This window comes from Rhinolophus sinicus, chromosome 1 (assembly GCF_057876585.1).
Source record: "Rhinolophus sinicus isolate RSI-liver-muscle chromosome 1, RSI-T2T, whole genome shotgun sequence".
NCBI classification, from domain to species: domain Eukaryota; kingdom Metazoa; phylum Chordata; class Mammalia; order Chiroptera; family Rhinolophidae; genus Rhinolophus; species Rhinolophus sinicus.
The window spans coordinates 162,778,435-163,931,867 of record NC_142501.1 but is presented as its reverse complement, the minus strand read 5'-3'; the positions used below and the strand labels follow the sequence as shown (position 1 = coordinate 163,931,867).

At 36.5% G+C, this 1,153,433-nt stretch overlaps 6 protein-coding genes, 1 long non-coding RNA gene, 2 other non-coding genes and 2 pseudogenes across 13 annotated transcripts; 7 read left to right on the top strand and 4 right to left on the bottom strand.

Moving 5' to 3' along the window:
- The first annotated feature begins 45,846 nt into the window (after positions 1-45,846).
- Positions 45,847-151,695, top strand: PRKG2 (protein kinase cGMP-dependent 2). Of its 3 annotated transcripts, none has more exons than XM_074324382.2 (19): positions 45,847-46,078; positions 59,347-59,820; positions 75,146-75,312; positions 81,188-81,301; positions 82,489-82,594; positions 85,507-85,570; positions 92,745-92,822; positions 94,317-94,411; positions 97,456-97,524; positions 102,197-102,295; positions 103,691-103,844; positions 105,681-105,817; positions 108,283-108,372; positions 110,439-110,580; positions 125,461-125,624; positions 129,063-129,185; positions 140,601-140,663; positions 146,654-146,720; positions 148,839-151,695. In XM_074324382.2, the coding sequence occupies exons 2-19, from the start codon at positions 59,360-59,362 to the stop codon at positions 148,932-148,934; spliced, it is 2,289 nt and encodes a 762-aa protein (XP_074180483.1). In that variant the 5' UTR covers positions 45,847-46,078; positions 59,347-59,359; the 3' UTR covers positions 148,935-151,695. The 3 variants fall into 3 exon arrangements, with proteins under 3 accessions (XP_074180483.1, XP_019575670.1, XP_074180486.1); XM_019720111.3 differs by lacking the exon at positions 45,847-46,078 and adding an exon at positions 46,124-46,500; XM_074324385.2 differs by lacking the exons at positions 45,847-46,078; positions 59,347-59,820; positions 75,146-75,312; ... (5 more) ...; positions 97,456-97,524; positions 102,197-102,295 and having other exon boundaries at positions 103,691-103,821.
- A 35,426-nt stretch (positions 151,696-187,121) lies between these two features.
- BMP3 (bone morphogenetic protein 3) lies at positions 187,122-213,386 on the bottom strand. The gene is made up of 3 exons (XM_019720129.3): positions 212,499-213,386; positions 197,033-197,943; positions 187,122-190,174 (listed from the first exon to the last, which is right to left on the bottom strand). The coding sequence occupies exons 1-3, from the start codon at positions 212,821-212,823 to the stop codon at positions 189,983-189,985; spliced, it is 1,428 nt and encodes a 475-aa protein (XP_019575688.2). The 5' UTR covers positions 212,824-213,386; the 3' UTR covers positions 187,122-189,982.
- A 49,150-nt stretch (positions 213,387-262,536) lies between these two features.
- Positions 262,537-787,837, bottom strand: CFAP299 (cilia and flagella associated protein 299). Its single transcript, XM_019719919.3, has 6 exons — positions 787,688-787,837; positions 772,257-772,387; positions 568,920-569,010; positions 332,199-332,341; positions 275,903-276,032; positions 262,537-262,777 (listed from the first exon to the last, which is right to left on the bottom strand). Exons 1-6 carry the CDS (start codon positions 787,796-787,798, stop codon positions 262,682-262,684), a joined length of 702 nt encoding a protein of 233 aa, XP_019575478.2. The 5' UTR covers positions 787,799-787,837; the 3' UTR covers positions 262,537-262,681.
- LOC141570341 (U6 spliceosomal RNA) lies at positions 646,080-646,186 on the top strand. The gene has a single exon (XR_012494335.2). It is a non-coding gene; the product is annotated as a U6 spliceosomal RNA (small nuclear RNA).
- Positions 702,972-703,078, top strand: LOC141570336 (U6 spliceosomal RNA). The gene has a single exon (XR_012494329.1). It is a non-coding gene; the product is annotated as a U6 spliceosomal RNA (small nuclear RNA).
- LOC109439634 (BET1 homolog pseudogene) lies at positions 736,812-737,167 on the top strand (annotated as a pseudogene).
- Positions 787,838-824,685: 36,848 nt separating the features above from the next.
- On the bottom strand, positions 824,686-849,318 carry FGF5 (fibroblast growth factor 5). The gene is made up of 3 exons (XM_019719937.3): positions 848,450-849,318; positions 840,219-840,322; positions 824,686-827,608 (listed from the first exon to the last, which is right to left on the bottom strand). Exons 1-3 carry the CDS (start codon positions 848,802-848,804, stop codon positions 827,261-827,263), a joined length of 807 nt encoding a protein of 268 aa, XP_019575496.3. The 5' UTR covers positions 848,805-849,318; the 3' UTR covers positions 824,686-827,260.
- Positions 849,319-907,848: 58,530 nt separating this feature from the next.
- PRDM8 (PR/SET domain 8) lies at positions 907,849-927,751 on the bottom strand. Of its 3 annotated transcripts, XM_019720138.3 has the most exons (8): positions 927,448-927,751; positions 923,772-923,939; positions 916,019-916,135; positions 915,515-915,771; positions 914,346-914,482; positions 911,857-912,077; positions 910,625-910,856; positions 907,849-910,227 (listed from the first exon to the last, which is right to left on the bottom strand). In XM_019720138.3, exons 6-8 carry the CDS (start codon positions 912,073-912,075, stop codon positions 908,627-908,629), a joined length of 2,052 nt encoding a protein of 683 aa, XP_019575697.3. In that variant the 5' UTR covers positions 912,076-912,077; positions 914,346-914,482; positions 915,515-915,771; positions 916,019-916,135; positions 923,772-923,939; positions 927,448-927,751; the 3' UTR covers positions 907,849-908,626. The 3 variants fall into 3 exon arrangements, with proteins under 3 accessions (XP_019575697.3, XP_074180500.2, XP_074180505.2); XM_074324399.2 differs by lacking the exon at positions 923,772-923,939; XM_074324404.2 differs by lacking the exons at positions 915,515-915,771; positions 916,019-916,135; positions 923,772-923,939; positions 927,448-927,751 and adding an exon at positions 914,649-914,752.
- Positions 914,906-919,062, top strand: LOC109439959 (uncharacterized). The gene is made up of 3 exons (XR_002136582.3): positions 914,906-915,240; positions 915,709-915,966; positions 918,254-919,062. It is a non-coding gene; the product is annotated as an uncharacterized LOC109439959 (long non-coding RNA).
- An 82,940-nt stretch (positions 927,752-1,010,691) lies between the features above and the next one.
- Positions 1,010,692-1,151,965, top strand: ANTXR2 (ANTXR cell adhesion molecule 2). Its single transcript, XM_019720146.3, has 17 exons — positions 1,010,692-1,011,518; positions 1,012,126-1,012,197; positions 1,014,271-1,014,342; positions 1,030,429-1,030,510; positions 1,030,976-1,031,083; positions 1,031,236-1,031,304; positions 1,032,115-1,032,195; positions 1,048,234-1,048,294; positions 1,050,630-1,050,728; positions 1,052,623-1,052,692; positions 1,067,153-1,067,231; positions 1,076,824-1,076,919; positions 1,090,561-1,090,605; positions 1,092,088-1,092,180; positions 1,097,194-1,097,361; positions 1,097,665-1,097,745; positions 1,151,208-1,151,965. The coding sequence occupies exons 1-17, from the start codon at positions 1,011,367-1,011,369 to the stop codon at positions 1,151,244-1,151,246; spliced, it is 1,467 nt and encodes a 488-aa protein (XP_019575705.1). The 5' UTR covers positions 1,010,692-1,011,366; the 3' UTR covers positions 1,151,247-1,151,965.
- On the top strand, positions 1,073,935-1,074,466 carry LOC109439975 (large ribosomal subunit protein uL24 pseudogene; annotated as a pseudogene).
- Positions 1,151,966-1,153,433: the final 1,468 nt, after the last annotated feature.

Here is a 1,153,433-nt window from a genome sequence, read left to right as displayed (position 1 = left end):
ATTTTTCAGCTTCAATTTTGTTTATTTCTACTTTGATTCTTATTATTTTCCTCCTTCTACTCACTTTATTATTTTCCTCCTTCTACTCACTTTGGGCTTTGTTTTTTTTGTTTTGTTTTGTTTTGTTTTTTCAGTTCCCTTTGGTGTTAAGTTAGATTGTTTATTTGAGATTTTTCTTGTTTCTTGAAGTAGGGCAGCATTGCAATGAATTTCCCTCTTAGTACTGCTTTCACTGTGTCCCATAGATTTGGGGTCACTGTGTTTTCATTTTTGTTTTCTCAAGGTATCTTTTGATTTGTTTCTTGATCTCATTGTTAACCCATTCATTGTTTAATAGCATGTTATTTAGCCTTCATATGTTTATGTGCGTGTTTTGTGTGTGTGTAACTGATTTCAAGTTTTATACTATTGTGATTGGAGAAGACACTTGGTATAATTTCAACCTTCTTACATTTACAGAGACTTGTTTTGTGACCTAACATGTGGTCTATCTTGGAAATTGTTCCATGTGCCCTTGAAGAGAATGTATATCTGCTGCTTTGGGGTGACATACTCTATAAATACCAATTAAATCCATCTAGTTTAGTGTATCGTTTAAGGTCATTGTTTCCTCGTTGATTTTGTCTCTGGAATATCTGTCCATTGGTGTCAATGGAGTGTTAAAGTCCCCTACTATGATTGTGTTACTGTAAATCTCTCCCTTTATGTCAGTCAATATTTGTTTTATGTATTTAGGTGCTCCTACGTTGGGTGCATAGATGTTTACTAGTGTTATGTCCTCTTGTTGGATTGATCCTTTTATCATTATGTAATGTCCCTCTTTGTCTCTTATAATAGTCTTTGTTTTAAAGTCTAGTTTGTCTGACATAAGTATTGCTAACCCAGGTTTTTTTCATTTCCATTTATGTGAAATATCTTTTTCCATCTCTTAACTTTCAGTCTATGTGTCTTTTGATGTGAGGTGTTTCTCTTGTAGACAGCATATATGTGGGTCTTAATTTCTTACCCTGTGGCGAGCCAGCCGCCACGAGTCGAACAGTTCCTGACAAGGGGAGTGGGAATGAAAAAAGGCACTCACACATATGCTAATGCGGCCGGTCTTCAGTGGTCCTGAAGCACCAGGTTTATTTTCTCTGCTGAATTTATACCTTTTGAGTACATGCAAGCTCACAATCACAAAAATGCATTACATCATTAACAGTTGATTTTTTAACTTTTTCACAGAAACTTACTTAATCACTGAAACTCCCCAAAACGATTGTCCCATGACAGAATCCATCAATTACCCTGATTAGCATCACTATGTCTTGAAACTGGTTGTTCCCACTTCATACCTTAGCAGTTCGTAAGCACCCTCCAGGTGCAGGCAAAGACAATGCCTCAGGAGCACAAACCGGTTATGCATTAGCAGAGCCATTAAGGCTTGCAATTAGCTTTAACCATGGCTCCCCACATCTCCCCCTTTTTTATTTTATATTTTTGAGATCGTGTCTGGCTTAGGTGGTCAGTACAGACATTTTGACTTACCCGTCATTGGATATCAATCATCAAAGCGATCGACTCCTGTCTTAGGTTGTAAAAACGCTTACTGATCATTACCCGTCATTGGCTACCGATCTCCTTTGAGGAAAGCCAGAGACAGCAGAGGCTTTTCCCAGGCAGGGGGAAGGGGAGGCAAGGCCTCTTCCCATATTTTTCTAAGGCAGCTCATTGGGGGTCCCCACTCGGTTTTGCCTGGCTTAGGTTGTATCTCCTTTGAGATATCTTACCCGTCTTTGGCTGCAAACCATCTTTTGGGGACCAGACAGAGAGACATAAGGTGTAAAACATAAAGATAAGCAAAGTTCTAAAAAGCCACAGTCTCACTGACTTTTCTTTCCTTAAGGAAAGACATGGGGGGGACAGTCGGCTAGGCTGTTGTGTGACTACATCTCCCCCTTTTTTGTTTTTGAAGCATGAGAAACACAGAACATGTAGTTATTTCATTTACAGCCTGTCGGAGGGCTATTTGTCCACATCTGAGGACTATGTAAAACAAACAGAACAATAAACAGAATAGCAATATCCCCAGCAAACCCTCTACCCAAAGTCTTTATCCATTTAACAGGGTCTGAAGTGGAAAGTCCTTCTGCAGCTGTGGAATGTGAGAGCTTTTTCACACCCTAGGGGCGTGGATGGGTATCTATAGATGTCTTTTCTTCTGTGGGCTGTCGCTCATGGTATGGTTTAACACCGACCAGGAATTTACAAAGGTTTTTCTTCAGGACCTGGAGAAATACAAGCAAAGCCTCTTTCCCATGTTATCTCGCGGGGAGAAGCAGGATCAGCTTCTTCACGTAATATTTTAAACAAAGGTTGTAATTTACCGGTTGTCAACCGCAACTGAGGTCTAATCCAGTTAATGTCTCCCAGTAGCTTTTGGAAATTATTTAATGTTTTTAAACAATCTCTCCGGATTTGTATTTTTTGAGGCACAATGGCCTGAGGCATTAAACAATATCCCAGATAAGAGTAAGGAGGCACTTGTTGAATTTTTTCTGGGGCTAGAACTAGCCCATAATTGTGGAGCTTTTTTTGTAAATGAGCAAAAGCAGCAAGCAACTTTGGTTCACAAGAGTGGGCAAGAAGTATGTCATCCATGTAGTGGATGATGTGAATATCTGAAAATGCCCTTTGGGTAGGTTTTATTGCAGCTGATACAAATTTTTGACATCATGTAGGGCTACTAGCCATTCTCTGAGGTAGCACTAGCCAATGATATCTCTTAAAAGGTTTTTGTAAATTAACAGAAGGAACACTGAAAGCAAATCTAGGGCAGTCATCAGGATTTAAAGGTATAGTATAAAAACAATCTTTCAAGTCCAAAACAATTTTATATGTGTTTTTTGGTATGGCTGTAGGACAGGGCAAGCCTGGCTGTAAGGCTCCCATTAATTTTATGGTTTTATTAACTTTTTGTAAATCTTATAATAATCTCCACTGACCAGATTTTTTTTTAATAACAAAAATGGGAGAATTCCAGGGAGAATTAGAGGAAGCAATGTGTCCCTTTTAAAGTTGCTCCTGTACTAGCAGTTTGTAAAATCTTTTGTAAGGGGGACCTTTGATCTTTTACGCCTGATAATTGTCTGATTGTCACAGGTGCTAAAACAGGGGCCTCAGGCTGTGGATCCAGCCCTGCAACTACACTTGGAGGAGAATTTAGTTGTAATCTAGGCTTTTATTTTTATTGAGATTTTAATAAAGGCCCAGTCTGCCGAGCCTTTCAAAGATAGGGTATATTTTAAAATGCTCTGTGGACTCCCCTTGCTTGTGAGCTTCTTCACAAGCCATTTGGAGCGGCGATTTTACATCAAAGGAATCAGATCCCGGTTTAACATAACCCGGTGGAGGCTGTGTGGGCATATCCCAGACAGGAGGCTGTAATGGAGGGTCCCTCATTCCAGTCTCATCGGGGGGCGGTGCTGAAGGATCAAATGGAGGATCCCTTCCCCCCGGATTCCAGGGATCTCTACAAGAGACTTGTGAGCCTCGAGGACCGTTTCCCTCATTTTTTGAAACCTTTAGTTCTATTAATTGTCCCTGAATCTTTTTAATCTGTTCTGACAGTGTAAGAAGAGCATCAGATGTCGGTCCCTCTTCTTGGGCCATAGCCACAACAGGGGGATATTTCTCCCTATCATACTTGGCAGCCTCATCCTCTAATTCTTCCTGATCTTTAGGGCTCAAATCTTCCCATATGTCGTCTGGAAACTCTTGAGCAACCGGCTCTTTGTTAACCTTAAGAACTCCTTCTAAAAACTTTGCGCCTCCTCCCTCCTCATCGCCGGCTTGTTTCACTTTCTCTAATTTACATTCCTCATTTTTAAGGTTCATACAGTCCCGGATCAAAGTCCACAGTCCAAATGTTTCAATCGGAACCTGCTGAGGCCCGTGGACAGTGTAAAAATCCTTTAATTGTTCTCCCACTTTCTGCCAGATTTCCAAGCTGACTGTTCCTTCCTCAGGAAACCACGGACAGACTTCTTTTATAAAGTCTATGAATTTATCTAACTGCTCTCGGCTTACACGACTACCGCGAGCGGCAAGCAACTTCCTAAGTCCTCTAACATACAGGTCCTTGCTGGTTGCGAGACCCATCCCTTTTCCCTGACTCGGTCCTTCTTTCACACAGAAATCACCCAGGTGCCCGTCTGGCCGTGTCCCTTGCGGGGCTAAATCTGTCTTAGCTAGAGGCGCTCCGGTATAATTCCCCGGACAGGTAGGTTGTAAAGCCCAGTCGCCGTTATGCCGTATGACAGAACCGGAACCGCAGATTGGGGCCCAATCAAGCTCCGTAACACAAAGTCGTGGAGCTATCACTCACTCACACACTCATTCGACCGAGGGGACAGTGCCGTACTCACCACGCATCTACTGATAAGCTCCAATGAGCCGGGCCCTTCCCACGCGGTGTTCCTCACTATTACCCCTATATTCAGGTCCCTGTTCGGGCGCCACTTGTGGCGAGCCAGCCGCCACGAGTCGAACAGTTCCTGACAAGGGGAGTGGGAATGAAAAAAGGCACTCACACATATGCTAATGCGGCCGGTCTTCAGTGGTCCTGAAGCACCAGGTTTATTTTCTCTGCTGAATTTATACCTTTTGAGTACATGCAAGCTCACAATCACAAAAATGCATTACATCATTAACAGTTGATTTTTTAACTTTTTCACAGAAACTTACTTAATCACTGAAACTCCCCAAAACGATTGTCCCATGACAGAATCCATCAATTACCCTGATTAGCATCACTATGTCTTGAAACTGGTTGTTCCCACTTCATACCTTAGCAGTTCGTAAGCACCCTCCAGGTGCAGGCAAAGACAATGCCTCAGGAGCACAAACCGGTTATGCATTAGCAGAGCCATTAAGGCTTGCAATTAGCTTTAACCATGGCTCCCCACATTACCCATTCTGCTATCCTATATCTTTTGATTGGAGTGTTTAATCCCTGTACATTTAAACTGATTATTGATAGGACCCTAGTTATTGCCATTTTATTATTTATATTGTTGATCTTCTTTTGTTCATTTGTTTGTTTTCCTCCTTCTTCTTCTTAAAGTAGTCCCTTTAACATTTCTTGTAATACTGGATTGGTGGTAATGTATTCCTTTAGCTTTTTCTTGTCTGGGAAGCTCTTTATCTCTCCTTCAATTTTAAATGATAGCTTTACTGTGTAGAGTAGTCTTGGCAGTAGGCCCTTTCTTTTCATCATGTTAAATATTTCCTGCCACTCCCTTCTGGCCTGTAAAGTTTCTGTTGAGAAATCAGCTGACAATCTTATAGGAGCTCACTTGTAAATAACTAGTTGTCTTGCTGCTTTTAGGATTCTCTCTTTGTTTTTAACCTTTGCCATTTTAATTATAATGTGTCTTGGTATAGGCCCGTTTGGGTTTATCTTGTTTGGGACTCTCTGTGCTTCCTGGGCTTGTATGTCTATTTCCTTTGTCAGGTTAGGGAAGTTTTCTGTCATTATTTTTTCAAATAGATTCTTGATCCCTTCCTCCCTCTCTTCTCCTTCTGGTACTCCTATGATGTGAATGTTATTACACTTGACGCTGTCCCAAAGGTCTCTTAAGCTATCTTTGTTTTTTTAATTCTTTTTTTTTTTTTTATTAGGTGTTTTCTTCTACCTTCTCTTCTAAATTGCTGATTCGATCCTCTGCTTCATCTAATCTACTGTTGCATCCTTCTAGGGTATTCTTCTTTTCAGTTATTGTATTCTTTATTTCTGACTGGTTCCTTTTTATTGTTTCTATGTCCTTCTTTATGCTTCCTATCTCTTTGTTGAAGTTCTCACTAAGTTCCTTAAGCATTCTTATAACCAGTGTTTTAAACTCTGTCTCTGGTATGTTAGTTGCCTCCATTTCAGTTAGTTCTTTTTCTGGAGTTGTCTCTTATTCTTTTGTTTGGGACATGTTTCTTTGTTCCCTCATTCTGGCTGCCTCTCTGTTTGTTTCTATGTACTAGGTAGATCTACTATATCTCTCAGTCTTTCTTGGGAGGCCTTATGTAGTAGGTGTCCTGTGTGGTCCAGTGGCACAGTCTCTCTGATAACCTGTGTGTGTTTGTTCCAGGAGTGTGTTGTGTGTGTTCTCTTATTGTAGTTGAGCCTTAATTACTTTTCGAGCTTTAGTTGGTAGGATTGTCTCATACTGACTGGCTGTGAGGATTGGCTATGCCCACAGCATATAAGCTGCTATGTGGGGGCTGACGCCTCAGATGGGGATTCGCTCAAGTGGGCTCTTGTATCTATTGATACCATCCTGTGGGTGTGTCACTTATGGTGCTAATTGGGTAGTGCTCTGTTGTGGTCTGAGGCCGACCGCTGGGTATGTTGCTTCTTGTACCTTTTGGGAGGGGCTCCTGTGTCAGCCAATTTCAGACTTGCCTGTGACTGGCCCAGAGTGACCTGTTAGGAGCTACAAAGCTATACACTATTGGTTGCTGCCTGTGTTTGACCTGGAGACATGTGGGGGTGGCCTTGCTGTGAACGAGGTTGGTTGCCACTAATATCAGGCTTGGGGCAGCTTAGCAAAAGGCCCATGGACCCCTTAGGCCTGTTTCACCTGCCAGCTGCCCATAAGGCTCAGTGGCTGAAAGAGCCTTCTTAGATGTACTGGCTGGGCTCGTTAACCTGGTGTTGACAGTATCTCCAGTGATGCCACCTGAGTTGGGTGGGGTGGGGTTCCAGAGATTCATGGGGTGTGGCTGGTGGTTTTCAAGAAGTTAATGCAGATTCAGTTCTTACACTAGTACTGAACCTGAGGCCACTATGCAAAACTCGAGAACACTGTGGCCAGCTGTTTTTCACCTTGGGCCCACAGAACCTTGGGAGCCACCCTAGAAAGGATGCAGAGCAAGCTGAGGCTGACCAGTTGCCACTGAAAGCTTCCCTGACAGCCACGATTTGCCCACTGCTGTACAAGCTTCTAGCAGTTTGTGGGGTGGTGCTAGATGCCCAGGAGCTGAGAGTGCCCCCATCAATGTAGTGATAGCTGGGAGGAGTGGGGTCTCATGGAGTCACAGGGGTAGCCAGTGGTTTTTACAGAATTAATGCAGATTCAGCTCTTGCACCAGTGCAGAGCCTGTGGCCACTCTACAAAATGTCCAGAGAACACTGGTCACCCACCACTTGCCTCAAGCCCACAGATCCCTGAGATTTGCCCAAGAAGGACTGCAGCACAAGCTAGGGCTGACCACCTGACACCGAAAGTTTCCCAGGCCTCTATGGGCCAACTCCTGCTGTATAAGCTTCCTACAGATTCCACGGTGGGGCTGGCCACACAGGAGCTGAGGGTGCCCCTGGTGATGCTGCAATAACTGGGTGGGGTAATTCCAAAGGTGGTTCCACACTCATGGATTTTGCCAGACCAATGCAATCTCAGATTTGGCCCTGTGAGAATAGGCTCAGCACAGGAAAGATGGCACCTTCCTGTAAGTTACACATGAGGCATGCTGCACACAGGAATAATAATTGCTGTGCCTCTCGTCCTCGCCCTGAAACCCCATAACTCAGTCTCCCCCTGTATGTCTCTGGCACCTCTCAAATCACTGTCCTTCCACCAGAGCCCAGGTTGAGTGCCTGCTAGTAAATGAGTCTAAGTGGGCTCTTTAAGAGGAAGTCTGGGTTTCCAGCTGCCTTCAGTCTCAGTGGGAAGGATGGACTGAATCCTCACTGATTTCCACTGCCAAATATTGTGGGAACTCCTCTTCCTGGCACAAGACCTTTTAACCGGGGATCCTGTATGAGGCTGGGACCCCTCATTCTTCAGGGGGAACCTCTGCCACTGAGGTGTCCCTCCTGGTGCTCAATCACTACCTGTGGGTTTGGGCTCAGCCCATTTCATGTCCCTGCCCCTTGTACCAGTCTCAATGTAGCCTCTTCTTTAGATCCATACTTATAGGGGTTCTGTTCACCTAGTCTTCAGATGATTCTTGAGGTTGATTGTTCTATAATTCAGTTGTAATTTTAATGTGATCCTGGGAGGTGGCAGGCATAGTATTTAGCTGTTCTGCCATCTTGGACCTTCCTCCAGGGCTTTAAGCTTTGAAGTCACATTCTGCCTGCTGACATCTCAAAGGGGTTAGCCTTCTTGGTTCAGGTTTGTTTATTGTGAATCAGTGAGTATTGAATTGACAATTTGCTGACACGTTCTGGGGATTGCTTATACCTCTGCATTACTGAAGAAATTCTTTAAGTAGTTTCCCCTGAGTCAATTTATCATATATTAACACACTCTCTCTCTCTCTCTCCCTCTCTGTCTCTCTCTCTCTCTCTTTCCTATCTTTCTCCCTTACTCTTTCTCTCTCTATATTTCTAGGGAGAATGGATTATGACAAATGATAAAATAGGAATAAATATGGTACTGTAACTCTGACCTATCCCTTTGGTGATGAGGGACAATATTATATTATCTATGCTTAGAATGGGTTTTAAATGAAGTCATTATAACAGCTTCTTGTAAAACCTCTAAGCTTTAGCTCCATACTAACCTTCTAGTTATTACAGAATGAGATGATTGGAGTTGAGCAAGGACAGAGTGGGGGTGAAAAAAGGTCTTCAAGCTGCCATTTAATTGGGTTGAAACCATGCTGCTCACTGAACTTTGCAAGGGTATAATTGGAATGTGTAAATGTAACATATCAAAATCAAAGTGAGTCTTCTATAAAAGTTCTGTGTGAAAATTCAGAAACTCCTTGCTATGCTTTAAAAAAAAAAAAAAAAAAATAGCCTCAATTCAACATGTAATTGAATCGGGCCAGTAATAGACTTTTCTACTCATAGAGGATTGCAAAATTGTTCTTCTTGAATTGTTAATGCAGATATGATATTGAGGTCATGCTTTTAAAGCTTTTTTTGTTTTTGTTTTTGATTGAAAATGGTATGACTTTTTAGTGTTTTCCTCTAAGAAAGAGCAGTGCAAGTCATAATATTTTTATTTTATTCTCTGAGAGAGTACTTTAAATGGGCTGTGGTCATTTTCATCTCCACTTGGGCTACAGCTGAGAACCTGAATGTGCACAGAGTATAACTCCAGAGGCCCTGGTATAAATCTTGTTTTGGAAACTACTAGCTGTAAAGGATCCCTGGGCTTCCTTGGCTGGTTGTGCGTATACCCTTCCATAAGCTTGGGGGACACAACCCCTTCTTTAGTAAATGAACTCTACTACCTTTATGACACAGGCCTTTTCTCCTTTGCAGAGAATAAAGAACTGTGCCTCTGCGTGTGGCTGATGAGCTAACTTTTAGTACAAAGGAAAAGCATGTTATGCAGGTACCCCAGTGCCAACGTACTTCATAAGCCACATTATTGAATCAACCGAAAAGGCCTATGCTTTAAGATATGCTACCAATGGTTGGTGCCATTATGGCAAGAATCTCAAACCCAGTGGGACTATCATCTTGTCTTCTTTTTTTTTTTTTTTTAATTTATTGGGGTGACAATTGTTAGTAAAATTACATAGATTTCAGGTGTACAATTCTGTATTACATCATCTATAAATCCCATAGTGTGTTCAGCACCCAGAGTCAGTTCTCCTTCCATCACCATATATTTGATCCCCCCATCTTGTCTTCTTAAAAATGAGATTGGTATCTACAATGCTGTGCACAATTAGCTCCTTTACCTACCAAGGCTTTTCTGAAAGAAGCTGATATCTTTCATGTTCTATACATATGGTCCCCAACTTATACTTTTTTGACTTTATGGTGGTATGAAAGTGACACATGTTCAGTAGAACTGTACTTTGAATTTTGATCCTTCCTGGGCTAGTGATATGCAGTACGATTGTCCCTTATGATGTCAGACAGTGGCAGTGAGCTCCCAGTCACCACGCAATCACAGGGGGAAACAGCTGACACTCTACAGTGTACTGTGTTGTCAGTGGTTTTTGGATATTGTGGTCTGAGCACATTTAAGGTAGGCTAGGCTAAGCTGTGACATTCAGTAGTTTAGGTATATTAAATGCATTTTCGGCTGACAGTATTTTCAATTTACAATGGGTTTGTTGGGATGTAACCCCATTGTCAATCAAGGTGCATCTGTGTTTTCTTTTCATTCTCATTCTTGCTTGTACTTGAACACTATATTTGGAATTGTTTGAGGAAGGACATTTAACATAAAATAAACAGTAACAGTACAACAACATTTTAAGTGAACCAGTGGTACAGGTTGAGTGGACATTACTGTCACATTGACTAGTTCAGTGACATGCTTCAGACAGCTCCACTGGCTCCTGAGAGCGGACCCTGCTCCTCTCTGCCTCAAGTCCACATTTAATGGTGTCACTTTGGTAGCTTGAAATTTACCATGGTGGCTAATCATGTGTGATTACACCTGCACAAATCAGATGTGTCCCCCACCCTTCCCCCACCCCACCCACCACTGCCCCACCCAGGATACTCAGGTGTTAAACATTTCTCAACACCTCACTGCCTATGGTCAACAAATTAAAACAGGAGGACAACCGTGAATCATAAAAACCCACCCTTGGATGATTCGTGGGAATGTTACAGCTGCTTCAGTTACATAACAATCCATGTCACTGAGACTATAAATGAGAGAGAACAATTCTTTGGAGTGACTGTAACAAAGTATGTGTACATAAATGTGTGTTCTTTCAAAATTTCCACAATGAAAATTGACCTATTTGTTCCACTTAGTCGTCATTACTCGAATCAGTTTTGAGGCCTCTTCTTGAAACCAGTTTCAGAGAAATGTTTGTGAAGCATGTACGTGTTTTATTACTCCATAGTCTAATATGTAAGACACAGAAAAGCTAATCCAGTCTTAATCCTTACCACATTCTGACATATAGGATTCTTGGAATTCCTGTCAGGCTGCCCTCGTTTGGATTCAGGGAGGAAAAGTCCTCTCTTCCCAGTAGGGGGAGCTGAAGGGAGGAAATGCTTTCTTTTCATAACATACTGTATTTCTTTAAATGATAAAGTCTTTCTGGCTCCCCTTTCTCCTCTTCTGTTGTTGAGGGGTGAGAGGAGGGGAAGTAGAAATGCCTTGTCCTGACACTGCAAGCCTTGGAGAGGTGTTTGGACCCAGCTTCTCACAGTTCTCTTTGGAACTTAGCACCTTTTTTTTCTCAGCCAGAGCCATAATTGCTTTGAAAGGCAGAGTCTCATCCAACACCGAATACCAGGAACCTGTGGCAAAAGTAGATTAAGTTTTACAACTTGTATGCTTGGGAATTCAGTGTGTGAAAAAAAAAATGGAGGCAATGCAACACATTAGATTTTTAAATGCTGTGACAGAAGAGTAATGGTGAGTTGTGTGTTTATGTGCATGTACACGCTTAGGATCAGGACTTTGCTCTTTTTTCGCAGCTCAGAAAAGTCTCCTCCGGGCTGTTTATATTACTGTTCATTCATTTTTAGATCTATGACTTTATCTGTATTCCCTAGTCTTTTGAGGAAAACTCTATCATATTTTAAAACCATATCTCTTAGTAGTCCTCTTGACACTTGGAAAGAAAAATGTGGAAGGTCAGGAAGAGAAGAAAAGCTTTGAGAAATTGTGTGATAAGTAATATCTACTTATTTTTAGTCTGTTGGGAGAATCACATTCACTTAACATAAGCCACTAAGTCAAAATAGGTGGACGCACTGTTAGAAAAATGGTAGGAACACTAGAAATGTGATTCTTATCACAGTTTCACTCTCTCTGTGAAGTCAGTATCAGCGTCTGAGGGCATAGATAGTTGCACTTCATATAGAACTGGCTTAAATTTGAAGGTGGGGTGAGAGCTTCACTGTAGAAAGATTGGAGTCAGGAGAGGGTAGGAAAACAGATACAAGACTGGAGTAGATTCTGAGGATGGCAATGATGAAAGCAAGAGCCAGTAAGATGGACTTGAGGGTCTCCTGGACTACAGGTCAGTATGAGAGGGAGAAAGGGCACTGCTGAGAGGAAGGTATTTAATTAAACTGAATTCTACTGTAGTTATCCCTGGGAAGTGCTGACACAGACCAAAGGATGATTGGCTCGGGGATGCAAACCACTGTATAAATTATATTAAATGAATAGCACATGGGAAAGGTCTTAGAAGTATCCCTGACACATAATGAAAATTCACTTAATATTAGTTTTCCTTCCGTTCCTACTATTGATGCTACCAGGTAGCACATAAAACACACTGGGTGAGTTTGGGCCAAAGCATCATTGTGACAATATTGTCTCAGCAGCATTTCCAGTACAGGTAACAGTTGAACTCAATGTGTGAAATGGCTGAGTGAGAAAAATAGCAATCACAGATCAGGAGAGAAATAAAACTACAGCCTTAGCTGGAGTTGAGAAAGAAGTAATAGGGGTCTAGTTTCCCTTGGGGAAAGCAGGAGTATCCGGAGACCCAAATCTAATATTCCTAGAGGTCAGTCCCTGAGCTACTAACCAAGACCATGAGGGGGAGGCTTACTCATCCTAGGGAAGAATGTTGGGAAGCTATTAAAAAAAAAATAAAAAAAAATCAGGTTGTGTGGGAGTCCAGGGATAATGAAGCTTAGCACTTGGTATGTGTTCAGGAATTAAATTCAGTTTCTAGCTAAGGAGGTCAGGAGGTATAGGGCAATTATATGGGCAGAGACAGGAAGATGCCTACTTATGTGTCCTCTGGGTAGGGCCTAGAGGTATAGAGGCTGGGCTCTTGGAATCTTCTGCTAGCTAACCGGGGTCTATAGTGTCTCAATTGTTTGTATTGCCTTTTTGTGGTTTCCTTCTAATTATGAAATTTACACCTATTTGAGAAAAGCTCAAAATGAAAATTTCCCCTTTACTAATTAATTGAACCCTCATCTTTAGATAACACACACACACACACACACACACACACACACACACACACACACCAAATTAAGTTATTAATTTCCTACTACCTAGAAAGCCTTCACATCTACTTGAGCCTTAAGACCTTGATCAGATGTCACTTTATGTAAGGTCCTCTGACTTCTTCCCTTGGGATAGCTAAGCTTTTGTAACGTGTTGTAACATTTCAGGACTTCAGACAACTTTGCTTTGGGCCTGCAATACACTCTTGAAACAATGTTGACTTAAGAACTTTGTATCCATTTGCAGAATGGTTGTTTGTTATTCTCTGCTACCCACAATCCATCACCCCCTCCCCACATTTTTTGGTTTTTTTTGACAGGCAACTTACTTTCTTTTGGGAGAATTATCCCTTTTGCATTGCGTGTGGGTGTGCCAATCATTATGTCCTACCTTCTACTAGTTGTAAGATGGGTGTATGAACCACGATGACCAATTGGACTCTAATGGAGCTCTCTCTGGATATTTAAGCAGAAAGGGATTTATTATAGAGAACAAGGCCTCCAAGAATTACTGGCAGTACAAGACTGGCATGCAAAGAGAATGACGACTGTGAGGAAGCTGAGGAATTGGGAAGCCATAGTACCAACTTCTAGTGACCACTGCAACCATTGGCACCAGGAATATGCCACCTTAGCTGTGACCTGGAAATTAGAAACCACTGTCAGAATTGTTAGCTCCAGAGTTGTGACATGTCTTTCGGGATTGCACCAACAAAATGGATGATCCATGCCATGCCTTTCGACACCTATTAAGCTAGTGGCCAGATATTGAGACCTCAGCTAGAGCTCTTGCAGGAAAATCAAACACATTGACATCCATGCTCTGGAGCAGAAATTGCAGAAACAGCACAAGTGTAGTATTCACCTCACTCCTGCCTGTCCAGTCTCACACAAGCACATGTGACTAGCTGAGGAGTAAATATCTTTTGGAACACTGGCTGCAAGGAAGACTGGGGAATATTGTTTTTGTTTTAGCTTTCTAGCCTTTACAATGAGTGAAGAGACCCTGGAATAGGTCAGAATGAATACTGAACATCAATCCCTCACATGAGCAATGGACTCTCTTCCCCATGATTTGACTCTTGAACATAGTGGCTGGAGAGCAGAAGAAAAATGGTTGGAGCCAATCGGTCCTGTGCAGTGTCCTGAAGATCTGCTACTTAGATTCCCAAATGGCCTTGGTTCTTGTCCTTTCAGGCATCTGCAGGTTTCCCCTTGGGTCCGTGAGCTCACCTTGGCCACGGAATGATTTCCCTTTTCCCTGTAGTTAGACAGAGTTGAGTTCTCTCATTTATAACCAAACACCCTAACTGATACATTTATGAACACAGGTTTTGCAATGTCGACAATCCTCAGATTCTTGCTGAATGACTGATGAATGCATTAGCTCTGTGTTTATTGCTAGCTGCTCCTCACTGGTGTGAGTAGAACTCTTGGAATTCTAGTTTCCTTGAACTCAAAAGCGGAAGTTTTCAGAGATCAGCTAATTCAATCTCCTCCTCCTCCTCCTCCTCCTCCTCCTCCTCCTCTTCCTCCTCCTCCTCCTCCTCCTCCTCTTCCTCCTCCTCCTCCTCCTCCTCTTCCTCCTCCTCCTCCTCCTCCTCCTCCTCCTCCTCCTCCTCTTCCTCCTCCTCCTCCTCCTCCTCCTCTTCCTCCTCCTCCTCCTCCTCCTCTTCCTCCTCCTCCTCCTCCTCCTCTTCCTCCTCCTCCTCCTCCTCCTCCTCCTCTTCCTCCTCCTCCTCCTCCTCCTCCTCCTCCTCCTCCTCTTCCTTCTCCTCCTCCTCCTCCTCCTCTTCCTCCTCCTCCTCCTCCTCCTCCTCCTCTTCCTCCTCCTCCTCCTCCTCCTCCTCTTCCTCCTCCTCCTCCTCCTCCTCTTCCTCCTCCTCCTCCTCCTCTTCCTCCTCCCCCTCCTCCCCCTCCTCCTCCTCCTCCTCCTCCTCCTCCTCTTCTTTTCCGCCTTTTTCTCCCTCTTCTTCTTAGATGCAGAATTTGAAGCACAGAGAACATCTAAACTCATTTATTTTCTTACCAGATACATTATTATTAACATGATAAGTATTCTTCTTGAAATATTTCATCTATATAACAACCAAAGTCCTTTTAATGGGTGGAAATATCCTTGGAAGAAAAAAGGTAGACAAACGATTCTTTTTTGAAAAAGAAAGTTTTAAACAACATGGGTTTTGGGTTGCTCTTGTCGTTAGCTAAGAATTTTACTACAGAATTTGTAGCCAGACTTGTGAAAATCTATACACATCTTAAAGGAGGGGTTTTTTGTGATAAGGCAAATCATGCACAGGGGAAACCTTTTGGGGTTTTTAATGAAGCCATTGATCTCCCCTTCTTAAATTTTAAAACTACAAGGAGCCTGTCTGTCAAAGCCTCCTGAAATATAAACTTTGCAAACAGTCCAGCCACAATCTTACATCCTGTGAAGATTTCAAAATTCACTCCATGTCCTCCCTGCAAAAATACTTTCTGATGAATAATGTTTAACTAGCTTTTTTTTTTTTTTTTTTAATATAGCTGTGGCCCAAAGACTTTGAAAAACATCCTCAAGAAGCTACTAGAGGAACTTCCAATTTAATAAATTTTAACAGCTGTTTCTGCTACTAGGCCTATAAGTGGAATTTGATTTCCCTTGAGTCAATTCCATTAATTTGTTATTATTATTTTAGGATAGCTAATACGCTGTAGCTGGCTGGATTCTGACCCTAGGAGTGGTGTGGGTGGCATGCAGTTCTGGTCCTCAGTACTCGCTGAGGGCTTCCTCTAAAGACCACCCAGGTGGGTGGCTGGTGCAGGAACAAGCACGGCCGAGGTGTGAGTAGTGCCACGCGTTGCCCCCACTCTGCACTCAGGGGAGGAGCACTCCTGCCAAGCACTCTGGAGAAGTTCTCAAGAGAGCAGGATACTCAGCAATTTCCGGAGGTGGTAGAGGAATATTATTCCTGCTCAGCTTTTAAAGTGCAGACCATCCCTCAGATGTTTAAGCCCTTACCTGTTGGAATGCACTTGCAACAGGAGGTCAAGAGAGCTGTGCTTGAAATGCAGCGTGGCTTCAAGAGGACTCAGTTGTGCTTTCAGATTCTAGATCAGAAAATTAAGGCTAATAGTATCTGTCCTTCCGATTTCTCAGGGTTTATATGCATAAGATGTAGAAATAAAGGTAAACACATTTTTAAAAAAAATACTGGTATGTACTTATCAAACTTTTTCTTTTAGATTTTGAATCTAATATTAAGCTCACCTAGAAACTTAGTGCTTCGTAGATGCTTTTCCTTTTCCGTACAGTGAGGAGATTGAGGTCAATTTTTTCCCCCATAATTTTATTGTCAAAGGTGAATTTCAAAGTGAAAGAAGTTAGGATATTTCCTTGAAGAATCTAAACAATTTGGTCAATAGGAATTCTCTGAATGATTTATCTCTGGTTTAATAATTTTAGTCCATTGAAAAAATATTTACATGATCGAATAATAATAATGCACGGGTATAGTATGCACTGGTATAGTATGACCAGTGCAGTTCTTTTAGCCAAATTAATTTGTTAGCATCTAATATAATTAATTAAACCAACAATGATGCATTTGAATTGCTAACTAAATTTCAAATGGTTGAATGAGTGGATTTTGTCATAAGCCCATGGGCTTTGTATGTAAAATGCATACATACATGAGAGTATGTAAGGAAAGAATCAAATTGTGCCGTTGAACCGGCAACCTGTGGTTTATGTTGAGTTATCCCTGTATTATAATAAGTCATTGCTTGGGTTTGCCCGATTCATAACATAAAGCTTTAGAAGCTGTTACTCTGCAAGTTATTGAATTATAAATAATTTCTCAAAGAGCAAAATAACTCTTTTATTTTCATTTTTATTTCCCTGTGTACAAACCTAAGTTTTTGATTATTGTTGTTGATTTCTAGAATATACAGGTCAGGAAAGATATGGATATATGGCTAGAGACTTCTAAAAATATATTTGTTTTCTAAGTTCAAAAGTTGTGCATATTCATTGTAGAAAATGTGAAAAATCCAGCAAAGCAAGAGATGGAAAATAAAAACCATGACAAATGGCACTATTCAGAGTCAGCCATTTCTAACATTCTGGTATAATTGTTTTCTTTTTTAAAATTTCCTATTTACATACATATTTTACTATTTAAAATGTGTACTACTCTGTGACCTGTTTTTTTCTTGACATGAAACATTATTTATTTGTTCACCTGATAAATATTTATTGTCTTCAATCATATGTTTTTAAAAACAAGGTATTCAACATGGTCCATGCTATATGTGTTACAAAGAAGGATGGAAAATGTGTGGCTTTTTTCTTTCTATTGTGTGTGCCACCCTGATTCAACTCAGTGATATATCTGAATCATCCCAGTTGAATTTCTAAAGACTCTAAAGTTTGAAGAAGTCATAAAAATAAGGAAGTATTGCCATTGCCATTGTCAATGAGTATATGAGCCATTTTTTAATGTTAATTCTCTTTCAATTTAAAGAACTGCTATCCATCATCACTGAATACGGAAAGAACCTATAGTACAGTAAATACATACCTTAGGACAACAAATTCTCTTTTCTATAATTTTAATAACCTTAAATCATTGAATATTTTATTAAAAATGAAAAAGTCATTATTATGTCCATGCTTTCCTTTATATTCAAGTATATTCAACAAACATTTTAGAGAACATGTAACACACCAGACATTGAGCAGGAAGATACCAAGGTGAGTATGACATGATCCCTACTCGCAAATAACTCACATGCTAGTTGGGGACCTAGTCATGAATATAATTGTCTAACATTTACTTGGTGCTATACTAGACATAGTAATGAAGTGTCATGGCAGTTTAGCGGGATTAGAGATTCATTCTGATTGGGAACTTGAAAAGCTTCACAGAGAAATCAGCATTTTACTTTGTCTTAAAATTCCCCAGACACTGACCCTGAAGCCTTGATATGAGGATTTATGTGCAAGTGATTTATTAGGGAAGTGTTCTGAGGAGAAACTAGTAAGGTCGTGGGGAAAGGAGGACAAGGAAGGAAAAGAAGCCAAGCACAAGAGTGAGATTTCTGGCAAAGTCCAGCCAAAGGGAGCATCAGCCTGATGCTGTGGGGAACTCAGGAGTGTGAGTTCCACCACAGAGTTGGCCTGAATTGAAGAGCGCCGGCTTTTCATTCTCCTGCACCTGTCAGTCCGTGGCTGGGGGATGCCCTGGAGACATAGGTGGGAAGGTGGGACAGGACATAAACCCCCAGGTTCCCTGACTTCTATCCCTGCATGCACAACGGCTGCAGTAGATTCAGGACAATTCTCTGAAGAGAGACATATGTACAGGGTACTAGAAGCAAAAGCTGAGAGGTCAGGGGGAGGCACCAGATACGGTAAAAAAGAGCTGAGATGGTCTGGGTGGAACACTGTTAATATTTACTACAGTGTTGGACATCAAAAGGAAAGGAGTAACATTTCAACAGATTTAGAAATAGAGAAAAACATACTAGACCTGTGTTGTCCAATATATTAGCCTGTAGTCACATATGGCTAGTGGCTACAGTAGTGGACCATGCAAATATAGAACATTTCCATCAACAGAGAAAGTTGTATCGGACAGTGCTGAGAACAGTGTTAATAAAATCATGAAAATGTGAGGGAGCAAATACTTGAATGGGGCTATAATGGAGGTAGATGGCTAGAATACAGGCTGTGACCAAATTGTAGAAAGCTTTGGAAGCACTGATCCATTGATTGTAGCATTTAAAACATAGCTATTGTTCAATGGAAGTTTACTATTTTAAGGACCCACCTTGAAAACATGTAAAAATTTGGCAGGGCCCATGTTTATATCCTATATCGCCTCCATATCTTACATCCATATTGCCCTTTGCTAGGTCTCTTTGCCCCTTTATCTGAAGACCTTGTCTCTAACTTGGTTTCTGGCCTCTCTTTTCCTTTGGCCCTCTCCAGCCATGTCTCCAACAATAGTTCCACTGCCTCCCCTCTCATCTCCAGGCTTGAATCTTTAATCCTGACTCAACAGAGTTTAAACTGAGCATTTTGAATTTCTGACCTCTCTCATCAACTGCTTTCCAGTAGTCCCAATTAGTACATAAAGCCCCATTTGGATATACCAGGGGTGCCAAAAAAATGTACACAAGTGGACACTTTGGTCGGCGTTGCTAAGCAGTAGTTTGCCATAATCAGAAGTGTCTGGATGCTGATGGTAACCACTTTGAGCACCTCCTGTAATTGCAGAAGTCAAACGTGACTTGAATTCATCTTTTGTTATCAGTAAATATTGAGCATTACAATTTTAATACAGTTTTCCTTTCTTAACATGTGTATGCATTTTTTTGGCACCCTCTATATACAGAATTGGGAAAGCTGGGAGGTAGTAGACTAAAGCAAATCAGGTTAATGGATTCAGGAGTCCTCAGCATGGGGGATAGACTGTGGAAAAAGAGTCAGTGGAGATGGAAAAACGAAAGAAACAAAACAGAGGGGAGATCATTAATGGAATAAGAAAATTTAAGGGAACAAGAAAGTTTTAAGAAGAATAATCTCCTCCTTGATTTCTGGTAGAAAGAATGTATTCCCCATCAATACCATCTGCTATAACAGAGAAACCAAGGCTACTGTATTATTAAGTCCTTATGCCACGTGTTTCTTGTAGAGTAAAATCTTAGCTCTATCTTTTTATCAACCTACATTTTTTTCTACGTATGAATTTATAAAAGAAGAAAATGACAAAACTACAAGCTCAAATCATAGAATATTTTTAAATTATTTTTTAATTGTAAAATACTCATAACAGAATTGACCACCTTGACCATTTTTAAGTGTACATACATTTCAGTAGTGTTAAGTACATTCACATTGTTGTGCAACTAATCTCTGTAATTTTTTCATCTTGCAAAACTGAAACTCTGTACCCATTAAACAGTCATTTCCCATCAACCCCCACCCCCACTCTTGGCAATCCTCATTCGATTTTCCCTTTCTGTGAATTTGACTACTCCAGATATCTTATATAAGTAGAATCATACAATATTTGTCTTTTTGTGACTGGGGCTTATTTCATTTAGCTTAATGTCCTCATGGTTCATCCACGTTGTAGCATGTGAAGGGATTTCCTTTTTTTTAAAGCTGGATACATTCCATTGTATGAATAAGCTGAGTAATATACCATTCTATGGATATATCACATTTTGTTTATTTACTCATTGGTCAATAGATATTTGGCTTTCTTCCCACTTTCCAGCTATTATGAATAATGTGACTATGTACATAAATCATGAGTTTTTATAAATAGATCTTTTAGAATATAGCCTTTGCTTGGTACAAGTCATCATCTTCTTCAGCATCACTTAGGATATATATTTAATAACCATAATGGCAACCAGAAAGCATACTTAATCATTACAAGCATCTTTTTTTTTTTTTGAGGCAGGATTCCTATACTGAAATTTCCTTATTTATATTAGATATCCGGGGCCTACAGTCACAGATTCAGAAAGCTAGTTTTTAAAGACATTTACTATCTTACTCTACTTCCAGGTTATTGTTATTTAAGAAATAATTAAATTATATTCAGTATGCTATGATTTCTATAGCACAGTAAACTCTTCTAACCCATATAAGCATGATTCTCAAGAAATAAACATTGAAATAAAAATTGATCGTGAGTAACATTTTATCTATCCAGAATATTCACTTAATCAGAACACAATAAGTATTCCAATGTTTATTGACTATATTGCAGCTATGAAGATTTGTGCTTCAAAGGATGTGAACCGTTGTCTTGGTCAAATGTTGAAAGGCTGAAAATGGCATTTGTGTGTGGTAATTTGGGGTAGTATGTCCTCAGTCAGATGCAAGAACAACATGATTTCAAATAGGTTCTTTCAGGGCTGATCTTAACCCCAAGCCATGAGGCAAATCTTTTTAGAAAGATGAAGAATTCCTCAGCCAATTCAGCCAAGTTTCACCGACCGTAATTTTCACTGTTATGAATGCCTTCTCTCAGGATTTTTGTTCCTTTTTTTGGAATCTGCTAAATTGCATGGTGAGGTCTTTTTTGCACCACACACTCAGTCCCAAACCAAGTAAAGGCCTCACAGTGCATCTGTGTGGCTGATAAACAAGCTCACAAAAAAGCACAGTGAACAACAGACAGTTTTGATTTTTCTGAGTTACAGTGGTTTCTTCAGTGGGTGGGGAGAAGGAATGTGTGATATTGGATGAAAGAGCAAATATCCAGGCATTTAAAAGCATCATGGTTTGGAGGAAAAAAACTAGTTAATCCTGTTGACTTCATTAACCCAAAGTGATTCCAGTATAGCTTGATTCACAGTGTTATTTCTTCAGTCCTTTGTAGATTGTCAAGGTATTTGTATCCGACCTGTAACTCACACATTGTTTTTCTCCGTCAAGGAGTAAGTGGTTATTATAGTAGCCTAATCTTCTACCTCTCTGTTTAAACTTCACAATGTGAAAAGCAGCAAGGCTGCCTTCCTGGATAAAAAGACTTGGTTTTATATTTTCTATATCTCAGTAGTCTTTAAAAGGTGCATGACAGACATGAGAGACCAAAATCCAAAATTCACAGCCTGTTGGCAAAGCTTGTGATCATGGCCAGCTAGTGTGCATGGCTTCCTACCCTAAACCCCATCCCTGAGTGGGTAATATCTGTTCGCTTTCATTCCAGCTCCTTCCAGAGGGATATAATTTTGTCACATGGGCAGCGTCCACTAAACCAGCCTGAACAGACGATGAGTTGTATGACTGTGTACATGGGCAAAGGCCTCGGGAGGAATTTGAGGCTGTGGTACACAGTGACCCCAAATGGGGAGAGATTTCCTGGAAACTGAACTTCAGCTGAAACCCAGGAGTTTAAAAAAGGTAAGAAAGTAAATGTCAGCTTGTACCACTGGAATAAGTTATTGACAGTGGATTAGGGCACACACACACACAAAATCATAGTAATTATCTACATGTCCCTATCAACTATGTCTTTTTTGTAACTTCATAATATTTCTACTGGGTTTTTAAATGGTTTCTCAATGTTCATGTTTCTGTGTGTATGAAAACAGAATATGTTTTTAAAATCAGTGAAAACATTAAATACAAACAGTTTGGTTGTCAGCCCAGTTTATTTTCTTGCCTACTCTTTTTTTGGGTTCACAAATCTCAGTGGGGATTCTGTGAACTAATTTGTCACATGATTCTTACTGACTTGAGGCCTGCAAAGGAAAGATGAATCATATCTTTGAATTTCTTTCTCCTTTTCTCTGTTCTGAAAACTATTGATTTGCTTTTAGTAAAGGCTTTCTTTGTTTCACTTTGGCCAATGTAAATTACATGGTGGAGGCATGTATGCTGGCCTATATAGCTTCAAAAAATTCTCCTGAGAACATTCAGGAGAAAGTAGGGGGACATGAAAATCTGTTATAGAAGGCTTTACTCAGAAGATTTGGATTCAAGTTCTGTCTCAATTACTTACCAACTTTGTGATCTGGGGTAAATCTCTGCTTTTCTCTGTAATCTAAGGGTAGAGATACCTGTCTCATAAGGTTATTTTATGTATTAAATGAGATGATGAATGTGAAGCAGTGAGTAAACTGTAACACACTACACAAATCCAGGACATACTCAGTATGAGATCTCGGTAGGTTTTGCTCAAAAGACACCAAGCAAGGGAATTCCTATTCTGGGCTTAAAAGTATTGAACTGATATGATGAATACATATATGAGTAAATTCTTGAGAGCCTTTAGATATTGTTTCTAGCATGATTTTATTAATCTGTTCTATAGCCCTGTGAGGTAGTTACTATTCTCCTACAGTGTTTCCCCGAAAATAAGACCTAGCTGGACCATCAGCTCTAAGGAGTCTTTTGGAGGAAAAATTAATATAAGACCTGGTATTATGTTATATTATATTATATTATATTATATTATATTATATTATATTATATTATATTATATTATATTATATTATAAGACCTGGTCTTATAGTAAAAATATTTCCATTAATATAAGACCCAGTCTTATTTTATCATAGTGTGAGACCAGGTCTTATATTAAAACTTGCTTCAAAAGACACTTTAGAGCTGATGGTCCGGCTAGGTCTTATTTTTTGGGGAAACATAGTATTAAAAAGATGTGGAAAAATGCTCAGTGGGTTACTCTGGTTACATTTCTACCAGGTAGGAGAATCAGGATTCACATGTTGGTCTGTCGGGACAAGTGACTTGATGGCCTGCCATCTTAACTACTGTTCTATACTGGTGCCCTTCCAGTTGCTTATGATCTAGGTTGTGTTTGCAAGAACTCCACGAGATATCTTGGGAACTTGTGAGGCAATCTAATGATACCACCGTGAGTTCTGATGACCAAAGTTGTGACAGAGATTTACAGAATTTTTGAGATTCAGAGCATAAGACAATAAGAGGCAGCATGCTTTAAGTGCTACTGTAAGCCAGACACAGCTCTAAGTAATGTGCATGAATTGCTCATTTAGTCCTTTTAACCCAACAAGGTAAGCTGTTCTTTAAAACCATTCTCATGTTACAAATGAGGAAACTACAGCACAAAGGGGCTAAGTAACTTGCCCAGAGCTCTCAGTTGGTGAGAGGAAGAGGGAAGAGTTGAACATGGGCAGCCCGGCTCCAGACGCCCATGCTCTTAACCACTACACAGTGTCTCTGATGGCCTGTGAGCTGAAAGCAAATCCACAATAGTACTCGGTTCACATTACTTGATCCTAAGAAGTATACTTCAATTTTAATGACAGTGTTTTCAGTCACCATTCACCTGTGCAGAAAACATATACATTCAGTGTTTCCATGTTCACGAGATGCTGTCTTTCATAATATATGCACCATTTCCCCAAGGTCCTAGTATATGTGAAAAATAAATCGTGTAGAAAATATGACTAAAATATATTCATCCTATTTCCTTGTCTTTTCGGCTTCTTAGGAAGCCATCTGAATAGAGTGAAATAAGCATGGCCTTTGGTGGGAGACCTGCTTATAATTCTGGTCCCAGCAGATAAGCTTGCTAGTCAGGGCAGAGTGTAACCTTAGTTAGGTAGCTTAACATCTCTAAGTCTTAGTTTTCTTATTTATAAAATAAAGGATTATTATGAGCGATAAAGAGACCGTTTTGTAGAATGTCTCCCCTAGACTAAATGCTTAATAAATATTGATTCTTTCCATTTTTTACTTCTATTGGAATGCATTTTAGTTATCTAAGCACTTTTACCTTCTGCTTTTTAAAAACCCTAAAACCACTAATTTATCTGAGTTTCTCAGAATATCTGATGCCTAAAGAGGGTTTTAGGACATTCAACTATTTAGCAATCTTCATATATCTAGTGATATAGGCAGTCACAGTTGGTATCTGATGCCCCAGAGGGTGGCCCCATGACAACAGCTGCCTTAAGATTGTTCTGACCATCTCAGTGACTGATTAGTTTATCTGACATGAGTTATTCATCATTAAAACTGTCAAAATCATTTGTTTAGATTAAGAGTATAAGTCCTGGCCACTACAGTCATAGTGATCACAGATTCAGAAGGCTATTTTTTTCAAATAGCAAATCAAGGGATTGGAAAGGAACAATTCTGGCTGCTCTTACTAGATGCACCTTTTATTTTTTTGCCTGTTTTTAGACAAACTGATATTCCTGGACAGAGAGACATTTATCTCCAGTTCTCTGGAAAATTTTCTGAGTGGGGAAGTATTTTCTGAATAGGGGAGGCTGCCGGAAGTCTTGAAAAGGGGGATTCCAATGGCATTTTTTGCAAGAATGTAGATATCACTATCTCTTCAACTTAGAAAATTCTGGAAAAAAATTGTCTAATATGGTCTGGCACACAGACTTTCTGCTTAGGAGGGACTACAACAAGAAACACTTCCTTGTTGGTTCTGGCAAAGTCAAGGAAATTAGATTATGAAAGAGACCCCTAAGAGAGCTAGTAGATCATTTCCAGGTTGAGGAGAAAAGCAAAGCAAAATTGGAGAACTCTCATGACCTCTAACATGCAAAGATAAAAAGAAAATTTTTTAAAAAAAGAAATAAAACTGTCGAGAGGTTATTACATTACCAGAGATGAAAGACAGAAAGAGGCCTCAAGCCAAAGAAGAGATGCTTATATGCCAACCCAATTTTCCACAGATACAGACTATTAAAATGAAAGGTCAAAGCAGAAAAGAATTTCTGGGCAGCCTAATGTTGATATTAAGGATCTTATCTGGTAAAGTCATTTGCAAACATAGATGAAATTATCTAGGACTTAATCTACATCCATAAACCAGATAAACTTTGAGTACTAATGAACTGAATTAGAGTCAAATAGAAAGAGCAGGCTTCCTGGAACATAGGAAATGGCAGACACCCAGCTAAAGCCAATGCACAAATGAAAGCAGTGTGAAGATCAAGGAGTGGTAAAACCTCGCCATCTCCCCACACAACCACAGGGGAAAATGTTGACACTTCGAAGCAAAACACTAACTAGACCTCAATATAGTGAGAAATTGTGGCAGTGGGAGCACACTGGTACTTTTGAGAGTGGGATTGTCCATGATTTTTGGTGGAGAATCTCAAAGAAGGTAGGTTTGTGAAAAAAAATATTTTTAAAGGGAAAATTAAATTGCATATAACATTGACTTAGGTTTAAATTACATTTTAGAGTATGAGCAATGCTCCTTTAAAGGCAAAAATATCTCAATTCTCAGCATTTTTTACATAAGATTCTTAAGTTGGGCAGCGAGAGGTGTAATATGCATGGCAGGATTTTGAATGAGATATTCCAGTAAAAATTAAAACCATAAACTATCAGTTTCCCCACATGAGTGTAATAAGGCTTCTCAACCAAGTAGGACTTTTAAAACATTTCTTGGTCACAATTTTAGTTATGCTTAAATACGTAGGAAAAATTGAAAGAGGAAGATATAGAACTCTAAGTAAAGGTGAATTAATTAGAAAAACTTCCTGCTAGGTGAAGAAGCTGCCCTTCAAAGCGAAAGTTTACTGGAAGATTTACAAGAGTTTCTAGATATTGCCCAAAACATTAGGATACCCTTTGGAATACTAAGTCATATTTGATGACCAAACACATTTAACACTCTCTGTCAAGAAATAGAATTGCTCATTTCAATATTTACTCAGTTGGGGAAACATTTCTGACATGCATGAAATTTAACTTCCCACCACTCAGCTTATTCTGGGGAAAATACTAGTATTTAGTGATGCAATATTACACATAAAAAACAAACCATGGTTTCTACCTATGTGAGGGTGTTATGAGGTGTGCTTGATTTGACTTTTTAGAAAATAGGTCATGTTAAACTTGGACAAGAACATACTTTGAAGACCATACTTTCAGCAGAGATATTAATGGGAAAGTACTAAATCTGAGTTTGAGGTGATAGTGTGATCATTGCTATTGGACTTCCCAAAGGACAATCTGAAAGAAACAAATTAAATAGTTGTGGCAAATTACATGTGGCTCATCCTTGGAATGCTAGAGACGAAGTATGTTTCCAGTGAATGTTTATCTCAGCAAGTTTTCCAAGTAACCACATAGCTCCTGTAACTCACTTAGTAATATTTGGAAAGTCTGCTGCTATGGACAGAATCTTTGTATCTCCCTAAAATTCCCTTGTTGAAACCTAATCCCCAAATGATGGTATTAGGAAGCGGGACCTTTGGGAGGCTATTCGGACAGAGAGTGGAGCCCTCATGATTAGGATTAGTTCCCTTATACAAGAGAGGCTAGAGAGCTCCCTCATCCTTTTGCCATGTGAGGACACAGGGAGAAGACAGTCATCTTATGAACCAGGAAGTGGGCTCTCATTAAACACCGAAACTGCCAGTGCCTTGATGTTGGACTTCCCAGCCTCCAGAAATTTGAGAACTACATGTTTGTTGTTTAAGCCACCTATCTCTGGTATTCTGTTATAGCAGCTCAAATGGACTATGATAGTTTACAGTCTTAAAACCATGTACTAAACACACTGAAATTCAATTAAAGATGGCTGTATCAGTTACTTAGTAACTTAGAACAACAGCTATTTATTTAGCTTTCTGTTTGATAAGTCAGCAATTTGGGCTAGACTGAGCTGGGCAGTCTTGTCTTGGCTGACCTTGGCTGGTGTTATGAGCAGAATTATGTCCCCCCCTTTTCTCCCTCCACCCACATCCTGTCCTTTAAAATTCATATGTTGAAGTCCTAACCCCCAGTACCTCAGAATGTGGCCATATTTGGAGACAGGGTCTTTACTGAAGTATTTAAGGTAAAATGAGGTTATTAATCCAACACAATTGGTGTTCTTATAAGAAGAGGAAATTTGAACACAGACACAGAAGGAGGAAAATGTGAAGCTATAGGGAGGACACCAAGTGAATATGAAGACAGCTGTCTATAAACCAAGGACAGATGCCTGGGACACAGGTTTTCCTCAGAGACCTCAAAAGAAACCAACCCTGCCAACACTTTGATCTCAGATTTCTAGCCTCCACAACTTCAAGAAAATACATTTCTGTTGTTTAAGCCACCCAGTCTGGTACTTTGTTACAGCAGCCCTAGCAAATGAACATAGCTGGGCTCTCTTGTGCCTCTGCAGGTAGCTGGTGGGTTGGCCATGCTGGCTGATTATAGTGGCTTCAGCTTGGATATTTGAAAGAACTGGGATCTCTCTCCCTGCATTCTCTCATCCTCCAGCAGACTAGCCAACTTTGTTCATATGGCATTTGCAGATTTCTAAGAAAGCAAGAGGAGGAGCTATAAGGCCTTTCAGGCTGAGACTTACAGCTGGCACAATATCACTCTTGCCATATTCTATTGATCAAAATGTGTCCTAGAGCCGGCACAGATTCAGTCTCTTTGTGGGAGGAGATACAGGGTATTGTGGTCATTTTGCCATTGACTACAATAGCCTTTTGACACTATGGCACTAAAACTTTTCTACAAATCAGAAGGGTGGGTCAAGATTATGCTCCAGCATCAATTCTGGAAACTTCTTAAATGGAACTTTCTATCAAAATTATACTGAGGCCAATATCCAAATAATAAGGACTGAGTTGTGAAACATTGATACTTTAAGTGCATTCTGTCCCCATAAGCAAATAGTCTGTTTTAAGCAGATGCTAACGTACAAGACTGGATCATTGATTTATAAAAAGAAAGTGAAATCTCTATCCAACAGTCTGGTTATTAGATCTTAATTTTTAATGGGTAGAATTAAGCAATAAAATAGTAAGTTATTACTTATTGAAACCTGTCTTTCCCAAGTTCAGGTTATTAAAAGCAGAGTTCATTGGCTTTGTTTTAACACAGTAGATTGTCTGGTCCCTTTAATACTGCCTTTTTAAGTGTCATCCATTGATTGATAATTATTTAATGCATCCTGTTATGAATAAATGTGTGTTCAGGGCTTTATTACTTATAACATCCCAGTAATATATCAATAAACAAAACATACTTGATCTTTGCTCTCACAGAACTTTGGTAAAGAAGAAGATATTAAATCAATAAAAGCACACAAAACTCTAATTAAAATTGTACAAATTTTCTATGAATATAACATAAAGTGAGCAATAAAGGACCACTCATTCAATAAAGATATATTGAGTGGCTTATTATGAGCCAGTTACTGTGCTAGGTACTGGGAATACCAACGTCAATGAGTCAGAGATATGGCTTTCATTATGGAACTCACTCTAGGATGAGAGACAGACCAAAAGACCAGTTAGTTAGTTAATTAAAAATAAACAGAGACTTATGAATAACTTGTGACAAATGCTATGAGAATACATATAAACAAAGGAAAGGACAAAAGTGGTGTTATCTTTAGGAGCTGTGATCTGATAAAGCCTTTAAGAGAAGGTGATATTTAAGCTGAGACCTAAACATGCTGTGGTTTTTTAAGAAGTAGAAAATTTGCAGGCCGAGGAAACGGAAAGTGCAAAGCCCTGAGGGGTGAAAGATGGTGACATGATGAAACTGGAATCTTCCTGAGTCCAGTGGGCAGTGATTTTGGAGGGTAGTGAGCCCAGGGGGGCAGAAGCCAGGGCATGCAGGACCTCGTAGGACAGGAAAAGAAGTTTGGATTTTACTCTAATGAAGTAGGAAGCCACTGAGGGATTTTAAGCAGAGTGACATGACTTATTCTAAGAACAGTCCGCTGCCGCGTGGAGAATGGTTTGAGAGGATTAGAAGTAGTAGTGACAGCACTTATAAAGTTGCTGCAGTCGTCCAGGTAAAGGCTGATGGTAGCCCGACCAGGGCCATGGAATGGAGAAAGAGGAACAATGTGGGATTTTCACAAGATGGTGTGGTGTAGAGTAGGAAGGTCAGGGAAACTTTTCTTAGCAAGGTTAAAGGTTCATTCACATTGTGAAGGCAGGACTGAATTAAAACCTAAAAAGCACTTAAATTCTGAAAAGGTTGTTGCTCTCCAGCTTCTCCAAGATACATGTAATACCTATGTAACTCAAAATCAGAACAGGACTAAACCACAAAATAGGTGTAAGCAAGTTCCACCAGATTAAAGCTTTTCCTACCATGCCTATGTTCATGTTTTTACTTTCGAAATTTCAAATAATTTCAAGATAATTTTGCTGCTGTAGATATGCTGATCCTGCTTGTTTAACCTCTCCTTTAAAAGAGGCCCTTAGAAGGGAAAGTGTTCGGCCTGTTTTAGACCGAGAGCAGGCTTCATCCTGTAGGTCGGGGGGCAATAACCTGGGCAGATCATGAAATAGTCTGCAAGCTAAACTGAGGCCCGGATCTTCTTCTCTCTTTTATTTTTTTAATTAAAGTTTATTGGGGTGACAATGTTTCTTAAGAACAAAGAAGGAGCATGTGAGAGAGTGAGAGGGGTAGGGAGCTCAGTTAGGACATGATGACATTAACCCCTGTGAGAAATGAGTGCGGTGGGATTACAGGTATTGGTGGCCGTGGAGTAAATATTTCCATCAGTCAGAGGCCAGGTCAGAGGTTTGTGGAGGTCAATTCTGATCAGAAAATGAATAGATTAACTACCTACTATGTTTTAAAACATTTATTTTATACCATTTTTCTATTTTGACCAGAGAAAAGCAGAGCCAAGAGTTGCTTTAGTTGGTGCAAATGAAGTGTCAAAGGCAGTGTATCGGTCCACTGACTTCTTCAAAAGAACTGAAAAATGTCATCATTTTTCATATTTGGAAATTCACTTTTACTTTGTTCTTTTTTGATCTGTATGGTTTACTTTTAAGATAATATTGTAGCTACTCTGGCCTGTATGTCTTGGTTAATGTGTTTTAACCAAACACATTAAAATTCTGATCTGTAATAATTCATTTCTGACTGTACCAACTTATTTTACCCATCTTTTTTACATTTTCATTTTCCTTGACTCTCCTATTACGCTATAAGCTTCTTTTTAATATTTGAATTATCCAATTCATTAGTCCAGAAGTTTCATATACTTGAGAAGAGTAACCCATTTATTTTTGTATCTTAAGCAAAAACATGAATCAAAATAGATACTCAATCTGCTTGTGGAATGGAATTTGGACCGTTCTGCCCTCAGAGAGGCTGCAGGTTACTTGGAGTTCAGCTGCATCCAACATGACGCATAGTGTTGTAAATGTGTCAGGGGAATTACATCTTGAGACAAAAGTAGGAGAGAAAAAGAGAGGAGGGTTATTTGTGTACTGACGTGTCAGGGAGAGCAGGAAAGGGGAGGTGATTGTAGGGGAGCAGGTGGGGAAGGATACCCAGGAGGAGAAACCACCATGCAAAGAAGAAGCAAGGGGTATTCAGAGATAAAGTTCCCCAAATCCTTAAATGTGCTAAATGTGCTAAATGTGCTGAGAAGGTAGCAATATAGAAAGAGACAAAGTCAACAGACAAGCAGGAGCAGAAACATACAAGTCTTTGTAGGTTATGGAGTTTGGACTTTACTTGGCAGGCAGTGAGTCAGGGGGCAGGGAAAGGTCTTAGCATGGATAAGCTAAGTCTCACAGTAATATGGTCATTCTGCAAAGAGCACTTTGGCTGTATAGTTGGAGAGAGTTCAAGTGCACTGCTGGAGTGCCCTGGGGATTTCCTATGGCAATGGAGTAAATGAGAGAAGACTAGGCCCTTCAATAAAGCATAGGTCATGGAAATGGAAAGGCAGGGTAGATTCAAGAGAGTTACAAGATGGAATGAGCAAGACTGATGACTAAATATGAAGGTTTGGGGAGAAGCAGTCATTGGGAAGATTCCAGATTTGTGGCGTAAATAATGGTCCTACCCATCAAGGTACAGAATACAGAACTAGTTGCAGTGGAGCAGGCAAGTTGACAGTAAAGGGGGAAAATCAATCCTTTGGGACATTTTGAGTGTCAGGTAACTGCAGGCATTTAAAGGAGAGGACGCCGCACCTTAGTGCCCTTATAACTCCCCAAAGGCGGTTTTTCATAAATGTTTCTAATAGTACTCATGCCTTTGTTATCTCTGCATAGCATTTTCTGTATTGTATTATTATTCTCTTCACCCCTTAGAAAATCTGCATTTTTTCCTCTGCTTTCAGTCCTAATTAATGGTGACACATCCTGCACTCTTAGCCAAGTTCATCACAGTCTATATCAATTCCTCGGTCTTTCTTACTAGTCACATCCAATAAGTAACTCAGAATGTCCCTAATCACTCCCATCCTTCCCTCTTTATGGTCATTATTTGGCCCAGTGTCTTTGTCCACTCTCTTATACACACATATCCCCAGGTCTCCGCAGCCAATTTCTTTCTCCAGACTCTTGCAACTGTTTCCTAATTGCTATTTCTCCTTTAAATTTCCCTGGACCACTTGTTACTCACACTATTGCTAGAGCAATCTTTCTACAACACAAGTTGAATCACATCACTTTGTCACTTAGAAACATTAATAGCTCCTAAGTGCCTAAATGGCCATGTACAAATACCTTGATGTTTCATAATATGGCCCAAACTTACTTTCTAGACATAGCAAATTACTCTTCACTTCACAAATGATATGTAACTTGACTTTAAACATTGTGATTCAAAGACATTTTGATATATTGGTTTTATGACTGCAATATTTCAGGTAGGTTTTAGACAGGTGGAAAGAGGGACTCTGTCTTACTCCCATCACCAGCAGTACACACACACTGTTAGATTCAGTTCCAGAATTACCTAGCCAAGGATACTGTTATGGGCTGAATTGTGTTCCACCAAAGAAATATGCTGAAGTTATAACCTCTGATACCTGAGAATATGACGTTCTTTGGAAATCGGACATCGGTCTTTGCAGATGGGACCAAGTTAAGATAATGTCATTAGGGTGGGCTCTAATCAGATACGAGTGACATCTTATAAAAAGGGGAAATTTGGACAACAGTCATATAGGGAATATACTATGTGATGATGGAGGCAGAGACTGAAGTGCTGTAGATGGAAGATAGGGAATGCCAAGGATTGATGGCCATCAGCAGAAACTAGGAAGACACAAGGAAGGATTCTTCCTTTTAGATTTCAGAGGGAGTTTGAAACTGCTGACATCTTGGTTTCAAACTCCTAATCTCCAGAACTGTGAAACAATATAAGCACTCAGTTTGTAGTAGCTTGTTACAACAGCCCTGGGAAACTAATGCAGAAACCATGTTTCAATGGGATGCAAAGTGGCCACACAGCCTAGCTTCTGGTGGGGACGGCAGCTCTGGTAGCATTGTCTCTGCACAGCAGAAGTGCTGAAGATCTGGAAAAAATGCCAGTCCCACTACATTTTTATGTGTAAATTTATAGCATAATCCCTGAAGAATTTATAATCTATGGCCTTCTGTTCAGGAAAATGTTTACAAATGTAGCATTCTTTTGGTACTTGATCCAAATTCAATGTTGACAAAGCCACAACTTCTAAGAGGAGAAATGACAGTGAGTGTCAGGCATCTCTTAATCATATCTCTGTCCTCAGCTCCCTGGAAAGCCTGTTTCCATGCAGACTCACCTTTTGATTAAAAACTGTAAAATGTTACCTAAGCTTACTCTCAGAAAATTACTCCTCTATCTTTTGTTATCATTGTGATTTACTTTATCAAAGGCTTTCTATCTTATTTTTTTCTCTATAGATGTTACAGCCAGTGCTGTTGGAACAAAAGCAATGAAATTCTAATCTTATCTCAATAAGGACCTTGTGGTATTGTACTCTACCGACTTGATCAATTTTGTTTTATGTCATTTTTTCCCCCCAGGATACGCTATGCTCTTTATGTCTCCTTGCTTTTGCATGTGTGGATTTCCTCACCTAGAATGTATGGCTGAAGAATTTCTCCCAAAAGAACACAATCACTTCTGTAATTCTGATAGTCAACGATGTTGTAGGTACTACACATGCATGATAATCACAGGTTTGTGCTCACAAAGGTGTGATTTAGGCTTCCACAGATTAGGAAGGGGTGGAGGTGGCATTAGAACCTGGTTCTTTCAGTTCACAGAAACAATCCTCCTGTTTCTTGGCCTCTTGCGGAACCAGAAATCTTCCTTAGCTTCCCTAGCCAAATTTGCACTTTCTCCTTCAAGTTGCTATAGAGTTTGGCACTTACTTAAATTTACGGAGACTTAGTATATTTCAATTACTTATTTAGATCTGTAGCCTCAATTGGTTGAATTCTACAAGTCAAGCAATGGTTCTTCTTTCCACCTGCTCCCATAATGGCACATAATAATAATAGGTGCTCAATAAGTATTTGTTGAATGGATTAATGCATGCTGAGTAAATGTGTGTATGGATTATAGAATTACAGCATTCTCTATTTGACTGTGAACTTCTAGAAGACAGAGGCTTTGTCTTCTTAAATTTTGAATCCCGAGGTGAATAAGAGTGTGTTGGTTGAATGGATAATTTGGTCAATGAATTAGTACTTGAATGATTGATTATAGCTGATTAGAAGCCCAACATGTGGCAGATTTCCTTCCGTATTATACAAGGTTTAGGAGCAAGTGACAAAATATCATAACCTCAGATTGAATGCAGCTAATCTGTCTTCATGATGGGGACTACAACCTAACTTCTAGGTCAAGAAAATGAAAATATTAAAACTGAGGAATAGTTTTATTCTTTCATTCATTTAATCCTTCATTTACTTACTTACATTTGGGAATTGAGAAAGCACCCTAGAGCTGAGTAATTCACAGACATCATTTTTTTTCCCCATTGTTGGAAGTGTGAGTTTGGGGGAGCCAGTTGGGCCATTGGGCTGAATCCCAAAGACAGCCGTTGTGGTAGATGCATTTGGGACCATCTATGACTTATGAAGTACTATGAGGCTTATGAATTAGAGCAGTGGTTCTCAAAGCATCATTTGGGGACCCACGGGAGTCCCCAAGATCTTTTCAGGGAGTGACAGATCAAAACAATTATAACAATATTGAGATCTTATTTGCCTTTTTAACTGTCATTTCAGTAGAGTCTCCCAGGTACTACATGATATGTGACATCATACTAGACTGAATGCAGAGTCATGCAAATCTAGGTAAAATATTAAGGTAAACATAAAAAAAAAATTTGCAAAAACATATAATATTTCTCTTCACTATTTTTTTGGAAATAGTTATTTTTAATAAAATGATATGTAGTTAATATGTAATGGTTTTAAAGTAGTTATTTTAAAATACTTACAAAAATTTTCAGTTTTAATTTTAAATATGATAAATATGGATAGATATAACCCACATAAACAATAGTATTACTATATTGGGGTCTTTGTTAATTTTAAGGCTGTAAAAGTCTTCTGAGACCAAAAATGTGAGAACCACTGAATCAGACAAATATGAACTCATAATAAGTTCCAAAACCCACTGCCCCTCAGGAAGTATTTATTGCCTAAAGAGTGTTTCCTTCTAGCCTGTGTGTAGGTTGGGCATAGAGGCAGAAGGTGAATCACTACATAGTTTAGGACATCCACCCCCTTTCCTACTTTATTCCTCTGAACCAACTCCCTCCCCAAGGGTGACACCACTTCTATTTTCCCAGGAATCTGCAACTGAAACTGGATATTTAATCTCTGGCCTGAGGCCAAACTCTGGCCTCCATTCTCCCTAGTGTCAATCGTCACAGCCTTCTTCTAGCACCTGGAAGCCTCAACTCCTACATGAAATCTGTCCAAGGCGAGTCATTACAATCAGCTACTGGAGAGCACGCTCATTATGTAGTTTCTGAAATGTTCTCTCAATAAAGGAGTCATGCAGTAACAGGGAAACATAAAATAACTCTTAATTATAGTTGCAGAATTTCTAATAAAATGCTATAATTAAAAATATTGATCCTCAAACATTTTCACTTTTATTAAATTGCCAAAAAACAAGTGGTGTTCACCTCTGGTCTTATGGCTAAGTAGCCTAGCAACATTTATACTCAAGAAATATTTATTGACTACCCACTCTGGGTTAGGTACACTCTGTGAATGTTTGTAAATACAAGTTGTTGTGTATCCTGTGACTAGCCCCTGATAAATAGTCACTGAACCTTGGCCTTTATAAAAGGAAATTACTAATGACCAGAACAAACTATGCATAACATTTTTATTGTGCACCATTAACATAGGAGTCTGTTTTAAATGGACCACACTGACAATTAAATTGGTAGTTTATTCTAAATTAGGGTCTCCAAAGAGAAGTTAGACGTGTACATTGCAAAGTCAGTAACAAACAAAGTGGTCAGAGAAAAAGAGTAGGTCCAGTAGTTTAGGTTAATTGGTGGTTATCACCACTGGCAAGATCATAAAATAGAAATAAGCAGTGACATGTGACAATGTGCTAAGATGGAAAACTATGTAGTTGTGTTTACTGGCTTCTTCATGCAGCATGCTGGCTAGATACGAACTGGAGATGATTTATTATTTGCTGTCTTTGAGCAGATGGCTCTGTCTGGTATTATGGCGTCAAATAAGCTCACTTAGTGGTACACTGTTTACATAGTCCAAGCAAACTCTGAAAAACAGTTTGACCCATTAAATTGCTGAAACAAAACTAGATTCTCAATTACCCTTATTTTAGGAAAATATTACTGCTGATGGATTAAATGAAATCTTTGGTGTCTGAAGAACTTTCTGGTAAGAAGAATCAGTTACACACAGTTCAGGTTTGGGAAATAAGACAACTTTGCATCTCTAGTGAGGTCCTAATGGATTTAGATCCTGTTGAATGATTACATGAAAAGATAAATGTAACATAGTTCAAGCCATGTTTCTGCTGATCAAATGACAAGAGGGGCACGTAATAGCCCATATGTACATGGCATAATACTCTAAAAGAAGTGGAAAAACAAATAACATTCACGTTGTTTTCTTTATCTTTCATTACTTGGAGGCAAAGTTATCACTACTTCAAATACAAATTAGTATATAACAATCACATAAGCAACAAATAAAACAAACCAACAAGCAAAAAATGGCCACGATAGACAAACAGCCTATGTCACCCTAGCTATGGCTAGGTAGGCATGGGTGTTCTTTTTAAATTTATAGCTAGGGCTGCCATTTATAGAGCTGTCTCTACGTGCTATTTCCATTAGTTGGTTACATAGCATCTGAGCGCCAAAACAACGAGCCCATCTCCAGTTATTTTACAGAAGCTTGTCCTGTAGGGTGAAATTATTTCCTGGCATTCCAGAACAATGTTGCCTTCTGGCTGGAAGTTATATGTGAGTAGGTATTTAATGTCCTTCTTCTATTGATATCCACTGAATGATTGGCATGAAGAAGAGCTCATCCTGGCTCCACAGGTGTTTAGAGAATAATCCTGAAACAGGCACATGAACATACGATTATAAAACTGCTTGATTAAAGGTGTGACACAGGCAAAGCCTCCCCTTGATTCTAACGCTAGGGAAACAGGCTTGGGAGCAGCCTAATGCCTTGTGAGTGGATGTCCAGGACGCAAGCACATATAAAGGAAAGTGTGCTTGTTTGCTCTTCCTGCTATCCCACTCCTTACACTCAGCTCCAACACTGCATAGAGGAGAGCATCGTGGTCTCTAGTATTCTAATCCTCAAATTCATATTCTTCTCCCATCAAGATTTTCCATCAGGCTATAAGCACCACCTAACCCTTGAACCTCCAAGCCAATTTAGACCCTGTGGAGCTCTTAGCATTATTGGAGTGACCAGCAGAAAGAGGCAGGATTGCCCTGTGGGGCCTTGCCAGTCTAAGTGTGATTCATGGACCAGCAGCAGTGGTATCAACTGGGAGCTTGTGACAAATGCAATGTAGCATTTCAGCCACCTTCCAGACCTATTGAATCAGAACCTACGTCACATTCTTTCATGTTCAGGTGTTCCAGCCATAATGGTCTGTTTTTCTGCCCTTAAAGCTGATCAAACACCTTCCAATCTCCAGGACATTTGCAGTTCTCTCTGCCCAGCATGTTCCTCCACTTGGTCACCCTATGGCAGATTTGCTTTATCATTTAGGATTCAATCAAATGCTCCCTCTTCACAGAGGTCTTTTCTGACCACTTCTTAGAATCAGTTCATACACAACCTACCACATTCTGTTTTATAGTCTCTAAAACGCTTGTCAATATTGGAAAATGTTTCTTAATTATTAATTTTCTATCTCGACTTCCCCAGAGTTTTTCCTTTTTTGCTTGCTATTTCCTTTACTCAAAAACTCCACTTCCATTTCCCCTTCTCCCACAATGTACTAATTTTGTATCTTTTGATTTGTATGTGTTTTTATAAAATGTGTATTGTATTTTATACATATTTTTAACTTATGCAAAAGGTATTTATTGTGAGATATATATATATATATATATATATATATATATATATATATATATATATATATAAAATTATATTTCTTCCATTTTCTACAAGATACTACATTTTTAAGGTACAAGATTTTGCTTCATGAATATCAAATCTGTTGTATAATATTCTGTGGATATATCCACCAGTAATATTTACATCCGTCCGCACAAAGATGGACACTCAAGTACTCTCTAGCCCTTAACCATAACAACATAAAAGAAGCTTCAGTAAATATCCTTGAACATATATCTGTAAGGACCTGTGTGAGAATTTCTTTGGGATACACATGTGGTATTCCCTCAGAAGTGAAATTGCCATTGAGCTGTATGTATTCTTAATTAGATTAAATTGTACAAGATGGCTCTCTACAATGGTTTTACCAGTCTAATCTCCTACCATTGGCCCAGAATTTAAGTTCCATGAGAACAGCCTGTATTTGCTTTTGCTCCATCAGCACTCACTGTCCAAGTATAAGAAAGAGAAGGGTTTTCTTATATGAAAAGTGGGCTTCCTTTGTCTGGCCATTGCAGGATACAATGTTGGGGTAAGTTAACAAGAGTACAAAATAATGCACTGCATACTTTATTTTTTAAATATAGATATAGATGCAGATACAGACAGAAATAGAGAGATAGACACACACACACACACACACACACACACACACACACACACTGGATCAAAAAATATAGAGTGAATTTTTAGACAAATTTTGTTTCTCCCACCTCTCTGCCTCTGGCAACCATCAATCATCTGTTCGTTGTATCTATGAGTTTTTGTTTTGTTTTGTTTTGTTTTTGTCCAGATTCCACACATAAGAGATATCATATGGTATTATTTGTCTTTCTCTGTCTGACTTATTTCATTTAGCATAATGCCCTTGAGGTCCATCCATGTTGTTGCAAGTGGCAAGATTTCATTCTTTTTTACAGCTGAGTAACATTCCGTTAGAGATATATATAGAGGGTGCTGAAAAATGTATACACATTTAAGAAAGGAAAAAACTATTGAAATTGTAATACTCAATATATACTGATAACAAAAGATGAGTACAAGTCACGTTTGACTTCTACATATACAAGAGGTGCTCAAAGTGGTTACCATCAATGTCCAGTCACTTCTGATTATGGCGAACTGCTGCTTGAGCAACATTGACCAAAGTGTCCACTTGTATTCATTTTTTTTTTTTTTTGGCACCATTGAGATACACACACACACATACATGTATCTCAGGGGTCCCAAAAAGAAAAAAAAAAAGCATATATACATTTATATAGAGAGATACAGATATAGATATATAGATATATCACATTTCTTTATCCATCAATGGACAATTAGGTCCTTTCCTCATTTTAGCTATTGTAAATAATGCTGCAATGAACATTGGGGTGCATATATCATTTCGAGTTAGTATTTTCGGTTTCTTTGGATAAATACCTAGAAGTGGAACTACTGGATTATATGGTAATTCTTTTTAATTTTTTGAAGAACCTCCATACTGTTTTCCATAGTGGCTACATCAATTTACATTCCTACCTATAGTGCACAAAGGTTCCCTTTCCTCCACATCCTCACCTTGTTATTTCTTGTCTTTTTGATCACAGCCATTCTAATAGGTGTGAGGTGAAATCACATTGTGGTTTTTATTTGCATTTCCCTGATGATTAGTGATGTTGAGCATCTTTCATGTACCTGTTGGATACCTGTATGTCTTCTTTTAAAAAATGTCTATTCATATTTTCTGTCCATTGTTAAAGTAGATAGTTTGGTTTTTCTGCTGTTGAGTTGTGTGAGTTCTTCATGTATTTCAATATGAACTCCTTATCAGCTATATTATTTACACGTTTTCTCCCCTTAGTAGGCTGACTTTTCATTTTGTTGATGGTTTCTTTGGCCCTGCAGATGCTTTTTAGTATGCTGTGGTTCCACTTATTTATTTTCTTTTCAGTTTCTTTGGTTTTGGTATCAGATTTAAAAAATCCTCACCAAGCCATATGTTAAGGAGCTTAATGCCTACGTATTCTCCTAAGAGTTTCATGGTTTAAGTCTTTTTTTTTTTTTTTTAATTTTTATTGGGGAATATTTGGGAACAGTATGTTTTTCCAGGACCCATCAGCTCCAAGTCAAGTCATCATTTTTTCACTCTAGTTGCGGAGGGCACAGCTCACTGGCCCATGTTTGAATTGAACCGGTGACGTTGGTGTTATGAGCACTGCGCTCTAACCAAATGAGCCAACCGGATGCTCATGTTTAAGTCTTTAAACCATTTTGAGTTAATATTTGTGTATGTTGTAAGATAGTGGTTGAGTTTCATTTTTTTCACATGTAGATGTTCAGTTTTCCCAACACCAGTTATGAAGAGACTGTTCTTCCCCATTACATATTCTCGGCTCCTTTGTCATAAATTAATTGACCATATTTTTATGGGTTTATTTCTGGACTCTCCATGCTATTCCATTAATTTATGTGTCTGTTTTTAATGCTAATACCATACTGTTCTAATTACTATCACTTTGTAATACAGTTTGAAATATAGTAATATTTAGTATATTATTATATTCAGTATACTAGCATATTTAGTACATATTCAATATAGTACATATTGAATATTTAGTACATATTCAATATATACTCAGTATAGCACTGCATACTAAACTGCGTAGAAGCAGAGTAAAGGCAGAGAGGAAGGAAATAGAGGGTCAAAGAACTAGAGGTTGCTTTAAAGTTAAAAAAAAAACATGAAGAGAAAGTAATTGAGCAAATAAGCTTGAGGGGTGGAAGGTGGTGGTCATAGAATGTGCAGTCTTATCTTTGCCTAGGTTCTCTAGAAAACAGAGCCTGAGGTGACTCTCCTATGCTGAATCTTAATTAGGGGACATTATCCTCAGGAAACAGGAGTGAGGGGGAAAAGGGAAATGAGGGAGAGAAAGAGAAAAAGCAGATTCGAGGTGCTTTACCAATCTGTCCATAGCTTTTCTAGAAAATAAAGTCATGCTAGAGCTGCAGATGTACAGAAGCACTGCATCTTTGAATAGCTCTGGGGTGGGCAGGAAAGCTGAGCAAATATCTGCTGACTTCTTCCCGGCTCCCGTTTCTCAATGGTCCAAGTTGGCTCCACAGAGCACTAATCCCACTCTATTTCTGGGGTATGGTGTGGGCCCCTCCAAGCAGTCACTAGGGAAGCCAGAGCTTCTGTGGGTCCGGTCGAGTCAGACCTGGGAACTGGAGCTACTGAGGCTTCCTCTGTTATGGAGGCCATGCTGCTTTAGTTCTCACTCTAGTGGAGGCTGAGGTTGGTGACAGCATTACCCTGGGCTTTACAACCATAAGGCTCTGCTGTGACCATTGCAGGTGAGACGCAGGTGGGGCCGAACTGATCTAGGGTGTACATACATTATCTGAATTAGTGATTTTAGGGGCGATTCCAGGTGTAGCTGTGGGAGTTGATGGCTGAAGCTGAGTGGAAATGAAGGATATTGGATATGAGGTCTAAGGCGTTGAGAGGTCAAAGTACTGGATTAAACAGTCCACAACGTTGAAATGTCAGAGGATGCCAAATGAGTCTAGTGCATAGTGAGTGTACACTGGCTACATTATTTAATAAGCACCCATAATTAGGGGAAAAATCACCATTTAGGAAAGTCAGTGCACTATGGACTGAAACTCAGTACATGAAGACCGAAATAGAAAATGAAATATATTTGTATATTGTCTTTATAGAGCAATTTACTATTACCTAATTAATTAGGCAGATTATTAATTTCTGAATTATGTCATTATTCCAAACAATTATCTATATTCCAGAAGGAAAATCAAGAACATACTTCAAATTCTTTCTATCGAATTTCAGAAACATATGTACGATTCTTCTGGGTAATGAGTCATGGCTGTCTTTATCCCTTGCATCTGGACCTGTAGTAGGTGCTGTGAGAGATAACAGCAAAGATAAATCAGTGAACCATGTCCTCTAGGTATTTACAGTCAAGCAGGAATGATAAGAAATGTACATAGATAACAATAATACAAATAGAAAGTGATAAATACGGTCAGAAGGGCTGAGATAAAATGCAGTTTTATGGGAATTCTGAAGAAAAGGTACCTAGAAGTAGTGAGTGAAGCTGAAAAGAGAGAAGGAGTGAGAGAGGCAGAAGGAAGGGAGTAGAGGAGGGAGGACATTCAAGGAAAGCATGGACAAGAGACCAGTCAATTAAAAATGGGGGACACTTGTAGGTTCTGGCTACTACCTGGCAGGGCTGTGAAAACCTCCCAGATGTGCTGTGAATCAGTGCCCATGGGGCTCATCCTCCTCTCCCCAGGGATCAGCAGGGAGTGATTTGCAAATGAGAAGCCATTGTCTTCTCAGAGAGACAGGGGTAGGATGGAGAATGTGCTCCCAGAGGTAAGCCTAGTGTGATGTTAGTAATGAGCTCCCACAGAGGAAGTAGAGACACTGAGCTAGGGTCCTCTCTCAAGTCTCTAGTATCTTGATAAACAGGTTTTGTTTTATATTTTAAAGAAAATAGAGAGAGTAGATTGAAGAGTGAAAATATTTTTTTGATTTTTTTTTTAAAGACTTGAGCTATAAATGTTCTGAAGATATGAGTCAATACAACAAAGTCCCTGCTCTGAAGTCCAATGAGGGAGATAGACAAGTTAACAAGTATTTGTGACTTGGAATCACAGCAGAGAACCACTATCCTGCAGAATCAGTGAGACTTCATGAAAGAAATACATAAATGGCTTTGATATGAATAAAGGGATTGTTGGCTGCCGGGAGGTTAGCTAACAGAAGAACTGCGGTAGAATCAATTGGCCCAGTTTCATAACCATAGAGAGGAATGCTGGCACTGGAAGCAGGAACACCAAAGGCAAATGGTGGTATTTATCCTGGGTTAGGGTTACAGCAAAACTAATGTATATGAAAGAAGGGCACAGTAACCTATGGTTCTAGCCTTAGCAATTGAAATGGCTGCCCATGGGGTCTATGTGGTAAGACAAGCAAGTCAGAAGACAAATGAAAGAAGAAAGCAGGGAAGGGAGCAAAACCAGAGAGATGGTGAGAAAGTGGAGTGGAGTGGAACCCACCAGGAGAGTGTTTTTTTCTGTCTCGTGTCCTCAGGGAATCTTCTGATGACACATGGAAAAGAGTTTGGCTTGTGCCTTGGGGTGCTCTGAGCTGAGGTTCAAACATGAGCACAAAGGCTAATCTGATGAGGTGGACTGACAGAAGTCTATGTCAGGGCAACTGTAGAGCCTTCTGTGAAAGAATTTATCTCAAGAAAACAGAGTTCAGGCTGGAGGGCTTGAACCAGAACTTAGTGATCCAGAAGCTTGGGAGTCTGAGTTCAACACGGAGGTACTGTTCCCAGCTCAGTTCCTTAGATGCAGGTTCATGTAAGAAAGAGAAAGTAGAAAAAACTGTGTGGTATCTATCAAACAGGCTCTTTGGGGACTTCTCTGTGTGTAGCATGAAGGTGGGCATTTTACTTGCCACTTTTTAAAGGCCCTCTCTGAGCTTGGACATCCTGAGAGCCCGCGTGCTCTGGCCACAGTCCTTGGGGGAGACCATGGTGCCTAGTGGACCAGAGGCACACCCTGTGGGGATTTGTTCATGAACATATGTCCTGCATGACCAGTGGACCCAGAGAAACCTTGCAGAGGAGATCTGGAGGGGGGCTGTGTTCCTCAGGCAATGGCCAGGAAAGGCCAGTGGATTTCGGCTTCCCACTGTCTCCATACAGGCAGAAGAGGTCAAGATTATAGGTTCTGGAGTTAGATGGGCTCCACAATTTATTAGCTCTGTGAACTTGATCAAGTTGTTTAACTCATTGAGCTTGTTTCCTGAGGTGCCATTTAACAACTCAGGTTGACAGAATAGATAAGAAATTGCACATATGCCTTTAACACATGGCACAGACCACATACACATAATGCCTTCTGCCAGAAGGTGCTTACTCCTCACTCCTTGCTCTTACTCATTTTGAATTTAAATGCCATTTTTTTCAGAGGAGTCATCCCTGGGCCTCCACGGCAGACTTTGGATTGCCTACCCAGCATCGATTGCTATCTTCCCTTTCTGTTCCGTGTCAGCTCCTCAATCCTGAAGAGTTCAGGAGCAAATACTGAAGTATTTAAGCCAGTTGCAATAATCCCTGCTTCATTCTGAGTCTTTAGGTGTGGGCATGTGATTCAGTTTGGACTAATGACAGGTAAGAAGACAGCTACTGGAAACTTCTGAGAAAGATTTCCTCACTCTTGAGAAGGGACACAATCTGCTACCATGAGGTATTGTCAGGATTGTCTGTGCCAACAGGGACTGCTGCTGGGAGCCATCCTGGGACCACAGGTGGCGTAGTCCCAGGTACAAAGCTGGTGGGCAGGAGACGGCAGGGGGAATAACGGGGAACAGCCCGGGTGGGGCCTTCCCTGACATCGCTGAGTTTCTGAATTCACCTGCTACAGCCTTTCGACCTTGGAACTTCTAGCCATATGAAACAATAAATTTCCTTATCATTTAAGACATTTTAAATTGAGTTAATTATTAATGTCAGCCTCCTACATCTAAGTGATAACCCCATAGTTTTTGCTTTCATATTTTTCTTTATAGCATTTACCATGTATACACTAGTTACTTTTGTGTTTGTTTGTTTAATATCTATTTACCCCCACTGAATTGTAGATTTTAGATTGCTAAGATCACATGTTAATTTTGTTCACCATTGAATTTGCAGATTTTAGCACCAGGCCTGAGGCGTAGGATCTGTTCAAGCATATTTGATGAAAGAATGAATAAAGGGCTCAAAAATGGTCACTTTTCTCCTCCTCCTTCTCCTCAACCTCCTCCCTGATCTCTACAATTCAGCATAGTATTACTGACAGAGCACATATCACTGGGAAGGAACTGTGTTCTCCCCTCAAACTCTGACTAGTTGGGTGGCCCCGGGCAGCAGCCTTCACCACACCAATGGCTTCCAAGTTCTTACCTTGAGGAACAATAAGAAAATACAATTACGTGGTTGACCCAGGACACACATATTTAACTGAAATGAGAGATTTATAGAGCATACTTTTACCATGTGTGATGTACTCTGATATTTTTATTCTATTTCATTCAAAACATGCAAGCTTTGACCCAATACATCAATTTTTGGACCCATTACTTAGCAACCCACAGTTTAAAAAACAAAAAGAACTGGACTAAATGAAATGTATGGACTTTGAAACTCTTTGTTTTTCTTTTCTTTGCTGTTAAACTCTCTATATAAATAGCCAGTCCATTGACTTAAAAGGCCATTATTACAGTGACTTAACAATGACTTCTTTATTTTCCCTTTTCCAGTGGAATTCTTCCCTATCACCATCTCCTCTAGTCGTTCTGTTCTGAAGGCCTGCACAAAATGGCATATGTTCATGAAAAAGTACTTTGTATTTTTTCTTATTTTTCCCCCTAATTACCACGACAACAAACAGGACTGCATTCTTCCTCCTCTGAAATGTAATGGCCCCATTGGACATAGTATTTACATGGGCCTCGTTTCTATACGTTTATGTATGTACTAGTGCAGACCAGTGTTACATGAGCTGCCACCACGTGGCTTAAAACCCAAGAGAGCTGGGTTCTAACATTCTCTAGAAGCACAGTGAAGAATAGACCTTCACTGTACTTGCCATTCCTCAACACTAAACTGCCCTTGTCCTCGCGGATTTGCCAGTGAAATTCCTCTGGGGGCAGGAGGGAAGGGGGAAAGCCACACGAAGATCTTACAACTCCGGAGCACAGCAAATAATGTGGTGGGGTATACATATATTTAGAAAACCATAGTGCAAACCTCAGGGGAAAAAACATGTAATCAAAAGGCGACGGGGAGAGCTTGGGTGATCAAGAAAGTTCCCTGCCAAAAGACTTTCAGATTCCGAAGGAAGGTATAATCTCTGTACCTTGAAACTCAGTTCAAACCACTGCCCCCAGCATCACGTGAATTGGCGGCAAACTGGATGCAAGTTACAGCTTCGGAGTCTAGGAAGAGGGCATCGCCAAGCTGCCCTGGGGTCACGTGTCTTCCAGAAGGGCACTGGTGTGACAGAAGACAGCACGTCCAGGATACGTGCTCTAGTTTGCGCTCTGGGAAGGAAAGCGAGGTGGGAGAGAGCCTGCCGCGAAAACAGACTGGAGGGGTGGGGGAAAGGGAGGGGACGGAAGAGAGGAACACCTCCCTGAACTTTCCTCTCCGCTCGTCTCACACACTTGAAATAGAAATAATAACAACATGGGAAAAAAATGCTTACAACCACGATGTTATCTCCCTACTTAAGTTGCCTCACTCTGGACGGTGTACGGTGTAAAGTGCAGACTGCGGTTGTTGCCGCAGGCTGGTCTCGGAAGTGAAGGTGCGCGCGCCGGTGACCCCACTTTTAGGGAGGACGGCTCCCTGCGCTTCCACACCATTGCCCCGGCTGACCTCTGCCCCCCTCCTTCTCCTCCTCTCCTCCCTTCTTCCCTCCCTCCCTCCTTGCGTGTCTCCTCTGCACCGGCCCCCGCGGTGGAGCTGGGCGGCAGCACCGAAGCCGCAGCTTCTGCCCGCAGCGCGCTCGCCTGCACCCCCAGCTTCTACAGAGCCCGAGCCGCGGCGCCCGCAGCCCCGGGTCGGCGCGGCGCGTCCTGCTCACCGCCCAGGAAGGCTGAGCTGACCTGAGCTCGGCTCCAGCGCCGCAGGCGGCTGGGGAGGGCGGCGTGGGAGAGTACGCGGAGACGCAGGGGCGGCTGCGCGGGGGTGACAAGCTGCGCACCTGGAAAGTTACCCGGCTGTCTGGTGAGGTTCGAGGGTTGGGGGCTTGGGCGTAGGGGGTGCGCTGGGAGGATGAGGTCGGGGTGCGCGCGCGTGCCTGCTGTGCGCCTCTGTTCCACACCCAGCTGGTCTTGTGCGTGTGCTGTTTGCTGTGGACTTGTGCACACATTGCGTTCGCTTGGTGTGACAGCGTTTCGCGAGCTCCGGGAGCCAGAGGAAAGCTGCTTGATTTTAAACAGCTCGGCTAGTGGTGGGAGTGGGGGAGAGTAGGGAGTGCGGGGGAGCTGGGGGTGGGGAGCTCATCTCCAGTGGGGATTCCTCAGGGTTCTCACGCCTTTAGCCTGGAGCAGCCCTGGCTGGGGGCTTGGCGCGGCTGTCAGGGCGTGCGCTCCGGCTCCGCTTCGCCAGGCTTCGGGTAGCTGCTAGGAGACGAATACGCTGGCAAGGACTTTAGGAGTCCTTGTAAAGTTGTGTGGGTGTACTGAGGCACTCTCTGCACCGTAAGGCGCCGTCACGTCTTGTGCTCTGTATTTCCTGGTGATGAAGAAACAAGAGCAAACAAAAACAATACATCAGCCACTTCGGGGATGAGAGAAAAATCAATGGGTTCCAGTTTGGGAAGAACTCGAGTGCAAATCCAAAGCAGTTGAGGCCAGGGTTTAGAATAGAAAGAAACAACGCGGGCAGCATTAACGGGTAGAAAGGTCTGACAAACTCCTTGGTTTCCTTACCTTCATTTTGTTCCCGAAGTTCCCAGGGATTTTTTTTTTTTTCTCATAAAGGAAGAGAGCAACCACACACCTGCCCCGCCCCAGTTCATTAGAAATTACTGTCTCTTTTCTTTGCAAGCGTCTATTTAATGCCTACCTAAGGTTATCATCCCACTTACATACAGTATCTGTTGCCAGTACTCCTGTTTACTTTTGCACAGGAGGAGCTGCTATGGTGGAGAATTCTCTTTGGAGAATTGAAGGCTATTCTCCTCATTGGAACATTGTGCACCTAAGAATAAAGGACGTAAAAAGATTATGCACAGAGATTTTTCTCTTTTATGTGAAATACTTCACTCCTCTGCAATTCTTACACGTGAGGCTAATTCGTCTCACAATGAAGGCATCTATTGCCTGGATATTACCCAAGTCTGTTGATCCCATATTGTCTTGCGTCCTCTAGACGATTCTCCTATCAAGTATCCCCTCTTTTCCCATGTTTTTATTTTCTCTGTCTTCACTGTTTCATTATTCTGAGTTTACTAATAACCGTCAGGTTCCCACTATTCTAAAAACCCATTTCATGAACCATGATACCATCCTGAGCTCCCTACTCCCAGCATCTGCTCTTTCCATGGTCCTTTGTAATCAAATTTCTATCCTAACTGTTACATGAAAGGCAAAAGTCAGTGCTTTCCCCTCTGATCTCGTTGGCTTTCATATGTCTGTGGAATGTGAACTGCAACCCGCTTCGTTCTGGAAAAGCTTACCTTCATGGCCTCTGTGGTACTTCTCCTACATCTCTCATTTGTACACTTCTTTCACCATATTTGTTATTTGCTTCTCCTCATATTCACCTATAAATGATATCCACAGGTATTTATTATCTAAATGTCCATACATGGTGATGGAGGCATTCCTTTCTTTTGTCTCGTAGTGATCTCATCTCATAATGGGACTTCAATTCTTACCTCGGTGAAGAGGTCTCTTGCCTTGACCTTTCTTCTTTGCTACTGTCTGCTAGACATTTCCAGCTTGACGACCCACAGGCACCTCAAACTACTCAACACGCCAACTCCTGATCATCTCCAGAAAGTGTGCCCATCCCCCCGACTTTGGTCAGCGTCACAGTCACTATGAGCTCATAGTACTATCTTCTTCCAAGCCTTCCTAGATCAAAACATTGGAACCACTTTTGACTCTCCTCTTGGTTACACCCATGTAATTACCACATTTAGAGATTGTGCCCCTGCAGTACTCCTCCCGCCATGCTTGTCTTTTACTATGAATCCCTCCACATCCTGTCTTACTTTTACCAAAGCAATAGCTTCTTCTTACCCTACCTCTAGTTTTTCTTTCAGACTTCATATAGGCCTAGATACTGTTCCTCTCCTAATTGCCAATCTCCTGGCACTTTCATCCCCTTCTTCAGCTTCTATTTCCATATCAGTGATCACTAAATATTTTCAGTTCCCCTCTTCTGATTTTCTGATCCCTCATTTCTTACTGCCTACTGAACACCTCTACTCTGAAGTTTCCCTGGGTCCCTCAAACTGAGCGTGTTCAAAATTAAACTCACTGTCTTATCCCTCAAATCTGCTCCTCAGTTTGGTTAATGACATCACTTCTTACCCAGGGGCCACAATGGAAACTTCTAAATCTTTATTTCTCCTTATCACCACTCAAGTTCTATAAGCTGCAATCTCCTGACCTACATCTATAAAATCACATTTCTGGGTTTTTAACTGTTTATCTGATATGGTATTAACCAAAAATAGTTGGATGGAATGCCACCAAATCTGGCAGTGAAAATATAAGTTATATGGCATTTATAAAATTTGCTGTGAACATTCTGCTGTGGGGAGGGGCACTTCAAAGAGATAGTCAACCTCTGGAATAACTGAAACTGGTACAATAAGTAGCTTGTATGACTGTCTAACAAGAGAAGATTACTCTCTAAATTAAGATGACGTGGACTGAGAAAACAAGCAGTAGATTCAAAACTGAGCCTCCGGTCAACAGTCACAAGAGCAGATGGACAGATGCTTTCAATTGTGGCATTCATATGGAATGGCGCTGTTTCTCACATGGACTTCTCTGTGGTTTACCTCTGGGAGGAGAAGCAGTGATTTATATATTCACTGATGGTTAATTGTTTTCTAAAATGACTTGGGTGAAACAAAGTTAAGGTTAACGCCAAATGCATCAGTTTCATGTATACCTAGAAGACTATAAAAGCCTATATAATTCCCTCCTCTAGTTTTAGGCTAAACTGCCCCATATCATGAAAAAGAATCTATTCTACTTTTCACGATTTGTTGAAGGGAAAGAAATTGCAGTTACCTGTAGCCATAACTTTTACCTAATCCCCTATGATAATGTTTTTCTCTTCTGGCTACTGGAGATGATATATTTTTTCTTGAGTTCGAGAAGTTCAAGACATTAGACTAGGGTTGGGACTCTGGTATTCATCCTGTTCTCATTACCTCTTAGTTGGCTTGGTGCAACAGCCTTTTACTTAGTTTTTCTTCCTCTAAACTCTTTTCACTCCATTCCATATTTATTGCCAAGAAAATTATTTTTCTAGAGGACAAATATGCCCATACAACTTGAAAGAAACTTCACCTACACTAAAATGCAGATACCATAACATAGCATATGAAGTTTTTCAGTATCTTACTCCAGTATCTTACTTTTTCAGGCTCGTTTCTCATCACTCTCCTTTACCCATCATGCATTTCAGCCTGTTCCCTGGATGTGCTATCAGCTTTCTTGCATTCATTCCTTAGTATATCTCTTTAATTAATAGGCTTTATTTTTTAGAGCAGTTTTAGGCTTACAGAAAAATTAGGTAAAAAGTACAGCGTTTCCGTATACTCCCCTTACCTCAGCCCTTTCCATATTCTTAACATCCTGCATCAGTGTGGTCCATTTGTTACAATTGAACCAAGACTGATACATTATTATTAACTAAAGTACATAGTTTACAATAGGGTTCATTCTTTGTGTTGCACATTCTATGGGTTTAGACAAATATATAATGACATGTATCCATCATTATAGTGTCACACAGAATAGTTTCACTGCCCTAAAATTGCCATGCTCCACCTATTCGTTCTTTACTCCCTCTCTGCAAGTCCCTCACAACCACTGACTTTTTTTTACTGTCCCCAAGTTTTGGTATCTCCAGAATGTTATATAGATGGAATCATACAGAATGTAGATTTTTCAGATTGGCTTCTTTCGCTTAGTAATATGCATTTAAAGTTCTTCCATGTCTTTTCATGGTTTTATAATTATTAGTTTTCATCACAGAATAATATTTCATTGTCTGGGTATACCACAGTTTGTTCATCCATCCATCCATTTGAAGGACATCTTCATTGCTTCTAAGGTTTGGCACTTATGAATAAAGCTGCTATAAACATCCATGTGCAGGTTTTGGTGTGGACATGTGGTTTCATAGCAGTTGGATAAATTGCAAGGAGCATAATTGCTGGATCATATGATTATTTAGCTTTGTAAGAAACTGCCAAATTATCTTCCAAAGTGGTTGTATCATTTCACATTTCCACTAACAATGAATGAAACTGCCTGCTGTTTATTATCTCCTCCAGCATTTAGTGGTGTCAGTGTTTTGGATTTTGGCCATTCTAGTAAGTATGTAATTGTATCTTGTTGTCTTAATTTGAGATTACCTAATGACATATGATGTTGGCCATCTTTTCATATCTTTATTTACATGTGTGTTTCTTCTGTAGTAGGTGTCTGTTTATAGTTTTGCCCAGTTTTCAGCTTGGTTATTTGTTTTCTTATTGTTGAGTTATTTGTATATTTTTGGATACTAGTCCTTTATTAGATATGTATTTTATAAATACATTCACCTAGCTTGTGGCTGTTGTTTCATTCTGTATGTAGAGTAGACATTTTCAATTTTAATGAAGTCCAACCCATCAATTTTTCATGGATTATGCTTTTGATATTTTATCTAAAAATATCACCAAATCCAAGATCACTTAGATTTCCCCCTATATTGTCTACTAGCAGTTTTATAGTTTTGTTTTACAGTTAGGTCTTTGATCCATTTTGAGCTAAGGTTTATGAAAGATATAAAGTCTGTGTCTAGATTCATTTTATTTTCTTTACATATGGGATGTCCAGTTGTTCCAATACAGTTTGCTAAAGGGACTATACTTTCTTCATTGAATTTCCTTTACTCCTTTTTCAAAGGTCAGTTGACTGTATTTGTGTGAGTCTATTCAAAACCGTTGATCCATTTGTCTGTTCTTTTACCAATACCACACTGTCTTGATTATTGTAGCTTTATAGTAAGTCTTGAAGTCTGGTTGTATCAGCATTCTGACTTTGTTTTCCTATAATATTGTGTTGGTCTAGTACATATTTTTTGATCAATATGTTTTTCTACTAAGACGAGTTATTTTATTGGGTAATGTTACAGTAATAATAATAATTATATTTAATATTTATTATACATATACTATTTGTCAAGCACTGTGCTAAATGATTATTATGGTTTATCTTATTTAACCCTCTAACAGGTCTACATGACATGCAAGAATATTTTATCTGTTTGTTGATCTATCTATGTGTCTATCTCCCTCTTCTATTATTGATACTCAACCCCAACGTCATGCCCAAGGACAAATAAGTATTAAGTGAAAATGCTTGATAGGGACTCTTAGTCATCACTATTCCATCTCCCATATTTACAGATATATATGTATATATTTTTATATTTATATATTTATATATCAGACTCCAGATGGGTAGAGAAATAGATATTTTCTAGATCAGAGCCAAGATTTTGGTTTCCAATTACTTAAGGGCTGGAGGAAAAATAGACAATAAAAGCCTAATTCCTCCCACAGTGGTTGCCAGGTGTTAATCTACCTGCAAAAGCCTGCAAAAGTAAATTTTGCTTGTGCTTAGTCTTTTCTACTTACCTCTTGTAGGTGACATTTCCTAAATAGTGATTAAATTTTAATGTAATAATAATTGATAATTTTATATAAGTTTCCTCTCTTCTGGCTAAATGCCACCTCTTGTTCTATTCCTCTCTCCAGTTCTAGGCCGTAGAATACTGCTTTCACAGTGAACCGTGTTTTTGTTGCCTTCAAAGATAATTAGGTGGGTCATTTTGGATTAAGGAGCTCATTGTAATGCATGTAAATTGATAGAGGCTCCATGAGGGAATTACAAAGGAAGAGTCCTTGTAGCCCTGGAACGTGGGCTGAGTGATTCATGATTTCTCATCTCCATCTTTTGGTGGGCTTCCCTTAATAGGGAAGGTTTCCCAGTCTCTTTGTTTCAGAATGACCTCTTTTCTTACTCAAAGATATAATTCAGACACATAAAAGCCTTCTCTTCCAGGGGAATAATTTGCATCTTTAAAGACCTCCCATCTGGAAGACTTCCAGTTTATTAGACTTCTATCCTACCCAGCAATGATCCGCCCCAGGCATATCCTCACATCAGGACACTAAGTGCCTTGTCTAGTCACATAGTGTAAGAGCTACTTGGTACTTACTACATGCCAGCCATTGCTCAGGATGCCTTTCTAACAAAATCTTCATAATAACCCTATTAGATGGATATAATTATATCCATTATCTGGATTAGAAAACCAAGGATTCTAAGTAATTCATAGCTAGGAGAGGGCACATTATTTTCCTACCCTGGATAGCTACCCTCCATTGTTCATGTGAAATTCTGATCTTTGTCTCCAAGCTGATTTCTTAGTGCTTTAGTTGCTGCCTTCTGATTTTAAGAATGATTCTAATAACCTATAGTTGCTAGATTGATGGAGCAATGTCCTGTGGTTCAGTTCTCCTTGTGGCTAGCAATACATATTTGAGAAATAGTTTATCTGTCTTAGGGACTATTACAGGAAACAGAGTGAATCCAATTGGGTTTTATGAAGCCAGTAACTTGAAGCTTTGGCTTGAGGGGCAACAAAATTTAAATGGGTGAACTCACTAAGAAATCAGACTTAGTATTGAGCCATTCAGTAACTTACTTCCATATCTTAAATTAGTGACTTGAATGATGAGATAGTTATTCTTGTTTCACCCCTTTTTGGAATTTTAAGTACCTTGAAAGATTTATACAGCTTCCAAACTGACTTCATAAAACCAGAGAACAGTTGGTGTTTTGGGAGAGGTTAACATCTACTTAATTGTGCTTCAGGTTGGTAAAATTATTGGATTGGTACAGAATGTTTTAAATACCAAACATAGAACAAAAATGATTCTAAGCCTTTTCATATTTAGTGTGTTAGAACTGTTTTCTGTGTCAAATTTGACTGCAAATTTGGAGCTATGCCCCTGATACAGGACGTGACAGGTGCTATAACAATTAATAGTACCTGTTAGTAAACAATTGTTCGATGAATAAAGAATGACTTGTTAGCTTAATATTAGATTCTAAAGTTTTGTCCTCACTTTTGTTCTTTATAAGGCAATTTATTTCCTCTGACCACTCCGCTCCTTTCCATCCTGGCTTGGTTTAAGAATGCTTGTCCGTAACCCAAAAATGTGCGTCTAGAAGATGGCTCACAGCTGCATGTTAAAAGCTTGTGCACACATTAATTTTAGATACCTTTGGGGGCACCCTTCTCATGCTTGTCATTCAGAATCTCATTCAAGTTTATTCTTAGGTCCCAATCTAACATCTTCTGAATTGTTTATTTGGGATACAAGGGTGACCAGGGCTGCTTCTTTGAATTCTAATCTCCTTTTTCTTAAATAGTTTTATTAAAAATATAGCTAACATACACATTACATTAGTTTCAGGTGTATACCATAATTATTCAACATTTATATACCTAAAGAAGTGATCACCATGATAAGTCCCGCAACCATCTGACACCATGTCATGCTATAATAATATTACTGACTATATTTACTATGCTGTACATTACATCCCCAAGACTTATTTGTTTTATACCTGGGAATTTGAACCTCTTATTCCTCTTCACCTTTTTTTGCCTTTTAATATTGTTTAGTTACAGTTGACATTCTTTATTATTTTATATTAATTTCAGGTGTACAGCATAGTGGTTAAACATTTATGTAATTTAAAAAGTGATCTGTCGGACTAGTCTAGTGTCCACCTAGCACAGTACATAGTTATTACCATATTATTGACTGTATTCCCTGTGCTTTACTCTACATCCCCATGATTATCTTGTAAGTACCAATTTGTACTTCTTAATCCCTTCACCTTTCTCACCCTGTCCCTCAATCACCTTCCCATCTATCACCCCAATAAATCTACTACACATCCGACACCATATTGCAATATTGACTATATTCCTTATGCTATACCCTACATCCCCATGACTACTGTGTAACAACCAATTTGTACTTCTTAATCCTTTCCCCTTTTTCACCCACCCTCAAACTCCCTCCCATCTGGCAATCATCAAAATGTTCTCTGTATTTATGAGTTTCTTTGTGTTTTGCTTGTTTGTTTACTTTGTTCTTTAGATTCCACTTATAAGTGAAATCACGTTGCATCTGCCTTTCACTGTCTGACATACTCCACTCAGCACAATACCCTCCAGGTCCATTCATACCACCACAGATGGTGAGAACCCATTCCCACCCATGGCCGAGTAATAGTCCATTGTATATATGTACCACCTCCTCTTTATCCATTCACTATTGACAGACATCCAGGCTGCCTTCACATCTTGGCCATTGTCAACAATGCTGCAGTGAATATACTGATGCCCAGATCCTCTCAAAGTAGTCATTTGGGTTTCTCTGGATAAATACCCAGAAGTGGGATTACTGGGTCCTTTTTTATCACGTGTTTTAAAGTCTAATTTTATAAGGTCTAAGTATTGCTACCCCAGATTTTTTGTTTGTTTGTTTCCATTTTAATGAAATGTCTTGTACAGGAAGCAGAGTGAATCCAATTAGGTTTTGGATTCCAATTAGGTGAATCCGTTTACTTTCAGTCTGTGTGTATCTTTTGATCTGAAGTCAGTCTCTTATAGGCAGCATATGTAAGGGTCTTGTTTTCTTATCCATTCAGCTATTCAACCAACCTGTGTTTTGATTGGAGAGTTTAACACATTTACATTGAAAGTAATTGTTGATATTTATGTAGTTATTGCCATTTTATTATTTATTTATTTATTTATTTATTTATTTATTTATTTATTTATTTATTGGTCTTAAAGAAGTCCCTCTAACATTCCTTGTAATACTGGTTTGGTGGTGATGAACTCCTTTAGATTTTTCTTGTCTGGGAAGCTCTTTATCTATTCTTTGATTCTAAATGATAGCTTTGCTAAGTAGAGTGATCTTGGTTGTAGGTCCTTACTTTTCATCACTTTGAATGTTTCCTGCCAATCCCTTCTGGCCTGCAAAATTTCTGTTGAGAAATCAGCTGATTGTCTTATGGGAGCTCCCTTGTAGGTAACTAACTGGTTTTATCTTGCTGCTTTTGAGATTCTCTTTTTGCCTTTAACCTTTGGCATTTTTATTATGATGTGTCTTGGTGTGGGCCTCTTTGGGTTCATCTTGTTTGAGACTCTCTGTGTTTCCTGGGCTTGTATGTCTATTTCCTTCACTATGTTAGGGAAGTTTTGCATCATTATTTCTTCAAATAGGTTTTCAATTCCTTGCTCGTTCTCGCCTCCTTCTAGTGCCCCTATGGTGCGAATGTTAGTATTCTTGATGTTGTCTCAGAGGCCCCTTAAACTCTCCTCATTTTTTTTTTTTTTTGCTGTTCTGATTGGGTGTTTTCTGCTACTTTATCTTCTGAATCACTGGTTCCATCCTCTGCTTCACCTAATATGCTGTTGTTTCCCTCTAATGTATTCTTCATTTCAGTTATTGTATTCTTTATTTCTGAGTGGTTCTTATGTTTTCTATCCCTATTTTTATGTTTCCTATCTCTTTGTTGAAGTTTTCCCTGAGATCATTGAACATCCTTATACCAGTGTTTGGAATTCTGTGTGTGATAGATTGCTTGTCTCCATTTTGTTTAGTTCTTTTTCTGGAGTTTGTTCTGTTCTTTTATTTGGGAACTGTTTCTTTGTCTCCCCATTTTGGCTGCCTCCCTCTGTTTGTTTCTGTGTAGAACTGCTATGCCTCCTGGTCTTAGTAAAGTGGCCTTATGTAGTAGGTGTCTTGTGGGACCCAGTGGTGCAGTCTCCCTGGTTACCAGAGCTGGGTACTCCAGATGTGTCCCTTATGTGGGTTGTGTGTGTCCTACTATTGTAGCTGAGACTTGATTGCTGTTTGCATGTCAATAGGAGGGATTGCCCCTCAGGCTGATTGGTTGTGAGGACTGGCTGTGACTACAGTGGATGAGCAGTTGTGCAGTGGCTGACCCTACAGAGCAGGGGTCTGGTGCCTGAGCAGTCTGCCCTTTGGGTGTGTCATCCTTGGCGGTGGATGGTTGAGTCTCCAGCCCAGTCTGAAGTTGGCCACTGTGGCTGCCAGCCCCAGAGCCTCCTGGGAGAGAACTTGCTGTAGGCCAAGTTCAGCTGCAGTCTGTGCCCCGCTCTGGGTCAACTGGCATGAGCCACAAAGCAATCCAGAGATGGCCACCACCTACACTATGCTTGGAGGTGCCTTAAGAGGCCAAGGTGCACTAGTGGTGGGCTTAGGACTGCTCAGCCAAAGGTATGGGACATGCCAAAGCCAGATGCTGCTTGGTAGATTTTGTGAACCTTTGACAGATTTTTAGGAATGTCTGCAACATGAGCCAAGGCAGGCCATTTATATGGAAAAGCCACTGGAAGAGGCTTAGGTGTACCCCCAAAATGGGTGGGGGCATGGTCTCAGGGAATCATTAGGATAGGGAAGACAAAAGGTGATATCCAGTTTGATGGAGACTCAGATATGGCATCTGCCTCTGTCTACATGAAGAGAGTGGGGCGGGCTCAACAAAGAAACAATGGTTTCTGCCAGCTCCTCCATCCGGGACAACACTGCTCCTACAGCTCTCAAACTGCAGCCAAACAACTCAGTTCCTCCCCATATGTCCTTGGAACCTTTTGAACTGATGCCCTATGGCTGGAACTCAGAGCAAGTGAGTTCCTCAGTGAGAAAATCCCTTTAAGAGGATGGCCTGGGAGTCCAGCAATTCTTTGTCTCACTCTGCTGGTTTTCATAGCCATAAGTTATGGGAACTTCTCTCCCTAGCACTGAAACCCTGGGCTGGGGAGGGTCTGGGATCCTTTGTCCTCAGAGAGGCTACCTTCACAGCCAAGATATCCCTCCCTATTTTTAATGGTCATACATGGGTGTGAGACCAGCCTGTTTTGCATCTCTGCCCCTCCTTGCCATCTCCAAGTAGCTTCTTCTGTATGTCCGTAGTTGTAGGGCTTCATTTCAGCTAGACTTCAGGCAATTCTCAGTAATGATTGTTCTGTGGTTTAGTTGTAATTGATGTAGTCCTGAGAGGAGGTGAGCACAGCATTTACCTACTCTGCCATCTTGACCAGAAATCCCTCACCTCTCTAGTCTCTTTTTTGAATTCTAGTCTCCTCAACCTTTGTAAATATTCTTAGTATCTTAGAAGAGTAAATGCTGCCTAGTCAACAGATACTTAGAGGTTAAACCTGCCACATCTTTTAATATATTAAGGCAATTATCTGGAGGCTCATATTTATTAACGACTATTTTGAACCTGATTTCTCTGAAGAATATCTGAGTTGAGTATTGCAAGATTACTTTTATAAGTACATTTGTTTTCTGTTTGTACCATCCATCTTAGGCAACCTGCCTTGGCTATTTGGTTGCATTTATTTGGAACTTAGAAGCTATTTTACATTTATACCTTTGTTGTAGGGGTCACAATTATTCCAGTGGACCTAGTAAAATCAGTCTGAACATCTCATTTCTCTCTGCATTTGAAATTTGGAGGGAGAGAGGGGCGAGAATGTGTGGCTTAATATAACTTCAAAATTTCATTTATCTCTTCTGGTATTAGATAATGAGAGGTAATTGAAACTTCATTTATAAGTGTTATATGCTTCTTGGGTTATAGCTGTCAAAAACTGCACATGCAAAAGTATAGTTTTAATAGGCAGCCTAAAAAGACTTCAACTGATCATAATTAATCAAAGCGACACTTCCCAACTTCACCCTTTCGAGTTTTTTTATTTTGCTCATATGTGCTTATTATCTACATGTGATTTATTTTCCAACAAATAAATTGAATTGATTCAGTAAACCTAAATACCAAATTCAACCTCCATTTAAGCAGTAATATCAATGAAATCACAATTTTGTGGTGCCCATAATTTATATTTCTAATGAATACTAAAACAAATACATAGCTCTTGAACTAAAAAATATTTCTAAATCAACTAAAACCATTCCTAATAATCCTGATTTGCGTGTCATTTCTTGAGAATGACTGGATTAGTGACCACTTTGGGGCTTACACTGCAGATATTCTTAACAGGAAAAGAATGGAGCTTTGGGCCATCAGTCATCCTTGTTCGGACAACCTTGGCTTTAGGATGTATAAAGTAAAGGATGGGGAAGAATCCCTGTACCTCTATCCTACCTTCTAGTAGCCACATATCCAGAAGTTTTAAACAGGCAGCATTATCAGAAAGGCAAAACATAACAAGTACATATGGCAGGAGAAAGTGCTAATAAAGCAACACCAACTCTGCCTCCTCCTCCCGAGGAATGCAGATGTGTTATTTTCCAAATGTGGGGAAAGTTTCCTATTGTCACTGCACAGGGAGCTGTGAGAGTTATGACATTTCCAAGCCTCTGCTGCTGTAGCTGCTCATTTGCATTTTATCTTTGCCATGCTGACATCCAAATTGTAGCTCTGTTGTGGTGCTTTTGATAGCTGTCTGGAGAGAATGACCACAGACAGCAGCAGGTAACACAGGACGTTTGTGCAAAAAGCTCAGGTGTGATACTTGTGCCAAGAAAGGGGTAGGGAACAATGAAACCAAACACTGACCCTCCTCATGGTGGGATAAAAGAAATGGATCAATAGTTTTCCTTTTGGAAGTGTGGGGAAAATAGTGCTTATGAAGCAATGATATCTGCTATGCTTTTATTTATGAAACAGATCAGAATGAGAGGAGTGGCGGGGGCTGTTGGGACATGAAACTCCACTGGGTAATTCCCAATTCTGTGCTCTTTCTCAGGTCCTTGAGCAAAATGGGAAATGGTTCTGTGAAACCCAAACATTCCAAGCACCCAGATGGCCACTCTGGGAACCTCACCATTGATGCCCTGCGGAGCAAGGTGATAGAGCTAGAGAGAGAGCTGAGAAGGAAGGAAGCTGAGAACCAGGAGCATGAGTACCATTTGAAGGAGCTGCGGGAACAGATATCGAAGCAGACTGTGGCCATCGCAGAGCTCACGGAGGAGCTCCAGAACAAGTGCATCCAGCTGAACAAGCTTCAGGATGTGGTGCACATCCAGGGAGGAAGCCTGCTTCCGGCCTCTCCAGACAAAGTGCCTCTTGAGGTCCACCGGAAGACTTCAGGATTGGTCTCTCTCCATAGCAGAAGGGGAGCAAAGGCTGGGGTGTCTGCTGAGCCAACAACCCGAACCTATGACCTCAACAAACCCCCTGAATTTTCATTTGAGAAAGCAAGAATTCGAAAGGACTCCAGGTAAGAAGTTCCCATCATTAAAGCCAACCCCTTCCACTCAGATGGCTTTACTATTGTGAAACACTTGGAGTGATATTAGTTAAACCTGCTCAATGGTGAATAGCATCTTAACCCTTTCAGATTTTGGGATAGAGGAGCTTCTGAAATGTTGTGTTTTGCAAAAGGGTCTCCTGCTAAGGAGAACTTTTCTTTATAGCAGGAATTACACTTTACCTGGACTTTGATTTGTGTTGTGTACAACTGAAGATCTGAGGTTATGAAAGCCATTTCCAGTATTTCGAAAACCCTAGGGAATAAAGAGGTAGCTTTCTTAGGAAGTCCATCCTTTTCTCTTTCCATAGGAATGGATTTAAAAGTGTACAGAAATCACAATGAATTATGAAGACCACTTCCTAGCACTTAGTCTGTAGGTGTCACGAAAGAGGAATAAGCTAGAGCCTCCAACCGGGGTGAATTCATTCATTTACCCCACAGTTTAAATTGAGCACTACCTTCTTCCAACCAATGTTAAATGCTAAGTATGTGTCAGTGAAGATATAGACACAGAACCTTTGTCAGGGAATGGAAACAAGTAAGCATTGTATAATTATTAATTGGGATAAATGATATAAAGGAAATCAACAGTATAGTGGGTGGCGTCTGGGATTAGAGGGAGAGAAGGGCAAAGAGGCAACAGAATTGTATTATTGTGGAGGCCTGGCTGAGGAGGTGACCTTTAACTGAGACCCAAAGAAGGGAAAAGAGCATAGACTAGGTAGAAAGGGTGTTTCAGGCAGAGGTGACAATTAAAAGCTAGAATTAATTTTAAAAATAAGGATTTTTAAAAGAACATGTAAATATTTACCACAGAAAGGTGTGTGTGTGTGTGTGTGTGTGTGTGTGTATACATTTCCTTTCTGGCTAAAGTTTGAATTTCTTAACCAGGAAAGATTGACTAGAAACATCATGAGTTAGGGTCTCCTTTCTGCATTTACTTTTAAATGAGTAAATATTTATTTATTGAAATTAAATCTTTTGCCTTGATAATGTTCTGGCTGAGCCTGGATCTCTCTTGCAAAATGCAAGTTTTGTGAAATTTTTAAAAAAAATTTAATTTATTTACCAACACAAGTATTATCAATCAAGATAAAATATCTGACATAAGTGATTAATTTTGACAACAGATATAAAGGGAGGTTTAATTCATTAATTTGTTGACGGTACTTGACACTTAGTGAATGATCAATAAATATTTGTTAAGGAAACAAGTCATGCTGGATTATTAATGATAATACTCTGTGGTTGAAACACATGTGATTAATATTAGAATTCAGAAGAGAGTTTTTAAGCCAAGAGTTTTATTATTATTTATTCCCTTTGCAAAAGTAATAGTTATTTATTTTTAATGGTGCAAATTCAGAAATTATAAATGTTATAAACTTATGCTTGTTTTTCAAAAATTGCACATCATCCAGTATTCTCTGTTGATATAGCAGAGATATATGCATACATAGCAATATTACATATTATGCATTATATTATCATATACCTATAATAAGCAAAATATCTTATTTACCCACAAAATATCTTTCAAATAGCAATGAGCTTGTATATCTAGGAAGAATGTGAGATAATTTAATAGCAATTCATCTTCTTTGACCCTCTGCCTACATATTTCACCAGATTTCTCCTCTTGAGTGAGGATTATGCTCAATTATTTTGTTCCAAATCTTAAGTCCATCTTGCAGCAAAACACTATTCTCCTGGTGTTAGGTAACTGAACAATCCAAGAAAAGCATATTCCTTTGTATTTCTTTACTAACTCTATTATAATCAGGCCAAGAAAATCAGTAGTTATGCACAATTTCTGGGCCAGACCACTTCTCTGTAGTCAATGGGACACAGGAGAGGAAAGACATGGTAGCTGTTGAAGCCACATGGGTATAAGTCAGTGTTGCTGTCATATCTCTCCTTACCACTAGAATAACTGATTAAGCACAGATACTTGACATCATCAATTCAGAGATTTTAATTTTCCAGTTTTTATAAAGTGCTCAATATCACAATTAATTTTCCATTTTCAAATAGTTTCAGTTTTAGAGAAAAGCCATAAGTAAATGTGGGTTGTTTTCATATATCTTTCATACATTCTGTCAAAAAATTTATAAGAAACAATTTTCTAGAAGTTAAAACATTAAAAAAGATGAGACCATCATTCACTGATAAAAGGATGATGTCAGTATCCATTGGTTTGGCTACTTTTCCAAGCAGTTCCTGCTAGAGATTAGAGTATGTAGGATACCAGTCAAAATGGTTGCTTCGGTTATCTTTACGTTCTCATGCTTTATTTATAAACTTTTATAACATTTCCTGGTTAAATTTATGACTGAATTTTTTCCTACTACTCTATGTCAACTGTGTTTTGGACAAAGTCCTCCTCTACACTGGATCAGGAAGCCAGAAGGCTTTTCAGGCTTGTGTGTGTGTGTGTGTGTGTGTGTGTGTGTGTGTGTGTGTGTGAAAAAGCTGTTTCTGATGACTATTTCACTGCAAGCATGAAAATGAGGGGATCCTTTCCACCCTCCTGCAATCAACAACATTAGGAAGACATGAAGTACTGACAGAAACCAGAGAATAACTCTTGGGGCAATGATAGATTCGAAATTTGAGGGTTCAGACTCAGTAATGCACCAGAAACTCTACCACCCATGCCACAGCAGTCTGTGAGTTTGGGGAGACCCCCATGCTCAAACGTACTGTAGATGGCAGGTGAACCTCAACTGCCAGGCAGCCTGCTCATGCCCGCTTTGCTGTCCTGCACCTACCAAGTATACTTGTAGGGCCTGAAGGAAAAGCTCAAACTATACACATATTTAGACCTCCCTGCTTTATAGGGAGGAATTTGTATGCTCTACTGGCACTGGGGAACTCTTGAAATTTGTCTCTTGCAAGATTCAATGGTTGACTTTCTAAGATCAGGTTCTGTAGTAACTCAGTGCTGCCCAGCAGAACTTTCTGCAAGGATGGAAATGTTTTGTAATCTGTGTTGTCCAATGTGGAAGCCAATAGTAAAATGTGGCTGTTGAGCACTGAAAATGGGACTACGGCCCCTGAGGAATTGACTTTTTCATTTTAATTAATTTTGAAATTAAATAACCTCCTGTGTCTAATGGCTACTGTAGTGGATATTGCAGTTCTACGTCATGTGTTTTTGACTGTAACCGCTAACCACTGAGATAGGAATTATGACCTAGTGAAGTTTGGGACAACTTTATAGACAAAATAAGACCTGTGTTTGGTTTTAGGAAAAAGCCTTTGAAAATGAGACTGTGCCTGTCAGATTGAGGTGGGCACAAAGTGGAATAATTCCAGGGTGCTTTAAACCTGCAGCATATGATAGCATTCTGTAGTGACTTGGCTTTGTGCCCACTGACCATGTTAGATGCTCAGAAGCATACAACTCTGCGGGCACGTGGCCCGTTTCTATTATAGGTACTCAGCCTCACTGAAGTATCATAAATCATGATGAATCAGAGCACAGCACTATATCAAATACTCAGATTTGCATTTATCATGGTGAACACCAGAAGACTTTAGGACTAGGAGAAACTTAGAGATTGTTTCATGCTACCCTACTTACTGGAGAAGTGAAGAAACAGGTGCAGGGGAGTTGCAGAACATGCCACGGTAAATGGCAGACCTAAGATTAGAAACTAAGATTCTTGACTTTGAAACCAGTGCTTCCCCTCTACAATCCTAGTGTTCCTACAACTTGCCACAATGATCAAAGGCCTCGAGTCAGGCCAGTGTGGGCACCAGTCAGCTTTATTTTGACGTGCCTATTGATTGGTAGAAAGAACAGTGGGGCTTCCTGGCTTCTCCAAAGCAGAGCTGAGTAGAGCTTACCCATTGCATCAATGTTTACCAAATGCTGGGTCCCCAAAGCTCAGGCCTATGTGAAAAGGACACAGAGGACGGGTTTGATCCATCTGATGGCACAGACTGTGATATAAGTGGAGGGCCACAAATGGGTTCCCAAAAGAGCACAGTGCTTCTCAAGGCTGAGAACTGATTGCCAGTTCAAAGGATTGTGGCAAAGGAGGGAGAGAAAGAGCTCAGATAGCATTTCTGTTCATGTCTGACTCTGCCTTGAGCTCCAAGACAACCATGCATCCAGAAGTCAGACCTTTTACTGAAATTAAATTTTCTCTTTATGTAGACATGGTTTAGCAAACTTCAGCACCGGCAGAGCAAAATTACAAGCTTATGTTTAATGTCTGGTGGAACACAGGCAAATTAATCAGAGACATCTGGCAAGTCCCTGGTCTGCTTTCACTAAGAATGCTTGAACTATCATTTGAAACTATTGTTCTTCTGTGAGAAGGAAAGATAAAACAAAGACTTGCCATCTGACTTCAGAGGTTGACTTAGTTTTCAGAAGGGCCATTAGTTTCATCTGTCATTTCCACCCCAGGAGCAGAATAGGTAAAAGTGGAAAACGCTAGTGAGTCATCTATTTAAATAAGACCTGGAAGAGGAGAGAGGAAGAGTATGTTGTTATTTTTTGTGCTTCCTTTCTAAAGCAATGCTGAGCATTTGAATATACATTGTGGAAATGTGTCTCCTTTATTGAATAGGAGGGTTTCTATAGAATAATAATAGTAATAATAACAATAACATTTATATATCACTGATTCTGTGCCAGGCATCACTCTGAATGCTTCACAAATATTGGATCATTTCATCCTCACAACTAATCTGTAAAATAGATATTATCCCTTCCATTTTATACATGAGAAACTGAAGCATGCAGAATTAAATAACTTGACTAAGTTATACTTTTATATTTTGATAGTTTTAATATTAGAATCGGGATCGAAAGCCATAAAATTTGCTGTCTAAAGTCTATTCTAACAACTCCTACTTTTCCACTTTTCCAAGATGAAAATTAGAGGACTCTTCACATTTTAGCTGGGGAGCCTTGTAAAAAATTAAATATATAATTAGAAATAGATACTTTTCTAATAATTTCTTTGTATGATCACACACAACTCCCTTCTGTTGTTATTTCTTCCTGAAAATTATGCTTCCAGAAAATGCTGCCCTGGTATCAGTTTGCAGTAGAGGAAAATTTTGCTGGGGATGGGAGGGAAATAAATCTTGCCCCCCACCATGAAATACTGACTTAGATGTGACTCTGAGAGGTTCTAGATCTAGATTTTACTACAGATAATTAAAGATTTTTAAGAGTGTATGTATGAGTATGTACTCTAAATTATCAGTTGCATAGTTTAAAAAATTCATACATATGCTTATACATACTATTGCTTTAACCTGGGTCTTCAGAAAAGCGAACAATAAGATACATAAGGGAAGGAAGAAAAATTCAATTGTGTGGTGACCTGATAGCCAGAAACTGTGGGTGAACGCAACTGGGAGATGTGTCTGGTGAAAGTTGTCAGAGTGTTTGAAAACACAAGGTTATGTTTTATAGCAATAATGTGCATGTAGACATCCAGACCAGAACTAGTCACTCAAGGCTGGGGAAGAAAACCAAGTTATCAGTTACCTGCTGCATGTTTGTTCTTTTCCGTACATTATCTCATGGAGGCTGGAGACTTGTGTAATAAGAAGGGTGTTGCTGTTCCAATGTGCTAAAGGTGAAATGAAAGCTGTTAGTCAACAACTTGCTCGAGGGCATGCTGTTGGTAGTAGTTTCTCGAACCAGGTTTCCAGTCTGAGTGGGCCTGATATCAAAAGTGTGTTCTCCATCAGGGCATACGCAACTCTTACAGGCGGTGCAGCCTGCAATGTGGATGGCTCCCCGTGGAGTGGGAGGTGGGAGGGAAATGGGGTGGGCAGTGCCTTTCAACTTCAGAAAAAGGAAGCGGGAAGGAGCACAGAGCAGTCGAAGAACCTGCCTGGAATTAAGTGGCAGCTGTCTTGCCATCTTGGTGGACTTAAATAGGTTTCTACAGACATTCTGAGTCCTAGCCTCCCCTCCCCTCTCATTCCTGTCCCTGCTTTTTCTTCTTTCTTTCTGGGGAGCCCAAAACTCCTGGGCTCCCCTCACTCTGTGCCCCTACCCGGGCCCTCTCTCAACCTCTCAAATTATCTTCCGCTTGGTTTTTAGCTGCCCTTTGCTCCTTCTCACTTTGGCCTCAAATCTTCCAGTCTGTCAGTTGCTAGGTGTTAGGAAAAGTGTTTAATTAAGCTTCGGAGAACACTCAGGACTCAAGGACCTATTGTTTTGAATAGTCAACAGCCTTAGTGCTCACAAACATTTCATATCATTCAGGACACTGCCCATTATTTATTTTGCTAGATTCCCAGGAAAGAGTACAGTGAAATAGCATAGTTGAGAAGACAGTGGCCTTTTCCTCCTTGCTTGTCCAATCAGAGGGAAGCTTTGTCACTGACCTTTGCCTCCTAATAAGAGGTGCAGTTTCCAGGGGAGCCTCCCTTTTCTTTCTGGAAATCTGAGCAGCTCAGCTCCTGTCACCTGACATTTTCTAGGGTTCAACCTGCAGTAAAATTTTCATGAAGGGGAAAAGATCTGAAGCCAGGAATAAAACTTTTCAGTTTTTAGACTTTGAAATTACCGTGTTTCCCTGAAAATAAGACCTAGCCGGACAATCAGCTCTAATGCGTCTTTTGGAGCAAAAATTAATATAAGACCCAGTCTTATTTTAATATAATGTAATACCCAGTATAATATAATGTCATATCATATCATGTCATGTCATGTCATGTCATATCATATCATATCATATCATATCATATCATATCATATCATATCATATCATACCATACAATAATACCGGGTCTTATATTAATTTTTGCTCCAAAAGACGCATCAGAGCTGATTGTCTGGCTATGTCTTATTTTCAGGGAAACACGGTACCTCTTATGTGAAAGATACGTTACTTGTATTTATCCTTTGACTAAAACTGTTTCCTTTCTTTAAAGTTCTCATTTTAAAATAATTTGTCTCCTCCTCTTCATGATGACTCCCCTTAGAATATTTGTTAGTTGTAGATTTTTCAAAAATTGTTTGACAATTTTTTGGAGATATACAGAGCCAGGAATGACCAGAGGGTATCTTATATATAATTCATATTAAAGTGTGAGTGATCAGGAACTCCCAGTTTCCTTTTAATCCTAGCAGTAGTATTTTTTTTGTCATGCTGAATTAATTTTAATTGGTAAATTAATTGATCATTAATTTTAATTTCAAGCATCAGTTTTGATCGTCTTTTGAGGGTTTATAGATCAAGCTCTGGGAAATAGGAAGGAAAGAAAGATCTGTAGCTTCTAGTTCCTTCTCTGCAGGTGAGATGAGAAAAAGCGAGGTAAAAAATGATCAGAATAAGATACTACTTGAAAGTCCTAGGAAATAGAAACTCAGAGAAACCCACGTGTATTATTTTTCTATTGCTGTGTAACAAGTAACCAGAAACTTAACATCTTAAAACAATACATATTTGTTATCTCAGCATTTCTGTGGGTTTAGAGTCTAGGCATGGCCATGTAGGTCGTTTGCTTAGGGTTTCACAAGGCTGCAGTCACGGTGTCAACTGGCTATGTTCCTCTTTAGGGCTTTCTAGCAGGTCCTTCTCGAAACTCCTGTGATTGCTGGCAGTATTCAGTTCCTTGTGGTTGTAGGACTAAGGTACTCAGTTTCTTGCTGATTGTCAGCTGGGGGCTCCGAGAGGCTGCTCAGAGTTCCTTACTCTACGTTCCTCTCGCACACCCTCTCACAATATGGTAGATTACTTCTTTAAGGCCAACTGGAGAATCTCTTTACAGTTGGCTAAGATGAAGCCATAAAGAACATAGGAGGTTTGCTCATAAAGAACTTCCTCTTTTCTGTATTTATTAGTTATCTTGCAAAGCGTTGTGACAAACAAATATTAAGTTCGCAAACTCATCCTAGAAAAAGTGCTGCATACCTCATTGCTGAATATCACTATGGTCGCCTTCGAAATACTCCCCTTGGGAAGCTATGTGCCAACGCCAGCTCCTAACCCACCTTTCAAAGCAATTTTGGAACTCTTTCTGGAATGTCCATCAGAGCTGTCATCATATTAATCTTGATGTCCTGAATATCATCCAAATGTCTTCCTTTCAATAGTTCCTGTATCTTTGGGTAAAGAAAGAAGTCAGTGGGGGCCAGATCAGGTGAAGAGGGAGGGTGATCCAATACAGTTATTTGTTTACTGGCTAAAAACTCCCTCGCAGACAGTGCCCCATGAGCTGGTGCATTGTCATGATGCAAGAGCTCCTTTGGGACCATTTTTGCACACACCTTTCTCATGAAGAGATTTTCAGTTAAGATTTTCCTAGCTGTTTCTCTATTGATGTTTACGTGGTCTGCTATGCTTCTCGAAGTCAGCCAAAGATTTTGATGCATAATTCCAAGAATTTTTGCAGTGTTTTTTGTCAGTTCTGCTTGTTACAGGCTGCCTTGACGTCTCTTCTTCAGTGATGCATTCTCTCCCCTCAGAAAACATTTTATCCATTTGTACACTGCTATTTTCTTCATTGCATTATCCCCATAAACTTGGACTAACATGTCCCTGATTTCACGTCCACTCTTGCCAAATTTAACAAGAAATTTAATGTTTGTTCGTTGCTCTAATTCAAGCTCAGACATTCTTGCAATGACACACAAAAATACACAACAACAATAATAAACGCCACTCAGCAAGACACTGCCACATGTAGACACAAACAGAGCTATAAGACACTGATATACGGAGATTATAAAACCTTACCAAGCTGTTTGTACAGTGCTGCCAATGTAAGCATATGGTGGCAAGTTTGCGAACTTAATTGTTAGGCCTCATACAGTGGGTGACTTTCCCATCACCATTGCCATATTCTGTTGGTGAGGAGTAAGTCACAGGTTCATCTACACTCCAGGGTGATACAAGGGCATGACACCAGAGGGATACAGATCATGGGGCCATCTTTAAATTCTGTACACTATGCCCTTTCACTTCTCTGGTGTGAGATTCCTGGCTAAGAATCTTGGCTGTGCTGGATATGTAAAGCCATATATAAAAAGTCCAGAATCTTAAACACACATGTCCATAGAAGCATTATTCACCATAGCCAAAGGTGGAAACAACTCAAATGTCCATCGATGGGTGAATGGATGAACAAAATTCAGTACAATACATACAATTACTTAGCCTTAAAAAGGAAGGAAATTCCTCCCTTTTGGATACTACAACATGATTGAACCTTGAAGACGTGATAAGTGAAATAAGACTCAGAAAGACAAATTGTATTTTTCCACTTATATGGGGTACTTAGAACAGTCAAATTTGTAGGGATATAAAGCAGAATGGAGGTTGCCAGGAGCTGGAAAGAGAAGGGGACAGGGACTTAGCATTTAATGGGTACAGAGTTTTAGTTTGGGAAGATGAAAAAAATTCTGGTGATGGATGGTAGCAATAATTGCAAAATAATGGGAATATTTTTAATGCCACTGAACTGTGTACTTAAGTGACTAAAATGGTACAGTTTATGTTATATATTTTACCACAATTAAAATAAAAATCCAGAGTCCTGGGGCTGATTGGACAGCATGCTCGTAAGTCCCAGGCATGCTTTAGGTTCTACACAGGATGTTGGGAAAAGGGAGACTAATAACTTCCTCTTTTCTGTATTTATTAGTTAGCTTGCAAAGCGTTGTGACAAACAAATATTAATTGATTATTGCTAATTAACCAATTATTGTTAATTACATAATAGTGATTGATTGTTTGATGAACCTTCCATAGAGGCATATTCCCAGTGCTGTGGGAATACAGAGGGACAGGACAGCTTCAGAGGACCTTGCATTTTTTTGTTTACAGCTGTAATTCTTAACCTTAAGTACACACTGTAGTCACTTGACATGCATTAAAAATATACTGATGTTTCAGTCCAACCCCCAGGGAGTCTGATTACATTGGTTTGAGGTGAGGGTGATGGGCATCAGGATTTATAAACACTCCCTTCACATTCTAATGTGCAACAATAATTGAGATCCATTTTCTTTTTTCTTTAATAATTTTTTAAATTTATTGGGGTGACAATTGTTAGTAAAATTACATAGATTTCAGGTGTACAATTCTGCATTACATCATCTATAAATCCCATTGTGTGTTCACCACCCAGAGATCCATTTTCTTATAGGAACAGGCTTCCCTGCAGCTGAATCCACAAATACTCCGTTTGACAATCTAAGAGCAATACTCCACACAGACATTTAAGGGAATTACTTACTATTTCTATCTAATTGCCATGCAGCCGAATGGTGATTATGCACATCACTGAGTGTGTCAGATTAACTTCCTTGTAAGTTTTGGTTGTTTTCAACATTTCATTGTTAAACTCTTTTCTTTGGTGCTCATGGGAATAGGATCATCTGCACACATTTAAGAAAGGGAGAGAGAAATGTTGGTTGAAGCATGAAGTAGCAGTAAACGTGATTAAATTACAACTGTGTTTAATTACATGGGCAATAGGGCAAGAGAGTTGACAAGAGGATGTCATGCTTAGTTTGTTTACCCAGGGAATGACCTCATCTTTTTCATGTTAGTTTCTCAAATTATAAACTTGTGCATTTATTAGTTTCTTTTTTTTTCTTTCTGGTTTATCACTCAAAATGTTTTTAGGAGGAGGAAATAGATGTGTATCCTGCTTATTATCTGTGCCTTGTTTCCTAGGTGACTGACATTTCCACCTCTACTCTTGTCTCTGTGTCCATGGTTTTTAAACTAGGAGAAAGAGTTTGCATGTCTTTTAGCGTTAATTTTGTTGAGTTCCTACTATGTGCCACGTACAAGTCTAGATTTTAGGTAACAGGATGAAAAAAGCATAGTTACACCCTTGAAGATCATAGTCTCTTTAAGGAAATTAAAATTCATTGCAGTCTTGTGTAATTAATATTCTCAGTAGTAGGTGTACAAAGGAAGGACAGAGCATACCTTGTTTAGTGGGATCACGGAAACCTCCATAGACGAGACGACCTTGAACTGGGTTTTGAATGGATAGCAGGGAAACAAAATGTTCTGGCACATTTGGGGACCTGTAAGTAGTTCAGTGGGCCTGGGTGGGTGTGGTGGATTGTCAGGAGTTTTAACAACACTGTGAAGGAATCTCCCTAAGTAAAGGCAGGTGTGAAGTATGGAATTTTTAAAGCTGTTCTAACTTGAAGGTTTTTAAGTTGCTGGTAACTTGCTGACCGATAACAGGAAGAGCTGTCCCTTACGTAACATATTTTATGTGCCAGGAGCTGTTCTTAGTGCTTTATATTGTTAACTAATCTAATTCTCATAGAAATCCTATGACCCATGGACTGTGTTTATTGTCATTTTATAGCCGAGAAAACTCAAGATTAAGTGACTTGCCCAGGGTTCCACAGTTCCTAAGTGGCAGAATTCAGAATCAACCCTGGTATGACAGCTCCAGATCTTGTACCCTTGACAAACATGCTTTACAGTATGATTTCTAATGGTATATGTAATTAGACTGTGAAATGCCATGCACGTAAAGTTGCCTTGGCCTCTGTGCTCACAAGAAATCCCTGCTGGATAAGACGTGCTGGCTCCTGCTTTGCACTAAGCCTTATGCAAAGAAGATGGCAAGACACATGCTATGACCCAACCAAAGCAAATAGTGAGAGCACAGGCCTTTAGTACACAGGACCAGAGAAAGAAGACTGAAGGCCCAGCATAACAAGAACTGTCAATGGACTTTGACAAATTAAACTTCCTGAAGTAATTTAGAGGACAAGAATTTATTGCTTCAAAGAATGTTGATTATGTAAATCGGGGATATAAAAGGATTCCAAAAGGATTAGTGATGCTGCCAATAATGGTCATAAATCTGAGATCCAGCCCGAGTGGAGGAACTTTGAACTGAGCAGAGGGGCTTGGCAGTGCCTCTTTGTTTCTCCATGGTCTCCAGAACTTTTCCCATCTCACTGTTCTCCACAAAAAGTATTACTACTACAATTGTCAACTGCGATTACTGCCATTTATTAAGTATTTCCTGGCACCTTATCTTAGTTAATGGACATTATCCTCCTATGAAGTAGGTATGATTACCATGTTCTATTCACATAGAAGAATCTGAGATTCAGAAAGGTTAAGTGATTTGACCAAGGTCATACAGCTAGAAGTGTGGCAGACCTGGGATTTTAACTTAGGATTTTCTGACTCCAAAACCACACACATCTTTTATTTTTTTTAATTAATTTTTTATGGAAGTACACAAATCATAGAGTGAACACACCCATGTAACCACCAAACAGATCAGGAAATGGAACATAACCAGCACCTCAGAAGCCCCTGCTCTCTTCCTACCAATCCCTACCCATTATCTACCTCAAAGATAGCCACTATCTGCACTATTATTATCATGGATTACTTTTTCCTATTTTTGAACTTTATTTTAATGGAATTAGAGAATCTGCGGAGTGGAGTCTGGCTTCCTTTGTTTAGAAGTGAGATTCATTTATGGTATTGTACATAGCCATGGTTCAGTAATTATCGTTGCTATATAGTGTTTGCTGTATGACTATACCACAATTTATCAATTTACCATTGATGGGCATTTTGTTGATTTTGGTGTTTAGCAGTTTTGAATAAAGCTGCAATGAACATTTTGCACATTTTTTGGTATATTAATATGATTTATGATGAATATATACCTAGGAGTGGAATGGATGGATAGTACATTTTATCTAAGTTAGTTAATTTTTATGTCCAAAGTAAATTCTTGGTAAGTTTGTTGAATTGAATGGACGTGAATACAAGTACTCTAGGAGTTTACAGTAAAATAAAAAAATTTGTATGAGCTACGGTACCCAGGCAGGATGAACTAGAGGCTTCTTGGTAGATGTGTAAGGCTTGGGTAGGTTGAAAGGAAAAGAAACTAAGTTAAGTTAGAGGAGAATGTGCGTACCAAACCAGAAGGTAAAGCCACCAAGCATAGGCGACAATGAGAATACCAGTCTACCTGTAACAAAGGATTTGTTTTAAGCAGTAAGTACTAGATGGATAGAGTGGAGCCATGTGGCAGGAAATGGGGAATGTCAGATTGTGGGATGTTCATATTCTTCTAAGGGTAAAAGGGTTTTCACAGTACAGTTGCCCCTTGAACTACACCGGAGTTAGGGGTGCCGACCCCCTGCACAGTAAAAAATTAGTATATAATCTTTGGCTCCCCCAAAACTTAACTACTAATAATATACTGTTAACTGGAAGCCTTACCGATAACATAGTCAATACACGTATTTTGTATATGTATTACATACTGTATCCTTACTGTAAAGCAAGCTAGAGAAAATGTTAGTAAGAAAATCATGAGGAAGAGAAAATACATTTACAGTATTTATTTTAAAAAATCTGCATGTTAAGTGGACCTGTAAGGTTCCAACCCATGTTGTTCAAGGGTCAACTATATTTCCATGGAACGTTAATAGAAGTTAAGCCAAAATAAATAAATAATTAAGACACTGAGGTTGGGAAACATTGATTTAAACAGATTTGTTTACTGCAAGATTTCTTTGAACCTTTAAAGTATGCATTGCAAATTCCCAAAACTGTTTAAACTCAGCACACTTGTGCTTATAAAGGAACAGTGCTTCTTGGAACATATTTTGAGAAATTTGGATATGTGGGCTTTGAGGAAACACTTGTTGGAATGGTACACTGGCATGAAAGGCCCTTGAAGGCTGGAGCTTTTTCGGTAACCACAGTTCTACTACTTGCACTGAGAACGTCCAGCAAGAGTATTTTCTCAGCATCTATTAATTAAACGAATTGTTTGTTTTAGTGGATGAAGGCAGAATTAGATCAGAGTGAAGTCAGTTTTTTAGCAATATTAATCTGATAATATGGTATAGGATGGACTGTACAGGAATGAAGCTAGAAGCTGAAACACCAAAAAAAGAAAGAAGCTGTTAAGGTTGCCCAGGCCTAAGATTTTTTTTCTTGGATGGTGGTGACATCCTTGAATATGGAAACTAAAATGGATAACGGTGATATTTTGTAAAGAGACTTGACAAGATTTGGTGATAGATTAGACGAAGGAGGAAGGAAGTTCTCAAGTAACTCAAAGAGTTTGGATGGCTCTGAGGATGTTGGAGGTACTGTAGGCAGGAAGGGATTTCTCTACAAGACTTAATTCTCTTCCCTTCATGTAGTCAAATGATCTGATGGATGTGGTCATGAAGGAGGTATCCAATTCCATGAATTTTTACCTTGTGTTTGAGAACTTTCTGTGTAGAAAAGATCACAAGTTTTCAAACAGGAAAGCTAGTGATGGGAGAGAGTTTGAATGACAACTACAGGAAAAAACAAAGAAACAAATCCTATTTAAAAAACATCGCACTGAGTTTGAGTGGGAGCAAATATATTGTGCAAAGATTCTGACTTAGCCCAAAGGCAACATTTTTCCAGTTTATTAAGTCTATGATATCTACATATAAAGTATGTTAATTAAAACATTTGAAATTTGTGGCAATGAAGGTTGGATAATTATTTAGAGCTTCTTCTTTTCCAAAAGAAAGTAGAGTGTTCTAGGATTATGACAAGTGGGTCTTAGATTCATTTGGGGAATGAATAAGCTGTGAGATTTAAAATGTAAGTGGTCTAGTCTACTAAGAGTCAAAACCTAGACAAACACCGGCTACCACCTTTATGTCTGATCAAATCTAACAAGGCCCAAAGAAGTTGACTTCTCCAGCTCAATGGAAGAGGCAATGGATGGAATGGAAGCAGCACAGACTTCAGATTCACAGACTTAGATTTAAATCCTAGGGGGGAATAAGTTGTTTCTTACCTTTTAGTTTACTTATCCATAAACTAGGAATAGTAATTATCTCACAGGATAGTGGTGAGGATTAAATAAGATACGAAATAACTAGTACCATAGGCACTATGCATACCTGCATACATCAATGAACGAACTGTGCTGTAGTCCCTTAAACTCACCTCTGCATTCCAACCAGATTAGCTTTCCATCTAAAAGTCATGTGTCCATTAATAGTGCATCTAGGGAACTTCAGAGATGCTACATTTGTGACGAGGATAATTAGGAGTAATAATAAACTTGGTATAATCATGATTATCAGAAAAATGTTCCAAGATGTTTTGAAAGATTTTAGGTGTAACACATGGTAGTTATAAGGGTCAAGTGTTGGTGGGGCTCGAAAAAAAAATTGTCCTGCTGGAAAAATTGTAGGTATGTAGACAGTTATATCAAGATTCAAAATGAAGTGACTCTAAATAGCAAAACATGGTTTTCATTCATTGTAACTAATATCTCTTTTCTATTACACAAGTGAGAAGAAGCTCATTACAGATGCTCTCAATAAAAATCAGTTTTTGAAGAGATTGGATCCTCAGCAGATCAAAGACATGGTAGAATGCATGTATGGAAGGAGCTACCAACAAGGGAGTTACATTATTAAGCAAGGAGAACCAGGAAACCACATCTTTGTGCTGGCAGGTGGGTTTCACAGATTTTTCCAGTTATCGCATAACAAATATTTTGCCTGTTGTCTTGACAATTTTTGCAAAATTTATGAAAATGCAAAACAGTTTGCTCTGTTTATAGAAAATGTAACAGATTGAGCTCATGAAATAGTAACATTGTTGATCTAATCATGATGATAATACTTCATATGTACTGAATGCTTTCTATATGTGCCAAGCATCCTATTGAGAACTTAATAGATCTCATTTCAGCTTCTCATCAACTCTATTAGGCAATGCTGTTATCTTCATGTTATTAATGTGGACAGAGAGGTTAAATAACTAAGCCAAGGCCACACAGCCTGTAAGCCCCTTAGGAGATCTTACTTAAGAGTTCATACTTTTAATCACAGTGCCACTCACTCAACGACTACAAAAAGATATTTCCATTAAAATACTGCTGCTTATGTTGATATTTTGAGGTGGTTGTACTAGAAAAAGAAAACAGTTCTTTTTTTGGTTTTGTAAAATATTTTGGTTATATACCAATGATTTAAAAAGATAATTTAGGTACACTTAGTCAACAGACAAATCAAATGGAATATCTGAAAACTAAAACTGCTGTTTTTAGAACCATTTAAATGGTTTCCTTCATATATGATCACTTGAACAAGCTTACATGCTGGGAAGATTATAATAGATAGGCAAAGTATTTATTTCTCAAATGCATGTCCAATACATAAGTCTTACAGTGGTACATAAAAAAAAAATTTTGGATATAGAAGCAAGCATTTATCTGAATAGGGCTTATGGTTATTGAATACTCTGTGAAATTTTGAATTGCCCCTACTTTTTGCGTTTTAAGGAAAAAGTTAAACTGGTTTACCCAGATGGAGTGGTAACCTGAGATGTGCGTGGCCTTCTGTTTTGCATTACAGTTCCTGGCAATCTAAGCAATGCTTTTTTTTTTTTTTTTTAATTCATTTAAAAATTACTTTTATTATAGCCTTGCAATAAACTTATACAAACATAATACAAGCTCGTTTACACATATCTCTTAAACAACATGAACACCAGAATAAATGTACAAGCTGCATATTAACTAAAATTACAGACTAATAAAATTTAAGTTAACATTAATGTGATGGGTGATGTTTAGTTTACAGAAAGTCACTTTTTACAGTTAGGCTCTGAGTTTGGCATGTTCCAGTGAACAAGTGTTAATTCAAAGATCTTGCCACTTCTTAAGCAATGCTTTTATGATTCTTGTTTACTTGGGGTCTTAAGTGTGGGGCAGAAGTTGTCTATCCAAAAAAAAATTAATAAACATGTATTATTCTATTCATAGTATATAAAAGATTGTTTTTATTTATTTTTAAAAAGATTTTAATTAAAATATAGCTAACATAAAACATTATATTAGTTTCAAGTGTACACCGTAGTTGTTTAGCATTTATATACTTAAAGAAGTAATCACCATGGTAAGTCCAGCAACCATCTGACACCGTACTACGTTATCACAATATTATTGACTATATTTCCTACGCTGTACATTACATCCCCATGACATTTGTTCCATACCTGGAAATTTGAACCTCTTGTTTCTCCTTTTCCTTCCCCTCCCTTTTAATTTTTCAATTTCAGTTGACATTCAATATTATTTTATATTAATTTCAGGTATACAGTATAGTCGTTAGATATTTATATAATTTAAAAGTGATCCCCCTGACTAGTCTAGTACCCATCTGGCACTATACATTACATATTATTGACTATATTTCTTATGCTTTACTTTACATCTTCGTGACTATCTTGTAACTACCAATTTCTACTTCTTAATACCTTCATGTTTCTCACTGTGTTCCCGAAATCCCGTTTCATCTATCACCCCAATAAATCTAGTACCCATCTGACACCATACATAGTTGTTATTACAATATTATTGACTCTATTCCTTATGCTGTACCCTACATTCCCATGACTACTTTGTAACTACCAATTTATATTTCTTAATTCCTTCCCATTTTTCACCCCGCTCCCGTCCCTCTCCCATCTGGCAATCAATAAAATGTTCTCTGTATCTATGAGTTTGTCTCTGTTTTGTTTGTTTGTTTTGTTTTGTTCTTTAGAGTCCACGTATAAGTGAAATCACATTGCATCTGTCTTTCTCTGTCTTACACTCCACTCAGCCCAATACCCTCCAGGTCCATTCATACCCCCACAGATGGTGAGAACTCATCCCCTTCCATGGCCGAGCAATATCTCATTGTATATGTGTACCACCTGTCTTTCTCCATACATCCATCGACAGACACCCAGGCTGCCTCCACATCTTGGCTGTTGTAAACAGTGCTGTAATGAATATATGGATGCACATGTCCCCTCAAAATAGCATTGTGGGTTTCTCAGATAAGTATCCAGAAGTGGGATTACTGGGTCCTTCTTTGTCTCTTGTTATAGTCTTTGTTTTAAAGTCTATTTTGTCTGATATAAGCATTGCTACCCTAGCTTTTATTTCTCTCCATTTCCATTTTCATGAAATATCTTTTTCCTATCCCTTTACTTTCAGTCCGTGTGTGTCTTTTGATCTGAAGAGAGTCTCTCGTAGGCAGCACATGTAAGGGTTTTATTTTCTTATCCATTCAGCCACCCTATCTTTTGATTGGAGCATTTAACCCATTTCCATTTAAAGTAATTATTGATAAATATATAGTTATTGCCATTTTGTTATTCATATTTTTGGGGGGATCTTAAAGAAGTCCCTCTAAGATTCCTTGTAATACCAGTTAGGTTGTGATGAACTCCTTTAGCTTTTTCTTGTCTGGGAAGCTCTTTATCTGTCCTTCAATTCTAAATGATAGCTTTTCTGGGTAGAGTAATCTTGGTTATAGAAGATTGTTTTTATATACTTTGGTTTTTTTTATATACTTTTGGTTTTTTAAACAACCCAGTTTCATAATTATTGGTTTATTGTTTTCCATCTACATCTGTGTAGGCACTCTTAAAATTATAGTCATTCCCAAGTAGTTGTTTTACCCAAGAAGTGGATTATAGTCTTAATTTAGCCAGCCTTCCATTTTCTACGGCAGGTGATCCAGAACAATTTGTCCCTCTTTTATTTTTTTTCTTGGCCATTTCACTCTTACTTTAGCAACATTAGAACATTCTGGCAAGAGAAGATAGATCATTAAGTCAAGAAATATGTATGGAACCTGCTAAGAAAGGGTGAGAAACTCACGTCAGCCCATCTTGTTCCTTGCCAGTCAGTAATTCCAATGAAAGACTTGATCAGAAGTGAGCGTTAATACGGTCATTCAAATCAAGGCTATGGCACACATGAAAATGAAAATGGATAGTTTTTTATTTGAATTAATTATGGTGTTATCTAAGGAGTGAATTGCCTGATTTAATTGATTGAGCAAATTGATTTGTTAATTAAAAATATTCCCTTTATAAAATATCGAATGAATAGCAAATAGTCAATTATATTTAGCTTAAATGTTTGATATTGCATATATTTTTTCAGTCCGATCAGCCAAGACCTATCAGCCATAACCAATTAGGAAAAAAAAAATTGGAATGCATTAAGATCCATGACACCAACTTGACAGTCCCATTAAGTGATTTCAATTGAATTTAATTTAGTTGTAATGAGAAACTATTAAATTTTTCATATCTAATTTGTAGGATTTGGAACCAAAACAGACTTTGTTTATTATTAGAATATTAAGTTCCACCAGAACCAGGATCTTTTCTGTTTTGTCCACCCTGTCTCTTCGGCACCTGGACCAGTTCCTGGTAGAACACAGGTGCTCACATCAGATTTGTTGAATGAATAGATAGATGGACAGAGGCCATCCAGAGCCACTTCATGGTGAATTAGGAGGAAATTTTTCAAGGCAAAGAGAATAACTCCACCATTTGTTTTCCTTTAAGAATACATCTTTTTTGCGTATGATTTTGATTAGGTAAGGTTTTATTTGCCTTTGTTCAATGGGAAAGGAGAATAGAATTTCCAGGGTAAAAAGAATTGTGAGGTTGCCTGAAGTACTGCATCTCCTTCCCCCAACCTTTGCCTAAATAAAGATTAGTGTTAAACAGTCTTCTTTTTATTTTTTATAAAATTTTAATTTTTTAAGAGTAGTTTTAGTGTTACAACAAAATTGAGAGGGAGATATAGAGATTTCTCATATATCCCCTGCTCCCACACATTCATAGCTTCTCCTATTATCAACATAACTCACCAGAGTGGTACATTTAAAAAAAAAAGTTATTTATTTACTTATTATTTATTTTTTTTAATCTATTTATACCAAGGATGGTACTATATTGACACATTATAATCTCCCAAAGTTCATAGTTCATCTTAGGGTTCATTCTATAGGTTTAAACAAACATATAATGATATATATTGTTCATTATAATATCATACAGAGCATTTTCATTGTCCTAAAAATCCTCTGTACTCTGCTTATTCATCTTCTCTCACCTCACCTCTGACAACCACTGATTTTTTTATTTTCTCCATCGTTTTTCATTTTCTAAAGTGTCATATACAGTTGGAATTAAACAGTATGTAGCCTTTTCAGATTGGCTTCTTTCACTTAGTAATATGCATTTAAGATTCCTCAATGTCTTTTCATGATTTGATAGCTCATTTCTTTTTAGCGCTGAATAATGTTCCATTGTCTGGATGTATTACAGTTTATTTATCCATTCACCCACTGGAGAACATTTTGGTTGCTTTCAAGTTTTGACAATTATGGTTGAGCTGCCATAAAAATCCATGTGCAGGTTTCTGTGTGGACATAAGTTTTCAGTTCTTTTGGGTCAATACCAAGGAGTATGGTAAGAATATGTTTCGTTTTTGTAAGAAACTGCCAAACTCTCTTCCAAAAGGGCTGTACCACTTTGCGTTTCCACCAACAATGTATGAGTGTTCCTGTTGCTCCACATCCTTGCTAGCATTTGGTGTTGTCCATTTTCTGGATTTTAGCCATTCTAATTAGTGTGGTTATCTCATTATTTTAATCGGCGTTTCCCTGATAACATATGCCGTGGAACATCTTTTCATAGGCTTATTTGACATCTGTATATCTTCTTTGGTGAGTGTCTGTTAAAGGCCTTTGGCCCATTTTTCAGCTGGGTTGTTTGTTTTCTTGTTGTTGAATTTTAGGAGTTCTTTGTATATTTTGTACAACAGTCCTTTATCAGATGTGTCTTTTGTAAACATATTTCGCCCAGTCTGTGGTTTGTCTTCTCCTTTACTTGATATTGTCTTCCTCAAGCACTCTTTTTAGTGACTTCCACTTATTAGTTCATTTCACTGAATGAGGGGTTAGACAACCACTGGGGCATAGGAAACTAACTTGCCCAAAGCACACAGCCAATGACTAGTCCGGGTCAGGCAGCCTGACTGCAGGGCCAGTGCACTTCGCAGTCATGACGATTCATCCCTCTGTCAGTGTGAACAGCTGTGCTATGTTTTCAAGACATACGTTAATTGTGTTTCTTATACAAGAGAAGTCATTTCATGTGCTACATTTTTCATGGGACTGAGTGAATTTTAAGTAAGACACTTGGCATCCACTGCTCCAGAGAAAGAATTTTGTAACAATGATAATGTTAACAATAGCTAACACGTACATGGCATTTACTCTGCTAGCCATCGCTCTACGTTCCTATAGTAACTTATTCATATCTGACAACAAGTGCATAAAGTAAATATTAGTATTATCCCCATTATCGACAAGGAACCTCAGGCAGAGAGGGTAACTCTCTCAAGGAGAACCAGCTAATAGTGTGGCAGAGCTGGTTTCAGTCTGCACTCTTACCCACTTTATTATCATGAGAATCATAAGATAACTGTATTCTTTGTTTCTTTTTCTTTTTTAAATTCTACTTGATAGAGGGCCGATTAGAGGTGTTCCAAGGTGAGAAATTGCTATCAGCCATCCCTATGTGGACCACATTTGGGGAACTAGCCATTTTATACAACTGTACAAGGACCGCTTCTGTGAAAGGTAACAGGAGATGAAATGCTATATTTTGGAATTGTTACACAATGTTAAGGATAGCCTAATTCAGTTACTCTTGCACCCTGATTTAATCTTTTTGTCTCCCATTGTGTCCCATATGCTCTTGTTAACAGTTGCAATACTATGCTTATAAAAGGATTTTCATTAAAGAACTTGTCTAAATAATTCAAGTTTAAAAGAACTTTTCCATCAGATACCTGTATATAAAATATGAAACATGTCTTTAAACCGAATAATTCCAGTATTTGTCTTAATTGCCATTTCACTTGTTACTGTATAGACATCTGCCTTAGGCTCATCCAGAATGTTTGCTTTCCATTCTCTATGAGGTTCTGACCATATTATAAATGAAAAAAATTAATTAAACCAGTGAAAATGTATAAATGTCAAAAGAGATGTGAATTAGTTAATGAGAATTTTCATGAATAATTGTTGAGATTAGTTTAATTGTTTCTCCTTAAAGTTCCTGTTTTGACTTTATTTAATCTTAGGTTTTCTTCTGAATTACTTAGATGTGGTGTTTCTCAGTGTTTGGGACTGGGTTATGTGTCTCAGCTTTGCTGCAGTGTTTGATAAAAATTTAGATTCAGGGCTTCACTTCAAACCTGAATCAGGTCTCTGGCAATGGGGCTTAAGGATCTGCATTTTTAACAAGAATGTTAAGATAATTCTAATTCACTCAGAGATCCTTAAAATATATTGGCTTTCTTTAGCTACCATGCCTAAATGACACAAAAAGACACTCATACACGCAGTGAACTTTAACTTTCAATTATTTGCTTGTGAATTCTTCACTGTCTGGATTAGCTCCAGGCTGGCTGGCTTTCTCTTGTATCACAGCACAAATCTGAAATACATCCTGATGATGTCGTGCATAATTGGGAATTGCAAAGTAATTTTAATATCATCCTAAGTAAAACATAATTAGAAAGGAAATCTTTTGCTACTCACTTCCAAACCATGGTTCATATGAAAGCCAAAAATGATTGTATAAAATTACCCACTATTTACATCACTACTTCCTTTCATTTGCATGTTTAAATAATGCATTTTTCCCAAGAAATTTTATTTTATGAGAACATAAAAAAATTATTAACATTTTTCGATGTTTTCTTAATGGGAGGAAACATGGTATTTTATTATTTTCTTGATTTTTTTTTTCTCTCCTAAAGCTATCACCAATGTTAAAACTTGGGCACTAGATCGAGAGGTATTCCAGAACATAATGAGAAGGACAGCTCAAGCTAGAGATGAACAATACAGAAACTTCCTCAGAAGGTAAGGCTAACACATTGGTAGAAAGAGAAGAGATGGTATAGCCTATTGTGGATATGTTGGTTTTATTAGAATAATTTCTTCACTATAGCTTCTCTTACTTAAGCATTTTCCACATGATTAAACCAGAAGTATTCCCTTACAGTAAATGCCACTATATGTAAAATTTTATATTTAATTCCCATTAGCCTTGTGCCATGATTTATTTATCCTGCTAATTTTGCCCTTGTATTGATGGAGTCATTGCATATAGTGTAGAAAAGTGCGCCAAAAATCCAAAAATATTCTCCTGGGGTTGCCCAGTTGACTTTGAAAGGTACTCTATATTTTGGGAGAAGATAACAAAAGATAATCTTTCTAATAATGCTTTGCTTAGAATAATATTAACATTAATTTATTTTGCTATCCTTACTTGCTTTACCTGAGACATTTTATTTCTCATTTGCATAGATACACCATCTTCCAGATTACTATATTTGTGGCAGATTAACATGCCACAATGGTACTGTGCTTGCCCTGATGGCACGGATCCTTGGAACATGCTCATTTTGTGAACTGTTCTATACCCCCAACTATTTGGAAGCATCATATTATAGAGCATCAAATACCTATGTAACTGAAAAGTTAGTCCCACATTAAAAATGTTTTTAGAAAGTATAAGTTCCCTATTTCAACTATTTCTGTCTCTTTTGTGGGAGTTTTGACAGTCTCCGAAGTTGTAATACATACTGTAATGAACTGTTATCTATGATAAGTGGTAACAATAAGAAAATACCTCACAGTTTCCAAAAATAAATTCTAAGTTCTTTATAAGCATAACGATTTTCTCTTGCACGCAGAGCTAGCCTGCAGAGCCAATGATTTTAGGGCTGTACAGTGCTTTGCATAGAGGGAAGACTCAGTACCTATTGAATGAACACATGTTAATCAGTGGAACATTGTAGATGTTAAGGTTTCTCACATAGAATCTTGCTGATTTACTCCCCCAAAGTCAATAATAGCTCCTGGCAGAGAGCTGCAGTTTTGACAAGCTGGTGCCTTACCTTTATGCCAACCAATGCCTTAGCAATTTGAGGTCTACCTGAGTATAGGTTATGTCAAAATCCAACAACTGAGCAATGCAGGTCAGCATTTAAAGCTAATGAACCACACTTACGCAAGGGCAAAAAGGGATAAATAAATAAACTAGTGCTGGGGGTTGCATTTTAATGTGTAAAGTCAAAACCTGAACCTCTAGGTATAGCTGTTCCTTCCCTTGGAGTCTAGTATGTTCTGTCTTACTGGAAGGAGCTGAGAGAATTTACTAGTACGTCTTCCTTCCTTTCTTTTTTCTTTCCTTCCTTCCTTTTGTTATCTCATTCCTGCATTCATTCGACAAACACTGCCAAGTCCTAACATTGCGGGTTCCATGGTGAACAAGACAAACCTGCTGTCTGCTTTCATAGAGGGGAAATAGACAAAAGAGTTTTCCTCCCATCAATTTCCTCACCAGTCTCCAAAGGTATTCATTTCCAGGGGAGAATTTTCACTAGCGTTGTAGATTCCAGTGTGAACTAGAAGTAGATCTTTCAGAAAGGTCATGTTAACCAGTGACAAAATCTGGTTACCCTTTTACCTTTTTATAGATAGGGAGACTTATTAGAGAAAGACATTCTCTTTGTTTCATAATACACCGTAAGCTCTTTCTTTTTCCCATTTATATCTTCTTATTATGAAGTATGTGATGTATATAGAAGATACATAGTACAGGAGTACACCAAGAAGACTCTCCTTGGGGTAGTCTATATTCTACTAAGTTTCGTACTAATCATTCCCTTGGTATTCTTTATTATTTTGCCTATAGCTTGAGTTAGCCTATTTTTCAACTTTATAAAAATGGTGTTATTCTTGCAACTTCATTTTTTTTTTTTTTTTAAGATTCATCAGTTTGGTTAGTTCAGTCATTTTTCTCTTGTAGAGTTCTGTTATCTGATTCTACCACAGTGCGTTTATCTGCCCTCCCACTGATGGGCGGGAAGGGGGAGGGTTCCAGTTTTTGGCAATTACAGACATTCTTATACACGTCTGCTGGCGCACATGTGCAAGGGTCAGTCTGGAGCTCTCTTTTCAAAAATCAGATTCAATCATGTATATTTGGAGTAGCATCATTTTTTCCTTAGGCATGCCAAATTTTAGATGGTAAGAAAGATGTATTTGTCTTATAGAAATTCTATGAACAGTCCTGAGTAAAAATGGGGAAAGTGGAGAAGAAATTTCTCTAATAGAATAATTTATATCACATTGATTGGTTAATCATACTGAGTGGAATTTCTGGTTTTTTTCCAAATAGTTTCAATATTCTATTTCATTCTATTTATATTATTATTATTATTTGTAAAAGTGTTTCTATTACATACCTCTGGATATCATTAATTTTAAAAGAGAGGATAGTATGACTAATAATCAAAGATCATTTCCATGCTGATTCCTGCATTTCCCCCTGGATTCAGTCTTCACTTAATTATAAAGATTTAGATGAAAATCTGATCCTCTTCTGGAAGCAGAGCTCTTCACCCAAGCTAATAAAAGAGGTATTGAGATGTTGAGAGAAACATGTATCCGGAAGTGATTCACTTTGAAAACCATCAATAAATGTAAAATGTTTTTTCCCTGAACAGACAAAATTTTATTTTTTCCCTTTACAGTATCTTACTATTTTTATTTGCCTATGATAAATATCTGTGATTATATGTGTTTATATAATTTCAATGCATTTGAAATTCAGTTATTTATGTGTGATAAATTTGGAGGTTTACTTTGGAAAAATTAAAGTGCCTTTTTAAATGCATGTAAGGATTTTTGAATTACATATACATTTGTATTTAGAATTTAATTCAGGAAGATAATGAAATAAATGTTTCTTTTTCATTTTGAAGTGTATCCTTGCTGAAGAATTTACCTGAAGACAAGTTAACCAAGATCATTGACTGTTTAGAAGTGGTAAGAAATTTAAAAGCAAAAAATACATTTTGTTAAGAGCCACCATTAGCATTGTAGATAAATAAAAAGGAAAAGATGGTACATTGCCAGTCTACAGAGACCAGGAGACTTTTTCTACTGTAAAAAACGTTAGGCCAATTCATACTAAATTAAGGGATTGGGATGGCTTTAGGCGACTCTTCTGAAATGTATAAAAGGAAGTTGGATTTGCATGTGCAAAATGGCATTTGATTTACATATTTTAATCTTTTTAGTATATTTTATAAAACTAATCTGCCTTAAGAAGCATTTGATTTTCTGTGATTAACTTCACAATCTCTTACAGTGTTCTCATAATATAAAGGAGTCAGTGGTGCATAATTAGGAAATGGAGTAGAGAAAGGGATATTGGGGCTTTTGGTGACAGACTTTTGAATCATACTTGAAAACTCTAGTCCATGAAACAACATTAGGAAAACAAAAACAAAAACAAAGAAACACTGCATTTAAGAAGCACTTTACCTATTTTAAATCTAAGGGAAAATGGCATGTTGGAATGTGTTCAAAAACTTCTATTATATTAGGCATCACCCAGATGGTTGGTTCTAGTCCAAGACTGGTCAAGTCTTTTTGTGAATAATGCTTTTATGACATGTACCTTGGATTCTAATGATATGCATTATATGAAAACCTCTTCAGATGTCAGAGGTTAAAATTCAAAGCGAATAACCTCTCCCTAACTTTGTTGGAGGTCAATTTCATTGAAACCAAAATGGCTTTTCCGGAATTTAAAGGCGGTAAGGCATTGTAAAGGAGTCACATATAGACTCTAAGCTTTTATAAAGCTGTTCTCAGCGGGAGAAAAAACAAAAAAACAACAAAAAAAACCGGCGAGACTGATTGTTGACAGATTTATGCCTCTGTCAATCACAATATGCAATGTAAACTAATATGTGTTGAGAAGGGAGCACTGACCATTTTATCCGCAAGTGTAAGTGACACCAGTAATGTTTCCACTTACAATTCATGGACCCCATCCAGCAGCTTATCAAGGACAGGCCATGATGACACAGTGCCTGGCCTTGTGTCCCAAGAGCGTTCATATATGAAGTCATTTTCAAGAGGACTGCTTGCCCTGCATCTCTTGGGATTTTCCCAATGTAACCTAACCCAATCACAGATGTTACAAATTAATAATTCATCCTAATTTCTGAGAGTGTCGTTCTTCTTTTTAAAGCTGGAGAGGCTCTCTATTTTTTTTTGTTAACTGAGGAAATCTGTTTTTAATATAATACTAATAGAGTAGATTCACCAGAGGGGAATTCCATGCTGACAGCAAATATTAAAATGTAGTATCATTAAAAATAAATGGTAAATTAAACATATTTATAGCAGCCACAGGCAACAGCTACAGAATATATAGATGGGGGCCCTGCTCCAGTATTAATTAACACACAATTTGAGTTTGAAAGTCTCATCTTTTAAAAACCCTAGAAAGGCTTTACTATATTTCAGCATTTGCAGACAGCAGCACAGTTTATAAAGGACTCTTTATTCATACCTGGCAAACAAATGCGACTCTGTAACGTGTGAAAATTCCCAAATGTGAGAAAGTGATTAACAAGGGAGTGATGGGGTCTACTTAGAGCTAAGAAAAGCACAGTATTTACCAGCATAGCTTGTATTAATGACCCATCAACAGGGTCCTGACAACAGCCAATCACTAATGCATCCGAGCTGTGACAGAATGCCACCCCAGTGAGTTACAGGACCAGCTGTGCCACAAACTGCACTGGCTCCATAATTTTTGAGAAAAACAGGCTGAATCTGCCATGCTGTTTGGAGTTGATCTGGGAGTTTTTAAAATGTTTGTGTGGGGCGGGGTAAGAGGATCTGTGTGTTTGTTAAGACTTTGACTGTTGAACTCCTAGACCAAATGGCCCCAATTGTGTAGTGGTCCAGTAGCATTTCTTGCTTTAGCTTAAGTAACCCAGAACATTCAGTCCTAGAAGCAGACGTGGTCACCTTTAAGCTTCTTCTCGTGTTCTGATGGAAGAAGGAGAGTGCAAACACTACCAACACATTCATTGGTGTGCTCTAGAGTTATTAGCGAACATCAGAAAGCATGATATAGATTTTGAATGCACTGCAACTATTAATGATAATGTGACGTCTGAACCTGACAGTTGTGAAGTACAAAAGACAAGAGTGAAAAGTGTTTCTGCTTCCATTCGTGGTGATCATCCCAGGAAGCATGGGATTTGACTGTGTGGTTGATGGAAAAGTCACCTAACTCTTTGTTACAGAGCTTTGCTATTTGACTCAGTGACCCTCTGTGCTGTGACTCTGACACTGGCATGTCATCTTTCACAAAACTGGCGGTGTGGTGGAGTGGGGTGGGGGTGGGGTAGTGTGGAAGGTCCTTGCCCTTGCTCAGATTACCTTTGGTGCTGCTTGTAAGGCGGATGCCCAGGTACCACCTCACACTTACTGAATCAGAAAGCTCTGGTGGAGAAGGGGCCCAGAAATCCACATCTAAAAATTTTAACTATGCAATCCTTATGTTTATTGAAGTTTGAGAAGCACTAGTTCAAAGTGATGAATAGAATACACATCTATATGTAGAGTTTGCTGCAGTCTCTCTCTTTCTTCGGGAATTTTCCTTTTTTCTTTTTAAATCATTTTTTAAAAGTGTAGCTTTTCTTACAGTTCCTGCTAACTGTGGGCTAAGCCAGAGGATCTTTCTTATTTTAATGATTAAATACAGAGCCATACGAAAGTTGAGATAATTGTGGCTTTTGCCACAGTTTATGGTCCTCTTGGTTAAAGGTGGGGCAGCTGGGGGTTGTAGAAAGTCCACTTGTCCAAAGTCCAGTGATTGGGGTTTGTGATCAAGCCTCTGTCACTAGCAGCTGTCAGTTAATTGTGGTGGGCATTTGTGTCTTCTCGTCTGCAAAATAAGGGGGTGGTGGGCCTCATCTCCAGGGATTATTTCAATGCTTTAAGTTCAGAATTCTATTCCTTTGGCCCACCCAAATCAGAGGAATTTCTGTTGGTTTTCATTTTGTACGTTCTGGTTCCTTGGAATTTGACAATCAGGTACTAAATTATGGCTCATAGGGTCCTCTGGTCCAGGTGTGTTTGCTTTAAAATTCCTAAGTTATTTTAAGTATTGTACTTGGGCAAACAAAACATCTCTGGTAACAACCCAAATAAGTGTATACAGTTTTTTAAGCAACCAACTTGAGTACAAAGTCACATGGTGCACAGTGTGTGTGTGTGTGTGTGTGTGTGTGTGTGTGTCCATGTTTTACATCTGATTGTATATCATCAATACTTCTTTGTAATGAAGATTTCTAGCCATACCCTAAAGGCTCTAAGGAATTCACAGGCTTGCTTCTTTGTCTTTGTCCTCCATCACCTTGGGTTTTTCTTCTGGTTTTATGTTTTCTATTTAAAGGCACTCAGCCTCTAGCATTTTGTTAGACTGTCATAGAATGAGCATTTTCTTTACAGGGAAAAAAAAAAAATCTTTCCATCTTTAGCTGTCACTGTTTGTATAGTTGTTTTCTGATCTCTACCTCTCAGTCTGTCCTGGAATTAGTTCCTTACTTTCTTTCTTTTGCCATACACTCAGCAGCTACTCTTCAGATTTCTAGACATCTTCTTTTAAAATATCTTTTTCAGAATGTGGGTCACAACTCATGAGTAGGTCATGAAACCAAATTAGAGGAACTTTTTTTTTATATCAGAGTAGTAAGTATAAATATTGTTTTGAAATATGTTTCCATTTTATACAAATGTCTGTATGTGTGCATAACAGACGTGTGTATTTGGGCGTACATGTAAAATGTATTTCTCACTGTAGTAGGTCAGAGTGAAAAATGCTTGAAAACCATTGCTCCACAGGATAAGGCCTATGGCTTCTTGGTCCGCTAAGGGACCCCTTTGCAACGTAACCACAGGACAATAACCACACTGTTTGCATTTCTCTTTTTGGTCTTGGTGACTACCCTGGCTAGACTGGCTGCACTCCCCACTTGACAAACACTGGCCAGTCTAGCATCATAGCCAGTACTTACCACTATATATTTTTGGTCTGACCTACATCCACAACCTTTTCTGATCTATGAAGTTACTGTCAACACACTGGGAGGTATTATTTATCTTCCTTCCATGGTTTTGGGTGACAAAGAATCACTCCTGGAAAAAATACCACTAGGAAGGTTGCTCCTTAGGAAACAACAAAGCTGTTTCTCACTGTTCCCTTTCAAGCTTCTCCCTTTTAACTAGTGTGACAGGAATTAAAGTCGCATATCTACACACACCAAAGAAGTCTTTACAATAACTGAAGAACAACCTAACAGCACTTGAGTAATTCTCCACATTCCTCTGCTCTGTGTAGTAACGGGGACACAGATTGAGATAGGAACAGGAGAGACTTGAAGAGCAGCCTGAAACAGGAACATCTCATGTGACACCAGCAGTTTTAGTGAAGAGAATTGAACATTAGCTACGTAATGAAGATGCCTGGACTGTGGTGGCTTAGTCATTCACTTCACCTCCAAGGGTCATAGTCATCTCAACTGTGAAATGGAGTTTGTTTGTTGTGATAAAGAAACAAGTCAGAAAGAATAAAGAGTTGGAGTAAGCAAACTGTGATGCAAAGGACACAAAATATTATTTGCCAACTAAAATAAAAGATTGTCCCTTGCTTAAGTAGTATAGTCCAAGGAGGATGGTCCCCGTTGGTTCCAAAGAGTCATTCAGGAACCCAAGCTGATGGCTCCTCTGCCATTTTCAACATGGCCCCTCTTCCAGGATCTCTTTGGGCCATGCCATTATGAGTGGGGGGGAAAGTATGGAGACGCATGCCTGAAACGGTTCATGGGCCTGGCATGGGGATAGCACATCACTGCTGCTCAGATTCTTTTAACTAGAAGTTAATCATGTGGCCACAGCAGGGAGGCTGGGGAGTATGATTTCCTGTGGGAGATTTTGGTGACCAGCTCACAGCCTCTTTCATGGGAATTCACAGTCATTAGGTGCCTTGTATGTACCAAATGTGCCCTCAGGTACTTCAGATACAGTATCTCACCTAGCCTTTAAATAGTATTACTGTATACTGTACAAATAGTATACTGTAAATAATACAGTATTAATTTTACAGAAAAGGAGACTGAGATCCAGAAGATTTAAGGAACAGCTAAGCAAACCATTATCATCCTCCTTAATAAGGCAAACATTGAATATTTACTGTTTCAGATGCTTTTAATGCTTCAAAAACATTGTCTTTAATTGTCTTATTGTGGTGGACAGAATGGATCCCCCCAAAATGTCCAGGCCTTGATCCCTGGAATGTGTGAATATGTTATGTTACATGGCAAAAGGGACTTTTCAGATGTAGTTAAGGTTTTGGACCTTGAAATAGGAAGATTATCCTGAATTATTTCAGCGGGCCAAATACAATTCCATGAGCCCTCAAGTGCCAGGAATTTTTTCTGACTCGTGTCAGAGAGATGCAGCAGAAGTGAAAGTCAGAGAGATTCTAAGTAGAAGGAGAATTCCCCGCGCCATTGCTAGTTCTGAAATTTAGGGTGCTCTGTGCAAGGATTATGTGCACAGAGGCCTCTAGGAACTAAGGGGCAGTCAGCATGGAAATGGTACCCCCCAGCTGACAGCATGGAAATGGGACCTTATCCTAAAACCACAGGGAACTGAATTCTGCCAGCAACCTGATAAAGCTTGAAAGTGGATTTCCTCCCAGATTTTCCAGAAAGGAGCACAGCCCTGCTAACACTCTGAATTCAGTCCTGAGTGACCCAACACGGAGAAGTCCAGTTGAGCCACACTGTGTCTGGACACTGTGACCCACAGACGCAATAAATGGGTGTTGTTTTAAGCCACTAAGTGTGGTTATTTGTTTCACCAGCAACAGAAAGCTAGTGTGCTTCTGTTCTCTAAATCTTTACGTAAATGTTCTTATTTGAACTTCATGGATTGATGGAAGTGAAATTCAAAGCAGAACTGGGATTTGAATCTAGAACTGTTTGGCTTCAAAGTAATTTGTCCCCTAAGATATTATGCTTCCTTCCATAAGAGGTTTAAATGTATCATAAAGTGTACATAGTGCTATGTAAATAAAAGGTATGTTTAATAGTATTAGGAATAATATTGATTCCATAAATGGAAAAAGGATTTGAGAATTAATGACCAAAAATATATTGAAATATAGTAGACACAAAAGTAGTTTTGTTTGAATTTTACTTTCAAGTCTAAAAGAAAAAGAAGAGACAGTTCTTAACTATAGTTGTTAACTCTACCTATTAAAAAAATTAAGCCCATTATTGCTTGTATAAATGATGAAGAGATAGATCTTTTTTAGTTCTGTGACTTTGAGACAGAATCACATTAAAGTAAAGTAGGGGTGGACAATTTAATCCATCTTTTGTTCTCTAAGAGACTGAATTGCTCTTTTGGTCTGGCAGGTGGATGAATTTTTCTTACCCAAGAATTCTTTCGTTATACACACATATAGGAGGGAAACAAAGAAAAAAGTAACAGTTTGAGATTTCATTTGGCTAAACCTACACGGAAGAACACAATTTACATGTAAAAAAATCTATTGTCAATCTTTTATAATGATAAATCTTTGTGAAAAATCCATATGAAAGAGCTACTTACTGTGTGTGTAGAATTTTCCCAACCTTTGCTCATCAAGGAATTAGAAATGGAGGCTGATACTCCTAATAGCCATTGGGGATAATATTTTCAGTTTATTAGATGATCATTTGTTCTTGTTTTGAACTCTTTGTTCTTCTTTTAAACTTTAGACCTAGTATCAGACTGTTGGAGATCACTAGGCAGTTTATATTTAGATTATTTAGGTGAAAGCCACCTGTATATCAGTGATTATTGCTCTGCTGTCATTTCTCTTCATGTTTTCAGTCTCCATGCCTGAAATTCAGCATTCCAGGTGATTTTTTTTTCTGTGAAACATAAACATAAACACAGATAATAAAACAAAAATCCACAGCTTATGACTGCAGTGTTCAAGGTTGCAGATACAATCCCAAAAAGTAAAAGAGACAGATGTGAATGATCATTTTAAAGACACGATAAGTTCTCTTTCATGTAGGTCTTCTTCGGTGCGTCTCCACTGGATCTAACCTTTTTTTCCCTCTCATCCCAATAGGAATACTATGACAAAGGAGATTATATTATACGAGAGGGCGAGGAAGGAAGTACCTTTTTCATTTTAGCCAAAGGAAAGGTAAATATTATTTACTTACTTCAAAAAGTCTTTCCAAATCAGCTTTCCATAAATGCAGCAGTGCTCTGCATTGTGGTATGAGAAGTCTGCACTGAACAGGTAACGGTGCTTCTGTTCAGAAGAATCTGGTGGGGTTTGGTCTGAGCGCTGGGTTTGGGGACATAGGAGACTTGTGATGGGTTCCAGCTGAGACAGTAACTTCCTAGTGACCTTGGGAGGTCACTTTGATTTTTTGGGACCTCATTTCATTGTGTATAAAATGACTGGATTATTTCTAAGGCCCCTTCTAGCTGTGAGTGTGTGATTTTCTACTAGCCCCAGGGTCCAAGATCAGGGCTGGAATATTTTCCCATCCATCAGCTACAACAAGCAGCTGGTAGAAGAGAAAGGACTCGGCAATTGCAGACAGCAATGGGCAGGCATCGAGCTATAGGACAGTTTGGCTCAGGACTTTAATTCATATACGATAGCTCAAGTTGATTTAGCTGCTGATGAAAATTTTATACTAATATATGCAGTAGATCTTTGTCTTTACCTAGGTATTGAGTGGATCGCATGTTGACTCTTTACAATGGTCCTTGGAGATAAAAAAGCATTTGTCAAATACTGAAAGACAGTAAAATCTTGAGCACCTGTGTCTATAAACTGTCAGACTTTTACAAATGTTCTTTCTTTCACGGAAAATTTTATCATCAAAGAGTCAGGCACTGCCCTTTGTAAAGCGGTTTGTGGTTGAACTTTGAACTGGGCCCCCAGTGAAGGAAAAAAAATTAACAAAATAGTTTCAAATTTCAGAAACTCTTTAACACTGAGAAACACTTTTATCATTTCTCCCCAACCTGGACCCCATGCTTTGAAAGAATTCTGGCTAATAAACAAATTGCATTAAATTTTTTTTTAATTCATTGTGACTTTGATAAATGCTAATCAGAATTTCTAATCAGCATAAAGCAACCCTTGTTACCACGTTGAACTGGAATAATTCTAGCCACAAACAAGGAATATTGAAGTTTTTGTTTGGCTTTAACATGGGGGTTCTTAAACCTTTCTGGACTGTGGACTACAATGACCCATGAAAGTGTATGGACCCTTCTCCACATCCACATTTTTCATTCAGCGAGTCAATTGTAAATAACAAAGTCAGAATTCCTGATACACAGCCTTGTTCTTGATTAATTTGTCAACTCTGTTTGGCGTTTTGAAACAATCAAAGTTCCTACAGGACAGTTATTTGCTTTGAGGATCCTTAGGAAGGATTAACTGGATTCACATAAATATTTTTAACATTGGAAGGTGGGGTTTGAAAGGAGCATCTTCCTCTTACAGAAGAAGTCATTTGATCGTGTTAAATCACAGAATTTCTCAGCCCATCCATATTGTCCTAACTACTGCAAAATTAAACAAGGGCTGTCTTTTTCCTTGTTTAGTCAATTTTGTATAGAGCTGATTCTTTCTTTTTCTTCTTTCTCTTTTTAATTGTTTGACATCATATAGGTAAAAGTCACCCAGAGTACAGAGGGCCATGATCAACCACAACTGATAAAAACACTGGAGAAAGGAGAATATTTTGGAGAAAAAGCTCTTATCAGGTGAATCCATGACTTTATATACCATACTAAAATAATTCTTGGATTGTTTTGTATGTGCAACCACTCATGTAGAGTTTGACAACTGAGCTACCAAATTAATGGTAGCCAAAGTCCAGGAATTAAACAAAAATTATAAACTGAGGTCTAAAATAATTCATTGCTATGCAGGAAATAAGTGTACTATTTTTGCACAGGAAATAAATTGGAAAGTCTTAAGTTTGTTAGTGAAAATAAGATGCTCTCTTAGAACTTTTAGTTTAAAAAAGAGAGAAAAAGATTAAAGAAGTGAAAATTATATTTTCCCCTTACGAATGAGTTTTCCTATTTCCAGGATTTGAAATATTGTTATTTTCTCCCTTTAAAAAAATATCAAATAATGACTTTACATATTTTGTGTGCTTTTTAATCATCATAACAAAAGTTATATTTTCTTAAGAGTTTTTATCAACTCATTTTGCAAGTTTTAGCAACAACTTAAAAGAATGTATTATATTTGAAATTTCTACCTAAACCTTAGGTCTTTGGAGGTATGAGTTTTTTTATTGTTGATCTGCCTTATGGAAGAAATGTTTGTAAAGGTTAATCAAGTGGCTCAGGAGACATTTTTGTACTTCCTGGAACTCAGAAAACAAACTCAAGTCTGAAGAAATACATTTTTGTAAATGTAAATAACTTATTAAAAGATCAAGTTAAAGTTTTGAGCAATACCTTCTTTTGGAGTCAGATGTTTTTAAATAATACTTGAAATTAGTTACGAAATCCCTTAATATTTATATTATTACTAAATGCTTTCATTTCATAAGTAAAATAAAAGCATATGCTCGTAAAAAGGAGAAGTATTTCTCTTCATTTTCTCTTATCTTCCTCTTAACTCTTATCTTCCTCTTAACTCTTGTCTAGAAAGCCTCAGTTCCACTGATTTGTATGTCAGGATTACATAAGGACAGAACAAACAAAAAGTATTCATAATTAATATACGCAGACAAATTTTATTATTTAGAAATGATATCTTATTTTAAAAATAAAATCCACTATTTAAATTTAATAAGTTATGGTTCTTATGTAAACCATGTAAACCATTTAAATTTAAAAAATGAAATTTAAAGACAAGTTTAATTTTTCTTTCCCATTTTCTAGCTGGTAGTGAACATATTTCAATAATAGATAAATTGTTTCTTTGTTTAGAATAAAATACATTTATGGAATAGAATCATGTAATGTCATTATTCAAGACATCAATGTATTTGTTCTTAAGATTTATTGGTTATTCTTTTCATACCTCCAAGCAAAACAACTCAAAATTGAAAGTGCAGAGAACTTCATAAATGTACTATAGAGTCAAAGTAGCTTGTGAAAGGAAATAGGCTGTCTAGTTTTGCTGGATCTGAAATAATTTATGGTGTATGTTGCAGCTAGCCAATCACAGTGTTTTCCCATGAGAAACATGGGAATTTGTATTTAATTTAAAGACCCAACTCCCCAAAGCATTTAAAAGCATAAAGCAGAAATCAATGAGAAGGAGAGTTAGATACAAATATTTTTTACATTTTGGTGCATTTTTATGCTATCACTTATTACGGCCACTGACTGTGACTCAATACTTCTTATATTGTGTATATTTCCATCATTCGACACTAAATAGTCCCAAGAGTTATTTCAGAATTCTATGTGCAAAAATAAATCTTTGGCACTTACACAGTTATTATGAAAGAACATGTATGTATTTACAAACTTCTAATACTTACAAAGTGTTTGCAGAGAATATTCTAGTCAAAATGATGACACTGAGAGGTGAAAAGGATGCCATACCTCTCTCTTCTTTTTGAATTCACAAATCAAATAGTCGGCCCATATCCACGGTCATATCTATCTCTGTATCTTTCTCTATACCTATAGATATGTACACACATACAAGTTGAGTACAAACTAACCAGCTCCCAAGTTAAGAGCTCATCAAGCTGAAATATTGTCACTGATGTCTTCCAGCAAGGACCCTGTAAAGTTGGTAGGGACTGTGGGTCATGTCAGAAGGTCCCTGGATGCCAGTTATGTGGATAGGGGACTTCTTTGGAATGGAGTGGTGGGCTGTCAAGGTTTCTTCTGCCCCATCATTAAGGGAAGATGAAAGGACTATACTTTGGGTGATGCCACTTTTGATGAAGTTGCTTGGTGCATTATCAATATGCTTTCTATTCCATGTTACCTTAAATAAATTTCAGAGCAGTGGGTACTATAAGGATGTACCTTTTTTCAGTGTCTTTAGTTATAACTAATAGAGGAAAGAAACTAGTATAAATCAAGGTCTCTATAGAAATAGTTTAGCCAATGCTTACAAGATTGGTATTCAGTAGGCTTTAAATTTATCATCATTAGATCATATGCCATAATTCATTGTATTTAAGGTATCAGTTATAAGATGCACTGTTATATTATGAACCCCTGAAAAAGAAAGACAAGGTTGTTAATTACACAATGACTCAACATCAGTTGTAAGACATACTCTGATTTCAGAGATTTTACTGGAAAATGTACATAGTAGATTCTATGAAATGAAAATATTTTAGTGTTATTTAATTGATTGGGTGTTAGGGCACTAAAAACAATTCTTTAGGTTTTATTCTTGATTGGTTTATTATATGTTAATTACTTAAATGTTTTCCCAAGTTAATTTCCCAGTGAATTTCAGTTTTGCCTGCCAATTAATTAGCAATTCCCCTTTGATCAGAAGAGTGCTATTTTATTTTGGCAGACACAAGCACTGAATGAGATTCCGTACACAGTTGCTGTCACTGATTCTTCTCTGTTCCCAGTGCAGTTAGATATCTTCTTTCCCTCTGAATTCCTTATATATATAACCTTTATTGGAACACATTTCAAATCCCTTTCTTGAAAAGGAGTTGGAGTATAAATAATGATGTTAAAAAAACGCATAGTGTTTGAAAGGTTTAAGTGATAGTGTTTCACACCAAGTAGCAGATTCCCTAATAAAAATAGATGTTGAATTTCTAACTGTAGAAAATTGACTTTCCTGTTTTTGTCTGCAGTGAAGATGTCAGATCAGCTAACATTATTGCTGAAGAAAATGATGTCGCCTGCCTGGTTATAGATCGAGAGTGAGTATACTGACATTGTTGGAGAAGGCAGGCTACTGTCACCTTTGAAGACGTGGCCTTCTGTTGCTCCAAGGGCCCATCTGTCTTCTCATTCATTTCCACTTGGAAATGCAGCCAATCCTCAGCTGCAAGTACATTCTGTTAAAATTCACGGGGGAAAAACGGGGCCTTCTGATCTGTCTGTGGCAGTGGCAGATGCTGGCCGACTAAATATTTTGTGTGCAACGTTCGTACATAAATATCAGTAATAGATTTAAATTTTGCATCTTCCAGAGAAATAAGCTTGTTAGTGCTCATGGATTCTTTTTCCCACACAAGATAGTAAGCAATTTCATAATTTATTTCTAAAATGCTCTACGCAGTCATAAACTTTTTTGAACAAAACCAGTCTCTCTCAGACAAAATATAAAATACTCATTAGCTATATATATTCCCAGAGCTGTTTTAATTTAACATTTCTAGTAATTTGCAAATGATGTGTATCAATATTCATCTCTGGATGTCTTAGGTTATTTTTCCGAATAAGTCTCATTTTGTGTTCTTAACTCCCTTCAAATCATGTTTCAATCTGGCCCTTGGATCTCATTAATTAATTGAATATTTATTGATTATCTAGTTATAATAAAGAAAATTCAAATATACCAAAGCTAGGCCATTGTTTAAGAAAAGTCATAGTGTAGTCAAAGAAATAGGGCATACTTATATGAAATATTAACAAAGAATAGTAAAATGACAAAAGTATCACAAGGGAATGTATAGTTGATCGGTAATTCAGTACAACATTTATTGAACATAGAATCATAGAGATTTAGAGCTGGAAAGAACTTTAGAACATTTAAAAAAATCTTTTCTTTATGGAAAATTTCAAATATATTAAAAAATAGGCAGGATGGTATTCTGAACCTCATAATGCAAATTCAACAATGTTCACTTAATGCTTTATCTGTATCACTTCGTCATCCCCTCCCTACCTTCTCCACACTACTTTCAAGCAAATTACAACCATATAGTTATTTCATCTGTAAATTTTAGTCACGTCTCTAAAGGCTTTGTATTACTTATAATGCATGACCGCAATAACATTAACATGACTGGAAAGTTAACAATACTTCTTTTCTTATTTGTTATTTTTTATGGAGATATAATCGACATATAACATTATATTAGTGTCAGGTGTACAACACAATGATTCAATATATGTCTGTATTGTGAAATGATCACCACAATAAGTCTTGTTAACATTCATCACCACACAGAATAATAATTCTTAATATCACTTCCAGTTATTTTAATTTTTCCATTACAGATAAAAAAAATGAGTCCCAGCTCCGTTAAAGAACTGCCCCAATAGTGCCATCTGTGATGGAGCAGGGACTCCTGCCTAGTCCTCCCCATTCCTCAGCATCCTTTCCACCATGCTGTTTGGCTCCCATAGTATGTGTTCTGAAAGAGAAGCAATCACAATGCAGTAAGCGGGCAAGGTTTTATTTTATTTTTTTAAGTGTGAAAATGGGCTTAAAAATTAATAGGGATTTTTTAGGCAAAGAGGAGATGTGGAAATCACTCCAGGTGAAGTAAAATTTAAAAGCAAAAGCATGGAGCTAGGAAAGTGCAAAGTATGTTAAGATAAAGGTAATCTTTGGATGCCAGCTCTCAAATGGAATATGTATTGATACAGTGTTGTCCCGATAATGCATTGTTTTGTGTATGAGTTCCTTAAAAATATATGTATGCACTAATGTGTATGAGTTCCTTAAAAATATATGTATGCAATAATAGCATTAGCTGTGTGGTAAACTCTTATAAATTGCTCCAAAATGCTAGGACTAAAAATATGATAGAAAGGAAAAACTCCTTTCCTTTTCTTTCATTGTAATTGCATAATCAAATATTTATACAATATCCATGAAAAGGATGCAATGGTTTTATAGAGTTTATAAATTATTTGAAAGTTTATGATTTTAAAATATTTAATTTCCATGTGAATAGTTGAGATTCTATAATATGCAAAATATTGTATCAGGCACGATAAAACGTAACAATTTATTTAATAAATTCTGTGGGTTGGGGAAGTTGAATATCAGGTATGACTAGGTTGGCCTACATCCTGGATTTTCTGAGACAGTCCTAACTATATTTATTATTGGTACCCCTTTTCATTCTGAAAAGTATTCAGTTTGGATAATAAATTATATGTCACCCTAGCTATGACTTATAGACTAGATTAATATCCCATGATAATTCTCCAATAGCATCCTATCTACCTTCATCATATCTACACTTTATTCAATTGCTTTATTTAACATCTGTCTTACCATTTTTCTGTAAGCTCCAAGCATTTATTTGTTCACTGCTGTTGCAGTGTCAGCATTGGACAGTCTTTGGCATACCGGAAGTGCTCACCAGGTATTGGCTGAATCAGGTGCACTATCCTTGCGATGAAATATAGTGACCTAAAGCCTATGGCTTTTTGTTTCTTCTTTCCTAATTTATTATTTTTAAAAATGCACAGAATGAATACATTGCAAAGAGGACTGTTAAAGTTTGAGCTGTATTTCCTATTTTTAAAACATAATAAAATGTATGAAATAATTGTAGGAAATAACATTAGCTTTACATGAATGGGAAGTGTCACTTGTAATATTACCATTACTGTTTGGTTGTTGGGACAAAGCTCAAGGGAGTTGATGAATTACCTCTCAGGCGGTAACATCAGTATGCATACAGGCTGTTTGTTTTTTATTTTGTTTTGTTTCGTGTTTATTTATTTATTTTTTTAAACATTTTTTATTAGTTTCAGGTGCACAAAACAATGTAATAGTTAGACATTTATCATTTATATCCCTCACACAGTGACAACCCCCCTCCCCCCATCCACTACCCCTCTGACATCGCACACAGCCATTACATTTCCATTGTCTCTATTCCTAAAGCTGTACTCCGCTTCTTGTAACTATATATATATATAGTTTTACATATATATTTATATATTATAAATATATATATTATATATATAACTATTATATATAGTTTTATATATATACATATATATGTACATATATATAAAATTGTAGTTGACATTCATTATTGTTCAGCTTCAGCTTCAGGTGTACAGTGCAGTGATCAGGCATCTACATCATCCTTGAGGTTGTCTCCCTAATGAGACAATGCAGGCTGTTTGAATGTTACAGGGAGAATGTTGTAGCTGCTTAAACTTGACTTTAAGTTTAGTTTTCAGAGAATTTTTAAGGGACCTGTGACACCAGTGTCACCTACATTTAAAAATTAAGATTTGTTTAAAACAACACTTCAATTAATTTAATAGGAAACAAAATAATGGTGATGTATAGCATAAATAAAAACAAGAAGCATAAATAAAAGTACAGGAAGTATTTCCTTTTTACTTGAAAATTTAGCCATTGGAAATTAGAAATTTCATGGCAATACTGTTTTATTTCTCACCACTCTACACTCAACAAAGGACAGTCCACAGAAAAGGGTAGAAAAGAGTGGAGAGTAGATCTGGAAGGGAAAATGGAAAACACCCAGCACAGTATATGGGATACGCTTAATAATGTAAATATAGGTTGGTTGTCAAATAATTGTGGGTAGAGGTGTTCAGGGCTAGACAGGCAGTAAGTTTTGACAGTTTACTAATGAGGTGGCTCTGGTTCATTCGTTTTAGGTATTTTGTGGTAAATTTTCATTCCTTTCATTTTTCTACATTCAGTTGCTTAAGATGTTACCAAGATGATTGGAACAAAGTTTTGAAAAGGATACTATTTTGACATAGGGAAACATAGAGATACTGTTTTGTATTAGTCCTCTAATAATCACAAATCAAGGTAGTTGTCAAGTGTGGGGGCAGGGAAGCATTGGAATAATCAATAAGGATAATCAAGAACACATATTTCACTGATGAGGAAGATTATTTTTTGTCATAGGCAGTGCTATATGTAAGAATTCCTGGAGACAACGGACTGGGGACAGGGAGATTAGATGGGGTACACAACAAACCTGTGATTATTGATGGGTGAGGGAGGTCAGGGGAGGATATTGGCTGAAACTCAGAGAATTACTAAGTTAAGGTTAAAAAAAATTGGATTCATTTATGAAGGAATGTGGAATGAGGAGTAGTATCTAAGGATAAAGAAATTAATCTTTGATTTTTTAAATAAATTATTTGATTGAGCAAACTTAGAAAATCTGTTACCCATGTAATCTATTGATTCCGTGAACAGATGATGTAGATTATTTCCTTTCCACTTAAAAGAAAGAGAGAGAGAGAGAGGGAGAGAGGGAGAAGAGGAAGGAAGGGAGGGAGGGAGGGAGGGAGGGAGGGAGGGAGGGAGGAAAAAGAAAGAAAGAAAGAAAAAAAGAAAGAAAGAAAAGAAATGGTGTTGGTAAACCTGAACTGCAAGGCAGAAAACTACAAAAATGTTTTCTTACTGGTAGCCTCTTTGCTTTCATAAACTCAAAGGATCAACTGTATAACTTCTAATAACTGTTCTACATATTATGGAAACACTAGTATACATAAATTACTGAAAAACAATTTACAAAGCCTTTAATAACGATACAATTAGTCTTGTATGAGCTTAAGAAAAATGTCAAGTTGCAATGGCAACTATTAGCACAGAGCTTTTGATTTAATTTAATTTTATTCATTTAGAACGTTCAACCAAACAGTCGGCACTTTTGAAGAACTCCAAAAATACCTTGAAGGGTATGTGGCAAACCTGACCCGTGATGATGAAAAAAGACATGCAAAGTAAGTGGAGGAATATTTTCCTAAGCTGGATATGACTTCAGCAGTTGATGAAGAAGGGGACAAATTGGTGTGATTCATTCTGTTGTCATGTTTAGTGTGCTTTCACTAGAAAATTTGGGGCAGGTCTTTTAAGTTGTCTTCCACAAAGAGGATACCACTTCCCACTAGTATGGATATTATTTTAGTTTATAAGTAGTCAGCTCCTTATTTTGGGTGATGAGTAGTAATGGTAGGGAGAAATTTCCTGATAGGGGGTCTTGGAAAAGGGATTCTTTATATTGTCTGTTGACTTAGCTCAAAAGGACATTAATTCAGAAATGATGCCGCTCTTGCCCATGGAAATCAAATAGGAATGCCAAGGTACTAGAGTAGCTCATTCACTCTGATTTCAGGTTAAGAACTAGCAGTATATTCAAAATTATTTAAGATACAAGGGAACTATTGTCCAGGTGTGTGTGTGTGTGTGTGTGTGTGTGTGTGTGTGTGTGTGTAGAGAGGAGTTGGGTAAGGCTCTAAATGTAGTAATACTGAAGAGACATTTTTTGTTTAATAGAAAAATCTACTTTGTAAAATTAAAATTATTTGCCAGTCCTTTGTTAAAACATTTTGTAGAGTAAGTACTTAAGCATATGTTCATCAGACAATACAATCACAGCTGAAGACTCAAAGGTCTAGAAAACTGACATTTGAGTTAAATCAGAGGATTCAATCAGGACCTCATAAGGTTTTTTGTTTGTTTGTTGGTTGGTTGGTTGATTTTTTTTTGGCAAGAAATGTATTTATAATTTTTATGCCAAAGGCCTTTTTGTGGTAACAACAATTTATGAATAGCTAATCCAGAGCAGCAAACCTTAAATAAAAGAGAAAAATGAGTATTTCCAAATAACAGTACTTAGACATAAAGTAAGAAATGTATTTTTTTATGTTTCAAAAAATAGTTATTCTGGTTTAATCATAGAAGGCTTCAAGATCTGACAAAAAGCAAAACACAGGAAAGTTTCTCAGTGTAGCATTCTCCTGTAGGTGCCGCAAAGAAAATGGCTCTCAGGTTCTAGTTCCTCTCATTGACTCTTTATTTAACAGCTTTATTGAGATATAATTTAAATACCACACAATTCACCAGTTTTTACCTCTCATTGATTCAGTTTGACATTCGTCTATTTCTTGTGTGTGTGTGTGTGTGTGTGTGTGTGTGAGTTTTTTTTGTTTGTATATTCTATTGCTTTTCTCCCCAGACCTGACTGAGTCTGATCCTATAAAAGTTGAAATAGTCTTTGTGACAACTGTGGCCAGTAATTACTCAGAAATGAGACTGTTGTAAGAGTGGAATGTATGTGTGGCATGACCCCCGGTTGACTAAGGGAGTGTATGTAAAGTGTCACTTCTCTTGTGCAGGAGGTCCATGTCTACCCGGAAGTTGTCCAAAGCTCTCTCTCTGGAGATGATTCAACTGAAGGAGAAGGTGGCCAGATTCTCCTCATCATCCCCATTCCAGAACCTTGAGATTATTGCAACACTGGGCGTTGGTGGGTTCGGAAGAGTTGAGCTTGTAAGGGGTTTACGTTTCAAGCATCTGAGAGAAGCCTTTTGACTTTTTTTTTGTTTGTTTTATATTCCAGCATATCTTGGAGGAATGTATGAATTTTTATTGCTCACTTAAATGTTGCTTTGACCTGAAATTAAGAAAGTACACTTTCAGTCTGTATTTTGTATAGTAGCAGGTCTGTGCTAGTAAGTAACTTATAGCTATTTCAAGCTTCTTGCATCACATCCTTTGGTGAATTCTTTTCTTGATGGTAGTTATTGGAGAATGTGCCAAATAGCATTGCCAAACACTATAAAACATTAAAAATACATTTCCTAACAGCAAAATATGTGTATACATACACTCATGACACATGAACTGTCTGTACAGTAAAGAAAAGAAGAATGTGTCCAATGGAAGTGCTGTAGAAACAAAATCTTCAATATTATGGGTCCATCTCTTAAACAACTTCACTACCAAGACTGTCTTTGGCTTTCATTACTCTATTTTTGGTTGCTCAAAGTTTTCTATCAGAGAAAAAAGAAACAAAATATGAATGCAAGGGAATGTTCGAAGCCGTTTGTAGCGTTGATCAGGACAGCTGGGAGCGTATGGCCTGATTTCGGCTGGATCTTCCTCAGAGTGCTACCGTCAGATCAAGTGCTCTGAGGAAACTGTAGAATGGAAATCTGTGACCTTATTAGATACAGATGGTTCTGAACTCTTGGCAATTACCAAGTCCTTCTTTGCCCAGCAGATTTTTAATGATTCTCTGTACATTAACCTCCGGGAACTATGCTGACACTTCTGTTTGCTGGATAGCTCTGGGCATGAGCAGATCTGAAGTGCAGCCAGGAGACTATGGATAGTACACTTCACACCCAGTCAATACTTCATGTCTGATGGGTGAGGGGAAGAAACAATTTCTTAATGGGCCGAAGAATATTTACAATGTTTCTTACTCCATATGGAGAGATGAGAGCAATATCCATCTGCAGCGATATTCATCAAAGATCTTGGCAAAAGGATTGAATGAACAGTACCGAGATCTGTTTTTTTCTATAGTTAGATAATAATAATTGAAACAATAATTCCACCAGTAATTTAAAAGTCATAGGCAGCACTAATGGCGAATGTGAGAAAAATATGAAGTGCAACCATTTCTGCACAATTTAATTACATGTCAACTGTAATCTGCTTATGTAGTTTTAAGCCTATCTGAATAAATACCTATTAAAATATTTTAATTTCCTTTTAAGGGAAAATTCTGTGTGCCCATCTAGAGCAGTGCTCTCTAATAGAACTTTCTGTGCTGAGGAAAATGTCCTGTATCTCCATTGCCTCATCAGGTCTCCAGTAGCTAGATGTGGCTAGTGCCACTGAGGAACTGAATGTTATTTTTAATTAATTTAGAATTAAATAACTTATTGTGACTAGGGGCTATCACATTGGATAGTGCAGATATAGATCTTGATTTAATATGTTTTGTTTTGAAAATCAAAGAAGTGAATGTTAAGAAAGAACAATTTGGGACAATTCAGGTTGAAGTTTTTCATGTCACATTCAAAACAATAGATTTTTAAACCGTAAATCTTCTAACTAGAGTTGTTTTTCTTTTTTCCTTGTTTCCCTACAAACGTTTTAGAACCATGTTTGTTATGTGAACTTTTTTGGAAATTACAATGAAGGGGAAGTGTGTACACCTCAATACACTCAGTTCTCAGAGGGAGAAGTGGTTAAAGCTTACATGCTATTCCAATGTGCAAGAATTTTTTCTCTCCTTAGTTAGCAGGCTTTCTATAGATGTTGTAAATCTTTCCTCGTAAGATCATTTTGAGGGATCTTTCTCTTCTTACATAGGTTAAAGTAAAAAATGAGAACGTTGCTTTTGCTATGAAGTGTATAAAGAAGAAGCACATAGTTGACACTAAGCAACAAGAGCATGTCTACTCCGAGAAGCGGATCCTGGAGGAGCTGTGCTCCCCCTTCATTGTAAAGTAAGTGAGCGTTTGGCTTCCAGAACATAGGACTTTAGGCCCTTCCCCGACGTGTTTCCATGCAAGAGGATGCACAGAGGCATAAGAGCAGACCCCACTCTGAATTTCCCATGCTAGTCACAGCAGCAATACATAAAATGTTACGAGTTTGAGATCTGGAGTCAAGCACCTAGATTTTTTTTTATTCTTGAGTAAATGTCAAGAAAATGTGTGTATGTGAGTGTGTGTGTGTGTGTGTGTGTGTGTGTGAGAGAGAGAGAGAGAGAGAGAGAGAGAGAGAAAGAGAGAGAGAGAGAGAGAGAATATAAAATTATTGCAAAATGTTTGAATTGATTATTTAATCCAGACCTAATGCAGAATTTGGGAAGTGAGAATCCATTTGAAACCCCTCAGGGACTATGTTGCTGTTGAATTGCTGGAGTAAGTAGCATGTGGGAGCACATGAGCTGCCAAGGAGCAACAAGCTGTGGTCCTGGCAGTACCTAGATGCTGACAGGTCCACCTCCTAACAGTTACTGTCTATGTGTAGCTATCACCAGAGTTTTAAAAAGAAATGATACTCTAGGTCACAGCTGTCTTTACTTGTGAATTCATGGGTTAGTGGTGTAAGCCAGTTTATATTTTCGGATATGTCTTAGTGCCCCAGAGTGTAGCTTCAGTGATTTCTGGGTGATATAAAGTGCCCTTTCAATGAATAGAATTTATACTGTGTGATCAAATGCCTTGAGAGAATCTTCTTGCCAATCCATATTCCTGATACAGTTTTTCAAAATTGAAAAAGAAGGCTGAAGCCAGGCAATGCTGGCAATAAAGCCATCCGATTATCTTTATATTAACTATGTCCCAAAATACATCTCCCTCTTTTTTTTTTTTTTTTATCAACAATTCATTAACAAACTATGACAAGTGGCTGCAGGGCATGGGTTAGGTTTTATTCATTTCTCATATCCAGCTCTTTACAAGGTTCGTTGCATATAGTAAGGTAGTAATGATACTAAGACTAAATATTAACGACAGCATTTATTGAGAAATCAACATGTGTCAGGCAGTCTTCTAAGCAATATATTAATATGTAACATACATATAAAATACAAATACAGAGGGTGCCCCCAAAAATGTATACACATTTTAAGAAAGGAAAACTGTATTAAAATTGTAACACTCAATATATACTGATAACAAAGATGAATACAAGTCACTGCAACTACAAGAAGTGCTCAAAGTGGTTACCATCAGCGACCAGACACTTCTGATTACGGCGAACTACTGCTTGAGCAACATTGAACAAAGTGTCCACTTGAATACATTTTTATGTCACCCCTGGTGTATTATTTATTTTATAAATTTATATTTATTTTATATATAATAGATATATCTAAAATATATATTAATTTAATATATAATCAATAATATATAATTAATGCATAGTCAAATGACTATATGTATTCATTTGATCTTCATAATAGAACAATGAGGTAAATGTTATGATTGTCCTCATCGAAGAACAATAAGAAAAGTGAGGTTGCATAGCTAATAAGTAGCCAATCAGGGAGTCAAGCCTAGGGAACTGATTCCAGGGCCCACACAGAACCCCTGTACTAGACCGCTTCTGCTGTCTGTATATGATGTAACCTGGGCATGGTGCTAGGGAGAAAAGGGTTTCTTTTGATTAAGACCCAGAAGCTGCTTTCACCTAATGTGGAAACATAGTACCCTGTCCAGGTCTCGCATCAGGATTGAGGTTGTCATTTCCTGAGATTCTGGGAGTGCTGCCATCTGAGTCATTTGGCTCAGTCTCTCTCTTGCCATTGCTCTTAGATAAGAGAAACTCCTTGCCCAAGATCATACTCTCTCTCCAGGTACATCCTGGCATCCAGTCACAGCAGAGCTCCTTGAAGCTGAGCCTTTCATTGAAACTAGATTATAATCCAACTCTCTCTCTGTTCAAATCTACATCCTTCCTCCTCCATGGGTGTCGTTCTCAAGTGCACTTTCCACTAATCTTATGGCTTACAACCCTCTGTCTCAGAGTCTACTTCCTGAGACCAGCTAGAGGATATAAGACGTGGGTATGAATAACTGTTATGCGAGGCAGATCTTGAGGGAGATATACGCAGAGTTCTCTGGGTTTTTGGAGGAAGAAGGGGCCATGTTTAGCGGGTGGGATAATGAGCTGCTTTATCAGGAAGGTGACCTCTGAGGTTGGCCTTGAGGAATGGATAACACTTTTACAGTGAAATAGATGAGGAAGTCGTCTGTGAGTAGAGGGAGGGCAATCTAAGTAATGCGGTTAAATGTGAGCAAAAGCAAGGCAGTAGGAAAGATCAGAGTACTCAGCAAGAAGCCCAGCATAGCTGTACGATGTTTGGATGTTCAAAACGTTATTGATGATGCTCTTAAGCAACTTTAAAGAGATTTTAAAACTAGATTTCTAATAATAACCATGTTTTTATCTGTCTCCACAGATTATATCGTACTTTCAAGGACAATAAATACGTATACATGCTTCTGGAAGCCTGCTTAGGTGGGGAGCTATGGAGTATATTAAGGGACAGGTAATGAAAGAAGATTACAAACAATAACTTTAGTCTACTCATAATTGGTCTAAATGATCATATATTCATGATCATTTAAAGAAACATGAAGGAAGTAGTTAAGTTATGATTCTAAGAAAATATTATCACTTAATAAAATATTAATAAAATAGTAGTAATAGTGATATTTTCTTAGCCAACATTATAATTGTGTCATAGGCACACTTTGGCAGTCATTGTCATTCTCATATTACAAATTAAAGAATCCCAGGCTTAGAGAGATTGTGAACTATCCGTGGTCACATAGTATGAAACAGAGTAGGTATAAACCCGAATGTTTCTGATTTTGAATCTCTAAGAAGGGAGTTGAAGAAAAGGGTGGGGAATGGTGAAGCCCTTCTGAAAAGCAGAGTAAGATGTGTGCAAAGATTCAATTTTACAAAAGGGGTAGTTTCTGAACAATCAAAACCATGTATGCATAGGGCTCCAGAGTAGACAATTCGGGGTTTTCTAGACAATGCAGATTTTTCTCACCAAAGAGTAAAAAGTATAAACTTTTCCTCCAGTGAGTTTTGAGTTTATTCAGGGATACAATGTATGCACTTTAAAAACATTTCTTTATTTAATGTGAAAACTAAATAGGACAAAGAATTTGCAATTTGTAATTATTAATAAATGCCAAATGAGTGTGGTAGATAGTAAGCTCGGAGGCGAGGAGAGATAGAAAAATGTGATGGTATATGGAAGGACTTGAACTAAACTCTAAAGATGACCAAACTGTGGAAAGACAGAGAGGAAGGGAAAATAATGTAAGATACAGCAGAAATGTTGGGATGAGATTAGGTCTGTTTGTGGATGATCAACAGTAGAATTTAAATAGAAGACAAGGGAGCAGAAAAGGAGATGGGAAGGTAGGTTTGCACTAGGTTGTGTGCCTTAATGCCAGGCATTTAGAAAGTGTTACCTGGGCCAGTTGTTCTCAGCCCAGACTACACATTACAGTCACCTGGGGGTTTTACAAAGTAAAAATGCTGAACTTGACGCCAGAGATTATGGTTCAGTTCATCTGGGATGGGGTCCAGTGAATGATTTTTTAAATGCTTCTCAGGCAATTCTAAGACATTCATGGCTGATAATCACACACGAAGGCAATAAGAGACCACCGAGCATCTGAGTAGAAGATGAATGTGTTGTATTAGAGCATATCATTGGATAGAACATATCATTGAATACAGAGAGCCTGGAAGGATGAGGAGACTTGCATGATCCCTGCAAAAGCATTTGCATCTGCCATCTTTGTTTCAACAGGCTAATCTATTGAAAAATCTAAATCTATTTAGAAAAGGGAGTTCCCACTTCCTGTTAAGCACTGTGTCTAATCCTCTCAACAACACTGTGAAGTGAGTAGTAAACCCGTTTTATAGATAGGAAACTGAGGGTCAGAACAGCTAAACAACTTGCCCAAGGACACAGTGAGTGGAAAAAGCAAGAGTCAAAGCCAGCCTTTCACCCCAAATCCACATTTCTGTTATACCATGCAGCAAATCGCTGCCGCATTGCAATCATTCAGTGTGTAAGCCTACACACAATGCTGACACAGTGCAACTCCAATATCATGAAGGTACACCAAATAAGAAAGAGTTATGACCTCATTTTTACGGCTATTGTTACATGCTTTACAAACAGGAAATGCAAATGATCACTTGAGTCATTTTTTCGTCAAGCAATCAATTACACACATCTGGTTCAGGCTTGCCATTGAAATAGTTGCATTTTCTCCAGTGTTGCATTTCTCCATAAATATCTACAAAAAATTACCTTTCTATGTTCCTGTGTAATTACCAGAAACAATTGTTTGAATGTGGACATTTTAATTTTAGTGAAGTAGTTATCGTTTGCATCGAGTATCCTGCTAAATTTCTTTATGATCAGCAGTCTAATTCATTGGCAGTATAAAGTACTTTTTAGTATTGATGTCCTAGAAAACATTTATATTGCATAAATCTACCAGTATAATAATTGGCACCTAGAACAGACAACAAAGATATACATCTACAGTATTAAAAGGGAAAATGATTTTTTTGCAGAGGCAGCTTTGATGAATCCACCTCCAAGTTCTGTGTTGCTTGTGTGACAGAAGCATTTGATTACCTGCATCGACTAGGTATTATGTACAGAGACCTGAAGCCAGAAAACTTAATACTAGATGCTGAAGGTTACCTGAAATTGGTAAGACAAATTCTCTTACTTACAGTATCATATGAGATATTTCCAAACACAAAGTTGTGGTATAGTTGCAATTTCTTTTAATTTTGGTACACCTGTTATTTTCACTTTGGGGGGTAGGGCCTTTGAAATTGACACACACAACACAGGGAGCCGTGTTACAAGCACACTCTTTTTGGCCTAGGAATTTAATGTTTCATCCATATTTATGACCCCTATTAGGGATTCACATAACAGAATGCCTTTAAATTTGGATTTTATTAGTATTTTTTGACTAATAGTCTTAACTAGGTTTTAATAGATTCCTGCTACATATAGGGACTGGCTATAAGGGATAAGGAAAGAAGATAGCATGGCTCCTGCCCTGAGATACCCACGGTCTGTACAGAGAGAAAAGATACACATATGAATGTTGGTAGTTTTTTTTGGAAATCTTTCTAGGTGATCCTGAAAGTACAACCAGGCTTGAGAATCACAACACTAGTGTACAGGCTCCTTGGCGACAGAGTCTTTCCTTGCTGTCATCTTTGTATCCCCTCATGCCCAACATGAATCCCCTTGTATGTCACACTAAAGAAAAAAGTGCTACCAGTCACATAAACTGCTTTCCGTGAGAAACTATATTAGAACTGGGCAGTCATATTTAGGAGAAGTCAAGACACTTTAGTCCTTAGGAGGGGACCCCATCAGGATGGGGTGCCAAACTGAGTTTTCCTGAGTCCATTTTGTAAGTACCTCAAGGACATTAAAGTGTCTCTGAACTTAACATTTGCAAACATATTAAAAGTTTTTCACATCAAAACTTTTATATATGGGAATAATAATACCTACCATTTCATGATAGCTATGTGTAAAGCTACTGTGCTAAACATTTTGCAATTGAAATATTTAACAATTGATGAGATAGTTTTTGTCATCCACATGTTACCATGTATAATTTAGTCTTAGGAATTAAATTATGTGTAATTGCTAAGGGATTGCTCTCCATAGTAAAGGAGTAAAGTCCTCTCATGTGAAATATGGCTGACTTCCAGGAAACATTTTGATCCATTCAAGCCTTATCTTATCCATGAAAGACAGTTTTGAGATTGATGAGGTACTAACACAAGCCCTCAATCACTCCTCTTCTTCACAATTCCTTCATTGGCTCTGCCTCTCACAGCTCTTTAGGGAAATCCTTTGGAATATTCTAGAAGTAAAAAAAATATCATGAGGGGTCCAGATATCCATTAGGTTCATTTCTTTTTTTATAGCTGTTTGTTTTTAAAATATTAGATAGCATATTCAATATTTATAGTCATGGAGATCAGTAAATATCTCTCCTGTTAGTCATGGTTATAGTCATAGTCACCCTGCTAACTCATTTGCCAACCAGCTAAATGAAGGTTATTAAAATTAAAGAGTAAATGTTGGCTATTTGCATTTCTAGCTGTATATCAAATTAGATGTCCTGATCCTCTCACTATAAAATGTCTAAAAATACTGGATGAAACATGAAAAACAGTATTACATGCAGGGCTGAATTTCTAAGACAGCATTGGGATTCTCCTGAGGCTGGGAACCAAGCTTGAGCAGTAGCGTAGGATGGAACTCAAACATTGGAGCTGCTGTCTTGTGGGCACCCAGCAATTCTAGGTGGCCTAGAGGTTTGATTTTATTAGCTGCACCCTCTGGAAACAGGAGACCAAGGTTTGGACCTGGGCAGTGTGGGCAGTTCAAACAGAGAACATTGTACAGAGCCAGGAAACACACAGATCACACTCTCAGAGAAATAGAAAACAAGAAAAAATATTTACAAACACAGAGTAAATGCAAGAAAACATGCTTTTCTCATTATTGGGCTCTTGGTAGAGAAACAGAGGTCACCTCTAAGAGTTCTTGGCCACAAGCTGGTCTTTGTGAAGATTGGGTGCCCAGTCTTCAAGGATGGAAAAACCCAAGCAAGAATTTGAATGGAAATGGAGCCATGTTGGTAGTATATTCAAGTTTCCAAGAATAAATGTATATTCTCTCTGGAAGAATGTACTCTCAACTTAGGACTCTCAGAGATAAAGTTCCAGGGAACATGAGCTCATGTTTAAAAAATAAAATTTAAAAATATATAAGATAAAAAGGTGCCATGAATATTATATGGCAGACACATAAGTGTTTCATATATTGGAGTAATCAGATAAAAACTGTAAAATAAATGCATCTAACGCACCTTATAAAAATAAGAGAGGAAATAACAAATGAGTAAGGAACAGAGTCTCTCGAAAACGATCTAACAGATTTAGAAAAAACTAACAAATAAAACTTCTATTAAGAAATTAAGAACATAATTGAAATGTAATATTCAATAGAAATTTTCATGAATGGTGGAGTAGCTTGCAGTGGAATGATCTTATTGACATTAATTATAATATATGTATAAAATGTGTGAAGACATTGGAGAACAATAAAAAATAGACTTTGAAACTTTGAAAAAAGGGAAGGAACCCAATGTGGGTCAAATCCACATTGATACAGCTGTTTGCAGCTGTTCATTTCAGGACACTCCTTATTGTATAAGGCACAGGGGATAAACCTTTAGTTAACATCATATTTAACAGTGAAATATTGAACATTTTCCATTAATTGTGGACAAGGCAAGAATATTTTCTGTCACCACTATTATCAACATTGTAGCAGAGATCTTAGCAAATGAGATAAACCAAGAAAAAGAAATGAAAAGCCAAAGATTAACAAGAAAGAAGTTACTTATCTTTATTTGTCGATGACATGATTGTTTATGTAGAAAAGCCTAAAGAATCTATCAAAAAAGTACTAGAAAGAATAAGTTAAACATGATTACAGCTACAAAGTCAATATATAAATAAAAATTCTATTTCTATATACTAGCAATAAATTTTTATAAAGTAAATAAAAATACCATTTATAATATCAAAAATCAGAAAATAATTTTGAACAAAATTAATGTGTAAAAATGTGGAAGACTTCTACATTGAAAACCAAAAAAATATTGCTGAGAAAAAAAATAACTATATGGTAAGATACCCTATGTTCATAGATTGGATAACTCAATATTTGATAAGATGTCCATTGTCCCCAAATCTAAAGATTGAAGGCCATTGCCATAAAAATTGGAGCAACCATTTTTTAGAAACTGAGATGTTTATTCTAAAATTTACACTTACATGCAGTGTTCAAAAGAGTTAATAACCACTTTGAAAAACGAAGTTGATAAATTTATAATATCTTACATCAGATTTATTATAAAGTTATACTAATCAAGGCAGTGTGATAATAGTGTAAGGACAGAAAAGTAGCTTAATATAACAGAATAAAGTCCAGAAATAGATATATGTAGTCAACTGATTTCTAGCAAAAGAGGAAAGACTAGTAGTCTTCCCAATAGGTGTTGATGAAACAACTGGATATGGATATGTGGGGGAAAAAAATGAACCTGACTCACCTCCCAGTATATACAAAAATTAATTCCAGATGAATCCTAAACCTATAAAGCATCCAGAAGTAAACGTAGGGTAATATCGTCACAACATGGGGTAAGCAGAGATTTCTTAGGACACAAATAGTAGCAATCTTAAAAAGTTTGGGCTGCTATAACAACAATACCATAGGCTGGGTGGCTTAAACGACAAACATTTATTTCTCATAGTTTTGGAGGCTGGAAAGTCTAAGATCAAGGCTCTGATAGAAGTGGTGTATGGTTAGGGCCAGCTTCCTAGCCCATAGACAGCTGCCTTCTCACTTCTACATACAGGGAAAGATGGAGAGAGAGAGGGAGGGAAGAAGATAGAGAGATAGAGATAGAGAGCTCTCTCCAGTCTCTTCTGCAAAGGGCACTAATCCCATCATGAGGGCTTTACCCTCATGACCTAATTACCTTCTAAAGGCTGAACCTCCAAATACCATCACACTGGGCATTAGGGTTTTAATATAAGAATTTGGGTGGGGGACACAAACATGCAGTTCATAAAACAAAAAATTTCTGATAATCAAAATATTGTATTGTTCAGAAAATGAATAGTTATGCCATAGACTGGGAGAAAATATTTGCAATATCTATTTATGACAAAGGACTTGATTGTATCCAGAAATGTATAAAGAACTCCTACAGCTCAATAATAAAAGGACAACCCAAGTGGAAAAAAATGGTCAAAGGTCTCGAAAAATCAATTCACCAGAGAAGACAGGAATGATCAATAAGCCATATCAGTAGTCATCAAGAAAATGCAAGTTAAAACCACAAAGAGTTATCATTTCATACCCACTAGAATGATCAGAGTTTAAAATATTGACAGTACTTTCTAGTGGGAAAAGAAAATTGTAAACTGTTGGAAGAATAGTTTTGTCATTTTCTCGGATTCAAACCTATGCCTGCTCTATGACAAGAAACTCCGCTTCCTGGTAGAAATTCCATTCCTTGTATTTATCCAGGAAAATTGAACTTATGTTTTAAAAAATCTTGGGCAAGAATGTTCATAACAGCTTTATTCCTAAAAGCCTCCAAATCAGAAACAGCAAGTACCCATCACCAATTGAATATATAAACTTATAGTAGTACATTCAGCAATGGAATGCTGCTCAACAGTGTAAAGGAATGCATTACAGCAAACAACAGCATGAATGAATTTTAAAAAACTATGTTGAGCAAAAGATGCCAGACACAAAAGAGTGTCTTCTGTATGATAATATCTATTGACATTCTAGAATAGATGGTAGAAAGAAACACAATGGTTGCCTCTGGGAGGGGCATTTGACTGAAAAGGGGCATGAGGGAACTTTCCGAGATAATAGGAGTGTCTGTATCTTGACCGTCAGGTGGTTGTAGTTACATGAGTATAATCTTCATTAAAATTCAATGAACTGTACACCAAAAATATGTGCACATTTTACTGCTTATATATTATATACATCAATTTGAGAAATGTAATAGGTTAAATAGCAGATGATTCACAAATAAAGAGAAAAATCAGTGAACTTAAAGATAAATTTCAAGACACAAAAAGGTGTAAAATAAGAGTAATAAGGAGACTTGAAGAACAGAGTGAGAAGTTTTTAAAATGTTTAATTGGAGTCCAAGCTAAAAATAATATAGAAAATGAGGGAAAGCAGTGTTTAAAGATATAATGGCTGAGAATTAAAAAAAAACACCAATCATCCGGTAAAAGAACCCCAACAAATCCCAATTGGGACAAATTGTATTTATTATAGCTCCTCTCTTTGCATAGCAAATCTCTCCAAAGCTCAACGGCTTAAAACAACAATCATTTACAATCTCACAGTTTCTGTGGGCCAGGAATTCGGAGAGTGGTTCAGCTGAGTGATTCTGACTCGAGGTCTCTCGTGAATTTTCAGTCAGATGTTGGCTGGCGCTGCAGTCACCTGGTGGCTTAACTAGGGCATCCAAATCCAAGGTGACTTGCTCATATGGCTGGCAAGTTGATGCTGCCTGTTAATTGGGGGCCTTAATTCTTTTCCACATGTGCTTCTTTATGGGTTAAATGTCCTCATGGCATGGAGGCTGGCTTCCCTCAGCATGAGTCATCTAAGAGGCTGAGTAAAAGTTACAATGCCTTTTAAGACCTATTCTCAGTCACAAACGAAGACTTCTACTGTATTCTGTTGGTCACACAGAGTCAGCCCTGATTTTTCTTGGGAATTATTGTGAGAGGGACACCTGTGCCTACCAGGAGAAGTGGATCATGGGGCTAACTTGGATGTTGGCCATTGTGATAGCAAAAGTACAGAACAAAAACAAAGGGAAAGTCTTAAAAGCTATTAAAGACAAGGCAGTTTACATAAGCAGGAGTAAAAATTAGTCTCTCAGTTGATGTCTCAACAATAAAAGCCAGAACACAATGGAATAATATGTTCAAAGTTCTGAGAAAAAAATAACTGACAAACTTTAATGATAAATTCAGGGAAACTCTTTTAGGAGGGTGAAATAAAGGCATTTTCAAACAAAGATAAAGGGCAGACAAAGGATGTGGTTAAGGGAGAGATAAAATGATCGCTGAGGAAGGATCTGAGATACTACTGGGAGAAGTGACTGTAGAAAAATGGTAAACATGTTATTAATCTATTAAAATTATGGTATAGCATAATAATTATTCTATTATGTACTACTGAAAATGATACAATGCTAAATACCTGAACAACTGCAGCATGTAAACTGAGAGTAGGTTTAATTGAAATTAAAGTGGGAGAACACGTCATTCATTTTAAAAGAAGATGAAACAGGAAACCTAGAAAACAAAGAGAAAGCACAAATTGGGAGTAGAGAGACATGCAAACAGACTTAACACTTCAGATAAAAACCAAAGATTGTCAAATAAACTTAAACCATAAAAATCAGTTATATGTTTACAAGAGACAGACCTAAAAACATGAGGATGCAGAAGGGTTAAAATTAAAAGGATGGAAAAAGATATGCCTGGGAAATATTCAACAAATTTAAATGCAGGTGTTAATGTTGGTATCAGGGAAGAAGTATTACTAGAGATAACGAGGGTTACCATATAATGATGAAAGTTTCGTTTCACCAAGATGATACACAAATCTTGATTTTTTATTTACCAACAAATGCTTCAAAAATAAGAAGCAGAATTTGACAGAATAGGGAGAAATGAACAACTGTAAGAAAATTTAATACACCTCTCTCAGAAATTGATATAACACCTAGACCAAAATCACTAAAGCTTTAGAAGATGTGTACAACACAATTAATTAACTTGATCTAATGACTTACAGAATATGGTTCCCAGTAATTAGAAAATACACAATAACAAAATTTGATAATATATTGAGCCATTAAGCAAGTTTTAGCAAAAATCATAAATAGGAATTGAGCTATTGGTGGGCAGCCCAGCAAAACTGCTTTCACGGAGGGTTTCTGAGGGGATTGCAATAGAGGTGGCGGTGGTGCGGGTACCTGGTGACAGCACAGCAGGAATGCACATCTGGGTGATGGACGCTCGGCAGTGTAGCCTTGGACACCAATGTCTTTGAGGATGACAGACTCCTTGTTAGAGTGACCTTGACCTCATTCTACAAATTTCATTAAGTGATATTTTTATCTTCCTGCATTTTTTTTTTTTGGCACTATCGGTGAGGGGCCAGATATCTAAGGATGGCAGGAAAGTAAAGGTGGTTTTTCTGAGCAAAGCATAACCAGTCCTGGAATAAAGCTGTAAGAGAAAGGTGTGGATTTTGAATGTGTCTCTCTAGAGGCTATAGAAGTGTGCCCTTCTCTTATAATTACAGAAAATGAATTTGTGGTAAGGAATGAAGACATCATTCCACTTTTCTTCCCCAATTCATCATTGATATTGCCACCCCGATTAGTTCCTAAATGAATCCCAACTGGTCCAAGCGGTCTGCATCAGGAAACACACTGAGTAGTAATTAAGGGTTAGGCAGGTATTACTACTAATGGACCATGAAGATTCACATCATTTTCTCTCAATTGCCCATCCAATAATTTCCTAAATCTCCACTTTCAAGGCCAAGGACGGCTGATGAACACAATAATCATTAAAAGCCCTTCTTCTGGTTATCATGAATGAATCCAGGACAATATTAAGATGTAGGACAGTACTTGAAGAGTTTAAAGAAAAACCCACCTTGTTCTCAACCCAAGCAGAATTTATATACTAGCTAGCCTTCTTGTGGTTGCTCAGCAGAAAACTTGGTTGTAATCCAATAAATCTCAGCTGTCCCTCATCAATAAGCATTCCATATGATTGTGGTATTACTCCTGTGAGTAATATACTCCATGTAGTAGCAGAACAACATCGTTATACTGAGTATTATATAAGAAAATACAGTGTAAAACATATTAAATGTTGACATTGTTGAGTGCTTCTTTAGATATATCTGCCCCTCTATGCTGATAGCATCATGATGGCAGAAACTGCTAAGCTGTTTTCTGCTTCACTTAGCACATGGCTTAGTATATAAGAATGAATAAAACATCAATGAGGCAGCTTCTTCCTCACTCCCAAAATAGGGACATTAACTTTTTGGACTCTGATATCGATGTATTTAAAGTAGAAGTCAATAACAAAAATTTAAAAACAGGAAGCAACCACTAATAAAAATTGTAACTCATCATTGAAATTTTAAGAATATTTCAAAGGAATTCAAGGATCAGTGAAGAAGAAACTTTAATGAATTTTAAAAAACAGCATTATACAATAAATAATATACTGCATCCTCATATATGTCACCACAAGTGGGTTGCAGCTAAAGTAATAGCTAGAGTAGTGGTTATAGCCTTAAATGTTTCAACTAGGCAATAAGAAAAGATAAGTATTAATGAGCTAAGCATCCAATTTAAGAAGTTGGAAAATGGAGAAATAAAATAAAACCAAAGAAAAAATAATAACATTAAGAACATTAATTAATGAAATCTAAAATAAAAAGAATATAGAACGAAGGTGGATATTTTGAAAAGATTAATAAAATTAACAAATCTGTGGAAATACTTATAAAAGTAAAAGAGAATAGGTACAGATATATACTATCATAAGTGAACATAATTACAGTTAAAACAGAGATTTACGTGGTGTGAAAAGTATTTGGGCAACTCAACTCTATACTATCTTATTCTATGAGGCTAGTGTAAACTTGATTCTCCAAAGAAAACTCCTAAGAAAGGCAAATTAATGTCCAGTCTCATTCATGAATTTAATCCAAACAACCATAAGCAAAATATTAGGAAATGGAACACTACAAGGAATACAAATTATGACAATAAATCATAACAAGGTTGGCTATATCTCAGGAATGCAAGCATCATTTAACATTTAAAATTTTATTAAAACAAGTCACAGCATTAATAGATTAAAAAAAAAAACAATTATATAATCACCTCAGTAAATGCAGGGGAATTTTTCATACATTTCTACATTCAATTATGATAAAATCTCTTAGTAGTCTAGGAATATAAATACATTTTATTAACCCAGTGAAGGATACCTGACAAAAATTTAGAGCAAACATTGTACATAATGATGAAACATTAGAAGTATGCTCTTAAAAGTTAGTGGGGTAGGTGCTTCTATTCAGTATTTTACTGGAGGTCCTACCCAATGCAGTAAGAAAGATTAGAAAGTAAATAACAAAGCCTATTTCCCCATGTGATATAATTAACTCTATAGAAATCCAGAATGCAACAACAAATTACTAAAATGACGTAGAGAGTCTAGTGTGGTTGCTGAATGTAATATTAATAATACAAGACCTCAGTGTATTTTTAAATACCAGAAACATAGTTGATAAATAGTACTATACATGCCATTTACAAAAAGCATAAAAATATTATATATGTTTGTGTAATAAAGTAAGTATATAATGAATCTAGAAATACATCTAACAAAAATATGTAAGAGCTTTGAGGAACTTACACAAATGTATAGCAAAACATGAGGACACCTAAATTAATAGGCTCATTTCTCTTCTTCCGGGCACAGAGCTAGACAGCATACCCCAGGCTTTTTTGTGCTATGATCGTGTGTGGCTCAGTTCTAGCCAGTGAAATGTGAGCCCACTGTCTGTGCACCACCGTCAGACCTGGGCTGAGAGTGAACTAAGCAGCTGATCTCTATGCAGGCTTTCCAGCTTGTGGCCAAGAAACAGCGGATTTGAAGTTGGCAGGGCCATAAGATGGAAGGGGACTACATGTTTGGAGGAGAGTTCCCCGCTGCTCAGTCAAGCCCACTATGTGAGGAAGAAGAAAATTCATGTAGAGTTTAAGCTTTTATATTTTCATGGATATGTTTGTGGCAGTAGCTAGCATTACCCTAACTAACTCAGAAGGATGTATCGCCTAGGTTTAAAAATGGGAAGACTCAACATCCCAAAGGTATCAGTCATCTCCAAATTGATCTACAGGGTTGATACATTTCAGGTGGAATTCCAGCAGAGCTTTTTATGAAGCTTCACAAGCTGAATCTCAAGTTTATGTAGATTCATAACCAAGGGCCTAGAATAACCAAGACATTTCTGAATACAAACCAGAAGGGTAGGATGGGAGGGCACTCTCTCAGATATCAGAACTAATTGTAATGCCATAGCTCAACCTAATTACTAATGAGGGGGGATGTAGATTAAAACCACAGTGATTTAATAATTACAGATGGCAAAAAATAAAGGTTAATACCACTAAGTGATGGTGAGGATGTAGAGCAACGGGAACTCTTATACACTGTTGCTGGTGAAGGGGTGGTAATATAGCACAGTCCCTAAGGAAAATAATTTCACAATATTTAGTAAAGTCGAAGGTACCACATCTTTGACTCGGCAATTCTACCCTCTTACATGTATCTACTAGGCTACATGGAAAATAGTATCAATAGAAGCATTTTTATAATAACACACAATTAGATATTAGCTTGGTGCAAAAGTAATTGCAGTTTTTGCAATTATTAACATTTTAAACTGCAATTAATTTTGCACCAACCTAATATAATACAAATGTCCATCAACACCATAGTGGACAAAAACGATCATGGTGTGTCAATTCACTAGTATATGATACAGAGTTAAAATAAATGTACTACAATATGGATTAAATTCACAGATATGATTTTAAGGGAAAAGAGGCAATTTGCCCAGGAATAGATATATGATTTGTCTAAACATTTTACAACTGTGAACTATGCATTACTTAAGGATATCAGATACGTGGGGAATCAGAAATGAATGCAAGCCAATGATAAACACCAAACTGCAGGTGGTGGTGACTTCTTGGCAATGGGCAGGAGGATACCACGGGAGGAACACATGGATTTCTGCGTCGGTTCTGTTCTAAATATTAAGCTGGCAGAGGCTAGTGGAGTATTTTTATTCTCATGCTTTATAACTTGCGTGTATGTCACAATATTTTATATAGATCAAGGATTTCTTAACTTGAAAATAAAAGTAATCATTGGCTCCATCTATATTCTTTTTGCCAGACCATTATTAGCTGTTCTTATTAAGTGACAATTAAGTTTTTCCCACCAATGTGTTAACACAGGCTGCTTCTTTTCCCTTAAATATCTTCTACTTCTTCATCAACTTATTTATAACGGGAATATTCCCTTTGAAACTGGTTCAGCCTCACCTCAAATATTCGTGACCTTCCTAGATTTAATTTTTTTCATCTTTGACATTAGGAAAATAGTCCCTAGCTCACAAGTTGCATTCAGGTTTGTTTTTTTTCACCAAATGTGCTGAACATTTGCTGTGTTATGAATGTTGTAGGGGGTGCAAAATGAATAAGATATAATGCCTCTTCTCAAGGAGCTAGACACACAGCTAGACAATACTGCCACAAGGGATGTAATTGTGGAATATAAACAGTGTTAAAGAACCTCATAGGAGAAGGGAATTTGTTCTGTAAATTTTGCTTAAAGAGGCGGTGGTATGTAAGATGAGCCTTCAGTGAGTTTTTTTCAGTTTGTTCTTGTGTATGCAGAGTTCCTCTTTGTCTTGCCCACTTCCTACTAAATCCTCCAAGTATTTCAAAGGAGTCATCATGTCCCCATAAAGAATGGGTTGTTGCTGTAAAAGATTCACCCATCCCATACCTTAGTGTCTCTCATTCTCGCTTCCATCCAGAGGGGAGCCATCCACTGTTGCCTATTGGCGGACCAGACCAACAGATTCCATTTTACCCTTGTCTAGACTTGGGCTAAGTAAGTGCCCTAAAAATGCCACATAAATATTTTTTTGGAATGTTATGTCTCCATGAACCATCTGGCTTAATTAGACTGGTCATTTTGATTCCATTTTTTTATGTGACCAAGAGAACCAATATCTGACAAATTTACTGACCCAGAGAGAAACTTCTGGGAAAAAGCTAATACTTACTGGACACCAGATCCAGTAAACCACAATGCTAATTTTTCTATTTCTGCATGATGTAATCATCACTGCAGATTTAGAAGCATCTTAAAACCTTCTAGTTTGTTAAAATCTTTGGAGACAATGTTTTAAAGCTTCCAACATAATATCAGCTATCCTTAATAATGGGGATTTAAGAGAGACGAGAAAAAAACCTGTGTGTAGCTGCTCCAGAATCTTCTTAAAAGCTCAGTTTTGCTAGTAGAATTTTTAAAAGGGTTGTGTCTATTTTTTTGTCTTATAGAATGATCCCTTTAAACCATTAGGCCATTCATACCCCTTCTCTTAATCCTCCAATGGCCTCTTAGAAAAATAAAAATCTAAAGTCCTTTCTGTGGCTTACCAGACCACTATGTATGGCCCAGCCACACTTGGCTTCCTGTCTGTCCTTGAACTTACTATGCATGTGCCCAAAGTCTAGGGACCGTGCAATAGCTCTTCCTCTGGCAGAATCACTCTTGCTCAGATTTTTACTGAGCTCTCTTTCTTAGTCTACTCAGACTTCTGCTTAAATCTGTTCAAATGCTACATCCTCAGAGAGATTTTTCTTGATCACCCAGTTTAAAGTATAATTCAGATATGTTTCTTTGTAGCATATGTCACTATCTGACATTATTATGTATATTATATTTTTATGCTTGTTCTAGTTCTCTTGAATATAAGTTCTAAGAGGACTGGGGCTTTCTCTGTATCCTGGTACTTGGTATATAGTGGTTTTTAATAAATATTCATTAAATGAGGAAAGAAAGGAGCTTCCATTTCTGTTGCCTAGAAGGAATTGGGTTAAACAAAAAGATTGAGGATTTCTGGTGGTAGCCATAGTGGTACAAGACAAAGAGTGTGAATTTTTACAGAAAATGCACAGAACTTCATACCAGATGATCTGAGACCTCCTATATTTAAGGCTCATGACTGGGTAGGTCCGAGTGTCAATTTCCTCTGACTAAATAGGTTAGATAAGTTGACTCTAAGATCGAAGGAGATAGAAAACGTGGTAACTTTTCATAAATCTTAATATCTTAATGTAATTATTGCAATGTCTTTAGGCCAACATACAAATATTACAAAAGCAAAACCAGCTATTCAAATTAAAATTGATCACTTCAGCACTAGAAAAACTCTCCTAAACATCTAATGAACTTCCAGTCAACCTAAAAAGAAAAAAATACGTGCAATAAAAATGAGTTGAAAAGCTGTTATAAAACAAAAAAATTATATTTCCATATATGCATGCATTAAAAATGCAATTATAAGCATTGCTTTCTTGTCTCTTAAATTTTAGTCTTTATAAAATTAGATTTTCATATTGGTTCTTTCTCTGAGGAATAAGTAGATAGGCTACTCTCAGCTGGTTACAAATTTTAATTTCATAATATCCCCAGCCATCTCTTAGATATAATCTTTGTGAGTCATTCTGTGTAGATAAAAGAAAATAGTTCAAATTAGGTTGTTTAAATTCCCTTTTTCTAATAAGGAAATTTTTGCTGTTGATACTAATACTAAAGAGCATTAGCAAAATGGTAAATTTCTAAGAGATTTATTTACGGTAAAGCAAAGATTTTTATATGTCAATATTTGAATAAATAAATGAGGGCTGGATTTTATAGTTCACTGATTCATACTTTTTTTAGGTGAGGACCTATTTTGATACGTTAACCTTATTTATTCAGGTTTTTAGCCAAGATTATTGCTATACTATTGAGATAGTGTGTGTAATGAAGCTGTTAAAATGAGCATGTTGGAGCCCAGGTATAATTTGTGTGTCTGTTTACTTGAGGGAGGTGGGGGCAGTTTTATTAAAATAGTATCTGTATGTATTGGAGATGAAAGTATGTGCTAAATAACCACTGTGGAAGGAAACCAACTGTTTGTTTTGCAGGGCAGGGTGTCATTCCTATACACTGCCTTCATTCAATGAGCGGGTCTTCTGTTGCTCCTGACTTTTTTCCTGTCTCTATTCTGTGCACAGAGTTCACTGAATAGAGTCTCAGAGAGTGGAGGGGCCTGTGCTGAAAAGCCAGAGGAGGGTAACAAGGTCATTACCCGGGGAGACTTCCTAATCGTCAGTCAGGGCCAAGCTCAAATGTCTCCTCCTAATGACGTGTTCCCCAACCATCTTCCTCCTCATGTTCCAGAAGTATCTGTTTTTTGGCCCTCTGAGTTTATACTTTCCATAATCTTCCATTATATCACATGATATAATATTAATCACGTAAGGGGAAGTATTCCCAACACTGTGAGCTTCTCTCCTAGTCAGCGCTGTATTTATAAGGCTAGCGCAGAGCCTGGCCTATAGTGGGTGCTGAGTGAATAAATATTATTATACAGAAGTTACTGCAGGTGCTATCCACCACCCACCTCCCTGAGAGGGACCGAAAGTGTACAGAGTCCAGCCAAGGTTGAGATGGAATGATCCTGGTTTTTTCTTTGGACTGCCAGAATTCAGAGGGTGCAGACATTGTGCGTAACGGTGTTTAAAGATTGTCCAGTATTTTAACTCCCCTTCTTCTCAACAATGGTCCCTTGACCAAGGGAAAATGGTCCCTTGTCCAAACTTTCAATTCTGCTATTATTTGTTTCTTTTGTGATGGAGCTTTAAGTCCATCGCTTCCCGCTTCTCTCCTCTTCCCAATGAATACCACCATTGATTTGAAAATTATTTTAGTCTTGCTTGTTCCGAGCTTCACATGTGTTGTAATGGCCTCCCCTTGCTAAACCATTCTTCTTGTCCTCTAGGGGTCGTGGGTGTAGAGGTGTGTGCATGGAACTTTCCCCAATGTAATTGGATTTATACCTGACCCTACAAAAGAATAAACAAGAGGGTCAGTGTGTGCATGTGTGTGCATGCGTGTGTGTGTGTGTGTGTGTGTGTGTGTGTGTGTGAAGGAAAGGGTGGAGGTGTGGAAAAAAGATTGGGGAAGTTAGTGGGAAACTTAAAGAGTAACATGAAAATTTGTCTCTGAAAAATTTTTTGACATTCTTTTCCAGGTTGACTTTGGATTTGCTAAGAAAATAGGATCTGGACAGAAAACATGGACATTCTGTGGAACTCCAGAGTATGTAGCACCTGAAGTCATTCTCAACAAAGGGCATGACTTCAGTGTGGATTTTTGGTCCCTGGGAATTCTAGTGTATGAGCTCCTAACGGGCAAGTAAGTACCTCCAGGTTGTGTTCAGACTCTTCTTCAGAGAAGTGCAAAAATAACTTACTAAGGATAAAAAATATGTGATTTAAGAGTTTCACATTTGCAAATGTTTCTGATAAAGTATGATGCCTTTTCCTCTTTAGGTTATTGCACATATACTATGCTTACTAGTTTATAATGTAAAGAAAAGATTCAGGAAGGTGAAGGAAAGAAGTACAGAATGCTACGGTTCATCTAAAATGGCAAGCCCTGTTACTATAGGTAACATATTAAGTGTGTGAAGGTTTTGATAATCCAGCATAAGAATAAGAGACGGAACTGAAGTTGCAGGCTATGTTATTATTTCCTTTTACATATGGTTTGTAATTGAAAAAATAGCAATCATAGTTCAATTAAATTCATTAATCAATTAAACTAAATTTAGCCATCTTCCAAATAAATCATTAACCAGGAATGCTAAGAGAAAGCAACATTGCTGGATTTAAATTTTATTCCCCTTCTCAGCGGCTTTCTGGAGGTGCTAATGAACAGCGACAAGACACAGCAGGGGTTTTATCAGTTAAAATTGAATTGTCACTCCCAAAGAAATTAAAGAGCCATATTAATGAACCCAAGGTCCAAAATGTTCAGCATGCATGCGCGCGCATGCACACACATACATTTATATGCACACATGAGCACACACATATATATATAGGCTATATGTAATATTAACTCACATTTGTAAAGCATTTTGCAGTTTACAGAGCACTTACATGTATATTATCTAGTTTTGTTTTCACAAACTTGTGTGGAAATTAAAGCAGGAACTTTTATTATTTCTTTATAATTTAAATTTTGTTATGATTACTTTCTGATTTAACTTTTATAGGTTAGAAAACCAGGGCAGTGAGCTACCTGCCAGAGTTCAGTGATTTGATCCCAGATCTTCTGACTCTAAATGACAAATATGACAAGACATATTTTCCATTACACACATATGCCATGTAGTATAATGCATGGACACACACGCACACTACACACACAAGATTCACATCAGTTTCCTTTTCAGTTTTGTACCTCCATCCCTCATGAACTGATTTATCTTTATAAACCTTTAAAACCAGATATTTTCAGGGAAGATTTGCATTTGGAATGGCATAAGAAATTCTAGAATGAGACCATTGATGGAGATTCAAGTCTCAACACATATTTTACATAAAAAGAGTTTCATAGAATCTTCTTGAACTTTTAACACTTATAAATTTAAATGTTAGATTATCTGTGACGACATTCTACTTCCTATTTACTTCGTTGAGCAAACAGATATGAAAGATTATAGTATCTGTAATCAATTTCAAATATTAATTGCTTAAGAGTTTGAAGGAAAGAAGAGAAAAGTTTCCAGTCATTTAGACGGAAAGTTGCTTAAGGCCTTGAACACATGGAATTCTATTTCATGAATTTGTTCCTTATTCCTGGGAAATTTGTTAACTGCATTTCTAAGAGACACCTGAAGTTTCCCGTAGGTAACTGGAGAATATACATTTCGGTCTTCACCAGCTGGGATAAATTGTTACAAGGAGTAAAGAAATAAAATGAGGGAATAAAGAAGGGGGGAAAAACACAATAACTTGGAGTTGCTAAGGTGACTTGAGAGCTGTCATAAAAAAGTTGGAAAATTGTTTGTAAAGGTTTTCAGGGTAGGGCACAAGAAAAGTTAATTTTAAATGCCCTGAACTTTATAGAGTCAGGCGGTAAATGAAAATGAGAAAAGAACTCAAAACAAAAACAATATAGTTGTAAATATAAAAATCAGTTGGAAATATTATAGCAATGTCTTTGTTTCCTACCTCATTTTCTTTACAAGTGAAACATAGATTATTGAATAGTTAGTTCACTGACCTTATTTCAAGTTTATTACCAAGAGTGGGAATTCACTGTATCAAAAGGTCTCAAGCATGACCAAGAAATAGTGAGTAGTTCATGAATTTTCAAAAATTAAATGACACAAGAGCGTAGATATTGAAGTATTTTTAAAAGCAAAGCATATGCATTAAAATGTTATCTGATCCAAGTGGCCAATTCCCAGTGCTTTCTTACTCATCTTAGCAACACTTTCCTTGAAATACTGTCTTCACAGTATTTCTCTCATTTCTTTTCCCACACTCGTGGCTCCATCTCACTATCCATTGCTGGGTCCTTCTCATCATTCTGACCTCTCAATATTGGGCCACTTCACTCTTTGATCTCTTTTCCTTCTACTCACTCCCTGGGTGATATCATCAAGTTCCATGGTCATAAATACTGTCTGCTCCGAATCGTATCTTCAGCTCTAACCTCTTCCCTGAACGTCAGACTCATAAATTCAACTGCCTTCTTTGCATCTCTGTTTCATGCTCAAAACATAACTCTTGATTCTCTTTCCCATAACCTGCTCTGTACTCCTACACTGCTCTAGTCTTTTATCCCTTCATAAAGGTTGACTCCATTCTATAGGTCAAAACACTTGATCACCATTCTTGAATCTTTTCTTTATACCGTACACCACATTCACCTCATCAGCAAATCCTGTTGACTTTTCCATCTAAACAGATCAGAATCCAGCCACATCTCACCACGTTCACCACTACTGTCCTAGTCCGGGCTACCAGGCCTTCTTTCCCCCACCACTTTCACCATCACCGTTTATGCTCCACACATTAAAACAAGCTTCCTCTGGCTGCTGTAAATTAGATCATTTGACTCACAACATATTCCTAGGTCCTCATCGTGGCCCACTAGATCTATTTGATGTTTCCTCCTCTCTTACATCCCTCTTTCTTGCTTACTTTCTCCACCAGCAACACTGCCCTCCTCATGGCTCCCAGAACAGCCCATGCCCATTCTTGACTCATGGCCTTCGTACTTGCTCTCTCGAAAACCTCTGCGTTTTGTTTTGTTTGCTCATTTGTTTTCTTTTTAGAATCCACATATAAGTGACATCCTACAGTGTTTGTGTTTCTCTGTCAGACTTATTTCACTTGACATCATACTCTCAAGGTCTCTCCATGTGTGACTAATTTACTCTTGCTCTTCATTCATACCACTGCTTCATCTCATCATCTTGTGAGAGATTATTTTCATATCCACTCTGTCTAAAAGAAGTCACACCTGTCTGTCAATTTCCACCCCTCTCCTTCATTTTTCATGTTAGTGATGATCTAAAATTACTTGTGTGTGTGTGTAATTAGTTGTGATGTGATATTAATGGAATGATTTTCTACTGTGTATCCAGATTTATCATAAAACAAATAATGAAACAGAGGGAGGGAAGGAGGGAAGAAGAAAGGAAAGAAGGAAGGAAGGAAGGAAGGAAGGAAGGAAGGAAGGAAGGAAGGAAGGAAGGAAGGAAAGAAGGAAGGAACTTAGTTGTAAATGTGTCTCAGATGCTGGTCCTAGTGTCCTATTTTGTGTTTTCTCTAGCCCACCCTTTTCTGGGATTGACCAAATGATGACCTACAATTTGATTCTCAAAGGAATTGAAAAAATGGATTTTCCCAAGAAAATTACAAGACGACCTGAGGATTTGATTCGGAGGCTTTGCAGGTGAGAATGACAATTAGAAACCCCTTGTTCTTGGAGAAAGTGTGAAGGCTTCTTATTTCTGTTTCCACACATTTTAAATTAGGTATATGTTTACTTTTTGAACTTTTTTATGTACCATGTTTCCCCGAAAGTCAGACCAACCCTGCAAATAAGCCCCAGTTAAGATCGTCAGCCAGACGGATGCATTTAGTACGTTATGATGATGTTCCAGAAGAAGATGACATGACTGTATTTGAATAAATGTCGATTGTTGTACATGAAAAAATAAGACATCCCCTGAAAATACACCCTAATGCATCTTTTGGAGCAAAAATTAATATAAGACTCGGTCTTATTTTTGGGGAAACACAGTAAATTATATTTACAAAAAATCATTTTCTGTATTGCAGTCTATGTTGGGAGTTTGAGTTTATCTTATGTTATAGAACCACAGTACTTAATGATAGTATAAAAGAGATGTAATTTTCAGATTATCTTTAGGAATTATCTGTTATAGAGCAAAATGGAACCACAAACCCTAATTTGATAAAGGAGTAATCAATTTACAACCTTGTTATTTTGAGAGAAAATCAGTGGTGATGATAAAATGTTACTATATGCCCACTTTAAATCTTCATTTTTAAAAAAAGTACTCCTCTGACCTTATTTTATTTCATTATTATTTTTAGAGGTATAATTGTCATATAACATTACATTGGTTTGACATATGCAATGATTCAATATTTGTATACACTACGAAATAATTACCACAATAAGTTTTGTTACCATCCAATACCATGCAAAATTATAAAAAAATGGTTTTCTTGTGATGACAACTTTTAAGATTTACTCTCTTGGCAACTTTCAGATATGCACTACAATATTGTTTACTATAATCGACATGCTGTACATTACATCACCACAACTTATTTATTTTCTAACTGGAAATTTGGACCTCTTGACCCTCTTTACCCATTTTGTCCATCCCCTACTCCCCCTCCACCCTGGCAACCACTATTTTGTTATCTGAATCTGTAAGTTTTGTTTTGTTTGTTCATTTGTTTTCTTCTTAGATTCCACATATAAATGATATCCTATGGTATTTGTGTTTCTCTGTCAGACTTATTTCACTTAACATAATACCCTCAAGGTCTCTCCATATTGTCATAAATGGCAAGATTTCATTCTTTTTTATGGATGAGTAGTATTCCATTATCTATATCTATATCTATATCATCTATATCTGCATCTACATCTACGTCTATATCTACATCTACATCTATATCTATATCTATATCTATATCTATATCGATATCGTATTTCCCCAAAAATAAGACCTAGCCGGACCATCAGTTCTAATGCATCTTTTGGAGCAAAAATTAATGTAAGACCCAGTCTTATTTTACTGTAATATCAGACCAGGTATTATATAATATAATATAATATAATATAATATAATATAATATAATATAATATAATATAATACTGAGTCTTATATAATATAATATAGTATAATATAATACCCAGTATAATATAATTATTATATTAACATTAATATAATAATTAATTATATTATATTAATTTTTGCTCCAAAAGATGCATTAGAGCTGATGTTCTGGCTAGGTCTTATTTTCAGGGACACATGGTATATCTCACATCTTCTTTATCCACTCATCCATTGATGGACATTTAGATTGTTTCTATAGCTTGACTATTATATAGTGCTGCAATGAACATAGGGTTACATATATCTTTTCAAATTAGTGTTTTCATTTTCTTTTGACCAATACCCACAAGTGGAATTACTAGATCACATGGTAGTTCATTTTAATTTTTTGAGGAAATTCCCTACTGTTCTCCATAGTTATTGCACCAATTTACATTCCCACCAACAGTGCACAAGGGTTCCTTTTTCTCCACATCCTTGCCAATACTTGCTTGTAGACTTTTTGATATTAGCCATTCTAACAGGTGTGAGGTGAAATCACATTGTGATTTTGATTTGTATTTCCCTGGTGATTAATTATGTGGAGTATCTTTTCATGTACATGTTGGTCATCTGTATATTTTCTTTGGGAAAATGTGTACTTAGATCTTCTGCCCATAATTAATTGGATTGTTTCTTTATTTGGCTATTGAGTTGTATGAGTTTTTCTTATATATTTTGGATACTAAACCCTTATTAGATATATGGTTTGCAAATGTTTTTCTTATTCAGTAGCTTTCCTTTTCATTTTGTTGATGGTTTCCTTTGCTGTGCAGAGCTTTTTTGTTTGATATAATCTCCTTTATTTTATTTTTTTCCTTTTGCTGCCTTTGCTTTTGGCATCAGATCCAAAAAAATCATCTGCAAGACTAATGTCAAGGAAATTACTGCCTATGTTTTCTTTTAGAAGTTTTATGATTTCATGTCTAACTTTGAAGTCTTTAATCCATTTTAAGTTACTTTTTGTGTATGATGAGAGATAGTAGTCTAGTTTCAGTCGCTTGCAGGTGGTTGTCCAGTTTTTCCAGCACCATTTATTAAAGAGACTATCCTCTCCCCATTGTATATTCATACCTTCTTTGTCATAAATAAATTGTCCATATATGCATGGGTTTATTTCTGGGCTCTCCATTCTGTTCCATTGATCTATGTGTCTGTTTTTATGCCAATGTCATACTATTTTGATTGCTATAGCTTTGTAATATATTTTGAAATCAGGGAATGTGATGCCTCCAGCTTTGTCCTTCTTTCTCAAGATTGCTTTGGCTATTTGGAATGTTTTGTGTTTCCATGCAAATTTTAGGATTATATGTTCTCTTTCTATAAAAAAAAAAGTCACTGGGATTTTGATGGGGATACCATTGAGTCTATAGATTGCTTTGAATAATATGGACATTTTAACACTATTTTTCCAATTCATGGGCACAGAACATCTTTCCATTTATTTGTCTCTTCTTTAATTTCTTTCATCAATGTCTTACAGTTTTCAGTGTACAGGTCTTTTACCACCTTGGTTAAATTTACTCCAAAGTTATTTTATTTTATTTTTTTGATGCAACTGTAGATGGTAATTGATGGTAGATGTTGGGAAGTTTTTGATTACTGCTTCAATCTTTTTACTAATAATTATTCAGATTTTCTATTTTTTCACTGTTCAGTCTTGGAAGATTATATATTTCTAGGAATTTACCTATTTTTTCTAGGTTATCCAATTTGCTGGCATATACTTATTCACAGTAGTCTCTTAAGATCCTTTGCATTTTGTGGTATCAGTTATAATGTATCCTCTTTCACTTCTGATTTTATTTGTTTGATCCCTCTCTTTTTTCTTGGTGAGTCTAGCTAAAGATTTGTCAATTTTTTAATCTTTTCATAGAACCAGTGCTTAGCTTCATTGGTCTTTTCTGTTTTCTTTTTAGTCTCTACTTCATTTATTTTTGCTCTGACCTGTATTGTTTCCTTCCTTCTATTAACTTTGGGCTTTGTTCTTTAGTAAAGTTAGATTGTTCATTTGGGTATTTTCTTGATGTAGACCTGTATAACTATGAACTTCCCTCTTAGAACTGCTTTTCCTGCACCCTGTAGTTTTTGAGAAGTCGTATTTCCATTTTCATTTGTCTTAAGGTATTTCTGATGTATGCTTTAATTTCTTCATTGACCCATTGGTTGTTCAATAGTGTGCTGTTTATCTCCACATATTTGTGATTTTTCCAGTTTTCTTCTTGTACTTGATTTCTAGTGTCACATACTATTGTGGTTGGTAAAGACACTTTATATGATTTCAGTCTTCTCTAAATTTGTTGAAAGTCGTTTTTGTGGCCTAACATTTAATCTGCCCTGGATAATGTGTATTCTGCTGCTTTTGGATGGATTTTCTGCATATATCTGTTAAGTCTACCTGGTCTAATGTGTCTCCTACGTGGACTGCATGTGTCCTCTGGCATTAACAAGGCAGTGGGAGAATGCAAGACTGTGGTGCACCCATTGGCTTTTGTGGGGCCACAGGGCAGCACTGGGTTAGGACATGCTCACTGGCACTGTTGAGGTAGAGGGAGAGTACAAAAATGGCAACTGCTGGCACCTCCTTTCCCAGAGAGAGCCTCAACAGGCCCCTGCTTCTCTGGCAGACACTTTAAGATTAGTAAATGAATCTCCTTTACATGTAGTCTAGGTACCTTTCAAACTGCTGCTTTGGCACTGGGGTAAGTGAGTCTGTGAGCCAACTCTTAAAAAAAGTATCTCAGTTCCCTACAGCCCTCTGGTTCTCCTGAACATGAGCCTTGTTGTTTTTCTTTTTTTTTTTTTTTTTTTTTTTTTTTTTTTTTTTTTTTATTAAATTTATTGAGGTGACAGTTGTTAGTAAAATTACATAGATTTCAGGTGTACAATTCTGTATTACATCATCTATAAATCCCGTTGTGTGTTCATCACCCAGAGTCAGTTCTCCTTCCATCACCATATATTCGATCCCCCTTACCCACATCTCCCACCCCCACCCCCCACCCCCCACCCCCCTTACCCTCTGGCAACCACCAAACCATTGTCTGTGTCTATGAGTTTCTGTTTCTCATTTGTTTGTCTTGTTCTTTTGTTGTTTTGGTTTATATACCACATATCAGTGAAATCACATGGTTCTCTGCTTTTTCTGTCTGACTTATTTCGCTCAGCATTACACTCTCAAGATCCATCCATGTTGTCACAAATGTTCCTATATCATCTTTTCTTACTGCCGAATAGTATTCCATTGTGTATATATACCACAACTTCTTCATCCATTCATCTATCGAAGGACATTTTGGTTGTTTCCATGTCTTGGCCACTGTAAACAAAGCTGCAATGAACATTGGAGCACACGTGTCTTTATCTCTAAATGTTTTCAGATTTTTTGGGTAGATACCCAGGAGAGGGATTGCTGGGTCATATGGCAATTCTATTCGTAATTTTTTGAGGAACCTCCACACGGCCTTCCATAACGGCTGCACCAGTCTGCATTCCCACCAACAGTGTATGAGGGTTCCTTTTTCTCCACAGCCTCTCCAACATTTGTTACTATTTGTCTTGTTGATGATGGCCATTCTGACCGGGGTGAGGTGATATCTCATTGTGGTTTTGATTTGCATTTCTCTGATGATTAGTGATGTTGAGCATTTTTTCATATGTCTATTTGCCATTTGTATGTCCTCTTTGGAGAAATGTCTCTTCAAGTCCTCTGCCCATTTTTCAATTGGGTTGTTTGTTTTTTTGTTGTTCAGTTGCATGAGTTCCTTGTATATTCTGGATACTAGCCCCTTATCAGAGGCACTGTTTGCAAAAATCTTCTCCCATTCAGTTGGTGGCCTCTTTATTTTGTCAATGGTTTCTTTTGCTGTGCAGAAGCTTTTAAGTTTCATATAGTCCCATTTGTTTATTTTAGCTTTTACTTCCATTGCCTTTGGAGTCAAATTCATAAAATGCTCTTTGAACCCAAGGTCCATAAGTTTAGTACCTATGTTTTCTTCTATGCAGTTTATTGTGTCAGGTCTTATGCTTAAGTCTTTGATCCATTTTGAATTAATTTTGGTACATGGTGACAAATAGCAGTCCAGTTTCATTCTTTTGCACGTGGCTATCCAATTCTCCCAGCTCCATTTATTGAAGAGGCTGTCTTTGCTCCATTGTATGTTTTTAGCTTCTTTGTCAAAAATTATCTGTCCATATTTATGTGGTTTTATTTCTGGGTTCTCAATTCTATTCCATTGGTCTATATGTCTGTTTTTCTGCCAATACCATGCTGTTTTGATTATTGTGGCCCTGTAGTACAGGCCAAAGTCAGGAAGTGTGATACCTCCATTATAGTTCTTTTTTCTTAAGATTGCTTTGGCTATTCGGGGTCTTTTGTGGTTCCAAACAAATCTGATGATTTTTTGTTCTATTTCTTTAAAATATGCCATTGGGATTTTGATGGGGATTGCATTGAATCTGTATATTGCTTTGGGTAATATGGCCATTTTAACTATGTTGATTCTTCCAATCCATGAGCACGGAATGTCTTTCCATTTCTTTGTGTCTTCTTCAATTTCTTTCAGAAAAGTCTTATAGTTTTCAGCATATAGGTCTTTCACATCCTTGGTTAAGTTTATTCCTAGGTATTTTATTCTTTTTGATGCAATTGTAAAAGGAATTGTTTTTTGTATTTCTTTTTCTGAGATTTCATTGTTGGTATATAGGAAGGCAATGGACTTTTGTGCGTTGATTTTGTAGCCAGCAACTTTACTGTATTCGTTGATTGTTTCTAATAGCTTTTTGGTGGAGTCTTTAGGGTTTTCTATATATAGCATCATGTCATCTGCAAAGAGTGATAATTTAACTTCTTCATTCCCAATTTGGATGCCTTTGATTTCTTTCTCTTGCCTGATTGCTCTGGCAAGGACTTCCAACACGATGTTGAAAAGCAGAGGTGATAGGGGACATCCCTGTCGTGTTCCTGAACGTAGAGCAAAGGGCTTCAGTCTTTCTCCATTAATTATGAGATTAGCAGAGGGCTTGTCATATATGGCTTTTATTATGTTAAGGTATTTTCCTTCTATACCTATTTTATTAAGTGTTTTAATCATAAATGGATGTTGTATCTTGTCAAATGCTTTTTCTGCATCAATTGATATAATCATATGATTTTTGTCCTTTATTTTGTTTATATGATGTATCACATTGATGGATTTGCGTATGTTGAACCATCCTTGTGCCCCGGGGATGAACCCCACTTGGTCGTGATGAATAATCTTTTTAATGCATTGTTGTATTCGATTTGCTAGAATTTTATTTAGGATTTTTGCATCGGTATTCATCAGAGATATTGGTCTGTAGTTTTCTTTTTTTGTGCTGTCTTTACCAGGTTTTGGTATCAGGGTAATGTTGGCCTCATAAAATGTGTTGGGGAGTACTGTTTCTTCTTCAATTTTTTGGAAGAGTTTGTGCAGAATTGGTATTAGATCCTCTTTGAAGGTTTGGTAGAATTCACTAGTGAAGCCATCTGGTCCCGGACTTTTGCTTTTGGGAAGGTTTTGGATGACTGATTCAATTTCGTTACTGGTGATCGGTCTGTTTAGATTTTCCAGTTCTTCATGGTTCAGCCTTGGAAGGCTATATGTTTCTAAGAACTTATCCATTTCTTCTAGGTTGTTGAATTTGGTGGCATATAGTCCTTCATAGTATTCTTGGATGATCCTTTGTATTTCTGTGGTGTCCGTGATAACTTCCCCTTTTACGTTTCTGATTTTGTTAATCAGTGTCTTCTCTCTTTTTATCTTAGTAAGTCTAGCCAAGGGTTTGTCAATTTTGTTAATCTTCTCAAAGAACCAGCTCTTTGTCACATTAATTTTTTCTATTGTCTTTCTGTTCTCTATTTCATTTATTTCTGCTCTAATTTTTGTTATTTCCTTTCTTCTGCTGACCTTGGGTTTTACCTGTTCTTCTTTTTCTAGTTCTTTAAGGTGTAACATGAGGTTATTTATTTGGGAATTTTCCTGTTTCTTGAGATAGGCCTGTAATGAGATAAATTTCCCCCTTAAAACTGCTTTCGCTGCATCCCAAAAATTTTGGTAGGATGTATTTTCATTGTCATTTGTTTCTATGTATCTTTTGATCTCTCCTCTAATTTCTTCTTTGACCCAGTCCTTCTTTAAAAGTATGTTGTTTAGTCTCCATGTATTTGTGTTTTTTCCCGCTTTCTTTTTACAGTTGATATCCAATTTCAAAGCCTTGTGATCAGAGAATATGCATGGTATGATTTCAATCTTTTTAAATTTGTTGAGACTGATTTTATGTCCCAATATATGGTCTATCCTTGAGAATGTTCCATGTACACTAGAAAAGAATGTGTAGTCTGATGTTTTAGGATGAAGTGCTCTATAAATGTCAATTATGTCCATTTCATCTAATGTGTCATTTAGGGCTACTATGTCGTTATTTATTTTCTGTTTGGATGATCTATCCATAGCTGTCAATGATGTATTTAAGTCCCCTAGTATAATTGTGTTTTGGTCAATTTCTCCCTTTAGTTCTGTTAGTAGTTGCTTGGTGTATTTCGGTGCTCCCTGACTGGGGGCATAAATATTGATGACTGTTATGTCTTCTTGTTTTACAGTCCCCTTCACCATTATGAAATGTCCATCTTTGTCTCTTGTTATCTTTTTCACCTTGAAGTCTGTTTCATCTGATATCATTATGGCTACACCTGATTTTCTCTGGGCACCATTTGCTTGGAGTGTCAATTTCCACCCTTTCACTTTGAGTCTATGCTTGTCCTTGTAGCTGAGATGTGTCTCTTGGAGACAGCATATGGTTGGGTTTAGTTTTTTGATCCAATCTGCTACTCTGTGCCTTTTTATTGGTGAGTTCAGTCCATTTACATTTAGGGTGATTATTGATATGTGAGAATTTCCTGTCATTCTATCTTTAGTTTTCTGGTAAGGCTGTGTCTCCATTGTTTCTTTGCCTTTTTGTTGTTGTCTATTATTTCTGTGTGGTGGTATTCTATGATGTTTCCCTCTGTTTCTTCTTTTATTTCAGTATATATTTCAGTTCTGGATTTTTTTTGAGTGGTTACCCTTAAGTTTATGTAAAAGTAAGTTTGATATTTAGAGTATTCCATTTTCTTCAGCACGCTTACTTTCTCCATTCCCATATTCCGGTTCAGGCCTTTATTCTCCCCCTTTTTGAGTTTTGGTTGCCACAAATTGTCCCTGTTGATGGTGGTCGAATAGCCTCCTTTAGTATTTCTTGTAGTGCAGGTCGTGTATTAGAAAATTCCCTCAGCTTCTGTATGTCTGGAAAGGTCTTTATTCCTCCTTCATATCTAAAGGATATCTTTGCTGGATATATTATTCTTGGCTCATGATTTCTCTCTTTCAATAGTTTGAATATTTGGTTCCACTCCCTCCTGGCTTGTAGAGTTTCTGCTGAAAAATCTGATGATAATCTAATGGGCTTTCCTTTGTAAGTTACCGTCTTCTTTTCCCTGGCTGCCTTGAGGATTCTTTCTTTGTCGTTGATTTTAGACAGCTTCAGTACAATGTGCCTTGGAGAAGGCCTGTTGGGATTGAGGTAACTAGGTGTTCTATTTGCTTCTTGGATTCGAGGGTCCAGTTCTGTCCACAAATTTGGGAAGTTCTCATCGACGATTTGTTTGAATATATTCTCTGTTCCCTTCTCTCTTTCTTCTCCTTCTGGTATGCCCATTATTCTTATATTGCTCTTTCTGATGGAGTCAGAAAGTTCTTGTAGAGTTCTTTCATTTCTTTTAAGTCTCAAGTCTCTTTCTTCTTCTATCTGTGTCATTTCCAGGTTTCTATCTTCGATGTCACTGATTCTTTCCTCCATCTGGTCAACTCTACTACCTAAGCTGGTTATTTCATTCTTAATTTCTTCTATTGAGTTCTTAATCTCCAGAAATTCTATTTGGTTCTTTTTTAAAATTTCAATCTCTTTCGTAAAATGCTCATACTGTTCTTTAATTGAGTTTCTGAGTTCATTTAACTGCCTATCTGTGTTTTCTTGTATCTCGTTGAGTTTTTTCAGAACTGCAGCCTTGAATTCTCTGTCATTTAAGTCACATATTTCTGTATATTTAAGTGCCTTTTCTGGAGATTTTTCACTTTCTTTCTGAGCTATCTTGTTGCCTTGGTTACTCATGGCGATTACTGGTTTACTATTTCTCTTCCTAGACATCTACAGGAGTGACTTCTGCAACAAGTTGATAGGAAGAGGTCTTTCTTTTGTTCAGCAGTTCTGTTTACTCCTGCAGGGAACCGCCCAGATAGGTGGGGCCAGGGGCGGGGTGAGCTGTGAGAGGTGGCCCAGAGCAATGGCAGCGACCACCACCACAGCCTGTCCTGCTTCCACAGCTCTCTTCCCTTTGCCAGAACTAGTTGGGCTGTGGATTTGTGTTTGTGGGCCACAGTTCTCAAATATAGCAAATTTTCTGTTGTTTTGATCTGACACTGCTACTGTTTCGCTTCTAGCACCGGGCAGGTGGGGGCGGGGCGAGCTCTGAGAGGGGAGGGAGGGGGCGGCTAGTCTCAGTGCCTAAGGCTCCGTTCTCTGCTCGGCAGTGCGGGCTTAAACCACCGTTTTCAGCCTTTTTCCCTCAGTCTTTTCTCCGAGGTCTCTGCCGTGAGCGTTGGGTTCAGCCGTGTTATATGCTGTCCCCTCAGCCCTGTGGAGCCCTGGCGGAGCCCTAGCAGTCCGATCTCCCGCAGCTGCGGTAGTTCCGGGAAGCAGCGAGCCCGGCGCACTGAGCTGGGTCTGAGTCCTGCGCCCGCGGAGCTGCGTCTCCGCCCGCTTCTCACTTTCCTCCTCCCCCCGCTCGCGCGCGCGAATCTCCCACCTGTAGGTGATTTCAGTCGGTAGTGGGCCTCTTCGTCTTGCCTGTCTGCTGTGCAGGGAGTCCTTTGTGGAGTTTTTGTTGTTCGATTCTTTGTAAATTCCAGGGGAGCTTTACAGAGGCTCACCTCACTCCGCCATTTTTCCGGAACTCCATCGAGCCTTGTTGTTTTTCAAAGCCAGACATTTTGGAGGCTATCTCTTCATTCAGATCCCAAGGTTTGGCACTCTGATGTGAGGCATGAACCACTTGGTACTCAGGGAGAAGATTTGGATTTGTGAGATCCCTCCCGGTTGTGGGTTGCCACACAGGGGTGGGAATGAATGGTGATATTTGGAGAGACTGTGTCCCTGCCTCTCCTACCCACCTTGATGTGACCCTTTTATTATTTGTTGTGAAGGAGCTGTTCAGCTAGTTTTCAGGTCTTTTTTCCGAGGGAATTGTTCCATATGTAGTTGTATATTTGGTGTGTTCATGGGAAGAGGTGAGTTCAGGTGCTTCATGTACCATCTTGGACCATGCTCCTGGCTTTATTTTAAATTACTCCAAATTTCTATTTACCAATAAAACTAATTTATTGGAGAAGAGAAGAGTTATAGAATTTTGTTTGAACTTCATTTTGCCACTGTTTGTTTTGCACATTTGAACTTTTTTTTTAAAAAAAACATTAAAATTTAATAAATTTAGAACATGAAACTTAGCTGTGGGTTGTCAACAGAAATTTCTGCATGCTTCTATGATTCTAGCTGAAGTGTAAATAATTCTCTAAAGCTTTCCCTGGTTTTCTCAGCAGAGTTTGTAAGATAGCACCCTCCTGTTCTTTTAAGCATTTGCTTCTAGCGCATTTAAAGCACTAAGAGATATATAGATATAAATATAGATATAATATAAATATATTCCTAACTCTAATTTGACTGTGGCTTTCCTAGAGGGGGGCATGTGTTTTTCATCTCCCTCTACTCAGATGCCTAATCTACGAATATTGTTGAATGAATGAATGAATGAATGAATGAAGAAATGTTAAATTTTAATTTAAAATTCATTCAAGCATAATTATTATAAACTTTCTTTTAAAAAATTATTATTTTAGGCAAAATCCAACAGAAAGACTGGGAAATCTGAAGAATGGGATCAATGACATTAAAAAACACAGGTACCTAGTTACTTCTTTGCTCAGAAAAAATATAGAAATTTATAGAAATTGTGGTGATCTTGAAGCTTCTCTCAGTAGGCCACAGAGTTCTTTTACAGATTCTCAGTTTTTCCTCTTTGGTGCTTTATATTTAATTTGTGTTTTACTAGATGAGTTACAATAATCAATCTCAAAATGATTTCTCTAACGCTGGAAATTCATATCAAGAATGGATGAAATTTAAAAGAAGTTATAAAATCGCATCTTCAAGTTATAGCAACTTAGTTTTTTGTTCACTACTATCTATATTATTATTTTTAAATATCAACTTGGAATCTATAGGTGAATTAAATTCTGATTCTGACATTTTATTTGTACTTAAAGTAGAATATAGTTATTATTGTCAATAGTCAAGAGAAGTGTTCAGCTAAATCAACTATTAAATGGTATTTTATTTCAATTTTAATTAACATTTATTTAAAATATAATTTTCCTTTGACTAGCTCCCCAAATTCTGAAGCCACATGTTGTATTTCACTTTTGGGGTAAAGTACATTGATTTCTACAAAACCTCAATGTTTTATCCTTATGCAGTAATCTAAAATGAACCTTTTCAGTTCTGTGAATTTCTAAATCTGTCCTTCAGAACCATGAATAACTTCCATAAGATACCCTCTCTGAATTGGTTACATATGAGAAAGTTCAAGTCTTCGAGATATTTTTTTTTTAAATTAATGCCTGACTAAATCCTGTAATCCTCAAGATGTTTTAATTTTGCTTATGATTTACAGATATAAAATATCACCTCTTGATAGCACAAAAAAATAAATTTGAGAATTTCATTATTAAAAACCTTGGAGCACACTGATATCACTTTTAGAAATCAAAAAACCTCAATATTGCATTCCTTTCCGGATGTTTTTACTGAAGAATTAAGGGCACATCAAGTGAGTTTAAAAAGAAAGGGAGAGATGCTGCTGAAAAGAAACACTATTCATTTTTCTTAACAGTAGTTGTGCAGCTGCCAACCCTGCTCTATCTATTCACGAACTTTCTTGAAATAAAGCCATGTATTCAACATTGTAAATTCATAGAGGGCTCTGCCTTGAGGGTATACTAGGGAAAGAGAGGAAGGGAGGGGGACAGGAGGGGGACACATCTGTGGATTTTATAGACATTAAAATGTTTAGAGTATTTTATTGTTCTTTGTCATCCTTTGAGTTGCCGTCAATGTAAAGTTTGTTATTTGTCTTAGATTCCAATTTATCTTTCTTTCTACAAGCTATTATCACAATTTCTTATCTCATTATAACATGACATAAAAACACACCATTCATATTGAACAAGCAAGAGTCCTGTCAATTAAAGTCATTCTTTCAATATATTTTCCTCCTTTCTCTCATTACAGAGGCATCTTCATGTTTTGCTTTGAGATAGTTGGTAAATAGAGTGATACAATTGTTAACAACCTCCAATTTTGTCTTTTACTTCTTAAATACCTGAGACTCATTTAAATATAGCTGTCAAATTGGGATTGAATACACATGCAAATTGATGCCACTGAATTCTCTCACCTCAGCATGGTAATAAAGAATTTTGAATTTTCTTCCCTGTAGGAATTCATTTGCCTACTCTTCTTAACAGGTGGGATGTTCTTTGCCACATAATTATACAGTCAGTGTACAGTGTGTAGGGTAGAGTTCGCTAGTAACATGTGCCACACTTACACAATGCCTTCCGGTGAGCCCAGAGGACTCAAAACATTATTTTGTCCTATGTTCACAATGTTTTTTAACATATGAAGCTGGGGTGGGCCCGGCCTGAAAAATAGATCTCTTTTTGCCTTCAAATAGGAGTATTCTAAAACCTTTCACAAGTCCCTAAAATATATAGCTTCTCTACTCAGTACAGTCTTGGAATTAAAAAAAAAAAAAATTCTCTCTAAAATTTGCCATCAGATTTTCTCACTCTTCTCTAAAGTAAAACTTGTTTTCCCTTAGAGAACTATTCACTGTAACTTTGTATTTAAAAACAATACAGTTACACATGGCCTACTGTTTTATGTTTGCCCATTCTGTGTTAAATTATCTTTCCTAATAATAGAGTTCCTCCCTCCCCTATTTTTGAGCTAACTTATAAACTAGGCACCAATCATGTCTCCCAACACGCCTCTGAAAAGAGAGATAATATACTCGTAGGGGACAATTAAATCTTTCCTGCTAGGTAGAGGAATAATATGTTTTGAGTGTCTTCACTTTACCCTGAATATTTCTAGTCTCTAAAATTACTTTTAAGAATAGCTTCTACAAGTCTTCCAAAAATGAAGAAGCAATTTATGTGCCATTGCTGCTAATATTTCTTTGGTGAATATTTTTCACATGTGAGTGCATGCTGCCAATTGCATTACTTAAACTGTGGTTAGTGTCAAAAGGCCAAGTATTAAGTGAAGAGCCACTCATGTTAAGTAAATATTGCCATAAGTCAAATTGTAACAAGTACTCAGCAAGAAATGCATAGGCTCTTTGATTAAGTAGAGTAACAGCAGTGATTTTTATTAATATTTATGGAGTAGCTTCTGGGTAGAGAGCATTGTAAAATATGTTTAAAGGAATTGTGGCAGTGTTTAGTGTTAAAGGAAAAGAATCCAGAACTGTGTGCCTAGAAATCCAAAAGTGGAGCATCAGCCTGTGCAGAGAAGCTGGTGGGTAGATCAAGGAGAGGACTTCTGTGGTTTCATAGCAAGGACAGGGGAAACCGTGCAGCTGGGGTTGCTGTCTGACTCCCACTCTTTGACTAGAGTCTCAGCAGCTTATATCAAAAAGGTACTTTGGGTTAAGAATGGCGCCTGAAATGGATTGTACTAGAACCTGCACTCTGTTTTTTGTACTCTTTGGGAAATCCAGTCACGGACTGAACCCAAACCAACCCCAGGGATGAGAGAGATTGAGAAGGGTGGAAGAGCATAACTTCTGGCGTGGCCAACGGACAGCCTCCTACAGTCTTCCTGTCTCAGTCACGTACACACTGCCCCACCTCCTGTCCCATCCTGGCCTCCATTGTCCACAGAACTTTTTCATGGCTTCCCGTTATGCATAAAGTTCCGATCCTTACTGTGTCCTACAGAGCCCTACATGATCTGGCCTCTGGCCATTTCTCAGACATCTGTGTTTTTTTTTCCAGTTTCCCCAGCACTCACCACACTGCAGCTTATTCCTTTCACTTCCATCCACTGGGAAGGCTCTTTCCGTGGCTTCCCCCTTCTTTTCATTCTGGCCTTAATTCAAATATCACTTCTTCAAATACCAGCCTATCTAAAAGCAGCCTCTTGAACCCATCTCCAGCCCAGTGATCATCTGTGACTTTATTCTCTTTAATCTTCCTTGTACTTATTAGTGTCTGAAATTAATTTAAGTATTTGTATCGTTTACTTGTTTTTCTGTCAGTCACGTTCCACCAAAATAAAACATTAAAGGCAGGGTCTTTGGATTGTTTTTTTTTGTTGTTGTTGTTTTGCTTTGTTTTTTGTTTATTTATTTGTTTTATGCCTGGGACCCATTTGACTTTCTATAAATGTTGGTTGGCTGGCTGACCTGACCTTAATGTCCCAGTAGAAAAGGTCAGTGGATATAGAACAGTAGTATTCCATGGTCCTTATAAGACACTGAGAGACCAAGCACATTGTTTGTGTCTGAGACAAGCAAGGCATCCTCACTTCTGGTGGTATGTTTCTAGCCACCAAGCTTGATATGTATTCTGAAGACCCGATCAGCCCTTTTAGATTAATGACGCAATAAATGAAAGAATTGTATGTGGCCATCAGCTTAATCCCATTGCAGATTAATATAAAATCCTTTTTTTTTATCTTGGAGCCTTTGAGATTCATATCACCGGGAGTAGCACCACCATGGTGTGATATGACAAGACACTATAATGAGAGGTTCTATGTAAGTTTGGTCTCTTGCAGAGTCATTCAGTTATTGAAAAGACAAGTACTGAGCCCCCGTTCAGTGTCAAGTGTTAGGGACACAGAGGAAAGGAAACTGACAAAAACAAAAAGTCTTACCCTCAAGGAGCTTACGTTCTAGTGGGGAAGACAGAAAATAAACAAGATAATTAAGTAAAGTGCTTAATAGATATGTTAGATAGCAGTAAGCAGTAGGGAGAAAGAATAAAGCAGGGAGAAGGATAGAATGCATGTGGGGATGGGGGTGGGGAAGGGCTTGCAATGTTAGATTGGACACCCAAAGAAGGCCTCACTAAGAAGATGACCTGTGAGAAAAGACCTGAAGGTGTTGAGGGAACAAACCATGTAGAAATCTGAGGAAAGAACACTCCAGCGAGAGGGCCTAGAGTGCAAGGTCTTGAAATGGGAGCACCCCTAGCTTGTTGGAACAGGATGAGGAGATAAACGGGCAAAGGAAGGAGAAGAGAAGTGGGGGACAGGGGTGAGTGGGGAAGGGCGGTGGTGGAAAGGCTGTTTTATAAGCCTGGTGGCTTATGGTAAAGAGTGAAATGGGAAGCACTGGAGAGTTTTGAACCAAAAATCGTGGTGAGAACTTACTTAGTTTTAAATGATCACTCTTGCTGCTGGGTTGTTTGCCAGGGACAAAAGCAGGAGGACACATTAGGAGGTTGTTGTAGTAATACTGGCAAGGACTACTAGTGCTTGGCCTGTACAGGTAGAGTGAAGGTGTTGAGAATTTGTCATATTCTGAATGTAAGCATATTTTGAAAGTAACACTGACAAGATTTGCATATGGACTGAGGCAGGGTGTGAGAGAAAAGATAACTCCAAGGTCTTTGCTTTGAGCAACTGCAAGAGGTGAGACAAGTTTGTTGGAGGAAATTTGGAGCTCCAGTGTGACCTGATACATGCTAGATGCCTGGTAGACTGGATGTCTAACTGGATAAATAACAGTTGTACATGTTAGCCCATAAAGCAATGTGGAAATCTTGGTTGGAAATAGAAATCTGGGAGTAATCAGAATGTAAATGCTATTAAAAGCCACAAGACTGAATGAGATTATCTAGGAAATGAGAGTGTTGAAAAAAGAAGTGGTCTAAAAACTGAGCCCTGGAACACACCAACTTCCTATGGAAATAGCAGTGGAAAATGAGGGAAAGCACCCAAGAAGGTAGGAAGAAAGCCAAGTGAAGAAGGGTTTCAGGAAGTATGAGTGATGAACTGTATAGCACATGCTACTACTAGTTTAAATAAGATGGAAACTGAGAACTGATGTGATTCAGTGAATGGACAGGGTGAAATCTGATTGTAGTGTGGTCAGGAGAAAATGGATAAATAGAGTGATTAAATAACTTTTTCAAGGGGTTTTTCTCCCATGGGAGGAGAGACGTGGAATGAGAGCTGGAAAGGAGCTCAAGTCAAAGGAGAGTGTTTTGTGGTTGGAAGAGATACAATGTTTCCATACCGATGAGAATAATCCAGCAGAGAATATGTTGAAGATTCAGGAGAGAGAACTGCGGGAGCATGACTTTGAATAGATCAGAGTCTATGGGGTCAAGTACACAGTACAAGAGTTGACCTTAGCGAGAAGCAAAGGCAGTTCATTCAGGGCCTAAACAAGGGAATACACAGTTGCAGGTAAGTAGGCAGGCACGCTGGTGGAAGACTGTGGAAGTTCTCTTTTTTGTTTTAGTTTTCTCAGTGAAAAAGAAAGCCAGGTCATCATTGAAGACTGAGAATGGGGAAAAGGTTCTGGAAGTTTGAAGAGAGAAGACAAAATATGAATTATGACTCTAAGACAGTGTGATGATGAGTGGGATAGCAGGGAAGTCTAAACTGATTACTGGGCAGCAATAAGTGCCCCTCGTGAGGGGGTATGGGTTCAAGGTGAGACCAGACAACAAGCATGGTCGAGTATTTTCCTCCAACCACTGGCAGCTGCATAGTTGCATACAGGGAGCAGGCAACCAAATGGATGGGCAGATAACTTGACAGGCTAATCGTTTTCAGGCAAGTGACATTTCTCTGTACTTTGCTCATTTCTCAGGTGGTTAAATGGTTTTAATTGGGAGGGATTGAAAGAACGGACCCTTCCATCACCTTTACAAAGAGAGGTATGGTTTCTACTATATTGCTACTATAATTTTTTGTGTGTATTTGTTTTTGTAAACAGAATTTAGGGGTGTGTGTGTGTGTGTGTGTGTGTGTGTGTGTGTGTGTGTGTGACAGATTTTAGATTTTTAAAATACTGGGGGTGCCAAAAAAATGTATACACATGACTTGTATTCATCTTTTGTTAGCAGTATGTATTGAGTATTACAATTTTAATACAGTTTTTTCCTTTCTTAAAGTGTGTATACATTTTTTTGGCACCCTCTGTGGTTTTTCAAAATTAAGTTAAAATGTCGTAAGTTGTGATTATAGGGACTACATGTTGTTATCTATTTGATGGGCATTAGTTCAGCTCTCAGGAATCAATCACATGTAAATCTACGTCCCCAAGGAGTCAGTGTTAGTTAGGCTGACAGTTGACTCTAGAAACATAATATGAACCATATAGGTAATTTGAAAATTTCTGGTAGCCACATTAAAAATGGTAAAAAGAAATAGGTTAAATTAATTTAATTAATATCCAAGTATTATCACTTCAATATGTAATCAATATAAAATATTAATGAGATGTTACAGTTATTTTTTTTCATCCTGTTTTCACAAGTCCAAGTGGATTTTACACTTTCAGCACATGTCAGTTTGGACCAGCTGCATTCCAAGTGCTCAGTCACCACATGTAGCTGATTGGACAGGCAGCTCTAAAGAAAGCAGAATATCTGCTAGCATTGGGGGAAAATGACTCAGGAATGATGTAGGTCAACACCCTTTATACTGTGTTCTCTCTAGAGGAGTTTTGAAGATCTGTGTCTCCTCTTGTAGATTTTTTAGATTGATTTCTGAATTTTTCATCGTACATTTAAGTCATTGTGGAGAATATAATTTCTAATATGTTGTAAATTTTGACTTTTTAAAGTTAAACACTACAGTTACTTTACTCCTTTAAATATTTCCAATATAATCTAAATACCACTGAGATTTGATACCAATCAACCATTTAGCAATACAGACAAAAATATTACATGACTCCTTTTTCTCTCTGAATTCATATTTCCATTCTATTTTCCCTACAAAATTTCATCCTAATGTAAAATATTTTTTATGCTTGGCAAACTTGAATTGATCATTCTTTAAATACCTTTCAATTATAGTTTTATAAATTTTAAAATCCCTGTGACAACAGAAATTTCTGTGACAACATAAATGTTTCTTCTGGATTCAGTTATAATTATATTTTTATCATATGCAATATCAAACAACATAAATAAATTACAAAATTTTGAAGTAATTATTAAACATCTTTTGAAAAGCAATTATTTAATTTACCCGTGGATGAATGTTATTTATTTTAAAAATAGGATCAGACTCCACATCAATTCTATTCCTTTTTAAAATTATGTTGATGCACGTGCTAAGAGCTGTGTTCACAAAAATAAGCACATGGGAGTGGATGGTTTCGTAATAGCAAAATGTCATTTTAAATGCCTTCTGAGTGATCTCCCCACCCTCCTAAAAAAAAAGCACATTATGATCTATCATAAATAATATTTTTAATGATCTATCAGCTGATAATTCAATTAGGTACTTCTTAAATTTGTTGGAAAGCAAAGAATTCGAAACCACCTTATCTGCAAAATAGTTTTAATTCCAGAGTCATTTCACTCTTTCAACAGTCAATAATATTTTGAGTTGTCTCTTTGGCATTCTGGAAACTTTATATAGGTCAATTAACCATATAAAACGTCAAGATTGGTGAGAATCTTTTGTAAAATGGAAGAAGAATTTTAGAAATTTTGTATTTTTTTGAAGTATTTGCTTTTAAGATTTTTTTACTTGAAAAATATGGACATAATTTCTGTCACTTTTTCTTTTAATAATAACTCCCAAACCAGGTAGCTTTTATTGAATGTAATCCAGTGACCGAATTCATTTGATCTAAAGGGGAGATCTCATGAGGCTGATAGTCTGACTCAGAAATGATAATTAGCCATCTTTTCCTTATATGTAACTGACCAGTGTTTGTAGTATAAAACCCGTGTTCAGATATAGAAAGTATTAACCATATGTAATAGCATGCTTAGTCAACCTCATCCTTACCTTTGCTTTAATCCTTTCTCTATTAGCTCAATGGACCCACAGATCACAGCTACTTTGACAAGTATCCTCCTGAAAAGGGAGTGCCTCCAGATGAGCTGTCAGGCTGGGATAAAGACTTCTGATAGAAAAAAACAAAAACAAAACAAAACAATGATTACTGCGTATCTACTACAAAAGAGGACTATGCGAACCAATAATCTAGCATTGATTATTTCTCTCTCTGGAATATTGTGATATCTTTTGGAAGACCATTAGGGAAACGAAAGCCCTGCCCATGAGCTGGGGTGGGTGATAGTGGGTATGAAGGTGGTTCTGAATTATAATGTCTTATTTAGACGCTGTGAATTGTTCATGTATTCTATTCTTTGCTTTTCTCAAATGTTGAAGGTTATTCTATTCTCCTTTCCACAGTCAGAACCGGTTTTTTTTTTTGTTTTTTTTGTTGTTGTTGTTGTTGTTGTTGTTGTTGAAGGGGGCATAGTTTTCTCTGCAATCTATTGCTCCATTCTAATCATGCTCATGTCCTTTGAGTCCTAATGAGGTTTAAGAAGCATTGCCCTTGAGCAACTAAGTCATGCAAATAGTATCAAGACCAAGGGTGAATTTTGGAAGATTTCCCCTGCTCTTAACAACTCTGTATAAACATTATGGCATCTTCAAGTGGTGATTTGCAGAAATCTTGGTAGTCAGTAGAGGCCCTTGACTTTTACCTGCATTTAACCTAGAAATGTATTAATGCGCTTCTGGTATTCATCTTGGAAAAGGCAAGTTTGAGTCATTAGTCAGTGGTACCGCTCCCTAAAATAAGGGACTTAGTTAATCCAACCAGGTAATTATATTCTATTGGGGAACTTAGAGAAAATAAAGCAAAAAATATTTTTCATTCTCCTGCCACCAGTTGCGATACCTTCGAGACTTTCCAAAGCCTTGTTGAAGGTGGTTATAGTGTGTGGTTACATAACGGGCTTTTTGAAAGGTTTTATCTTATATACTAAATGTTTTCACAATCTAAATAGAAAACATGCAGAAACAAAATTGTGAAGGCGTTTCCCTCCCTTTAAATGTGAAGGAGAATAAAATCTGATAGGTAAGGTTGCTGACTCTTTGAAACCCTGGAGGTATTTTGGCCGGTGTTGTGATTGTTGCTATTAGTAAACCCAGAGTATAGAATAACCACAGTTAATTTTTAATGAAGATCCCATTGGTAAATGTTCATGCACTGTAATCACCGCTATGTTAATAACTTTTTAAAAAGACATCTGAGTCATGGCTGTGTTTATAATTTTAGATTATTAAGGCAGGCACGCTGCTGCAGAAGTGATGGGACTTCAGAAGTAAAAGCATCATCTAGCACCTGTCCTCTGGCCTCCTTGCTGTTTTCCAAATAATGAAGAGAGCAGTTTCAATAGCTTTGGAGGCCAGTACCTAAGAACTTTACTAGTAAATGTTTTTATGTATTAACCATGATCCTTCCCTTACCCTCCTTCCACAATGGATGAGAAGCAGACTTTCTCTGTATCTTTTTGATCTAGCAGAGTGAAAATACCATCTAAGTTACTGCATTATTCAAGCTTCTGGTTATATTTTCATATGCTAACGTTCTATGGGACTAGGAACCTCTACCCACCCCTTGCCCACATTTTTTGCCTTCAAAGAAAGTCAGCGCCATGCTTCCGGAAGAGTTAAACCAGATAAGAGAGGCCCAACTCAAGAGGTGCCTCCTTAACAAACTGAATTTCCACATTTAGAATCCTTTTGCTGAACCAAAGATTTTTTTTTGTTTCCTGGAGTAGTATTTTTAAAGATTGTGTATTGTACATAGAAGAACCATTTTTAATAGGATCAACATAACCTGCTTAATGAATTTCTAAGATTTTTAAAAGATTTTTATTTGCATTTGATTTGTAAGCACTGTATGTTTTTCATGTATATATTTTTAAATTACCCACCTAAATGTAGGAAATTTATGTACTGGGTAGATATTAGAACTGTACAGTATAATCACAATAATATTCTCAAAGGAGATCAAGAGTTGTAATTCAAGAAAAACCTACATATATACAAATAAAAACTGACTTAGACTACTACAGGTATTTTGCCTGTGACTGGGCATATCAATATGTAATATACACATCTGATTTTTACTGTGTTTCTTTGCAATAGAAAGATGAAGAAATGAGCCATTGAACCATTGTATAATCTCAATTTCACTGTTTCCCAGCTGGGTGACTTTGGGAAGATGACTTCACCTTTTAGTGTAGTAGTTTTCTCACCTATAGAAAAAGGCACAGTAAAGTAATACCTGCTTTAGAAGCCTGTTTCGGGGATTAAATAAGATATCTATAAAGTCCTTTGCTGAAATAATCAATGCTACATAGGTGGGAGCTACTGTTACTTATCTCTATTAAAACTAAAGGAGCCTTAATAGCCATTTAGTCGTCCACTTTATCTACCATTGGTATCTATATGTACAATTGTACCACAAAAAATTCAGTATCTATCTTTTTCTTTTAAATCATGAAGATGGTTGATCAAGCTCTATTACATAAATGAAGATTAACCCTTACCAAAATTAAGTGCTCTATTAAGAGCTCACCTAAATTTCTAAATTTTAACTTTTTTATGAATTAAAGGCATACGTTTCTTTTTTTTCCCTCTTAGGACATACTGAAAATTATTCCTCTACATACAAACCCATCATATTTGTAATCATTAAATCATTCTTAATCTCTTTTCTAGGTGCAAAGTTAAGTTTTCATTCTTGAGCCTCTTCCAACTTTTCATAGTTGTATTTTCTTAATATTTATATTTAAAATGTCTGAAGGGAGCAGAATATAGTGGTGAAAAGTAAGATATTTGGAATAAAAAAGATCTGGGTTTGAATTCTAGATTTGTTCAGATTTGTGTCACCTTGAACAACAAACCACATCTTTTTTTCATCTGTGATTTGGAGATATACATGGAAAGCTTTGAAACATTGGCCAGTATATTACTCATAGATCATTGAAAATAACCATTTGGAAAGTGATATACACATATTAATATATTTCTTTTGGCATAATAATGAATTCTTGTTCTTTATTGCTAGGCATTGCAATAGGAGTATTTACACATCCATTATCTAATTTGTGTAAGGTTCTAAAATAATTATAAACACACTGATGGTTTACTGCCCTCAAAGCTAAATATTGACCTCAAATATGTATATCATTCACAATTTAGCTGTGATGTATTTACATGGCTCAGTCCCCATTATTATGACTATGTAATAAATTACCCCACAACTTAGTCACTTAGAACAATTGTTTTAATATTATTAGATTTTGTGGGTCAGGAATTAGGACAACATATGCCACAGTGTCTGGGGTATCAGGTGGAAAGACTAAAAGATTGGGTGACTCAATGGCTGGGTGCTAGAATCACCTGAAGCCTTATTTACCTACACGTATCTGGAGCGCGGGATGGGACTACTCAAAGATTAGAATGGCCGACCATGTTGCTTACACGTGTCCTCTCTATTGATTGGATTCCTTACATCTTGGTGTGCTTAAACTAGTCAGACTTCTTTTATGGTAGCAGAGGGCTCCAAGAGCAAGTATTCCAACCAACAAGGAAAAGTTGTACTATCCTTTATGAACCAATCTTGAAGTTCCAGCATCACTTCTGTCACACTCTATTGGTAGAAATACAAGCCCACCCAGATTTGAGGGAAGGGACATAGATTCAATTTCTTAATGAAGAACATTTCAAAGAATTTGTAAGCAAGATTTAAAATTGCCACAACCCACTTTCTGTCCACAGATTACTTATGTTACAGCCATATGCAAAATAAATTCACTCCTTCCCAAGAACCCCCCTAAAAATATCATCTCATTATAGCATCAAGCTCAGGCTCAAGGTCCAAGAACTTGTCATCTAAATCTATTCAGGCATGTGGAGGCTCCTCAGGTATAATTCCTTGGATACTTTCTTGTAGGTCTGAAAGCCTGTGAACTAAGTAAATAAGTCATCTGTCCACACACAACATTGAATGAGGAGCAGATCAAAGGATAAACAAATTCTTGCGTTCAGTAACGGGGAATGTGAGAGGCACAAAGCAGTCACTAGTCTGCTGAAATTTGGTCTGATGTATGTTGCCATGTTTTTGCTTATGGCTCAATCCTAGTCCCTGTGAGTTATTCTCCATAACTCTTGACTCCACCTTTTAGAACCTTGGTTCTGCTTTCTGAGTCATCATTCCTTTTTTGTTATACAGGATATGGCTAGTATTTGCAACTAAGTAGACATCGTATCCCGTTTCCTGCCTGTAAAGGTTTGGTGGTAGAGATGCCTCTTTTCAACTTATCTATCTATGTCTGTATACCAAGCTGATACATTTTCTTTAAACATTTCCTGACTTCCCCTGTATGGATTCATGATCTACTCTATCAGACAAAAGTTACACTCACAAATCTTCTCTGTGAAGATTTTGTGGGAAAAATGATTCCTACAAGTTCTATTTTTAAAATATTTTTATTAAAATATAGCTAACATACAATATTATATTAGTTTCAGGTGTATACCATAATTATTCAATGGTACTCAGCTGGTACCATACATAGTTATTACCATATTATTGATTATATTCTCTATGCTAAAGAAGTGATCACCAAGGTAAGTCCAGCAACCATCTGACACCGTACCGTGCTACCACATTATTATTGACTATATTCCCTATGATGTAATATTACCTCCCCAGGTTTTACTTGTTTTATACCTGGAACTTTGAACCTCTTATTATCCTTTATCTTACCCTTCCACCTTTTAATTTTTCAATTATAGTTGACATTCAATATTATTTTATATTAATTTCAGGTATACAGCGTAGTGGTTAGCCATTTATATAATTTAGGAAGAGATCCCCTGAATAGTACCCACTTGGCACTATGCATAGTTAGTATCATATTATTGATTATATCCCCTATGCTTTACATACTCATGACTAATTTATAACTGCCATCTTGTATTTCTTAATCCTTCATCTTTTTCACCCTGTCCCCAACTCCCTTCCCATCTATCACCCCCATAGTTCTAGTACCCATCTGACACCATATGTAGTTATTACAATATTATTGACTATATTCCTTATGCTATACCCTACATCCTCATGACTACTTTGTAATGAGTAGTTTGTACTTCTTAATCCCTTCCCCTTTTTCACCCACTCCCAATGCCCCTCCCATTTGGCAATCATCAAAATGTTCTCTATATCTATGAGTTTGTTTCTGTTTAATTTGTTTGTTTGTTTTGTTCCTTAAATTACACTTACAAATGAAATCATATAACATTTGTCTTTTGCTGCCTGGCTTACTCCACTTAGCACAATACCCTCTAGGTCCATCGGTGTTGTTACAGTTGGCAAGATTCATTCTTTTTTATGGCCAAGCAATATTTCATTATATATATGTATCGCCTCTTCTTTATCCATTCATCCATTCAGGGACACCCAGGTTGCCTCATATCTTGGCTATTGTAAGTAATGCTGCAATGAACATATGGATAAGCACTTTTCCTCAAAGTAGTATTTTGGATTTCTTTGGATAATTACCCAGAAGTGGAATTACTATGTCCTTCTTTGTGTCTTGTTATAGTTTTTTATTTAAAGTCTATCTTTTCTGGTATAAGTATTGATACTTCAGCTTTTTTGTTTGTTTCCATTTTCATAAAATATCTTTTTCCTATCCCTTTCCGTTCAGTATGTGTGTGTCTTTCGATCTGAAGGAAGTCTCTGCTGGGCAGCTCATGTAAGGATCTTGTTTTCTTATCCATTCAGCCACCCTATCTTTTGATTGGAGCATTTAATCCATTTACATTTAAAGTAATTGTTGATAGGTATGTAGTTATTGCCATTTTATTACTCATATTATTTTTCATTTATTTATTTATTTTTTCATCTGAGATACATCCCTCTAAGATTCCTTGTAATACTGGTTTGGTGCTGATGACCTTCTTTAGCTTTTTCTTGTTTAGGAAGCTTTTTATCTGTCCTTTGATTCTGAATAATAGTTTGCTGGGTAGAATAATATTGGTTGTAGGTCCTTGGTTTTCATCATTTTGAATATTTCCTGCCAATCTCTTCTTGCCTGCAAAGTTTCTGTTGAAAAATCAGCTGACAATCTTATGGGTAACTAGCTAGTTTTCTCTTGCTGCTTCTAAGATTCTCTCTTTGTATTTCACCTTTGGCATTTTAATTATGATGTGTCTTGGTTTGGGTCTTTGGGTTCTACTTGTTTGCAGCTCTCTGTTCACCAGGTTAGGGAAGTTTTTCGCCATTATTCCTTCAAATAGGTTTTCAATTCCCTGTTCTCTCTCTTCTCTTTCTGGTGCCCCTATGATGCGAATATTGGTGTGCTTGATATTGTCCCAAAGGCCCCTTACACTCTCCTCATTTTTTGGATTCTTTTTTCTTTTTGCTGTTCTGATTGGGTGTTTTCTGCTACCTTATCTTCTAAATCGCTGATTAGAGCCTCTGCTTCATCTAATCTACTGTTGATTCCCTCTAATGTATTCTTCATTTCTGTTATTGTATTTTTCATTTCTGACTGGTTCTTTTTTATTTTTCAGATCTCCATTTTTATGTTTCCTGTCCCTTTGTTAAATTTCTCTCTGACATCATTGAGCATCCTTATAATCAATGTTTGGAACTCTGCATCTGATAGATTGTTTGTCTCCATTTTGTTTAGCTCTTTTCTAGAGCTTTGTTCTGTTCTTTTTGGGACACGTTTCTTTGTCTCCCTTTTTAGCTGCATCCCTGTGTTTGTTTCTGTGTATTAGGTAGAGCTGCTATGTCTCCTGGTCTTAGTACAGAGGCATTATGTAGAAGGTGTGTTGTGGGTCTCAGTCTTCCTGGTCACCTTCCTGCCGTGCACTCCAGTGTCTATTGTATGGGTTGTCTGTGCCCTCCTCTTACAAATGAACCTTCATTGCTATTTGTACATCAGTGGGAGGGGTTCACCCTCGAGATCATTGGTTGTGAGGACTGGCCATGATTACCGTGGAGGAGTTATGGTGGAAGGGCTGACCTTACAGAGCAGGATCTGCCTCAGCAGGGCTCTGGTGCCTGCCCAATCTTCCCCTTGAGTGTGTCGTCCTTGGAAGTGGCCGAGTGATGTTCTAGCTCATTTCAAAGCTGGCCACTGGGCATGCTAGTCCCAGGACCACCTGGGAAAGGACCCACTGCTGGTCAAGTTTAGCTGCAGCTTGTGCCCCACCTGGGACCACCCAGCAGGAGCCACAAAGCAATCTGGAGATGTCTGCTACCCATGCTGTGCTTGGAAGTGCCTGGAGAGGCCAAATCAAGAACCAAGTTCAGCTGCCTCTAGTGTTCAGCCAAAGGTATGGTACATGCTTAGGCCAAATATTACTTCTCTGGGTTCCACGGACCTTTGAGAGACCCTAGGACAGTAAGCAACATGAGCCAAGGCAGGCAGCTTGTAGGAAAAAGCCACTGGAAGTGGCTTGGATGTGCCCAAAAGTTGGGCAGGATGGGGTCACCAGGGCATAATGAACAAAGAGTGTTAACCAGCTTGATGGAGACTCAGATATGGCCTATGGCTGCATGCTGGGAGGGAGGAGGGCTCAACAAAGAAACAATGGCTTCCACCAGCTTTTCTGCCCTAGAGAAAGCTGCCGCTCCAGCTCTTATCCTGAAGCCAGACAACTCAGTTCCCCTCTATATATCTCTGTTGCCTCTCCATCTGTTGCCCCAGTGCTGAAGCTCAGAGCCACTGATTGCATTTGGAGTACATCCAGTGTGGTCCCTTTAAGAGGAACGCCTGAGACTCCAGCCACCCTCCGTCTCACTCAGCCACAATCTCCACTGGTTTTCACAGCCAAAAGTTATGGGAACTTCTCTCCCTGGCACTGGAACCCTGGGCTATGAAGGGGCTGGGACTCTTACTCCTCTGGGGGTAACTTCTGGGAGGGAGATATCCCTCCCAGTTTTTAGTGGTCACTGGTCACATGCAGGTGTGGAACCAGCCTGTTCCCATTTCTGTCCCTCCTACCAGTTTTGAGGTGGCTTTTATAAATTTTTTTTAAAATTATTATTGGGGAACAGTAGGTTTTTCCAGGGCCCATCAGCTCCAAGTCATTGCCCTTCAATCTAGTTGTGGAGGGCGCAGCTCAGCTCCAAGTCCAGTTGCTGTTTTCAATCTTTAGTTGAAGGGGCTGCAGCCCACCATCCCCTGTGGGAATTGAACCAGCAACCTTCTTGTTAAGAGTTTGCGCTCTAACCAACTGAGCCATTTGGCTGCCCCTTGAGGTGGCTTTTTTTGTATGTCCTTAGTTGTAGGTCTTTGGTTCAGTAAGATTTCAGGCAATTCTCAATGATGATTTTTTTAATAGTTTAGTTGTAATTTTGATGTGGCCATGAGAAAAGGCATGCACAGCCTTTACCTACTCCACCATCTTGACCAGAACTCAGAAGTTCTATTTTTTTTTAAGAGAGGGTGTGCATAGCACAGTGTCTAAGATGGTCAGAAGACCTTTTGTCTCTTTAAACCGTGTGGTAGGCAGCTTCAAAGATGGCTTCTAGTGATCCCTGCTTCCGGTATTTATGCCCTTTTATAATCCCCTCCCCTTGAGTGTTGACTGAGCCTCATGACTTCCTTCTAACCAATAGAATATAATAAAAGTGATGGGACATCACTTTTGAGATTAGGTTACAAAGTGACTCTGCTGTCTGTCCTGCTCACCCTCTCTTGCTCTCTCATTTGCTTGCTCTGATGGAAGCCAGCTGCCATGATGTGACTCTTCTGTGGAGAGGCCTATATTGCAAATAATTGAGGGAGCTTCTGGCCAACAGCCAGTGAGGAAATGAGGCCCTCAGTCCCACAACCTGTGATGAGCTGAATCCTGCGAACACCCACAGGAAGAAGCTTGGAAGCAAATCCTCCAATGGTTGGGCCTCCAGATGAGACTGGAGTCATGGCCAATACCTTGACTGCAGCCTAGTGAGAGTCCATGAGCCCAAGGAGCCAGACAAACAACTTCCAAGTTCTTGACTCTCAGAAACTGTAAGGTAAGAAATGTTTGTTGTTTTAAACTACTAAGTTGGGGAGAAAAGATGGGCATGCAGTAGGGGAAGCAAGAGCAAACAAACTGGAATTCTTGAGGAAAACAGGAATTTGTGATGACAAATCAGAACCCATGAGGGCAACCTGGAACATGGATTTGCTTTTCTTGGTTGCTAACCTGGGTCAGATGAGTGGCTTGCAGAATAAGCTGGCACCTTTACATATTCCTAGCTTGGGATTTGCAGATGCCTGAGGAACAATCTGGCTAGAGCCAGAGGAACTATAGACCTGGCTGCTGCCCTTCACCAATAAGGTGAGCCAGTAGATCAGCAACAATGTGTATCAGTGCAACAGTGCTTGGTCTTGCACTGACTTCCAGAGTATAAATATGGCTGCTTCTCACTTCTGCACTTCAGAACTTATGCAAATTTCTCCTGTGGCAAAGCCAAACTCAGAACCATACAGAGAGAGAATTCTGGGAGACTTATTTCTGGCTTAGCTAAATTGACACAGTACAAAGTCACTCAATTTAAAATCTAGTAAAATATATCATATATATTTATTCTTATGTGATTTATTTAGCTTTAATTTTTAAGTAATGAGATGCACTTCCTCTCTTTCTACCCAATATTTATCAAAGTGTACATAGAACACAGGCTGTATGACTCAGTTGACTCAGCATAATCATTTGTCTCAGGTGACTTACAGACGAGCTCTAAATTGAATTAGAACTGGAACATTTTCAATTTTGGAAGTTACAAAATCAAGATATTTTTGTTTAAGTTTTGGTTACTAAATTAGAAATGGTATAATGAAAAGTAACATGCAATTTGTTTTGATAAGTATAAATTTCCTCAGTGAGGAAAACAACAAATAGACATGCGCCGAGAAATAAAATAAGGCAGAAGAAAATATGATGTCATAAAAGAGGAACACAAGCAATGCATCAGTCTTAGAAACCAAGTAGAGCAATGGGGCTCACTCTCAAGGGAGAGGGGAGCAAGCCAGGTGTCGGACTAAAACACAAGCCAACTATAAGTTAACTACCCTGTGCCTGCTATTTAAAATTCTGGAAGAAGCTCTGATTGCTAAATGGATTATAAAATGTAAGATCTGGAAAGTTGCCCTTTTCTATATTCTGCTTGGTCAGCCCCTTTTAAAGTCTGTGTTCAGTTTTGCATTTAGGAAGGATAGTCAAAACATTTAAAGTATGCCTAGAAATACTTAAAATTCAAACCACGAGTCAAGGCCAAAGAAAGTAAAGAAAGTCTAATAAAAAAGTTTTTTAAATATATTTTTCTTTTTGAGGGCCCATAAGGGTCAAAGGGAGTAAGGAGAACCCTCTTATTCTGAAGGATAGTGAATGTGAAGGAAAATATTTAAGACATGTCTTAATTGATTCCTTCAACAATCTTTATTGAGCACTATTCCTGACACTATTCTAGGTGCCGAGGATCCAACAAAGTGACAGAGATCACAGTCCCAAAAATACCCATATTTATTAGACAACTAAGTTAACAGTGACAACTGCCAGGTGGTGCGATCATGGATTCTTTTCCTTTATCTCTATTTTCTAAGTTTTATACATTGAACTTATATTTTACAATAAAGAACAAAATTTACTTTAAGAAATAAATCTGAATCAGAGAGATAAGCTAGACACCAGAAAGATCATCGAAAAAAGGTCTGTTGAACATCAACTACAAATTTCACTCTATTAAATTTATTTATAGGCAGCAGGCGGACAAACCCTCTCAGGCCTCTCCAGCAGTAAGTGCCAATGTACTTAAATCTTGGAGTCCAACTTTGAGAGACTCTCTTTGTTCCTTACGCCTTGATTCTGTTATATTTTCACATGACCAAATGAAGCCTTGCGCTTGATAGCTTCAGGTAATTTACTTCTTTAGGTGTTTTTAGGTGTTTTTGAAAAATGTTTAGTTTTGCTTCTGCCAGACATTCTCCACCTTCTCCCTTGTCCCCCTATCTTCTCCCTCACCCCCAGGCAGAGCACCTCCTGACACCAAATTCTCTCTGCTAAATGCATACACATTTATTAATCAGTTAACTGTTATAATTAACTGTTTGATTGATTCTATGAAAAAAATATCTATCTGCCTGCTTGTGCCACTCACAGGTATACAGCAAACAACCTGCACAACCAGTCACGGAGCATACAGCCTGCACTGACCCTGGAATAACATGGGTTTGAACTGTGTAGGTCCACTTGTACCTGGATTTTTGTCACTAAATAACTGTACTGTTTTGATCTGCAGTGGGGAACCTGAGGATGTGGAGGTCCAATTGTGTGCATCCATCTAGGCCGTTTTATACAGGGGACTTAAGCATCCTTGGATTTTGGTGTCCGTGGGAGACCTGAAACCAAGCCCCTGCTAACACTAAAGCTAGTTAAGTTTTGGAGAATTAAAAGTTGTTTGGGGATTTTTGACCACACAGGGATTGGTGCCCCTAAACCTGATGGTGTTCAATAATCAACTACAAGTGCAAGATGATGACAGTAACTAGTTAAATAAATGGACAGCATTAAAAAACTTAACCCAACATAAAAATTGGATGTGCATTGAAAAAATATAAATTAAAAAGAAGTATCTGTAGCTTATCTTGTCTCTTTTGAGTTTCCACCTACTGGATAATGGGGGGTGGGGAATTAAAAATCTCATCCAGTTCGAAGTTAATCCAATCAAATAATTTACCCTGTCCCATTAAGGCGTTGGTTTTCAAGTTTTGGTGGGTATCAAATTTTGATACGCATTCCCCCATTCCACTTCGAGGAGCTGAGGCCTCTGTGGGCTTTATTAGCTCCCCCCGATGGTTCTGCTAAAGCACACATATGCGAACTATTGCTCTATATAATGTTCAGTCTCTCTTAGACAAAAATGCTGATTCTCTTTTAGCCTCTCTTCTAATTACGTTCCTGAGCAAGATGGAGGGTTAGTCAAGGCTCTAAAGCCAGATACCTACTTGGTTGCTGTTTGTTTGACTGATGTCCATGACAGAAGTTTATGGCTGGAGAAGCTCATCATCTATCCTCTGTGGGCTGAGACTGGGCCCAAGGCCTCCCTCAGTGACTCAGGTTCCCCTTGGTTACTGCTGGCATTACACACTTTGGGGTTTGCCTGTGGCCCCTTCCAGCTCTAGCTGAGACTTGCTTTGCAGAACTCACTATAAAGCCACCTGCTCCCTACTAAGGGAATCCTACCCAGGCCTTCAGAGAATTATAGGGCCTGTGTTTATAATGAAGAAGCAAGGGGACTCAGGATAACTATAGCTCAGGGCCTCAAACTAGGGGCTGTGCTGTACCCCCAAAGTTACTAGGCTGCCTTTGCTCTAGTGCAGCCTATGATGAATCCCCAATGTGGGGAGCAGGGGCTCCTTCACCTCCCGCTTCCCTTCCACACTTTCTTGAGGGTAGAGAAGATCAGGCTTTCTCCTCTTTCTCTTCGGTCTGGACTTCTCTTATACACAAAAAATTCTCTGGTCTCTTCTAGAAAGCCTGATCCTTTATAAGCTAAAGGAGATAGAGGAATTTAGATAATACTTTCTCAGGACCAAAGCTTGGTTTTGAATTTCAAAAATGTACTTTCTTCATGTACTTTCTCAGTACAACCCCACTGGAACTAATCCTACCCGGCAGGTAAATGATTCTAGAAAAGAACCAAGATTTATTCTTAGGAAGACAAAAATAATATCACATTAAGAATGTAAAAGAGAATTATTTTCCCTTTGCAAAAATAGATAAACGAGAAACTTTCATCGCAGTGGTAAACTCTATTCATACAATTAAAGAGGATAATGTAATAGAGTAGGGCTGAGGAGAAGTGAGAATGGCTTTGAATAAGTGGTAAGGAAATGCTTTCCTGAGTAGGTGACATTTGAGCTGAGACCTGAATGGTGAAAAGGAAACAGCCTTGAGACAGCCTATGAAAAAGTGTTCCAGCCAGCAAGATCAAATGCAAAAGCTGTGGGGTAGTAATGAATTTGGCATGTTTGAGAAACAGAAAGAAGTTGTGTAAGTTTGCAGAATATTGAGAGCTCAGAGAGGTAGGCAGAGCCAGACAAGGAGAACCTCATAGGCCACAGTAAAGAGTTTAGTTTTTATCCCAGATGGAATATGAAGCCATTTGATTCTTTTTTTTCTTTCTTTTGGAGCAGGAGAATAACTTGATCTGATTTATGTTTTCAAAATATCACTCTGGTGGCTGTGCTCTGATGGAGCATAGATCTCAGAATAAAGAAAGCAGGTAGACCATTCAGCAGGCAGTTGAATGAATTAATTCAGGAGAAAACTAATGGGAGCTGACTCAGATTAGCATGTCAAATGGGTCAAGGCATGATTGGAGCTGTGTTGTGGAGAGAAGTGACAGGAGTGGATGTGAGGAATGAGAGACAGAGAGGAAGCAAGCAAGGATGATTCTTGGGGTTTTCAAGGTTCTAAGTGAGTAAATATATGTAAGTGCGTGTGTGTGTGTGTGTGTGTGTGTGTGTGTGTGTGTGTGTGTGTTTAATATAAAAAGTACCCTTTCTTCTTTTAAGAACAGTTTGCAGACTGTGGTCTGAATGATTTTTCAAGTAGGGTTGCCAGATATTGGTAATTACCACTGCACAAGATAAACAAAAGAAGGAAAGGGATTAACATTTTAAACATTTATGTGACAAGCAACATGCTAAGTACTTTAGAAATATTATGTCGCTTGAAATTTATGCCTTAGCTTTTTGAAGTTATCATATCTAATATTTAATTCATAAGGAAACTTGACGCTGGAGGGAAAAGAAACTAACATATTTCAAAAATTTATTCAACCAACATTTTTAAAGGACCTACTGAGTGCATTAGAGTCACAGTTGATGGTCCAAATGGGTAACATCATTACCATTACTATGGCCATTTACTAAAAAAAGAAAGAATTTTAAGTCTTCCTTGTTGTGTGGTATATTTTCTAGGTGTGAATCTACTTAAAATGAAAGATCTTGCTTTCATGCACCAATTTACACCAGACATCGCAGCTGTGATAAAAAATAGTCTCAAGCATACGCTGTACCAGAGTATCAGTCAAAATTCGTATATTATGTACAAATAATGGTTTTAGACAGTGGAGTGTGACTAGGGTGGGAGTGTTTTAAATTTAACTTTTTATCTCTCTTCATGTTAAGTTCAACTTCTGCTATGTTTTTAGTTTTCATTGGAACAAAGCAGAATTGGGGTTACCAGCTCTTTTATGCATCTGCTCTAACAATTGAGTTGCTAGTTATAGCATGTCTTTCTTTTGTAGAAGTCTAATATACTTACCCTTCTATGGAATAGACCCAATCCACAGAGTCCAGGGAACTTTTTGTAATCTTCCTTGGTTAGCTTTTCTGCATTTCTTTTTCAAACTCAAGTTCAATTCTTATTATCCCCAGCAGGTTTAGGCCATCAAATTTATCTTCCATTTTTCACTTAGGACTCACTGATTTTATTGCTTCTATGGCTTGCATTCATGGTGTGCAAGTATGAAAATAAATGAACAAGATTATGTTTAATGGTAGTAAGTCTATATTCAAAAGATTGTTGGCTACACAGGGAAGTCACCTACTCAGGGAAATCATGTAATGAAACAATGTATCCTTTACTCCAACTTCTCTCTAGATGGAAAGGGCAACCTAAGGTTATATGGAAACAAATCAGAAATCCATACAAGCCAAGTCAGAAAACATAGAGTAGTAGGAATAATAAGCTATACAATTTTGGTTCAAAATAATGTGCTGCTATCAAGAGAAGAAATATACTTTCTTATAAACGGAGGATGTAAAAATTTTTCAAGTAAGTACGTAGCCTCCCAAGGAAATTACTGTAAGCATGCGGACAGACTCAGAAGAGTAAGTTCTAATATGCTTGCTAAACATTGGGTCATATAACCCTACTCACACCTCTTCTTCCACTTGCCAGATTTTATTCATCTCTTAATTTTTCACTACATGAATTTAAAGCTCACCGCTACTACTACTACTATTCTTTAATCAAACTCTGGGCATTCATAGTTTCAACTTTTACTAGTTTTTGTACTTGTTGCTAAACAGGTCTAAAACACAATTCCTCATTTTACATTCCCCAAATCCTGCTCCTCTTTTTACTTTTCTATGGAGGAGGCCAAAGAGCTGTCAAGCTCAGCTCCCATGGCCTAGACAGGCCAACCAGCCTGTAGAAAGGTACAACTAGAAATTCAACACTTTCAACTTAATATTCTATTCAGGACTCTGGTGTTCTCTCTCCTCATTCTTTACGAACTCCTCTATATCAAATCAACCTTCACCACTTTTGTGAATGCCTTTGGTCCATCAATCCTGACAAATGACTCCACTATATACTTTGTTTTAATATCATCTATGTAACTGTAATTCCAAATCCCTACTTACAAACCTGAACTCGCTGCTGGGCAATAAGCCTCTCTGCAAGTATCCACCTAAATTTTCTAGTTACCACAAACACAGTTCAAAACTTAACTCTTCCTTCTGCATCTCCCATCTCTGTTCAGGCTAATGCCCTCTCTTGCTTGGATAATCTGAACTCTTTAGGATTGTTCTTTGCCTCCAGCCTAAATTTTTGTCAGTTACCATTTGTATTTCTGTTAGAGTGTTATTGTTGTTTTCCCCCAAAAAACACTCATTTAATGACAGGAAACCAGTTTGTCTAAATTTATTTTGCTTAAAAGCACTTCATCCAAATTAAAATTAAGTTTTATGTTAAATTAAATTTTGGATAAAGGGTCTTTAGATTCATCAAAGAGGCACTTATTGTGTTCAAAAGTAGATTGGAAAAAACTACTAAGCACACAATGCAGTAAAACTAGAACCAATAGAAGGATAGTCCTCAAACAACTATTCAGTAGGAAATTAGATAATGTTTTTCAAAGTGACTCTGAGTTTTAAAGATGACTTTAAAATGAAAAAAGTCATGCTAGAAATGAATAAGAACATAAGCAATACATTTCACAAACTTATGGGATATAATTAAATAGTATTCAGAGAAAAACAGTTATTCTTATATGAACTTATTAAAACACTAAAAATTGAAAATAAATGAACTTCATATTTACATCAAGAGGTTAGAAAAAGAAAAAATAAATCCAAAGAAATTAAAAGAAACTATTTTAGCATTACTTGATGAAAGATAAAAATACCTTAGATCCTTACTACAGACAAAAGCTGATTGTCTACCCCCACAAGGCAATCAGCCTAAGTAATATAACAGGATTCAGATAATTCCTATAATATTTAAACTCTTTCTGTACAAAGAAAGAAAAGTACTTCCCAATTTATTCTCTTAGCTAATATAAACATGATATCCAACCATAGTATACGCTGTTTCCCCAAAAATAATACCTAGCCGGACCATCAGCTCTAACACATCTTTTGGAGCAAAAATTAATAGAAGACTTGGTCTTATTTTACTATAAGACTGGGTCATGTATAATATAATATAATATAATATAATATAATATAATATAATATAATATAATATAATAATAATATAATACTGGATCTTGTATAGTATAAGACCCAGTCTTATGTAATATAAGACCAGGTATAATATAATATAATACCAGATCTTATGTTAATTTTTGCTCCAAAAGACACATTAGAACTGATTGTCCAGCTAGGTTTTATTCTCAGGGAAAATGTGCACTGATGTTACTTATAAAAATAAATGCAAAGTACTAAATAAGATATCAGCAAATCAATCCCAAAACTATTATAAGATTCATTCATTGTCACCAGGTAAAGTTTAACTCTTAGCGATTTTCAAATGTTTAATGTAATTTATAAGATGAATGGATTAATGGAAATATATATAATCATATGGATAGATCATTTAAAAAGATAAAATTTAAGCTTCAATTTGGAAAAATATCTTTGTAAAACAAGCTAGGTATTTTTCAAATGAATTTGACAAATTGTTTCTAAAGTTGATCTGGAATAGTATTTGCAAAAGGATAGTCAAAATCTTTAAAAGTAAGAAAATTATTACTAACTTATATTTGTGAACAAATTTACAGCTTCCAAATCATTCTTATCTGAATTATTAAATTTGATTTGAGATGTAGAGAGCACCTGAAACTGCTACCCCCTAGTTCAAGTCACCATTATCATTTATCTAGATTATTGAAATAGTCACCTTGCTGGTCTCACAGCTTCTACTTCTGTCCCCATTTCATCTGTTCCCAATACTGCAGCCCAAGCAATGTGGTTAACTATAAGCCAAACAGTACCACTTCTCTCTACAAAACCTCATGATGACTTCTCATCTTATTTAGAGGAAAAGTCAAAATCATTCATTCCCAGTAGTGTAACCCACTCCACCTCTATCAGTTACCTCCCTGACTTCCTCTTCCACTTCTTCACTCACTCCATTCCAACCACAACAGCCACTTTCTTCTTCCTCACACATGGTGGTTACACTGCCACCTTTGCACAGGTCTTTGCAGGAATGTCTTCCCCCTGCCAAATTTACCTTCTTCCTTAGATTTTGATTTAAACCTTACCTTCTCAGTGTCATTTTTCTTGATGACCTTACTTAGAATTGCAAGTGCCTGGTACTCTTTATCCTTCCTCCCCTCATTACTTTATTCCATAGCATTTGCCACCCTCTAATATAATATACATTTTATATATTTTATATATTTACCTACGTATTTTTTTCTTACGTTCTGTCTCCCTCCAGTAGAATGTAACCTTGATGAAGACAGATGCTCTACTTCTAGTATCTAGAACAGTGCTTGTCATCGGTAGGCATTCAACAAAAATTTTTAGGATGAATTAATGAATGAATGCATGAATTACAGATGAGGTAACTGAACCCAGAAGAGTTAAGTAACTTCACCCATATTACAAAACTTCACTAAAGCCTCCATCTTCTGACTCCCTAATCCATATATTTTTCCAATATATTCTTTTATCACTATGATATTCATATACTGAGTTAAATATAAATTTGTTTTAATTTTCTGTTACTTTTAATATTTCCAAATGAATAGATTTTGTTTTCTTATTCAAGAACCACAGAATTTAGAGTATGGCTGGAATCTGTTGATTTTTCAATGTGAGGCTCTGTCAGAAAGTAGTTTACAGGCTCTCGGCCTCACGTGGAAGGGTGCTGGCTCGGGTGGTGGATGGCCGTCAGCTGTGGCTGATTGGCCGTGGGCTGTGGCCGGTTAGCCGATTGGCCGCTGGTATAACTGCTGAGGCTACGGAGGAGAGCCGAGGAGATGAGAGGAACAGAGTGGAGGAGAGTCGTCAGTTGGTCGGTTGGCGGAAAGGCGGACGGCAGGTCGCGTGTCCGGTGGGCCCAGCCTCCAGTGAGAACATAGAGGTATGACTCCCCTACCTATGGCTCTGTGGGTGTTCCTTTTTGGCCTCACCATATCCTGCGTTCTTGTGTGGGGAGCGGGAGCAGAGACCCCGCAGGCCACCCCGCCTGAAAAATGGCGCAGCGAGCAGGGTCTCCCGCACGACACTCAAATATTTCCTTCTTTAGAATTTGACTTTTTAAAAAAAATCAGAGACGTCATCAAAATGACGGCGTGAGGTGAGCCTCTGTAAATCTCCCCTGGAATTTACAACGATTCGAACAACTATAACTCCACAAAGGACTACCTGCACAGCAGACAGACAAGACGAAGAGGCCCACTATTGAATTCACCTAAAGGTGGGCAAATTGTGCGAGCTGGGGAGGAGGGAAGGGAGAAGTGCGGAGACGGGGACGTGGGGGTGCAGGACACAGACCTAGCTCGGTGCTGTGAGCTCATTGCATTTCGGAACTACAGCAGCTGCGGGAGAGGGAAGAACTCAGACTGCTAGGGCTCCATTTATGGCCCACAGGGCTGAGGGGGCAGCATATAACATGGCTGAACCCAACGCTCACGGCAGAGACCTCGGAGAAAAGACTGAGGGAAGAAGGCTGAAAATGGTGGTTTACGCCCTCACTGCTGAGCAAAGAACGGAAGCCTTAGGCACTGAGACTAGCCGCCCCCTCCCTACCTTCCCAGAATTCGCCCCGCCCCCACCTGCCCGGTGCGAGAAGCGGAACAGTAGCAGTGTCAGATCAAAAGAACAGAATATTTGGTGTTCTGAGAACTGTGGACCACAGACACAAATTCGCAGCCCAACTAGTTCCAGCAAAGGGGAGAGAGAGCTGTGGAAGCAGGACCGGCTATGGTGGTGGTCGCTGCCATTGCTCTGGGCCACCTCTCACAACTCACCCCGCCCCTGACTCCACCTATCTGGACGGATCCCTGCAGGAGTAAACAGAACTGCTGAAACATACGGGCTCTGAATCTGGTGCAGGAAGAGCTTTGGAACTTCAAAAGTTCTCCACATACCCACACAGGACACTGCGCCCTGTGACCTAGATGAACTATTAACAGAGGAGAAGCCTGTCTCCCAGGGAATCCCCCACATTGTGTGAGAAGCTGGAATAGTGCAGAGAAAACATGGCAGTACCATGTGAGAGAGAAAAAAAGGCTGCAGTAGGAGACAAAATAAAACATTCTACCAACAAGTACTGGAAAACAAAAGAAAGACTTTTTTCCTATCAACCTGTTGCAGAACACACTCCTATAGATGTCTAGGAAGAGAAATAATAAATCAGTAATTGCCATGAATAACCAAGGCAACAAGACAGCTCAGAAAGAAGTGAAAAGTCTCCAGAAAAGAAATTTAAAGATATGGAAATATGTGACTTAAATGACAGAGAATTCAAGATTGCAGTTCTGAAAAAAACAAGATTCAAGAAAACACAGAAAGGCAGTTTAATGAAGTCAAAAACACAATCAAAGAACAACATGAGCATTTTACGAAAGAGATTGAAATGTTTAAAAAGAACCAAATAGAATTTCTGGAGATTCAGAACTCAACAGAAGAAATTAAGAATGAAACAGCCAGCTTAGGTAGTAGAGTTGACCAGATGGAGGAAAGAATCAGTGACATCAAAGATAGAAACCTGGAAATTAAACAGATGGAAGAAGAAAGAGACTTGAGACTTAAAAGAAATGAAAGAACTCTACAAGAACTTTCTACTCCATCAGAAAGAGCAATATAAGAATAATGGGCATACCAGAAGGAGAAGAAAGAGAGAAGGGAACAGAAAATATTTTTAAACAAATTGTTGATGAGAACTTCTCAAACTTAGGGACAGAACTGGATCCTCGAATCCAAAAAGGAAATAGAACACCTGATTACCTCAGTCCCAACAGGCCTTCTCCAAGGCACATTGAAACTGTCTAAAATCAATGACAAAGAAAGAATCCTCAAGGCAGCCAGGGAAAAGAAGACGGTAACCTACAAAGGAAAGCCCATTAGATTATCATCAGATTTTTCAGCAGAAACTCTACAAGCCAGGAAAGAGTGGAACCAAATATTCAAATTATTGAAAGAGAGAAATTATGAGCCAAAAATAATATCTCCAGCAAAGATATCCTTTAGATATGGGGAGGAATAAAGACTTTTCCAGACATACAGAAGCTGAGGGAATTTTCTAATACACGACATGCACTACAAGAAATACTAAAGGAGGCTATCTGACCACCATCAAGAGGGACAATTTGTGGCAACCAAAACATAAAAAAGGGGGAGAGTAAGGCCTGAACTGGAATATGGGAATGGAGAAAGTAAGCATGCTGAAGAAAATGGAATACTCTAAATATCAAACTTTCTTTTACATAAGCTTAAGGGTAACCACTCAAAAAAAAAAAAAAAAAAGAAAGAAAAAAATCCAGAACTGAAATATATACTGTAATAAAAGAAGAAGCAGAGGGAAACATCATAGAATACCACCACACAGAAATAATAGACAACAACAAAAGGCAAAGATACAATGGAGACACAGCCTTACCAGAAAACTAAAGATAGAATGACAGGAAATCCTCACATATCAATAATCACGCTAAATGTAAATGGACTGAACTCACCAATGAAAAAGTACAGAGTAGCAGATTGGATCAAAAAACTAAACCCAACCATATGCTGTCTCCAAGAGACACATCTCAGCTACAAGGACAAGCATAGACTCAAAGTGAAAGGGTGGAAATTGACACTCCAAGCAAATGGTATCCAGAAAAAATCAGGTGTGACCATACTGATATCAGATGAAACAGATTTCAGGGTGAAAAAGGTAACAAGTGACAAAGATGGACATTTCATAATGGTAAAGGGGACTATACAACAAGAAGACATAACAGTCATCAATATTTATGCCCCCAATCAGGGAGCACCGAAATATACCAAGCAACTACTAACAGAACTAAAGGGAGAAATTGACCAAAACACAATTATACTAGAGGACTTAAATACATCATTGACAGCTATCGATAGATCATCCAAACAGAAAATAAAGAATGAAATAGCAGCCCTAAATGACACATTAGATGAAATGGACATAACTGACATATACAGAGCACTTTATCCTAAAATATCAGACTATGCATTTTTTTCTAGTGTACATGGAACATTCTCAAGGATAGACCATATATTGGGACATAAAATCAGCAAATTTAAGAAGATTGAAATCATACCGAGCATATTCTCTGATCACAAGGCTTTGAAATTGGATAACAACTGCAAAAAGAAAGCAGGAAAAAACACAAATACATGGAGATTAAACAACATACTTTTAAAGAATGACCAGGTCAAAGAAGAAATTAGAGAAGAGATCAAAAGATACGTAGAAACAAATGGCAATGAAAATACATCCTACCAAAATTTTGGGGTAGCGAAAGCAGTTTTAAGAGGGAAATTTATATCATTACAGGCCTATCTCAATAAACGAGAAAAATCCCAAATAAATAACCTCATGTTACACCTTAAAGAACTAGAAAAAGAAGAACAAATGAAAACCAAGGTCAGCAGAAGAAAGGAAATAACGAAAATCAGAGCAGAACTAAATGAAGTAGAGGACAAAAAGGCATAGAAAACATTAATGTGACAAAGAGCTGATTCTTGGAAAAGATTAACAAAATTGACAAACCCTTGGCTAGACTCACTAAGATAAAAAGAGAGAAGACACTAATTAACAAAATCAGAAATGAAAAAGGGGAAGTTATCATGGATACCACAGAAATACAAAGGATCATCCAAGAATACTGTGAAGGACTATATGCCACCAAATTCAATAACCTAGAAGAAATGGACAAGTTCTTAGAAACATACAGCCTTCCTAGGCTGAATCATGAAGAACTGGAAAATCTAAACAGACCGATCACCAGTAATGAAATTGAATCAGTCATCCAAAACCTTCCCAAAAGCAAAAGTCCTGGACCAGATAGCTTCACTAGTGAATTCTACCAAACCTTCAAAGAGGATCTAATACCAATCCTACTCAAACTCTTCCAAAAAATTGAAGAAGAGACAGTACTCCCTAATTCATTTTATGAGGCCAACATTACCCTGATACCAAAACCTGGTAAGGACAACACAAAAAAAGAAAACTACAGACCAATAAATCTGATGAATACAGATGCAAAAATCCTAAACAAAATTCTAGCAAATCGAATACAACAATGCATTAAAAAGATTATTCATCATGACCAAGTGGGATTCATCCCCACGGCACAAGGATAGTTCAACATCCGCAAATCCATCAATGTGATACATCACATAAACAAAATAAAGGACAAAAATAATATGATTATATCAATTGATGCAGAAAAAGCATTTGACAAGATACGACATCCATTTATGATTAAAACACTTAATAAAATAGGTATAGAAGGAAAATACCTTAACATAATAAAGGCCATATATGACAAACCGTCAGCTAATCTCATAATTAATGGTGAAAAACTTAAGCCCTTTGCTCTACGTTCAGGGACTCAACACGGCTGTCCCCTATCACCTCTGCTTTTCAACAAAGTGTTGGAAGTCCTTGCCAGAGCAGTCAGGCAAGAGAAAGAAATAAAAAGCATCCAAATTGGGAATGAAGAAGTTAAATTGTCACTCTTTGCAGATGACATGATACTATTTATAGAAAACCCTAAAGACTCCACCAAAAAGCTATTAGAAATAATCAACGAATACAGTAAAGTTGCCGGCTACAAAAATCAACATACAAAAGTCCACTGCATTCCTATATACTAACAATGAAATCTCAGAAAAAGAAATACAAAAAACAATTCCTTTTGCAATTGCAGCAAAAAGAATAAAATACCTAGGAATAAACTTAACCAAGGATGTGAAAAACCTATATGCTGAAAACTATAAAACATTTTTAAAAGAAATTGAAGAAGACACAAAGAAATGGAAAGACATTCCGTGCTCATGGATTGGAAGAATCAACATAGTTAAAATGGCCATATTACCCAAAGCAATATACAGATTTAATGCAATCCCCATCAAAATCCCAATGGCATTTTTTAAAGAAATAGAACAAAAAATCATCAGATTTGTATGGAACCACAAAAGACCCTGAATAGCCAAAGCAATCTTAAGAAAAAAGAACAACACTGGAGGTATCACACTCCCTGACTTTAGCTTGTACTACAGGGCTACAATAATCAAAACAGCATGGTATTGGCAGAAAAACAGACACATAGACCAATGGAATAGAATTGAGAACCCAGAAATAAAACCACATAAATATGGACAGATAATTTTTGACGAAGAAGCAAAAAATATACAATGGAAAAAAGACAGTCTCTTCAATAAATGGTGCTGAGAGAATTAGATAGCCACGTGCAAAAGAATGAAACTGGACTGCTATTTGTCACCATGTACCAAAGTTAATTCAAAATGGATCAAAGACGTAAGCATAAGACCTGACACAATAAACTGCATAGAAGAAAACATAGGTACTAAACTTATGGACCTTGTGTTCAAAGAGCATTTTATGAATTTGAGTCTAAAGGCAATGGAAGTAAAAGCTAAAATAAACGAATGGGACTATATGAAACTTAAAATCTTCTGCACAGCAAAAGAAACCATCGACAAAATAAAGAGGCAACCAACTGAATGGGAGAAGATTTTTGCAAACAGTGCCTCTGATAAGGGGCTAATATCCAAAATATACAAGGAACTCATGCAACTTAACAACAAAAAAACAAACAACCGAATTGAAAAATGGGCAGACGACCTGAAGAGACATTTCTCCAAAGAGGACATACAAATGGCAAATAGACATATAAAAAAATGCTCAACATCACTAATCATCAGAGAAATCCAAATAAAAACCACAATGAGATATCACCTCACCCCAGTCAGAATGGCTACCATCAACGAGACAAATAGTAACAAGTGTTGGAGAGGCTGTGGAGAAAAAGGAACCCTCATACACTGTTGGTGGGAATGCAGACTGGTGCAGCCGTTATGGAAGGCAGTGTGGAGGTTCCTCAAAAAATTACGAATAGATTTACCATATGACCCAGCAATCCCTCTCCTGGGTATCTACCCAAAAAATCTGAAAACATTTATACATAAAGACACGTGTGCTCCAATGTTCATTGCAGCTTTGTTTACAGTGGCCAAGACATGGAAACAACCAAAATGTCCTTCGATAGATGAATGGATAAAGAAGTTGTGGTATAGATACACAATGGAATACTATTTGGCGGTAAGAAAAGATGATATAGGAACATTTGTGACAACATGGATGGATCTTGAGAGTATAATGCTAAGTGAAATAAGTCAGACAGAAAAAGCAGAGAACCATGTGATTTCACTGATATGTGGAAAGAAACCAAAAACAACAAAAGAACAAGACAAACAAATGAGAAACAAAAATTCATAGACACAGACAATAGTTTAGTGGTTACCAGAGGGTAAAGGGGGAGGGAGGGTGGGAGGTGAGGGTAGGGGTATCATATATATGGTGATGGAAGGAGAACTGACTCTGGGTGGTGAACACACAATGGGATTTATAGATGATGTAATACAGAATTGTACACCTGAAATCTATGTAATTTTACTAACAATTGTTACCCCAATAAATAAAAACAACAACAAAAAACCCCCCAAAAATCAGAGCTGTAACCTAACACAGATCCTAATATGTTCAAGTTAGTAATTTAAATAGAAGGGCACATCAGATCAAGTTGTGCAGAACTACATAAATTCTACTTTTATACATATGATGAGATGTAGATAAATTATCTAGAAATGCCAATTTTTACAACAAATTTAGGGGATTTTAATTTTTATATGAAGCAATCAATATTATCCACAATTCTGACCTTTATATAAACTGTAAGACACAATCTATCCTCATACATTTTTGTCTGAGAATTTTAGTGTTTATCGGGGAATTAGGGAGGGAGAAAATAAAGGTGGTAGGTTATTTTTCTGCCTGAACCGCATATACTAAAAGAAAACCTATAAGGGTAGGTAATATTATGTTTCTTAAAGTATCAGAAATATACCAGGAGACTTGTGCTTTAACCTGAAAGCTTCCTCTTTTTTGCAAGTCCCACTTAATGGTACTCTATTACTGTCTGGTTAAATGATTGGTTATTTCCCATGCCTGTCTTTTAAATATGTCAATCATTCTCAAGGTAAGTTTTGTGAAGGTTGATGCTGGGTTGCTCTGTCACATTTGTCATGGACTTGAACTGTTTAGAGGGTGACAATATTAGATATATTAGTATAAGTCTATAAGCTAATATTTTCTCTGTTTCTAAATGAGGATTAAGTTAAATTAGCTGATAGTGAGCCTCCTGGAGAAGCTGGGGAGATTAATTTTTGTACAAATGAAGTGAATGATCTTCAATTTTTAAAAGTGGGATTGCTCATGGTTATAATTGCCATTCTTTTTTCTATTTGTCTTCCTCACTTGTGTTTTATATTTGATGGGTCAGGGATGTGTCAGTGACTAAAAACAACTGCAAATTTAAGAAGTATTCAAAGCATAGGAAAAGATGGCAGTTGCAAAGTTTGCCATGTCCTCTTTGAAACTGACTGAACCATAAATAATGGGACAAAAAGCACTCCTGAATAGTATTTCCTAAAAACGTTGTAAGTGAACATGGGATCAAGATGAATTCCATTCTAGAGCCATTTGTCATTTAATACTTTAGATTAAATTAAGAGGTGAAACTATTTCTTGATTTTTTTTTTTTTTTTTCTATTTCAGTGCAGCAATATTCCCTCACCAGAAACTAATAGCTCAGCATGCTTTTGGGGGCAGAAATATCTGACTAAGAAAAAGGATGAACTGAATACTCTTCCCCTTTACAAACAGTGAAGATAAAGGAGAGAGAGGAATCGAGAGGGGAAGAGGGGAGGATGAACACATAGATGCAACATAAAATTCCACCTGAAGAGCCTCATGATAGATAATCCATTCACTTCAGAAAGATAGAACAATTCTAGCTTTATCTAGAATCGTTTCTGTTGGAAGCAAGGGCCGCCTATGAACCGTTGTTGCACAGTGGCCTGTCCCAGTCTGGTTAACCCGAGGGTCACTTGGTTATACAGGAAAGCTAGGCGGCACCTAAGCGTGCAATCTTCTCCCTTCAAGCTAATAACTGGACTCCATCTAGTGGTCAGAATGCTGAACTGGGATCTGGCCGCCTACACAAAGAGACTTGAAAGGAACGCAAATAGATGGGTACTACTAGTCTTGAGACTGCTCCTGTTGTCAGAGTCTGAAGGTGACTAATACAACAACAATAGCAAAACACAGATCCTCTAGGCCCTCTGCATCAGGTGCTCTGAAACCTCCCTTTGCAGGTAGGTTCCTGATTTGGCTGAGGCCCTGCAGGCAGTGCAAGGCGTTTACTCCCTCTGATGGTTTTGTGTGATGCATTTTATTCTTCTGTAAAACAAGGAAGGATGGTGGAAAGAGTAGTCGGTGGAGTGGAGTGTCAAGAGATTGTGTCTGCTATGTGACTTTGGGCAGGTCCATGGGGCTAGACCTTAGACGCAAGGAAACTTGTGTCTAAGATGACAGGGTGAGACACAAAGCTTCACTCATCTGTTTAATAGCTGCCAGGTTCTTTGCTGGGTGCTTTGTGGGGCCAAAGGAGTTTAAAGTTCAAGAGGAGAGGGAAACATTTAATGTAAATATCAAAAATACATGATAGGAGGTACCAGGTTCCATACCAGAAAGCTACAAGAGAGTTCCACGTAGAAGTCTGAGGGTTAGATAGTTACTCATAGGTGGTAAGAATGAGGAGATGACATAGCGTATTAATCTGTATCTGTGTCTGTGTCTGTGACTAACCATAGCTGTATGTTCATATCTACTCTCTGTGTGTATACATATATAAATATATACTGGGGGTGCCAAAAAAATGGATACAAGTGGACACTTTGGTCAACGTTGCTCAAGCAATAGTTCGCCGTAATCAGAAGTGTCTGGATGCTAATGGGAACCACTTTGAGCACCTCTTGTAATTACAGAAGTCAAATGTGACTTGTATTCATCTTTTGCTATCAGTATATATTAAGTATTATGATATTAATACAGTTTTCCTTTCTCAAAATGTGTATACATTTTTGGTACTCTGTGTGTGTGTGTGTGTGTGTGTGTGTGTGTGTGTGTGTGTGTGTGTATGTGTGTGTATATATATATATATATATATATATATATACACACACACATACATACAAACATATGAATACATACTTGAATAGTCAATTTAAAAACTTAATACTCAGTGAAAGACAGATGACCACCTGGGGAAAATATTTGGAACATGAGCAACAGATAAAAATTTCATATCGTTAATGTGTAAAGAATTTTTACAAATAAATACATTTTTTAAAACTTCCTAAGTGACAAAATGAGCAAAGGATATGAACAAGTTACTAAAAAATTAACCACAGACATTCAAGAATTTGGTAAAAATATATTTAAACTACCAACAATTAGATAAATTGTCAACTTTTAAATAATTAAGTTAGCTTTAATTACTATTTAATTATTCAGTTAACTAAAGTTAATTGTTAATAATAATACATTAAAAATTTAATGTTAGACCAGCAAAGTTTAAAAGGGTTAATAATCACTAGTATTCATGAGCCATGGAGAAAATGGACTTTTATACACTGATGATGAGAGTGTATATGGCTAATCTATCTTGGTAACATGAATCAGAATGGAAAAGATTCAGTTTTTAGGAGTATATCTAAAAGGAACAGCTGGACAACTACAAAGCAATCTATTTGTAATAATCTTCACTGCAGCATTTTATATAATAGCAAAAGAAATAGCAAAAGGCAAACAACAAACCACCAAGCCTAAATGTTTTGCTCTTTGGGAGTGATGAAATAATTGGAGTATAGCCACATAATAGACTATTATACTCTAATGAAAATTTATATGAATCCACATTTATACCATAAAAATATTTATGTTAAGGAGAAAATAGCTTACAAAAGAATATATATAATATGTCACAATTTTATCAAAATGGTAAATTGTGTGTATACACGAATTAGCATGAAAAAATATACAGAAAGATATAAATTGCAACATTAGTAATAGTTGTCTCTTGGTGGCAAAATTACAGACAATTTTCACATTCTTAATATACCTTTCTCTTTCTCTGTATTTCCTACAATTATAAATTACTTTTATTATAGGATAAACCAATTGAGCAATTTTTAGTGAAGATGGGAATAAAGCCTGAGCAACTGCAGTAAATTTCCATGTAAATCTCAAACTACCCCTTCCACTATGTTTCCTAATCTGAAAGTATAATTTCCTGCTTCAGTTTATAGTACTGTGGAGGTAAATAAAGGGACTAACAAAAGCGATGTATCTTTTTATAGACCATAAAAGTTCCATTTCACTGGTGAAAAATTCTCTCTTCTCATATCCCTTAGGCACTATATTAAGGCTCCATATGGAAGCAGGTAAAAAGGAACCTTGCAAAGATGCAAAGTCTCTGAAGGAGACAGGCAGACAAAGAGAGCTTGAGTGGTCAGGACACATCTGTCTGCCTGCAATCCTCCCTCCGTGTGCTGATGCGTGTGCTGTGGTCAGAATCAAGGTGTCAGGGCTGAGGACATGGTCAAGGAGAGCTGAGTCTGGACCAGGGGGAGGGTGAGAAGGCCTTTCATGGGCTCAGTCTCTAGATAGAGATCTGCTGTCTCTATACTGATGGATGGTCCAGGTCCTGATTGTCTCCTATCAAGCAAGTAGCATGTTGTCCTAAGCTTTCTATGAGGATAGTCTGCTCTAGTCCTTAATACTGTTGTCAGACTTAGTCCATCTGCTGCTACCAGGAGCTAGACACCCATTTTTGAATCCTAGTGTTACCATTTAATATCCATGGGCAAGTTACTGAATTGTCTAAATTTTCAATTTCCTCATCCATACAGCAGGGATGGTACCTTTCTTGTGAAGGGTGAGGTGGCATAAGTGGAGCACCTGGTACTATGCTTGGCACCTAGTCAGTGTTCCAGAAATGAAAATGAAGCCATTCCTTGTATATTAAAGCAAAGCAAGTATTAATCTCCACTGGACATAAGTGGGGTGATCATATAACTTATCAAACAAATGAGATTGTTTTTGAGAGTGAAAGGTAGGGTGGGGGGTGTCCTTTAGTTATGCAGTTGCAAGATGTAATCTGGGAACTGACCTGGGCAAATTGAGATGGATAATCATCCCGGTTTTCAGGTTCTTAATTAAATTCTCTTGAACCGTACAATATTCACAATCGTTGGTGCTTTATTATCAGCACTGCATCTGATGGTTTCCTAATGGGACGTGAGTTGGGAGAATCTGATGATGCCTGGAGCACATATCTATGATGCGCTGATATTGCATCACTATTATTTTCTTATACATTAGTGCCCCCATGGTGTGTTATGTGACTTTACATCTCTGGTGCCTAACATATTGTACATGCTCAATAAATGTTTATTGAATTTATAACCAGATGCCCTGGAGCTAGTAGTCTCAGATGCCAGGAAATGGCTCCTGCACTTTCCGGGTGGTTCCTGGCAGTAAGCCCAGCTTTCTAGTGGTTGGAAAATTGTTCTCTGATGGTCAGCCCAAGGCAGCAACAATCTTTTCTACTGCCTGTTGGGTCAAGAGTGGAAGTTGCTGACTGGGAATTTCTGAGGTGGACAGGACACTAGCTACCCTTCTTGGCATCCTGTTGTGTCACTCTACTTTGCCTGCCAAGTCACCCGTTGAGTCCATTTGACTGAGCATTTTGATGGCAAGCACCAGCATCATCTTGTTTGTTTGTATGCCCAGATCTTACGGTGTGCCCAGCACAGAGCTCCATAGACATTTGTGGAATGAATAAATTGAAATGATAATGATGAAAAATTATTTTCAAAGAATCCAAAAATAAAAATTGGGAAGAGTATTTTAATTTGTCATGTGAATTTAGAAAATTCACTTACCATCTTTGAGCCTCATTTACACCGTCTATAGAATGGGAATAATAATATCCCAAAGTGTGGCATCATGTATGCCAGTCATCATAGTAAGTTGTGAGCGCTACTAATAGAGTAAGTCTGTCAATTATAGTGGCTACATGTATGCTATTAGCTTTGGATTCAGATGAATCAGAGCTAAAATGTAGTCAGCCTACCTTTTATGAACTGTTAGATCTTGAACATCTGCTGAGTTTCTCCAAGTCTCCGGCTCTGCTGCTATAAAGATTAAGCTAGATTTTTGTGAAAAAAAAATTAGTATTGTTTATTGTTTAATAAATGAAAGATATTGTCAATATTATTATTCATATTTAAGGTTACTTTGAGGTTTTAGAATTTTATGATTTTTGTTTCTATGATCTACAAAACACCTATAAAATGAAATAATACTATGAACATTCTTATTCACAATTAGAAAACCAGGAAGATTTATTAGGTTTTAATTATTAGGAATTGCAAATGAATTGATAGATGCAATGCATAGAAACCAATAATATCTAAAGGTTTTATAAGACTTTATGGTGCACAAGGTACGTATTTCCGCAACTACAAGATTCACAGTGGTAGAGTAAACTATGGGTGTTGGTAGGTTTCCATGCATTGCTGTGGATTGCATTTATTCCTCACTATATTATTTGGGAGTTCCCATGGACATTAAAAGCCATATGTAACTCATTTACCTGGCTGATTTAAGAGAAGTTTGATAGCTTCCAAAAGTTTCCACTCTCTCTTTCCTAGCCAGAAAATCAGAATGCAGGTGCATCAGAGAGACTGGAGGGAATTTAATGTAGATTTGTTGGGTGGGGAGAGTATTTGGAGAAACACTTTCTGTAAGTGTGTGTGTGCAGGCACCTCTGTCTACATTGCACACATGAGAAAGAGAATGGAATGGGGAGAGCTATTCCTGCATTCAATGAGCGAGAGACTGTGACAGAGAATCATAACAACTTATTCGGAGCCATGGAAGAATTCCAAAGCAAGTGCTTAGAACTCTTTACTCTCCACCCTTTAGAAGTCTCTCATTTACTAAGTCTATTTAGTTTGCTAAATAGATAAGTCCACTTATTTACTGGTTTCCAAATAGAATTTATGAACACTTCTCAACCTTAATACTTTATTATCCACGTGTTATTATATCATCATCTTGATGACATAATTGCTCACACTTTGCAGTCTAAAAATCTTACTTCAGTTTTTAAATTTTTACTCAGAAGTGGCTTGTAAGCACAAATAAATAATTCAGTACTCATTTTCATTTATCCATTCATCTCTGTAGATGGAATGCTGAGAAAAAAATCCTAGAGCTGCATACACATTTTGAAAACATAAGATATATTTCACACACATGACCCCATTTTTAGTCCAGAAACATTAATACTTCCAGTCAGTTGACACAGACTTGTGTATCCTGGAAATTTTTTTTTAAAATTTGAAGGTTTTAGAGAGACGTAAGTCCTTCAGAAAACAGAAAGCAACTACATTTTCTGGGTTACAGAGACTGAAGATTTCCCCTCTGAAACTGCAGCTTCTCTGGGCAAACATCCAACATCACACAGAGAAGCGATTGGAGAGTCTGAAACTGCTTTTGTCTAGTTTATACCCACAACTTTCTATTTTAGCCTTGAAAATAGCTACTTTTCTGACAGAATTATTTTAAGTATTTATTACTTATTTTGACAGCAATCTGTCTATCTCAAAGGAAAGAGTACTGATGAGAAATTTGGAGAAACATTTTACCCTTTTGTAAGATATAAATGTATAATGTAATCTCAATAATACTATAATTTTTATACATTTTACATGGCTGTGACTAACTCATTTGTCAAATCATTCACTTGTAGAAAAATTAATGAACAGAGTTATTATCAAACAGGAATTGAAATCACTGTTGATGAAAAACAGGGTAAAATGGTTTATCAATATTTACATTTATCTCCCTATCATCTACCCATCCACTTATCTATTTGTCATCTACACATATTCCAAATGTTCAGATAGGGCAAAACACTAGTTTCTTGCAAAAGTGGTCTGAATCAATTAGGAATAACTGTGGACAATTTAATGTTATCACGAGAAAATGTTTCGAGTCAAAGAAAAGGTGTTGGGAGCTTTCTGTGGCGTATGATATAACTCTGGAAAGAGTAACACAGCTGTGTTTGGTAATTAACATCTGCATTATAAATAGCAAGTGAGTAAAGACTGGACTGAGTGCCAGGAGAAATGACCTGAGGCAGCATTTAGGTTAGAGAGTGATTAACATATAATCTTAAATAAGTGTGGGTTATAAATTGCATCTGTAATAGTTTTTCAATTTTAATCAGCCATGAGGGTGCTGCATCTTTTATTGCTTCCAGAGCCTCCATATTGGCCAAAGATCTCCCTCTTTGATAGTACACCTTGTTTAGCTGAGGGACATAAAACAGACATTTTTCTATAGAGTCAAAGTGAACTGACTTCTTGTTTACCCCTTAGACCCCTCTGTCCAAGAGAAATTTCTGTGATGATAGAAATGTTGTATATCTGTGTTGTTCAACAAGCTAGTCACTAGCCACGTGTGGCTACTGAGCTCTTGAAGTGTGGTTTCTTGGACTGAGGAACTGAATTTTTCATTTTATTCCATTTTAACTAATTTGAAGTTAAATAGCCCAGATGGATAGTGGCTACGGTAGTTGTGCAGCCTTAGATTTAAGTTTTCCTAATTCTTTTGTTTGCTAAGGACATTTTTCTGAATGTTTTAGTGTTATGAGATGCTGCACCTTTACACCCTAAGCCAAAACTCAAACTCAAGCTGCCTGTCATTCAAACTACTGAAGAACCTCTTATCTGGGGTCCCTCCCCTTCCAGCCACTATTTATGTTGATGAAAGAATAAATTACTAAAGGGCCTCTTGTCTCTAGCAGTGGTCACAGTGACATTCTTCAAAGTCCCAGTGGTTCAACACTGATATTTTTCTTGTCTTTTCTTTTTTTAAGTAAGAGTCTATGTAATCACGCTAATTAGTTTTCATCAGTTATGAGTGTCTAGGACTTGGCTTTGTCATTTTCCCATAAATTCAGTAAACTTGAAAAAAAATCCTTTCAATAAGTAAGTGTTCTCTGCGTAGATTCAATCATTCCATTTTCCACTTGCTTTATTTTTTCTTTGCATCCTAAGTTAGATTTGTAGACCATCATCTATATTTGCCATCTATATTGAGCCTTCTCACAGATTCAGATTTTATTCCAGAAAGCTGCAAGAGACCTGCGAAAGAATAATGATGAAGTCCAAGATTTAAGATTCTTAACTTAAATAAAATATGACATTTTAATTTAAATCAATATAGTCATGTTCAGGTGATTTCTCCCTTGTTCTCAGAGCACAGGGTCATTTCCTTGTGTCGAGTAGGTAGTTCAAAGCAGAATGCAGCAGAAAAGTCAGCCTGCCACAAGATGGAAATGTCTCATTTTGATGGTGAATTCTGGACCTCAAATCTGTAACTAGTTGGACTGAGATGGAATTTAAAAACAACTCCTATAACACTCTGTTAGAGGAAATGGGACTATTGATGACAGCAGAGGCAACTGTAACTTGAAAATGCTCTCAACCCAATCCATCAAACCTGAAACTTCTCTTTGTAATATGTTGTCATCCCTTGGAAGTGTTACAAAGTGAGCTCCAGATCAAAGGAAGTAGAAAGCATAGCTCCAAAGTGTTCAGTTGTCTCTCAATGCACACACCCTAGCCAGGCACGCCATCTACCTCTGCGCTATAAAATCACACAAACATGACAAACAGCTCTGAGTTTCCCGATTCAAGCTATTGACACCAGAGTGTGGGCTCCAACTTCCATATAGCATTTGTCCATGTAACGGCTTCAACTGCCAATATTTTGATACTGTGTCATTAATTTCCCCCATTTCTAACAAATAAGATGACTTACTGAAATTACATATTCTGGACCCAATTTTAAAAGTCCATGTATGTTCGTATGTATATAAATGTTTAGAGTGATGGAAAATCTCCAGAAAGCAGGGCTGCAGTCCTATAAACACCAAAATATTTCTCTTAAATAAGTCCATTTTTGGAAAAGCTCTGTCACATGGTTCTTGCACATATTTGGCTCACCTCTGGACGGCTGCATTCACATCTGGCCTGAGCCCCCATGAGGTGGGGGTGGTTTTGATTGTAACCTAATGGCAGTTTGCCTGTGTTTCCAGTCTGAAAATTCAGTTGGCTAATATTTTGAGTCAGGGGTTGGAATATAATTGTACCTCCCTCCCTGTGACACTGCATTGGAGCCAGCATCTGTGTGTGTGTGTGTGTGTGTGTGTGTGTGTGTGAGAGAGAGAGAGAGAGAGAGAGAGAGAGAGAGAGAGAGATGGATTGGATGTGGGGGCTGGGATGAAGGGAATGTAGGGGAGGAAAACACCTGCTACTCTCTGATTTAACTTTTTCTAGAACTGGATTTCTTATTGCCCTTGGAGCAGTGTTTCAGTGCTCCAGAAGGAAATGAGGACAAAATGAAAACCACTTTGTCGCAAAGTAAAATTGGTCAAATTAAGGGTGGGAGGAAGGAGTATGTTTCATGTTCTAACCTTAGAACATGGTTAGAACATTGCTGTTAATCAGTAGCCTCCACTGTCTCACAATAAACTTTTCTCTCCCTGTAGGCTGCAGCTCAAATACCCAGATAACTATGGCCTTGGACTTGAGGTAAACCAAAGGTGGATTTTCTTTCCACACCCTCTAATGGGCCTGGAGAAAATAGGCCTAGTAAATAGGGCAGGGGAATTCTTACAAAAACAAATCCCAACAGCTACCCTGAAATGATTACTATATATCGTGCTTGCCGTTTTAGATTCATAATAAGTGTTCATTATAATTTAAAAAGGGAAAGGAGACAGTTCCTATCACAATTTATGTTGGGGGGTCATTTTTACCCTATTGCTCACCTTGCCATAAATGGGGCTCAACTTCTACCCCACTTGCTAGGAGGGAAGAGGAATGGAAGACATATTATCCTGTTTCCCCCTGTGTTCATGGCTCTTCATTCTGTCACATCATCAAGCACATCTCCACCAACTAAGATAGGGTCTTGTACAATGTGAATAACCTTTAGTAATACTAAATAACGTATAGGATGATGTGGAGTTGTACTCAAAGTTCTTAGTCTCAATGCTAACCTCCCCATATCTTCTAATAGATACAAAGTCCAACCCTATGAGCTATTTCAAGGCAACCTTCTGGCATGAGTACTGAGTCATCTATTAAAACAGTGACTTTTCTGGAAGTCTGCATTAGTTACAGAACTGACCACCCTGATGGTATGATGGCCTGGTCAATATTCCTCAAAGGCACATATCACCTGGTACATGTCACCCGGGTAGTAAATGGCAACATCAGGATTCACATGCAAGACTCTTTGACTTTGAAGACAGGCCATCCTCTCTCTGTTAGGTTACAAAAGCTTCAAATATCAGTTTTTCCAGAAGTTCATCGTATGGCCTTGGGCATGCTCAACAGTTTAGTATATCATAGTCAAGATTCTTTTGCTTGCAATTTACAGACATCAGCTCAAATCCACTTAAGTAAAAGTGAGCACTTCACTGGGGTAACAGGAATATCTCATGTAATCCAAGGCCAGGAAGCGTGGTTACAAAAGATGGAAACAGAAAGTGGAATATCATCAGGAAACAAGGCAGCTACTCTCTTTACTCTGCAAGGCTCAATGCTCTGTTGGTGTCCGATTCAGTCTTCTCTCTCTGAACATTGGGTTTTCAAATTTTTTCACATGCTTGGTGGAAAATAGTTACAGCCCTCCTCGGCAGCTCTGCTGCTATATAACCTCCCAGCTTTACCAGCATTGTCCAGCTTCTCTCAGGTGCCCATATTTGTTATGTGTGAAGGACCCATCTCTGCTGGAGCCAGTTTTTAGAGTAGGGCATGATGAGATCCAAATAGCAGTAAACCACAACATGTCTACATTTCCTCATTTGGAAAACAGGAAGACTGGATTAGATAATAATAATAATTGATAGTCATGAAGTAGTTATCCTGTTTCAGGCACTTGGCAAAGTAATTTACATGTATTATCTCATTAAACCTTGTAACAAACCTATGAGGCAGGAAGTTTATTGCCCCACTTTACAGGTGAGATAAATGGGGCATGGAGAGTTTAAGGAACATGCTCAAAATGACCTCTACAGTGTCCTGCAGTTCCAAAATGCTATGGTTTTTAATTAAACATCAAGTCTGCATAAATCTAACAGAGATAGATTAAACAAGTGAAAATATACGAAATCATATTTTATTTCATAACCTCAGGTCACTTTTTTAAATAGAAAGCTACAGGCTAAAACAAAGCCAAATACATCTCAATGATCAGATTAATTAAAATTAGATGTTTATTATTCTAAAATGGTAACCATGAGTGATGAGATAAAGTTATATTCAAAATAGTGAGTCAGGCATCCAGAAAAAAAAATCTCCAGGTAGGAAATGTGGAGTTTGTGATTAAAGAAGAAATCAAAAAAAAAAAAAAAAAAAAAAAAAAAAAATAGATAAGAAGAAGAAAAAGAAAGAAAGAAAGAAAGAAAGAGAGAGAGAGAGAAAGAAAGAAAGAGAAATGAGTCAAATTGAATTTTTCAAGTTTAGAAGACATGAGAATTTTCCCCTTATGGGTGTGTTTCAGTATTATTGTAGTGTTAGTCATGTTGTGTTGACAGTATATCATGATGCTCCATTCATGGTGCCATTTGAACTTGAAAATGTCCAGCTCTGTGCTCAAACTTTATTAGCTCTTTACAAGTGCAGCCATTGAAAAGTTTTGAAAACGTAGTCTTTCCCGATGATAAATAGAAAAGAATGGGGAAATGTTTAATGAAGCAATTTTTTATTTTCGTACTGTATAATGGAAAGCTCTCCATTACTGGAGGAAAAGGATACAAATTCAGCAAAGCTTATACGTCAGTAGTGAAGCGTCCTTCACAGTTTCACTGCAACGCGCCCCTTTAGTGGATTTGAGTAAAGAACCAAATTTCATTTTGCATGTAATAACTAAAGTAAAAAGAATTTTTTTCTCACCATCTAAGGATGAAAATTATTACCATTATAGAAAAGCAACAGTCATTAAATAAATTAAAAGCATCTTTAAAGTTTTTCCATATACATATATAATATATATATTTTAAATTGCCATTGACTGTACAAAGCATTGAATTCTCAACTAAAACATTTACAGAAACTAGGTGGAAAGCTGAGGAAAGGCTTGGTTTTTAGAAAAGGGGGATCATTTAATCACCTATAAACTACATTAAAATACAGTTCGTAAGGGGAAAAGAGCTACACTGAGATGTCAGACTTACCCAAGATTTCTTATTTAATCTCCTATTTACTCTTACACATCAGGTGTGGTTATTATAGCTATTCTTTAACCCAACTTTGATTCAACAGGAAGTCAACATTCAGACATTAGTTACTTATTAGCACAGAGAAAAGTGAAAACAGAAAGACTAAACTGGATAATGTAATTATGCAAATTTTTTATGTCAGACTGATAATAGCATTATATACACATGACTGTCTATAAAAATATTAAATGGGCAACGAGATTTTTTGCAGAAATATTAAGGTAAAAATCTTACCTTAATGATCATCAGTTAATATATACCTAGGTGAATTTAAAAATGTATCTGGAATATTGTAGTCCTGAGCTCTGGGGAATCCAATCTTCCAGTTTCAATTCTATAACCCCAAATTCTGTAAATTGTATATTATTTACACAGGTTACAAGAAAGTACTTTGAAAATACTATATTGACATTGGCAGGTCCTTAATTTGAATTAAGTGAATAGTTATTGAAAAAAGAATTCCTTTTTAAGTGACTGTGCTTGTGCATGTGTGTCTCACATCTAGGAGTGGGGGTGGGGGTGGGCATTGGGAGAGACAGAGACCAGACAGAGACAGACAGAGAGGGAGAGTAAGGGGAGTGGGGCGAGAGACAGAGAGACAGATGGAGATGCATGACTTAGGAAACGGCATTATAAATGTAATTTCTCCTTTCACCACTGCCACTTTTATATCAGGAGATTTATAAAAAGTCTATGTAGTAAATATACAAACACTAGTACCTAACAAATTGTACTAGTAATTTGTTATTACTAGTAAAATTGTAAAACAGTCACTTAATTTTCCAACTATTTCACGTAAATTTTTATTAATTAAAATATTAACTCATTTACTTCAATCCCCACTACTGAAAAGTAATCTTCCTTTATTCTTTGGGAATAAAACTTTTCCTGTTTATACCATAATATGTCTTCAATGCAGGAGTGAAATGATGATTACAAAGCCACCCAAAAATAACTACTGGTCAGAAAGTATTTTGATTGCCAAGGGACGACCCAAGCTCTTTCATAGTGCTTCCATTTTGTCATATAAATTGCTACTTAAAATAAAATCTTAATTAGTTTGTACTTGGAAATTTTTATTATTTAGAGAACTTTTGGGGCCATTTTAGGATGTAATTTGTAATATGTAATCAAGTCCAATTAAAAAAGGTAACAAACAGACATCTGGATAAAAGAAGGCTGAGAAACAATACTGAGAATTATTAGAAGTTTGGTTGATATAGCTCTAGAAAAAAAACTAAATTAAGATTTGATTTAACCAAATCTACCAATGAAAAAGAAGTTTTATTGATTGAAAAACATAGGCTCTGGTGGCCATATGCTGGCTTGCTCCTATTATGTAATTTTGCTTTCAAATTTTGATAAAATGTGTCAAACAGTAATTTCATCACCTATGTCATTGTGAATCTTGACCCTTATGCTATCAGAACAAATAGTAATGAACATAAGAAACCTAGTAACTCAAGCACCAGAACATAATTCATTATTTAGAACTGGAGTGTCTCATTCAGAGTTACCACACAAGCACACCAGCCTTTGTGTAACTCCAAAAGTGTCAAGAGCTTCTTTTCATTGTGATTTTTTTTTTTTCAGTGGGTTTCCAATAAGATAAAAGTACCACTTAGAGAAGTCCACACTCACAAGCACTGAAGAATGGAATGTTTTTGCCTTTGGTTTCTGAACAGAAGTACTTACAGTGTTTTTAGATCTCACTATCACCCATTCAAGGAAGATGTGTGTGAAACAGCCAGTATAATAAACCCACACTTTCAGTGCCAGAAGAGAGTTCCAGTTCAGCTACACAGCCTCTTCATTTTACCAGCGAGGACACTAAAGACACATGGTTAACAAAGTGTCTTTTACAAAATAGATTCTCAGTAAATATTTATGAAATGATGAACCACGATAGATAGCTATAGACAGAGACTGAAAAACAAAACAAAATAAAACAAAACAACAAAGCAAAAAACTCATTCCTTCTGATATGTCACAGCCTCTGAAATGGCTTAGTTGCCTCTAATGAGGTGAGACTGAACTAAGGTGAGGAAAAACCATAGATACATCAACAACAATCCATGGTCTGAAAACATTTCTGTCACACATGTCAATATAGTGAGTGACAGGTTTTCGAGACAATATTCAAGGGCAAAAGTATAAGAGTAGGTATTTATAACAAATAAAATGGGAAAAAAACAAAGTGTCTATATTTGACTCCCTTTCTTGGTGGATAATTTTTAGTGAATTTTGCTAAAGAACAGCTTCCATCGCTGAGTCAAAAGCCTTGATCCACGAGAAAAAGTGCCTGGAAATAGATGTGGCTGATTGTGATTAAATTGGTCATTTAAAGACATCTCTAATGTTGCATCAATTTTTGAGCCTCAGTATCTATTGATTACTTCACAGAAAGTAAAGGCATAGCAAGAGAACTAAAAATTTAATGGCTTCAGGAAGGATTTTTGAACTCAATTTAAAAGAACAAATGAAAGTACTTGTGAAAAAGAGGTATAGAAGTGGAATTACATCTGGGTTTTGGAAAATTGGGTTGCTGGTTTCCTTTTCTGGGAGGCAATGAAATGAAAACAACTGTATTTCCAATTAAATGGCTGGGCCAAGTGGTAACTCTCTGCATATGCTCTTGGATCACTCTATCCTTTTTGGTAAAGTTCTCATAATTGAATGGTGCTTGCCAGAACATGAAATTCAAAAAACAAAGAATCCTATGTAGACTGAATTATAAAACCATGTTAAGCAAACCTTCCTACAGAGGCACAGGCACCTGGCAGTATGTACACTGGTACATAGATATATACGCACTAACACTCAGCACATACTGTCTCCACTCAGCTACTCACACACTGCCGTGTGGAGAAAAACACAGGTAAACAAGAGTCTCAAACAGTTTTAAGATAAACATCAGAGTCGATCGGATTATTTAGCACTTGCTGAATTGCTCAGGAATCTAAGGCAATAAGCCTACTTCGAAATATGAAATTATTCTATTCTTAATGAGTAGAGATAAATGATAAGCTATTATTGTTTTTCCAACCTCTTTTCCAAGCCCATTACAAAAATAAATCACTGTGTTCTCTAACAGTTCTAAAAACAGTTTGTTACCATGTTTCTTGTATGATTAAAAGAAGTAGTAGATGTCCATATTTACTAAAATCTTGTTTTTAGTTACATTCAGAAACAAATACATCCCAGTTCTCCATGGTGGAAATTGTCTGTTTGCTCATTCTCTTTCGACTATTAAAAAATCTTTTGGAATGAAATGCATTGGCAGTGCAAAAGAAAAAAAACAGTCCATAAAAATAAACTGATTGAATTAAGCATTCAAATGAGTTCTTTGCCAGGTTATCTGCAAGCACAAGACTCTACTGTCATGTTAGGATATACTTTAAGTACCACATTCTTATTTTCATCAAAGAATAAGATGCTGAGCGAGGACATCTTTTCTGGCACACAGCAAGGCTCAGGGATTCCAGGGACGACCCCCACAGCTCTCACTATACTCTGGATGGTGGCATGGTTTGATGGCTTCAAAGACTAGAAAAGAAATGGGAGAAGAACACATACATTAAGTGGAACTGCTTTTCCATTCTTCATCCCTCATCCTGAAATACATACATAATAAATTCCTTTCAGCAATTTAATAAAGCCCTGGCATCATTACACATTTAGCCCAATCTCCTACACCACCATCACCAGAATGGTTATCATTTATTAATGTGCCAGGCATTTTATATTATATGTAGTATCTCTATTCTTACAACAAGACTACCTTTTCTTACATTTTACAGGTAATGAAATAGACTGAAAAAGTTAAAAACATGTCTAAAATCAAACAGCTGGTAAGAGTGAGGCTTTGAATCCAGTTACCTAAATAAAAATCATTTAATTAAAAAACAACTGAGTTCTCAAACAGCTTTAATACATCCTAGGATGTTTTCAATAATAGGACTGCAACACAAATGACTTCCTAGGGTTCCATAAAGAGCCCTAACAAGCACCCTACTTAACGCTGACACATTATTGCCACGATTGTAGTGATATTTACACTATTTTGTAAAACTAAAACCAAGCACGTCAAAGGGCATTGATTTATTTCATAGTGGCCACGAGGATAGATTGGATGATTACTCCAGTATATATTCACCTGTCCTTAGAAACAACAACGGGGGTTAAGAAAACCGCACCATTGGCCACTGGGGGTCACTGTTGCTCCATGGGTTCAGACTTCAATGCAGTAGAGTTAAAAGTGTTCTAAGAGTGGGCCATGTCCTCTGGGAATAACGTAGGGGGCCTAAGGTTATCCCATGGATGTCAGAAGTTTGACCAAAGAAGCCTGGGTAAAATCTGTTCCTGAGAGAATGCCAAATGGGAACATTAACATCCATGTGAAACATGTGGTTTCATTTAGTAAGCGCCTTACAGCCCTGCTGGGCACTGAGAACAGTCACTGTTCCAAGCCCAGAACGCTAGGTATTGCCAGAGTGGTCAGAACGTCTTCAAGAAGTGCCACACTTTGCAACAGGATTTTTCCCAGTGTCTCTTTTAGGCAGGTGAAAACATTTTTGTTTTAAGCATATTTTGAAACAGAAATGTGGTAACTTGCCAGAGATCACATGTGAATTCAGGAGTAGGATTTAGGCCAAAACTCTGGCTTTTAAATTTCAGGATTTTGAGCCATGTTTCTCATAGCTCAAGAGGCACCTCTGCCCCAATGAATTGGTATTTTAATTTCATACTCCTAAAACTCCCACTATGGGAAACTGGAAAAAGTTAAAAGGTTAAGGGCACATACAAGCCAAGGGAGAAGCAAATAATATAGAAATCTGGCATACTATAAAAAAAAAAAATATGTAGAATTCTTTTTGGCAGAGAAAGGGCAAATCTGATTTGTCTCATCCCATCTTTTAATTTTAACGAAAACAATTATCCATATGTTAGCCTTCAACTTTTTTGTGAATAGGCATAAATTATTTAAAAACTTTTAATGATGGACAACTGTTTTTTACCCTTTCTTCCTAGAGACTTTAAGTATGTGTTAAAAAGAATGCTAACTTTAAATTAATTAGCTTTGCAAAGGAAGGTATTCTCCCTTTAAAGAAAGGAAGTCTAGTTGTTTTATTTTGTACATCATGTGCTCTGCAGCTCCAATAAAATATGTGTAACTGACACAAACTGCAGTCGGTATTATATAGTTTATGTCAATAACCATTGTTTGTTATTTCATCTGTATTGTTAATATCCAAAGAAAACTTTTGCAGCCATCTACTTTTCTCTATTGATTTATTCTTGACTCAATCATCCAAATAGCTTACGATAATGTCCCAAAGAGTTTTTTTAAACAATACATTTCCCCGACATTATTCTGTTATTGTTAATGTTTTAATGACTCCTATAATATTTAAATTTCATATGACTAGGATCATATGATGAGGTCTCGATCGATAAACACTGCGATGCACCAATATTCCTCAGTGCCTAGAACAGTGCGTGCTTTATGCACTGAATAAGTACTTGCTAAGTGGATGAAATACTTATAAAAAATAGCATACCCTCCATTTTACCTATTTCTATGGAAATAATTCCCAACAACAAAAATAAAAGTTTCTGTGCAAATGACCTGGAGTAGATATGGAAAATATTCTTGGGTGTTTCCCAGGAAAATTCCAGCCCTTTTTTTTAAGCTCTAACTCACAAATGATAGATTCAGAAACTATGAGCTGTCTCTGGTGGGCTCCTGGAATTAAATGCAAACCCGTGATTCTGGGTTGGTATGTCTTATCAGGAACCTCTCAGTTTTCCAGGGAGTTTCCCACTTTTTTTTCTCATTATAGAATCCTCTGAACAAGCTGCCACTACCAAGAATAATTATGTCATGCACAAAAGATTCATGTACTAATTTGCTTATTTAAAGCATATTGCCAGTCTTTAATTTTTGTTTGTTTTTGAGTTCTGGTCATATTTCTCATGATTTTCTTTACATAACTTGGGAAATCATTCAATCTGTGTTATTTCCCTCCCCAGTCTCCTTTTTTAATGAGTGTGAAACATGACTTCATCATCAGTTCAGGCGGTTTTTTGCTTAGGTAACTCAGCACATCAAGAGTTAGGGTTTTTAGAGTTCATAATTGTGAGCAAAATATGGAATTGGAAAACCCAGGAAATTAATCCAGGGGTATCATTTTGAACTCATTAAATGCAAATTTCTTCTTTATATTGGATGCTTGGTTCAAAGGGTTTAGATTCTGTGCTGCCTAAGTCTGTGTCATTGCTGTTTCTAGCGTTTGCATCATTCCATGCAAAATAACTTCATTCCTCTAATCCTTGTTGGTTTTCTTGGAGCTCTGTCAGTGACAATGGCTCTATCATTTTCATTGGAAATCTCTGTTTTCCATCTTTGCTAAAGAGATAAGAGAGAGAGGCAAAGGCATACGACTTGGCTTTAGCTATATGGGTAGTTTTCATCTCATGGCAGAATTCCAGGGATCTCTCCCTAGGAGAACAGATTGGCTGTAGGGGGCTAGAAATCAGAAAAATCCAAACTGCAGCGTCTGTGAATGAAATCTGCAGTGGTCAGGCCCGCATCTGCCAAGCTATGTATGATGTCCTTGAGATGAATTTGATTACAAATGCATTAGCAGGGAAGAGTATGTCATCAGCTAAGAGCCCTCATTCCTGACCAGGGCCGTGGGGTTTTGCTCCACACTCTTCTAGTCCAGCCCACATGGGTGTGATAGCCCAGAAACTATCTAATTGGAATCAGTGAAAGGGCAAAGCCTGGAATTTGGGAAAGGCAGAACACAGCTGTTCTGAATTACAGAACAGGTTGTCGACTTTTGCAGACGCAGAGCCCCACCATACAGAGCAGGCTTTTTCGCTCAGGAGGCCAAAAAGCAGGAGGGCCAGCAGAGGAGTCTGGCCTGGGAGAACTTTCCTCTGGGGCAAAATGTATATCTAAAGTCTGAAAGTTCTTTGGCGCCTCAGTTATTCCACATGTGTTTGTACTGATCTGGTCAGAGACTTTATTTTCCTCCATTGCTCGGACTGTATTTCCATTTAAACAGCTTGCTCTGGTTACCGCGTCGGACACCGTGCTGATAACGGCGATGCTGATTAATTACATAGCAGCTTCCTATCGCTTCACGTTTCCCATCGTTTTGGTGACTGTACCACTTGAAAGCCACAAAGCCTGGAAGGCTTAACGGGAACCACTAGAATCCTTAAAAAGTTAAGCGGATCTACACTAGGTGATGAGAGACTGAGAACTCCATGTAACAGCCAAACTTCCACTCTCAATTTGGCAAAAGGAAATCTCAAGCTCAGAGAGAAACTCCACACTTATCCCTGTTATGTCTCCGTGGAGTTCTGATGCCATTCCAAGTTTTGACAAATATTATTATGAGTTCAGTTGCTGCAACCGATGCTCTCCTGATTCTATTATTCTCCAAAGAAACATTACTGGAAGAGCTTACGGGCTGTTGTACCCATAGGGAGAATCCTATTTTAGGCTTTGTGATGTTCAAAAAGAGACTAGAAACATTTACAGAACTTCTTCTTGTCTTACATCTTTTATTCTCTTGATCCCTTTCCCTGTGTGATCTTTCTTCAGCCCCCTGCATTTAATTCTCTGTTCTCCTCAGTCTCGACAATGGTCATTAATAATACTGTCACCAGCAAATATTCATGGAGTGCCTACTATGTGTAAGGTGCTCTAGTACCTCACTCTCCCATTGTTTTTATTATGTAGATACTATTATTTTTATTATTTACTGTTGTACCCCTTTCAAAGCTGAGAAAATGAACACACAGAAAGTTTGAGTAACTTCCCCAAAAAACCATAGATGGTAAGAGGTGGAACCATGATTCAAGCCCAAAGGACTGGACTCTCAAATTTGCTACTAATAGTGTGATTTTTGGACCGTCGTCATCAGCAACATCTAGGAGCTTGTGAGATCTTCAGAATCGTAGGCTCTACCCCCAGAGCCACTGGATCAGAACCTACATAGTAACATGATCCTTGGGCAATTTTCAGGCACGTTATGGTTAAGCAGCCCAGCTATGACCAAGCATGTACATTTAATCATTCTGTTGCACTAACATACTTCTCTCCTTACACTTGTCTCTGCTGTTCTTTACTTATCCCTCATAAGTTTTAAAACTATTATTCTTTAGGTCACTGAGAACCATGGTAAACTTGTACTGAAGCAACAGCAAAGTTTTTGAACTGAAAAAGCAGGCTGAGCCAACAGGAGATGGGTTAATTTTTGGGGAGTGGAGACGAGGCCATGTCTCCAAAGTTAGAAGTTGAAAAGCTAACCGACTGAGTATCGCTGCATTTTCATGGCTCCCTAGGCCCTGAAATCGGGAGTCAGGAGGGAAGAGAAAAACTCCTCCCCCAGGCTACCCAGAGAAATTACAGTTTATGAGAGTGAGAACAGTTATTTGGAAGACACAGAGAGGCCCACTTAAAAATCAGTCATCCTGGGTTTAGAGAGAGATTTTGAATCCATTTCTGTCTCTCAACGCTACAAAGCAAGCCACTCTTTAAACTAAAGATTCATCACTGCCTGTTATACTTGCATCTTTGCTGTGTGTTCTTAAATGCTATCCCACTTTGAAAAACTTTGTTTGATCACTGAAATGTCCTTTATGAATATTAGGCAAGATAAGGCTTTTACATAATTGTAAATGTATATAATCTTTACTTTGTATTTCAGTTTACAAAACATGGAATCAGCAAAAATTTTGGGGAATCAGCAAAAATGTTAGAACATGTAGAAAGCTCATGCTTCTGAGACATTCTAACAAGAAAATGGAATTTCAGTCAAATTCCTGGCCCTGAGGCTGCCACGGCTTTGTTCAGTCGGTCCTTTGCTTTGTGCGTGTGTTATATTTAGCATCCCAATAATCACAGGACTGGAATATGAACATGCTACTTTAAAAATTTATAAGCAGAAGTTGCTTACTCTTTGAAGCAATTTTTTTTTTATCATAGAGCAGCAAAAGTTGATTCACTTCAAGTTTTGCAAAAAACCAGAAAACCAAAAACCCCTCTATTCTTCCTCTGAATTCTATTTCTAGAACCACTTTTCATTGTATAACAGAAATTCAACCTGTTACAAGCTAACAATGCACGTGCAGCAATAAGCTTAACTGAAGGCCAGAGGGCACCGGTATGTTTCACTAACTCTAAATTAGAAGAGAACAATCACTTGGACTTGCTGGGCAAGGTGGGGGGAGGGGCGGGGGGGGGCTTTTGAAAATATATTTGTCAGGATACTGAGTACTGATACGATAAAGTACACTCCCCATTGATTTTTAAATAGACACAGTATGGGGACAGAGTCCCAGAGAGCAGTTTCCAGGCTCTCGTCCTCACGTGGAAAGGTGCTGGTTCAGGTAGTAGATGGCCATCAACTGTGACTGGTTGGCCATCACCTGTCACCAGCTAGCCATTTGCCACTGATATAACTGCCATGGCTGCGCTGGTTGGTTGGTTGGTTGGTTGGCAGGCAGACATCCAGACGGCGGATTGGGGATCGTGGGGATCCTACTTAGTGTGTCTTGCCCGGCCTCCAGCGAGATGGGGGTGCAGGAAGACCCCTTGTTGGGGCACTGGTGTATGTTTGCTTTTGTATCTCCAACCCAGCCACCAGCAAGAATATAGTGGTATGACTCCCCTATCTATGGCTCCGTGGGTGTTCCTTTTTGGCCTCACCATGTCCTGAGTTCTTATGCGGGGAGCGGGACTAGAGTCCCTGCATGACACATGGGTAAGCACTGACCAGTTGAAATGAGTCTTGGAAGAAGTTTACAGAGTCATTGCATACTATTCTGCCTTCCATTTTGATGTTTATCAGGAAAGCAAATGAAATAAACATCTGGTGAATTTCATGAGGTGAGTTTACCTGGCTCATCCCTTATCTTGACCCCCTAGGGGACAATTCATCTCACAAAAGACTATCGAAAAATATTCTTCATTAGGACATCAATCCAATTAATCCTTTCCTTTGCTCCCATCACGTCCACTCATTATCTGAATACCCCTCCAAGAGCAGCCTTCCTTTATTTGGGGCTTGCTTATCGTGAACAGGTGTAGCTTCATCCACAGCTAAATTAAGACCACGTAGCTAAATATGCACCTTGTTTGGAAGCAACACAAAAAGCATATTTTACACATACATTTTTTCTCATATCTTTCTTCACACTAATACTGACTTCATATTAGTTTAACAACTATTAAAGAAAAACCAAGCATAACCATATTACCTATTACACTTTAGAATGTAATAAAGAAGCGTCCAGGTGGATTTTGTAAATGAAATCACACACTCAACTTAGTGTGTCTTTCTATTCTATGGAAACAGGAAGTACAGGACAAAGAACCATGGCTACCTTTGGCATGGGGAACTGGCATGCTCCAGAGCAATAGTAGGCATCAAAGGACTTGGGGGAGATAATCCATTCACTCCAGCCAATATCTGCAAAGTCCACTTTAAGGTATCGCCTGGCACAATTCCGAGGTTCAATCCATTGCTTTCTTCTTGCCTTCTTCAGGGTCTGTTCATCAAACTGGAGTGTCTGGCTATTCTGGTGAGGTCCCTTTCTCTGTTTCTTCTTGTTCTTACTCTTCTCAGGGGGCTGAGTCTGAAGGGTCTTATACGGCTTTCTCTCCTCCCATACCCCATCCTCCTTATACTGATATTCTGCCCCAGGAAGCTCATTGTTCTGCAGAGGCAGCAGGACCCCAGCAGAACGCTTCTTCCTCCGTTCAACAGAAAGGGCAGCCCTAATATGGCTATCCAGTTTGGGCACAGCTCCCGTGGGAAAATGCCGGTGACCTTGGAAGCTCGATACCACACTCTCTGGCTCAGAAATGGCAGCATCATTGGCATATACCAAGATATAAGGTTCAGGAAAGGCTAACATCTTCTTTGGCAGCTGGTGTCCTTTGGAGGTAATGTTAACTCCTATGAGGAACTCCTCATTTTCCTTGGCCTTCCTCAAGAGTTGAGTGATGTCTTTAGACAGCCAGGGTACAAAGTCTCGATGAGGTTTGGTTACATCTCCTGAAAGATGACCCAGGAGTTGGCTTTGGTTTCTGTTGGAGCTGAGGATCCAGGCAGACAGGTCAATCTGAATATGTTTTCTCTGAGCATGGTGTGAACATCCTCTTGACACTGGACAGCTCAGGCTGATGTTTATTAGCTCTCCAACATAGAAATACAGTGTGGCAGATAAAATGTTTTCAGACTTGGTTAGAGAAGTCAGGTTAAAAATATGCAGTCCCTTGTTTTCAAGGGTTCCTAGGAAGGAAAAAAAAAAGGAGTAAATAGGACTTCTACCTCACACCATATACAAAAATTAACTCAAAATGAATGAACTAAATATAAGAGCTAAAACCATGAAATTTTTAGAAGACATGGGGTAAAATCTTCATGGCCTTGGATTTAGCAATGGATTTATCTAAATTGATACACTAGATAAACTGGACTTTATCAAAATTAAAAACTTTTATGCACCAAAGGACATTATCAAGAAAGTCTGTACAACCTACAAAATAGAGAAGATATTTTCAAATCATGTATCTGATAAAATCTAGTATCCAGAATATATAAAATACAAGTCAACAACAAAAAGTCAAACAAACCAATGAAAAAAAAATGGGCAAAGGAATCAAATAGCCATTTCTCTAAAGAAGATATACAAGGGCCGACAAGCACATGAAACAATGCTCAACATCAGTAGTAGTTATTAGCAAAATATAAATCAAAACCACAATGTGGTACCATTTGACACATACTAACTAGGCTGACAATAATAATAAAAAAACAAAATAACAAGTGTTAGTGAGGATGTGGAGAAATTGGAACCCATTTACATTGCTGGTTAGAATGTAAAATGCTTCAGCTGCTATGAAAAATAGTTCGGCAGTGCCTCAAAAAGTTAAACATAGAAATATCATGTGACCCCACAATTCCACTCCTAGGTATACAGCCAAAAGAACTGAAAACAGGTACTCAAACAAGTACATGTGCATGCATGTTTATAGTAACACTATTCATAATGGCCAAGGGAAGAAACAGCTCAAATATCCATCAGCTGATGAATAGATAAACAAATTGTGGTCTATCCATACAATAGAATATTATCCAGCCATAAAAAGGAATGAAGGACTGATACGTGTTACAGTGTGGATGAACCTTTAAGACATTATGCTAAAAAAAAGAAGCCAGGAACAAAGGTCACATATTGTGTGATTCTATTTACATGAAATATCCAGAATGGGTAAATGCATACAGACAGAATGCAGATTAGTGTTTGCCAGGGGCTGGAGGTGAGGAAGAATGGGGGGAAACTGCTTAATGCTACACGGTTTTATTCTGGAATGATAAAAATAATTTGGAACTAGGTAGAGTTGGTGGTTGCACAACACTGTGAAGGTACCCAATGCCACCAAATTGTTCATTTAAAAATAGTTTTATGTCATGTGAATTTCACCTCAAACAAAATACAGTAGGAATTTTATTTATTAGAAAATTTTTTTTTCTGGATTGTGTTTTATAAGCTTTGTCTTGTTTTATACTTAAACAACTTGATTTGTTTGGTATTATTAGTATTATCATTATTAGGTTGGCCCTGCCCTCCCTCAGTGGGCCATTTGCCATGAACATTTTTCCATTAAAAAAAATAAAATAAAATAAAAAAATAAATAAATAAATAAATAAATAAATAAATGAATATATATATATATATATATATATTCATTTACTTATTTAATCCACCACCCCCCACCCTTCTCCCCTTTGGCAACTATCAGCTTGTTCTCTATATCTACAGGTCTGTTTCTGTTTTGATTTATTTATTCATTTGTTTTGTGTTTTAGATTCCACATATAAGTGAAATCATATGGTGTTTGTCTTTCTCTGTCTGACTTATTTCACTTAGCATAATACCCTCTAGGTCCATTCATGTTGTTGCAAATGGTAAGATTTCATTCTTTATTATTGCTGAGTAATATTCCATTGTGTGTGTGCATGTGTTTGTGTGTATATCACCATTATTTATGAGACTACCAAGAACTATTACTATAAATTTGGCAAGTATTGTAATAGTTTGTTATCTGAGGCAATGTATATAGTCTATTGGTGACAAGCACTGATGCAATTAGACTCACCTGATTCAAGTCCTGGCTTAGCCACTTTGGACAAGTTGGTATTGTCATTTATAAAATGGAGATAATACCTACCACTCTTGTCATCAGAATTAAATGAGATGTGTGTAAAGCAGTTTATAAAGGGTCCAATAAGTGTTTGCTAATATAAATTATTATTGTGATTAGTGCTGGTTTAACCATGTAACAGGGATTACATCTTCTTCTACCTGACTCACAAAATTTACAGTGCAAGATGAGGATGGGTAAGCAAGACCCTGTATCTCACTATTCAGATAATATATCTGAAAAAATGAGCTGAATATTTAAAAGTGTCATAAAGAATTAATGTTGTTTGGAGCTTGTCTGAAGTTTATGACATTCCATGAATTTAAGAGTTGAATTTCATCTATATAATTGAAACTGGTCAATTGTATTTCCAATTCTTCAAATCCAGAAATGAGAGAGTGTGACAGAATGGGAGATTGATTAGTGAGGACAGAAGTTGATTCCTTCCCTTCAGATCATCTAATGCGTTAGCAATAAGGCTGAGGTTAGACTTGAGTCCCCAGGCCTGGGATGGGCCAGAGCTGGGGCCCTCCTCTGTGCACTTGCTCCATATACATGTTTGTTTCAGAAACACCCACGCAACCGTGAAATTATGCTCTTGATCAAAAACATATTTCAATAAAAACAAAATATTTTTATAAAGACGCAGAAACTTAAAATGAGTTCATTGAGTCCCCAAGCACAAGGGAAGTGCAATGAGAAATATATTTTACTCATTTTTCACATTGTGTGAAGGAAAAAGGAGGAAACTGCCATTTGTGTACATCTGTATAATCCATGACACCAGCGTAATATTTTACAGAGCTTTATGCCATCAGGATTATTCAGACTCTAGTCTTAATTCATACCAGCCACCAAAGCATATATAGCCAAACTTTGTAGCAGATGGAAGTTTAAAATGGAAGGAAGAGCAGTCACTCTGTTCTGAGTATGTGGCAATCGAACAGTTGCCAAAGGAACATCCTGGCAGGGAAGAAATGAACTCTGAGGAATATGGGTGGTGTGTCTTAATGGGTAAACAATCACGCTCCCTTCCCCCACATTTTGCTTCAAAATGTTTCTTTCTTTCAAACATATTTCCAGACACCTTGTGACCTGCTGTTAAATGGCCTTCACCCGAGTCTAATCTTCAATATCTTCCCATAAATGTCTCAGAAATCTGCCATATGGCCTCTTCTGATGACTTTCATTTTAATTCAGAGCATTATTTTGAAGTTAAAGCCCTATGGCCCAGTCCCAACTCCACCATGCTCCACAGCTGTCCTCAAGTAAATAACTTAAGCACCGTAAGCCTCAGTTTGCTCACCTGTAAAACGAGCCTGATAGTATCAACTGCAGAATTGTGAGAAGTAATTGAAGGGATGCAGGTAAAGCACATAGTGAATGTTAGCTAACTAGATTTGCACTGTCCACTGTGATAGTGATTAGACACTGAATTTCTAATTGCAATGTTCTGTAGGTGCAAAATACACACTGGATTTCAAAGACTTAGTACAAAAACAAATGTAAAATATCACAGTAATATATTTTATATTGATTACATGTTGAAATGGTAATATATGGATATATTAGGTTAAATATTGTAATATTGTGATTTATAATAATAAATGTATATTTGGTCTTCCTCTTTTTCTGGCAGAATTCCTAAAACCCTTGGAATTTCCTAAGTATTAGAGCTACAAAGGTGTCTTTTGTTATGTTAATTAGGTGACTTTTGGAGGTCAGGTAGTGATGGTGGCTGGTTGCCAGGGGAACAAACCCAGAGATTAGAGTGTTGGAAACTTTCAGTCCAAGCCTCCTGACTTCTCTGGGGAGGGGAAAAGGGCTGAAGGTTGAAGCTAACACTAATGCTTGATGATTTAATCAATCATGCCTATATAATGAAGCCTCCATAACAACCCAAAAGAAGGGGGTTTGGAAGGGCTTTCAGGTTGGTGAACATGTGAATATTTCAGGAAAGTGGAGCACCTGGAAAGGGCATGGAAGCTCCACACCCTTCCCATGTACTTTGCCCTATGCGTTTCTTCTATTTGGCTGTTTATCAGCTATATCCTTTTATGATAAACTGGTAATTTTGTGAGTAAATGGGTTTTCTGAGTTTTGTGAGCCTCTCTACCAAATTAATCAAACCCAAGGAGGGGTCACAGGGGCCTCCAATCTGAAGCCAGTTGGTCAGAAGCATAGGTAATAACCTGGGCTTGTGATGAATGTCTGAAGTGGAGGGAGGTCTGAGCCCTTAACCTGTGAAATCTGATGCTACCTCCAGGTACATACCGTATTTCCCCAAAAATAAGACCCAGCAGGACAATCAGCTCTAATGCGTCTTTTGGAGCAAAAATTAATATAAGACCCGGTCTTATCTTATATAAGACTGGGTATATAATATAATATAATATAATATAATATAATATAATATAATATAATAAACACAGTACCTGGTCTTATTTTACTATAAGACCAGATCTTATATAATGTAATGTAATGTAATATAATACTGGTCTTATGTTAATTTTTGCTCCAAAAGACGCATTAGAGTTGATTGTCTAGGTCTTATTTTCGGGGAAACACGGTAGTATCAGAATGGAGTTGAATTCCTGGATACCCTGCTGGTGTCTAAGAATTGCTTCTTGGAGTGGGGAACCCTTCCCCTTTCAGAATCAGGTGCAGACCATTTAAAATATAATATATTATTAAAAGTAACTTGATGCCGTTTGCTCTTGTACCATTTCTACCCAGGAATGCAGGATCCCTGCCTGTTCTAGATTCCCTCCTCCCCCAGTTTTTCAAACAATAAGCTCAAAATCTTAACCATTCCACAAAACATTCCTTGATTTCTCTAACACACACACATTATTTTTGCCTTCTCTGAACTTAAAGCACAGAATTTCTGGGTAAGTCAATGTTCTTTCCCACCAAACAACCCAACAAATAGTTTTTACAATGGACAAAAACAGTAATTAGAGGACTGCATGGAATTGAGCAAATGAGTATGGGGAAATAAATAAAAAGGAGATAGCACCTCCCTGCAAGTAGAAATATGTAATGATAATATCTATTCAATTATTCTCATGATTATTTTTCAGATTTTATATTAATATAACTTTTCAAATGAGTCCCTTCCTATGCTTAATAACAGTTTTTCAGTAGGATCCTCTCTTCCCCATGAATTGTAGCAGAGATTTATCCATGGACATAGATATCCATGTTCAAATAGTAAATAAAAAGTACTTTAGTGTTCACTTGCCCTATTCTTCTGAAATATTGTGATATATATATATATATATATATATATATATATATATGGAATTATTGACTCAGAAACCCAAGTTGTACTTTCTGATTAATAAGAACTGATACAATAATAATATAAATAAATGATGAGTTTTTCAGGTTACAAAACAACAGCTTATGCAGTTTTAGGCTGTTTATAGTCTTTGGGTACCAGAAAATAACACTAATTGTACACCACACCAATCCAATTATATCTAGAGTTACATGCTTAATTCCAGGTGCTCTCATTTTGTTAATATAGAAGAGAGCAACTAGGAAAGTAATCAAGATGTTGGAGAATCTAGAAATTTTCAACGAAGTCTGAGTTGAATAAATAGAAAATACACGGCCTGGAGGGATTAAAAACAGTTTAGTAATGACATGTGAATGGTTTGCTAATACCTGAGGGGTTTCAGAAAGGTCAGTGTCTCCCTTTCCAGTGTCAAAGATGAGACTGGGTTATAAAGGTGATAGCTGAACGGAGGCAGAATCCAGGCCAGTGTAAGTCATGACCTCTTAAGCATCTAGCCTGACATTGAGACCCGTCTGTGGGACTAGGCCAACAGAAGATAGATTTTCATAATTCAAGACTATTACAGAAGGATGTCTTTATGGTAGGACGGGTGTGAAAGGTGACTAGATAACCTCACAGATCCCTTGCAAGGAACTTCAACAGGCTTTATTTCCAGCTCTTACCACGGAAATGTTTTCAATGCCAGAACGTTAACTACCAATAGGTGGTGCTGTTTTCTCACGGTTGCTGGCACTGGCACAAACTTGGATTTTCCTTGTTGGGGATACACCTACCGCAGTCTAGTTAGGGTTTGCCATTGGCGTTACAATCTTATTTTGAATTTTCCAGAGTCATAATATCTGTGAATTGAAAAGGGGTTTAGAAGTGAGGTGAGTTTCTGAACAAGCCGTACTCCCCTTTGCACACCTGTTAGGACTTTTGCACCTGCTACTGCTTCTCCCTGAAAGGCTTTCATCCAACCCTGTTCTCTTTAAATTCCAGATTTGGTTTTTAAGGCAAAAGACAGGCACCACCTCTTAAAACAAGCTTGTCATGACAACCCACTCCTTTGGTTTGGATCCTGCCTCTATTACCATTTTCATCACACTGTTGCGCCTTCCTAGGACCATAAACTCCTTAAAGACAAGGCCCTGTGGTAATTAACACCAGGCTCTTCAGCCCCTAGCATAGGGCTTAATGCTTCAGCTATGCTCAGTAAATGCTTCTTTTATGAATACACAGATTTAGTCTGGCCCACACATTAATAGAAAAGCAAAAATGAAGGACCACAGCAGTTACCCAGTTAGTTAGCAATCAATTTTGGAGAGGAACCCAGGTCTTCAACTAGCTAGCTGGAACGTTTTAGGAGTTCAATGACTAAATAAAGACAGAAGCCTTATTTCCGGTTTTATCTGAAAACAAAGGCACCTGAACCTAAGGGCACCAAGGACTCAGGGAGGAAACTGCGACTGAGGACCAGCTGTACTCTTGCAACAGTTCAGCTCCTCTCGAGGAGTAGATGGTAAGTGGAAGTTCACCTTCGCGCTAGCCCACACACAACATTTTCAAAGGGAATTAGAACATACAATGGGAAGCTTTCTATGTAAAGTCTGATTTTAAAAGAAATAGGCTAAATGAAATCCTGATGATTACTTAAATCCCCAGGAAGCAGGGAAAACATTTTAGTCACACAGAAAATATGTAACTAAGAACAATGTTTTTCCCACTTCTTTCTCCAAACAAAGTACAGCTGCTAGAAATGCCAGGGGTGCCTAGGATGGGGCCATATGCACTCGAGGTCACCTGCAAAATACTTGCTGCAGATACTGAGTCACGACTGCAGTTTCTCTGTCCCACCCCCAGCTTTCAGGCAAAGGCAAAATGGAGTGTTTCTACAAAGTACACCGAGTCATAGAATTTTGCTGTTCTTGCAGAGTCCCAGTCAAATGACTGAGTTTTATGGGATCTCAAAACAACCATTCTCTACGTCCAAAGTAAAACATGGCCAAAGATGATATAATGTATGTTTTTCTAGAAGAGAGCAAAATGTTCATTAATCAGTTTATCTACTCAGCCTCCACCCAAGGGCATTCCAAGACTGTGAGCTTGTGGAGGGCAGACCCACGTCCTATAAATCTTTGAACTCCTAGTATTTCGCACAGAATGGAGCATTTATATCCTGAAAAATATTTGTTAAACTTGTTGAATGAACAAATGTGTAAATTTACCAGATTCAAAAGTGTTTCCTACTTCACACCGAAGTGAAAAAACTTTCAAGTAGTTTCAAGTTCCCAAAGTCAGCAAAAGCCCTTCTTGGGTTTAAGTGCTGTGTGGAGTTTCCTTCCAGTTCAACAGAAAAGAAGCATTATTAGAACAGTGTATATAAAGTAGAATAGTATTTCCATTCAACATATACATAGTAAAATGCCTCGTGAGAAATTCTTTCATGGTAAATTAAATTTTAAAGGATCCTGTGCCTGGCTGATAGCTTTTTCTACTTATCTTTTCTTATCTAGCCCCTTCAACATCTAATTCAGCTCAGCTGAAATATTTACTGAGTACCTGCCATGTGGCAAACTATGCCAGGTCCTCAGAACGCAAGAAGGAAATGAGATATACTCTTTGCCCTCCAGAAACTAGCTTTACAGGCCCCGGCTCCCATCCTCCTCCTTCTAGCAAGTCAATTAGGCCTCACACTTTCTGCAGCTGTGAAAGAAAGGTAAGAAGTCTTGATTAACTTACTTTGAAGCCCTCTCCAGGGCAAAAACTGTCATAAGGATAGTAATATACCTTCCAAAGTGAAAGAAGCTGACCATTCTATAAATTCATAAACCATTTGTTCATGGACAGGCCCACTAAAAAGGCCAGGACTTGCATGTTAATCAATCTTAGATTTTAGACGCTGGTTGTGATATGATACTCAAAACTCTAATGACATGAGCATAGAGCAAACTCTCAGACACGCATCAGAATCACCTTGATTGTCACAACAGAGATTTCTGTACTCTACCCTTAGAGTTTCATCAGGTGGTCTTGCGTGGGCTGGAGAATTTCTACCAAGTTCCCAGGCAATGTCAAGGCTACTAATCCAGAGGCCATACTTTGAGAACAATGAACTTCAAGAGCTCACTGTAAAAAGGTGCAACTCTGCAACTCACCAAGGTCAGGACAGAAAGAGTAACTTCTTGAATGTAGTTTTGGGATGTCATAGATTGTGTTACAAGAGGACTGCCATCTCTTTCTATTTACATTGCCACCCAGATGTGTCCTTTGTGCTCTAAACAACTGCACATGATTAACATGTTATTCATGTTTAAGGTGTTGTGGGAAGCTAGAAAGAGATGGAATATTACAATATTATAATCTTAAAATATTAAGAATATCTCATTTACATAGGGCTTCTAAACTTTTAGTGCATTTTCACATTCATTTTCTCAAATGAGTTTTGCCAACTTTCTGTGAGACTGGTACAGTAGTTATGACTTAACCCATTTGATAGATGGAGAAACCAGGCCTAGCAATATTATACGACTTGATTAATTAGCAGTTTAGCCAAGATTAGCATTTAGCTCTCTTAATTCTTAGCCTCAGGTAATTGAAAAATTGAAACTCCAAGAATCTCTTCTCTACTTGAAAACCATTTTTCTTAACCCACTCCAAAGTACAGCAATTACACTCAATTCAAACAGTCTTTAGATTAGTTCCATGCAATAACAGTATTCTTTGAAAGAAAAGCAAATAACATCATGTTGGGCCTCATCTGTTTTAACTGTAAAATCAGAGGACTGGACAAAGAATTCTGCATTTCTAAAACCATTGGATACAATAATTTTATAAAAGAAATATTTGACAGAACCATACTCACTAAAGTCAGAACTTACTGAAGCTAGTGATACAGTAGGATCAGTTTGTCCAAAAACTTTTTTTCACAGTATGCCCAAATAAAATCAAGGCACTGCACTTACTGTGGTTCTGTTATCAAGAAAAGATGGATTTTAAAGGAAGGTCGATCATTGAAGGAGTACCAAAACACACCATGATCAATTGGTTCTATGACCTATGTGTGGATGTTGTACATAAAGAGATAGCCATGCTTTTAAAAATATTACCCCTGAAAATGTGTGTTACTGGGAGAGTACTCCCAGTACCAATATGCTAGGACACAACCACTAGTAACGTGAATAGACTAGCAATTTTCTGGATTTCTAAATATATTCCACATATGAGGGCTCTTCAGTTACATTGTCATTCTTTACTACTGTCCAAAGTAGATATTATCCTGGTATACTTGTGTTACTTGATGAATATTATGTCAGTGTTTCCATTACAAAATTCTATTTTCATGGGTTCATAACATAATCTTAAAGATTCATTCTGAATTGAAACTTGGCATAGAAAAGCTCAAGATGAGACTATTTGTGATGCCAAACTTCTTTCCACTACTACCACTGAAAAAAAGTTATTAAGATACTGATTACTAGGATATAGAAAATGAATAGATGGAGAAACCATCAAACTTTGGGGAGAAAAGTTCTCATGTTGTACCACAAAAATCCTGAATAGTGAATAGAAAGTATGTGCAAAGTTAATCAATAATTTTCAGTAGGCTTTTTGATAGGTATGATTTTTATTATATCTAAGAAATACAACAAACAATGGGGATTATATAAGGGATTTCACAGGTGTATTGAGTAAATGTGTCTTTAATCAAGGTATTCATGGTGATGAAACATTAACCAAGGGATGTGTATGATCTCTAGTGAATTTTTCCACAAATAAAGTAACTTTTCTTTTGAAGGAATAATGCTAGTTGTAAAATAGCAAATATTAATCCTATAGAAGAAAACAATGAAGAATAATTCATAAAAAAAGAGGGAAAATGAAATGTAACGACAGAGAAACTCGTAAAGTTACCTGCACAGTTTAAAGCGTAAAAACAGGAAGATGGTGCAATGCAAATTGGACCCCAGTCCAAAAAATAACCATGTAAATGAGACAATTTTCACTTGAATTTTGCATATCTTCTTTCTTGAGAAATTAGGGGTAACCAGTGTGTCCCCAACTAGATATCTTAGAACCACAGTTCTCTAAGATGCTCCCTTGGGAAGAAAGTGAGCCAATCTTAAGGGGACTCGTCAGCATTTAAAGGACCTGAAAGGTCCCATGGGAAAGAAAACTGATCATTTTTTCCAAACTTATTTGACCATGGCACCCAATTTTGTGAAATGTGGATATCTTCCAAAGACCCCTTTTTACCAAATTTTCTCCTAGAAAATTAGATCAGAATATTAGAAATAATAAGTTTTGAGATGAGTTTAGTATGTTTGAAAGTTGTTTGGCATATACATCATGATTACACATTTCTTCTTCTATATAAGAAAGGGGTTGGAGCCTCTTCCAAATATAAAAATTGTATAATTTCAAAATGCTTACAAGCATATTTGACATTCATATCCCTATTTAATTTTGAGAAAAACCTGATTTGATTGAATTAGGTCAATCAAATGCTTATAAACTTCTACTGCTTAGGTAAAATGTATGTAATCCTTTTACTATATTCTTAATTATGTATATATTTTTAATGTACAAATATTCCCTGAGTGAATTATCTGCTTAAGGGATTTTTTTCATTGACCGGCATGGTCTCTTGGTCTCTTTGAGTGTGTCTAATTATACTGAAGAGCTAAATTTAAATTATTTTTTATGTAACTTATTCTCTTTCTCCTTTCCATTAGCATGGATAATCAAGAATTCATGGTAGTATGGATTTTTAAATGTCAGAGATTGTAAAGCTGTCTTGCCTATTACAGTAAAAACTTCATTAAGGGCTATCATGTATTCAAAGAAGTGTATAATTCAAAGCAGCTGTACATCCAGTTCCCCCTCTCCAGATGTTCTATTGTCTTTTGAATAAAAATGTTAGCTAATCTAAGTACGCTTTAATTTCAAGCCTAGTTTCTAGGTGCCAGAAATTTCAACTTAACTATGTTTTAATAAAGTTATTATATCCCCTTACCATCAAACCCATCAAAAATGATGCTTTCCTACCAGGCCATGTATTTTACAGGAATGGCTCCTATTGGAAGTCAACATTCAGCCCTTAATTATGCCTTTCGTAAAGCCTTATATTTTAGCCTTGTACTTCAGAAACATGTCAAATGATATTTTAAAAAAGATTTTTAGTCATCGACGCTTCCCTTTTTCACTGAAGAAAAATATTCACTATTGGGTTGGGATTACCTCAATTTTCTTTGCTTTTATCTATGAACTCTGTGTGATCTTTTTTTTTAGAAAGGTGACACATATCCACTGAAATGCAATCTTTTTGTAGTTATATGTCATAAGTTAAAATAATGACAGTTTCTTAATAAGAACACGTGTGCTTTAATTACTTTCCTGAAAAGCTTAAATTTATGATTACGAAAAATAAGATGAAGTGAGCATGGCAATGATGAGAAACGAAGGAACACAAAGTATGTATCTCAAAAGATCAAGCCAGGAGAAAACTTCATGTAAACGACTCCTCCTTAATGATACAGTCGCCAAGGACAACTTAAATTAAGATGAAAATAAAAGCTGATTTCATAGGCCTCTTGTCTTCCTTCAAGATGGTATGTTGTTTTCAAGCTGAGCTTCTCTGTCATCAGTACTTTTGTCAATTACCTTTTACAAAGGCAAGAGAAACCTATCTTTATGTAAACCCTTACACATCACAAGAAGACTTATGAGTGTTCCAAACGTACGGTTTTGGCACAACAACTGCATAGCGTTGTGGGAGGAGAAAAAGGGGTTGGCAGAAAGTGTATTTAGGATGAATGCCACCCACCATCAAGTAATGGCTTAAGTAGAAAGTAATCAGAGGGAGACCACAGCAGCTAAATTTCAACCAAAGATATTCTAGGTTTAGAACAATAAATAATTTTAATCAGGTATGTTCCAAGGAGCAAATAGGGGTCTTAGGCCATAACTCAGACTGAACAAGCACTTGGCAAGTCTGCCAGATCAGCAGCCACGCCACACACACCGCACACCACCTGACCTGCCATTACAATCTGTAACACCATTGGTACAGAGAAGCCCATATGTTGTGAAATCTAAACACTATGGACAAGAAAACATATCTAATTTATTAATGGAGGCAGCATCTTTCACCTACATCAGAACGTGTGTCACAAGACGAAGGGTGTTATGAAAATGCTGATACGGATAAAGGAGAGGGGACACACATGAAAGCCTTAGCACCTTCCTGGAGTCCTGCCTTATTAGAGCCAGAACTGCCTTATAATAAGGTCTTTTTAGTGTGTTAGTAACTAAACACTCTTGGAAGAGGTCCAACACGAACCACCCCTCCAGGAGTCTCCCATGTAGTAACATGACACTTAAGCTTCCACAAAACCCAGTGTCTACGTTTGATGAATAAGTCATTAAGACAGTCTCTGGGATGCTAAGGGGATTACTTTGCTTATCAGGGCACACAGCCTTGTATATAAGCTCGAAGCTGCAATTCATCATTTCACGGGAACTTCTGGCCTCTGTATCAGAGTTTATCATTTGATGGCATACGACTACAGTGAGGCTGATAAGAGGCATTGAAATCATAGTGCACGGAACGAGTTGAAGCCAAAAAGCATATGGCGCCGGAGTCACTCAAATCCTTATCCATCTCCCACTCATGGTTCACTCAGCCCAAAACAAACATACAGAGAAACTATACAATATGTGTCAATGAAACAAACTCACATTCTACCTCCAAACCCTGTGATTCACAATAAAAATGAAACTTGTGGATACAAAAAATACTCCCTAGGAATATAACCAAGAAAAAGGAGTATCAAGGGAAGAGTGATTTGAGTATTTTCATGTATCCACCTGCCTTGCCCACCCAACTTCTTCCAATTCTTGTTGGTCCCACATGCCTCTTTCATGTGAGCTCTGCCCTCAGAGCTGCACTAAAGTAAACAGCATTCAGTGGTGTGGTCAGCTGTCAGGACAGCCTCCTCAAGTGGCTGGCGTACTGTGGATAACCCAGAACAGGTTTCTGTTTCCTTAGCAGAGGCCAGCTCCTCACAGATTATGCTCACAGCTTGAAGAAGAAAGTGAAATCTGGTTCAGCTCAGATTCTAGCTAAAGACTTCTGCATCAGAAAGCATAATTCACATTTATTGTAAATGTCATCATGCCTATGAGCTCTAGAGTGTATATTTACAGTGTCAACTTAGGGCTTTCCTTGATGGATGCTTTGGTTTTCCCTTTTTTCCAGGAGTCCTACATATCAAAGCTTTGGGAGAGTTCTTTCTAGTGATTCTGACAGACTTGATAGAGAATGAGGCATGGCCTCCGTACTTGAAGATTCTTGGCTATTTTTCAACCATTCACTGAAGACAGGCTTTGCAGTTATGTTTCCCTTTATCGTGAATGCAGTGAACAAAAAAGCCTGGTGCATCCTCAAAGCATATAAACTGAGTTAGTGTCCAGGAAACTTTCCTTCAAGCTGTTAGCACAAGGGAGGCAGGTTGTTAGCATAAATTATTCCCTTCACCACAGGGGCCAGGAGAAACCTTGTTAAGCCATGAATTTCAGTCCACAGTGATCTGTGTGTTGAAAAATGGGATGAGCAGATTTTTCATCGGCGGATTCCAAGAGGTGTTTACACCCACGGCTGCTTCCCCCACCCCCACTCCTCCCAGGGTGGATGGTACACCTCTATTTGCCCAGATGGGTTTTAAAAGATACAATGAGCACCTGGTTTAGTTTGTGTGTTTGCCACCAAGTGGGGGGGGGGGGTGTCAAGTAGAAAGTGTCAACTATAGTAACACAGAGGACGCGAGTTAAGAAGGGTGCAAGATCTAGAGAAGCGATTGTCTAAAAGGCTAGGGGAGGACGTCTAGTTTACGTGTGACTTTTCTCTCCCGTATCCTGGGGTTGGCATAAAATGACATCTGCCTCTAGGTAAACATGGCTAAAGCCCAGTTCCAGGGAATTTCCGCTGACCGACTTAGGAAACATCAACATAAGCACCCCAGAGGTGCTCCTACCCCCAGGGCAGGAAGGCTACGCTGGGCATGGGAGGGGGGTAGCCCTTCCCCTTCCCCACGCTGTTCCTCCAGCCGACCCCTCCGCCGCTCCGCGCCCTTCTCTCTACTTCTCCTTCCCAATTCGGACTCTCAAACTAGGCTTACTCGCTGGCGAAGTGCGGGGTGTGACGGGACCGAAGGTCTCGAAGGGCAGCTGAGAAGGGTGAGGGAAGGTCTCTAGGTAGTACTATAGAGCCTAGGGTAGATGAGGAGGCTGGGGGTGGGGTGGGGGTCCAAGGAGAGACCTGGGACAGCGAAAAAGAGTGCTCTTCCGACACTCACCTGCTGCTCCCGCTCGAAAGCTGCGAACCGTGTTGCCTTCGCGCAGCGGCTGGGGGCGCAGGGGTTGCGAACCCCGCTCGGAGGACCCTGGTATCCGCGCCGCCTCGGCTCTGCCGCCGCCGCTGTACCTGTCATAGAGGCGCAGCATGTGCTCCGACACCTTGTCGTGCGGCTGCAACAAGGGGCCCGAGCCACCACCTGCCGTGCGGTCGCCTGGCACATCCTTGCGGAGCTCCGGGAAATGCTGCTTCAGTCTCTCTCCCTGCGCCAGGCTCACGCAGAAGCACCCCAGCCACAGACACACCAGCCTGCGCGTCCCGGCCATAGCGAGGTCCCCGCAGCGCGTCCGCTCTCTGCGTGGCGGGGGATACTACAAAGGCGCCAGGGGCCGGTGGCCGAGCAGAGGGTTGAACTCCAAATTAGCTGGGGCGAGGGCTCCCGGAGTCCGGACACTGCCTGAGCAGGACAGTGAGGAGCCCCACTTTTTGCGCTGGTAGATCGCGGACCTGCAGGTGGGCTCTTCCCGGGCTGCGGTGCGGACCTCACAGGCGCAGGGCGCTGCAGGCGCCGTCTCCACTCGGGCGCGGAGAAAGAGCTAAAGTCACGGCGTGTGTGGCCAGGGTGTTCTCAGGATCTGTCTCTATCCTCCCTCCCCTCTTTGCTTTCGGGCACACCCGGCCTAAGCGCGGCACTGGGGGACGGGAACTAGCGCTGCGTCGGGCGCAGTGCCGGAGCGGGGAGCGCGCGGCGGGCCTGAGGGCGCTCGCTCGCCTTTTCTAGGGATTGGAGCAGCCGCGCTGCGGCCGGACCGAGTTTTGAGTGTGTGTGTGTGTGTGTGTGTGTGTGTGTGTGTGTGTGTGTGTGTGTGAGAGAGAGAGGGGGGGGGAAGAGAGAGAGAGAGAGAGAGAGAGAGAGAGAGAGAGAGAGAGAGAGAGAGAGAGAGAGAGAGAGAGAGAGAGAGACTTCGTTCTCTGGCTGATATGTACAGTCCGCAGCCAATCTCGCCCTCTCGCCCTCTCTCTCGAAGGCAGTTTGGATCCTGCTATAGCTGGGAAAGAAGGGAAGGGAAGTAACCCGCAAACCCGCACGCGGAGGGAGAGAAGAGGAAGTAGGGGTGGAGGTGGTTGGGGAGAGGAGGGGGAAAGGAGAAGATCAGGAAGAAAGAAAGGGTAGGAGGGACTGGGTATTTTATTTTTTTAATCCCCTTCAAGAACATTGGCTGTGACTTGGCCAGCAAGAGGGCAGAGCAAAATAAACTTCTTCCTGGCTTCTTTTTCCTCTGATTCCAAACAGAATCAATATGAAAACACCATGCTCTCTTCCTTTCCTGAGCCTCCTCCCTTGATGAACATTGCGGACCATGCACAGGTGCCTGTGAGGGTGTCATCCCATCCTATCTGTCTAAGAAGTTACCCATCACAGCTCCTCCTCCTCTTCACTTTGCATCCCCCCCACCTCCAGCGCAAACATATTACGACTCAATCCCATCTTAGAAACTAATAAATAAACAAGCAAACACACCACAAACATGCATCCCACTCACTCATTCCCACTCAAGAGGTTCCTCTGAAGATTGGTGGTGGGTGGTGGTGAAACACAAGGGCTTCTGGGAGACCCCAGAATCCAGGGCAAGCTCTTAGAGTTGCTAACTCTGAGATCCTTCCTCGCCCTCTCTTTTCCTGTCTGTAAAATGGTGATTAAACTACTGGCCAATATTTCACCCCACATTTATGTCCTAGGCCTTTGTTAGTTTTCATTTTTCAGCGTGTATTATCTTTAAAGAATTTTCACAAGGAAGCCCATTTTACAGATGAAGAAACTGAGGCCAAAGGACACTGGTAGATGACAGAGCTGAGCTCCAAACTCAGTGAGTCTGACTGCTGGGCTCAGGCCCTCAATCACCACACTAGTATAATAGTAATGACATTAGCATTTAAACTGACATTTCAGTGTAACAATTCATGTAAATGTTCTTAGCACAGTGCCTGGCCTGGTGCAGTAAAGCCATCAGTAAATGTATGTTGCAGCTATCTAGTCCCTCTTTGGGAGCAGAGTGGGGTTTATTGAAAAGAAAATAGGCAACAAGACCATACTGGGTTTCCAAATCTCAGTTTCTTCCTAGAAGGTGAATAACAACACATCCCTTTTAGGAGTTTTGTTTGGATGAAATTAGTAAACAGTGCTAATGTGACTGGCACACTGACTTGCTTTTAGGAGGGGCTCAATCCCTATTATTCCAAATGCAGACTACATCCTCAGTCACTTCTCAACCCACTGCAGTTTAGGTTTTGCTCATAGCCACCTTCAGATCTGTTCTGCAGATAACAACACATACTTCAAGGGTGGTTGCTAAGATCACGTGTGCAATCTTTGCTTGGCATAAAGACCATGATAGCTTTTGTGATTAATAATAAAGACCCAATTGCAAAATTCCATAGGCCCTGGAAACTTGCTCCATCTTTGATTTTTCCCTGTGAAGCTTTGGTTCTTTTTCTTGCCTTTCTGCTCTCTCTCAGTTCTGTGAGCCACCTCTTCTTTCTAGGCCTACCTCCAATGTTCCTCACATCTTTATACTCTGCCCTGGCGGGATGCCAATTGAGAAGTAAAATCTTCTTCTGCTTTGGTGGTCACCACTGACCTTAAACATATAGTTCTGGGTCTCCCCCTGCCCCAGTCTGCATTACCAAAATTTTATCCTTCTCCCCTTTGAAACCATCCCTGTGACTTCCCTTTCTTTAGCTCTGGTGCATATCTCTATTGCAACCTTTGCCACTCTGTACTCGACATAATTCTTCATTTGTAGACGCTGTGCTGTGGGTGCTGGAGTTGAACGTATGTCTTTAGTGCTTACTTTCACTTCTTCCTAGATGTGTGTACATTCCCTTCCTTTTGCTTCCAGTTTCTTATTTGAGCCATATATGTCCAATAATAGTTCCTGTGCGTCACAGGGTTGTTGTAAAGAATCATAGGACACCCAGGTCAAGAGATTAGTACAGCACATAGCAAGGACATAGCAAATGCTTACGAAGAGTCAGCTATGAGCTAACAGAGTCACTTTTATGTTTTTGTCAAAAGCAGCAATAAAGCCATACCCATCTCTATATATTACTGACTAGTCATTGCATTCAGAATAAACAACGTAACAAGAAGATGTTAAACAGGTAGAATAGACCCTAGCCGGGACTGTCAGCTGTAATTGCACAACTGGAAAAGAAAGTATGGATGGAAGATAGTTAACTGAAGAACATTAGTAGCAGCCAAATTCTGGACCAAAAGTAGCTCCTTTGCAACTAACATATACCCAAGAAAATGGAGCAAGGGAGAAATAGATGAAGCCAACAGCATCAAGTCCAGCAATGACAAGTAAATGGCACCCATGTCAGACTCTTTAAGTGACCTGAGGAGTTGAATTGAAAACAAACTGAATTGGAAATAATAGTTCTCTAAACAGAAAACCTGGAGATGCCATCTTGTGATATTCCAAGACAAGAGCACAGGGCTTCTTTTATCAAAGGCTACAGAATCTCAGATCTGGAAAGATTAAATTTTCTCAGAATAGAGGTGCCATCCCTCACAAGGAATCAATAATCACTGGATTCATCATTCTGGCTGAGTATGTGGCTTACTTGATGTGTGGAGGATTTGCAGCTATTCAAAAAGAAGAACTTCAGAATTTAAAAGGATGTTGGTACAGGTGTCTTGTGTCTGATTTCTTATTGGTGTGGTTAATTAAAATTTGTTTTTATATTTTAATAAAAGGAGTTTCCTATTTTACGCTAGAGGGCAAGTGTTACTGTTACAACCAACCGCTGACTCATAGAACACTTATCAGTCTCTTTTTCCTGAAAACAAGGAGAGTTAAAGAAAGACATTTCTATAATTAAAAATAACAGCAAAATTCCAAGTTGGAATTATAGTGGATTCTATTGAGTTGAGCTCTACTTTTGACCACAAAATCGTGTGTGTGTGTGTGTGTGTGCACACGCGATGCATGTTTTTATTAGCCCTTTTATGCACTATATACATTTATTTTCTAAAAAACTACCATCAACAATTATTGAATATTTACGAAAGGCCGCATAAGCAGTTGTGGAAAAAATATATAAGGAGAATATATCTTAGCCTTGGAGTTTACCTTTCAGTAAATGAACCAAAGTAACCCACACAGGACAACGAACAAATAATGGGAGAAGTATTATACAGAACTCAACCATGTTTTGTAGATGATGTCACAATTTATTGTGTCAGTTGAAAGAAGGAGATCAATGGGAGATGCAGTAGCCAGGGTAGATTTCTGGGAAAAGGTGGGGCTTTACATAGTCTTGAAAATGGGTAGGATTTTAAACAAGTCAAACATAAAAGACTTGTAATTTAGGAAAGAATAACAGTAAGCAATAAGTCTCCGAAATGAGAATGAACTTTCCATGTTAATAAGGCAGTGTCCGTTGGGACAAAGGCTGAGTTCATTTGAATAGAGTATGTATGCTGGAGAGCACAGGGAAAGAGAAATGGAATGTAGGGTAGAATGAGTTTATGTAGGATCTTGAATGCTAGATCAAGGGGAAAGTAGGGAACCATAGAAAGTTTTTTGAGAAGAGAAGGCTATCTAATTGTCAAAACTCTCTAAAAGAGTCTGGAAAGTTTTAATAACTAATAAACTTTCTGCCTCTGGAAGTATATACACATAAAGTAGATGACAACTTGGAGAAATTTTAAAGCTGATTCAAATATCAGAAGGTTGATTGAAGGTCTTGAAAGTCTTATTAGTTGCAAACTTATTTGGCTGCAAATAAAAAACAGTGGCCTAAACATATAGGGATTTATTTTTCTTCCTATTGTAAGAAGTCTGCAGTTAAGGAGCTGTTGGTATTTGTTCAGTGGCTTGGCAATGTCTTTACCGATGTTTATGTGACTCACTTATCATTTCCTTCTTTCTTGCTGACTCCTGCAACTCCAGCCATTGAGTACTTGTTCATGGTGGAAAGGAGGAAAGAGGAGCCACCAGCTATATCTTTCCCTTTTCCTCAGGAATAGCAAAAGCTCTCTTTGAGCCCAGGCAAGTATCTCATATATCTCACTGGTCAAAATTTTATTACATGGTCACCTCTATGTGCAAGGGGATCTGGGGAATCAAGTATCTTGTCTGGGCCTGGGCACAGTGCCACACAAATAGAACCTGAGTTCAGCTGTCAGGGAGGATGGGGCAATGGAAAACGTGAAGCACCTGACAGAGTCTTATATAAGGATCCTTCCAACATTGAGAGTCTATGAATTTTCACTCCATTTATTAGTTATTGTCATTCTGCCTGTGAACTTGCTTAGATTTTCTCCATTCTAAACCAAAAGCAAACATGAAAACTCTTTTCTTTATCTATCTCACAAATTATCATCTTATCACTTTCTTTTCTTTGTTCTCTGAACTTCTTTAAGAAGCAGTCTACACCTAACATTTCACTTTCTCACTACCTATAATTACGTCATTTCATTTTATTTCGTACCATCTCTAATATGATCTTCGTACTCTACTGAAATTGTTCTTGCATTAGGTTTTAAACTTCTAATTACCAATCCAACAGCCTCCCACCCCATCAAGTCTTCATCCTTATTTATCTTTAAGTGTTTCACACTACTTACCATTCTCTGCTGGAAACTCTGTTCATTTTTCTTATCTTATGTATATGACACTATTCTGGTTCCTTCCTATCTTTTTGATTCCTCCTATCTTAGCTTCATTCACTCAACAAATATTTACTGTCTATTGTGTTTTTGATGCTTAATTTGGTGTTGAGAATAAAGATGATATGAAACGGTCCCTATCTTCTGAAAACTTAGTCTACAGGGGAGATAGGAATAGTACCACTTGAGAAAACTTAAGATAATTTTGAGTGGCTGAGTCAGGAAGTGCTGCATGGAGGAGATGATATTTAAACTGAGATTTAAATGTGGTTTTTCAGGACTCTTTCAGATAGGATATTCCAGGCAGAGAAAGTGTCAAGAACACAGAGGTGGGAGACGCCTTTCATCTGGGACCCTATTCAAATTTCATACCAATCTTTCTTTCCAATTATTTCCTCAGCTAACTCACTTTAGTTACATACTTTTATTTACTTATCAGGAACTCCAGAAGTGACATTTCTAACCTAAGCTTCTCTATAGAATTTCAGATTCCCATTTTTTATAAACTTGGGGCTATCTGGTTGGCGTTACAAATTTTGTGCATCTGAAACGAAACTGATCATCCCCTACCTTATTTTTGGGTTCCATTCTTCTATGAACGGCACCACTAGTATCCTTTCAGTCATGCAGGTTCCAAGTCTTAGACTCACATTCACCTTCTCCCTCTCTCTCACCACCATATTTAATCCAATGCTATGTCATGTAGAGACCATCTCTTTGATATCTCTCTCATCTGTCCTCTTTATTTTTATTGCAATCTCTTTTATTTAGTTACTAATTTAGTATAATCTAATCTGGTTTTATAGTCTCCCAAATCGCTTCCAGTTCCTCCTCACTCCAACTCTTTTTGATTTCTATTGCTGCATAACAATTTAGCACAAACTTAGAGGCTTAAAACAGCACCCATTTATTATCTCACAGTTCTCTAGGTCAGAAGTCCAGGAGGGTTCATCTGGGTTTTTTGCTCAGAGTCTCACACTCAAGGTGTTAGATGGTGTTCTTATCTGAAAGCTCTGAGTAAGAATCCTCTTCTGAGCTCATTCATGTGTTGACTTACATGACATTTTAGGACTCAGGTCCCGTCTTGTTGCTGGCTATTACCAGTGCTTGTTATCAGCTCCCAGAAGCCACCTGCCATTTCTGCTGTGTGGTCTCCTCCATTTTCAAACCAGCAATGGAGAACTTCTTGCATGTTGAATTTGGTACATCTAATCTCTTTGTCCAGAAAGCGTCCCCATTCTTTTAAGGGACTTGCCTTAGGCCACGCCCACCGAGGATAACCTTCCTTACTTAAACTCAGTTTTGTCATATAACATAAGCTAATCACCAGTGATACTCCATCTTATCCATAGCTCCCTCTTCCAGTGAAGATGGAAGGGATTATACAAATTACTGAGTTTCATTTAGAATTCTGTCTACCATAGTAATCATCTAAATACGGCCACTGGATTTATCCTCCTAAAATTTAGTTCAATAATATTATAAGCTTTCTCAAAAAGCAATAAGTAGTTGCTTGTTACCAACTAAATTTAAACAAAACATAACAAACCCTGATTTGTATTCATATTCTGCCATAATTTGTCCTAATTTTCTGTTGTATCTCTGTTCTTTCCCTCATATACCCTATACTCCAGCCACAGTAGATGTCCTTTCCACTTTCCTCACTTGCTGTTTTCCTTTGCCTGGTCTGTGCTCCTCGAGACCCATCTGAAAATGCTACTTTTTTCATCAAGTGATTCCTAATCAGTTCAATGGCTTGTGAGCTCTTAATCCTTTAAATCCTCACAGCATTTCGTACCTCTCAGGGCACTTAAGACATTCTGTCATATGCTGCTTTTGTTTGCTTTTATAAAAGACATGCTGCTTCTCTAATAAAATCCAGCTCTTCAGGGTTGGCAGTAATGGGAGAACATCCACCTGGGGAAGAAGAGGCTGGACTCTTGTCTGGTTCCCCAGAGATTTTCCATCTGCCTGATCTCTCTCTGGTTTATTCCTTTTCTTACTACTGCCCTGCACTAAGGGATACTACCACTCCTTCTCACTCATTCTGGCTAAGCTTTAACACATAGCTCATCCTTAATTTTCGTCACATAGTTGAGGCAAGCCTGGAACTTGCAAACAATAATTCACTAAAGGTTCGTGGAAATAAACACAGAGATCAACATAAAACTCCATAATCTGGTTTACACAACATTTTTTATCTCGATTTTCTACCTTTTGCGGTCTTTTCCTTCCTGACTCCTGTACTACCATCAGTTTTGCTAATTTTTTTTTTTTTAAATTGAACATCCACTATGTACCAGAAATTCTTCTAGGTGCTGGATGGAGACACAGCTGGGAACAAAGTGAATGTTTGTCTTTTTTGTCTTTTTTTTAAATCTAGGGTCAAGATGTAAGATCTAGAGAGGCAGAGACAGGTTTTTCCTCTTTCATTTGTTCCTAAATATTCATTGCATGCATATTGTGATCTATGCGTTATTCTAGAAGCTGGGTATCTAGCCATAGAAAATAACTCTGAAATCCCTACCCTCATGGAGCTTATATTCCAAGAGAAATGGACACTAAACCCAAACAAAAAGTACCACGAAGACAATAAAACCAAGTAAGAGGATGAAAAATAGTGAGTACGTGTGTGGAGGGAGGTTGGGAGGACACGGTGGGTGTTCCAGGATGGTGAGGTGGTCAAGAGGGGCCTCTCGGAGGATCCAGCCTTTGTACTGAGACCTGAGTGATGGGAAAGACAGCCAAGAGAAAGTCTGGAAGGAAAATATTCCAGACAATAGGAAAAAAAATGGAAAGGAGAACCTGCTGAGCACTGTCCAGTGACTGAGGCTCTCCCACGTTCTTAATGATTTACATTGAAAATAATCAGTCATTCAGAGAGTTTTATCCAAAGGCTTCGTTGTGTTCTCTGTCCTAAATAGGAAAGTCAGACACAAATCCAAGGCATACAGTTGGGGTTGGGTAGAGCTGGAAGTGACAGTACCCTGATTTGACTTCTTAGTGGACGCAAGGACCTAGAAGGCAGCAATAGTTATTCTCCGTTTACCCCCGCTGCCTTCCCCTAATTTCCTTACACATCGTTACATGCTTAACAAACATTTTCATAGCTAAATCCAATTGAATAAGGATAAGATGAAGGGGTGTTACATTAGATATCTCCCGCCAACATGTTTGTTTTCTTACATAAATATATAGAACAAAAAATTATTATCTTCCTATAACACAAAATAATTTTATTTTAGCCTTTGCTTATTTCCTTTTACTTCTGAATTCATTTCAACTGCTTTCCACTAAGACATTCCTTAAAATTTTAATGATATGAAAATTAAAGATGACTAAACAAATATAATAAGTAATAAGAATAGTAATAAGAATTAATCAGCCCCTTGGGGGCAGGAACTGTATTTTATATATTTTTGCATCACCCGTAGTCATAGGACCCAAACAAAACTGAAATTAGCATCTTGGGTTATATTTTCTGAAGTCTCCTTTTTTTCTATGCCTCGGGCATACATATTTCTTTGTATTAAATACATCTTGATAATCATACATTACTTTGATTTTTTTCTGTTTAATTAAAAAATAAAGAAATATTGTGAGAGAGTGGACCCTTTTTGTGTCATTTTATACACTGCTACATAATGAACATAGCAGAACAACCTGCCACTAATGTTTTATAACTAATTGACATACCTGGTCATATTTTCCCTTATATTCTTCAATTCCACCTTTACTGAAAAATTCTACTGATAATGGTGCTATGAGAACTACACCTCCTCTCCCTGCCACCCCCCAAAAAAAAAATGTTGCAAAGGATTTTATCTGTAATAATGGATATTTTTCTCCTTAGTAGAGTGTCATGCTTGAAGCACAGTGTGAAAAATTTTGCAGGCCTACCTTGAAGGTTTTCCTTCCACTGGCAGCTTAGTCCTTGTGATTTGGTCACTGGAGGGTCTCCTCGGGGGCTGTTCCTATTGTCTGCCCCTTGTGGTCTGGAGGATCTGCCTGTGGAACTACCTGCCGGCCTGCTCAGTCTCTTCCTGCAGGCACTTCAGGTGCCGTCCTTCCTCTATGATTTGTGTTTAAATTTTTAAGGCCCGCTGAAGACCTTTTTACCAGTAGATTTCTCTCTCTGGGATCTAGCCATTTCTGTACATGGATGGCAGGGTATTGAGTCTGATTCTTGTCTCCTGGGAAAAGTTGTTACATTTTCAAATCTTTTCTTCTTAGAATCCACCTCCCTTTTCCATCTCACCCCTTTCGTAATTGTTTCTTGCATTTCTAAAAGCACGGTACTTAAATTATTTCATGCCCTAGCAATTGTGCCATGCACACGTCAGTGAACATTACCATTCATATCTCTATAGTACTGTCATGCCTCCAAGCCCCCATAGGTAAAGATCAGCTGGGTATGCTGAAATATTAATACATGCAGCTTCCTCTTCCTGCTGCTCTCAGGCTCAGACCCCTCGCTCCACTTCTCTCGCTTTTAAAATCCTACCTCCTTTTGTCCCTCTTCCTTCCTACCAACCCTGCCCCTAAATGCAATATAGGAGATGGTTGGCAATGGGACTGTAGACTGAAGAGGTTACTGACCCTCCAGTGTCTGGAACTGAAAAGCCCTGGAGGGACGTGATCTCATTCGTCATCTCAGCAAGCCAGGGATACAGTCACTGGCACGGTTGCAAGCATCTATCTGCCTTTGCACCCTGCAAATTTCCAGGTGTAGCGCTCAGATGACCCATGTAAAACCTTAACAGGATCAATTAAAGTTGCTTAGGTATGGTGACGGATGCTTTAAAAATATGGACAGATCGGGGTGTAGAAATGATAAATATCACCACTGGGAACTAATTTGATTCTTTACTTTTGCTTCAGGATTTCCAGGTGTTTTTCTGTCGTTTCTTCCTTGAGGGAAGTCATTTTATACCGCCCCTGGAAATCTGCCCACAGAAAAAGCAAACAGCTTTCTTTGACCACAAATGATCACCACCAACAACTCCTCCACCCTCTTTTTCAATTTTTGAACTCTGGGGTAAATTCTTGCCTTATAAAATTAAGATCTGGATAACTCTGGCAAGGAGCCAGGCCCTGAAAACCAGTTTTTTTTTCTTTCTTTTTTTTTTAAACTGGGCAGTGAAGAGTGATTGCATAAACACTATATAAATATTTCAAGTATCCATGTTGTCAATCATGGTAACTATTGCTGAGCTGTAAACAGAGCAGGAGTATCTGGTTAGTTCTGGGTGAGCTGTATAGAATTTGGCTGGATAGGAATTAAAACTGAATGGAAGCTGACACATCTTAATCTCCACAAGAGAAAAGGTTGCTGCTTTTCCATTTTTGTAATCCCTACATTTATATTAAGTGTGCAACACATATTTATTGAAAAACATATTTTGGAGGAAGTACAAAAAATCAAGAAGGTATTTGTGATTATCTTTGTAGCTAGTCCAGTATATATTTTTGAATGCAAAAAAACTGATAAGGAATACCCTCAAGGAATCTGTTGCTGTCCTGTGGCAGTTGTTCTTGCTTTAAAACCCTGTGGTGCAAGTTTCCTCATAATACGACACACTACTCAAACCAAACTGTTAATCCTTTGTAGAGCAGCAAACTTCAGATTTCATTTTTCTTTTTCATAAAGCCTTCTTGGATGACGCGAGGTCATTTTTATTTGATACACAAATGTATGAGAAGTTAACTGACCATATAGAAATGGGCATTTGGGTACATCGGCCCCTCTATTTAAAACGTAGCTTTGTAAGGCCAAGAATCATGCATACCCACCTGGCAGAACACTGCCTACAGTAGGTATTCAGTAAGTACCCTTATAAAAGACACTGGAAGAAGAACGCTGAGGTAGAAGCTGTGATAGACTAACTCTCTCACCTAAGATGGCAGAAAGATGAAAAGAATGCCTCCTTTGTTTCTAACCTGGGCATAGTTTATCATGTCTCCGCAGCCTCCACAGAGATATACAGAGGAACTTCATGTTGATAGCAGAAATGTGTTTTTTAGCTAGAGAAAGGCAGTGCTACTTCTTTTCCAGCAATGAAAGGATTGAGAGAAAAAGAAAAAAAAACCACAAAACATTTTCAGTATGGTACTCTGTGCATTCAGCACTTGTACATAATGTAAGTGTGACTGCCTTGTCCAAATCTTTTGAATGATGCCTGTCATAAAAGATACGCAAGGGACCATGCAGCAAACCTCAGCCCCTGAGTGCCTAGTTCCCACTCTCCTCTTGAATCCTACTTAGTAGACTGGTATTTGACATTTGTTCAGGAAATCATATGTAAGTTCCAGCAAAGGCCAATGGGCAACCACGTATTTTCCTGATGGTTTCAAATTGTTCCACTTCCCCCCGCATCAGGTAGAAAGAGATCTTAAATGTTCATCTCGGAAATGCTGTGAAAAATGTTTGTTGTGGGTGAGAGACATCTCACCTGGTGTCAATGTTCAGTCTGTGTTCCCAGCAAATATCAAGAAACAATTCACTTACTACAAAGAATGGAGTTACAAAATGTTTTCAGAGATCCAGCTGCCTAACACAGAGATGGCTCAGACAGATCCAGATGGCTCCTGGTGTCAGGTAGTTTTGGACACTCAGATGACCCTTTTGTTCCCACTCTGTCCTTAAGACAAAGTAAAACCTCAGTGTACTGGTCGATGTCGTAGGGGAGGAGGTTTCTCTCTGGGGATGGTCTCTGGGGTGGCAGAGTACAGGTGTGAATAGCCGCTGGGTTGCACGCTTTGTGAGCTCTGAGAAGGGAGCAAACTCTCCATCAGGGATTCAAAGAGCTCCTTTCTTTGGTTCTTGAAATTCAGCCAGCCTTCAAGAGCCCCCTAATAAAAGGTAGATATCCCTGGGAAGGCTAACACCTTGAGCATTATCAACTGGTATCACCTAACACCTTAAGGGGAACTTAGGAGAGTTGCCAGAAGTTGATAGAGAGAAAAAGGGGAAGTAGAAACAGTTGTTGGGATAAAGGAGTGCCTACGTCACCTTCTGGTCCAGGATCAGTTCTGCTTAGGTCTCCAGAACAAGTGGACTTCTGTCTCACCTCAGTGGCCTTGGGCAAGTCACTCAGCTAAGCTAGTTTCTAGTTTACCTGTTAATTGGGGAGAGTAATTATTCTTTATCTCATGTAGGGTGTTGGAAGAATTTATGGTCTATAAAACATTTGCGATTGAGTCAGTTCATAAGTACAAAGTGTTATTACTGGTTTTATTACAGGATTGTAAAGGTGGTCTAAATAGCATAATAATAATAATATTCTGTATAAGTACTTATCTCTAGTTCTGCAGAGAGGTGGACCTACCATGTTTTACCGAAAATAAGACCCAGCCAGACCATTAGCTCTAATGCGTCTTTTGGAGCAAAAATTAATAGAAGATCCAGTATTATATTATGTTATATATTATATTATACTATACTATACTATACTATACTATACTATACTATACTATACTATATTATATTATATCATATTATTTTATAAAGACCTGGTCTTATATTATGTTAAAATAAGACCAGGTCTTATATTAATTTTTGCTCCAAAAGACGCATTAGAGTTGATGGTCTGGCTAGGTCTTATTTTCAGGGAAACACAGTATTTGTATGGTTTTACCAGGCCCTGGTAGAAGTCCTACTAAATATTGATAAATATAGATTGAGTTCTGATATAGAGGAGATGCTGTTGGCTTTTATTACCTAACACAGGTGTTTTATGGTATTTCTTATCAGAGAGTAATATCCGAATGCGTAGCTGAGCCCTGCTCAAAGTCAGTCTAGGTAGGATTTTTTTTTTAATCTTGTGAAAAAGTGGAAAGGCCTTCCTTTTCATTTCTACAATCATTACTGTTATCCTACCCTGCAAGGGCAGGCTGCACGCGTATTTATGCCAGTTTAGAACAGTTGCTTGTTCTCTTTACACTGTCACAAATGGAACAAGAACAACCAAGGATAGCCTGGTCATTTCAGGCTTCAGGAATCTACAGTGACTGTCCAGGACCCAACATATTAACATTTGAACTCCTCAGTTCAGAATTTCAGGGCTTCTATCGTCCGTACACTTCATTTCCATAAACTCAATACATCTAATCATTTTGCCACTGATGGCCTACCCTCTGAGTAAACTCTATAACTCTGAGGACAGTTATAGCCTCAATACTATGAAAAGCATCTGGTTTATGGTAGCCGTTCAATAAAGAGTTGTTGAATCCATGAATAAATGATTTAAATTCTGAAACACTTTTTTTCATTCTGTCTTGTAATCTATGTTCCTTGAGTGGTCAAGGTCTGGCTCAGAACTCAATTCCTTCAGGCAACCTGCTAATTCAGTGTGCTTTCGTCATCAGGCACACACTACATGCCTAACGCTCTGGTCACCATGACTGAGCCCACTTTATTATGTTTGTCCTTCTAGTTAGATTCCACTTAGGTTTAAATTTAATTCCTCTGATTTGCTGTTTTATAAAAGTGAGTGTTTAGGGTTTACTATGTTTTATAGGTAAGAGAAAGGGCTAAGGGATGAGAAACAAGACTCACAGGAACTTAACCTTGTATTACGCCAGGAGCAATGGTTCAGTCTCTGTTAATACAGTGTTTATAGTGACTTTACATAAACTAGCTTCTGTGAGTAACAAGAGCTGACTCTATTCCTTAAGAGTATTATATAGATTAAGTAAGATAATGTATTATGCTTGGCACAAAGTAGAAACTCAACAAATTATAGCATGATTTTTTTTCTCTTTCAATAGGCTGTATCGCTTCATTCTAATTTAGAGATCATTTAGTGCAAATTTTACTATGTTGTTCCAATACATCATTTCTAAAAAGTCCCTTAAAAAACACATTATAACCTATACCTCAAAGAGACAACAGAAAACATTTTTGGAATGTTATAATTGGAAAATATATAGCAAAAATTGTTGCTTATTAGATCGGCAGTGAATCCTCATGTGTAGATACATACAATTGTGGAATAGAATCAAGCAATTGCCATTTCAAAAGACAAACTCTTGTTGCTCCAAGTCTCCCAATCAAAGAGTGAAACATTGATTAAAAAAAAAAAAATCAGGAAGCTTCTAAATGCTCATACAATGGAACAGAATATTGTGTGTGTGTGTGTGTGTGTGTGTTTGTGTGTGTGTGTTTTAATTAAAGTTTTTAAGGTCTTTCAGTAGAATGAAAAAGAATGAAACATATTGAAAAAACCTGTCAGAACTCATGCACTTTGTAAAAGTATTGAATTAATAAGACACTAATTTAAAATGTCCTTTGTCTGTGTTACTCATATAATATGGAAATGCAACTCTTCTTAATTCTGCTTGAGGCTTTCATAAAATGTCTTAGTAATTTCTTCCATAGAGGGTAACTTCTTCACTTCCTCTTACTCTTTTAACCTCTTCTCAAAAGAATATGTATTCTGGAAAGAAATACTTTTAAGATTAAGATTTACAAGACTGGTTTCAAAATATAACATTTAAAGGTCAATTCAATGGGTTTTAGTTTGCTGATAACTTGTCAGTTCTCTCCACAAGGAAAGTCAACCTCAGTGGGTACATGTGGCAAGCTCCTACTCAACCCTTGAGAGAGTTCAGATTTACTCCCTTCGCAAAGTCTCCATAGCCATGGGGAGCTTTCCTGCCTTCTTTGGTAGCACTTTCATCGCACTGTGTTGTCTTGTGTTTCACTATTAGTACCTTATGTTTCTTCTCTGTCATCCCCACAGGGTCGTGAACAGTGTCTAGCACAAAGAGGATGTTCAATAAAGCTTCTTGAATAAATGAATGAATGCCACCCAAGTTTCCAGTTGTGTGTGTGTGTGTGTGTGTGTGTGTGTGTATTTAGCTATAGCATATTGTCTTTTCTTATTCAAGTCACATAACTAGTAATTGGCAGAACAAGGTTAGAAAAACAATTGTTCTTTCTGATACAATATTCTTTACACTTTACCCTTAATATTTACCCACTAACCTTAAATTTGAGATCCTTGAGATCTAATGTGCTCTGACAAGATCTTCTGGTCTGTGAAAGGAGGTAAACCGGCAAGTCTAGGTACTTAAGACTAAATAAGGGGACATTCTCAAATGTGTTTTTTTTTTCCTCCAACACTTACCTTTTTTTTGGCATAATGAAGGATATCTCCATCAATTGTAAAACAAACTGTTAACACTAATGCAGTATATGTTAACATTAAGGATCTTACTGATGAATTTCAGATAAGTAACACAGAAGTCTAAGAACCACTCTTGACCCTATAGCCTGAAGAGAGCTGTGAGCATTCTGACGTGTCTTATCAGTTGCCACCAATTTGAGGAAAACTTACTGATTTCTCGGTTTTCTGTGGTGTTTTAGAATGAACTACGTCATTTATTTGGAAATTATTCTCTATCATGTGGACTTTCTTAACTAAAAACTTCGCATCATTTTGTAGTCTTCCCTTCCTCTTCTATCCTCTGTCTGATTGTTTCCAGCTTTGGCCAGTTTCTAGCAAAGATCCAATCCTTTAAAAAATATTCCCATTGATACCACTCTAATTCACATTTCTATGTATTTAGAACTACGTAAAATCCAGTAACCACATGAAAAGTTTCCTAACTTTTCAAATTTTTGATCCTTCTTCCCATCCATCCATTTGGCATAGCGAATACATTATCTTTCTGCTGTGTAAATTGATTCTGCCTTTCCTTGACTTGAATTTATCTACTAAATGAAAATATAGTTCTATGTCATTTCATATCCATGTACATACAAAGGCATTTGAGTTTATAGTAGACATGAAAGTAGAAATTTAGTTCTAGCTCTGCTTCCTAAACAACCTATGCATATTCAAGGTTCCTTAATACTATCCTTTATATAGTAAATTAACCAGAAATAGCAATGATTCATGGATGATTTTGTATATGTCCACATAGATATGCTGTTGTTTTTATTCATACAATAGTCTAGTATGACTTAAAGTGGGGAAGTGAAAATAAAACTGAAGTTTATTACTTGGCTTTTTCCTTTTTCTTCCTGATCTAGTCTTAGTAATTCTTCAGTTTTCTCTCCTACCACAATTCAGTGGGTAAAAAATGTTAGTGGGAAATCTCTCACACAAATTCAGCTTTTTCTGCTCTGTATTTAGGTTTTCTAATGCTGACTCATTTTTAAGCCAACTTTGACTACATGAAGAAGGGATATCTATCTGATCCTTATCTTACCAGATGCAGTATCATTTCACATCATTAAGGCTGTATAGATCAGCTTTACCATATTTACTTCTATTAGGAAGAGTCTTTCAATCCTCACTAATTGGGCACTCTACCCATTAAATCTTGCCAATACTTTCTTGTATTGTGACAAAGGCTGGGTTCTACTGTGAGTTTTTAATCTGCTATAGAGGGATATTCATGCTGGCCTTTTCTACTTCGTTCTGGCCCCTTTTTTCCCCTGCCCCTCCTCCCTTCTTCCTGTCCACTCCGCAAATTTGTGCTCTTGCCCAACATCTGCCCTTGGCCCAGGGGGCAATTTCCAGCTCTGGGTATTGTCTATTTTTTTTTTTTTTACAACATCTCCTTCAGGGCAATAAACACATTTGCATTTCAATAGTAACTCCTGGCTTTGTTTAAAAAGTGCCACCCACAAATAATTAATATTTTAACATGGGGAAACTCTGGTTCTTCTTTCTAATCTGTCCCCTCCTCTCTGCCTTCAGAAGGGTTGGGATGGAGGGGCTACATTTCTCACATGTTATGAGTGCAAGTGAAGCTTAAAATAGCCATGCTTGACTAATTGTGTTTTTCACACTTTGAACCTGTGATGACTGTTCTTCAACTTATGGTTGTAACTGCCATCTCTCACCTTTTTCCTCAGGGACACACCACACTTTGTTCTATATAAAGCATCCAGTGCTTGACTTACAGAAGAAAACAATGAGGACCTCCTTCTCTCATTTCACACCTTAAACAGACAATCCCTCTAAACCATCTCAGAGAAAGATGATCGATCAAAGACTACAATTTTCTTCTGTAATGATGCTCATTACTCTTTTTCATTTTACCCTTAACTTTAACTCTGCACCTCTAGATATGTAAAGGTCTATTGAGAGGGACAAAATCTGTGGAAATACACCGGTGGCTTTTCGTTTTTTTCAAGGAAGTGAAATAAAAATTATTTAATTGTGTATAGCATTTGTAAATTCCAGAGTACTCTCATTTGAAATTCACAATAGCCCTTTGGGGTAGGAAAGATTATTAAATTATAATATTATTACTATATCCATTTTCCTGAAGAGGAAATTGAGGTTTAGAGAGGTAAGTCAATTGATTGCCATTCTGACAAAAAACAAAACAAAACAAAACAAAAAAACAACAACAAATAACACACACACACACACATTATTCTGCATTTTCTATCCTCTATAAACAAGGATCAAACTCAATCATTTATTCATTCATCCAGCTAACATTTCTTGAATTTCTACTATGAGTGAGTCTTAGTGTTGATTGCATATTGCATGTGAATATGTTAGATGGTGTGATTTAAAGTTGTTCTCAGAAGTCTTAATAAACCTTTCTTTCCACCCCCTCTTGATGTTTTGACTCAACTTCAGCACTGTGCAATTGATTGTTACATGTTATGCCATCCATCCTTCCCATAGTGGATCCATGAGAACTTGTTTTCTTCAATCATCATTAGGACTTTGTACTATTATAACATTTACTTTTCAAGAATTAATGGATTCTTATTTGTTGAACTCAGATTCATCCTGCTTATATACATTTTTTAGGTTATTCCTTCTATTTAGGTTGTCTTTTTTTGGGGAAAAAAAAAGGAGTCATTTTTAAATATTTCCTATCCCAAGTTAAAAAAAAATGCCATCTAGATATTTCACTTGCCAATCTCTTATTAGAATTGAAAATCAAATACCTGATTAAAAAAAATGTATCAATACTTAATAATAGACAAACCAAAAAAAAGAGAAGAGCAAACAAATACATCTTTTATGCAATACTTGAAATAATTTGGTCTTGATGTAACAGGTAGTTTCATTCATTTGAAAAGTTATGGAGACAGATAATGAGGATGATGTAATACTGTCATCCTGAAGGGTTTTCCTTTAGTGAGCAATTAAAGTAATAAAATATTGGCACTAAGAAGTTGACAATAATATTTTTTCACATTGTAAAAGTACTTATACAACAATACAGTAGTTATATATTATAAATACATAAGCCAGGTAGAAGGTTAGACAATTTTCTAGGAATGGGTTAAATTATATCAACAAATTCATAGCTCTAGTACATATTGTGTACCCTTCTTATTTAACAGAGCTGTTTTTGAGGTAAAATGGCAATATCTCTGTATTGGCTTCATCCAATGGTCAATTAAATTGATTAATAGTTAGATAAAATGCCATGTTAACTTTTATTGAGAAGTTAGTATGTGCTAAGGACTATTCTAAGAACTTTACATTTATTGTCTTATTAAATTATCTTAACAACCCAATAGAATATGCATTATTATGATTTGTTTTGCAGATGAGGAAACTAAGGTACCATGGGGGTGCATTACATTCCCTAGTTCACATAGTAGGGGTTGTATTATGAACCCCATCTGGTTTCACATGAACTCTTTTTTTTTTTTTTTTTTTTAAGATTTTATTGGGGAAGGGGAACAGGACTTTATTGGGGAACAGTGTGTACTTCCAGGACTTTTTTCCAAGTCAAGTTGTTGTCCTTTCAAATCTTAGTTGTGGAGGGTGCAGTTCAGCTTCAAGTTGTTGTCCTTTCAATCTTAGTTGTGGAGGGCGCAGCTCAGCTCCAGGTCCAGTTGCCATTGCTAGTTGCAGGGGGCACAGCCCACCATCTCTTACAGGATTCGAACCGGCAACCTTGTGGTTGAGAGCCCACTGGCCTATGTGGGAATTGAACCGGCAGCCTTCGATGTTAGGAGCACGGAGCTCCAATCTCCTGAGCCACCAGAAACATGAACTCTTGAAATTAATTCCTTCAAGCCCAAGTAATTCTATCAGATACACTTTGAAAGGCCATCCTCATAAAGCCCACTGATGGTAGAGGAAGTAAAAGCCTATTCGGATCATATTTTCCAAACAAACAATTAAGACACATAGTCTGACAAATAGTAATATACTTTGTATGGCACATAAGAAATACTCAATAATTGCCTAGGGTCAACAGGGCAGGATGTTTGTAATCAGGGTTATCTTGGAAAACCTTGGGAGACTTGGTATTGAATCCATGCTCATCAAGGTGTTAACCATAGACCGTGTGAATCAGATGCATACTTGATATTCTTCCTCTGTGAGAAACTATTTGATATTCTTTTCAAGGGCTCTTGGTGTCCATCTAGTCATTCGCTAAGAATTGAATCATTTAATCTTTTGTTTACCTGGTTGTAATATTTAATCTCGGTAACACATGAACCAATTGAACGCTTGACTTCCCTGGTAGAGCAGGACATCTAAAATGGTCTTTGTATTATTTATAATTAACTTTAATTGAGTCTTAATACAGCATTATAGTATGTTTTGCCTGTTCAATTGGGATAAGTTTGCTGAGGTTTTCTTTAAAATGAAATATTGTACACTGGTTGCTATTTAGCAACCAAACATACAATCAAAGCAATACGAGGGGCAAAAACAGGGAGAGAAATTTTAGCTCCATTGTTTATAAAAATAAGACAAACATTTCAAGAAGAAACATTGTGCAGTTCCAAACTCCAGTAGAGATTACAGCTTCCTAAATCACTTCTTTGGAAAATTCAAATAACCCTGTCTCTATCTGACAGACCCAGCAGCAATATTGGTGAGTACAGAGTGGGAATTTCAGTTACGTTTTATAAATCAGGTCTTCACACAAAAGAGAAGAAACAGTAGAAACAGAGCTTATATCTGGCCTGTTACCATTCCTGCAGATCTCACTTTCTGATGTCACTGATCTTCAAAGGAGTCTTTTAAAAATAATTGCAAAAAGTATAATCAGTTCAGTTTACTTGGAAGGCGCCTTCAGCATCACTGTAGGGGTAGTGTTATGAAGTAAGAAGTCTAAATTAACTTAAGTTTTGGTGATTCTGAAATAATTCATCAGTAAAAACATCCAGACACTCATAGGAGGGATGACATAGGAGGAGAGAAGTGATATATTTACATCACACTCTTTTATCCAGTTGGCTTGATATTCCCAGTGACAATTTATGTGTAGAATTTAATTATGTAATCTTCTTTTTGGGGCAATTGCTTTATTTAACTTTTTTTTTTTCAATTGCAGTTGACATTAAATGTGCTTTATATTAGTTTCAGGTGCACAGCATAGTGGTCACACGTTTATACTACGTTATGTAATTTTAAGATAACCACTGAATGGGGATGGGTGCTATGCTTATGGAAATATGACAAATGGATATTATAAAGATAATTTTGTTTTTTCAGGTCATTCTCCTGTGTGTGTGATAAATACAATGTTGTGTCAGCCATATCTTTAACTGTCACGTTCACAATCTTTCCTTTAAAATGTCACTTGAATGTAGATGGTTTGTCACCATCCAACAATAACACTCACAAAAACAGCGTATAAAAAATTCTTAAAAGCATTATAGCAGGGTAGATAAGAATGTGAACAGGGGCTCCGCTACAGTGTCCAAATCCCAGCTCTGCTGCTTACAGCTGTATGACTCTTGGAAATTGACCTAACCCATTTGTGTCTCAGTTTCTGCATCTGCAAAATGAGGGCAATTAGCAGTACTTCCTTCATAGGCCTGTTGTGAAGGTTAACTAAGATAACACAAGTCAGCTTCTTAGGATAGTGCATATAAGTGCCAGCTATTTAAATTACCTGCAAAACTATTTCCTTCTGAAGAACTAGTTTGCAGGTAAGCAATCAGGAAAGTGCCCCATTCTAACTGAGGTATCTAAGCTGTTTCTTCAGAAGCTGAAAACAAGAACCATAGTCTAGTCAATGCTACTGCACCCTGAATGATGAAAAGTATGTCAGTGAGAGATTGGAATCAGCCAAAGGAGGCAAAGCACATGAATTGATCAGTGCAAAATTAGAGCTGGCTGACATAGAGGTGCTGTGCCAACTGGTTCTCCTGTCAGGTTTAGGCCCATTGCGGAGACAGACATGATGATGTCCCTCTCGATGAATCCAAACCCCTTTGAAGTTACTCCATGCTCTCTCACCAGTCCCCTTCTGAGGGGAGTTGAGTTTCTCATGTGCGGGGGAAAGAACAGACTGGCCAGACAACCTGCATATTACAATGTTGTTGGCATCTATATTTCTTATTACAAGGCTTTCTATAATTGCATTTTGGGTCATATCAGGTTCTTTTGAGTTTTACTTCAAAGGACATATGGTGTTGTGCCATGTGTAAATTTGAGTGTGTAAAACAATCACTTGAGAAACTTGTTTTAAAAACAATCTAGATTCCTACCTCCTTTGCCCCACCACACACACACACATCTGGCCTGGGGTCCAGGAACCTACATTGTTTTTAACAGATACCCCAAGCAATTCTGATGCAGGTAGTTTTCAGACCACACTTTGTACTGGGATATTGGGGGGAAATTAACTTTATAATTAGAGAGACCTGGGTTTGAAACCAATTTCTATTGTTTTTTCTAAAATCTGTGTATTTGGGGGCAAGTTACTCTATGTTTCTGAACTTCCATATCCTCATGAAGCTCGAGTGAGTCTACAATACACAGTGTAGGGAAAGTAACCAGCGTGGTCCTTATGTGGTAGTTACTACCTCGTCAATGTGACGTAGGCTCCTGGGATCTATTCATCTCCAAGTGAGGCATATATTTATGCTGCAAACCATGAATGCTCAAAACTAGACCACAGAATATAGTCAGTCCACCAAGATGCTACCGCCTTCAAAAGACCTGGCTTTTCTGTGTCCTTATTTCAAGCATCTAACCCACAGTGGGTGCGAAATGGAAATCAAACCCCTTCTCTCCTACATAGGCAGGTGGCATCCTTTCCTGAGATCTTTCACTTATATAACCTTTGTTTCAGAATTTCCAAGATGATCAAGCAAAGTTCCAAAGCACACACACTTTGGCTGTTTAGGGCACACAGCTCAAAAGTGAAAATACTATTTTCTTTTTACTTGTAGAATCTTGTAGTCTTATGGATGCAGTTAAAAAAGTAAATCACAGCCTGGTGAAGCTTTTATGTATGTTATAGTGATTTTATGTTAGAAATGACCTTAACTCATCTGGCCCGGATCCTGTCTATTGTAAAGATGAAGAAACTGAGGCCTGGAGACCCTCAGGGACAGGTCTCACGTCCTGTTTCTTGTCCCTGATGTTCCATTTTCTTAGTGGTGCTCTAGCCAGACATGTAACAGCTAGTCAGAGGGCTCTGTATCATGAATGTGGTTCAGGAGTGGCAAGTTTCATGTAGGTTGGGTTCTGTTCATTGTAAGGAGGTGGCTGTGCGAGCGACTTTAGACAGCTTTCTTCGCTTCCCAGATGAAAATCTGACAAAGTCCAGGCACTTTGGATACTGCTGTGTGCTGACAAATGGCTTGACAAATGGGAGATGGGAAGAGGGTGCTGGTGGGTGGGAGAGGGGGCTAGTTCTCCCCTTAGACAAAAAGCAAGGGGTTCAAAGTATTCCTGAGTACGTGACTTTTTAAAAGCCTCATTTGATTTCACTGGTATGCTTCTTTTTGTCATGGGTTGTTTTGTATTTTACTTGATGGGCAATGTCAACTATCACAGAATTGGTCTTTTTATTTTAAAGGCTAAGTTGGAAATTCATTTTAGTGTTAAACAGTGTTCAGGCAAGTTCATTATGGAAATAAAAGGAAGTGTGCTGTGTCCATTCCTTATAGTACTATAATCTTTTTTCTCAGGGAGATATTGGGATCTGGGTGTTATATGCATAAACATTTAGACCTTACCCTTGTTTTGTACCTACTGAGAAGAACTAAAATTCAGCTTGATACACCAGAAATTAGTTTTTCACTCCAAACTTTTAATGGGAGTGTTTTATATACTTCTGGGTAAATCTATCTGACCCTCACAACACACATATGTTCACCCTATTAACAGATCCTGACTCTGTGACTACTTTTTAATAATCTATTTGACCAAACTACTTTCCTGATGATTCAGGATAATTTATGTGTGATACACATTGGGAAACAGTGTCATGTATTATTTCAGACCCTTCATAACTAAAGAACAACAATAAAATAGTATTAGGAGAAAGAAAGAAATGAGGGTGAAGGGCAGGAAGGATGAAGGAAGGGAGGAAAGAAGGAAAATAGGAAGGAAGCAAGGAAGGAAGGATGGAAGGAAGGAAGGAAGGAAAGAAAGAAGGAAGGAAAGAAGGAAGGAAAGAAAGAAGGGGGGGATGAGGGAGAAAAACTACACCCCAAGGAGAAATTCATTGTGTGACTAGGTTAAGGGCTAAAAGTGGGTTTCTATGAAGGTGAAACACTTGGGTAAGTAGAGGGAAGATCAGTGTAAAAGCTAAAGCTCTCTTCTGCTCACCTCTATCTTCCTGAGAATCATCACTAGATGCTACCATACAGGTCTCCCCTGTGAAATACTTTATTGAAGACACACCCACCATGGGACTATTCCTTTGTGCTCTGCTTCCCTACTCCTGGTAGAAGCATCAGGAGACTAAGGAGTGTCTGTGTTCAATTTCCTTAATTCAGTCACTTGACGCTGTCCAGATAGTGTTCTCTAGCAGACAGAGTAGAATTTGTAATCTTACTTTCAGACTAAAAACACGTCTCTTCCTTATACTTACAATGTGACCTTTCCCAAGTTAGAAAACTTCTCTGACTTCTCAGTTTCCTCATCTGCTTAAATAGGGTTAATAACTGGCTTTTGGAGTGTTGTGCTGCAGGGGGCTTTTATCAGCTTGTAAGAGCCTGGAGTGACCATCTCTTCTAACTCCATGATGAGCGATGTCACATTAGTAGCTTGAAATTGAAGTATTAGTACTGGAAATATTTACACTAAAGAAATTGGTAAAGACTACAGACAAGACCCCCGCCCCCCCCTTTTTCAGAGAGCCTATTATTAAACATTTATTAGTTCATCTCTGATTATATACTATAAAATGAGACGATGAATAGGTTCTCAATTAGGAATGCAATAATAATTTTCCTTCATCTGAGCCATCCCTATAGAATATATGTTTCTGAAAACTTTTGATCTCAACACATCTAGATAAAACCGAATGACAATAGATTTTCACTTGGAAACTTCAATTTCATATTATCTCCATACTTAGTTTATGATATTATGTAACTCAGTTCTCTTTCCTCTGTCTTTCTCTCTTCCAACACAGCGCAGCAGAAAATTTGCCTCTTGTCTCTAACTCTCCTTACATGGTGCATAATAGTGTCACTATAATATTTTATTTTGGTGATGATTTTAAGTGTGCACATAGATACTTCAACATCATCTTTACTAGACTGTGATAAGTGTTAAAAGTTTAACATAATAAGAGTTATAATGGGTTTAACACATATCAAAGGCAGGAAAAAGTTTCATGAGGGAGATAACCTTTGTGTTAATCTGCAAAATCTGGTAGGATTTTCCTGGGATAAGGGTGAGGATCAAGGGTAAAATAGATGCGTCTGAGAAGTCTAAACTGCATGAGGAAGGACAGAAACCTAGAGTATAGCGGGAGAGATTTGTGCCAGCTGAGGAGTTGAGCTATGGTTGAGACTACAGGCTGAGACTACATCTTCAGAGGCAGACAGAGGAGTTTGTACTTCATTGACTAGACAAGGAAGGAACTCTGGAGTGTGAAATAATCAGAAATACATTTTAGAAAGAGTAATCAAGTAATGCAAGAGATGAAATGGGGAGAGGAGAGATGAGAGTGTCCTGGAGTATCAATCTCCTCTAGCCTCAATTTCCTTGTCTGCCAAGTGTGAACAATAATATTCTCTTCTAGGGAATATTATGATGATCGGATGGAGCCATGACTATAAATGATGGACACGAACCTGGCATAGGGTAGATATCAAGAGGATCCTCCTCTTCTTCCAAATACATCTTCCTGTAGTAGTTGGCTTTCAAATCCCAAAATAATAGCATATTTCAGACATAATTAGGAGCTGATAACCTACAACTGGATGAAAAAGTTGCCAGTAATCTGGATAGAAACAGATGTAAATTGTTTTCCTTAAATAGACAAGAGAAAGATGTGTGGGAGGCAGACAGGCTATAGAAATACTGTTCTTGTATGCAGGCTCTGATTCTCAGCATTCAAGTAATTAGCACATCTTGACAGGGTGAAAGCGGCCACCCAGCCTCTCCCTTTGAAGGGGCAGAGGTCATTGACAGCTGCTGCTTGGGCCTTTGGAAGGATATTCTGCTTGAGACCAGCTGGGGGAAATAGATCCCCAGGAAGAGTGGTCACTCAATGATCAGAGCTCTGTTCCTTTTTCTTGTAAACAGTGAACATCCTTGAAGGCCCATCTGCACTGTTCCAATACATTCTGCACCTGGGTTTTTGTTTTCTTTGCCGAAGAACAGTTGCCTGGTGTGCATCAGGACTTCCCATCTGTCTCACAGATAGTCATGGAGCTCTTGACTGTGTGCGTTTTATCTGAGCATGAGAGCCTTAATTCATTCCACGCTAAAGCAAAATCTCACCCTGGCCCCAAATCTCAATATTATGAATCTTGCAGTGGCAAAATTCACTGCAATTGTGGCGTAAAATAAAAAAATATGTATATACCTACACAAGACTTAGAAATGATATGCTTCTTGCCTGGTCGTTTAATTGAAGTCTCATACTTCTTCAGATTTCAACTTTGGAATTTCTGGCAAACTGCAGTGTCTGCAAAAATACTGTTCCTCTGAAAATTCCAAAACACTTTACATTTGTCACTTGTTCACTTGGAAATACTGAAATTTATATTTTAAAGTTAAAAGAGCAGGAAACCCAGGAGTAAAATATTTGCCAATACCCTTTTTGAAAACTGGAGAAACAAAAGAGCAGATACTTTATGAATCGTTAAGCACCCAAATTCTAATTTAGTCTACTGAACTCTTTGCATTGTTTCTTTGCAGGTTGTGTCTGCATGGTTTTTGTTGCAACCAGAGCATTATGCTTTTCCCCAAAGGCAGCGGCATTTGATTAAGAGGTGCACTTTTTGTCCTTTCCTCAATGAAGGGAGAGCCAAAGAGCTTTCTTGTCACCCTTAGAAATTCTGCATAGTAACTTATTATCATGAAAATATGTCTGCCCGGATCATTGGAAGTTGCTGCGTAAAGCTGGGACCTCTATCTAGAGCTAATAAAGATACAATTTAAAGAAAGTTGTCTTAAATAGAAAACAAAACATTTTGCTGAACTTTACCACTAGGTGGCAAATCCTCTAGATATGAGTAAGGTGATTCCTGTTTTCTCTTCCGGGTTATAACAGCACTGGCAGTACAGTTGGAAATCTAACTAAGCACCCTCAGTCAAAACACAATGAGTGGGGTGCCACTGAAAAACAGTTCAAAACAGGTTTTGATGTCTACTACCCAGTGTGCTTAGAGGAGCAACTAATTCCATGAAGACATGGATGACACAAAGCCTGTCATGCAGTGTCTCTAGTTCTGCTTCCCACACAAGAATGCAGGATATGGTGAGGCCAAAAAGGAACACCCAGGGAGCCATAGATAGGGGAGTCATACCACTATATTCTTGCTGGCGGCTGGGTTGGAGACACAGGAAGCAGGAGCCACACGATCCGCAACCTTCAGTCTGCTTCTCTGCCAACCCACCTCACTTGCTAATTGCAATCTGCCCCTGCTAGCCCAGCCATGGCAGCCACACCAGTGGCCAATGGCCAACTGGTAACAACTGATGGCCAACTAGTCACAGCTGATTGCCATCTACTACCCGAGCCAGCACCTTTCCACGTGAGGCCGAGAGCCTGGAAACTGTTCTCTGGGACTCTGTCCCCACAACATGGATGATGCAAAACCTTTGTATGTATGCTTTTGATAGAATTTTACTTGGTTTGTCTCTATCCAGGTACTTTTATCCTTAAAATGGGAGAAAATGTGTACCTCATAGTGTTGTCGTGAGAGTTAAATGAAATAACCCTCGAAAGGTTACCTAGTTCCTAAATAAATATTTGTTCAAAGAGTGACTGAATCAGGCAACAACCAAAATAGAAGTAGATAGTTTTTCTGAAATGCCTTGAATTGAACATTGCTTTGTGCAAGGAAAGGGAAATTAAAAATTATCCTACAAGAAAATAGACAAAATCCTTTTATAAAATACACACATATGGTTTAAAATATACTCTTACAAAAGTTTCTGCTAAAAGGTGACTCACTGTCTGGAAATACTACAAGAAAAGAGTGGGTTATCACTCTAGGTCCTGGATGAAGTTCTATTACAAATGCATGGGCCATGGTAATTCACTCTATATATATTCGCTTTCCTTCGAGCTACCATTAAGTTTTTTTTGAGGACTCTGTAATGTCCTCAAAACAAAACAAAACATGGAAAATAAATTGTAGACTGCTCAGTATTCTTTAGATGTTCAAAAATAAAAATGTGGGTAATAATGTAAATCCATGTCTGAGTATTTTGAACAATTAAATAAGTCCAATCCATTCTTATGATAGCTTTCAGGATTCACATGGTAGGAAGCTTTCATTTTATCATGAAAAACAAAACAAAACAAAAAACTATATAAGCGGAAAGAGTAGGATATATGATGAACATAGTTTTTTTTTTTTAAATTCTTCAATCTCTATGAATCATGATCACATACTTACATTTCATAACAAAAGTCATTAGAATCAAAATAAACTTCTGCAAAATATATCCCCAACTATCTCAAACCCAATTTAATTGATTTTTGTAGAGGACTCAATTGCAGTATAAATTTTCATGTATTTCAAAAATAGTCTCCTAAAACATCTCCTGATTGAATCAAATTTTCAGTTTATTTGTTCCTTTGATGATATTATTCCCTTTTGTTTGACTGAATTTTATATATCATTTTCCCTACTTTTCTCTTTTCAACACCCCTGCCAAATAGGTTCATTTTGAAGATGAAAACTGAGATTCCAAGATGCCATTTGTCCTCAGCCACACAGCAATATCAGGATCAGAATCCAGATCTTCTGACTACAAGTTCAATACTCATTGACTCCACAAGGTTGTAGGTTTCTTTGTGGTTTTATGTAAATGAATTTGGATTTGAATTGAGTTTTCGTTATAAAGAGGACATATTGCTCAAATCCTATGTCAATTTCAACTGCAGAAATAGTAAAGGAACTAATATCAGGTAGGTTGGAGCAAGAAAAAAAAAAAGAAGGTATTTGGAAGATGATAAGAAAGAGGAAAAAGAAATAGAGGAGAAAACAGGGAGGTAGGGGTAAGAAAAAGCCACATATCAGCTTTCAGATCACTTCCTTGGAGTCCGTTCCCTTCCACACCCACAGATCCCACGGCACCTGTAGTTGCTTTTGCCATATATTTTTATAGAATAATGTAACTGTAATTATAGTTCTTACCGCCTTATATTATATTACTAGTTTAACCATTCTTTGTTATTTAGTAAGCTCCACAGAGGCAGGAAATAACTTTCACACCATTAAGACTGGTACGTGACATGCGTTTACAAGATATGTATGTTGAATGCATTAATATATAGGGAATGGTATGCCTTAGAATGCTTGGATGCCGTTATTCTTTGCTCACAGCTGTTCTATAGGCAAAGAATCTTGAAACTAGAATGTTTGCTTGAAAGTGGATCAGAAATGGTTGAATCCTTAGGGAGTTGCCATTTGGACTGATTAAATACTTGCTATTATTCCAAAAATGTAATGTATACTGAACACTTTAAATGAATTGAGAGGACAAGTGCTTCTCTATGGAATTTTGGATTTTTTTCTGGATGATAGCTGATTGTACTGTTTCTTTCTGGTAGGTAGTACATAAGTGGATGTGATATCATTTTATACTCATATTAGAAAGTGAGTTTGTTTTATAATACTTAATCTGCTTGGCAGTGGAAAGTTTATTTCTTTTTCTTTATTAATTTGATTAGGAAGCCCCTATTTTGCTCTCCTATAATAATAATGGCTGTCATGTTTTTGATCTGTGCCTGAGGTCATTCATACCACAAGAGCTTTTAATGTATCTTTTCTATTTTGTTTCACTTCCTGAGTTTTAAGACTATCTCTATTAAAATATTAGGTAATTAAATAAGAAAACGGGTAAGGAAAAATAAATGTTTCCCCGAGGACAAAAACAATTTCTTTAATTGAGCTTTATGTTATAACTTATAAGAAATATTTGAACTTTATAGAACCCTAAAAAAATTCTTTAAGAGCTTCTCTCTTTCCCTACTATTTAAAGTTTACTTAAGCTGGAAAACAGGCACATGTTTTGAGACCACAGAAAATCATAAACCGCAACTCCTCAGCTTACTTTATGTGTTAACTTATTTGACCAAATTGTATAATATGGATCATGTTATTAACATCAAACTCAAACAAGTAGATGTTTTGTTTTTCTGAAGCTTAGAACCCCTTTAAAATTCGGAGTTTCTGAGACACTGATCCTTTTTTACCTGGTAAATAGTCCAGAAATGATCCTAGTTAATGAATGAATCTTTAAATTATATTAAATTTGAATTAAAAGACAGCTGTGTGCATGTCTGTGTGTTTACATGTGTGTCATATTCTTTGACAATGCATTTTGGTTGTAAAAATGTGTTTCAATGGGCACCTTGTGACTGTGGGTGCTAGCATGGAGCCCTCTACACGGGGCAGGACAATCGCTAGGCTCTTTCTTTTATCTAGTGTTTTAAATCCTTATTTGATTTAGTGTTTCTTTCCTCTTCCTCTTCTTTCTTCTTCCTCTTCCTCTTCCTCTCCCCCTCTCCCTCCCCCTCCTTACCTCTTCCTTCTCCCCCTCCTTTTCTCTTCTTTCATTTTCTCTCACTACACCTAAGTATTTAGTAAAGTCTATTTAACGCATTGGCTTATCTCCAGCCATGCCAAGAACAGGCAAGGGAAGTCATGGATAGACACCAAGGCCACCTTGATAAAGAGAGCAGAGGCCTCTGACAATGCCGAGGCCATTGCAGCCATAATTAACAGCCATTTTCCCCTATGGAAGAGAATGTCAAGGGAACAAAAGGCAAGGCTACAATGCCTAGTCACTTTGTCCCATGTGAAGATTAATTTGTATTGCCAAGTTTGAAAAATTTTAGTTTGTATTCAGGAAATGAAGACAATAGTCCCATAGGTACTGAGCTAATCAGGTACTGAGCTAATAGTTGGGGCATATATAAAGAATAAAGTATGGTCCCCGAATTTAAGGAATTTGAAATAAGAAGAAAAAGGCACTTTAACACATGTCATTCCATACTGGTTATATGATCACTATCTTCTTCATTTCACAAATGAAGAACAAAGTAATGATATAAAGTCCAAAGTCCCTGGTGACTCAGCCTGGGTGACAGAGATAGGGTAGAACAGATTTGCTGTTGTTGTTGTTGTTCTGACTTCACAGAAAATGTTTCTAAAACTATGTCACGTGGTAGTTTTATTTTCTTTTCCTTAAAAATTACAAAATGTGAAATATTTAAACACACAGAAAGTTCAGAAAATACACACACATGCACGCATGCACACACACACACACACACACACACACTACTAAGTCAAGGAAAATGTTAATTTTTTCCCTGTATTTGTTTCAGCTTTCTCTTTTTCAAAAACTCTCATTTTTTAACAATGTAACATGCATTGTTCATCAAAAATCCAAATAATATAAACAAATATGCATTGAAAAGTGTTCCAATTCCTATCCATCCCATACCAAAACACTATAGGTAACCACTTCTATTAGCTCCTATTTTTCTCTCCTGTTTGCCTCAACAAAGAGTGTCTACCAACTGCTTAGTTTCAGGGATACTCCAGTAACAAATATAAACATCCCTTGGACATTACAATCTAGAGAGTGAGAGAGATAGTAAAAATACACAAAAATAGCAGAATTATTACAAATTGCAATAAGTTCCTTAAACAAAATAATGGGTACCAAGAGGTCAGTGGTTCTCAAACCTGAATGGGCAACAGAGCAATCCTGTTTTTGTTTTTAAGAATATGCCAATACATCCACACTGTAAAAATAAATTACATAGTACAGAAACTATATAAGAAAAACCATATACATCTTCCAAATGCTTTGCCCTAGAGGTTAAGTTGTAATATGGACATGTATTGCTCAAAAGAGTTTATATATAAATTCAAACATAATTATAGATACATATATAATAAGATATTAAGTATGACTTTTCTAATTATCTCAGAATTTCTGCTGAGGCTCCAACAGCCTAGAACAATAAGGTAGGTACCAAATGCTCCCACATTGTAAAGCAAAGTATTATACTGTTTATACAGGATGTGCTCAGAAATTGTAAAGCTTGTGGCTGCTACTGGCCCATTATTCATCACAAGGCTATAACAAGAAAGTTGGAAGTACAACATTTTTGGAGAATTGTTTTTCTGCTTTATGCATTCCTTTCCCCAAGAGGGAACTTGGGGGATCCTTCCTCTTCATGTTGGCCCCAGGAGGGAAGGGATGCTTCAAGATGATTACTTAGAGATCTTGACCTGTGTTGTCTGGAGTTTAGAAGGCACGGGGATCCACACTCATGTTTGCTATGTCGAGGGCAAGAGATTCCTGAGGAACAGAGTAGATAGAGGGCGGCAAGTGTCTATCTTCTGAAGGAGAAGATGGGGGGTAGGGCGAATGTGGGCAGCAGGAGCCTACTGGGAGTCATCTTAAAAGGAATCTCATCCAAGAGAACAGCCTCAAGGGGCCGTGTAACTTCGACAGAAGGCTGGACCTCCTGAGTCCAAAGGCTGAGGTAAGCAGCTAAGCAGTCAGCCAGAGGAGTAGCCAGGGACCAGCAGTCTCCAACCTGAGAACTCTGACCTCAAAAGAAACCCAGAGACGAAGAGCACAGCAGTGGGCATCCACTACAATCCACGGGAAACCAATGCCAGGTTGTTATCCGAGGAAGTCTAACCCTAGAAAAATCAGAAACAGCAGCTACTGAGTGGGAGAGGGGAACTACAAGAGCAGGAAAGGAGAGTAGAGAAGAAGCTAGTTATGCTCCTCTGTTCTTCTTCCCCTTTTCAGGCTTCTAAGTCTGAAGCTAGCCATAGTCTTGACGTTAAGGGAATGAGGAGTTATTTTAACTTTTTTTTTTTTTTTTTTTTACTATTTTACTTAAAAAAACTCTTTTAAAAATGTTTTCTTAAAAAATGTAATATCCGTACTTAGAGTGCACAAATTTTAGGGAGGGAGTAGTTATAAATTATTACTCTTGACTGGTGCTAGTAAAACTGGATCTCCCCTTAAAAACCCTGATCTTTAGCATTTGCCAATTTTGTGATGTAAAGATTCCCACTGCGGTCAACAACAAGCTATCAAAACTTTAAAAACTAGCGTGAAAAATCTCTGAATAGCAGGCAATTTAAAATTTAACTGAGTTGGTGCAATCTAGTTGAGATTGTTTTTGAGTAAGCAGAGAACAGAAAAGCTATGGGATGAGATTCTCCTCATGAAGTCTTGTCTGGGGGCTCATGTGAGGGAGAGAACAGGCACACAGAATCAGCTAAGCATGAGGTGGTGAGAAACAATTACATATATGTATCAGGGTTCTCCAGAGAAACAGAACCAACAGGATCTCTCGATCTCTATCTCCATCTCCATATCTATCTATCTATCTATCTATCTATCTATCTATCTATCTATCTATCTATCATCTATCTATTATCATCTATCATCTATCATCTATCTCTCTACATATCTATCATAAGAAATTTAGAAATAGGTTCACGTAATTATGGAGGCTGAGAAGTCTCAAGATTTGCGTTTGGCAAGCTGAAGACCCTAGAAAGCGAGTGGGGTACTTCCAGTCTGAATCTGAAGGCCTGAGAACCAGGACAGCCAATGGTACAAGTTTGAATCTAAGTGCAAGTCCAGAAATAGGAGAAGATCCATGTCCCAGCTTGAAGACAGTCAGGCAGACAGAGAGATAATTTTTTCTTACTCAATCTTTTTGTTCTATGTAGGCCTTCAATGGATTGAATGAGGCCCATCCCCATTAGGAAGTCTGCTTGACTCAGTCTACTAATTCAAGTGTCAGTCTCATCCAGAAACACTCTCATGGACACACTAGACATAATATTTAACCAAATATCTGGGTGTCCTGTGGCCTAGTCAAGTTGACACATAAAATTAACCATCACAATATTTTTATTATTGAACTAAGCTCACTGAGTTTAAATATCTATGGAACAGGATGTTAAAAGTGACTTTTCCTGAATGTTAGCTAAAGCTGAAAGCTGAAAACGGTAAGATAAGTATTCCCATATTCTAATGAGAATCACTAAATTTATCTCCTCCTTTTACATGGTGAACAAACTTGTCTCTCAACTGGCAGGACTCAGCTCCAGTATATAGGAGAGAAAATTATAATTTAGAAAGATGAATTTTCTAAAGAAAGTTGTAGGTATAGAACATATTTTGACTTGTCTCTTCCCAGAGGGAAGAAGAGGATGCTTCTTTTCCCAACCAAATGAGAATCTCTAAGTCAAGGAATACTTATGGAGACTGGGCGAGCATGTACTAGATACCGACTGGGCTGCAGGATTATAGGCTGAGGTACAGCCAGGGGCCTTGAGCACAGCATTGGGTGTGGCCTCAATGCATGTTGCCTTGGGGTTGGCACTATATGTGGTTACAGGGATTAGTGATTGTTTCCCACTGGGAAAATTCTGAAAGTGGAAAGCTGGTAGGGTGAGAGGAGAAGGCTGCAGTTGGGTAAGCTGCCCTTTCATCCATTGGCAGGCAAATAAAGTCTATCATTTTCAGAAGATCAAGAGGCATTTAAGATGGTGACTAGGTCTGAGCCAAGTTGAAAGAAGCCTACCCCAGAGAGCTGCCCGCTGGGCCATGGAACCCCAACAGAAAGGGGTCATCTCATAATTTCTAATGGACATATATGAGCATGCCACTGCCTAAAGATTCTGACTCACTAGAGCTGGGATGTAGCTTAGAATATGTATTTTTAAGAGACTTTCCCAGTTATGTCTAATATTGAGCCAAGTTTAGGATACACTGGAATTTTAGATGATAACCGCTGTGAACATCCTTCCATATCCCCTTGCCTAAATAACCTTCTCCGGCCTCTCTATAAATATAATAAACAATTTAGAAATAGACTTTCCAAGCTTTTTGGAAACTGCATATATACAAGTGCAAGTGGGTATATACATGCAGTTGTGGAAATGATTTTTTATTTCCCTTACAACTCAAACAAGTACATACTCTATTACTTCTAAATGTAATCTTTTTCTTTAGTATATTGTTGTTACATAGATGTATACCCAGAAGCTGACAATCAGCTCTTCAGAGAAGATATCATTGTCCTTAATTCCATCCTGTTTTAGAAATCAGAAGGGTTAAAATCCAATAAGATATATTGTCTGATATTTTCTTTTTAAGCTGTAAGATGATTTTGATCTAACTATTTCAGCATCTTCCGTAATTTTCAGCAGTCTCAGTTAAACAAGGTTTCACTGCTGGTGCTTTTTGTTTGTCTTAAGGTATAAATTTTTCCGTGTGCTTCAAAATATCACTTGTACTATGAGGAGAACGGCAGTGGGTTTTTAGCAGAGCAAGCTGTGATAGATGAGAATAAATCCCTCTGGCCCGAGTATATACCTGCACCTGAAGCCAGTTCAGCTCTAACAGCCGTCCCAAGAGCTCAGCTTCACAAGATGCTTTTAGGTGAATGTAATTCCTAAAATTACTTTTCCTTATTACCATTTTGAGACACTGCCCAGGGAAATGGCCAAGATCTGTGCTATTATGACACATGGCTGGCTTCAGTAATTTATTCTTCAGCTTTGATTTCAAACTATTGTTGAGGTCTACCTCTGAAAAGCTTGAAGAAGTGAGAAGCTTTTCTAGAGTTTAGCCTATGTAACCTCTGAGGGACCTGCCATATGACTTATTGGACAATACAAGTCTGGCTGCAAGTTTCATCCTTGAATCTCTCAAAAATGAACAACAACAAAAACAACAATTACTACTACAACAAAAAAACCTAAAAAACAAACAAAACAACAACAACAAAGAAACAAAAAGATCAAAATACACACAGCTGTATATTCTTTCTTTTGGTAAGGGGAAGTCTTCATATTTTTACATGCAGAAATATATATCAGATAATGACCTCCCTTATTTCCCCTTTTGTGTTACTACCAAATTGCAGCCAAATGACACTGTTCTCCTCATTTCTTCCCCTTTACATTCCTAATCTGGTGTTATGCTGCCTTAAACAGACCTGCATAACAAAGCGTTACATAGATCCCCCAATTTGGGGGACAGCGAAACATTGTCACACCCAGACCACTTCCAGTTCACAGTATGTTCATCAGATGTGGATGCTGCAGAATTCTTGATGTTCACATTTTCCACTGAGACAGAAATTAGTTGGATGTGTTCAGATTCTTAATTTCACTATAAGGAAACTTAACTTTAGTCCTTGGCCTCTTGGAGTTAATTTACTACATGTGTTTTTTCATCATTATCCATCCATGACAATATGATTGACCTGTTGCAAGTGTTTGGATGAACTGGATGGAAGGGTTCACCAAACTGCCTTTATTTTTCTATTGGCAAAAATACCCTACAAGGCTCACAAAGCCAGAGAGTAAAAAGGATTTCAGAAATGAAGCTTTGTTATGCAAACCCAATGTAAAATTGTCCCCAACATACAGAAGTAGACATTAGCCTATTTAGAATATTGCCATCCAGTGTCCAAATAATATATTACAGTTTTAATCTATTACACACCACAAGACCAAATGGATTACTTTACCAAAGATGTGCAAAGCTAAGTGCCCCCAAAATATAACGTATTATTCTATCTATGGCCTACTTTTGTGCTCAGAAATATAAAGCAATTGCTAGTCTGTGGCCTTGAGCACAGACTGACTATAACTTAGAAAGTTAAGGTTTAGGCTATCGATGCAGTCGGAGGTGATTGCCTCTGAGTTTCCTGAACATCATCTTCTTCAGATTTTGTGAGTTTTAGAGGACAGAATGTGAGGAAATACTCTAAAACACGCCTGCATATAACAGGTATTCAGCAAATATTAATTTATTTTCCTTTTGTCATGTAAAAACACATAGAAACATGTTAGGAAATACTTTAATGAAACATCATACTGAGTTACAAATTTTCAGCTCTTAGATAACTTTAAGCTACTCCATGAAGATGCTTGCCTAATATGTGCAAGTCAACATAATAAACCAAGCTTTTCTCCGACCTCCACAGTGAACCGTGTGCCGCTTTCACTAGGGTTAATATCATTTAATGCCATCATCACTTTCCCAGTTTCCCAGGCTAGAGATCACTTAGCGCATCTGTTAATTTCTTCCTCCCCCATAACCAATAGATCTCTAGCTCCCTGTTAATACTACTTCCAAAATGTTTCTCATATTTGTTTCCGTCTTTCTAGACCTCTATCACTGCCTTATGATTCTTGCAGGAATTATTGCAATTGCCTCCTAAGTGATCCCCTTGCCTCTCATCGTTCTAGTCCAATATCCATTATACTCAGCAATTGAATCACATCCGTGCAGAAGCTCAACCACCAACCAAGCCTTTTTTTGTTTCTCTCCAAGCCCATGTAATCTAATCTAAAAAAGTAATGCTTTTTCTCCCATTTTGTCTTACCTTAATCCTACTGCTATCTCAGCTTTTCCTGTCTAGTCTTCCTAGGTTTGTCAAAACAAATAAAAATGCACGGGTAAAATGCAGGAGGCCCTTTCATGAACTGGTTGTTGTTTACTTCTCCCTCTTGATGTCTCCCCACTCACATCCTACTTCAGATATTTTGATCCAGCTACTTAAGAGTTCCTCCGACACATCGTGTTCTCTCTCTAATTCCTCTTTCGTTGTAGATGTCTCATCTCTGCCTGGCTATTTTATTCTTCTTCAGGACTTATTTTAGGTATCACCTCATTCAGAAAGTTGTCTATATGCTTCTTTCTTACACGATCAAATAATCTCATGAAAACTTCTGCCATACTCTTTATTTCACTTAATTAAACTCACTTAATTATCTATTACTACTACTATATTCTTAGCTCTCAGAAATTCTTAGAAGTTCTCAGAGGCAGGTCAATTTACCAAAAGTCAAATCATTGAAAGCAATCATTGAAAGCTAGTTAGGCCCTTAGTGAATTAGTCAAGCATGAATTGTGTTAGAATTTAAGCTTATTGAGGAAAAAGCCTTATATTATTAACTTTGGTGTCCCGAATTTGTAGTCTAGTGCCCAGCAGAGCAGGCATTCAATAAGTGATCTCCCCAATATAATTTAATTATTGCTCCCTGTGTGTCTCCAAATGTTGTTAGTTCCAACAACAGTGATTATATTTTTTCCCCAACAGTGCCATTTTAGAAGTAGAGTCAATATTTTATAGGAATAATTAAGATGTTTTCTATGTCAAGATGGTGATTCTCTTTTCTCAAAATATTGAACGTCTTTTCTTATTCCTTTTCTTTTTGTTTGACTCCCACTTTAGCCCATATAATTTGCATTTTCTATGGCTAAAGAGTCCCAAAGCCCAGGAGGTCATTCTGAGAACTTTCATGTGGTTATCATTTCTGGGAAAATCATTTCCCTGTCATCCATATGTTTGGCACATTTGTCTCACTCTGTCGCCTAGGGCTCTGGGATAATATTGTTTAGAGACAACAAAATGTTGTTTTCAAAATATGGCAAAATAAGCAAATCAGGAAATGGAGACACAGACATTGGAACATCCTTAAACAACCGTATCAACCATAAACATTGTCCTCGGATCACATGAGGAAAGACACTCTCATTTTAAGAATTTGTGACGCGGTTGGTCCACCTGTATAATCCATGGTGCTTTCCCCATCTCAAGGTCCTTAACTTAAATCCCATCTGCAAAGTCCCCTTTTGCTATGTAATAGGTTCTGAGGATTATGACATGGACATCTCTGGAGGCCATTATTCTGTCTTCCACAATGTAGATGGATTGAAACTGGAAGGAAGCTGGTCTTGAACACCTAACTAGGTGGCTTTTAATCTGGTCTAGGTAAGGGACAGTACAGAACTGAGCTAGGGCAATAGTAGTTAGATGTAAAACAGGGGTGATATAAGATTGGAGATCTAATAGACAGTTTTGGAAACTAAGTAGAAGTTTCGGGATATTGAAAGATGGTAATAGGAATATAAATGTCTAGAAGAGGACAAGATTTAGAAAGAAAAATTATGAATTCCATTTTGAATTTGTTGAAGTTGATGTGCCAGTGAATTATTCAGGCAGAAAAATTCAACAGGTAGTGGAAACATACATCTTAATTTTGAGAGACAGACTGAGACACAGAAATATTATAGGATTGACATAGGCCTGCATCAGGCTCCTATGGACTGTGATAAAACATCCTTATGTAATGTTCATTGTAAAAGTAAAAAACAGATTGCATTTTGTCAAATGAATACAATTAATGGAGCAAAACTGGTAGTATATATCTAATTCTAATTTATAATATAGTCTCACTTTATTTTGTCAGATTTCACACTGAAATGTCAAAATATGAGTTGGCATTTAGTACTTCCTCCCTAAATTTTATTATGCTTAGCAATTTTTTTTTTTGCATTTAAAAAAAGTGTTTACATTTGTTTCAAAGAAACATGTCAAAATATCAAAGATTGTTATCCTAGTCTACTATCGGGGTATTGAGGCTTGCTTTGAAAAATGCTAAGAGTTGAGACATCTGTATTTAATTTTGGAGTTAAGCCACCTTTTTCCTGGCCCTTTGCCTGTGTTGTTCTGCTATTGCCTACTGATGTTCCACAGAAGTTAATAGAACATCAGGATATGTTTTTTATTGGGCAATAGGAAGAATTCTGCAATAATATTTTATTGCAAGGAATTGTTTCAGGTATTATATCACTTAATTCTAACAAAAATGGATATTATTATCTTTATTTTTCATGTGGAGAAACTGAGGCTTGGAAAAATCAAATGGGATTTATTTAAAATAATTCAGCTAAATGTAAATACACTGGCACACAAACGTAGATCTCTTGAGGCCGAGGCCAAAATCATTGCTCTTTATAGTACACTACAGGTCTCTCAGTCTTAGAAGCACAGTTTAAAATTATAGGCTAATGTTATTCTTGGCTGTTTCTTTGTCTACTGTCTGTATTCCTTACTGGGAGGTAAGGTTGCTGGGATCAGGGGCTTTGACTTCACCAGTTATTGCTCCAGGCCCAGGGCTTAGAAGATTGCCTGGCACACAGTAGGTGCTTAATAAGTATGTTTTCATTTTTCTAGGCACATCATGATATGTGACAGTTTCAGATGCATGTCTTCAGGTGCTATGAGTTGCATGCTGACTCTCCTCAGGTGATAACTGAAGGAGTGGTCACAATCCATACATGTGGTAGGCCCTTGTACAGTATTCTAAACTGTGTTCGACAACAGTCAGAGAATTATGACATGCTAGAGTTGCACAACTGAAGAAGGGCCCAGAGTAGTTAAAGAACTAACTCAAATACACTTAATGGGGTAGAACATCAGAAGATGAAGTTGGATTTTCTATCGCTAAGGCTGGTGAAGGGTTCTGGGATGTGCTGGCACCTATGGTGTGAGAGAACCAAAGCATATGGTAACTTCTTACTTTGCATTATAACTGACTGGATAATATGTTACTAAAGTTTAAATGCATATTAAAACAAACAATATGCAGTTTTTTTCAATCATCTGTGGAATATAAATTAAAAAATAAAACAAATTGTAAGCTAAGTTACAAAGAAAATATCAAAACCCCCCCAAACTAGGAACTGTAAAGGCAAGCTTCTTTGGCAATAACGCAATAAATTTAGAAATCACCAACAAAATAAAGAGGCAACCAACCAAATGGGAGAAGATTTTTATAAACAATGCCTCAGATGAGGGGCTAATATCCAAAATATATAAGGAACTCATACAACTCAACAACAAAAAAGCAAACAATCCAATTAAAAAATGGGCAGAGGACCTGAAGAGACATTTCTCCAAAGAGGACATACAAATAGCCAATAGACACGAAATAATGCCCAATATCACTAATCATCAGGTAAATTCAAATAAAAACCACAAAGAGCTATCACCTCACCCCAGTTAGAATGGCTATCATCAACAAGACAAATAACAAGTGCTGGAGAGGCTGTGGAGAAAAAGAAACTCTCATACACTGTTGGTGGGAATGCAGATTGGTGCAGCCACTATGGAAAGCAGCGTGGAGATTCCTCAAAAAATTAAAAACAGAATTACCATATGACCTAGCAATCCCTCTCTTGGTTGGGCATCTACCCAAAATAATCTGAAAACATTTATCTGTAAAGATATATGTGCTCCGATATTCATTGCAGCTTTATTTCTGGTGGCCAAGACATGGAAATAACCAAAGTGTCCTTTGATAAATGAATGGATAAAGAAGTTGTGGTGTATATACACAATGGAATACTATTCTGCCATAAGAAAAGGTGAAATAGCACCATTTGTTACAACATGGATGGAACTTGAGATTATAATGCTAAGCAAAATAAGTCAGACAGAAAAAGTAGAGAACCATGTGATTTCACTGATATGTGGTATATAAAACTGAAAACAATAAAAAACCAAGAAAAACAAATGAAGAAACAAAACTCATAGACACAGACAATAGTTTAGTGGTTACCAGAGGGTAAGGGGGGAGCGGGGTGGTAGATGAGGGTAAAGGGGATCAAACATATGGCAATGGAAAGAGAACTGACTCTGGGTGGTGAACACACAATGTGATATATAGATGATATGTTACAGAATTGTATACCTTAAATCTATGTAACTTTGCTAACAATTGTCACCCCAATAAACTTTAATTAAAAAAAAAGAATTCACGTTCACAAGCTTAGAGAAAAATATTTATGGTTACTTTGAACGAAAAGTTTTGGGCTAAAGGCAAATGTAAATCTACATGTATGGAGTATTTGCAAAGTAAAAAAAATGAGAACAGTGATTCTCAAAATTTGTTGATTGTGGTCAAAGCTGTTCTCAGAAGGAGAGATTTTGTTAAGTGGTTTTATTATTTTTAAAAAGCAGAAAAAAAATAAATGACTACTCAAATCTCAAGGAGTTTGGGAAAAACAACAAAACACATCTGAAAAAGGTATGAAGATGGATATGATTAAGAATAAAAATAGAAACAAAATTAATAAAAAATAATCATAATCAATTCAAAAATAAAACGATAGTCACTTTAAACCTAAATATCTTATAAATACGGTTATGAGAAAAGATACAACACAAATTTTAAAAATAGGAATTAGACATTTGATATCACAAGAAAGTATAGAGGAATATATTACAAAACTATGTACCATTATATGAAAATATATTAGAAAATTTCAGTGAAGTAGATTATTTTTCTGAGAAAAATTTAACAATTCAAAATTGGCTCAAGAAATAGAAACATCAATTACTCTCATAAAAACAATAAAATTTTCTTTCTTCTGAAAAGGTTTGAAATGTGGTTTTACTGTTGAGAGTTATGTCAAACTTTAAAAAAAAGATAATCCAAATTCTACATAAAAACTTTTCTTGAATACAGAAAAAGACAACTTAAGTTTTATTAAAAAGGATCTGTTAAAGATAGTATGGCATTAAAAAAACAACAACAACAACAAAACCCCAACTATATACTTTAAGAGAATGAAAAGAAAAGCCATGAACTGGGAAAAAACATCTGCAAAATTCATATCTCTTAAAGGACATGTGTCTAAAATTTACAAAGAACTCTCACAAATCAACAATAAGAAAATAGTTCCATTAAAACTGGACAAAATATTGAACAGATACTTCACCAAAAAAGATATACAGATGGAAAATAATCATATGAAAAGATGCTCAACATTTGTTATCAAGAAATTACAAATTAAAGCAAGATTCCACTGCATACCTATTAGAATGACTAAAATCTAAAACACTGACAAACCCAAATGTTGACAAGGATGCAGAACATTAGGAACTGTCATTCATTGATGGCGTACAGCCACTTTGGGAGACAGTTTGGAAGTTTCTTGCAAAGCTAAACAGTCTTGCCATATGATTCAACAATCACGTTCCTAGATATATGTGTATTTACCCAAATGAGTACAGGTGTTTATAACAATTTTACACGTAATTGTCAAAACTTGGAAGCAGCTAAGATGTCCTTCGATAAGTGAATTGATAAACAAACTGTTGTACATCCACACAATGGATTATTATTTAGTGATAGAAAAAGCCATGAGTTATCAAGGCATGAATAGACATGGAGGAAACTCAAATACATATTGCTAGGTGAGAGAAGCCAATCTGAAAAGGCTACATACTATATGATTCCAACTATGTGACATTCTGGAACAGGCAAAACTACAGAGATAGTAAAAAAGGTAAAGTGGTGGCCAGAGGTGAAAGAAGGTAGAGGGGGAGGGATGAGTAGGTGGGACACAGAGGATACTTAGGGCTTGGTGTTTGCATGTTTGCTTTGATACTGTCATGGTGGACATAAATAGTATGCAGTTGTCAAAACCCACAGAACTGAATAATACAAAACGTGATCCCTAATGTAAACTATGGAGTTTAGTTAATAACTAAAATTTCAATATTGGTTCATCAATTGTAACAAACACAGAATGCTAATGCAAGATGCTAATAACAGGAAACTGTAAGTGTGGGGAGAAGACACATATGGAAACGAACAGTACTTTCTGCTTAATTTTTCTGTAAACTTAAAACTTATCTAAGAAAACAAAGTCTATTAATTTAAAATATTGCATAAAATTCAATATCCAGTGTCCATACATAAAGTTTTAATGGCAAAGAGAAAAAAACTACATACATAGAAAGCACTCTCATAAATAGAGTTGCAAAAATCTCAAATAATAGATGAGCAAACCAATTTGGACAGTTTATTAAAGAAATCATTCAAGAAGCATTTTTATATAGAATGCATCTCAAAACGTATATACATAGCAAATCATACAACTTAATTTTACTTATAATAATAATTTCAATTGACAGCAAAATTGCACTTGGGAGGAAACACTGAAATCCATTCCTGGTTAATTCTCAAAACAGAATTAGGAATATAGGTGTATATTTCATAACAAAATTAAAATATTAATACTAAATCAAGAGTCAACATTACTGAATAATTTTTGACACATTGTGTTGTATTATCCTAGTTTTAAGAGATTTCACAGTAGATAATTATTGGGGTGTATTCTCAACTCATGATAGACCCTCTCTCTAGAAATAGCGCTTGAGACACAGGGATGGATCTCCAGGTGTTATGTCTATCATCTGAACTTGACCACTGCTGACTGATCCAGGGATGGACACCGATCCTCCTGTGGCTGATCAGGTTTCCTCTCCTGAGAATTTGATATTTAGGGTTGGGAGACAGAGACTGGGGAATAGTTGCAACTCAGCTTTATCACTGGCAGTGTTTGACAGACAGGCTTCCAGCATTCCTCTGTATTCTTTGTTTACTGAATCTTGGATATCAACTCTTACTTGCATTCAAGGTCATTCCTCTTTCTGCTTAAATGTGTGAGATTTGTTTTGTGTAGCTTGCAAGTAACAACCAAAAAACCTTAAGCAATGCAGACACTGATAGGTATTTCATGTGAAAAGCAGTGGGTGTTAATCAATGGACAATTTAAGAACTCAGATTAAATAAACTTGTAGCGCTCTCCTTACTTTAGAACTTCTCAGTCAATAATATGTCACATTGTGAATCTCTAGGAGAAAGCTATGGTATGCATTTTCACAACCATACTTAACCAAAAATTTTTTTTTTGGCAGATACATTTGGCAGTCTACCTCCTGTAGACTAGTGTGCTACAGAACATACTTTAGGAAATACTTCCCTAGTGGCATTCCCAATAAACCAGCATCATCACCCTCATGATTTAACATGGTTCTGGAAAATCTTGGCCAATTCATGTAAGCTGTTTCCCCAAAAATAAGACCTAGCTGGACAATCAGCTCTAATGCATCTTTTGGAGCAAACATTAATATAAGACCCGGTCTTATTTTACTATATAAGACCGGGTCTATTACAATATGATGATATGATATGATATGCTATGATATGATATGATATATGACATGATATCATGTAATACCGGGTCTTATATTAATGTTTGCTCCAAAAGACACATTAGAGCTGATTGTCCGGCTAGGTCTTATTTTCAGGGAGACATGGCAGTATCTGCAACAATCTATTGGTAGCTGCAGTGAAGGGGAAATCCATTCACAATAGCAGAAGCAACAGCAACAACAATAAAAACATAAGATCCCTTAGATTCCGTTTTTATTCCCAACTGGTGAATTTCTTGAGGAAAGCACTTACTATTGTGCCCTGAAGGAGTGTCTGGATCACAACTGGTCCTCCATACATGAATGGGCAGCTATTATTTCCTTTTAATTTCCTTGAGATTAAGATAGTTTATGGCTATAGTCTATTGTTTAAATCACATTATTCTGGGAGATATAATAAAATTGAAGAGGCTGGTCATATATCAGGTAGTTTGATTATATAATTGCTTATCTAAGAAAATTGTATTATAAAACAGGAAACACACAAAGAGAATATTCATCCAGTCAACATTGCCACTACTGCTTTTCCTTCTATTGTCACCACCAGTGAGAAGAGGAAGAATAAATTGCTGCCCCAATGACAGTACCTGAGCATTCTAGACTTCCTTTCTTCTCTCCTAAACAGTCTCCCTACCTGCATTGAACTGGATGCATTGTTTTGTTGCACAATTACCTTCTCTGAAGATTCTCATTCATTCACAAAGTTATCATAGTTGCCATAATTATGGGGAACGTAACTCTGCACAGCCTGACCATTTTAGATTTTAAGTTTCAGGGGGGGACCGGGCTCCTGATTAAAGCTAAGTCAATGTCCCTTCTCTGGGATTCTGGAGTTGGGGAAAAAAAGAGTGGGTAAGGGAGGAAAAGAAAGAGGGTGGGAAGTAGGGAGAGATGAGGGGAGAGAGAAAAAGAAAGAGGGGAAGAAACGGGAGTGGGGTGGAGAGAGAGATGTGTGTGTATGTGAAAAATAGGCTGTTTTGTCAGAAGAGAATAATGATGCAGAGAGGAACACACAGTAATGAATAAAGGGGGAGTTCTAAAAGTGTTCAAGTGTTTGATCATGACTATTCCGGAGATGCAGACATATTCCTTTCTTTAGTTATGGGAGACACCCTTCTGTTTTTATAATAAAGGTTCAAATTAGATTTGTCTCTTGCAACCAGATTTTGGATAATACACTTAAACTATCACTTGGAGAAAATTACACTTAACCTGCAAGGCTATTCTATTTAGTTGAAGGAGTCTATAAATAGATTAGAAAAACAGCAAGAAGAAATCATAGATGTTTTGGATTTTGAAGGGACCTTCAAGAGCCAAAGTCTGGAGAGATAAAGTGATTTGGCCAATTACCAACATTAGCTTGCCAAATAGTCTGGTTCTTAATGCTCTTTACTCTTTATTGCATTGCTCAGTTTCTTGTTTAATTTCCTTTCAGTCAGCTAGCTCATTTTTGGTCCTGTGTCTTTGGCCCACTGTCCTTCTGATCCTCACTGACTTTCACATATTCCCTTTCCTTGGCCCTGCATTCAACCATTAGCTTCAGGTTTTAATTACTTTCTTAATGTACCCTGGACTCAGGCATAACAATTCTCTAATTGCTTTCTCTCCTCTACTGGGTAAAAGTCACCTTAATGAGCTTATATGAAAGGAATTTCCAATTTCCAATAGTTGCATTAGTTTGACCTTAGAACTGTGACCACAGAACAAGGCAAGATGTAAGAGGTATGCTCAGTACAACAGTTGTCATTTAAATATTTATAGGAGTTGGGGTTCTGCTGATAGAAAGAATATAAAAACAATTCAGAAATAGAATGAAACCTTAAACAGATTCATTCAATATCCATCAACCTGGGTGGGCGCTACAAACTCAAATCAGACTACAAAATTAGATAATATGACATTGAATCCAAGGTTCTTGGATAGCAAGGCAACTCATGTTTGAAAGGCATGATATTGGAACCTTCAGAGGTCTAGACTTGGCTTGGCATTGGCTGAGAGGTCTGGTCATGAGAAAAATGTCCTGGATATTTGTAGTCCACATCCCAATTATGGGCTGAACGGTGTCCTGCATGAAAAATTCATAGTTGAAGTACTACCCCCTCCAGTACCTCAGAATGTAACTGGACTTTAAGATAGGGCCTTTAAAGAAGTAATTAAGTTAAAATGAGATAATTAGAGTGGACTCTAATCTAATCTGATTGGTGTTATCATAAGAAAAAGAAACTCTGACCCTTGAAGAGACACCAGGGCTGCCTGCACAGGGGAAAAACCATGTTAAAAAACACAAAAAACAGACAGAAAACAGCAAGAAGCCTGCCATCTGCAAGACAAGGAGAGAGGCCTCAGAAGAAACCTTAATCTTGGACTTTCAGTCTCCAATAAATTGGTGTTGTTTAAGCCACTCAGTCTGTGGTATTTTGTTACGGCAGCCCTAGCAAACGAATACATCCCACAACCCAATTCAAATCTCCGTTCAGTATTTACTACCAGTAAATTCAGTTCAGAAGTTAATGTAAAAATTCCTTGTTATGGTATGATTGATTTTTTTAGTGTCTTAAACCTTGGAATTAAATATGGGGTATAATCTGTAGATACTTGTATATTAAATATTTCAAATATTTTAAATACCTATATTTAAAAATGTTTGAAATAGCTAAAACATTTTTTTAAAAACTGGCATATTGGAGTCCAGAGTATCTACTAGGTAGGTCTCACTAGTCTAAATTTAAATGTGATATTTGAATAATTAATTCAGACATGATTTTAAATTGAAATATTATAAATTTTTAAACCTTATTCAAACTTTTAAGAGAGATGAGTCATTATAAGTTTAATTTATTAAACTCATAAGAGTCATTTAAATATGCATGAAAGCTTATTTGCTAATTAAAAATTTTATATCATTAGAAAGTTGAATGTAATGAAGTTTATAAATATAATTTAAAATGTTTAAAGGAATTTAAACTATAGAAGGGCTCATAAAATGATTAAAATTTCATCAAATCTACAGATTGAACAAGAAAATTTATGTATATATTTAAAGTATAAGTAACTAGCTTTGAATTTATAAATATAATAAATCAAATATTTATTTTATGTCAAAATAATCTCAAACTTACAGAAAAGTTACAAGTACAAAACAAAGATCTTTTCCCCCTAAAATATTTACAAATAATTTGCTGACATGATGTCCTTCGAATCCCAAATGCTTTAGGGTAATTTCCTACAACCAAGGACATTTTCTAATATAACCACAACATCATCATCAAAATCAGGTCATAAACATTTTTACATTACTATAATCGAATCTTTAGAAACCATTCAATTTTCACCAGTTGCCCCCAAATTCCCTTTATAGGCTAAGGATACAACTCAAAATCATGTGTACATCCGATGATAATGTCTTTCTACTCTCCCTCAGTCTGGGACGTTTCTCGGTCTTCTATTTTCATGATCTTGACAATTTTGAAGGTCTCAGAGCAGTTATTTTGTGTAATGTCTCTGGATTTGGGTTTGTCTGGGTGTTCTCTTGGTTGAATTCAGGTTATGCAACTTGGGCAGGATTATTATAAAAAGGATGTTGAACTCTCTGGCTGCATCTTATTCAGTGGGGAACAAATTTGGTTTGTCTCATAGTCTCTTTTATCAGTTACTGAAATTGGTGTCTTCCAGACTTTTCCATTAGTTTAGTCCCTCTGTAATTAATGGGTATTTTGTAGGGAGAGACTATGCAAATATCCCATTCCTCCTCAAACTTTCCATTTATTCATTTATGTGGATCAGAATGGACTCATGGTTTCTTATTTTACGCCTGTTATTATTATTATTATTATTTATTTTGATGTCCAAACAGTCCCCAGATTTGACCAGTGGGAATCCTTTCAAGCTGGGTTCTGTGTCTTTTTGATAAACCCTCTTTATTTCTTTGAGAACTACTTTGCTTTCTGGCACAAAAGGATATTCTGGACTCTTGTATTTTCCCTGCCTCAGCCCTGGAATCAGTCATTTTCCCCAAGAATCCCTGCTTCCTTTTGGTAAAAACAGTATTGAGAAACTGAGATCTGGGTGCTAGTTGTGCTCATTGAAACTGGGTGTTGCGGCCCCTAGGTCCTCTCCATGGATGGGACAAAGCAAAGGAATATGTACGTATACACACATTAACATATATTCTGTATCTGTTTATTAAAAATGACGAGATCACACCAATACATCCAATTCTAATTGACTACTGCCCTCTTCACTCTGACCGGGAGCTGACACCTTGTGCAGGGGACCATCACCTCCCTCACAAATACGCCCTTCTTACCCCATTGGAACACTGACGCTCTGCTCTGGGCTCTCCCTACTGCATGCTGGACAGATTCCCCACCTTGCTTGGCCCCACCTAACTGCCTTAGTACTGGATTGTGCAGAAAGGGAAGAGAAGAGAAGAGAATGAGAAGCAGAAGACGAAGAACCAAATATTCATTTTAAATCACAAGTGGCCTCTGAATAGCATCTTTTCTGCACAAAAGCCACCTGCAGGGGGACATAAGGAAAACGTGTTTGTTTTTTTGTTTGCTTGTTTGTTCTGTTTTTCCTCTCTTATGAAGTCCTCATCTCTCTAAAATTTTCTGGCTTCCTTCAGATTTCATTTTCTCAGCTTCCTTGTCCTGGGGTTCATATCATCCAGGCACATAAAAATATCTAACACTTTTATTCACTTTATGCATCATCTTATGGGATATTTCAGATACTATTCACGCATTTGCTGTTATTGAAAACCTTGTATTTATATTTCTTGATGCCTGTCCTCCAATTTGTGGCCCTTATCAATATTCAAGGTTTTATGCCACATGACATAATTTTTGGTCCACTAGATTTGGCAATAGTAGGACCTGAAACATTTTTGTTTTGGAAAATCTGAGCTACAAAATATGTCACTAATTACTGTATCCTTGAAGTAGCAACAAGATTTTCTCCCATGAACTGTTGCAATCAGCCTCAGTGGTCAGGGGTAGAAAATTAGAAAAACCTCAAATCAGATTAAGAGGCTAGCTGCACAATAAATAAATAAATAAATAAATAAATAAATAAATAAATAAATAAAAAACAGCCAAGGCTATGGTTTCCTTTCTAATTTTCTTTATTAGCTTTTAATATTCTAATTTGTCTTCCAGCTATTGAACTCATTTATTATTCTAATTTGTTTCAGGTTACAGGTTTCATTTAAATTTCGCAAACAATTAAGGAATCATCTAACATGTTGGTAGTTAAGTCTTTCTTCTGGAAATGTGGTCAAAAATGACAGCTTGTATGTACAGTTCTGTCTCGATAGGGATTCTAGTAGAGTTGTCACCTGGTCGAGCCTAAAATACATAAATCATATTGTTAATCAGTCCAGTCCATGCAAATAATTGGCGTTAAATTAATTTTCTTCTTGCTTCAATATGGTAACAAACAGATCTAAAAAGGTTGTGGCCATGGAGACATTTTCATGTTTCCTCACAGATTATCTTTTTCAGGAGTGGTGATAATTCCAATCAGGAGATTTGAGGCCCTGGGCTGTGACATTATTGAAAATATTTAGGATCAAAACAGTGTCCCAGACTCATATAATAATTGTCTAGACTCTGCTGAACGCCACGGGTCATTAACTCTGCAGAATTCCCAGTGAAGGACTTTGCAAATGCATGTGATCACAGGTTAATAAATCAGAAAGAATCCTATCTTGAGTTTGTGAAGTAAAAATGTGTCGAGTTTGGAACTAATTCAGACTAGTGAAAGTAACCTGTTCATGGTGGGTTTCATGAAAAGCTGATCACTTTCAAAATTATTGATATACTTTCTTTCCCTTTCAAACTATAATCATTAAAAAAAAAAGATTTGTTCCCTTTATCTTTATTCAGGAGAGTCTATCACACTTACAGGCTCCTAGTGAGCTCCTGTGGGAACTGATCTAGTATTGATAAGAGACGTGAGATACTACAAGAGTTAGACAATATCTACAATTGGAAAATATTATTCATTGGGCCTTTTCTATGTTTGATATACAAAAGAATAGTTACTTGCTCTCTCTTCTTTTGTGCAAAGAGAGGATAAGAAATTTAGATCTGGGACTAGAGAGAAGCTTTGGTATTGTCTTTTCCCCATAGTACTTAATTTCTTATGCTAGCTGGGAATGAATATATAGGATTATATTTTTTATTAAATAGAATCAGACTTTTGAAATGGGTGAAACAAAAAGAATGGGTGCCCTGAGTGGCTCATGCATCCAAGTTTTTTCTGCCTTTCATTGTTTTTGTGCTATTTTACAACTCTTTAAGTTATAGAAGACTGATAAGGCAAATTATTCTTGGCTACAGAAATGCAAATCAATTGTATCCACTGGCATGTAATTAAGTATTGCCCTGTATTGGGACCTGCTTTGCATCTATTTGTAAACTAATTTCAATTTTTATTTCCCAGGTACGTCATTCTCTTTTAAACTGTGTGTGATATCTTACTGGTTCCCTCTATAATTAATAAATTAAATAAAATCTTTGGCACATTCATTTTATATCTGTATGAAAGTCATATATGACTATATCCTTTTTAGAAAAATTGGAAAGGGGGGGTGGTAGATGAGGGTAAAAGGGATCAAATACATGGTGATGGAAGAGGAACTGACTCTGGGTGGTGAACACACAACATGATATATAGATGATGTATTACAGAATTGTACACCTGAAACCTATGTAACTTTACTAATAATTGTCATCCCAATAAACTTTAACTGAAAAAAAGTTGTCTTGTAAACATTTTCGAAGTGTTTGTTTCGATTGTTTCGGTGAACAATCATTCACCGGTGATGCCCAATAGATTCACCTGACAGCTGAGAAGCCTGTGTTGCCAGAGGAGTGCTGGACAACTTCAATCCAGGCATTTCTTTTCGGTCCAAGAGGTGAATTTCCAGGAGCAACAGAATGTTCACTTTGCTGATCCCTTGTTTCTTTAACATATTTTCCATTTTACTATTTTTGTGCTTTGTTTTTGTTTTGGGAAGTTTTACAATCGATAAATTATTCCCCATTGGTGACAGCAATGATTCGGAATTTGGTTTTATGGCCTAACTTCTGTGAACTCTGTGAATGAATGGATTATAGAGATTTATTCTATCTTGCTGAGAGACAACAGAGAAAATGATTTGTTACTATTTTCTTTTCTTTATTTGTCTACTTGTCTATGTGGGCTCAAATGAAAAATCTGGTACCCACTAGGAAAGAGAATAACTTTTTGATATATGGAGCGTTAATATTTTTGTGCTGACTTTTGGCCCATGGCTACAGTTTAGATCTGAAGCTATAAGCTATCTATGTGACTGTGTGTGTGTGTGTGTGTGTGTGTGTAGTCGTTGTTCAGGTCTTTTTCTCTTTTGTTTCTTCTCAGAACCCTTGTCCAATCTTGGGGCTTACTGAGGACACCGAATAACTTTTTTGCATGATATAACTATCAATATTGTAGCCAAAGGTTTTCTACCTTTTATGTACAGAATACTTGAAATTTAATGGAAAAAAACCTCTATTAAGATTCTATAGAAAACTGTGTAGAGGGCAATAATAATTACAGAAGCACTACAATATAGTAACATGCACATGGAAGAAATGTTCATTCCTAACAATAATTAAAAATGCAAATTAAAATGACCCCACATAAATTTGGACTACAAAATGAACAACATTCAAAAAGTATGCAAAATAAATAGGGCATGGTGAATGGGTAGTCTTATTTCATGTGTACGTAATTGGAAAATTGATATGGTGTGACTGCAAAGTGATTTGATAATATCTTTCTAAAGCTTTATAAAGTATATCTCTTTAGATGAACAATTTCCATTTTAGGAATCCATCTTAATGAAAAACAAAAACAAAAACAAAAATAAACCAGAAACCTGGTTATAGAGAGTTTCTTTAAACTTCAGGAGAGGAACAGAAACCAACCTAAGTGTCCATCAATGGGAGATTCTTACATAAATTCTGACTACTTCATAGGATAGAATATTATTTACATTTTTATACAGGTAGTTTTTTTTTTTCACCGAATAGTGTATCCTGAACATCTACTAGTTCATACTAGTTCATCAATTTCAACAAATATAGCTTGAACTGGTTTTTAAAACTGCTGCATATAATTCACTGTGTTGATGTCGTATAATTTATTTAGCCATTGCCTAGTCATGGACATATAAATAAATTCCAGTTTTTAACTACTGCAGTGAAAAATGCTATCCTTTTAGAACTTTCACTGTTTCTAAGTTGATACACCATCAGGAAGCAACAGTCATTCACTGAGCACCTACTCAATGGCACATTAAACACCTTCTCTCATTTAATCTTCACAACGATCTTTTGTGAAATGGTTGTGTTTACAGATTTTACAGATGAGTAAACAAGGTAGAGAAGTGCTCAAAGGGGTTAAGTAATTTGCCCCAATCACAAAGCTCCTAAGATCTCTTTAACTCCAACTCATTTTACCTATTGCCCCTCTTACACAGTTTTCCCTGTCTGAGTCCTGGCTAATCCTTGTCCTGTTGTTCTTCCATCCCCTTTCAACTGCTCCCAGGTATCCTGGGGAGTCCTTAGGTTTGCAGTTCTCAAGTGTAATTCATTAAGAGACTTAAGCAGGTCTTTGAATTATTATACTGCTCTGCTTATGGCCATGAGTGCATTTTCTTTTTTGAGTAAGTCCATCAAACTTCTCAGATTTTTTTAAAAGTAAGTTTTATTTTTCAAAGGTTACAATCCTATCCTTGGGAGCAGCCTCAGGTTCTTGTGAGGTGGTTTTCTGGGCTCCAAGTTGGGGCTGCCATTTGTTTGTTTTGTTGTGTTTTTTTACTCTTGCTGCAGCTAGTGGGGGCAAGTTATATTGCTTAGGGCACCAACGTTTATGCTGAAAATATCTCAGCCGGCAGTAAACACTTAGACACTGCCAATGTGAGATTTTCCTCTCTTGCCAATGGCCTTGATCACTGTTGATACTATGGGTTCCATGTTCCAAGATGCTTCACTTCAATAGCCCTCACCTCGCTTTTGGGATTTCAATACTGCAGAAACTGTAAGAATTTGCCCAGGTGGTGACTGGTTACGAAGCATTCATGGGAGTCGACTACTTGTTCAACTGTTGCGACCCAGGAGAAATCATGCTCTTTGAATTAGAAGTCGCCCCTTAACCGTGGTCTCGCACTTGCAGTGACTCCATGCCTGACTCATGTTTTGTAGTGCCTGCTTCTTTGTCATTAATTATCAGGTCTTTGAAACCATGGAGGCAACAATTATTTTGTTCTTTTAAATAAAAACCTTCAATTTTTAAAATTCTAAGCACATTTTTAATGTTATTAGCTTTTGTTAATATTATATAAGTTTTAGGTGTACAACTTTATAACACAACATCTGTATACTCCATTGTTCTTATTCAATCATTTCATCCAGGTAGAAACCTCACCTTCCATTGTCTCCCATGCTCCTTGTCCTGATTTGTGACAAAAAAAAAAAAAATGTGTGAAAATGCGAGCCTGAATTGGGGCTAAGCTGTCTTTTTCAGATGCCTCCATCCTCACATCCCTTGGCTCTATTGGTACCTTTTACCTTTGGCATAATGTTTGATCAGGATTGTCCTTCTAATTAGAAGCTTAAAACAGTAATTTTTTTTTTTGGTCATGAATGTATTACTGGGATATGTACTTTTCTTTTTACTGCAGTTATTCAACTTGGATGGTAAAAAGTTATCATTTGTGCTCTTTATTACTAAATATTGACATACATATAATAATTCAAAATTATATATTTTAGTTTTTCTTTCTTCCAGCTTACCTTTCCTGCACTATTACTTCGTATATGAGTTCATACATTGGACACTTAACAACAATGTGCTTATCTCTAGGGGTTGTTCCATACTACTGCATATAAAATTAAAATCAGTTTTCCAGGTCAAGAGGAGGGCATAGCATTTAAGTTTTAGGAGTTTTAATTCATAAAAGCCAAGGTCTGTTATGTAATTTTTAATATATTCCTCAAGGCCATTGATTTTAGCAGCAGTTAGTTGAGTAAATACTTAATTTATATGTGGTAGACTTTTAGTTCAGGTGTACCAGGTGATTGCCCAGGGGAGAAAATGTTTAAAAGCTTCTTAGTATGTGGGTGTTTTAGGGCTATAATCAACCAACATTCAGTAATTTGGGCAGCAAAACCAGAAAGTTGGCAAGGCCTCAACTTTACTTAATAACTGCGACTGTGCCACAGTTAAAAAGCAACGTTTACAAGAGGCCTCCGAGGAAAATCCAGGAGCCGAATAAGTGGAAAGTGGTGTGGGTGATTCAGTAAGTGTCCCTTGCCCCATTACTTCAAGTTTGTGTGGTGTTTGAGGAAACACTGTTGGAGACTGAAGACGCCATAGCCTTGCTTCTTGCTTAACTTACTTTTTTCAATGTGAGGTGTGTGTTTTGGTCTTTTTTTTTAATATCCAATAGGAAATATACCTGGGCCCTGTAAAAAGATGGATTGTAAAATTGAGGACCTTCACTGGAAGGGTGGAGCTTTAAGAGATTAAATTTGAATCATCTGTGGAAAGGATGTAGGAATGTTATGGGCCTCCATTTTGAGAAGAGCAATTTCAAGGCTGTGACAGGCTCCATCTGATTTTAATGTCTGCATGGTAAGGGACATTAAGACCAGCCAATGAACTGCGAGGCAGCATTAAAGAGGCAATTAACACCTTTCCTACTAATACTACCGTGTTTCCCTGAAAATAAGACCTAGCAGGACCATCAGCTCTAATGTGTCTTTTGGAGCAAAAATTAATATAAAACTTGGTCTTACTTCAATATAACATAATGTAATGTAATGTAATGTAATGTAATGTAATGTAATGTAATGTAATGTAATGTAATGTAATGTAATGTAATACTGGGTCTTATATTAATTTTTGCTCCAAAAGACGCATTAGAGCTGATGTCCTGGCTAGGTCTTATTTTTGGAAACATGGTAGCAAGTGCTCAGTCCACCAGTGGTTGCTTGGGAGGGGCAGGACAGAGGAGAGAGGAGCTGTGAGAAGGTACTTTCTCTAAAACAAACAAACAAACAAACAAACAAACAAACAAACAAAACCAAAAACATATTTTTATTGGTAGATGTTATTTTTAACTTTAAACTTTGCTCACCTAGATAATCTTTTGCTTATAGAAAAACAGAGTTTGGCTTTTCTTTTTTTTTTCTTTTCTTTTTTTTTTTCTTTTTGCATTTGTATAACATGACTACACATTTATTTTAAAAATAATAAAAATAATAACTTTTTTCATTCACCCATGGACCTAACACATTGCCATTGCTGTAAACACCCAGGGTCAGCACCCCACAGTTCAGTAATGAACCCCTGGGGTTAATTCACCTACTCCGGTAATTTTCATCTAAAAATAGTGTTAGTTCTACATATGTTTCTAGTGCCTAAGATCCTAAAATATTTTAAAGTTAACCGCAAAAGTTTCCAGGATTATTTTTGGCCCTACTATTCATTTCTTTAGCAAATATTTAATATTCAATTTATTCATTCCACAGATGTTTACTGAGCACCTACCATATGCTAGCATTGGAGGTGCAATGGTAAAATGACCAGCAAGGGTTTCTGCCCCACGTTTCGGTTTATGTTTCACAAGTCTCTGTTACATATATTGTTTCATTTGTGCCTCCGGACAAACCTAACGGACAAAGTGATTCTTGATGAGGCAGTGACAGCAAGAATGGGTACCACCAGTCCCACTCTATAATGATCCAAATAAGTGAGAAAAAAGAACAGCAGTTTATCAGCGGAAGCATCTACTGCGGTTGGTTACATTACTGCAGAGGTTATCCAGAAGTCTTTGGTATGTGGTCTGCACTTTCTAGTCTGTTTGTGCAGCCTCAGGAAGGTGTAATTTAGACTACTTAAAATTAAGTCTGTTGAATTAAAACTTGTTTCAGAGGAACGAAGTTTGCTCACTCTATGGACATACAGTAAGGTGAAGCAACAGCTAATAAAGTACGACTACGTATGTAAAGCAGTGGATATCAAATCCAGCTAATCTCCCTAAGGATCACTTAGGGAGATGTTAAAAATACAGATTCCTGGGCCTTACCACAGCCGGATTCAGTCTGAATTTCTAGGGGTGGAGCCTAGGGCTCTCAAGGTTGGCTACCGTGAGGAGATAAGAAGGGAAATACTTGACCGAACTGACAGACTATTCCTAATCAAGCCACCGTGGGTTGGATGTTGACAATAAACTCTTGGAATAACATTCTGCACTCCAAAATAACACATTTTTTATGTTTCAACAGCTGTGATTTTCATTTTCAAAAAGATGAGTTTGGATCATGGGGCACTGGTGTACAGTGAGGGGTACTTATATGTAAAAAGAAAAGAAATGCATCCTGCCAAGTCAGTGCACAATCTACATCGTCCATGCCTTTCAAGTTCTGTGACTCTCAGAATGGATCTAGAAAGGTTTATTCTACAGTGTCTTTTATTTCACCAATTTCCTACATCTAATAGAAACCACAGCATTTCTAAGATCTTTTAACATGTTCTTTTTCTGTTTACCTGTTTTGTCATCAGCCATTTATCAAGCAACTACATTCAAGATGTACTCCATTAGATACAAAGTAGCAAAAAGGAGACTGATTTATTGAATTTCATTATTTTTCATACAATGGGTTTTCTTTTGTGTACCAATGAAATTTAGGCAGCAAAAAATAACATGCCTCCTTTTATAAAGGCCTATGCATTTTCAGACTTAGAAATTTTGATGTTAAGTCATGACACAAGTGGTAGAGACTCTTACTGGACTATGCAGAATGGCAAAAACTCATTTGATTTGGCTTCCACAATGGCAATTCAATTTTCTCTCCAAACTTCTCTGCCATTACTCTCTTTCTGATACCTTGGTCTCAACCTTGGTTACACATTAGAATAACCTGGGGAGCTTTTGAAAAGTACAGATGCCCAGGCCTTTCACCCAGACCGACACAACCTCAGTCTTTGGAGAGGAGGCCAGGCTTTCCATGTTCTAAAGCTTCCTGGGTGATTCTGATGTCAGGCTTGTGTCGAGGATCACTTTCTAGCCACAAGAAGGTCCTCTCCCTTGCTACACAACCCCACGCTCTGTGCTTCCTTTGTATGTGATGTTCCTTCCTACAACAATACCCCTTCCATCCAGTCCCATGTCCTCACCATTCCTACTCTTCAAATTCAGTTTAGATGCTACCCCTCCATCACCTCATTTTTCAATGCCTTAGGTCAAAAGTAAATTCTGTCTCCTCTGAATTCTTATAGAGCTTTTTCTGTTCTCTCAGGTCACTTTCTAGATTATTATTTCTGTGCATATTATATTTCCCCACCCACCCATCAATTAACCTGTAAGCTCTTTAGGGCAAGAAACCCACCTTTCTGATTCACTTTTTATTCTTCACAGTGTCCAGGAGGTGCTCAGTAAACATCAAATGAGGAAAAGGAGGATGCAAGGAAAAATGAAGAGGTGACAGATGCACTGACATCCATCCAGCTCATCTTTTTTTCTCTATAGTCCTCCAGTACTAGTCTCCCCTTCTCCCCATCCTCTCCCTTTTCTGAGGGTTGGGGTGAACTGAGATCTCTCAACCCCTTTTTCTAGATATATATGCATTCTACAAGTTTGGCCTTTACCCGAATCATCAGGTAGTTGAAATATTAAACACATCAACCCAGAAACTTGCCAACTACAGCACGACCCCTAGTTCTAGTTCTCTTTGTTTTCTACTTGAATTGTTGTTATGCTCTCATCCTCTCCAGGTTTTCCTCCCTAGTCTGTCCTAATCTACACCCTCTCATGTCCTTAAAACATAACTTTCATCCTGTTATTTTGCTGCACAAGAGTGTTGGCATATTTCTCCATTTCCTATCAAGGTCAGTCCAAAATCCTCATCAGTCCTGCATTCAAGGCTTTTCATAACCTTTCCACACTTAATTCCCACTTCACTACTTCTGCAAGCCGCAGCAGACAAATTGAACTACTTAGATTCTCCTTTGTCTGTTTTACTTGCACACTCTTCAACCTTATCTTTGCTAGTAGGTTTCAGTCCTGGGATTGCCTGCCTCTTCGTCTGTATGAGTTCAATTGCTCATCATTCTTCAAGTCCATTTAAAAAATGACCTCCTCTAGTATCACATAACAAACATTATTCCCAATGCTGTCCCCTCACCATCCCCCTCCACTGGTTCCTGCTGTAGATCATAAACCACCTCTTCTTCCACTGAATTCCAAAAGCATTTCTCTCTTTTGCAACATATCATTTTCTGCCTTATACTGTAGTTATGTTATTTACATACCTGTTTCCCTAAAAATACAAGTACTAAGCACTGAAAGGGCTAGGGTTGAAGGTTTGCTCATCTTTACATGCTCTGTGATGTCTCATAATATTTAAGTTTAAGCTCCATTGCTAGATTCTACTAATAATGAACTATGTGATCTTGAGCAAGTCATTTAACCTGTTTGAGTCAATTTATTCATAAATCAAAAAATATATTCTAGTTCAAAAGTCTTAAATTGAGATGGTTTAAATTACATATTCTTGGTACCACACAAGAAGACTTGAAAGCACATACCAAAATGAAGATTTCTGCATGACCTCTAAGAAACTTAAAAGTTGTTTCCACTGATGAATTTCTGCATTTTTTTTTTTTAACTTGGATCAATATAGAGTGTGATGGCTGTATTCTTTCTATCATTGCTATAGCAGGTATCGGTGACATAATCCAATCCTCAACTTTTAATTAGTGTAGCACTATTTTTATGTGTTTGTAGGGAATCATTCATTCAATCATTTATTAATGAATATTTATTGAGCATCTATTAACCAGGTAGTTTTCCAGGTGATGGGCTTCACATTTAGTAAACGGGAGAGGAAAGGAGAGAACAGTTAATGTAATTAAGGGAGATTTTTTTTTCTATTTATACACTCTATTTTATACAATCTCAACTATTTTATACAATCTCTCTCATTAGTACATCATGAAGGTTTTAGACCACTTATGCTATGCTAAGACTCAAAGCAAACTCTCCCATGGTTAATGTTTAGTAAAAGCAAAAGAAAAATGCCTATTTTTTTCATTTGTCCAGATAATGTAGGGGAGTGAGTGCAAAGTGCTTCCACTCAATCCTTCTAAAGATAATACACTGGAAACATTTTGGTGGGTGTGAATCACTCAAACAAGCATTCTTCACTCAAAAATAGAAACTTGCCTTATTTGTTCCAGATGTTATACAGCTGCAGGGAAGTTAAAGCCAGTGGTCCTGTTTTCAATGCAACCAAACTCTTATTGCATTTGGAATTTCTTAACCAATGAACACATATTATTTGTTCTAAGACCTGCACAATTTGCTTTTTCCACTGTAACCATTCACAAACAACTATGTTTCATGGGAACCATACTTCAGAATTAATGAGTCCACATCTGTGCTGTACAAAAGAAACACATCCTGTTTATCACTGTTTCCGCCTTTCATTTATCTTGACCTCTTTAATTTGAAGCATAAAATATTTCAAAGAGAATACTTGAAGGGAAGGAAAAAGAGAGTTGAGTTGTACTGTTCTTACAATGTTTTAGAGTACCTTCATTGTGGAGTTATAAGAAGGTGTTTATCTTAGGAAGAATTTCAGCAAAATTATTAAGAAAAATATTGAGTGTGAAATGTAATTCTTATCATTGCGCATTAGTAGTTTTAAAAACTTGACATTTTAGCTTATTTCTTGATTCTCCTGTAAGTCTGTAACAGATGCTATGTGGATGAATAAAATATAAAAGGATCATGGCTCTGAAGAAGGTGAACACATTAAGAAATTAAATAGGGGATGTACTGGTTCATTTTATATCTAACCATACAAATTAAGCTACATGTGTTATATGGACACTTACGTTACAGAACACAGTGCCAGATCTCTTGAGATTATTATTATTATTATTATTATTATTATTTATGTTTATTATTATTGTTATTTTTTATGGAGATTTTCTCAAATTGTATTTCATGGACAATCTGTAGCAGACTGACACTGGCTGCTTATGAAAATATGTACTTGTGGGCCCAGTTGAGTCAGAATCTCTAAGAATTGGGCCTGGAGCTGTAGAGGGACCCTAGAGATCAGAAAAGAAAACACTTTGATCTTCCAGGTGTGAACATGAAAGCCCAGGGAGGTGAAATGCATTTCTCCAGGCCTTGTTGCCAGGTAATAGTAAAGGCCTAGAATGTCATTTACTGATACTGAGACTGATATTGTTTGCCAGTAAGTCAGCTATTAAGTTTTACCTTCAAAAGATAAAATTTAAAGAAATGTATCCAAATATTATCAGGTATCCCATCCAATAAGTCTTTACTCTTATCACTAATTAACTAAACCCTTGTTCTTTCTCTAGGATTGGGAAATACCTTTCTTTCAGACTCATCATGAATCTTTGGAATTATATTCAAGATCTTTTCAGAAAAAAATGAGGAAAATGTTACATTTCATGGGTTGTTGACTAAATCTTTGAAAAGTGTTTTAGTTTGACTAAATCTTTGAAAAGTGCATTTAATAATGATTCCAGAAAGACCATAAAAAGTATAATTCATGACATACAATCTTGAAGTATGTATATGCCATTAGTTAAAATAGAGCCTTCAAATAGTTGAAGTGTGATGTCATTCAAAACTGATTCAAATATTTGTTTCACACATCTTAATGAAGCTATTAATAATGTTACATCTTTTCATATATATATATATATATATATATATATATATATATATATATACATATATAGCTTTCTAAAAGGAAAATACTCTGTAAATGCTATTTATTAAGTTTTCTGTACTTTGTCCCAACTAATAATATTTGACAGCCATTTATGGTAAGTAAAGAGGTACCACTAGAGAAAAAGGTGTGCTGATAAGCTTCCCTGGTATTCACAGATTTATAATAAATATGGCCCTAAAGATTTTCAGGTCTAGTCCTTCATTTTACTAATGAGAAACCTGAGACCAAAAAGAGAGTAATGTTTTTTGGAAGGAGATAGTATTGTGTCAGAAATTGCTACCCAAGCCTCTCTTCTCCCTTTCCCAGAACTTCTGTTTTCAGATGACTGATCATCTGAATAAAAATTACGTTTCCCAGTCTTCCATGTAGCTAGATAGGACCATCTAACTAAGTTCTTGCTTTGGAACATATGCGAATATTTGTGTGGTAGCTTTTGGGAAATGTCTTTAAAAGGCAGTGGGAGCATGTCCTTTGCACCCTCGGAATTCCCTTTGTTAATTCTGTGTGGAATGTGGTGGTTTTGGCTGGAAATCTATTTTGGCCTATGAGGATGAAGCCCTCCCTGGCCCAGATAACTGTGGAGCTGCCATTCCAACTTTGGACTGACATTGTCTACACTCACACACGGGAAAGAAAGAAGGTTTTCTGTTAAAGTCCTTGTCTTGGAGTTTCTGATATTTGGAGCTGTATCTGATTACAGACAGTACTCCATTTCTTGCTACAGAATTTCATGCATTCATTCTTTGAGCACAAAATTATTGAGCACTTTTTATGGCATGGAAATACACTAAGTGGATATGAAACAAAAATAATTTTATTTCTGATTCTCAGTTTCTAAAAAGTATTGGAAAAATTTTTAGAACCATACTCCCCTTTCTCTTTGTCCCATCTTCGCCACTATCCCAGGCATATCATACAGTTCCTATTTCTTTCACTATGAAAAAATATTTTTCTTGACTTTGGATTTTAGATTGGTGCTCTCATGTGAGTAAAATATTTTTCAAAAGTTAAAAAAAAAAGTATAAGGCATTCAAGCACATACGACTTTAAGTAAAGTTTTAACCTTCACCCCCAAACATGACAAGTCATGATTAAAAATCATGATATAAATGCAGTCTTTGAAATATGTAAGATTTAAATATTTGTCCTTGAACAAATTCAAATATGATAGGTCATATCTTTAAAATATTTAAGTAAAATGTATTTTCTAAGTTAATACTTAAAAATACACTAAAGACCATCCTGTTTTCAGTGTTAGTTACATATAGAAAGCGATATTAGAATTCTGGGTGCATAGGTGAGGTGAGAGTCTCCCCCAAAAATGACTCATCTCCCCATTTATAGCAAAAAGGGACTGGAGATCCCAGGATCAGAACAAACAAATGCATGACCAACTGGCTCCCAGATCTAATTCTGCTGCTAGGTATCAAGAAGTGTTCCCGTTTCTAAGTTCTTTTTAAATTCCCCCCAAACTTTTCCTTATTGATACCAGATAATTCATTAAATTTTGGAATTTTTTAAGAACAGTACATGCTCTAAGTTTCAACATAGTTTTTCATTTCTAGATTTAAAAACATAAAGCAGTCCAACATTTAATAGATTTTTGAATAATGGTATAAATACAGTAACACTTGGAGATAAATGTAAAAGCAGACTTACCTTTGGGTCCACATTGAGAATTTTTCTGTCTCTTTTGTATTTGAAAAGTAAGCCTTCTGGATTACCAGCAATCACTTGATAATTGGGAGTTGAATTCCAAACAGCAACATGACTCTCCCAGTTGTAAAAGCTATAAAAATAAATATTTATTAGGAATTAATATGTGTAATACATTAAACTGACAAATATATTTCAGAAAATATTTGGGGCAGTTCAGTTTCAAGATAAATGAATCAGACCATAGTCTGCATAACCGTGTAGAACATATGTGTACGTAAATTCTTGCACAAGACCTTAGACTGGGTTATTCTCAAATCATTTACATATTTCTCAAATCAGATACATATTTATGGCCATTTTGCATGATTTCCCGGTTTGGACACTCTAGGACTTAGGGGTTATTCCAGTATTATATTCCCAGGAAGTCAAGAAGAAAATTGAAGCAATTTAAAGCTATTTTTTCCAGCTCAGACTCTTCAAGGTATTAAGAGTATTCAGGGTATTCAGAGACTGTTTACTGGAAGGAGAGGTAGGCTAACTCATCTCTTTTCATTAAAAAACAAATTAATTTATTTATTTCAGGCTCTGTTTTTCAATATTATATTTCCAAGGGACTGAGGGAACAATTTGCATCTGATAGGTTACAATGGCCAGACATGATGTGATGTATTCTGTCACAACCCATGTGAAGTTGTTCTCACTTCACAGACAAGGCAAGTAGACTAGGGGAGATCAACCAGGATAGTTAAGGCTCTACAAATAATATGTCATGAAACTAATATTTCAGTCCAGATCTGTGTGTTTCAAAGCATATGTGTGCTCTTTCTATTGTTCAACTTTGCCTGCAGTTTATCCTTTTATTTTTGTTATCTATGGAAATGTCCTATTTTTTTCATGTCTTGTTTTGTACCTACTTATCAAAAATGAATTTAACACTGTCACAAGTTGGAAGAATCATCAATATATTTATTTTGCATATCTCATTCCTGTGAACACATTTCTAATATTATTTTAATATGTTCAAATATTGACACATTCCTACTATGGCTAATATTATCCTTTTTCTGGTTTGTTTTGCCCTCTATTACTCCCCTTCTTCATTTTGAAAGAGATTTCATTGATTAAGTTAACTCTGAATTATATTGTTTTCTGAGGCATCAACTTTTGTGCTATAACCTGAAAATGCAATGTTTACCCTCAAATGTTTTAATACTCAGAAAGGACTGATTACATAAATCATATATTTATATCACAGGCATAACATGAGAACTATTTCTCTTTCTTCCTCCACTACTCTTTCTATGTCCAAGACATAGGAGTGTCTCCCTTTCTGAGGCACAAAGTTAGGAAAAGTAGTTTTCCAACTATGTTTACTCAGTCCTCCTAAAAAGAGCAGGGATGAGTAATAACTATGTATGGTGCCAGGTGGGTACTAGATTAAGTTGTCAGGAGGATCACTTTGTAAATTATATAAATGTCTAACCACTATGCTGTACACCTGAAACTAATGTAAAATAATACTGAATGTGAACTGTAATTGAAAAATAAAAATAAAAAAAGAGTGGGGGGCAGGGGGAAAAATGAAGGGGAATAAGAGGTTCAAATGTCCAGGTATAAAACAAATAAGTCATGGGGATGTAATGTACAGCATAGGGAATATAGTGAATAATATTGTGATAAAATAGTACAGTGTCATATGGTTCTGGACTTATCACTTCTTTAGGTATATAAATGTTGAGCAACCATGGTGTACACCTGAAACTAATGTTATATTGTATGCTAGGTATATTTTAATAAAAATCTTGAAAAAAAATAAACATATCAACGAATTACACACAAAAAAAGGGAGCTGGACTGACTATCTGGTGCATTGAGGAAAGGAGCGGAGATTCATGGTTTCCGGGGCCTCACTTTAGCTGGCCTTCATAAGTGAAGTTTATCACGGAAGACTCAGCCCCCTGTAGGATGACAGTAGATAGCAGCCTATAGTACTGGAGATAAATTCAATTCACTGGTAAAGGTATTAGAAAACAGTTGAACTATGCACCCAAACTGGGTTCTCTAATTCAGTTCAATCCATAACAGATAATTTGACGTCCATCTTACTGGCTGTTCAGGTAGGAGATTACTAAATTGGAATAGTGGACATGGGTGTGATTCTAAAGCTTACATATAAGTCTCTCTAAATAATTATTTATGAGATGTGTACATATCGGTAATCCCAGTAAAATGCTTGAGTCATAGCAATGCTCGGAAATGTCATGGTTTATTTCACATCTACCTTGTTGTTCAGACCTTAAATGAAAGCCTTGTTAAAGTCCAAACAGATTGTATGTATAGATATATACATATGTATAAACACACACACACACACACACACACACACACACACACACATTTACTCTTTATATTAAAAAGTTAATGTGTAGAGCACATGGTATTAGGTTGGTGCAAAAGTAATTGGGGTTTAAAAGGTTAAAAATAATTGCAAAAACCGCAATTACTTTTGCACCAACCTAGTATTTTACTGAATCAATTTGGATTGTTTGTCAATACTTTTGTTCTTCTGGTAGGGATGGGAAACAGATTTCATTTCAAATCCAATTCAAATAGCTAATAATTATTAGTATTTAATAAAGATAACATTTACTTAATAATTATCATGTGCTGGGTACTGTTTTGAGCCTAAGGAATCTATTATCTCATTTAATCTTATCATCAACCCCATGAAGTAGGTAAACAATTATCCCATTTTAGTCATGCACAGCCAAGGTGATCCTGAAGTGTACTTGGATGAAAATGAGGGGCTGGATTTGAGAAGATACTACAAAGTGGACTCAATGGTGAAGAGAGAGATATTGATAAGAATACAGGATTACTCTCAGATTTCTGGTTTGAATTACTAAGTAGTTGGAATTATTTACTAGAACATAAAATATAAGAGAAGGAACAGATTGCAGGAGGTAAGGGGGGGTGGGGTTCATTTTTGGACACATTGAAGCTGAAATCCCCATGAAACACCCAAGGAAATAAAAGTAAGAATCTTTGTGTTGTTTACTGCCCTATTTCCAATACTGCCACTCAGCCCATCCCTGACACAGAGTAGATACAGAATGCATATTAATTGAATAAATAGATAATGGATGAATTTCTGAACTTTAGACAGTTTTTAAAGATGAAGTAATAGATCTGAAAGTATCAGTGGTGCTTAAATTCAAAGAGGTGGCTGAGACAGACAAAGGAGAACACAGAGCCAAGGATGAACTCTGGAACATCAACTTTACAGGAAAGGAAGCAGAAGAAGAAACTGAGAGAGAAAAACAGTGATCTGAAGCCACAGAAAGAACCAGGAGAATGTGATTTTGTTGTAGAAACTGTAAGGAGACTATATCGTGAAAGAGTACTTTGAGAAAGACAACAGTGCGAAATGCTTCCTAAGAAGAGTCCATCAAAATTTGCACTTGGAAGGATTTTACAGGGAGAGCAGTAGCAGTGAAATGGCGGGAGCAAAATTCACGTTATAGAGAATTTAAGGAAAAATGAGAAATGATTAATTACTGTATAAAATTAATTCCTTTAAGAATTAAGTTGTGGAGAAAACAAGAAAACTAGGACAGCACTAGATAGGGATAAAAAAAAAAAATCAAAGGACAGGGTATTTTCTGTTTTTGAAGATGGAATATTCTTGATTGTATTTTCATGGCGTGAAGAGAAAAAATTAGAAAATGCAGAACCCTAAAGAGGTAAGAGCTGTAAAAAGGGCTTTGTCATAAAACATATATGAGATTTATTTTATATGCAACAGTACTAACCCATTCCTTTATCTATGTAGACTGTTTTATTTTAGTAAGAGCCCTGCATATTTATTATAATTCCTATTATACAGATGACAGAACTGAAGCTGAGAGAAGATAATTACATTTTTTAAGTTTAGATATTTAGTCAGTACTAGAATACAGTTTCAAACCCAGACTATAAATCTAAAACAAGTTCTCTTTAAAAAAATTTTATATCATTGTGGTAAGAACACTTCACAGGAGATTTGCCTTTCTAACAAAAATTTAAGTGTACAATACATTGACTGTAGGTATAATGTTGTACAGCAGATCTCTATAACTTATCCATCTTGCTGAACTGAAACTTTATGCTCATTGATTAATTACCCAATTTTCACTCCCCCATCCCCAGGCAACCACCATTCCACTCTTGGAGTCTATGAATTTGACTATTTTAGATACTTCATATAAGTAACGTCATATAGTACTTGTCTTTGCAAAATTTCACTTTGCAAAATGTCTCTAAGGTTCATCCCTGTTGTTACATATTACAAAATATTGTTCTTTTTAAAGGCTGAATAAATATTCATATATATATATATATATCACATTTTCTTTATCCATTCATCTGTCAATGGACATTAAATTTCCATATCTTGCCTATTGTGAATAGTTTCTTTTAGACCCCAGATAGTTGATTTTTTAAAAAATAATTCATTTATCCACTCTATGTCTTTTGACTGAGGAGTTTAATCTATTTACACTTAAAAGTAATTATTGATAGGAAAGGATTTTACTCTTGGCATTTTATTAATTGTTTTCTGTTAGTCTTAGAATTCTTTTGTTTGTCTTTTCCTCTCTTCCTGTCTTCTTTTGTGTTTTTGGTGATTTATCTTTTTATTGATATAGGGTGAAAATTTTATCTTATTCTTTTTTGTATCTTCTATAAGTGTTTTAATTTTTTTTGCAGTTACCTTGAGGTTCACATAAAATATCTTATAGTTGTAACAATAAATTTTAAGCTGATAATAATTTAAGTTCAATCACACACATAGAAAAATATTATACTTTAACTTCTCCCTGCTATGTACTATATGTCATTATTATCACAATTTACATCTATTCATATAGTGTGTGTTTTAATGTTTTTTGTTATAGTTATTTTTTAAAACTTATACCTTTTAACTTTTATAGAATAATTAATAGTGATTTACCCACTACCATTACAGTAACACAGTACCCTGCATTTATTTATATATTTACCTTTATCATTGAGTTTCATACTTTCTTATGCTACCATGTTTCTGTTTAGCATCATTTTATTTCAACTTGAAGAATTCCCTTTAGCCTTTCTTGTAAGGCAGGTCTAGTAGTGACGAACTCTCTCTCCCAGCTTTTCTCTGTTCTGGGAAATTATCTCTCCTTCATTTTTAAGAATAGTTTTGCTGGGTATAGTATGGTTAGTTGGTAGCTCTTTTCTTTCAGTATTGTGAATATATCATTCCACTTCTTTCTGGCCTGTAAGGTTTCTGCTGAAAATCTGCTTATTGTCTTATGGGTGGGTGGGGACTTGGATGTGACAAACCACTTTTCTTATTCTTTCAAAATTTTCTCTTTGACTTTTGACAATTTGATTATGATTTGACTTGATGTGGATTTCTTTATATTTGTTTAATTGGTGCTCTTGAACTTCTGGATCTGAATGTCCATTTCCTTTTTCAGACGTGGGAAGTTTTCAGCCATAATTTGTTTGAGTAAGTTTTCTGGTACTTTTACTCTCTCTTTTTCTGGGAATCCCTTAATGTGTACATTGGTTCCTTGATGATGTCCATAGACCCTTAAACTTTCTTCATTCTTTTTCACTCTGCATTCTTTTTGCTCCTCTGACTTACTTCCAATGACCTGTCTTTGAGTTTACTGATCATTTCTTCTGCTTGATATAGTCTGATATTGAAATCCTCTAGTGAATTTTTTTTAGTTCAATTATTGTGTTCTTTAGCTCCATGATTTCTGTTTTGTACTTTTAAATATTTTCTATCTCTTTGCTGAATTTCTCACTTTGTTTATGCATTATTTTCTTGAACTCAGTCAGCATCTTTATGAAAGTTATTTTGAAAATTATTTTTTAGGTAAATCATATTACTCCATTTATTTTGGGTCAGTTTCTAGAAATTCATCTTATTCCTTTTTTTGGGAACATCTTTGCCCAATTCTTGATTTTCCTTGATTCTCTGTTTTCATGTCTGTACGTTAGACAAAGCAGAAACCTCTCCTAGTCTTCAAGGACTGGCCTCAATCAGCCTGGCTGGAGATTCTGGAGGCCTCTTCCAACTTTTTCCCTCTCCACATAGCAGCAGGTAGCTGTGGGTTTTGTCTGTTTGCTCTGTCATGAGCAGGGGGTAGATTCTCTGGTGTCTATCAGCCCAAGCCACTGTCTCCATTTTCCCCTAGGTGTTCAGACTGTTCAAGATGTATCAGAGCTCCAAGACTGGCAGGATAAAAGCAGGTCCTCTGGTGAGCCTCCTCAGAAAATTTGGAAGTTTGGATAGACAAACTAATCCCTTCTCCTGAGGGAATCTGCGAGCTAGGTTTTGTTGTTGTTGTTGTTGTTGGTTTATTTGCTATTTTTTATTTTATTTTATTTCTATCATAAGGTGCTTGCTGGGGGATAGGGATTCCAGCAAGAGGGTGAGCCAAACCTGTCTACTAGCTTTGTTGAAGCAGGTTTTGCATTTGTGTGCAGAAGCCTTTCAGTTAATATCTGGATTTCTCACAGAGAGAACTTGTCTGGAGATTGTTGCTGAATCTGTGTGTTTGTAGGGGGAATGAGGGTCCATAGCTTTCTACTTGGCTATCTCGCTGATGTCATCAATCCATATGTTCTTTATTTTTTTGCTATTCTTTGATTAGTTTTAAGTGGCAAAGTAATTGTCGATGAAGAATGGGTTAACGTATATTTCAACCTTAATTCCACTTCTTTTAAGCCACCTACATCCACATCTTCACTCTAGATGTTGTAATAACTCATAACTCTATTTGAATTTTTATTGTCTATTAGAATTTTTTGTTAGTTCATCTATACTGCTGTTTTGACCTCATTGAGGCCTTGGCTTCCTGACTTCTCCTTTTTATCCTAATTTACAATAGCTATTATTTTTTCTTACTTCCTTACTTGTTCATCATTCACAAGATACTTGCCAATAATTACGAATTCCGTGCTCAGTTGACCGTCTATATATTGAAAAAATACCAGCTCTAGACAAATCCAAATGTTTCATTTCTCTGTTTCTGCATATGATCTTGGGACAACTCTTACTGAAAATAACATACTGTACTATTGATGTAATTTTAAATTCCAAATCTCTATTCTCAGTTGGATTCCAGACACTGTAATTTTTTACATGTTTTGAGTTACCTTTCCCTATCATTCATTACATTATTCCAGTCTCCTATTCCTTTACTTTCCTCCTTACTCTCAGAGGATGACCTCACCTCTTACTTTATTAAGAGAATAAAGTACATTAAATGGGAACATCATCAACATCCTTTGCCATCACTAGCACATTTATTTATACTGACAATGTTCCCTACCTCCTTCCATTTAATTCAGAGGAACAGGTGCCCCTCTTCCTTTACCAAGATAAAAATAATCTCCATGTGTGGTCTGAATTCCATCCCTTATTGCCTCTTAAGTTACTTAAAATAATTATCCAAAATTTCTCTAATATAATCACTCACCTCACTGTAAACTTTTCCCAGAACTAACAAACACATGTAAATGATCTCAACTAAACAAAGCAGAAAGAAAGAAAAAAAAGAAAGAAATGAAAGCAGAAAAAAAAGTAGAAGAGGAGTAAGAAGGGGAAAGGGAAGAAGAGAAAAGAGAGCTTAAACAATTTCCTCAAACTTAGATTCTCTCCAGGCTGTCACATTTTTCTCCTAATACATTATAATTAAACCCATCTTCTCTACACCAACCTACCCCACCCCTTCTCCAACTCAGATCTCTTGCTTGAGCTGCTGATCCACATGACCTGCTCAACTGCACTTACTGGGATAAACTATAAACACCTAAATCTCAACATAGCAAAAATTGAAATTTTCTTTCCTACCCTCCAAATTTATCCTTGCTATACTCTCTGTATCAATAAGTAGCACTCAAGAAATGTTTACTCACTAAATAAATGATACATGCCCATTTTTACTATTATTATTTGTGATCCAATTGGTTATATTACTTTCAGTTATTACAGAATTAAAATAAAGAAGTAGCAAGTAAAGTTATTTTTAAAGGAAAATTAAGAGAAGTGATTTGGAACGTCAGTTCTGGGACTGATCTGGGACTGAGGAAATCTAAACCCTCGTGCAATGGTTTTAATTTTATCTGAAGTTCAGAGGTTGAACTATATATTGAAAAGGCTCTTTATAATGCTAATATTCTATGATTGTAAAAGCCTTCTTTGATTCAGTAAGTTCTTATACGTTATTTCAATTTATGTATCAGTGTTCACATCTTAAAAATACTTATAGAAAAGTTCAAACATACTGTATCTACAATACATAGAAAACCTAAGAGATCATTTATGCGAAATGATTTAAGGTTTTTGGAATAAAAGAACAATTTTCCATTTGCTCCCCATGATAGACATCCTAGGAATTGAGTATTTTAGTGCATAGGTATAAGAGTATACTTATACACAACTTATACAAATAAGTTGAAATAATAAATATGTGCAAAATCTGTTCATTAAGTGATAAGGGGACCTCCGTGCATGTTTTTGGAAACAATTACTTGTTTGTCATTTATTTTACATGGTAATTCCTGATATCAGAGAAAATATTTTGATGAGATCGCGGCAACAGAACTTTGGACCACCAGGGGGAGAAAATTTCAAAGTCATTGTCTCCAGAATACCTTGCTTACCCTTGTTTTTATCAATATCTTCCTTCAAATTGAATGGAAAGGGCATATTTATGGAAATTATGAAAGCACAAAATGAACAATGTTAAGTAGGGTGACCTTATAACTTTACCGTTTAAACTAGGATCCTTTTGAGAAATAAATGGGTTGCTACTAATAATTGTGCCAAGACAACAAGAGTAAGCCCAGATAATGCTGGGTAAACTGAGATGTGTGGTCTCCACACCTACAAACCATTTAAACATTGCTGTTTTAGTTGATTTATCCAATGTTTGTATAAAATGTTTCCAAAGTTTTGCCATAAATTTGCCAAAAATATGATAAAGAGGTTTAAACAATGCTAAAACATGTGTTCTCATGGTTGATCCTTTTTGTTTTATTTTGTTGCTGTGGAAAAATTATATGGAATTGCAATTGCCGTATAGAGACATGAAATTTAATCTAGAATAACAAATATTCCTGTTCTTTTTCTATTTTGAAAATAATATCAAAGCCGTAAAACATTCTATAATAACTAATTTTCTGAACCATCATATTCCATGTAAAAATACGCATGTTTGATAAGTTGGTTGGTAAGAATATGAAATCTAAAGTTTATTGTTTCCATAAGTTAGTTAATTTGGCTCCTATTCATGGCTATCTATTGTATTTCAAATTCAATCAGTTACTTAATAAATGCATATGCCAATTGGGAAAACATAGGTAATTATTGAACAACCAACTATGACTATTAAAATATTTGAAAAAAATAAAAGTCCTAGTGACAGATAGTCAGAAGGGTCACTCAAGTCAATTCCATACAATTTTGAGCATCTATCCTGTGCCAGTAATGGTCTCGAGTATTTAACAATGAAAAAACAAACAAACAACCCAGTTCTTACCTTCAAAAAACTCAGAGTTTGTGGGATGTCAAAAATGCAAACAAAGGATTACAATACAGTGTGAAAAATAATACAATAGAAATTTATGTAAGATATTTTGGGATGGTAGGAGTCAAAAAAGAATATATGTTTTAGTTAAATTGATTCGAATGAGATCTTCCTGATGGAAAGCAGCAGGGTCAAGCATTTTAGACAGTAAGGACAGTAGAAGTTATATTACGTAAGAACTGAAAAATGTACATACGTCAGTGTGAACCATTATGAGAGATTTTCAGGAGCACATTGGGAGATAAGGCAGAAGGTAAATAGCTGTGGGCTGAGAATTAAATATGAAATATGATTCTTAACTAACTCCTGATAAAGTGCAGAAACTTTCGGTGCATCTTCTCTTTGGGGCCAGAGTGGACTCAGAGTAAAGGAAGCAAGGACAGCTCGTAAGTTTGGCTCTCCTATCACTTTAAGACGCACGGATAGGAGGGCGAGTTCATTGCCAGCTGGCCATCACTCCTAATTTTCACTTGAGTAATAAGACAGATGGGCACCTGTTCGGCATGTTCACCACGTCATGTGCTTTGAACCAAAAGTGTGGTGTCAAGTGGATGGACTCATTGTGGAAGGCACTGAGAGAGAGGTGAGTGGAATATAATACTTGGGATACTTGACTAATTGTAATAGTCCTCAAGGGTAGAGAATAATGTAACCTGGGTATATTTCTTAAGTCACCACTAAGGAGCTCCTTATGCAGAGCGACCCTTCTAATAGATAGAGGTTTTGAGGAAGAATTTCATATTCACTTCCATTCTCCTAAACTGAAAGCTGGCCTCCTCACTGGGAACCCTGGACCTCTGGTGGAGCGGTGGGAAAGGAATGGGTGATTATAACAGATGCACTCATTACCAGATCTCCCCCATGGTAGGCTATGGAGACAGATTTATGAGTTACACACAGCTCTTTCTGATTTTTCAATCAGAGCAAGTATTAGAAACATCCTGGAGTACCTCTCAGTTGCAGATCATAGAGTGAGAACCTCAAGGTCAAGCAAGAATGCCAATAGCTAGTCTTAAAGCAAGTGTGGCCATTTGTGGTCAAGAGACTGAGGAGGAAGCACTTTTCCAAAGCAGAAACGTGAGGAGATGGTGTACGGATGGGATGGATGTCACAGGGAGTCTGACCTTTCCGATATTATGGAAATAACTGCTGCTAATGTTAACTTGCATTACTGTGGTACTTGATCATTTACAAAGAGCTTTCACCTTTAGACTCTTGTTGAATGTCCAAAACAATCATGTGATATAAGCAGGGTATGCAAATATTTATTATTATTATTAATTACTACTTTAGAGGAGAGAAAATTGAAGCTATGGAATGTTCTAGATATTATGCAGCAAAATCAATATTAAATCTATAGTTTTAAGGTGAGTATTTCATTGCCTGCCTTTGCTAACTATTACTGTATGTCAGGCTTCTTGGGCTAGGCGAAAGTCCTATATCCCATAAGAGCAATAAAGATTCTCCCTTGAGAGCAAACTCTAGGGAGAGAAAGGCAAGGAATAAACTCCAAACAGGGAACGCTGTGAGCCAAATTGTTCCTTTACAGTAAACAAACAAACAAAAAAAGCAGCTACAAAGGAGTTGTTTCATCTCAGGCAGCATATAGAGTGACCCCTCTCAAAAACTGGGCCTGTTTTATCACATGCATTAGAGCTGGGTTAGAAACCTCTGAGCTTTGCTAGAGCTTGCCAGGCCAGGTGTACGTGGGGTATGTGCATTAAAATCTAACAGATTTCTTGGCCAAACCCAGGTGGTGACTGAAATAAACTTTCTGTGCAGTCTCTGTGTTCTAGAGCCCCCTCTTGGCATGTTACAGGTATTGTAATGAGGGAGATCTTGCAGGAACAATTGCTTGTGTGAGGACCAGGGTTATCACCTGAGCGAGACCTAGTGTGCATGGAGATGAATAGAACTGACAATCTAGTCCAGGCATCTCCAAATCCATGGCGTCATTTATGGCAATTTTGTCAATTGGCAAAGTTAAAGGGGTGCTCCCCAGATTAGGCACCATCTCCTGTCCTTCCTCCTACCTAACTAGGCCATCTGAGATGTTCTACTAAAATCAGTGTTTAAGTAAATGAGGCTTTTGGAAGGTTTCTGGCCATAAAGTAGTCTTTTGTTCAATTTTTCCTGCAGGTAATGAGGAAAATATGTTGTCTGGAGGCCACATGACTTAGAACAAGGCAAGGAGCTGAGAGAAGTGCCTATAAAGTCACTAATTCAACCACACATTCATTTTTTTGAAACTTAACATTAATGGAGAGGATATATTACACATCAAGCACAATTTTATGTGTTTAGGATAGAATAAGAAATAAGATACAGTTCCTGCCTCATGAGTTCACTGTCTAATAGGAGGAAACAGATAATCCCAACACTACAGTATGCCTGGAATTTGAAAGGAAGACAGAGGAGGGAAACTTTACCCACACTGAGGGAAGAGAAGGAATGAGGGTAGCTTCCTGGAGAAAGTAACTCAAGACCTGAATCTTAAATGAAGAAGAGGAATTAGCAAGGTAGAGGGATGGAATCAGGGATGGAAAAATAGCCTTCCAACTGCATAAGACAGCATGGGGAATGCATGTTTTTGACAATCGGAATAGGGGTCTGGGGGTAGAGAGGCTCCACAGAACAGAAAGTGTAGACAGGTGGGTGAGAAATAGACTAGAGATATACCCAGATAACAAGTCACAGAAAGCCTTATTTACCACACTAAACAATAGTATCTTTATCCTCTAGGCAATGGGAACACCTGAGGGTTGTAAATAGAAAAGTAACATGGTTAGATACGCAATTTGGATAGATTATTCTGGCAGTGGGCAGACAGTGAATTTAAAGGGCTAGCTGTGAAGAGTGCTAGAAACCAGGGGATAAGATTAAAGTCTGTTTCATTAATCCAGGCTAGAATTGAAAAAGGATTATAAGTTATGGAGTTGGAGAAAAAGAGATATAATTAGGGGATATACAGCAGATAGCAATTTTAGAAGCCATTAGTGAGAAGTGTTACGAATGACTCTTAGGTTGCTAGACTGAAAGATTGGATGGATAGTGGTACTAGCACTTAGGAATATTAGAAGGAACGCCTTTTCTACATGCTTCCAGTTTCTATGAGGAGAAATTTTTCTTTAACACATCTGGCCTTTTGCTCTACTGATTTGGTGGGAACGAGAACAGTGGACCCCATGATCTTAGTGTATCCTAAATGTTTACAAATGTTATATCCTCTTGTTGGATTGACCCCTTTAACGTTATATAATGGCCTTCTTTGCCTATTATTGCAGTCTTTGGTTTAAATTCTATTTTGTCTGATGTAAGTATAACTACTTCGGCTTTCTTTTGATTTCCATTTGCGTGGAGTCTCTTTTTCCATCTCTTCACATCCAGCTTTGTGTGTCCTTACAGCTGAAGAGGCTCTTGTAGGCAGCATATGATTGGGTCTTGTTGTTGTTGTTGTTGATTGTTTGTTTTTTAATCAATTCAGTCATTCTATGTCGTTTGATTGGAGAATTTGGTTCATTTACATTTAAAGTGATTACTGATAGGTGTAGACTTACTATTGCCATTTTGTTTTCTGGCTGTATGCAATTCCTTTGTTGCTTTCTTCTCCTGCTCTCTTCTTTTGTGTTTTAATAATATTCTGTAATGCTATGCTTAAATTCCTTTCTCTTATATTTTGTGTATTTATTAAAGGTTTTTATTTTGTGTTCACCATGAAATTTAGATAAAACATCTTATATTTTTAAGTCTATTTTAAGCTGGTAACAACTTAACTTCAAATGTATACAAAAGCTCTACATTGACACAGTCCCCCCTCATTTTATGTTTTCGATGTCACAATTTACATTGGGTATACATAAGAGAAGAGCCTGAGAAGGAGTCAGAGAATTGCATACTGTAGGGTAGATGTTGAAGAAAATTTGCCTTCATTGGTTGATGTAAGCTTTTGTCTATTAGCTTTTATCTGTTCCTATAGGTGAGGTGATTTCTGTGCTATGATCTGGGGTTGAGTAAATTCCCCCTTTGGTCTCATTCTCCCGAGCAGGGGAGATATGAGATGATGTTGCTTTTCTGTCACTCTTTGGTCTCATTCTCCCGAGCAGGGAAGACATGAAATGAGGTTTTCTGTTTGGTCTCATTCTCTTGAGAAGGGGAGATATGAGCTAACGTTTGTTGTTCTGTCCATTTTGTGAGGTGGTTGTTAGCTCAAATAAATTCTTGATCAGGGGTTGAGAGAATGCTTCTTTGTTCTGTTTGTTTCACCCACATCAGCAGATGAAGTGAAGAAGTAGCTAAGTTATATCAGGACGATGTGACAGGCACATTGCCAGGCTCTGGAAGACCTTGGGCTGATGGTCCCAAGCAAGAATAGTAGATATTGCTTATCCGGACGAATTGACTCTTTGGCCGGATGGACAACATTCATATCAGAAACTGCCAGACCCTCCTGGAACTGGCTATTCCTTGAGAAGGGAGGCAGGAACATAAAACTTGACTCTGGGGTGCATCTAAAGAGATATACAAAACAGACGTCAGGTGGACTGATTGATTGATTGCTGTTTCAAGGAATTGCTATTCAGAAGATTTGCTGTTTCAGGACTGCTTTACAGGATTGGATTGTTTCAGAGTAAGAGATCAGAACTTGCCTCAATGGACAGTAGAGACTTATTTTGTTGGTGAATTGTCATCATTCTAGCATCTCTGGGAACTTGTATGAACCTGCAGCTTGCAGTATCAGAAGACGTCCTAACTTCCAACAACTACAACAACAACAACGCCAACAGCAGCAGCATTCTTGGGAACTAGAAAACAGCGGTGTGGGAGACGTCTGAGGTTCTCTCAGCTACAGACCTGGCACGTTTTTGATTTATGACTTTTCCAGTGCTGTTCTCCACCCCAGTTTGGTGAGCTTGTGGCATCTACTGTAATAATTACTATCCTATAGAGCTTATTACTGCCTTTGGATACTCCTTACTGATGTTGTGTGTGTATTTAGCCAAGCAATTTTTGATCAATAGTAAACATATGTTGAGCTTTCTTAAACTTATAAGTATGTGCGCTCCTTTGACATGACATTGGTATCAATGTATATAGTTTAGTCTTAACCACGTCTAATCTCTGTCATTAGCACATTCTATCAATTGCCTTTGTCTTTTACTATTGCATATTGCTAAATAAATTGATTAAATATTACTAAATAAATAATCAATTAGCCCAATTCTAGCCTGTGTCCCTCCTCCTTCTTTTCCCCGCTCGTCATTACACATACAAATGCAGGAGGAGTATTCGGATAGGACAGTACCATGGGAATCAAAGGGAACAGAAGGTCTAAAAAAACAACGGGGAGATTTCCCTTATCAAATTCCAGAAAGGAATGAGACTATGAAATTTGGTAACAGCCACCAAATTTAGGGGCTAGTGTGTATTTTTCTTAGGCTGAGATTGTATAGATAAGTAGTCATTGCTGCTGCTATTGGAATTATAAGCTTAAAATTCTGTTCTTTAAGAAAAACAAACATTCTTTGACTCAACATATTCTTCCTATACTGGCAGGTCTTGGCAACTCAAATTTTATGAATATGACAATATTTTGAGCTATTGCATCAGCAACCTCATCACTCATTTTTACAGTATGAATACCGAGATGTTCTTGAGGCTTATCGATCTATGAATAGCAGCAAATTCTGCATTGTAATCACCATACTTTTCCTTCATCTCTGTAGATAAAGTTCTAGACTTATAATTTTCCAATCATGACTATGTGATCAGGTAAGGATTTTCATCAAAAGCAATGTCAATATATTAGGGAGAGGAAATCATGGCATGTCTTACGTCCTAGGGATTAGGCAGAGAAGTCAGGAAGAAAAAAACTGGGATATAGGTGTGTTGTGAGGGAGACTGGCCCCTCCTCCAGCCTCAGGCACTTTAGCTGTGCCTTGAGGTAAAATGGCTCTGAATTGTGTAAAATAAAAGAGTTGCGCAATGTAGAACCTTTTTATAAACAAGTATTATGGAATGAGTTTGAGGCAGCGTAGAGCTGTGATGGAGGATCACAATGCTGGGGGAGAGCGACTTCCTTCTTTGCTGCTGTACCTGAAGACGCATCACCAGATGAGCAGTGGAACCCTGGCTCCACTTACGGTATCTTTCTTAAGTGGACAGAAGCTTTACTAATACAGTAGGTGGATGCATTATGAAGTTTTGATGGTGTACTTGTCCAGGAAATGGGATTATTTATCAGTACAAGTAAGATGACTTTGAGAAGAAGGCTGAGGTTTCTGTGTGCAAATTACAACCCTCTAGGAAGGGAAGGCAACTGAGCTGCTTGGAGGCTAGGTTTCAACAGGGACAACTTGTTGAAAGGGGGCTGGTTGGCTATCGGAAATGGTTTTGTTAGTTTGTGTCCTTCAAAGACAGTAACTAAGAGTTTCCCCTTAGGAACAGATAGGCAGAATTCAAAATATCCTGTGATCTCTACTCTCTGGAGTTGTATCCACAATAGGTGATGCTGCTTGGGAAAGAAGACTTGCTGATGTAACCAAGTTTACTAAATGTATGACCTTAAACTAGGGAAAATGTTCTGGATTATCTGGATTGACACAATGTAATCACAAGAGCACTCAAAAACAGAAAATAAGACATAAGAAGTCAGAGACATTCAAAGCATGAGAAGAATTTGACGCACTTGCTGTCTTTAAGATGGAGGGGCCACGGGGACCTCAGTCCTATATCTAGAAGAATTCTGCCAACAATCTAACTGGGCTTCAGAGTGAATTCTTCCCCAGAGCACCCATAAATGAATGCAGCTCTGCCAGCACCTTATTCTCAGTCTTGTGGGACCCTGAACTGAGAATCCAGCCATATCAAGCTGGACTCCTGACCTAAAGATGGACATAATAAATGAGTTATTATTTTAAGGCACTAAATTTGTGGTAATTTGTTACTCAGCAATAGAAAGCTAATATATTAGGCATCGTGGGGGCTTGGAGTTACCTTAAGGGTGCGTGTTGAGGAGGAAATAAACATTTTATGACAGTTGGAATGCTGGGATGGACTGGAGGCTCAAAATTTATTTTCAATATTAAAGGAATGTGACCTCATTTGGTACTTGAGATTGGAGGAGCAGGACTATAAGGGATAATCAGAATGTGAACTGGAAGAAATAACAAAAATAACACTGAAACAACATAAATTAAAGCAGTGAGGATCCACGTAGTAGAAAAACAACCTTAGGCAGAAAGAGAAGCCAACCACTTCACAGCCTTTGACTTTTCACTGGACAACTTTATATTTCTGTAGATAATATGGAAAGGTATCTTTTATAAATGTCTGTCTACTTCAACTGGATAGAGCTAAACCAAGGAAAGTTGTGCTGGTTCTTCTGGGCCAGAATTAAAATGGGAGCAGTTATTCGTTGGGGCCCATCATGGTGATGGTAGTAAGAATTGAGGAGGAAAAAGCATTAAGTTTAAAAAATCAGGGCTGCTCAGCCAGCTATGTCTCCTCATCTGACATACCTCCTGGTGAAGGCCTTCTTCATTCAAATAATAGAGTGCTCAGTGTTTTGTATTTACAAATGAGATCATTGCTCATACCATCAATTCCTATATCAAAATTTTTTTCCAATCGACTACAGTGCTACTCAATCTTTTTTTTCCTTTGCAACCAATTCTTCTCTTTCCTTTGCCATTTGTTAATAGCGAAAAAGAGGCAATGTTTTATCATGTTTATGAATCATAATTCGATGAGTCATCGCTAAGTCATCCCTTTATCCACCCAGTCACCCAGGCTAGAAATATGGGTCACCTTAGGCTTTTCCCTCTCCCTCACACTGCATCCTGTCTCTCATCAAGTCTTACGGATTTTATCTCCTTAATCTTTCATGTCCATCCACTTCTTTCCAAATGCTGCATCACACACCAACTCTTACTTGAATTAATATAGTTGAATTAATGCAATCAGTCCCCCTGCCCCTTTTGTCTGCATCCCCTTCATCCATCATCCCCTTGCAATTACAATTATCTTTAAAAATATCACATCAGATATTATATCCCTGCTTAAAATACTTCCAAGGGCTTTCTAAATCCATCTGTAGTTTAGCACACAAACTCTCCAAAAGCTGGGAGCTGCCTCTCTGGCCACCCCATGCACTCTCAACACCATATTTTTCTTGAGTATTTTCTACTATGTGCATTTCTTGAAATATGCCATTCTGAGCCCTGGAGGTGCCTTACTACCTGTTTCCTTCCTGGACTGCCATTTCCACATTTTTTTCTTTCATCTAGCTAAGTCCTACTCATTCTTCGAATCTTGTATCATACACTAGGTCCCATGGGAACCTACAGCCCTCAGATATCCTAATTTATATTCCAGTCTCTGGGATGAATAGATAGATACTCTGCTATAGAAAGTGAGGTTCTATCCTGTAATCATTGATTTACTTTTCAGTCTTCTCTACTAGACTTTCAGTCCCATAGAGGTAGAAACCAGGCTTTATTTGACTATTCCTAGAGCTTACTGCAGTACTTAGCACTTGGTTGGATCCAGAAAACATTCAGCTTATTCCTCTGCTGCTACGAGGCTGCCATGAGTCATGTGATTTGACATTGACTGTCAGCATCAGCTCCCTTCTTGCTCTTGTGTCTACTTTCACCTTCTTTTTCCTCTAGTCTTTTACAAAGAGCTTGGGGTCAGGACATTATTAGACACTCACACATTAGCACAAAATAAGCTGTCTCCTCTTTCATTTGTTGATATTATGTATCTCTACATAACATCAGCAAATGAATGGTTGTGGGGGTGTATGCCCAGTCATTTCTAAGAGGAGATATTTCTGGGAGGACAGGTAGTTTCATAACTCTCTGTCAACCACATCACATACTCAGCAACCTCTTTTGCTTGTACAAAGTATAACTCTCTTGTCAGTATGACTGAAGCACCATGTAGCCCACTGGAAGCTAAATAGCAGAGGTCATTATAGTTGGAAAAAATACACCGCATTTAAGAGTCCTTTGTTTTACCCTAAAAAAGCTAGTAAGATATGCCTTTGGCACACATTTGAACTTGATACTGATGATGAAACCTAAAGAGGTAAACCAGCAATATTTTGTTCAGGAAAGACAGAGGAAGAAGATTGAGAGAGAATGCACTGTGAATATTATTAAGCCTCTAGACTCTAGACTCACAGGGGTGTCCAAACTTTTTTCAACGTTTTTCACCAAGGGCCATATGCGGTAAAATATACAAACAGCCAGGCCACTCACTCGAGGTGAAGTACGTATTGCGTCACCTGGTTTATTTAAGTAAACTAAATATATTTTTGGAATTTGCTGTGGGCCAATTAAAACTGGATTGCGGGCCGCAGTTGGCCCGCGGGCCGCAGTTTGGACACCTCTGCTCTAAATGAAATGATCTAGGAGGATATGTAGGTTAGCTTTTATTTGATTGGCACATACTCAAGGATTTTCTAAGTTTAAAAGTAATGGAAAAAGTTCTAAAGGAAAAGATAGATCGATTTAACTTCATAACAGTTTAAGATATTGTTATATCAAGAGAAATCATAAATAAAAATAAAGGCAAACACAGAGAAAATTAGTGCCACAAATGTCCTTAAATTATAAAACTCTCTTATAAAGCAATTTTAAAACTTTCAATGACTCTAACTTTAAACATTGGGAGAAGACAAAAATAGATAGATCACAGAAAATAAAATAATAGTCAACAAATAATTGAAATAAGCATAAGCTTTGCTAACAATAAACAAATTTAAGTAAAATAAAACGTTTTTGTCTTTCAGAAAGTGGAATACTTAAAAAGAGTATAATATTCCCTACAGCTAGGGTGCTGTGAGACAAGCATGCTCATTGATAGCTTGAGGGAGTACAAGTTATTACACTTCTTTGGAAAGCGATTTGTCATGGTGCATAAAAAGTCTTATAACTATTCATATCACGTGACCCAGCAATTCCATTTCTAGGAAATATAGACAAAGATATATGCACATAAAGACTCTGTACAGGATTATTTATAATAGGAATGGTTTGAAATTAGTGTAAGTCGTCCCAACTCTCATTCTGGGCAATCAGAATGTCAAATTCTGACTTAAACTAGGAGTGCAACAAGCAGTAGCAAAGAGTTAATAATGAAAAAGATGGAACCTGGAGAGAACTGTGGTTTTTAAATGGCGGATACTGTGGTCCTCCTTTGTATTGTAAAATCAGTTTGGTGGGTCACAGCCAGAATGAAAATACGGAACAGTGTAGACTGGAATAGAGGATATCAGAGGGTAATTCACTAGGTAAAGATGAACAAAAGTTTCACAAAATATCTATCCAGCATATTTATTTAGAGACTCAGGTCATCTCCTCTTCCTCTATCAAAAAAATAAAAATAAAAAAATAAAAAATTGTGGAACATTTAAATATACCTAAAAGTAGAGAGGCTAGAATAATGAATCCCCATGTACCCATAGTCCAGCTTCAACAACTATTCATAAAAAGTCCTTTAGTTTCATCTCTCCCCTCCCACAAACTCACTCCTACCAACTAAATTAGCAAATCCGGGACATTATATCATTTCAACTGAAAAATCTTCAGTATGAATCTCTGTGATATTGTGATATAATAAAAAATATAAATTTGGTCTTCATCTCATTCCTTGCCCAGAGCTCCTAAAACCCTTGTAATTTCCTGGTAGAAGTTAGAGGAGAATCCATTGTTATTCATAAAATCCTTTAAACCTTACTTGAGTTTATGTTAATGAGGTGACTTGGTGAGGGCCCTAGATAGCTTCAGGATGGGGGTTGGTTGCCAGAGGAACCAAATTTGGGATTACAGGGTTAAAATTTTCAGCCCTCCTTCACCCTCCTTTAGACTTCCAGGGAGGGGAGAGGGGCTGGAGGAGATAGAGATTTAATAAAAACTAATGGCTGATGATTTAATCATTCATGCTATATAATGGAACCTCCATAAAAACCCTAACCAGTGGGGGGTTGGAGAGCTATGGATTGGTAAACACATCTATGTGCCAGGAAGGTGACACACTCCAAACTCTACGGGGACAGAAGCTACTGCTCTTGGGACTTTTCCTGACCTCACCCTATGAACTTCTTCCCCTGGCTGTTCATCTGAATCTTTGATTATATCCTTTATAATAAACTGGTAAATGTAAGTACATATTTCCCTGAGTTTTCTGAGCTGTGTTAGCAGCTCATATGTGATAGGGGTTGTGGAACCCCTGACTTTGTAGCCAACGTCAATAGAAGAGTGGGCAGCCTGGGGATCCATTATTTGCAACCAGCAACCAAAGAAAGGGAAATCTTGTGGGTCGGAGACCTTAAACCTGTGGAGTCTGGGTAGTTCGTGTCAGAATATAAAGCTAGGCTGACACTAACTACCTGAAATTCTGACACGACCTGGAGTTGTGTCAGACTTGCATTAAATTAGAGGATACTCAGCTGGTATCCTGAGAGTTGGAAAATTAGTGTGAAGAAACCCCCTCACCCCCACCACACACACATACACATTTGGTGTCAGAAGTATTGTGAGTAGGAAAACAATTTCCCTTTACTTTCTAAAAGGTGGTTCTTTCTAAAAATATAACTCCAGTTTTATTATCATACCTTAAAATTACAATAATTCTTCCATATCACCAAGTACGCTGTTAGCATTCGAATTTCGCCAACTGTCTCCTCCTTAATTTTTCTTTTTTTTAATTTATGGTTTGCTCAACTCAGAATCTAAACAAGGTCCATATTTTGTAGGAATCTGAGACTTCAAACAGTGGAGAACAAAGAGCCCCAGAGAGCACTGAAATGATTAGAACAGCCATAAAATGAGACACTGGCAGCTGCTAGAACTGTAATCCATGAAGAATTTTCAGAGAGATTGTAAGTACTTACAATATAATCAGAGTTGTGTGTATACAGTAAGGTAGCAATAAATACACTTTCATGAACACACCTACACATGGGGTTCACTGCTTGCGCGTCACTGTCATTTTCGATGATACTTCTTCCTCCTTACTGTAATACACCGTGAAAATGGGCCCATACATTCTTGAATGCTTACTGGCATTTAGAGCGGCATCTATAGTATACATGCTGTTTTCCATATACATTGAAAAACTGTAAGGAATGATAAAGTAGAAGGGAAGGGATAGTGGTAGATGTGGTGAGAGAGTCACAGTTTGGGACTCAGTGGATTCAACCCCAGCCTCACAAATGGGTGACACCTGAGTGTCAGTAACCCCTTCCCTGACTGACTGGGGGCAAACTGTTCTATCAGCAGAAGCCCTTTGAAGGCAAAGGCCATAACAACCATGAAGGAAACGCTACTTGAGCTAGTCATTTTTTCCCCTTGGAATGGGTTATTTAAGAAAAACGTAAATGTTTTGCAGCTCTTGCCTTGTTTAGCAAGTAGCAGGCATGTCGCTGATTACATAGCACACATTTGATCTACAGTCTCTGACCTGGTGAACACACAATTTTGCTCAAGAGCCAATCTCCCATCTCTCTTTTAATACATATGGGTATATATGTGTACGAGTATATCTCTAATATACGTGTTATATATATATGTATATACTAAAATATTTATAACATTTTTAAATATTTGTATTTATAAAATTTTATATTTGTAACATTTTAATATTTATAACACTCTAAGATTTTGAGTTGGGAATTTAGGAGAAAGTTCAATTTTCTCTTTTATACTTTATACTCTTCTATAGTTTACATATTTTCGATAATGAGTATGCATTACTTTTTAAATCCAAAAAGAAGAAAAATTTTTCCTTTTAAATAGAGGAAACAAAAAGCTCCTTATTATAATATGTGTATAGAGTTGATAAATGAGATACATGGTTTTCTTTTGGCTCCAAGTATCTGTCTGGATCTGATATGCTTTGTAAGATTATATGAAAGATCTTGGACTATCAAGCGCAGTTGATTTTGAGAAACAGTATCCTTGAAACAGTTTTTATCTGCGACAGTAAGAATTGACATGAAATCCATCTATAAATAGTAAGTTACTGATTTATTTTTAAGAACAGTATTTAAAATTGCTCCTTAACTGTTTAGTCATAACATCATGAAAAAGAACTGTACCCATTTCCTTATCTGTTTATATTTTAATTTGTAAGTAAAAGTTTAAGCATATCTGCCAACTATATATCTCAAAAAAATGTGCTACTTACCTATTTACAAAATTATAATAGTCATTCTTCAAAAACAGTAAACAAAGCTAGTACTGTAAAAGGAGCATTGTTACTGCTGATGGTAGAAAAGAGGACCTCCTTGGATATTTCATCCTCTTTCATTGTTTCAGTTACTATTTATATTTTTAAAAATATTCCACCTTCATTCCTTGCCCAGACATCTCAGAGATTTAGACTTATATATCTTTCTACTGTATTCTAGATATTCCACTGGCTCTTTAACTGCAACATGTCCAGAACTGAGACCTTGATCTTCCCCCTTAACTACTATTACCCTGAATTTTCTATCACATATTTGTTGGTACCTCTGTTAACTGACACACCCATGCTTTAGATGTGGTGTTTTCAATTTTTCCCTCTCCTCATTGCCCGTTTCCACTCGGTCCTGCCAGTTTCCCTCCATAAATATTTTTCATATCAGGTCCCTTATCATCATGCCTCCTTCCACCACTGCCTAACACAGGCCCTGAGCAGCAGCTTGTTTGTCTCCTTGCCTCCTGTTTTATATCTATTCAACTCATCTTCCACACAGCCTCCGGGGAGTTCCTCACACACAGATTTAACTATGTTACTTACTCCCTGATGCAAATCCCTTTTAATGACTCACCATCACGTATAGCATACATTCCAAGCTTCTTAATTTGGTTTGCATGGCCCTTCATGTCATGTCATACTGCTCCCAGTTTGAGGTTATGCTATAGCAACCCTGAACTGCTAATCATTTCTCTTTCATATATCGTGTTGTTTTTCAGTTTTATGCTCTCGTCCATGCTGTCCCCTCTGCCTAAATGCCGTTTTCCCATCTTTCATGTCTGGAAATGCCTACGCATTCCTTTAGAATGAGCTCTGTCAGCACCCTCTGGGAAGCCTTGCCTTCTCCTCACACTAATTCCTTCTCTGTTCTCCTCTCTACTTGGGTATGCCCTGGGCATATCAATACCATTGTGTTTCCAATTGCATTGTATAATTTCTCTGTGTCTGACCTACTACTAAACAATATATTCCTCGAGGGAAGGAATTGCATCTTATTTATCTTTTATCAAATCACTGAATGCTATGCCCTACTATATAGTAGGCTCATAAACAGAAATTTAGAAAATAAAGTCATAACTAATGTGCGGGAGGACATACTGCACTGTTTTCCTCAGCCGTCCTGAGGATTAAGGACATGAGAATTGAGCCTGGTCCTTGGCTTTGTCAATTAATGTGGGAGAAACTGTGTCACACAAATTCAGACTAGAAAGAGACAAATGTGCAAATTAGCAAATAAGAAAATGGTTTTTAAAATCAGGTTAATAGAAGGAATTTGTGTTTTTCGTAAGGACTGGGTTGTAATTCTCAATAGGAAAAAACATTGTATTGTTAAATTGGGTTTAATTTTAGTTATCTTTATAAAATCAGCCACAGCCCTTAGGAATAGAAATCCTTACCCATACCTTAACCACGTCTCAGTCCTTCCTTTCCCAAATCTCCATATATAGCCCCAAAAGTCGTAGAAACTGAGCTTACCCCTTCCTACTACAGAAAGAAGTAATGGGCATTCTGGGGATTTCTGGATGTTACTAGTAAATGACAACAACAACAACAGCAGCAACAAGTCCTGGAGGTTGAAGCATCACTATTTTGTAGTAAATGTCACATATCTCAGGGCAGGCTGGCTCAGGAACATCACATGGAAAGGAGTTAAAAGCAAGATGCATTATGGGAAGAGAAAGTAGGAAAGGGATAAGAGGGCATCCAGGTGACACACCTTTTCCAGACCTAAGGACATCATGTGAAGATATAAGTCATGAATCTTGGTCTCTGCTGTAGTACAAGGAAGCAGGTTAGGTAATGCTGACACTGCAGTCCGGCTCCTACTCTACATGACCCCACCCCCATTGCATTGGTTCAGTTTGGTTTAATTAGGAAATGCTTTCATCTCTAATCCGATCCATCATGTATTCAGCAGGTGAGTGATGTCCAGAGTGATGAGCTAATAGTTCAGCTCCACATTAGTCTGATGGATATTGATCAATCCTCATTATGAACTATTTGTCAGGAAGGAATTTTGACCAGGATTATTTTTCTTGTCCTATAAGTATGAAAGGGAACATACTAGGACAGAAGTAACTTCAGTGCAAGATTCTGGGGTGGTGTTGAGGGTGGGGAAGCACATCATACAAGAGTAGTATTCGCATTGAGGAGGTTTCACAAGTCAAAATTTTTACCAAGGATTTCTAAAAATAAGTCAAATAATTCTCTAAGAGAGTAGTTATGTTTGTGGCCTATGTCGTGGAAGTGGATGGGGTATCCTGGCAGGCTCATACATACTGAGGGCACATCAAAACCATGCCTAAGCAAATGATCTGGGGTAGGCACACAACTTCTGACACGCAAGAGAGTTGGTTTCATGTGAAAAAATTACAGCTTCTTTTGATTCTATCTGGATGGTGAGCTTTGCAATGGTAGTATCTAACATTGTCTGGAATTAATAGACACTTAAGTTTTCCTTGAATGAACTCGATGTCCTGATTCTATGTGAACCTGATAAATTTGGACTAAAACAATAGAAACTAATGTCTACCTTGTAATGAAATGATCCAGACATATTGAGTTTGTGAGTCATGGACTCAGAAGAAAAACAGTTTCTTATGTAGCCTGGAAAATGAAAGAACTGCTTAAGTTTAAGTAATGGATAATTCAAGTTTACCCGAGGATCTCATACTAATAGTTGAAAATAGAAAACATTTTAACAGCCTGAAACTATAGAAAGTTCTATCCACTTGAATTATAATGTGCTGAGAATTGCAGATGACTGCATTGCTGCCTCAGACATGATTGTGACTAGAGGCTAAATTCTTGAACTTCATGTAGCACATTTGTCCAATAAGTTGAATTAGAGGGTTGCATGGTAATTCAACATGGTTATTAAAACATATGGAGGCTAAAATATTGATATAATACATTGGATTATAACCTGAATTGGAGAATCTGGAAATCATTCTAACTAGAAATATTCTGTTTTGTAATTTGCTCAACTTGTAGCATGCTTTAGGAACTATTATTTAGAACTAAATGTGCATTTACTGAAATAATGTAAAGAAAATAAACTCAGGTCCTCAGGGTTTTGGGTTCAGTGCCAATTGTGGAAACTACAGACAATCCCTGGCTTTTGCCCATACAACTTATAACCAACAGTTATGCATGGTGTTCTGGGGGCCTCTTCCTTTACCCTCCTGATTGACAGAGGCGTTCCTGGGGCTGCGGAATACCTCAGCCACCACCAGTCTACAGATCTTTTATTTCCACTTAGCTTCCTTACAGATGAAGCCTGTAAATAGAACTTACATCCTCAGAAACCACTTCCCTGGACTCAGAGCTTCCCCTGATTTAGCAGCTTCCATTGAAGCAAACCAAACATCACTGTAAGATTCTATCAGCCTCTCCTGCCTCTCCCCCTTTCTTCATTTACTGGAGCTTCGATTGTACAGCCTCTGCCTGGGAAGGGTAGGGATGACTCCCTTTCAGTTTAGAGTTGGGGGAAGATATATTATTGGTAACAAATTCTAGAATTTGTAAAAACTTTTAAAAATATAAAACCAGTACTATAAATACCAAAAGTTATCAGTTTGCCATTGAAAGTTAACACACATTCACACACACACACACACACACACACACACACACACACACACACACTAGAAGTAATAGTATTATTGAATCCACCTAACTGCGATATATAACATTGTTGGGAAACTACAATAAATGTTTATAATAGCCAGTTTGCAAACTTCTGTAACATAAATCATTTGTAAAGTGGGGTCTACAAGGATAAGGTAGGTATGATTAGTCATAAATCAGAATCTATTATTTGTTAGCTTTTTCCACCATTTTAAAGTCGGGAGGAAATTCACTTTGTGAATCATAGCCACGGAAACTAGAAATTTATCTCGTAATTAAAGTTAAGGCATGTGATAACAAAAGAGATATAAGCAAACTGCTTGTTTTAGATGTGTTGTGAAATCAACTGAATCATTGTAGGCTGATTGGAATTACCCGGTATTATGCAGCTGCTTTATGAGTGTAATAGAAAACCAGAACAACATAAGATACTGACACTTAAGGTGAATAAATCAAAGAAATCATACTTGATTGACATCTTCTTATCTTAAGAGGCTTTTCAACAATGTTTGCAAAGGGGCAGCAAAGGAGCAGTAATGATACAGCATGTAGCACTGAGAAGAATATCAAATTTCATCCTAGTTCTACTTGTACCATTAACCTGGACAGGTAACTATACCATTTCTTACCAACAATTTCTACATCTACACAATCAAGCATCTGGAGTAGGCGCTTTCTAGTGTCCCCTAGAATGCTATAATGTATGCTTCTGTGTAATGATTAATTTAGAGTAGCAGTACTGAACGGGTTGCTACCCTAGCAAATGGTTTGTAGAGAACAGAAAATTGTATGATGTATTCTGGAAGTTGTCTATTTCATGAAACGAGCAAAATAATAATCTATTGTGTTTTTAGAGTCTATTTTTGATGTACAAAATCTTCCCTTAAAACACAAAAGGCTCAGATTCTTTGGGAAATGTTCCATGGAAAGGAAATGAAAGCATTAGCCTGGCAACTGCTAATGGTGACTATTGAACTATTTGGAGGCTTGTTTATCTAAAGGTTAGCCAAAATTCTGGTAAAGAATATGGGCTGGAGTTCCCTCAAACACAACATTTAATGTGAGGCTTCCAATACTTGTGTAAGTAATTACACAGAAGAATAGTTTCCCTTGCATTATTATGATATTTCTAATTCCTTTTCAAATCTAGAAACCAAAAGGCATTCAAAATCTAAAACAGAGAAAATATTATTATTGTTCTTTTCTTTTTGCTAAAATAAGATTGACATGAAGATATAATTTTGAACAGTAATATGTTTAAGGAACAACTAAACTAACTTATATTGACCATATCATTTTTTTTTTTTGTCCAGACTTAGGTCTCCTACCCAGATTTATTATTTATGAAACAGTATGTTACCTTTTAACAGCCTCCAGGACACTGTTACTTGGATGCACCACCTTCATCATAAAACACAAGTCCAAAATGTACTCATAATCTCCCCTTAAAAGCTATTTTTCCTTGTCCATTTCTTTTAGTATCACCCTAGGTAGAAATCTTGGAGTCATCTTTGATTCTTCTGTTTCCATTTCTAATATCTTTCTATCCAGTTTGTCATCATGCCTTTCCTTTCAAATAATTTTTTCCATCCAAAAGTTGCTCGTATTAACCATTTTCTCTCTGCCTTTGCTCCCAGCAACCATTATTTCCCTTTCAGTTAGAACTTTCTGGAACTTGCTCTGGTTAGTTTGAAGAGATAGGAATTTATTTTAAGTATCAAAGTAAGAGTTCCCAGAACTCACACACGGTTGGAAGTAGCTCATATTTCTCACCAGCCAGAGTGTAGATCTTACAATACATGAGTTATTGGGAAGAGTCACTGGAACAAACTAGATCTAAACTTGAGGCTGCTCTGGATCTTCCCTAACATAGTTTAAAAACAAGTGTCAGAAGGGTCTTACTATTTCCATATAACTTAATCACATTTCCAGACAAAGAGCTACATTCTTTAAAAGAATACAAAAATATCCAGCACTCAGCAATGTAGAATCCACAATGCCATCTAATCAGTATATTAGATAAACATAGAAGTAGGAATATGTGATCTACAGCCAGAAAAAAAATATCAATTAATGGAAACAGACTCAGAAATGACAAAGGTGATGGACTAGTAGACAATTATAAAACAACTAGTATACTCGAATAAGTATGCTAAAAAATGTACATGGTAAGGGAAGAACATGGAAGATATGAACATAACTCAAGTGAAAATTTAGAGAGGAAAATGTAATTCCTGAAATAAAAAAAATTCATTTGATGGGATTACCTAATAGATTAGACATTGCAGAAGAAAAAAATCAGTGAACTTGAAGACATGTCACTAAAAGCTATAAAAAAAACTTAACAGAAGTTCAATGAACTAAAACATGTAATTGAAGGTGAGAGGAGAGAGGAAAGATTCAGGGGGAAAGTAGACAGGAGGTTCAGAAAAAAATACTCGAAAAAATAAAGACCTAAATTTTTCCAAATGTAATTGAAACTGTAAGAAGCTCAATTAACCTCAAATAGAAACTTGGTATATTAAAGAAAAACACACCAAGCCAGCAACATACTGAAATTTGAGGAAAATATACCAAACTGTGGAAAGTCAGTGACAAAATTAAATTTTTTATAAACTAAAGAAAAAGACACATTATATGCAGACTTAACAAAGGATAAGAATGATAGATAATATGAAACTATGCAAACTAGAGAAAATGGAGTGACATTTTTTAAGTACTTTAAAAAATCTGTCAACCTAGGACTTTATACTCTGTGATAATATCTTTCAAAGATAAAGGTGATATGGACACAAAGATAATTGAGAGAAATTACCATTTTTAAATAACCTGTGACTCAAAGCAAAAATCATAATCGTATTTAGAAAATATTGTTAAATGAATGAAAATGAAAACAAATATACAAAAATTTGTCGGATGAAGCTAAAGCAATCCTTATAGAAACATAGTAATCAATGCTTATATTAGAAAAGAAAAAGTTTTCAAATTAATGATCTAAGAAAAAGGAAATAAGTATAAAAGTATAAATCAATAAAACTGAAGACAGAAAAACAACAGAAAATTTATGAAATCAAAAACTTGTTTCATGAAAAGATGAACAAAATTGAAAAGCCAATTGAACTTTATCAAGAAGAAAAAAGAGAGAAGACATCCTACAGAAAGTAAAAAGGGTAATGAGGGAATATTATGAACAACTTTATGTTAATAAACTTGACAACTTAGATGAGACTGACAAGTTCCTTGAAAGATATAAACTAAATATTCAAGCTCAGTTAGGAAATAGATAACCTGAAGAGCCCTATGTGTAAACTCATGCAAAGATGCTCACTGTCCATCATTAGAGACATATAAATTACATCCACAACAATATATCACTACATTAGTGGTTCTCAGTAGGGAAGAGGGTATTTGCCCCTGCGGGACTTTTGGCAATGTCTGGAAACAGTTTTAGGTGTATAACTGAAGGGTTACTACTGGCATCTAGTGGGTAGAGGACAGGCATGCTTCTAAACTTCCTACAATGAACAGAACAAAAAATTATCTGGCCCCAAATGTCAACAGTGCTGAGGTTAAGAAACCTGACACCACACACGTCCTAGAATAGCTAAAATTAAAGACTTATAATACCAATGTTGGCAAGGATGTGGAGCAAAAGGAACTTATAAAATGCTGGTGGAAGTGAAAAGTGTTACAGCATCTTTGAAAAACAGTTTGGTGGTTCCTTATAATGTTAAACATGAGTTTATCCTATCCAACAATCCTATTGATAGGTATTTACCCAAGAAAAATGAAAACTTATGTCTACACAAAGACTTGCATATGTTCATAGCAAGTTCATAGCAATGTTACTTTGTTCAGATTAGCCACGAACTGGGAAGAACTCAAAGGTTCATCAACTGGGAAATGAATAAACAGATTATGGCATATCTATATAATGGAACACTATTCAACAATAAATAGAAATTACTCATACATGCAAGAACCTGCATGAATCTCAAAAGCATTAATCTAAGTGAAAAAAAGCCATACCCCAAAGACTGCATGCTGTTTAATTGCATTTATATGAAATTAGAGAAAAAGATACGCTCAAGTACCAAAGAATAGATCATTGGGGCCAGCGTGGGAATTGGGGATTGACTACAAAGGGGTAAAAAGTAAATATACTTTTTTTAGGGGTGACAAAAATGTTCTCTATCTTGATTGTGGTGGTATTTGCATGACTTGTATACATTTGCCAAAACTCATGAATTGTACACTTTCAAATCAGGAAGTTTTATCGTACATAGATTATCTCTCAAAATAAACTGATTAAAGGAAGAAGAAAGAAACTGCATGCCAGATGAGGGAAACCCCTTCTATAACTATGGGTTTCAGAACCACTCAGCCTCTGCCAAAAGTTGGAAGCTTCCTGCTCAGGTAGGAGCTGCCTCTTCAAAGCCAGCTCTCTCTACCTCCTTAGCCACAGTGCACACCACCCATCTGGATGCTTACCACCCTGCCTCTCTCGCCATCAACTCCCAAACTGAAGTAGAGAAACCTATTTCTCAGTCAAAATCCTAGCTGTACTGGAGTCTGTGTAATGTGGCTTTTAGCTATCCTGATTCCCGTACATTAAGGCATATTAAATGGAAGTTGGAACCGAAAATGAATGAGCCATTTCAAAGTACTCATAACAGTTCCTCAACTCACCTTCAAGGAGTGACCAGCCAGTCTCTTCCCTGCTTCTTACAAGTAATATGTTTATTTTTTTTCCTTCTTATTTAAGACCTCTCCTTTGCTGCCTCCTAACCTTTCTGTCTTGCTTACTGTCTAGTCCTTCTTTCTTCTTATCTGGTTACTTACTATCTTTCCAAGCCTAGCTCTAGCCCTTCGTTCTGACGGCACTGCCTTTAGGCTGAGGGAAGCAGGGCTTACATCTCAGGAGCCCCCGTGCTTTGGGGAGTGCCTTTTTTTTTTAAAAAAAGGTCTAAGTACTCTTATTTAGTAGTGGTACTTAGTAGTGAGGATAGACTGTGGTAGGCAGTGCTGTGTGGGCGGAGAATCAGATGGCACCAAGTCCTGTGTTATCCCTGACCTCTGTTACTGCCCTCCAGCATGCTCTCTGACCCTCTACTCCTGACTTTTGCTTGTGGGGTCCACAAGAAGACTCAAAGAACTCCAGGATTCATACCTCCGAGATCTTCCTGGACTCTCCAGATGGGCCAGGAGGGTGGCCTGGCAAGGGGATGGCTCCCACCAGCTGTTGCGGCATTGTTTCACGGGATCATGAGAGGTTATACTACCAGGATGGGGCTGAAGGTTGATAACTTTTTTCAGACACAGGAAGTGTTTAGGACAATGCGTTATCCCTGATGGATGCGCCAGTATCACTGTCTGTGTTAGCATTGCAGCTGTGCTCAGGTCTAGAGCGTGCCATGCCTCCACTGGCCTCAGGCAATAAGGAAGGCCATGTTCTAGGACTGGCCATGCCTAGCTCCTCCAAGGGTTTTCGACATCCTTGCTCAGCTGTGCCAGCTGGCTCTTCCAACAGATATTCTGTCTTGACTCTGATTGATATGGTGACATCGTGTTCTTCCAGATCCATCTTAGGCCATGTTGGTTGAAGTTGCACCTCCCTCATTCCCTCTGACCGTGAGCCCTCACCTGTCCTCCTGGTATAATGTGTGGAAGGCAGGGGTGAGGGCATCATTTGATGTCTAAGTATTCTCTAACTGCAGCCAAAATATTAATTTCTCTGGTGGAGAGAGAGTAAAATCTTGGGGAAGAGGCATTCTATCTTAAATTTCTTTTGCATTTTTTCATTGCATCTAGCTCTGTTAGGCACTAGCATATGATTATTGTTTATTTGTTTTTCTTCTCTGACGGATTGGTTGCTAGGCCCACAGAATAGTCAATCTTAATAAATCAAACATTTCATTCAGAGGATCAGATGTTTAATATTTTCTCTCTAAAAAAGAAGCTATTAAATAATGTTGGCTTATTGCCTTGAGGTCAGCACTCCTCAAATAAAGAAAAGTAAAATATACATTTTTTTCCTTTGGGCAATTCCAGGCAAATTCTGTTTTAGAAATTGAGTTGTAAGTCTGTTATGATGTCAAAGACTAAACCATTTTTGGATGTATGAAAAAAGACGAAGTAAATGGACACAGGTTTCTTGAGTGTAAAACAAGTGTCTCTTCCTTTTTTGGAAATCATTCTCCCTCAAGAAGTACTTCTTAAGGCATTATGGTGATCCTGACAGAAGCAATTCTGACTTCCTTTGTCTGATATGTGTTATGGTTTTAAAGGCTGGTGTGATGTACTTTACTATGACATGAAAGTCATCATGAGATTTACGGAATTGACCAGAATCTTATTGCAGCCAGATTTTTCCTAGAACCTAAGCCTGACATCAATTTGGACAATGAATCCACTCAATTTAAATTTCCGTTTAGCATAGAGACAAATGAGCGGCAAAAATATCTGCCATTTGGAATAGATACCTGCTTCTAAATCTATCAAGATCCTGTGTTGGTAGTAAACCTGAACTGAAAAATGTTCTGATTCTTTTTTTAATCAATATGTTAACTTGTATATTTGATGTGAAAATTATTGCAAACTGATTTTCATTTATGTCAGAACAATATCTTCAAATGTGGATTTGGCAGAATAGAATAGGAGGAGTAGATGAGTAAAAAAGATGGGAAAGCTTAGAAAAATAAATGATTACACTGGAAAGAAAGATATTTAAGATGGCTTAAAAACACAAAAACTGAACAGAAAACAAGCAAAAACTTTGAAATAATGGAGCAGACTAGAGACATAAGAGAACAGAAAGGGACAAACAATTTATGTTTTATTTTATTTAAATACTTTGAAGTGCTCAACTATAAATGCTTAAAGATTTTAAATATAAATACTTATTTTAAGAATATATTAAGTTTGGGATGAGTCAAGATATTGAAAGCCAAAGATTAGGAAAAGTTTAGTAAGGTAAAGTGTTATTGAACACTTATTAAATTATCCAAATTGCTTTTTAAAAAAATTTGGAAGTATTTGCAATACTCTATTCTAAGAACTAGAACATATGGCACAAATCTCGCAAAGAACTCTGAGCTCATATTTCTCAGACTATTCTACTTTTCAAGTAGCCACTGATGACAATGACCTAATGAAGTTAATAATTTATGTAAAATAAACTGTCCATTGGAGATAAAATTCAGATGTAAACTCTGGTGTGCAAATCTGCTGGGCTAAGAGAGCTTTTTATGACCAAAAATATATTTAGTGATTTGAAACTTTTCCTTGCATATTGAATTTAGATGTGAATATCAATTTGTAAAGTTTTTAAAGCATGAATTAATTCAAGCAACTGTTATTAAAAACAGTTAATAATAGGTTGCTCAAATTCCACTTATAGTTTTCAAATAAATCAATTATTTGACTAAATTGAACCATTCAAAAAACCTGGTATTTTTGTAAGCCTGTTTCAGAAAAATACTGAAATTGAGTAGAGATTAAAGCATACGGTTTTCTAAATTTTACATAGACTATTTGTTCCTTTTTAAAATCACAGATTTTATTTATCATTTTGGAATACTGAAATATTTCAATTTATAAAAGAAAATAAGACTTTTAAAATTATAGGACATTCTTTTCCCATAGAAGTTTTAGACAGGCAAGGAATAATGAAAAAGTTTTCTTAGAATAGAAACTTTAGAACTGCAAGGTACACATTACATATCAAATTTATAGTTTAAATGTTTTCTGGGACTGTTAATAGTACATATTATTAATACAGATTCCTTTGGAATCATTAGACCATTATAGAATTCATTTCCCATATCAGTTTAGAATAGCTAATTATGAGTTTATTATTTAAATTATTACTTCAATTAAATTACAAATTTTAATCTGGTACCAAAGCCAGAAACTAAATCTTGTAACAAATATCCAGGTAAACTCTTCTAGAAAATACTGAACTTTTTTAAATGCAATGATGAACCGCCCCAGGCACTTACGAAAGTTCGGTGATTACGAAACTAAATATAGTTAATTATTGGTATTCAAGTAGTGGAAAAAATGAAGGCAATTGGTGAGACATTTGAATTTAAATGCATAATCACCACTGTAGATATTTGTTTTAAGTAAGTGATTACAGATTTTGAGTTTGTAAAATTGAGAAGAATCATGGAATTAACAAAGTTGGGTATGTATTTTGTAGATTACAGTCTTTACCATGCTATGAGACTTTCCAGAAGTTCAGGGATATAATGTCAGCATTTGCATGTGACTCTCATTACAAGAGAGTTCAAATCAGGGGGAACTAAGACAGAATGTGTGTTTGTGTCTGTGTACACGCGCACGTGTGTGCACATACACATGTGAATGTTTGAATATTTAAAATGCATTGCCAAATATTTTAATTCAATCCAGACTTATGCTTTTGGTATAGATCAAGCACAAGAGTAAAGCAGTGATGAGAGAGATGAGTATTAGTACCTAAGGATAGCATCAATGAACGTGCAATCTCCTTTAGCAAATACGATATATCAATTGGCAATTGAATGACCTTAGCAATATTATCCGAGGCATGGTACACCAACACCAACAAGGCAATTTGGCTTGCACAGTTACTTCCAAAGCATATTTTGATCTGGAGACGTAATGAGAAGCAGCACTTAAAGAAATGCTTTCTCTCTGGTGACTCTAATGTGTAGAGGCAGGTGCATCACCAAAGCAGGGTATGAAAGAGTGAAATTCTGACATGGGAGGAACTCTGCCTTGGATTCTTTCTCCACTAATTTTTTTCAAGCCTTGTTACTTAAGCAGGTAGGAATGTCATGCTATACCCATACTCTCAAAATAGTAAACAAAAAGTGGAGGAGGACAAAACCTGAACTAAACTAAATGCTTTTAAAGTTTAAACTCTATGGGACATCCTATCAGCAAAATCAATTAAGGATTATTGACTTGTGTTTTGTGGCTGTTTTCACAGCTCTGATAAATGTGACCCACAAGATTTCTCCAGGACTTGCAGTCAAGTCGACATCATACACAGATGTGAAATGTCTCAGCTGCAACACCACAGTTCATTACACACCCTCTAACTTAGCGACTATTTTGGATCATTGAGAGAACAGCATAAGAGTTTATTAGAGTTGAGAAATTCAAACACCAATGAACAAGACACTTGAAGCTCCCTGAGCAAAGTTGGAAAACAATTTGCATTTGTCTGTTAATCTCAAGATGAAAAGCATGATAAAAAATTGCAGAGACAAGCCCTTTGCCACAGAGAAATTCTGCACTGGAAGCTAATGGGAACTAACAGAACCATTCCAGCAGTCTCAGGTCAGGAGTAGGAATTAGATGGCCATCCACATTTATGGGCTAGTTCACCAGTAAGTTTAGTCAGATGAAACATATCACAATTTTACTATTTAAAAGCACCGCTCCTGACGTTTTACTGTTTTTTTTCGGAAGGCTGTATATGTATATACAGGCAAAAGTGTGTAATTTTAGAGAGGAAGAGAAGGAGAACAAACATTAGCCTACATCTAGTTGGCCAACTCAGGAGGAAGAGGAGGAATTCAATTGGAGAGCCTTGAGAAGAAAAAATGAAAACTATTCTAAAATTTTAAAAAGAGATTTAATTTAGAGTTCTCTTTGGAAATTGTAGGCTTAATAAGTCTTTAGTCATATTCAAGCTAAACTAAGTATCCATATCCAAAAGAAATGAGGGAGTTGGACAAATAGTTGGAAATGATCAGGCCAAGAGGATAAAATGTTAATAATTATTAAATCTGTAGTCCAGAAACCTGTTATTCTAGACAGTGGAATAAGATGAAATTTCACACAGTGACCCAGTTTCAGTGAGTTTTAACATTCTAAGCACACAAAAGAGGCTGTCACATACCTATGGCAATACCTAAGGGTCAGGAAGCAACTTAGAACTGACAAAGTGAAGACAAATATCTTCCTTAAAAAAAGTTTACTACCTTTGATGACATGAGAATGACTGCTGCTCTTTTTTACCCTCAGAAGGACCTGGAATGTTTAATAAGTGTATCTCATAACACCCATTACATCATTATACTGCTTCTTGGATGGTTTGCTGAAAGGAGAAGAGAATGTTTCTAGCAGATTCTGAGAGTTGCTAAAAAAAAAAATTCAACCCTTTGATAAAGGATTTCAAAAATTAAAATTGCTTAATATGTAATGTGTTCGCGTGTGTGTGTGAATGTACATGTTCTAGTATGACGCTACAAGAACAGATTCTATACCTGAAATTATGTTTTATACTGCGCTGGGTGTACTTTGTTTACCTCGCTGCATTGCTTCTCCAACTTTCATCACACCCCAAGGGAGAGTCCTGTCTCAATAGGCTGCTGTAACGTCTGATTTGTTGTTTACCATGGTGATGCTTTGTGCTACATGTTCCACAGCTGTCCGTTTTCTAGTTTCACATCTTATCCATTCATCCATTGATGGACATCTTAGCTATTGTGAATAACGCTACAGTGAACATGCGGGTGCAGATTACTCTTTGAGATCCTGTTTTCATTTCCTTTTGATATACACCTGGAAGTGGGATTGCTAGATTATATGGTAGTTCTATTTTTAATGTTTTGAAGAACCTCTATACCGTTTTCCATCACGTCTTCATTCCTGAAATACTTTTCTCGCTTGAATTCCATAATATGATTATGTTCTGCTTTCCCTCGTGTGCCACGGTACCTTCCTTCTCAGTTCAGTTTACTGGGTTCTTTTCCTCTTCCCAACATCTAAAATTTGGCATTTTCATGTATATGTCTTGTCTTTTCTTCCCTCGTTAGTCACCTTCCTTCCCAGAGATTTAAGCACCAACATTATATGAATACTTTAAAATTTGTATCTGTAGACTTCTTCTCAACTCTAGACATATCTCATAAATAACTCAAACTTAACATGTTGGAAAAGTTAATAATAACAAACGTTTTTATTGTACGTGCTATGTGCCAGTCACTGTTGTAAGTGCTTTACAAATATCAACTCATAAAATCTTCTTGGTACTTTTCTTATGTAGGTGCTATTATTATCCCCGGTTTATGAACACAGATAATAAGTTACGGAGTTTGAATAATTTGTCCAAGATCATAAGGTAAGTAATGGGCAGAGAAAAGTTTTTACCTTAGTTAGGTTCTAGAGATCTTGCTCTTTTACTACTAGACTCTGTATGATCTCTTTGCCTAACGTCTTTTCCTTTCTCTCCATGTGAGAAGTTAGGAAACACTTCTCATTTTTTAGGAACTTTACCTATTCAGAGAGGCAGCTCCTGCCTGCTTATCCTCAGTCTCAGCTTCCTATCTATTTCCGTGAAATTATTTATTAAAAGTTGAAGGTCATACAATTTACTCATCACTTTTGTCAGATGCCATGGATTATTTTGTCCAGTACTCGAATCCCTTTCTGGTGTGCCTTCCTGTATTACAGAGGCGAAAGACCTAAAACCTAGTGTTCTAAGTTTACCACACAGCTCAGTTTTCCCATGTCATTTAGTTTTCACCAACCAGAAGCTCTCACAGGAGAAATTAATTTGGAACTAAGTTATGTGGGAAGAGACAGAGGACCTGAGGAATAATGTTGCTCAAACAGGTTATGCAGAAAAAGCATAATTCTACCAAAAAAGCACAGTTCTACAGCTCCTCAGGTATGGCAGAAGATTCCAGATACTGCAGCTCCTGATTGTTGCAGAAGCAGCATGTTTCTGGAGCTGCCAAGAGGGGTGGAAGCTTCCTGATAATGTATTTCCTGATTGTAGTGGAGGCTGCAGCTTCTTTGTTAGCTGAGTTCTGCAGTGTGGCTTAAGTGTGGGAACTAGAGTCTGTTTCTTCTATCCTCAAGTGATTCTGTGGACTTTTTTTTTTTAAATTTATTGGGGTGACAATTGTTAGTAAAATTACATAGATTTCGGGTGTACAATTCTGTATTACATCATCTATAAATCCCATTGTGTGTTCACCACCCAGAGTCAGTTCTCCTTCCATCACCATATATTTGATCCCCCTTACCCTCATCTCCCACCCACCCCCCTTGTGGACTTTTTAATGCGTATGTCCTTACTAAATCTCTTTGTGCTTAAGCCAGCTTCAGTAGACTGTTGTCTGTAACTAAGAACGCTGATCAGTACATCTAATAATTTTTGTGTCTGTCTTATCTACTAGAATATAAGCACTCCAAGAGAAATTAACCTTTATCGTCAATTAATGAAACTCCAGTGTCAGTTACAGCTTAGGTCATAGTAGGTGAATTTCACGACATAGATTTTAGAAAGGTTTAGTTTCTCCTACAATGATAGAAACTGCTTTGGAATAAATACCCTCTAAGGAACTTCCTGCCAGTCCACTCTGCTCTTGCTTCCACTCATATTTGGAATACCCTGTCCTCCACTTTTCTACTGAGCAAACCCCTACTCATTTTTCAAGGACAGACTGAATTATTTTCTCGCAGCAGCCTTTCCTGTACTTCCCAAAATGATTAATTAATTATATCTTAATTTGTGTTCCCATAATACTTTGTAGATCTTTTGTTATATCATTTCTAGAATAATAGATTACATTTTATTGTACTGAGTGACTATGTTATAACTACTACATGACATAAAATGTATGGGTGAAAAACATTAAAATAACAGTGCTTGTGAAAATGTGCTATAAACTCACAAATGTAAGTTACTATCTTTATTATGACATGCAGAAGCAGAGAAAAATTGTTGCTCAAGTTCACTCATTTCTATTCCCAGACAGGTCGAATTCCAGTTTATTCCATTTATCTTCTTTCTGTGGACTTACTTACACATGATCTGACTTTTTCAGGCTCTGGAAAGAAGGGCCAGGGAGCCCTAGGAAGCCACATGTTAATTTGTGTGGCTGACTGGAAGAGTGGAAGGTTCCCTCAGCGTAGTTCCTTAGAAAATTAAGGGATAATTTGGTTTGGAACTAGTTCATTCCTGGATACAGACATTACAATACTGCCCTCAAGCAAATAAACATAAGTGAATCATTTTTACTTCCTTTCATCCTTTTAATTGAATTATTATACCCACTTTGAAAATCATGCTGTATTGCAAGTATCCCAAAAATAACTATTCCTCTAGTCATTTGGATAATTTCCTTTTTATAGTATTTAATATATGATGTAACTCATTCAAACAATAAATGTTTATTATTTTCAATATTTTCCTTAGAGATTTTTATCAGCACATGTTAGAGAGGAGATAATATTTTGTATTTTGAATATTTTATTTGAAACATTTAGCATTTGTGATATTAATACCATACCTCTCCACTGATTTTTATTTTATTTTTGTTAATAAACCAAAATTTACATCAAAAATAAAATAAAAAAGTAAAGAAGTAATATTTACAAAATTAAACATAAGCCAGATGTGGAAGCATGCTTTTCCAGATTAAACATTTACTGAGTTGGCAGGAAAAAGACTTTCTTCCTCATTCACCCAAGTAAGTTTTGTTTGAATGGATTCTAATTTCTTATTCCTTTACCCCTTTCACCATTTTTCTGTTGCTTTGTTTCCCTAATAGTGGTTTTCCTTACCACTGCCTTCCACAGTTCTGCACAGCTGCTTCCCAGATGAGCTAAATAGCTCATTTTCATCTTTATACAAGTTTAAACTATGGGCTAATCCTGTATGGCTTTCTGAGAAACAGTGACTGAAATCTCTTTGTGACAGTTCTCATTGCTACACACATTATTTTAAAGGGAGTATTCAAGGGAACGTGACTATAGAAAAACGCAAAACATCATTATTCGGTTCTGCATCCTGCAAATCATATATATTTTTTGAAAACTAGTGGGGACAAGGCCTAGATTTATGAAGAACATGAGGTATGTTTTCAGAAAATAAAGAAAACAGGCTTTTCCAGCAAATTGGGAGAGCTTTCTAATTTCATTCTTAGCTACTAAAGGTTGATTAACCAATTTCCACAGAGTATTTCACACAAATGCCTTTAAAATGGTCTCACTCAACATGAATTCAAGAACCAAAGCAATAATTCTTGTTTAATGGACTTATTTCATGTCTTCACACATGAAATGAAAATATTCAAGGAGAACATTTCCCAATTTTGAGATAGTTCAACAAACTTCAAGCCCTTCCTCCCTCTCTTCTTTCTTCCCTCCCTGCCTGCCTGCCTTACTTCTTCCTTCCCTTTCTCTTTTTCTTTCTCTCTTCCCCCCTTCCTTTCCTTTCCTTTCCTCTCCTTCCTTTTCTCTCCTCCCCTCTCTTCTCTTCCTTCCCTTCCTTTCCTTTCTTCTCCTCCCCCTCCCCTTCCTTTCCTCCCTTTCCTTTCTTTCCCTCCCTCTCCTCCCACTTCCCTTCTTTTCCATTCCTCTCCTCTCCTCTCCCCTTCCCCTCTCCCTCTCTCCTCCCCCCTCCCCTCCCCTTCCTTTTCCTTGTTCATTTTCTGTGATTTCTGGACAGTGCATCATAGTCAAAGTACTTAGGTACCCAGCATACTCTACAATTTAAACAATAAAATTCTAAATGTTTGATATCGCAGACTTCCACTCAGATGGATGATGATGAATAGAAATTATGGGAACTAATAAGAAGGCATGGTGGCATTCCTAGTGATTTGCCTTTTCATGTTGGACTTGCTTATTGCTTTCTTTATTTTAAAGTAAGAGAGGGAAATGAGAGCTGGAATTCTGGATTATGACTAAAGAAGCTAAATTACTTAAGAAAGTTCCATTATTCCATTCCATTCCATTTTGGCACAGAGGTGCATGCACTTGTTACTGGATTGCAAGTTGTGTTTATGAATCAGAATTACTCTACTTGAGGGTTTATATGGTTCACATGCTTTCTTAAAAAATGATATGTAAAAAAATAAGTAAAACTCAAATATAAATATTGATAGAAAATAAACATGCTGCATTGTTAAAAGCATAAAAATATTGGTATGGGAGTTTGAGATCCATGTCACTGACAAGTTAACTTCCCTTCCGTTGTGCCTTTAGAAGTTAACGGGTGATTCAACATAAATGACTCAGAATATTAATGTATTAACAAGTCTTTACTATATTTGTATGTGTGTGTGTGTATATATGTGTGTGTGTGTACACACGCGAGTGCATGTAAAAGCTTGAATAGACATATTGTACTGCTGTTTGCATACCTAAATAATATCAAATCTGCTAATGTGGGAAAGTCACACAATCAATGAATTATATTAATCATTCCTGAATTCAAATGTTCAGGAAAGCTGTAGTTAGGTTTGACTACTTGAGTTATTGTGGTTAGGACTAGGTGTGAAACCTTTGTATGTTTCTGGATCTTCTTATAGAAATAGACAAGGGGAAGACATAATCAAATCAGGGTTTCTGTTTCATTCTTACTCAAGTTTGTCCATGGATACAAATTGAGGTCTGACGAAATTGAACTTAATTATTTAGTTCTTTTAAAATGGCTTTTTTTTACTCCTAAACATAGGCATAGGGAAAATAGAAAATAACACACAGATTGTTTTCTTTACATCAAGATTTTTAAGATCAATTCAGTTCTTCAAATTGTTGTTCTGGTATTGAAATTCTTTTATATGACAAACATTTTGTAATATTAGAAAATGAAATAATATATTGCTTGAAGAAACTGGTCTTGCCTTGTTTCATTCAATTACAGAAATTAGTAAAAATGAAATGAATTTAATATTATAAGTAATTTAGCAGTTGAAGTTCTAAAGTTTAAGCATAAGCCCTTGTGTCCCAACTTACTGCCGATGCAATTCTTTTATGTAACAAACTAGAAACAAATGAGATTTTGATAATATAAAGAAAATCATTCCATTCACTCTGCACGTATCACACATACTATACTCCTGGATATTTATGAAAACAATGAAATCAGGACTATACTAAAATTTTAATTATTCTCTAACCTCCACTTCATGTGGTAAGATAGACTTTGGTCTGGAGAACTCATAAAAAGGTTCTAATCTTGCAGTTTGAAATCTAGTGAAAATTCTGTCCTACCACCAAAACAAATTTTGAGAGTCAATGGCAAATGTCCAAACTTAGAATGTAATATAATAAGATAATATAAATATAATAGAACAATCTTTTGATAGAATTGCTATGCTATTAATATCCAGTACAAACTCAATATTATTGTGTTATTAAAGAATAAATATCAGCTGTACATAAAAGTAATACACACCCTTTCTCTTTTATTTGAATAGTTTTCCACAATGCTAAAATGTTTTTCTAAGTTAAATATTTTAAGCAAAGACTACATTTCTGAAATCTTCCAAAATTGCATTAAAGTTTTCCTTCGTAAAAGTCTCTTGTTTCATTCAATGTATTCATGTAATAGATATTTAATCAGTCCCTGCCACATGCCAGGCCTTAGGTCTACAACAGCAGTACAAATATGTTAAAAACAGAAACATATTCCCTCACATTTCCACAGGAGAGCAGCTCCATGGGCGAGGTAACTGATTTAAAGAGGTCACCTGATCGCTTTGGGCCCTGTGTTCCCAGAGGTAGAGTCAATGCACTGAAAGTCGGTAGGTAGCTGGTTAGTGAGATAGGGTTACAGACCTATCACAAGTTGAGGAAGAGTTCTCAGGACCAACACTGAGAGCCATCTTTCTCTCAGGCAGCCCTGATATTTTGTGTCGACAGAAGGATGCAGAGGCATCCTCCTGGACCAATGTTTTTTTGTTGTTGTATTTTTAAGGTGGGGGGCGCAGCTCACAGTGGCAAACACGGGGATCGAACCGGCAACCTTAGTGTTACTAGCACTGTGCTCTAACCAACTAAGCTAACTGGTCACCCCACGGACCCGTGGTTCTTAAAGTGTTGTCCCTGGACCAACAGCACCGCATCACTCGGGACTTGGACAGAAATACAAATTCGCAGGCCCCATCTCAACTCTACTAAGTTAAAAACTCTGAGTGGGGCCCCAAAATCTGGTTTTAACAAGCTGTCAGTTCATTCAGAAACATGCTGACGTCTGAGAACCACAGACTAGACAATTTTATCAGAAAACCCAGTGCTTAGAATTATGGGACTGCCATTGAGAAAGCTGATACTTTGGTTCCAGCAGCCTCTGCTTTTCCCTGCTTCTATCTTTGCTCTCTCCATAGTTTTCACTCAGTTCTGTAGACAACATGATCATGTAAAAATTTATTTCACATCACATCACTCCACTGCTACGAACTCCCCAGTGGCTTCCCATTTTACTCAGAAAAAAATAAAAACAAAAACAAAACAAAAACTGAAGTCCTTACAATGAATGACCTGTAAGGCCAATGATCTGGCTCCTGTTACCTTTTTGACCTTATTACCGCACCTGCTTCCTTGGCCACAGCGCTGCAGCCACCCTGGCCTCCCCGCTGCTCCTCACACAGACTGCCTCACAGCCTTCTGGCCTCTGCTTACCAGCCCTTCTGCCTGCTCTCTTCAGGGCTCACTTCCTTCAGGTCTCTGTCAAAGGTCAGCTTAACAGAGCACTGAGGTCTTCCATGACCAAATTAATTTAAAATGGCAACCAGAAATCCCCTTTCTCTGCTAAGTTTCTCCATAGCACTTATCTTCCTACAAATATACAGAGGCTGAACTACTTAACATATATATAAATAGATATAACATACAGTATATTAGGTATTATAGTATATACTATACATTATATAATACATATATTTGTATATATTTAGATAGATAGATAGATAGATAGATAGATAGATAGATAGATAGATAGATAGATAGTTTTTGTCGTTGTGTATTTTCTGTCTCCTACTACTGGATTATAAATCCCATGAGAAAAGGGATTTCATTATTCTGGTAAATGTTGTGCCCTCAGTTCCCAGATTCTGGTAAATGCTTCATTATTCTGGTAAATGTTGTGCCCTCAGTTCCCAGAACTTGAACATTGAATACTGAAGGTGTTCAATAACTATGTGATGAAAGAATGCACATTGGGTTTTTGTGTTAGTTCTTTGTCAGTCATAGCCCTGAGAACATAGGGCTACAGGTATTTGGCACCCCAAACCTCCAATACCACGGTTGTTCCTGTGTTGAGGGACTCACAGTAAACATGATAACATCATGTTTAACTGATGTAAAGGAAAAGAGGTGGACAAAATTATATGGAATCACATTGGTAAACTCTGTGCAGGAATAAAGAGCTCTGAAAAAGTAGATCACACTTGAATTGTGTCCTCAGGGAATGGTTCACTGAGTGGAGAATGTGGGTACAGGTACTTGTGGTAGACAGTCATGAAAGAGCATTATTTATTTAGGAAACAGTGAGTAGTTCTTTGTATGTAATTCAATCATTGGGCATGTGGAGAGGTGAGTAGACACAGGAAACAAGACAGGAAAAGTTGATAGGAACTGTTTTTTTCTTCATACTGGAAGATTTTGATTGCCTTGAATCTTAAGAAAAAAAAAAACATTAGGTGTTTAAGTAGCATTCTAAGTTACTGAATGCTAATCTCCACTCACGAAGTTTGAGATGATTTTAATGACAAGGAAGGTAGAATTTCCAGGACAAATAGAAATCAGGATAGGAAGAGAACAGTTAATATCTCTTAAGTTCAATTCCAGAATGGTTCCACAATTTTCCCATAGGAAGTATTGTAGACAGATACAGATTTAGTCCATGTTGTTTTATTCTCCACTCTTCTTTGCATGTTAACTCAGTCAAGAGAAAATGTCTTAAATACTATGTCATTATAGCAATTAATTAGAAAAAGTGAACTTGTTTTTACTTAACACCTGGGCTAATCTAGTATGGTTTTAAAAATAATATTTTAATAGTGTCATTTTTTTTAAAGTAAAGCAAAATAAAGAGACTCCAGTCATGTACAAATAGATAAATACACAGGATGCTGGAATGTTAAAAGTATCTAGACTAGGGATTAGGAGATTTAGCACCTAGTCCACTTCTGTTGCATCTACTCTTTAGTCTTAATCTTTAGGGTAGATGCATTACTCTTAGAAGTCATTACTCTTCTAATTTGTGAAATCTACATTCAAGCTTCCTTAGATTTCTAGATTGCCAGTCATCACTAGATTTCTAGTGTTCTTGAGGTTATGAACATTGGACTTCTGAACAGAATCTACCTGGAATGTATTAACCATATATTCTAAGAATTGGAGCGATGTTGTTTGCTACCCCAGAGAGCAAGACGCGTTCCCTAAAGTATCACATTACTTCACTTTTTTGATTCTGTGGTGGTCACAGATACAGTATCTGCAGAAAGATAGTCATGGTGCATCCCTACTTATTTTATTAACCCAGATTAGATGGTCACCATATAGCTGAGACAGGGAAGTTGTAGGACGGTGGAGACATTTATTTTATGTCTTCAAGTTTCTTCTTGATACATACAACAAAATTAATCTTTAATGGAAATGATGGGTTTGGCATTTTGTGGGACGGTGTGGAAAATTAAATGGCAATTACTTTAGGAAAATGGTTTTGAGCAATTTTGGCACAACATTTATTTGCACATGGGAAGTTGTCTATGACACCTGCTAACTCTACACTATAACTTTATTTAAATTTTGTTATAACAAATACATCCTTTCTTCTAACTTAGAAAATTAAATGAAAAACTCTGAATATCTAGGTTAATTTGCTACATATCCTTTCTTAAAGGAACCCTTGTACACTGTTGGTGATATTGTAAATTGGTGCAGACACAATGGAAAACAATATGGAGGTTCTTTAAAAAAAATTAAGAATAGAATTGCCATATGATCCAGCAACTCCTCTTCTGGGTATTTTTCTGAAGAATATGAAAACACTAATGCAAAAAGATACATAGATCCTTATGTTCATTGCAGCATTATTTGCAGCATCCAAGATATGGAAAAAACCCAAGTGTCCATTGATGAATAAATGGATAAAGAAGAAGTGGCGCGCACGCGCGCGCGCGCACACACACACACACACACACACACACACTGGAATACTACTCAGCCGTAAAAAAGATGAAATATTGCCATTTGAAACAACATGGATGAATCGTGAGGGTATTGTGCTATGTGAATTAAGTCAGAAGGAAAAGGTCAAAAATCATATGATTTCACTCATACAGGGGATATAAAACAAAAAAAATAACAAACAAACTGACAAAACAAATTCAGATAGGGACAACAAAATAGTGGTTTACAGACGGAAAGGGGTTGGAGGGAGGATGAACTGGGTAAAGGGGGTCAAATACATGGTAAAAGAAGCAAACTAGACTTTTGGTGGTGAACATGCAACAGAGTATACAGATATTGAATTATAATATTGTACACTTAAAATATATATTATGTTATTAACCAGTGTTACCTCAATAAATTATAAATAAATAAATATGTAGATTTTAAACAGGAAATAGATTTTAAACAGGAATAGATTTTAAACAGGAAATAGGTTTATATAAATAAATCACTGATAGTTTATGTTATTTTAGCTACCAGAAAAATTTTACCCCCAAAATGAAAATATACCATTTTAGAGGTGATATTGAGCAATTCTTTTATGAAGGGTCAAACTGAGCATCGCTAACCGTGGGACAATTTGATATTAGAAGCCTTTTCATATGATGCGATATGTTACTCACCAATAGAGAATTCTTGCTGAAAAAATATTTACACTAAATATAATCAAGCCTTTAGACTTATCTCCTAGTTTTAAAAAAATACATAGAAATGGATGATACAACAAGGAAATAATAAGACAATTCCATAGGGCAGGGCAATATAAAAGGCAACTGGCCTTATCTCTTTAAAAAGTCAATGTCATGACCAAGAAAAAAACTATCTTGTTGGAATGTGGGGGGTGAAGGGCTGTCACAGAGTGAAAGACAGTCAGGAAACATAAGCAATGAAATTTTTGTCTATTGATTGAACAATGGTTTGCAAAACTAGCTATCAAATACATATTGGGAATAATTAAGAAATCTAAATATGAGCCGGATGCTAGATGACAATAGGAAATAATTATTGATTTTCTTATTTATGATAATAATGATGCTATATCGGATAATGTTCTTATTCTTTGTTAAGAACAGTGGTACAGAGCAACCTCACAGAGTCCAAGCAATGAACCCACCCAGAGATTCAAGTAAAATATTTAAGGGGAAAAATCTGCAAGCTACTTTAAAATGCTACACACACATACACACACACACACACACACACACACACACACATCAACATACTTTAGAGAGTTAAAGAAATTTTGGAAAAATGTTAACAATTTTTTAATCTAGGTTGTAAGTATATTGGTATTTTTGTACTGTTCTTTGAGCTTTTTCAAAAAAGTTGGAAAATTGCTCAACTTCAATGCCACTGAACAGAACACTTAAAAATGGTTTACATGGTAAATTTCATGTTATATGTATTTTACCAATTTTTTTTAAATGTTGGAAAAAAATCTTGTGTAAAGAATAATTCTATCTTAACCACAGTAAATGTTGCCAATAAATTAGAGGTTGTCTCAGATCTCTAATTATTCACTTAAGGTTTACCCAGAGACATAATCTTTAGGAAAACACATTCTAGGCAATTAAAAAGACTACCAGGTGATTGTTCTGGGATTCTGACATATTTTAAAGCAATGAGCCAAATAGGGCCTGGATAAAATTCTATCATGGATAAAGTGCAGACAGATATTCCAGTAGGAATTCAGTAGGTGCTATTAGTTCTAGTATATTTGGATTTTATAGACAGGCAGGAGGAGGTCCATCTGAATACAGCTTTTGGGACCTGCTTCTCCATCCATGGAAGATAGTACATAATGTTTAGCTTGGGATAAAGGGAAACTAAATAAGATAAGTATCGGAAAGTTAAATTTATTTGTCAAAGAATTCCAAGTAAATATTACAAAAATTATGTGAACCACAGTACAGAGGATATGAATAGATTTTAAAGTATTCTGGGACATAACTGAGGTTCAACAAGTCAGGGCCAATTTTTCCCAAAAGACTTTAAGGCTGAAGCCACAATTAAAGGCCACTTTTAGTTCCGTTAGAGCTCTTTCACACACAAAGCTGTGGGACACTGTAATTCTTACTCATAGTGACTGAAAATAAAAGCCTGGTTAAGTACAAAGGGCTATTTTCTGTCAAGCTCAATGAAAGGAGGAAGTGGCAAGGGTGGGTACAGGATGGCTGAAATTCCCCAGTCTTAACTATGGACAGCAGGATTGCTTAAAATTCTGAAAAACAATCCCAAATAAGGCCTTGTAAAGTCAGATACACATGTGCATATATATATATATATATATATATATATATATATATATGTATGTATGTATGTGTATATATATATACATGTGCGTATATATATACACGCACATGTGTATATATGTGTGTGTGTGTGTATATATTTACATATCTCCTGACAATGACTAGAACATGGGTATAAGACCAAAGGGGAAAATGATATCTTTTTAAGACAAACTCCTAAAGTAGAATCACATATTGATTAAAAAAAAAAAAAAAAAAAAAGTGGCATTTGGAGTTCCACAGATCTTTATTTGGTTCTAGACTTCTAGTTGTGAGTGCAAATGTGTCTGTGTGTAACTTTGGTTAAGCCAATTAACACTTCTATGACACATTTTGTCAAAACATGAAAAAGATCCCATAAGGCTGTGGTAAAGAGTAAGTGAAATGATGTACATACATTATTTACAGTGCCTTGTGCAATGGAAGTGTTCAGTTAATTTTCATCACCATCATAATCATCTCAGACTCTGACCCCGTCCAGCTTTGTTAAGCACAGTGGTATGGAGCAACCTGACAGAGCCCAAGAGATGAAATTAAACCCACCCAGAGTGGTTGAGCAAAGGAAATTGCTGCTGGGCTAACGGTAAATAGGACTTCTAAAATCTAAGACAGTCATTTAGACCAGAAGTCACAAACTCAAATGCCTAGAAGAATTTGAAAGGTACTATAAATGAGCGGCTCAAGGGTGACGGTGCAGCAGCTCGTATGTGTGAGTGGTCATGTCCGTGTTAATCTTGTGAGATCATACCCCATCTCCAGGAGCAGCAGCAATTTAATTTTAGATAATGGTTGGGATGAGAGAATGAAGGCCCATGTGGGAAGACCTTATTAATTTTTAAGAGAATCTGCAAATCCAAAATGTGTATATGACATTTCGTGTTTCTCAAACATTGAAACAATGTTAAATACATTGTGCAGGCCAAATAAAACATGTCTGCAGCCAGACACTACAAACTGGTGATCTCTGATCTAGAGCTTGTTATATCATGCCTATCTAAGATCAGTGCTGGTCCTAAAGATTGGGATGGGATTGAACCTCTGGGTTGGGGACACATAGACCAGAACAGAGCTCATATGTATGTATCATATGTATCATATATATGAGAAAGAGAGAGAGACAAAGGAGAATGTGAGCCATATACTCACATGTCATTTTGAATTTTCTAATAGCGACATTAAAAAAGTGAAAATAGGTGAATACTTTAATTGTGTATCTAATTTAACCTAATATATCCAACATATTTTAACATGTAATTAACGTGAATTTCTTAATAAGATATTTTATATTTTCTCTGATGTCTTCAAAATCAGGTGTGTATTTTACACTTATAACACACCTTAACTCAGGGTTAGTCACATTTAAGGTGCCTGATAGCCATATGGGGCTGGTGGCTACCTTACTGGACAGCACAGGTCTAGAGTAAGTTTCTCACACTTAACTATGCGTATCGAAAATTTGGGGATCGTGTTAAAAATGCTAATTCTGATTCACTGGTTGGGATAAAGCCTGAGATGTTTCACTTCTTACGGAAATTGCCTTTCTTTATATCAAGAATCATATCAACAATCTCAGGTGATGTCAGAGCTACTGGTGCACGGACCACACTCTGAATACCAAGGAGCTAGATGTTGTGGGAAGTCTCCCTCAGTCAGCATCCTTTTTCACCCAAAGCATTTCCTCCTCTTTCGAATTCAGCAAATATCTGTTGAAGAGACTTAACTGATATTCTAATAGTTAGTCAGTCATCATATTTAGATGTGGAATAACATTAATAACTTTAAAATAAGCAATATTTTATATACCACTTGCAGAAACACCGACTCACTCCTTTTTTAAACAAAACAAAAAAGCTTGGGAACCTGCCAATATATTACCAGATGTTTTCATGAAAATGCACTTTAGCACAGGATACAGGATAAGCACAACTTAATAATTCTAACTTCAGAGGTTTGGCATATTCAACATTTTAATAAAACAGACAATGGAATTGTTAGGGGAATTTGACTATAATACCTCTCAAAGCTTTAGTATTTAGGGGCATTCCTCAGTCAAAGGTATGAATATTTCACGGACTGTCCAAAGAGAAACAAAAAGAACTTTTTATTTCCTCCTGACCATCCTATTTGAGGGATAAGTAGAGTTCCACAGGCAGCTATATCTTAGATCTTTGTTCAGCAATATATATAAAAATTTAAGCAGCTACATGTGGGGCAGGATATAACTCAAGGATTCTGTATAGTTCAATTTTCCTCAAGATACAAAAGCTTTTAAACACAGGATAGTGTTCTGGAGGTGAGCAGTGAATTATAATGCCTAAGAACTTGTTCTCATTCATCATCAGTTTGCCTGTGAACTTTTAGCAACTGGTTTTCTCTATTTTTTTCCTTTCTCAGATGGTAAGAATAACGCTTGTCGAACCTATTTCGTAAAGTTGTTACAGAGAAGTGTAAAGGAACTTGGTAAACTTTAACATGCTATTATAAGTTATTCAAAAGTATGCTGAGAGGCAGGTATTGACTCTTAAACACATGGTCAAGATGGAGTCTGAACTAAAAAGATGATCAAGGACTCAGGGCCTTTCTACTGTTGCATATCATAGCAGTTGTGGCAGTCTTTTGATATTTATATTTTCCACAGTAAAAATACAAGACAGGATTCTAATCAGAAAACTAATGTCCCTTCCTACACAGAAGAAAACAGCATGTCAAAAGGCAAGTAAATAGAAAGAGACCTTATGAAATTTTAAAATCTTCGTTTTAGTTTCAAATTGAACTAGGTATAGGACTATGTATACCAAAGATATTTTTTCCTCTAAAAACAGTTTTTAAGTCATTTATTGGCATGAAATCTCTTGAGTGAAAAATCTGAAGTTTGATTCTGATAGATGGCTTAAACTCATGTGGTGAAAATTATCCAGTGGGATCATTGGAATAGAACTAATTTTGTTTAAAAGGTAAAATATTATCTGCCACTGAGGAGGAAAAAAAAATCCAAAATGATAAAACTCTCTAATTGAGAAAATCATAAAATATTATTAAAATATATTGAAGAAGGCACAAGTAAATTTAAATAAATAAATGGAAGACTTAATATTATAAAGATGTCAGTTAATTGTACATTGGTCGTAACTTGAAAGGAATTCCAATCAAAATTATAACTTTTTTGTGGGTGAACTTTACAAGTTGATGCTAAAATTTATATGAAAGAGTAAAGGGCTAAGATAGCACAGATTCTCCTGAAGAAGAAAATAAGGTGAAGAAATTGCCTTTCATTATATCAAGAATTATTATGAAAATATAACAAATGAGCAAGATTCTGTTATTTCAAGGAGGATCTACAAAATCAGAGTGAGCCCAGAAACAAACCAACACATACAAAACTAAAGTTATGACATAAATGGTGTTGCAGATGTGCAAGAGGAGTGGTGGACCTTTCAATAAGTATTGTTAGGACAAATCATTAGTCACACGGGAAAACAAAATAAAAAAGTGTACTCTTACCTAACCACCACATACAATATTAAACTCAGGTAGTTTAAAGTTATAAAATAAAAAGCAAAACTACAATAGTCTATAGGACAATATCATTATGACCTTCTGCAAGGTAGGGATTTGTTAAACAAAACATAAAAAATGCAAACCTCAGAGGAAAAGATTAATAAAATGCATTAATCTGATACTATCAAAATGTATGACTTCTGACCATCAAAAGTCAATGTAAAGGAAGTGAAAAGAGAATTACATATTGGAAGAAGGTATTTTTCAATACATATAAGAGGCAAAGGATTAATCAATATCCAAAAAATAAAAAAATAAAAATCTATAAGGAAGAATAAATAAAGCCAAGGAAAAATGAGGAAAAGTCTTAATAGACACTTCACAGAAAGGAAATCTGAACAACTAATAAAAGATGCCCAAAATCATTAGTAATCACGGAAATGAAAATTAAAACCATGAGAGATCATTTATAACTCACTACAGTGGAAAAAAGTTTGTTAATATGATGTGTTGGTGAAGGGGAGGGTTAACTAGAGCACTTATATAGTACTTCTGGTGAGTACAAATTGGTATAACCATTTTGAAAACAATTGGGTATTATCTGTATAGTCTTGTGTTTTTGGCTTTGCACTTTTTTCATAAACTGAGGAAAAATAATCAAATATTTATTTTGTCTTTCTTCATAAATTGAATTCTATTTCAGGGTAACCAAATAAGTAATGAGGAAAAGTTTTTCTCTATGTAAGAATCTAGCTAAAAAATACAGAATAACTGATAGAATTTGAAAATCACCGTTATGCAACCCTTAGTTCACAGGTTCACAAAAATATTTAGATAGCCTCCATTATTGTATTCTAAAACCATTGGGTAAAAGTTGATGGGATCTTTATAATGGAGCGATCAGACTCACACCATCTGACCCACTGATGAAGCTCAAAGAGCTTCACATATTAAAAATTTTTACTTAAAAAAAAAATGACCTTGAATTTCATCAAGCCAGTTGACAGGATAAAGAAGAATAGAAGTGGATGCAACAATCAATAGCACAAGAATGATCAGCCACATTTAGAATATGAGACATTTCTTAGGACAAATGACCTGGTTTCTCCAACAAATCAACAGCATAAAATATGGAAAGAAGGAGGGCGACTATCGTAAATTAAAAGAGTTGCAAAAGATAGAATAAGAAAACAATATTGTTTGGATTTTGATTTGGTTAAACCAACTGTCAAATGATAACTTCAAGACAATCAATGAAATATGAATAAAGACTAACTAGGTAATCACATTAAATGATACTAAGGAATTATTTTGTTAGGTATGATAAAGTCATGATGTTTTCTTTTAAAATGTTATTAGATAAAGATTCATACGGAAGTGTTAACAGGTGAAATGACATAGCTTGTATATGCTTTAATATAAACAAAACTGTTAAGGTAATAGAATTTAGTATTTTTAGTAAATTATTAGCTATACGGGTGGTGAGGAAGAGGAAGAGGTCTAGGTTAACATCAGGATTTTGCCTTGGGTTGCACAGGTAGTGCCATTTGCAAAGACAAGGGATACAAAAGGCACAGCAGGCTTCAGAGATTAAAATAAGTTTAATTTTGAAAATTAAGTTGTAGGTGCTAATGGGACACCAAGAGGTTCTCTGAAGTGAGCAGCAGGATAAGTCTGAGATAAAGAAGAAAGATCTGTGCTGGGGTTGTAGTTGTGAAGACAGCTCCACTTCAGAGAAATGATCAAATCACCCAGGGAAATGTAGATGGTAAGAAAAGAAGACCAAGGATGAACTCTGGTGGATAGCCACATGTATGAAATAAACAAGGGAAGAGTTCAATTAGGGATTCTGAGAATAAAAGGTTAGAGTATTTGAATAGTTTTGAGAAGAAAAGATTAATCAGCATAATCAAATAATGTAGAGAAGTTACAAGTAAGATGAGAACTGAAAATAATCCATAGGATTTTGAAATGGGCCGTCACTGGTGATTTTAGCAGGAGTTGTTTCACTTGAATAATGGTGGCAGAGAACTAACTGCCATGGGTGAGCGACTACATGAGAAGTGCGAATTGGAGATACTTGTTATTTTGAGAGGAGTTTAGCTGGAAAGTGGAAGAGGTAGGGCGATGGTTGGAGTACAAAGTGGATTTCCTTTCTTTAATATAGAAATAGCGTCTGCATGTTTAGAGGCAAAATAAAGGAGCCAGTTGAGAGGGTCCGTTTGAGAATCTATAATATAAAAAAAAGAGGAAACAATAGATGAAGTACAGCTTCAGTGGAAAGAGGAATAGAACACATCAGAAACAAATTGGATAAATTAGCTCTAAACAACACAAGAAGTTCTTTTGTCTCCGAATCTGGAAAAATGTGAGAGTACATGCATAAAGGAGTATTTCGCTTAGTAAGAATGATTTTTTTTTTTCCAAAGAGAAAATCCTGTTTCTAAAAGTAAAGTGCAGCCACCTGGGGTGAAACCTACTTTGTTTCAGACATGCCACCAGAAAAGCCTGACACACTTTTAAGGCACATATTCCCTCACGGTTCTTGGGGAAGTCTATGCCTTGCTGTGTGGGAGACATGTGTACAAGTTTGCAGCAAACTGACCCTCTGAGAGGTGGGTGGATGGTCAAGATGGCATGGTGGTTGCCCAGACTCCAGGGCAGACAGACATGCTCTGAATGTAGAAGGCAGTCTCAGGGGCCAATAGAATCAAATTCTGTCTGGAAACAATCAGAAGGGCACTCTGAAGGGAGCACTGGTTTACAAGGAAGTCAATTTTGGTTGACAGAGAGACAGACAGGTCAGGTGGTAGTTTCTGTTTAGACCCAACGTTCTCTGTGAAATGTGAGGCAAATCATATATAGAGAGGAGTCAGGGGTGAGCAGTTGAGAACAATGGTTTTGAGAGTGGTTAAGCTTTAGACTAGTTTCGGGGAGGACAGTGAAATTAAGAGTTGAGAAAAAGCACAGAAGTGGGTGGCTGAGGGCCACTCCAGCTGAGTTTGGAGACCATAAATTATCAATAGCAGCCACCCACACCTTTTTAAAATGTCCTGGAATCTCCTTCAAGCAGTGCTCAGATGTCCAACTACAGGTCCAGGCAAGAAATGTCTGGATCAATCTACTTTGGGGGTTAGCAGGACAGATATAATCAAAGCACAAAAAGACGTGCAGTGGGGACTATGGCAAGAGAAGTTAAATGATAGGCCAGTGTCTAGGTTAGATAGGAAAAGGGTAAGTCCATGCAAGTGGTGATGAGTTAGGGAGTCTTTAGATAATAAGGATGGATAGAAGATGGCAGGGATGTCAGAGGATAGAGTGTTGTTACCAGCGTCAAATAATGAGTTGCATACAGCAGTGGAGAGTTAAAGCAGAATGCCGCTACTGCTCAGGTATTCCATAGTAAGTGACATAGAGTAAACTTCTATAAGAAATTTAGCTTGAGAGCTATTCAGAGGGAGGCAGAAGAATGGGATCTGTGAATAGATTGGCAGTGTAGAGTAGTTCCTATGTGATGGCATCAGGGCTCCAGGGGAAAGGGTAGGTAGGGGTCAATAGTAAAAAGAATGATGAGCCGAAGGAATATCAGAATAGGCCAGTGAGGAGTTCCATGAAGGTAAGCTAGCCAGCGGCCTGCATTTTGGTGGGTGGCCAAAGAAAGTGGGAGGAGAATGTGGCAGATAGACTGCTCTTGTGGCATCTAGACAGACTGAGTCCCAAGTGGTGCAAGTGCCTAATGAGGTTAGCAGTTTTTAGGCTCTCCTTATCACTTAAAAGGAATGTCACTGGGAACTTACTTATCTCATCTCTGAAGAGAGCCCTTCCTCAGGCTGTTAATGGAAAAAATGCATCTATGTTGATTCCCTACTTTAAAATTTATCTATTTTTTATTCAAACCACTCTGACCACATTCCTACTACATATACATTAGCATTCTAGGCACAGTGTAGAACATAACATAAAAATCCTTTATCCCTGCCTCTGGAGCTTGTTCTCTTATCAAAAGTGTGAGAAATGTGTACAATTTACCTCAAATCTGTGGGTTTTGGAAGAAGTCTTCTTTTTCCATTAAAGTAAACTTCAAAATCTTCAGTCTTTAGCCTATGGGCATAGTCAATGTATCCTGACACCTCCTGCCCCTGAGAATTTCTGTCACGAATAAAGATCACGGACTGGTACAAAAAAAAAAAAAAAAAAAGAGAATGAAGAGAGTAAATGAATCAAAGTCATTTGAGTAAATTTTATATGCTAATCCAAGCTACAGTTATTGAGTGTTACACATGTCAGATCCTATCCTGTTCTATGTTTCAACCTTACAATGATTCTATGAGGTAGGGACTATTATTTCCTCCTGATGAAGAGATTTATGAAAAGTTAACTGAGCATGGAAAAAATGTACATTTACAGTAGTTTTATATAACAATATAAATAATAACTCTTAGAGGTCAGGTATTGTTTTAAGTGTTTGTAATACATAATTTATTTACTTCCCCCCAAATCGCATTGTCTTCTCTTTGTCATCATTTTCAGATTAAAAACAACAACAACAACAACAAACACAAAAACCTAAGAACAGACAGGGTGAGTACCTCATTCACCTCAAGTACCTCAAGGTCTTATAGCTAGTAAATGGAAACACTCAGATTAAAAACCAGGCTCATGGGTTTGTCCTTCTAATCCCTACATTCTTTTTTTTTTTTTTTTTCACTTGACCTCCTATGTGTTTTCTGTTATAGAGATATAGATTGGGTACCTTTTTCTCAGTACCATAAGAGTAAACAAACAAACAAAAATGTTTCTACAAAATTGAAATCTCTTTACAAATTAAAATTGCTTTACAAAATTAATTCCATAGGTCAAAATTATACAGGAAGTACATAGTTCGCATTGATAGTAATTCCTTCACAAATGTCATTGAACACACGTTACATGTCAGACACTGTTATAGGTGCCAAGGATACAGTGATAAACAAGACAGTACAGGTCCTAACCTCTTAGAACTTATGTTCTGGTGATGGAAGACAGACAATAGACATGAAAAGAAAAAAAAAAATACTTCCAGTGAGTGGTAAGTGTCATAAAGCAAATAAGGAAGATGGTTGTCTAGAGGGTTGTTGAAGGTGAAGGCTACTTTTGGTGATTAGAAAAGACCTTGAGGAGCTCACACTTAAGCCAAGACTGAAAGGATGAGAAGAAGTAAACCATGTAAAGATCTAGAATAGGAGTCTATCAGGCAAAGGGAACAGCTGGTACTAAGGCCGTAAAGTGGACAGAAGGTAACACACATGGATGAGTTACAGTCTTTTCCCTATCAAGCTAATAGACATCGATCTCAAGTTCTAGGAGGAAAAAAGAAAAAAAGAAAAAAAAAAACAAAGAAAAAAAAAAAAACCCTACTGTCATTGGAAAAGCTCTTAATGTATTTATTTCTAAATCTAGATCAAAGGCAGAAATCTGTAAACAACCATCCTTTTCCTCTTAGCAACCACTGGATGTTACTTATTGGGAGTTTGTGTAGTCAATACAGGAAGCACTGATGTGGGTTACCTTAGATAACAGAGCTTCCAAAAAGGTGAAGTTAGAGAACTTAAAGAATTCTTTTCCCTGCTGACCTGAGAAAACACATTACTAACAATATCCGAATAGAAAAATGGAAGAACAGAAACACTATTTACAATTAGTTGTTATTCTGTTGATAAGCATCATCTTCTTGCTTTCTCTGGTTGTTTGGCATCAGATGATGAGAGTACTGTGCCGAGAAAGACTGTGAGACTGTTTTTGCCTCAAGGAAGTGTTATGATGGATTAGTAATATTTCCCAAAGATATGGCTGGAGGAAAGAGCATTCATTGTTATTCCTGTACTTAACCTTATATAGATTCAATCCTTAGTCCTCTTCATTTCCCCCACATAACTTTATATAGATTGCGCCATAATTTTAGTCTTATTTTTTAGCTTTTATAGCACAAATGGATAGTAAGTCAAAGAGACTTCTTGAGACGCTTACACTACTAAACCAAGAGCTAGCATTGTTGTCCCTTCCCTGCTCAAACAAGACTATAAGCTATAACTATCAATACTTCATATGGAGTCCTAAAGGTGCTTGGAATCTTTATTCCATTAAGGCTGCTCCTGATGTTGTTAGGTAAGTCATGCAAGGACAGAGAGAGGGAAAAAAAAGGTCCAACATAAGTCCTCTACTTTTAAAATGGAACTCAACAGAAAAAAAGTAAAGATCTCCTCTCTCTCTCTCTCTCTCTCTCTCTCTCTCCCTCCCTCCCTCCCTCCCTCCCTCCCTCTCTCTCTTCCTGCCTCTCTTTCTCTCCCCCTTTAAATGCAAGACGAGCCAGGCTTATTTTTCCAGCAGAATAGCCTATCAGACATTGTGACTGACCTTCCTGCTGAAAACAAATAAAAAGTCTGGATATAATCTAAAAAGCAACTTGTAACATGCATTTATGCTTTGGCAAGAAAATGAAGAGTACTCAGAGTCCAAAAACTAAGGGAAAGCAGAAACCCAGAAAGGAAAGCAGAGTCCTAAAGACATCTTTGTCCTGTAGGCATTTTCCCGACCCAGGGGAATTTAAGCAAGGGTTTTAAGACCTTGTGGGGTGGGGGTGGCAGGAAACAGAATCCAGCCTGCAGGTAGAAAGACTAACAGGACTTATTGCCTCAACATAAAGTTGAGAAATCATAAATGATGACCAAATATTTTTGATGTGTCCAGAGAAAAGAAGATTCATTCCATAGTTATACATCCACATCTTTCTAGTGAGCAAAATACAGAAATTTTTAGACCAAAAATAGGAGAGATTTAGTTAATAACAGACTCTTACTCAAAGAAATTCTGCATGATGTACTTCAGGTAAAAGAAAGTGATTCCAGCTGCAAAGTCTGAGACAAAGAATAGAATGACAATCAAATAAATTAGTAAATACAATATTGAACTGTATAAAATAATAATAACAATTTCTTTTATAATAAAAAAGAATAGTATGTCTAAAGTTTATTCAATAAACATGTGTTTGGAGGGAGTGCAGAGTTAGTGTTGGAATGTCTTTTTTTAGAATGAGGGCAGCTATCAACATACGAGTATTATATAATTTTAGAATTTGATAAATATGCATGTATAAATCTAGGATCACCATCAACAAATAGGAAGTAGTATATATGACCTTTAAAATATTGGAGGAAAAAAATAAAATGAAAAAGTGATCAATCAGTGAAACAAAAGGAACAAAAGGAAAAAAATATGGAAGAGCAGCACAAATAAATTACACTAAAATGGAATGATAATGTTATGAGCTGAATTGTATTCTCTCAGAATCCACATGTTGAAACCCTAACCCCCCACTACTTCAGAGAATACACTTAGACTAAGGGTCTTTAAAGAGGTAATTAAGTTAAAATGAGTCAATTAGGGTAGTCCCTAATCCAATCTGACTTTCTAAGAACAGGAAATTTGGACACACAGAGAGATATTAGGGGGTTATGTGCACAGGGGAAAGAAGATGTGAGGACACAGTAAGAAGGGGCCATCTGCAAGCCAAGGAGAAAGGCTTCAGAACAAACCAAATCTGCTGACACCTTGATTTATCTTGGACTTCTAGCCTTGAGAACTGTGAGAAAATACATTTCTGTTATCTAGTACACCCAGTCTGTGGCATTTTGTTATGGCAGCCCTAGCAAACCAACGCAGATAGTAATGAATTAAAATAATTAAGTAATTACAATAAATGCAAATGGCCAAATGTTTAAGTTAAAGGGCAATGGTTATTACAGTGGATACAAAAATTATGATACAAAACATAAGGTTGAAAGTTAAATGATCAAAGAATATATATATGTAAAAAAAAGCTGTATAGTATATTAACATTAGTCAAAATGGATTTTAAGGCAAAGCATTACTAGAGATGAAGAGTAACTAGATATTGATAAAAGATTCAATTCACAGAAAGATATAACAATTCCAACCTTTGACCATATAGCCTTAAAATATGTAAAGCAAAAATTGATAGAGGTATAAGGATAGACAAGTCATCATCACTGTGGTAAATTTATCTTTCTCATCAAGTTCTAGATAAAATAGAATAAATACTTAAATGCTATCGAATTAATATAGATTTAAAGAATTAAAAACACAAAGTTGAATGCTCAGTTTTCACGTTATTCAAATATCTAAACATGTTCACTCTTCAATGTTCTTGTGGGTAAAATGACTGATGGTCTAAAATTACAAATATTTGATCATAATTTCACTATTTTACATTATTATATATAGTCCTCTCATGTGAGCTAAAGCGCTCTGTGTATGGAAATCTGAGTAAATTTATTTCAAATTTCACTTTTCCAGACTTGTGAGAGTTAAGTGTCTCTCTATATTCATAAGTCTAATGGCCTTAAGTAGGTTCCTGCAAAACCCAGCAAGTTTCTACCAAACCAAATGGAACACCCTCAAAACCAAAAATCAGCAAAACAAAGGATAACATCCTGCTTGGACCTCAGCATTTAATTAGTTAAGCCTTCTTGCAGCCTCTTCTTATTTCTCCTTCTTGAAGCCTCTTCTGATTTCCTCTTCTTATTTCTCCTTCTTATAACTCTATAGAGCAACAGAATAAATTCTTCTGCATATAAATATATGATGATGGAAAGAGAACTGACTCTGGGTGGTGAACACACAGTGCGGTATATAGATGATGTATTACAGAATTGTACACTTAAAATATATGTAATTTTTCTAATCATTGTCACCCCAATAAATTTTAATTAAAAAAATTAAAGAATTTTCACACACACACACACACACACACAAAGAATAAACTCTTCCTTTTGCCTTGCATGGAACCGCTCAGTTCACATTCAGATACTGTCAGGGCTTTACTTTCTGCCCCATATACTCAATTTGTAAGGAACATGCAAATACTCTTTCTCAATGGGAATTCTACTGATCATCGTATCTGATTTCTTTTATTTTCAATAGAAACAAAATGGCTAATTAAAATTTCTACAGTTTTAAAACTAGAGAAGATAATCACAAGGAGCTGCTTTCACACAAATCTATACAGAGCAAATGAAAATGACTTCGCTCATGTCTTTCCAAGTATGGCTGTGTGTAAAAGTATATTTTAAAAGTCTTTTTAGTGAAGTAAGAAGAATATTTGCTATAATTAAAAATCTTCCAAATGAACAGCATGCTTCATGAAATTATTTTTAAAAAATTGATTAGAATTATTGATGCACAGTAACTGGTGATAAATTGTCAAGAAATTAAAACTCAACATTTAATTTTAGAAATATATCATTGTAAAAGCACAGTGTAGGCTTATGAGAAAAAGTAAAGAGACAGAAGAGGTGAGAGGTCATTGTAAAGCACTCGCCAGCTAGTCAAAATCTTCCTGACTCTTGTTTAATTTTTATTATATGAATTGTCCAAGATTTAGAATGAAGTTAACTAATACTTTTGACTCATTAATTTCATGTATTCATTTATAAAATATCTATTTTCCTCCAAAGTGAATAGTAGTTACTCCTACTAATAATTCGACTAGCCATCACTTATTAAGCCACTATGTCCTGAGCAAACCATTAGAAGATTTATTTACATTCATTATCTTACTTACGTTTCTCAGAAATGGATAATGGCTAGACAGCATTATTCGCCTCATTTTATAAATGCAGGAGCTCAAAGCATTGAGAGTGTGAGGTACCTCCTCAAGGACATGCAGTTTGAGAGTGGGGCAGCCACACTCATGCCCAGACCCTTCCATGAAGACCCTGTCCCTCACCACCACACAGTGTCCACATGGCCCTGGATCCAAATGCTGGCCCTGCCACCTGCTTCGTTTGAGACGCTAATAAGTTAGTTACCCTTTTTAAGATTCAGTTTCCCCTATTATAAAATGGGCATCACAACTGACTCTCAGGGTTCCTGTGTGAATTAAATAATACTACTTTTGCTAAGCAAGTAACAATGCCTGGCACATGGTAGACACTCAGTAAATATTATCTATTACTTAACATTTTTTTATTATTACCATTACTCTTGTATTTATACAGTGTTAAGAGTTTTATCAGTTCCTTAGAGATAAGGAAATGGAATAATTGTATCAAAATTCCATTGCTTAGGTGTGTATACTTATGTTTAGGTTGCAGTACATAGTATTTATTCCTTTGTTAAGTTTAGTCATTCTCAGTTAAAACTTTGGATGTATTTTGAAGTGAAAATTCAAACAATTCTTCCAAGCATTATACAGGATGGACCTAATTGACAAGAAATCATGATTCTGGCATCCAGAATGTGCAGAATATATTAAGAGAGCGTTTTGAAGAATTATGTTTATTTCAGCCTGAGTGTTACATATTTTAATAATTGAAAGCTTTCTTATTTGGAGCCCTCTATTGTTTCTAAAGGAATTGGAAAATGTTATAAATAATTGTTTCAAGTTTCTCTAATAACTTTCTTTTTCTTTAACTATAACAGCTTCACTGAGGTATAGTTTATATAACATAATATTCACCCCCAAGTTTTAAGTGTGATTTTTAGTAAATTTGCAGAGCAGTGCAGCACAATCCAGTTTTAGAATATTTTCATCACCCTGAAAAGATCCCTTGTGCCCATTTCAGTCATTCCTATTCCCATCCCCTGCTCCAAGTAACCACTAATCTACTTTTTGTCTCTATAGAGTTGCCTTTTCTGGATTTTTCATATAAATGGAATCATACAATACATGGTCTTTTTCATTTTAATAACATTTTTTATCACAGTTAATTTCCCAAAAGACACATGAAAACCATACTTTATATATTTAAGGGGTCTTTTAAATGATGATGTTATGCTTGCAAAAGGAAAACTGCCAAAATAGTCATTGTTCTTAGATAAGACCCTTTAATCCTCTCTAGACAAGTCAAGGTATAACCAACACAAGTATTTCAGTAAATCAAAAGCTATTCATTTGAAACTCTGAATATCTATCTATGTTTATTTGCAACCTAAGCAGAAAACACTAGTTTTTGTTTAAGCATCATCAACAACAACAACAACAACAAAACCCCACAAGAACAAGTTATTGATAAATATCAAGATACAAGTATTCCTGATACCGAAACAGGGGTTCGGATGCCAAGGAGTATGTGAAATCTGAGATTTTTACTGAGATGGTCTGTGACCTCAAGTGTGAGGCCAATGTCAGTTGAAAAGACTTATGGAAGGCTTACTTAGGTCCTCATTACTTCTCATGTGTTGGTAAAAGATAAATTAAAGTACAATTTAGACCATTAATATATCATTTCAATCTTTGGCTGCTTCTCTTTTCCCAGAAGTGGATTAAAATACAAAATCATAAACTTGTTAGGAGTTGACTACATGTGTTGCCTGATTTTTCTTGCCAAACATTAACGAGGAGACATAAACCTGATAGATCAAAATGGGATTTTTTTCAACAGTGAAAAAACACTTAAAAAAAAAAAAAAGGCGTACTAAGCAGTACGTCGCTGCACTAAAACTGAAACATCCATTTCAGGGAATGAGAGCTGTCAAACAAGCTAAGTTCTTGTCCTCTGAGACTGTCAACATGCTCCTCGATGGAGACAAATGAAGCAAGAATTCTTATCTCCTAGAATTGTAAAACTCTGCAGTGCTTTTATGAATCAGTAATTTTAGGGAGTTTTTATTTTATTTCAGTAGAGAAATCATTTTGCAAATGGAGTCTAAATTCTGACAAACAATTGTTCTCTAACATTTCAAAAGGTCTGTCAGTATAAATTTCTCTGAAACAAGTTATTTTCTGAAGTTTTTTTATACTGATAATTATTTCTAAAATTCTGTCTCCTCTTACTCAACTGCATTTCGACACATAAATTTTCACTACTCACAGAATTCTGAGGGTTACGTTTAAGACAAATATGATAATTATTTTTGTCTTTCCCATTGGAGGCGTAGGCTCAGAAACAGCACTTTTACTTCCACATCCTGTTGGCCAAAGCAAGTCACAGACCAGCCCAAATTCAAGGTAATTCAAGGTGGAGAAAGAGACTTCTCTTAATGGGCGGAGCAAAGCGTCATTGCAAAGGGACAAGGAAAAAGACAAAGTGGAGAACTGGGGCCATTTTTGCAATCTGTAGTTATTTACCATAAAGAACTAAGAGTTTTGCATGTAGTTGGTTCACATGTTCATTTTGCAATGGTTAGGGATGTGATTTCTGAGGGGAATCATTGTCTTTATTATTTTTTCTCTCTCACTTTATATGCGATAGCACATTTGAAATGGCTTTTTTTTGCATTACCAGTGAGGTTAAGAATAATTTAGAAATATCTGGTCTCACTGTAAATACCCAAAATATTCTGGAAACTTTAGCAAATAAAAATAATATTAAAAGCATATATAAACTCTACATACTGGAAAGGAGAAAAAATTATAATATTTGTATACAAATTGATAATATATTTAGAAAATCTAAAACAGCTAACTGAAAAACTTCTAAGACAGCTCAATAAGTTGATCCAATACAAAATATCTATGCAAAAAATAATAGCTTGGCTTTACACTAGCAATACCTATTAGCTGCTGTGCATGCATTCTTTATTTGCATTATTTTTTTAAATTATAACATTCCTCCAAATATTTTTTATAAAAAGACTTTTCTAAAATAATATTTATAAACTAAAAAGAGACTAAATTGCTAAAGGAAAGTTATTACTATAAATGTACTAAAATTCTAAGTAAATACCAATGGGGTATTTTTTATTACTTAAAATTTTACCTTGAAGAATAAATGGTTAATTCACTTAAGATAATTTTGAAAAGGAGAAATAAACAACAGAACTTGCACTATTAGATAGAAGGTTAAAATAATTAAATCTATGTCATTGGTACAGTAATAGATAATGTAAAGTAATAACTTCAGAAACACACCCATCCACACAAATGTACATGCACATAGTATACATATTTTTCTATCGAGTGATATTTTCTCAATTTTCTGCAATGAATATCTACTCTTTCTTTAACTACACAATCCCAAAATCTTGTCTTTAAGCATACCAGTCTATGACATCCATCTCCTATTTTCTTAGCTGACATACGCTGGAAGCCCTAACTCAACAACCCTTTGAGATCTTTGGAGCTGCTCGTCCATTAAACCATCACATGTCACTGCTCATTTAACTTGCTTTATATATACTCTTTCCTCTTTATCCAGCTTTGATTCCATAGTGAAGCATCACAATTGCTCACTTGCCTATTACCCCTTCAAATTCCTTGCACACATCCTTCTGTTACACTCATTGAAAAAGTTCCAACACTGCTTCAGCCCAACTTTCCTTTTATTCTGTTTTTACATAGCAACAACCAAATTTGGTTAGAGTAAAAGAAAACTATGATGACTATTAATATTAATAACCATAAACTCAATTGGATTCATAGTTCTTGCATAATAATTGTATATGATGTGTTCTTCCTGTCTCCTACACTCTCAGTTTTTTTCATATCTTCTCTCCTCAAACTTTAACAATACCTGTCTCACACTCAATGATTTCTCTCTCTGAAAACAGAAGCAGTCAGACCAGGACCACCTCATTTTCCTCCCATTAAATCTGCCCGTGCATCTTCATGTGAACCAAAGTTCTTCCTTCTATCCTGTTTATAAGAGCTGGAATACCCAGGCTTCTCAAGGCCAACCTCTTCTTGTGTGCATTGAACCACATTTCCTCTCTTGTTACTGTTGAATCATTGATTGTTTTTGTTTTGTTTTTCACTTTCTGTAAGATCATCACTATTGACATATAAACATGGTATAATAGCTGCTGTTTGAAAAAGAAGCAGCTAGTTACAGTTTCAAGTTTCTGCTGCTCTTTATAATCCTCATGATCTCTTTAGCCATTACAGTCTTTTTCCTGGACCACTCTGCTAAGTAGACGTCTCTCGTGTCTACTATTCCATCTTGCCAAATCCCATGGTGAATTCTCATTTTTTTATTTTATTTTACTTGAACTTCCTACAGCACTTGACATAACTGTTCACCTTTTTCTTTCTTGAGTTTTTTGTTTGTTTGTTTGTTTTTGTTTATTTTTCATCTGGCTTTAGTGACATCACATTTGCCAAGATTTTCTTCTGCTTCACCAATCTTTACTGGCTTCTTCTCTTCTTTCTGATCTGAGGTTTTGGAGTTCTTCAAGGCTAAATCCTCATCTTTATCTATATTCACTTACCATGTATCTTATTTAGTTTCATGGCTTTAAGTATCAGTTTTTACTCCTTCATGAACTTCAGACTTGTGTGGATAGTTTTTCTCAAAACCTTTGGCTCTGGCCTTGAGGTTTCCCTTGAATTTCAACATTGTATGTGTTATAGTCTACTACATCATTCTAACTGGATGTAATCCAGGCATCATTGTTCTATAAATCCACTTTTAATTATACTTCCTACAACAGCAAATAGCTTTACCATCAAAGTGTAGAAGCCTCTGTATTAACTTTGATTTCTCTTTCATGTCCCACATCTAATCAATCACCAAATCCTCTTGATTTTACCTTTAAGATCTATCTCAAACCATGCTTTTGATTTTTATGACCGTAGCCAACATCTTACTTCAAACCTCATAATTTCTCTGCTGATCTATCATAATTACTCTCCCTGACACCATTCACTCCAGCCATCTGCAAAAGTGTCACAGAATTTCCTCTCTGAAACAGAAATCTGAATATGTTTCTCCTTGTTGGTGTTCTGAAGTACAACATCTTTGGTATTCTAGACTGCCCAAAATCTGATGCCAAACTGCCATTCCAGAGCCACTCTCACCTCCCCCTTTTAGGCAACCCCTTTTGTGTAAGATATTTATGTTTAAGTTCATATTTACAATTTATTTGTATTCAATAATGTATTCATATATTTTCTACGACTCAAATACTACCTCAATGCATATCAAGAAATATAGTTTTCCCTTCATTCCTCCCTAATCATGATACTTGTTTCTCAGAAGAACCTCATTTGACTCTTTTAGCTGTTTCTAAATAACATTAATACTGACATTTCTTAATTTTTTAACTTTTAACTTCAAAAAATTGCTTTCACTTTTCTTCTCTCCCCGCAGTAGAGCAAAATCATAGTTTTAGGTTAAGTGATCATACAGTGTTTACAATTTTAGTACCATTTAAACATTTGCCACCGCTGAGCCGTAGAATCAGCAAGGTCAAAGTATTCATTCCCTCAGATATGAAATCATTTCCTTTCTCCAACAAGTCTTCATTTCCTAAGAGGCTAATTGCCTTGGCTTTCCACTCCCCTCAGTTTTCTATGTACCTATCACTAACCCACTCCAAAAATTCCAGTAGAACAGCGGTATTCCTATCTTCCCCATGCATTCATAATCTTCTGGTTTTTATTTTTCTTGCAGACATACCCTCAGGAGAACACAGTCTTCTTTCACCTGTACTTGATTATTTCTAGGCTTCCACCAGAGCTATCATTTTGGGGAATTTTCTACAGCATCATTTTGGGAATTTTCTGTTTCTCACTTGAACTCCCATAACAGTTTTTAAAATATGTCTATTTTTGCACTTACTACTTTATAGTGTAGTGTTTGAGGTCATTGCAGGCTATCTTTATCTAACTTTGTATCTTTATTTTCCCTCCTGGCTCTTGGTTCAAGGCAGGTTTGTAACCAATATGGTTTTGGAATTTAGGTGATTAAACAAAGTCCAACAAGATAATCTTCCATGGTGCTATTTATTTAATCATGCTTCACAGAAAATGTCACCATGCCATGGAAAAATAGTGCTAAATGTTAACTTTTAATGAGTGCTTATGTGCCAGGATTTCCTTTCATTTAATTCTAACACACATTCCATAATGTAGATACCATTATTAATCTTGTTTTACAGATAAGAAAACTACTGTACGAAGAGGTGCAAGGCCTGGGCTCATATGGTTCATGTGTCAGTCAGAATTCCACCAGAAAACAATGAAAACAGTTATTATTTACATAGGGATTAATGGATGGCACGTAGGATCCCCATGAGGAATACTGCATGAAGCCACGGATAATGATTTTGAAATGGACACCATCCTGGCCACCAGCCTCCCCCTTCATCCCCCAAGTGGGAGAGTTTATCAGAATGCAAAAAAGAAGAGAGAAATATATAGATTTAGAACATCCTGGAGAAGAAGAACGACCTTATGTCAAAGGACATAGACAGTTGTAGGTAACCCCACAGAAGAAGGGCCAAGGAAATAAATACCTTCCTGCTGGAGTCTCAGGTTGTACATATCTAACTAGGGCCAGAGACCTGATATCATGCATGTACTCCCACAGAAGCAGCCTCAAGTAGAGAGTAGGGTGGAGAAGAAAGGAAAGGAATCTGAAACAGCAAAACAAAGGTACTAGGAATAATTGGTGACTGTGCTGTCATTTGTACCCAAGCATTTGGCTGTATGGCCTCTGCTCTTAATACTATACGATGCATGTGGGGTGACAGGCAAGAAGGGAGGTTCTGTTTTTGGTTCAGATTCCAAAAACAAAGTGACTCTTAGGAACAAAGGGATTTTTGCTTTCTGTCTACCATCAGCATTAGCAGGACATCCATCTTGCAGGGAGAATATAATTGATTAGGAGAATAAGAGATAATCTAGGAACCTAACAGAAAAATGACATCGCACAGACATTCTCCTTAGCAGGAGAATAGGCACTCAGAACTTTGTAGAGTTATTGGTTTGGATCAAAGGCTTTGGCCACAAGCAAAGACTGAAAAAATCAGAAATAAGAGAGGCTGAAGAATGTGGTCATCCCAGTGGGATAACTGCACCCCGAGACACACAGTAGAGGATGTGACCAAACTAGAATAGAGTTTCATCAATTGATGACTAAATATGGGTTAGAAATACTTCCATAGTGATTAGAAACTATAAAATGATACCTGAACTCACTATACAGGCTTTATAATTCATTGAATCTGAATATCGTTCTGAATATTGTTCATTATAGACTGGATTTTGTCAACATCAAAAAATCCTTTCATTGTCTCCACACAATTCTGAATTAAAAAACAAACTGATCTATATCTTTTAATATAGGTTTCGGAGTATATATAGGAGCAAATCATATTATGCTTTAGAAGGGTTCATTCAAATATACTTAATGAGATACTAGTGTGTGCTGGGTGCTGTCTTAGGTGCTAGAGATCTTATGGTAAACAAACTAGGATCCTGACCTCATGGAGTTCACAGTCTAGTGAAGAAGACAGACAACTTCTAAATCTGGAAATCTGGAGTGAACTTCCTCTCCTTTACCATCTAAGCATTTTTTCTTATCCTTTGAAACTCATCTTCTTGGAGGGTTTTGTGGACCAATCCTCCCTCGCCCATGCAGTGTCCCCACAGACCCCGTTTCTTAGCTCTTCCCTAAACCAGCACTCTCTATCTTATTGGTCTCTTGACTGCTTTATCCCCGTTAGATGGTGAGCTGCTTGTGAGCAGTGAAGCTGTCCTTTACCTTGGTTCCTCCAGAGGCAAGCCTCATGTCCAGCACAGAGAAGACATGGAATAATGTTTGTTAATTAAATGCATAAATAAACAAAAGAAAAGAGAATAAAACTATCTTCTACCCACTTCCCATGTTAACCCTGAAAAAGGCAGGAGTCATCTGCATGCTTGATAATAAGAATATAGCAGTCACAATTTATTGATAATCTTCCATGTGACAGGGGTTTTACTTGTATTTCTACTAAGTAACTTAGGCATTTCTAGTTCCATTTTTTTAATCACATAAGAAAAACATTAACTGTTTTGCCCAAGGACCCACAGCCAAGTTGGTGCTTTGAATGAAAGTTAAAAAAAAAAAAAAAAAAAAAAAAAGCCTAATTCAAGTCTTTGCTTCCTTCAATGCACTTGCATGCATTCCAGCAAACACGGAAGAATGTCTCCAATTAGTTGTAAATTGTTGGTATGATAATGAGCACATTTTCTAGCAAGATGTCCCCAACCCTATGTATGAAGTAGGAATACAGTACAGTTATGAAAACGCACTACTATACTTCCCCTTCTTGTGCATGGTCTAAAGAAATCTGACTCAATTATTATTTCATTTTCCTTGCTTACTCACTGGGGGTTTACACTTGGGTTCAGGGCACCATTTTTTCTTTAACCTATAGATAAAATATCAAGCCCCTTATTTTAGTTGATGAAATAAACTTTTAAAACCTTGTAATCTAATTAAGGTAAAGATCAAAGTACCTATTTTCCCGTGGCCTTAAACAGACCTTTAAAATGTTTAAGTTTAGAAAAAAAAGAACTTAAAAATAATATCAACATATCTGAATTTACAAATAACTTGTGGTTGTTTGGGGTTGAGGGGAGACACAATGGGAGAACTTTGATGTTCTTGAGAAATATCAGCATATTACTTGCTTATTCAAGTTAATCCACACATTATGAGAAAACTCTCAAATTAAAAATGATGGGACATGCTGAACTCTTTTCCTGTTACAGCTTGTCAGTGTTTATATGGATACCTAGCAGCATGTTTACTTCAATAATTACTGAACAAACCACAAGACGTTGAGTAAATTGATTTAATTAAGAACATTATTCGGAATTCACATATATCTGTCCACTTTACAAAAAAATAAAAATGTAAGTTTAAGAATAAAGATGGATAATCAAAATATATATATTATAAGTCTCAACATATGTTTATAATTCATATAACATAATACATACAATAAATGTTTAATTTATTTATTGCAATCAACACCTACTAGAATGTATGCTTACCAGAGCATAGAGACTTTCTCCTGTTCACTAGTGTATTCCCAGAGTTTGAACAGTGTATGACACATACTAGGTACTCAATAAATATTTGTTGAATGAATAAATGAATGGCTAATTAAATTAAGGAAATAAGGCATGAGAGCAATTCATGTTGATTGCCATACATTTTTGCTTAAGTTATCATGGGGATTGGATTGAGGGGCATAGACAATGCAAACAAGTGCGAGAAAATAAATATGGTTATGAGGAATGGCATAGTAATAAAGAATGTACAGATAAAGCAATGAGAAAAAAAAAAAAAACAGCTATAGTTTGGAGTTGCTCAAAGGACATAGGAAAAAACTCAAAGAATTTAAAGATTTGTGTTTTCTGGGACCAGTTATCCGTAAGTGACACTGCCTGGAAGTGAAACCCTTCTGGTAGAAACTCTAGGGTCTATCCAGGGGTTTATTAAGTGTCCCACCTCTCCCTCAACCTCTCAAAAATAGAGGTGATTGTGCCCAACCCAGCAATCAGTGAGCAAATGAACAAAGATAGACTGTGAGGTTTTACCTGGAAGTAAAATTCAGGGTGACCATGTGGAGAGTTAAAAGGCTTATGTAAAATATCACGGCTGTAAAGGTAGCAAAATCCTAAACACTATTATTCAGTGCTGAATAAATTTCAGAGATATGGAAAGGGGAGTAGGTAGAGACCAACTCACTATTAAAGGAGTATTTCAGGCCATACATTCATTCTTACATTTAATAAATATTCATTGAGAGTCCATGAGCAAGTCACTATTTTAGACACTGATGATAAATGGTGAATAAGATAATATACCTGCTCTCAATAGATTACTTTACAGTGAAGAAAGAAGAATCATAAATATGTAAACAAATAATTGCAGGTAGAGATATTGTACTGTGAGAACAATAAAATTGATATGAATTGGAAAGAACCTAGCTACCGGATAGAAGGTAGAATTATGTCTCTCTGAAAAGGAAATGTTTTAATTGCAACTTGACTAATGAGAAAGCAATGGGAAAATGCAAGGGAATAACATTCCAGGCAGAAAGCGCAATGGCCTTCATACAGGAAATAGCTTGGCTTGTTCGAGAAATAGAAAGGCCCATATGTCTGGGTATAGTGAGAGCAGGGAAGGGGTAAGGAAGGGATGACATGAGATAATTTTGGCATGAGGTAGGAATCGAGTCAAGGAGAAAGCTCTAAGAATGGCTTTTAATTTGATTTAAATACAATAGGAAGTCACTGAGTAGTTTTATGTAAGAGTGCTATGGTCAGATTTTTAATTTAAAGACATCACTGGAGAATTTGAAAAGTCTACTGGAGAAGATAGTGATAACAAAGAAAGAACAGAAGAGATGACTGAGATGTATAAATAAGGTGAAGATTTTTCCCTAATCCTTCAGGATTGGAGGACTGCTGCAAGCAATTTGAGCACAATAGACAAAAATTCTATTTATTCATGTTTCAGGCAGTATGTTGGCATTTAACTTACATTACGGTGAAAGAAATGGTAGTAAGATTGGATTTAGCAGGAATACTGCAGACCCTTAAACCTTATCCACCACCTACTCCTACAAAGAGTCTGAAGGAAATGAAAACTTAAGATTAGTGAACATGCGTGACTACGTGGAAGCTTTGTGGGCAATACCTGGAGTCAGAGCATAAACACTTAGGCTGAATCATGCTCGAGGCAACCCTAAGTCTAAGATTATACAGCTCGTTAAAAGGCCTCCTTTTCCCATATACCATTTAAGCTCACAGACATGCTTTGGCTATTATAATTAACATCTAATATTTGCTGAATGATCAGACTGGGTCATGCATTGCGCTAAACACTGTACACACAATATTTTATCTAACTACTCACAATGAACTTACTAAGCAAGCACTTATCACCTTCATTTTACTGGTTAGAAAACTGTGACTTAAGTAATTTTGCAACAGAGCTGTAATTGGAAGCCCAATGTGTCTGAGCCCACTTTCTTCACCATTACACTCTACTGCCCTCTACCACCCTGATAGTGAGGAAAGGCTGGATGGGTCAGCCAATCATATGAGAAAGAAAGGAGGTGCTATCCATTCCCCAACGTCTACGGTGGAAGTGGTAAAAAACTTGGCCAAGTTCACCCAAAAAGTAGGTAGTGGAGCCAGGATTAGAACTCAGAAACACTGGAATATTGCCCAACAATATGCTGCAGCCTCTTCTCATCTATATGTAATGTGTTATTTCTGTCTGGAGAAAGATCCAGGCAAAATCCCCCAGCTCTTCCACCTCCAGTAGTCATCTTGCTTATACCAGGCCCAGAAGTGATGAATCAGGTTCCAGGATATGGAAACTGGCAGGGGAATTAGGGGCATACAGTCTCTTTTCCTTGTTTGCACACTAAAACTAGGGTGCATGGATTAGGCTAGTTTTCTCTTGGCCTTAGAAAGAAATTCTGGCTTGTTTTCTTGCCAAAACTTTCTTATTAGACTGATAAAGATTGAAAAGAAGGCTCGGATGAAAAGAAAACAAAAAGTCCTCCCAATCTATTTCAAGTGTCTTTGATCACTTAGGACAAAATCTGGTACAGACAAAAAGGCAACCTTCATGTGGTTTAGCTTAGCTCATCATGGGTCTGCTATGGGATTTGGGACGAAACCTCATTTTAAAAGAGGGTACCCATTTGCCTGGTTTGGTTTATTGTCTTAGGATCCTTCCCATTGGGGAACGTTGTTGTCATACAAGTTTCAGTTGTCTGGGGATCAAATACAATTTTTTTGATTTAGATCAAAATATAATCATAATACTACTTTAGATACAACTTACATTACCTAGTATGATTGTGTAATTTTTCATTTTTATCAATTGTTTACTGATTTTTAAAGTTTTTATTAAATTTATTAGGGTAACATTGTTTAGTAAAATCATATAGGTTTCAAGTGTACAATTCTGTAATACATCATCTATTGCATTGTGTGTTCACCACCCAGAGTCAGTTCTCCTCCCATCACCATATGCCTATTTGACCCACTTTTCCCTGTTCTACCTCCCCCGCCTCCCCCTTACCCTCTGGTAACCACTAAACTGTTGTCTGTGTCTATGAGTTTTTGTTTGTTTGTCTTGTTCATTTGTTGCTTTCAGTTTTATATCCCACATATGAATGAAGTCATGTAGTTCTTGACTTTTTCTGCCTGACTTATTTCACTTAGCATGATAATCTCAAGATCCATCCATGTTGTTGCAAATGGCAGTATTTCATCTTTTTTATGGCCAAGTAATATTCCATTGTATATATGTACAACATCTTCTTTATCCAATCATCTGTCAAAGGACACTTCTGTTGTTTCCATGTCTTGGCACGTAAATAATGCTGCAAAGAACAAAGGGGTACATATATCTTTAAACATAAATGTTTTCAGATTTTTTGGGTAGATACCAGGAGAGGGATTGCTGGGTTGTATGGTAACTGCATTCTAAATTTTTTGAGGCACCTACATACTGTTTTCCATAGCAGCTGTACCAATTTACATTCCCACCAACTGTGTATGAGGGTTCCTTTTTCTCCGCAGCCTATCCAACACTTGTTATTACTTGTCTTGTTGATGATAGCCATTCTAACAAATGAGAGGTGGTATCTCATTGTGGTTTTGATTCGCATTTCACTAATAACTAGTGCAGTTGAGCACTTTTTCATGCATCTGTTGACCGTTTGTATGTCTTCTTGGGAGAGGTAATTTTTCGATTACTTACTTGGTTTCTAAAAATCTTGATAAAGGACCCAATAGTGACAGAAATTGCTGAGCCTTGTGTGGATCTGTCTACTCATCTGGACAGCATAAGAATACAGTCAGGGACTGTGTTGGAACATCAACTTGGGGGCTTGAAATAATTGCATAGGAACCTTTGTATGGTCACTTTGAACATTAGGATTTTCAAGATCAGTACTCTAGAGGTTATTTCCTCCTAGATAGGAGAAATTTATGACCCTTATTGCTAGTGAGACCACAAAATTGAGGCTAATTGAACAGTGAGACTTCAATTAAGATGCTTACCTCAGTCAGAGGCAATGCATTAATTCCTATGTCATGTTATAGAGTAAAATCAGCACTGGTGAGCAGCTCAATTATTCAACATATATTAATAAAGTGTTTATTGCTATTGTGTGAATTAATAAGATACCATCCTTGCCCTCAAAGTTCCTACACTCTAATGTATAATTACATATTTATCCTTCTTGGCAACATTTAGTTGTCATGAGTGGCCGTTTGTATAGTAGAAAGAGTCTAGAATAGGTGGGAGTGAAAACATTAACATCTATGCCCAGTTCTGCAATTAGTCAGCTATATGACCAAAGATAAACAACTTAAGCTCTTTGTGACTCAACTTCCTCATCTGTAACAGAAAGGCGGAGGGAATGGTTAGACATCTGAATCGAAAACTCTAAGAGGCAAACACATTTTTTGTGGCTATTTTAGTTTGGTGTTTCACAAAAATTCTGGCATAAGTTGTGTGCTTCATAAATATTAAATAAAAATAAGATCATCTTAATCCTCACCTTGCTTTGCTCATAAGTCTAGAGGATTTTTAAAGAACTTAAAGCTATCAGGTATCATGCTAGGGAAAAAAAAAATCAAAACAAACTCTGAGGATAAGCATTAGATAAAAAGAACTTCCCTTAATCCTAAACTCTCTGAAATCAAAAACATGCAGGATGTGGTTTAAGGGTAATGTGCAAACACAAAATTGTGATCTCAAGATTAAAAATATAATAAATGTGTGTTTACTTTTTTATCTGCCCGTTCAAAATACCTTTACTGTTAACCATGATAATTATGCCCATATAACCCATTAGCGTTTATCTTTAAGACAAAAACACCAACTTGTCTACTTATATCGATGCCAATTTAGAATATCAAATCATCCAAGTCCTTTCTGCTTGTATAATTTATTGAGGTGTTTTTAAAGCCCATCAAAAAGGTAAACATTTTTGATAGACATGGCTATAGAAGTACCTATACCTTACTAATTAATGAAAATTAGAACACAACATACACAATTGAGGTCAAGTTACATATTTTGATTATGAGAAACATCAATTTGAATGTTGATTAGTAAAATTTGAAATGTCAAATTTGTGACTTTTTCATAAAAATATATTTATTAACATCAACAGATTAATTGATGAATATTTTCAATTTTCCTGAGGTAAGCACCTAAGAACAATAGCCTTTGCATAAGGGTTTTCACAAAAATTATCTCATTTGCAACTCACAAAATCCCTGGAAGGCAGTTTTGTCATCTGGAGAGTGGGGGCAACAATAACAGTTCAGCTCTGTTAGGCTTCAGAGTGGGCTTGCTTTTTCCTGGGTGGGAACTTGATAATTTCTCAGATGTTTTCCAGGAACTTCAAGGTCTCAGCAGCAAGGAAGGAAAATGAGCTGCTCTATCTAGTGTAGCTCTGTAAAGCAGAGAGGGGCTTTTCCTACCTTGAAACACATTCAGGGGGATTTTTCAAATGGGAAATCCACAGAGGATATCTTTTAAAGACCATTTATCTCCTTGGGAATTTTTATAGGAGGAGGTAATTTTAAGATGACCATGAACAAGAATTTGGCTTTTAAAATAAATTTTACTTTTTAAAATTATTTTAAATAAATTTTACACTTTTTAAAGTGAATTATTTTCTGTTTTCTTATTTTACCCACAGTATAGCCCAGAGGTGTATATAGGAAAAAATCGCTATAGTGGCAATTTTGCAGATGAGGAAATAGAGCAATGGCTGAGATGACTTGACTTGCCTAGAGTTAGTATGCTGGTGAAGGCCTAAAGGAGTGTGAGGCAGATCTCCTGATTTTTTCAATCCCTTAAGATTTCCATTAGGTTACACAGGCTTTTTGTCCTCATAACTGGCCCATGAATTCAGCAGTACAAAAGACGGTATTTATTTTCCTGAGTGTGATGCAAGAAAATATTGTTAAGCATGTTTGAGGTCATTCTTTGCTGTTCTAGATTATGACTTGTCATTTTCTCAGTTATTGCTTACTGATGAAGCTAATGATAATGAGGATGTGATACTGTTGACCAATCAACAAATGTACTCTAATTACCTACAATGGACAGAGCAGTATGATAAGTACAAAAGGAATATGCAGAAACATAATGTATTTCATGTGCTTCCAAGTAGTTTACAATTCCTTTGGAAGAAAATGTTTATCTACACAAAAAGCAATGAAAATATTTATGTACATGAAAAGCAATGAATAACTCAAGAAAGCTCATATGCATCAAATGAATATACGAAATAAGCAGTTTAAGTGTTTGGAAAAAGAATCATATCACTATGGGTTGGGGTGATCAGGATAGACTCATTGGAAGACAGGAATTTAATGGGTTTTGATATATTTGTGCATTTGAGACAAACAGAAGTGTCCATATACCTAACAAAGATCAGCCAGTTAGAGTCCACTAATTTTCTCTAAAAATTAGGCGATACATTCAGTCAATATGTTAAAATAATACCACGAATAACGTGGTTAAAATTAAAGAAGTACAAAATGAATTATAGGTAAAATATTTGCTACCTCTAATTTTAGCTTTTTTCCCTCCTGAAACAGGCACTGATAAAACCAATCTCTCTACCTCAGAATGTTAATTTTTAAAAATATGATAATTCTTATCATTCGCCTCAAAAGAGAACATCTTTTGATAGTAACTAACAAGTTACTAAACAATATATTTTTAAATAGTACTATTAAAAATTATATGTCTTACAATGAACTACAAGAAAGGGATATTAAAGTAAACAATCCCATTTATAATTGCATCAAAAAGAATAAAATACCTGGGAATACATTTAACCAAAGAGATGAAAGACCTGTACACTGAAAACTATAAGACACTGATGATAGAAATTGAATATACCAATAAACTGAAAAACATTTTGTGCTAATGGATTGGAAAAATTAATATTGTTAAATTGTCCATACTACTCAACACAATCTACAGATTCAATGCAATCTCTATCATAATTCCAATGTCATTTTTCACAGAAATAGAAAAAAAAAATCCTAAACCTTGTATGGAACTACAAAAGGCTGAATAGCCAAAGCAATCTTGAGAAAGAACAAAGCTGGAGGCATTATACTTCCTGATTTTAAACTATAATACAAAGACACAGTAATCAAAACAGTATGTTATTGGTGTACAGACAGACACATAGACAAATGGAACAGAATAGAGAGCCCAGAAATAAACCCATGCATACTCATATATGGTCATTTAATCTATAACAAAGGAAGCAAGAAGATACAATGGGGAAAAGATAGTCTCTCTCATAAATGGTCAACCACATGCAAAAGAATGAAACTGGACCCCTCCGTTACGCCGTACACAAAAATAAACTCAAAATGGATTAAAGACTTGAAGGCAAGACCTGAAACCATAATATTTGTAGAAGAAAATATATGGGGGTTAAGCTCCTCGACTGTGGTCTTGGCAGTGATATTTTTGGATGTGAGTCTAAAAGCAAACGCAACAAAAGCAAAAATAAACAAGCGGGACCACATCAAACTAAAAAGCTTCTCCACAGCAAAGGAAACCATCAACACAATGAAAAGGCAACCAAATGTAAAGAATGGTAGAAAATATTTGCAAATCATATACCTGATTAGGGTTAGTACTCAAAATATGTAAAGAACTCATACAACTCAATAGAAAAAAAGTTTTAAAAATAGGAAGAGGAACCGAATAAACATTTTCCCAAAGATGTACAAGTGGCCAATAGTACTTGAAAAACTGCTCAGCATCACTAATCATCAGGGAAATGCAAATCAAAACAACAAAGAGATATCATCTCATATCTGTTAGAATGGCTATTATCAAAATGACAAGAGATAGTTAAGTGTTGGCAAGGATGCGGAATAAAGGGAACCTCTGTGCACTGTTGGTGGGAATGTAAATTGGTTCAGCCACTATGGAAAACAGTATGGAGTTAATTTTAAAAATTAAAAATAGAACTATAATATGATCCAGATATTCTACTTCTGGGTATGTATCTGAAGGAAACAAAATCACTATCTTTGTTCTTTTTAAAGTTTATTGGGGTGAGAATCATCAGCAAAGTTACATAGATTTAAGGTGTACAATTCTGTAATACATCATTTATATATCACATTGTGTGTTCACCACCCAGAGTCAGTTCTGTTTCCATCACCATATATTTGATCCCCTTTACCCTCATCTACCACCTCCCTTCCCTCTTCCCCTCTGGTAACCACTAAACCATTGTCTATGTCTATGAGTTTTTGTTCATTTGTTTGTCTTGTTCTTTTGTTGTTTTCAGTTTTATATACTACATATCAGTGAAGTCACATGATTCTCAACTTTTTCTGTCTGACTTATTTCCCTTAGCATTATAAACTCAAGATCCATCCATGTTGTCTCAAATGGTATTATTTCACATTTTCTTATGGCAGAATAATATTCCATTGTGTGTGTGTGTGTGTGTGTGTGTGTGTGTGTGTGTGTGTGTGTATATATATATATATATATATATATATATATATATATATATATATATATATATGTATATATATCAACTTCTTTATCCATCATCTATCGAAGGACACAATGGTTGTTTCCATGTCTTTTTGGCCACTGTAAATAAAGCTGCGATAAACATCAGAGCACATATGACTTTATGGATAAATGTTTTCAGATTATTTTGGGTAGACACCCAAGAGAGGGATTGCTGGGTCATATGGCAATTCTATTTTTAATTTTTTGAGGAATCTCCACATTGCCTTCCATAGCAGCTGCACCAGTCTGCATTCCCACCAACAGTGTATGAGGGTTTCTTTTTCTCCACAGCCTCTCCAGCACTTGTTATTATTCGTCTTGTTGATGATAGCCATTCTAACTGGGGTGATGCTATCTCATTGTGGTTTTTATTTGCATTTCTCTGATGATTAGTGATGCTGAACATTTTTTCATATGTCTATTGGCCATTTGTATGTCCTCTTTGGAGAAATGTCTATTCAGGTCCTCCGCCCACATTTAAATTGGATTGTTTGTTTTTTGTTGTTGTTCAGTTGTATGAGTTCCTTATATATTTTGGATATTAGCCCCTTATCGGAGGCGTTGTTTGCAAAAATCTTCTCTCATTCGGTTGGTTGCCTCTTTATTTTGTCAATGGTTTCTTTTGCTGTGCAGAAACTTTTTAGTTTGACATAGTCCCAATCATTTATTTTAGCTTTTACTTCCCTTGCCTTTGGAGTCAAACTCATAAAATGCTCTTTGAACCCAAGTTCAATAAGTTTAGTAAATAAAAAAAAAAAAAATTCCTTTTGCAATTGCAACAAAAAGAATAAAATACCTAGAAATAAACTTAACCAAGGATGTGACAGACCTATAATACTGAAAACTATAAGACATTTTTAAAAGAAATTGAAGAAAATACAAAGAAATGGAAAGACATTCCATGTTCATGGATTGGAAGAATCAACATAGTTAAAATGGCCATGTTACCCAAAGCAATATACAGATTTAATGCAATCGCCATCAAAATCCCAATGGCATTTTTTTAAAGAAATAGAACAACAACAACAAAAAATCATCAGATTTGTACGGAACCACAAAAGACCCCAAATAGCCAAAGCAATCCTAGGAAAAAAGAACAATGTTGGAGGTATCACACTCCCTGACTTCAGCTTGTATTACAGCATAATAGTAATCAAAATAGTATGCTATTGGCAGAAAAACAGACACAAAATCACTATCTTGAAAAGACAGTTGCACTTCCATGTTCATGCAGCATTATCCACAATAGCTAAGATGTGGAAACAACCTAAGTGTACATTCATAAATGACTGGATAAAGAAAATGTGACACACACATACACACCACATATAGGTACAGATATATATATATATATATATATATATATATATATATATATATATAATATATATATATATAATATATCTAATATATAATAACACCACATATATATGTTATTATTATTCAGCCACAAAAAGGAAATCCTGCCATTTGCAACAACACGGATGAAACTTGAGGGCATATACTAAGTGAAATAAGTCAGAGAAGACAAATACTGCCTGATCTCACTTACATGTAGAATCTAAAAAAAACAAACTCATAGAGACAGAGGACAGATTGGTGGTTGCCAGAGGCAGGGGGTTGGGAATGGGCAAAATGAGTGAAGGTAGTCAAAAGGTACAAACTTCCAGTTTTAAGATAAACAAGGGGAAGTAATATATAGGTATGGTGATTATAGTTTTAAAAATTATGTATTCCTGATTTAGGAAAAACAATAATTCCAGTATAAAACTACCCTAACAATGATTATCAAAGTAGCTGAAAGCCTAGAATTGTATTTTGCAACATTATACAGAGAAAATAGTTGGATGAGCAAAGCTTTAAATGAGAACTTTTTAAAAAACGGAGTGACTTTAGAAAATACAGTTACGATAAAAAATCAAAAAGGCTGTTCTGTTTTCTAAAAGTAATATGAAATATTAAAACTTTCTATATCCTCAAAATTAGGTGTAGAACAAGAGAAGCTATACTGCCCCCCGCCCCCAAAAAAAAAGATGTTGACATCTTAATTCCTGGAATCTTTAAATAGGTCTTCTTACATGGCAAAGGGACTCTGAATTTGTGATTCATATTAAGAATTCAGAGATGGAGAGATTATCCAGGATTGTCTGGATCAGCCCAATAAAATCATAAGGCTCCTTAAAAGAGGAAAATCTTTACCAGGTGTGATCACAGACGGAGATGTGACTACTGAAGAAGGATCGAATAAATGCTACATTGTTGCATTGAGTGTGGAAGAAGGGGACCATGGGCCAAGGAATGTGGGCAACCTCTAAAAGCCAGAAAAGGCAAAGAAATTGATTCCCTCCATGAGTCTACTCAGGAGGGAACTCCGAGCCTTGCTGATACTTTGATTTTAGCCTGACAAGACCCATGCCAGAGTTCTGACCTACATTGTGTGGTTTTAAGCTTCTAACTTTGCTGTAATTTGTTATAAGGAACATAGAAAACAATACAGCAAGAAATGTAGCTTACTTTTCTTTTATACTAGAAGGGGTTATTCAAATATGAGTTACACCCAGGGATTATTTAGAAGAATCCCATGCTATAATTAATTACACATAGGCTTGTGCAAAAGTGCTGAGCCAATTGAAGACTTGCAAGAGTTAATGAATTAAGTAAATAGGCCCAGTCAGTGAGATACAGAAATGTTAATGTCATTGCTAGATAGGTAAGTTTACATGTAAGTAAAATGAGAAAAACGAGCAGGTTATGTCATGCAGGAATATGAAGATATCATACAATGGACATTTTACCCATCTCCTTCTGGTTCCTAAAAGGTTATGAGTCTTAATGACACTGAAGGATGAGAGGTATTTTATTCAAAAAGGAATTAAAGCTGGTATATTTGTTTCCTATAACTGCTGTGAAAATTACCACAGACTTGGAGGCTTAAAGCAACAGAAGTTTATTTTCCCTCAGTTCTGGAGGCTGGAAGTCCCAAACAGGGTGTGGCAGGTCTGCATTCCCTCTGGAGGCTCTAGGGGGAGAATATGTTCCTTGTCTCTTCCAGATTCTTGGTGGTGGCACTGGCTTGTGGCTACATCACGCCAGTTTCTGCCTCCATTTTCATATGGCCTTCTTCGTGTGTGTCTATTTTCCCTCTGTCTCCTAACACTTGTGATGGCATTTAGGCAGCACCTGAATAATCCAGGACAATGTTTTCATTTCAAGACCCTAATATCTACGAAAACCTTATAACATAAGGTAACATTCACAGGTTCCAGGGATTAGGACCTGATGTTTTGGGGGCCACCATTCAGCCCACATAGTTGATTCCTAGAGTGCTGGTAATAATTCTATTTGTGCTTTTTAGTCTGGGTGCTATTCTCAGGTGTATTTATTTTTAAAAATATACCTAGACCTACTGAAAAAGAATCTGCATTTTAGCAACATTCCCCAGGTGATTTATGTGTACGTTAAAATTTAAGAAGTGCTGCTTAAGAAACATTTAAAGGTCATAACTTGTCATAACTGCATGAGTGATTGAATGAGGTGACTGGCAGTGAAGGAAAGTAAGGAGTAAGTAAGTGGGAAGGCAGCATATAAGACTTTATCACAAATTTTATAATTTAAAGAAATAAAGTTTCAATTTAATGGAACACAAATTTTTAGTTCCAATGAACAAATGTCCACAACAAGAGAAGAATGGCAGAGATATTTGGAGTCTGTTTGTCACTGGTCTCTGAAATTATTCTTTAGGTATCTGTCCATTGCCCAGAGGTGCGAGTCTCTCCTTCATACAAGTACTGACGACATGCTCCACGCTCATCCAAAACATTCCACAAAGTTTGGTTCCTGCTACATGTGAAATTAAAATGATAGTACTTCACAAAATAGTTTATAGGCTTGTAAATTGTGCCTTTTATTATCCAAAATATTTGACCCACTTTTGGTTACTATGTTCAGTAAATACTGCAAAATCTGTTTTGCATAATCACATGCTAATTGAGTAAAGTAAAATATTGTTAAAGTATATAGTCAAGAAAACATAATTACTGAAAACTCACAAAAGTTAAAATGTAACACTCTCTTCCAGTTATAAATACTTTGCATTTATACTCTTTTATACTTGGATTAGAAGATCTAGAAAGCAAAACAAATCAATAGTAAAAGAGCAACACTAGATTTTATTTTATTTTTAATTCAATTTTTTTTAAACTAGATATCTCTAAATGGTAACAATTATGTCCAATTTCTTAAAACATTTGAAAGGTACTATCTTCTTGCTTCCAATGTGAATGTAAAGTGGCAATATTTATATTGGAATCTCTGTTTGATAAAAACATATACTTAATCATCACAATAGATATTTCTGTAATAGAAAACACATTCTCTAAGTGGGACCTCAGCTTTTGTGACAACAAACATGGCTGCTTTGGAAATGAATTTTAAAATCATCTACTTATTTACTTAAATAGTAAAGATTAACATTAACAAACTTAAATCTTTACATTTTAAATTAAAGCTGAATTATGGAAAATTAGAACTTTAAATTTCCTTTAAAATGTACTATTTTTGAAAATTGTATAAACTTTTTTTGGCAGCAATTGCCACAATTTTATCACTTTTTTCTTCTGAACCTAAGTATCAGTGATGTTATCTTTGGTGAATACATGTCTTGATTTCCTTTTATTTACACCAATGTGCTTTTAAGCTATTTTAGTCTACAAATGTACATGTACCATTTTGAGTAATGGACATGTTTTCCAATGTGATGTAATAGGAAACAGTAAAACGAGACTTAATTTAGAACTTTAAAATTCCCTTGGGGTATAATTACTGACTCTCAGAATTGGCACCGAGCTGCACATCATAGACCACAATATGAATGGGGCCTCTTGGAGTTGTGCAGTGCACATCCTGTATCACTGTACACGACAGCTGTAAGGAGCGGACACATGGAATGCCAGCTCCAGGGGACACTTAAAGTCCATGAGCATTAAGCAACAAATATTTGGGAGTATCAAAGGAGTAAAACTCCATTTAGATTGTGCCCATTGTTCCGACACAGAAAAAACAAATCTCACATGATTTCTGTGGAAGCCTTATTTGGAAGCAGCTCCTGTAACCTTGCCAAGGAGTAGATTTATTATGAGTAGGGATAGTATAGTTGTGACATGAAAAATTGTTTGGAATCATTAACAAGTACCAGTTCCTGCTGATGCAAAGATTTGCGTTCTCTCTTTCACACGATAGTGACTGTTTCGGGAATAATAAGAAATGATTTTGTTTTTAAAAAGTTAACAAGAAGAAACAGAAAATTATTAGATGCTACAATGGTATGTCCTCAATGGATAGTATCAGTGTTACACATTTGGAAGACTAATGACATAGCTTTTATTATTATAATATCTCTATAATATGAATGCAGATAAATACCATTCACTAACAGTTGTAAAAAAAATTATTGTAGTTAACTGTTACTTGGGAAGTCAGTTAAAGTGCAGTTCCACACTCCCAGAGATTCTGATTTAGAAGCATGGGAAGGGGCCTAGAATTTCCACTTTAATAAGTACGAACTCCCAAATTCCTAATGCCAGTAGACTTGCTCTCCCATTTTGAAAAAAACACTGCCATAAACTGCCATTTCTGAGAAATTTGAGAAAAATACAGATACTTCTTCATATATTTACTACACGGGCTGAAGTCCAGATATGCCTAGATTTTTAAAATTCTACAGGTGATTCTGATTTCCAACTAGGCTGAGTACCATTGGTAAATAGAATTGACTTCCTTTCGCTGTTTATTATTAAATGCTTTTCATAGTTGACCTATTTCACTTAAGAAAAATAGTTAAACTTCTTTCAATAGTTAGATCAGGAAAATAATAAATTTAAAGTGTTTTAAAAACATTCATTATCTTGATCCCCTTCCCCAACACATTCTTTCCTGTTTTGCTTCAGTAGATGGTCATATCATCCTCCTTGTTGAAGAGACTGTTCAGGGAGTGCTGACGAGCATGGGTTTGGGAGTGAACAGTCCTTGATTGCAGACCCATTTCGGCTATTTCCCATCCATACCACACTGGACATGTTACCCAGCATTTCTACAATACTAAATAAATACCTTGTAGATAATTGTGCAAATTAGATGATTTGTGTAAAGCACTTAATGCAATCCCTGGGCCGTGATGAGCTTTTTTATTTATTTATTTTTCACATAGTTTCTTTCAGTTTATTTATGTCTTCTTTAATTTCTTTCATGAAAGTCTTCTTTTTTCAATTACAGTTGACATTCAGTCTTATTTTATATTAGTTTCAGGTGTACAGCATAGTGGTTAGACATTTATATAATTTATGATTTTCACTACTCATATAAAATCATACAGTATTTGTCTTTCTGTGACTGGCTTATTTCACTTAGCATAATGTCTTCAAGATTCATCCATGTTATAGCATATGTCTGACTTTCCTTCCCTTTTAAGACTACATTCCATTGCACGTATATATACAGTGAACCCTTGTATACATGGTGCCTAGATCCTATAATTAATATTTTTGCAAGAGACTCTATTCAAAAATATTAACTCTATAACTTAGCTGGGTAACCTTGGGCAAGTTACTTAACCTCTTTGAAACTTAGTTTCCTTATCTAGAAAAGGGGGATAACCATTGTACTTACTTTATGCATTGCTGCAAAGGTTATAGGATATAATCTATGCAGCATACTTAACACATTGCCAGGCACAAGACAGATATATGCAGTCAATGCAAGCTATAGAAATTAGTATTTGCTGAGTACATGAATTAATGAATGCATAATAAAGTTTCTGAATCTTCTAAAGGAACTTTACTAGCTATATTGTAGCTGTTGGATGTAGAACTGTGGTGTCGCTGTTTAAGGATAAGCATTCTGAAGACTATGAATGCAGAAAATTTTTGAAATAGCTGAACCAATGCACCTATATATTTACTATTTTAATTGTTCTGGTTACATGCAATGAAAGAAGGTCTCCAGTATATCCCTTGGATTTCTTCCACACACAAAAAAAAGAAAACAATAAAAAGACAATATGAGGGAAATGCTACAGTTTCTGACTTATTAATATATCGTAGGAACTACTGGCTATACTGAGTTTCAGTTGTCTGTTGGAGCCAAGAGGAGAGGTGTGGGAGGCGGGGAAGGGCCACACCAAGGTGAAGCAGGAAATAAGAGGGGCGTTGGAACAGTCTTGCCAACACAAACTAAGACTAAGGCCCTTGCTCTCTCCAGGTTCCATTTCTGTCCCTGAGGAGTCCAAGGGCATGTGTTTAGGGTTAGGGCAAGGGAGAAGGTGCTAAGTGGGTCCAGGTGGAATTTTCTTAAGGCACATTGGCGTTTCTCCAGGTTTCAGGTCTTGCTCACATACTTTCTACAGCTGCATTGCTGCTTAAACCACAGCTGGTGTGTTCTCTCTTGTCCAAGAATGGTTTGGACTATTCCTAAGACTTGATGTAAGTGATTTTAAATACTATCAGAAAGATGTACTTTGCTAATGAGAAAAAAATGAGACAAAACCAAAAGATTTCAATATGCTGGAGTAAACAATTTTAGAGATAGTACCGATGATTTTACTCATTTTTCTTACAGAAAGTTACTGTATCATTGAAAAATTCAAAAGGAAGACATGCACAAGATAGGCTGCACAATATTCTAGAAAGAGCATTGTATTAGAGGTCTGAAATCTGGTTTCTATGCTAACTTTGACCTCATCTTATGTGGCCCTTGTTTATGTTATATTACACCTTTGGATTCAATTTTTTTCTATTATGCTCCCTCATAGATCTTATCCAGTTCAAAAATATTATAAGCAAATTGAATCTTAGGTTTTTGAAGCTGCACAGTTATTAAAATCAGCTTTCTTTGATTTCTTCTGTCATGAATAACCATTAATCAAAAATATTGTGTACTGAATATTTAAAATACCAAGCAGTGCCTTTAAAGATATTAATTATTATATTTGAATATATTTTAAAAAGTTACTTTCATAACATGATAAATGTTATATATATATATATATATATACATACATATATACATATATGTGTGTGTGTGTGTATATATATATATATATATATATATATATATATATATTCTTATTGATCCATTACCAACTTAACTCATGTTTTCTGAATTATTTACAAAAATATTTGAAACTTCAATTCATGGAAGAAAAAAAAAGACCTTTGTTGTAAATTCCAAGAAACCCAGTTCTGAAAAGTTTCCACGTCAGTGAAGGCTTTTCAGGTTACTTGAATGCACCTGCTTGATCAGAGCTCCGCAAAGTATTTTCATTGGCAAAAATATAATTTATGAATAAATAAAAAGTTGGATCCTGAGAAAGTGGAATAATAAGCTCCATGCCTTCAAGTCTTTGTGCAGAGGCTTGCATGCAGTTTCTACCAAACTTCTGCAAAATTAATTTCAGCAAGTCCAAGTGCTCGGGATACAAGGGGATGACTGCATACAGAGGCCTTTTCACACATTGGTCCCCACAGTCAGCAGTTCTTTTCTATTAGCTCTCTTGGCAGTCCAGCAGGCCCTCAGGTGGGTCCTCGGTAAACTTCTTTTAGGTGTGTGTGTGTGTGTGTGTGTGTGTGTGTGTGTGTACTGAGCCAGTGGATGGCTACCCATCCTCCCCCAGTCAAAACGTTTCCCCTTGGATGAACAATCCGGCACTGTGAGTGTTCTGCAGGTGTCTCTGGGTGTCAGCTGGCCTCTGTTTATTATTGGTATGCTGTGTACAGGGAGGCCGAGCCGGCCATCAGTAACAACTCTCTGCAAATGGGTCAAGGAAATGAAAATAAAGCCTGTGCAGCAGGAACTTTTAGGGTCTGGGGTTTTGCTAGCACACTCTGCCCGAGTTCCTCTTTAGGTGCTACTTTAAAATTGCTACTTGTTTGCCTTGGACCAGACTTCACATGGAGGGCCTGTGAGAGATATGTGAAGGGGGGACCGGCTGGAAGCAGGTGTGCTGCCTTTTCATTTCAGCTTTTACCAGAAGAACACATCTTCTGCTTGGTTCTGAGGCACTTCGCTTTTTCAGAAGTGTGTTTGTATAATTTGTTTTCCAAAAATGGGGGAAGAGAGGTTACTATTAAAGGGGTTAGGAATCATTCACATGATTCTGAATTATTTTGTTTTTCAAATCTATTACTCACAGTTGAATAGAAGGAAACAAACATCTTTTAAAATTGGAAAACTTTTCCTCCTCAACTTATATTTTCAGTGACCCAAGAATAAGAATGGAACTTTCTTATCAGCACTGCTCTGTGATGAATTTCCAAATACCATTTAATATAAGGAAACACCACTGATTTACTTAGTAGGCTTATTCATAGTTAAGTATGTCAAGTTTAGTATCTTAATTACATTATTCAAAACCAATTTCTGCTGAAGGAAGTGCTAATTTATAGCAGTTACTTAACACAATTGTATTTGTGATAAATCAGTTCTGTGACCATCTATGCCATCTTTCCCCGTAACAGACTCCAATAACTATGCGGGGAGATTTTTAACTGGTTCTCAGTGATTAAAATTTTTCTCTCTGCCCAATGACCTATATTACTCAAAATGACAGCTTACATAATTTGAGAAGTTGTTATTTATTATATTCATGAATTCTATAATCAGTCATAAACATTGTCATTTATTCATTTATTCACTGACTCAGTGAGCACCGATTGAACCGACACTGAGTGCTAGGCAAAATGACAGGCAAGGTAGTGACACACGGAGAATAATGATGCCTTTCCAGGCCGCTGTCCATCCATCATATTCCCCTAAGGTATCCAGGGAAGCCTTTTATAACATGAGTCAGATCACATCATCCCTCTGCTTTAAACTGCTACAATCGCTTCTCAGGCTAGCTCCTTCCTCCCCCCCAATCCTCATGCCCCACTCCACCCCTGCCCTACCTCTGCTCCAGCAACTATGGCCTTATTTGCTGTTCCTCAAATGCATGGAACATTGTCCCCTGACTTCCTGTTCTAGAAATTGTAGTTGCATAATTCTCTATTATCTCCACGGTATTTCTCTCCTGGTCTGATTCTGTTCTCATTAACCTCAGGCTTTGGTCTGAACTCGTGTTTCTTTTACGTTTCATGTGGGCAGATGTTTTTGCTGTTTCATTTTTCTCTCGTGTATCTCCTGTGTCTGGAACAGTCCTTCATATAGTAGAAATGCAATAAATATTTGTTCGATCATAGAATGAAAGCATTAATACTTGGTCCTTAGTCTAATTAGAGAGACATGTGAATAAATTTAATATATTACCATAAATCACTATAGTGTTGTGGTACAACATGTTACAGTGATCATACACCTGTCCATATTTCTTAAAATGTAAATTTACTAAAATATAGATCTACATGATATTACAGGTATGTTTAGAAGTCAAGGAAAGCATTGTTTGTGTCAAGCTTTCTTATATTTCTAATATTTCTTGTGGCTACTGTGTTATAGCCCTTTTCATCTGTAATTCTTTTACCATTTCTCAAACTGTCAAGAGATTAAAAAAGAAAATGTATAAAAAGAAAGAAGGAAAGGAAGAAGGAAGGAAGGAAGGAAGGAAGGAAGGAAGGAAGGAAGGAAGGAAGGAAGGAAGGAAGGAGAGAAGGAAGGAAAAAGGAAAGGATTGTTTTCTAAGAACTTTTAGCGGGTTCTCGAGAAGGTTGTCTAGAATTTTGTCGTTAATCTTAGGACAACGCCTGAGGCTCTGACTATCCATGAGAATGGAACCTTTTTAAAGGTCTATAAATAATAGGAGCATGATGTTGACAACATTGTTGTACTCGTTTTTTGTCAGTTTTATATTAAGATAATCATAGTACTTAAGCTAAAAGCTTTTTTCAATTTTATTTTATTTTATGTGTTGGGATGTTTCCCAATGGACTGTTTCAGTTTAGGTAAATAGAAAAGAAATGATTAAGGTCAGTGTTCATAGTGCTCATTCTTGTAATCTGGAAATGAATAATTCTATTGCTTTTATGCTTATTGAGGTAAGTTATACAATTTCCTCCTCCACACCAGTTAGCTATTTTTCAATTTTTCTTTTTCACTTGTCTAGAAGTCAGGTTAATCTTGACCACCTATCTGCCTTATCTGACCTAAAAAAGCTTACCTATTTCTGGTGGACATGGTCAGCTCCTTAGTATACCTTTTGTCTGATTTCCTTTCTCTCGTTAGTCTCCAAAACCTATCAGTTAATTTGATCTCTTCCTTCACCTAACACACTTTTAACACTCTTAAGTATAACAGGAGTCCTAGGTCGCCTGCACTCCCCTGACGAGGCTGGGCCTTTAGGCAGTGATTTTATACGGAGGGTGTTCTAAACACCTCCAGTGACTTTTCTGAAGCCCACAGACAGTTTCTTTTTACACTCAGAATTCTTTATTGTTCACTTGAAGCCCTCATAAATCCTTCATACCTTCTTCTCCTAGCTGAGGATTGACTGCTCAAATGTTCGCCACTTTCAGCTTTCTCTTGTCACATGTTAAATCAATTTCCTATACATGACTCCCTAATATACCCAAATCAAAGAAAATCACATTCCTCTAGTTCTCCTTACATTACACATGTTCATCAATTCTTCTAAGCAGCCATCTGTCTCACTCTAAGCTACATGTACACTTTCTATACCTAGCTTAGAATACTGAAGTTAAAGTATTTTCCTTTCCCTCACAGGCCATTTCCTGTTGAGAGAGAAACTCTCATTAACCTTGCTTCAATGTGCTTCAGTAATTTAGGTCTTTTCTTTTTCTAAGATTTTTAGTCAGTGATTTTTATTTAATTCAATTAAAATTATACCATGATGACTTCATAAGCTAAATTTAAAAGGGTGGGTAATAGGACCACATTTCAAAATAGGCGATGTGAAGCCTGAGGGAGGGGGAGAGGCAAAGAGAAGGGATGGTTCATCAGCCATCATTTGCCAAGATAGTATATAATCCTGTTTGGTTTGGTAGAGCAGGCCTTTTATGGGTAATATATTTCCCAAACCTAAACCAGGGACTACTAGGTCATTTTTTAAATTTAGTAATCATATGTATTTAAGGTATACAACATGATGATTTGATACACACACACACACACACACACACACACACACACAGTGAAATGAGTACTACAGTCAAGCTAATTAACATATCACCCCTCATATATGTTTACTTTTTTTGTGATGACAGCACCTGAAGCCTACTTGCTCAGCATATCCAGTATTCAGTACAGTATAATTAACTATAGTCATACTGCCTATGCATTAGATCGCTAAACTTATTTATCCTACATAACTTCAACTTTGTACCCTTTGCCCAACATCTCCTCATTCTCTCCACCCCACTCCTGCTTCTATGACTTTTGTTTGTTTGTTTGTTTGTTTTAGATTTCACGTATAAATGAGACCATACAATATTTGTCTTTCTCTGACTGGCTTATAATTCAGTTGTTTCTGATTCTATTCATATTTACTGTTTGGGGGACTGCAAAATCATTTTGAGGTAATAGTACATTTCTATGGTCCTAGGTGACACTTTAATGTGACAACTCACTATTTTTAGTTCTTTGTGTCAAACTGTTATCAAAGTTTTCTATTATGATAGCTCTCTTGGATCTGTTTATCCCAATTTCAGCAAATTATTGAACATCTAGATTTCCCTTCCTTCCTTCTTTCCTTTTTTTTTTGGGTGGGTGAAGGGAATTTTATGAAACGGTTCCTTATGTTCTCTTGAAAGAATGTAGAAGAATCTAGTGAAATGTTAAAGAGAAGAATAATGAAGCATGTGTGTCTGGAGTTCACTATTGCACAAATAGCCAAGATGTTGTCACATTGAACAATGGAACCAAATATAATAGACCTAAGCACATACAAATAAGTTAGTATATAAAAGGGTAGTGTTTCAAAGCAGTGGTGAAAGGACTGTTTATTTAATAAAAGCTCTTTTAGCTTTTATTCAAAATCTAAACTATTTGGCAAACAAAAGAAAATTTAAAAAATAGTTGCTTTCTGATATTGAAATATATTACACGTAGATTAAGTCTGAATAATATATAATAGAGAAACTGTGAAAGCATTAGAAGAAAATAATGGCACCTGAAGAAAGTTGAAATGGTGGTAAAATATACTGAGCACACAAACAAAGCCATATTTGGGAAATTTATTCCATCATTAAAAGTTCTTTTTAAACATTGATTTTTAAAACATAAATAAAATTAAGATGTAAAAGAAAAGTTGGGGACAAAATATAAATCTACCCACAAAAATGTTATTGAATAAGAAATAATTCTAATTACATACTATATACCAGATTTGTCCTACATGTGAATCACTGATGGTCCCTGTTCTCATCAAGTTTCCAGTCTAGTGGGATTAAGCAAATTTTTATTTTATTAAACAAATATCTACACAGATAACTATACAACTAGGTTTTTTCTGAGTTAAAGATTATGTTAGGAAAGTAGCAAAATCTTTCTTATTTTTAATGTTATGGGTATTGTGAAAAAAATACTGTGTTGCAAAAAATTATTCACTACAGTTTTCCATCCCTACCCCTAAACCTAGTTCAATTCCTACTCCAGAGGGAAACATTGTGAAAAATTTGATGCATACCTTTCTAGATTTTTACCTATGCATTCACATTTATACATATAGATAAGAGGTTACCTCAGGCTTTACCCTGTTTATTTTTCTAGCATCAATATTTACTCAGGAGTTCCTTTCAGGCAAACTGTCTACTTTGTTAAGAAAGGAAACCAAGATTTTTCACCTTTATTTTAAATTGATAGCTGAAAATAAGTAAAAATAACTAATTTTCCTAAATACTCCAAGGAAGTATTTTAAATCACATACTCAGAGCTTAAACTAGTTGGAGACATTAAAATTACTCCCAGATTACAAAGACTCTTGGAAAAAAAAATCGTATGAACACAAAACTCACTGGGGAGTTGATTTCTTGCATATTTTTCTATGGAATGTGTGTTCTGGCTCAAGTATTCTCCTCTCCTTGAAACTATCTAAAGACCTTCAAAATCTACTATAAACATGGAAAAAACACCTCTTATGGGTTTACTAATGACATGATGACACTCATGTCCATCTGTGTTTGATACCAATATGTGCCAACATAAGTACACTTTCAGAGCATGGAATAGGCACGTGCTTTTAACAAGTTTAAGGGGTTGCTGAGGAACACATGTAGTTGTCTGAACAAACATTTTAAAGGAAAGGACGTCATTAGCTCACTTGTTTAAGGGAAGTGATGAAGTGCAATAGAGTTCAACCTGTTCAAATACACTTTACAAAGCTTTGAACAGTAATGTTCTACTTCTTAGAGTTTTGGGAGAGAGCAATCACAGAAGACAGAACACAGAAGAAAAATAACTGTGCTAAATAAAATTTTCTAGTACTTTTGAGAGGTATCTAACATATAAGCAATCACAGGAGATTGAAATATGTCAAATAAGGTACACTAATTTTTAAAAACATTCGTTAATTTAGAAAAGAGAAAATAAACAGGATCGAATGCAGCTTATCTTTGTTTAGCAATAACAATAAATCCAGACAAACTGATCAAACTGATTTACAATTAGCTAGGAACTTTTCAAACACTCCCTTTAAATTAGCTAGGCTGTTCTTTTCCTTTTTTGGGTAAGAAATTATATCAAATGTTTGGCTGCCTTGAGTTTGGTCTTAAATCTATATTATACTTCTGGCAATGATCAGACGGTGCTATTTTCTTTTTTTAAATTTATTTTTTAAATTTATTGGGGTAACAATTGTTAGTAAAATTACATAGATTTCAGGTGTACAATTCTGTATTGCATCATCTATAAATCCCATTGTGTGTTCACCACCCAGAATCAATTCTCCTTCCATCACCATATATTTGATCCCCCTTACCCTCATCTCCCACCCCCACCCCGCCTTACTTGTTTGTCTGTCTTATAACGCTTGTTATGACTACTCATATAGTACCTTTCCCCAAACAATAGATGTTTAAATGAACTCCAGTTTCTAAACTTTTGAATTCTATGTGAATCAAATTAAGGTCATTTAAATTCTCTCTCATTAGGTGCAGATATAATTGATGAGCCATTAATTTTATTCACAAGCCCAGAAGGCTTATTATTTGGACAAGATATCTACTTCCAATAAATATATTAGAAGAAACAAAAGAAGGTTTTCCTTTCTGTAAATATAGAGAGAGAACCACTTTGCCCCTTTGTTTAATATCTTATATACAATGCTCCTTGGTTTTTACAAAAATTCTTTGAAGAATTTAATATTTAATATAGTTTTAAGAATAAACTCTTAAATTCCAGAAAAATTCCTTTGTTCATGGAAATCTGCCTTTCATAAATATAGTTGTTCAGTGATACCAAATTGCTTCTCAATTTATTATGACAAAGACCCAAAATAATCATTTTTGTCATATGTTTAATGATATTCTAAACTTTGATGATATAACTTATTTTTGTATGCTAGTAAGTAGATTTTAATTAAGTACATACATTTTTTACATGCAGTCTATATTTGTATATAGAGGCAGAAAAAGCATTTTATGTGACTGCTGGACATTATAATTTATATATGATGATAGATTTTCACATTATTCTTACATTATGAAGTGTTCAGTTAAAATATCTTAATGTTTGAAGGCAGCACATTTTTCTCCTGCAATTAAATACTTTCTTAATGTATTAATAGAATACATGTGAAATGTCAATAATCTCTTACAGCACTGTCCACAGACTTCAGTGAGTATGCCTATAAATATTAGTGATGTCATTAGATTCAATTATGAAATATGAAACCAACATGCATTGTAATAATACAACAACCTCAGCCATATTTTAGCCAGTCATTATGATAAAGTGATCTGAAAGTTATTTATGCAAATTATGACCAACTAAAGTATTTTCTCGGTAGCCATTCCATTTTTAATACGAATGTTCTATTCTTCCTAGGTAAGAGTAGGTAGTTTAACAAATGCTAAGTAAATAAATGCAATAGATGCAACCTATTTTTCATGACAGATTTTAGTGTCTCCACCACTTTTTAGAGCTTCTTTCTGTAGTTTAAGTGTTATCTCATCTGGGAAGTTTTCCCTGCTCAAGCCCAGAATACGGGAGGGGAGTTTCTTATGTAAGTGTAAAGTCTCTGCATACAAACCTTTATCAAAACACTTGTCACTTCTACATTAATAGTGTCAGTGCATCCACCCACCTCTTCAGTCTCATGGTAGGTAGAGACTATGTCTGCAGAGAAGCTTCTGGCACATAAAAGATGATCAATAAATGTTGAAGAAAAAAAAATCAAGGTAATCAAGAAACAGCTTATTCTAGCTGTGACTCATTGGTCAACTTATCTCACTGGGTATAGATGATAGACATCACCATTTTCACAAGCTTCATTTTTGGAATTTTGAAGTATATATTACTCTCTGTCTCATGAAAAAGAGACTCCGTCTACCACTGTTGAAAGTTGTGGCTACTGTTACAGGCCCTTTTCATATAACCTTTTTGTTTCTCAGCTACTTCATATAATGCAATTTGATATATTTATTGCCTCTCCTAATCCTGCTTTATTCTAGATTTATTCAAGTCCCTGATTCTTTCCAAATTTTTTGCTTTGTGTTTTGTTGTGCTTTCACATCTGCTGTCCTCTCTGTCCATTTCTGGCTCTGGGCCATCAGTTTACACCAAGTTTAACCTCTCAAATCTGCAGTGCCAGATGCTTTATCTTCAATCTTTGAAGTTCTTTACAACCGGCTCTCCAGCAATGCAGCTTCTCAACTCTCTGCCCTTTCAACACAAAGTAGACACAACTGACCCAGTGTTTGTAGGTCACTTCTCTGAGTGACCACAAATTTGTGAGTCAGCCAGCTGTGGTACAGGGTATAGTCTGTAGCTGCAAAACCACCAGGCCATAAGGAGATCAAACCCAGGGCCTTAGCCACGATCCCTGAAGCACTAATGATTAACAACTCAGTGAAATAGTCACCAATAGATCCTTATTAACTAGATGGCAAATTTGGGTCACATGTTTTTAAACATGCAAACATTTTCATCTAATAAATGAAAAATTTCATGAGAGACAAATTATTATCATAGCTAATCACAATTTAGACAATTAAGTCACATTTTAAAGAATAGTTACACTATGATGGCCATATATTATATAAAATATGCATATTTGTTATGGGTATATATATTTTTTTGCAATTGATGTTGGCTACATATGCTTCTGGCTATCAATGTGATATGATAGCACTGAAAAGGTATTTAAAAATATACACTTTGTATATTTTAAATATTAAATTTGTATTCTTACAATATCTTGGTAAAAGATGACTGGAATTTAAGTGAGTTGTTTTTACGGCAGATTTTTCTATACATAAAGAAAACCACATTATCCATAAAGTACAGAGGCAATTTGGATCAATCAGTTAAAATTCATCATAGCCTACAGAATTGAAATTACTCTCTGGGTATAAAAATGTGGGGGGCCTAGTTTTCATCCTTACATAGTTTATAGTCCTGCTGTGAAACCAAGACACATGCATGTGAAACAGCAATAAGGTAAGACAAGACAGAAACAAAATGAGTGGGATAGGTAGCTCGTTTCAGTAAAGGGTTAGAGAAAGGAAGGTTGGTGTCAAGCTGGGATGATTTAATCAGTGAAGTTTTCTCCATGTCGGTGGGAACTGAACTGAAACTTGAAAGATGAATAGCAGAATGCTTACATGTTAGTTTCCTGAGGGCGCCACAACAAATTACTACAAACTAGGTGGCTTAAAACAACAGGACTTTATTCTCTCCCATTTCTGGAAGTCAGAAGTTCAAAATCAAGGTTTGGGCAGAGTTGGCTCCTTCCGGAGGCTCTAAGTCTCCTGTGCTTCTCTCCTAGCTTGTAGTGTTGTGGCAATTCTTAGTGATTCTTGGTTGTAGACACACCCCTCTAATCCCTACCTCTGTCTCCACATGGTCTTCTTCTCTGGGTCTCGCTGTGTCCCCTCTTTTTCTTAGAAGGATGCCAGTCAATGGATTTAGGGCTGATGGTAAATCCAAAATAATTTCATCTCAAGATTCTTAACTAATTATATCTATAAAGCCACTATTTCCAAATAAGGTCACATTCTGAGGTTCAGGATGAACATGAACTTTTGGGGGGGGGACACTGTTCAACCTCACGTTAGCTGGGTTGCTCACAAAGGCAAATTACTCTGATTAAATCCCTTAAAGGACTGGCTAGGTAACACTAAAAAAATGTGAAGTATGTTATTAGACAGCAAGATAGTCTAAAAAATATGAAAACGAAAAATAATTAAAACTTGGCTTGCCAGGTAATACACTTCTGGAGGAAAGATTCAGCTAGAGGACACCCAGTGTGTATCCTCCAATGAACGAGAACAACAATAAAATGGCTATCAATTTTTGAGCCCTTACCATGTGCCAGGCACTGTCAAAGTTTATTATTAACATGTTAAATTTTCACCAAAACCCTAAAATATGGGTGTGATTATTGGACCCACTTTGATGAAGATATTGAGCTACTGAGATGTTAAGCCCCTGGACTCCAGTTACAGAGCTGGTAGTAATGTGCTTGGATCCCAGAATTGGACAATCTGAATTCAGGACGCCACCGCCATTTCAAAACTCAATACTGATACAGCCCTATATGAAGGGACACAGCTACATCTGAGAGCAGCTTTTGAAGCTTGTGAAATCCAGGTAAGGGATATTGGTCTCTATTCTAAGAAACAAGGATTATTGAAGTTTGTGAGCAGACATGTAACATGATAGAAACAGTTAAATTGGGAACATTGTGCCAATGATTAACGTTCAGGAGAGACTGAAGAATCGGGGTCTTGATGCGGTTTGTTAGGAGACATTTGCAGTAAGAATTTTTTGCAATAGTCAAGAGGTGATAAAGACTGAATTAGGGTGTGGTGGCAATTATGACTCATTTCAAAATATGCTGGAGGAACTAATCCTGCCTGTGTAGTGATCCCTCTTTCCTCCTCTCTTTTTCTTGGAATTTAAAGAGTCTATGCAGTTAAGAAAAAGTACGGCGCATTATCATAGAACACTTTTTCTATTTTGTGGACAGTCTTACTTCCTTAAAAATTTCACTTGTCACCTAGATCGAAACTATGCAACCCTCCTGTTCCCACCCAAAATATTTAGCTATAATACACTATCAACAAAATCATGACTGACTGATCCTTTCCCATATAATTACAGGGTGTGCCACAGTGCAGATGTCTCTGTACAAAACAGAAGTAGCCTGCAATTAGCCAGAAGAATTCTGCAGCAAATGTGGTTAGAGGCAAAAGGTTTACCCTAAATTTGACAGCTCAAGCTATAGCTATAAATAGTTTGCTGTTTTTTTTTCCCCCTTGTCTTTGTCAAGGACATTTTTGCTTCATCTAAGCATTTTCTGCAAAACAATGTCACAGCTATGGATGCCATGTGTAAAAGCTGTTTTTGCTTTGGATTGGTTTCTCCCCACTCAAACTGGTCTGAATAATCCATTATGAAAATGTCTCTGCATTTTCCGTGCATCTGGAAGGTATGCATATGAATTTACAATGCTTATGTGAGGCATAAGTCAGTGGTTAACCCATCTGATTGTAAATCATGTGACTATGAACCATGACCACATTAAAACTTAACCACAAATAAAAAGGGAGAATAGGCTCTAACCTATAATTGTGGCTCTTAGAATCAAGACTCCCACAAGCCTTTAGTCCTCAATGTGTCACATGTAAGAGATGTTTGAAAAATCACATTAGTTAATGTCTAACATGTGCAGCACATGCAATGGCAGGTTAGCAGCTTTGGAAATGCTTATTTTATGGAAAGACAGAAAGGATCACAATATACTCAGTGCAAAGGCATTATGGCAGACCATGTAACATATACTGAAATCAAAGACCTTTACTTCACAAAATTCAATAAATTCCCTACACATCAGAATTAAGAAGGTATTTTAGAGCATCAGAAAGCACACATTTGAACTCACAATTAAGTTCAACATTTTTTCATGAAACTATGGTTTTATTATCTCAGAAAATAACTTTAAAATACAGATTGACAACACATCACTAGTCACTAAGCTTGGTATTTCCGGTTAAACTAATGCTTCGACCATTTTGAATGCAAATGCTTTCACAAAGTCATTCAGGGTAGCAGCATATTATGATCTATGAATGCCAAATTCCTTCTTCAAATACAATTTTGATTAGTAACCAAAGAAGTCAGAACAAATATGGCTTTGTCATAATGGTAAATACATACATTTTAGAAAATTTTAACAGCCAAATTAACTTTTCAATATTTCAATATTTCAGTATCAAAATGGAAAAATTGAAATATAACTTCATGAACTTTCAAGTATTTACATATAAAATTCTTTAATTTATATATAACATTTTGAAAATTCTATATTTTAAAACAAAATGCTTATTTCTCCTTTTGTTTTCTCTGTTCCTCACTAACAATATTTAAAGTGCTCATAGTTCATCGCAGGTGGTTCTCTTCTTGGTTTTTCCTGTTTGTGATATCTGCACGCAAACTTTAGAAATAGGATAATATAAACAATGAGGTTCCCTCCCCACCCCCAACTTTTAATGGTAACAGGGAAATGGGTTGTGTTTTTATTTTAACGCCAAGATATATCATTACTGAACTGAGGTCCCCTAGCATGTAAGCTTTGAAAGGTCTGAACACTGTCATCAGTCAGGGAATACAGTAAATTACTGTCAGAATTTTTAAAAAATGAATGCCCTTTGTCATGTTTATTCAATGTGATAGCCCTTCTTTAAACGAGTTAGAGCAAAAGAAGAGCATCTTTTCAGTACTTTGTGCCACGATATAGGGTTGATACCCAGGGACTTTATTAAAGTTCAGTTTTTAAGAGTATACTTTCCTACTAAAGCCTCGTTATTAAAAATTGACTCATCCGATGTATTGTACTTGAGTCATTGAATTTTTTAAAGGATTAATTAAATGTCCATGACTAATTTCTGATTTTCCTCGGGTGCTTCTTTGTGATAAATGAGTATAACGTAAAATGTGGATGGTATGCTATAGTGCAGTATCAATTACTTCACAGACGGTAGATATATGTATAAATTTTGAATTTAAACTAAATTAACTCTGAAAATCACAATGTATTCCTATGCTGTGATTCTTGAGATGGTTGTACATTTACAACATACATCATGTGTTTCATTGTAAAGATAATTTTTATTTAAAATATTTGGCTTTATCTGTAGGCAATATTAAGTGCCAAAGTGTATTATATTTATTTATCATTACAACTACTCCATTCCCAAATAAGTTTATACATTGTTTTAAAAAAAAAAAATCCCTTCTTTAAAGTGCAGAACCCTGTTTCAGGTTGATAATTTGCTTCTATAGAAGTAGTTGGTGCAACTTTGTATCTATAAACCACCATCCTTCCACTGACAATCTGGACACCTGATGAATGAGTCCACAGATAATTCTTATTTTCAAAGTGTACTTACTATAACTGGGTCTGTACTCTTACAATTATTCACCAAAAAGCTAACATCTTCAGATGATTAAAAATTAACAAGATACACCTAGAAATGTTCTGGCATTTTCTACCACATAATAGGATTTAGATGTCACTAACATCATACCATCCAAGAGAAAGTGAATGTTGTGTATGAACAGATACTGTGGCAACCAGTCTCCCTCAGTGCCTGCGGAAAGGCTGCTACTTCCACCAGCAAATGATTAGCAACTTTGTTAACATTCATGTTCATTGAAATTATCTGGAGATAAATTATGTGACTAAAGAAAGATAAGGAACATCTAAAATAACAACAAATAGGTAGAAATAATATCTAGAGAGCAGAAAAGCACGGAGAAGCAATGGCTGAATGGTTAAGTTTATGTGTCACCTGCATGAAAATTTCACAAACCACAACAGAAGTCTATGTAACTACAGGGATAAGAATAAAATAAGTTTTCTTAAGTTCAATTACATTTGGTAATATACTGGCAATAAGTATGCTTCCATTATACTCACAAAATTGTTTATAATACCATGTTAAAGACATTTTTCCTAATATCTTTAATGATTCCATTATTAGATAGATGTAAAGGTAAAAATCAGATCATCAAATACTCATTTATCTAGATGGGTTGTGAGTGCTCTAGTTAATTGAATTCTTTGGTTATTAGAGTATTATTACCTCATAAGTTATATACAAATGATCAATTTTCAAGTGATTAGAGTTATAGCTAACACTCATATAATTTAATAGTATGCCAGGCACTGCTCTAAATGTTTCACATTGATGAACTCAATCCTAACAACAACCCTGTGAGGAAGGTAAGTTATTATCCCCATTTTACAGAAGGGAAAACTAAAGTGCAGAGGGATCACTACTAGTAAGTGTTAAAGACAAGATTCAAACACAAGAAGAGTGACTCTAGGGTCTGTTTTCTTAACCCCTATACCAGATTACACAGAGTCAAATACAAAAATACTCGGGTCAATGAGAGAACCAACCATAGACCTCTCTAGATCAGAAACTATGTATCATTCTTGGGACCTCCTGCTCCCTCATACCCACCTCAAATTGGTGAATAACTTCATTCAGCTTTACTTCCAATCCACCTTTCAATTCCCCCTGGTAACCACTTTAGTTCACTCCTTCCTCATCATTACGTGGACTACTGCAATGACCTCTCAGATCTCAACTGGAGTCTCTTTGCCTACAATCTGCCCACCTTTAATTCACTTTCTAAACTGCCAGCAAAGTGACACAAATTGGTCATATTATTCCCCTGCTTAAAATAGGTTATTGCCTATAACTGAATCATTCATTATAGTAGCCATTAGAACCGTGTAGCTATTAAGCACCTGAAATGTGGTTAATTCTAATTAAGATGTGCCATGAGCATAAAATATATATGGGAATTTGAGAAATTAGTGTTTGAAAATTTTAAATATCTCATTAATAATTTTATTCTGATTATATGTTGAAATTTTAATATATTAGATATATTGAGTTAAATAAGATATAATATATAAAATGCAATGTATTATATCCTACATATTATTAAATTTAAATTTATTATTATTAAAATAAATTTTACCAGCATTTTTTTTTTTTTTTTTTTTTTTTTTAGTATGGCCACTGGAAAATTTAAAATTACGTATGTAACTGATGTTATGTTTCTATAAGGGTGAACCAACCCATGGGATAAATGTAAGCTTCCCCTGGGTCTAGCTTCCACCTTCCTCTTCAATCTCTTAGCTGGTCATTGAATCAGTGTGCCTGTGGTTCAGCCTGTGATCTAGTTTGGTATACATTCTGTGACCTAGCCTTTGTGATGCTCTTACACAAATTCTAATTTCTAAACACCCAAATCTTTTTGTTGGAAAGCTTTTTGATCTTTGATTCCCTTGCTGAAATCCTAGTAAAATCTCAAAACTTATCTCAGTGGTTTTCTATATGAACTCTTCTTTGATCTATCAGGCAGCACTGATCACTTCTTCATTGATGATGTTCTCAAATCTACGTGCATGTTAATGATTTCCCTTATCGCACAATATTGTAATCACTGGTTCAAACCTATCTCCTAAGACTGACAGTGAGTTCTCCCACACTGTAGATGTGCTTCATAAGTGTCTATGGAATAAAAGAACATAAATGGAGTTTGGAATCAAACAGATTTGCTTTAAATTACATCCCCATCACTGATTAGATATATACATTTGAAAAATTTATTTAAACTCTAATATGCAGATGCTCTAAGAGGTTGACCTAAATCTGTATTTATTCTATTGCATAGCATTTAATAACTCCTTTAAAAAATACATCTTTTATATCAGCTTCTTTGCCACTTAATTTTTTGTCAATAAAAGATGTTTCCAGATTTTGGTTTAAGGTTAATGAGAAATTCCAGTATAAAAGAATTACAGAAATTTATACAAATTAATAAAGCAAGTGCCATCATTTAGAATGGCAACTTCTTACATACTGTATGTTTTTAAAAACTGTAAAATTTTTCTAAACTTACAAAACTCATTCCAGTTAAATGGACACAAAATGCTTATACTAACAAAAGGCCAATTGAAAGATAGTGTATATAATCTTTTCAAATTATATTTAGTGAGGGAGATGGAAAGAAATGTAAAGAAGGCATGGTGGGACTCATTTCATATATTGATCATTTTCCCAGAATTTCTTCTAAACATTGGAGGTTTCAAATATCAAAGACTGTTTTTGATGGCAGGAAAAGTGGAGTGTATCTGAAAGCATCTAAGACAGTGGAGGGAATGTCTAAAGTGCTCATAGATGACCACTAACAAACTAACATCATTGCAGCTAACAATGAAACCATATTAAAGGCATGTGTTAGAGAACCACTAATTCTATGATTCTTTTAAAATGAAGTATGATAGGTGAGACTAAAAAGTGAAAAATAAACAATACCATAATCATATATACCACAACTCAAAGAAATTATCCACTTCTAAAAATATGTATTTTGAGTAAAGCCAGGCTTCAAAATGGATCAGCCTATGTGTTCTAAAACCTCTGTCCTATTGCATTCAAAATATATTTAGAATTAGTTATTTACTACCCCCCTTCCATTCCTACAATCCTGCATCTAGTCTTTCTGTTGTAAGCAGACCAGGAGTTTGAGATAAGAATGTTTTCAGATTCGTTCATTAAAATGAAAATAAAACAATTATATTTTGACAAGTTTTAGGCGAATTCACTTTGAAAGTTTAAGTCAGGTTTTGAAAAATAGTGGATTTTTTTTTCCTTTTAATTCTAATTTGTTACTTCCTGCTTTCTAGAGACAACACAACATGTTTCTCTGACATCAAAAAAGTGCTTGCAAAAAACACTGTTGTGCTGAATTAGCTGAAAATGAATAAAAAACATAAGGATTGTATTTCTACTGAACTTCACAGGAGCTTAATTGCAAGAAAGCAAAGAGTGCTTTAGGCAAAATGGGTTTGAGATTTTACTTAACCCATTCTTGTGAAAGCTAGAAGCACCTCTTTTTGCACTAAGGTTTCCCTAGTCCAGTTTGATCGACCATCTATTTTGCTCTCTTTTGTCCCTCTTCCCAGTTGATACTATATCAGTACAGAACTTGAGAAGAATGTGCAACAATCTTAAGTGGAACATGACAGACATCTTGTCATGCTTTCTTCTGCTAACCATGACTCAGAAGAACCAAGAAATTCTGGTTTAATAGTTCATAAAACTGAGTTGGAACAAACTGTCTAAACTATACCCTTTATTTACTTTTATATATGTGAATTTAAAGAACAGTCTACTAACGTCTTGTCAACCATTTTTCTCGTAATGACTGACACATTTTTCCCTTTATTTGAATTTTACTTCATAGATTTCACTACAATTTTTAGAGTAAAGTGATAAAGATACCCATTTTATCAATTAAACTCAATACATTACTTACATTTGTTATTCATAATTTATAACTTTTATAATTGTGTGTGTGGGGGGATAACCATTGTTGGTAGAAAGTTCTCAAAACTATAGTTTCAAAAGTCAGTTACTCATTTAACATAATGAAAATGATTTTTGAAGCTCAAAATTTATTGTTTTTGTTGTTGAATAAGAAACAGGTGTCCCTTAAGTACATGGTCAGAAAATAAACAGATTAGGTATCATTAGATCCCTACTTTTACATAAACATTATGGAAGAACCAAGCTCAGAATGTCCCTTTGATGCACAGCTAAATGTACACAAAACATTAGACGACCAAGTTTTCAGTGAGATCTAAGTGGATATATGTTGATGTTGCAAAACTCAAATTTGCCTACACAAACTGGATTTTTGAAGGGATAAATGTAGAATACCCATCTGAACAAACATTTCCTAACTCAGGCTTGGTTTATGTAAGAATATAAAGAAACGAGATTCCAGGTATGATTTACTTAACAACTTTTAACTGTTTGTCTATCAATACTGTCTCAAACACACAACCACTGCAAAAATAACATTCAAATGAAGTAGTATTAAAATTCATAATCACTATAACAACAGCATCAAACATCAATATTATGATTTCACCCAGAATTTTTTTTTTTTTTTTTTTGAGTTCTAATGAATTTCTAGCTTCTCTGAAGATTCTTATCTCTGGGAGGTATGTTTGAGTACTTACTTGTCTAGTCTATCACTCATGGTTTAGGATTTTAATCCAAAAGCATAATAAGTCCTACTGCTACTCATTCGGAAAACTCAATTTGCTTATGAAACCAAATTAACCGAGATCTGATGCCTGCAAAGACTTTACTAAATCGATAGTGTGGAATAGAGATCATAGTCTTTTTCTTTTAATGTTATTAAACATCCAACTCAATGCCATTGGGAGCTAGACTTTTAATTTCAATTATACTTTAATATTCATATATAGTCAGTGATTATCATATTGGATAAACTATCTGATGAAAATTCAAGCCACACTCATAGAATTATATATAATGATGTGATGACACTATATACATCTTCAGACAAAATTTATTGTGATATCAAGTTACTCATTTCAAGCGATTTGACGTGTTTTTGTTTAGTAGCTCTTTGCCAAAATTGTTTATATTTTTGATAACCCTGCTTCTCAGTATCTGCCATGCTTCTAAGAACATGTGAATAACTATGATTTTTATTCATTTCAAACATATATTTGTCAATATTTCATTCTGTGAGGGAATGTGTTCTCAACTTCCTTTATCAGTGAGATTCCACATTTTATATTGATTGTTTACGTAGGTAATAATACAGCTTAACTCCTTGAAATCTTCACTCATTGGCTTTATCCCTAGACTACTTTTCTTTCTATATGTAAAGTCAGCTTACATATATTTAAGGGTTTGCAAAGGTGTAGTAAACCACGTGTTACTTTTATATTCCTCTTCACTGGTCACGTGCTCATTCCCAGATTTCAGTGTTAGCTTCTAATATGCATGGAGGGTTTACTTCTTCTTTATCAAAATATGTACTATATCTCCCTCAGTAACTGCTATAATTGCTAATATATATTGAAGACCTCCTGTGTGCAAAATTGGTACTACATATGAGGAATTTCTCACTTAATCTTCACTACTACTCTTGGAAGCAGGTGTCATAATCCCCGTTCCCCTTGATTAAGAGTCAGTGAGGTTAAGCATTTGCCCAAGTTCATCCACCTAAGAAATGCCAGAGCAAGGATTCAAACACAGTCTGGGCAACCTTAAGTCCACAAACTTAAACATTTTTTTCCCTGAAACTCTCAGTTGTAATAGGGAAATTTTGTCTTTTATATTCATGAAAAAGGAGACTGGCTAAGTAACACATTTTCTTTCTCTAGAATAATAATAAAACCTGCTTAAGACGTGAAACAATAAACTGCATAGAAGAAAGCATACGTACTAAACTTATGGACCTTGGGTTCAAAGAATATTTTATGAATTTGACCTCAAAAGCAAGGGAAGTAAAAGCTAAAATAAATGAATAGGGCTATATCAAACTAAAAAGATTCTGCACAGCAAAAGAAACCACCAACAAAACAAAGAGTCAACCAACCAAATGGGAGAAAATATTTGCAAACAACACCTCCAAAAAGGTGCTAGTATCCAAAACACATAAAGAACTCATACAACTCAACAACAAAAACAAACAATCCTATTAAAAAATAGGCAGACGACCTGAACAGACACTTATCCCAAGAAGACATACAAACAGCCAATAGATGTATGAAAAAATGCTCAACTTCACTAGCTATTAGGGAAATGCAAACCAGGACCACAATGAGATATCACCTCACACGAGTTAGAAGTGCTATTATTAACAAGAAAAATAGTAACAAGTGTTGAAGAGACTGTGGAGAAAAGGAACCCTCATATACAACTGGTGGAAATGTAAATTGGACAGCTAGTGGAAATGTAAATTGGTACAGCAATTATGGAAAACAGTACGGAGGTTCCTCAAAAAATTAAGAATAGAATTACCATATGACCCAGCAATCCCTCTCCTGGGTATATACCCCAAAAGTCCGAAAACATTTATCCGTAAAGATATGTACTACGATGTTCACTGCAACATTATTTAAGGTTGCCAAGACATGGAAACAACTGCAGTGTCCTTCATTAGATGATTGGATAAAGGAGATGTGGTATATATACACAATGGAATACTAATGTACCATAAGAAAAGATGAAATACTGCCATTTGGGACAACATGGTTAGATCTTGAGATTATTATGCTAAAAGAAATAAGTCAGAGAGAAAAAGTTGAGAACCATATGACTTCACTCATATGTGGGATATAAAACTGAAAGAAACAAATGAACAAGACAAACAAAGAAACAGAAACTCATAGACACAAACAACAGTTTAAGTGGTTACCAGAAGGAAAGGAGGGAGGGGGATGGTAGAAAAGGGGCAAACATATGGTGATGGAAGGAGAACTGACTGGGTGGTGAACACACAATGTGATGTATAGATGAGGTATTATAGAATTGTACACTTGAAATGTATGTAATTTTACTAACCATTGGCACCCCAATAAATTTAATTAAGAAAAATCTACAACCAGTCAGAAATTAAACTTAAAATTTTGTTCATGTATTATTTCTTTTAAGCCAAAGTTAAGATATAGTCATTGAAAACTAAAGAGGTTTTTTGCTGTTGTTGTTTTCTTGTTTTTGTTTTCTTGAGGTTGGAGAAATATATGTTTGCCATTATATAATTAGAAAATTGCAAAGTCTCAGTCATATGGTCCAGAGTTTAAGAGATATTCAATGTCCCCATTAGAATTTTAACAGGGGGACCATTTCTGCTATTTAGGATTTTGAGTGAAATATTTCTAATCTCATCATTACATACATGTTCTTTCCTCACATGTCATGTTCATGGTACCTTTAGCAAATAAAATCTTCAGTATAAAATCATGGGTGTTATGATGGTGGTTCAAGATAGGTCCAGTGTCTATGGGAAAGAAAATCATGCTATGACCATTAAGACAGACTTTCAAATCTTTTAGAGTTTGTGAAATCTGCCTGTGTTGTATGGCGACGATGAAACTTCAAAGAGGTGGCGTGCGCTAGAAGACAATGGAGAAGCTGCACGTTTCCACTGGTAACTTCATATTTCAAGGAAACCTATGCATTTAAAATGGAACCTGGTGGTTTTCAAACTCTGACAGTAATGCTTTAAAGCAAATGATAATCCTTGATCTTTAGGTACAGTAGAACTACAAGAGGAATTCACATAAAAAGGCAAAACAAGAAAAAAATTGGGGGAGAAAATATAGTGATGTGGACTCTGACTTGTTTGTTGGATAATCTTGAGCAAGTCTCCTAGTGATTCCTGAAATATTATACTAGTAGATATATTAGTACTTACCTTTATCTGCCAATTACAAGTTGAATATGTAAGGGTGGAAGGTATATTGGATGGCTAACATACAGAAAATGTTAATATACATCTTTTCATTGTGTGAGAAGGTTAATAGATCTTAATGCTTGATGAGAAGTTCTGAAATGTAGTTACGTTCTAGATTTAAAGTCAGGAATTGGTTCCAAGTCTGCTTACTAAGAGTTATTTTCTTGGGCAAAACTCTCTTATTCAGAACTTCTGTTTGCTCACCTCTAAGATAGTGATAAAAAAAATAGCCACGTAAAGAATAAATGTATGTTAAAGAGCCTGAAACATAATAGATGCCTAATGTACTATGTTTGGCTGTTCACTCACAGGTGGTGAAAGTAATTCAGCATAGGTCCATAAGGATGCTTATGGCAGAATAATTTATCAGAGTATTAACAAAATCCTCTTCTAATAATTCTGTATCAGGTAACTTTGTATCAGTATTAACTTTTACCTAAGTTAATAAGGTTAGGTTCTAATGAAAATCAATAGTCTTTTCTAAAAGTTAGTTCATGCTGCTCTCCTCCCAAACCTTTATCTAAATATACCAAGAAATCAGTTTACTCTTGGTACTTAAGTCACTTCAACATAGGAGTAAGATATTCCCAAAGGCATGCCCAGTTTCCAGGATTTTGGTGGTAAGAACAGCCTCAGTGACAACCTAAAAGCCTAACAGACTGAAGCACCTTCATTCTTGGCCAACACTGGTCAGAACAGAGCCAACTGTCTATTTCTATCAGATGATAGCTGTTCACTTATTTTTCCTAGAATTTTAGATGTTTTCATAATCAAAACCCATCAGTATTTTGGTTTGCACATAATATAAAATCTCCAGATGGAAAACTAACCTCATACTATATGTTAATCATTATTCAAGAGCTGTATTTCAGCAACCCTCAAGTGACTCGGCAATGTGCCGAGGAGAGCAGATACAGGAGATGAAGAAAGTATTAGATGTTTATATTAATCAACCACATTTCATTTAAAGGCTTACCCATTCCAATGAAAACCCAAGTTTTGAAAATTCAAGAACATATTGTCTAACCCTAAACCACTTTAATAAACAAGGACTTTCCACTTACCACAGAAAATCATTTTTCAGAGGCCTGTTATATGTTCTCTTGTCCTCCATATAATTTCTCTTCCTCCTCTTGCTTCTCTTCCTTCTGCTTCCCCTGTCCCCCCATCCCCCCTCCCAGTAAAACTGGCCATTATAAGCAGTGCAGTTAATATGGCTAGTAAATAGAAGAGACTTTTCACACTAATTATTCATCATTTTAATAAAATACCACTTACTAAGAAGATATACTAGCCAATGATCTCATCACTATACACACACACACACACACACACACACACACACACACACAGAGCGAGAGAGAATTATATCAAACATATATGTATATATGTGACATATATGTCAATATATTTAATATCTTCAAAATAACCAGATCTGATGGGTACTAGTTTTAATCCTCTAATGGAGATGAGTAAACTAAAGGCTTGACAGCTAAAATTAGTTACCCGAGTTACCCTACAGCTAGTTGCTAATAAAATAAGTTTACAGGTGCATTTCTGCCTAACCCCCCAAGTCTATAAGCTTTTATTTTTCAGCATTCATTGCTTACTGAGTGCCAGGCTCTGTGCTCAGGTACTGAAAGTGTAGATAAAGACAGATAAGACCAAGTTTTTTGCCCTCCAAGAGTTCACAGTTGGGGAAACTACATTGTCTTATTTTTTATGTTTAATTAAAACCTAAGACAGTGATTCTCAAAATCTAACCCCTAGACTATATCAGCATCAGCTTCTCCCCAGGGACTTGTTAGAAACGTAAAATCTCAGGCCCCATCCCAGATCCATTGAATCAGAAACTCAGGAATCGATATTTTACCAAGCTCTCCAGATTACTACTTTGGGGTACATTGAAGTTTGAAAACCAGTGGCTTAAAGAGACAGGGGTTGTAGGGAAACACATACTGAACCTGGAGATGTGGGAGAAGGCTTCCTGGAGGAACTGACACTTGGCCTGTGTCTGGAAGGATTTATAATTTTCTTTTCCAGGCAGAAGGGACAATATTAACAAATACAGAGAGAGAAGAATAGCATGTGTTTGATATTCCTAGAAACTGAAGGTCAGAGGCAGGGGATGCGAATAGACAAAGTGGATTTAGATTGGGGCCAGAGTCTATATCAATGCCTTCAATATTTTAGGTCTTGCTTCATACAGGGCTTGGTATAAGCCTCTGGCAAATTACTCCAGGGACTCACTGTGAAAAAGACTTGGAATTGAGATTTCTGCAAAATTTGTTCGTTTTTGGACATCTAACAGTTACTGACCATGACTCCCTTTAGCTCCTTCAGGATGCTCTTAGGTAGTGTGAGGGAAATGCTTTGCTGTTCATTAAGGAAATGCTGGGAGAGAGAGAATTAGAAGAAGAAGGCTTCAGACTCAGGTGCTTCTAGATAGATGCAGAAGCTGGGCTGTGAGAAATTAACCATAGGTGACTGAATTGGAGTAGAGACAGGTTAAAAGGAGGGGAGGAAGGATGGGAAAAGGAGTTAACTAAAATTCAGGTTAACTTTATTCTAAATAACACACATACAACAACAACAAAAGGGAAATTAAGATCAACCCCATGAATATATATGGTTATTATATAATTACTATAGCTAATTCAGTTCACAGAGCAGGAGATAGGACATTATCTATACTTCGTCATTATCTAATATACTCTTGACAGAGAAAGCGTAAAGGATTAGCTCTTCACACTCCAATTTATTACGTCTGGTACCTGCAGAACAATCTGTTATTTATAAGTTTGGGAATATTATTTTTTAATCATCAAACCCATTTTACAAGGGACAATCTCTGAATATCTTACTTGCCCATTTTACTAATCAAGTGTGTCAGAAGGACAAGCTTCTTTGAACAAATGGTATACACATTTTGAACAGTGAGGGATTATATTTAAAGTAAATATTTTGTATTAATCACTGGGGAATCTGGGTTACAGAATGTGGCGGGCTTCAAGAATTGGTAGCATTGTAGCAACCAAAAAACACTTTCGAACTCTGGGGCCTCCAGTGGCTTAGGAACAGCTACAAATTTAGCATTCCCTCATTTTAAGCATTCCAAAATATTTTAGTGATTGTCTTGATAGGATTCCAGTAAAAAACAGCTGTCAAAATGTATCATATATTTGCAAACCTCCTACACAGCACTGTTACTATAATTGGTTGAGGTTTGTTTTGTTTTTTCATTTGACTTTAAAAAGGTTGTGGAAAGCATAATTTCGGTTTGGTCAAACTTTTATTAATGTTCACAGGAGGACTATAGTCCATAATTAGACTTCAGTTTTTAAAGTATTTCATATTTGAAAAGTAAACAAATGCATAGGTGGAAATTTTTCTTTATAGCTTCATTAATCTGAAAGTCAAACCCTCTTGGCCTGTAGTATGTACATGGTATTGCAAATCACCACTTTTTAATCTGTTGTATCTGCTCCATCAAATAACCAAAGTAATTCGGTCAGCAGTGTTTTCATTGGTTTTAATATCTCCTTCCCCACCTCCTTTCCACTCCAAACTATGACTTAATTGCACTAGGGTTATCCTTTTAAAACCATGACATTAAAATAGCTTGGAGTACTACATTTCTTTCTGCAGAAACCATAGGCCACTAAACAGAGGGTCTATTTCACTAGCCATATGTCTATCATGAGTGTCTTAGAATTTGGGGTAAATAGTTTACTGGTTAAATCAGAGCCAAAGACAATAGCAGTTCCAAATTGCAAGATTTCTACAAAATATGTGGAGGTCCCTCTGACATTAAAAAAACAAAACAAATAAAACCCAAAAAAACAAAAACAAAACAAAACAAAACTTTTGAGGTTTTTCTCTTTTATTCTTCATTATTCTGTTCTGCTTGGCCCTGAACATTGAGTTATATTGCCAGACTCAAGAAGGGTACCTCAAAAAATACTATTTTACTGCTCTGAATTATTTTAACTGTGTTTTGAAGCAAGGCACTTTCCTAAATTGATGAAACCACTTAGTTTCTTTCAATTAAAAGAAAAGTTACACTGTGGAAAATATTAACGCCACTAATCACTGGGAAAAAAAATATCGATTCATAAGGCTTCAATAGGCAGCTCTATATGCCTCATAGATCAGAACTCCTAGCCTGACCTCTTGCCCTCCAGGCAGCCTGAGTCTCATGATCTACAGGACACTGCCATTTCATTGTTGTCCAAAACAAATTTGTCTACAGGGGAGCCCATAATTCCATTAGTAAATGTTTAAGGTATTTATTTTATAAGCCCAGCAGAGTTGCCAAGGTGATTAGAATATGGATTGAAATTTTGACCATGGGAATGAAGAGGAAATGGTGGATCCTACAGATGCTCTGCAAGAATCATAGACTTGATGGGTAAGAGAACACCTTAGCTCAAGGACAGCACAAGAGATACCATTGGTAGGGGTGGGAAAGTAGGATGCCATGTATAGATATCCATGAAAGTATATAACCTTATGTTTTCAGCAGGGAACTTTAACACATGTAAAATAAGAATCTCAAGTTAAAGAAAAAAATTGCAGATGACAAGCAAACATGAAATGCTAAAACCACTACAACAAGGAAAACATTTAAAAGTTTTTGTTGTTGTTTTTGTTTTTGTTTTTCTTGTTATTAGGGTAGTCACACATAGTTTCTCACCAAAAAATTATATTGAAATTTGGCAGCGTGTATCAGCAGCCAACCTAACTCCGCTAAAACATTTTTTTAATATAATCACTTAATACACTTGTCTTCTTTATCAATCACAAAGAATTTGCTTGTTTTGTAATACAGACCATGCCATGCAGACAGCAGAGTATAAAGACACTCAAACAATTATGAAACTCTTCACTTTATGAACTGGGAAAAGCCTTCTAAATATACTGTTGGTACAAAAAAAATATGAAAGGATGAGGAAAGGCAGGCTATTTAAAGAAAGAAGAATGAACAAGAATAAAACATTAATTATTTAAGGTATTTTGGTGAGCTAAAATTTTTTTGAATGATCCATTAAATATTTGCTCTACATAGGGTTATTTTTTACTTTACTTACAATTTGCTTCTTCCCTGGTAAGTTATTTACTAACTAAAACTGTAGTGACATTGGGCTTGTTATTATCTGTCCTCCTCTGTGGGACTTCTCTGCCTGGCTCCATCCCGACAGCTGACCCTGGGAAATGCACTCAAAGCGTCAGGTTTGGGCAATGGAGACACCAGGGATGTTGTTCCAAATGCCATAATATATGAGAAAACTCTTTGAAAAGCTTTTGCAAGAATATATTGCTTTAAGCCTTACTAATATTTGTTACGGTTTTGAAAAAAGACATAGTTCAGTATTAGAGTGATAGAGATAAACATTAATTCTATAGTTTTACATCCACTTATAAAGAAAAATGAGTTCCTGACTATTTTATAATTAAGTAATAATGGATAACATTTACTGAGACAGTTAACTGAAAAATTGCATTGTGGTTAAGAGAGCAGATTCTAGAATGAGAATAGCTAGGTTCAAAATCTTCTTCCATTACTTAATGGCTATGTGACCTTGGACACACTACTTCAATATTCTATGCCTTAATTCATATATCTATAAAATGGAGAGAATAATATACGTTGTGGTTAGCCAGCTTCCAAGATGGCCCCCAGCAGTCCCTGTCTCCTTGTGCAGTCCTCTCCAACACTAAATAGGGCTAACTTGTGTAAGCAATAGGATGTTAATGCAAGTGACATAGTATTACTTTCAATACTCAGTCATAAAAGATATTGAAACTTTTTTCTCTGTTGACTTGTTCTCTTCCGTTTTGAAAGTGGAGCCTCAGTCAAGTCTTCAGAAATCTGCAATCTCCAATTCATTTTTACTGAAACCTCATGAGAGACTCTGAACCAGAACCACTCATGCTGCTCCCAAATTGTTAACTGATAGAAACCATGAAATAATAAATGTAGGCTTCGGTGTAATTTTTTATGCAGCAATAGTTAAGTAATATACCCTGCCTAAAAAGGTTGTAAAGATTCAATGAGAGAATTATGTGAGGCCAATAGAATAGTATCTAGAATATAATGAACAAACAAATAATGTTAGTTATATTTCTGAGCACCAGTATGTTTTAGGAACTGGGACAGAATATGTATATATAAATTGTTTCATTGAAACCTCATATACCATATGGTTAGCATTATGTTTCAAGTGTCAGAAGACCCAATTCAAACTGGCTTAAGCTGAACCCTCCCCACCCACTCCCAAATAGGGAATTTGTTGATCCAAGTAACTAAAAGTACAAGCGAGAGGTTTTTTTTACAAGCTGCTAGATTCACGGGCTTAAACAGTACCTCCCTGGTATCTCTCTATCCTTGGGCTTTGCTCTCCTCTCATCTTATTTTAGTTCTCAAGCTCATCCTGGCTAGGTGGCTGCTAGCAGCTTCAGCCTGACATTCTTCTGGGTTCCAGTCCAGAGGGAAAGAAAACGCCTCCTTCTCTCAACAATCCCAGAAAAATTCTCATTGTATCATTTTTGCTCTGACTGAGCAACGTCAGTGTCTCTGACCCAATCACAGAGCCAGGGGAAAGAGAGCACACTCAGCCAGGTTCCATCACAGACTTCCTCTTGTGAACACAGAGGCTAAAAGTGGAGGATGGGGTAGCTGCCAGAGGAAAATTAGGGTACTAGGGTCTTGTGATTAGAAGAAGGGTAAAGGGGATGCTGGGCAAAAAAATCAGCTATCTTCCAGGCCTCATAACAATTATTTGAAGAAGTTAGTATTATTGTCACATTGCACAGAGGACAATAAAGCACAGAGCTTGAGTGGCTTGCTGAGAATTGCATAGCTCATACGTGGAATGGCCAGTCGGATTCCAGAGCCCACGTGCGGCACCACCTTATTATATTACCTCTCTAAGTGATCCTATAAATTAGCATTTTATTGTGGCCTAGCAACTTGAGTTATTAAGACACTACATGTGTTCCACTCTTTCTGTCCTAAATTATACTCCTCGTCCTACATAATCTGGTCAATTTCTTCAATTATCCTATCTACCGAGCTGTGAAACCTAAATGTTTGAGTCAGATAAAATACCTAAAATGGGCTGGGTTATGAAAAATCAATGTATAATCTTGTTAACTAAACCTTCCCTTGTAGTTACTGGGTGAACAATGAGTCTTAATAAGTTTCCCCTCAGCCTGTGCAAATAGTCTTATTCTAGTTCTTAGCAGACTAGATCAGCAAGTTTTTGTTGGCGGTCCTTTCTGCTCTTTACAAAATCTATTCCTTGGAGATTAAATCTCAGAAACAATCTACAACTCTAGACTAGTATACAAAGGTATAGGTACCCACCTACCTCTTTATTTAATAGATCAGTAGTTCATATATCTCTGTTGTTGAAAATTCACATCCCAGCCTCTTTTGACACACCGCTTTAAAAATGTTAGTAACTATTAAAACCACTCTAAGTACTTCACGATCAACAATGTTAATAAAAGAATTCTGATGATGATGAAATAATTTCTGTCAATGTTAGCTTCCCTGAAATAAAAAAAAATGGTATGACTTTTCCCTCAAAACAGCATTCTTTAAATTATTCATCCACAATAGCAGACATCTGGGGGCATCTGAATTTTCCTCTTCCTTTCCCTAATATCTCATGCTGGGGCTTCTTGAACTTGATTAAATATAAACCACCTTTAAAGAAAACCATGTGGTATAATAATGTTATTTAAATATAAAAAGTATATGATTATGTATGTGATAATTATGCAACGCACATTTTATATAAAGTTCTTATGGTAGGCAGGTCATCACAAAGAATCAGCGTAAGCATGAAAACACATGAGTTTGTTGTCCAACGCATGGGCATAACATACTTGGGGAAAAAAATCATTTTATCAACCATTTTTCTTTAGATTTTTCAGTTATACCAACTATGTATCTATTTCTACTATAAATATCTAGACTTCATCTGTTTAGTCACCAATTGTGTAATCATTGACAGGCTTAGATATTATTTTTATATATGTTTCTTTTCCAGGTTCAGTTATACAAGCATATAGGCTCAACTAGTACATTTCCATTAGCCCAAGTCATTAGCAATAACTCTGCACATGTGATCAAAGACAAACATTTCTCTAACCAAAAGTGTGTAGCAATAGATACGAGGAGATTATTGATTTTAAGAGAACTGTGAGGCCAATAAAAGTCATTTGCTTGTTTCTAAGGCTACCTAGAACTGAAATGCTATTTCCCTTAAACACTGAGCACATCATATAATTTCTATATCCAATGCTGTCATGTTGTAAACATTTCAGTTATCCATTTAACAAAAAATGTCTGGGTGGGCCATATATGTAGTATGCTGTGCTAATTGCTATGGGAATAGACAGAAGTACTTTGCCTAAGATTACATAGTGGCAAAGATGGGATTCTGAGAAAGTGGCACTGCCATTCAAGAGTTTACAATAATGGCACAAAGAAACCATCAGCAGAAATAAATCCCAACAAACGGTAACATTATGAAATGCCAAAATGACACATTGGTGCAGGCAACAGTAGTCAAAGAGATTCTGGTAAAGAAAACAAGGGTTGGGGGTGGAGTGAGGGAAGGAGGCAGTTTCTTAGCAAACCTTTTAGAGTTTATTTGAAGAATGAATAGAATTGTAAATGTGGAGCGGGGAAGGTGAACATTCCAGATAAGAATAAAAAGTATGAATCAAAGCAAAAAATGAACAACCACAGCAACAAAAGTGGGAATGTGGGGAGGAGAACAACAAGGTCCAGGGGAGTGGAACAAGTTGTAGGAAATAATATACAAATAGAGTAAATACAAGTAGAGGTGTTTTCAAGGTCTGTTCCACAGAGCCTGGCGGGATTCTAGAAACTGTATTTTTTTCAGTACCTCTTACATACTGGACTTTTGCATATGCTTTCTTGAAATAAGAGTACTACTACTTTATACACAGAAATATGTAATACACACATAAATTTTAAAAAGCTGATAGCCAAAGATTGAGAAGAAGACGCTATGATGCTGAGTAGGGGACTGACAAAGTAGAGATTTAGGAAATGGAGGGGCAGGTGGATGAAAAGGAGAGTAAGTGTCATTAAGGGATTGACAGTGGAGACAGGGCTGGAGAGGCTAGAGGAAGATTAAAAAGGCTGGTCTGTTGTAGTAGATACATTTGTCTGTCTGTCTGTCTGTATGTATGTATGTATGAGTATACTGGGGTACAAAATAAATGCGTACAAGTAGACACTTTGATCAATGTTGCTCAAGCAGTAGGTCGCTGTAATCAGAAGTGTCTGGACACTGATGGTAACCACTTTGAGCACCTCTTGTAATTGCAGAAGTCAAATGTGACTTGTATTCATCTTTTGTTATTGGTGTATATTGATTATTATAATGTTAATAGTTTTCCTTTCTTAAAATGTGTATACATTTTTGGCACTATATATATATATCTGAATATGTGTATACATATTCATATGCGTATACATTTTTTCGCACTATATATATATATAGTGAATATCTGAATACAGGAGTGTGATGACAGGATTTGGACCTACCTTTGGTGACGTGAAGAAGGAATAATGGGTTCAAGGGAAAGAGGAGGCAAATAACTCTTGTTATTCTCTCTCCAACACTGTGCTAGACAGTTGACTTGCCTGGTTTCATTTAATCCTGCTCCAGCAAAGCCGGATATACAGCTAGCTAGGTACTGGCCAGGTTGTGACCTGAACTTTGAGTCACAAAAAATAGCTTCTCTGTGACAGAACTAGATAACATGTTGAATAGAGCTGTTGACTCAAAAAAATGCTCATTTAGTGGCCATTTAGAAAATATAGAAGTGCTGAAAAATGAAGTAATTTGTCAGGGCATACTGTGGAGAGATTAAGAGCACAGATACTGGATCAGAACGCCTAGCTCAAGTTTCAGCTTTGCCCCTGGTTTTCTATGTGACATAGGGGTGAGGGACTTAACCCCTTTGCCTCAGTTTTTTCATCTTTAAAATGGAGACAAGAAATCCTACTTACTTTCTAAGCTTGTTTTGAGTATTAATACATGTAAGATACTTAGAACACTGTTGAGTATATATTCAACATTATATGTGTTAGCTGTTATTTTTATGATTGTTCTATTAAGACATAGTATCAGCGCAAAAGCATACACGTAAAAATGTGTGAATTAACCTATACCTGTGACAAAATTGCATTGTGCTAAATACATATGCACAAATGAATGCAGGTAAAATTGAAGAAGCCTGAATAAGACCGATGGGCTGTGTGAATGTCAGTATACTGCTGTAATATTGTACTAGAGCTTGTAAAATGTTCGCATTGGGGAAAACTGTGTAAAGGAGACCATTTCTTACAACTGCATGCGAACCTATGATTATCTCAAAATAAAAAGTATAATTTTAAAAAGTGCGGTTGTTCTTTATCCCTTTATAAATCTGTGGGAGAAATGGCTGTGGTGCAGTTCACTGGTTTATATGAAGGGGAGGATTTCATGTGATATGGAGAGAAGAGTCATCTCTTAAGGTCTCTAAGGCAGTTTGCACCAGCAGTGTGTGAAGGAAGGAGGGAGTAGAAAACCAGAGAGAGGAGGAGGTGGTAGTAAATCAGTAATTTTCTACGAAAAGAAAACTCATCTTAACTGGCAGTGGAGCCTGGATGATGGAGAAAAGATTTCATAATCCCCAAGGCCGTCACAAGAGTTTACTTAATTTGTTCAATACACAATAACACCCAGATGAGGGTTCAGCAAAGGCTGGAACCCAGAGCCCAGAGAAGACGTTTTTTCTAATGCACACAAGGGAGCTCTAAAGGCTAGCTAGTGCAGGTACACAGTAAGACTTGCTCCTCTCCAAATTGGTGTACAAAGCACTGTCTGTACAAGTGGTTTCTAAATAGTTGTTGCACTTCAGCTAGGAAATTTTGAACCAGTTTCTATAGAAAGAAAGAGGGGAAAAAAAAAAAAAAAGATCCTGAACCTGTATAAAAGGACTGGAAGTTTGGAATCTAGAATTGTTGTTTTGACTTTTCATGTTCCTATGAAAATACCTGGGACTTAGGTATAATAAAATTATTCCACAGATGTGCCTCTTTTTGGTATGAATTGTAAGCTCATTTTGTTCAACTCAAAGAGCTAAAAGCAAATTTTTTTCTTTTTAAAATTTTGTCTTTTTTATTAAAGGTAGGTTCTAAAACACAAATACAGATATAATAGTATAATGGATTTCCTGTGTCCATCAACCAGCTTCAGAAATTATCAACATGGTAAATCTTACCTCGTTTATCCATATCGCCACACCTTTACTGAATTATAATAAAGGGAATCATGAATATCTTATTATCTGTATTTAGTTTAGTATATAACTCTAATTAAGGTCTTTAAAAACATATTCATAATAGGATTATCACACCTAAAATTTTCCAATTGTTTCATAAATGTTTTTGAGTCTATTAAAATCAAGACTCAAGCAAGGTTCCAACATCGCATTTGATTAATATGCATTTCGAGATAATTCCTTCTCCTTCTCTCACCTTCTCCTCCCTTCCTCCCCTCCTCCTCCTCCTTTTTCTTCTGTCTGATGAAGAAACCAGTTCACATGCCATTTGAAATTTTGACATTCTGGATTTGGCTGATTTTACACCTGATGATATACAGAGAATATTTCCTCTATGTTCTTGTGTTTTCTGTAGTTATATTTAGAAGTTCGGTTTCCATAGTTTCTGGTAAATAGCTGCCAGTCTTATAGCAGCTTTACTGAGAGAAATGTACCTTTTTTGTTTTCTTTTTGTCTGGCTGTTTATACAATTTTTTCTTTGTCTTAGGTTTTCAAAAGATTTATTATGGGATACCTAGGTACGGCTTCTTTTCATTCATCCTTGTTGGGACTAATAGAGTTTCATCAATTTGTGAAGCCCTTCAATAATTAAAAGAACCCTTTCAACTAGTATCTCTTCAAGTTTCCACCCCATTATCTCTCTCTTCTATATTAAGACCCCTTATAACAGTTGTGTTAGGCCTTTTCATCGGGTCCGAGGTCTTTTATATTCCTGCATGTATTTTTAATCTTTCTTTCATGCATTGCTCTGGATAGTTTTTAAATGCTGGTAAACATGTTCTTAATTTTTCAATTTTAGAATTTTGAATTTTTGCAGATTACGGTTCTGTGGTGAGTTGTCATGTTATCTATTTTCCTGAATATATTCATCACAGTTTTAAATTCTATACCTGGTAACTTCACTATCTTGACCACTTTAAGCTTCTTTTCTATTACTTGTGTGTTTTTTTCCCCTCTTGCTTTTTTTAATCATTTGTCCCTGTCTCCTGACATTTCTGGTAGTTATTGATTAAATGTTACGTATTCAGTATGAAAAAGTGTGGAAGTTCCGGATAAAGTTATGTTCTTCCCGAGAGGATTTACTTTCCTTCAAGCTGTATCAAGGACCTTGATACAATCAATGACTGACATACATCAAGGCTGGTGTTAGGCTTGGTGGAGACTGGTCTATTTTCAGTTTGCTCTTATTCACAAAGGATAGCCTTTCCAAGGTCTCAACTGGAACACTGTTTTCTAGGACCCTTTTTCACTGGAAGCCCTAAAATCCAATGTTTGTCCTTCCAGCTCTGTGAGAAGGATCTAAGTTCTGCTTTACATGCCAGACAGTCTCTGATGAAGCTACTCAGCTCTGCTGTTGTCCTGCAGAAGCAGCCACAGAAACTAACCAACGAGCATGGAGTGCCCAGCGAGTCAGATTTGGCCCATGTTGTAGTCTGCTGACGCCTACTTTATACCATCACTTTCTGTTTCACCTCGGTGCTATGCCTGAAAATTGGCTAATATTCCATGAGGAAAAATGGCAGAGAAAGCTGGCTCACCTAAATTTCTCTCTCAAACATGGGGCCCTCAAGCTGCTTTGGTTGTTCACTGATTAACTTTAAAACATTTATTTATTTACCATTTTTTTATCCTGCCTTTTTAATTTACCCAGTAAAAGGGATGTTCTAACACAGAATACTCCAAAAGTGCCAGAAATAGGAGTTCACTAACATATCATTTTTTTTTATTATTATGAAACCATCTTCAATATAATCCCCATATTCTTTAATAGCTTCCTTGACTTCTGGCACAGCAAGATGGTCTAGGTTTATCTCCTATGTTTGGAGGGGGGCAGGTGTTGCAATATGGATAGGCTGGCTTCACTTGAAAGACATGAAGGAGGAGGAGGAAATACTGATTTTACTTTATTTTATTTTTATTTTATTAAGGGAGGAAGAAAGGAAGCAGGGTGCATTACAGATAAAGTGAACAGCAAATAAAAAGCCTTGAAATAGGAGTTGGTGTGAAGCATTTTAGGAACAGCAAGAAAGTCAGCGTGGCCAAAGCTGAATAGTAAGGATGGCAGCAGCAGGAGGAGAGAATAGGTTTAAGGTTAGAGGGATGCATATGGTATAAAGCCTAAGAATTTACTAAGTATCCCTCAGTTTTATATATGTATACAATACTATAAAGATAAAAACACTGGTAACGTTGCATGTAGTGAAAAGGGAAAGAATAGAGCTGTTTTAAGAAATTATGTGTAGATAATCTTTTCTAATTCTCGCAACACTATAAATTAGATATTATTTCCATTTTATAGATGAAGAACTTGGTGCTTTGAGATGTTAACTAAACTGTCCAAGTTAATATAACTAAAAAGTGACAGAACTAAGATTCCAACTTCAGTATGTTACATCTATATGACTTGTATTTCTCCATATGCCATGGTGGGAAATTTGGGAGGATTAATTAAGATCAGCACTGATGTAATTAAATAGGGAAGCTGGTTTTGCATGAATGGAAAGTCAAAAGCAAAAGAGTAGATGCAGGAGGCGTTGGGGCTGGGGTACGAATGGGGGACACACAATTTTGCTACACTTTATAGAACTGTAGCAAATATTGCATCTGAACACATAAAAAATTTATTTAACTTTCAAAGAGGAAGAACATTTATTATGGCTCCCTCCAAAAGTAAATATTTATCTATTATTATGAGTATACAGAATAAGAGGAGAATTAATCCTCTTTGGTGTGTGTGGTTTAGATCACACCTGAATATTACAATCTGGGAAGAAGCAATAAATTCTCAAATTGGAGTGTGTATAAAAGAGAGCGGGCATGATGATGGGGCAACCAGTCATCAGAAAGGAAATGATTAAGAAAATGAGGATGGTTAGATTAGAGGAGATTTCAGCAGAAAAATGGTGAATGATTTGTTCTATTTAAAGGATTATAATCAGACAGAGTGACTAGACTAATTCTGCATCATTCCAGATGGGGCTTTAGGTGGGGAAAGAAAGGTAGAAATTGTTAACTTCATATAACTTCAAGGTTATTTTCTGATCCTTGAAATTCATTTAGGCATTCCTATGGTGTCTATGACCCCAAGTTAAGAACCCGAGAGAGAGAGTGACAGTTCTCCATTTCTGGTAACATCCAAATAGAGGCTAAGTGGCCACTGTGGCCTGACATTGTAGAGTAAATGGAGGAATGGAATCACGAACTTTTGGCGATGATCCTAAAATAACTGTGAAACTTGCCAAATTAACATGATATATCTGTACGTTTCCTCTCTAAATCACCTGTACAAGTATATCCTTCTATCCTAAACAGTTGTAAAAGCCTCTATTACCTTCAAGCATTTCATCCATTGCACCTTTTAAATTATTTCCAGGGTGTTAGAATTGGCAAGAGAGTGCTTTGAACCTGGTGGCAACCATCTCCATCCAGGGGGGAAAAAGAGAAAAAGAGATGCAACCTAAGCCAGAACCACCATCTACTCTACAAGACAATTTCTTTTATAAAATGCCAATATCCTCAAATGGCATCAAATTGTCATAGTTATTTTGTTGACTCAGTTGTTTCCTACACTGCAATTCAAGTCACTTACTGGAATATTTCAAAGTGTTAAAAATAATATCAAAGCAAACAAAGACTCATGCCTTTCTCACTTTGTACAACCATTTTGTTTATGAATTTGCATCCCAGACAAACTTGTTTTATTTGGATAGCCAGTGTTTCAAAAATATTCTCCAAAGTTCTCACAAGCCCAAGATTTTAAACTTTTGTACAAATATATCTGTACTGTTTTTTTCCCCCACTTTTAGTGTTCTGGTGCTTCTTTTAGTTAATTTTCAAATTATTTATTTTGCAGTGTAGTCTCAGGCAAAGAATACTTAGTTGGAATTGGAAGACTGTGTTCTCATTTCATTCCCCAAACTGATTAACCAAATCAAAAAATACAAAAACTAACGAGCCAAATAGCAAGAAAGTAAATATGCTGCATTAAAGATGGAAGATGCCTAATTATGAATTAGTGAATACAATGAATGAATACATAAAAGTGAACATCCATTATTTTTATTATTAAATTTAAATAATTTCTTGTGTGTAATTATTAAGGTAATTCATGCTCATTGCAAGACACTTGGATATAGAGATGCATAAGGAAAACATATTGAAGACTCTGTAATTCTACAACCCTGAGATATTAAAATTATGTTATAATACTTTCCTGTCTTCTTTTGTTCCTTATAAATATATCTCCATATTACATATTCATTTTAATTAGAAGCATGTTTATATAGATTTAAATATAGGAACTGTAGATTTATTTATATTTATATATTTATATATAGGTTTATATCTTAGTTTTCCACTAGGCTATATTCTCATACCGACACTCTAAAAACACAATTGTTAATAGCTGCATTATAGTTCATCAAAGGAAAGCACTATTTTTTAATGAGTCCTTTCTTTGAATATTTAATTTATTCCATTTTTTATAAGCATGACTTGATGAATATCCTTGTCCATAAATATTTAGAAAAGAACCACTAGATCAAAGAATGTGGTACATCTAAGCTAATTGACACACATATTACCAAATTATCTGCCAGAGTCTGCCTGTTTTCATCATCCATGTGTATGAGTGCTCTTTTCACATTACTAATTTTGCCAAGTATGTTCACTAAAAAATGGCCTAATTAAAAATTGAAAATTAACTAGTTATCTTAATATATGTTTGCTTAATTGAAGGTGAGTTTGGACATTTTTTCACATATTTATTGGCAGTTTGTAATTCTTTTGTGAATTGGTTGTTTTAAGATCTTTGTCCAAAGAAATGTGTTTTTTTTAAAAAGAGAAAATAAACTTTATGTATACATATATATGAATATATTTATATTAGTAGAGAAAAAACTGTGCAAAGAATGTGCCATTGGAAGGGGGTATTTGGAAGTGCACAAAAGATTATTTACTTTTTATATGTACCTTTGCTTTGTTTAAATTGGCATTACTTTTGTTTTTAAAAATATAAGTATTACAATGCTTCTGCTTCATGGGTATTTGTCTGTGCAAAATTTTGGTGACCCTGAGAATAACTTCTGTATCTGGAAATTAATCACAGGTAGTTGGATTATTTAAATTGATATTGAATTTAATAAAGTCACAAATTCACAGATATATTTTACTCAAGGTTTTAAGTTCAATTTTTAAATTGTTTTATATTTTCCATTATTCTTTTCACAAATTGAGTAAATCTTAACAATATCTTTCAAGAGAGCTTTTGACTAATGTGTAATCAACCTAACGTAAACAAACTGAAATCTCTTAATCTCTACCATTTACAGACTTAGTTAATTAAATTCTTTTAAACACTTTCAGCTACAACTCATGTATAAATTTATTATATTAATGTTTTTTGAAGTACTCCAAGTTAGGAATTTGCTAGATTATATAAATAATGTTAGAAACCCTAATCTATTAAACTCTGAAATATAGTGACACCTAAGGCTCATTAATAACATGAAAAATTATTTTATAACTTTTGAGCTACAAATTGCGGGTCCTAAAAAAGGACTCATATACACATTAATTGGAATCTAAGGTTAACCAGCTAAATACTCTACTATTCCCAATTCCCTATTAAAATATTTAAAATATTAAATAAAATGAATTGGTGTAAGTATTACCAACAAAACACCCTCCATTTCTAGATTTAACAAAAACATAGTAAGGCTATGATGATAATTTACACTTATCATCTATGTTTGCAATTCTAATGCTCCCAGAGTTTTAAAGAAAAGTAACCAACAGGGAAAAAAGAAAATTGGTATCACCATTTCTACAAAATGAAAGATAAAAAACAGACAGCAGACATCCAGATGGATTTTTCCCTTCCCACTGAGGGACAAATTGGGCCAATTTTTCTAGTCACTATAACAACCATGGATTCAAGTCCATACCTTCCAAATGGAGTTGGATAACAGCACTAGGCCTCTCAACTCAAGAAACTTTAGCAGAGATTATCTTCCGTCTGGATTGAATCAACAGCCTCATACCCTACTCATTTTACCACTTAGTAGGATTCAATGACATCTATTCCCTGCTTCATATTATTCTGAATTTATTTCATATCTTACAGTATAGCCAGGTCACAATTCTTAAGAATGTTTAAATAATATCTGATTACATTTCTTATAGCTCTCAGAGCTATGTTGATTCTATGGTTACACCATTAAAACCAAAGTAATGACAATTATAAAAAAAAAATGAGCATATTAGGAAAATGTGCTTTCTCTAGTGGTTATAGACAAATATCAATCTAGTTATATGTGAAACTTTAGTTTACTGGTTTACAGAGTCATTCTATTTAGCACAGGGAATGAGTTTATCATCTGAATCTGAGCTAAGTGAAATGCACAGTACCTGTTTGTCACACAATTGTGTGCCTGTGTCCTTATATGATGTCATATACTCTGTTCTTCATATCCTCTGAAGCAATCAAATACCTGAACCATACTTTTTTCTGGCAACTCTTGACACATTTTTGTCATTTTTCTTCAGGCTGCATTGATGTTGTATTTTTTTTTATAACGTACTTTGTAAAGCAAAGAATTTCTATTGATACCATATTGGCCACTGATCTTTATCCTCTCTGTATTCGGTTGGTACCGTAAAGGTGTTTGTTTGCCCCAAGCCAGTAAAACTTTAGATTTTCATGTCCGGTGTGATTTTTTTGCACTATTATTTGCCTGCCTTTTATTAGCCAGAAATGATAGGTCAAAACTGGTCACAACAACCTAAAGTACTAGCCAGCAAAACTCAGGGCAGCAATTCCAAAACATGTGGCAGCCATTGCTAATAACCCTCCAGTCTCCATTTTTCCTTTTTAATATAAGAATAAAAGTGTTGACTGGATCCATCACTGTTCAGCAAAGACAAAATTTCTTAAAGATCCTTGCAGCTAGGAAGGACCATTTGACTAGATCTGATAAAAATGGCACGTGGGAGGAAATAACTTTTAGCTACTCTCTTAAATAGAAATGTCCATGCTCTCTCTGTTCTTCCCCTTCTTCGCTGGAATTATGGCAGTGGCTAAACGAGTACGTGATAGAAGACATGTATTTAGCATGGCTGAGCAACAATATAGATGAAGCATGGGTCCCTAGCACCAAAGGGCCACTATATCAGACCTACATGTTTATAACCAACTTGCTAACTTCAGGGAGATTAAAAAAAAAGGATATCTTGTACTTTATTATTTGTTACTAGTCAAATGGAACTCTACCAACAATATAATCTGAGAATATGTACAGTAATGTGCCAATCTAGTTTTCATTGGTTGGAACACATAATAGATTTTATTCAACTAAATTGATTGGGTAGAAAAAAAATTTAGTTACATTAACTGTACCAATTCAAAAGTATTGTAGTTAATATTTACATATGTAAAATGTTTCTACAACAAATGCCTATATTTCTGAGCAAATATAGATTTATCTCTTCATTGGTGGGAAGTAAATAAATTCGGCCTATGGTTGATACTTTGAAAAAGCATACATCTATGCTGTTTAGCATATTAAATTAAAAAATATGTTTCAAAATAATTATAGGAGATGGCAGTATAGCATAATACTAAGGGAAAGAGATTTAGAGTAAAAGAGATCTAGAGTTGGATTATAGCTATGCCACTGTGGTAGGCAGAATTCTAAATGGCTCACATGATTCCTACTCCCTGGTATGCATACCTATTATAATCAACTCCCTTTGAATTGAACAAAACCTGAGACTACTGCAGGTGCCAAAAAAATGTATACAAGTGGACACTTTGGTCAATGTTGCTCAAGTAGTAGTTCACTATAATCAGAAGTGTCTGGACACTGATTGTAACCACTTTGAGCACCTCTTGTAATTGCAGAAGTCAAACGTGACTTGTATTCATCTTTTGTTATCAGTATATATTAAGTATTATAATTTTAATAGTTTTTTTCCTTTCTTAAAACGTGTATACATTTTTTGGCACCCCCGGTATAATAGGCTATCACAACTATAATTAGTTATTTATCAGTTGATTTTGAGTTAACCAAAAGGGAGAAAGCCCAGGTGGGCCTGGCCTAATTAGCTGAACCCTTAAAAAAATGACCCAACTATTCCTAAAGTCCAGAAAGACTGGAAGCGTGAGAGGGCCTATGGAGAAGTGACATGCGACAAGGACGTGAGAGCAACCTCTAGGAGCTGACAAGTGTTCTCTGTGGATGAAAAGGGGGCCACATACTAAACCTAACAAGCTCAGAGGAGGCCTGCATGGCCAGCCTTACAAACTCAAGAGACTGAAGGTAACCACATGGGCTGGTCTGAAGATAAAAATTCCTAACTAAAAGCAGGTAATGGTGGGTAGTCATGTCCTAGGCCTGCGGCTTCCTTAACAAAGGTCAGTCTTTCTCGATCCATTGAGATCTTGCTTCCCAGCAATTGCTGTCGGGCTCAAATAAATTCATAAAAGTTCTCTACACATTTGGACATTTCTTATGTCAACATCCCCAACTGACAGATGGCAAGACAACAGGGATACTACTCCCACAACCAGAAGAAATGTATTCTGCCAAAAATTTGAGGGAGATTAGAAGCACAAATTTCATTAATTGAGCCTCTGAATGAGGAGGCAGCTGGCTGACATCTTCATTTACATAAATGTGTTTTTGAAAGAAAAGATAGCATACCCTTTAAATATGTATACATGTGTTGGTATATATTTATGTTACCAGATAAAAATGTGTGAAAGGATACACACCTCTGTACCTGGAGGGGATGTTTGGACATGCAGAAATATTAATTAGTTTTCACATGTTCCTTGTTCCATTCTTAACAAGAGGAAGAGAGATCTTTGTAATGGCAAAATGCTTAGCGAAACTGTCTTATGCAGTTATGTGGAAAGCTGAGCTTTTAATCAATAAACTTGGACATATAGTTGAGGAGGGTTCCAAGCAAAGCATTGAAGGTTCTGCCTGGGTTCTTCTAGCTGCTTATAGAAAAATGTCAAAAGATTCAGTCATATACATGTTATTTCAAGAAATTAGGGCTCCTTGAAATTCAACATGGCAGAGAAGATAAACATTATAAGATCCTCCTTCTGTGAACATATTAAAATTAAAACTAAATTACAGAACAATCAACCTGGAAAACCACCTGAAGTCTGGCTGAACAGAAGCCACATCAAGACTGGTAGTGGGGCAGAGATTCAAAATAGGCTGGCCGCAAACCAACCTGTGGTTGTTGATAATCAGGAGGAATATAAATGTTGAATAACTATGGTGTACCCCTGAAACTAGTATAATATTGCATGTTAGCTATATTTTAATATAAGTATTAAAAATAAATAGAAAGGAAGGAAGGAAGGAAGGAAGGAAGGAAGGAAGGAAGGAAGGAAGGAAGGAAGAAAGAAAGAAAGAAAGAAAGAAAGAAAGAAAGAAAGAAAGAAAGAAAGAAAGAGTTGTCTCACTGAGCTCAACCAAACAGGAGGACGTCTAAGAAGGGGAATCAAAGAGAAAGGAGGGGTTATCTCAAAAAGATCTGTGGGTATGGCTTTTGTCTAGTGGAGTGAATGCCATGGGAACCCATAAAAAGCCCACAAAGTTGCAAGCTTGGCCTGAAAAGTACAGAAGAAATACAAATAAATGGAGGTTGTCAGACAGCCCCCCCCAAAACAAAAAAAAAATGTCTAATGCCTGGAAGCAGGATGATGAACTACTCAATTGCAAACATGTGCTACTTTTCATAAAAAGGAAGGATGACTCAGAAGGTGAAACCAAGTATCCAGAGGATAGAACTAAGAGCCACCAAGAATTATTTAGTCTTTACAAAAAATCAAGAAAGTCTCATCTGCCAGCTGGATTAGGAAACTGCTTTGCACCAGTGACTCCTTTTTACCTTCCATTTCCTTTTTGAACCAGAATATGTATAGCTATAATCCATGCCTGTCTCACTATGTATGTGGGGAGTGTTGAGGGCAGGCATTTTGTCCCTACTTTTATAGATCTACAGATGGAGAGGAATTGTGCCCCAAGAGTTGTATTTATGGCTTACAGCAGGAACCTCATCTGCACCTCATTAAGATGATTTAGATGATGAGATTTTTGACTTTAAGGAGATTTAGATACAATTTTGGGCTTGACCTGATGAAATTATGAAAATTTGTATTTTGATGATGAGATTTTAGACTACAGCTGATGCTGTAATGGGATGAGTCTTCTGGGAACTTTGGAAAGGGAGTGAGTGTATTTTGCATGAGAAGCAGAATTCTGAGAGGGCCTCGAAGATGTCTGCCCCCTAGGGTACACACCCTGTATAGTCTCTTTCCTTCAAGTGTGGGTGGAACCTGTGAATATGATGGGATAATTGTTCATTTTTTAGGTTAAATTTTATGCCAAATGGTAATAGGATTGTCACTCAGTGATTACCTTACATTATATAAGGCTCCACCATAGCAGTCAATAGAGGTATTTAGAAGTTAGAGGGATCAGCTCCCGCTGGCTTGCAGAAAGCAAACATCCATATTATGAACTGCCTATGGTAGTCAGTCAGTTGACAAGGGACTATGGGCAGTCTCTAGTTGCTGAATGGTCTCCAGCCAACAGCTAGCAAGAGGGCAGGAACCTTAGTCACAGACACAGAGAAATGAATCATGCTATTAATAACAACAGATGAGCTTGGAAGAGGCCCCCAAGCCTCAGATAAGAATCACAGCCTTGTTTAAAACCTTGATTTCAGCTTGGTGAGACCCTGAGCAGGGGACTGAGATAACCTGTACCTGTACTTTTGACCTACAGGCCTGTGAGATAATAAATGGGAATTTGGGAATTGTTTTAAGCTACTAAGTTTATGGTAACTTGTTACACAGCAATATAAATGGAATATAGCTAGTACTAACTGAGCTATTTCACCTTCAGTTAAAGTTCAGTAAAAGACTCACTAAGCCTCAGTTTCCACATCAGTTAAACAGGATCATAATACCTACATCATACCATACATAGTGTATTGGATGAAACAATTCTTATTAAGCTGAAGTAGACTGTCAGGCACCAAGTAAGCACTTAACAACAGGTACTTGTATATGTTATTATTTTCAAGAAAATTATGAAAACCTTAAATTTTTCTTTCAACTGACTCTGTTGGCATCTATCAAAACTTAACATTAGGTAATCTAATCTGCTCTGTTCCCCTACTTATTCTCCACCTTTGGAAAGCATTGCTGGACATCACAGATCAAATGCCTCTTTTTGCCTTAAGCTTTACTTGAATCCTCTTAGAGAGCATTAATCAGTCCATTGTCTGAAGGACCACAATATATGCCGTTTGACTTCTATTGAAGGCATATTTCATCCTACCTGGTATATGGCTTTTTTCTTGTTACTGTTGAACAATCTATCTCCTCAACTTCAGGGTAAGTCATTTATACTTAAAATAGCAAACAGATACAAGTTACTGTTAGTTGATGCCTTCTTATTTCTCAGGTGTGTCACGCAACTTCTTGAACACATCTGTGGAACCCTCTGTGCTTTTCAAAAGCTCTTTTAGAATCATAGGTGTCATTATTCAATATATTTGGTTACTGATGATTCATTCTTCCCGAAGGGAATAAAATGGGTGCCAATAACATTGATGGCACTCTGGACCTCACTTATGAAAACGTTCTCACTTGCAAATTGAAAGCACTAAATATATTCTTATATCCAAGGCAAACAAATTATGTACAACCAGAAATACTACATTTTACTAGAAATTACAGCATTGATTTTTAAAACGGAAATGCTAACATTAATTTGACACAGTTGTATATAGGGCAGTAAAAGGAAATGATAATTAACTAGTGAAACAAAATAAAGGAGAGTTCTATTTGATAAATAGAAAGTGGAAACATCAACTTAAGTTCTGCAAAAGAATGAAAGTCATACAAGATTACAGCAGTCAGGTGATGAAAATCATAAGAGAGGTACAACTGAATACTGACAATAATACTAAACCAGTTATTGCCTTTATTACCTTATTCAGGGCTTGTAGAAATGCAACATGACTCATACCTGCTTAAAACTAAAATTTACTCCTAAAACACACACAATTTTAACAAACTGACTCTTCACTTAAAAGTCTTAAATCAAGGAGTAAAATAAGAATGAGGCAATGGTTTCACAGCAATTTGCAAAACAAAATTTGATGACATTTGGAAAAATTTCAGTTAGTTAGACTTCAAACACAAAACATCATTCTAGCATGTTATCTGGCACTCACAAAAATCCCAACATTCGTGACAGCTTGTTTTTTGATTACTTGGTGGGTTTTAACTTGTGTGGTATAGTCACGAGAACAAAAGTACTAGAGTGAAGAGACCTGGAGAAGTATTCCTGAGCCTAAGTTAACACTCTCTGTCAAAGAGAAATCATATTCCTGTGTGATCTAACTTTGTGTGTGTGTGTGTGTGTGTGTGTGTGTGTGTGTGTGTGATAAATATGTTGTTAAACTATTGCATTAGCTGCAAAGACCCCATAAATGATATAAAACTAATCTTTGACCATTGTCAATGATTTCTTATTGCAATTGTGTAGAGAGGATAAAATTCAATTATCTTAAGGAGTTGAAAACAAGCAAATTATTTCCTGTATATATTCTATATCTGTATAAATAGAATTGTATACTTAAACAACTGTTTAGCTGAGTCTAGAATTCTCATATAACATTTATTGTCCCTTCAAAAGTTGAAGCTATTTTCTAATTGCCTTTTAATCTCTATTGTTGACATTTTGGACTATTGGAGACATTTTAACTTTGTCTAACTGTTTTTCCTTTGTAGGTGATCTAGGGTTTTTTCAGTTGTTTTGAAGATTTTTTCTTTGTCTTTTATATTTTCACTTTGTATTATACATTTTCACTTTGTATTTATACATTTTCACTAAGTTGTGTCTAGGTGATGGTTTATTTTTATGAGTAGTTATCCTATTGTTAACTCATTTTGCTTCACAAATCTTAAATTCATGACTCGTATGTATTCAAAAAAAATGTTTAGCTATTGTTTTCTCAAGTATTGTCTACTGTCATTCTCTCTATTCTGTCCTTCTGAAACATAGTAGATATGTGTTGAACCATCTCATTATATCATCTGTGTGTCATAACCTCTTTTATAATTTCCATATATTTTTGTACTGCACTCTGAGTAATTTTTTCACTTCTGTATTCCAAATTACTAATTTTCTCTTCAGTTTCTTTAAAATTAATCTGTCCATTGAGACTTTCTTCCTCCTTTAATTACAATGTTTTTGTTTCATCTTAGAAGTTCACATTAGTTGTTTTAAAATTTAATATTTTCTAAGGATCCGATTATTTTTAAATCTATTCATTTAAAAATACTAATTTTAAATTCTCAACCTACTTATCCTAAATTCTTGAAACTTCAATGCTTTAGCATATTTATGTCTACCAATTAATTCATAGTGAATATTTCTTATGTGTTTTGTAAATTTTTATTGTGAGCTCATCTTACTAATGCTGCTTCTTTTTTCCTATGGAAATCATTTGCAGTCTGGGTGGTGTTACTGCCTCTTGAAATAAGTTTAGTATTCCTTTTTATGTCAGTGAAGGGAGGTGTTATCTCTGGCTGAGGATCAATTTCATGATAATTTTTCAGCATGACACTTCCTGAACCACATGGGAGGCCCACATCCAGCGGTTAGATTTCTCAGTCTTTTTTTCCTCTCCTACAGAGGATCTTGGAACAGACAGATAACCCTCCTGTGCCTTTAGGCAGATTATCTCTAGCCTACTCTTTCACCAAGCATACATGTCACAGATTGGGTTCTCTGGAAAACAGACTGAGAAAATGTTTAGTGTTCAAGCCATTTGTTAGGAAGTGCTTTTGGGATTAATACCTGGGGAAGGAAATAAGAGTGGACAGTAGATAAAGTTGAGCTGTGCTGCAGTTACATTAAATGCCTCTGCTGCCTCTACATGTGGCTTTGGAGTTGGTATGGCTCTTTATAATTGTTTCCCACTGAGGAAATAGGGCCAGGCTGTATTTTATAGCCCTGTCAATCAGTCATTGGATGCCGGCAATGCTGAGAAAGAGCCATGGCTTTGGTGAGACAGCTCTCTTTAGCTAGACAATTTCCAAAAGGGGCTAGTGGAAGAGAACTCTCTGTGTTACTTCTAATGACTGCGGTAATATGTTCTTCATTCCTGAAAGGGGATCTAGCAGCATATCATTCACTACAGTGCAGACTTCTAGGGCCCCAACTCCCCGTCTTAGGTGGATTCTAGATCTCATCTCCTGTTGCCACATGAGCATTAACTTATGCTCTAACTTACTAACGTCACAATTACAAACTCCATTCCCACTATACTCCACACCCTACTCTAGGACCAGGTGCAGTAATTGTTCATGAGTTTCTAGTTCCTGTTTACAATTACTGGACTCATCCAAACCAACAGATTTTTGGAAGTCCAATTACTCTTGGACAGTAGGGCTGTCCCAGGCGAAATGGGAAGTATTATTTATTTCAAGTATCTTTCTTTCTTGTGATTTTATCTATGAGGTCAGTTTTTTGGTTTTTATATTTTCTTCTCCCACCCCCCAGCATTTCTATGTTTATGTGGGAAGTTTTTCATGTTATCTTAGTCAATCAACTTGCAGGAAAGGAAGAGTATGTTTTCAATTTTTAAATCTTACCCTGAATTTATCAGAATTCTATCAAATATAATATATGCATATCCCATTATATTTTGTACCAAATTAAAATCTAACACCATTTATGAAATAATCATTCATCCATTGATTTAAAATGATACATGTATTATATTTGAATCCCAAACACACATGAACATGCACACAGATATTCAAACACTGAAATCTGTTCTTGTGTTTTTTATACCTCTCCATCAATCTGCTTACCTATTTCTGTACCAGTATTACATTGATTTGATATTTGTAGATTATAATTTATTATAAAAGATTGTCTTATGTTTTCTGAACATAGACTAACTATTACTTAAAACAAACAAAAAAATCACCTTTAAAACTGTAAAAAAACTCCCGCTAGAAATCTGATTGGAACTTGTTACATTATTTAGAACCTGCGTATTTTTATTTTTCTTATTATTATTTACTTGCATAATTGTTTTATATTTATTATTGATTTTTTTTCTTTTCTTTACAGTTGGGTATTGTAGACAGAGGAAAGCTTTTGCTTTTTTTCTGTATACATTGTGCAGTCATCTACTTTATTGAATATACATTTTAGTTTTTATAGCTTGGGTATTTGAATCTAAGGTGAAGCATTTGCTTCCTCTTTCCATAAAATATATCAATTTTTCAGTTTTGAATAGTGCAGCACATCATTGTAACTAGAGACTGACCATGCTAATAATAAACACAGGAACTAACGGTGGAAGTGTCTTAGCAGTCTAATGCTAAGCAAAATTCTATTGTGGTATAATTTACAGGAGAGTCCTTCTATATTTCCCTTTGTATAAAAACAAAGACCACAATAGTGACCACCCAGAAGTAAAGGACTTGTTGCTAGAAGAGTATATATAGAGAAAAAGTTTGCTTAACCACGTGTTCTTGTTTACATTATACTTTTAGACAATTTTAAATTGAGATTTTAAAATAAAATGCAGTTCCTATCTGATTTAATTCTTTCTAAAATAACTGGTGTGAGACAATAATTGAAACCTACTCTTACCTAGGATGAGAGGAACTTTTAAAATGAAAATCCTCGTATAAACTGAATTACTACCAAAATGAGTATAGGAGCAGGAAAAAAATTAAATACATGTATAAACAGTTACCAAAGAATCAGTAATTTGATCTTCATAGGTTACCCACTTCTCCTGGGGACCCAGTATTCTAGTCAACCCGAACTTCTTTCAATTCTCACAAGACACCATGATATCTCGTGGTCCTAGGGCATTTCACAGGTTACTTTCCTTCTCCTACTTCTCTCCCCCATCAATCATACTTGCTTATCCATGAGGTATTTAGTTTAGAAGTCTCACTGTCTAGGAAGGTTTCCCTGGTAAACTCTTTTGGAAGGGGATCAGCTAATCTCTCCCATTTTCACCTGAATTTCTCCTTACACTTTAATTGCTTCTTATATTTTCATCCCTGAGAAGAAGTTGAATTTTGAGGAGAGGAGACATTCTGGTTTAGAACTGATATCTCCAGCAACTAACAAGAAGCCTGGCAAGTGGTAAGTATTTATTAAATAACTGCTGAATAAATGAATGAATATGTAAATGACTTTAAAAAATAGGAGTGTGGTAGTCTTGTACTACCGTGTTTCCCCAAAAATAAGACTGGGTTTTATATTAAGGTTTGCTCCAAAAGACGCATTCGGGCTTATGTTTAGGGGATGTCATCCTGAAAAATCATGCTAGGGCTTATTTTCTGGTTAGGTCTTATTTTTGGGGAAAGATGGTATGTCAACTTGGGTAAGCTGAAACTGTTTCTCAGAGTCCCCTTCCCTACATAGTTTCTGGTTAAAGTTAGGCAAAAGAGAAATTTACACAAAGTTTGGAAATTGGAAACTAAATAGTAGCCATTGTGCTTTGAATGCCATGTGGTTAGACACGGTGGAAGCAGATGCAGGGAAGGGGGGGTCCTATTTTGTTCTTGGCGTCTTTTGGCCTGTGTTCAGTGCTTATTTCTCAGCTTCTTCCACAACTACATAAGATCTGATTCCTATAATGAGTCCATTATTCCATAATTCTCATGGCAGTTCTGTTTTTCTGCTAAAACCCTGATTGATACAAAGAGTAATAATCATTATTTCTCTCTCCTTCAGATTATTTCATACAGTGTTAAAAATGCTAAAGATCAAAATTAAGGTTAATGATTTTCTATGAGATTTTCAATGCAGAAAAAAAATTGAACCAATTTGGAAATTTAAAAAGACAGTCTGTCTATCCTTATGAAGAGTTTATAGGAGCCATAAAATTGACTAAATCAGGGTAAGATAAGGTTAATGATTTTTCTCTGGCTGTGGACATGTTTCTTAGAGGTTGTCTGCAGCTGTGGGCAAACTTACCCATAACATAATCCCAAATAGAAAAAAATGTTGTGATGGGATCTAGAGGGTTTTATTTTTTTAATTAAAACAAAAATGTTTAAAGGCAACCAGGTCCATATTGAGATGAGTAAAGTTATGGAAAATCAGGAATAAAATATGGAATAAAGTTATGGAATTAATCAGGTTACTAAATAAATTCAGTGTAAGAGTTATTTAAATCATCATTATTTCTATTTTGTTAAATCCCTATAACACTGACATTAAATAATTCCAGTTTGCTATGTTTACTGGAAAGTCTGTCTATAACAACAAAAACAATTTCCAGAAAGAAGGAAATAATGGTGATGTCAAAAGTGTCATGAATATACAATAGTCTATATTATTAATTGGATATTCACCCCCATATTACTTAACACAGATGAGAATAGTGTTTGAAAGGAGAAAAATAACACAATAAAACAAACAAAACAAAAGAAAACTTTGCTCACATTTTCCTTCTATGGCTTTTGAGCACAACCATAATCATAATTGCCCTTTCCTCAAAAGTTTTTAATGAGTACAGAATAAAGTTCAAACTATAATCATGACATTCAAAATTTTCCCTCTAATCAGAGCTCAAACTACCACTTCAAATCTTTTTCCTCATAGTCCTACCTAGTACATTTTGGTCACATAGATATGGTCTACATTCTATATCAACTGTTGAACTGTGGGTACCATCAGAACCAGGTCTATGTGTTGACCAACTTTGTATCCTCTTCAGAGCCTAACACAATACCTGGCACATAAGAGGCATTGGGAAATATTTATTGAATTAAAGTGATTTGAACCACACTGGAAAAAAAGAAAACCCAGAAAGTTTTAGGCACGAATATTACACAAATCAAGTTTTATGTCTTTTTGTGGTTGAAACTTTTATTTTTTGTAAAAATACAAATATATTTTTCAAAATAATTTGAATGAGTTTCACCATTTCTCTTCCAGAGTTAATTTTAAGAATAAAAACCCAGGACGGTACAAAAAACATCAATAATGCTTTCCTGCTGTTTTAACATTTAGAAGATTGTAGGAATTCTTTTTTGGTCCGTACAATTTGCCCTGATTTTACCCATATTTAAGAAAGTTTACCTCTGCTTCCTGGTCATCTTTGACATACAATTCTCTGTTTTGCTAGCCTTAGGAAATATAATACATCATCTTTACATGACCAATATGCATTTTTTTGCAATCAAATTAATAAACACTGGGAGAAGGGAAATGTTGTTATGTCTGTATTAATATCATTTAGGTCCACAAACATATCATTTAGACATTCTTTATTATCCTTTACTATTTACATTATGAATATACGATGGAACATTTGTCCTTGAGGAAACATCAATTTAATTCAACTTACATTGGGAAAATAAAAAACTGACTTTGTGAAAAAGACAGAACTAGTGTTTAACAAAGAAATAATATCCACATTAACTTGCTAATATCTAATACTAGACTAGCAAACTTAATAATGGAATCTTAGCCCTGGTAAGAAACTATAGAAGCTTTCAGTGTAAAAGCATTGTCTTGACATTGGAAAGACTATAAAAAAATATAAGTTTGGTATAAATAAGTTAGTTGTCAGTAAATGTTTCAAATAAATAAATATAAAAGAACAGTAATTTTCTACCGAAATATCCCTGAAACATTGATATCCCTCACTGGTAATAAATCCAATTGTTGTACTCATGAGAAAAGCAATTTTAAAGTTACTTTTTACTGAACTTTGAATATCAAACAATCCTTTGATTAATAATATATTTTAAAAATTGAAGTTTTGGTAGTTATCAAGTATTCAATATTTCTAATTATAATTTTTTCTTTTTAAAAAAAATTCCTTCTAAAGTCTCTGATGTGAAATAACGATGAGATTATAAAAACTGACTGACCAGAACATAAGAAAAAACAAATATTGATGGGTTGTGAGGATAGAAAAGCAGTATTGACTTCTATGTGTGGTTTGAGTAATCATTTCCATTATTTTAAAATTGTTCTTCATATGAAATGATTAAAACCCAAATTATGGTGTGTGCACTCCTGGGAAGGTATCAGCCTTAGCTGCATATAACCAGAAATGTCAAATACATTACTTTCTAAATAAACAATATATTTGAGGATACATTATATTCCTACGATAATAATGCCAATATCCACCCCTTTGCATTGTCCACTGTTTGGCACACTTCTTTCTCCTTGGAATATTCTCATTTTGATCAGTCTAGATGCTTTATATACAGCAGAGGTCAGCAAACATTTTCTGTAAATTGGCAGGTAATAAATATTTTATGCTTTGTGGACCATACCTTTCTATGGCAGCTACTCAACTCTGCCTTTGTAGCAGAAACCAGACGTAAATAATTTGAAACCAAATAAGTGTGGCTGTACTTCAATAAAGCTTTATGCAGGAACATTGAAATTTGAATGTCATATACATTTTATCTGTTATGAAATATTATTCTTCTGATTTTTAAAAATTCACTCAAAAAATGTAAAACCATTCTTAGCTCATGAGTGTACAAGAAAGATTGGATAACAATCGTAAACTTATTGATGGTGGTCAGACATAGAAAAATAATCAGCCTAAATACATTTCCATACTTAGAGAATAAACCATAGCAAGTTTGTATCAAGATAAATAGATGCAGTGGCACCATGCAAAAGCAACCAGCCAAATATCTGAAAACTGTATTTTCTTCACAGAAAAAAAAAATGGAAACAGGGCACAGAAAATAAATCATAATAATAATAATAAAATTAAGAAAGCCACACAGATTAATCTATTATGCAATTTGATTTTCTGTTGGAGAACTGTTACAATTGATTCAACACCGGCACCCTATTTTCTATATTAAAACCTACCTAAACTGCAAAGTAGAAGTATATGGGTTCCCTTTGAAAGATAAAGCTTTAATGGACAATAAGGTGTCTGACAGGACCTGTGTTTTTCCCTTCCTCCCACAACCTTGAGTAACTGATGTCTTCTTGAAAGTAAAGAGAACAGAGTCCACACAATGTAGCTCTCAGATATCTTGGAAGAGAGAGACTGTGAGCAGGATGGTAGGACCACCCTAAAACTGAGACTAGCCCTTTATTATGAAAAGCACCAAAGGAAAGAAACAGGTCTGCTTGAGCCAGTCTTTTTTATTTATTCATGCAAAAGTACAAAAATACTTGCTAGTAAAATGAATTAAGTGGATGTTTCTGCTGGCCACAGAGTTCTAATGAAAACTACACTGCTCATTGCACAAGAATTACAGCTTAGAAAGGGAGCCTTTGAATTTCTTAAGCAGTGACCTATCTAGGATTTACATTAATTGGAATATGTTGGATTTCACCTCCCATTCAGTTTGACTTCTACTTTTCATTATCCACTTTGTCACCTTGAAGAATAAAGGGTGAACTTAATCATTTAATGGTAGTATCTCTAAGCAGTGTTCTAAGTGTTTGTTCTATGTGATTTATGGTCCTTTAATTTCATTCCCAGAATACTTTGTCATAATGTATAATTGAGAAAACACTGATGAATGGTTTCAAAATCAATCAAATGAAATAAAAAGAAGCATTAAATTTTAATGACTTATGAAGACCTTAACATCTCACCCATGATTTTTGTTTGGTTGTTTCTTTCTTTTTGTTAGATCTGACTCCAAAGGAGCTAATTTTGCATTTAGCCTAATGACTTTTGGTTCTATTCATCTCTCTCAAAGAGGAAATAATGTTACATTTGGACTCTGTAACAAAGTCAGGCAAAGTTAATAGGGATATAACACCACTGCCCACTTATCTACCGCTTCCCTTTTCAGACTATTCTAGACTCTATCTCATTTTATTACTATTGACCTAGAAAAACCTCAGACTGAGCTGATCTCTGGGACTAAGATTGTCGTTACCTCTTGACAATTAATGACTTAAAAATGAATATCTGGTTCTACACAGGAGATTGCCACCACCCTTAAAACAACAACACCTTCAACAATCAAAAAAACATACAACTGTTCTTGAACTTATCAGAGAGGTGAATTCACAAACTAACGTGAAATCTAAGGAAAGGCACTCATCTCCAGAGACAGAACACAAGCACTTGCTTACCTGGAGCAGATACCAAAGAACATCTGGAAGAAGAATTCAGCTAACATTTTTAACAAGTTACTGGAGGCCAACAATGAGATAGCAAGAGAATATGGAACACTTGGGAACCACAGACACAAGGAAAATTCATACCAGCTCACAGGCCCTTCTCACAAAAACAGACCAATGAGAGTGATGAGAAAGCCTCATATGAGGTGCAGGCTTATTGGAGCCGAAGAGCAGCCACTTTTAGAAAAGGCACAGCACCCTACCCAGAACCTTCTCTTCATTTCCCCGTGAAAAAAAGCAAGCCTTAGGAGAAATGGTAGGAAACATTATCACCCTTAGGGATCTCATGAAAACTCAATGCAAATAGGAGAAGGGAACTGGAGGAAAAATAAATAAATAAATAAACCCAAACACTCTGCTCTTCGGGGAGAAAGAGAGATACAAAATCTGGAGTCGAGACAGGGTCACTGAGATGGCCCTACTCCAATACCCATTGATGAAGTGCTTGCATAAGAGTAGGTCTTTCAGTATAAAAAAAAAATGAAAAAGAAGCTCCTCTCCTCCAGCCACAGCAGGATGGCAAGCATTGAGGTATTGAGTAACAGCAGTGTTCCTTCTCTGGCAGAGGGACAGAAGCTTGGACCATGACAAGGGAAGACCTAAAGCTGAGGGTGAAGCTGCCTAAAATACATATATTAGATAAGGAAAAAAAAGATAAAAGTCAGTAGCCCCTAAGCATTCATCCCAGGGAGATAGAAAAATAACAGAAAGATAAATTAAGGAAATAGAATACAGGGACTATAAAAGATAAAAGCTATAAGGAGGAACCTTGGAGATAAATTTGGATCATTGATAATAACAATAAAAATGTCCCCTGGGGGGCGACCTGATGGCTCAGTTCGTTAAGCGCAAGCTCTGAACAATAGGGTTGCGGGTTCAATTCGCACATGAACCAGTGAGCTGCACCCTCCACAACTACATTGAAGACAATGAGCTGCTGAGCTTCCAGAGGGACGGCCGGATGGCTAAATCGGTTAACTGCAACTGGACTTGGAGCTGAGCTGCGCCCTCCACAACTAAGATTGAAGGACAACAACTTGACTTGGAGCTGATGGGTCCAGGGGAAAAACACACTGTTCTCCAATAAAGTCCTAGAAATACACACTGTTGCCCTTCCCCAATAAAATCTTTAAGAAACAAAAAAAAAGTCCCCTGGTGCTACTGACAAAAAAAAAAAAAAAGTAAAAGCACAAATGACCAATAGCAAGAATGAAAAAGAACATTACTTCAAATCATACAGACTTTGAAAAGACCATAAAATGATTTTACAAAAAGTTTATGCCATGTCCAGATTAATGGAACCAGATTAATGGAAAAAGAATTCTTGTTTCAGAGAGAATGTTTGACTTATTACTTTTCTTTTATGCTGTGTTCAGCTGCTAATGTCTAGTTCAACTTTTAGATCTGTGATTCTCAAACTTCAGAATTACCTGGATGGAGGACTTGTTAAAATACAGCCCCAACCCCAGAGTTTCTGGGATGGGGGAGAATTTGCACTTCTAAAAGTTCCCAGGGGTGCTGATACCGCTGGTCCAGGAATCACAATCTGAGAACCGCTGGATTCGATTGACTGTTTCATTGGATGTTACAGCTAAATTTCCCCCCAACTCCATTAGAATATAAATGCAAGAATTGAAAAAAAAAAAGTTTATGCCAATAAATTGGAAAATCTATGATGACATAAAATTCATATAAAAGTACATCCTACTAAATTGACATAAGAACAAAATACTTTTCTTGAATGCATAAATAATTTTATTTGAATCCATAAATAAAAATCTTTTGTACAACAAAACTCTGGCTCAGACAGTTTCAATAAAACTTACTAATAATATAAAGAAGAAATAATGTCAACCTTGAAAAAAACAAAAACTCTCCCATAAAATAGAAAAAGGGAAAATACATCCAAACTTGTTTTATGGGGCTACGATAATGTTGATGCCAAAATCTGAAAAGAATGTTGCAGAAAGAGAATATTATAGGCCATCATATGGATGAGAATGGGTGCAAATATTTACATCCAAAATATTGACAAATCAAATCTAGTCATATATAAAAGAATAATATATCACTACCAGGTTAGGTTTATTAATATTAGAAAATTAATTGATGTGATTTAATACATTAAACAGGATAAAGGGTGGAATATCAAATTGCCATCTCAAATAACATCCAGAGCAAAGCATTTATAAATTTGTGATTAAAAAAAAAAAAACTCCACAAAATTAAGATTAGAAGGCAACATTCTTAATCTAGTAAATAAAAGCAACAACAAAAAATCTAAGCAAATTTCATCCTCAGTGGTAAATCTTTTCCTCTGATATCAGGAACACGATATGGATGCCCACTATTAGCCTGTCTATTCAAACTGTAGTAGAGAGACTCATCAATGAAATAAAGGGGGGAAAAAGAATAAAAGAAAGAAAGCAACATCTGAATTTTAGAAGGAAAAATGATAATTTATGTGTACATAATTTGATTATGTATACAGAAACACGTAAAAGCAACATTTTTTTAATATTAAATAAGTGACTGTAGCCATTTGGCTTGATAGAAGGTCAGTATTTTAAAAAATAAATTCATATTTCTATTTACCAGCCACAAAGAGTTAAGAAAATGACATTTTCAAGTTACCATTTATAATAATCACAACATCAAACACTTTCTAATGAAAAATTTAGAATATTATCTTGAGAAACAAAGTAAGTCCTAAATAAATGGAAAGGAATATCGTGTTCATGAATTAGAAGGCTATTTTTTTATAGGTCCCAATATTCTCCAAATTGTTCTATAGAGTCAATAAAATTAAAAATTCCATCAGATTTTTTGGTGCAAATTGACCTAATGATTGTAAAACAGTTATTGATATGTAAAGGTCAAATAGTCAAGACAACCTTGAAGAACAACCAGATGGGAGAATTTACTTTGCCTAATACCAAGACTTATTATAAGTCTACATTAATTCAGACAGATGTGTTTGTGCAAGGACAAATAAATGAAAAACAAAATAGATAAGAAAATAGACAAACAGATCTATGATATACAATTATCTCATTCACAAGAAAGGTGCCTCTGAAGAAAGAAAGGGAAGAATAGTTGTTTTAATAAATGGTCCCAAATCCAAGGGATATCTTTACAGGGGAAAAAATAAAACCTCACCTCTCTACCTCATATTAGATACAAAAATCCATTCTAGATGGTTGGTAAACATAAACATGAAAGGTAAAACAAGATAACATGGGAGAATATCCTTATGTCATTAGGACAGGGAAATGTTTCTTAAACATGGCAAGAAAAAGGCACTAACCATAAGAAAGAGATTAATAAATTGAACCACATTCATATTGAGAGCTTTTGTTCATGAAAGACACAATTAAAAAAATAAAAACACAAGCTATACAGTGGAGATGATAATTGCAACTGAAATATATTCGTTTTCTAAAATTTCTCTGACAGATTACTACAAACCTGATGAATTAAACCAATTGAAAGGTACTATCTCACAGTTCTGAATGACTGGAGTCTGAGTTCAGTATCATTGGGTCAAAATCAAAGTGTCAGCAGACCCTAGAGGAGAGTCTGTTCCTTGCCTCTTCCAGCTTCTGATGGCTGCAACAATCAAGGCTCTAACTGCCCTTGCAGGACATTTGGTCCTGTTCAGAATGTTCATGGAGACATTTGGTCCATGCCAAAAGGTCCCTGAAGTGTGAAGAGGAACAGCAGAGCCATGAATAAATTATCACCCAGGTTCTTGGCGATCACAACTATGGCCACCAACAGAATCGTCCATATCACCAAAACTGCTCACAGGTAAGGAATAGAAGCCAACAATCAGGTCAATATACGCCTATACTTGAGAGCAATTGCTCACTGATTTCAGAGTAACCCTGTCAAACTTCATAACGAGGAAGAACAAGAATCAACATGAAATCCAAGATTCTTCATGAATTACAAAACAAAACAAAAATAATAATGTTCCATGTAATTTGAACGAGGTTCAATGTTTGTATTCTGACCAAATGTCTTCTTGGATGCTTTGGACAGGAGCAAATGTCCGCTAATCCTAACTCCTTGTTGCCTTATCTTTTGTGTCTGTACCAAATCTTCTTCTGCCTCCCTCTTAAAATGATGCATCTGGTTGCATGCATTTACAATCCATCCAGATAATCCAGGATAATCTTTCATCCAAAGACCCTCAATTTAATCACACCCACAAAATCTTTACCATATAAGGTAACATTTATAGGTTCCAAAGATTAGGACCTGATACATTTACGGAACCATTATTCAGCCTCCTGCACAATGTAACTGACAGGGGGCTCAAATCTAAACTATGTAAAGAACTCCTATAAATCAACAAGAGAAAGGCAAAGCAATACAAATTAAATACACGACTTCACAAAAGAAAATATCCAAATGGCCAATAAACATATGAAAAAATGGTCAAAATAATTAGAAATCAAGGAAATGCAAACTCATTAGATTGGCTAAAAAAGATCTCAAGTTTTGCTGAGACTATTGAGCAACTGGAAGTGTCACGCACTCCTGATGGGAGTATAAACTGTTAAAACAACTATGGAGAACTGTTAATATTTTCTACTAAATGAGAAACCAACAACAACCTATGACAAAGCAATTCCACTGCTACCGGTAAATGTATTTCCTAATGTACGCAGAAGTCCACCAAAAGAAAAGTCAAATAATGTTAACAGCAAGATTATTCATAATAGTCCAGGGCTGGTAACCAACCCAAATGTCTGTAACAACATAATGGATAAATAAAACGTGGTGTAGTTATACAGTGGTATATTATTTATAACAGATCTTTCTGTGTTCCACCCATATCTCCTTGTTTACCTTTGCCATCTTCAGATTAACTGCATGAACCTAATTTACCATGCACTCAGAGAGCCAGAAGTGCATGGAAATTTATTATGTTATAGGTAACCCTCAACCAATGAGTGACAGGTGCAAGAGCCCAGGCATACCTTGGAATTATTGCAGGATCAGTGCCAGATCACTGCAATAAAGCAAATATTGCAATATAGTGAGTCACACAAACTTTTTGGTTTCTCTGTGCACATAAAAGTTATGTTTACACTATATTGTAGTCTATTAAGTGTGCAATAGCATTATGTCAAAATGTACATATAATACTTTAATCAAAAAAATAACTTTATTGCTAAAAAATTCCAACTATCATCTGAGCCTTCAGCAAGTCATAACGTTTTTGCTGGTGAAGGATCTTGCCTCTGTGTTGATGGCTGCTGACTGAGCAGGGTGGTGGCTGCCGAAGGCCAGGGTGGCTGTGGCAACTTCTTAAAATATGACAATAATGAAGTTTGCTGCATCAATTGACTCTTCTTTTCACAAATTATTTCTCTGTACCATGTGATGCTCTTTGATAGCACTTCACCCACATTAGAACTTCTTTCAAAATAGGAGTCAATCCTTTTAAATTCTAACAGCTAAGTTTATGTAATATTCGAAATCCTTTGTTGTCCTTTCAACAATTTTCATAGACTAGTCACTTGGAGTCGATTCCGTCTCAAGAAACCACTCTCTTTGCTCATCCATAAGAAGCAACTCCTCATCTGTTAATTTTATCATGAGATTGAAGCAATCCAGTCATATTTTCAGGCTCCAAAATTTTAAAAATTGCAAAAATAAACCGCCACATGTTTAACTACCATAATAGCTACAGCATGGTCAAAGTGATCCATGAACCATCTATTTTCTTGTTTATATTACAGCAAATCTCAATTTGAAATTCAAGATTTTATATGTATAAATAATCTTTAATTCACATATGAATCATTTAATATATGACCAAGTAATTGAATCATATATCAAAAACTATTCAAATCAAAATAATAACCTGGATGCACATATAAACTCTGTGAGATAAAAAATACCAATTTTAGGCAATGGTGTAATTTATATGCACTTACTTCGCTAGTCTGTCATTTTGCCTAAAATTAAGCTTAATAACACTCTTAAAAGTTCTTCTTAATGTCAATTTCACTCGTGCTAAGAATTACTCTTTTGGTAGTAGAACAGAACTGAGGAAGATGATACATTTACATACTCGTATAGGAGAAAGTATAGATGTTGGAGACCCAAGTACTAGAGATAATGGGCTTCCAAAAATATTGAGTCACCTGGTTGCCTGGTTCCTCTGAACCAGATGTGATAAAGGTGAGCCAAAGACCATTTGCAGCTACTTAATAATTTTGGTTAATGAGACTTTAACTTCATCATCACTGTCATTATAATCCCTTTTAATCTTCAACTTTGTCATCATCATTATAAACTAGTAAGTACTTCAGATCCTGTAGTGAAGGCTGTAGATTAACACACAGTTTGTATCAGTTTAAAAACCTGTTAGATTTTTATCTACTAAGTTTTTTTTTATTTATTTAAAATGTTTGAAATGTCCTTTTCTCCCCTAATGACAGATGCTTTTCTTGAAGTTGTTCTTGGCATCCAATTTTTACAGAGACATTGTCTGTAATACCACAAACTGGGCAGCTTATAAACAACACATTTATTCCACACAGTTTCTGGAGGCTGGGAAATCCAAGTTCAAAGCACTAGCAGATTTGGTGTCTGGTGAGAACCTGCTTCCTGGTTCACAGATGGCTGTCTTCTTGCCTGGTCCTCACATGGCAGAAGGGAGAAGAGAGCTCTCTATGGTCTCTTTTAAAAGGGCACCAGTCTCAGAGATATAGAGAAAAAATTGAGGGTTGCTAGATGAGAGAAGGGTGGGGATGAGGGAGAAGGTGAGGAGATTAGAAAGTACAAATTGGTAACCACAAGATTGCCACGGTGACATGAAAGACAGTTTGGGAAATATCATCAATAATGTTGTAAAGATTTTGTACAGTATCCAATGGACACTTGTCTTATTAGGGAGACCATTTCATGGGAGGTATAGATGCCTGACCATTGCAGTGTATACCTGAAGCTGAAGCTGAATAATAATAAATATCAACTATAATTTAACATACATATATATATATATATATATATATATATATATATATATATATATATATATATATATGGTCACGGGATGTGGAGTACAGCATTGGGAATAGAATCAATGGAATTATAATAGATATATACGATGTCAGAGGGGTAGTAGATTGGGGGAGGAAGTTATCACTTTGTGAGGGGTGTAAATGTCTAACTATTACTTCGGTTTGTATACCTTAAACTAATAAAAAAGAAAGAGAGAGAGAGAGAGAGAGAGAGAGAGAGAGCGAGAGAGAGAAAGGGGGCACTAATTCCATTCATGAGGTCTCTGCCTTTGGACCCTGAATCAACTCCCAAAGGCCTCACCTCCAAATACCATCACATTGGGGATTAGGTTCCAACTTATGAATTTTGGAGGGTCATAAACATTCAGTCTATAGTAGGCATGTTAAATTAATATGCAGGAAAAATAACAGTACTTACATTGCAAATAGAGTGCTTCATCTTTTCACTACAGAAATAGTTGCAGACAATATAAATGCGGACTGAACTAAAACCAGTCTGATTATGTTTTATAAAAATATAACAGCATTCCTCTTTTAAAAAAGAAAAGATCTAATACTTAACAAAAATGAAATGACTCAAATTAGAATGCCTGCATAGCTTTACAGTTTTACACTTCTTAGTTTACAATTTGTTAATTTTTTTAAAACTTAAATATAACAAACAATGAACTATATTTTTTCCTTTTAAACTAAACCCACCTAAATCTTTTGCATTTCAAGTTTTTACTCCAGAATGGTAGCAAATAAATAAAACTACAGGGTAACATATTAGGAGACATACATTTGGAAATAATTTGGGGAAATAGCCCATGAATATGCTTATAACTAAAACAATCTTTAATACAGAATGTTTCTTTGAACTGAATGTCAATGCAGAGGGCTTAGCATGTTTCAACATTTCTCCTGCATAAATAGCAGCTAAGGACATAATATTTAGCTTGTTTCCTGAAAAAAAAGTAATCCTACTCTGATATATGACATTATTGTATTCAATAAACTAAATATTGATTGAAAATGCCCAGAGCCTAAAATTCAAACCTGTCGTCATGTGATGACATGTATATAAACTTAAGAATATATGGTCTCTCTATAATGATTTCAAATTTCTTTGGCTGGAATTAATTGTTCTACTTTTTTTATATTCTAATTTGCTCAAAATCTACTACAGAAATTTAAATTGTGCCCCCCTCCCTGGGCTCCAAATTCATATATTGAAGTCCTAACACTCGGTACCTCAGAATACAACTGTATTTGGAAATGGGGCTTTCAAAGAGGTATTAGGTAAAATGAGGTCATGTGGGTGAGCCCATGACAGCTGCTCTTATAAGAAGAGGCAATTAGGACACAGATACACACAGAGGAAAAACCATGCAAAGACACTAGAGGAAGAAGGCCATTGAGAAGCCAAGCCCAAGAGAACCCTTAGGAAAAAATCAACCCTGTTGACACCTTGATCTTAGACTTCTAGCCTCCAAAACTGTGAAAAAAGAAAATTTTGTTGAAGCCACCCAGTCTATGGCACTTTGTCATGACAGCCCTAGCAATGACTACACTGTATATAACACATTGCCTTTGGCTAGAGATAGCTGTACATGCGGATATTTTAGATATTGGAGAGAGGGAATCGCATCCTCTTCTTCTTATTGTATATCTTCCTCTTCCTGTCTTTTCTTTTTCTTTTTGTCCTTCCTTCTTCTCTCATTCCTTTTTCATGGTGTCTCCCACAGTCCTTGTTCAATTGTCAATAAAGTTGTTAATGAATAAAAATTTGTGAACAGCAACTCTGATATTTAGAGAAGGCGGAGTGGAGAAAACAATGGAAATGCTTTAGGAAAAATGAAAGTAATAAATATAAATCCGAAATTTTCGATGAATAAATTTTAAAAGAAAGGAATATTGGAAAGACAGTTCTGTTTTGAACAATGCTCCTCATTTCTATTTTCTTTATTCTTAAGGCGTGATTCCTGATAGGTTTTTTGTTTGGGAACTTATCATGCTGCCTGAAACTCTTACTTTCCTTTTCCTCTTTCCGTGTTTCTCAGATCTCTAAGCTCACATGTAAAAGCCTCACCAAACTCCTGAAACTCTGAACATGGTGTTAACTGGCAACACTTTTTATGATTTTGTCTTTCTTAAAAAACAGTTTCAGCAGAGCCTCGCATAATCCAAAGCACATTTTGTTTCTGATGTCTTCATAACATGATCAAATCATGACATTGCTAAAGTAACTCATATGGGCTGAAGCTTTCAACATGACTTAAACACAAGTCTGTCCTGTAAATAACACTCATGGTTTCAAGCCCATAAGATAATGAAAGAAAGAACAGAATTAATGACCACTGTGTTTTCTTATCTGATAGACAGGTGCACTTTCGCTGGTGTTGAAAATTATGGCTGAGTTCCAAGACTATAAATCCACAGGTGGATTACTATTATACAAGATTGATAATTCTGATTCACAGATTTCATTGTTTCCATACATGTAATGAGCTAGATAACAGTATTATTCCACATGTAAACTCAGCAATTATATCAGAATGTCACAAAGTCTAACAATTACTTGAGTATGAAGAATAAAATCCTTTTCCCAGTTAAGTATGCAAAGCACATAGCAATTTATCATCTAGATGGTCAAGCATGTTATGAATACTTTAAAGTGTTATCCTTTTTTTTTAATATTACTATTTTCAAATGTAATTCTATAATGATAGACTTTTCATTATAATACCATTTTATACAGTTTGAATGATTTATCATGTATTTGTATAAATTATACCATATTAGAAATTTTACATTAGAGAAAATACGTATAGGCATGTATCATTATTTTAAAATATATTGTATACTACAAGCAATGATTTCAAAGGAAAGATTTATCTTCCTAAGTTTTACTTTAGTCCTTGCTAAGATTTATTAGTTGCACTTTCTTTTTTAAATCTCATAAGAGCCCTATAAGGTGAAATATATTTTTATTTCTATGTTATACACAAGGAAAATAAAACAAGTAGCTTGAACAGCTTTTATGTAGTGCGATGAAGATTCAAAACCAGGTTGCACAAGTAGATCCCAAAGCCTTGTACCTCATGCTCAGTACTGCCTCCCAGGCATTGAACAGCATGTAGCATTATTATTCACGGTTCCCTAACTATTCAATAAAAGTTTTAAAATAAGTGGATGAATGTTCTCTTTCTATTTAATGATGTATAAATAGATCTCAAGCATATATGCCTGCATAACCGTTGCCTATTAAATACTAAAAGTGAAATGGTTAAAGAAAAAACACCATATTCTACAGAAAAAGAGGAAGTTGAAACTTCCAAGTCCTTCCAAGACAAATTGGAAGGACTATGTATGATATTCACATTGCTGTATTGTGTGTATGGACAATTTACTTTTAATATTAGACCTCAAATTTTGGAAAAAGAAAAGAAATAACTCTGTCCATTGTTGCAGTGTGTCAAAGAATACATAAGCTGAACCCATGGGCAAATGATCAGAAAGTATAATTCTTCCAAGAGAGCAAAGCCAGTCCCAGGCCTGTAAGAAAATCATGGCAGAAATTTTGCAGAGCATATTGACAATAAGGGATATGTCAGGGATATGATAAATGAAGACACTCTACTTAAAATGAATTTGAGCATATTCATAAACAACATTGGTGGGAAACACACATAACCAAAACACTGATACTCCAGTATAAATGAAAATGTGAAAAAGAAGACCATGATACATTCTATCTCTTCAGTAAAAATGTATCGAACTACCACTAAGTGCCAAAAAAGAAAAACAGTATGTTTTCATGAAGGTTATAATCTAGTATGGAAGGCAGACATTTAACTAGGAGAGTAACAAGAGATGAGGCTGGAGAAGTGAAATACACTAAATCATGCCACAGGAAGGGATTAAGGAATTTTTGTTACACTAAAGGCATGGGAAATCATTGAAGCGGTTAAGCAAGGGAATGACAAGTTAATGTTTGCATTCTAAATAGATAACTCTTCAACGTGAAGAAAGGATTGGAGCCACAGAGAAAATGTAAAGGGACTAAAGAACTGTTGGTGTAATCTATTTGTGACTTGATAGTGCCTTAGAAAAGAGAAATATTTAATAAGTAGAAAGTCAAGATTAGGTGATTTAATAAATGAGAGACGATAAAGAAAAGGTGTAGAACTTGGACTACAGGATGTATTTCTTTTACAAAATTCTGCTTTACCTAACTGGAGAACACTGGAGAGTTTTAGAAAGTTCATGAGTTCGTTGTTGGACGTGTTTGATTTAAAATGCCTCTAAGACATCCAAGTAGGGACATTACTTAGTTGGGTCAATAGACCAGGAATTAAAAAAAGATATTTGATCTGAAGATACAAATGTGTAAATCATCTGCACACAGCCATGATGGTGAATAAGACACCTGAGAGGGAATAAACAGTGAAAAAAGAAGGAAGTCTAGGACAGAGCTCTGTGAATTTCACCATTTCAAGCCAGATGTCACAGAAGTTGGCAAAAGAGACTGAGAAAGTAACAACAATTTCAGGTAAGTACTACGCAGCTATGTCAAGGAAGACAAGGGAAATATTAATTGAGTAGTACGTAGTCAACTATGCAGAATGCTATCAAGACATGATACAAGATGAGAATGTAAGCAACACATAAAAGAAACCATAGCCAAGATTATTGTTGTCATTGTCCATAATCTTCAGGAAGTCAAAGTCAAAATTTATTTCAATACTATATAACTATCTTATATATAACTATAAACCCATAAGGGCAAAGATGAAAAAACTGGGCAACATTCATATTGGGAGCTTCTGTTGATTGAGACACAAAGAAATGTAAAGGCAAGTATAGAGTGAGAAATGATATTTACAATCCATATAACTCACAGAAGACTCAAATACAAAGTATGTAAAGGGCACTTACAAGTCAACAAGCATAAGGCAATCCAATTAAAAATTGGCAATCGCTTCCACAACCTCACAAGAGATATATCCAAGTGGCCAGTAAACATAAGAAAAATTTGTCAACCCTAATAGAAATCAGGAAAATGCACATATTGCAACAATGTAATCCCTACAAACTCACCAGAATGGTATAAAAAGGGATCAAGCATCCCAACTTTGGTGAGGTTATAGAGCAACTGTGAATCTCACATACTTCCAGTGGGCACATAATTTGTTAAAACTACTATGGTGAAGTGTTAATATTTCTACTAAATGTGAAGCTAACAACAATCTGTGGCCCAGCAATTCTACTGCTGGTTGGATTTCCTATAGTAATGTACTCATATGCACAACTCTATCATAAAAGAATGTTCATAGCAGCATTATTTGTAATAACCCAAACTAGAAACAACTCAAATGCCCGGTGTTTGTTTTTCTATCTCTTTTGACCCTAATCTTTCTTTTACAAAATTCTGAAATCATATTTCATAAAAACGATGTCATCTCTCATATACCTCAAATGAAACTCACTGAAATTCAGGGATCCCTAGTATCCAAATCTGAAATACCCTTAAGTAGGTAAATTTGCTGACCCAAAGTGGTACAGGCATCTGTTAAGCAACACACACATAGAAACAAAATTATCATCAGTTGGCTAATAGTTGTCTCTTGCTATCCCAAGGTAAACTACAGGGCTGAAGCCTGTGGAAATCTGGAATGTGTCATTACAAGAATGAATCAAGGAGATGCGGGAAAAGAAAAAAAGGGAAGGACCTAATAGGCATCAATCTTTGTTTGGAATATTGATTTTTTTAATCCAGATGAGTAGCAGTTAAATGTCAGCAACTCCATTCAATGTGATAAATATTACTCCATTAATGTGATAAATGTGTACTTACTAGATGCTGGGTACTAAAGGACCACTGACTTAAACCACTGATAATCCCAGTGGGCAGATTAGAAAGCCCTCAGCTAGTAACTGCATAGCCATGAAAGTATACCATGGTATGGCTGAATGCCAACAGTCTCAGTACCCTCCTTTTCTTTCTTTCTTTCTTTTTTTTAAAGTGACTGTTCCTTGTAAACATAATTTGATATAGTAGTGAAATTACAGACACCAACTGTTTAGAACTATTGCCTTGGTAATGTGTGTAATGAAGGCTGGTTTAGGGAAACAGATTGGAGGCTCAGGATATTGTCCATAGGTATGCTGATGTCACGACATCTGGAGTGACAACAGAAAATGGATTCATCTGGAAGCCAGTTGGGCTCTAAACACAAGACTGCCATTTGTTTGGGCACTGATTGCTTTCATTGAGGCTTTCTAGGTCCATTACATCCCTCCTAAAAAAAAATTAAAATAAAAGAAGCTTAGATCCAAGAATATTTCTCTTTCTTTGTGCATGTAGCCATTTGTCTTTCTTTCTTTTTTTTTTTTTTTTTTTTTTTTTTTTTACCTTTGTATGTGTCCAGGAATACTGGCTATATTGAGAGCCTCCAAAATCATTAATTTTAATGCTGCTTTGTTCTTATAAAGCAGTAAACAGTGAGAACAACAAATGAGTCTGTATTTTCTATGATTATAATTATTATCTAGAAATATGTTCAGGTTTAAGGCTCAGGTGAAATTTGAAATTTGCTAACTTGGGAAGATCACATTCCTTTAACGGAGACATAAAAATACTTGCTTTTCATGGTATTTTACAATTTTCTAATTACTTTCATTTGGAGCTTATATTAGATTCAGTTAGTCCACACAACACTATTACTTATCAATGAAACAATTCAAACTATACATATGAAACAATTCAAACTATACATAGTCCTGTCATGAAAATGTTTGTTCAAAATAATATAGATTTTAAGCAACCTAGATGGAACACAGGATTCTGGTCAAAATACCTTTTTCTCCATTTTTAATTGTTATTTTAAACTTAATAATAATGTTTTTAATGTGTCAAACTGCATTGTTTAGACCTTAATCATACAATCAACTCAGGATATAACAAACATCACCTTAGCATCACTTGATTATTCAGTTTATTAACTGTGTATCTTCTTTGTTATTTTTGGCTCCCCTTATTCTATTTGTGGGATCTTGTTCACTCAAAAAACGGCAATGCCAGTCCTTAGAGCAGGAAAGGAGTTATTTTATATGTTATCTACTTATACTCAATTCACAAATGTCATTAATTTTTTATTTGATATATTTCTGCCAACTTACTTCTGAGTCCATCTTAGGTTTTGGTGTCTGGGGTTGATGTGACAATTGTTATGCCCTATTGCTTAAAATTAAATTTGAACAAGTTTAGTATAAAAATCACTATCAAGCTAGTATTTTTATTTATTGAAAAATTAAAGAGATGTAGATGAAGTTCATTTGTAAATTTTTTAATTTTTTAGTTAGGTACTCCGTGTATATTAAATTTTAAAGTTCCCTCCATACCTGATATTTTTTGAAACTTTACTTAGTAAAATATTAAAGAGCATTTTTGCCATAATATATATGTATAAACAACTTCTATATATTACTTGGAGCAAACAAATTTTTATTCTTATTGGCTGTATTAGTTATTTATTTTCCTCCCACAATATTTATTCCCATTTGAATGTGTGGCTCATTACCCTGTTCTTTATATGCAAAGCCTTACAAAATAAGACTGGGCTGAAAGCAAAATAAAATAAATCCTCTTTACAGACAGATATACTTTATGAATATATAGAAACTGCTTCAATGGAAATGTCTAGTAAATCAAACTATTCAGTTATTTTTTGAGATTATTACAATTCTATTACAATAATGGAGGACAGACTAACTCAACTATGAAACAAAGACAATCAAATATCTAGCATTCTCAGGCAAAAGTTATAAATTCCCTTACATTGCAGAGGATCAAATTCTATCTGCAAAGATTTCCATGGTCTCTCAGACATATACCAGGGATCTCCTCTCCTTTTTTTCTATCTTTCTTTGCTTCTCTATATCAATAGACTTAAAACCATCATCCACCTGCTACAGATAAACTTAAAGTTGTCTTATAGAGATTTCTTCCAAAATCAAATTAAATAGAAAGCAGAAAGAAGCAGAGAACATTACATTTCTTTTAGGCTGCCTGCCAAATTCTTCCTAAGCTCAGAGCCCAATTTCCATTGAGCCCATTCTGGTTTCTTTAAAGCCACGTATACAAAGGCCAGTCCTTGTTATCATGATTACTCAATTGTCTCTAGCTTGTTCATATTCTGAAGATCATTTTCAAGTTTCTAGTGTGTTTTTCTAATGGCGTTATTTGTGCACACAAGCTTTGAATGGGCTTCATTAGGTTACTTTTCACAGGCTAACTGAAAAAATGCACTACAAATAAGACTGCATACCATCTCTTGCAATTTTCACTATCCACTTGAATGGAAGTCTATGAAAACATCTGTCTGTTCCAATACTAGCTTATTTTCACTTGAATTAACTATTACTTGACGATGAATATAATGTTAATTGTTAGTTACTCAAGCATGATCAGACACTAAGGAGCTGACCCATCTCTGCTCCTGAAGGATGTCATATCAACCTGATTGATAGGTATCTCTAAATCTGATAAACCACAGAATTTTAGTACTCTAAAAAACCGAACAGATTTTTTACTCAGAGAAACAGCTATGGTGTCATTGCAGTGAAACTATATGCAAAAATTAACCCTTAGGATAACATGTCTTTCCGAACTTAAATAGTCTCACAAATTAAGTAGGCTTACTTCTCAAAATACTCATTTTAATAGATTTTTATAAAGGCTTAGTCTGTACCCAACTCTGTATTTAGTATCGAATAATATTTTTTAAAACTACTACTTATTAATAGCTTACTAAGTGAAGGAAATACATCAAAAAGTTAGCAAGCTTCCTTTCTTACAACTCCCTCTAAAGTGGGAGTTGGCCCTTTACTTCTGAGTAAACTGGCTCTAGGAGATTAATTTATTTGCCCAAATACAAAAATCTAATAAATGGTTAAACCAAGACTCAAGCATATGTCCTTTCGGCCTTCTGTGATATTCCCAATTCTTTACTGGCAGAAAAGCTCCAGGTCCTAAATTGCCTGGTCCTTGGGCTCTTTACACCATGACTCCTCAACCCAGATGGGATTGATAGCCAGAAGACTGCAGAAAATTGGGACAGAATCTGAATTCCTTGGGAGATTTCTTAGCTCAAGATACACATGAGACAATCCCTGCTGATGGATGTTCTCACCAGTACTCCTCAAAACTGTCAAGTCTTCAAAAGCCGGGATACCAAGAGGAGCCTAAAGAAGCATGATAATTAAATGTAATGTAGGACCCTGGATGGGATCCTGGAACAGAGAAAAAAGATCTTAGGTAAAAACTCGGAAATATTAATAAAGTAGGGACTTCACTTAATAATAATAAATCAATACTGGTTCATTAATCCTGATAAATGTATCATACTAATGTAAGATACTAATAATAGTGTAAACTCAGTGTGTGGTAATGTGGGAACCCTTCGTACTACCTTCAGAAATTTTCTGTAAATCTAAATCTTTTCTAAAATTAAAAATTTATTTAAAAAGTTAAAAAAAATGCTTCTTTGGAATTCAGTTTACTAAAACATACTTATAAACATAATTCTCAAACTGAATACAATATTTTTGGTGAAAATTTAACAGAAACATATAAAAGCAATTTTATTTGGTGCATCGCATCCATGGCAATATTCCATTAAAGTTTGTTTCATAGTCTATTTGGGTCTCCTGGTCGTTTTAGCAGTATAATTTTTATATAACCTATATCATTAGTTTTATATTTATCATTAAGGCATGACCTTTAACAAACTCTTTATCTAGTTTCATCTGTTTCTTTATGTGTAAAGTTGGGATAACAACAGGTAAGTTACAGGATTGAGGTTAGGACAAAAGAAGACGATATCAAGTCTGATGGAAGATCTTCATAGATATAATTTCTTAAAATATATTGCTCTCCTATCCTACTCAAACATCATTTTTGAATATATAAAATCAAATGTTGCTCCCCTGCCTGTACCCATCTGAAAACTTCCGGAGGGCATGTGGAGCAGATTAGAAAGATCCCTTTAAAATTTCACTGTAAGTTGGGCTAAGCACTAGAGCATCTGAATGGATCACCAAACAAGAGTACTGAGGTGTTACAACACAGTGATGGGCAGCCACCATTTCTGAAGGTTTGCTGTCTTACTCCTTCTAGGTCATGTTGTTTCCTGTGACTTAATGCTGCCTATACTGTGGAGTTGGCTCAGATACTTCGTATGTTCATCACCTCTATTTCAGAGTCAATTTCTTTCTCTCTCTCTCTCTCTCTCTCTCTCTCTCTCTCTCTCTCTCTCTCTTTTTTCGTTCAGTTTTTTAGCCAGATGAATTGTTTGGCTTTGTCTTGGTTGCAGCAAATAATGCACTGGAAACTCCTCTTTGATATTCTAAGCCTTCGTTCAGAATGCTTTTATCCATCCATCAGAAATGTTTTATTATCCCTCAGGAATATTCACTGCCACAAGTAAGATGACCAAACCCAACTCCCCAGTCCGTGGAAAAGCATAGTATTTTTTTAAAAAGTGATCTGCATCTGAGATAATTTGGGTACTTTTCAATCATGAAATTCGCTTTCTCAAGTTGAGGAGAAATTTGAAGCTCATCATTATTATAAAAAGATGGTCAAACTTTTTAACAAATCAATGTACTTCCTATCAACTATATAAATGACTCCCAAGGAATAATGTATGTGCTGGAGAGATCTTATGCATTAACAGGGATTAATAAAGTGAACAGCCTTTAAAAAGAAAAAGAGAAAAACCACAGAAGGTAAGGGAGAGGAGGTGCTCATAGGCAGAGAAGCAGGGCTATTTGCTAAAAATGGTGCCCTACATGCAAAATGTTAGGGCTGACCTGAATTAGTAAAATATGTACTCAAGCTTTACAAAGGTGGAGATGGGTGTCTATCCATCTACTTTGCACTATTTATTTACCTTCTTTTATTTTATTTTATTTATTTTTATTTTTTTTTGCCCAGCTTCTGTGAACCATAGGAAACCCCTCTGAGCTGGCTGGTCAGGTCTGGAGGAGAGCCACACCCCACGATACAGCAGGGATTACAACTACGACCTGAATGATGTACACTGTCTTTGGATTATTCCCAGAACATCCTGGCCATGGAAAGACAGCAACAGAACTTCTGTTAACAGAACTTCAGTTCAGCAACAGAACTTCCTATTGTTGTCTTTAAAATGAGATCACGCTTTTATGAAGAAACCACCACCTTATTTTCCTACTTTTTTGTCCTATTGTCTTCTTTTACAAAAAAATCATTAAAATTTCACTAAATGAATTACATGAGTAATGCTATCATATACCTTTAAAAGATAAATGAAGTAATTTAATCTATAGTTTGTAGTGAAGTATAAAGATATTATCTTTACGGAAAACTCACATCTGTAAAGAGTTGCAAACAGATTGAACTAAATTTCCCAACAAACAGCCTGGGCCCATATTTACAATCTGGCAATAATCACATTTACTACAAATGATGAAAAATATCACTTGTGTTGGACATATAGAAATGAAAAACCTTTAGATACATTTGCTTTTATGGCTTTTGACATGTGGCAAATTAAGTCATATTTTATAGATTTCAGTTCTACTCATCTTCAAATACTACTGAACAACTGAATAGTCTCTTTTTAAGATCTCTCCTTAGGCTAAGCCAGAAACTAGTTTGTGAAAACTAAGTCATTATATATTGTGGGCTCAAAATTCAATTTGACTTTATATTTATAATTATTTATCCATATATATTAATGGCTATCGTCAAATGCATTTCCTATTTTATCAGAGGTTAAACACAGGATCAAATAAACATATGTGTGTGTGAGTGTGTGTGTGTGTGTGTATGTAAAATAATATATATAAATATAAACTTATCTAAAGAAATAAGTTGGGTTATAATGTTTGAATTTTTCCTTCCTCTTATTTTTTCATTATTTCTAGCAACAAGTTATATGTCTATAAATCATAGTTCTACAAATATTTTTTGCTTAATGTTTCTGTGCTGTTTTGAGATTGCCCCATTAGCATTTACATGCCAGGTTACAGGATTAGTGGAGGAAATTCAAGGAATGTTGTACCAAAAGTGAGCTAATGTGGAGTGAAGCCTGGCTTATGACTGTGCATGACAATATATTAACTCCTTGAAGTGAAGTGTATTCATGATTTAAGTGTATATTTAATAGTTATTTTTATGAGACTTTGGGCAAGGATTTACATCTCCTCCATAAGGAAGAAATGAGACTGTTTTATCTATCTAGATACATGCTTTCAAAAACTAATATTTATCATTTCCTTCTGTTTTTGTAATTAAAATTTAACTAAATTTGAATGAAACAGTTTGATTTAATTTTAGGGACAACAAAATACAACTGTTATCTGCTGGTAAAGGGAAGAGAATTCTCTCTTGACTGAAAACGTAACCAGCTACCTGAACTTGGAAAAGAAACCTGATGATTTAAACTCAACTTCTTCCTAGAAATAAAAATAATACCCTACTGTTTGCTATTACTAATTACTTGCCAATCTACCTCAAAGAAACCCTGATACTTCAATGATCATTAACAAAATAATGTTTGGAAAATGGCCTGAACCTTTCTATGAATGAAACACATTATTATATAACTTAAATGCATTGTGTATGTAAACACACACACATATAACTTTTGATGACATATAAGATAAAAATTAAATTTGGTAACAAGCTACACAATCAAGTTGAGTCAACTACAAAAGTAGATGCAACCAAGTCAACTGATTTTTTTTATATGATATCTAATTGTTTTTATAAATAATACTGTCTACATATATATCTGAATCACCTTTTTATACATGAGGGACTAAGGCAATTGAATTGCCAGAGTGAGTCACATTTCCCATGAATTTGTCTTGAGTTGAGCTTTTAAACACATAACAAAGAGGCTGCCTACATGTCATATTGAATTAAGACCAATATTTTTTGGCTTCCCTGGACATCCACAGCTGGTTGCCTACTCTCACTCTTATCTAAAGTCATATATTCTTTAAAATTGTCTCATTTGTAGGAAACATTTTCAGATCTTGATATCATCATGCTGATAAACAGTTCTCCTCCCCTTACCACCTACCTGATAAGCCACTTATTCTCTGACTCTTCAGTTTTCTTCATAGCACTTATCAAGGGCTGACATTATTCTTTGTATCTGTCTGCTTATCTGTTTGTCTGTGTGTCTGTTTATCATCAGTCTATGACAAATTTGTTTATGGTCTGTTCCCACAGCTAGCATTTCACCACCCTGAGAGCAGGGGATTTGTTTTATCTTCTGCTACAGCCTAGTATTACAATGATGCCTGGTACTTTGTAGAAACTCAATAATTATTTATTGAATGAATAAGAGAATAAATAAATAAGTATAATGCTTTTCATTAGAAAAATACCTTATTTCTTCTATAAGAACTCTATACACTTATTATATCCCTGTTTAATGTCCTATGTTAAGCTGAGACAATATTAGCTGTTCATTAAAACTGGCATAAGTTCAAAGAGTAAATTAGTAGTCCATTAAAAGTTTACCATATGACCCAGCAATCCCTCTTCTGGGTATCTACCCCAAAAATCTGAAAACATTTATCTGTACCCCTATACAGATATATGTACACCTATGTTCATTGCAGTATGATTTACAGTGGCCAAGACATGGAAACAACCAAAGTATCCTTTGATAGGTGATTGGATAAAGAAGATGTGGTACATATATACAATGGAATATTACTCGGCCATAAGAAAAGATAAAATACTGTAGTTTGCAACAACATGGATGGATCTTGAGATTATCCTGCTAAGCGAAGTCAGACAGAAAAAGTTGACAGCCATATGACTTCACTCATATGTTAGATATAAAACTGAAAGCAACAAACAAAGAAACAAAAACTCATAGACACAGACAAATTTAGTGGTTACCAGAGGGTAAAGGGTGGGGGTGTGGTAGAAGATGGTAAAGGGGATCAAATATGATGATAGAAGGAGAACTGACTCTGGATGGTGAGCACGTAAAGTGATATATAAATGATGTATTATAAACATGTATACTTGAAACCTATATAACTTTACTAACCAATGTCACCCCAATAAATACAATAAAATGTTTATCTGCATGACTTTACAACTTTTAATTTACATCCAATACCCATTCACAGATTTTTAGTTATAGTTCAGGCTGGTAGATTTATGTAGGTTTCAAAATTATTGTATACAAAACTTATTATATTACTGTCTCAGAATTATAGCCACATACAGATTATAAGCCACCGTAATGAGATTACTGATGTAGGCCCAATTAATATTTGGCAGTATACAGGTATAGTCCTGGAAGTTTTGAAGATAACCTATACCAAACACTTCAATAAGGCTTATAACTCATCAAGAGTTAGAAAACAATGCTAAAATTACTGTCATGGGTATTGGCAGATGATAAAAAATTTATATTGAAGTTCTTCCTTCTTGCTTTCTTTCCTCAAATCATTTGTTGAGAGTGCAACGTACTCTTTTTTAATACAAAAATTGTACAGAGAGGAATGAGCTCAAAGTCTAAGGGACACATAAAAGTAAACAAAAAATAATAGTGCAGTGTGAAAAGCACTAAGCATGGGGAGGAAAGACGTCAGAGAAGACTTTCCTTGAGGAGACTGGTTGATCTTAAAATTAAAAGAGGCATTCAGGGAGAAAGAAGACAAGGAAAATGGCTATTGGGGGCAATTGCTGCCCTATTTTTAAAAGCTGAATTGAACAGTAAGAATGAAAGATTATAGTGTTTCAAAAGACCTTCTCTCCAGTTGTTTGTTTCCTTTATTGGCTAAGTGGAGGAAAACTCAGACACATTTTCTAACTAACTCTCTGTATGATCTCACTGCCTTCTGTATTTCCAGTCAAAAATGAATGCAATTTCTTAATTATCAAAAAACTGAGGAACCATGGTTAATGTGTAATAGAAGAATAGGTAGCAGGTCAATCTTCACATCCGGAAACAACGAGCAGAACTCACAGTTCAAGGTGTGTGATTCTTAAAGCAAACTCTCGGAGTATCTATGGCTTTTCTCCAAGTAAACAGCAAGATTTATGAAGGAAAGCCATGCAACTGAATCGTTTCTTTCAAATATTCCACCCTTTCTGGCACATTTCCAATCAGATTGGTCTTTTTCCTGCTTACAGTGTCTACACTCAAAACACACAATATTGTTTGTTTGGTTTTTTTTAATGCAGGGAAATCTTTGCACAGAATTTTAAAGGAAAAATTGCCTCTAATAGAGAGAGAAAAGGTTATGAAAGCTTTCAGTAATGAGGCAATTAGGGGTTATATCATGGCAAATACATGACATGCTGATAAATTAAAAATTATAAATTATAAAAATAAACCTACAAAGGGCCACATTGAGAGTTGATGAGAATTTTAAAAGTCAGGGATTTTTTTTTAAGACTTTTATATCTAGGAAGTGAACAGGTAATAATCGTGACATTATGAGAAAAAGCATGAATAGCTGATGAAAATCAATTTGGCCAAAAACTTCCGTAGTTTCAGGCCAATGAATTTAAGAATTCAAGATCCTTCATTATTTGATCATGGTGAAATCAAGGAATTTTTTTCTTTACAGTGTAAATTGTGCTTGCCATGGTGGTGCTAAATGAGTGAGATGATGAGGGCAAACAGATGGGGTGGGCACTGGGTAACAGCCAGTGATAACGGGATTAAATGAAAACCAAAAAACGTGAAGAAAGTTCTGCACCTGCACCCATTAAAGCTTGGTAATGCTCACTGGGCCCTGATAGAAACCAGAATGCTTGACTCCTTGTAATTTAAAAGTTACTTTACAAGCCATTACTGTGCATTTCCTCATGCATGCCTTCCTTTTTATTGTCAGTGGAGGGTTCAAGGGAAATTGCCACAAGGCATTTTTAAAATGCAGAAGATCTGGTGATTTTACTGTGGCTGTTTTTGTTTACTCACATATTCTTAAGTTAATGTTTATTTTAGCAATGTGGAACTACCTTGTACCTGTTTCAATATGTGATTTAATTTGCATTTTAAAGCTTCCAGAAGTTAAGAAAATAAATAAACCAGGCACCAACTACTCTCACAAAAAAGTACGAAGGAAAGTTTTTCTTTTATTGTTTTTCAAGAGGAAAAGTAGGTGTCATCTTTCAACACGCACACAGAGAAAAGAGGCACATAGAATTAAGCTATATATTTGTGAGTCAGCGTACCTCTCAAATCATTACAATAGATTCTGAGCAGTAGGTACAAAGCATAGCAATAACACAGAGGAAGTGCTATTTAAGATGACCACCTCAGAAAACCCCCGAGTAAGACTAGAGAACAAGTGGAGTTGAAGGGAAACCTAGGGAGAAAAAAGGCATGTGCAAAGGCCAGAAGAAATGAAACAACCTGATGGTGTGTATGGGAATTTCTAAAGCAGTTCAATATTTTAGCAGTGTAATTAAGCTAATGGCATAGAGGCATAACAGTTTTGAAGAATATGTATTAGTTACTATAGATTGCCCAAATTAGCCCTAAAGTTAGCACCTTAAAACAACATTTATTATTTCATAGTTCCTGTGAGTCAAGAATCTGGGTCCAGCTTAATTGGGTGCTTCTGACTCAGGGTCTTTCATGAGGTTGCAATCAAGCTTTTGGCCAGGGCTGCAGTCATCCCAAGGCTTGACTGGGACTGAAGGGTCCACTTCCAAGCTCACTCAAAGGGGCCTTTCCCAAGGGTTGCTCACAAATTGTCAGTTTGCTTCCTGTAGAGTGAGCGATCTAAGAGAAAGGACCAAAATGGAAGCCATGGTCTTTTTGTAACCCAATCTTAAGAGTGACACACTATCATTTCTGCTGTATTCTATTTGTTAAAAGTGAGTCACAAAGTCCAGCGCATTCAAGGGGAGAAGATTGCATAGTGCATTAATATCAGGGTGAGGATCATTGGGAGCCATTTAGGAAGCTGCTTACAGAAACATGTGAATTTACTTCCAGGCATGGCTTAAGGTGGCATTGCTGAGGCTGAGGAATCAGCAACCAAAAGAGTGTTGAGCTGGCATTCGTGTAACTTTTTATAGCTTTTACATGGAACCTTTTCTATTACTCTATGAGACCAAAATGGTGGACCCAGTTCTACAAATGGCTAGGAAATCTGTGAATTTCCTTAGGGTAAAGATGCATTTACTTTCTATTTTTTTGTAATGGCAACCTCACCACTGAAGAGGACAAGCCAACAACAGCAACCTGCAGTCTTTTGTTTTATCTAAGAAATTTTGTCTTGGTTAATTAAACTCACTTTTCCTTATCACAAGAAAAAGGAGTTGGTCTCTTTTGCTTGCATGAGGGTTGTGGGGAGCTTTTAGGCATTGTGTCTTTTAAAAACAATTGTTGCAAAGGGCAAAGCAAAACAATGGGCAGTAGGCAGGAACCAGGAAAGACTGACTTTGTCTTTCACACCAAAGAGCTTAGATTTATGCTGGGACAATGTGTGACCTCTAAAGAGTATTACATTTTATAGAGAACATATTGACAACAATGTGGAAAGAGAGTGGATTTATAGACTATTGCTGGAACTAAGATTGGGTCAGAGAAGACAAAGAAAGAATGGAATTAAGAGATTTTTAAAAAGAAAAATGCATGGAACTTAGCGATTAATTATTGAATGTAGAATATATGGAAAAAGGAAGGGTTTAGGTTAGTTCCCAGTCTCCCAGTATAGTTGATGAGATCAATGGTGAATATAGAAGAAAATATAAGTTTGAAAGAATAATAATAGGAAAGGATAAATAGTAAATATGGTTCTGAACAGTTTCACAAATCTAAGGTCAAAAGAAAATGAAGAACTAACTAAAGTGTGCTACTGGAAAAAGAATATTATATTTTTTGAAATAGAAAAGAGAATCCATAGTAACATTCTTCAGTCTAATGCCTTTTATTTTTCCACAATATTTTTTAGTCTATTACTCCTCTGTCATTGGAATATGTGGAAAGTGCTAAGCCAAAGTTTTGTGGATTTGGAATTAATGAAAAAAGCTCTAAGATTAGAGAAAGGAATATTCTACAGGTTTGGAAACACAGGGGACAGAAAAAGAATATTACTATTGTGCAACAAATCATATCAGTTGGAAAATTACTTACTGAGCTTTGAATATGGAAATATTAAGAATAGTTTTCTTTCCAAAACCAACTGGTATTCTTTTATTGCTATTAAATTTTAAATTGTAATATGTTCTGAAGGAAAATCCCGGACATTTGTGGCTATAGAAATAGAAATTGTTTTTTTGTTATTCATTAATTGTGTAATTGATTTGAGCTTTTCTTAGACTACACATTAATTGCTACAAAAAGAAATACCAGTTACAAATTTATTAATATTGCTTTCACTTCAAAATACTATGAAGAATTTCCTAACAAATTTTACCAAATATTCACAGTTGTTCTCTAGACTGTTTTGTGAAATCTATTTTGCTTGTCCATAGAAGCCTAACAAGTCAGGAATCAAGATCTAAGTTTTCTGTCCCAAATCTAACAACAGTCTGTATTTGGGCAACATCTTAAAATGAGCTTCCTGAACTTGGTAATGATAACAGTTTAGGATAGTTTTGACAATTAATACATAACATTACTGAGTTCTTACTAAGTAACTGACACTATGTTATGCTTTTTATGTGTGTTAGTCTTCTACAAATTTCTTAACATTTTGGGTGGCACTATTATTAGTACTATTTTAACAATAAGGAAACCAAGGACCATGCTTCCATAAGACAAGAAGTGGTGGAATCAAGATTTGAACTCAGGTAGTCTGGCTTAAAAGTCCATTACTCTGTATTACATCATTTGTACACCTGAAATCTATGTAATTTTACTAACAATTGTCACCCCAATAAATTTAATTAAAAAAAAAAATAATAAAAGTCCATTACTCTTAGCCACCTCTACTGTATTTCCTCGAAAATAAGACCTAGCCGGACAATCAGCTCTAATGCGTCTTGTGGAGCAAAAATTAATATAAGACACGGTCTTATTTTGCTATAAGACCGGGTATAATATAATATAATATAATATAATATAATATAATATAATATAATATAATATAATACCGGGTCTTATATAATATAATACCCGGACTAATATAACAGTGGATCTTACGTTAATTTTTGCTCCAAAAGACGCATTAGAGCTGATTGTCTGGCTAGGTCTTACTTTTGGGAAAACACGGTTCATATTTTTCCAGGCATTTGCTGTCCTCAAAACAACAACACATGGTAGTAGCATGCCAGTTAATACAATTGATGTTCTACAATCTTTATCCTTTTGGAGGAGTAAAGTTAAGTACAGGCTAGTTAATAATTTTCTGAAAATATTCAAGCTATTTAAAAATATAATAGTTAAACAGTAAATAAAATGTTCCAGAAGGAAAATAAAAGCATGTAGATATCATCATTAAATGATCTGGAATTCTGAGCTATGTCATATTTTCCATGGAGCTGAAATAAAAATTTTTTCTAGAAGGAATATATAGATATTCTTTCACATTGAAAGTAAATATTTTTCTTAAAATATCTAAATGTTATCTTAGAATATATAGAACACTGCCCTAACACATGATGATCTATTTTCTTTTATTTATTTTCTACCTTATTTTTCCTGGAAGGCTGGGGGTGGGTGTGAAAAGGAAAACTTGAGATATTTTTCTGAACTAAATTACTGAACCGAAAGAAAAACAATACAATCATGAAAAGTATTCCTAGATGAGAAAAGACCAATTGATAAACACATATCTGTATCCAACTTGGGTGCTGTGGTAATACTGTAGAAACATGGTTCGTATCTTTGAAATATCAGATTTAATTTAAATCAATTTCAAGCCAACTACTTTATTCCACTACTGGTGAGTAATACTCATACAGCCAGTCCCCACAATGTTTAAGTTAGTGAAGAAATGGAAAATCAGGGAAATAACATATGCTAGTGTTGATCTGCTATGGATGTGAAATGCCAAAAGCATTACAAAGAAAGATAGCTCATAACACATGTCAGCACCAGTGAAGTGTGGGGAAAATAGTTAATCTCTTCTTGATACATTTTGTTTTTCCTTTCCTATTCATTTTCATTATTTGATGGTTTTTTATTCAACCCTGAACATAGGCTGTATAAATATATTGTTTTATTGTTAATTTAAGTATATTTAAAATAACTAGTATGAAATAAATGGATTTGGAGGCTTTTTAAGAGACATTTTCTTCTCTCTGCAAACATAACTATATTTTATCAAGTATTAGTGATCACCGAAGGCAAAAGGAAACCCACTAAAATACTTGAAAATTCCAGGAAGTTTCAATATATAAATTTTAATGTTACTTATTATTCTAATTGTGTCAGAGCAGAAGAGTCCAAGCTTCTGGTTTAGATACGACAAACTGAACACCTCTGCTCCCTCTACAAAGCCTAATGGAATAACAGGAAAGGAATACAAATTATATAAATTCATAATGGCAATGAGAACGAGAGAGCAAGTAAGTGAAGAAGAGAGAAATCCACACTGTAGAAGATACAAAGCAGATTGTTGATCACTACTTAAAGGCAGAAGAGGTTGAAGCCCAGGTGTTCTCTGCAGAGGGGAAAGAAACTCAGAGGCACCAGGCGCGTGAAGGTGCCAGTGGGTGTGGGGCTGCAATCAGAATTATGTGAAAGCCTGTCTGAGGACCAGTTAGAACTACGTTCCATCCCCTTCTAGCTTTGGCAGCCAGGGAAATGTCCCTCCCTCTCTTATCACCTCAGAAGTTTACAGAAGTTGAAACACACAGAATCTCTGATGAAACTCAGAAATCAGTCAAACAGGAGGATTAGCAGCCATATGAAAAACAGAATCATGAAGTGAAGGCCAACAAATCAGAATGTCTGAGTAAGAAGACCCTGGCCCTCTTTTCTACTTAGGTCTCAGGTTGGCAGTCAGATCTGTACTCGCCACCTTTTTCACCTCATTATGGACAGAAGATTAGAGAAAGTCTTGCTGGGGAAACTGACTTGGAAAAGGACTGCCTTAATTAGTGGCTCCTCCACTCAACCCCTCTATCTACCTTTGTACCTTTGGAAAAGTCAGCCGCAGGGATATGGACCTTCCAAAATGGCTTTTTAGTGCTTTCTCTTAAATAATATAAATAAACCAAGGATCTCCAAACACTGGAGGGAAGTTTCTAACATGAAACAAAAGTGATAGAAAAGCCAAACAGAAAAAGAGACTCAGAGGAAATATAGTCAATGAAAGCATGCAAAATAAGAACCTCGAAATATATAAAAACTAATATCCTCAAAGAATTAAGAGAAAGTAGTTCATCCATGATATAAAAAAGGAACTTTCAGAAAATAAATCAAAGCATTTGGGAATTCAAGAAATAATGGAAATAAAATATTCAATAGAAAATATTTAGAAAGCAATTGCATGTAGTGGTGAGTGGAGGGTGGGGTAATGGGAGTGGTCTTATCTGGTGCAGGCAAGAAAGGCATTGTGCATAGAAAACTTAAAAACTGATAAAACCAACTAAAAGGAATCTTTTTATTATTAGCATGAACTATGTCAGTGATAAAATATTCTTATCCACAATACGTTTATGTACATCTAGCCTCTAAACAGTTGTTGGTTCTAAAAAGAAATGAACCCAAGGAAACAAAGATATGGATTGTATTAAAATTTCTGGAATTTGTTGTGAAATGACATTTTAATGTTTTAATGGTTATTTACCTCTTTTCATTTCTTATTTTATGCAATTTTGCTTCCCTTCCTTTTTCTCTTTATGAAATTAGCTGGTGGTTTGTCTATTTTAACTTTTTTTTCATAACAACAGGATTTTGAATTATTAGTTAGTTGTCTACCTCATTGACCTCCACTTTCATACTTAATAATTCCTCCTTTGAGTTTCCTCCAGTTTGCTTTGTTTTGTATTTTAATCTAGTTAATTTGTGGAAGTCGTTATTTAATCCACTTATTAATTTTATTTTATATTTTAAATAGGTACTATTGACATACATTAAAATATGCACATATTTATAGTGTACTATTTATGTTTACCTGTGTAAAACCCGTAAGACCATCTGGACAATAAGGCTAGTGAGCATACCCATTACCCACAGAAATTTTCTTGTTCCTTTCTGCAACCTTCCTCCCACCTCTCCTCAACTCCTCATAGTGAGACAATCACAGATGTGCTTTTTACCACAATAGATTAGTTTGCATTTTTAGAAATTTGTATAAATTGAATTATCCATGAACTCCATTCACTCAGTATAATCATTTTGGGATTCATCCATGTTGTAACAGGCATCAGCAGTTCATTCCTTTTTACTAAATAATATTCTTTTGTATGTCTATACTCCTGCTTCTTTGTCCTTTGGCCTATTAATGAATATTTGGGTTGTTTCCAATTTGGGGCTCTTATGATCATGCCCCAATGGCCATTCATGTAAATGAGCATATCTCTTTGATAACTAACTGGGAGAATGGCTAAGTCATATGGTGGGTATATGTTGAACCTTCAAGAAACTCTCAAAAAAGTGCTCCAAAGTGATTGTACCATATTATATTCCCACTAACAGCATCTGAGAGTTCCTATTCCTCCACATCCTTGCTAACGGGCGGTATGATCGGTCTTGTTTATCTTAGACATATTAATAGATGTGTAGTGGTATCTCACTGTAGTTTCAATTGGCATTTACCTATATAAATTTTTTAGCTTCAGGTATACAAAGCAACATAATAGATATTTACATTCCTCACAAAATGTAACCACCTCCCAATCTACTACCCCTCTGACATCGTATATAGCTGTTACTGTACCATTGACTATATTCCCTATGCTGTACTCTACATCCCATGACTATTAAATGTTCTTCTACTTTAGCGTCAGATGTATAGCATAGTGGTCAAGCATCCACACAGTCCATGAAGTGATCCCCCTGATAAGTCCAGTGCCCCCCTGGTGCCCTACATAATCTTTACAACATTATTGATGATAAACCTCATATTGTATTTCATATCCCTGTGACTATGTTGTGACTACTAATTTGTACTTTCTAATCCCTTTACCTTTTCCCCCAACCCCATCCCCTTCCCATCTAGCAACCATCAGTTTTTTTCCTCTATATCTCTGAGTCTATTTCTGTTATGTTTGCTCATTTATTCTGTTCTTTTGCAGATTGGTGCAACCACTATGGAAAACAGTATGGAGGTTCCTCAAAAAATTGAAAATGGAACTACCTTATGACCCAGCAATTCCAGTTCTGGGTATCTATCCAAAGAAATCCAAAACACTAATACAAAGAAATATATGCTCCCCTATGTGTATTGCAGTGCTATTCACAATAGCCAAGATATGGAAACAACTGAAATGCCTATCAATAGACGACTAAAGAAAATGTGGTACATTTATACAATGGAGTATTTACTTGGCCATAAAAAAGAATGAAATCTTACCATTTGCAAAAACATGGATGGACCTACAGAATATTATGCTAAGTGAAGTAAGTCAGACTGAGAAAGACAAATACTATATGATCTCGCTTATATCTGGATTCTAAAGAACAGACTTAATTGTTTACTGCTGACAAGTTCTAAAATACTATACAGAGACACGGCTCCTATATATTTGTATTGATGAAAATAACTGTTTTAAGCACATTCCTTATTGAAGAGATTCTTTCCCCTTATCTGTATGTTCTTCAATTCACCAAAAGTTTATTAAGTATAATGTGGGTACCATAGCTACCAGGTGGAAGACTTGGTCCCTTCCACGGAGGAAGCACGGTAATCTGCCGTGTTTTCCCCTGCCTAGAGTTTGCTAGAAGTCCTTATGATTTTGTTCCCATATTTTTTAAGTACAATGTTCTAAAGACTTACTACTGCCATATAGTGTTACTCAAGTTATTGTAGAGCCTGTCCAGAAAAGCTAGGCTGAGGCTCACTAATAAGAAGATGTGTGTCATCGCCACTTCTTCATGTTCTCGCTTACCTTTCCTTGCGTTACAAAGACTTTGGTTTCAACAATTAGTAGGGCATTGCTGTTACTAAGTGTAAAATAAAAAGGAGAAGCCAATAGATGATTATAATTATAAAACTAAAAATGGTCAAAATTACAGTGATTATTAATGAAAAGCTATTTGTGAAATGCGGAAGTCAAATGTTTCAGCTAACACAGTTGCACATCCAATATTTTATAAAAGTTCATGATTAAAGAATCAGGTAAAAATTAAAATAACTGTACCTCAATTTTTATTTGCACAAAATGGTGATGAAAAACCAACTTTATGGGGTTGATGGTAAGATCAGAACAAATGAATGTAAAAGCTTTCCTAACACACGGAAGGCACTGGATATACAGTAGTTCTTGTTTTGATTATTACTATTTCATTCTTATATAAATATAGACATTTAAACATTTTTAAAACAATGATCCTGAGACATAAATAACTTAAAGGAATGTCCAGGATACATTTTGGGGGAATTCAGATGTTTTGTCTACAAGTAGTTGGAAAGAAAGAGTAGTAGTCATATGTGATTTCTGCTGACCTTAGTTTATTTCCAGTATCACACAATGGTCAAAACAAAGCATTCAAATGTGACTTTGTAGCTGGAGCTGCACAGGAGAAAATCACTGCCAGACTTTCTGGTTCCTTCTCTTATTTAAAAATGGCTCAACTCATGCTTCAGTTTTTGGCTTAAACATGCTCACTTCCTCAGTGATGCCACCCCCTTTATTATTATTCTATTTTTTATTTTTTTAAGGAGGGCGCAGCTCACAGTGGCCCATGCGGGGATTGAACCGGAAACCTTGATCCTACCAGCACCACGCTCTAACCAACTGAGCTAAAGAGCCCCCCCCCAAGGCCACCCCCTTTAGACTAGACTCTTGTAAGTTGTCCTATGCCCGAACCCCAATTTCTCCTAGTATAATTTCATAAATTTTTCATAGTTATTTTTAATTGCATTTCTTTCCAATATATCGCAAACTCCATAAAAAGGGAGACATGTCTCTTATTCATTGTTGCAGTCCCAGCATAAAGCTGACTGCTTGGCACTACATTGATAATAATAAATATCTATTAAATAAATGAATTGGTAAATAAATAAATTCCTTAATAAATGTGCAAATTTAAATTGAGGCTCAGAGATAGCTCTAGAATCTGGATCTGAAGCAAACACAAGAGACCATGCATACATATACCTCCAAAGGTTTTGATAGAGTAAGAAAATGTTATTTGCATCCTCAGGGAACCTCTCTATCATGGATAATTATTGCAGATCCACAGAGACCTTCAGGATTGGCATTGCTTTGGAACTAGTTAGGACCCCTTAATCCATAGCTATACATTGAATGTATACATATTGAAATTCAATTAAACTAATTTGTAGAGACCTAGCTATATACCAGGCTAATAGCTAGGTGCTTTGTCATGTAATTTCACTCCAGCGCTTTGTCATGTAATTTCACGCACAAACTCTAATGTGGCAGGATGATCATTTCTATTACAAATTAAGAAAACTGGTTACTAAAGAAATCATAACTTGAGCAAAGTCATGCAGCCTGTTAGTAGAAAAACCAGGATGCATATACAACAAAAAAGTCTGCATGCTGAGTGTGAATGTTCTAGGGTAAAGCAGAGTCATGTGATTATGCTTCGGTTGCTTTTGCATGGAGGTGGGCAGGTCTGCACAGGTCATCAGTGAATTCAACTGAAGCCTAAATTAACTTACTTTTAGCATGTACTTGGAATCAGAGTTATGCTTACTAACATTCACTTGCTGTCAGATGTTAGTATCCTACACTTCATTTTCCTTATCCACAAAGTAACATTACTGTGTGTCTTGTGTCTCTCACAGGATCATGGAGAAACAAATGAGACACCCATATAGAAGCCACATTGTATTAATATAGTGTTTCAAAGATTTAAAGAGATTGTTAACACAGCTATCATCTCAATTTTCTCACTCCATTCCTATTTTTCTGAGCAAGGTTTATTCTCTTCTTATGTTTGTTTGGAGCTTTATAGCCTTACACGTACCGTGTTTCCCTGAAAATAACACCTAGCCAGACAATCAGCTCTAATGCAATCTTTAAAATTAATATAAGAGCAAAAATTAATATAAGACCCGGTCTTATTTTACTATAGTACTATGTACTATAATATTATATAAGACCGGGTCTTATATTAATTTTTGCTCCAAAAGACTGCATTAGAGCTGATTGTCCGGCTAGGTCTTATTTTCGGGGAAGCAGGGTAGGTTACTACTCCTGCGTTCTTTCAGTCCTATGAACATTAGCTTAGTAAATTTACAAATGGGAAAGTTATTTTCAGATTCTGACATAATGAAAATCAAATCCGGTTCCCAGAAAAATAACGTCTACTTACACTAAAGGTTTGTTATGTCATGATTACCATGAAAATGGGTGAAAATTCAAGAAAGTTTGAAGGAAACATTGGACTTGACTTTTAAACATAGCTCTGGATTACTAGAATTGCAACCTTTACTTTGAAATCCTTATCAATAAAATGGGGATGATAAACTCAAACCTTAATATCATCAAATTCCAAATTTTAAGTAGCAATGTTATAAAGAGTTTATGCTGTACTCATATAGTCAGTATTTAAGGAAAACATGCATTTAGGGAAAACGTTTATTTCTGTATTTTAAATCAATATTTATTTGTTTTTAAAAACATCTTTTTTTAATTTCTGAAAAGCACTTACCCATAATGTTAACTAAATTGATGAGAAATAGAATATATTTCTTTGGCAACATACTGTAGGCTCATTTTGGTCTTTCAGAAGTACAATATTTATGACAACCCTCAGGAAATTAAAAGGTATGCTATTTCTACATCAGGAAAAAACAAAAACAAAAACAAAAAAATGCCATCACAAAACACAAAATAAAACTTTTGGTGGAAAATATTGCTTGATCTATTACTGTGTTTCCTCAAAAATAAGACCTAGCCAGACAATCAGCTCTAATACGTCTTTTGGAGCAAAAATTAATATAAGACCGGATCTTATATTAATTTTTGCTCCAAAAGACACATTAGAGCTGATTGTCCAGCTAAGTCGGTCTTATTTTCGGGGAAATATGGTATTATCAGTAGCAAACTTACCTAAGTACTGCCAGGATTTGCAGGGAGATCAAAATATACTTGAGGTAAGCCAACTTGTCATTTTTCACTTTTTTTTCTCCTCACTTAGAGATTGTGTCATATAGAGGCAGCAAAATGCTTTGTGTTTCTTTTACTGGGTTCTAAACAAATCACACAGCCAAGTTTCAATACCATTATGTTTATATAATGAGCTTCAAACACCTACTTCCTAATTTGGATTGATCAGAACATCTTCAAAACATCTGCCCAACTTGGTACCCTGCCCAGGAAGTCTTTTGAAAAAACGAGATGTATTGGCTAAGACGGGGAACTACCTGGAAAATTATGAGGTTTTAGTAAGACTATCAGTACTCCTAACTTTGCCAAAGCGTCAGCCATGTGGAATGCTGTAAGAACTCTAGGCAGCTTTAAAATAAACTCGTTGATTAAATGCAATTATAAGAAATTGTCAACTGTCAGAATCAATATATTTCCTTGGAATAATGTAAAAGTCATCAATGTCGGAAATATGATTAGTAGATTTCCAAAACTGGCTCAATTTTCCTACACAGTATGGTCTGGAGGTAAAGGGATAGCCTACTTTCTGAAAACTCCACCTCCCTTTCAAGTCCTGGGATGCTTACAATCTGACTTTCTAAATAGGTCTTGTAAGACTTTCCAGAGGGCAGGGGCACATAGCAAGGTAAGGGTGTAACACAGAAAAATCAACTGGATTACTGCCAAACAGCATAAAAGGAGAGCATTTTCCTTGATGAATTCACCATGACTCCAGGCCAGCCCTCAGTTTTCGAGTCTTAGAAATTTGATTTGGGAGCATTCTGGGAATTGATTTGTGTCTCAGGAACTTACACATCAACCAAAGCTCGTAGATATGTGACAGCTAAAAACAAAGGCTATTTGAAGAATGAAAATTAAGAACTACACCTGCCCATGTATCCAGGTACTTCATCCTTTATCCAGAGCATTTTCTCTAGGCAGTTCAACCACAATGAAAGTCAAATTATAATCAAAAGTTTGCTTTGAAGGACAGAATTTGAATAAGGACTTTTTACTATGTGATTTGAATATTTAAATTTATTCACACGGATGACTACTTTAAATTAGAGGTAGGCCTTTTATGAGGCAACCCTTTCCAAGTACCTCTGAAGCTTCTCTTCCCCTGTTTCCCCATAGCTCACTCTTTATACAAAAACATCCTCTAGAAGAACTACCCCACCGAGTCACTAGCAAACATGTCTGTTCAAATCAGTGTCTCAGATAACTTTTTATCCTAAGAGGTGGGCAAGACACCATTTTAACATTAGATCACAGGGAGGAGGATAAAAGTCGACAAAAAATAAGGGTAAAGAGACGAGATGTGCTGAAGATATATTCTACTATTCCATAAGTTAAAATAGGACCTGCTTTGTGGCTTACTACTGTTTAGGTCTAAGCAGCCTCCTTCTCGAGAGTTCAGGCACCATCAAAATGACTACCAACTTGATCCAGCAATTACCCTTCTGGGTATTTATCCAAAGAAAATGAACTCACTAATTAAAAAGATACATGTACCCCTATGTTTATTGCAGCACTATTTAAAATCGCCAAGATATGGAAACAATCTAGGTGTCCGCTGATAAATGGATGGATAAAGAGATGTGATACACACACACGCACGCACGCACGCACGCACACACACACAGACACACATACACACATACATACAGTGGACTATTAGTCAGCAATAAAAAATGAAACCTTGCCATTTGCAACAATGTGGATGGACCTAGAGGGATCATGCTAAGAGAAATAAGACAGAGAAAGACAAATACTGTATGAATGCACTTATATGTAGAATGTAAAAAACAACAAAACAAAACAAATGAACAAACAAAACAAAACAGAAACAGAATTACAGATACAGAGAACAAACTGTTGAAAGCGTGGGAGGGATGTGTAAAAAAGGTGAAGGGGAGTAATATGCACAAACTTTCAGTTATAAAATAGCTAAGTCATGGGGATGTAATATAAAACTGGTAATATATAATTAATAACATCAGAATAACTTTGTAGGGTGATAAATGGTTACTAGACTTACCATGGTGATTACATTGTAAGGTATATAAATGTCAAATCATTATGTTGTACACCTGAAACTAATATAATATTGTATGTCAACTATATTTTAATTTAAAAAATAAAAATAGGGGCGACCAGATGGCTCAGTTCGTTAGCGTGCAAGCTCTCAACAACAAGGTTGCCTGTTTAATTCCCACAACTTGACTTGGAGCTGAGCTGTACCCTCCATAACTAAATTGAAGGACAATGATTTGGAGCTGATGGGCCCTGGAGAAACACACTGTTCCCCAATATTCCCCAATAAAATTAAAATAAATAAATAAATAAAAATGCCTCTTTGAAGCAAGGTCAAAAGCAGTCATAAAGCCTATTTACTTTTGATTACTTTAGTAGAAAAATTTATTCAGCTTTTATTCTGAAAGCCATTACTTTATTATTTTATACAAACTTAAAGCTGTAAATTAAATAACCTTGGTTGCATGGTAGCTAAGACCACAGCTCTAAAACAGACCTGGGTTTGAATCTCAGGTCACCCATTTCCTAGTTGTGTGACCTTGTCTAAACATGGGAATGATAGCTCACAAAGTAGTAGTAAGGATTGCACTGGAGCATGTAATAAAGTCTTGGCAGAATGTCTGGTGCATAGCAACATAAATTCCGGTTGCTACTGATGTTGCCACGGATGTTACCACTGTTGCTATTGGTGATGCCTTTGAGGGATTCTTCTGATACACTCAAATTCTTCCCACATTATAGAAAGCAATTTATGTTCTATGGAATAAGAATAGTCTAGCTGAGACCATCATCATCTCGTGCCTGGCCTCATGCCTGGTCTCCTTCCTTAAAATCAGATATTTCCCTTCTCAGAATTGCACCCAGCTGCCTCATACACAGCTGGGTATGCAATTCTCCTGACTTAACTCCTCAGTGGTCCCCTTCAGGGGCTCAGGCCCTTAACAGGGTCCTCGTAGCCAAGTTTTGCCCAAGTCTCCAGCCTCTTCTTTTTACTGCCTGACCCATTAACACCTGTAGTCCTTCACACACAGTGTTGTCTCTCAGGCCCATGTCTTTGCTCCTGTCTCTCTGGTCTCCTACGGTAGAATGCCCTCTCATCCCCTGTCTACGAGGATAACTCCCCATATCCTTCAATAGTCAGTTCTTACATCCTCTCCCAGCCCCCTGAATTGATGTTTCGCTCACCACGATCCTCCAGCACCCAGCACAACTCTTGGCACAGAGTAGCCTCTCAAAAAATAAATGTATGGAAGGATGCCCCTCTGAGAGGGTACCCTACCACAGAGAGATGAGGAAATCGAGGCACAAGAAACTTGCCGTTTATAGGCCCGAAGTACGATATTGGCCAGATTGTAAAAAACAGTCTTTATATATATATATATATATATATATATATATATATATATGAACATAGCAGAATTTTTAGTATCTTTTTGTTAAATGTGAAGCTCAACAGATCATTCTAAGACACACTATTCACTAATTTGTTAGAATGATCCAGCTATTATGGAAAGACAAATCATTCCAAATCATTTCTATATCTGATTTCTAAAAAGTCTTTGGACCCATTATAATATATTTGGTTGTTGATTTGAAAGTTTACTCATTTTAGTGAAGAATTAATTGCAAGTTGTTACGTATGGATCATACAGTTAGTCACCATTACTGACTTACACATTTAATTTGTTCAAGTCAAAACAAGATTTTTCGTACAGCCAATACGACAAGTTCAAGCTAGTAGCTAAGAAATGAAGATTGCCATTGTGAGTTGGTCTTCCTCATACTTTATGTTACATACATAACCTAGATTCTGGTCTTAGTACTTATCTGAAGGTTTTGTTGATACATGAGATTAAATGAAACTAATCTACTCTATCCCAGCTGTACTGGTTTTATAATATCAACATGGTACAAATGTAGGGTTTTATTCTCAATATGCTAAACAGTCATAATTCAGATAGTACTTAAGGAACAGATGTTGGGAGATAATGCTTCGGAGGACAGCGTGGCTATTGAGAAATAACCAAATGCCTTAAGTACATAAATGGGGCATTTGTCAGTCACTTGTACCCTTAGCTTTCAAGAAGTATGGTTACCTCATAACCACAGCCTCAACCTGTGTGAACCCACCAGACATTTGGCTTAATTAAGCTTTTGAGGAGTTTTTAAACATTTTGAACTAGGAGACTATTGCCTCCTTATCACTAACATTAGAATTTAGCCACAGAGGAAGCTCCATTTTAGAAATGCACGCAAAGCATGTACCTTTAAACATTGGGATGATAACTCCAACTTCACATTTTAGTCTGATTTAACAGAACACAATCAATTCATAGAATTTGTGTTCTACAATGTCTGGGTGAAAAAGTACATCTTAAGTCTGTTGAGAGGGTCCAATCTTAAAGTAGCCTCAACTTGATGAAAGGTAGCAACTCATTTTTCCATCATCACTAGAAAATATATCACTCTAGATGAGAACATCTCCAAGATGACTAAATATTTCCACTTTTTAGGTCCGTAATTAAAAAGACAATAGTAAACAATAGTTGAAGGAAGTATAATATAATAGAAAGACCTTCAGCCTTGGTTCCAGTTAGGTGAGAATTAGGATCCTGGCCCTGCAACTCACAAGCTTTGCAGCTTTAGACAAGTCACTTAGCACCCATCAGCCTCAGTTTCATCATCTGTAAAATAAATATAATATTACTACACTGTAAGATTGTTCTGAGAGTCAACCTCAGGCACATAAAAGGAACCAAATATTTAGCCAGTATTATTGTTTATTCTAATATTATTCATAGAGACTGATGGAATTTTAGAGAAAAAAAAAAAGGCAATAGAAAGAGGTAGAGAGGTCTCAAATTCAAATTCTGTCAGGGACAAAACAAGGGCATGAGGAAAAGGAACAAAGGGTAGAGTACAGCGTCCTCTGTGGCTAAATTGTAATGTTAGCAATAAGAGGGCAATAGTCATCTAAACCAAAATATTCAAAAACTCCTCAAAAGTGCAATCGAGCCAAATGTCTGGTGGGTTCGCACAGGCTGAAGCCATGGTTATGAGGTAACCACACTTCTTGAAAGTGAAGGGTACAAGTCTCTGACAAATGCCCCATTTATGTACTTAAGGCATTTGGTTATTTCTCAATAGCCACACTGTCCTCAGAGCCATTATCTCTGGTGGAATTGGGGAATGCATAAAAGCCTCTTTAAAGCTTTGATTCAAAATCTTTTAAACACCATGGGAAAGAAATTCTCACTTCAGTTCTTCAAGTTTGATCCCCGGCCACCAATCTATAATGCCTAATATTCCAACATAATTAATTTAAAAGTAAGAAAGTCAATGCTCAAAGAGACCATTACTTGTCCTAATCACCCAGCAGTTTACTGGCAGAGTTGCAATCAGAATCTTCTTCTCCAGTATGTTTACTTGAGTTTCTTTCTTTCAATCCCAAGTTTGTCTCTTTGTGGAATCCTGAAGAAATCTCATTTCCTTTTCTGGTTCTTGCATGTTGCTTTCCTTGGACAAAGTTAAATCTATTTCTCTCAATCATCCTGGCCAAAGAGAAAACAACTTTACCTACTTCCACATTGGGCCTCAAATAATAAAGCTCAGATAAAATGCTCTCCCAGCTCACATTCTTCTGATTTTTCAACCCTGGAGCTAGGTGGCTACAGTTTTCTTCCCTCTTTACGCCCCAATATCTAATATCACCAATTTTCTATTAGCTACTTTCTTAATCACCACTGCCTTATGTAATTAAATCTTGATTTATCTTTCTTATTGTTCTGAGAGCAGTATCTCCAGCTAACATTTAGATAAATCTGATAGTTGTCTAATAGCTATTGATTTTTATTGCTTATCAGAGTTATAATAAGAAGTCAATCAGTTGTGCACTATTTATTATATATATGAAGTATAAATTGCAAGTAGACAGGTTTTATTCTGGCTGAATAACAGCTGTAAGACATTCATTATGTGCTTAATAATTGTCATAGGGACATTACATGCATTAATTCTTTTAACCCCTAAATTAGAATGTAGGTGCTAGTATATTGCTCCCACTTTACAGATGAAGAGGTTGAGGCATAGAGACATTAAGCAACTTGCCTGACGTCACAGAGCTGTAAGACTTGGAAGCCTGCTCCAGAGTATACGCTCTTAGCTATTATACTCTACTGTCTCTTAAAATCTACTCATATTACTGAAACAAAAGTTGTACTAAGTTAAAAGAATTTCAAAGAAAACAAGAGTTCCCATTATACACTGGCCCAAACTCCCTCCCTATCTCCTTTCCTTCCACAGATATGTCTTGAGCTCCTACAGTGTTGAAGCGACACACCAAGATTTTTGTACATTGCCAGTAACATGAGTGAAATCTGGGTCATGTTATGAAGTGTTGACTTAACAAAACAAACTTCTTGTTCAACCAGTCTGTTCAACCCTGTGCCTGATGACCCCAAGGACCCTGTCTGTGTTCGTTACATTTTTATCTAGCTTGTAAATGACAGAACACCACGGGTTTTGTGGAATCAGATTGTCCAGTATCTGAACTGCTAGGGAGGAGGTGAATCGCTGATCCGTTCAGATTAAAGCAGAAATCTGAACTTGGGGAGAAACTTGCTCAATAAAGATTCTTAATCATAAGAGCAGTGATTTATATCAAAATATGAATGAGGAGAGCAGCAATATATAACAGAACTTCTGACAACCCTGACAGTTAGCCCAGATTATTTATATGCATTACAGGCTTCTACTTGTTTGCAACCTTGGCAAATTTTCTTTTGTCTTTATGCTTTACAACAACATCATTTGCTTTCATTTACCCACACAACGGAGAGGCTGTAAGTCAAAACGTCTTTCAAAGAAGCCACAGTCTTTAACAAATGTAAACCATGTGAAAGAATAAAACAGCTAAACTCTAAAAAGAAAAATGGCACTTTCTAGCCACTGACTGATATCTAAGTGTAAAAGGATTTGGCTACAGGGATATATTTGCCTTACTTATGTTATAACATTTACTGGACTCATTTTGGTTTAGCATGCTTTTTCCAGCTATTGAAAAAGAGCAAAAGTGTTAATAGTCATAGTATTTATAATAGTAAAAACAGAGCTAACATTTTGTGTGACTTTTACAGTTTTAAGGCTGATATTCCACAGATCACATGGCAAATTAACCATATGCTGATTCTCTATATTAATCTTTACATATTTTTTCTTTACATTTAAAAATAATGTTGATAGTCATTTATTTTAATATGTTACACTGTGCTTTTGGCTACTGGTAACTAAAGTTTAAATTTAAAGGATATTTTCTCATAATATATCAGCCTTAAGTGTTATTTGTTTTTGTTTTTGCTTTTTTAAGATTTTTTTATTTGGGGAGGGGAACAGGACTTTATTGGGGAACAGTGTGTACGTCCAGGACTTTTTTTTTTTCCAAGTCAAGTTGTTGTCCTTTCAATCTTAGTTGTGGAGGGTGCCATTCAGCTTCAAGTTGTTGTCCTTTCAGTCTTAGTTGTGGAGGGCACAGCTCAGCTCCAGGTCCAGTTGCTGTTGCTAGTTGCAGGGGGCGCAGCCCACCATCCCTTGCGGGACTCGAGGAATTGAACTGGCAACCTTGTGGTTGACAGCCCACTGGCTCTGTGGGAATCGAACTGGCAGCCTTCGGAGTTAGGAGCATAGAGTTCTAACCACCTGAGCCACCGGGCCGGCCCAAGTGTTATTTGTTTTTAACTACATTATCATTTGGATTGTTTTTGTGTGTGAGTGATCAGAAGCAGAGTGAGCTTACAATACAACAACTTTGAAAAAATTGCCTAAGTGGCTCTCTCCATTGAAAGAAAGCTGTTTGGACACATCCATATGTACTCCTTTCAGCATGTTAAAAATACTAACATCAAAGGCATTTTTTTCCATAACAATTTTACACTAATTTAAAATAGAATCCTAGCAAACCTTATAAGAAAAATACCAACCAACAGTCTTTCTAAATTGAATTTCTCTATGAAGAGTATAATTTGAACTGTACATTGAAACTAAGAAAGAAAATGCCAGGCGTTGTGTGGAATGTTGGATTCAGTTTTAGTGACATTCAGTAAAGCAGAATGAATCTGAAATACGTTCACATAAAGAGCAAAAAGACAAAGAACATGATGTTTGCTTCCTACTGCGATTGGACTCTAATCTCGGTGGTCTGCAAAGACAACAAAAATGTACAAACATAAAGCATAGATAGAACAGTCTTTTTTTTTCTAGCCAGTTCAAGAGGAGAAGTGGATGAAATCTAACAGGAAATCCTTGTGCCTGCATCATGGTCAAACTGTGAAAATCACATGGAATAAAGCAACGTAACTGAAAAACTTGCCAAGAGTTGAGTTTGCTGGTGAGAAGCTACCACCTGGATATACTAGAGAAGTTAACCTTTCCTAATAGCTATTGACATGGGTCCAGATTTTCTGATTTGAAGCCCGTAGTCTTAACTTGCTGTCCCTCATGGATGATAATAATTGAAAGTTCCTGATTTGTGTTGCCTGGATCTTCAAAAACTCCTCATCAGAGTCTTGAAAATGTCTTGTCACTTAAATCTGATTCATCACAGCTAGTGTGGTTGTGGCAAATGGCCCCATATACCACAGCACTTTCTTGAACTAGAAGAGAACACTAATTTCCTCCAATTTTGTGTTTGCTACATGGATAATTACAATTTAGGAACATGTGTGACTTATTCAATGGAGTTTTATAATATTCAAAGTGGGAAAGAATGGGATTACTGTTCAGATAAGAAACAGTTGGATGAAACATTTGGGACTCTAGAATTTATTTTCTATTCCTAGGAACAGAAGAATGGGAATTAGGAAGCATTGTGGACACCACCTCAGGGATGATGTAGATGCCTGATCGTTGCACTGCACACCTGAAGCTGAAGCTGAACAATAATGAATGTCAACTACAATTTTATATATGTATATAGTTACAAAAAGTGGAGTACAGCATTAGGAATAGAGGCAGTGGAAATGTAATGGCTGTGTGCCATGTCAGAGGGGTAGTTGATGAGGGGAGGGGAGTTGTCACTGTGTGAGGGATATAAACGATAAATGTCTATTACATTGTTTTGTACACCTGAAACTAATAAAAAAAAAAAAAAAGAAGAAGAAGAAGCATTGTGAAGTAAATACTATGGTGGGCAAGGTGAGCTATTGAGCAGCAATAATGGTTGGGTTGTGTATGACCTAGAAGTCACATAATTTTAATAGTGAAAACAAATGATAATTAAGGCATGGTCTAAAACAGATCTAAATGTCAAAGTGAAGAAAGTAGATTCATGGTGATTATAAAGATTATAAAGCTATGATGAAGGGCAATAGGTGTGCAGCTGAGAGCACTGCTAAAAAGGCTGATTAATCGTTGTGGCTAAAAGAAGAAAAGTTACATAAGAATGAGACTGAAGAAACAGTATGGTGGGGAGGAAACTGGAGGCTGCCATGGCAAGAGTAACTATAATTAAAGACTGAGAATGTGGTGAAGTTGGAAATATAGGAGCCTGTTGCTTTACCAAATTGATGATACTGGAGATGAAGCAGTTTTGAATGATTAGGGGATAAAATGTTTCATGATTTTCTTTATTCAGACATTTTCTGAATACTTACTATGTTTCAAGCACAGTGAAAGATGAAGAGGATATAAACAGGAGTAAGACCTGGAGTGTTACTTGAACTTGGAAAATTCATGTTCATGTCATGGAGACAAATGTAAACATGTAATATGAAATAGAGAGGAACACAATAATATCAAAGCTATAAGGAACCTGCTGGAGGAGCCACTAAATCTGATTCCCTATTTCACTCTTTCAAGCCCATTTGTGGACTATATATGTGTATGTACACAGCATTTTTCTAAATCCACTATCAAATAATATAAAGAACATCAATATATTTATTAACAGAAAATCCTACATGAGCTGAAATTTCCAGAGCATAAAATTATAATAAAGCTTAATAAAGCTGAGAGGTAAAGATGTATAGAGAAGCAACAGACAAAGAGAACTGTAAAGATGGAAATAACGGAGTTGTGGTTTTTTTTGTGTGTTTTTTTTTGATAAGGGTGCTGTGTAGCCAGTCCTGTATAATACATCACTCAGAAAGAAGCACAAAAATATATAAACTGTCACTATCATCATGGTCCCACAGCAAATTACATCATTCTAAAGCAAGGAGTGACAAATTTTTCCTTTATAAAGACAGATATTTTAGATTTTGTAGATCAATACACAAAATTGAGAAAATTATGTAGGGAATTATGAAACAATAAAGAAAATTTATTGATAAAATTCAAACAATAATAATAATGATAGATTTCAATTTTTTGTAAGACAGGTCTAATAACAAGAATGAAAATCCTTGTTTTTTAAAATTATACTTTCCTTAATTGGGGTTCAAATATATTATTACCTCTCATCAAAATCAATTGTAAGTGTTCATCTGTTAATGCCAATCTGTAATGAGATTTTACATACTCATATTTGAAAATGTCTCTTCACACATGTATTGCCAAATACTGATATCAATCCACACAACTATGTTTTTAATTGAGCATATTAGTTGCTTGGAAGGTATTTATAGAATTCTATTGCATTCTTCTTTTGCTATTTTCCTTTTAGCTTGTTATTACATTGCAGATTAATCACTTCCACTTGAAAGTTATGTGGAAGCTTCTCAATTGCACAGTTAAATGGACTTTTAATTATAAAAATTTCCTTTGTATTAGGTTAGTGCAGAAGTAATTGCAGTTTAAAAGGTTAAAAACAATTGCAAAAACTGCAATTATTTGTGCACCAAGCTAATACTTACATAGAAGTCTAAGAAACATTACTGTTTGTATGCTTTGAGTTCCAAATATGTATCCACTACAAATTTGTGTGGAAATGGAGATCTCGCTTTTCACTTTACCTTTCAACAGCACAGGAAATGCATACAGTACCCAGGCATGTCTTATGCGTGGTAAGTAGAATTTTCAGATGGCACCCAACATCCCCACCCTCCGGTGTACATACTCTACATAATCTCTAGGACTGTGACTAGGGTGGATTTTACTCCCATTACTAGACCTGACCACAAGAGCCCTTGAATTCTGGTCTAGATATCAGAGATAGAAGAAGTCCAAGATTTTAAAGATGAGAAGGATACACCATTGCTAATTTGAAGATGGAGAGGGCCAGCCATGTGGCAAGAAATGTGGGAAGTCTCTAGATGCCCAGAGTGGTTCTTGACTGAAACCATCAAGGAGGGTTGATTTTCCATCCTATAACTGAAAGGAATTGAATTCTGCTAATAAGAAGAATGAGCTTGGAAGTGGGTTCTTCCCTAGAGCCTCCATAGGAGAACCCAGCCTGCCTGACACAAATTTCAGCATACAAAACTGTGAGTTAATAAATGGGTTTTGCTTTACACTGTCTAGTTTGTACTAATTTATTTAGTACTTATTGTAGCATTGCTGTAGTTACACAGCAATGGAAAAGTAACATGTTTGATTCAAACATGTAAGTTATTGTTGAAATGACTTTACTGGAGTAAAATCTTTCACTTACCGTGTTTCCCCGAAAATAAGACCTAGCCGGACAATCAGCTCTAATGCGTCTTTTGGAGCAAAAATTAGTATATTATATTATATAAGACCGGGTCTCATAGTAAAATAAGACCCGGTTTGTATTGTATTGTATTGTATTGTATTGTATTGTATTGTATTGTATTGTATTGTATTGTATTGTATTTTGTATTGTATTGTATTGTATTGTATTGTATTGTATTGTATTGTATTGTATTGTATTTGTTATATTATATTATATACCCGGTCTTATAAGACCGGGTCTTATATTAATTTTTGCTTCAAAAGACCGGCTAGGTCTTATTTTGGGGGAAACACGGTATAAGTACTGTTTCGCTTGTAAGTTTAGGTTGAGTCCATTAAGAAACATTATCAAATCTGAAGCAAAGCTAATTTCCAAAATAATTTGATATTTGAAAATAGTGGTTCAAGGTTGTTCTTCCTGTTCAAAGAAATTTCAATTTCAGCTCTGAGTTAAAAAACAAAACTAAACAAAACAAAAACAAACAAAACAAAACTATAATAAAACTTGACCACTGTTAAGCCATTGAACTGCTGAATAGGGCAGCTCAGGATATTCACTTTCTATTTCTGACAAAAATTCATGGAACTAACAATGAGTGGTTAAAGCCACAAGAGTGAATGAAGTTCACCAGTGACACTGTTGGTTCAGTAATACACTATGGACTCAAATATTTTCCAAAAAGTACCCAGTGATGAATAATTTAAACAACTTTCATTTTCACAAACTTTGTAAATTTCTACAACTAATCCTTTCTCTCCTCTATACATATTTTCAACACCAATAGTTACAGCATCTTAGCTAATTCCACTTCAGGTTGTACTGAATTCATGTTTTCTCAACTTCTTTAAAAACTTCTTGCCTGTAGTTGTTGAATGCAGGCTATTCATAGGGGCTAATTCTTTAGTCACTTTACACTTGGCATTGACTCCTCAAATAAACAATACTGAGCAGTATCCGCAATATCTTTTGGCTGATCAAGGGCTAAGGAAACCACTCAAAATCATTTGCTTTATTTTTCAATTGACTATTAATGTTGCTCCCAACATCTTCAATTCTTTCAGCAACTATTCTTACAAAAAGGCTCATAGTCTCAAACAAGTTTATTTTCTCTAGATAAATTTCTTCAGCTACTACAATCAAACATGATTTAATTAACTCTACATTGGCAAATGGCTTTTCCTGCTTGACTAGCAAATGAGTAACTCAAAAACTTTGGTTGCATCTTCATTTTCATTTTTTACTTTTGTGAAGAAATTCTATTATGATAAGATATCCCATTTCAATTTTCTAATTTTTATGACTATTGTTTTCTTATGAGTTGGGAATTTGTTGATGAGTGCATAGTTCGGTGATATCGACAGGTGTTGTATTATTTTAGCACAACTACTGTGCCACTGCATATAAACACAATGCTTTGCCAATGCTCTGATATGAACATACACGTGGCACGTGAAAGACTATACAATTGTAACAGTATCACTGTGACTCATGGTGCACTGAGCAGCAATGCAAAGTAATGAGAGCATAAAACATTCTATCTGTGGTGGCTACTGAACTTGGTCATAGTAGTGCATAAACCACTACAGGTGATACATAAACAGATGAACATGGCTGTGTTCTAACAACATTTATGGGCATTGCAATAGGAATATAATTTTCACATGTCATGAAATATTATTATTCTTCTGATTTTTTTTCAGCCATTTTAAAGTATAAAAACCATTCTTACAGGCCCAACAAAAACAGGCAGCAGGCCAGATGTGGCTCACAGGCCATAGTTTGCCAGCCCCTGTTCTAAAGCGTAGAGGCTTCCTGCTCAAAGGCAAAACAGGGTGCATTACTGATCAGGGTATCCATGTGTCACTATAGAATTCAGATTACATATGAATCTAGAAGAGCATAAAATATTCATTTCAGAAACATCATTTTGCGTAAGCCTTGGTGTAAGAGGCATGATCAAAGAAGTCAAACATCGAAATATTCTTCGATGTACTCCTTAAGGCAGTGCTCCTTGACATGTAATCCATGGATTAAGCCCCTTGGTCAGGGGGTGTATAATAAATGCACATTAACGCTCCTCCTCTAATTTTATTTTAGTAGAAACTTAAACTTTTAATAAGCTATCCAGTTATTTTTTGTGTATACTATACTTCAAGAACAACTTCCTTAAGATAGAGCTATTTTGGTAGGTGTTGTAAGTGACCAAATCAATGTTTTATGTTCATGAGTGAAACCAGAGGAGTCCGTATGTATATCTAATTATCTATAGTAATGTTGCCAAAATGACTGTGGCATAAACCTTTTCAGTACATATCACTCTAACAAACTGATACTAGGACGAAGGAAAACTAGGAAATTGAGTTTTACATCTATGCTAAACATACACAGAGAGACATACACATAGACAAACACAATCTTCTGTCCCTCAGGAAACAATTTAATGCATCTCTAAAATTTTATAACTTTCTTATAATTATTCAGGTGATAATTTCATGTATTGATATCTATGATTATCAGGAATTTGTAAGATTGTATGTTAGAAAGGTATTAGGAGAGACGAGGGTAACAATTTATTTTCATTTTTTAATATTTTTTTATTTTTCAATTACAGTTGACACACAATATTATATTAGGTTCAAGCATACAACATAGTGATTAGACATTTCTATAACTTACAAAATGATGACCCCAGTAAGTCTAGTATGAATCTGACATCATACATAATTATTACAATATTATTGACTATATTCCTTATGCTGTACCTTACAACCCAATGATTACTTTGTAACAACCAATTTGTATTTCTTAATCCCTTCTCATTTCTGACCCGCCTCCCCAACCTCTCCCATCTGGCAAGCATCAAAACGTTCTCTGTGTCTATGAGTTTCTTTCTGTTATGTTTGTTTGTTTATTATGTTCTTTAGATTTCACATATAAGTGAAGTCATATGGCATTTGTGTTTGTCTGACATACTCCACTCAGCACAATACCCTCTAAGTCCATCCACGTTGTTGCAGATGGCAAGATTTCATTCTTCTTTATGGCTGAGTAATAGTCCATTGTAAATTATGTACCATCTCTTCTTTATCTATTATCCATTGATGGACATCCAGGTTGCCTCCCATTCTTGGCTATTGTAAATAATGCAGTAATGAACATATGGATGCACATGTCCCTTTGAAGTAGTATTTTGGGTTTCTTCGGATAAATACCCAGAAGTGGGTCCTTCTTTGTCTGTTATAGCCTCTGTTTTAAAATCCATTTTGTCTGATATAAGTATTGCTGCCCCAGCTTTTTTTGCTATTTACATTTTCATGAAATAAATTTTTCCATCCCTCTACTTTCAGTCTGTGTGCGTCTTTCAACCTGAAGTGAGTCTCTTGTAGGCAGTATATGTGAGGGTCTTGTTTTATTAGCCATTCAGCCACCCTATCTTTTGATCAGTGCATTTATTTTTAAAGTACTTGTTGAGAGATACTTAGTTATTGCCATTTTATTATTCACATTTTTTTAAATTTATTTATCTTATCTTAAAGAAATCCCTTTAAGATTCCTTGCAATACTGCTTTAGTGATGATGAACTCCTTATGCTTTTTCTTGTCTGGGGGGCTCTTTATCTGTCCTTCCATTCTAAGTAATAGCTTTACAAGATAAAATAATCTTGGTTGTAGGTTCTTGTTTGTTTTTCATCACTTTGAGTATTTCCTGCCAATCCCTTTTGACCTGCAAAGTTTCTGTTGAGGAATCATCTGACAGTCTTATGGGAGCTCCCTTGTAGGTAACTTAACTTTGTCTTGCTGCTTTTAAGATTCTCTTTTTGTCTTTAACCTTTGGCATTTTAGTTATGATATGTCTTGTTTGGGACTCTGTATTTCCTGGGCTTGTAGGTCTATTTCTTTCACCAGGTTAGGGAAGTTTTCCATTATTATTTCTTCAAATAGGTTTTCAATCTCTTCTTTTTTCTCTCTTCCCCTTTTGGTACCACTATGATATGAATGTTGGTATCCTTGATGTCTCAGAAGCCCTTTAAACTATCTTCATTTTCTTGATTTTTTTTTCCTTTTTGCTGTTCTGATTGGGTGTTTTCTTCTACCTTATCTGCTAAATTGCTGATTCAATCCATTGTTTCATTTAATCTACTATTGATTCCCTCTAATGTTTTCTTCATTTCAATTATTGTATTCTTCGTTTCTGATTTTTTTTTTATTGTTTTCTATCGCCATTTTTGTTGCCTATCTCTTTGTTGAAGTTCTCCCTGAGATCACTGAGCATCCTTATAACCAGCATTCTGAACAATGCATCTGGTAGATTGCTTGTTTCCATTTTGTTTAGTTCTTTTTCTGGAGCTTTGTCCCGTTCTTTTATTCTGGACATGTTTGTCTCCTCATTTTGACTGCCTCCCTGTGTTTGTTTCTATGTAGAGGTACGGCTGCAATGCCTCCCAGTCTTAGTTGAGTAGTCTTATGTAGTAGGTGCCCTGTGGGGCACAGTAATGCAGTCTCCCTGGTCACCTGATCCAGTGCTTCAGGTGTGTCTCTTGTGTGGGTTGTGTGTTGTTCCCTTCTGTTGTAGTTGAGCCTTGGTTGCTGTTTGCACATCAATGTGAAGGACTGGCCCTTGGGTTGATTAGTTGTGAGGACTGGTTGTGACTACTGTGGAGGAGCTGTTTTGCACCTGCTGACACTACAGAACATGATTCAGGGCTCTGGTGACTGTCCAATCAGCCATTTGGGTGTGTTATCCTTGTTTGGGTTCTCGGGCTTGGTCCAAAGCTGGCCACTGTGAGTTCTGGCCCCAGGCCTCCCCAAAGGGGCTCCACGACAGGCCAAATTCAACCAGAGCCTGTGCCCTGCCCAGGGCCACCTGGCATGAGCCACAGCAATTTTCAGGTGGCTGCCCTCCATGATGGGCTTAGAGGTGCCTTTAAAGGGCAAGTCATGAATCAAGGCCAACTGCTGCTAGTGCCAGACTTGGAGCTGCTTAGCAAGCGTTACAGAACATGCTGAGGCCAGATGCTGCTTGTTTGGGATTTTGTGATGCTTTCAGAGAATTTAGGAAAGTCTCAAGCAAGCATGAGCTGAGACAGGCTATTTATGTGAAAAAAGCCACTGGAAACAGCTTGGGTGGGACTGAATGTTGGGTGGGTGGTATCTCAGGGAATCACCAGAGTGACAGGTGTTAGCCAGTCTCATGGAGACCCAGATATCGCAGCCATCCTGAGTCTGCACACCTGGAGGAGGGTGGGCTCAACAAAGAAACAACGGATTCTACTAGCACTTCTGTCTGTGAGAAAGCTGCCCCTCCAGCACTTGCTCTGAGGTCAGACAATTCAGTTCCTCCCCATATTTTCCTGGAGCCTTTCAAGCTGGAGCTCAGAGTGAGTGAGTCCGTCAGTGAGTAGTCTATGCATGGGTCCTTACAGAGGAAAACCTTGACTCTAAACTTCTTCCGTCTTACCCAGACACAGTCTCTGCTGGTTTTCACAGCCAGAAGTTATGGGGACTTCTCTTCACTAGAACACTGGGCTGGGGACCCTGGCGTGGGGCTGGGACCCCTTGTTCCTTGGGGGGACCTCCACTGCCAAGATATTCCTCCCTGTTTTTAACTGCCACATGTTGGTGTTGGACCAGCCAGTTTCAGGTATGTCCCTCTGACTTCTTTTCCATGTCCTTAATTGTAGGATTCATGTTCAGCTAGACTTCAACGCAATTTTCAATGATTGTTGTTCTGCAGTTTAATTGTAATTTTCATGTGGTTGTGCAAGGAGGCAAGCATAGCGTTTACCTACTCTGCCATCTTGACTGGCAATCAAGAGGATAATAATTTTAAATATGATTTGAACTCTTATTTTTCCCAGAAAACCTTTCCTTTGGCAAAATCTTCATTCTTTGAAACTTTGATGCTTGTGCTAACTAGTGAGGCCAAGATTTAATATAAATGATTTTTCATTTAATCCTTAGACAATACAGGAGTTCTAGCATATTCTCATTTGGCTTAAAATTTTCAATGTTTCAAGATATGTTCACATAAACCCTACTTTCAAATATAAGAAAAAATAAACAATAGGTTTTTAAGACAGCACCAACCACATAATAACAAAGGATAACAACGATAACACTTTTTAAAAGAATGCGTCTGGGTATACTTGCTTATGAGAGTTTACATTAAAAGTCAAATTTGGATTATAAGGGAATTATAATCTAAATTCCGAAAATTCCATAGCAGCCATTTAAAGATAACATATACATTAACATACCTTATCATATGTACTTAAATACACTGGAGGAACTTATACTCATCATTTAAAAAGTAAGAGGTTTTATTTATTGCATAAACAATATTGCAGCAATAGCTGAAATTTTAAAACTAAAAAAAAAAAATGTAAAATCCCACTACCTGAACAAATAAATATTCTCTTGCTCTCTAGTCAAAATACACTAATTATTTTTACAGTTGCCAATCACTGTGGAGATAAAACTTTATGTCCTTAGAAAAACTAGAATTTTTCATGTGCCTAATTATCATCATTTAGGGTCATTTATAGCAATGACATGAAGAGGTGAATTCTAATTATATTCAACAGCCTACGCATGTTATATAATGAGCCTAATTGCTGATATTTTAATTTTAAAACTGTACTCAAACAAGAACTAAAAGGAAACCAGCCCAGTGCTCACAATCATTAAGTGGAGATTGGGGTTCAGTAGGAGATAGCTTTCCCTGCAAGACCAGCATTCTTGTCATATCTCTTACTCAGCCGTTAGTATGGAACTCACTATGAAGCCAAGTTGTTCCATACCGTTTTCCTATTTTCTTGGACACACACTCGGTTGCAGTCTCAGCTTCCCTTACTATCAGGTTTGGCCACATGACAGAAGTTTTTCTTTATTATTTCTTTGAATATGTTTTCAATTCCTCCCTATTTCTCTCTTCTCCTTCTGGTGCCCCTATGATACAAATGTTGGTATGATTGATGTTGTCCTAAAGGCCTCTTAAACTATTCTCATTTTTTTGGATTATTTTTTTCATTTTGCTGTTCTGTTTGGGTGTCTTCTGCTACCTTATCTTCTAAATAGCTGATTCAATCCTCTGCTTCATCTAATCTACTGCTGATTCCCTCTAATGTAGTCTTCATTCAGTTATTGTAGTCTTCATTTCTGACTTGTTCTTTCTTATGTTTTCTATCTCCACTTTCATGTTTCCTTTCTCTTTGTTGAAATTCTCCAAAATCATTAAGCATCCTTATAACCAGTGTTTTGAACTCTGCATCTCATAGATGACTTGTCTCCATCTTTTTCTAGAGCTTTGTTCTATTCTTTTATTTAGGGCATGTTTCTTTGTCTCCCCATCTTGGCTGCCTCCCTGAGTTTGTTTCTATGTATTAGGTAGAGCTGCTTTGCCCCCTAATATTAGTAGAGTGGCCTTATGTAGTAGGTGTTCTATGGGACCTGGTAGCGCAGTCTCCCTGGTCATCTGAGCCAGGTGTTCCAGGTGTGTCCCTTGTGTGGGTTGTGTGTGCCCTCCTATTTTAGTTGAGCCTTGGTTGCTGTTCACCTTAAGCTGATTGGTTGTGAGGACTGGCCATAGCTACAGTGGAGGAGTTGTTGTGCAGGGGCTGACCCTACAGAGCAGGATTAACTTTAGCAGGGCTCTGGTGCTTGCCCAGTCTTCCCTTTGGGTGTGTCATCCTTGAAGTTGGCCAGGTGATGCTTCAGCTTGGTTTGAAGCTGGCCTCTGGGCATGCCTTCCACAGGGCGTTCTGGATGGCGGGGGCAGGGGGGTGAAGGGGCCACTGCAGGCCAAGTTCAGTAGCAGCCTGTGTCCTGCCTGGGGCCACTTGGCATGAGCCACAATGTAATAAGCAGATGGCCACCACTTGCGCTAAGCTTGGAGCTGCTTCAGAAGCCAAACCATGAATGGAAGCCTGCTATGGCTAGTGCTAGGCTTAGGGCTACTCAGCATGTGGTAACAGACACGCTGAAGGCCTGATGCTGCTTGTTTGGGTTTTTGGACCTTTGGGATATTTTAGGAAAGTCTGAAGCATGAGCCAAGACAGGCAATTTGTATAGAAATGCCACTGGAAGCGGCTTGGTTGGGCCCAAAAGTTGGGTGGGGTGGGGTCTCAGGGAATCACCAGGGCCAAGAGAAGGAATGGTGTTAGCCAGTTTGATGGAGACCCCAATATAGCAGTCACCTCTATCTTCACACTGGGAGGAAAGAAGGCTCAACAAAGAAACAATGGATTCTACCAGCACTTCTGTCTGGGAGATAGCTGTCCCTCCAGCCTTGGCTCTGAAGCCAGACAACTCAGTTCCTCCCTGTATGTCCCTGGCACCTTTCGAGCAGTTGCCCCAGAGCTGGAGCTCAGACTGAATGAGTTAGTCAGCAAGTAAGTCTATCCACAGGCCTTTTAAGAGGAGTACCTGTGACTACACCTTCCCTCTGTTTCACTCGGCCACAATCTTTCCTGGTTTCCACAGCTAGGAGTTGTGGAGAATTCTCTTCCCAGCACTGGAACCCTGGGGAGCTTGGTGTGGAGCTAGGACCACTTGCTCCTCTGGAGGTGATCTCCGCAGCTGAGATATCCTTCCTGATTGTCAATAGTCACATGTGAGTGTGGGACAAGCCCTTTCTGCGTCTTTGCTCCTCCTACCAGTCTGGAGGTGGCTTCTTCTGTATGTCTTTAATTGTAGGTCTTCAGTTCAGCTAGACTTCAGGAATTCTCACTTATGATTGTTCTGTAGTTTAGTTGTAATTTTCATGTGGTCCTGAGACGAGGCAAGCACAGTGTTTACCTAGTCCTCCATCTTGACTGAAAATCCTAAGTGATTTATGTCTTAAAATAAGCACAGTGGCTCAGAGAAGTCAAGGGTTTGTGCTAAAGTGGAAGAGTCAGGGACTGCACAGGCAAATAAGTACTAGGCCCATGTTCTTACAATCCTATAACTTAAGTCTTTCCTAAGATACCAAAAGCTGCCAGTTGTATGTGCCACTCTCCTAAGTCTGGTAAACCTAGTAAAAATAGATTGTGCAGACAACAGAGGCAATAAGTGTTTTCCGAAAATGCCATACTTTAAGGAAAGGTAACCTGAGATGAGATGTTATATTTTTCCCAATGACAGACGTACACAGGTCAGTTTACTCAGTTTTCAGATTACAAAGCAGATTACATTGCTCTGTAATAACATAAATTAGATTATTTTTCAAGAAGGAAGGGAGGAGTCAAGATTATGTATGCTTTGGTGATTACAGAGAGACAAATGGGCAGCCATCGTTAATAAGTGTCTTCTCACAAACGATATCAGAAACCTGAGGGGAACATGAGAATACAGAAAAGAGGGGAAAAGACTACAGAGAATTCTACAGATATTCCAATTTTGTTCATAGGTCTTACATTTCCATAGTTTGATTTAAACTCAGTCTTGTTTCTTAAAATTTTCATATTTGGTCACAGGAAAGATGCTATTATGCTGCACAGACAATCTAAACATATGTTGATTGTCAGTATCATTTCAATTATCTAAAGGATATAGTAGCACTTCGTAGTGGCCAAGCTAGATTATTCTTTTTGTACGTCTTTCAGACACTGACGCTTCCTCTGAAGTAATATAGTATTAGTTACAGATAGTAGTAGATCAGCAGATCCAGGTCTAATCAAAAGCAGTCTTTGGTCAGAAAGATTTCAGTTTAATAAACAAGTAAACTATAAATGTTAATTGGAATTAACCTGTAGAAAGCAAGACCTACTAACTTCTTTAGTAAGTAGACATATGTTATGTTTATGGTAAGGGATAAGTATAGATTCCCCTCCTATTCCACTAAGTCATGACAGGTCATAGAAGGTGAAAAAGACTTAAGTAGGAAAAGGACAGTTGAGTATATGTTGAGCTGAAGGTGATCTATGAAAGATGGCATTAGCACAGTTTATTTCCATGATATCCTTCCAGAAAGTTAAGCATTTTTTCTTCCACTATGTCAATTTTTCCAAGGCTAGTACAGAAATATTTCATGAATCAGAATACAGAATACAGACCCAAATAGAATACTTTTGAGTTTTTCTGATGAGGCCTTATTTGTACATGATACAAGATTTTAAATCTCACTACCAATTAACTAGGGTGAAATGATTAATATAGGCAAACTTAACTAAGACCTCCTGTGCTTACTTTTGAAAATTTAAAATGTAATATATTTGCATTTATTTCTTACTTAGCAGACGTTGTGAGGCAAGATAGCCAGGAAAAAATACTTAATAAAATTCCAGAATTTACCCAAATAGCAATAACTTTAAAAGGGATACATAAAAAAAAATAGCTGTATGGTCTTATCTGAGTACAATTTTCTAGAATGACCTAATCTCCACCACAGACATGCAGATCAGCCTGCATTAAAGCCAACATTTCAGACATTTGGTAAGGTATTTATCTCTATTCTACTTAAGAAACATCTCAGTACTGTATACTAAAGCAGAGAAATAATTTATTTCTTCAGCATTTCCAAGGGAAATTTTCTGTGCCATAAATGTCTTTTTAACAGAAGGAAAAAAAAATAAACTGAATATAAATCCATGAAATGTATGCAAAAAGAGTTTTTGAAAAATAAATATTTATCAACATTGAAATACGTCTTCTACATTAAGCAAAAGAAAATGCAAAGTATTTAATGAGAACTTCCTAACCTTGCTGAGTTATTGAAAAGGCCGAGAAGATTTTTGAAAGGACATTATAAAATAAACCTATTTATGAATCTCTTCAAGCATCACTGTAGAGTTTTTCCACTCCACCTCATTCTCCCACCTGTTTGGAAAGATATGTCCTGGCAGCGTGTCTAGGACCTAATATCATTCCTAACCACATACAAATTGAATTCCAGCCTCATAGCATCAAATCTCTGTGGAATAAAATCTGGCCACATACAAAGAACACAAACTGTTCCTTAACAAGATGGCAGGTATTTGGCACATGATTTGGGTTTTGTTTAAACAAGCTGATTAGCAGTATCACGTTGGCAAGTTCATTGTTTATAATCATTCTATTTCATTTGCCTATAAAAAAGTAGAAGCACACATTTTGTTTTATAAGCCTGGTATGAATCAATAGGGATTTTTTCCCCCTAGAGTAAATACTGCGTAGCTAAAAACAAGATGGGAAAAGATAATTTAAGTGCAAGAGATTTTAAAGCCCACCAACACTGCTGCAAGAAAAAGGTTTCTGTTAACAATTACCCCATTAACCACACTCAAACTTTTGTGGGGGAAAAAAAAAAGACACACCACTAAATTTTACTGTATTTCCTGCTTAAAATCAGTGTAGATAAATGGACTCACATCTAGGATTATTACTTTTAAATATCTCCTTCAAATCTTTCTTGCCAAAGGAGTCTTTGCACTGTCTGAAGAGAACCAACACATTTAGGTGTTTTTGAAAAAGCAGTAAGTTAATTAAACTTGTTTGATGATTGGTGTTTGAGAACTGAATATTAGGATTCAGACATCTTTAATACAAATAATGTCACTTCTATTTTCACAGGGGCAGGGCTATGAGAAATCTCTTTTCTATATCCTCTTACTCATTAAACATCATCCTTTCTAATCCAACCCAGAGATTCTTAAACCATGTCCTCAACTACTTGATGCTCTTGATTTTTCCATTTGTGCTCTTACTTCTAATTCCTACTACTGTTTTTAGGATCATTGTCCATTATCCTTTTTATTCCAAGTGTTGGAAGCAAAATAGTACAATGCTGAGAGACAGGAACTTGGGTAGCAGGCAGTCCTGGGTTCAAGGACGTAGACTCCAAGCTTAGCTTCGTAAACCTCAAGCTTCTCCTTCTAGTACCCATCTTGCTTGGTTCTGAGGCTCCAGTGAGATAATGCACATTAAGTGCTTAGAACAGCAGGTGACACAAAATAAATGTCTTTCCATTAGCGAATACTTAACATTATCTTTAATTATGATATTATTAAATATTTTACTGTCCTTGCCCTCTTCTGACTTTGTATAAACTCAGCCTATAAATATATTGAATCTATTCCATTTTTATTTAAAATATTATAAAACTGTATTTTAAATGAATTTATTTAAAATAATTCGTCCTCTCTTTGGCTACTGTCATACTTATTTTCCTTCTCATCTACAACTTCTTGAAAGAATAGGCTAGACATCCTGTCACCACATTCTCATTTCATTTATTCTTGAACACATTAGTTTCTGTTTAGTATCCAAACCCTAGTATATTTCTTAGAAGGCAATCTTACCTAGTCACATTCTTCTAGCCAGAGCCCTTGCTAGAATTGCAGACTCACCTTCTGGCTGTATGTTGATGCCCTGATATATGACTGACACCTCAAACTCAGTAAGTCTAAATCAAAACACTATCTTAGCTTTCAGATTTGCTCTGCCTCTTCTATTGTGTATTCCAGTTTGTGGCACTACTACCATCCACCCAATAATATTAAAATAATAAGAAATATTATACTAACTGTAAACTATAACAGCAATAACTAAAGCTATTTAAATGTTTACTGTGTGTCAATCATTGTTCTAAGTATTTACAAATATTGACTCAGTGTTCACAAAAATCCTATGAAGTAATTATTATCTGAGGAAGCACAGGTTTAAGGAACTTACCCAAGGTCAAGCAGCTAGTAAGTAGTAAAACCAGGCATTCTGCCTTTGGAGCCAACATATTTAACCACTTCATTATACTGACTTCAACTTGGAAGCTAGAAAGATGAGAGTCACCTTAACTTCTCAATTTCCTTGACTTCTTTTACTGGGTTAGTACCAAATTCTGCTCATTTTAGCTGCTATATACCTAACAAATAGATTTCTTTAGATTCTCATGTTATCTCGCCTATATGATTGCTACATTCTTTGTTTCTAGTTCTTTCCGACACATCAACCCTAATGCTGCCAAAAAGATCTACCTAATACTAAATTCTGATGCATTAATCCTCTGCTTTAATGGTTCCCAATGCCTTTGAGGGTAAAAAAGTTTCACTATACAGATACTGCCCACTTCTTCAATGCCAGCTCTTGTCACTTTTATCCCCATATATAATGTTCCAGGAGAATTGGGATCCCAAATTGAGTCTAGGCTGTGTCCAGAGCTGAAATTCAGGCATGTGTAATAACCTACCAGAGTCTATTGAGCAGAACACTTAAGAACTTTCTGGAAAAATTCAAACTTAGACAAAAATATTTTTTTTTAAAAAATTGAGAACTGACCAAAAAATGAGGTAGGAGGTTAGGAGTCGAGGTTAAGTTTGAGAGATAACATAATGAGTTAAACTCTGGAAATATTTGAGGAGCCAGTGGCTACCCATATGCCAATGTGCAATAAAATAAACCTCCCTAGTAACAAAGCTCTAGTCATCAGAGGTAAGGAGTTCTTTCAAATACAGCAGATTGACCATCTCTTCAGCTGTTCTCGGGGACTTGATTACCTGCAACAATTGAAGACACTAAAATATTAGCTAACAGCATTTCTTGAGACTCTCTAATACAGTGTAAATCAGAGGAGAGAAAGCTACCTTCTTCTTGCCCATTTTGCCACCAACTGCTTCCTATTTGGGTACTGTGGGAATTCAGGGTGTCTCTAGCTCTGGCTGGTGGAAGAGCAATTATGCTTTCTGCATCTGGAGGAAATGTGGCAGGTGACGGGGAATTGTGAAGTCTGGAAAAGCAGCCATAGATAACATGGTATCTGTCGGAGTAACAATGAAGTGTTGCAGAGTGAAATGTTGACAGGCCACCCACGGCCCAGCAGAGCGCCTACCCTGCCCAACACAGCCAATGCAGAACCTATTTGTATCAGTGTACATAAATACATTTGAGATAATATTGACTAATCTCAGACATAACTAAGTTGCTGGGGGTGGGTATCAGTTATATCCTTCTGGTGTCTGGGAGCCTGAGGCACTTTTTAGAAAGGAGGAAGAAGTAGCAGAATTTAATAACTCTTTGGTATCAACGAACTTACGGGAACTAGAAATATTAAACATTTGGTAATTTTCCAAATATATTAAAACTTGACCTGCTTACTGTTCTAACCAATATCTGTGCTGGAATTATTTTGCAGAATATGTTGTGAAGTCTTTGAAAGCAATGATAATCTAACTAAAAGAGTGCTTAGTACATTGTAGGCACCTAAAAATATTTACTGGACTAGATTGAATAAAACTTGAGGGAAAAAAGCCCAATTAATTTAACTTATTAAGAAATTCAAATGCAGTAGACTCATGCATTTATTCACCCATTCTTTTATTTATTCAAAAACATTCATAGACTGCTTGGCACTGGTCTAGATTCTAGAGATGTAATGGTACCAAAGCCACAAGTGTCCTCAAGGAGCCCACTGTGATATAAAACAGCAATGGCAACTGCTAATTTGTAGTACTTACTGTATGAGAGACACTGCCATGTTTCCCTGAAAAATAAGACCGAGTCTTATATTAAGTTTTGCTCCAAAAGATGCATTAGGGCTTAAGTTCAGGAGCTGTCATCCTGAAAAATCATGCTAGGGCTTATTTTCTGGTTAGGTCTTATTTTCAGAGAAACATGGTATATTAGTGTCTATAAATGAATCATCTCATTTATTTCTCACAAAATGATGAAATTTGTATTATTTCCCCCATTTTATAAGAAGTGGTCACTCAGAGATTAAGGTGATTTGCCAAAGTCACACAGCTAGGAATTTACAGAGCCAGAATTTCTATGTTAGGTCAGTGCTATCATTCCTCACTCTTCCATCAGTCAGCTATGACACTGGCAGTTTGTGTGATACCAGGTACTACTTCCATTTAAATAGGTTCTCTTGGACTTGTCTAGAGCAATTACGTTTGTGAAATCCTTAGTTTGATGTGTTACTTATTTTTTTTTATGCATGTAATAAAAGATTTCTATCAAAATAAAGTTTGTCCTTACACTACCCTAAGTTATCTTAAGTGTGACTTTGTATGGACACACTGCCCTCTGTCCTGTTACCTCACATGAAACTGAAGGACCAAAGTGAAGCTGGATGGTAGTAGCCATAAATCTTGCTCTTGTCTGCTACCATTGTGAGAAATCTAATTGTTATGCTCACTCTTATCTCTCACTATGGCCCAAAGCCACTATTCAACAAAACTAATATATATGTATCACCCATCCCAGGGAGTGGTCCCCACTACTCTCACCCGATGTCGCTGCTGAGGTTTAGCCTCCATTGTGTAGGTTGAGAACACCAAGTCCAAAAGGCCAGGAGCCATTTAGTTCAGTCTGTCTTTTGCTGTTGTTGCTTTGTTTTAGTTACTTGATTGTTTGTTTGGAGATGAGGGCAGTCGTGGCTCTGGCATCTGTTTGAATAGGCTGGGAAAGGTGACGCAATAGGGTTTTCCATTATAAGAGTCGCAGGGATTAACAAGACAACAAAAACAAGGATCATACAAACATATTTGCTTCTAAAATTACCTCCAGAGCCTTAGACTATCCCATAAAGAAATTCATCCTCTTCAAGGCCTCATTTAACCAGGATCTCCAGTTCTCAGCTGTTTCAAACAGGTTATTTTTCTGATAACTGGAAATAACTGCTTTCAGGACTGACTCATTTTTAAATATTGAACTACTCTGATTAATTTTTTTGTAAAAACATTAGTCCTTTATATGTCTCAAGTGTACAGAGCTTCACTTCATCTTCTCCATTGACACACAGAACGTAATCCAAATTGCTTCTCGTACAAAGGGTCACTAGGATCTGTGTGTGGCTACCTCCCACCCTTATCTCATATTGCTTTTCCCAGGGCTCACCACAGATCAGGTAACACTGAACTTACTATCCTTGACACACATTAAGTTAATTTATGCATCAAGGTCTTCACACTTACTCTTCCTTTTGCCTGAAACACTTTCATCAGTTCTTCCCATTGCTCTTCTAGCCTCAGGCCTCACCTCAAATGTCACCGTCTCCGAGAAACCTTCTATAACCACGCTTTGGAAGTTATCCCTCACTCTTTATTGCATACCTTGTTTTTATTCCCTTTTGCATTTATCACATGAAATTATCAAGTTTATTTTTTTATTTATGTGTTTATTGTCTGCCTGTCCAAATAGAACATTAATTACATAGAAAAAGGAACTTTGTTTAATCCTCAGCTCTACATCTTCAGTGTCTGCTTTATTCACTGTTCTATAGCCTTACTATCTAGAATATAGAAGACAATAATTATTAAAGAATCATTCTAGAGACCCTGTGATGAAGACTGCAGATTCACTGTACTTTTATAGGTCTTGTGTTGCTTTATTTTTCTGTCTCTTATTTTGGTATTTGATTGTCATTTATCACTTTTGACTGCTATCAAGGTGTTTTCCTCTTACGTGGTGCAGTAAGACCACATTATTCATAAATACAGCTTTTTCTCTTTCCTTTATGTCCACTGAACAAACAATTCATTTGTAATTATTATATTTAACACATTATGCATCAAATTTTTCTTCTACTCTTTAAAAAAGTTCTACCTATATGAGGCTTTTGTCTGTTTATGCCCAAGTGTTTGTAGCGTTTAAGATGATAAAGATAAGACCCAGAGTTGTTTTCTGCTCAAGTAGAGCATGTGTGGTCTGCCTTGGTGATTTCTGATGCAATCAACTCCAGCTCTATGAGAGAAGAAGATCAGCTGAGGATGCAGTGATGGGGAATGATACAAACAATATTTATACAGATGCTCACATCCATTTGGTCCACATGCTCATTCAAAAAAGAGCACGTAGATGAAAAGAATACAGCTTGTCCCATCTGGGTAGTGAAAGTATCTGCTGATGGTGGCAAGTGGACCTCACTACATGTGAGGAAACTTCCCAGGAATAAAGTATGTGGGAAGAGGCCAGGTGGTAAAAAAGTAAAACAAAACAAGGCGTTTGCAGCCCGTAGATGAACACTAGACTTTACTTGGAAGAGATGCTAATGGAATTGATTTTCTAATGTATCTAGGATTATCAGAATAATCCATACTGGCTATTAGTTAACAACACATCAGATATTTCCCTAAATGAATGAAGAAGTGTGGATGTGTGATAGAAATAGCATCCTGTGCCCAAATAAGGAGAAAACATCTGCACATTTGTATTGACTTGGCTTTCATCACATCTAAGTATATACTCAGTTTGTTTTAATAATGCTACTGTGAGACATTTCCAAATACTATAGCGTATAGGGTGTGTTAGCAAACTGTAATGATCTGGTCACCACTGGGACAATTTTAGCCCCAAAAATCTGGCCTCTGCATCTTACAAAACAGCAAGTTATGGAGACTCAAGCTGCATAAATGAAGTTTTTGTTTCTGCTTTAGGTTCTAAAATTTATAATGTATTTTTTTCTGAATAATTCAATCAGTTTGTTCACTTTATTTTAAAAAGTGTCCAATTCAAAACACACCAAAACATATAATTTCATCTAAATACATGTCACAAATAATCTGAGATATCTTAAAAATAGATAGTAAACATGCTTTCTACCCACAATTGGCATTATAAATGTAGATAACAATGATTTCTACTGAAAACTGAAACTTTTGAAAGAGTTATTGCCAAGTTAAAATTCAAGATTATAAATTAAATACCATTTTAGTTTGGCAAGTAATAACTGAACTCACAAACACTATGCAGATATTGGCAACTATTCCACACACTTGTTACTACATATAACAATGAAATTTAAATATTGAGCACATTTGGCAAATCATCTGCTCTGAAACTATGCTGGTAATCAAAGCTGAGAGCAGCATATAGATTTACTGTCCTTTCCTAATGAGAAAGCATTACAATATATAAAACTGCTGGTGACCAGCATCAGGCCTTGTCAAATAAGTATAAAAAACACAGACTCCTCCACGCTCAGCCAGGTGGCAATGAGTGCTGGGCTTTTTGCTTTCCGCTGGAATCTGCAGGAAAAGAGCTGAGGAACGCCTGTCTTGTGAGACGTATGTATTGACCTCAAAGGGTGAAAAGCAGGGCACTATTTATTCAGGTGAAAAAATACAAAGCTTTGCATGTTGTGCAGCAGTGATCAAACAAAGAAGATTCCAAAGAATGTACTCCATGTGTGACTTTCAGAATTCAACTGTTGTATTTCCAATATTAAATGGTGAGGCAGAAACATCACAATTGTGAAGGCAGCGACAATTACATTCATAATCAATTTTCAAAAATAGTTTTATAGTTTTTGTGTATAAAACAAAGAAATACTAGGAATGGTTTCCTCTATGACTAAATTTGGCTGTTAATCACAGCTGTAAGGGCAATAATCTACTAGTTGAATGAATTTTATAAATTTTCTTGTTACAAAGTTTCTAATGATGGAAGCTAATACTCATGTTTTGGACAGCCTTTAGATGACTAAAAATGGTCACCATATTCTGTCATGTAAATCTGATGAGGATGTTATCATCAAATTATTTACAAAGTACGCATTATATACTTTCTAGGTGATAGATACAGGACCTAAACCCCGATCTCAAAGAATTTGCAGTAGCAATGTACCACCTCAGGGCGAATTCCCTCTGTGTTTCTTTACAGCTTTTGCTTTAAAATAGCAAGTTAGCAATTTTACCTTCCATGGGTCTCAGTCTTCTTACTTATAAAATGAGACATGAAGCTAGATTATTTACAAAGCTCCTTTCAGATTTGAAAATTCTGAAACGCTACAATAAGTAATTTCAAGAGTTCTGAAGCTGAGGAGATCATGAGTGATGGAGCTGGAGTTGAGATGGGAATGCGAAATATGGGGCTTTAATAAATAGGTCGGATGGAGAAGCCCATTCCAGGCAAATGGAATTGGGCAAGCGCAGGTTAGAAGAAAGTTGACATAATATCAGAAGTCTAGTCATGGGAGAGACTTGTTTCAGTGGAGACATACTGGTGGGTAGCGGAAGAGAAAGCTGACTGGTAGATTGGGCCAGATGGTGGAATGATTTAATTGTTGAGCTGGGAGTTCAGAACTTATTAAAGAGGCAAAGTATTTTCTAAGAAGGATACATTTCACAGAGATTAATGAAACTGATATATATGGGTGTATCAGAGGGCATAAGTCCAATGAGGAAGCCATAGGTATGTAGGACAGGTATATAAGAAGCATCACTCAGGTGGTTTCAGTCGGAAGTGTACAGGAAGGAACACTCCTGTTACACCATGCACATGGTCTCCAAATCACCATACTGTAGGGTGAAGATCAGTTTTGCATATGTCTTTGGGTAAAATCTGTCCATGTTTTCATTTTGCAGGGCAGATGCTTCAAATCACAGTAGAAATCTAAGCTCAGAAAAGGCCATATCCTGGTTAAGTGCCAAAGATCTGATCAATAATTATAGTCTCTGGCCATCTTGCTCCTCAGAAGTAGAAATGGCATCGATGTGTTACCACTGCGCTGTGAACCCTGCAGTCGCTCTAATTTAGCAGCAAAACTCTCAAAATAGTGAGAGCTGCAACAGCATTTTAGCAACCAGTAGGATGGCAGAAAATTATTGTTCACGTACATTTACGTGATTATAAAGAACTAAAAACTTTCTTAGCTCTAATGACTATTTTAGGAAGAGGATAATATCTGCAATGCAAATAAAAACATTTTATAACATTGCCTCAAAAAGGAGTAAATGGAAAGCACAAAAAGGTACAGGGTCATGAGTAACTGGAGGACAGACGTTGCAAAATGTGGATTTCGCTAGATAGGGCAACAATCTAAAAAGTTCTCTTGGGGTGGACTCTAATAGTATTCAAACAAAATTTTCACCAAAGTTCTCATGGATTTAGTTAATCCTCAACCCATAGGCTATATTTGGTTGGTTAGTGCAAATTTGCAATTAAATTGTAAAAATGGTTCTTAGCATGTTACCTCTGGGGTCCTTTTTTCTAACTTAGTTCCCACAAGAAGATGAAAAATATTAAGAACCTGAATCACTCAGTATTACTTGTGCCAGACATACTCTGTAGATCCCATGGCAGGCATATTTAATGAGGGAGTCAATTGTTGCCTCAGTTCTAATTTGGCCTTTCCCAGTGTCCAATATGTTTCTCTCAGATGAACTGGTCCACTGGGAGCTTCAAAAAGTCAGGGTGTGTGAAGAGAAGGAACAGGGAAAAACCTCAGTATTATGACAGTTTTCTGCAAGCTTTATTTTTTACAACATTATGTCAATTGATTTCTAATGCTTTAAATTAACCACAGCATAGGCACCTTAATTAATCAAAAATTCCTCTTAGTATCAACTCACGCACATGCTACCATTCCACAGTGGAGTAACATATTTCTGAATTGTCCTACATATGGTCCAAATTAGCACCTGCATAGTTCAGTTATTAAATGAAAAACAGCTCTTTATTTGACCTATAGAGTTCTTGTATACAAGAACCTATCCAACAGCATTATGTCTTCCCTTATCAGATGTGTGTGGTATGACATAATGAATGTAACACTTCAGTGCAATTGGCAAGATTTCAATTCCCAAGCCTGGGGTCACATTTCCCTGCTCGTTGTTTTGAAAGCAGACATTATGCTTTGGGTAGCTAATGGTGAGGCTCTGGAGTTTGTCCCTCAGAGATCTCAAACCAAATCTGAGAAACTGGTCATCTAAATTTAATAATAGCCTGAAAATTCATTCACCAAACAAGAGCTTCTTAGAATAAGTGATGAAAACTCCAGAGCAATGTTAGGTGAATGTGTGGGACCAGCCCCAAAGGCTCTTTTACCAAAACAAAAACAAAAACAAAAAACACATTAAAGGATGATAGCATTGCATAGAGCATTTAATTCTAGTTTTGAGAGTAAGCTTCCTGTTTGTTGCCTTGATAAAGCAACATTCAGATTCAAATTTTAAATAATTTTCTAATAAATTTTAAATTATAATTACACAAATAATACAAATCAATATCATTGCACTGTTTTTATGTGAACTTTAGTATTTTACCATTTTTATTTATTTTTAAATTTTTTTCTAGACTTTAAATTGGAACAAACGATATACACATATGTCTGAAATGCCTAGGCTTCAACAGAAGAGTTCTGAGACTGTGTAAACAGACACAACAGAATCTACGGAAAGATATACTTTCATTTACAAAGAAAAAGAAAAGTGTGACGGTGACTGTAGTAAGGGTTTTTAATGATGTAAAAGACTGATAGTCTTGGCAAATAGTGGCTAAACCTTACCCACTGGGTAAAGAACAAGAAAAATGAAATTCATTTGGAACAGCAGGGGTCCAGTTTAGATAATATTAATGACTTCCTCGTTCTAAGGAATTAAATCACCATGTAATAGTTAGAGAGATTTTAAAAATAGATATCTCAGGGTAAATGACAGAAATAAAACAAACAGACAAAAAAAAGCCTTACATGCCCTGGAACAATGAACAATGGTCTTGTATACCTGGAAGCTTATATTCTGACTAATCAGCTGTAGAACAGAAAAGAGACAACCAATCTGACAAAGATTCAGAAATGGTCAACTGGGATTCACAAGGCGGGTATTTAGCACTCATGTGAGAGTCATTTTACATTTGAAACGACTGGGACTCTGGTTCAGAAAGTGAAACTTAAAAATAGGTTGGATGAAAGTGTGTTAAATCCTAAAAGTTATAAAAATGGACTTACTTGCCAAATATTAACATATGAGGACTAAAGTGCACTCCTTGACACTGAAAGAAGGAAGTTTTATAGGAGAGAAAAGCAAATGTACTAGATTTCCATAACACAATAGCTCTTTCAACAAATATTTATTGAGCATCTACTGTGGATAAGGCACTGTGAAATAGCATGCGCTCAATAAGTGTCTCATAAATGTGGTGCTAGTCCTGTTTTCCAAAACCAAAATTATAAAAAAGTTCTAAAATACTTTAAGCAGTTAACATATGGAACTCATTAACTTTAAAAGTTAAGCCAAAAATACAAATATGTTCAAGCGATATTTCATTAAATTCAATGTTGATAGATCCTTATTACGCTAGTTGAAAGACAGTAGAGACTTTCCAGGTATACCTAAAGTTTTATGTTATAAAACGAGTATCAGTCTTCCTTATTAAACATCCCTTGGTAATGACAGAATAAGAAAATATTAGGTTGAGTAATCAAACGGAACTTCTGTAGGACTTTTGACTTCATGGAAATTTAGATATCAGGCACTAGATTTTGTTACTAAGAAGCATAAGGACCTACAGAGATTTAAGAATTGAATGATATAATGATTAATTTGTCACATGGAGGAAAATGTATTGTGAGTCCCTGTGAGATATTTTCCACCTTTGTGAATCTATAAATAATAGTTTATAGAGGCTTCACATTTACATTATATTTCCCGCCACCATCACTACAGCAGCCCATAGAATAGCAAATTCATTCTATTCTATTCTATTCTCTCTCTCTCTCTCTCTATATATATATATATAGATAGATAGATAGATAGATAGATAGATAGATAGATATAGATATATAGATATATAGATATATATATACACACACTATATATGTTACATATGTTGTAGAGATGTTATACTAGTGAGAGAGAAAAAATTGACAAAATCTGTGGACCAGGTAAAAATGGGTTGAATGGAGGAAATTCACAACCTGTAAATCAGCAGCCCTCAAAGAATGTTGAAGGATGAATGGATACAACATAGGAAGGGGGTCTTTGGCAGAGGACCTCAGGGCTCTGTACTTGGTACCAATCTGTTCAATTCTCAAAAATTGAGAAGACGTGGAGGTATTATCCAATGGCGGGCTTCAAGAGCTAGGAGAAAGATGTGGGATGACAGAAACAAGATTGGAGGAATCCCAATGAGTCAGAATTGATAGGGTGAAGCTTGAAAAATGAAATTAAAGTGATATGCATAAAATACTGCCTTTGAAGTCTTAAAGGATGTGGAACATCTAGCCTAAAAGTAGTGAAAATGTGACCTTTGGGAAAAGGATTTAACCTTTTAAGTCTCTTCTCTCCTCTGTGTGATGGAGGTAGTAACAGTAAGATTGTTGCAAAGAATAAATGTGCTAGCATATATAATGCACAGTGCTTGGTATTCAGTCAGGGATCGATACATTTTAGCTACTGTTATTATTATTAACTATCTTGTAGAGGATAATTGGAATCTGCCAAATATCTCATTGGGACTCCACAACAAACTATTAAAATAAAACACAATGACAAATACCACGTGCTGTTCAATTGAACACACTGCTCTTTTCTAATCATTAAAACTCTGTTACTCTTAAGAATATAAAATGATAGTAATATTTCAGATCTTCTAAGATAAAAGAGTTAGGCACAATTTTGGGAGCGGAAACATGGATTTTGAAATGAGACTGACCACTCTGTCACTAGCTACCAGTGTGATTTGGGGTAGATTACTTAAGGTCCTTGTGCCTCGGTTTTCTCCTCTGTAAAATGGGAAAAAGATTAGCTAAATAATAGGGTTTCTGGAAGGGAGGATTCCAAAAATAAAATGGGCAAAGCTATTAGCGCAGATCTAGTTCACAGTAAATCTCAATCAATATTGTTATCATTAACAATATGTGTTTGTCATCTAAATTAAACAATTCAAACTGCAACAGAACTAAAAGGCTTTGACAATACTTTGTATATTTTCATGTTAAGTCTTGGTTTTAAAAACAGAGAAACCAGAAATAAATGAGAAAATATGTATTTTACAAAGAAATTTAATAAAGTTAAACTTTCATTATCTGTAAGATAGGTAAGTGGAAGACTCATTCCAATGCTTACAGCTCACATGGGATATTTTATTGATGAGATTGAATTTGGTCCACATTTGGATGATCTTAATAATAGTATGAAGAAGTTATTTGATGCAAAATCCTATACTTGAGGACTTTATCAGACATTCATTAAATACTAACTTCATGTCAGGGCTGGTCTCCAGAAATCTAGAACGTGTCAGTTCTCCAGAATTGAGCTTCCCCAATATTTCCTTTTCTGCTAACCCCTTCTATTTCACAATGTTCTCTCTTATCTTTCTTTCACTTTTATTGGAAATAAAAGTTATACCTGTTAAACTGTTAACATCCGATAAGACTGATTCTCTGAGTGTCTCATGCATACTTATTTTTATCAGGAACTGAAATCATAAAACAAGGGACTGAATCTATCCACCTGGGTTATCTGCCCACAGAGCTCCAAACGTCATCTTATCCTGCACTCATTTACAACTCTTATCTACGTTTTACTCACCAAAGACACTAAAAGATATAAGAGGAAATCAAAACCAATGCATTCTCAAGGGCAAGTTGAGATACTCATTTCTTAAGCCACAAATCAAGGTAAAGTAAAATACAATCACAGTGTACCAAGAAAATTTAAGGGCCTTGAGGATCATTGCACTTTAAAAGTAATGAAGATCATTTCCCCTAATTTTCTTTGCAATTAGGCAAGAAAGAATCAGGAAGTTGGGTAGAATAAGCCTGTTCAATAGATGGGGTGTATCTAATATCCTCAAGTACCCTTCATATGTTTGGAGAAATCAAAGAACATTAATAATTTGAAATATTATCTTCTTCAGATTGACAACTTGCTTTCACTTTTAAAGTGCTATATATATATATATATATATATATATATATATTTATTTATTATTAATTTCAGGTGCACAAAATGTAATAGTTAAGACATTTCACCCCTCACAAAGTGATAACCCCTTACTCCAATCCACTGCCTCTCTGGCATCATATATATTTACTACAATTCCATTGACTCTATTCCCTATGCTATACTCCATATCCCATGACCATATGTGTGTGTGTGTGTGTGTGTGTGTGTGTGTGTGTGTGTGTATATATATATATATATATATATATATATGTATGAAATTATAGTTGACGTATATTATTCAGCTTCATAAAGTGCTATATTTTAAATTAAAATTGAATCTATGTTTCTGAAACTTTCATACTTGCATATTTAAAACTCATTTTTAAATGATTTGAGTATCTTTAAATTTTTTCCTGATGGCTGCCTGAAGGTGGAGGAAATGTCTAAGAAATAAGCTCCATTTCCTTTCCTCCCTTCTTTCGAACAATGTCCCCAAGCAAATCAAATTCATGCAGCTCAATATAAAAAAATAGCATCTTCTAAGCATAATAATGAGATTTATAACTTTACAATGAAAAATAAAACCTTCAGGAATCAACTTGTTTCTTGTGATTGAACCAAAGCACCAGTTAGTTGGACAGTTGACACCACCCAAGGATTAACGTGGCTTCCTCTTTGTTCTATAATCTCTGTTCTGAGAACTTTGCCCCTAAATAGGATATTAAATGAAATTTTATTTATGTGGTCGCAGAATTTGGCTAAAGAGTTGACATTGAAGATAAACATTGACAAGTGTTCCCACAATCTAAAGAAAGATGCTAGACAATGGTATTTACTAAGTAGCTGGACAGATTTCTCCTTCTATCGAACTCTCTCTCTTTACCCTACTAAGAGAAGGCTAGAGAGATATAAAGAGGAGAAAGTAAAGAGAGCGTTATCTTTCTCTTTTCCCTTGGGATGGGAAGATAGTTGGAGTGATATAGAAGGTACATCCAGGAGATTATGGTCAGCAGTGGGGCAAACTTCACTTTTCTATTCGGCAGGATAAAAATGCATCAGTTCTGGTGGGTCAAGCTGTCAGGTGGAAGGTTTGACAACTGTCCTCCCATCTCACCTGTGTAAGAGGACTGCTCATTGGAACAAGGGAAACTCAGCCCCAATAATAATAGACAATATTTCATGCTATACGTCAAGCACTGTTCTAAGCACTTCATACATGTTAAATTGTTGTATCTTAAGTGTAGGGTATGATTCCAAGTTTACAAATGGGAAGTTTAGATACTTAGTAACCACCCAGTGTCACAGAGTTAGTTAATGGTACATAATTTTTTTCTTTATGCCTGGTAGATTGTATACCATAGTTAGAGAACAAAACTAAACTGGTGCAGCAAAGAGATTAACTAGAATTGCACCACCTGTATCAGTACACTATAGTGGCTATTCCCAAGGTTGGGGTGTGTGGGTGGGAGGTCTTCCAAAGAGCCCACTGGCACCCAAAGGAATATTATCCTTTGGACACCATTCAAAGAACTGGTGGAAATTGATGCTAAATACAACAGCATCAATCACATAACACCATTCCCCCTTCTTTCTCTAATCTCTCTTTCTCCAACATGAACCAGATGCAGGGGAGGACAGGTTCAAAATAATGTGAAATAAACAACAAAACAGATCACAGCTCCCTACCCCAAACGTAAGGTGACACCTTATCTGATAATCATAATTGCACATTAGACAAATATCTGATTTAGACAAGACTGGACTTTTAAAAACTGAAAATGAATTGAATTACGAGACTACATTTTAGTGGATAAAAAAAAGGAAAAAAAAAAAGGAAAGAAAACTATGCCTGTGATATTGTTCAGGGAAAAGGAAGGTAGATTCCCCAGAACAAATCTGAGAGCAGCTCTTGGAGAACTACAAAAGTAACCTTTTTTGTATATCCCACTGAATTTGGCGCATTCAAAAAGTTAATTGATTCCTTTTCCTTTTCATATATATTCCGGTATCACCTTGTATGCCTATTCTCTACTAGTTCCTGAGGCTGTAAATTTCGAGGGCCTTCCCCAGCGTTCTGGAAAGTTCTGATGGGCTACTGTTCTCCAGGTTCTTGAATTCTCAACGTCTCCCTCTGCATTCGGCTACATGGATATGGGCATGAAAATTAGTCCTTCGTCAGTTTCCACACCAAAAATGTTTCTCACACAAAGCATTCGTGAGCTTAGGGGACTTTACCGAGCATTTGGTATTTACTGGTCAGGATCACATAAGCATCTTACATATTTTGCCATCTGTTAAATTACTTTTGGCTAATCCTATGCTACATTACATTCTCTTTGCAATTGTTTCCTGTTGTTATGCTTCCCTCTTCCCTTTTAAAACTTTAGAAATATTTCTTTCTTTTTCTCCATCTCTGTATCTCTAGGTCCCTGGGCAACTAAAGAAGTGGGTAGTCTTAATTCTAGTTCTGACGCCTAAGTAGAACTGTCATCTGCTACCCAAGTTACCAGCATTCTAGTCCCAAATTTTCAAATACTTCAGGCTTTCCACTGCCATTCCTTCACTAGCCTCTCAACAATGTTTGGCCTCTGGTGCTAACTCCTTGTGATTTCTCTTGTTTACCTGACTCACTCCTTCTCTCTGCACATCTGGGTACAAATGTCTTTCATCCGTTGTTAAATGTCCACCTCATCCATCTCCTGATTGAACATTAACAAACATATGCATGTACAAAATCCACAAGAGAGCTTTACCTCTGCCACAGGAAGGGATGCATGTAATCCACATTCAATAAAGAGAAGGGCTATTTTTTATAATCATAATATTAGCTAGGAGTTGGTAGGGAAAGGGACTAAAGCACTATCATGCAGAGTTTCCAAAGATTATATTTTTCATAAAATTTTAGAGTTGTAACACATCTTAGAGATAATCCATTTCAATATCCTCAGTATAAGAATAAGGAAACTGAGGCCCAGAAGGATTAAATAGCTTGCTGATGACCACATAGCTAGTTAAAGGTTAGAACCAGAGTCTTTCAACTTCTCAACTGCTATTCCAAGGTTGTTTCCATTACATAATGCTGTCTTTCTTTATATTATAATCTTTCAGGTACTACCATGTTTCCCCAAAAATAAGACCTAGCCGGACCATCAGCTCTATTGCATCTTTTGGAGCTAAAATTAATATAAGACCCAGTATTATATTATATTATATTATATTATATTATATTATATTATATTATATTATATATTTTATAAGATCCAGTCTTATATTATAGTTAAATAAGACTGGGTTTTATATTAATTTTTGTTCCAAAAGACGCATTAGAGCTGATTGTCTGGCTAAATCTTATTTTCTGGGAAACAGTATTAATATAAAAAAATATGCAATATTCTCCTGTACTAAAAAAAAATACGATGGAATACTAATTGCTTTTTTTCTTATGGCCATTTGTGTGGCTGAGCAATGAGAGGACAAAAAAAATGTGGTGGATAACTAAAATTCATATGGAATCTCAAGGGACCCTCAGTAGCCAAAATAATCTTTAAAAAGAACAAAGTTGGAGGTCTCACATTTCCTGATTTTAAAACTCACTACAAAGTAATCTAACAGTCTGGTACTAGCATAAATATAGACATATAGACCAATGAAATGGAATATAGAGCCCAGAAATAAACCCTTACATGTATGGTCAAATAATTTTTCAGCAAGGGTGTCAAGTGTATTCCATGGGGGAAAGGACAGTCTTTTCAACAAATCGTGTTGAAAAAACTGGATATCCACATGCAAAAGAATGAATTTAGACCCTTACCTTATATCACATACAAAAATGAACTCTAAATGGATCAAAGACCTAAACATAAGATCTAAAACTATAAAACTCTCAGAAGAAACAACAGAGGAAAAGCTTCATGACATTGGATTTGACAATGATTTCTTAGATATGACAGAAAGCTAGACAAACTGGACTTTATCAAAATTACAAACTTTTGTGCATCAAAGGACATTATCAACTGAGTGAAAGGAAGCACAAAGAATGGAAGAATTTTTAAATCACATATCTAAGGGATTAATATCCAGAATATACCAAAGAACTACTACAACTCAACAACAGACAAACAACCCAATTAACAAATAAAGCAAAGGACTTAAATATTTCTCCAAAGAAGACATACAAATGGTTAATAACCACATTAAAAGATGCTCAACATCCCTAATTATTAGGGCAATGTAAATCAAAACCACAAGGAAATACTACTTCACACCCATTAGTGCACTGCTTGTGGGAATTTAAAATGGTACATTCACTATAGAAAACAGTATAGCAGTTACAAAAATTAAAAAGAATTACCACATGATCCAGTAACTCCACTTCTGGGTATTCACCCACAATAATTGAAAACAGGGACTTGAACAAATATGGGTACACCCACATTCATAGCAGCATATTCACAATAGTTAAAAGGTGGAAGCAACCCAAGTGTTTATTGATGGATGAATGTATAAACAAAATGTGGTATATATATATATATATCTACAATGGAATATTTGTTAGCCTTTGAAAGGAAGAAAATTGTGACACATGCTGTGACATGGATGAACCTTAAGGACATTACGCTAAGTGAAATAAGTCAGTCACAAAAAAGACAAATACTGTGTAATTCTACATATATTAGGTACCTACGGTAGTCAAATTCACAGAGGTAAAAGTAAAATGGTCATTGCCAGGGTCTGGGGGAAGGGAGAATGGGGAGTTATTGCTTAGGGATGTGTATTTTACCACAATATAAAATTGGTCAATGATAATATTCAAACTGTTTTCACAAAGATGGCACCGAAAGCCAAGAAGGAAGCCCCTGATCCTCCCAAACCCGAAGCCAAAGCAAAACAATATTTACATTTTAAGTATTCACTTTCTTTCCAAGGCATTAAAAAATCCTTTAAGCATTCAAAAGCCACAAGAAATAAACAAGATAACTATAGATGAAAGATGTAGGTTTTTAGCATTAAATAGTAGATGCTGACCCCAAATGCAAATGATGACCAACATTTTTATTTTTTGTTTGGAGATTTTTTTTTTTTTAATGAAAAAATCTGAAGCTGTATAATAGCTGAAGCTATAAACAATCAGTTAAAATGTAAGCCAATAATAAGGAACATTCAGAGAGGCAACATTTTCAAAAACATTTTTAAATGATTAGAAAAAAAAAAAGTAGAGCAGGAGAGACAGAAGAATTGAAGAAAAAAATGAAAACATGAAAACTCGCAAAGGTCTAGCATTACCTAATAAGGAAGAATACGTGGAAAAGAGCAACTATTTCACATAGCTTTGACAAGAGAAATTACTATAATCCAACCAAAAATAGGATTAACAATTTTGAGAGGTCATCATAACAAAGACTACATAGAATTTTTAGAAACTTTGAAAAAGAAAAAAAAATTGTATTTTGTCAGAGGTTGCTATGAATTTCCAAAGTATCCAGGAAGTAACTTAAAATATATCTCAACAGTCGCATAACAATAATACATTTTGTACAGTCTCAAACCACAACAATAATTGTTCTGCACTAATTTTTTAAAAATACCTTGAAAAATGTTTAGTGCCAACACTGAAACAGCCAAGAAGATAAAGTTATACTTTTAATCTGAGCCGAGCATTGGTCTATGCATATTCAAAATGAAGTTGCACAATTTAGTGCAGGTGTTCATTACAAGCAGATGAGAGGAAATCATTAAAGCAACTTCCAACCATCTGACTTCCACCTTCAAATAGAAAAGAAAGTGGAAGAGAGCAGGAAGATGGTTTACATGCAAATAAAGGGAAGAGAGACAAAAATGTAAATTTCTTTATAATATATGTGAATGTTTTCATAAAATGCAGTTGGCAGCTTTCCAGCTTTCCTGGTGGGGCTCAATGTTTATAATTCCAGTAGCTAAAACTCACATAATTACAATTTGAATTTCACTTCGAGAATATTGTTGGGCTTCTTTTCTGCCTCATCAACTGAACAGATGTGTCTTCAGGTGCAAGTGTCTACTCACCGTTTCAAACATTTTAAAAACATAAAATAAGATTCATATGTGATACTATTATTAACAAAAAAAAAGAAGTATTCCTTTGCCCTTGGAAGATGAAGGGATTGCTCTTTTATTCGTTCTTCAAGAATAATATATACAAAGCACAGCTGCAGAACCCAGTATCCTTTCTAGCTTTTATAGATTCAAATTTAAGACCTATGAAATGTCTTTCCTGCCATGATTCCAGAATATTTGTTTTTAAAATCAGTATCTCAGTGATACTGCATCAGGTGCCAATGGAAGATAGGTTATCTTTCAGTAATTTCCAGTGTCACCTTTACAGTAAACACTTTCTTTCTATCCGTCATGCTAGAGAAACTACTTAGCAAAAAGTTACATTACTGGAAATGACAAATGCACAACTAATACATTACCAATAGTTTAATCGGAAAAGTCTATTCCAATAAATCGGTTTCATTGAAAACCTTGACTGTCTTTCATTAATTCCGTATAGAATACAAATTCCTGGGGCATTATTTTAAAATAAAAGTAATAAGTTAATATTGATAATTATGTGGTAACACCTGAAACCTAAACTGGTATTATCATCCTTAATATCTCTTATAAAAATATTTCCTTTTGGGGGGTCTGACTAAAGGGACTAGGAAACAGAAGTCTTAGAATATTTTTTACTTAAATAAATGAAAATATCTATTATTCTTCAAAAACAATAACTTGAAAAATGAATATACAATTGCACAAATTAATAAATTAATGTGATATAGGCAGTGTATCTGTGGACACTCATAGTTGTGTGCTTTAATTTTCTACTAATATTTTAAGCTCAGATAAATTTATTTGTATCAGAAAATTTCATAATAGACTAATTGGCCCTAAAACATGCAGTGACCTAAAGTCTGGAAAAAAAAAAAGAGAAACCAAGAACCATGAACACATTATTAGGTATAGAGTTTAACAAGATCTAATAAAAACCATCAGGACTTTGGAGCACTGCAAAGTTTATGAAAATTCTATGAACCATCTACACTGACCAATAAAATGCCATCTAAATCCTCTCATCTAACTTTATGCCTTTCTTTTTTTGTGCTTCTCTTTATCCTGAGTGTATAATGAGTCACTAAATGTGCTTTATCATCCTTGAACATGAGCAATTAAAAAGATACCTAAAGGTTCAGAAATCATGAATCCTTTACTGTACTGATACTTTTGATCTTGTCAGTCAGCTCTCAGAAGTTGCCCATTATTCCCCAGGAATCCAACATCATGGAGCTTTAAAATCAGGTTAGCCATATTTTAAAGCAAATCTTATACCTGAAATGTAGAAATTACGAGTGAGCATCTGAAATAAAAAACACTTAATGTCGACCTACCACATTCATATAAAAAATGAATTCTCCTTAACTAGCATGATATGCATACTCATATATACATAACAGATATTAACACTATGTGAGCAAATTGAACATAGACTTGATGGAAGTGAATAACTTCATAAAACACTCACATGAAATGTCCAGCAGGAAAAGAACACTACACTGCTGTCCAATTTATCAAGAAAAAGTATCTTAAGCTATGAAAATTTTTTCAGTATTGGAATGCAATATTTCAAGTGATGAACTCTGAAATATTTTAGTGAAAATCAAAACCATTTTAATATAAGAATGAAGTCTTTCCTGATACCATCATCAATTTCCATTCTTGTATTATATAAAGCATTGTATAATTGAGTAAACACTTCTGAAATAGTTTCTAATTTTTCCTTTGCTCTCAGGATGTCAGCTGTCTTTTCATACTTTTATGCCTGTGTCTACCTCACAAGTACCTTCTTCCAGGGGAAACCAAATGGTGACATTTATTATCCACTATATTTAAATGAGATGCTCAGAATTTTGAATGGCCCTTTTTATCTTGTTAAAACTTTTAATTTTACCCTGCCTTTCTTAAATATCCTCTATTCCCTAAATATACTAAATTTTGGCTAATTTTATCAATTTTTAAAAATATGCACTATCAGTAAAAATAAAATAAAAAACAAAAGTATTTTAAACTTGTGTCCTTTATCTGTTTATTTTAAATAGATGAATACATACATTTATTCCTTTATTATCAGGTATGCATGTTGAAATACATAAAACATATTTTTAAAAGGATGCACTAGAGACGAAATATGGGATATTTTAAAAATAATCATGCTTCATTTCCCTCCCAAATTTACATCTAATAGTGAAATAGTGCTTTAAAAATCTGTTTCTAAATTAGGATCTGTTGACCAATTGCTCTTGATGTCTGTCAGAGCAGAAAAAAGGTAACTCACAAACTTACTTAGATGCAAGTAGACAAAGTGCAATCCGAGCCGCACTCACTAAATCATGACACTTATTTTTCAACTCCATCCACACATTACACAATAGTGTTGGTTAAAACACAGTTAGCAAATTTCCATTTTCCCTAATATCAATCATTTTCTAAAATTTTGAATAGAGATGATTATTTAGAATTGTCTTAAAATTATTTTCAGCAATAAAATAATACTGGGAAATTTTCAAAATGTTCTTTCCCATAGCCAGCAAGGGTTTGCTTCAAAAAATTGTTCTAGGTGTTTAACTTGCAAATTACTGGAACTGCATACTTCCATTACTAATATCTGAAGGCTCAGTATACACTCCTGATAAGAGTCACTGTTAAAGATAGTGGCTGTAAATCCATGCTTCCATTGTCTTCTTGCTAAAATGTAATTTAGTTTGGCCAACTTCTTGCCATTCTAATCAGCTCATCACTGTTTTTATCTCTAATGTGAGTGATAGGAGCTTGTACCACATGCATGGGGTCACCTCTGCTACTTTTAAATCATTACTTGTGTTTTTATCATCAGTATTATTCCTAATAGGCGGGCTTTCTTTCTTTCCATCCTTATCTTCCTCCCTCTTTCCTTCTTGCCTTCCTTTCTTCCTCTCCCTTCCCTCTTTCTCCTTCCTTCCTTCCCTTCCATTTTGCAGAAATATTTCTTAGCTTCTTGTCCATTTTTTGAGGATTAGTTTAATTAAAGCCAGATATTATAATTAGTAAATCCATTTAACGTGGCACACATAAACTGCAATACGTCAATATGTGCTGAAAGAAAGGAAACAAGTAAAGGAACGACTGCCAACTTCTCACTTTTAAATTCCCACTGTTTCCTCAATATATCTTGATACTGTTCATAACCAATGGCCATAGAATATATAGATTGAATGGGAAAAAAAAAGTGCCAATCCCCATTTTAATACTAATAAAGACTAATTTCTTCCTGATTTTTTTACATTCAAAATAGCAAAATGTTTTCAGCACAAAAAGAAATAATAATTACATGACATAATAGAGGTGTTAGCTACAGTCATTATCATATTACGATAAATAAATGTATCAAATCAAGAAGTTGTTTGCCTTAAACCTACACAGTGTTCTATGTTAATTATATCTCCATAAAAATAAATTTATAAACCAAATATTAGTGCTAATATTTTCCTCATGCACTCCACAGCCTCCCTTGATCACCCTGAGGTTATGATTTGGAGACCACTGATATAGATGTTGAGGAGACATAATGATTTTTGAACAGGAGGATGACATTGACAGATAAGTGTTCTAGAATGTTCATTCTGTGTAGAAACTAAATTTGAGTAGGCAACATAACAGATCAATAAGGAGGCCACTTTGCTATTTTTAACTACATATGTAATCTAGCTGAGTAAAAATGAAGCCCTAAATTATAGCAGTGAGAAGAAAGGAAAACGGAAACATAGCAAAGGTGGAATCACTGGAAATGGAGAGGTAATGGAGGGGATAACTTTAGGATGTCTCCTATGTGTCCTTTCTACACCATTTGACAGTTGTCCTGCAGTTCATCAAGATGTGGCACAGGAAGAGGAGTCCTGGAGTAAGTGTGAAGATTTAGCTATTCAGTTTTATATAGGTTTGACACACAAGTAGAGAATGCAGCTGAATGCGGAGGTGAGAAAAGAAGTTTGGAGTGAACATCAAACATCAGTTTACAGTTTTAAGTAGACAGCAAAGGCGTGGGGCACTGTCTCTGAAGGTCATTGATAACGTGAGACAAAGGAGAGAAGAGGCCCTACATCTTTTATTAACAACTTTCATACGTTAGGTTTTTTGTTTGTTTGTTTGTTTGTTTTTTCTGACTCACTGAGTCTCCATTTGGAAAACATGAATCTGGGACTGTGGGAACACCAGAGGCAGAAAAGAGACCCAACAGGGGTAGCAGGTCAATATAGTGTGGGAACAGGATGGGGAAAAGGGAACCAGAATATGAGGGACATGCTTGGCACAGGACACATGTATTAATATTGACCATGACTGCATTAATTTTTAAAAAAATTGTAATTTAAAAAATTAATTATTAATATTTTCATAGCTTATTCATGCAAAGCCTGTGTAACACCACTCAAACATTCTTGGTACCCTTGTACCATATTTACAACCTCCCTTTCTCCAAGAGGTAACCATTAAACTAAAATTTGTTTTTCATTTCTTGCTTTTTCTCTATAATATTGCCAAATATACAAATACATATTTTATAAAATATTGTTCATAAAATTTTTATACTTGGTGAAATTTTACCACATGCAGAGAATCCACTTGATGAAATATTATTTGTACCACTGAAAGTTCTATGTTTGTTAACAGCATTTCATCATTTAACATGTACAGTGTCACTGCTAATGGGAAACATTTATTGGTAATCATGTAGTCAGCTTTCAGTTCTCATCAGATAAAATTTTTGTTGTGGCAATCACAGCTTAATTTGTCTGAAGTGTTCTGAGAGACTTAGCACTGATTTTTATCTTCTAACACAAATGTAGTTTTCATCATCCTAGGAATTATCTCCTGTATTGTCAAAACCACCCAAATACATTGATTTTGAGTAGTATATGTCCTGGTTTCTGATTGTAAAAGTAATACCTTCCTTTTAGAGGGAACTTATTAGCCCCACAATATTGTTAAGGCCTCAACATTGCAACTTAAGTGAATACTTAAATTAATAAGTATATAAACAGTTTACATATAAGCTCTTTGACTTTGTCCTAAATGAAATTTAATAATATGTAGTGGAATAAAATTTCAAAATTTACCTGAGTGCTTTTCCCTTTTTATGTGCCTCCTTAACACAGCCCCACACCAGACACACACATACACACACAAGCAAGCAAACAACTACCCCCACCCACAAACACGGGTGCATATACCTAAGAGACTAGACAGGGAAGCAACATCTTTGGATTAGACTCATCAAATTATAAATATCTACATTTCAAAAATGCCAGGAACAAAATATCAAAGCAAAGAACAAGAGGAGAAAAATACTTGCAACCTAAATGACAAAAAGTACCCATATAAATGCACAGAAAAGTACATGAATGTGTAATTCACACAAAAAATACAAATATCACTAATTAATATAAAACATGTTCAATATCAAAGAAATGATTTTTAAGCAGAAAACTACAAAAAATAACAAAAGCAAAAACAAAACAAAATATTATCTATGATGGGAGAGTTTAGAGACAGTATGCATATAAATTGAATAACTATTTCACACTATGAATCAAAAGCCTTAAGATACTTACTTACTGCCTATATCCCTGTACTCTCCTCTAAGAGACAGGTAACAAATATTTAGGTCTCAGACAGTTAGTTAATCCCCATGATTACATTAGAGACAATAAGAACAGTGTAAATGCCAATCTTAGATGATTTGCTAAATAAAATATGATAAACAGTATATCAATATGATAATATTTGTGTAAGTCATTAAGATCATTTCTTGAAAAATAATTTAAACTATTAAAAGAGGCTAAAAGGATATAATGAATAAAGAACTGAAGTAAAAAAAATGATGTATCAGTGCAATTTCTATCAGAAAACAGTTTTTTAAAAAAGTCATTTACACAGTTTTATGTATACATAAAAGGCATATCCTACAAAGTACTTTTTGGGATGGTAAGATAAAAAGTAATTTTTTGTCTTATTGACATTTGAATTTTTTTAAGTATTAATTTAAAATTTTTGTTTTAAAAATAAGTACCCTAATACACAAAATTACAGCTCTCAATATATGAATGCCATAAATTCTGCAAATGTCAACCTTCCTAACATTTTAAAATGATTCCATATATAGACTGTATTCATAGTTTCTTACACCATATGTATTATATAAGGCACTTCTGTACTGCGAAGCTATTTTGTTGCTATTCTGCTTATTTACATGCTAACCTCTCGAGTGAAAGCCAGTACAGCACTGACAAAAATGATACAATTGTACTTCCTTTCCCTATTAATCATGCAAAAAAACAAAAGTAAATGTTGTAAGAAACATATTCTTCAGCGATTTATAGAAGGAAGCTCTTTAACGACTAAAAAAGACATTTTTCATAAATGTACGAAATTGAACCATATGACAACAATTAGAAATCTTTCAAAAATATTTAAAAATTCAATCTTAGTAGCCTTTCAAAAAAAATAACACAATTTGAACAAACATTTTATTTTTCTACACAATAAAATTATATATTTTTTTACCTTTCATTTCACTTAAGAATAATAATTTGTTTGTGATCTAAAGGTTTTTTTAAATTAATTCTTCACTTTAGTCAAATGTTTTCAAGACACTAACTTAATGGTGAAATTTCTGAATACAAGGGAAAAGAACTAATAAAGTAGAAGGAAAAGAAAATTTCTCAATTTAAATTCCATTAATTGGAATTTATTTTTAAAAATCAACAGTAATTGCCCTGAAATGAAGGGAAACTGTTTTACTAAGTTCATGAATTATTTTTCATTGTACCTTATGTGAGTGTTTCTGCCTTTGGTCTCTTCCCCTTTCAATGCCCTGTATGTAGTCCCAAAGCATGTATACATCAAGTCAAAACAAAGTGTTATCTCCTCTATGAAGAAGCTTCCCTACAGGCAGAATGAGTCACATTTCACAGGTTCTCCCATAATACTTTATACCCATCATTAACAGATATGCCATAAATTAATGATTGATGTCATTTTCAGGCTCAAGCAGCATCAGTGATTCAAGAAAATCAACTTACTTAAAAGTTCCAGGACTGTGGCCTGCAGGCAACTCACTCCCTCCTCTGACTCCAAGATCAATACCTTCTTCCCTTCTCTGTAAATACTTTCTGCTACTCTTATATCACCCTTCGCTGGCCCAGTTTCTCCTCTCTCTGCAATTACCTTTCCCTCCAGCTATCTGCCAGAAAACGGCTTATTTTAAGGCTGAGTTTAAATACACTTCCTAGGCAAACTCTCCCTATCCCCTTAGTGGGAAGTAAGCTCATCATCCATTAATTTCCTTTGTGCCAATGTGATGTTATCCTTGCTTTTGTTTCTTGAAAGCTCAGACAGAGTCTGAATAATTTTTGTACACTCTCAAATAGAGCATTTGAAACATTTTTTATAAAGAAACATTCTTCAGAAGAAAACTTACACAGATTCTCCCAGTGTATTAAAATGTGCTTTAGAATTTCTTGCTTAGGTTTGTATTTGTAATCTACTTATTTTGTAGGTAATCAGTAAAAACAAGGAGGCTATTTTGAGAGACATTTGAAATGAGTGGATCTGAGTAACATTTATTTTCACGTCTCTCAGCTGTACTTTTTCATTTCTAAATTTTCTTTAGGTTGTACAATATCAAGAAAAACATGACTCACACAATTAAGTTGCAAATGGTAATGGATTTTTAACACCTCGTCTTTTAGTCTCAAGACCTTTCAATTACATTGTCCCAGAAGCACTGAGAGCAGTGTAGAAGGAAATCTCAAAGTCAAATTATAGTAGAAGTCCTGTCGATTGACACAATTAGACTGGTAATTAGTCTGTGTGTCAAAAGAACAATTAAGGACAGGATTATGAAAGGATACAAACTTAATTTTTATGTAAAGCATACAAAGGTCCACACAGTGGCTATTTTTAAGCTACAGATAAGGCCTTTTCTATGCAAGCGACTGCTCCTGAGAGATTCTTAGTATCTTTTTACACAAAATATTTCAATACTTCATCCATAAAGTCTAGTATCCATTTCTTGAAAACATAGCAGAAACTTAGGGGTACTTTAGCAGTAACTTGCATGTGAAACTCATCTAGATTTTGATGATTCTTTTGCCAATAATTTATAATTATTTTTTCTATACTCAGTTTAATTGGGATTTTAACCCAAACTATCCAAATCACCTAACTTACTTTTCTTAGAAACATTTCTTTTGGCTCCCATATTTCATCTGCTTATATAACAATTGATTCAATTACATGAACAATTAAATTTAATGTGTTAGTAAATAAAAGAACAACAAGCATAAAAGGTTTGGAAACAAAGATAAATGGCTCTTGATTACCATACAGTACACCTTCTGGGAGCAGGAGTGCATAGACATGCAATGAAGTGTCTCAGTAACTTTGAACATCCACCATACCATGGGCTTTCAGAGGAAATGGATCCTTTCTGCAGTACAGTGAGTCATGAAATGCCCAGTTAGAGGGCTTCTATGGTACTAATTACTTAACAATAGTTGACTCCCTATTAGAAATATAAAATACAGAGAAAACATAAATATGTGTTAAATCTATCTTTAATATCACCTTACTACTCGTCATTAAAACATTGCCTGCTATTGCACACTGACTACAAAAACAAGAGCATACGCCAAACAGATGTGTCTGAGACTTGACTGATGTTTGATTGAGCTCTATGCAAGAGAGTTGAAGACACCATTAATTCATTTAATTAACATTTATTGACTCCAAAAACATGCAACAAACTGTGCTAGGTTCTAGAAGTATATGGATAAAAAGATCCATTCCTTTACAGGACTTGTATCTTAAGTTGCCGTCTCCAAACTTTTTGTTCAAACATCTCTACCAGTAAACATATTTGAGGATTACCTATATCTACATCTGTTTATTTATAAATATACATTTATCTATATACTTATATAAACACATAAGGGCATATTTATATATGTATATTTATAAATTATATGCATGTACATCTGTACGTATTATGCTGTATGAAATATGCACAGTCAACTTTGAATTCCATGGGTCTGAATGTGGTCAAATTATTTTTTACTTCCACCATTTTATATAAGGAGACATTCACAGAAGTGAGTTTTTCTTTTTAACATGACTAGTGCAAAGAACAGTGCAGCCATCCATTTGATTAAAATATATATATATATATATATATATATATATATATATATATATATATATATATATACACGATGAGTCATATGCACAGTGATTGAAAGAGAAAGTTTATTTCATGATCTACACCAAAAACAAAATACTTATCTTCATAAGTTAACAAATTGGTGGACACAAAAAGTCTTACAACAAGAGTGTTTTAAATTATATTTCAAGGCATGTTCCTAGAGCCTCTGCAAAACCCTAGCATTCATCTGCACATAGTCAGAACACCACTGCTCTCTGGTCTGCAGCATCCAAGTGTAACGTTTGGCGCAGAAGCTCTCTATAATATTTATTACTTGACAAATGTTATTTTAAAGAGGATTGTTCATATACTTGAAAAGCAAAGTATATTATTACACTTTATTTTTCAATGCTTTAGAAATATTTATATATGCAAAGAACTGAAAAACCTAATTGAAATCAGTTACAAATCTTTTTTGTTAACTTTATGTGCTTCAAAATCATGGTGTCAGAGCGGAGAATATATTATAAAATGGAAACATTTATTAATCCATTTGGCATTTACGTTAATTAGCACAACTAAATATGGCTTACAGTTTAAAGGGGAAAGAAAAAGGGGCGAGAAAAGAGATGGGGCAAGAGAAAAGAGAAAGGGAAGGTGGAAAAAACAAAAACAGTATCAACACTTTCCACATTATCTGGCATCTCAGATTGAGAGAAAATAGTGACTATCACCAGCCAAAATCACTGTGCATTATTTTCCAGAAATGAACATAACAAAGTTGTGATACAAGTCTTTGTTTTCTGATAAGACTTTAACAATGATTTGGATTTATTTTTCTCTAACCTTTTAAAGACACTCAAAAATTAATGTGGCTCACACAGAAGATAATTAATTAAATGTAGAATTTGTAAACATGAAACTGAGAATAAAGCTATTGGAATAAATTGCAGCACTCTTGTCCTGCACAGCACATGTACTGTAATTAGCTGATTAGAAATTTGGATAATAATTCACCAGCAATCATCGATTTAAATTGGATCCAGGAGGCCAGCACCAGTGGGGTGCTGTTTTGTGACAGTAAAGCCATGGTGAAAGAAAGACTTTCCAGGCTGACTAAATATCACATCTGGGTGAAGCATGTCTGTTCCTTTCTTTTTCTTTTAGTTAACACATATTGCATGGGACAAAGGAATTTCAAGGCTAAACTCTCTAATACAGATGTACAGCACATGCAGTTGTGCCAGCTCAAAGCAAGATTACAGACACCAGAGGCATTGCTGTGGTATGGCGGTTACAATTGTCCATTTTCATTAATTTGTGGTTTGAAGATACCACCACATTTAGGAAAGGACCCTTCCCTTTCAGTGACTGGTGTGTTAAAAGCTAAGTCCTAACAGCTAAAGAGTGGAAAGCGCCACATGTTTGGAGATCATGCTAAATTTCAAGTATTTCAAACTGAGAGCCATTCAGTTGCAGTAAAAACACAGGTTCTAAACAAAAACTCCTTGCAGATAATGTTTACTAAGTACTTTCCTCGTTTTCACTTGCTATTGTTTGTGAGAAAAGGCACAACTAGTGTTTGACCTTCCACGTCATGAAGGCTTTGGAAAACATGCCAAGAGAAAGAGCCTCACAAACAGAAGTCAGTATCGTATCCCTGCCTCAAAAATAATCCAACTGATGGGAAGACATTTCAACTATGCAGAGAGCTGTTAGTCTTCCTTTTCTTTCTGGTTATTTTACATTCCGTTTGTTAGATGGCATATAACCTAAACATCCCAAGTTCTAAATTCTATAGTTATTTTCCCAACTGATTGCTGCAAGGGTGACCTAGAAAAAATAAAGTAATTAATTCAGCTTCTGATTATAGTATTACTTGCTTTAAATCAGTTCTAAAACTAGGCACTTACTTGCATTACATAAAGTTAAACCTGCTCTCGATGTTCATATCATCATATACTTGAATAATGATATTTCATCTATTCTTTCAAGGCAAAATAAAAAACAAGACAACCTGTGCAATGAGAGGGAGTTTGCCCCAGCATTATGTTTTTTTGTTTGTTTGTTTGTTTGTTTGTTTGTTTTTGTCTGGTACTGACCATAAAAATTATAGGGTTTTGGAGTTGAAAGAGAATTTTTCATTTTCAGACAGGGACACACAGGTTGTAATTTGCTCAAGAAAGGGAGGGAGCTTTGAAAGATGGAGATTTGTCTGGTGTCCAGCCCCATTCTGTTATGGGTACTTCCATCTGCATAGCTCCAGCCACACTGAACAAGCGTGACCTCAGGAGATTCACTGTCGCAGGCAGCCTGGACATAAAGGAAGAAATAAGCACGAATTACCTCACTTACCAATTTGTTTTACTCTGTTAGTCTACTGTGTTTCCAGACTCATAAGCTCCTGTAAACGCTTATTGTACAACTGTGATTTTATTGGAACACCTAAGTAAGAGGTATTCAGAAGATAGAATATCACTGACCCTGTAGCTCATATCATGGTTGATCTCGCATTCTCTCTCTCTGAGTTATACATAGTTGACACCCCAATTCTATCTTCCTTTTTTTAATGCATGTGTGTGTTTGTGTGTCTGTCTGTAATTTGCATACATTTTCTAGGGTGAACCCATGTGTTAGGTAGAATAGTGTCCCCCAAAGAGGTTCAGAACCTAATCCCTAGAACCTGAGGATAGGTTGGTTACATGCAAGGGTGAATTAAGGTTACAGATGAAACTAAATTTGTTTATCTGCTGGCTTTGAGGTGAGAAGATTATCCGGGTGGGCCCAATGTAATCAGTAGGGTCATTATAACTGGAGGAGAGAGGTATAAAAGGGGGAAGCCGAGAGATGGCAGCATGAGAAAGACTCAGCCAAACACTGCTAGAGGGATCGCAAGCCAAGGAACACAGGCAGCCTCTAGAAGCTGAAAGTGGCAAGGAAACAGATTCTCTCCTTGAAACTCCAGAAGGAACGCAGCCCTGGCAACACCTTCATTTTACCCAGTGAGACTCGTTTCAGGCTTCTAACCTGTTGGAATTTTAGGATAAAGAATTTGTGTTGTTTTAAGTCACTAAGTTTGTAGTAGTTTGTTACAGCAGCAATAGGAAACTAAGATGGTCTGTAAGGAAACAGGCAAAATAAAAGTGGCTCCAAGATACTAATTATCAAACTTTCTCAAGTTTCCATTAGGGAGAGAATGTGCTTCCAAGCTCACTCTGGCGGCTGTTGACAGAATAAAGTACTTCATGGGCTACTGGACTACAGGCCTTACCTCCCTGCTAGCTGCTGAAGTGCATCTCCACAATTGGGTGGATGATAGCTATCTCTGGTTCCTCCTCTTCTGCCCCTTTTTTCCACTTATAAGAACTATAAGGCTTTATAAGGACCATCAACATTCACTGAGATGACAAATATTGGAGAATAGTAATGGGAAAGATGGGGAGTTCATCGTGAGCAATATCAGGTTTGAAGTGTTTTGATCTAATGAAGAGGATCTATACAGTAGGTATTCTGGAACTCAGAGAAGAAGTCTGACCAGAAGACATAAGTGTGGGTAAGATTTCTGTGGGAAAGTGCTGTGTCACGGAAGCTATGGTAATAAAGTCTTACAAGAAGGAGGGCGAGATTAAAAGTGATAAACACTGATGAAAGATCAAGAAGCGTAGAGGTAAAAAAAAAAAAAAAATGCTTCTTCATCTAATAACCTTTTTTCTCACATTTTGCTATGAACTAGGAATTTTTAAAAAAATATTTCATTTCAAATTGAAGCATATGAAATATTGTCCCATGAGGTTAGGGAAACAGGCCTAAAGTCACACATAGACACATTACAGGCATGTCTAGCTGCCTTGGCATAAAATTCTTCCAAACAGGGAGCAAAATAGACTCAAGGGACAGAAGTCTGCATTCCCTAAACATTCTGCTCATCTGAATTAGCCTTCACAGAACACTTCGATAAATACTTATAATTATTGGTTATTTCAACTACCAATTGAGCTATGTAATTCCTGTGGGGACGTATGTAGGAAGAAGAAAATAGGACAGTACTATGAAAAATTCAAAATATGCAAAAAGTCAATGAAGATTTTTATTTTTTATGAAAATAACCATTTTATGAAATAAAATAGAATTAATTTTAGTTTTTACTATTGGGTATATTACTGAAAGATGGTATTGAATGATTCAGTCTCTAGACCTATTTGCTCATTAGTTTTTAATTTAAAAAAATGTACCCTCATTATCATCAGGGAACGAGTAAAAAGATCTATAAAAATAAAGCCGTTAATCCCTCTATCACTCTTTCATTCTCACTCCTAAAAAGGCAATTAATGTTAATAACATACTATGTATCCTCTAAATTATGTTTTTCATAGTAATAATGTGATACACAAAAATACACATGACACGTTTCATTTGTTTTTATAAAATGTGGGATCACAATTACCCTTTAGCTGGCTTTTCTCATTTGACAAAGACATATTGGAAATCCCTTCAGTCCAATAAATATAGACCTATCATAAATTTATTTTCTAATAGCTACATAATATTCCCCAGTGTGGATGTACTATGATGTATTCAACTACTTCCCTTCTGATAGATATGTAAAGGTATTAAAACTTTATATTAAAATTTACATGATGCAAAAATCAATATCTCGTGTAGATCCTAAAGCATTCTGTACTGTCTAATGTTACAAATATCGTTCAAAAGACATATTACATAGTAACATGAAATTATTTTTTTTCCTTTTAAATCTATTATAAAATATTTTTTTCTGATTATTGATGAGAGTTAACACACAAAAACTCCTCATTGTCAGCTAATTTGCTTAATTCTTATTTTTCTGGGGTGAATAGGGACTGAAGCAACAAGCACAAAACTTCCACATGTTCCCCCTGATCGAATCTATCAATCCTTGCATCTGGACCCCAAAATGCTGCTCACACTTAACACAGAGGATGAAGCATCGATCTTTCTATCCAAGAGCCAACTCTCCAACTTGTATGCTGGATGCCATCACCCTTCATCTACTCAAGATATTACTCTACAATTCTTCCCTTTACTGACTCTATCATTACTTTTCCTTCTTCAGTGGATTTTCCCATCTACATACAAACATCCCTTAATTTCATCCACTTCAAAACAGGCAAACCAACAACCCTGTGACCCCTCTTTCCTCTCTAACCACTGGCATATTTTTCTACTCTCCATTACAGCAAACTCATCTAACAAGTGGTATAGTTGTCTATACGCCTTCTCTCTTCCTCTTTTTCTCCTTGGTCCCACTCCACTCAGGCGTCTATCCTCACCCTTCTCTCAGAACAGTTCTTCACAAAGTCACCAACAACTTGCATCTTGCCAAATTTAAGAACCATTTGTTTTCCTGTTAATCCACCAGCAGCATTTGGCCCAGTGGATCACTCTCTCCTTCTTTAAATAATTCCTTTACTTCTCTTTCAGTTTAGCGTATCTCTGGAATTTCCTCCTGTATCACTTAGGGTCCTTTGCTGTTTTTCCCCCAACTAATACATGGAAAGCTCCATGAGGGGAGGGTTTCTGTTTTTGCCTGTTTTGTTGACTGCTTAATATTCCAGCACTTAAAGTGGGGTCTGGCATGTTGCAGACCACATAGCCAATCTAGAGTATGCTGGCAAAACTGGATTATCGGCTGACTTTTCATGGAATTATCAAGGTAGACACTGGTAATTTTGGTACTGTGAACCTCAAGAGTTCCTATTAATTTGTGAAATGCCTAAACAGCATTAATTATATCCTGCCACAAACCAGCTTTTTTCTTGACTTTCCTAGTTCAATGAAAAATGCCACTATTCATTTCCCTGGCCAGCTAGATTATTCAGAACAGAACTTCAGTTCAAGGTCAGCTGCTAACTCTTCTAAGGTTTTATGTTTACTATGTACCTTCCAACGGGACCCATTGGCCTCTATCCTTCCATAGCTCAAATTATTCTTCATACTGTTAACAGATTAATCTCTCCTCAACAAAAGATTAAAGATGATAATTGGCAATTTATAAATGTTTTTTACTACTTAGAAGCAACAGATTAAACACAAACATTTGAAACTGGCCAGCAAGGCCCTATTAAATGAAACTATCCCCCTCCATTAGCTTCATCTAGTTACCTCTACATATCCACGAAACTGAGCCACCCCTTTTTTCTGGAAGTAGGTGCATCCAGCAGTGTCAATGATTTTACAGGTTCCTCTCTACCCTGAATGACCCCTTCATTAAGTACATGTCGAATTGTACTAGCTTGATTTCAGCGTAAACAGATTCTCCCTGTCCTGTTTGCTCATCTTACATGGTACCTTTTCGTTGTTAAGCTCAATGATATGTGAGTGTCCCCCGCCGGGGGTCATATAATGCTCTTTGAGGTCACATCCACACAATGCTCTCTCTAGTCTTTCTTACAGCAATCATTTGTACTCTTGTATGAAATGTAAGCTTGGGTAGATTTCTTATTCATGCTTAAGTTCTGGATAGCACCTAGCACAAAACCTTGAACAGAGTATATACTTAATTTTAAAAGTTCTTAACCTAAATTGAAAAATAGGGCAAAATGTCATGCAATCTCCAGATAAATGCCATTTTGAAATTGGATTTAGAAGAAAAACTTTATTTTACATAGCTAAACATGCTATGACGAATATTCATTTCACTGAAATGACTGAAGTTGTGAAGTTTTACCTTCACAGACATGTGATATTATATTAAGATATAAAGATTAAGATATAAAGATTTAGTTATAAAAATATGCTTTGACCCAACAAAACTAAGTTTTGACATATACTACGTAATAAAATTTTTCAAATTTATGTAATTCAGCTGGTGTCATATTTAGCAGATATTAAAATTTTATATCTATAGTGACAAAATTTCCCAGGAAAATCTAACGAACGGAAATGGCATATTTGTTTATGTATTACTTTAATACCTACAATAACATTCAAAATATTTTCATCTGGATTTGTAGAGCAAAGTAATTGATAATATTCTCCAATGATAAACTGCAGAGGCTGTCACTTTCTATACTCAGGGGGGATACTAATTAACCCTGAGTAACCGTCTGAGGCACAGAATATAAGCAATGTGCATAGGGGAGAAAAATAATAATTCACCAGCAAACAGGCAGAGAAAAAACAGACTACATTTAAACAAATACAATGAGTATTATAGGTGATATCTGGTGTCACTACCGGAGTTCACACTGGGGGAATTATGAAATTCCCAGGACTAATCTTGAAACATGATTTCATGTGTTTCCCAGCACTCTGTGGAGGAAACTATATGAAGATGTATTTGGGGCTGCTGCTAAACTAACCACGGGCAATGGGAATACTCTGAGTGTTCGTCTGTTTTCATAGGATAATCAGTATTAAACTCTGAACTTGAGATAGAATTACTTTGCCCAAGGGATGTATACCTGAATAAAACAGGTGGCTTATTAAGAGGAAAGAAGAGTAAAACTGGTGAAGTAAGTAAGCCATGCCATCTGCTAAAGCAACTTGGTCTCAGTCCACTGTTCCAGCTCTCACCTCCTGCCAGCCCCATACACCCACATACAGGCCTCCAAGTGTCGTAGCCAGATGCAAGGACTGACCGTGGCCCTAGCAGGCTGCAAATCAGAGCTGGCTTCATGGGCGTACCTCCCAGCAGTCGCACAGCACTTTGAACTCACAAGGGTCCTGTATTTCATTTATTGTTTATTGTGGTAAAATATATGTAATATAAAATTTACCATTTTTATCATTTTTAATTACACAACTCGCTGGCACTGAGTACGTTTACGTTGCTGTGCAGCCATCACCACCATCCATTACCAGACCTTTATCATCATCCCAAACTGAAACACTTTACCCCTTAAAAATTAACTCCCCATTCTCCCCTCCCCCACTCCCTGGTAACCACTAGACTACTTTCTGTCTCTAAATCTGACTACTCTAAGTACCTCACATAGTAGAATCATACAATATCTGTCATGTTGTCCATACTTAGTTTAATGCTTTACTGTCACTGCCTTGAAGTTCTTAAAAATAATTTTAGAACAAGAGATCCTGCGTCTTCATTTTATACTGGGCCCCTCACAAACTATGTAGCTGGTCCTGCTGTGAATATTTACAGTTCCCTACCTATGTCTTCACACCAAAAAATACTTCCATGTCCTTCTGATTTCTACGTAAATTTCATCTCTCCTGTGAAATGAACAGACACTATGGCCCAGTACACCCCTTAGAGTGCTTGCATTTTGCTCACTTATGGCACTCTTCACATTGCATGTAATCTTTTCTATTTAAGTATGTCTGCCCTGCTAGAGGAAATGCCTGTGCCTTACTTATCCTTGTATCCTTTGGTCTTGGTATAGCTCCTGGGTTATGGACTGAATTGTGTCCCCACCTCCACCCCAAATGCATATGTTGAAGCCCTAATTAGTGTGATGATATTTGGAGAGGGGCCTTTGGGAGCTAATTAGGTTTAGATGAGGTCGTGGGGTGGGGAGGCATCATGATGGGCAGTACCCTTATGAGAGCTTGCTCTTGTTCTCTTTCTACCATGTTGAAGATACTTTGAGAAGGCAGCCATCCGCAAGTCAGGAAGGGAGTCCTTGCCACAAAATGATTATGCCAGCACTCTGAGCTCAGACTTTCTGCCTCCAGAAAATGTGAGAAAATAAATATTTCTCGTTTAAGCTTCCTAGTCTCTGATGTCTTATTATGGCAGCCTAAGAAGACTAAGACAACTTGATACACGATGAGCACTCTAAAATGCTCACCAAAAAAGTACCCATAGTGGACCACCTTCGGCATTGTTATTGAACTTTGAATATAACATTAGCTGAGGGAGAAATAATAAAATTTTCCACCAAGAAATGTGATCGTTTTGGTGATCCAGCAGAGAATTGGTACAGTCACTGAAACTGTGAAGTGTATTCTCAGTGCTTATATTCTCAGGAAGGTATGATGCAGGTCTTAGAGTCACCCAAAAGGCCTGTCCTAGTGTTTCTGATTCTGGAAGTCTCTAGCTCCTTTTCTTTGAAATAAGGCTTACCTTGCTTGTTTGTGTCTTTCATTTCTACCTTGTATTCTCATCTGGGGACCTATCACTAGACCTAAGAAGGATGGCTAAATAGGCTTCGAAGCTTATAGTATCGCAAAAACACATATTGGCAAAATGACTGATAATATTTAAATGTCAAAGAAAATGTCCTCAAATTGGAGCTGTTTGGTATAACAACTCCTTGACACACCCCAACAAGTAAACTGAATAAAAGTTCTCCAAGTGGTAGAGTTACAGTGGTACACTGTGTAAAGAGCCTTTTAAAGGAAGTTGGAGTCATTCGTTTCTGGCCTAGCAGGCATGTTCCTACTTGCTGTGTAACTCTGGAGATGAGGCTCTCTGAACCTCAGTTTACCCATCTGTCAACACAAGAGGAATTGGTGAAGTGAATCTCCTTAAACTCGGAGCACTTCAAAAGTCACCGAAGTCCCCAGTTTTCTCCCATCTAAATGCTAAGTTCAAGTAGAAAGTTAATCAAAATAGAATTTTCCTTATTGCTAGAAATCAACCATATTATAAATTAAATATTTTAAGATAGTCGACTGTGCCTGACAAAAGAAAAAAAAAAACACACACACACACATTGTACTGACTTTTTAACTGTGTGTTTTCCAGTGAAGAAAGGTGCCATGACCTTTAGTTGAACTGCTGCTTGGACATGTTATTTTTTAAAGGACATGATAGAGATTATATACTTGTGTTAATGACTCTTTTTTTGCTATTCTTTTAAGTCATGTAATAGGCTTGTTCTAATGTTTCTGTTAGATCCTTTTCTATGGAATGAGACTACCTTACTTGTTTGTATCTTTCATGTCAACCTTGTATTCTCATTTGGGGACCTATGACAAGTAAACGAGCCTGGCTGGTGGAGAGCTTTACATAAAATGAAATGCTATAGTGCTGGGAATTCTTCTTTAATTTTAACTTTAAACTCGATCTTTCGGTTGCATGACTGACCACCTTATTATTACCTGTACTGAGAAAGGTCCCATCGATACTAAATGTCTTAGGTCCACAGACCAAAGACAAATGCTGCCATTGTGCAGCATGGTATAATCTGTCAAGGAAATGCACAGGCATTGACAACCATTTCTTTCCTAAGTAAGAGAGTTTCACAAGAATGAAAATGAATGTCTATCACTTCTCCTTTTTACTGTATATTACATTATATCTATGATAACTTGCTGACAATGACTTTTTTCTCATTTTTCCCTCTATTTTGTTGGAATACAATTTAGAGAATATTATTCATACTTTTTTATAGACCTTCCCTACTAACTTTTTGTCTTTATTAAACATAATACAATGAGCCTTAGATTCTTGATCTTAAAAAATTAAAACAGGTAACTTATGACAATCAGTCTCTATAACATCTATGGGTGGCCATAGTCTTTACTTTTTATTAGAGGTTCAGAGTAAAGTTTCAAACTATTGTTTTTGATAGCCATATTGAACAACACTTCTTAAAAAAATTCAATTTTTCTCTTTTCTAGCATATCTTCATACCTTAATTCTCTATGGCAGGGTTGGTGAACTTTTTCTGTATTGAGCTAGATAGTATGCTATAATTAGTTAACTTCACCATCTAGCACAAAAGCAGCCATAGACAATATGTAAATGAATGAGCATGGCTGTGTTCCAATAAAATTTTATTTACCAAACAAAACAGCAGGCTAGATTCGGCCCACAGGCCATGTTTTGGAGACTCCTGCTCTGCAAAGAATAGATATAGAATAATATCTATTATCCTATTCTTTATATGGAATATATAGACTAGAATAGATCCTGTTCTATAAATGGTGTTATGCACATCATAAATATAGAATGCCAAGATATATTGATTTAAAACAAACCTTTCTATCAATACGTCACTTTGGGCATGTCTTTTAACCTGTCTCAGCTTCCTGGTCTGTAATTTGAAGGTGCTTGGTCCAGGTGAATGTTATCAAACCCTAATATTTCAAATCACTTAAGCATGCCCTGACTACTTATGAACAAATGCTAAGAAACTAAATGCTGAAACTTGTGGACAGTTTTTTCAATCTTTAAAATTAAAATATTTTTGCAAAATATTTTATTTTTTAATTGCTTTCCTTTGAAGAGTAAACTTTTAGAACCACTAATACAATTCCTGAATGGTTATAAATGAAATGTCCCATTCCCCATAGCTGAACTTTCAATATTGAAGAGAAAGGGTATGAGGATAACCTGGCTGTGGCATCTGATAACAATTTGAATGGCCAAGGTTAAGGCTGCTGTTCTGCCCAGACAGGCTGATGCCCTCTTTCTCCCTCTCTAATTCCTGTCTTTACCTCTGAAAAAGAGAGCGAGCTTTCAGTGAAAGATGGGTCTTTATATTCTGAATCTTCTGAGGAATATTAGGAGCTATAGTACACGACAATTGAGGAAGTACTCAAAAGGTTCACTTTGGTAATAATATAGGACTTCCATTAACTAGCAGAAATGCTGATAAGATTTTCATTTCATGGTACATTCCCTTTGTGTATTAGTGAATTTATGTGAAGTTTCTTCCAGGAAATATATCATTTCTATTCCTATGAGAATGTGAAGCTATCCAATTATCAGTGGGCAATATTTAACGAGATCTAAGATCTCCAAATTCTCTGTAGTTACCTAAGGTAATAAATTGGAATAACTTATTCCATGGTTGGGCCTATGGTTGTTAGAATGCTACTGACAAATGTTTGTTGCTACTTTCAATACTAACAGCGGTCAGAAATATCTGTTTTCTAGTAAATTGTATTATTTTACATGCTCATTTATGTTTCCGCAGCTGCCCTCAGTAGCTGAATTACCTGTGAGGAACCTGAGGGCAGCTGTAGAAACAAAAAGGAGCATTTGAAATAATGACATAACCTGTTTCTTTTATCTTTATATTTCCCCCTTATTAATTTCAACTCTAAGAATAAATCACAGAGGATAAAGAAGACATCGAAGTCATTAAATATATTAAACTTGTGACCAATTTTGTTTTGGAAAATTTATCCTAGCTTTTAATAAAATACTGTATTTTTTTTGGAATATTATTTATTTTGTGTAAATGTAAATGAAGTAAAGTAGGAGAGTGAAAATGGCTTAGTTATAGGGTGGCTGTAGCAGGGAGGAAAAAAAAGAAAGAAAAAGCAGGTTATAGTTATTTAACTTAGAGAAGGGAGATTTCATTCCAGGTTCAATATTCTGTGTGATAGCTCTTTCTCATGAAACACACTTTCTATGGGGGAAGCTGCATATGACAATCACTATTTCAGCTGCTTTTAGCTTAGTTCTACTTATATTAAACTCAAGATGAGCTGGAATGTCAGAAATGAAAATTTCTTCTGTAAACATGCACGAAATTCATTTCCTACTTTACAATTCTAAGAATTACAGTATTTTATAAAACTGGATCACTCTAAGTATACTTATATTAAGGAAAGTACAATTTTTATATAATTAATCATTTCATATATTAAATTCCTTTGGGAGAAAGCATAAGAAATTAATTACAATGACCTCAGTGGAATACATAATGTCAACTGTATTTCACTATTCACATTTTGCTCATTTCAAGTTTCACAAAGGGTATCCTACTACATTCACTAAAGGAACTCTTAATCAACCATAACTTTAATACAACTACAATCAAATGATAGTAGATGTTCATAATAATGTCTCCAAAGAACTAAAAAAAAAATCCCTAAATGCTTTGTAGAAGCTTAGAAAATTCAAATTAGGAGATCTTATATGTTTGTACTTTGGAGTACAATTTAATGATTTAATTATAGCAGCCTACTGAAAAAAATTTAAAGTGTGTTTTGTGCCACACATTTAATCTATGCGCTCTAAGACCATACTACTTCACGATAACTGCGATCAAAGTGCGATGTTTTAAACAGTGAAGTGGAAATGTTAAAAGTAATAGCTTACATTAATATTTTGTTTATAAGAAAAGCAGGCACATTTTGTGGAGGTTTCTCAAAAAAACAGGCAATAGTTAAGAATGGAATTATCATATGACCCAGCAATCCCTCTCATTTTTTGGGTATCTACACAAAAAATTTGAAAACGTTTATCCATAAATATATATGTGCTCCAATGTTTATTTACAGTGGCCAAGACATGGAAACAACCAAAGTGTCCTTCGATAGATGAGTGGATAAAGAAGATGTGATATATATATATATATATATATATATATATATACACACACACACACACACACACACACACACACACACACACACACAATGGAATACTATTCTTCCATAAGAAAAGATGAAATAGTGCCATTTGTGACAACATGGATGGATCTTGAAATTATTACACTAAGCGAAATAAGTCAGACAGAAAAAGTCTAGAACCATATAATTTCACTGATATGTGGGATATAAAATGAAAAACAACAAAGGAACAAGACAAATAAAGAAACAAAACCTCATAGACACAGGCAATAGTTTAGTGGTTACCACAGGGTAACGGAGGAGGGGGGTGGTCGATGAGGGTAAACGGGGTCAAGTATATGGTGATGGAAGGAGAACTGACTCTGCGTGGTGAACACACAATGTGCTATATAAATAATGTATTACAGAATTGTACACCTGAAACCTATGTAACATTACTAACCCCAATAAACTTTAATTAAAAAAAAAAAAGCAGGCACACTTTTAAATGTGCCATTTTACATATATATAAAACGAAAATGACACTCTGAGGTAGATCTTATCTTCTCTATTTCACACATGAGGGAACTAAGGACCCAAGAGATTAAGTAACTTGCCCAAGAGGTTGGCCACAGAGCAAATTTGAACTCCGCTTGGTCTGGCTCTAACTCCTATGCCTCTGCTCTTAACCAATGTGCTGTGCTGGCTCAAGGGCTTTCCTCTGTGTGTTTGTTTTAATAGTTGCATGGTTTGTCATTCTGTTTTCTACACTATTAAACATATTTAAAGAGGGAGAATATTAAACCATGGAGGAAAAAAAATCTGTATTTAAGACTAATTATTTGCAGGAAATATTGCTTCTTATACAATATACTTGGTACTGTTGTACAAATTTAATCTCTGAACAAAGTACAGTTAAAAGTAAATTATTCTCCCAGGAAATTCAGAAGCAAGAAAAGGAGAAAGATTTTATTTTACTTTTAACGGCCATTTTAGTTGTAATCTTAATTAGATGCAATGAAAACTCAGGAAGGAAACTATCTGCATTCCTGATGGTATCTTGCCATATATAAAACCGTAAAGCCATGGCACAGTCTAGTAAAATGTGTCCTAAAAATGAAAAATTAAACCAACTCATAGAGTCTACTGTGTTTCCCCTACCCCGAAAATAAGACCTATCCCGAAAATAAGCCCCAGTTAAGCTCTCAGCCAGATGGATGTATTTAGTACATTATGACAATGTTCCAGAAGAAGATGACATGATTGTATTTGAATAAATATAGATTGTCGTACATGAAAAAACAAGACACCCCTGAAAATAAGCCCTAATGGAGCAAAAATTAATATAAGCCCCAGTCTTATTTTCGGGGAAACATGGTATTAAAATTAGCATGGTAATTTTTAAACTGTAATTTAAAATTTTAAGTATTTATGTTCACATTTTAAGGAAGAGGATTCAACTAAATGCATATGATTTACATGTTTCTCAATTTTAAGAAGAAATGATAGTGTTAGGAAAGACATTTAAATGCTATTTTTTCCAAAAATAGCATTTAAAAAAAGAAAAATTATGTTTAATATATGCCCTTTTATCAAATCTTTATAATGCATTAGTGTGATATCAAATACAAGTCACTCATATAAAATTGTCCATTTATCACATTGTGAGTTTTCAATATGATACAGATTGTTTACTGAAATAACATTATTCATATAGAAGATAATTTTTAAGCTCTTCTCTCTCTCTTTTTTTTTTTTATAAATCAGATAAATGGGTACTTAAAATTCTATCAGTGATATCTTAGGAAATATTTAAATTTCTATTTACTTGAAAATATATTTTCTCTTACTTCTTTTAAGTGTTGAGTACAAGGTCGGACAATTAAGTTCACGAACTCATCCTAGAAAAAGTGCTACATACCTCATTGCTGAATATCACTATGGTCACCTTGGAAATACTCCCCTTGGGAAGCTATGCACTGACACCAGCCTAGTCCACCCTTCAAAGCAATTTGGGAACTCTTTTTCTGGAACGGCCATCAGAGCTGTCATCGTATTACCCTTGATGTTCTGAATGTCCTCAAAATGTCTTCCTTTCAATAGGGAGGGTGTTCCAACACAGTTATTTGTTTACTTGCTATAAACTCCCTCACAGACAGTGCCATGTGAGCTGGTGCATTGTCGTGATGTAAGAGCCATGAATTGTTGGCAAAAAGTTAAGGTCCTCTTTTTCACGCAGCCTTTACAGCACTTCCAAATAAGAACTTAGTTAACTGTTTGTCCAGTTGGTACAAATTCATAATGAATAATTCCTCTGATATCAAAAAAGATTAGCAACATTGTTGAAACAAGTTCACAAACTTGATTGTCAGACCTGGTATATGCAATAACCTTGCAAAATGGTATTTCCTCGTCAAAAAAACATTTTACTTCTCATCAATATGCATGGAAAGTAACAAGTATGTATTCTCATATGAATGTAAACGCAAATTAGTCTGCCCCAAATAAGCCATTATTCTTGATCTTTGTTTCCTTCATAGTATAGTAGTTATCACTATATTTTATTCATTTGTTCACTTGTTTATGGTCCACCTTGCCTATGAAGCACTAATTTCCATGATGTTAAGAGAATTGTCAATACTGCCCAATATTTCATCACCAGCAGCCATCACTTGCTAGGTGCATAACAGATGCTGAATAAATACAGATTCATTGAATGAATGAGTGAATAAACTAACATTGAGAAAAGGGGAAATGAACAATTAAATTTTAATAATAATTTCAGGTATATCTGGCTTTTGTCAAAAGAAAATCATATGTGTAAAAAATAATTTGGATGCAAGAAAATGATTTTTATCACAAAACAATTATGTGGTAATGACATAAATTAATAAAATGAACTACAACATGAAATGACAGAGAAAATGGTCTGATTAATTCTAATTTCCAAAATGTTTTGCTAATGTGACTAAAGCAACCATAATCCATAATCATACGAATTAAAAAGAAGAAATATTTGAAAGAAAATTTATGTAAATTGACTAACTTTAAAACAATATGTTCATACAGACAGAATTATGACACTACTTGAATATTCCAAGAGGCAAAGTGAAGTACTTCCTCATTTTCAAATGAAACATATATCTAAACATCTGAGCTACGAGGATTATAATATAACAAAAGCATAAAGAAAAAGATGCTTAATGGCAAATTGTTAAAAGGGAAGAAATGCATATTTCTGGGAATCCCACCTATATATACACATTTGTTTTTAGTATTTGATTTTATCAACTACTAATTTCTATCCCTATTCTTTAATTCATAATTTGTACTTCATACTTATGTATCTATTTGAAGTATTTGCACTGACTCGCATGAAATTTATGTAATTTATTAGCCAATAATATATGTAAATACAATTAATAAGGCATATATTATGTAACACTGTATCGACAAATATTTCACATAAAATAGACTATAAAATAACAATAGAGTTTAGTATTCTTATCTACTAATCTGGCAACTTTCAATAAGCATAGAATTAACACTTCTATTGTTCTTCGAAATTAAAGTTAAAAAGATAATCCTAGCGAGTATTAGTGACTATAACAGTTTAACATGTCAGAGACTGGGCCAACTGATGTGAAAATAATGTTATTTTATAATTAATTTAAAACAACACTACTCTAGTACAGGAAGCAACCAGGATTAATGAATAGCCTTACAACTGATTATACTTCTTTTATGCTTTCTAATTTTAATATCTCAACTGTCTACGTGACATCTTCCTGTCATTAATAGGGAATTGGTGATGGTCTATTCTAATTTTAAATCTAATTAATTTCTAAAACATTTTGTGCTAAAGTAAAGTAAATAAGTTAACATAACTCTTCAGTATGTTTGGGTAAGAAAAACATGATTTACAAGTCTGCCTATTCTTGGTATTTATTTCGTGGAAAATCTACCATTAATTAAGTAATTTCTTTTAAGGACTTATAAAAATATCATACAGCTATGGTCAATATATTACTCAATAATAGATGAGTCATTAATTTCCATCTATAACAATACTAAATAATAAATAATTTAAATCCCATGTACTAAATAATTAAATGTATATGCTAAAAAGTTTATGATTATGTCTTTGTCTTTTTTTGAATGAGTCCCATGGCCTTTAAGAGATTCATTTTCCAGGTCCCTGGACTATTTCAGACTTTTGACAAGTTTATCCAAGTAGAAAATAATTAAAGACCTTAAAGGAAGAAAAGCAAACGGTAGAACCATTTCTGTTTCCAAAATATAAAGACAATTGATATTTTCAAATACTATATTAAGGAAAATATTTTATAAGTTATGAAGTTTAAGCGAACTATGAAGTATACATCTATAAGCAAACCCTTAAAAGAAAAATTCTTAGATTGACTTAGTTGCAATGTAGCGTTTGTGTACCATACATCTTAGCAAATCAAGTACTTCTACAATTGCATTATGAGAATACTCACAAAATTTCAACATATTGTATCATCTACGTTGGTGGGTTTCTTTTTAATTTTCTAAGAAATTTTATAATTTGGAATGTATTTAGAGTGTGGATTATTAACAGCTACTAAGATCTTTTCTAAAGCATCCTAAAACATAGTTACTTCTCAAACTCATCATTTCAGAATTTACTTAAAAATTGTACTCTTCTTAATATAATCATCACTCAACCTAATGCTTTATAAAATTATGCTATTCACCAACTTATAAAGTAGAACACAAATTTAGAGAAGGTTGCAAATTTTTCTTTTAAGACATCTTTAAAGACAAGACTTTCTAATAATAGCAAAATAAGTCTGGCATATGCAATTTACACAAATGTAGAGTGATGAGGTTGAATTTGAAATAATTTTACTCTACCCTAATTCAGTGTTTCCCTTTTTTCTGCTACAAAGAAAAACATAAACAGGCACATACATAAATGTTACTTTAGTACCATTATTTCACTTGCTCCTAGAAGTCCTGTCCAAAGTATGTTGCAGCCTCTCAATCTTTCCTCCAAATCTCATAGCTATTTTAACATATGTCCCATCTCCCTGCCTCTCTGTGCTGCATTCTTAGTAAGTTTCTCAGTTCTACCATCCAGTTCACTAATTGTCTCTTAACTGTGTTCAATCTAGAATTTATTCCATATAGTAGTTTCATTCCAATAAAAATTGTTGTATTTCTAAAACTTTCACTTGGTTCTAGTCGTGTCTAAATTACTTTTGTTTCCTTTCTGCTTTTTGTTTCATAATGTTTGTCCTTTATTCATGAATATTATCATATTACTCCTTAAAATTAATTTCATCTTGGAGACATTCTTGTGAACATTTGCCTAGTTTGTGGGCTGTATTTCTTAACATTAATTAGTTTGCTCATGTACTTAGTAATCCTGGCTTGCAAGCTCATTTGAATGAACAGTATGTCCCTTCTACCAACTCCTTTCTCTCTCTTTCTATCTTCCCTATTATATTTTTATTCTTCTGTATTTCAGTTGTTTCCACTTAGCCCCCTAATGAGTTAAATCCAAACTAAACCATGAAATAGTTTCTTCTTTATGATGATATCAGTGATAACACAGATTCAGTCACTAAACCGTTGAGCAACTTGACTCATTTCCAATTAAAAAAAAAAAGTGATGTACTGGTGTTCTCACCAACTTTGGTCTACAGTGTCTTACAAAGCCATAGCCCCAGGCTCACAATCACAACCATAATTCTACCTTCCTACCCGGAATGGAACTGGATTAGGCAAGAGCCATTTTGATCCCAGACATGAAGCAGTAGGCCACTCTCTCTAGTTTCAAGTATTGCATAGAGATTTGTTTAGACCATGTGACTCAACAACTGGACCCTAGTGCACTGTAGCTTTAGACTCACCCACAACTTTGTGTTTCTGGTCTATAAAGATATTGATCTTGTTTTTGAATCCAGCTATGTATTTAGATTTTCATTATTTTCACTTTTCACTGCTATTGTTTGGGGCAAAGGTAGTGCTTTAAATATGAACTCATTGTACTAGCCCAACCAGAATGCAAGCTACTATTAGAAACACATTGATACTAAGAAATTTAAAGCACAATGAAGTTAAACTATTATGAGTTAAAATGGTTTTTGAAAAGATGCCTTTATAAATGTCTTTATCTAAGAAAGAAAAATTTGGCATACTGAGATTTGAAACAGAATTCTGATCGATATTCTCTGGTCTGGCTCAGCAGGGCAAAGTCATTCTGTGTTGATCTGAAGAGGAGAACAGAAGCACCCAGAATAGTTCAGACTACACCCAGACTGTTGTATTCCTATTCAATGTCATTGACCGTCTTAGTTCATCTTATATTCTTTCTCACCTGGGCGTTTGCAAGTCTCTCAATTAGTCTCCCATTACTGGTTTCTCCTCTCCCATCACCAGAAGAATTATTAGTCTAATAAAAATGATCATTGTAGATCTTTACATTTAAAAAAATCCAATTGTACCCTGAGCTTACAAGAAAGAATCCAACTTCCTACGCATGACACTGACAATCTAATCCCCAATCTATCTCTGTGGTCTCAGACTGTAGCATTAAATGCCTTCTTTGTCAGCCAAAACATACCTAACATAATGCTTCACTCTCCCTACCAGCTCCTCTACTTGAGCTATTTTCTTATTTCCCTAATAGTCTCCTCAGCAGCCCCTACCTCCCCCAATGGCCTAGAAAATTCTTACTTCCTAAAGACCCAGGCTAAATATCTTCCGTACTGCACAATCCAGCACTTGGTTTACATCTCATTTGAAGCATTTATCATGTCATAGTAACTATTTATAAACGCATAATTACCACTAAGATCTTCTAGAAAGAATCCTTGTCTTACTCACCACAAGATCCGCAATGTTTACTTTTAGGTATTAGTTGAGTTTTTTACTCAGTGAGTGAAAAAACAATTTTAAAGGATCTGATATTTAATCTTTCATAAGGTTTCATAATATAACTACTCCCTTAAAAGTGTTCAGTAGTCTAAGCCTACTCCTTAGAAAAAGGAAAGAAGTAATCTTTACATGGCAACATTCACAGCATACATTTCAATGCATTTAGATAAAAGTGTGACTTTGCACCTATAACTGGATCCTAGAGAAAAATGTATTCCATGACACATCAAATATTCAAGGCAATAACTGAAGGAGGGAAGCACTCCACTGAAAATAACCCCTGGGACCACTAGAAAAGGGTATCAGTGACTTTGCTGAAGGTCACTCGTTTAATGATGAAGTGGATGGAGCTGTTGAGAGAGTGCAGAGCCCAGAAGTAGCAGTCACAGAAACAGCAGCTCCAATTTGTTTAAATATGCACCAGGAAAATAAGGTTTATAGAGGATAAATAGGCCAAAGTCTCACAGAAAGTGACTAGGCCAAAATTTAAACCCAGGTCTATTTTATTCCAAAGCTGGTGCTCTGACTTCTTGTAGGGAACAGACTTAAAAAGAAAAAAGAGGCAAGAGAGATTGTCAGCCCGTCAGTGTAAAGTTGATTAAACATGACCTCAAAGAACTAATTAAAGCAAGTGATGAGAATGATGACAGAAATAAGGGGAGCAAACTGAATTTATCAGTGTGGCATCAGGAATCAAGCCATCACCCTGAAGCAAGAGTAACATAGTTTATGTTCACTCGATTGAACATAGATCAAACACAAAATACAAATGGAAGGTTTATTAAATTCATTCCAAAACTTTTATATGAACATCTTTGGCGAGAGTCCCAGTGGCACTTAATCACCAAGCCTTTTCAGAATCTTTGCCCACTATCCCCGAGAGAACAGCTCCTTCATCACCATGACATCCCTGGCACCTACACGGTCTTCCCCCTTTTAACAAACTGTTCTTTTCATTCTTCTCTGGAGTCATCCATTGATAAGCCCACCCAGAAATGAAGTTACACATTGTACTACTGCTGTGACCAACAAGCAAGGGTGAAGGCAAACAAACATTCAACCCCAAAGATTCTTGTCCTGAAATTCACCACACATCCTTGACTGCTGTGCTCTCCCTGCAGGGGTTGAGATAATTGTGTATCAAGTGTGTATCGATGGAACGATTGGGGTTTTTTTTTTGCATCATTTTTCATAAATGTAACTCATGAAAATATGTAGCATTCAATCTAACAACAATAACAATGACAAAATGCCTTGTGTTTATATTACATACTTAAAATTGTTTCCACAACTCTATACTACTACCTTACTCTCTCAATGCTTCTGATTGTTGATGATGTTTTTCATTAATATATTGATATATTTGTATGGAAATTGGAAAATCATAATTTTAAAGCTCGTAAGTCATTTGCACCGTGGAAAATAAACAGTTAACAGTGTCACGACAAATTCCCTCAACCTCAGCTTAGCCCACTGCAATATAAAAAGAGATATTACAAAACCATGGATACAATGACCCTGGAATATATGTATTCTTAAACATAAAAGGCATATTTAGACAGATATTTTAGCCAAATCAAATCAACTGTTACAGCCAGTGATAGAAGCCTGGAGAGTGAGAGTTTTAATAGGTGTTTAATAAATACCTGTTTGCACTGTGTTCTGAGATGAGGGAAAATATACTACTGCATTCATTCATTCAAGGGTATTAAATATAGTTGGCTGGCATATAATATATAATAAAGATTTGTGTTCTTCCCTTGTTGGTTTCTTCCTTCCTTCTTTTAGAATGGAAGAGAATAAAGGTCAAGGAAATCAGTCATAAATGTTTTTCAACACTAAGTGTATTCAGAAAATTCCATGTGTCTTAAGGAAGTTCAATTATCAAGAAATGTAAGAAGGAAGTAAAATGTCAACTCTGAAAAGACGGTCCCTCAGTGCCCCCTAAAAGGACTCCACCTTGAGCAGGCCACTGCCACCTTGTAGCATTTTGATTCAGTGAGTTTTGATACATGATACATTCCTAACATAACAGAATAAAGTATAAACTGGAGTGGGAATCCTTTCCAAAAATTTACTTTGGGGGTAAACTGATTCTACTTGAATTTTAATGCTGTAGAGGTAATTCTTTTCATATCTTAGTTTGTATTTTCACATGTTAAGACAAGTCAATCAATTACCTTCTAATAAAATAAATTATTCAACCACATAAAATTGTCCTTGATTTCTAAAAGAAATAAAAAGTGATAGGTAACCAAATATCACTTCAGTAATTGTGATATTAGAAATGTATAACCAAAATATATTTCTCTTATCTATTTGGTCTCATCCACTATTCCTGCCTCAAATCTCCCCAAACCCTTGGAATTTCCTGAGCTATAAGACCAGTGAGCATCATTTGTTAGAATATTTGCTCCCTTGTCCTCATTTCCTGAAAATGCTTCAGAGCTGTAAAGGTAAAACGGGGTCTTGTTTTTCATAACTAGCTCCTTTCCACCACAACTGGGTTTATGTTAATGAAGGTGACTTTTGGAAAGCACCTAAAGATGGAGGCTGGTTGCCAGGGAAACCAACCACATATAAAAGATTGGCTTTTCCAGTCCCACCCCTGATTACCAGGGAGGGTGAGGGGCTAGAGTTTGAATCGATTACTAATGACTAATGAGTTAACCATGACTATGTAATGAATTTCCACAGAAACCCAAAGGGAGGGAGTTTGGAGAGCTTCCAGGTTATGAAACCAGAACATTTCCACCTGCCACCTTGTGGCCCCAAGCTCCATGAGAACAGAAACATAGGTAACAACCTGGGCTTACAACTTATGTCTGAAGTGAATGGTGGTTTTGTGGGACCACCCCTTTACCTGTGGAATCTGATTCTATTCAGGTAGATAGCATCAGAATTTAGTTGAATTCTTGGATACCTTGCTGGTGTCTGAGAATTACTTCTTGGTGTGGGGAAGTCTATACACATACACACACACACACACACACACACACACACACACACACACACACAGAGGAATTGGGTCCAGGAACCCAAAAGAGTACTAAACATTATATATAGAGATGTCAAACATTATCTATTTTTTAATGAATAATTTTTAGTATGGGTTTCACATGTGCTTTAAATACAAATTTTATTTTATTTCTACTATTGTAATGTTTTGAGCCCCTATTGGTTTTGTTTATAATATAGTATACCCTACCCTTATAATACTAAGTAAAAATCCATCAATTATTAGCCACCTTGTCCTCAATTACATTGAAAAATAATTTATTTAATGTATTTTTTTAGTTTATTAGTAATAAAAATGATAGAAATAGAGTTCATGTGGCTGATTTGGCTGCAAGCCTTCAAAAAGGACTCCCTTTCTGCTTCCTCCACTAATTTTATATGATTTTGATTTGTGCTTCTGTTTTATCCTCTAATATTTCATTGATATTTACCTCATATCATTTTACCTCTAAATTATTTTTATACCAAAGGTGCCAAAAAAATGCATATAAGTGGACACTTTGGTCAACGTTGCTCAGACAGCAGTTCACTGTAATCAGAAGTGTCTGGACGCTGATGGTAACCACTTTGAGCACCTCTTGTAATTGCAGAAGTCAAACGTGACTTGTATTCATCTTTTGTTATTGGTATATATTGAGTATAACAATTTTAATACAGTTTTCCTTTCTTAAAATGTGTCTACATTTTTTTGGCACCCTCTATATGTCCCTAATATTTTTCTAACATAGTAGAGGTCCTCAGCCTTTTCTGTATTCCTGGTACAATTTTGAATATAAGAATATTTGACCACAAACTTAAGAGAATTATGTTATCAAATTACTTGCTTGCTTGGTTGTCCTTCAGTCCTATGCTTCTGTTTGCAACAAACTGTTTACCCTTTTTACTTGCATGCTCATGAGATACATTTTTTATTATCTAGCTGATATTTTTTTTCTTTGAAAAAAGCTTGACTTTATGCAATACCTTCTACCTCTTAATTCCAAGAATCATACCCTGTTCTACCTTTTGTTTTTTTCTTCAAAGATCTGAAAGAGTCAAGTTTATTCCTTCCAGACTTGACTTTCATCCAGGACCATGAAATGCTTCATATGTTATCAGGGAGTTTTAACCCTTCATTGTCATGTCATATGTTTTGGGGCAGCCAGGAAGCCTGGGCTCACAAAAAAGAACCACTCTGATCTGGTTCCAGCGTTGACACCCAAAATACACAGATGAAAGTTTACAGTTTACTTGGGAAGACACACAAACAAAACTTACATGGAAATAGGATATGATACAATTTGATACTTGTTATAATTTAATATGAGCTTAACGCTTAACTCTGAGGTTATATCCACCAGTCAGAGGAAATAGCTCTCCTTTCCTGGAGAAGGTTATGAACCAAACACTAGGTAATTAAGGCTCATTACCAGCTCTCTAGGAGCTGAAGGAATGAAGCTGAAGGTGACCCCTAGGGAGCTGTACTTTGAAGGAGGCACTGACAGTCCAGATACCCACCCAGCTAAACCTACTCTACTCCGTGCCCACAAGTAATAATGTGGTTTCTTTCAATAATGTCCTAAAGTTCTTCCAGAGGTTGCTGAGTGAAAAGGGAACACATAAATTACGTTTAACCTACCGTTGCTAGAAATACCAAGATGCATGCGCACGTGAGGGTGAATCAATGGTATCAGTTTTCTATTCCAAAGTAGACACATCGAAGTTAGGTATTAAAATACTCCTAAAGTTTCACTTTGTAAAGAAGTTTGACTTCCACTAACCCATGATACTTTTTAATAAATATATGGAAATATTAGGTAAAAATAAATGCAGTTATGTACTTTGCACTTGTACAAGTTTGTTTCCATATCACTATTGACTTAAGTCAATGACAATGTTTCAGCAGTAAGTAGCTAGTGATTTCTAAATTCTGCTCTCTGTCAGCAGTTCCCTAAGCTCAAATCCAGGTTCCGAAAGGCTAGCAGGCTAATTTGCTCATACAACTAAAAATGAGCCTCTTTGGTGCTCAGTATTAGCCAAAATATATTGCCTACCCAGAGGGCAGAAAAGAGTTAATGCAATAAAAAGAGAGATTTTCAAATAAAGTATTTTATTAAAATACAAGTGAAGTTTTAATACTCTCTTTACCACTGAGGGAATAGTATGGTACTTAAATTATAATTAGTTGATAGACATTTAAATATATCAATGAAGAAATGGGAAACTTGAGACTACAATTAAGTATACCGATTCATAAAGATTTTATACATGCAAGCAAAGGTGTCTCCTGCACGTTGACCCTAAAATCGTGTTTTTCTCTTCTGATTAGAAACCATTTCAAAACAGTTCAACCTCAAATAGCATTTAACAGCTAGTGTGTGCAATGCTTTCACAAAATTTTTGATAAATGGGACTAACTCGTTGAAATTCAAGACTTACAACCACATTTAGAAAGAGCTGCATTGCCAGCAATTGTGTGCATTTAACCTTCCAAGTTAAAAAAAAAAAAAAAAAAAAAGTGTATTGTTCCTGATATCTTCTAACTTCTCTGTCAAACAAATTCCATTAACTTTGCCACCTAAGCTTTCAATGGTGCAGCCAGGCTTCCAATACACACAGAACACATGCTTCTCCAGCAGCTGACCTGGTCCCAGTGTTTTCCTATTGCCCACACCACATCAGGCCCATCTTCTCTAGAGTATCTGTGATGTCTAATACAGCAAGGTCTCCTTTTCAATAGACGTGCCATAATTTAGAGTTGGTGTCTCACCACTAGCATGGATTGTCTGTCATCTCTATTAAATCTAGAGCTACTGGGATCCAGCCATCGTTAGTCACACAAACACATCTCTTAGGATACACTGTCAGGAACACACTTTCTATCTGTTTTGCAACACCCCTTAAGTCTTAAAATATTCTAAGGTAGTAGTTAATTTTAATCAGAACTCTTCCCATTAAGCTGGAAAGAATAGCATAATTTCAATGAAAACTGGCACTAACATTTCGTGGTGGCGAACTTAACGTGTAAATGGATGCTGTTATATATAGAGAGAGAAAAACACAGTACAAAGTACAAATGTACTTAACAGATAGGCAGGGGCCTACAAACAATAACATCAATTCTCAAAACCCAACTACATACAAACTGGGAAACAATTTTAATACTTAAAATAATTGGAGAGAATGAATAAAACAGGCCCGAGGTAGAGGGAAGAGCATAGCCAACAGTTACCACAGTTATGAACTGAAGACAGACTTTTAATCCCCCCCATCATTTGTGCCTCAGTCAATAGTGCTTTGGTCAAGCATTAGTCTACAGGTACGGACGTATTGTGAAATTCAGTTAGTTGCAAAGCACCCATTATCTTAAAGGACAAAGGGAAATGATGTTGAACTGAAAGGCAGTGGTTCTCAGACTTTATGCACCTAAGCCCCCATCCCTGATGACCTAATTCAGTTTTCTACAAGAGCAACATAGCTGATTCTCATGCAGGAGATATGTGGATTGCTCATTTTGTAAAATATTGCTATGTGGTATGTGTGCATATTGGTAAACCATACAAAGCCGCTGCAGTTTGGAAAAGGGGGAAAAAGTGCTTCAATTTGTCCTGATTGGCATTATGTATGTGACCTAGTTTTGGAGAGAGAATGGAAAAAAACATGTAATTTGGGCTTATAATGAATTGAGTTGGATAAACGGAGTTATTTAAATTTCTTGGAGACACCATAGGTGCTACATCAGTTTTATAGTTAAATGATTCAGGCAACAATAACACAGATATATAAATTAATGTGTTAATTATCTTTAGAAAATGAGAGTTTCCCAAAAAGACATACTGCCAGCAACTTGGAAGCTATGCATAGGTTAATAATTTCTATGGATCTTCCTAAAATGGATTTTCTACTTCTTGCTCCAACAAATATACCAGACAACATTTAAACTGGTATAGGTGACTTATGTCATCCAAGTGAACACGTACCATGGACTTAAGGTAAAATATCCTGAGTTGATATCCCTATTCGGCTGCCTAGCCGCTGTGTGGAAGTGCATGCCTTATGAGCTATGCCTTAGCATACTTATTTGTGAATAGGTAATACCTCGTGTAGGATTGTGGGGATTAAATGTGATAATGCATGTGAAACAGCATAAAAACACGCCCAGCACAACTGCCCCTTTTCCTCTCTCTCCTTGGCTATTAGTCTTTCCTTTCTCACCAACGTACTTAATTCTTTTAGTTTGATGCTTCTTATCTTCTAAGGTGAATAAAATAGATAAACAAGCTTGTTATAAACCACGTGTTATATGGAGAGACTTGGAGTGAGAGCCCAAGGTGACAATGTTAGGGTCTAGGGTATTCAGAGGCATTTCATACTTAATTCAGAGGACTGACAGTATTAAGTTAAATCTCCACTTAAATGGAAGTAGTATTGTAGCACTCTAAATTAAACCACAGAAGACTATTTGAGAATTATTTGGATATGCACATAAGGATAAATCAATTCTCACAAAATATTGATATAAAGATTTCACAAAACATAATAATAACAGCAATGCATTTCCAGCCTTATAGATGGATGAGGTTGTTTCTATAAATAAAGATACTAGTCTATTAGGTTCAAAATGGAAACTTTAGGTTTTTTTCTCATCAAACTCTAATGGTAATCATTTCCAGAGAAACTAAATTCACACTGTACTTTTGAGAGCAATTCTTTATTTTAGCAACAAGCTGAGCTAATCTATCTTTCTAAGTTTTAGGCTCTGATTTTTAGTTTACTGTGTTATTTTTCTCCTTAGGGGAAAGAAGAAAAGGGAAGACAGGGTAAGATACAAGGTATAGGAATAGAGCAATTCTATATTTCCTTTGTGTTCTGAAAAAAAAATATGTTTTCCTAATAATTATGGGTGGCTAATTGTATTCGTGTATTCTTAGCTGCATCAGTAATCTAAAAACAATTGATACATACTTTCTCCTTGAGGGATGACAACAACAACAAAATTTATAGGGCGTGACCATCATTAGTGATTTGTGAAGTTCACACAATATTCATTCATTCACCTCGTTCAGTTTCAGGACACTGATCAAAATCTTTTCCCTCGCACTCAGGTGTATCAGGCCAAATATACTTGTATTTGAAGAATTCTCTGCAGGGGACAGTGTATGATGTGAGCAGTAATGACACAGTTCATTATTCTCATTGCTTCAATCAAGACCTATTACGATAGCACTATGGGTAATGTTTTCAGTTTCTGGCTCCTTTTTTATCCTCTGGTTAATGGGGAGTTAAGAGACCACGTCCCCAAAACTTTCAAGAGCGTTTGTTCAATGGAGTTCAAATACCAGGCTAAACGCAAATGGCAATTTTTATTTGAACCCTGCTTCCTACTAATGTCCAAACCCAGGTGTGGCCTGCATTTGATAAAACATTAACTTTGTTCTCTATGTAAATAAAATGGTGGCTGCCCAGGTGCACCTGCTATGGTATTACGAGCAACCACAAAGTTATCAGCGTGTAACACAGAAAAAATAAACAGAACAAGTGTGCTAAGGGGCACAGTTACATTGCTGTTGTAGATTATGTATACAGTTAAATCTTTCTGTCAAGTAAGTCTAATAATGTAGTTACTGAATATAATGCATAGCTCACATGAAAGCTAATTTCCCCAAGATTCCCATACCATCTTCCAATTTAGGTATTTTCTAATTTATCTCAACAATTACATAACTAGAAGATATTTAAAAGTACCATAAAGAAAAAAAGTGTTACTAAATGAATACGAAATAGGCTATGGTTCCTCTTAATTTCTTTTGTGAAATGACAAAATGACATTTATTACTGACAGGTGTAATTTCAGCCCTACTTGAAAGGCCATGACTTTAAAAGGAGATGAAAGCCTCCAGCTGATGAATGAGGGAAGAAAAGTCTGACAGGAATAACATGAAGGTCTCACGGGACGTGAGTCATGTAGTCCTGCGGTTTACCATTTGGCCATGAAGTTACAAAGATTTACAGTGTGCTCTGAAGGGGTTTGGAACCGTTTATTTGCATTTACTTCTAGAGAACTGATAGAACAACTTTGTGAAACTACAAACAGTGTGACCAGCTCATCCCACAACTGATAATGACATAATGGCTACAGGCCACCCAGAGCAACTTAACCATGACTGATGAAATCCTCTTGCCAGGAAGTTTCCAGGCTAATAACAAGATTTAAGATAGCAATATGGGTATAAAAAGGCTTAATAATTATCATTGAACATGAACCACAGATTTACATTTAGAAAGGGGCTTATATCACTTTGTAGATGTTATAATACTGAAAATAAGTTCCCAAAGGACCTTTTAGCTATGCATCCATTCTGATAAAACCGTAAGATAAAAGGTCTTTAAATTATATTAATTAAACAACATACATTCTATACTACTGTTATTAAGGCACTGGGCTTAGAAACTGTTTAAGAACACTGAAAATGTAAAGGAGAAAAGATACAAGTGTGAATGACTATAAGAAAAAATGTGTTGAGTGTCATAGGAAAGATACAAGATAGAATGGGAGATAAAAATAAGTGGCTACAGCTCTTTAGGCATTAAATTAGCATTTTGTTAGAATTTACTCTCTTTTGGGAGAAAATATGTGCAAATCATATATCTAATAATAAGTTCAACAGCAAATTTAAAAAAAATGATCTGGTCAAAAATGGGCATTTGCGTCATTTGACCCAAATACACATTTTTACAAAACAAACATACAAATAGCTAACATGTACATGAAAAGGTGCTCAACATCACTAACCATCAGGGAAAAGCAAATCAAAACCATAATGAGATATCACCTCATATCTGTTAAAATGGCTGTTATCAAAAAGTCAAGAGCTAAGTGTTGGAAAGGATGCATAGAAAAGAAAACCCCTGTACACTGTTGGTGGAAATGTAAACTGGTATAGCCATTATGGAAAACAGTATAGGGGTTCCTCAAAAAAACTGAAAATAGTACGCCCATACAATCCAGGGTTCCCACTTCTGGGTATATATCTATCTGAAGAAGATGAAGTCATTATCTCAAAGAGATATCTGCACTGCCATGTTTATTGCAGCATTATTTATAATAGCCAAGATATGTAAAAACACAAAGTAGCCATTAACAAATGGATGGATAAAGAAAAGTGAAATATATACTATTCCACTGTATAGTGTGTGTATGTTATCAGCCATAAAAATATTGTTGTGGAATATTATTCCTCCTTAGAAAAAAGGGTAATATTGCTGCCATTTGCAACAATACGAAGTAAACCTCAGAGACGTTATGCTAAATGAAATAACCCAGACACAGAAAGAAAAGTACTGTATGATCCCACTTATATGTGAAATAGTCAAACTCACAGAAGCAGAGTAGAAGGGTGGTTGCCAGGGACTGTGGGTGGGAAAAATGGGGAGATACTAGTCAAAGGGTAGAAACTCAGTTATAAGATGAATAGATTCTGGAGATCTAACATACAGTACGGTAACTATAGTAAATAACATTATACAGTAGATTTGAAACTTTCCATAAGCGTAGATCTGTGTTCTCACCAAACAAACAAGCAAAAAATTAAGCATATGTGATGGACCTGTTAATTAGCTTGATTGTGGCCATCATTTCACAATGTATATCAAACCATCATATTATACCCATTAAATATATACAATTTTTGTCAATTAAACCTCAATAAAGCTGGAAAAATATCCTTTTTTTTTTTTTTCTTAAATGTGCCTCTCTTCACAATTTCAGTACTATGTCCAATTGGAAGGAACTGGAGGTTCAGATGAGTTCAGGGATATTTAGTCCAGTGAAATCAGTATAACATCTTCCATGAATAGAAGGCAAACACTAATGTCCCTCTGTACCTTACTGGTGTTACTTATTTTTATCAGAGCTTTTATAAAATTAAAGTTGTTAATACAATCAAAAAGAGACACTAATATGATATAAAAGAGGAACTGGAATCTCTTCAATTAATACATTATTTAGAACTACTTCAAAAGTATGAAGATTAAATAAGTAAGTAAATTGTCTGAAAATCCATAGCTATTAATGAGTATTGCTCAGCCTTTTTTAAAGTTTTAAGAAACTTCCTATGGGTAAAATGGTGCCCAGATAGGATTCAGAGAAGGACATAACTACTAAAATGCATTTGGTTTGTTAAAACACAGCTTATAATTTTTGGCTTCTTTCCACTTTATCATTTTTGAAGGTCATCTATGGACTATTCAAATAAAATTATTGTTTTACCAGACAAAATCCACGAGTGGGCACAGGGATACATGGTCACAAAAAATAGAATATTGCACACAAACATACAGATATATAGACAGGCTATGTATCACTGGAAAACTTCCAAAACATACTGTTAGATATAAAATATAAATTATAAGAAATCCCACTAATGCCATATAAACAAAAAATACAAAAAGTTGTAAACATTAAATGCACCATGCAAAAATCATTATAGCACTCCTTGATATGTACCCAAAGGAGATAAACAGTTATATCCACAGGAAAACCTGCACACAGATGCTTATAGCAGCTGTAGTTATAATTGCCAAAACTTGGAAACAACCAAGATGTACTTCAGTAGGTGTAAGGATATATAAACTGTGGTACATCCACAAAATGGAATATTATTCAATGCTAAAAGAAAATGAGCTATCAAGCCATGACAAGACATGGAAGAAACTTAAATGCATATTACTAAGTGAAAGAAGTCAGCCTGGAAAGTCCGCATGTTACATAATTCCAACTATATGACATCCTGGAAAAGGCAAAACCATAGAGACAGTAAAAATTTCAGTGGTTGCCAGGCGTTGGGGGGCAAGGACGAAGGGATGAATAGACAGAGCACAGATTATTTTTAGGGCAGTGAAAATACTCTGTATGAAACTGTTATGGTAGATACATGTCACTATACATTTTGCCCAAACCCATAGAGTGTACAACACCAAGAGTGAGCTCTAAGGTAAACTATGGACTTTGGATGATGATGATGTGTCAATGTAGGTTCCTCAATTGTAACAAACAGATCACTCAGGTGAGGGATGCTGATCATGGTGGGGTCTGTGCATGTGTGGGGGCAGCAGGGAAATGGGAACTCTCCGAGCCTTCCTCTCAGTTTTGCTGTGAATGAACCTAAAACTGCTCCAAAAAAAAAGTCTTTAAAAAATCATTACATATTTCATTATTATTTTGGCCCACTACAAAAATATAAACAAGAAATTAATAAAATTAACTCTTATTACTCTGAATTGCTTCAAATTCAATTGACATTAAAGAAATATTCTGTTGAAATAATCCAACTTTAATCAATATAATTTATTATATTTATCAATATAATTTAATAAACCACATAAAGCAAACCTTGAAACATTTCTAAAAGGATATCCCTCCCAAATAGCTTTCTTCTCTCACTACATAGTTTCCTGACCTTGGAAATATTTACAAGAACAGCATGACAAAGTCATCAAGATTCCTTAACACAGTTAAATAATGTCACAGAAAAACATACTTTAATAACTGTGAATATTATTCAGATTGTACTGTAAAGTTCTGCTCATATGAATAATAACACACAAGGCAAGAATCCTATTTATTTACCAAGTCACATTATTTAACATTATATACTCTTTTTTCCCCCAAAAAAACAACCTTAAGTTTCTAGACATAGTAAGGTGCTCAAATAGCAAATATATGTATACTAAAAGCCCTTGGAAACTTTTCCAAGAAATTCATCCATACATTCCTTTATATTGAGTTATAAGCCCTAATTTAAGTCACACACACTATGTGAACCTCAAGTACACAATTAAAATAAATTTAAATCCCAAATCATTTGTAGAATTAAATTTTATCATGAAACATTTTCACGCAACATTTCTTTCTTTTCAGCTCCCCTTCATTATACTCCTTTTCCCTACACACACACACACACACACACACACACACACACACACACACACACAGTTAACTTGACCCATTTTATATAAGAATTCTAACCCACTTCTGACCCTCAACATGATTGCTGTGTTTCAAACTCTCTATTATTACTCATTAAACATCCAGGCTTCATCCCATAGGCAGGTAACATCTGCTTTCTATCAATGCCAAAAGAGGCAGGATTTTTAAATAAACCTTCCTTAAAAAAAAAAAAAAAAAAAAAAAAAAAAAAAAATCAGAATAAAAATGTAGAAATTGTATGGATCTTTAAAATGTAGAAGTCTAAGTTCTTTTATTACATCCAAAATGAGTTTTTTCGAAATGAAAGCCCTCCATTTACTCCAAGAAAATTGTGGAAACTATCAACATCTGAGTATCGCAATAAAAGCACTGCTTGTACCTGCCATTCATCCAGCTGGTGAGTAATTCGGAAAACAGTAGCAATAGACCTCGGAGTATAGTATGTGTAGGACGAAGCCAAAATGTTTTTCTAACTTGTAAAGGAAACTTTTCCATGAGCACTACTTTCTGCCAGTTGCTTCTTCAAGGTCTGAGCAGCATCGGCTCCTGTTGATTTAACTCCAATCAATTGAAAGGCAATCCAAGTGAGGCATGCTCCATAAGTTACATTTTCCTATTAATCAGTGTAATTTGAATCCCATCCTCTGATATTACTGGAATCAGTGATCAGTCAGGTACATTGATAAGTGTGAGAATATTGATAAGTAAAATGAACCAAAAAAAAAAATGTGCAACCTGCTATTAATTATTTAAATATTTCACTTACTATACATTCCTTTAATTAATTCACTTTCCAATGCTGGTGAAAGAGATACATGGCCCAAAAAGGAGTTAGTAAGATAGAACAAGCAAGAAGTTTATAAATTGAGTAATCCATTTCCTAACTATTTAGGTTTAACAACACTTGTGAATGGTATAAAATTTAAGATAGTGCATTTCTTTAATATGAATGTCTCCATACATTATTAAATCATGTAAGTGAACAGATAGACAGACAGACAGACAGATAGATAGATATAAAGGTACATATAATTACAATATAGTAGAATCAAAAAGAAATTTTAGCTAGGAAATGCTTTATAAACATGTCCACTATATTACACTCTAATCTAAAATAAAAATAAGTAAAACTACCTTATATAACACTGTTGCATTACCTGGGCTCCTAATCTAATGCTATTTCCAAGCTGCCCTCCCCTCCACCCCGTGATAGATTCATGACCGTTATTACGTTTCTACTCCCACAGCATTAACTAATAGAAAGCAAGTATTTCACTTTTACTGTGAAATTTCCCAGTTCTCTTTGTACCAATTAAATTGAAAAACAAGGCCTCAAAACAATACTTCTTATTCTGGACTCACGCCCTTCCAACACTCATAACTTTCATCCTGCAATCAGAAACCAAGCTGTGGTCATCAGCGACTTTGGTTTTCTGGAAAATGACCCAACGTTCCCTGAATCTGACCTCAGAAAATAGTGACATTCTTATGACTAAGGGTTTTTTTCTTACCATTCATTTTTACATATTTCTACCATATTTACAGCTTTAACCAAGAAGGCATCATCAACCTTCGTGTCTCCTTCCCCTTTCCCTCCCTCTCTCCATTCTTCCTTCTCTACTTTCTGTCTCTCTCTCTGTCTGTCTCTCTATCGCTCTGTGTGTCTATTTCTCTCTATATCTCTCTCTCTCTGTCACTCTAATTCCCTCATCCCCCCTCTTTGCTTTTAACAAATGCTGGGCACTTAGACATCCCTGTGAATTAGAGAATATATTGACAAACAAGACAGCCGCGGTCTCTATCCTCATGGTGCTTCTTGCTTGTCTGCCTAGGAAAACAGACATTGGAAAAAGAAAAGAGCAAGTGTGATGACGTTTAGGGTGTGACAGGACCATATAATAAAAATATTTAACATTCTATTTATTATATTCTTCCTGAGGATGTAATAATCCAGCTGGCCTCTAAAAGATGTAATAGGTACTCAATATTTTTTTTTTAAATTATATAAATAAAAAGATAAAAGAATAGAAAATTGGTAAGTAAAGGCAATCGTAATCTTTACTGTGAAGTCCCTGTTCTCTTTCACTTAAGTAAAGGAAAGTGTCCCCATAAGAGTAGCTCTCCTGGCTTCCTTCCCTTTTTCCTTCCTCCTTTCCTCTCTTCCTTCCTTCTACAAACAGTTTCTGAATGAATATTATGTGCCAAAGACAAGAAATTTCAAACAACAATTATCAAAATTATTTAACAATTACTATCACAATTTAAATATCCTGCTAAGAAGAAAAAGCTCAGATAAGAGAAGGCTATCCAGAGCAAATGTATGTTTATTAGTTTTGTAACAGCAAGAAGGGAAAATATTAAATGTTTATCATTGGGGCATATTTTAAAATTATGGCATATCCATACAATAAAATATTGTGCAACTTTTAAAAATATTGAGGCTGATTGATTTACATGATCTAATATCACAAGCTAGTTCAGGTGTATTGTTACGTGGAAACAGCAAGCTGCAAATGAGTGTATATAGCATAATCCCATTACATAAAACATGGAAAAAGATTTCTAAGTCTACATCTGCAATTCTATTTATAGATGATTTTATAGTCACATATCTGTCTGTAACTATATACCTACCACTATAGTGATGGCTATATATCTTTGTATATACGTAGAATATTTCTGGAAAGATTTACAAGGTAACATTAGGTTGAAAATGGGATTGTCATTTTTTAAATTTATACCTATTATTAAGTCTTATTTACTTGCTTACATATTCACTTATTTATTGTTTTTAATTTATCATTAGGTAAATCAGTCGGGAGCTTCGTTGATTCTTCTTTCAACAAGCACAGTGGTGCCTCAGGATTACAAAAGAAAGACAGTTTGTCCCCCTTGCCCTAAGTGGATTTGTGTGGACTGGCCAAAGCTGTCCTTCCCCAAAAACCATGAGAAACAGGCATGCTGCCCATGAAACACATGAAACAACCCAGCATGACTAATTTTTGTTTTAAGTCCTCAATATACTAAGATAGAAAAATGCCATTAAAAATGATAGGTGACAATAGGTGAATCTGAGTATATTTTTCTGTGTTATATTCTCTGTGTTATATTTTTGCCTTTTGGATAGTTCCTCTGTGTTATATTTTGGCCTTTTGGTTAGTTTGAAATTATTTCGAAAGAAAAAGATTCAAGAAAGAAAAACAGAAAACTGGCATCGTGATATGTTATCAAGTAGATGACATAACTGTGTTTTTTGTTTTTATAAAAATAAACAAATGTCCTCTTTTCATTTTATTTCCAGGTTATGTTTACAGCCAGAATAAAATACCACAGGTAAAAAGCTCATTCATTAAAACATATTCCTGACATTTTTTCTATTTCTTATATTTAAAAGATGATGTAATGCAATCAGTAAGAGTATTTCATAATGTTATCCTGTTGGCTATATAATCTAGTTTTTCAGTTTTCCAGTCTGTATTTAGAGTAAGATGTATTAGTGTAACTTCTTTCATGTTTAAAGTGATTATAATGAAAACACTTTAGGAAAATCATTTTGGTATTTTTCTTCACCTCCTATTAGGCCACTTTTTACCTTTGGAAAATAAAGTCATAGACATGCTTATTAAGCCTTTGGTTGAAAAGTAAATGCTGTTCAAAAGCAAATGTATTTGCAAAGAAGTATCTCTTCAATGAAAATAATCTAGTTCCCACTTTCTAAAATATGAATAAATGTCTTAACATGACCTCAAGTACAATTACAAATAACCATTTCTTTTAATTGAGGTATGAATCTTACATAACAGCCTTGAAAAATGCAGCTTTAAACAATTTTTATCTATCAACTTAACTTACCTTTTGAGCCCCCAGTTTCACTGGTGGCAAAACATGTGATCTTGCCAGTGTAAAATCAACTTGGTTACTTTTTTTCTAGTTTCAACACACTGAGGAAAACATTTAGCTGGCTCAGAATCCTCCTCCTCCCCATTCTCCTTTTTAATCCTCCTGGGTTTAAATTTTTCCTTCTGGTATCACACTGGCCTCAGAGGACAGGTGTCCAAGCCAAGGGCATTGACATCTATTCATCCTGCCTTTCTGATATGATGTGCAATTCATACTTTTCGACTATACACACTTTCTTTTTATGGTTGTCCCTGCATTCACCATGAAACATGGGTGTCCCTCTTTACTTCCCAGTTGCCAGGTATGGGCACGCACCACCAGCATTTCACAACGCAGATCAAAGATGGGGTTAGCAAGAGAAAGCTGATAAGCAAAGAGGCATTAGAGCACACAGCACCCCCAGCCCTCAGCAATCCTCACCCACTGCTCAGATCTACAAACATATGGCCAGCATTCCAGCAGAGAAGGAACTGAGTCAGTCACACCCCACATACTTATAAGGTTAAGGGGCAGGGGAATCTACTCGTATGTGATCTGGACACAGTAGACACCTCCTCATCAAGAAACGGCCTTGTTAGAAAGGAGGAGCCTCTGCACCCCAGCAATTCTTCTGTTGAACTAACACACTTGTTGAGCCAACTCTAAGCTAAGCAACCAAGAGAGGAAAGGAGATTAGACACCAGGGCCACTGCATTTGTCTCGCATCAACCTAAATCTAATGGTTGATTTTTTATATATACTGTATTTAAGTTTTCATCCTGAAATTCTCCTCTGGTATAAGGCAGAGATCTGAGATTTGGTCTCCTTACTTAGTAGTTTTCATGATTTTCTAAATCGGTTCTCTTAAACTTTGGGGAAAATGATATCATTGTCCATTTTTGATTCTTTGAAACCTTTCTTTCCAAGTTTATATATTTTTTATCTATTTTATGTTATTTCTTAGGCTAGAGCCTCTAGGATAATCGTGTACAATTGCAGTGATTGTCACCATTCTTGTCAAGCAGTCTCACTTTAATAGGCATGCATCAGGATTTCATCCCTTCCTTCTCCTCATTGAGATTGACTTGGAACATCTTAACTAAAAAATTGAAAAAACAAAACAAAAAAAATCTGCTTTGTTCTACCCCTTAGTCGTCCCCACAGAAATAGATAACTCAGTCATCTTCATTTCTCTCAACTAGATGGAGCTAATCAAACAAAAGCTGCAAGTGTAAAGTGGTGTGGTGATCCTAGGTAAACATAGATTCAGTAGAGCAAATTTCCCTTAGGCTAGTTGTTCCAAAATGTGGCCTGGGAAAAAGGGTAGCTACAGCCAGGCCACTGGCTTTTTCCTCAGCCATACTTTTAGTACAGATTTACTCGTTTGAGAGTCAGTATCATTTTCTCATTCTGTGTGACTTACGCATCTTCTCTCAGTAAATTGCAAATTTAAGTGAAGAATAGAGAAGTGGTACATGAAGTCCTCAAACTCCAACGATACTGATATTTATTGTATATTTATTCTTACCATTTACATTTCAAAATGCACAACACATGGTGTCTTTTCCACCAAGGAAAATTATTCAAATGAAAAGTTTTAAGAAGTATCCAAATCAGATAACCTCAAAATTTAGGCAAAACTGAGTTATAGTAGCACAGTTTCCACTTTAAATAATGTCCTACGATAAAACAGTGAGATTAGAAGCTTAACCTCTTTGATTCATCTTATTAGATAATTAAGATGGATAAAATAAGCCGTCACCTCTTCGAGTCTCAATTTTATCATCTATACACTAAAAGTAATAGAACCTTTTAAGTTTTTCCTAGTGGTTTCTTTCATCTGCCATTTGGGAAAGTCATTACTTTATATAATAATTTCATGTGTGAGTCTTAATAATACCTAATTTATTAAGCACTTACTACGTACAGACACCTACTAGTACATTACATACTTGATCTAATTTAAAGCATTCCATAACACAATGAGTGAGAGCCACTGTTACCCTCATTCCACAGCTGAGGAAACTGAGGCACACAAAGGGCATATCATTTTCTCAAAGTGTTCCAACTAGTAAATTTCAGAGCTCAACTATAAATCTTAAATTCTGACTCCAGCACCTACTCTTTTTACTGTAGAGTAAGTCTAAATCCATTTATTAAAAACCTTCTTCCTTATATTTTGAATACCCAGAACCATTCTTTTACAACCTGTCCATTTCCAAGAAAAAATAAAGAAAAAAAAAAAAAAAGCTGAACTTTTCAATGGTTAAAAGTAGACAACAGTGTATAATACCTGTCATGACAGCTACAAGTTTAGACAACATTCTTAATTTTGCTACTTTTTGCAGCTATAAAAGAACTTAAGACAAAGCTTGTTTTCTTGTTTCAAACCTCATAACAGGCACAGGGTGTCCAGTCTGTATTATCATACATTTGCATTTGGAAAATAAATTTACACTGTCAAAGGAGAAAACGGAGTTAAACAGAAGCTGATTAAATGCGTGAAAATAATTCGAGGCATTATACCATTGAAGTGGTTCCAAGAAGTGACATGGATGTTAATATAAGATCCTGAACTACATCAGAACTCCAGGATTCAGCAAAAGAGTAAGAGGGGAGTTAATTCACATAGAGGAAGAGAAAATTTTCTTTGGACTAGTTATATCAGATAATATGTTTGTTTAAGGAAAAATAAACAGGTGGGAAAAAGTTCTGCATGCCTACCATGGAAGGAAAGCATATTTGTGCCTAATACATTGCAGAAACTGTTTTAGTACAGCTCATACTTTCAAAAATATTACTCTCATACAGTGGCCAAGGTCAGTTTGCATTTAGGTAATATGCTATAAATAAGTACGGATCATATATGTTGAACTGATCTCAGAGGTATTCTGACACCCTACCTTTTAAAAATATTTTCCCTGTTTATTATTCATGGATTACTAATTTTTCCCTTTGAGATCTGGTAATCTTTAACTTTTTATTTTGTTTTGTATCCCAATTTCAAGTGTATAACATCCAAGTTTCCTACTGATAATCAACAACCTTCATTCCTTCATTGCTAAAAGCTCATATTATGATTTGGTCACATGCCTTACAAAAGCACTACTGTAAATGTTTCAGGAATAAATGATCCCTTACAACCTAAACACAAGTTTCAGACCTCAAAGGTTTCCTGGGAGTGTAACAGTAGTAGCCTGCAAGATCGGGGCAGCAGTATCTCATTTTACATGAAATTCATAACAACGTAATCATGAGGTACACCTGAGACAGTTCTGAGTCTGTCCTCCCTGCTAATAGGGGTCCTTAAATTCAATACCTCAGCAATTTTGAAGTCATACTTTGTGGACTAGTGAAACAAGAATAGGACTGGAGATGAGGGAATTTATTTTCTAGACCCCACTGAGCCAATAACTACATTGCCTAACCTCGAAAAGACTCAGTGTTCTTATCTCTCTTGACCAACTCTTTGGATGACTGTAGAAAAATCAAAGGGTGTTCACAGCATATGGATATCAGGCATGTGACTAGAAAGAGCCAAATACTGTCACAGCTAGTAAGGACTTAAAAACCACTTTGCAACAGCTTATGGAGGTGTCTTAAGGAACAGTGAAATCACAGGAAAATACTTGTGAATAAAGTATGCAGAAAATGAAGGAAAGTATAGTGTAGTTTCAACCGCAGTGTAAGGGACAGACCTAGAGATTAGATATAAGGTGTGATGGCAGGGATCCATAATTCACTTTATGCCCTGCATATCATCTAAAACAGTGCACTACATAAAATAGGCACTTTGCAAACCTTGTAACTGAAATGAATGCATATTGGGGAACTTTTTCTTCTTAAATTTGGCTGAATGAAAGCTACTCTGCACAAAGTTTTTCCTTTCACACATTTGGAGGTGACTACAGGGCAACTGTGACATTTAGGCATGCATCATACCACCTTATGGATATTCCTTTTTGCAGAAGTGTAATACATGGACACTGGAAGTAATTTACTGTTAACAATAATGTGGGCAAGATTCCAGTGTTAGGTGCCCCACTCAAGACTCAAGTGGGGATTCAGAGAAACATTGTTTCTCTCATGGTTCCTTCCAAGAAGAACTTGAAGAAATATGATGTGGATGACTGTCATGCAGGGTGTCATGCGGCATCTCAGCTCCCACTCCCCACGTAAGAACGCAGGATATGGTGAGGCCAAAAAGGAACACCCACGGAGCCATGGATACGGGAGTCATACCACTATAGTCTCACTGGTGGCTGGGTTGGAGACACAGGAAGCAGGAGCCACTATCCGCAACCCCCCATCCACTTGTCTCTGCCAAACAATCTCACTTGCTAGCAATCCGCTTCTCTGCAATCCGCAATCCACACTCCACCGCTTGCAGGCTCAGCCACCATCTTCCTGCTAGCCCCCATTTTCTGCTAGCGTAGCCACGGCAGTTATATTAGTGGCCAATGGATCACTGGTTATAGTTGACGGCCAGCCAGCCACAGCTGATGGCCATCCAATCACAGTTGATGGCCATTTACTACCCGAGCCAGCACCTTTCCACGTGAGGCCAAGAGCCTGGAAACTGTACTCCTGGCTCTGTCCCCACAATGACATTAGGTGAATAGCTTTGCTCAAACAAGGTTTGAGATTGGAAACAAAGTCAGCTAGAGGAGGAAGGTCTCTAATGTACCAAAGATTTCAAAGTATGATCCTACAGTATCCAATATTTGCTATCAGTCATTTGCTTATCAAAGCTATAAGTGGTGAATGTACAGATGTATTAGAAATAACTAACATATCCAAAATATCCTGACAGGTGGAATAAATGACTTGAATAACATGAAAACCTTATAAAATGTTCAAGAAAAAAATGAAAATTGCTGCTTTTATATGCAAACTAATCAATTGTATTACTGCAGAATGAAGGATTTGGCTTAATAACAATTCATATTTAAAAATATGGCATTCTGGTTTACCATAAATTTAATTAAGTTTATATTCTGCCTTCACTGTGGCATAGCCAACACAGTCATGGGATACACTACTGAAGGTCGTATTTAGATGCCAGGAATCTACAGCACATGCTCTGTATTAGCATAGTGCACTCTAAATTAGCACATCGTGGAGTACTGACTGTAATTTTGTGTGATATGTTGGAGTGCCCTCTGGCTTCTTCTAATCTATGCTCATTTATTTAGCAATAGCATCTAATCTTATGTCTTTAAGCAGCATTTGTACACTCCCAAAACTTTAACTCTAATGTGGACTGCCACTCTGAAAACCAAATGTTTATATCCATGCCTGTTGGACATCTTTGCTAGGACGTGCCATGGGCAGCTCAACGGAAGTTGACCTCTACTTCATACCATATGTAAAAAAGTAATTGCAGGTCAAATATACATCTAAATGTAAACAATAAAACTTCTAGAAGGTAACATAAAAATATACATCTATGATCTTGGAATAACAAAGATATCTTAAATAGAATAGAAACAGCTCTATCCATAAAGGGAAAGATTAATAAATTGAACCATATTAAAATTACTAACTTTCATTAAGAGAGCAAATATTCAAGGTACAAAGTGGAAAAAGATATTCCCAGCACATATAATCAACAAAGAGTTTTTATCTTTAATATATGGAAATGCTTTAAATTGATAAGAAAACGGCAAAAACTACAGTATGAAAAGGGAAAAGTGTTGCACCGACACTTCTCAGAAGAGGATATCCAGTGACCAATCACCACAAGGAAGACCTCATCAAGAATCAGAGAACTGCAAATAAAACACTGAGACAACATCACACATTTATTAGAATATCTAAAATCAAAAAATAAAATACCAAACGTTAATGAGACTGAAACAATAGAAACTCTTGTACATGGTTGCTGTGAATGGCTGTACATGGCCCGATCACTTTGGAAAATAGTTAGCATTATCTACTAAAGCTGAGCACACATATATCCTTTGACTTAACAATTTCACTTGTATGTATGTATCCAATAGAAACTCATGGGCATATGTACACAAAGACATGTACAAGAATCTTCTGAGCATCATTATTCATAACAGACTAAATTGTAAACAGTCCACTGTTTATATAAATAGTAAAACAAACGGTGTTCATACAATGGAAAACCACAGAAATGAAATAGTATAAACTACAACTACATACAACAACATGTATGACTCTCACAAACAAAATATTGAGTGAAAGAACACAGACAATATGGTTCTACTTACATAAAATTTCAAAAATGGCAAAAGTATTTTATGATGTTGGAAATCACAGTAGTGATTATATTGGGGGGTAGGACAGCAGTGACTAAATGGGAACACAAGAGCCTTACTTGATGTATGTAATGTTCTTTTATTTTATCCTGGGTATTGATCAATGGTTTGTTCATTTGATGGTAATTTATGGAGCTGCACATTTATAAGAGGTATACTTTTATATGTATGCTATACTTCAATTTTTTAAAGTTTTTAAGGGACATTGAAAATTAGAGAATTTCAAGAAGAAATCAATCAGAATGCTACAAGTTTCAATAACAAGTGAGTGAAGGAATTAAAAAATTAAACTTAAAAAGACCAAGAAATTTTAAAAGAAAATAAAATGAATGCTATGTTCAAAAATCACAGTGTGGTAGTAGCATTATTTATATTGTTCCAGAAGGTGAGTAATGAAAAGGTGTTGTTCTTTTTTTTCCCAGCACTTTCTAATTGTTAGAACTCTCTGAAATGTAAACAACCTACAAAGAAATGAGCTACCAATCAATAAAAGTGTTTGAAATATTATCTCTGTCACAGAAGCTGAAAAAGAGATCCTTGTATTGGAAAAGAGGCTGAAGAAGATACACTCTGCTTTTTGCATTTCTAAGACTACGGTTCATGATGAGATTGGTATCAAATGTCTGTCCCTATCTCCTTCTTCCTTTCCATCCTTTATCCTTTCCTGTACAATCCTCCTCTCTCCCCCCTGTCTCCAAAAACATAATAATAGGAATTGACCTCTTTTATTTTCTCAATTCTATTTCAGTCAGGCTAATCACACAAAGACCTCCAAGTGTGATGGGAGCCCCCACCAGGGCCTGATGTCCAGGACTATGTATTCCATGCCCTGCCAACTTCGCTTCCCCCAAAGGAGAAGGTATTTTGGAACGGGATGTTCCTCCTCCCCAAATAGTTTTCCAAGAATCCTGGAGAACTCCGCTATCTCAGAAAACACACAAGAAAATATGTGCATAATTGCCATTGCTAGATAGCAATAAATATTTCATACCAGATTACACATGCCAAGGTGGTATGCAGCATCCTTTCAATGATACCTTATCTATTAGGTCTACAGAAACACCCCCTTCCCAAACACCAGCACTTTAATGAGTTTTATATTCATTTTAGCATATTAGTTCCCAAATAATTGAAGTGTCATTTTATTGATTATTCTTTTTTATTTTTCAATTACAATTGACATTCAATATTATTTAATATTAGTTTCAGGTGTACAGCATAATAGTTAGACATTTATATAATTTATAAAGTGATTCCCCCGATAAGTCTAGTACCCACCTGGCACCCTACATAGTTAATGGAATATTATTGACTATATTCCCTATGCTGTACTATACATCCCCTTGATTATTTTGTAACTACCAATTTGTACTTCTTAATCCCTTTACCTTTCTCGCCCAGCCCCCAAACTCCCTCCTATCTGATAACCGTCAGTTTATTCTTCATATTTATGAGTTTTTCTGTTTTGTTTGTTCATTTATATTCTTTAGATTCCATATATAAGTGAAATCATATGGTATTTGTCTTTGTCTACCCCAATTTTGTTTTGTTTTTTTCCTTCGCATTTGCATGAAATATCTTTTTTCCATTCCTTTACTTTCTTTCTATCTGAAATGGATCTCTTGCAGACAGCATATGTTTGGGTCTTGTTTTCTTATCTATTCAGCCACCCTACCTTTGATTGGAGCTTTCAACCCATTTACATTTAAAGTGATTATTGATAGGTGTGTAGTTTTTGTCATTTTATTATTCATATTTATGTTCTTCCTTTTTTTCTCCTTCTTCTTCTTAAACATTTAAACTTCTTCTCCCTTTAACATTTCTTGTAATACGGGTTTGGTGGTGAGGAAATTCCTTTAGCATTTTCTTGTCTGTGAAGCTCTTTGTCTGTCCTTCCATTCTAAATGATAGCTTTGCTAAGTAGTCTTAGTTGTATGTTCTTGCTTTTCACTGCTTTGAATATTTTGCACTAATCCCATCTGGCCTGCAAAGTTTCAGTTGAGAAATCACCTGGCAGTATAATGGGAGCTCCTTTGTAGGTAACTAAGTGCTTTTCTCTTGCTGCTTTTAAGATTCTCTCAGTCTTTAACCTTTGGCATTTTAATTATGCTGTGCCTTGGTGTGGGCATCTTTGGGTTCATCCTGTTTGGAACTCTGCACTTCCTGAACTTGTGTGTCTATTTTCTTCACCAGCTTAGGGAAGTTTTCTGTCATTATTTCTTCAAATAGGTTTTCAATTCCTTGCTCTCTCTCTTCTCCTTCTGGTACACCTGTGATGCAAATGTTGTTATGCTGATGTTGTCCCAGAGGTCCCTTAAACTACCCTCTTTTTTTATTATTCTTTTTTTCTTTTTGCTGTTCCAATTGGGTGTTTTCTGTTACCCTGTGTTCCAAGTTGCTGATTCGACCCTCTGCTTCATATAATCTGCTATGGATTCCTTCTATTGTATTCTCATTTCAGTTACTGTAGTCTTCATTTCTGACTAGTTCTTTGTTATGGTTTCCGTGCCCTTTTTTTCACTATCTCTTTGTTGAGGTTCTTACTGAGTTGATCTATCTTCCCCCGAGTTCATTGAGCATCTTCATAACCAGTGTTTTAAACTCTATCTGGTAGATTGCTTACCTCCATTTCGTTTCTTTTTTTGTTGTTGTTGTTGTTGTTTTGTTTTGTTTTTCTTGGCGTTTTCTCTTATTCTTTTATTTGGGGTATGTTTGTCTCCTCATTGTGGCTGCCTTTCTGTGCTTGTTTCTGTGTATTAGGTGATCTACTATATCTCTCAGTTTTGGAAGGGTGGCCTTATGTACTCTTGTATTTCCCTGAAAATAAGACTGGGTCTTATATTAATTTTTACTCCCAAAGATGCATTAGAGCATATTTTCTGGGGAAGTCTTATTTTTTCATGTACAACAATGTACTGTATTATTCAAATACAGTCATGTCATCTTCTTCTGGAACATGGTCATAACGTACTAAATGTGTCCGTCTGGCTGATGATTTTAACTGGGGCTTATTTTCGGGGAAACACATAGGTGTCCTGTGGGGCCGAGAGGAACAGTCTCCTTAGTCACCTAAGCTGGGTATTCCAGTGTGTCCCTTGTGTAGGTTTTGTGTGCCCTCCTATTGTAGTTCAGCCTTGATTGCTTTTTGGTGCATCAGTGGGTGGGATTGACCTTCAGGTTGACTGGCTGTGAGAATTGGCCATGACCACAGTGAAGGCTAACACCACAGAGCATTATTTGCCCCAGTGGGTCTCTGGTGTCTGCTGAGACCACCCTTTGGGTGTGCCATTTGTGGAGCTAATCAGATGGTGCTTTATTGTGATCTGAAGTTGGCTACTGGGTATGTTGGTTCTAGACCCTCTTAGGAGGGCCTCTGATGCAGGCTGAGGTCAGCTATTGCCTGTGCCCAGCCCAGAGCCACCTTTTACAAGCTACAAAGTGATCCTCAGTTGGTAGCTGCTTGTGCTGGGCCTAGAAGCACATGGGTGAGGCCATGCTGCGACCCAAGGCTGGCTGCCACCCACAGTAGACTTGGGGCCACTCAACAAAAGGAACAGAGCACACTGAGGCTAGTTGCTGACTGCCTGGACCCTGTAGACCTTGGAGAATTTTTTGCTTTTGTTTTTGTTTTTGTTTTTTAAGTTTGTAGCATGGCAAGGCTCAGCCACTTAAAGAGCCAAGGGTGATGCATGAGTTGGGTGGAGTGAGATCTCAGGGAGTCAGCAGGATGGGGCAAGCAGTGTTCACCAGATTAATGCAGATTCAGATTTGGCACCCACCAGCACCTACAGCCTGTGGGAGAGGGGTCAACAAAGGGACAACGGTGGCCACACAATTCAGTTTCTCCATGTGTGTCTCTGGAGCCTTTTGAGCTGCTGTCCCTTTACTTGAGCTTAGGATGAGTGTTTGTGAGTCAGTGAATCTGTGCATAGGACCTTTAAGAGGATGCCTGGGTTTCCAGCAGCCCTCCATCACTCTGGGACTGGACAGAATCCCTGCTAATTTTCACAGTGAGCTGTTGTTGGGACTCCTCTTCTGGCACTGGAGCCCTGGGCTGGGGAGCTCGATGTGGGGCTGGGATCCCTAGTTCCTCAGAGGGGACCTCTATAGCTGATATATCCTTCCTGATTGCCAACCATCACACATGGGTGTGGGACCAGCCCATTTCATGTCTCCACCCTTCCTACCAGTCTCCATGTAGCTTCTTCTTTATATCTTTATGGCTCCTTAGTTATAGGAGTTCCATTCAGCTAGTCTTCAGATGGCTCTCCAGGTTGATTGTGTTGTAATTTTGATGCAGTTATGGAGGAAAAAAGCACAGTATTTACCTACTCTGCCATCTTGACTGGAAAACCTCTTTGATTATTTTTTACCCCAATCCAGTAAGGTAAAAAGCATTTAGATCAAAGTGTAACCTTAGTTCTGACCTATCATGTAGCATCAATTTCAAAGCAACAAACACATATAAAATACTGGACAACCCCTCGCCCCAACATAATGCCCAGAAAGTTCCTAAATCATTTAGTGTATATATTACTTTTATTGATATTCCTAATCATCTTTAAAATATGGGAAAAACTGCTGTACCAAAATTACATTAATAAATGAATAGACTATTTCGCGTATGTATATATAAATTATACACTCACACACACACTCACACACACACACACACATATATGAGCATATTATAAGCAGATTATGCACCATCAAACATTAGTTTCTTAGACTATAATGGCATTATTCTGCTTTAAAAAATAAAGCTCTGTAATAGCTGAGGATTAAAATATATCTATCCTTATTAATAAAAGGGAAGTAGTTGGGGTTATTCATGGAGGAAGAAAGGAAGGAGAGGTAGCAGGAGGGAGGGAAGTGGGAGAAGTCTGCATCCAGGAGGAAAACTGATGGCATCAGTTGACTCCTGGGGAAGCTCAGAACTATTCCAGTTACATAGGTGTCGAGGACTAAGAAGTGGGGCTACATACAAGAAGGTCAATCAAAAATATATTCCACCTGCATGAACAGAATTATCAATAGCCAGTCATGCCCCTCAAACACTCAGGCAAAAGATTAAAGATTGATATATAAAGAAACTAAACAAAATCCCTGGGGAGAATCAGAACATCAGAACAGGCACTTGATGTCACAAAACAAAATCTTCCGTATTTAAGAGGGTTTCTGACTAATGGTAAGCTCTTTGACCAATTGCAAATACAAAACCCATCAGAGCCCACAGTCAGCTTTTTTTTTTTTTTTTAATTAGTTTCAGGTGTACAAACCAATGTAATAGTTAGACATTTCACCCCTCACAAAGTGATAACCCCCTTCCACCAATCTATTGCCTCTCTGACATCATATATGTCTATTACAATTCCACTGACTCTATTCCCTATGCTATATTCCATCTCCTGTGACTATATATATATATATATATATATATATATATATATGTATATGTATATGTATATGTATATATATTAAATTATAGTTGACATACAATATTACTCAGCTTCATCTTCAGGTGTACAGCACAGTGGTCAGGCAGCTACACCATCCATGAAATGGTCTTTTGTTGCCTTTTTCTTAAATAAGAATGAATAACCAAGGATCACAAAAAGAATTGAGAACAATCTTGCAACATGGTAGACACAAATATACGAAAAATATTTACCTTGGAAGACATAGAAATAATTTAGGAAACAGAGAAAATTAACCAAAAAAAAAAAAAAAAAAAAAATTGTAGCCTCCTTCGAGATCACAAAAGAACACAATACTAAGATGAAAGTACATCAGAACAGTTTTATGCCTGTTCAGCCTGTTGATATCAAATGATAAGAACATGACAGTAATGGAAGAAGAGGAATGGGCAATCAAAATTAATAAATTAATCTCAGACAACGGGGCAATTTTAGAAACTGGAAAATACCCAAATATTTAGAAACTAAATAACAACTTTTAGATAAATCATGGGTCATAAAGAAATCAACAAGGAAATCAAAAAGTAATTTGTACTGCATAAAAATGAATGTATGAAAATGAAAATATGACCTATCAAAAGATCTATTGGAGCTAAAGCAGTGCTTAGAGGGTAAATAGTAGCACTAAAACACCTATACCACAAAATAGAAAAGTCTCAAAATTGATGACCTAAACTTTCACCTTAAGAAACTAGAAAAAGAAGAACAAATTAAACCAAAGTAAGCAGAAGAAAAGAAATAATAAAGAACAGAGGTCAATGATGTAAGCAACACAATATCTATAGAGAAAATCAATGAAGTCAATAGTTGGTTCTATGAGAAGATGAATAAAATTGATAAATCTCAGGCCAGACAGCTCAGGAAAAAAGAGAAGACACAAATTACAAATATTAGGAATGACAGTGGATATCAGTAGAGATCTCACAGATGTTAAAATGATAAGGGAATATTACGAATAACTTTATACAAATAAATGTGATAAATTAGAAGTGCCAACACAAAGTAGGCATTCAATGAAAGATGACTATCTTAATTACAATTGTGATTTTTAGCATTGCAAAGGTTCTGTATTGGTCAAATATGAAGAAGAGTAGAGAGTTATAAAAGCAGAATGACAAGTAATCTCACTCTTCTGAGACTTTCCCTCCATCTCTCAAGAACTAAAGTAGAATATAAATGTATTGGCCTCCACGCCAAAGCCAGCAGGTATTCTTGCTATCTTCACCATAACGTAGACATTGGTTCAGATCTGGTCCATCCCCTTAAACCTCTTTACCCAGGATGAGTAAATATAAAAGCCAGCAATGGTGAGACATATGGAATTGGTCCAAAGAAGGGTACCTGGCAGCATACCTGGCAACACATGCACTGTTTTTCTCATCTAAAGGAACACAACCCTGTGATGACCCACTTGTAAAATAGATGTTTCCCCTGGGACTAGAGGGCAAGAGTCAGGGGGCAAGGGGTGAGGAATAGGGAGGCTCAAATGTGTTTCCTTTTCAGTTATAACTTCTAAATAAACAGAATACTGCCTCAAAAGCTTGGCTGTCAAGAGCACTTAATGAACTCTCCACATACTGGAGTTAAGGAAGAAAAGAGAAATTAACATGATTGCTAAATTTCTGTTTGTAATCCAAATCTTGCTGAAAGCATACATACTAATGTACTAAATCAGAGTCATTTGGAAAATGAAGAAGAAAATCTTTTAAATATGGTGCAACATAATTTTTTCCTAATAGCACACACATTCAAAAGTTGTTCGGATATGCAACGTTGACCCAAATTCACCATCACATTTTGCAAATTAGGTTGAACAATAATGTTCATAAATTTTAAAGAGTAACCATTCTATCCCTCTTATTGTACTGACGGTCAGCTGTGTTATTTATTACAGTATAGTCAACGTCTTCCCTGACAGCTAATTTTCACTAGAAAGTTCTTTATGAGACCCTCTGCTAATATTAGGAAGTGAAAGTATTTGTTGACAAAAGAGCATTTTGATTCATTCATTTCTAATAATATGGTTCATGTATCAAGATTATTTCTTTTCCTACTGTTTGTTTTGTATGATTCACAAATATGAAAGTCATTATGTTTGTTGACATTAAATACCAGTTTTTCCTTAAATTTTATGAATTTAAAGAAAGGAGTACTAACATAACGTTGCAGCAAGGGTCAAACAGTCTCATAAATATACTTGGCCCTCACTGCACATGTCTGAATCCAAAACAATATGTAAATTTTCCCTCAGTTACATAGAATAGCAGCTTTATCAACACAATTTTTAAAAATAAAAGCCATTATGTATATCACCATAATCAGCACAACCACTAATCTTACATTTTACTTGATCTATAGCATTTTGCATTGCATCTTTCCAAACTTGACAGTAGTTTTTCAACAGCTCTTAATTAACCTTTGAATTGCTGGGTGACAAGTACACAGAACTGAATTTAGAGGAAGTAATAGCTTTCCTAGATGCATAAAGAACATGAATCCATAGATTCCAATTCTACCAATGCTTCTGGAGGCTTCTTCTGAATGGAATTGGAAATAATCTGGTACCACAAAATGATTCTGCTAAATGATTATCCTCTCTGTATTAGAGAAAAACTTTACTAATTTTAAGATTGCAGTTAAAGTTCCCTTACTGTAAGCCAAGAATTGAACTCTATGCAAATTGGAGGATTTATTGGACTGGTTCAGCAGCATCTCCCAGAGTCAAAGGCAAGGTCAAATATTCAAGACACAGGACTAGATACGCAGGCAGCTCAGGGAACACAGCAGGTGGAGCTCATGGCCATGTCTTTAAAGTGGTTAGCTTCATTGTCTCCTTAGCTCTGAATTTCAATGTTTCCAATGTGACTTTCCACTAGAGAGAATCCTATTGGCCCAACACGAACCAGCCATCTAAGCGGATAGGGAAAGGCAGGATACCTGTGGCTTCTGGCAGCCCTCTTCTTGATATGGGCTCCGTTCCCAGAGCAAAGACAATCGAGAGCTACCATCCCAAGGTTTGCCCTTTGTGTTTGACCTCTTGGCTGCATTTTTTTGTTTGTTTCTTTATAAATATTTTACTAGACATAAGCTCACATATTTAAAATTTTTCCAAAATATTATAATCTAGGTTTATTGCTTCCATTTCTGACTGAAATATTCCAAACATAAAGAAAATTACAAAAGAGATTAACATAACTAATATTAACATAGTTACCATAAATAATATCCATTAGCCAACATCCAGCTAAGCAGCTTACTCAAATCTTCACATTCTCCCATACTGTTATCATCAATTTTAAAGAAAGAAAACCTGACATCAGAGCCTATTCTTCAGTTCTGTTCTTTTCCCCTTTCCTTTCCAACCTCCTCCTACCTTATACAATGTAACCACTTTCCTAAATGTGGTGTGTATTATCCCCATGTAATTTTTATACAATTAGGACATGAGCGTATCCATAAAAAATTATCAAGTACTTTGTAGGTTTTTAAACTTTATGTAAATATTTTTAATAATCATACTTGTAGAGAATTTACTATGTTCCAAATAGTGTTTGAAGCACTTTGTCTGTGTTAGTTCCTTTAATCCTCACACCTGTTCTACTAACTTGATACTGTTATTAACCCAATAAAACACAAAGAAACTGAGACAGAGAAAAGAACAGAGCTTGTCACTGACTGAGGGAGGGTCCTGAACAACTTACTCTGAAACATACGTTTTTCTTTTCACTTAACATGATATTTTTAAAATGATTCCATGTTGATACACAGAACACACCTAGTTTTTCACATTGATTGACGTGCCACATCCCATTCTATGCATGAACCACAATTTGTTCTCATGTTTATGAACATTTAGGGTATTTTGCTATTCAAAGCAATGCTACAATGCACCTAGTTGTAATTATCATATATATGTGTGTGTATATACATATATATACGTATACACACACACATACATATGACAGTAGGTATAGATATAGAGATACAGATATAGAGATATAACAGTTTCTCTCAGATATATATCTTCTAGTTTAAAGACTGCGCATATTTTTCTTTTTACCAGATATTACCAAATTGCTCTGTGAAATGCACCTAACAAGGCACTCTCCTGACAGCTCTGAACATGGTGTCTTACTTCTCATCCTCACTTGCGTTTAGAAAGAATGATCTTTTTATTTTTTTCCAGTCTTTTGGGTGTAAAATATAACTCATTTTACTTTTCACTTCTCTGATTACTAGTACAGTTGAGCATTTATCTAGCCATGCCCCTGTACCATACTGTCTTAGTGATGGAGACTTTTTAATGTATGTTATTATCTGATAGGACAGATTACCCACACCATTCTTCTTTTTCAGTCTCCCCATTATTTTTAGGAATGTAAATGTCATTCATTTACTAAAAATCAGTAATGACTTTAATTAAGAAATCATTTTTCTGTGAATAAATATTTTGCACTGGAAATATTACACAGCAATGACAAAATGTGTTCATATGCATATGTGGCAGGTAACAGAATCAACTAGTAATTAACCAATCACATTTCCCTTTGCTCCTAGCACACAGCTAGACCACATTTCCCAGTCTTCCCAAGGAGGTGTGGCCATATGACTGAGTCCTAGACAAGAGAAATGGGACAGAGTATTGTAAACCATACTTCCAGGCCTGACGCATAAAGAACCTTCTAATGATCTCTCTCTCTCTCTCTCTCTCTCCACACCCTCCACACCCCTCTCCCTCTCCCTCGCTCTCTCTTCCCTGAGCTGATTCCCAATATCCAGAGAATTTTCACAAGCTGTATAATAAAGATAGTAGAGCTTATATATCAAAATAGTTCCCTGAATGAGTACATGAAACAGAAAAAGCCCTACTGTGAGTTTAACACAGTAACTGAGCATAAAGTAAGTGAACAATACATTTTTATAAAACCATTAAGATTTGTTTTGCTTTCTTATACAGCTCATTTTACCATAATCAATACAATACTTCATATATATATAATATTATATATATATATATATATATATATATATATATATATATAAAATGTATACAGATATACAAGATATATATTTTGTACACAACTATATACAAGTTTATAATCTATTACATGAAATCTTTGGAGCTAGAATTGTTTTAGAAGTCAGAATATTTGGAATTTGGTAAGATAATATGGTAGATAAACAAATATTAATCGACATTCCCAGGTAAGCCTAGGACAGCATCCAGTAACCAAACACATTAATTTTTCTCCAGTGAAATAAAGGGATAGTCCCACTAAATGAGATACAGTCTATAAAAAGCTTCATGTCAGATCAGGTTTCATTGCCAAATAACTTTATTCCAAACTTTACAAGATCCTTTGTTTTTCAGAATTTTGTGGATTTTAAATTGGTGGTTAAGAGATTGTAGACTTGAAAGTTCACATAAACTTTTGTTATCAGTGCACTTGCTGTGAGTAAATCAGTGGTCTTTTTACTATTAGTAGCTCTATTTTTATTTATAAAGAGAAGCAATACATTCTTAGGATGTTCATACCTCTATTAATGTCTAAAGAATCCTACTACATTTCACCTTTAGACAAATATCCAAGGTAACTTGTTTGCATAGAACATTGGGAATATAACTCCATAATCTGGCAGAGATTCTTTTTTTTTTTCAAATTTTGGTGACCTTATATCATCTTTACTCTTTTTTGTAGTCCACAAGCATCCAGAAACATCCAAAGCTAGATCTGAAAATGTATAGTGTCCAGAAAGTAGTAAACTGTATCTCCACTCCTTATGATGGCAATTGTTACTTATTATAATCACAAACGTATCTTTCGCGAATGCACTCAGACACGATGCAGGTTGCTCACTTATGAGTTGCTTCATTGGCTTGATTCTGTCAATCCAAACAAAACGGCATCTCTTCGATATGAGGACATGTACTAGTGGATCTAAGATTTAAATGGGAAAGCTTACTATGTATGCAACATATCTGGGCATTAAAACCATGTTTGGACTTCTGATTATTTGTAAATGAAGATGTTTTTCGAGTAAAATACATGTTATTTTACTTCAAATGACTATGGAAATGGGACACTAAAGAAATTAATTACACTTAGATCTAAAAATGATTGATAAATTAGACACTAAACAAATAATTAAACGTTCATGTAAAAATACCTGATTAATTTAAATATCTTAAAACATTTTTGTCTATGCAGGATGACATTATTGAAAGAGTGGCACTCATTCTTTCAAAAGCGGCAGAACTAAGCTTTGCATCTGCAGTGCCTGGTGGGGGTGTCCCTCCGAGGTCTGGCTCCCAGGTGGGTGCACCCAGCTCCCGATGCTGCAGGTGTTAAAGGCTAAAGGTTCACACCTGCACTCTTCTCAAAAATGTCTGCCTTTGGCTGACAGGAGCAACTCTACTCCCTCCTCCCCCGACCTCTGTGGCAGCTGACCATGAATTGACAGAGACTGGAAAGTTGTAGAAGGACGTGGAGGAGCACATCCCCTTTGCCTCACAGCAGAGCAAACTGATACGACTCACACTCCAGAGCTCCCTGTGTAATTAGACCAAGGCTAGGTTTCCCCTGAAACCGCATGTCTGCCTACCTGTTTCCTCTGTCCTGTCATGCTTCCCTCATGCCTGTAAGCAGGTTTCGCACGAGAAAATTTACTAAACCACTTGCATTAAAATCTGCATCTTAGGCTCTATTGCTAGAAAACCTGAACACAATACACATTATTTATAACTTATTGAACACCTACTAAGGATTCGGTTTATTTGTGCTTTAAATGTTACATAATTTTATTCTAGATATAGCTTAGCTGTATGAAAATTTTTATCCCCATATTGTGCATGGGGAAAGTCAGGCTGTGTAGAGTTGAGGAAGTTATTATATTTAGCTAGTAATAAGTGGGAAATCCAAGATTCAAACTCAGATTAATATGGCTCCATAAACTCCACTCTACAGAATTTCTCACTGCCTCTGTATCATATTTTTAACCAGGAAATAAAAAATTAAAGATCTATTCAACTATACTTTTTTTTAGTGAAATGGAAATTGATGTGCATTTTATTTTCCACAAACATTGATGTAATTTGTTTAAAATGAAGGTAAGATTGTATGAGTCATATAATTTCCATAAGGGTTTATTAGTGGACAAGCATGGATTCAATTAAAAAGGAAATAAACATATGTATAATACCTTCATTTTCTTAAAAGGGAACATTTTATAGAAGTTGGAAAATAGCAAGGAGGGAAAAGATCATGTCAGCACAATGTTACTGGTCATATACAACGCAATCTTATGTTTCACAGAGATTTCAACACAGGAAATGGGTATATTAGGAACTGCCTAATTCATAGGTTTTCCTGACCCACGTACAGTGGTTTCTTTGAATGACTCTGAAGAAAAAGCTGTAAGCAGTGATTTTATACCAGCTTCAATAATGCATATTTCAAAGCCCAAACTAGTCAGCCATGTAACTATTTACATAGTCAACATTCAGTGGGAAAATAAGTGTCAACAGGTTCCACTTTCCCAACCTGGGACAGCATGTGACCTTTCATTACAATTCTCATGAGTCTCTGATTAGGAAGGGAATATTTCATTTTTATTTTTTCCATTCAATAAATCCAGGATTCTTAGTTTACTACCATCTGAAAAATAACAACACCCCCAACCCTGTCCCTTAACCACTTAAAAGAATTACATAATCCTACTACTTTAGAAACACTATAGGAAGGGCCCGTGTATTTTCTGTTTGTTTATGGCAATAGCAAACTGGTCAGCACAAAGTAGAACATTAATGAGATGGACTGTGGTTTCCTATAACATAAAAGAATTCCATAACATAATGTGTTTTTCTAATATTCTTATTACTATAACATCTTGCCAATGACCAACAATATTTAGAAGCCTAATAAAATCTATAAATATCTAATTGTCCCAGGAAACCCATTCAGTCATTTTTTTTTAAAGAGAAACTCAAAACTAGTCAATGCTTCCCTTAAAAACGATCCATGAAAGTACTGCATATTTTTTTACTTCTATTTTATTCACAATTATAGCTCTAGCAATGTTAAATTTTTCTTTTACTGCAGAAATCATATTACTTATTAAATACTTGTCATGTATCATGCACTGTACCAAGTGTTTAATCTACATTTTCTGTTAAATACTCAATATTAAGATAGGGGTACTCTAAATCTCTATGTAACATAGCAGGGCATCATGGCTTAGAAAACTTTCATAGCCCCTTTGCAGTCTGTAATACAGGATAAGTGATAAATCTGGAACGTGAGTCTAGTGACTGTGTACCTCCAACTTCTATGCTCTTAACCACTAAACCACACTAAATCCTCTAAAGCCAGAATCACACTTCTCTTCCCATTAATAAAATTAGCATGTACTCCATTGAATCCCCCAAATAGAAACATGTGGACAGTACTTAAAAACGCCCTCTCACCATTTCCTACATCAAAACTTAGAACACAGTTTGCAGTTATCTCCAAAATTTCTCAAATTTTTTCCCACCATTCATTCTATCATTTCTTTATCCTAGCCTTCTATTACCTATTGTTTGAAATGTAACAATGGCCTATCAGTTGACCTCCCTGTCTCATATCTCAACCCCCGCCCCTGCAGACACATACTTATTCTCACATACTGCTGCCAGTATACTCTTAAAATACATATCTCATCACTTTGACCATTTGTTTAAATTCTGCCATGGATACCCATCACCTCTGGGGCAATGTCTACGCTATTGAGCACAGAACAACAGAGCCATTAGAACTGGCTGTTGCTTACTGCTTTGTTTTTTTGCCACCTCCCCCACGTTTATTTGGCATATATTCACAAAGTAGAATTAAATAGACTTGGTGACCAACTGGATGCAAATTCTGAGTGGAAGAAGAAAAAGTATTTGGTTTAATTGTAGATTACATGTCAATATCTAACATATAGCAATGTGGGCATAAACATTGGGGTTGAGTGCAGGGTCTTTTTCTTCAGCTGTCTACTTAACATCTCAACAACTTATTTTGTCAAAGACAATTCAAACTCAGTATCTCCAACACCAGATCCATGTTCTCTGTACCCCATTCCTGATCTTTGAATGCACCATGTCTTAATGAGTATAGCACCATCTAACCCTCTGTGAAGGCCCTTATCCATAACCATTCCCTTTGCCTCAACCACCTCCTCAGCCATATCCTGTCATCACATCCTGCCTAGTTTACCTTCTAAATAACTCACAAATCAATTCTATTTTCTTCCTGGTCCATGCTACCATCTCATCTTCTATCATCTAATCTTGCAACACATATATTGGCATCTATTTATCTCCTCTGTAACTTATTCTCTATATTGAAGGCATACTGACCTTTTCTATCTGAAAGTCTGATCATATCATCTCTCAACCCACTTATACACAACCAGAATTTTTTTGTGTTTTTCCTTCACAGTTGCAATTTTGCTTCATTTGTATCCTTATCTGATTATACACTTTCCCAAGGAACTCTAAGCTCCATAGACACTTGCTATCCATTGTATCTCCAGAAGCTAGCACAATGCCTGGTACAGAACCAGTTATCACTATTTGATGAATAACTAAATTTTGTTGAATAATAATTAATAGATGGACAGCAGAGAATCTTCTGTTTTGGTAGCAAGAAGCATCTGACGTCTGACAATTAAGTTCGCGAACTCATCCTAGAACAGTTACTACATATCTCATATCTGAATATCACTACAGTCACCTTGGGAGTACTCCCCTTAAGGAGCTATGCACCGGCACCAGAGCCTAGTGCACCCTTCAAAGCAATTTTGGAACTCTTTTTTCTTGAATGGCCATCAGAGCTATCATTGTATTACCCTTGAAGTCCTGAGTTTGATCAAAATGTCTTCCTTTCAATATTTCTTTTATCTTTGGGTAAAGAAAGAAGTCATTGGGGGCCAGATCAGGTGAGTAGGGAGGGTGATCCAATACAGTTATTTGTTTACTGGCTAAAAACTCCCTCCCAGACAGTGCTGTGTGAGCTGGTGCATTGTCAGCACTGATGTAAGAGCCATGAATTGTTGGCAAAAAGTTCAGGTTGTTTTGTCTAACTTTTTCACGCAGTCTTTTCAGCAATTCCAAATAGTAAACTTGGTTAACTGTTTGTCCAGTTGGTACAAACTCATAATGAATAATCCCTCTGATACCAAAAAGGGTTAGCAACATCGTTGTAACAAGTTCGTAAAATTAATTGTCAAACCTTATGTAGACAGTGAGTTCACGGGTCTGGATGATTAACTGAGGGAAAATGTGTAGAATGGAAGAGATGCAGTGCAGGTCAGGTGGAGGTATGAGGTGCTCAGCCCAAAAAAGAGATTGAGATACAAAAACAGAAGAAAGTAGGAAAAATATAACATAATTATGTCATAAACACCAAGATAGGAAAGAAAAGATATTGATAAAGCTATGTAAATACCTCAGAGTACTTTAGTAAGAAATTGGAAATTATTGTCTCCAAATAACCCCTTTTACCTCTTTACTCTAATTTCTATGTAGTCTTTTCTTCATACAATCATCACACTTTGACTTCTAAAATTTTCCTTAGTCTCTATTATATATACGAAATGCTTTCAAGCTGTTACATCTTCGTGCATCCTCTGTAATTCTACCATTTCTATTAAGACATTTGTGGAAATTGCAAGAAAAAATACCCTTAATCTTAGTCTATTTAAATATTCAATTTATTTAACATTTTCACTGATTTTTCTGAGAAAATGCATTGTGCAATATCTCACATATTAACACAGTGTGTTCAGTTCTGTGAATTTTTTATGTCCTCCTGCAACACTGTGATTTGCCACACTGATGTGAGTTTCTGGATTCGTAGAACCAGATCTGTTCAATGTGCTTTTCCAAGCACTTATCATAAACATACAATTAATAAATGCTTCGTTGCGGTGGTAGTGTCAAAAACTTCGTAGCATAAACAATCAGAAAACTATACTTTCTCAGGAAACAATAAATCTACTTACAGATGAGAAGGAAATGGTTAATCATTTTAGTCTTTAAAGAATTATTAAATCTGAAATACATGGGGCATGAGGTAGAAATGTTTTCACATATGAATGGCACATATTTAAAACAAAATTAAGTAGTTACATTAATAGGAAAAAATACTCATTGTGCCATTTGAAGTACCACACAATTAAGCCTTCTAAACATTTTTCTACATGCATTGCACATAAGGCTCAATATTTTGTCTAAACTAAATGCATGGAATATCATAGTCGTTTAAAACAGAGTATTTTGGAAAAAATGTAAAGAAAGAAACGTGTGTTTATATATAGTACTTGTATAGTGATATGTATGTATGATACATGTATGTATACATATATCATACATACACATGTATAGTATATTTGATATATGAAAATCAGAGGCATTCATAAAATAATACTGATTTTTTTAATTAAATTGGGTTACCTCTGGATTGATACAAGCTTTTTTTTAAAAAGTTATGTATCTATATAATATCTATGTCAACAGAATCTATTGAACTGAAAGTTTTAAGGAAACATATTTTAAAGTATTTTTATTCTTTGACTAGCAGTTATATAAACGTATCAAATTTTCATAAAATCCTGCTTCCTCCCAGGGCATAGCCTGAGACTACATGTCCAAGCAGTAGCTTTGTGGGAATGGTATGAATGTATATAATAAATAACTTGAGCACTGAAAATATGGGGTGGGGCTCATGGGAATGGGGAACAGAGGGAAGTGCTGCTTGCCAGAGCTCCAGGTTCTATAGCAGAGTAAATTCAAGGCCTAAATGGAGAAAACTAGTAAATCAATTTTGCAATTAGTTGACTAAAGGGAGAAAAAGGACACCCAGAACATGACTGAATTGCACAAAATAGCATTTGCAACCTGGGACCACTAAAATTAAAAGTACAATAAAAAGTGTGACTGTGGGAAAGTAAATCTAATCTTCTAATTTCCTAGCTACATTTAAAGAAAATTACCTGGGACAATTGCTGTGGAATGTGTCCTGCAAGCCTTATTTGGCCACGCAGGTCAACTGTGTCAGTTCTGAAACTATACTATATTTTTTCTAGTACGTATTCTCAATAAGATGACACAAAAAGACCAGCCAATGTGCTTCTGGGTGGAAGTTCTCCATTTATTCTGTATTCACACATGATGTGGAGAGATCCTAATGTTTAGGAAATAGTCTTTTCCCTTGGAGAGTTCAGACCACATAAAATTCACATATAATTTCTGCTGACAGCAAATTAATACAGATTCAAATCTCGTGAATATTGTATGTTTTACAGGAATACTTTTTAAAAAGCACATCCATTTAGTAAATGGCTTTAAGTAAGCTTATGATCCTAATAATTAGTCTTTCTAAACTATGTTATATTTGGTTGTAAACAGTTTGGTATAAAACCACTTGGAGTCTGCTTTAAGACAAGATGAGGAAATAGAAAATTAAGCCTAAAGTGCCACACTTCACACAAAGATACGTATTCTCCTGATTGTTATAATATCACAAATTCAAAGGCCCAAATAAATGACTATAAGTTATATTCAGAGTCAGCAAGTTACGAGTCTGACAAGATTCCAGTTTCCAAGTCAGTGACCGCCCAACATCAAATGTTAACTACTTAGCATTCTGAATAAAAGTTAAATTTAGGACCTTCTCTAGGGGGAAAAAAATCATAACGATATAATTAAACATTTGGAGTAACAATGTAGAGAAAACAGATAAACTTGCAGGAGAGCTATTGCATCTTCCCAGGTTCAAATCCACCAACCTACTTGGCAGAAGTGCCTTCAGCCTCCTTTTCTCCTGCTCTAACTTCACTAGTGGTTTCTGCCCCTCTCAAAGGCAAACCCTTTCCTGGTGCTCTGGATCTCATCTTCCACTTAAGAAATTCTCTCCAGCAAGTATTCCCTTTCTCCCCTACACCATCAATAGCCCTCTGTCTACTAGATCATTCCAACAATGTAACACACAAGTTAATATTATCCTTCTTAAAACACAACAAAGCAAGCTTCCTGGACTCCGGGCCCTCCGTCAGCTGTCACTCAATGTCTGTGCTACCCTTCACTACAAAGTTCCTAAAAAGAAATTGCTTCTCTTTGCCTTCACTTATATACTTTTATCTTTTCTCTACCTATTTCCATGAAACATTTAACCACAGCCCTCCAAGGAAACAGCCCTCGCCAATGCAATGGTATTTTTTTTCCTAGTCATAAACAATGGCAAATTTTTAACCATTTGTTGTGGGCTAAATTACATGCCCCCAAAAGATATGTTGAGGTCTTAACCCAACACTTGTGAATATGACCTTCTTTGGAAATAGTACCTTTGTAGATGTAGTAAAATTAAGATTAAATCATATTCAGTTGGGGGCAGAATCCAATAGAACTGGTATTTTTATAAAACCAGAAGACAGAGATTAGACACACAGGGAGAGTGCCATGTGATGGTGGAGGCAGAGATGAGACTGACATCTCTGCAAACAAAAGGACCCCAGCGATTGCTGGCAACACCAGAAGCTAAAGGACAGGCATGGAACACAGTCTCCCCGCATCTTTCAGAGAGAGCATGGGTCTGCTGACACCTTGATTTCCCACTTCTAGCCTCCAGAACCGTGAGAGAATATATTTCTGTTGTTTTAAGCCACTCAGTTTTTGGTAATTTGTTATGGCAGCCGTGGGAAACTAATATATCATCATATTTAACCTTTCAGCAGCTTTTGAGATGGTGAGCATTCTTTGTTTTGAATTTTTTTCTTCTCCCGTGTTTGTAGTATCACTCTCATCTGATTTTTCTCACTTTCTACTTCTCAGTATTATTAGCTGGCTCTTCCACACATTCCAGATCTTTAAATGCTGGAGTGTCCTAAAGATCTGTCATAAGACTTCAAACTTTTTACCTATACTCTCTGCCTAGTAAACTTTTGCAAGGCCATGACTTTACATACCATTTAGACATTCATAACTTTCTATTTAGATTTATATTCTAGCCAAGACTTCTCCCCTAAGTTCCAGATCAATATGTGTAAATAACCAATCAGCTTCTCTATTTAGATATCTAATAGGCATTACAAAAGTAATACAGCCAAAATAGAACTAATTATTGATTCCTGAAATAAGCATTCCTCAACAAGAATTCTGTCACAATGAATGCCACCATCATCTACGTACTTGTTCAAGCCAAATTTCCTCCCTAATATTCCACATCCAACCCATCAGTGAGTCGTGTCTGCTTTGCCTCCAAAACATGGAAACAATTCAGTAACTTCCCTCTATTTCAACTATTACCATGCTGTTTTAAATGTCACCTCTTGCTGGTTGATTATGAGCTCCCTAACTTCTTGCTTCCACTCTAGCTCTCTTTCCCACATCTTTTACGTTACACAGAAGCAGCAAGATCAGGTCAGGTCACTTTTTGCTTAAGATCATCTATCAATTTTCTATTACAGTAATAAAAGAATAAAAATTAAAGAACAAAATAAAATTTCTTAAAACCTATATGATCTGGCTGCTGACTTCCTCTCTAATTGCATCTGTCTTTATAATCCCCTTCAATAACTATATTCCAACTATCTGGTCTTCTTACGTTGACTATGTTATGATTTCTGTTATCTCAGGAGGTTTTCATATGTTGTTTCTTCTTCTTGGAACATCTCCCCCTCTCAAACACTTTTTTCCTGTTTCGTGTGTCTCTCCCTTCAAATTTCATAGTTATCTTTATTTCCTTCAAATCCCAATATACGTCACCCCCTAAATGTGATTTTTCTGTATACAGTGCTTAAAGCAACCAAACACTCTGTATTCAATAGCTCTTTATTCAATTTTCTAATTTTATGATCTTCAAAGCACTTATCCAGAGCTGAAAGTAACTGTTTCACTTTTATTCTGCTTAATTATTTTGTCTTCCTCCCTAAAATATAAACTCTTTAAGGACATAAAATCTGCAGTGTCCCAGTGACTAGAACAGTTCCAGGTTTGAGCAGGTGCACAAGAAATATGTCTTGAGTGATTGAGAAATGGATGAAAGTTGGGTAAGAAAATATATACACATATCCTTCAGGAGGCTGTTACAGTAATTCGTTTAAGGTAAAATGGGAGTTTGAGTCAAGTAAATGACAGTTGAAATGGTGAAAACTGAAGTGATTTGACTTATTCTGTTGGTACAAAAGTAATTACAGTTGAAAAGGTTAAAAATAATTGCAAAAACCGCGATTACTTTTGCACCCATCTAATACATTTAGGAGATCTTGAGAGGACGTATACCATTATAATAAAAAAAACATGGGTTTACACTCTCTAAAGCTGTTTGTGTTTGTTGGTACTACTGTCTAACGGTGAACCATTTCTTCATCCCTATGGAATCTGATTTCCATCCTTAGTATAGATGTAACTTGTTCTTGTCAAATAGTTTTTTAAAGTTTCTTTAACGTTTCAATTACAGTTGACATACAATGCTATATTAGTTTCAGGTATACAACACAGTGATTAGACATTTATATAATTTACAAGGGGATCACCCCAGTAAGTCTATTAACCACCTGACACCATACATAGTTATTACAATATTATTGACTATATTCCCTATTCTGTACTTTATATCCCCATGACTGTTTTTTTTCTCAAATGTACATGTTGCCAAACACAATAGATTTATTTCAGTCCTTACCTTGCTCAATCACTAATGATCGTTGGCTCCTTCTTCAATGTCCTTATCATGAATTCCTGTAACAGCACATTTTTCTGCATTTCTTCCCATATTTCTAGCTGCTCTATTAAGAGTCAGATAAATTCCAAACTTTTCTGTTGTAATTTACAAGGTCCTCCAGAGTCCAGTCTCTGCCCATATTTCCAACCTACCTCTTTAAATCTCATTCAGCCCACTTCCTCCAAGAAACTTTCCCTGATTTCAAGTCCAGGTTAATTCTATACAATTATATAACCAAGGTATGATTCTTTTTTTCTCTGAAGTACATTGAGAATTTTGTCTATATGTGAAATTTTTAAGAGACCTGACAATGAGAAAAATTCCAATCTTTTTACTGAGAAAACTTTGGTAAAATAGACCACCACAGATGCATATTTTTCTTTTGCTCTAAATTTTTCATCATACTACTATGACTATTTTTCTGTAAGTCACTTATTACAGTTTCAGCACGAAACTGTTTTCTTGACTTGGCACATTTTAAGACTTACAGAAGACTGTTATCACTAATATTATATTAACGAAGGGTAAAAATAAATATGTATTCCAAACAATGTTAACAACTTGACATATTTGAAACTAGCACACATTTTAATAAAGCAAGAGCATGTTCTCCTTGGATGATTCAAAATCATCTCTCTCATCATGTGCTTTTTATCCCATCTCCCAGGGTAGGACTGCAGGGCAGACCCTAGAACTATCTTCTAGAGGTAGCATGAAATCAAGTAGGCGGGGCAAAAGTTAGGGACCAGTGGGTGGTGTGACTTGGAGAAGTGTACTGGGAGGTCAAGCTAAAAAGAAGCAGGAAGTTTCTACACAGGCATAGCACAGAATTGGAAATAACAACCAGTCTGCCATGTACAGGCATTTTCCCTGCAACAGATGATTAGAATCTTAATTTTTTTCACCATTGCACTACTTCCACAGATGTAAATTGAAATAAAAATATGTCTACATATATTTCTATAATATATAAATAATAAAGAGCCATATTATATCCCTTGTGAATTACTTTTCGGGGAAGATATTAAAAGTCATATTATCAACTAACTACATATTATACACTAACTGTGCCTTTAGTGTATATACTTTTAGTTGTTGGATGAGATGTACTCACGCTCACTTTTCCATTGCGATTGTCTTCTTCTCTCACTGCCAAAGCCTTCAGAAAATTATCCTGCAGGTCTTTACCAGCACTAGTTAGTGTCCTATAAAAAGCAGGTCTTCGATTACAATATATCAGATAGCAAATATATTTAAAACACTCTGAGGCCAAAGTCCTTCTTTATTCTAAGTTATAATTTTCTTATAACACTAAAACGATATATACACATTATACACAGTCATTATAAAACATGCACAATTATTATAGTCTACTAGATTCCTCAAACTTCATACAGTTACAGAGTCTTTATTTAAAAATAATTGGAATTGAGTCTATAAATAATATACATACCCATATTAATACTCATGCCAGATACAGTTAATTTCATTTACATGCCCATTTTATTCTTTTTATCATGCCATGAAAATTTAATATATTTATACCCCTCACTATAATATTTATAGCCCAACAATTTTAAATTGCCTATAATTTAAATAGAATTTATTTTTTTAATATAAGAAAATTAAAATACTAGAGATGCCTATTCAGTTACTGGTATAGAGCATTAATTTTAGCTCTATGAGTGGAGATAATCAAGGCAAGAAAGGAAACTAGATTGAGTTATCCCTGTCAAATTTTTTAAAAAGCATTAAATATTCAAAAGAAAAATGAATTTCTCTAGAAGTGAAATTTAAAGGAAATGTATCACGAAGATCTTGATCAAGCAACATTAAACCACATAATGAAGAGTGAGTTCTAGAGTGATTTGCGATATAATAATCCTTTCTTCAAATTGCAATTTCCTATATATTCAGTAAACATTTTTATTGTCTACAATGTACCAAGAACTGTACCAGGCACATAATCCCTGCTCGCAAGTTGCCTGTGGTCTCTTAGAGATGAGATACATAAATATTATAATGTCATACCATGTAATATCTGTAATAGAGATATGCATGAATATCAGAAGAGTTATTAAGAGAAATGTGCAATCTATTCAAGGAAGTCACTTAATCTTAAGCTTTAAAACATTTACTGAACTAAACGTCAGAAGATGAGACAGCATTAGTTTGGAATGGAGGTGGGGTGAAGAATGAGAGCGGTGTCAGTAACTACAAAGGAATATAAGAATAGAGATGTAAGAGGGCAGAACATCCTAGAGTAATTCCAAAGCAGTCAGATAGTAAGTGCACAAAGTGAGGGAGAAACCATATAATATTAACAAAAGCTAAAATTTTTATTGACACACTGTTGTGGCAAGAATAGGGATAGATATCAAAAATATTTAAGAGATAAAATGGACCTGGTTATTTCCTTTTGTGACAAGTTAAAGAGAAATTACTACCAGGCTTCATTGAATCAACATGGACATGTACACTGTGTAACCTACTGATTACTTTGTTGATCTAGAAATTAAACACTTTAAATTGATCATAACTTGTCAGCTTTTGCTTTTCTAGCTTTATATGCCTTGGCTTCTAGTATCAATATCAAATAATAATTCAAACAGCCAAATATACATTAAAAATAACTACTAATTGGTACCAATGGAGAGAATCAAATATTTGAGAAATTTTTCAATCCATTGGTCTGTCCAAAAGCGAGTCTTCCATATTACAAAATACCTATGCATGCCCGTCTCTGATATTAAATCTCTAATATTTCAAATTTATTTTATCAGTTGTTTGACCAAAGAAACATGTATTGTTTCTCCATTGCTCATAAGATAACTTCTCATCACTTGGTCAGTTTCTACCTAACTTCCTTGCTTGTATTCTATATTTAAAACCAGAATAAGTTATAAATTCTCTGTGAAATTTGAACAGAGAATTAGTTTTACAAGTGTATCAGTCAGGACTGATTAGGTGATGCTAGAGTAACAAGTGGCCCAAATATCAGTGGTTTATAATTCAAAGGATCGTTTCTCAATAATGCAATGCTTCAATAGTAGGTTGACGGTGGCTCTTCACTTTTGAGGGATGAAGTGAAAGGCTGATGAAACAGCCTTTACCTGAAACATTTTTGCTTATTGTGCTGAGGGAAAAGAGAACATGGCCACACACTGGCTCTTAAAGCATCTGCTTATAAGAGACACGTGTCACTTCCCTCACATTTCATCAGCCAGGCCTGAAATCAAGGGGATGGGAAAGTACAGTCCTGCCCGGGGAACAGTAGCAAATATTTGTAAACAGTAGCCCATGCATCCCTGGTTTCCGATAGCATAACCGAAAAAGACTGAGAGTAGATAGCACAGCAAATAAGAGCAATAAGGTAAACAACTTATGAGTAAAATTTTAAAGTACAGAAAATGTGTTAAACAGTGTAGTTCATTACAATATAACCAAAAAAGACCTTTGTGAAAATTAAGAGAATCTTAGCCCCAAAGCACAACCTTCCCCCAAGACCCACAGAACATTTTAAAAATTATGGTTGAAAGAATGAAATACATTTCGGTATGTGGTTCTCTGTGATAATGGTACACACCTGTTGTTCTTACCTCCCTAACATGCCTCCCCTTTTACTGGTAACAGAACCCTTATTTTTATTTGGGCAATGGTCCCTCCCATATTCTACAGCTTGGTAAACAGTCAATCAAGGTACCTGCTTACTCACAACTCTTACCCCATAAACTCCAGCTAATGAATATGCCTCAAGCTTGACCAATGTCACTTCACCCCATGAGAATGTACAGCATTAACAGAAGACATGGGACATAAGGCAGCTGGAGTTATAGTGACTGTCCTTATCTGCTACTACATGGCCTCATCATTCAATTTTTCTTCCAATCTATGATCATCAGAGCTGTTCCAATAACTTCCTTTTTTTTATTTAGTTCATTAGAATTGGCTTCTATTCCTCACAAACAAAACCTATAATTGATACAGTGGCTATCCAGTTAAGATGCTCCAGAGTTCCTAAAAGTTTTCATATAGAAAGTTTACGCCTTACTCCTCAAACCTCCCCAAACACATCTTTTGTTGTAAATCTTTAGAACATTACAGGTAAGTTAAAGTTCAATTTGATCACCCACCAAAATGCCAAAACACCAAAGGAAACCATGATTAGCAGTTTTGCATGCACCTTTCAAGGTTATTTTCTATAGTTCATATACACATTTCTGTACCCATAAAAACATACATACTCATAGTGTCATGTGGTGAGTTGTTCATTTTATTATATAATTTGTGACTTACTGTCTCATTACCTTGTTGTTATTGTTCCTGGGAATAGTTTACAAGAGTGCCAAAGAAGATCAAAATTATCCCCAGAGATATCAGACATGAAAAGGCAAAAGAATAGATTTATAGGAGCCATTCACTAATAGGGAAGGATCTCCTAATATTCTGCCAGCCCAGGCTCTCTTGCTAATGGGTGAGGTTTTCATGAGCTATCTGAGCCAGACCAGACAAGGGAGTAATAGCAGTAGAATTCTTGCTGCCCCTGGACTATGGCAGATGCTGTTCTTTCTTCTATAAAAATAAAAGTTTTCACCTGGGCATATAGCTTCCTGGAATAAAGACTATATTTCCTAGACTCTCTTGCAGCTATTTATGTCCACCTGACTAACTTTTTCACAATGGGAATCAAGTGAAAATCATGTACAACTTCTAGGAAGTGTATGAAAGGGGATAATGTACCATTTTACCCATAGTTGGAATGCAATATAAGGACTGCTGCTCCAGCTGCCACCTGGACCTAAATTGGAGGCCACTATTATGGAGAAACAAGAGAAAGGAGTCCAGTCCCTGACACCTTGGAGCACCAACCCAGCCTTGATTGACACCCTATGCAGTTCTGAAATACAAGATTGAAAAAAGTTTATATTTTGCTGTGGCCACAGTCATTTTGGGTTTTTCTATTATGTTTAACTAACCTTTATATAAACAGATACACTCATCATAGGAAATTTGCTCATCCTTCTAAAAAAGACATTTCTGTGGTATTGACTTGGTGATCACAGTGGACTTTAACCTGATCTGTAATATTGTAAGGATTCCCCAGGAGACTATATTACTTGTGTAATTAAAATGAATTACTTTTTAAATAGTCAAAAAGTTAAGTATTTTAAATGGAAGCATGAGATAATGGAAATCAAACTGAAATATAAGATGGAACATCAATCTTCAATTCCTATTCACCAATTCACCACATTTTTTTGAACCTGGGTTTCACGATGGACTAAATAATCTTGAAAACCCCTAACAGCTGTAATACTTGTGATTTAAATGATCATACTGTATCATCAATCACCAAAATTCATTTATAATCAGTCTAAGAAATGTGACTATTATACTGACAATACATTAAGATCACACTGTTCCCCTTTTACTATGATTCAAGTCTTACATACACAGACTTACATAATTTCCTACAACCTCTATGAGGAAGATAAAAGTATTTTTGTTATATAAATTGGGAACAAAGAGGATAAAGTCTATAACCCCCCTAAGCTATTTGCAGCAGAGTAAAAAAGTTATATAAACAATCAATTATTATGCCACACTACATCTGACAACCTGAAACTTCTCAGCAAGGGGAAATATTAGAAAAGAAAGTTAATGTAGAGGGTATGGTAAGGAATTCTTAAATCTTTAACATGCATTACTCTTACTTAACTAGATTTATTTAACAGTCAGTGACCTGAAAAACCTTGCTTAAATAAATATTACAAAAAGAGTTACTTCCTCAAGAAGTAAAGTAGGTCTGTTACAAAATCCTAGGCTTATAAGTTTTATAAAGGGAAATATTCCAACTTTGTTGTTTACATTGCACCACACTTTCAAACTGGGGTAAAAGTTATATGGATGAGTTAATTTTTACCAACCTCATTAAATCATTAGCTAAATGTACTTATATAATCCTACATGAGTGACTCTAAATATATTCTTAATCCTCAACAATTAGGCTACTGGTTTATGATTTAATTATGCTGTTTGTATATCACACATATTCACATTATCAGATTAACACTCAGAGAAAGAATAAATAATGAAAGAAAAAAAATTTGGAAACTGCTAAAATAGAAACTTACTTTCTTAGGAGTTCACTTATTTTAAAGAGTATAAAATCTTGCAGTAATAGTTATGCGATTAAGCATCGTGAAATTTTAAATGTCTAATTGGGAGTGTTCTAATAGGCAAGGTTTGATTAATCATTGAGATGTGTTCTAATAAGAAATTTCTGAATAATCACTAAATCAAATCTGTGATTTTAGTAGCACTATATTTAATCTACTTGGAAGCTTCAGACTAGTCTCTATGCTAGGCATTTTGCAAACAATTTCAATTATCCTCAAATAAAGCCTTAGAGGAGGATATGTGTATTTCTACTCTGGAGGAGCACTTGATTATAATCAGCTGGAATTCAGCTTTTAATCTAGATATCACCATTTCCAAGGCTTTATTCTACTATAGTGAAGCCTCACAATATATCAAAACATTATATTTATATCATAACATTTTCACATCATGAAAACAGTGAGAATTCACAGGGGATAAGGAACCTTTCAACAGGGGTGGGGCAGGGGAGAGGGGTGGAGGGCGAGGTGTGGGTAGGTGATGTGAGCAGCCTTCACCTGGAAGTGCCCCTGGGAGCTTCCAGAGTATGGCCTTGAGACCCGTATGGAAAGGTAATCAGCCATAATCAGTCCAGTCTATACTGGAATGCTGATGAACTTCTCTGTTCAGAGGTATGTTGATCTCTTCTAAAACCAGCAAACTTCGACACAGTCTATATTTCACATGTTTAGAATTTACATTCAGCTCATTATCATTTGTTTGAAAAAACAATTCAATCTCTCTGTGCCCCAGTTACTTTAATGATGCTTTTGTAAACTCAGTTTGAAAAAATTTAGTGGAGGATAAAGTAAAAAATAATAGACGAGTAAAAGTTTATTATAAAAATTCTATAATGTAATCTTTTTAAAAAACAAACACACTTATCTATAAAAAAAAGCAGTTTTCAGAAATAGCTTAGTTTCCCATGGTAAGTTTACTGAGAAAACTATTTGTATGTGTTTGTATTTGTATGGTTTCAAATAACATATATTTGATTTTTCAGAGGCCAAAGTAGAAAAATTGTTTGCAAACTTGATTTAAAAACACGATTTTATTTAAAACAACGTGAATTTTTAGACAATGAAGTATTAAATATGCAAGATATATATTTTTATAGTACTTTAATTTAGGGCACCTGTTGCTTTGTCAGAGAGAGATGATCTTGTACATTTTGTCCAGGACAAAACAATAACTTTTTGTTTTGTCTTTTACATAAATGAGGAGGGAAAATATCCCACTTTCCCCCCAAACACAATGTTTTATAAATATTGCCAATACTGGTAAATCTTCACATTTCTTTTCTCAGTGTATTATAATATATTTGCTCTGTTTTAGCTCGGGCTGCCATAACAAAATACCATAGACTATTAGACGTAACGAACGTTTTTCTCACAGTTCTGGAGATTGTAAATCCAAAGTCAGGGTACCGGCATGGTCTGTTTCTGGTGAGAACTCTCTTCCTGGCTTGCAGATTGCTGTTTTCTTGCTGAGTTCTCACGTGACAGAGAAAGAACAAGATCAAGTTCTCTGTTGTCTCTTCTAACATGGCAGGAATCCTATCATGAGGGCCCCACCATCATAATCTCATCTAAATCTAATTACCTCCCAAAGGCCCATGGCCAAATACCATTACACGGGGGATTAGAGTGTCAACATATGAATTGGGGGTGGGGGGGGCAATTCCGTCCATAGCACGCTCTTTCTGCCTTCAGAACTCATTTCCCACATTTTATTTTTCTTTCCGTCTCCTGTCTTGCTTGCCTTATAACCTCTTTTGTGCAACTTGGAACTAGTTCAAGTTTTCTTTCATCATGCGGAGTAAGTTAGAAAGTTTTCACCTCTTGAGATACATATTATGTTACTGAAGTCAGCTATTTGTTCCTCTCCAGCTCTCTTTAGTAAGGTGCAAACCATTTCAAGCCAGATAACCACAAAAAGACCCAAATGACACAGACTACGGTGATTTGCCTCAAATAGCATGGAGAAAAACTTCCTGTTCCATATCTTGAACATGAAAATAATATACTAATTATAAGGTGATTTTAACCTTTATATGTGTGAAATATAACAAGCATTCATAAAACAGCATAACACTTAAATACAGAGTTATTATGACAAAACCAATCCTGTAACTCATCACCTAGATCAAGAAATAGAACAATGACTACACTCCGGAAGCCCCTGAGTATTCCTTCCTGCTCACAACGCCATCTCTCCCTCACTTTCTCACTTTTATGATACTCGCTTCCATGCTTTCTCCTTATCTCAGTCTTCAACTTTCATGATCATCATTCCTTTTTGTCACTTAAGTGTGTAACCCCAAACAACATAGTTTAATTTGCCTGGTTTTGAACTTTCTATAAATGGAACCATGAAATGCATATTTCAATATATTGTTTCTTTCATTAATATTTTATGTTCCATACATATTGCTGCACATGGCTGTACTTCATTTTCATTGTATTCTCTTATAAGAATAAAACTATTCATTTATCCTTGCTACTACATAGACCTCACAGTTGTTTCTCACTTGGGTCTATTATAAACATGTTGCTAGAATTTCCAGTACTTGCATCCTCGTATAAATTTCTCTAAGATCTGTAGCTAGCAATTAGCTGTGTTCTAGGATATTTGTAACTTTGACTTTACAAAATAATGCCAAGTTCTTTCCAAAATGGTTGAAACAATTTACACACCCACTACTAGAGCCTGAAAGTTCCTTTTGCTCCATCCACATCATTCCCAACATGCTGTATTTTAGTACTTTTTAATATTAAGCAACTCAATGTGTTTGTACTAGTCTCTCATCATGTTTTTAATTTGCAGTACCTTGACTATTTTTATGTTTTGTGTGTATATACATTTTACATCTGAACTGTATGTCCTCTGAAAGCTACAAGAATAACAGAAATTGTACAGAAGGGGAAACACAACCCGGGAACAATTTCAAGTCCTTTCCTTTGAGCACAAATTCAATAGAAGAATCCACCTTTAATATCTGAGGGATTATTTTTTAAAGATCCAAGAGGGAAAAATATTGGAGCTAAATCCAACATGTGGTTTTTGAGTCTCACTTTCTCTTGTAAGCTATTCTTGGTGGCCTTTCATTTTATAAAAAATATGATTTAAACAATGTTCCTTAAGAGTCAGATCAGTCAGGATTACATTTAGAGGTCTTTATGGTTTAGGAACTTTTACACTACATACTGTGATTTCCATGAAATTTCCAAGAGGTCATCAATTTATATTCTAATAACTCTCAGAAAAGGGGACTACTTGAGAAATGAGATTCATTTATTGGTGAGAAGGAATGAGAATCAAATTTCCATTGAGAAGATAAATAGCACCACATTCCCCATCCTTTTCTATGTGAAAGAGTTTTTAAATCATCAAATGTTCAGTAAAGCTATCAGCATCTCTGGCAAAATAACTGCAACTATCAGGAGCTCACAGAAGAAAGACGAGAAGTGCTAACACGTACACTAGACAGCTGTTTCTTATCTTTTTCTATTTTGAGGGAAACCCAAGTGGGAGGCCTGAAAACTGTGGTATCTTACATCAATCAAACTCTACTCCCCATGGATGAAAAGTTTTGCTTTTCTTTGGGAGAACACAATGGGTTGGCTTCTGTGTGAGAAAGTGTTTCTCAACTCTTTTTTTTTTGTTTTTTAAATTTGGCATATTTCTCTAGTTGATTCTTAAATATGGTAGGTTAAGATGTTCTCACACTTTAAGGGGGGGAAAGGGTTGCTCAGAGAGGAAATAAATGCTCTTAGTCTCTGAATGTGTTTGATTTCATTCTGAAAACACATTAAAATGTAACTACTTTTACTCTCTTCTGGGAAGCAGCTAAATCTTTTATGTGATTTGAAATATACTTCCTGATCCTCCAGTTATATTTATACAGTGCAAGCCAATGAGAAAATAAAAAGCAAGGAAAGTGACCCCTTATTTGATATGCTGTCCTCCAAATTCCTCTCTATCTGTGGGAATCAGCCTTCCTGCTGCATCGAACACTGAGGTTGGTATGCAGAGCACCCTAAGCAGATAAAGTCTTAGAAAGGTGAAGGTCCTGAGGCTCAGCATACTTATGCTAGGTAGATATAATACCTAGTCTCTACGTGTATGTCTCTAGTTAATAATTTTTGAAAGATTATATAAAGAGGAAGAGAACGTGATACAACGAAATTCCAAAGAACAACTCACCAAAGAAAAGCAATCAAAGCAGAAGCCCATATTGCATTTCTCAAGGATGGTACACGGCAATGGGGACTATCACACATCAGGAATGGTGGGCACTTCAGTGCTCAGAGCAGAAGAGTATTCAGATGAGGGGAGGGACTGCATCAAAGAGTATTGGTGTGAGACTATGGGGAGAAAGATGCCTGAAGAAGACAGTTAAGAAGTTCCTTCAACCAAAGTCAGCCAATAAAGAGTTACGGCTCCCAGAAATGGATCCACCTTAATATCCATCCCACACTTAATTACTGGGGGAAAGCAGCCCAGCAGAGGTGTGGCCTGGGTGCAAATGCACAGCAGGCTTCAAAGAGCATCCAATGGGGCCCTCACTTAATTACACTTCCTATGTGAGATGCATTCTCCTGACAACCACAATTCTCCCTTCCAAAACAAAAATCCTGAGGTTCAAAAACACCAACATAATAACTCATTTCTTTTTATCACAAATATAGTCTCAAGGAAAATTGCCTAAATTGTTATCAACAATATGCTTATTGAAAACACTGTAAGATTATTTTGCAGATCTTTTGTTTCCTTAAAATATATTCCACTAGGAATGTATGACCAGATTACTGTGTTTTAAAGTCACTACACTTGGAAAAAGTCCTTTCTTTATGAATATGATACCAGCTCAATACATAATTAGGCTCATTTATTGATTTTTATTACAATTTTTAAGAGACTTAAAGTTTTGCCTTATAATTACATAAAATATTTATAGAATTCTAAAATCAAATGTACAATTTAGAGATTTAAAGAAGTCTTTCTTGCATCTCTCCCAGTTCACTCTACCTTATTCTACTCCCTTCCCTCTTCATAGACCGTCATTTAAAAAATGATTAACCTTATACTGCTTTTTAAAGTGTTATTATTTTTAATATAAGCATATCTACCTATCATATAACTAGCCAGCTATATATTCATTTAGGTAAATATTAGCATTCTATACACATTTTTCTCAACCTTGCTTTTTCACTTAGCATTATATTCAGGGAGTTATGCCATAGTAGCAAAAGACATTTTTACTACTTTTTTGGTTGCATAGTACTATATTATAGAAACATACCATAGTTTAGTCACCTACATACTCATTCATTTGAGTTGTTCCCTGTTATTTGCTATGATAAATATTGCTTTATCATACAGTTTTGTGCATAGGTCATTTCATATATTTACCAGTATATTTTGGGGATAAATTCCTAGACATAGAATTTTGGCCAAAGAACACCGGAACATTTTATTTTGTTAAACATTATCAAATTCCCCTTCAATGAGGTTAAGCCATTTTGTAGTCCTCACAACAGTTTATAAAAGTGTCAGTTTCTACACAGCCTCATCAATAAAGTATTTTGTAAAGCTTTTAGACTTGTGCTGATCTAATAAGTGAGAAACTGTAACTCAGTATACCTTTTGTATTTATATTATAATAAACCAAAGTGAACATATTTTCATGCATAGACTATCATACATTTCTTTTTCTGTGAACTATATGTTGATACCTCATTGTAAAAATAGTACTGTTGGTCTCTTTCTTGTCTATATTCTTCTTTAAATGTGAAGAATTTTAGCTCTTTTCTGAGACAGACAAGTGATACAAGTTGTAAATGCTTTTTTCATGTGTCATTCTACTTTGCTTATAGTTCCTTTTACCAAGAAAATGTGGGGTTTTTTTTAATGAAATGATCAATCTTTCCCTTATTATGGATTTTTAATCACTTACAAATTATAAAGGAATTCATTCATGCTTTCTTTTAGAACTTGAATGGTTTCTTTTTATTTGTTTTAACATTTATATCTCTAACTCCTTGAATTAAACCTGATATATGATGTGATAAATTGATCCAATTTTAACTTTTATTCTTTTTGCTATTTACTTATCCCAACAGCAATTATTTAAAAGTCCATCTTTGTTTTTTACATCGATTTGAGGCGATATCTTTATAATTCTTTATAGTGAATTCCCGTATCTACTTGAGTCTATTTCTGTTTTGTATTTTGTTCTACTTTATCTGGTCATGCATCAATACCACACTATCTTGATTATAGAAGTTGTATGTTTTAATATCTGGTAAAATTAGCCCTGTCGCTCTTTTACAGGTTTTTTTTGTGGATAGTCTTGCTTGCTTTTTCCAAATGAATTTTATAATTAAATTGTCTGTTTTCAAAAAAACTCAAAAAACCAATCATCATATATTAGGATAACTTTAAATATCTAAATGTTATAGCTTGTGTTTCTAAAGATGATTGTAACAATGCTTCCCATCTCATATGTTATTTTTTAATATGAGCCTTGCTCTCTCCCATTAAAAAGTGGAATCCACTTCTCCTATATTTGACCTATATAAGATGGAAAAAGTGACATTGAATAACATTTTAAAAACCTGAAATCTTCCAGTTTTGTACTTTAATGAATCCACCTACCAGGTTAGACTTCCAACTATTCTGAATCTGCCATGTTATATGCAAGTCCAAGCTAACTACATGAAGATTCCACATGAAGAGAAATAGATGTTTGGCCATCCCAACTGAGAAGACATGTAACTGAATAAGCCATTTTGGATATTCCAGCCCCAACAGTTACCACATGGCATAAAGATCAGCTATTTCCAATAAGACCTACCCAAGTTGTAGAATCATGAGAAAGTAAATAAATTATTATCATTATTATCATTATCATCATCATCATCATCATCATCATCATCAACCACTGAGTTTTGGGCTGGATTGATTTGCAATGATAAACAACTAAAATAGAAATGATCAAGATTTTTCTCCTCAGCATTATTTATATGATGGATTATATTGTTTTCAGTCTCCTTTGTTTCCTGTCTCCCTCTATTGAATCACTTGTTAGATTTTATTTAAGATTTTTGCATCATATTTATAAGTAAGGATAATCAGTAGATATGTTTTTAGGTATAAGCTTTGTAAGATTTGTGAATGAATACTAAATACCCTTCATAAAATGAACTTGAAAGTTTTCTTATTTTTCAATGCTCTGAAACAGTCTAAGTAGCACCTGGGACTACTATCTGATATTTAACAGTTTAGTGGAATTCCTGTGACAACAACTGTGCCTGGAACTCTTTTTTGGTGCAGCTCCTTAACTCCTCTGAGTCAAGAGTTAACCTCAGGCCTGTGTCAATTCAGGCCTGCCTAAGAAAATGACCTCTAATCTATTTGCACAGCACTGCTTCCTTTGGAACTACGGAAGGTAGACAGATAGGGAATTTTGTGTCTGCTCTCTCTGCTGTGTGGGGCTGCACTGGATTGAGGGAGCTTTAAATTGAAATGTAGGCCTTGACTAGAAAGGGGTATAAGATTGGCATAAAACTGGAGTTGCAGCTTCTCTGTGTCATGGTTAGGCACATGTACTCCAGCTCACAGACTCGTAGATGCTTCTATGTACTTCAACTATTGCTAGGCCTTTCTCAGAGAGGAAGATGTTCCATTCACCTTATTGCCAGTCCTAAAATTTCTAGTGAGCTAATTAAATGTAGTATTAGATTAGAGCCATGTGTTTTATGAGTCTTATCACCACACTAAACACAAAAACTATCACACTGTGCACACCTATTCTATTTTTGTCTATAATAATTGATCTGTTTAGACAGTTAATCCTTACTATGGCCAATTTTGGATACTTACGTTTTCTAGAAAATGTACCTATTTCATCTATTGTTTACAAATTTATTTTCATAGTGTTGTGTGGTCTCTTCACTTTTTATTAATCTTCTATTTTAATAGTTATACCACCCTAGTCATTTCTCATTTTACATGTTTGTAGCTTCTTTTGTCTTAATTGGGTTAGCTAGTGGTTTGACTATTATGTTGATGTTTTCCTTCAAAGAACTGGCATTAGGATTTATTATTAAGTCCACATTTTTCTCACTTACTTTGAATTTTTAAATTAATGTCTTCCTTTTTCTTTGGGGGGGTACTTTGTAGTCCTTTTCCTACCTTTTGAATTGAGTGCTTAATTAGTTTTTATTTTTTCATTTTTATTGATATTGATATTTAATGCTATACATTTTTCTCTGAAAACTGCTTTAATTGTATCCTATAGATTCTAATAGTTTATTTTTTCTATTCTTATTTTTAAGAAATCCTATTTCATTTTCTCTTTCCCCTTTGACTCTAGGGTTATTTAATAACATGTTTTTTAAAGTCCCACTTCAAAAGACTTTTTTATTGTTGTTATTAGTGTTATTTGACTGAATTGTGGTTTGCTAATGCTCTTTGTAGTAATTGTGGGGGTGAAATTTATTAAGGGAGTTTTGGGAGGGTGTATATGTGTGGGCAAGATATAGTCCAATTTGTAGACTGTTCCATGTGGACTTGAAAAGGTAAAGTCTTTATTATCAGAGTTTAGAGTTTACCATATGTTTATTAAAATGGATCTTGTTAATTACATCATCTTTTATCTATTTAGTAAATATTTGCTCTGTTTTGGATTGAGAGAAATGTAATAATGTCCCCTATTATTAGTGTGCATCTACTATTTGTCATTTCATCTACTGTGGCTTCTGATTTATAAACTTATAAATGTTACTGGTTAATTAAATAGGTAATTATTAATAACTCTCATTCATAATACTGTGATTTTAGCTTTAAGAATTATAATTGACCATCATTGTCTATTAATGTTTTTTATTTGAATACTAATTTGTTAGATATCAAAATGGTAACTCATACTTTTTTGGTGTTTGTCTAGAATACTTGTGTTCTTTTATTTATTTTTACACTTCTATATTTCTTTAATTTTGATGTGTCTTTATATGAAATACAGAACATTTTGTTTTTATGATTGAATTGTTTATTTACATATATGTATTGATGTGATTAATAAATTTGGCCTTAGTTTATGTCATATTGCATCTTACAGACACACACACACACACACACACACACAGTTTTTCACCATGAAGTTACATCTTCACCACTGTGTTGTATCTTTTTCTTTATATGTTCTCTGGCATTAAGAAAGGCTTGTATTTTGAGTAAATGATACCTCTATATGAATACCTTTATAAGAAACTTTTGTCCTCTCTCTTTTAGCTAATGTTCACTGTTCCTACTATAAAAAATATTGAAATTAAGTACCAGTATTTTTTCCTCCCACTCTTTCCTCTAAACATTTAACTTGAAACAATATGCCTTTTACTTTCAATGAACTTATTCTATTTTCATATCCTTACCTTATTTTTTATAATTACTGTAGCTATATTGTCAGTGTACGTAATAATTTTATACTGTACTGTCTCCTTCATATCCTATTTAGGCTTAGTTTTACAGATACACACATATTTAGTATTTACCAGTCCTTTGGTTTATGTCTTCCTGGTCATTTTGGTGGTCTGAAGTGCATTCTCCAGTTAATTCCTCAGTTAATTCCTCAGGAGGGCTCATTCTTGCATGCCCTTGGATAGTGTGTTTGCAGCCTTCATTCAAAAAGTTTAGTTTGGCTGGATATAAAATCCTTGAGTCATATTTTCTTTCTTTGACTCTCTTAAATATTACTTTATTATTTGCTGGCATAAAACACTGAAAAATCTGATGACGATCTGAATTTCTTTTTTTTATTATTAAAGTTTACTGGGGTCACAATTGTTAGTAAAGTTACATAGATTTCAGGTGTACAATTCTGTAATAAATCATCTATATATCACATCATGTGTTCACCACCCATTGAAAAGAGTTAGTTCTCTTTTCATCACCATATATTTGATCCCCTTTACCCTCATCTACCGTCCCCTTTCCCCTTACCCTCTGGAAACCACTACACTATTATCTGTGTCTATGAGGTTTTGTTTCGTCATTTGTTTTTCTTGCTCTTTTGTTGTTTTCAGCTTTAGATACCACATATCAGTGAAATCACATGGTTCTCGACTTTTTCTGTCTGACTTATTTCACTTAGCATTACATCAAGATTCATCCATGTTGTCACAAAGGGTACTATTTCATCTTTTCTTGTTGCCGTATAGTATTCCATTGTGCGTATATACCACAACTTCTTTATTCATTTATCTATCGAAGGACACTTTGGTTGTTTCCATGTCTTGGCCACCAGAAATAAAGCTGCAATGAACGTTGGAGCACATATGTCTTTATGGATAAATGTTTTCAGATTATTTGGGTAGATACCCAGGAGAGGGATTGCTGGGTCATATGGTAATTCTATTCTTAATTTTTTGAAAAACCTCCACACTGCCTTCCATAGTGGCTGCAGCAATCTGCATTCCCACCAACAGTGTATGAGGGTTCCTTTTTCTCCACAGCCTCTTCAATACTTGTTACTATTTGTCTTGTTGATGATAACCCTTCTGACTGGTGTGAGGTGATGTCTCTTTGTGGTTTTTATTTGCATTTCTCTGATGATTAGTGATGTTGAGCATTTTTTTCATATGTCTATTGGCCATTGGTATGTCCTCTTTGGAGAAATGTCTCTTCAGGTCCTCTGCCCATTTTTTAATTGGATTGTTTGTTTTTGTTGTTGGTGAGTTGTATGAGTTCCTTGTATACTTTGAATATTAGCTCCTTATGAGAGGCACTGTTTGCAAAAATCTTTTCTCATTTGGTACATTGCCTCTTTATTTTGTCAATGGTTTCTTTTGCTGTGCAGAAGGTTTTTAGTTTGATATAGTCCCATTCATTTAGCTTTTACTTCCCTTGCCTTTGGAGTCAAATTCATAAAATACTCTTTGAACCCCAGGTCCATAAATTTAGTACCTATGCTTTCTTCTACGCATTTTATTTTTTCAGGTCTTATGTTTAGATCTTTGATACATTTTGAGTTAATTTTGGTACATGGTGACAGACAGCAGCCTACTTTCATTCTTTTGCACATGGTTTTCCAATTCTCCCAGCACCATTTATTGAAGAGGCTGTCTTTTCTCCATGGTATGTTTTTGGTTTCTTTGTTGAAAATTATCTGTCCATATTTATGCGGGTTTATTTCTGGGTTCTCAATTCTATTCCATTGGTCTGTGTGTCTGTTTTTCTGACAATACCATGCTGTTTTGATTATTGTTGCCCAGTAGTACAAGCTGAAGTCAGGGAGTGTGATATTTCCAACATTGTTCTTTTTTCTTAAGATTGCTTTGGCTATTAGGGGTCTTTTGTGGTTCCATACAATTTTGATGGTTTTTTGTTCTATTTCTTGAAAAAATGTCATTGGAATTTTGATGGGGATTACATTAAATCTGTATATTGCTTTGGGTAATATGGCCATTTTAACTATGTTGATTCTTCCAATCCATGAACATGGAATGTCTTTCCATTTCTTTGTGTCTTCTTCAATTTCTTTTAAAAATGTCTTATAATTTTCAGTATATAGATCTTTCACATCCTTGGTTAAGTTTATTCCTAGGTATTTTATGTTTTTGTTGTTGTTGCAATTGCAAAAGGAATTGTTTTGTTTTTTGTTTCTTTTGTTTTTTCTTTTTCTGAGATTTTATTTTTAGTATATAGGAATGCAATGGACTTTTGCACGTTGATTTTGTAGCCAGCAACTTGACTGTATTCGATTATTGTTTCTAATAGCTTTTCGGTGGAGTCTTTGGGGTTTTCTATATATAGCACCATGTCATCTGCAATTTCTTTTTCTTATAAGTCTTGATCTTTTTGCTTATTTTCCCCAAAGGCTATTTTTTTTCATTTCATTAAATTTCATTTTTCTAGACCATGTCCTACTGCTGGCTATTCTGTGCTTTCCCCCCGCCCCCTAGAAAGGTAGCATGTCCTTCTAATGTGTAATTTCAAGTCTTTTATTAAAGTATAATGTTTAGTTTTAATCTTATTTTGTTGTTTTGGTTTTTCTTCTCCAGAAACTAGTATTGTGTGTGTGTGTGTGTGTGTGTGTGTGTGTGTTATCCATGCCCTTGATACTTTTATATAGTCTTTATCTATCTACTATTACTTTCAAGTCCTTTTAAACTCTTCATCCTGTGTAATTTTTAATTTTTTTCTCCTTTTCATCTTCTATTCCTCCTAAAGCATTGTGCATTGCTTTTATTCACAACTATGTTCCTTTTAGTTTATTCTTCACTTATTGAATGTATTTTTTCTAACTGTATATTCTGTTAGCTTTCTTAATTTAATAATGAGAATCCAACTTTTTTATCTCATTGCCTTTGTCTATAAGATGAATGTTAACTATATACAAGGTGAAATTATTCTGATTGATGTCACATCCAAGTTAAAAAAAAATAAAAGCACATTAAACAAATGCAACATTAATGAAAATGTCTTGTTGCTGCCTTTTAGCAATTCTTGGCAGCCCAAAATAAACCCAGAATGAAAAAACAGCATTAATAACAACAGTTGATAGTCAACGGGGTTGCTGTGGGCTTAAGATATTTCATGCAAGGATGCCTTTAATACATTGCCTGGCACATAAAAGGTGCTCAGTAAATAAAACTCTTTTTGCTATCATTATTATTATAATTATCATCGTTTGATGGAAAATCAAAACAGAGAAAACAAAGATGGCTGGTGTAATAAAGTTTTGGGTTATATACTTTGACATTAAAATTTTGAGTCTCTTTTATCTTCACCTGTCCCTCCTTATGCTCAGATCAAGGGGAAATGTGGGCATCCCAAATAGGCTAATCATAAACTGTCCACTGCTTTTAAAAAGATTTATGGACATCATGCTAGACTGTAGATCCCAAAGTGGCAGCAATAACGTCTCCCATCCTACATGCTCTTACGCACTGTGCCTATGCCATCCCTCCCAGCAAGGGAGTAGTCTTTTTTTACCCCTCTAGCTCCTGGAATCAGATTACGTTGAACATTAGAATACAGGGAAATAACACGGTGCCAATTCTGGCCCAGGCTTGTTAATTAAACTGGCATCTTTTCTCCCTCTCTTTTGAAACACAATGTCTTAGAAGCCAGCTGCCATGTAAGAAAAGCAACTATACTGAGACCACCATGCCAAAGCCATATGGAGAAGCTCTGGAGAATGAGCTGCCAGTTGGAGAGAAGGAAAAGAACAGAGACAGCGACACTGGTAGAGAAAAGACTGAGGCCCTAAACAAATGACTGAGGAAGCCATCTTGGAAGTGGACCCTCCAGCCCCAGCCCACTAAGATGACACCCACTGAGTAAAGACCCGCTGCCCAGCCAACCCCTGCCTAAAGTCTGGACCCACAGAACTGTGAGCAAAGCAGATATATATATTTAAAGCTATGGTGTGTTTTGTAGAAACAGATAACCAGAATGAATATTTATATAGATGATATGGAATGAAATTTATTTCCTGTGGAAAAAAATATTATAAACCTTTATCTTTATGCCCACAACAAATGATTTTCATGTGCAAAGAATGGAAAGCCACTTTTTATTTTATATTTCATTTCATAAAATTGTCTGTCATTCATAACTAGCTATTCATTCACATATGCTCTAAGAATAAAACTACTGGCTGTAGTAATAAACTCTTGTTCAAAATATATTTAAATCTTTGTATTTAAAGCTTTCATGTTAGGAAAATATTTCCTTTTTTCTATAATTCTTTTCCTCTCTACAGTTTCCGTTCTAATATTCTGGACCATACAAATACTTAGAAGACATATTAGGAGACTTTAAAGTCTAGATAATAAAATAAACCACTCACTTCCAATAAAAAGCACTATGGCTCATGCTATTCTGGTTGAGAATTTCACCTGGCTGGCTCAGAGTTGGTGGCGCAATTACATATGTGCTATGAAAACATTTAACAGGTTATAGCCAGGGAAAAGATATTTTTCTTTTCATTTCCATTTGAGGGCACTCTCTACTTCAGCAAAAGCAGAATCTATTTATATTTTCCCAATTATAAAAGCTATCAAGTGTGGTAACCTGAGTTAACTAGCACCATATTTCCAATTTAAACCAGCAATATTTTAATACCTCTTATTAACTGATGTCCCAGGCAGCTTTTGTTATGTTGCCCCAATTAAGAAAACGAACTAGATTCTATTATTTGAGTGACTATTAGTATTTAAATACTTCCATGAAAGGCACAGTATGTCATTATGCTTTTATCTTAAGTAAATTGATGGTTTCAGCCCCTTTAAAAACATTAGTAGATATACTACTTACATTAAAAGCTTTTACACACAAAAATTGAAGTATTAGTCATATGAAGAAATAGTAGGCCTAATATTAGAGGAATTATACACATAAATTTCCATGTATAAAACTAAAACCCTTTCCAAGAAAAAATAAAAAAACAATTTTAACACAAGATATTATTTATAGTACAGTTAGTTGACATCTGGACTTAGAATATATGGATTAGAAATAACAATGTATATGTTATAAGACTAAATATATCTCATTTATGTATACACTATCTTTCTATTAAGTATTTTATTTTTAAATTAAAGATACTTTAAAAATGTGTTATCCTTTACAAGAAATAATTGGATTAGGAAGTCATTTTTTTAAAACTTAGACTTAGTCTAAGTTGGCATGTTGTCAGCTGAAAATCTACTATAAAAATTTGATTGCTACTTACATAATCTAATGTACAGGAAATGCCTTTGTAAGGACCTTAATACCACATATTTTATTGTTTAATAAAATGAACAAGTAATTGTAAAAACTACACTTACTATATGATATTTGAAACTCCATAGAGTAAATGATTTTAAAAAAATATTATTATTGGTCACACACTTCAGTTGAACAGTTTCCATGGTTATCAGAGTTTTGGCTTACACTGGAAGTCCACACCTGACCAAATATTGGCACGAATGTTTCAAACAGTTAACAGAGCTACCAGCAGCATGGCCCATGTCACTTATCCAGCATTAACAATATACATATATTTTTAAAGTTTCTTTATCAGCTTTCTGCTAAGTTTGTAAAACCTACCACTTCCAGAAAGGGGGGAAAAAAATGTAACTGAGAAGCTCTCCTTACGTGGTTATAGCATAGTTCAGTATATATATGGAGAGGAAATTTTTGTCCTTCTTATTTCATATTTAGAAGTGTGTGTGTCTGTGTGTGTTATGTTAGTTGCGTTGAGTGATACTTTTAAATATGTAGAAAATATTATAAGTTATATACATTACTACACCCTGAGTCATATGGGAAGTTAAGTTAGGGACAATGCTAATATTAGGATAAAAATGATCGTGATTAAAAGAAGAGGAATCAGGGTCAAACTCTAATATCATTTTTGATATGACTAATAACAATAAATAATAAAACAGAATCTATTTTTAATCTATTTAAGAATATTTTATTACCCAAACAAAAATCTGAAGACATTTGAGCATTAAATTGGCTACAAAAAAAGTAGAATTTGTCTATTTCAGCCAAACATAGGTAGATAAATGTGTTTTTAAATGTAGAAAAGAAAGACTTAATTAGATACGACTCAGGATTCAGCTGATTCAATTAAAATATAAAGGAATAACCTGCACTTAATATCAATCAATAAATATTAACATGGGCTAAACATTTGATAGCTATAATATAGTTATCATGTCTTATCACTGAATTTATATGCCACACATGCTGAATACAGGTTTGAGCTCAATAAATGACTGTTGAATAAATAAATAAAATCTATTGTACTGGGATAATTAAGGCTATATTGTGTGAAACTTAAAGTAGTTATTTATTTTTTTTACGTTATACTCTTATGGAGTAATCATAAAATATTAAAATTATAATGGCATTTTATATATATAGCTAAACTGCACAATATAAAAATGAATGTTATTTAATAAACTGGTAAAATTTAAGGAATTTGAATGAACAAAGAAATAATTTGAATAAGAGTAACCTGTGTAAATAAATTTTCATATTTTCCTTTTATTTTGCAGGGTTATTTTGGGTTATCAAAAATTATATTCTGCTTTCAATGTTTTTTTCCAAAGTACTTTTTCCTCTCAGTTCCTAGAACACATAAATACTAAATCAAGTAAAAGAATTCATTAAAATATAGTTTAATATGAACAATTAAATACTTTTCTATGAGAGTTTAATTTTCTATTAATATGAACAATTAAATACTTTTCTTGAGCAGTACATCCCCAAATATGTCCAGTATAAGACTAAGCTTACAAGAATTTCATTGAAAACAAGAGTTTCTATTGTCACCCTGCTGAAAAAACCACAATGCCCATTAGTATATTAAAGGCACTGAAAAGAATTACAGTAAAGAAACCTCTTTAACCTGCTGAACTTCTGTGTTTCCAAAATTTATTTGACCACAGAATCACTTTTTGTAATTTCATGGAACATCTATTAACATACATGTAACAAGTATACATATAAACATATTAATATGTTTTTGGAAATGCTGTTATAAACATTTCAATAGTTTAACTCATTGATCATCTCTCTCTTCACAAAGTCTCCCTCTATGATATGTCTAGAATCCCTTCAATTTTCTCTAACTTCTTTCCCATTGTCCTAAACCCAACCTTCATCATCATTTATGTTAATTACAATAGCCTCTTAGCTGGCATTTCCAATTTTACTCTCCAATCAATTTTCCTCACTGAAGCCAGAGTACCGTAAAAATGTGTGTGTATATATATTGATTGCTAGATTAAACCTCTTTAATTGTGTCCTGTAGAACTTAGGACAAAATATAAAAATCGCAAACCTATCCTGAAAGGCTTTGCAAGATTTTTCTTGCCACTCTCCTCCTCTCATGCTCTCTGACCACATTGGCCATGTATAGTTCTTGAAACGTGATGTTTTTTCCTACCTCAGGTCTCCCTACAAGATGTTTCCTTTGCTGAAAATACTGCCTCAGATGGTTTTTGTCTCTCTAATTCCTGCTTATCTATAATATATCAGCTTAAATGTCATACTTCAGAGAGCCCTCCCCGACCACCATTGTAATTTAGGTCACATAGTGTATCATTACATAATTTCAATGAAAGCTAACTATAGTACTTGAAAACACAGCAAATTAAAACAAAAATCATGTTACATAAGACAGGAATACTAGGTGGAGAATAAGTTAAGCAAACCATCACACCCTGATTAGAGTCCCAATTCACACAAACTCACACAGAGAGAGACGATAGCACCTCACTTCCCCTCAGGGGGATAAAACAAAAACATGCTGCAGTCATACAACCTGAGCTTCTCCTATCTTACAGAGTTTCCATAATTAATTATGTAGATGGTATTTTTAGAGCAGAGCTCTCATGTTTTACAATGGCTTTTTGTCATTTTTCTTATGAATACACCTTCTGTCCTTTCCCTTGCTCATCCTCAGCCAGTGTCTCCTAGTGATCTAGTACCATGATAATAATAAGTAAACGACATGGAATTCCTACCACATTATTTTAGTGTTCCCATAAATCCACATAGAATCCTTTTCTTTTTCTTTATAGCACTTACAACATTTATTTTTGCATTTAACTGTTAAATGTTTATTATCCTCACTGGGCAGATTCTAGTGAGACCAAAACCCTTATCCATTTTGCCTAACTCTGCATGACCAATGAGTAGTAGAATGCTTCAATAAATGTCTGTAAACTGAATGAATTATTATATGAATTACCTACTGGATCAGGTACTCTGATAAGAATTAAGAGAAGAAATGTGATATAACATATAATTCCTTCCCCTAAAAAGTTAAACATGCAGTAAGGGAAGATAGAACATTAAACAGATCATTAAAAGAGTTTCATAAAAGCTATGCAGTATGAGTACCAAATAAGCCTGTAGAAATGGTATATAATACTACAGCAAAAATATTCTAAGGTTCTCTTAATTAACATATAACTTTAAAAAGAAAAGAAATATATATGTATATATATGTGTGTGTGTGTATATATATATATATCTTTATATATATATATATGTGTATATATATATCTTTAACGCATTTATAACTTTGATTGAACTAATCCATCTGCTTCTTTGAAGAAATGTTTAATTCTTATAATGATGAGAACTACCAACCACAATGAAGCAACATGGAAACAAAACAACAAATACATTTAACCCTGTTTATATGGAATACATGTAAACAGAGAAATTACATTTCTGCAATATCTAAGGAAAGTTAGACAAAACTACATGTATATTATTTCTCACAATTATCTTTCCTGTCATATGAAACATTTATTTTCTGTCCACATTATGTCTAACTTACATAATATTCCCATCATGTTTCTTGAAAAAAGCAACATATATTTCTAAATGTCTTTAAAAAAGCAAATTTCTCTTTTGTAACAAGGTTTTAATTTGACTAGGACACAAAGATTAGAGCAAGAATTGAATCATCTGCTTCTCTGATCCTTCTCTGTGGTTAGCAGCTCTGATAATTATCAAGAATAAAAATCCTCATCAAAGGAATATATGAGAGTTTTGCAAAATTTAAAGGGTTTGTTAGATAGATCCCTGCTAGACTACAAAGCTTTCTTATATGGCATAGGAAAAAAACTACTTAGGGCTATTTGTGGCATATTAAGAACTCTTCATTATTTCTGAGTTTCAAGTACACAATATTTACTTTACACCATGGAAATAAAAACCTACATATGGAGAAAATATATACTTCATCCTTTTTATTTGAACCAGAGGTTTTTAGCTTGCTATCCATGTGTAGGGGTGTGCTGGATATTCTGATGTATGATCACCAACTCTGTCTTTCCTCTCTGTTACACGTGTAACACACTTTGTTTTGGTTTCTAATTAAGTTGCTCAATATAAAGAGTCATTTTCCTCTAAATCTCTTTGTGTCATCAAAATAGTAATAAAAGTCTGCATTTATAATTGCAGTTTACAAGTGAATTTGCCTACATTTTTTTCTGACCTTATTTGGGGCATGGGAATTATATAGTCTTGCAACATACTATTTACTTAACCTGCTTACAAATTCTTCATTTTATCATATGATACAATAGCTACTTATGTTTCAAACCAGAATTATTTTACTGATACTCATATGTAATTAAAACAGTTAATTATTTTCAACTATGTATGTTTGTGCTTTCTATTTATTAAAAGAAAATTCAGGAAAATGAAGACTCTTAGAAATGTACCTTATATCTCAATGTTCTTAGTTGCAAACAACAGAATCCACTCTGGCTACGTTAAGCATAAATGTACTTCATCAAAGAATTTTAAGCAGCTCACAAACTTTGTAGGTCACAAATCCAGAGTCAGAAGCTACTGGAAAATTCCTGATCACACTGAATTGGTGGCTTTGGCAAAATCACCATTGCCTTTGCAGTTTGGCCAAGAAACCACAGCTTTTGCAGACTCTATAGCTTATATAAAATTACTAAGACAAGATTCCAGAAGATTCTCCACTGATGGAGATGGTTTTACTCACCAAAAGACATATTCTCAATGTTCTTGCTCCCCTTCACCTTGGACCCCCTCCAAATCCAGGTCTTTTGCCAATATACTGATTAGTCAAGCTAAAATCAAACATTTATGCCCTAGCAGGAAGACAGGCCAGGAGAATTGATCTCTGGCTTCTACTTCAGGGCAGTTGTTCTGTGTTTTCTTAAATTCTGTGTCTATTTGTTACCCGTTATTCATAGGGTCAAATTAACAGCCAAAATTGTTTACATTTCCCCTCTGATCCAGCTTTCGCAGGCATATGAAGATCATATTACAAACCCTCCAACCAATCGTGACTCCATATTCCCAACCATCTCCTTTATATAGCTCTCAGATGCCAAGCAAATATTTCTCCTTCCCTAACTCACCCAGAGCCAGGTACCAAACAACTAGAGACTGCCCCTATTGCACAGGGCCGGCTGACATTATTCAAACTAGCCAATCCTAGGCTGTTCCCCTGGCCCTGCCTTGCCTTTCCCATGGAAAACACAAGAAAGGTTCTGGGCCATGCTTTTCTCCTCACTCCTGCTTCTGACTCCTGACAAAACCTGATGCTTCTCCATGTGGCCCTGTATGGAATGACGTGCTCCCTTCTTTTAGAAAATTAAAGTCATAAATTCTTCTTTCAAAGGCAGTTGTCTTCATGTCTGTCACTTTACCATACCTAATTAAAACAAAATCCACAGAACAAATTTTAGAACAGGAGTCTTAAGGCACACCCCTACACATGGACAGCAAGCTAAAACCATCTGGTTCAAATATAAAGGATGAAGTGTATATTTCCTCCTTATGTAGGTTTTTATTTCCATGATGTAAAAAGTAAATATTGCATACTTAAAACTCCATATAAGGAAAGTAACCTTGCTTTAACCAATCAGCAAATGCCTAGTATAACTGCCTAGTTCCTGTTCACTTTAGTCAATTGAAACCCTCTCATTTTGTACAACTCTTTGAAACTCCTTTCTGTTTTCTACACTAGATGTTTCCTGATCCACGAAGCACTAAATAAAAGCAAACTAGATCAGTAAACTGTGTGTGGAAAATATTCCTTTAGCACACTAAATCAGCTTATTTCTATATACGTAGACAGAATGAAAGTAAATTTGTTAAACTCTAAGAAAATCATCAAAATCTTGAGATAATTTTCTATATCTAATTACCAAGATTAATTATGCATTATACTTAAGTATATTTAACTACTAAAACTAAGCCACTATAAACTGCCAAAAACTAGATGAGATGAAATCACCTCATACAGAAATGTTATAAAAGTTATCTGAACTTTCTAAACCTTAACAAAGTATAATAGTAAAGTTTTGGTTGACTTCTTTATGAGTTTTCTATTTAATGTGTGGATGATTTATGTGTTTAAGGAAAGATTCTGAAAATACGTTATTTTGCTGTTTTGTTTCAAGTTAGAAAAATAGCAAATTCATATTCTCAGAGGTTTGAAAACCAGAGATAAACAAACATAGAAAAATGAAATTCCCTTTAATCCAACCTCACAGAAATGATCACTTTTACTATTTTGGGCAAGAATTTTAAATATATAGCATTTAGGATGTTAGTATCCTTTCCTTTACCTATGGCAGATATCAATAATTAATCATCATATTCTGTCCAGGTGATCACAGTATTTGCCTCACAATTTTTCTGAGCACAGTACTAAATCAATGAATATTTATGTATATTTCCATTATTTCTATATAATACTATGCAACATATTTGTTTTTATTTCTTTTTTTAAAATTAAAATGTATTGGGGTGACCACGGTTAATAAAATTGCATAGATTTCAAGTGTACAATTCTGTGTATCACATTATGTGTTCACCACCCAGAGTCAGTTCTCTTTCTATTACCATATATTTGACCCCATTTACCCTTATCTACTACCTGCCTCCCCCTCCACCTCTGGTAATCACTAAACTATTGTCTGTGTCTAGAAGTTTTTGCTTCTTTATTTGTTTGTCTTGTTCCTTTCAGTTTTATATACCACATATCAGTGAAGTCATACATTCTCAACTTTTTCTGTCAGACTATACCCCCAATCAGGGAACTACTAACACAACTAAAGGGAGAAATTGACCAAAACACACTTATAGTAGGGGACCTAAATACATCATTGACAGCTATGGCTAGATCATCCAAACAGAAAATAAATAAAGAAGTATCAGCCCTAAGTGACACATTGGATGAAATGAACACAATTGACATTTATAGAGCATTTCATCCTAGAACATCAGACTATACATTCTTTTCTAATGTACATGGGACATTCTCAAGGACAGACCACATATTGAAACATAAAACTAGCCTCAGCAATTTCTTACTTAAGAAGTCACGAACATATTCCCAGGTCACGAAGCAGTTTTTTTTTACAATACCACTTTAAAAGAAGACAGCTTAGTATTCAAATATATATGGGTTCTACATTTTACTGTGTAAAGCTGTCCAGGTATTTTGTATTATAAATAACTGTTTAATGAACATCCTGGGAGCATATGTGCATATGATGTGAAATTCATTTGCATTAAAAAGCTTCTGATATATATTGCTAAATTGTTGTTAGAAGGCTTTTTGAAACATTTTTTTTGTTTCAAGTATTGAACATCTGTGAGAAATGACTGAATCTTTCACATTTAGCCCATAGAATCTTCTCCAATCTTTTTTTAAAATTTCCCTGAGGCAGGAAACCCAGTAGCTTTGTTTTACCAACAGTTAAGGCTCTTCTATAATTAAAATTGCAAGAGGTACCCACCCTGAAAAGGAAAATGTATTTAGTGGCAAAAACTTCCTTTCTAGCTAGAGGAATCCAACATAAGGTTTAAAGAGGAGACTGGAACATTCCAGCAAAAGAATTTATAAATAGGAATCCTAGAATTCCACACCTGTGCATACTAGTAAATGTTAACAACATTCATTCAACTTTGTAAAGAGTAAAAGGTAGACAGATTTAAGGAACCATGCTTGAAAACAGTGTTTTTATCTTTTGTGTTTAGCCAGGTAACAACTGACAGCTTCAATTACCCAGCTACTATGATGCAAATGAAATTGAAGCCACAAGTTGTGCACCTGTGCTTGCCTCTGGATTTAATATTTCTAATGAGTTCTTAAATCCTGTTCTACAGACAAGCCTGTGAGATTGCTCAACTCAGATTACAGTGGAACAGATGAAATGCTTTTCAAATGGAGATAATACTTTCAAGGAATTCAATAAGGCATAGTATACATAAGGTTTAGACATTGTCAGGTGGGAAACAGACACAACAAAAGTATACTAAATTATGAAGATGCTTGTTAGTATTGTGATGCTTTGCCTAGTGACATTAAAGTAATGACAAGAAAGAGGTAAAGAACAGGACTTAGCTGGACACAAGGCTTCCCCTTGTGGGAGGTCCTCTGTACCGTCTTGGCAGCCACGCTTGGTGCAACTATATCAGATGTGCAGCCCCTCTAGCTCCGTGAGCTCCCTTCCTGCTTTATAAACCATGTGTTGAACTCAAACTTTATTTGCAAAAATGTTAATGGTGTCACTCAAATAACATATAGGTCTCTATCAATGGCAATAATAACAACAATAATAGCAGTTAACATGTAATTGGCTCTTACCATGTGCCAGACATAGGTTACAGGATTTGGGGGGATTTATGTAATTTACTTATGTCATTTAATCCCGACAACAAACTAATGAGAAAATAACTATTACTGTTACTCTGCACGTGAAGAAATGGTCCAAGGCTACAAAAACATTAAGGGACAAGACAGGAGACAATCCTAATTCTACCTGACACTACAGAGAGGTGAGCAAGACAAATTATAACTCTCCAATACTACACACCAGAATATTGCAAAGACATGAACAAAAAGTCAAACCGCTGATAATGAATGTTAATATTATGTTTCCTTCTGACAAACCTTTTCCCAACACTTAACAGTGAAGTATCTAGAAAAGTGCTTTGTTCTTCCTTATGCTAATTTCCCTTAGTTAAAAAAAACAAAAACAAAAAAAACAGAATATTAAAGTATGATACGATATTCCCAAACTAGCCAGCTCTCCAGGACATTCAATACTGACTGAGATTTTAAGATGACTCAGAGCTACATAGGAAGAAGAGGAAAAGGCAACAGGGTGAAGTTAAAAAATCTATCAGCAAATCTGTGTACTTGCGCTTGCCTCTTACATCTTAATAGCCAGAACTGGGCCACATGGGCACTGTAGTTGCAGGGAGTTGAGAAAGTGAGCATTTTTAGCTGAGCATATTGCCACCTTGAACCGAATCAGAGATCTACTTTTAATGAAGAAGAGGATGGATATTCAATATGTCACTATCAGCTGCTTCTCACAGACCAGAAGAGCCTTTCTGGTTTTTCTCTGTAGATTTTGAAAGATGATAAAAGACTATAATTTAGTATTAAAATTAAAATTATAACTGTAAATTGGAAAATTATATCAGCTGCAGAAACATTAAAAATTATGCTCTAAACATGAAAAAGAAATGTGTGAAATAAAGCGTAACGGTAAAAATTTTAAACAATTCATGACTCTCACTCACATTTCATGTCCAATACATCAGGAAATGTTTTGAAAGCTACCTTGAAAATATGTCTGGAACATGGCGACAGCTTTCTATTTAGACACTCTTACCACGCTGTTCCAAGCCACCCTCATCTCTTGCCTAGAATATAAAGTTAGTCTTTTAAAGGGTCTCCCCGTTTCCTCCTTTGCCTCTCAACAGAGTAGCCACAGCCATATTTTTAAAGTGTAAAGCATTTTGCCACTGCTTTCTCCCATCTAAAAGATTCCAATCTTTTTCAGAACAAACTCCAAGTTTGTACGTTGGCATCCAAGGTCCTACGTGACCTGTGCCATCATCCAGCCCCACACCTCAGACCCTCACTTCCTAGCAGATCTCACTTCTCCACTGTAGCCACTCCTTGAAACACATGTCCACTGCAAGCTCTTTGCCTGTGCTGTCACTCTGCCTGGAGTACTTTCTCCCTCAAATCTGCTTTGCTTTTTTCTTCACTTTCATCTCTTAACTGTCATCCTATTGATTAGGCATTGCCTGGCAACACTGTGAAAAATGGCAGCACACTCCCCCTTCTCTACACTCATCCCACATCTCTGGCTTTCTCTTCCTCCAAGCACTTATCATCATGTAACATACAATACATTGTCTTGTTACTTGTCAATTGTCTTTCTCTCTCTCCTTCAGAGTCAATGCCATGAAAGCAGGAACTTTACTTTTTGTTAACTAGTGACTCCTTGTGCCTGGAACGTCGTTGGCCAATAGGAGATACTCAGTAAATCTTTGTTGAATGGCTTGATAGATATCACTGTCTACATAAAAAGAGAAAAAGCCTTACAGTTCAGAAAAAGAAAGAACTGGATTATGGTTTAATTAAATGACTTTGTTTTTTGCCTTAGATGTCTACAACCAATAGTCTCTAGAAAATATCACCTTGATAGCTAGGTACCCATGTTATTTTAAAGTACCTTAAGATTATTTCACTTGACTATTACAGGAAGTACCGGTATCTTACAAATAAAATATATACTATTCCAGAAAGAAATTTCCAATATTAACATGATATATTTTGCCACTCTTTGCATTTCAAATTTTGAAACACTATGATCATAGTTTCAGATATAGTTTCAAATATTTTTTGTGATGTCATTGTAATCACACTCCAAAGTATACATTTAGAAGTTCAAATCCCTTGTGTGCTTCATATAAATATTTTCACCACTGGGGACATGACCTACTTTGCTAACTCACATGCAGTTTAAAAATCAGTATTTATAGTCTATAAGGAAAAATATTTCTACTTGGTGATTTATACAATTTCTTCCCTCAAGTCACATTTATTTTCCCTTCACTGTCTTCAAATGCTGTTCTCAAAACAAGAGATCAGGTGTTTTAAATGTTTAAACCATAGTAGAAAAAGAAAATTCCACTATTTTTTACTTCAGTTAAATTGCAAGTAATTCGCTTTCTTCCTTCGGGTCCACAGAACCTACCTGTTTTCCAGGAAAAGGAAGACACTGTATCTAAAGAGGGTAGGTAAGCAAGGCACCCTAAGACTCTCTGTACGCACACAGAAAAGAAAAACAAAATAAAATATATCAGTTCCAAAATAGTTCTTTAAAATAAGTCCCTGCTAGAGTCCAAGATAAAAATGCATTCATGGTAGCCAGTCAGAGGACTGTCCATCGGCAATGACTAAACCTCATTAGGAAGATCCAAACAGCCAATTAACTCCATTACAAATGAGCGAATGTATCAGCTCAGACTGAGAGGAAATAAAGAATCCAATGCATATATACAGTAGCCATTTAGTACTTTTAAAAAAAAATCCTTACTATGCTAGTTAATGTTTAGAACATAAAGGCATAATTTGTCTTACAGGATGCAGTAGATTCTAAAAGTGAACCAGGGAAGGCTTCTCAAACCATTATCATGACTAAACTGAGACCTGAGACACGAATCATATTTATTCCAGGAAGGAACTAGAAGTGACATAGGAGGCAGAGGAAACAGCACATGCAGAGAGAATACAGTCCCGGTCAAGGTGCAAGTGACTGACGGGGGCTTGAAGTATCGGCCGCATAGAAGAATGGCAAGCTGCAGCCAAATCACATAGGGCCTCGAAAGCACCAACATGTTTCACTGAGTTTTAGGAAAATTGCTTTCACTTCAGGTGGAGAGTACGTTGAAATGGAGATATTCTGAAGACAAGTAAAGAAGGTATAGTAATAATCCAGTCCAGACAGTTACATGGCCTAAAATAAGATAGTGGGTAAACAAAAGTAAATGCATTTGGAATCAATAAGGTAATAAAAGTGGTAGGACTTAGGAATAGTTTGGGTAGTCCCAAAAAGGGAGGGAAATGGCAAGAATAAGGGGGAGAGATTGGCCTCTTACTAGGGACAGGGGCAAACGGTGATGCCATTCACTGAAACACCAGAGGAAAAGTGGAATCTGAAGAGAATAGGACGAGGTTAGTTTAGGATATACTGATTTGGAGGTTACTGAAGGCTACTGGAGGCCAAAACCAAGGAAGAATCCTTGTCTCTTCATTCAGTCCATGAGAAAATCTTATTGGCTCTAACTTCAAAATACATCCAGAATCTGAACTGACCACTTCTCATGATTTCCTCAGCTCTTACCCTAGTCCAAGCTACCCCATCTCTCTCTGGGATTATTGCAACAGTCCCCTAATTAGCCTTCTTGCTTTCTCCCTTGTCCCCTTACAGTGGATTTTCAATGCAGCATCCAGTGTGATCCTTTTAAACTTAAGTCAGATTGTGTCATTACTTGGCTCAAAACCCTCCAAGACCTCCCATCTCACACAGAATAAAATCCAGTCCTTGGCATGGCCTCCTCCAAATCTCTCACTATGCTCGCCACCACCACCACCACCCCACCCCAACTGTCCTTCCTGCCATTCCTCAAACACCACAAGCATGCATCCATCTTCAGGCTCTGTAAATGTTACTCCTTCTGCCTGGAACATTCTGCTGCCAGATCCAGATATCTGCACAGCTCCTCCTGTATTGAGTCATCTTATCAAGGAGGTCTTCCCTGGTGAACTTATCTAAACTATCACCCTGCCTTTCTCTAGCTGTTTGTTTAATCATCCTTTTCTTCATGATGCTATCACTACCTTAAATCAAATTATGCATTTATGCATATGTGTTATCACTACCTGAAATGAAACTATACATTTATTCATATGTGTTAAATAGGATATATTGCCTATATCACTCTATGGAATGGAAAAGTGATGAAAAAAAAATGGTCTGTTTTGATCACTGTTCTATCACTTAGAACTAAGTTCCTGGTACATAGGAGGTGCTCAATCAATATATTTTGAAAGAATTCAAGAGGAGATATCCAATAGGCACTGGGAGTTATGAGTCTGAAAAGATGCTAATCAACTCGAAATATAGATGTGGTAGTCCTCAGTTACAGCAATTAAGGCCATGGGAGCAAATGTTCCCAAAAGGAGAGGAACACTAGCATTTAAATGTCAGGCAGTCACAGGAGAAAGGGACTAATACATAAAAGTATCTCGAATCTCTATGTTTGGGTTCCACCTTTCTTCGACAGGTTTTATTCTCATATTTCTTTGATTCGTCTATTAGGTATCTCTACCTGACTATCACACAAGTGCCCCTGCCAAATGGCTCCTCTCTAGTTCACACCCTCGCAGTTAAGAAGCTTCGTCAAATCTAGTACCTAATTTATCTCTTGATTCTATCTCCTCCTCTCAATCCCCCTCTGCCACTGTATTCATTCATTCACTCATACAACAAACTTTCACTAGCTATCTACTACACGCCAGATACCACACGAGGAGCAGGGAATGCCAACATAGTTTCACAAACACAGCTAAGTGAAGAAGTCAATAATGTGAACAATTATGAAACAATGCAGGGAACTGTGCTTAAAACCATGATACTGCACAAGACAGGCTGTGAATGCACAGTTTTGGAAATGGGGGCTGGTAGATTTGTGAACTGGGACATAGTAAGAACTTCACCACGATATGGGGAGATGTGGCCTCAAAGAGATAAAAGAGCGTTTTCAGAGGCAAAGAGTGGGAGACATAAAACAGCATCTTGTGTTTCGGGAAGTAGGTATAACTGGGTATGGCTCTAGTACTTACTTATCAGCAGAAAACAGGAAAGGGGCGATTTTTTTTTTTTTCCCTAGAAGAAACAAATGTTGTCAAGAGTAGTAGGTTGAATTACACTTTGAGCTTCTGAGATCTTTGTATAGGACTTAACTCCTGTAAAGCAATGAGCAAAGCAGGACTGGGCAAAGGGAGAAGCTAACTATAATGTGGGTGCAACAGGGTTCTCACAGAGCTGGCATAGTCCTTTAGAGTTGTCCAGTTTGAGGCGAGGAGGCCAGATGTGAATATTCTGATATACACTGGTTATCGGATGTGGGCTGCTCCTGAGCTCTGGGTGGTAGGGCTGGGAGCTGAGTGTTAACCTTGAGCCAGGCAGCTTCCTTCTGCAAGGGCAACTCCAGGAGAGGGCAACTCCAGGAGAGGGCAACTCCAGGAGAGGAACTCAGCTGAGGCTACAGCAGCCAATACTCTTCTGGAAGCTGGAGAATAAGGGTCTGATCTGAAGGGGGATTGCTTGAGGCTAAATGTTTGTATCTCCCCCAGATTCATAGGTTGAAATCTAATCCCCAACATGATGGTATTTGGAAGTGAAGCCTTTTGGAGGTGATTAGACCATAAGGGTGGAGCCATGATGAATGGTAATAGTGTCCTTCTAAAAGAAACTCCAGAGAGATTCCTCACTCCTTCTGCCATGCTAGGACAAAGGAAAAGACAGCCTTTCTATTACCAGGAAACAGGTTCTCACCAGACACGAAATCTGCCAGTGCCTTGATCTTGGACTTCCCAGCCTCCAGAACTGTGAGAAATAAATTTCTGTTGTTTATAAACCATCTAGTGTATGGCATTTTTGTTATTGTAGCCCAAATAGACTAAGACAGGAATCGTTAGGGATCTAAGCGTCTCTCAATGATGACCACTACAAATCAAGGTACTGACACATTAAACTTAGAATGGTCCATGAACCACTATTATAAAGAATAAGTGCTAAAGAGAGACACAGGAAAGGAGTTGCCTTTTTTCTTTTCAAAGTGGCATCAGCATGTTGTAGGGAAAGATCCAGCAAACAGAATGAGATTGCAAATACAGGATAGGGTCTAATGGTCTCAAACAACCGCTAGAAGAACGCTAAGAGTTGCAATTAAATACAAAGATGGAATGATTTCCATTAAGATGAAAACTATCCAGCAACTTCTAACCTTTCCTCTCCCATTAACTTAGAATAGCACACAACAAAGTGGAAAATGCAACTACACTAGAAAGCAGGAATCTTAATCAATAATCTACCAGACTGCAAGAACTTTCCATTAATGTGGATGGGGCTCTGAATCAGGAACCGTGACCAAACAGAAAGAAGTTACGGGTTATACCTACCACTACTTGTAAGCTTACTGCAGAGATTACATGATTTATCAACAGCAGTTGAGAATAGCAGTCATTATCTTCATGGTCTGAGGCAGCTTTAACCAGGCTCACCAATCAATTCTTTTCTTCATATAATAATATCAGAGAGTATCCCTTCTTTTCAAGTATACCCAATGTTGACAAAAGCAAACAAAAGAGCCACAAAGACCTAATAAATTCTAAAATAGAAGGCTCTCTCCAGGCAAGGAGAAAGACATGAGTGGAAGTGTGGAAGTGAAAATGGTCATGGAATGATCATTCAGTGGAATAGAGAGATGACTGGTCCTGGGGTAGCAGGGACCAGTATTCATTTGGCAAAAGGCGGGGAAAGGCCTGACTGTAGAGGGACCTTTGGCTCTGATTCTGGCTTTGCACACTGTCCTCTAAATAACCGAAAGTCACTAAGGGCTTTTTGTAAAAGGTAGACAAATGATGAAAGTGGTATTTTAAGACAACTAGTAAGTCCCCATGTCCTTCTTTTGCTTCTTCATTGCCAACACTGACATACACAGACACTGCAAGGAAAGATGCATCACAGATAATTCTTGTAATCACTTCTTGTCTCTTCCTACCCTACTTTGTCACAAAAACTGCTTCTTCCCTGAGTAGGATAATATCTTCTGTAAAAATTAATGTTACTGTTAAGATTAAAAATTCTTAGTAGTGTATCCCAGTGATTTGATTACAAGCATGATATAGCTCTGAGGAGCACACTTCTGAAAGATGATGATGAGTTTATATAAAGAGCAAATAATAATTGCTAATATTTCCTGAACGTGCTTAGTATGAACTAGGAAGTCTATTAGGCACTTGTGTGCGTTAACTACTTTTATCCTCATAATAATAGATGAGGTAGGTACTAACTGAGGAAAAAGCAGCTTCAAAATTCAAGTAAATGTCCCAGAGTCACACATCTGGTGTCTTGCTCTCATACAGCACACTTCAGAAAGAGATGGGAAAAGTTCAAAATGCACCGTTGCCTAATTCATTGTATGTAACACCTTAAAATAAATATATATGTGCTTATTCAAGAACTAGATATTAGGCTCTCAGAATGTGTGTAGTGCTAGTCTGGGAACTAAAAGCATATAAGACACGATGAAGAGCTAAGTGAATCCATTCTGCAGTGCCTATATGTCAATGTGTTTATGTTTGTTGGTTAGTTTTAAGTAGAATCACAGCATATGCCCTGCAATTTATAGAATAATCTTATTTACTAAACTGACAGAAAACCAACACTTCCAATTAAATAATGGAAAGATCTCATTTGATTTTAATGTTTTAATTAGAAAACGTAGGGTTGTACAGAGATGAAAAATCTATACTCATCAAAGATCATTAGAATACTTAGAAGGTTTCACTTCCCTTTTAAATGTTAAGACAATATGATATTAAAGACTTCTAGAGATTTTTAAATTTAAATTTGCTCCTTAATAAATATACATTAGCACAAGCAGTAGAAACTGTGTCACCCGTCTCTAGCGATTTATGATTTTGATTAGTATGTATTAGTAGAATTTGCATAAAGGATTTTTTTTAACTGGGTAGTAGAAGGATTTGGGGCCCTAAGGCAATAGAGAATTATTTTCCATTTGAACTTCTGTTCTTTTTTATATAATGACTATTCTCCTTTCTATGTCAAATGTAGTCTTTCAAGCTACTTTCCAAATGAATACAGTTTCTTAACTTCTTGATCAAAATTGCTGAGCAACTCATCTCAGTTGAAGTTTTCTGAGTACTGAACTGCAGCCTGTGTAGTCTATTGGAACTGCCACAACAAACGTAAACACAAGTCTATGGCAGATGGGTAGCACGTAAACAAAAGAAGTGTTATTTGTCACAGTTCTGGATGCTTGAAGTCCAAGATCAAGGTGCCAGCATGTTAAGAGTTCTCTGGTGAGGATGCCCTTCCTCGCTCATAGTCAGAGCCTTCTCGCTCTATCCTTCAATGGCGCAAGGATCTAGGGCTCTCTGGAAGCTTCTTTTATAAGATATTAATCCTATTCATGAAGGCTCCACTGCCATCATATAAGCACTTCCCAAAGTCCCCACCTCATAATACGTCATCTTTTGGGGTTAGGACTTCAACATGAATTTTGGAGAACACAAAATATTCAAACCACAGCAGACCCCAAGCACAAGACACAGCTAAACTAAACCTCGACTTCTAACCTACAGAAACTATGAGATACCTAACTGCTAAGTAGGGCATATATATGCAGTCCTCATTTTAGAATCATTTGATATTAAAAACCAAACTTAAAGTATCCATATCTTCTATATGACTGAAAATTCCTGAATTATCTCTCTGATCAATTATACACCTACTAAGTCCAAAAATAAAATAAAAAATTTTAAAAAATGTAATGCCTATTATATTCCAAGCATAGTGCTTCATGCTGAGGCTAAATAGGGAGCAAAACAAAACACAGTCTCTGCTTCATAAAGCTTGTTATCTAAAGGAGAGAGAGATTATTCCATTTATCATACATTCACTTGTAACACTGGAACTGCTATATGGCATAATAAGAGTTTATATTCACAGAGGTCAGAAAGTTTCTCTGAGGTAGTGAGCTAGGTGAAGAAGAAGGCTAATATCTTTTTAAGACAAGAAAGGAAATGCCTATAGAGATTCTGTGGGAGGAACCAAAGGATCTGAAAGAAGCCAAAATGACTAAAGCAGAGACATAAAAGGGAGCAGTGAGGGGAGAGACCAGTTATCTAGGTGGGAAATGACCAGATTATGCAGGGGTCTTGTAAATTTTGATAAGGCCTTTTATCACATTCCTAAGAGCTCTTGAAAGCCTTTGAAGACATTTAAGCCAGCAGGGGACTGAACATATTTGCATTCCAAAGAGATCACTCTATGTGGTGGTGAATGAATTGGAGAAGGCCGGAGTGGGTGTAGACAAACTCATTAAAGAAGATACTGCAACTGTCTAGATAAGTGATGATGACAGGTTGAAATAGGTTCACAATAAAGGATGAAGAGGAGACAGATAGAAACAGATAGATATGAATAAACATGTTTAGGTGAAATGTACAGGTATTGATGATAGACTGACTTTCTAGTGGGGCAACAACACCCTAAGAGAATCCCCAATGACTCATGCTTTTATATAACCTCCTTGAGTACAGGTGGAACCTGTGACTTGCTTCTAACCAACAGAATACAGCAAACGTAATTACATTATATCATAGATGACACTGTTTTAGCACACTAGAGAAAGATTCCTTTGCTGGCCTTGAAGAAGCAAATGCCACAGTATGTACTGCCTGCAGACAGGGCTGTGTAGCAGGAAACTGTGGGCAGCCTCTAGTACGTGAGGACAGCCGCCAGCCAACAGCCAGGACACAGCCAGGGCCCTCAGACATGCAGCCACAAAGAAATGGACTTTACTGACAACCAAAAGGAGCTATAAGTAAATTCTCTCCCAGTCAAACCCTCTAACATGAATAAAGCCCTGCTGACACCCTGATTACAGCCTTGTGAGACCCTCAGCAGAGAAACCAGATAAGCTGTGCCAGACTCCTGACCCAAAGAAAATGTTACATAATAAACATATGTTAAGCTGCTGAATTTGTGATGCTTTGTTACAGGTCAATACAAACTAATACATTTGGAAGAAGGGAGATGATAGCTGGGTTCTGGCTTGCATAGCCAGAGTACGTGGTACTTTTCAATCAATGAGTGAGCAAGCAATGGTAATCACCCAGGTTTAGAGGCAGGAGTTCCATAATGAGGTCTGCTTTGGGTATGTTGAATTTGAGGTTTCTTGAGATGCCCAAGAGGTATGTCCATTAGTTGTAAATATGCAGCTGAAGCTCAAGATCAGTCTAGATCAGTGTTGATTTTGTCCCTCAGGAACAGTGGACAGTGTCTAGAAACTTTCTGATTGTCACAACTGGGGTTACTACTGGCATCTCGTGAGAGAAGCCAAGAATTCTGCTAAATATCCTTTAATTACACAGGATAGATCTCCATGCTTCCCCCATGCCCCACCCCCAAAAACAACAACAACAACAACAAAAAAAAAAAAAACAAATAATGCCAACAATGAGAAACTTTGGGCTAGGTACATGAATTTATGCATTTTTGTGTAGATGATGTATGGGTCAATGGGCATGGATTAGACTACCTAGAAAAAAAAGCATAACGTGAAAAGTTGAGACAAGCTAGGAGTAAGCCTTCAGGAAGGTGAACACTTTATGGATGGATAGAGAAAGACTAACCCGCAAAGGAAATGAAGAAGGAGTTGCAAGAAAAGAAGAAGAGAGAGTAAGTACTGTATTACATAAAGGTTTGAGTTCTTCCAGTTTGTCCTAGGTATTTCCTCTTCTAAATTGTACTCTTCCTTCAATAATCTCATCCACTATGGAGTTTCAACAGAACTGAGTGTTCTGGGGTTAATCCCAAGCCTTCCCTACTATAAAACTCAATGGTACATGATTTGACTCCTATCACCATGTTCCTAGGTATCTGTGGGTTAGTATAAAAACTTTACCCACGCTGATTTCAATCCATGGCTTGCCCAATAAAAGCATTCACCCAGTAATGAACATGTTATAGCATTTCACCGTTAGTGAATACGCTCAAGCTCAGTTTGTCATAGTGTCTATAGTCTTAGAAATGTACATCAGTTCTTCTCTCAGTCTTTACTTGTGCAATATGAATCAAAATATTTCATCTGTTCTCAAGTAGACATCTAAATATCACTCTTCTTTCATGTCTTAAAGGGTGCTCAAACAAAATCTTCCAGGAAAGATAAAGTCTGCTGGCGGTCTAAAGATGGCCTTGAATTTTAGTGGTCTGAACGACTGCAGTACTTCAACAGCAGCTGATCGATTTTCTTTCCATGAGTCAATATGTGAAAAGGTACTCAGCCTCACTCAAAGGTAACTAAGTGCAAGTAGAAATACAGTAAGATACAATTTCTCATTTGGGAATTATAAAATATAAAAAGGAAGTTTGATAACATCCCATAGTGGTTAAGTATAGTAAATCTCATGGCCCTTTAATAGGAATGTAAATTGGTAAAGCTTTTTTGGAGGACTATTTTTAAATATCTATTAAAACTTATATATGTAGTTTAGCCCAGGAATCCACTTCTCAAAATTCACCAAACAAATATACTAGTAAAAGAAGAGCAAAGATATTAATATAAGGATGTTCACTGTAGCATTTTGATAACAGTGAATAATTGAAAAAAAAAAAAATCTACACATCCACCAATAGAAATCTGGTTAAATAAATTACAGGTCACCCATATCTCAAAGTAATGCAGTAAATCTATATCCACCAATACAACATGGTATTCAAAATATATTGGTAAATGATTTTTAAAAGGCCACATTATATTATTCCACTTATATATAAAAATGTATATGCATATATACACATATAAAAACTCTATATATTTTCTATAAAAAGAAAATATCTGAAAGGATGACCACTGTAATATTTTCAGTAGCTTACTCCTATGAGTGGATTAGAAGAGAGACGTTCACTTTTTGTTTCATACAATTTTATATTATAACTTTTAAAATGAATATATATTATTTTGTAATAAAAACAGTTTAGAAAAACGATAATACAAAAACTTTTTTCTTTTGTAATGTACCTTTCATTAAAGTACTGTTGACATATACTATTATATTAGTTTCAGGTATACAGCATAGTGATTCTACATTTATACAACTTATGATGTGATCACCACAGTAAGTCTAGTAACCATCTGTCACTGTACAAAGTTATTATTATTATTACTGACAATATTTCCTGTGTCGTAGTTGCATTGTGACTTATTTATTTTATACCTGGAAGTATGTATCTCTTATTCTCTTTCACCTTTTTCACTCATCCCTCCACCCCCTCCACTCTGGCAACCATCAGCTTGACTTTTTGATGACAGCCATTTTGACAGGTGTGAGGTGATATCTCATTGTGGTTTTGATTTGCATTTCCCTGATTAGTGATGCTGAGCATCTTTTCATATGTCTATTAGCCATTTGTATGTCCTCTTTGGAGAAATGTCTATTCAGGTCCTCTGCCCTTTTTTAATCAGATTGTGTGGTGGGGTTTTTTTTTATGTTAATTTGTATGAGTACTTTATTATTTTGGATATTAACCCCTTACTGATATGCCATTTGCAAAAACTTTTAATCAAAAATAGTAATAATTTCAACATGAAAAATTCTAGTAAATAGTGTTAGTTTCAAAAATAGATTAATCATAGTCTGTATGTGTGTGTATATATACATATATATTAAAATGCCCTCAAAAATAGATTTAATAATATAAAATAACTTTTTCATATGAGTAACACATAGAAAATAATACAGAAAATTTAATGAATTTAAAAAGTATTTCCTTTAAAATTACTTAAATATGGTTGTAGGATCAACTGGATAGATGTCAGAACAAAAAAACAAAAAAAAAAACAGTTTTAGGAAAATACAATGTGATTTTTTTTTTCCTAAGTAAAAGGATGCTTAGGAGGTAGTTTGGGAAGCAGGATCCCAGAGGCCTGAATTTGTAGACATAATATAGAAAAAATTCTATGGTGGGCTACAGTTTTCAACACATGCCTGGAGCAAAAGTAAAATCTCCATTTGTGAAACTAAGAGACTTATGAGTTACATTTTTAATTGTTCATTTCTTTTTCAATAATATTGGATTATTTTAATAAAATGCCATGTTTATTTTCATTATGTTAGTCAAGCAAATACCATTGTAGTCAATCATATCCACAGTACACTGTCACACATTAAAATTAAACATGTAAAATATAAAGATATGTCAAATAAGTGCCACATTACAGTAGCTAAGAAGAAATGTAAACTCAGTCCTAGCTCCCAGGTGATACAACTTACATCCATAATAAATAGAATCCTTCAGGTGCCAAGTGATTGCTTCCTTTCTCCCCAGTGTTGTCCAAATGTTTTTAGAAGCTCACATGGAGAAACTGACGAGATCAAACCAATCAATAAGGACTCTGAGACACAAGGTACATTATTGTGAAAGACCATAAGGAACAAACAAAAAGCTAAGATCTAGCCATTTGCTACAATCATATATGAGCTTGAGCTTTATGTACCAGTTAAACGAAATTCATGCAATCATATTTGTATTAGGCCTATAAAATTCTTGCCTATGCTTGGCTCTTGCTTTGTTTCAAGATTTGCTCCATAAGTGGTAGAAATACTGAGAAACATGGGATTCATTATAACGAGAACCCTAAACTAGTGTGGTGAGAGGGGAAAGGGCCCAAGGAGTCTTGTTGGAGACATGATGCCTGAGATGGTCTTAAAACCAAGTAAACAGGAACTGGGAAGAAGAAACTTCTGAATAAAGATAATAGCATAAGGCCACAGAGAGAGAGACAAGAACAAGTATAACATATTCAAGGAAACACAGCAGTGGGAGATTTCTAAAGTTTAAGATAAATCAGAGTTGAAACTGAAGAGATCAGGGAAGGACTGCTCAGCCACATGAAAGAATTTGGATTTTACTGTATATCTGACAGAAATATTTTAAATATCATTAAGGAACAAACTGACAGTTCTGATTTTCAGTTTAGAAAGCTATTTTGGCAGTTATGTGAAGTTATATCTAAAGACAATAGGCCAGGAGGCAGGAATTTCACTTAGGAGCTGCATAGGTTGAATTGTGTGTCCCCCAAAAATATGATGAAGTCTTAACTTCCAGTGCCTCAGAATGTGAGCACCTTTGCAAATTGTTAAATAAGATGAGGTCAAGACAGAGTAGGGTAGGCTCTTCCTCCACTGTGACTGGTGTTCTTATAAGAGAGAGGGAGAATGCTGTGTGAAGACACAGGCAGAGATTGGAGTGAGGCCAAAGGACTGGTGCCTTCACCAGAAGCTAGGGCAGAGGCGTGGGGCAGATTCTCCCTCAGAGCCCTCAGGAGGACCTACGCCTATGGACACTTTAACTTCACACGTCTGGCCTCCAGAACCGTGAGAGAATAAACTCGTGCTATTTTAAGCCACCCAATTTACAGTACTTTGTTAAGACAGCTATAAGGCAGGTCTAAACAGTGGTACAGAAGAGCAGAATTAGGAAAATAACATTAAAGGTGGACAGAAGAAAATGCTTTCTGAAAATATTTATGAGGTAAAATCGACAGATGTTGGCAATAACGAGAAATTCGGAGTGAGGCTGTGAGAGGAATACAGGGTGACTCCCGGCTTTCATGGAAGATGGAGGTGAACCCAAATAATATAATGAATATTAAAGAATCTATTTCAAGGGGGATGTGTTTATTTTTCAATGCATTGACATACTAAGGTAAAGTTAAGGGATTCGGAAAATAAATTCTGGGAACACTGGGCAGGTAGTAAGTGTCCAGTCCAGTGGAGTCACCCATTCTGGAGCAACTGAATGAGGAACCTAATAATATTGCCAAAGTTCTGGGCAGACAGGCAGGCAGAAATCCCTAGTGGGAAAGCTAAGCATGTTCTGGAGAGCAATAAGCCTTAAGATTAAGGGTTCCAGGGCTGGCATCCTGTCTTTGGCCACAGAAAGCCAGACCTCAGGTTGGGAGAAATGAGTCCTGAGAAAGATAGAAGCTTAGGACTTCAGCTTTTAGAGGCTGTTTTATGTGTTCTTCTGGGTTTTTTTCTTAAAGGTTATATTCTTCTTCCCATCACCCTAAGATTCTTCACTTGCTAGGTACCAAAAATAAATACTAGAAAAATCATTAGAACTCAAGATGTTAAATTCCCAAGACATTAGTGTTTATTAAACTGGTCTTAAGTCTCAACAACAGAAAAAGACTTCGAGACCTAAAGTTTAAGTAAGGGAGAGACTGTGGGGTGAGTGGTATCTCTTAGCAGACTTCAGCACATATACTAGACATTAAAACTTACTTTGTCTATTTAAAAAGTTCGTCATACTTATTTCCCACCTTCTCCAGCTCCTATTACCTCCTGTACTTGTTTTAGTCTTACTTTAATACAATTGTATTAGTCTAATTTCTACTATTAAGACTTTAAACTCCTTGAAGGCTGAGAATGTGCCACCTATAATTTTATTTTTGATATTAAAAATAGCACAGTGCTTTGGAGAAGCAGACATTTATTAAGTATTTCTTAAATGGGTGGATTGGTTGTCAAGGTTATACCGTCTGATAAATAAAGGGCTGAGTCAGCAAATAACTTGATGTCTTATTGTTTTGGATGACTTTCAGCTGCTTCTACAGTGACTTACAGCATTCTTTGCCGTTTACTTAAAATGATAGTCTGTAGTTTAAAGAACATAATTGGTATTTTTATCATTTTCTCTTTTGAAAATAAGATATCGTGTTAGGCAAGATAAATTTCTATTGTATGAGCAAAAATTATAGTACACATAGCGCAGATTTGTTCCGAAGTATGCTGTAATTAAAAAACAAAAAACTGGGCATGAGATTCAAAATTTTAGGTTCCTATTCTGCAATCACTAGATTATTTATGAAACTTTCCCCCTAAATTTGTTGTATGGCTTATTTGTTTATTTTCATTCAAGAAAAATTCTGAAAGTGGTAAATAACACTTCAGTATTTTATTTAAGTAACTTACCCTTTTCAGAAACGTGTATAAGACATTTGGCATAGAACAAGAGATTTTATTCATGTTTAGACCATTGTCTTATTTTTGTCATAGCCAAAGACTGTATGTCATAAAATTAGTTTATAGTATAAAAACATTAGTCTTATATAATAGAAATAGAAACCACAGCAATTTAAATCAAATTGTAAAATATCAAGTAAATTTTGTGATAGTCATATAATAATTAGGATTTATCTTTTTTGTATCTAGGGAAGATCTGTACCCAACCTGATATCATTTGGTGAATGTTTCACTTAGAACAATGCATACAAGAGACTATTTTCTGGTCAATTTAATCCCTCAGGAGTGAACCTAAAAGCTCCATCATTCCAGTTATTAATATCTAATTTTTTGTACTATTTGTAAGTTTTCAAGTGATCTTAAGGTGTTGTTTTTTTAAATTAAATTTATTGGGGTGACAATTGTTAGCTTACATAGATTTCAGGTGTACAATTCTGTATTACATCATCTATAAATCCCATTTTGTGTTCACCACCCAGAGTCAGTTCTCCTTCCATCACCATATACTTGATCCCCCTTACCATCATCTCCCACCCCCCTCCCCCATTACCCTCTGGTAACCACTAAACCATTGTCTGTGTCTATGAGTTTTTGTTTCTCATTTGTTTGTCTCGTTCTTTTGTTGTTTTTGGTTTATATACCACATATTAGTGAAATCATATGGTTCTCTGCTTTTTCTGTCTGACATTTCGCTTAGCATCATATTCTCAAGATCCATCCATGTTGTCACAAATGTTCCTTTATCATCTTTTCTTACCGCCGAATAGTATTCCATTGTGTATATATACCACAACTTCTTTATCCATTCATTTATCGAAGGACACTTTTGTTGTTTCCATGTCTTGGCCATCGTAAACAAAGCTGCAATGAACACTGGAACAAACGTGTCTTTATGTATAAATGTTTTCAGATTTTTTGGGTACCCAGGAGAGGGATTGCTGGGTCATATGGTAATTCTATTTATAAATTTTTGAGGAACCTCCACACTGCCTTCCATAATGGCTGCACCAGTCTGCATTCCCACCAACAGTGTATGAGGGTTCCTTTTTCTCCACAGCCTCTCCAACACTTGTTACTATTTGTCTTGTTGATGATAGCCATTCTGACTGGGGTGAGGTGATATCTCATTGTGGTTTTGATTTGCATTTCTCTGATGATTAGTGATGTTGAGCATTTTTTCATATGTCTATTTGCCATTTGTATGTCCTCTTTGGAGAAATGTCTCTTCAAGTCCTCTGCCCATTTTTCAATAGGGTTGTTTGTTTTTTTGTTGTTGAGTTTCATGAGTTCCTTGTATATTTTGGATATTAGCCACTTATCAGAGGCACTGTTCGCAAAAATCTTCTCCCATTCAGTTGGTTGCCTCTTTATTTTGTTGATGGTTTCTTTTGCTTTGCAGAAGCTTTTAAGTTTCATATAGTCCCATTCGTTTATTTTAGCTTTTACTTCCATTGCCTTTGGAGTCAAATTCATAAAATGCTCTTTGAACCCAAGGTCCATAAGTTGAGTACTTATGTTCTCTTCTATGCAGTTTATTGTGTCAGGTCTTATGCTTAAGTCTTTGATCCATTTTGAATTAACTTTGGTACATGGTGACAGATAGCAGTCCAGTTTCACTCTTTTGCACGTGGCTATCCACTTCTCCCAGCACCATTTATTGAAGAGACTGTCTTTCCTCCATTGTATGTTTGTAGCTTCTTTGTCAAAAAATATCTGTCCATGTTTATGTGGTTTTATTTCTGGGTTCTCAATTCTATTCCATTGGTCTATGTGTCTGTTTTTCTGCCAATACCATGCTGTTTTAATTATTGTAGCCCTGTAGGAACAGATAAAGTCAGGGAATGTGATACCTCCAGTATTGTTCTTTTTTCTTAAGGTTGCTTTGGTTATTCGGGGTCTTTTGTGGTTCCAAACAAATCTGATGATTTTGTGTTCTATTTCTTCAAAAAATGACATTGGGATTTTGATGGGGATTGCATTAAATCTCTATATTGCTTTGGGTAATATGGCCATTTTAACTATGTTGATTCTTCCAATCCATGAACACAGAATGTCTTTCCATTTCTTTGTGTCTTCAGTTTCTTTCAAAAATGTCTTATAGTTTTTAGCATATAGGTCCTTCACATCCTCGGTTAAGTTTATTCCTAGGTATTTTATTCTTTTTGCTACAATTGCAAAAGGAATTGTTTTTTGTATTTCGTTTTCTGAGATTTCATTGTTAGTGTATAGGAATGCAATGGACTTTTGTACGTGGATTTTGTAGCCAGCAACTTTACTGTATACGTTGATTGTTTCTAATAGCTTTTTGGTGGAGTCTTTAGGGTTTTCTACATATAGTATCATGTCATCTGCAAAGAGTGATAATTTAACCTCTTCATTCCCAATTTGGATGCCTTTTATTTCTTTCTCTTGCCTGATTGCTCTGGCAAGGACTTCCAACACTATGTTGAAAAGCAGGGGGACAGCCCTGTCATGTTCCTGAACGTACAGGAAAGGGCTTCAGTTTTTCGCCATTAATTATGAGATTAGCTGACGGCTTGTCATATATGGCCTTTATTAAGTTAGGGTATTTCCCTTCTATACCTATTTTATTAAGTGTTTTAATCATAAATGGATGTTGTATCTTGTCAAATGCTTTTTCTGCATCAACTGATATAATCATATGATTTTTGTCCTTTATTTTGTTTATGTGATGTGTCACATTGATGGATTTGCGGATGTTGAACCATCTTTGTGCCCCGGGGATGAACCCCACTTGGTCGAGATGAATAATCTTTTTAATTCATTGTTGTATTTGATTTGCTAGAATTTTGTTTAGGATTTTTGCATCTGTATTCATCAAAGATATTAGTCTGTAGTTTTTTTTGTGTGTGTTCTCCTTACCAGGTTTTGGTATCAGAGTAATGTTGGCCTCATAAAATGAATTAGGGCGTACTGTCTCTTCTCCAATTTTTTGGAAGAGTTTGAACAGGATTGGTATTAGATCCTCTTTGAAGGTTTGGTAGAATTCACTAGTGAAGCCATCTGGTCCCAGACTTTTGCTTTTGGGAAGGTTTTGGATGACTGATTCAATTTCGTTACTGGTGATCGGTCTGTTTAGATTTTCCAGTTCTTCATGGTTCAGCCTTGGAAGGCTATATGTTTCTAAGAACTTGTCCATTTCTTCTAGGTATTGAATTTGGTGGCATATAGTCCTTCATAGTATTCTTGGATGATCCTTTGTATTTCTGTGGTGTCCGTGATAACTTCCCCTTTTTCATTTCTGATTTTGTTTATTAGTGTCTTCTCTCTTTTTATCTTAGTGAGTCTAGCCAAGGGTTTGTCAATTTTGTTAATCTTTTCAAAGAACCAGCTCTTTGTCACATTAATTTTTTCTATTGTCTTTTTGTTCTCTATTTAATTTAGTTCTGCTCTGATTTTGTTATTTCCTTTCTTCTGCTGACCTTGGGTTTCACTTGTTCTCCTTTTTCTAGTTCTTTAAGGTGTAACATGAGGTTATTTATTTGGGATTTTTCTTGTTTCTTGATATAGGCTTGTAATGATATAAATTTCCCTCTTAAAACTGTTTTCGCTGCATCCCAAAAATTTTGGTAGGATGTATTTTCATTGTCATTTGTTTCTATGTATCTTTTCATCTCTCCTCTAATTTCTTCTTTGACCCAGTCGTTCTTCAAAAGTATGTTGTTTAATCTCCATGTATTTGTGTTTTTTCCTGCTTTCTTTTTGCAGTTGATATCCAATTTCAAAGCCTTGTGATCAGAGAATATGCTTGGCATGATTTCAATCCTGTTAAATTTGCTGAGGCTGATTTTATGTCCCAATATATGGTCTATCCTTGAGAATATTCCATGTACACTAGAAAAGAATGTATAGTCTGATGTTGTATGATGAAGTGCTCTATAAATGTCAATTGTGTCCATTTCACCTAAAGTGTCATTTAGGGCTGCTATTTCATTATTTATTTTCTGTTTGGATGATCTATCCGTAGCTGTCAATGATGTATTTAAGTCCCCTAATATAATTGTATTTTGGTCCATTTCTCCCTTAGTTCGGTTAGTAGTTGCTTGGTATATTTTGGTGCTCCCTGATTGGGGACGTAAATATTGATGACTGTTATGTCTTCTTGTTGTATAGTCCCCTTAACCATTATGAAATGTCCATCTTTGTCTCTTGTTATCTTTTTCACCCTGAAGTCTGTTTCATCTGATATCATTATGCCTACACCTGATTTTCTCTGGGTACCATTTGCTTGGAGTGTCAATTTCCACCCTTTCACTTTGAGTCTACGCTTGTCCTTGTAGCTGAGATGCGTCTCTTGGAGACAGCATATGGTTGGGTTTAGTTTTTTGATCCAATCTGCTACTCTGTGCCTTTTTATTGGTGAGTTCAGCCCATTTACTTTTAGGGTGATTATTAGTATGTGAGGATTTCCTGTCATTTTATCTTTAGTTTTCTGGTAAGGCTGTATCTCCATTGTTTCTTTGCCTTTTTGTTGTTGTCTATTATTTCCGTGTGGTGGTATTCTATGATGTTTCCCTCTGTTTCTTCTTTTATTACAGTATACATTTCAGTTCTGGGTTTTTTTTTTGTTTGTTTTTTTTTTGAGTGGTTACCCTTAAGTTTATGTAAAAGAAAGTTTGATATTTAGAGTATTCCATTTTCTTCAGCATGCCTACTTTCTCCATTCCCATATTCCGGTTCAGGCCTTTACTCTCCCCCTTTTTTATGTTTTGGTTGCCACAAATTGTCCCTGTTGATGGTGGTCGAATAGCCTCCTTTAGTATTTCTTGTAGTGCAGGTCGTGTATTAGAAAATTCCCTCACCTTCTGTATGTCTGGAAAGGTCTTTATTCCTCCTTTATATCTAAAGGATATCTTTGCTGGATATATTATTCTCAGCTCATAATTTCTCTCTTTCAATAGTTTGAATATTTGGTTCCACTCCTTCCTGGCTTGTAGAGTTTCTGCTGAAAAATCTGATGATAATCTAATGGGCTTTCCTTTGTAGGTTACCGTCTTCTTTTCCCTGGCTGCCTTGAGGATTCTTTCTTTGTCGTTGATTTTAGACAGCTTCAATACAATGTGCCTGGGAGAAGGCCTGTTGGGATTGAGGTAATTAGGTGTTCTATTTTCTTCTTGGATTCGAGGATCTAGTTCTGTCCACAATTTGGGAAGTTCTCATCGACAATTTGTTTGAATATATTCTCTGTTCCCTTCTCTCTTTCTTCTCCTTCTGGTATGCCCATTATTCTTATATTGCTCTTTCTGATGGAGTCAGAACGAATCTTGTAGAGTTCTTTCATTTCTTTTAAGTCTCAAGTCTCTTTCTTCTTCCATCTGTGTAATTTCCAGGTTTCTATCTTCGATGTCACTGATTCTTTCCTCCATCTGGTCAACTCTACTACCTAAGCTGGTTATTTCATTCTTAATTTCTTCTATTGAGTTCTTAATCTCCAGAAATTCTATTTGGTTCTTTTTAAAAATTTCAATCTCTTTTGTAAAATGCTCATGTTGTCCTTTGATTGTGTTTCTGAGTTCATTAAACTGTCTTTCTGTGTTTTCTTGCATCTCTTTGAGTCTTTTCAGAACTGCAATCTTGAATTCTCTGTCATTTAAGTCACATATTTCCGTATCTTTAATTTCCTTTTCTGGAGACTTTTCACTTTCTTTCTGAGCTGTCTTGTTGCCTTGATTATTCATAGCAATTACTGATTTATTATTTCTCTTCCTAGACATCTACAGGAGTGGCTTCTGCAACAGGTTGATAGGAAGAGGTCTTTCTTTTGTTTTCTAGTACTTGTTGGTAGAATGTTTTATTTTCTCTCTGACTGCAGTCTTTTTTTCTCTCTCACACGGTAGTGCTATGTTTTCTCTGTACTATTCCAGCTTCTCACACAATGGGGGGATTCCCTGGGAGACGGGCTTCTCCTCTGTTTATAGTTCACCTGGGTCACAGGGTGCAGTGTCCGTGAGGGTATGTGGAGAGCTTTTGAAGTTCCAAAGCTCTTCCTGCACCAGATTCAGAGCCCATATGTTTCAGCAGTTCTGTTTACTCCTGCAGGGATCCACCCAGATAGGTGGGGCCAAGGGCAGGATGAGTTGTGAGAGGTGGCCCAGAGCAATGGCAGCGACCACCACCACAGCCGGTCCTGCTTTCACAGCTCCCTCCCCTTTGCCAGAACTAGTTGGGCTGCGAATCTGTGTCTGCGGTCCACAGTTCTGAGAACAGAAAATATTCTGTTCTTTTGATCTGACACCACTACCGTTCCGCTTCTAGCACCAGCAGGTGGGGGCGGGGCGAGCTCTGGGAGGGTAGGGAGGGGACGGCTAGTCTCAGTGCCTAAGGCTTCCATTCTCTGCTCGGCAGTGAGGGCTTAAACCACCATTTTCAGCCTTCTTCCCTCAGTCTTTTCTCCAAGGTCTCTGCCGTGAGCATTGGGTTCAGCCGTGTTATATGCTGCCCCCTCAGTCCTGTGGGCCATAAGCGGACCTCGAGCAGTCCGAGTCCTTCCTTCTCCCGCAGCTGCGGTAGTTCCGGGAAGCAGCGAGCTCAGAGCATGGAGCTAGGTCTGCATCCTGTGCCCGCGGGGTTCCGTCTCCGTACTTCTCCCTTCCCTCCTCCCCGTTTGCGCGATTCGCCCACCTTTAGGTGAATTCAGTAGTGGGCTTCTTTGTCTTGTCTGTCTGCTGTGCATGGAGTCCTTTGTGGAGTTATTGTTGTTCGATTAGTTGTAAATTCCAGGGGAGCTTTACAGAGGCTCACCTCACGCCGCCATTTTGATGACGTCAATCTGTTTTGGGTTTTTTTATTTATTTTATTATTATTATTATTATTATTATTATTATTATTTTATCTACATAACTGGTTTCATTAGTTTACTGGCAAAAGATTTCTCTATTTTTTTCTTACTTATATAATTCCTTTTTTTTCATCGCCTGATAAAGACTTAACTTGGTAGCCCACTATTCACATGCATAGCACTCTGCAGTACGTGTTTTCATAGGAGTCAAAGTCCTAGCTCCATTTTATATTTATTTTTCATTCATTTTCTTCATGTTTCTAATTTATATCTGCTTGCTATAAGGTACCTTAAATCATTTGTGGAATAAGTTAGAATATAATTATAACTTTTAAAAACTGGCAGAAAGTCGTCTTTAAATGCTCATAGATATAGCTTAATTTTTTGAAAACTGTCCTTAATTTTATTTTTTTCTAAATATGTATGACTTGGGGGTTTTATGCTAGCCCAACCACTTCTGCTTGAGTAGACACAGATAATCAAGGTCTTACCTTCTAACACTCAAGGCTTACCTCAGTACTTTTTGAACTTGCATGCTATTGAAGCATGATTTGGTGAAGCTACATTATAGCTGAACTACTGCTTGTGGGAAACATTTAATGATGCCACCTGGGAATTTTTTTCCCCACCTTTACTGGGATGTAATTGACATATAACACTGTATAAGTTTAAGAAGTACAACTTACTTGTTGATTTGATATGCTTATATATTGGAAAATGATTAGTACTGTAGCATTAACTGATACCTCCATCATGTCACATAATTTCCATTTTCTTCCTGTGATGAAATTTTTTAAGATCTAATCTCCTTGCAACTTTTAAGTATATAGTACAGTATTGTTAACTACAGTCACCATACTGTACATTAGATCCCCAGAACTTACTCATCTTCTAACTGGAAGTCTGTACCTTTTGACAACATCTTCCCATTTTCCCTACCTCCTAGCCCCTGGTAACCATTCCACTCCATTTCCACAAGTTTGGCTTTTTCAAATTCCACATGTAGGTGACATCATACAGTATTGATCTTTCATGTCTGACTTATTTCACTTAGTATAATGCCCTGAAGATCCATCTATGTTGTCCCGAATGGCAGAATTTCCTTCTTTTCTCATGAATGAATAATATTCCATTGTGTACATATATACCACTTCTTTGTCCTTTCATCTATTGATGGACACAAAGGTTGTTTCCATATCTTGGCTATTGTGAGTAATGTTGAAATACACATGGACTGCAGATATCTCATTAAGATCCTGTTTTCATTTCCTTTGAATACATACCCAGAAGTGGAATTATTAGGTCATATGCTAGTTCTATTTTTAATATTGTGAGGAAGCTCTATGCTGTTTCCCATGGTGGCTACACCAATTTACATTCCCATCAACAATGCACAAATGTTCCCTTTGCGCCACATCCTTAGATTACTTTTTCAAATTGTTGACTGTTTCTTTCTCTGTGAGAAGCTTTTCAGTTTGATGTAGTCCCACTTACTGACTTTTGCTTTAGTTGCTTGCACTTTTGGTGTCATATGCAAAAAAGTGTTGCCAAGACCAATGTCAAGGAGCCTTTCCCCTTGTTTTATTCTAGGAGTTCTGCAGTTTCAGGTCCTATGTTTAAGTCCTTAATCCACATCAAGTTAATTTTTGTGAGTGGTGCAAAATAGGGGTTCAATTTCATTTTTCTGTAAATGGTTATCCAGTTTTTCCAACACGATTTATGGAAGAAATTATCCTTTTTCCATGAGTATTTTTGGCTCCCTTGGTAAATATTAGTTGACCATATATTCGAGGAGTTATTTTTGGTCTCTCTATTCTGTTCCATTGGTCTATGTGTCTATTTTTATGCCAGTACAGGACTACCTCGAAGACACTGCAGGTTCAGTTACAGACCACCATAATAAAGCAAGTATCACAATAATGCAATCACACAATTTTTTTGTTTCCCAGTTCATCTAAAAGTTATATTTACACTATACTGTAGTCTATGAAGTGTGCAATAGCATTATGTCTAAAAAGAAAAAAAAATGTACATATCTTAATTTAAAAAATACTTCATTGCTAAAAAAATGCTAATATCATCTGAGCCTTTAGCAACTCATCATAATCTTTTTGCTAGTGGATGGTCTTTCTTCAATGATGATGTCTGTTGACTGATCAGAGTGGTGGTTTCTGAAGGCAGATGAGGCTGTGGCAATTTCTTAAAACAATACAACAATGTAGTTTGCTGCATTGACTGATTCTTCCTTTTGGTTTTACAATGAAAGGCCATTATAGGAATAACAATTCATCTAACTTCAATATTGTTGTGTCTCAGGGAATAGTCAGAACACACACATTTACTGATTAAATTTGCTGTCTTATATATGTAATTGCTGCCCCAGAACAATTACAATAGTAACATGAAAGATCACTGATCACAGATCACCATAACAAATGTAATAATGAAAAAGTTTGCAATATTGCAAGAATTATCAAAATATGACATAGAGACACAAAGTGAACAAATGCTATTGGAAAAATAGCACTGACTCAATGCAGAGTTGCCAGAAACCTTCAATTTGTAAAAAAATGCAGTATCTGCAAAGTGTAATAAAGTGAACTGCAATAAAATGAGGTATGCCTGTACCATAATGTTTCAATTACTGTAGTCTTGTAATATGGTTTGAAATCAAGAAGTGTAATGTCTCCAGCTTTGTTCTCAAGATTGTTTTGACTATCTGGGTCTTTTTCATTCCACACAAATTTTAGGATAGGTTTTCCATTTCTGAGAAAAATGACACTGGAATTTTGATAAGAATTGCACTGAATCTATATATGGCTTTGGATAGAATAAACATTTTAACAATATTAATTTTTCTGACCCATGAAAACAGCATCTTTCCATTTATTTGGGTCTTCTTCAGTTTCTTTCATCCAAAATTGTAGTTTTCATCGTACAGATCTTTCACCTTCTTGGTGAAATTTATTCCTAAACATTGTATTGCTTTTGATGCTGCTGTAAATGGGATAGTTCTTTTATTATTTCATTTTCAGATGTTTCATTGTTTGTACATAAAAACACCATTGATTTCTGTATGTTGATTTTATATCCTGCAACTTTACTGAATTCCTTCATTAGTTCGAACTGCTTTTCGGTTGAATGTTTAGGCTTTACTATCTAGAGGATAATATCTGCAAATAATAATTTTGCTTCTTCTTTTCTGATTTGGATGCCTCTTATTTCTTTGTCCTGCATAATCACTCTAGCTAGGATTTCCAGTAGTATGTTGAATGAAAATGGTGAGAGTGAGCACCCTTGTCTTGTTTCTGATCTTAGAGGAAACACTTTCAACCTTCCATCACTGAGTATGATGTTAGCTTTGCACTTGCCATATGCGGCCTTTATTATGTTGAGATATGTCCCTTGTAATCTAATTTTTTGAGAGTTTTTAATCATGAAAGATGTTGTATTTTGTCAAATGCTTTTTTTTTTTTTTTTGCATTTATCAAAATTATATGATGATGTTTGAGATCTTTCTTTAGTCTTCATGTAGGTGTTTACTGCTATAAAGTTCCCTTGTCATAAATTTCAGCTTTTGAAGCACACCATAGTTTTGGAATAATGCATTTTCATTTTCATTTACTTCAAGATACTTTCTTATTTCCTTTTTGAATTATTCTGTGACCCATCAGTTGTCCAGGGGTTTGTTGTTTAATTTCCACATACTTGTAAATTTCCCATTTTCCTTTCGCTGTTGATTTCTAGATTCATAGCATTGTGGTCAGAAAAGATACTTGGTGTGGTTTCAATCTTCTTAAATTTTTTAAGACTTGTTTTGTGGACTGTCATATGACCTATTCTGGAGAATGTTTCACGTGCACTTAAGAAAAATGCGTATGCTGCTATTGGATGGAATGTTATATATATATATATATATATATATATATATATATATATATATATATATATATATATATATATATCTTTTAGGTTTATTTGGTCTAAAGTATGAGTATGGTTAAAGTCCAACATTTTCTTCTTGATTTTCTGTCTGGATGACCTATCCATTGTTAAAAGTAGGGTACTGAAGTTCTCCACTACTATTGTATGTTCTCTATTTCTCCCTGTAGATCTGCTTAATACATAGGTGCTCTGATGTTGGATATATATGAGTTGTGATCAAACAATGTGGTGAATGTTTAAATTTTTTTAAATGTATTACAGGGAAAGACACATTGCCATTAATCCCCCTGACAATACTCCCCCTCACTTCGAACACACTTATCCCATCATTCTGGCCACTTTCTGAATCAGTTCTGGAAGTCCTCTTTTGTGAGTGTCCTTAGTTGCATTGTCATGGCTGCCTCAATGTCCTGAATCAATTCAAAATGTTTACCTTTCATGGTCGTTTTGACATTGGCGAAGAGCCAGAAGTCGCACGGTGTCAGATCTGATGAATAAGGTAGATGAGGACACACCATAATATTTTTATTTGACAGAAACTGCCATACCAGAAGTGATGTGTGACACTGAGTGTTATCATGATGGAGGATGAAGTAGACACTCACAAAAGAGGACTTCCAGAATTGCTTCAGAAAGTGGCAAGAATGATGGGACAAGTGTGTTCAAAGAAAGGGGGAGTATTTTGAGGAGGATTAAGGGCAAGTGTGTTTTACTGTAATACTTTTTTTTATTTAAACATTCACTGTATTTTTTAATCACATCTCATATATGATAATGACTGCTACACCTTCTTGATAAAATGACCTATTTTTATCACTATATAATGACTCTCCTTTGTCTCCACTGTTATCATTTTTGGCTTAAAGTCTATTTTGTCTGAAAGATAGCCACCCTGCATTCATTTGATTTGCATTTGCATGGAATATCTTTTTATATCCCTTCATTTTGGGCTCATATGTGCCTGTAAAGCTGAACTGAGTCTCTTGTAGGTAGCACATAATTGAGTCTTGCTTTTTTATCCATCTAGCCACTCCATTCCTTTTCATTGGAGAATTCAATCTACTTACATTTAGAGTAATTGTTTATGGGTAAGAACTTACTAAGCCATCTGTTGTTTTCTTGCTCTTTTATAGTTCCCTTGCTCCTTCCTCCTCTCTTGTTTCCTACTTTTGTGAATTGATGATTTTCTGTAGTGGTATGTTCTGATTGTCTTCTCTTTGTCTTTTGTAAATCTACTGTAGGCTATTGCTTTGTGTTACCATGGGACTTACATAAACATCTTATAGATATAACAGCCTAATTTCCACAGATAATAAATTAATTTCAATTGCATACAAAAACTCTACCTTTTACTCTCCCCTTTTAGGTTTTAATGTCACAATTTACCTCTTATTATGCTGTTATTCATTATCAAATTATAGTATTTATAGTTATTTTTTAATACTCGTCATTTAACCTTTATGTTATACTTAAGTGGTTAATACACCACACTACAGTATTCTTAACTTGACTATTTACCTTAGTATTATGTTGTATATTTTCATATGTTTTCATGTTAGTAGTTAGTGTCCTTTCATCTCAGCTTGATGACCTTTTTTCAGCATTTCTTATAAGGAAGGTTTAGTGGAAATGAATTCCCTCAGCTTCTGTTTGTCTGGGCAAGTCCATTTCTCTGTCATTTCTGAAGGATAACTTTGCCAGATAGAGTATCCTTGGTTGGCAATTTTTTATTTCTTTCAGAACTTTGAATATATCACCCCACTTTCTCCTGGCTTGTAAGGTTTCTGCTGAGAAATCTGCTAATGGCCTACTAGGGGTTCCTTTGTAGGTTACAAACTTATTTTCTCTTGCTGCTGCTAGGATTTCTCTTGCAAGCTATCTTGATTTTTGACAGTTTTATTATAACGTGTCTTGGAGAAGATCGGTTGGGATTGAAAGAAAGGGGTGATCTATTAGTTTCATGAACTTGTATGTCTAAATCTCTCCCAAGGTTTGGGAAGTTTTCAGCCATTCTTTCTTTAAAAAAAGCTCTCTACCCCTCTTCTCACTCTCTTCTCTTCCTGGAACTGTAATAATTCACATATTGGTTCTTTTGATGGTGTCCTATAGATCACATAGGCTTTCTTCATTTTTTTTTCCACTCTTTCTTCTTTGTTCTCCTCTGGCTGGGTGTTTTCAATGTTCCTATCTTCTAAATCACAGATTGTTTTTCTTTTCGGTCTGTTCTGTGGTTGATGCTATCTATGGCATTTTTCATTTCATTCTCTGAATTCTTCAGCTCCAGAATTACTCCAGTTCTTATTTATGATTTCTATCTCTGTGTTAAATTTCTCATTGTGTTCATGTATTGTTTTCCTGATTTCACTGAATTATCTCTCTGTGTTTTTTTATAGCTCCCTGAGTCTCCTTAAAACAGTTATTTGAATTCTTTATCAGGTAAATCATAGATTTCCACATCTTTGGGTTCAGTTACTGGAAGATTATTGTGATCCTTTCATGATGTCATGTTTCCTTAATTTTTCATATTCCTTGGAGTTTTGTGCTATTGTCTTCACATTTTAGATAGCAGTCACCTCCACCAATCTTTCCTAGCTGCCTTCAGGGTAGAAATACCTTCTATCAGTCCTGTTTGAGATTCCGAGGCTTTCTCAGACCTTGTATGAATATACTTACTCTACACTTCTTGTTCCCTGTTGGAACAGAATTCTTAAGCTTGTATGTTTTCTCTCAATACTACATTGAACTGATAGCCTCTCTTTTGTTTTCTTGACGGTAGCCCTACAGCTCAAGTTTGTGACTTCCCCCGGGCCTGCAGCTGCTAGCCACTTTCTGCACATGCTCAATAGCATCCTACCAAAGCTCACAGTCCTCGCTGTCCAGAACAAGCACAGGGAGCCAGCAGCAGTTGGGGAGAGGTATAGATGAGGCATGCAGGTGCTGGGGGGTGTTCGTGGGCTAGTTGGGGAATTCACGCAAGAGGCTTCTCCAGCCACGCATGGGCAGGCTTCCTGATGGAGTCCACTATGCAGTCAGCAGTAACAACGTCCCTCTAATGCCATTTTCTGAGAATTTTATCTACTGTTTTCTGATCTCCTTCCTCTCCCAGTCATGGAGCTCCTGACTTAGGACTCTGAATTCTGCGAGTGAGAAATGAGTCTCTTTGGCAGCATCCTGCAAAGCTGGAGGAGCTGGGAGCTCATTCACTAGGTCTCCCTTTCCCCTGTGGAAGAAATCTCAGGCCAGACAGGTCACACTTAGCCCTGAGCTGTGCTACCTTGGGGGAGGGCTGATGCAAGCAAAGTCAAGCTGTTTTTCTATCCACTCCAATTTCTCGCTTTTTTTTTTTTTTTCCTCCAACAGAGTGCTGGAACTTCTCCTGCTGGAAACCTGGACTTCCACAAAAGCTCTCTTGTCCCTCTGTGGGTAACTGCCCAAGTCAGTGTTCTCCAGGTGCTCCGGCCCACTGCCAAGAGGGGCTGGAACTGGTTCACAGGCTACTGCAGTGTCTACAGCTGGTACTAAGGTCTGTCAGCCTATTACCTAATACATGGGTGGGCAAGAGTCGCTCTGGGTCCCTTGGCATATGGTGCTAAATCCCACGACTCCCACAAATGAACTTTTATTTGTGGATGAATGCCAAATACTTGTCCTTGTGGGGTGGACAAAATCGAGGGACATCTCATGCTGCCATGATGCTGATGTCACTACCTCCTTAGGAAATGTGTTGACACTTCCATATTAAAGGTAAAGGAGAGACTTTTAAGGTAAACAAGAATCTTAAACAATAAGTATATTATTTTGGCTAATCATGGGAAAATATAACCCTCCCTAGTTTGTCAGAGAAGGTTATCACCTTCTCTGGTGCTAAATGCTGATAGAGAACAGGACCTGGTAAACTCTGAGATACTGGTGCAGGATATACTCCACCTAGCTGGTACAGTCAATATGTTGGTGCTCAGAAGAGATAAAATTAGTTAAGAAATGGTCCTCCCAGAACAGCGTTTAAGCCAGGCTTATTTCTGTCTGGGCATGCTACATGATAAAATTAAACAAGTAAACATATTGGGTACTTAAAACAGAGTAAAGACATAGAAAATTAAATACAGAGCTTTTCTAAGGGCTTCAAAAGTCTTTCATGCTGTCTCCAAGTATCTGTTGCTGGCTATCCAGTGAGACCCCAAACTAGTGGTAGCTTGGGATGGAGACAGAGGAGATAGGGAAGGGGCAGAGTCTCTCTTCTGTAGCTCTTTGTCCTGGCTGATACCAACACACACTAACTGCAGTTCTGACACTACAGGAATCACAAAATTCTGTGCTCAGAACTCAAAGTGAGGCTCCAGGTGTGAGTTGACATGTGCGTTACAGGGTTCATACCCACTTTGCTTTCGTAGCTTCTACTATGCAACATACATTTGTGGGCCCACAAATCTGGCAGTGTGTGATACTCTTGACACATATATGGTTATGGTCAACTAAAACCACTATGTTTTCTAGTCTTGAACTGCTCTTTAGCCTGGCTTACCACCACACCACCACTTCCATTCTGAACTTAGGTGGCTGACTTCTTGAGCATGAGGCTAAGATTGTATATAGGTCCCTATGTCAAATTATATCTCACTGTTTTGGGCCCATTCGAGTCTGGCTTCAAATTTTTTGAATTCTAATTCAAATGTGTTAATTCTTCCTCAAGGCTTTAGGTCACTGCAAAAGTATTTGTTGAAGAAATATTAACAGAGTGCTTTCCCTGTGCTAGTAACTATGTTAGGGAGTAGGGTTATAGAGATGAAAAAGACAAAATTGCTTTTTATTTAATCATCAGCACTGGTAAAATTTTTTCACTTTTAAAATCAAGCTTTATTATTTACTACTGCAGCCCACATATCCTGTGGCTCTATCCATACTGAACTTTTCATCATTCACTTTACTTGACAAGTACTTTTCCAACTTGTATTTCTTGGTGTGTGCTACTTTTTCTACCTATTATTCTCTCCCGTGCTTCTTCTCTAAGCAAGGTCCTACTCAGTTGTCAAGACCTCGCTGAAAGGCCAACCTAGGCCATAGGTAACTCATTCTGAGCAACCTGAGGCTCTCCAGGCCAAAAAACAAGATGACCATGTTAAGCCAGTGTGCCTCACACAATCCTGTTATCTTTCCTTGGTTACCACTCAAGGTTAAGCTTTTTCAGTCATTTTCTCTCTCTTAAATTTATTATCTCCATACTGTTCTGTAATTCCTCTCATCTGACCAAGCATGTCAGTGCTTTCCTGCCTCTTAAAAAAATGAAAACAAAACAAAACAAAAAACCATGAAAAATAAACTGACCTACATTCTGGAAATCTTCACCAAATATTTTCTTTATGTCATTGTCTTAATACAAACCTGGTTCTCCCATACAGAACTCACAAATAAAAATCTATTCATTGCCTCGTACTTTGTTTTAATGTTGGAGTCAGGATGAATAGTTATCATTGTCCTAAATTATCACTGATGCCTCCAGATCTTTATACCCAGAATTCTTTGAGAACCTTTGATCTTTAAAGGCTTATGTTGCACTGCAGCTTTCTACCCCCATCTGTCCTTGTTATTATGATTGAGCTACACATCTCTTAGTCATTTCTCCACATTCATTGAAGGCCTTTGCACTTCCCTCAGCATCGTTTCCTATCAACCAGTTGCTAATATCACCTTGGGTGTCCGCAAAGTCCAAAAGGACAATCTTAATCTCTCAGTTCCTCTGCTTCTACGTCTTCAATGAACGTCATTTCGACTCCATTTTACCATCCAACTCTCATGCCCATGCTTGGTCCGCTGCCAAACTCAAACACCTATAGCTGTCCACTACCCTACCTCTAACACTCAGCTTTTTTTCTCCCTTGCAACAGGTCTTAAATCTCAGTAAGGCCCCAATTTCTAAATGCTTCTACTTTCTCCCTATTAAATAGCCTGCTCATCCCTCCATAGTATTTCTTCTCATATTCAACTCCACTGTGCAGTACATCAATCACCCTTAACATGTCTTCACCTCTCTTGCTTGTCCCTATAATACACCCTCACTGATTTAAACCAAATACCTACTTTATATGCCTGGACTGCTTAACCTTGCTAGAGCAAATAAGAAGTGCATGCCAGTGTCACTATAGATCTGTGGCCTCCAACATCAACAGCTTCTCTAGGAAGACTTCTGGGTTTCACTAGTGAATACTGTCTTTCCATTCCCCAGAAAACCATTTCAAAACGTCTCCACTCATCTCAAAGATCTGGCTACAACCTTGCTCAACATAAAATAATAACCTTAATATTGCACAACAAAAATTAAAGCCAATAGGATTCCCTCAATTCACTGCCATCAGATCTACAAACTTAGCTGCAACCACACACATCTATCTTCTTTCCTATAACAGTGGGAGAGGGCTTAGTGATCCAAGTGATGGTAAGTTCTTTTCCCATGGTCTGGGTCATGCCTCTGACAGCTTCTCATGGACCTAGCTCTATTAATTATACTATGTCTCTTCAGAAGGCTTCTCAGCAGAATTTCAAGATACTCAGATCTTTCTGATACAAACAATAGAAATCCTTACTCAGACCAGTTTCCTTCCTAGTCCACAATCATAATATTTTAAGTGCCACTGCAGACTCCTCTCATTCACTCCTCAGCAAAATGTGAAACTAGACATTTCACTAAAATATCAGATCTCGCTGAAGTTACAAATAATCTCTTATTGCCAAATTCAATGAAAACTCATCTTTGTCTCAATCCATTCATTCATTCATTCAATAAATATTTACAGAGGCCTTATTATATCAAGTTCACGAACTAGGTACTGAAGATAGAGTTGTAAAAATTAAACACAGGTGCTGCCCTTGTGACTATGAGTCCTAATTGGTTACCCTGATAAAATGCTAAGCTACACACTGGGAGGTATACTTACCGAAAGAACTTTAAACTCTCTTCCTAACAGACTTTTAAACCTATAACCAGAGTTCCTCACAAGCTTTAAGATGGTAACTATTTTCTTGAAAGAGATGACCAAATGTCCTGTTCTCCCATTAGGAATCATATCTTGCTCCCCTATAGTATAGTAATGCACGTACTTTTGTGCACATATCTTCTTACTTGTACTATGATCATGTAAGTTATCTGTCACTCACACTATAGCCATGAGCTAGCTCTTCCAGCACAGGTTTTATATTAAATTATCTTACTGCTCTATATATCCCAGAGCCTTATACATACAAGGTTTCTAAAATATTGTTAAATAAAGAGATAATCAGATAAATGTATATGTGTGTCAGCACAAGAATAATGATTTAGTATTAAGTTCACAAATACCCCCAAAAAAACGCAAAGGCAGTTTTATTAGGTTCTATAGATTCCACGAAGCAAAGAAATAATTTTTATGATTTATGCTATCACAGCTTGTTTCCCTAACTCCCTGTGACATCATGTTTTCTTTTCATTCTAATTAGAAAATTAAGCAAAGATAAATTTAAAGTTCTTGTGTTATAATTGTTGGCACATACACTAATCATTAGCTTTCTGATAAAAAAAAAAAAAAACCAGCACGTAAACATGCAAAATTTTCAAAGACTTAGGTCAACTCTAAATGATGTTAAATTTTTGTCATTTTCTTAAGAGGAAGATTATGCCTATAAGGACAAAATGAGATGGAGAGTATAGCAATTATCTGGGAAATTAAGATCAATCAAGACAGACAACTTGGATAATAATGTTAGGCCTTTCTCCAACAACAGACTGTGGAGAACCATTTATTTCAACAACAATCTCAGCTTTTATCATAATTTCATGTTGTAATAGCCTCTATGTACAAATATATTTCTAATGTTTGCATTCCCAAAGAAATCTTGTCTAATAGGAAAGCACTTGGAGGGGACACTGCAACCACTGATGTCTGATTTAAAAACATTTCTTTGGGTATTAAATAAATAGTTCTAAAGAAAGAAATTTAAGTCATTTTTATTTCTCTGTAGAATAAGATACTAAAATTGCTGCATGCAGTTTTTGTCATATGAATGTTCCATTAAAAGGCATTTAAGCAAAATAGTTTGCTTTGCAGCACTTGTCCTTTCTATGAGAACAGACATTCCTGAGTGGGGATGCAGTGACTCATTAATATTTTGTGCCCTCTGTATTAAGAAAAGCATTTTCATCAAATTGAATTTGGAAATAAGACCAATTAGCCTTTAATCCAATAACGTGAGATATTAAATTACTATTTTTTTTTACTTAGTCCAGTAACTTCAATATGTAGTTATTGAACTTTAAAGTGGCCATGCTTTTATCTCCATTAGATGTTTTGTTTTGTTTTTTCTAAAGGGACATAAAATGATACTCTTTGTAAACAACTAGAATCTATTCAAAGAGGGAGGGAGGTGAGACCAAGAGAAGGAAGTAGAAAGGTACGGAAAGAATCACCGGGTATACAAAGACGTGGTTAGGAATGACAAGAAGCTATACAGCTTAAAGCTTTGATGTGCTTCAATTGCAGCCTCAAGGGACCAATGGGCTTTAAACAATCATTTTAATTTGGAAGTGGCTTGCCAGTCACCTTTGGTAATTCACCTAAAGTAGCCCATTTTTATGCCAATAATTCTCTTCCTATTGACTTGAAGAATTAAAGACTTAAAATTCTGATCTACTCTATTGTTGGCCTTCTCTTTTCCCACCATGCTATTATGTACACTTAAAGTTTATTGTAATTATTGGCTACCTCTCAGTTAAATTATCAAATTGGCTTAAGTGTTATTAAATTTCTGAAAGATTAATAACAGGATCAAAGAGCAAAGCCCATCCCTTAAAATAGAGTTCTCAAATTTTGGTTTCAAATTACGTCTAAAAAGTTCATGGCCTATGGGTGTCCCAAGCTCTCCTTGTCCTTTTCTGGTGTATTTCTTAAATTCATATTAGGCTGAAATCACAAACCATCTCTTTGACCATGATGAAAGAAATTTGTAACATAACATGGAAAGTGTATGTTTAAGGGATCCCAAATGATTGATAGGCTTTCAACAGTAATTCTATAGTAGAAATTTATTGCAACACCATTCATCATGAGAAGAAATTAAATTATTTCATGGTACTCTTCCTTCTATATTGTCTCTTTTCCTCCTTCATATTTAAATATTAATATATGAGTTAAAGTTTCTCAGCTAATAATCTTATATGGGGTAATTTAATTAATTCTCCTTTAGTGTATATGTGTATTGTGTTTAACTCAATAAATGTGGATGGAAGAGATCAGATACTCCTCAAGTAAGAATTTTATTATTCTCATTGTAGCTCAGATGACTTGAGAAAATTCTATAAAGTATAATAAATTAATAATTTTTTAAAAAGTTAAAAAATCTATTTACCATTGCTACCCATTCCCTCATTTAATAAATATATATTAAGTGACTATTGCATAGCAGACATTATGCTACATCGAGGGGGACCCTAGAAGCCAAGAGTTTATTTGGGAACGAAATTATCTAACAAAGGTACAGCTTCCAAAAGAGCTTTCTTCTACTGAATAATAACACAAACTCTTGAGTACTGTACAAATTAAAATCAACAGAAATGAAATATATTAGAAAAAAAGTGTTATTCTGTGCTAGAAAGAAGTAATATTTCTTTACTTTAAAGAACATGGACTGCAAAATAATTGGAGGATTGCATCAGAAAGCAGCACCAGTAAGAGTGAGCAAGCAGAAGAACTGATGCTTGCTATGACCAGATATAATTCTCACCGTTACTTGTGGCTCACGTCTGTTGCCTGAAAATTTCCAGTATTTTTTTAAAAAAAATTATTGAAGAATAGCTGGCATACAAAGTATTATTAGTTTCATGTGTACAACATAGTGATTCGACATCTATATAACTTACGATGTGATCACCATGATATGTCTGATAACCATCTGTCACCATACAAAGTTATTATGATATTATTGACTACAGTTCCAGAATTTTTTAGGTTCTAACAGCATTTCACAAGCAAATTGCTTGCACTAGGTAGGATGTGCACATGCTTTATTAACTAAAGCACAACATTTTTGCGAGTCAAAGCAAGTGTTATGAATTATTATGCTGAGACAAATGACGTAATCTGAGTCTATCCAGACATACATATGGTCTCAACATCAAGGGACCGAAGAATGTATAATTCTGCCATGTATTTTTATTTAAATTGAAATTCAATCTGGAATTCAAAGTTTCAATCTGAACTTGGCTTAGGTAATAATTGAAAATATTTGTAATCTACTGTTTACTTAATGCTTTCAAGTAAATTACTTACTTTAAGAACATGTTACATATTATTTTAATCATTACCATTAATCATTTTATGTGGAGATACAGAGAGAAAATGATTTTAAAAAATTCTGTTTTTATTATATTAGTTTCAAGTGTATAAAACAACATAATGATTAGACATTTACACCCCTCACAAAGTGATAACACCACCAAGTCTAGTACCCCTCTGACATCGTACATAGCTATTATAATACTATTGATTACACTCCCGATGCTGGGCTTTACATCCCGTTAATATATATATATATATATATATATATATATATATATATATATATATATATATATATATCACTAAATATATATGCGCATGCACACACACACACACACACACACTTTAATTATAGTTGACCTTCAATATTATTCTACTTCAGCTTCAGGTGTACAGAGCAAAAAAAAATTCTGAAACTGCCAAATATGCGACTATATATAGTTGAACATGGTCTCGTAGAGGCAAGTACAATGCATTGTTTTCCTCCATGTTATTATTACTTAATCATCAAGTACATTTTACTAAACTTTCTTGGTTTTGATATCCAGAGATTCTTTTTGTTTTGTTTTTTGTTCTGCTCTAATGTAATTTCTTTGCAACTGGACGATGAGGAGTTAGTTAACATATTGGTTGAGAATTGACTAAAGGTGCTTATCAGAAGGTTACATTACAACACTTGCTAGAAACTGTTTATTTATTTAAATATTATAGCCCAACCACCACCTCTCAAAGTAGCTCCTGTTGTGAGGTTATATTCTGAGGACTCTTCAAAGGAGTTGTAGGTATTTGCTAGACCTGGCTATCACAAAGAAGGTCAATGAAACACGTCTGGGAGAGGAAGGCTGGTTAAAAAGCATTTGCTATGTAACTTGAGTAACTATTGTCACCCCAACAGACTTTAATTAAAAATAAATAAAATAAAAAATAAAAAAGGAAAGGAAAAAAAAACCACAGCATTTGTTTTGTTATCAGTCACAACTGTGTCACATCACCTGTGCATTACCTTCAGGCTCTCTCTTGGCCTCTGGAATAATGTAGCTGCCATTGCTGTACAAGTGTATTTTCTCACTGCTGACAATGCAGAAGTTGTGTTTGGGCAGGTTTTGAAAAGCTCTCTATTCATTATCAATTCTCATTCAATTTCACAATAATTCAACTTTCATTTAAACAAAAAAAACAACAACCTCCATTGAAGCAAGTGAGTCAAAAAGAAGTGAAAATGAAATAGGCTCATTTCTATTTCTTGTATTCACCATACATTTATTTAGCACCTACCCTGGGAGATACAGTGGGTAAACAAAACCCTCAAGATCTATTCTCATGTCTCCCCTCCTCAAAAAATTATTCAAATACACAAGATAATTTCATATAGTGGCTTAGGATACAAACAGTAACTCTAAGTGAGAGATAGTGACTCTAAATAAAATCCACTACAGTTACCTTAGTTTCTAGATTCTCCTCTTTATCTTTTAATGACACTTATTTTCATAAATGTTAGCACCAAGGCTATCACCTTTTCTTTACAGTCACCTTCACCCCAAGGTGTCAAGTCATCTCTTCAATTATTCACACCCACTAATACAAATTAAAATGCACAATTCCAATTTCACCATTCCAGTGAAGGGGCACGGTTATTTGTTTTGTTTTGTTTTTTTCATCAAAGCCCCAGTTAAGGCTACCAGTTAGTCACACTTTAATGTGTATTTGTTTATGGGATGTGGTCCCAAGTGCCCATTATATAAGAAAAAAAGAGTTTGGAACTGATAGAAAGGGACAGAGGGGGCAAGAGTGTAAGAAGTTATTTTTAACACTTTTGTGATAGGGTAGACAAAAGGAAAGTACTAGAGAAAAGGCTTTAAACAACCAGTGTAGGCACCTTAAAGGCATTATATTTATAACAACGACTGAAAGGAGAGTATACAGTGCTGGAAAAGAAACAAGAGAGCAGAAAGGGACGTGGAATACAATAAAAAAGAAATTCAACAGCTTTAGTTTTTCACTTTTTGCTCGGCCATGCCAGTGAAGATGTTATTAAACAGTCTAGCTTGTCTCCTCTAACGTGTAAAGAAGGGAGGCAAGAGTAACAACGGTTTAGGAAAAAGCCAGATATAGGGATGTGGAGATTCTTCCTATATGCACTTTGTGTGTTATGTGTATACATATAGAGACACACACACGCATATACTCATATGCATATGTGCATCTGTTATATCGACACTGTGTCTAAATACATAAATGTACGTGTATGTGTATATGTATATGTGTATACACATTCATGTATATATATGTATATACGCATACCTTTAATCCTCACATAAACCCTATGAGGCTGATACTAGTATAACTGGCTTCACAGATGAGGATAAATAATGTTTCCGAAGTCAAAGTCACACAGAGCCGGCAAGTAGATAAGCTGGTATTTGAACTCCTGCAGTTTGGCCTTTGTGTTTGGGTTCTTCCCATTATGACAGATGTGAGTATTGGGAGGGGGGGGGGGTGCTCTAGGAAAGTTGCAGATATTTATAACCTGTTATCATTTAAATCTAAAATTTAAGTTTTAATTCCTACTTTATAAAATATAACTTCAAATGCTCCTATGGAGAAAAATTGAGTTACACTGAATGCTTTACTTTATCTAAATATAAAACTTTTAAAATAAAAACATGCAGTAAAAACCAATTTTGCACTTTATTTTCACTAGCTAGCTTTTGGCATGAATTTAAATACTAGAATTGTGTTAGAATACAAATTAGGCTTTACTTCTATGCTTTTGGCCTTATGTATCTTGCCATTACAGTAGTTCTGGAGAGCTAAATATTTGTATTTAGGTTAGAAAAATCAGTTCATCTTGTTCAATGGCTTTGAAGCTAAAGTCATTTATAGCATCTGGTCCTATTTATAAGTTTTTAGTCTTCCAAGACACATTAACAAAAAATATAATGGGGCAAATTTGATTTTTACAGAATTATGCTTGTCATAAATCCTACCTGATATAGGCAGATAGACATTATTATATCTAAAAATAACATGGAAGGAGACTAGACTTTGGGTGGTGAGCACACAGTTCAATATACTGATGATGTATTATATAACTGTACACTTGAAACTTGTATGTTTTTAATGTTACCCCAATAAATTTAATTTTAAAAAAATAATATGGATTACAAAATATTTCAAATTCCATATTTTTAAAATAATATAATAATATAGAAAACCAGTATTAAAGGGCAAGTAATCCTTAAACATTTTAATAATACTAAACATGCAAAGTAGAAATTAAAATAGGAACACTTTTTCCCTTGAATTCTGTACAGAGTTTATTACTAAATTACCAAATAATAAACTAAAAATAGTCTGCATTTACAGAGTGGTTGTTAAGTACCAGGCATTGTTCTAAGTATAATAATTCACTTAATCCTTACAGCAAACCTACCACCAGGTAGTTTCAATTATTCCTAAGTTTCTGATGAAAATACTGACACAGTGAAGTTCATTAACGGACACAAGGTCTCACAAGTGGTAAATGGGGGAACTGGGATTTGAACCTAGGCAGTGTGACTTTGAGCTTCACAGGTAGCTCCTTTCCTGTAGTACCTCAGTCATACATGGCTCCAGTTGTCTTATTAGGCAGCTTACACATAGCACCTAGTCACTAAACACCTGAGGACTGCATCTTCATCTGGATCCAAAATGTGTCACTATACTGAGTACTGCCATTTAGAGCTGTTACCCACGTGTGCTCCATAAATTGTTCTCTAAAAGTTGAGTACAATTTTTCTTTGGCAGGTCACAACTCTTCTTACATAGCATGTTGTGTCACCTTCTCCCACTTTCTTCAACCTAGTGGATACCTAGGTAATCAGTAAGGGAGAGAGCTACGGGAAAAGACGCCGTTCAGATCAATTCCTAAGGCACGAGCGTATACGGTGTAAAATGTGTTCCTGCCAGCACTGCCCAGGAGAACTGATCTTTTCATTATTTTCCTCTTCTATATTTGTGCTTCATCTTCATTTTAATCTGATTACACACATATCAAAGTGTTGAGATTTGGAATGAACTATTTGATTTGTCCCAGTTCGTGAAAACACTTAAAGGGGACCTGCTCTTTATATAACAACTTACGTTTTAAAAGTTGATAATATGAGAATAATTTACCCAATTTAAGAATTTTTAAAAACCAACTTCTAGGGCTCTATAAATCTCTCAGGATTTCATATGAAATCTTAGTCTTAGCTTAGTGATTTCTATAATGATCCTATGAGAAACTAACATTAGGGAAATTCCCAAGTTATTATAACTTTAAAGAGAAGAGGACCTGTTATTTTATGCTTGGTTTGACTACAGTTATTGGACATACCATTACGATATATAAAGATTCTCTTTAGTCAACCTTTAGGTCATGTGATGGGCCTGGGGTCAGTAGCTTTATGAATGCCGCAATACGGTTTGTTTGAAGATTCTGGTTATTAATAACAGTCAAGGAAAATAATCACACCCTAAGTGCTGTACAGGGACCAAGTTTATTATCACGTCCATAGTCACTATTTTCATTGTTAGCGACTACTGACTTACAAAAAAAATAGATTTAAAAATATCAGTCATACTTTAGTGGAATAATATAAACAAGTAGTTTTGAATACCTCAATATATTAGTTATATTAAACCATGATTTTATTTCCTCATAGGAAAGATTGGCTAAAGTAAGATATCTAATCATTTAATATGTTCAGTAAATTTCATTTACAAATCAGCATAGACTATAGCTGTAAAACACTCAAACAGAAATTATTACATGCTATGGGCATCTCCCGTATACAATGTCAATAGTAACCTTCACCTATATCAATATAATACTTCCTATGTGTTCTCAATTCTAATCTTTTCATGTATACTTAGTTCATCCATAAAGCAGGTAGGAACTTTTACTACAGATGAGGAGGGGCAAAAAGAGATTAAGTAGATTGCTCAAGGTGTGAAAAATAATATAAATGCAGCCACTTCAAAATGGTATTGGAGCTGCCATGCCAGAGGAACTGCCTTGCACATGTTACTCCTCAAACCTGTGAAATGTTTGTGCAAAATAACCTTTGGACTGGGACTAAAGCAGCACTGAATTCCAAACAACTGTTTGTAAAGAGAACAGAAAAGTAGATGTGACTACAGGACGGAAGACAGTCTTTAATATTATATTCACATCGCTCTGTTAGCTTATTTGCACCTACCTCCTTAGCTTATTCACTAACACACATAGAAGTCCCTTCCTTCTATTCATTCCCCTGCCCTTTCTCACAAATCCCCTTGGCCTTCACCTCCTAATCAGAACACTATTTGGGTTTCTGCCTGAATCAGTGATTCCAGCTATTATTTAGATCTCAAATAAACTGCTGGTGCTTCTCACTTCGGCCTTTTATTTTTAGGTTAACGTAATATACAGATAAGTAGGAGCGGGACTTGAACTCAGTCGAACACGAGGCTCCATGATTCTAACTACACATGATGCTCTTCTCCAATAAATAGGTACATTCAAAATTAGGTTTAATACAGATGGGAAACACCGAACTTCCTACTGGATCTGAATGAAGTCCCTCTCCGAAAACTACCAGATTCATCTCTACTAGCTAGCTAAAAAGGAGCCAGAGGATGAAAAGTTATCTATTAACTATCAGAATGAAGTATTGAGTACCTTTTTTTCTAAGGCAGCACTAAACAGGGCAGGAGTCTAGCAACCAGTGATTAAGCAGAGTTTTGTATTTAACATTATACTATCCATACTATGAAGAATGACTAGTTGGAGAGCTTTACATTTTGCAAGCTTTGATTAACACAACTTTGGTTTCCACAGATTTATTACCAAACATAACTGCACTATCTTGATTAATCTTCCAACTCAGACAGGGCATATACTGATGTTATTTTAAAATCTCAAGTATTCTTTCATATTCCTTTTCATTAGGGTGCTATACATTGGGGGGAAAGAACTTTCCGGTAACAGCACTGAATTCAAAAGAACTGAATGTGCACACACAGTCACACAGTATCAAAGAAAGATATTTGGTCTTTGTCTCTGGTTTCTGGCAAAAAGCTTATAAAACCCTGTAATTTTCCATGTGATAGGGACAACAGTGTCTTTTGTTAATACGCAATGAGCCACTTTCAACCCTGAGTTTATACTAATGAGGTGACTCTCGGTGGGCTCCTAGATAGCTTCAGATTGAGGGCTGACTTACCAGAGGAATTAACCAACCCTGTGATTAGATGGCTGGAACTTTAAGCCCTACCCCCCACGTCCAAGGAGGAGAAAGGGGCTACAGGTTGAGTTCAATCACCAATGGTCAATGATTTAATCAATCATGCCTATGCAATGGAACCTCCATAAAAACTCCAAAACGACGTGGTTTGGAGAGCGTCCGGGTTGGTGAACACACTGAGGCTGAGGCACTAGGAGGGGGCTGTGCCCTGAGAGGCCATGGAAGCTCTGCCCCTCCCCCCAGTATCTTGCACTATACATTTCTTCCATCTGGCTGTCCCCAAGTTGGAATAAACTGGTAATAGTAAGTAAAGCACTTTCCAGAGGTCTGTGAATTATTCTAGTGAATTATTGAACTGTGGCGGAGGGGAGGGGGTGTCATGGGAATCCCTGAATTTGTAGTCTAACAGAAAAAAATGTGGGTGCCCTGGGCACCTCATTTATGATTTATTCTAAGGTGGGGGAAGTCTTGTTGGATGGAGCCCCTAAACCTGAGGAGTCTGACTCAGTGCCAGAATTGGCTGTTGTCAGGAGGAAAAACACTCCAGAATTAAACACATATACTAAAAAAGTAGCAAGATCTCCTTTTTATCAAGTAATTTTACAATTACAAGTATAAAAATATCCAATATAATTTACATCTTAGAACTGGATGTACATCAAGAAATATTTCATAATGAAGTATCAACATCCAGTTCCCAAATGAAAAATAAAATCTGTAGGCAATTAAGAAATGAGACATTAATACTACACTTTATATCAAATAAAACTTGAAACAAAAATATTTACATTTACAATTAAAATATTATTCTTTGAATCTTTTCTGGAATATCACTGAGATAGCTTTTTTATTGGGAAAACTGTAGATTCACCTGCAGATGTGAGAAATAATACAGAAAGATCACGTGTACACTTTATCTAGTTTTTCCCCATGGTAGCACTGTGTATACCTACAGTATAATATCACGATCAGAATGTTAACATTGATACAACCTACCAATATTATTCCATTTTCCCCCGTTTTAATTGTACGCATGTGTGTGTATGTGTGTGTGTGTGTCTGTGTGTGTAGTTCTATGTAATTTTACCACATGTGTATCTTCCTGTATGTTCCACTTAGTCAGGATACTGAATAGTTTCATCACTATAGAAATCCTTCCTGTTGCCCTTTTGTAACCTCTCTCATCTCCCTCCCATCTCCAACCCTTCCCTTCCTTCTCCCTAGCCTTGAGCACCCACTAATCTGTCCTTCATTTAAAAAATTTTATCATTTCATAACTATTCTATAAACAGAATCAGAGTACTGTAACCTTTGGCGACTGGCTGTTTTTAACTCAGCGTAATTGCCTAGAGATTCATCCAACTTGCAATATGAACCGATAGCTCCTTTCTCTTTATTGCTAAGCATTTATAAGTATGAAATATTAAAACTAACAAGTCAGTGAGACTGAGCAGGAATGACCAATGAGTTACAAAAGCTAGAGGGAAATGTAGTTTTTCTAGAAGAGTCTTGGTAACCAAGTAAAGATGCTGTTTCAAGAATAAAGTGATTGTCTCTGTCAGACCAGCACTGAGGATCAGCCATTGGAAAAAACAACATGGAAATCAATGGTGACCTGAACAAAAGCAGATCTGGTGGAGAGGTGAAGATGGAAGGAAGCCTGATGAGAGTGGGTTCAAGAAGGCTTTGCAACTTTAAAAATCAATGGTATGTGTTTCAAGTCATAGCATCCTACATTAAGACCATACCAGAGAGCGTTGCTAATAAACCACTTCTCTGGCTAGCGAATTATAGTCAACCACAAGATAAAATGCTAATTCTCACTGTCACAAAAGCAGCTACAAAATATGCTGTGAATTTTCTAAAAAGTAAAATGTCACATTTATTTCATTGGGAATTTGGTAAAGGAAGACTTTATTAGTAACCATGTTTTTTTATAAATGACACAAAGCAAAAAGCTTTTAATACATTAAATGGAAAAATTACATAAAACTCACTAGTTCAAGAAATCATGAAAAAATAAAACAGATCTCATACACTACATGGTGCTGATCAATAAATTTGAATATGATTTTTTCTGCAGTAAAAAATATTAAGAGGAAAGGATCTGGACACAGAAAGAATTACTGTTTCAAGTAGTTTTACTGTAAAAAGGAACAGAGAAATGAGATGAAATCTAGAGTGAAATATGGACTCAAGATAGGGATTTATAAGATGAGAAAATTTACAGCATATTTTTCCACTGATGTGAATGATCTAATAGTGAGAAAAAAAAGTTTATGTTGAAAGTAGAGAGGGCGGCTGGAGCAATATCCTACAGTTGGCAAGAGGGGATAGGATCTAGTATATCAGTGGAATGATTAGCTTTTAATTGAAGCACAGTCAGTTCATTGATAAAAACAGGAGGAAAGTCAAAGTATATGGATACAGACAGATATAGATGGATGGTTTTGGTTGCTGCAGTGATAGTAGCTTTTATAATTTATGTTTTAGTTATTTGTATTTTCTCAGTAAAGGTGAGAATGGTGGGGGATGTGGGGTGTTTTAAACAGATGGAAGGTATGAAAAAGTCATCTAGGAAAGTGGGAGAGTAAATGGATTAGGTAAATGTAATAGGATTGCCTGGAAATGCTAATAAGACAGCTGGTTTAGTGATCATGAATTTGGAGTCAATTTCAACCTAGCATGCATTGTTTTCCAGATACATACATCTCCATAGGTACAACCACATATTCAGCAGACAATCGGGTTTTACCAAGTTTGGGATTTTATCAGGTGAATACAAAAGAGTGAGAAAGGACCAAGGGAGTAAGCAATTGAGTCTGCAAATGAGTGGTTACAGTGATGGGCTATGGAATTTTGGTGAATAACTGGCAATTGAAAACATGAGTGAAAATGTGAGAAAATGAGTGGACAGTGAAAAGACATAGAATAAGGAAATTGGAGGCCCTGGTGAGTTTGAAGAATCTTCAGAATTAGCATCCTTGAGGAAGTGAACTGAAGAGATGGTAGTTGGAGAGTCGTCTCCTTGAAACTGAGATTAAAGATAGGTTGAAGTTACTAACAATGATAAAGTCAAGGTTATGACATTGGGATTGAGGGACAGAGGTAGAGTGAAAGATGACATAATTTGAAGAGAGAAAGCCAAGGACTTGATATGATACATTGGCGTAGTGGAAGATGTTGAAATCACCTAGAAATCTCTCTCTCTCTCTCTCTCTCTCTCTCTCTCTCTCTCTCTCTCTCTCTCTCTCTCTCGTAGTCAATTGAGTTGATTAGGGTTGAAGAGATTCTAAAGAGAGATCCACTTGATAGAAGGACAGAGGCATTACAAGGTTTATAAAATTAAGTTCTTATTGGAAACGTTCCTGCCTTAATTATACTGAATAACAATAACAAAAAAATCAAAACAGAAGAGTTGCTTATACAGGACCATCCATTCCATAGAATTGGCTGTAGTCAAGAAAAAAGGTATCTCTTTCTACCACACGTTAAAAAATACTTGTGTTATACAGAACCATATCACAGAATAGTATCATAGTCCTTCTCTGTGAAGCAATTTCTTGCATGGATGGTCAATGTATTTGGATATTAATATGAAAAAGGCAGAAGTGTGGTAAATTTCAGAATATAAGTAAATGAGTGGGGGGAAAAATCAAACTCATACTAACTGCTTTCCCCTAGAGAAACAACACCTTTCTCAATACAATCTAAATATAGGTGTGTGTTTTTCCCTACAATGCAGTAGACATGACATAATTTTTAAGGTCTCAATTATGTATTATTCTTGTATACCAGCTGAGACCAATTTTAAAAATGTATCTAGTATAATTAAAGTTATTTTTGTCTAATTATAGTGTATAGTATGAAGACAAAACTGTTATTTTAAAGTGTCATCTATCTTTAAATAGAAATCAGTTATAATTTATTATTTTTGAATCAAGGAACTACAACATAAATCCCAATAAGTGAAGCTGCTGGAACCTAAGAGTTCGTCACAAAAGTTCCTGAGGTTTGGAGTTTGGCACCGTAAAGTGTGTCTATTGTGAAAGTACCACACAGGAGGTTTGTGGAGAAGAGAAGTGTAAGCACCCACACCAGGTAAGAGGTGGCTGTCTATGGAGGAAATGATGTGACTGGACCAGAGCAATGGCAGTAAAACCGGGCAGATGTCAGTGAATTTAAGATCTCTTTTTAAAGGAGAATCAACTTGATTGACAGATGAGATTTCAATTAAAAGTGCATCTTCCAAAAGAAGACTTATAAAAGATCCAAGACAGTAATGCTTCTAAAGCTGGTATTATAAAATCAATGCAACAATCTGAATGTGCTATTTGGAAAAACTGCCTCAGTTCTTTTTATAGGATACAGTTCTAAAGGTTCTCAAGTACATCAATAATATTTTCAAGTAAGTATAATCAGGACTTATTTTAGGAACAGATGGAGTAGGAAGACCACGTGATGTTCCAAAGAATGCCCCTCCCCCAAAGAATGCCCCACCCCAAAGAATGCCCCGCCCATCGTGCTGCCAATGACTTGGTACTTTGAGATTTCACTGTTAGCAATGCCTTCAGGTGTCCATGGCAATATGATGACCTGAGCTGATAACAGCTCCTTTCCCAACTACCTACAACAAACACATATATGCGTACTATAAACATGAAGAAATAAACCTCCATGAAAGGATGTGAGCAAATGTAAGACACTGGAGAATCAAAATCTCTACAGAAGGAAATAACAGAACAATCTGAAATAATTAGCAGATAGATTCCATTTAACTTGAAACAAATTCAGTTCTTAATTAAAACTCAAATAAGCTTAGAAAGTATAACATCCTTAACATCTAAAAATGGAAACTTTGTTAGACTTTCGTTTGTGGAATTGGATTAAATACCATGGGCCATGCATGACCAGTTTTTCTTCTTTTCTTTATTTATATTATACTGAACCTCCATGAACTGAACAACCAACTCTAGAACTAGAACACTGACAATAATTCACACCTATGTGTGTGTATCCCATCGACTTTAATAGGCTTATCAGGTAATGAGAGTTGAAGTTTCTGAGACTGAGACAAAGAATAGTTACTTGAGATTAGAAATAGGAAAAGAGCTTTTGGAAATTAATGCAGGGAGGTAGGAGAAGAAAAAACAAATCTGTCTATCTCACAATTTACACACGAGCTTCCTGGCTACTTTATATGAACACATCAGTCGATATATTGTCAACTTATTCAATTGACAGACAAATTAAAGTTTATTCCCCAAATTCTCTTTTCCTGAAAAATTATAAGTAGAAATTAACACAAGAGTGGTAGTAAACATTTCATTCAAAGCATTTCTTAGAAATAGTAACCCACAGACTTTCATTTAGCTAGTCTAGCCCAATGAGATTTCTCCTCTAACAAGGAAAATATCTCAACTACCTTTATCTTGCATGTACACAACCTCCACAGATTCTAATAATAACCATGTAACTATAAAAAACTAAGATTTCTCACATCCAGGAAATCTCTTTATATAGATATGTGTTTCAAATAGTTTCACCTGGATTTACTATACCCAAAAATGATTAAAATAAGAACTGATGTGTGCTCGCTTCGGCAGCACATATACTAAAATTGGAACGATACAGAGAAGATTAGCATGGCCCCTGCGCAAGGATGACACGCAAATTCGTGAAAATAAGAACTGATGTTAAAATATATCTATCTACTATAATTCAGTCTGGAAATTTATGAATGGCAGTGTTTCATATTTAAATTCTCAAGCAATTAAATGTCATTTTTATCACTTTCATCTAAATGTTATCTCCCACACTAAGTCAAGAAAAAAAGCATAAAATACATACACTCAAATTTATCAACAAGCAGAAATTACCAAGCATTTTTTTTTTTTTTTTTTAATAACACAAAGGTATGACCCATAGGACTTCCTTTTGAGGTGTGAATGAAAAAGGGGTTCTACAGCAAGTAACTTCACAGGGTGATCTGATCATGAATTCCTAACTGGGCAGGTCATGGTGAGTAGTCAAACCCCAGGCCTATAATTTCTTTACTGAAAGGTTTTTAAGCCAGCCCTGTCTGTCGGTCTTGTGCGTCTAGGTTAATACACCTTTGAAATGCCAGGAGTCAAACAACAGAAGGCGTAACCACCCTCAAGAGAGCACGTAATCTTAACTATCCTGTAATCCAATCCCTGCCTTGCTTTCTCCCATCTTCATGTAATCTTCCTTAAGTTCCCTCCTTAATTCCAAATGCATAAAAGAAACTGCAAACTGTTATACTCCAAAGCATTTGAGGTCTTGCTTCCTGGCAACTGTTGTCAGTTTGCCTTAAATAAAATCTTATAAAAATTCTTTATAGGTTTGGATGTTTCGTATGTTGACAGAGGTGATTAAAAAATATTTTTTCTTCATCGATTATATACCTTAACCCTTGACATAAAGTATCTTCCAAGATTTCACATTAAAAGGGGGCTAATTTCAGTTCAAATATTTATACACATGCATTACACTTATATGCATGCATAACATTTATAAACATTTTTATATCTATGCATGCACATACTTTAACAGGCATTCTTTTTGCATTGCTTAGTATCCAGGTGCCTTGGCTGGAAAAAGGAGAGGACTGGCTAAACTACTTTTGTCATTATTCGTAAACAATTTTCACATTTTATGAAATGACTTCCACTTTTAAATTTTTTACAAAGTCATGGTTGCCTTGTTACTTTTAACAGTTTTATTGTATCATTCCTAGCCTCTGTCAAAACAAATACAACTGCACATGAGAGAAGGTAAGAAAGCTTACATAACTCCCCTGGAATAATAGGATAGGTACTATTTCACAAATCTATTAGCACCTATACAAGTAAATTAATGTAGAAAAACACATTACTTTAAAATGTATAATACCAAGTTAACTCCTCCACTTAGGAAAGAACAGGATTAAGTTTTGGTCACTACACATATAACTTAGCAGTATACTGCAGTATTTCTCAAAGAGTGTACAAGAAATAAAAATTGTGAGTCCTAAATGCCTAATCTATTACTGCTACAGAAGAAAAATTGTGTAAAAGATTAGATTTCCATCATACATACACACACAGGGTACCAAAAAAATGAATACACATTTTAAGAAAGGAAAAAAATGTATTAAAATTACGCTGATGGTGACCACTTGGAGCACCTCTTGTAACTGCAGAAATCAAACGTGACTTGTATGCATCTTTTGTTATTGGTATATATTGAGTATTACAATTTTAATATAGTTTTTTCCTTTCTTAAAATGTGTATACTTTTTTGGGCACCCTCTGCGTGTATGTGTGTGTGTGTGTACACACACACACACATATATAAATATCCCTTCTATATCATATATCCTACATATATATACCCTTTCATATATATATGTGTATCTTCCTTCTTATGTGTATCTTCCTTCTTAATCATACGTATCATATACATATATACATATATCTTTTATATTAATATATCTACATACACATACTGAGATAGATAGATAGATAGATAGATAGATAGATAGATAGGCAGATAGATAGATAGATAGATAGATAGATAGATAGATAGATAGATAGATAGATAGATAGATAGATCTCCTTCACCTTCCTCTTCACTTCTATTACTTTTAGGCCTTGCTAACCACATGCAACCCTCTTCTTAGCCCACTTGTCTTGGCCTTGCCAAACAATGCCACATAAGCCCTCAGTTGTGCAGTGACTTGTTATCCCCTATTCTCCACAAATTCCAAAAAATCTTAGAAATTGAGATCTTAATAAACCAAAATTGAAATAGTTGAATGTTTTGCCTCTCCAGTAGTGCATATGTTTTTAGAAAGGAAGCTTCACTTTATTTTCCCAATGAAATTTAAGAGATGATTCATTCCATTCTTTCAAAGGGAAAAATATATACATAAAATTATAATAGTGGGATTTTAAGTAAAATTTAAGACAATGTTTAAGTAAAACTTAAAAGTAAATAAAATTTTTTTAAAAGGGCAAAACTGAAGTAAAAATGCTAGGCAGCTGCCTACTTTGTAGGCTTTTAAGGCTTTCCCTGGATATAAGTACAGGAAGGACCTTTCAGGTATCCTATGTAGTACGGTATATATTTTTTCAAATCCATTCAGGTCTCTCTATCTTCCTAACCTTACCTAACCATCACCAAACTAATAGAAATATATCATCACCTTCCTAAAATATAAATTTATATCCTTTCCAGGCCCTTCCATCTGCTTTTCACACTGCATGCAGAGAATCAGTTTTTCTCTAAGTGCAAAATTAACAACATCCAGTATATAAAGTGGTTTCCCATTATTCTTACAATACAAAACATACTCCTACTCTACAAAGACCTACCTATAGTGCCACATCTCCCATCATGTTCTCCCTGCTCTCTCTGTCCTAGCTACCCTGCCATCCTCCCCTCATGCTCGCCAGGTTCTCTCTGCCACCAAGTTCATATTTATTCCTCCATCTCATCTCAGAACATCTATCACTTCCTCAGGGAAGCCATTCAAACCTCCCAAACCAAGTCAACCCCCCACCCCATGATAAGCACAAACAATGTCACATACCACCCCTTCACAGCACTAGATACAGTTTGAATTATACATTTATTTGCATGATTATTTAGTTAATACCTTTCTTAACAATCTTATGTAAAATTCACAAGGGCAAGAACCTTATTTCTTTGCCCACCAATTCATCCCAAGTTCCTAGTCTTGTGCCTGACACAGAGTAGGTGCTGCATAAATATTTGTTGAATGAATAAATGGTTCTGATGCATAAAAGGAAACACCACCTCATCAACTAACTGAAGCCTGGGCTTTCATGCTTTGGCATCCCTTTCAACTCAATCTAACAAGTTTCTCTTGCTTTTCATTTACTTTGTGGTCAGCACAAAGGTAAATAAGATAGCTTCTACCCCCCAAGCAGCTTGTTGCCTAAAAGTGCTGAATGATGTATAATAAAAATGTGACAACAACTAAGAACCTGACTGTTTAATACAAGTCAGCCACTGTTCTTAGAAATGAATACACATGACCCTTACAACAACCCTATGAGAAAGCCGCTGTCATTGACTTGTACAGGATCACACAGGTAATAAACGCAGGAATCGGATCCTGATTCCAGGTGGTCCGTGTCCAGAGCTACTGCTCTTAGCATCAACACAACACTGCCTCTCATGAGAATGATTTGATAAGAACGTAAAAAAGTCATGTAGAAAGTTCCACAAAAATCCATTGGTGAGGAAGCTTGCTGAGGCACAATAATATTTCATTGCATTATAAATGTTGAGTAAGACATGCTCGCCAGGAAAGCAAGTGTGGAAGGAGGACAATTCAGGCAAAGAGAATAGTAGAAAGCAAATGACCAAGTGTCACATGTGTACTATATATTTAAGGGCTGACCAAGTAGATCAGAGGGAATGCCAGAAATCAGATGAAAATGAGCTTGAACCAAGGATATGAAGGACTTTGTGTCATAAGCTAAAGGTTTTTGACTTTATTTTGTAGAGGATAAGACAGTACTAAAAGATTTTAATCAGGTATTACTATTATGAGAATGATGTTTGGCAAATCCAATTTTAGACAGGATGCAAGAATCTTGCTTGTTCTTCTCCTTCTTCATGACATTATTTCCACCAGTGCCTCCATATTCCACCTCAACTATCAGTTCCCCCAGGAAGTTTTCCCTAAACACCTTTCTCCAACTAAGTCAGATTCTCCCTTTTGTTTTTTTAAATTATTTACTTATTCTCCTAGCTCCCCTGGAGTTTTACTCTAATACCTACTATTGTTTGTAATTAGGCTTCATGGGTGTTTCAGGGTCATGAGCTAAGTAAGTGTTTGTATGCATATGGAACTGGGAATCATCAGTTCTTGAAGTCATAGGAATAAGTGAAATAAACAAAGAAAAACATACCAAACAGAGAACAAAGAAGCAGATGTGAGATACCACATAATAAGCTTAGGCAGGAGAAGTACATCCAGGGGAAAGAGCCCCCAAAAAGGATCCATGGAGGCAGAAGAAGGTAAAGTAGGAGAGAGGTGCACCATGTTAGGCAGGAGTTGACATACACATACTTGTAGTACCAAGGAGGTGTCGATCTTGAATGACAACTGCTATTTACAAAGATCAGGTAAGATGAAGATAAAAATAGCAGTGGACTTGGCTTTTTTCAGAAGAGCTCGAATAAAATGGTGCGAGGAAATCAGATAGATAGTTAAGGATTGAGAAATAAGAGCAGCAATTGCAGACTACATCTTAAAGGAATTCCATGGTAAAGAGAACCATTGGAGTAAAATCAGAGTTGAGAATAAGCTTGTTCAGACACTAAAGGAGAACAATCTCAATTTACCAGTTCCATGTAATTCCTCAAGTTTTCTGGGAAAATTCAGTTTAATAATTCCTACCATGGCAGGTAGGGAGGGGAGAAGTCTTTCAAAATCCTACAGAAAGATTTTTGAGCCTACATTTCTCTCATACCCACTTCAGTAAGTTAAAGACACTTATCTACCCTTTTCCCCACTGCACTGCCCACTTCACCACCTAAACTTATGCTTCCCACTAGAGTTTGGTCAACTGTGCACCAGATTAAAATCTCAGGAAATGAAGAGCATTTAGTCAGCATGTCTTTTTTGCCTGTTTCTATCTAAAAAAGAGAAAAGAACAACCTGAGTAAAGGAAATTTTCTATTTTAATTCACTTGATAAGTAGTTATGTGGTGTAAAACTTACCTACTTCAAGAAAAGCATCTGTTTAAAGTTGACTTGCCTTTTCTGATATTAATGTAAAGTATTTGCTGGCCCTGCCTAGAGCTTTGGTTTTCAATATGAGATAAAAATCACTGAGGTAAGTAATTTCTATCTCACATCAACAATCAAAATACAAAGTACCCATCCTTTATTTTCAGCTTATTTTAACAAATCACCTGCTGAACTAATATCTGCAAAACCTCAAAATAATACAAGTTCTAAATGTTGATAAAATTAGATTCTGACCCACAATGATCTTAAATAAAATTGTGGTTTGTCAACACCACACAAATGTGACTCATTCATATAAGCATGTCATAATATAAAAATAGTGGGAACGGGGTTATATCATGCCCTTTTCTAAAATCAGTCATCCTTGATTGAGAATAATTAAAAAGGACTACCCACACATGAAAGTATTTCAAATAATGTACCATGTTGTAAAATATTGGGCAGTTGGGCCAAAGTGAGCAGAACCAAGATACTGAATTATAACCTTAGCAAAATTACCAGAATAATTAAAATTCATCCTGAAAAATTAAAAAAAACCACAATATTTTCCAAAGTACTACACTTTATATGCTTCGTTTTCTCTATTATGTTATAAATAAGAAAAAATAAAGGAGATAAATGTTACATCAAAAATAGTGGTATCTTTGAACACTGTAGAAATTTTTTTCTGTGTTCAAAACTATTGCGAAAAGTTCAGACTGTTAAAAAAACCTCTTAGAACCATATCCAAAATTGTATAAATATTTTTAAATTTTTAAATTAATTTTAATAAATTAGTTTCAATTTATATTTATTTATATTTATAAATTGAAATTAACAAAGAATACATTATTTTAATTACAAAAGCATCTACTGAGAAAAATTCAGTGCAATATTAAGCACAATACACCAATTCCATTTTTAGTACTTTTGTTCCCATTTAAAATAATTTAAAACTCAATAAGCAGTAACTCATATTTTAACTACAAATGCCCAAGGTCAGTGATAAATAAGCAAGAGTTAAGAGGGCTCAAGTTATCTTACAAATTATGAGAAAGATTGATCATTAATGTACTGGTCTGCACTTGCTGTGACCACATATTTGATAAGCTTCAGTGGGCTTTATTAAGTCTCCCAGTTTCAGAATAATCAGACTTATATAGCTGTCATTTTAGATATCTCTCCATGTTTTAGTTAAGAAAACAATATCACCTTCCATTTGGTCATTCCAGTAATTTTAAGTACTTAGGAGATCCAGGAAATCTAAAGTGCCACAATGAGTACGTAGGCGGCCTGATGGAAGGGGTAAAAAAGGTTTTAAAAAAAGAGCTAAAATCACTTCCTGTGGTTAACGTTTTAGAACCTAGTCCAGAATAGTCTGTACCAATATTGTGGGTTTGTTGGTATCTTATTTATGAACATCGGAAACAGACTTGCACGGGTGCCATGCTTTGAGTAGGACGCACGTGTGAGACAGATGGACTTGTATTTCTATCAGATGTAATTAAAGACTTACAGAATATTCTGCCAAATACTACAAATATTAAACATTTTAGAATAAATTTACTATTGCTTTGACAGCAATTTGAACAAAATAGCTGGTTAGTCCAACAAATGAGTAGATTGAGTTTACTGAACTAGTAGAATTATTGCAAGTTAAAATATGATAATTTGATGTAGTCTAATTTTATTAATACAGTACAACTTCCACAGATGTAAACTTAAGGATTTTATTGGAATAAAGTACATCAGGCTCTTGTATGTGAAAACTTAGGAAACAGCTTTTAAATGAGTTCTCCCAAGAAGAAATTAATAAGTCAGAGGAGAACAAAGATTGAACACTGAATGAAACTACTTTCCATGCAGTGGAAGAAGGCCACCCAAAGGAGACTGCCCCTTACAACAGCATTCTATCCTGGTTTCCCACCATATTCTGTGCAATCCCTTCTCAATGCCAAATGTGTCAGAGAGATGAGTTAGGATAACACTATTAAATGACCAACCAATTGGTTAACTAGAAGTCACTGGTGACGCTGGCAAGGGAAATTGTAATTGATATGGGAGTTCAATCCAGGCTGCAGTGGTCTGATGATGAATGGAAGTTCTGATAAGAGTTCCCCCCAAAAAAATAAAATTTGAACTTATTGCAAAATAAATGCATAAGCCTGTCATTCAAACAACAACAAATAATGGCATCAATAAAATAAGTGCGTTTCTAAATTCCTCAGACCTATCAATGGTTATTTTATATAAATAAAATATGAGCTGCAAAATAGCAAGGTTTAGTGAGAAGTTATGAAACATGTTTTGTCATCATACTCTACAATGGGAGTTTTAGTCAGAGAAATACTGATTTTACACTTATTATACCTTAGAAGAAAAGTTATCAAGAGGAGCTAGAGGAAACCTAAGTGTCCACTGATGGATGAATGGATAAAGAAACTGTGGTGTGTGTGTGTGTACATACACACATCATATTATTCAGCTATAAAAAAGAATGAAATCCTGCCATTTGTGACATGGATGTACCTTGAGGGCATGATGCTAAGTGAAATAAGTCAGACAGAAAAAGACAAATACTGCTCAATGTCACTTATATGCGGAATCTCAAAAAAAAAAAAAAGAAGTCAAACTCATAGAAACAGAGTAGAATTGGTGGTTGCCAATGGCTAGGGTGGGGAAATAGAGGCTGGTAAATGGGTAAATACTTTCCATTATAAGATAAATGCATAACATAGAGACTATAGTTTATAATACTGTACTGCATAATTAAAATTTGCTAAGAAAGTAGAACTTAGAACTTAAGTGTTCTCACATACACACACACAAAAGGTAAATATGTGAGGTAATGGATGTCTTAATGGAGTTAACTCAATGGTGGAAATAATTTCACAATGTATAGATATATCAAATCATCATGCATAACTTAAATATATACAATTTTTCATTAAATATGTATTTTATAAATTAATAAGTTACAGAAAATATTCAATGACTTTGAACACTGTCTATGTTATACTGTTAGGTTAAAAAGAAGTTTCAAAACACAATATATGGTATGATCAAAATTTTAAAGTATACAAAATACAGATTCACATATATGAAAAAAAGAAATGAAGGGAAAGAAATAGATCAAAATATCAAAACCAGTTGGCAGAATTACAGGCAATTTTTATCATTTTCACTTATTTTTTAAAACTTTTTATAATGAATATATATCACTTTTATAAAAGGTTGCCCCTAGAATAATGAGCATTGACTTTATCTTATTTAATACTCTGTTTTTTAACTTTAAAATTAGCAAATTTCTGTTTTATTTCAAGCATCTCATTTATTAAAGCCATGTAAGGGCATCTACATCAAATGATAAGACACTTGTTAATTAACAAAAATTTCATTACCGCTTTGAGAAAATTTCACAAAAGAAAAAATTCACATGAATTACATAATTACTTGAGCAGAAAAATTTTTAAAAATTCTTCTAAATGAAGACAAATTGACTACACAATTCAGTTTTTTTACCCATATTAAGAATTTCATGATGACTAAGAATTGGCAGCTAAATGTGTCTATGTTTCTTTATATCATTTCCTAAAATGTTATTTTAAATATATAGGTAGAATATGTTCTTGCTGCAGATCCTTTATTTGTTAGGAGAGTAAGTCATATAAGTATACATTTCAGGAAGGAAATTAGAGTTTCAGCCAAATTAAATAGCTTTTTCTTCTCCTTCCTCTTCCTACCTTCATTGTAAAACATAAGTTAATACTGAATTTTAGCACTGTGGAGGAACACCAAATTCATAAAATCAACCTACCTTTATATGCCTTAACAAAATGAAATAAAATTTAGCATATAAACTGTGATCATTTTCTTTAAAAAATATGAGGTGAAACAAATACACATCTCCCTTTATATTAAAATTGAGACAATGTTGGACTTAGCATCAGATATACTGAAATTAATACTCTTAATTGCCATTGATGATCACTTTGAATTTTCTGCATCTACCATACACATTAATATATTTATTTATTCCACAAATGTTGACTATGTACATATTCTAGTCATTAGAACATAGGAGTACCATTAAAGCAATGGGAAAGAGAGAGAGAGACAGGCTAGGTCCCAGGCCTCTTGAGAGTTTCATCTCATGGCATAAAAAACAATAACAAATACATGAATGACCAAGATAACTACAAACTGTGCTTTTAAAATAAAATGATGCAGGAAATGAAATTGACATAGGTTTAAGGAGCCGAGGATGGCTTACTTAACTCAAGTGGTCAAGGAAGACTGGTCAACATAATTCATAATGGCGCTGAGACCCGAAGGAGGAGGTGTCACACACGGAGAACATGCCGCCGAGCAATCCAAGCAGAGGGCAAAGCAAGTTAGCAAAATGGGAATGCACTTGGGCAGGCGGCTCAGAAAGAAGACCCGGCTGGCCAGAGGGTCATGAGCACCTGAGTGCAGGTATAGTGCTATGAGATACAGGTAGAACGCCAGCAACTGTCACACCATGTAGGCACTGATAAACCACAATAAGGAGTTTAGACTTTATATATAAAGGAATTTTACAAGTACGCAGAGGTCTTAAGCAAACTGAGGTTTTGAAATATGTGTTTAAAAAAACTGTACTGCCCATTATGTTAAGTACTGTAGGAGAGCAAAAAGTGGGAACAGAGGGTACTTTGATGACTTGGTCTAGGATAGTGGAATTGGAGACAACGGGAAGAGGAGCAGATTTGAATGAAGAATGGGGTTGGGAACCAAACAAACTGGTAACTTCAAGAATATGATACAACCAGCTGTGAGATGTAGAAGAAACAGGTATACCAGGCTCAAGCTCAGAGAGAGGTCAGAGCTAAACCCACATTTAAGTATCAGCATATAAGTAGTTTAAAAGCCATGGGAATGTACAATGCAGGAAGTAAAGAAAATAATTATAAATACTATATTCACCTAAAGAATTGGTGAGAAACTATGTTTAGCATGGTTTTATTCTGATGCTAGGACCCTGGGGCCTGAATGACCAGGGAGAGGCTGCCATTCCTTGGGATGGCCAATTCCTAGAGACAGTAAAGGACTATCCCCAAAGTGCACCTACCCTTCATGTGTAAACCAATAGATTCAAAGCCCATAATCCCAATCATCTATCTCTTCTCTTTTCATGTGCTCTCCTGGGCTCGAACACTCCAGCCTACTGTCCTCCGGCCCTAATCACTCCAGCCCAGGTACCAGACAACTAAGCCAGCCCTATACTCCAGACCCTGATGAAATGACTCAAACTAGCAACTCTGGTGTTAGACTACTCCAAACTGTAATTCTTTTTGGCTCCTTTAAAACACATACATCCAAGCCCCTCCCTTTTCTCCTCCATAAAAACTCTCTGCCTTTGGACTCCTACTGGTCACAACTACTTTCCCTGGATCCCTCCAAGAACTAGTTTATCATGAGCCACCACATGCTTATCTACTTTTCACAAACATCTATATAATTAATTCTTCTTGACACTGGACTGTAAAAGATAACTAACCCATGAAATTTGGTGGAAGCTAACAGAAAAGTAAAAGTTTCTCAAAGTTATTACACACATATACGGGTTGTGTAATATTGTTTACCTATATATGAAAAAAAATATTTCCTTAAATAAAGAAAAAATGGCTATATTACCCTATGTCCTATTTATGAATATTAACTATTACATTTGCATATTATATGTGTTATCCTACATATTTTACAGAGGAGTTCTTTTTTAGAACCTGAGCAAAGTTCATTATTTGTTTAAGTGCTTTTATCAAATGGCATTCAGAATTCTAAGTCCAATTTACTACCTGTATTTTTATGAACATATTAAACTTACAGAAAACCTGATGTCCAGCCTATATTAATTCTATTTTTAAACCATGATATTATCCTTAGAATTTTTTAAAGTCTTGCTCATTAAAACAATCATTACATAAAACATGTGGTCTTTCCTAAAAAGCATACTACAATTACTTTTATTATAGTTAAAAAATTTTGATTCACAGCTTAATGACATCCGTATTAGAAAAAAATTAAGCATATTAAACAAAGCATTTCATGTCAGAATATTTTTACTCTTGGCAAATATTGTAAAAATGTTAAACTGAATTTTTTTCTAGGAGACTGAAAAGCTACTCAGGCACTATTAAAACGTAAAAATAATGTCTTTCCTGACATAGAGAAGTAAATAAGATTGATCAACCAAGAAAAACAACCTCTTTATAGAAATACTATAGAAAATGAAAGGGTATGGATAAAACTGTCTTAAAAAGGCAGTAATCCCTTCCTAGAACATTTTACTAATTTACTGAATAGCTATATGGTTTACATCTTATACATAATGACCATTTTATGTACTGAATTTCAAACTATGAGATCGCAAAAGGAATGTACTTGACTTTATTAAGTGCTAATTTAAACAACAACAACAAAACACATTCAGAAAAGGTAAATGTAAAGAATATACATTGGGAACGCTCAGAATCTATAAATTATACTATTTCTAGAAGAAGAAGAATAGGTTAAGAACCCACTTGGTTCAGCATTTATTCAATATCTAACATCTGTTATTATCCAGCAATTCTTCTAGGTACTAGAGATTCATAATGAACAAGATAGAGGAGGTTTCTTCACCCATGGATCTTATACTCTCTGGGATGAGGGTTGATATAGTAGAACAGAAGTGGGTGGTAACTCATAAAATCAAAGTTAGGAGGCTCTTTAAGAGAGGCAACATTGGCAGGCTGACACAGAAAGACCAGGTGCCAAAGATGCTAAGGTTTAGTGAGTCAAAATCAGAAGCAGGTAAGGATTCTAAAACCCTCTGGGTGATAGAGCCTCTTATCTACTGTATGTATCTACCATACATACGGAAGAGAGAATGCAGAGGTCCTTACAGATTCCCCCAGAAACACCTGAGTCGGGCAGATTGTATTTAAGATTCATCTAGGGATATTAAGTAGAACAGAAAGAAATGTCAGGAAAAAATAAAACAGAATTAGTATTCCATTTTCCTAGACCTAAATTATCATAGTTCACAAATATCATTGCTGATAATTTTTTTTAAAAGTTGAATGTACCTTCTATTATCGCTAAAATAATGTAGTAAACAGCTTAAAATCACTCAATTGATTATTTTGCGTGTTCTTTGGTGATATAAGTTCTGTACATTTTTCCAAAGTATTTGACATAACTGAAATAACACTACTCAATAGCAACACCTAGAAATGTGGAGAAAACAGGTCAACCTACAGAAAGTGCCCAAACATACTTGGGACTTGGCATTCAAGAAGTTAAGTTTTGCTTACTAAATGCTATTATATTGGAGATAATACAGAGCTAGATAAATATAAAAGTTCCTCTTGTCTGCCTGCCTCTTCCACTTTGAAACAACCCTGAGATTACACTGCGTCTTCTGGGATAATCTAGGACAATCTCCCTACTTTAATGTCAGCTGATTAGCAATCTTATTTCCATCTACAGCTTTATCCCCCCTTTGCTACAGAGTAACATATTCACAGGTTCTGTGGACATGTTTGGGGGTCCATTATTCTGCCTATCACACGTCAGTTCTCTTTGAAGCCCTTGCTTTGGAATTTATATATACACTATTAAATATATTTAAAAGACAAAAGTTGAGGTGACATTACCATTAGCTGAGAGTTAGTGTTCAGAGGGAGAACTTATTTAGATTTCAGCTTTAGCATTTAATGGCTATTTAGCATACTTTGAAATTATTGGGGCTTTCCTCATCTAAGAAATGGAGAGAAAAATACTTCACAGGATTGTTGTGATGATAAAGGTAAATTCGGTAAAAGAGTGGACACAATGCCTAACTTACTATAGTAAGAACTTCAAAAACACTAGCTAATATTATTAGATTACGTGTTACTATCAAAAACAATAGACTCTTTGCTACTTCTTCAAATTTCTGCCCAGGGTTAAGACTATTTTCCTTCATGTATTCTATACTGCTTTGTTCTTTATTGCTTTACTAACTTGAACAGTTGTTAAAATACACATGTCACTATAGCCAACATGCCAAGATATTTTATTAAGTTTATATGCTAAATTTTTTTTATTTCTTGGATGATTTAATCAGAGACTTCTTAGGACTATTATAATCTTGAATGTTATTTTAATCTTTTCAAACATAACACTTTCTGGGTGATATTATTATTAAACAAATGATAGAAATGTCATCTAGCCAAAAGTGACAATCCATGGGATTTCACTCTGAATTTCCTCTTATCTGCTAATATCTATTCATGGCCACAGAAAAGAGAAAAGGCTATTAGAGACAGTGCTGATATCACTGTGATGAGTTTAATATGTACTTTCTTATTGATCTAGTACACATTTCTCATAAAAGAATTTCAAGCGGGCCAGCCCGGTGGCTCAGGTGATTGGAGCGCCGTGCTCCTAACACCGAGGTCACCGGTTTGATTCCCACATGGGCCAGTGAGCTGCGTCCTCTACAGCTAAGGTTGTGAACAACGGCTCTCCCTGGAGCTGGGCTGCCATGAGCAGCCGGAGGTTGGCATGAGCTGCCGTGGGCTACTGTGTGCTGCCAGGAGCAGCTGGCAGCCAGCGTGAGCAGCCAGCAGCCAGCGAGAGGTCAGCTGGGGGGAGCTCAAGTCTCATAATACCAGCATGGGCCCGGGAGCTGTGTCCTACACAACTAGACTGAGAAACAACAGTGTGAACCGGAATTGGGGGGGAGGTGGAAAAAAGGGGGGAAAAAAGAATTTCAAGTATCATAAAGTCTTTCCTTAAATTCTACATTCCCAAACAGTTGTCACGTGTGCAGTTACAAAGCCATTTTACAAGATTCTCTGACTCTTCCACTTCTTTTATTAATATCCAGTTTTAGATAGTAATCGTTTCTCATATAATCACTCAAAACATGTGTTCCCATATTTTCAAATAATGCCATATATACCAGAACACAAAATATTCTTTTTATTTCTTGGAATGGGATCTCTAAATTAAATGTTTGAATTTCAGTATCAAATTAAATGTTTGATATTGAGTATTGGCGAGTTATACGGCTAACGCTCATATAACTCGTAGTTAAACTCTACTCGTATAAACTATCCAGTAGCCTGGAACCTTTACCAGGTCTTAAATATAAACCAGGCAGGCTCTTACTGTAAAATTCTTACATGAGCACAATATTAATGGGGGGAAAATACACAGTAGCACCACTATTATCATCCGTTAACTGGTCACAATAAACATATAATCATTCAAATACATTTGCTATTTTCAGGTTTAGTCGGAGGAAAACCTGTATTTTAGCTCCAGCTTTGACACTAATTAACATGCAATTTTTAAGTAAGTCACTTTTAAGCCCTTGGAGACATGCATTGTTTCCTTAATATGTAAAATAAGAAAATAAAAACTAAGTTTCCAAGTTTCCTTCTAGTTTTAGATTTTTACCCACATGTAGTCCCTAATCAAAATTCTCTCAAGAAAAAGAAAAAATCATATTAACAAAACTATTTCATGTGCTTTGAAAAGCCAGTAAAATAGATAACTCTTTCAACAGTTTTAAAAATGCCTTAAACTGAGTATAATATCAGCAATGAGTTTCAATTCTGTTAATTTAAAAAATCAATAGCTTAAAATATTGTGTTATTTGCTATGAGTTCAGGGGATTTAACCAGTAGCAACTGATAATTTTAGCACCTTATTTTGTTTCTGTGGATTATGGAAAGTTTCCAGAAATCACCAGCTATGAACTTCACACGAGCATCCTCATTTCAACGAAGTACTGTATAGACTATTTGTCTTTACAAGTCAGACCTAAAACCTCAGAACATCTGTTGGCTGCCTCTACTAAAACTAAGCTTTTTCAACAAAGTGTCACCTCTTAGAATTATCGATGATTGTGCTTTCTCAGCTACCATATATGACGATGTTGTCTTTGAACAAACCATTTCCGCTTACATGCCTTAAGAGACCAATAGTCTAAAAATAAGTATGTTGGGGGCTGCCAGACTGCTCAGTTGGTTAGAGTGCAAGCTCTGAACAACAGGGTTGCTGGTTCAATTCCCGCATGGGCCAGTGAGCTGTGCCCTCCACAATTAGACTGACAAGGACTTGAGCTGAGCTCGGGCTGAGCTGCCGCTGAGCTGCCACTGGGCTGCCGGTGGGCAGCCAGATAGCTCAGTTGGTTATAACACTTGCTCTTAATTCCTGCTGGTTCGATTCCTGCTATGGGATGGTGGGCTGCGCCCCCTGCAACTAGATTGAAAACGGCTACTGGATTTGGAGCTGAGCTGCACCTTCCACAACTAGATTGAAGGACAACAACTTGAATTGGAGCTGATGGGCCCTGGAAAAACACACTAATCCACAACATTCCCCAATAAAAAAATTAATTAAATAATTAATTAATTAATTAAATACAAATATGTCTTTTGGGCATTTTGATACTTTGGCAGGGATAATGAATGCCTTTTTGGCCATCAGTTGATCTTTAACAATAGCACTTACTTGATTAGCTAGATGATTTATGAGCTAATATAGAATGATTTAAAAAATACTTCATGGACAAATGTATCTTATACTGCAGTCTTTGTAGATTGAGTTGAGTTAACAAACCCAATCCCTGAACTTCAGAGGTTTTTCTACATATACTATAATTTGAAATTCATTTTGATAGGAATATATTATCTTGAGAATGTAAGTTTTTTGAAACAATCGATCCAATAAACATCAATCAATAGCATCTTCACAATATCCACTTAGACACCTTGATTCCTAGAGTACTATAATCCGTAAGGAAGCATGGGAATAATTTGTGACGGAAGAACACAGGTAAAAGTTTTGCATTAATTTATTTTTAAGAAAAATGGCCTAGTACAGGAGGAAAAGAATATATCAACTAGGTATTGCCCAGGTTCACATTAAATGGCTACAGCTGGATATAACCATAAAAATTTTAAAAAATAAAATAAAATAAAATAAAAAATCTGGATACACCCATTAGCAGATACTTGGCCAATATAAATCAGAACATATGTTTTAGCTTTATGGCAATAGGCTGTGAGCTTTTTGTCACTTGGTTCTCTTAAGGCTTCCCAAAATGTGTTAATGTTCCAGGTGTCCACTTAATTCAGTTAGCACCAATATAAAGATTTTTTTCAAGATGTAATCTAACTTCATTGAACTAAACAAGTTTATTGGACTAAAGTGATAAAGTTCTCTATAATGCTGCAATAATTTCACATGTCTACTTAACATTAAAATACCTAGTTTGCATTTATCTAATTAATTGATTTGTTTACAATGCTCTCTGTCATTCAAAATAGACTAGTTTTCATAACAAATAATTCAGTTCTTTATTAGTCTGCAACAAATGTTTGCCCTTTTGATCAGGAATGTGTCCTAGTCTTGCCTAACAGTTGAAAAGACCAATTGATGATAGAAACATTTGTTTAAAGTTGAATTTGGTGTTTTCCCACACTGTGTTCCACTGTGGGAATATGAAAGTATTTCATCTGTTTTTCTTACGCATGTTAGTATAGTAAATGGTCTGAGCAATTTAGAAATAAAGAAATGAGTTTGATTTTCTTTAACTCATCATTTTACAAATTTAGTTGACTATGGAATCCTTATATCCCATAAAAGATATTAACCTCATGTAAAAAGTACTTCAAAAGCTTTGGGATGGAAGAGACCACCAAATCTTTACATACTTTATTTTTGACTCTTAATTTGTTTTTAAATGTTCAAATCTATATTTTTTCATCTGAAGCCCCCTATGTCTCTTTCTTTTTTTAAAATTGAGGCTACTGATAAACTGGTAACCTTAACTTCAACTTTTACATACTCCAACTCAATGAAGTAAATATTCATTACGGTACAGTGCTTGACATTGTAAATCTGTTATATCATCCCTTAGTTTTCACTTTGGTAAACTAAATAGACCAAAGTTCTACTTTTTTTTCCCCCCCTTATATCACAATTTATACCTATCTGATCATTCTTCTGGAACCCTAGCTTTTCAAAAATATCTACAATCATACTAAATTATGATTATCAGCATTAAGCATATCAGTCTAATTAATGTCGCATATTCAGTGAATCAGGAGCCACTTTAAACAATGAGACTTGTCCGATATTATTGTTGAGCATTCCCTTGTTAAAATGGAGTTCTTTAAAAATTTTATGTGAAGTCACCATATCCACACCCTCTTCCCTATCTGCCCCCCAAATATATATATATATATTTATACATATATATATATACACATATATATACATACATATATATGTGTGTGTGCATATGGCATATATATATATATATGTGTGTATATATATATATGGCTTCTTTTGCTAGAGAACTCCACTACAGCAAAATCTTTCTAAGCAAATTATTTTAAACTTCATAAATAAATGATAATAAATTAAATAATAAATAATGAATAATAATGAATTAAGACAAAGACTTAAACTTCCAACTAAAGAACATATAAGGAAATAGAATCAATTCATACCCAAATATTGCATTCAGAAACAAATGGTTTTAGTGGGTGCACATATTTATCAGAACTTAAAAATTAAGTCAGTGTTTTTGAACATTGAATTTCCAGTATATTTTTTTAGGCTTAACATTGTTTTTCAAAATATGTCATCGATATTTTTATTTGATCAACTGCTTACTGAAAATATGCATTAACTACTTTAACTGTGAGAGCATTATGCTCATTGAAAAATATATGATATTTTAATTTTTATTTATACATATTTTTATTCCAGATAAGTATGATATGGTGATAAACGAAAGCCTATCAAAAAAAAGTATACATTAAAATAAAATTCTGTGGGTTAAGTGAAATGGAAATAGAATCAAGAAGAAAAATGAGTGAGAAATATTTTCAATTGTTATCAAACTATGTCTGGGTTTTTAATGGAAAATAGTGGACATCATCTGCTACTGTATTTAGTTTCCATTGAATACATTTTAAAAGGTGGCATACAATACACCACGTGTGACATCCTTTATAACAATTTAAATTATGGTGAAAATATTACATATAAACTTAAAAAACACATGAGTAAGTACACAGCTTTTCAAAATTCTTCTAGGAAGTAAATGAACAATATGTGTGAAGACCACTGATACAGCAGAGTGAGGGAGTAAATAAGTGCACCAGGGAAATGTAGTAGGATTGCTAGAGCACTAAGGGTCCACACAGGTGAGTTTTCGTGAATGCAAAGTGAGACCTGTCACTTTTGCAGGTTTTTCTCCAGCCATGATCAAATCTGCAAGTGCAGGTGTGGAGGGAAAGGAGCGTTGGATTTAACCTGAATTAGAGTTTTGCCAGACAACAAAAATAAAGCAAAAAATGAAAGCAAGGGTGTTGATAATGTCTGCAAGGGAGTCATTACAATGACAGATTGTGGAATCTAAACTAAGTATAGAGGGAAACGAGAGAATGGAGATTTAATGGATAGTTTTTTGTTCTGTTTTTGTTTTTTTAATTTATTGGGGTGACAATTGTTAGTAAAATTACATAGATTTCAGGTGTACAATTCTGTATTACATCATCTATAAATTCCATTGTGTGTTCACCACCCAGAGTCAGTTCTCCTTCCATCACCATATATTTGATCCCCCTTACCCTCATCTCCCACCCACCATCCCCCTTACCCTCTGGTAGCCACTAAACTATTGTCTGTGTCTATGAGTTTCTGTTTCTCATTTGTTTGTCTTGTTCTTTTGTTGTTTTTGGTTTATATACCACATATCAGTGAAATCACATGGTTCTCTGCTTTTTCTGTCTGACTTATTTCACAGACTGGTGCAACCGTTATGGAAGGCAGTGTGGAGGTTCCTCAAAAAATTACGAATAGAATTACCATATGACCCAGCAATCCCTCTCCTGGGTATCTACCCAAAAAATCTGAAAACATTTATACATAAAGACACGTGTGTTCCAATGTTCATTGCAGCTTTGTTTAAGGGATAGTTTTTAAAAGTGGTAGGAACCAACTGCGGACACACTCCCACAGGTCAGCAGCAGGTGGCAGAGGCAGCTCCGGGCTTTCAGCAGCTCAGAAATCTCACGCCCTACACAACACACACACACACACACACACACACACACACACACACACACACACGTGTCCTAAGATTGAGGAGACCTGGGCACAGGGCTGGCTGTGGAACTCTCAGTGCGCATATGTGCAGGCAAAAGCAGAAACTGCCCTGACTTTGTAAAAATTACCATCCAGACCCCATAGCCCCTCTCATCTAAAACTGCAGTCCCAGGGTCACTCTGGACACCAGGTGACAGGCTCTGCCTGCACAAGACACAGAGGACTCATTGGCACAGCAGAGGACAACCTGGAGATTACTTGGTAGGCTTAAGCCAAGACTGGCGCTGCTTTTTTTGTTTTGTTTTGTTTTTGTATTTTTGATATTTTTGCCTGTGTTGAGTGTGGGTTATCAGTTGTTTTTACATGTGAGTGTATTTGTTTTTTTCTTTGTTGTTGTTGTTGTTGTGCTTGGCGATTTCCTTTGTTCTGAAATAGCCTTACACCAGGGCCCAGCCCAAGAGGCACAAGATTCAACACACCCAGAGGCCAATTCCAGACCAAACCAGAGTATTACTAAGTTTGAGCTACAAGTGACACACCCAGAGGGAATTCTCTACACGTACAAGAGCCCATAGGGGCCCGAGCCTCATTTGAGCGGCCAACCCTCAGACAGCAGATCATTCACTGTGGGCAGAGCCAAGTCTCACAACTAGTCAGCCTAGGAGTCAATCCCACCTACTGACAAGCCAAAAGCAATTAAAGATCAACTTTAACAGGACAATATACATAACACAAGGGTCACCTTTGGAGCACACACACAGGAGAATAGGGAAGGGTGTAAGTCAAATATAAAGGACACGTACTACATAAGATAATCCAGCAAAGACCAAGAACCCTAGGGGATCTACCTAATACATCGAAGCAAACACAGAGAGTCAGCTAGAATGGGGAAACAAAGAAACATGTCCCAAATAAAAGAACAGAAGAAACCTCCAGAATTGGAACCAAATGAAATAGAGGTAACCAACCTATCACAGACAGAGTTCAGAACACTGATGGTAAGAATGTTTAAGGAGCATAGTGATGACATAAAGAAGGATAGAGAAATCATAATAAACAACCAGTTAGAACTAAAGAATACAATAACTGAAATAAAGAACACACCTGAAGGAATTACCAGCAGGTTAGATGAGGCAGAGGATCGAATCAGCGACTTAGAATACAAGTTAGCAGAGATCATCCAATTTGAACAACAAAAAGAAAAAAGAATAAAAAGCAATGAAAATGGTTTAAGAGACCTCAGGGATAAAAATCAAGAGCAACAACATGTACATCATAGGAATACCAGAAGGTGAAGACAGGAAGCAAGGGATAGAGAACACATTTGAAGTAATAATGTCCGAAAACTTCCCTAACCTGGTGAAGGAAACCAACATACAAGCCCAGGAAGTGCAGAGAGTTCCAACCAGGATAAATCCAAACAGGTCCACACCACGACACATTACAGTTAAAATGGCAAAGGTTAAAGACAAAGAGAGAATCCTAAAAGCAGCAAGAGAAAGACAGCGGGTTACATACAATGGAACTCGTATGACTATCAAATAACTTTTCTACAGAAACTTTGCAGGCCAGGAGAGAGTGGCAGGAGATACTCAAAGTGATAGAAAACAAAGGCCGACAACCTGATTGTTTTATCCAGCAAGGCTACCATTTAAAATTGAAGGAGAGATAAAGAGCTTCCCAGAAAAGAATAAGCTAAAGGAATTTATTACCACCAAGCCAGCATTGCAGGAAATATTAAAAGGGCTTCTGTAAACAGAAGAAAGGGCTTCTGTAAACAGAAGGGCTTCTGTAAACAGAAAGAAAAAGATGGGCACTACATAACAATAAAGGGATCAATACAACAAGAGGACATAACCCTAGTAAACATCTATGCACCCAACATAGGAGCACCTAAATATATAAAACAGATATTGACTGACAAAAAGACAGAGATCAACAGTAACACTATCATAGCAGGGGACTTCAACACACTTCTGACAACAAGGGACAGGTCTTCCAGACATAAAATCAATATGGAAACAACGGCCTTAAATGACACATTGGACCAGTTGGATTTAATCAATATTTTCAGAGCATTTCACCCCTAAGCTGCAGAATACACATTCTTTTCAAGTGCACATGGAACGTTTTCCAAGATAGACCACATGTTAGGCCACAAAACAAGTCTTGATAAATTTAAGAAAACTAAAATCATACCAACTGTCTTCTCTGACCATGGTGCTATGAAATGAGAAATCAACTACAGGGAAAAAACTGAAAGACACACAAATTCATGGAGGCTGAATAACATGTTACTAAATTATGAATGGGTCAACCATGAGATCAAGGAAGAAATCAAAAGATATCTCGAGACAAACGAAAATAAAAACACGATGACCCAAAATCTATGGAATGCAGCGAAAGCAATCCTAAGAGGGAAATTCATAGCAATGCAGGCCTACCTAAAGAAACAAGAAAAATCCGTAATCAACAGTTTATCTTCACACTTAAGGGAAAAACAGCAAAATAAGCACAAAGGGAGCACAAGAAAGGAGATAATAAAGATCAGAGCGGTAATACATGAAATATAGACCAGAAAAACAATACAAAAAAAAATCAGTGAATCCAAGAGTTGGATTTTAGAGAAGAGAAACAAAATCGACAAACCTTTAGCCAGACTCATCAAAAAAAAAGGACCCAAATAAAATCAGAAATGAAAGAGGAGAAGTGACAACAGACACCACAGAAATACAAAAAAATTTTAAGAAATTACTATGAGCACCTATACGCCAACAAATTAGACAATCTGGAAGAAATGGACAATTTTCTAGAAGCATACAACCTTCCAAGGCTAACTCAAGAAGAAACGGAAAATCTGAATAGACTGATTACCACCAAGGAAATTGAATCAGTAATCAACAAGTTCCCAGCAAACAAAAGCCCTGTACCAGATGGCTTTATAGGTGAATGTTATAAAACATTCAAAAAAGAATTATCACCTATTCTCCTCAAACTATTTCAAAAAATCCAGAAGGAGGGAAGGCTCCCAAACACTATTTATGAGGTCACTATCACTCTAATCCCAAAATCAGACAAAGACATTACAAAAAAAGAAAACTACAGGCCTATATCCCTAATGAACATAGATGCAAAAATTGTCAACAAAATATTAGGAACAGAATTCAGCAATACATTAAAAAGATCATATACCATGATCAAGTGGGATTCATTCCTGGTATGCAAGGGTGGTTCAACATCCACAAATCAATTAATGCGATACACCACATTAACAAAATGAAAAATAAAAATCATATGATCATATCAATACATGCAGGAAAAGCATTTGACAAAATCCAGCAGCGATTTATGATAAAAACTCTTAAGAAAGTAGGAATAGAGGGACCATATCTCAACATAATAAAGGCCATATACAATAAACCCACAGCTAACATCATACTCAATGGGGAAAAGCTAAAACTATTCCCCTTAAGATCAGGAACAAGGCAAGGTTGCCCATTTTCTCCACTTCTATTCAACATAGTGCTGGAAGTTCTAGCTACAGCAATCAGACAAGAAAAAGAAATAAAAGGCATCCAAATTGGTAAGGAGGAAGTAAAATTGTCATTATATGCAGATGACATGATATTATATAGAGAGAACCCTAAAGACTCCACCAAGAAACTATTACAGCTGATAGATGAATTTAGTAAAGTAGCAAGATACAAAATTAATATTCAGAAATCAGTTGCATTTGTATGTACCAATAATAAAATATCAGAAGGAGAACTTAAGAAAACAATCCCATTTACAATTGCTTCAAAGACTGTAAAATACCTAGGAATAAATTTAACCAAAGAAGTAAAAGATCTGTACTCAGAAAATTATCAGACACTGAAGAGAGAAATTAAAGAAGATACAAATAGATGGAAACACATACCATGCTCATGTATAGGAAGAATTAATGTCGTTAAAATGTCCATAGTGCCTAAGGCAATATACAGATTCAACGCAATTCCTATGAAACTACCAAGGACATTTTTCACAGAAATAGAACATATAATCCTAAATTTATATGGAACCATAAAAGACCCCGGATAGCCTCGGCAATCTTGAGAAATAAGAACAAAGTGGGAGGTATAACGATACCTGACATCAAATTATACTACAAGGCTACAGTACTCAAAACAGCATGGTACTGGCATAAAAACAGACACATAAATCAATGGAACAGAATAGAGAGCCCAGAAATAAATCCATGCTTATTTGGTCATTTAATGTACGACAATGGAAGCAAGAATTTACCATGGGGTAAAGACAATCTATTCAATAAATAGTGCTGGAAAACCTGGACAGACACATGCAAAAAAAATGAAGCTGGACCACCTCCTTACACCATATACAAGAATAAATTCAAAATGGATTAAAGACTTAAATGTAAGATCTGAAACCATAAAACTCCTAGAAGAAAATATAAGAAGAAAGTTTACAGACATTACCCAGAGTAAAATTTTTATTGATATATCCCTTCGGGCAAGGGAAGTAAGAGAAAAATTAAACATTTGGGATTACATCAAACTAAAAAGTTTTTTTCACAGCAAAGGAAACCATCAATAAAACAAAAATGGATCCTACTGAATGGGAGAAATTTTTAAATTTAAACTTCTGACTTACACACTCAATCTGCTTTTTCTTTGCACCCTGCAAGAGCTTTCTAATCTGATGATCTCTTACATCCCATTATTATATAAAACCATATTTAGTTTATAGTTTATAGATAACCATAGTTATCATAATATACTGATGGTGAGATGCAGAAAGTTATTCTAAAGTCAAATTTGAACATATATATTCTCTATCCCACCCCATCATGCTAAAGAAGGAAACTGAATTTATCTTAGATTGTTCGTTTGTAATGGATAAAGAGGGAAATCATTTAATATCTTCTTAATTTAATATCTTAGTATGTATTTAATGTCTTATTATTTAATACCTGATTAACCTTTCAGTGTTCAGAAACTGACTTTAAATTTATTCTCCCATCCAGAAAATTTCCACGTAGAAAAACCAGATTTTAATCATAATCACTTTATTTCCATTTTAAAAAATAAGGAGTATTATTTGTCATGTCAGTAACCTCACTTCTCAGCTTTTTGAAAAGATTCACAATTCAATAAGAATGTATATAAGATTATATTTATCAGATAAAATATGTATCCAAACATTTTTGTTCAAATGAACATTAGTTTTTTTACTTTTATTACTCATCATGTCCCTTTCATTAACGAAAACATTGATAATTCAAAATTGAATAAACCTGAGAAACAAACGTAACATGATGAAAATTGAATTTCTTTTTCTCCACCTTTATTGAGATATAATGAATATAACACTGGCAAGTTTAAGTTGACTTGATACACTTATATATTGCGAAATGATTAGTTCCATAGTGTTAGCTAACACCTGCGTCACGTCACATAATTTCTGTTTATTTTGGTGGTGAGAACACTTAAGATTTACTCTCATAGCACCTTTTAAATATATAATACAATAGACTAACTATAATTAGTATGCTGGACTTTAGATCCCCTGAACTTATTCATTAAATTAACTTAAATTTAAATTTATTCATTAAATTAAATTTATATTTATATATTTTTTAATTTATTCATTAAATTACTTTAATTTCAATTTTAAAATTATAATTTTAAAAGGTCAAAATAGATTTTAAATAGTAAAAAGAATGCTTTATAATAAAATATTTTAATAGAAATTTTTAATTAACATAAAGATATTTACTTTCAATGTAGTTATAATCAACTCCTTTTGGTAGTTTTTTGACTAAAACAAAATTTCCATTTTTCCAAACAGTCTGTACTCTTATTTTATTCAAAAAGGGTACAGAATCTCTAAATAAAAGATATTCCATGAGGGATACTCCACCTCCCTAAAAAAGTTGCACAATGGATTTTTTTGGAATCCATTAAATGGCACCATTTAAACATAGCAAAAACTATAAAATTTTAAACTTTAGAACCACTTGAGAAGGATTAATGATCCTTGCCCTCAGACTAATTTTACTCAATTTGTTTTGTAGAACTATGTTTTGAGTTTGGGGGATTCACACATGCTCTGCCTTCTGTTTAGTATACTCTTTACCCTGATCCTTACCTGTCTGGGACCTGTCAGGTCTCAGTTTGGCTGTTTCTCTGTCTGTGCTGCCTTACCTGGCCCCAAAGCACCTGAGTGAGTGGTCCCTCCTATGGATTCCCAGGGCACTCTGCACGTCCCTTCTCTTATTTGTGTCATATTATAATGGTTTATTTGCTTTTCCGTAACCCCTAATCAATTTTAAGCTCTTTGTGGGCAGGAGTTGATTATCTTCTTAAGCAAAGTATCTGTTACCAAGCATCACAGTTTTTTATGAACCACTGAACTGAGTACCAATCAATCACTTCAGTCATACTCCCTGTACTTGAATGCAGCCACAGGACCCATAATTTCCCAACACATGAAGAGGTCAATGCACTCCACCATTCATTCACCAGGTTCTCACAGCAATGGCATATATTTTGATGAATACTGATTATGCATCAAATTTTTCACTAAAAAGTAGCATCGAAAACCTTTAACTGTCTCTGCAAAGATGTGTTACTGTACAGTTCTTTGCTTTATATATTGTACCTGAAACTTAAGAAGCATCAGAAAAACACTATCCTTCCACCCACTTGCTATCTACTTTACTAAATAATGCATTTTAAGTCCGTGATCCCTATTTTCCAAGAGATATAAATGAGGGGAATAGCTTAAGTCCACATAAAAGCAAAAAGTTACATGAAAACAACTACCCTACCTTTTTAAAGTTCAACAGTATTTGTAAGACATAATCGATTCCAGTTTAGGATTTAAGAAAATGTCTAACATTCTAAAATTAGTGAGATTCAACAAACTGATTTATATTAAATTCCAAACTTAGGACTCCTAAGTCAACATTCTAACAGTGCTAGCTAGTGAAAGTGCAGAGACAGTGCGGCTTGCCATGGCTGAAAGCAGACCAAAAGCTGTGAGTGAGGGATGGCTTCAGGGTCATATGCTGCCAAGGCCTCAATGTAAACACAGGTGTGTGGGAAGGAGCAAGGGCTCTCCCATCTAAGCAGCTAAAGAAACACTGGCAGTCACGCTGTGGAGTCTGAATGCTAAACTTTGAAAATAGATTGTTTTTGTAACGTTGATACATCTTATTACACATGTTAATACATCCTCAACTTAAATGGTTCATGAAGCACACCTTACCCCCATATCAGTGTTTTATACTGAAAAATTAAGAGATTGGAAAGCAGATCTTTTTTTTCCCCTGCTGAGCATCTCCCTGCTGAGTAAAGTAGTTTCAAGTTATTACCACCTCATTTGCTGGCATTTAGCAAAGATTCTTTTTATGGTTGCATGGAATTAATGCCACAAGAGGAATTTTCCTGCCAAAGTCTGTAAATGGCAGAGCAGTGCTTTTTAGATTATGAAATATGCCACACATCATCAATACATTTATCAATAGTAACATTTGTTAACAGGTTTGGGAGGATTTGTTTTCATTTTTAGAGTTTTGCTTCTTTGTAGTTGTTTTGAGCTTTGTTTCTGTTTTTGTGGGAGGAGGGGCTGGTTCAGTTTTCTGATATAGTGTCTGTTCTTATCAAAAAGAGTGTAAAATAACCTTTAGGGTAGCCAGTGTTTATGAACATAGGTTTTTGAAGGCAAACAGTCTGGTTCATATTTTAGCTGAACATCCTACTACTATGAGGTCTGAGCAGGTTACGTAAATTTTCAGGTATTCCTTTATAAAATGGAGATAATTGTGGTATCTCCCTGTATGAGGTCATTTTGTAGATTAAATTAGTCAATGCACAGGAAGCACTTAGTACAGTACCTAGTAATAGGGCAAAATAACTATTACTGTCATTATCACCACTTTGTTATTAGTATCAGCTTATTTCATTTAAAATTTAACTTAATTTGATATGGTTTTCAAACTGCTTGGTTATATGAAATGACTGACTACAAAATGCAAACAAATATATTTATAATTAGTTTCTCTGCTACAATGTAATATCTCTCCCCTAGCCTATCCTATTTTCTCAGTTTTGAACATTTTTCTTGAGGCAATGTTATGCTGGATAAAATATGGCAATTGCTAAAAACTGATGAAATTCATCTCAGGATTTCACTAATAACACGCCATGAATCATTCCTGATTCACAAAATAACTGACTAATTTTAAATCAACACATTATTCTCTAAAATTGATACAACTGTCATATCCCCAATTGAAGCTGAAAAAAAACCCACAAAAGTATGGGCCATTAAATGACATCAAGTGACTCAGTAACAATACATATAATAACAATTACAAATGTTTAAGGTATTTACAAGTATTCCATTTCCATTTGAGGCAATACGGATGTGAAACGTATAGCATGTTATTAATGAGAAAAAGAATTAAATTTATTAAAACATTGCCCTAAACTTTGTTCTGGAAGCTGATATATTCAGGTACATTGGCTTGAGAGAAAGAGAAGGTAGACTGAGAATCCATTCATTCATTGTTTATTCATTTATTTAACCAACAGTAGCTATGTGACCAAAACTTTGTATACATCAGCTTCAATTTGCATAGTGTTTTGTTGTTTACCAAGCATTTTTACATATATTTTCTTATTTGGTCTTCATAATTCATTTAAGAGATGAGGGACTGAACATATGACATGTCCAAGGTGGAAGAGGTTTGTGGTTGGTTTTCCTGAATACTGTCTAGTGCTCTTTTCACTATGTGGTCCTGGAGAAGCATTTTTCATTATGCAAAGGAGAGAGTGAGTCTGAGGAAAACTCATGACCGCAGAAAAAACACACAGGCATTCCATCAGTATTGAGACTTTCCTGGTGCTCCTAGAATTATTTAGTAAACCCCTTTTGCTAAATCAAATGATACTCATAGCTTTTTTCTTCTTTCTCTCTTTTATTTTTTACCAAAACAAAAATAAAAAGTATGAGAGAGCTTATAATCAGGAATTTATTTAAATTTTTTTAAGACAAGAAACAGGGAAAGGAGGATGTAAATATATTACACAAGAGGCTTTATAAAATTGATGCAACTATCAAATTTGGCCCTGAGTATCCTACTAGCCAAAGTAAAAATGAACACATGAAAAATTATATAATTCTCATTAGCAGAAATGAATAAGGGCACTTATTTTTAAGGAAAAATAAGATATTTTTGCTGGTATTAAAATTTTAGAGAAAATTTCTTGCCTTGTTTCTTTAATTGTGGATTGATGGATAATACATTAAATGACGCCCTTTCCCAAAATTCTAACCCAGCATTCTTCTATATATTGTTAGCTATTGTCAATACTATTATTGTTGTTGTTGTTGTTATCATTATTATTATTTGTATAATGATGATGTTTATGTGTTTTTACACAGTGTATCTTTTGAGTTAGATACTGTTATTATCCCCACTTAATGGATAACGTTTGTACAAATAAGAAAACTTAATAGCTTGCCTGACATAACATAAATAGTAAATGTTCATGCATTTTACTTATAAATACTCATGCACATCTTGTTACTCAAAATCCCATGTTCTCTTTCAGATAAAAAGATGGAATCAAATTGGCAGTCAACTCTATAGCCAAGGGTTAGAGCAGTGGCTCTCAAAATTTCAGCAGGCAGGAGTCACCTGGAGAGCTTGTGAAACACACTGCCGGGCCCCTCCCTCCATCATAGTTTCTGGTTCAGTACACTTCAGGTGTAACCTGAGAATCTGCATTTCTAATAAATTCCCATGTGATACTAATGCTGCTGGTCAGGGACCACGTATCGAGAACGACTGGCCTAGAATTTTAAAGCTTCTAAATATATACCACACTTTGCTGATTACTTTTTCAGTCATCTAAATTTATTGGGCAACGGAGTTCTAGTCACTGAGATAAAGAATAATGGAAGAGGAGCCCCAGATGATATCTAGAAATACCATCCGTTCCTAAACTGTATTTACCAGTGAGTCTTCTAAAATTAACAAAGGGACCAATGCTCACTTTTGTTCTCACTGCCTTCATTTATTATAGACATCTACAAGGTTCACATTATTTCATTTGTTCAATTCTATTTTATAAATGAACAATCTGGATTACATAAAAGGGCGGGGGGGAAAAACAGGTAACTTTATGCCTATGTGGCACCAACTTTTTCACTCTGCAAGTTGACTCTCATCCACACTCATATCTATCACTTAGCATTAAGATCTACATTATTTAGACTGTATTACATATTCCAGAGTTGGAGAGCACATGAATGGAAAACATTCTCCCACACAATGAACAAGAGGGATACAAGTGCAGGTAAAGTTGTGGACTTAGAAGCCTGCCGGGTTGCGACGAGGCAAGGGATTGAGGAACTTTGGAGGGGAAAAGATACAAGAGGCAAATGAATTTACAATAAAGGTAGAGTGGGGAAAGTTGAAGGGCGGGGGTATGGATTAGTCTGGAGAAGGAACATAGAGCAAAATGAATATGAGAGAAAATTAGGAAAATGAGCAAGGCTTGCATTATAGGCCGTGGTTAACAGAGTGGTACCACCAAACATGGACTTAGAGTGGCTTTTGCTGTGCTGCTCCAGTCACCATCAATATCCCCAAACCTGGGTGGGAGTGGAGGGTAGGGAAGGGGAGGGAAAAGGCCCTTATTGATAGCATTTGCCAGTATCCATGGTGTAAAGGTGTAAATACTCCCATCTTGGCCAATTTAAAGCTACCAACAGATGGCCTATCTGGGAACAGAAGTGCCCAATCGACTTGCTAGCTTGTGAAAGCTGGCTCCAGCATACGATTGCCCCAAACCCACCTTAAATGAAAACACAACCTAAAAGAAATAGAGTCGACTTGCCACTCAAACACAACTTTAAGACAACATCTCTACAGCCTTCCGCCAGTATGTTGACCCTAAAATCCTCTTAGGCAGAATCAAGAGCCTTCCCTTCTTTGTAATTGATAGAGAGGCATGGGATTACCTGCTTTCAAGTCTCTAAACAAAACCTTAGCATACAGTTATTTTATCTTTTGGTACTGACATACATCTCTCCTAATAGCTGCTCTCATCACTACATATACCCTATAATACAAGGGTCTGAGATGTTGCAAGACTGCAGCAGCCTAGAGTGAGAAAGAATCCGATGGGGTGTAAGTCCACTACAGCGGACCAGACCAGTAAACACAGAATTCAGGAGCCAAGAGATAAAAACTGCTGCCTTCAGCTGACTCCCTGTGGTTTGGGGTGGGCTGGTGACGGGCTAAGCCCCTCCACCACAGTTGGCTTCTGGGGAACTAGAAGGAAAGCAATTGCCCCAGGAGCCGAAGGCCCAGTGAACCACTTACCATACATAGCTCTAGTGCTGGCAAACAGTCCAGAAAAGGACCTTACCTCAAAACTGAAGCCTTGGGTTATACATTTTGAAATCTGGTTCTAGATACTTTGCACCTATTTTAGGTCGTTATCATGTTTATTTTTTAAAAAATACCTTGAGAGAAGCCTTCATGTAGCTCCTTTCTTCCAACATTTATGAGCAATTCACATAGATTTTTTTTTTTTTAAAGAGGGTTGAAGAGTGATTTCTTTTTTTTTTTTTTAATATTTTATTTATTTATTTATTTATTTATTTATTTATTTATTTTTATTGGGGAAGGGGAACAGGACTTTATTGGGGAACAGTGTGTACTTCAGGACTTTTTTTTTTTTTCCCCAAGTCAAGTTGCTGTCCTTTCAATCTTAGTTGTGAAGTGTTCTGTTCAGCTTCAAGTTGTTGTCCTTTCAGTCTTAGTTGTGGAGGGCGCAGCTCAGCTCCAGGTCCAGTTGCCGTTTTCTAGTTGCAGGGGGCACAGCCCACCATCCCTTGCGGGAGCCGAACCGGCAACCTTGTGGTTGAGAGGACATGGGCCAGCCCGGTGGCTCAGGCGGTTAGAGCGCCGTGCTCCTAACTCCGAAGGCTGCCGGTTCGATTCCCACATGGGCCAATGGGCTCTCAACCACAAGGTTGCCAGTTCAATTTCTCGAGTCCCGCAAGGGATGGTGGGCTCTGCCCCCTGCAACTAAGATTGAACACGGCACCTTGAGCTGAGCTGCCTCCCGGATGGCTCAGTTGTTGGTTGGAGCGCGGGCTCTCAACCACAAGGTTGCCAGTTCAATTCCTCATCTCCCGCAAGGGATGGTGGGCAGCGCCCCCTGCAACTAAAAAATTGAACACGGCACCTTGAGCTGAGCTGCCGCTGAGCTCCTGGATGGCTCAGTTGGTTGGAGCATGTCACATAGAATTTTTAGTCTGTATCACTGATAGCAGTATTTTATCACTTATGAGTTTTCTAGCATCTCAAAATACTCGGCTCCTTTTGTTTAAAAGAATGTAACGATAAATACTTATGGTGGTATTTCCATGATTTATACTTGTTATTCCTTTTCACAGAAAGGTTCCAGAAAGATTTGGGCTCAAAATGGGCTTCTTATTTGTATTTTGAGCTTTTTTTTTTTTTTTAAACATTTAAGTAGATGCTATTCAGGTCTCGGTTGACATTACATAAGAGCTAGATTTTTTTTCAATGATTAACACATATACATTTTATATGATTAGAAAATAATTTGGGTGTTCTAAGGTACCCTGAATTATTCTGGGGTATCCTCATTTAAATTAAAAAAATCACAACTGGGAAGCTCAAAACCTGGAAATTGCTGCATTCCTCTGCACCTCTGAGAGGATCTGTTTCTTCCCAGAAATTATGGCTGCTGAATGAAAGAGTAGTTTACTTTCATCTGTGTGTGAAATACAGCTTGAGTTGCCTGGCTGCAGCCCTCGGGCTTGTGAATGTTAATCATATGAAGTGTTTATTCATTAGGCGTTCCTGTTTTGTTTTCTTTGGGGCTGCCTGTTTCAGAAGACTTGCTCATATATATATGTTCAAGGAAAGAACAGCCTAAGAGGGTTAAAACATTGAGGAAGAGCTCCAAAATGTGTTGGAAGCCTGTCATTTGTTATGTTTGCGTGTTTGGTTTTGTTTTGTTTTTTATTTTGTGTTACTCTATTTCTTCTCTTGGTTTTCCTCCTTTTTCACTCTCTCAATAGTGGGGTGACAGGGATCAATTTTAATGTCTTCATAATATAGTAACGGGTTTTAGTGTGTGGAAAAAAATGCAGGGCTGGTGAAGCAATTGGTCCCCTACCCCCCTCCCCATAATCCGGCATTACCTTAGGTTGCTCCCAGTATCTGTGAGGCATTTTGGAATCTTTCCCTCTGCAACCCTCTGCCATCTTTTTTCTAATTTAGTACAAATTTGCCCCTTCCTTTTTCTCCCTTCACTGGGAACTAGGACCACTCAACACCATCAGCCCTCCTCTCCGTCAGCTTAGTCTGTATCACTGATAGCAGGATTTTATCACTTATGAGTTTTCTAGCATCTTCATTTGAGTAATCTAAATTAGGCGATCACATATAATAGAAATGTCAAATTCTATTTTTGTCTTCTTGACTTTTGTCTGCTGAAAAATAAGGTCCAGTACATAAAATGAGTAGTAATTTCACAAAATTATCTTGATTCATTTACGTTCTACACACACTCAAGAATTATAGTTTTGGGGCGGCCAGATGGCTCAGTTGGTTAGAGTGTGAGGTCTTAACAACAAGGTTGCCAGTTCAATTCCCACATGGGATGGTGGGCTGCGCCCCTGCAACTAAGATTGAAAATGGCAACTGGACTTGGAGCTGAGCTGCGCCCTCCACAACTAGATTGAAGGATAATGACTTGGAGCTGATGGGCCCTGGAAAAACACACTGTTCCCTAATATTCCCCAATTTAAAAAAAAGAATTACAGTTTTTATTCCTCTTTTGATTATAAATAAAATTCGATGAATACCTTAAAACACTTAGCCATGGGAAAATAATTTTTAAATGGAATTATGAAATAATTTTAATACAATTCTTAAAATATTGATGCTCGTCATAGAAGAGGAAAAAATGTTTGTCAGTTTAATCTTTCCAGAGTAGAAAATTAAATTAAAAAGTAAAAGATGTAAAAGTATTCTCGGTAGTTTACAGGATCCTTGTTTTTCTATTAATCAATATTCCAGGTACTTTTTTAATATGACACTTACTAGAAGATGTCAAAATATTATGACAAGGTTGAAGAAGCTATAAAATATCTGGAGTTTACAGTTTTTATGTCATTTGGTCCAACTCACAAAAAGCTTAACACATCTAGAATTTATTAAAAATGACTTATTTTGGTACTACTAACTTTATCTGCAAATGGCAAACTCAAGAAAAAGTGTGTTTAAAAGGAAAGGTTAGAAAAATAACAGAAGTAAAACAAAAACGAAAAGTTTGCTAGTTTGCAGTTTATTTTTTAAGCCTTTGAAGTTTGGAATCCTGGACGATATACCTCATCTGTAAAGCTCTAAAATGCTGGGAGCTAAGGTTTAAATATTGGAAAATTGAAAGACACTCATTGTTTCTAAAGTTCTGCATAACACACTACGAGTGTAACATTTAACATCGCAATGTTTTGAGTGGCCAATGAATGTCACCTTTTTCGCTTCTAGGTAAAAATCATCCATTTTCTTAGTGAATGCTGAAAAGAGTGAAATGCATAGAAAATACAGCACACACTTTCACATGTCTCGAATTATGCAGCTGCATTCAGTTTCCTTTAGCTTAAGTACTAGTAATGCAAGTAAATATTATAGTAAGCAATTGGCAGCACAGTGATGTGAAGAATCTAGCAAACTCCCACATTTTTAGGGAGTTATAATTTGGACTTAACATTGACTCCAGGCTTAAACTTGGCATGGAAGTTCTTGATTGGGGTGTGCAATTTGTTTTAACTTACACAATAAAGTCAAAATTAGTTTTCTTGTTATTTAGTCAAAGATGGCCAAAAATAACATAATCTTGGCTGAATTTAGATACTTTTATGCATCTCTAATTTAAAATGAGTTTTAACTTTAAAAATGAAATGCTGCAGACATTTGTAGATAATGAATGCCAGGTCCGCTTGGCAGAGCCTTAGTGTTTGTGCACGTGAGCCTATGCATGGAGTAATAATACTACCTAGTAAGCAAAACACCAGTTCAATGAACCTCTGCTCTGTTCAGTATAATGTTATGGACTGAACTGTGTCCCCTCAAAATTCATATTTTGAAGCCCTAATGCCAGCACACTGTGACTGTATTTGGAGTTTGGGTCTTTAGGGAGGTAACTCATGTTAAAGGAGGCCATAAGGATGGAGCCCTAATCTGCCAGGACTGGTGTACTGATAAGAGGAAGAGACACCAGAGTGTGTGCGTGAGCTCTCTCTCTCTCTCTCTCTCTCTCTCTCTCTCTCTCTCTCTCTCTCTCTCTCTCTCTCTCTCTCCCTCACCCCTCCCCGCCCCCATGCACAGAGGACTGGCCTCAGGACACATAGAGAAGACAGACATCCACAAGCCAGGAAGTGAGGTCTTACCAGAAAGCAAACTGATAGCACCTTGATATTGGACTTCCAGACTGTAGAACAATAAGCAAATAAATTTCTGTTGTTTACATCTCTCAGCCTGTGGTATTTTTTTTATGGGGGCCCAAGCATAATAATACATATAATATATAAAAAACCAGAAGGACCTAGGAATACTTCAACTAAATATTTGTATTTCAGCTCCTTAACGTCATTTCCTTTTTTTGCTAAAATTCTTCACAGAGGCTCCTTTGATGGTATCTTATGTTCTTTCTTCATACAATTTTATAGCACTCATTCCTAATTGATTCATTCCTATGATAGTGTTTTTAAAGTAGCCATATGCTACAGATGATTGTCAGAGTTTTGTTTTTCTTCTGAGTGTTTAGTCTGATGTTTCTCTTCCTTTCTTTTATAAAAGTTTTAGTAAGTCTTGTGCTAAAAAGACTTTTTTAAAAAAATTTAAATCATTTTATTCAGACTTAGCGTTGCCAAAAGATAGGATTTAAAGATTGTCCCTGTCCCACTCACTGTTTTGGGGGAGCCGCTGATTTATTTTCTCAGATGTACAATATCAAAACAACCTGATGGACACAGCTTCTGTGCTACTTCCAGTTTTGTTCAGATATTCACCTAGTCTTATTCGGGTGCCCTGGGAGTCAGCTTGTCATTCCCTCACTACCTCATTCTCCAACACTGAAGACTGAAGTAGTAAACTGGAGACAAATCTAAAATTTCCAGTATATGCTATTATTAGGACTTTGCTATTCATTGAGAAGGGAAATTTAGGAAGAGAAGGAAGTTTTCCTGGGGGCCAGGCTGATGAGAGCTCTTTGGGACATGCTGACTCTGAAGCATCTATGGATCATCCAGGTAGAGATTTCTAATGAATATCTGACTAAACAAATCTGAGGCTGAGGCTATTATTGTAAACTGGAAAAGCGTGGATGGGACAAGATCACACAGAGTCTATAAGGAGAGAAGACAGCAAATAAGAGCCACCAGCCTTTAATAAAGTGATAGGAGGCAAGGACAGGAAGATAAGAAGTAAACCAAAATGATGTGTCAGGGAAACATGCTGGGGAAAGCGTGCGGGAGTGACAACATTGTGGAATTCAACAGAGAAATCAAGGAAATGGAGACCTGAGGAGTGGTGATTTACTTTAAGAACTACAAAGTCTTTGCTGACCTCAGCAAGAACGACGCAATGGGCTGACGAGGACAGAAGTCTAGCCATAGTGGCTGCTGTCCTGTTGAGAATCCTAGCTGGACCAAAGGCTCTAAAAAGGAAAATGACATTAGGATCCAACTGAAGTCATTCACTTCGAAAACAAAAAGAATCAGCTCTTTCATAGAAGTGGGATAAAGTGTGCATAATGAAGGCAGGCACATCTGTAGATGGAAGGGAGGAAACGGGAGTTTGAAGAACTTGAAGGTCTTTCCTATTTCTATGACACAGAATTCAAATCATGTGCACAAATGAGGAAGGTCATAGTAAAGACTGGAAATAACTATTGAAAGAAATGAGAAAAAGAAACAATAGGATACACAGGATAATCACCGAGCAGAGCTGATAATCCAGCTAAAATAGAAAACGGTAGATTTTGGTACAAATCCACACGATGGTGTGAATTTCTACAGTAGGCACTCAGTGACAGACCAAATATGGAAAGGGAAAAGACAGACATGTGGACTTATCTTCGGTTATTATAATACTAGCTGCTTTTTAACAGATTGATTTAGAAATGTCAATGTTTTAACACAATAAAAGCTTATTTCTCATTCATCCAAAATTCTTCAGAATAAAAGTGAGGATTTATTCATGAAGTTATTTAGAGAGTCAAGCTAGTGAAGACTCACCCTCCTTCAGCATGCAACTTCCATAAACACCTTAGATGTTGTCATCCAACCAGTAGATGGGGGTGGGGAAGAAGGTGAGGGTCATGCCCAAGGTTTAAATAGACCAGGTCTAGAAGTGGCACACATTTCTAGTACTTACAGCCCATTGGTCAAACTTCAGACACATGCTAAAACCTAACTGCACGCCTGGGTGCTAAGAAGAAAAAAGATTTTTTGTGAACAGCTAGCCAGTTTCTGACATGGGTGGCGGGGAAGGGGAGGTGGTTTAAGAAGTTAGGATGGATATATGTATGGATGGAAGGAAAGATGAGGGAGGGAGGGTAGGATGACTGGATAGATGAATAGATAAAAGTGGGAGGGAGGAAGGGAGGACAAATAGAAGGAAAGAAAAAGGAAGGAGGGAAAGACAGAGACAGAGTAAGAAGTTAATAACGCAGGCAAAGGAAGATTTAAGTAGTAATAGTAAATGAAGTTAAGCCAGAGGGGAAGGAGAGACGTGAAGTATAAGCAGGTAAGGGACTGGAAAATTAAAACTGGAAAGTAGGAGAAAGCTAGAAATGTTACAGATTGTAACCCGAAGTTAGGATAGCAGAATTTTGAAATCCAAAGATAGAGGCATCCTGGAAATGAGAGGGTCCAAGATGCAGTCACCAGCAGCTTACTGTAAAAACTGTGAATTTTCAGAGCCATGAGCCACAGGAAATAATGGTGAAAAATGACAGCACTTGGAGTGACAAGTAAAATGGAACCTAGGTGTCAAAGTCCTTGACAAACACAAGAGATGGATTAATATGCCACAGGAGGATGGAAATAGGTGTCAGGAATAAGCCTCAAAGGAGGAGGAGAATTTTTACTGGAAGATGCAGGAAATGGTCCAGAAAATCAACAGGGAGTCACAAACCCTGTGAAACACGGGATGAATAAGTAGTCTCTATGTAGATGGTTGCCAGAAAAATCGTGTCCACAGCAGGGGGCCTCGTTTTGGTTAGGGCAAAGATGCTGCACTGAAGTATTCTACGTAAAATGAGTGCTACGGGAGAATGTGGTTAAGGAAGGCTGGGAAGACATCTCAAAATGCTCCACGGGGCAGGAAAAAACTAGCAAAACAGTGTCAACTCAGGAGAAAACCGTTACTACAAAAACCTTGGATTTCTGAGCAGTGGCATGGGAATCAAGAGCCAGAATGAGAGGTGTGATGGTTTTACATAGAACTCTTACACATAAATGTGTTCCAGTGCCTCCGGAAGGTCCCAGAAGAATGGCATTTGTTGCTTCTAGCCACACAGGCCTGGAAGCTGAAAGCTGCCTCCATGTCACACCTAAGGCACAGTATCTCTGATGTGGCAAGGACACTCCATTCTTAGGGACCAGGCCCCCTGGGCCAACCGTGCAGGGTACTGCTCTGAGGTGAGAGATGGACCCCTTGCTATTCAGAAGATCTGACAACCTCTATCCCACTGAATCAGGAAGAAAACTGTTCTGTCCCTCTCTTCACTTTCAAAAGTTGGGCTCTCTCTCCCCTTCAGGAATGCAAGCAGAAGCCTTAGGAAAATAAATGTGGTAAGGAAATGCAAAGGACCAATAAATAATATCTCAACAAGTTAACTTACCACATAATGATACATTCACAATAATTGAAGTATTAACAGCATTCCAGATACTCAAAGACTATATTGAAAGCAATAATATTTCCTACTACTCTGCCAATCCATCCAAGCCAGAGGGATTCACTGGATAAACATCTGTCACCCCATTTAATTTTGTATAAGTGTGGAAACTCAAAAGAATAAGTTTTTAAATATCACCAACATGGCAGTCTCTTTGACTCTCTTCCCTGAACTAGGGAAATTCCCAAAAACAACTTGCCAACATGCTCCAATGATTTCAGGATTCAGAGGTGCTATTAGAACATAGGTGAATAACAAAGACAATTACTCAGTTTCCCATGTGATTTATTAATGATGGTGAGGAAAATGGTGCCTGTGGATCATCAAATAGTGCCCTCTTGCCTTTCAATTTAGTGCTTAACTGAGTCATTTCTACTCTACTCATTTCAAAGTTGTATTTGAAGTGGCTACATTTTGGTATAATGCAGACTAGTACTTGGGCTGTATGACTTCGATTTTTACATACTCGTGTAGCCTCATAAAATAATAAGAGCACTACCACTACCCATTTGCACGTGAAAACATTTTTACAAAAGCATTTGAAATAATCGATCATTGGCTTCTCCTCAAAACACTTTCCTCTCTTGTTATCCAGAACAACATACTTCCTTTGTTCTATTTCTGGCTAACCCTTCTCTGCCTCCACTAGTTTGTTCTTCCCCATTGGCCAGACCTCTGTATGTTGGAGTGCTGCAGACCTCAGTCCCTGCAACCCTTCTCTATCTTATCCATTCACATGATTTTAAAATCCACTACACTTGCAGGACTCACAAATTAATATTTCCAACCCCCACCTCTCCCGTGAACTCAAAATGCTTGCTTATCCAACTGCTCTCTCCGTCTCCATTTGGATTTCTACATGGCATCTCTAACTTGATATGCCTGAAACACCAACTCCAGATTTCAACCCTCATAAAACCCTCCTCCCACTGTCGTTCCTATCTAATTGAAAGGTTATTTCATCCTTCCAGACATTCAGACAAAACACTTAAACTCATCCTTGAGTCTTTTCTTCACCCCTTATACCCAAACAAAAGTCTGTTTTTTCTATCTTCCAAATATTTCCAAAACCCAGACACACTTCACCATCTCTACCATTATCATCCTGGTCCAAGTGGCACTGTCTCCTGCTTTACTTATTACAATTGCCTCGCACTGCTATCCCTGCTTCCATTCTTATTCCCACTACAATCTATTCTTATTCCCGCCGGCGAGAGATCCTTTATACCAAATTATGTCACTTCTGTAAGCAAAGCCCTCCAATAATTTCATATCTCAAAAGTGGAAGCCACAGTCTACATTACGGCCTGTCATCAATCTGCCCCACCCTCTTTATTTCTCTGATCTCATTTACCTTTAAATCACTCCACTCCAGCCACACTTGGCCTCCTTGCTATGTCCCAAGCACACCAACTTTGCTACTGTCTTAGGGTATCGGCTCATTTCTCCCTCTGTATGGAAATATCTTTCCCTATCTACCCTCTTGGCTTGCTACCTTGGTTCCTTTAGCTTTTTGCTCATGTCATCTTCTAAATGAGGTTTTCTTGATCATTCTTTTTAAAACTATAACCCGCACGTAGCACCATCCTATCTCCTTTTCCTGCTTTGTTTGTTCCAAAGCACTTATGTCCATCTATCATACATTTTTGTCTTTTGTTTATTGTCTACCTTCCCCAACTAAAACATAAGCTCTGTAGATACAGAATTTTGTATATGTCTTGATCACTGTATTGGTCACTACTTGGTGCTTATAGTAATGGTGGATATATAGCAGATGCGTAATCAATACCAGCTAGTAAATGAAAAAAGCATAACTTATTGACGTGTGAATATTGAATATCATATACTGGTGGCTGCCAAAATTCATATCTGAAAATATTAGCTTAAAAAAATTTAAAGGCATTTCAAAAAAGTGCTTATTCCCTTGGGCTACATGGCACAAAATCAAATAGGACCCTCAGTATATTTTCTTCTACTCTCTAGGAATTTTCCTCAACTTTACTAATCCTACTTTTGAAATTTTTTATTGCACCTATCTTTTCAAAATCTTTCTTGTTCTCCAAGTGTTGTTTTTAATATAGCATTATATCCTTGTTTTAAAGAATACTAAATAAAGTACAAAAGCATGTATAAATGAGTGGTGGGAGAAATCACTGAAATTCCCACATAATTTCAGTATATATTTCATTTATGCCCATGTGTACATTTATGGGGCTTTAAAAAAAATATGTTTATCTTCGTTTTCCTTTCTTATTTTTCAAGCTTCCTCAAATGTCTGTTGAGCATTAGTTGTATTTCACATTTAGGAATGAGGCAATAAATAATCCTAATTACCTGGAAATGTGCGTGTGGGTGTTGGTGGAATTTTTTGATGGTGAGCTGGGCATTATGCTTAAGAATTCCTATAACCCAGAACGTTGATGTCTTTGCTCTGGGCACCACCTCCCACACCAGCTGTCCCCATGCAATCCAGGAAGTCACTCATTTCTGAAGGGAAGAACCCGTCACAATTTTGCGTCCATGAGTTGATGTTCATTGTTAGGTATTCTGTCCACCATGTGAAGGAAACGATTATTGTGACCTACCATATAAGATGGCTTAATGCTCTTGTTTTTCAACTCCCTCTTCACTCTGGTTTGTCATCAGCCTGGCATTCCTGAGTCCTGAGCCTCTTCGGGACTCAGCAGGGCACATCACCTCCCTCCCAGACCCTACCCCTCTCTCTATCCTGCTTCTTTCACTACCTTTCCCCAGAAAACTACTGAAAATTGTTAGCCACTAAGAGTCATCTCCTATATCTTCATCATGGTGTTTACATGTTTAAATCCCTTTAATTAAGGGCTTTGAGATGGTAAAGGACACAGTACCATGGGATTGGTGTGCCATTGTGAAGCAAAAATCTCTACTCTTTTAAGCTACTGTACAGCTAAAATGCTGGGAGAACAGGTAGGTGTATAAAAATGAACATCAGACTTACGAAAATAATTTTACAGAGTAATTTGAAGTATGGGGATATGGGAAATTTGAAAAAAACTATTTTTAGAGCATTTTGAAAGCTTGTTTATAATTTAGATTACTGGGTCACCCCAATGACTAATTAAATTAAGATTTATAAGACAGGATGCATGCACACGAAAATTTGAGAACAAATGAATTAAAAGGATGATATATGAGAACTCATCTCTTAGTTTGAATTCTCTTAAAAGAATTTAAATGCCTCTGCCTGAATGAGGCAGAAAACTGTTGCCTATTAATAATTGGAATGTTTGTAATGTGCAAGGCTCAGTAGACCAAAGTATGATCTCTTCTAATGGTTTTTATGATTTTAATACCCTTCCTTAAATATAAACAAAGAAAAGGGATTATGTTCTCACTGTTTATGCTATAGCCCTGCAGAATAATAGATGAGTGCATATTATGTCAATCACTTGATAAGACTGCAGTTTGTATGAGACCCACTCAGGGTTCACACTGATTCCCTGAGTCAGGTATGTTAATAACCTGTGCCAATTTTAGTTTCGCCTCTGCTCTCAATCTCTATACAAATACCAGGAGCTAATTTAATGTAAACATTCTAAGTACCAAATGCATCATCATGGCCATCTGTTCTTACTACCATTTCTCATGGTGTCTCTGACTTCAACTACTAATGCAAACATCATTTTAAAATTAATCATAAACAGAGCAGTGTGAATTGTTTTAAGTTAAATTAACATCTCTGAAGATGACTAATGGAAAACACCAATGTGGACACATGTTTTCATTTGGGGAAATGTGTTACATCCCTTCAAACAAATCCCATAATCTACCCCCACAACTTCTGCTTAACAAGTAATCGAGTAAAATATAATAATCTAATTACATTGCTTTACAAACTTATTGTTTTACCATACTGTTCTCATTCAGCTTGGTTTAACAGCACTTTTAATGTTAAAAATATTAACAATAATAGCTTTAGCTCCAAAAAGCATTAGATTTCTGTCATCTACAATAAACCAAACCATAAGATGCATTTTACAATAGTCTTTACCCAAACAGCAGGATGTTTGCATAACAGCTCCACACAGGATACCCATGGCCTTTACAAACCTAAGAGACCAACAAATTCTCAGAAGACATTCTACAAGTACGTTTATCCTCTTCTCTTTCCCAGAAATGGCAGTAGCCAGAAAAAACTAATTTGGATTCACATGTCCTATAATTTATTCTGTTGGGTGTTCCTCTGTATCAAGAGGGACAAGTGAGGAAAGAAATGAATAGCTGAAGGCCTGTTTGCCCCAACAGGATGATGTAATGGACTAAAAGATAACCACAGAGCCCTGCAAAGGCTACACGTTCCTTTAATGTAAGGGAAGGAATCAGGTTACAACACACAGCTTACTAGATATACCAAACATGATGTGGCAGCACTGTCAAACAGAGGGCAGATTTCCCTGAGTCAAGGCCCCGTAAAACATCTATCACCCGGATAATGTCTCTTTGGGGTGAAGATCTACTAAGGCTTTCTAGAAATTAAATTTATATTTATTCTGGTTAATCCATACATTTTACTGCCATCAGTTGTTCTTTTGCCCACTAGACCCAAGTTAACAGGTAATAACCCTAGCACATTTGAGTGTTTACAGCAGGACCTGGCCAGTTTCCTGGGAAAAATTTTCCAGATAACAGGCTCAGGCTTTAGATATGATGGGATATAGTCTTTCACTAAGTAATTATCAGATCAATGTAGTCAGTCATGAACTAGGTTTCATCTCTTCTGTAGCATTTTTTTTTAGAGTAATGGATAAAGGTGAGGAAGAGACTAAATTAATATCAGCAATCTATCACTAGAAGTTTTTTCCTTTATATGTGTAAACAGTCAAAAGAGGAAAGGAAATGAACTGACTATATTGTCAAAGATTAAAAACAAACTCTAAATCAATTATTTAAAAAAAGTTGTTTAGGTCAGAAACATGGTGGCCTTGATTTCTCCCCTTGAAGTTACAACAAGATTCCCTACACAACACACAAACACATCTGAGAAATCTGTGCATCAAAACTTCTGAAAGTGGGCAAATTCAGGTGAACAGGGGAAGAGGGAAGGGAGAAGGGCAGAGGCGGCTGCCACCAATGCAAACCAGGCTCACTGTGGCCCCGGGGCAGGGGAGGGCTGAGACTGCAGGTGCACTCTCTGTGACTCCCAACATTCCTGCCTGAGCAATCGGCATATAATACACTGAACCCAGTGATCAGGGCATAAGTCTCAGGGCAAAGAGCAAATATAGAACAGCTACAACTGTGGTCTAACATCCCTTATTGAGAGGCAGAAAACAAAGCCCTGGTTGCCTCCCCCAACCCTCCCAGAGCTCACTCTCCCAACATCCTCCCAGTGTTAACAGAGGCCCCAGAAAAAAAATGTAGCAGTGTTGGATTAAAGAGCACAATACGTACAGCGCTGAGAACTGGAGACACAGTTCCCAAGTGAAGAAGCTTACTGTGGCTAATCCCAGTGACAAGGGAGGCGAGGCAGCTGTGGTCTGGCTGTCACCATTACTCAGAAGAGAACAAAGCCACAAACACACCAGTGGCCTCTCCCAGCAAAACCCACCCCCACCTTTCATGGCTGATCCCAGCAGACACACCCAGGGCTGCTGAGGCACACAGCTCTGCATCTGGCTCCAGCGGCAGCTCTGGGATTTCAAAGGCTCAGAACCCAATTGCCCACCATGTTCTCCCACAGGGGGTGGTGCCCTGAGATTAAGGCAACCTGGTCATAAAGGAGACGCCCAACTCCCCAGGAAATCTTCCACTGGAGAAGCTGGAACAGGGCAAGAAAAAATAAAACACTCCAGTGCTACCTACTGGAAAACAAAAGAAAGACCTTTCATATCAACTTGCTAGAGAATTCATTCCAGTAGATGCCTAGGAAGAGAAATAATCCAAAAATTACCATGAATAACCAAGGTGGAAAGGCATATGGAGGGCACCAACTACCCACCTGGGGCTTGTGACAGTTGTCCAACAAAGAGTACAATGAGGGTGGGTCTGTCTGTTCACCGAGAAAGTGCCTCAGTTGTTCAGTGAGTTGGATGGGGCAGGGTCCCAATGGAGTTACCAGGGTGGAGCGAGCCGGTCTCCAGAGTGAGTGTAGTTTACCAGATCAATGCAAATTCAGATTTGGCCATGTGTCAGGGTGGCTCAGCACAGGAAAGATGGCACCCGCCTGCCGGTTGCATAGCATGAGGGTTCTACACAGGGAAAATAGCGACGGTCCCTCCAGTCCTCTCTCAGAAGCAATACAACTCAGTCTCCCCCTGTATGTCTCTGATGCCTCTCAAGTCACTGTCCCTCCACCAGAGCCCAGGATGATAGCCTGCAAGCAAATGAGTTTGTGTATGGTCCCTTTAAGAAGATGTCTTGGTTTCCCACAGCCATCTGTCCCACACAGAACATCGAAATCCCTACTCTTTGTCATAGCCAGATGTTGTGGGGGCTCCTCTTCCTGGAATTGGTACTTCTGGCTGGGGAACCCGGTAAGGGGCGGGGGGCCTTGTTCCTCTGGGGAGGACCTCCACGGCCAATATATACCTCCCAATTCTCAACCACTACACGCAAGTGTGGGGCCCATTCCTCACTTCCACCCCTCCTACCAGTCTCAATGTGGCTTCTTCATTATATCCTTAGTTATAGGACGTCTGTTCAGATAGACTTCAGGTGGTTCTCCAGGTTGATTGTTCTATAATTTAGTTGTAATTTTAATGCGGTCTTGGGAAGAGGTAAGCACAGCATTTATCTACTCCATGATCTTGGATCCTGGTTCAATTCAGTTAAATTTTTTAATGAGCTCTTACAATGTACTTAATTGTATTTCTAGACTCCTATTATGAGCTGAATTATGTCCCACCCAAAAATTCATATGTTGAAGTTCTAACCCCTCATTCTCAATACTTCAGAATGTGACTGTACTTGGACATAGGACTTTTGAAGAGATAATTAAGGTTAAATAAGGTCATATGGATGGGCCATATTCCAATATGACTGGTGTCCTTATAAGAAGAGGACATTTGGACACCCAAAGTTACACAAGGGATGCTTCTACACAGTTAGAAGGCTGCCATCCACAAGCCAAGGAGAGAGTTCTTCAGAAGAAACTAAACCTGACAACTCCTTAATTTTGGACATGTAGTCTCCAAAACTGAGAAAATAAATTTCTATTGTTTAAGCCACCCAGTCTGTGGTATTTTGTCACAACAGCCTAAACAAACTCATACAATCCCCATTCATTCAACAAATAAGAACATGACCATGGGTTTGGGGCTGCAGGCTGCTGGTTTAGGTACAGTGTTGCAAGACTGCTCCCCTTCTAGCTGCTCAGTACGTCACAAAAACACTTCCAGTGTATTTCTCAATTACTAAAAAACTATATAAAAATCAACAAAGTTTTTTCAGTAACTACCTTCCTTATTCTATTTTAGAATTATCTCATTTGTTTTTTATTCTTTCAAAAAATATCCAACTCATTTAGTCCAACTTTTCTAACCACTACTTTCTTCACCAACTATTTGGAAAGATGCTGCTTTTGTCAGCCTTTATAATCTCACCAGTTGGTGACTCATTCTTCTCCCCAGCTGAATTATAAAGTGGCTCTCAACCTTTTTTCAATGACACACATAAAAATAAAATTTTCACAAAAATGAATTTGGAAATATCTATATGGGGCTTTTCAGAAAAGTAATGCATTTTTTTTTGTATTTTATGATTATAATATAAATAAAATACAAAGTTTTAGGGAAGATTTTAAAATACTGAATAGACATGAACTTTCAAAAAATATTTTTTTTCAAAACTTTTAATAAGAAACATGAGATTGAGGGTAATTTAAGATGGCAGCATAGGAAGATCCTGAATTTCTCTCCTCTCAAAGACATAACAAATATACAGCTACATATAGAAAAATAGCCTCTGAAATAAACCTGAGAACTAGCTGAATACCTCCTCCACTCAAAGGATAAAAAGTCCACATTAAGATGGGAGGAGAGACAGAGACACACTCCCATCAAAAACCCTATCCTGTAGTGTAGTGACTCACAGTCCAGAAGGATCTAAAAAAAAAAAAAAAAAAAAAAAAAATCAATAAACGTTGTTTCTTCCTGAAATGCATGGGGTTTGTACCTCCCACCATGCACACACTCTTGGGTCTTACACCAGAAAGAATGGCCCCCAAAACATTTGGCTTTGAAAAGCAATGGGGTTTATGTTCAGGAGAATCATGGGGCTATAGGGAATTAAAATCCTACCCTTAAAAAGCTCGCACGCAGACCCACTCACCCTGGGACACACCATTAAAAGCAACAATTTGAGAAGAGCGTAGACCATATGTAAAAGAGATTTAGTTGCTAAGCTGGGGAATCTGCCAGGGTGGCAGAAGTCTGCTGGAACTCTCTACAGGGATGCAACACTGGTGGTCCCCATTTTTACAGGCTCCTTCTACCTTGCTGGTGCCAGCGGTGGTGGGAGCCATTTTTGTGCTCTCACTCAAACCTGCTAACAGTAGTTGAGTGAGCAGCCCTGCTACCCACCCACACCACTTGCAGGATCCCACCAGATCCACTGAGTGCCTGCAGCCCACAGAAGAGGATAACCCTTGGACACCTAGTTCTGGTGGATGGAGGGATTGCACTTCTGGGATATCTCCTACACAAAGCCATTCCTTCAAGACTAGGAAAGGCAGCTGATTTGCCTAATATATAGAAAAAAGCAGAGAATCAGGTAAAATGGAGAGACAAAGGAAAATGAAAGATCAAGACAAAACATCAGAAAACCATTAATAAAATGGAGATAAGCAATCCACCTGATAAAGGTTTAAAAGAATGATCATAAAGATACTCAACAAACTTGGGAAAAGAATGGATGAACAGTGAGACTTTCAACAAAAAGTTAAAAAACATAAGAAAGTTAAGAGCTAAAGAATACAATAACTGAACTGAAAAATACACTAGAGGGGTTTACAGCAGGCTAGAAAAAACCTGAAGATCAGATGAGTAAGCTAGAAGAGAAAGCAAAGGACTCACCCAGACATAGGAAAAAAATATATATTAAAAATGGAGATCTTTATAGGAATCTCCAGGACAATACCAAATGGCATCACATTCTCATTATAGAGAATCCAGAAAAAGAAGAAAGAGAGAAAACATCAGAAAATGTATTTGAAGAAATAATGGATGAAAACGTCCCTAATTTGAGAAAGGGAGGTTAAGAAATCCCAGGGTGTTTCAAGTGAGATGAGCCCAAAGAGCTCTACACCATGACACATTATAATTAACATGGTAAAAATTAAAGAGAGAATCTTAAAAGCAACAAGGTACAGTGTTGCAAGACTGCTCCCCTTCCAGCTACTCAGTATATCACAAAAACACTTGAATACTGTCAGCTGCTTTTCCTGTATCTATTGAGATGATCATGATTTTTATCTTTCATTTTGTTAATCACATTGATTTGCAGATGTAGGACCATTCCTGCATCCCTAGAATAAATCCCATTTGATAATGGTGCACAATCCTTTTAATGTATTGTTGAATTCAGTTTGCTAATATTTTGTTGAGGATTTTTGCATCTATGTGCATCAGTGCTATTGACGTGTAATTTTCTTCTTATGTCATGTCCTCATCTGATTTTTGGTATCAGGGTAATGCAAGGGAAAGCCCATAACGCTATCAGCAAATTTTTCATCAGAACTTCGAAAGCCAGAAAAGAGTGGCATGACAAATTCAAAGTATTCAAAAGAAAAACTTCCAAACAAGAATTCTCTACGTAGCAAGATTATCATTCAGAATTGAAGGAAAGTTTAAGTTTTCCAGAAAAGCAAAAAGCTAAGAAAGTGCATCTCCACAAAACTGGCTGAACAAAAATGTTAAAGAGACGTCTCTAGACTGCAAAGAAATGGCACTAATTAACAAAAAAAATTCAAATTTTTTTTTAAATCTCACTGGAAATTGTAAATATATAGTAAAAGTAGTGGATCAATCACTTAGAATGCAAGTATGAAGTCTAAAGAAAAAAATTGTAAAATTAGTAACTAAAACTACAATAATTAAATAATGCATAAATAAAAAGATGAAAATGTGATACCAAAAATATAAAATGGGGATATAAAGTTTGGAATATGTTCAAATTTAAGTCACTATCAACTTAAACCATTATATTCATAAGAAGTTGTATGTGAACTTCATGATAATGACAAAGCAAACACTTATAGTAAATAGATAAAATAAAATAAAAATGAAATCCAAATACAACCTAAAGAAAGCCATAAAACCCAAGGGAAGAGAGAAAAGGATGAAGAGAGGAACTATATTTGCTCTAACTATTGTTAAGAGCAAACACTTAACAAATGGCAATAAGCACAAACCTATCAATAATTACTTTAAATGTAAATGGCTAAACTTTCCAATCAAAAGATGCAGAATGGCTGAATAGATTTTTTTTTTTTTTAATGGACCTGCCTATATGCTGTCTACAAGACACTCACTTCAGAAGTAAGGACATAGACAGACTAAAAGTGATGGAATGGAGGAAGATATTCCATGCAAATGGGAACACAAAGAAAGCTAATGTAGTTCTACTCATAACATACAAAACAAAGACTGTAATAATGAAAAACAAAGAAAGAGGTCAATCCAGTAAGAAGACATAACACTTATAAATACATATGTAGCTAATATAGGTGCACTAAGACATATAAAGGAAATATTAAATGATATAAAGGGAGAAACTGAAACTTTACAATAATAGTAGATGACTAAAACCCACTTACATCAAAGGATTAATCATGGAGACAAAAAATATAGAAACATTGTCCTTAAATGACGCATTAGACTTGATGGACTTAATAGATATATTCAAAACATTTCATCCAAAAGTAACAGAATACACATTCTTCTCAAGTGCCATGGAACATTCTCTAGGATATATCATGTTAGGACACAAAATAAATCTCAATAAATTCAAGAAAATTGAAATCTTATCAAGCATTTTATCTAACCAAAATGATATGACACTAGAAATCAACAATAAGAAAAACACACAAAAATGTGGAGATTAAACATGCCACTGAACAACCAATAGGTAGTTGCATAAATCAAAGAAAAAAATATTTCAATACATAGGTACAAAAAAACAAAACAAAACAAAAAACAAAAAAAATCCTAGATACAAATGAAGACAGAAATACGACTCACCAAAATCTTTGGGATGTAGCAAAAGTTGTTCTAAGAGGGAATTATATAGTAATACAGGTCTACTTCAAGCAACAAGCATAATCTCAAATAAACAAGCTAACTACACCTATAGGAGCTAGAAAAAGAAGGACAGACAAAGCCCAAAGTTGTAAAAGAAAGGAAATAACAAAGTTGAGAGGAATAAACAAAACAGAGACCAAGAAGACAATAAAAAAGATCAGTGAAACCAAGCGCTGGTTCTTTGAAAAAAAAAAAAAAAAAAAAAGGATGAACTTTTACCTAGACTAACCAAGAAAAAAAGAGATAGGGCTCTAATAAACAAAATCAGATATGAAAGAGGAGAAGTTACAATTCATATCACAGAAATGCAAAGGATCATAATAGACCATAATGTACAATTATAAGCCAACAAATTAGACAACCTAAAAGGAGTAAATACCTAGAAACATACAATCTTCCAAGATCAAATCATAAAGAAATAGAAAATATGGATAGACTGATTACTAGAAAGAAAATTGAATCAATAACCAAAAACTTCCAAAAACATAAAAATCCAGGATCAGAAGGCATCACTGATGAATTCTAACAAACATTCAAATAAAATTTAATACCTAACCTTCTCAAGCTCTTCCAAAGAACTGAAGAGGAGGATATGCTTCCAAATTCATTTTAGGAGGCCAGCACTACCCTGATACCAAAATCAGATGAGGACATGACATAAGAAGAAAATTACATGTCAATAGCACTGATGAACATAGATGCAAAAATCCTCAACAAAATATTAGCAAACTGAATTAAACAATACATTAAAAGGATTGTGCACCATTATCAAATGGGATTTATTCTAGGGATCTGCAAATCAATGTGATTAACAAAATGAAAGATAAAAATCATGATCATCTCAATAGATACAGAAAAAGCAGCTGACAATATTCAACATCCATTTATGATGAAAACATTCAACAAAATGATTATAGAGAGAACATACCTCAACATAATATAGGCCATATGTAACAAACGGATGGTTAACATCATACTCAACAGAAAAAATCTGAAAGTTTTGCCTCTAAGCTCAGGAACAACACAAGAATGCCGACTCTTGCCACATTTTTTAAACATATATTGGAAGTCCTAGCCACAGCAAATAGGCAACAAAAAGTAATTAAAGGTATCTGAATTACTACATGTAGATGACATGATACTATATATAAAAACCCCTCCCAACAAAAAAAACATGAAAAAAACTGTTAGAACTAATAAATAAATTCAGTAAAGTAGCACAATACAAAATCAATACACAGCAATCTATGACATTTCTATATACTAATAACAAACTCTCAGAAAGAGAAATTTATAAAACAGCCCCATTCACAATTGCATCAAAAAGAATAAAATACCAAAGAATAAATTTAACCAAGATGGTGAAAGACCTGTACCCTAAAAACTATAAGATACCGATGAAAGAAATTGAAGGAGACACAAATAAATAGAAAGATATTCCATGCTCATGGATAGGAAGAATTAAGTACTGTTAAAATGCCCATACTACTCAAAGCAATCTACAGATTCAATGCAATCCCTATCAAAATTCCAGCGGTATTTTTCACAAAACTAGAACAAATACTACTAAAATTTGCCACAAGAGATCTCAAATAATCAAAGCAACCTAGAGACAAAGCTGGAGGTATCATGCTGCCTTATTTCAAAATATACTACAAAGCTAGAGTAATCAAAATAATATGGTATTGGAATAAATACAGACACACATATCAGTGGAACAGAATTGACAGTCAGGAATTAAACCCACACATATACGGACAATTTACGACAAAGGAGCCAAGAACACACAATGAAGAAAGGACAGTTTCTTCAAAAAAAGGTGTTGGAAAAACTGCATTGTCACATGCAAAAGAATGAAACTAGACCACTATCTTACACCATACACAAAAATAAACTCAAAACGGATTAAAGAGTTGAATGTAAGAGCTGAAACCATAAAATTACAAGGAGGTGAGTTCCTTGACATCAGTCGAAATGATGTGTTTTGTTTTGTTTTTAATATGACTCCAAAGGCAAGGAAAACAAAAACAAAATAAACGTTTTTGCATAGCGAAGGAAACCATCAACAAAACAAAAAACAACCTACTGAATGGGAGAAGATATTTGCAAATCATATATTTGACAAGGGGTTAACATCCAAAATATATAAAGAACTCACATAACTCAACAACATAAAAACAAACAACCTGATTAAAAAATAGGCAGAAGTGCTCAACACACATTTTTCCAAAGAAGACACAGAGATGGCCAACATTATACTTACATTATACCTGATTATACTTAAACAGGCACGTGACAAGATGTTCAACTAATTATCAGGGAAATGCAAAGTAAAACACAATTTGAGTTATCACGTTGCACTTGTTAGAATGGCTATTACCAAAAAGACAAGAAATAAGTGTTGGAGAGAATGTGGAGAAAAGGGAACCATGGTGAGAATGTTAACTAGTGTAGTCACTATGGAAATCAGTATGGAGAATCCTCAAAAAATTAAAAATAGAATTTCCACATGACCCAGCTATCCCACTTCTGGCTATTTATCCCAGTATACAAAAACACTAATTCAAAAAAATTGTATGTACCCCTATATTTATTGCATCATTTACATTAGCCAAGATATGGAAACAACCTAAGTGTCCATCAACGAATAAAGAAGATGTGGTACACACACACACACACACACACATACACACACACACACACACAATGGAATACTACTTACCCACAAAAAAGAATGAAATCTTATTTGTGACATCATGGATGCTAAGTAAAATCAGCACGATAAAGGAAAATATCATATGATTTCACTCATGTGGAATCAAAAAAAAAAAGAAACAAAAACAAATGGACAAATAAAACAAAAACAAACTTAGAGATACATAGCACAGATTGGTGGTTACCGAAGGCGAAGAGGGTCGAGGAGTGGGCAAAATGGGTAAATAAATGGACAGCAAGGTGATAGATGGTAACTAGACTTTTGGTGGTGATTACTTTGTAGTGCATACAGATGTCAAATTATAATGTTGTATACCTGAAACATGTAACATTATATACCTATTTTACTTCAACTTAAAAAAAAGAAACATGAGAATTATTCTGTGGACATAATGCTTTTGCATATGGTTTTATGTTTGCAATGATTATACTTAAATCCTTATCAAGACTTTTTAATGATGATCTTCTTAAATTTTTCACAGTAATATCAAGGATAAATATTGTTCACATAAAAGCGGATAGCAAATTAATATATATTCCCTGTGTATTTCAATTTTGGAAATGGCTTTCACACAGAATTACCAGAATTCAGATAATCTGTACGTGTAAATTATATTTCAAGGGTGAAATCAGTCTTTAAATAGTCTTCCTTCTTTTCTGTGACAAATGTAACAGAGAACATTCTTATGGCAGTGCTGATTTTGAACCTTCAAGTATTTTATTTTAAAATACTAAAGATTTTCCTTGATCCTACACAGATTTTGCTAGGCTCACCCTAATGCTTCAGAATTCATACTTCTCCACTATCTGTATCAGTACAGATTTAAATATTTTAATTTGGCTCCTCAGAAGCTGAAAAAACATAAGCACACTATGTTGTATGCAAATAACAATCCCTTTTAAAAATGCGCAAAGAGAAACCAGCCCCTCCTTCTCTTTCTTCCATTTCTATCTACTGCCCTCTCTCTTCCTTCCCCCCACCTCTCACACACACACACAAACACACACACACACACTTAATCAATTATTTTATAAACTCTTGCCTAACTCTCCCTGGGCAACCAATGCACTTCAGTATGAAGTAGTGTTCTGATCATATTTCTTTTAATAAATTTGAAAATGGTATTTTAACATTTTAGATTTCTATTATACTCACCATTTTTATAACATCTTTTATTGTGGAATGTTGCTCTATGAATAAACATTGACATATGCAAACATCACAAATGTTAACTAAATAATGTATTTCTGAATTCCAGGGTTTAAAAAGAACTCTTGATATAAATTTTGTATACTTTCCTGCAACCTAACATAACCATCAGTGCAAAAAGATACCCAGTGTTTTCCTAGTATTTTGTTTCAAGTATTACTTTATCACTTTGAACATTTTATTCTCAATAGTTCAATTAAGAGTTTCTTTGGAACAAATAATATTCCTCCAATCATTTCTCTTCAGGGATTCTAAGCATTTTGATATTAAGTTAATATAGTTACTACTTCTGTAGAATCATAAATTTGCAATGAAAACTTTTTGGTGTACTCATCTGGATTCATGTTGTCTCTCATATTTGATATGAAATCAATGTATTTACTTATAGCATTATTTGAAAAGGAAACTTTTCTATTATCTTCTCTAATTTGGTATTATATACAGTTAGATAAGTTTTTATATAGACTGGTAAAAGAAAAGGTTTGCAGTCATGTGAGGTGTTTTGTTTTCTGACTTTAGTGATTAACTCTGAAACTAGGTTCTTGGGCTGCTCTGACACTGTTATAAGCAATCCCAAAATATTTTTTTTTCTTGGTGCCAACATAGTTTACTTCACGCCACTGCTCTACTGCATATATTTTCCAGGTAAATAAGACATTTAGGCAAAGGAAGAGAGAAATTATTGGGGCACAAAAAAGCCATTTGAGTTGTTTTCCATTAAGTTGCTCAATTAGTGACAAGGTAGTCTACCTTGTGAATCAGATAACTTTCCAGCTTTGAGAAAGAAATTATACATTTTGGTGAAAAATCAGTATCTACAAATATTGAATTAAATATAAAGTACTTGAGAGTATAGGCCTCTTAGCTTCAGACAATTAGTTTGTCAGTGTTTTGTAGGTGTTGGCATTTTTAGAAATTATGTGACAAAACACATTGAAAACTTAAAAGTAATCATATGTTAGCAAAATAGAAAATCCTGATAAATTATTTTATTCAAGTTCATATAACTCTGGAAAATTAAAAAACATAATTATCATTCATAATCATAATTTTAAATGTTTTTATAAAAATCAATTTCTGAATCCAGTAGGACAAATAATGTCCTTAATAAATTAAATTATTTTCAGTTATTTGTTTTCAGAAATAAAACTTTTCTACCTCTACATCAAAAAATTATGTAATTCCATCAAGAATCAGACTTGGCTAATTGCTAACATCAATAGCCAATAAGGAAATTTTAAAAACAAGAATTAAGACAGAAATAATTAACAAAATAATTTTGTTTACAGACAAATACTAACAATAGTGAGTAATAAAAATAATTAAGAATGAAACCGTTTCAATACAAAAATTCAGAGCAAAATAATTCTTAAGAAAAACTGAATGTTTTACTTGTATCCACACAGCAAAGAATTTTATTGATAAATATTATGACAAATCATAATCAGACAGGTAAAAAAGTGAGGGGACAGTCCCATGTCACTACGCAAACTTTGACTACAAATCAAAACAAAGTACAAAAATGCAGGTGGTACATCTTTGCCCCCGGGGGAAATAAGACCATCTGCAATAGGATTGGTATAATTTGTAGAGTGCACCCAAGAAAGATGTGGAATTTCTTGTCTTGACCTAAATCTCCAAAACGATACATAAAGCTACTCTGCCTGATGCTTTTAATTTAGTTCTACCAGTGGGGAGACGAGATTAGATGATCACCTAGGGTATGTTTCTGTCCCAGGATCTGTAACTGCCTCACCATTGTTATATATGCAAAGCCCAGAGCACCAAGAACTCTCCTTTTAAAGTATGTTTGGTAACTTTTTATATTGAATGTCATAATTTCATTAACATAATAAATTTTTAAAACTGTAACTTGATTCTAAGAATTACATAAAGCTGAAAATAAAGTCTGCTAACTATTAAAACTGAGTCCAGAGATGTGATTTCTCTATTATGTTCAATGTCACTAACACCTAAACACAGCAGGACACTCATTGTGTTACCAGCCATAGGCGTCGGTGATTGCATCAATTTTCAGAATCAGGATCTGGGACCTCTTGACAAGGTAAAGACTTTTTTTTAAACATTCAGGTTAAAAGAAAATTATCTTAAATATTCAATGTCATGTTTACATTATAATAACTACAAATGTATATTTACCACTAAATACTATTAAATAGCATCTCAAAGGTAAACTCAACCAACCATATTACTTTTTAATACCTCCAATAAACTTCTTATTGTATTAATAGAATGATGATTAGAGTTTGCAATCAGATGAATGAGAGAGGACCTAGACATTATTTTTTTTTTTTTTTTTTTTTTTTTGAGGACCTATACATTCTTAAATGCCATGAGTAATACTGAATCACCAGTCAACAATAGAGCTCCTTGGATTTTTTTTTTTAACACTTTCACCAGCAGACACTCAGCGTCTGACATGTACAACATAAAAGAAGTACTAAAAGTGAAAAGATCACCCAGATGACAAAACACTGTTTGGGAAGAAATAAAATCTGCAAGACTGGGGCAATCCAAGCAAAGAGAATAGGATGGACAAAACTACAATGTACATAGCAGGTATATAGATCCACCCTACAGCATATGTAAAATATGATGGTTGAGTGACAGCAGGTGAAGCTACAGAGATCAATAAACATTAGATCATGAAGAGCTTTGTATGCCATGTTAAGGAGCTAGAACTCACCAGGATAAGCCAGTGGTATAATTGAATTAGAGGAATATCCTGGTATAATTTGCACTCTAAAAAGATTAAACTGGTATGAATGGAAATTGCCAATATAGAGTCACTTATGTCAAGAGAACCAAAATGGAGCCAGGAGGCCATGAAGAAGTTTGTCTTATGCTTTTCCCAATTATGAACTTTTAAAATTTTGAACCAGCCTTGAAACCACATCCTGAACTTTACCTTCCTCCTTACGATGTCATCCAGACCATCACCTTGAAAGTGGCCAAAACATTTCACCAGCCAGCATCCTTCATTCGTATAGAGGACCTAAATGAGGTTGGAACTCTTGCACTTCTGTGCTTGCCATAGAAAAACATCCTGGAAATTGCTTAGCTCAGAGTCTCACCACCAAGACCTGACCAATCTTTTTTTAACTAGATAAGTTTTGCAATATGGTGGTTTTTGCCTTTATAAGCTCTGGGTTTTTTTGTCTTCTGCAGAGCACTGTTTGAGTTGCTACCTGAATCTGTGTCTTCCAGATTGGAATCCCTTGCTCAAATAAATGTTTTTATTCTTTATTGCTGCCTAAACATTTTTTTTTTCAGTTTACACTGGCAAGAGTGTAGAAAATGGACTATGAAAAGGGGAAGGGTGCTCGCTTCAGCAGCACATATACTAAAATTGGAACAATACAGAGAAGATTAGCATGGCCCCTGAGCAAGGATGACACGCAAATTCGTGAAGCGTTCCATGTTTTAAAAAAAAGAAGAAGAAGAAAAGGAGAAGGGTATGCATTGGGAGGATAATGTTAAAACTGAAAGAAGTTTATTAACTGATATCAATAAAACTGTGCTCACTAAGTAACATAAGAGAGTGTAAGTGTCTAATTAAAGAAGGAGATGAGGTTATTCACAGGGAAAAAAAAAAAACAGCAAGTAGTATTGGGGAGGAAGAGACTTTCCTCACTGTCAAGTTCCTTTTAGCTGGTCCAATAATCAAACACACATGAAACAGGTTAGTAAGAGAAAATGACCAAATTTAATTATATATGTATGTATGGGAACCCCACATATATGAGAGTCAGACACCCCACATACATGCAAAGTTCAGAGACAAAAATGGAAATTGTAGTATATAAGACATTCTGAACAAGGGATGAAGTAATACATCTTGGGACTTCACAAGGCAATTGCAGGGAAAACACATGTTTGGTATTTAGTAGTTTGCCCTGCTACATAGGTAGGTAAAAAGTTATTTCTGGTGATAACTCATCATGAGCCAGGCTCCTAATTTAAATTTTTGTTGACAGTTAAGGGGGAACAGAAGGTTCTCTTGAGCCTAAAGGTCTCAGTTGCCTGTAGCATAAAATAACGTTGTGCATAGCACTGAGACACATCTTGGGGTGGCTTGTTCTGAACCCCCACAGTAAAATGAACAGAATGTGGTGATTGAATTTATAGAGTGAAGCTATACAACAGGAATAATTTCTTCACCATCATGCTTAATCTTTTTTTTTTTTTTTTTATCACAAAATCCTTTGAAAAATCTGAAAAGCCATGGCCCTCCCCACAAAACACACAACTAGGGACAACTTCAAGACCCCACAAAGGGTAGGCTAAGGCCTTCCCCGAGCTACACCACACCTTCACCTCTCTCTCTGCCCATTCCTGCTTCCTTATCCTCCCTTCCACAGCACTGCTCTCAACTGACTCACTCCCTAGTACATGCCCAGCCTACTCATCTCTACCTCAAAGTCTTCCTCCTGGGAAGTCCAACCTGCAACACACACACTGAAGGGAGTGACGCCATTTAAAACTTCCAGCAGAGTTTTAAAGAACGTAAGACTTGGAAATTTTAAAAGATGACAAATTAACACGATACTCATAAACATACATCTTCGGAATACAATGATGACTCAGAAATGGGAAGTTTATTAGTATAATAAACCCTATTCACTACATCTAAGAACATCATATGATCTCAAAAATCAAAAATCAACACAGTACATTTAACAAAATTCATCTTCCATCCTTGAATCTTTAAATTCTCAGTAGTGTAACGGCAAAACCAGCTCAAAATGATCTTACCCTGTTTCTAACAAGACACTGAGTTGCCTTTCAGAGACAACAGACCCACACCGCAAGTCATGAAGCTGAAGCATGCACAGCAGAGAACTCTGACCTCCAGTGCCAGCCAGAAGCAACGTTCTGCCCTATCACAGAACCAAAGGACCAGGACATGACCAGAACTTGAACACCGGAACATTCTCATTCAGAAGTGAAGTGTCTCTCATGCAGGAAGACCCAGTGCTGAAGCCTCTTACCGTATCTTACCATAAATGGCTACATTCCAAACCTCTCCAGTCAAAACCTGCACCCTCAATCTTTGCCATGAAAAACCCTTGATTAAAAGCCATCAGGGAGTTCAGATTTCAAGCAGTAGCCTCCTATTCTCCCCGCTTGGCACCCTATAAATAAAATAGCTTTAATTTTTCCCTTGCAAATCTCGATGTTCAGTGTTTGGCTTTGCTGCACATCAGGTGGATGGACCCACATTCCATTCAGTTCAGTAACAGTAGCACAGAAGTAGGTATTTTCTTAACTCGATAAAAATATGTGACTCAAAACAAATATCCTCGTTACACTTAATTATGACACACAAAACACATTCTCTTTAGAGTAACATGATAAAGATTCCCAGGATCATCACCATAATTTGATTTTATTCTCAATGTACTAATCAAAAAAGTAGACAATAGAAAGAAATACATCATATAAATGTTGGAAAAGAGAACAAAATTTTAAATAATTGCAAATTATATAGTTCATTTCAAGACAACCCAAAAGAATTGACTGAAAAACTATCTTACATGGCAGCAAATTACAAAATTAATATACAATATTAGATAGCTTTTCTAAACAGTTAGAGAATTATAAAATAAAAAACAATTCCACTTCAAATAAAAATTGAAAAGAAAAAAGACCTAAATATAAACCCCCAAACCAAAAACACATTATTATACTTTAAATATCTATTAAGGAACACAAAAGAATATTTAAATAAATAAACTAACAAAACACATTCTTGTATGGTATGACTCAATATAATACACTTGCCAAATCTATCATCTATCAAATGCAATACAAATTAAAATACCTAGAAGATATTAAAATTGGACATATGGATTGTACATTTTAATTGGAAAAATAAAGGGGAAAGTAGAATTTCTAAAAAGAGAAGTCATAATAATTAAAATAGCTTGCCAATGAATTTTTAAAAACCAAATAGAGAAACAGATCAATGGAACAAGAAAGTAAAAAAAACAAGTAAAAACCTAATTCAGATTAAAAATCTATTTTAGGACAAAGGTAACATTTCAAACCAGTGGAGAAAGAAAAAGGCTACTCAATAAATTATCTTAGAAAAACTGATAACCTTTTGGGAAATTCTCTATCTTAACACTTACAAACGGATGAAGCATGTAACACACACACACACACACACACACACACACACACACACACATTAAACCATAAATTTGTAGAGGAAAAACTAATTGAATTCATATTATCAGCGTTGAGATGACCTTTGGAAACTGGACATGCAACACATAAGCAACAGTAGCCTTCCTGCAATTCCTCAGACACAGGAGGCCCACGCCAGGCTAAGGGCCTTACATTTCCTCTTGGATTTTCCTAGACCTCTCCCATCCATCTTGCCCTAAATAGCTTCAAGGTTTTCTCACTCCCTTCAGATTTTTAGTCAAAGGTTACCTTCTTAGTAAGTCTTTGTTCTCAAAATGCAATCTTCCCCTATTCTTTTTTCCTACATTAATTTTCTCCTTAGTACTTGCCACCATTTAACATGTTATTTTATTTATTTATCTTATTTATTATGTAACTTCCCCAAGTAGCCAGCAAGCTTCATGAAAGCAGAGGTTCTTTTTCTGTATTTTTTTACTTCTCAGCGCCTACAAGACTACCTGGAACATACTGCTCAAAACATACTTGATGAATGAAGGAAAGAATGAATAAAAAGTCAAATGAGTAAGAAGAAAGCGTATGGAAAAATATGTAATTAAAATCAAAACAAGAAAAACGACAATAGTGCTGTAATCTGTAAGAGACCAAGTTAGACAACTAGACAAAAGTGGCCATTAGAACAAAAATTAGAATGTCGCTAATGACTTTCTGACAAGAGCAGTTTGGGAGACAATCTCCATGGGTCTCTCATCTCTACATGTGTTGCTAGCAGAGATACTGACTGTCCTTTATTCCAGAATATGTTTTTCAAGTATATTTGTGGAGTGAACAGCCTTGGAAGATGTAGTGTTTAACTCTAGAGTGAAAAGCAGGTTTGCTAATAACTTTGTAAGGTAGAGGTGTCTCTCTACCTGTAAGGTGTCTCTCCTCTGGAGCATGCTTACTGCCGTTAAAGAAAGAAAATTGGGCTCTTTGTGCTCAGGATTCTTCTCCTGTAATGCAACCCACTGAGTGTTCACATACCAACTTGACTTCTTTGTGTTCCTGTGAATTGGGGCTTGGAGAACAGGAGCAAAAAATGTGTATGCTCTGGTTGCTCTGAATGCTGTGAATAATAAACTGTCCTTCATCTCTGACCCAGGAGTCTTGGTCTCCTGCCATCATCTATAAAACTACAGCAGGTGAACTTATTAGTGTGCAAGTAGGATAAAATCCCGGACTTTTTGCAGTTAGAATGATGCCAACATGACAGGATTTTGTATAGATATCATGATGAATACACGTACACTAGCATTAATAATGATAGTCATTTATTTCCACTCAATACACCTTAGAAACGTCATTCAACTTCTCTTTCATCTAAATGATATTCATAAGTGCATAACATTTATGTAGGATAGTTTACTACAGTCATTTATTTATCTGGCTATCATAACTCTTAGCTACCAGCAATACAGAGGGTGCCAAAAAAAAATGTACACATATTTTAAGAAAGGAAAAAAATTGTATTAAATTACACTGATGGTAACCACTTTCAGCACTTCTTGTAACTGCAGAAGTCAAATGTAACTTGTATTCATCTTTTGATATCGGTATATATTGAGCATTACAATTTTAACAGTTTTTTCCTCTCTTAAAATGTGCATACATTTTTTGGCACCTTCTGTATACACACTCTGGCTAGGCATATATGGTCCCAGAAGAATAAGAGATATGTGAAGCAGAATTTACCAGATTACCTCCAGTATAAAACACAGCTGTTCCAACCAACCCATAAAACCACTAGCAAAAAAATAAATGCTTATTTTTATGCCAGTGAGATTTTTATATTGTTTGGTATGTCATAATAGCTGACTGATACAAAACCCAACATAGCAACACTCTCAATATGACAAAAGATTATTTCTCCCTTGTGCTATGGTCTTGAGGCAGGCAATACAGGGCTGGGATGGTGGCTCTGCCACACAAAGTTGCCCAAGCACAAAAGCTCCTTCTATCATGTGGCTCTGCCCTCCCCCAAAATCAGCTTTATCTTTCCAAGATAGTTCACTATCTTACCCATGTTCCAAAAAATGGGATGGAGAAAGGATGACAGAAATGCAATATACTTTGCTTTTGAAAACATCCTGGATTTTGCATGTGCCAAGTCTCCTTACATCCCATTGGCCAGATATTAGTCATGTGGCCACACCTAACTGCAAAGAAGGTAAGAGAAGTTACTTTATTTTGGGCAGCCCTGCACATAGCTAAAAATCAGGGGCTATATCTCTGTTAAAGGAAGAAAGAATAAAAATTTCAGTACAACTAGCATTATTTGCCCTCATCTATTCATGCGGCAACCCAAATATTCATCATAACCTCTCTCTTTCACATAGAATATATTGATCACTTCCACAAGGGAGAAAATTCCAAAGCCCCATTGGTTACTTTATCCAGTTAAAAGTCTCTCCTTTCTGGGTGATGTAGAGCCCTTTCCAGTAAGCATGGATGTGGAACCTCGTGGTTTGATACCCTATAAACTAACACATAAGTTTATCTGTCCCCAATACCCTCAATACTCAAAGCTTCTGAAGAAAGTAGATATGGCAAACTAAATTGTCTCTGCTCAGCAAGAAGGGGTCAGTCACTGGGTCATAGCAATAATCAAATCTGACTAGATAGGAGTTACAACTATTCCCTGATCCAAAAATAAGGCAAGGCCCTTGGTTAGTCTCATCTGACAGCCACTGATTCTGCTTTCTGGGAAGAAATGTACATTTTCTTCCAAAGACCGTAGCAAAGTGGTTCTCTATCTTTTGTCCTCCTTTAACATGAATCAAGTAATTATTACAAAGATTGCTCTTCTTAGAGACTGCAATGTCTTTGCTGGTCCAGATTTGGCAGCCCCGGGATTTCCTAAGGGGTTAAATAATTGCAGTCTTTTGCAGGCTGTGTTGTTGTTCTTTACCCATACAATTCCCTCAAAACCTTAGCAAGCTTCCAGGCAATTTGTTTTGGATTAGTTCCATATGTAGGTAACCATAGCCAAAGATTTAATCTAGATGTAGTCTTTAAGCCTGAAGATGCTTGTCTTTTCCTTATTACACTGTGTGCTTTGCTTAGCCCCACTCTGGATGGAAGCTACACCCAGGCTATCTGAATCATTTTGTTTGGGTGGAAAATCAATACTCTTAATTTGATTTTGCCTCTGGTCTGGCTCCTAAATCTGGCAGAGCATTGAGTTTATCTCCTACTAAGGCAGTGGCTTTGAAGCTATCAATTATAATTGCTTTGGTTTGGAATAAAGAAAGAGTTGACTTTTTCAACCTTTCAAGGCCTCAAATGATAGGACTATCAGTGTCATTATTTTGCTAACTTGACATAAAGAGACTTTCTTAACAGAACTGTATATTCCTTTCTACCCTGCTTGCAGACTGGTTAACCCTAGCATGAGTTAATCTCTGTCACAGGATTTTGCTGGAAGAGCATGAAGCAGCCAACCCACCTCAGGATTTTGCAGCTTTCCTATGATTCCCCCGAATGTTATTTATGGCCTCAGTTACCATGTGGTCTGCCTTCTAAAATATTGCAAGCAACAATTATATCAATGCTTTGCTTCAGCATATCAGGGATCAATGAGCCTTTAGCTTCCAATATCGGTGTGTCTGCCTCCTGCCTCCTGCTAAACATATTATGCCACATATCAAGGTTATACCACTTTATGCATCCCGCATCTGGTTTCAAACTCTGTTTTAGTTAGGATGTTGGTTTGGGATGTGTAACAGAGATTCAAATACAGTACATAAAAAATTAGGTTTAGTAATTTCATATTACAGTCTGGATGTGGTAGTCCAGAGCTCTTATGGGGGATCCAGTCTCTTTCTATCATGTAGCTCTGTCATCTCTAAGATATTGCTCTTATCCACATGGTGCAAGATAATTTATTACCACAAACACTTTTCAAAGCACCAGGATGTGAAAAAGGTGGCAGGGGGGCAACTTTCCTCCCTTTAAGAAATGTCTGGAAGCTATACACATCACTTCCAAGGGAGCTTGGGAAATGTAATTTTTACTCTGTAGCTACATGTCCTGCTACAAAATAAGAGTCCTTTCATTTTAGGAAAAGGGGCACTTGGATATCAATGAACCAATAATAGTCCCGCTATAACCTTAAGACAGGTGACATTATTTATTTTGACCTAACATTTTGGGGTACTGTGAACCAATATTTACTTGTATAACAATAAAAACTAAGTTCAGTAGAACCTTATTTTAAGAACAGCTGCTGGTCTAATAATACTTATAGAATATTTTACAAGGTATAACATCCAAAATATAAATTTTGGTATAAATAGATGTAAATTTACAGTTTACTTTTACATAATAAGCATTTGATAAATAGTTGTTGAATGAAAGAATGAATGAACTAACCAATTAACAAATATGTACTGAGCACTTTCTAAAAGGCCATAACTGTGTTAGACATCAAAGAGATTAAAAACAAAAAGTATGACATATATTCCCATAATGGAAGAAGTTGGCAGCATTTTACTTAATGATACTGGTGACACAACGTGTTAACTACCTCTAATAAAGGTATAAAATAAGAACACATAAATAATTAATATGATAATGACATAAATAATAAATATTATCAAGAAATTTTCAACAAAATTTCCAATGCGTGCACAGAAAATAACACTTTTCTAAATTTAAAAAATGTGTTCAAACATAATGCAATATATAGATGATGCATTATAGAATTGTATACTTGAAATCTATGTAGTTTTGTTGACCATCACCCTAATAAATTTTAATTTTACAAACGTGTTCTTAAAATAATTTTATAATTTCAAATAAAATACAAAAATTAGATATCCTCTTTTTAATTTGCTCTGAATCTGAAAGTTACTCCAAGGGCAAATGAATTAATTGTTATTTGTGTAATTTTTATATACCATGTTTCCCTGAAAATAAGACCTAGCCAGACCATCATCTCTAATGTGTCTTTTGGAGCAAAAGTAATGTAAGACCTGGTCTTATTTTACTACAATATAAGACCCAGTCTTATTTTAATATAAGACCCAGTCTTATGTAAGACCCGGTATAATATCATACCATGTCATATCATATCATATCATATCATATCATATCATATCATATCATATCATATCGGGTATAATATAATATAATACAATACCGGGTCTTATATTAATTTTTGCTCCAAAATATGCATTAGAGCTGATGGTCCAGCTAGGTCTTATTTTCGGGGAAACATAGTAATACCAAATTGGTAACCAAATACTCCATACATAAGATTTTAGAAAAAGTACTTAAACATTTAGCATGGAATTGTGACATAATTATTTGCTTACAATGGAATGTTTTTCAAGTAATTTAGTCAATGACAAATAAGTGAACTATTTGTTTACAACCATCAAAGCCATTTGTGCTTTTACATGAAGAATAAAATAATTCATTTACAGTTTTGAGAAATTGATGAAAGCAGACTTAAAGCAGTATTTTTTTTAAGGTATTCTCATTTTTCCACCAATGTTTCTCTCTTCTATCTTTCCATTCTCAGAAGCAAAATTTAGCTATCACCACAGATAATTTTTAGGAATATATAGTTATAGATATTGGGATATATTACTTAGAAGGCTGTTTATACATTAAGGGAAATTACTTACCTACACACATATATAAAAATGCTTGGTTTAATCACTCAGGTACATGATACATCCATATTGTTTACACAAAGTACACCTTAGGAGAAATCACACAACTTTAGCCTTGTATAACTCTTTTTTTCTCTATAGTTTTGCAAATTTGGGAGTTAACATTGTACAAAATAAATTAAGGACAACAGGTGCACGAAAACATTGCTCAATATCTGCCATGCCATCGAGAACAGATATTTTTTACAATCCCCTTGATGAGAGTAAATTTTTGTTCTTTTAAGAGTAGACAAAGTCATTTAACATTCTATTGGGCATATAAAATGAGTAATGAAACTGATAAATACTTTATATTAAAAATAAATATTGATGAAAATATTCTGGGAAAGATGGAAAGCTAAGCAAAGTTATTCCCCTTCATTCAACTTCAGATTGCAATCAATATGCATAAAAATATATTCTAAAAATAGGGCATACATTGTATAAGAACTGGAAACTTTGTACCCCAAACTACAGATTTTTATTTAGAAATAACATGGATGAAAAAAAGAATAAAGTGCTGATTTCCAATATTTTATCATCATAAAAGGTTCCATTTTTATTTGCTTTTAGATTTTTCTATATAGATTTAGACTTTCCTTCCTTTACTCAACAAGTATTTATTGTGTTCTTTGGTGAAACAGGCACTGTTCCCAGCCTTGATGTTCAAACAACGTTCCTACCCTCATGATCTTACAATTTGCTGCCATGAAGAACAATAAATGATTCTGTGAATGTAGTATAGTATCATGGGAAGTAAAGGAGGGCCATCCAGAGCCCCACTGGAAGGCTGCAACTGGAACACTCACTGCAGGAACAAGCCACTCTCAAAACAGAAGAACTTTTGCAGCTACATGTCAATGGCATTCAATGGGTACTGAGCTGCCATCAGAATTAAAAGTGTAGGTTGATGGGCCGTGACCCTGAAGAAAAAGAGGTTTCTCTAGAATGTCCAGGCAGCCAACTCTTCAGAAAGACTAGACAGATTTTTCAAATATCTGTAGCTGCCAATCTAAACAGAGAGCTAGAAATAGAAAATTGGCCCTAACTCTGTAGCTTCCCAAAGTCTGTTAAGAAAAATGGAAGAGGGGGAGGGGAAAGAGGGAAGAGGGGAGAAGGATGGAAGGAAGGGAGGGAGGGCAGGAAACCCTGTAAAGCTGTGGTTCTTCTGCTGCTGGAGCCCTACATTCCAGTGAGGACATACTGAATGCCAGGTACCATTTTGGATACTGAACAAAACAGATGAAAATTCCTGCCATGGTGCTCACATTCTAATGGCAGAGAAGTCAGCAATGAGTGCAAAGTAAGTAAAATATATAGTATGTTAGACAAGGATAAATGCAATAAAGAAAAACTTAGCAAGAGACATAGAGAAGAAACAGTGATTGTAGGGAAAAGGGGTTAATGTTTAAATGGATTCGCCACAGAAGGTCTCACTGAAGTGAGTTTGGGAACAAACCTGAAGGCTCTGAGGGAATGATCCATGAGGATATCTGAGGGAGGAGATTTCCAGCAAAAGACTGAGGCTGGATCATATCTGGAGTAAGAACAGCAAGGAGGCTAGAATGGCTGTAGTTGGGAAACAAAGGGTATCAGTCACGGTGGACATTTTGGCCGTAAGGGTGTGGCTATTAACATGGTGACAGAAGAAGACAAGAGGACTCTTCAAGATATTGAGACCTTCTATAACACCTCCATTGAGGAGATGCTGCTCAATGTTGCTGACCTCATCTGAGAGGAGATGGCCTGCCACTTCACCCCAGCCAGGGTTCAGTCGTTGGGCTGAGGAGGGGGGAGAGAAGGGAGCCAAGAGATGGACATCACATCATTTTTTTCTTTTTTTTTTTTTTTTTTTTTTTTTTTTTTTTTTTTGAATAAATGTCACTTTTTGAGGCAAAGAAGGAATCATGAACATTTTAGACACCCTTTTCTTTGCGGAAGGCTCTTGCCTCAGGTGCCGTCTCTTGTCCTAAAAACACTAATCTACTTCCCTTGTCAACCTCCAAACCCCAGAGGCTCTCCCCACCCCAGCCAAATTCCTCTGAAAATGATTCAAGGGGGCTATAATGTCACCCAACCTCATTTGCTGGACCAAATCTGGAGGGAGAACCCCTGAATTAGGTGGCCCAGGGGATTGTCCCCAGGTGGGGGAAGCAGGGGAGAAAAAAACGGTAGCCATTTTTACATTGTTTCGTATTTATTGATTCAGGAAACAAACACAAAATTCTGAATAAAATGACTTGAAAACTGGAAGAAAACAAGACAATGAATTAGAATTGTATTGGGAGAGAAGCAGAAGTGAATGATAACACTTAGATTTTAGGCTGAGGTTATCACTTACTGAAATGGAAAAGCCTGAAGGATAAGTTGATTGAGGAGGGACAATCAGGAGTTTATGTGTATTAGACATTCAAGAAGATAAATGGAACAAACAATTCAATAATGAATCTGGACATCAGGGGAGAGGTCTGAGTTGGAAACTAATGAGTAGTGAGTGTATTTAAAGCCATACTAATAAAAACAATCATTAAGGATGCAAAGAAGACAAGCAGAAGTTCAAGGACAGCTCTGGAGCACTTTAATATTAAGAAGTTGAGAAGATGAGAGCAAAAGAAATGGAGAATGAACAACCAAAGAAGAAAACCTGGGAAAACTGCAAAGCTAAGTGAAGAAAGTGTTGCAAGGTAGATGAAAAGATCAGCTGTGTGGAATGCCACTGGAAGTCAAAGAAGATGAGGACTGAGAATTGATCATTGGATGTGTTTGTTTTGTTTATTGTCTTTTCTTCTGCTATAAGGTAAACACCATTTGCTGTTTCCTTTATTTTTTCTATCTTAGTCATTAATGATTCTGAGGGACAACAGTGCCTGGCACATAAATCATGTTCAATAAATTTATGTTAGTAAATAAACCTCAGTTATGAGTATAAATATAAAAATCTAGATTAAATAAAATTTAAAAAGGTTTTATGATGGTAAACTATAAATATTATTAAATGAAAAATATAGGACTTTGCTATAAAGCTTCAGGTTCTAGATGGTAACAATTTAAATACAAAATGCAGAGGCTTCCAGTCAAGATGGTGGAGTAAGTAAGGGCTGTGCTTTGTGCTTGCCTCCTCCCACAACCACATCAATTACACCTCAACTACAGAACAACTATCATTGAGAATCACCTGAAGTCTAGCTGAACAAATGTCCTACAACTAAGGCTATACAGAAACCATTTCAAGACTGGTAGAAGGGGTGAAGGTGAGGAATAGGCTGGTCCTACACCCACATGTGGCAAGTAAAAATTGGGAGGGATACCTTAGCTGCAGAGGTACCACCGGAGGAGCAAGGGGTCCTAACCCCACATTAGGCTCCCCAGCCCAGGGTTCCTGTGCCAGGGAGAGAAGTCCCCATTACTTCTGGCTGTGAAAACCAGCAGAGATTGTGCCTGAGTGAGATGGAGGGTGTCCTCTTAAAAGGTCTACAGGCTTGCTTGCTGATGGACTCAATGGTTCTGAGATCAAGCACTGGGTCAGCAGTTCAAAAGGCACAAGGGACATGGGGAGGAACTGAACTATCTGGCTTCAGACTGAGGGCTAGAGGGGCACCTTTCTCCCAGACAAAAGTGCTGGAATAAGCCATTTTTCCTTTATTGAGCCCTTCCACCACCCAAGCAGGCATCATACCTGAGTCTCCATCAACCTAGTGAACACATATAGCCTCACCTTGGTGATTCCTGAGACCCCACCCCACCCAACACGCAGGCCAACTCAAGCCTCTTCCAGTGATTTTTCCATATAAACCTGCCTTGGCTCATGCTGCAGACTCTCCTAAAATCTCTCACAGGTCCACAAACCACAAACAAGCAGTTTTGAGCCTCAGAGGGCCCTGTACCTCTTGCTGAGCAGCCCCAAACCTGGATTAGTGGTAGCTGGCCTTGGACTGCAGCTTAGCCCTTTTTCAGGCATCTCCAAGCCCAACATAAGTGGTAAAAATATGTAGATCACTTTGTAGCTCATAATAAGTGGTCCTGAGCAGGGCATAAACAGCATCTGAATTTTACCTACACCAGCGCCCCTCCATAGAGGCCTCAGAAAAAATATACCTGGTTGCCAGCTTCAGACCACACAAGAGCACCATCCAACCACATCCACAAACAACACATCCACAGGCAGATATGGCAGGCACCAGAGCCCTGCTAAAGTGAATCCTGCACCATAGGGTCAACCCCTGCACAACAGCTCCTCCATTGTAGTCACAGCCATTCCTCACATCAGTCATTCTGAGGGTCAATCCCTCCCACTGACAAACCAACAGCAATCAAGGCTCAATTACAACAAGAAGGCACACAACCCTCACAAGGACACATTTGCAACACTCATATCAGGTGACCAGAGATACTGCACCACTGGGCCCCCCAAAATACCTACTACATAAGGCCACTGTTCTAAGACTGGGAGTCATAGCAGCCCTACCTAATACATAGAAACAAACACAGGGAAGCAGCCAAAATAAGGAGAAAAAGAAACATATACCAAATGAAAGAAAAAAACAAAGCTGCAGGGGGAAAAAAAAACAGAGAAGAAATCTATCAGAAGCAGAGTTCAAAATACGGGTCATACGAATGCTCAATGATCTCAATGAGAACTTTAACAGTGAGATAGTAAACATAAAAGCAGAGATACAAAAACACAAAAAGAACCAGTTAGAAATGAGGAATGCAATAATTGAAATAAATAATATATTAGAGGGAATCAAGAGGAGATTAAATGAAGCAGAAGACTGAATCAGCAATTTGGAAGAAAAGGTAGCAGAAAACACCCAATCAGAACAGCTAAAAGAAATAGAATCAGTAAATAAGAGGCTAGTTTAAGGAGCCCCTCGGACAACATCCAGCATAACACCATTCAGATCATAGGAGTACCAGAAGGAGAAGAGGGAAAGCAAAGAATTGAAACCCTATTTGAAGAAATAATGATGGAAAACTTCCCTAACCTGGTAAAGGAAATAGACATACAAGCCCAGAAAGTGCATAGTGCTCCAAACAAGGTAAATCCAAAGACGCCAACACCAAGACACATCATAATTAAAATGACAAAGATTAAAGACAAACAGAGAATTTTAAAAGCACAAGAAAAAGGCAGTTAGTTACCAACAAAGGAGCTCACATAACATTGTTAGCTGATTTCTCAGCAAAAGCTTTGCAGGCCAAAAGGGACTGGCAGGAAATATTCAGTGATAAAAAGCAAGTACCTACAACCAAGATTACTCTACCCAGAAAAACTACCATTTAGCATTGAAGGACAGATAAAGAGCTTACCAGACAAGAAAAAACTGAAGGACTTCATCACCACCAAACCCGTATTACAAGAAATGTTAAAGGGACTTCTTTAAGAAAATGATGAAGGAAAAAAAAGGATTAAAAATATGAATAAAATGGCAAAAACTACATATCTAGCAACAATTCCTTTAAGTATAAATAGATTAAATGCTCCAATCAAAAGACATCAAATGGCTAAATGGATAAGAAAACAAGACCCTTACATGTTGCTGTAAGAGACTCACATCAGATTGAAAGACACACACAGACTGAAAGTAAAGTGATGGACAAAGATATTTCATGCAAATGGAAATGGAAAGTGTAGTAAAACTTATATCAGACAAAACATACTTTAAAACAAAGGTTATAACAAGAGACAAAGAAGGACCCAGTAATCCTGCTTCTGGGTATTTATCTGAAGAAACCCAAAACACTACCTCAAAGGGCCATATGCACCCATATGTGCACTGCATCATTATTTATAATAGCCAAGATATGGAAGCAACCTGAGTGTCCATTAACAGATGAATGGACAAAAAAGTCGTACATACATACAATGTATTATTACTCAGCCATAAAAAAGAATGAAATCTTGCCATCTGCAACAACATGAATGGACCTAGAGGGTATTATGCTAAGTGAAATAAGTCAGACATAGAAAGACAAATACTATATGATCTCACTTATATGTGGAATCTAAAAATCAAAATAAATGAAACAAAACAGAAACAAACTCATAGATACATTTTGATAGTTGCCAGATGGGAAGGGAGTTGGAGGGACAGGTGAAAAGGGGAAGAGATTAAGAAGTACAAATTTGTAGCTACAAAATAGCCATACAGTGCATAGGGAATATAGTCAATAATATTGTAATAACTGTGTATGGTGTCAGATGGGTACTAGATATACCAGGGTGATCACTTCGTAAATTATATAAATGTCTAATCATTATGTTGTACACCTGAAACTAATATAATATTGTATGCCAACTATAATTGAAAAATAAAAAAATATCTAAATAAATAATGCCAAGAGAATGAAAGTATATAGGAAAGAAAATCTGGAAATAAAACATAAATATTTGCATTTCTAATTTCCACTTTAGCATCCAGATTATTTATTTTACCTAAACCTTGCACATTTACAAATAAGGCCATTTTATATAATGTTTTACAGTGACACATTACAAATTATAATCTTTAATCCTAAATCAACTTCTTTAAAAAAAAAACAATATTTAATTATATTAAAAGACAATAAAGAACTCCATTAAAATCATATTAGTTATTTAACTTTTCATACTTGCTCATGCTCTTAAAAATAAAATTTTACACTCATACTATAATAACCAATATAAGTCTGTACTATCAATATGACATAAGCTTTTCATAAAGCAGAATTTGTACTTCAAAAGGATATACAATTTCAGCACCATAGCCACCAAAATAAATTAACAAGTGGTGAATGTTGATTGCATAGTAAAAATACAACAGTAACATGTCATTAAATAAAGTTAAAGCACAGACATTTCTGGGAGGTTCCTACTTAAGATTTTACACTGAGATATATAGATTTATAGATTTATAGCTATAGTATGTCTATAATTCTATTTTACCAATAATACAGTTGTCCAAGGTATTTTATATTCTTAAAGATACAAATTTCACATTTATACTTTCTCACCAAATTTTAGGCAAAAGAGTACTTGAGTCTTCCAATTAAATGTACCCTATTGTTTCAACAAGGCTAATAAAAGAGTCATCTTACTCAGACAAGTAACTCTAAAGCAATTAGTTAGTTCCAGCTAATGACTGATTTTATAATATTAGTTGAATATTGGGTAGGATGCATGGAAACCTACCAGAATTTTCCTAGGCTCATTGCCAGAGAGAATTCTTGTCAAGAAAAACAGTACTGTGACTTCAACTTTGAACTCTGAACTGTACATTATGTGAACTTGTCAAATACTCATCCCACAAATAACCTCATGATCTTTCTGGAAATCTTGCCAAATGCAATGAATCTGATTTAGTGGAAAAAAATGTTTAAGGCCAAGAAAAATATGCACATTGTGTATAGAGTGTCAATAATTCTGGAAATATTAGTTTACCTCTATTCGTGATTTCATGTTCAAAGAATGCAGTGCTGTTTCTGCCGAAATATTTTTACCATAATTAGTTCATTTTTTCTCCCAAGGAAACATTTTCTTCATACGTTATGGCATTTGTACATTTTCTTAGAGTAATTAATTCAGCTAGTTAAAATGTGATGCTATTAAGTTCAAGGTTTTAGATTTTGCACCCCATCATACCCCATTCCAATGCAGATATTAAAATTATACCTTGTGACCTAAATCCTGCCTACGTCACTACATAAAATACACATAAATAATAGGCCATGCCTGTTTTCAATGTAGAATAGAACTTTTATAGCAAGATATTGGATGGATAGGGATAATAGTAGAACAAAAGTAGAAATTTGGTAGAATTAAGACTCAAACTAAAAATAAAAGGAAAGTCATTAATGGGAAGAACTTTAACATAGAGCCAGGGAACAACATAATAAACATCGTAAGTAATGAGAGCAGAGATCTAAGTTGCAGGGCTGCTCAAGAAACTCTGCCAAAAACACACTTCTTCAGTTTCTGTTGTTTTTATTTTTATTGGGCCACGAGCTTCTGCAGTGGCTTGCTGTCTAGCATATTAGCTTTACTAATGACCTTTTGAGAAATGTAAAGTTCAAATGAACAGCTATCTCTTAAAATTACCTGATGATTCTTCCCCTCATTTTCATAGCATCTAAAATATAGTAAATAGTAGCTATTTAATAACCATTTGTGATTTAATAAATTTTAAAAAATAAACACATCAGGGATCTGAAGCAATAATGAAAAATCAAGTTTGAATCTGCTATTAAATATTTAAAAAATGAAAAGCATAACATCCCATGCCCTTTTATACAAATCCTATGCATTATAGGTAGTTGAAATAAAATGTCCTAACTGCTATCATCAATATATTATAATGCATCTTCCTAACTTGTTTAGATAACTAAATTGCTGTTTAATGCAGCATCTTGATTTGGGCAAGGAAAAACAACTACCTCCTATAGAACAGTGGGTCTTAATTGTTTGGGGGGGGGGGGGTGTCACATAATTCTTTGAAGATCTAATTTTAAAACAATGAGCCCTCTCTACAGTAATGTGGACATTCTATACAAAAGCCCATACCCAATTTTGGGGCTGTTCATGCCAGTCACTGAAACCTGAAAAGGTCCATGGGATGCAGATTAAGAAAACTTCCTATAGAGGAGATGACAGTAAAGTTACAGATTTGTTGTTATCTTTAAATGGCCAGGAAAGATTCATTACATCAGTGCCCAGTATAATACCCCACCCATTGTAGGCATCAAATAAATTATTCATTTATATTTTCAAAGCTAAAATTGGTTTTAATAGGTAGTAATAGACTAAGTAATTCATTGTTGATATGCAAAGTAAAATAAAATATACTGGAGAAAAATTATGTGGTTCAATGATCTTGGTTATTTAATTATGTAGAATTACATAGTTAAATGCTAGGTTAAACAAAGTTAAGCCTGTATTTCTTTATTACTCAACTTTTGAGAGTTGTTATTACATAAACATACAAAATGGGATGATTGTGTAGCATTTCCTCAACTTCTTTTGAACATAAAGTCCCCTTTTCCTCAAAATACCTGATAACTGTTGAAAATTACTTATGATGAGTGTGGTAAGAGCTACAATTACTTTTATTAATACTGAATTTTGAATGGAAAAAAATCTACTTGAATGGAAATTTCCATTCAAAATCCATTTGAATGGAAATCAAATTTTATTCCTCTGGAAAGAAACCAAGATACCAGAATAAAAGAAAAATAATATATCTGAGCAGATGTCTTAGAAAATTTCTTTAGAACCAAACAAATAATTTTGCATAGCCCTTCATTAGAAGTGTTATCTCTGAATAACCTGAGAGACTTCAAAGTAGTAGGGCACAGGGTCACAGGTGACAGTGAGGCAGTTTGAGCCCAGGAAAGAGTGACTCTGCTGAGAGTGTGAAGGTAGAAAATTCAGCCCGCATATTATGGGGCTGCAACAGCCCTGAAAAATGGCACCTTTGAACAATTCTTCCTCCATGGGAGTACTGTCCAATAGCTGTCCTCTAATTTGTGCAGACACTCTGTGTAGCAGGAAACCTGAAGCAAGGATAAAGGTTTTAAAAAATAGAAACTATTTTTTGAAATGTTATATTTGTTTTTGAAACACATTTTGTACTTCCTCGGTTAAGAACGCCAAATTTCTTACAGTTCATAACATAAGCAAAGTAAGAAACATTATGGGGAAAAATGATAAGAACTAAAATACAGCTCTGCTCCCTACTAAACATGACCCTACTGCCATACCAGCCCTACTGAGGATGGTGATGATTTTACAGTTTCTGAAATCAGCTGAGTGGCATGGGTATTACCCCATCTACAGCACTTTACCTCTGATTTCTATTTTAAAAGCAGTAAGTGGGGTAGCTGAATGGTAGTTAAGTAAGAATAAAGCACAGAAGAGGTAAATCAGCTATTAGGTAACTGATGGTTGACGCAAAAGTTGTAACATTGTCAGATGTAGATAAATGCATGTATGGCAGATATTTAGGACAATTACTTATAAACAAAGGAAAATAAAATGATGAAAAGGCAGGTAAGGTTTCTATATTTTACTCAAACTAAAAAAAAAATGATTATACTAGTAGATTATGATAAATTATGTATGTATAATTAATATCTAGAGCAACCACTAAAAAAGCTATGCAGAAAGACACACTCAAACAATATAAATAAATCAAAATGAAATTCTAAGAAACAGTTCAAGAAATACATGGGAAGACAGAAAAAACAAAACAAAACAAAAACAAAAAATAAAATGGCAGACAAACCTTAACATATCAATACAGATGTTATATGTAAATAGCCTAAATATACCAATTAAAAGACAGAGATTGGCAGAGTGAATTAAACACCATGGACTAACTATATGCTGTCTGCAAGACACTCACCTCAAATATAACAATATAGGTCAGTAATGGAAGTAAAAGGATGGAAAACAATGTATCATGTAAACGTTAATCAAAGGAAAACAGAAATTAGCTATATTTATATGGGGTGAAATATACTTTAGAGCAAACAAAAATACCAGAAACAGAGACACATTATCTAGTATTAAAAGGATAAACTGACCAAGAAGACATAACAATCCTAACGTACCAAATAGGAGATGCAAATTATGTGAACTCCAACCTGCTAACACTGAAAAAAATAAGTAAATTCAGAAGTATAGTTGGAGACTTCAACACCCCTCTCTCAAAAATTGATAAAACAACCAGACAGAAAATCAGCATGGATATAGAAGAATTTAACACCACCATCAACCAACAGAATCTCAACATTTATAGAACATTCCACCCAATAACAGCAGAATACACACTTTTTTTCAAGTGCCGAAGGAATACATACCAAGATAGACTATATTCTGTGTCATAAAACAAATCTCAACAATTTAAAAGAACTGAAATCATAAATAATGTGTTCTCCAAAAAGTGAATTAAACTAGAAAACAGCAACCAAAAAAAGATAATGGAAAAATCTAAAAACACTTAGGACCTAAACTTCTAAACAATAAATGGACAAAAAAAAGAAGTCTCAGGGAAATTAAAAAACACATTGAACGGAATGAAAATGAAAATTCAATATATCAATTTGTGGGAGACTGCTAACGTAGTGCTGAGAGAGAAATTTATAGAGTGAACTGAATGCAACAGGAAAGAGAATAATTCTCAAACCACTAATTTAAGCTCCCAATTCAAGAACCTAGAAAAAGAAGAGCAAAATAAACCCTAAGCAAAAAGAAAGATGGAAAAAGTAAAGAGCAGAAATCAATGAAATTGGAACAGAATAGAGAACCCAGAATGGGTCAACACAAATAAGTGCAATTGATTTTTGACAGAAGTACAAAAGCAATTCAATGCAAAAAATATCATATTTTCAATAAAATGTGGGGGAGTAACAAAATAACTCCCCTCCCACCTTCTAAATTCTTCTAGCTGAGCTAATAATCAAATTAACAGAGTCAGATTAACAGAAGAAAATGTGTAAAGTTTGTTTCTACAAATGTACATTTGGGGGTGCCATATGATATACCCAAAGAGGCACTGGTCAGTTGAGGATCATATGCCATTTTGCACAAAAAAGGAGGAAGGCAGGGTTCTGGGATTTTGAAGGGAAAGCAGGCAACTCCCAAGTAGATGAAAAAGAGAAAATGGGACACAAAGGGTAATCTAGCAGAACAGGTTTTTGCATGGATCCTTGTCTACCACAGTTAATTCAAATAGGCTAAGATGGATATGCTAAGATTCCCTTCCTGAAGCAGGTCTTTCCACCTGAATCTCTTAGGAAGGAATGGGGAGTGTCAAAGGTTCTTTCTGAGACCTTTGTTTCTTAATAACCAGTTTAAAATCAATATCCTAAAAGGAACATTTTGGGGTGACAAAATTTTGGTCCCCTTCAAAACAATGCTGGACAAGAAGACATCTATAAACCAAAATAATGAAACGTGACCCAGGTCTCATTCCTTATACAAAAATTAGCTCAAAATGGATCACAGATTAAAATATAAAACTTTTAAGGAAAAGAAAAAAACCAGGATAAAATCTTGGTAATCTAGGATTAGGCAAAGTGTTGTTAGACTTGCCACCAAAAGCACAATCCATAAAAGGGGGGGGGGGGGGGGGAAAGATAAACTGGAAGTTATCAAAAGTAAAACCATTTGCTCCGCAAAAAAACCATGTGATAAGCATAGAAAAGACAAATTACAGTCCAGAAGAAAACATTTACATACCACATATCGGTCAAGGGACTAGTATCTAGAATACATAAAGAACTCTCAAAACTCAAGAGAAAAAAACCAAAAATTTCAATTAGAAAGTGGGCAAAAGACATGTCAATGAAAAGGATATACAGATGGCAAAAAGGCACGTGAAAAGATGTCCAGCCTCATTAACCAGTAGAATTCTTTAAAACCACAATGAGATATCATTATACACCTACAAGAATGGCTAAAATAAAAACTAGTAACACCCTCACATGCTTGTGAGGATGCAGAGACTCTGGATCACTCACACTTTGCAGGAAATGTAAAATAGTACAGGCACTCTAAAAAGTCTGGTGCATGCTTATAAAACTGAAATGTAACTACCATATGACCGAGCAATTGCACTCCAGGGCAATTATCCCAGAGAAATAAAACCTTACATTCACACACACACACACACACACACACACACACAAATAGTTACTCCAATATATATAACAACTTTATTCATAATAGCCAAAACAACCCAGATATCCTTCAATGGGTGAATTATTAAATAAAGTGTGGTACATCCATACTGTGAATAACTACTAAGCAATAAAAAGGAATGAACTTTTGATACACACAAAACCTCAATGAAGCTCGAGAGAATTATGCTGAGTGGAAAAAAAAAAAGCCAATACCAATGATTACATATTGTAGTATCCCAATTATATAACGTTCTTGAAATGACAAAATTATGGAAATGAAGAACACCTTAGAGATAGCCAAGGGTTATTAAGGAGGGAGCTGAGGGGAGAGGAAGTAGGTAAAAGGGCACCGTGGGGGGTCCTTGTGGTGACAGAGATGCTCATCTGCAGCTTGACTCTATTAATGTCAATATCATGGCTATGACTTTCTGAAATGTTTGTAAAATGTTACCAATGAGGGAGGTTGGGTAAAGGGTACATAGGATTTCTGTATCATTCCTTACAACTGCAAATTAATCTACAAGTATCTTGAAATAAAGATTTTAATTCAAAAAAAGTTACATAAAGAACAATAAGAATATTAACAGCCTCTATTAACAACAAAAAATTAAGAGATGCTTGTGGAATTAATACATGAACAGTTTTCTATATTCAGCTCCATCAACAGTCTCAGTGTTTTCTGAGTTTTATCTCTGAATTTTGCTTCAAACACCTCTTCTTCCAAAGACCCAGTCCAATTCCATGCTTCTAGTTTATTGTATTTCCTGTCTTCTTCCAGCAATGCAATACCGTACAGAAAGAAAGCAAAAAAAAAAAAAAAAAAAAAAAGTATGGTTTTTAAGTGTTTGCTGATCTTTTATCTTCTACAACAAGGGTGCTAAATATATATATATATATATATATATATATAGAAATCATATATATATATATATATATATATATATATATATATATATATATATATATATCCAGTGAGTCACGAGGGCAGACATATTAGAATGGACACCAGATCATAATACCAATGACTAAAACAAGAATACTCAGCTCCCTAAGATTTTGAAATTCAAGCTTTAAAAGTTGCGAGGAAACTAGCAGGTCTTTGTGAATTGACATAAACTTGTGTGGTGTTATTAACAAATTAATTTAAAAAGGTGGTCATTAGACTAAGGTGACACTAATGCTGGGGTGGTCTAGGTAAGCAAACCAAAATCTAAGCCTGTAAATGCCTCAGGGTTATGAAACCAAAACGCTAAGGACAACCAATCACAATCAACTTGGCTTTAAGCTACAGCAAATCAAATAATCTCCTTTCTTTGCTTCTGCACCTTCTCTACATAAGCTGTTCCCTTGGTTCTATCAGCAGAGTGCTCCTAACCTAACCACTTCTGGTTTGGCACTGCCCAATTCAAATCAATTTTTGCTCAGATAAACTCTTAAAATGTTTAATATGCCTCAGTTCATCTTTTAACAATGGTCAGTCAAAATCGGTCACATTTATTTTTCTCAGTATTTCCTGCTTAGTAGCCACTAATGATTAAAGGCCAGTGAGTGGTAAAAGCATCCTTCTCTACAACTCACTACCAAAATATGTGAAAAACAAAGTTAGCTTCACAATGAATTCTTCCAGATGTATAAACATTTACAGCAAGAAGGCACAAATCCAGTTCTATAAACTAGAGGAAGTCCTCACTTGCCCTTGGGCTCTCCAACAAGAGCCTCATATTAAAGATGGATTCAGAGACAAACACAGCATTCTAGGTGCAGGATTAGCTGATCTCAGTGTCATTAAAATAGGCAGTGGCCCTTCCTTTAAGCGGTGGGATAAAGGATTGAAGGAAAGTCTACAAATCTGCATTAATCCAAAGGGATTAAGCTGTGCCCCCTGCAACTAATTTTTCTACCCTAGCAATGCAGAAGTGATGGGACTTGGACAGTTTCTACCCAACCTACCTATCTTGAAAGTTACTATTTCATCAATGAAAAATTAAGGCTAACATTACTCATGCTCGTTAATATAGTTTACCATCTCATTTAATCCATACAGCAACTCTCAGTACATTTTACCAATGCCCCCAATTTATATACGAGAAAACTGAGGTTTAGCGCTATTAATACCTTCCCCCATGGATATCCTGTTAAGAAGTGGTGAAATCAAGATTCTAACTCAGCTATTCTAGGCCCAAATACCTGCTCTTAACCACTACTCAATGTTTCTATTAATATGTTTAACAAACACTCCAGGCCCCTTCCCCTGGAGATTTGAAACCGAGGGTCCTTATGACTTTGATTATATTTAGTTGTAAATCCTAGCTCTAGAAATCATCTCTCTCTCTCTCTCTCTCCATATATATATATATATATATATATATATATATATATATATATCCCCTTAGAGACGTAGCCTTTTCCCTGAAAATTACCAACTCCTGTCACCAACTCCCAAGGCAGCAGAAGATACCGTGTTTCCCCAAAAATAAGACCTAGCCAGACCATCAGCTCTACTGCGTCTTTTGAAGCAAAAATTAATATAAGACCTGGTCCTATTTTACTATAAGACTGGGTATAATATAATACCGGGTATAATATAATATAATATAATATAATATAATATAATATAATATAATATAATATAATAAATATAATATAATATAATATAATATAATATAATATAATATAATATAATATAATATAATATAATATAATATAATATAATATAATACCGGGTATAATGTAACATAATATATTATTATATAACATACACTGGGTCTTATATTTTTTGTTCCAAAAGACGCATTAGAGATGCTGGTTCAGCTAGGTCTTATTTTCGGGGAAACCGGGTAATAGCCCAGACATGACTGATGGTCACAGGGTCTGAACCTCTGCAGGCTAAAGATAACATCTTGACATAAATTATGCTTTAGTTCCTGAGCCCTAAGGTAGAACCACCCCCTGGCTACTTTCCCATGAGACCGGACAGAGAGGGACTCCGGAACAGACCTCAGAACTGTCCTCAAGGCCTGAAGAAATGTGTTACTTTCCTCACCTCCAACCAGTCAGCTCCCAAAACAACCCTGAACCCCTAGCCCATGGTGACTTGTGGTTTTGCCCTATATAACCTGTAATCTACATACCATCGGGGTTTTGAGCATTAGCTTCCCATTCTCCTGGATGGCACCATTCAACAACAAAACAGCAAATATTTCTCCACTGCAATTCTCGATGTTTAGTGTTTGGCTCTGCTAGAGCCCAGTGGACAAACTCTTTCTGTTCTATAACAGATTCTGACTCAGCAGGCATGGGGGACCCAAAAATCTACTTTAGCAAGTACCCTCCCAGAAGATTTTTGTGAACAGGTAAGTTTGGGAAATCCACCCTATGCTATGCTCAATCTCTGAGAATTCTGATATACATAACCTAACTTCTAACATATATGTAAACTAAATTTACATATTCTAGCTTTTAGATTCACTTTTTTTCCCCCCTAGGAGGATGAAGAACAGCAGATACTCTTTCATCTTCGTATATTGTCCACCTTTTAGGAAATTGTTAGGGAACGCCATATCCCAATATAAAGAAAATATCCAGAGCCTTCCAAAAAAACATACAAAATAAAATATAAAGGTCATATTTAAAAAACAAACAAACAAAACGACAACAACAACAAAAAAAACCAGTAGATGGAAATAAGATTAACATTGTCTTTCCTAAATGCCTTTTAAAAATAACTGAAATAATCTGTATTAAACAAGCACTGAATATGTTCAGGTAAATAAATGTGGAAACAGTCAACATGTTAAATGTCAGAATAATGTTTCTAAAAAGTCAAACTAAAAGCTCTAGGAACTCTTGTTAAACTATCTTTGGTGCTGCTGTAGGGGAGGAAGAATAATTTTTCCTCAACCCTTCCAGAGTCTTGGCTGAGATCATCCCCCCTTCCCCACCCCCCACCCCCTGTAATAAAAGACAGATTAACAGGAGAAAAATAATTACAGTTGAATATCACAGATACTTCCTGGATAGGAGGGAGAGACCCAGGAAAACTCAGTAACTCCGAGAAATGTCCTAAGCCACTGCATTAAACACCTTTTCCAGCTAAAGACAAAAGAGTATGTTGGGATGGAGATGTCAGTGATGGGAGGTTATCAGGCAAGCACAGCAAATGAGGGTCCAGTTGTTGTACAGACCTAGGTCATTCATTGCCTCCTCCATCGATAAGAGTTTCTACAGATTTAATCCTCCTCCTCCTCTTCTGGTTACAGAGAGAGAGACACCCTTACAATGGAGATTTCCCTTACAAATAGAAATGTACCTTACAAAACGGTCCCTCTGGGAGGTTTTCAGAGCTTTGCCTGTCTCTGCTGTTTCTTAAAAAGTAACCAGCTTGTGGCGGCCGCCAGATGGCTCAGTTGGTTAGAGCAGGAGCTCTCAACAACAAGGTTGCAGGTTCAATTCCCTCCATGGGGTGGTGGACTGTGCCCCCTACAACTAAAGATTGAAAACAGCGACTGGACTTGGAGCTGAGCCGTGCTCGCCACAACCAGATTGAAGGATGATGACTTGGAGCTGATGGGCCCTGGAGAAACACACTGTTCCCCAATATTCCCCAATAAAATGTATTTTTTAAAAAAAGTAACCAGCTCAAGATAATCCTTACGCCAAAGAGGAAGATTTTGGGGGTGGCAAATTCTATTCCCCTTCATTGGTCAATTTTATTAAATATACTGATGCTGTAACATTTTTAATATATATAGCTGTTGACTAAATGATCTTTTTCTGTGTGTTTGGAGAAAAATCCAACTGAATCTATAAATTTACAAACAGGCAGCATTGCTACTGAGATCAGCTTTCAGTGAGCTTGTTTACCAGACTTTTTCACTTGAACCTAAGACTGCTATTTTTACACACTATAATCAACACTATAATCATTCCCCAGTGTCAAATCACTCCCCAGGCCATTCAGTGGCTTAATTGGCAACACCACCCTTTTACTAACAAGTCCACAATAAAGGAAATGTTTCCAAACAGTGAATATGTAACAAGGTAACATGTGATTAAAATTCAATACATTATCTCGTTCAAATTTTATTACTACAGGTGCAGAACACAACTGTTCAGAGGCTTACTAAGGGTAAGGTTCCTTTCCTTGAAGACCATTCTATTTATACACCTGTGTTTACAAAGATTCTAAATGTAAAGACCTAGGAACAGATACTGTAACAAGAAATAACACTAAACATTATCTTCACAGAAGCCTGAATCAGTCCTTTCCCAAGGAAAGGAAGGGATGAAAAAAATCCATGATCCAGTAAAGGTATCCCCAACTATACCTTGCTCTCAGAAATTTATGTATTAATTAGAAAGGAAAAATATTTTTTATCATAACCCAGTGAAGAAACAGTTACCAGGAGCAAGCAGTAAGAATTTGCTCCATGTTGATAAAGACTAATTGGAACTTTAAATAATCAGCTGGAAGGGTCTATACGTCAGGGTAACTCAGGCTCAGGGAAGTTCTCGCACTCTATGTAATCACTGGAACTCTACACAGGAAAACCCTACAGGAAGAACCCTATGTTTATAATAGAGCTCTGTGATTCTAACTTCCCTTTCCCTTAACTTCCTTTTCCCTTCTATAAATAACCCTCCATCTTGGCACAGAGGCCAGAGTGTGCACGTGGCTTGCCATGTCTGCATGCACCAGGTTGCAACCCTTTCTTTTTCCCTAAATCCTTTTTGGTGATGAAACACCTAGTCAATAAAATTTTTCAGTCAACAGTGTCATTTGTTACACAGTTATCCCTTTCAATTCAGCAGGTATGTATTAAACATCTATTATTCATTCAACAAACTTTTACTGAGAGCCTACCACATGTGTTGGGTATACAGTGTGGGAAAAAAAATGTGAGAAATTATGGGCTTGACTTTGCAAGACATAAAAAAATGATTAATAAATAGGTATACTAAGTACAGCTTACAATCCAATTACTATTATAAAGCATACTATACACTGGCTATCCAGAATAATACAAAGCGCTACAAAAATTCAAAGAGAAGGAAAGAGGTACATTGATGCAGTAAAAATTTGTAGAGTGTCTTTCCAATGCCTGACACTATTCTACATCAACAAATTCATTTAAATCTTTTTTTTAATTTAGAAATTTAAACACGCAAAGAATGAGAGTAGTATATTAAGTTCCCCAACCACCCAGCACCCAGTGTCCACAATTATCAATGTTTTTGTAAATCATTTTACCTATCATCTCTCATTCTTCTCTAGCCCTCAAATATCTTAAAGGAAATCCCACACATCTTATGATTTCATACTTCTCTAACAGATAAATACTTAAAACACATGTGCAAACATATACATACAATACTGTTCTCACACAATTTGTTATGAAATTTAAATTCTTAAAAACAAGTTAAAATAAAATTCCTTTTTACCATATAATCCTATCTTCTTGCTACCATTTTTTTACCTACTTAATTTAATGTCATGTTCTACATGGACTTTGTTATAGAATTTAGTTTACTTTGAAGTTTCTCAAAACCCTTTTCAATTGTTATGTGATTGTGACTGTTGAAACAAGGATGTCGCAGAGTCGGCAGAGATTTCCAAATGGTTTCATTTTGTTTAGTTCTACACAGTGGAAGGGAGGGCATTCCTTCCCATACATTAACCACCTCTTTAAGTGTCCATGGCCATACCATGTTTTGAGTAGTTTGTAAGTCCTCAGACCACTAAAGGGGTATTGTCATCAATGGTAGATGGGAGCCGAACAGTCTCTAGGAAACAGATGGCACCATTCTTTCTGGACCAAGTACTGATTTTCAATGGGCTGCCTCCAGTGTGTGCAGGGTCCCTGTCTATATAAACTATTTGATGAAATAATGTATTTAAAGAACTCATATCTAGAGACTGATGACAATGCAGTATAATGGTTAGAGAACAGGTATTTAAATTTTTGGTTTTTTTAATTGTCCAGTGAGTGCATGCAATGATTTGTCCTAATGTCTAGGTAACAGCTCTTCTTGAACAGGTCCAGGAACTATCTCTTCATTTTCTTTATCATCAAGTGTGCTAGTCTTGGTTAATTTCCTATCCCTTTCATCAAGGAAAAAGTACCAATGCTATGAGAACGCATAATGCCATGTAATGGTTCTTTGGAACTTGTTTGTATTGAAACAATACAAAATGCCTCTGCACTTCTCTAATACCAGTTCTTTCATGCTGAGTTCATCATTCCTAGGAAGCTGCCTCATCCCTGGTGCCACCCATGAATGCCGGTGTGCAATGGCTCTCAAAGGATGACATTGTGCTGTATTGCTGATAACCACAAAAGCAAGTCTCACCCAAAGCACACAGGAAAGTGAGATATAATTGACATACAGAGTTATAAAAGTTTAAGGTATACAGTACAGTGGCTTGACTTATATATATTGGGAAATGATTACCATAATAAGTTTAGTTACCATCCATCATCTCATATAGATACAAAAAAAGGAAAACGAAAAAAATGGTTTTGTTTTCCTTGTGACGAGAAGTCTTAGGATTTACTCTCTTACTAACTTTCAAATACACTATACAGCAGTGTTAACTATAGTCATCATGTTGTACATTACATCCCCAGTACTTATTTATCTTACAACTGGAAGTCTGTATCTTGGACCACCTTCCTTCAACTTCCCCTCTCCCTACACCCCCATCTCTAGTAACACAAATCTTATCCCTTTTTCTATGAGTTTGTTTTCTTTTTTTACATTCCACATGTACGTGAGATCACACAGTATTTGGTCTTTGTCTGATTTATTTCACTTAGCATAATGCCATCAAGGTCCACCCACGTTGTCATTAATGGCAGGATTTCCTTTTTTTTTTTTTTTTTTTTTTATTGCTCAACAATATTCTACTGTATCTTGTTGGGGCCCAGGGCAAACCACCCCCAAATATCCCACAATGGCATACCGTTAATTGAATTAAGTTACTTGACAGTATAAGAAGGGCACATTAACCTTCCCTTGTCTCCTGGAGTGCAGGAAATAAATCTCCACTCTACAAGGTGCCCTGAGAAATCCTTATCACTAGAACCAAGAGATCCAGGACCCAAGAACTTATATAAACAAACCTTGTTGTCTCTTTCTTAATTTACTACTCAAGACCAAACTTTGTTTAGATTCCTCACTAATGAATACCCAAATCTTGCTTAGATTCCTTTCTAATGAGCACAAAATTTTTCTTTGTCCTGTCAATTCTTTACAAATTTATTGTTTCTTACTTACAAAAAAGTATAAAATGCTGGCTGACTAATTCTTCATTTCTGACCATTATTTATGATTCTCCTGTGTGCACGTATTGTTTTTTCTCCTGTTAATTTAATCTGTGTTGATTTTATTATTAGTCCAGCCAGAAGAACCTAAGAAGGGTGTGCGGAAAATTCTCCCCTCTTTCTGACAATATGTATGTACCACTTTATCCATTCATTTGTTGATAAACATTTAGGTTGTTTCTCCATCTTGGCTATCGTAAATAACGCAGCATTGAGCAGGAGGGTACAGATATTTCTCTTCGACGTAAGTGTTTTTGTTTCCTTTGGATATATTCCCAGAAGTAGAACTGATGGATCATATGGTAGTTCTATCTTTAATGTTTTGAGGAACTGCCATATTGTTTTCCATAGTGGCTACACCAATTTCCAATCTCAGCAACAGTACACAAGGGTTCCCGTTTCCCCACATCCTCACTGACATTTGTTATTTCTTGTCTTTTCGATGATAGCCATCCTAAAAGGCATGAGGTAGCATCTCACGGTGGCTTTGATTTGCATCTCCCTAATAATTGTTGATGTTGAGTATCTTTTCATGTACTGTTGGCCATTCACATCCCATTTTGGAAAAATGTCTATTCAGATCCTTTGTCCAATTTGTCACTAGATTATTTGCTCTTTGCTATTGAGTTGTATGAGTTCTTCATATATTTTGGATATTAACCCCTTATCAGACACATGATTTGCAAATATTTTTCCCCATTCCACAGGTTGCCTTTTCATTTTGATAACTGTTTCTTTTGCTCCCTTAGAAGCTTTTCAGTTGCACGTAGTCCCACTTGTTTATTTTTATTTTATTTTTTCACTCGTGCTTTAGTTTTCATATCCCAAAATCATTGCAAAGACCTCAAGAGGGTTTTTTCCTGTTTTCTCCTACGAGTTTTATGGTTTCTGGTCTTACATTTAAGTCTTTAATCCGTCTGAGTTCATTTTTTGTGAGTGGTGTAAGATCAGAGTCTAGTTTCATTTTTTGCACGTGAATATCCAATTTTCCCAGCACCATTTATGGAAGAAACTATCATTTCTCCATTGGGTATTCTTGGCTCCCTTGTCAAATATTAGTTTACCATATAGTACTTCTTAAAATAATGTTTTCAAGAAGAGCACATAAGTAAAAATGCTTTCCAAACTTCAGCATATGTGCATATTTACATTGTTCTTTACATATAGATGGAAGTTTGGGTTTTGCAGAAATGACTGTGAGGACTACCTGATATAGATTTTCATGTAAAAAAACTATTTTATCTGCCTGGATACTTGTACTGTACGTGTATACTGTACAAACATATTGATCATCTACTAATACTTTATTCTACTTAATTATTTACAGGGCCAGGGCAGGATTGGCTGCCTGAAGACTATATCTTACTCATCATTTAATCCATGCTACTCAGTCCTGGCCCAGGATACATAATAATAACTGGCAGAATAATTAAGTTAATTCTATTTAAGGTCAAAACAACAGGATGAGGAAAAGCAGGAAGTTGAAAAGTGTAAGACCCTGCAAGAAATCTCATTTATATGGAACTTAGGAACCATGTGTGAACATCCTGGGAGACGCAGTTAAAGATGCAGCTCGCTACCATGTTGTGGATGACTGAGCTGATTTTTTTTTTTTTTTTAATTTGGGTAGCATCAGAAAAAAGAGTGCTTTTTAGATTAGTAAGTGGGAAAATATTTATTTCCTATAGAGGCCTGTTTCCCATCAGGTATGTAATACCAAAAATTTTATAGGACACTGCATCATGGTGGAAAGTTATGAGACAGACTCAGTGCAATGAGAGTGTCATTCCAAAGTCATTCATTGCATTATCTGTTTCCTCAAACCTTGGCCAGCTTTAAGCAATATAGCACTTTTTCACTTCCTTTTAGTACTTAGGTAACAAATAACATGCTCTTTCATAATTGCATACCAGCCGTTAGGGTTATTGACTTCACATTTTTGTATTTCATCTTATTAAGATGGGCGGGGCTGGGGGGGGCGGGGAACCAACCTTGACATTCACTTCTCCAAATCTTACCAATGAATGGTCTTTTACCAAGCTATACCAAATGACTGTCTATGGCATGGAGCTTTGCTGACAACCATAATCTCTAAAATTAGCTTACATATAGAAATTAATTTTACAAAGTCTTTCATATATAGTGACATTTTTTGAAATATCAGAATAAAGTAGAAGGATGAAGACTAATTAGAACAGTGGGTTTTTTGAAGTTGGTGTTTTGTTTTGTTTTGTTTTTGTGTAAAACATACCTTAAAGAATTGGATAAAAACTACTGACTCACACACAACAAGATTTGAATATAATATCGTGGAGTTCCCAGACTATATAAAGTCCATTCATGGAGTTCCCCTCTTCAAGGAGTTTGGGAAACCCAGGTTCAAAACTTGATTTGGCCTACGTTGAATTTTTTTCTATAGTTTTTTTTTTCGTTTTTTTCCTACTTATCTTTCTTATCAAAATATTGTAAGTAAGGGGAAGACAAGACAGAGGGAAATAAATATTCATGGGAATATAAGATAAACAATCAGTAAGTGCCAATTATTTAAAAAGCTGCTGTACCAAGACCACAAAATGTCATAAAGTACTAGATATATTGGTTTCCTAATTCTTCAACATAGAAAAAATTTAAATTTAAGCTGGTCTAAAATTTAGTTATTTATTCCACAAATGCTTCTGACAATCTACAAAGTATCATGCTAGGAATTTTGAGGGAAGCAGTGGGACTAAAACATAATCTGTGTCCTCAAGGAGACTATAATCTAATAGATGTTCTAAAAGCCTTACATAAGTAATGATAATGCAAAACTGAATGTGACTTGTCATTAGAAAAATATAGATAATACAGTATTTGTCATGAGCTCCCAGAGGAAATGCAAATTGGGCTATTAAGGTATATCAAGGACAGCTTCAAGAAGTGTTTCACCTGGGCTTTGAATAATGGATAGGATTACCCACGAGGAGATTAATAAAGAGGTCATTTTAGTAAGAACAAAGCTGTGCCTGGCACAGAGCAGGCCTCAACACATAGTTATTTAATAAATGAACAAACAAAGGAATATGAAAAGGCAAGGAGCAGGGCAGTCCAACGCCCATGTGGGTGCAGGGAAGCTGTTAAAGGGTTTTGAGTAGAGAGAAGCAAAACCAGAGAATGCAGGACATAAAAATCTACGTTGAGAGCCATAGAACTGTTGGGCGCATCGTAACCACTCCCTTTTGAAAACCTCTGTACATCCCAATGCATCAACCTGCATCTTGGGCGGGAAGAACTGGAAACACTCTTTTATGTAATGGAATATGAAATACAATTGGATTTCAAATCGCCATCCAAATGTGAAACTAATCTTTCTGTAAATAGTAAAAATGACCTATTATCTTCAAAATGGGGGAGAAGGAAAAAGAAAAACCACTGACTACCACCTAGAGGAAAAAATCACCACTACAACATCAAAGCATTTATCCGAGGTATCACGTCCCATGATGCGGCTATTTTACTGCTGATAAGCTGCTGTGATAGAACTCCTACCCAAGTGCTTCCCTTTTCATTTTCCTAAATCCCCAGGCTTTAACATCTACAAATGGGAGCTTGTTATAAATTAATCTCCAAGTCAAAAATTATAACAGAATGATGTAATTTATAAAATATCTTTACATGTTATCTAGTTTGGATAAAGTTTATGGAAAGATCTTGAAATGTCATGGAGAAATGTGCTATATTTTTTTTATTTCTGATGGGCAAAAATGTGTAGATTTACAATTTTATACAAATAAATAACTACCATTTACACCTATGGTGAGATTCTGATTATCTATGGCTTGTTTTTTAACATATTTTCAGCTACATGTCCTAAATTATAAACCTTCAAAGAAAGGACAGTAGGTAGTTTGTCAAAAACCTAACCAAAAAAAAAATAATAATAAAATAAAATACAAAAATGAAAATAAAATCTGTATGAAATAAATTACAATCAGAACATGGAGTCTTAACATATGCAACCAACCCACAATGTTAAATGGCAACATCAAATGGACCATCATGAAGACAACCCATAATTAAAATGTTTCTGACATAACTTTTTAATAACCCTTGGGTGTGAGGGTTCCTAAAATATGGGTATCAGCTGGTTTTCTAGCATTTATACCAATGACAATTAAGTTGCTTTCAGCAACTTTTGGAGAAAAGAATGTTTCTTCAGACACTCCACTGATGTGACGGCACTTTGGGGAAAGAAGCTGGTGTTTGCCGGGCCCGGTCCCTAACACACAGTCTAGGTGACCCTGGCCCCGTCCTGCCCACTCCGCCCACCTTTTCCCTCCCTCCTCTGGCAGGATGAGGCATCCAGACCTGGATAAAGGAGTCCCTCCTGGCAACCATGGGAACGAGGCTATGCTAACCGTGGATATGGAGCCTGGGAAGAGGACAATGAGAGACTCACCGAAAGTCGAAGAAACAAAGTAACTGCTATAAAGTCTCTTTCCATTGAGACAGACTATGAAGTTAAAAATCAAAATAAATTATTAGCTGAAATGGATTCAGTTGGATTCTACAACTGGATTTCTAGGTAAAACTACGAAAAAACTGAAGATTTTTATCTAGAGAGAACCAGACAAAGCTGCTGTGCTCTATGATGCTGTTTTCATTGTTTTGCCTTTTGTGTCATTTATTGGATTATTAAACTGAGGTGACACAAGGAAGTGTGAATTTTGAATTTGTTACAACTTAACAGCATGGAGTACCACTTCAGTAAAAAAAAAAAAAAAAAAAATCAGCATCAAAACATTCAAAATTTTCAAATAGTATGGCTGTTTCCATTGACGATTACCGAAATTGACTTGTTTTATAAAGCATATTAGATAACACAGTGCTCTTTGAATACTGTTGCGTAGTTATTTATTTTCCCCTTTCTACAGGGATATTGAAATGGCCCAAAGTCTGGCTCTTACAATTGTTCTGTTGTTTGTCGTCACATTAAACAGCAGGATAAGAGTCTGCTGTTACCATACATGTAGGTTTTTATTCTATGTACAGAAACTCGACGGGAGAATAACAGAATGCCTGGAGAGCCGAATGCTGAGCTCCGGAGGGAGTAAACAAGTGTGTGATGGAATGGTAAATGTATTTTCCTGAATTGCTATCAACTCTGTCTTTAAAATGTTCTTAATTTATCTATACTCGTTCAATACAATTATTGCCTCAGTACATCTGTGTTCCAGCCAGTGGTCTGGGTTGGTAGGGGTGATCACAATGGTGAACCAAAAAGGCCAAGTCTCACTTTTCATGGTCCTTAACACGAACATATAGGAAACCATTCACATAAAATATACATGCCAAAATAAAGAGTACTATAATTGAAATAAATATGTCAATTAAGATGGGATTCCTTTAAGGCACCCCAAGAGTAGTTTCATGTGGATGCTGTGGGTGGGGGCGAGAGCTAGAAAGAGAAGACGAAACTATTAGGATATAAAATACATCCTTCAGAAGAAGGGGCAGGGAGGGTTCCATGCCCCTTGACAATGCTTTAGGCACAGTATTCCATCTGCATCTGTTTTATCTTGGAGTTGCACATGAGATTTCATTTGTAAAAAGATTCTGCTGAAGGAAAGAAAAAAAAAAAACTTTGAAAATCATTGACCTAATTACTGTGTTTCATTTTATTCCTTAAACTTGATAAAAACCTACTTTCGAACTATGTAAAAATCCTTTCACATTCTGGAAAAAGTTTTGAATTGGTTTCTATTTTTAAATTAGATTTGGGATAATATTTTTCTCTAGTTTCCTTTTCCAGACATGTCCCACGACACCAGTAATGCCCAGATATTTCTTGCATGCACCTCACAACCCACTCCAAGACAACTGGGTCTTCCTTTCAGAGAAGATATTTATGCTTGTTAAAAGGACAGTGGACAATAGATTCTGCTCCCTTAGTCAGAAGTGATTAGTGAGTCAATCACAATTTTTTTCTCCTGGAAATTTGCAATTGTGACTCTCAACTTTTATCAGTTTCTGATTGCTTGAACAGAGAGGCATATAAGGCTGCAACAGTCATTTTTGTGGCATAATCACAGAGAAACAGAGAAGCAGGTTTGTAGTTAAAGACTGAAAAAAAAAAAAAATGACAGACGTGCAGGCAAAAGCAGAAATAAGTGACCATGAGACTCTGGAGAGACAGAAACAGTAAACTTCATTCCCGACTTTGAATCCCTGGGTTCTGATGCTTCCTGAGACCTAGCTCGAAAATGGGCTTCTGTTTCTTTCCTCCAGACTCTCTAAGGCATCCACTCTCCGCAGCTCCTCCAGTTGCTTGGCCCTTTCATTGTCGCAGATTGTCCTTCCTCCTTTTTTACTTGCATTGAGTGTCAGTTTGTAGGTACAAACAGGGTTTTACCATATGTAATAAGCTCGTTGGCAGGTGTTACCTCTGTCTACACAGCTGCAAACATCTCCAGCTCCTGAATCCCACCCTAGGAGGTGTCACAGGTGAGCTCACACAGTCTTGCTATCTTCCACTCTGGTCCATCTCAGAAATGCCTGCTGCTTGCACAATTATCTAAGGATGAGACTTCAAAGCTGCAGAGAGCATCACATCAATGCCCAAATAGCAACCCTAATGTCTGAGTCTGTACTTGGATCTATGCTTGATGCCGGTGATACCGTGATTTATAACAAGAAATATATGTTTGGTCTTCGCCCTGCTTCTGGCACAGAACTCCTAACACCTTTGGAATTTCTGGGAGCAACAGAGGTCTTTTGTTATGTTAATCAGGTGACTTTTGGAAAGCACCTAAGGATGAGGACTGGTTGCCAATGGAGCTAACCATGTGCATGATTAGAGGGTTGGAACTTTCGGTCCCACCCCCCCATTTCCAGGAAGAGGAGAGGAGCTTGAGGTTGAATCCATAGCCAATGGCCAGTGACTTTTGGTCAATCATGACTATGTAATGAAACCTGCATAAAAACTCAAAAGGACAGGGTGCAGGTCCTTTTCAAGAGCTTCCAAGTTGAAGAAACAGAACGCTTCCACTTACCACCATGTCAGGCCCCAAGCTCCACGACAATGGAAGCTCCTTTGTTTGGGACCTTGCCCTATGCTGTTCATCTAGCTTTTGGTTCTTCATCTGGCTGCTGATTCATATCTTGTAATATTCTTTATACTAAATTGGTAATCTACTGAGTTAATGTGTTTTCCTTAGTTCTGTGAGGCACGCTAGCAAATTAACAGACACCAAGGAAGGGATCATGGAAACCTCTGACTTACAGCCAGTCGGTTAGAGTACAGGTAACAACCTGGCCTTGCAATTGGCATCCGGAATTGGAGGAGATCCTTGGAACCTACAATTTGCAGCCAGTTGGTCAGAAGCACAGGTAACAAGGTAAGCTTGTGATTGGTGTCTGAAGTGGAGGGTGATCTTGTAGGTCTGAGCCCTTTACCTGTGGAATAAGATCCTATCTCCAAATAGTGCCAGAATTGAGCTGCATTCTCAGATACCTTGTTGGTGTCCTAGAAGTGCTTGTTGGTGTGGGAAAGCCTCCGTGCACCTGTTAGAATGGGGTCCAGTTCCACTCCTCCCAGTGTCTCTTTTAAACCCATTCCATTTAGAATTTGATCCATATTATTAATGTCACTACACAGATGGCTTTGGGATGCAAACATGATTCAGATTTAAATCTTTCTTCTTCTGTAGCCTTTAAATTCTGCTGATAAACCTTAGTTATTGCGTAAAAATTTTTAAGTCTATTTAAGCACTCTGATAGACCTTAAGTTCTATTTACAAAATTAAATACCTTCAAACATGTTAAAATGCATTCATAAATTCAACATACTGTTTCCTTTTAAAATACTTCAATTGTCTTATTGGGGAAAAAAGCTTTCCAAAGTACTTAAGTAATTTTTATACATTAAACATATAAAAAGGGCAATCTTAAATTCTCTTAAATGTTCCAGTACAATATATACATTTAGAAACATTTATATATAAAATCACAAGTTGTCAAAACCACAATGAGATATCACCTCACACCTGTTAGAAAGGCTATTATCAAAAAGACAATAAATAACAAGTATTGGAGAGGGTGTGGTGAAAAGTTAACTCTCATACACTGTTCATGGGAATGTAAATTAGTGCAGCCACTATGGAAAACAGTATGGAAAAATTAAGACTAGAACTACCATATGACCCAGCGATTCCTTTTCTGAATATTTACCTGAAAAATCTTATTTGTAAAGATAAATGTACCCTTATGTCCATTGCAGCATTATTTACAATAGCTAAGACAGGAAAATAACCTAAGCATTGGTTGACTGGAAAAAGAAGTGGTGTGTGTGTGTGTGTGTGTGTGTGTGTGTGCGTGTGTGCGCGCGCGCATAATGTAATACTACTCAGCAATAAAAATATTAAAATATTGCCATTTGCAACAACATGAATGGGTCTTGAGAATATTATGCTAAGTGAAATAAGTCAGACAGAAAAGGACAAAAACCATATGCTTTCATTCATTTGTAGGATTTAAAACAAAAATAACAAACAAACTAAGAAAACAAACTCATAGATATAGACAAGAATGGTGGTTACCAGAGGGCAAAGGAGGTTGGGGAGAGCAAAATAGGTAAAGGGGGTCAAATATATGGTAACAAAAGGAAACTAGAGTTTGGGTGGTGAGCATGCAATAGAGTACAACAGATGTCAAATTATGATGTTGTATACCTGAAAATTATATGATGTTATTAACCAATGTTATCCCCAATAAATTTAACTTTAAAAAAATTTTTTAAGTCACAAGTTGAATTACACATTTCAGTTTAAAGTTACTAGGCCATTATTCCAAAAGACTGAAATTCACTCAGTTTAAACAAATATAATACTAAATATGGGCAGATTCTTCCTTAACATACAAATGTTAATGCAATAATTTTGACTCTTGAACACTTTAATACTCCATTTTAAATCTTCTTGAGGTTGACAAATGCATAGCCAAGAAGGACCACTATCATCCCACTTAACTGAGATTACTTTAACCAAAGATTTGATAAAAGAGTGACTAGACAGACGAGTGGATATGTGGGTGTCGAGACGCCATTCCCTTGTGTTCATGATCCAGCAAATAATTGAGGTATACTCGGATATCAACATGTTGCTGCATTCCCCAGAATCCTCAATGGGACAAAGCTGCTGCAAAGAATGCCCCTATTTCCCATACTGCACATTGTCTGTGCCCACATGTCTCATAGTTACCCCATTTCATACAAATCCTTTAGCCTCTCTCTCCCTAAAGCAAGGTCCAATGCACCATACTTGGCAAATCAGAATGAATCTTTCCCTCCTCTGTGCTTCTGGAATATGTTGTTTATACTTCTCTTGTACCAGTTAGCACATCCCACTCTATGCAATATATTTAGTTGAATTTATGTGTTATTCTCCTCTCTGAACTCTAAGTTCCTTAATGAAACAAGCTTTTTTGTGCTTACTTTTATCCCCAAGTGTGTCATGCAAAACACATTCACTTAGTAGTACCTTATAACAAACATATTTAAGTTGTAAAGCTTTTATGATTAGTGCTTAATAAGCAAAAAGACCTGTTGATTTGGACTATTAATTAGAAATAAGGTGCAGAAAGCTTGGGACAGTTGAAATGACCCATTATGAGATTTTGCACAGGCAACTGGTCACAAATAGAGAGGCAACACAGCATGAGGCTCAAAGTACTGTCACGAAATTGCCTGGGTATGAATCCTAACTCTCCCATTTACTCGCTGGGTGACCTGGGTAAGTTGCTTAACCTCACTGTGACTCAGTTTCTTATTCCATAAAAGGGGCCCAATGAAAGCCCCTGAAAGCATGATTATGAGGATTAGATGAGATAAAACCTACAGAGCATTTAGCTTAATACCTGTCACACAGAAAGCAAGCCACCACCCAGAACACAGCACAGACAATGCCCTCGGTGGGCCCTGGCAATAAGTGTTCAATAAATGTTATGTAGTATTATTATATCAATATATAACTGTTCTCTCTTTCCCTATATGGTGAAGTTAAATGAAGTCTAAATTATGGAATGCAAAGAGAAATTGGGCAAAGATAAATCTTATCCTAGAAAATAACATTCAAGGGCTCTTAACACCTCTGCCTGATAAACTTTCCCAAGGATCAGATGATATCGTAGCAACAAAACAAAAGCAAAACCTGGTGAAAGAATTCAAATTTCTACTACCTTAACAAATTAAGAGTGCATAATACATAGTCCCAGGCTCTTAAAATTTTTCATTGAATAAATAAATAAGAAAGGTACCATTTTTCTAAAAGCAAGATAAATGTTGTAGCAGGTTAATTGCTAATTTTTACTTAAAATAGATTGTTTATATATCCCTTTTATCTATCTGGATATTCCCAGAAATATTTTTTTTTTTTTACTAGAAATACAAAGATTCAGATTAATTTAACTCTAAACAAACTTTGGGCAACAATAAAACTACATGAGGACAGTTAAGAATGAGCAAATTAAGCACCAAATTATGAATTGCTATTTATTTAAATCTCCTCTAAAATAGGTATATTATAATTTTGTGTTTAACTCAACTGTAGAAGTTTTCAATATCCCATGTCACTCATGCCTTTTGGAACTCTAGATGCTCAAACTCCAAAGCTTATTTGAACTGTAAAGCTTTTATGATTCGTGGGGCCACTGTTCAGTTGTCTTAATTATGAATCAAACGGCCAAAGGAAACAATCATCCCTGGTTACATACAGTGCTGCTTTGGTGACAGGGGAAATTTTAATTACGACACATATTCCAAAGCATCCCCACATTTTACCCCAAACCTGGTCCTCATTCATTCAATACGTATTTCCTATGTTTTCCCAATGTAGATTATCATTTTTGAGCTCATTCTAATTCCTAACACTAACAAACTCTGGCGGTATCAATGGAGAATCCTTCTAAATGCCAAAAACTTCTCGTTAGAAAACAAGAGACAAGAAGGCCAAGGTTTGAATTCTGCCTTTGTCACTAATTCACTGAAGGACTTTAAGCTAATAACTAAATATTCTATCTCAGTTTCCTTATGTGCGAAAGGAGAAACATACCACCTTCCTGTGGTTGAGATAATTTGGTGCGATGCCTGCCCTTTCATATAACATAAGCAAGTATAATGTCCTGAATTATTCCAGATTCAGAAAGCTCAAAAAAGAAAGATCACATATACGACAAGTCTACAAATCAACAGGTAAGAAATACTTTCTTCTCACTGGTCCAGTCACTAATTCTTTTGGAGTTAGGAGGAGATCAGAGATAATCAGAATGCTAGGTCCTTTGATTTCTACCTGGGCTGAATCCTAGCTTCTATCCTTGGATAAATACTAACTGACTGTCTCCCAGGTAACTCCACAAGAGTGGAAACAACGTGCATAGAATTTGAGTTAGAAGAGTTTCAAAAAGAGATACAGGGTAGTTCCCTGCACTGAGCTGGAGAGACAAAGCATCCAAGGCAGATGACGGTCCCTAGCTTTAAAGCTTTCTAAGGGTTGAATTTCCCCATATCTCTCAGTTACCTGTTTCAATGTATAATTCCTTCTTTACAGTTATGTCCATCTTTATGACCAACTGAACTTTTCTCTGGGTACAATTTAAAAGTATTTCATTTTATTTGGTCTCCTGTGGAAGAAAAGAACATCTGTTCTGCATCTTCCATATAATAACCTTTCAAATACTTGAAGACAGTTAAATCACCCCGTAGTCTTCCCTTCTCCAAGTTAAACAGCTCTGATCCCACTGAGCCATCTCTTAGGAGCTAGTCCCCATTTCTTACATCACTTTTGCTGATCTTCGCTGGACCTTCTCCAGAGTCTCCATATATTCTTGGCCAAATGCAAAGACCGAAATCGAACACAGCAATAATGCCAAATAAAGCAGAAGGATTACTTTTCACTTCTGTATCCCTCTCTCGATAAAACATTCCAAGTAGTGTGCTTCCCTTTTTTCCAAAAATATATTGCTCTTTCTAATCCTCTTTGCTTTGTAATCATATATACTATCATCTTGTGGTACCTTTCTCCAGGACTCATATCAGATTTCAGGTGCTTCAAATAATCCCTTCCTGTCAGTGAGGAACAAATTTAGAAGCACACAGCTTCAGAATATTTGTCTACCTTCTATTAAAGCTAAACTAGAAAAGCTGTAAAAGCAAAATCAAAATTCATACAATCCACAAAATAACCATCAACATTTATATCTTGATGGCATTTTAGAAACATGTTCTCTTCGCATGTATGCAGAAGTCCATTTTCTTCAAATATAAGAATGACATAATCTGACAGATTTTACAGGAATATCCTGTAAACAAACAAAACAAAACAAATGAAAAGATTAAAATTTAAAGAAGAATTTATCAATACATTTGTGAAAATGGTGAGTCCTCAGTGCATTTTAAATCTGGTATGAGTTTTACCATTTTAATCTACAATCCACTTTATAAAAATAAACATTAAATATACATTTTTTTATATCTCCTTGGTTTAAATGTTTGAATATATTTATCAAGGGATACATTTCTGAGGGTTTTAGAGCTGCCAGTAACTCTATTATTTTTATTTTAAACTATTATGAATAACTATACTTAAAACCAACTGAAATGTCTCTGTGTTTTTTTCCTTTTTCTCTTTACCTTCATGAAGATACCTAACTATGTACAAATTCTCATTTCATAAACACCACTTAAGCATTTATTGTTTAAGAATGCAAAAACTGAAAGATGTAAAAAGAAAAGTATCACAATGATTTGAAGAAAAACAGCATGTTTCATTTCAGAAATTCAGTTTTAAAAAATGGGATATTTTTCTGAATTTCTCCCATCTCTTCAGGGCCTCTTTTGGGTATCTGCCATTCTTAACCATTCCTTCAAACAGCACTACACAATCGAGGGCATGTGTGGAGGAGAGGACGATGCAAAATGCAAATGCGTAACCTCATACTCAAGCTCATTTCATATTCTGATTGTCAAAAGACACCTTACATTAAGGGAGAAGACAAATTACAAACTGGGAGAAGCTACCTAAAGTATATAAAACTGAAACGAGCATAAATAAAATGTTCCTACAAGTAAGAAAAAAATCACAAATAACCCAGCGAAAATAGACAAAAGACATGAACAGGCTTTTGCCCAAAAGGAAACATATGAGTATATGGCCAATAAACATACGAAGGGATTTCCAATTCAGTATTTCTAGTAATTAGGAAACACAAATCAAAACTACAATGAGAAGCCACTTTAAAACTATTTGAACAGCAAAAATAAAACAAAAATAAAAACAAATTCTGATCATACAAGTATTTGATGGGATGTAGAGCCAAAAGATATTTTATTATTCTGTAATAGGAAGGCAAATGGATTCAACTACTCTGGAAGTAAGGTTAAACACTCACATAAACTGCAGCTGATATACTCCAGTGTGTGGCATCTGTCTAGGAGAAACTCTCGCATATGTGCATTAGGAGACATGTCCATTAGCAGCTCTGCTCACAATAGCACAATCTATAAGCAATCCCAATCCCCACCACCAAGAATGTTTAAAATTCAATGGTGATACAATCAGCACAATGCTGTACAGAAACAAAAATAAACTATAGCAACACGTAACAACATGAATGATTCTTAGTAACAAAATATTATGTGAAAAAGCAAGACCGAAAAGAGAACATATAGCAATATAATCTCTTTGTAAACTCAAAACAACTAAAATTTAAAAACTTACTTTTGAGAAACACATATAGATATAAAATTATATTAAAAAGGAAAGCAAGAGAATGATGAAGGCAGAACTCAGGATGTTGGTTAATTCGTGATTGTATAAATGACTGCAATTTTACAAAAATGGGCTCTGTCTTTCATACACCTCTCCCTATATCTACACCCTAGGCAATATAATTTTGCACCTTCTTTTATCAAAAGGTGGTGTCTATTTGTCCACCCTTGAATCTGGACCGGCCTTGTGTCTTGCTGTGGTGAACAGAATGGTACAGAAATGAGTGTGCCAGTTTGAAGTCTGGGTCTCTCTCCCTTAGACTCCTACCTCTGCCAGGAGAACATGCCCAGGACCCACACTTACTCCCTCATACCCCTGGATGTTAAGAGATCACACGGCACAGAGCTCATTCATCCCAGCCAATGCCATCCCAGACCAGGCAGCCCCGGAACACTCACCAAATGATCACAGACTCAGGAACAAGCCCAGCAAAGATCATCTAAGCCAGTTCCATAGCAGCCCATCCAACGACGGAGCCCAGCCAATCCATACACTTGTGAGCTGAATTAATGATTGTTTTGTTGAGTCACTAAGTTTTGAGGTCATTTTTAATGCAGAATTTTCACAGCAATACAAAACTGATACACTCGGGTTGGAGGAGTCAGGGCCGTACTCTGTATGTTCTTATTATTTTGTGTCCTATTCAATTTTTAAAGCTCTATTTCCATTCATTGACACTACCTCCATACTGATAATTTTAAGTATTCTGCTGTATTTCATCTTAGTGATACACCAGTTTACTTAGACTCATTACTCTATCATTAGAGAGTACAGCAAAGTCACTCTGATTTTCAAAATATTAATGTAGGGTAATATAAAATTTTGCCATTGTTGTTTATGTGTTCCCCTATGAAATCATCTAGATATGGTATTGCACAGACTTTGGAAACACACAGACGTCTGCCACTAAACCAGCTATTAGGGTAAGTAACTGAACTTCTCCGTGCCTCATTATCATCACCAGTATGATGGAGATGAGTGCACTTATCTTTCAAGATTGTTGTGGGAACCACATGAGATGTTCATTCATAGTTCATTGACACAATAGATCATTGTAAGTGCATTCTATGTGAAGGGTTTCACAAGTATTGAATTTTGAAAAGTTTTTCCTTTTCACATACTAATAAATGTGAATGACACCTATCAGTTTGATTTAAAATGGATGGAGTATGAATCTGAAACTTACTGAGAAACGCAAACCTTAAAACAACCAACACTACTACATACCGCTACCTGAGATTTAAGAGTGCTGAACTAGGCCTTTTGACATTTTGGAAGCAAATGTACAGGGTCCATTAAATAATGTGTGCTAAATGTTAAATATATTGTCATCCCTATGTCTATCAAAAATCATTCCTCTTGGATCTTGTGTGTGATGTTACCTTTGTTATGTTTCAGTTAAGACATGGCATATCCTGATGGGTAGATATAGTAAAAAATACCACCCATAATGCGACAGTTTTTGATCAGCTAATAAAAAAGCATATGAGCTGATATCATTAATAACTATTATCAGAGATATAGTTAATATATTTTCAGGAGCTGGGAAAAGGCTCTAAAGTGAACAAAAATAATAAGCTATTCAGAAAATCACTAAGGAAATTCTGACACGTGCGACAACATGGATGAACCTTGAGGAAATTACGGTAAGTGAAATAAACCAGTCACAGAATAGACAATACTGTATGATTCCACTTATGTGAGCTATCTAGAATAGTCAAATTCATAGAAACAGAAAGTAGAATGGTGGTTGCCAGGAGACGGGGAGGGGGAAATAGGGAGTTTCATTTAACAGGTACAGAGTTTCACTTTTGCAAGATGAAGTAGTTCTGGATATTGGTTGCACAATATTGTGAATACATGTAACATTACTGAACTGTACACTTAAAATGGTTAAAATGATAAATTTTATATAATGTATTTATACCACAAATATAACATTATTTATTTATTTATTTATTTATTTATTTATTTATTTATTTACATTTGCTACATAACCACTGACCAGCCAATCTAACTTAGGAACAATTTGCCTAATTGTATAATTACACATAGAAGTAAGTTTTTAAAAGGTACACGTAGGTATAGATTTTGGTGATGTGATTATTTTCAATAATGTAGGTTCAAATTGCATGAGTTAAGTCACTGAACTCGGGACAGACAATGGGGGCCATACCTAGAACTCCACTGTCAATGTTGGATAAATGTCGTGTTGCAAATTGAATGACAAATATCTTACTACTACTGCCTTGTCTATGACACATGCAGCAAACTGGCACTCTCAGGTGCTGAATCAGAATGTCATTTGTTTAACTAGCTGTTGAGAACCTACTATTCATCAGGCACTGGGATTGACTCTGATGAGAGGGGTGAACAAGAGAAAAAAGATACCTGCTTACATGTAGCTGAGGAGAAAGACTGCATATGCCTATCAATCAATCAATCAATACAAACAAAAACTTATCAGGTAATAAGACCTCAGAGAAAAATAAAATAGAGCAATATTGTGACAAGTGACTAGTTGGCTGGTTTAGATTAACGGTCTGGGACTGCCTCTGCTGAGAGGTGATGTATGCACTGAGGTCTGAATGATAAAAAGGAAGCAACCAACACAAGGATCCATCAGGGTGAAGAATTTTCCAAACAAAAAGGGCATCCAGTGCAGAGTCTACGTCAAAAACAAGATTCATGTTCACGAAGGAAAACATCAGAACTATCTGTTAATATAAAAAAGAAAGAAAGAAAGAAAGAAAGAAAGAAAGAAAGAAAGAAAGAAAGAAAGAAAGAAAGAAAGAAAGAAAGAAAGAAAGAAAGAAAAGGAAAATGATGGAAAACAGCAGAATCATTCTAAACCTACCATATGCATTACAGCCTTGAACTCCACCAACAAATCATTGTGTTTACTCCAGCCCCTTTTCTGGAAGATTATTAACTTGTTACAAACAGCAACAATCCCTACTAAAAGGGAATGTTTTGTTGCACCTATGTAAACAAATTGTATTTATTTATTGCTGTGGGCTTTTCCAAAACTATTCAGAATTAGAATATTTTGAAATCACAGAAAAAAGTTTTAAAGGAGTCCAAATTTATTCTTAGGCTGAGAAAGTTTGTTATCGCTGTCCAAATCCAGGTGCAAAAACATTTTTGCTAATGTTACAAAGTCACTACTTAAGAGGGAAAAGCTACCCAAACACACCTGCACCTTTTCAGAACTGATTTAATATTGTGTTAAAGTAAACATATTAAGGACATGAATGTTTAGTCATCAAAAAGCTCTATTGCCCAAGTTACTACTTAGAGTGAATGAAGCAAGCTACTTGGATTCTGATAAAGATAAACCTGTATTTTAAGACTTCCTTTCCAAACCCAATATTATCAGGTAGTACTCGGTGCTTATGGTTTCACTTTAATATTTGCACAGTCATATGACTTACATGATTGAGAATATATAGAATAATGTATAGGATATGTTCTGAACATATGGTAGTTAATGCCGTATTTCATTATATTGGACGAGGGAGTGCAGTAAACAGGCTCTAACACCAAACTCCTTGGCCTTTCATCCTCCTTCTGTCCCTTACTGGTAGTTTAAACTTACACGTAAACTCTATGTACTTAGTTTTCCATCTGTAAAATGGGGATAACAGTGCTTATATCCACCAAGGTGGTTCTGAACATTAAAACAAGTTAAACATGTAAAATGCTCTACAGTGCCTGGAACATACCAGCAAATGATAGTTACGATACTACTTATTATTATTATACACAAAATACACTCAGATCAGTCTACTGTCTATTCACTCTCATACTCCCATGGAAGTTTATGTATCTAAATACATGTCTGTAGACCTATGGACATAAAGAGAGAGAGAATACATAAAGTAGAAAATGAAAAAATCATAACAGTGCAAAAAACACAGAAATTAAATTTTAATTTTAAAAATCTACTAATTTTATGATGATAACTCATTTCAAGGATGTGCCATAAATTCCTTTAACCTTATAGCAAAAACGAACAAGCCACACAAAAAAAAAACAAAAAAAAAAACCCTCTGGTATAAAAGAAAATCTGTGGTTTTTAGAATGTGTAAGTAAAATCAAGAAATTAGGTCATATCTGGAAATTGTTTCAACACTTAAATTAAAAAAGGGAAACATTGTAAACAGATCACTTATAATCATCTTGAGTGGGATAATTCAACTAGTAGGATTATGTACACTAGAAAGAACTTAGTGTATATTACCCATTTCTAAAATTAATATTGATGCTAATAAAATTAATAGTACACATTTTTAGAACTCATTATCCAACTGTTAGAGATCTGAAATGCAATGTATATAACACATATTTTATTGTCCCAATAGATGTTTACAATTACCCTTGAGAATATGTTTAGGGCAAACAGAAGTGTTTGATGTTATGATGTACTGAAGTGACTCATGAGAAATATGAATAAATCCTGTTTACCCATCTCCTGATACCCTTCCATATTACGCACCCATTGATTACCAAAAATGAATGTTTCTAACTCTAAAGGGAGCAAAAGACCATTGTAGTGGTTTTTCCCATCCTCTTAGATCAAATATATGGTTTTGTGGTTGTATTTTTAATTTTCCCATTAAATAAAAATTAAAACAAACAAGAAAAAGAATTTGTCAACTAAGCAAATTAACTGAATATGCTGAAAAACTCTAGAGCAATGTAGTATTGTGGAAAATATCTATTGCTGTTTTCTTATTTTCCCTCAATCAGGACTCTAAACACATTAAAAGAGAGAGGGAGAGAAAGAGAAGAGAAGAGAAGAGAAGAGAAGAGAAGAGAAGAGAAGAGAAGAGAAGACCAACCGTGTATGTATGTGTATATATGTGTACACACATGTGTAAAACATAAGCATTTTTTTAGGTTCTCCAGGCTCAATCATATACCATTTCTGTGTTAACTGATTATCATAAATATAGTAATGAGGAGTTAAAGGAATTAACAGATTTTTAACAATAATTATTATATTGTAAATGACTAATTCAGTGACTTGATATAAAATGAGTTTTATGGGCTTGAATTTAGTTGTAAAACTTCATATAAATTGGTAAAAACAGCAAAAAGCTACATGCCACAGGTTTATTTAAATCACTTCATGTCTTTTTTATCCAATAATCTCTAGTCATCAAATTAAGACTCATTAAACATAAACTAGAAGCGTCTCACTTATGGCAGGGCCCTTAGAAAATATTTTAAAATCTCTCTGGTAATAAATTCTTAAACAAGAAAACCACTGCGGGCTCTAGAGCCACTCTGCCTGGATTTAAATCTTCAGCTATGTACTAGCTAAAGGATTTTAGGCATGTTTCTTAGCTTCTCTGTGCCTCAATTTCATCATCCATAAAATTAAATTAGTACTAATAAACGCATTTTAGTATTAAATGTCTGAATTTTAGTATGTGTCCAATAATGTTAGCTATTTCTGTTAGCACCTAAACACTGACGGCATAAAGTAAAAATGGCTCTAACTAACTCAGCCAACATGATACCAGAATCTGAGTTACCCAGACCATAGGCCTTGATTCTTCAAGGACAGAATCAAGCCTTTCTCCTCAAATATACATTTTCTGTCAAAGTCTTATCTTTCTACTCATCCCTGATACCCAGGCACAGCTAAAACCAAAATGTATTCCACTTATCCTTCATTCCTCAGGTTCTATTGAGTTTCTGCTTTGGTTTTTGTTCATTCTGACCACAAGTTTCTTGACTAGACTACTGATTTAGAAACCACTGAGGATTGTCTTGTTGTTTAGTTCTTTGAGTGTGGGACCAGAGCTATTAAAATTGAGTTCATTTTAGTAAATCCTTGGACTCTTAAAATGGGGCTTCTAAAAGACTGATTTAACCCCAGAAGTGAATAGGAGGCTGGGGTGGGTAGATGGTTAGAAGGTAAAGCCCTGAACAGAAGAGTTGTTTGTTGTGGTGATTTGAGGTAAAAGTGATTAGCAGATAAGATTGGTAGAAAAACCCAAGAGACGAACCAGATAAGTTATTATTATCTAATTGAACCCAACAATGAATAATAAAGATAATAAACACAACAAACACGACTAAATTGAGCTTATCCCAAGAATGCAAGGATAGTTTAGTATTAGAAATCTCTTAAATATCTTTCACCACTTTAATAAAGAGGAAAAAGTCATATCATCTATATCAGTAAACTGCATATAAAAGGGAATTTTCCATGTCAAACACACACACACACACACACACACACACACAATAAGCAGAGAAACAGTAGATACTATCCTTTTAAAATCAAGAACAACATAAGAAAGCCCACTATCAACACTTCCACTCACCTATATGCTGGAGTGCTTTACAAGGTCAATAAAAAAGCAAAAAGAAAAAGAAATTAAGCAAAATGATTGAGAGAAGAAATTAAAATACCATTATTTACAGATGATATGATTACCTACATTGAAACCCCACTTCCTCAAACAATGTACTAGAAAATTATAAGGAATATAGTATATATGGCACAATTCACATTTCTATAAAAAATTTAAACATGATTTTTCTAGAAAGCATATGTTTAAATAAATGTATGAAACGAAGAAAGCAAGGGAAATAAATTAAACTTTCTAAGGCAGATGTGTGAGGAAGAAGAGAAATGCAATTGAAAATGAAAGGATAAAGAAGGAAAATATTTTAAAAAATAAATTTTTTTTCATTAAAGAGGAGCCTAGCAGGGACTCATGGTAACAGCCCGCTGTGCAATGAAGAGCACAATGAACTCAACTCTATGCTCCCAAGGTCCTTCAAAAGGGAGTGGGAAGCATGACATTGACTGTGCTTTGGCAAACAAATATCTTCAACGTTCTTGGTTCAGGTACAACTTTTCTGAATAATTTCCTTCATCACATCTCCCAAATCATACACGAAACTTTTTGTCCTGACTGATCACTAGACTGGTGTTTTTCCTCTCATCTCTTGGAATGGGTATACAGCCAGTGCATTTCTTTCAAGCTCACCCAGCATCCAGAAGAACACATTAGTTAAAAATGCAGACAAAATGAGTTCTCAGGCAGGCACCAATAGTGCAACTTGAGTTTCATCCATAGATTGTGAAGGAAACATTGCTAATCGAATGCAAGATTCTTTATGAAGTGAAAATTGGTTTTCTAAAATCAACATCACTCAAAAACGTATGAGTAATATAGAAACTACTGAATAATTGTGCTTTCATTGTAATTCTCAGCATAATCCTCACTAGAAATATAGAATATATGTCCCTACAACTAGCAGGAATTCTTTATAGTCCATATCCTGGTCCTCTGGGTAGTAGAAAAGATGATTAAAAGGTAGTAGAATGTGTGTGTGTGTGTGTGTGTGTGTATTCGGTAGGGAGATTGTAGGAAATGGATAAGGAAAAACATAAAAACAGAAAACAATTCTTGGGAAGAAAACAGTACTAGCTACTGTAGGTAAAACATTTTGAATAAAAGTCGAAGTCAAGCAGATCCAAGGTCTCTTGAGCCTTATAAACTCACTATTTTATGAAAACCTGGCTAAGATCTTCTCCTATATTACACTGAATGTCTCACCAGAGCAGAACCAAGTAGATATACAAAACAGAAAAAGAGCAATGTCAATTCTTGAGACAAAAATCTCTGTCTTCTTGAATTCTAATCAGGGAAAGAAAACCAGCAAAAACAGACAGAACAATTTGAATGAACACAAGAGCACATTGCAACATTTCTGGTGTCTAATATTAATTTTAGACAGTTGCTCAACATATGTGCTTAACAAATAGCAATAAAAGATAAACTATGATAGAAAAAATTAGGTAATTTGATAGGGTTTTAAGTGTAAAGGATAAAATTTCCTATTGATCCTATAGGGCAAGAGTGAAATCCTTTTTTTCTGTAAACTTGGTATTATCACTGTAAAATGTTGGTGGTGGTATTATTGTTCACTCTGCTATGTTAGGTTCTCATTACGTGACTCCTTAGAGGGAAAAAGTATCTCAGCTCTGATGGGGTTAGGATGCACTACCCCAAAATGTAGCACTTTGGCATATTGAATATGTTAAGAGAAGCAACAGGTTCACTCTGACCTCCTCCCTGCTCATCCTTCTTCCTTAAAACAGGTCATAAAACCCTCATGTAAGAGGAGCCCTCCCTATATCCAGAGGAAAGGAACATCCTTATCTCCAAAGACAAAGGGACACCAAGAAGAATCTGAACAAACAAGCCTTGCTCAGTTTCTCCCAGTTTACTACAATTACCTCCTTAACCTCTCATATTCCTCCACAACTGTGCAGTCTTCATCAAACCTAGCATAAAATACTCAGGTCTGTTTATTTGGGTCTTTATTTCCTCATGAAGGCTCCTGTGTCACATAAAACTTACATACATTTATATCCTTCTCTTTTGTTAATCTGTGTTTCAGTTTAATTTTCAAACCTATCCAGGGACCCTAAGACAGTAAAGGAAAATTTATCCTCACCTACAGCAGTTAGAACCAGAAATAGCTATAGTTCTGGTCGGTGGTTCTGTTGTTCCAGGTAGACATAATGAATCATGTAATGTAAATATTTCACTCGGAATTATCTGCCCAAATCTGGCATGTATTTGAGACACTAACCTCTACCTCAGTTTCATTGCATTTATACAACCTTTACGTGTCCTTGTCTCCACCATTTGAAATCTTATTGCCATGAGATATTCATATGTCCCTTGTAAACTACCTCAAATTCTTTAGGAGGGATGCATATTTAGACAGTCGATAGAAAGAGGAAGGAATGAAAAGAGGAAAGGATGGAAGGAAGAAGATGTTTTGAAAGCTGTTTAACAGAAGCATGATCTAGCAGCATGATATTAGAGGATGAAGAAAATTGCAACTGAACCATCAGGTAAGAAATTGAAATAAACCAAGTTGATTGGAAGAAAAAACAGATTAGCAATGTAGAACCAGAGTGATAAACGTATGACTGTAGGAGCAAGTATAAAGAAAACAGTCAACAAGAATCCATGGTTAATTGCCTTTTAGAATTGCTCATCAAGTAGATTTTGAAGATATCCTAAAATAGAAAGCTTAGATTAAAAAAAGATAGTATTACCAGCAATAAAGAAATGGTATTTTTCTGTGGGAAGCAGATCTGTAAGAGAAAAATAATGAGACTTTTTTTTTGGGGGGGAGGGGTTATTTTATTATTGGTGTGACAACTTAATATTAAAAAACAGATATGGAGTGAAAAGCCCAGGAAATAGGTCAGAATTGGAGATCAGACTCAGGAGAACTGAAAACATAAAAGTGGTTGAGATATGAAAACATGGAATATAAAAAAGGTGAAAAAACTAAGGACTGTCCTTTGGGAGAGATCCACGTTACTGAGAAAGGAGAAGAAGATACAGCAAAGAGAGCAGACAACTGCAAACATAAAAGAAAAATAAGAAGTTATAAGGTAATAAGTCAAAGGAAGGGAGCATTTCAAGAAACTGCTAATCCCAAATTGCTGTTAAAGGCATCAGCAGAGGTCAAGCAAGTCTGATAAATCTGAGAAGAGATCCTTGAATTTGCCTACAAAGGGATTATGAATGGCTACTGAATAAATCAACAAAATTGATGCCAAAAACTAAATTAAGAACAAAAAAAGAAACAATCTGAATAATATTCTGGAGAAAAGGGCTATAACTTTTTAAATCGTGTCAATTTTATCTCCTTTTTGATTAATCATTTACTGAACTATCATCAGTACTGGATTTCGTCTACATAGTTTTTTTTTTACTCTTCTTAGATTTATTTTAAGCTCAAAGAGGCTAAGATTTATAACTAAAGGTGGCAATGATAACAATATGTTAAATACAAAAATAATCAATTCATCTAAGCAATGGGTCCATTCACTTTCTGAGTTAGAATTAATTGCACTTATGAACGTGTTCATGTAAGTATTCAACAAAAGAGTAATAATAAAGATATAGTTGAACTTTGAACAACATGGGGGTTAGAAGCACCAACACTCCATGCATTCAAAAATCCACGTACAACTTTTGACTCTCCAAAAACTTAACTACTAATAGCCTATTGACCAGGCCTTAGCAATAACACAAACAGTAATTAACACCTATTTTGTACTATATATTGTACTATATATTGTATTCTTACAATAAATATGCTACAGAAAATTATTAAGAAAATCATAAGGAAGAAAACACACATTTACTGAATTTACTGAAAAAATCTGCATACAAGTGGACCCACACAGTTCCAACCCATGTTGTACAAGGGTCAATGGTACATTTCTTGATTGATTGATTGATTGATTGATTGATAGACAGATAGATAGACAGACAGACAATGATGTTCCTTGAAATGATCAATAGTATCTAATTACTTGCTTGCTGAAGAGAGTGAAAAGGAAAACAAGAGAGAAAGGGAAAGAGGGAGAGGGAAGAAGGGGAAACTTCAGTTTTTTACAATATCCAACTAGTTGATAATGAACATTTATCAATATATAATTTTCAGACTCAGTGAGTGTATCTGAAATAATCTTATGATTTACACACACACTTAAATACATGAAAGAATAGCTCAGTACAGAATTTTGTACATAGATCTCATTTGGAAAGTGATGCACTCGAAATTTCTCAATAACAAATTCCACATAAACATTTATTTACAAGAGTTATAATTCTAATAAACATTAAACAGAACCAAAGTATTCATAAAAAAACAAAATAGAAAAGAACTTATGAAGAGAGAATTTCAGCTGATAATATTCACACTTATTTAACTGGATATAAAAATTTAAGAGGTTGGAAGACACTACTCTTATAATTAGTAAACTAATTAAACTGCTTTTTATATGTGTAGAATAAAAGCCATTACTTGTAGTACTTACTCCCTACAATTCTAAGAAGTAGAAATGATTCATCCTTCTAGATGAAAGCATAAAAGATGATTATCTTGATCAAGCTAAAGAAACAGAAAATGGCAACTGCCAGAACAAAAACTAAGTCAACAGACTATTTATTCTACATTAAATTTGTCATATGACAGATACAGGGCTGCGCTACTGCTGAGAAAAGGGCAAGAGCATGGACAGAGAGAAAGCCCACCCCCATCTCCAAGGCACAGATGTGCAAGGATTACTGATAGTTGAAGGTAGATCTGAAACCTGAATTCTATACCCAGCAAAAATATCTTTCAAAAATAAAGGTAAAATACTTTTGTCAACAAATGATAGGTGAGGAAATTAATTGCTAGCAGACATGCACATAAGAAAGGTTAAAAGAAGTTATTCAGTTAGAAGAGCTGCTCTCCAAAAGAGAAATTTTGATCTACACAAAGAAATTAAGAGTATCAAATTTGATAAAATGAGGGTAAATGTAAAAGAATATATTTCTTTTTTAATTATTTTAAAAGATGAGAATCTTAAGTGAAATATTAACACTGCATTGTAGAATTTATAATGCTCTTAGAAATAGTGTATAAGAAGCATAGAACACGGGAAGAATGAATAGAACTGGGGTAAAATTCTTACCCATTATCAGAAAGAGTTGCATTATTTGAAAGTAGGCTATAATAAGCTAAAGATGAATATTACAAACTCTATAGCAAACACTACTTTTTGAAAGAGGAATCACTAAAAAAATGAAAGTTTAAAGAAGTATAAATAAGTCAATTATGAAAGTTGAATCATTTTAAAAAACCAGATTTAAAGGAAGGCAGGGAAAGGCCATATTGGACAAACAGAAAACAGATAACAAGATGACAGATTTAGGGGCTACAGGATGGCTCAGTTGGTTAGAGTGCAAGCTCTTAACAACAAGGTTGCCGATTCAATTCCTGCATGGGATGGTGGGCTGCGACCCCTGCAACTAAGATTGAAAATGTTGACTGGACTTGGAGCTGTGCTGCACCCTCCACAACTGGATTGAAGGACAACTTGGAGTTGATGCACCCTGGAAAAGCACACTGGTCCCCAATATTCTCCAATAAAAATTTTTAAAAGAAAAAAGATGACATTTAAATCATGTATATAATTACAAAGAGATAAATGGCTAAAATATACCAGAAAAAAAGCAGTGCTTGAAGACTGAATTAAAAAGCAAGATTAAATATATGCTGTTCATAAGAAACCCACCATAAATATGTAAATATAGGTAAGTTAAAAGTGAAAGATTGAAAATATACCATGCAAATATTATTTAAAAGCTCAAGTAATTATATGAATAACAAAAGAAGTAAACTTCTGAAAAAGGAATATATTACTGGGGAAAAGGAGTTATGAAATAAATGATAGAGACAATTCTTCAAGTAAACATAAAAATTATAAAGCGTATGCATCTAACATTTGAGCATCAAAATGCAAAAAGCAAAAATAAATAAAACTGAAAACATGCACAGAAAAATCCATTTGTAGTTGACAACATTCATCCCTAAGGAATTGACAGAACAGGTAGAACACAAAATGAGAAAGCCTGAAAACACAATCAAGCAATTTGACCTAATTGACTTTTTCAGAACACTCCACGTAAAAGAGCAGAATATACATTATTTTTAAGTGTACCTGGAACATTCATCAACATAGACCATATTCTGGGGTAAAAACAGATCTCAATAAATGTTAAAAGAATGAAATTATATAGAATATATTATATCTTCAAAATAATTTCACTAGAAATCAAAAAGATTTTTTTTAATATATTTTTTTTATTTTTCAACTACAGTTGACATACAATATTATATTAGTTTCAGGTGTACAACATAATGATTAGACATTTATATAACTTACGAAGCAATCACCCCAATAAATCTAGTACCCATTTGACACCATACATAATTATTACAATATTAATTTACAATATTCCCTATGCTATACTTCACATCCCCATGACTATTTTGTAACTACCAATCTGTACTTCTTAATCACTTCACCTTTTTCACCCATCCCCCCCAATCCTTCTCCCATCTGGCAACCATCAAAATGTTCTCTATATCTGTGAGTTTGTTTCTGTTCTATTTGTTTATTTTGTTCTTTAGCTTCTACATATAAGTGAAATCATATGGCATTTGTTCTTCTGTGTCTCACTTACTCCACTCAGCACAATGCCCTCTAGGTCCACCCACGTTGTTGCAGATGGCAAAATGTAATACTTTTTTATGGTGGAGTAATATTCCATTGTATGTATGTACCACATCTTCTTTATCCATTCACCCGTTGATGGACACCCACGTTGCCTCTTTATCTTGACTATTGTAAATAATGCTGCAATGAACATATGGATCCACATAGCCTTTTGAAGTAGTGTTTTAGATTTTTCAGATAAATACCCAGAAGTGGGATTACTAGGTCCTTCTTTGTCTCTTGTTATAGCCTTTGTCTTAAAGTCTATGTTTTCTGGAATAAGTATTGCTAGCCCAGCTTTATTTTTCATTTCTGTTTTCATGAAACATCTTTTTTCATCCCTTTCCTTTCAGTCTGTCTTTCAATCTAAAGTGAGTCTCTTGTAGGCAGCATGTGTAAGGCTCTTGTTTTCTTATCCATTCAGCCACACTCTGTCTTTTGACTGCAGTATTCAATCCATTTACATTTAAAGTAATTGTTGATTGATATGTAGTTATTGCTATTTTATTATTCATATTTTTTATCTTTTTTTTCCTTCTTCTTAAAGAAGTCCCTTTAACATTTCTTTTTTTTTTTTTTTTTTTTTTTTTTTTTTTTTTTTTTTTTTTTTCTGTTTTTTTGAACATTTCTTATAATACTGGTTTGGTGGTGACGAGTATCTTTAGCTTTTACTCGTCTGGGAAACTCATTTAGAACCAAAGCTATGCTTCGATTCTAAATGACAGTTTTGCTTTGCTGGGTAATCTTGGTTGTCCTTGCTTTTCATCACTGTGACTATTGCATGCCAATCCTTTCTGGCCTGCAAAGTTTCTGTTGAGAAATCAGATGACAGTCTTAGAGGAGCTCCCTTGTAGGTAAACTTAACTGTTTTCCTCTTACAGCTTTAAGATTCTGTCTTTAACCTTTGGCATTTTAATTATGACGTGCCTTATGGTGTGGGCCTCTTTGGGTTTTCCATCATTATTTCTTCAAATAGGTTTTCAATTCCTCCCTCTCTCTCTCTCTCTCTTCTGCTCTGGCACCCCTATGATGCAAAGGTTGGTACAGTTGATGTTTTCCCAAAGACCCCTTAAACTATTCTCATTTTTTTGGATTCTCTTTGATGTTCTAATTAGATGTTTTCTGCTACCTTATCTTCTAATTTGCTGATTCGATCCTATGCTTCATGTAATCTACTGCTGAGTCCCTCTAAGGTATTCTTTATTTCAGTTCTTGTATTCTTCATTTCTGATTGGTTCTTTTTTATGTTTTCTATCTCCATTTTTATGTTTTCTATCTCTTTGTTGAAGTTCTCACTGAGATCACTGAGCATCCTCATAATCAGTGTTTTGAACTATGCATCTGGTAGATTGCTTGTTTATTTCTCTTTCGTTTGTTTCTTTGTCTGGAACTTTCTTCCGTTCTTTCATTTGGAACTGTTTCTTTGTCTCCCTATTTTGGCTGCCTCCCTGTGTTTGTTTCTGTGTATTAAGTAGAGCTGTTATGTCTCCCAATCTTAGTAGACTTGCCTTATATAGTAGGTGCCCTATGGGTCGCAGTAGTGCAGTCTCCCTTGTCACCATACCATACGAAGTTCACCTGCTGCCTATACATTGCACAGAGCCACCTGGCATGAGCCACAAAGTGTTCCAAAGATGGCCGCCATCAGTGCTGGTGTGGGAGGCTCTTGGTAGAGGCCAGGCCTTGATCAGAGGCAGGCTGCCACCAGTGCGAGGCTTCAGACTGCTCAGCAAGAGGTACAGACAGGGCATAGCAAGGCTGGATGCTGCTTGTTGGGGGTTTGTGAATCTTTGAGAGATTGTAGGAAAGTCCCTAAAAAGTTATTTTAAAAATCTATAATATTTGGAAGTTAAACAACAACTTCAAAATAACACATGGGTCACAAGGGAAATTTTTTAAACTTTCGAATTGAATAAAAACCAAAGCAAACATCAAAATTTCTGAAATCCACTAAGACTCTGCTGAGAGAGGAATATATAGCTTTAAAGTTGTATATTAGAAAAGAAGGTATAAAAACAGTATCTAAGATTCTACCTTAGAGACATGAGAAAAAGAATAAACTAAACCCAATGCAATCTGAAGGAAATAAAGATAAGAGCAGAAATAAAATAGAAAACAGAAAAATACTACAGAAAATCATTAAAGCCCAAGGCTGGTTTTTTGAAAAGGTCAATAAAATTAGTAATCCTCTATATTGTTAGATTAAGATCAACTTATTAATACGAGGAATGAAAGAGGGAACATCCTTACAGATTCTACATATATTAAAATGATATAACAAAATACTATTAATGACTTTATGCTTACATATTTGATACACAAGTGAAATTAATTAATTATTTGAAAGATGCAAACTACAAAAGTTTATTAAGAAAGAAAGAAATAATCTAAATTTCCCTAATATCTATTTAAGGAATTAAATTTGCAGTTAGCAGCCTTCTCACAAAGAAAACTTCAGGGTTAGAAGGTTTTACTGGTAACCTCTACCAAACAATTAAGGAAGAAATAATATCAATTCTACACAAATTATTTCCAGAATGTTTGGATGATCAAGTAAAACTGTGCAAAGCATTTTATGAGACAAAAATCACCCTTATATGAAATGAGAAAAAGATATTACAAGCAAAGTGGAAGTAAACATACTGAAGAAAACATTGGCAAATTAAATCCAAGTATATAATATGTGTGTATATGTGTGTATATATTACAATTAGTCAGACAATCACAAACTCATCCTAGAAAAAGTGCTACATACCTCATTGCTGAATATCACTACATTGCACTGATGCCAGCTCCTAGTCCACCCTTCAAAGCAATTTTGGAACTCATTTTCTGGAATGGCCATCAGAGCTGTTATCGTATTACCCTTGATGTCCTGAATGTCATCAAAATGTCTTCCTTTCAATATTTCCTTTATCTTTGGGTAAATAAAGAAGTCATTGGGGGCCAGATCAGGTGAGTAAGGAGGGTGTTCCAGTACAGTTATTTGTTTACTGGCTAAAAACTCCCTCACAGACAGTGCCATGTGAGTTGGTGTATTGTCGTGATGCAACAGCCGTGAATTGTTGGAGAAAAGTTCGGGTTGCTTTCGTCTTTATCTTGCAGCCTTGTCAGCACTTCCAAATAGTAAACTTGGTTAACTGTCCAGTTGATACATATTCATAATGAATAATCCCTCTGATATCAAAAAAGGTTAGCAACATCAAATTGTGTGTGTGTGTCTGTGCGCGTGTGTGTGCATATGTGTGACTGATCATAAACTATGGTGAATGTTTAAACTTAAAATATTTATTACAGTAAAAGACACATTGCCATTAATCCCCCTCAAAATATTCCCCCTCGCTTCAAACGCACTTAGCGCATCATTTTTGCCACTTTATGAAGTAGTTCTGGAAGTCTTCTTTCATGAGTGTCTTTAGTTGCACTGACGTGGCTGCCTTGATGTCCTGAATAGATTCAAAACCTTTTCCTTTCAGGGTCATTTTGACTTTGGGAAAGAGCCAGAAGTCGTACAGTGCCAGCTCCAGTGAATAAGATGGATGAGGACACACCATAAATGTGTTTATTTAACAGAAACTTCCATACCAGAAGCAATGTGTGACATGGAGCCTTTCCGTTGTGATAACAAAATATGGTGAATGCTGCTGCAAGTGCCATCCAACAGAAAGGCAGGGATCTTCAATATGGGAAGCGGCATGCTGAACCTTAGTAACAGTGTGTGACAAGTTTCAACTTATTCGGTGCGATCAGTCGGGTGGGAACTAACATGTTTTAAAATGTGCCATAAATCATCCTCCATTATGACAACGCTCTGTGGCATACATCGTTTCTGGTATGGCAATTTCTATCAAATAAAAACATTACAGTGTGTCCTCCTCCACCTTATTCACCAGATCTGGCACCATGTGACTTCTGGCTGTTCCCCAAAGTTAAAATGATTCAGGACATCAAGGGAGCCATGACAGCGCAACTAAAGAAAACTTCCAGAACTGGTTCAGAAAGTGGCAAGGATGATGGGATAAGTGGGTTTGAAGTGAGTGTGGAGTGTTTTGAGGGGGATTAATAGCAATGTGTCTTTTACTGTAATAAATATTTTAATTTAAACATCAGCTGTATTTTTATCACACCTCATACATATATACATATATTTATTTATTCATATATGTATGTATATTTACATATATATGTATACATACACATATATATGTATATAAATATACATACATATACCAGGGTGCCAAAAAAATGTATACATATGATTTGTATTCATCTTTTGTTACCGGTATATATTGAGTATTACAATTTTAAAACATTTTTTTCCTTTCTTAAAATGTGTATACATTTTTTGGCACCCTCTGTATATATAAATATATATAAATATAAACATCAATTATATATGTTATATATTATATGTTATAATATATATATGAATGACATGAGGAAGTTGAATTTATCCCATGAATGCAAGAGTGGTTAAACTTTTGAAAATTAATCAATGTACTTCACTTTATCAACAGACCAAAAGTGAAAAACCATAGATCATTTCAATAAATAGAAAAATATCATTTGAAAAAAATCTAACTTCTGTTCATCATTTAAAAAAGAAAAAGAAACCTCTTAGGAAACTAGGAATAGAAGGGAATTTCCTCACCCTGAAAAGAGCATCTACAAGAAACCTATAGCTAACATCAACATTATACTTAATAAAGAGAGAATGTTTCCTTAGCATTGGAGAAATAAAAGCAAGGATGTCTACTCTTTCCACTTTAAAAAATATTATCTTGGAGGTTCTATGTAGTGCACGAAGGAGAGAACGAATAGAAAGCATACAGATTGGTAAAAGAGAAAAGTTTTTATTGATGCTCTTCTACATACAAAATCACACACAAAAAAAGGCTACTATAGCTAATAAGTTTAAGAAAGTATGTGATATACAAGGGCACTATAGAGAAATCAGTTTCATATTTACATACTATCAATGATCAAAAGACAATACCATTTATAAGCATTAAAAAGATGAAATTCTTAGGGATAGATCAAATAAAATATTTGTAAGACTTGTACATTGAAAACTACAGAACATTGCAGAGAGAAAAATAACAAATGATCTAAGAAAATGGAGAGATATTCATATAGTGTTCATACAGCAGAAACTTAATATTTTAACATGTAATTCTCCCCAAATTAATCTATATAGTCAAACAAAATCCTGGCAGGCTTATTTGTAGAAGTTTACAAGGTTATTCTAAACTTCATATTGAAAATCAAAGGGCCTAAGATATAAAATAATTTAGAAAAATAATGAAAACAATGTTGGAGGACTCCTGTTATCTATTTTTAGAATCTAATGACAATGTGTTTTTCACAAAATGGTAGACCCACAGGTCAATGGAATAGAATAGAAAATCTGTAAGAAATAGACCCATACATATATGGTCAATTGATTACTGACAAAGGTACCTTTAAATCCAATGGAGAAAAGATAGTCTCTCAACAAATAGTGCTGACAACTGCAAGTCTAAATTTAAAAACAAAAACCCTTGACTCTTATCTTGGAAAATATACAAAAAAAAAAAACAAAAAAAAAAACCTCAAAACGGATTCTATACTAAATATGAAACCTAAAACTCTAAAAGTCCTAGAAGAAAATAACAGGAAAAAATATTTGTGACCTTGGAATATTCAAATAATTCTTAGCATACACACACAAAAACCCTGAACCATAAAGAAAAACTGTTAAATTGGGCTTCATCCTAATTAAAATCTACTATTTGAAAGACACTACTAACAAATTTTTTAAAAAATGCACAGAGACAAAATATTTACAAAATGTGTATCTGGCAAAGAAGTTGTAACCAGAATATATAAAGAGCGCTTATAAACAAATAATTCACCAAAGGAGAGAGATAGATGGCAAATAAGCACATGAAAAGATGACCAGCATCCCTAGTCAGTAGGGAACTACACATTAAAACTGTAATCAGATACCACTACACCTGCTATACTGGATAAAATTTTTTAAATTGACAATACCATGTGTGTTGTCAAGGAAGTGGAATGACTGGAACTCTTATACATTGCTAGTGGGAAAGTAAAATGATACAGACACTTTGGAAAATCCTTTGAAAGTTCCTTATAAAATTAAACATATACCTGCCATGTGAATCAGCAATCCCATTCTTGGGTATTTACCTAAGATAAATGGAAATATATGTCCTTACAAAGAGCTATTTATTTATGAATATTTACATCAGGTTTATCAGAAAAACTAGAAACAACCAATTGTCTAGCCATCAACTAGAAAATGGATGGATACAGAAATTGCTGTGCATCCATTAAATGAAACATTACTCAGCAAAAACAAGATCATACATACATGCAACCACATGGTCTCAAAAGCCTTATATGTAGTGGGAAAAAAATGGCTACATACTGTATGATTCCGTTTATCTGACATTCTGGAAAAGGCAAAAGTCTAGGTACAGAAATCAGATGAGTGGTTGTCAGGCTGGGAGGAAGGCACCAATACAAAGGGGCATGAAAAAACTTTTTGGGGTAACAGAACTGTTCTTATCCTGATTATGGGGGCTCACCACTGTATATATTTGTCAGAACTCATCAAATGAAACACTTAAAAAACTCAATAAATCTGACTTTCAAAAATGAATTATAAAAATAAAGGAAGCTGCCTGGCTTCAGAGAAGATGTTAAGTGACAGCTTCCAGTTAACTGTTTCTTGATCAGCCTCCGCAATTGAGTAGATGTCGTGTTGTTCTCAGGGTGGCCTCCACAAACCACTGGCGAGACAATGAATGTTTCACCACATGAGGTACCCCTCTAACAGGCAATCTTTGCTTTGCAGACCCTCCATCAGTCTGATAGAGACTTTGCGAGGAGATCAGTAAGGTCTGACAGTTTCCCTTGACTAGCCCTGCTTCCACCCTTTTCCTTTCATGTTATCACTTCCAGGTTAACATTTTGAATGCTTATCTCCATCTCTGTGCCTGCTTCCCAGAGAGGCTAGTCTGTGAGACATTGTACCTGGAGTAGCCTGAGAAAGCAGGCAGTAAGATGGGGTTTAGGGCCTGGAACTCTCACCGTGAGCCCTCTAGGAATGAGGCCCACAGCGCTGGAGATAAGAAGTGTGCACAGAATCCCAGCACCAGGTGGGCAATGAAGGCACCGCTGAATCGCCAGCTTAGAGGTGACGTAGTTCAAGGATGAGGTGCCATCCTTTAGGACACTCTCACCAGGGAAAACACCAAGTGTCTAACTGGCTGCTACATGGGCACTCCGGGCTTCCTGTGCCCAAGGACCAGCGAGCAAGAAGAGAGGACAGCATCTTGTGAAGAGGAACTGATACTGACCAGCAGGAGAAATAGGACGGCTGTTACAGAATGGGGCTGGGGGAAACATGCAACAAACTCGAGTGACGTACTCGGGCACCTATTGGTAAGCCCTTATGAAATTTTAAATGAGCACGACAAATGCCGCAACCCAGAGCCTGAGGAGAGTAGGATCACCAGGGCTTCTTCTGAATGAGACCGTGAGAGTTGATACGTATCTGCAGGAAGAGAATGTAGAACAGATAGTGGAAAAAGGAGATGAGAACCAGTCCTGACCCACAACCCAACAGCAGTGATGGGGGCTGTAGCTCACCCCACGACCTTTCTTCTTCAGAGTTTCCTCTCAGGGAGAGGCCCACAGTGCTCTGGAGGAGCTGCTCCCCACAGGCACCAAGAGGATCTGTGTGTCACAAGGGGTGGAGCAGGGAGACCTTATCACTCACACACCTCTGGAGAAAGGCCCCCAGCCTGGCCCCGACCTTATCACTCAGAGGAGTTTGCTGAGCTGACAGCCTCCAGCTGTTAACCCTTTCTGCCACAACTTTCAAGCTGAAATCACACTTTTCTTGGAGCAGCCCCCAAGGCAATAACTGGACACAGTAGGGATACTAGGGCCTGACCACCTCACCCAATGTGGGACTCCTTTAATGGACAACCTTTACTCTGGAGCTTTCTGGTGTGCTGGTAGAGTCTTTGTAACCTTGACATCAAGATTCTGACCCTGCTTAGTCCTGTTTCTTCACTTTTCCTTTCACAAATGTTACTTCCCCAACAAGCTTTTTGCACTCCTAACTCTCACTGTCTGCTTCCTTGGAGAAGCTAAATCTGCAACAAGCTACCACTCCATGTTTTTTCTATGAGACCTACAAAATATATGAGAATACCTTTTTTAAAATACAGTATTTTTAAAGCAAAGTAAAAAGTTGAAACCATTTCATAGAAATCAGATACAATCTAGCAGAAGCCTTTAAACTTACATAAATTCATTTAATTCACAAGTGTTAATATATGGTGTTCACTTTTGATCATGAAGTGAATAAAGTCACTTTACATGAAACAAATTTTTGTCTTTTCTCCAACTTCATCCTCATAAAATTAAAATAGTATATATAATCCATTAATAGATATTTCCATCTCCTATTTTTAAAAATAAATTGAAGAAAACTCCAAATCATGCCAGAAAGTAGTTGACAGATGATAAACTGACTAGAATGGCTAGAACAAGGAAGGTTGGGGATTTGCCGAGCTTTAACATTTAATTCCAGATATACCGGAGGATTAAAGGACACAAGAACCTTTCCCTAAATCACCATAAATATCGTCTTCATTTAAGCAAAAAAAGGTCACAGGGATTCTTGTATATTCAGCATCTGAGACTCCTGTCAGGCTGGTACAGGGAACCATTACAGGAATTCCCAAAGGCTCATCAAAGAGTCTCTCAAGAAGATGACCATAGCCAACCAGTACAATTACCAGCTCCATCAGGGCCGCCACTTACTCCATCTCTCTGTGTTTCAGATGCTGCATTTCAGTAAAATAAGGTCACTATCCCAGAAGCAGTTTTAAGAGGGGCTAATGCATCTACTAGAAAGATAAGCTCACCCAAAGTGAAGAGGCTGATGATATTACAAACTCATCCAGGAGAGAGTTCAACCTGAGGGACGACTCAGTTATAACTACTAATTACACTCCAAAAACCCAATATTCAATCTGAGTTGCAAATAGTCAAGCTCCATCTCTCCAACACCTGTGGAAATCCACTGACTTCTCATTACAAATAGAAATTCTCTTGCGCTTATGATGGTGGTTACCTCACTAAACACCATGGCCAGCCCCCAAGGGAAATAATACTTTTATCTTGACAAAAGGACCACCAACTAAACTATTCCCATCCCTCTTTCCAACCTTATAGCCTCTGCCTTGTGATTATTACACCCAGCTGGCATGAATCTCAGGGGTGGAGATGAGAGGTGAGGTTTACATGACAGTGAAGCAGAGATGGTTTTGAAGCAAAGGTTGAGGGAGCGAGAAGAATGCAGAACCCGCCCACCACCTGCAATTCAGTAAACATGGAAGTAAGTGGCTGCTAGCTGGCACAGGAAAAGTCTTAGCAAGAGAAAGGGTACAAATTAAGACAGAATGGAAGGGAGAATGATTTGTGAAATAAGGAGAGCTTATCTATCCTAGAAGTGAGGCAAAGGGACGTGTCCATCTTCACACCCCTCTTTGCCTGGTTAACTCCTACTTATCCTGTAAGAGTAAATTCAGCAGTGATGCCTCAAGAGGAGCTTTCCCTGTTCTTCACATCCCCCCAAATCTTGACGTAGTACTACTTCAGGGTGTCACCACAGCACCTAGGACAGCCTATATATCTGCTGTTGTAAGTGCTTTTTTTATTAAGATATAATTCACATATCATAAAATTCAAACTTTAAGGAGTACAAGTCAATGGTCCCTAGTATATTTACAAAGTTGCGTAATCATCATCAATATGTAATTCCAGAACATGTTATCACCCCAAATGAAACCCCACAGCTGTTAGGAGTCACTCTCCATTCACCCTCCCTTCAAGATGTGGCAACCACAAATCTATTCTCTGTCTGTAGGGATTTACCTATTCTGGACATTTTATATAAATGGAACTATACAATATGTAGTCTTTTTGTCTGGCTTCTATTGCTTAGCCTAATGTTTTCAAGGTTTATACATGTTGTAGAATGTAACAGTACTTTACTCCTTTTTATAGCCGAATAATACTCTACCATATTATCTATACCATATTTTTTCATCCATTTATTAGTTGATGTACATTTGGGTTGTTTTACTTTATGGATACTATGAATAATGCTGCTATGATCACTGGTGCACAAATTTTCAAGTGGACATGTGTTTTCAATTCCCTTGGACATATCTATACCTAGGAGAGGAATTGATGGGTCATAAGGTAACTCTATGTTTAACTTTTTGAAGAACTGCCAAACTGTTTTCCATTTTATATTCCCACCAGCAATGTAACTGTCTTTCATCTAACCCTCAAATTTCTTGAGAGCAGGGACTAAGCCTTCTGTTCTATCGTATCCCCAGCACCTAGCATAGTGCCTAATGCAATATGGTTGTCTGTGAGCATTTGTGAAGTGAATGGCTGAACAAAGGCCCACAATAATTTTTTTCACTTTATGCCTTCTTCCAGAAAAATACTTATCAAACTACCCCGCTCTCAATACCTTTAACTTTCATCTCTTCAGACTCCTTCTCTTCTGAAACTCTTATAAATAAGTGACATACTCTTAGGTGCCAGCGCTTCCTGAAACGGGTGCTAGAGGACAGGACTGTGACCCACTTGGGCTGCTCACCTGCACATTAGCGAAGTTAATATAAGATACCCTGATAGCAGAATCAAGTGGTTCCAAGTTGGGACCAGTTGGCAGGCAGTCAGATGTTCATGCATATTTTCAAAGTGATCCTCCAGCAAATATAGGCACAGGACATGTTTGGCTCTAGGACACTCTCTGCTGGCCCTGCTGTCAATAACATGACAATGGACCTGGCAGGGAAGGGAGCAGAGTGACTCCCACATGGGGCAAGAGGAAACATATGGGGCCCACGCACTACAGAGACAGGCTGAGAAGATCTGCAGATGAAAGGGCCTTCCAATTCTAGCAGCTCTGGGTGGGGATTAGTCTCCCACGACTGGCATTTAAGTAGCCTAATGACTTCCAGCTCTGGCCAGTTAATGAGACCAGGCCATAGAATAAATACCCACTTTGATCCTCAAACGCAACATGGACATGAACATGGATGGAATTTACACTTGAAACACGACAAACTCCTCTTGATATGAAACAGGATACATCGCTAATAAAACATGAATATATATTAATTCCTTGTAAAATCTCACAAATATCTTTTTTACTTCTGACTGATAAACATTTGTTGATACCTACAAAAAGAGAAGACTCCCTTGATGTTTTATAGAAGTCATTTCACATTGAACACATGTACTTTGTATCATTTCAATTTTCTAATATTAGAAATCAAGTCTAACTGTGTTGAATAAATTACTGAAGCTTTACATAAATTACCTGTGTTAAGCAGAATGTCCCCCCAAGCATGCCCATGCCCTAAGCCCTAGAACCTGTGAACATGTTATTTTACATGGCAAAAAAGACTTTACAGATATAAAGAAGGTTATAGATCTTAAAATAGGGTGATTACCCTCGATTAGCAGATAGACCCAGTGTAATCACATGAACACTTTAAAGGAGAGATCTTTCTCTGGGTGGAGTTAGGAAAGATCCTGCAGAAGGGGAAAAGTCAGACAGATTTGAAGGGTAGGAGGATCTCGACCCACTCTTGCTGGAGCCGGACTACACAGAAAGCATGAAAAGGAATGTGGGTCAACTTGTAGGAGTAAAGATCAGTCCCCAGATGACAGCTGACAAGGAAAGGGACCTCAGTTCTACAATCACAAGGAACTGAATTTGGCCAGCAACCTGAATGAGTGTAGACAAAGATTCATCCTCAGAGCCTCCAGGGAAATCAATCCAGCCAACACCAGGATTATAAACCCATGATGTACTGAGCAGAGAACCCATCTGAGTCACTGTACTCTGACTTCTGACTTACAGAACTATGAATAAACACATTTGTGTTATTTCAAGCCACTGAGTTTGTAGTAATGTGTTATGGCAGCTATAGAAAACTAATATATTACTAAATGTCAGTATTTTAAATTCCAGTGTCCTATGGTTCTAAAACACAATAACCACTACAACCATCAATTAAAATTGCACATTCCCAGAACCAATTCATATTACACTACTGAACATTATTTCTTTTGTAACAAATACATGGGATTTCTATCAATAATTACTGGATATTTTTTTAAATGTTATCGAAGTATAATATACCGATTTCTAAGTAATTATACTCTTCAACATTTACAACTTTAGCCTTCATTTTTAAGAAGTAAACAGATAATTACTTTGTGAAGTCTTTTTCTGTCTTATCAGTTTGATATAGTTCACTTTAGGTGTACATCTCTTTCATAATGTTTAATGTGTCTTATATAACCATATATTAATAACATTAGCAAAAGCCAGTGATCGTTAATAGAGTTGAATGAATCAATGTTTACAAAAATGTGAGAACATAAATGATGCAAATGTTTCTAGGCCTCAAAAGTACAAAGAATTCTAAGGTAAAAGTCTCTCCTAATTTTACTATATAAATACATAAAGCCAATAATACTGAGTGAATTTTTCACAGGATGTTATTGGTATAATGGCCATGTTTTGGTATTTATATTTCTTAAATTAGTAGCTCAAAGTTGCATGTGACATTCTTGCAAGCATACCACAGTTCCTCCAGTCCCTGATCTGCAGAACACACACTTAGGGTGTTCCAAGTTCTACTGCTCAACCAACGTTTCTAAATTACAGCAAAGCCAACAGAGTTGGATTTTTCCAGAGATTCTACAATATACTGTAAAATCTAGATTTGGAACATGGACACTTACTTTTTCTGAGTTCTTTCGGCCAGCCTTGCAATCTCTATAGCTGCCTTCCTTGCTTCAAAATCTTCCCTTTTCACCACTTCTCCAGTCCCTCGGTAGCCTAGCTCCACCAACTGGCGGGCCAGGACTTCATCCTAAACAGAAAATCAATTGTTTGATTTGAGGACAGCTTATTTTATCCAATGCATACTGAATAACTGTTTTAAGCGGAAAATCAAATATGTTGTTTAAAAATGAGACAAGATATATTAGACATGAAAAATTTTAACAACTTCTAAAGACATCTAAAATTCTAAAAATGTCTAACAATACTATACTTCTATAAACATCTGATTTGTCACCCCTTTCCCATGGATGTAAGATGAAAGAAAACATAACATCAATCACTACATTTTCTCTAAGGGATTAGAGGACAAAAGTCTATTGTGTTTTTAGTCAATTTATGAAAACAGCTGTAGATAATTAATAGAGTATCTTTAAAACAATTAAACTAGAGACAATAGTATTCATACAAAAAAGACTTTTAAAAAATCAATCACAGAAAAAGAGAATTGGGCTGCTTTTATAAAAGTCAACATTTCAGAGACTTACTTCCATGAAGTTAATTAACTGATGACACATAGCACTGTAACTTCAAATACAAAACAAAGAGCAGATGAATTTCTCATTTAAATAGACAGATATTGTTTCCATATAATGTTGGTACCAATAAAAACAGAAAAGTAGAAACCCAAGATGACCACAAAAAGCTTCAAATTGAAATTTTTCCCACAACCCGTTGAACCTTTTGTATTTCAATTACTTTAAGAATTGTCTCACACATTTTTGTCACTTGCATCACATATTAAAAAAACAATATTGTTTCCCCATCATTTGAAGATATCAATTTACCTGAAGCTACTAATATAAAGACTAAAATATTACATTAAAATATTTATATAGCAGTAATGGTCCTTATACTATCTTAATATGAAATAATTTGAAATATCGTGAAAATGGTACATATTTTATGGCTATAGGCCCTTACTTAATACATCACTATTGAATGCAAGTACTGTCAAATAGGATTAGTAAATGAGGAAACTTTAGGTGCCTCATAATCATCTATTCAACCCATACAAGCTATTTTAAAGTTCAAACTATTGGAACAAAACCAAAAATTTATAAATTACCAATCTAGAAAACTTGCTACTTTTCTTTGCTCAACAGTAAAAGCAAATATTGCACTCTGTGTTGCAATGTTGATACATATGCCAACAAAATACAATGCAAAGCACCAGGCCTGGGGCGAGCTGTCTTCTATTGCGAGCTGTCTTCTCTTTAACTTGTTCCCTTTCTTACTATCCTTGGATCCTTAGTCTCTTTAGTGTGAACACAAAACTGAGCAAATGCCTCCACCTAGTGGAATTAATATTAAATAGAAAAAGCAATGAAGAATTTGGGTTTAACTTACATTAACCCAAATGAAGTGAAATGAGTGTAAATTTTCTTAATATATTACTAAAAGTGAGCCCATGGGAAGAACTCTCAGCTTAGCTCTATGAGACTGTGGGGTTCTAGCTTAATATAAATTGTTTGAAGTCAACATTTTATATAATAAAGGACATTTAAAAATTGTTGTATTAACTTTATGGAGTGAATTATGCATTCCTATGTACATTACCCGGGCCACACAAAATTATTTTGGATAGTTATGCACTCATCTGCACTAACGTATCCTGCAACAAATGACAGGATCTACTTAGAAAATAAGGTTGAAGCTGTTTGCTTCACTCACCATTATAATGCTCTAACTCAGGTGTCCAAACTTTTTTCAACATTTTTTACCAAGGGCCATATGCGGTAAAATACACAAATAGCCGGGCCACTCATTCAAGGTGAAGTACGTATTGCCTCACCTTGTTTATTTAAGTAAACTAAATATATTTTTGGAATTTGCTGCGGGCCAATTAACAATGGATTGCGGACCGCAGTTGGCCTGAGGGCCACAGTTTTGACACCCCTGCTCTAACTAGTGGAATCACGAGTCATTTCTCAACTTTAAATGGTCAATTTTCTTTAAAGATGCTTTTCTTGAAAGAAACTGAGAAATAAAATGTTTTATCTATTCACATACTTAGCATTTCTGGTGTTTTCCATTCCTCTGTGTAGGCCCAAGTCTCCTACTGATATATGATTTTCTTTCTACCTATAAAACTTTAATATTTCTTATAGTACAGGTCTGCTCACAACAAATTATCTTGGCTTTTGTTTGGTGGAAAACATATCTATTTCACCTTAATATTTGAAAGACATTTTTGATGGATTAGTATTTCAGGTTGACTTTTTACCTTTCATCCTGTACTTAGGATGTCATCGCATTGTGTTATGGCTTATATGTGGCTGATGAGAAGTGTTCAGTCTTACCCGTCTGTTTTATTCTACATACCGTGTTTCCCCTAAAATAAGACCTAGCTTACTACGGTATCTTTTGGAGCAAAAATTAATATAAGACCTGGTATTATATTATACTCGGTATCATATCTTATTATATTAATTATATTATATAAGACCCGATCTTATATTACAGTAAAATAAGATCGGGTTTTATATTAATTTTTGCTCCAAAAGACGCAGTAGAGCTGATGGTCCAGCTAGGTCTTATTTTCAGGGAAACACGGTAATGTGTCCTTTATCTTTAGATTCCTTTAAGATTTTCTATTTATCACTGGTTTTCAGGAAATTTAAGATAATCACACTTAAGATAGAGTGATTTCTTTGGGTTTATTCTGCTTGGAATGCTTTCTACTCCTTGGCCCTATTGATTTATAGTTTTCACAAAATTTGGAAACTTTTAACCATTATTTTTTCAAATATATTTTATTCCCTACTTCCTTCTGATCCTTCCAGGATGACACATTTTTTTGAAAGAAAAAATATTTTATCACTTTTATATTAAACCTAATGGTTTGGAGTATAATAGTTCATCTTAGCACAAATAAGAGATTAGCCATGATAGTCAAAGTATATAAATAAGACCATATTATTTTATTAATGGTTAATGCTTTTATTTACTCATGTGATCACGAGTCATTCACTTTTGGATACTAGCAGTTTGGGGGCTTTAGCTATAAGGAGGCATCATGCAAAACAGAACCCAGAGACAGCTCACCCCTGAAGAGAAGGCTACAGATTTGAAGTTGCACATGCACTGTTCCCTCCTTGTGCTGGTTTCAAGCTCTACTGCCCCCCACCCTGACACCCCCAAACACACACATACACACACACACACACACACACACACACACACACACACAGCCTTTGGGCCAGAACCCATTTTCCCCCACATGCCTACACCACTGAGGCAAAGCACCTCTGCACTGTTTCTTTGAGTGGGGGTGGGTGCGAGGGTAGACAAAGATTGGATGGTGTGAGCCAAACTCTTCCGAAGGAGTCTGGGACAAAGGGCATCCAGCAACTGGGACACCCAGGTGTTTCTCATCCGAAGAACTAAAAAGGAAAAAATAAAAAGTCTACAGCCACTAGAATGCTTGACATTGCCCCATAGGTTACGGGATTCAGTTGGCTTTTGTTTGTGTCATTTGTTGCTATATTGTTTATTGCTGAAGAACAGTTTTTGTTGTAGCTCAATCTTAGATTTCTTTACTAAACTTGCTGATTTGTTCTAATAGGGTTCCAATTAATTTTCTTGCATTTCCATGGTAATGAAATCATACTGCCTATGAGTAATAATATTCTGACTCCTTCTTTTAAACATTTACGATATTTTCCTCTTATTGTATCATTGCTTTGGCCAGACTGCCAATAAAAAGTTAAGAATACAAGCAAGCATTTTTATCATGTATCTGATTCCAATGCTAAAATGTTTTACAACTAAATATGATGTTTATTACAGCTGTTTGCTATATACTCTATCAAGTTATGAGTTTACAATTTTATCCTATGCTTTTTCTGCATCTAGAGAGATTATCATATTTTTCTTTTTTAATTTGTTAATGTCATGAGCTCATCCTTGCATTCCTATGATAAATCACACTATTGTTAATCTGATTTATTATTTCTTAATATATTCCTGGATTCATTTTGCATTTCTTTTCATTCAGTTCTTAAGTAAAATTCGTCGTCAGCTTTCTATTTTGTGCTATCTTTTTCTGAGTTGATGTCAGGATTACACAAGGCCTATAAAATGATTTAGGAAAATTAAAACTGCATCCTTTTCTTTTTAATTTTTAATTACAAGGTCTGACAATTAAGTTAGCGAATTCATCCTAGAAAAAGTGCTACATACCTCATTGCTGAATATCACTATGGTCACCTTTGAAATACTCCCCTTGGGAAGCTAAGCACTAATGCCAGCGCCTAGTTCACCTTTCAAAGCAATTTTGGAACTCTTTTTCTGGAATGGCCATCAGAGCTATTGTCGTATTACCCTTGATGTCCTGAATGTCATCAAAATGTGTTCCTTTCAATATTTCCTTTATCTCCAGGTAAAGAAAGAAGTCAGTGGGGGCCAGATCAGGTGAGGAGGGAGGGTGTTTCAATACAGTTATTTGTTTACTGGCTCAAAACTCCCTCACAGACAGTGCTGTGTGAGCTGGCGCGTTGTCGTGATGCAAGAGCCATGAATTGTTGGTGAAAAGTTCAGGTCGCCTAACCTTTTCATGCAGCCTTTTCAGCACTTCCAAATAGTAAACTTGGTTAACTGTTTGTCCAGTTGGTACAAATTTATAATGAATAACCCCTCTGATATCAAAAAATTTTAGCAACATCGTTGTAACAAGTTCATGAACTTAATTGTCATACCTCGTATACCACATTTTGTTTATGCATTCATCTACCAATAGATACTTGGGTTTTTTCCACCTTTTGGCTACTGTGCATAATGCTGCTATGAATATGGGTATACAAATATCTGAGTCCCTGCTTTCAATTCTTTTGGCTATATACCCAGAAGTGGTATTGCTAGATCATATAGTAATTCCATATTTAACTTTTTAAGGCACTGCCATACTGTTTCCACAATGGCTGTACCATTTTACATTCCCACCAGCAGTGCACAGTGTTCCAATTGCTCCATATCCTCACCAACACTTATTATTTTCGGGTGGGGGGGGGGTTTATTTGCTTGTTTGTTTGTTTCTTTGATAATAGCTATCCTAATGGGTGTGAAGTGGTGTGTCACTGTGGTTGTGATTTGCATTTGCCTAATGACTAGTTATGCTGAATATCTTTTTATGTGCTTTTGGCCATTTGTGTATGTTTTTTGGAGAAATATCTGTTCAAGTTCTTTGCTCAATTTTTAATCAGACTGTTTGCTTTTTTGTTGTTAAGTTAAGGGAGTTCTTTGTACGAGGTGTGATCAAACTATATGGTAAATGTCTAAATTTTAAAAATTCTGTTACAATAAAAGACACATTGCCATTAATTCCCCTCAAAACACTTCCCCTCATTTCAAACACACTTATTCCATTGTTCTTGCCACTTTCTGAAGCAGATCTGGAAGTCCTCTTTTGTGAGTGTCTTTTATTGTGCTGTTGTGGTTGCCTCGATTCAAAACATTGAATCGATTCAAAACATTTACCTTTCATGGTCACTTGGACTTTGGGGAAGAGCCAGAAGCCATACAGTGCCAGATCTGGTGAATAAGATGGATGAGGACATACCATAATGTTTTTATTTGATAGAAATTGCCATACCAGAAGTGATGTGTGACATGGAGTATTGTCATGATGGAAGATGATTTATGGCACACTAAAACACACCTTCTCTCAATCGCAGCTCAGACCTGACTAACTGCACCAAACAAGTTGAAACTTGTCACACACTGTCACTAAGTTTCGACATGCTGCTTCCCATATTGAAGATCCCTGCCTTTCCATTGGATGACACCCTGCACCAGCATTCACCATATTTTGTTATCACAATGGAAAGGTTATGTGTCACACATCACTTCTGGTATGGCAACTTCTGTCAAATAAAAACATTACAGTGTGTCCTCGTCCACCTAATTCACCAGATCTGGCACCATGCAGCTTCTGGTTCTTCCTCAACATCAAAATGACTGTGAAAGGTAAACATTTTGAGTTGATTCAAGACATCGAGGCAGCTATGACAGCGCAACTAAAGACACTTACGAAAGAAGACTTCCAGAACTGCTTCAGAAAGTGGCAAGAATAATGGGATAAATGTGTTTAAAGTGAGGGGGGAGGGTATTTTGAGGGGAATTAATGGCAATGTCTTTCCCTACAATAATTTTTTTTTTTTTTAATTTAAACATTCACCATAGTTTTTCATCACACCTTATATATTCTGAATGTGAATCCTTTATCTGATACATAATTTGTAAATATTTTCTCCCATTCAATGGGCTGCTTATACACTCTATTGATAGTGTCCTTTCATGCACAAAAAGTTTTTAATTTTGATATCATCAATTACAATTATTTTTAATTAACATTTTCTTCAGAGTTCTGAAAATCTAACCATCTGCCTAGGTGTGGATCTTTTTCATTTATCATACTAGGCAGTTTATGGGTACTTACAATCTTGTGCTTATCTCCAACACAGAGAATATTTTTTATTCGATTATTTTATCCCCTTCCTTTTCTATATAATTTCTTTCTGGAATGTGTATCAGATAGACATGGAGCCTCCCGGAATTATTCTTTCATATAATTTTCTTATTTTCCTCATTTTTTTTACTGCATTCTGGATAATTATATCAATTTTAACTAACAGATCATTAATTTGTCCTTTAAAAATGTCCATTCTACTAGTTGGCCCTTTTTAAGATGTCATTAATTATGTATCTATTTTCTAAGAATTCTGTCTTGTTCTATGATTGCTCCCTTTTCATACCAGTCTATTATTCTGCTTATAGATTTAACAGATACTAAAATATGTCTGAGGTAGAAAGTTATAATTTATTTAAACCTCTCTCTAGGTTTTGAATGTTTTCTCTGACATTAGTTGTTGTTCTTATCATCTTGGGCCTCCTCTTTCACGCTATTGTGTTTCCTCAAACCTCTGGAGATGCATATTTATAGACAGAGGATTGGGTTAATTGGTATAGTCATTAGCATGGATTTCCTCTATAGTTGTGCAGGTCTAGTTCCCTAACTGGACTTTCCTCTGAATAGGTGAATTGTGAAAGTTATGTGAAAGAGCAGAGTATTGCGATGTTCAGACTCCACTTGAGGATATGTGGATACGAAGGAAGGAAGGAAGGAAGGAAGGAAGGAAGGAAGGAAGGAAGGAAGGAAGGAAGGAAGGAAGATACCCCACCCTCTCCAACCTAACTGCCAAAATGAGATGGGCTTGGCATAGTAAGTGTAAATTCTTTCTAGATTTTCTTCTCTTCTTCAGCATCTATTCTGAATTTCTAACACTATTTAGTTACTTCAAGCTTACTTCTGATTATCTCTGAGGCCCCTTTACCCCATCCAAGACTCCGTGTTAGGCATATATTTCACTTGCTTTAGAGAGAAGTTCTCTCATATATCCTTGGGTTAAACATTTGCAGACATACATGCCAGGGACAAGGTATTCCTCTGGCCTAGCTACGTAGAATTGACTTCTTTAATCAATTACAGGCTCTCTCTTGTTCTTTATATTATTGTTGACTCTGCTTTTCTCTAAATCTGTTTTACCTTTCCAATACTTTTCTGCATTATTTATTTAGGGCTATGGTTTTCTCTGCCTTGTTAATCTTATACTATCTTCTTTCTAACTTACCAGAAAGATGCACAATTCCTGGTCCCTAAGAGTAGCATTATTTCTTATTTTGTAGTACTATTATTGATTTGTTCTTTTTCATATTTACAAGGAAAATGAATAGACAGATGATAAAAAGGAAGGATGGATGGAAGGAAGGAAGGAAAGAAGAAAGAAGGAAATAAGTTTGATTATATCCAGGGCTCTCTCTACAAATTTGCCATGTCTGCTTTAGTTCTAACCACAATCTTCTCTTTTTTTATATAATGAAAAGGCTTCACAAAAAAGTCTTCTTGCCTCTAGTTGTACACCAATACAATCCATTCTCGCAGTGGAAAATCGAATGAGTAAACTTGAAAGTGTCCACCGGGTTTAGTGATTGTCGTGTGGGGCGGCCTGCAGGGTCTCAGCTCCCGCTCCCCACATAAGAACGCAGGACATGGTGAGGCCAAAAAGGAACACCCACGGAGCCATAGGTAGGGGAGTCATACCACTGTATTCTCGCTGGCGGCTGGGTTGGAGACAGAGAAGGCAAGAGCCACACTATCTGCAACTCGCCATCCACTTGCCTCTGCCAAACAATCTCACATGCTCCAATCCGCTTCTCTGCAATCTGCAATCCACACTCTGCCGCTTGCTAGCTCAGCCACCATCTTCTTGCTGGCCCCCATTTTTTCCTGCTAGCATAGCCACAGCAGTTATATTAGTGGCCAATGGCTCACTGGTTACAGCTGATGGCCAACTAGCCACAGCTGATGGCCATCCAATCACAGTTGATGGCCATTTACTACCTGAGCCAGCACCCTTTAGCGTGAGGCCGGGAGCCTGGAAACTGCACTCCTGGCTCTGTCCCCACAGTGACACATCCCACATTTGTCCCATGGCAAGAACAAATTCTATGGAATGATGAAGATGGGTGCCAGCTTGTAGGGGGTTAAAAAGTGGAAGATGAGGAAATGAAGGCAGTGAATATTTTACAAGTCATTCAAGAAGAAAAATTGTAAAAAGGTGGAAAAAAAATATATGGTGGGGCAAAATGAAAATACCTCAATGAGCACAGAAGGGACTGTTGAAATTAAAGATGAGAGTAGTTAATCCCTAGAGAGAGTTCCCTAAAAATGTGAAAGGAAAAGGAGAATAATGCAAGCGATTATCATCACCAACCAAGCCTACTAGCTGCAAACAGCAGAACTTACTGTAGCCAGTCCAGATATAAAAAGGAATTAAAATATAGTAGCTCAAAAATAAATCCCTGGAAAAGTGAAGTTTGAAGCCTGTGTAGCTAAAAACAACACTCAAAGCCACATGAACTGTTTTCAGCAAATAGTCCTCTGCTGGCACCCCTGAAAACAGATACTGCAACTCACCTGTTGACCCTAGAACTTCAGCCACTACATCACCTGAAAGACAAAAGCCTCTACTGCCGAATTTAATACAAAATGGATTCCACATGGTGCTTTCTTCCTGTTACTCTTTTCTAAAGTAGGTGTGTATGACTGGCAGCACGTAAGTCCCATGAAGATACAAGAGCAGCAAGGGAAACTGAGGAGGTGAATTTCTGCCTCCACCTTAAGAATGTGGGACTCAAGTTGGGAAAATTCTCAAATAATTATAATGATAATAGGTGTTGAAAATTATAACATATTCAGTAAATGGAGAGACAGGCATTCCATATGGTAGATACTATTAACATAGGAAGGAAGCAAGAGGAGGTGGGCAGAAATGAAGGTAGTTGTATAAGTTTCCTGGTAGAAAACTAAAGAGGGTTCCAGCCTGATTAACTCTTCTTTGTTGACCTGAAGAAATGAGGTCATCGACTAAGAGTCAGAAGTCTAAAGAGAGTAAAAAAGGTTTGGAAAACAAGTCGTGGAAAAAAATAAAAAGCAAGGTATATCAAAAGGCAATTCGTAAAAGAAATGCAAATGGACAAGAGACATTTAAAATGATGATAAACCTCGCTAATAATCAGGGAAATTAAAATTAAAACAATTAGTTTTTTTCACATATGTTATTGGTAAAATAAATAACAAGGTTGACAATATCAAGAGCTAGTGATGGTCTGAGGGGAAAGGTGTCTCATATACTGCTGGTGGGAGAGTAAATGGCTACTCTAGAGACCACTTTGGCCGTGTCCATCACAACCCATCAATTCCACTTTCTGATATATTTACAACTGCACACAAGGAGGATATACAAAAGATGTTCATGTCACTGTTGTTTGTGATCAGGAAAATGAACTTCTAAAGGACCATCCTAAGTAAACAATGGATTCAATGCAGCAACTTAAAAAGAAAAGGGAGATCTATGTAGTGACATTAAAAGGTCTCCAAGATCATGTAGAAAATACCAAAAAGAATTACATTTGTTATATGCCAACAAAGAAATTATTATACATAAATATTTTCAACATATTTACAATGAAAATATTTATAATAAATATATATATATATATATATATATATATACACACACACACACACACACACACACACACACATATACATATATATACAATTTTTGAACACTACTCATAAGTACGCAAGAAGAGGAAAGATACTGGGCTGAACTTCAGACACTGCTGCTGCAGCTTGGCTCAGAACCACAATAAATACTCATCATCTCCTACTTTCACCATCCAGTCTAGATTCCCCTCACCTTCTCAATACGTCTGCTGGTCTTGGTAGCATATCTAGTGGTGTGAACCAGATCCTCATTCCTGAGGGGTCTGAACCGCTGGCCATAAAACCCCTCTCAGTTTCAGCTGTTGTTCTCAAATTGGACCACTCCACTTCCAGAGAATACCTGTTAACTATTTTATAGTTTCTCGTTTTGGGGTCTTTTAGATTCCCCATTGTTTTCTTGCTTTTCTGCCACATGGATGCTGATACCTTCTAGGTGTTGTGGTTATGAATGTTTCTCCCCATCTGATTTTATGTTGGGGTTCATTGGAATAACTCTCACCTAGTTGTTCATGGGTTCTTTGTTTTGCTATTCAGATGCCCTTGGCTTCTGGATCATCCTATTCTCCTTACTTCTTCCTACCTTTCTGACCCCCCTTCCATTCTCCTTGGTGAGCACCACCTCCATGCCCATGCCTTAAGTAATGGTTTTTCTCCCACATTTTGTCTTCAGCACCCCGTCTTGTCTCATGCTATACACTCTCCTCGGGAATTTTCCCTGCTTCTACTCTTGTCTCCTCCCAGTAGTAGCTTTTGAAGTCAATGTAAACAAAAATTGAATGGAATATACCTTAAATATACAGAATGTAGATTGTAGGGGATTGTTGGAGACACTGCGGACATTAGGCTCAAAGCATTTTATTTTTATCATTATGATAAAGTTATAGAAGTACTTTGGGACAGCATTCTTGGTTCAGTTTCACTCCCTGATCATCAGTATGCTCATGAGGAAACTAGATATTTTTATTTAGTACCTCTGTGAACCCACTGGAAGAAAAATATAGTACTCCTCTTAAACAGCAGCTAATTTATACCAAATTGTTTTTCTATTGAATAAACAAAAGAGTATAAATGATTTGAAATAAATGAATTAAGACATTTCATAGAGAACAGTATTTACTCTGAATCTTGAAGCAATAAATAATGGAAAAATTACAACAGTTGGTCATTAGTTGGCTTATTGTATAATCATGGCAAATTAAATGACTAGATTTTTCCGAGAATCTCACTTAATCAATATCTGCCAAATAATTTTAAGATTATATACAAAAGGTTTAATTTTTGTGACTTATTTACTTATATTTTCTAAATAATGGGCAGATAATCTCTAAATAAAACTTCCACATTACTGATCTCTAAATAATTTAGCCATGATTGGGATCCATTCATCAGGGAAATTTTTAAGTAATTCTAAAAACACCCCCTGATTTCTTATCTAAGAAGAGCAATTCAGTAGGACTTTTAGTTCCCCAGTGGTCACAGGCAGCCATTGAAATGAAGAGACTGTGTTTACTTAACATGAAAGAATTACCAAGAAATAATGTGGGAAACCACAGTACAAAAATTTTGCCAAAACTTTTTCAGTATTTGTATATTGATTTAGGGGATTGGTTTCATTAGGTAAGATGATACTCACTCCCAAAACAAATATTGTTATTTGGGTTGGCAGAGATAAATCTAATTGTTGATACTGTTATAAATTTATTTTGATGACTTAGAGGTATCTAGTAAAATGAGTAAAGCACGGCAGACATAGAATGAAGAGCCTCTTTTATCCTCCTGAATCACTTTACCCCTCTCCAGCTCATCAAGTCAACTGGTGTCAGTCTTCATTTTTTTCCTCCTACTTCCCTTCCTTCCTAATCAAGTATCATATAAAAAACTTTGTAGTTATTACATTCATACACTACTTGTATACTTATAGTAGTGTGAGATGTTAAATGATAATATAGAGGTGAGGGTCACGACAGGCAAACTCAAAAGATATGATTTAAAGAATAAAAGCATGATTCACAACGATATGGGCAAGACTAATAGAAACCAATATGGGATGGTGAAGCATCCTTAGGCTAGCAATAGTGAGAAGTCTTTAACACCATTAGGCCTACAAGGAGACAGGAGAAGAAACAGTTGCTAGAACAGGGAGTGCTGCCAGCACCTGGGAAGAGTGCTGTAGCTGATGGAATGAGAAGTTGGCCACACCTGATGAGTGCAGCCACATCCAAACTGCAACCAGTTCAAAGATAACAGGGAATAAATCCTCTAATTACTCTCTTCTAGCCCTCTGATGTATTGGCTGAAATGAACCCAAACCCAAAAGAGCATAGTTAATGACTTCAGAAGACAGCTTCCAGGGACACAGATAAAGGTGGAGAAGGGCAGAGAATGCATCCAGCAAAGAAAATATGGCCATTTTGTACTAATTTTTATTGAAATTAATTGAAACTTTGGGCAGTAGAAAAATATACTACACAATAAAAGTACCTAGAAGATAGTAAATACAGCGATACCTCGATTTTCTAACGTAATCCACAAGCTCTGAAACATTCGAAAACAGCCGACAGCTAGGTCTCAGGATCTTCCATTCAGGGGAAGCTGTGTGACATATTCGACTTCTGAGTCGTGTTCGAAAACCGAAGCATTTACTTCCGGTTTACGGCATTCATAAACCAAAATGTTTGTCAACAGAGATGTTCGAAAACTGAGGTACTACTGTACTTGTAAAATGTTTGCTGAATAAATAAAGCTTAGATTGGACTGTAAGCACTATACTAAAATTAGGTGGCTAAGATCAAGTGTAGAACTGATTCTTACTTAAATTCTTAGAAATTAAGGCAATATCTACTACTGTAGGCTCTTGGTGAAGGCTTATTAATTAAATAGATAGTTGGATGATAAATGGATGGACAGATGGATGTACAGATGACTCATAAAAGTTTACAGACATAAAAAAATTTTGAATGTAATCTTGTCCAGCTCCTTCATTGGGCAGATGAATTAATAGAGTTTCAAACTGGTTAAAAGCACAATACAAAATTCGGACCCAAATCTCAAGGTTTTTTAAGTATAATATGCTATCTCTCATTTACCACTTAAAATTTGTTCCATTCAAACCAAACTCTGATGACCTGTCACCCCCCCCCGCCCCCCAAAAAAGAGCAAGAATTGCCTCACAAAGCATGACCCATAATACATGGCCCATGATTGCAATACAACTAAAACAATTCTGAGGAGTGCATTTGTCTCTGTGCAACCTACGTGGGCAATTAACTTGCAACCCCAGAAAGTATTTGAAAATATAGGTCCCCAGAGCTAATGGCACTTAAAATTTTTCATTACTCAATCCAAAAATATAGACACTTGAGTAATATCATCATTCAACTACACTTTCATCTTATTTTTTATTAAGGTACAACAAGAATAAGGTTAACCAATGGCAATTTTAAAAGTAAGTTTCTTTGATCATGTCCCTAAATATAGTCCCCCACTTTCTATTTTGGAAGCTTATAAAGTTCTGATTGACAAAACACAAAGTATTAATTTCTTACTCCTAATCAACATTGTTTTTAATTCCCTACTTACATGAAAAGCCCTGCCTTAAAAAAAAGAAAAAGTGGAAACCCTCCTTAATGATACTATGCTTAATAAGCTTGGCAATATTCCACATGTGCTATGAAGATGACTGTATTCTATTGGGATGTTTATTGTCTATATTGCATTCTTTTTAAACAGTCAAAAGTGTGGATGCAAACATTGTTTAGCACCATTACTTTTTCCCTTCATTTCAGTGACTTAGATGCAAGGCATAAAACTCACTTTCATGACTTTGAACATATCTGTATTTAAAGCTTGTTTTTGAAGCCAGAAGCTATGTTGGAAATATTACCAGGTTTTATTTTTAACACATAATTCCAGAAAGATCATATTTCTTGTCCAAAGTCACAAAACTGGTTTGTGGCAGAGATAAGACTAAATTAGAAGGTTCTGTTTTCTTAAAATTATGTTCATATCTAGCATATTAACATGTTTTTGAGAATAAGCACTTTTCAAACCTTGGAATCCACATTCAAATAAAACCCCGCTTAACACGGTCTTTGGAGTTCAAAATTTTCAATCCCCTAAAATGCAGAATTACGCTACTGCAGACTAGACTGCAGATAAGGAGTTTCCGGGGTTGGCGGCAGGATACAAATCCTTTTCAGATTCAGGTGTGGTCTGGCACCACATAGTGGCGCTTCTTCTCTCAGGCCTAAACAGGGAGGGGGCAATTTGGGGTTCTGTGGCTGTTCTCCAGGACAGCGGAATCTCTAGGTCAGTGCCCATTTAGTCGGCGCGCTCTGGGAATATACCAGGACTATAGGGACCCACCATCCACCTCCTGCTACTCCCCAGAACAGGTCGCCTTTTATTTTCCAGCCCATCCTACCTGGTTGTCCTCGAGAAGATAAGAACTGTATCCCCATCCCCCGCCATCAACACCCCCATCATTCACACACACACACTTTCATAAAGCGAGGAGGGGCATGGTTGCTAGGTAGAAAACAGTAGCCAATCCGATTTTGCTGTACTGTAGGTTTTCGGTGGTTTTGGGGTTTTTGTTTTGTTTTTGTTTTGTTTTGTTTTGTTTTGTTTTGTTTTTTGGTGGTTTTTTTTACTATCAACATTAGTTGTGATCATAAACTCGATAAACATGAGTCAGGAATGTGCAGGCACAACGACCTGTAATGTGTACCTATAATTAAAAGGCTTTCTGAATCAATTAGCATGGGGTGGAAATCTATGGACCCAAATGCCATATATAGTAACACCAGACACACCAGGTTAGTGTTGCCACTTGCCCTGGAAGAACAGTCTTATGTTAACACAAATTGGCAAAGAAAATAAAAGCAGGGAGTCAAACCTGAATTACAGAAGTCTCAGCAGGCCACCGAATTCAGCCACCAGTTACTGGCAAGAGAGACCGCTGGGAGGTGGCAGGTGAGGCCGAGCTACGGAAGTTAAAGGCTCCCTAGCGTGCGCACGCGCGGGTTTCTGTGCCAGGCGCTTCGAGGGCCCTAAACACTGTACTGACTGATGCAGCGCAGGGCGGGAAGGATGCGGCGTGAAATTCACCGCCGCCGCCGCCGCCGCCGCCGCCGCCGTCGGGAAACTGCGGGGCCTGACGTCCACCGCCAGGGGGCGAAAACCCCATGATGAGGGGAATCGGAAAGGACCCAAGGACTGGAAGGCGACGCGGCCGCTTTGCGGCCCTGCAGTCCTTACCTCCAGGTAGTACAAGTCCACGGTAGTGATCTGCGAGTCGAGGAAATCTTCATAGGTATTGAACTGAGTGACTATATTGTCCACCGCCGTCAGCCCCTCTTCCTGCTCCATTGCAGTTGCCTTGGCCGAAGCGTCCCTAACAACGGAGGCACAAGGGCGTAGTCAGAAGGTTCCACCCACTTCGAACCTTCCAATCAATTGGGAATCGGTGCGGAGCTTTGAACGTTAATCCCGCCCCGGTGTGTTGTTACTCTTTCGGGCTCCTGCCTAACTCCAGGGAACTGGATCAAATTATCCACAATAAATTCACATCTGACACCCGTCAACTGACTCAGACTTGGGTGGAATGTGGAGACTCGCGAGAGATGAAAATTGCAATCCAAAACTTAAAATCATAAAACGGCCACGATATGTAGACAAAATGTTATAGATCAGAGTTTATAATCTCATTGTAAAACAATGTTATGCAGGACAAAAATATAGAGGTTAGTTCTCTGGTACCTGAAGGTCCATTTTTGCAAGTAGAGTATCTCAAAATAGAAGTCTTTGAAACCAAGACTTCTTGTGACCGAAACCAATTCTTTGAAACATTATAACTTAAAGACAAATTATTGCTAGTGTTTGGATACAAGGAAGAATTAATGAATTTTTCAATGGTAGAAACTCAAAGAAAATATCTTTGAAGTCCTCTGTTGGTCCCAAGTGCTTGTTTTTTAAACTTTTTTTTTTTTTTTTTTTTTACTTTTTAAGTTTCAATAAGCACACAATGAAAAGCGTTGGCTTGTTGAAGCTGCCCTTTTTTAAGGGTTAAATATTTGTGGAAACTTAGAAAGTAAAGGCTTACACGAAACAGTTTTCCTTTAGAACAAAGTTTTGCATTTTTAAAACATGGATTAAAGTAATGCAAAATAGTAGCTGGCAAAACTTTTTATTAGGTTGATGCAAAAGTAATTGCGGCTTAAGAGGTTAATAATTGCAAAAACTGCAATTACTTTTGCGTCAACCGACTAGGATCCATTTTTGGACTTTAATATTTTTCAGATCATCCTTGGGAATTAGCACAGTACAATGTAGAGCCTATGGTAGTTGTTCCCTAAGTACTTATTAAATGATTTTGAAAATTATCAAAGATCTAAAAATGTTTTTTTCAATAAAAATATCTGGAAAAAACTTCACTTTTAGTTAGCTTTCCCAATTTAAAAGGTCATCTCAAAAATTAGGGTGTTACAAATGTACAAATTTTAAGTGATACAGACAATCTCCAGGATATCACTGACTTCTTTTTTAATTAATAAATATATTCTGAAATGTTTTAAAAGGCCTTTTTGACATTGTTTTAAAATTTAATTATTGAATCAGGAGAACAGAAAAGAGAGAGAAACCCTGGACACTCATAACACAAAACAACAATAATAAAAACAACAAAAAAGCAAACTTATGGAGTGCTCCCTGCATACCAGGCACTGTCCTAAGTGCCAACACTGGATTACAACCTTGGTATTTGTACTAAAATTAACAGCCACTTACAATTTGACATCATCTAATATCTAAAACAGGGGTGTCCAAACATTTTTCAACGTTTTTTACCAAGGGCCATATGCGGTAAAATACACAAACAGCCGGGCCATCACTTGAAGTGAAGTACGTATTGCCTCACCTAGTTTATTTAAGTAAACTAAATAAATTTTTGGAATTTGCTGTCGGCCAATTAACAATGGATCATGGGCTGCAGTTGGCCCACAGGCGGCAGTTTGGACAACCCTGATCTAAAAGGTATGAAAATTCAAATAGCCCAAGAATGAGAAGTCTATCTTACTTAAGGCATTCTAACTGATAAGGGACACATAGGTCTCAGTATTCTCTATTATCTAGAGAGTTTTATAAGCCTCTCCTGAAAGAGGCATTATTCTGGGCTAAGGGAGCACAAGAAAGGACTTACAAAAGTTTCAGCCACGTAGTGTGTACAGAAAATATGAATATTTGCTTTAGTATGATACTATTTAAGACTTTACCATGTGCCAGCCCTGTTTTAAATATGCCACATGCATTATCTTATTTAATCATGAAAGTAGCATTAGCATTATTCTCAATATAGAGACACAATGAGTCTAAATGAATTGGCCAAAGTCTTAAACATAAAAAAAAAAAAAAGCAAACAGCTTATTACTCCCAGTTTCTCAAAAGAGAAAGCAGAGATAGAGGTTTGAAAAGTCACATGGAATTATGAAAGTTGTTTTTATGTTTATTAGAAAAAATTGTATCAAATTGTGAATGGAAACAGATTGGCACAAATAAAAGGATCAAAAGGAATGGCATATTATAAGACATGGAGGCAAGAAAGATCAGGGCCTATGTAGGGAAAAGCTGGACATTGTTTTGACAGTTGTGAAGGACCCAGTAAGGAGAGTAGAGGAAAGGAAGCTGACTGGAGGAGGAAAACCGGTAGGAAAGCTTGGAATACTAGTGTGGGGACAGAGCCAGGAGTGCAGTTTCCAGGCTCCCGGCCTCACGCTAAAGGGTGCTGGCTCAGGTAGTAAATGGCCATCAACTGTGATTGGATGGCCATCAGCTGTGGCTAGTTGGCCGTCAGCTGTAACCAGTGAGCCAATATAACTGCTGTGGCTGCGCTAGCAGAAAATGGGGGCTAGCAAGAAGATGGTGGCTGGCAATGGCGTAGTGTGGCGGAGTGTGGATTGCGGATCCTGTGGCTCCTGCCTCCTGTGTCTCCAACCCACCTGCCAGCAAGACTATAGTGGTATGACCCCCCTACCTATGGTTCCGTGGGTGTTCCTTTTTGGCCTAGCTACATCCTGCGTTCTTATGTGGGGAGCGGGAGCTGAGACCCTACATGCCACCCCGCACCACAGCTAGGTTGAAGAGCTTACAAAAGGTAGTAATCATATCCTCGACCAACAGAGGGTTACAATGAAAATGAGTGCTGATCACTCAAAAAAAGTGTCTCACTGCTAACTGCAAGCACTAATTATATTTATAACATTTGCTTTGAAGTAAACGTATATACTTATTACATTTATATTTATTACATTTGCTTTAAAGTCCTCTTCCATCAAGATTTAATCACTTTCAGGACTGCTAAAGCATCTAGGGAATCTTTGGGTCCATTAAACTATAGCAGTTTGATTACAAGGACCTATATGTTAGTAAAATGTTAGGTCACTGTTAGCCTATATAGCATTCTATTATGACCCATTGTGATTGTGCATTTTCAGTGGAAACCTCATTAAATTTACCATTTGGTCAACAGCTCTTTGATGAAGTAATTTCTAAAGGGTCTAAATTTAAATAGTCATGAAAACATTTTCAGTCTATGAGTTTAGTAACATCTTGCAGCTCAAGTCACTGAGAATGATTTTCAACAAAATCAGTTTCTCTATGATTGTTAAAGAAAAACAGAAAAAAATAAATTTAACCTTGTTCCTCACAGAAAGACTTGAATGATAGTCGATCTATTTCAGTTGTCTTTTTCTTAACTTTCACTTTAAGTTTGAATGCACTTTCAGACCGGTGCCTGAGAAATTACATGAAAGAACAGTAACAAAGAAATTAATGAGCTTCAGCAACTCTCTATTTCCTATTGCAACGTCTTTGTTATGATCAAGAAGTACTTTATTTTGGATAACATGCATCCCTATTAAAGTTCGGGATTTTTTAAAGATTTAAGCCTGGAATTTAGCACCCAACCCCAAAGAAATTCCATTCTTTGTAAAAGGACCAGCAAGTATTATGTATATTCAAGTGGGTGCTCAGCACTGACCCTCAATCTTATTGTTTTTACTCTTCAGTTCACTCTTATTTTCCACAATGGCTTTTCCTACTTTCTCTTCTCTCTTTAATGTTATAGCCTCCTGTTTCAAAGCAGATAATCTTAACTCCTACTCCACAAAGGAAGTAAAAGAGATCAGATTAGATATCCTATAGACAAATATGTAACTTACATATCAATCCTTTACTTCTTCCCTTGTGTCAAAGGAAGAGATTTACCTCCACTTAGACCTTTACACTGCAAAGAATGTTCTCTTTCTACTTTTGTCTTCTTAGGATTTGATAATCCCGTCTCTCCACTATATCATTAATTTATCTCACCTCTCTCTCGCTCGCTCTCTCCCACCTGCTTTCTGATTTGAAGAACAAGGAAACGAACCCAAAAACATACCTCCTTGGACTCCATAGTCCATTGCAACTGTAAGCTCTCCCAACTTTCACAACAAAGCTTCTTGAAAGAGCTATTCCTATCCCCATTTGCTTACCTTCCACTTTCTGCCCAACACATGCCAATTTAGTTTTACACACTGTTCTACTGAACTGTTTCCACCAAAGTCAATTATGACCTTTTTGTCATTAACATCAATAGACATTGTTCTATCCCTTGTATTACCTGATTCTCAGGGGTGTTCAACACTATGAGCACTCCCTCCTCTCCAAAGCTCTCCCTTAGCTTCATCACATTACTTAGACCGAGGTTAGTTGGTTGGGTGGTTCACTGGTGGGTCGGTTTTCTATCAGTTGTTTTTCTTAGTTTCCTTTGCTGGCTTCTCTTCCCCTTAACTAACTTTTAAGAGTTGGAATCTCGGGGTTCTGCCCTAGACCTTTTTCAGCCTCTACACTCTCTCACTTTGAGACAATATCCGCACTTATAACTTTACTTAATGTCCTATATGCATATAGTCCCCAATCTACATAACTTAGCCAGGTCACTTTCCTGAGCTTCAGATCCCGTATCTGTCTACTAAACACAACTGAAGGTATAATGTGTATACAAGAATTTTTCCTCTCCTCCTGTCTCCTAAACTGCTCCTCCCACAGTGTTCCTTCTTTCAACATATGGTCTCTTAGTCATTTATGGCAGAAACCGGGCATTTGTGATCCTTGCCTCTCTTTCACCCCTGAAATATATGGCCTGTTATTTCAGTCTCCCAAGTACATCTCTTGAAGGCTTTAATTCTCTCCCATATCCTATCTATTGCTCCCTTGCCTAAGCCAGAAACCAACATCTAGACTCCAAAAATAGCTTCTTTTCTGGTTTTCTGATAAACCTCTGGCACCCTCTCCATTCTGCTCTTCACAATGCAGTCAAAGTGATTGTTTAAAAATACTGATCTGATTTCATCACACTCCTTTGAAAACCTCCACTGGCTTCCCATTGTGCTTAGAATAAATTTTCTTTTTAACATGGCTTATAAGGCCCTTCACATTCTGACTTTCCTCTGACACACTCTATTTCAAAAATTATGTGTTCCAACCACACTGGACTACTATCATTTTTCAAAGAAGCCACCATCTCTTTTTCCACTGGATTTTTGAGCATGTATTTGCAAAACGTCTAACCCCTCGTTAGAATCTGTGCACCTGAGGACAAAGACTATGTTATCCTTGTTCACCACTATATTCCCAGCACCTGACATGGTACCTGGAACATAGTGAGTCCTCAAAAGTATTGACTGAATGAAACAGTTTCCTTCATGTTTCACTTCATTCATTTTGGAAACTACTAGGTGAAAGGCATTATACTCAGTGTGAGGAACACAAAGGTAAACAACCTAAATTTTAGCACCTAAGTAGTAGAAAGGCACTTTACAATACTAATGTAATAATAACACAAGACAGAGTGATATTTTTGAAACCCCGTGCAAATTCAGAGCAGCTAAAAATCACTTCTAACTGGGGGGATTCAAGGAAAGTTTAAAAGATAACGTGGCCTTTGTAGTAAATGTGAAGTATGGAGACAGGTATCTGGGGCTCTGAACAAATGTCTATGTGAGTGAATTACATGTGCTAAAGTTTTAAAGTGAGAAAACACAATGTTCAGGAAAGAGTGACCAGGTAAATTTGATTATCTGTGAGCAGGGGGTGGTATGATATGTCAGAAGCTGACCAGGGTGTGATTTATCAATTTAAAAAACTTTAATTGTATTCTTCATTCAAAGGAGAGCTAAAGGAAGTGTTTGGAAAGGACTGTTAATCAGAACTGTAGTTTAGAAAAGTTGTCCTGACAGCAGTAAATGACTGGAAGGGAGGCAGGAGGAAGGAAGGGCAGTCTGAATCTGAGAAGAGCTGTAGGAGAGATACATTAAAGAAACGTTTGGGGAAGGAATTGCACAGCCGTGGAACTGATTTCGAGTTCAATACACACTTTTTACCCTCGAGTAAGATTCAGAAGATTTTCATCTTAGATCAAATTTTGCCTGCTCAAAATAAGAAATGCAACGATGTGGTTGGTTTTTAATGACATCTTGCTGGTACTTAATAAACTCAAATAATGAGGCACTGACTTGAATGTAAAAAAATTCTGATGAAATTTTAGGAGAAAATAAAAAGTAACAAGACACCTTTAGAACCCCAGAGACAAGGTGAGAACAGGCTGCCTCTCTGAGGGGGTGTATTTAGCCTCTCTAAATATACAGTGCTTCTACAGAATTCCTAAGAGGAGAGGTTTGATCTATTTTAAACCAACATCTTCTTTCTAGCCTCTGAGTACAGTGGCAAAACTCATCAGGTACTTAAGTATTTTTGCATCCATGATAATAATATAATACAACCCCAGTCATAACTAAGCCAATACAGAAAGGAGAGAAAAACGATCACTAGACTTAACTAGACTGTCTAGAAGAACCATTAAAGGAAGGGATGCTAATTCCATTAAGAGTCAATTCACTCATACTTGGCTCTACTTTTCCAGAATATCAAATATTCTCTGACTACAGATAAAACAATCACAGTCATTACAATAAAAAGTGTTTTGATCCATTTTTCCACTGACTCTTATTTATTAAAGCAAAAGTAAAACTTGTTCAGTCAGCAATAATTCAACATAACCAGATCACGTATGTACTGGGTTAGGCCCTGCAACTGCAACAAAACCAAAGCCTGGTCCATTATATCATCAAGGGTATTATAATTCAGGCATGGGAGATAGAGGGCCTGAATTGGCAGCTGGCTGAGTGAAAGAAAAGGAGATAAATCAAGCAGATTTGGAGAAACAAATTTGTAAATAAATGAGAAAAATAAAATGTTATTGGAGCTATGATAAAAAATATTTACAGTTACCGAGTGGAATATAGGTGAGAAAAATTGATTCTATATGTGAAGAACAGGCTTATTAGAAACAATACAAGAATGTTGTATTTTAAGAAATCAGAAAATAATTTTGTCTTCTCCAAAAGAATGAGTTAGGACTGGATTATCTCTGAGATCACATCTAGCTTCAAAATTCTGTGATATTCTCTTATGACATATATGTTCATTAAAAGCATGGTTTAACCTAAAGAAGTCTGAGAACAGAGGGAAAGAGGAGAATTATTCCCCTATAATGCACTTTGCTGGAAGAAAACACATTGTATTGAATTATTTTATGACCACAAATCTCAACATGCTTGGTAAGATTATCATATTGTCTTCATGTGTCTGCTTTCTTGTTAAAAAGAAAAAAAGTCTATTTCACATCTTCTTTCCTATTCAAAATTGTCGCCTGCCCTCTCCCTCCCTTTCCACTCACCTCCACCACCACTCCCTGCCTTCCCACCCAATGTAGCCATATCTACACAGCAGTTTAATTTTTAAATATAAAAACAGATAACATGAATATTATTTTAGGAAAATTCAGACATCACTAAAGCTAACCCTAGCCATATAATCTGAACACTAAATGTATGAAGATATTAGAATATATTTATGAAGAAAAATGAAAAGCTTTTATAAATAAACACTGTTACCATTTGGTCTTAACCATAACTTTAAATGTGGTTCTATATGCATGCTTATCAAGTACCAAATGCATTAATAATAACTTAGGCCTCTCTTTATAATACCATGTATAATGCACAATGCTTCTTAATTTTTCCCCTTTCCATTTACTATTTAGTTTATGAGTCAATTATTGGATTTTGTGGGTTTTTGTAAAGGGCTGATAATAAAAATTGATTGCAAAGTGCTCTGAGAGCCTTTCATAATCACTCTGGAGAGAAAAAGTTTTTTACTCCATGTTCTCTCGTAATATTTCCCAGTAGATTACACATTCCTGAAAGAGTATACGTGTAGCATAAATTCCTGAATTTTTAAAAACTGTAGTTTAAGAATATTGTCCTTTACTTTGATTAAAAATCTAGTATTTGCCTTGAAGCATTACTGCAATGGCAGCTATCAAAAACAATGCAATTATTGGCAATCATTCTAATTAATTTAAATCATTCAAAATTTCCAAATAGTTATTAATACACAGGGGGAAATCTAATTTTTAATTTAAAACAGACTAAAAATATGCTAAGTAATTTAAAATTAAAATGGAAACCCCTACTGATCTCTAGAAGTTTGGCCTGCATAATTATTCAAGAGTGAAGAATTATATTATTTTTATGAAATACTTGCACACTTTCTATTATAGGCCTGTTTAATTTATTGACCATTATAATATACCTGATTATGTAACTAATTTGTTCCTCCACATGTTAATCAATCTTAATTAATAGCTTTTTTAGGCTAATGTAATTTTTATGTAGGTCTTTGGATACTAACAGAGAAAAAGTAATTAAACCTTCTGTTAGGTCAAGAAAAAAAAATTGTTGAAGAAAATTTTCCTAAGAAGCCGACATTTAATAGATATTGTGCTGCTTTAAGTTTTAGAAAATAAAGGTTTAATTATGTTTATTTAATTGGAACTGTAATCAAATCCTATGACTCCTTTGTATCTTACTTTCTCTATTGAGAGACGGTGATAAAAACTTACAACTTACATCAAGTCATAGTTAAACAGTGAGGTTAATTGAGAGAAATGAGTTACATGAAACAGAAATTATGTTTTCTGCTTTTCATTTAAGTCACGAGCTCTTCAGTCTATGAGGTCTGAACCCCTGATACTAGATGACACCTGACTTCCAATCACTGTTCAGGTTCCTAACCCAGAACCAATTGCCCAGATCTAAACACTGTGTCACAGCCAGTATCTGACCTTTCCATTACGATGACGTTTTGTCATTATTCCATTTACAAACTAGCTTTGCTTTTCTGCCCTATATTTTACCCTATTTTCCTAGTTATGACCTTGGTCATTACTTCTGGCCTGGAGGTGGATTTTTCTCCTATTTTGCTTCATCTTTCCCAGCATAATGCATTGAGCCCAACCTCCTGTGGGTGGCGCTCCTGCCTGAGTCTCCCCAGCCTGAAAGCAAGCTACAAAGGCTGCTGGAGGTGCCCTGCAGGGACAGCTTACTCACAGGTGAAGGCCATAATGTGGTGTGGTTTGAAGGGCATCAAGGCTGCCAGCCCAAAACTCCCCTGGCAGCCTACGTGAAATTCCAGCCAAGGATCATTAGTGTTGCTCCTTAAAATAACTATGTTGTTTTGAATCTGAAGCCTTGTAGCCCCCACTCCTCCCTTTTCATGTAGAAATAATTGTTTTCCTACATGATATGGAGAACTCAAGATTTCTCAAGATTTCAACAATTGTATTATAGCAGAGCAGACAGTTCTGCACGATTTTTGTTTCTTATAGTCAGTTTGTATCCCTTTTATTCTTAGTATTTAGAAAGAAAAACCCTATTTTAAACCTCTTTTTAAAAGGTTTGCCTCCTCACTAAGGATAAGAGATAGTGCAGACAGAAGAGAAGATTGGCCCAGGGATGATGGTAACAGAAGTGATGGAAATTGTAGCCAGAATGAGAAAAATCCAAGCAGAAACACAGGAAACAGTATCAAGACTGATCTTCATCCGGTGATTCTACTTCCAAAAATCCTAGGATGTTCTGAGTTTCTGTTTCACTGTGGAGGTTGTTTTCATTATAAATGCCTTTTGAGCAGGGGTAGATTTTAACGTGATTAAGCCTTTGGTTTCCTGGAAAAAAGAACACATTAATTAGTAAATGGATTATCAAAGATACATTCAATTAATAAATTGAGCTATTTACAATAGCACAGCACTTCCTGGAACAAATGGAGACCTAACCATGTTGATTTGGGGTTGGGAGGAATGAGGTGATCCAAGGAAAGAGCCCAGTCCAGGTGAGGTGTCCTGTTGTGGTCAGAGATGAAAAGCAGCCAGGGATAAACATGGGAGTATGATGTGACTAAGGTGTTGGGAAGAAATCACCAACATGAAGAAGAGATGCATAAAAGAGAGGCAGAGTAGACCAAAGGGAGAGCTTAACAAACTTTACCATTTTGCCCAGGGTTTGCAGTTAAATTGTTCTGAAAACATCTTCTCCTTGCAGAAGAGAGGCAGTAAGCATGGAAACATACACATAGGAGGATGTCTTCTAAAGAATAGTTAATATCTACTCCCAGGCCTACCCCCAATATTTGCATGGCCTGGATCTCACTCTCCCTACTCCCCTCATCCCTGATGCACATGCATGTGGACACCCCAGGCTGAAGGTTAATCCTGGCCCAAGCGCAGCCTCACCACCCCTGAGGCCAGGTCCATACACCTGTAATGTGGAGGCACTGTTAACAGCAAATTCTGGGATCCCGAATACCCAAAGCCTAGTCTAAAAGGAAAACATTGGGTCCAGGTAGAGGTGTCCTTTTGTTCACTTAACTCTCCAAATTGGGAGGGGCAGAACAAGAGAAGGAAGGCACACTTAGAAATACGGGGGCAGACTTCAGCCTCTTCCTCCCTATGCAACACTATGAGGAAGCCGATTGATGGTGAGCAGGGTTGAGGCATCAAAGTGCAGTTCATAAAATGGCCCATGTTCCAAGATTTTACTTCTAAGAACATTTGCTAACCTTACTGGGTTACAACCACATTGTTCCTCATGCACATTTTGGTTTTGTTTGTTTTTTTAATTGGGGAATATTAGGGAACAGTGTGTTTTTCCAGGACCCATCAGCTCCAAGTCCAGTTGTTGTCCTTCAACCTAGTTGTGGAGCGTGCAGCTCAGCTCCAAGTCCAGTCACCTTTTTCAATATAGTTGTGGGGGGGCACAGCCCATCATCCTATGTGGGAATTGAACTGGCAACCCTGTTGTTAAGAGCTCACACTCTAACCAACTGAGCCATCCGGCCGCCCCTATTTGGTTATTTTCTTTTCTTGAAAAGGGGAAGAAAAATAAAAGAAGATGGACTAGAATCCAACAGTCTCAAGAATAACAAAATATTTGTCCTCTCCTCTCTATTCAGACTGGAAGGAATTTACAGCCATTTTAGAATCATGACACTATACCATAAGTTGCCTGATGTCATATTTCCACTGGTGACTTTACTGTAATGCTATATACACACTCAATTTTCACTTAAAGTGACTTTAAATTCAAGACATGCAAGACTTTATTAACACCACTTAGAAAAATACAGAATATCTCAGTGAGAAAACATTGCATTAAGTGTGCAAATAAGGGTAAACATTCTAATTGATTTGGAAGAAAGGTCAAATGTGTTAACTTCTGCTTTCTGGATCATAGGAGAATTATCAAGTTTACAGCTTAAAGAATATATTTCATTTTACAGATGAGAAAACTGAAATCCAAGTTTAGAAATCTAGGCAGTACCTTGTATGGTATGTGCTTATAAATATGTGTTGAATGACCCAAAGCCAGAGATAGTGACAGAGCCTGTGTTAGAAACTAGAAAGACTCCTGATTTCTGGTCAATTGTTTTTGCAGAACTGAGACTCACATTTTCCCCAGCCATATTCAACATTAAAACACGATTGTAGTCATGTCAGTCCAAAACCCAGTATACAAAGGGAGAAGGAAAACAAAAAAAAATGTGCACTTCCAGTCACAGAAATGCATCTTTCTACACTTTTTAAGGGAACCATAGTGCTAATTCTTTCAAGGGCTATAACAAAATGTCCTTGCCTTGTGCTCGATGGGCACAAGACCCTGGCAAAAAGGAAGCCATTCTAACCTTCTGCTCAGATGGAGTTAGAAGTTTTCAAACTTTTTAGTCCAGATTTGCGTGCGTGCACGCGCGCACACACACACACACACACACACACACACACACACACAATATCAACGTACATTGATATTGCTGTATATCAATACTTTTGTGTGCCTGAAACCTCTTTCTTCTAAAGAATTAAACCAAACTCTGGCCTACCATAACTTCTTATGGTATGTGCCTCAGCTAATGGCCTATGCTGGTTTTATTTTATAGCAGCAAATATTGCATTTAAATACAGTAGTTACTTGAGTCAGAAAACTGAATTCAGTGAGTCTTTTATTAACAGTCTTTTTTTTTGTTTTAATAATACAACTACAGATCTGCTAAAAGCATGGAGTCATTCCCTACCAAACCAATGTTCCAAATGTAATTCCATCTGCTTGATACTTTGACATTTTAGGTCTGGAAAAGCACAGGGTGAAAGATGGCAAAGAGCAGGGAAATTATAGTTCAGAAGTACAACAGCTTACTTAGAACAGAACTGTAAGAAAGCAGAATCCAAAACCACTGTGACTAATACATTTCTTCAGATTTATTAAGTAGAAAGGCTCAGAGGCAAAAAGAGAAGCAAGAGGCAAACAGAATTGGCTTTTGCGCCAGCTCTTCAGGATTCTGGTGCCCTGCCCTAAGATTATTTTCGTAGCTGGGTAAGAATGATAGGTTGTAAATGTATAATTCATCGGCAATACAATACTTTCTGAAAATAGTATTTTCTACTGAGATGTTAACAGCAAAAAATTAGATATAAGGGTTACACCAACTGTTTCACTGTATAGGGTGCACCTGTTTTGAAAAGGAAAATGTCTGAAGAATTTGTTCTCCTATTTCACATCCTTTGACCTTTTCAATCATTAACTTCACAATGCTAATAAGTGACAAACCAGACTTTAAATGAATCTGTACTTTAGAAGTAAATTAGATATTTATTCATCCAGACCAAAAAAATTTCTCTTAAAAAACAGTTTAAAATATGTCCTCGTTTTTCATAGGTATAACTGGGAAACCCATGTTGAAAGTGCTGAATATTTAATATTAAAATTGTGTGACTGTTGCTTCAGAAATAACACTTTCTTTGGTACCAGCTTTACTGAAATATAAATCACATCCAATATGATTCACAAATTTCGAATATATAACAAAGATTTTTAGTATATTTTCAGAGTTGTACAACCAATCAACAATCAGTTTTTAGAACATTTTGTCACTCCCCAAACAACTGTGTACCCTTTAGTTATCATTCCCCACACCACACTCTCCCACCCCCAGCCTTAAGAAACCACTAATTTACTTTCTGTCTCTGTAGATTTGCCTATTCTGAGCATTTTATATAAATGGAATTTCACAATATGTGGTATTTTGTAACTGACTTCTTCCTCTTATTTTTATGGTTTATCTATGTTATACTCATATTAGTACTTCATACCTATTTTTGGCTGAATAATATTCCATTATGTGAATATACCATATTTTGTTTGTCCATTTATTAGCTGATCGACACATTTAGACTGTTTCTACCTCTTGGCTTTTATAAATAATGCTGCCATGAAAATTAGTGAACATGTCTTTTATGTATACATTTTCATTTCTCTTGAATATATACAGCAAAGTGGAATAGTTGGGTAAAGTGGTAAATCCATGTTTAACTTTTGGAGGAACTGCCACACTGCTTTCCAAAGTGGCTACACAGTCTTACATTCCCACCAGAAAAGTAAGAGGATTCCAATTCCTTCACATCTTCGCCAACACTTCTTATTATCTGATTTTCTTATTATAGCCACCCTAGTGGATGTAAAGTGATATTTCACTGCAGTTTTGATTTGACTTTCTATGATGGCTAATTATATTGAACATCTTTTCACTTGCTTATTGGCTATTTATATATTTTCTTTGGGGAAATGTCTAATTATATCCTTTGCCCATTTTTTAACTGGGTTGTCTTTTTAATATTTAGTTGTAGGAAACTTTTCTGTATCCTAGATACAATCCCCTTATCAGATATATGATTTGCAAATAATTGATCTCATTCTGAGAGTTGTCTTTTCACTCTTTTGACAGTGTCCTTTGAAGCACAAAAGTTTTTAATTTTGATAAAGTCTATTTAATCTAGCTTTCTTTTTTGTTGCTCGGGTTTTTGGTAGTGTATCTAAGAAACTATTGCCAAAGCGAGAGTCTTGAAGATTTATCCCTACATTTTCCTTAAGAGTTTTATAGTTTGGGCTTTTATATTTAAGTCTTTAATACATTTTAATTTTCACATGTAGTATGAGATAGTAGTCCAACTTCCTTCTTTTCCAAGTGGAAATCCAGCTGTGCTAGTGCCATTTGTCTAAAAGCCTCTTCTTTCCTCATTAAATTGTCTTAGCACCCTTATTGAAAATCAATTGACCATAGATAAGTGTATTTATGTCTGGATTTTCTATTCTATTGATCTATACATCTATCTTATGCTGTCTTGTTTACTGTTGCTTTGTAGTAAGTTTTGAAATTGGGAAATGCCAACCCTCCAACTTTGTTCTTTGTCAAAATTGCTTTAGCTATTTTAAGTACTTGAAGTTTCTATGTGCATTTTAGTATCTGCTTGGCAGTTTCTACAAAGAAGCCAACTGGGATTCTGATAGAGATTATGTCAAATCTATAGATCAGTTTGGGGAATATTGCCATTTTAACATTACGTTTTTCAATCCATAATCACAGGATGTGATTCTATTTACTTAGTTCTTTAGTTTCTTTCAACAATATTTTGTAGTTTTGAAGTGTTAGGGATAAATTTAACAAGATAAGTGTAAAACTAAGTATTTTTATTCTTTGTGATGGTATTACAAATAAAATTTTCTTGATTTCATTTGGGATTGTTCTTGCAAGAATATAGAATATATACTCTTATATATACAAACAATGCATAGATTTTTATATTATACATTAATCTTGGATGCCACTACCTGGCTGAATTTGTTTATTACTTCTAATAATTTTTAGTGGATTTTCCTTAGTATTTTCTATATACAAGATCATGTCATCTCAAATAGAGATAGTTTTACTTCTTAGTGATGTTTTTTAAAATAATTTACAACATTTTAGCTTTAAATTAAACTGTTGAATATACAATGTCAGATAATAAGTGAGAACTTAGACAATTATCTGGATTTTTCAGTTTTGTCAAAATCTACTTTTCACTAATATATGATTATCTCTGATAAAACATTATTTTTCTCCTCTTTTTGTTGTCTGTTCTTTAATGTAAATTGCTTGGACAGTTGTTTCTTCACAGTAAAACTGTTAACTTTCTGAAAAAATAAAAATATTACTATCACTTATTCTGAAAGAATTATTTAATCAATTAAAGGGTCAATAGTCTTTGATTCATTAAGACAAATTTCTTTACAAAATGATTTTACACAGCAATCAATAGTACAGAAGAGCGACATCACATCTGTGGCAGGAAGTTTGTAGTGATATAAATAAGAAAAGAGACCATCTGTCCATGAAAACCCATTTAAATGTTTAATGTATGTGTCCTCTATGTCACAAAATGTAAATACCTGCCACTTGTGGCTACTTTTCCCCTCTACATATAAAACCGCTCCTGCAATCACTTTACAGCACAGTGAATATGAAAAATACCAGCAACGAATAGCAATACTTGTATCAGACAAAATAGACTTTAAAATGAAGACTATAGTAAGAGACAAAGAAGGACATTACATAATAATAAAGGAATCAATCCAAAAAGAGCACATCACCCTATTAAACATTTATGCACCCAACATAGGAGCAACTAAATATATAAAACAAATATTGACCGACATAAAGGCAGAGATTGACAGTAATACAATCATAGCAGGGACTTTAACACCCCCCTGACACCAATGGACAGGTATTCCAGACAGAAAATCAACAAGGAAATGGTGGCCTTAAATGACATACTAAAGCAGATGGATTTAATTGATATTTTTGGAGCATTTTTCATCCCAGAGCAGCAGAATATACATTCTTTTCAAGTGCACGGGAACATTTTCTAAGATAGACCACATGTTAAGCCACAGAACAAATCTCAATAAATTTCGGAAGATTGAAATCATATCAAGCAACTTTTCTGACCACACCGGTATGAAACTAGAATTACAAGAAAAAAAACCTGAAAACACACAAACACATGGCGGCTAAATAATATGCTACTAAATAGTAAGTGGGTCAACAACGAGATCAAGAAAAAAAATCAAAAGTCACCTGAGACAAAAATGAAAACACAATAACCCCAAATCTATTGGACACAATAAAACTAATATAAAATAATATTGAATGTCAACAAATAATTTATATATATATATATATATATATATATATATATATATATATATATCATATAAATTGCAGCATAGGGAATATGTTATTGTGATAGCTATGTACAGTGCCCAATGAGTAATAGACTTGTTGGGGTTCTCATTTGTGAGGTGCGTAACTGTCTAATCATTATGTTGTTTTGTACACCCGAAACTAGTAATTTTAAAAAAAGAGAAAATAAGAGTTGGGGGGAAAAAGAAAACTACCAGCAAGCATCTGGCACAAGACTGATAGCAAAGCAATAAAATTAGTCAAGAATTATATAACTGATCCTAGGAATACTGTGAGGCTTCAACATGTCTCTCTGTCTCTGTCCAAAATCCATCTATCATCCACATATGGCTGTCTTCATTAGAATTTTGTTTCTGAGGCACTCATTAAGGAGCTCAGCTGATGGGTTACTGTGTTACCAAAGAGGTGACTGAGTTCAGAGGCAACCTCCTGACCCCAGGTTGCAGCCTCCCCAACCAGGAATATTATATAGACAAGGAGGGTGGCCATGAAGTTTCTGTGAGAAAATATTTCTTTTAAGAAGTTTTATCTGACAGTTAGGAGAGAGACACACACAAAGAAAGAAAGAGAGAGACAGAGATGCTGCATTTAGGGTGAGATTAAAAATTCCTGATCAGAAGGAAATAGGTTAATCTGTGATACAACTTCAGCTCTGTTCTGACGTATTTTGTGTTGTGTACTTCTATAAAGGGGATAAATACATAATCACAGGGAGGTTTTAAGCAATAACTCCTCTAGTGTGGCTGGTTATATTTCATATTTTTAACAATTACCAACTCACACATTTTTTTTAAGACAAAACTTTAACTATTGTAAAAAATAGTTATCAAATTTATATTAAAATTTGGCAGAGTTGATAGCCTAAATTATCACTAACTCAAAATAGAGCAAACCACAAGAATGCTTACTTCCAAGTGACTTATCAGAACATGCCCCCATAAAGTGTATTTAAATACTGTTGATTTAAATCTCAATGAAACACTGAAGCATCCATATTAGTGAAGAGGTAGGAAAATCAATGTAGAGTTGACTCCAAAAACTTAGGTATTAACCAGAATGATCTGAATTTTAATCTTGGACCTACCCTTTTGTGGCTATGTCATATTGGATAAATCACAAAATCTCTCCTAAGCCTGTTCTTTTACTTATAAACTGAAAGTAATAAAGTACTTAGCTTATGACGTATTTTAAAGGATGAAAGGAGAAAATGCAAATAGAAAAATTTAGCACGTTTGGCACATAAAAAAGTCTCAAATAGACTTTGAATTATATACCAGTTCTTAGCCTACCTATCTCAAAATCTTAACTAATAATTTATGTGTCTTATACTCATATTTATTTTAATTGTAATTGAGAGCTAATAAGAATACACTATAATTTCCTCACTTATAACATATGCATTGATAGTGTCTACTGTTGATATTAATGAAACACTTTAAATTTAAAATATATATAATATATATTTTATATATCTACCGTGTTTCCCCAAAAATAAGACCAGGTCTTATATTAATTTTTGCTCCAAAAGACGCATTAAGGCTTATTGTCAGAGGATGTCATCCTGAAAAATCATGCTAGGGCTTATTTCCCGGTTAGGTCTTATTTGGGGGGAAACACGGTATATATGTGCTATATATAAGCATATATGTTTATATATGGTCACCCTTGAATTATCTTGGCACCCTTACTGAAAATCCAAAACTGCAAAATATTGTTAAAGAAACTAATGAACTAAGTATCCACAGGGGAATAGTTTCAGAACCCCCTGATAATACCCAAATGCTTGATGTTCATGTCCCTTATATAAAATAATATAGTATTTGCATATGCACTATGCACATCCTTCTGTATACTTTAAATTGTGTCTAGATTACTTATAATACCTAATACAATGTAAATGCTATGTAAATTGTTGTTGTACTGTATTGTTTAGGGAATAATGTCAAGAAAAAAAAGTCCGTACATGCTCAGTACAGACCCAACCATCATGGGCCTAACCGCACAGTACACATCAGCAACAACATAACTTTTTTCCCCAAGAATATTTTTGATCTGCAGTTGGCTGAATTTGTAGATGCAGAACCCACAGATATAAAGGGCTGACTGTTTACAAAGCATATACATGCTATATATAATATGCATACATGTAAGATTTTCCAACTTTTCCACCTTAGCATTCAGCTTATTAACCTCCTTTACTTCCAGGAAGGCAGTACTTCCTGGATGGAAGACTAGCAGATAACAAACCACAACCTGCATTGAACTATATACCCGCATTAATTCAACAGCTGCTATTATGTCTAGGGTGTGTCTTTTTCCGAGGGACTAGGCACACACTAGATGAGACACGATAAGCCCATTTCATCTATGTATGACCTAGAGATCTTAGCATAGGGCTAGGAAATAGTAGGAGCTGAAAACATATTCTGTGAAAAAGAACTACATCCCGTACCTGATGAAAGATAGGGGAAGATGATCAGGTAGATTAAAAAACTGAATGATATGCTATAAATCAATATAAAAATATTTTACTCTATTTTAATATATATTGATAACTACATATCAGGTGTGTCAAAAAAAGGTGTACACATTTTAAGAGATGTTATCTTAAAATGTGCACACCTTTTTTTGGCACCTTCTGTATTGTTACAATAGTACTTTTATGCAATTAGTAAATAAAGATATAAAATTTGGGGTGTGGGCTTAAATAACTTTGTTAATAGGGTTGATTTTAAAAGGTATGGGACTTTGGGGGGAGGAGATTGCTGAAATATTTCTCATCTATCTACCTATTTATCTATCTGCCTATTGATCAATCCATTTTTTCTTTTTTTTTTTTTTTGCTTGAAATTTCTCTCACCTAAAATTTTTTTGTCCAGATATGATGGAATAGAGAACAGGAGGTATCATTGAGTATCAGTGGACATACAATGGACTGTGAGAAGTCGCTCAGGCATCTAACTCTTCAGGTCTCCTAGGTACCACACAAATTGTATCATCAAAGTAATTCTACCTATTAAACTCTTAATATGTCCTTGAAACACTTCACAACTCATAGATGGAGAACTTATCTTGATATATTGTTTGCATCTCTCTTGCTGAATTAAAGCAGTCACCTTCTTGTAAGTCCTCAGTAAGATTTGTAAGGATTTGGGTTTTTTATTTTTGTTTGGTCTGTTTTCAAAAAGGACTGTGGCTGCTTTTGCTTATGAATGAACCCAATACCCTAATTTATCCACTTAGTATATTTTTGTTACTAATTTTCTGTCATAGGTTGTCCCCTACATCAGTGGCCTTCCTTTATAAACATGAAATATTAATATATGATATATGTAATATATGTTATATACGATATATGACATATGCATTATAAATATATATGAAATGGAAATTGAAAAGGATGAGATAAAATGTAGTTCACAATGTGTTAAATAACTGTTATTTACCAATAGTTCAGATAATTTTGCTCTCAGTAATATTAACTGAAAGCAATACAACTGAGTGGTTTGTTGTTTTTAAAAAAACCCGGTTTAACCCTTTGTGGTACAGCAATTCAAAGCTCTGGGTCTAAATTCAGTATATTTCAATATGTGATTTTAAAGAACTGTTGTCACTGGAAAACATTCTTTACAAGCTACATAGACCAAAATGAGAGAGGTGCAGTGCCGGCTCTGCTTATTGAATTACAACACTATTTTTCAATATCATCTGCAAATTACGTAAAGGATTTGTGTTGAAATCCAGGAAATATATCTCTCTCTTCCCTGATAACAATTGGTATTCTTTTATGCTAGTTAGAAACTACTGTGTATCTTTAACAAGAGGAGGTCCATTTCCTCCAGTCCAGTACCACCTCGTTTACTGTCTAGTCTTGGCCCAAGTGACTGCCTTCAAGACCAGGTTTTGGTTAAAGAGGAGGAAATGGTTTTGCTGTTGAGGCTGTAAATAGGTGGGTGTGTGCGCACACATACATATGTATCCAGACACACATATGTGTATCAAGGTTTGTTAAAAGCATGTGAATAAAAATTGGCAGTTTTCAATTGACCTGTGCCGCAACAAAAATAAAGTTAACGTGAAACTCTCAGATGAGCTTTTCTTTAATAGTGCTTGGAGATATGTTAGAGTAAGAGGGAAAGAGAGAAGGTGGAAGGGAGGGCGGGTGGAAGAGAGAGATCTTTTATGTTACAGCAGAAGGAATATTTACAACATTAAAATGTAAGAAGGATAGAGTACAGGAGCAATAAAGACAGAGGCCATATCTGTCTCCTTCCTAAGTACTCCGTTTAAAATCTGATCCTTGTATGGTTTCCAAACCCAGCAGTTGAAACCAAGTATGATGAATGGACCGTAATAATTGTGTGATACGCTTCATATGGTACCTCTCAGAATCACATACTATCTGGAGCATCACTTATGAGAGGAAAGGAATGTGCTGCATCCAAGCCCTTCTCAGCCTTCACTTATGAGTTGGATTCAATATAAGAAAGAATCATGAAATCAAATGAAAGCACATCTAACAGCAGTCTAAAATGCAGCCAGAGAAGCTTTTTGCCATTTATAGTCAATTCAATTTCTTTCATGAAAACTTGATTTTACAGGTAACTTAATGGATTGCTCCTGGTGGCTTTTGCAATTTTACAGTTGGAAGAGGTAAAGTGGACACTCTCAATTCATAATGTGAACATAATCTGGCAATTTCTGTATTTCCCTTACAGCATCGATCTTTTTTAGCAAAAAGTGAAAGGTTGGGGCCGGCCCGGTGGCTCAGGTGGTTAGAGCTCCATGCTCCTAACTCCGAAGGCTGCCAGTTCGATTCTCACATGGGCTAGTGGGCTCTCAACCACAAGGTTGCCAGTTTAATTCCTCGAGTCCCGCAAGGGATGGTGGGCTCTGCCCCCTGCAACTAAGATTGAACATGGCATCTTGAGCTGAGCTGCCACTGAGCTCTGGGATAGCTCAGTTGGTTGGAGTGCGTCCTCTCAACCACAAGGTTGCTGGTTCGACTCCTGCAAGGGATGGTGGGCTGCGCCCCCTGCAACTAGCAACAGCAACTGGACCTGGAGCTGAGCTGCGCCCTCCACAACTAAGACTGAAAGGACAACAACCTGAAGCTGAACTAAGATTGAAAGAACAACAACTTGACTTGGAAGAAAAAGTCCTGGAAGTGCACACTGTTCCCCAATAAAGTCCTGCTCTCCTTCCCCAATAAAATCTTTAAAAAAAAAAAAAAGTGAAAGGTTAACTTTAATAAATGAAAAAGCCAAAGGAATACAACTCAAGGATTGAGACGACATTGAACTATGTCGTCTCTTAATAAAATATAAATGTACAAATGTTCACTATGTATGAAACAAAAGAAACTATGAGGAAAGCTTTTTTCCTGAGCTGGAAGAAGCTTGAGTCGTACAGTTAAGGAAACAGGTGCGGAGCATTTAAGTTATTTGACCTAATTATAGAACATGTCAGTGGAAAGGCAGGATCTCCAGTGCAGATTTTCTTACTCTGAGATCAAAATTCTTTCCATGAACCTTACTACTTTCCCTTCACACAGAGGATAATTGCAAAAGGGGCAGTGGGCTCGGTTGAATGGTGTACAATTCTGCTTGTACATAGGCCCAGCAAACAGGTCAGACTAGGAACAGTGACAGTGGCCTTGTAATCTAGACAGTCTCCTAATTGTGACAGAAGCTCTTATCAGAGCTTCAGCTTACTGGTAGCTACGTATTATCATCCAGTGCTTAAATTGTACTTTAAAGAACTATCACTAACTTTCTTCCATGATATTTTAAGTTTTGCAATGTTCCAAAGTTCAAGTCTCTACAACAGTGATTCTCAACACAAGTCACCATATTAGTCTTCTGAGGAGCCCTGGAAAAAGGGAACTTTGGGGCCCCATAGCAGGAGGATGAAATATGAATCACTAGGAGGTAGCCCAGAGTGGGTTTTTTTGTTGGGGATAGGGGAGAGGGGGGTAAAAAAAAACAACACTTTTTGGAATGGTAGTTTTCAAAGTGCCCCCTAATGATTCTATTGTGCAGCTGGGCTGGGAATCACCTAGAGCTTTCTCTCACCCTACTGTTAGTTTAATGTCCTTACGAAAGACTCTACTAGGAGTGACAGACCAGAGTCATAGCTAAAATCTTAGGCCAATATACATTCTACCTTTTTTGTTCCTTTCTTTAGGAAAATTGCGCTAGGACAGTGTTCTCAAATTATCCTGTTCATCAGAATCCCCTGGAGGACTTGCTAAAACACATATTTCTGGGCCCCTGCCCAGGATTTCTGATTCAGGTCTAGGATGAGACCAAACCATTTGCAATTCTCAGGAGACGCTGTCCCGTCCAGGGACCACCGTTTGAGAACCACAACGCTGAGCAGTTGGTAAAAGCCCACCAGGTTCCTTCTTCCATAATGATCCTTTTCTCCAGAAGCCAAGATTTTTTGACAACTGACTATCCCAAGTTTCCTTCTGATCAGTGCTTAATCTCTAGCAAATATATTTCTCTTTCAGCAGCTTTAATAAGCTTCTAGCAGATTTTATCAGCTAGACTCCGCCATTGGCTTTTAGTTCTTAAAGAACAACCCTCTTTTCCTAGAAACGTTTCAAATACATTCGAACAAAGTAATTTTCTAAAGACAAGATATTTTCTATAACTGCAGCCCCACTGTGATTATTCTACTTTGTCCGTGCCCTGTAGACATGAGAGGGCAGAAGCATGTTACATCCTGCTTCTTCACACAGTGCAAACAAATGGGTAAAATCTCCCCTGATTTTCCCTCTGAATGCATTAATTCAAGGAACCTGCTGGACTAAATGGAAACCGATGCCTAAAGTCTGGGGACCGCCAGCCTAAACTTCGATCAGGAAACTATGAGGGCCATTTATAATTTAGAATAAAAAAGGTCCTAACATTTAGAATAAAAAAGGTCCAGAGCATTACACATTTTTAATTCACAAAACAGCAATCTGTTTCAGCAAGCCCTCCAGGTGAGTCTTATGCAGACTATCATTTGAGAACCATTGATCTAAGAAAATAAATATTTGAATGGTAGTATTTTGGAAGGGAAAGAAAAAAAAACCATGCTGGGGTTTTAACAGGTCTGGTGAGAAACAGGTCTGAAAGAGAAACACCTAATGAGGGAAACAAGGTAGCTGGAAACTTGGGAGATAATCCTGGTGGGGGGGCAGCAGCACTCTATAGAGAAGAAATGGAGCCGTCGTTGTTTTCAAGCAAGCTGGGTGTGAGCCCTGTTGCCCTCTTGTGGGGTGCTCAGGCAGAATATGCTGGGGGACCCCTTCTGGAGAGGTGAAAAAAGGATGTTTTAGACACAACCTGACTTTCAGGATCCCCAGGGATTCTACCATTCTGAATGTTCACACGACTGCCTCACAAATATGTCAGAAATATGAATGAATTTACTGATGGAGTTGAGAAAGAAATCGGGTTTGTGGAGAGCAGTGAGGGGGCATACAAAGCAGGGGATGGGACGAGAGCACTGCCTGAGTCAGACAGATTTTAGACTTAATTCTGATAGTCACTTCCTAGCTGGTGATCTCAGGCAAATTACTTAATCTAACTCAGGTTTTGTCCTTATCTATAAAAGGGGATAATCATACCTACCTCAGAGAATTGTTGTGAGGATTAAAAGAGATAATGACATGCTTGGCACCCAGTAGGAACTCAATTGTCCAAGGCAGCTGGCAGACCCAGCTCTCCCTCCGGCATAATGGAAGTAGTCCTACCTTTTTTCTTAAGGAGAAGCTTTTTTTGATAGGTTTTTACTTTTCATTATCTGCTTTGTCTTGTGTGAATAGAAATGACCAGAGAGAAAGAGCATCCTCGTCCTCCCCTGAGAGTAGGTGGGACCTGGTTGCATATCATCTCCTTCTCTCATCCTGCTTCCCAACCTTTCCAGGTTTTCCTCCCCCTCTTGTGTGGGTGGGGGTGGGGGTGCCGCCACAGGCATGTTTACGTACTGCTCCAACACTCCGCCAGCTCTGCTTAGAGAATCATTCTTAATTAGTCACTTACCTAGCATAACTCAGCAAATCTGTGCTTTAAGTAGAACTAGCCTATATAGAACTTAATTTCTTTATTTCCCATTTCGTCTCAAAAAGGTGAAATGGACTATTGAGGATGGACGAGGCTTAGGCCTCATTTTTACCTCAATCTACTGTTTAGGATTTGTGGATTTTAGAAATAAATACTTATGAGGCATAGAGGAATCCTTCATGCCAGTTACCTGTCAAGGGTAGCAAGTACTCAGCCAGCTACTGCATTACGTTTTGGTTTAAAGCCTCTCTAAATGATTTATTGTTTTTAAATTATTTACATGGCATTATTCCTTTCTTGTAAAATGCAAAAGTGCTGTCAGGAACAGCACAGCAGCAAGGTTATGGATGGTACTACAAGTAAATCAGGGTAATTAGAGGCTTCAAATTGCAAATACTGACAAGTTCTCCACCAGCCACCACTTCACAGATGATAATAACATTTGCATGATTTCCTGACATTATACTCACCACATATTTTCACTGCACGCTCACTGTAATTACTGAGGGCATGATCTCACACCCATGGCAAGCAGAACTCTCACTGAACCCAGCCTTGGCTGTTACAGATGCTTAGAAATGAAGCAGGTAGAATTAAGGAAAGAGTTCCCTACATAGCTTTAGGGATCTGTGATATAGCAACTGAATTTTAACAGCTTAGAAAAAGAGAAATATTCTGAAGTACTCCTAAGCTATGATCAGGTCAAATTATAATGAGACTAAAGTATCTCAAAGGCAGGATTTGGGTACTGGATTTTGTGACAATTGGGTCCTTCTATTTGTTTTCTGGTTCTTTGATATTAAAAAAAAATCAAAAGTGATTTTAATCCCTGATATGAAAGCATATTTAGGTATAACTCTAGGTGTAACTATAGAAAGAAAAATTTCATGTTATTCTTCAAAGATCAGAACAAACAAGTAAAAAGGATTCAATACACCAAAAGGTCAGTGCGCATCTCTAGACGTACAAGGTGACTAAAGCAGGTCAAATTCAATATCTGTAAAGCATATCCAGCCTTTCTTTTTGTCAAGTTATTCCTCAGTGCTGGGTTCATCTCTCATATATACCAGGACACAAATTCATACACTCTACATGTACAGGTTCAGTGAACCAAATTTACATCTGACAACTTGCTCTTCTTTTTAAAAACCTACAGCAGCCCCACGGCTGTCTCAATAGAGAAGTTTAGGTTTTGAACTGTGTAATATATAACAGAGTTTTGAGAATGAACGTAAACCAAACTAAAACTTGGAAAACAAGAAAAAAAAAACAATTTGGTTCTCAGCATTGCCTTGTGATTCTGAAAGATTTAATCCCTCAGCCTTAGTTTCTTCAACCTGAAAAGGGGGAAATTGGTCATTCATATGTGGTGGGTGTGAGGGCTAAACAGATAAGGCAAAAGCACTCTGTACAGTATTTGTGCTGAAGAGACGGTCAAATATGAATGAAAAGATAGAACAAATGATCCAGAAATGTCTTACCCTAACCCACAGGTGTTTTAGTAATCCACATAGAATGGCAAGCTGTCGTGCGGGGCAGCCTGCGGGGTCTCAGCTCCCGCTCCCCACACAAGAACGCAAGATATGGTGAGGCCAAAAAAGAACACCCACGGAGCCATAGATGGGGGAGTCATACCACTATATTCTCGCTGGCGGCACTATAGTCTCACTGGAGGCTGGATCCACACTGTCCGCAACCCGCCATCCTAACTGTAATCCACGCTTGCCAGCTCAGCCACCATCTTCTTGCTAGCCCCCATTTTGCTGCTAGCGTAGCCACAGCAGTTATATTAGTGGCCAATGGCTCACTGGTTACAGCTGACGGCCAACTAGCCACAGCTGATGGCCATCCAATCACAGTTGATGGCCATTTACTACCTGAGCCAGCACCTTTCTATGTGAGGCAGAGAGCCTGGAAACTGCTCTTTGGGGCTCTGTCCCCACACAAGCCTTCCTCTGAAAAGTTAGCATCTGAGTTCAGAGAAAAGTAGGAGACAGAAAGAAAAGGAGGCTTATTTTCTAGAATTTAATAACACTCCATAGGAACTGAAAAGAAGGAGAATTTTAGGAATGAATCATCTCTTCCCCAGTCTTGGAAAGCCGATGGGGCACAATATAAAACCCACCTCATTGGGACTACCAGATCTTAGGCATTGGAAGTTATTTCTCCAAATCGCAGTACTCCCAAACCTAAAGGGTTCTCCTGGTAAATCTGTGAAGTAATGGAATTCATGAAAGATTCCCAGATCTTAGCCTGAATCTGGGAATTTACAACCATAGTTACTGGATCTAGCTCCTCCAGAACTGTTGCTTTGTATGAATATGTTAAGGAGGGGGTCACTTTTGTAATGGTAAGGTATATGAACTTGTAGTAACATATATGCAATCTTTAGAAAAGTAGGAAAAAAAGTCCATTGTAAATAGTTTGTGTTAATTACCCTAAAAGATTACATCAAGCTCTGCGGTAGGTTTACTCATCTTTAATTATATCCATTTTTAGACCAGTAGTAACTTATGAGATTTCTGGAATGTGTTTAGTAATCCACTGAGGAGACTGACTCAGAGTAATAGAAGAAAGATTTTCAGTGTGTCCAATTGCCGTGACTGTTGACTTCTATCATTTGTTCCCCACACTTCAACATGAATAGGGAATGCGTCAAAAGTACATACCAGTTCAATTAGCACAATAGCTAGCATGAAGCTATTATGTGGATGTGACATATTTTCTATTGAATCACATGAGTGGTCATAGCTTCTGCTAAAAATATGCATGTCATTTTTATTAAAGTGCCCTTTCCTTTGCCCCCTACTGTACTTTGGAGACAAAACAGACCATCTTTTGTAGATTTCAGCTATCTGCTCATTCTGTTATTGTTGTTGGTAACAATAGTGTTTTCATTTCTCCCATTCAAGATATGTGGAAAATTCATCTTACCAACCCTCTCAGAGACAAGATCACAAACTTTCTGAATGAGTACCTCATTACTGAATGTGTGGCTTATCAAAAAAGAGCCAAATGTTTAAGCACATCTTAAGGTTATTTAAGGGCTATTAAGGTTATATTAAGGTTATATTAAGGGCTATTACCTATGAGGGTTATTACCATGGTTTTCCACTTTCGTGAGATTTTGAACAAATGACTTCAATTATAATTAATATAGCAGCTGGTCAATCAACATGTTAATAACCAGTGAGTTTCATGTACTTTTAAAAGCTTAGATTTGATATGCCTTAAAAGCACTTTAGTCCAAATTCCTGTATCTCAGTGTATATACACTTTTCTGTCTTTGCCTTGTTTTTGTCATGTTTGTGTTTATAGCTGGTAGAATTTTTTCTCTCTTTTCATTTGGAAATAATTAACTCTAAGAAAGACTAAAAGTCTTAAAAGAGAAATGAGTTTATGTATCAGTGGGTTCATGTGAGCTACATTAGGAAGTAATCCATGTTGGGATGGTTAAGTTAAAAACAAGATTTAAATCTAGCAGGAGTTTAAAAGTTGTGGTTATCTGTAAATTGAAATAATCTCATCAACTCATTTTACTCCAGAGTGGAATAATGTTAAAAGACTTTTGAGAGTTGACCTACACCAGCAAAAGAAGTAAAGAAATGTTTGTTATTTTTTTGTATTCATTCAATTAGCTGTACTGATTAAAATATGTCTTATTTGGCATCCTTTCCACCCCCTCAGTAGTTTGTAACTGTTAAATTGATAGTTTCTGAGTGCACTATGTTCGAAAGTTTCAAGGACTATGTATTCTTAGAGAAGACTTTCTTATGTATGTCTATGCATTAGGACCTTCTTATAGGGAGCTTGCAGAGGTTTGCAGAGATTTGGTGGAGGAACAAAGAGTTTTCCATGATATCATTTACAGTCTGAATAGAGGGTTCACCCTTAAATGAGTCACTTTGGAAGCTGGGCTGGAGGAGTTTGCTGAAGAACCAGAAAACCCAGCTGTGATGTTTAATTTTACATGTCAACTTGTTTGGGCTAAGGGATGCCTAGATAAATGATAAGACATTATTTCTGGGTGTGTCTGTCAGGATGATTCTGGAAGAGAGTAGCATTTGAATCAGTAGACTTAGTAAAGAAGATGGCCCTCCCCAATGTGGGTGGGCATCATACAATCCATTGAGGGCCCAAATAGAATAGAAGATAGGTAGATGGATGGATAGATAGACAGACAGATGGATGTTGAATTGCAGGACACCCCCGTTAGTGTCAGAGAATTGCTTGCTAGCATGGGAAATCCATACACACACGTTGGAGTTGCTGATTCCAAAACTTTTATGTGTAGTATATATTGTGTATTCCTATGCAGCTTGGTTGACCTGAAATGCCTAGTATTTCTCACAGATGAAATTGCATATAAGAAAACCCCAAATTCACATTATGATCAAATTGTTCCCTTCTATATCAATTGAGTTGGAACAAATTAGTTGTTAAAGAGAAAACCACAGGCCCAAAATGGCATCACTCCTGCTGAAATTCCATGATACCAAATCTAGATTTGGTATCAGGTATTGATACCAAATCTAGATTTAATACCTGATCTAATTGCAGTTTCAACCTCTTCCAAAAACGTAATCTTAATCAACCGGTCTGGAATTTTCTGGTCTAGCACCAGTCAAGTAATCTGTCACTTGGGCCCTCTCCATCCCTCATAGAAAGAAGAGGCAATCTGCATGATAAAAACCCTTCCCATTCTCCCCCTCAAAAAAAAAAAAAAAAAAAAAATATCCCAAAATAGATAGGGAAGTCACACCGCTGTAGTCTTGCTGGCGGCATCCGCCTCTCTGCAATCCGCTCTTGCTAGCTCAGCCACCATCTTCTTGCTAGCCCCCTTTTTTTCTGCTAGCGTAGCCACAGCAGTTATATTAGTGGCCAATGGCTCACTGATTACAGCTGACGGCCAACTAACCACAGCTGATGGCCATGTAATCACAGTTGATGGCCACTTATTACCTGAGCCAGCACCTTTCTATGTGAGGCCGAGAGCCTGGCAACTGCTTTCTGGGGCTCTGTCCCCACACAGACTCACAGCTAATTTCTTGTGTGGTGGAAAGAAGACTTACTGTCTCAAGCTCTCACTTGGGATAAACACTTTAGGGTTTGTATAGCCACTAAAACGTCTTTGGCATTGCTTATGACTATAAAGGTCTTTATTTCCATGAGAATGTTGAACTATGTCTCCCCAAGTGTGGAAAGAGATCCTCTTAGACCCTGTTTTTGTTCCCCTCTGCATTTTTCTTTGCAGTCCAGAGTATTCCTTGGTGTTTCCTTACCACAATACGTACCTTTTTGTAGAGAAAGGATTCAATGGAAACAATCTGTGGCTGAGATGAGCACACAGAAGGTTTATTGGAGAGGGCTCTTAAGAGTTACACCTGTAAGTCGTGTTGCCAATTTTAGCAAATAAAAATACAGGAGGCCCGTGCAATATTTGAATATACTAATACTAAAATGTTATTCATTTTGTTACCTGCAATTCAAATTGAACTGAGAGTGTTGTACTGTATCTGCATCCTTATCTTACAAGGAGGTGAAGAAGGCAGGGGAAAGGGAGAAGGTGATCCTCTATATGGTTACAAGGGAGGCCTCAGCTGATCCTAGCGGTGCCTTGAAACTATTATGGCCTTCCGTATTTATTGCAAATCGTGGCAGGTGGGCCCACCCTTGTGTCTCTGAATTAGCCAGTCATAGGCCTCACGGTGCCTCTGGGAATGGGTGTAGAACTGGACAGGGCAGTTCTGTGAGGCACAACCTTGAGCAGCTGCATCCCCAGCAGTTGGGGAAAGAGTCACAGTACTGAAGAGGGAACTGGGCACCACAACATGCAAGGTTTAAATGCCAACACCTGAGAAGCTCCTCATTTCCTTTTAGGTGGTTTATCTCTATATCTAATTAGATAAGGTAGCCAAATATATTCTGAAAACTAAAAATGCTAAACTAAAACTAGAAAGTATCATTCCAATGTGAGGTGGTAGTAGTAATTTTAGTAGTCAAGTTGCTAGTACTAATATTATTGCCTGCTGGGTCCAGCCCCTCCACCATAGCTGTCGTGCAGGAGACCCTGCTCGCTGCACCATTCGTCGTGCGGGGAAGCCTGCGGGGGTCTCTGCTCCCACTCCCCATACAAGAACGCAGGATATGGTGAGGCCAAAAAGGAACACACAAGGAGCCATAGATAGGGGAGTCATACTTAGTATATTCTCGCCAGCGGCACTATACTCTCACTGGAGGCTGGATCCACACTGTCACTTGCCAGCCCAGCCGCCATCTTCTTGCTAGCCCCATTCTTCCCCCTTCCCTCCTCCTCTCCCTCCTAGCGTAGCCACAGCAGTTATATTATGGCCAATGGCTCACTGGTTATAGCTGACGGCCAACTAGCCACAGCTGATGGCCATGCAATCACAGTTGGCCATTTACTACCTGAGCCAGCACCTGTCTATGTGAGGCCGAGAGCCTGGAAACTACTCTCTGGGGCTCCGCCCCCACACTAGCATATGGGCTTACTTGCTTCATTGTTCATCTTTTCATCTAGACTATATACTTCTTGAGGAAAGTGTTATTTATCTCTGTGTACCCAATGTTTTGTATTGTATTAGGCATTCAGTAGGTACTCAACCAATGTCTACAGAAAACAAATAGGCAGTAAATAAATAAGCAAGCCATCCAAATTATAATTTACAACAGCTAGACCCACCTTTTGTTAGGGTGGAGGGAAGCTGATTTTAGGTCCAAAAATCAATGTGAGACATTATTCTCATCTTTGCTGTTATTTTCTTCAGCAATACAAAACTGGTTCTACCTTCTCTGGCCTTTGAGTCTCTTTATTAGGCAATTAGAACTCTGACCAAACCCTGAATCATTCAGTTCATTAGATATTCACTTAGTGCTTTACAGTTTTGATGCACAACTCTTGACATCTTTTAAAGAGTTAAGGAGACATGGACCCTTTCCCACTTGGATCCCTGCCATTTGGAAATTTTGAGAGTTTCCTTCCTAAACAGAAGATGAGATTCCAGCACTTTGCCTCAACTGTGAAAGCCTGGTGAGAAGTGCAAGAGGCCTCTATTTCTCTCTTAACCTGCCTCACCTCTTATGAATGCTTCCTTCCATTAACCCTTGAGTGAGTCACACTGATGCTTGATGATAATCCCTTGGTGGACATGCTTCTCCTTCCAGAATGAGTGTTGACATGAAGAAGTCTCCAGATCCCCTACAGCCAGACCAGTGATCCCAAATTTTAACCACATTGGATCCTGCCTGTACATCCTGCCTCTGGCTCCATACCCACCTTTACGCCCACAGCATGAAGCTGTGACTACAGAGGCAGACACTTGCAGGGTGGTCCTCTGAGCACACCCTCAGGCAAGAGACATGAAATATTTATTGACTGCAGGCCAACTTTACAGGAACGCTGGCTGAAACCACTGCAAGGGTGCCTCTGTAACACCCAAGGTAGACACAGCAACATTTGCCAACCCCCTCAAATGTCCTGGGGGAGGTGTGTTTGCACTAATCCTAGCAGCCCCAAAAGCAGCAGCTGTTTTCAAAGGCACTCTGATATAATCCTTTGTTTAAGACCAGCAGTTGGAGGTGTTTTATTTTTTTCTAAATGAGCTAAATTGTTAACAATTTTCCAGCTTCCTGCAAACAGGTAGAAAAAGAGATAAACAATTAGGTGAGACTCAGGGTCACATTCACTTCTTGTTTTTTTAACCCATACACGTTTCTGTCCTGTGGACGTGTTTGTCTTGGGAAATAAATCAGACTCTGGGAAGTACAAATCAGTTTTTCCCATTTCTGAGCAACCCTGAAATTAGATGGTCATTGATCTTCCAATCCCAGCTATCAAGGGAGTGTTAGTTATAACAGAATTTGAGGTGTCCGTAAAAAAGCCTACATCCCAGTTTCTATGCTCTTCTATTGGACCCCTAATTATCTTTTAATGAGTGTAAAATAATCTTGCATCTTTGTAAATAACCAATGGAAAGCATGCCATAAATTCCCAAAGGGAGGGCCAAAGGAATTTGTGAAGCACTTCCAAAGTATATAATGTAACCAAGTTTAAACTTTTGGGTCTACTGTGAATAGTATCCTAAGGTATTAAATTCCTTTGGCAAGATTAAGTGTCATTTTTAATTGAGAACTGCATATAACACTCAAAGATACAATCCACTGCCCTGATACTATAAGAATGTAAGTTTTCCCCTGAACAGGTGCCATGTTTAAAGCTCTACTCTAGGACCCCAGCACAGTGCCACTATACTGAAAGGGGTTAAATAAACTGTGAATGTTTTTATTAGAAATTGGAGATTTCTGGGGCGGCTGGTTAGCTCAGTTGGTTAGAGTCTAGTGCTCTTAACAACAATGTTGCTTGTTCGATCGCCACATGGGCCACTGTGAGCTGCACCCTCTACAACTAGATTGAAACAACTACTTGACCTGGAGCTGGGTCCTGGAAAAACACACTTAAATAAATAAAAAGTTAAAAAAAAAGAAAAAAGAGAGAGAAACAAATTAGAGATTTCTGCCATAAATTATTAGCAACCAAGAAATCATTATTTATGGGGCCGGCCCGGTGGTTCAAGTGGTTAGAGCTCCATGCTCCTAACTCCAAAGGCTGCCAGTTCGATTCCCACATGGGCCAGTGGGCTCTCAACCACAAGGTTGCCAGTTCAATTCCTTGAGTCCCGCAAGGGATGGTGGGCAGCGCCCCCTGCAACTAAGGTTGAACACGGCATCTTGAGCTGAGCTGCCACTGAGCTCCCGGATAGCTCAGTTGGTTGGAGTGCATCCTCTCAACCACAAGGTTGCCGGTTGGACTCCCTCAAGGGATGGTGGGCTGCGCCCCATGCAACTAGCAACAGCAACTGGACCTGGAGCTGAGCTGCGCCCTCCACAACTAAGACTGAAAGGACAACAACTTGAAGCTGAACTAAGATTGAAAGGACAAAAACTTGACTTGGAAGAAAAAGTCCTGGAAGTACACACTGTTCCCCAATAAAGTCCTGTTCTCCTTCCCCAATTAAAAAAAAAAAAAAAAAAAAAGGTTATAAAAAACAAAAAGAAATCATTATTTAGTTTGCATAGGCTTTTAGACCTTGGAGTTTGCTAGACCGAGTTGATTTCACATCATTAAACATTAAACTCCCTTGACTACTAGAGAGATCTTGTGGTTTGTGCTCTGCGCCAGCATGCTGGGATACCTGTCTTTTTCTCATTTGGTCTCTTGCTCTCCAGAGGTAAAGGCTGAGAATCTTAAGCAACATGTCTAAGGTGAAAACAAACTCAGTGCTGACCCAATTTTATTACCCGGTGATACTAATGTAGCAACATAAATGGGCATGACTCCCCCCACCAATCATAATTTACAGGAACTGCCGACCTCTGTGGGGATTTATAAGGCATTGTGATCACTTATTCTTTCATTACTTAAATAGAAAACATGTTTTTACTCCTTTGTAATGCATCCTTTATGCAGAAAGAGAGAGAGAGAGAGAGAGAGAGAGAGAGAGAGAGAGACAGACAGAGAGAGAGAGAGAGAACAGACAGAAAAGATACCTTTATGCTGCTTTTTGTTTCTAAAATTAAAACTTATTCTGTTCCATGCTCCATTAGGATGGAGTCGGTTAGGGAGGACTTACTATATTCTTCTGGTGCATTTACTGTTCTAGCACAGTTACACTTGCTCTCAGGGGTCCTTTATGGAGAATGTAGGACAACTAGCGAACCTCAAAAAATGTAAATATATAACCTGTCAGAGTATGGAAACAGGTTATGGAATGCACATATCCTGCAAAGAGAGCCCTATGGTGAAACAAGGTATCACTGTGGAAGCATAGCCCTAATTGCACTCCAGAGAATAAAAGACATTGTACTGCCTCCTCAGCAGAAAGTCACCTCCCTATATGAAAATCGGATACATTTTCCAGTTTCCCACGGAGGGAACAACAGAGAATTTAATGAGAAATGCATTGGAACCAGACCTGTTACTGTGTGATTATGCATTCACTAATCTCTCTGTAGGGTACAGAAAGAGGCATCTTCCCTCAGAGGGTTTATCTGAGGAAAGGGAAAACACATCTAAAAACAAATTACCAAAAATAAATGTTTTCACTCTCCCACTGATACTTACCAACATCCCATTGGACTGCTTGTTTGGCCTACAAAGAGCAAAATCATCAGGATTTCAACAGTCACCTATTTTTATGATTGCCAATGACAGTGAAGTTTCATATGATGACTAATCTATTGATACTTAAATACAGCTTGCAAATTCCTGATATTTTTAGTTTGGACTCAGGGTTTGCATTTGAGAAGTCCAAGTAAAGTCAGGGGGTTAACCAGTGTATTTACTCTTGTTGTAAGAACCATTTCATATCTCACATAAAGCTCTCTTAGTCATAATAATCATCTTCATAAAATAAATCTTATTCGACACCTATATCTATCCTATAAGCATTTTTGAGCACTTAATATATTCCAGGACCTATAAATATAATTATATACCCAGTTCTGTAAATTAGGATATCTAACAGCCTCCACAAGGTGTTTAAGTCAGAGGAACACATCACTCAAAATTGCTATCAGCTATGAGCATTTCACAGGTTCCTTTTATTAGCCTGGCCCTGGTTTGGGCAATGTGCACTGAGAGCTGCTGTCTTCCCCCTGAGAAGTTCAAAATCTGAGAGCACATTGATGTTAATATCCACAGGGAACATACTGAACAAGTACTGAGCAAATAAAGGGATGTTTCATTAGCTGAGTGCCTTGGCAAAGCAAGATCTTAGAAAATACTGAATTATTGGGAAAGTAAGGGAATGGTGATGGAAAGTTAAGAGCTATGCTTATTTGTAGTGTCAAGATGAGATTACTGATTTCTTCATGAATTTCTAGAAGGCTTCATGGAGAAAGTGGGATTTCAGTCAAAACAGAGATGTTCAAAAATTACATGTTTAATTAAGATTCTAGAGCTATTTAACACTGATTCTACTCTGGCCATCCTCCTTTGGATTAATTCAAATATACAGTCTCTCATACAATGCTAAGTCCAGAATTGATCCCCATTTTTAAAAATCTCTTGATCTAATTTCACAATTACCTAAGTTTTTAAAAATCTAAGATAAGGCTTTAAAAATATCTCTGTTTATTACTTCACTGACATTGTTTTTTCATGTGGTTGTCCAGTTTCACCTGAAGAGGAACTATGTCCTTTTTTGGGTACCTCAACATTTCAAGATTCATGCCATCATTGATGACAAAGTTGGAAATGACATTAGAGATCATACGGTGGAGGATAAAACAAGACCTAGAACGTGACTTGTGATAATTAAATGTCAGACTAAGGATAAAATAAAAAGTATGTAAGAGCTTTCAATTTCTAATCTAGTATTTTTATTACATAAAATTGCTTAAATACTGATGGATAATTTGTAGCTCAATTGTCTGATGATATGTCTGAATGACATTTAGATGTAAAAATGCCTCCACTGACTAGGTTCTCCAGGGTTTTCTATCAGAGAGTAAGATAGAGGAGATAATTCTTTTCTTCAACTAACTTCTAATCGTATGACTCCTAATCATATGATAGTCTTTTTTTTATTATTATTTTATTGGGAAATATTGGGGGACAGTGTGTTTCTCCAGGGCCCATCAGCTCCAAGTCGTTGTCCTTCAATTTAGTTGTGGAGGGTGCAGTTCACTGGCCCATGTGGGAATCGAACCAGCAACCCTGTTGCTCAGAGCTCACGATCTAACCAACTGAGTCAACCAGCCGCCCCCGATAATCTTATTTCAAAAACTGGCCAGTACAATTGGGCTGACTTCTAAAAGAGAAATAAATGAGTCACATTCATTTATCTAAAAGTTCTTTCAAAATTTTTTCGAAGATCATTTGACTTAAAAATAGATTTCACATGATCAAAATTTAGATGTAGCAATGAAGTAGATCTTAAAATGGGTGTAGATTTCCTTTGACAAGTTAGTTTTGCTTCCCACTGCAGCAATGTCTACAATACTGTTTTCTTTTTTTTAATTAACTATACGAGCAATTTTCTGTAACTATAAAAATGGTGCCAGAATTCAAGTGTAGTGCAGTATTTTAATTTTGTTACTGAAAACGTGGGAAGTCATGGCTTAGTTCTTCTCTCCTTTGGAAGGGGGAAAAATGTAAGAAAATTGTTTAGTTTTCTATTTCAAAATCAATTTTATAGAAAATGTACCTACCAGATTTATGGTGTTTCATTTTTAGTTACATGAAATAAAAACATCTAAGATGATATAATTATTAAATTTGGAAATAACTTTTGTTAGTGTCATCTATTATCATTACATGATTTTAAACTGCTGTGCTTCTTTCTATAACTCAGCTAAAAGAATTATGGTAATTTATATACATCCACACTCTCAAATTAGTTTCTTTATGAGGAAGTAATGGTATATTTTGTTAAATAAATATCAGTGTTATTACATCTTATTGGAAACCTCTATTTACCTCTATTGATATTCCAAATAAAGAATATTTTACATTAAATAATATAATTAAACTGAAACATCAGTCTGAGAGTATTTGTCACCTGTCTCCTGGAAAAATTAGATTCTTAAATTTTAATGTAAAATTAATTGACATTTTTAGATGAACATAATCACAATTTAACAACTTCATTTGAAATTAAATGGGTCCAGTTATGTTAAAAATCATCAAAAACTACATAAGCAAAAACCCTCTTAGAAAGTTCTAGGTATTAATAAGGAGTTATATTTATACATGTTTTCTGTAAATGGTGAGTACATTCAATTAATTAATGTAGGTAACTTTATGCTTCAGTGAGCTTTAATTAAGTGCAATTGTGTATGGCCAGTAAACTAAAGATAAGTGTAATTTAAAGGTTTTGTTTTGTTTTAATTTTAGCTTGGCTTTAAATTTTGAAATTAATGAGTTCTGACTTGTATAATATATATTTGGTAGCTATCCTACTGTAACCTTCACATACTAATCAAATCAAACTAGGAGGACAAGACAAGCTATTATGTTTTAGTTAACATAAAACTACCAGCAGCATTAGCCTAATACAATATATGCATTAATTTAGCTTGTTGTTAATCATCATTAATATCATCTTTTCCTTGACCATTTAGGAGCACATGTCTACTGTTCTCTTGCTTTACAACTTTAATTTTTCGTGCATACTAGGAACTTGATATACAGTGCACAATTCTTAACAATATATTAGAATAAGCTAGAGGATCACTTTTGTGCCTGTAAGGTGATATGCCAGTTGGACAAGACAAATCTTTGCTTGCAAAATATTATTGTTTCATTTAACCCAAGAGAATTTTAATATAAAGTTTGAAACTTTACAAGTTTCAAATGCTACAAGCATTTCATTTTATATTTTAAAAAATCATACATTAAATGCAGAGAATATTTAATCAAATTATTGGTTTTATAATAAAACACTACACTAGAGTATATGCATGATGTTTTAATTGATGGATGGATTTTGCTTGTCATTTTATATATATGAATGACAAGCAAAAATATATATATATATATATTTATATATATAAAATACGTGTATAGTTTGTTTCCATTAAAACAACGCAATCTGCTTCAGTGGTAGTAAGTGAATTTGGCAAGTTTCTACTTTGCATTTGTGCACCAAAATAAACTATACATTTTGTAAAAAAGAAGTTTATCAGTAGTCTCTGAAGGAAAAGAAAGATGCTTATATAGAAACCACAAACTTTCTGTGAACTCTTTTGCTCTTCCTATGAAAGACATACTTCTAAACATTAGCTATACCTTTTTTATTGCCATATTTCTGAAGATAAACACTTCTGTTTCATAGCACTCCATAAAAATGATTACCTAAGAAAATAAATAAATCATATAAATTTTCTTAAGTAAAATTTTCCGTGATTTATGCCCAACATTCAGTATTTGGCTTGACAATTAAATGCCATTTTCAACACATCAAATTCCCAAATTAAGTTTCCCGTATCTCCTGGCCAGCTTTTTAAAAATATACATAGAAAACTTTCCTTATAAAAGGGCAGATCTGTTCGCTGGAATGGTTTCCATTAGGATAGGAAACTCAAAGGGTGTTCTACTAAGTAATAAGAATATTTTTGACAGTGAGACTCAACATGGATAAGAGTTACACGACTCATCACCTTCAGTTCTTCTTGTTTATCCAGTAAGTGGGTTGCGCCCCGAGTAGGGATAACAGAGGGTCATAGAAGAGGTATTTTAAGAACTCCAGTTTCGTAGTATATGTTTCACAGACAGAATACAATGTTTTCATCCAGCTGTTCAAGAATGAGGGCGAGGGGTAGACAATAGCAGAAATGAAGGCAAGGTAGAATTAGATCTCAAGAAATGCTGTAAACTTAGTGTACTTGTACCTCTAATCTTCTTCCTTATTTCCAACTTTTAATTCAATCAAAAGTCCTTATACTTTCTCCTTAGTTCTAACCCATTATAACCCAGCCACCAAAGGGGTAGGATTCCATATAAAGTCATGAATTTACACACACACACACACACACACACACACACACACACACACACACAAATCCAAGCTGAGACTTTGGTGTGTTGGAGAGAATTTAAACAGTTTAAGATGTAGAACCAAACTTACATTATCTGAGGTATGGTAAAAAATATATAATAAAAATAAAAAGTGCAATGAATAAGAAAAATGAAAAAGAAATCCACATGTTACAAATGGGCTATAAACACATTTATAATTCATAAACTGCATTAAAATGGTTGTGTCATATTAATTAAAATAATAAAAGTAAGAAAATATGCTCAATGCAGAGGTACTTTAACAACAACAACAAAAACCCAAAAAGTTAATAAAATATTTTATCTGCATCAAAATATTCTTTAGAAACCAAAAATAAAAATGTATCATGTATGTTCTTTCAGGTTGATCTGTAAAAGTCAGAAAAATATATAGTCCATGCTGTTTAACTTTTTGAAAATAGAGTCCTAGTACGCACCAAGCATAAAGCAAAAAGGCTTTATGTCTTACTGAACTGAAGAAGTGTACTCCCGATATTAGTACAAAGAATTCCAGTTCAGTTCCTATCAGAAAACATTTTTGTTTCAGTCACACTGAAACAAATGACCTGACTTAACTACGGGGTAGTAGAGCTGAAGCTGTGTCCAAAATTTTTCTTCAGAGCTGTAAAGACACCTACAGAAACTCCTGAGGAGAAAGTATGGTTTCTCACAAGGCCAAGATGAACATTATCCAAAACGAAACTTCAGTCTGTATTTCACTGTGTTGGGACTTCTCCTGGGTGTAGAAAGGGGAACCTTTGGCTTGACAGGATTAGGTGGCTTTTTCTTCTCAGGAACAGTAACTGTAAAAGAAAGTTCTGGTTGCTCCGATTGCTTGAATCTCGGCAGGAAGTGGGTAGAGATGTGCTGGGGTTTAACCCGGGGGCTGCAGCCTCGTTTAGCTTTCCCTCTTTTATTCAGGGCCACATACCACTCCCGTCCTGTTTTTTCAGTTCTGTGTATTGCTGAGGCATAGGTATTATAGCTGTTTTCTTGAAATCGCTCCCTGAACTTGCAGTCATCTGTAAATTTGGCCTAGGGGAAAAAAAGAAATTTAAGCAGTAATAATATTTTCAGCATGTAATAAAATGAGGTCTTGTACTATAACGAAAAACCAATAATTCCTTCAACCCCTACCTTCCTACTACATTCTTTTATAAAGAAATATTTGCCTCTTTTAAAGTTGCTTTAAAATTACTATTTTTGTTTCTATATTCCTATTTTATTCATCTTTGTAACACTTATTTCTGTTTACTATCTACTTAATGAAATAATATCAATGCATATAAAAATGACAACAGGAACTCTTTAAAATATTTAAATTTGTTAGTATTTTTTAATTACTTAAAAATTTGTAGATAAAAAATTAACTTTTAACATATTATTTTTTACTTCATAAGCCATCAAGAAAATAAATAGAACGAGATTACTAAGAAACAATTGTATAAAAAACATGAATTCATGTTCAGAAAAATGGGGTCATATTATTCCTTTGAAACAATGATACTTTCTCAGTGTTATCAGTATGATTCATGGTGCTGAGAGAGGGGTAGCATATGGCCCTATTAATATTGCATGTGTTAGAGTTCTTCAGGAAAAAATATATCTTTACACAGCGATACAAGAGAGTATATTTGAAGAAAAAATTACTTTTTGGAGTCACTAGCAACACTTCAGCCAGATAGCTAGCTATTTCTCTCTCTCTCTTTCTTCTTGAAATGTTCATGGAAGAGTAGAAAAATCAGACAAGCAGACGTATGTTACGGTGCACCTTGATAAATGGAATGATGACAGAGGTATGCAGAGGGTACCATGATAGCACAGAGGAAGGGAATCTAAGAGGATAAAGGTGACCAGCAAGGCAGGTGAGCTGAGAAAGGCTTTTCAGGGAATGGAGTGAGAACAGTGTGTTCATAGGTCAGCATGACACTACTGTAACTCAGTGTGACTTACACTTAGCATGCATGGGAGAAGAAACAAGGGGTGAGGTGACAAAGCAGGCCAGTACACACTCTATAAGGGCCTAGTTGAAGAAATTGAAGAAATTAAAGGAATATGGTATGGGAGAAGAGCCTGAGCATGGAGTCAGACAGACATTCCATCAAATACGAATACTGTCAATTGAGGTCTTAGTTTTAGGCTCCTTACAGCACAGTTCTTACACATATAGGGCTATTACGAGAATAAAAATATTTTTCTAGGGAAAAGATCTGTACCTTTCATCAAACACAAGAGTCCATAACCCCCCAAGTATTAGAATTCCTGCCCTAGACCAGACCACCTGGTTTCACAATTTCAGAGAGCACCATTTGTATAGAATTCCTGTGCTCAGAAATATCAAATGTTTTAATGCTTATATATAAAAACACTAAATATATATATATATATATATATATATATATATATATAGATATATAGATATATACACATATATTAAGTTCTTACTTAACATCGTCAATATGTTCTTGACAATGTGAAATTAAGCAAAAGGATGCATAATGAAATCAACTTTACCATACTAATGGACATAAACAAGAGTTAAGTTCCTATGGCATATTTCTCATTACAAAAACATCACCATACTTCTAAATAAAGATCCAAAAACACTTCTAGTATTAAACATGGAAAGAAATGTGAGCTATACAGACATTTAAGATTAATAAAAACAAGTAAGAAAATTCTTTTCCAGAATTCTTTTCAAGGGTGACTGGAACCCATCCTGGCAGCTAAGGGCACACGGCAGAACCCACCCTGGACAGGATGGCTTTCCATCTCAGGGCGCAGTCACACCCGCACTCAGATGGAGACAATGTAGACACACTAATTCACCTCACATGCACATCTTTGGTATGTGAGGGGAAACCGGAGTCCCCAGAGAAAATCCATGCAGGCATGCGGAGAACATGCAAACTGCACAGACAGTGGGCCCTGCCGGGATTCAGTAGTTTTTCCCTGTACATCGTCACAATGAAACGACATTGAACAAAATGACGTTATTTGAAGAGATGTGGTATATATTTTCTATATCAGACCAAGAGGTTCTATACTGGAATTAAAAGTCTTTGCTTTTTCTAATAATGCCAAACTTTTCTTTGCAGTACAGATCACAACATTATAATCTGAAAGTCTAACACTGCAAGGCAATCCATGCAGATCTGTTGATGTGGCCACATGGAATTTTTGACTTGTGCCAAGTACTGACAATAGCAGAAGACAACCAATTTCAGAGCATTCCCAACAGCACATTTATCTTATGTATGAGGTCTGACAAATAAGTTCGCAAACTTGTTGCAACAAAGTTGCTAACCTTTTCTGGTATCAGCGGGATTATTCATTATGAATTTGTACCAACTGGGCAAACAGTTATAACCAAGTTTACTATTTGGAAGTGCTGAAAAGGCTGCGTGAAAAAATTAGACGACCTGAACGTTTCACCAACAATTCATGGTTTTTGCATCATGACAATGCATCAGCTCACACGGCCCTGTCTGTGAGAAGAGTTTTTAGCCAGTAAACAAATAACTGCATTGGAACACCCTCCCTACTTACCTGATCTGACCTCCAATAACTTCTTTCTTTACCCAAAGATAAAGGGAATATTGAAAGGAAGACATTTTGATAACATTCAGGACATCAAGGGTAATCCAACAACAGCTCTGATGGCCATTCCAGATAAAGGGTTCCAAAATTGTTTTGAAAGGTAAACTAGGCACTGGCGTCGGCGCATACCTTCCCAAGGGGAGCATATCAAAGGTGACTGTAGTGATATTCAGCAATGAGGTATATAGCACTTTTTCTAGGATGAGTTCGCAAACTTAATTGTCCGATCTCATATGACCGTTTACCTAAGTTATTTACATTGAAGTATAGGTCAATCAACAAAGCTCTTTATTTGGGAGCGAGGAAGCTATATATCTAAAACTTCCACAAGTCCACTGGTGGTTCCCCGGATTTGATCTCTAGCAGGCTGGAAGCTGGTGTTTTAATGAATCACCATCTATGGCTTTCTGTCATCTTGTTGTAACCTATCAGTCTGTCTGGGCCTGTGCTGATATCACTTTAGAAGAGCACACATTTGTTGTTCCTATTTTATTATTATTATTATTAAAAAGAATTTCTTATAAGTCAAATGAAGATTTATCTATAGCTGCTTACCTTTAAAAGGACTGGGCTGTTCTTTCATTTAATTAGATAATCCCAATGTTTTATTTTTTTTTTTTAAAAGTTATAGCCATCTGGAATGTTTTCTGCTACATAAAAGGATAAGCATTTTAAAAAGGTATGGGGGGGTTTCATTTTAAAAAGTAGCAGGTATATTTACCCTGCTTTAGATTTTTTTTCTTAAAATGCATTTGAAAAACATTTTTTAAATACATAATACATTATACCTTGACGTCACTTCTACCCCTGTTTCACAAAACTCCCTTTTCCTGAAATAGAGAAAGCAGTGATTGCTGTATTCAATTTTGATGGTTAGGTTTAAGTATACTGCATTATCTAACCTATTTTTTTCCCCTAAGAGTGTCAAAGAAAATAAAGAAAAAATGTGTCATTTTTTTTATTGATGTGGTACACACACATCACAGTGAATTAAACTTATAGCAATTCCACCTTAGGGTCTTCATATGATTAAGAGTTCGCTGACTCCACCCGCAAAAATTATTCCGTCTAAAACCTTTCTCTTTTCCTCTTCAAAATTCGTGTTCTAAAATTCTGTCTTAAGATCAAAGATGGCTGTTCATGCTGAAGATTTTTCAGGGGTCACCTAACTGTCACAAGGGGTAGAGATGTTCAGAATCTGAGGACCCACATACTATTTGAAGTCCCTTAGTCATTCTAAATCTCACATTAAGACAGGAGTAAAGGCAGTCAGACTGTTTTGGCTTTCTTTAATTGACTTCTAATTTAATGTTTTGTCTGAAAAATTCCTCCAGCTACGATGGAACAGAACCATTTGAAGCAAACATTTGAGTGAGTTTTTTCATCAGGAGCTCTAGTTTCTTCTTGAGGGATCGACTGTTCCTGTCAGTATTCCTGGCCTTGTTCAGGCAAGATGGTGACCCTGAGCAGTGTATCTCCTAATAACATACATGAAGCATCTTTATAGCTGACTCACTAAGCAGCATAGGTCTTCGCTACTGGCATTTAAATATACACACATTCACCATTATATAATTTTGGATAATAAATTTCCCAGGCTACTTTTAATTGTTAAAAACTCCCTTGAATTATACGTCCTTTAGCAAATCCATACTTTTAATAATAGAACTGTTTTATTTCCCTAGAAAAACTGAAGTTGACATAAAGATGGTTTCTACAGTTAAGCTGTGAAATAGAGGTGAATCAAATTTCAAATAAGCTGCTGAAATCAGGACCGCAACCCCTCATTGCCCTATCACCATCAGCCACTACAACACAACCAATCATTAAAAATGTTCATAAAGCACCTCTATCTATGTTTCAAATTCCTTATTTCACAAATTTGTTCAACAGATGTTTATTGACTATATCACATGCCAGGCACTGTGCTAGTTGCCACTTTTACAATGAAAAACAATACAGACATGGTCCTACCCATGTTCTTTGTTGACTTAAATTATCTTCGTTTTTCTCTTTAATTTCTCCTGATCTTGCAAATGTAAAAACAAATTATATTCAATGGAACATTACTCAGCCATAAAAAAAAAGAATGAAATCTTGCCATTTGCGACAACATGGGTGGAGCTGAGATTATTATGTTAAATGAAATAAGTTAAATGACAAAGACAAATACCATATGATTTCACTTATATGTGGAGCCTAAAAAACAAAACAAATGAGCAAATAAAACGAAACAGAAACGAACTCATAAATACAGAGGACTGCATTTATGTTGCCAGAGGAGAAGGGGGTGGGAGGTTGGGTAAAAAAGGGAAAAGAGATTAAGAACTACAAACATTCAGTTATAGAATAAATCATGGGGATGTAATGTACAGCATAGGAGATAGAGTCATCAATATGGTAATAACTATCTGTGGTGTTAAGGGGTACTAGGCTTATTGTGGAGATCACTTTGTAAGGTATATATATTGAATCACTATGCTGTACACCAGAAAATAATATAATATAGTATGTCAACTATAATTAAAAATAAGTTAAGAATAATTAGATTAGCAGAAAAAGCTACAATCAACAAGCCATAATTGCAAAATTAAAACGAAATGTTCAAATCAGCTAATTTCTACATAATTTAATATAGCCCCAATTGAAAAAATAAATAAAGCTTAAAAAATTTAAACTATTTTTGCTTGAATATCCAAATTATTCAGAGGAGGGGAAACACGGTGGTATTAAAGAAAATAAGAACTTTTGGATTAGAAGAACACTTTAACTTGATTGTACTCATCTCTTCACACAGGGAGGACACACAAAGGATATTTAGATGAAAGGTCAAATTCAGTTCACAGAAGGTAAAACTTTGGTTAACTGGGATATCCCCCAAAAAGACGAATTCTGCTTAATTGAAATCTGAGGATCAATTAAACCAAACAGAAAATTCTTTCTAAAATGATATTTAAAAACTTTCTAAACCCTCTTAGTTTCTTAGTAAATATCACGTTGTATGATAATCGAGGATCTTTATCACGTTGTATGATAATCGAGGATCTTGTAATGAATGAGGTGAGGCTGTGCAAACCTGTACCAGTTCTCTTTATAAGCAACTGCAGAAGTAAATATGCAGTCTATGAAACTAATATAGAAAGAGGAGTGAATTTGAAGTAACACCAGTATAAACCTTGATATTTGCTGGGTGTTTAATCAATTTTAATTCTTCCTTTCACTTTGTTTTCTTTGATTTGCCTCTTTCCCTTAATCCTTATGAAGAAATAATTAACCAAATATAAATAATTAAAATGTTTTTATAGGCTGTAAGATTATTAAATAATTAAAATATTATTATACACTGTAATAAAAATAATTATAGACCAAACTGTGCTCTAAGCAAAGTTTCCTTGTGTACGCACCTCTACTTCTCTTTCCCCGGCATCCTTTAAGTGCTTCTTGGTTTTCATCCCCACTCCCACCAGTGGGGTTGCCCCCGACAGGTGCCATTAGCCCAGGCTGTTTTGTATGCTTGTGCAGGATGTTCCCTGCCCAAGGAACCCACCTTTGGTGGTGAATGAAGGCTGAAAGCCAGACCCTGCTCCAAATGCTCCCAAGCAGAGTACCCCAGAACAGGGCAGCATGCACCCAAAGGGGCTGCCCTTTACTCTTTCCTATAGCATAAGTCTCATAAGGGTCAACTGTAGACACATCATGCATCTCCAGAGCATGGCCATATTTCCTACTGGGCCCTGGCCATCTTTCCATTCTATATCTCAGTTCTTCATACTGGGTAACCAAGGGACAATACAAGCTGGTTTCATAATAAACCAACCTGAGCTCATGTAGTGAAGGATACCAACCACAGGATTTCTCCTCTGAATTTCATAAACTGACTTAGTTTACTGAGGGAGCCGGTTCAAAATGCAGACTGCCCAGGCTCTGTCTCCGGAGATTGTGTTTCAGTAAGTCTGAGGTGAGACCCTGGACTGGTGTCGTTAACCAGCAGGCCATGTGATTTTGATGCAGGTGAGATGAAGACTACACTTGGAGAAACGTAAGATAGGAGGTTTTTTTCTGATGCTCTTAATTACTCAATAAAGCAGGGCTATTGAGCGCTACAATGTGCCAGGTGTTTTATGTATATTATTTAGTTCTCACAATAATTCCATGACTATTAGGGTGTTATTATCTGATTTTCCAGTCAGAGAAGTAAAGAAAATGATTCATCTAAAGCCCCACATTTATCAAGTGCCAGGGTAGGCCTGTGACTTAAATCTCAGATCTTCTGATCCCTAGATTCAGGCTCTTTCCATAACACCCAAGGGCATCTCCTAGGCTTTTATATAGTTCCACCTGCCCTGAAGTTGCTCCATGTTAAAACACTGATGAAAAACAAGTGCCACTCCTCAAACCATCAGAGAACATAATACCATCTCTTGCTTTAGGCTGAAATGGATCTCTGAAGCTACAAGTCACTTCATCACACCCAGATTTCCTCAACAAAATAAGCCTACTAACCAGCTTTACATAGTGTGAAATTAAGGGAAAACTGGTATGTATTGTAAAGGCGGAATCCTGAACCCATTTTTGAGCCTGAATTACTACACGTTTGCTTTTACTGTATAAATGGAAAGCTCTTAGAGGGCAAGGGAAGTTTCTATTCAAGTGCCTTTAGGTAGCTCAAGGTCTGGAAGAGTGGAGTGCTTAGTAAGTTATTTTTTTAGTGATGATGAGAACTATTGCTCAAGCTTCCATTTCCTTATAGTTAACACACCCAGCTTTAGGGGCTGTCTCCTCTCCTCACTCTGCCCCCAGCACAGGAAGTCCAGTCCAGAATCTCATTCCCGGCAAGCCAGCTGGCACCTTCTGAAACCAGGAAAGGAGGACGTTCTAGTCCTCGCTTAGGGCTGATCAAGCATACATTCCATGCCTGTTTCGTAAACTCTGCAATTAGCTTTCCTTCCAAACATGATCCCTTAAAACCCTGAGAAACAAAAATAATTCCACCGCATGCTTCTCTTTGGATCTTTAAAATAAGCTCAAGTTTCTTCGCAATAGGCAATGAGCTATCATCCATACTTTATGAAAAGACTGAAGACTACACAATAATCACCTTTTCTGGGATTTTTTTTTTTCAGGAAAAAAACAAGATGAACAGTAGGGCTCTGAAAGAATTATGAGATTATGACCATAGGAAATCCTTGCCTCTTTAAGAGCTTGATCCTGGGAATTTTGCTTTCCAATTAGGTTCCTTTGGGAAAGGAGATAAGGGGCTACTGTATGCACAAAAAGTTTAGACCTAAAGAAAAAAAGGTCAATGATGAATAGGATTTGGGGCTGGTCTAAATATCTGAGGGGTCACAGCTGCCTGACCCCCAAATCAGAAACTCTTCTAAGAGAGGAGATTGGGAATCATGAAACAGCTGTCTGAGAACAAATTCAAGACCTTTTTTTAACATTAAATCCTGAATACTTTCCAGGCACTATTCGAAGTGTTTTATATGTATTATCTCATTTTAAATGCTCAACTATCACAATAGATTATTACTTTAATTTTCCTACTTTTAGAGCTGATAAAACCAAGGAATAGAAAGATTAAGTATAATGACAAAGTTTAACTTAGGCAGAATGACACAGTCTAACCGTGCTCTTAACCACTACACTCAGGAAGGCCTTTCACTCTGACATCTGGACCCATCTCAGATAAATGCAGAAAGGCCCTCTATGGCGCTTTCGATAAAGACAACAAACCTGAAGAGAGAGCAGGAACAGAGTGAGGAGGGATCAGGGACAGATGGGCAGGCAGAGCAAGAGAGACAGGAAGAGAAGAGTGCTCAATTCTACAGGGGACCCCAGCTTGGGAATGAGTGAGAAAGTTCCCAGTGAGGGCTCTGACTAGCCCTCATGACTCTTGGCGAAGCAATTACCTACTTCTACTCTGGATGATCCCCAAAGCACTTTGAGAAGAACATACACCTTCATCCTTATAAAGAATGCTGAAAAAACCTGCATGGTACGAATGTGTTAGCATTGTGTATTTAGAGTATACTCCCGAGGTTTTAAGGAGATCTGTACATCGATTAGTATGAGTGTGTAGATTCAATGAGTGAGTGCACGGAACAGTACAGACTGAGATGGTTGAGGTTCAAAGAAATAGTCTTCCCGAATTGACAAACTTAGCATGCAAAGAAAATCAACATAAATGTTGCCTAAGTCTAACCATTCTGAGCTGATATTTCTGTTTATCATCTTTGCATCCACAGATGATGAAGCATTTTTCTCAATGAAGACTTTTCTGTGAACACAACAGACCTCTCTTCTGTTTTAAAAAGTTCATCTTGAGAGGGGTTCCTGCGCAAGTCATTATCGCACTGAATAACCAACATTTGTAAAACTCTGTGACAAGTTCTGTGGTAGACACATCCCCTCCTTTCTAGATTTTTAAAATCAAGTATTGGAGATACAGAAGTAGATGGGGAAAAAGATCTCAAAAAGACCTATGAATAAGACAGGGAGAGACGGAGGGAGGGAAACAAGCAAAAGATTCATAGCATTCATTCTTTAAAATGTAATTTGAAAAGTATTATTAAAACCTGCAATTATTAATTCTTATAAAATAATATGTGAAAACAATGCAATTAGTTCCAAACAAAACAATATCTTCTTTTAAGCTAACTTTTACCTACCAAATATTATAGTGTTCAAAAAGAAAGAGTATTTTAAAAGGTTATAGTCCTGGTTAAATCACTTGTTAACTGCATTAACTTAGGAAAATACTTAACATTTCCAAGACTCTTTTTTACCTAATTATACAATAAGGTAATGTGAGTGAGCTTTTAGAGAACTATGTAAATACAATATCTCTGTCTAGTAACTAATGTATAATATTCTGATTGTTACTATAAAAGCAAAGTTAAAAAATTTAGTTATCCATGAATATTTCTCAATACCATATGGGTTTACTTGCCTCAGAATTATATGAATACTTTATATTTTCAGTTCACATTTACTTTGTAAATAAAACCCTAAAGGTACTCTTCATTAATTTTGTCCCAGTTTTATTGAGATATCATTGGCATACAACATTGTGTAAATTTAAGATATACGTGATTTTACACACACAGCAGGTCCTCGAATAACGTTGTATCCTTCAACGTCATTCTATTATAATGTTGATAAGAAAAAAACATATTCCTGTCCAGGGCCACCGCCCGTGTGGAGTTTGCACATTTTCACCCATGTCTGACTGGGTTTCCTCCAGGCACTCCAGTTTCCCCACATCCCAAAGATGTGTACATGAGCTGAACTGATATGACTATATTGTTCCCGTCTGAGTGTGGGTATGGGTGTGACTATACCCTGTGATGGAAGGGTGGGCATCCTGTTCAAGGTAGGGTCCCGTCTGGTGCCCTGAGCTGCCAGGAGAAGCTCCCGCCGTCTATAGTCCCGCCTCTGAACTATAAGAGAATAAGCTGGTTGGGAAGGAATTTTCTTGTTTATAGTAATCTGTCTTAAATATCTGTATAGCTCACATTTCTCTCCATTTTAATATTAGAAGTGTTTGGGGTCTTTATTTAGAAGTGTGGTGATGTTTTTGTAATGAGAAATATACCATATGAATTCAACTCGTGCTGATATCAATTAGCCTATGGTATGCCTATATACAATATATACATATAGCTCAAAATTATTGTAAATGTACTCTTTAAATGCCTCTGCACAATTATTAAAGAAAATCATGAATTTACACATTTAATCCTAAAAGCATAAGGGTTTTAGCCTTTCAGTGATGCAATTTTGTAAAACAACTAAATCAAATACTGTAATTCTACTTAAAGTTACAAGAACAATTTTCCAACATGTTTAAATTGAAGCTGATAACAGGAAATAAACCATCTGGGCATAAAACTGATAATTGCTGGGATTAATACTATTTCTGAATTCAAAATCCTTAAAAATAAATCACTTTATAATTTAATTAAGTTTCCATCTAGAAAAAAAGTGCTAATAAAAGCTCTGATAAAAGAAAGTAGGCTTAGACAATCCGTTTAAAAGGAATCCACATAATCATACAACTTCATTTTTTATCTACAATTCAGCTCAAAGTCATCAGAATGACTTTTATATCAAAGAGCTGCAGTGAGTGACAAGAGCAAGACTTGCTTTGTACTGTTTAAAAGTCATTATTCCATGAAATAACTTTAGCCTGCCAAGATGAGAAAAAATAACAGATGCTGTTTTTGCATTATCTGCATTATTTCAGCCAGCCATCCTTAGACATTTGGGTCAAATTTCTGGAAATTTGTTACTTGCTTTTGACAGAGGAATCATGTATCCTAACCTCTCAGTTTGACCTTTCTAATTGGCATCCATTTGTAATACTTCGCTTTCTGTGGCAATTAGCCTTAAACTGGCCCAAGTTTAGTCTAATTTTGTGCATGTACTGGGGCATGAATCTGATTATTTAAAAAAATTAAGATTTTCACCCAAAACAAACAAACCAATAAAATTTTTTTTACATGCACCGCACATTATGATGCTTCAATTTTGAAGATGTTTCAATCTTTTTACAACCTTGAAGTTAACTGAGGAAAAATCATTCAGTGCACATGTGTTTGATCATTGTTTTCTATTCTGTATGTAGATTTTTCAAAATCAAATTTTTAATAAAATGTTATGTCCTACTTTCACAAAACAATGCAGACATTTGCCCCTTAATGTAATTTAAAAAATCAAACAGCAATTATTTTATGAATACCATATTATAGCTTGCTAGAATATAATAAACCAGCCCAGAAAATGAAATAGGTAAATCTTTTTATAATTCTTGCAATGGGTGATTAAAGAGATTAACAAAGGTTTTCAATTTATATTAATAAACTGAGATATTAGTAGTTTATTGTATTTAGATTATCACATAATAAGTAATATTTTTTGAGCACTTACAATGTGCCAAATACTAATCTAAGACTTTTATGTGTATTATCTCATTTAATCCTCAAATAACTGTAAAAATAGCTGGAATTCTACTGTCTTCTCCAAGAGATATTAGCAAACCAACTTTGGATGCTAGGGAAAGGAAAATTGAATCTTACACATTTAACCAAGTGAAATTCTCATTGAATTTTTTAAAAGATCTGTAAAGTAGAAATCATAAATAGTTAATTCCAACAAGAATTAAAGAGAATGAGAATTAAAGGACTAGCACTGAAGACTTGCTTTTTAAAATGATTAATGTGACAAAACTTAGTACACTACAGAAAAAGTATAAATCACTTTTAAGTGCTGTGCCTATGTACTAATACAAATTAACAGAATCTGTGAGTAGGAAAACTAAGCTAAACATATTATCTTTAAAATGCGTTATTGTTTCCCAAGCAATCAGCATTTTCAGAACAAAACATAGAAATCTATAATTTATAAATTGATTACAAAATGTGGTCTGAAGAAATGTTTACAAGTGCAAAATTAAGTTTTTATAGTTTTAAGAACTGTTTTTGATGCAACAAAAATACAAGATGAGAATTCTGCAATGAACTGAATAAAATTTCGCTATAAAAGGTCAAAGTTTTCTCATTATTGGTTTCCTCCCTCCATACTTAGTAATATGAAAATATGTTGTATAACTTAGACCCATTTTTGACATCATAACAGCTTGTAAAATTAAATAAGAACCTGGGCAACTAAACACACACACGCCATAAACATGCAAATTTAAATTGTTACATTATACATTATTTCCATACTATTTCTTCTCACTTGGACCATGTTTAAGAAATAAATAATGGCAATCACTTTGAGAATGTTATTTTCAAATATACGTAACCTTAAAATTTTTTGTGGACTCTATCTTTCCAAGTAAATAAAATATTTACATGATTACTTACACAAACATACACAATTCTCTTGGTTAAATGTACATATAATTTTACAAAAACAAAAAACATTAAGTTCTCTGGTCAAATTTTCCTACCTACTAATTTAGAAAATTACTTAATTCCATTTTACAAATGTAAAATCTCCATAATGCTTTTAACAAATATAAAGTGGTTCTACTTACACTTGCATGGAGTTTTCCTTTTTTTGACATCGCTAAAAATTTGTTGCTGAAAACTCCTCGTATTCCTACAATCCCCTGAGACACAGCAAATATTTCCAAAATACCTAGGATGACAGAAATCCCAAAATAAAACACAGACTCCTCCATAAACCATTGTGAAGAACTGAATTGCTACATAAATTCTTTCCATTCTTTATTATGTGATTTTTAAAAAAGAATTTAACATTTTTGATATTCATTATGTAAAAAAAAGGCTAGCACTCAAGTGTTTATTTAAAGTGATAGATTTCAAGATTCAAAAATGTAGTTCTGTTTCATTAGTAATTCTTTTTTTCTTACAAATGATGTCACTTTTAGTAAACAATGTATTGAGTTTGAAATAGAATATTTTCAAATTCTAAAGGAACTGAAAACTTTAAAAAATATTTTTCAAAATAATTCTCATACATTGCTTTTCTATCAGAGATAATACACTACTTTTAATATTAAAGCACATAAAATTTGTACTCAAGATTAGTATAGACTGTTGAAAGCCTTGAAAATAATACTTATTTACACAAAAGAAATCCCTCTTCTCAAGTTATCATAATTATAAAAGTACAAATCAATATATACCATATTTTGAGTAGCTCATTTAAAGATTACACATAACAAGATACTAAAAGCATTATAAATAATTTGGTATTATTGGCTCAATGAAATGTTTAATGGATTATGGATTATGGCTTGAGACATCTTGCATTTTAAATGACTGTTCTGGAAAATATTTAATGAGGTATTTTATTACGTTATTGCTTATATTTGGTATTTCATAGTTAATATTATCAAGTCAAAGTCCCTCTGTCTCCTATAATTTGAAAGCCCACATCCCTAGGTCAAGAGAATCATGCATCACAATTCACAGAGTATTTTAAGAAAGATACTCCTAGTCTGTATATAATTGGAATTTCTGCTGGTTTATCACAGAGTCATATACATTATATGAACACGAGAAAAGCATACTGCTTTTTGATAATTGTCTACATTAAATTGTAAAGAAAAAAAAAAGACAACATAATATAGTTCACTAGAGCTAGTAAAAAGGGAAAAAAATTTCAACATTTTAATCTATAATATTTTGAGCATATATACTAATTAAGATCTCAATAGGACTCTGCTGAATAGAAATTCACGTGACTTTCTTGAAATAACAATCTCCCACTGAAGTATTTGAAGTACATACAAAATTATTCAATTTACAAAAGTAGTAAATTGTGAATACACATATATGATTTGTACCGTGTTTCCCTGAAAATAAGACCTAGCTGGATAATCAGCTCTGATGCATCTTTTAGAGCAAAAATTAATATAAGACCTGGTCTTATTTTATTATAATGTAAGACAGGGTCTATTATAATATGATATGATATGATATAATATAATGTAATACCGGGTCTTATATTAATTTTTGCTCCAAAAGATGCATTAGAGCTGATTGTCTGGCTAGGTCTTATTTTTGGGGAAACATGGTATAAATACATATGAATCTTTATTGAGCACTTGTGTTGCACAATGTGACCTAATGCCTATAAATATATTAAATACTGCCCCTTATTTATTCAATTTGATTTCTTAATATTTGATCGGAAAATTTATGGAAGAAAGGGCTAGCAGAACTATTAGTTTTGTTTAAGTGTTCTTAGCCCAGAGTAAACAAAACACATCTCAAGAAAATTGCAGCTACCAATTATGGCTGTTTCTTCAAAAGGAAAAAAAATAAGAAACTATTAGAAAGGAACTACTTTTGCTTTAGAAAGAAACTGCTGTCTCATAAATTCTTTTTTGCAAAATGTTCAAAATACCATTTACAATAGATTTTGCTGTATAAGTTATGACTGTGATGCACACCCAAAGATCTAGAAGCATTATCATGTTATCAAATAGTAACAAAACACACAGAATGCTTTGTAAAGTTAAACACACTACGGGATGTTAACGTGTTTAATAGTATTTAACAAATCATGACTAGAAATCTGATATAAGTTATATTTCTATCAAAATTATAGAATGACATTGAAAACAGCATTAATGATTTTGTATATTTGGGAGACGGGCGATGTAATTGTGAATACTGTGTAAATGTGTTAAAAAGCGAGACAGGGAGAACATGAGAAATTGTCCATGTGTGGATTGATAGCTGCAAAAGACACAATATGGAGTTCATAGAAAAGGAGAGTTGGTTGTATGTTTCCCCCAATTTATTCATGGTACTATATTGTTAAGAGGTTTTTTCAATTCCATTTTCTGGAAAATTACCTGTTTTTGTGGGAAAAAAATGCATGGCAGCATAAAAGATAAAATTCTCATTCAGTATATGTGTTTGCTTGCTAACATTTAAGAGGTCAAAACAAAAAGTCTCTATATAAATAGCTGTTTAGTGGGACTACTGCTTTGCCTATGTAAACTATAGTTGTCTGACAATTAACATTCTATTTTTAAGACCAATTTTCTTTTAACTTATTTACTAACACATGTTACATTCTGCATGTATATATGAGTATATTATGCAAAATTTGCATTGTAATGAATTTTATATATGAGGAAGATGAAATAATGTATGTGAAAGTGTTATTTTATTACATACTGCGTGGTTTCTTTTCTTGTAAGTTCCATCATAAAAATGACAGCTTGCCTGAGAATTAAAGGATTTTATCATTTTAAAAACATTATATTTACATGTACACACATTAGAAACATGGTTATCTTTGGTGACCGTAACAAATGCCGTTTCTTTGGCATGGTAGAGGAAAAAAAACTGATTGAAATGCTATTAAGGGGGAAAAGGAAGTGAAACAGTAAAGACAACTCCTCTAAAAAAATAATATTTAATTGAAAGCTTTAAAAATATACTTTTACATATATCATTCTGTTTAAAATTATGACAAATACAGAGGAAAAAAATGAGGTTAAATGAAATATTTTTTCACACATGTAACTTGGGTATGATTTTCTAAATCTTAATGTAATTATGGCATAATATTGTGATCACCGTTAAGATCAGAATTTCCAAAGTAATTTCAACGTCTTTTTTTTTCTAGAATATTGGAGCAGATTCTACAAGTCCCACAATTCAACTTTCTGCCCTCCCTAGAGATCACTACGCTAATATACGCCAAATATTTGTAACTCACTAAAGATTCTGCATAATATTTTAAACCCATGTATGTTAAATCACACATATATAAATCCCAAGGAACATTTCTCTAAAACTGATTTTTTTCCAATTTCAGTAATATCCTGACTCTTATTACCCTGTTTCCCCGAAAATAAGACCTAGCCAGACAATCAGCTCTAATGAATCTTTTGGAGCAAAAATTAATATAAAACCCAGTATTATACTATATGATGTTATATTATATTATATAAGACCTGGTCTTATAGTAAAATAAGACCAGTTCTTAGATTACTTTTTGCTCCAAAAGACGCAGTAAAGCTGATTGTCCGGCTAGGTCTTATTTTCGGGGAAACACGGTAGTAGGAGTCAGTAATAATGAATTTGATGGGAATTTACAATTTACACTGTGGATGCCAAGATGGTATACTTTGTGGAAGGCTAAATGTGTCTCACAGATGACAGATAATCAACGAATGTTAAGCTAAATTGGATTGTCTTTGACTTTACTACCTCTCCTTCCCTTTTCAGGGTACCCCACATACACAAGTCTATGGACACATGTTTTAGTACTCTCCTGCTATTAATATTTTCGTCCTCACCTGTTTGGGGAGTGGGACAAGGGGAAAGGATCAGTATAAATTAATTCACATTAAAGTGTTAGTGACAATGTGTTATTTTTCCTAGGGTATTCACATTTAAGAGGATCAAAAGAAAAGGGCACCTCAGGGATGTTGCCCTTTTCTTTTGATCCTCTTAAATGTCAATACCCTAGGAAAAATAACACATTGTCACTAACACTTTAATGTGAATTAATTTATACAAAAAAATAAAAATAAAAATAAATAAATAAATAAATAAATAAATAAAGGGCAGTGCTGAGAGAAGGAATTCTCTCTTAGTGGAATTTTGGGGTTGACATCTAGGTTGAAGGAGACAAGCACTTGATGTCTTTCAGATTATACACACACTGTTTAATTCACTTATTTACCACACAGACATGCAATTCAAAGTAAATTAATTTCAGTAAGAAAATATATACCTAGATTTCTTAGTTACTTAGTCCCTTCCAGATTTTTTTTAAATACAGCAGGACTCTACTAATGACGGCTGATATAATTAGATAGACTTCTCCCTTTTCTCTTTTTGTAGTGAATAAGACACAGATAGTCAATACATTCAGAAGCTTTCAACAGCACATCTGAAAATCCTAAAAGAAAAATAATTTAAAACTGAAGGTTCTCTACTTGCGTCCCTACAGCAACAGATAGACTGCATTGTTACCAAATCTATCTTAAAATACCCAGTTCAGCAGTCTTCATTGATTAGACTAATAACAAATTTTACACTTGAGTTCTTCCATACAGTAGACACAGATTCTGGTTTATCTAGTTTTGCAGGACTATATAAAGGTTGACCCTACATGACAGCAAAATTGATTGTGAACTAAGATTTTTAAAAATAGGTAAAATTGAGGATTCAGTTTAGTCAAAATATATGATAGCAATTTTCATATTTCATGTGAACACTTTGGTTTTGTGTAGCCATAGCCTTAATCGTTTGCTCCCTAAATTGACAATTACTTAATTGTCTATTCTTCAATGACCCAATGTAAATCAGCAGAAGCACTGTATTGAAACTAAACTTGAAAGCATAAAACTTAAAGCAACACCTTTGCTTCTATTCAATAGTTGGATTTCATCATCTATCTTGTTCATCTTTCTTCATCCTTCCCTAGGATTTCCCCATAGTAAGAGTTTATGTGAAATGAACTTGATTCTTTGTTCTGTCTTCGAAACTTGGGATAACTATTGTACAAGAGAACTAAGAATATATTAAGTAATATATCTTAACTAAACAAATTATATTTCAAAAATCTGTGGCCAGAGTGTACTTCTGATGGTGAAACTAGAAAACACTGTTTGCAAACATGTTAATGTCAAATGATAGTTGGGAAACATATATGTATATGCAAATTATATATATATATGTTTGTCTGTTCTGGCAAATATTACAGAAAATTATTGACTTTAAAAGAACACAATGGCAAAGTTTTGACTTTTCTAAAGTAGCAAGCTGTGACAAAAAAAAATGTTTTTTTTTCATTGCTCACTCAGACAGTAGAATTAGATGATGCGGTAAAACTCTGATGTACCCTTTATGGATCTCTATGATTCCAGCTCTCCATGTCTCTTGTGAGACTTAGACAAATGTTTTCTCATATACTCTCACTAAAAATCCATGACCAGAACCTTAGTTTACATATGTCTCAGGAAACCATCGAGTGCTATGCCTTCAAAGAGGTATATGACCAACTGTAATTAACTTGCTTCTGTTTTTCTTTCACAGGGCAGAGACTCATTTTAAATTTCCAAATTGTATATTATCCTACTAACCAAGACATATTCCATGAATTTTTCATGGATCAATGGTCATGAACTCTTATGAAATAGTATTAAACACTCCAGACATCACAAAGCAGAAAATCACCATGATTTGAACACTTACATTATGAGAAAAACCTATGGAAGGCAAAAAACAAACAAACAACAAACCCCCAATTAACCCAAAAGTGATCAAAATATCAAGTTGGTGAGGTACCTATACTATATTGGGTGCAGGAATAAATGAATGAATGAATGAATGAATGAATGAATGAATGATCACAAGCTGTGTGAAACATACAGACTAAACTCTGAAAGGCTATTGTAAACTGGAATGAATTAGGAAAGTGTTAGTGAAATTAAGGAAGTTCTTTTAGGCACTGTTTAGGAAACACTTCTGTTCTTTTGTAGATATCCTTCAAAGCAGATTTTAAAATAAAGTGTACCTTGGGAATAACATATTGGTCAATGTCTTCTTTAGCTGGGTTTATTGTTTGGTGAGCTGTTTTCACTTTTCTTCCTATGTTTTTCTACAACTGCCCCTTGGGTAAGGCCTAAGCTGCAAAAAATACTTGTCTATATGGTTTCTTCCAAGAAAAGAGGGTGAATATCTTGGAAACAAGTCTGGTTTTCAGAGATCACTAACACACCCAAACCCACCCCAGACACATTCTTTTACTCCCCTGGGATCCAAACTGCTGCTTGAGGCATGCTAACTTTAGGTTTTTCCCCCTTGGAACACAGAAGTTATCCTCTGTTGGTGCTGATTTTCTGAATAAGCTATAAAAAGACCAAAATAGAAAAGGTTTTCACATAAGAGAAAGGAGGAAAGATTTCCTAGAAGTGGAAAATAAGCTCTGATGTCTGATGGAGTAAAGAGCTGGGTTGGACAAAATGAGGACAGACTGAAATACAGGAATACACAAAAACCCTCCCTGCTCCTAAAAACCTCAGAAAATTCCTTCACCCTAACAGATCTTGCGCTTTATCACCGAAGATGGTGAGTTGTTTGATAAGAGTAAAATGAACCTTAAAAACATAGAAACAGGCTCCTCTAAGAAGCGTGTGGGTGGCCCTGGGACTCGCTGGGACGTATGTGGAAGGCCACCTCACCACGTGCCAGCCGCACAGCCAGCTGGAGCTGCACAGCCCGAATGACTAGTCAGGGACAGGGGGCGGGCATGGACCCGCTCCTCTTCTGGCGCAAACCTCCAGATCTGTCTCACCCCGCCTCCTGATTCCCCAGGAGAAGGCTAGCCAGCCCGCCACCCTACGGCTGTGGACACCTCCAAGCCCGCCCCTCTGTGGCGCCGGCGATCCTCCGGAGCTCGGGTAGGACGCCCAATGGCTCGTGGGGTCCTTGGTTTGAGACGGAACAAGTTACCAGCTTCAGCTTCCTCGATCTTAAACAAGGAATTTATACACTCAGCAAATTAAGTGTGCAATTTCTGTGGGCCACGCATTGCTCTAGGCAGAAGGAAAGCAATAGTGGTCAAAACAATGAAACTTACAGAGGGTGGAGATTGAAGTACACCTGGGAGCGACCAGGTTCACACTTGAGAGCCGCGTGCCCACGAGCAGTGCCGTCTGCTGACCAGGTTTCCGCTCTCCCTGGTATTTCAGAGGCCGGGGCTATGGTTCTATCCGTTGGGCTAATTTCCCTGGGGCAGCTCTCTGGCCCTACCGAAGTAAAGCCTCGCAGAGATCGCCTCAGTCCCGCACACAACCCCAACCCCAAACCATCTCTCCCCTAAAGGCAGTGAGAGGAAGCTGTAAAGCGTCAGTGACATTCTAGAAACGCAGACAGGATGCAAGGGAACAGAAGATGAGAAAGGAGGGAAGGAGAGAGAGCTAAAAGGAAAACTCACAGAATTTAAAACTTGGGCTTAAGAAACACCTACACAATTTGCACCTATACCGAATTGAACCTCTTCTGAATTTCTTCTAAAATAAAAAACTTTCCCCTAATTGTCCTGTGGGACCAAAGGCTGGCCACTCTTCCTAACAAGGTGTTGTCTGGGTCTCAAAATACTAAACGTTGCTAAATCCATCTACAGAGTTAACAATGCAAACGTCCATCAGGTCGCCCTCTCCAAACGTGTCCAGTTTTAGAGATTACTGTCTTCTCCCAGGCAGAGTATTTCTGGTCTCCCCTTAGGATACGTGCAAGCATGTAAACACAATAGACATGCCTATTCATACATTATATATTATTTGGGGGTTTATGGTGACAGTTCAGGGGAGATAAGATTTGATTCTTCTAAAAATTAACTTTCAGCTATGGGCTGGAAAAAGAGATGCACTTTGATGCCTAATGAAAAATACTAGCTTAGTAAACAGAAGCAGAAAGTAAACAGAAACTAACCGAGAAAGATTTTTGTTTTTTCTCCAGGCACGGGCTGGAGGTCCTCTTTGAGACCAAGGTAAACTGGAAACAAGGTGCCTGTCTGTGCACCAGCCTCCGGATAGCCTACACTTCAGGAATCGCCATTCCTTACACCCACGAGTGGGGTGCGCGTGTGCGCACCATATAGACGCATCTCCACCCAACGCGCCCGGCGATTTCGAGGGGTCAGATGGGTCCCAGCAGCCAGGGCTTCGAAAGGTGCGCTGATGGCCCAGGGAATCACCGGTTGTCCCTCCCGAGGCTACCGCCGCCGCTTAGGATGTGTTTTGCAGGAGAGCGAGCAACTTACTTAACATATTGGCTTCGTGGGAGCCATTGACTTTGCCATCCGGGTAGATCTGCAGATGGAAACCGATGCCCACTCTGCAGTAGAGGCTGCCGGTCCGGCGCCCCGAGGGTGTCCACTGGAAACTGCTCTGCTCCAAGCCGCTTCCTTGGCTGCCCAGAGAAGCCGCGGAGGGAGAGGAAGCAGAGGAAGAAGAAGAAGACGTGCTACTGCTGCTCTGGCGGCTGCTGGCGCCTCCCGGGTTCCTATCAGTGGCAACGGATCCCGGTTGCCCTTTGGGGGCGAGGCGCTTCTCCCCGTGAGCCCAGGCGCTGAGAATCAGGTGGCTGAGGAAGAGGAGGACGAAGGACAAGCTCATTCTTCCAGTAGCGGGGGTCCTAAGTACATCTTGTAGGGCTGGTTCTGGGCTCTGTAGCCCCGGTGCGGCTGCGTGCCTCTGGCGCTGCCCCCCTCGCCGCACTGGGTGGACATAGCCTCTGGGAAGAGAGAGGGAGAGGGGGAGAGAGAGAGGCCACCCGAACGGATCTCGGCGCTGGCACTGGGATATTTATAACGCCAGTGATCTCACTGCTCGGTGCACGCCTGAGAAGCTTCCCCTCACCCGCCGCTTTGTGTACTCTCTGGCGGGTGCCGGGAGAGAGCCTGGCGGTCCCGGGGGCGGGGGTGTGGAGGAGGGAGGGGATGAGAGAAGGGAGGGGGAGGAGAAGCCCAGAGGAAAGGAGCTGCACCCCGACCCCGGGCACGCGCACACCAGGGCCACGCACCCCAGCGGTTCTCACGCGCCACACAGCCACCCTCGGACTAGAGCCAACCCTGCGCGGAATTCAGCTTTGCGAGCGTTGAGTCCTCTCGGGGCAGCGAAGGAAATGGGGGGTTAAAACGTGGAGGTGAGTTCTCGTCCTCTCAACCTCTGCGCACGCCTGCGTGTCAGCGAAGCACTCTTGCCTACCCAGGACCCAATTTCCAGGTTCTCTTCCCTGTATCCAGCGGACCCCTTTCACGACTCTGGCCTGGGAATCCCCGGGGAACTGCGTCCCTCCAGGAGATCCCACTGCTTCAAGTGCTTCGGCGGGGAACCAAGCAAGGATTCGCAGCTCAACTTGGGAAGGCTTTGGTGTGGCCGGGTTGGAGGAGAAGGCTGTTTTCTGTTGTGTGGTGGTGGCTGTCACTGATTTATTAAAGAGTTAAGGAAGGGGTTTATTTAGGGTTTAGAGAGACACTCTGAGCCATTACGCCACGAGTCGTGCTGCTTTCCTGTTGGAAACTCTCCGTCGCGCTAAATATTATGCCGAATTTGTTTTTTCCTTCTGGGAAGCTATCGATCTGTGTCCGGGAGAGGGAACGCTCTCGCACACCCGCGCTCAGAGCCGGGCAAGAGGGGCAGGGGCTGGGCACCAGCACATGTGACTGACTGTCCAGTTGTCCTCTCTCGCCCCAGGATCCCGTTGGCAGGAAGGATTAGCTAACAGCTCGCTTCAGCTTACTCAGAGCTGCCATTGACTGAAGGGCAGACCCCAATGAATGATTAATGATGCGTGCGCTGGATTTCAGGAAACCTGAGAACCGAGAATTTCCATGTATGCAATGCCCCTACTGTCATTTATCTGAGAAATATACCTGACTCGCATTCTTGGAATAGTTCTGTCTGAAAACATATTTGAAGCTTTAAGCTACGCTCTGATACATTATTCATTGGTCATTTTAATGAAAAGGCTGTGATTTTGACCGATAAGGTCAATTCGCATAAGCCAAGGTTTATGCTAAGATATGGCCTCATCCATTATTGAGTACCCACTTAAGGATTCCTGTCTCCATAATGAAAAGCATGTAGATTTTTCAGGATTGGAAATCTTCCATGGCTAGAATACACACAGCTCAGCAGCTGTAAAACAGAAAGTCAGCTGGACAACTTAGTGAAGCCTCTGTGGGGGGAAAGGGCACATCACACATACATGTGTACAGTCTGGGCACAATGTCCCTGACACATTATATAAGATGCTGTCCTGGGCTGAACACCTTTCCCTTTCCACTGTTCTAGGCTCACGCTCTATGCTTCTGGCTTAACTAGAGAGTAGGCAGACCCTTACAAGGCAATCTGGAAAGTGGACGTTGAAAGCAGAAACCCGGTTCCCTCAGGACAGTCCACTTGACCTCTTTCTCTGGTGAATACTTGTCAGCTGCTGAGCCTGGGCACTGTGTCTTCAAGTACACACAGTGGGTGTGTACAAAGCTGTCAGGGGTTAAGGCCCAAAGGTGCTGCTGGATGCCATCAGTAAGTCCCCTGTGTGTCACACAGTCTACCACATCAAGTGGCAAGAGTTTTTCCAAAACAAATCCAGTTGTTGGTTTCTTCCCCTCCTCTTCCCTAGGAGTCTGCTGGATGGGCAGGAGACTGGATCCTGCCACAGACGCACTATCAGCCTCCTCCCCAAACCCTGGAGGTGAGACTACTCTGGGGCTGAGCTTCTGGAGCTGAGAGTTGGCCTCTTGTTATTTTTTTCTTTGTTTCAGCTTCTTGAGCCCCACCTCCACTGAAACAACCATTCTTATATCCTTCTCATCCCCTGCAAGGTTCCAGCTGGGGATCAAACCTTTCTCTAGGGATGAGGCAGGAAGGCCGAGGTGCCTGCTTGGCCTTTTTTAGTCCATCTCAACTTGGAGGGTGTCAGGGTTCGCGCTAACCTCCTCTGGGGTCAAAGGGTGAGAATTTAGGAAAAGCTGAGCACGCACTAAGCAGAAAGGAGTGGCCAGTTGTGCTCAGTGATTGAGTTTGGCAAACCAGACCCCAGGTCCCTTCAATACTAGGGGCTTTAAAAAAAAAAGAAAGAAAAAGAACGTGCTCTCTTAGAACCAAATTGGCATGGTGTGTGTAAACAGGTAGAACGGATGCCACTAAATTTTTAAAATCTGTATCATGAGGGTTGAACCTGTATTTGAGTCATTAAAAAAAAGACCTGCGAAGCTGAACAGTGTAAGAAGACAACGCTGCGCGTGTTCCCCGCGCTGAGCCGCCGAGCCCCGTCCCTCCGCAGCTCCGAAGAGAGAGGAACGGGTCTCCCTGAGCTCCCGGGCTGCTCCCTCCATGCCCGGTGCCCTGACTAACACGCTGGGCTGCCCATATTCGCTGAGCCTGTGTTCACTGCAAATCTGCAGTCAGAAAAATTCTCATTTCACCGTCTTGGCAACTCCGGGCTCTACTCGAGTAAACTCCACTCACAGAGAGTGAAGCCTGTACCAGTTTTTCTCTGGTCATCACTTTCTTATCATCAAAAGCCTGCTGGCGGGATACGTTCCCTCAGTCCATTCACAGGCGGCGGAGCCTGGGCAAGGTCGCCAGGGCTAGCTGGACGTGCACGCACGGCCGGGACGCTGGGCTGTTCTGAATTCCCACGCTCTCCCAGCCCCTGAAGCAAGGTTGTGGAGATGGTGCCTGCGTCTGGCTACCTGCAGCGAGAATGCCAACGCTTCTCAAAGGCTAGTTTTCAACCATTGCCAGCCGACAGAGGACCAAAAAACTAACAGATTAATGGGTCCCACCAGTCTCTTAGGCACCAGACTCGGAGTGCGAGTGCGTCAGCTGGAGAGGGGGTGGGCATCCCCTTGGATTCATTTGTCTCAGCTCCTTAATCCCTAGACCACACGTTTGGTAGCCCCACCACCTCAGGCTTACCTTTTCCAACCCCAATATCTGAGCCTTCTTTCCCAGCCTCTCCTAATTCTGTGTGGGAAACCGGGCGGTGAATTTCTCTTGTTTTCTGTGGATGTAGGTATGATCCAGTCACTAGCTACAGAAATCAATTCAAAGCCTATATTCTCAACCTGGCACCCAAAAGCCTAAGGAAAGAGAAGTCAAGGTGAAGAAGTCAATATATAAGCTTTTCTTCACCTAGGGATAAGTTCAATATCTGTAACCTTCCTTTGGTTGTGCACAGAGGCCAGAAGCTTCCTGAGAGCAGCGCTCCGAGGACAGGCCGCCAGCACGCCTGGTGCTTGCCACCCAGCATCATGCCGGGACTGAGGGAAGGACAAGAGGTAGATAGTGGTACAGAGTGAGCAATCCTGGGCAGTGAGTGCATGCCAGTGTCCCAAGAGGCTCTTCTACTCTGGAACCATGTTGCCACCGTGCCAGCAAGACCTCACACAAGCATTTTTTCAGAGAACTTCAGTGGCTCCACATCTTCCCTCTTGGAGGTGCCCACACTCTGAGGTTTGCCTGGTCTTGTTTTGATCCAAGCAGACAAAAAGCCTAGATGTTTTCAGAATGTTTTCCTAAGTGAGCTGCTTGATCCTGACCCTAAAGGACCATGTGGCCCTCCCTCTCCATTCCTCCCACCTGTACTCAGAGGGTGTATCTGGATAGTAGCACCACTTTTTGCTAACCAGGTCCCTGGTGACTCCGCAGTGACTTCTAGTTCCATACCATTTTTAATGGAGGCAAAGTTGTATTGTGGGAGGAATCAGAAGCTGATCCTGTTGGGCCTTCAGCCGGTGTTCTTGCCAGGACCCTCTATTTCCTCCAGGCCTGGCTTCTCACCAGCCAAGTTGGCAGCAACTACACAACAAATAGCCTGTGGCTAAAGGAGCAATGAGCAGGCTGAGAGGGTAGGAAGGGCCCACTGTGAGAAGGAAACAAAGACTAAGCGTGTACATGCAGGGTGATGATGGCCTGATTGGAAATTCTGCAGGTCCTGAGGTTAGATCTCTTCCCCTTTCTCCAGGGTCTATTACTTCCCTCTGAGGAGGCATTTGTTTTGACATGGCCACAGGCAGCTGGTCTTCTCTATATCTATAGAGTCAGAAAGCAAAACAACTTTTGCTAGAAGAAAGAGGTTTTTTGTGACCTGAATTGGCTCAATGAAATCAGTTACTTTTTCTAAAAAAAAAAAGAGAGAAAGAAATAAAAAGTAACTCAAAGCTCAATTAAAGCTCAACTATAAAGCTCAACTCAGGTGCTTTCCAACTAATCAGTGACTATTTTTGCTTTAGCTTCTGGTACATCCATGCACTGAATCCCAAAGCACCACAGGTCCCCAGATGTCTCAGTGCATAATATCCACTTGCAAGGAAATGACTGCTCTTAAACTACTAGAAGCCCTTTACCCTGTGTATGGCCAGCTATAAAAGATAGAGGATGCAGTTATGCTTGTTATACATGAGTGAAAAGTCATTTTCGAAGATCATACCACCATCCCTTTCCCCAAACAGAGCCCACTCTGCCCTTTCTAATGGGTTGTGTTCCTGGCACATCTGTATCAAATAATATCTAGAGAGGTAATTCTGAGAATATACAGAGAGGTGGCTTACTACCAGTCTTGATTCCCCACAAGAAGGGTGGGGAATCAGAGACTTTTCTCATCTATGAGAGAAAAAAAGGGTGAGTTAGAATTGCTGCTATTGGAATAGTTCTAGTATTCTGGATCTTTTATTTGTATCAGAGAAACAGGCCATCAGCAAATGGGCATTCATTCAAGAAAAAATGAGGGTGAGGATAGAGAGAAAGGAAGAACAGTGTCCTCTTCTAGGGCTTCCTTCTTGTGCCAAATGAGACAGGGGAAGAGAACAGAAGTGAGACCAAGCCTGGTACCCGCGATAAACAGATAGGAAGCTGCTGAAACCCAGGGTGCCTGGGCTATCCATTCACCAATCCAGTCAAAGGCCATTTGTTCAGAAAGTAATTTGATCAAAGCTGGTTTTTCAGACTAAGTCTGAGAACCAGTTGACACAGACTATAAGCTTTTTCTTCCCCCCACATAATAAGATGCTTATTTTCTTCAGTGTTAAAGGGGTAGGGGGATTAAAATTGGAAATGCAACTGTTGGAGAGCAAGCACACAAAATTTTAGAGATATCTTCAATAATAGCATGTGAATGTCTTGCTTCAGTTTAAATTTTTTTCCTAAGAAAAGTTTAGGCCTCACGTTCTGGAGAAATACTCCCTGCATACTTTTTCTAAAAGCAGGAATTTTCTGAGAAGTCCAAAAAGTGATTTCAGCTTAACTAAAAAAATTAAAAAACAAACAACAAAAAATTATTTGTGAACAGTCATTTTTGTTTCTTCTTGTTTTTGTTTTTTTTACACTGCAAAATTGCTAGCTCAAAAATCCTGGCCCATTCTTTTGATAATCACAGTATAAAAGCATTTAATAATCACAGTATATAACAGCTAGAGTTAAACTACACACATCACTTCCCCCTCAGCTCGCATGTAACATGTACAAGTGATTTAAAATGGTGCAAAGGGACATAACACATATAATTTATTTTGAATATTGTGATCCTATATAGATAACATGAAAATCACGTCCATGACTTCGCATCTATCTGTGTCCTCTCCCTTGGCTAATACCACCCTTTGTTTTTTATTCTAGTAGCTAGCTCAGATCCGAGCAGTGCCAAAAAACTATATACACATTTTAAGAAAGGGAAAACTGTTAAAATTGTAATACTCAATATATATTGATAACAAAAGATGAATACGAGTCACATTTGACTTCTGCAGTTACAAGACGTGCTCAAAGTGGTTACCATCAGCGTCCAGACACTTCTGATTACTGCGAATTACTGCTTGAGCAACATTGACCAAAGCGTCCACTTGTAGACATTTTTTTGGAACCCCTGGTATATGAATATATATATATATATATATATATATATATATATATATATATATATATATATATTCATGTCACAGATTTTTTTAAAAAAAAGAATTTACCTGTGCAAATCATTCTGCTACCTGCCCTATCTTTGAAGCTCCTGCATGATCCTTAAGGGAGGGATTGAAGAGCATATAGCATATACTATCAAGACTTTCCTTGGTTGTAAAGGAAGCGATTTCCTGCTAAGAGTCAGAGGGATGAGCACACAATGGAACTGTGATAAAAGTCACCACCAAAAGCATTGTAGTTTGCTTACTGCTGAGCTGTTTCACTTTTCTTATAGGTATACACGGTCTCAGGTAAATCATAAGCTCCTCAAAAGCGGTCTCCTTTCAGCATACACTGCCTTGTAATCCCCAAAATCAGAACATATAACTCCTAACTGAGAATCCTTATGAGGAATGGTTTCAAAAGATACCGTGTTTCCCCGAAAATAAGACCCAGCCAGATCATCAGCTCTAATGTGTCTTTCGGAGCAAAAATTAACATAAGATGTGGTATTATACTATATTATATTATACCCGGTCTTATATTAAAATAAGACCAGGTCTTATATTAATTTTTGCTCCAAAAGACGTATTAGAGCTGATGGTCCAGCAAGGTCTTATTTTTGGAGAAACACGGTAGCTTAGTAATCATTTCAATTTCTCCCCGAAAGAAGTGAGACTGTTAGCATTTCAAAGTACAATGCATATATTATGCTTTAATTTGTGTGTTTTTTTTAAGGAAAAAACATGAAAGGATAAAAAGTACATTGTAATGCTAGGTCTGTCATTTCCTCTATCAAGGGGACAGCGGATTTGGAAGAATGTGAGTGTAACTGTGTATGTGATTTCATCGTTTGCATTACCACTGCTCTTAATTACAGTAATCATTTTTGCAAATGGGTTTTGTTTTCTACTCTGGCTCTGGCTTTTGGCAGGCGGCACCAGGCAAACACCTGTTGTCTGAATATACAGAGAAACACCTGTCTGCGGAGCCCCTAAGTACTAACATAGGGGCTGTCATCTGGGGTCTTGGGAACCTTTGCTATTGTCAGAAGAAAAGCAGGAGCACCAGCTTAAGGCCCAGGAGGGCTATAATAGCGCACCGACTTCTGACAGAAGATATCGATGAATCCTTTCCCTTCCTCTGCCTACTCCCAAGAAATGCAGCCTGGGGCTGCAACATCTGTCAATGAGTGAGTGAATGTGGTCAGGTTTGAGGAAAATTCCTTTTTAAAGGAAATGAGTTTAATAATACAGGACTTTGTGGCATCAAACTCTAAATAGGTTTTGTGGATGAATATGCAGCTGGTAAGAGTGGAGGAAGGGAAGCAGAAAGAGAAGAGAGAGTGCAAAGAAATGTTGGGAGGGCATGAAAAATGGGGCAAAGACGTTTTCTGTATGATAATCTCCTTCAGCAAATAACCATTTTGAGTTCCTTGGTGAGTGGTTCTGGGCTGTTTCTATGTAGAGGCAGGTATGTCAGTTTAATAGGTATCATTGGAAAAAGTCAGTATCAATTCCTGAAGTAATCAATTATTCTTTGACAGTTTAGATATTTAGATATCGCTTATTCCTACCCATGGAGAAGAAAGAGAATGAAATGACTAAAAGGACTGGGAAGGAGACAGACATAGAGGAGATAAAAACTTACCTTTTTCAAAGACAGTACCAATATTTATTTTTACATTTTCTAACCTTCTGTTCCCCAAACATAGAAATCCACACCAGTTCAGGGAAATTTCTTGAACCTGCCTCATCCTGTGAAAGATTTACCACGGAGCTAAATATTATGAGGATGGGGCCATCAAGCCTTCCCTCTGTATCCCTTTAGAGTTGGAGCTGTTCTCCACAATATTCTGTGGGAGGGGCTGCCAGCCTGAACGCCTTCTCCAGGTGGATTATGCGTCTCTCTGCTGTGTCATTGCCTGTCACAAATCCACTCTCCTTTCCTTACAGTATGATTTTTCCTAGACTGGGGAGCTCTCTTGGCATTATATGCAAAGAGAAAATGGCGGTGGATGAATAAATGGTGGCAGGCAGGAGGGCAGACAGGAGACATCATTAAGAGAACTTCCTATCTTAAATCCAGCCTTGCTTTTCCTCTTCCTCGTGCCCACTATATGCAGTCCACCTGAAACTCCTTTTCCTTTATCTCCCAAATATATGCACAATCCAAACACGTCTTACCATCCCCACTGCAATGCTCGGATTTAAGTCATCACCACCTCTCACATGGATGACTGGTCTCCCTGCTTTTGGCCTTTTGCCCTACAATTTATTTTCAACGCTGCAAAATAATCTTTTTAAAGATAAAAGTCAGTTTATGCCACTGCTCTTCTTAAAACTACCAATCACTTCTCATTTCACTCAAAAGAAAAGCTAAAATCCTCCCGGTGGAGGATTTCAAACTCCTATGCAATGCCTGGGCTCAATGCATTCAAGCCACTGGCTTCCCTGCATTTTCCCACTCAGCAGCCACTTGCTTACGTTAGGACATTCACAAAGACCACTCCCTCTGTTTGGATTGTGCTTTCCCAATATATTTGTCTGGCTAACTCTTTCACCTTCTTCAAGGCTTTGTTTATATTTTTTTCTTCTCAAATGTCACCTGACCCCCTCAGATGAAACTGCACCTTCCACATACTCCCTAACACCCAAGCTATTTTTCTTTTAATTTCTTTCCAAACAGCAATGATTTATTTAATAGACAGTTACATAACTCTGTGATCCAGGCATTCTAGCCAGGTGTTAAGTCATCTAATGCACATAGCAACCTCAGGGAGTAGGTACTCTTGTCTATTCAATAGGTCATAAGAGACTGAGGCACAGAGAAGGTAAGTAACTTACGCAAGTCACACAGCTAGGAAGTGGTGGAGGTGAGGTTCAAGCTCAGACAGTCTGATTCTAGGACCAATGCTCTTATAACTCTGCTTTGCTGCATTTATCACTTTCTAACATACTCTAGGGTATAATTCTTGTACTATGTGTATTGTTCAGTGTCTGTTTCACCCTGCTAGCATATAAACTCCATGAGGGTAAGGGTCTTTGCTCTGTTCACAAATATTTGCCAAACAGCAAGAATGATACTTAATATGAAGACGTCATCAAAATGGCGGCGTGAGGTGAGCCTCTGTAAAGCTCCCCTGGAATTTACAACTAATCGAACAACAATAACTCCACAAAGGACAGCCTGCACAGCAGACAGGCAAGACGAAGAGGCCCACTACTGAATTCAACTAAAGGTGGGTGAATCGCGTTAGCGGGGGAGGAGGGAAGGGGGAAGTGCAGAGATACTTAATACATTGTGGGTGCCCAACAAATATTTGATGAATGGATAAATGAATCTGATAATTGAGATGATTTCCCCAGCTTGGGAAATGTTATTTCAGGCTCCACTTCTAAGGGACTTCAACGTATCCTTTATGAGATTTCAGGTAGAGTAAAACAAGGAGAAACAGCATTCTAGTTGAGACATTCTATTTCACCCTATGATTTTTGAATGAGTGGAATTGCCTCAGAGATGCTGCTCTGATTTTGTTTTCACTTTGAATTTCCTTTACAACTCCATCCACCCGTCCCCACCCCATATTTGTGTGGATAGATATGAGAAGAAATAAGTAAGGAAAGGAGAAGTCGGGTGTGAGGGTGTGTTCATTCTTGTTCTTACACACGTGTACCAAACACCAGGTAACCTTTTAAACCTTATTTATTGTAATAATTTGTAATGAGGACCACACACAGATAGAGGGTCTATGAGCCAGAAAATGGGGACTATGTGGGGACAGAAATGCAGCCAGTTCGTTGTGGTACCCATATTTGAATGCAAAACAAAGCAAACCTCATAATCTAGATTTCTTAGAATTCCAGCACAGCAGAGTGGAAGCCTGCAGCATTTCAAAACCTTGTTCATTCTGTGACGACAGCAGGGGGAGTGGTGGAAAAGACCCCCTAATGAGAACCAATATACCTGAATTCTCCACATAAGAAAACACACACAGTAACTGCATAGCCCTTGTCAAACCTCAGTACTACTAAAAAATAGAGATAATAATTTCTGTTCTGATGTCCTTTGTTTTGAGAAGTAAATAAGAATGCAGGTATAGCTGTGAATGTGAAATCACTATGCAAATTTAATTTATAATTAAAATTAGAGTTGTTTGTTGAATTTGTCAAACAAATGTACTTCCTTAATATACAAAAAAGGTCTAACTAATGTATGAATGTAAAAATATTTTAATCAGTTCATCTTGCCTTTGGAGAGACGCAGATAGTAAGATAAATAATGTTGTTGCATGTCATAATTTGTGGCAGAAGAGCCTGGTCCAGTAGCTTTTTACAAAGCTGGATTGTTCCCTACAGGTATCTCTGCAACTGAAAGACAATTCCTGTGGACATTTGTAAGTTGTAGGATGAATGGGATTTATCTGCCTTATTCTGAAGAACACTAAAGGAAAGGAAGAAAACCCAAGTCAAGAAGCCCATCTGCATTTTCAACTATCTTCTTCAAATCATGATCCTATTTATTATCAGAACTATAGAAAGGCAGCAAGAGCCACTTGTGTGTCACCTTTTCTGACTCTAAGGCCTTCAGCTGGTGCAGCAGTTTGCAGAATATGGGGATCAGTCCAGACAGCTGGTCCACCCTTCAAAAGAAAGGGGTTTCTCTTCAGATTTCCGTGTTGGAAAACCCTTGTAGCCGCCACCCTAATGTCATGGCAGTTACAGCTGTGTGTCATAAAATCAAACAAATAATCTCACAGTGCCTGAGTTTCTAGTGAAGATCACTTGTATCAGGGCTGGGGAAACTTACCCCTTCCCGCTTCAGTTCTTCCGGCTGGTCACATTAATACGGGCCAAGCGAGTAGCCCCCCCACTGAAAAACTTTTAAGTTTTCTTTCCTGTAGGGATTTTAAGTTTCCCTTTTCTTAAGTTTCCTTTCCCCCAGTTTCTTAGTTCCCTAGTTTCTGATCTTAATCATCTTTCAAATCAGCTTTTAAATCTTAAACAGAAGATTGTTCCTAGCCTGAATCATAGAAGTCCCCTGTCCCCTGCTCGAGACCATTCCAGGCCCAGCTCCTGGGTGAACACTGCCACCTGAATGACTAGATTAACCAGAGGAAAACACCACAGGCTCCACAAAGCTGAACAGAATTTCTGTCACACAGCCACCTTATGTCGGTGACTTTGGGTCTTGCCTCTTGGGCCAACACTTTTAACTCTGTTTAACCAAAATCTATTTTTCCTCATTTAGGGGCCTTGGGGATACAGACGATATCCCAGCAAGATTACCAGTTCCAACCAAGAGAAGCCAACATGGTCTTCCAGGCGGCACTTGAGACCCCTTCCTGTTATCTAATATCAGATGGGGCGAGAATTCCGTGAATCCCCAATAGGTGGGGCAGCTCTATGCCTCTGCCCAGCAGGAAGCAGATACAGAAGAAAAGACCCCCTATCCCTCAACTTCCTATAGAGATTTTATGGGGATCATGTCTCTCAAGGGGAAAACAAGGCAGGCAGTTAGAGATAGGCATTGGGTCTCTCCATTCCTGCACAACCTACAGAATGTGACCACCCAAAAGACCTCCCCTCTCAGCCCAAAACTTCCCCTTTTCACTGTAATTATCTACCCTTATGAGGAAACAAGTGAGTACAAAATGCACAACTGGATTAGACCAGTTACACCTGCGCAGTAAAGGCCACAACGACCTTCATTTGACCTGGGCCTCAGCATGCCCTCATTATAATATCATACATATACCCAGAAGTTCATTAATATTATTATAACAGACTGAATTCTGGGAAGGAACATGCACAGTTTAAAAAGATGAGGTAATGGTTTGTCAATCACACGTGTCAATCAAGTGGCCTCATGCCTGGAAAGGAACAGCGCATATGGGAGAAAAAGGGATAAAAACTCCAAGTCCTCACCAGTCAGTGCCTCTTGAGTCTTGCTTTTGCTCAGGGCCCACTCCAATCCCTTTGGAGTGTACTTTCTCTTCTAATAATGACCCTTGAGAAACTGCTTCCTGCTCAGCCCGCTTCTATTTCTTTGAAGTGTACTTTTTCTTCTAATAAACTGCTTTTTCACTACCTTACCTCGGTCTCTCATTCAATTCTTTGCACGATATGCCAAGAACCTGGACACCACACCGAGGATAGCCCACTCTCCTGTAACAATATAATTCAAATGACATACAGCAGATTAACAGAAAAAAAATCAAATTTCAATACATGTGCATGGGGAATTCGCATAAGCATGAGAATTCCAAAGACAATGAATCAAAATGAGGTATATATGTCATTTTGGACAAAGGGGAAAAGGGGGGGGAAGGGGTTCGGGGTTTCAAAGGGGAAATAGACATTCACAGGTAGCTGAGAAAGTGGCAAACAAATTCTTGTTAGGCAAGTCAGAAACAATGGGACAGAAGGGAATCTAGTGAACACATTTTTGCTTGGATCCTTCCTGTCTGCCACACTTCATTCGAATGTGCTAAAGTGAATATGGTAAGGTGATTATGCTAAGATTCCCTTCCTGAAGCAGGTTTTTTTCCTATCTGAATCGCTTTAAGAAGGAAAGGGGCAGGAATGGGGGGTGGGAGAAAGCTCTTCCTGAGTTGTTGGGCCTTAATTGTTTTCAGCTCAAAATAATCTGAATGCCAGGGTGGCATAACTGTGGGAGACTCACTTCCAACCCCCACACTTCAAATACACTCTAATCCATTTTCACCTCATTTTCTCCATTAGCAAAACTGAGATACAAACTTGTCAGCTTTAAGGTTTTTCTCATGTATGATTAACTGTAAAAGTTTTTTTAAATGTATTTTAGGGCCTCTTACTGCATTAAGTTTCATCTGCAATGCACTTTGATTGTTTTAGAGAAAAATGAGCAACAGGAGTGTATGTGTAATATAACACAGCATCAGGATAAAAGTTTTGGGCATGTTGAAGATTAAAAAATTTAAAGGTCGATGTGTTTTAAGAAAGAAAAACATAAAGGAATTGTCTTTCAATGGCAAAGCATTTTGAAACATTTGAAATTGTTATTTAAAATATTACTGTTGTACTTATTAATAAAGAGGAGGGAAACTCCTGCACTTTCCTTTGCAATTGTCTTACACCTGATCTATTGCCGTTGAAAGTAGGATTGTCAATGAAACAAAACCCTGAGGGACTCCTCTGTTACAGCTTCTTAAAGGGAATCACCGGAAACTACCTTCTATGTAAATGCTGGAAACTAGAAAGTACTGACATCTAAATATGAATTGACACAATACAGGTAGGCAGGCATCCAATAGGAAGAAATCAGCATACACCTAAACATCGGCACTAAAGGCTGCTTGAGTGAATTATCCAGTGTTACTCTTCTCCACAAGCACAACTAACCTTGGCCCATAGAACACACAATTGATCCTCGGAGACAGGGAGGCTCAGAACACTTCCTAACCTTGCAACCTTGAGCAAGTTTCTTAACCTCTCAGGGCCTCAGTCTCCTCATCTGTATAATGGAGACATTAATAACCTCTGCCTCTGAGTGCTGTTTTGATTATTGTTGTAAAAATTACAGAGCTAATACACATAAATGAAGCATACTGTCCTTTCCGGGTACATTGGGCACCCCAATAGTGTTGACCATCAAAATACAACCCCTCTTTTACTTCTCACAGATTTTGGAGAAAATCATTTAGGAGGAGAGGGGAATTTCATTTTGATGCAAATCAACAAGTGCATCTAACTGAACTTTCCTTTTCAAAGTCAGATTTCTTCAATTCTGTGAAAGGTAAAGAAAATGCTATTTACCCAGTGGTAAAAATCAGATGGAATTTCCATCGTCAAAAATATCAGAGACTATATATATCATCAGAAGACACGTGGAGAAATGATAGCCCTCTGCGTTAACAACAATGGTGCACAAGTTTTGCAGGCTATGAAATCATGTTCTCTCATGTCTTCCCATTACTGGAGTGATGACATTCAGGCACCTATATCATGTGTTGTACCAGTGCGTGCAGCCATATCTCTTCTAGATAACAAAGGCACCTGTCACGCATAATGCCACAATCAAGCCTTCAAATGACACTCCATTTGTCAAATCAGTATGTTACAAAACACATTTTTCTTCTAGAGATTTCCTCAGTGTGTCTACATATTAAAGCCATACTAACAAGTCTTTGTGTTAGAAATATAAAACAGTCAAATAAAACAAGAGCAAACATTCCATTCACATGGGGAGTAGAATTCCCAGGAAGCACATAATCAGGTACACACTTGGATACGATTATACTTGTTGGTGTTCAACATAAGGCTGAAGGAGCAACTGGACAACAGTAGTCAATACTAAATTCCTATTTGGTTTTATTTTGTTTGTGTTTCTTTTTAAAATTTACATACAGTAAAATTTATTCTTTTTGGTGTAGAAAGTTTTGACAAATGCATACACATGAAACCATCACCACAATGAAGACCTTAATTAATTTTTTCTGTTTGTTTGGTTTTTTTTTTAGGAGGGAGCAGCTTACATTGGCCCATGCGGGGATTGAACCGGCAACCTTGGTATTATCAGCACCACGCTCTAACCAACTGAGCTAACCGGCTATCCCCTAAATTGGGTTTTAATTGGCCCTAAGATATATGTAATGCTATATAAATGACAATGTGTAAGAGATTCAGTCCTTTAAATGGAAACTATGAAAAAAATGTCAGAGAAAAGTTACATAGTCTTCTGTCTTCTGAAATGAATCCTTCACTTCACATAATTTTCCTTGACTAATTTCTTCTCTCTTATTCCTGTATTTATTTATTTTTTTAAAAAGATCTCAGCTTAAAAGCTGCTTTCTCATAAAAGCCTTCCCTGACCTGTCTCCCACCCAAATCTAGATAAGACCCTCCCAGGATGTGTTTTCAAAGTATCGTTCTTTTAAAAGTATCCCTACATACCACATTTGTAGCTATATAGCTTTTTTTTCTACATAGCTTTTTATGGGATAAGTAGTCTAATGTCTGTCTCCCACACAGCCTAAGCTGAGAAAGGAATTGAGTATGTAATAGGTCTTGATAATCTCTCCAAAAATGACATTTGCTTCAACAATTTTTTTCAGGCACTAGGTTAAAATAAGCCTAATTCTTTCATTAAATTCTTCAGTACGCCGTACCAACCTTCCTCTAATGATTAGATAAAAGCTATTTGAAAGTAAAGATCAGTGTGTACAACTGCAAGTCAGTAGGATGATTTATAAAGTGTATAAATGAAATTAAACGTGGAAGCTTTTTTATGTGATCTTGTTTGCAATCAACAAGTGGCATGAGACCTGCCACTAGTCACCCTCATCCAAGGGGTGGACTCTACAGTTAGCTACAGTTTTTGTAGCTTTCACTGGACAATAAGCTCTAAACCAGACTGGGCCACAAAGATTGATCTGGATTTAAATACTGACAAGAAAGGCAACCTAGATGTTAGCAAAGGTGCTTTCACTTTGCTTTACTGCAGAACCATTAATTAAGCAGAGTAAAGGTTGTGCACCACAAGAGTTTACAAAGGAGAGTATGTGACTGCTTGTTACTTCTCAGTTCTCCCTCACGCTAGTGTGTGCAAAATGCATTGGTTTATTCCATCTTTTAAAGAACCAAGCCTATGAGAGGAGCCAAAGAACCACAAGCCTACTGCCTTATATACTTGGAGGCTGGGGGAACAGGCCACATCAGCAACTAAGATCCTATCAACTAGGAACTGCCACTCCACAATTAAACGTTCCTAAGTTCTCTTTCTTATGTCATCACTAAATAATATATAGCAGCCTAGCCATGGCCTGCCATAAATTCCATGAGAGCAAGAACTGTGTCTATTTTCGTCACTATTTGAATCCCCATTCCCTAGCATGATGCCTGCAACTAACAACGCACCAGAAAATACTTATTGCATGAGTGAAGAAATGAATGGATGAATGGGTTTTGTTTCTGGCTGTGCCATTGATTAACATGTGGTTGGCCAAGGTACTTACTTCCTCCATGTATCCGGCTTTCCTCAACTGTAAAATGTAAATCTGTACAAGTGATTAGATTAATAACTAAGATTCTTTAAAAATAAGAAAAATGTCATAAATACAGGATCAACAAGCAAAAATCGCTTATCTCTACTTCTAATCTCAGGCTTTACTGACTATACTGCAGCCTATTTCAATTAAACTACATTAAATGTTCAATGGTATGTTTCAGTCCTGGCAATGCTGATTGTCGGTATGTGGCTTTAAAGATATCACTTAAACAGCATGGACTTTCCTTTTCTTACATAGAAACTTAGGAGAAGAAAGAGAATATTTCTGATTTTCTTTTATCACCAACATTTGATTATTCTACTTTCTTTTATATGTTTTATTTAAAGTTGTTATTTTTGTGTGTGTGAAAATCCTTGAATTACTGTGTTTTAAATGCCTAATTTCTAACAATTCTCTTTAAACTTAAGTCAAATCAACAAGTCCTCTAAACCTTATGAAGAGGATAAGTATCCTGGGGAAAAAAATATTTCTGAAGACAATAGACAGTAGGTATAAAACAGGGAGAAACAAAGCACAGGGGGAAAATGAAATCTCAGGAGATGAGGGTCATTGTGCTTGTTGAAGGATTGGGATAAGGAAACATGATCACAGCGTTCTTGCCACAAGACAGGGAAGAGTGCTCTAACTTACAAGAGTGGATTAATCATTTCATCTCCCAACTTTTTGTTTTTTATTCTCTTGGAGACTACAATTTTGATTCAACCAGAAAAATTTCACTTCTCTTAGGACACAAAAAGCTTTAATTTCTGCAAGGATTTCTTTCAGCCTTTGGAAAAGTGCCAAAGATCCTGGTTTTCTCCAGATTTCAACCATATTTCTGACACTGTGCATCCAATAAGATATGACACATGGACATAATGGGTTGCTAGATTTTTTTTTTTTTTTTTTAAGACAGAAACGAAAACTTTTTTGTTACAAGAGTTAACCTTTCTTAGACTGATAAGACCAGGCAGGGTCAAATATCTTCCATTGTATTCTTTCACATTTTTTTAAAGGATGGTATTTTGCATTTGATGAAAACAAGGCACAGAAAGGTAAGGAGCATGCCTTTATCCAGAACAATTAGATTGAGAAAAAAATTAGGTGTGACCCTATAGACAGATGCTCAAGAGGGACAGAAGATTATCTGAAAAGAAACTAGAGCTGTTTATAGTCACATATGATGCATTTGAGGAAAAAAAAGGTGAGACCTTTTTTTAAACAAACTTTCTGTTCAGTAACTTTCTTACGATCTCAGACTTTTTTAGAGAGCAGTAAAATAGGAGAGGGGCCATGGAACAATGATAATTGTAAATGAGTGATAGAAAAAATAAATTTTGCACAGATGAAGAGCAAAATGGCTCAAGACAATACAAAAGACCTATTTTTGAGATGATGCTAATTAATTTCTAACTTTCTAACGAACATCTTCAATTAATCTTCCACAGACTCCTAAAACTTTATATATCCTAAATGTAACTCAATATCTTTATCTTAGTTTTCATCAGAGCTGGAGACAAGCTTTGGCTATAGCTAGTTCATTTGGAAGATGATCCTAGAAAGCAGAAAAAAGGGAGTTGAGAGTATTGAAAAGAATAAAAGTTTTGCCTTACAAAATGTGCCTTTTGAGATATTGATTTTAAGCTGGTTTTTAAGAAACATAAGACTCAGAAAGAAACTTTGAGGCCCCCTTTCCTGCCTCAGAGATTCAGATGGAAAGACCTGCTCCAAGAAGCGACTCTTAGTATGGTCACCTTAGCATTAGATAGAAGACCTCCGACAGGGGCCTGAAGCTAGATTCTACCCCCCACCCCTACCTAGTTGTTCCTGGGTTACCTGGCAATAACTTGCCTGCCATGTGTGTTCTACTCTTCCTCAGTTACCTGTGAATTGCCTATTTCCTTCAAAATCTCAGGTGCCTACCCAGTTTCTCCTTTTCTGTAATGCCATATAAATCTCAACTGCCCAATTTGTTTGGGGTCTTATATCTTATGACACCCCCAACATGTGCATTCATAATAAACTTTGTACTTTTTCTCCTGTTAACATGTCTCTGTTAATTTGATTATTAGCCCAGCTAGAAGAATTTAGAAAATAGGAGAAAATAGTTTTTTGGGTTTCTTTTTAGCCCCCACAGTATGAAACCAGAATTGGGGGAAAAGGCAAACAAATAGGGGGCAGATTATTGAACTGGTTACCAGCATCAGGAACTGAGGCTCAGACCCAGTGGGGACATGCTGGGAACCCTGTAGAACCTGCCTCAAAATTGTTTCACAGAGGGATGGGGAACTTGGAGCAACTATTCATTGATTCCTCTGTCTCCCATTCCAGGCTGCAACTGTGTGCTGGCTGAGGGTACCTATGCCTTAGAAGAAAGCCCTGGGGTAGAAAACCAGAGAGGTGCAACAGTTCCCATTTGAGATGGGACCCTGGCAATACACAGGCAACAGCTTACTCCAGCAGTGCTAAGATCATTTGGGCAAAGAAGAGGTGGTGCAAAGCACCCCAGTATCTATTAATATCTCCACTCCAAATTGCTCCTCCTCATGTATATTCACTTTTTCCATTAATGCAATCACCTCTACCAATTTGCCCAAGCCGGAATGCTTTGAGTGATCATACACTTTTCCATCTACCATACCTAATATTGAAAAGTTGTACTCTTTTCACGCTTTTTAAAAAGTTGTGGTAAAACACACATAACATAAAACTTACGATACTAACCATTTTCAAATAATGCTGGTTCAGTAGTGTTAAAACACACTGTTGTGAAACAGACTTCCAGAACCTTTTCATCTTGCAAAACCGAAACTTTATACTCATTAAACAACTCCCCTTTTCCCTTTGCTTTTTATACTTTTAGGCGAGCAACAGGCCACATCAGCACCCAAGACCCTATCAACTAGGAATTCTTGTTACTCCACAATTAAAATGTTCCCAAGTTCTCTTTCTTATGTATCTTTGGATATGTAAGTTTGTTCAAACAAACAAAATGAAGGTCATTTTAATTTTTATTTAAATATAACTTTTCATTTAAGTATCATTAAAGAAAATTAGAAAACTATCAAAAAGGGAGGGAGGGCAATTTACTTATGATCCTCACACCTAACCATATTTATAATCAATAATTTTGGTCTATTTATTTTCGTTTTTATCTCTTTTAACAAGTAGGCATATTTTTCACATAGTCATAATCATACTATATATACAATATAGTTCCTCTTTTATTTTAACACAATGAAAACAATAAATTGAAATAGATAATGATAAGTCCTCTATTTAGGCTAAAAAAGTCAATTGTTCAAGTACAAGATAGATGATAGAGGATCTAACATAGTTTGTGTTAAAATGTTCGCAAATATAACACACAAGTTAAAGAACTGCAGTTGTTAGTTTGCCACAATCTCAATGTAAATTTCTATTGAGATAGGCTTCTAAAAATGAATTTCAATAGGGGGACACTTTAAGAAAGATATAAGTAAATGTTTCCAAAGCAGAATAACATATCTTAAAAATAGAACCAGAGAATTATAACCAATATAGTGTAAAAGATCTGAGATTATCATTTGATAGAAAGATCTTGGGATGTTTAGCATAGAAAATAGAATTCGGAGGGCTATACCTTTTTGGAGTTATAACTTGGATGTATTCCAAATTTCAACCCAAATATAAAGTAAGTACTTAAAAAATAACAAAGGCCTTATTGCCATAACTGTATTAGAGTTGAAAAACTGTAAACAGAGTCCTTAATGATTCATGTATGAAAACAAAAGCTCTGTCCCTTATGTATGTTTGATTGGGAAAGGGACTATATGATTTCCAAACCAGAGAAATCTTAGAAACAACTTCAATTTCATGTACAGTTCTAAAAGAGCATAGATTGAGTTTTACATTTAAAAATATGTTTCGTGTTTTTAGATATTAAAAATTAAAATTAAAAAAGGAATGCAAACTTATTTAAATAAAAGAGATATATGTTTAAAAAATACAATCAATATTGATGTGTGGTATATTATTCCATGCCTTTTTCTGTGGTATCTCAAACATTTATCCTCAAATAAATATTTGGGCTGTTTTTGTTTGTTTTAGGAAATGAGGTCTTTTAATACACATGGTTGTGTTTCCTTCACATAAAAATACACCAAGGGTAGAAGATGGCAGAATAACCACTCCTTCCATGAACATACTAAAATTACAACTAAATTATAGAACAATCAACCTGGAAAACCATCTGAAGTCTAGCAGAACAGAAGTCCTCCTTCATAAAAAATATAAAAAAGAAGCCACATCAAGACTGGTAGGAGACGGGAAATGAGCCCCAAACCTCTGTGTGGCCATTGAGAATCAGGAGGGATACCTCAGCCACAGAGGTTCTCCTGGAGGAGTGAGGGACCCCAGCCCCCCACATCAGACTCCCCAGCCTGGAGTACTGGTGCCAGGAAGAAGAGCCCCCACAACATCTGGCTGTGAAAAACAGTGGGAATTCTGACCATTCTGGTGGGATGGAAGGCTGTGGGAAACCCAGACGTCCTCTTAAAGAGCCCACACACAAACTCACTCGCTCGCAGGCACTCACCTTGAGCTCCGGCAGAGGGACGGTGACTTGGGAGGTGTTGGAGACATACAGGGGTACAGACTCAATTGTGTAGCTGCAGGAGGAGGACTGGAGAACTGTCAGCATTTTCCCTGTGTGAGGTCCATCTCCCGGGCAGCCGGCAGGCATTTGCCATCTTTCCTGTGTTGAGCCCGCCCCCACAGGCCAAATCTGAATCCGATTGGCCAGGATGAGCTCCACTGATCCACCCTGCTGACTCACTGGGACCCCACCCCACCAAACTCCCCCAAGGCCAGAGGCACTTTCTCTGCGAACAGGCAGCTCTGCCTGAATTGCACTCTTTCTTGGAAAACTATCGGAGTTCAGCAGGCCCCAGTAACTGGCCTCGGTGTGCTCTGAGATTTTTGCTGAGTCACTCCAGGCTCAGCACTGGCAACAAACCAGAATTTACATTAACCTCGTGACCACAACTCTTCCCACTCTAGTGAGATCCTGCCTCACTCAACTTGCATATTGCACGAGGCTCTATCAACAGCTAAACCTTAAGGGAGCTGACAGGTGGCAGCAGGCCTTAGAGTGTCCTGGCTTTTTGCAGAGCTACCCTAGGCCCAGTACTGGTGGCAGACTTCCTCGGTTCATAGCATGGCCTCTCTCACATGCCTCCAGGTTTAGCACAGGCAGTGAACAACCACGGATCACTTTGTTGCTCCTACCAGGTAGTGCCCAAAGAGTCACAGGCAGTGGGTGACCTGGGCCTGCACTGGAGCCCCTCCCAAGAGGCCCCAGAACCAACATACTTGGAGGTTGGTTTCAAACCATAACAGAACACTGCCCAGTTAGCCCCACAAGTGGCACACACAAAAGGTGATCTCAAAAGGCACCAGAGCCCACTGGGGCGAATCCCACTCAGTGGGGTAAGCTCCCAACACAGCAGCCCATAAGTTATGGATGTGGCCAAACCCCAGCCAGTCAGCCTGAGGGTCAATCCCACCCACTGATGTGCCAATAGCAATCAAGTCTCAACTATAAGAGAAACACACACACAAACACACAAGCAACACTCCTGGAGCACCTAGAGCAGGTGACCAGGTATACTGTGCCACTGGGTCCCACAGGGCACCTACTACATAAGCCCACTTGTCCAGGACTGGGAGACTTAGGAGATCTACATAATACATTGAAACAAATGTAGAGAGGCAGCCAATATGAGGAAACAAAGAAATACATCCCAAATGAAAGAACAGGAGAAAAATCCAGAAAAAGAACTAAATGAAATGGAGGTAAGCAACTTACCAGAGACAGAGTTCAAAACAATGGTTATAAGGATGCTCAAGAAACTTAGCGAGAACTTCAACAAAGAGATAACAAGCATAAAAAAGGACATAGAAACCACAAAAAAGAACCAGTTAGAAGTGAAGAATACAGTAACTGAAATGAAGAATACACTAGAAGGAATCACCAGCAGATTGAATGAAGCAGAGGATCAAATCAGAGATTTGCAAGACAAGGTAGCAAAAAACACCCAATTGGAACAGCAAAAAGAAAAATGAATTTAAAAATTTGAGGATAATTTAAGAGACCTCTGGGACTAAATCAAGCAAGATAACATTCTCATTATAGGGGTACCAGAAGGAGAAGAGAGAAAGCATGAGATTGAGAACCTATTTAAAGGAATAATGACTGAAAATTTTCCTAACTGGGTGAAGGAAATAAATATACAAGTCTGGGAATCACAGAGATTCCCAAACAGGATGAACCCAAACAAGCCCACACCTAGACACATTATAATTGAAATGGCAAAGGTTAAAAACCAAGACAGAATCCTAAAAGCAGCAAAAGAAAGGCAACTAGTAACTTATAAGAAGAGAGCTCCCATAAGATTGTCAGATGAGTTTTCAACAGAAATGTTAAAGGCCAGACGAGATTGGCAGAAAATATCCAACATGATGAAAAGCAAGGACCTACAACCAAGGGTACTCTACCCAGCAAGGCTAGCATTTAACATTGAAGGACAGATAAAGAGCTTCCCAGAGAAGAAAAAGCTAAAGGAGTTCATCACCACCAAAGTTGTATTACAAGGAATGTTAGAGGGACTTCTTTAAGACAGAAAAAAAAAAAATCAAAATTATGAATAATAAAATGACAATGGCTACAAATCTATCAATAATGACTTTCAATGGAAATTAACTAAGTGCTCCAATCAAAAGACATAGGAGAGCTGAAGGGTTAAGAAAACAAAACCCTTACATATGCTGCCTACAAGAGACTCACTTCAGATTGAAAGACACACACAGACAGAAAGCAAAGGAATAGAAAAAGTTATTTCATGAAAATGGAAATGAATAAAGAAAAAAAAAGCTGGGATAGCAATACTTATACCAGACAAAACAGAGTTTAAAACAAAGGCTATAAGAAGAGACAATGAGGGACCCAGTAATCACACTTCAGGGTATTTATCTGAAGAAACCCAAAATGCTACTTCAAAAGGACGTGTGCATCAATATGTTCATTGCAGCACTGTTTACAATGGCTAAGATGTGGAGGCAGCCTGGGTGTCCATTGATGGATGAATGGGTAAAGAGGTAGTACATACATACAATGGAATATTGCTAGACTATGGAAGGAAATGGGTTCTTGCCATCTGTGGTAGCGTGAGTGGACCTGGAGGGTTTTGTGCTGAGTGTCAGACAGAGAAAGATATATGCAGTGTGATTTTGCTTATATGTGGGATCTAAGCACAAAATTAACAAACAAAACAGAAACAAACTCATAGATACAGAGAACATTTTGATGGTTGCCAGATGGGAAGAGGGTAAGGGTGTGTGAGTGAAAAAAGAGGAAGGGAGTAAGAAGTACAAATTGGTAGTTACAAAATAGTCATGGGAATGTAAAATAAAGCATAGGGACTATAGTCAATAATATGGTAATAACTATGTATATTGCCAGGTGGGTACTAGACAATCAGAGGAATCATTCTTAAATTATATAAATATGCAACCACTATGCTGTACATCTGAAATTAATATAAAATAATATTGAATGTCAAATGCAATTGAAAAATTTTAAAGGGGGGGAGATGAAAGGGAATAATAGGTTCAAATTTCCAGGTATCAAACAAATAAGTCATGGGGGTGTAATATACAGCATAGTTAATACAGTCAATAATATTGTGATAGCCTAGTATGGTGTCAGATGCTTGCTGGACTTATCATGGTGATCACTCCTTTAGGTATATGAATGTTGAATAACTATGGTGTACCTCTGAAACTAATATAATATTCTATGTTAGATATATTTTTAATACAAATCTTAAAAACAAAACAAAAAATGTATATATATCAAGGGTAGCCCTCTTGGACTAGATTAATACATATAGATCTAATTCATTCTCTTAAATATTTTGTTTTATATTCTGTAGAACCATGCAATAATTATATATTCTCTTACAGTTTTTAAAGTTGTTTCCAGTATTTTTTACCATAATTACTTACAATGTAAAACATTCAAATGTACCTATGATTTTATTTCTGTGAGAGATATTCCCAAAACTGGGACAGCTGGATCAAAGGTTATATGCAAATTTTATTTGAATAAATTTTCCAGATCACTTTGCAAAAAGTTTAGCTCTCCTCAGTTCCATCCAGCAGTGCATGGAACTCTTGACTGTCCACTTCTGTAGGAACGTGGCTATTCTGGGTTTTATATTTTTGTAAAGATGTCTTTAATTATTTAAAGGGATTTGGTAATGAGATTGGACTGTTTTATATTAATATTATTCTAGAGCATAGAACTAGTATAAATGAAATCAGTTTTTGGCTTGTTATAATTTTTCTAGCAATTAGAGCTGTTCATAAATAAAATAGACTGCCTTATTACGAGATCAGTTTACTGTTTCCGGAAGCCGTGATTTGGAAATAACCTGCCTAAAAATAATTGTTGTATTTGCACAATAGTTTATTGTTTATATAACACATTCATATCTTTAGATTTCCATTAAATTTTGGATCTTCATTAATCTATTATTCTATAGATATGCATGTTTTTAAAATCTCTTGTTTTCTGAAAATTTATTTTAATCCCAAATATATTCTTTCATTATCCTTCTCTCTCTCTCTCTCTCTCTCTCTCTCTCTCTCTCTCTCTCTCTCTCTCTCCGCCCCCCCAGGTTTCTCTTTGGCATTTTGGAAAAACAGAATATTATGGGGCACATCAATCATCCAGAAGTATAGATATAGTCATCAATATCCTAATTATTTATCTCTTACAAATCACATCCTAACTTAATATTCATTTTAAAGTCTATGTTTAATTCAGACTTCCCTGTAAACATAATAGGACTCTTTGATTTAGACTTATTTCTATTTCTCTAGCTCATGTCAGCCATGCTGAAACCAGACTTCACAATATATGCCTCCCTTTCTCTCCCCATAACTAAATTTTGATTTGAGAATCAAAAGATAGGACTTTTAAAACAAGCTTAATGGAGTAGTTTCGATTAACAGTTAGGTTTTATTTTGGTAGAGGTTGCAGTTCTTAGAAAGCTGGGAAAAGCAAATGTTCTTAGAGCAGTAAACACCAGACCTCAGAACTTCGTGGTTAAATATCTTGGCAACAATGAGAGTACTAAACCATCTCAAGGACAGATGACATGATATTTCCCAGATGTCACTGTTTAGTCGTGTCACTGTCCAGCAGCAGCCACTGATTAGAAAAAAATCCTTCCTCCCCCGAAGGAGCGTGGCCAACACTGAAGGCAGTAGGGGAGATGTTGGCAGGGTACCGGGAACAGGTGGCAGCAGCAGGTGTGATAGGCGAGAGATGACAAGGGCACAGAGTGTGCTGCTGGCAAGCTGTCGGTAACCAGAGTTCAGGAACTACTGATAGCAGTGAAAGTGCAGAGACAGTGGCACGGGGATAGAGGAGCGGGGCCGAACAGACTGTCATAGCAGGATAACAGGTACCCCCTGAACAAGCACAAACTGGGAACATGATGAGAGTGGAAGTGGTGGCCTGCAGCCCCAAACTGGCTTGGGAGGATCACACCACGATGACAGGGAAGCCTGCAGTGCTCCAGCAGACGTGCGAGTCACCCAGAGCTCAGATGCCAGAAGGCAGTCCATACACTGAAGCCACCACGGAGAGAGAAAAACAAAGAGGAAGGAGACTTAGTGATGTTTTATTTTTCATTTACTGTTGATGTCTTGCTTTTTTTCTCCACGCAAGGAACAACGATCTGAGAGGAGCATTTTGGCATCCCCAAATATTCCAAGAAGTCAGAGTTCTTACGTTGGAATCAGAAATTAAACATCTTGTTACAGGTCCAATTCTCTCTGCTCTATAGCCATGTTGAGACCACATGTCAAGATGGCTAATTACAGATGATTGTAAAATACTTCTCTCATATGAGCCAATTGAGTAAATATTTACTGATACCAGATTACGGCATAAAAAAGTTCTATAAAATAGGAAGTCACTTAGGAGTCCTGCGATGCTGCATTTGGATACTGCCTCAACACTATGTAACCACACACTGTGAAGACATTTTAATTCAATGTGATAGAATTCCATCAATATTCTATTTTGTTTACTTTGACAAATTGTCTCACACAAGAAGATATTCCTCTCAGACGATAATATTCGAAAGTGTCAGTCCTGCTCAGGGGAGAGCTGAGTTGCAAAACAGAGTTTAATTTCAGTATCTTACAATATATTATGTTTCCTGATACACCTCATAATAATTTTCAATGTGATGGTTTTAAAAATGTCAACTTGTAGCAATGACAAAATTGATTTATACATTTAAAACATTTTTTCTGAGTGCTTATTTTGTACCAGGTATTATTTTAGGTGCTAAAGATGTCATAATAAACAATAACAAAAAAGCAACCATGAGCTTTATTGAACAATCACTGTAGTGAAGGGAGGGAAATGATAAATAAATAAGCCACTAAAAAATATTAAACATAATAATCAGGGTGGGGATATTTATTAGGTTGGAGGATAGAATGTTGCTATTTTTGTAGAGTAGCCAAGAGCAGTTTTTTTGACAAAGTGTCATTGGACGGAGACATAAAAAGTGAGGGAGCAAGCTATGATGACATGGAGAGGAAAAATGTTCTAGAAAAAGCATGCTTGGTGCAACTCAGGGAGAACAGAGAGGCCGATGTGAGAGAAAATGAGAGTGGTAGGAGAAGAGGTCAAAGGGAAGAGGGATGCTTATCACATGTAACCTGATGGCAAAGACTGTGCAGTTTATTCTAAGAAATAAGGGAAACTGTCGAAGGGTTCTGAGCAAAATTATATGGTCTGAATTACTTTTCCAAAGGATTACTCAGGTTGTTGGGTAGACGATAGACTGTAAGAGACGCAAACTCAAAGCTGGAAGTTCTGTTAGGAGGTTATCGAAACAATCCAGTCCTGAGATGATGTGGCTTGGACGAGTGTATTTGCATTGGAAGAAATTGAAGTGGTTGGATGCTGGATACATTTTGAAGAGAGAGCAACAGGAGCAACTGATGGATAGAATGTGTGTAGTACGAAGGAAACGGAGGAGGCCGGAAAGAACACCAAGATTTTTGAACTAAGCAACCTAGTGGAATGGATACACTGAGACAGGGAAGGCTGCTGGAAAGGTAGATTTTAAGGAGAAAATCAGGAGTTCTGTTCTGGCTATTTATTAGGCAACTAGGTGAAGATACTGAATACATACTGATTATAGGCCATGCTTAGCAGGTTGAGAAATGTTATCTTAAACTGGTCGTGGGACAGGAGACTGTGAGTGTTTGGGGAGAGAAGCTTTTTCTTAAATACTTTTCAGTTGTGAGGAACTAAGTACAACTCTCTTGTGAATATGAATTTCCAAATGCATAGATACATGGACTATAATTTTCTTTATTTTATGTAACAATTGAGCTTATTTCTCTGGGTCCTTACTATGGCAGATTGGCAAAATATTGATGAGTCATTCTTGAGCTTTCCATCCTTCTCTCCATGTTTGGAGCAAAGTTGGGAAGATCTAGGGGGCCTTGGCTATTAGCTATTTGTGAATATAGTGTGCCCTGAACTATCCCTTCAGAATTGTTAAACTTGTGCTAGTGTTTGTTGTATATGTGGTATGAATCCACCAGTCCATTTTCTCAAAAGTTTTCTTCCTCTCTGACAACACTGCTAGAGCCTCACAGTCTCTAAATATCTCTCTCCTCATATACCCTGTTTCCCCAAAAATAAGACCTTGCTAGACAATCAGCTCTAATGCGTCTTTTGGAGCAAAAATTAATATAAGACCCATTATTATATTATATTATTATATTATATTATAACCAGTCTTATAGTAAAATAAGACCTTTCTTATGTTAATTTTTGCTCCAAAAGACACAAAGAGCTGATTGTCCGTCTAGGTCTTAGTATCTCCCTCCAGACTACCCTACTCACAATATCAGAAGGTGCCTTCTTAGTCTATGCATGGGAAAGATTTACCTCTGTCCTTGAGTCTCTAAGGTACCCTGTTGATACCTGAGAGTCCCCTTGGCCCCTTGTCTTCATCGCAAACCCTTTCAATTCTCCTCAGTGTTTGGGTTTTCAGCACCCTGGAACACTTGTACTCTGTTTCTGCTTCTACCCAGACATGCAGTTCCTTTAACACAGTAAAGTAACTTGTTTGGATGGAGGTCAGGGACAGTGGAAATACATAGATAAAGGGAGTCAAATTAATAGCTCAAAATATTATCCTGTCATATTAAGAAGGTGTTCATGACTACTTCTAATAGAGAGACACCTCTAACAAGAGTCATATTTTGAAAATAGTAGATATAGTCTTCTCTTCATCTTTCCTAGCATAAGAGCTTTATCAAGCTGACCCCAAAATACACAACTTTTTGTGAAGGGGAAACAATGGTAAGGATTTGTTATAAAACACAGAAAAAAGGAGTGAGGTGATATTTTACTTCTGACAAGCAAAATAGAATTAGGCAGCAGGACTAGTTAGGAATAGATTTGCAAACCAGCCGGCTGTCTTGATAGATCAGGGTTTCTCAGCCTCAGCAATGTCTCTTTGTTTGGGGGACCATCCTGTCCATTGTAAGAAGTGTAACAGCCTCCATAGCTTGTACCTAGCAGTACTGCACTGCAAGTACGACAGCCAAAAATATTCCCAGATACTGCCAAATATCTCCGGGAGAAAAAGAAAAAAACAAAACAAAACACCCTTCATTGAGAACCACTGTGATAGAAGATTTAATAAATTCCTTTCAAGTCAGGCCTGAAGGACTTGTATAATAGAATTTTCCATAACATGAAGAAAGTACTCCTTTTACCTAGAGTAGTTAAGCCATAGAATAAGGGTATAATCCTAATAGAGGGGGAAATGTATAATTAGGCAAAAACTCCTTCAGTTTCTTTATAGTAGTAAAAATATGCTTCCACTTTTAGTCCAATTACCATCCTCTGGGAATAAGTTTAATTATTTATTTAATTGCTCTTCCATTTAATAGCACTTTAGCTATTTGAAGACAGTTTTCATGTCCCTTCTAGTTCTTCCTCTTTTTGAGTAAATCATTCCAAATTCCATCAACCAATTTTCCGTACTGGTAGATTTTTCTTGTGAATCATTTTCATGGAGGCCCTGGAGGAAAAAGTCTAAGGCGTCTTCATCTCTACGTGAAAGTAGGCAACAGTATACATCCTCAGGGCTTCTTCAGGTGCTCAACAGATGTGTTTCTCAAAACACTGACAATAGCCACAATTCTGTTCCTTTCATGGATGCATAATTATCTTAATTATATATTATTGGCCTTTTGCCAAATGCACGAGCACACCCTTCTGGTGTGGATTTTGGCAGTGGCAAGCCAGAATCCATTATAATGACTGCAATGTTAAAGAAGGATGCGAGAGCCCAGGGACTGCCTGGGAGTGGGGACACCAGTCTCTAGTGTAAGCTCCAATACTGTCAGCCTGACTCTTACTTGGTGACTTAAATAACTGGTGTTTCTTCTTTTTTAACAATCATTGTATCTTTTTACCTTTGTCCTTAAGTTGTAACATGATAACTACTGGAAGGATAAGGAGAAGTAACTGATGATTGAAAGAATTCCAAGAGCAGTTATAAGAAATTACCAAAAGAGGAAAGAGTGGGAAGCATATGCCAGAAAAGGAGTTAACAGCCACAGGGGAAGGAGGTGGGTGTGGTAGAGGAGGAGCAATGACAGGAAAGTAGCCCTGAAGTACAGAATATGAATATGCTTTCTCCTTCTTTTTGGAAACTGACGACTCCCAGTCAGCTATACCAATGGGAAGGAAGGAGGGCAGAAGGAGGGTATGGAAAGACCTGAATAAGGAAACTGAACTCCTGAGAAAGGAAAAGGAAGGAAAGTGACACCATAAAGAGAGGAACTGTGAATATTAAAAGATAGTCCAAGTATCAGTGTGTCCCAGCCAAAGGAATGGAAAGTGAGCAGAACGAAAAGAAATCTGAATTTAAAATAGAAGTAGGTCATCAGAACAAAATTTAAAGAAGGCAGCAAACTGTGGGACCTTTGTTAAAACATGCTGAGAACAGATAGCACACAGGTTCTATCAAAGAATTATAAACATAATTCTAGAAACGTATTTATATATTATGTTATCTTATAATTATAAATATTATCTATTAAGTAAAAATAATTTGCAAGAGAGTTAAACAGGTGATATAGTCAGAATAGGAATAGAGTTAGGATGCTACTATGCTGCTAGTGAACTGGGAATGTTGATTCATTTAACCAGAAGTTAAAGTTGAATGGTTTTCCAAATTCTCCTTATACATTGCCATGGTAAGAAAAAATATTTTGCAGCAATTCTATTCAAGAATGAATATATGTAATTTAAATTTTGGAGGGAGAAAAATATATGAAATATTTTCAAGGAAATTGGGGGCTTGGGTTTGGTTTTATGATGTATTTGCACCCATGATTTGCAACAATGAAATGCTGAATCCTGCTTCACCCAGAAGCCTCTACAAAGGGCTGGGCCTGATTATTCAGCCTCCTCTTTTACTATACTCTACGTTTGACCGAGAAAACAAGCATAGGGCACATTTAAAACGTATTAGAATAAAGAATCATTTATTTTAAAGTTATTCTATTGTGCTTTTAGACTGTGACTACCAACCCAACTAACTGTAATGAACTCCAAAATGGCTTTTTTGTTTGCCTTTGTCATGCGGGGTCTCTAGTCTTGCTCCCGGCACAAGAACGCAGGATATGGTGAAGCCAAAAAGGAGCACCAACAGAGCCACAGATAGGGGAGTCATACCACTATAGTCTCGCTGGTGGCTGGGTTGGAGACACAGGAAGCAGGCTCCACACGATGTGCAATCCGCCGTCTGCTTTTCTGCCAACCAACCAACCCACCTGCCCCTTACTAACTGCAATCCACGCTTGCTAGCTCAGCCACTGCAGTTGTATCAGTGGCTAATGGCTAACTGGCTACAGCTGATGGCCCACGAATTACAGCTGATGGCCATCTACTACCCGAACCAGAACCTTTCCACGTGAGGCCGAGAGCCTGGAAACTGCTCTCTGGGACTCTGTCCCCACACTGAGCTAGCAAGAGTGGATTGCAGTTAGCACGGCAGAGTGCAGTTACTGAGGGGTTGGTTGGTTGGCAGAGAAGCAGACGGCGGGTTGCAGATCGTGTGGCTTCTGCCTCCTGTGTCTCCAACCCAGCCGCCAGTGAGACTATAGTGGTATGACTCCCATATCTATGGCTCCGTGGGTGTTCCTTTTTGGCCTCACCATGTCCTGCGTTCTTATGTGGGGATCGGGACCAGAGACCCTGCATGACACCCTGCATGACAGCCACGAAGGCCTGATAGCCCCTCTATTAGAGACTTTTTTTTGGGGTGGGGGGTGACGGGGAGCAAAGCTAATTTATAAATTCCAAAGAAGTTCTTATAAAATTTAAACTTCAAAATGGGAGGAAAACGTATGATAATATGCTATTTAAAACACTATTTATTAATCTTAAGACTAGAAATACATTTGTGGATCATTCCCAGTGTTTCCATGAAGATTAAATGAAAAAAGAAATGTATGTGAACGCTTTGGTAAGTATAAAATACTAAAGAAATTTAAACACTATCATTCATTTTTCTCCTGAAAGGAAAGTCATTGTAAATGAGCATTACTGATAGTTTAACTAAATGAAAACATTAAATAATAAAATGTGTTGTTATTTTATTATATAAAATAAAGATAATTCAGTTCCTGCATATTTAGAGAAAATGAAGTTTGGAAGACACTACAGATATTTAAAAGAGAAAATGAAGGAAGGTTGACGGAAGTTTAAAGAGGCAAAGTGTTTACTACTGTTACTCTTATAAGGAGATAATTCCCTCTCAATACGTGGAAACGTACTAGTTTACTCGTGGGCAAAAATTTGCATAGAAATACCTTGTATTTATAGTACATATTTCAGAAAGAATAAGAAAAATAGACAAATAAGAGTTTTGTAATAATGTGCAATGTTAATAATAAATGATTTTGTAAAGATGGGGAAGATTGGTAAAAAGATATGCTGCCTCAGATAATTTGTATGACTAGCATGTGAAGATAAGTATATATATATATATATATATATATATATATATATATGGTCAACAACAATGGAAACTCTGTACAAGATGAGTGTAAGGAATGAAGGGAGAGTTTTCTGGATAAAAGCTCCTTGAAAGAATGAGGAAAGAAGGGAAGAGATGACACAAAACAGAACAGGTTTGTCCCACTGCCTCAACAAGACAGATACCTGGCTGATTGATTTCAGGAACTCTTGAAATAGGGTCCATTCATGGACATGTGACCTATGCAGCTGCTTAGGGCTGGCTCTAGGCTCAGAAAGACCCTGCTTGGTTTAATGCTGTGCTCTTGCCATCTTGAAAGTTTAATAATTTTATCTTTGAAATTATGTTTTGGAAATGAAATCTGATGGGACAATGGAGCATGTGTGAGGTCAGAGGAGATATGCCCAACATGAGCGTCTGTTCCTTGCTGCCCCATTCACATACAGTGTGTGTGATGCCCCACGAGCGTGGAGTTGTAGAGGACCCCATGATATGTGAGAGTTCAGTGAGGCTCAAAGCCAGTCTAGATAAGCTTGTTATATCTAAGGCTAAGTAAGGCTAGGAGTGAGGGGGAGCTGCTGACAGTCCTGAGAGGCCACATTTCCAGTGTCAACCAGATCGTGCTTTGGATGCAGAAAACAGCAATGGTGGTATGCCACTTGTCTGTAACAGACACCCACTTATGCTGAAAATAACAGAAGGCAAGGGAACGCTAGGACAAGCCACAATTCCTTTTCCTTTCATTCCTTAGTTATTTATCAGCAAGCCCAAAAGTGAAGTATTGGGAGAATGTATGTCCATCAAGAAAGGAAATAAAAACAGTTGAGTTGGGTTCTTTTATATATATATATATATATATATATATATTTCATGATTTCTTTAGTTGTGACGGTCATGATCAGGCAATCTCTTTTGAATGATCAAATAAATTTTCTGCTGGTCCAGCCCCAGTTACTATTTGTTTATATTTAACCCACTTCACAGATGAATGCATCAAATTTCACGTTCATGATAAATTAATGTGGGTTCTTTATGGTAATCCTGTAAGAGAATTTCTCCCTCGACTTCTTTTATTCTCTTAGATAAGAAGGAGTTTAAAAAAAAAAACAAAAAAAAAAAAAAAAAAAAAAACAACTTCTAAAGTCATAATGAAAAGGCAGCATGGGAAAGCTTGGTTTATCTGGGTTTGTACCCAGCTCCGTCGCTTCCTACCTCTGTGGCCCGAAGCCAGGTACTGGAGCCTGGTGTGTCAGTGTCTTCCTATGTAAAACAAAATAATAGCACCAACCTCATAGGGCAACTCTTAGAATTTAATAAGTTAATACATTTAAAACTCTTGAAATTGTACATGGTGCATATAAATTATCAGTGGAAGTTGGCTGACATTATGATTATATTGCCTGTCACTGTTTTAGCTATAGCTTACATAAAACTGGTCAACTCACCCTGCTGTATCTGAGAATGTCCATCTCTGGGGAACAGTGGTGGGCCTTTCGCAAGAAGCCCACACCATCTATTCCGCATCCGGAAAGGAAAGTTGAGACCAGTTGCTATGCGTCCTGAACAATTGCAGAAGCTTGCGTACGTTTCCTGTTGTCAGGCAGCCGTCCCAGCATTCAGTGAAAACAGCTTTCTCGTGGGCGGAACTTCAGCTTTGTCCAGGTCTAGTGCTTTGTATCTTCCTTGCAGCAGTAACAAGACTGTAGAGAGTTCTGTAAACTCTCATCCAGAAGTCTGAGATTCTTGTGTCTGTTGATGCCAGATGTGTTCATATAATGATCTGTTTGTCACTTGCTTTTAGGTAGAAGACAGAGATGATCTGGTCATACATCCAGGAGGTGGTGCAGTACGCACAAGAGGGTATATGTTGATTGTCAAAGAACAAAAATTCAACAGAGTAAATGTAAAGGTCTAATTGGCTTGATTCAGTGATTCGTGAGTTGGGCAGCCTCCCATCCAGTGCACAGAAAGTTGCTCTCAACAGTTGAGTTAGATTTGTGTAGAACGCCACTGTACTAGCAAGAACCAAATAAATACATGCATGATGTACAAAATAAATTGTGTAATTTCATTGACTGATGGTGCAGGAGAGTTAAATGTTATATTTACATTTAAAACTGGAACTGGCATTGCACAATATGAAGATAAACAAAAATTTAGGCAATAATACAAGTTTTTCATTTTTCTTTACTAAAAAAAACATTAAATAGCTAATGAAAAACGTATGACAAGTTGAGAGAGAAAACAAAAAGAAAAGGAAAAACTTTTGTATTTAGTGCTTTTTTTTAATTTATTTTTTAAATTTACTGGGGTGACAATTGTTAGTAAAATTACATAGATTTCAGGTGTACAATTCTGTATTACATCATCTATAAACCACATTGTCTGTTCACCAACCAGAGTCAGTTCTCCTTCCATCACCATATGTTTGAACATTTAGTGCTTTTAATGGCACTCTTTTCCTGCTTTTTGAACAAGAGGCCCCACACTTTCATTTTGCACTGGGCCCTGCAATTATGTAGCCAGACCTGTTTGAAATGTCCGTACCACACTACCTCCCAACCATCACCCCAAATCCCCTTCCGCTTACTTAGTGGGGCCTCAAATTCTGTTAAAATAACACAAAGGTTGTCATTTAACAGTAACAAAGATGCTTACAATGCTGAAATCTGATTGAGTTCCAGTACTATCACCATGTGTATTTGGGGAACTTACATTTTCTGGCCCTTGATTTCCTCAACTGTAAAATGGGCTAAAGTATCTACCTGCAAGCCACTTCAAACTCAAAGGAATCTATAATTAAACCCATACAAAGCATGTATACATGGCTAAATTACAGCACTCTATATAGATTTTGAGATTACTGGAGAAAAAGGCCCTGATATCTGAAACGGGAAAGAATTAGGACTGAAGGGGATGAACTGCTTCACTTTTTTTGTAGAACCAGCTCTGTTAATAAAACACTCTAGTAGAAGTTTAAAGGAGAAATAAAGAAGGGCTAGAAAGCATGACACTCTATAAAATACCTGCTGTGCCAGGCACTTCGCATCTTATTCCATTGCCATCACATATCAAGCCCAAAGTGAAAGTAAAATTGTCATGTTGAGAGTGAAGAAACTGAGGCTCGCAGGTTAAGCAAATCAAGCGACATTGTTAGTAAAGTGGTAAGGTTTTGAACCGAGGTTTGGATGCCAACAAAGATCATACTCTGTACTGTAACAGGAAATAAAAATATTGTTTGGATAGACAATTAAGTTATAAGAAATAAAAAGATCAAAAGTTAAGTTGCAAGGAACTTGGAGAAGGAAATTCATATGCTCATTCCATACTAGCCTTCATAGGTGATCAACCATGAATCAAAGAAGGACAAGGGAGATTAATTACATTCTTAATGATGTAATTACACAATTTTAAAATTTTGAATAACAAGATGAAAATATATAAAAATCAGAGTCAAAAGAAAATATGAAATCTGTATATATTTTCGAATAATTGTCTTGTTACTCTTTTCTAACACTAAATAAATTCTTTAATCCTCTAGTTCTCCCATTTATACTTCTAAAATATATCCTTTGCAGACCAGCCCAAATTATGTTTATTTCCTAAATTAATTTTCTTAGAACATTAGTTAATTGGGTTTCCTTCTAGCCTCTCAATCCTGTAATCAATGCAAAATGTAACTGGAAGAGCTAAACTTTTACTTTAAATACACCTATAGTTTCTTCATTAGCTCCAGTGAGAAACTGAAGGCAGAGGGAAATGCTTGCCTAAAATTTCAAAGCAAGCCAGGAACAGACTTTTAAGTTTTATACTTCTTGTAGGAGGTTAGACAATTAAGTTCGCGAACTCATCCTAGAAAAAGTACTATATACCTCATTGCTGAATATCACTATGTTCACCTTCAAAGTACTCCCCTTGGGAAGCTATATACTGACACCCGCGCCAAGTCTACCCTTCAAAGCAATTTTGGAACTCTTTCTCTGGAATGGCCATCAGAGCTGTCGTCGTATTACTCTTGATATACTGAATGGCATCAAAACGTCTTCCTTTCAATAGTTCCTATATCTTTGGGTAAAGAAAGAAGTCATTGGGTCCAGATCAGGTGAGGAGGGAGGGTGTTCCAATACAGTTATTTGTTTACTGGCTCAAAACTCCCTCACAGACAGGGCCGTGTGAGATGGTGCATTGTTGTGATGCAAGAGCCATGAATTGTTGGCAAAAAGTTCAGGTCGTCTAACTTTTTCATGCAGCCTTGTCAGCACTTCCAAATAGTAAACTTGGTTAACTGTTTGTCCAGGTGGTAGAAATTCATAATGAATAATCCCTCTGATAGCAAAAAAGGTTAGCAACATCGTTGCAACAAGTTCGCAATGTAATTGTCAGATCTCATATTATACCCTGTAAATGATTTCTGCTTGCTCATTCCCACCACAGCTCTGTAACTGTGGCCCAGTCCTGGCAAGTTGATCCTCAGAATATTAAGGTGAGCCAAATTAGCAAAGATTATGTGATGTTGCCCATACATATCCTTTGACTCATTCATTCCTTTTGTCCACACAACACGCTGTGAACACTGGCAATTCAATAGTTATTTACGGCTAAGTCAAACAGCCCTACTTATGAGACGTAACTTTTTAAAACTGTGAAAAAATATTTTTCACTTCCCTCATTTATAATATAGAGCAATGTTACTTAACCAGACTAGCTCACTGTGGTTTTCTGAGATTTGAGTAACATATGAGGAAGAGATTTGTAAACTACAAAGTAACTGTTTCAATGCAAAGTTATATAATAAAAAATGAACAAATCATAAAACTTACATTTGAAATTGGGAGACTGCTAGAAATTATAAGGTTTCTATATTTCATTGGTTTGTAGGAATGAAATGAAATTTGGTGTTTTCTGATAGTTTTCAGAAAAATAAACTTGGATATATATCACATTGTATTATTTTCTGTGGTCACTGAAGAAACTCTATTACTCTATGTTCTTTCTCTGTATATGATAGCTAAAAATCTCCCAATCCTAAATAATTTAATTTTTTTAGGATTTTCAAAAAAACCTTTTATTGAGTATTTTATCTCCTCTGGCTAGCATCTCTGTTGTCTTCCTTTCCTTTCATCTTCTGAATCCACTATCTCTAGGATAAAACAGAAGAATTCCAGCTAATAATTGAAGAATAAAATGTTAGAATTAGAATGCCACCATTTGTCAACCTTTAATAAAATAATGAATCAAGGCAGTGACCCTCAGTGGTCATTATCATTTCTAAATGAAACAACCAGACAGGTGACTCCTGATGCACGTTCACAGTTCCACCCATGAAGAATTCTGATCAAGTCTAGAGATCGAACTGCCATTACACAAGAAATAGAGGTGACAGAGAAACATGGTTTAATGACACTGCAAAAATGCAATCAGAAAAATATAGAATGTAGGAAATTTTATAGGACAAATGGCCCAGTTTTCACAGGAAATAAATTCCAGGAAAAAGTAAAGAAAAGATTTGTAGATTTTAAAAGGTTTAAGACACATATAAATAAGTTGCAACTTAGATCTTAATTCAAACATTGTAAAATTAGTGTGAAGCAATCAGGGAAATTTGAACACTGATATCAAGAAATTATTCTGAATTTTTTAAATGTGGTATTTTTTTTTTAATTTTTAAAAGATCCCTTATCTTTTACGTTTGCATACTGAAATATTTATGAATGAAATTTTTTGCTGTCTGGAAGTTGCTTCAAAATAACCTATTAAAGCCGAGTTAATCATTGTTGAATTTGGGAGATAAACACATGGGTTTACTCTATTTTTTTTCTACATTTGTATGTTTGAAATTTCCTGTAAAATGAAAAGCATCCAGAATTGAATCATTTGCTGCCACTACCTCTACTGCCACTAGCCCAGGTAGAGAGTTACCATCACCTCTCACCTGAATTATTACAGTCTCTTCACTGATCACACTGACCCACTCTTACCTCCTCTGCCATCTATCCTCAGCACAGTCCCTAGAGTCATTATTTTAAAATTTAAGTCAGATCAAGTTACTGAAGGTGGAAAAGGGTTTCAGCAAGGGGAAGTGTTATAAGGCTTTTATAATAATTCAAACTTGAGATCATCATGACTCAGACTAGGAAGGTTGGTAGTGGCAAAGATGATGAGATGTGCATCATATTCTGATACATATTGATATGGAGCCAATAGGATTTACTGATAAATTGTATGTGGAATAGGAGAAGAAAAAGAGGGATCAAGGATAACGCCAAGGTGTTTAGCATGGAAATTGTGAGAATAGAGTTGGATACATTTTATGAAGAATAGTCATATTTTCCAAAACCAAAAATAATTTAGTAGAAAGAGACACATTGTTTAACATTTTTGTAAATCTCTTTCCTATTTGTATTGAAAGGGAGCTGGATTCTCATATCTGCATGCAATTCTGCAGAGATAGAGCAAATCCTGTAGCCTCTGAAACATGGCAAGCCAGTGTGAGAGATTGAGATAGTGTTGACATTGTGGATTCCCCAAAAGTACCTCAGGGTTCTCTGTACTTTTAGAATTGCGGTTGTACACCATTGGTAAATATTAAGTTCAAATGTCTGTTTCTGCTTCTAGAATATGGGAATGACAATTGAATCAATTCCTCAGATTTTTAGAGGCATCATTTTCCTCCAACTTTCAATGTTCGTTTTCTATTCCTGGCACAAAATAAGCATTCTTTAAATGCTTTGTTGAATAAATTATCACTGGTTAGAAATATTAATTATAACAGTGTTAAGACTAATAGTGGACTACCTATTAGTTGGTAAATCTTAAGCACCAGTGTTCTTAGAAAAAATTGGACAAAGTATTTATTATGTAGTTTAAAATTGTGTTGCATTTAATATTTTAATCACCAACAGTAGTATATTCTTTATATCACTGGCTACAGATTTCACTGACAAGCAGCCTTTAAAAAAGAATTTAAGAGAAAATCTGAAAGTTAACTGTTTTAGCTGTCTCTGAATATTTTTTTTTAGAATTAACCCCAGTGTCACTCACATTAGATGTCTAGTAGAATAATGTATATTGTATGCAATTTATTTGGAGTACTGGGCAACAGAATAATCCATTATAGTTCAACACTTTCAAAATAGCAATTATCATGTTTGAAAAGAATAATATTTTATTACGTTACATGCATATTTAAAATTAATACTGTGTTCCCTAACTTAAAGGGTGGCTGTCAAAAACTTCAGCAAAATCATAATGATGATGTATTAAAATTTTTCCTATTAAATACAATAGAAAACATAGATGTCCAATATTCCTTCTATTCAACATTTTAAAGCTCTTAGTTAATGAAATAAACCAGGAAAATAAATAAGAGGTCTATGTCTTAGAAAGGAAGAAATAAAACTGTCATTATTTGATCATGATATGACCACTGATGAAAAATCCATCCAAGAGGATCACCTGATAAACTATTAGCATTAATAATTAGAATTAATCCAGTCTGGTAGACAGCCACAAGATCAAACTTTAAAAATATGTAACTTTCTTTCACACTAGCAATCACTAGAAATGACAAAAGAATAAAAGGTCCCATTCACAATATCAATAACAATAGCATAGTTGTGAATAAACCTGGCAAGACCAGTATATTAGAAAAATATAAGTTAACCAAAAGATGTATATGATATGACATAAAAATTTCAGAGATACATATATTCATTGATGAGAAGACTGATATGTCATTTCTCCCCAGATTAATATGTGAATTCAGTGCAATTCTCACTTTCAATAGAATTTTTCAGTAACCTTAACAAGCCAAATCTAAAGTTAATATGAAAGGATAAAATGAGCAGGAATAATAGCAAAGATAATTTTAACAAAAATGAAGAAAAAGAGTTTGATATGTCAGCAGAAAATGTGCTGGTTTTTAAAATGTGGTGTTCTAGAGAAATACACAAATAATAATAACAATAAATTAATAGTAAAGTGCACAAAAATAAATGAACATAGGGAACTTTTATATTATCATAAAAGTAGCATCTTGAATAAGTAGGAAGATATTAACTACTTATCAAATGATGTTACAAATATTTGCTATCCATTTGAGAAAAATAATAAAATGAGATTTGTACTTCACACACGAAAAAGATCCTCAAAAAACCTGATGACAATAATAATAACAATAAAACTATAAAAGAATTAGAAGAAAATATAAGGTAAAGATAAATGTATAAGATACACATTTGCTTTGAGGGTATGGGTGGTTTTCTTAAGCAAACACCAAAATTAAAGTAATAAGAGAAAGAATTGATAAATTGACAGCATAAAAATAAAAATGTTTTATAACCAAGAAATCATAAACAAAGTTAAAAATTAAAAGATGTACTGGAAAATATTTGCATGACTATAACCAGTAAGCACTTGATACTCAAAATATATAAAATATCCTAGAGATTAGTAAGAAAATGCAAGTGATGCAACAGAAAAATGAACAGAAAATACGAATAAGAAATTCACAGGGACGGCCGGGTGGCTCAGGTGGTTGGAGCGTAGTGTTCCTAATGCTGAGGTTGCCGGTTCGATTCCCACATGGGCCGGTGAGCTGCACCCTCTATAGCTAAGATTGTGAACAACAGCTCTCCCTGGAGCTGGGCTGCCTGAGTAGCTGCAGGTTGGCATGGGCTGCAGTGACCTGCCGTGGGATACTGTGTGCTGCCATGAGAGGCCAATGGCCAGTGTGGGTGGCCAGTGCTAGTGGCTGGCAGCCAGTGTGTGAGCGGGCAGCAGCCGGTGAGAGCTGCCATGAGCTGCTGTGAGTGGCCGACCAACGACCCGGGACCGACTGCCTCAACGGGGGGGGGGGGGGGGGGGGGGGGTGCAAGGCTCATAATACCAGCATGGGCCAGGGAGCTGTGTGTCCTACACAACAAGACTGAGAAACAGGGGATTGAACCGGAGTGGAGTGGGGGAGGCAAAAGAAGGGGGTAAAACAAAAAGAAATTCACAGAAGAGGAACTACAAATACCCAATAAATGTATGGAAAGACAATGTACCAAAATAGTACTAATATATAGACAAATACAATTTCAAACATGAGATACCATAAAAATGACAAAAAATGTTAAATTTGATACTAAATACTGACCAGGGTGTGGGGAGTCCTGCTGTTTTCCAATTGTTGCTAGTCAAGAGGACACTGGTGTAGACACGTGGAAGAGTTATTTGATGGTTTATATTAAAATGTTCAATGCCTCTTCCCTCTGATCTTAGCAATTGTCTTCACAGTATCCACTGTAGAGAAATGTTTGATCATGTGTTGGAGGATATACACAGAGATGTCACTTCTAAGAGGGAAAAGATAGGGACCAACTAACTGTACTTCCCTAGGAAAATGTGCAAAGTATGGATTATGTCCATTCTCAAAGACACTATGCCGTAGTTAAAAAAAGAGCGAGAGATTTAAAGAAATCAGCATGTATATAACTCCATCTATTATTGAATAAAAATCAAACACATAAGTGATAAAACAACTTGTTCAATTCTGCATAACATTTATTTTAAAAACAGATTGTACATAAAACAAAATAGCATGATGTGTATTCTAGATGATCACACATTTGAATATTTATCAAAAGATCTGGAAGAATACACAAAAGCGTTAGTTACCTTTGGGAAGGCTTGAGACTAGGGCTAAACAATGAATGCTGCAGCTTATCTGTAATATTTCAGTGTTTTACATGGGGAAATTATTCATCTATTATATTCATGCATGAAAATAATTCTAACAAATAATACAATTAAAATCAGGTAGTATATGTATAATGATTTAAAGCACATCTGAAGTTTTAACTCTTTTTCAGATATTAAATATTTTCTTCAATAAAATTTTTTCAAATGCTGTATAAATTAAAATGGCCTTTATTATAGTGTATTTAGGTAAGTGAGTAGTGGTGAATGATAAGAAGAAACAAACATTCTTTTGGAAGACAAGAATAAATCTCTATGTGATTTCTTTATAAATGTCTTCATTTAATAGAAAAATGAGATATTGCACTATTTCTGAGTTTAAAAACTGCTGATTTGGAGTAAATTTTAAGAAGAGCTGAACAAGTATTTTTAAATCAATAGACTTATGGATATAGGAGGGATATAGTGGGCAAAAGGAAGCCTTTTGTAACCTTATGCAGATGGCTTAATAGAAAATACACAAGACTCTATTACACACACATACACACACATATATAATACATATATCTTTTTAATGTTTTTATCTTTTTCATGTTACTTTTTACGTACAAGTAGTGGTACTAACAACATAATAGCAGCTTGTGAATATTTTCATGCTAGTAAAATCCTCCAGTACAAGGAAAAATAGATAAAATGTCTTTTAGATAAACCATAATACTTCAGGCATTCACATTTCAGAGTCATTGCTTTTTAAAAGTGGTGCAAAACATAGTTCTACTGGATCACTAGGGAAATTAAATAAAGAATGATAAAGTTCAGAGATTCACTTCAGCAGACGTTGATGCTGGTTATTTTTCATCAGCACTAGTGTTTGTGGCAAGGAGCAGAAATTGAATGGCTGCTTCTAAGTCTTGAGAAGGCTGTACATCGCTGGTTCTTTCACACTAACATAGCATTATAAAGTCCACTAAAACTTTAGGAAATAAACACATGTTGCTCGTGTTCAAACAGTGATATCTAACTAATCAAAAATAATGTAGACCTAAAATGTATCCAAGTAGTCATTAAAAAGGTCAAATAGAAAATATACTTGAAATATAACAATAGATAACCCCAGTATCAGAAAGATTTTACAAAGAAAAGTTTGAGAGATAGCAGAAATTTTTCTGGGAGAAAACAAAATTCCAACACTGGAAACAAAGGTGTGTAAAAAAGACTCAATGATAGGAATCAAGGCTGAATTTTTCCGTTTTTAAGGGAAATAAGTTGAGAAAGTGACCTCTAGTGGACTCTTAGTTTCACGTGTAAAATTACCTCTTTGCTTCGAAAAATAAATAAATAAAAGTTTTTATTATGAATATAAATTGCTAAGGACATAGAATCTGGATAATGTATTAAAAAAACATTTTGTAACACATTGTATTTATTGTGATTGTTTTCAAAATTTAAAAACTATTATTTCAAAAGGAGTTTACAAATTCTCTTGATAGAATCTAATATACTCAAGGTAACGTAAACTTTAAAAACTCCTTTTCACATGTGGATTAGTGTTTATTGTCCAAAAATGCATTTCTAGTCCGGCTAGGACAGACACAGTTTGGATTCATGCAAATGAGTGGTAGGATGTCATCAGCACATGCATCTGTGGACCTGATGTTTCATTTTTTTTTACCTTCCACGTTGCTGGTCAATGGTACACATCAACGCCTGCCGGACAGCATATGCTGGTTTCTCACATTCTAAAATCAGGCTAATCCTCTACAAGGGCCCAGAGCCTCTGCTGAGCAAGTGCCAGAGACCAGCAGCAGTTGTTTCCTGACTTCAGGATCTTGAAGGAAATTCGTTAAAAAGCACACATTGGAAACAGGATTCTGATCTATCGTAGTGTGATAAAATACAAAAGTGTATGTCCTCACCGAGTTAAAGGTGAGATTTCTCTTCAAAAAGTACCACAAAATGTATCTTTGTAAAGATAGGAGAGATAACCAATTTTTTCCCTAAAGAAAGATGAAATTTAATGAATAAAAAGGAAATGTATTCAGAAACAATATTTCCAAGTAAACACAGGAATTGTATACCAATTCCAAAGTGCATGTGGAAATTCCCTGAATGCCCATTTTACTCTTTCTAACCCAGGAAAATTGTCAAATCAGTAATCATCTTGAGGTTAGGAGATGTTTAGGAGCAGAACTTCGTAAGTCTTCCTCAACTAAGATAATTCTGTAGGACTAATGGGACTTCAGTAACTGTTGGAAACCTCTGCTAGCTCAACTTAACACCTATTCAGAGAAATATTAAAATGGATATGGTGCGTAAGCTCATTATTACTTTCTCCTACTTTTAATATATACTTCAAACTTAGTTAAACAGGGACTGATTTTTACTCCTGACCCATGCCTTGTGCATTTTTTTCTTTTTACTCAACTCTCTTAGAATGAAAACCACAGAACCATGAGCTTTTCCTTGTTATTGGCTTAAATTCTTCTAGCAACTAGGCAATTTAGAAAAAAAAATTAGATCTAAAAGGCTATTGAAAGAGAAAGATAATTTTTTTCCAAAGTCAAACGTAGATGTGTGAAAATGTTCTATACAGAATCATTTAGGGCTCTAATAGGATAGTATTGTAATAACATCCACGCTTTTACTCTTTTTTTGAATACAGACTTCTTAGTGACCACTTGACAATTTGTCTCACCAGCATATGTACAAGTGCTCAAAAGGCATCTTACATCCTCAGGTAGTCAGTTTATCAGGACCTCCCATGCTGCTCACTCCAAGATGAGTGAGCAAACAGGTCTGGCCAGTGTGCCCTAGAGGCCAGCATGCCTGGGCTCCACCAGACCACCAGGGAAGGGAGCTCTCCTGAGCGGTGAGCTTCCAAAGGAGTCTAGGGGAGTGGATTTTCACCCATGATGTTTAGGGGAGATATGGAATCTCCTGCAAGGAGTGGAGGAGTCCATGGTTCAGACTCTGCCTTTATATGTCTTAGTCTCCAATTTACAATTCTCAAGGAAAGCAATAGTCTGTATCCCAGGATATTTCACCATTTCCCAGCAACATCTTCCTTTTTGTAGAGAAAGAGTATAGGAGATGCCTCCCTTCATTCACAAAAGAGAGAAAAGAGTTTATAGGCCTAAAGTTGAGAAACCACAAGAAAATGGAAAATTCAAAGACCTATAAAGAGGGATGATGAAAAATAATAATTTTTATGTATCTACTGCCTACTATGTGACTTGGACTTCCATACTTTATCTCCAGTCTTTACAACAACCCCGTACGGTTTTCGATATTCCAGTTTACAGTGGAGAAAACTGAGTTTCAGAAAAGTGACTTGCCACCAGTGCACATTGCAACAGAACACTGCAGAATGGTAATGCCAAGTCCTTTTGGATTCCAATGCCTACTTTTGCTCCACCTCCCAACAGAGCCTAGGAAAGCCGTGGTCATTGCTTAAGTCATCAGTAATTTCAATATCTGAACAATCGTTCTTATTAGCTGCCTACCCAATAATTCTGAACCCTGACTTAACAAGTATTGTCCCACCAATGAACTAAAAAAAAAAATAAAAAATCAGTAACAAAACATAAAACAAAAACTTGTGACTTTTCTTGGGCCACTTAAAAGACAAGTACATCCACTCAAGTACACAGAGGTATTAAAGGTATCAGATATAATCCCCGAAGACTTTAACTATAATGTAGATATAGAAAGTATGTAGGCTTGTATAACCTATCAATTAAAATACATTTTAGAGTGCAGCAACAAGAGGACAATGAATTGTTATGATTTGAAAGACTGAAAAAGAAACACAGACTTTGGACTTCTGAGGTATTCGTTTGACTCTTAGAACACTGGAATATTCTAGGCTGCTTGCCATATAAATGTTTAATTGAATATAAATAAACTTATTATCATGCTTATGTATAAATATGTACAATAGAATTGAGGGTTAATAAAACATCTTATACCTAAGCAAACTGATATTTTGTCAGAAAGAACCATTGTCAGTTTTGTCTATATTTCCAGGACATTTTTCCATCTTAACACTCTCTGAATTCTAAATATCAGTAGTATTTTTAAATTATTTCATTATACTGCAACTTCTTTCTATTATGAGCCATAGAATATGACTGGAATTTAACATGTATGACTTTGGAAATCTCTTCTCATTTGTTAAGACAAAGACCTTTAACTTTCTTAACTCAGTTTCCCTAGAATGTGTATCACATGAACGTGTGCATTTTGATAACAACAACAACAAAAAAATCAATGCAGTCAAAACAAAGTTACCTTATAATGTACCCATTCAATGGGTCTGCACTTAGGATGAGTTCTTTAACTGAAATAGAATATTTTAATCATAGATTACTAGGGGGGCATCATCTCATCATTATGCATGTTATTTAATACTGTCCTACCACAACGCAGGAAAAATGCTGTTTTAAAGAGAATAATAATGGTAATCAATTGACGGATGTATCTGTTCAAGAAACATATTTATTAAATTATGTTGAAATTTCAGTCACAGATCAATCTGAGAGATTTTTTTCAAACCTATAGAAATTGCTTCCCTAATGACATGTGTCGTGACCTTTAATTTGTCCTTGTCACATCCAACTGTTGTTTCAGGCATATGTCTTCCATATTTTATTGCTGCAGCTACCTACCTAACTGAGGGATTAGAAGATATATAATAGGCTGGTGACACTGATAATGAAATGATGTGAGGCACTCATACAATCTGATAGAACACAGATTGTTTCACATTATTAACTGGAATTTTTTAAACTCTGAAACTAGGTAGATCTGGTTACTAAATTATTTGTACAGAAAGAGCAATAGAGGAGAAACAATTATACATTCTAAGAATTCAGGTAGCTTTCAGCTTCATATTTGAGACTTAAAACATTATTTCTCTGTTGTTTTTCTTATTTGAAAGATAATGGGTAAAATGGGCAACAAATGTCACAAAATTCACTTCAGAATAAAATGTTACTACAGGAACACACAGAAAGAGTTTCTAGGAAGAAAACATGAGGCCCTAGGTGTCTTCTCTGTTTTCCTCCGCTGTCAGAAGCTACTTTCCCACACATCATTAAGAATAAATGTACTCTAGAAAATTAACTCTCTCTCCCTTTTGTTTCTTCTCCTTTCTCTTTTCTTTTTCCTTTCATTCCTCCTTTTCTTCCTTCCTTCCTTCCTTCCCTCCCTCCCGCCCTCTTTCCTTCCGTCCTTCCTTCCTTTCTTTCTTTTGTGGAGATGGAATAGAAGAAGGGAGAAGTAATAGAAGTTATTGCAGATATTGTAATCTAGGATTCCTGAATGCCTTATCTCTCCACAAAGCCTCCAATAAAAGTTTGATATCAATCTTTCCTTTTTCATTCGTTATTTAAACTATACTATTGATTATATAAATGCAGTTTCTCACAACTAATTAGTTAAAAGTTGAGTGATTGTAGCAAACCACCTACCTGTAGTATTTCATAACACCTACTAATTTAGCAATCCTTGTTTTCCACAGACATTTTCACATTAAGCCCAACCTATTTGAAGGGGAAAGACTTTCAGTGATACTTCTATCTTAATGCTGTACAGAAAGAAATTGTATCCAACAATTTGAGCCAACACAACTTGATAACTTAAGCTCCCTGCATTACATCATCTGAAATAGGAACTTTCAGAGGGCATACACATAGTAGGGTTAACTAATTAAGGACTGTGACATTCTTGGGACATACCAAGGGCTAATAAAAGGGAAGTATCTTTAAACTCTCCTTTCCTTCCCTGGCCCTGGGTAAGAAATACTAACAGAATTACCAAGTCACAAATATCATCCTTCGTGCTTGCTAAAGGTCAGCAACAGTAACTCAGCCAGTAGCAACTTCCTAAAAGTTTAGGACAGGAAACAATAAAAGATGCTATATCCAAATAGAAGCTGCAAGGATAACTTAGTTGGATAGAATGTAATTGCTAAAGTTAAAATTAGCCAGGTCACCGTACTCTTGTGGGGGAAAAAAAAAAGTCCCAGGGAACCTGGCAACCAAATAAATAGATAGGAACTTCCTTCCCATTAATAAGCTTCTTTTAGTTCTATGATGAAATGTTATTCCAAAGCCATACACCTATTAACTCACCAATACTCCCTAAATCAAGTTTGGGCACTCACCTAATTATTAAAAAGACCCTGAGCTAAACAACTATGAGTGTGTATTATAGATATATATTTTGATCATGTTAGAATTAAAAATATCTTATAGTCCTGTAGTTCAACCCCACATTTTCAGGTGAGGAAACATGCCCACAGCTGTTACTTGTCCAAGCTCAATTAGCTCTATATTTAGATTGGTTATTTGCTATACTACTGACTTTCTGTTGGTGGTAAATATGTTTTATATTTACCTGTAAATTTTTTGTCACTTTTGCTAAATGTCTTTGAGGAAAATTATGTTCAAATTTATCACTCATCATATAGCAATAGCATGTGTATATGAGTAGTTGTTAAATAAAAATAAAGAATATTTAACTTAAAAGTCAATAGTGATACAGCAGCTAAACACAGAAGACAAACTTTAATTGGCAAAGCGTAATTATTCATGATCAAAAAACATTTTAACCATTTCTTGTACTAACCATTTTGTGGTTTAAAAATTGATTATAACCAGACGATTCTGTTTTCCACTAGGTGGCAATATATCTTTTTCTTTAAGATCTAAGTGTGTTTTTCCAGGGTATGATGAAAAAAATACTTCTTTGAATAGACCCTATTGAATATTAAAATTAAGACAATCTTAAGAATGGGACATGAGAAATTAGGGATGTATTAGGCTAGGGGACAGGTTTGCCCTATAAAACCCAGAATTAAAATTAAAATAAATTCTGCTTCATGTACACTCATAATTAAAATCTACATTGAATTTACATAATAACACTAAAAAATTGGTAGTGATTTGTTGTTTAATTGAAATCAAGTTTGTTATTTATGATTGGTAGCAAAAATCACTGAAAAATTTCTAAGTCCTGTTAATTAAACCATCATCCTTAAGATTAGGGCATAGTACTTTAAGCTGCATTACTTATTTCCATAGCTTATCTTCAATCAGGACTTTGATAAAAATGTATCCATTAAATTACATTCTTTTTTAATACATTTAAATTTCATACCTTTTTTAAGTGTATTTGTGTCCATACTTAGAGATGTTAGTCTTGAACCAATAAGACAAAGTATATTCTTTAAAGTCAGACAGGTTTCAGTAAACTATTTGACTAATGTATTAGGCTACTATGACAAAATACCACAAAGTTGGGGGCCTTAAACAACAGAAACTTATTTTCTCACAGTTCTGGAGGTTGAAGTCCAAGCCAGACGTTGACAGGCTGGGTTTCTTCTGAGGCTAATCTCTTTGGATCACAAATGTCCACTTTCTCACTGGGCTGATGTGGTTGTTCCTCTGAATTGTGTGTCCTGAGCCCCTCTTCTATAAGGACACCGGCCATATTGGATTAGGGCCCACCTGTGCAACCCCAATTTACCTTAATTACCTGTTTAAAAACGCTATCTCTAAATACAGGTACATTCTGAGGTACTAGGGGTTAGGAAGTCAATGTACAAATTTGGGAGGAACAGCCCATGATGACTAGTAAATCTCTGTACACAGAATGCCACATGTTTCTAAACTGAGAATTGTGGTACAGAACCAAGAATCCTAGATTGGAAGCCGGAATTCTAGAGCTAAGGAAAGATCTTAGAGATGATCTAACCCACTGATTCTCAACCCTTGCTGCACAAAAGAATTTTACAGCCCACCAATGCCCTGGCTCCACACCTAGGTATTCTGATTAATTAATTTGGAGAAGGATCAGTCATAGTATTTTTTAAAACCTTACAAATGTTTCTTATATGTGGCCAGAGTGGAGAACCACTGATCTAGATAAATATTTTCCAAAGGTGGTTATAGAATCACCCAGAGGGTTTATTAAAATGCAAATTCCAATACATTGGCTGCTGCATCTTCATTCGGAATCTCCAGACACAGAGCAGAGTCCCTTTATCAAGCGTCCTAGTAATTATCATGAATCCTGAAGTGTGAGAAGATCTGATATAGTCTAACCCTCTCATTTTACAGGTGAGAAGATTGAGGTTTAGAGAAGTTAGTTTATCCAAGGTCACATAGCTAGGGAATGACAGAGCCAGAAGGAGATTAGATGTTAGATCTTCTGACATCTAATTTTTAGCAGGATACCCTGTGCTAATAAAGAACCGTGGGGAGTTTAAAATGATCTGTAGCTCGGGCCCCAGTACAAGACTGCATCTACTCTTGAATTCAGACATGTCCTGACAAATCTAGAAGCCTAGTAGGGCAGGATTATCACACCTATGTTTACATTGAAAAACGCATTCCGGGAGCCCATGCTATGTTCTGGGATAATGGGCACCATCAGAACTGACCGGTTCTTGTGAATACTGTATTACATGTCGTGCTGCCAGGCTCTTCTGGCCCTGCCTCCTCAGATGTAGGCCTGAGTCCTTGGTGCAAGGAGACTGTAATAACTAGTTAGCAAATTCAGTGAGACAAAACCAGTGGAGGAGTCTGTTTCCCTGATACCAGTAGCTTCTGCAACAGGAATCGGTGGCTTAGAATCATTCACGATCAGAAGATGGCAGCCTCTGTGTAGGCATCGACTGGCAGAGAAGCATCAGTGATTGACTGGTGAACTGGAAGAGGAAGCAAACTTGTATGTAGCTCAAGAGATTTTCAATTCCACTGCTTTTATACAAAGAATGTGGGTAGAAAGAACTCTTGGGAGCTTGGAGTCAGAGACTTAGTTGATGTAGGTTGTGAACACATAGAAGTTGTGACACCGTTTTAGGAAACCTAACGTATTGATTTCCAAAAAATAAAAGACAAATCCCTTAGGGAGTAATGACCCATGAACATTTTAAAATTTTTTCCATGAAGATTTACTTTAAAGGTTTTCTAAACAGTCTTTTTATGCCTTTATATATTTTTTGTGGTTCACAGTAATGACCGTATTTGAGTGGGAAAGGAAGAACAAACTGTTGACATACTACGAATCACCAAAAATTGAAAATAGATCTAAAACAGATCTAAATTTTGAATGTATCTTTATAACACTATGAATCAACTGAGCCTTAATATGTCTGAAATATAGCAATTTTCTAGACTGAGGTACTCCTATGTTTTAATTTAAGTCTCCATAGGGCTGGTTATTGTTCTATATCCATCACAGTGTTTCTCAAAATTTGGGTCAAGAAACATCTGCTCTAGAATCACCTAGGATGTGACTTAAAATGCAAGCTCCTGGGCCCCTTATCTCCAATTTCTGGATATTGTCTAGGAATCTGCATTTTTAACAGCAACCTCGGTGATTTAGAGAGATTGTTCCTTTAGGACCTCTATAATATCCGATAGATATGATTACTTTTTCTCTCCTCTATAGGCTCTTAATATCTATCATTCCTAATGAAAATTTCTGAGAATGGGAGTCTTGGGGAAATTATCTTCTTTTGGAGTTGTTTCCTTACTGAGTCACTGAAATTATGAAGTCATTATCAGAGGTCCTCTTTTCTCAGTATTTTTATCGGATTTGAAAGTTGATCCTGCTCCTGGGTCCCTGAGCTGGCTATTGTAAAAATGCTGATAAGACAGGGACTCAGAAATTGTACATATTAAACTCTAAATTTCCTCTCTTGAAATGTGTTCAAAGGCAAGCCACCATCCCAGAGAACAGAGAAATTTGTGCTATCTGAAATCTCAAGTTCCTATTTCTGAGCTGTTATAAAATTGGCTAAATACCAAAATAAATGTATTTTGAACATTTAAAGGACTTAAGAAATTCAGATGTGAGCTGCTGGCAATCATGTAACTTGATGAAACTTGTTTTACCATGCTATTATCTTGACTATGCATGGAATTAGATATTTGAAAGGTAGGTTTTCTAAATATCTCCCTGGTTTTAAGTTTAGGCATGTTTGGAGGCTTAATAAACAGTTTCAAATGCAGCCTCAAAATGAAAGACCTCTGATTTGGAAGCAGTTTTAGGCATTATCACCCCAGGAGGAAAAGTACCTCTCCACACCAGCGCTTCGTCTTTCCTTAGACTGTTCCAAAATTAGAAATTAAGACCAAAAAAGCAAATGAAGGAAGAAATACTTTCATGTAAATTCCAACCTTTTTTCTTGCTGTTCATGTTCATTGTTTCTATGTTCATACTGGTTTACCACTGCTTTGCTGGAGAAGAAAGAACTAAGGGAGAACTAAGAAAGCCTCAAGTAGGGAGGCAACTGAAGATGGGAGGTCCTGCGATGGAATTCAGAGAGCAGATTGAATGTCCAGGAGGATAAGCTTTTGGCATTCACTATTTATCTAGCTCTGCTAATGCAAACAGTTTAACTTGCAGTCTCTCCAAAAGCATTTTAATGGAGAACTAGGAAGGACTTTGTAGTAATAGTCCCTTTAATTTCTTTCTTCCACCTTCATTTGGTTCCTACACTGGATTTCTGGGCCTGGAGAACAGTGTAGATACTAAGATTTTTCTAACTGCATGATCTGCCTCATTTTCTGGGCTGGGTGTCGCTGTTTGGCTGTGTTTGCCTTTCTCAAAAATCCAGTTAAATCTTGCCAGGGGGGAAAACAGATCTTAACCCATTTGTTTGGAAGAAAAGAAGTCATCAAATCCTTTAAAAAAAAAAAAAAGTTTCACACTTAAACAAAAAGTAACTAAACATAGGAAAAACTACTATAAGTTCTACAAGTCATGATGTAACACCAGCACACCCATCTGGAGATGAATCCCCAGGGAAAAGTATAAGCATGCTACAGTTTTCCAGATTTCAACCCCCGCAGCAGGTGTGCTCTGGGATCTTGGTCAAGGGTAGAACTGATTTCTGTATTTCTCCTCTGACACCCACAATCCTGCTTTTCTCCAGAGAAGATGCAAAATAAGGGATAAGAGGAATTTGGAATTGGTGGCTGGACATCTGAAGGCAAGGGACAAAAAACTGATAGAATTAGTTGCTTTTGTCCCACGATTTTTTTCCTTCCACTCTCATTTCTTTTCTTGGGGTTTACAAAGGATCTTAATATTTCCCCAGAGAATCTATTCCCTCGAGAATTTGGGAAAGAGAAGAAAATGTTGTATGTATTCTTCAAATCTCCATTTTAAAAGAGGTGAAATGTATGATAAAATAATGCATTGTAGTTCAAGGTCCATTTAAAAACACTAAAAAACTGGAGCAGGAGTCAGGGGTCCTTTCTGACGATATTAACTGATGATGAGTGTCATTCATGAATTACCATGGTCTGCAGACCCAGAGTTGTCTTCATTAAGCATGGAGCACAGGATACCTTTCTGAGCAAGGTGCTACTTGTTACATGGCACCCAGAAAGAGAAAGGGGCTACTCGTCTGCATATTTTGACCATCTTGTCTGCAGCAGGGCAAGTTACAAGTAGGACTTGTCTTATAGCCCTTTTTGTTCTCAGTGTTATGCTGGCTTTTAATTTTTAAGTACTGGGACCACATTGTACTTATAATTTAGGATTATTATAGCTAAGCCAATGGAAATTAAATTTACTTGAATGGACCTATAGGCTTGTTTGATTTTATTCCTCAAATGTTTTTTTCAATGACCCTTCTGTAAGTTTAGGACATTAGGAAGAAGCACTGAGTGGTTAAATATACACCCACCAACTCAAATCAGCTGTTATTCCCACCTCTGCTTTAAAATGAGCAAAGATCGTTAAAGGAAGTCAAGGCCACAAAAGATTTCTTATAGAGGTACTAGAGCACCCTGACCACCTGAGGAAGGTAAGTTGTGGCTCAAAGGATATCTCTTTCACCAACAGGAAAGTCAATCATGGATAATAGTATGAAAAGCTTCTACATGAATGATTTTATTGGCTTTTCAAAACACAGCTGTATGTTTTGAACAGTTTGAAAAGGCCTGGGTTTTGAACTGTGTGATTTGGACCTTTCTTGGAAATGTCATTGTCTTCCGCTGAAGGTGTAAAAATACCTCCAAGGGGTGTAGAAAATTTAGCCTGCCTAGAAGCAGAACTGGGAATGGAGTGAGAAGTTGGGACACCTTTTCCTCTTCCAAATGCATTTTGGTTGACAGGTGGGCCATGAGGCCTAGAATTATTATTATTCACAAGTTCAAGTAAATTAAACTCAGACACATATGCATAGATGGAAAGGTCACAAAATTTGGAGCAGGCCTTCTGACTTAGGAGTCACTATTTTTTCAGTTACACTTTATTATATCTCTTCCTTCTGTTCCAAGGTGACAACCATACCAACCACACAATCCTAAAACAGGATAGAGTGGGACCCTTCATAGTCTTCGTCTTGGGTAGATTATGAAAATTAAACTAGGTCAACATGTGAAAAGTACTTAGTGCCTGCCAGTTGTGTGCCTGTGTGTGTGTGTGTGTGTGTGTGTGTGTGTGTACTAAAATGGATATGTACATTAGTATATAAAATACATAAATATATATATTTATATGTAATATAAACATATATATGTGGATATATGCCATGTGTGCAAACATGCATACATATATATTCCAGTACACACATACACACACACACTCACACACACACAACTTGAAAAGGGATAAGGAAATAATAATTAGCATAACTGGGTTAGCTATTCAAGTAGGACACTTGCCTATACCTCTAACCCTATAGAGTATAAAAAAGAGGAAAAAAAGTTTTAGTGAACTGTTTCTTCATCTACTAGTTTTGGAGAATAGATAACTTTCTAAAAACTTTTAAGTCTCGATTTAAAGTAAGAAAAGCAAAGGTTGCCTTAGGAATGTGATCTGTGAAGCAAAGAGGCAGACAGCACCCCTTTTCCCTGTCCAACCAGATTACAAAGCCAGCAGGCATTCGGGCCCACCAGTAAGACACGTTTCTGCCTCAATATTCTAGGCCTCATGGCCCACCTGTCAACCAAAATGCATTTGGAAGAGGAAAAGGTGTCCCAACTTCTCACTCCATTCCCAGTTCTGCTTCTAGGCAGGCTAAATTTTCTACACCCCTTTACACCTTCAGCGGAAGACAATGACATTTCCAAGAAAGGTCCAAATCACACAGTTCAAAACCCAGGCCTTTTCAAACTGTTCAAGAGGCGGCTGGGAGGGTGGGGTAGAGGGGTGGGGAGTGGGGTGCTGGCACTTGGCCATCTCTTTGAATCTGGATGGAGTGTGGGGTAATCCTCAATGCCCAGCAATTGACAGTGTAGTTTCCCGTTGGGCTGGTGCGACCACCGTAGGAGTTACCTGGATGGGTAAGAGTCATCAACAGAAAACCTCATAAAACTCCAGGAATGATGTCAAACCTTCAGAAGTGCTTAAGAGATTGAAAAGAGAGTGGAGGTGAAGAAGGATTGAGAGAAGGGGAACCGGGAGACACCATAGAATGAGCCAAATTGATTCCAGAACATGGGATTGGGCATCGGGAGAAAATAGAAAAACTAAAACCTCTGGGCCGATCCTCGCCAGCGTGCGTGCCCGGCGCTCCCTCGGGCGGCAGTGGCCCGCTCGCCGCGGTGTTTCCGCCCGCGCAGGAGCACTGAGGGCTGCGGCTGCAAGGGGGCGTGTGCGCCTCGCAAGCGCACCTGCGCGGGCCCTGCAGACTAGCGCGGACTCCTCCACCTGTGCCCGCAGCACGCTCCTGCTGGCGGAGAGCGCGGAGTCCGGCGGATAGTGGGTGGAGAAAAAGACGGAAAGCCCCTGACCTACGAGGCGAGGCCGCTCTGAGGCTCAGGCCCTCGGAATCCACCCGGGGTAGGGAGGGGGTTGCACTTCCTGGCCGGTTTTCTGGATCTGACTGGTCCCGGGTGTCCAAGGTGTCCCCGGTTGGGTTCACGCTCACTGGGCAGGGCGCCTAAGGAGATAAGCTGCGAGAAGTGGAAACTTAATAGAAGACAGGAAGAGGGCGGTACATAGCGGTTCAGAGACCCGGGTGGGAAGGAGGAAATGCGAACCCCGCTAGACACCTGTCCCTGCCCCTACCCCCACCCTGCTCACCCCGGCGCCCGACGGCCGTCGCGCTTCTGTGCTTGCAACTGGGCAGTGCGTGGCTGTGACTGCAACTCGCGGGACTCTGGGCCTCGCAGGGCCTCAGAACCTGGGAGTGGGTCCGGGACCGTGGGAACTTTCCCCAGGTAGGTCCGGTTTCGGTCTTGACTTTTCAGTACCTGCGAACTGGTGCAAAGATGTGCGTGCGACCCTTCCCGCACCTTCTGGTTCCCGCATGCCTATGGGCGTTCGCTATACTCTTCAAGCACATCCTGGGCAATACAAGCGTCCCCCCAACTCACAAACGCCAAATGAGGCGAGGGATTCGGAATCCGTTCCGAAAGCACGCTTAGAGATCACAAGCGCTAGGCGACGGGTAAATCCCAAGCATTCTGTCCCTGATTGGGACACCACAAATGCTGGTGCAACAACCGCTTGGTTTTCCCTTGCCACAGTATTTAGGACCTGCACTTGGCGCTGGGAATTCAGGCAACCTGCCTGGACTTCACAAGACCTGTGCAGCTCCAAGATTGCATTATCTTGTGATCTTGTTTCTTTCGCAGCTGTGTTCAGACGTTTACGCCCATGGCCTCAGCTAGCGACCGCAGCTAGCTGGGCAGATGGGTAGGGTTATGGAGTCTTAGAAACTCATCAGAAAAAATTCAGACACGGAGAGAGTTAAGATACATCCGAAAGCTTGTAAATGCAGGATTAAAATAAAACAAATCTGAGTTTGCCTTGGCTGAGGGCAAAACTAGCTCTGGGCACCCTTCCCCTACTACTTCCCGCCAAAAAGGTCTTTGTGGGCAGATTGATCAGCACTGCTGCCTAGTCCTAAAGTGTCTGCCAGGAACACACCTACCTGGATCGCCTGGGCAGTAGCTCAGCCAAGGCTCGGCTTTCTTCCTGACTGTGTGGTTAAGTTAATGACCACACAAAGGAAAACGCGCGGGAAGCTCAGGGAGTGTCTACCTGTATCTTTCAAACTATGTGATTCCAGACTATAAGAAACCCCTTTTCAAAACGCAGTATTTGCTTACCTTTTTCTAGACCTAAGTTCATCTCTGAATCCCCAACAGGTAATGAAGTCAACTATAGTGAAAAGAGATTCTGGAAGGATCTTTAGGTTAGGCCCCAAATAGCTTGGATTTGTTTGTTTTTAAGAAACTTTTGCTCCACAGATCCACTAGTGTCCCAGGCATGGACCGTTTAGTCAGCTTCTCAGGTATTGTGATTTAAATAAAGATCTCTTGAGGCCCATCTTCCATTTGCGCCCAAATATCTTTCTCACTTCTTGCCATCAACTTTGCTTCACAACCAGTCTTGATCTTTTCTCTAGAAAGCCCCCTTTAGATTTAGTTGGAGCCTGATCAACCCAGTAGAAAAATCAATGCTGCAGTGCAACAAGTACTTCACAGGTAGCAGAACCTGCCTCACTCATTGGACACGTGAGAAAACCAAGATGCAGCTAAATTGAATGATATCAGTAATGAAGCAGGATCAGACTAGTCATGAATAGCAGACAGAGTTAGAACTGGAATTTTGGACTGTTCTCACTACTTTGCTGAGGATTGGTGTTTCAGATCATCCAACTGTTGCCTAGGAAAACTGAGAGCAGGCCTCAAAAATATGTAGTACAAAAAGTGCTTGGATAATCTTTTAAAAGTCTGTCTTTTTCACCAACCTGGGCCACAATATGGATACACCTCTTTGTCCTGTCCTGGTCTTTACCTGCTCCCTGCCCTAATCATAACTAGTTCTGTAATCACCTTAAGATAATGAAGACTTCAAAATTCTTTTAGGAAAACCTTTGAAAGCCTGCAGTAGGACCTTGTGCAAATTCCCATTTCAGACTTTTTCACAAGTGTCCTCCTTCTGACAGGGGAGGATTGGAAAACTGTGAAGGAAAGGGGTGAGGGGAGGGAAATGGGAAAGTACACCTCCTGTGTTAGATAAACTAGTGTCGCCTCTGTAACTAGAGCAACCATAGGGTGACTCTGAAGATGCCCATGGATTAAGTACACGCCATCCTAAAACCTAAAGGATCGTCATCCATTTGGGTTTGCACCTAATGGTTGCCAGATATAACACACACACATATGTATACTCTATTTAAGATTTCTTGTCAGTATATGAAGAGTAGAAAGGGATTTCTCGTAAGAGGAAGGGTAGGAAGAGGAGGAAAGTCATCCAGTTCTTCTGTATCATAATGCTCTAGAGCTAGTTTTTGGTGGTTTTGTGTGTGTGTGTGTGTGTGTGTGTGTGTGTGTGTGTGTGTGTGTGTTTCCAGAGGCCATGCAGCTGCTCAAGCTGTTAGAAGGAAGGCTGGGCCCTGCAATACAGACTACTGTGGTCATTTCACCTTAGTTTCTAAAGAAACTTTCCATAGAATCTCTTAATGGGTAAGGCCAGAATGTTGACAGCTTCTACAGGACAAGATACTCTTCCATGTCGGCATCACCAATAGAAACTTAAGTGGGCTTTTCATCTGATCTCCCTGATTGAGGCCTGAAAATTGTCTCTGGCCACTTCTGAAGATGGTAATGATCCTGCTGCTGAAAAGAATGCTGACATCCCAGTGAAAGTTAGCTCTATGGCAGGGACCTTTGTCTAAATGATTTGTCCTTTGATCAAGATGTCCAACGCTTTCCAGCTAAAGATTTTCCAAATAATCATCAAACCTGTCTTCTCACTTTTAGACTCAAAATTAGCTCAGAGTACATAAATGCAAGTGAGGCAGGGTTTATCATCCGTCTCATGCTATTTCTTCTTTTCAAGGACTCAATAAAAATAGGTGGTATCTACTCAAAGTAGCCCTTGGTTATAAAAATGCATTTAAAAATACTTTCCAAATAATTGCTTTGAAGAAAATAGTCATTTATTGTCAAAGCATCCAACATACCTGGATAATCTATAAAGTTTAATAAATCTTTCCAGGGATAAAAGAAACACATAACTATTCAGACTCCATTTCACTGGCACAAAATTACACTTTGTATTAAAAGGAAATACATATTTACATAATGATGACATTCTTCATCGAAGTCCATAATCATCTCATGATACATGCACTTCCCCCTGGAAACTTAAATTGAATGGCGACCCCCTTTTTATTCAGTTTTGTTTATTTTTGTAAGAACACACAAACTGTCATCGAGAAATGCAGAAAGCATCTCGCCCTCCTCCTTTATATCTAAAATAATTTTTGCCCTTACATATAATTATTACATCTAAACTGTAAGTGCTTAATAATTTAAGTAGAAACGTATGACAAATGCATCAATATGCTGCAATATATGACATTTTTAAAAATGTACCTTTGTTTTTGGGAAAGTGAAAATGCGTGCATTCAAAAGAAAATCCCTCAAACAACCCACCCAATCAAAAATCCACCATCCTGTCTCGTTTGTGTGCGTGTGTGTAGTGTAGTGTAGTGTAGTGTAAGTCGCGGGTAAACACTTGAATGAGAAGGCTGGGGGAGATTGTGTAATTGTGTGTGTCTTTGTGTTTGTGTGTGTGTGTGTGTATGTGTGCAATGTTTCAGGTCACGAGGAGGTGGTGGATGTCCTCGCTTATTTGTTCCTACAGGTGGCTTGACTGTGCGTGTGAGCGCGTGGAAAGCTGGGGTCCCTTCCGCGTCAATTATGCGAGGTCATGTGCCTGGAGAGGTGGTGGCGCTCCCTGAAGGACTCGTTGCAAATGGGGCACTTGAGTTTCTCCTCCCGCCTCCGCTTCACCAAGGGCTCCATGGCGTACTCCTTTTTGTGATGTGACCTCATGTGGTACACCAGGTCGGAGGTCATGCGGAAAGAGGCATTGCACTTGGCGCACCAGTTCTGCGCGGGCAGACACAGGGAGGTGAAGGAGGGCGGCAGCAGCGTGAGCGCCGAGGGCAGCTGCAGCTGCAGGGGCCCGGCGGCCGCGGCCGCCGCTGCTGCCGCGGCCGCGGAACTCTTGGGCCAGAAGGCGGTGGCGTAGAGGAAGGGGCTCTGTTTGGGCAGGCCGCCGCTCGGCAGGGCCCCGCAACCTCCGTTCAGGTCCGCGGCTCCCTGCAGCTTCACTGCCAGAGGGTCGGTGGCGGCGGGGTAGAGTCTGGTGGGGCCCACAGCGTCGCCGGGGTGGCACGGCTCGAGCGCGCTCAGCTTCTGGCCCAGCACCAGCGGGGACAGCTGCGAGAAGGAGCGCGCTGGCTGCGAGAAGGCGCTTTTGCGCTCGTCGGACGCGGCGCCCTGGCCGCCGCCCGCACCGCCCGCGGCCCCCGCGCCCGCGCCGCTTCCCGCACCGCCGCCGCCCGCGCCTCCCAGTTGCGGCACTGAGGTGAAGGCGCTGCCCCGCGCCGGGCTGCCACCCTCCAGCCGGCTGGGCAGCGGGCCCCCAGGTCGCGGGGCCAGCAGCTTCTCGGCACCGGCAGGCGACGCGGCCACGGGTGTGGAGGAGCCTCCGCCGCCGCCCGCGTCCTGGTCTTCGGCGGCTGTGCCCGCACCGTCGGCTGCTGCCTCCTCCTGCAGACCGGCCGCTCGGGCCGCCTTCTTCACCTCCACGAAGGCACTGCGCTTCGCCTCGCCGGTCTCGGGGCTGGGCGGCGCGAAGAGGCGGCCGTTCTCTTCCAGGCCGAAGTAGCTGCCAGAGGCGCGATACTGCTGCGGCGTGCACACTAGGTCCTCCTTAGAAGCGGGCACCGGCCGCTCTGCGAAGCGGCCCCGGCCCCCCACCAGCCCCGCGCCGCCGCCGCCTCCCTCTGCCGCCTCCTCTGGGAATTTCCTCTTCCCTTTGCCCAGGCCCGCGGCCTTGCCGTCGGGACTCAGCTCCGCCTCCTGGTGGCCGCCGCCGCTGCTGCCGCTGCTGAGGCTTCGGCCGGGGGAGCAGCTGCTGCCTCCCCCGGAGTTTTCCAGCTCCCGGGCCAGGTTGTGGAAGTCCGTGGACGGCTTCGCGCTGCTGCCGCCGCCAGCCACGGGTGGGTTACTGCCCTCGGGGGAGGGCGTCGGGTAGTGGTGGATAGGGCCGGCTTTGCAGAACTTAGGGCCGGGTCCCAAGGGAGCCTCCTGTTGCTGCTGCTGCTGGTCCTTGCCACAGCCGCCGCCCGCGTGATCCTTGGTGCCCACGCCGCCGCCTTGCTGGTCTTGGGGGCTCCTATCAGCGCTGTGAAGTCTTTTGGGGCAGCGGAAGCGCAGATGCGCCACATAGGGGAACTCAAACTGGAAACGTTGGCTGCATTCCAGGCATGTGTAAGGGGACGACCCTGCAAACACCACACACGTACACGCGCGCGCGCGCGCACGCACACACACACGCACACCACATGGTTACTCAGTATCGTCTCCAGGCTACTTTTCCATCACCCCCTTCACAAATCCACCTTCATCTCTCAGGGCCTGAGTGCCTGAGAAAAGAAGATCCTGTGCGACCTGATCTAACTTTCCCTCCTGTTTTGGGGGGAGTGCAGTAATTAAACCAAGTGTCCCCCGATTTCTCCTCACCTATCTGCCCTAGTTTCACTACGGACTAGCTATCAGATGCTTCGTAAAAGACGCCCAAAAAGAGGAAAGGCGCGCCCAGGCGCCAGACTGAGCCCCCGCCGTTTCGGAGTCGCTCCCCCGCTAGCTAAGGGCCCACACGCAAATCGCGAGCCAACCTACCATTCATTTTGCTGTGAGGTCTAGAGGGGCAGAGCAAGAGTAACTCAGTCAGTTCTTTCCCGTACCAAACTAGTAACTCCTCGTCTTTGGCAATCCTGCGGAGAGAGCGGTAAAACAGCTGTCCGTTTTTTATATAGGCTTCAAGGTTCTGCTCTTCTTTATCTCTGGCTGATTGGACCAGACGCAGCCACATGAGACCTTCTGAGGAACCATTTGCCGCTGAGGTGTCTACCTACAGTTTAGAAGAAAAAAATACAAGAAAGAAAGGGGTGGAGAAAGGAGACTTGTAAGAGAATGGAGCCAGAGGAACCAGGACCATTTCCTCTATGCCATTCTTTTCCAAAGAATTGTCTGAGATCAAGATTCCAAAAACTTGACCCAAGTTGGCACCCCATCCTCATGTTTGCAACCAGCAGACAAGATAACCGTCCTTTGAAATGCTGCATCAATCTTATAGCTTATTTAAGTCGCCATTTTCATATACTGGTTGAACAGCAAACGAGGGAATGTCTTCTTACAAATCCAATTAGCGTTAACATCTTCAGAATTTACTTCCAAATTATCCCATATTACAAAAATGTGGGTGGATTTTGTTTATTTTGGAAGTGAAAAGCAAGCTTAGCTCTCAGAAATGATTGTGTCATTCACTCACCTTCCTAATTTTGGCTTAAACAATAAATAATTTTTCTTTGTAAAGAAAGAATAGAAAGTGAGAAGACTTTTATCTTTGAACTCAAATATATGGATTTAATGATGTTTTATTGTCAAACCATTAACATTTTTATTTAAATACAAACTCTGGGCTCTAGCTACCTTTCCCAGACTGAATAATATTTAGGGCAACAGGAGACCTCCTAGGTTGGAAGACAAATGCGTTCAATACTTTGAATAAAAGTACTTACAGAAAGTACTTAGTATGCAAATAGCCTCAAACCTTGTGAAATTTCCCAGAATTAAGGAAGGTAGTGTTCATTACTAGGAAAGCCCAGGATTGAGGCACTGATTTAGACATAGTATTCCAAATCAAATTTTGTCATTTATTCCAGAAAAATCAGTTGACAATAATTTGAGTTTAATTTTCCTTTTCAATTTTTGGTGTGTAAAACAGGATGACTCACATCACTGCATTTTCTACATTTAGAACCTGTCTCAGCTTGTCATTGGAATGATTCTTCCTCTGTTTTCAACTGGACATTACCCGCACACCCTAGGCAGCATTGGCCAAGACTTACCCGGAAGATGTAAGGAACTGTTCTCTTGTCGGTGGACTTGAGAGCTATGAAAGCTATGCTGTCGTACAGGGAAGTATGGCTCAGGACGCAGGGACCGAATATAGCGTTCTCAGGAATGTCGCAGGTGGTGTAAACGCTGGTGAAAATATCTGTCAGACACTGTTGGACAGCCTTGGCATCCCCGTCCCAGATGCCTCGCTGGATGCCCGAATCCTCCATCACTGGAGACAGATACACAGGACAACGAAGCGAATTACATTATTATTCTTTTTGCCTTTATGAAAACAGGCAGAACATTTTAACTATTCCAAATTTTTTTCTTGAATTCGCCTGATTTTTGCATAACTCTTATTTCACAAAAGCCAATGGCAGATTAAATCTGGCATATTTTGAAAATGCCAACTAAGGAATACTTTCCTTTTAAAAAAATAATGGGAATAGTGGGAGCTCAGGGTGGACTGACTGCTTGTGACAGAGAAAGCAGGGAGCTAGGAAAGACGAGATCGGTATTTTTTGTTTTGTTTTGCTTTGCTTTGCTTTGTATTACCGTATTTGGGAGAGCATAGGACAGAATTTGGGGGGGTGAAGGTAGGGGAGAACAATAGTACTTTTTACTAGTCTATAGACTTCCCTGACTGGAAGAAACTTCTAACCCTTGGGAGAAAGCACCTCTCCTCTCCTCTCCTCTTAGGTATTGAACCGGATGCCCAGGAGCTGACTTTTATATTTTTTCTTCCAAAGAGGGGAGCAGCATTAGCGAACAGGCGGAGAGAGCGGAGCATGGCGAATGGATTTCAAGTGGAGTGTCAGGGCCACTGATTCCATGTCAGTTAACCTTTCTCTGCAGCCTACAAGAGGGGACGTATGTCTGCTCATTACCATAATCCAACACTGTCCCTCCGAGGCTTTAATTAAAAAGCAGCAAGCAGAGGTAATTATTTTTTTCTCGACATGCTTATTTATGGATGAGGGTGAATCCCAGTTACCTTGTTATACAAGGGGGTGGATTGAGTCGCATGTGCTTCATGAAGTGAGCAGGTACAGGGCAGGCCAGAAGTGTGCCGTCTGAAATACCGCGTGTGTAATGATTGGTGAATTCTCGCTCCCCCAGAAAGGACCCTGTGTGGGCAAAGGGGGGGGCAGCCCCGCTTGCGTAGACCTTGGTGGGCTCTCCAGCTGTTTAATCCGCAGCAATTTAGAAAGTAATGCCCCGATGGAGGGCTTTCTATTAAGCTGCCATAAAGAGATATTTTACTGCCATTGCCACTGGACACTGTCTACAAGACTTACCATTTTTAAAAACACAAAACAGCTATTTTAATTTTAAACTGGCTTTCAGCTAACTGCATTGTTCACTCTTTCTGCCTGACTAAAAGATACCTCTAAATTGGTTTTTCCCTAATAATCCCACCACAGGCAGTAATTTTTGTGTATTTGGTATAATTTAAGTCGCAGGAAAGAGTAGTTCTAATTCTTTTCCCAAGAAGCTGTTCATTACGGAATAATATCAGCAATGTCCATTTTTTATCTTAATGTCTATTAACCAATTAATCTCGCAAATGTGATTCCAAGGTAGTGGTTTTCTTTTTCTTTCCAGCTAACAGAGCATGAAACTTTGGCGAGCCTCTGCTACATCTCCCAAATGTCAAGTATTGGGATGTGTCTGTCAGACAGAAAGAAGATGAATATCCATAAAGTAGAAACTTACTTTATTGTGATACATCATCTATCCCTGTCCATTTTTACCCCACACGCGGTAGCCCTCCTGATCTTCAATTGCAAATTTAAATACATTTTAAAAATCCTCCAGAACCTCTCGTCTCCTTTGCAAAAGAATCCTATTCTTTCCTTTTCAATTTCCCCAATTCAGGGCTTTATGCCTCAATTTCTCCTTTTAAAAGTCTCTTTCACACAAGCGTTTCATTGTGCTGGGCGGTCGCCCCGTCACTTGGGGCAACAGCAGGGACGCAATCATTAAAATGCAGTTCTACCTAACAATACGGTGAAAAGATCCTCGCTACGCCGAGCTAATAGGGGTCCGCGTCGCTGTGGCGGCCGCCACGAGCACCGAACCCGTCACAATAACCGCTGGGCGAGAGCCTGATCTAGCCCGCCGTGCGGTCGCCTTTACCACCCAGCCTTTCACAGCTCAACATCCTCCCCTAGGCCCCCGCTTCTCATCCGCCGGGGCGTACTCTCCAGAGCCGGCTGGGCTTGCCGAAAACCTGTCGCAGCCGCTAGCCACTCGCCCTCCCCGGGAGGCAGGCATTGTCTGGCGGCCGCGCGCTCCCTGGTAGCTTGCTTCTCCGGCAAAGTGCTCTCCATCGAGCTCCTCCCTTTGTATAATCTTATTGGCAGTAGAGATCCCCTCAACAATTATTTCCCCCCTCTTCTGGATAATGAGGAAACGGAGAGCAAAATTTTTCACTCTCCGCATCAGACCTGCCTTTCTCCCCTCCCCCTCCCCCCATCAATGCAAATAGACTTACCAGGAATAAGGTCAGGATGGAATCGCCCAAATAAGGCCACCAAGAACTGGGAGATGCAATCGAGTGTTTCTTTTGCCTATTGTATCAGTGTATTTCCATGTCAAGAGGTGTTGGTGTTGCTGTCTTGTAGGTTCTGCCTAAAGAGAGGACAGAGAGATAGAGTGATGGGGATAGAGAAAAGAGGGGAGAGTAAGAGGAGAGAGAGAGAGAGAGAGAGAGAGAGAGAGAGAGAGAGAGAGAGAGAGAGAGAGGAGTTGTACAGATGGATCCGATGCAGTGACTGACTGGCACGCAGACACACACTTTTTGTTTGCTGCACATAATCTGCCCAATGACGCGTGACAGCCCACGTCCCCTCCCTTTAACTCTTTGCTGGGCTGGGCGCTCTCTCCGGCTCTGCCTGCCTGGAAGCGGTCTCTCTGGCTTGCCGGTGCCCGGCAGGTCCTGAGCGCCTTCCCCAAGAGGCAACGCCTTTCTGAGCGTGGCCCGGCCCGCCTCCTCTTAAAGCATCGGCCCTTTGGGACTGGTAGGAGGGGAAAATCAGTTTCGGGGTCGGAAAGGAAGTACCAAAAGAACTGGAAAAGGCCTTTTTTCCGTTTCGCTTGGCACTTGGAGAATCTCTGGCAGGAAGGTGGCCACTCAATGAGCGCACGGAGCCCACGCGCATTTCCCGAGTCTGAGTTGGGTGCAGGGGAGGGGATTGAGGATTAGCCCGAGGGATTCTCCTCCAGCCTTTGAGCCATCGCTGCTTCGCGCAGCTAGTTGCCTGGGGCTGATAACCCAGCGCCAGCTCTCTCCAGGAGCGCTCACTTTACCAAGCCCTTCCCAGCAAGGTTCAGAAAGGATGCGCTTTGGTGAGAACTTGGCTCAGTCTTTCTGCGGAGCCGGAGATGGGGTAAGGGGAATGGAGTGGGGATGCTGCCAGACCTTGGAAGGGGATTTACAAGGGGCATCTGATCCCAGGAAACAAGTACCTGGGCAGGGGATGGCGTGAGGGGCAGATGGGTGGGAAGAACCCACGTTACCGGACTCAAACATTTCCTGCTGTTCGGTCCTCTGCCCGGCACGTTCTGCGTAATCCCCGAGGGGGTCCCAAATTGGGGGCGTCCATATTTTAAGACTTCCGTGTGTGGGGGGGACAGAGGATGAGTCAAAGTAAAAATTATTACCGAGATGTGCTCCAAAGAAAGATGTGCTTTTCACGTCCAGCGGTGGTGGAAAAGTGGATAGAGTTGCGGCGGCTGTCTCGGGAGCCCGGTTTGTGTGCTAAGCCACTTAGAGGCGCTGGCTGGCCCCGTTAGTGTAGCAGCTGATGCTAATGACTTGAGGTCTTTAACAGCCTGAAAGTTGACTCCTTCTACAGGGACCGCAACACATTTTCGCTGGGGGGACTCTCGAGGTTCTTTTTCGCCGTTCAACTCTACTCCTAAGGGAAGAAAGGCCTTTGAGTGGTATAGACGGTCCCACTCCCTCAGCCCCACCCGCCACACCATTACATTGAAAAAGGCAATCTGTTAGCTTTAGGATAAATCGGATGTGAAGTACGCTAAAGTAGACGAAGCAGAACCACGACTTATGGAGGAGAGGAGACAGCCTTGTTTTTAATCCAGTGTGAAATAAGGTAAGTGGACTGGGTCTTGGCAAAGGGCAGCTTAAAAGGAAAAGGTGCATACCGTGTTAGATTCTCTCGCAGCTCTGAGACTTCACTCCGGAACCCAGTGAGGCAGCGAGGCCCTGAGCGCCTTTCCTTGTTGGTGCCTGCGGTCCAAGGAAGCCAGGGAAGGATTTTGCTGAGGGAAAAAAAAGATTGCGAGGAACTTCCCACTAAATGAGTTCTTTTCTTCTCTCTCTCTCTCTCTCTCTCTCTCTCTCTCTCTCTCTCTCTCTCTCTCTCTCTCTCTCTCTCTCTTCCATTCTCTTTTCACCCGGCCCTGGTCAGTCCCCCACATAATTTTCCCAGTCCTTCGGTTTAGACAGAACCCTCACCTAGAATTAAACTGGGAAACAGAGAAAGTAGGGTTGGGAAACCCCCATATATTAGGGAGGAAGGGGGGGATTTTCCCTTGATTTCCATGTTAGCTACTGACTTTTCAAAGAAAGCTTCTCAAACAGCAGTTGTCTTTTATCTTACCATATCGTTTTTTATCCATGTGTACATACTTTGGAATAGTTTGGCTAAGGACAACTTATGTAATGACCAAGGCTCAATACTGAGGGCTCTCACATGTCTGTATATCAGAATCTATAACTGTATTTAGCCAGTTGTCTATAATTGCCTTATGACTGGATGCTCCATTCATTTCTGTCTCTCTGTCTCTGTCTCTCTCTCTCTCAAGTATCCCTGTCCCGCAATCACTTATTTAAAGAAAGGGTGGGGGAATTAGAAATGTCAAAAGAATTGCCTTAAACATCTAAAACAGTGGCCAGATACTTAAGTGAATACAGAGAAAAGAAGAAGAAAAAGGTAAAAAAAAAAAAAAAAAGGCAAAAAGAAAGAGACGTGTAAACAACAGCAAGTTAAGCTAGAGAAGTCACCATAAGAGAGTTGTAGTCCCTCAGAAACTACAGCCTGATGAAGTGAAGGAAGGTGTGTATGTGGTTGGGAGTCAGTGTCCGAAATCTAATTCCATTAAACAGTTGAACAGAACACTCATTAGATCCTTCTTTTCCTACTATTTATAGAACAGGAAGCTTGCCTTTCCCAGGAAAAGTCATCTGTCCACGCAAGCCACTTAAGAAAATCCCCTTACATGTTGTGAATATAAAAGAATCACTCTACATGGAAGGCATTTTTCTTTTCCCTGGCCTTTCCTTTCCTAAATATAAAGGGCACATCTTAGACTATGTCTCCTTTGAGGTATTGAAACGTAGATTCCAGTTTGTATAAAACACTGTTTCTGGTACTTAGGTTGGGGGTGGGGAAGCTTGATTTTCCAATTCTGACGAAGAAAATAGCTAAGATTCTATACATCAAAGAGGAGCGAGGTGTATTCAGAATCTGGCTATCAGATGATATTTCCTCTCAGTTTAAATTTTCTGCCTCCTTATTAGATTTCCCCTATTGATTTTGGGGGGAAAATCCCAAAATAAAAGAATTTCTAACATTTTATGAATCCAACTCTGTTTTATGTATTAAATGACTGGCATAACAAAAAAAAGTATGGGTAAGATTAAACTTGAAATTCCTGCTTTGAAGGTTTTTCCAGTATTTTAAGTGGTACATAATTGCTAGGTAATATAAATGGTCTAAATGACAATCATTAATAGGAGGGAAAGAAAATTTACAAATTATTTTTTATTTTTCTAGAAATTTATGGGCTAAAATGGTGCATAAACTACTTTGAAATCCCTCTGCATTATTACTTACTGAAATTCTCTGATACTAAATGAAGGGTTGAGGCATTTATTCAGCCCCAAATAGTACTATAAAAATACGGTTTTATCTAATTCACATGGAACAATGGATTTATGCATATATTTGGAGTTCTTTTCCCTGGGATTTTATTTCCAATTAAATGATTAAAGGGATGACAATAGAGAGGGAGGGTATGTTCACTTTGGCTCCACTTTAGCAAGGCTTCTGGCAGTTATGGTAGAAATACATGTGTAGACAACTGCAGTACTGCTTTGGAAGAGAAAGCTGGAGAGAGGCTGATGAATGATTCCTGAGGTGGTGCCTTTTATGGTCTAAGTGAGAGGGTGGAGAAAGGGTAAAAAAGGAAATCTGATTCTTAGGAGTATTAGAATGAACAGGTTGTTTTTACTCCCAGGGTAGAGGAATGGGGCCCAACATTTCTCAACTTTTGTGAGAGGAGGTAAGTAAAGTCTGTAAGAATAACTCACTTAGAAGGATCGTTACTCTATAAGAATGAAAACACATTGTATTTTCTTTTTCTTTCCATTTCTAGGTCCTGGTTCATCCCTCTCTAATCCTGTTTCCAAAGCACTACATCAGCAAAGGCTTAGTTGTAAAAAAAAGCGCAATTCATGGTGAAGGAAAGCCACACCTGAAGACAATGAAGACAAGAGTATGCCAAGGAAGCAGAGACTTTCCCCCTAAGCTTATTAATTTCCCACTGGGAGGTCTCTAGAAGGGGCTGTGTGGATTGGGGAAGGCAGAGAATGAAACTTCATAGCCTCACCATGGAGCATGGAGAATATGAAAGTTTCTAAGGGGGTAATTTAGAGGCAGACTTGCTGAGCTGGATAAAGGTTTACTGGTTAGGGGTCTCTTTGTTTTTTACAAGTATACATGGCAATTTCAGTTTGGGTCCATTAGGTGATAAATGAGTGTTTCCCAGCCTGGTCCTGGGAGAGGCAGAGACTTAAGGAAGGAATGGATCATTTTGTAGCCTGTGTGCAGGGACTCCGGGCTACCAGCTACAGGGGTCATTACTCCTGACTTACATTTTTCTCTCTTCAGTTTTTCCTTTCTCATTGAATGGTAGCTGTTTTTAATGCTGCTGCTGCTGCTGCTGCTGCTACTGCTGCAGTCATGATAACCTACCTTTCTCAAGTTTTAAACCTTCTCTCTGAGGGATCTCAAATTCCACTTGTCATTCTGTTGGAGTTCAGCTGTGAGCTGGATAATCTTTGAGAACTTTGTGTCATTCATCTCCTCTCCTGGATCTGGTTTGTAGTCAACTGGCTTAATGGCTTCTGAGTATGACTTCCATCAGGGCTAGCAACTGAAGTGATATTAAAGGCAACTACTCCAGATCTAAAATCAATGCCTCATGTTCACAGCTGTGTGACCTGTGACCCAGATCCAATACCCAGCATCCTGACCCCTGGAACCTCCCAGTTTTATATCCTTCCCCAGATAAATATTTAGAGATCTGGCAAGGAATATCCTTGTGTTCCGTCAACTCAACTCCACAAGTTACTAAGTTTTTCCAGAGTCAGACATCAGTAGTAGACAGAGGATGTGAGGAAGGAAATGTAGGAAGGGCCACAGTCAACCACTCTGAGCTTCCTCACCCTCCGGGACAGGCTTTCCAGGTAGACTGGGGACCAAGGGGTGTCCAGCAGTGTCAAACGAGAGGGAGCATCAGATTTTGAGAAGATTGACTCTCTAGGCCTTAGGAATGTCACCAAACTGAGGGGCTGTCCATCAAATTTCTTTGTACAATCAGGAAAAGGGACATGATCCCAACACTCACTACCTGAGTTCCACCTCATTTCCTCTCTCTTTTAGACTGTATGTAATTCCTAGTAAGTTAAAAAGAGAGAGGCTGATTGACACACGGTGGTACCTGTTCCCAGCTAGCCCTCTGAAGCGTGAACTTAGATTATCAATTGGGCTGCTGGGGGATAAGCAGCATGAAGCATTTCTTTCCTGAGAAGGGGATCTAAGCAGAACATACACATGACCACGATGTTCAAGCTTATAATTTATCCATGGAATACTTTCCGGAAGCCTGAGGAGAGGGACAGCATCTGATGTTCTCAAAGGAAAAGGAAGACAAAACAGAAAAGAAAAAGATTTGGGGGAGTACATAGCAGTTAGTAACCATAACAATGATGACTCACATTGCCTTGGAAATAAAATTTATTTCTTCACAAACTGTGCTCTCATACCCAAATTCCTCCCCGGTTCATATTGTAGATTGGACTGTTTGAGTGAAACACATCTTTCATGATTTTAATTAAAATGAATTGCAGGTGTTTCATGATTTAATCCAGGGGTATTACTCTAATGTTGATGGAGGACTATATCCCCAAACATGTATGGAAAGCCAATAAGTTTTAACAGATTTTCATAAACATTTAAAAATGACCAATGTAAATCTTTCCTTTTAAGTCTTCACTTGGGGAAGTGCTCTCTTAAAGATTTCAAAGATCAACTTGTCACAAACAATAGTAACAGCGTGGCTACTATAGAAAATACTGTGCATATATTTCAAAGTAGCAGAAATAATAGGCAGGGAGGTTGAAAGATATTTGTTCTCTTGAATTTGCTGATTGAAAGGCCAATTCCCAGATTGATTTGGCAGTCTTCTGGTAATGTAATATAAGGGTAACCAAGATATTCATAATCGCTTTTAACATTTTAAGGAAAACCCATATTTGAAGAATAAATAACATCTAGATTTGTCAAGTACATCATTCACAAATTCCTAATAAGAATAAACACATTGAATATAAAGACGTTGATGTTGAGATTTCCTGAAGGCCTAAAATTCAGTTTAGGTGTGAACAAGTTTATACCTGATCAGACACGGTTGTGTGTGTGTGTGTGCGTGTGTGTGTGTGTGTGTGTGTTTAAGTACATTGTGGGTGAATATTGTTGAGAGTAGCAATTAAAAAAACTTTCAGGATTGTCATTTTTCTTGGTTGCATATCCATAACGTAGTCAGTGCTCCTTTTTGCATGTTTTGTGTAAGATGGTTTTGAGAAAATAGTTTGTGTGAAGTCATATAGGAGGGCAATTGGTCTTGTAGAAGCAACACTGAGTAGAGTTCTACACTATATATTTTCTACATATGATTTTTGTATCTGGTACATTGTGTATATGGTCAGATGCCTCACATCTACAATCTAGAGTCATTTTACCTTAGGCCCTAGGAAGTTAATGTTTCCAGACAAGGGGGATCCTGTGAACTTGTGAAACTATCCTGGGGAAAGTCAGTAGCTGAGAGTGCAGTGGGTTCCATTTCCTACCTGGGGTGCTGAATGAGCCGCTGTATCCCCTAAGCCACTCACAGCTGAGTTTGTGCCAAAAATTTGGGCAACAAGGCAAGGCACAGAGTGCCTGCTAGAATTCCTGCCTGGATTCTGCGGTGCTCATGACTCTGTAAAGGGCATGACAACAGAACTGAGGGTGCAGAGAAGGCCAAACGCAGAGACAGGCTTCAGCGAAGGCTAAGAGGTCTCTCTGAAAGTGCATCCGGGAAGGCACTGCCCCAACAGCATCGCAGACGCCGCTCCCAATACGTTTGGGATGATTCACCAACAGTGTAGGATCCTGACACGGGTAGGTACTGGGCAAAACCAGACAAGCCACCTTCATTGGGGGCTCTCTCTTTCACGCGCAAATCCTGAACTTCAGGGAGGAAGAGACCACGCACGCGCTCAGTGCGCCCCAGGACACACGGAGGACTGAGCAGGGACCAAGCACGGTTAAGGGCCTGTCCACGTTTTCCACGTTCTCCAGCCTCCTACCGCCTCCCTGGAATCAGTGCCAACACTTGCCTCCTGCTAGGTGACTACTTTCCGCGAAAAAAGGCGTCTTGAGGACCAGGCTTTCAGGGACAACTAATATCCTTTCTACCCTATTTCCCCGAAAATAAAACCTAGTCAGACAATCAGCTCTAATGCGTCTTTTGGAGCAAAAATTAATATAAGACCCGGTCTTATTTTACTATAAGACCAGATCTTATCTAACATGATATAAGACTGGGTCTTATATTAATTTTTGCTCCAAAAGACGCATTAGAGCTGATTGTCTGGCTAGGTCTTATTTTCTGGGAAACACGGTACCACCACCACCACCATCCCCGTCCCCTGCGCACGTCCTTCCCTGGCAGGTCCTCCGATTGCCATTCCCAGGGTATGGGTCTGTTTTCCCATCTCTCACAACTGACAGTGATCTGTCCCAGTCTTGGTTTCCTCCTCAGGCAAACTAAGGCTGGCAAGCGCTGCCTCCCGGGTCGCGGTGAGGACTCAGTGAGGGAAAGAGGGCGAGTGCACCTTGGAAAGCCAGTTGTAGAGCAGATGGTAAGGGATTACTTCCAAGAGCTGGGGTTAGTTAAATGTCACCCTTGGACATCCCAGAGAGGTCTCAATGCCTTCATTAAGTAATATTCTCCTTAGAGGTCTGGAGAACTGACCAAGAAAGACAAACAACTCAGGTTCAGGCCACAACTCCATCAGGGGAACTAGACTGCCTGGGTTTGAATCCCAGGTCCTGACCCTGGGCAGGTAATTTAACCCGTCTGTGCTTCAGGCCCTCATCTGTGAACCGAGGGTAATAGAGGTCACCTCTTTAAAAAGTCATTGTAGCGCTGATATTGAGCAAGCGCAGAGCACAATGCTTGGCACATAGTAAATACCCATTTACTATGTTACTCTTGTTACTGTTATAACACTGCCTTGGTTTCCTCGTTAGAAAATCTGGGAATTGTATTGTGCACCCGCTTTCAAAGCCACTCAGTGAAAGCTGAGGATTTCTCCCTGTTTCTAGGGAGATCGTTAGGAGGTACTGGAGGATAAAGCCGGCAGCAGGAACCTGTTCAGGTGTTCAAGGATCCCCTCTACCGCTGAAGGAAGGGCCGGGTGTTCCATCCACAGCCGCAATCCCTCCTCCCTCCTCCCCTCTTTATGGAAAAGCGAGCAGTTTTCTGCCTGGAGGCTTGTACTTTGGGCTCCTACCCGCCCCACCCCCATGCCCATCCCGGAGCTCTTCCTTTAGAAGCCACGTTAGAAATGCGGGCAAAGCCAGGTCCGCGAGGGATGAAAAGCGTGTGAACGCATCGCCGATTAACTCCAGTGCGGTGGCCAGAGAGCCGTGGCCTGAGTGGGCAGAGGAGCCTGGGGACCCAGGCGTCCGCCCTGACCAGGGCTCAGGGCCTCCACGCGGCGCGGCCTGCCCGCGTCCCGGCCCTGAGGCAGCGGGGCAGCTCCACGTTCGGGGGGCGCGGTGGGACCAGCCCCAGCTGTCCCGGCCGCAGCCACGCGGGCCGCATCCCGGCTTCGAGCCCGCGGGCTCCACGCCGGCGGCCCTCAGGCCCCGCCCCCAAGGCCCGCACGAGGGCTGCGCGCGGAGCATTGTGGGCCGCAGGGCAGACCCGGCTCCGCGACCCGCCTGGGCGGCTGGGCAGAAAGTCCGCACCCAGCCGCACTTCGCATCCCGGGGCAGGCGCCTTAAGTTCGCCCCACGCCTCCAGTCTCGGGCTCTGCGAAGCCTCCCGCCCAGGCGAGGGACCCGTGACAGAGGTCAGTTGTGGGTTCCCCATTGATCTTTCTTCTGAAGGATCCGAGAGAACTTGAAACTTGGGATTCTCAACACTTAGGTTTGAACCCCAGGTCTTCAATCTACTAGCTGCGTGTCTTTGAGCAAATTACCTAACCTCTGGATTTTTAGCTTGATATTCATTTGTGAAATATCAAAAACAACGTTTATCTCATAGGGTTATGACTACTGTTATGACTATTACTAGGGCAAGCCTGGGTTCAGATCCCAGCTGGACCGCTTGCTTGAGTTAGGTAGCCTTCCCGTGCTTCCGCTTCCTGTGAAGGACGGGTATCTGTGAACTAGGGATAATAGTACTTAACTCAAAGGCTCATAAGAATTAGATGCAATAAATATGGCAGTGCAGTCAGCCTACCACATACCGTAGTTAAGAGTCCAAATAGCTGATTATTTAAAGCATCTCAGTGCCTGCCACTTTGAAATGCTGGGTACATATAATTTTTGAATCTTACCTCTCCTGCTCCACTTTTTCTCCTCTTCAGAGAGAAACAAAATGCAAAGGTGCATGTCGGTATGTGGGGTGATAGCACATGTAGAATCGGGAAGAGGTAGCTTGTGGCAGAAAGTTAGGTGACACTTCGGGAAGCTGCATGCCTCTCCTGGCCTTTCCTCTTCAGTTTCTAGGGACAAGGTAAAAGAATAGGACAGGCAGCGAAAAAGGAGCTTAGAATATGGAAAGTGCTCAACAAATACGTTTTTCAGTTGAAAATGGCATTTCAAGTATTAAAGAGACAGCGTGTCTGACATGGAATGGGAGACCCTGCACTGGGATTGGTTTCCATCTCTCTGTGCCTAGCTGCCAGTAGGCTTGTTGGGAGCATTTCTGTGTGATTTCATGTCATGGCCCTTGGGAGGGGAAGATCTCAGAAAGGGGATGGAAGAGAAGGGGGCACTGCTCTACGGGAACAGGTTTTGGGGACAGGAGGAACGATAAGGTGCACCCTCTTGCATATGGAGAAGAGATACATCCCTGCAGCCGACACAAAGCATACCTGACTCAAAGGAAGTAAAACTCAGGAGAGGGGAAAAAGAGAACAGATATAGGGGTGAATTCCCTTGGGGTGAGTTAGGCCTTCAGTGTAAGGTTGGAATCTGTCTATTCCCCAAAGCTTGAAAAATTCAATTTGGAGTCCAAATGCTTACATTCACAGACATCCCTTAATCATCCTTACTACAGCTCTGGTTCTTTCAGAGTGAGGGAGCATACCTACATCACCATATGCCTCTTCACTGTCCCACTCCTTCAGGACCAGTGGCCTCTTCTTACTTTTCCAATGGGGGCACTTACACCTTTGTTGTTGTTGTTCTCTATGGATAATAGGATAATGGAGGGTGCTGTTTTTACTCAGCAGCTAACAGGACGTCTGGGAAAGCGTGGCCCCAAGCAGCATTCAAGACCATGCCTCTCTGCATTCTCCCTGAGGGCAGAGAATGCTGATACAGCAACAACAGTCTAAGGGATTTCGTAAACTTCTGGCTCTTAGTGTCCTTTCCTCTCAAACCCTGACTAAAAAGTGCTGTTAGCAGAAAGGAGAACACAATAAAACAAGTTCCTCAGTTTTTCCACCCCTGGGCAAAGGAGACAACTGATGAAAAGGAGCCACAACTTGGAAAAGGTTTCTTTTTCCTGACCATAAATCTCATCCTCCTGTTCGTCTGCCCAACGAAGCATGATAAGCCCTTTTCCATAAAGTATTCAGTATTAGAGCCACAAAGCTCCCCCAATCAGTAGCCATCTGCTTCTACCATAACTGCTGCTCCCGAAGCAGGGAAAGCCGCAGCAGAGAAAGGGCACCACTGTTAGGCGGCTGGACAAATGAGGAGACTGAATAGCTTTGGTTTTCCTTGTGTATCTGTATCTATAGAGACAGGGGAAGAAAGGCCGCATTATATTGATACAACAATTGTAAAACAAAACACGGAAGAGGCATCTAAAGGGCAATATCGCATGCATCAGGGGTCTCCAGATAAAAGGGGAGCTAACAGATTTATAGAAACCTTTAATTGGTTTTCAATTGAAAGCTAAAGAAGCTGGGGCGAAGCTGTGAAGAGTGGCAAAGTGCTCTCCTTCAGCCGTCTGGGAGGCGTGATCGATTTCATGGAGGGAGAAAAGAAGAATCCGGAACTCGTCCGGCGCCTCTGCGAGGGCAGGGAGCAGCTCCGTGTCAAGAGCTTTTCCTCTTTGGCCAGGGAGTAACTGATGTGATCATACGTAATAACAGGATCTCTCTTCTTCCTCTCTCTCTCCTTCTCCCTTCCTCCCACCTTCCATCAGACTGATAGACACGTGGAGAGGGAAGGAAAGGATGAAAAAGTAAACCTATTTTCCCATCCCCGGAAGAAATAGACCCCAGCCGAAAACCACCAGGCTTTAACCCTGTTCATCGGCTAGTAGGAAGGCCTCTTTGAAAGAAACAGGAGTCCTGCCCTCACCCTACCCCCAGTCCTCTCTCCTTTTCAAGACTTAAACAGGAAAAGCTAAAATCACAGGAGGCCGTCCACTGTGTAGGGTGAGAAGTCTTGGCTTGAGCCCACTGGGTTTGTTTCTGAGCGGATCTCTCCATTCAACCGGCACTGCGCGCCTTTTCTTAACCCTTTCCTGCACGGCGTGCGCCAGCCCACATCAGACATCAGCCTCCAACCGCAGTGCCCACCCACACAGCAGCCCCAGACGTAGGTCTGTTTCTAAGGCTAATTTATTGGCCCGACCCTCCATTATCTTTTTCGATTTCCTAATTAATCAAAGATAAAAGGCAATGGTGCAAATTACGATTATGAGGAAACTGGAAGACGGTTTTGAATAAAATGGGAGAAAGGAAATATGATTGATTGAACGGCATGACAGTGAAATCTCAAGTGCGAGGAACAGACCTCAGGGGGTCAAATCTGACCCCTTTGTGTTGCAGGTGGGCTGCTCTGTCTGCCCTAGCGTTGTCGCCAAGGGGACAGTCCCCAGATTAGGTCACTTGGTTCCAAAGCTTTCCGAGGAGAGAGCTGGGTTTCCTCTCAGGGTCCCAACCCCACTAGGTGCCGGCCCCCACCCTTCCAACGCACACTCCGCCGCCCCTGCTGAATTTCAGGACGCTTGGCTAGTGATTCCACTCCACTTCAGGAGCGTCTTTGGATCTAAGTATACCCCATCACTGCGCTAACGCGCGGCAAGTGTCTCTCATAGTTTCCCTTCTGTCTTTGAACATTCCTCTTGCGAGGCTAATTCCTCGTGAAATTGCAGGCAAACAAGTCTAGTAGGTCAGAGATTGTATTTGCTCTTGTAAGGGATTAATAGAGCCCCTGTCTGATGCTGCTTTCCAGAATTACGTTCGGGATTAAAAGGCAGACACGACACGGGAACACATTTTGCATTCACTGGTGGTTGTGATTAATGTTTCCGAGGGGATTTGTGCTGGGAGCTTACAAAATGTGCTCTCCGGGGTCTAATGCCCGACGGCCGCGTGGCAAGGGCGGTCAGGAGGTCTGTGGGCACGCGCCTGAGCACTGAGGGATTAGAGAGATGTCAGATGGGCGCGGGGCGCCAGGCGCAGTGGCCTTTTAGCGCCTTCCTCCCTCCACCCCACCCCGGCACAACTGCTTCGGAGGACAGCAGTGAGGACTGTCTCAGGCGGCAGACTTTAGGTTTTTCAGGGCTATGTGTAAGGAGAAGATACCCTCGAGTGTCCTGACTTTTGGGTGGGAGAAAGGGGCTCATTACCAAGCCACTGAACTTCATCCATCAAGGGGGAGTTCCGAGCTCTGCGCTCAAGGGGAGAGCCGCTCAAACACATCACTGACCCCCAAATCAAAGCCTCCCAACCCCGGTCCGGAAGAGAATTACCTCACTCCCGCGAACCTACCACTCTCAGGGCTGCTTTCGCACCCAGGGAGTCACCAGTGGAGAGGAGCCAGAGGCTAGGCACGAAGTACGTCCCCCTTTCCGAGCGGGTGAAGGGACACGGGAAGGAAAGTTCCAGGATGCAAGGGGGAGGCAAGGAAAAGGAAAGCAACCCAGCAAGCAAGTAAAAAAGAAGCAAATAAGAAGCGAGAGAAGAGGGTAGTGAGAGGAGGAAAACGGGGAATAGGTGGACGCAGATGGTGGACATTACGGTTCTCCGGCAGAAGGGGGCATCTTACCGGCGGAGACAGCCTTGCATTGGGCTGGGGCGGAATGCCAAGGCAGAAGACGCCCTCCAGCCCGGGCTCCAGGGTGCTGGGCGCCCCCTTCTGGCAGCTGCGCGGCTGCTCCCCGATCCCGCGGGTACTCGGGTGTAGCGGCTGCCCCCTCCCGCGGCGCCGGGGAGTGCCGGTGGTGAGGGGAGGAAGGGCAGGAGTCGGAGTGGGGTGTGTGGGTGGTACGAAGCTGTCAGGCTGTCCCTTCCCTAAGCGCTCCCCCGCGGCCTCCTCATTTGGGGCCTGTGAGTCTCCTTCCCCGCCAGCAGAGCCCCTGCGTGCCCTTCGGTGGCCGGGCTCCCGCCCCAATCGGAGCCTGAGGAGGAGCCCGCCCTCCTCTCCAAGCGCCCGGGTCTTACCGCAGCAGCTGGGAGGGAGGGAGCGACCGCCGGCTGCTGCCGGGCGGCGTCTGGGGGCCGCGAGCCGAGCGCGAGGAGCCGCCATCTGGAGCCTCGGCAGCGGGCGGGGGTGCGGGAGCAAGGGAAGGGGCCTGGCGGCTCGGCCCGAGGCGTAAGAAGTGCAGGGGTCTGAGCGTGGGAGTGGCGCCTGTTCTGCCCCAATGCCGGAGTGTGTGTGGTGAGGGAGTGTGTGTGACGGGGCTATGGCCCCTGGGGTGCAGGAGCGGAGGCCTGCCCCTTTTAAGTCCTCTGAATTCCGGGGCAGTCCCGGCTGGCAGGTTTAGCGAAAGAGCCTGGGACCAGCTTGACAGTCCTCCAACCCCCCTTCCTCTTGGGAGGTGGAGAGCTGGGAGGCTGGGAACCAAAACACTCCTACACGCGCACACACCCGCTGTCGGTCAGAAGTGGTTTTCTCATTTCCCTTTCCTCCCACCTAGTCGATCCCACTCCAGGAAATACTTTGGACAACTCCACACTAAGACAACTACTTCAGCCAGAGCATGGGACAGCTATTGACAGGATATCACCCTTGGGGATAAATACTCTCTAGTTTCTGTGGAAAAGGAAGGGTATGGGGTGAGGGAGGGTCATCCTTGTACATTTAGCGCAGAGGAGAGAATAATTGAGTGTGTGGGAGTTAGGAAGTGTGGTTTCTCCCTCCCCCCTTTTCCATTTCACATCCAATGTTTTTATATCTTTAACTTTAAAAAAAAACATTCCCCTTTCTTGACTTTGGATGGGGGTCGGGAGCAAATTCAAGGAAGGGAAAAGGTGATGAGTGTGGGACACAGCCAAGGGAGGTGTTCCGGGAACAAAGGTATAACGCTTCCAGCGCTGTCTCTGAGGGAGATGCGCTCAGCCAAGGTTTTAACCCAGTGTAAGGGGAGCTGATTGGGTGTATGAGTAGTGGCGGGAGGTCTGAATTAAAAAAAGAAAAGAAAAGTAAGGCAGATCCACTCCCACCCAGAGGCATTAACCCCCCCCCCCCAACACCACCACCTCCCCTAGCTGTCTCGGTGTCCGGCAGCATGGCATTATGTAAAAGATCTGGCATGTCACCCAGTGGCACATCTGGTAGGTGTAGATGGCATTCATTAGCACAGGGCTTCTACTCTGCAGCATGCCAAAGCCCTGACAGAGATGCCCGCTGCCAATCATTCATTCGCTGCCAATCCCAGAGCACGGCTGGGCGGGATGGCTCCCTTCCACCCTGGCATCAGGACTGGAGGAAACAATGTGTTGAGATGTGAAAAGATGAAAGCAGAGCTGAGGATGTGAGGCACCCAACAGATGTATCCCGTGAGGAGATAACGGTGTGAAGAGTCATTTAGCAAGAAAGCATATGCAGAATCTCAGGAGGGAGGCTTGGGCAGGGGTCTGCCTGGCTAGGGCTGAGTTGAGGGAGGGGCAGGGAAACCCCTTTGGAAACCACAAAGTTGAAGTTGCGTCTCTAAAAACACACAAAGACTTACCTCCCAATCCTAACTATAAGACCTCTTCCTTGCTCGCCCATAAGTATTTCTTATCTAAGTAGCTCTAAAAAGATGAACTTCTCTGACCTCTTCAAGACTTCTGATGACCAGTATAAAGAGCACCTTCCTGTTTTTAATGTTGTATCAGTCTCTTTGCCTTGCAAATTGAGGAAGTAGGGAAGCTATCAGGCTTTACTGCATAAAATCTTTACTGCATTTTAAAAGGTAAAGGGTATTGGGACTAAGGTGTTGCATATGCTCGTATTAACAACATGGCTAAAAATGGGTAAAGTTCTTATTTCAATTTCTAGACTTTCAGAGGGGACAAAGATGAACAAAGGAAAGCAAGGGAATTATTAAAATGGCAAAGGATGGGTAAACATGAAATCTAGAATAGAGGTTGCCTCTGATGCTCTTTTCCTTAGGCTGGGTTGTGGTTACTAGGTGGTCAGTGTATTGTATTTCTTTGTGCCATGCACGAATTTTAGAAAACTTTTTTATCCATTCAATATTTAATAAAACAACAAAACTCAGAGGTTTAAGGGTTTGCGAAACTCAGTATTTGAGCCTAACAGCTCTTTATTGAATATATTCGTGCAAATGTATTATGTATAAAAATATAATATTCTTTTTAGTATACGTATGTAGTATTCTAGTATTATTAAAGTATACAGTATCTGGCTCATGGTTACAAGATGATTGGCACAACTCCAGACATCGTACATTGTTCTAATCATGAAGAAAGGGACAGGGCAAAGAAAATTAGTTCTTTCATTTTATCAGTGAAGGAAATGCTTTTTGGTATCCAGACCTGGGTCACCAGGCCACAGAGACCTGCAAAGGAGTCTAGGAGAACTAGCCTTTAAACTGTAAAAAGATAGGGATAAGGGGATTGGTAATGGTTGTTGAGTTGCAACAAGGGTGTCTGCTAAAAAAACGGAAGGCGAAGAAGACAATGTTAGCACCAGGCAAGAGCAGACTATCAAGTTTTATCATTGTTTTAAATAAAATGTTTTGTTTACATTATAGTCATTAAAACTTATCAGTCAGGGATACTGTACTTAAATTTAGCAATTTCTTTGTGAATTTCATCAAATTCTATTTCAAAATAAACGCTTAAGGTTAATGTGTTCATAAGATAGCCAACAAAATCTGATTGATATTTAAATAAAATTAGTGTTTGGAAGAAAAGTGTAAATGGAATCTCTTTACAAATTTAAATGAAATAAGGAAAATGGCTTTTGCTAAAAGGACTAGTTTTAATCTCAACTCTTGTGATGCAGTGGATGGTATTTTACTTGTCTAAGTCATCTGTCCTTATCTGTAAATGGATTAATACTGTTAATAATGCCTTGCAGGCTTATGGTGAGACTTAGAAATGGTGACACTCATGGTAAGTCTTAAAATGTGGTAATTGTTAGGGACCAGCAGGAAACAGAATTCAGTCTAAATGGATCATATGAAGAGACTACTTAAAAAGATGTGGGCATGGTTGTGGGAACAAATGAGGTGATGAGGCACATAAAACAGCATAACAAGAAGTTCGTAGGAGAGGAATTAGTGTTTCTAGAGCCCAGTCAGGACAGGAACCTTGCAGGGGGGGTGCAGTGGGAGACATAAGGACATACCTACTGCCAGAGAGACAGTGGTGTAACAAGGCCAGAGCAGGAAAGAAACACCCCAACCTTTCTCTTCTGACATCCTCCAAATTCATGGAAGGATAGGGAGAATAGATTTCATGGAGACAAATGAAGAATAACCAGCACATAGCTATTATTATTCACAAATAAGATTCTTAGAGAACCCTTTCTGCAAACTTCTTTTTGAGGCACAATTCCGACTGGAAGTACAGACTTAACAGGCATTGTAAACCTAAGCATCCAAGGTTTTAAGAATTACCTCAGAGCCCTTTGGCTGAAAGGTTCCTACTAGCACTCATGAAAGATTTCCAGAGGTCTTGTCACGCTTTGCAAGCGAAGACCTGGCAGGCTTTGCAAGCCAAAACCTGGAAGAATTTGAGAGTACATCTGATCGGCTTTGGGCATCCCCAGGTCTCTCATCATTCTGAGGCTTCCTGTGTCGGGATTAGTCTCGCTAGCCCTACTTAGTCACTTGCTGACTTGTTTTCAAGGAAGGCAGCCAGGCTACAGCAAAAGGTGACTGCATTATAACAAATAAATCCCACAGCAACAGGAAATCTTACTAATGCCTTCCCTTGAGTCTGTGTGGACTTCAGATTGAAATAACTATTTATCTTTCCAACTTTGCCATGCCTGTCCCTTCCTCCTGAACCTGAACTAACCCATAGAGAAAATGATGAAAGAGGACAGTGGTGGAGAAAGATGTTCCTTTACCTAATTTCAGATAAAAATTATAACTAATATCAGAAAAAATATAACTAATATCAGAATCTGACTATATATATAATATATATGTTATATATTATATATATATACATATACATATACATATATATATATATATATATATATATATATATATATATATATATAATTTCATTTAAAGCCACTGGAAGTAGTTCTAAAGGCAAACAGCAGATGAAGAAATATCTATTCAAGAAATTCTATGAAAATTTGGTAAGAGAGGTTGGACTCTGTGGTATTTGAACCAAGACCACCCCTCGGCCCCTCAGTAAGCCATAGACTCAACTCCAGACTGCTGCAGCCAAGATCACTGGGCTCCCTTTAGCTCCCATTTCCTAACTGGAGAATTTTCTTTGCAATAGGAGAAGGATTTCTGCCTTTTGCTTCCTGTCCCCAGCTGCCTGTTGTTACTGAGGCTAGATCTCAGGATGAATGTGGTTGGGAGAGGGGAGTTTCCTTCTTCTGACCAATGGAGGGGGCAGAGCTTCCTTCTGACTAACGGCTTACTTGTGGAAGGAGGTTTTGCTTTGGGTGTGGTGCACTGAGAATCCTGGGGCCCTCATAACACATCCCTCAGTCCTTGAGGCAGAGATTCTATGCCAGGAGAAACAAGCTGAGACTGCTGCAAACACCCCACCCAAATTCCCTTCTAAGCACTCAACTCCTAGACCAGGGTGTCACTCAGAGAGAAGCTTGTCATTGTTCCCACCCCCAGCTCTTAGAGCCCTGGCACAGGAATTTTGCCTGTGTGGGCAGGGGGGAGGGAGAGCACCAGATCCTGAAGCAGATATTTCCTAATCTCTTCCTAAAAGAATTGACTTCATTTGCAACAGAGTGGTGAAGTTCAGGCCTACCTAAGGCCTACTTTCAACAACAGTAGAGATTGTGATAAAAGGCAATTGAGAGGAGATTTGTGGATCTACTGTAGATGCAGCCTAGACTGTAAACCAACTATCAATAGTTTGTGTGAAAGAACAGGAATAAGAGCTGGAAGGAGCCCTCCTGGAATTAGTACAAATATCAAACATTGACCTCAGAAACTGTTCCTTCCATCCAAGAATCCACAATATGATTGGATAATTTTATAGAGGAATTCTCCTGGGAACTTTTAAAAAAAAGATTTATATTAAAATAATACAATATTATATTAGTTTCAGGTGTACACTATATTTACTCAATATTTATATACGTAAAGAAGTGATCACCATAAGTCCAGCAAGCATCTGACACTGTACCACGCTATCACAATGTAATTGACTATATTCCCCATGCTGTACATTACATCCCACTGACTTATTTGTTTTATACCTGGAAGTTTGAACCTCTTATTCCCATTCATCTTTCTTTTTCCCCTTTAAAAATTTTTCAGTTACAATTGACATTCAATATTATTTTATGTTAATTTCAGGTGTACAGCATAGTGATTAGACATTTATATAATTTAAAAAGTAATCCACCTGATTAGTCTAGTACCCACCTGGCACTGTACATAGTTTTTACCATATTATTGACTATATTCCCTATGCTTTACTTTACATCCCCATGCCTATTTTGTAACTACCAATTTATACTTCTTAATCCTTCACCTTTTTCACCCTGTTCCCCAACCACCCTCCCATCTATCACTCCAATAAATCTAGTAGCCACCTGACATCATACATAATAATTACAATATTACTGACTATATTCCCTATGCTATACCCTATATCCCTGTGACTATTTTGTAACTACCAATTTGTACTTCTTAATCCCTTTCCATTTTTCATCCACCCTGAACCCCCCCTTTCCATCTGGCAACCATCAAAGTATTCTCTATATCTATGGGTTTGTTTATGTTATGTTTTTTTTAAATTTTTTTCCAGCTTTATAGACAAATACAATTGTACATATTTAAAGTGTACGAAGTGATGATGCATTGTAAAATGATTACCACAATCAAGTAATTAACATCCATCATCTCATATAGTTACCTTTTTTTTTTTTTTTTTTTTTTTTTTGGTGAGAATGCTTAAGATCTACTATCTTTGTAAATTTCAAGTGTATGATACAGTATTAACTATAGTCACCATGCTGTGTATTAGATCCTCAAAACTTGCTCATAACTGAAAGTTTATATTCTTTGACCAAAATCTCATTTCCCCCACCCTCACAGCACCTGGCAACTACCATTCTATTCTCTGTCTCTATGAATTTGACTTTTTTTTTAGATTCCACATATGACTGAGATCATACAGTATTTGTCATTCTTTGTCTGGTTTATTTCACTTAGCATAAGGTCATCCAAGATCATCCATGACGAAAATGGCAGGATTTTATCCTTTTTTATGGCTTAATAATATTCCATTGTGTGTATGTGTGTGTGTGTATACACACACAACTTAAGTGTATCAAGAAAATGTGATCCACTTATTTTATATATATATATAAAATGTGGTATATATATATCACATTTTCTTGATCCACGCATTCATCAACAATCCCTTAATTGTTTCCATATCTTTGCTATTGTGAGTAATATTGAAATGAACATGGGAAACAGATATCTCTTTGAGATACTAATTTTGTTTCCTTTGGTTTTATACCCAGAAGTGTGATTGCTAGACCACATGGCAGTTCTATTTTTAACTTTTCAAGGAACCTCCATGCAATTTTCCATAATGGCTATACAAATTTACATTCTCACGAACAGTGTACAAGGGTTCCCTTTTCTCTATATCCTTTCCAATGCTTGTTATCTGTTGTTTTGTTGGTAATAGCCATCCTAAAAGGTGTGAGGTGATGATTTTGTTGTGGTTTTTATTTGTATTTCTCTGATGATTAGTGATGTTGAGCATCTTCTCATGTGCTTGTCCATTGAGCATCGTTTTATGTACCCATCTATTCAGGTCCTTTCCTCATTTTTAAATAGGATGATGATGATGATGATATGATGATGATTACTGTGTGCATATGTGTATGTGTGTGTGTGTTTTACTATTGAGCTATAGGAGTTCCCTATATATTTTGGATACTAACTGCTTATCAGTAGATGGTTTGCATGTATTTTCTCTCATTCCATAAGTTGTCTTTTCATTTTGTTGATTGTTTCCTGTGCTGTGCAGAAGCTTTTTAGTTCAATGTAGTCCTGCTTGTTTAATTTTGCTTTTCTTGCCTGTGCTTTTGGTGTCATATTCAAAAAAATTATTGCCAAGATCAATGTCAAGAAGCTTTCCCCCTATGTTTTCTTCTAGGACTTTTAAGGTTTCAGATCTTACATTTATGTCTTTAATCCATTTCAAGTTAGTTTTTGTGAATGATGTAAGATAGGGGTCCAATTTTATTCTTCTGCATGTGGATATCCAATTTTCCCAACATCATTTATTGAAGATATTTTCCTTTATCCGTTGGGTGTTCTTAACACCCTTGTCAAAGATTAGGTGACAGTATATGCATAGGTTTATTTCTGGGCTCTCTGTTCTGTTCCATTGATCTATGTGTCTATTTTTATGCCATTGCCAAACTCTTTTGATTATTATAGCTTTGTAATATAATTGGAAATCAAGAAGTGTGATGCTTCCAGTTTTGTTCTTCTTTCTCAATATTGCTTTGGTATTCAGGGTCTTTTGTGATTCTATATAATTTTTAGGATTGCTTTTTACTGTTTCTGTGGAAAATGTGAGGGCACTGTTGAAATAGGCAACAGGCTAGGAATTAGCAGAGTTTAACAGCTGGATGTGATGAAGGAAAGGGTAGAAGAGAATACTACTAGTATCACTGTCATCCCAGAGTGACTTATAGGCTGTGCCTCCCTGATTAGAGAGTACCAAATGTTTAACACTATTTATATGTATGTGGGTGGGTGGGGAATACGAACAACAAGCCTGAGGCAGGGGACTAGTTCTCAGAGTTGCTACAATGTATTATCTAACCTGCCCAGTTTCCAAGAAAAAAAATTACAAGGCCTGAAAAGGAATAGCAAAGTTTGACCCATATATTGGATAAGAAGCAGGCAAGTGAAAATGCCTGTGAAAATGACCAGATGTTGGATTTAATAGAAAAGGATTTCATAGTAGCCATTATAAATATGTTCACAGAATTAAAGGAAGAATGACTAAAAAAGTAAAGGAAGTTTTGATGACTGTGTTACATCAAATTGATAACATAAAGAAAAAGAGATTAAAAAAAAAGAAACTCTGGAGTTAGAAAGTGAAATAAATGAGGTAAAAAAATTACTGGAATTGCCTAACAGTAGATTTGAACTGGCAGAAAAACGAATTAGTGGACTTAAATATAGATTGATAGAGAGTGCACAAGCTGAAGAAGAGTGAGAAAAAAAGAAGAGAGAAAAATGAACAGAGCATCAGAGAAGTGTGAGACACCATGAAGTGTACCAACAGACGTGTAACAGTAATATGGGAAGGAAAGGAGAAGAAAAATAGGAGAAATAATAGCTGAAAAAAAATCCCACATTTATTGAAAAACAATAACCTACTCATCAAAAAAGCCCAATGAATTCCAAGTAGAATAAATGACAGGACAACTTTAAATAGACACATCATAGTGAATATGTTGAAAGTCAAAGGCAAGGAGAAAATTTTAAGAGCAGCAAGAGAAAAATCCCATGTCACTAATAAGGGAACCCCAATAAAATTAATAGCTGATATCTCAGCAGAAACAATGGAGGCCAGAAGGATGTGGGATACTATATTCAATGTGCTCAAAGAAAAAAAATAAACCTGCTTGGTTGAGCCCACTCCTTGGGAGCTACTCCCATATGGCCCCCTGGAAAAGAAGAAAGGTCTCAAATCAGTAATCTAAGTTTCTACCTTAAACTAGAGACAGAAGGGGGAAAGAACAGAAGAAAATAAATAACAAAGTTAAGAACATAAATAAAAGAAATCCAAAAAAGAAGCAATGAAAACTCAGCTGGTTCTTTGGGAAAAAATTGCAAAATTGACAAGCCTCTATTAAGGCTGGCAAAGAGAAAAAAGACACAAATTTCTAGTATCAGGAATGAAAGAGATGTGGACATTAAAAGGATACTAAACTGATATTATGAAAACTCAACAAATTCAACATATTAGAGGAAATACCAATTCCTTGAAGACTACAACTACCAAAACTCACTCAAGATGGAGCAGATAACTTGAACAGTCCTATCACTACTAAAGAAATTGAATTCATAGTAAAGCAACAACAAAACAAAAACAACAACAAAAAATTCTGAAAAAGAAATCTCGTGCTGAAGTGACTTAACTGGTGAACACATAACAATGATTCTAACATCAATTCTACACAATTTCTTCCAGCAAGTAGAACACAAGGAAACATTTCACAATTCATTTTATGAGACCAGATAAGAAAAAGGCAATACAGAAAAAAAAAAATCAACAGGTTAATATCCTTCATGAACATCGCCACAACATCCCCATGTGAAATATTAGCAAATTCAATCAACCAATATATAAAATGAAAATGACACTAAAGAAAAATGGAATTTAGCCAAGAAATGCAAAGCTAGTTCAATATTTGCAAATGAATCAGTGTACTCTACCATGTTAACATGGTTTTTTGAAGAAGAAAAATGCACATGATCATATCAATTGATTCTGAAATAGTATTTGACAAAATTCAACATCCATTCTTGATAAAGCTCTCAGCAAACTAGGAATAGAGAGGCCTTGTTCAACCTGATAAAGGGTATCTACAAATAATCTTCAGCTATCATTGTACTTTTTGGTGTTAGAATGAATGTTTCTCTCCTAGGAATGGAAAAAGTCAAGAATGTCTGGTCTCAGTGTTACTATTGAACATCATCCTAGATGTTCTAGCCATTTCAATGTGGCAAGAAAAAGAAATAAAAGTATATTGGGGGGGTGGAAAACAGAAGAGATAAAAGATGTATGGGGTGGAAATGAAGATGTATAGGGTAAAAATGAAGAAATACAATTAAAAAAAGTTTGTAGATGATATGCTTTCCAACATGAAAAAATGCCGAGGAATTTACATTTAAAATCCTAGTACAAAGATGTGAGTTAAACAAGGTCACTGAACACAGGTGAATACACAAAACAGTCATTTTTACTACTAGCAATGAACAATTGGATACCAAAAAAATTCTTTTTAAATTACAAGTTCCCCACAAAAAAGGAAATACCTAGGAATACGAGGTCTGAAAATTAAGTTCACGAACTCATCCTAGAAAAAGTGCTACATGCCTCATTGTTGAATATCACTATGGTCACCTTTGAAATACTCCCCTTCAGAAGCTATGCACCGATGCCAGTGTCTAGTCCACCCTTCAAAGCAATTTTGGAACTCTTTTTCTGGAATGGCCATCAGAGCTGTCGTTGTCTTACCCTTGACGTCCTGAATGTCATCCAAATGTCTTCTTTTTAACATTTCCTTTATCTTCAGGTAAAGAAAGAAGAAGTCATAGGAGGCCAGATCAGGTGAGGAGGGAGGGTGTTCCAATACAGTTATTTGTTTACTGGCTCAAAACTCCCTCACAAACAGTGCTGTATGAGCTGGTGCGCTGTCGTGATGCAAGAGCCATGAATCGTTGGCGAAAAGTTCAGCTTGTTTTCGTCTACCTTTTTCATGCAGCCTTTTCAGCACTTCCAAATAGTAAATTTGGTTAACTGTTTGTCCAGTTGGTACAAATTCATAATGAATAATCCCTCTCATATCAAAAAAGGTTAGCAACATTGTTGCAACAAGTTCGCAAACTTAATTGTCAGACCTCGTAGATCAAACCAAACTTGCATTATCTATATGCTGAAAACTAGAAAATGCTGATGAAAGAAGTCAAAGAAAATTTAAATAATGGAGAAATATGCCTTGTTCATGAGTTGGAATACACAGTATAGGAAAGTTGTTAATTTTTCCTAAATTAATCTATAACCCTAACATAATTACAATCAAAATACAGAGGCATATTTTTGTAGATATAGACAAGAAGATTCTAAAATTTATATGGAAAGACAAAAGAAATAGAATAGCTAAAACAATTTTTAAAAAGAAGAATAAATACCTAGAATTTATAGTACCTGACTTCTAGATTTACTATAAATCTACAGTAATCAAGACAGTGTGGTATTGGCAAAGTAATAGACAAACAGATCATTGGACGGAGAGTTCAGAAATAGATTCATACAAATAAAACCATTTGATTTCTGACAAAGGTACAAAATAATTAAATAGAGAATGAATAGTTTGTTTCCAATAAGTGGTGTTGGAATAATCCATAGGCAAAAACCAAAACAGCTAAAGCTCATATTTTATTCCAATATTAATGAAAAATACATCATAGATCTAAATGTAAAACCTAAAACTATAAAACTTTTAGAAGGAAATAAAGGAGAAAATCTACATGACCTGGGGTTAGGCGAAGAGTTCTTAGGCATGGTATCAAAAGAATGATTATAAAAGAAAAAATGATAAATTGGACTTACAGATTTAAAACTTTTTCTCTATGAAAGGCACTGTTAAGAGAATGAAATGACAAGCTATAGATCAAGAGAAAATATTTACATATCATATATCTAACAAAGGACTTATATCCAAAATTGAAAAAAAACCCTCTTAAAACTCAAGAAAACAAAAAGCCCAGTTAAAACATGGGTGAATGATTTGAAGAGATACTCACCTGTGAAAATATATAGATGGCAAATGAGTACATGAAATGATATTCAACATCTTTAGCTGTACAGATATGAAAATCAAAACCACAATGATTTTCAATATTAGTATGGTTAAATAAAAAAATACTGATAATGCCAGGTACTAGTGTATTAGTCTTGGACTGCTATAATATTATTAAAAATACCATAGACTGGGTGGCTTAAAAATCAGAAATTTATTTCTCACAGCTCTGGAGGCTGGAAGTCCAGCATGGTCAGGTTCTGGTGAGGGCTCTCTGGCTGGTTTGCAGACAGCCACCTCTTGCTATATTCTCATATGGCAGAGATGGCAGGTGGTGGTGGTGGTGGGGTTGATATCTGTATCCTGTCTCTTCTTACAAGGGCACTAATCCTATTCGAGAGGGCTCCACTCTCATGAACTGATCACCTCCCAAAGGCCCCACCTCTAAATACCATCACATTGGGGATTCAGCATATGAATTTTGGATGGAACACAAACATTTAGTTCATAGCAGCTGATGAGGATGCAGAGGAATTAGAACTCTCATATATTGCTCGTGGCAATGTGAAATTGTCCAGCCACTCTGGAAAAGTTTGACAGTTTTAAAAATAAAGTTCAATATATACTTATTTGACCCAGCAATCCTATTGTTTGGGTATTTACCCTGGAGAAATGAAACTGATATTCACAAAATCTTATTCACTACCATTCATAGCAGTTGTATTCATAATTACCCAAAACTTGAAACACCCAAAAGGTCTTTCAATGGGGAATGGATAAGCCACTTTGGTACATACATATAATGGAATACTACTCAGCAAGAAAAAGGAACAAACTATTGATATATAGAAAAACTTGGATGATTTGCAGAGGAAGTAAACTGAGTTGAAAGAAGCTAATCTGAAAAGGTTACATATTGTTGTTTTTATTTATATGACATTATCAAAAAGACAAAACTGTACTACTGAGAAGTAGGGTATTATTCACAGGCTTTAAAACCTAGTGGAATTTTTCTGTGTGTATTTCAAATTTACCTGGAACTTGTAACCCCTTTATTCTTTTCAATTTCTCCCGTTGGAATGAGAATGTCTATTCTGTGTATGTCTAATATCTGTGCTTATCCCACTATCATATTTTGGAAGCAGATAACTTGTTCTCTTGTTTTGCATGTCCACAGAAAGAAAACTTTTGTCCCAGGATGGATTATACTCAGTCTAACCCATCCATACCTGATGTAGATGATGAGATTTGGGACTTCTGAGTTGATGATATTTAGATGAGATTTGGACTTAGAGTTGATGCTGTAATGAGTTGAGACTTTGGACAATGTTGTAATAATGTGAATATACTTTACATGTAAGGCAAATGTAAATGTTGGGGGTCCAGGGAGTGGATTGTAGTGGGTTGAAGGGTGTCACCTTCCAAAAGATATGTCCACATACTAATCCCTAGAATCTGAGAATGTGATCTTGTTTGGAAAAAAAGGGTCTTTGCAGATGTAATTAAGTTAAGAATCTTAAAGGTAAGACCACCCTAGATTACCTGAATGGATTCTAAATCTAATGACAGTGTTCTTAGAAGAGACACACAGAAGTATGATGTATAGGACAATAAAGAAAAGGCCTTGGGAAGATGGAGGCAGAGATAGGAGTTCTGCAGCCAAAAACTAGGGAATCATCAGAAAGTGGAAGAGGCAGGATGTTTTCTTTCCTAGATCTTCAGAGACAGCAACACCTTCATTTTATGCTTCTGGCCTCCAGACTATGAGAGAACTCATTTCTGTTGTTTTACTTTATTAATTTTAATTTTATTTTTTTAAAATTGGGGAACAGTTTTTTTCTCCAGGGCCCATCAACTCCAAGTCATTGTCCTTCCATCTAGTTGTGGAGGGCGCAGCTCAGCTCCAAGTCCAGCAGCCATTTTCAATCTTTAGTTGCAGGGGGCGTAGCCCACCATCCCATGAGGGAATTGAACCGACAACCTTGTTGTTGAGAGTTCATGCTCTAACAAACTAAGCCATCCAGCCGCCTCTCCGGGAACTCAGTGGCAGCTCAGTTGTCTTCAAGATAGTTATGGAGGGCGCAGCACACTGGCCCATGTGGGAAACAAACCAGCAACCCTGTTGTTCAGAGCTCACGCTCTAACCGACTGAGCCATCTGGTCACCTCCATTACTGTTGTTTTAAGTCAGAGAGTTTGTAATAATTACTATGGCACCTCTAGGAAACAAATAAACCTGCCTTTTAATGTTTTTAAACTTAGAGCTCTGTCAAAGGAGGATCACACTAGCATTATAGGAGAGCCCTCATATATGTTTGGTTTCTTTAGAAGCCTAGAATTGTTGGTTCTGGAGTGATTGGGACATGGAAAATATAGCACCAAGTTTGCATAGACCTCTTCATATCCTCTGTGCAGAGCAAATTCTTAGGAAAAGCTTAAGATTCTGTGTCATACAATTTTGCATCGTATTGAACAATTCCTCTGACAAAGATATTTTGTTTTTAATCTCTTTCAATTTGTGGTTGAATTACTTTTAGAATAGGATGTAATTTTAATATATAGTTGAGACTTAATGACAAGAGGGCAACCTTTCTGAGCTGGTTTTCTCATCTGTGAAATGGGAAAGCACCAATATCCAATTGCAGAATTGTTTATTTTTTTTATGAGAAAGAATGTGAATGTGTTTTTCAAAGCTGTAAAGCACTACTTGTGATGGTTGATTTTATGTGTCAATTTGACTGGGCCATGGGGTGCCCAGATTAAACATTACTTCTGGGTGTGTCTGTGACGGTCTTTCTGGATGAGATTAGCATTTGAATCAATGCACTCAGTAAAGTAGATATGACTCCCCAGTGTGGGTGGGCAGCATCCAATCTGTTGAGGGCCTGAACAGGACAAAAAGCAGAGGAAGGGAGAAGCCTGCCTGCTTCAGCTGGGATATTTTGTTTTTTTTTCAGCTCTTGGATTAGGATTTACATCATTGGGTCCTCTGTTTCCCAGGCCTTCAGACTTGGATTGGTTTTCTTGGGTCTCCAGTCTGCAGATGGCAGACTGTGGGACTTCTTAGTTACTATAATGAGGAGCCAATTCCTCATTGCCTGTCTATCTATCTATCTATCTATCTATCTATCTATCTATCTATCTATCTATCTATCATCTATCTATCTATCATCTATCTTGGTTCTGTGTTGGTTCTGTTTCTCTGGAGAACCCTGACTAGTACACTACACAAATCTAATTTAAATATATTAATATTGTTAGACGATTTTAAGCCAAAATATTACAACATTTATGCTTTAATATTTTGGACGATTTACCTATTCCAGGCCAAATTCAGGCTAAGAACTTCCTGTTCAGTTTTTGAGACTATTAAAAAGAGTAAACTGCCTTTGGAAAATTTTGAATAAGCCGTTCTCTCCTGCAGTTAATGTATTCATCAAGTCATTCCCAGTGGGCTATCAGTTACCTGTCACATACCAGAACCATCCAGTTATTTTGATGTTTATCTTATCGGTAAAAGGTTGACTATGGGATTTTTGTTTGTTTCTCTGTTTTGAGAAAACGAACTATTCACTTATGTTGATTTTTATTTTAGAGACTTCCTATGTCTAAGAACAAAAACAGAAAATGTAGATGCTAGCTGAAAATCTCAGCAAAAACTCTAAATAAATATTGCCAAATAATTTTTCTGTTTTAACCTGGATTTTTCTGTCACTGACTGTAGCCTTTATGTTAATTAAGTTCAATCAAATGGAGATTATGATTGTAATAAGAAATTTCAGAAAGAATAAGGTAAGAAAAATATGTCAACCCTCACTATTCCTGTTGCAGTCTTTAGCTCCAAAATAATAGAATGAAAGGCTATCTAAATTTATTTATGCAAAACAATTACTTCTCATATCTGATTCATTACTATGTAGCCATGTTAACTCATGGTAGATTCATTTCCTTTATTTGCTTTCTCTGAAGGCATTTTTTTTCACTTTACTGTTTACTGCTTGTCCAATATTTTGTTTTTTCTACTATTCTTTGTTCAAACTGCAAAAATCTGAAATAAAAATATAATATAGAAGTATAGGCATCAGCTAACATTTTCTATGGCATATGGTACTTCAGATGCCATATGTACCAGTGTTTAGTGATTCTGGCAAAGAGGCATAGAATGGTGAAATCCAACTGCCAGGATTGCTGAAAACAAATATGTAAATGCTCCAGGGCTTTTGTTATTCATAACATACCTCTAACACAGCACATACAATATGCTGTTCATTCTGTAACTAGTATAACTAATAAACCACATTTTCCTCTCTTATTTTTTGACGACTTCTCCAAGTGTGTGTGGTCTTTTGCCTCTAACCTTGAACCCCACTACTGAACTCTGCATTTCATGAAGCTCGTATTAATGAAAGAGGCCTAGGGAAATACAGCCATCCTTTTTCAAGGGCATTTATTTATTTATTTATTTCAAATTAAAATCTAAAAGTCTTCTGCAGGCCTCTTCTTGAAACAAAGAAAATGCACTGGGCATGTTCTATAGACATACGTAGTCATTGGGGGAAAGCAGCAAACACCAGAAAGGGCCAATTTGGGTGCAGAACAGGAAAACGTTCTTCACTGTGAGGCTGTTCAGTGGTCTTCCCAACAGCAAAGTTCTGTAGGATGTAAAGTGAGAGGCGGTCTGTGGATAAAATTACTTCCAAAAAGGGAAATACTGATAATTTAATTACTTTTCAGCTGCTACAAGCCTTCAAGCCCATGTAAAATGATCATAATTTAGAGAATAAAAATTGACCTTGTTTTGTTGTGTTGTGTTTTTTTCTGCTGATGTAGACATAGCTGATGTGAAGCACTCCTAATCTCCTCCTTTCTGTTTCATAGATGGACAACCCACACAAAGTGGAGAAAAGAGCAGACTAGTAACCAGCATACTTAGAGGTCAGTACTTTCCCTTTGTCATCAGACAAGCCATTGAACCTCTTTGAGCCTGTTTCCCTATGTACAATGAGGATAATAGGATACTTTCTTCCCTGGGGATATTACTGTGAGGATAATATGATATAATCCTTGTGGAAGTGCACTTATCTAGCATTATTATTATTATTAAAAAGAAAGCATCTGTAGATTTGCTGGTAGTTCATAAACGTAAGGAGGCTTGTACTACTTACCACTGAGTACTTTTCTGTACACACAAAAACCTGGAAGGAATACTGGAAATGAAAAGTTGTGAACGTGACAATAAGATGGTCCGCAATGAAAATGACTCCTTCTGGGCTTAATTCTTTTAGGTTGAATCAAGTGAAATTGCCATTTTTATAAGTCAAAAGTGGTCTATTGTAAGAAATATCATTTGGTTCTTCATAGCTGTTTTGATGGGTTCCCCATGATAACATAATATAACATAACATAACATAACATAACATAACATAACATAACATAACATAACATAACATAGCATATCACACACACACACACACACACACACACACACACACACTTTCCTTTCAAGCAGTACCTAGTAACTAGAAGAGCAGTATGATTTCCATTTCTGCTTAATAGCTTTTTCCCTTTCTATTCCCGCCCCCCAATTTGTACCAAGTTATTTTGATTGTGACTCTGAAATGCCTCTCAAATGTGAACCCTTTATTTCCACTGGTAAGCCTCAGTCCGGGTCTTCATTCTTATTTAGATTATTGAAATATTCTTCTATCCAATATTTAACCTACTAATTCTCTGTGGTAGCAGCAATGGTAATTTGAGGGCATTGGGAAGGGGAATGGGAGTGTAGTCTGCAGGATCAGGAACCTGTCTCCAGATTTAATCTGAGATCCAAGGTAGAATTATGAAGAGATGAGAAGGGCATTAACAGAAGGTTGGGAGGAGAAACTGAATGCTTAGGAGAGCTGTTCCAAAGAGGAAGATCAGATCAAGGAATCGGGGAGCTCTAGGATAAGGTAACAGAACTTGCATTACAAGAGTTATTAAAACTATCTATGCTGTAGTCTTACTGTCAGACGTTGGGATTGGGCAATAAACCTCTTCTTACCTATAGGTGAAAAGCGTCTGGAAGAATTGTTTCTCTGGGAAACGTGAGAACTTAGACTTCCTATAGGAAAAATAGAGTTGTGTTACAGAGGAGCCTGTAGAAAAATTCCCAGATGAGGCCTAAAGTACCTGGAATGCTATCATATAATAATAACTTTTCCTTCCAATGGATACAGGTAACACTAGTAAATTGTGACTTTTTATTATTTTTAAAGCAAGATGGCTTAATGTTGCTGAGCTCTTTTTTGGAAAGTTCCATCACTGAATTGAAAGAAAAAAAATGAATAAAACCCCCCTTTAAAAGCTGTTTTTGTTTAGATATTACACTTGATTAGTATTTTGATATGTATATATTCACATATAAAATAGGGAAAACCTTGTCTCTGAACTCTAAAGAAGACAAAAGGAAGTTACAGTTGAGTCACCAGTGAAATAATTCCAGATTTCTACCTGGAAAAAAAATAATAAAAAATTCTAAGCATAAGTGTCTCTTTTCTCCTTCCTGGTATGGCACATTGGACAAACATGCAGAGAATCAGCAATTAGGAACAAGTAGTCCTCTATCATTGAATTCCAATTACCGAGGAAATAATGCCGATTCTGGGACCATGAACAATTAAAATTTTGTGTCTTCAGATAGAGATGTATGACTTAGAGGAGAAAGCATTCTCAAATTCAGCAGAAATTACAACACTTTGGTATCCTAATTTTATCATTGACCTAGGACTTGTTAGACATATCTGCTCTCCTAGAGAAGTCCTACAATCAGAAAACAGTAATAGTGGTAATAGAAGCTCAAAATAGCTTACCTCTGATCATTAGAAGGAACCACTGTAAGGCAGACATACTGCAGAGAATAGCATCATCCACATTGATGCTAACAATTCTCAAGTGAGACTAGGTCATGATACTTGCTTAGATCTTAGTTAAAGAAGTCAGACTTCAAAAGAAGTTCAAACTACCTTCATGAACTTCTACTAAATACATTTTGAAAAATTCAGAAAGGACAGAGAAAAATGCTTCATTACAAAGTAGAGCTCCCAAGAACAGCAGGCACATTAACCCAGGACAGACACATGACTCATTGGATCAGTCAATCAATCAATTAATTCGACACCCTAGGACTAGATTCTATAAGAGACACTAATGATAGAGTATAAATAGGACGTGGTCTTAACCCGCAAGGAGTTTATAATCTAATAGAAGAGGAAGAAGAGAATGACCAAGAGACTATGCAAGTCTCATCACCATGGTATAAGGTAGGAAGTGACTGATTCTGTTTGGGTTGGCTAGAGAAGGCTTCACAAAAGAATTAGCTGAGCTTGATCTTGAGAGATGAATAGGAACCTGCCAGAGAGAGGGAGGGAAGGCATTACAGTCAGAATGGATTTAGAAGGCCTGAAAGAATCAGATGGGAAAGTGGAGGAAATAAAAGATTGTGATTGGCAAATATGGGTTCTAGAACTAGGGAGATGAAGAAAAAATAGAGATTTGGGAACTTGGAAATGCAGTAACTAGATTTTATTAGTAATTCACAGAATAAGGAATTTATCGATGGTCCAGTTATTGTGATCAGTCAACTAGTAGGTGCAAAGCATAAAAAAATTGGCATAAATTGGACACACTCTCAAATGGCAACAGGTAGTCACATATCTGTAATGCTGGATTATCCCGACCTTCTGATCCTTTCATTCCTTTCATCCCCTAACTCTCACCTCACTAAATGTAGCTAATCTACATGGATATGTATGTGTAACCACTGTGGAATGGTTAACAGCTGAGGGTTTGAAAGCAACTACTTTTACCACAGACTGTTGTGTATCACTCCAGTAGTTACACCAAGGACATTTCTTGGATGTCCCAGTGTTGCTGGTCATGTCCTTACTTCAGCCTGATTTTGCACATTCTTGAAATGACCAAAGGGAACAAATCTGCTGATGAATTCTGGTCAAGGGAGTATCTGAAGAACAAGGGCAATGGTAACATTTCTCCTTCAGATGCAGAGAGAGAAATGAATTGAGTCAACCTTTTGTTCATCCTCTGGACCAATAGAGGCTTATTTATAGTTTTATATTTTAAGACATATTTTCTGTTTACACTACGACTATACCTATTCTTGTGGATCATCTTCTGAGACGCACACAGTTGATGCTGGAAAGTGCATTTTATTTTTACTTATTGATTTATTTTTAAATTTATGTTTCAATTACAGTTGACATACAATATTTTATTTGTTTCAGGTGTACAACATAGTGATTAGACATTTATATTACCAGACGGGAGGAAAGTTGGGGGGATGGGTGAAAAAGCTGAAAGGGATTAAGAAGTACAAATTGCCAGTTATGAAGAGTGCATTTTAAATAGAGATAAATACTGTACTGAGGACGTAGGATCTCATTGCTTTTCCATTAACAGGATGTATTTTCTAAGTAAATAATTATTTATCATTATAATGGCATTATAATAACTCAGGTACAAATGTTACTATTAAGGAATTAAGAAAATATTTCTATATATTCATCTCTATATATTTTATAGAATATTTAGTTATACATACATGTGTGCGTACACATACACACACAAAATGTACTTTAGAAAAGAGCCCAACCCAAACTCCTTTATGACAAATTTGCCAACAGAATAAACAATCTTGAATATAATGCAAAGCTTGCCAAGTCCTGTCAGAAAGCTCTTGTGGCTCAATGCAATTCTCGGATGGCAAGGAACCACTAAAATAACCCTTTCACTCAGACTCCTGTGATTCCCTGCAGGGAGCTTTCATTGCAGTTGTCACTGTGGAAAAGCAATAAAATTTAACATATAGATACAGGGAGCGAAGGCGTGTGTGTGTATGTGTGTGTGTATGTGTGTGTGTGTGCGAGCACTCTCACGTGCATGTGTGTATGTATGTATGTATATAAAGGTACAACTGAGGTCTTTGCTCTAATAAACTATATAAGAATAATGGGCAGAAGGGGTATGTTTGGATTTCAATGTCTGTTTTTTTCACTCAATAGAGTTCAAATTTTATTAAAGCTGATAGAGATTTTTATTCATGTGTACAACATATTGATGGAGTTTTTAATCCACACCCCATAGGACAAAATAGTCACACAGAACAGTACTTTTCAAGTCATAGGTTGTGATCCATTAGGAGATTATGAAATAAATTAAGAGAGCTGTGACCAGCATTTACAGAATAGAAAACTACAAGAGTGTGCATGTAGTGTATAGTAAGTGTAAGTGTTTTTTTGTGTGAAACCATTGTGTGTGTGTGTGTGTGTGTGCATTGGATCACAACTTCCACTTTAAAATGTGGTTGTAATTTTTAAAATGTTGAAATTTGCTGGCTGTATTAGTCTTCCCAGGTTTTCTTAACAAAACACCATCAACTAGGTGTCTTAAACACAGAAATTTATTTTCTGACCGTTCCGGAGGCTGGAGGTCAGACATCAGGGTGCCAGCATAGCTGGATTCTGGTGAGAGTTCTCTCCTTGACTTGCAGACAGCTGCCTTCCTCACATAGTGGGGGAGAGAGAGTAAGCTCTTTTTAGAAGGGCACACTAATCGCATCGTGAGAATTCCAACCTCATGACCTTATCCAAATCTCATTATCTCCCAAAGGCCTCTTCTCTAAATACCATCATATTGCAGGCTAGGGATTCAACATATGAATTTTGGGGGTACACAATTCAGTTCATAGCGCTAACATAGAGCTTATATCTTAATTTTATGTTTAGTTTATAGTATTTTCATGCTGGAGACTGTAAAGTCCCTGAAGGCAAGTGTTGGATGTATGTCATCTTTATACCCTCAACAGCCCTAGGAGTGTCATGTGCTTACTGGAAGATCACAAAATAGTTATCAAACAAATGTGGAGAGCTCCAGATGCTTGTACTTAAAAGGGTAATAAAGACAATAGTTTACATTGATAGGGCACTTACTACTTTGCAGAGTGCTTTCCATCAATGATCTCATTGATAATTCAGAACTATTCTGTTGTAAGGAAGCATGTAGAATGTTGCATTAATAAGTTTAATTATCTCCGAAGAGTATTCCACATTACAGAGATCCGCAATAAGACTTTATTTACGTAGGCCCTAACATTTGTGTTAGGGGAAGACCCAGGTTTTGTGAGGCGTGAAGCTTTGTAGAGTTTTGGAGAACTTCATTAAGAAAAAGAATAAAAAATAATGAATAGAAAATTAAGTACAACAGTGAACATTTGTTTAGAAGGAAAAACAGAAATTGCAAAAAATTTTAAAGTTGACAAGTACCTAACTTTAATTCCCAAATGTGTGTTCTTAGACTATAGAACTACAGTGGATATTTTTGATTGACTTTGTATCTTGTGACTTTGCTTAGTTCATTTACTAGAACTGGTAGCTTTTTTGTAGATTCCTTAGGATTTTCTACAAAGACTATGTCTTCTATGAAACAAAGAAACATTTAAAATTTCTTCCTTTCCAACAAGAGTCCATTTTATTTATTTTTATTGCCTTACTTCCCTGGCTAGGATCTCCAGGGCATTGTTGAATAAAAGTGTCAAGAGTGATTGTTTTTGTCTTACTCAAATCTTACAGGTAAAGTAACCAGTTATTCACCACTAAGTATTCTACTGATGATAGACTTTTTCATAGATATCTTTTAGGTTGAGGAAGTTCCTTTGTATCTGTAGTTTACAGAGAGTTTCATCACAAATGGATGTTGAAGTTAGAAAAACATTTTTTTTTTTTTTTTTGCGTCTACTGAAATGATTATTATGTATCTTGGCATATTTTTCTTCAAGTTTGTCCTGCTTGGGGTTTATTGAGTTTGTTAGATTTGTGGGTTAAGTATTTTAATCAAATTTGGAAACTTTTCTTCCATTATTTTTTCAAATATTGTTCTGTGTCTCTACCTCCTTCTCTCCTTTGGGGCTTTAAGCATTTGTATGTTTGACCACATTACTAATGTCACATTATTACCTGCTTATTTTTAAATATTTTTCCCCTTTGTCTTTCATTTCAGAAAGTTACTATTACGTTTTCACATTCACTGATATTTTCTTCTCTAATGTCTAATCTGCTGTTGTTCCCCTTCCATGACTGATTTTTTTTCCTTTTCAGATATGGTATTTTTACACCTCTAGAATATATATATATATATATATATATATATATATCTCCAGCCTCCATTTCTCTCCCCTGGTCATGTTTTCCTTTACCTTTTTAATATATGGAGCTTATTCATATTAATGGTTTTAATATTCCTGTCTGCTAGTTCCATCATTTATGTCATTTCTCTCTGTGTTTCTACAGTTTGACTTTTATTCTGGTTAATGTGTTATATTTTTCCTGTTTATGTGAATATATTGTAATTTTTGATTAGATTCAGACATTGTGCATTTATGTTGTTGGTGGATGGATTTTGATTTATTCTTTCTTTTAAGTAATGTTAAATTTTGTTCAGGTATACAGTTAATCAGTTGTATTGTTTAAAGGTTTAATCTTTGTTTGTAAGTGTAGAAAACCCTTTAGTCTGGAACTAATTTAGCCTTACTATTAAGGTGATGCCATTAAGAGAATTTCATCTGGTGACCGTGTGTTATGAGATCTTTTCACTCTGACTGGAGGGAAGACAAACTATTCCCAGCCTTGTGTGAGTTCCAGAATTGTTTTGCCTATTCCTCTTTAGTGCTCCCCCTGCCCCCCAACCCTGACCTTGCCTAGTTTTCTCTTACATGTGTGGAGATCGGTACCTAGCTAAAGACTCAGTGTGATCCATGTACAGAGCTATGGGGCTCTTTCTGTATAGAGCTCCTTCCTCTTCATAACTTTCTTCTGCAAATTATAGCTGCCTTGAACCCTATCTCTGTCTCCTCAATTAGGCAATACTAATGGTCTTTGCTTGGGTTCTTCCTTCTTGTTCTATGGACTGGAAACTGTCTCTGAGCAGTAAGCTGGTGAAAACGTAGGGGTCAACTTGTTTGTTTCCCATCTCTCAGGGATCACAGTCCTGTGCTACTCGCTAGCCCATGTCTGAAAATTGCTTTTTCATATATTTTCCCATGATTTTAGTTATTTAACGTGGGAGAGTAAATCTGGGCTCTGTTATTTTTTTCTGGTCAGAATTTAAAGTCTAGAATATTTTTAAGTCTGCATGGTATTCCATTTTATAGATGTATCATAATTGAACTAGTTACCCGTTCTTGGATACTTACATTTTTTCAATCATAAAAATTTTTATTCACAAATATTATGAAAATTATTATGCATACGTATTTCTGCACTTCTTTAAAGTTTTTAGATAAAATGTCTGAGTCAAAAAGTATAAAACCCAATTATTTTTTTGTATGGCTATTAGTTACCCCTTTTAAAATAAGTGCTGGGGTTTCATAGGAACTCACTAAATAGCAGTCTTCTTTACTACCCAATTTTCAAACAAACTGGCACATAATACAAAGGAATGCAGTTAGGCCAAAATAGAACCTTGTTGCCTAGAGAAAGTAAGTTAGATCATGTGAAAGCTAAATGCACCTGCTAAATGAGCCCAAGGTGAATAGACTTACCCAATTACGGATAATGCTGGACTGGTGGGGAGGAGTGGGGGACCTTCACTATAGGGACAGAGTCTATATCTGGATGAGTAATGGGTGGTGTGTTCCCAGTGGAAGGCCACTGGCAACGGGTTCCCCGGAGGAAACGGGAAAGAGCTAATAACACTCCAGTTTATTGTTCCCAAATCTACCAGTCAGATAAGTCATTCCACTTCCTGGGGCAGATAGAATAGAGTTGTGTAAAAGACACCAGTGGTTACACTAATTAAGATCTCTCAATATGGAAGAAAATATCAGGAGGGAGGAAGAAATGTTTCTCTGCTAATAAATAATAGTTATTGATAACTTACTGTAACGTGTTATTTCATTAAATCCTTACCTTATCCCTATGAAGTAGGTACCATTTTATAGGAGAGGCTGAAGAGCTACTGAGGGGGACCTAGAATTCAGTAGAATTCACAGTGTTTGTCAGAGTGTGGTTTGTAGGCCACTGCATCAGAAGAACTTACGGAGCTTTATAAACTGCAGTGGGTAGCACAATTTCCAAAATATGTGGCAAAGTATAACTTTTATAAAATTTTCATATAACTGGATTTAATTTCTGCCTAGAGCCACTGTTCTCAATTGATGACAGAAAAATTAATCTACTGACGTTCAGTTAAACCCAGGAATTCATGGATTATTCTGTCATCATAGGTTTAAATCTATTCATATTCAGAGTTGTGTTCCACCCCCTTTTCTAGACGTTGTATGTTAAGTTCCAAAGTTAATTTTTAATGGTTCCACAGCATCAGAAGTTTGGTGTTAACTGTTCTCTAAGCTTCTTGGTGTTTGCTGGCCAGGAATTTCACATTACACATAATTCTGTTCTTCCCTCTGCATGGTTCCTTTTCCTCTACTTGGGCCAACTCCATCTCTTCTTGGACTGGGTATGGATGGGAAAATGGGGTGTTATCTGACTGTTCTTCAAATCTATTGTCTGTGGTATAATCTTTGGATTTTGCTGTCCAAAATAAGCTCCTTTTTCCCTTTTAAAGTTGTATGCTGTGTGGAACTAAAATTTCTGTTGAACACTGATAATTAGATTCTTGTTATTATTTTTGTCTAAGGTAATCCTGCTTCTGACTGAACAGGGGAAGAGAAATAAGAAAATTTAGTAATTGGGTGATAAATAGGTAGAGAAACGTTAGTCGCTGTTACCTCAAAATATTAGCCTCTTTTGTGAAAATGCAGAAGGATATTTTGAATCAGACCCATCATTTTCCTAAAATGATTTCCTAGGGAATCATCATTTTACAGGGCTCCCCAATTTGAGCACTGATCTCAGATGGATTCCAGAGGATTTTGAGGATAGTGGAGATGACCTGGTTGGTGTTATAATAATGTGAACACTTGGCTGCTCAGACTACACATAAAAATTTGTTTGAATTTATCACGATGCATATGCTAGTGAATCAAGGAGCCTTTCATAAAGTATTTTGTCTTTCAATCTTTTTCTTTCTCCTGGATTTCTGCTTTTTTATTCATGGTACATTCAGTCTCATTTACCCAAGGTTTCATTCCTTCCCTTCCTAAATGTGGTGGAGTGTATGTGTTTGGATGGGGTGGGCGGATTAATAGTTACCTGGGCATCTACGATGTTCCTGAAATATTTTATGATCTCACTTAATCTATACAACATCCAGCTAATTCTCAGAAGGGTTAAATAAATTGCTGAAGATTGCATAGGTAGCAGGGAGCAGAGCTGGGCTTCAAATCCAAACCCATCTGGTGTCAAAGCTAGGCTGTAATTACTTTACTTTGCTGCTCTCCTTGGCAAAGGCTTTAGTGAAACCCTGATTCCCTCATCATCAGCATCTCCCCTTCCTGGCCACATGGAAGACCTGATCTCACTTTTTCTTTTTCCCATACTCACGATCAGACTGAGTCTATAAATACATTTTATACGCTGTATTGCTTTTTCTGTTTTAGATTTTCAATAATAGTATTCTTGTTTTATGGCACTTCGCAAAGTACTAAATGAAGTCATGATGTAAGGCATATTAATTAATACTGGCATAGGTTTGAAGCTCAGACTGACAGTGGTATGGACAAGTTAACCTCTGAGATCCCCATATTTCTTTTTTTTTCTTTTTTTTTTGTGTTAAGAATATATATATATATATATATATATATATGTATATGTATATGTATATGTATATGTATATGTATATGTATATGTATATGTATATGTATATACATATATATACACATATATATATATATGTATATATATATATATATCAGGTCTGAGGTGTTTAAAGATTCCCTTTGTTTGTGATTATCTGTCTTAATGGCATTTTGGTTCAGAGTGGTTGAATTACAGATTGTTTAGAGAAGATATAGGACAGGTATAGGAGTAGTGAGAGGATAAGAGTTTCCGGAGAGAAGGAGAAGGGACAGGGGCAGTTGTTATTTGCTTTTTGGCCTGTGGTCCTTCCAGGTTCCCTGAGGTCCAGCATCGTTTAATATACAGCCCCATCACTTTCCTGGTCTCAGGTGGTGCAGCTGGCTGCATCCAGGGACACTCCTGTCTGTGCAGCCTGCTGTGCTATGCCCTTGCCTTTCTCTTTGTCTGCGTCTCTGAAATATGTAAGTATGACATCTCTGGAAAGTGTGTGTTCATATACTTCTTAATGTTTCCAGGATGCATATTTAAAAAACTAGACATCAAAAGCATTTTCCCTTAATAAATAAGGGAAAGTGTGGATTCATTTACACTGGAAAGACATTAAATCTATATCGTGGGGGTAACATTAACATACAATTCCTCCTCTTGAGCCCCCCTTTGCTGATTCGTGTGTACTGTGCTATGGCAGCATTTATACTTGCCAGTTAAAATAATTTCAGTCTCTTGGTTTAACAGTCCCATGTTCCATAAATATTCAGACATCCCAAAGTTCAGCTTTCTAGGACTCCTCGTCTCCTATCTTACTTGAAAGATGCTCTCTGGATTCAAGAGGGCTTCTGTGGCATGGTCATGGGAAAAGAAGAGATTGATGTATGTGGGGTTTGTGTTCTCCCTCTCCTCTGCATCATGGCGCCCCAGGGAATCACCTGCAGAAGTCCGAGGCTGATGACCCCTGTTGTCTGGTCTCTTGCTATGGCCAGGGCACAGTGATCCTCCACTTACAGAAGTGGCTCCCCCTTCGCTCTTGGTGGCAGTGCTGACCCTCAGCAGCTTCAGCAATGATGCCATCTCATTTCTCATCTCCCCCTACCAGGTCTTCTGGCTCTTGGCTCAGTTATATCTCATCGAAGTTTCTAAATCTCTTATAAACCTCACAGAGAAAGACTCAGAAGGTGCTATTTCTTGCCCCCTTTTTTTGTGCCGAAGTGTCACATGACAGTTTCTAGTCTCTGTCAGACATTCTGTGTTGATAATGATCAACTCAGGTGATGAGCTGCTAGAATTCCAAGTGAGACAAGGAGGAAACTTCTTCCTTGCAATTCTCCTTACTTGTGTATCTTAATATGTATTCCTCCCCAGAAGCAGCCCCAGAAACCAATGTTTGGGTGCACTTTTGGGAGAGGATTTCTGGAAACACCAATAGGGGAGTGGGGAAGTGGAATCAGGAGGGGGAAGGGCTAATACAGAGTGCATCATGAAGTAACTTATGATGTGGTTTGAAACAGCATAGAACGTATGCTTCAGAGTTATCTCGTTCAAAGGAGAAGTGAGTTGAGGTATTTCTATACCAGTCATTGGTTGAGGGTTGATCTTAGGGTCATTCATATTCACCAATTCTCTGTCTGTTTTGTGTGGAGGCAGAGCAGGCTTTGGTGGCCAGAGAAAGCCATCAGGCAAAGAGATGAAGGTACTATAGTTGGAAGTCAGGCTGGCATGCACAGACGGTAAGGGCTGAGGGGATATGGCGTCTGCTCCAGTCCACTCCTGGCATCACTTAGCTACACTCATGACCCGTAATGAGTTTGCTCTGTTCTGTAACTGATTCTTCAAATTTGTGGCTGGTCACTGTGTCAAAAACAAAAACACAAAAAACAATAGTAAAACCCCAAATAAACTATTTAACACAGGGGGGTTAGTGGGAAAATTATAGACGCCACTTCTATAGTTAGCACTGTGGTTATAACTGCAATTCATTTATTTCCCTCCTTTATTACACATTGTAGATTCTCCTCACCCATGGACAGCACTTCTGCTTCTTTAGATTGCTCACTCAGATATCCCAAACCTTCGCCCCTGAGGGGTCTGAGGCCCTGGTTACTATGCATTCGTCTGGCTGTGGTTCCTGTAATTTTTTACTTATTCGATTTGTGGTTACCATCAGGTGTGTAGGTACTAAGAGGCGCTTCAGTGAAGTCCCTGAATTCCAGATATACCTCTTCCTATTTTATATCTGTCAATACAGTGATTGATAATGATGATCAGGTAGTAATAGTGATGTTTCTTTGAAAAAACAATAGTGTTGTTTCTCTGAAACAACTAGGTGTCAGCTTCAACTTTAGGTTTATTGGAAAACTTATTATATCTCCTGCTAGAAGGATTCACCTCAGGGAATCATGAACTCTAGTTCTGCAGAGTTTAAAATTATGGAATGGGAAGCATCAATTCCCTCCAGTGAGTCACTAGGAATAATGGTGTGAGAGACCCTTCCTACTTCCACCTTTTGGTGGCCACTGTTTCAAAGTATATATAGAGCCCATCTTGAAGGACAGGACCTAGTGCTCCAGCATGTGAGCCCTAGCTAGAAATTGCCTTCTCCCTTAAGAGGTCATTCCAACGTTCTGTCAGGCTTGCAGCTTCTGGATGATGCTGTGTACAGTAGGTTAAGGGATCCACTGGTCACGCGTCTTAATTCCTTCACTACAAATATTTGCATTGTATTCATTTTATCTCAATCTTTGTATCCAATAGCCCTGTAAATATTTGGATTTTCCATATTTATCAGTGTAAAATTTCTCTTGAAAGTGGTTATAGGTCACTCTGGGGAAGAATAAGGGGGATCGCTACTGCATGTACTTACAGTGTGCAGGCTCCTTCCGCAAGGACATTGGGTTCCCCTTTGATCAGGAAGCCCTAGGTCTGAGAACTGGCTGAGATTTGGAAACTGGGTGACGAGTCATGACATTTCATTCCAGTGTCAGCCACTGAAACCTTTTGCTTTCTTACTCTTGATGTTTTTTGATTATACGTGTGAAGCAATACACACCTTGTCAAGTTTGCCTCTTGGAACTCCAAGGTCTATTGCCAGATGGTTCCTTTGGGTGAGGACCCGTCATGGTCATTCCAGTTTTGCTGCCTATGTTCATCTTGTTTCAGGAAGTTAAGTGCTGCCACCTGGTCTCTGCTATTTTGGAATCCTTTCTTTTCCATTGAAACTAAGGGACCCAGTTCCATAAGAGTAAGTCCTGTTCTCATCTCTGACTTAAAGAGGACTGTCACCTCACTCAGTGATGCTGGTGTCTTCCTTGGTGCTTTAATGAAGGGGGCAGCCTTTGCGCCCTCCTAGGAACATAGCTGAAGGGATGTCTGGTCATACACAATAAATCCACTTTAATGTGTTCACTTCTCTGAGCCTTTAGACTCGATCATCAATTCTTTGCCAAGGCAATCCTATTTCATTTACTGTAGACCACTATCATTCCACTTCTCAGTGAGCTACCCCAGCAGCATGTTTGGATTGGCTCAAAGCATTTTTTTGTTGTTGTTCTCAGTGTCCTGGGGCGTGTGAGAGTGGCTGCAGATCAACATACTCAAAACTGCTTTATATCTGCTCCTCCCCCATCCTCTACCCTCAGATTCTTGGGCATGCTTTCTTGGTTCTTACTGGTACAAATTAGTTTCTGAGGCTTTTGTTTTGAGAAATCACTTCTTTTTCCCCAGCAGAGACAGACAGTACTTCCCTAATCTGGGCTGGTCTGAGAGTTGTTCCCGATTACTGTTCTAACACAGTGGTTCTGCAAGTGTGGTCTCCAGACCAGCAGCATTAGCATCCCATGGGAACTCGTTAGAAATGCAGATTCCAAAATCCCATCCTAGACCTACAGAACCAGAAGCTTTGGGGCTGGTGACTCAATAATCTGTGATTTAACAAGCACTCCAGGCGATGCTGATGCATATTGAAGGTTGAGAACCACTTATCAAAGCCATGAGCAGAAGTGAGGGCAGATGTTGAGAGATGCAGACATCATCTTGTGGGTCATCTACCTTCAGTGAGGACTTTTCATGCAGTGATCCTCTCCCAAAGAGAGAGTTGCTTTTGCTACAGAGTTTTAGAGGACTTGGTGGTTCAAGATTCTTATATGTATACATCCAGATGTTCTTATTCTGGGTTTCAGGTCCCCTTCTTCCCTATCAGGGCCAGGAATTTAGCAGAGGGTCTTGCCAGGGCACTGGAAAGTCAGCTCTTATTTGTAACTGCTACTTTTCTCTTAAGATCCATAGGCTGGTTTTCAGAGCAGTCTGCCTTCTGGCTGCTGAAGATGAGGGTCTCTTTAAATATTGCCATAACAGACCAGTGGTTTTCACATTATGTTTTGAGTTCGTAGTTCCCTGATAGGACCTTATGATTTGCTTCCTTCCCCACTTTGATGGAACAACAACACCCAAACATCTCCACGGGTCTTATCCTTACCACTGTTTCCTGGCCTCTCAAAACCCAGCCATGTTGCATAAACCAGTGCTCCTCTTCTACAGGAATCCCATCCCAATTCACCAGATGTGAGACTCTTATTATGTTGCTGCAGTATTATCGGAGTTACCTCCATTGCTGTCTTAGTTTGGGTTCCTCTAGAAGAATGTTCTAAGACAAGGATTCAATTGCGTGTAGATTTAGCAAGTCCCATCTCATTGCCCAGTATCATGGCATATGGCCTAATTGTATTGATGACTATTTAAGTGAGTATTTAGTTTCCCTACCTGCTGTAATGGGAAACAGCAAAAGAGGAGGGGGCTAGAAGTGGATATTGACTCAGCCAAACAACAGTGTTTGCCCCAGGAAATATGTCAGAAGTATTACACACAAACACTCGCATGTCGGTTACCCTTGGGGATCTTGCACTTCTGGCTACCCAGGAACTCCAATTCGAATGCATGCAAGGAACTCGAATTCAAGTGAAAGAATTCAGAGTAACTCATTCTTGAGTAACTTTTAAGGTAGACAATAGTGGCCTGTATTTACCTTGTAATCCACTCTGTTGTATTCACATTTATTTTGACAAATAATTATTTTCTTTCCTCACAGGAACTGGAAGTAGACAATGGCAAGGGTTGTAAGAAATTGCGTGATATTTCAGATAGTGACAGATCCAGAGAAACTTCTTCCCAATTTGTTGGGGGTGGTTATTTTGCTGCCCCTCCCCATTCTGAATTCTCGTTCCAAGTGGAAGGTATTTAATTAGTGTGACATTCATGCCCTCTGCCCATGCCCTTAGAGAGGAAAGAGCAACTTATCTGATAGTTGGATTTTGCAATTTATCTGATAATTTATTCCTCTTATCTCCCATTTCTCTTGGAATCTAGCTGTATAGTTAAAAAACACATATAACTTGATTTCTCCTGTCCTAAGATTTACAGGAGCATGCCTCTCCATTCGGGGATGGATGTCTGCAGTAGTAAATTATGATTGAGTAAGTATGAAGAAAGCCCCTGGCCCGTAAGCAAGTCTTAAGTAATCAAAGTGGTATTTTGTTTTTGTCTGCTTGATTCCTTTTGTTTTTCTCTTAATTAGTCCAAAATGTGGTTATAAAATGAAGGATGTTATCTATTATTCCCACCCAACATTGTCCTGTCTTCAAGTCATAGAAACACTTTGAAATTTCCTGACAGACTTTTCCTTTTTGTGTATGGTTTCTTAGAAATGACAATGATTATAATATTATGCCACTTCTTGTAATGAATGTAGTTCCTCTTCCACAAATCTCACATCTACAGTTCGATTTGCATTTTTTTTTTTTTTTTTAGCAAATCAGGCATATATTTCCGCAACTTTTTTCGAGCTGTGATATACTTTTCATCAGTCTTCCATGATTTTACTTCACAAAAATTGTTCTTAACAGATAAAAGCTATTTTTCTTTTATTTGTTCATGGCATTCATGTCATGACAGATTGCCTGTTTTCAGGACTGTTCGATGACAAGACAAATGTATTGATAAATCTGATATACAGATACTATACCAGCTTGAGTTCACTTGAAGCAGAGACTGAGACAAGCACCTTAGATGCTGCTAGTTTATTTGGCTGTGGGTGCAGAGGGATTCTGGTTAGACGGTAGGGGAGGGAGGCAGGGAAGGAGGGAAAGTCCAGATGGGACATCTTACTGAGTTGACTTCTGCTGTGTGCAATAGGGGCTCAATCCTACTGGGATCCTCTGACGACTCATGTAGGATGCACTCAGAATTGTCCCTCCAAAGAATGGGAGACCAGGAGGCCAGGTCACTTGTCTACTCTCCTCTTCAGTTGATTGAAGGTTGTTCTTGGGATAGTGAACTACTCCTAATTTCTGGGTCGCCCCTGTGCAAGCAGAATGAGGAAAGGTGGAGTAATGCAGCAGGGACCTGGGCGGGGGTGGCAGGGAAACGTGCGGCTTGCACAGGATCTGTCCCCCACAGCTACGGCTGAGGCTCAAGATGAACTGAAGAGTTGTGGCACAAGGCTCTGAAAGTGTCTGCGTGTATTATTATGCAGACAGTGTTCAAAAGAGAGCAACCATTTGCTAAATTCATCCCATCAATATGGACCTGGTATGACTAAATAATTGTTTGCTTTTTCGCAAATTCAATTTAAGTTGCTTTGAGACCTTGCAAATTCCAGAGCAGTCAGATACTCTCTATCTATCTCTATCTCTATCTCTATCTCTATCTCTATCTCTATCTCTATCTCTATCTCTATCTCTATCTCTATCTCTATCTCTATCTCTATCTCTCTCTACATCTGTATCTGTATCTGTATCTATATCAATTTCTATATCATCTATATCTATATCTACATCTACATCTACATCTACATCTACATCTACATCTACATCTATATCTATATCTATATCTATCTCTCCACTGATCCAGTCAAGACTTCCTTTATCTGGCACTGACTTTGAGTAAATGATGTATATTATTGGAATAATATTTATGTTTTAATATTAATACTTAAATAACGTTAATTGACAGTTGATTAATTGGTCCTGGTAAGAAAATTGCTCCTCTTTACTCTTCTATGTGTGTATCTCTGGGTCAAAAGTTGGGATTGTCTTGTGATTTCAAGATGATGATTATCCTGTTGTGACTTGCTTTACAAAACTAAAATCAGGGCTTCATAGGTCTCCAAGTGCATTTCCTAGATTGATGCTGTTGACAGGGAGAGAAGGCAGACACCTGGGAGGGAACTAAAAGTGAAAGCTTAGGTTATTGAATGGTGGGTGCCAAAGGAACCTCTCTTTTGGAAGCCAGCCAGAAACTTAAGCTCCAGAAGGAAAAAAAATTATAGTTTATAGTTCAGCTTCTCTAGATTCAATTTCTTTCTATGTATATGAGGCCTGACAATTAAGTTCATGAACTTGTTGCAACGATGTTGCTAACCTTTTTTGATATCAGAGGAATTATTCATTATGAATTTGTACCAATAGGACAAACAGTTAACCAAGTTTACTATTTGGAAATGCTGAAAAAGCTGTGTGCAAAAGTTAGGCGACCTGAACTTTTTGCCAACAATTAATGGCTCTGCATCACTACAATGCACCAGCTCCCACGGCCCTGTCTGTGAGGGAGTTTTTAGCCAGTAAACAAATAACTGTATTGGAACACCCTCCCTACTCACCTGAGCTGGCCCCCAATGACTTCTTTCTTTACCCAAAGAGAAAGGAAATATTGAAAGGAAGACATTTTGATGACATTCAGGACATCAAGGGTAATATGACCACAGCTCTGATGGCCATTCCAGAAGAGTTCTAAAATTGCTTTGAAGGGTGGACTAGGTGCTGGCATCGGAGCATAGCTTCCCAAGGGGAGTACTTCAAAGGTGACCATAGTGATATTCAGCAATGAGGTATTTTCTAGGATGAGTCTGTGAACCTAATTGTCAGACCTTGTGTGTTTCTTTTGTTTTCCTATGGCATTAAGTAAAACCTTGTTGATATGAGGCCTGACAATTAAGTTCGTGAACTTGTTGCAACGATGTTTAAGTCCATTCTCCATAGTGCTCATGGGTATTAAACAAAAGATTTGGTGCTCACAATTGGCCCTTAGTGTTAAGAGGCAGTAACATCCACATCTTGTGTCCTGGTGATGGTTTTTGGGAATCTCTAAGAGGAATGTCCAGTTCACATTGCGGAGACTTTCCCTTCTTTGTCTTTTGTTAAAGAAGGTAGTAGTTTCCTACAGGGTCTCACTTTGAATAGTTAAGGGTCTCCTTAGCTATTATTGCACCTTCTATAACAGCTGATTTAATTCATTTCTGAATCATATAGATTCAAAACTGTCTCTTGCATTGGAATAAAAAATTTAAGGATTAATTCTCCATAAATTGTTTTATTTTATGATCTGTTCAACCACTTAACATGAGGGATTGGCTCTGGGGTGGCTCTTACTGACATCTTTGTAACTGATGTGGAGAAGGCAGTGTTCACAATGAAATTCCCAAGTTTGCCAATGACTCTAAACTCCTCTGGTTAATGAAATGCCACGCTGATGGGGGTAAACTGCAGGATGTCCTCATGAAGCTGTGTTGTGGGCAGAAAATTGACATATGACCCTCAGAGAGGACAAGGATAAGATAATGAGCCAATGCATTTAGGAAAAACATCCAAACTCTACTTGCAGAGTAATGGGCTTGGAGTTATCCATTACAACTCAGGGATCATTGTGTACTCTTCTCTCAGGATAGTGATGAGTCTGTTAAAGGCTGATAAAATTCTGACAGTCACCAGGAACTGAAGGCAAGGGAAATAAAAAAATACAGACAGTTATAGTGCAGATGCGTTTCTTATTTATAGGTCTGATCACAATATTCAAGAATATAATGAAAAAGAAAGCACTAAAGGGTAAGATCTATGAAGCAACCAAGGAAAATGACAATGCTGCCATGTAAATGTAGACTAAAAAGATAGAAACTCCAATATAGATTGGCAAAGTTTGAGAGGAAATAGAGCTCAAACCTTCAAAATCCTTAAGGAGTTTATTTTGTATATGAACACTAGGTAACTCTCTTAAAAGAGCTAAAACAAAGACAAAAAAACAAAGGAATTTTTAATGGACAGATTCAGCAGAAAGTGGATTTATGAAACTCATTTCCTGGAGAGCTTGTTCCTGATGAAGGAAGAATTTCCAAAATAATTTAATAAATTTTTGTGGTATAGAGTTAAGTTGTTATTTAAGGGGAAAATAACGATTATAGATTTATTTCTAGCCCTTTAAGCTTAATATTCTTATGACCTATCCTTTGGTGTCCATCAGAGACAGAAAAAAAAGCAGCTAATCAGGACCAGTAGTTTTATGAGTTGAAACGTTAAAAGTGGGGACGTATAATTAGTACATGAGTTTCTGAAACATCTGTCACATCATATTGTTTAGTTACTACTGAGACAAGGCAGTGAACATCTAACAGATTTAATCTTGGTAAAACAGAAACACTTCTCAACATTTTTCTTTCTTAAGCAAATTAATGAATTCTCATTTGGGGAAAACGAACCAATATTAGTAAAACTCCTGCTGAAACAACCTGGAAACTCAGGATTTCTTTATGATTTGAGTTTATGGTTTAAAAATAACTAGACCATAACCTTAATTGTTTCAGTACTGTTGATTTTCAATAACTAATTAAGAGAACCCTAGGGTAGAATCAGTCAACTATAGTGTGACAGACACTTGATGTTATTCAAAAACAACCTAAGAATGGTTGTTTGACAGCCATGCATAGACACAGTCCAATTCAAAGGGAATTATACTTTGGTGGCTATGATCTGTTCTCATTTGGTAAAGATTTTTAAGGATGAACAATAGTAAAAAATGAACTAAGGCAGGGTCAACAAACATTTTTTGAAAGTTCCAGATAACAAACATTTCAGGCTCTCTCAACCATATGGTCCCTGTTGCAATTACTCAACTCTGCCATTGTAGCACAAAGACAGCCCTACACAATACATAAACAAATATGTAAGTGAGGCTGTTTGTTCCAATAAAACTTTACTTCCAGTAACCAGCACTAAGCCTAATTTGACTTGTAGGTCAGCTGACATCTAAACTAAGGGGTAGCTGATGTTAATGAAATATGACTTATGTAAGCTTTCCAAAGAAAAGACATTAAATTAAAGCCTATATTTCATAGGACTCATCTTTAGTTTAATTGGTGTGTATAGTAGGCCTTTACTTTTAAGACCTGTTCTGCTCTGCCCAGGGTTTTATGTTGAAAAGAGTATGGGATTTGCAGTCAGGGGGCCTGAGCGTGGGTCCTGTTCTTCCACTTGCTACCTGTGTGACCTTGAGCAAGGGACTTGACTTTTCTAAGACTTGGTTCTTTCTTGATAAAAATGAGACTATAATGTTTAGTTGTGAGAATTAAATGAGATAATATTAATGGGAAGGACTTTGTAAACATCACCTATAAATACTTAAATACAGTAACAGATAGTTACTATTACCACTAGCCTGGGTCATTGGTTAACAAGTGCCATTTTCCTCTCTGTCACTATCTTCACAGGCCAATTAGTCTGTGTCTTCCCTACATGAGAAGTAGACCAATCCAAGGAGGATCTGGCAATATAATCTACTTCACTAAAAGAATTAAGTTACCCATTAATCGTAAGGTTTTAAGAAATGTACGTTTATAGAGAAAAAGACACTCTAACATTTGTAAAAAGAAAATATAAAGGGAAGTTTTCGTGGCTGATATAAATGATAATATGAATTTAAGAAGAATGTTAGCAGGCAAGAAATTAGTGAAAATAAAAGAATGGAAGATGAAAATTAAGTCAGAGGTCAAAACCAAAATATGGCCAACAGTGGGAATTTAGTAGGGAAAAGAATTAAAAAAGCAAAGTTAATGAAAGTAGGTCTAATTCAGAGTAAATATCAGAGTCTGCAGGCAAAGCACTGAATAGAAAGCTTGCAGCTCTGGGCTTATCTGTCCTCATTACCAGTGTGACCATTTTGCCTTCTACATTTTGTTTTAGTTATTACACTTGAGACCTTCCCATTTGTATCTGTATTTTATGACAGGCATCCCAAGATAAGGACCAGGGAAGCATTTCAAATAATAGCCCACAGTTCTATTGGTTCTGCATTTCTAATCAGAGAAAGCTTCCTTGAAAAAATGACACCCATGTGCCCTGACTACAAAATGAGTTAAGATAAATGAAGATTAAATAACAGACTTGTTAATCAGGATTTGGGGTAGACTTAAATTTTCACAGTCCATTTTCTCGCTCTCACTTTCTCTCTCTCTCAAGCCTGTATTCCTGCTTATACATTCTCACAAAACACATCCACACCCACGCACGCCTGTCATACTTTCTCTACCCAGATGGATAAAATGGACCTAAGTTGGGTGCACCAATGTGTCTTTTATAATAAGTATTCACTGTCTCAGAGTCAGACAAATGAGGAGAAAATAAAAAGCACACTTTTTTTTTTTTTTGAAAGCATAGAGAAATGACATTCCTGGGTTTTTTTCCTGTTATGACTCAAACTAATCCATTTAGGTACCACGTTCATATTAAGTAGGTATTCAGTTCTGCCATCTGGCAAACAGAAGGTTAAAAGTATGACTGTTTAAGGAGAAACAAACAATTCAAGAGGATTTTATTTTCATCTCAAAAAAGAAGTATTTAAAATATATCTCTTCATCCCCAAACATAGTTATTTTCAGCCACTGGATTATATGTGGACTTGGCTATACAAGACACTGAAGAATTGTGTCTTTTATTATTTTGAAGTTGTAGTGGAGTTGGAAGTTTGGGCTTACTAGAAAAGGAAAAGCAATTAGATATTGGTAAAAAGAAGAATGGGAGTGGTTTGATATGTGAGAGAAAGGAATTCATTGCTTTAAGGAAAAACACTGAAAATTCTATGAAATATTATCTAGGGTTCCCAAAGATGAAAATCTTTTCAGAAAAAAAATAAGGTCAAAATATTAATGGCATTTTTATATTTTTAAAATGAGTTTAAGAATGGAGGAAAATGTATTTTGGATACTTCCTAAATATCGATGGAGAAAATGCATATTCTGGTGGTAACACCATCTCTCTGTTTCATTTCCACCAATTTAGGTATTATTCTGTAATGAAAATAATTTAATAGTGTTTTCCTCAGGCCCCAAATCCCCCATCTTTAATAAGATAAATCATTTTGTATTCTTCTGTTACAGAACTTTCTTTTTCTGATTCCAAATTTACTTAAGCCCTTTCTAGTCAAAAGAGAAAGATTCCTAGGACTATGCTTTCAGTATATGTTCTTCCAAAAGGACTGAAGTAGTCAATATAAATTCTTTTGTTTTTAACCCAGTGATAGAAAAAGCAAGAAGACATAGCGCTAATGGTTTCCTCATGCCAGGTCAATTGTGGTTGCTACCACTAACTATAAGTAGATAGCACAGGTATACACTTTGACTTTTAAATTTTATTTTGCTAATAGATTTTAATCTATCTCTATAACCCCAACTCACTCATAAAACAGTAATTTTCAAGCATAGGAAGACCATTATTTTAATCAGTAAGTAGAGGCAGGAAGACTTGAAGGAATGACCTGAATTGAATTGAAATTGCTTAACTCAAAATTGCTTTTTATATAATTATATATACCTGAAGTAATAAAGAACGTGCACATACGCTTTGCAGAGCAGCTTGTCAAAGTCTGTTTGCTTAAGAATATCCTGTTTTTGCTCTTTTTTTTAATGCATTACAGAATAAACACTCCACTATGGTAACATATGATGGAAGTGACACTGATTTGGAATGTAAATATATGCAGGGTGTTTTAAACTGACAGCATTTTGTATGTAAAAATACTTTATACATATATATATATATATATATATATATATATATATATATATATATATATATATATTATATTTGAAGTTAAATTGACAGAGAAGAAAACAATAACAATCATTCTATTCTAATTTTTAAAATATATGTTGGAAGAGGATAGATATTTACTCAAGGATATAATTTTTTACTTTGTTAGAAAAGAGTGACTATCTTACTCATTTTTTCTTTTTTAAATACTTAGCTATGAAGTGGAGCTGGTTGAAAAATTGGCCTTTCATTAGATTGAATCACATGAAATTGCTGATATTCAAAAATTAGTTTTTAACCCACATAGAGAATAATTTCACAGGATTCAACCTAAAATACAGGGCTCCCTCAAAGGAATAACATCTTCCAAAAAAGGATAATTTTAAGACAGAAGTTCTTTCATGTTTTATATATTTTGATTAGTATCTTGAGTTTTGCAATTTTGTCACTTGTCGTTTTTCAGATAAATACTTGTTCATGCAACTTCCCGGTGTTATTTTTCTGGAAATTAAGTGGAAACATTTGGAATCCACATGGATTTAAGGCTCGAATCTAGACTCACATTTTTAATGTCTTGAATATAACCATTGGTTTGTCAGGACAATTTAATGAGTTGTTTTACTTTTACACACCTGTGTATGCACCACCAAAGTCAAAATATAAAACTTTACCCCACCTTATGCTCTTTTATAGGCAATGCCTCGACATCCCCAGGCAACCACTGACCTGATTTCTATCACTATAGATTAATTTTACCTTTTATAGAATTTACAAAAGTGAAGCTATATAGTATGTCCTTTTCTGTTCCTGGCTTCAGCCAGCGTAATGTTTTAGAGATTCATCCATGTTTTTGTATCAGTAGTTCATTTCTTTTATTGCTATGTTGTAGTATTCCACTGTATGAATATATCATAATTTTGTTTATTCACCTGCTGAAGGACTGCTATCAGTTTTCGGCTATTATGAATAAAGATGCTATGACTACTGTGTACAAGTCTCTATTTTTCATGTCTCTTGGGCAGCTACCTAGGAGTGGAATTGCTGGGTCATGTAGTAAATGTGTGTTTAACTTTTTAATGGATTACCAAATTGTTTTCTTTCTTTCTTTCTTTCTTTCTTTCTTTCTTTCTTTCTTTCTTTCTTTCTTTCTTTCTTTCTTTCTTTCTTTCTTTCTCTCTCTCTCTCTCTCTCTCTCTCTCTCTCTCTCTCTCTCTCTCTTTCTCTCTTTCTCTCTCTCTTTCTTTTAGGTGTACAAAGGAACGCAATAGTTAGACATTTACACACCTCACAAAGTGATAACCCCTCCAATCTACTACCCCTCTGACACTGTATATAGCTGTTATAATACCATTTACTAGATTCCCTATGCTGTACTCTCTCTCTCTCTCTCTCTCTCTCTCTCTCTCTCTATATATATATATATATATATATATATATATATATATATATATATATATAATAATATAAAGAGTGTAATTATAGTTGACATTCAATATTATTCTGCTTCAGCTTCAGGTGTATAGACCAAATTATTTTTCAAAGTGTAATACCTTGAGTTTTGTGTCATAGCCTCTTTATTAATTTTCTTGTTGCTGCTATAACAAATTACAAATTTCGTGCTTTAAAACATTTATTATCTTACCGTCCTGAAGGTCCGAAGCATAAAATGAGTCTTCTGGGGCTAAAGTCAAGGTGTTTGGTAGCACTGATTCCTTATGGAGACTCTGAGGGGAGAATCTGTTTCCTTGCCTTTGTTAGCTTCTAATGGCTGCCTGCATGCATTGATTCATAATTACTGTCCTGTTTCAGTTTTCACATCTACTGTCTCTTTGATCTCCTGTCTCCATTTTGTAAGGAATCCCATTATTACATTAGACCTACCTGGATAATCTGAGATGACCTCTTATGTCAAGATCCTTCACTTAATCACACATGCAAAATGCCGTTTGATATATAAGGTAACAGTCACAGGCTCTGAGGATTAGGACCTGGATATCTTGGTGAGCTATTAGCTTACTACACCTCTAACCTACAAGTGAGTCTCTTGTAGGCAGCATACGTAAGGGTCTTGTTTTCTTATCCATTCAGCCACCCTATCTTTTGATTGGAGCATTGAATCCATTTACACTTAAAGTAATTATTAATATACGTGTAGTTATTGCCATTTCATTATTCATATTTTTGATCTCCTTTGTTTTCTTTTTTTTTGTTGTTGTTCTTAAAAATTCCCTCAAAGATTCCTGGTAATAATGGTTTAGTGTTGATGTCCTTCTATTCCAAATGATAGCTTTTCTGGATAGAGTAATCTTGATTAGGTCTCGTTTTTCATCACTTTGAATATTTCTTGCCAATCCCTTCTGGCCTGCAAAATTTCTGTTGAGAAATCAGCTGTCAGTCTTATGGGAGCTCCCTTGTAGTTAACTAACTGCTTTTCTCTTGATGCGTTTAAGATTCTCTCTTTGTCTTTAACCTTTGGCATTTTAATTATGATGTGTAGACCTCTTTGGGTTCGTCTTGCTTGGGACTGTCATGGGCTTGTATATTTATTTCCTTCACCAGATTAGGGAAGTTTTCCATCTTATTTCTTTAAATAGGTTTTCAATTTCCTGCTCTCTTTCTTCTTCTGGTACCCTAATAATACAAATGTTGATACATTTGATGTTGTTTCAGAGGCCCCTTAAACTCTCCTCATATTTTTGGATTATTTTTTCTTTTTGCTGTTCTGATTAGGTGTTTTTTTGCTACCTCATCTTTTAAATCACTTATTTGATCCTCTGCTTCATCCAATCTACTGTTGATTCCCTCATGTAGTCTTCATTTCAGTTATTGTATTCTTTATTTCTGACTGGTTCTTTTTAATGTTTTCTGTCTCCATTTTTATGTTTCCTATCTCTTTGATGAAGTTCTCCCTGAGATCATTGAGCATCCTAATAACTAGTGTTTAGAACTTTGAATCGGGTAGATTGCTTGTCTCCATTTTGTTTATTTCTTTTCCTGGAGTTCTGTTCTGTTCTTTTATTTGGGACATGTTTCTTTGTCTCCCCATTTCGGCTGCCTCCCTGTGTTTGTTTCTATGTATTAGGTAGAGCTGCTATGCCTCCCAATCTTAGTAGAGTGGCCTTATGTAGTAGGTGTCCTGTGGGACCTAGTGGTGCAGCCTCCCTAATCACCTGATCTGGGTGCTCCAGGTGTGTCCCGTGTATGGGTTGTGTATGCCGTCCTGTTGTAGTTGAGCTTTGGTTGCTGTTTTATATAAACAGGACGGATTGACTCTCGGGCTCATTGGTTGTGAGGACTGGCCTTGATTACAGTGGAGGAGCTGTGGTACCAGGGCTGACCCTATAGAGCAGGGTTTACTTTAGCAGGGCTCTGGGTCCTACCCAGTCTGCCTTTTGGGTATGTCATCCTTGTAGGTGGCCGGGTGATGGTCCAGCTTGGTCTGAAGGTGTGCCAACCCTGCACCCTCCTGGGAGGGGACTCACTGCAGGCCAAGTTTAGCTGCAGCCTGTGATCTGCCCAGGGCCACCTGGTATAAGCCACAAAGCAATCTGTAGATGGTTACCACCCACACTGGGCTGAGAGGTGCCTCAAGAGGCCAATCTGTGACCTGAGTCTGACTGTTGCTAATGCCACGCTTAGGGCTGCTCAGCCAGAGGTACCAGACACACCAAAGCCAGATGCTGCTTGTTTGGGTTTCATGAATCTTTGAGAAATTTTATGAAAGTCCACAACATGAGCTAAGACAGATTGCTTGTATGGAAAAGCCACTGGAAGCAGCTTGAATGTGCCTGAAAGTTGGGTGGGATGTGGTCTCTGGGAATCACTAGGGCAGGGCAGAGGGAAGGTGATAGCCAGTTTTATGGAGACTCAGATACGGCATCTACATCTACCTGTGTATGCACGCAGGGAGTGGGGAAGGCACGCAGGGTGGGGCGAGGGCTCAACAAAGAAACAATGGCTTCTGCCAGCTCCCTGAACCAGGAGAAAGCCTCCTCTCCAGCTCTCACCCTGAGCCCTACAACTCAGTTCTCCCCAGCATGTCTCCAGCACCCCTTGAGCTGAGCCACTGCCCCAGCGCTGGAGCCCAGAGAAAGTGAGTGTCAGTGAGTAAGTCCACGCTCAGTCCTTTAAGTGCCTGGTACTCCAGCTGCTCTCAGTCTCACTCAGCTACAATCTACACTGGTTTTCACAGCCAGAAGTTATGGGGACTTCTCTCCCTGGCACTGGCACCTTTGGCTGTGGAGCCTGATGTGGGTCTGGGACCCCGTGCTCCTCAAGGGGGACCTCTGCAGCCGACATATTCCTCCCACTTTTTAGTGGTCACACATGGGTGTAGGACCAGTCTGTTCTGTGTTTCTATCCCTCCTACCAGTCTCAAAGTGGCTTCTTCTGTATGTCCATAATTGTACTGCTTTGGGTCAGCTAGACTTCAAATAATTCTCAGTGCTGGTTGTTTTGTAGTTTAGTTGTAATTTATGTGGTCCTGAGAGGAGGTGAGCACAGCATTTACCTACTCTGCCATCTTGACTATAAAATAGGTTCTTCAGTCTCTAAGTCACACAAACAAGGCAATATTAGGTGTCTGACTAGTTGCTAATAACAGCTTGAAAATGTGAGTATCACTGGGCTGTGAGTATTTTCTGAAGTTCATCACTCTACTATTTTAATGGGAAATATTTATGGGGGAGGAGAAGATGCAGATCTAGCTTCAATCTCCTGTTGATTGCAATCACGTCTGTCATTCACCTGCTTGAACTGCTAAAAACCTTGAGGAGCCTGATTGTAGAAGCCTCCTGTTAAATGGAAAAAAGTGTCCCTTGCCTCTTAGCAAGTCATGGAAAATATGTCAACACATTAAGGGATGTGGTAAACTTTTGAATATGTGAACATCTGATGAAGAGATCTTTTTGATCGGAACTTTTATGTTGGTTCAATAGGCAGGACTGGTTATCCACTTTGTTTACTTTCAGGTGTCTGAGACAGTTATACACACATGCTAGGATTTGGGGTCAGCTCTCTGTGAAATGTATGGAAACATTTAATGCATGGGCTTTTGAGTCTTCCTTGACCCCCGCCCCCCCGCCCGTTGGTATTTTAAAACAGGAGTTTCTGCCTCTAGGATAGTGACTAGATATTCTAAAATAAATACATTAAATCCCGTATCAAGTGTAGTTAGATTTTTTTCCTGGGTGTTTGCAGCACATTTGTACAAGTTGTTAAAAGACTTGTTTTGCTAAATTTTCATTAGCACATTAATGAGAGATAGTAACATTCACTATCACTGACAAATGTATTGGGCATCTCTAGTAGGACTTTTTCCTATTACTGGGTTTGTAAATATTCAGGAGTTGGCAGAAACTCTAAATACTGGTAATTTAAGGAATCCAACAGTTATTCTAATCACCTTAGTATTCCAACTAATAATTACCACAGCTGTTACTTTTTGAGCACTTATATCCCAGGCATTGTTCATAGTGCTTTCCATGTGTTACCTTATTAATCACAACAACTCTATTAGGTAGGTTCTACTATTATCCCCATTTTAAAGATGAGAAAACTGCCGCACTAAGAGGTAAACTACTCTTTTCGAGGTTACATAGCTGGTGAGTGGTAAAGCTGTAATGTGAACAGAGTCAGTCAAGCTACACAAAAAGTACTGTTAATTCTGATGTTAGTAATTTGTGTCTTCTCTCTGTCTCTGTCTCGCTTGGAGAGCGAGTAGCCTGGAGAGAGGCTCATTGCTTTTATTGATCTTTTCACTGAACCAGCTTTTGGTTTTGTTGATTTTTCTCTGTTGATTTCCTGTTCTCAGTTTCATTGATTTCTGCTCTAATTCTTATTATTTTTTTGCCTTCTACTTACTTTGGATTTAATTTGCTCTTCTTTTTATAGTTTCCTAGATGGAAACTTAGATTATTGATTTTATATTTTTCTTTTTTTGGAATATATTAACTCCATGCTATAAATTTCCATCTAAGAAAGTGTTTGTTACATTATGCAAATTTTAGTGTTTTATTTTTATTTTAATTCAGTTAAAAAATTTTAAAAATCTCTTGCTATTTCTTCTTTGACCCACGTGTTATTTAGAAGTGTGTTGTTTATTCTCCATATATTTTGGGATTTTCTAGTTATCTTTTTGTAATTGATTTCTGGCTTGATTTCACTGTGGTCTGAGAAGAGACACTGTGTGATTTCTGTTCTTTTAAATTTGTTAAGTTTGGTTTTGTGGCCCAGAATGTGGTCTACCTTGGTGAATGTTCCATGTGATCTTGAGAAGAATGTGTAGTCTGCTGTTGCTGAATAAAGTAGTCTGTAGATGTCTACTGATTGATGATGTTGTTGAGTTCAACTATGTCCTTACTGATTTTCTGCCCGCTGGATCTGCTCGTTTTGGGTAAAGGGGTATTGAAGTCTCCTGTTGTGGTGGAGGTGGTTATGGCTTGACTGTGGCTTCCATCCAAGTCAACCCTCCATGATTTTATGTTGTGAAAAGATAAAAGGATCTTAGTCTACCAAAAACCCAGAGGACTAGAGGCCAAAGACAATATGCTGGAAGTGGAAACAAGATGGGTAGGAGCAAAACAGTCTGAGATTAAACTTCTTGGTCTAGACTAAGGCCTATCCCTTGAAAGAGCAGAAACCTCAGTGGGGACTGAAGAATTGTCTGTATCCTTGAAGAAGCTCGGGCAATGTGGAGTGGTTTGCGTGTGAAATGGTTGGCTACTCAGGATCCCAATGATGAATACTTTCAGGAGAAGTTATTCTCATGTGTCAGCAACATTAAGTCATTTGCTCAACAAATATTTGCACTGTTATACTGGCAATAATGAGAAAGACAGACTGATGGAGGTCAGACCAGACTAAAGGACCAAATGTCAAGATTAAAACTGAAGATAAAGATCTTTGTTTTTGTCAGCATTATAGGTCATTTAATGATAAAAAATTTTATCCCCAATTTTCTACTTTTTGCTGTTTGCCTAATTTGGGCCTTATTTTTAAAGAACCAACTTTGACTTGGCTGATCCTCCTGATTGCGTGTTTATTTTCCATTTTATTAATTTTTTCTTATATATTTTCTTTTTCTACTTTCTTTGGCTGTTTATTAAAATTGACATAGGTGTTTAGATAATTGAATTTCAGCCTTGCTTTCTGTTGTATGTTCATTTAGTGTTATAATCTCAGCTTTAGCTGCATCCCACAAATTTTGATAAGTAGCATTTTCACTATTGTTCATTTAAAATATTTTTACTTCAATATTCTCATTTCTTCTTTGACACTTTGATTATTTAGAACTGTATATATTAATTTTCAAACACATGGTTTTTTTATTACTGGTTTTAGTTTATTTTTATTGTGGTCATACCTTGTACATACATTGTATGCAATTTCAATTAATGGCCCAGTATATGTCAGTTTTTGGTAGTGTCCTGTGGGAATTCAAAAATAGTGCGTATTTTACAATTGTTGGATTCAGTGTCTGTTACATGACAATAGATCATATGTGTTAAGCATATTGATAAAATCTTCCATAGCTTTACTAATCTTTTGCTTATTTATTCTATCAATTTCTGAGAGAAGTATGTTATAGTACCCTATTATGATTGTCGATTTATTTATTTTGTTTTTAGGTTCTCTCAATTTTTGTTTTCCATGTTTAGAATTGTTATCTTTCTGGTGAATTGAGACTTTTATCATTATGAAATGTTCTCGTCAGTCCTAATAATGCCTTTTGCCTTAAAATCTACTTGGTTTGATATTAATTTGGCTATACCAGCTTTCTTTTGGTTAATATTTGCAGTATATATCATTTTTAAAATAAAAAAACATTAAATTAAATTTATTGGGGTGACATTGGTTAATAAAATTATATAGGTTTCAAGTGTATAATTATATAATACATCACCTTTATATTTCATTGTGTGTTCACCACACAAAGTTAAATCTCCTCATGTCACCATATATTTGACCCCCTTTACCCTCTTCTGCTTCCCCTCACCTTACCCTCTGGTAACCTCTAAACTGTTGTCTGTGTCTATGAGTTTATTATGTTTGTTTTTCTTGTTTGTTTGTTGCTTTCAGTTTTATATCCCATATATGTGTGAAATCATATGGTTTTCTACTTCTTCTTTCTGATTTATTTCATTTAGTATGATAATTTCAAGATCCATCCATGTTGTCACAAATGGCAGTATTCATATTTTCTTATGGCCAAGTAATAGTCCATTGTATATTTGTACCACATCTCCTTTATCCAATCATCAATCGAAGGGCACTTGGGTTATTTCTGTTTTGGCCACCGTGTATAATGCTGCAGTGAACACAGGGGAACATATATCTTTATGGATAAATGTTTTCCATTTTTTTGGTAGATAACCAGAAGAGGGATTGCTGGGTCATATGGTAATTCCATTCTTAATTTTTGAGGAATCTCTGTACTGTTTTCCATAGTGGCTATACCAATTTACATTTACACCAGCTGTGTATGAGGGTTTCTTTTTCTCCACAGCCTCTCCAACACTTTTTATTATTTGTCTTGTTGATAATAGCCATTATGACAGATTTGAGGTGGTATCTCATTGTGGTTTTGATTTGCAGTTCCCTAATAGCTAGTGAAGTTGAGCATTTTTAAATATGTCTGTTGGCTGTTTGTATGTCTTTCTGGGAGAAATTTCTATGCAAGTCCTCTGCCCATTTTTCAATTGGATTGTATGTTCTTGTTGAGTTGTATGAGTTCTTTATATATTTTGGAAGTTAGCCCCTTATCAGAGGTTTTGTTTGCAAATATCTTTTCCCATTCAGTTGGTTGCCTCTTTGTTTTGTTGATGGTTTCTTTTGCTGTGCAGAAGCTTTTTAGTTTGATATAGTCCCATTCATTTATTTTTACTTTTACTTCCCTTGCCTTTTGAAGTCAAATTCATAAAATCGTCTCAAAGACCAAGGTCCATAAGATTAGTACCTATGTTTTTTTCTATGCAATTTATTGTTTCAGGTCTTATATTTAGGTCTTTGATCCATTTTGAGTTAATTTTGGTGTACGGTTCTAAACAACAGGTTAGTTTTATTGTTTTGCATGTGGCTTTCCAGTTTTACCAGCACATTTATTGAAGAGACATTCTTTTCTCCACCATATACTTTTGGCTCCTTTGTTGAAAATCATTTCCCCATGTATATGTAGGTTTATTTCTGGGTTCTCAATTCTGTTCCATTGGTCTGTATGTCTGTTTTTTGGCCAATGCTATGCTATTTTGATTATGGTCACTTGGTAGAATAATTTGAAGTCAGTGAGTATGATACCTCCTGCCTTCTCCTTCTTTCTCAGGATTGCTTTGGCTATTCATGGTCTTTTTGTGGTTTCATATAAATCTGATGATTTTTTTTGTTCTATTTTTTTAAAAAATGCCACTGGAATTTTGAGGGGAATTGCATAAAATTTGTATATTGCTTTGTGTAATATGGCCATTTTAACTATGTTGATTCTTCCAATCCATGAACAAGGAATATCTTTCCTTTCTTTGTGTCTTTTTCAATTTCTTTTAATAATGTCTTATAGTTTTCAGTATATAGGTCCTTCACATCCTCTATTAAGTTATTCCTAGTATTTTATTTTTTTGTTGTAGTTGCAAAAGAAATTGTTTCTATAAATTTATTTTTTCTGAAGTTTCATTGTTAGTATATAGGAATGCAATGGATTTTTGTACATTGATTTTGTATCCTTTACTGTATTTGTTTATTGTTTCTAATAGTTTTTCTTTGGTGGAGTCTTTAGGGTTTTCTATGTAAAGATTCATGTCATCTATACAAAGTGACAATTTGACTTTTCATTCCCAATTTGGATGTCTTTTGTTTCTTTCTCTTGCCTGACTGCTCTGCGAGGACTTGCAGTATTATGTTGATTAACAGTGGTGACAGGGGGCATCCTTGTCTTGTTCCTGATCATAGAGGAAAAGCTTTACTTTTCACACCATTAAGTGTGATATTATAATAACTGTGGGTTTGTCATATATGTCCATATATGTATTATGTTGAGATACTTTCTTTCTATACCCATTTTATTAAGCATTTTAATTATAAATGGATGTTGTATCGTATCAAATGCTTTTTCTGCATCTATTAATATGATCATATGATTTTGATCCTTTATTTTGTTTATGTGATGTATCACATTGATGGATTTGCATATATTGAACCATCCTTGTGCCCCTGGGATGAACCCCACTTGGTTGTGATGTATAATCTTTTTAATGTATTGTTGTATTCAATTTGCTAGTATTTTGTTTAGGATTTTTGCATCTGTATTCATCAGAGACATTGGTCTGCAGTTTTCTTTTTTTATGTTATCCTTACCAGGTTCTGGTATCAGGTTGATGTTAGCCTCATAAAATGAGTTAGGAAGTATTGCTTCTTCAATTTTTTGAAAGTGTTTGAGAAGGAGAGGTATTAAATCATCTTTGAATGTTGGGTAGAATTCACTAGTGAAGCTATCTGGTCCTGGACTTTTTTTTTCTTTTTTTTTTTTTTTCTTTAAAGTTTATTGGGGCGATAATTGTTAGTAAAGTTACATAGATTTCAGGTGTACAATTCTGTAATACATTATCTATATCTCACATTGTGTGTTCACCATCCAGAGTCAGTTCTCTTTCCATCACCATATATTAGACCCCGTTTACCCTCTTCTAGAGCCCCACTCTCCCCTCTCCCCTCATCCTCTGGTAACCCCTAAACTATTGTCTATGTCTATGAGTTTTTGTTCTTTCAGTTATTTCTCTTGCTCTTTTGTTGTTTTCGGTTTATATACCACATACCAGTGAAATCATATGATTCTCTATTTTTCCTGTCTGACTTATTTCGCTTAGCATTATAATCTCAAGATCGATCCATGTTGTCAGAAGTGGTACTTTTGGGAAGTTTTTGGTGATTGTTTCAACTTCTTTGCAGTTGATTAGTCTATTTAGATTTTCCAGTTCTTTGTGATTCAATCTAGGAAGGTTATATATTTCTAAGAACATGTCCATTTCTTCTAGGTTATTGAATTTGGTGGCATATAGTCTTCATAGTTTTCTTGTATGATCCTTTGTATTTCTGTGGTATCTGTCATTGCTTTTCTTTCATTTTAGTTGAGTCTAGCCAGCAATTTCTTTAATCTTTTCAAAGAACCTTTTCAAAGAATCTTTTCTATTGTCTTTCTGTTCTTTATTTCATTTAATTCTACTCTAATTTTTATTATTCCCTTCCTTCTGCTGACTTTGGCTTCATTTGTTCTTTTCTTTCTAGTTCCTTAAATTGTAATGTTAGGTTGTTTATTTGGGATTTTTCTTGTTTTTTTGAGATAGGCCTGTAATGATATAAACTTCCCACTTGTTATTACTTTGACTGCATCCCAAAAGTTTTGATAAGGTGCATTTTCATTTTCATTTGTTTCTGTGTATCGTTTGATCTGTCCTTTTATTTCTTCTTTGACCGGTTGTTCTTTAGCAGCAAGTTGTTTAATTTCCACATATTTGTGTTTTTTTCTGCTTTTTTGCAATTGATCTCCAATTTCAAAGCATTGTGGTTGGAGAATATGCTTGGTATGATTTTAATATTAAATTTGTTGAGGCTAACTTTGTGTCCCAACATATGGTCTGTCCTTGAGAATAGTCCATGTGCACTAGAAAAGAATTTGTAATCTTGTATTCTGGGATGAAAGGGTCTGTAAATGTTGGTTATATCCATTTGATCTAACATGTCATTAAAAGCTGATGTTTATTTATTGATTTTCTGTTTGGATGATGTATCCATAGCTGCCCATGAGGTATTTAGGTCCCCTACTATAATTGTATTTATGTCAGTTTCTCCCTTTAGTTCTGTTAGTAGTTGCTTTATATATTTTGGTGCTTCCTCATTGGGAGCATATATATTGATAAGTGTTATGTTTTCTTGAAGTATTGTCCCCTTTATCATTATGAAATGTCCATCTTTGTCTCTTGTTACCTTTTTTATCTTGAGATCTATTTCATAAGTTATAAGTATAGCTACACCTACATTTCTCTGGATGCCAGTTGCTTGGAGCATTGTTTTCTACCCTTTCACTTTGAGTCTGTATTTGTCCTTGCAGGTAAGATGTGTCTCTTGAAGGCAGCATATGGTTTGGTTTTGTTATTTTGATACAATCTGCTATTCTGTTCCTTTTTATTGGTGAGTTTAGACCATTTACATTTAGGGTGATTATTGATATATTATATGAGGATTTTCTATAGCCATTTTATCTTTTGTTTTCTGGTAGCTTGATGTCCCCATTGTTTCTTTGTCTTTGTGTTTCTGTTATTTTAGTTTGGTAGTATTCTATGATTTTTTTCTTCTGTTTCTTTTTTTTTTGTTTTGTTATGTGTCTCAGTTCTGGATTTAAAAATTTTTTTGCATGGTTACCTTTAAATTTATGTAAAATAAACTTTCACATATACCATACTTTATTTTCTTCTGCATGCATCTTATCTGTATTCCCTTTTGCAAATTCAGACCTTTACCTCCTCCCATTTTATGTTTTTGTTGTCACAAATTCCCCAATTTATGCTGTTACTTCATTTCCAAGTTGCAGTAGCAATGATCTTCTTCTCTTTTCCATATATATATATATATATATATATATATATATATATATATATTAATCTCCTTTAACTTTTATGTTATATTTAAGTGTATATTGTGCCCTATTCTGAATAGGGTTTGCCAGTTCCGGCTCCTGTCTGTTACTCCATATATATATATATATATATATATATATATATATATATATACACATACATATATAAAATAATATACATATATAATATATATAATTTTATCTTTTTGTTTCAGGTAGAATAAGTCCCTTCAGTATTTCCTATAATGCAGCCCTTGTGGTGGAAAATGCCCTCAGTTTCTGTATATCTGGAAAGGTCTTTATTAATCCTTCATATCTAAAGGATAATTTTGCTGGACATATCTATCATTCTTCAGTGGTTATTTCTCTCTTTCAATAGTATGAATATTTAATTCCACTCCCTCCTAGTTTGTAGTTTCTGCTGAAAAATCTGATGGTAATCTAATGGGCTTTCTTTTATAGGTTACCATGTTCTTTTCTCCGGCTGCCTTGAGAATTCTTTCTTTGTCATTAAATTTTGACAGTTTCAATATGTTGTGCCTTGTTGACGGCCTTTTTGTTTTTTGTTTTGTTTTGTTTTTGTGGACCACTTTGTTGTTTAAACTTATTTATTTTAAGTGTGTTTTTCCAGGACCCATCAGCTCTGAGTCAAGTATTTGTTTCAGTCTAGTTGTGGAGAGCACAGCTCACATTGGGCCATGCAGGGATCAAACTGGTGACCCTGGTGTTATAAGCATCACACTCTAAACAACTGATTTAACTGGTCACGCCTTGAAGGCCTTTTTGGCTTGAGATAATTAGGTGTTTTGTTTGCTTCTTGGATTTGAGGATCTAGTTATTTCCATAGGTTTGGGACTTTTTTGTTGAATATTTGTTTGAATGGGCTTTCTGTTCCCTTCTCCCTCTCTTCTCCTTCTGGTATACCCATTATTCTTATATTGCTCTTTCTGATGAAGTCAGATAGTTCATGTAGAGTTCTTTCATTTCTTTCATATCTCAAGTCTCTCTCTTCCATCTGCATCATTTCCAGATTTCTATCTTTGCTACTACTAATTCTTTCTTCCATTTGGCCAGCTCTATTTCCTAAGCTCACTATTTCATTCTTCATCTCCTTTATTGAGTTATTCAGCTCCAGAATTTCTATTTGGGTCTTTTTTAAAATTTCAGTCTCTTCAGTAAAGTATTCATTTTGTTCATTGATTTTATTTCTGAGTTCGTTAAACTGCCTATCTGAGTTTTCTTGCATCTTGTTATTTTCAGAACTGCAATCTTGAATTCTCTGTCATTTAAGTCACCTATTTCCTTGTCTTTAAGTTTATTTTCTGGAGATTTTTCATTTTCTTTTTGAGCTGCTGTGTTGCCTTGGTTGTTCATGGTATGTGTTGATTATTTCTCCTCCTAGGCATGTATGGGGATGAGTTTAGCCGCAGGTTGATATGAAGAGTTATTTCTTTTGTTTTCCAGTAGGTGGCGCTGGAGCCTTTTACTTTTTTATTGCCTCGGTCTGGCTTCTGTTGGTGGAAGATTCCCTGGGGAGATGGGTGTCTCCTCTGTGACCAGGTCTTCTCCATCTCAGGGCACCACCCCACCATGGAAGAGTATGGTGGGTGATAGAGCTCTGAGCCCCTGGAATCCCAGTGCTGCCCCTGCAACCAGATGCAGTGCTGTGGTGCCTCAGCTGTCCCAGGTACCCTCCCTGGGATCAGCTGTAAAAGGTGGGGGCAGGGTGGGCTGGGAGAGGCCCCTGGTGTGTTTGTGGCTTTGTTCTCTTCTGAGTAATGGCTCTGCCAGACCATAGCTACTTTCTTTGCCTCTGTATCTCCACCCTTGTCACTAGGATTAGCTGCAGTTTGCATCTGTTGCTCAGGAACTCTCTCCAGTTTTCAGGGCTGTAGATATTCTACTCTACTCTTTAACCCAACACTCACTGTTATAGTTTCTTCTGGGGTGTGGGAGGGTGGGGAGAGGTGGCCAGGCTTTGTGGCTTTGGTTTCTGCCTAGCAGTGAGGGCTGTTAGACCACTGCTGTCACACTTCTGTGTTCAGTCTTTGCCCTGAGGTCTCTGGCCTGATAGCTGGGTTCAGCCATATTATATGCTGATACCTCAGGCAGAAATGCTGAGGGCAACAAAGAGTGCACCTGCAGCGTAAATCCTCCCCTTTCCTGCAACCCACAGTGAGCTCCAGGCTGCGTCCATGGCACCTGCCTCTGCTCTTCTTCCTATTCTCTTCCCCTGTTCACTCCGATTTGCCCACCTTTACATGTTGTGATGTGGGGATCTCTCAAACGTGTTTGTGTGTTGCACAAGGGATCCTTTGTTGAATCATAACTATTCAACTTGCTGTAACTTCAAGAGGAGGATTCCAGGGGGACTTCTCACGCCTCCATGTTTCTGACGTCTGCAGTTATATCTTTTTTCTTTTACCTTTTTATTTTCAATCTTTCTGTGTCCTTGTAATTGCTTATTTCTCTTGTATTTAGCAAAGAGATTTGTTTGTTTGTTTTGTTTTGTTTTTAATTCCTGTCTAGCCAATCTTCATCTTTTAATTGGAACACTTAAGCCATTTATATTTAATGCAGTTACTGATATATTTGGATTTAAATTTCTCATGTTTCTATGTACTTTCTATTCATCCCAAATCATCTATTTTTTCCTTTTCATCTCTTTTCTTTCCTTCTTTGGATGGAGTCAGTGTTTTTCAAAATTTTCTCTAGTATTTTGGTAATCAGACATTCTTCTATTCTTCTAGTCGTTGCACTAGAGATGAATACATCTATCCTTGAATTCTCAAAGTAATGTAAGTTAATGTTATTTTATTTTTCTGATGATACAAGGAGCTTAGCACGCCTTAATTCCATCCGCCTCACAATTTTAATGCCATTGTTGCCATCTATTTTAATGCTTAGTAAATTTTAAAGTTTAAAAGATATTATTGTTATTTTTAAAACATATTTATGTAGAATTGCACATATAATTACTTTTTTTCCCTCTCTCTCATTTCCTTCTTGAATCTCAGGACTTTTATGTGGGATCATAGTCCCCTAGCTTGAAGAATATGCTTTAGAATTTCCTTCATTGTGGGTTTGAAATCAACAAATTCTCTGTGTATATTTGTCTTAAAATAATTTTATTTTTTCTTAGTTTTTGGAAGATATTTTTTTCTCAGTGGTAAATTCCAGATTGGTAGTTATTTTCTTTCAGCAATTTGAGGCTATTTCATGGTCTTCTATCTTCCAACATTTCTATTCATCCTTCTCAATTCTCTCTCTTTCTGCCTTCTTGGTTCTTCAGTTACACATGTTAGATTTTTTCTTCAGTGTATATTCTATGTCTTTAACATGTTTTTCTTTATTTTCCATACTTTGTCTCTCTATACTTTGTGTGAATCTTCTGACTCTCTTTTCAGTTCATTAATTATCTCTTTACCTTATCTAATCTGCTCACAAACCCCTACATTGAGTTCTTAATTTTGGTTATTGTATTTTCACTTTAGAAACTGTAGTTTATTTAGTTCTTTTCAAAATTCTTTTTATTTCCTTTAACATTTCAATCATAATTATTTTAAAGTTACTCTTGACATCCCTGTGTCTCTTTTTTATTTTCTCACATTTTTCTTAGGTTTGATCAGATTGTTTTGTCTTCTCTATTTCTCCTTAATTTGGATTGCATGTCTGACATTGTGTATGGAACAGTGTAGAGAAAATTTGAGGCCTAAGAGATAATATATTTTTCTAGACATATTTTACGTTGGCTTCTCAGATTTAGGGACAATCTTCTATACCTTTAATTTAGTCTGAAGATGGGCTACAAAAAATTTTATTTCCCTTCAGCCATCACTGATGTTATTCTAGTATTCTGAAAGCAATCCTTTAACCCTCACTCTGTCACCTGTCCCAAATCTTCAGAGCTTAAGATTTCAAATTAGTGTCGATATTCACAGTTCTCTTAAAAATGACTCCTGTCTACCTTTTCAATCTATCTTCCATTATTTCTCAAAATTTATATCTATTTTGTGAAAATAATTTATCTAGAACCCCATATATAATCTTCCACTTTATCATTTCTGTGGCAGCATTTTCCTGACTGGAAAGCTCTCCTCTGTCTTCCAAATCCTCATCCCTTTCACCTTCTGGGCCTACTCCAAATTTTATCTTTATGAAGCCAGTTTTTATAACAAGCTCATGCTACTATTTGCCTCACCTTTTATTTAGCAACTATGACATACTGACTGTAGTGCTAGTTATGACAACAAGAGATTTATTTTCCCAGCTAGGTGTAACCTTCCTTACAATAGATACTTTGACTCTCTGACCTCATTATTTCTGCAGCAGCCAAAAATTTTATATCTAATACTTAGGTGTATAGTAGTTGCTTGAACAATACAAATCTATTTTAAGCCTCCATTGTTTTCTTAAAATCTGGAAGGGCCATTGTCTAGGGTGCATATTACAGCCTGAAACAACCTTTCTGAGATTTCAGTAATGTGGGGATTCCTTCTAAAAGGGCTCTGATGGACCCTGAGAGACAAGTTAAATTATTTTATTATAACGATCTTTAACTAATTAAAACAAAAGTGTTGGGGATAAATTTTCTATGCTTATGGTTCTTATGTTAATAAAAACAAATTTGCCCATCAAATCTGAACAAAATTAGAAAACTGATGACATTAATTTAATATAACAGATGATATTGTTTTACTAAGATTGAGCCACTCTTTGGTACAGATGATCTGTAGATCAGGTTTTCCAGAGTTCAGAGTACTTATACTGCAACGTATGTGGGATGGCTCCATCTTCCATCACTTTTCTCTATTCCAACACCATGAACAGTTTTAGAGCATGTGTGACATAACATGACTTTCTTGTCATAACATGAGTTTTTTGTCAAAATAATTAAGGTATTCATTTTATTTATTTATTTTTTTAGCTTAATACTTATTCAGATAGGATTTGTGCAAAGCCAATTTTAAATATGAAAGAAAATTCTACATTTTGGGTATCTCTATCACAAAGTGGTCATCAAGATGATCTATAACATATATATATATATATATATATATATATATATATATATATATATATATATATTCTTCAAACCTGTGAATCCCCAAAAAACATTTCATCACCCTTTGAGAAGTTCAGTCTGCAGATGCAGCTTGAGAAACACTTGCTTACTTGTTCCTTTAGTATCAAATGTCATGCAATCTCAATCTTTTATAAAAAGTTGTACTTGATTGCATGCCCACAAAGTACTATTTTAGACTTAGCATCTTAGTTATTTGTAAATTCTTATTTCGGTTTTCAGGTAGAAGTTAATTTAACAATATACTCTGGGATTATATAAAACTAAGAAGTTTTTTTAACAACAAAGGAAACCATCAATAAAACAAAAAGGCAGTCTACTGAATGGGAGAAGATATTTGTCAATGATACATCTGATAAGGGGTTAATAATCAAAATTTATAAAATACTCATTCAACTCAACACCTACAAAACAAACAACCCAATTAAAAAATGGGCAGAGGACATGAAGAGACATTTCTTTAAAGCAGACATATAGATGGCAAACAGACATATGAAAAGATGCTTGACATCACTAATCATCAGAGAAATGAAAATAAAACCCACTATGAGATATGACCTCACTCTGGTCAGAATGGCTATCAATAATAAATCAACAAACAGCAAGTGCTGGTGAGGATGTAGAGAAAAGAGAACCCTCATGCACTGTTGGTGGGATTGCAGATTGGTGCAGCCACTATGGAAATCAGTATGGAGGTTTCTCAAAAAACTGAAATGGAACTACCTTATGACCCAGCAGTTCCACTCTTAGGTACCTATCCAGAGAAATCCAAGATGCTAATTCGAAAAAATTTATGCACCCCTATGTTTATTGTAGCGCTATTCACAATAGCCAAGATGTGGAAACAACCAAAATGCCCATTAGTAGATGACTGGATTAAGAAACTGGTACAATTATACAATGGAGTATTACTCAGCCATAAAGGATAATGGAATCTTACCATTTGGAACGTTATGGATGGACCTGGAGAACATTATGCTAAGTGAAATAAGTCAGACAGAGTAAGACAAATACCATATGATCTCACTTATTTGTGGGATCTAAAGAATAGAATAAATGAACAACCTAATCAGAAACAGTTTCAGAGATGTAGAGAAAAACAGCGTTGCTAGATGGGAGGGGGCTGGGAATGAGGGAGAAGGTGAGGGGATTAGAAAGCACAATTGGTAACCACAAGATTGCCATGGGGATACGAAAGACAGTTTGGAGAATATAATCAATAATGTAAGGATTTTGTATGGTATCCAATGGACACTTGTCTTATTAGGGAGACCACTTCAGGGACGGTGTAGATGACTGGCCACTGCAGTGTACACCTGAAGCTGAAGATGAATAATAATGAATATCAACTATAATTTAATATATATAGTCACAGGATGTGGAGTACAGCATAGAGAATAGAGTCAATGGAACAGTAACGGCTATATACAATGTCAGTAGGGTAGTAGATTGGGGATGGGGGGTTGTCACTTTGTGAGGGGTGTAAATGTCTAACTATTACATTGTTTTATACCCGTGAAACTAATAAAAGAAAACAATATACTCTGGACTTCTTTTTCTCTTTTTGAGCATATGGTTTAAGAATCTTACTCAGATTGTGGCATGTTTATATGTTTGAACTGATTTTTAGGTGCCTTTCAATTTTGTTGAATAACTGAAAGAAAAGTTGCAATACTTGAGATATTTGATTTTTAGTCATCAGAAAATGATTTTCGTCCTGAATTTCCAAAATTACAGAAATTCTCCTAGTTTCAGTAATTGGAAAAATAAGTATCACAATTATCTCTTTATTTTCTTATGTGTTGAGCAGATGTTTTAGTTCTTTGTTTCATATCCTCTCTGCCCACTAATTTTAGCTGTTCTACCATATTTAGTTATGAGTAAACTCAGACTTACGTTGACAGCATCTACTATTCTGTATCTTTCTACTTTCTTCCTCGGGCCTTCTTCAGAGTTCTGGGAATCTACTTGTGCTTCTTGGAAGTGTGGGGATAAAAATGCACCCAGCGTGGCCCTCAATCATCAGAGCCTACAGATAAATGCTCCCGCCTCCTGTTTCTCAAGTGGACAATTCTACGAGTGTGCTGTACATAGCTCAGAGGTTCCAGGGGAATTGAGCTCCTATTGCCTAGTAAGCATCCTTCATTATGAACCCTTATATTGGCTTTTACTCCTGTGCTAAATCATTCCCCCTATTCCATCATTCCTGCTTCCAGAGATCATCTTCCATATAAACTACCACAATTATTTTCCATATAAAGTACCACAATTAAGTTCTTGTCTGATGCTATGCTTTTGGGGAACCCAAATTAAGCCAGTTAGATCATTCCTTTATGAGTTTAAGGATGGACTACAACTATATTTATTTAACAAATATTTACCGAGACCTACCATGTTCCAGGCACCACTCACGATTCTCCTGGAAACGCAGAACGAAGAAAACAAAGAATCTCTGTTACCAAGTTTATATTGTGGTACAAATCACAACCAAGTCCTCCAAGTTTTCCCATAGTGAATGAATCTGGATTGGGTTTGTAAAGAGGCAAAGTAGGTAGGATTTGAGAGACCATTGGAGAGAAAGATCCAGAGCTGAGATAGAGGAGCTGATGTTCGTTCCTCATACAGAGAGAAGCAGGAAGCCACTAGATTCCTGGAGAGAGAGAGACACATACAATTACGGTTTGTTAAAAGTTTGAGATGGGAAGGGGCCAAACGAGATTTGCCTATGTCACTGTTTTTCATAAGGATCAAGCTTAGTTAATAGATAGGTACTTAATAAATAATTGTTGATTTACGTACAAGTTGGAGGTTAAGTCCTGATTCTACTGCGTACTTTGAGTATGTAATTTAACCTCACAATACTGATTTCTCCATCTATAAATAAGGACAATAATAATATTGACCTCATAGGATTGTAGTACAGTATAAATAAAGGATTAAAAGTAAAAATCACATTTTAAATTATAAAGCAAATATGAATATCATTTGTGGGGTCAGAAAGGCAAAAGAGTATGCAGGTTAGTGAATGCTCCTTTAGGTGCCAGAGAAGTTCAGAGCTCATCTAGAAGGTTCTCTGACTGTTGAATGAGTCATATTTTGATTTTTTTCCCCTCAAAATCATACAGTAGGTCTAAGCACCTCAGTGGTCAAGCTATTTGTTAGTTTGACATCTGATATAGGTATTAGTTTGCTCTGGTTTATAGTCCATCCCTAATCACAAATGGCGCTGAATTTTTTTGTTGAAAATGACATTGTAAATGTAACCACAAGTAAAGCAAGAAAGCTGCCCTTTCAAGAACAACCATATAATGGCATTCTTTTCATTTGCAGACCTTGGTAGAAAAAGCCCAAGCCTCACTGATGTTAAATAGCATGGCTCTATCACTATGCATATTTTCTTTCTTTTCCTCCCTGCGTGCTTGAGAATGTCAAATTAATGAAGAAAGCAGCATCCATGTGAGCCATTGTTCTCAGAACTATTAGGCACACGAAAGAGTATTTCATAGACTTAACGTGACAATGAATTACACATCCAAAACAGGTTGTGTGTGTGCTTTAGCAAAACACAATTAAGAGTCATTCTAGGGAAGGACATTGCCACAGCTTTGGCATAATTAGGAATCATCATAATCAAATATAGGAAATTGGCACATCTGCTTTTCAGGCTGTTGATCCAACTGTGAGGCTGCCTGTGTGCACTGGTACAGGCGGTTCTGATGCAGCTCGATGTGCTCTGCAAAGCTGTCTTTGCATAAATGTTTACATAATTTTCTCCCAACACCGCTATCAGCAGTTAATTTTATAACTTTTTCTCTTTTGGGTTATTCTTTCTCTCCATCCCTACTCCTGGTGAAGGGACGATCACTTGGTATTCTAAGTGTTTCTCTTCAAGAGAAGTATAGAGGCAAATCTTGGAAACTGAGACTTTTATAAAATGAGTGAAGGGGTACCTTTCATTTGGTATGTTTTTCTTAACATACAAAAAGAACTCAATCCAACCGAGCTGTGGGGAACGCAAATTAGAGGGACATGAGAGAAGCTGGAGAGAGAATCCACTCAGGGTTTGAGATGGATAAAGAACAGAAGGTCACATTAGGTGAAGTCGAATAGCATGGACTTAAAGAAGTGATTTCCCTACACCCTCCATTTTCTCTAGTTATTAAAGGCTTAAAAAGTCTTCTACAGAAACATTGGTTGAGAAGTTTTTTGGTTTTTTTTTCAATTACAGTTGACATTCAATATTATTTTTTATTAGTGTCCGGTGTATAGCATAGTGGTTAGACATTTATATAATTTACAAAGTGATCACTCCAATTAGTCTACTACCCATGGTTGAGGAACTCTTTCATTTTCAGTTGCTTAATAATTTTGATAGTTCTCTTGTCCTTAATATGATCTAAAGGATCTCTCTTGTCTCCCCCAATTTTGATGTTTTGTTTTATACTGTTCAACTATGCATATTTTAAAATGACATATATTTTATATGTTTAAAAATCCAATTAAAAAAATCTGTCATCTTCTGTTTTCCACATTGTTTTGCTTACCAATGTGCATGTGTCCTATTTTTATTGTAAGTTGTATTAATGACATCTAAATTGCAACAGAATATTTGATAATATTCTAAATATTTATAAGGAATCTCCAGTGTGGAAGGCATAGTTGGCCTCTGTTAACATGAGCCCTTTGCCTTTGATGCAGACGTTTTGGCATATCCCAGTGCTTGTGGGATTTGTACATTTCAGGGAGACATCGGATATATTTTATAACATAATAATTAAGGGGTTTACATGGGTGGGGAAAGGTATGTTTATTTTTCCTCCTAAAGCATTAGAAAGAGGCAACTTTTCAACGATTTGCAAATTAAAAAATAGAAAGGATTCAAACTAGAAAAAGGCAAGATATCTCCCTTAATCATTTCCCCCACTTCGACTTACATTAATATATAAATTATGAATTATTGGCAGTTATCAGTTGTGTGGTTTCTTATGTGTTTATATAAATCCTAGAATGTGAGTGGAGTTGTCTGTGAAAGGTGCTTATTTTAAACTTTTTAAAATGAGCTTTATTTACAGTTTCATTACAGAATCACTTCTTTTCAATGAATTCTTACATTATATTAAACCATAGTGAATGATATGAATTTCTTCAAGTAATATTGTATTTTGCCATGTATAATGTGCACCCATATTTTGGCCTAAACTTTCAGGGGGAAAAAAATCTTCCGTTTTAATTTTTTAATTCAAATTTTTATTTGTTTACATTTAGGTACTTGTTTTTTTGTATTATAAAGGAATTTTAGCATTTATTTTTTAACATATGATACAAGAAATTTTATGTAACAAATAACTACAAAATACAAGAACAGATACAAGGTACAAGAAATTTTATGTACGGGTAACAAATTTATGATATTTACGCATCATAGAAGGCCAAGTTCGTTGTAAGTTCGTTGTAAGTTCAACAAAACTGATTATCATATTGCAAATGGATATTGTTATTGATTTCTAGAGTTACACGTTTAACTCATAAGCATAAATAAAAGAATTAAAAATGTTTATATAGATACAGAATTGGTACTACCCATGTATAATGTGCATCCTTATTTTTCCTTCACAAACTTGAGCAAAAAAGTGCACATTATACATGGCAAAATAGGGTATTTAAAAAGGCTTTTTCCTCTTTTCACTCTACTATCCTTAGAGCATTGTTTTTTGTTCTCTTGCTTGTTTTTTCGTGCACCTCAAGTAACTGCTATGACACCAAAAAACACAAGCTAGGCGAAGGGTGAGAAGTGGGCTTTTTGATGGCTCCTTCTGCTGGGGATCCATTTCTGCTGTCTTTCACTCTCTTTTCTCGTGGTATCTGTCTTAGGCTTCTCATCCCCACCCCAGGCTGCTTCTCCCTTCGGTTTTTAGATGAGCTGATATTGGCTTCATGTCAACAAATGGGCCCACTGGGTGCTTTCATTTTGTCTGTGAGACTCTGGGAACAAAAGTATTTGAAATGATCCAATGAGTCAGAGTCAGATTTAGAAATAAAATCATGTGTTCGGTGTTTAATTCATAGTCGTCTTGTACTGATAACTTATTCAATCTTTTATAACTTTAGAGTTTATCTATGTGTAATGTTTTGTATGATGCACATGTACACCTGTTGATATTTTTAAAACCATAGAAACCCTCGCATAGATATGGTGTAGTGTGTGTGTGTGTGTGTGTGTGTGTGTGTGTTTACAAATCATTCTCGTCCATCTGTTAACAAGTTGTTCAAACTTTCAAACTTTCTCTTTACATCTAAGTGTGATTACTCTCTGGAATTTTCCTCATTTTTTTTTGCCAGGTCCTGGTAGTGAACACTTAGTTATATCTCTAACTCATCATGGTTGTGATCTGATTTAAAAGCTGAGGAATTGTCAGCAAGTTCTTTGATCGTATCTAATACTAACCAGCAATTTTCAATTTTTTTTCTGCTTGCACTTATCTAGGGCAAAACTTTTTTTAACTCCACATGTGTCTTATCATATTTGCATTTTATAATTAGTTATTGTCATTCCTATCCCTACTTAAAATTACTCTGAAAATTTGTAACACAATCTTCAAGGTTTAAGAGATAGTGTTGTGTGGTGAAAACTGCTCTTTACTGGGAATTTAGTGTTCATGTTCAGGAGCTCCAATTTCTCATCTGTAAAGTGAGGAAATTGGACTAGACAAAATTTTAGTCAACATTTATTGAGCAACTACCATGTGCCAGCAACTGTTGTAGGTGCTGAAGAGAAAAAGAGACAGAGTCTCACTTGGAGCTTATGATATTATTGGAAGAAGAGTGAATTCATAAATAATACAAAAATTATAAAAAGTCTCTATTAGGAAATGCACAGAGTACTAGGGTACATAAAGTACCTTTTTCCAGAGAGAGTCAGGGAAATTTCTTGGAGTAAATTATGTTTAAGATAAGAATGGAGAATAATAATAAGGAGCAGTAAAACAAAGAGAGGCAGAGTAGTATTTAAGATAGAAGTCCCCTTATGGTGGAAAAACGTTGTTACTGGATCATTTCAACTGCGTTTATATAATAGTTAAGAGGATAGGATTGCTCACCTTTCAGAAATAGGGAACTTAGGTTTTGCCTGTAATGATAGATCCTTAATTATTTTAAATTTCATGTCATATTTTTCTTCTTCAAGAGTTCTATCTTAGGCCGGCTGGTTCAGAAAAGGAATATTCATAATTTGAGCTGCATAACTGAAGTAATAGAATGTTCGAGCTGGAAAGAACTTGCGTGTTTGTTCAGTTCAACCCTCTTCGTTTGCCTAATGCTTCTTTAAGGCAGATAGACTAAGAAACACACACTAAGTCCTCATAGCTGGTTAGGGTTGAGTTTGCAGTAAATGTAGTTTCTGATCTTGGTTTAGTAATTGTTCAGGGATTTCAGGCTGTCTTTTCATAACATGAGGATAAAGAAATGTACATTTTCATAGTATTTTATATCCACCTATCAGGAGAATAAAATTTTAAAAAAAGAATAGAGGCAAAATGGAATAGGATAGATTTTTTTTTTGTTTATTTGTTTTGTTTTGGTTCTAGTTAGTGGTTTCACCATTGCGATAGTTATGAATGTGTTTCTCGAGTTAAAAACATGGACATATTCACTCTTGCTTTCTTCAGGATACATTTTGATATTAATTATATATCTGTGCTAGTATTTTAATTGAGAAATAAATATTGTTTTAAGTTAATATGAGTCTGAATTTCTCTTTTTCCTAATGATATCTAATTTTCTGGTACTATCTTTTAAGTTACAGATTAAAATTCTTATATCAGTTTGGTTGGCTTAATTCTTAATTATGGTTAAGAATTAAGGTTCTGCTTTAATTCTTGGTTAATTCTGGACTCCGTATTTATAAGTTATGTGACCTTAGGCAAGTAATGTAACTACTCTATAATTCTATTTCTTTACCCGTGAAAAGGAGATGAGGTTGTGATGAGGATTTAGTGAGATAGTTTATGTAAAACATTTAGCCTAAGCCTAGAAAAGGTTCACTGTATGTCAGTTGTTATTATTGTTATGAGTCATGAAAAGTTACGTTCTCAGTAAAAATAATGGTTGGAGGTGGTCTCCAGAAAACTGCTTGCAGGAGTATTTGTCAAAGCCAATAAAAAACAAATTTTTACATTTGTGGAATGGACCAAACCAGTTTTGATATTGTTGTTACCGCTGCTGTTGCTAGAGACCAGATTTAGTTTATGGGTCTTGGCTTCCAGATGAATGAAGCAGAGAGCCAATTTTGTATAAGTGGGCCCCTTGATTCCTGGGAGTGTCCGGAATGTGAGGAAGGCGCAATGTGTGTTTCTGTTGCAAATCTCTCTTCCTGCCAGGAGTGACATTATCCGGATAGCTTGGCTCAGCCTGGTTATCCCACCCTGTTGGCAGTAGGACAATTGTGAGACAGAAGCAAACAGCCCGGGACAGGCGAGATAAACCACTTGGGAATGTGGGAAGGGGCTGCAGAGGGCTTGTGGAAAGACAACAGGAAGGAAGACGTTTGGGCAAGGGTGTGATAAAATAAAAGCTGAAGTAGATCAATCCCATGGGATTTCAACTGGAAAAGGTGGGACAATGTTTTTGAGATATTAATCAAGTTTTTCTTAGCATTTCCCATTCCCACTGTCTTTCCTCCTAAGCTGGTCCTCCATTCCCTCCCCATGTGCAGACTGAAGCTGGTTGGCACATGCCGTACGGACAGACGACACTGAGGACCAGATCATACCTGTCCTTTCTACACTCCTTCCATGTATGTAAACACCTTGCCACTGAAGAAGCCCCTCTGATTGTAAATGCACCCTGAAAAAGGGAGTGGGGAGTCACTGGGATTGACCGAGATTGCTTAATTACGTCAGGGATTTATTATCCCAGTCAAAATTTAGTAGTTAGAACAAAGGAAATAATATACAATTTTTGAACAGCTGAATTTGCAGATTCAAATGTGAAACATACATACATTACATATATTTTTCCTCTTGAATTTCCAGTTTCTCTCCAAAGTAGACATTAGGTAGAATATTTTAAGAAAGAGTCATATTCTTGCAATACTCGTGAACAAGGAAGTACTAGGAAGTTTCTCCTGAAGATTTTACTGCTGTTCTCTATAATCATGGAGCCAGTATCGACGTATTATAGCTCCATTTGAAAACAACGGTGACAATAAACCCTAAAACTTTCTTGCTGACATGAACTTAACCTAAACCTGAGGGATGGGTCTTTGTGTTAATTCTTTCAACAGACGTTTTATTGAACACCAGTTACAGGTCAGGCAGCATGCTTGGCACTGGGGATATGCTGACAAGAAGCACACAAGGTCAAAAGAGAGGGACGGTATACAAGCAGACAATCTAAGATTCTATGGGAGGTAGAAGGGCTAGGTTTATCGTTCTTACAAGTAATTTTCACATAAGGTTATTTAATCATAAACTCAAATGGAAATTGAATAATCTGTAATTTCCTCTCCCAAACCAACACTCTCATTCCCTAAATAGCTTTGGAGAAGGCCAGGATACTGAGAACACTGTGGGCAAGTGTGTTCTCATTGGTGTATCTGGCTTGCTAATTCAAAGTATAAGACCTCACCTCTCAATTACTCACTTAACATTCCAGTACATTTTTGGAACAATGGATAATTTTAGAAGCTGCCAAGCAGATGGATGAGTGGTAACTGACTTAGCAGATCTAGAAAAGCTGAAACCTAAGCTTACCAATGAACTAATTAAAACTGCTGAACCCTGAAAATGCTCCCAAATTGAAACCATAAAGGGCTTTTGGAGGTGAGAATACAGGATGGGGCTGAAAGCAGGGGAATAATTGACAGTGTTACAAGGAGGAGTTCCCATTCTTCCTTATCCCCACTGCTCCCGAAGTAGAAACCTGGAGGTTAACTGGTTGAACCAAAGATGTTTTGCTCTTGGAGATATACCAGCTACAGTTAGGAGTGGATATGGAGGGTTAATACCATAATAAAAATGGGGAAAATGTGAAAGTCTACCTTCTGAAAAATGAGACCCTCAGCACCCCTATACATGGGGCGCTTAACATCAAAAATACTGGAGGTCAAATTTATACTCCTCAGACAGGAAGTTGTAGGATTCTTCTCTGTGGAACAGCCCATAAAAAAAGACCTATAGATGTTGTCAGTAATACAGCTCTTCTGGGAAGATGAGGGGAGGGAAACGTGTACACGTGAGGCAGTGGTATAAGGGACTTAAATCTTATCTTTTATAAGATGTAGTCATTAGTGAAAAATCAAGATACATCACAACAAGCATGTTATTTGTTATTACATAGTATTAGAACTATAGAGATAATACCAGAAGATGCTGCTAAAGTATTTGAAAATAGATTTATTTGTTTTGCTCTTCCTATCAAGGATTAGTAGTGGGGTAAAAAAAATGAGAAATGTGTTATTTTACAAAAATTTAAAAAATATAAACACAATCAATAGAGTTCCATGGAGTCAAATATATCTGGAGTCAAATTTCAGCTTCTTCACCTGTGAGCTCTGTGATCTTGGTCATGCTTGTTGTTTTCTGAACTTCAGTTCTCTCCTTGGAAAATGAATGAAAATGTACAGCCAAGCACACAGTAAACCCCATAAATAATATCTATATTTCAGGGTTATTTTGAATATTAAATAAGATTATATTTAAATACTTATAGTACAGAGTAAGGCTTAACTAATACTAGTATGACAATGCTCTGTGAAAGAAGAGAAGAAAAATCAACTCAGAGTAAGGAGCGGAGTAAATATTTGACTCTGAGAATACACACAAGCACACACAATGTACGAGGTGTGATCAAACAATATGGTGAATGTTTAAATTAAAAAGTGTGTTATAGTAAAGGACACATTACCATTAATCTCCCTCAAAATACTCCCCCTCACTTCTAACACACTTATCCCATCGTTCTTGCCACTTTCTGAAGCAATTCTGGAAGTCCTCTTTCATGAGTGTTTTTAGTTGTGCTGTCGTGGCTGCCTCAATGTCCTGAATTGATTCAAAATACTTTCCTTTCATGGTCTCTTTGACTTTGGGGAAGAGCCAGAAGTCACATGGTGCCAAATCCGGTGAATAAGGTGGATGAGGACACACTGTAGTGTTTTTATTTGACAGAAATTGCCATACTAGAAGCCATGTGTGACACGGAGCATTGTCATAATGGAGGATGAAATAAAGACACTCATGAAAGAGGACTTCCAGAACTGCTTCAGAAAGTGACAAGAATGATGGGATAAGTGCGTTTGAAGCGAGGGGGCATATTTTGAGGGGGATTAACAGCAATGTGTCTTTTACTGTAATAAATTTTTTTAATTTAAACATTCACTGTATCTTTTGATCACACCTCGTGTGTGTGTGTGTGTGTGTGTGTGTGTGTGTGTGTGTATATAGAGGGTGCCCCAAAAATGTATGCACATTTTAAGAAAGGAAAAAGCTCTATACATTTTTTTGGCACCCCTGTTATGTATGTATGTATACACACACACTCTCACACACACACACTCACACAGAGGTGAATGAGGTATAGGAACAGTAAAACTTATAAGGGACAGTTACATTTGTTCTTTATGTTTAAGTTAAAAGAACCCAGATTAAAAGGAACAATTTCAATTCTAGTAAGAAGGACGTAGAGAGAAAAAGAAGTTCCTAAATAATCTTTTGTTGACTCGTCTCAACTCCTTTGCCCAGAAAGTAACATACAAATAAATCCAATGGATTGAGTACCTACAATGTGCAAGGCACTAAATTCAATTATAAAACTACATAGTTATTATACTTAATAAAAGTACTTTCACTTTTATTTTTATCATTTCCTGTGAAATAGGTGGGATAACACTTTCCAGTTGCTTTTTTTAGGAGGTAAGAATTGGGGAAGAGTGGTAAAAAGGAAAGGAAACTATAGAAAGGGAACTATGCTAGACATCAGCATAGCCGTGGAAGCAAGATAGAGGTAATCATTTTGTTATAGGTACTTGTTTTTGTAACTCAGTGTGGCAAGTTGTTTATTAATTTTCCACGAGAAGTACAACTGCCAAATGAACTAAAATACTGATGTCACCTGGTTTGCACATTTTCTGCCCCGTAAAAAAATGTTTCTATGGAAATTCAAATTGGCTGGTAGAAATGCCATCAGAGCACAGTTAGGGGATGAATGTAATGGGTAATGTCATCAAATTCTGACACATGATGTCCCCCAACACACTCTAAGTCCGTATTTGCTAAGCAACCAGAATGTCCACATTAGCTGGCCAAGTCACCTCCATGTCTGGGTGGTGTGGAAACTACACTGACAGAACTGTGTTCTTTGACTAACTTCATGCAGACCATCTGGTGACACTTATTCTTCAGATATATTTCAGTACAGTTGGTTAGGTTAAAGCCTTCTCTTATATCAAGTCACATTCCAGGCGTGCCATCTTGATGAATATTACATATTTTAAATTACAATTAGAAAACTCAGTTTCTCTAGCGATTAAAAATGCGTATGGTATCCATATGGTTTTCTAATATTCTTTAAGTGCATTAAAAGAAAACCCAACATTGAACTACAATGAACTTCAGTTCATTTTGATAAGAATGAAGCTAAAGATGATTAATCTGTTGGACTAAACAAATATGCCATCAGAAGCATAGGCCCTGGTGTCAGAAAATAGAATGCACAGTCTGTGATATTCTTTATATTGTGTGTACATTTAAGATACTATCAAACTCTTTTAATCACTACCCTTATGTTAGAAGCTTTGTTTGTCTTAACTAGTGAAATGTCACTTCAACAAAACCAAAAGAATTTTAAAAAAATACCCACATGCTTAGAAAGCAGAAAATAGCAAAATGTGGGAAAAAAGTCATCTTTGCAAGGAAAGGTCAGCAGAAACATATGGATCCCAAGTGAAATTAAAATAAGGTTTCTGTACAGACTAGATACTATGGCAGATAACGGTGTCACAGGCCAGACAGAAGGTTGCCAAGGCCCCAGGCTGCTTTCTTACTTCTGCTCTGCTCAAGACTTTATCCAACATTATTTTGGTGATAACACTTGTTATACATCCTCTGGGTCCTCAGATGCTAAATCATCCTGTAATAGACTTCATCCAGGAAACCTAAAGGCCAGCCATATTTCATCATTTCTTAAGTTTCAGTGATTATAAAACAGCCATCTGTACATGTCTGGAAGCATATTTTTATTTGGGTTATTATTTGATAATGTACCGACAATCCTATCTCCAATTTTCTCGAATGTGTCTATTAAAAAAAAGTCCATAGGAAATTTTTAAATGGTTATATTTTATAAATTTGTATTTTATTTAGTTGAAGTGTACATAAGACTTCTTGCATTCATATTAAATAGGAAGAGAAGAAGTAATTACAATGGATAACAAAGAATATGTTCATTGAAAAATATTTGACTATATTATGTCATTGAGGTGTTTTTTTGTTTCTTTTTAAATTAAGCAAACTGCCATGTGCTTAGAGTTGGAGATCATACATAAGCAACCTATATAGAAAGCCCTCCTGGAACTCTCCATTAAAGCACATTCTTTTACTTTTGTTTAATATTAATGTGTTAACTATCAATTTTTATCTGTTAGATGCTTTCATCACCAACCAGATTCATAGTAGGGAATGAATTAGATGCTTTAAAAGTAGCTTTCACATTCACTCCCTCCCCTTCACTACAGACCTTTGAGCCTACTTGGTCAAAAACACCTCCTGACCGTAAGCCACCTGCAACAGATGCCTGGCATTCTGCCATTACATGTTTATTCTTTGAGATTAAGGCAAATATGCAAATACCGTTGGTCAGCTTGGAGACGGAATAGAAGGAAAGGCAATACATTAAATATTTATTAGTGATGCATATGTTACTGTGAATGTTTTTTTTTTTTTTTTTTTTTTTTTTTCAGATTTCTTTCAGTTTTCTTTTTATGAGGAAAGCTTGAAGAGCTTGTTTGTCTAGAGCAAGAACTGAAAGAATGATACTTTAATGGGAGGAAGGGGGAGAGTAGTTGAGATGGATCATGGTAGATATGGGAAGTGGGATTGGACGTTAGTAGGGAGTTGGAGAATGCTGCTTAGGGGTGGGCCATACCATGGGAAAACATTCAAATTGGATAATCTAATGGAGAGGTGATGTATAAGGGAAGGGGTAGGAATAGGTCAGGAAGGAGTAGAGAAGGAGACCGCTGTGTAGAGAGGACTGCCTGATTCAAGCTGTGCCCTTTGATGAGAAGACTGCAGAGCAAGAGCTAAGGACTGGTGGAAAGTTACACTGGTTGTACATCGGAAGACTTGAATTTAAATTTCTCCTCTGTGATGTGCTAGTTAAGTCTTGATTCTCTGTGCCTCAGTTTTCTCATTCAGAAGATATGTTTTCCAGAAAGCAAATGTGAGTGTCAGATGACACCATTTATATGAAAGCTCCAAACAGAGCTCTACAGAGAAGGAAGGTCAGAAAAAAATGACCGTTTAATCTCAGGAGGATGCAAAAATGAAAAGCACAGGTAAAATGAAAGGAAGAGCTCTTTACCTGAAACAGGTCCTAAGGCTAATACACAGAAGATGTTAATCTACATATATATGCTCACAGGCAAATATTTCAGAGGCGTATGTGTATAAATATGGGATAAAGTCAGCAAAGTTAGGAAGAGAGGGGGACTGAGGGAAAATGCCAAAAAACAGCAACAACAACAACAACAACAACAACAACAAAAAACCCCAAAACCCTCAAAACATTTTCCTGAATCATTAGGATCAAGAATATTAAATATCTGTTGCCAGTGGAGGTCTGACTACAGAGACAGCCAATCAACAGTGTAGACGGAATTACCAGATCCATCTCCTTCACATACTGGAAAGGGAATAGCTTGTAGTTTTTGGCAAAGGGATGACTGCAAATCTTTTGCCATAATTCTTTAGAATTTTATTTTATACCATCCTATACATTTTTAGTCTGCACTGTTAGCTTTCTTATTAAGCCATAGCAAAGGGACTTAAAAATACTTTTTTTTTTTTTTTTTTTTTTTTGCCTTGTTTCCCTGTGGAACTAGCTTTCAGTTTAAATTCCAGCATATAGTAATACGTGAAGACTGTCAATGCACTTTATCTCCTGCAAGATGCTCTTGTAAGAAAAATTACTAGTTAAAAGGGATGATACACTTCTTAAGTCTGCATCAGGGAAAAGAGAAATTATTTGTTTGATCTCATGAGTTTGGTATTGTGTTACGATACCACCTCACACGAATGCAGTTTAAAATTCTATGTGAAGTCCCTCTGTTTTGACTGTCAATTCAGGGTGGGAAACCATTTTGTTAGAAGTGTCAAGGATATGATGAATGGTGAAGATATCAATTTTGTTAGCTGATTTTTTTGACTGCCACATGATTCTTCTTGTACCATATCATGTATGAACAAAAAAGGCATTAATTCAAAGACCAGAAATTCAATGAGTTTTAAACTAATCACCTCAAGGTGCAATGAATTTATCTGCGGTATCTTTTACATATTGATGTTTGTGCCTACTTTGCTCCCTTAGTTTATATTCAGTATTTGTGCTACAGAAGGGAAATCATTAATGAATGCTTTTAAAATGTAAATTTGTCAAGGTCAGAGTTTCAAAAACAGAAGTTTCGTTGAACCATGCACTGCATTTTATTTCTCTTTAATAGTTGGTGAGATTATCAATCAAAATGTTCACTATAATTGTTAAAAATTTATAAAAGCCATTATCAGATTTTTCTTTGTCTAATTGAGCTTCATATGAGAGAAAAACCTTTTGAACAGAGAGGAGCTGTGAATACGATTGGTATAAACAATACAGAGGTTGCAATCTATGGAATTGTGGTATCCCACAAAACTTGGGTGTAAGCAGAATTTTTGCAAAGTAAATCTTGCTCCCGTGATGACTCGCTTTATAAAAGAGGGGCTATACTTCTTGTGGAGGACACCTTTTGAGGTGTCTTCCTAGCACCCCATCTCTAGGAAAAGTCCTCTCATCACTAGGGATGGGGCCCTATCTGTCATGCTTTGGTTACACATTCATGCCTCTGAACTTGAGCTGCAATCAAAGGTGGACACCACTTCCAAACTAAATCAATACAACAAATTTTCTTTCCTGGGAATTTGAAATTGGGACCTGGGCTTTCCCTGTTAGACTCTAGTCACATCCATAATTTCTATAACAGTCCTCGCCTTCGTTTCTATGAGATACTCTGTAGCTTAATAATGCTTCCCATTGTCTTTACCTAGTACACATTGTATCCGTTACTATAACCAAATTTACTTCTTCCTTGGGGTAAACCCTATGGATTGGATTGAAGACTTTGGTTTAGAAGCGGCAGGCTTACTATTGCCAAGACCTTCTGGGACCCTATTCCAACAATGAGATTTCCCATGTGCTATTTCCTCTGAGCCTTCCCACCCACAGTCTCATGTACAGCTGCCCAGTCTCCAGCTTTTTTCCAGGCGTATCTTACCTCCAGACGGCACGTATTTCCCTGAGGCATAGAAATTCCCTTACCTTCCCACTCTTAAGAGTGTCATTCTTCTGATTTACTGTTAAATTTATAGTTTTGAATCAATCTCGGCTTTAGGATTTCATTGGACACAAGATAAAAAGCAATAACATAATAGTAAATTTTATCTATTTTGACAATAGTTTTAAGTGCTCTCAGCTCCTCTGTATCTTTCCTCTTCAACTTGTCTTGCCACAGTGCCTGATTATCCTTCTAAAAGCATAACTCTGTTCTAACCCTTCTGATGTTTAAATTTTATTATTGTCTTCACTTTATCTACTCAAAAATGTTCATACACTAAACGATTTTTATCTAAGGCAGAGTTTGGCAAACTTTTTCATTGAAGGCCACATAGTAAATATTTTAGGCTTGTGGGCCATCTGGCTTCTGTCTCAACTATTCCGCTCTCCTATTATAGTACAAAAGTAGCTAAGGACAATATATAAGCAAATGGGCATGGCTGTGTCCAATAAAACTTTATTTACAAAACAGATGCTAGGCAGGACCCAGAGCCTTCTACGTTTTGGACCTCACCCAGCTCTGTCAATTTACTTTCCTTTCCCTCCCTTCACACACTCAGTGCTCCACTGAAATTAAGTTTCTTTCTGTGCCCATTAGGTATTCTGTACATTCAATACTCTATGCTTCTGTTCCCTTGGATAGTGGCTGGAGTGAGGCATAGAGAGACTCTTGTTTCTCCAAGCACGTGTTTCATAAGAGGTGCCTTTACATCAACTTTAAGGCAATGTGTTGTCTTATTACTTGTTAAGAGGATGATAATATTCTGAAGAAAACGTAATAAAATATATGACTAAAACTCAATACTAATACTATGATACAGGTAATACTATGATACAGATAAAGAAGGTAGTCAAAGTGTCGTGCCTTTTAAAAAAAAAATATACTTCTTCTTCGCCCGTCTTAATTAATGATGCCATCCTTTCACCAGCCCCTATTCTCAGATATGGAAGCTAGTTATGCCTTTTCTTTCTGCAATGTTTTCCCCTTCATCTGAGCTAATCTTAAAAGCACTACCCATCCTTCAAGATGCAGGTTAAATGCTTTGTCCGTTATCAGCCCTGATCTTTCCAACTAGAAGTAATTTCTTCTTCTTCAGGATTCCTATTGCACTCCATCACATCGTTTTGATCTTGACATTATGGTAATTTATTTAAGTATCTTAGTTGAATAACTAGAATATCTCACTAGAGCACCTCTCTTAATGGACTCTGTGGATCCCAAAGTACACAGATTAGTGCTCTGCAGAGAGTAAACATTAAATAATTATTTGATGAATACATTTTAAAAACTTGTAAAACTGGATTTCTTCAAATTGAAGCTCCCTTTATTTGATGAAGAAGTGTTAACTCTGTATAAAGATCAAGGTCAAAAACAAACCTCTGGCTTACTCATCTTTAAAAAATGTCCTCAGGCACTTGTGGTCCAGTGTTGTTGAACTTAAGGTGGTATTTTTTCAGCCACTTTTGCTACATATGAAACCCATTGGCCATTTGGGGATTGACAACTTTCCTACTGTTCCTTTCAAAGAACTTCCTAAGAAAACTGGGATAGATAATCTATGTGCCATATGTGCTGTTAAAACAAAGTTGGATATGCACTAATCAAGCGGTTTCCATGAGAAACGCTAGGCCTCCAAAATATGAAAAATCTCTTTAATTGTAGTTCTTATGGTAGGCACTCCAAATAGCAAAATCACATTTCAAAGTTTTTTTATCTAAAAAAAAAAAAAAAAGTTTATACCAAAGCTTAAATATCCTGGAGCAGAAACACTATTATGGCTGTTTAAAATGTTATAAAACAAGTTTGAAACAAGCAAAAGAAAGTTTTTTTCTTTCAGGCTGCCTGTAAAATCTTTAGTGCTTAGCTTAAAAGAGATTTTCTTTTCTTTTCGAAAAGGCTGGAGACACAGGTATAGACTATCTTTCCCACAGCAGACTGCAGGCAAGAGAGCAAGAATAGCCACATCTGAATGCCCTTCGCTGAAAGGATTGGCTGAGAACATCCTGATTTAGGTATCATACCTAGGACAAGCCAGGCTTTTTGTTCGTTTCTTGTAAGGAAGCTGATAGATTAAGAGGCATTGAGATTGAATACTGTTAATTTTTAATGCATCCAGCGTCTAAAGCCAGCTGGTTGAACACTGGAATTGCTGATCAAAAAGACAATATAGTAGAAAACACGTAAAAGTTATAAATGGTTATCCAAATGTGTTTCTATTATTATTTTCCAAGTTTTATGTTATCATAACATATTGTAAAATAGATATTACTATGACAACTTAAATTCTTCTAAGGTATTCTATATTGTAACCTCTTGGACATAGATATAAACATGTAATTTATTTGTTTAAAGTTATCTGGGAGAGGCAGATTGAAAGATTATTTATGCCCTTTGCAATTGCAATTAATTTTGGCTGTAACTTGTTTCATCTCCCTTCTGAGTTTTCTGTTTCTATCTATAGTCACTCCTTTTCTTTGAATTTTGTTATTAAAAATTCCTACCTCTGTGTCTGTAGGTGACTAAAATGATTTGTACTTGTCTTGCAATATTCTCAAAGAAGTAGATTGGATTTTGTTTTTTCTCAATCTAATTCTCTTTTTCCTCCCGGGTATCTGAATTTACAAGGAGAGGAATGATTATCAAGTGAGTGCAATGGATAATGTAAAAATTCACAATTTCTTATCTTTTTTCTTTCGTTTATAACCTTTTGTCATTATTATAAATGTCAGCAACATGAGTAATTTAAGGTTCATAGAGATTATAGAATGTTTGGACTTGTTAATGTCTTTGAAAACAGAATGTACTCCAGCTACTTTAAATGAAAGGGGCTTATTAAGAGTGTAAATAGCTCACAGAGTCTTTTGGGTTCCTGCAGAAGAGTGAAGGCTGAACTTTCAGTAACAGCCTCCAAAGTATACTCCAGCACTGAGCTGCAAAGGAGCTTCCTGCTCAACTGTGATCAGGGAGGAGGTGAACCACGAAGCCATCTAATGAGCAGCAGCTACTGCCTCCTGCACGCTGCCTCTGGCATGACCCACACCGGCAAAAAGGGCACCCCACATCCTTTCCTCACGTAACTCATATCTGATTCAAAGTCTGACGTGAACAATATGGGTGGATTCTAAATCATGAGGAAACCCACCTGTAGGGGAGTCTAGGAAATGTCCATTTGAAGCTTTTTCTAGCATGCAGAAAGACATGTTAGAGGAGAGTTGGATCAGTGTTGAGTTCATCTACATGGCTGCCATTTCAGGCAACTTTTATTTCCTCTTTTCTTTGATTCCCACCTCCCCCCGCGTTGGGATGCAGATAAACAGCAAAATGAGTAGAATATGAATCAATCAAGTTGTATCAACATGCATCAAGGACCTATGAGAAGAATAACTAATTTCCTGTTTCCTTCTGTAGATCTTCCTTCTCTGATGGTGAAAATGTGGCTCCCATTATCTACATTTACTTATCAATCCCCCCAGTTTTTCCTCAGCACTGTTAGCCTCCCCCAACATTGATTCCCTCAGCCTGTAGGGGTTCTGACATTGTCACCACCCTGTACCCCCACTCAGGTTCTGACAGTCTGTACATCGCTACCACTTTGCCTCGGCACTTTCTACAATCCATGTCTGGATTTTCTGACACCCTATGGGGGGAGAATGATCCCGGACAAAAAGCCTCCCCCGCGTTGCTTGGGTTTGCCTCCCATGCCTGGCTGCCCCCTTGTGCTGAAGCTCTGCCTACCCTGCTTAGGCGCAGCCGCACACCAGCCTCCTCCCTTGCACAGAATCCCCCTCCTACTGCTCTGCTCCAGTTCTTAGGCCCGCCCGGTGCTGCCCTGGCCCCTGTTCGCCCCTCCTCATGCCCCAGCATTCTGGACAGCTCATCTTCCCTCCCTGCTCATGCTCGACACCCTGCTGTGGGGTGGGCCCCCTGCACAGAAGTCCAGACTTGGAGTCCAACTACTCCGCTGTGAACTTCCTCCCATACTGAAGTCCTCCTCCCCTCACTTAGGTTCAGTGCCACCTCCACACACACGTGTCTTCCTCATATGGCTGGTTCTTGGACTCCTCACGCTGGGCCACTGCCCTCCCATGTGAACATCTCTCACCCTTTGCGCGTTCCAATGCTCCATGCCAGGCTGCCTCTCCCTGCTCCAGGGGGATACTCCTCAGTCTGCTGGGCCTCTGACGCCCTGTGCCAGACCACATAGCTCCTCTCCACCCTGACACCATTGCTTGGCCTCACCTAGTGGTGTTGGATCTGAGTTGTTCATTACGGGAATGAAAGAGAAGAGAAATAGGAGATAGACATTGACACTTGGAACACCGTGTCAGGGAAATGGGGGTACGAAATGCGGTAAGACCCAAAGGTGTAATTGTGTATGTATATGAGGGACACAGTGACTGTCCTGGTTTCTCTGGAGCATAGAGCACACGAGGTGACTTAATTTGTTAGCAGGGAGGATATAGAACTAATTTGTGATGCTATTGTGGAGAGCTTTAAATTGTTAGGAAATGATATCCCATTGGCAGTTATTAGGTTGGTGATTAATATGATTGGCTTTACAGTTCAGAAAAATATATCACACTGAAGTGTGGAGGAGGTGTGAGAAGACAGAATACCATTAGAATAATTCCACTGAGAATTGAGAAAGTGACCGACCAGATCTATGATAAAAGGCATGAGAGGAAGGGATGCAGTTACAGGACTTTATCATTCTAGGATGGCATTCTGAGCCTGACCTGGTTTGTGAAGGTCTGACATTGCATGTGAGATGAATTTCATCAAATAAGCCCCCAGGACAGGTGGCTTGGCTTTTGACGACATTCTAGATGCTGTAGTTGCATCACCTAGATGCCTCCGTCAGGACTGACGCACTCCTTCCCTACAGCCAGGAGTCTGGTTGCTGACAGCTCACCACTGAGTTCCTCATTATAATTGCCCTAACCAAAGGGAGCCACCTTGACCCCAGGTTATGCTCCCTCTAAAGGGACAGACCACATTTTCATGACTGACTGACGAGGGGACACAAAACCCTGGCGCCATTGCCACAATCAAATCAGGACAACTGAAATACCGTTCCAACTCCAAAGCTACCAGTGGGGGTGGCTGAGGCCTCCTTTGTTATTGCATCACATCCAGCTTCCCCTCTGAACGTGACGCAATAACAATTTCTGCTCATCCCTCAGTGTTTGCTCCTGAGAGCGTGCTCCAGTGTGTCTCCTGTGTGCATATCTCAGAGTCTCGGATTTGTTTTGGGACTCTGGATTTAAAACACACTCACTCCCAAATGCAGATGTCATTGACATTTTCTGTCATTGGTTGACATCGCCTGTTGTCATACACGGAGATACTAATTTAGAAGTAACTGCACCTTCCAACAGCATTTTGTTCACTCACAGAAACTAGTTTGGACATTGAGGAAATCTAGTTCTTTAATGACAATACCTGATAAAAGTTTAAATTAGGTTTGTCATCCACGGGTACCAAAGATTTATTTTCTTTCTCTGAATCACTGTAGGTATCACATAATGAATCACTCCGCATGTAATGTGAACATGAGTCACTTCCAGTGTGGTACTTTCCAGGAGAGTCATATTGGTCATTATGGATGCCATACAAGTAGATACATACAAACATATCTACTTGTATAGATTATATGATTTTTTACACATAAAGTGTACATTTATTTCATTTTATTTTCCTATATTTATTGTTGTCGCTTATTTGGCCCTCCTATTTGTTGTTTGTTGGGATGAGGGAGAGATAGAAATAAATTAAGCTAGGATGTTGGGAAGGTGAACTCCTGAGAGGAGAGGGTATAAGATTTGTGCTTAGAACATTACCAGCTACATAGGAGGCATCCATAATACTTGTTAAATAAACGTCAGTAAAGAAATAAATAAAATTTAACAAGAAGTCCATAGGAGCCCGGCAGGCCAAGGAGATAGTGATAGAGGGCCTAGTGAACACTTTAGTCATCAGTTGTCATTCTCAAGCTAGTCTAACTGCGTTAAACTAAGTTTAAAATGGTTTTTAAATGGATTTACTAGCATATTTTATGTACTGAGGTGATAAATTCTATCGCTGAATTCAAAGTTTGGCTTGATAGAAAATATAATTTTCAGAGAGTAGGGGCTTGCATGGATTGTGAAACAAAATACTTCAGCAGAAATCTAGATAATTTGATGAAAGACAAATATTATAGATTTATTTATCTAAATAATTCCGTCTAGCCCCTCTCTCTCCCTCCCTCACCCCCCCAACCCCCACTTCTTTCTCTCTCTGCTTAAAAATCTGCATTCCCTATCCCATTCTTGATTTAAAATGGAAAGAAACAGAGTTCCAGCATGTCTGCCAGGTGCAAAAGTAAGCTTGAAACCTTCCCTGGCTAGCATCTGTCTGTCACAATGCCCCATCCTCCCACCTGATAGAGGGGAAGAAAAAGTTTTGCTATTGTTCCTGCTCTTTCTGCATGGCTTGCTCCCTCGTTATTGCTTGGGAATACAGTGACCGACAGCCCCCCTCATCAGGGACTCTCCTAGGGACTGCTCCAGTTTTACGAGCACTGAAAGTCCCCTGTCCCTGGACATCCTCCATCTGGGACAAATCAGGACAGTTGTTTGCAACTGTCAGGACAGTAATTAATGACTTTCTCACTGACTTTTATTAGATGAAAGTGATTCTGATAATTGTATAATTATTGGTCTGTGCCAGGTTAAGCCACTTCCCTGCTTTTGCTGCGGATCTTATATGAGCATGTGAGTGAAATGAAAAGAGTTCCAGAACTGGGCTGAATGAATTACACAAAGAAACGAACAAAAGAATAGTGATATGCTTTAGTATGTCAATCACCTCTGCTGGCTTTGTCGTCAGGAAAGAAGAACTGAGTGGGATGACTTGAGGAGGGCCTGGGAATTTTGAGGAAGAACATACTTTAAGTTCAAGGTATTCTGCTTTAGTTTGGGCCTAAGGCAAGAGAGTTTCTTAGCCCAGTTTGTGGAGTTCCAGAAGATGAGCAGACAGTGAGTCAAGAAGCTTGGGGAAAAGGAAGCCAATAAATCTAAATTTAAAATACTTCCTGAGGATAGAGTACATGGTAGTATCACGTTTCACAATTCATTACCTTCTGTCCCCTTCTAACTTAACACCAGTTGTCATTATTTTTTGGTACATATTCCCCCCCCCCCCCCCCCAGCTTTTATTCAGTCATATACTGATAAGGTATTAATTGCTAAATGTATATGATATCTTTGATTCTATCTTGATTAAAACTAAAGTTGAAAATGAAGACGTTTTAACCAATAATAAATGATAAAAACCTTGAAAAGAAACTTTAACAAGCTGTTGATACAAGTTTCCTAAAAAAGTCAGTCTGTCTCAGCTTTGTTAGGAGAAGTCAAGCAGTTTAATGTATCCATGCTGGGCCCAAACTTGAACTGAGAGGAGGCAGCACATCCCTGAAAGCTTGATGGCTGCAGAGGAATCAGAATTTTAGAACCTCGAGCAAACATGAAGCCAAGGAGGACAGAATTAGGATGATTTTAATATAGCCATCCGTCTGCTCCAACTTCCTTCTAGAGGTCAATTACTTGAAAACAATGGAGGGTTTGTGTTTCTTTCTAACAAAAGTATAAGTTATCTTCCATTCAATCAACCACTTGCCCCATTAGGGAATGTTTCCTCTTCCCTACCCATTCAGGTAAGAAATGGTGGATCCAGTGGATGGTACTGGAATTTCCATCCCCGAGTGGCGGATATTTCCCAACTGAGGGTCCATCAGCATTTATTGAAGCTCTCACCCATTCATTTCTCTTGGTTTAGCTGCTACAGGGATGATGGTCCAAGGTACCATTTTATTGTGCCCTGATATTCTACGTCTCCTAACTGGTCTTCCTGCTTTCATTGTTGCTGCCTCCAAGTCCATTGTATCATGTCAGCCGAATGATCTTTAAAAAACATAGATCATATCACTTTATCCCCTACCCAACCCTCAGGGTTAAATTCTACTGGGCTCCTATCAGACTTAACATAAAAGATCTGAATTCTTTATCACAGTTTATAAAGCATCACATAATGTGGCCCCTGCCTACCTCTCTTACTTCATCTTACTGCAAAAGGTCCAGCCACACTGTTTCTCTTTCTGTTTCTTGAGTTTGCTAAATTAATTCCTGTGGGGAGTTGCAGGAGTTAGGAATGTTTCCTCTTTTAGTTCCTGGAATAGTTTCCTTCTTTTTGTTAGTTGTCTACTCAGTCATTCTCTTTCATATGAGCATATTTTAAATCTCTGCAAACCACCTTCTAATCTGGATATGTATGTATGTATGTATGTATGTATGTATATATATATGTGTGTGTGTATATATGTATGTTTTTCTTCTTCAACCAGACTCCAAGCTTCATGAAAACAGGGGCTTGTCATCTTGTTTTGTGCATTAACTGTAAGTCCTAGAGCAATGCCTAATAGATAGTTGATAATAAGTTTTTGTTAGAGTAACTGGTTTCTATACTCAGAACGCTTACAAATATGGTTGTATGTCAACCATAATGTAAATGAAAAGTTATATACACATGACAACAAACAGAAAAGATACTATTAGTTTGGTGCAAAAAAAAAAATCGTAAAACAGCAACTACTTTTGCACCAACATGTAATTAAATACTATATGAACATTTTATTATAAATCATTGATTTAAAGACAAAGGAGGAGGTGATACCTCATATCACTATTAATCATTGTAAGTTCTAAAAGCCAGTTCAGAGATTGTAAATTCTAAAAGCCAGTTTCAACAAGGGGAAGGCAGAGGTCATAGGTTGAGGAGCTCAGGAGGAGAGAAGAGGATGGAGTATAGAATGAGTACTCCTAGAATTTGAGTGCATGCAACCGTCAGCTTTGGCACAAGTTTGGTATCTGCTGCCTAGCTTGCCCCAAGATGAAGTTCTTAATATCTGGAGCTTGTGGTGAATGACAGTGGAATTAAATATTTGGTAGTACAAGTCAATTTGCCACTCCTGAAGAGTTGTCTCCCCCTTTTCCCCTCACCTTTTCTTGGATTGGTGAGATGAAACTACAAAGTAGGCTTATAAGAAAAGAGGAAGTTGCTTCGGTAGGTATTGGTTTCCAAAGTAAAGAGGATGTGTGCTTATGCTAGTGGGGGTGGGGCAGAGTGAGGAGACCAGTTACCTCCCTTGGAATTGCTAGTCTTTGGTCTCCCAGCCACACAGAGGACTGTTCTGCACCGTTGCTGAAATAGGCCCAGCCTGCAGGATACGGTATATGGGTATTGTTTAGTTTCTACAGGACATTTGTTTTGTTAAACTAATTCTCCCCTTTCCAAAATCTGGCAAGCGTTAGTCATTTTCAACTCAGGCAAGAACCCACAAGTGTGCGTGTGGCTCTTGGGCTTCAGCTCAGGCCCCGCCCTCGCCCTCAGGCGCACACTGACACACTTAGACAACACTTAGCCAGATCGCCGTTGGCCCAGATTGGAGTGGCTTGTCCAAGCCGCTAGCCCAGAGCCCGCTCGGCCTCCTCCCCTCAAGGGGACAGCCCGGCTGCGCAGTGCCAGAGCGGAGCACTGGGCAGAAAGTTTGGAGTGCGGAGGGGAGCTGGGCCGCGAGCGAGGGAACCAGAAGACAGGGATCTCCACCGCAAGTTTGTGCGGCTGTCGCCGCGTCCCGGGAGAGCCTGCCCCGCAGCACACTGCATCAGCCGGACGTCAGCCCACTCCGGAGGAACGGCACTCACGGTTCGGGTCCGAGGCTGGCGCTAGAGGCTCGGCCAGAGGCTGAGGAGGAACTTGTCTTGCGCGCTGTCGCCGTGGGCCCTCATTGTCTGCAGGAACTCTCCGGAATCCGGAGGGGAAGGGCTGGATTGCTCTTCCACTGGGATTCGTCAAGAGTTCCGGCGGCAGCTGCTGTGGTCGGTTGCAGAGTCTCCCTTTGTCCTCCTAGGACCTCCCTCCCTCATTTTTTCCCTCCCTCTGTCAGTTGGTGGATTCCGCTGCCCCAGGCGCGGGTGCCCTAGCTGCTGGCTGTCCCGCACCCCAGGGGCCCTGGTAACTCCTACCACCGTGGCATCCCCGCCGAGTCCAGCCGAGGCGGCTGCGAGCACGACGGAGTCGCAGGCCCCTGGCCGCAGGATGGTGGCGGGGCTGTCCCTGGCTCGCAGTCCTGGGAAGTGGCTGGTCCCCGGGCTATGGCTGCTGGCGCTCAGCGGTCCTGGGGGGCTGCTGAGAGCCCAGGAGCAGCCCTCCTGCAGAGGAGCCTTTGATCTGTACTTCGTCCTGGACAAGTGAGTGCCAGAGGGAGGTCCAGGTTCTTCTGGTGAGGGTGGCAATGGCTGAGCTGTGGCTGGGGAAGCTGAGATGAGAGCGCACCCTGGGGAGGAGTTTTAGGAACCCGCCGATGAGTGCCCTGTTGCTGTCTCAGTGCAGAGGGCAAGCACTTAGGGATCTGTGCGGGCTTGGGGGGGAGGGGAGTGAGAGGAGGAGCCCCGAGCTGCTTGACTCTCAGGGGAGGTGGGGTAGTCACTGCTTGCCAGTCAAGGGGCCTCTTGGGAAATGGGAGTGAGGCCACTGGGGGGTCCCAGGAACCCAGAATTTCTCGGCCTCTCAGTCCTCACCCCGTCCTGCTGGCTAGAGTTTGCCAGGTTTTATCCTAGTTTTCGCCTAGGGTTTGCATTTCCTGTGGAGAAGGCTGTGTTTGTTTTAAAGACCTTGGGTTCTTACTCCAAACAATTAGCAGACAAGTGGTCCTGGAAGATGGGCTGGCTTCTTTGATTTCCTTGATTCTTGCAGCACCTAAGTTTAAGCCACTGATACTGTCACTGCTTTTAGAAGAGGCCAGGCTACCCCCATGTACACGTTTGTTTTTCTGATCAGTTTAATTTCATTTTTCAGGTCTGGGAGTGTGGCAAATAATTGGATTGAAATTTACAATTTTGTCCAGCAACTTACAGAGAGATTTGTGAGGTATTTCTCTCACTTTACTTTTCTAGGCAGGGGAGTATGAGGTGGCGGGGAAGAGACCAAATGTAGGGTATCCCTTTTTTGAAACCTTTTGCAGGAAAAGGATGCCCTGAAATGTTGATTTTTAAGTGGCTCAAAATCGATGTTATACACATGCTGTTATTAGGACAGGCTTTCAGTTGTTGAGGGTTTATTTCATCTGGATCCCAGAAACTTGGCCCAGGCTCTGGGGAAGTATCTTCAAATACTATTCCAAATGTCTTTTCCTTTCTGAATTTTCATCTGTTTTGAATTTCAGTTATGCTTTCTCATAATTTATCACATCAGAATTTTTTATGCTAATAGTATCCATAATATATTTTGCTTTCCACACAATTCTTAGCATTGTAGAGGTCATCATTTAAAAAAAACAAAAAAACAAAAAAAACCTGTTGGTAAACTTAAAATAAACATGTGTTAATAACCCACTACCAGGAAAGGCACTTGCATGTATGTGTAAAGAAATGGCTTGTGTTTACACAATGTGTGGGTGTGTGACTGGTTTAAAATTTAACTGTTCTATATATGCAATTTTACTAGGAAAAACTGGTTTCTCCTCCCATATAAAGCATAACTGCTATGAAATCCAGCTTAGTCTCTTATTTAGAGGTAACTAACAATTAGTGGCATCCCTATTTAAAAATAGCCCCAGGATACCAGGCTTTTGAGGCTTTTCTCCCCCTCCTTTTTCTTTTTTAAAGAAAAAAAAAATGCCACGAGCAAATGCAAGTTTATCAAGATAATGGAAAGGACATGAAAAGGAGCTGTATCATTAAATATTGCTTCTTTCAGTCTTGTTAGCCCAAATGTTTTCTGTAAAACAGCCTTGGATGATCAAAACATTTTGAAAGTCATGTTGCAAGTAACTTCAACAATCTGTAGAGGCCTAGGCAATCCTTGCTTTCAGTTATTGGCAGCAGTAAACTTATCCCTATAAAAATGTATGCTTGTCCATGTTCAATCATCAGTCTCCTGTTTAAGAAGCCAAGCATAACACTCTCATTTCTGGACAGGGTCTGAGGTAAAACTGTCTAGGAAAGAAAAATAAACAAGGCCCCATGTCCTTAAATGTCAAAGGCAGAAGAGAGAGTTTTATGACATTTTCTGATTTAATCCAAGAGTGTGCAAAGAGTCTGTCTTATATAGATTTTGATAGAAAGCAATGGATCGTTTCAGTACAACATTTTCAAGAAGTGGGGCTCTTATTTATTTGGCCTGGTTTGAAAGTTGGAATTCTTTAATGCACAGTTCTCAGGCTCAAGTTTACTTTCTCGGTTACTAACTAACAATACATTGTAGTAAGTCAATAAAGGGTGACTACTGAAGATAATTACTTTCAAGATATGTATTATGAGCCTTTGAGATCATTCTGGTCGTCAGCTTAAAGGTCTTCATTTCATATCATCAGTTTTAATTCTCAGTATTAGTTGCAAAGAATGTCTTAGAAACAAGAACCATTTTATGAGATAAATGCCTAAAGCTTAAAAGATGTAGCTAACTGGGGCAGCTGTTGACAATTGAAAGACTTGGAAAATTGAAAATGCCTAATTAAAATGCATTTTTTTTAAGTCTCTTTCACATTGTCCATGGCTCTCTTTAGGTATTCTTACTTCAGGATAACTTTTGTGTGAAAGCATGTCATAATTGTGCTAATTAAATCAAACTGAGTGTTCTCCAGTCCTAAGTGTGGCTAACAGTCACTCTGAAGGGTCTGACTTCCTTCAAGGAGATGAGGTAGAACACTAGCATTTTCTAAAAAAAAGTTTTACACTGGCCTAGAATTTATCTTTCTAGTTGGTGTCTTCCTAAATGTCCCTATGGAGTAGTGCTTGAGTGCTGAGAAGCTCTGACTAAATCCAAAATGACTTATGCAGTAATGTTAAGCAGAGTTAGTGTATCTACTTAGGGAGTTCCATTTAAAAGAAGCCTGGATCATTCAGTGAGACCTATTTTAAATGAGACTCCCTAGCTGTACATCTGTATTGTATCAATCTTTCTTTTAAACATGTTTTAACTGCCTCTGTTCTTATTTTGCAGCCCTCAAATGAGATTATCTTTCATTGTGTTTTCTTCCCAAGCAACCATTATTTTGCCATTAACTGGAGACAGGTTAGTGCATTATCATTTCACTGCAGGCTTTTAGTAGAGACTAATCTTAAAAGAATGATTGATATTCCAAGTGGTGATTCAGGCCTCTCAGTGGAATCAAGCAAATGCACAGACAATTTAGTTCTCTTCACTAATAGAGGGGAAAGGAGGGGTATGAGTAATATAAAAGAGCAGATAATCTGAAAATCAATATCATTCATATTGGCTGTGGAATGTGCAATGAAACCAAGAACTCTGCCTTAGTTGTATGTTCACTACTTCCCACCTTTTCCGTCTCTGTTACTGTAAGTAGTTCTATATCTTTCTTGTTGAGATGTAATATATTAATCAACTAGGAATTTGAAGAGCATTACGGAGGAGAAAGACATGGATTTATATGGATAATTTACTAGATTCAGCAGACATCCTGGATTTCTAGTCCTACTCTGAGGTCTATGCTGCTGAATATATTTACCTTTATAAAGGAACTTGCTTTCTATTCTATTACACACACACACACACACACACACACACACACACACACACACACCGTATAATACACATATATCACATCTTTTGTAAAAGGTGTGGCTTTTTTCCAAGCCAATGTCACAATATTTTATATAACTATTTCTATGTCATTTGAACCCATTGTGCCAAGTTGGAAGTAGTCATTGCCATATTTTAAAGAATGACTGCTTTCTATGGGATTAGTTTTATTTACTAGACTCTGAGTTCCATAGTGGAAAGGAGATTTTCTTCTTCATTTTTATACATCATTTAACATAAAGTATGCAAGATAGTTCTTGCTCAGTTCTTGTGGAATTAACCAATGGTGTGTTAGCATGATTCTGAAATCAAGTTTCTCCAAACTGTAGTTTTATCAGGGGAGGCTGGTGTCCTTTGTTTTGCATAATATGTGGATTTCTCAAAAGTCATGTACGAATACAGTTTTTTTATAAATTGATTTTTTCTTTAAAAAAATGTTAAGAAAGCATACTATTTAAAGGGACGCAGAACGTATGTAAACTTTTAATTTATTTGTGTTTTAAGTATTACTTTTGGAGATGAGATCTCTCTGTAGGGGGGGAGTCCAGCTTACAACCTCAGTCTTCTCATTGATACTTCCCTTCCATACTTTCTTATGTGTATCTGGGTTTCTTCAAGGGCAGAGCGATAATAGTCTCTTATAACCCATACACAACAGCTTCTATACCCAGTGATATAACAGTCCTTGCCTCCGTGAAAAGACGTTTTCTCCACTGGACAGCTTAATTTCCAAAGAAATAGTTGTGGGTCCAGCTTATCCATTAGGAGAAAAAAGCAAACAAACAATGTTAACATTTATGGAGTGCATATATAGAGAAAAGCACTCAGCATAATGCCAGACACACAGTAGACTCTCAGTACTTGTCACCTGTATGTGCTGTGCCAAGTTCTCTGTCTGACACTTTTCATATGGGTCCTCCAGCACTTTGAAGATGAAGTGTAGTCACTGGTTGACAAGACGGATATTGCTTAGACATGCATATATAAAGTTTAAATTGTTAATTGAAATTAGGGATTCTTCCCTTATCATTGGTTGAATCTAATAGGGAAAAGGTTGGAATGGGATAGAGGCTCCTATTTTAAGAGACAGCATAATGTTGCTGTTAAGAGTCACTGAAGCAATTTACTAACTAAATGGTGATGGACAAGTTACTTAACTTCTTTATGCTTCCGTTTTTTCCATCTATATAATGATGACAATGATGATGATGATTATAATACCTACCTCATAAGATTGTTGTAAGAGTTGAAGTCAATCAGTGTAGAGACTGCAGGGCAGAGTCTGGCACATAATGTATTCAAAAGATGAAACTTTGTTGTGGTTATTACTAGCTAGAGCTAGGGAATGTGCAGTGTTTTAATGATCAGGGAGGAATTGTGCTGATATAAAGAGATTATTGTCTTAATTGAAAAGATTTATAATATTCCAGGTGGAATTTTGATAATGTTACTTGCAGCTTATTTTATATGTAGTTTGCTTATCTGTCTGTTTACATAGAAATACATTCAGTTTTAATGAATTGTGTTATTTGTGGCATGTTGAATTAGTTTGGTGGGGAGGGAGGCGGGGGGAGGCAGAAAGTACACTAAAAAGGCCTGAGTTAGAGTTCCAGTTTGGCTACTTACTGATTTAGAGACTATTCAATTTATCTATTCAATTTCACTGTGTTAGATTTTTTATACCTATAAACTGCAGATTTATAAACTAGCAGTTTTTTTCTTTAAGAGAGATGTTGTAAAGATCGAAATAAGATAATGCATGGAGAAGTACTTTCTATATCACAGAATAGTCTCCACTAAAGGATATTGTTTTCTGCTCCTCGTTGTTCTTTTACTAATTTTATTTAATCAAATTAATAACTTCTCAAATTTCTATGCTCTTCTATATTTGGATATAGGGCTATTTTTCATCTATTACACACTTCCGAGTGTGTAAACAATTTGCATATTTAGATGAAAGATCCCTGAACAAATGTTTCCACAACTATTATGGATCTTTGTATCAAAGCCTAGAAACTGGAACTCTACATACCAACTTTCTTGCTGTCATATATCACACTGACAAACAGATCTGAGAACATGAGAAACGCAAAGGTTGAGTATAGCAGGTTTCACAATTTTGGTGCTGTTACTCAAAATTCTTCAGTATCTTGATAAATGTGAGAAGTACCGCTTGTGTTTCTCAGAGTGTTGCTAAATATTTTCAGTAGAGATGAAGCAAGATTGGAAGGCAGTAGGTCCTTATGTTAGGGCCATGTCTTCTGTTAGGGATTCAGCCTGGTACTATGTAAATGCATGAATAGAATAACAAACATGGCAAGTAATGATCAGTTATAAATTTTAAATACTCATCATTAAAAAACTTTCTTGTTCTAAATATTTCAGTTTGAAACACTCCCTTCTTTTCTGTTGTCCTCATGATTTTTATCCTCCACATATCTGTTAGTCCACCCTTCCACCTACCTACCTTCCTGCTTGCCTTCCTTATATAGGATGCATTGAACATTGTGGGCTCTGGGGGTAACACAAAGATGTATAATGTAGGGTGTGTGTGCGTAAGGGGTGTGAACATACACATACATAGTTCAGGGCTGTCTTATAGGATCAGTAAGAAGGAAGTGCGAGTGTTGATTCACTAATGAAATATCCAGACTCTCAATATTAGAGAATTTGAATCAGGACTAATTTTAAAGGATGTTTTTAGTTATTATGTTGCATAATTGGGCCAGTGAGTTATGCTCAGTTTTGTTCAATATGATCTTAATGATATAAAAGTGATTTAGTTGAAATCATTTAGTGAACAATTATTATGTGCTAGGCAGTGTGCAAAATGCTTTCCATTCATTACCTCATTTAATCCTCATATCAGCTCCATGTACTACATACTATTATTATCTCAACTTTATGAATGAAGAAACTGAAGCTAAGGAAGGTAATGTAGCTTGTCCAAGGACACATGGTTAATAGGTGGAGAGCAGTATATTAGCCAAAATGGTCTCTTAATATATAAAGTAGATCATGCCACTCTCACGCTTAATACAATCTAATGGCTTAGAATAGAATGCACACTTCTCCCAATGGCCTAAAAGTCCTACCTGATTGCCTCACCCAATCCTTTCAGACAACATCAGGTGCTACAGCCTCACTCACTGGCCTTCCTTCCATTCCCCGAACAGGCCAAACTTGTTTCCACATTAGGAATTTTGCTCTTTCTCTGTCTCAGATCTTGCCCTGGTTAGCTTATTCTTGTCATTTAGGCATCATTGCATGTGTCACCTCCTGTGAGAGGCCTTTCCTGGTCATCAAGTCTGAAGAAACCCTGTCCCTCCTGCCCAGTAATTTCTCACAACACTCTATTTGGTTATCTCTTTTTGGAATTGTTCTATTAATTAATCAATGAGATTAATCATGAGAGCAGAGGGATCCTCTTTGTCTTGTTCACCCATATATCCAACACCTAGAACAGAGCCTGGCACTCAGTAGATGCTCAATTAATATTTGTTGAATGAGTGAATGTTTCTGACTCTAGAACCTGAGTTATTAACTGTTATATTTTCTCTCTTTGAGAAATGATAAATGGTGATATAGTTGCTAATTTTCTCATTCCAATTCTTATAGATCAGTTATATACATTTCCAATTCTCTTTTCAATATACTTGTCCCCAAATTGAAAAAGTTATATAGTTGTGTGACCTGAACACAATCATCAATTACTTAGGAATAACTGTTTCTTAGGCAAACTTGTAGGAAATTAAAGAGAAGCCACTTGATTAAGTTTAGATAACACACATTTGTATCATTTCTATTATTTGAAAGAATTGCTTCTAATTCCTTATAATATTAGTTAAAAATTTACTTGTGATAACGTAGTCCTTTTAAGAGTTGGTATCTCATAATTGGTTCATTCATTTTGCTGGGAAATTTTACAGTATCTGTAAAAGTTTAGAAGGTTCCTAGCAGCAGTTCTACTTTTTGAGACTAGTATGTCCTACTGAAATACTAGCATCAGTATGCAAAGATATGTATGTGCAAAGTTAGAGACTGAAGTATTATTCATAATATATCTAAGATATATTGAGAAAAGAAAGTTGCAGAACACTGTTAAGTATGATTTTATTTTTTAAAATAAAAACAAAAAATCTTCAACTGTTTTTATGCTGTGTGTGTGGTTATAAATACATGGGAAAAAGTCTGGAAGATACGCAACAAACTGTTAACAATGATACTGTGTTAGCAATGAGAGTCAAGTTGGTGAAAGCCTTCATGTTTTTAATTTCCATATATGTAGGTTATTCAATCTTGTTTTAACAGTAATGTAGTATGTAAAAATTAAACAAGTGCTTAAATTAAAAAGAAATGTTACTGACTTTTCCAAGACAGAGAGAGCTGTCTTGGAAAAACAACGAACTCAGGGATTAGAAAGAGTAAGCATTAGGAACAGAGCATATCCAGCTGTTACATTGGAGAGTCCTGAAGGCTCCTTGTTAAAACGAAAACACCAGGATTAGACTGTGGCCCAAATAGACATAAGAGCTATATACTAGCTGTGTGACCTTGGACAAGTTACTTCACCTCTTGCTGCCCAATTCCTTTGCCTGTTAAAAGGAGCTAAGCCTTCCTACCATATAGCAATGTTGGGACAATTAAATGCATACGATGCGTGAGGATGCCTAACTGATGACTGGGTGGGATGGAGGCTGACGTTGGAATGGGATTGGAGGTTATCAGCGTACACGATCATCATCATTTTCATCCTGATGTGCCAGGATTCTAACAGAAGCTCAGAAATGTGACTTTGCTCCCAGTGACACAGCTGTCGGTAGAGCCAGGATTCACATGCAGACCTGACTCCTGAGCCTGGACACTGCACAACTGCACTGCCCGAGACTCTCTCTGTTCCCCCTTTTCCAGTCTTCACAATTAGTCTGAATTTGTCATAATTCAGAGAGATATTTATCCTCTAAATGTATTCTGTTACTTTACAAACCAGTGATGTGATGTTAGGAAGTGACTATAGTTGGGTTTAAAAAAAAAAAAATCGAATAGGGAAGTAATTCCTCCTATTTAGAAAAGTCAGCTTTGGCCATGTCAGGTGCTCATCCGGAGAGGTCTGGGCATGGCAGCAGCTCAGATGCCAGTCATGGATATGTTAGTACCTTCCGCGAAGTGCCCTATCTACTTTGTGAATATGTTCTGGAAAATGGAACATTGTTATTCATGTCTGGGAGACAAACCCCGCACACTGAAGTGGCGAAACTCACAGGTCGTTTTCTCATGGTTCAGTCAGGCATTGAATGGGGAAATGGAAGAAAAATATACAAAAAGCAGCATGTATGGGCTTCAGGTGTGATCCGTGTACCCCACGTTGGTTCGCGTAGACTAAATTGGGGAAATAGTTTTCATAAAACCCAGGCTGTGTGGAGCATTTTGTAAGCAGATGTTTTTGAATCAGAACTGCTACCTTGGGTTCAGTCATCTGGACTCTGGACTCCAGAGACTTTGGCATATGTTGGCATCAGAGTAACAGGTTAAATAAATAATAAGCACGTTTTTATATAAAGTGGGAGCTAAATCTGCTAGTTCCTAAGATAACAGAATGTATTAGCAATGTTTGTGTTTAGAAAATAACACTTCACTCTTTTGAAACTATAAACATTTTTAAGTAGAGGAGCTAATAGAGAAAAGTGGCTTTTTTGCAATGTACCCTTCGTGCAGTATATAATATAGCAGTATGTAATAACACAGATAAGTAGAGTAAGTGTGTCTGAATGAATGAACAGATTTCCCCTCATAAATTTTTTTCGAATTTTGTCAGCCTGGTTAATATTGTGGTTTATTAAAGGAAGGAGACAATAAAAATAGTACATAAAGTTCACTGAGCACTCACTGTGTATCAGACATTTTGCTAAATGCTTGATATGCAATCGTTCAGGTAAAGTACAGTGCTAAGTGGATTACAAATCATTAGTAATTTTGTATGGACATAAATAACATCTTGAGAACATTGTTTGGTTTCATATTCCACTTAGTCTACGAAGTTTTACCTTCTAAAAGAAGCATTTAGTTATGTTATGTAACTGGCCAGCTATTATAAAATTCTCAAGTATTGCTATGTTTAGTTTGCAGTTACTGTTTATTTTCAAGGACTAGTGTACCTGGCTAATAATCTCTTAAGGATAAAGAACCGAATTGTCCTATGATATAAATATCTAGACATTTATGTTTATGCAGTTTTCTAAATTGGCATTTGGCTGCATGGATGTATGAAACTTTTAGCTTTTGTGGTAGATTGTTTTTCTGTGACCCCCAATGAAGCACAGACTAATACATATACATACATATATACATATACCAGGGGTGCCAGAAAAATGTATACAAGTGGACACTTTGGTCAACGTTTGTCAAGCAGTAGTTCGCCGTAATCAGAAGTGTCTGGACGCTAATGGTAACCACTTTGAGCACCTCTTGTCATTGCAGAAGTTAAACGTGACTTGTATTCATATTTTGTTATCGATATATATTGAGTATTACAATTTTAATACAGTTTTCCTTTCTTGAAATATGTATACATTTTTGGCACCCCCCTGTATATATGATTATACATGTAGAATGCATAATATATAAAATAAATATATTTATTTAAATATATAATTTTAAAACTTTGGGCTGGCCTTGTTGCTTACTCTAATCAATAGATTGCAGCAGACATCAACATGAAACTGTACCAGTTCCAGGCCTAAGCCTTAGCAGGACAAGTTTCCTTGATAGTAAAAACTGGAAGTGAGCAAGTTGGGGTGTGGAAGTTTCCTTGTTTGTGGTCTGGGCAGCCAGCTGCCATATAAGCTTTGACTACCATGAGACCAACATGGTAGGAGGAAACCCAGGTGAGCCACATGGAGGAAACTACAGATTCTGGTCCACAGTCCTAGCTGAACTCATCGGCAATAGCCAGCACCAGCAGCAGCATCAACTTGCCAATGTGAGTGAGGTCATTCAAACTCTTCCAGCCATTCCAGGTTCCCAACAGTTAATGTATGAAACGTCAGAACTGTTCATTCAATGGACAGTGTCACGAGAAATAATAACTTGTGTTTATACCACTAATTTTTGAGTAGTTTATTATGCAGCGGTAGATAACCACAACAGAGATTATGACTAGGGTAGAAGCTAAATGACCTTGAGGAGATTGATAGTAAAACCTGGAAGTGAGCAAGTTGTTATTGGAGGCTGAAGCAGAGATGACCATTTTATGTAGTGGTGGAAAGTTTGGTGGTAATGTGGAAAATAGAAAGTGTGCATAATGAACGTGTGGATAAAGCTAAGGAGATTTCCAGGAAGACTGTTGGAGGTGTCAGTTGGCTTCTTTCAGCTGCTATGATGACGTATGAGAGGTGTGAGATGAGCTATAAAAGGAACTTTTCAGTTTTCAAACAGTGTTTAGAGGAAATATAAAGAGCCAGGACTTCATGGATTTGAAAATAAAACTCTCATCCCCAGTCTCCTTGGCAAAAATACTACCCCGATTTAAGAAATGGCCTTAATTCAATGATCAAACCCAGATTGCTGCCTGTAAAATGTGGCATCAGGGAAAAATCAGATTAAGGGTGCAATTGACAGACCCTTTGTTATGACTTCAGAAAGGTTTAAGAGGATGTTTTGTAGACCCTTTTATCCAGATCAAAAGGCTTAAAAGATGTGCCTCACAGACATTCTTTGGTAAAGGTAGGGCTTCTGAATCTTTTGGGTGTGTGTCTCACCTCATTTACAGCCTAAAGTAGAGAAGAGCCTCTTTTGAGGAAATTTTTTGCATGTGACTTTTGTTTAATAAAGTAGATTATAATTTAATACATTGGAATCTCACAAAATGTTCAAAGGGCTCTTATCAACATGAATTAAAAGAGACAGATATTTCAATATGAAAGAGACTTCTGGACCCTCAACTTCCTATGGGCAGGAAGGAATCATTCCTATGGGCTACTTCTTATGAAAAAAGAAGGATGACTAAGAAAGTAGAGTCACAGTTCAGAGGGTAGAGTCAAGAGCCACAAAAGATACATTCTCAGGTAGTAGGACTGAACCCCAATCAAAGAATTGAGAATGTATGCAGCAATGAAATATCTGACACTTAGGGTAGCAATCCCTTCCTCCCTTCCTCCCTTCCTCCCTTCCTCCCTTCCTCCCTTCCTCCCTCCCTCCCTCCCTCCCTCCCTCCCTCCCTCCCTCCCTCCCTCCCTCCCTCCCTCCCTTCCTTCCTGTTATTCAGAAATTATTTTTGCATGAAAAAGCAACCCCAAAACTTAGTGGCTTAAACAACAATTTTATTATCTTGCACAGTTCTGTGTGCGGACGACTCCGCTGGGAGTTTCTCAGCCCACGGTGGTGTTACCTGGTGCTGTAATCACAGAGGCTGGTTGTTTGTGGAGCTCAGCTGGAGCTGTGCAGTGGAATAACTTGGTTCTCCTCCTGTGACCGCTGCCTGTGGCATAGGCTTCTCACAGCACGATGACTGGGGTCTAAGAGAAAGGATTCCAAGAGCAAGTGAAGGAAGCAAAGTCTCCAATTCTCTTAAGAGTTGGACTCAGATGTCCAAGAACATCACTTCTATACCTTATTCTGTTTCCACGCAGTATCAGCTATGGTGGGTACAAGGGGTGGAGTGTCTAAATTCCATCTCTTGATAGGAGAGCGAGCACATACAAAGTGGGAAGCGATTGAGAGAGGTCATATTTGGAGATTAGCTGCCATAGTTTATATGAAAAGTAATAATGAAATTCCGAGATGACTCTCTTTCTGAAACACACATGTCAACTTTGGGGAAAAATATAAACCTTGTATATAACCAAAATAAATTAGATTGGTAATTTTGGCACTAGTCTTTAGATTCTAGTGCAACTCATAACCCATCTCAGTAAAATTTAAATGACAAATGTCCTTTACTTCTATTATTTATTGTTAACCTCTCCATCTCATTCCTCTTATTTTTTTGTATGAATTAAAAATATTTGTTTATTAACAACATTGATAATATTCTCTTTTACTGTTAATATTTTACTATGACCAGTATTTCCTTCTTGAATTAGAGTAGAATAGATCGACATGGTTCCCTTTACATCCATGATTTTGAATAGTATTAAATTCAGGATTTAAGAATTAACAATATGTAGAAATACTTTGCTAGTACAATGTGAGGGTGGATGTTTCCTTAGAAATGACTACAAATTTCCCAAAATATTTAAAAAAATCTGTGCTATAAAAGAAGTACCTTTTGAGATTCTTTATATTGAACTGTTTATTCAAGAGCAATACTTAGGCATATGATTTACAGTTTGTACAACTTACTGTAAAATTTTAAAATTCTGTGTGTTTTATGAGAAACTAGGAGAGGGACAGGGCTCAGATGGGGCCGACAGTTGGTGACTAACTAGGCTAAGAATTCATACTTAGTCCTCTTGTATTTATAAAGAGACAGAAGTATAGTGAATAGACACAAACAGTTGGTATTGATTGTTGACCACTTATGTGCCATGCAGTATACTGAGTGTTTTACATGTAATAGCCCCTTTAATTTTTGTCACAACTCCACTACGTAAGTACTATCAGTATCCTGATTTTTCACAGGGGAGGAATGGAGGACCAGAGAGGCTACACAACTAGGAAGTGTTAAGACCAGTAGATGTTCGGGCAGGGAATTGAGGCCTCAGCCCCATGCCTGACCTGTATGTTGCGCTCATTGTTTGATGCAAAACAGCATAATGAAGGAATTGAGGGTTGACTGGCCCATGACCTTGCTGGGTCCCTCACATATCATGTAATGAAAGAATAATAACTAATGTCTGTGTAATGCTTCCTTTGTACCAAACACTTGAACTCATTTGATTTTCAAAGAAGACTTTGAAGTTAGTATTAGCGTTATCTTTATTTATATGGGAAGCAACTGAAGGATGCAGAGGTTAGAAAACTTGCCCAGGTTCACATGCCTAGTAAGTGGGGAGAGCAGTTGGCTCCAGAGCCTGGCATCTTATCCATTATACCTCAGATTCAGCCTGCCATCGTTTATAAGTTTTATAGCAGTGTAAAGGAGAAACTATAATGAAGAAGGGTTTCTTTTGGGTGCTACTCACTTCCTTTCTCCTCCCTCTCTCTAATATTCTTTCTGTCCACCCACTGCCTTCTGAATACTCAAGGCTGCCAAATAACGTTGCATTATAAATATCATAGTGGGCACCTAATAAATATCTATAGAATGAATGATTGAAAACCCCATTGGGGCAGGCATTATTATTTACATTTTATGGATATGGAACTGAGCTCCAGGAAACTAAATAACTGCTGATGGTTACATAATTCATTAGTTGCAGAATTAGAGTCTCAATTCATCTTTGATTTACTCCAATCCCTGAGTCTTCCCACCTCATATTATAAAGCTTTCCATATAATTCTTTTCTAGGACTTTCTACTCACCAATACTTTAACATAACACTTTTCCCCTCTCTTCTCTTTCCTTTCCCCTCCTGTCTGGTCTCTGTATCAAAAAATTTCAACCCTCAGTTCACTGACTGAGCTCTCCTTGGAATCAAGAAGAAAGTAAAGTGAGTGAACAAAATCCTTCTAACAGGGCAGGACTAATATCAATAAATAAGAACAATATTAGCTACAACTTTCTCAGTACTTATTATGTGCCATATAAGCCTCACAATGGACCCATTGGGTCGATATTTTCATCCCTCTTTTACAAATGAGGAAACAAGGTAGGGCTTGGAATTCATCTCTGTTCTCTCTGGCTATAAACCATCCCATCCCATAGGCTGTATTTTATGGTTTAAAAGATTACCCTAGTCATCCCCACAAGCCCTTCAGTGGAAGGACTGACTGGCAAAATGGGTAAGGAAAAGAACATTCCAACAACATGGAAAGATTTTTAAATTAGATTGGATCAGAGGTTCTTAATTTGGGCTGCATGTTAGAATACTCTGGGGAGTTTCCAAAAAATACCCTAACCCCATCACAAACCAAGCAAATTAGAATCTCCTCAATTAGAGCCCAGAAGAGATTTTTAAAAAAGCCCTTTAGGTGATTCTGGGGTACAGCCAGGGTAAAGAACACGGGATCTGTAGAGATGTGTGTATGAGAATAGCCCTGGACTATGTGTGAGCCATTCTCCTATCACCTTATAGAGTCACAGTGTTCACATGTGGTGGGTACTCAGCAGATATGTGTAGCTTGATCCACTGAAATCTGGGAAAAGCTTTGAAATCTGGGAAGTTGAGATAATTGAAAAGTTCAAGTACTATACAGATATGTTGTATAAATGTACATCCTGAGTCACAAGTAAAAGGTACTTAAATAAAATTGTGCCTTAATTGTGCTGGTTGGAAAAGTCATAATTCTCTGCCAACCCTTTTATTATGCTGCTCTTTATAAAAGTATATATTTATTTTAGTTATGACATCATGAATACCTTCCACAATCCAAAGTGTTATATGGATGGAGAAAAGCCATTGATGTGGCACAGTGCCTGGTAGTTGCAGTTGCTATCTGCCCTCCCATCCCCTCCTTTCCCTTCACTTCCTTTCTCTTCCCTGTCCTCTGATTCTTTCCTTTCCCTTTTTGTCTCTTCTTTTCCCTACTCAGCAGAGAAATTTGAGAGATACTAACAGAGATGAAAGTGCTAATTTTATAGCTTAAAAAAAAATGAGTATTTTTTTTGTGCCCTCTCCCTTCAATCAATATAATTATAAAGTAAATAAGAAAGAGTTGATGATTATAGAGTTTGGTCCCCTGATTTCTCAACAGAAACAACAACAAAAGCAGAGGTTTAATATACCATTTTGTTTAAATTCTTCATCTTTCCAAAAAGCATGTGAAGCTGCACAGAACATAATATTTCAGAAATTTAATAACATACAAAAATAAAACTAAAGATCTTGCAAAAGAGGATGTAGCAGTATGATAACCATAGCAACTTAGCAAAACTTTGCGAATTTGAAAGAAATTTACTGTGGGTTTCCTGATTGGGGAAGAAACGGTTTAATAGTTGTAGTTAGCAGAAAGGAGGAAGTGTATAGTGATTACTCAGGGGATGATAAGAAACTTCCGCTGTGAGACCTTACAGGGGACACTGTGTGTCTGAGCAGCAGCATCCTTGACGACAGCTTCATAACAAATACCAAGTAGTTTCAGTATTGCTGTTGCTGATAGTTGACAACATAATGTCAAAGCCCAACTTAGTGAGATGATCTTCTCAGTAGCTGTTGGGTTTGAGCTGATCTTTATAACATATCCATGTTTTTCCTTCATTTAGTTTTGTCACTTCCCCCCTTGTTTTCTTTTAGAGATTTAAGTCACAGTATAGATGAATGAATTCTGTTTTCAACCTCATACTTGACTTCGTTTTCCCCAAGGCACCGTATTTCCCTGAAAATAAGACCTAGCCAGACCATCAGCTCTAATGCGTCTTTTGGAGCAAAAATTAATATAAGACCCAGTCTTATATTATATTATGTAAGACCCGGTATTATACTATATCATATCATATCATATCATGTCATATCATATCACATTACACCCGGTCTTATAGTAAAATAAGACCAGGTCTTAGATTAATTTTTGCTCCAAAAGACGCATTAGAGCTGATGGTCCAGCTAGGTCTTATTTTTGGGGAAACACGGTAACTGTTTATGAATAGAGACATTTAGAACTTATTTTTAGTTGCTTGGGATCCTTTCAAGGCCTGAAAAGTGCCCTGTCTCGTTTTGGTTTTCATTTGCCTTAGAGACATTGGTTGATGGAGGAGAGGCTGACAGACTGTAGTGATGCCAGAAGGAGACAAGAGCAGGACTTGTGTGTAGATGTTATTGGCTATGGGTAGGGAACATCTTTCCTCCTATGACTACGCAGCTGCAAAAATAATGGTGGGAATACAAGTATTACGGTGACACGTATAAGTATGGATAGAAGAGCAAGAGGTGTTCTGATTTTTTCAGTGGAAAAAGCTAGGAGAGACCTACCTTCCCAAAGACTCTGAATTCCAGATTTGGCAAGTTGTGTTTTAAGCTTAGAGTCTTCTGCTGGTGTTGTCTGGTCCTCAGAAGTAATGGTGAGCTGAATCTGAACTGAATGGGAAGGTGATTTTTGCCATGTAAAATCTGTGTAAACTTGAATTTCAGTTGTCTTTTTCACTTTCTTTTTGGCAGCAAACATTAATGCTTGAGGACACACTGCCACTCATTTCTGGGAAGCACCAAATATTTGGTTTTTATCTGTATTCAGACAGAATCAGTTTCAAGTTGTTTCTGTAGATACTAAACATAAATATTTAGATAAAACAAGTTTACAAATTATGTAATTTACTCCATCATCTGTGGAATTATGAATTTTCTTGTAATAGACGGAAAAATGTATTGAGCACTTACTTTGTAAAAGGCATTATAATAAGTAATAAGTGCAGAGTTAGGGATACATCATGCATAATAGACATGGGGACAGCCCACTGTAAACTTTCAGTCTAGTTGAGAAGTGAAAATATTAAACTAAATTAGTTGAATTTTTTTAAAGCAGAATGTTTTTAAGAGACAAAATTATTCATTGTAGTGAAAATTGAACATGCATATGTTTGGGGCACCGTGGAAAAGAGAATGTAATAAAGTTAGAAATAGGTTCAGAATAGGTAAGATTTTTATTTTATTTTTTTTATTAGTTTCAGGTGTACAAAACAATGTAATGTTAGACATTTATCATTTATATCCCTCACACAGTGATAACTCCCTTCCCCCCATCCACTACCCCTCTGACATCGCATATAGCCATTACATTTCCACTGTCTCTATTCCTTATGCTGTACTCCACTTCTTGTAAATATATATGTATAAAATTGTGTATATATATATATATATATATATATATATATATATATATATATATAAAATTGTAGTCGACATTCATTATTGTTCAGCTTTAGCTTCAGGTGTACAGTGCAGTGATCAGGCATCTACATCATCCCTGAGGTGGTCTCCCTAATGAGACAAGTGTCCATCGGATAGAATAGGTAGATTTTTAAACCAAATATTGAAAGAGACAGTCATCATGGGTTAGTAGAGATGACTGAATCAGGAAGGAGGAAGATTAAGGTCATGCTTTGAAAGTTGTCTTGTGTTTTCTGGAAACTTCTTGAGATGGAAAACTCATCTGATAATAATTTTCATTACAATATTAAAATATAATCAATAAGTTACTTTTAAAATGTGATTGAGGCTCTGGCGAATGCAAGTATTTGAAACATAACATTGCAGCATGCCAAAATAATAATTGTTAATCTTTAATTATTTTTGACATGTGTTTTAATAGTATATGAAATATATATATATATAATTTTGTGTACGACCCCAGTAAGTTCCTTGATGTTCAGATAATACACTTTTTATAATCTGTGTCTTTTTAAATCTGTCTTTATAATCTGTCTTTTTAAAACTTGAATTTCAGTTCTTTCATCTATCCTTTATCATCCTCAGTAGTGTGAGTGCTCTTCATGTTTTATTTAAAACATTATACTTTAGTTTTATATGTCAAGACTTTTATTTAGAGAGGTATTTTCTTTGCTTCTATTTAAAAACAAATTCTGAAAACAATATATTAAGATTTCTGATCTTTTAAATTTAAAAATTTAAGAAGTTTTAAGTATTTTGGATTGTTTTTGCAACATTATTGTATTTAACCTCTTAAGATTTTTGTTTTAATTTTTTATTTTTTTGTCTCTTTTTAAAGGGGTCTTTGAATCTATACTAAAAACATCTGAAAAATGCATCTTCTGTTACTCATATACACAAAATAGTTCTACTTTTATAGTCATATTTCCTTTAGCCATACTTCATTGGGACAACTAATTTGTCATGATGAAAAAGATTATCCTATGTTTTTTTCCTCTTTTTAATTCATCCTCTCTCAATAATCCATTGTCATCCATCCATCTACTTGTTCTTTTATTTGTTCTTCAAGTATGTGTTAAGTATCTACAATATTCAAGAGAATATTGTAGGTGGGTGGGTGAAACGGTGCTACAAAAATGCCTACATCATGAGACTTGTGACTCTGGGAGACAAAGTAGAAAATGTTAATTTCCATAAGGGTTAAGTATCATGATTTAGGAACTTGTAGATAACAAAGAAAATTTCCAGTTCATAAGGAGGTGGGGGTGAGTCCTTCAGAAATACTTTCTCAATTAAGCTGACCTACTCAATCCTTGTTGTTTTCACTCCTTAGCATTTAATAAAACAAATATGATTGAAGATATCTGTTCTCAGTTCAAAATGTCTAGAATATGCTTAGATTTTCAAGACATTTTACATTGTTAGCATTTTTATTTTTGTAGTTAAAATACAGAAGTCATTAAATACTCATTAAAATGACAAAAACTATGAAGAGCTATCTGCTCTCAAAAACGCATGTTCTTTCCTTTTCTTCCTGAAGAAACTTAGTTGTAATGCTCCCACATTTTTTGAGAAATGATTATTGTAATCTTTGCTCATTTTTCTTTAGTTTAATATTATAATACGTTATTTTCAGAGGCAAAATCACCAAAGGCTTGGAGGATTTAAAACATGTTATTCCAACAGGAGAGACATACATCCATGAAGGACTAAAGCTAGTAAGTTCTTTCACATTTATGAATATGGGAGTGAATGTTTTCTGTAATGAAATAAATTATAACTCTCTAGTAAAACTCAAAGACCCCATAACATGTTTATCTTAGAAAATTTTTTTTATTGCTTTTAGTTGTTCTAGGGATGAGACTGATAGAAAATATTATTTATCGTGGTAATAAGAAAAGTTTAAATGGCATTTTGCCTTTTAAGGAATGTTCCATTTTCTCTGTGGTTGTATTTAGACTAATCAACCAAAGCTAAAAATCTATGTCATTCACACTCAGTAGTAACTACTCTATAATGTAAATATATGCATATTTTGAATAAATAATTAACATAAATTGTGTGTTTTAAAAGTCAGTCCATAACATTTTGATTTTGTCAGATTTACAAATTCAGCTTAATGGAACATGCTGGTTAAAAGTTAAGATTAAATTGTGAGTTGAATAATTATTCTTCATTTTCAGGCAAATGAACAAATTCAGAAAGCAGGAGGCTTGAAAACCTCCAGTATCATAATTGCTCTGACAGATGGTAAGTTGGACGGTTTGGTGCCATCATATGCAGAGAAAGAGGTGAGTATTGAACTGAAACTGTTCTTTACACCACAGTGTACTTTGCTGTGTGTCTCTGCATGTATAGCCTGGTATTTGAATAATTCACCTCTCTCTCTCTCTCTCTCTCTCTCTCTCTCTCTCTCTCTCTCTCTCTCTCTCTCTCTCTCTAGGCAAAGCTATCCAGGTCATTTGGAGCTAGAGTTTATTGCGTTGGTGTTCTTGACTTTGAACAAGCTCAGGTGAGTACAGAAGATCTGCAAACTTGAATCTAAATCACATAATTGTCTTGAGGGTAGTTTATCAAATTATTTTCTCATCTGATGACTTATCATGACACTAATCAATTGTTAAAGATTTTCCATAAAAATGTCCACATATCTTGTATGTCTTGATTACCAATAGAAAAATGGATGGACAGGTTTTTTTAGGTTTTATTGCCGAAAACAAAACTCTAAATTTCTTGAACATTTATTTGGTTTGGAGGAACTCATATAGGACAAACATTTGCCCTGAAATAACATGGGTACTCTTGTTCTTTAATGGAACCGACAAGATGATTATTACCGTCTTATTGAGAAGTTTGAGTTTGATGTAAACCTGGACCCTTAGGGGTGTAGAGATTTGAGAATTTCTCTTATGAGTTATTTTTAATAATTTTCCTTACAAAAACCAATTTTTTTCATGAAGTTTTAAGGGTTTATCTATTAATTTTCTTTTCCACTTACAAAGCGATTTGACATTTAAATTTTGGGTTGAACTCAGACTCCTGTGTCTCACGCCATTTACAGCTAATAGAGTGCAAAAAGCACTGTGTTGAAATTGAAACTTGAGGCCAGTGTAAATGGGCAGTGTCTAATCTCAATTCATTTCCTTGTGATACATTTAGAGTAAAATCAGTACCACCACCTTCAATTCCTGACAAGCTACACTAGTGAATTAATACTGTAGTGTAATTTTTTTCAGAAACATATAACTGAAACATAATGAAATTTATAAAGTGTTGTATGTCTCAACCAACCTTTAATTAAATTTTCTTCCTTTTCCTAAAGCTCGAAAGAATTGCTGATTCCAAGGAACAAGTTTTCCCTGTCAAAGGTGGATTTCAAGCTCTTAAAGGAATAATTAATTCTGTGAGTATTTCTCTGGGAGTAGGAAAGCCTCAAAATTTTAGATATATTTTAAACTGTAAAAAGTAATCTTGATATCCAGTGCAGGTGGTCATTATCTTGAAGAAAGAGATTAAGAAGGAGTTTGTTTGGTATTATGAACACAGTGTAATTCACAAGATCTGGATTTTGTTTGTAAGTGAGACTTGGTATTAATTTTTGCAAATTGGGCTCTGTGAGGCTGGGTTTATGATTTCAAGTTTAAGATTTTCATAAACAGTGTTAGACACTTCTACTCTTGAGCATAGAATTCCTCACCGTCTTGATATCTTGAGAGTTTTATAGGCTTTATAGAAGAAATGTATAATAAAAATTTGGATTGGAATGTGTGATTACTCCCTCTTCCCAGTATGGTGTTTCCTAGCTATCAGTCAGGCAACTTGTACCAGTGGCTGAGTATTTGACTGCTGTTGTTGTTCTTTCCATTTTAATGATTAATAGTTTCACTGGAGCTCATAATATTTCTGTTTCGAATTCAGTTGAGCTGTCTCTGCTGATCATTAGAATCTGGGCTATCCTGAAGAGGGTATGGGGAAGTGGAGTGATGAAATGCAAAGCAAAACTCCTGGGCTTTCACAGCTGAGGTTTATGTTTCATTTTATTGCCTTTTGCTAGAAGCACTAGGAACAGTTGCTATTAAGTATTTATGATATTTTGGTAAACATCCTAAAATGGAAGTGAATAATATATATTCTCTAAGCCCAAGCTTTTCCTTTAATCTTTAGGTATTTATTGAAGGGGGAAAAAAAAATCTCGGTTTCCTCTGACATTTGGTTCTGGCATTTAAAATTTCTCTTTAAAGATCATGTTTTTTGGAAACACGGCATGAGATTTATTGAATTTGGTTTTAATATCACGTAGGCTCTTTTTCTTTTCTAATTAATAGAGCTTTTCAGAGAAAACACAATTTGGTCCTATCACATTATCAGTACTTCTAGTGGACAGGCCAAATGTAAATGCAGAATAAAACAGAGATTTAAATATTTTATGAGTTTACATATATTATTGTGTTTAGTTTTTAGGAAAAAATGCAATATAAAAATAATAAATATTTTTATATTCAAGATAAATACTCTACAAATGTGATTAGTTTTCAAATATAGGAAAATGGATGGACAGTGCAAAAGGGAGGCTAATTTGACCCTATAAATAAGTAAATCAGTGGATTATATTTTAAATAGAACTTCATTGTGCTTGGGAATTTATAATTATTTTTATAATTATATTGGGAAGGAGAAAAGTCCTCTGGGTTATTACCTTTGGAATTTTATTTTCTATATATAAAAGGTTTAATTCAATATTCTCCAGATAACTAATGGCCTTTTCAAACACACTTTTTGTGGGTTATGATTACAGATTTCTCCTTCAAGAAATTAGTAGTTGACTTCCAGAGAAGATAAAGCTGTTGTTGTTGGTTTCTTATATTTATTTGTTAAATTTCATTTTTTTAAAAATTGTATTAGGGAAACTTTAGAATGGAATTTATCACTACAGTCTTTCTTGCCTGAAGTTCCTGATGGACTTTAGCTTGAGAAAGTTATGTTGGAAGATTTAGCTTGCTATTAGGTAGATTTGTTATTTTAGTTATAAATTGCTAAGCAAGCCTCTTGAGATTCATCTGGCGGGGGCTGATGAGTATAGCTCTCATATCAATATAGTTAAACTTCAGCTCTTTTGTCACAAAAGGAGGAGTAAGTTATTCCCAGGGAAGCCAGCCTCTGGGAAAATCCTGGCAGTAACATGGCCAAGTTACCAGGTAGACAGATGGAGCCTTTACAACCAAAGTTGATCTCACTAGTGGCTGAGATTTTTATCAATGTGGTGATGGTCTGGGTTTTTGCTCACTTTGTAGAAATTTAAAGCACTTCATGCACTTTATCTCTCCTCAAGGCAGAAATTGCTGCACTCAATATAGAAAAGCTATAATTCTGCCTCAAATTTGAATTGCATTTTATATTTACAAAGTACCATCTTGTGTTTAAAAATTATGTTTGGTATTTAAAACAAATATAGTGTATCTATTTCAGGGTAAGGGAAGAGAGAAGATAATATCCTTCTATTTTTTACGATTTACCAAATTAATGGATAAAACTGTACTTGGAATGTATTTACACAAAGCTAAGCAAACGAAAGAAATTAGAAAAGTTAAATCTTTCAGATATTTGGTGCCATGAAGCAACAATATTTGCTAAATTGATAGATAATTATTTTTCCTGCTAGAAGTTATTTAAATATATCAGGCCTTATTAATTAAAAGTACATTAATTTATTTCAAGTTACTCTATAATTAAGAAAAAATGATAACATGGTTTTCTTGTTTTCTTTGCCCTCCCTCCCCTGTCCACCAAAATCCAGTAATCTAAATGATCTGTTCCCCTTACTGTATAAGATACCACATTTTGTAAAGACATAGTAGTGTCGAACAGAAAGAGTTCATCCACCCAGCTCTACCAGAGCCAAACACTAAACACCAAGGATTGCAGTGGAGAAATATTGGCTATTTTATTATGAATGACACCACCCAGTAGAACGGGAAGCTAATGCTCAAAAGTCTGAATTACCTGGTGGTATGCAGGATGCAGATTCTATAGGGCAAAATTACAAGACACCATGGGTTAGGGGGCTTGGAGTTGTGTTGGGAGCTGACGGGTTGGAGGTGAGGTAAGGGTAATGAATCATTTCTTCAGGTCTTGAGGACAGTTCTGAGGTCTATCTGGTTTCATGGGAAAGTAGCCATGGGGTCAGTCCACTTTATGGCTCAGGAACTGAAACATAACTTAGGTCGTGTTATCTGGGGCTAATTTAGACAGTATGTTTAGATGTTATCTTTAGCCTACAGAGGTTCAGACAGACTGTGTGACCATTAGTCAGGTCTGGGCTACTGTCTTCTGCTGCCTTGGTGGTGGCTGATGAACCAGAGAAAGGCTAGGTCTCAGAGGGGTATATATAGAGAGATATGAATTCTAGAGCTAGGATTTAAAGCTGAATTTAATCAAAGTCATAAGGACCCTCAGTTTCAATTGTTTGTCTAGAATCAACTTCTTAATCAGCAAGGATAGATGTTTACATTTTGGAGCCTGTCTTTGTTGCGGTTAAAAAAAAAAGAAACACTGTAGTAGTTCTGTCTTTCATGACTTCAAAAGCAAGGGACTGAAAAGGGTATTTGTTATGAATATTTTGCATGTTAACAACTTAATACCTTTTGTAAAATTTATTTGATTTAGAAAATCATTTTAATGCTCTATTTCAATTTGGAGACATTATATCATTTCAAAATTTTTAGATTTCTATCCATATCTAATAGACAGATTTCTGTCTATTCTATGTAACATTTTTTTGGAATATTGGTTTAATCTCCAATCTTAACTAGTACTTATGAAAGTTTAAAATTTATTGTTATCTCAAATAGGTACTGGTGAAAAACTTTCCTTCTTTTTCACCCTTCTTTTACCATTATCTAATTTATTCTTCTATTTACTCATTTATTGAGCTCTTACTATGCTTTGGGCTTGACTTAGGCTTGGAAGAGGGGACACACACTTAAATAAGACAAATTCTCTGCTCTAAAGGGGCTGGAAAATAATGATAATTTGAGATTTGGAATATGACGCTGTCCTGCAAGAATTATAAAGTGTGGGGATTTGGAGGAGGGAAATTTCAGTGAGTCACCCCCATGTGATACAAAGCAATCCTATAATTCAACTCATGTTAAATTGCCAATTTGGTTCAAGTAAAGTTGACAGAAGGATGGGATACGTTTGGTTATCTGAAGTTATGACAGGTTTTTGTGGTGGGATTTGAACTGCACGCCCACAATTGGAGTATATTTAGTTAGAAACAAGGAACACAGAACTTTAGGAACAGTCTGGGCTGCCTTGCTGAGGCACAGGAGGGAGAGTGGCTTGGCTTGGATCATGGAGGGATATGTGGTATAAACGTTGACAGGTAGGCTGGATCCAGATCATGGAGACCCACTATTGTTCGGATGGGGTATTTGCACTTATTTCATAAAGAATCAGGGAACCATGGAATATTATTAATTCAGAACATGAGATGTTCTGAATGTTTAGAAAGAATACTCTAATGGTAATATATAGGATAATTTGGAATATGGAAGGGTATGCTATAAATCTCTTGCAATAGCCTTTGAGAGACATAAGAAAACCTAAGTAGTGGAGACAATATGAGACTGGGAACAGGAAGACCTGAGTGTGAGTTCCAACAATGCCTCTGCCTAGCCATGTGACCTTGTGTACATCCTATAATGTAATCTCTCTGAGTCTGAAACTTTTTATCAGTCAAATGGGGATAATGACATTCATTTCATTGGATAGTTTTGTGAATTAAGTGAGATAATGATTAAGAATGATCTAACTCAGAAGGGCTGGGCCTTGAAACATTGGGTAGGAAGTTAGGATAATGTAGGATGAGGTTATTAATCCTTCTGTAGGGCAGTCCACTGAGAGAAACGGCTGGCATTCTAAATGACCAATGACTTAGGTCTAAAAGGGCGTAGATTGATATGTGAGAGGATCAAATCTAGCAAGTGGGCCATAACAAAGATTTCTAGATGGTGTCGTTACCCAAAGTTAAGTATTTGTCTGTGTCCTAGTTCCAAATCCTCAGGCCATGGGACTACATCCCAGTCAACTGGGAAAGGGGAGTCAGTATTCCCAAGACAAAAGCTAGTAGAATTTCAGGACCCTGCATTCAGAAAAGAGCCACAATTCTCGTGATGGAACCTATGGTCCTAATTCGTGATTTAGAGTAGAAACCTAGTTGTTAAGGGGAAACAGCATCCCCAATGGACCATATTTCCTCAGGGGTTATTTCAGGCACTGGGATTCTAGGTCTTTTGTAATAAAAGTAGGTCAAGGACCTTGAAGGAAATGACTAATAAACTCTCTGCCCTGGTCAGAACCTTGTCAGGGACTGGGTGGGGCTCACCCTCTAGTATAAAACTGTTTTGCTGAGCCAGGCTCTGAAGTCTCTGGCAAATACTAGCTGGCAGCTATTAGTTGTTGTTATTATTGTGAAGACAGGGAAACTGGAAATAAAAAGGTAAATCTGGGAAGCTTTGAAAAGTTGATAGAACCTGAGAGCTCCCTGGATATATGATGAAAAGGATAGAGAGGGAGTCAAATGTAACTTGGGCCTTCTCCCTGTGACTAACATAATAACTAAAAGCAGTGAGAGTGGAAGCTGTTTTGTACAGAGAGGCATGGAGTAGTAGAGGACTGGTAGAAGGGCAGAGGGAGAGAAGTTGAACTGGGCCTAGGAAGAAATCCTGGTGGGGGGTTGTCCCTTAGGGAAGTGGAGGTCCAGTGAAATGTTCAGGTCAGAAAACTTCACAATTTCAGTCATTGTTCCTCCTCTTGTTCTTTCTCCCCTCCCATGGCCCACAAACACAACAAGGATTTTTGGTTTCTTGGAAAGGTGAGTGCAGGACTTTTATTTGCAAATGGAATTTTATTCAAACTAGTATAGGTCAGACTGAGATATGAGTACCATGTGGTTTCTGGTTCCGTGTTTCATTATGCAGTGCTGTATTAGAAAACACTAAACATTTAAAAAAGCCAGGATTGGTGAATAATATGGAAAGGACAATCAAAATGCTCTGTGGAAACCTTCCTCCCTTGTTTATTTTATTTTTTTATTTTTATTATTTACTTATTTATTTATTTTAAATAAGACCATGGGATATTTTCTCTTTGCAATTATTTCCACAATTTTTTTTTTGATAGAGTACCTCAGAAAGTATTAAGCAGAAGAGATGAATCAGTTGTGAAACTGATTTTTATAAATAACCCTGATCCAGAAGAATTAAGAACACTGCATCCCAGGTGATGGCAGCTAATGCCAGAGTTCCTAAGTACTTAATGGAGAGGTACAGGAGCATAAATAGGAAGGGAATGATCACTCATTTGTGTAGGCCCTTTAAGGAACACAGTAATAGATTCTGTAATACATCTAAAATATTTTTGACATATATTCTAGTAAGGCACTCCCTTCTAAATTCCAATGAACTAAAAAATAAAAATGGAAAATTTGCCTTAAATTACTCTTCTTTTGCTGAAATTTTATAATGTTATTTTAATGTCCATTGTCTAGTGCTGTATTTGCATTTGTACTATAATTTTACTTAATACTAACATTATTCTTTTTCTTTATTTGGTTGGGATTGTAATTTAAGGAAATCAAGTCCACTTTGAATAAATAATTATAGTTTTTTGATATTTTGTGAGAAAACAAAACTGGTGACATTAGGTTACATAGCCAAAATTAGTGCCAAATGTTTATTTCTTAACATTAATCTGTTGGGCTACAAAAGGAGATGACTTATAGAGCCTCACCTGTTCTGGAAAGTAAATTCAATTGAGTAGAAGGACATTGAAAAGGAAGATAAAATGGTTAAGATTTATGACTAAATGTGCCATCAATGTAAATTATAATGGATAAATGCAGTTAGATCTTATTTTTCTCAGTTAGATCTTATTTTTTCACCCAATATTGTAATTCCTAATTTATTCAGTAGCATTTATTGAATACCTGGTATGTTCAAGATACTTTTCTGAGTATTGGGTGACAAAAATGGATGTGGTACCCTTGATTTTCTGAGCTCAAATTTTAGACATGTATGTTTGCTGGTAAAATTAATAGAACTGATAAAACTTTTTTTTTTTTTTTTTTTTCCTCTATTCTTGTTGCATAGGAAAATATTTTATTTGACACTGGAGTTTGGAACATAAAATGGACCAGATATAGACTTAAAATGCTTGGCATATATGTTTAACATTTCAGTTAATAAAACATGAGAGTGGGCAAATAGGGCTACGTAATATGAAATAATATATGCATCAGAGTGAAAAACATGTCGGGACTCAATTTATTTAAATTCTGAAACACAGTGCATTTATTATTACTCTGTTCCATAATTTCCATGCACTTTTTGTGGAAAGTCTATTCATCCTTTAAGAAAGCACTAAATGATTATTCTGAGTTTTTGCTAACCAAAAGAAAATAAAAAATAAAAAATGGAGAGGCAGATAAATTTTTGTTTCAAATTGCAATTTAGTTTTGGCAATTTTCTTTGTTATAGTGAGAAAGGAAGACCTAATGTGGTTTGCTATTAAAAATTACAGTTGTGAGATGTAGAGGAACTTGAATGTCATTTGGGTTTTTTGTTTCACAATTTATGATATGGGCACATTTTCACCAATAGTATAATCAGAACTACGCATCTGTTAGGTTTGGAACTGAGAAGAGTAAAAGGCAATGATTATAATTTACGTTCTTCCCTAGATGTCTCAGAGTAAAAGTTTGTTTAGAAATTTGTCACTTGTGCTTATATTACTCGCTTGTACTTGCAAAGGAAGAGAGAATCCTTATTTAGAAATGGGTCAGGGCAGAACATGCTGAATTGAGCAACTGGTGTTTTGAAGCTCCAAGCATTTTTAAAAAACGAACTCAACTAAAACATGTGATTACAAATGACAATTGTTTTTTATTGAAGTATTACCTCTTAGAGGAAAATATACTTGGTAGGCTGTTTGGTAGCTAGAGAGAAAATAAAAATTACATCTCTGTGTATTGAAAGGTGAAAGGCAAACAAGAAATGACTGTGAGAAACATCTTTCCAGCTGTTTTAGCTGCTTATTTTACGCACATGTGTGGCTAATTACTAAAGCTTCATTTTGTTGAGAACTTTAGAATTAATGTTGTGCAGTGATTTTTCCTTAAGAGATTTAAACTTGGAATCCTTCATATTTGAGATGAGCTCCTGTAGTGCTTAAAGCTGCTCAATGAGTCAGAAAAAAAAATGCTTGCGTTTTAGACCTTATTATCCTTACTGATATTTTCTGACATGCTATATGTCATGGAAATTAGCAGTTTATATCTGTTAAGAACACACCTAGGGTGCTTGTAAATTATCTGTAATGTTCTGTTGTAGGTGGTATTAAACATCCAAAGTTGGTATTAGAAAATTATTGCTATGATGAATATTTTGAATTTTTAATAAAATGTTAAAAATGTTGGAGATGTTAGGGTATCATTGTATTTAAATATAAGGAAATAATCTATTTTGAGGGGAAAATCCTTATTATTTCGAATTGACCTTAAAAAATGAGATCAGAAAGGAAATCATTCACGGGGAGTTAATATCCTTTTTCTCTTATCACATGTCCTATCTAAATTAGCCCCTTTCTTCAAATAAGATATAAATCTTAAATTTGTGTGTTTTTTTTATTTCCTTTTCTTTAAAAATTTTTCCTGCATCTGGCTCAGTAGGTATAGAGATCCAGTTGTAACCCTACAGATAAACAAGATAAGAAATCGCTTTGTAACCAGTGGGGTTCTTGGAAGACTTGTATCTCTGACTGAGCTATGGTCCCCTCCTCCTGCACATCCCCACCCCACGCCCAAAATCTTGCCAACTCTGGCTTCAGAGTGCATGTCTGCCACTTGTTACCTAGTATGCAAATTTGGCCCACAGTGAAATCCTGCAATATGACCACATGACACCAGATGTAAACTCAATCCAAATTAATTTGAAACATGCCTGGTGTCTAGAGTGAAACACCATTCTGATACTTCATTCAAGTGGCGTCAGAGAAGGGACAACACAGTGAGACCTACTTTCATCTCCTGCCAAACATCTGTAATCTCAGGGGGGGTCAGAAGGCAGTATGGTCAGAGCTGACTCCCAAGGCTGCATCTGGTCTTAACTGCTAATGAAAAACTAACCCAGAGGGAGGCATTAGCAACCTTACCTTATTCTACATCAACCTTACCAAATAGAGAAATTCCATGAAATTGGTGTTTACAGTGTTTACGATTCTGATTATCTGAAGTGTACAAATAATGTATCAAAATTGTATACAACCAGTTAGAAGCAACAGAAAATAAGTAATTAAAATTTGTTAAGGTGAATGACATTGTTCCACCTGAAATGACATTGTTCCACCAAACAACTTGGAAGATGGGAACTATCTGGATTTTAACTTTCTTATGTTCATATATGGTAGGCTTTTTTAAATAATTAGTTTCAGGTATTCAAAACAATGTACTAGTTAGACATTTACACCCCTCACAAAGTGATAACCCCTCTCCCCCAATCTATTACCTCTCTGACATCGCACATAGCTGTTAAAATTCCATTGACTCTTTAATCACACATTTTAAAGGAGGCATTCAAGATCAATACATTTTAAATAGGACACAAAGTTTTGATGAGAGGACAATGACTGTCCTTATAGAGACTAAATATTTAAAAACATCTTTACGTATTTTATTCACAGTTTGGGACAACATGTTGAAATGTAGAATTTTTACACGAAGTACCAGAATTTGAATTCCAGTTACCAGAGGGGACGGGGGAAGGTAGTGGAAGAAGATGGTAAACGGGGTCAACTATGTGATGATGGAAGGAGAACTGACTCTGGGTGGTGAACACACAATGTGAGATATAGATGATGTATTACAGAATTGTACACTTGAAATCTATGTAATTTTACTAACCGTTGTCACCTCAATAGATTGTAATTTATAAAAAAAGAATTCCATGTACTTTAACATCTTTTCTATCATTGATTTTCACTGGCTTATAAATACAAATTTTGCAGATGGTCTCGTATATACCAACAGCTACTCTGTCTTAGACTCTTGGAAGTTCACGCCTTTATCTCCTATCCAACCTGTGCCCTGTGGGTGCAACTATAGGTTAAAAAAGATTTAAAGACCCTGTGGTTCACAAATGTAGGAGGGAAAGAAACTAAGAAAAAGAAGAATAGAGAACAGACCTCCTTCGGGCATACATGTAGGCAGGCCTCATTTTTCAATGTTGGCATTCCAGTTTAGAAAACATGTTCCCTCATGCTGCTTGCATATCTTGCTTTGCTAATGGTTATGCTGCCTGAATTTCCACGGCTAAAAAAACCCTTTTGAGTTTTCCTAGGTATAATCCTACCTAGGCTCTTGGAAGGATGACATTCACATTCACATATTAGTATGAATGAATTCGTGAAATGCAAACAGCTGCATTAAAATGGACTATTTTAGGAGGTAGGGTAAACCTGGGTAGTGATTGTGTTTAGTAAAGGAGTACCCCTGTGAGACAGGGGTGTGGGGAGCAACAAAGACTAATTTAGTCTCTGTCAAAAATTTGCCTAAGGTCAGTTTCACATCCAGAAAAAAAAAAAACAGAGTAAAACCAAACAAAATAAAAAACCCCAAACTTCTGCCTCCCAGTTCTAAATGTCTTTTCTGTTCCCAGAGCTCAGGGAAGTTCTATAGTTTTTGAACAGTGGCATTTGAAACCTAAATGCCACTGGTGTCATTACTTTTATGAAAAAAAAAAAAAAGTGTTCTAAGATCTAATACCAAATTAGTTTTTCTAAACACAGTTTAAAGTTAGTTTTCCACGTGGTTGCTGTGTCCCCAAACAAGAGTTAGGACCTCTGGTAGCCTGTGGTTCTACTATGGCGTCTCTTGTCTTTTAGGTTCTGGTTGATGCTGAGAAGTAAAAAGTCTAAATGTTTTATTTGTATAAAATAGCTTTGAGATAGAAAGCAGTAATGAAGTAAGACAATAGAGAAAAAATAAATAAAAAGAGAGACAACCCTATGCATTTGTGTATCCCACATACTACTAATTCATAGGATGATTTTAATTTATTCAAAGTTGTGGTATTGGGAATTTTAAAACAAACCTCTAAAATCCCCAACAAATAAAAGTCCAAGATTAGTGACATACTTTCGAAGAGAAGAAATAAGCTAGATTTTAGATTGTTTTTGATAGTATAAAGGGAGTCCAGGCAAAACAGCAGATACATTTTAATAGTTTGTTAGATATTAGGATTTCTAATGGTTAGACAGTCAAAAGTATGGGAGTAAAGGCTAGGAGAGTGCAATGGTTATAAGAATGGGCTTTGGACTCAATCAAACCTGAAGAGATCTGGCTCTACTATTTAAAATTAGTTGTTCTAGGACAACTTTTAAAAATCTCTGTAAGCCCCTGTTTCCTTATCTATAAAATGGGTAGAAAAACTATGTATTCATAAGACTTGGGAGGATTAACTGAAGAAATTCAGATAAAGTGCTTAGCACAGTCCCTGGAACATAATAAGTGCCCAACAAATGGTAATTATTATTACCTTTGTTGGAAATTCATTTGAATTTGTGACTACTGATAGTTTTACTACATTTAGAAAGTTTGACTTTTGTCATCCATATTAATATTTGAGGATTTAAAAATAAGGATTAGGAATAGTGTACATATTGTTTGCATTTTAAATATTCCTTAATACTAATGTCACTTTAAAAAATTTTTTTATTGGGGAATATTGGGGAACAGTGTGTTTCTCCAGGGCACATCAGCTCTAAGTCGTTGTCCTTCAGTCTAGTTGTGGAGGGCGCCGCTCAACTCCAAGTTCAGTTGCCATTTTCAATCTTAGTTGCAGGGGGCACAACCCACCATCCCATGTGGGAATTGAACTGGCAACCATGTTGTTACGAGCTCATGCTCCAACCAACTGAGCCATCTGGCTGCCCCTAATATCACTTTTTGTGTGAACTGATAATTTTGTGTGAACAGATATTTCAATAGTATACTTTTTTCATGGTGAGCATCAAGTTCTTTGACAACTTATATACCAGGGGTGCCAAAAAATATATATACAAGTGGACACTTTGGTCAATGTTGCTCAAGCTGTAGTTCCCCATAATCAGAAGTGTCTGGATGCTGATGGTAACCACTTTGAGCACCTCTTGTAATTGCAGAAGTCAAACCTGACTTGTATTCATCTTTTATTATCAGTATATATTGAGTACCGTGTTTCCCCAAAAATAAGACGGGGTCTTATATTAAGGTTTGCTCCAAAAGACGCATTAGGGCTTATGTTCAGCGGATGTCATCCTGAAAAATTATGCTAGGGCTTATTTTCTGGTTAGGTCTTATTTTCGGGGAAACACGGTATTACAATTTTAATACAGTTTTCCTTTCTTGAAATGTGTATACATGTTTTTGGCACCCTCCATATATATGTATCCCAAAATCTCCAATGATGCTATTTTGCATCTAGTGTGTACATGACTTAAAGTGCCCTAGTTCTATTAACAGCATTTGACTTGTCTTTAAATTTAGTCTATGGTGCTATTAGCTCTCTCTGAAGTCAACTAAAGCTGACCTTTAGTGGAAACTATTTAGTGGAAACTATTGAGATATAATGAAGACAGATGGCAACACATATTTGAAGAAACATCCTTACAAGATCTTCTGTTGCATTAATGATGGAAGTACAGAGTATGAAAGATAAAGTATCAGTTATCATAGATGGGACACCTGATCCAATGTTCCAACAATCAATAACAGTGTTTAATTTGGTAAAAATTAACTAAAGTGTTTAAAATATTTGTCCCTCTCTGTCAGTTGTCATTTAATGGTGACAATTTTAATATAATAGACTCATTTTGATATCTTCAACATTTGAACTTGTGCAATTACTTGATGAGAATGGATTATGAACTATTTTGTATTTATAGAACTGATTGTTTAAAAATTTAATTATGTAAACTTTTTGCATACAAGCATTAAATTATTTCAACTTCTAATTGTTGTTTTAATAGAAGAACATGGTAAATTCTAGATCAAAAAACTCAAATTAGAAAACACATTATTATCTAAACTTTCTTACACTTTCTTCTTTCTCTTCTCTCCCGACAAAATTCTCTTTCTCTCTCTGGTTATTTTTCATTTGGAAATGGTTTGGATGAACTTAGTTTCAAATTTTGGGTCTGGATTTCTAACATTCAGAATTTATTGAAGGACTAGGTGCTTTTTCCTGTAAATCAACTTTCTTCTGCCTTGTCTTAATCCTAATATGGTTGTTGTTTTGCTTCCTAGGTAGACATTCTTAATATTCTCATTAATTCATGCATTCAGTCTGTGTTACCTGTCGCGTCCTGCACGACAAGATCTGTGGGAACCAAGAAGGGTGGTGCAGGGTTAAGAAAGACAGTAGCCAAGAACAGAGTGCAAGTGGGGCCAAGGGACTCAAGCCTCAAGGACTGAGCCCCGAATTGGGCCAAACGCATAGCTTTTATTCGTGGACATAGGAGGAAGTAAAATTGTTTTTTCCATGGTCTGTGATGTCTGTGCCTGCTGGCTGTTTTCCCTAATTGTCCCCATTGTGCTCCAACACATACTGTGCCTTCACAGGCACATAATCCCGTGAGATGAAGTCATTATTTAGAAACCATCTGATAAGAGGGGGGATCACTGACATCATTCCATCGGGTCTCTGCTCTGTGGAGACACTTCCTTTGGTGCCACAGGATCTGTGCTGGGGAACAACCATTTTGGCAGCTATAAGACAACAGTTACCTATGCATTTGTTGGTTGTGTGCATGTATAAAAACAATGGGTGGGTTCTGAAAGCGTTGTTTTTCTATACTCAGAGAGTTTGTCTTCTAATAGAGGAGGTGATTCATCCACTCAAATAATATGATGTATGGTCCAAAGAAATTTAAAAAATTAAAATAAATTTTAGAGAAGGGCAGGTAATTGTCTGTGGGGAATTCAGCTGCTTTGCATCAGATGGTGATGCCACTTTTATGACTCATGTTCTAAACTGTTTGCCTTTCAATGAATGTGTTACCTGAATCACTTCTCAATTCAATACTATCATTTCTATGAAAACTCGTTTTATTAAAATAATTAAGTACAAATATTAAACAAATGTAAATATATTCTTATGTATAAATGTATATTATACAAGTTACTGCAAGATATAACCAACCTTTGCTTATTCTTAATCTTTGAGTAATGTAAATTGACTTTTAAAATCTCAGACTTGAGTGCAACATAAATTGACTAATGACCCTTAACTTTTTCTTTAAAATCAAAATACCTTAGAGGGGATTAACAGGGTTTGGCTACAGAGATGTAAATCATCAGTAGTCCTTGAAGGTGTTTATTCTCCAGTCTTAAGGAGAGATCCGTAAGGAGAATTGCTCATTTGATCTTGCTATTAAAAATGTTTTGGTAGAGTACATCAAATTAAAAGAGAAATCAATATATACACATTTGTCTCAAATATTATGAGACTTGATTAAATCATGGCCAATATTAGTATGAGAGAGAAAAACCAACATAATTTTAGTTCACACAGGTCATTCTGGGATGCATGTTCTTTGATATGGCCTTTAGAAAATCTCTTTGTAATTTCTTGATTTACCTTATTCTAAGGAATTAAAAAAAAAAGATTTCTAGTTCCAACAGATTCAATCTTTAAACCTCTCTTATACTTTCCCTTGATGCTTGAAATGTTTTCCAATGATGTTAACAGAGGCATGGCTAAAAACTAATAAAGAGATTGTAAACTTAATGGCGCAGTCAGTCGCCTTAATAGGATCTATTTTAAAATAAATTTCTTCAGAATCGCTAGCAGACAAAATAGATTTGGGGGTTTTGTGTTGTCCTTTGAGCTTCCATTTTGGTAGCTCAACTGTTCCCACTTTTATCTTAGATCAACCAAAGTTGAAGCTATAATACCCCCTGCCCCTGTTTTGTTAGTTGGAAACTTTTTAGCTCCGTATTCCTTTAGCGAAGCTTTTCTATTCTGTTCCCTTTATTGTCTTGTTATCTGAATTATGTCAAAATGTTTAAAGATGTTAGTGATTTGAAATACTTTCCCTCCAAGAGGGCACATTAACCTTTGACAATAGTCTTCAATTCTTACTTCAATTCTTAATTGAACCATGGTACTCACTCCTTGAAAGAATGAGTGTTGATTATAAGAGATCAAATAGCAGACCCAGAGGGAATGTTTGGGTACTGAAAGGTTTTTGGGTGCCTGTGCAATCTCTTTGGTCATTTCTGAATTTAAAGAGACCTGATCCAGAATTTCTCAGATATAATTTTTACTATACTTGTTTCCTAATCACCAAAGCTTCAATCACTATGTGAAAAGTAGATTCACGATGAAACAATCTGAAAACCCATTCCATGATGCATATTCAGCAATAAAAAGTCCCTGATTTGATCCAGCTGATTTTTAGAGTCTGGTTATTTATATTTCCACTGATATTAAACAAAGCACCGAAAGCATTATTTCCTGCTACAGTCCTTCCTTCCTCTTCTAGTTATGAGCAGGAGATGCTAGAAAACACTGTACATCATCCGTCTTTAGCTTCTGTCAAGAAAGGAATGTCTTTCAAAGATCATCTGGAATTTGTCTGAATTTGATAATGTCGTGCAGAGCAGTTCCAAAAATAAAGGCAGGATTGTCATGTCCTTAAAAAACAGCTTATTTCATCATTGTTGTTTTTCACTTGTAGCCTTGTGCCTTGTTTGGTGGTTTCTGTTTCTCAGAACAAGCTAAGAAGAGCCATTCTATTTCTGTGCTGTGGGAATGCAGGAGTAAAGAATCTGTGTTTTTGAGAATAATATTTGGCTCAGAAAAGGAGTCTGTGTTCTGCAAGTGTAATGTCTGATGCGAATGAGGAGTATTCGCATCCATGGGAATTGAGTGAGGCTGAGAAAGTGAATGGAAATACCCCCATCAAGTAAAGAAGTGTTTATTTATTGGTATTGTATTGAACCTCTTACTAGAAAATATTAAATTAGAATAAGTAAACAGGAAGTCTGATATGCTATCTTGTTTTTGCTTGATGAGGAAAGTTGATTTTGTGGCTCTCAGGAAATTTTAGTTATCGTTTTGTATACAAGGCTACTGGACTTGGAGGGAACAGCTACTTTATCTGTGCTTATCTGTATTTACTTTAACCAAATAAGCATTCCTACAGAATGTAGTCTCAGAATATATACTGAAAGACAACACAGAAATTTCTAACAGCTTGGTCGCTATATATGTGATAGTTAATAGATTTTCTCTGCCATCTATTGAGGTTAAGGGGAGGACCTCAAGGTTATTAGTAATCTTATAATTTACTTCACATGTTACAATTTACGTCCCTATCTTGATCTTTTTTATTTCCTTTTTAGATACTAGCTCAGTCATGCACTGAAATCCTGGAATTACAGCCCTCAAGTGTCTGTGTGGGGGGTAAGTGGTTAGAATTTAAAAATACCATGTAAGAAAATGTATTTTTTCCTCATTAAAATATATGATTTGAAACTCATGTTGGAAAGAGAATAGCAAAATTAACTTTTTTGGCATCTTTTTCTGTAAGAATTTTTAAATAATTCCTTGAAATATTTCTATTTTAAATTCACATTTTTAAGATTGGAGTGTTATTTTAAATAATGAACATATTGTGTGACAGGCTTTTAGAATCTTCTGTATATTTAGTTCATGTTTGAGACCTTTCCCATGACAGATAAAATAAAATATGAAATTTTTTCTTTTATCTGATTATACAGTCATGTATCTGTAGACTTGGAGCTCCATGGCCTAATATAATATAATATGAATACAATATGAATATAATATTATATAATATAGTATAATATAATATAATACCTGGTCGTGTTTTACTGTAGACTTTCACTGTAGACTTTGAGCTCCATGTAGACTTTGATGGCCTGGCCCAAGTGCAGAATCAGCTGGTTCAGGGCATATAAGGAAGTGACTTATGGCTGAATGGCAGGAAGGAAGCAGGTGGCTTCATTAGCTGGTGCTAAGAACACACTCAGGTTTTAACACTTCAAAGCCATCCTGACCTAAAGAGAATGTGATTCTCTTTGGCATATTCTATTTCTTCTTCAAGTCTGACCTGGAGTTCATTTTAACCTGAATTTACTTAGAAAAGGAAAAATATTGGGTTTAGTGAGGGAGGAAATATGCTGTGTTATTTACCATAGAGCCTTCCAGCTGCAGGACATGGTATTAGTTCTGCTTCTTTTAGTCTCTTTAATTAATGCTGACTGAGATGTTCAAGAGAAATAGTGCATTCGAACATCCCAGCAGTTTTATAATCCGTGGTTCACAGATGGGGAAACTGAGGCATAGATAGGTTCAGTGTTTGCTATTAGGAATTGTTCTATTGGGAATTGTTCTATTAGGAATTGTGTGTCTGACTCTAAAGCTCATGTTCTTATTCTTTTTTACTATGTTATATTTAAAGTTTTACCTGCATTTTATTTTAACTTACAAGTAAAGTTCCTTTTATACCATGTTTCCCCGAAAATAAGACTTAGCCAGACAATCAGCTGTAATGCGTGTTTTGGAGCAAAAATTAATATAAGACCTGGTATTATATTATATTATATTATATTATATTATATTATATTATATTATACCCGGTACTGTATGATATGATATTATATTATATCTGGTCTTATATTATAGTAAAATATGACCAGGTATTATATTATATTATGTTATATTATATTATATTATATTATATTATATTATATTATATTATATTATACCGGTATTATATTATATTATACCGGTCTTATAGTAAAATCAGACTGGTCTTATATTAATTTTTGCTCCAAAAGATGCATTAGAGCTGACTGTCCGGCTAGGTCTTAGTTTTGGGGAAACATGGTAACACCCTCAATGGACAGTGGCATGGCAGTATTTTCTTCTATAGTTAACTACTACATATGTGTTAAATTCTGTTAGATAAATGGTATTTGAGAGGACTGAGAGTCAATCACTGTTAAAACAGTGAATATACCATCTTGCAGCTAAGAAGCAAATATTTATTTGCCGATCAAAATATTTGATCAGTTAACTTGTCTTCTAGCGTATTTCACTCTCTAATATTTAGTGGCTGCTCCTACTGTATAGATAGAGTACAATAAGTTAAATCAACTTTCTTTAGTGACTGGCTATAGATTATGAATAATCCAAAATTCATCATCTCTGACGAGTTGTAAATTTGTAAGCAACAGAAAATGAAGCTGGGATTGGTAATGTGCAGAAATTATTTGAGAAGAACTCTGTATGAAATGTCATAGATTAAAGAAAATACAACACATGACTGTTCCAAGAACCAAAGCACAAAAATAATTTTCTTCGCATTCCCATACCTCAATTCCTGAAATTAGAGGAAAACAAAAAGGTTTCTTTTCTGATGATACTTTCCTAAGGATAGATTTTGGGGAAGTTTGTATGGTATATGTCTGGGAATGACTGGTATGCTTCAATTCCAGTATCTTGGTCACTCCTGGGAAACATTTTTAAAAAATAAAATGCCTCGCTATATGGCGGTGAATGGTATCTTCTCTGTATTTCCTTTAAGGATCTAAGAAAGCAAGTAGAGTTGTAAATAGAGCCACGTCTTCTTTGTTATTAGTTGGCTGAACTGTATGAAGAAATTCATTCTATGCACCTTGATACTTTCAAGTTATGTAGTTTTTTTTCATTCATTTGTTTTGTTATTTTGTAAAGCAGTGATTAAAATGTTTGTTTTTCCTTTTACTTCTAGAGGAATTTCAAATTGTTTTGAATGGAAGAGGATTCAACCTGGGCAGTCGGAATGGCAGTGTTCTGTGTACTTACACAGTAAATGAAACATACACAAAGAGTAGGTCCACATCGTCTCAATGTTGCTTTAATACCTGCAAATGTTTTCCTCTCTTCCTCAAGTATTTTCCTGTCTTCCCCAACTGAAACCAGCTGTCCTATATTTTTTTAACCAAAGAAGAAAGAAGCAAAGTCCAATGGTAATACAAGTAGTAACAATAATTATTTAATAGCTATTTAATGATGACAATATTTGTTTATAACTTAATAAATGCTGGACCCCATCCTGAGTAGCCTCTTTATAAAGAGGATGATCTTGTGGGTAAACGAGTCAAATAATTTGCCTGTGGTGACACAGTTAATAATGGGCAGAGCTGAGATTTGAACCCAGTTTTCCTGATTGCACTTTGTATGGACTGTATCAACCGCCTGATTTAATTGCCTCTGTCTCCAGATTTATTACTTGTCACTCTTGCCTGAAAATCTAACTAACTTGGACGACTCTACTACTTACTGACTTATTTTATTGTCACTTGTTTTCTTTATCTGTTTTCCCAGTAATTTGTCAGTCAGCATTTTGAGATAGGCTTTTTGTCTTACAGCTATTTTATATCTCCACTGCCCACCCAGCACAGTTTGTTGATAGTTATTATATTTATGGAATTAGGTTTTATTTTGCCTAGTTAGGATTTCAAAAAAGCAGATGAGTATAATGTTTTTATCTTCATTCTGAGAAAAACTCCTCTTACATGATCTTAGTATTCTGAGCATTTTGGGTTTCTATTAAGACATTATTTTTTTCATTGATGATTATAGTGTCTTCTAAAATTTCATACCATAAGGCAGATGCTGAAACTCTGTGAAGTCTGGTAGAGTTATTTTTTGAGAGGTTCATCTACAGTTTTTGCTGTTTATCTGATGGTACTAAAAACTCCAATTAGCACAGCTTTGGCTACACACACAGTAACTGTTCGGTATGTGTTTGTAGAAATAAAGTAGTGATAAATGTTATAATGAATACCTCTCTTTTCTATTAAGATCATTATTTTGGTAAGACAAGACAATAAAATTTGTAACAAATTCTGTTCATAGTAGGTACCACAATTGGAGAGGACAAAATAATTTTCTTTTTATTCAGTAGGCATCTGTAATCTGAGCATTAGCTTTACCTAACTCCTTTTGATGACATATTTGAGTTGATTATAATATAAACATATTTTATACCTAGCTACATAAGGTTAAGTTTAATAAAGTAAATCCTCAAACAAATAAGTGGAGTCAGATTGTATTTTCATCATTCTCATACCATGTGATTATGTAACTTTTGTGAATATTTATAGTCTGGATCATTTTTCTCATATATTATTAAAATTACAAGGACAATTTAAACATTCAGATTTATAAAAAAATTTTCTTTTTATTGTAGACACAACTGTTTTATAAAACTCTTGAAATAAATTCTTTCTCCTTTGGATATTCATCTTTTCCCTATAATTTTAAAATTCTGCTTCAAAAATACATTTTTTAATATAAAATATAAATGTATTTTTACATTTTGAAATATAAAATGATATACAAATTATATACAAAATACAAAATGATATATAAATATAAAAGTATGTACATCATTTATCCTTAAAATATCTGAGATATTTGCAAACTTGAGGAAGAAGATGATAATTTTATAGTATCTACAAAAGTATATGGGCTTAGTCTAAGGTTAAAAAAATTATAATGTATGATTTATTGATACTATATATCAGTGAGGCATATAATCTCTATTTTTCATTCTCTTTTCCTTCTCCTCTTTCTTTAGATGAGTATCTTTTTGGTTTTTCATGCTAATCTATCCAATGTTCTACACATGGACTCTGATTGCCACATGCTCTCCATATTATTCATGAAACTGAGATACATAAAACTCTTTATTAATTCAATGGCATTTTCTTTTCCAGGTGTAAAGCCAGTAAGTGTGCAGCTTAATTCTATGCTTTGTCCTGCACCTACCCTGCATAAAGTTGGAGAGTAAGTACTTCATTAAAAACATTTTTAAAACATTTTAGCTACAAATTATTAGGAAACAGTGACAAATATACAGTGATTGTTCTATTGTATCTTGTTGTACAGATTAAACATGAAATAGTAAACCCTAGGCAAACCCTCTGGTTAGTACTTTAACTATAGTCTTAGTAGGTCGAAAATGATAAAGTCTGTTTTATTGTGAATATTGATTAAAGGCTCTATAAATATTATTGGGGGGTTTGAGAGCTATTGTTAGAACTTTTATTTATTTATTTATTTATTTTATTGTTAGTTTCAGGTGTACAAAACAACATGGTAATTAGACATTTACACCCCTTACAAAGTCATAATGCCACCAAGTCTTCTACCCATCTGACACCATACATAGTAGTTATTACAATACCATTGATGATATTCCCTATGCTGTACTTTACATCCCATGGCTATATAGTTTTTAAAATTATAGTTGACATTCAATATTATTTTATATTAGCTTCAGGTGTATAGTCAGTGGTTAGGCATTTATATAATTTATGATATGATCCCCCCAATAAGTCTAGAACCCATCTGACATCATACATAGTTTTTACAATATTATTGACTCTATTTCCCATACTGTATTTCATATCCCCATGGCTATTTTGTGGCTACCAATTTGTACTTCCTAATCCCTTCACCTTACCCGTCCCCCAACCCCGCTCTCATCTAGCAACGTCAGTTGTTCTCTGTATCTACAAGTCTATTTATATTTTGTTTGTTCATTTTTTCTGTTCTTTAGATTCCACATATAAGTGAGATCATATGTTATTTGTCTTCCTTATTCTGACTTATTTCACTTAGCATGATAACCTCTAGGTCCTTCCATGTTGTTGCAAATGATAAGATTTCATTCTTTTTTATTGCAGAGTAATACTCCATTGTATATATGCACTACAATTTCTTTATCTAGTAATCCATTGATGGGTATTTCAGTTGTTTCCATATCTTGGCTATTGTGAATAGCACTGCAGTAAACATAGAGGTTCAAATATCTTTTTAAATTAGTGTTTTGGATTTCTTTGGATAGATACCAAGGAGTGGAATTGCTGGGTCATAAGGTAGTTCTATTTGCACTTCTTTGAGGAACCTCCACTATTTTCCATAGTGGCTGCACCAATTTGTAATCCCACCAACAGTGCACAAGAGTTCCCTTTTCTCCACATCCTCGCCAACACTTGCTGTTTGTTGATTTATTGATTGATGATGGCCATACTGAGAGGAGTGAGGTGATATTTCATTGTGGTTTTCATTAGGACTGATAAATGAATTTAGTAAAGTAGCAGGGCACACAATTAATATTCAGAAATCAATTGCATTTTTATACACCAATAATGAACTATCAGAAAGAGAAATTAATAAAACAATCCCATTTACTATACAATTACATAAAAAAATACCTAGGAATACATTTAACCAAGGAAGCAAAGATCTGTGCTCAGAAAATTGTAAGACATTGAAGAGAGAAATTAAATAGTATACAGATAAATGGAAACATATACTATGCTCATGGATTCGTAGAATTAATATAGTTGAAATGTCCATACTACTCAAAGCAATATATAGATTTGATGCAATCCCTAGCAAACTGGCATTTTTCACAGAACTAGAACAAATAATTCTAAAATTGGAACCATAAAAGACCCCGAATAGCCATGGTAATCCTGAGAAAGAAGAACAAAGCTGGAGGTATCACACTACCTGATATCAAATTATACTACAAGGCCATAGTAATCAAAATGGTACTGGCCTGAAAACAGACACGTAGATCAATGAAACAGAATAGAGAGCCCAGAAATAAATCCATGCCTATATGGTCACTTAATCTATGACAAAGGAAGCAAGAATATACATTGGGGTAACGACAGTCTATTCAATAAACGGTGCTGGGAAAACTGGAGATACATGCAAAAAAATTAAACTGGACCATCTTCTTACGCTATATACAAGAATAAACTCAAAATGGATTAAAGACTTAAATGTAAGATCTGAAACCGTAAAACTCCTTAAGAAAAGGTAGGCAGTAAACTCTCTAACATTACCCTTAGTAATATTTTTACTGATATATCTCTTCAGACAACAGAAACAAAAGATAAAATAAGCAAATGGGACTACATCAAACGAAGTTTTTTCACAACAAAGGAAACTATCAACAAAACGAAAAGGCATTCTACTGAATGGGAGAAGATGCATGCAATGATACATCTGATAAGGGGTTAATATCCAAAATTTATAAAACAACTCGTACAACTCAATACCAAAAAAACCGAACAATCCAATTAAGAAATGGGCAGAGGACCTGAATAGACATTTCTCCACGGAGGACATACAGATGGCCAACAGACACATGAAAAGATGCTCAACATCACTAATCATCAGAGAAATGCAAATAAGAACCACAGTAAGATATCACCTCACACCTGTTAGAGCTTTTAAATAATCAGAGCCATAGTCATTATTTTGAATTTCAGAGTATTGAATTTACACATGCACACACACACACACACACACACACACACACACACACGAGTTCCAAAGTGAGATTTTAGCTAATTACTATAGTTTTTAAATATTAAGATTAAAGAGGAAAAGGAACATGCTATAAAACACACCGAAAACTTGGAAATATTTGTGCTTTAATTAGTTTCTCAGTTCTGTTAAGGTCTATATTCTCATGTTCTTTGATGTGGCAAATAAACCATAATGATAGCTGTTTAAAATAGGGATGTTCAATTTGGAAGAAGACTTTTATTTGAATCACCAATACACAAGCGATTTCACTAGTATTTCAGTATTTCCATTTGTGATTTTTTCCCCCTAATCTCTCTATTATGAAGGAAATGATTGCAAATAGTTCAAACGTTCCCTAGTCCAGTAGTAGTCAATGCAATATGTTTATGATAATAAATAGATTAGTTTTTTGGATCACTTTATACTGATCTTGAACCTAGAACAGAGGAAAGTAAAATATACAAGGCCCCATTCCAAAGTCTGGATTAGTGTTCAGAATAAAGATTATATTTTCTCCACGGAACCTAAGAGAATCATTTTAGTAATTTGAAACTAACTTGAGTACTTAACTTCTGTGGATGCTTAAACATTCAAGATATCTATTGGACATCACCTCTGGTTATGTAAGTAATGGAACAGTATCGGCTTTCTATTTTAAATTGATTAAAAGGTGCTGCATAATATAACTTAGCAAAGCAAGACTATCAGAATCCTTTATTTTTCCCCTATAAAAAAGCATTCATTGTCTGCGTCTTGTGATAATCTAGCGTTATTTATAACATGCTTATGGCTATATTAGACTGTTTCTTGGAAGTTGAGGCAGGCCCATTTTGCCTAGGTCCATCTTAACTGCCCCGTGCATGGGGGGACTGCATGGCTTTCTGAGTAATCATGTCTTGTGTTAGTAATAATAATTCTATTGATTTATAAAGTTGGGACCTATTTTAATGAATCTACAATTCTATATTGATTCTTCTCGTTGTTTCCCCAATCTGCTCCCAGAGCTGTTTTCTCTATCTTAGTCACTGGCAGCTCCCTCCTTTTTGTTGCTCAGGTCAAAAACTTTGGCTCGTTAATTTGTCTTACATGCAGGCCATCAACAAACCTCATCAGTACTAATTTCAAAACGTGTTCAGAATCCAATCCTGGCCCTACCACTTCCCCTGATACCATCCTAGACCAAGCTCCTTTCATCTCTTGCTTGGTTTATTATCCTGTCCACTAGTTTGTCAGCTGCTGTCTTTGGCAGGAGTGATCCTGTTAAAACCAATTGGTTTGTGTCACTCCTTTGCTTAAAATTCTATCTAAGGAGTTCCCCATTCCACTCGTAGTGAAAATCTAATCACTACAGCATTCCACAAGGTTCTGCAGAATCTGGCCCCTCATGGTGTCTCAGACTTCATCTTCTCATTGCCCCTTCTGTTAGGGTCACACTGTACTCTTTGCTCTTCCTTACCCATGGCAGCTTACTCTCACATCAGTATTTTTACACTTGCTGTTCCCCTGCTTACAGTGCTATTCCCCTCATGGCTCACTATCTCACCTTCTCTTTCTCTAGTATAATTCAAACATCACCTTCTCAGTAAGCTCTTCCTGATCACCCTCTTTAATCATACAATCTTCCCCCTCCCTTTTGGAACTCCCTGCTCCCTTTTCATGGTTTATTTTTTTCTCCAAAGCATTTATTTGTTTATTGTGTGTCCTTCCTGCTAAGATGAATTTTATTTGACTGGTTTCTTGCTGTATCTCTAGCACCTGACACAGTGCCTGACACATAATATATTATATTATATTATATTATCCAGTCTTATATTAAAATTAGATCGGGTCTTATATAAATTTTTGCTCCAAAAGACGCACTAGAGCTGATGGTCCAGCTAGGTCTTATTTTGGGGGAAACATGGTAGTAGATTCACTAAATGTTTGTTACCTGAAAGGATGAATACATTTTTCTCAAATATTTTGATTGACTATTTATATAAAATGCCAAAAGAGTGCATTTGGTTGCTGGTGGGGAGGGGCCTATATTGGGTAGGAGAAAAATGATCAGAATCCTATTTTAGGGGTAATTCTATTTAAGAGAGAAGAAAACTATCTTGTTTTTCTTAAATAGTAGTGACTAGTTAAGGAAGACAGCTTACTTTCTTTCCCGGAATAATTATCAAATGCAATATGCCTGTTCTAGCCCAGACACTGAATTTGTTTTCTCTAGAATTTGCTTGTAGGTACCATCTATTTTTGAAGAGACTACCACTGTGGGGACAGAGCCAGGAGTACAATTTCCAGGCTCTTGGCCTCACGTGGAAAGGTGCTCACTCGGGCAGTAAATGGCCATCAACTGTGATTGGATGGCCATCAGCTGTGGCTAGTTGGCTGTCAGCTGTAACCAGTGAGCCATCGGACACTAATATAACTGCCATGGCTATGCTAGCAGAAAATGGATGCTAGCAAGAAGATAGTGGCTGAGCTAGCAAGGGCGGATTGCAGCTAGCCAGTGAAAGTCGGTGGGTTGGCAGGCAGAAAAGCAGACAGCAGGATGCAGGTCATGTGGCTCCAGCCTCTAGTGAAACTATAGTGCCACCAGCGAGACTATAGTGGTATGATTCCCCTACTTACGGCTCCGTGGGTGTTCTTTTCTGGCCTAGCCATATCCTGTGTTCTTATGTGGGGAGCGAGACCAGAGACCCCACAGGCCGCCTCACACAACAACCACAGAGACTGCTGACATTCTTTAGTGATTTGTAGATTGGCTAAATACTCAGGAGATGTGATTGTTAAAAATCACATAGAGCATAATAAATATTAGACATGAGAAGTCATCATTTGTTTGGCTTTTAATATTAATATTTCACCTATAAGCCAACTGAAAATATTTTGGGGGAAGAGATCTGCCTAAAATAATTTCTTTTGATTTTTTTTTTTTAAAATCAGTACATGATACCACTGAGGCAAAACTTGAGAAGGTTTTATTTGTTAATGTATTAGGTATTTGGGGACATCATTATTTGTTCTGCTGAGTACGTTGCAAGTAATTTGGAGCTTTCCTTTGCCTTGAATTTTCTTTAGATACTTTTGTAGGTGATGACTTCTCTTATGAGACTGCATTGAAATCAACACAACTGAAACAGTTTAGCCTTGTAAGGTGACTGATGCTTAATGGTTGCCTAATTAGCTTTTGGCTAAGGATTCAAACCCATTAAGTAGCTAGTTAGTCTATATTTCCAATAAACACATCTGGCCCATTGAATGAAGGTTTTTCCTGTGTGAGGGTGACAGATGTGGTGATGGTTCCCCCTGTTCTGTCACTTAAATAATTAACAGCCACTGGTGAAGTAACCTTAGACAGACAGCCTCAAAGCCAGATATGCAGTCTCAGAACTGCATCCACAGCCATGTGCCTTATCTCATTAGCCTCCTCTAACAGTTCCCTTCTTTATGTTATATTTCCGGAATTACATTTTGTTTAAGGATTATTTCTTTAGAAATCCAGGGCTCATGGATGATTTTGGTTTGAAGGAGGGTTATCATGAAAATGTTTGCTTGGAGATACAGACGAAGAATGTGGCAGAGTACTCGGGACATACAAGTAGGTTTGTATGTCCTGTATGACATCAGAAATTGATGTCATAGAGTAAACAAAAGTTAAAGCCACCTGGGCAAATCTTATGGAGGTATATGATTGTTTAGCATTGTTGGAATGGGTCTTTGAAGTACTTTCTTTGAGAGAATCTCTATTTGTTAAACTTTTTTATTTGACAGGGATTTTTAAACTCATCCTCCTCATTCCAGAGCAATCGCCTGTGGTGTAATGTGCAGGTGTCACCAGTATTTGCAATATGGGATTATTCTCTGACCCTTATTTAGTGAGACATCAACAATAGCACAGCTGCTCTGCAATAGTTGAGATCTCAAACCTGCAATTTGGCAAGGAGAACAGAGCAAATTGGGTAAATACACATAAACACATTGTGAAGAAAGAAAAACAGAACAGAATGAACCAGAGCCTTATCCTACAGCTTGTTTGATAGAGATGATTTAAGAAGGCATATGGTATAGTTAAATGTGCTTTCAAAAATGTTGGCCAGAATCTTCTGGCAAATATGAAATAAATATCTAAATTAGTTGAAACTGATAGTATTAGTTCTCCTAAAAGGCAGTGTGGGAAGACACTTGCCAGAGTGTTTTGAGTAAGAAGTGGTGGTCACATCAGTGTATATGAAAAATTTTAAGCATCTGATTCTGAAAGAACACTGAGATGAATGGTGCATCAGACTTGGATTTAGAGCCTGACTTGGTAATAGAATCATCTTGTTTTCCTCAACATTGTTATTTTTCAATATAATCCATTTTCCTGGAATAAAATTGGTTAATTTCTTTCTTGACTGGACAAATTCTGCCTTTAGCCCAGCTTCTCACATGAACACTTCTTTTCAGTATACCTATGCACATATGTGTATGTATGTCTATAAAGTCCCTAATTCCATTATCATAGTAGCAGGTGATAACTACAATTTTATTCTTTCTTCCGTTTCCTATGAGGAATGAGAATCGATTTATTTATTTTTATCATGGATACTAGTTATATCATTATTTTGAATATAAACATGAGAATCTTGTTGAGATGGGTTAAGTCTGAGAGACCTCTCTGTTCCTCTACTTCTCGATCTGGCCCCTGATGGTGGAACATTTATCTTTACTTTTACATGGTGTATTGCTTTCTGATTATACCTACAAATGTGATAAATTCACCTAATTTGCATTGTATTTCCATTCTAAATATTATATTCAGTTTTGAAAATTGTGTTTTAAGAGGAACAACAGTTAATTCAAGCACATCTAGTGATGGCCTACAAGATGTTGCCAAGTATGGAAAAGCTAAATAGGATGCAATTTAAAATTCTAAATAAGATATAATTCAGGTGTGACACATCAGCTCTCTTCAAACATCGGGTCTGTCATGTGAAGGACAGATTTGACTTATTCTTCTTTACTGCTTCAAGGAAAGAAGAAAGAAAGAGTGGAAGTCAACGGGAGGTACCTTTCAGCTCAATATTAGGAAGATCTTTCTAACAATTAGAATTACTCAGAGAGTGTTTTGGTAACTAAAAGTGTTGAAAGAGGCATAGCTACATGAGGTAGAGGATAGCCTTAAATGTATATTTAAAATCTCTTATGTATCTGCTTCTAAATTTTATATTATCAAAGTTTTTACTGTTACTAACACATTTTACATTTTTGGATGAAAAGCACTAAAAATTGAGTGATTATTTCCATGTCTTTTTATTAAAATCACAAATCAATTAAAAATAAGTTATTTTCAGTGTAATACTGAACACATTAACAATACAACTTTAGGTGTGATGTCCAGTACATCTCTGAAGATAGTTTTTATTCCTTCTGAAATATAGCAATCTTCCTGATTGCAATGTTTGTTTTAATTATACACATATATTGAGATACCTCAAAAATAAATTATTTTATTCAAGGATTTTTATAACCACTTTGAAGAAAATATCCTTAGACTAAACATTAATTTATATATATACTCATAAATAGAAGTGGAATCTTTAAACTATTCACAAAAATGAAACCTCATTTTTCAACTCGTAATCTTTATTATGCATAGAACTAACTTTTAAAAACCTCTGCAGAGTATTAAATAATAGCACTTGATTTCAAAATACCTTAAGTCACCGTAATTTTAATAACTTTTTGAGTAGTTGCCAGTTTAATTTTCAGTATGTGCACATTGGAAGTAAATTATTTAATGTTTCCAGCAAATGTTCTTTCACAATTTTATTTAATTTTTTCAACTTTTTTAATGGATCATAAAATGACAGTCTTTTAATGGATATACATAAAAGTTAGTAGCAAGTGAATACTTTGCACATAGGTTACTGTGGATTGAAATGTCAATCATATTTCATGGAGTATGAAATTTCTCAGATCAGAGTAGCTCTGACATATGGCAGTGAGCTATTCTCCTGTTTTGGAATTGTCGTATATCTTTAAACATTAAATAACAGCACTGTGAGCATTAGGACTTACTGAATTTTATTTACTTAATTATGTATCACAATACAATTTAATGATTTCTCATGTGGAATGAAGTTAGTTTTGTCACTAATTGAGTACCAATTAATATTAAAATGCACTTCAATCTTTTTGTTACATAAGTTGTTTAGTTCTATCTGCTTTGTAAAACATATTCATAGGATGGAATAAAGAGTGGATTAAGATATTTGTAAGCAATTCTACGCAATGTAGAACCAATTTTTGGAAAAGGAATTTGAGTTGTCGGTTCTTAGCCATATCTTCCCTGGCCGCCCTGCATTATCTCCACCGTGGGCCAGTCCTGTCTCAGGAGGTCCTTCCTTGTGTTCATGACTTCATATCCTCACCTCTCTGGCTGTTTCTTCTCAGATGTCACCTCAGGCTCTTATTCTTACAGTCCCGTAACTCTTGACTTTCACCATTGTTGGATTCCTGACCCATAAAGTCATCTTCTCTAAGACTTCCTTTCCTTGCTGATGAGCTCCAAATCTCTAGAAAAGAAAGATCTTTTCCTAAGCTCTACATCCACTATTCAAATGTCCACTATCCCCACTATCCAAATGTCTACTAATTCACTTGGATTTCCCAAGGACACTTTAATCTTGAAGTTCTCAAATTAAACTCATGTATTTCTGTTCAAACCTGCTCCTTTTCCTGTGTTCCCTATGTGAGATTACCCACCCACCTGTGCAAGACAGAACCTTTGAAGTCATCTTTAACTATTCCTTCTTCCTCACCTTCTATATCCAATAAATGTCCAAGCCCTTTATAGTCTTACTCCATAATATCTCTCAGTTTTCCTTTTCACACTACCCTTATTGCCACCATTTTAGAATTGCCACCAATTCTACTTTGGTTCTTATTTGAAATATACTAAGACATTCTTAATTGGTTTTTCTAGTGTAGAAATTTAGTCTTCCAACCCATGCTCTACATGGCAACAAGAGTGATATTTGTAAAACACAATTCTGACTCTATTTCTATCTGAAAAACTCTTAAGACTAATTCCAAATTTCTAAAGATGGCATCCTGGGTTCTTCATGATCTTTGTCAAATGCCCCTTTTCAGCCTGAACTCATATATTCTCACTCTCACACTCTGTGTTGCTGCCATATTGAAGGGTTTTGGTTCCTTGACTGTTCTGTGCCTTTCTTGCCTTCCAGCCTGTCAAGTGGTGTGTTCTCTTCTTGGATCCCTTTCTAATCTCTTTTCCTAACTAAATTTAGATAATTCTTTAGGATTCATCTTAGAGGTGACTTCCTGCAGGAAATCTTTGTTACTGTTCTCTTGGTAAGGCTGAGTTAGTTGTGTCTCCCACATGGTCCTCTAGTACCCCTGTGCATATACCCATTTTATTAATATCACACACTGTTGTAATTGTTTGTTTATGTGGCTGCCTTTCAACTACCTTGTAAAGCTGTGTTTTATTTGTTACTGCAGCCCTATCATCAAGCACAGCCTAGCTTTGCCTACTGAAGGCGATTTATAAATATTTGTTTAATTAACTAGTAATAGAATGATTGAGTGATTAAATGAACTTATTGGCAAACATTCATAAACCAATTTGGAGTGCAGTTTTAGGTTTAAGCACACAGCTCAACACAGCTGTAATGTTGGGTTTAATCAAGATAATGTTTTGTAACAGGAAGGAAATAACATTGAAACATTTCTTTACACGGATCTGCATGATATTATATACTAGGCATTTTTTGAACAGTTTAGGTCTCTATATTTTTATGTGGCAGTAAGTAGAATAAAAGTTTTTAGGTTTAACAAAGTATTAGGTAACTTTTATTGCTGCTATACATTCTTCTGTATTATTTGTGTGTTGTTGTTTTTTTTTAACTTGAATCGAAAAGCTTTATATAAAAGTGCCTTGATATTCTGAATACTCTGTTAGACAAATAGGTGTTACAATGTACAGAGTAACTGCTGTGTTCTAGGTACTGTGTTGGACATTTTATGTATATTATTTTATCAAGCTTTCCTCCCCCAAATAACTCTGAAATAGGTACAATCATCCCCATGTTACAGATTCAGGAATGCAAGATTGAGAGTGTAGTGACTAGGGTTCAAACCCAGAATTCCTTATTCCCCAACATGTGGGCTAAATTTATCCTCCTTTTCAATTTTATTTGATTCTTGGGCCAATTAAAGATGAAATCTCCCCCTCACTTCTCACTTACATATTTACATATGAATTAAGTAAAAATAACATGGCTTTAAAACATTTTTGTCCATAATAAAGTATAACTGAGAGTATGGTTCTACTGTCATAATTATGTAGAAGCAGAAGTTATATAGCAATAGGAATGAGAAATCCATAGATACTAATAGAAGTGACATAAAATATGACAGAAACATTAAATACATATATCAGTCTTGGGGCAAAGAAAGATCAAGGTATTGAGTTTGGGTCAGAGGGTGAGATAGCTTTATGAATCTTTGTGCCAACAAGGAAGTAGCATAGTTTTGGACAAAGGTATCAGCTCATAAGAGTGCCAATATCGCACCAATCTGTTAACAAATGTTTTTCTAAAGAACAGAATTTAAAACCAGAAATAACTTTTAGAGTGTTTTTAATGTTTGCAATCTTCCGAAAATTTTCCCCAGCAAATATATAAATTCACAAATAAATATCTTAGCCTTTAGTAAATGTCATTATAATTAAGCATGAGAAATATGTGAATATAGTGAAAAACTGGAGGAGTGATACTAAGCCCTTGCCAGTGAGAGGAATTTAAATATAAGACTTTGAAATGTTTATTGAGGATTAAGGCAGTAATGGTAGAAGGGAAAGCACTTTGACCACAGAGTCAGAGAAGTCCAGTATTTGGGCAGGTTACCTTTTCAAGCGTCAGGTTTCTTATCTGGAAAATAGAGATCTGCGGCTGCCTACCTCAGTGGGTTGTTGTGAGAGCTAAATGAGAAGAGGAGTGTAATGTGCCTGGTGTATAGTACGGACTCGATAAATGCCGTCATTATCATTGTGGTTGATGGCAGTGTTTTGATCATGCTACTACTACTCTCAGGAAGGTGACGATTATATTGTTTCAGTTGAGTCCACATGTCAAAAGAATCATCAGGTGGCTTTCCAGGTCTGTGGAGACTTAACTGAGGTGTATTTGACACCAGCTGCATTATACTAGACTGAGATTTGGGGGATAATGTGCAGTTATTTGGTTGCCTATAAGATCTCATGCATCAGCATGCGTTTCTGCTTTAGGAAAAGAATGAACTTTGTTACGAAATTAATACTTTGTGCTGTTGATCCCTTGAAAGTTCAATCAATACGATTATCTGCAATGATTATACATTAATACAAATCAAATAATCTTCCCCCAAACTGAAACCATGCCTACCATGTCAATATGCTTTCTGGTACATGCTTTAAAAGAGGGGAATTAGGAACTAGGAAAGATTATTTTTGGATTCAACTATGCTTAGTCTTCAACAAAACAAAACAAGGCACTCATTTCTGCAGAATAAGCAGTTAGGTTTAAGTTTTCTTTTTTAAGTAAGCCACTTGGCATTCTGTGTTGGAATAGTTCAGAAGTTCAGTTAAGTTGATATAAACACCCCAAGTTCTCATTCTGTTCTGGATTTAGCTAAGCTTTTTATTTATTTATTTATTTATTTGTTTGTTTATTTTAAATAAGGGCTTTTGAAGGGAATATTTTACAAGAAATAGTCTCAGAATTCTTGAATTTTGAAGAGGAGTTTAGCTAGAACTTTACTAGTAGTATCTTTCCTGTTGCCTCTTTTTTCCTATATGAATCCAAAGTAAATACCACATTGAGAAAAGAAACACATTAAGGACTTACATTTCATTATGTGTCTGTAGTATGATGAATAGAGTTCAAAATCTATTAAAACCCTAGTTTTACGACTTTGGGCAAGGTAATTAACATTTCTGGGCCTTATGTACCCCATCTGTAAAGCTGTGGAACTGCTACTTACTTTAAGAGGTATTGTAAGGATTAAATGAGGCAATGTCCATAAAATGCCTAGGATAGCATCTGGCACATAGCAGGGACTAAATAATATTTCTCATCTCCCCTCTTTGGCGTCATCATTGAAAATTTTACCAGTGGCTTGAGATTGTTTCTGTTTGATCCTAACTCTCTGTAACTAATAGTATTTGGTACTCGATTCAAGGCATGGAGAAGAAATCTTAATATAACAAAATTCTACTAATTCAGAGTAATAAGGGCAAAATTTCTGGCTGTTAACTTTTAGAATTTAGAATATATTATGAAAATTGGAACATAGCATCGTATAGAAGCCAGCTTAACAAAATGTTCCCTACTACTTTTGCTTTAATGAATGGATAGCTTGGATTTGTTGACAAACCAATTATTATATGATAATATTCTTTGTTAATTCTTTTTGAAAAGAGCTGTTTCCTTAATATTTTACAATCTCCTTGTGATTTTTTCCTTTGATATTTTTTTAAAAAATTGCTAATTTCTGGCTGACTGACCCCAAATGATTAATTACTAGACTCTGAATTAGTGAAATTTTAATTACTATGAATTGTTTTATAATTTGAAATCATATTTTCAAAATGCGAGCTGTATTTTAACTACAATATTTCTTAGCCGTGGAAAAAATTATCCTTCTTTTTTCTACCTTTGTCAAGATATTTTAATATTCTGGGACCATCTACAACAACTGGTTTATTATTTCCAGTTTCATGTTCTTAAACAATGATATTGTGATGATAGTAATTTCTAGAGATAGGGAAAATAAGCTAAATAGGAATTGAGGACTTTTTTTTCTTGTTTAGGTTTTTGTGAATCAGAAATAATCTCCGCATTTCTCTGGATTAAGGAGTTTCTTTTTTTCTAATTTATTTAAACTATAGAAGTCCCCCGTTATCCATGGGTGATGTGTTCCAAGACGCCAGATTAATGCCTGAAACCGCGGATAATACCAAACTCTATTTATATTATGTCTACACACACACACACACACACACACACACACACACACACAGTGCCAAAAAATGTACACACATTTTAAGAAAGAAAAAAAGTGTATTAAAATTACACTGATGGTAACCACTTTGAGCACCTCTTGTAATTGCAGAAGTCAAATGTGACTTGTATTCATCTTTTGTTATCAGTGTATACTGAGTATTACAATTTTAATACAGTTTTTTCCTTTCTTAAAATGTATATACATTATTTTGGCACCCTCTGTATATATATTGGAGTATTTAACGGCTTCTCTTTAGCATATCTGAACTGCCAGCCTCACTGCTTCTGCACTTTGGGCCATTCTTAAGTAAACTAAAGGGTACTTGAACACAGTCGCTGAGATACCTTGACAGTCAATCTGATAACTGAGAGGGCTGCTAAGTGACTAATGGGTGAGGAGCATATACCTCATGGATAAACTGGACAAAGGACTGATTCAAGTCTGGGGCAGGATAGAACAGGATGGTGAAAGATTTATTATACTACTCAAAAGAGCATGCAATTTAAAATTTATGAATTTTTTATTTCTGGAATTTTCCATTTAATGTTTTTGGACCATGGTTGACCACTGGTAACAAAAACTATGATAAGGGAAACTACAGATAAGGGGGGACTACTACAAAAAAACAACAGGAATCTCTTAATGTTAATGCTTCTTTTAGGAACAATAGGATCACTTAAGGAATTGGGTTCTGGCTATTCCGGTAAGGACTGGAACTAAGAAAGAAATTCCAGTAAGAACTGGAACTAAGAAAGAAAAAAAGCTGGGATAACTGATCAATACCTTTGACTTTTTAAGTAGCCTTTCTGGCTGATTTTGAATTATCCACTATACTCTAATTTTTAATTTATTTTTAATTGTTTCTTCATTTTCTTTCAGAACTCTTGATGTTTCAGTGAGCTTTAATGGAGGAAAATCTGTCATCTCGAGCTCATTAATAGTTACAGCCACGGAATGTGTAAGTAAAAAGTTTGCATAAAGTTACTTGTTAAAAGTAATTATATCCAGAAATGATTTATGGATTCTCACAGTGTTGTTGCATACGAAGAGGGTACAAACAAAAACACTGTCGACCATTATAAGGAAAAGTTTGTGTAGAATTTATTTTAGGTTTTTTTTTTTCCTGTAGTTCTTTAAAAGGGATTTTAAGATAGTATACATTCTATTTCGATATTTAAAAAATTCAAAAGTCATATTTAAAATTGACATAAGGTAGGAGAATGATTTCCAAATGAAGCATTTTTTAAAAAACATTAAACCTATAAATGGAATAATGTTTTTGTGTTATGAAGGTTGCATTATAGTATCTAAGACATTTATCCTGTTTTTGAAATTATTAGTGCATCCTAATGATTGAGTTTATTGTTTTGAACATTTTAATGTGGGTGCTTTCTCATATGAGTAAGGAATTTGATTTTGATAGCTTGATAATATCTTAGTTTGAAACTACACTGAAACTATATTTTAGTTGAGATGAATGATTTACATTACCCAAGATACAATATTTTGAAATGTAAACTCCATTGATAAGATACTGTTTTTCCTTGTAGATTAGTTTTTGGGTTTATGGAAAATTTTTACATTAGATTGTTGAACATGAAAAAAGAAAGTACTAAAAGGGATCGATCAATGGCTATTATATTTATGAGTAAATTTTCTTTGTAAAAAGAAAAAAATACACTCATATATATGTGTGTGTATATATATGTATATATATATAAATCAAAGCAAAAAACCAAACCAAACCAAACCAAAACAAAAACCTTGCCTTTAAAAGACCAAAATCCCAAACCTAAACACTTGCTCACATCTCATGGTTTCATAATTTTATATTTTGATCCTTTAATTTAAGAGCTATCCTTCTTCCAGGAAACAAAATAACTCAGTATTATCTGTAAAGAGATAGTTGTGTTTCTCATTGTAAGAAAGCATTGCGAGGAAAACAACATCCATATGAACCCTGGGGTCACTGTGGAATCCCCTTGATAGCTCTTTATCAACACCTGTTTCTATTTTGAAAATGGCTAGTTAGCTCCCCTCCCCCATCATCTGGAACTCATGCTGCCTTTTGTAGGTTTTGTGGATGTTGCAATTTTCAGGTTTTCTGGTCTCTCAGGATGTGGTTGATATTACAAACATTTGTGGTATATAGTTTGTCAGTGTTTAGCTTACTGAAATGGCATCCTTTCTCCATCCTTCTTCCTGTTCTGCACCTCCAACTGACTGTCTTTTTTTACCTCTCTTCCGTGCAAGAAGGGAAATAAAGCTTATCTGTATCTTATAACGACACACGATTGCAGTGTGCAGGGATGCTAAGATTAAATGCCTCGTCTGGAATTTACAAGTTGTGTGCTTTAAGGAAGTCTTCCTTGTTCTCAGGAAAGCGTAATATGACTTGAGTTGATTTAAGAGTAAGGTGATTTCAGAAAAAGGGACATCGGTTGTGCTAGAGATGGAGAGAGAGTGAAGGGGCAAGTTATAGTATTAAGGGATTAAAATAATTTTCATTGAAAAGAGATTTAAGCAAAGACTTAAGGAAGGTGAGGGACTGAGCCCTTATGACCCCCAAGGAAATAGTGTTTCATACAGAGGGAGCAGCTAAAACAAAGCTCTAAGTTGGGACTGTGTCTGACAAGTTTAAAGAGCAAATGGTGGAGGTAGCTGAGGGGAGCAGGAGTCTAGAGATGAGTAGGAGAGAGTGGAGGGCGGGGGACCAGTCATGTAGCGTTTTCTAAGTCATTGTAGGGACTTGAGTTTTTCTTCTGAGTGAAACAGAGAGCCATTGGCAGGTGATATGGTATGACTTAATGTTTTTAAAAGGATCATTCTGGCTTTTGTGTAAAAACAGACTTTGTTGGTAGGGTCCAAAGTAGAAACACAGGTATCAATTCTGTGGCTATTTCAGTAATCTAGGAGAGGGAGGGTGGCTCCACCAGGGAGATGGCAATAGAGATGGTGAGAAGCCGTTGGATTCAAATCTATTTTAAAGATGGAGCTCATGGGATGTTTAGGCAGATTAGATGTGGATGTGAGAGAAAGATGTTAAGGACAGTGGGTAATATGAAAAATACCCAGGCATTGTATTTAAGTGATAGCCAGTCTTTCAGGCATAGTCAGATATGATTAGTGAAATGATGCTTTGGGTTTTCACAGGCATTTGGAAGCCAAACAAGATAAAACACCATTATTTTAGCAATTGATTAATCCTTGTGGAAATTCCACAGATAAGGAAGCCCCTCTGTGTTCTCCGAGAGCATCTGAGCTCAGTCCTGTTAAGGCACTTATGTCACTGAGTTGTCACTTCCTGTTTACTTCTGGGCCTTTCTCAGCAGTCTTGAGTCAGTAATGGTGGGGCTTCTGTCTTGCCTGTTGTCCCACTCCCAGTGTCTGGTCCTTACACAGGGCTTGTGTGCCAAAATTATTTGTTCAATGAATGAATGAAAGTAGCTAAAAATCTAGTTTAAAAGTGGGGGAAACTAAAGTTTAAATTTAAGAGATCTCAAATTAGAGCCTGAGGAGGGTTTGTACTAAGGTAGTCATTTCTCTTCATCTATTGCAGAAGATCTCCTAAATGTGTCTCTGCTTTAAAAAACACAGTTAAAGATGTCTCCCCCTGCCCCCAACCACTGCTCTTTTTCTGACTCATTTGGAATAATAATACCAAGATCATGTTTTTCGAACATGTCTTAAGTGCAAAGAACTGGGCTAAGCACTTTATGACTTTATGTCATACTCAAAACTCAAGAGTAGGCTCTTGCTTCACTTTAATTTTACAGATGAAAAAACTGAAGAACTGAGAGCCACCTATATGGTTAGTGCACATGTATGCAAACATGTTAGAAGGTGCTTCTTCTGTTAGGTGGACCCAGCCCTCAGCAGGGGTGCGGGACTCAGTGAGCAGAACGTGGGCAGATTAAAGCCCACACTGTCACGGAGAGAGTGGAGGACTCAGAACCTGGAGTTTCTGGAGGTCAAGTTACTTGCATACTGAGCAAGTAAACAGTTGAGTAAATTCTAGAATTGAGAATTGAACCCAAGTCTGCCTCCCCCTCCAGCGTAAACACTTGCACAATCTGCCATTTATAACCAGGTCCTAAACTGATTTTTATAAAACAGGTGTTGTAAAAGGTCAGATAGTAAACATTTCAGGCTTTGGAGGCTGTATGGTGTTTGTCACAGCTACTCAACTCTGCCAAGTAGTGCCGGAGCAGCCATAGACATTCTGTGCACGAGTGGGCGTGGCTGGGTTCAACACAACTGTGAACACTGCAATTTGAATTTCATGTAACATATTCTTCTTTTGATTTGTTCAGCTATGCAACAATGTAAAAAACATTTCTTAGCTTGTGTATGTGTGTGGAGGGGGGTGTCTTTGTGAAATAGATGAGTTGATTTGGCCTTTGGGCCATAGTGTGCTAATTCCTGATATGGAATATTCCAAAAGAATCCAGTAAATAAAATGTCACCTATTTCATGAGTATTTTTTTCTTTTCCTAACTCTAAATTCATGGAAATAAAATTGTGGGGACCTAGTTCCCCTTTTCTGGGTCTGTTTTGTGTGAATGTGGTTGCTGTGATTGTTTTCTAGATAATTCCATGGTAATCAAGCAATTTTGAAATTTTTGAGTGATTCCTTCCTTCCCATAATTATTTTGCAAGTACAGGAGTGACTCTGGTTTGTTTTTATACTTCTGTGGTTCTCTTAACTAGACTTCAGTTATATTTGACAGAGTCAAGTTTTTGATTGTACTTTATAACTTGCTTAAGAAAGAAAAGGAAAGAAAATTAGATGCAGATGAAGTTTAAAAACTTAATGTGTCTGGGATGACTAGAAAATGTGTTTCTTCTACTCTCACATCAAGATCAAGGTTTTGGTATGTCCCCAGTTAACCCTTATAAGAGTTTTGGCTTCATGCCTTTACCAACATCTGGGTACTACCGGTAAGTCTCTGATAGGACTCCTCAGCTAACTTTCACAAAAGACTCCTCAGTTGTCTTAGACATCTGAAAATGGTCCTTGTTCAAAACTACAGTTAGAAAGAATTAATCCAACAAATGGCCAATTGAAAAGTCATTCAACAAATGGACAGTAATCCAACAAATGACCAAACGTTTTGTAATAAAGAGAATTACCACTTTGCAGAAATTTGTGTTTCCTGTCTTTTCTTTAGCTTCTTCAGGTGCTACCAAGTCCCCTCAAACTCTATGTTCCAGCCATATTTGTCTTTTTCTTGCCAAAAGCCACCAATTCTGCTCCACACCTTCCCTCAGGCTTTCTTATACTTCCTCAAGGAGGCCTCTTAGAACCCTAGACCAGGTTAGTTCCCACTTGGACATGTTTCTCTTGTAGTTTCCTTCCATACTCCTCACATTTATAGTTATTTGTTCAGGGCTTCCTGCAGACTTGTTCAACATTATCACTCTGGTACCTATATATATAACTCTCTAGCACGTAAAGAGAGGCGTGCCTAAACTGAAGGGAGAGGCATTTAGTTCCTGCCTATGATGTGTTCTCTGTGTCATCATACCCAGTTTCATCTCACTCTTAAATCTAGTTTGCAGCATGGTATCTGCTCATAGGACTACTGAAGTCTATGTGTTTGACCTTTCCTTAATTTGTTTATAAAGTTATGTGAACAATGAAATTATTTCCCTTTCATGCCTGAGGTCTTTCATGCTCTGATAATGGCTCTGGCAAATCCAAACAAAGGAACTGGGAAAGTCTGAATTTGTATCCAGTTAACTGAGCCGATGTCTGGGACCAGGCTTCCAGAGCTTGGTCTCTCATACGTTTACAGCAAGGTCAGGTTGCATTAAACATTTGCTTCCTCTGACCTGTTTTCCATCATGTTTAGCTTAAATATGATAAAGATTAGGTCTGTGGGTCTTTAGAAAGTATATATTTTTGTTTTAATTTTATTATAGAGAAATCTTTGCAATAGGAAGAGATGATAATATTGTCATACTAAATGCATGTTTGCAGCTGGACATGCACAGTGTTTTGTCAATGCTCCTACTAGGGACAGTCTTTCAGGGAAAATCAAGAGTTTTAACTGCCTGTCATGGACAGCCCATCTACTTTATGGTCTGTATGATTTTCCGAATTTCCTGCTCATGACACCTTCCTAGAAAGAAGAAACTAACCACTAAAGTTTTATCAGATTCACACCCCCTAGTTGCATGTCTTTATTTCTGAACACAGGGTTTGATTCTATAAAGGAAATCAAAGGCTCATAGAACCTTTTTTTTTGTTTGTTTTAGATGTACATACAAAACAATGTAACAGTTAGACATTTATACCCCTCACACAGTGATAACCCCTCCCCCAAGCTACTACCCCTCTGACATCGTATATAGCTGTTACAATTCCATTGACTCTATTTCCTATGCTGTACTCCATATCCGTAGAAAAATAAATTAGAAAAAAAAATATATATGACATTCAATATTATTCAGCTTCAGTTTCAGGTGTACACTGCAGTGGTCAGGCATCTACACAGTCCATGAAGTGGTCTCCCTAATAAGACAAGTGTCCATTTGACACCCTACAAATCTTTACAACATTATTGATTACATTCCCCAAACTGTCTTTCATATCCCTGTGGCAATATTAGGACTACTAATTTGTACTTTTAATCCCTTTACCTTCTCCCCAATCCCTACCCCCATCCCATCTAGCAACCATAAGTTTTTTCTCTATATCTCTGAGTCTATTTCTGTTTAGTTTTCTTGTTTATTCTAAAGAAGAATGAAATCTTACCATTTGCAACGACATTGGATGGACCTAGAGGATATTATGCTAAGTGAAATAAGTCAGATGGAGAACGATAAATAACATATGATCTTACTTATATGTGAAATCTAAAGAACATAGAATGTTTTTGAAAGTTATACAGCACAGCCAAATAGTGAGTGATTTCCCTAAGTGCTATCTATGGCTAGATCCTCATGGAGGAGAGGTCTGGTGGGGAATATCGTATTCATTCCATACATGAATAGTCACAATTTGGGTTGGGGGCATCTTGTATAAGACCTTATATTTGAAGGAGATCATTATTTTATACATTTGACATTTCTGCCATAGAATACTGAAGTTTTCTATGTATTTCTTTGACATTCTTTTCCTGTTATAGTCCTGTTTGCCTAGATTTTAGAGCTGAGCTTAATCAAACCTGTGGAGAGTTGCATGATTTTTTCATGAATGTTTAGAATTCTTTGTAGAAAGATATACTTTGAGTACTTTCCTAAATAGCCTGATACATGCTTTGAATTGTTTCCTTTGGTTTTCAGAGAACTTAGATATTTGCCTAGAAAATTTCTATGAAGTATCCGTCTCTCCTCTCCTCTCCTCCCCCCCACCCTCCTCTCCCTCCCCTCCCTCCCCTCTCCCCCTCTCCTCTTCCCCTCCCCTCCCTTCCCTTCCCCAGTGTTCTCTCTCTCTCTCTCTCTCTCTCTCTCTCTCTCTCTCTCTCTCTCTCCCCTTTAGATGTTTAGGTACATCAATAAGCAAATGTAGAGCTTATATTTTTATTCTACAATACTCTACATCAAGCAATTGCTAGATAAGTACATGTCTTTTTTACTTCTTATATTTCAAAGTAGTTCTTTATGGTAAATAGCATATACTATCTTTGAAGTCTTTAAGAATGGTTTAGCTTCCCTTTTGCGGCCATCGCTGAAGCGCCAGCGGCCAAAATGAAGTTCAACCCCTTTGTGACTTCTGACCGGAGCAAGAACCGTAAAAGACATTTCAATGCACCTTCCCACATTCGCAGGAAGATTATGTCTTCTCTTTCCAAAGAGCTGAGACAGAAGTACAATGTTCGATCCATGCCCATCCGAAAGGATGATGAAGTTCAGGTTGTCCGAGGACATTACAAAGGGCAGCAAATTGGCAAAGTAGTCCAGGTTTACAGGAAGAAATATGTCATCTACATTGAACGAGTGCAGCGGGAAAAGGCGAATGGCACAACAGTTCATGTGGGCATTCACCCCAGCAAGGTGGTTATCACTAGACTAAAGCTGGACAAAGACCACAGAAAGATTCTTCAACGGAAAGCCAAGTCTCGCCAAGTAGGAAAGGAAAAGGGCAAATATAAGGAAGAAACAATTGAGAAGATGCAGGAATAAAGTAATCTTATATACAGCTTTCATTAAAAACTGTTAAAAAGAAAAAATAGAAAAAAAAAAGAATGGCTTAATAGTAAATGGTAGCATTCTGTGAAGATAGGGTATGTGTATGTGTGTTTTTATAGTAAGTTTTGTTGTCTTCTGAAAGATAGATTAAGTCAAATGCTCAAGGATTCTAAGTGATACTTTGGTGGTGTCTGTTTTGGTTAATTTGCAACCTACTATCAGCTACATTAATAGCCAATATGGTTATTTCCTCTTCCATCCAGATACAAAATTGGAAATGAAAGGATAGCTTTAATTGTTCATGTATATTTGATTCTTAATCTTTTCCTGAAAATTTCTGAAATTACAACGTTTTATGGTCTATGCTGCTCTGAAAATTATTTTAGAAGTTATTTTGTAATGGATTTATTAAACCTGAAAGTCTGCTAATAATGAATATCTTTGAAAATTGATTTTTTTTGGTACAGTTTCCAAGCCACTATCTGGTAGTCTTTTTCTTTGTTTTTCATTGTGATATTATACTAACAGATGATACAAGATTTTTCTAATTAGCTAAACCAAGTGTATGTTGCTAATACTTCCTTGCTAATACTTTTGAAAACTACCTCTCTTCTCTTTTCAGTTATTTACAAATAGCTGTCTACATAAAGATTATTATCTCTTTTGTATAGAGATTATTTTGTATTAGATTTCAAATTTCATTATAAAATGTTCTAATTAAATGCTACTTCCATTGCAGCTTAAACATGGGAAAGTCTCTTAGCTTTGATCAGTCCTAATGTTTTCCAAAGTGGATTCTAGGGAATCCTAGTTCTGCAGGATATTGAAAATGTTACGAGAAAACAAAAAACAGAAAACAATGTTTCTGTGATGCTATGAGTTGTACTTCTTTACTCCAGAAACATTCAGAGCTTTATCAATGTTAATGTGCAAAGTGGTTTTCTAAGAGAGATAAAATAGTCATGGCTTTTCCACAGTTTCATGCTTTGGGAACAACTGTCTTTCTTATTTTGTGGGTTAGTCTAGAGGTCTAATTTTAAGCAAGTTGTTTAGTTTCTCAGGGTCTCCATTTTTTCATACTTTTAATACAATGACGTTCAAGGTGGATACTGGTGAGTTCTCTGCTCCCCCCCACCCCTCCACCACCACCTCTCTCTGTGAGGTCTTGGGAATAATGTGGCTCTAGCCCTGACTCCTGAGTTAATACTTCCTATTTGTTTTGAATGACAGGAAATGGCTCTGAAAAGCTGCCTTATAAAGTCCCATATTTTCACCCACACATTATATTGATTTATTATTTTTCTTTCCTGAATTCTTTCCCTTAAGACAAACAAAACATTATTAATGTGGATCCCACAGAATGGGTTAGGAAGAGATATCTTGTTCCCTGGGAAACTTTACACTGAAAATTCAGTGAATACTTTTCTTTGTGTTGGTGGCTTTTTGCAGTTTTATCTCTTTGGAGTTCATTCTCTTAACAAATAGCCAGGCATGGAGGATACATTGGGAAGTGGGTTGGATTTGGCCCCTGTCTTCTGAGAGCTCACAGTGAATAGTGGCAGAAAAAAAAAAATGAAATAAATAATTACAGTTCACCATAAACGAACAAACGTACAAATTGTGATAAGTGTTAAAGATTAGACTACAGAGAACTATACATTGTTTAGTAACGAGGGGCACTTCTAGTCAAAGAGTGCAGGGAAGGCTTCCTGGGGCAGTGACCTCAGCTAAGATTTGTAGGATGAGTAAATGGTTGCTAGATGAAGGGAGTTGGACTAAGAGCCCAGAGCAGGACCTTAGGATTTGAGGAATTCCTCATTCTGAAGTGAAAGGACACCAGCGTGGTTCTTGTGGAGTTAGTGCTTGAGCTGCCATGACAGGTCTTCTGATACACGAATGAATGAGATTGCATCCATGTATCCGTGTGTGTATATACTATTGGCGGACAAGAACCACTGTTGTTTGTCACCTGCTTGGTGATTTTTGATATTCATCTGCCCTATCATTAAATATATAAAGTACATAGTGTTCCCTCACCCACAAGGCTGGAAAAATTCTGCCTAAATTCTGCCTTTAGTTAACCATGCTTGTAACCAAACTAACCCTTTCCCAGAGACAAAAGATAGAGGGACCATAGGGACCATTCCTATACCCCAAGTAGTGATTTTTTTCCTACATTGTTTTAAGATGATTTAAAACAGTCTCTAGCACTTTGGAATATTTTATATTTATTATTACCTGTCTTATAATAACATTATGAAATAGAGTATAAAGGAATTTACACAATTTAAAGAATTTAAAGGTATATAACATCTTCCTTTATTATTTTCTGGTGTTTCCTTACAAAAAATGTGTATTGGGATTTGACCCTAAGCTTTGCTAACTGCCTCGTTTTTGTTTTCTTCCTACTCTAGTCTAATGGGATTGCAGCCATCATTGCTATTTTGGTGTTACTGCTACTCTTGGGCATCGGTTTGATGTGGTGGTTTTGGCCGCTTTGCTGCAAAGTGGTGAGTAAGAAGGACTTAAAACCCTACTTTTTTTTTTTTAAACCAGTGATACGTGAGTAAGGCCTGAAATATTAATCAATGCTACATTGCTCTACAACAACAAAGTTTCAATTAGGAAATTGAATTTTAAGTTTTTATCACTGTAATCAATTCTAGAAAACATGCATGCCAGTAAATGTTTATTATGAAACTTAATATAAAAATATACTTCAAAATCAGGTTTGGAGGAAGAAGGGGAGAGGATGGTAAGAGAGTCACAGGGATAAAACGTTTTCCACTCAAAAGAATTTCAAGGAAATTGAATGACATTTTCTACTGGATTCATTGGGAGAAGCTGATAACCTGTCAAGCTCTTTTTCCAGTGCTCATTGAATTTTTCATTACCTCTTTGAAAAATCTGCTATTTCAGGATCTTCTTGGTTTGCCTCTCAGAAAGACATTTTAGAAATAAGTCATGTGCAAATGTTAGGGTATCTGTTAAATGGTCACTTTTGAAATTAGGACAGTTGGTTTTAGTATGTAACTTTTTGTGTTTGAGTAAAACCTCTGAAAGAATATGGGTACATATTAATTTTCTATCGCTTTTGTAATAAAGTGCTACACATTTGGTGGCATAAAGCAATGCAAATTTATTATCTAACCATGATGTAATCCCAGATCCAGCATGGCTCTCACGAGGCGAAACTGGGCTAAAAAGTAGCAGCAGGGATACATTCCTCTCAATGCTCTAGAGGAGAATCTATCTGTTCCCTTGCCTTTTCCAGCTTCCAGGCCACCCACACTCTTTGCCTCCTGGGCCCTTCCTCCATCTTCAAAGTCAGCAACGTGTTGGGTCTTTGACCATTCTCCCTCTGACTCTGGGACAGGACCTCCCGTGCTAAGGAACAATGTGATTAGGTTAGACACTTGAATAATCCAAGATAATCTCCTATCTCAAGGTCTTTAACCATAATCACATCTGCAAAGTACCTTTTGCTCTGTAAGGCAATTTATCACAGTTCCAGGAAATTAGGGTGTAGACATCTTTGTGGGGCCATAATTCTGCCAACCACAGGGTGGAATGTTGAGTAATAAATATCAATAGATTTCAACCAATCCAATTTGGATTCTTCAAGCTTCATAGAAAAGATTATCCTGAAGAAGCACTTTTTCAAAGGGTACTTACTGTTTATTTTGATAGTATTCCTTTTATCAGCACATTATATAGAACCTTGTATTCTGTAAAACACAGTAGTGTCTTACATAATATTACTAGACTGCTTCCCCCCCACCCCCCACCACTGTTGCTGACTGATTTCAGCGTCCTTGCAACATCAGGAAGTGCTTTGTATTATCCCTGCATTTGTTATTAATTGTTCTTCAGTCTGCTTTCATGAGGCAACTTTACAGTCTTTTGTCTCAGAGCAGTTGGCCCAGCACAGCATTGAGGAGGAGGCACAGCATTAAGTTAAACAACAGGAGAGACGAGAAGCATCCTGTCTCTTTGCCGAACTAATCAGTTTCCTGCCATAGCCATGTATGCACAAGCAGTTTCCTGCTATAACCTTGGTTATCATAGATACGACTATCTTAGGGTGGCTAGCATTCTTGAGTAGCAAACTAAAAAGCAAAAAAGGCTCCCTGAGGTGATTTGTGCTCCTTGTTTTTTTAAATTTAAACTTTGCAGTGGTGGATATCCTTCCTTCATTACTTTGCAATTTCACTTATTATGGACCAGAGGGCTCAAAAATGCCAACATGTATGTTTTTTTAAAAAGATACTTGCAAAACCTGAAATGAGCTTCTTTGGGAGGTTGCTGGCTGTGTTCAAATAAAGCCTCTACCATCATTTTGGGTGCTATAGGGAGGATTCAATCATCAGTTTATGAGAACAGATTCGTTCTGACCCTGGGACTCTGCAGACTGCAAATTGCGGAGTATATTTCTTTATGCCAGGCATCGAGGGACTCCTTTAAGGTGTGTTTTCAGGAAGTCAAGAGGGCTTCCCATCCTCAGAAACATCATGAATGCTTGCTAATTTCTGGAATTATATAATAGAGAGAACGACCTTTATATTACATTTAGAAATATAGATTAAAGAGCAGCTAGCCCTGAGTATGAGCTTATATTTTAATCTAGGGATAAACAAATCATAGCAAATGATTCCTATAGTAGGTTTAAAAGCAGGCGAGGGTAGAGGCAACATTCTGTGTTCAGCCCTTGGCAATCCAATAATATGTGTCCGTACTGTGCTAGGAACTGGGTGCGGGTACGAAAATGGTTATAATATGATATGGAAACTCAACATTTTAATACAGAAACACAGAACTTTGGGCAAAGTGTAACTAGAGGGTCATGAGTACTCCAGTAGCAACCCATGTAGAGTAAGAACACAAAGGAAAAGGCATTTTCCAGAGTTAAGGGACTATTTCAGAGAAACCTTACTGAGTTGCTGCTGACTTCAAACTGAGTTTTGAATAATAAATAAATTATTGACAGTTGACAAGGGACATTTCAGGTGAAATGTATGCAGAACTACTAGTCATTCTGGCCTGCTTTGGGGAGGCCTAGGGTGCCAGTGAGAGGGAGTGGTGAAAGATGGCTTGGAATTTAGGCATGAACCCGATTAGGGAGGGACACCTATGTCTTTTAGGAAGTTTGAACTCACCCCAGGGATGATGAGAGGCCACCCACCAGAGATTTGATTAGTGTAATCCCCTGAAACAAGCTTTGCTTTCTCCTTGGTTAGTGATTCTGCGGTCAGGTCCTGGTGCAGATTAAATCTGTATCCAACTGAGTTCCATCAAGAATTGAAATGGAAAGCCAGTGACAGGGGATGCACCTTCTATGTGACTGTTGCAAAGTGTCTTAATAAAGTGTCGAGAGTTGGAGTATAACATGGGAGCTGAGTGATCTAGAGAAAATGAGGAGGAGAAGTGAAACGGAGGGACAAAGGAGACTATAACCTTGTGAAAAGAAGATTGAGTGTATCAGAGACGGTGTTGTAGTACAATTGCAGGATATTGATTTTATTTTGTTTCATTTAGAGACTACATATGTGCAATGCTGGAATTAGAATGTGGGAGTTAAATATTTCTTAGCAGCATTGACTTACAAAGGATCAGTTTGACTTTGCCTATCTAGTGTTACTAATAATGTTACTTTTTAATGGGTAAAGAAATGCATTTATTTCAGCTTCATGTTGTGCAACTTTCTTTTTGTTTGAATGTGCTTTAAGTACTAGTGGCTAAGATTTAAATTGAGTCTTTCAACTGAGATATGACTAAACAGCCTGAAATGTCAGTTCTCAGGCTCATTTAGATTGTATCTGTGATCCACCTCTTTGGGAGTAACATGCTCAGGAGCTCTTATCAAGATAGAAAAAAACCTAGAAAAAAAAAAAAAAGCCATGAACAGAGGCCTCAATATTTGTCATACATTCTTTATTCAATCATCTCATATTTTATGAAAATAGGTTATGAAATGATTTAATCATTCATTGTTCAGAGATTAAAATTTCATGGATATCTAATAATGACTCAAAGATGACAGTGTTACTTATATCTTAGACAGTGATTCTCAGTCCTTCCCCCCACCCCCACCCCCATTACCAAAGGCTTTTAGAATAATGGCTGTCAGATTTCCAATGGCGGCAGTTTGGAAAAGACCCTTGTGGTAGACTGAATAATGATCCCTAAAGTTATCTAGGTCTTAATTCCTGGAAACTGAATGTTATCTTATATGGCAAAAGAGACTTTGCAGATGTGATTAAATTAAGGATCTTGAGGTAGGGAGATTAGCCAGGATGACCTAGGTGGGTTCTACCATAAGTGCAATTACAAGTGTCCTTATAAGAGGGAGACAGAGGGAGATTAGACTACAGAAGCGGGGAAAGTAGTGTGACCATGGAGGCAGAGACTGGATGATGCAGCTTACCAGCCAGGGAATACTCGCGGTTACCAGATGCTGGAAGAATCAAGGAACTGATACAGCCCTGCAGCCAGTAGAAGGAACCGGTTCTGCAAATACTTGATTTTAGCCTTGAAAGATTCAGTTCGGACTTCTGGCCTCCAGAACTATAGGACAGTTAATTTCTGTTGTTTGAAGCCACTAAGTCTGTGGTAACTTGTTATAGCAGCTTTAAGAAACTAATACATTCCCACAATGATTTTTATATTCCTCAGGGTTGGGAATCATTGCTTAGGGTTATGGATTTGGGGAATTCTTACTCATATGTTTTCAGATAAACTCATTACACAAACTGTTCATGGAGTACAAGAGGTTGTAAGATGGAAGACAATGAAATATTCTTCAAAAGGTTCTAAGGTGATTAAAATAAATATGTATTCTTTAAAATTAGAATTACTATTATGTTTTATTTTAGGTAAAGTAAATATGCATAATGATTTATATTCTAAGTTGAATTTGCTTACTGATTCAGAGTGACAAGGAATTTTTGGAAGAAACAGGTTTCTAAATTTCAGCAGTATCCAAGGCATATATGTTATTAGAACTAATAGACAACAGGGGTCCACGGACAACTTTCTCAGGGGCCTTGTAATTTGCAAAAGAAGTCAGTATGAGTATAATTCCATTAATATTTAGACACTGAACTATTGAATCACCTGAAAGGTAGAAATTATTATTAGTTCAAGGAAAGAACTTGAACATTTAACTAAATGCTCTGTGAAACTATGACATATACCTCCTTAGCAAGTTGGTATCAGGAACAAGAAACACATCAAAGTTACAAATATCTCCTCTAGAATATTTTATATTAAAATTTTAGCCACAACCCTTAAAAAGTTACTCTGCCAGGGTAGAAAATGGTACTTTTTTGGTGATACTTAAATGAAATCATGATTAAACGATTTATGTATTTGCTGAACATTTTTCTCACTTTAGAATCTGGTAATTTCATGAAGTCAAGTAGTGTATGTTTTACTCATCATCGTAAACGAGGCATGTTGTACAGCAAGCACTTATCTTCGTTTTCTTGAATTATCTCAATCCTTAAAATTGAGACACTTCATATCTCTTTACCTGGAAGACAACTTTAAAATAGGGTAAACCGTTGCCAGTTTTAATCAAAATTCTGTCAACTATGGGGAAGTATTGTGCATGAGACGATTCATCATACAGTCTAAGTTCCTTGGATGATTTTCATTGACTTTATTTAAAATGTGTCCCTTCTAATGTATACAGGATAGGAAATGTGGCCTTTGTAATTCTATATAATAGGAACTAAGATAAAATTAGGTATGAAATTTTAACTATAAAAAACTCTGAAGTCGAAGCAATTTAACTTTTTTCTAGTTGTTTCTAACATACCCCCACAAGGATTTCGAAGCTGAGGATTATGAACTTGGATGGAAAAATATAATTATATTTACTTCTAACTGAAATTTATCATTTCCATCATTTATGAATGTCGGCCACAGTCCACAGAAGTATCAGCAGTTCTAAAGACTTTGTCACCAGTATTAACCACAGATATCCTACATCACATTCATAATCTTTCAGATATTTTTGAAATATCTTTTACGCGTATCACTACTTCAAACTTATGATAGTTCCTAGGCCTACTATTATAGTTCATTATTTAATGAATTAATAAAGAAGCACATATTTCTATATCACAGATTTTTTTTTTTTACACATTTGATAATTATATTTCAACCTATTTGGGTTTCTTTAAGTCCTGTGTATTTTAATTTAGCTTAATTATTCTGAGAAGGGGTTCCATAGGTTCACCAGATTGCCAAAGATGGGCATAGATTAAAAATGGTTAAGGAAAAAACCCCTGCAGTAGAATATCTGGACACCCAAGATGCTTGTAATATGAGACTATTTCAAAATTTTAAATCTTTCAGTTCATTTTCATGAGCATTTTCAAGCATGGAAGAGAGATGGTATCATGTAAAATGTTGCAGAATAGTATCCTCTCTGTGCCTGGGCTTTCCATGACAGATAGAAATCTAAACCAATGATATTTAGAGAACTTTATCTAATAATAATCATAACAAAAGAGCCCTCATGCAAAGCAGAAATTTTTAGGCACTACCATTAGTGAATTGAGGAGTGTGTTGAGTCTGCAAACTATCCCGTAAGAGGAAGAGGAAAAGTTCTCATTTTCGTGTGAAGTTATTTCTCACCATCTGTTAACGAGTCTGTATCCTGTTTATTGAGTATCCTAACATCCATCTTTTACAACTGCTTTTCTCTAACAAAGACATCACAGCACCCTTCCTTTTTCCTTAAATTAAAAAATGGGACCAGAAAGATTAAAAATAAACATATCGTGTATTGAATCGTGAGTGAAATAGCAGAAGATAATGATGTCTTCATCATTGTGTAGCTTAGAAGGTATGTTGAGTTTATAGCAGATTTGTTTTAGCATCAGGATGGCAGAAATGACAGTCCTATAGTTGCATCATTTGGAATAAGCAGACACTCCACAGAATTACAGATGTAAGGCTAATGAGGTGGCAAACAAAGGCTTTCTGGAGTATGGTCAATTAGAGTATGTTCTACAGCTGCAAATAAATATCTGAATATGATGGAAATGAGAAATGTTCACTCTGCTCCAGTGTCCTTGGTCAAAGTTCTCTGTCCTCCAGGGAATACTGCAGCTCATTTTCCTTGGTGCATTTAAGACATCACATAAAGATCTCATAAATCTTCATTTAAAAACCATTTAAAAAGTTATCTTTTTAAAGCCCAGTTTGCTTATAAGTAAGTTGAGCTTTCATGATGAGGATATATCTGACTGGAGATCTATAGAATCATTTTCTCAGCCAGCAACAGCTGTGCTGTTTTTTCTAAATAGTAATAATGCTTGTATATTCACTTGTTTTCTATTGTTAAGGAGGGCTCTTGGTGCCTTTATTGAATTACTTTGAGAGCAGCCCAATTTTTTTTTCTTTTTTGGAATGCACAATAAAACAGAAGTAATTTAAATTTTAATATGCCTTCCTTGCACCATTAATTAAAATGATTTATGTTTGGTTGCCTCCTTGAAACAGAGTGTGATGTTAGTACTTATTGCTTCCATGGTGATGTTTTCCAACAGAGCATCATTTACAAAACAGGGTTTCACACTCTTCCTGGTCTTAGTTTATTTGCTCGACAGGAGCACCTTTACTTAACTCCTGGTAGAATAAATTCTCACACTCTTCTTTCCAGTTCTCATTTATGGCATTTTAAATGCTATTTATTGTCCAGACTTCCCATCAGTTATTTATTTGTTCAAAGTAAGAATCTTTGAACATTGATGATTCTGCCAAATAGGAAAGGAAAGGGAGGATGAGGTAACCCAAACCATATTTTGAAAGCATCAAATTTTGTGAGATTCACAAAAGGACTTCCCAAACACCAATATAAGAGAATTTGTGTTTATGCATTTCAGAGGAAAGGAACTACACTTGCTCTCTGATCTTATCAAAAAAGAAATGAGAATGAAAGGAAGACCTGCCTATATTTTAAACAAATTTTTGCAACCACTACAAATGACTTCTCTATTGTCTGTGGGCTCTTAGGCATTTAGATGACATCGCTGACAAATTGAGCATTTGTTTTTGTCACTGGTAAGAATGAGCTCCGAAACACTACTTGATCTACAGTTGTTGTACAGTGTCTGTTTTTTGTTTTTTTTTTACATTTTTAATCCAAGGCAGTTCACTGTTGACAGTTCTTTTCACTCTTTTCTGAATATCAGAACATATGATTACATCAAGCTGGCTGCAGGCTCCAGTGCTGACATTTTCTAGTGCAAAGAATGCCCACATCACTCGAACATTTGAAAAGTGTTAATGAGCAGATCAAAGGGACTGTTGCCTGAAGCAGCTAACTTTTTTTCCCCTGAAGAAGTCGGCTCTCCTCCAAACTGAAATCTTCATTCTAGCAGCTAAGTAGATGAGATGTAATCCTCCCTGATGATGATAATAACAAATGAAAAAAAATTGGAGAAGAATCAAATTCTGCATATGGTTCATAAAGTGGTGAAAATGTTTTCCAGAATCTTCAATACAGAGCTAAAGGATGCTAAGTGGAAAAATTCCTGGCAACCAGGCAATATTATGCCTTTTAAAATCTGCAAATTCTCATAAAATATGGTGCATATGAATACATCTATTTCAAAAATGAATGTGTTCTTGCACTATTTAATGCAAGAATGGGATTCACATGACTGTTATTTTTAATGTGTTTGGACTAACAGTAAAGTTTCCTTTTCTCCTGCGCTGGTTTTACTGAAATGTACGGATATCAGTTGGACACAGATTTTTTTGCCATTTTTAGCTTTTGGGCCGAATGGCTTCAGATTATTTTCACCCTTCTTTGTTACTTATGAGGCTGCATGGTAGAGTGAAAATAGGGAGCATTTTGAAACATTAAAAAAAACACATTTTATTTCTTGTCCCATCATTTCCAGGTTAGTGATGTTGGGCATGTGAATTAGCAAGTTATATCTCGATAAAATGGGAATGATAACTGATTTCACAGTCATCATAAAAATTATATCTGTCTGTCTACCTGTTTATTTATCCATTCATCCAGGCATCCTAGCAAGTAACAATTACTCAAGAAATCTTAAGCCTTTCCTTCTGCACCCTTTACTTTTGCAGTCTAAACCTTATTTTAAAACGATGTCATGTGGCAGAAGAAGTTAGAGTTTGGAAATAGATGGACCTGGGTCTTGGGTTTGAATCCTAATTCCAATGTTTTCTATGTGTATATCTTTGAGCAAGTTACTGAAGTTAGAGCCTCTTTCTCCTTATATTTAAAAAGAAGATAAGCATAGTCACTGTACAGGGTTATTAAAATAAGGGAAATACAGTGTGTGGTATATGGTAGAACCAATAAAAGGTGCTTCTTGTTAATAGTAATAATAGCACACACACGAGCTTCAGTTTCTGAAGGTGCTGTTGTTATTTGTTGTGATGGTCGTTGTGTCTCTTAATTTACCAGATCAAAATTTAACTTGCGCAGAGTTTTAAGGCCTTCATTTCCATTGTTAACAGTGTAGAAAATATACCTCCCAGGATTTCAAAATCAATTTAAATTTATAATAAGTCATGCATTTAGTCATACGTAAGATTAATTACATGTTATTGGAAAAACAAACCCTAATGTTTTTGTTTGTTTATTTGTTTCTGGAATAAGGTGAATACACATGCATTTAGACATATGGCCTACTTAATTATGGAAAGGCATGGAAGCAAAAGTCCTGGTGGAAATACTATAACATGTAGTTTTTTAAACATTCTATTAGAATTTTCATGTTGGAAAGGACCTACAATTAATTGCATTTATTTCCCAGATGAGGAAACTTAGGGTAGTCTTATGTCTTTCCATCTGCCATTGAGTTTCTTAGTTCTGATTTTATTGGTTGAAATAGAAATTTGATGCTTCATTTTCTCAGAAATTAGCAATTTTTTAGTTTCATGGAAATCATCCGTTTATCATTCATATATATATATATATATATATATATATATATATATATATATATATATATAATTTTTCCCCCTCAGTATTTTTCTTATAAATTTAGAGGTTGCTATGAGCTTTTGTGAATGTTCTCAGCTATTTCTTTCAACTCTCTTTCAATCATATTTTTTGAAATATGCTGTTTGCATAGCACTTTCTTAGGCACTAGTGATATTTATAAAGAAGAAGAAATTATTATTCCCCTTAAAAAAAATCTACATTCTTAAAGGGTAATAGAAAAATTCCAAAATAAGCATAGAAATGCAAGTTAATGAACCATGAACGGTTCACCCGGTGCGGCAACATATAGATGTAGAAGTTTTAAAACTTCTAGGTAAAGCACTCATAACTTGGTAGACTAGTCTGTGAAGGCTGGATGGGACTTAGCAGGGAAATGGTCATTTTATTTGGGAGAAGCAAAGGGGGATCTTTAGTCTGCCTGAAGTAGAGATAAATGTGAGGGATGTTTGTAAACAGGCTGTTAGGGCAGAACTATACCATGCTTTGATATTTAAACAATGAGAATAGAAGAGCTGGCTCAGCACTGAAATGGAGCTTTGGATTTCCAGGTTGTGGCTTAGGACACCAGATAAAGGGTGTCCCATAAAGTGAAAGAATCCAAAGAAACTTCTCCTTATCTTGTTTTGAGTTTGTCAGCCGTGATCATAGAAGGATTTTAAATTTAAATTAATTTTGCCCATATCAACGCTAAAACTAGATGCTACGCAGGATAATGAGTATGGCCTTAAAAAAATAAATGGAGTCATGGAGGGGGACGTTCAATAATTCGCAGGAGGTATAAAGTTGGGGATACTACTTTCATGTCCTAGGATCAGGACTAAAGAGTAGAAACTACAGAGAGAGAGGCTTTGGCTTCTTTGGGGAGAAAATTTTTCAAATGAGGTGAGCTCCTTGCCAATGGAATGAATTACATTGTGAGGTAGTGAATTTCTATCTATTGCAGGAGTTCAAACATAGTTGGACAACAACTTGGTGGGAATGTTTCAGAATATTGAAGTTTTGGTTGAATACATTGGAGAAGTTGAAAATATTGCACTACATATTTTTAAAGTCCACAGAATCTTGAGTTTATGATTTTAGGTAGTGACAGTGAGAATGGAATGCAAAGAATCTGTCCATCTTCCCTGGTTCTTCCTCCCCTCCCCCCTTCCACTCCCCTCCACCCTTCTACTCGCCTCCTCCCTCCAGTTCTTTTTAATAATTTCCCTCCCTCCTCTTTTTTACCTTTCCCACCTCCCTCCTTTCCTCTCCTCTTAATTTCCCCTTTTCTCCTTCCTTTCTTCTTCCTTACAAAATAGAAACTTTACTAAATACTGGGAGTACAATGAAGAACAAATACGTAAAACCTATCTTCATGGAAGTTGTTGGTTTTGGACCCAGAAAAAGTTATCAACTCTAATAAATGCTAGGGAAGAACAAATAGGCATCTACGCATATGAAGGGAATCTGACCTGATTTGGGAAAATTGAGGGAATTCATGGAAGAGGGAGAATATTTCAAAGAATTGGATATGGTAGATGATTTAGGGAAGTTATCTAGAAGAAAGGATATATTATAGACATGTGAACATTTGGAGCTTGTAACTAGAAAGAGTGATTTACTTGAAAGACACAAGAAAGATAGAAAGAAGAGTTCACTTTTAAATGAAGATGTTTAGGTTGGTTTTGATCCTATTTAAGTATGAAATGTTGATAGCTCTGGTTTTCAATGATTGATTTGGGGCATATAGTTGATAATGATATGAGGTGCTTCGTTTTTATCAAGGAAATGCACCTGTATCTTGCTATCAACATTGTTGATAACCTTAACTTTATTTTATTTTTCTACAATGTTATTTTAAATTTTAATCCTACTGGCATTTATTTCTTGGCAAACTATAAAAATTCAAAGATTTTTATCTTTCAAAATCATTAAAAAGAACTGCAATTTTTATGTTTATTGATAAAATAAAATTGAATTAAGTAAAGGGTGAAATAGAAATAACAAATTTCAAAAACTTGAATGCTACAAGAATGAGTTAGTTTGAGATTCAAACTAAATTACTGTCCAGTTATGTGTGGTGGTAATTACTGTTTGTGTGTTTTTTCCTGAGATTTAGATCTAAGCTAAAATTAGAACAATGAAAATTTTATACATAAAAAAGAGTAAGTTCTCTAAACATTAACATTAAAAATTTAAAAACCTTTCATTAAGGAAAATTTCAAACATACACACAGAGAAAGACTAAAGTAATGAATCTTGCATGTCTCCTTCACTCAGTTTCAATAATTCTCAATTTATGGCTAATCTTATTTCATCTATAGTCCTATTCACTTCCCCACCCCAAATTATTTTGGTGAAAATATCAGAATCATATCATTTAACTTGGAAATATTTCAGTATATATCTTTAAAAGACAAGCAGTCTTTTAAAAAAGTATCCAGGATAATAGTAATATACCTAAATAGTAATTCCCTGATGATATTCATTTTTCAGAGTTATTATTTTAAACTTTTGAAAATTTAATAATATAATTGAAATGATTTGACATTAGATGAAGTGAAGCAGTTATATTTTGAAACAGGTTTTTTTTTTGTTTTTTTTTTAGTATAGAGATTTGGATGTGTACCTCAATGGTCAGAAGTCATTGGCAAAAAAAAAAAAAGAAGAAAAAAAAAAGTCATTGGCACTTAGTCAATGAGTTTCTAACATGATGGTGAGAAAGTCCAGATATACCAGTACCAACAAAGGTCATTTAAATTAGATCTCTGGCTGCATTCCTCTCACATAAAGAATTAACTGTATAAAATTTCATGAAAGAACATATTAATAATGATTTACAGGAAAGGAATCTGGGCTAAAAAGTTAGTTTCTAGGTTAACAGCTGGGGCAACAGAGTATGTTAATTTCCTTATCTGTCTCATCCAAAGCAAGCTAAGTTTTGTATTGTCACTTTATGAAAAAGTCAATGAGTCATGGCAGGATGATTTTCCTAGCCAGTTCCTACTCTGTTTGAGGGGACATACTGTAAACAAGTGAAAAATGATTGCATTTTGACATTAGAAGAACCACTTGGTGAGACTTTGTGCAAGGTATTTCACAGTTTTTGTTCTTGTTATTCACCTGGAAAATGAAGCTACTAATATATCTCTATCATAAAGATAAAATGAATGAATATGTGCGGAATTTTGTGAACTTGAGGTCCTTTTACCTAGTACTGCCTAACAAATGACTCCACAACCTCCTGTCTTCAAACAATTTAGTGCCTTCACAGTTCTGTGAAGACTGGCTCAACAGGGAGCTTCTCACTCTGGTTTTTTCTCATGTGATTGCAGTTAGGTGGCAGCTGGGCTGGAGTCATCTGAAAGTTTAAGAGGCCTGTATATCCAAGAGAGATTCTTCTCTCACAGGTCTGGCACCTCAGCTGATGACTGGCCAGGCGCCTGTTTCTCATCACCCATCTTCTCCATAGTTATCCTGGCTCCCTCATAACTTGGTGGTCTGAGGCCGGACTTCTGATATAACAGCAGGCTTCCCTCAGAATGAGTGCTCCAAGGGTGTTAGGAGAAGTGGAAAAACTTCTTTTGACCTAGCCTCAGAAGTCATGTGGTACCACTTCTTGGTTTTTTTTTTTTTTTTTTTTTTTTTTTTTTTTAAGGAGGGCACAGCTCACAGAGGCCCATGTGGGGATTGAACCCGCAACTTTGGTGTTATTAGCACCACGCTCTAACCAACTGAGCTAACCGGCTGCCCCCATGTGCTACCACTTCTGTCTCACACTAGTTAGTCAAAAGCCAGTCACAGGGAAGCCCAGTTTTAAAGGGAGGGGCATACATATTGGGAGACAAGGATCACTGGGGACATCTTTGATAGTATTTTACTAATCTAATTATTATTATTTTTTATTTATTTATTGGGGTGACAATTGTTAGTAAAATTACATAGATTTCAGGTGTACAATTCTGTATTACATCATCTATAAATCCCATTGTGTGTTCACCACCCAGAGTCAATTCTCCTTCTATCACCATATATTTGATGCCCCTTACCCTCATCTCCCACCCCCCACCCCCCTTATCCTCTGGTATAATCTAATTATTTTTACAAATCCTTACTGATTGTTCCTGAGGCCACCAAAATTTTTAACATTTGATTTTTTTTTTTTCTTGGATAGGTTATCAAGGATCCACCTCCACCACCACGCCCTGCACCAAAACAGGTAAATGAGTATCAGATAAATGACGACAGTGGTTTTTTTTCTCAATTTAGTTATTATCCCCAAATTTGACCAGTTACATTGTTGTTAGATAACTATGATACCTATGTATTGGCTTTTGAATTTATAAAAAACAATTGTTGTTTGTCCTCTTCTGATTTCTCTCATGTGCTAGAGGAATGAGTCCTTCATACATTGATAAACGTAGACTGACCATCGAGTTCAATCCTTTATAGAGATTTAATTTACTTCGTAAATCAATAATTCTGATGTCACTTATTTTGTTTACAAAAAGTTGGAAAATCCATACTGGCAGTTTAAAGATATTACTTTCTTCAAAATGATTTTTATAGTAGTCGCCCTTTTCCACTGTTTCCCTTTCTGAAGTTTAAGTTACTCGTGGTCAACTGAGGCCTGAAAATATTAAATGGAAAATTCCAGAAATAAACAATTCATAAGTTTTAAATTACATGCCATTCTGTGTAGGGTGATGAAATCTTATGTCATTTAGCTCTGTCCTGACTGGGACGTGAATCTTTTGCCCAGTGTATCCATGCTCTGTACCCACCTGTTAGTCACTCAGTAACCAGCCGTCTTAGTTACCAGATCCACTTTCACACTGTCGCAGTGCTTGTGTTCAAGTCACCCTTCTTTTACTTAATAATGGCCCCAAAGTGCAAGAGTAGTGATGCCGGTAGTTTGGATATGCCAAAGGGAAGCTGTAAAGTGTTTCCTTTAGGTGAAAGTTCTCAACTTAATAAGGAAAAGGAGAAAAAAAAAAATCTATGATGAGGTTGCTAAGATCTATAATAAGAACAAATCTTCTATCCATGAAATCTCTTAATTTATAGATTAAGCTTTAGCACAGGTATGTATGTATAGGAAAAAACCTAGTATATATTATAAGGTTTGGTACTATCCACAGCTTCAGGTATCTGTTGGGGGTCTTGGAACATATCCCCCATGGATAAGGAAGGACGACTGTACTTTTATATTGCTCTGTTTGTTAGCCAAAATTGTGTTAGCAACCTGAAATATGAAATGTACAGTTGTTATGGATTTTCAAAGCTTCTCAACTGCCAATCTTTTTAGTACAAACTTCACAGAGTTCAAACTTACATATATGTTGATGCTTCTAATGATTATTAAAATACTGTCTAATTTTAATATTGTATCTTTTTAAATATGAAGTGATGAATAGGGAAAAACAACAACAAATGAGGCTCATAGCAACTTTTGCTAACCGAGTTTAATAAGGAAGACTCCTAAACTTGTGGAAAGGAAGGAGTCCTCATATTCCATAGAACTCCACCTGAAATTTATGTGTGTAAGCACAAATATGGCTACATGCGCTATATATAATTTTCAGTACATTTCTTCTATATCAATGGCATTGTTCAGAAAAATGGTTAATTGAGCCAGTGCTGACTAAGCAATATTTTAAGAATTTAATTTAATCAATGTTTAAAAATTGTATCTACATAGGAGGAAGAAGAACCTTTGCCTAACAAGAAATGGCCAACTGTGGATGCTTCCTACTATGGCGGTCGAGGGGTTGGAGGAATTAAAAGAATGGAGGTTGGTATCTTTAAAAATAAAATAGAAGCTGCTAATTTGGAATATGTATTCCTAGAACTATTAAGCCATGGAAACTGTGCTTTTTATAATTCAATATCACAATACATCCATTGTTCCTTAACACTGGGTCTTTTGGGGATATTTTTTTCCCTATGGAATCATCTTAGCCATTTCAAAACTGTTCAAGAACTGACTTCATTAGTCAAAGAATTTTGTTGATAATATGTTTGAATTCTAAAGGGCAAAACAAAGTTAGGGTTTTTCTTACTATTTTGGAAAAAATTAGTACAGAGATCAACTTTGAAGAAGCCAACCACTTAAAAATTGTAACAATGTTCATCTTTGAAAAGATCCAACAGTTATGTACTATTTGGGGAGAAAATGTTAAAATAGTCAATAATATGGATATGACCTCATCACAGATGTAGAGGAAGCACATTTAAGGCTTTTTAAATACAGCTTTTAGTTACCACTTATGAATGATCATAATTAATATTAAATATCATTTATAGGATATATTGAATTTTTTGACTGGCTCAAATTGTGGAGTAAATTGAACTTTAATATTATATCTTAAAAAATCAAATGAGGTCTTCTGACCATTACAGAAAAATTTTCAAAGTGATTAATTAATTAATAATAAGCAATCATTGCCAGCACTGAACCCTTAGCAACAATTTAGATAGGCCAGTGTCTCACCCCAACAAGCAATTGAAGGGATTTTCTGATTGATATATTGACTTTATTATTAAACACAGATCTTGGTATTTTTCTCTTTATTAGTTATCCTTTAATTTAACTTCTTTATAAGGAGTTTTTTTTCTGTAGTGCAGTTATTACACAGGTCTCTTACTCTCATATCAGCTTTGTCCCATTACTGCCAGAAAAAAATCAATTAGCTAATTAACTAATTAACAGCCTCACAACTGTTGCAATTTTCTCTTTTTTATACATTTCAATAAAATTCAGATTCCCAAGGAGAGTTTCCCCTTTTCAGAATAAATTTCAATATTTTCAAAAGAAACCCAGGCCTACTTAACATGGTTGTCATTTCCAAAATGGTTATTCGAGTCATCTGATAGTGATTCTCACTTTCTTGAGCACATCAATCTTAAAATAATTCCCATTTCCCTGACAGCTTGCCACTGTATTGCTGAAATAGCCTCTGAGACAAGTACCCCATTGACAATAAGCCATAGAAAAGGCAAGTGCTAGAAGCTGTTAAGTTTATCTTTTAGAGAAGATATTGCATATGTGTTTGCATGTGGGTAATTGGGACTATCAAGTAGTACTGAGAACATGGCTGAACTAGCTTTTCTTGTTTGATACAGAAGATAGGTCATTTTCTTTCAGCTTGCCTTTGTTGTGTCATTCTAGGCTTGGAGGGCTGGAAAAAAGTGGATTAGATGTTCCTATGTATATAAAAAATATACTTGTAAATAAAAGTGTTACATATGGGTATCTAAATATGATCTGTCACAACCTATTTTTAGTTTATTTAGACTCATTCCAAAAAGATGTAAGAAGAAAAAAAAAGATTTGACAGGATATACCACAAAATGTTAGAATAGTTTCTTCCAGATAGAGTGATCTTCAATTTGTGCTATATATTTCTGTTTTTTTTCTAAACTTATTTGACATTGAACATGCACTATTTATATTTAGAATAATACATTTAATTCCATTTTGAAATTCACACGTGTAAAATATCACATGACAACAAGATGTGGGTGTGTGATGTATTAGTATATTTTAAATGAGTAAATAATGTTCTTCTTAAAAACACTAGGAATTATGCCAGATTTTTGTTAGTTCAGTATTACAGTGTTCCAAAGATTGAACTATCTTTCTAAAAAAAAGAAAAGCTTAGGCATGCTCAAGAAAGCCAAGGGCTCATGCAATTCTTGAATAATTCACATTTCAAGTTTTAAGCATTGACTCTTAATATGTGAAATTATATTGCCCATCCTGTTCATTGAGGAAAATTTATGAAAAGGACTCACCCACTTTTAATAAATTGAGGTCTATTTTAGCTTTATGTAATTCTGGCTACATTTTATGGATTATTCCATTAATGAGTTGGAAATGGGAATGAGAATGGAAAAAAATGAGAAAGTAAATGTGGGAAATACAAAGGAGACACAATACATAAAAATGTGCAATAAAAATTGAACTGAGAATTAAACGTCGTTAAACTTTCTCAAACATGAACATACTTGAACTTGGAGAGGGAAAATAGACTATATAATCTGTTTTAAAATTATGCCTATTCAAACTTATAAAGTATTTCCCTTTAAAAATATACCTTCAACTGAGGGAAGTAAAAGGAATTATAGAAATTATGAGCACATTTGAATTACAGAACAAATCTTCATAATTAATGCTATTTTAAGCCAGTATAGGGATTTTACCTAGAAATTTTGTTTTACTCCTCTTTTAAATTAAATATTTAAACACTATGGTAATGGAAATGTGCAGAAAACTGGAAATGAGCTGATGTTAATAACAGCTGTTAGCACAACTGATCCACAATACCTAATAACTTCAAATGTGCGCTTCTGCCAATTCAGCGTGAAACTGTTTTTGTTTCTTTCCTCGATTCTGAAATTGTTCCTTTATGATATAAGCTTCTAGTCATCCAAATATGCTCTGGAAATTATGAAATTTCATTGTTTATCATGCAAGCCAAGTAGAGTTGAAAGAATTTAGCTATCAAGCTTGCACTTACTTATTTATTTGTTTTCATAGTTGAAAAAAAGCCAGATAGATGAACTCTGCTAGGGCTCCTTTAACAGTCTATTCTTGTTATTCTTCTATCCTTTTTGACTCTGTCAATGGGATCAAATTAAAATATTAAAATGTATACATATGTGTATATATATTTAATTGCTTTTAAGAGTTTTAGGAAAACTCTATAACGTATTTCCTAGAGTTAGTCTTTGAGATTGAGTAAGAGAATTGTTGGTTATGTTGTTTGCGGTGATGGTGATGGTAATGAAACAGCTACTTCATAAACTAACACTAATGGATTAATGAGTTTCCTTTAAAACTCAGCAACTATATTTCATAAGTATAGTCCTTTGACAATTGAGGCCCTAGAAATGCCAGATTGGGTTAGAACTCCAGTTTAAGTGGCTTCATGTTCTTTATCTGAGAATGGTGCCAGTGAAAGTTGGAGGGAAAATATGATTACCATTACCTCTGCGATATCAACTGTGAAAGCTAGGCTAGGTAGGTGTATATGTTAAGATCTATAATTTCTGAATAGATCTAGAATGTATCTTCTTATGGTTCTGTTCTGACTTCTCTGAGTTATGATATTCATGTTTACTTTACTGTATTTTTCTTCATTTTCTTCCCCTTAAAATTGAGACTTTACAACTGCAAGGATTTGTATCCTGGTTTTAGGGTTTTGTAGTTCAATACAGCTATTTCTAAAGATTGTAGAAGTTTTCGTTTATCTAAGTGAAGACACTGTGATTTGAGAGAGAAGGTCATTTCTCTGGAAAGAGAGCCAACTATCTAGCTCTAAAGGCTTAATGGTGTTTAAAACAATTTTAACAACCTCATAAAGAACATTCTAGTACCACTGATCACACTGAAAGATACAGATACATTTTAATGACTCAATAGGGTCCACTTGAAATTGAAAGCCTATTCTAAAATTGTAGTAAAAAACAAGGTAAAAACATCTAAGAAAGCCTTATCAAAAGCTGTGAAGAGTTCTTTCTATGAACAGTAATCATCTGTATTCATTCCTACCCACTAACCTCAGGTCATTAAAATGCTTTGGAAAGTATTTAATCATTTTTCCGATGTAGAAATCACTTAACTCTGGAGAGTCATCGTGTGCCCTGGACAGGCCTTCCTGTTTCTTTGTAGAGCTTCACTTATGTTATCTTTGTCATCTTTGAAAATGTTGTTGGTTTTTGAACTTCTCCACTGATCCTCATTGGACAAAGCCTTCCTCTAGGGGCCACATCCTATTCACGTGCCCACACATGAAAAAGTTTGACTCAGATTTAGCCCTTAATTCTTGTTCATTGAAAAATAAAGAAAACAATCATTTGACCGTGTGGTTTTTCAATGTCCAGAATTTTCAGAGAACGGAATTCCCTAAAATCTGTGGAATTCCCTAGTGTCCCTGAATTTTTCTTTTCAAGGCAGAGATTTTTTTTTTTTTCCAGATTTGTCTTCCTCAATGAAAAATTGATATGTCAAGTAACCATACTCAGATGAGCTCAGGAACTAATGACTGAAAGTTACTTTACAAGGTCAAGCTTTACAAAAGTAAGGAAAAATCATACATAATTAGTTTACTTCCGAAGGCTAAATGTTTAAATCATGTTATACCTTACTCAGACTTGATGAAAAGTTTGGAAGGAACAATTAACTCCTTTGTGTAAACTACATTTATCACATTCAAACCTATTTGAAACTTTTAACCCATTTAGACTACTTGTATTCAATCCCTGCCCTGCTACTTACTAGTTTTGTGGATTTGGGCGTGTCACTTAACCCCTCTCTGTCTCCGTTTCCTCATCTGGAAGGAAAAAAAATACAGTATCTTATTGTGTTTCTGTATTGACTAAATGCAGATCAGCACATAGTAATCATTCAATAGATGCTTATTATCATTATTGTCATCTGTTTCCCCCACTGCCATCAGTATATATGGGTATGAGTTTAGTTGGAAGGAGAACCTACCTAATTAGAGAACAGAATTACACATTGCCGTGCATTTCTCATGTAAACCACAAATTAACTCCTCATTTGAAATAATGGAGAAACAGTTGCTTCAAATTTTAATTGACCCTTTAATTTAAGGGTCTTTTTTCCCCCCTAGGATCTTAATATCAAATACATAAGAAGTGGTGAGAAACCTAATAAATCTCAGAAGAGGAAAAATTTAGTTAGTTTACTGACTCATCTTTTTACTTTGCAGTGGCAAATTGAGCTTGTTTTCCTAGGACACTGTGTGCCTGATATGAGTATTTCCCCTTTGTTTTAAAGGTTCGTTGGGGTGATAAAGGATCTACTGAGGAAGGTGCAAGGCTAGAGAAAGCCAAAAATGCTGTGGTAACAATTCCTGAAGAAGCAGAGGAACCCATCAGGCCTAGGCCACCTCGACCCAAACCCACACACCAGCCTCCTCAGACAAAGTGGTACACACCAATTAAGGTAATTGTTCAAATTTTGTGTAATTTAACTGAACTTCCCAGAGAAACTGTAACTGTTTTAGTCCTTCCCACCCTCCAGCTATCTGAAGGAGGACCAAGCTACATCAAATACCAGACATTCATTTTGCATGACAGCAACTGAATACTTTCTCAGCACCAACAACCTCCTTGTTTATTTGTTTAATTTATGAAATATATTGAGAGTAGAAAATAAGGCTTTTCCTTCTTCACTGTAACCCATTTATTTATTCAGTAAACAGAGGTTGAGTCTGTTCTCTAGGAATTTACAAATCTTTGTCTTTAGGGTCGTCTTGATGCACTCTGGGCTTTGTTGCGGCGGCAGTATGACCGGGTTTCCCTGATGCGACCTCAGGAAGGAGATGAGGTTTGTTGTGGGGATGTGTTGGGAAAGAGCTGATCCCTTGGGTCCATATAACTAAAGTAGTGAAATACTCAAAAAGAATTTAAAGCCCTCATTCCACTTGAGGAAGGAATTATTGTCTCATGCAAATTACTATTAAAGAGGGTGCTTAATAAATTATTATCTATTGTTAGAAAAGATCTTCAAGCCGCGATTTTACACAAGTCCCTTTTCGAGTAACACATATAAAAAGTATAGTCCATCGTACACATGGTTTAATAAGCACACTCATTGTTTCAGCCTTTGACTTGGACGACATCACATTCTGAGGTTTTACCCAGTGAGAGGACAGACTGGGGAGTAGGAGCTGAAGTCTTTCTCTAGCATTTACTAGCAACGAGGCCTGGAGAACACGCCTCAGAGCCTCCATTTCTTTAGGTATAAATATGGTATTATCCTGCCTCCAACAGTGGATATAATCTAATTTCTTAAATATATGAAAGTGTCTTTAAAGTTATAAAGCATTATACAAATCTGCGATGGTGATATATATGCATATATATGTATATATATATACACACACACATATATATATATATATATATATATATATATATATATATATATATAAAAAACACAAATACACACACATACTCACATGTGCATTTTCTCTACCTAGGAAGTCTACTTGAAACTTTTTTGGTTTTGGAAATTTGTCTAGAATTACTCCAGTTTTATAAGTTTTTTAATACATTAGCACTATTTCCTATTGTATCAATGTAAGAAAAATTGTTTAAAACCTTTTAATATTTAACAATGGGCAGGTTTGGTTCAGAGACACCATTGTTAGTGATAATCACAGGATGTTTTCATTGTGTGTCAACATGATCATTTTTATGTGTGAACAAGTCCATGAACTTTTTCGCTTTAGCTTCAGAGGACTTTAGGTTCATTCAAGTCCGAGAGGCTATTTTTTTTAAGGATGAAATAATTGATGAGATTCATATTTACTTTACAGTGCCAAGCTAAGCTATATTTAGTATTATATGATTCTACGATTCAATTTGAGAAAATATTCGTAGAATATTCCCAGCAATTCTTTTACTCTTTGTCAGGATCACAGGTGGAGAGGACCAGGTAGGTTATGAAGCAGACTCTTTCATTACCAGACCACTATGATTAATAGAATGTTCTTATATTTAATGAAATTTGTGCCTCTGTTTAAACACATGCATGATTTGGAATTCTGCCTCTGGAACAACATATAGAAAATCTACTTTTCCTTCAACATACTTTATGTTTTGTTTTGTTTTTTTTCTACATTGTTATGTTTTAAAATAGTTTTTATGACATCTTAGTTTCATTCCATTTCAGTTTTCTCTCCCCCCGTCAGACATTAGTTCCTTTGTTCAATAATTTTCACTTTTTTAAGTGTTGAGTATTGTGCTATCACTGTAGATGCATTCGCCAACAGAAACAGTGGTTCCAGCACTCTTGCCGATACTTTATATATTCTTTTAACTCTCAGAGTGAAAATTTAATTTTTAGTCTTTAATCATTCCTACTAATTTTGATTTAATTCAAAATAAGTTTTGGATTAGAAATATGCACAAGTAATGGCATCAGAAAATACTGAGGGATGGGTACAAACTATAGTCTTTGCCATTAAGAAACCTGAAATTTTGGAAATGAGATACATACAAAAATATTTATTCCAGAATGTAAAATAGGCGATAGTATAGTTAGGTATCAAGTACTCTTGAGTGTGTAGAAGAAGAGAGATGAACTCTTCCTGGAGGGATTTGGGAATGCTTCTTCAAAAGCAGGCCTTTTGTCTTTGAAAATGAGTAGGATTTCATCAGATGGAGTTGGTCGAATGAGCATTGCCACTGATGAAGCATCATGAGCAAAGTCTCTGAGGCAGCCAAGAATACAGTGATTTGTGGATTACTGGGTAGTCTGGAGGTTGTGGCGTAAAGCCAGAAAGATAGGTTGGGAATAGAAAAGGTCTTTTGAGTTTGGATAAAGTGATGTATTTGGTTTATAAATGATGCATTGCACTCATTCTTTCATTCATTGAACAAATGTTTATCTAGTGCCGAACATGTACCAAGAACATTGTTAGATACCAAATAAATTTAACATTCTTCTTAATTATAGTGCTAGAATATTCCACGTGTTGTCTTAACAGGTTAAATTATTTATTCTTCCATGATTGAAAACTAATGCTTCCATTATTTGACCAAGATTTCCTTTGATTTTTAGTCATTTTGTTATACTTTTGTTTAATATAGTCTTGAAACCTTTTATTCTAACTCTTGACATCAAATTGTTTCAAAATTCAGAATTTTCAGATTTTAAGGAATCTGATATAGTCCATATACCATATTTATGTAAAGTAGCACCTCCTGATCACATTCTCCAGACGTCTTGCTAGGAAAGTATTAATTACTAAAACTGGATAAAAATAAACTATTAATATAAGTAGGCTCAAGTTAGTTCATGTAGGTTTTGCTTCTAAATGAATTTTGGTGACAAACTTAGCACAAACTTTGTTTTCAAGTATTTTGTATTTCAAAGTTTAGATAAAAGATAGTAGACCTTTGTTATGTGTGACTAAAACTCCAAGTTTTTCCAGTCTACACCTATGTATGCTATTTATGATTTTTGTTTGTTTTTACTTAAATGCAGCACTTTAAGCTTAGTAAACTTAAATCAGTTGTTGGTTCATTTAATTGAATTTATTTTTCTATCAAATATATATTATGGTTCTATGTGTGTTTGACACAGTCTGACTTAATCTTTCTTCTTAATACCTATTTTTGATTTACTGCTTCCAACATTTTGTCACCTGCAAATTCTTGTCACTTATTTCATGCCACTTTTAAAACCTCCGTGTTAAAAGCATTCTATGAGAGCTTTTCCCCACAGGTTGATGCTCCATAGTTAACTGACATTAGTATGATAAAGCTGGGAACCCCAATTGTGCAATCTCAGATTAGCATCTTATTCACAAGACTATTTAATACATTTTGTCAAATTATTTGCTGAATTTAAGGTATAATGTATATTTATGTATTCCCCAACCAGTGATGCAAAGTTGCTTGATCATGGAAATCAGGTGAGCTTGGCATGAGTTGCTCTTTTGCTTCTGTTTCTTGCTAGTGATCCTTCATAATATTTATTATTTTTTAAGCTGGGGTTTGATATGAAATCTGTAATTATCAGCATATAACTTTTTGCCTTTAGACAAGGAAAGTCTTTGCCCTCCCCCCTTATTTCCCATCTCCCATTTTTCATGTTTCACAAAGATTATTAGCATATCTGTTTCTGTCAACTCCACATCATCAGCCATGTCCTCTTTATTTGATAGATTTCCAATGTAAACGTCCCATCCCACACACATACATAACTATAACCTGTATTTTTTCAGATATTACATTATAGTATTACATAGCAAAAATCATTCTAATTCTTTAGCAGAATTAGTATTCTGAACATTATTAGGATAACTGAAGAGTTCCATTTTTTTTTTTTTTTTATATGTTTATGTTTCAGAAAGCCATCATCCTAGTTTGGTTGCATGGTCCTTCCTTCCTTCCTTCCCTTCCTCACTCCCTCCCTCCTTCCTTCCTTCTTTCCTTTCTTCCTCCTTCCTGTTCTTTGTGTTGGATTTCCTAGGTAAGCCGGGGCATAACCATTGAATGAGAAAATTAGTCTTGGAGTTATTTTGATTGCTTTTTAAATAACCACATTCATCTGTGATAGGGTTCCACAGCATCAGGAAGGGAAAAATCCTGTCTTCAGCCTTGCTGCTGGAAACCAATCAGCACCTGCTTAAACTAAATTAAACATTGAATTCAGACTGCTCATGAAAGATTTCATGTGTATATGGACATACACGAGATGTTCGTTGTCCTTTGAAACTGTTTATCACTTTTATATCACAAATCCATTTTTCCCCTTAAATATTAGGAAATTTATAAATAGTATTGTGTCAGCTTAGAATTAGATACATTGATTCCCTCTAAAAACGTTTGTCTCTGTCTATCAAATAATTAATTGGAACAGGTGTTATTAGTTATTCAAGGCCAGTTACTTTTAAAGGAAACTTTATCAACATATAAATTGGTGAATAACTTTTGCAAATAATTTTGTTATTTTCCTGTGCTTAGAAAGGCTTGTGTGTGTTTACAATTGATTATGCTTCTTACCAACTATTTGTATAATGGTATAGGAGGTGTGTGTGTGTGTGTAGGTGTGTGTGTGTGTACATTGTAGATATTATGTAGACTTCTGGGGAAAATATTTTAGTTGGAATTGGATGTAGTTATTTATATTGTCAAAAAAAACAACAACACGAGAATGCTTTCTCATTTCTGAATTTTTAAAGGAAATAATAGTTGCTCTTAATGCTGCTTAAGATACAATAAAACAATTGTTTTCAGGCTGTGGCTGAAATTACAGAACCTATGTCTATTTACAGCCACGTTTTCTGCCTTGGAAAACAATCTTGTCATTTATGTATAAATTGTTTACTGCAGATTCTGCCTCTTGAGAGTTTAGTTTAATAAACAAATCAGCGAACGTAGAACTAAACCCAGATTCACGCACATTTACTCTGCAAGTCTCATCACTCTGAATTTCAAGCCAAATGCTCTCCTTTTATGGCTCAGAGGCCGCACCGGGCTCATTTGCAGAAGAATTCACTGCTGAAATGAAGTCCTTGATCAAGTAATTGAAGTTAAGGCACAAAGTATCAAAGCGACGCGAGCAGTCTCCCCGTCCCTCGCTCCCGCTACCTTTCGGCTCCGCCAGCTCCTGGAGAGGTGGCAGGGTCCGCGGGCTGCACACACACCAGGCATAGGCTTTGATTGTGGCTGCGACTCCTCCGAGTCATGAATGTTTCAGCGCACGGCGCGCGAGATTAGGGCCGCACGTCCAGGTGTAAGCTAGCAGGTTGTCGCCGACATCTGTTTGCAGCAGCGGCAGCGGCCTCCCCAGCCGGCTGCGCGCGGCCCGGTTGTCAGCAGAGGTGGTTGAGAGCAGCAAAACCGTTTTGGTCTCACACTCGCTGCCTGGAGGCCCGAAACACCAAAGGTAGGAGTAGGGGTGGACACAGCTGCGCTCCCAAACTTGCCTGAGGCACAAATGAGGAGATCTAATGCAGTTTGACTCCGTGGCGGTTGGGAGATGAGGACGAAAGCCACTTCAGAGACAACTTAACGCTGCAACATCTGCCGCCAAGTTTCCAGGGAGTGACGGGGGACAGCAGGTACGGATCGAAGTCTCCACATAAACAGCCTCCATTAAGCCATGGACGCTTTTGAAGGGCCTCCATCAAACAGGCTGGAGTCCGCAGCAGGAGTTTGTTTGGTTTTCAAAGCAGTTTTGTTTTTGCAGTAACAAGGTAGTTTATAAATGATGCATTACCATGCGTTCTTTTTAGTATTATTATTATTTGAAAAGAGAGAGGTAGAGAAGCAGAAAAGCAAAGAAAGAAGAAAGCACAGCACTAGTTTTGGAGTTGTTCCACAAGCCCATTAAATCTCCAAGGAGCTTCTTGGCTGTAATTGAGGTTATGTTCACCTTCACACCGCAATCCCTCATTCACCAGTAAGCAGACATACATTTATATACTGCAGGAGAAGAATCCTCGTAATAGTAACACCCGTGAAGTACACCCACTGTTTGTTTTTTAAACTTGCATCACAGGGCTTCTTCTTATTACATGGAGGCAAAATGGAATTAGTTGGTTTTTTTTTTCAGATGGATGTACATGTTTAGTAAAACAAAATTTAGAAAATTGCATTGACTTTAATTTTCTTCCCATTTATAAAGGCTTCATACCTATAGTTGAATATTAAAAATACAATTTGAAGTCAAAAGTAACAATTACACATTAAAGGATTTTTCTGTTTTGAGAGGGTTTCTTCCTCTACCACCTAAATGCAGCCAGAGGGAAAAAACAATAAAGTAATTTTCTCTGCAAAGAACTCATAATTGTGCACACACACATATAGGACATAATTTAGTTCAAATATTAGCCTGACAAGTGAAGCTCCAGGGTATGGTGAGATAATAAAGACTCTATGGTAATGTAAACTCTATTATCTTTAATATAATTTAGGCTCCCTCACTTGAGCAAATAGCTGCATGATGACTGTGAGATAAAGGAAGGTGTCAACTTAAAGGTATCCTTTGAAATGGGAGTAGCTATGGCGCAATGGTCAGAAAGAGGTGTGACAGTTTTCATCGGGTGACATAAGCAATAAGGGTGCATAGTGGATTTCCAATTAAGTTAAATTTATTATGTTGAGAGGACTTTAGCTAATTATACAAATATAATTTTAATTTTTTTGAAATGATTAATGGTAGCTACTTAAAAAGAAAGTCCGATCTGACAGAATTCAACGTCAGTCTTCGATTTGAAAAACAGAAAAAAAAAATCTACAGAAAACATTTTGAGAACATAGCACAGGTTCACTTAAAAGAGACCAGAGTAGCCTGATAACCTCAGCGGCAAATGATTCACGGCTGGTCCTCCTGTTTGCATCTCGAGTTCTAGATTTATGTTCACGCCTCTGTCAGTGCTCCTTCTGAATTCTTATGCTCCAAACAGGCTGGCCTCACCCTCTTTCATGGTGGCTTCTTTAGGGAGTCTAACCTCCCAAGGATCACTCTGAGCTCCATCGTGCTTGCAGATCACCCAGCGCTCAGTGCTGTCAGCCTCTTCATCTTCAGACTGAATGAACGTCCTGATCGCAGGGAGATTGTGCCACACAGCCTATTAAGTTCCTACCACATTGGCAAACTGTAAATCACTTGTGGGTGGTTGCAAGCAGACTGAAACCGTAACTCAAATGATTCGATATTTCAAATATTTTCAGTGCCTGGAGTTATGCTGTTAATGACTGCATTCTTAAACGTAGTTTTTAGGTTCTAAATATTGTGTGTCATGTAACCAAATTTTGTAATAGATTTTAGGGTCTGTAAGAAAACCCTTTACCTTAGCGTGAGTCAGTACAATTGTACACAAAATCCCCACTGTACTTTCATACCTTCCCTTTTTTGCACTTAAATGAAAGAGTAGAAAAAAATACCAGAATTTTTGAAACCTGTAAAGTGATTGCTTACCTTTTAATTCTGTAAGATCTGAAATTTTATATGGCCCTGTAGGCCAATTATGATGTTACATCACTAGGAAAAGGTACCACAGGCTTTTCTGTCTTTTATGTTATCTTTCCTATCTCTTGTTTTTATATTTCAGGGCATCCTTAAAATACCTTAAATATCCTATTTAAATTACTATAAGTAATTAACTTTGGTTTATACAAACTTGAAAGATAATTTTTTACTAGAATAGCCCACATCATGAACATGCCATTACCACTACAATCCCAATGACTGATCTATGTGTGTGTGTATGTGTGTTATCATGATTAATATAAATATATGCATATATATTTTTTTCTGTAGAATGTATTTTCCCAGTGTGTGTGTCATCAACTGATGTCTGCTTCAGTGCAAAATAGCAAATTTATGAAATAGAGTGCTTTTTTGATACCATTTCTTAGCTTAAATAAAATCATCTATTAATTATATGTAGAAGAAGCCAAGTGTTGACTCAGTTTGGTTCCCTAACGTGAAATACAGAATATGTGAAATTAATAATTTAAATTACCAAAGAGATTTATGTTTTTTTAAGGAAGTATAAATAGAACTTGGCTATATAATTGGTTTGTTTACCCTTCTGCTACAGACATAATTTGTATTTAGTGGTATCATATACATTTTATGTACTAACTTATAAGTTTAGGTAGAGATATTTCTTGGTTAAAATTGATAAGCAACCTTTTGATAACCAAGAGACAAAGATTACTAGATTAGTGTAAATATTCTCTTCTGAAATTAATGCACTGATTTTAGAAATAAACTTTTTTTCATCATTAGTGAGTTTTGGCACACTAAAAGAATACTATAAAAATATCAAGCATTACCATTGGTTGTACAGGGCTAACATGATTTGCTTAGGCTCGATACACAGCTTTGATGTAGAACACCTTGAGTATCAATTACATCATCCATTTGGGAGCAGAAATGTCAGCACTGACACTATTTTTAACCTCCGTTTTTCTGTTTTTGTGTCCTTGATTTATAGCCTTTATATATTTTTAGTTACCGAGGATTAAATTCATTTATTTAAATAAATCACTTTACAATAGCTAACAATTTGCAAAAATCTGTATTATTCTTCATATGTTAAATATACAATTTTCAATTTAGCACTCAAAGGCCGAGTCCAAGGGAAGAAAAAGGTGCATTATTTTGTACACAGTTTATTCTTTTAACAGAGTGCATTACGATGGTGCCTTTCTGTCTGTCAGACCCTACTTATAAGTTCAGTTTTTAAGGAAACCTTCATAACTCAGTTAAGGAAATTGGCTTGAATAGGAAGCTTTTATTGTTCCTCCCCAATTCTTAAAGATGGATTTATATTAACACATTATACAGAAATATACTTTTAAGGACAAATAAATGTCCTTTTTGGCTACATACTTTTCATTTCCTGTTCTATTTCTAAATAAAACGCTAGGATTTTTATAATATACATTTATAATCTATGTAAATCATCTTTAAAATTGTTTCACATAATCTTTACTTATATTTTCCATTAATTCCACTCTGAATAAAATCACAACTTCTAACATTTGAGACTTTGAAAATTTATGTAACTTTGAGGTATAAAATAAAAATGATCTGGTTTTCAAACTTTGCAAGAAATTATGTTTAAGAATACCAATGGAATTGTTTACCATTTTATTTATCTGATTTTGGATTTAAAATGAATGCTTTTATTTCAAACGGTCACATGAAATTTCTTTTTTTTCCTCCTTATGTTTTTTTTTTCCAATTAATGAAGTTGGTATCATTTTTACAAAGTTTTTCCCGTTTCAAAATAATTTTATTCTCTGATATACCTCATATCTCTTTCCTTAGCTCTTTTCACTTCAAAAGTGTGGGAAAGTAATTCAGTTCTAATTTCCTAAACTTTAGATTCCCATAATGTTTCTTAGCAAGCAGATTAGTGTACTGAAAAGAATACATATTATGTATGCATTTTTTCATAATCTTGTCCAGTACTAAGCAAATTTTTGTTTAAATCAAAGTTAGAGTTTTCTAACAATGTGTTTTTTTTTTGTTAAAATCAAGCACTGTTTCTTGCTTACAATAAAATTTTCTACTAGAGCCATTTCCTGACAATTATGATTTCTTAAAGAGTTTATTATGAATTCAGTATATTTCATATTTAAATAGCATTAAGATCTACCCTAGTGAGAACTGTGCACACACACATACACACACAGGCTTATATGGATTTGCAATTATACTCACATATCATTTCATGTCTTAATTGCCTAACAGAGTTAATAAGTAAATCCGTAAAACATGTTTCAATAAAAAATTCAAATAGCACATTTATATACATGGCATAAAGATAAAAGTTCTAGAGTAAAGAGCAATTACTCTCCAATTACCTTTCTCTAACTCTCTTATTTCTCTCCCTTCTCCCTCCTAATCTGGGTTAATTCCTAAGATTTAACCCTTGGTCTTACGTTTTTGTCATGTCTTACTTTTCTGGAGAGCACATAGACTTTCCCTGCTCTGCTGGTATCAGTAGGCACATCCCTTTTAGGCTAACTGTCCTCCGTCCTGAATTCTACTTGCATGTCTCTGAAAGCTTATATGAATTTCCCTTTAGGATGTCCTGTTGTCATCACATTATCTGTGTTTAACCAAACTTACCATATTCCCTATGTATGGTTTTCCAATTTTAACTTTTCTCTCAATTATCCTCTTTTTACCCTTCAGCTGATTTATCTAAGCTGAGGCTCATCTGACCTCATGGTTCCCACAGCTCAGTGAGCAGGGTCAAGATTTTAACTTCCTAATTCTGGGTATGACGTCCTATGCCAACGAGTCACAATATTTCCCAATGATATATACAAGATACTGATTCAGTGAAGGGAATTGTGTCTCTTACTGTCCCTCTTAGTTTTATCATAATTGGTTAAAAATAAAAATGATCTGATGAATGTATGTGTTAGAATCTAGTGATTCTTAAGAGATACATCATTTTGACTTTTTAGAATTTAAACGTTTTTGTTGTCAGGACATGTAATTTAACATCGTGATTCCACCTTGAAACTAAGCTACTGAGAAGATTAAGATATCAAAGCAATTCTTAAATTTGACAAATTTGAATTATTTCTTATAAAGATGTGGCTGAGGATGCTGATACCTAAAAATGTTATTTATATGGAGTGAAGATTGATAATTTTTGGATGATGATTAATTTTTAATCTATAATTAAATCTATTAAACATTTTCTGAGTTATAAAATCATGGCACAATCATTTTCCTTTAGGTTGAATTCTGAGTAGATGAAGGCTTGTAATTTTTGTTAATTCTCTTCATCAGGGTATTATTTTGTTGCTTGCAGTTGCATTCTTCTCATTTTTTTCTAAAGCATATTTAATCTTTGTTTCAATTTGATCCAAGAAGAATTTTTAGTGATTGGAATTCTTGTGAGATCTCTGTTTGTCCCAGTGAAATCATACATTACAATGTCAGTCTTTTGCATAATCATCTTCTGTGCAGGCCTGTGTGTGGCTGTTGCTAGCTTTCAGTATCTCATTAGTCCAGTTTACAGAAACACTGGCTCTTCTCAACAAATAGTGAGAAGAGGGCTGACAATTGAATTCAGTTCCTACTCTCCAGAAGAGGTGTGATGGCTTTATCTGTCCTCCGAATCCAGATTTATGAACTAGTCCTATGCTCCTAACTAGATTAGTTCCTTTTTCATTAACTGCTTAAAGTAGGGCAGCTGTCTGAGCTGTTGGTTGTAAATTTGCTAATGTCTACTTCGTTAAGCTGATATACAAAAGGCAGCAGATAACAGGATCAAACTTTCAGGACCTCAGGTTTTTATAGCCTGAAATGAGCGTGGAAGGGTCCAGAGTAGGGAATTGAAGAGATGGGAGGAAGTATTACATTGGGGACAGGGGGATGACTTCTGTCATTAATCTTAATTAATTGCCAAGAGTTTTAAAGCTGAATTATTAATACTGAAGTTAAGCTCTTAATACACTGTTTATGTTTTGGCATCAGATGCTCTTTTATGAGAGAAGAGGTCTAGGAGGGAGAGAGAGAGACAGAGAGAGAGAGAGAGAGAGAGAGAGAGAGAGAGAGAGAGAGAGAGAGAGAGAGAGAGAGACTTACATAAATATTTTCATTTACATCTTTCAAAGATTTCCCTGGGTTAATATTCAGTCCTTCACATTTTGACAGTTACTGTAGGGTAGTTAGGAATTATAGACAAGTAGCAATAAATCCAAATAAAATCTCTGGGCATAGCAACAGCAGTAAATCTGTGTAATATTACTTTCATGTTTACCAGCATACAAAATACTTCACTGAAGAGGAAATGTCAGATTATGGAGTGAAATAGAAGGCGGTAGAATCAGGAGCCAGAAGGGGGAAATGAAAGGAAGAACAAGGCAAAAGAAATGGGGAAGAGAGATTATTCCTCTGAAAAACATGCAGAGGCCACAGGAAAATGAAGTGTTTATTTAAATATTGAGTTACAAATTATATCTGTGTAAGATTGCATATTCCACTATTACAATCTTAATCATTGGAAATTCAGATTGAACCGTGAAATGACTTAGAAATCTTTTCTTAAAATCTTTCTTTTTTTTCCTCCCCTGGTGGCTGTTACATGCATTTGTTGGGTTAAACTCCCTTTACTGTTAAATCTGTGTTATTATTCTAAGATACTTTTCAATGTGAAATTGTAACTAACTGTATTAATTATAAGTATTTCGGCCATAGAAAAATGCTTGTAATTCTTCAAGGGGAAATCTTTTAGAAAGATGATAAAGTTCAAGAATTCAGAAATGTAATTTCAGAATTAATATGTCATGTTCTCCATACATTTGGACAAAGTAAAAAGAAAAGGTCCATAATGAAAACATACAATACACTAAATTGATTTAGTTTTTACATGTATGTCTTACTTTTGATGACTGTGACCTGAATGTCAGTAGCTAGTTGTAGTCAGTGGCTTGAAATTATTGTCTACAAATTTAAAATTGCAAATTTGGCTTTGAGATTTATATTTCTTCTTTACAGCAGTTTTTCTTCCTTTTATGACCAGCTTTAAATGTAAATAGAAAAAAAACATGAAAATGAAAGAGTATTTATTTATTTTATTTATTCGCCTACTTTTTTGTATATAGTCACTAATTATAGGAGAGACTGCAAAAATCTGCAGGTGTCAAGAATTTAGGTCTTAATATGTTGGCAGTGAAGAGCCCGTAAAGTTTTGGAGCTGGGCAGTAACATGATCAAATGAAATTAGAAGTAGGGTCTTGGACAGTTTGCTATAAATAAATGTATGACAGCAGTGAAGATAATATCTATTTTTTCTGTATAGCTTAGCCCCATATCAATGTTTTTATCTTTGTATGTAGTTTTTCATCGTGAGTCACACAAAAAATATCACATAAAGTTTGATGCAGCAAGTCTGGTGTGGTAAAATGGTTTCCTGGATAAAATAACACTTTTGTTTTTCCCAATAGAAATCACCCTCCACCCTCCTTTTTAAAGAACACCAAGTTAGGTTCACCAGCTATAATAAAAGTCAGAGATTTATGGCTTCAGATATTTTTCTTGATTTGTCAGAGGTTCCTTCTTGCTTTTTAGAAATACTTAGCTGGATAGCAGAAGCTCAGGCTTACAATACAAATGTATGTGATTGTGTGTGTGTTTATGTGTACATGTATGCCTGTCTGTGTGGGGTTGGTTATGTGTCTGTGGGGCTGACAAACCATTGTACTTGCTAAGGGCACTCATGATTTCAGGAGAGGGAACTTCTTTCATAGGGAAAGTTTAGAACTCCAATTCAGATAACGGTCATTGAGCACCTACTGTTCTTAACTATGTTAGTTAGGTATGTTCAACTCTTAACAGTGTTAAGAGTTAGGAGTCATATTATTCCCATTTTACAAATGAAGAATATGAGACCCAGAAATGTTTTGTGAATTTCCCAAGGTTACATTGCTAAAAAGTGACAGAGCCTAGATTCACACCCAGTTTTTTTTTTTAAATTGATTTTCAATTCAGTGAGTGGTCCTTAATGCCACACTGTCTGTCGTGTTACAGTGCAGCGCTTGATTCTTCTCCCGAGTCAGTGAGGGCGATTATGTAGTGAAGTACTTTTAAAATTTCAGTTTTGAATCTGCTTCTTTGGTGAGGAAATGATCAATTTTGTATCTATGTCTGTATTGATAAATTATTTTCAACAGGTATTCAGAATGCAGGCATATTTATTATATATAAAATTTAATTTTATATTTAACATTAATATTATATATTTAATTCTGCATGCATAGATCAATAAAATGCAATATTTAGAAATGGCAAAGTTCCACAGAAAGTCCATGTGCTTCCTGGAATAAGGGAATTTTGCATGAATGAAGGATTGTGCAATTCATCCCCTTCCTGGACTGCAACGTGCACGTCCTATTCAATTCTGTGCCTCCAAAGGAACAAGAGGGATGAAATTACTTATATATTCCATAAGTTGCAAGTAGTTTTCTAGGCTGGAGCAGAAGACTGGTAGTTGGGGAGGTAAGTGATGGGAAGAAGGCAGAATTACAGCAATTCCTAAAGCCCTTGTGGCATTTTGGTAATATCATTACATTAAGAATCAGAAAACTTGGGATCTCTGTACTGTCATTGATGAGCTCCAAACCTAGCACACATTTCCTCATCTCTCTGGTCCTCAGTCTCTCATTTGTATGTAAAGAAATAAATAATTACAAAGACACCCTTGAATTCCAGCAATCATGTTGTTTTATCTAATTCCAACCCAGCCAGCTCTATGAAGATGAAACTTTTTCTGTTCTATTCACTAGGATAACCCCAGGACCTTGTGCACTGCCTCTCAGAGAGTAAGCTTTAATAATCATTGATGAATGAATTTATGTAGATAGAAAGTTTGGTCCATTGTTTACAAGTCTGCTTAAATTCATGCTTTTTAAGTTATTAGACATTTCGTGAGGCTATCAATAATTAATAAATACACATAAACATTTTGCTAGTTACCGTAAGAATTAAAAAGTGATGTGTATTCCTCACAATATTCTGGAACATGTTTGAATAACAATACAAAATATCCATAATAGATAGTTTGCTACCATTATGCTTAAAATAAATTGAAAAATATTATAACTGAATATGGAAGAAAATAAAGATGATACAGATTTAAGAGAGCAGTACATTTAAATTTTATGCCAGTTTTCTGTCTTTATAAGACTTGTCTCTTTCTTGCTGCTTTTCTTCTCAAAAAAAGAGAAGATATTAATGTGTAATGTTAGATTATTTCCATTGTCATTTTGATACGTTGCAATTTTCTGCTTAGCGTCACAACTGCAAAATTGCTTAAACACAAAGTTTCTTTTATTTAATACTGTTATAAGCAACAAAATACTACCGTGTACCGGTCATTAAATGTACGTAGCTACACGGAACTGCTCTCCCATTGGGTCACACTGAAATTGATTTTCCAACTTGGGCTAACAACAGTAGACAAATGCTAAATGAAAATCAATCACTGTGTAAATCAGCTAAATACACTTCTTTTATTAAGTGGCTTTTCCCCCTATAGATAACTAGATGACAGGTAACACTTATGATGGCCTCTAGTCTTTGAATGCTTTTAACATAAACCTCTAAGGACAATGGCTTGAACATCATTTTATTCTTATATTAGAATTATCTTGTTCTTGATCAGTTAAAGTATATTTTAGATATTATTTATAAATATAAAAATTTAGAGTTAATATTATTTTAATCACAAATGCTTAGACAGTTGATATTTCAAATGTATATCAGAAATATTTCATTATGAGTAAAATGTGGATAGAAATAGCAACCTGTTATCGGGAAACACAAACATCTAGCAAGACATGGAAACACAGCAACCTTTAACTTCAGTTTTAGAAGAGGAAAAAATAAAAAATCAGGAAAGACCCCAATGTAACATACACCTTAGGTAATTATAGTGATGTTGGGACAGTGTCAGGATCTAAAACTGTGACTGCCAGCACAGAAAGTCAAAACTTGAAGACAACTAAAAAATTGAGAATATAGTTCTATGGAAGTCAGCATACGTTACCATCATTATTAATATCATCATTAATAATGAAAAAAACAACATAATCTATAGAGCAGCAGCCATGTGCCTGGCACTGTACTAGTAATCTGACATATGTTACTCTAATTCTCAGAACAACTCATGGCAAAGTACTTTTATCCCCATTTTATAGATAAGGAAACTGAGGCTCAGAAAGGTCAGGTAAGTTGCCAGGGTCCTGCAGGTAGGTGGTGAGTGAATGTATTAACTTTGTTTGAACTTTAAACAAGTTATTGGAAATTTTAGTTAACCACTTAAATTCTGCTTTAATTTATGTTTAAATTACTTGGCCAATTATGAGAAAATGTACCACAGTTTAGAATTCAGGGTTTTAATTGTAATTTATGTGCTCATGAGTTAAATTGAGTAAATTAAAATAGTGAAATTAATTGAAAAGGCCAATATAGAAGTGGGAGTTACTAGTAAACTATTTAAATAACATAGGAATCACTAGTGACTATTTAAATATAAAATATCCAAAACATAAATGTTAAGTATTTTAATCGTATTGTTGTAAATACTGGGGTTAGAAAATTATTTGTGGATTTATTTTTTTGGCATCTACAGATAATTACACAGTGGCCAAGGCTTAGGAACAATTATAAGAGACATGATCCTTAAAAAATAAAATGAAATACAAATTAGTGGTAGAAAATAAATCAATAAGTTACTCTTAATATTAAACTTTGAAAATTGATTGTTCTTTCTAATGTGTAAAATTAAACTAGGAAAAAGAGTTCCATCTTGAGGCTAAGATTATGACACAATCCCAAATGTGCTTCATAGCAAAACTCATTCACTATAGAAAAGCTGTAATTTTTAGTTTAGGATACTGCTAGCATAATCATAGTATTTATTGTTTATACTTCCTCTTAAAATCTAGTTTTCAGAATATTCCATCATCATTTTAGACTTCAGTTAAATTTATATTGCATTTCCTGTTTATTTCTCCAATCATTCTCTCTTGCTTGAGTTTTGATCTATGGAGCTACTGGTTCCACTTGTCAAAGTTATCCTTTGATCTAGCTGCAAATAGTGTGCCCAAAATTATCCCCCAAATCCCTCACTGAAATGGTTTGTAAAGTGACTCCTCAGGTACATTAGTGAAAATCGAGGCAAACAGGCTGCCAGCCATTACTTTGAAGACAAATCCCTAGACTGTAAGTAGTGAACACTGAATATTGAACGTCTGAAGGTCTCTTCAATTTTGTTTGCCGTCAGCATATGTGGTTCTTCTGTTCCTTACATGTCATGTGGGGAAGCCAGGGTTGCCTCATGATAAAGCTGTATTTGATCCTGTTACTTTGGCAGGGCATCTTGAAAGACTTCATGCCATGGCATGCTGATGTTATCATCATCATTATTATTATTGTTGTTATTTTGCTAAGAAAATAACTTTTTATCAAACTGTAAGAAACAATGTCTCCCTTATTCTTCAGGTATCATTCTGTATATCCTGTTTCATATAAAAATGTTAATATCAAAATAAGAGTAAACAAAACAAAACAAACAGACTCAGATACAGAGAACAAACTGATGGTTGGGGGATGGAAAAAATGATGAAAGCAATGAAGAGGTATACACTTACAGTTATAAAATAAATCACAGGATGTAATGGTACAGCATAGGGAATATAGTCAATAATATTGAAATAACTTTGTTTGATGGCCGATGGTTATTAGACTTATTGTGGTGATAACTTCGTAAGATACGTGTCAAATCACTATGTTATACACCTGAAACTAATATCATATTGTGGTCAACTATAATAAATTTTTAGAAAACAACAATAAAGAAAAAAACTCCAAAATTAATAGTAATGATAAGACCATTTATGTAACTGAAGGCATAAGAGCAGTGTCCATATAAACTATATTTTAAAACTTAAGCTGTAACATACATACATACATGTATGTAAAACTTAAGCTATAATGTACATACATGTAAGCAGTTTTTCTAATCATTTATAAATATTTACTGCTTTGTTTCTGAAGTCTTTAGGAATAAGAAACAAAACATTGGAATAATTAATGGTATTAATGAAATTATATATAGGATTGCAGGTGAATATCTACTAGAATATAAAATTATTAATGCTAGAATTTTTCTTTTTGGTATGTTGGAAAACATGAGCATTTAAACACATTTCTGACTTGTCTTTTCTAAATTTTTGGTTAGGATGTTTTTCAGTAAAATTAGACTGAGAAGAAAATGAACTATAATCTCGTCAATTGACAATTAGGAAAAATAAACTTTTAAAAAAATTTAACGCTGACTAGAAAGACCTCCCTGCTAGGAAATTATGATCTAGTTGGGGCAAGAGACAAAGTAAAGCCTCAAAAATTAATTTAAAGCAGAGCAAGCAAAATACAATTAGAAACAGAAACAAAAAATAAAATACAATCGAGATGGAAATTAATTCCTAATATAATTTTCTACCATTGCATGGCCTTGAAATCTATGATAATGCCGCTGTTAATAAATACTGTATTTGAAGAGGTAAAATATTTTTGCTTTATAATAGTTCTTACTAAAACATGCACAAATGTATTACAGATAATGTATGATGTGTATTATACAGCAAAGAATGGTTTAAACAGATGTAAACAGATGTATCTCCACAAGTATAATTATACATCAAACAATTTGTAGTTTTAAAGAAATGAACTAGAATTAGGATGTGAAAGGCCTGCCTACAAAGATTAATCATTTCTTCTTGAGCACCCACTATTTTAAAGCAGTCTTTGAGACTGCAAAATATTTACTACACATTTAGTATTTAATATTTAGTCCTTATTAAATTTATAATCTACTCAAAGAACCAAGAATTATAGACAATAAAATAATGAAATATTTAAATATCAGTCCAAGGCAGTAATAAGAGAAGTTGCAAAATTTTTGCCTAATTAATTTCCAAATGAGTGTTGTAGACATTAATTGGTGTTTGAGTTTTTGGAAAAGGGCGAACATTTCAGACTAGAAGTAAAAGGCAATAGAACAGTCCACAGAGGAAGAGAGATTGGAGTTACCTTGAAGGATTTGTGCGGTGAGAGAATGTAAGAAAGTGCACATTTGTTCTGGGACAGTGGCTCAACTATTTTTTCTAGCAACTTCCAAACTATATATAGAAAATAATAGGAAATAAATCTTGGTCATATCTAATTCTGGAGGGTCTAGCATATGGGACTAACACTTAGTAGTCGATATCTGGCAAATATTTATTGCACTGTTTCTCCAGCTTTTTAAACTTTGCCCCACTAGACAAAAATATTTTATTGCATTTTGTTTTCCAGTTTTGTATTAGGATCTTAATGAAAAAAAAAAAAGTATTAGCTTGGTGACAGGCAGTATGCTTTTGGAAAAGACAGAAAAGCGCTGGGCTAATGCAGGAACCACCCAGGGACACCCTGCAGGAGGGCAAAGGACGATGGGTGCCTTTGGAATGGAAATCAGAGTTGAAAATGGGGCCCCTAAAAGGACTTGATTATTCTGTGAGGCTAGATGTATGGCAGGGAGGGTAGGGAGGGGAGAGAGAGCACCTGAGGCTGGAGCCATGGAATTGAGCTTAAAAAAAAAAAAAAGTTGGAAATGCTCAGTAAGAAGTTAGAATGTTGGAATTGGAAGAAAAATCAGATCTGGACATGGAGACTGGATAATTGAAACTGTGGGAGTGTTTAGAAGAGTGAGGATCAGTCTTGTCCTACATTAGGATCAGATGTTTTCTCTCTTATGGGTCAAAAGCAGCAACTGTTTTAACATTTTTTTAAATTAAAAGTAGCATCCTGACCTCTCCTTGTCATGAGGTTTTTAGTTTTCAATTCTGCCATTTTCGATAGCATGAAATATACAAAATCTGAAGTATCTGAATAATCCTCAAAGGAGGAGGTGAGTGAGTAGAGTGTGGGGGAAGGAGGGAGAAGAAAGAAGAAACAGTAACTTTGGTAAAATTCTGTTAAAAAATTTAACTTTTGTAAAATTCTGAAGCTACTCTGTTTCCCTGAAAATAAGACCTAGCCGGACCATCAGCTCTAATGCATCTTTTGGAGCAAAAATTAATATAAGATCCGGTATTATATTATATTACATTACATTACATTACATTACATTACATTACATTACATTACATTACATTATATTATATTATATTATAAGACCCGGTCTTATATTATATTAAAATAAGACCGGGTCCTATATTAATTTTTGCTCCAAAAGATGTATTAGAGCTGATGGTCTGGTTAGGTCTTATTTTCGGGGAAACACGGTATCTTTGGTTTGTAAAATTGTGAAGCTATTAGCTTGCCTCGGCTATTTCAGCAGCTTAATTCTTTCCAGGGACAGATCTGTAGCTCCTGGAGATGTGACCTTTTTTTCTTCTAAAGCAGTGGGAGTTTCAATTGACAAGGGCAATAACTGAGAGATGAGGATCTCCAAGGTCGTGTGAACCATTGTATCTGAAGAAGTGTTAAAGAATGATATGGATGATGATATTTGATGTTTTTAAAGGAATGGTACAAATAGTAACTGTTGAAGTCTTGAATGGACTAGGGAAAGAGTATGAATGAAGGTATAAAGACACTTTTGGCTGTTTTCTACAACTGTTTCTAAGACTGATGATCCAGTGAAGAGCCAGGATGACTGTGAACAGAACGAACAGAAACTGAACAAAATAATGAAAATTGAGTGGGAATTTTTTAAGAATGGAAGTTTCTAATAGTTTTCTAGACTTAGTTGGAACCATGCATATTCACTGATATGATAGCTATTCCAGTCCTTTTGTAATCATAAAATATTAAATATATTCATTATTTTAGAAGTATTAGATCCTAATTCATAAATTATAGAGTTTGTACATTGATGTATTTTCAGCAAAACTTTATGAAAATGACACACGTTCACTAACAGAAAGTGAGTTTAGTCTAATTTCACTAACATGTTCACTGGCTTAGGAGATAACTAAAATTTATTCCATGCCTTCTATGGACCAGCTATGTTACACTGATTTTTCTGTGTAATCTTAATAATATGTAGGTTCCCTTTATGCACGTAGAAGATTAACAAAGGTCAAACAGTTAGCAAGTGGTGAAATTTAAAATCAGAGTTTGATGATAGCAAAGCTTTCACTTACATTACCGTGGGAATAATGATTTGTAAAAGATATAATCTATCAACGAGTAAATTCTTGGGGCATTGAGGACACTGAGATTTCATGTGTGTTTCTATATACAGTAATTATTATTTTTATATTTTAACTGGCTCTATTGGCCTGCACTTTCTCAGGGAGACTTCCATCGAGAGGATATGGCAGTGTGGTCACCCACCTGGGATGGTGACAGCTGCCGCAGCTGAATCCAGCCCTTGTCATCATTAATGACCTGCATTTGACACTTTCTCCCAGCCATCCTTGTTCAGTGTACAATGTATTGCATTAGAATAATTACTACCAGTCATCCTCTATTTAACAGACAGCTCTTAGTCAACCCAGACATGTAAGTGCCATACGCTAACGTACCAAGCCCATGTTAGCTCCTTGTGCTCAACCTATGTGTGGACACCTCTGTCCTCTGTTTTTCCTTTTTTCCCCTCACAATGGTCAAATACATTTTATACCTAAATTGAAGCATTTTTAGTCTACCACACATACTGAAAGGATTCGTCTCTTTAGTTTTTAAGTAATAGCCAGACATTTTATTAAGGGATTTTATTTTCTGAACATAAAGCAGAGCCGATGGATTTAGAGTCTCTATGCGTCCTGCTAAAAATGCTGGAGAGCTAAAGTAGAAATCAGAGAAAGGAATAGCAGTGCTGACTCAAGGAAAGGATGATGACCAAATTCAAAAGGTATAAATCGTGTACAGAGGGAATTAGAATGCCTATATTAAAAACTTTGTTTTAATTTAAAGATCTGAGTGACTTCCAAGGACAATTTTCTTTCTCATTTTTTTTTTTTTTACCTTTCATTTAGTTTGAGAGAGAGAAACATGGCATTCACTAAATTACTGAAATGGAAGAGACCTCCACCATGATTTTAAGTCATCATAATGTTGTTGAATATTTATTGAATGGGTTTAGAAATAATTTTGTCCACAGAGTGAAGATTGTGACTTTTTTTAGACTTGTATTATCTTTGTTTTGCTTAAGTCCCTACTCATAGGCATCTGTTATGGTTTATTTTACTTAGGAGAGTTAATCTAAAATGTGCTAGTGAATTTCTGTGTATCTTAATTTGACACTTTCAGAAAACAAAATAAATCATGCCTGAAATTTGGAATAACAGATGCCTTGTATTCATTATGTAATTTTCCCCAACTTTGTTGTCAAAAGTTTAGGTTCAAATATTAGTTTTTCAGTTTATCCAGTTGGTTGGTCTTGAGCAAGTTGTATAACCTCTCTGAACCTTTTTTTTTTTTAAGCAAAAATTTTCAACTAAGGCATTTGAATCACAGAACAGAGAAAATAATAAAAGGGACTATTTTCTCATTCTCCCAAGGATGCTACACAAGTAGCATAAGGCTTAAGGGAGAAGTTAGTTTATCATGTTCAATAGATGTCTTCAAAGCTCTTAATGTATTCATGTAAGCCTGGTTGAGAAAGGTGAGGATTAAAATTTTTTTTCCACTTTATATATTTTTTACTGCTGTTTTTCTCATTAATTGAGAAAAATGCTTTGCTTTTGCAATCTAGAGGTGAATGTGGTCAACTAGTAACTTATTTTCTTTAGCTCCCAGATTGTTACTCAATGAAAAGGAGATTTCTCTGAAACTAAATTTAATATCTCGAGTATGCACTTCAGGATAAGGTGTAACTGTATAACAATGAATGGCAAGAACAGAAATCTGTTTTTAGGTGGACTTATTCAAATCTATATTTGTGATACTAAGTTTATGTATACATTGCTACATTTGGAATGCAACCTTTCTTAGAGTTTTACACTCTTTACTGACAAGATACTTAATAGTAGATAATTATTATGCATGCCTATGTGTTTTTGCAATAAGTTGTAACATCACTCAAAAGTGACCTTGTTAGGTGAGGGGGAAGGCAAGAGAGACATACAGTGCCTCTTGAGAGCAAGTGGAGTGATGCGTATCAGGAGAAGACACTAAGGATTTATTGTCTGTGGCAAAGGAAACACAGATCTCTGCTTGTGCAATAAGTGTTTGTGACAGCGCCCACAGTAAAGGGTGATTGGAAGCTGTAGGTTAGAAAATGTTCTACTGGAGCAAAATAATAAACATTTTTATATTGTTTGTATCATGAGCTTATCTCACTGTTTAATCTTTGTAGCACTTAAAACATGAATGATGGTCATGCCAAACCAATTCTTGTCGTAAACAGGACCTTGCTATCCCAATAATCAAGATTGAAACAATATGCAAGAACTGATTTGGTTATAAAAGGAGGTAGCTATGCGGACGGCATAATTATGATTTTTTTTCTTCCACTCTCATATTTTGCTATGAGAGCTATCTTCCCTGTGTACATATGCTAGTTTAAAAACAACCACATAAATGTGAGTGAGCCACTTAGCCTGAAATTTGAAGGAAGGAGAACATTTCTTCTTCTTTTTTATTTAATTAAAGTCTATTGGGATGACAATGGTTAGTAAACTTACAAGATTTCAGGTGTATAATTCTGTAATACATCATCTATATATCGCATTGTGTGTTCACCACCCAGCGTCAGTTCGGAAGGAGAACATTTCTAATGGGAAGAACTGCAGACCTTCAAACAGCCCCATGTAGCTGAGAAGTAAGGATTATAATTCAGTTATTGGTTCCTACGTATTTGCTTCTGGCCAGAAGAAGGAAGCATCTTACACACAGATGAGATTTGTAGCAATTTGGAATATTGTCTATGTGGGTATATAAATCTTTAGTAAGAAAAGAGATAAAGCATTGTGCCCTTTTTATTTTGTACGGTATCTAGATCCTAAGGTTTTAGGATTAGGGCTTTATGGAATATAAAATTGTTGGTATATATCTTCAAGTAGCATTAACCATCCTGAAGAAACACATGCCTTCAATTTAAAAACAAAGACAGGGAGGGTTTAGTGCCTTATCATCTATTCTCTCTCTCTTTCTCTTTCTCTCTCTCTCCCCCTCCCTCCCTCCCTCCCTCCCTCCTTCCCTGTCCTTTCTGTTTCTCTCTTTCTGTCTCTCTTTCAGTTGGGCAGTTCATGAGAATTATAGGATTATAGGAAAAATGTATTTCCTCTCATGGTTCAACAGAACAGCGCAGGGCAGCCTAGCCCATATTCAATGACTGATTGAGGTGGGGGTGCAAAAGCTTGGCTCTCTGCCTCAGTCCAGAACAACTTGAATGGTCATTCCAGCTTCAGAGACCCCCATGGAATTGGTTGGGGCCTCTGTTGAAACTACAACACAATACAAAGTCTCGCTTTGCCCAATCCCACTGCCTTCACAGAAGGCATATATTTTCGCCTGTAAGAACAAATAAAGTAGGGCCTATTTGTGATGACCAGAATAAATTTAATTTAGGTTCTAATTGGTGTGATTCAGATCTTTTTGACTGCATGGGGCTTTTTCATCCATTCTCGTATCAGAGGTGAGATGGCTAAACCTTCTGGAAGGGTGCTAAATGAACACCACAAAATGAATCAGAATGGCTATGATACAAAAGTACTGTGTTTCCCTGAAAATAAGACCTAGCCGGACCATCAGCTCTAATGAGTCTTTTGGAGCAAAAATTAATATAAGACCCGGTCTTATTTTACTATAAGACCCAGTATAATATAATATAATATAATATAATATAATATAATATAATATAATACAATACAATACAATACAATACAATACAATACAATACAATACAATAATAGAATAATACTGGGTCTTATATTAATTTTTGCTCCAGAAGACACGTTAGAGCTCATGGTCCAGCTAGGTCTTATTTTCGGGGAAACACAGTATCTAATGGAAACCGAGCATTTTGGTTTCAACTTGCATCAGGGATCTCTCAAATCAGTAGACAGTAGGCTTCTTAAGGCAGAAAACATAAAATTGCTTCCCTGGCTTTATTTTATGTGATATTAATACCCTGCTTCATTTTTGTGAAGATTATATGAATTAATATGTGGAACACTTAAAACATTGCCTGTACTCAATAAATGTTAAATATTTTAGCTATTAACAAAAGTACATAGGAGATCAGTCTATTTCTTCCAACAAAATGATATAAGATAGATGATGGTTAACATGGAAATCTGGAAGCTGAAATTGTAATGGGAATTTTGAGGAATAAGATTATTCCATATTTAGGTTAACTACTGCTTTATAAAGAAACTCTGGGCATATTCCTAAAGAAGAGACTTCCATATTAAACTTTTGTACATATTGCTTAACATAATAAGTTGTCTTCTAATTGGGCAAGAAATCTCCACATATTTGCATTCTCATCATTACCTTTAGTGGGCAGGAGGCTGAGAACTTCACGCTCATGGTTTCAGTAGCTCTATGAGGAAGAATCTGTCTTCATTAGAGCTGCTTGAAACTAAGCCTGGATTCACGAGTTAAATAATTCAGGTAACGTTTTAAAAACCAAGAATTATCTGTGTGAGTAAGCTTGATTTTACAAAGTTTAAAAATAGAAAATTATAGTGTCACTAGGCAATTACAATATAGCTCTGTAATTTCAAATGAATTTCTTTATCTTCCTGTTGGCAGGAGTCACTGGGTTTGCTGAAACCTCCAGCTCTAGGGAGAAAATACTGGGCTGTAAGGAAGGAGAATCAAAGGAGCAGGAGAGTCTGGCAGCAGTAGTGGACATGCTTAAATGTATTTAAAAGATTAATAGGCTATTGAAATTAAAATTGCCAACACAAAGCATGTTATACCAAACTCACAAATGTATGTGTAGCACCCATATGGGGCTTCAGCATAGGCCAATGGCTTGTGTTTATATTGTGACAGGCATAGAGTAGGCCTTTTTTTATTGTGAAGGATGAAAAAAAAACACCTTTTATTTGTCACACAAATGAAACATATACACTTAAACACAAGAACTCATGTTCACGTTGTTTTCGCCAAGTAGTGCAGTGCATATTTTTTTGGTGTGGTGCCAGAATATGATACTGTAAAAATCTGACTGTTTTTCTCCTACTGCAGCAGTTTAAAATGGTCTTGTGATTTAGGGGGGTTTAATGAGTATAATAGTAGTAATGAGTCCTATATATAATACAATATATTAACCACCATGGATTACAAAGTAGCAATGCTTAATGTAATGTACTACTTTTTCAGCAGTATTTAAATTTTTCTGTAGGGACTGAACCGGGTATAGAGAGCTTGGCATGAATGCACAGAATATGCGTTTTGGATCCATGTCGTGGGCTTGAATTCTAGAGCTCTCTTCTCTTTCCTGCTTTTCCATCACTGTTCTGTGGTTCACAGAGATATCCTCTAGAGGAAAATATTTTGTAATTTGTATGCGTAGCACTCACTACCAGTGATGTTAGGCTTTGCAAAGCCTCTGGCAGGTTTTAATTAGCTTGATTCAAACTCAGAAGTGAATGACACTCTGCCTTCAGACCCTAGCAAGCAATCTTGCCATTGCGTTTAGTGTTCCTGCCTTCTGACCATCTCTAGCTACATGGCCCGTCTCTATCTAATGTTTATAATCCACCTCATGAAAGCTTTTACAAAGAGTTGAAACAACAAATTCCTGAAAATGAGGAGTGGGTAAGGCAGTTATTTATGAGTAAGAACAAGAATAAGATAGTAACCAGATGTCACAGTATCATTCTTGTTTTTACTGAACAGCAACGGATCATTCAGTACTATTTGGGAGTTTTGAGAACACCAGCACGGTACTGGGTACATGGCTGATGCTCGGTATAAGTACTTGGCTCAATAGACACTTAGTTGCTCAAGTCGTACTTCGTTAATGACCCACAGCATTTTATGATTTCTTTATTTCTAGGTTTGGTAATGAAACAGAAATCTGTTGTTTGAGAATGGCACAATCCAGGCAGTATCTCTATCAGGGTAGAAATAAGTTAGAGTTGGGAATGAGTAGCCCAAGTGAATGGCAGAAAAAGTCACTTGGAGATGGATGATTTTCTGGGGATACACATACTACAGTGAGAATTTCAAGGCAGATACATCCGAGTGCAGATAATCGGAAACCAGCCTTACTTGCCTATACTTTTATGGATATTGCAAACAATCTTCCAGAGAATTTTTTATTCTGCCCTATTTTGTGCTGTTTTTTAGATAGTTATATGAGATTGGTTTTCAAGGAACTTAATTGAACCGAATCTGAATCTTTTGAGGTTTTCCTATTACTGGTAATTGCCTAATTAAGAAAGTGAAATGGGCACCTTTTTTTTTTTAATGCTGCTGTTGAGACTATAGTGATTGGTCCCTGTTCTTAAAACTGAATTAAAAGCTTAATTAAGTTTTTGGATGTTTTTAAAACTCTGTAAAATTAAGGCTAATTCATTTATTAATTCCTTAAGAGTAAAGCAAAAAAGTTATCATCGATACACTTTTTCTTCTTTGTAACAAAGATTAAAATAAGAAATGCCTTCAAATGATTGAGTGAATACATATATTTTTCATTGCTTGCTGACTTTGGGTCTAGAATTGTATAAGAGATAGAAAAAATAGAAAATATAAGTATAGTTCTTCCCCTTGTGTAGTACTAGATAGGAATGATATTAATAAGTGCAAAGGTCACCATAACCCGTAGTATACTGCATAACCAGAGCTTAAAGTGAATTATTGTAAATGTGCAATAATTTGAAAATTAATTGCTTTCTAATTATGTCACGTGATAGTTTTTTTCTCCTTCATTATCTTTTAGGCTTAAAAAAAGAAAATTTTTATTTCTTTTGCATCATCCTCTAATCTCTGAGACCAACTTGAATACTGTTGAAATATTTCACTATTTTCTTCCATCAGCAATTATACCTGAATTTTTATGAGGGAATATATTATCTTAAAAGGAAAAGAAACTTGGATAGAATTAGAAAAATATGAGAACATTTTGGCTGTTCATTTAGGTATTGATGTGAATTAAGGGGAAAACTTGTTTGGGAAGCCTCAAACCAGTTACCAATAATAGTGTTGATTTAGGAAAGAGAATGGTAATATAATAGTTTTGAAAGAAAATAGTCAAGTACCGATGAGAGAAGATCCGAAAACAGCACAGTTGAATAGCATTGTATCAATTTTAAAGTTAATGTGACTAGAGATTGATTAAAAATCCAGCAAAAAAAATGCACCTATGACTGAATAATTATGTCATTTAGCATTCTTGGGTAAGAGTGGTGTTTGAAACAACTGAACCCCTTTTGAAAGTAGCTTCATAATTATACAAGCAATGATCTTTAGTACTCCCTATATTTACAACTTTGAGTAATATCTTACTATTGGAATATATGGTCTGTAATCAGATTGTACACAGGCCAAATCCTAATAAATCTATCTTTTTTTTTTTGTAGAAGAAGCCTTTATAGTTTGAGAGGATAGATCCTACTGGAAACTAAGTCATCTCTTCAGAGTATATTAAAACTCAGTGTCACCCTTTAATATAGCTATACAACATCTAGACTCTGGTAGAAATGTACGACATATTATTGTAGTGAGTGTGAAGTAACAAATGTTCCTTCCAAAAACAAGTAGCCAACTTATACACAAATGGGCACTCATCTCTAATTCACCTTAGGATTCCAAGTTCTTTGAATCGTAAACACATCTTAAAATTTCTTCACATTACAATATCTGTGGCCAAAAAAAACAAATAAATAATGACTCTTCCCATTTTGTTCCACAAAACTTAGGCACGCAAGCATAAATATCAATGTGCTGTTTAGCTCTTTGGTTTCTACTTTGTTTCCTCATATTAGTGTTTCACCAAACCTCCCTAATCACTGTTCCTTCTGGTATTTCCCTCCAGTTTTAGGTTCCCGGTTTTCCATGCCAGCTAGCCTTTGTGCTTTTATTTTTCTGTTCTGTGTTTCTCCCTAGATGATCTACCCCCAGCTCTTTGTCACTACTTCATTTTCACATTTGTTGTCCATGATGGACCACCACACATTATATATAATTTCAGGAATGCTGTTTTGAGTTGAGCAAATGATGTCCTGCGTAAAGGTAGAAACTGAGGGAGTAATGGTGGTGGTCACTGAAATCCAGCCCACTTTGTGGTCAGGCTGAGTCAGCCTGGAGGGAAGGGTGCTTGTTCTAGTTGGCCAAGGTCATACCTTTTTTTTTCAAAGGAAACATACAATTTTAAAACTCTTCACATTGGTAGATGGCATGCACTTTAATTTTAGGAGCATGCCCTGTCAATTCTTAGCAATGGCCAGCCCTGTTTTGTTGTTTTCTTAATATAATGCCCAGAGTCCTCTGAAAGCACACTAGATCTCACTCCAACTACTAGAGCCTATGCTTCATGAAAAGAATTGCTGAATACATAAATATTTCTTTGGTTTGGAATTTGACCAATGAAGGTGTTTTGTTTTTGTTCTTGTTTTTCATCCTTTGAAATTTTATTTAAAACAATGCTATGTATCAAACTATTTGCTTGTTCATCTCCATTAGACAGACATGGTAGGAAGAATACACGCATTTATTAGAGTTTATCATGTATCAGGCATTGGGCTTCCGGTGCATGTCTACAATTCTCTCACTAACTCTATGAGGCAGTACTACTGTTTTCCACATTTTATAAATGAGGAGAAAAGATGGAAAAGATACATTGCTTTGAGTTAAATGACTCCCTAATTGTATATTTGGTTTCCAAAGACAAAAAGAGCGCATATTCTTGATCATTCCTTTCATCCTATTTAAAAGTATTGACAGTCATTTACTGCTGCTCTTGTCACAGAAATTCTGTTCTATTGCTTTTTCCCATACATGTTTTTTCTGTGCCACATTTTGTAGCTGAGAAAAAACTCAAAGTTATTAACAGCTATTTAGTTTCCTCCAGTAATTTGATTCAGTGCTGAGATGTGTGTGTGTGTGTGTGTGTGTGTGTGTGTATGAATGTGTATGAAGAGGTAGGGTAAAACCACTAAGGTGGTAAGTTTTCTTTTAATTTTTTTCTTATTACAAAACAAATCTGTACTTATTAAAGAAAAATTGCAAAAGTTTCAAGACAAAGAAGAAAAAAGTATCTTCTCATATTATATAAGCCAAAAGTATGAAAGAAAGTAATACTTCATAGTTTTTTTTTTTGAACCTGGTTTTTAAATATACATGACATATATAAATACTAACTTTTATCCTTTAAAATAATATCATTATTTTTTATATTGTTAAATAGGTTTCAAGATAATAGCCACATAACATTTTACCAAGCATTTTACTATAGTCAATTTAGGAATCCTCTGTGTTTGGATATTTAATAATTTCAATGATGGAAAGGGCACCATTATAACTAATGTAGCAATGATTACTTTTATTACAACTTGGGTATATTTGAGGAGAAAACAAGTAGGTTTATAATGAAGAATTAGGAATATCTTTCTCCAAGGAAATGCATCCCTCCTTTATGCCATTAAGAGTTGTTGTGAGTCATTTAAATAATTAAATAGGGGAATCCTTTCTTCCCTGCTATCGGTCCCTTCCTGGAATGTCTCCTTCACTCATCTTCCTGCTACCTCTAGACTGAATCATACACTAAATATTTAACACTTTTCTCTTCTTGGTGACATTCTTCATGAAACAAACTTAACCATGGGATAGGCACAGATAGGATTACTAAACAAAGTTAATTTTATTAATGTTTTGCTTGTATTTAAAATTTAATTAAAAGTGAATATTGAAGACCTTAGTTAGTTTACCTATACAATGGATATTTTGTGGGCATTCTAAATTTAGGGTATGGTGATATGACTTGGTAGAAAAAAAAAAGAGAAAAAATATTAACTATTCTCAAAGTAACATTATATTAGCAGTTTACAATAAATTTGAATGTACATCAGAATACCTTTATGAGGTAAGAAAATAGAGAATGGGAAGGAAAGAGTTACAGATACTCAGATACACACAGATTTGTGAATGCATTCAGACATTGCGTAAATTAAATTATCCTCATTTAGTATTATTTCTAAGGATATATCATTTATTTAAATGCCATCTAAATTAATACATTTGTGGCAAATAAATTAAATATAATCATTTGATCAAGCATTTCTATTGTTGATCTGGGAACAAATAGTGAGCTCTCACAGTTGCAGCTTTAACCTTGCCAATCACAGACTTCCTGTAAGTGCACTGCAGTTATTTGGAACCTTTTCTGGGTTGGCGTTGGCATTCTTTTGCTAGATTACATTTATGCATTAGTACCATCTGTGCCTGCTGTACCTTCTGTGAGTTAGCCCTGGCCAAATGACTGGCATTTATCTGGAAGAAGTGGGGGGTGGGAGAGAGACGGGGGGGGGGGGGAGAGTGAGAGAGAGAGAGAGAGAGAGAGAGAGAGAGAATATGAATGAGAGATATCCTAGAGCATTTATTTTACTCACTGTTGGCACAAGTAGAATTTAGGAAAGGAGACACATTGGTGAGCATAAAATATTTGCAGCTGGTGTCCCTGACTTCAACCCTTATAAAGTTAACTCTATTCATTTGCTTTCTCTGAAAAAAATGTATGTATAATAGCTATTTACTTTTAGCCTGTGATATGCAAAAGAAGTTCAAACCAAGCATTTAAATAAGGAAATACAACAAAACACATTTGCAAAATTTTCAAGTTGAGAGAAATTATGTACAATTTAAATATGTGTGCACTTCTTATGTGACAGTGAATATACATAATGTGGGTTTGGCTTTGTTGTTTAGATTTGGTAGACTGCTTCAATTGGACTCTATTTTGGTATACGTGTTGAAATGTAGACTTGAGAATATTACAATCATTTATAGGAAAAGTATGGTTCTATATTCAACATATAATCAGCACTGAATTTATTCTGTAGAATCTTTATGAGATTATGGTGTTTTTTTTTTAAACTGTAGGGTATTGCAAAATAGATCAGCAACTCCTATATCTAAAGTACACTCTAGAACTGTAAATGGAAATAAATAGATAAATAACTCTCTGATCAGCAAAAATAGATGTAAATAGATCCAGCTCATTACACTAATCTCTGTTTCTATTTTATACCTACTTGTAGTGGGTCTCTTATCTGGTTTCCATGTATGTAGCAAATTAGAAGCAGTACAGTGAATAGAATGGGAGAGAGGGTCTGTGAAAGATGGACACAGCACAGTAATGAGAGTTAAAAGTTGCAAGGGAGACAGTGACAGGACTGATAGATGCAAGACTCACACAAACCCTGCAAGCTGGGGCCATTTGATGGAAGAAGAAACAGCTTCACATCTCCCAGAATGCCCTGAGGATATTGCTGGGCCACACCCTGGTATACTGATCAATATTCATCATTACAACGCTTTGTCTAAAATATGAAAACATGTACAGACAACTCAGCGTAGGAAGATGGAAATGTGAATACATTCTTGTAAAGAAGTCCATCCAAAATGGAAAAATGTACAAAGTTGTAGGACTTAATGTAGTTAATCCACAGTTATCTTTGTGTACTAGCTTATATTGTGCTTTCAGTTCTAGAGTTCCAGAGAAAGTTCACTTTCTGTGGTCTTCAAGTATGGTCTCTGTCTCGTATAAGTTTCCCTAATATATAATTATATTCCTTTTCATAATGTTCTTCAGACAATAATTTATAATGTATTTAATTTCTGTATTCCAACTGGATTTAAATTTCATAAAGATAGGCATTGTCCCCATGTATTCCCATCCAGTAGTATTTCATTATCTCTGATGTAGTCTTAAAAGATCTATGCAAATATCTAAGGTATAGACTTTTGTGGTTATGTGTGTTGGAGGTTGACTCTCCTGAGTGCAGATCCTGGAGTGGCCAATTACATGGAATTTCGAGTAAATCGCTTGCCTGCTCCGAACATCAGTTTCCTCATGTGTATAGTCAGGATATTAATACCTGCCACAGAGGACCATTGTGATGCTTAAATAATTCCAGTGCTTTTAAAGCCCTTAGGAAAGGACTAACTGGTTTCTCTGCTTTTCTATTATGTGTATTTAGCTATTTATCCATTTGGAAAGGTCTTCAGAATCCCAGTGGTACAGCAATGTTAGCACGAGGAGAAAAATGCCATCTCATTTGCTCCCGTCCTAGGCACCGAGGCCTGTGTCAGTTGAAGACACTAGTGGTGGCAGCCACATTGAGAACAGCTAACGAAACTATTCTTTTATTAACGACAGTTAGAATCTTTACATTTTTGTCTTTGATGACCAAGTCTGTGAGCTCAGTAGTGGTCATCTACAATAGCAGAGAAGACTTCTGCTGGGGCCAACTCTGATGACTGAGGGAACAGAACAGAGGCTGGGGGAAACCAGTAACTCCTTTGCCTCCCACTCTCATTTATCAGGATAATTATTCTGCTCTGAATTACTTATTCCCAACTGTGACATATAGTTAAGATTTTGACTCTGTTAGCATTCTATTCAGACTAGGATAATACTATATCTAAAATAGGATTTTGACTTAACTTTTGAAGTGTCAGTCTTGAATATATGTTATGCAAATACATATTAAGCGCTAGTTATTTCTTTGTTATGTGTCATCATTAGTTTTACTTAATTAACACTAATTGACTAGCTTGGTATATCAAATAATCATGATAAATATATGGAGAAATAACCACATATTAGTAATTTATAATAAAATCTGTTATATATTTAAAATAAGTTAATATGTTTTTATTTAAACATAATTCTTCTCTAATATTCCTAACTTATAATTACTGTAATATGGACACTTTTTTGATTTTTGTATATTTTCAATTCACCTTATCACTCATTTCTGTAAATTATGTTAATATGTCAACTGATTTTAAAATCCTATACATAATAATTTTTCATTGTGGTAAAATATATATTTTACCATTTTTAAGTATACGATTCAGTAGCATTAAGTATATTGACATTGTTGTACAACCATCACTGCTAGTCATCTCCAGAACTTTTTCATCATCCCAAACTGAAACTCTATACCCATTAAACAATAAATCCCCAATCTCCCCTCCCCCTAACCCCTGGCAATTAATATTTAATATTCTGTGTCTATGAATTGTGCTACTTTAGATACCACATAAAAGTGGAATCATACAATGTTTGTCCTTTTATGTCTGGCTTACTTCACTTAGCATAATGTTTTCAGGGCTCATCCATATTGTAGCATGCATCAGAATTTCATTTTTTTTTAAAGTCTGAATAATATTCCGTTGTGTGTACATACCACATTTTATGTATCCATTCATCTGTCGATGGACATTTGGATTTCCACTTTTTGACTATTTTGCAAATAATGGGCATACAAATATCTGTTTTCAGTCCCTGCTTTCAATTCTTTTGGGTATACACCCAAAGTGGAATTTCTGGATCATGTGGAATCCTGTGTTTAATTTTTTGAGGAACCATCATACTGTCTTCCACAGTGGCTGTACCACTTTATAATTCCTCCAGTAATGCATGAGGTTCCAGTTTCTCTACATCTTCTCCAGCACTTGTTATTAGCTGTTTATTTATCAATTTTTTTTTCATAATAGCTATACTAGTGGGTGTGAAGTAGGATAATGGCAGGTTTCTTAGTGTCGACTTTTCTACTTTTTCCATATGTGAATAGGTAATATATACTTCCAACTCAGGTATTTTGCTTGACTTAGGAATACAAAGATAAAATACTTATATGATAAATTATGGTAACCTCATAGCAGTTTTCTTATATAAGAAATGTAGTTGGAGTACTTAGTTCATTTAAAAATATCTACAGACATCTTATGTTCAGTCATCTCCACATTTGGTGAAATTAATTTATTTTTAAAATAAAATAGTTACTTCCACATGCAAGTCTTTAGAGATCTTCGTAAATTCCCAGTTTTTTTTCTAAGCATAAAATCACATCTCTTTGTATGCTTCCGTATGGCAACTGTCTCATTCCTCTTTCCATCCACATAAGCTAACACAACTTTCTAGACCGGATGTTGACATGTAGTTTGTAAAATGGTAAGGTTAGAACTAGAACCTTCTGACATCAAATTAAACACAATTCCTATCTCATTGATATCATGGTGTAATAACATTTTGTAGACATGATTGGGATTTCTGTGTTTTGGTAAGTTTAATATTCTGGTTAACTAAATGCTTTCAAAAACATATACAACATATTTATCTTAAATAGAGTATTAATTCTTAAATTGGATTGAAATTCTTACTGAAAAATATTGGTTGACTTATTCAACACATATTAATCACTATTAATTCAGCAAATTGTGGGCAGTGTTGAGTTTCCCAAAGTCATTATGTTGAATCAATTTTTATATACAGTCTCCCAAGGTAAAGAACATAAGACATTGAAGTGGTTTTAAGAACACACTGATTGGTGGTAGATAATTTCTAAGGTTATTTTGTTCAGTATAGTTTGTGGTTTTTCCCATTGCAGTGAAAAGCAACAAAAGAAAAATGCCTTACATTTTTTTTCTTGTCTAGAGAACTGAATGATGTTAAATTATTCTTTGTCAGGCTTTGTTTGCTCAATACTTGTTCATGGACACCACCTCTGTGATAATGCAGTTGAGTGGATAGATGGATGTTGTTACACTAACAGTACTAACTGGTTGCTGCTAATTAATTCACTGACTGATTTGTAAATGTGTTATTTTTATATTGTTCAATAAGAAATGACCCCAAATCACACAAACAGAAGGACTCTTTTGATGTAATCCTTTTAAAATCTGGGAATGAATTTTTTAGAACCTGAACAATGAGATATCAACTGTGGAAAATTTAAATCCTGAAGGTTAGTATGATTACAGCAAAGAGATTATGTTTTTGTTAGATTATGTCTCAGTAGATTTGAGACTGCATGATTTTAAATTACTATAAAGTAGCTTTTGAAACAATATTTGTGCCTGGAACTCAGATTTGCTTTTTCTTATTTTCATATGCTCTGTTTTAAACATATGTTGAGTTGTATCTTTAAAGCTAGAAGTACCAAAAAGCCCACATTAAAATATGTTTTCATCATTATCAAAGGCTTCAATGCTATTATCATTTGGGGGAAAAAGAAACTGAATATAAGACTGTAAAACAGATTTTTTAATAGCACCAAATAGAATGAACATCTGGCTTTCTTTTCGCAAGTTGCACTGATGTTGTCAAAAGAGACAAAAATGTTGCTAACGATTGTCCAGGTTTGGGGTTTGCCAATACAAGAATATTTTATTCATTCAGTCTTCCCTAAGTTCCAAAGATAAGTGTTGACGCTGATGAAGAAATACAATGATATATATTTACAATGACCGATCTTTCAGATTGAAATCTAAAAACGTGCAGCTGCAGTTGGATTTTTCTCAGGGATGACATTCAAACAGCCCATTACACTGTCATCTCACATAGCCTTTCTGGATGCTAGGTTAGGGCCTGACAGCTCGACACAGCTTTTACTATGGCATTGTGCTGGTGCATGACTATGAGCACCTCTCTTTTGTTTCAAAGAGATGTTTTCAGATGGAATGATTTTGAAATGGAATTTTCATTGTCATATTTAAAAAGTGTAGCAGAGACTGCATTTAAAGAAAGCAAGCTTTATGAACCCTAACTTTCTTTTTTGTTTTTTGTGGGGTTTTTTTTTGCAATTGAAAAGGGCAGTTTCTTGTCTTTTCCTTTATGTTTCTGACTCAGAATTGTGTTCTGTGCTCCAGTCCTGCCCTAGATTTAATAATTTCTCCAATAATCTCTCACCAATGGAAGAACAACTCCCACAATGCACTGTAGAGTAAGAACTTTTTCATTAATTTTAAGCAATATGTAGGAATTGAAATTGATTTATCAAGTTATGTTTTATTCTTTCAAAGAATGTTTTCATTCTTTTTAAGTCCCAATCTTTACTTTTTGATAAAGAGTCCATTATCAACTAAATGTTAAACTTTCACATTTGTCAGCAAATGCCATCAATTTTGAGGGTGTTTTAAAAATAAGTGTTTTGGGAACTCTGAATGAATTATGCTATATTGTTTTCAAATGTCATGATATTAATAATTAATAAATGTGGAATAATTCCCCCTTGATGCATAACATGGTCTCTGGAATTTTATTGACACACATAGAGATACCAAACAGTATGTATGCCACTTGTACGAAGAAAGAATATTGACTTCTTTGACAGAAAATAACAGAGGCATAGAGGAAAATAAACACTCATGAAATCAATTGACTGGGCACTGACTTAATATTTCACTACTGCATAATATGGTTTGCATGTGGTTATGTTGCTCATAATGACCACTTCCTGCTTGTCAAAACATGTGTTGTATTTAGATCTAAGAATCATAATAGACTTAGAATATATACTTTTATTTCTATCTTCCCTGTCTGTTGGTGGTTTCAGGCCTGAAACTGTCTCCATTTCCAACCATCTGCTCTCTATTTAAAATTGACATCAAGTTCATTTCCTCTCTGATGCCTACTTGTTTCCCGGCTTCAAACACTTCTATCCTGCAGTTCAGTCATTACCCTGTTATGCCTAGCCATTGAGCCAACATATAAGAAATGGGACATCTAGGAGTGCTTGAATATTCGTGCCACAAAATAAACCAGGAAGACTTTTGCCCATGGAACTATTGCTTAATTATAAGTCAGTTAGTAAAAACTGAAGTATAGTTTTATAATTTTGTGTTTATATGTTTAGACAAGTGAACCATTATATTTTATTTTGTAGCTTGCTAATCACTGTGTTGTTAGATTGAACTTTCTCAATTTCATACAAATATCAATATCAATTATGTTTCAGAGATATTAGGCACATAGATCAAATTTAATATTTCAAACCCAGTATTTATCATTAATTTGGCAAATATTTGTAAGAACTTAAACTATAGGGTGAACATTGCATTTGCAAAATGTTAGTGAAAAAAAAAAACATCATGGAAATTACAATCTAGGACAAAAGATAGAGATTAAACAAATACTTATATTTGTTTTAAAAAATTAGAAGAGTTGTTATAATGCTGAACCAACTTTGCTATTATCTAGTCTAAGTATATTTTTGAAGTAGGATATTAGACTATATTATTTCTTGTTTATCAAATCATTTTGTCTTAGAATATCAGAATTTGTTTCTCAAAGCTATCTGAAAATGGACATTTTATATCCACATCTATATATCTATGCTCTATCTATCTATCTATCTATCTACCTATCTATCTACCTATCTATCTATCTATCTATCGATCTATCGATCTATCGATCGATCGATCTATCGATCTATCGATCTATCGATCTATCTATATCATCTATTTTGCACTAACACTAGACACCAATAATTTACTTGTAGATAGACCTAAACTAGTTTCTGTTTCTGGGACTTACATTGAGTAATTATGTATAAACCATCAAATGGAGATTAAATAATCAAAGGCAACCTCATTTTGTTATTTGATTCTTAAATGTAAATATCTTTAGTATTTTTGAGTTCTGTAGACCAAGAAGCAAACTGCACTTTGTCCATAGAAGTAACTGATTACACATAAATAAGTAATTAGCATTCTGAAACACTATCACAATCATGTTTGTTTACTTATTTGAATATATCTAAATGCATGTACCTGTATAAATGTTTAACTTTGAAAGTTTATTCTTTCCATTTTAGGGGGGGTGAATTATATCACTAAAGATGGTTTAAAACAGTTGTTTTACGAGTCTTGTTAGTTGATATGTTATTTAGACAGGGAATGACTGTATTGATTAAGGGACAAAATTGATGCACTTTTAGTTTAATTTCAAATTGTGAGCAAGGATTCACATTAAATGCTATTGTATACTCACTGATCAGTGAAATGACATCTGGGTCACAGTGGCATCTATCTTCGCAATATAAACCCTGTGGCTATGTATGAAATGTGTGTTCAAATTTGCACCTGCTCATAAAAGCAGGGAATTTAGCCATCTGACAAATGACCCAAAGAGCTGTGAATACTTTTAAGTGGAGACACCTAATGATAATCTGTATGAATCAAGTGTAGGCTGAATTCATCAATATATTTTTAGTTATTAATTTTTTAAATTAAATTTATTGGGGTGACAAAATGGTTAGTACAATTATATAGGTTTCAAGCATACAATTCTATAACACATCATCCATATGTCACATTGTGTGCTTACCACCCAGTCTATTACTAATTTTTTGACTGGGACAACATATACTGTTAATTTAGGGTCCCAAAAGTTCTTAGAAACTTAACTCTGGGTTTAATTCTTAGAAATTTAAGTATGGGTAAATTGTTTGCATACCTAGAGTCTTCCATTAGGAAAACCACTCAGTAAATGTTTTTCAGTGTTAATGGTACAGAAGCTTTCAGGATTTCTCTTTAAATGTGCCAAACGCAGTTTAAGACAAATCATCTCAATGCCTAATTTTCTAGGAAAAAGTACATGAATTACCTATAAAAAATTTGTTGTATGGTATTAACATCTGAGGTTAAACTTTCAAGCCCAGAAATACTTTAGTGAAAATGAAGTGTTTTCATGCAGCATTCTTCCACACACTGAGTAAATTAATTTATTCTGTTTCCCACCTGATTAAACTGTAGTGATGTCATATGCCTTCATTTGGATTTTTATAACATTTTCCTAAATGCATAATTTAAATATGGATTTTGTTTTCAGTTAACCATTATTTGACATAATGTTTGTTGTAGTTTTATTTCTTTATTCTGATATTGTCTGGTGTGTGTGTGTGTGTGTGTGTGTGTGTGTGTGTGTGTGTGTGAGAGAGAGAGAGAGAGAGAGAATGAGAGAGAGAGAGAGAGAGTTTTTAAAAAGAGGATTTATAACAGTTATTGCTCCAAGGCTTTGCACGATAGTGTCTCTCCTTCTCTCTCATCCCCTCTTCCACTTTCTCCATTGCTTAATCTGCTCTTGCCACAATATCTATTATTTTTCTACAGGCATGGCAAAGATGCTTTCACCCTGGGGCCTTTGCACTTCTCCAGATAGTTACAATTTCATTGACTTCCTTTGAATGTCTTCTCAAGTGCTGTCTGAACACTTTATAAAATTACAATGCCTCTAGCACTGGTCCCCAGCACACACTCATATATACTTATTGTCTGTACCATTTTACTCTGATTCAGATTCAGCTTTTTCTTTGGGCATAGATTATTCATAACTGGTGCTGTGCATTTTATAATGCATCACGTCAATTGTTCTACTATTAATGATGCTGAGATAAATCAGAGAAAGCAGGTGGTAAAAGCCTGATCAATCATATTGGTTATTATATATTTTTGACTTGGTCCACATTTGTTTTTGATAAATTTCTTTTGTTGTGACTTAATATGTCCCAGGCTAATCAGCTACATTTTCTATTTTAAAACTGGAATAAAACATTCAACTCCAAAGAGCCCTAGATGTTTTTAGTGGATAATGATATTTAGAGAACACATTTTGGATAATAGGGGTGCTAATTGGTAATGGGTTGTCATTGCCTCTAAGCATTTTCAGCAGGTAAAGCTAGGAAATTCAATAGTTTTGAAAAAAGTTGTGAGTTTGTAATATTTTTAATTCTAATTTAGCATTAAGTAATCTTACTGAATATTTTTGAATTTATGCTTGTACCTCTTTTCTCATTCATGACAAATCTTGGCCTTAAAGTACTTACTTATTTGCTCTGTCCTATAATTAACATATATAGCTATAAATTAATAATAAAATAGTATTAGTAAAATTAAGACTAATGAATGAAGTAAAACATTTCTTTGCTGTTCTATTTATTCTTAGAAATAGCAATATGCTTCTTTAATATTTCACACACAACCATCAAATAATATTATACTAGTTTAAGAACAATATATAAACATTACAGGGGCCTAATTTCCATTTCCCTCTCAAATTCTGTGCACTCTTATTGTCATGTATTTTACTTCTACATATGTTATTAATTCAGTAATGTGATATTATTTTTTGCTTTAATCAATGATGTCATAAAGAAATTTTTACTTCTTTTATGTACTTATATTTCTTATTTATTCATTTAATTTACTGTTTTGTTTTCTTTATTTTTTCCTGAAAATTTCGGCTTCCAATTTAATGTATTTTCCTTCAGTTTCAAGAACTTCTTTTAGTACTTATTGTTGTTCAAGTCTATTGCAGATAAATTATGTCAGATTTTGCTTGTCTTAAAATGTCTTTAGAGAGTTCCATTATCTTATGTCCTCCATTGTTTCTGATAAAATGTTGGCTGTTATACTTATGGATGTTTTCTTTGTATACAGACAGTTCTCAATTTATGGTAATTCAACTAGCAATTTTTCAACTTTGTGATGGTGCAAAAGCGATATGCATTCAGTAGAAACCATACTTCAAATTTAGAATTTGATCTTTTGCTGGGCTAGCAATATGCAGTACGAATCTCTCTCATGATGCTGGGCAGTGGCAGTGAGCTGCAGCTCTCAGCCAGCTGCATGACCACAAGGGTAAACAACTGACATGCTGAAGTGTATTTATTGTGTTAGATGATTTTTCCCAACTGTAGGTTAATGCGAATGTTCTGAGAATATTTAAGGTGAGCTAGGCTATGATGTTCAGAAATTAGGTGTATTAAATCCATTTTTGACTTATGATACTTTCAATTTATAATGGGTTTATTGGAGCATATCCCACCATAAATTGAGGAGTATCTGTATAATGTCTTTGGAGGTGGTGATGAAGAACAGAGAATTATGCTTTTATGATATTTTTTGGTGTTCATAAGTTTTACTTTATATTCTCTGATATGGTTTTCTATGTATTTATATTGCTTGAGGATCACTAAGATTCTTTGATATGTAGGTTTATGCCTTTCATCAAATATAGGAAGTTCACAGTCATTATTTTTTCAGTTTTCCTTCTGCCCCATTCTTTCTCTTCTTCCCTGGACATCAATTACTCCTATGATAGAGCATTAGATATTTTCCCACAAGTCTCACATTCCCTTTAGTTATTCGTTTCTCTTAGTTTTTCCACTTGGGCAGTTTCTGTTCTCCTTCTTTCAAATCCAATGAGTTTTTCTTCTGCTATGTCTGGTCTAATTTACATGAATCAAAAATATTATTCGTAATACTGCATTTTCCTCTCTAACTTAGCCATTTTGTTTTTAATTATAAATTTCATATCTCTGCTGAAATTTACCATATTTCATGCATGCTATCCACTTTTCTCACTAGAACTTTAAATATGTCTATTATAATTATTTTGAAATCTTTGTCTATTAACTGTAGATTTGCCTAATTGTGTTTTCCATTGATTGTAGATCATATTTTCTTGCTTCTTTGTGTATATCATAATTTGTGATTTTCATGGTAGACATTGTACATAAAAATTGGGACTAACCTAGGTAATATTTACATTTAGAAACATGTAAACCATTTCCTCTGTCATTCCTCTTCGTGTTGCCCCTCTGTAGTTGGGCTGGGACTTGATATCTTGCCATCTTAGTTATTTTCAGTTTACTACTCGCTTCAGAAAATTGCAGAGCAGGATTCTGGATTTCCTTTCAACAGAACAACCCCCTGCCCCCCGCCCCCCTGCTCTGCTTTACAATATACCTGTGAGCTTCTTGGGTTGCAGTGGAGTTCTCTTTACTGTCAGGATCCTGTCCCTCTGACCCCCACCTCACCCTCTCGCCCCCACCACCATTTTCTGTACCTTGAGAGACCTGTTTTCATATTGATTCCCTGCCTGCAGCCTATGACTAGTCAATTCCTTGTACTCTGAGAAGGACCCACGAGCTTTGGAGGGATCTTTCTCAGTTCTTCTGTTCCAAAGTTTCAACAGACTGCTGCCTTACGGTTCAAGATGGCCCTGGGTACCTCAGGGCTGTTTTTTCTCATTCCTCTTGCCATGCCCCAAACATTCAGTGAGCTGTTTCCTATCCCCTGGGGAAGGCCACATGTGTCTTTGAAGAAGGAAATAGTTCTCTTTTGTCTTGCCTTTCTCCCAGACTTCAGTTGACTACTTCTTTGTTCTCAAGGAACTCCTCATGTACTGTGGAGGGATCTCTCTTGGCTTTCCTGCCATGTCCTCAGCTTTTGGCAGGTTCTGCCTTGCACTTAGTGAAGACTATTTTAGTTTGTAGGGATTTCTTTTTCTTACATAACGTTTTGTTTGCAAATGTAAAATATTTACATGGTTGCATTTGATAGCATATAACAAGATCTATTCAAAGATATGTTATTTACATTCTCATCACTCCACTCTGCGCCCTTTCTCCACCTATCAGTAATTAATTTTGTTTTCAAAGCAAATTTAGTTTTTTTTCTTTCTTTTTGAAAATATAAGTATATATTAATTCTAGTATATTTTCTTCCTTTGTAATATAAAATACAACATCATGTGTGTACTATATGCACCTTGATTTTTTTTCCCTTAATAAATCCTGGTCATCACTCCACAATAGTGTATACAGATTTTCCTTATTTTCAACAGCTGTATTTTATTTATAATATTCCATTATCTTGCTATATCTTATAGATTATTCATCTTGTTCCTACTTATGGATATTTGTGTTGTTTTCAATTCTTTACTAATATCAGTCATGGTATTATGTACATGTGCAAAATTTATTTTCTGTTTTTCTATAGCTTGAAGCTGTATTTTTTTAAGTAGTTATTTTTTACTATCGATTTAACACCTAAGACATAATTAGTAGTCTAATTGAGATTAGAAAGAGAAAATAATTAGAAAGAGAAAAAATTAGAAAATTATTCCTATACTGCCTATATGATGTGTCCAAAAACAACAAAAAATGTTAACCAGCTAAAAAGATATGGAATTCTTTTCTAATTATATATATATACATCTCTTTTGACATCTACGTTTCATTATGACTTATCATGAGGCCCAAGAGAAGGTATTACAACAATGATTTCTGGGTGTGTGTGATATATATATATATATACACACATATATATGTATGTGTGTATATATATATATATATATATATATATATATATATATATATATATATATATTTTAATATAAGACCAGGTATAAAATAATATATAATACAATATATAGTATAATATAATACCAGATATAATGTAATATAATATAATTTAATAATACCAGGTCTTATAATATAATATAATATAATACAATACTATATAATCCCTGGTCTTATATTAATTTTTGTTCCAAAAGACGCATTAGAGCCGATGGTCCGACTAGGTATTAGTTTTGGGGAAACATGGTATATATTATATATGTATGTATGTATATTATATACGGGGTGCCAAATAATGTATACAAGGTGACACTTTGGTCAACATTGTTCAGGCAGTAGGTCGCCGTAATAAGAAGTGTCTGGACACTGATGGTAACCACTTTGAGCACCTCTTATAATTGCAAAAGTCAAACGTGACTTGTATTCATCTTTTGTTATTGGTATATATTGAGTATTACAATTTTTTTTTAAGATTACTGGGGTGAGAATTGTTGGTAAAAATGCATAGATTTAAGGTGAACAATTCGGTAATGCATTATCTGTATCACACATTGTGTGTTTACCACCCAGAGTCAGTTCTCTTTCCATCACCATATATTAGACCCTGTTTACCCTCTTCTAGAGCCCCACTCCCCTCTCCCCACTTACCCTCTGGTAAACCCTAAACTATTGTCTATGTCTGTGAGTTTTTGTTCTTTCAGTTGTTTGTTTTGTTCTTTCGTTGTTTTCGATTTATATACCACATATCAATGAAATCATATGGTTCTCTACCTTTTCTGTCTGACTTATTTCACTTAGCATTATAATCTCAAGATCTATCCATGTTGTCACAAATGGTCCTATTTCATCTTTTTTTAATGCCAAATAGTGTTCTATTGTATATATATACCACAACTTCTTTATCCATTGATCTATTGAAGGACATTTTGGTTGTTTCCATGTCTTGGCCACCATACATAAAGCTGCAATGAACATTGGAGCACACTTGTCTTTATAGATAAATGTTTTCGTGGGCAGATACCCAGGAGAGGGATTGCTGGGTCATATGGTAATTCTATTCCTAATTTTTTGAGGAACCTCCACAATGCCTTCCATAGCGACGGCACCAGTCTGCATTCCCACCAGCAGTGTATGAGGGTTCCTTTTTCTCCACAGCCTCCCCAACATTTGTTACGATTTGTCTTGTTGATGATAGCCATTCTGACTGGGGTGAGGTGATATCTCATTGTGGTTTTTATTTGCATTTCTCTGATGATTAGTGATGCTGAGCATTTTTTCATACGTCTATTTGCCATTTGGTATATCTTCTTTGGAGAAATGTCTCTTCAGGTCTTCTGCCTATTTTTCAATTGGGTTGTTTGTTTTTTTTTTGTTGAGTTATATGAGTTCCTTGTATATTTTTGGATATTAGCCCCTTATCAGAGGTGTTGTTTGCAAAAATCTTCTCCCATTCAGTTGGTTGCCTCTTTATTTTGTCGGTGGTTTCTTCTGCTGTGTGATGTTTTCAAGTTTGATATAGTCACATTCATTTATTTTAGCTTTTACTTCCCTTGCCTTTGGAGTAAAATTCATAAAATGCTCTTTGAACCCAAGATCCATAAGTTTAGTACCTATGTTTTCTTCTATGCAGTTTATTGTTTCAGGTGTTATGCTTAAGTCTGTGATCCATTTTGAATTAATTTTGGTACATGGTGACAGATAACAGTCCAGTTTCATTCTTTTGCATGTGGCTTTCCAATTCTGCCAGCACCATTTATTGAAGAAGCTGTCTTTTCTCCATTGTATGTTTTTGACTTCTTTATCAAAAATTATCTGTCCATATTTATATGGGTTTATTTCTGGTTTCTCAGTTCTATTCCATTGGTCTACATGTTGTTTTTCTGCCAATATCATGCTGTTTTGATTATAGTTGCCCTGTAGTACAAGCTAAAATCAGGGAGTGTGATACCTCTAGCATTGTTCTTTTTTCTTAGAATTGCTTTGGTTATTCAGGGTCTTTTGTCGTTCCAAACAAATCTGATGATATTTTTGTTCTATTTCTTTAAAAAATGCCATTGGGATTTTGATGGGGATTGCATTAAATCTGTGCATTGCTTTGGGTAATATGGCATTTTAACTATGTTGATTCTTCCAATCCGTGAGCACAGAATGCTTTTCCATTTATTTATGTCTTCAATTTCTTTTAAAAATGTCTTATAGTTTTCAGCATATATGTCTTTCTTATTGTTGGTTAAGTTTATTCTTAGGTATTTTATTCTTTTTGCTGCAATAACAAAAGGAATTTATTATTATTATTATTATTATTTCTTTTTCTGAGATTTCATTGTTAGTATATAGGAATGCAATGGACTTTTGTATGTTGATTTTGTATCCAGAATTTTCCTGTATTCGTTGATTGTTTCTAATAGCTTTTTGGTGGAGTCTTTAGGGTTTTCTATATATAGCATCATTTCATCTGCGAAGAGTGACAATTTGACTTCTTCATTCCCAATTTGGATGCCTTTTATTTATTTGTCTTGCCTGATTGCTCTGGCGATGACTTTTAGCAGTATGTTGTAAAACAGAGGTGATAAGGGACAGCCCTGTCAAGTTCCTGAATGTAGAGCAAAGGGCTTCAGTTTTTCACCGTTAATTATGGGATTAGCTGAGGGTTTGTCATATATGGCCTTTATTATGTGAAGGTATTTTCCTTCTATATCTGTTTTATTCAGTGTTTTAATCATAAATGGATGTTGTATCTTGTCAAATGCATTTTCTGCATCAATTGATATCATCATATGATTTTTGTCCTTTATTTTGTTTATGTGGTGTATCACATTGATGGATTTATGTGTGTTGAACCATCTTTGTGCCCCGGGGATGAACCCCACTTTGTCGTGATGAATAATCTTTTTAATGCATTATTGCATTCAATTTGCTAGAATTTTGTTTAGGAGTCTTGCATCTGTATTCATCAGAGATATTGGTCTGTAGTTTTCATTTTTTTGTGTTATCTTTACCAGGTTTTGGTATCAGGGTAATGTTGGCCTCATAAAATGAGTTAGGGAGTATTGTCTCTTCTTCAGTTTTTTGGAAGAGTTTGAGCAGAACAGGTATTAGATCCTCTTTGAAGGTTTGGTGGAATTCGTTAGTGAAGCCATCTGGTCCCGGACTTTTGCTTTTCGGAAGGTTTGGGATGACTGATTCAATTTCGTTACTGGTGATCGGTCTGTTTAGATTTTCCAAGTTCTTCATGGTTCAGCCTTGGAAGGCTATATGTTTCTAAGAACTTGTCCATTTTTTCTAGGATATTGAATTTGGTGGCATATAGTGCTTCATAGTATTTTTGGGTGATCTTTTGTATTTCCGTGGCATCCGTGATAACCTCCCTTCTTTCATTTCTGATTTTGTTTATTAGTGTCTTTTACCTTTTATCTTAGTGAGTCTAGCCAAAGGATTGTCAATTTTATTAGTCTTTTCAAAGAACCAACTCTTTGTCACGAGTATTACAATTTCAATAGTTTTTTCCTTTCTTAAAATGTGTATACATTTTTTTGGCATCCTCGTGTGTGTGTGTGTGTGTGTGTGTGTGTGTGTGTGAGAGAGAGAGAGAGAGAGAGAGAGAGAGAGAGAGAGAGAGAATGAGAAATGACATTATATGCCCTCTCTTCAGTCTTGTACCTCCAGTTGCTGTAGAAAATCTCCACTCAAAGAGCTCACTGTGTCCTCAAGTGGACATCCTTTCCTAATATTCGTGATTTCCTGGATCTCTTAAATTGTCTTGTGTCTGTTTCTATGTGTATCTGTGCATTGTATACTTTAAATTTGAATCACTGTTTACTGTTGCACAAAGCATAAAGGTTTAGCAAACTCTTTTTTAGAAATGAGGATATAAATAAATCATCTATATGTGTTTGAAAAGTCTAAACTGAAGTGCAGTTGTATGCTTCAGCTTGTCAATGGATATTTATGAGGTGAACATAATACCATAACAGTTCTAGCCATGAAATATATCCTGTTCAGATAGCTAGTAAAGGAGCTTGCAAGCGTTAATGCTAGCAGAATTTTAATGTTCAAGGGATTGGAAACATGACACTTGCTCTGGTTAATGCTACTCTTACTGGCTACAGTGAAAAAAGAAAAAAATGGGTGAAATCAATTTTCAAATATTGCAACAGAGTTGGAGTCTATATAATAGTTAACCAACAGGAAACATGTCCGTTTGTACTATTGTCTTGTTTTCATCTTTTGGTTTAGTTAACTGCAGAGCAGTCACATACAACAAGACAGTTTCATTTTGGCCATCAACTTCCAATCCCTACTTATTATGAGACCCAAGGGAAGGAACTACCAAGAACAATTTCCAGAAAAATGTCAATGAACTTCTTATTCTAGTAGATAATTGTTATTGCCTGAAAATCACTTCGGTGAAGTTAAAGCTGACAGATTCTAATTGTGAATTTAAATTTGTTATGAACAAAGTTTGGTTTGTGATTTATCCTTGGCACATTCTGTTCCTTCTTATACTGAGGGAAAGTGGGTAATGGAGTAAAGCTTCAGTACAGAGCTCTGCTTTAAGAGATGAACTGGGATGTTAATACATTTCTAGTATATAAAGAATCATACTGCGCTTATTTTTCCTAGCAGCCAAAGAAAATGATGTTAAGCATTCAGTTTTTAGACATAAGGGATTTTTTTTCTTGTAAAAGAACTTTCGGGATTTTAAGAAGAATAGTATAGTTTCAACATGCTTGCATGTATAAATCTCAAGTTCATATTTATTATCTATGTTAACTTATTTCAGGTTAAGTTCAATTTAATCATCATTTGAAATCAGCTACATGCAAAGTACTTCATTGACTCCTACCGGAATAAGAAGAGGCAACAGAGAAGGGAAATAGACATGAAATCATCTTTTTATATAAGATAGAGGTTGAGGTTGAGGGTCTTAGGTTTAGATGAATTTGGAGTCTTTATGATTAAGAAAGTTGAGAATTTATATATGTATATATATCACATATATATACATACACATACACAAACACAGAGGGTGTAAAAAATGTACACGTTTTAAGAAAGGAAAACTATTAAAATTGTAATACTCAATATATACCAATAACAAAAGATGACTACAAGTCACGTTTGACTTCTGGAATTACAAGAGGTGCTCAAAGTGGTTCCCATCAGCGTCCAGACACTAAAAACTAATTTTTTAAACTATCAAATATATGAACATACAGAAAAGGTATAAAATAGAATATAAGAAACCATATGCAATTCCACTACTCATAGCATGTTGGTGTATTTTCTGTTAGTCTTTTATTAATTAGACATATATTGCATGATTACAATTATGTATATATACAATTTGGCATTTTTTCACTTAGCATTTCCCTATATCTTTAAAAAGTTTTCTTTGAATTTTCTATTTTAATGGTTACATAATATTTAGATAGATGGATCATAATTTATTTAACTATTCTCTGATTGTTAGACAGAAATAAATATAAATTTACTGATTATGTTTTTCATTATTATAAACATCCTGTGGTAAATATTTTTAAATCTTTGACTAGATATTTTATGGGGCTGAATCTCAACATGAAATTACTGTGTCAAGGCATATACGCTTTTAAAAACTGTTAACTATATACACTGTTTACTACATAGTGTTTGCTAATTTATACTTCCACTAGAATGCATGGAGTTTCTTTTCTTGCCATTGAAGCTCATTAATTAGGTAATGTGATCAATATAAGGTTGCATAAGACTGTATACCTTAAAAGGGAGGGAGTTTTATTCCTTTTAAGCTATATTTTTATTAGGCAGATAAAGTGTTGTCATACCAAGGTCAGATTACAGTGATGCCAATTATTAATATATAAATGCATTTCTAATATACTATAAAACATTTTATTTTTAGTTGGTAAACATACCCATAGTAATCATGTTTACAGTTAATTTGCCTAACTCATTATATGGTATACTGAGAAAGTAAACTATAACCTATTCAGCCAATATCTAAATTATCACAATTTTGAAATTAACATTCCTTAAACATGTTTGGCTATAATCTAAAGTCAGTAGTCAAATTCTGTTCATTCTGCCTAATCTTAATTTCTTCAAATATTGGGAAATTTTACTCCTAATCTCCTGTTATGCAAAATAAGTAAATTTAACAATTATTTCATTGCATCCAAGGAATTCTGTATTCCCAAGACAAAAGAAGGAATGCACTCATAGTTCATTTATAAATGAATATAGTCCTCAGATACTAATTTAATTCAATTTTATGTCAACTATATTGTTGAAGTTGATGGCCTAGTGATTTATAAAGCATGATAGCAAATTCAAATTGATTATATAGATTGCCTAATTGAAAAAGTAGTGTGGGTATTGCCTAAAGCATCACAACAGTATACTTTGATTTTATCCACTATTTAGATGCATGATTTTACATCAAGAAAAATTATAAAAAATTTTGAATTAAAAATTCAAAAAATAAGGAAAATTAATGTTATTTCTTCATATTAATCATTATAGTTTATAGTATGTACATGTTATGTCATTCTATAAATACTTATGTTGCCTGTGTTCAAATTTTAAAAATTGTTTTGTAAAATATAGCCTAAGTATAATATTATACATTTATTTTAGCTCTTGCTAGCAGAAATCTTGCATTCATCTATTTTAGCATAATATAATTTTAGTGGTTTATTCTAAAGACTATATACTCCTGTTACCTGATACTTGTATTGATCTCTATATAGAGAATAAAGTATTAAAATTATATATATATGTCTCTATGTATATTTCTGGATGTTTAGATTACATTGAACAGTTTTTATTAAACAATTTAATTAACTTTTTAAAAATTTTTAGCACTTGTATTATTTATCAGTAAAGCGAAATATTCTCAGAAAAATGAACACGAATAAATAATACTCTTTTCCATTCTGTACTAATTTTTGATGAATTGTATGTTCCAGCTGTTTTATGAGCATATTGCTTTGCTTGTTACCTTGATAATATACCTTTACTGTGTAGGCACTGTAAGCATGAAGATATGAAATCTTGTAAACCTTGTCATATCCCATTTTCTTCAAGTAAAAATTGCTCAACATTGGTCTGGCTTAGACTGCTTGCTGTGACATCAGTGGCAGCCCAAACATCATGACCTTGAACATAATTAACATTATCACGATGGGTTTTATAAGATAGTATTAAGTAGTGTTTGAAGGGCCTTAGACACCTAATCACAGTCACTTACAACCAGGGTGTGTTACTTTGGTTTTAGAATATTATAGTAAATAGATGGTAGCAGCTAGCATGAAATTATCCCCTGAGAGTAAGATGCCTGATGGAATGCTGAATACAAATTTCCTTTTGTATTCAGTAGTTTCTTCTTTTTCTTGATTATGCCTTTTCTATCTTTTCTTCTTATGGTTTCTCTATATTTTCTTTTCTTCTTTCCACCATTGCATTTTTCTCCTTTGTAATCCTTTTTTTCACTCTAAAATTCATGCTTATTCTATAGTCCCATTTTTGATGTCTGACTCCTCCCACAGTGGAAGTCTGGTTATTTTGTATTCATTCATTTATACCCTCGTCATCCATCCATTCATTTGTTTTTAGGTGATTATTTATTACAAGTCTGCTTCATGTTAAGACACCGTGCAGTGACATTGTAGAGGGACGATGGATAATAAGTATTTATTTTTACTTTGAGTTTACCATATGCTAGGCACTGTTCTAAGTGCTTTATGTATATCAACAGATTTAATCTTTTTTAACAGTGTTAAGAATAGGCCCAATCTTTAACCATCATTTTACTGATGAAGAAGCTGAATTACACAGCAATCAAATGTTGCCCCTGGACACACAATTAACAAGGGTCAGAGTGGTATAATGTGCTTTGGCTACAGTGGAGATGCAATAGGATCTTTGGGGAAGGAGCCCCATGACTTAGAGAACTAGGCAACACTCCACAGAGGAAGTAACTGTGTTTAGCAGGGGGTTTTGGGGTACTTGAATCAATAGACATCTGGCAGCTGATGATCAATACTTAATCACAAACTTTGGAGGAATTGAACTTAGGATCTCAGGGTCAAAATAAATAGGGTTTTCTTTATTTGAGTTTCTGTGTCTTTAATTGAATCACACCAAATGTGACAGAACAAAATTTAGCTCTGGGATAATTTAGGTGTTGAAGTGATTTTGAGAATTCAGGTGAACTGTGAGTCTCACTTTTTAAATGATCCAGTTGCTTAAAGTAAATGAATCAGACTCTCCAAGATTAATCTGGTATGTAGAACAGAAGTAGTCAGAGAAGGAGCCTTATATCTAAATCTAGTTGATTAGTGATGAAACTCAAGTAATAGTAGAGATTCATGATAACTTCTTTTCAAAATTAAGCATAAAAGAGAAACTACTGTTTTGGTCCATAACTGTACGATAAAAAGATGTCATTAATTCATATCTTTGCTGTCAATATCATCCCTCATATATTTGTTTGATCCTGAAAAACAGCCAGAAGATAATATTTTTAATTTCCATCACTCTTTTAATTGCATAGTTAATATACATTTTTATGGCATATCTACATTTTTATTGCATATCTGTTGTGGCTTAGAAGCAATGCTTTGATCAAATATATATTGTGTCATTTTCCTCCCTGCCCCCCTTGAAAAAATATTTGGAAAAGAGTTATGTCACAAAAATAACATTTTTAATGTTTTCTTGGCATTTGGTGTCATATTTAGCAAATCTGGAGAAGAGCATATTTTCACTTAATATTCATTCTAAAGATCTTGTTTGAAGGTTTTAGATAATACAGAAATACAGTCTGACTATCCGACCTATGACCATTGCATTTACCAACAAATTTTGACCTCATTTGAAGATGCTCTTCTCTCTGCTTTTCTCCCACTTCCTTTTGCACAGATATTATTTGTAGACATTAGGCACAAAGTAAGTAATAAAATTGACAATTGTAGTAATAATGTTGCTTCCAGAATTATATAGAAGACAGATAATTTGATTAATGTTGGTCTTTGAGTCAAAAACTAATGGAAACTGGTTTGCTTCTTTGCTTTTTTTCTGTTTTCTTCATTAACTTCTGAAATTGACAAATTTATTTAGTAGTCATTTTTGAAAGGAAAATGGACTAAAATCCTGCTTTTTATGTTCCAAGTTCTTTCCCCCAACAATATGTGTTGTTCTTTTTGAATATTACCATGGATTGTAAATGAATGCATTGTTCTTAGTTAGAGGGAAATACAGAGAAGTTCTATTATCTGAAATTAGAGAGCAGGTATTATGAGAAATAGAAAAATCTCAATAGGGTGATAATCTTGACCCTAAACTAGAAAGTAGTATGTTAGCTTTTGGCTTGTTGAGGAATCTGGACATAATTTATGTAGTCCCGTGTATTAGCAGTGTCCTACCAAGGAGAGGGAAGGAGGAGATCCTTTATCACTAATTGGAAACTTGGTTTTCAAATGAATCTTATTTACAATTACATATGAAACAATGTGTCTCCACAACCTTTTATCGACTTGCCAAGGAATTGCAATGGCAAAGTCTCTTTGGAAATGTTTAATGCAAATAATCACTGTTAGTAGAGAGCACAAAATGGTGGTGTGCGGTTGTGAGAAATGGTCAACAACAATGGGCAAGATTATAAATAAGTCTCTTGCAAAAACGTTTTGTACAATCAAATCACAAAGAGATGGCATCGCTTCCCTTTCTCCTTGACGCCTTATCTTCAGTCTTACTACTTACATGTACTCCTCATGAATTTTAGAAGCACCGTTTTATATTAGTTTTAGAAGCACCAGATTGCATAAAGCAATATTTTAATTTTAATTCATTGTAGAAAGAGACATATAAGGTTGTGGCTTTGATATTTTATTGCTATAATAGTAACACTATACTTTAAAAAGCAATAACATATTTCTCTTTTCATAGAATTTTTTCAACTCTAATTTTACCATACCATTGTGTAGGTGAAATTGCTGTGGAAAAGATCTGACTGAACCATCATGCTTTGACCCAAAGGGAAAAAAACAACAACTTATAACTTTGTGTCTCATCTTAACATTGACCTTACCGTGACTAATGACATATTAAGGCAGGAAAAGTAGGTGTTCTTAAGCTTGTTTATAATTTCTTTGATATTTCAACAAGGATTTGTTTCTTTCCTAGGGCCGGTGCATAAACTTCTCCCGAGTTTCGTCTCAGTAAAAGGAAAGCAGGAAGACTAAGAAGTATGAAGATGGTGCACTTTCACACTGCTGATTTTCAACCAAATAAGAAACAAATAAGTGCATTTTAGAAGTTTTTGGAAGAGCAGCTTTATTCCTCTCGGTCAGGAAATGTTTTCTCTGCCTTCTGCTTTGCTTGCACCAGACATTTTCAAACACTTGTTCTGCCATCTACATATTGAGCTGATGAAACCCAGCGTAACTCAGATTCATGACATTGAAAATAAAGAGGAACTTTAATTTACATGCTATGGTTTATACAAGAAAGTTTGAATGTGTAGAAGAGGAACAAAGCAGAAACAACAGCATGATGGTATCAAAACAGGAACCACAGAAAAACTGGCTGTGATGGATCTTTAATGGAGAAGGGAATTTCACATGGAAACATGGCACTTGTGTTTTTATATGGCAAGATTGTTTAGCCACAGGCAGACTATGAAATCTCCCACCAGGCTAAGCAAATAAAGGAGTCCATTGCCTTTTAGCTCTGTCAGATCACAAGTGCCTTCCAAGTTGCCGACCACTATGTGCCTTACGGGAAGGTTCCAACTGGAAAATCTTGTCATTCTAACACTGAAAAGTGCACACGCATGACAAAATGTAAACAGAACGCCTCAAGGTATTGGTAGCAAGCAAGATTTTGCCCTTTAGTTTTTGAAGACACCTTTCTTTCATTATGCACTCGGGAAAAGAAGAAAATTAATAGAGCGTTTTTCCAGAGGAAGACAGCCTCTAATCAGAGATCTTGATTGGAGTGTAAGAGACTCATGATTTGAGAACTTGTCCCTGTGATTGGTAGATTTACCCATCTTTCTATGTTTAGGGTTTAGTAGTGCATAAAGCATTAATATCTGTAAACATACCTAGGAATTTTGTTTGCTTTTAATTTAAAGGAAGCAGGAACCACAAAGCTTCCGCTCAGGGTTTTTTTCTTTTGCCAAGTCTCCGAGGGCTCCTCAGCGTCACAATCCAGCAACTCTCTTTGCATGAAAATTTCAAAGTTTAATTAATATAATTAAAGGCAACAGCAAGCAGCAGCCTGTGAAGATTTTGCTCATCTTTTTTATGCCTTTTGACATTGAATGACCTATTACTATATGCGCAGTCCTTGGATTTTGAGGAGCACTTTACCTTGGTTATGATTCAGTAGAGAAAAAAAGACCTCCACTCATCAATTTATAAATTAAATTTTCAGGAGGATCAGCCACCACAAAAACATCGAAAATTTATGTATTATAATTTTTTAGAAAAACCACCATTGTGTCATGTCGACGATGCCAAATTATGTTAGCGTGAGCGGAAACACCGTGGGGGAGGAAGAAGGCAGCAGCTAAAGGAAAAAGCTCAAATGATCTAGTCACTTTCGATACTGTACTTCAGATGCGAAATGGATATTTGACTGGAAACCTGACAAAGTGCGCCTGCTTTGATGTGAACTGGTATAGACAATGACCAGTGGCCAGGTCAGTGGGATGTCTCTCTATGAGCACAAAGGCTTTTCAAATGACACTAAAAATAAGTTCAACAACCATCACAGTGGAGGGGAGAAGGCGAGCATTTCATGTTTGGCGGGCATGTGAGTGCACAAGATGGAAAGAGCGATTTTGAACAACCCAGTATAATTACCCCCATTTTCAAAGGATGGGAGTGATTTGTTGATTGGTGTCCAGATTTGTGGCACTGCTCCAAGAAGCCTGACTCACACACACAAATATATATATATATATATATATATATATATATATATATATATATATATATATATATATATTCACACACACCAACACACACACACAAACACACACACACACACATATCCTCTAGTTTGAATCTTTTGCTCAAGTTTATTTATGTCACTGGCTGGCTGGATCCAAAGTCATGTGTCTACGTATTCATAAATAAAATTTTACCTGTGCCTCTGCTATCATGTTCTTTAAGCCTACATAAACTCAAGCCTTGTTTGGTTGACTATATAGTCATCCTGGTGGTCAGGGACAGAATTACATTGACTTCCAACATGTCTTATATGTTCACAAATGACACTATTGGCAGTAACGATCCATATGTGCAAGTGTGACTTGGAAGCCAGATGCACATCCAATGAGTTCTGGTAGATCTTTGTTCCACATTGGCATCTGGGACAGGGCCGACTGTTCTTTTCTTCAAT

What these genes read in the sequence shown, in the direction of transcription:
- PRKG2 (XM_074324382.2), top strand. Translation starts at nt 59,360, where the DNA reads ATGGGAAATGGTTCTGTGAAACCCAAACATTCCAAGCACCCAGATGGC. An exon ending in AAGGACCGCTTCTGTGAAAG is followed by an intron (nt 81,302 to 82,488) that starts GTAACAGGAGAT and finishes TCTCTCCTAAAG; the next exon opens with CTATCACCAATGTTAAAACT. An exon ending in TATGAGCTCCTAACGGGCAA is followed by an intron (nt 125,625 to 129,062) that starts GTAAGTACCTCC and finishes TGTTTTCTCTAG; the next exon opens with CCCACCCTTTTCTGGGATTG.
- BMP3 (XM_019720129.3), bottom strand. Translation starts at nt 212,823, where the DNA reads ATGGCCGGGACGCGCAGGCTGGTGTGTCTGTGGCTGGGGTGCTTCTGC. An exon ending in CTTTCGAGCGGGAGCAGCAG is followed by an intron (nt 197,944 to 212,498) that starts GTGAGTGTCGGA and finishes TTTCCTTCCTAG; the next exon opens with GAACCCTTGAAAACAAGGGA. An exon ending in GCCAGTTCCCCATGCCAAAG is followed by an intron (nt 190,175 to 197,032) that starts GTAGCCATGGTT and finishes TTTCTTTTCTAG; the next exon opens with TCTTTGAAGCCATCAAACCA.
- CFAP299 (XM_019719919.3), bottom strand. Translation starts at nt 787,798, where the DNA reads ATGGAGCAGGAAGAGGGGCTGACGGCGGTGGACAATATAGTCACTCAG. An exon ending in GCCGAAAGAACTCAGAAAAA is followed by an intron (nt 569,011 to 772,256) that starts GTAAGTGTCCAT and finishes TGCTTTTTATAG; the next exon opens with GACACTAACTAGTGCTGGTA. An exon ending in ATCGCAATGGAAAAGTGAGC is followed by an intron (nt 332,342 to 568,919) that starts GTGAGTACATCT and finishes TTTTTGTACCAG; the next exon opens with TCCGTGATCTTTATTCGTGA.
- FGF5 (XM_019719937.3), bottom strand. Translation starts at nt 848,804, where the DNA reads ATGAGCTTGTCCTTCGTCCTCCTCTTCCTCAGCCACCTGATTCTCAGC. An exon ending in CCACGAAGCCAATATGTTAA is followed by an intron (nt 840,323 to 848,449) that starts GTAAGTTGCTCG and finishes CTGTCATCCTAG; the next exon opens with GTATTTTGGAAATATTTGCT. An exon ending in AAGGAAAACTCCATGCAAGT is followed by an intron (nt 827,609 to 840,218) that starts GTAAGTAGAACC and finishes TTTTTCCCCTAG; the next exon opens with GCCAAATTTACAGATGACTG.
- PRDM8 (XM_019720138.3), bottom strand. Translation starts at nt 912,075, where the DNA reads ATGGAGGATTCGGGCATCCAGCGAGGCATCTGGGACGGGGATGCCAAG. An exon ending in CAGTTCCTTACATCTTCCGG is followed by an intron (nt 910,857 to 911,856) that starts GTAAGTCTTGGC and finishes TCTAAACTGTAG; the next exon opens with GTAGACACCTCAGCGGCAAA. An exon ending in ACCTCACAGCAAAATGAATG is followed by an intron (nt 910,228 to 910,624) that starts GTAGGTTGGCTC and finishes TGGTGTTTGCAG; the next exon opens with GGTCGTCCCCTTACACATGC.
- ANTXR2 (XM_019720146.3), top strand. Translation starts at nt 1,011,367, where the DNA reads ATGGTGGCGGGGCTGTCCCTGGCTCGCAGTCCTGGGAAGTGGCTGGTC. An exon ending in CTGTACTTCGTCCTGGACAA is followed by an intron (nt 1,011,519 to 1,012,125) that starts GTGAGTGCCAGA and finishes TTCATTTTTCAG; the next exon opens with GTCTGGGAGTGTGGCAAATA. An exon ending in TTAAAGGAATAATTAATTCT is followed by an intron (nt 1,032,196 to 1,048,233) that starts GTGAGTATTTCT and finishes TTTCCTTTTTAG; the next exon opens with ATACTAGCTCAGTCATGCAC.